Source organism: Anabrus simplex, chromosome 2, assembly GCF_040414725.1.
Source record: "Anabrus simplex isolate iqAnaSimp1 chromosome 2, ASM4041472v1, whole genome shotgun sequence".
Lineage (NCBI taxonomy): Eukaryota > Metazoa > Arthropoda > Insecta > Orthoptera > Tettigoniidae > Anabrus > Anabrus simplex.
In genome coordinates this window covers 1154681640-1155835072 of record NC_090266.1, presented here as the reverse complement: position 1 = coordinate 1155835072, position 1153433 = coordinate 1154681640, and the positions used below count along the sequence as shown (strand labels likewise).

Below are 1153433 nucleotides of genomic sequence, written 5' to 3'. Positions count from 1 at the left end.
TATGAATTGACTATTAGAAATGTGCAATCTGGAGGCACGGTTGCGGTAGACACAAATAAGCTCAGAGAGTCCCTTGATTTGCCCATTTCCATCCCCACTTTGGGAGAGAAAGAAATTGACGACTCTCTTTCCACGATCACTGACAATACTACTGAGCTAGCATCTGTAGTTAGTTTTTTTGAAGAAAATGATCCTTCTCCTAATCAAATTAAGCGTGTGCAAGCCAGGCTATTTCATTTTTCAAATAGAGTTAACGATCTGTTGTGTCTGAAGTTGAATGACGTTCAGAGGAAGGAAGCTAGTATTGTACCGGGAACACCGCTACGAGAGAAGTCCGAAGTATGTTTGTTGAACTTCGCGCGAGATGGAAGGTAGGCAGCCCGCCGAACGCAGTGACGTACCCAGCGAGTGACGTGGCCGCCGTAAGCCAGCTATCCGCTACCATATATGGTAATGATCCAGCTCGTCCTCAAAAGTACATTTTTGAGCTAATTTATCGCTATTTTGACACTGCCATCTTAAAGGCCCTTACAATGGACATCATCTGTTCAGATTTCAAGAAAATCCACCGAGTATTATAGAAGTTATGAGGGTAGATAGTACCCGAGTTCTAGACACTTCCATGCGAACGTGTATAAAAGGATGACCACCCGACCTACGAATTCAGTGTCTGCCACTCCGCCGTCTCTGTGACACGGGTGACAGGAGAAGTATTGTGTGTGTCGAACTTCTAGTCGACAGTCTGCGAAATCCAAGTTCGGTATTTTCTCTAAGTGTTGTATCAGGACTTTGCCATATTCTTGAAGTGCCTGAATGGGACTTTGTTTTCTGCGGGCATCGTATTGGAACTTTTTTTTTTTCGTGTGTCGTGATTGGACTTTGATATTTTCTTAAAAGTGCCATATAAGAACTTTGTTTTTTTCTGAAGCGTCTCATTGGAACTTAGTTATTTTCGCCAAGTGTCGCGATAAGACTTTATTATTTTCTTAAGGTGACATACTGGAACATTGTCATCGGAACTTTATTTTCTTCGAGTGTCGCGTTGGGACTTTAATATTTCGACACGTTGGAACTTCATTTTCTTCGAGTGTCGTTTTGGGACTTTAATATTTCGACACGTTGGAACTTTGTTATTTCTACACATTGGAACTTTGTTTTTTTGAAGTGCCACATAGGGACTTACTTATTCGACGACGAATGAAAGGACTTTGAATTTTCACGAGTGTTGTGTACCACATTGAACTCACGTTTCGATTTTATTCGAACTTATATTTTTGAATCAATTTCTGGAACATTGAAACTTTCCGAGCGTGTAGGTTGAACTTGTGCCCTACCAACATAAACTTTCGTGTGAATGATGTGACTTGTTTTCTCAAGTGCCTCATTGAATTTACGCCTTGTAAAGACTATGAAACTTAGGGGACATTCAACATTACGTTTAATTGTGAAATATGCAATGCTTTCCAAGTGCTGCACAGGGACTTATGTTTTGATTCTTAAAGACTGTGACAATTCAGAATACGCATATCACATTTCCAGAAAGCCTAGAACTTTCCAGTATTTTGAGTGATCCATAATTTATGAAGTCAGACTTTTTCTTTCAAATATTACTTTCGTTAATGGCTATTCACTTCGCCTATTAATGGAACAGGACAGTTTCAGAGTGCTACTTATTCAGTTCATTGCCAACATGTTTTAAATCTTCAGAACTATGCATTTATTACTGCAGTGACAGTAATCCTCTAGAACATTCTGACTTACAGTGAGCTTGCATTATGAACTTGCATTTCTACCAGTACTTGTTCTTCGAGTGATTATTCCAGAACGTTTTGATTTAATATCTGGAGTGCAGTGACCATAATTAAAAGGTCATATCTGTTCAGACAGTGCCCTGAATGTGTGGAGTGCCGTGCAGGAAATTCAAGTGTGAATTACGTCTCGAATCGAACCCAGGAACGTGCGCCAATCTTCGAGACATTCCAGAACGTCGGGACATTCCAGAACGTCGAGACTTCCAGAACGTCGAGACATTTCCAGAACCTCCAGACATTCCAGAACTCCTCATCCGAGCAGGTGTGGTCCCTGCCCAGTCAATGTCCAGCACCATCCCAGGACTTGGAGGTACCAACCAGCCACGACACTTCCACGCTGCTGTACGAAGGTGATATGAACTTGCTTTTGATGATCAATAAACTCAAGTTATCAAAATAATCTCTCACATTAATAACTATACCTCTCTCTGTACCAGCTCCAATGATAAAGCCACTCCCTAGGTTAAGAATCATGCTCGTTCATTTAATATCAAGCGCCTTAAAGATATGAACACATTTTTACGGGTACAGTATGGTTCTTGAAAATCTTTCTGAATTGTCCAGTAAGGTTACCCAGTTGTTAACTGGGCAAGTTCCTCCCAAAACTGATCAACCCGCCACGGTGAATGTAGGTAGCGAGGAAGAGCATCCTAAGGGAGAAGTCAATAGGAAAACCGTTGGAGCTCAAACAACCTCTGCCCCATTGGACAATGAATCTGAACGCCGTACCTCGTTGAATAATGTACGTGCGGAATTAACATCTTTGCCACTTAAATATTTACCTACTATGTCACCTGGGTTTAGCAGCTTGCCTCATCCATTAGCAATGTTGCTCAGAGGTATCTCTAAGTTTTCTGTTAACACTACCAGTGAAGTTATTTCATTCTTAAGGTTTTTAGTTGAATTTCAGGATCATGCCCTTGTTTTTTCTCTTTCTCCATGTCAAATTTTGCAAATCATCTATCCCTATGCAATTGGTATTCTCTCAGACAAAATAGTAAGAGCCATTGCCGAGCAATCATCTATTGAAGACTTCCACGCCCACTTGCTAGCTAACTTCATCCCGGCTAGGGCAAGGTCCTCCCTTATTCAGAAGTACTATTATCGTGTACAGCGCTTGGATGAAAACTTGGCAGATTTCATCCAAGATATTAAGTTCTATACTAGGGTGTTTGCTCTTCACTTACCTGAGGATCAGATTGTACAAGCTATTGTGGAAGGTATCTCACCATCCTATAGGTCATATTTGTGTTTCGCGGCGTGCCCGCAAACCTTCTCTGAACTTGAAGCATTGGCCTTCTCAGCGGAAGGAGTTAGATACGCCGATTCCTTGCGTGTCGCGAAAGAACCCCCTCCTTCTTTTAGTAATCCTCGGCCTCCACCTCGCCGACCAGTCACACCCCGTAAATGTTATGCTTGCGGGTCGCCTGACCATCTTCGTAATAAGTGCCCATTGATCAAATCTAGTAGGGCAAATAATGGAGCTGGTTCATCACAAGGCTGTTTTAAATGTGGGGCTTTCTCACATATCGCCAAGAATTGCCCAAATTCGAATAGCACCCCCTCCTGCTCAACTTCTGGTGCAAATTCCACCAATGCCAATAAGAATAAGTGACTAGCGGCTTCGGCTGAGTCGACTAATTCTGCTTCCCATGGCTCAGCCCCTGGTAAACAGGTCGAAAATTCAGGGAAAATTCAGTCTTCAAATTCATCTTTTGAATGCCCCAAAGAATGTCTTAGGATTGCGGCGGATGCCCCCGCACCTGTGCCTTTTCTCAAAATTGAGCTAAATAGTGAGCCTATAACAGCTCTATTAGATTCCGGCAGTGTTTGTTCTATTATTTCGGCTGAATGGTATTCAAAATTGAAATCTGTTTGTAAGCTTCCTGACTATTGTTCGTCTTCGGTCCAATATGTTTCGGCTAATTCATCTCCATTAGAAATTCTAGGTTCTTTAAATGTCAAAATTCGTATTTTTAAATTTACATGGAAAATTAAATTGTTTGTGGCCAAGCACTTGTCTTGCCCCATTATATTGGGAGCTGACTTCATTTCTCACACCGGTCTAGTGCTCGACCTTCAGAGTAAGTCGTGCACATTCAAATTTGCTTCCAATTGTAAAATCCCCTTGTTAAAGTGTAATTCTGTATCATGTTCCTCTATTTCGCCTACCCAGGATGAGATGTTGTTAGACCTTAGACATCTACCTGAGGAGCAGGCTGATAGTATTCGTAAGTTGTGTCAGTCGTTTCCAGAGGTGTTCTCTGATACTCTTGGCGTTACTGACCTTATTGAATACAAAATTGAGGTCACGGATTCGATTCCGGTCCGTTTTCCACCATATAGGCTGTCTCCACCTAAAATGAAGGCTCTGAAGGAAATCATTGATCAAATGTTGAAGGATGGTATTATTAGGCCCTCTAAGTCGGCGTATTCTTCACCTATTTTTCTAGTCCCGAAACCCCAAGGGGGCTTCAGGCCTGTCATTGATTATAGGGCTCTCAATCGGAAGGTGGTGTTACAATCTGTGCCCCTTCCCGACCTTCATTCTTGTTTTTCAAGGTTTCGTAAGGCCAAGTTCTTTACTATCTTGGACCTGAATCAGGCCTACAATCAAATTCCCCTAGCCGAAGAGTCTAAACACCTTACAGCGTTTGCCACGGACTGGAATTTGTATGAATACAACCGCGTGCCTTTCGGGCTCCCCACGGGAGCAGCTGTACTCACTAGACTGCTAGATAGGGTCTTCTCCGACATCAAATTTGAGTACTTGTATCACTATCTTGATGATGTCGTCGTATTTTCGGAGACTTTCGAAGAACATCTAGATCATCTGCGAGAAGTTCTCAATCGCCTTCGTAAGGCTGGGTTAACTGTGAAGTTGTCCAAGGTTGCCTTCGCTAAGCCCTCCATGTCATTCCTAGGGCATATTGTGTCCCCTGATGGTGTTGCAGTCGATCATTCTAGAACACAGGCCATCCGTGATTTTAAACCTTCCAAGGACATCAAAGGTATCGCCAGGTTCATTGGTATGGTGAATTTCTTCAGGAAGTTTATTCCTAACTTCGCTAATAGAGCGGCGCCATTAAACCTTCTTCGCAGGAAAGGCATCAAATTTGAGTGGGGACCTTCTCAACAAGCCGCTTTTGAAGATCTTAAATTAGCTCTCTGTAATGCCCCTGTCCTTGCGATGCCAGATTGCTCGAAGAAATTCATCGTCCAAACCGACGCGTCGTCGTCGGCGGTAGCTGCAGTCCTTCTTCAAGAGACTGAACTAGGGAGGCGACCCATCGCCTATGCATCTAGGACTCTATCGGCTCAAGAAGCCAAGTATTCCATCTATGAGCTCGAAGGTTTGGCAGTCTTATTTGCCTTAGAAAAGTTCCGTCTCTATCTGGAACTTGTCAAATTCGACTTGGAGACAGATAATCAAGCCTTAAGCTGGGTCTTAGGTAGGCCGCGTCGTACTGGTCGTATAGCCCGTTGGGCCATCCGAATTTCTGCCTTCCAATTCGATGTTAGGCATATCAGAGGCACCGAAAATGTGGTTGCTGATGGACTCAGCCGTATGTTTTCCAACGACGTTGAGACCCATGAACCGGTCGATAGTTCATCTCCTCCCGAGTCCATACTATCTGATGTTAATACCATCTTAACAGATGCTCCCATGCTCTTTAGGGATATCGAGAAATACCAACGTGAAGATCCGACGCTGGCTCCGATAATGGAAACCCTTTCTTCTGGGGAACATGTCGTCCCATATGTACTGAGGAATGGTGTTTTATGTTGCCCATCGAGGCATGATAAGATGATGAAAGTTGTCGTTCCAACTGTTCTTGTACCTATGATCTTTAAGTACTATCATGAGACCCCATTAGGGGGGCATCTAGGCATCTTTAAAACTCGTGAAAAGATTCGTGAAAGGTTCATCTGGAAGGGTATGGACGGTGAAATCCGTGAACTAGTAAAAGCTTGTAAATCCTGCTTGATTAGTAAACCAACCATGTCCACCAAGGTAGGCCTGTTGTCGTCTCACCAAGCGTCGCGCCCTATGGAACGCCTGTATATTGATTATGTAGGACCCTTCCCCCAGTCGAAGGGAAATGCCAACAAGTTCATCCTTGTATGTGTAGATGGTTTTGCAAGATTTTCCTGGTTATTTCCGACTAAGCTGGCTACCGCTCAGTCCACCATTACTTGTCTAAATTCAATCTTTGCTTCTTTTGGTCCGTGTCAATATATTGTGTCTGATAATGCTAAGGCCTTTACATCTAATCTATTCCGTAAATTCTGCTTTGACCTGTCCATCTCTCATGTGACAACTTCTGCTTATTATCCTCAACCATCTCTGGCTGAACTGGTTAATCGTAATCTCAGGTCCGCGCTTATTGCCTATCATCATGAAGATCATTCTAGGTGGGACACGTCCCTGCATTGGTTAGCCTTTGCTTTGAACTCGGCGGTTCATGAATCTCATAAATTTACTCCAGCTTCGTTGATGTTCCAGTTTGTTCCCAACACGCCGCTCTCTAACCTCTGGTCTCTGAGTGACATTCTACCTGAGACAATAGACCCAGATAACATTAAAGATATTTGGAAGAAGGCCAAAGCCAATCTTAAAGTGTCTCATGAAAAGGTTAGGGAAAGATACGATCGTGGACGGAGACCCACCAATTTGAAGGTAGGTGACCAGGTGATGGTCAAGAATTTTGTTCCCGCGGGCAAGCTTGCCCCCAGATTTCATGGGCCGTGTACTATTCTAGATTTCCTTACGCCGGTTACGTTGTTATTAAGTAATCCAGCCACCGAGAGGATATTTAGGGTTCACCTGTCACAGGTGAAACCGGTGTAATTTCTGTGTTAACTTGCTTCATCTAATTTTGAAAAGAAATATGAAGGTTATATTTTGTTTGAGGGGTTTCACTTTTAAGGCCTTCTGCCCTGGGAATCTGTTTCCTTTTGTGTGTAATTATTTTTTATAAACCTCCCCCGATCAGTTGAACTGCCCTCCTGTCCTTACCACGGCCATTACCACGCTCCCGTCTCCTGCTAACATAACACACTGTGGCTTATACATGACATGAATATCTTCACGCCGCTGGCCCCTCAACCTCTCCACAAAGCCTGTGCCCTCAAAAAAAATCATTCTGGTCAAACTAATTCTGCCGCCGAGCTTTAATGTTTCAGTGCCCCCGCTGCAGCGCGGCGCCGTACCGCTCCTGAGGCAGGGTACGGGCCCGCCCTTCTCCAGTGAGGCCAACCTGTGCACGGCGAGCCGGAGTCCTCCTGCCGGCCAAGGCTGATGTGCGGCGCACAACCTGTAACTGGCCCGCGACCTGCATGTTCGCCGCGGGCGCGGCGTGCTTTAACTCCACTACTCCTCTCATAGTGCGGGCGAGCGGTATCTCAGGGTACTTGAGGGGTCCGAGCGGCCTCCTCTGAACTCAAGCAGCGGCGGCTGGTCTGGCCGTCAAACTTATCAACGTTTAAAGTACATATCCAGCTATATGGACATTCCAGTTCAACATTACTACCTTTTTTTGGATTTTACTGCAGTATCTGGTGGACTTAGAAAAATTTTTCCTCAACTTTAAAACCTAAAAGTTTCCTTCTGAATCCAACTTCTACAAACATAAACACATTACTTCAAAAGTTACTACAAGAATTTTGAAACTGAACCCAATCATTTTAAGAAAATTTGTTGGTAAATAGTTCTGCAATTAACTTCCATATCAACATCATTGCTTGGACCTTATGTTGAAATAAAAGTTTATATTCTTCTGTGTTACCCCTTGGAGGGACTTTTGGGGGGGGGGAGGTCTGTACCGGGTGGTACACGTCCACGTCGCTAATTCAAACTTAGCGCCAGTTGAACCTCCCCTACTGGAGGAAGTCTGAACTTTATCTAATGTGTTAATTTTCAAATTTCTCAGAAGATGTCACTACTTGGAAATTTTGAAGTTTCTGAACTGGGTCGTTTTCGATGTATTTTTGTTTTACCTGTAGTAAGAAGTGTGAACATTCTCTTCTAGAGGACACTACTGAAGAACTACAATTGTGCACCCTGGTGCGAAGTGAAAGAACTGTTTTTTGGAGAAATTTTTATTTCAAAAGTTTGTTCCTTGTTAAATTTCTTTCTGTTATTGTTTAAGTTGGCTGTATAACCCTTTCTTTCCCCTTGTTTTGAATTTAGCCAATCCCGAATTTCTTTAATTAATTTATGACCAATCAGGTGTATCTTCCTCAAAGGGGATATGTTGCTTAACCCTAGCCAATAAAATTCTTGTGGGAGGGTGTTTTCATTCCTGAACCGCCTCGAACTTTCCGCGAGAGTATATAAACTGCTGATTTTCGGGTCTCCGAGCCACTTCAGTAACATCTTTCAGTGTGTAAAGTACGTAGCAGGGGGCGGGAAGCGCCTCTTTCTTCGGGCAGCAGTTCATCCACAAGGTAATGGCCGTTTAATAACTTCTTTTCTTGCTAGCTCAGCAGTTTAACTCTCGGGGCAGGTCCGATGTCTTTTACCATGTAACCTTCCCTTAAAATGTAAAGACACTCGGCATCTATTCTATCTGTTTAACTATAAATTGGGATAGAGAGTGCTTAACCCTCTCGAGTTCCCACTCATATTGCATTGAGGTGAACTTATTTTCTCAACCGTTTCGTCCTGAACGTAATGTAAATTGTCTTCTTTTATAGTCACCTCTTTAGTATGGGATTAGCCCTTGCAGTAACGGCCTAGTGCCAAGTAGGTTTTAAACAAATGTATTAGGAGTGCAGTACGCCTCCTTTCAAGTTGGTATTTTAGAGGCCATGTAATTGACCTGTTCCTTTACTTAATAGGCCTCAGTAGGTTGGGTATTCTTACCCCTGTGTTATTTGTGTTCGGAGGTCAACTCGAACGTGGAGTTTGGTGTGGCCTTTGATAGGCTCTAACTTAAGGGCAGTTAGCCCTTTCTTAAATTTTGTTTCTGCGCGCCTCGAGGAGGCTTTACAGGTGTAATTGGGAGCAAGTGCTCCTGGGCATGATTGGAATCTTCTGCCCCTTTGTCGAATCTTGTTTTTTTGGGTAAAGTTGGGCTAATTGCTCAAGAATTGTGAGTCCGGGGCTCGAAGCCCAAATCCTGTGAATACTGTAATTGTACTTTTGTTGCCTTGCTACTCTGTACCTGCCATGCTTGTTATTTCTTGATTTTGAAAAAAAAATATAACCTTGTTAAATTTTATCTTAACTTTAATTTCGTATTTTGAGGCCCGTTCACCCCCGCACCTTCTTTCACCTCTGCTGTTCCACAGACACCTCGGAATAATAATAATAATAATAATAATAATAATAATAATAATAATAATAATAATAATAATAATAATAATACCAAATGATGCAAACTGCATATCGATTAACCCAAAATATCTATAACAAAAAATTGATCTCCAAGCAAACAAAACTAAGACATTACAATACAGTCTTTAAAAAGAACTTCTTTATGGATCAGAGACGCTAATTTTGAACAGGTAAGCGGACATTGAAAACATTGAGAAAAAGGAATGCAAAATACAACCTGTGTCTGAAAAGTTCGGTGAATGGTCTCATGAAATAACGACAACGTATGTTACACACAAAACTCCTTTCCTGGCCTTCAAAGTAATCTCCGTTAGGTACAACACACTTTTGACTTCGACTGTAAAGCTGCTGGAAGCTGGCAGCAAGCGCTTCTTTTGGAATCTCCCGGAGAACCCTTGTCACGCGTTGTTGGATAGCTGGTACACTGTCGAACAGGTGGCCTTTCAGGGCTAATTTAAGACGGGGGAAAAACATCTGCCGGCGCCAAATCCGGACAATACGGAGGGTGTGGAAGAACAGTCACCTGGCGTTCAGCGAGAAACTGGGTCACGCGGATCGCGGTGTGCGGACGGGCATTGTCGTGGAGGAGCTTCCACTATCCACTCCGGTACATTTCAGGCTGAACCCGTCTGATGCGTTGCAGTAGCCGTTTCAAAACTTCCTCGTAGAATTCCGCGTTGACAGGTGTTCCCTGGGATACAAATTAATTACAAATGACACCATTGCTGTCGAAAAAGGCGATCAGAATTATCTTAATCTTGGACTTTGTACGCCGACTTCCCTTGGGAGGCGAAGAAGACGCTGAACACCACGCCATTGACTGTCTCTTGGTCTCCGGATAATACTGGTAGTACCACGACTCGTCTCCTGTAATGATGGTTTTCAACGCCTCCGCGTTTTGGTCACAAACGTCAATGAAATCTCCCGACGTTTCCATCCGAGTTTGTTTCTGCTCGTCTGTCAGGTTGTGCGGTACAAACCGGGCACAAATCTTCCGCTTTTTAAATGTTCGTGAACACTGGTCCTTACACTGTCCTTGCCTACACCCGCTTCATCTGCTATCATTCGTAAGGACAGTCGCCGATCATTTTCAAGCATCTGTCGCACTCGTCCCATGTTGTCTGGAGATGTGCTTGTGGTTGGAGGACCCGAACGCGCCTCGTCCTCAACACCTTCCTTTCCATCTCGAAAGCGTTTAAACCAGTCAAAAACGCACGTGTTACTCACTGCTTGAGCGTGGTAAACTTGCACTAACATTGCGTGTGTTCCCGTTGCCGTTTTGTCTAGATGGAAGCAAAACTTCATGTTAACGCGTTGCTCATTTTTGCACTCCGTTGTGCAATAACACGAGTCCCCACACTGACTCCGCGGGATGTGTTGCAGCGTTCATCTCCGTTTAACTGTGTTGAGTTGACCGATAAGGGGCACTTGGTGTCATGCCTCGCAATGCGTATGAGCGAGCGCATCGTCTGAACTAGCAAGGTATACAAACCAGGCGACCATTCACCGAACTTTTCAAACACAGGCTGTATAAGAAAAATTCTAGGCCCAAAATGCACCGACGGACAATACCAACTTAGAGGCAGACAAGAAATCCAACAATACATAAATATTCACATTGATATCATAAAACGCAGGCTAAGATTCTATGGACATATTAAAAGAATGCAACCGGACAGACTTACCAAACAAATAGTTGAATTCTATGAAAACAGGAGTAAAGCTAAAACAGACACAATGAAATGGGATTGGCGAAATCAAAACCTATTTGAAACAGGCAGGAATTACACCAACAGATGTCGAAAACAGGGTAATCTTCAGATCCAAAATTCGCAAGTGGCAAGTTGACCAAGAGGAAAGACCAAGGAGAAAGACTGGAACAACTTGGTCTGAAGACAGAAAAGAAGCCCACAGTAAAAGAATAAAATAAATATGGGCACAAAGGAAGGCAAATGCACTCTTCTAAGTACTTTGCGTAGTCTTAGTGGGCTTATTTGCATATATAATAATAATAATAATAATAAAGACGGAAGTAACGTCATATATCGAAGACAACTAAACATCAAATAAGGAACGATAGACCACGTGCCTACATTTAAATACCTTCGTGAGTGGATCCAAACAAATGGAGTAGATACAGAGTGCCTAGCGTCCAGAGCAAAATAATTGAATAAACAAATAAATAAATAAATGGAGGTAGCTTTCCAAAAAAACCGGAAAACTATAACAAAAGCTAGGTTTGTGTTCGGGGACTCAGTGATTGCTTGCTGATCGTGTAAGGAAGTGTAGGCCTAAAGTCTGCACTCGCACTCTTGTCGCGCACAACATCACTTGGAAGAAGGCGCAGCCTGCTGGCCATGCTTCCTGTACTTCCTCCCAGTAAGTCTCCAGAAGGAAGCAGACGAGAGTCCCACATAGCACAGATCTGACCTGACTCTTCTTGTTGTTTGGGTCATGAGTCCATAGACTGCGTATGCCTCCCTATCCTGTGCTAACCATTTCATTTCTACGTAACTGCCTCTTTTACTCTAATCTGTCTGCCATATTCATGTTTTGGTTTACACTTAGATTCTTATCATTACACTTCCCTCAGAAAGTAACTGGGTGTCTTAATATGTGCCCAATCATTGTACTTCTCTTCTTCTGGCCAAATGTCACCAAATCGTTCCCCTCTCACCAATTTGATTCAGTATCTCTCTATTCGTGAATCGATCTACCATCTCACTTTCAGCATTTTTCTGCGACACCACATTTCAAAATCCCCCTTTCCTTTCCTTTCTGAACTCGTTATTGTCCATGTTTCACTTCCATACAATGTCACGTTCCAGACGGAAGGCTTCAAAAACATCAGTATGCAGATATTTTTTTTTTCCATCATGAAAAACGTTTTATTTTTACATTTGGACATGTTCTTTGCTTCAAGACCAGCAGCCAAATGTGTAGCGTCTACGTGTTATGTTCCCTCGACTGCATTCAAATTGATTCCCTGGTTTGAAGGATGGGTATGTTCGAGCTGGTTCCACAGAGCGGATCCACCACATCTACAGTCACAGCACTGTAAGCGGGCAGGCAGGCGATGAGCGTATGCTCTTCAGCCACAGTGACGTTGTGGTTACGTCACAGGGCGTGAAGGCTCGGTGAAGTTCTCGCAGACACTCTCGATCACTGCGGCGATACCCCACCTTGAAATGGAGGCAGAAAATAATGAATGAAAGAGGGCAGAAATCCATGTCACTTTCAATTTACGTTGTAAGGAATAAGTTATTTAAGTTCATAGCTGTTTCTGTATTTTGATCGGATACAATAAAGAGTTAGACCTACAACCTCAAATAATTATGTAATGTACGTAATGAATATATTACAATTTTCACGATTATATTTTAAGATGCACTTTAGAAACGATTGTAATATACGAGTCGCAAAACTGAATTGAGGCAAAAATAATCAAAGTAACTTTCTGACATTTGTTTCACGTTTCCACATATTCACCCTGTACATTCAGGCACTCATCCCATATCTTTACAAGTCCTTGAAAGCCAGCAGCACAGAAGTCCTTTGGTTGCTGTTGCAGCCAACGTGTATGACTCCCCGCATGTCCCAAAACACGGTGAGCAAAATCTTGCGGGCCGATGGAATCGTCTTGAACTTCTTTCTTGTTGGGGAGGCGGTATGTTTCCATTCCATAGACAATCGTTTGGATTCGGGTTGAAAGTGGTGAACCCAACACTCGTTCCCCGTAACAATTCGTGCCATGAAGTCCTTCCATGGTTAAACTTCTGGATGCAATTGAACACAGCTTTCCGTGAGAAACAGTTTTCACCATAGACGGGATGCACTTCTTCTGTAGACAGTCCTTTGGCCCACAAAAAAACGCACAACTGCACACTGTTCTTCTCGTGTGCAGTCATGCAACACATGTGCCATCGTGCACTAACACCCTCTGACTGACTGAGTGCCTGCGAGATATCGTACGACAAGCATACATATGCTGCCATCTGCTGGCAAAACTTGCGCGCGTAATTTCAAATGGTATAAGGCACACACATGTTTGCGACTTATTTATTGATTCACCCTCGTAATAAGGAGTTAAGGTGAATAAGCTGTGTCTTGTGGTTGCTTGGATTTAAATTATCTGATAAACTCTCCAACAATCCAATCATGCTTACCGGGAATGAAATCAGTGAGGTTATTTATTTGAAGGAATACCGTACATCAATTTGGTAGATTCATTTACATTGATGTAAATATCTATGTCCTCACTCGTGATGAAACTCCCTCAGCATTTAGAGCATGGGTTCCGAACCTGGGGGTAAAACAGGTATTCTGCGGAGGAAATAATAATGGTAATTTTTGGTATGTAGATAATAGAAAGGTCCGCCTCTGTGGTGTAGGGGTTAGTGTGATTTGCTGCCACCCCCGGATGCCCGGGTTCGATTCCTGGCTCTGCAACGAAATTTGAAAAGTGGTACGAGGTCTGGAACGGGGTCCACTCAGCCTCGGGAGGTGAAATGAGTGGAGGTGGGTTCGATTCCCACCTCAGCCATCCTCGAAGTGGTTTTCCGTGGTTTCCCACTTCTCCTCCAGGCAAATGCCGGGATGGTACCTAAGTTAAGGCCACGGCCCCTTCCTTCCCTCTTCCTTGTCTATCCCTTCCAACCTCCCCATTCCCCCACAAGGCCCCTGTTGAGCACAGTAAGTGAGGCTGCCTGGGCGAGGTACTGGTCATTCTCCCCAGTTGTATCACCCGACCCAATATCTCACGATCCAGGACACTGCCCTTGAGGCGGTAGAGGTGGGATCACTCGCTGAGTCCGAGGGAAAAGCCAACCCTGGACGGTAAGCAGATTAAGAAGTAGAAGAAGAAGAAGAAGAAGAAGAAGAAGAAGAAATGAAATGTTAATGGAGAGGGTTGCTGGAATGAAATATGACAAGAAAAAACAGAGTACCCAGAGAAAAACCTGTCCCGGATCCGCTTTGTCCACCACAAAACTCACACGGAGTGACGGGGGTTTGAACTACGGTATCGAGCGGCGAGAGTCTGGCGGGCTGCCGCCTGAGCCACGGAGGCTACTTCGACAGAAGTATTTCTTCGTACTAATATTCTATAAAATCCCGTAATGGTATGGCTGTATAGGGTGAAAGCTCTGGTTATGTAGGGTAAAACGGTAATTGCCGCCTCTGTGGTGTAGTGGTTAGCGTGATTAGCTGCCACCCCCGGAGGTCCGGGTTCGATTCCCGGCTCTGCCACGAAATTTGAAAAGTGGTACGAGGGCTGGAACGGGGTCCACTCAGCCTCGGGAGGTCAACTGAGTAGAGGTGGGTTCGATTCCCACCTCAGCCATCCTGGAAGTGGTTTTCCGTGGTTTCCCACTTCTCCTCCAGGCGAATGCCGGAATAGTACCTAACTTAAGGCCACGGCCGCTTCCTTCCCTCTTCCTTGCCTATCCCTTCCAATCTTCCCATCCCTCCACAAGGCCCCTGTTCAGCATAGCAGGTGAGGCCGCCTGGGCGAGGTACTGGTCATACTCCCCAGTTGTATCCCCCGACCAAGAGTCTGAAGCTCCAGGACAGCTCGATTCCCGGCCGGGTCGGGGATTTTAACCTTAATTGGTTAATTCCAATGGCCCGGGGGCTGGGTGTTTGTGCTGTCCCCAACATCCCTGCAACTCACACCACACATAACACTATCCTCCACCACAATAACACGCAGTTACCTACACATGGCAGATGCCGCCCACCCTCATCGGAGGGTCTGCCTTACAAGGGCTGCACTCGGCTAGAAATAGCCACACGAAATTAATTAAAAAAACACACAAAACAAACCTATGGGATATACAAACCATTAATTTCCAAGACGATAACTGCCCAGCCAGGTGGCCTGGAGAAATTGGACTGTCGCGTGATCAACGTTACGCAAATCTAAGACATATAGGTTGATTTTCATAACTGGAATAATAATGAAAGCGTACTGGAAGAAAAGGAAAGAACAAAGAAGAAGGAATTGAAATTGGCACGTGGTCCTCTGGTGGCCCATTCGAAAGAATAATAATAATAATAATAATAATAATAATAATAATAATAATAATAATAATCATAAAGCCGGGCTGAGTGGCTCAGACTGGTAAGGCGCTGGCCTTCTAACCCCAACTTGGCAGGTTCGATCCTGGCTCAGTCCGGTGGTATTTGAAGGTGCTCAAATACGACAGCCCCGTGTTGGTAGATTTACTGGCACGTAAAAGAACTCCTGTGGGACTAAATTCCGGCACCTCGGCGTCTCCGAAGACTTAAAATAGTAGTTAGTGGGACGTAAAGCAAATAGCATTATTATTATTATTGTTATTATTATTATTATTATTATTATTATTATTAATTGCTTTTGTTACTAACTTATTTCCGCGGAGCAGAGAGGGAAAGAAGCGTGCGGGGGAAATTGCTGGACAAGGACACACCAGACTTTACAAAGGGCACTAGGAAAGTTTTACATTACGCAAAAACGGTTGGCTGGACATCCCTGTTATGGTGAGGGATGAAAAGAGGGGTGAAAACCGGTCTAGAAGACAGCAAGGCGCGACCTTAACACCAGTTGTTACCAAGCAGTGGGATTGAAAGCAAGTTAAAATGTCAGTGTGGTGTCAGTGTGTCGCGCAATTATCCGCTACAACTTTTATCGTGGATTAACTGTTGACCAGTGCCTGGAAGAAATGACTCATGTGCTGGGGAAAGACTGTCCACATCGTACAACAATTTTCCGCTGGTACAAAGAGTTCCAGAGGGGAAATTTTGGGGCTGAAGGCGATCCTCGTTCTGGGCGACCGTCTGAATCAGTGACTGAGGAAAATATTGAAGCTGTGAGGAAAATTTTGCAGCAAGAGAGGCGGTTGACATATCGGCAGGTAGAAGAGACCCTCCATATTCCTGCACAAGCTATTCATTCATATCTACATGACCATCTCCATGTTAGAAAGGTTTGTTCCCTTTGGGTGCCCCATACACTTTCAGAAGAACAAAGGGCACATCGGGTGAAATGGTGCCGAAAAATGCTAAAACGGTTTGAAAATGGGACTTCGCGTAACGCCAATAGCATCGTTACAGGTGACGAAATTTGGCTTTATTATTACGATGTCCCAACAAAATCCCAGAAAAGGGTGTGGCTGTTTGAAGATGAGGGCACACCTGTGACTGTGCGAAAGTCAAGGTCAGTAAAGAAAAGGATGATTGCAGTATTCTTCACTAAACGGGACATCCTGACTCGGGTTGTGCTAGAAACACAAAGGACAGTTACTGCGAAGTGGTACAGTGAGACTTGTCTGCCTCATGTCATCCAGGCTCTCAAGCAGCTCCGTCCAAGGTCATGGCTCAACACTTGGCTCTTGCATCACGACAATGCTCCAGCACATCGTGCCAATGTAAGAATGGATTTTCTTGCCAGATCAGGGTTGACTGTGCTGGATCACCCTCCATACAGTCCTGATCTTGCCCCTTGTGACTTCACACTCTCCCCAGAAGTGAAGATGAAGCTGAAAGGGCGGCGTGTTGCATCCGACGAGGAGCTTCTGGCAGCATGAGACTAAGAGTGTGAAATTTTAACCAAAGAAGAGTGGCAGAGTTGGTTCAGTGACTGGTTTCGACGTATGGAGAAGTGTATTGAGCGTGGTGGAAATTATTTTGAAAAAGTCTAAAGCGTTCACTCACATTGCAAAACTTTCCTAGTGGCCACAATCACATTCAAAGTTTATTATTTTATTTCATTATATAGTACCAATTGACAATAATAGCAGTTGGGAAGGTACCTTCAGTTATTCACCCCAAACTGAGACGCTCTAGAATTTACATACATTAATCCAGAAAATTTACAACATGATGAGCTCGACGACTCAAAATATTTTCGACAGTGTAATGAATTAAATAAAACTCGCTTTGAGTAGCACAGTCAAAGATCGTTGACCAGCAGGGCTTCAAAAACTAGTAAGGGGGAGGCAACCCCCTTCTGTAATTTACATAGTCAAGAAAACAGAGGCCTTAGCTTCTCTAAGATTTATAATACACAGGATTTCTAAACCCGAGAGTTCGTTTTACATCAGAGTACAGTTTGCCCTTTGTGGGCTATGAATTTTCGACCATGACAGCTTTGGTCATCTTTGCAGCAGAAAGCAGTAGTACACTGTTGTACATTTACCCCTATACAACTAATATGAATGCTGCCCTCGAAAAATAGAAAAGATTTACAGAGGCATGTGGCTCAGACTATTCGGCCGAAGAAGGTGAAAATACGGTTTAAATTTACAAGGTCGAAAGTACACAGTGAAACGGAGGCGAAGTCCAGGCACTCCAAAATAAGTTAAGAAGCAGGATGCCTAATTGGGCGTCCAGCCCTATGATACAGAGGCTAATCCCATACTACCGGGTGACTAAGTATTTGAAATTCTAAAGCCTAAAAACGAAAAGAACTTTAGTTGATGGAAAAACTTAAGTCAGCCTACATAAATTAAGAGGAAGTTTAACAAGGGTAACCTCCTCCCCTGGGAAATGAAAATACAGGAAGTTACATTTCATCTAGAAAGAGAAAACCCTACATTTAATTTGAGAAAGAAGCCGGCGACCTAGCAGTTACATATTACAGGGGACGTAGAAAGATTCCCTAGCTTCACACGCAGTTGTTCACGTAATAAGATTGACTGCAATACTTTGATTTTTACCATGATATGACATCAAAAACCCCGCCTCTTTCTCTCCTTAAGGAGATTTCCTCTCTCCTTAGTTCGCAGTACACACAATAAAGCTGTCAAAGATCAGGCGGGCTATATTCGAAGCTCACTTCTTATATAGATGTTTTGGTAGAACCATCTGGATGTTTTGTGAAAACTCTTGATTGGGTTAAATGAAATCATATCAGCTATTTGATAGGTGAATTAGCTTCACATCACGCCTCCAGAGGGCCGGATTAAATAAAATGCAGTTTACGTAACTTCAGAGAATAAAATTAAATAATGGAAGGTCGACAGTATGTATGTATTTTCAATCCTCAGCCTTAAGGCTGGTTGGATCCTCAACAGATCCGCCATCAGCTTCCATAGATGGCCTGGGCATCATTGAAGAGGCGTATTAGGGAAATGAGGAGTAAGGTAGTTTCGCGTTGTTTTCCTCACCGAGTCAGAGATTGCTATTTTATATCAGTCTGCCAAGCCCACTGAAATGCATGCACCAACCGACCCTATGAGCAACTTTTTCACACCATTCATAGCCGGGGCTGGCCGCATAAGGAATGGCATTATTAACATCGCTCATACCTCAGTCACTTTCATACTGTCATAGCCAAGGGTAAGACAGAGACAGATCAATGAAAGTAACAAAAGTGCTTTAGCCTATACCAGAAGACATAGTGCACAATAAACAATAGGTCCCGCCAGCAAAGATATCGACAGTATGTACAACACCTAAATACAAACATTCTCCCAGGGTAGTAATGTCCGACTCGTTGGCTGAATGGTCAGAGTACTGGCCTTCGGTTCAGAGGGTCCCGGCTTCGATTCCCGATTTTAACCTTCATTGGTTAATTCCAATGGCCCTGGGACTGGGTGTTTGTGCTGTCTCCAACATCCCTGCAAATCACACACCACACATAGCGCTATCCTCCACCACAATAACACACAGTTACCTACACATGGCAGATGCCGCCCACCCTCATCGGAGGGTCTGCCTTACAAGGGCTGCACTCGGATAGAAATAGCCACACGAAATTATTATTATTAGGGTAGTAATGGGATCTGAACTCTATATTGCGTTAACATTTTGATGTCAGAGACATCTGGTCCTCAAAGGAAAAAAGCTACTATAACTTCATCAAGTTCACAGATTTTTTTAGGATGGATGCACAGTCGGAGAATACACAACTTACACTTTACCGGGAGGCCTTACGCATGGCACAATAATAATCATACCGAGCGAGTTGGCCGTGCGGTTAGGGTCGCGTAACTGTGAGCTTGCATTCGGGGGATGGTGAATTCGAGTCCCCCTGTGGACAGCCCTGAAAATGGTTTTCCGTGGTTTCCCATTTTGACACCAGGCAAAAGCTAGGGATGTACCTCAATTGAGGTCACGGCCGCTCCCTTCCCAGTCCTAGCGCTTTCCTACGCTTCCATCGCCGAAAACCTTCGATGTGTTAGTGCGCCGTTAAACAAGTTGCAACAAAATCTACTTTTATTTCTATTTGCTGGCGGTTTTACCGTCGCACTAACGAACGTAGGTATTTTTAGTGACCTGTGATCGGAAACTAAGTGTTCAAAAACATTAAATGCGAAGAACATAAATACCATGAGTTCAATTTCTTTTTTTGAGCGACCACACATAACCATTTAACCTTCTGAATTATCGAATATTTAAGCGTCTGGGCTTCCATTACCCCACACTGCGGACAATTTATTTCATTTCCTAACTACCCGGAGGAAACCCGGACAAGTGGCAAACTTACCTAAAACGAGCCCTTACAATTTGACGTACACGAGGTTTTTCTCGAAGTAGTTATGGTAAAGGTACGCCTCCCTGGTGTAGTGGTTAGTGTGATTAGCTACCACCACCCCCGGAGACCCGGCTTCGATTCCCGGCTCTGCCACGAAATTTGAAAATTGGCACGAGGGCTGCAATGGGGTCCACTTAGCCTCGGGAGGTCAACTGAGTAGACGAGGTTTCGATTCCCTCCTCAGCCATCTTCGAAGTAGTTTTCCCTTCTCTTCCAGGCAAATGCCAGGATAGTACCTACAGTAACTTAAGGCCACGGCCGCTTCCTTCCCTCTTCCTTGCCCACCTCTTTCAATCTTCCCATCCCCCAACAAGCATAGCAGATGGGGCCCGCCTGGGTGAGGTACTGGTTCTCCGCACCAGTTGTATCCCCCGACCTAAAATTTCCCGTTCCAGGACACTGCCCTTGAGGCGGTAGAAGTGAGATTCCTCGCTTAGTCCGAGGGAAAAACCAACCCTGGACGGTAAACGGATTAAGAAAGAAAGAAAGAAAGAAAGAGGGAAGGAAAGGTCATGGTAAAGTAGCCAATATCTCATATTCGTAACTTTGTGTAGCTATTTTAATTCTAATACTCGTTTTTTATGCGTGGAAAAATAACGAGTAGGGCACATTCGCGTATCTACCGTAGCTATTTTACTACTTCTGATTACGATGGTCTTTCTGAAAGCAAACTAACATGCTGCATTCTAATAGTGGATCCTTAATGAAAACCAGCGAAATGTTGAATTTCTGGGAAATGATACCTTCCGATTAGTCATGTTTTCGTAATCCCTACGTTAAATGTTCCGTGGATTTTTTGTTGAAAATACTCTGAAAATATTGATAAAGAATTTATATTGAAGGTGTCAAATTCATGATTTTACTTTAAATTGGATATTTGAATGTTTGAAACCAACCGCACCAGGCAGGCTATGGTGGGGATCTATTTAAAGTGGGAAAAAAATGACTATACACTGAATGTTTCTTGAAGTATCCACTCCAGTATATTGGTCCACAGAAGAACGTAGTAGCACCATATCAGTGTCCTACAGGTTACGCTATATTACTCTATACGTTATGGTGCTGTAATTAAACAATGCAGTAACTTTTGGAGAGGTGAAAACATTCTGAAGTATTTTAATATTTTCGAAAACGCCACTAGAATATTAGTCACCGAGCTCGATAGCTGCAGTCGCTTAAGTGCGGCCAGTATCCAGTAATCGGGAGATAGTGAGTTCGAGCCCCGCTGTCGGCAGCCCTGAAGATGGTTTTCCGTGGTTTCCCATTTTCACACCAGGCAAATGCCAGGGCTGTACCTTAATTAAGGCCACGGCCGCTTCCTTCCACTTCCTAGGCCTTTCCTATCCCATCGTCGCCATAAGACCTATCTGTGTCGGTGCGACGTAAAGCAAATAGCAACAACAACAAAAAAGAATATTAGTCTCCAAAAGTAAAATTTTTGTAACTAAATCTGCAACTGTCCCACACCACCTAATAGGAAACATATTTGAAATAAAAAGGGTAGATAGACGACTGAATACAAATCAGATTATGAAATATTAGGATTTATTTTCACTTTTCCACAGAGTGATGACTGTGTTCTAAGGGGCAAAACTACAGGTTTATCAGAGATTCTAAAGAACCTCAACAAACTTATACAAACCTGTGTGAGGAAGTCATTATTTTCTGCTACCAGTTTCAGTCGCACAAACACAAAATCGTTGTCAGCAATACTAATAGGAAACATCTTTGAGGGAAAGAATACGTGAACTCACTAAATAAATAAATGAAATGAAATGGCGAATGGTTTTTAGTGCCAGGAGATCCCAGGACGGGTTCGGTTCGCCAGGTGCAGGTCTTTTGATTTGACGCCCGTAGGCGCGTCGTGATGAGGATGAAATGATGATGATGACAACACATAAACCCAGCCCCCGTGCCAGGGAAATTAACTAATGTTGGTTAAAATTTCCGACCCTGCCTAAAATCAAATCCGGGACCCCTGTGACCAAAGGCCAGCACCCTAACCATTTAACCGTGGAGCCGGAGAATAAATAAATAAAAAAATAGGATAATAAATAAATAAATAAATAAATAAATAAATAAATAAATAAAAAAATGTGTCCGTCTCTTTGGTGTAGTGGTTAGCGTGATTAGCTGCCACCCCCGGAGGCCCGGGTTCGATTCCTGGCTCTGCCATGAAATTTGAAAAAGTGGTATGAGGACTGGAACGGAGTCCACTCAGCCTCGGGAGGTCAACTGAGTAGAGGGGGTTTGATTTCCACCTCAGCCATCCTCGAAGTTGTTTTCTGTGGTTTTACACTTGTCCTCCAGGGAAATGCCGGGATGCTATTTAAATTAAGACCACAGCCGCTTCCATCCCTCTTCCTTGTCTATCTCCTTCCTACTATATTTCTCGTCTATATACGTGCGGCCACCGATAAGAGGCAGCTTACTGTCTTATATCTCTTTGATTTCTCTAAGGCATTTGACTCTTTTAATTATGAGTTGTTTCTTGCTAGTCTGAAGTCAATTGGCTTCTCGCAGAGTGCTCTGTCGTTGTTTGAATCATATCTGTCAAATTGATCACAAGAATCACGTTTTTTGACAGACAATCCTCTAGCTGGTAATCTGTAAACTGTGGCGTACTTCAAGGACCAATCCTCGGTCCATTATATTTTTCTATTTACATATATTATTGATATCTCCGAAATCTTTAAAAGTAGTACCTTTCACATGTATGCTGATGACTTAGAAGCTTACTTCTACTTTAGACCCACTAACGCACCTTCTTGTATAAAGCATTTGAACCATGACACCTCTCGATCAATCAATCAATCAATCAATCAATCAATCAATCAATCAATCACTACTGATCTGCATTTAGGGCAGTCGCCTAGGTGGCAGGTTCCCTATCTGTTGTTTTACTATCATTTTCTTAAATGATTCCAAAGAAATTGGAAATTTATTGAACATCTCCCTTGGTAAGTTATTCCTATCCCTAACTCTCCTTCCTATAAATGAATATTTGCCCCAATTTGTCCTCTTGAATTCCAACTTTATCTTCATATTGTGATCTTTCCTACTTTTAAAGACACCACTCAAACTTATTCGTCTACTGATGTCCTCCCACGCCATCTCTCCACTGACAGCTCGGAACATACCACTTAGTCGAGCAGCTCTTCTTCTTTCTCACAAGTCTTCCCAGCCCAAACTTTGCAACATTTTTGTAACGCTACTCTTTTGTCGGAAATCGCCCAGAACAAATCGAGCTGCTTTTCTTTGGATTTTTTCCAGTTCTTGAATCCAGAAATCCTGGTGAGAGTCCCATACACTGGAACCATACTCTAGTTGGGGTCTTACCAGAGACTTATATGCCCTCTCCTTTACACCCTTACTACAACCCCTAAATACCCTCATAACCATGTGCAGAGATCTGTACCCTTTATTTACAATCATATTTATGTGATCACCCGAATGAAGATATTTCCTTATATTGATTCTAGGTATTTACAATGATCCCCAAAACGAACTTTCGCCCCATCAACACAGTAATTAAAACTGAGAGGACTTTTCCTATTTGTGAAGCTCGCAACCAGACTTTTAACCCCATTTATCATCATGCCATTGCCTGCTGTCCATCTCACAACATTATCGGGGTCATTTTGCAGTTGCTCAAAATCTTGTAAGCGCAAATCATAATCTCCAATTAAATGTGGCTAAGACCCAGGTTACACAAAACTCCTGACAAATTGTATCTCAAGACCCTCCCAGCAATAAAAATTCTAGATACAGATATCAATTATAGTGACACCGTTAAAAATCTAGGACCACGTTTTGACAGAACCTTATCCTGCTCTGATCATGCGTCAAAATGCGATCCGAAAAGTTGTGTCATCAAAGTATACTTAATTTGAAATGTAACGTGTCATGTACACCACCTTTCATGCGAAATCTGTTTGTTCAAAGTCTTATATTCCCAATGACTGATTATGGTTCAGTCGTATACAACGACGTACCTGAAACTTTGAACATAAAACTACAGAGGGTATAAAACGCATGTGTTCGTTACGTGACAAATGCCAGGCGTGATGAACACATAACACCCTATTACATACAGCTGCAATGTTTGAAATTCCATGAACGTCGGGAAATCTCAGTATCTGTTGCTACGCACAAAATTCTGAAACTGAAGATCCCATTCTACCTTATAGTGCATCTAAACCTATGGAGCCGGTACTTAACCGAAATAATAGATTTACAAAAACTACCCTTCAAATTCCCCTCCATTGTACCACTAAATTTAACAAATCCTTTGTGTGCACTGCATCACATATCTTCAATGTCTTTAATCTTCACCGTTCCGCAAATAACACTAACTGTACTCAGGTAAAGCAGTCTTTAACATCAATCTTACTGGAGGAGTACGCAAGGGGCTGAGATTAGGCATTCTTGTGTCTAACAATCAGAAATACGTACGTATATTCCTTAGAAAATTGTTTCTCTGTTTGAGATTTAGATTCTTTGGATTCATGTAGTGTAAAATAATAAATAAGCTTAATGATTTACTTATTATACAGTATAATGTATGTTTCAGTTTTATCGGATTTGATATCTGTATTTTAATTTTATAAGTTTAATGTTTAATTTAATACCTTAATGTTATAATATTATAAAAATGCAGTTAGTGTTTCATAAAACTGTATTGTATTATATGAAGACGCTACATAAAGGGGCATTTCAACCTCGTTGGAACGTAAATTATCAATAAATTCAATTCAATTCAATTTCGTCCAATCTTCCCATTCCACCACAAGCACAGCAGGCGAGGTCACCTGGGCGAGGTACTGGTTCTCCTCTCCGGTTGTATCGTAGACCCAAAGTCTCACGCCCCAAGACTATGCCCTTGAGGTGGAAGAGGTGGAATCCCTCGCTGAGTCCGCGGGTAAAAACAACCCTGGACGATGGATGGACTAAGAAATAAATAAATAAATAAATAAATAAATAAATAAATAAATAAATAAATAAATAAATAAATAAATAAATCATGTCTATGGGGATAGGTGGATAATATTAGTAGATATTTTCTCATTCATTCTTTCTTCCAGGCCTCTTAAGCTTCTATTTACGCAAGACAGTGAGTGAAGATTAATGCTTGTCTACAGGTCCTGTGACTATATTCATCATATACCACTATTTACCTGCTGACTTATCCGGCTCCTTGGCTCAATGGTCAGCGTATTGCTCTTCGGTTCAGAGGGCCCCGGGTTCAATTCCCGCGCAGACATGTGACAGCAACCGATAAGTGCATCGAAATCGCTGTTTCCAGCGTTTCCTGTGATGGGCATTTCTCCTGTTCAGTCTTATAAATATTTTCCTGGCCAGTTTTACTTTACCCACCCTGTATATGCAGTGTTAAGTTACGAATGTTTCATATAAGCCTATAGTTAAACTAAAGCTACTATGGCAATTGTAATGTGGACTACTTAAAATGTAGGCCAGGCGGAGTCGAACTAAATTTGACGAAAGACACTGCTCAGAAGGACTATTTTATATCACACTGAAACTGGTTTTCTTTTATTTAACCGAGCGAGTGGCTTCGCGGTTCGAGTTGCGTAGCTGTCAGCTTGCATTCGGGAAGTAGTGGTTTCAAACCCTCACTGTCGGCTGCCCTGATAACGGTTTCCGTGGTTTCCCATTTTTATACCATGCAAATACTGGGGCTGTACCTTGATTAAGGCCATGGTTGCTTCCTTCCGTACCCAGCGAGTTGACCGTGTGGTTATGGGCGCGCAGCTGTGAGCTTGCATTCAGGAGAAAGCGGGTTCGAATCCCACTGCCGGCAGACCTGAAAATCGATTTCCGTGGTTTCCCATTTTCACACCAGGCAAATGTTAGGGGTGCACATTAATTAAGGCCACGGCCGCTTCCTTCTCACTCCTAGTCCTTTCCTGTCCCATCGTCGCCGTAGAGACCCCTCTGTGTCGGTGCGACATAAAATATTTTTAAAAGAAACCTGGTTTTCTGTTCTAAACAGTAGATATTTTACATTAACACGGTGACTACGATGTCCATACCCATAAGAATACGAGCCTGGTGATAACATGACCGCAGCTAAGACACTGATGATCCGTGCATTAGAAACTGTTTTGTGGCTATACAGACGAATCTGCAAATAAACAAATGTTTTCAAGACACGCTTACGTAACGAATCTGACCTTGTTACTTAATACGCACGTAGACTGAGACTGTCGATCCTCGTTTTCACGCCTGCCAACACCTTCGAGCATTCAGCACCGAAAATGAGGCCTGCGCATCTTTCTATTTCTCGCGTGGTTCCCTTGCATCATCCAACAAGGTTCTTAGATTAACGGGGCTGTCATATAGCATGTGCTAAGTTAACCAACTCCCCAGCTATTTTCCGCAAAAATGCAGGAATGCTGTTTTCCCCGGGACGCAGCAGTAATCCCATCTATTGGAGATGAGTGGCAGCAGACGAGACAACTTACATCACAACAATGATCAATGTCATGTTATTGTTGATCAGTTTTATGAGCTTTTGGTATTGTAGGCATTCAAATTTAGTTTTGTTCCGACTCTCTGATATTAGGGTATCTAATGTAATGACAGTTAACACGATTGAACAACATTTCCATGTTAGCAATGCTCAGCGTTGATATGGACTAAGTAACAAAGTTTAAATTCATGAATTCTGGTATCAAAATCGGTACGGTACAAGTCTGTAAGACATAAATGATCACAAATTGTATTCTCTATAACTTTTGTTATGTAATGATTTTCGATAGGACCAATAACATGTCAATAAAAAAATATTCTTAGGCGCCTTCCCCTAAACTACCATTTCATACAGCGTGGATAAAATTATTTACAGCTTAGACTGTATTGCCTTATTCCCTGAATTTATATACCGATTTTCATTAAATTCATTTCAGCCATTTTCTCGTGATGCGCGTACGTACGTACGTACGTACGTACATACAGACAGACAGACAGACAGACAGACAGACAGACAGACAGACAGACAGACAGTAGTAGCAATGAACAGACAAAACTCTTATTTATATATAAAATAAGAGTTTTGTCTGTAGGCCTACATTATTCAGAATTTGAAAAGAATGGTGTTTCTGTATCGGTCATGTCCATAGCAACAAGGAAATGCACTTTTTACTTTTCTGTGATGTCTGTCTGTCTGTCTGTCTGTCTGTCTGTCTGTCTGTCTGTCTGTCTGTCTGTCTGTCTGTCTGTCTGTCTGTCTGTCTGTCTGTCTGTCTGTCTGTCTGTCTGTCTGTACACGCACCACGAGAAAACGGATGAAGAGAATTTAATGAAAATCGGTATGTGAAGTCGGGGGATGAGCCACCACAATCTAGGTTATAAATCATTTTACTCACACTGAGTTGGTAGTTTAGAGGAAGGCCTAAAGTTTAATTCTCAAATATTTATATTATTAGTGGTCCTATCGATAAATACTACATAACTCAAGTTATACAGAATTAAATTTCCGATCATTTATGTATCGGCTTTGATAACAGAGATATTCATGAATTTGTATTTTTGTTGCCAAGTCTAGCCTATATCAACGCCGAGCCACGAGAAAATGGGTTAACAGAATTTAATGAAAGTCGGTATATAGAGTGGGGGAATAAGAAACTACAGTCTAAGTTATAAACAATTTTATTCGCCCTGTATGAAATTGCAGTTTAGAGGAAGGCGCCTAAAATATTTCTTCTTTTCTCGTTTTCATTCCCCGCCCGAAGAGCGGGGCGGGCCCCCTGGAGAGTGACGCTCTCGCTCGGGCCGGGAGAAGTGAAGAGAAATGGGAGGTGTGAGAATTGAGGAAGGCGGGTGATGCGAATTGATATTAGGTGGAGAAGTGATTAGGGCTTCTTGTTTGAGAAGATGTGGGCTAGGGAGTAGTGAAGGTTCAAACTGGAGTTCCGATGTGTGGAAGGAGGAGGTGAAGCGTGGCTGAGATGTTGCATAGGGAGGTGGTGAGAAGTCGGAGTAGGTCAGCTGTTAGAGGTGATGGGATGAAGGAGGACGTTGGAGGAAGTGGTTGATTGACTGGTGGCGGAGGTCGATATGGGGTGTCAGTTCGGGGTCGATGACGTGAGGCGTGTGAGGGTCTGGGAGCGGAGCGGGAAGGTTCCACGGTTAGTTGTCGACCATAGAGGCGTGCGCCGTTGGTGATGAGGCGTTGGACTTCCTCTTCAGTTTGCAGGTGAAGACGGACTAAGTATGTTGGTCCCGAGGTATTCCAGATATGGAAGGCTCGCCGGACAGTGATACCTTCGTGGTTGAGCTCGTGGATAACGTCTCGGTCAGTAATGAGGGGATCCACGCCGCGGGGGACACAACTATACATGATGTTGCCGGCTGGTTGTAGCTGTGGCGATGGCGATTGTTATGCGGCATCTGCTTGAGGTGGTGGCTGCGATGCTGGTGGCGTCGTGGAGCTTTCTTCGGCGTTGGTTGGCAAGTGGTTGAAGTAGCGGGGAGGGATGTAAAGAAAACTGGGTGGATCAGGGTATGTTGGCTGAGGAAGCTTCGAAGTAGCAATAGGTGAAGGGTGGGAGTACGCAACAGTTGTGATAGGAATGGGAAGAAAGGTAAAAGCGGAGATCGTGGTTGTGGTGGTGGTGGTTGTGGTGGTCATGATGGGGAGGCTAACTTCCAGTGCGGAGTCGGCCTATATGCTTTACTGGGTCGGCGGGGAGCTGACAATAGCCACCCAGCCGATCAAAAATGAAGAAGTGCTGCGTCGGAGGTCGGAGACGTCCAGTTGCAAGAGAGATCTCACTAAAATCAGAGTATGGTATTTAATTTTTAAATAGTTATGTTATTGGTCCTGTCGAAAAGTACTACAGAACAAAAGTTATAGAGAATACCATTTCCGATCATTTATGTTTTATTCAATTTTACCGTACCGACTATCATAAAAGTGTAATTTCAGAGTCGGAAGGAAACTAAATGTGAAGGCCTAAAATATTGAAAGCGCATAACATTGATCAACAATAACATTACATTGACCATTGTTTGTTGTGATGTTCTTTGTCTCCTATGCTGCCGCTCAACTCCGATAAATGGGATTACTGCTGCGTACCAAGTATAACAGCCTGACTGAATATTGGCGGGATTTAGCTGGAGAGTTAGAAAACTCTCTTCGTTAGAATGTCATTCCTCTGGTTCATACATTATCTGATACCGTACTGCTGGTACGTAACTCACTGGTTCATCATAGTATTCCAGCTATTCGATCCCTACTCTGACGCGCTGTTTTGAATGAGCAGTGTGCACTCTTAAGGCAGAGGATCACTTAGAAGTAGTAGTAGTATAACCTGGTCTAGAATTGCAATTTAGGTATATTACAAATTATAGCACCACAATTCACTAAATAACTCAAAATACAACCCTGAGAAGAGCCGTTTCTTAATCATAGCTTCTTCTTCTTCTTCACTTTTATTCAATTCTACATTCATTTTATTCTAAATTAGCAGTGAAGAGTGGGTTTCTCGTCTGACTTGGAGGAAAAAATTACCTCCAAGTCAGATAGATTTTTCCGCTGCCAGGGTAGTGAATTGAGATTTTCCCACTCTTCGGGTACTCCTAGGAAACAGAGTAGTAAAACGGCATAGTTTTTGCCCTGGGACTCTCCACTATTCGACTCCCCCCTCCGAAAAAAGACTAAGATTGTTCACGGGTCACGGCTGTCTGCGGCTTGGTCATTCCAGCTCTGGAACTTTGGAGAAAAATGTGTGGTTTTTCATTTGATCGAGTATTTCATACGAAATCATTGTTTTTACTCGCGCCAGTCCTACTGACGTCATTGTAATAACCTATGTTCATTTCAGTTGGGAAAACCACTAAGACAGTCTTTCTGAGGATGTAAAAAGGCAAGTGGAAAGTGAGTGTCTGCCATTATAATGCCATTCCCCAACCTGATTGTGACTGATGGCAGGCAAGCGGGCCTATCATTACAATGAAAATTCCCTAACGCAGTCTTATTATGAGAAGACGTTTGGTGATTTCTCCGTCTCGTTTCTAGGATAACGTTATGAGTTATGCAATTTAATACAGTCTTGCTCACAACGTGTTCTCTACCTAACCTACAATTCTGTATACAATGTAGAATTCCGTAGCGAAGCACGAATACATCAGCTAGTTTATAAATGAAGTTGTAGGCGTCAACTGTCTGTAATATCATTTATTTCGTCAAATTATGATATATCTATCCGTTTTAGGTCAACTTAAGATCGTATCAGTAGTTTTTAACTTTCGCATATGTTTGTCAGTTTGCCTGTCTGTTTGTTTGTTTGTTTGTTTGTTTGTTTGTTTGTTTGTTTGTTTGTTTGTTTGTTTGTTTGTCTGTCTGTTTGTTTGTTTGTTTGTTTGTTTGTTTGTTTGTTTGTTTGTTTGTTTGTTTGTTTGTTTGTTTGTTTGTTTGTTTGTTTGTTTGTTTGTTTGTTTGTTTGTTTGTTTGTTTGTTTGTTTGTTTGTTTGTTTGATCCACCATCATGAGTAAACGGCTGAATAGATCTCCACCAAATTCATTGTTACAGCCTACTCATCCAGGCGCAGGATTCGATATGCATATCATTATAAAATCTCTGAAGAGACTGGGGTTTTATAGGAGGAAGAGAAGAGGTTTCTTTTCAATTTTCGCTTACACCATTGACTATATCTTGCATGTTGCTTACTGTGACAATGGGACAGGAAAGGGCTAGGAGTGGGACGGAAGCGGCCGTGGCCTTAATTAATGTACAGCCCCAGCATTTGCCTGGTGTGAAAATGGGAAGCCACGGAAAACCATATTCAGGGCTGCCGACAGTGGGGTTTAAAACCACTGTCTCCCGAATACTGGATACTGGCCGCACTTAAGCGACTGCAGCTATCGAGCTCGATGACTATATCTTGACCAAACTTCATATTTAGAGCCTACTCATCCAGGAAGAGGTTTCTATATGCATATCATTTAAATGTCACTCAGTAGAATGGGGATTAACAGGAAGACCAGAAATGTTTTTCAATTTTCTCGTACACTATTGATTATACGTAAAATCTGTAGACTATATGTGAAACACCCATTCATTTTAAATAATTTTTGTCATGTGCATACTTTCGCTTACTCTTCAAATGACGGAGAAAATTACTATTTTCTACGGGCGTCATGCTCTGCAGCCAGTGACGGACACCCTCGCACACGTACAGTTGTTTGAAGAATCCATAACACAAGAAAATCAGAGGATATATAATATTTCGCTCGGCTTGAAAATTAACCCCACGTAATGTAACTGAACACCGAGGAAACATGAGGTAGAACTTTCCCCTTTGTCTGTCTGTCTGTCTGTCTGTCTATCTGTCTGTCTATTCCTAAAAGTCGAAAACTGCTGAACTTATTTCAACCAAACTACGAAATGGAAAATAATCACTCAGAATTGTGTTATCAGGTGCATATAATAATAATTTCGTATGGCTATTTCTAGCCGAGTGCAGCCCTTGTAAGGCAGACCCTCCGACGAGGGTGGGCGGCATCTGCCATGTGTAGGTAACTGCGTGTAATTGTGGTGGAGGATAGTGTTATGTGTGGTGTGTAAGTTGCAGGGATGTTGGGGACAGCACAAACACCCAGCACCCGGGCCACTGAAATTAACCAATGAAGATTAAAATCCCCGACCCGGCCGGGAATCGAACCCGGGACCCTCTGAACCGAAGGCCAGTACGCTGACCATTCAGCCAACGAGTCGGACATCAGGCGCATACGATGTCAAGGCAATCACGTAGAGTTGGTATTTATCTTTTATTTATTTTTTTTTTTTTGCTAGGGGCTTTACGTCGCACCGACACAGATAGGTCTTATGGCGACGATGGGATAGGAAAGGCCTAGGAGTTGGAAGGAAGCGGCCGTGGCCTTAATTAAGGTACAGCCCCAGCATTTGCCTGGTGTGAAAGTGGGAAACCACGGAAAACCATTTTCAGGGCTGCCGATAGTGGGATTCGAACCTACTATCTCCCGGATGCAAGCTCACAGCCGCGCGCCTCTACGCGCACGGCCAACTCACCCGGTAAGTTGGTATTTATAGGAAGATTATTCTCAAATAGTTTCGTTAACATTAGGTCTATCAAAAGACTGTATATAACAAACGTTTAAGAATACGTTATTTCCGTTCCTTTATGGCATGTACGTATTTATCGTACGACGGATAATAACGCACATGTTTTTTTCTTCATCTTTTTCCTCTTATTCTTTCCTGGTCGTATGTGTACCCACAATGGACACTCCCAAGTATCACTCAGGGTCGGCTCTTCTGATCCTTAGAGAGTACTCCCTGGCTGAAAAATAACGTAGCAGTTACTTTGTCACAGTTACATGCCTGTCACTATTACAAATGCAACTAGGACAAAAAATAACATGTTACCGAGTAGCGACACGTACTAGTGAAAACAGTAACTGGGAAGTGAGAACTGTCACTAGTAGCAGCTTACAGACACAGAATGTGACCTTCAGAGTTCAAATAGTACGCATGTCTTCCAAGTGAGAGCGCTTTCGTAGGAGATTGTTCTAAGTCAAATACACTATATTGTATAATATACTCTATAGTGTATTTGTTTAAGTTGCTGCTGTCATATGGTAACTAAAGTGTAACCTGTTATGACATATTCAACTGCACAGGGGTAGTCGTTGACTCAAACATCGAGTAGGGCTACCTACATTCTAATATTATTCTAAGTTTCATCCGTATAATTTTTCTTGTACCATAAACAAATTAGTATACTAATTTTCCATATTGATATTATAAATAGCATATTATAGATAACATAACATGAGTTCATTTTACTTAATCGATCCTCTTGTAGCGGTTTGTGTGGAGGTTTGGTAGACAGATCATCAGGTTTTCTTGTCTTCTATCCTTGATCGGGGCATTGTCAAACTCACTTCTTTAGATTTCAGAAAAAATGCTATGTTGTCTTCTTATTTCATCCTTTGTCTGCCTCTCGTTAACTTATAGCAAATAGGAATGCGTTTTGCTGCACCGACTTTCAACAATGTAGTGATGCGTGCGCGCAGTGCGAGTGAATGAATAGGACTTCTCAACACAGCTGTAAGGAGACAAGCTTGAAGAGTGACCAGGCTGTGACCAATAAAAGGTGAGTAACGCTGGACGTTACTTTTAACTGTTACTTTTCACAGTTATTATATTGTAGCAGTGACATATGTAGCAGTTACACAAAAATAACCGTTTGTCACACGTCTACTGTGGTTGAATGTCTCTGCCACTGAATGTCGTTCCTGTTCAAGGGCTTTTGGGCTGTACGCCACCATGTTGCTCTCGGACGCCCGCGTCCTCTCATTGGTTCCTCGATTTCAAGAGCTCTTCATCTTCATCTCGACGTTGTACGTGTCCGTACCAGCGCAACTGTCGTTCCTCCAATTACTCACTGATTGCGGCCATACTAAATGATCCTCGTATATGTTCTATGCGCACTCGGTCCCACTGACCATCGCAGCATCCGCATTTCCGTGACATGCATTTGCTTATCACGCTATCTTTGTCTTGTCCAACACTCATAGCCGTTAAGTGAGGGCAGGCGTAACAACAGGCTTGTATATCTTGCCTTTGAGCTTTACATGCGTCCTCCTGTCATATAAGACGCCTGCCAGCGAACGCCATTTGGTCCATCCACGTCGTCATCAATCGTCGTATCGGTGGTAATAATTGAGCCCAGGTACTTGAATTGCCAGTGGTTCACGCGCTAGGGAAATTGTATTGAGTTGACCTTGAACTTCTGGTTTGGCGAAGTTACAGAACATAGTGGTGTTTATAAAAGTAGGAAAGATCACAATATGAAGACAAAGTTGGCATTCAAGAGGACAAACTGGGGCAAATATTCATTTATAGGAAGGGGATTTAGGGATTGGAATAACTTACCAAGGGAGATGTTCAATAAATTTCCAATTTCTTTGAAATAATTTAGGAAAAGGCTAGGAAAACAACAGATAGGGAATCTGCCACCTGGGCGACTGCCCTAAATGCAGATCAGTATTGATTGATTGATTGATTGATTGATTGATTGATTGATTGATTGATTGATTGATTGATTGATTTACTGTACTATGTCTTCTTACGGTTTATTCTGAGTCCATTTGTCTCCAAAGCTTTTCTCCAAAGTACTAAGGCTGTCTCGACCTCTTTACGTGTTTCACGACCTAGGACGATGTCGTCTCCGTATAGAAGGGTTCATGGTAGTTGTGTCCTCAGTTGTTCTATGAGATAGTTAATCTTCTTCTTCTTAATTTTCTACCGGTTTCTCCTCACCTGTGTGGTCGTGGGTGCGAACTGTGTCGCACATGTGGATTTGGCCCTGTTTTACGGCCGGCTGCCCTTCTTGACGCCAACCCTATATGGAGGGATGTAATCACCATTGCGTGTTTCTCTGGTGGTTGGTAGTGTGGTGTGTTGTCCGAACGTGAAGAGGAAAATGTTGGGACAAACACAAAAACCCAGTCCCCGGGCCAGCACAATTAATCAGAAGCGATTAATCGAAGGCCTCAACGGTGACCATTCAGCGAATGAGTCGGACAAACATTCACTTTAACAGTGCACGATTTCTTCAAGGGTCTGCGAATGAAACGATGGATTTGTTACTTAACGTGTAGAAATATCACGATGCCTTTGGAAGAAATCCACTCGAAGATATAGAAGGGTATTGCTGCATAGAACCTTTGCAAGAGCAAAACGTAATCTTCTAAACCAGGGCCTCTCAAACGCCCAAAATCTCACGCGTGCAGATAGAGGCGCAAGAGCTCCGTGCACTGTGCATCGCTGCCGCTCGGCATGGCTCGGATCAACGCTTCGTCTCTGGGCTACTCGGCTAAGCTCGGCTCAACTCGCCTATGCTCGGCTCAAGTCAGCCTGGATTTGGAGCGCTACGGCGCAAGTGGGGCAGAGGGAGACAGGCGGAGCGAGCGAGACAGGCGTGAGGAAAGAGAGAGTAAGCGCTATTGCTCCAAATCGAGGAGTGGGGGTCTGCACTCTGGTCAACCAAGCCAAGTCGTCTCTTGCACCGTGCACAGTGCATGCACCACGCGCATGCACCCTGAGAGGCCCTGTTCTAAACAATCTTCGTGCGAAGCAAAATGGAGATAGAAAAATTCATTATATTTTAATAATAATGTTATTGTTTTGCGTCCTATTAACTATTATACTATTACGGTTTTCAGAGGCGTCAAGGTGCCGGTAGTTTGTCTCACAGGAGTTCTTTCACGTGTCAGCATATGTACCGACACGCGGCTGACGTACTTGAGCACCTTCAAATACCACTGGACTGAGTTAGGATCGAACCTGCCAGTTTGGGCTCAGAAAGCCAGCGCTCTACCGTCTGAGCCACTCAGCCCGGCTTAATTATACTCCTTCTTGCTTCACTACAGCCTTCCTTCTTTTGGTTTTAAAGGAAATTGGAACAACCAAGTAATTGTAAGGACATGTAAGTACAAACTCATTTTAAATTCTTTGTCGTGATTTCCCGGTAAAATGCCAGGGTTGTACTTTATTTAAGACACGTCCGCTACCTTCCCAGTCCTAGTAGTTTCCGATCACAGCGTCACTAAAAATCCATTCAGGAGTGCGACGTTAAAACCGCCAGCATATAGAAATAAAAGTAGATTTCTTACTACTTGTTTAACGGCACATTGACACGTCGAACGGTAGGAAAGGGCTAGGACTGGGAAGGTAGCGGCCGTTGCCTTGAATAAGGTACACCCCAGCATTTGCCTGGAACCACGGAAAACTATCTTCAGGGCTAACAACAGTGGGTTTTTAACCCACTATTTTCCAAATGCAAGCTCATAGCTGCGCGACCCTAACCGCACGTCCAACTCACTCGGTAAAAGTAGAAAATAAAGGAAACTCCATCTTTAACTGCAGAAACGGATGAAGATATCGATGATCCAATATTTAATTCAATTGACGAATATATTTAAATATTTCTCTTGACGCAGGGATAATTTTAAACTAATCTAGTGTTACAAGTTCTAAACCCATCAATTCATTAGAAAGGAATTTAGTTTTATATTTCCAGAAACAACGTTTATACTGGATGAAGGAACATTTGGATCTGGAGTGTGCAGTCCTTGGCCCATCCTTACTCATTAATAACTTTCATACATAATATTACTGGCGCCGATTTCCACATTCTCATCCATACTTTCAATTATTGTCTCAAGAATGGCATATTACCAACAATTTGGAAGTACTCTAACACAATTCCACTTCCTAATAACGTAGGTTCGAAACACCTATCCAATTGCCATCCCATTTCTATTCTCCCTGCTCTCTCCAAAACGCTAGAACGATTGGTACATGCTCGAATACTAGAAGAAATTCACGCTGACTATCTATGGACCCAATGCACTCTGACTTCAGGAAGAGCCATAGCACAGCAACTGCCTTACTCAAAATGACTGAGGACAACAGGCAACTAACGGACGAAACTACTTCTTCTTCTTCTTCTTCTTCTTCTTCTTCTTCTTCTTCTTAATCTCCTTACCCTCCACGGTAAGTTTTCCCCTCGGACTCAGCGAGGGATCCCACCTCTACCGCCTCAAGGGCAGTGTCCTCGAGCTTCAAACTCTGGGTCGGGGGATACAATGAGGAGGATGACCAGTACATCACCCAGGCGGCCTCATCTGCTATGCTGAACAGGTGACTTGCGGGGGGGGGATGGAAAGATTAGAATGGATAGATAAGGAAGAGGAAAGGAAGCGGCCGGGGCCTTAAGTTAGGTACCACCCCGGCATTTGCCTGGAGGAGAAGTGGAAAACCACGCAAAACCACTTCCAGGATGGCTGAGGTGGGAATCGAACCCACCTCTACTCAGTTGACCTCCCGAGGCTGAGTGTACCCCGTTCCAGCCCTCGAACCACTTTTCAACTTTCGTGGCAGAACCGGGAATCGAACCCGGGCCTCCGGAGGTGGGAGCTAACCACACTAACCGTTACACCACAGAGGTGGACCTAATGGAGGAAACAAGTGACAATAATAACACTGCTTGAATTCAGTAGTGTGTTTGAAACGATATACTCTATGTCCAAATATTGTTGAAAAATGTTGAATCATTTTTGGTATTGAAGCTTTTCAATGTTTCACCGCGTATCTTAGAGATAGGATGCAACGTGCTTCAACGCAGGCTACTCCTTCACAGTGGTGACTCAGGAAGGAAGGTGCCCCACAAGGTGCTGTTCTTGGGCCTCTTATATTTGCCCACTATATTAATTATCTCTCCACCGAGCTCGATAGCTGCAGTCGCTTAAGTGCGGCCAGTATCTAGTATTCGGGAGATAGTAGGTTCGAACCCCACTGTCGGCAGCCCTGAAAATGGTTTTCCGTGGTTTCCCATTTTCACACCAGGCAAATGCTGGGGCTGTACCTTAATTAAGGCCACGGCCGCTTCCTTCCCACTCCTAGCCCTTTCCTGTCCCATCGTCGCTGGAAGACCTATCTGTGTCGGTGCGGCGTAAAACAACTAGAAAAAAAATATCTCTCTTCAATAATAAAATGCAGTAGATATCACTTTCATGTGGATGACCTCCAAATATTCTGTCACATTAGGATCAAAGGTACAAATTCCATAAGAGACGACGATGCATCCACTCAAACATTATAAGGGCATTTTGATACAAGACGTGAAGATAAAACTTCTTCAGACTCTGATACTACCAACCAATAGCGTAGTCAGGATCGGCCGTTGGTGGCGGGGGGGGGGGAGGGATATTGTTACAAAATGATGTTAGAACACAATGAAGGTGCATGTGCGTGTGTGTTGCCGCATGCAAGACTTGTCATTTTAAGGACACTAATACAAGTGAATTATGTTGATATTCAGATCGCAGTAAACTACAAAATCTTACATTAAAATACAGACCAAGAACAATACGATCAAATTCAACACTTTTACAGCGAAGGGTATGTTCAGTTTACAATTTGAAATCCCACTTTCGACGCTTCTTAGAAAATATATTCAACAGATCTCTTGGTTCTACAAATATGTCTCTGTTTATTGTAAGTTTTTGTTTATTTTTTTGTAAAATTTCCATGAGGGGTTCTAAACTACCGGCACACCTCCTTGGCTACGCCCCTGGTACCAACATATGACCACCGTGACACGACGTAGTCTTCGACGGCGCTTCTCGTGAACAGACTGTGAAAAGGCAACGTTCATTGAACTCTGATCTTCCGTTTGCTTTTTATTTGAGTTATGGTGCTCACGCAACTCCTAACTATAAAGTTGTTTCCCGGCTGACGTCAGCATGTCGAACCCTGTATGGAAATCTACCCCTTAATTTTTTTTTAAATGTCATTACTTGGTCTCATTCCATAATGGTAACACTTCCCTTACTATTCCCACCAACCACTGTTCTTCGTTGTGACTGGGTCACACTTCCAGATGATGTTAGAAAGTGAGGGACATATACCAAATTTAAGATTACTTGCAGAGATTTACGCTGATTCGGGTAGCTCATGATGCATGGCAGGATGTGTCATTGTGCTAGTATGGTATGTAAGTTTGTAATTTTGTGATTTTACAATTAACATACGTTGTTTATTTCTGTAATTAATATTGGCACTATTATTTCCACTCGCAAAACTAGCTTTTAATTGTCTCAGCCTGTCAAAAGTGTGACTATCCATGAACCTTTCTAAAACCAAAGTAATGCTCAACAAATGGGCCCCAGCTGGAAAGCTGCATGTGGGAAACTCTACATTACAACAGGTCAATGAGTTTGTCTATCTTGGGCAGCTTGTAAATATGAAAGGGGACTTAAGACCGGAAATCTTCCGACTTATCAAACTAGGATGGCAAGCTTACGGAAGAAATTCTTCAATCTTCAAATCCAACATGCCAACCCACCTGGAGAAGATAGTCTTTGACCAGAGTGTCCTCCCTGTACTGATTTACGGTTGTGAAACCTGGACATTGAGCGAGTTTGTTAAGCAAAAACTCAGAACAACCCAAAGAGAACGGTTCATGCTAGGCTTCACCAAGAAAGACAGGAAGAGAGCAGATTACATCAGGTCAGTCACAAAGGTCAGTGACATTTTAGAAAGGGTGTTTACCCTAAAATGGCAGTGGGCAGGCCATGTTGCTCGGAGAACTGATGGTAGGTGGACAAAGCTTGTGCCTGAGTGGAGTCCGAAAGATCATCTGAGACCTAGAGGACCGAGCTCGATAGCTGCAGTCGCTTAAGTGCGGCCAGTATCCAGTATTCGGGAGATAGTGGGTTAGAACCCCACTGTCGGCAGCCCTGAAGATGGTTTTCCGCGGTTTCCCATTTTCACACCAGGCAAATGCTGGGGCTGTACCTTAATTAAGGCCACGATCGCTTCCTTCCCAGTCCTAGCCCTTTCCTGCCCCATCGTCGCCGTAAGACCTATCTGTGTCGGTGCGACGTAAAGCCAATTGCAAAAAAAAAAAATGAGACCTAGAGGAAGACCACCGGACAGATGGGATAAAGACATCCGTAAGATTACTGGGATCAATTGGCAGAACATCGCTCAAGACCGTCCCAGATGGAGAGACCTCATGAAAACCTACCTTGCTTCGGACTTAAAGAGGCCACATCGTAAAAACGATTGAATATGGCTGATAGTGATAGTGATATAAAATTTAAGGTCGCTGTTTCCTGACAGTTATTTTGTTATGTGTTATGTGTACTGTTCCATTATGCTTAAGTTTTCGTATGGTACTTATTTTCATCATGATGTACTGTTTCTTATTGTCCCTGATTGCTTTCTTTACTATGCAGTTTTCAAACCATTATACAGCGTAGCTATTTTTGTTTTGAAATTGAGTGTTAATGTTATTTTGTTTTCTTTTAATTTACGTGCTTAAGTGTAAGAAAAGGTTACGAGGACTAATTTAGCAACTGCTAAATTAATTAATTAATAGAACCTGATAGTTGAGTTGTAGCACTTATGGCTTAGGCCTAACTGTATTTAACTGTATTTGTTTGTGTCTAAGAGACTGGAATGCCAGTCAATGTCTATATGGCTTTGGTAAAAAGCCAAAGAAAATAAATAGTCAGTATTGGGATAGGGAGCTCCGATGTTGGACTAATGCATTTTCCAAACTCTGTCGAAGAGCATACAATATCTGCGTTTTGTAGCTCCAGCATAATCATATCAGTGAAAGAGCAAAGAAGTGAACAAACGTGTAGTGACACGTGACTGCTAATATCGATACCTTCAGGTTTCAATGAAATACGAAACAAAAGACGAGATTTTTTTATTTTTAAGATCCCACGTGCGTTGACGGAGATTCGAACAGAAATCATCTTGATGGGTATCAATCGATTCGACAATTACACCCTACGTATAAAGTGGAGGGGAAGGGCAAATTCTGTCTCCGCACCTAATTTCGCCCCCAAGGGATTTCCACTTTGCACGGTTGGTACCTTCTCAGCTGAGAATTGTAGTGTAGATACAGTATATCTAAATAGTACCGTATCTTGCCTGCTATGTTCTTGTGTATCTTTCGTGTGTATCTATTAGAGCATAGTACTAATAATAACCTGTCTAAGCATTTAGCTTTGTTGGCAATCTTTGATTACAGTAGTTCTTGCAAATTTCAAACTTGCAATTTTCATTTCTGTTTGTGCTTAGTAGTGACATACGGTACAGGTATTGTAATTAGGATACGTCTGAACGTAGTATAAATTATTGTAGTGTACTGTACAGTAGTATACAGTAATATCTTATTAGAATTTAGCGTGCTTATTTTACTATTGTAAAATATTTGTATAGTACCGGTATAGTAGAGGTATCCGTAGAAACTCTCTTACTAAAATTCTGTTGTTGTAATTAGGATAAGCTTAATTGCAGTTTAGAATTGTGAAATTCTTGTGTATTCCTTTCGGTATTCAGTAATTAACAGCAGTTTTTATCCTGTTAGGGTGTTGTAGGATAAAAGTAGAGTTCGACTAAGTAGTATTGTAGTGTAGTCGTATATTAATTACCATATTGTCGTGTGATATTTGAGTATTATCGCAGACAATCTATCCCTCCACTTCATTTTTCTTGCACATAAGTTATTTTCTTTTTCATTTTCCTTTCATTTTTCCGTAAAGAATGGCTAAGAAGTGCAAGTGTAGGAACTGTGGGTGTGGCGAGGCATTGAGGGGTATGAGGGAGGAGTTGGGGAGTTTGAAGGAGATAATTAGGATTCTCACAGAAGACAGGAAGTACAAGTTATAGTAGGTGTACAAGAGGGAGAGGAAGGAATGGGAGGAGTTGTAGAGGACAGGTGGTGTGATGTTCTAAGGGGAAGAAGATTGCAGGCTAAGGGCTCTATTCAGGATCAGAATTCAGGACAGGTGTCTGTGCGAAATACGTACGAATCACTCCAGGTAGATCAACAGAGGGAAGATGAGGAACAGGGAATTGTTGCTGAGATGTGTGGAAGTAGGAGGAAGGGAAAAGGTAGAAAAGGGAAATGTAGAGTAGAGGATAGGAAAATACAGGTGGAACAGGGTCATGGGAAGGAGGAAAGGGAGGAGGAAGTAGCTTCTGCAGCTTTCAGGAAAGATAGGGCTTAGCAGGAGGGGAGGGGATCAAATGAGGTGGGTAGGGTTGAGGCTCTGGTCATGGGGGATTCCATCGTTAGACATGTGGGGAAAGTGTGTGGAGGAAAGGGAATCAGGGTAGAGTGTTATCCAGGAATTAGGTTGAGGCAGATGTTGAGGAGTAGAAGAGAGGGAGGAGTGGAAGGAGAAGGTGGTAGTGTTTCACGTTGGTAACAACGACGTAAGGCATGCTGATATAAGTACCAACATAGTTGGGGATGTGTGTGATCTGGTAAATGCAGCACGGGTAAAGTTTAAGGAAGCGGAGATTGTTATCAGTGGAATACTGTGTAGGAGGGATACTTACTGGAGGGTGACTGGGGATTTAAATGAGAATATGGAGTGGGTATGTGGGAAACTGGGAGTGAAATTTCTAGATCATAATGGGTGGGTAGGAGATAGGGATCTGCGCTCAGATGGCCTTCACTTAAACCGCAGTGCTACGAATAAGTTAGGATATTTGTTTGGAAGGGTAATAGGGAGGTACATTCAGGGAAATGCGGTTGTATAGGGAGCGGTGATAAGGGTGCAGAGCTCTGGAAGTCAAGTAGGGATGACATAAAAATGTTGGTGTTGAACTGCAGAAGTATTGTAAAGAAAGGAATAGAATTACGTAATTTAATAGATATATATTTACCAGATATTGTAATAGGAGTTGAATCATGGCTGAGAAATGATATAATGGATGCAGAAATTTTCTCACGGAACTCGAGAGTGTATCGTAGAGATAGGATAGGAATGGTGGGAGGGGAAGTATTCATTCTGGTGAAAGAAGAATTTGTAAGCTACGAAAAAGTTAAAGATGAGAAACATGACATTCTAGGTGTAAGGCTCATTTCTAAAGATAATAGGCAACTTGATGTCTTTTGAGTGTACAGACCGGGAAAGGGTAGCGCTGACACGGATTCAGAATTATTTGATAAGATAATCAGCTATGTGGGAAACGACATGGAAAGAAATGTGATTGTAGCGGAAGATCTGAATTTACCAAATGTCAATTGGGAACGAAATGCGAACGACATGAAGCATGACCAACAAATGGCAAATAAGGTAATATGGGAAGGACAGCTGATTCAGAAAGCGATGGAACCAACTAGAGGGAAAAGTATCCTGGATGTGGTACTGGTAAAACCAGATGAGCTCTATAGAGAAACCGAAGTAATAGATGGCATTAGTGATCACGAAGCTGTTTTAGTCGTAATTAAAGATAAATGTGATAGAAAGGAAGGTCTTAAAAGTAGGACTATTAGGCAGTACCATATGGCTGATAAAGCAGGCATGAGGCAGTTTCTAAAAAGTAACTATGATCGATGGGAAACGGTAAATAAACAAGTAAACAGACCCTGGCCAATTGTTGAGGAATGTGAAAACAGGTTTGTACCTTTAAAGGTGGTAAGGAATGGTAAAGACCCACCTTGTTATAATAGATAAATAAAGATACTAAGAAGGAGGTGCAGATTGGAAAGAAATAGAGTTAGAAATGGCTGTGGAAGTAAGGAGAAATTGAACGAACTTACTAGGAAATTTAATCTAGCAAAGAAGGCAGCTAAGCATAACTTGATGGCAAGCACAATTGGCAGTCATACAAATATTAATGAAAAATAGAAGGGTATGTATAGGTATTTTAAGGCAGAAACAGATTCCAAGAAGGACATTCCAGGAATAATGAATGGACAAGGGGAGTGTGTATGTGAGGATTTTCAAAGGCAGAATTATCCAGTCAGCAGTATATAAAGATTGTTGGTTACAAAGATAATCTCCAGATAGAGGAGGAGACTAATGCTAAAGAAGTATTAAAATTTACATATGATAACAATGATATTTACAATAAGATACAAAATTGAAAACTCAAAAAGCGGCTGGAATTTATAAGATTTCTGGGGATATACTAAAGAAAAATGGGTTGGGATATAGTACCATATCTGAAGTACTTATTTGATTATTGTTTGGTTGAAGGAGCTATACCAAATGAATGGAGAGTTGCTATAGTAGCCCCTGTGTATAAAGGAAATAGTGATAGATATAAAGGCGAAAATTACAGGCCAGTAAGTTTGACATGCGTTGCATGTAAGCTTTGGGAAGGCATTCTTTCTGATTAGACATGTTTGCGAAATTAATAACTGGTTCGATAGAAGACAGTTCGGTTTTAGGAAAGGTTATTCCACTGAAGCTCAACTTGTAGGATTCCAGCAAGATATAGCAGATATCTTGGATTCAGGAGGTCAAATGGACTGTATCGCGATTGATCTGTCTAAAGCATTTATAGGGTGAATCATGGGAGACTACTGGCAAAAGTGAGTGCAATCGGACTAGACAAAAGAGTGACTGAGTGGGTTGCTATATTTCTAGAAAATAGATCTCAGAGAATTAGAGTAGGCGAAGCTTTATCTGACCCTGTAATAATTAAGAGAGAAATTCCTCAAGGCAGTATTATCGGACCTATATGTTTTCTTATATATGTAAATGATATGAGTAAACATGTGGAATCAGAGATAAGGCTTTTTGCGGATGATGTTATTCTGTATAGAGTAATAAATAAGTTACAAGATTGTAAGCAACAGCAACGTGACCTCGATAATGCTGTGAGATGGACAGCAGGGGATGGTATGTTGATAAACGGGGTTAAAAGTCAGCTTGTGTGATTCATTAGCAGCAAAAGTCCTCTCACTTTTAATTACTGCGTTGATGGGGTGAAAGTTCCTTTTGGGGATCATTGTACGTACTTAGGTGTTAATATAAGAAAATATCTTCTTTGGGGTAATCACATAAATGGAATTGTAAAAAAAAAAGGGTACAGATCTCTGCACATGGTTTTGAGGGTGTTTAGGGGTTGTAGTAGGGATGTAAAGGAGAGGGCATATAAGTCTCTGGCAAGACCCCAACTAGAGTATGGTTCCAGTGTATGGGACCCTCACCAGGATTATTTGATTCAAGAACTGGAAAAAATCCAAAGAAAAGCAGCTCGATTTGTTCTGGGTGATTTCCGTCAAAAGAGTAGCGTTACAAAAATGTTGCAAAGTTTGGGCTGGGAAGAACTGGGAGAAAGAAGACGAGCTGCTCGACTAAGTGGTATGTTCCGAGCTGTCAGCGGAGAGATGGCGCTGAGTGACATCAGTAGACGTATAAGTTTGAGTGGCGTCTTTAAAAGTAGGAAAAATCACAATATGAAGATAATTTTGGTATTCAAGAGGACAAATTGGGGCAAATGTTCATTTATAGGAAGGGAAGTTAGAGATTGGAATAACTTACCAAGGGAGATGTTCAATAAATTTCCAATGTCACTGAAATCATTTAGGAAAAGTCTAGGAAAACAACAGATAGGGAATCTGCCACCTGGGCGACTGCCCTAAATGCAGATCAGTATTGATTGATGATTGACGATAATGTTTAGCCGCGCGCACACATATAGCCTCATCCTGTTGTCTTGTTGAGAGCAAACCGTTTACTGTCATGGAGAAAGGTCTAGACACAAGTAGCCTAGTGGGAATGGCATAGTGCAGCATTCAAATTAAGAGCCTGTAACTACTAGGGTGAGCACTGATATGTGTATGAAATACTGGACTGCATTTCAGTCGTGTGGTGTAGTTTCTGGCGTGTAATCGCTACAGTGAGGTGGTTGGCGTGAGTTACTAAAGCGGCCATTGTAATAGTTGCTAGTTGCTTTACGTCGCACCGACACAGATAGGTCTTATGGCGACGATGGGACAGGAAAGGGCTAGGAGTGGGAAGGAAGCGGCCGTGGTCTTAATTAAGGTAAAGCCCCCAGAATTTGCCTGGTGTGAAAATGGGAAACCACGGAAAACGATATAAGAGCTGCCGACAGTGGGGTTCGAACCTACTATCTCCCGAATACTGGATACTGGCCGCACTTAAACGACTGCAGCTATCGAGCTCGGTGCCATTGTAATAAATCAGGGAATATTTGTAATTTCGTCCCCCTTCATTTATTTTATGAAGTGTATTATTATTTTCAGATGGGAAAACACAAGCAGTGGAATAAGGAGGCTATGAAAATGGCTGCTAAGGCAGTGAGGGACAAGATAATGGCCCTGGAAACCCTAGCGACGTTGCCGGGTTGAGCATCAATTGAGCGATCCCTGCTGTATTCTTTGTCAGACTCCGTCGCTGAACGGTGACCGTGTTGGTTTTCGGATACAATGGTCCCGGGTTCGATTACTGGCTAGGTGTATCCTCTCTTCAGGGTATCAACTGTAATGGTGGGATACATTCGAATGTTGTAACGTCTTGTACTTACTGTTACACCGTCAGATAGCTCCTCAATTCTAATCACGTAGGCTGAGTGGACCTCAAACCAGCCAGATTAAAATCCCCGGCCGAACCGGGAATCGAACCAGTGGCCTTGATTAAGAGGTAGGCACGCTACCCGTGACACAGAAAGAGAAGGATCTGTGAATTTAACTAGGTTCTGCATCAAAAGTTAAATTCGGTTAAATTAATCCTAACGTTGGTGACCGACAACTTCTTCACTCATCATGTGTACCTCCACCTATCGAATATGAAGTTTCGGTCTTTTAGCTGTACGTGTTCAGATTTGAAGCTTGTAATAAACAGCGGTGAACCCGCTAGCAACAATAAGTTCCGCTATTTCCCATTATTTATTGGACGTGAACAAAGCCAGGCACGGAACACTTCAAATTTGATAAGGCATGAGTCACTCCCTGCAGTAAACAACGTCACCTTGGCTCAGATATACGACAAATGACGAGGTTTGACAGAGTACCAGCTGTAGTGACCAAGATGATTATTATTATCCTTAGGTAGGTGTTTAACGTCGCACAAACACATTGAAGATTTTCGGTGACGGAAGGATGGGAAAGGGCTAGGATTGAGAAGGAAGGGGCTGTGGTCTTAATTAAGGTACAGCCCCCGCATTTCCTTGGTGTGAACAATGGGAAACCACGGAAATCCATCTTTAGGGCTGCCGACGGTGGGATTCGAACCCACTATCTTCCGAATGCGAGCTCACAGCCACGCGACCCTAATCCCATGGCCAACTCGTCGGTATTATTATTATTGTGTATGTAGAGTCTTCAGCCCTAAGGCTGGTTGGATCCTCAACAGCTCCGCCATCAGCTGTCATAGATGGCCTAGGCATCACTGAAGAGGCGTACGAGGGAAATGAGGAGTGAGGTAGTTAACCGTTGCTTTCCTCACCGAGCCAGAAGTTGCTATTACATATCAGTCTGCCAAGCCCACTGAATTGCATGCACCAAGCGACCCTATGAGCAACATTTTCACACCATTTATAGCAGGGACTGGCTGCATAAGGAATAGCATTACTAGCACCGTTCATACCTCAGTCACTTTCATATTGTCAAAGCCAAGTATAAGACAGAGACAGATCTATGAAAGTAACAAAACTGCTCTAGCCTATACCAGAAGACATAGTGCACTGTAAACACTAGGTCCTGCCAGCAAAGGCATTTTTATTTTTATTATTGTTGTTGTTGTTGTTTTTATTCCGCCGCTTTTACCACACCCCGGTAGGGTCACGCGTCCGAACCTTGTCACACTTGTGGACATGGGCCTAATTTACAGCCGAATGCCCTTCCTAACACCAGCTATATCTGTAGTAGTTGGCAGTGTGTGTGTGTGTGTGTGTGTGTGTGTGTGTTTGTTCCTTGCAGTGATTTAACGTCGCTCTAATGCATCGGAGGTTTTCAGTGACGGATTCAGTCAGTCAATCTCACTGATCTGCATTATTTAGGGCTGTCGACATCCTATCGGTTGTTTTCCTAGTCTTCTCTTACATGATTTCAAAGCATTTGTAAATTTATCGAATATCATTTCCCTTGGCAAGTTATTCTAATCCTTAAATCCTCTTCCTATAAACGAATTCACCGGGCGAGTTGACGTGTGATTGGGGGCGTCCAGCTGTGAACTTCATACGGGAAATAGTGGATTCGAATCCCACTGTCGGTAGCATTGAAGATGGATTTCCGTGATTTCCCATTTTCACCAGGCAAATGCTAGGGCTGTATCTTAATTAAGGCCACGGCCGCTCCCTTCCCACTCCTAGCCCTTTTCAATCCCATCGTCGTCATAAGACCTATCTGTGTCGGTGCGACGTAAAGCTAATTCTAATATATATAAAAGATTATTTGCCCCAGTTTGACGTATAATTTCCAATTTTATCTTCATATTATGGTTTTCCTACCTTTAAACATTCCATTCAAGCTTATAGGTGTACTGAAATGGAATGACGTATGGCTCTTATTGCTTGCCAGGTGCAGGTCTTTTGATTTCACGCCAGTAGGCGACCTGTGCGTCGTGATGAGGATGACATGATGATGAAGACGACACGTACACCCAGCCCCTGTGCCAGCGGAATTAAGCATTGATGCTTTAAATTCCCGGCCCTGCCCGGAATCGAACCCGGGACACCTGTGATCACTGGTCAGCACGCTAAGCATTTAGCCATGGACCCCGGCATTGGTGTACTAATTCACTCCACGCCATACTTCACTGACAGTAGGGGAACAGTGGGGTTCCCAAGACCATAGCGTCGGCATTTTTTTGTTGCGTCAGCACCAGAGGTCTAGTAGTTTAGCTATGCCGGTCCAGCGCAAGGTCATTGACCCCTAGTAGGTGAGCAATGTCGATTTGCTGGTTTTGCATAAAAGACCTAGGCTAACCTCACAGTCGTTATCTTGAGGGGCCTAACTACACTTTAACGGCTAGTTGCCCTTCCCGACACCTAAGAGAGATAGCCTAAAATCATGGAGGAGTCTAACCTTAGTTTTACACCCAGATGCCCTTCTCGACGTGGGCAGTCGTTATCCTGGAGGGGCTTCACCTTACAGGACGTAGTTTTACGGCGAGATGCCCTTCCCGACGATATCTTGAGTAGCAGGAGAATGATGATTCGTCCGACGTTGTTTTAAGTAGTAGGGCAATAGGGATGCACATAAGTAAGCACACATCAAGGAGTCTAACTACATAGGGCCGCAGTTTTACGGCAAGATACCCTTCCCGACGCCAATTGCACAAGATGGCGGCTATACATAGCTCCTTATGAGTCTCCATAGGGGCGCTTGCGCAAGATGACGGCTGCTCTTATGAGACGGCCTAGGGGCTTACTGCGCAAGAGGGCGGCTGTACATAGGCTCTTATGAGCCCACCAAGGGGCGATTGCGCAATATGGCGGCTATACATAGGCTCTTATGGAGAAAGATGACGGCCATGGGCGATTGCACAAGATGGGGGCTATACACGGGTTAAAATGGAGAAAGATAACGGCCATGCACGCTTGCACAAGATGGCGGCTACATATAGGCTCTTATGGAGAAAGATGACGGTTATGGGCGATTGCGCAAGATGGCGGCTATACATAGGCTCGACTATACATGGGCTCTTATCAGAACGCCTAGTGCTATAGGAAATGCATTGGTTACATTTAAGCCCCTAGCAGTCGAACAAATTATGGGATAAACATGTAACTTGAAATTTTGGTTCGGAAATATACTATTTGAATCTGATGGCATGGGTTATAAGCATGTAGCTCAAGCTGAAAGTGAAATTAAACAGTTCGCGTAGCGCTATAAGAAATACTTTGCTTACATTTAAGCCCTCTAGCAGTCGAACAAATTATCGCATAAACATGTAACATGAAATATCGGTAAGGAAATATATTATTTCAATCTGTTGGCATAGGTTATAAGCTTGTAACTTATGCAGGACAGAAATTAAACAGATCGCCTAGTGCTCTAACAACTACATTGGTTACATTTAAGCCCCTAGCAGTCGAACAAATTATCGCATAAACATATAACTTGAAATTTCAGTTCGGAAATACACTATTTGAATCTGTTGACATGGGTTATAAGCATGTAGCTCATGCGGAAATTGAAATTAAAAAGAACACCTAGTGCTATAATAAATACATTGGTTACATTTAAGCCCCTAGTAGTCGAACAAATTACCGGATAAACATGTAGCTAGAAATTTCGGTTCGGAAATATACTATTTGAATCTGTTGGCATGGGTTATAAGCATGTAGCTCATGCGGAACGTGAATAAGAAATGCATTGCTTACATTTAAGCCCCCGTGCTATTATTCTGTTTTTAACTTGCAGTGAATACGTTATAATGGTTATGCGTGTTTAGACTTGTTTGTTATCAAGGTCACTTACTCAAGCCTTTATAGATGGAATGAGTAGGTGTAACGAGGCAAAGGAATGCAATAAGTACAACATCTTGAATGCAATGAAATATTTATTGTATAATGATTTTAAATAAAAACAATGTTATACAAAAATCTCGTTTCTGCTCCCGACAAGGTTGCTATGCTCATTAACAGCTTTCTGCGAAGAGGTAGCATGCTTCTGAAATTCTAATGACTCCTGCATCATTCAAATTAAAGAAGACATTTAGTGTTTATGTTATGCTTTACAAAGAAGATAATGCAGTTCTCACCTTGTTGTTATTCATATGGTTTGTACCTTTTCTGAATTGTCTTGATCATGTACTGACATTAATGGAAACATGTTATCCATACACTGTGTACAGTGTTCAATCCTCGGTTTTGATCCGTCCCAATCATCTTCACCATGTTGTCCTCAATGGTTGTAATGACGTTGACAGGTTCTACACAAAGGTACATCGATTGACATATTACTATGGAGAGGAAGGATGTCCCGAAAATGATTTACGGAAGGAGCAGCGTAAGTAGGTAAAAATCTTGGTGGTAAACATTGAATCAGATGTTTCGGCATCTGAGATAAGGTTCTATGTTTATAGAACATCTTAATAGCCTTACTTACTTGTGTGAGATAAATAAGATGTTGCGTATTAGCATGCGAACAGCATGCACAATGACAGTTTTATTTGTTATTCAGACGATTGTCTGTAACCTTGTAGACTTTTTCTTTTTCCTGTTCCGTAGCGTATGATGTCGAAGCACACACTAATGTTGATTATAAAGGACTAATCTGCAGGAGGAGGGATTGAGCTAACCTCAGTTGCTGTGAGGAGGAGGAGGAGGAGGAGGAGGAGGAGGAGGAGGAGGAGGAGGAGGAGGAGGAGGAACGTAGCTGACCTGTCATGCGGAGGAGAAAGAACACGGCTATGTCCGGTCGGAGGATGAGGAAGCTGTTATCTTAACAGCTGTTACATTTTAAAACAAATAGTGTCGGGAAGAGATCATGTCGAGAAGTGCCGCTTGGTTAATCCTCTCTCCTAAATGACGTCGGGCAGGAACTATGTCGTTGACATTACTGTAGCTAACAGTGTGACGATACGGAAGACAGCCAAGTCTTGAAAAACTCACACTAGATAGATCACACATAAACATAATAGATGTTTCAAAGGTAGAATCTGTTTAGGGAGAAGGACCGATGTATTTTAGGATATAAAGTAAACGCGCGGGGTTGCATAAAATTAGATTGCGAGGGGCGGTTGGACCATCCGATACACAGTACCGGTATTTGTTATCTTGACAGGTGTCAAAAAAGCACATGGATTTTAAATTCCGCGCCACTACGTGCATAAGGTGACAGCCATGGGGTTTAGCGCCGTTAAGATGGTAGCAGTGAGGTTAGCGATTCTATGTTGTCCTTAAAAGTGAGGTTAGGGTCCATCAAGATGACAGCTGTCAAAGAGTGCGTGGCCAAGCACGTGGCTTTGCTCCCAAGTCTTCCCAGCCTAAAATTTACAACATTTTCGTAACGCTACTCCTTTGTCTGAAATCACCCAGAACAAATCGAGCTGCTCTTCTTTGAATTCTTCCCAGTTCTCGAATCAAGTAATCCTGGCGAGGGTCCCGTGCACTAGAACCATACTCCAGTTGAGGTCTTCCAGAGACATATATGCCCTCTTCTGTACATCATCATTACTACAACCCTAAATACCCTCATGTGCAGAGATCTGTAACCTTTATTTATAATCCCATTTATGCGATTCCCCCAATGAAGATCTTTCCTTATATTAACACCTAGGTACTTACAGTGAACCCCATAAAGAACATTCACACCAACAACGCAGTAATTAAAAATAAGAGGATTTTCCTGCTAGTGAATCTCACAAGCTGAATTTTAACCCCGAATTTTGTATCTACGTGCTTTACGTCGCACCGACACAGATAGGTCTTATAGCGACGACGGGACAGGAAAGGCCTAGGAATGGGAAGGAAGCGGCCGTGGCCTTAACTGAGGTACAGACCCAGCATTTGCTTGATGTGAAAATGGGGAAACCACGGAAAACCATCTTCAGGGCTGCTGACAGTGGGATTCGAACCCACTATCTCCCGGATGCGAGCTCAAAGCTGTGCGCCCCTAACCGCACGGCCAACTAGCCCGGTAACTCCGTTTATTATCATGCCATTGCCTATTGTCCAGCTCACAACATGGTCGAGGTCTTTTTGCAGTTGTTCACAATCTTGTAACTTATTTATTATTCTATACAGAATAGCATCATCCGCATAAGGCCTTATCCTAGATTCCACTTCTTTACGCATATCATTTATACATATGAGAAAACATAAAGGTCCAATAACACTGCCTTGAGGAATAAATAGTGGCGCTCACGATTCCTGCTGTTTTCTAGCCCGTAACTACACATCTCGTTATACTACGCCGGTTTAGGGAGAAGGACCGATGTATTTTAGGATATAAAGTAAACGCGCGGGGTTGCATAAAATTAGATTGCGAGGGGCGGTTGGACCATCCGATACACAGTACCGGTATTTGAAGTGTTATTGCTCATGTAATACCATTGAAGAGAAATGTACATATTTCTCAGGCGGGAATCACTAACAATCAGAGCGGCATATTTTCTCAGAACAGAGTTAAACATATCAGAGATCCTGTAAAGTGGAGAATGGTTGTGAAAAGTATACCTGGGGACAAAACATGACGGCCTCAGTTCCAGGAAGACCGAGCTCGATAGCTCCAGTCGCTTAAGTGCGGCCAGTATCCAGTATTCGGGAGAGAGTGGGTTCGAACCCCACTGTCGGCAGCCCTGAAGATGGTTTTCCGTGGTTTCCCATTTTCACACCACGCAAATGCTGGGGCTGTACCTTAATTAAGGCCACGATAGCTGCCTCTGTGGATCCGTGGTAGAGTGTCGGCCTCCGGATCCCAAGATAGCGGGTTCAAACCCGGCAGAGGTAGTCGGATTTTTGAAGGGCGGAAAAAAGTCCATTCGACACTCCATGTCGTACGATGTCGGCATGTAAAAGATCTCTGGTGACACATTTGGTATTTACCCGACAAAATTAATTAAATCTCAGCCATAGACGCCCAAGAGAGATCCGGTTTACTCTAGGTCCGCTAGATGGCAGACAGAGTAAACCGGAACGTCGAAATTGACGAGCAGACAGCCAGATGGCGTCAATTCGAAATGTCTGCAAACGGTAGCTGAGGCCATACGATTATTATTATTATTATTATTATTGTTACCGTGTTTTTGGTGGTAGTTATGCGTGAAAGAAGGTGCTGGGTGGTGAATAGATCTCAAGCTACTAAAGTGAAATTAATTTTAAAATTTAACAAGGTTATATTTTCTTTTCAAAATTAGGTAACAACAAATAGAACAGGTACTTAGTAGCCGAAACACAATTGAAAAATACATTTACATAGGTACCCCATTTGGGGCTTCAAAAGTCAGAAACATAATTCTTGGGCAATCAGCTCAGTTTTACCCCAAACACAATTTTAACAGAGGGGCAGAAAACCCCATTCATACCTAGGAGCCCTTGCTCCAAATTACACTGAAAAGCCTCCTCGAGGCATACAATATACCATTTTCAAAAGAGCCACTCGCTCTCAATTTTAAGCCTCTCCCAGGCCACACCAAACTCCACCTTTAAGCTGTCTTCAAAGGACATATACACAGGGGTAAAATACCCAATCTACTGAGGTCTATTAAATGACAAGAAGGTTAATTAAATGACCTCTAAAACAATTTGAGAGGAGGCGAACTTGCACTCCTAATACACTTTGTTTAAGACCTACTTGGCGCTAGGCCGTTAATACAAGGGCTAATCCCATACTAAAGAGGTGACTTAAGAAGAGAACAATTTGTTTTACGTTAACGAAGAATAGATTGAGAAAACTAAGTTCACCTCACAACAATATGAGTGGGAGCTCGAGAGGGTTAACACTCTCTATCCCAGTATGAAGCTTTAAAAGAGAATATATGAAAAGAGTAGTTACATTTTAGGAAAAGGTTACATGGTTGAACGCTTAGAACCCGCCCCGAAAGTTAAACTGCTGAGCTAGCAAAGAAAGAAGTTATTAATCGGCCATTACCTTATTGTTGACCGCTGCAGAAGAAAGAGGCGCTACCCGCCTCCTGCGATGTACTTAATACACTGAAAGATGGAACAGAAGTGGCACGGAGACCCAAAAATCAGCAGTTTATAACCTCTCGTGGAAGGTTCTAGGCGTTAGGGGAATGAAAACACCCGCCCACAATTATTTTATTGGCTAGGACCCCGCAATCGATTCAAGTTGGGGGAAGATACATCTGATTGGATAGAAATTAATTTAAGAAATTCGGGATTGGCTACATGCAAAACAAGGGGAAAGAGAGGGGTATACAGCCAACTTAAACAATAACAGAAAGAAATTTAGCAAAGAACAAACATTTGAAATAAAAATTTCTTCAACAAAATAGTTCTTTGACTCCGCACTAGGTTGCACTATTGTTGATCTTCAGTAGTGTCCTCTAGAAGAGAAAGTTCACACTTCTTACTTCAAGCTAAACAAAAACACATCAAAAGTGACACAGTTCAAAAACTCAAAATTTTCCACGTGGTGACATCTTCTGAGAAAGTAGAGAATTAATAGAGTAGATAAAGTTCAACCTTCCTCCAGAAGAGGAGTTTCAACAGGCGCAACTTTTAAATAAACGGTGTAGAGGTGTACCGCCCGGTACAGACCTCCCCCCCCCCAAAAGTTCCTCCAGGGGTGACGCATGAGATCAGTTTGAAACAAAGTCCAAGTAATGATGTTGATATGAAGATAGATAGCAGGAGCATTTACAAGATTTCTTAATTCAGTTTCAAAATGTTGTTGTTGCAGGTGAATGAAAGTCTTTATGTTTGTAGAATTTGAATTTCTGAAGATAAACTTTTACTACTTAAAAGTGAAGAAAATTTTGCAATGTCCACCAAATATTGATGTTGAATTCCCAAGTGTAATTATTGCTTATGGTGACTGTCCATGTAGTTGATGTAGATTAAGTTGGATGGCCAGACCGGCCGTTGCAGCTTGCGTCCAAAGGAGGCCGCTCGGACCCCTCAAGTACCCTGAGATACCGCTCGCCCGCACTATGAGGGGAGCAGAGGTGTTGAAATACGCCGCGCCCGCGGTGAACATATACAAGCTGCGGGCCAGTAGCAGGTCGTGCGCCGCACATCAGCCTTGGCCGGGAGGAGAGCTCCGGCTCGCCGTACACATGTCGTCCTCGCTGGAGAGGAGGGGGCCCATCCCCCTCCCCAGTTGCTGCACGGCGCTGCGCGGCTGCGGGGGCACTGAAACATAAAAGCTCGGCGGCAAAATTGTGTTGGACCATCATCTTTTTTTTTTTTGAGGGCACAGGCATGTAGATTGAGGGGCCAGCGGCGTGGCGATATCCATGGCATTTCATCTAAGCCAGCCACTGTATTTAGTGGAGCAGGAGACGGGAGCGTGGTAATGGCCGTGACAAGGACAGGATGGCAGTTTAACAATCGGGGGAGGTTTACAGAAATGCTTACATATAAAATAAAATAGAAGGAGCAGAATGCCTTAAAAGTGGAACTCAAAAAAAAAAAATATAACCATCATATTCCTATCAAATTATATGAAGCAAGTTGACACAAAATTTACACCGGTTTCACCTGGGACAGGTGAACCCTAAATATCCTCTCGGTGGCTGGATTGCTTACTAACAATGTAACCGGTGTGAGAAAATCGAGAATGATGCATGGCCCATGGAATCTGGGGGCAAGCTTGCCCGCGGGAACAAAATTTTTGACCATAACCTGGTCACCTACCTTCAAAGGGGTGGATCTCCGTCCACGATCATACCTTTCCCTAACCTTTTCATGAGACACTTTAAGATTGGCTTTAGCCTTCTTCCAAAGATCTTTAATGTTATCCGGATCTATTGTCTCGGGTAGAATGTCATTCAGAGACCAGAGGTTAGAGAGCGGCGAGTTGGGAACAAACTTGAACATCAAAGAAGCTGGAGTAAACTTGTGAGATTCATGAACCGCCGAATTCAAAGCAAAAGCTATCCAATGCAGGGACGTGTCCCACCTGGAATGATCTTCATGATGATAGGCAATAAGTGCAGACCTGAGATTACGGTTAACCCGTTCAGCCAGAGATGGTTGAGGGTAATAAGCAGAAGTAGTTACATGAGAGATGGACAAGTCAAAACAGAATTTACGAAAAAGATTTGATGTGAATGCCTTGGCATTATCAGATACAATATATTGGCACGGACCAAAAGAAGCAAAAATGGAATTTAGACAGGTAATGGTGGACTGAGCGGTAGCCAGCTTAGTCGGAAATAACCAAGAAAATCTGGTAAAACCATCTACACATACAAAGATGAACTTGTTGGCATTACCCTTTGACTGGGGGAAGGGTCCTACATAATCAATATACAGGCGTTCCATGGGGCGCGACGCTTGATGCGAAGACAAAAGGCCTACCTTGGTGGACATGGTGGGTTTACTCAGCAAACATGATTTACAAGCTTTTACAAGTTCACGGATTTCACCGTCCATACCTTTCCAGATGAACATTTCACGAATCTTTTCACGGGTTTTAAAGATACCAAGATGCCCTCCTAATGGGGTTTCATGATAATACTTGAAGATCATAGGTACCAGAACGGCTGGAACGACAACTTTCATCATCTTATCATGCCTCGATGGGCAACATAGAACACCATTCCTCAGAACATAAGGGACAACCTGTTCCCCAGAAGAAAGGGTTTCCATTATCGGAGCCAGCGTCGGATCTTCACGTTGGTATTTCTCAATATCTCTAAAAAGCATGGGAGCATCTGTTAGGATGGCATTAACACCAGATAGTATGGACTCGGAAGGTGATGAACTGTCGACCGGTTCGTGGGTCTCGACCTCGTTTGAAAACATACGGCTGAGTCCATCAGCAACAACATTTTCAGTACCTCTGATATGCCTGACATCGAATTGGAAGGCAGAAATACGAATGGCCCAACGGGCTATACGACCAGTACGACGCGGCCTACCTAAGACCCAGCTTAAGGCTTGATTATCTGTTTCCAGGTCGAATTTGACATGTTCCAGATAGAGACGGAACTTCTCTAAGGCGAATAAGACTGCCAAACCTTCGAGCTCATAGATGGAATACTTGGCTTCTTGAGCCGACAAAGTCCTAGATGCATAGGCGATGGGTCGCCTCCCTAGTTCAGTCTCTTGAAGAAGGACTGCAGCTACAGCTGACGACGACGCGTCCGTTTGGACGATGAATTTCTTTGAGAAATCAGGCATAGCAAGGACCGGGGCATTACAGAGAGCTAATTTCAGATCTTCAAAAGCGGCTTGTTGAGAAGGTCCCCACTCGAATTTGATGCCTTTCCTACGAAGAAGGTTTAAGGGCGCTGCTCTATTAGCAAAGTTAGGAATGAACTTTCTGAAGAAATTCACCATACCAATAAACCTGGCGATGCCTTTAATGTCCTTGGGAGGTTTAAAATCACGGATGGCCTGTGTTCTAGAATGATCGACTGCTACACCATCAGGTGACACAATATGCCCTAGGAAAGACATAGAGGGCTTAGCAAAGGCAACCTTGGACAACTTAACAGTTAACCCAGCCTTACGAAGGCGATCGAGAACTTCTCGCAAATGATCTAGATGTTCTTCAAAAGTCTCTGAAAATACGACGACATCATCTAAATAGTGATATAAGTACTCGAATTTGATGTCTGAGAAGACCCTATCTAGTAGCCTAGTGAGTACAGCTGCCCCCGTGGGGAGCCCGAAAGGCACGCGGTTGTATTCGTATAAATTCCAGTCCGTGGCAAACGCTGTAATGTGTTTAGACTCTTCGGCAAGGGGAATTTGATTATAGGCCTGATTCAAGTCCAAGATAGTGAAGAACGTGGCCTTACGAAACCATGAAAAACAAGAATGAAGGTCAGGAAGGGGCACAGATTGCAACACCACCTTCCGATTGAGAGCCCTGTAATCAATGACAGGCCTGAAGCCTCCTTGGGGTTTCGGGACTAGAAAAATAGGCGATGAATACGCCGACTTAAAGGGCCTAATAATACCATCCTTCAACATCTGATCGATGATTTCTTTCAGAGCCTTCATTTTAGGTGGAGATAGCCTATAAGGTGGCAAACGGACAGGAATCGAATCCGTGACCTCAATTTTGTATTCAATAAGATCAGTAACACCAAGAGTATCAGTGAATACCTCTGGAAATGACTGACATAATTTACGAATACTATTAGCCTGCTCCTCAGGTAGATGTCTAAGGTCTAACAACATCTCATCCTGGGTAGGCGAAATAGAGAAACATGACACAGAATTACACGTTAATAGTGGGATTTTACAACTAGAAGCAAATTTGAATGTGCACGACCTAGACTGGAGATCGAGCACAAGACCAGTGTGAGAAATAAAGTCCGCTCCCATTATGATGGGGCAAGACAAGTGCTTAGCCACAAACAGTTTGATTTTCCATGTAAACTTAAAAATACGAATTTTGACCAGTAAAGAACCTAGAATTTCTAATGGAGATGTATTAGCCGAAACATATTTAACAGGAGAAGAGTCATAGACAGGTAGTTTACAAACAGATTTCAATTTGGAGTACCATTCAGCCGAAATAATGGAACAAACACTGCCTGAATCTAATAGAGCTGTTATAGGTTCGTTATTTATCTCAATCTTAAGAAAAGGAACAGGTGCGGGGATATCCGCCGCAATCCTAAGACACTCTTTGGGGCATTCAAAAGATGTATTCGAAGACTTATCGTTCCCTGAATTCTCGACCTTTTTGCCAGGGGCTGAGCCTTGGGAAGATGGATTAGTTGACTCAGCCGAAGCCACTAGTCACTTTTGACTGTTGTTGGAAGTTACCCCAGAAGTTGAGCAGGAGGGGGTGCTATTCGAATTGGGACAATTCTTGGCGATATGTGAGAAAGCCCCACATTTAAAACATCCCTGTGATGAACCAGCTCCATTATTTGCCCTACTAGACTTGATCAGAGGACACTTATTGCGCAGATGGTCAGGCGACCCGCAAGCATAACATTTACGAGGGGTGACTGATCGGCGAGGTGGAGGCCGAGTGTTACTAAAGGAAGGCGGGGGTTCTTTCGCAACACGCAAGGAATCGGCGTATCTAACTCCTTCCGCTGAGACGGCCAATGCTTCAAGTTCCGAGAAAGTTTGCGGGCATGCCGCGAAACACAAATATGACCTGTAGGGTGGGGAGATCCCTTCAACAATAGCTTGCACGATCTGATCCTCAGGGAAGTGGAGAGCAAACACCCTAGTATAAAACTTAATGTCCTGTATGAAATCAGCCAAGTTTTCATCCAAGCGCTGTACCCGATAATAGTATTTCTGAATCAGAGATGACCTCGCGCGGGCAGGAATGAAATTTGCAAGCAAGTGTGCGTGAAAATCTTCAATAGATGACTGTTCAGCAATAGTTCTTACTATTTTATCTGAGAGAACACCAATAGCATAAGGATAGATAATTTGCAAAATTTGACAAGGGGAAAGAGAAAACACAAGGGCGTGATCCTGAAATTCAACTAGAAATCTTAAAAATGAAATTACATCACTGGTGGTGTTAACAGAAAACTTAGAAATACCTCTGAGCAACATTGCCAATGGATGAGGCAAGCTGCTAAACCCGGGTGACATAGTAGGTAAAGGTTTCAATGGTAAGGAAGTTAATTCAGAACGGATGTTACTCAACGATGCACGGCGTTCAGATTCGGTGTCCAATGGGGCCGGGATAGTTTGAGCAGCAACGGTTATCCTATTGACTTCTCCCTTGGGAGGCGCTTCCTCACTACCTGCATTCACTATGGTGGGCTGATCAGATTTGGGAGGAACTTCCCCAGTTAACAATTGAGTGACTTTACTAGACAATTCAGAAATAGTTTCAAGGAGCGTATTAGCTTCCTTCCTCTGAACGTCATTCACCTTTAGAGACAACAGATCATTAACTCTATTTGAAAAGTGATATAGTCTGCCTTGCACACGCTTAATTTGATTAGGAGACGGATCATTTTCATCAAAAAAACTAACTACAGATGCTAGCCCCGAAATATTCTCGACGATCGTGGAAAGAGAGTCATCAATTTCTTTCTCTCCCAAATTGGGGATGGAAATGGGCAAATCAAGGGACTCTCTAAGTTTGTTAGTGTCGATAGCAACCGTGCCTCCAGATTGCACGTTTCTAATAGTTAATTCGTAGATCAACTCCTCTTTGCGCAAATAGTTAAGGAGGAGAACATCGCGAGGGCCGGGCATGATGACGGAAAAATTTTGAACAACCTCAATAAAAAATTTCCAGCAACTGAGAAAATGGTTAGAGTTCGGATCAAAACAGTGTTTAGCCGTCAAAAGGGGCTAAATTGAGACCCATTCAACCACGCTCTGCTACCACTTGTTACCGTGTTTTTGGTGGTAGTTATGCGTGAAAGAAGGTGCTGGGTGGTGAATAGATCTCAAGCTACTAAAGTGAAATTAATTTTAAAATTTAACAAGGTTATATTTTCTTTTCAAAATTAGGTAACAACAAATAGAACAGGTACTTAGTAGCCGAAACACAATTGAAAAATACATTTACATAGGTACCCCATTTGGGGCTTCAAAAGTCAGAAACATAATTCTTGGGCAATCAGCTCAGTTTTACCCCAAACACAATTTTAACAGAGGGGCAGAAAACCCCATTCATACCTAGGAGCCCTTGCTCCAAATTACACTGAAAAGCCTCCTCGAGGCATACAATATACCATTTTCAAAAGAGCCACTCGCTCTCAATTTTAAGCCTCTCCCAGGCCACACCAAACTCCACCTTTAAGCTGTCTTCAAAGGACATATACACAGGGGTAAAATACCCAATCTACTGAGGTCTATTAAATGACAAGAAGGTTAATTAAATGACCTCTAAAACAATTTGAGAGGAGGCGAACTTGCACTCCTAATACACTTTGTTTAAGACCTACTTGGCGCTAGGCCGTTAATACAAGGGCTAATCCCATACTAAAGAGGTGACTTAAGAAGAGAACAATTTGTTTTACGTTAACGAAGAATAGATTGAGAAAACTAAGTTCACCTCACAACAATATGAGTGGGAGCTCGAGAGGGTTAACACTCTCTATCCCAGTATGAAGCTTTAAAAGAGAATATATGAAAAGAGTAGTTACATTTTAGGAAAAGGTTACATGGTTGAACGCTTAGAACCCGCCCCGAAAGTTAAACTGCTGAGCTAGCAAAGAAAGAAGTTATTAATCGGCCATTACCTTATTGTTGACCGCTGCAGAAGAAAGAGGCGCTACCCGCCTCCTGCGATGTACTTAATACACTGAAAGATGGAACAGAAGTGGCACGGAGACCCAAAAATCAGCAGTTTATAACCTCTCGTGGAAGGTTCTAGGCGTTAGGGGAATGAAAACACCCGCCCACAATTATTTTATTGGCTAGGACCCCGCAATCGATTCAAGTTGGGGGAAGATACATCTGATTGGATAGAAATTAATTTAAGAAATTCGGGATTGGCTACATGCAAAACAAGGGGAAAGAGAGGGGTATACAGCCAACTTAAACAATAACAGAAAGAAATTTAGCAAAGAACAAACATTTGAAATAAAAATTTCTTCAACAAAATAGTTCTTTGACTCCGCACTAGGTTGCACTATTGTTGATCTTCAGTAGTGTCCTCTAGAAGAGAAAGTTCACACTTCTTACTTCAAGCTAAACAAAAACACATCAAAAGTGACACAGTTCAAAAACTCAAAATTTTCCACGTGGTGACATCTTCTGAGAAAGTAGAGAATTAATAGAGTAGATAAAGTTCAACCTTCCTCCAGAAGAGGAGTTTCAACAGGCGCAACTTTTAAATAAACGGTGTAGAGGTGTACCGCCCGGTACAATTATTATTATTATTATTATTATTATTATTATTATTATTATTATTATTATTATTATTAAGGCCACGGTCGCTTCCTTCCCAGTCCAAGCCCTTTCCGGTTCCATCGTCGACATAAGACCTACTGTATCTGTGTCGGTGCGACGTAAAGCCAATAGCAATAAAAACTTACTGGAAGCGAGCTGGAAGCCTGCAGACAATCACACCCTGCACCCTGCTGAGTTTACGAGTTCTAAGTGATCCTTCTTTGGTGTGGGGAGGTTGAAACACCACTTTCTTCAGTCTTTACTCTTCTTCCTGTCGAGTGCAGTGTAGTGACCCTTTTAGCATTATTAATAGTAATATAATAATACCTTAATAAGAAGTAAATGACTCAGTTTACATCGAAGTGACAAATAATGAAGTCAAGAAACATCTTTTACTTTTGTTCTGGCTCATTTTTTCCTAATGAAGTAGACGATTTGGCAACTCCGGCTGCATTATACGTAGTAAATCCTATAAGCCGTTAACAAACACTGGATTGCCGTCGAAGAATTGTGGTGTGAGGCAAGGTCGTCATGTTTTGTCCCTAAGTATACTTGATACTGCATTTTTAAACATAACGAAATGTCGCGAGTTAAAGCGATTTTAGTTACTCTGGGATAGAGAATATGTCGTCTTTTTCCTTCTTCTTCTTCTTCTTCTTCTTCTCCTCCTCTTCCTAAACCTTTTTTTCCAATGTATTGGGGTGAGCACTTTGGCCAAGTTGTATCTTTCTTTTTATTTTCTTTACAAGTTGCTTTACGTCGTATCGACAAAGATAGTTCTTATGGCGACGATGGGATAGGAAAGGGCTAGGAGTGGAAAGGAAGCGGCCGTGGCCTTAATTAGGTACAGCTCAAGCCAGTATTTGACTGGTGTGTAAATGGGAAACATTGGGAAACCATTTTCAGGTTTGCCAACAGTGGGGTTCGAATCCACTACCACCCGAATACTGGATTCTGGCCGCACTTAACAGACTACAGCTTTAGAGCTCCGTAGCCCAAGTTTTACGGGCGGATGCTCTTCCTATGTGGAGGGATGTATTCATTATAATGTGGTGTGTTGTATGCTGATGAAGAACATAATAATAAAATGTTCACAAACACCCAGTACCCGAACCAAATGAATTAACAAGTACGTCGTTAAAATTCTATGTTCCGCCGGGAATCGAAACCGGTGTTCTCTGGACTGAAGGCCAGTAAGCTGACCATTCAGGCAAGGAGCAGGTGAATCAACTGAGTGTAGTGGTTTTATATTCCCACATCAGCCATCCTCGAAGTGGTTTTCCGCGGTTTCCCACTTCTCCTCCAGGCAAATATCGGGATGGTACCTAACTTAAGGTCACGGCCGCTTCCGTTGCTCTTCCTTGTCTAACTCTTCCAACTTTTCCCTCCCCATCAAGGCCCCTGTTCAGCATAGCCGGTGAGGCCGCCTGAGGGAGGTAATGGTCCTTCTCCCCAGTTTTATCCCTCAGACCCAAAATCTCACGCTCCAGGACACTACCCTTGAGGCGGAAGAGGTGGGACCCCTCATTGAGTCCGAGAAACCAACCCTGGAGGGTAAACGGATTAAGAAATTATTATTATTATTATTATTATTATTATTATTATTATTATTATTATTATTATTACTATTACTATTACTATTACTATTATTATTATTATTGTTACGGAGTTTTCCGTGGTAGTTAGAGGTGAAAGAAGGTGCGGGCGTGAACGGGTCTCAAACTACGAAATTAAAGTTAATGTAAAATTTAACAAGGTTATATTTTCTTTGCAAAAACACGAAATAACAAGAATGGCAGGTACAGAGTAGCAAGGCAATAAGGTGCAATTACAATATTTACAGGATTTGGGCTTCGAGCCCCAACCTCACAATTCTTGAGCAATTAGCCCAGTTTTACCCCAAACACAAGTTTCAACAGAGGGGCAGAAAACCCCATTCATACCTAGGAGCACTTGCTCCAAATTACACAGTAAGGCCTCCTTGAGGCGCGCAGAAAACAAAATTTTCAAGAAAGAGCAACTTGCTCTCAAAATTCAGGCCTGTCAAAGGCCACACCTAATTCCACCTTCAAGCTGTCCTCTAAGGACATATACACAGGGGTAAAATACCCAACCTACTGAGGTCTATTAAATGAGAAGAAGGTTAATTACATGACCTCTAAAATAACAATTGAGAGGAGGCGATCTGCACTCCTAATACACTTATTTAAAACCCTAATCTGGCACTAGGCCGCTAATGCAGGGGCTAATCCCATACTAAAGAGGTAACTTAAGGAAGAAACAATTTACATTAATGTTACGGAAGAATCGGTTGAGAAAAATAAGTTCACCTCAGAACAATATGAGTGGGAGCTCGAGAGGGTTAAGCACTCTCTATCCCAATATGTAGCCTTAAAAGAGAATAGGTGCTAAGAGTAGTTACATTTTAGGAAAAGGTTACATGATGGAAACGCTTCGGACCCGCCCCGAGAGTTAAACTGCTGAGCTAGCAAGAAAAGAAGTTATTAAAAGGCCATTACCTGGTTATTGAGCTGCTGCCCGAAGAAAGGGGCGCTTCCCGCCCCCTGCTATGTACTTTACACACTGAAAGATGGTACTGAAGTGGCGCAGAGACCCTAAAATCAGCAGTTTAAATACTCTCGCAGAAAGTTCGAGGCGTTTCAGGAAGAAAAACACCCGCCCACAATCATTTATTGGCTAGGGTACAGCAACATATCCCCTTTGGAGAAGATACACCTGATTGGTTAGAAATTAATTTTAAAAATTCGGGATTGGCTAAATACAAAACAAGGGGAAAGAAAGGGGTATACAGCCAACTTAAACAATAACAGAAAGAAATTTAACAAGAAACAAACTTTTGAAATAAAAATTTCTCCAAAAAACAGTTCTTTCACAAAAATACGTCGAAAACAACACAGTTCAGAAACTTCAAAATTTCCAAGTAGTGGCATCTTCAGGGTAACTTGAAAATTAACACATAAGACAAAGTTCAGACTTCTCCCAGTAGGGGAGTTTCAACTGGCGCAAGGTTTAAATAAGCGGCGTGGAGGTGCACCGCCCGGTACAGACCTCCCCCCCAAAAGTTCCTCCAAGGGGGTAACACGGAAGAACATACACTTTTGTTTGAAAACAAGGTCCAAGTTATGATGTTGCTATGGAGATTAATTGCAGAAGCATTTATCAAAATAGTGAAAATTTGATTTGATCTAGTTTCAAAAATTCTCGTAGTAACTGCTGAAGTAATGTCTTTATGTTTGTAGAAGTTGAATTCAGAAGAAAAACTTTTAATACTTGAAAGTGAAGAAAAATTTCCAAAGTCCACCAAATATTGCTGTTGAATTCCCAAGTGTAGTAATTGCTGATAGTAAATGTCCATGTAGTTGATTAAATAGGATGGCCAGACCAGCCGCTGCATCTTGTGTCCAGAGGAGGCCGCTCGGACCCCTCAAGTACCCTGAGATACCGCTCGCCCGCACTATGAGGGGAGCAGTGGTGTTGAAACACGCCGCGCCTGCGGTGAACATATACAGGCTGCGGGCAAGTAGCAGGTCGTGCGCCGCACATCAGCCTTGGCCGGGAGGAGGGCTCCGGCTCGCCGTGCACCTGTCGTCCTCGCTGGAGCAGAGGGGGCCCTTCCTCTAACCCAGTCGCGGCACGGCGCCGCGCGGCTGCGGGGGCACTGAAACATTAAAGGTAGGCGGCAGAATTTTGTTGGACCATCATCATCTTTTTTTTGAGGGCACAGGCTTTGTGGAGAGGTTGAGGGGCCAGCGGCGTGCAGATATCCATGGCATTTTATATAAGCAAGCCACAGTGTGTGTGGAGCAGGAGACGGGAGCGTGGTAATGGCCGTGGCAAGGACAGAATGGCAGTTTAACGGTTCGGGGAAGGTTTTACAAAATGTTTACATATAAAACAAAATATTATAGAAGGGGCAGAATGCCTTAAAAGTGAAAACTCAAAAAAAAAAAAAATATAACCTTCATATTCCTTTCAAAATAATATGAAGCAAGTTAACACAGAAATTACACCGGTTTCACCTGTGACAGGTGAACCCTAAATATCCTCTCGGTGGCTGGATTACTTAATAACAACGTAACCGGCGTAAGGAAATCGAGAATGATACACGGCCCATGAAATCTGGGGGCAAGCTTGCCCGCGGGAACAAAGTTCTTGACCATCACTTGGTCACCTACCTTCAAATTGGTGGGTCTCCGTCCACGATCATATCTTTCCCTAACCTTTTCATGAGAGACATTAAGATTGGCTTTAGCTTTCTTCCAAAGATCTTTGATATTATCCGGATCTATTGTCTCAGGTAGAATGTCGGGATGGTACCTAACTTAAGGCCACGGCCGCTTCCTTTGCTTTTCCTTGTCTAACTCTTCCAATTTTCCCATCCCCACAACAAGGCCCCTATTCAGTATAACAGGTGAGGACACCTGGGCGAGGTATTGGTTCTCCTCCCCAGTTGTATCCCCCGACCAAATGTCTCACTCTCCAAGACGTTGCCCTTGAGGCGGTAGAGGTGGGAACCCTCGCCGAGTCCGAGGGAAAAACCAACCTTGGAGGGTAAACGGATTCAGAAGAATGTTTATTATTATTATTCTTGTATGTCTCATTGGGGTCGAATTTTATTTTAGATATAGGACCATATTTTGATTGTGTTTATTTGTGCTTTGTTTAAGTATTAAATTACGTTAGTATTAATTATTACACTAATGCAGGGTTTCCCAAAGCTTCTGTCTCTGAGGTCCCCTGACCATATCGCATGCACGTTCATGGACCTCTTAGCCACAGAACATAATACTGCATTCAGTAAAAGAAATACAGTATAAATTTTTGATGATACAATGTTTGATTTTACTCGTATAATTTAGGACAAAAATTTACTTCCTTTGAAAGTTGAATCTCGTAACTTCATTAACATAAAAATACTTTATAAATGCACATAAATTATAAAACAATGTGACACTTGGCTAATAATTACAACAACATGCATCTGGAAACGTCTTCTTCTTATTCTTCTTATTCTTCTTCTTCTGTTTATCTGCTTACCCTCCAGGGTCCGTTTTTCCCTCGGACTCAGCGAGGGATTCCACCTCTACCGCCTCAAGGGCAGTGTCCTGGATCTTCAGACTCTGGGTCGGGGATACAACTGGGGAGTAGGACCAGTGCCTCGCCCAGGTGGCCTCACCTTCTATGCTGAACAGGGGCCTTGCGGGGAGATGGGAAGTTTGGAAGGGATAAACGAGGAAGAGGGAAGGAAGCGGCCGTGGCCTTAAGTTAGGCACCATTCGGGCATTTGCCTGGAGGAGAAGTGGGAAACCACGGAAAACCACTTCCAGGATGGCCGAGGTGGGAACCGAACCCACCTCTACTCAGTTGACCTCCCGAGGCTGAGTGGACCCCGTTCCAGCCCTCGTACCACTTTTCAAATGTCGTGGCAGAGCCGGGAACCGAACCCGAGTTCCGAGGGTGGCAGCTAATCACACTAACCAGTACTCCACAGAGGCGGTTTATCTGGGAACTTACTTGAAAACATCACTTGTTGCCGTTGTTGGATCAATGGAACGGATGGTCCCTTTCTCAAGGACCAAGCGTTTTACAAGCATAGTGACTCGAATCGAAGTTTAGTCCCTACATTATCTCTGTTATTGTACATCGTTTTCATTTTTGTGAGAGCAGAAACAGGTACACTCACACAGCATGTTGTAGTGATAGTTATTATACGCAGTATTTCCTTTCTAGAAATTGTAGGCTACAGGGGATGTCACGGACCCAAAGTCGATCAGAGGCATGAAGTAGTGATACATTCGCGGAATTTCCTGGAGCTGAACATGCCACTTCATCTGTTTCTGCACGCATATTTTTTTTTTCACTTTCTCTCTGTCAAGTTACTTGATGCTCAGTTTCAAAGAAGCGATTTCTGATCCACGAGATTTTCTCAACCAGAGACGGAAAATATGGTCTGAGTGTGGATACTAGTAATTCCAAGTGTCTAACAATTGCATCACTTACACTGCCTTGAGGTATTTCTTACTTCTGCTCTGCTGACTTGCACCATTCGTCAGCCAAATTAAGAATTACATATAACAACAACAACAACAACAACAAAAACCATACCCCGTGGCGCAACAACCCTGAAGGGCCTTGGCCTACTAAGCGACCGCTGCTCACCCCGAAGTCCTGAAGACTATGAGATGTCGTGTGGCCGGGACGGCGAATCCTCTCGGCCGTTATTCTTGGCTTTCTTGACCGGGCCCACCATCTCACCGTCAGATAGCTCCTCAATTGTAATAATGAAGGCTGAGTGGACCTCGAACCAGCCCTCAGATCCAGGTAAAAATCCCTGACCTTGCCGGTAATGAAACCCGGGGCCTCCGGGTAAGATCTAGGCACGCTACCCCGACACCGCGGGGCAAGAGTTACGTACACCGAGCTCGATAGCTGCAGTCGCCTAAGTGCGGCCAGTATCCAGTATTCGGGATATAGTGGGTTCGAACACCACTGTCAGCAGCCCTGAGGATGGTTTCCCGTGGTTTTCCACTTTCACACAAGGCAAAAACTGGGGCTGTACCTTAATTAAGGACATGGCCTGTTCCTTCTCACTCCTAGCCCTTTCCTGTTCCATCGAGTCCGTAAGACCTATTTGTGTCGGTGCGACCTAAGGCAACTTGTAAAAAAAAATGTTTAAAAAGGTTTACATGTATGTATAAGTTATAGAACAGTGAAGACATGCTTACTAAATTTAGTATAATGGACTATGCATTCTGTATTACAATAAAATTTCACTCTTCAAATACTTCCAGCCGCCTCTGTGGTGTAGTGGTTAGTGTGATTAGCTGCCAACCCCGGATGCCCGGGTTCGCTTCCTGGCTCTGCCACGAAATTTGAAAAGTGGTACGAGTGCTGGAATGGGGTCCACTAAGCCTGGGGAGGTCAAATGAGTAGAGGTGGGTTCGATTCCTACCTCAGCCATCCTGGAAGTGGTTTTCCGTGGTTTCGCACTTCCCTTGCAGGCAAATGCCGGGATGGTACCTAACTGAAGGCCACGGCTGCTTCCTTCCCTCTTCCTTGTCTATCCCTTCCAATCTTCCCATCCCCCGCAAGGGCCCTGTTCAGCATAGCAGGTGAGGCGGCCTGGGCGAGATATTGGCCATTCTCCCCAGTTGTATCCCCCGACCCAATGTCTCATGCTCCAGGAGACTGCCCTTCAGGCGGTAGACTGGGATCCCTCGCTGAGTCCGAGGAAAAAACCAAGCCTGAAGGGTAAGCAGATTAAGAAAGAAAAGAACTACTTACAACTTATTACTGCGGACCCTTTGGATTATCATCTCAGCCCACGTTGGACCCACGCACCACATTTTGGGAACGGCTGCTCTAATATATACTAATTGGTTTAGTGTAAGAGAAGGCCTAATGGCCTTTACTACGGCAATAAAGACATTTATCTGTCTGTCTGTCTGTCTGTCTGTCTGTCTGTCTGTCTGTCTGTCTGTCTGTCTATCTATTCTACAACTACATAGACTAAGATGGGTAAGAAAATGTCAGCAAAGACAGAAAACACACTTACATAATGAGGACATTTGAGCGGTTGAACTTGACCAACAAGGCCGTGTTACGTACAATTATGGACTGTATCTCCATGAATGCCACCTCCTGTGGAAAGACTATCATACCGACATTTTTTTTAATTGTTCATTATCTCCCGTCGTTGTCACTTTATCCTGTTGAATTTAGCCAATCAGATCGCTTCGCGGGCGAATATAAACTGGCTTTGCGAAACGGTGTTGCTGAATCTGCGCGTGACTTAAGACCGCTTGAGAGCACCAATCGAAGAACAAGCATTTCAAAGATAAAATACAGTAAGAAATATGACAGTTCATATTTGCACTTAGGATTTTGTGGTAATAATAATAATAATAATAATAATAATAATAATAATAATAATAATAATAATAATAATAATAAATTTACCGGGAGGTACACCTGCCAGTTCATTCAAAAGAAGAACCTTGGAGAATGCCATCTGATACATGAAGTTTGCAACAACTAATACAAGTAGTTTTGACTGTTCCCTGCAGATGTCTCTACTAAAAACTGATGTTATGCCCTCTGGTGTGAAGAGGAATTATTAAAATTGTTAAGTTTTTTTTAAGGTTTACTACACTGAGTTGATTATTCTTTGTTTTTGGTATGTTAAAGTTGACAACGCTTCGATCTCTTCCCGCCAACTTAAGATGTTGGCCAATGGATTTTTTAAATATTTATTTTTCAGCCAATCAAACTATGGCTAGTGTTTGTTTAATTACCCAATAAAAATTGGGGGGTTTGTCGGGCCTTAGCGCAGGGCTCTCTAGATACTTCCTCTCTGGTATAAAAGCTGGCACATTTTTGACCAGGTGGTCTTGTTCATCGCTCTAGTCTGATGTGTGTGTTTATAAAGGAGGCGGGGTGCCTCGTCCATCATCGAGCCGTCCATCAGCTCAAGGTAATGGCAGTCCGGATTTTATTAAGTAATAGACTTTGAAAGCTAGCTCGAGGGGAAGGTTTCCGATCTTCACTATGGAACTTTAATTTCCTGAAATGTAAATTCCAAGTTCAAATGTAAATTTCAAATCTTCTAAATTTCAATCTTCTAATGTAAATCTCAAACAAACCAAAAAAACTTAGCTGAAATCAGAGAATAGAGAGTGTGATACCCTCTCGCGTTCTCTATCAACTTGATTTTGAGGTGACTATGATTTTATAACCTTTTTCAGTTGAAATCTTTGTAATTTAAATATTGTATCCATCTAGTCACCTCGGTAGTATTGGATTAGCCTCTGTAACGTCGGGCTATAAGCCCAAATAGGGTTTAAAACTTTCTTTTTGATTTTCAAGGAGCCCGAGTGTCCGCCTCCTCACCATTTTTAGTTTTGGACCAGTAACTTAACCTGTTGCTTTTCACAAAGGCCTGGTAGGATGGATACTCGATACCCCTGTTAAACATTTTAATTCCCTTAAAGTTAAGAAGTTAGAGTGTTGAGCATCTAAGAGAGTAAATACTGTTTGAATTGTAAAATGTACGTTTGATAGGCCTGGATTCTTTTTTGAAAATGTAAATTTTATAGAACAAGAGGCTCTGTGTATTAATGTAAAAGTTGAATGGTGCCTTTGGAAGCCTATAAGGTTATAAGGTTTAGAGAGTTGTCTCCTAGACAAACTTGTAGAGTAAGGAGACTCTTACATTGGTGTAAAAGAAATTGGGAGATCCGTCTCCTTCACTGTTTGTTAATGGGAGCAGCTGTGCTCGTGCAACATTGGTAATTAGGCACCTGTAAGCTCAAGGTTGCTAATTTGTCAGTTGTGGATTGTTCTGATTTTCTAAACTTTGTCACCTAACTTGTAAGCAACTTTTGGTACCTGAAATTGTAAAGTCTAACTTTGAAAAGAAACAAAAAAGGGGAGAAGGAAATATAACTCTAATTTTAAAGTTTTAAATTAATCTTCTGATTGTCCTATTTTGACCCATTCATGCTCACACCTTCTTTCACCTCTGTCCACCACAGTATCCCCGTAGTAATAATAATAATAATAATAATTGTACCGGGTGGTACACCTCCACGCCGCTAATTCAAATATTGCGCCAGTTGAAACTTCTCTACAGGAGAAAGCCGGAACTTTAACAAACTGTATTAACTCAACGGTTTCTCGGAAGATGTCACTACTGTAAATTTGGTAATTTTGAAGTGTTCTGAACTGTGTGTATTTTGATTTGTGTTTGTTTGCTCCGTATCAAGAAGTTTGAACATTCTCTAACAGATGTCGCTACCCAAAACTATGGTAACACACTCTGGTGCAATGGAATGAACTTTCTTGAAGAAATATTGTATTCCTAAGTTTTATTTTTACTAAATTTTGTTCTGGGGTTTGGAATATAAATCCTTTCTTTCCGCCCGTTTTGAATGTAACCAATCATGAATTTACGTAATTAATTTTCCACCAATAAGGTGTTTCTTCCTCGTCTTGTGTATTAGTTTTTGCTGTTATCCAATAAAAACGAAAGGGTGTGTCTACTCATTCCTGAAAGGTCTCGAATGTTCCACGAGGGTATATAAACAGCTGATTTTCTTGTCTCGGTGCCACTTCAGTAACATCTCTCGTAGTGTGTGAATATGTAGCAGGGGGCGGGAAGTGCCTCTTTCTTCAAGCAGCAGTTCATCTACAAGGTAATGGCCTGTTAACATCTTCATTTCTTGCTAGCTCAGCAGTTTAACTCTCGGGGAGGGTTCGAAACCTTTAGTATGTAACCTACCTTTTTAAAATGTAAATTCTTTTCTGTCTGTCTATAAATTACAAATCTGTAAAGCGGGGATAGAGAGTGCTTCACCCTCTCGAATTCCCCTCCATTTTTGAAAAGGAGGTGACGACGTTTTCATAACCGTTCTTCTCTTCTTTATTGTAGTAAAAGTTTTCTCATACGTGTCACCTCACTAGCTTGGGATTAGCCCCTGTATGATCGGCCTAGCGCCACATAGGTTTTAGACAAAACTTGGTGTAGGAGTGCAATTTATCGCCTCCATTCAATGTTGTATTTTGGGCCATTTACTTAACCCGTTTTGTTTTCCTTCCTGCGAAGGCCCAGTAGATTGGGTACGATATACCCCTGTTTCTTTATTATGCCTTGATGGCAGGTTGTGTAAGAGTCCGTTATTGCCTTTATAGGCTTGAAAGATCGAGAGCGGGGCAGCTCTTTATAGTGTTGTGGTAAAAGTGCCTTAGAGAGGCTTGAGATGTAAAGTTGGGAGCAAATGCTCCATGTTATTAAGGGTGTTCTGCCCTTTGCTATCTTGTTGTTGTGAGCTGAGAGCTCAGAAATTATATTTGGGGCTCGAAGCCCAGATCTTGTAATAACCCCTTAAATCTTGTGATTTCTTTGTACCTGATTTTAGCTTGTTGTTGACTTGTTAAGTTTACAAATTCTATGTCATCATTGTTAAGTTTTGAAAATATAACCTTGTTAAAGTTTTAAATTAACTTTAATTTTGTAGTTGAGACCTATTCCCGCCCGCACCTTCTTTCACCTCTAACTACCACGGATATCTCCGTAACAATAATAATAATAATAATAATAATAATAATAATAATAATAATAATAATAATAATAATAATAATATAATAATAATAATTGTACCGGGAGGTACACCTCTACGCCGCACATTTAAATCTTGCGCCTACAAGAACTCCTCTACTGGAGAAATTGTGAGCTTGAAACTAGTCCTACTTCAACCTTTACTCAGAAGATGTCACTACAGTAATTGGGCGTAATTTTCTCATTGTGAAGTTTCATGTACTGTATGAAATTCTACGTGTTTTGTTTACCAGTCATCAAGAAGTTTGGACCTTTTCAACAGATGTCACTGCTAATAAACTATGATCATGCACCCTGGCGCGTGGTAGAAGAACCTTTTTTGAAGACGTTTTGTATTCATAAGTTTTTTTTTTTACTAAATTATGTTCTTTCATTTTTGGGTTGGCAATATTGATCTTTTCTTTCCGCCAGTTTTGAATTTAGCCAATCATGAATTTTTGTAATTAATTTTCAGCCTATCACAGGCTTCTTCCTCGATTATGAGTGTCACCTTTGATGTTAACCAATAAAAATTAGAGGGTGTGGCTGGTTTATTCATGAAAGGTCTCGAACTTTCCCCGAGGGTTTATGAACTGCGGATTTTCACGTCTCTTGGCCATTTGATCAACATCTAACTAAGTGTGTGTGTGTGTGTGTGTGTGTGTGTGTGTGTGTGTGTGTGTGTGTGTGTGTGTGTGTGTGTGTGTGTGTGTGTGAAGCAGGAGGCGGGAGGCGCCTCTTTCATCAGGCAGCAGTTCTTCAGCAAGGTAATGGCCTATTAACATCTTTATTTCTTGCTAGTTCTGCGGTTTAACCCGAGGGGGAGGTCCGAAACATTAACTATGTAACCTACCTTTCTGAAAATGTAATTTCTGCCGGATTATTTAAAAACTTCATAATATCTTCAACTGAAAATCGGGGATAGAGAGTGACATACCCTCTCGAGCTCCCCTTCATATTGGTTTGAGGTGACAACGTTTTGTAACTGGTTTTCTTCCTTTCCGAAAAGTTTTAAATTATTCTTATACGAGTCACCTCCATAGTTTGGGAATAGACCCTGTTTCATCGGCCCAGTGCCCCTTAGGTTTTCAGAAATCATATCTAGGAGCGCAAGTACTCGCCTCCATTCAATTTGTGTTTCGGGCTATTTACTTAACCTATTCTTTCCTACTACGGCCCAATAGGTTGGGTACTAGATACCCCTGTTTCAAATCTTGTAAGTTGTGCCTTGATGGCAAGTAATTGTAATTTGCTGGTATTGCCTTGAGTAGGTTGTGAACTGAGAGCACGGTAGCTCTTTTTGAAGTGTTGTAAAAGTGCCTCTGGGAGGCTTGATGTTGTGTGTTGGGAGCAAGCGCTCCTGGTATTTTGGGGATTTCTGCCCTTTTGTAAATTTATGCCCTTCTGTAAAGTTTGAGCTGGAAGCTCAAAAATTGTAAAACTAGGGGCTTGTAGCCCAAGTGTGTTAAAGATTTTGAAATCTTTGATTTTTCTAAGTCTTGTTTCTAAATTGCTATGTCATCGTTATCTCACTAAGTGAGAATTTGTTAACTTGTTGTTTTTTGAAAATATAATCTTCCATTTCAGTTTAAATTCTTTCTTGACATAGTAGTTAGACCCATTCACTCCGGCACCTTCTTTCACCTCTGCTGGTCCACGGGTAACCCCGTAACAATAATAATAATAATAATAATAATAATAATAATAATAATAATAATAATAATAATAATAATAATAATAATAATAATAATAATAATAATAATAATAATATCGCATGGCCTCCGGAGAGATCTGGTGCAGGTCTTTCGAGTTGACGCCTATTGGCAACCTGCGCGTCTGTGGCCCTACCTAGAATGATCTTTTAATGTTCCGGACGACACAAACAAGCAGTCCCCGAACCATCGGGCCAAACACCAGCGCGTTAATCATTTATCATGGAGCCGGACAATTGGTGCGGTAATGAAAGCGTACACAAGCTAATGAAGTGTTGTCGAACGAGTGATGAAACCATCTTCCAATATCTGCTTCACTTATATTAGCACTAGCCTTCGTTACAGGGTGAGCTATTCTTTCTGATAGGACCGGATGTCTCCGAAGGAAAGCTTTGTACCGCCCAATTCCTGGTAGGTTATCCTTGAAAGGAGTTTTCCTTGCGTTTGGTTTCAGAAATTCCTGCACACTGAGTTGAATATCTTCTCTTCGCCTAGGGAAACCTTTCTTGCTCAAGTCTATTAGCAAGTTAACCAAACTTTCTTCCTCATTGTCGGTAAGGATCGGACTGGGACCAAATGTAGACTTAGGTTGTCTCTTAAGGTACCGGTAACGCTGAAGTGTAGACCTAGGAACAGAGAACGTTCTTGCTGCAGTTTTTTATCTTTTCTCCATCGCGTACCGCAGCAACTGTAGCCATTAGACGTCCTATTGGGCTCCTTTCCTTTATTTGGTATGTTGGAGCTGGAATAAGACAAAGAAACCAATTAAACAACTACAGTATATGAAAGCTTTTATGAATAAAAATATATTGCATCTTTTGCATTCACAGCCTTATTTATGACGCTTACGCCCTTAAACTATGTCTTCAGTGGAATAATAACTGCTTAAATTATCTGTTAGGATAATTATTTTTATAAACTTTGCGAAATATAAAAATAAGGGAGAACCACAGTGATGGACACTGCCCATCAGTATGAAATACCATTTTACATGTGTTATGTTGTTAAAATGTATACACTGAGGTCATCGTGAAAACATTGATGAACTAAAATTGTATAATGCTCAAAGGTTCATAAATTACATCACTGCTTTCTCACTTGCAAACAGTCAGAGTTCTGGGCACTGCCATTTGTAGGTTATTATTACTTGGTAGATGTTCAATAAGTGTATCAACACTTAATTATAACTCAGGCTAATATATTTAAACAGCATATTTGAAATATGTTGTTTAGTCCTCCGCCCGAAGTCTGGTTGGATTCTAAACAGCTCCGCCATCAGCTGTCATAGATGGCCTAGGCATCACTGAAGAGGCGTACTAAGGAAACAAGGAGTAGTGTAGTTTCCCGTTGCTTTCCTCACCGAGCCAGAAGGTGCTAATACATGTCAGTCTGCCAAGCCCACTGAAATACATGCACCAACCGACCCTATGAACAATATTTTCACACCATTCATAGCAGGGACTGGCTGCAGAAGGAATGGCATTACTAGCATCACTCACACCTCAGTCACTTTCATTTTGTCAAAGCCAAGGATAAAGCTGAGACAGATCAATTGCTCTAGCCCACACCAGAAGACATAGTGCACTGTAAACACTAGGTCCGCCAGCAAAGGCATATTTGAAATATATAGTAGCATATTTGCTTACCCCCCTAATAAGTGGATACATTCTTCTTAACAATTTGATAAGGATTCAGTACGAAACCAACATGGATTTCACAACACTAACAAACAAATCAAATGCTTCTCAATTGGCTACAGTCTTGTGCATGATCTGAACAGCGTTGCAGCGCTAGGGTTTGCTGATGATATTGCGTTCATATCTGAAGATACAAAATCAGCAGCGCTTATGATTGATACTACCCCAAGTAGGTCTCGTACTGAATACTTCTAAATCAAAAGCTATAGTTATTAAACTTATTAAGAATGGGCTATTGATTAACGCCATTATTAGGACTGTCAGTGGAGTGCAGGTGTCATCTATATAGATCACCATCATCATCTGTTTACCCTCCAGAGTCGGGTTCTTCCCTCGGACACAGTGAGGGATCCCACCTCTACCGCCTCAAGGGCAGTGTTCTGGAGCTTCAGACTCTTGGTCGGGGATACAACTGGGGAGAATGACCAGTACCTCGCCCAGGCGGCCTCACCTGCTATGCTGAACAGGGGCCTTGTAGAGGGATGGGAAGATTGGAAGGGATAGACAAGGAAGAGGGAAGGAAGCGGCCGTGACCTTATGTTAGGTACCATCCCGGCATTCGCCTGGAGGAGAAGTGGGAAACCACGGAAAACCACTTCCAGGATGGCTGAGGTGGGAATCGAACCCACCTCTACTCAGTTGACCTCCCGAGGCTGAGTGGGCACCGTTCCAGTCCTCATACCACTTTTCAAATTTTCGTGGCAGAGCCGGGAATCGAACCCGGGTCTCCGGGGGTGGCAGCTAATCACGCTAACCACTACACCACAGAGGCGGACATCTATATTGATACGCAGGAAAATCTCAATTATTTGGGTGTTACATACAACAACGAAATAATATTAGATGAAAGGAACATCATAACTAAACTAAACAAAAATATCGAGACTAGTGAACTCAATTTTTCTTAAACCAGATCAGAAAATTAATATTACAAATCAATACATTTGACCGAGTTTAATTTATCCTTTAGAGTGTGCGCCCTTATCGAAATTCAGATGTGGATTTTTAGATGATGTCGATAAATGAATTACAAGATAAATGAATTAGAAGTACAGTAAAGGAAGGAAATAGTTGGTTTACCAACGGATTTTCCAGACTGAATGCCCTATAGTTCAAAAATTTTCGTGGATTGGGCATTATGAGAGCGTCGTGGGAAGTTTTCCTTCAACACGTTAACATCTGTAACAGGCTGGACTCTACTGTTGAGCCTTTTCTGGAAAAAACAAGAAATTTTCAGCAAGAAATAAAGGGTGGTCTGAGAAGCCTTGTCTTCGTTCCTTATAAACAACCTAAGGTACAGACTCTTCGCAAGAAAATGATAAATGAGCAGTTTGAAAATACTACCAAACCGTCCGGCTCCGTGGCTAAATGGTTAGCGTGCTGGCCTTTGGCCACTGGGGTCCCGGGTTCGATTCCCGGCGGTGTCGGGAATTTTAATCTTAATTGGTTAATTTCGCTGGCACGGGGGCTGGATGTATGTGTCGTCTTCATCATCATTTCTTCCTCATCATGACGCGCAGGTCGCCCACGGGAAGCAAATCTAAAGACCTGCATCTGGCGAGCCGAAATTGTCCTCGGACACTCCCGGCACCGAAAGCCATACGCCATTTTTTACTACCACACTGTGGAAAAGGTTACTCGAATTTTTCAGAATGGACACAATCAAACACCTGGATTACAACGAAGAAAGGACTTTCAACTTCCCAATGGACTAATGGCATTAAAATGAACTGTAATGGGATAGCAGTGCGAAGCGTTCCCGGTTGAAGCCAAGAAAATCGTTGCCGTCACTGTAACTAGATAGAAACCCTCCCTACATTTCTGGTTTCTGGCCGAAAGTGGAACTATTGAGAAATGACAGGCACCATAGTGTCAGGAGTAGTACCGCAGAACTTCTCAAAAAAATCTGGCATATTTGAGGTCTTGGAAGAAATGCACTGTATCTCTAGCGATGGCTCCAGTAAACGCGCAGACATTGACGCGATTGACAGGAAGAGAACCATCCGCGTTGTTATTGATCCAACAACAAGGTTTGAGAGTAACAGTTCACAGGCCAAGGAATTTGATTCTGAAAAGAAGAGACACTACGATCCTGTTTTAAGTACTTTGAAGAAAAGAATCGTATACCCGCCGGTTGTTGGGAAGTTACTGGGTTGCTTTTCGGTGCGCGAGGATCTGTCACAAAATTATCAGGTTTTTTAAATGCTATTTGTTCGGGGCGTCGACCCATGTGGATCTTTTGGCCCTACTGGCACCATATAGTATGAACCAGCGTGTAATTGGAATGGCGGTAATGTGGAATGTTGCGTGTGACGAAAAGAAGATTAACGGCGTCACCATACCCAGTCCCCAGGCCAGGGATATTAATCATTACAATTTTAAAACCCTGACACCCGGCCGGGAATCGAAACCGGGGCCGCCGGGTGACAGGCGAACGCGTTGCCCCCTACACCGCGGGGCCGAACAGATTTTCCATTAATTGATTCCTTCGTTTTGGTATTCCTGTTTCGTTCTTAAAATGTATTAGTAAATATGTTTTACGTAATTCATTGTCAATGGTAAATCACAATTTATTCGGTATAGTAAAATAAAGTTTCCCTGATCGGGTATAACTGTACAACAGGGGAATTACAAAATTTAAACAAATATTTAAGTCCGCCTCTGTGGTGTAGTGGTTAGTGTGATTAGCTGCCACCCCCGGAGGACCGGGTTCGATTCCCGGCTCTGCCACGAAATTTGAAAAGTGGTACGAGGGGCTGGAACGGGGTCCACTCAGCCACGGGAGGTCAACTGAGTAGAGGTGGGTTCGATTCCCACCTCAGCCATCCTAGAAGTGGTTTTCCGTGGTTTCCCACTTCTCCCCCAGGCAAATGCCAGGATGGTACCTAATTTAAGGCCACGGCCGCTTCCTTCCCTCTTCCTTGCCTGTCCCATCCAATCTTGCCATCCCTTCACAAGGCCCCTGTTCAGCATACCAGGTGAGGACCCCTGGGCGAGGTACTGGTCATTCTCCCCAGTTGTATCCCGCGACCCAAAGTCTGAAACTCCAGGACACTGCCCTTGAGGCGGTAGAGGTGGGATCCCTCGTTGAGTCCGAGGGAAAAACCGACCCTGGAGGGTAAGCAGATTAATAATAATAAAAAGAAGCAGATATTTAAGCTCATTTTAAGGTAAATATTATGAACATTACTTTTTTTGCTATTTTGTTTTCCGTCGCACCGACACAGATATGTTTTGTGGCGACGATGGGAGAGGAAAGGCCTAGGAAGTGGAAGGAAGCGGCCGTGGCCATAAGTAAAGTACAGCCCCGGCATTTGCCTGGTGTGAAAATGGGAAACCACGGAAAACCGTCTTCAGGACTGCCGACAGTGGGGCTCGAACCCACCATCTACCGATTACTGGATACTGGCCGCACTTAAGCGACTGCAGCTATCGAGCTCGGTATGAACATTACTGTCCGACTCGTTGGGTGAATGGTCAACGTACTGGCCTCCGGTTCAGAGGGTCCCGGGTTCGATTCCCGGCCGGGTCGGGGATTTCAACTTCCAATGGTTAATTCCAATGTCTCGGGGGCTGGGTGTTTGTGCTGTCCCCAACATCCCTGCAACTCACACACCACACATAACACTATCCTCCACCATAGTAACACGCAGTTGCCTACAATTGGCAGATGCCGCCCACCCTCATCGGAGGGTCTGCCTTACAAGGGCTGCACTCTGCTGGAAATAGCCACACGAAATTATTATTATTATTATTATTATTATTATTATTATTATTATTATGAACATTACTGTCAATTTGATGCTGTTACCGTACGGTACGGTATCCCTTGTGGATTTTCTCTCTCATTCTTCTATTATATTTGTTTCCTTTTTAATTATTTTCTTCTTTGCGTTAGCTGGAGGGTGCAGTATTATGTTACCGGTAAGTTTAAAATATAATTCTATTGTGTTGTAGCAGATATTACCACCGTGATATCTCCCAACTGTCTGTTGATGATGACGATGATAGTAGTAATAATAATAATAATAATAATAATAATTATTATTATTATTATTATTATTATTATTATTATGACGATGATAGTAAAAATAATGATTATTATTATTATTATAATAAGTTCAACTGCGTCCTGGAGAAAACGGTAAGAATCTGGAATGAAAAACTGAAAGAACACAAACTATCACCAATAACACTGGGAAGAAAGAACAGATGTGTTGAAATAAACTGTCTAGCATTTGCAGATGATTTCGCCATACTTTCAGAAAGCTTGACAAATGCAGCAATACAAGTCAATATCTTGGAGAAAACTCTCAACAGAACAGGTTTAATTATGTCTGCAGGAAAAAATAAATTGTGATAAATATTAAAAAACTCCAGAATTTCTAATAACAGAAATTGGTCCAGTAAGGAAGGTAAAGAAATTCACATATATGGCAGAAACAATTAAGAAAACGGTTTGGAAAAATCCGCTACAGAAGGAAGGACAGTGCAACATGGAAAGAACATACTGTATAACTCGAAATAAATAAATAAATAAATAAATAAATAAATAAATAAATAAATAAATAAATAAATAAATAAATAAATAAATAAATACTGATATGCATTTAGGGCAGTCGTCCAGGTGGCAGATTCCCTATCTGTTGTTTTCCTAGCCTTTCCTTAAATGATTTCAATGAGATTGGAAATTTATTGAACATCTCCCTTGGTAAGTTATTCCAATCCCTAACTTCCCTTCCTATAAATTAATATTTGGCCCAATTTGTCCTCTTGAATTCCAACTTTACCTTCATATTGTGATCTTTCCTACTTTTAAAGAAGCCACTCAAACAGCTCGGAACATACCACTTAGTCGAGCAGCTCGCCTTCTTTCTCCCAGTTCTTCCCAGCCCAAGCTTTTCAACACTTTTTGTAACGCTACTCTTTTGTTGGAAATCACCCAGAAAAAATCGAGTTGCTTTTCTTGGACTTTTTCCAGTTCATGAATCAAGTAATCCTGGTGCGGGTCCCATACACTGAAACCATACTCAAGATGGGGTCTTACCAGAGACTAATATGCCCTCACCTTTACATCCTTACTACAACACCTAAACACCCTCATAATCATGTGCAGAGATTTGTATCCCGGGGGGGGGGGCGGCGATGACCTTCGATGTTAGGGCCCTTAAAACAACAAGCAAGCGATTTGTATCCTTTATTTACAATCTCATTTATGTGATTACCCCAATGAAGATCTTTCCTTATATTAACACCCAGACACTTACAATGATCCCCAAAAGGAACTTTCAACCCATCAACGCAGTAATTAAAACTGAGAGGACTTTTCCTATTTGTGAAACTCACAACCTGACTTTTAACCCCGTTTATCATCATACAGTTGCCTGCTATCCATCTCACAACATTATCGAGGTCATGTTGCAGTTGCTCACAATCTTGTAACGTATTTATTACTCTATACAGAATAGCATCACCCGCAAAAAGCCTTACCTCTGATTCCACTTATTTTCTCCTATCATTTATATATGTACCGGGAGGTACACCTCAACGCCGCGCATTCAAAACTAGCGCCTAAATGAACTCCTCTATTGGTCAAACAGAGAAACTGAAACTACACCAACCTGGAACTTTAATCAGAAGATGTCACCACTAAAATATTATGTAATTTTGTTCTTGTGCAGTTTCCTAAACTGAGTGAATTTCTCCTTGTTTTGTTTGCCATTCATCAAGAAGTTTGGACATTTCTCCACTGATGACACTACCAAAAATCTATGAGCATGCACCCTGGTGCAAAGTGAAAGAACTTATAATTTAAAGAAGTTTTGTATTTCTAGGTTTTTTTAACTGATTGATGTTCATTTATTTTTGGGTTGGCAATTCTTCCTTTTCTTTCCGCCGGTTTTGAATCTAGCCAATCAATAATTTCTGTAATTAATTTTCAACCTATCACCGACTTCTTGTTCGATTCTGAGTGTAACTTTGAAATTGACCAATTAAATTGAGAGGGTGTGGCTGGTTTAGTCTTGAAAGATCTCAAACCTTCCCTGAGGTTTTATAAACTGCGGCTTTTCACGTTTCTTGGCCAATTGATCATCATCTTACTGAGTGTGTGTGTCAACAGGAGGCGGGTGGCCTCTTTCATCGGTCAACAGAATATCTACAAGGTAATGGCCACATAACTTCTTTCTTTCTTGCTACCTCCGCAGTTTAACCCGAGGGAAATGTCCGACTCTTTTGTTATGTAACAAACTTTTCTAAAATGTAACTTTCTTCCGGATAACGGAAAAACCTTCATAAAATCTTTAACTGTAAATCTGGGATAGAGAGTGAAGTACCCTCTCGAGCTCCCCTTCATTTTGTTTTGAGGTGACCACGTTTTATAACTGTTTTTCATTCTGTAATGTGGTAAAATAATTTCTATACGAGTCACCTCAGTAGTTTGGGTATAGCCCCTGTTTCACCGGCCTAGAGCCCTGTAGGTTTTAATTTTTCACTATCTTGGAGTTCTTTACTCCTCCATTCAGTTTGTGTTTCGGGCCATTTACTTAACCTGTTCTTTCCGCTAAGGCCCTATTGGTTGGGTACGAGATACCCCCGTTTCAATTTGTAAGTTGGGCCATGGAAGGCCATAGAGTGTAAGATTTTTGGTGTTGCCTTGAGTAGGCTTGAGAAACTGAGAGCCTGTTTTTCAAATTTTGTAACTGTAAGGTGTGCCTCTGGAAGGCTAGATATTTGATTTTAGGAGCAAGTGCTCCATGAATTAGGGAATTTCAGCCCTTGAATAAATTTGTGTTCTTTCGTAAATTTGAGCTGGGAGCTCAGGAAGTGTTAATCGAGGGGCTTGAAGCCCAGACTCTGTAAATATCAATAATCTTGGATTTTCCCAATCTTGTTTAACAATTGCTATTTGTACCTGTAATATTGTTATGAAAAGGATTGTTAAGTTTGTTTTCGGAAAAGAAATATAACCTTTGTTAAAGTTTTAAATTCGATTCTTGACATTGTAGTTAGACCCATTCAAGCTCGCACCTTCTTTCATCACCTCTGCGTTCCACAGATACCCCGGAACAATATATATAAGAAAAGATAAAGGTCCAATAATACTGCTTTGAGGAATTCCCCTCTTAATTATTACAGGGTCAGATAAAGCTTCGCCTACTCTAATTCTCTGAGATCTATTTTCTAGAAATATAACAACTCATTCAGTCACTCTTTTGTCTAGTCCAATTGACTCATTTTTGCCAGTAGTCTCCCATGATCCACCCTATCAAATGCTTTAGACAGGTCAGTCGCGATACAGTCCATTTGACCTCCTGAATCCAAGATATCTGTTATATCTTGCTGGAATCCAACAAATTGAGCTTGAGTGGAATAACCTTTCCTAAACTCGAACTGCCTTCTATCTAACCAGTTATTGATTTCGCAAACATGTCTAATATGATCGGTAAGAATGCCTTCCCAAATCTCACATGGAACGCATGTCAAACTTACTGGCCTGTAATTTTCAGCTTTACAGTATGTCTATCACCCCTTTCTTTATACACAGGGGCTACTATAGCAACTCTCCATTCATTTGGTATAGCTCCTTCATGCAAACAATACTCAAATAAGTATTTCATATGTGGTACTATCTACAATATATCTACTATAAAAAGTGTTTATCTAAAAACATCAAAATACAACACAGTAGTGAAACCTGAATGCCTGTACAAACAGAATATTCGTAGTGAATTTATACAGCGTAAGAAATATACCCCGGTGTAAGTCGTAACATTCCATATTTAATGCGATGTTTGAAACATACGAACGGAAGATTCCTAATGAACAGACACTACGAAAGGAATATAATGAAATTAATATTCACAGTCCGCTTCCAGCCATTTGACCGGGTCAGGAATGGAATGAATGAAGCCTCTTCTAGTGGTGAAGATAGGAACTGTGCCGACTGCCGAAGCGTGTCACACTCCTCTGAGGCAATAATTAATGACTGACAGATGAAATTATTTTGGAGAGTATTGTTGGAATGAAAGATGACATGAAAAACCGGAGTACCCGGAAAAAATGATGTCCCGCTTCCGCTTTGTCCACCATAAATCTCACACGGAGTAACCGGGATTTCAACTGCGGAACCCAGAATTGAGAGGCCGGCGCTGTACCGCCTGAGCACTACGAAAGAAATATACTCTGGCATAAACCGTAAACTCCATATGTGAAGAAATTTTGAGGACAATTTGAACAGTATGGACTTTGTGAATTGATGCCACGAAAGAAAGAAATCAGAACATTCCACGTGTGATTTCGACTATATGAGCAGAATATTCCAAGCGGATGGGCACTACGAAATGGTGTGTTCAAACCACATTGCCGCTAGCCCTGAAGACGTGTTCCATTTTCACACACCAGACAAGCGCCAGGCCTGCCCCTTAATTACGGTCAAGATCGCCAACTTCTCAGTCCTAGGCATTGTCACATACACAGTATAATTTCATGTTTAGAGGATATTTGTTGATAACTATATAACAGAAGAATCCTAGTGAATCGCCACTAACGAAAGTAAAATGCCTTGGGTAAGTTTCTGTCAGCATTATTTCTCGGTTACCATTGACTATAAACAGTATTAATTACTACCATAATACTTAGTTTTCCACATTCAGAATTAGTCTTTCTCCATGAGAATGGCAACTAATTCCTAGATCGTCGTGATCAAGGGCGGCTCCTGACTAAAATTTTAGGGTGAGCCAGATAATATTATTGTTGTTTCATATTAAACAATGTTTTATATTTTACATTTATTCTTGTCAATATTGCTACTGTCATCATTCCACACAACATAATATTTGAAACAAATTTTAATAAATAACTTAGTTGATGCATTAAAAACTATTCACATGGCTCCTTATTTGTAAATATATTCTCCTCTCCCGTGCTTGAATGAAGCAAGTTCTGATCCATCTTGGAACGCGATTATAATATACTTTGGCTGATGAGGTCCTAATATATGTATAACTTTATGTTCATACTTATGGAAGAAAATGTATTTGTTAACAAAAATTCTGCTTCATTCATTTTCCTATGTCGCACACAATCAGTATTTTAAACAACTACCACAAAAGTTAAAAACACATTAATTTATAGAAATTAACTTCATTCATACAGAACACAGTGACACACATGCACTTGGAACACCAGACAAGTGAAACTGTTTATATACGAACGCTGGTCCAGCATTAGAGTTTAAGTATTTCAAACTTAAAATACGCGCCGCGCGACAACGGCGGAACTGGCGACAACAAGCATGCAGCGAGTGACGTAGGAGCCAGCCTCGGTTCGCCAAGGCTAAGTTGCATCGTGCCTTCCAAACTTTCTATCATAAATAACTCGTATAGGAATTATAATACGAACATAATAATAACATCACCGTATACAACATTAAGATATATCCAATACCGCCAAGTTTCGTTAAAATCCATCTCGGATTAAGGAAGATATTGAAAGAAATGAAACTGCAATCTCCGCGAATTTGATATAAAAGAGGAGCGAGAATTCAACACGACACAGTCTTGTCCCACAGTCGAAACAGGACGGTTGGATGGTGGAAGTTTGTGCCGCGATGTGACAGTACGGAATCGAAGTCTACAGTCAACGAAGTTACGATGAGAAGTGATTGAAACATTTCAATACTCTTGTGAACTTAGAAGTTTGAACGAATGCATTACGGCTTGTATTTTGTCTGGTTGTAAATGCCTCACAGTGATTAAAATATTTCTGCTGATAGCGAACTTAGAATCTGGAACAGTGCATTAGGACTTCGATTTTCGCAAGTGTTAAATATCTTAAAGTGATTGACTCTTTCTGTTGATAGCGAACTTAGCATTGGGAACAGTGCATTAGGAGTTGTATATTTTCATGTGGAATTTGAATCTTCGGAAAGTATTAAAATTTCACGTGTGAATTCATTTATAATTTCACGGTATATTTAAATGAAACCAGGACCATTAGTGAACGTAACTAATTTTCACTATCAAAGTATTATAAAGCCTTACCAGTGTTATTATTCGTGTTTGAACATAAACATGACAGTGTGAGTGATCAGGAATAATTTCACTCCTTCATTAATAGTCCGTTAGTGCTACTTCTTATCATATAACAGTGCGTGTGAACGGAACTAAATTCACATGTAAAGTATTTAGTTCATTCTACGAAAGTGAAGTAATTGCCATTCATAGGGCCATCACAGTGCAAAATAAACTTTGTGAATACATGCAAAGCAATCATAAAGCAGTAGGACACTACAAATAATTGTGTTATATTCTTCGAACGTTAAAAGCTTAAGTGAACTATTTGAGGAAAATATAATTTGTGCCAAGTGTCATGTACGTTAAAAAGAATGCTGGTTCGATTCCATTGACATTCGGCCGCATGAAAGTTAATTTCTCTATTTTGTCAAGTAACTAGTTCATTTACCTTAAAACATTTGTGTCGATTTCATTGACATTCGTTACGACATCTTTGCATCTACTTTCTTATCCTTTCATGGGAATGACTAAAGCGAGTTCAGAAATTACACCTCAAACTAATACGTCCAATATGTACAAGGGCTTAATTGCGTGTGTTCACGCTATCCTTCGGAGTGAGTGATCTCGGCGAACCAAACTCCCAGACCTCCAAGATCTTCAAAATCTTCAAGAATTTCTAGAACTTCTAGAACTTCTAGAGCTTCCCTCGTTGGAGTGGACGTGGTTCCATGGTGCCGAGAGCTGATCCATGGTGAGAACGAGAGGAGTAACAGAACAACGCGAGACATCGCCAGATACAAGACGGAGAAATGTCACACACAATTAATATTCTACTGTACTGAGGTGATATGAACGTTACTTGTCACAATAAAACAGTTTTAAAAATATCTTACAACTGCATTCAAAGCAAATCCTCTCGCTCTCTGTACCACTCCATTTTAATGTGCCGTACACGCCCTGCGTACGACTGACTGACTGACTGACTGACACATTCATCATCGCCGAGCCAAAACTACTGGTTATAAAGAAATTAAATTTTGGGGATACATTCATATTACAATGTAGGTGCTCACTAAGGGAGGATTGCGACGTAAAAGCAACTAGCAAAAAAAACTGAGGGAGGATTTTTGGATATTCCGTCGCTAATGGGGTGAAAAGAGGGGTGAATTTTTAAAATGTGTGTATCTATATCTCGAAAACTGAACAGTTTAAAGACATGAAAATAAGTATTTGGTATCTCTTTCAAAAATAGAGAAACACGTATTTTTGGTTTTCGGAAAATCCTCTTAACGGGGGGGGGGGGGGAAGGTGAAAAAGGGTTGAATACCTTGTATGTGGATACTTATATCTCAAAAACTGAAGATGTTACAGTCATGAAAATTTGTATTTGGAACCTCCTTTAAAAATAAAGGAACACGTATTTTCTGTTTTTGGAAAATCTACTTAAGGGGTGGTGAACAGGTGTGACAAATGTAACAAGTTACAGACGTGAAAATTGGTATTTGGAATCTCCTGTAAAAGTAAAGGAACAGGCATAATTTGTTTTCTGAAAATCCACTTAAGGGGAAGTGTTAAAGGGGTAATTTTTTAAAATTAGCATATACCGGGTGGTACAGCTGCCACTATTTTTCCTAAACATATGCAACCAGCTAGGAATTAAATGTCTCTTAGTCTTTTCATACGCAACATCTTACAGCAATTTTACCTGCAGTTAGCCCGATATAGACTTTCCCGCACAATGCAAAAACGGAACGAGAGACAGTAAGTGAGGCCCATCTCAAAAACACTGTACCATTTTATGTAGAGCGCAGTACACTTCTGTAGTCATTTTACGAAACGTTACTGTACTGTACAAACCATAGCCACTCCTTTAGCTGTCGGTACATAATTGCACACCTGTTTGATTCAAGAGGCCATTTTCTTTCGATAGAAAAGGGCGGTTACGGTATCATAGAAACGTGATAGGTTAGGATCAATTACAAACATGTCAATTCACCGCCATTTTGTATTGTCTCATCTCATCGAAATCATTAGAATCGTGTTTTTCACAGGATTTTATAATCTATGGCACGCAAATGCTGTACAGCAGATGTGATAGCTTACGCCATGCAATTACTACCGTTAAAGTGTTCAATAAAGTCATAAAACCGGCCCATAAGGCTGTAACACATCGTTAACTTTACGAAGCGAGAAATTTCGCTCTCTTCGTGAATACAGAGTTGTAGGAGCTGGACGTTCACGCTGGGAGTAGCTGCGCGTAATTTAGGCATGTTAGATGTAACTGGACGAACTACATGGCGCAGTCAGGTTTCGAAATCTTATTGAGTCTAGCCTTCTTTAAGTTTTCATTTCTTACTCGCATAGGCATCCTTTATGAAGACTTGGCTTTTCTGAACTCCCAGAAATTCTTCGAAGGAAGTTATAATAAACAGACATAATAACAATTATCGCCACGTAAGCGCCAACTACGGACAAATTCATTGTGAAATACCACCTGAAACATTATGCTGGACTCATTTAACCAAGTATTAGGTACATACTCTACGAGTAGGGAATGGTTTCAAATATCGGGGCTTAAGAGAGGCATGATTCTTGTAACACACAAGATCGTTTTCGGAGCGATAGCGTAGATTATTCCATTAGTGTAGAGATACGAGATCTATGGTCGCCTGCTGAGGCTACATGATACTAATCGCAACCAGCATGTGAATCGTCGAGGGCTGAGAGTTCGAATCTAGTTACGAGCTTTTGAATTTTATTTGTATACTCTAAAAGGCATTCGTAATTAAGGTTTAACTTCTTTATGTCTCCAAAGTCACTTTTACCATTACAAGAAAAGCATAAATCAGAAAGGAGTAATAACATGCGACTTTCTCCTGGCAAACGGCAACAACGGATGAAGTGCACTGCACTTATTTACAGCATTATGACACACCCATTCAAAGAAGGAACTGCGCACGTTCGACTCGAAGAACGACTGGACCTCACATGTCGGACACATGAAACAGCTCACAGTAATTTTTACAGCAAAGTGCGAAATCTACTGTACGTTTAGCGCAAGAGCAAATATTATGTATTCACGGGATGATTATGTGAATATGTTATTAATTTATGGGGAAGTAAAGCAGAATTCATAAGAAGCCAGAACCTTGTATCAGGAATGATTCCCTGTACGAAGGCTGCCAAATCCAGATAGGCTACATTTCCAAGTGTTGAAAGACGGTTGTTTGAATGCAATTGCGCACAACCCACATACAAGCTCACGGGCCATTGGAAATGAACTGAACATCGGTCATGTATCTGTACTGCGCATATTGCACCACCACAAATTCAACCCCTACCATCAACGACTACACCAGGAACTTCACGGAGATGACCTTCAAAAACAGATAGAATTTTCGCAATGGATATTGTGCAGCCTTGAAACTGATGCGGATTTCTTAACGGACATTCTCTATAGTGACGAATCAAGATTTCACAATAACGGAACTGTTAATCGTCTCAACTTCGATTACTGGAACGTTAAAAACGTTAAAAATCATCATAGGATAAGGTAATCTCAATTCCAGGCACAATGGGGCGTCAACGTGCGGTGCCGGATAATAGGTGATAAGATAACTGGATCATATTTCTTCGAAGGAAAACTCACGGAACGAAGCTGTCCACATTTTCTTCGTGAATACCTCCCGCTCTTACTGGAGGATGTGCCCCTTGTGACTCGTTTGAAGATGTGGTTGCAGCAGGATGGAGTTCCTCCACACTAGTCTTAGGCAGTACAGAACCACTTGCATAGGACAAATCTTGAAAGATGGATGTGACGAGGGATACCTTTCACATGACTTTACTCCACTAGATTTTATCCTCTGAGGTTATTTAAACGGAAGAGTCTATGAACAGGAGCCACAGAGCCCGATTCATTTACGGCGGCACATCACTGAAGCCTGCAGGCAGATTCTACCACATACGTTGCAGGAAGCAAGAATGACGCAACTCCACCGTGCCCAGATTTGCATTAACGAAGAAGGTGGTCATTTTGAACATTTGCTTCATTAATCGAATGGCCATGCACAAGCACATTGCAACTCTGTCGGTAATAGCTTACTTTACTGCAAATGGCTCCTTTAAGAGCTACATAGAAACGAACATAACAAAGTACCTGCAACATGAGATCAACATCATGATTTAGATTTGTCTTCAAACAACGCAACTCACACGAACATTAACAACGAAATAAAAAAATTATAGCCCTATATCGCACTAGAACCAGCAACTAAGAAGCAACGTTTTTCTCCTCTAACTTCAAGCGCGCTCGGCTATCACGAGGTGTCATTTACCAGTGTTACGTCAACATACTTCTAGTCATTTAGCTATCATAATCTCTGTACATGAAGCTTTTGTGATACATAATTTTCACGATTCTTTACCATGATATGGTATTTTATCGTAAATGGTGATTTTGTTCACACGAATAAACAAATTGTAGAAAGCGTAGTAAGACCAGACATTGCTGTGAGTAACCAAGCTAAATGTTTTCAGATTAGGCTATAATCTGCGGGTGGCATAAAATTGAGTGAATAGGGGCAGCTGTAGCACTCGGTATACAGTACTAGTGGACCCGTGCGTTGCTCCACAGTATTCCTTATAAATAGGTCAGACAACTCATCTTGATACGCCTGTCGTAGTCATATTGTTTTTCCTGCCCATTTCAATAACTTTATGAACATTTAACACCGATAATAATATAGTTTATGAACTTTCCAAAAATAAAAAGTGTGTTTATTTTTAAAGAAAATTCCAAACACCAATTTTAACGTCTGTAACATCTTCAGTTGTACGATCCCGCCCGTTTGTGTGTCTTACCCTACAGTTTTCTTTCCCAAACAGTAAGTCATAATATGTTTACCATACCAATTGGGAACGAACTTTGACTTAAACGGCATTCAGAGAGTCACAGTTCATCTCAACCACCCCCAAAGACTATGAATTCGTCACTAATATCGTCATTTTCGGATTTTTAAATTTCACCCCCTTCCTTTAGGGGTGCTAGGGGTTTCTTACCCCTACAGTAATTTTTCCAGATAAAAGCAGAAACAAGTTTTAAGGAACACATCATTATCTTCACATACTGTTGGGTAGACAACCCGCTGATCGGACTTGTCTTGCGGTTAGCTTATCTTCCCCTATTTTATTTTTCACCCCTTAGTGCCGAACTACCATTCAGATTTCGTTCAAACCACTTCATGATCCCTCTAAGATGTAATAAGAACAAACTGTGAAAATTTCAGCGAAATCGGTCCAGTAGTTTTTGAGTCTATTAGCTACAAACATACCAACATCCAATTTTATATATATAGATATATCAAAAACTTAACGCGTTACACACGTGGAAATTAGTATTTTTAATCTCTTCTAAAAGTAAAAGTAACACGTATTTGTTTGTTCTCGGAAAAAGTACTTCTGTGGGGTAGGGAGGACTGGAAAAGGGGCTGAATTATTTTTAATGTGGATACTTATATCTCAAAAACTAAAGATGTTACAGACATGAATATTGGTATTTGGAATCTCCTGTAAAAATAAAGAAACACTTTTCTTTGTTTTCGGAAAATCCACTGAAGGGGGTGAGGTGGGTGAAGAGAGGTGAACTTAGTTGAATTACTTTTATGGAGATAATTATACATCAAATACTGAAGATGTCACAAACGTGAATATTGGTATCTGGAATCCTTTTAAAAATACGGAAACACGTGTATATTTTCGGAAAAATCCCCTAAAGAGGGTGAAAAAAGGTGAGAAAGTGGTTGAATACCTTTTTGAGGATACTTATATCTCAAAAACTGAAGATGCTATAGTCACGAAAGATTTTATTTGGAAGCTCCTTTAAATATAAAGAAACACGTATTTTCTGTTTTTGGAATACCTACTTATTGGGGGAGGGTAACAGATCTGACAAAGGGGATGACTTTTTAAAATGAATACATCTCAAAAACGGAACATGTAACAGACGTAAAAATTGGTATTTTCAATCTCTTTTGAAAATAAAGTAACACTTACTTTTTGTTTTCGGAAGAATCACTTGGGGACGGCGGTAAAAGAGACTGAAAAAGGGGTTGAATTATTTTTATTTGGATACTGGTAGTCCTCCTCTGTGGTGTAGTGGTTAGTGTGATTAGCTGTCACCGCCAGAGGCCCGCGTTTGAATCCCGGCTCTGCCACGAAAATTAGAAAAGTGGTTAGAGGTCTGGAACGGGGTCCACTCAGCCTCGGGAAGTCAACTGAGTAGAGGTGGGCTCGCTTCCCACCTCAGCCATCCTGGAAGTGGTTTTCCATGGTTTCCCACTTCCCCTCCAGGCAAATGCCGTGATGGTACCTAACTTAAGGCCCAGCAACTTCCTTCCCTCCTCCTTGTCTATCCCGTCCAATCTTCCCATACCCCGCAAGGCATCTGTTCGGCATAGCAGGTGAGGCCACCTGGGCGAGGTACTGGTCATCCTCCCCCAGTTGTATCCCCCGAGCCAGAGTCTGAAGCTCCAGGACACTGCCCTTGAGGCGGTAGAGGTGGGATCCCTCACTGAGTCCGAGGGAAAAACAAACCCTGGAGGGTAAGCAGATTAAGAAAGAAAGGATACTGGTATCTCAAAATCTGAAGGTATTACAGACGTGGGAATTGGAGTATGGAATCTCCTTTAAAAATAAAGAAACACGCATTTGTTTGTATTCGTAAAATTAACTTAAAGGGGGTGTAAAAGGACTGAAAGGAGGTTCATTCCTTTCATTGATATACTTATATCTCAAAAACTGAAGATGTTACAAACATGAAAATTTGTATTTGGAATCTTCTTTGAAAATAAAGAAACACGCATTCTTGTGCTTTCGGAAAATTCAACTAAGGGTGGATAAATGAATTGAAAAATGAGTTTAATTTTTTGTATGGTGATACTTATATGACAAAAACGAAGGATGTTACGGACATGAAAATAGGTATTTGGAATCTCCTTTAAAAATAAAGAAACACGGATTTTTGATGAGGGGGAGGGAATCAACTTAAGGGGGGTGTAAAAGGAATTGAATTATTTTTATGAGGATGCAAATAAGAAGTGGACTTTAAACAATACACCCCTAAGGGTTTTTGACTGGGGTGAGGAATTATGACAAAAATATACGTTTATATTCGAAACCGTTTGAATTTCTTTCCTTCTAATCTGTTTACCCTCCAGGGTTGGTTTTTTCCTCGGACTCAGAGAGGGATCTCACCCCTACCGCCTCAAGGACAGTGTCCTGGAGCGTGAGGCATCGGGTCGGAGGATACAACTGGGGAGAATTACCAGTACCTCGCCCAGGTGACCTCTCCTGCTATGCTGAACAGGGGCCTTGCAGGGAGATGGGAAGATTGGAAGGGATATACAAGGAAGAGGGAAGGAAGCGGCCGTGGCCTTAAGTTAGGTACCATCACGACATTTGCCTGGAGGAGAAGTGGGAAACCACGGAAAACTACTTCCAGGATGGCTGAAGTGGGAATCGAACCCACCTCTACTCAGTTGACCTGCCTAGGCTGAGTGAATCCCGTTCCAGCCCTTGCACCACTTTTCAAATTTCGTGGCAGAGCCGCGAATCGTACCCGGGCCTCCGGAGGTGGCAGATAATCACACTAACCACAACTCCACAGAGGCGGACAAAACCTGTTCCATAATTCCTCTAAAACTTAAAAGCAATACGTTTTCATAAATGAAATGTCGAGATCCCTGGTTCAGGTATTATGCCATAGTAGCCAACAGGAACAGACGAGAACTGTAAGTAGTAGATACAGCTACGAGTTGCAGGATAGCGTTAGTGACGGAAAACTGCGGTATGCATTTTCGAGAGTATTTCCGCTAATATGGTGGTGGTAAGCACCGTCGACCGTGTTCCCCAGTGGCGCAATTGGTTAGCGCACGGTACTTATAAGACAGTGGCCGAGAGATGCCGGGGTTGTGAGTTCGAGCCTCACCTGGGGAAAGTTTTTAAAAGGCAAACTTTTCCCTAGAAGTAAAGCTAATATGTCTTTCATCATTCATTCATAATCTGTTTACCCTCCAGAGTTGGCTTTTCCCTCGGACTCAGCGAGGGATCCCATTTCTACCGCCTCAAGGACAGTGTCCTGAAGCTTCAGACTCTGGGTCGGAGGATACAACTGGGGAGAATGACCAGTACCTCGCCCAGGCGGCCTCACCTGCTATACTGAACAGGGGCCTTGCAGGGGGATGGGAAGACTGGAAGGGATAACAAGGAAGAGGGAAGGAAGCGGCCGTGGCCTTAAGTTAGGTACCATCACGACATTTGCCTGGAGGAGAAGTAGGAAACCACGGAAAACCACTTTGAGGATGGCAGAGGTGGGAATCGAACCCACCTCTACTCAGTTGACCTCCCGAAGCTGAGTGGACCCCGTTTCAGCCCTCGTACCACTTTTCAAATTTCGTAGCAGAGCCAGGAATCGAACCCGGACCTCCGGGGGTGGCAGCTAATCATACTAACTAAATAAAACTCAAATATCGAACCGAACGATTTATTTGCATCATTTCATAAGAGGTTGATTTTTTTATACAAATCTTTAGCCCGTGCCCCTCTCACGGTCACTACTTTTTTTTTTTGCTAGGGGCTTTACGTCGCACCGACACAGATAGGTATTATGGCGACGATGGGATAGGAAAGGCCTAGGAGTTGGAAGGAAGCGGCCGTGGCCTTAATTAAGGTACAGCCCCAGCATTTGCCTGGTGTGAAAATGGGAAACCACGGAAAACCATCTTCAGGGCTGCCGATAGTGGGATTCGAACCTACTATCTCCAGGATGCAAGCTCACAGCCGCGCGCCTCTACGCGCACGGCCAACTCGCCCGGTACGGTCACTATTACTAAGTAAAACATTTTATTTCTTTATTTATTTATTTCATCATCATCATCATCATCATCTGTTTACCCTCCAGGTTCGGTTTTTCCCTCGGACTCAACGAGGGATACCAGCTCTACCGCCTCAAGGGCAGTGTCCTGGAGCTTCAGACTCTTGGACGGGGGATACAACTGGGGAGTATGACCAGTACCTCGCCCAGGCGGCCTCACCTGCTATGCTGAACAGGGGTCTTGTGGGGGATGGGGAAGATTGGAAGGGATAGATAAGGAAGAGGGAAGGAAGCGGCCGTGGCCTTAAGTTAGGTACCATCCCGGCATTTGCCTGGAGCAGAAGTGGGAAACCACGGAAAACCACTTCCAGGATGGCTGAGGGGGAATCGAACCCACCTCTACTCAGTTGACCTCCCGAGGCTGAGTGGACCCCGTTCCAGCCCTCGTACCACTTTTCAAATTTCGTGGCCGAGCCGGGAATCGAACCTTGACCTCCGGGGGTGGCAGCTAATCACGCTAACCACTACACCACAGAGGCGGACTAACGGAAACGTTCAGAATAATAAGATAGATACTTTACGCTGGGGCAGGAACTGCAAGCAAAGAACTGGAATTAGATATAAGGCTTTTAGCGGATGATGTTATTTTGTATGGAGTAATACATAACGACATCATTTAATATCAGAGTCAGGACCGTGGTGTACACGTAGCGTGTTTGACTCGTACCCGTAGGACCCGAGCTCGATTCTCAGCTACTCAAAATATTTTAATTCTGGACTGAGAGCTGCGTGATATGAGAGGCAGAAGACACAGTTGAAAGAATCAAGCAGTTCGGCAGATCCTGTGTCACTCCAATGTCTGGAGGCCTCTGGTCATCCAGACTTAATTCAGAAATCAATATTACAGCAAGCTATTTCGTTATTCTTAGTATTTGATTAGAAAGTAAGGATGTTCAGGTTCAAGTATAAACTTACAATAAAACACTCAGGGTTATTGATGACCACCTTCGCAGTGTTGTTGGTTGAGACGCTCACTTTCAATGCACAGGGTAGCGGCAACGAATCCCGGCGTAGTCGGTTAGTATTTAAGTGTGTTTGAATGCGACAAAACTATGTCACTAGATTTATTGGCAAGTCGAAGACTCACTCATCAGTTCAACAGCCTGGCTCTCAGGTGTCTCACTCGTAGGAACTTCAAATATGTAGCATTCTTCTTCTTCTTCTTCTTAATCTGTTTACCCTCTAGGGTCGGTTTTTCCCTCGGACTCAGCGAGGAATCCCACCTCTACAACCTCAAGGGCAGTGTCCTGGAGCTTCAGACTTTGGGTCGGGGATACAACTGGGGAGAATGACCAGTACCTCGCCCAGGCGGCCTCATCTGCTATGCTGAACAGGGGCCTTGTGGAGGGATGGGAAGATTGGATGGGACAGGCAAGGAAGAGGGAAGGAAGCGGCCGTGGCCTTAAGTTAGGTACCATCCCGGCATTTGCCGAGGGGAGAAGTGGGAAACTACGAAAAACCACTTCCAGGATGGCTGAGGTGGGAATCGAACCCACCTCTACTCAGTTGACCTCCCGAGGCTGAGTGGACCCCGTTCCAGCCCCTCGTACCACTTTTCAAATTTCGTGGCAGAGCCGGTAATCGAACCCGGGCCTCCGGGGGTGGTAGCTAATCACGATGTAGCATTATTATTTATATTTCCTCCCAGTTATTTTGCCTGAGGTTGAGTCAATGACTGAAAGCTGTGATGTTGAGACCAACTCTCACTTAAGGCTGTGAAGCTCGGTCCATCAGGAAACAAGATGAACTCAGGTTCACTACAGCTGAGAAGAAATTTCTGATGAACTTTGTAGGCTACATATCTGTAGATCACAAATTGGATGAACAGATATCTAAATAGCTGAAAATAGCTCCCATGGCAGACTAGACACACCAGCACAGTAAAAACTGGTCACAAAATGTTCACTTAATGGATAAGTTCAGAATATTAAGACAGATCCTTTACTATGGGGCAGGAACTGCTAGTGAAGAAATGGAATTAGATATAAAGCTTTTTGCGGATGATGTTATTCTGTATGGAGTAATACATAAGTAACAAAATTGTGAGAAAAAGACCTCAACAATGTTGTGAGATGGACAACAGGCAATAGAATGATGATAAAAAGGGCGAAAAGACAGGTTGTGAGTTTCACTAATAGGAAAAGTCATCTCAGTTTTAATTACTGCGTTGGTGGGGTGAATATTCCTTATGGTAATCGCTGTAAGTACTTAGGTGTTAATATAAGGAACTATCGTCATTGGGGTAATCACATATTTTTTTTTGCTAGGGGCTTTACGTCGCACCGACACAGATAGGTCTTATGGCGACGATGGTAATCACATAAATGGGATTGTAAATAACAGGTACAAATATCTGCACATGGTTATGAGGGTGCTTAGGGGTTTTAGTAAGGATGTAAAGGAGAGGGCGTGTAAGTCTCTGGTAAGACCCTAACTAGTGTACGGTTCCAGTGCGTGGCACCCACACCAGGATTACTTGATACGAGAACTGGAAAATTTCCGTGGTTTCCCATTTTCACACCAGGCAAATGCTGGGGCTGTACCTTAATTAAGGCCACGGCCGCTTCCTTCCAACTCCTAGCCCTTTCCTATCCCATCGTCGCCATAAGACCTATCTGTGTCGGTGCGACGTAAAGCCCCTAGCAAAAAAAGAACTGGAAAAGATGCAAAGAAAAGCAACTCGAATTGTTCTGGGTGATTTTCGACAAAAGAGTGGCGTCACAAATATGTTGCAAAGTTTGGGCTGGGAAGACTTGGGAGAAAGGAGACGAGCTGCTCGACTAAGCAGTATGTTCCGAGCTGTCAGTGGAGAGATGGCGTGGAATGACATTAGTAGACGAATACGTTTGAGTTGTGTTTTTAAAAGTAGGAAAGATCACAATATGAAGATAAAGTTGGAATTCAAGAGGACAAATTGGGGAAAATATTAGTTTATAGGAAGAGGATTTGGGGATTGGAGTAAATTACCAAGGGAGATGTTCAATAAATTTCCAAATTCTTTGCAATTATTTAAGAAAAGACTAGGTAAACAACAGCTAGGGAATCTGCCACCTGGACGACTGCCCTAAGTATAGATCAATGGTGACTGGTTGATTGAGACTGAAAATTTCAAAAGAATACAAGAGTACAAGAAAATTACAGCTAGAGGACTCCAGAAGAGATACCGAGAGACAAAAACAGGTCTCTAGACTTAATTCTAGATAAAATGATGATGGTGATGATAATGTCTAGGTAAAAACAGAAACAGAGTAATTTTTTTTTTTTTTGCTAGGGTCTTTACGTCGCACCGACACAGATAGGTCTTATGGCGACGATGGGATGGGAAAGGCCTAGGAGTTGGAAGGAAGCGGCCGTGGCCTTAATTAAGGTACAGCCCCAGCATTTGCCTGGTGTGAAAATGGGAAACCACGGAAAACCATCTTCAGGGCTGCCGATAGTGGGATTCGAACCTACTATCTCCCGGATGCAAGCTCACAGCCGCGCGCCTCTACGCGCACGGCCAACTCGCCCGGTTAGAGTAAATTTAGACAGATTAGTTAAACCCTGGTCTTGTAAATACAGGGTGGTAGTAAACAACATGAACAGGGTATATGAGCGTTTGAGGGTTGGTCATACTGATAAATAATTGAAAAAAATAGATATCTCGCGCCGCTGCCATTTTATCAGTTGTTGAAGTTAGCCAATCAGATCGCTTCGTGGGCGAGGCGGTGTTGCTAGACCTGCACGTAGCTTATGGCCGGCTTGAGAGCGCCAATAGAAGAAACAAACTTGTCCAGGGGAGAATTGTGGCTGGTGGGAACAGAGAGGTATTGTGTATTATGAACTCTTGAAGCCCGGCGAAACCGCTAATGCAAATTATTAATATAAATCACGCATTGATCGAAAGACGACCGGAATGGGCCAGAAGACATGGCAAAATGGTTTTGTTACACGACAATGCTCCGTCTCACACAACAAAACTAGTGAAAGCACCTTGAAATAACTTGGATGGGACATCCTTCCGCACCTGCCGTACTGCCCCGACTTGGCGCCATCTAACTATTACCTCTTCGCATCAATTGGGCACGCGCTCGCAGAGCAGCACTTCAGCAATTTCGCAATTTTAAGGAAGTTGGAAAACAGGTCGACGAATGGTTTGCCGCAGAAGACAAGCAGTTTTTCTGGCATGGTATTCATAACTTACCTGAAAGATGGGCGAAATGTGTAGAAGCAGATGACCAATGTTTTGAATAAGCAAAAAATGAATTTCGCTTGAAAATTACGTGTTTTCTTTACCACAAAAAGTGGCAAAAAACGTGAAGCAGCGATGAAGAGAGATCTTTCCAGTGACCTATGGACCCACCGAAAAAAGTGTTATTACTCACACAGAAAAATTAAAACGAAGGCTATATTACATTGCAAGTTCACACAGTAGCAAGAATAGGAATTAGTGTGTTCAAATGGTAGCCTACTCTCAGAAGGTTATTTGGTATCCATTGCAGGTACTGCCGGCATCGTCTACGAAGCCAGCCAGCATTAATTTGAAAGCACTCGAAGTTAGTTTCATCGCACTTTGATACGCAATTAATGACGTAAAACAACGCACACAAATCCACCTTGAATGTACGAATCATTCCTTAATTAGTTAACTACACAATACCGCACAATGGGCATATACGAGCCATTAATTAAAGAAATATGAAAACTTGAATTGACAGTAATGGCGCCATTATCACAGCCACGTGGTAATGGCTGCAGGTAATCGCCCCTCCATCTTCGAGCTACAAATGCGCACGAAAAGTACCAACCTAACGAACGTAACCAAATGGCGATTCCCTTCAATCCCTAACGCCAATACTTACCTGTTTATTGACGAAGAACATAGATCATATGATTACCTTTTCCCGAACAGCTTTACTTACAAATTTTACAGTGTTTATTCGCCATGGTTATGCAGTTTTTCAATAATCCATTCCGAGCCACGCATATTTGCATATACCGGGTGGTTCAGCAGCCCTTTGCGATCCAGCTTTATGCATCCCTTCACATTTACTACAACTCTGAAATACATCGGTCCCTCTTCCTAGACCGGGGTAATATAACGAGATGTGTATTTACGGGCTAGAAGACAGCAGGAATCGTGAGCGCTACTATTCATTCATTATGGGAACCTCGAATGAACCCTTAAAACGAGTACGGATACGCAGAACACGTACTTTAAATCAGGAGGTAGACGCACAGACCGGGAGCACGGTATTGTATAGACTGGGAAATGGGCGCCGCGCCGTAGGCCAAGTTTCACAGTAGGTCACATGGTAAACGGGCGGGGAGATAATATGTGATAATGGACAGTGATCGAAGTGATGTGTTTGTTTGACCCTGTAAAAGGCCGTATGCATCGTTGCATTGGGTATGGTGCTGGGTTGGACGAGGAATTTAATTGTAGTAAAATGTAGTAAAACTGGATCTCAAGGGGCTGGTGGACCACCCGGTAGAGATGAACCCACGCTCATAAGGACCGGGGGTGTTACGTCTCTTTCCGTCCGCGAGAAAGGGTTGGCGGCCCTGGCTTACATCACATTCTCGCAGGTGTACCATACATGCTGTCTGTAGAGGGACAGGGGATGGTGAGACGTCATACTTATGATGTTACGATCATTTTTCTTGTCCACGGTGAAATGTTAAATAATTAGTCGGGCATGCGCAGTAGCAAAAATTGGGAGTTTTTGTATATTAATTCCCTTTCCTCTCTAACACACTATTTCGTCCTGAATGACATCATCAGCTCTCAGTCACTAAGTAAACATGGTCGCCATGTGCACTCCTAGTCATATACTGTATAGTGTACTCTTCAGTGTCGTATATGTCAGTCAATAGCACTAAAAGCCAGTATTTTTGCACCTCTACTCCTTCCTTGTATCCTAATGACGGCGCCTACAAGTGAACTGGCGATGGTCGGCTTGTGTGCTGTAACCCACGGTCCCCGCTGGACACTGTTAGAAAGGTTGAACTTTTAACGGTAAAAAGGAAAAAAACTCTTCTGGGCTATCTTCGTTCAAACGCAGCAATAACAGACATGGTAGGTTTTGGGGATATTTGACTGGTTCTTCCCAGTATTAACATGTATATAACGAAAGATTCCGCTAGTTGCTTTACATCGCACCGACACAGATAGTCTTATGGCGACGATGGGACAGGAAAGGCCTAGGAATGGGAAAGAAGCGGCCGTGACCTTAATTAAGGTACAGCCCCAGTATTTGCCTGGTGTGAAAATGGGAAACCACGGAAAACCATCTTCAGGGCTGCCGACAGTGGGGTTCGAATCCACTATCTCCCGGATGCGAGCTCACAGCTGCGCGCTCCTAACCGCAAGGCCAACTCGCCTGGTGATATAACGAAAGAAAATCTCTTGGAATCTGCTTCTTAACTTCTGCATTATGTGACTGCTACCCTTGCAGCCTTATTGAAGTTGATTTAATGTTAATCGTTTATCTTTTTTAATTAGGTTTTGATTAGGTTTCGATAAATCGTTAGCTATGAAATGTCATTTATGGCCACCAGATATTTTCATTCCCAGCAGGATACTGCAAAGTCTAGTGCTTACACTACATATATAGTGTATCTTTTAATACCTTCTAAACAGGTCCCTCGTTTTCCAATTGAACAGCTGCTTATGGACATACCGCATTCCACATTTAAGTCGACGACGGGAATTGAAACTTTTTTTTTGCTAGTTGTTTTACGTCGCACCGACACAGATAGGTCTTACGGCGACGATGGGACAGGAAAGGGCTAGGAGTGGGAAGGAAGTGGCCGTGGCCTTAATTAAGGTACAGCCCCAGCATTTGCCTGGTGTGAAAATGGGAAACCACGGAAAACCATTTTCAGGGCTGCCGACAGTAGGGTTCGAACCTACTATCTCCCGAGTACTGGATACTGGCCGCACTTAAGTGACTGCAGCTATCGAGCTCGGTGGAATTGAAACTGTTAATTTTATTATTATTATTATTATTATTATTATTATTATTATTATTATTATTATTATTATTATTATTAAGAGGTATCTGTGGAACAGCAGAGGTGAAAGAAGGTGCGGGCTGGAATAGGTCTCAACTACCAAATTAAAGTTAATTTAAAACTTTAACAGACCGGGCGAGTTGGCCGTGCGCGTAGAGGCGCGCGGCTGTGAGCTTGCATCCGGGAGATAGTAGGTTCGAATCCCACTATCGGCAGCCCTGAAAATGGTTTTCCGTGGTTTCCCATTTTCACACCAGGCAAATGCTGGGGCTGTACCTTAATTAAGGCCACGGCCGCTTCCTTCCAACTCCTAGGCCTTTCCTATCCTATCGTCGCCATAAGACCTATCTGTGTCGGTGCGACGTAAATACCCATAGCAAAAAAAAAAAAAACTTTAACAAAGGTTATATTTTCTTTTCAAAATCAAAAAATGACAACAAATAACAAAAGTGTAACAGGTACCAAGTAGCAAATCAACAAATTAAGAAATTATAGATTACAGTCGTTACAAGTTTTGGGCTTCAAGCCCCGTTTTACATTCCTTGAGCCCTCAGCTCACAACCACCAATTACCGAAGGGCAGAAAACCCCTTCATACCAAGGAGCACTTGTCCCTACTTACAATGTTAAGCCTCCTAGAGGCACGCAGAGATAAAATTAGGAAAGAGCAGTCCCGCTCTCAATTTTACAAGCCTATCAAAGGCCACAACAAACTTCACTCCTAACTGCCCTCAAGGCACACATACAGTGAAACAGGAGTATCTTGTACCCAACCTACAGGGCCTTCACATGAAGAAAACAAAACACTGGGTTAATTAAATGGCCCAAAATACCAAATTGAAAGGAGGCGAAAACATGCACTCCTACACAAAGTTATTAGAACCTAAGAGGCACTAGGCCGATCATACAGGGGCTAATCCCAAGCTAGGGAGGTGACACGTATGAGAAAACTTTAATATTTTAAGAAAGAGAAAAAAAAAGTTATGGGAACGTAGACACCTCAATTTCCAAAGGAGAGTTCGAGAGGGTAAAGCACTCTCTATCCCCGCTTTACAGCAAAAGAAATTTATATGTTTTACATAGACAGAAGAGAATTTACATTTTAAAAGGTAGGTTACATACAAAAGGATTCGAACCTTCCCCGAGAGTTAAACTGCTGAGCTAGCAAGAACTGAAGATGTTAACAGGCCATTACCTTGTAGATGAACTGCTGCTTGAAGAAAGAGGCGCTTCCCGCCCCCTGCTACATATTCACACGCTAAGAAAGATGTTACTGAAGTGGCCCCGAGACAAGAAAATCAGCAGTTTTTATACCCTCGTGGAACATTCGAGCCCTTTCAAGAATGAGTAGACACACCCCCTCACCTTTATTGGATAGCTTAGAGCAATATATCTATGTCGGAGAAGACATACATGATTGGTTTGAAATAAATTAAAGAAATTTGGGATTGGCTAAATTCAAAACAGGCGGAAAGAAAGGATTTATATTGCCAACCCACAAACCACAGAACAAAATTTAGTAAAAATAAAATTTAGGAATACTAAATTTCTTCAAGAAAGTTCATTCCTTTACACCAGAGTGCGTTATCAAAGTTTTGGTAGAGACATCTGTTAGAGAATGTCCAAACTTCTTGATACGGAGCAAACAAACACAAATCAAAATAGACACAGTTCAGAACACTTCAAAATTACCAAATTTACAGTAGTGACATCTTCCGAGAAACCATTCAGTTAATACAGTCTGTTAAAGTTCAGGCTTTCTCCTGTAGAGAAGTTTCAACTGGCGCAATATTTGAATTAGCGGCGTGGAGGTGTACCGCCCGGTACAATTATTATTATTATTAATTCCATAATACCCCTTTAAGTGCTATAGATTTCAAGGACATCAGAGTACCAGTCTCTGATTCAGCAGATCTGTATAGGTGGCTGTGGAAGAAGAAAGTTCAATTATTATTTTCTTTCTTTCTTTCTTTCTTTCTTTCTTTCTTTCTTTCCTTCTTTCTCAATCCATTTACCGTCCAGGGTTGGTTTTTCTCTCGGACTCAGCGAGGATCTCACCTCAACCGCCTCTAGGGCAGCGCCCTGGAGCATGAGACATTGGATGGGGGTACAAGTGGGGAGGAGGACCAGTACCTCGCAAGGCGGTCTCATCTGCTATCCTGAACAGGGGTCTTGTGACGAAATCGGAAGATTTGAAGGGATAGACAAGAAAGAGGGAAGGAAGTGGCCGTGGCCTTGACTTATGTACCATTCCGACATTTATCTGGAGGACGGTTAGCACTATTAGCTGCCATCCTCGGGGGCCCGGGTTCGATTACCGATGCTTCCAGAAATTTTTTTTTGCTAGGGGCTTTACGTCGCACCGACACAGTTAGGTCTTACGGCGACGATGGGATGGGAAAGGCCTAGGAGTTGGAAGGAAGCGGCCGTGGCCTTAATTAAGGTACAGCCCCAGCATTTGCCTGGTGTGAAAATGGGAAACCACGGAAAACTATCTTCAGGGCTGCCGATAGTGGGATTCGAACCTACTATCTCCCGGATGCAAGCTCACAGCCGCGCGCCTCTACGCGCACGGCCAACTCGCCCGGTTCCAGAAATTTAAGAATGGCAGAATGGTACATACAGCTCACCTTCGACACGAGTTTACTTTACTTGGAGAGGAAGTAGGAAACCACGGAAAACCACTTAAAGGGTGGCTGAGGAGGGAATCGAACCCCCTCTACTCAGCTGACCTCCAGAGGGTGAGTGAACCCCGTTCCAGCACTCGTGCCACTTGTCAAATTAGGAGGCAGAGCCGGGAATCGAACCTGGACCTCCGGGGATGGCAGCTAATCACACTAACCACTACACCCCAGAGGTGGACTAAAATGATTTACTGGCTCATTATTTATTTATTTATTTATTTATTTATTTATTTATTTATTTATTTATTTATTTATTTATTTATTTATTTAATTTCAACCGTTTACCCTCCAAGGTTCGATTTTCCCTCCGACTCAGCGAGGGATCCAACCTCTACCGCCTCAAGGGCAGTGTCCTGGAGCGTGGAATTTTGGGTCGGGATAAAACTGGGGAGGAGGACCAGTACCTCGCCCGGTCAACCTGATCTGCTATACTTAATAAAGGCCTTGTAGTGGAATGGGAAGATTGTAAGAGATACACAAGGAAGAGGGAAGGAAGCGGCCGTGGCCTTAAGTTAAATACCATCCCGACATTTGCCTGGAGAGGAGTGTGAAACCACGTAAAACCACTTCGAAGATGGCTGAGGTGGGAATAGAGCGGCCCTCTACTCAGTTGACCTCCCAAGACTGAGCGGACCCCGTTCCAGCTCTCATACCACGTTTCAAATTTCGTGGCAGAGCCGGGAATCGAATCCAGGCCTCCAGGGGTGGCAGCTAATCGCACTTACTACTACACCACAGAGGCGGATGGTTCATTAGATACTGCTCGATATTTAACTAAAAAGCTTAAAGTGAAGTACAAATAGGAAAGTGCAAAGAAAACTCATATTATTGTAATTCGACTTATCTCTACTGAGGACGAAGACGGTTTCACTTCGATTGAGACTCCGTGGGGTAGTTCGGGAGTAGACTGAACTTAGAAGTCATAATCTCTGAAAATAGAACTCGCCAACGACGTGATAACCTTTAAGTGTTAAGATAAAGACACAAGCTACAAAAAGTAGAGATTATTGTTTATGCATTCACTTTATCTATAATCTTAACTTTAACGACGTCGTTATGTCATTACTGCGTGTATCCTTGAGGCGCGATATAACGGCTTGCAGAATCTCTACCTTCGGGGCAAGACTCCAAAGTAGAACCAGGAAGATGTTCAATTTACAATCCACATAAATTGAAGCATAAAATTAGGCAAACCAGAATTATGAAACAATACGTTACCTTACAAGAAGGTCAGTATTCCAAAAATCCAAAGTATTCAGTCTATAACAATACTCGTTAAATAAATTTCGTGGGCTGAACGAAGAGCAACCAAACCTCGTGCTTATAGTGCTGAGTGTGATTTATCCCCAGAGGTATTGCTCACATTGTAACATCTCTCATTGACATGTATCATATGTGTATTCATTCATATACCTATAGTTCACATGTAGTATTTATACATTGTAATATCGTAACTTATATCATATTAATATTCGGTGGCCTGGTATTTAGCAAAGTACTAGGATAGAAGGTAATGTGTAAGCTTGCTAATTGCCTGCTATTGTTATGAACATCGAGCGAGAGGTAATTGTAAAGTACAAATATCCTGTATTTCGAGACAATGGACTATATCAGGATTGTTTGCATGGAACGTTTGTGGCGTCTCTTTTTGTTTCGTAAATAGCTCGTCCCAATTCTATCGTGATGCCTATGTGAGGGCATACTAAAGAAGATCATCATAGTTACCTGACAGGAGTACAGTCCTGTGACTTACTTTAAATCTACATCCGAAGTAACCTAAATAAGCAGATTACGTAGATCTTCTGTATGGAGAATAGCCACTTATATGCTGATCTGAAGTACGCAGAAATATTTGACTTCGAGTTGTAGGTTACTAAAACTTTTTGTGTGCTGTGTCAGTTACCACAAGTTAGCTCACTTGCAAGTTGTCCGTATGTTGAACATGTCTTCTTCATCTTCAGAACATTGAGGTCTGCTCTTCTACTAGAACTGTTAACATCATCTGCAAGAATTCAAAAAAAGAATTTGCTGTTAGTGTGAGAACGATCAGGCTACATTAATGAAACTCATTTATTCGCCGTCAATATGTGTGTAAATGTCATTATTAAGTTACAAGTTATCTCAGTAAGCCTAACGTATAAGTTAACTTCATCGAATGAACGTCCAGCTACGCGGTGTAACGGTTAGCGCTCGGGGGACACGCGCTCGATTCTCGGTACAACCAGAAATGTAAGATTTGCTAGAGGGCTGGTAAGTGGTTGAACAGGTACATGCAGCTCACCTCCTGTTCGAGGTGTGTGTGGAATGAGCTATACCAACTTAACACGACACTTAATCCTGAGAATTGTGTATTTTTGTTTAGCATTTTTTGTACAAGCTCTAGATTTAGATATTTCCGACATTTTACTTGCCCAATAACAATTTTACCATCCTAGGAAAATCGCTTTTAGGTGTGGGAGAGGTAAGGTCTATCATCAACAAAAACACATAATGCATCTATATATATAAAATAACTTGTCCTGACTGACTGACTGACTGACTGACTGACTGACTGACTGACTGACTGACTGACTGACTGATTCTTCATCGCCGAGCAAAAACTACTGGACATAAAGGAATGAAAACTTGAGGTATACCTTTATATTACAATGTAGGTGCTCGCTAAGGGAGGATTTTTAGATATTCCGTCGCTAAGGGGGTGAAAATGGGGGTGAAATTTTAAAATGAGTGTATACATATCTCGAAACCTGTAAAGTTTACAGTGGTAAAAATTGGTATTTAGAATCTCCTTTAAAAATAAAGAAACATGTGTTTTTTGTTTTCGGAAAATCCGAATGGGAGTGGTGAAGAAGGGTGAAAAAGGGGTTGAATGCCTTTAATGAGTATATTTATATCTCAGAAACTGAAGACATTACAGACCTGAAAATTTGTGTTTGTGATCTCCTTTGAAAATAAAGAAACACGTATTTTTTTGTTTTTGGAAAATCCAATTAATGGGGGTTAAACAGGAGTGAAAAATTGGGGTGAATTTTTAGAAAGACTATATCTAGAGTATATCTCAGAAACGTAAAATGTTACACATGTAAATATTGGTATTTGGAATCTCCTGTAAATGTAAAGAAACATAGGTGATTTGTTTTTGGAAACCCCACTTAAGGGGAACTAAAAAGGGGGTGAAATTTTACAATGAGCATTTCTACAGTATATCTCAAAAACTTAACATGTTACAGAAGTGAAAAATGGTATTTTTTATCTATATTAAAAATAAAGAAACATGTATTTTTTGTTTTCGGTCAAACCACTTGGATGGGGGCGGGGTAAAAGTGACTGAAAATAGGATTGATTTCTTTTAATTAGGATACTGATATCTCAAAAACTGAAGATGTTACAGACGTGAAATTTGGTATTTGGAATCTCCTTTAAAAATAAAGAAATCCTTTTCTTTTTGGTTTCGGACATCCACTTAAAGGGGAGTAATTGAAAAATTAGTTGATTTTTTTGTATGAAGACACTATTATCTCAAAAACGAAAGATTTTGCAGGCGTGAAAATTAGTATTTGGAATCTGGTTTAAAAGTAAACAAACAGGCATTCTCGGAAAATCCAATGAAGGCGGGGGGTGGGGTAGTGTGAAAGAATTGAAAATTTAATTGAATTAATTGTATGAGGATTCTTACATCTAATAAAACTAAAGTTGTTACAGACGTGAAAATTGGTACTTGGATGTCCTTTAAAAACAAGGAAAAACGCGTTTTTGAGGGACAATCATCTTGAGGGGCGGGGATGAAAAGGAGTTGAATTCGTTTTATGAGGACACACATCTCAAAAACTGAAGATGTTAGAGTCGTGTTTCTTGGTATTTAGAAGATCCTTTACTATTAAAGAAATAAGTATTCTTTGCGAGAAAATTCACTTAAGGGGGGGGGGGTGAAAGGAAGTGAAAAAATGAATTAATTTAATGGGGAAACTTATGTCTCAAAACTGAAGGCAACAGACGTGAACGTTGGTATTTGTAATCTCCTTTAAACATAAAGAAACACGCCTTCTTTTTTTGGGGGGGGGGGGGGGGAAATCAATTTAACGGCGGTGAGGTGAAAAAGGAGTTGAGACCAATAATTTTCTGTTCATAAGGTAATTATTCTGATCATAAACCGATCCTTTTTAATCTTTCCTGGGTTCGTTTTCAAGAGCCAACTTTTCCCTTGGAGAACCTTCTTAGATTACAGTAGATTCTCCTGGCATATAAATAAAAATTTAAACACATTTGAAATAAACGATAGGAATGACATTGACCGTGCAATTGTTCACCTCTATAATGAGGTCAATAATGCACGGAAGTATATCATTCGTATCGCCAGAAATCCCGCGCACTTTCCTACGCGCGACAATGGTGCTGCTCACATTGTCAGCAATGACAATGGCACCAGATGTAATTCACCACCAAATAGCGGTCTTGCATCTTGCTGTGGGGTCCAGAACATCAATAATAATAATAATAATAATAATAATAATAATAATAATAATAATAATAATAATAATAATTGTACCGGGCGGTACACCTCTACTCTGTTTATTTAAAAGTTGCGCCAGTTGAAACTCCTCTTCTGGAGGAAGTCTGAACTTTATCTACACTATTAATCTACTAATTTCTCAGAAGATGTCACTACCTGGAAATTGTTGAGTTTGTGAACTGTGTCATTTTTGATGTGTTTTTGTTTCGCTTGAAGTAAGAAGTGTGAACTTTCTCTTCTAGAGGACACTACTGAAGATCAACAATAGTGCGACCTAGTGCGGAGTCAAAGAACTATTTTGTTGGAGAAATTTTTATTTCAAGAGTTTGTTCTTTGTTAAATTTCTTTCTGTCATTGTTTAAGTTGGCTGTATACCCCTCCTTTTCCCCTTATTTTGGATCTAGCCAATCCCGAATTTCTTTAATTAATTTTCCACCAATAATGTGTTTCTTCTTCCTCTATGTAGGGGTTTCTTTTCCCTAGCCAATAAAAATTTTGTGGGAGGGTGTTTTCTTTCCCCTAACGCCTAGAATCTTCCGCGAGAGGATATAAACTGCTGATTTTAGGGTCTCGGGGCCACTTCTGTTCCATCTTTCAGTGTATTAAGTACATAGCAGGAGGCGGGAAGCGCCTCTTTCTTCGGCGGCGTCTACAACAAGGTAATGGCCAAGTAATAACTTCTTTCTTTGCTTGCTCAGCAGTTTAACTTTCGGGGCGGGTTCTAGGCCTTCCACCATGTAACCTTCCTTTAAAATGTAAAGACTACTGGTACCTATCCTATCTTCTAAACTACATACTGGGATAGAGAGTGCTAACCCTCTCGAGTTCCCACTCATATTGTTTTGAGGTGAACTTATTTTCTCAAACCCATTCTTCTGTGATGTAATGTAAATTGTTATTTTCTTAAGTCACCTCTGTAGTATGGGATTAGCCCTTGTATTAACGGCCTAGTGCCAAGTAGGTCTTAAACAAAGTGTATCAGGAGTGCGGTTAGCCTCCTCTCAAATTGTTATTTTAGAGGTCAGGTAATCAACCTTCTTTTCATGTAATAGACCTCAGTAGGTTGGGTATTTTACCCCTGTGAATACGTCCTTAGTGGACAGCTTGAAGGTAGAGTTTGGTGTGGCCTTTGAGAGGCTTAAATTTTGAGAGCGGATCGCTCTTTGAAAATGGAGTGTCATATGCCTCATGGAGGCTTTTCTGTGTAATTCGGAGCCAGGGGCTCCTAGGGATGAATGGGGTTTTCTGCCCCTCTGTTAAAACTTGTGTTTGTGGTAAAACTGAGCTGATCGCTGAAGTCAGGGCGTGAAGCCCAAAACCTGTAAATATTGTAACTCCCCTTGTTTTGCTACATTGTACCTGCCATGTCTGTTATTGCTTTGTTTTTGAAAAGAAAATATAACTTTGTTAAATTTTAAATTAATTTTACATGCACTATAATTTCGTAGCTTGAAACCCATTCACACCCGCACCTTCTTTTACGCATAACTACCGCTAAAACACGGTAACAAGTGGTAGCAGAGCGTGGTTGAATGGGTCTCAATTTAGCCCCTTTTGACGGCTAAACATTGCTTTGATTCGAACTCTAACAATTTTCTCAGTTGCTGGAATTTTTTGAGTTTTTCAAAATTGTTCTGTCATCATGCCCGGCCCTCGCGATGTTCTCCTCCTTAACTATTTGCGCAAAGAGGAGTTGATCTACGAGTTAACTATCAGAAATGTGCAATCTGGAGGCACGGTTGCAATCGACACCAACAAGCTTAGAGAGTCCCTTGATTTGCCCATTTCCATCCCCAATTTGGGAGAGAAAGAAATTGATGATTCTCTTTCCACGATCGTCGAGAATATTACTGGGCTAGCATCTGTAGTCAGCTTTTTTGATGAAAACGATCCGTCTCCTAATCAAATTAAGCGTGTGCAAGGCAGGCTGTATCACTTTGCAAATAGAGTTAATGATCTGTTGTCTCTAAAGGTGAATGACGTTCAGAGGAAGGACGCTAATACGCTCCTTGAAACTATTTCGGAATTGTCTAATAAGGTCACTCAATTGCTAACCGGCGAAGTTCCTCCCAAAACTGATCAACCCGCCACAGTGAATGTAGGTAGTGATGAAGAGCCTCCTCAGGGAGAAGTCAATAGGATAACCGTTGCTGCTCAAACTATCTCTGCCCCATCGAACAACGAATCTGAACGCCGTGCGTCATTGGGTAACATCCGCTCTGAATTAACTTCTTTGCCATTGAAACCTTTAACGACTATGTCACCTGGGTTCAGTAGCTTGCCTCATCCATTGGCAATGTTGCTTAGAGGTATCTCTAAGTTTTCCGTCAACACCACCAGTGATGTAATTTCATTTTTAAGATTTCTAGTGGAATTTCAGGATCATGCTCTTGTTTTTTCTCTTTCGCCATGTCAAATTTTGCAAATTATCTATCCGTATGCTATTGGTATTCTTTCTGATAAAATCGTAAGAGCCATTGCCGAGCAATCATCTATTGAGGATTTCCATGCCCATTTGCTAGCTAACTTCATCCCGGCTAGGGCCAGGTCCTCCCTGATTCAGAAGTACTATTACCGTGTACAGCGCTTGGATGAAAACTTGGCTGATTTCATACAAGATATCAAATTCTACACTAGGGTGTTTGCTCTGCACTTTCCTGAAGATCAGATTGTGCAGGCTATTGTAGAAGGTATTTCGCCATCCTACAGGTCATATTTGTGTTTCGCGGCGTGTCCGCAAACCTTCTCTGAACTTGAAGCATTGGCCGTCTCAGCGGAAGGAGTTAGATACGCCGATTCTTTGCGTGTCGCGAAAGAACCCCCGCCTTCCTTTAGTAACACTCGGCCTCCACCTCGCCGACCAGTCAATCCCCGTAAATGTTATGCTTGCGGGTCGCCTGACCATCTGCGCAACAAGTGTCCACTGATCAAGCCAAGTGGGACTAGGAATGGAGCTGGTTCATCACAAGGCTGCTTTAAATGTGGGGCTTTCTCACATATCGCCAAGAATTGCCCAAACTCAAATAGCACCCCCTCCTGCTCAACTTCTGGTGCAAATTCCACATATGCCAATAATAAAAAGTGACTAGCGGCTTCGGCTGAGTCGACTAATTCTGCTTTCCAAGGCTCAGCCCCGGGCAAAAAGGTCGAGAATTCAGGGAATGAGCAATCTTCAAATTCTTTTTTTGAATGCCCCAGAGAGTGTCTTAGGATTGCGGCGGATACCCCCGCACCTGTTCCTTTTCTTAAGATTGAGTTAAATAACGAGCCTATAACGGCTCTCTTAGATTCAGGCAGTGTTTGTTCCATTATTTCGGCTGATTGGTATTCTAAATTGAAATCTGTTTGTAAACTCCCTGACTATGGCTCATCTCCTGTTAAATATGTTTCGGCTAATTCATCTCCATTAGAAATTCTAGGTTCCTTACATGTCAAAATTCGTGTTTTTAAATTTACATGGAAAATCAAATTGTTTGTGGCCAAGCATTTGTCTTGCCCCATCATACTGGGAGCGGACTTCATGTCGCACACTGGTCTTGTGCTCGATCTTCAGAGTAAGTCGTGCACATTCAAATTTGCCTCTAATTGTAAAATCCCTCTATTAAAGTGTAATTCTGCATCATGTTCATCTATTTCGCCTACCCAGGATGAGATGTTGTTAGACCTTAGACATCTACCTGAGGAGCAGGCTGATAGTATTCGCAAATTGTGTCAGTCGTTTCCCGAGGTGTTCTCTGATACTCTTGGTGTTACTGACCTTATTGAATACAAAATTGAGGTCACGGATTCGATTCCTGTTCGCTTTCCACCTTATAGGCTGTCTCCTCCTAAAATGAAAGCTCTGAAAGAAATCATCGATCAGATGTTGAAGGATGGTATTATTAGGCCCTCTAAGTCAGCGTATTCTTCGCCTATTTTTCTAGTCCCGAAACCCCAAGGAGGCTTCAGGCCTGTCATTGATTACAGGGCTCTCAATCGGAAGGTGGTGTTGCAATCTGTGCCCCTTCCCGACCTTCATTCTTGTTTTTCATGGTTTCGTAAGGCCAAGTTCTTCACCATCTTGGACTTAAATCAGGCCTATAATCAAATTCCCCTTGCCGAAGAGTCTAAACATCTTACAGCGTTTGCCACGGACTGGAATTTATATGAATACAACCGCGTGCCTTTCGGGCTCCCTACGGGAGCAGCTGTACTCACTAGGCTACTAGATAGGGTCTTCTCCGACATCAAATTCGAGTACTTATATCACTACTTAGATGATGTCGTCGTATTTTCAGAGACTTTTGAAGAACATCTAGATCATCTGCGAGAAGTTCTCGATCGCCTTCGTAAGGCTGGGTTAACTGTTAAGTTGTCCAAGGTTGCCTTTGCTAAGCCCTCTATGTCATTCCTAGGGCATATTGTGTCACCCGATGGAGTAGCAGTCGATCATTCTAGAACACAGGCCATCCGTGATTTTAAACCTCCCAAGGACATTAAAGGTATCGCCAGGTTCATCGGTATGGTGAATTTCTTCAGGAAGTTCATTCCTAATTTTGCTAATAGAGCGGCGCCCCTAAACCTTCTACGTAGGAAAGGCATCAAATTTGAGTGGGGACCTTCTCAACAAGCCGCTTTTGAAGACCTTAAATTAGCTCTCTGTAATGCCCCTGTACTTGCTATGCCTGATTTCTCGAAGAAATTCATCGTCCAAACCGACGCGTCGTCGTCGGCGGTAGCTGCAGTCCTTCTTCAAGAGACTGAACGAGGGAGGCGACCCATCGCCTATGCGTCTAGGACATTGTCAGCTCAAGAAGCAAAGTACTCCATATATGAGCTTGAAGGTTTGGCAGTCTTATTCGCCTTAGAAAAGTTCCGTCTCTATCTGGAACACGTCAAATTCGATCTGGAGACAGATAATCAAGCCTTAAGCTGGGTCTTAGGTAGGCCGCGTCGTACAGGTCGTATAGCCCGTTGGGCCATCCGTATTTCTGCCTTCCAATTCGATGTACGGCATATCAGAGGTACTGAAAATGTTGTGGCTGATGGACTCAGCCGTATGTTTTCTAACGACGTCGAGACCCAGGAACCGGCCGACAGTTCATCACCTCCCGAGTCCATACTATCTGAGGTTAATGCCATCTTAACAGATGCCCCCATGCTTTTTAGGGATATCGAGAAATACCAACGTGAAGATCCGACGCTGGCTCCGATAATGGAAACCCTTTCTTCTGGGGAACATGTTATCCCTTATGTTCTGAGGAATGGTGTTTTATGTTGCCCTTCGAGGCATGATAAGATGATGAAGGTTGTCGTTCCAGCGGTTCTTGTGCCTATGATCTTCAAATACTATCATGAGACCCCATTGGGGGGGCACCTGGGTATCTTTAAAACTCGTGAAAAGATTCGTGAAATGTTCATCTGGAAAGGTATGGACGGTGAAATCCGTGAACTTGTAAAAGCTTGTAAATCTTGTTTGCTTAGTAAACCCACCATGTCCACCAAGGTAGGCCTTTTGTCTTCGCATCAAGCGTCGCGCCCCATGGAACGCCTGTATATCGATTATGTAGGACCCTTCCCCCAGTCAAAGGGTAATGCTAATAAGTTCATCTTTGTATGTGTAGATGGTTTTACAAGATTTTCTTGGTTATTTCCGACTAAACTGGCTACCGCTCAGTCTACCATTACCTGCTTAAATTCTATTTTTGCTTCTTTTGGTCCGTGTCAATATATTGTATCTGATAATGCTAAGGCGTTCACATCAAATTTATTTCGTAAATTCTGTTTTGACTTGTCCATCTCTCATGTAACTACTTCTGCTTATTACCCTCAACCATCTCTGGCTGAACGGGTTAACCGTAATCTCAGGTCCGCACTCATTGCCTATCATCATGAAGATCCGTCCAGGTGGGACACGTCCCTGCATTGGATAGCTTTTGCTTTGAATTCGGCGGTTCATGAATCTCACAAGTTTACTCCAGCTTCTTTGATGTTTAAGTTTGTTCCCAACTCGCCGCTCTCTAACCTCTGGTCTCTGAATGACATTCTACCCGAGACAATAGATCCGGACAGCATTAAAAATCTTTGGAAGAAGGCTAAAGCCAATCTTAAAGTGTCTCATGAAAAGGTTAGGGAAAGGTATGATCGTGGACGGAGACCCACCCCTTTGAAGGTAGGCGACCAAGTAATGGTCAAGAATTTTGTTCCCGCGGGCAAGCTTGCCCCCAGATTTCATGGGCCTTGTATCATTCTCGATTTTCTTACGCCAGTTACGTTGTTAGTTAGCAATCCAGCCACCGAGAGGATATTTAGGGTTCACCTGTCACAGGTGAAACCGGTGTAATTTACGTGTTAACTTGCTTCATATTATTTTGAAAGGAATATGAAGGTTATATTTTTTTTTGAGTTTCCAAATTCTAGGCATTCTGCCCCTTCTATAGGATTTTGTTTCTTATGTAAGCATGTTTGTGAAACCTGCCCCGACCCATTAAACTGCCATCCTGTCTTTGCCACGGCCATTACCACGCTCCCGTCTCCTGCTCCACTCTACACTGTGGCTTAATGAATACCATGAATATCTGCACGCCGCTGGCCCCTCAATCTCTCTACAAGCCTGTGCCCTCAAAGAAACATGATGGTCCAACACAATTCTGCCGCCTAGCTTTAATGTTTCAGTGCCCCCGCAGCCACGCAGCGCCGTGCAGCAACTGGGGAGGGGGATGGGCCCCCTCCTCTCCAGCGAAGACGACATGTGTCCGGCGAGCCGGAGCTCTCCTCCCGGCCAAGGCTGATGTGCGGCGCACGACCTGCTACTTGCCCGCAGCCTGTATATGTTCACCGCGGGCGCGGCGTGTTTTAACTCCTCTGCTCCCCTCATAGTGCGGGCGAGCGGTATCTCAGGGTACTTGAGGGGTCCGAGCGGCCTCCTTTGGACGCAAGCTGCAACGGCCGGTCTGGCCACCTCACTGCATCAACATCAACTACATGAAAGGTTACTATAAGTAATGATTACACTTGGGAATTCAACAACAATATTTGGTGGACATTGCCAAATTTTTCATCACTTTCAAGTATTAAAAGTTTATCTTCAAAAATTCAATTTCTACAAACTGAAAGACTTTGCTTCACCTGCAACAACAAATTGTGAAACTGAATCACACAACATTCTGAAAATCTTGTAATCTATTTTCATATTCACCTTATAACTTGGAACTTGTTTCAAACTGATTTCATGTGTCACCCCTGGAGGAACTTTTGGGGGGGGAGGTCTGTACCGGGCGGTACACCTCTACTCTGTTTATTTAAAAGTTGCGCCAGTTGAAACTCCTCTTCTGGAGGAAGTCTGAACTTTATCTACACTATTAATCTACTAATTTCTCAGAAGATGTCACTACCTGGAAATTGTTGAGTTTGTGAACTGTGTCATTTTTGATGTGTTTTTGTTTCGCTTGAAGTAAGAAGTGTGAACTTTCTCTTCTAGAGGACACTACTGAAGATCAACAATAGTGCGACCTAGTGCGGAGTCAAAGAACTATTTTGTTGGAGAAATTTTTATTTCAAGAGTTTGTTCTTTGTTAAATTTCTTTCTGTCATTGTTTAAGTTGGCTGTATACCCCTCCTTTTCCCCTTATTTTGGATCTAGCCAATCCCGAATTTCTTTAATTAATTTTCCACCAATAATGTGTTTCTTCTTCCTCTATGTAGGGGTTTCTTTTCCCTAGCCAATAAAAATTTTGTGGGAGGGTGTTTTCTTTCCCCTAACGCCTAGAATCTTCCGCGAGAGGATATAAACTGCTGATTTTAGGGTCTCGGGGCCACTTCTGTTCCATCTTTCAGTGTATTAAGTACATAGCAGGAGGCGGGAAGCGCCTCTTTCTTCGGCGGCGTCTACAACAAGGTAATGGCCAAGTAATAACTTCTTTCTTTGCTTGCTCAGCAGTTTAACTTTCGGGGCGGGTTCTAGGCCTTCCACCATGTAACCTTCCTTTAAAATGTAAAGACTACTGGTACCTATCCTATTTTCTAAACTACATACTGGGATAGAGAGTGCTAACCCTCTCGAGTTCCCACTCATATTGTTTTGAGGTGAACTTATTTTCTCAAACCCATTCTTCTGTGATGTAATGTAAATTGTTATTTTCTTAAGTCACCTCTGTAGTATGGGATTAGCCCTTGTATTAACGGCCTAGTGCCAAGTAGGTCTTAAACAAAGTGTATCAGGAGTGCGGTTAGCCTCCTCTCAAATTGTTATTTTAGAGGTCAGGTAATCAACCTTCTTTTCATGTAATAGACCTCAGTAGGTTGGGTATTTTACCCCTGTGAATACGTCCTTAGTGGACAGCTTGAAGGTAGAGTTTGGTGTGGCCTTTGAGAGGCTTAAATTTTGAGAGCGGATCGCTCTTTGAAAATGGAGTGTCATATGCCTCATGGAGGCTTTTCTGTGTAATTCGGAGCCAGGGGCTCCTAGGGATGAATGGGGTTTTCTGCCCCTCTGTTAAAACTTGTGTTTGTGGTAAAACTGAGCTGATCGCTGAAGTCAGGGCGTGAAGCCCAAAACCTGTAAATATTGTAACTCCCCTTGTTTTGCTACATTGTACCTGCCATGTCTGTTATTGCTTTGTTTTTGAAAAGAAAATATAACTTTGTTAAATTTTAAATTAATTTTACATGCACTATAATTTCGTAGCTTGAAACCCATTCACACCCGCACCTTCTTTTACGCATAACTACCGCTAAAACACGGTAACAATAATAATAATAATAATAATAATAATAATAATAATAATAATAATAATAATAATAATAATAATAATAATAATAATAATAATAATAATAATAATAATAATAATTGTACCGGGCGGTACACCTCCATACCGCTCATTCAAATATTGCGCCAATTTAAACTCCTCTACAGGAGAAGTTGGGAACCTTGAAAACTGAACTAATTCTACTATTTCTTAAAAGATGTCACTACTGTAAATTTGGTAATCTTGTAGTGTTCTGAACTGTGTCTATTTTGATTTGTGTTTGTTTATTCCGTATCAAGAAGTGTGGACATTCTCTTCTAGATGTCTCTACAGAGAAAAAAAACTAGGATACGCACTCTGTTGCAAAGGAATGAACCTTCTTGAAGAAGTTTTGTGTTCATAAGTTTTTGACCTTACTAAATTTTGTTCTGTGGTTTGTGGGTTGGCAACATTAATCATTTCTACCCGCTTGTTTTGAATTTAGCCAATCCCGAATTTCTCTAATTATTTTTTGACCAATAACGTATGTCTTCTCCGATATGGAGATGTTGCTTTAAGCTATCCAATAAAGTTGAGGGGGGGTGTGTGTACTCATTCCTGAAAGGTCTCGAATGTTCCCCGAGGGTACATAAACTGCTGATTTTCTTGTCTCGGGGCCACTTCATCGACATCTTGCTTAGTGAGTGATTATGTAGCAGGGGGCGGGAAGCGCCTCTTTCTTCGGGCAGCAGTTCATCCACAAGGTAATGGCCGCTTAATAACTTTATTTCTTGCTAGCTCAGCAGTTTAACCCTCGGGGCAGGTTCGAAACTTTTCTCATGTAACCTATCTTTAAAATGTAATAGACATTTGGTAAAAATTCCGTCTCTTTAACTACGGATTGGGATAGAGAGTGCCTAACCCTCTCGAGCTCCCACTCATATTGTTTTGAGGTGACTACGTTTTCATAACCGTTTTTCTTCTCTTCGTAATGTAATAAAGTTTTCTTATCGTGTCACCTTCTTAGTATGGGATTAGCCCTTGCGTAAGCGGCCTAGTGCCAAGTAGGTTTTAAAAGTGTATTAGGAGTGCAAGCTTCGCCTCCATTCTATTTTGTATTATGGGCCAGTAACTTAACCTGATGTTTTATTTTCCTCATGTAAAGGCCCTGTAGGTTGGGTATCAAATACCCCCGTTTCTTGGTGTGCCTTAAGGGCAGATAGAAATGAAGTTTGTTGTAGCCTTTGATAGGCTTGTCAAATTGAGAGCGGGTCTGCTCTTTTTCTTAACACTGTAATTAGGAGCAAGTGCTCCTTTTACTTAGGGGTTTTATGCCCTTCAGCAATGGTAGTTGTGAGCTGAGAGCTCAGGAATTATACTTGAGGCTTGAAGCCCAGATTTTGATAATAACCCCCGAAATCTTCTAATTTCTTAGTACCTGATTTAGGATTGTTGCTGACTTGATATATATATATATATATTTTTTTTTTTTTTTTTTTTTTTGAGTCTTGAAAGCCTGTGTGAAAATTGTTAAACCTTGTTGTCTGTTGATAATATAACCTTTGTCAAAGTTTTAAATTAACTTTAATTCTGTAGTTGAGACCTATTCCAGCCAGCACCTTCTTTCATCTCTGCAAATCCACAAAAACATCGTAACAATAATAATAATAATAATAATAATAATAATAATAATAATAATAATTGTACCGGGCGGTACACCTCCACGCCGCTAATTTAAAATGTGCGCCAATTGAAACTCCTCTGCTGGAGGAAGTCTGAACCTTATTGATGGTATTAATTTTCAAGTTTCTCAGAAGATGTCACTACGTGGAAAATTTGGAGTTTTTGAACTGTGTCATTTTCGACGTATTTTTGTTTTGCTTGTAGTAAGAAGTGTGAACTTTCTCTTCTAGAGGACATTACTGAAGATCAACAATAGTGCACCCTAGTGCGGAGTGAAAGAACTGTTTTTTTGGAGAAATTTTTATTTCAAAAGTTTGTTTTTTAAGTTGGCTGTATACCCCTATCTTTCCCCTTGTTTTGTATGTATCCAATCCCGAATTTCTTCAATTTATTTCTGACCAATCCGAGGTATCTTCCCCCAACTTGAATATGTTGCTGTATCCTACCCAATAAAGTGATTGTGGGCGGGTGTTCTCATTCCCCTAACGCCTAGAACCTTCCGCGAGAGTATATAAACTGCTGATTTTTGGGTCTCTGCGCCACTTCTGTTCCATCTTTCTGTGTGTAAAGTACATAGCAGGGGGCGGGAAGCGCCTCTTTCTCCGGCAGCGGTCAACAACCAGGTAATGGCCGATTAATTACTTCTTTTATTGCTTGCTCAGCAGTTTAACTCTCGGGGCGGGTCCGAAGTTTCCATTATGTAACCTTCCTTAAAATGTAAAGAAACTTGTATCTATTCTATCTTTCAATCTACATATTGGGATAGAGAGTGCTTGCCCCTCTCGAGCTCCCACTCACATTGTTTTGAGGTGAACTTATTTTCTCAACCTATTCTTCCATAACATTATGTAAATTTGTTTCTTTTCTAAAGTCACCTCCGTAGTATGGGATTAGCCCTTGCATCAGTGGCCTAGAGCCAAATTAGGTTTTGAAACAAATACATTAGGAGTGCAGATCGCCTCCTCTCAAATTGTTATTTTAGAGGTCATGTAATTACCCCCTTTTTTTATCTAATAGACCTCAGCAGGTTGGGTAGTTTACCCCTGTGTCTATGTCCAGAGAGGACAACTTGAAGGTGGAGTTTGGTGTGGCCTTTGATAGGCTTAAAGTTGAGAGCGAGTGGTTCTTTTTCTAAAACTGAGGAGGCTTTGCTGTGTAATTTGGAGCAAGTGCTCCGGGGTTTGATTGGGGTCTTCTGCCCCGTTGTTGAAATTGGTATATCGTAAAGTTGAGCTAGTTGCTCAAGAATTGTGTTTTCAGGGCTCGAAGCCCAAATCCTGCAAATACTGTAATTGTACTTTGTTGCCTTGTTACACCATACCTGCTATTCTTGTTATTTCTTTATTTTAAAAAAGAAAATATAACCTTGTTAAATTTTACATTAACTTTGATTCCGTAGTTTGAGACCCGTTCACGCCCGCACCTTCTTTCACCTCTACCTACCACTAAAACACGGTAACAAGTGGTAGCAGAGCGTGGTTGAATGGGTCTCATTTTAGCCCCTTTTGACGGCTAAACATTGTTTTGATCCGAACTCTAACCATTTTCTCAGTTGCTGGAATTTTTTTAGTTTTTCAAAATTGTTCTGTCATCATGCCCGGCCCTCGCGATGTTCTCCATCTTAACTACTTGCGCAAAGAGGAGTTGATCTATGAGTTGACTATCAGAAATGTGCAATCTGGAGGCACGGTTGCAGTAGACACCAATAAGCTTAGAGAGTCCCTTGATTTGCCCATTTCCATCCCCACCTTGGGAGAGAAAGAAATTGACGACTCTCTTTCCACGATCGTCGAGAATATTACTGGGCTAGCCTCTGTAGTTAGTTTTTTTGATGAAAATGATCCTTCTCCTAATCAAATTAAGCGTGTGCAAGCCAGGCTGTTTCATTTTTCAAATAGAGTTAACGATCTGTTGTCTCTAAAGTTGAATGACGTTCAGAAGAAGGAAGCTAGTACGCTGCTTGAAAATATTTCTGAGTTATCTGGCAAGGTCACTCAATTGTTAACTGGCGAAATTCCTCCCAAAAGCGATCAACCCACCACAGTGAATGTAGGTAGTGAGGAAGAGCCTCCTAAGGGAGAAGTCAATAGAATAACCGTTGCTGCTCAAACTATCTCTGCCCCATTGGACAACGAGTCTGAACGCCGCACATCGTCGAATAATGTACGTGCTGAATTAACTTCTTTGCCATTGAAACCTTTACCTACTATGTCACCCGGGTTCAGCAGCTTGCCTCATCCATTGGCAATGTTGCTCAGAGGTATATCGAAGTTTTCCGTTAATACCACCAGTGACGTAATTTCATTTTTAAGATTTCTAGTTGAATTTCAGGATCATGCCCTTGTGTTTTCTCTTTCCCCATGTCAAATTTTGCAAATCATCTATCCTTATGCAATTGGTATTCTCTCCGACAAAATAGTAAGAGCCATAGCTGAACAGTCATCTATTGAAGATTTTCACGCACACTTGCTTGCAAATTTTATTCCTGCTCGCGCGAGGTCATCTCTGATTCAGAAGTACTATTATCGTGTACAGCGCTTGGATGAAAACTTGGCTGATTTCATACAGGACATTAAGTTTTATACTAGGGTGTTTGCTCTTCACTTCCCTGAGGATCAGATTGTACAAGCCATTGTAGAAGGCATTTCACCACCCTATAGGTCATATTTGTGTTTCGCGGCGTGCCCGCAAACCTTCTCCGAACTTGAAGCGTTGGCCGTTTCAGCGGAAGGAGTGAGATACGCCGATTCCTTGCGTGTCGTGAAAGAACCCCCGCCTTCTTTTAGTAATACTCGGCCTCCACCTCGCCGATCAGTCACACCCCGTAAATGTTATGCTTGCGGGTCGCCTGACCATCTTCGCAATAAGTGTCCACTGATCAAGTCGAGAGGGACAAGGAATGGGGCTGGTTCATCACAAGGCTGTTTTAAATGTGGGGCTTTCTCACATATCGCCAAAAATTGCCCAAATTCAAATAGCACCCCCTCCTGCTCAACTTCTGGTGCAACTTCCAACAAGAATCAAAAGTGACTAGTGGTTCCGGCTGAGTCGACTAATTCTGCTTCCCAAGGCTCAGCCCCTGGCACAAAGGTCGTGAATTCAGGGAACGTTCAATTTGCAAATCCTTCTTTTGAATGCCCCAAAGAATGTCTTAGGATTGCGGCGGATACCCCCGCACCTGTCCCTTTTCTTAAGATTGAGTTAAATAACGAGCCTGTAACCGCTCTATTAGATTCAGGCAGTGTTTGTTCAATTATTTCGGATCAATGGTATTCTAAATTGAAATCTGTTTGTAAACTACCGGACTATGACTCCTCTCCTGTTCAATATGTTTCGGCTAATTCATCCCCATTAGAAATTCTAGGTTCTTTGCAGGTCAAAATTCGTATTTTTAAATTTACATGGAAAACCAAACTGTTTGTGGCTAAGCACTTGTCTTGCCCCATCATACTGGGTGCGGACTTCATTTCTCACACTGGTCTTGTGCTCGATCTTCAGAGTAAGTCGTGCACATTCAAGTTTGCGTCCAATTGTAAAATTCCCTTATTGAAATGTAATTCCGTATCATGTTCATCTATTGCGCCTACCCAGGATGAGATGTTGTTAGACCTTAGACATCTACCTGAGGAGCAGGCTGATAGTATTCGGAAATTGTGTCAGTCGTTTCCCGAGGTGTTCTCTGATACTCTTGGTGTTACTGACCTTATCGAATACAAAATTGAGGTCACGGATTCGATTCCTGTTCGTTTTCCACCATATAGGCTATCTCCACCTAAAATGAAGGCTCTGAAAGAAATCATCGATCAAATGTTGAAGGATGGTATTATTAGGCCCTCTAAATCGGCGTATTCTTCGCCTATTTTTCTAGTCCCTAAACCCCAAGGAGGCTTCAGGCCTGTCATTGATTATAGGGCTCTCAATCGGAAGGTGGTGTTGCAATCTGTGCCCCTTCCCGACCTTCATTCTTGTTTTTCATGGTTCCGTAAGGCCAAGTTCTTTACTATCTTGGACTTGAATCAGGCCTATAATCAGATTCCCCTTGCCGAAGAGTCTAAACATCTTACAGCGTTTGCCACGGACTGGAACTTACGAATACAACCGCGTGCCTTTCGGGCTCCCCACGGGAGCAGCTGTACTCACTAGGCTACTAGATAGGGTCTTCTCCGACATCAAATTTGCGTACTTATATCATTACTTGGATGATGTCGTCGTATTTTCAGAGACTTTTGAAGAACATCTAGATCATCTGCGAGAAGTTCTCGATCGCCTTCGTAAGGCTGGGTTAACTGTCAAGTTGTCCAAGGTTGCCTTTGCTAAGCCCTCTATGTCGTTCCTAGGGCATATTGTGTCACCTGATGGTGTAGCTGTCGATCATTCTAGAACACAGGCCATCCGTGATTTTAAACCTCCCAAGGACATCAAAGGTATCGCCAGGTTCATTGGTATGGTGAATTTCTTCAGGAAGTTTATTCCTAACTTCGCTAATAGAGCGGCGCCCTTGAACCTTCTTCGTAGGAAAGGCAGCAAATTCGAGTGGGGACCTTCTCAACAAGCCGCTTTTGAAGATCTTAAATTAGCTCTCTGTAATGCCCCTGTACTTGCTATGCCTGATTTCTCGAAGAAATTCATTGTCCAAACCGACGCGTCGTCGTCAGCAGTAGCTGCAGTCCTTCTTCAAGAGACTGAACTAGGGAGGCGACCCATCGCCTATGCATCTAGGACCTTGTCGGCTCAAGAAGCCAAGTATTCCATCTATGAGCTCGAAGGTTTGGCAGTCTTATTCGCCTTAGAGAAGTTCCGTCTCTATTTGGAACATGTCAAATTCGACCTGGAGACAGATAATCAATCCTTAAGCTGGGTCTTAGGTAGGCCGCGTCGTACTGGTCGTATAGCCCGTTGGGCCATCCGTATTTCTGCCTTCCAATTCGATGTCAGGCATATCAGAGGTACCGAAAATGTTGTTGCTGATGGACTCAGCCGTATGTTTTCCAACGACGTCGAGACCCACGAACCGGCCAACAGTTCATCACCTCCCGAGTCCATACTATCTGGTGTTAATGCCATCTTAACAGATGCTCCCATGCTCTTTAGGGATATCGAGAAATACCAACGTGAAGATCCGACGCTGGCTCCGATAATGGAAACCCTTTCTTCTGGGGAACATGTTGTCCCTTATGTTTTGAGGAATGGCGTTCTATGTTGCCCTTCGAGGCATGATAAGATGATGAAAGTTGTCGTTCCAGCTGTTCTTGTGCCTATGATCTTCAAATACTATCATGAGACCCCATTAGGGGGGCATCTTGGAATCTTTAAAACTCGTGAGAAGATTCGTGAAATGTTCATTTGGAAAGGTATGGACGGTGAAATCCGTGAACTTGTAAAAGCTTGTAAACCTTGTTTGCTCAGTAAACCCACCATGTCCACCAAGGTAGGCCTTTTGTCTTCGCATCAAGCGTCGCGCCCCATGGAACGCCTGTATATTGATTATGTAGGACCCTTCCCCCAGTCAAAGGGAAACGCCAACAAGTTCATCTTTGTATGTGTAGATGGTTTTACAAGATTTTCCTGGTTATTACCGACTAAGCTGGCTACCGCTCAGTCCACCATTACTTGCCTAAATTCTATTTTTGCGTCTTTTGGTCCGTGCCAATATATTGTGTCTGATAATGCTAAGGCGTTTACATCAAATCTTTTTCGTAAATTCTGTTTTGACTTGTCCATCTCTCATGTAACTACTTCTGCTTATTACCCTCAACCATCTCTGGCTGAACGGGTTAACCGTAATCTCCGGTCCGCGCTTATTGCCTATCATCATGAAGATCATTCCAGGTGGGACACGTCCCTGCATTGGTTAGCTTTTGCTTTGAATTCGGCGGTTCATGAATCACATAAATTTACTCCAGCCTCTTTGATGTTCAAGTTTGTTCCCAACACGCCGCTCTCTAACCTCTGGTCTCTGAGTGACATTCTACCCGAGACAATAGGTCCGGACAACATCAAAGATCTTTGGAAGAAGGCTAAAGCCAATCTTAAAGTGTCTCATGAAAAGGTTAGGGAAAGGTATGATCGTGGACGGAGACCCACCCCTTTGAAGGTAGGTGACCAAGTTATGGTCAAGAATTTTGTTCCCGCGGGCAAGCTTGCCCCCAGATTTCATGGGCCTTGTGTCATTCTCGATTTTCTTACGCCGGTTACGTTGTTATTAAGTAATCCAGCCACCGAGAGGATATTTAGGGTTCATCTGTCACAGGTGAAACCGGTGTAATTTCTGGGTTAACTTGCTTCATATAATCGTGAAAGGAATATGAAGGTTATATATATTTTTTTGAGTTTTCAATTTGTAGGCATTCTGCCCCTTCTATAATATTTTTTTAATATGTAAGTATTTTTGTAAACCCTCCCCGCACCGTTAAGCTGCCATTCTGTCCTTACCTCGGCCATTACCACGCTCCCGTCTCCTGCTATACACACTGTGGCTTGCTTATATTAAATACCATATTAAATGCCATGGATATCTGCACGCCGCTGGCCCCTCAACCTCTCCACAAAGTCTGTGCCCTCAAAATGATGATGGTCCAACAAATTCTGCCGCCTAGTTTTAATGTTTCAGTGCCCCCGCAACCGCGCGGCGCCGTGCCGCGACTGGGTTTGAGGAAGGGCCCCCTCGGCCCCAGCGAGGACGACATGTGCACGGCGAGCCGGAGCTCTCCTCCCGGCCTAGGCTGATGTGCGGCGCACGACCTGCTACTTGCCCGCAGCCTGTATATGTTCACCGCGGGCGCGGCGTGTTTCAACACCTCTGCTCGCCTCATAGTGCGGGCGAGCGGTATCTCAGGGTACTTGAGGGGTCCGAGCGGCCTCCTCTGGACGCAAGCTGCAACGGCCGGTCTGGCCATCCAACTTAATCATCATTAACTACATGAACTATTACTATCAGCAATTACTGCACTTGGGAATTCAACAGCAATATTTGGTGGACCTTGCAAAAATTTTCTTCACTTTCAAGTATTAAAAGTTTATCTTCTGAATTCAACTTCTACAACCATAAAGACTTTACTTCACCTGCAACAACAAAATTTTGAAACTGAATCAAACCACATTAAGAAAATCTTATACATTTTTCGGCAATTAATCTCCATATCTACATCAAAACTTGGACCTGGTTTTCAAACAAATTTCATGTGTCACCCCTGGAGGAACTTTTTTGGGGGGGGGAGGTCTGTACCGGGCGGTACACCTCCACGCCGCTAATTTAAAATGTGCGCCAATTGAAACTCCTCTGCTGGAGGAAGTCTGAACCTTATTGATGGTATTAATTTTCAAGTTTCTCAGAAGATGTCACTACGTGGAAAATTTGGAGTTTTTGAACTGTGTCATTTTCGACGTATTTTTGTTTTGCTTGTAGTAAGAAGTGTGAACTTTCTCTTCTAGAGGACATTACTGAAGATCAACAATAGTGCACCCTAGTGCGGAGTGAAAGAACTGTTTTTTTGGAGAAATTTTTATTTCAAAAGTTTGTTTTTTAAGTTGGCTGTATACCCCTATCTTTCCCCTTGTTTTGTATGTATCCAATCCCGAATTTCTTCAATTTATTTCTGACCAATCCGAGGTATCTTCCCCCAACTTGAATATGTTGCTGTATTCTACCCAATAAAGTGATTGTGGGCGGGTGTTCTCATTCCCCTAACGCCTAGAACCTTCCGCGAGAGTATATAAACTGCTGATTTTTGGGTCTCTGCGCCACTTCTGTTCCATCTTTCTGTGTGTAAAGTACATAGCAGGGGGCGGGAAGCGCCTCTTTCTCCGGCAGCGGTCAACAACCAGATAATGGCCGATTAATTACTTCTTTTATTGCTTGCTCAGCAGTTTAACTCTCGGGGCGGGTCCGAAGTTTCCATTATGTAACCTTCCTTAAAATGTAAAGAAACTTGTATCTATTCTATCTTTCAATCTACATATTGGGATAGAGAGTGCTTGCCCCTCTCGAGCTCCCACTCACATTGTTTTGAGGTGAACTTATTTTCTCAACCTATTCTTCCATAACATTATGTAAATTTGTTTCTTTTCTAAAGTCACCTCCGTAGTATGGGATTAGCCCTTGCATCAGTGGCCTAGAGCCAAATTAGGTTTTGAAACAAATACATTAGGAGTGCAGATCGCCTCCTCTCAAATTGTTATTTTAGAGGTCATGTAATTACCCCCTTTTTTTATCTAATAGACCTCAGCAGGTTGGGTAGTTTACCCCTGTGTCTATGTCCAGAGAGGACAACTTGAAGGTGGAGTTTGGTGTGGCCTTTGATAGGCTTAAAGTTGAGAGCGAGTGGCTCTTTTTCTAAAACTGAGGAGGCTTTGCTGTGTAATTTGGAGCAAGTGCTCCGGGGTTTGATTGGGGTCTTCTGCCCCGTTGTTGAAATTGGTATATCGTAAAGTTGAGCTAGTTGCTCAAGAATTGTGTTTTCAGGGCTCGAAGCCCAAATCCTGCAAATACTGTAATTGTACTTTGTTGCCTTGTTACACCGTACCTGCTATTCTTGTTATTTCTTTATTTTAAAAAAGAAAATATAACCTTGTTAAATTTTACATTAACTTTGATTCCGTAGTTTGAGACCCGTTCACGCCCGCACCTTCTTTCACCTCTACCTACCACTAAAACACGGTAACAATAATAATAATAATAACCTAAATTAAATAATATCACCCACCATAATAATAATAATAATAATAATAATAACAATAACAATAATAATAATGTTCTAGACCGTCGTCAAAATGTGCGGACAGCGCTGAAAACGGGTCCTGGCCGGGTAATGACTACGAAAGCAGTCCGGCCGCGAGTTCAGTACCGCCAAGTCACCCAAGACAACACCACGCCGGATCCATATTAAAAATGCTTACAGGAAAAGATGGCAAAGATTTAGGGACCCAACTGATCGGGTGGAATACCTGGACCTAGCCCGAGAAGTACGAAATCGATTGCTGGAAAGAAAGATTGAAAAAATGTGGGGATCTTTGCCATAATCTATCAGAAAACGAGTCAGATCACGAATTTTGGCGGATTCTCTCAAAAAACGAGTCAGATTTCGAATTTCGGCGGATTATATAAAAACGTTAAGCATTCAATTATAAATTTCAGTATAATACCGTGCATAGCCTCCGTGGCTCAGACGGCAGCGCGTCGGCCTCTCACCGCTGGATACCGTGGTTCAAATCCCGGTCACTCCATGTGAAATTTGTGCTGGACAAAGCGGAGGCGGGACAGGTTTTTCCCCGGGTACTCCGGTTTTCCTTGTCATCTTTCATTCCAGCAACACTCTCCATTCTCATTTCATAGCATCTATCATTCATTAATAAATCACTTTGGGAGTGGCGACCCCATCGTACTAACAGCCTATATCTGCTTCATTCATTACATCCCTGACCCGGTCAATGACTGGAAAACAGGTTGTAGGTTTTCATTCAGTATAATACCGTAGCGAAGCACGGGTATCATACTAGTCTTCAAATAAATTAAGTGATTGGTTAATTTTAAGTTTTTTAAATGTGAAAACACTCGTTTAGAGGAAATACCAAGAAGTGGCCGCGCGATTTGGTTCACGTAGCTATCAGCTTGCATTCGGAAGATAGTGGGTTCGAACCCCACTGTGGGCACCTCTGAAGACGGTTTTCTGTGAATCCAGTGATTTGTGTACTTTTGTATAGCATTTTTTGTATGAGCTCTAGATCAGATATTTCCAATTTTTTACCTGCCAATAACCATTTTACCTACCCTCGGAAAATCCTTTTTAGGTGTGGGAGAGATAAGGTCTATCATCGGAATTACCATAGCTTCCCGAATCATCAGATACAACCTGATAAGCCTATTATTTTCATCTGTACATTAATTAAGGCCACAGTTGCTTCCTTCCCACCCCTAGACCTTCCATATCCCATCGTCGCCTAAGACCTATCTGTGTCGGTGCGACGTAAAGCATATTGTAAACAAACACATAAAATAGTGGAAGTAATCATAACAACTGTTTAGAATATTGATATGAAGCTGAAATAATAAACATAACAGAAGTAAGAAATTAAATAACTAATACACAATGATAATCACCAGGACGATAAGACCAATAATTAAATATAGTCTTACGTCATGAAGAAAAGTGGGCTTAAACCTTTCGGTTGTGAAACAATCATTTTCAGACGGAGGGGGCGGGGTTGTTGATGCGTGGAGGATGGTCTTGTGTTGGTGACAGTAAGTTTCGTTGGTAGCAGCAGTCTTATATACAGTAGAAACACGTTGCCTTCCTCTTGATAACGCAGCTGCCCAATAAACGATTTGCATTCTGCCTATAATAAGATAGTAATTATCAGTTTTTATGAAGAATGCATTAGCTCGTAAGATTAATTTTCCCAGCTTCAACACTGGCAGATTACGGCAGATGAAAGAGCTAGTAATTCTTAAGCAGGAGGGCTTCACAAATGACGCCTGGAGGTGGTGATTATGATTCAGTAGAAAGTGAAACTGTCCGCCTCTGTGGTGTAGCGGTTAGTGTGATTAACTGCCACCTCCGGAGGCCCAGGTTCGACTCCCGGCTCTGCCACGGAATTTGAAAAGTGGTACGAGTGCTGAAACGGGGTGCACTCAGATTCGGGAGGTCAAATGAGTAGAGGTGGGTTCGAACCTTCCAAGTTGGGGTCAGAAGGCCAGCGCCTCAACCGTCTGAGCCGCTCAGCCCGGCATTCACTGACACTGCGCGGTACCACTGAACTATGAGGTAGCACAGCGTATACTGTACTTTCACAGTAACATACTGCGATCCGATGTTAAAAAGATATTGACACAAATTTCTAATGCCAACACCAGCGACTGTGTTAAATGGGAGCAGATCTGGTGCAGTGCGTCAACTTTTGTAACATGAGCTGGAATAACTTGGGGTAGTCGATCGTCTTGCAATTCAAAAGTGTGTGCCTTTCGAATGTGGTGTTGTGGAAGTGGATATCAGCACAGGGTGGAACACATGATACACAGCCGACTTCTTTACGTTAATTTCCTGTCAGAAGTTAATAGAGTAGTCAAAAAATGTTTGTATATTCCGATTTAGTTCACTTTTTCTTCTGATACTAGCAAGATACCCGTGCTTCGCTACGGTGTCAAACTCAAAGTTATTATTCAAAATTTTACATTTTAGAGAGTCCACTGTCAGCTAAGCCTGTATAATATGCCCTCAATTCGTACGTCTAACAGTTTTGAGGGAATGATTATTTATTTTCTGATCTAACGCTCATTTGAACCCCATACGGAAGAATTTGAATGTTTTAAACCCTATCTTACCGAGCTCGATAGCTGCAGCCGCTTAAGGGGGGAGACCTAGCTCAACACGGGAAAAAACAGGCCAATATTCATTCGATTGTTAAATATGCTACAAACGTTGTTGAAAAATTCTGCACATATGCCAGTATTGGCATGCTTCCTAGCAATCAGAAGCAACTGCAATAACGTCAAAATTCTAATTATAACATTTTAAAATAAAATTTCCCGCCTTTTTAACAAAATATCACGGTTTCCTTCATAACGGTCTTACTGTTTCACGGTTAATAACGATTTTTTCAGGGTTTCCTCCCATAGTGTTGTACTACAATCTGTACCTCATTCAGGTCAATGGGATTTATACTAGATTTTATATAAAATATTTATTTTTAGTATTTTCAGGTGCTCGGAATAAAAACTCGACAAAAATATCTAAATCACAATCTATGTTAGTGATTGAGGTTCATTTTGTAGGTGGGGGTTTGATACACACTTTAAAAAAGGAAAAGTACGAAAATTCTTATCAACTTGGAACTTATAAGGGAAACAGTGATATTTTGTTAAAAAGGCGGGAAATTTAATTTACAATGTTATAATTAGAATTTTGACATTATTGCAGTTGCTTCTGATTGCTAGGAAGCATGCCAATACTGGGATATGTGCAGAATTTTTTAACAACGTTTGTAGCATATTTAACAATCGAATGAATATTGGCCTGTTTTTTTCCCGTGTTGAGCTAGGTCTCCCCCCTTAAGTGAGACCAGTATCCAGTATTCGGGAGATAGTAGGTTCGAACCCCACTATCGGCAGCCCTGAAGATTGTTTTCCGTGGCTTCCCATTTTCACACCAGGCAAATTCTGGGGCTGTACCTTAATTAAGGCCACGGCCACTTCCTTCCCACCCCTAGCCCTTTCCTGTCCCATCGTCGCCATAAAACCTATCTGTGTCGGTGCGACATAAAGCAACTAGCAAAAAAACCCTATCTTATTTAACATCTAGGACAGGGGCTCTCAAACACTCAAAATCTCACGCGTGCACATCGAGGCGCAGAGACTCCGTGCACTGTGCATCGTTCCGACTCTACTCAACTCGGCTTGACTCGGGTGGTGTAGTGCGCTGAGAGCGACGAAGCGTTAGGAGATAGACGGCTTGTTTATCAGTGAAATAGATAACCGCAAGACAACAACATAATAATGGAGCAACCTGGACTTCCGAAAGTCCATTTCAATCGAAATGGGAACTTTCGTATTTCTTTGTCAGTCGTAACGATAAAGCCAAATGCTTAATCTGTGGGACAATAATTATGTGATAAGTTAATCAAAAATATCTATTTTCCAATACAAAGGCTTTGCTCAAATTCTACGAGAATTTTTTGAAGGACGATTTTCCTAAGCTGCATCGAGAAGCAGCTAAGATTATTTCTATGTTTGGTTCCACATGCATATGTGAAAGGTATTTTTTCCTGCTTTGACTTGTACGAAAACTAGATTGCGTGTGAGTAGGCCTATTTCTGATTGTAATTTAAAGAAGGCTCTCAACTTGCTGTCAGCCGGTCTCTTGTTGCAGGCATAACTGGTACCATTGCAAAGATAAAGGAAGAGCTAGAGAAGATAAATTGTCTGCTCAAACCAAATTGAAAGAAGACTGTTTTAACACCGGTAACGTTGTCACATACAACAGTGTCACCGCTCACCGCACATAAACATTTCGCAGTGAGGGGAGGATCAGCGGGGAAGGTGGAGAAGGCGAAGACAGGCCGAACGGGTGAGACAGGTGTAGGGAAAGTGGAGTGGGGGTTTGCACTCTGGTCAACCTAGTGAAGTCGTCTCCTGCACCTTGCGCCCGTGCACTGCACGGCGCATGCACTCCGAGAGGCCCTGATCTAGGATGTAAAAGCGACCAACCTGTGAAATTTTGATTTTGTACATTGAACAGTAATGGAGAAATGAATACTTTTTAAGGGGTGAATATTTTTAAATATTAACATCTTGGACATTGAAGACCATCATTCATAAAGAAAATAAGTTCGTGCCTGCAACGGTATCGGAAGAATGGATATTGTAGAGGATAATCGGGTAATATGGAATAGTCGGGCAATATGGAATACCACGATATCTTGCCTGTAACGTACTCCTCTCAGGTGGAAACTCGTCGAATTACGGTAAATGTTCTCATGATGCTTTGTATTCAGTTTCGACATGCTCGTGAGTGAGGTTAGTGCGTGGAGCAAGAATATTTGTTTTTCATATTTGAAAAGCTTTTGCAGATAATTCTTTTAAAGCTTGTATTAATTACCAACACTGTGTTTAGTCCTGGGAAATCCAATATTATATATTGTACAAGAGTTTCTTATATTGCTACACCAGTGTAACTTCCTTGTTGTGCAAAGTTTATGGCATGACGAATCCTTTAATTCAAACATGGTGTGTCGGGATATATGGAATACTGTTTTAGTTTCAAAGTAAAATGACGTTTAAAATTAATGAAAATTAATCCTGGTATATTATAACATTTAATTAGCTATAGATCTCAGTTTCTGCATCTGTGACTTTTGTCAGTGAATGTACAAGTGACTGTAAAAAGAAAACTCTGAATAATTAGTGTATACAGATTATCATTTAAGTTAATTACCAATTTTATTCTTTCGATTTTTTAAAATTTCTGTACGTCCACCTGTAAGAACGTTCCTTAAATATAACTGAAAGAATTTATTGAAGCTGCATTTTAATTTACATATTATTTACCCTACTATTCCATATTAGCCGACTATTCCGTATTACCCACCAAGTGCAACTTTTTGAAAGAAATAATTTTGACGTGAGGACATTAACAATTTACAATTTAAAAATATAGAGAATCTTGGCTAATTATTTGAATTTTCAAACCATATTTATTTATATTTCATAACTGATTTCGGTAAGAGGTTATACTGTCAAAAGTAAATGGTATTCCATATTATACGACTCTCCTCTATATTTGAGAGTCAACCACCATCTAAACACCTTACGGGAGAAATATTTTGAAGTATACGATATTATACGCCTAGGACATAAAAGAAGGCCCTTCTCGTAAAATTATAACTTTGTACGTCAAACAGTTTTTGAGGGATGAATAATTTCGTTTACTGAGCTAACCTCATTTAACACTTTAGGAGTGGAACGTTTAAATTTTTTCCTATTTCACATCTAGGATTTAAAATATACGAGATACCCATATTTGGAATTTTGTCTTCGTACGTTAAACCGTTTAGGAGGAAGAAATGAATATACTTGTTTTCGGATCTTAACGCCCATTTAACATTCTGAGGGGTTAAATTAGTTTCAGACCTTCTGCTACTTAACACGTAGGATATCATTTGAAATTTTATCTTCGTAATTCAAATGGTTTTATATAAATGCATATTTCTGTCATCATCCCTCACCCCCCCCGTCAACCCCCCCCCCCCCCATTTTTTGCTACTTGCTTTACGTCGCACCGACAGACATAGGTCTTATGGCGACGATGGGGCAGGAAAGGCCTAGGAATGGGAAGGAAGCGGACGTGGCAGTAATTAAGGTACAGCCCCAGCATTTTCCTGGTGTGAAAATGGTAAACCACGGAAAACCATCTTCAGGGCTGCCGACAGTGGGGTTCGAACCCACTATCTCCCGGATGCGAGCTCACAGCTGCGCGCTCCTAACCGCACGGCCAACTCGCCCGGTCAAACCCCTCAGGGGTGTATTGTTTGAAGTCCACTTCTTATTTGTATCCTAATAAAATGAATTCAACTCCTTTTACAGGACCCCCCCACACACACACATAAAGTACGTGTTTCTTTATTATTAAAGCAGATTCCAAATACAATTTTTTTCACGTCCGTAGCATCCTTCGTTCTTGAGATAAGTATCCTCATAAAAAGAATTCAACCCCTCTCTCAGTCCATTTTACTACCCCTAAAGTGAATTTTCCAAAAACTAAAAATACGTGTTTCTTTATTTTTACAGGAGATTCCATATACCAATTTTCACGTCTGTAACATTTTCAGTTTTGGAGATACCAGTATCCTAATAAAAATAATTCATCTCTCTTTTCCACTCATTTTACCCCCTCCCTATTTTTTTCTGAAAACAAAACATATGTGTTACTTTATTTTTAAAGGAGATTAAACGTACCAATTTTCACTTCTGTAATATGTTATGTTTTTGAGATATACAGTACATTTGCTCATTTTCAAAATTCACCCACTCAACACTTCCCCTTAAGTGGATTTTCAGAAAACAATTTATTCGTGTTCCTCTGCTTGTACAGGAGATTCCAAATACAATTTTCACGTCTGTAACATTTTACACTTTTGAGATATACTGTAGATATACTCATTTTAAAAATTCACCCCATTTGTCACTCCTGTCCATGCCCCATTAAGCAGATTTTCCGAAAACAAAAAGTATGTGTTTCTTTATATTTAAAGGAGATTCCAAATACCAATTTTTATGACTCTAACATCTTCAGTTTTTGAGATATAAGTATCCTAATAAAAGGTATTCAACTCCCTATTCACCTCCCCCCAAGAGGATTTTCCGAAAACAAAAACTATGTGTTTTTTATTTTTGAAGGAGATTCCGAATACCAATTTCAATGTTTTAAGCGATTAAGTTTTGTGATATAGATACATTCATTTTAAAAATTCACGCCCCTTTTCACCCCTTTAGCGACGGATTATCCGAAAATCCTTCCTTAGTGAGCATCTATATTGTAATATAAATGTATCCCCAAAATTTAATTTATTTGTGCCCTGTGGTTTTGGCTCGGCGATGACGAATCAGTCAGTCAGTCAGTCAGTAGTCAGTCAGTCAGTCAGTCAGTCAGGGCATGTTATTTTATATAGATTTGTATATACAGCCAACACGAAAAGTATTCGTACATATGGTGTTGGTTTGTTAAATGGTCAATACTTCCATTGTTGTGCGTAGAAAATGCAAATGCAGCAGACCACATAAATTTCAAGAGAATTTACCTGAACAATCTTTGCTTTATTGGATTAAGAGTACTTTTCGTACTCATGTTATTCATTGTCATTTAGAAAATGTGACGTGAACTACGTTCAAGAAATATTCGTACACAGAACGAAGCAGGTACTGAAATGAATACGTGTCATTTCCCACACATGTCTGTGGAGACCCGAGGCTTGCGCTTGGTCGTTGAATGCGTTCGACTAACATCACCGTAACAACTAGAGAAGGCTGAAAATCGGACGGAAACACAAGGAGACCACGCCAGAGGAAATAAGGTGATTATTAGGTTACATAATCAATTAATGTCACTTTCTGAGATAGTTCACACTGTTGGTAGGTCCCGCTCAAGTATACAGTATATTAATAGATAAGTTAGACAGGGAGAAAACAGTGCGAAATAGACCCCGAAGTGGAAGGCCTCAACTGCTTACACCACGCGATAAGCCTTGTATAGTACGAGGGGCCCTAGAATCAGTGCCCCGAAGATAGCGGCTGAACTACAAAGTAAGGGTGTGCCGGTTTCAGTCAGCACTGTCCGAGGAGTGTGTAATAATGCAGGGTACCATGGTCGAGTGGGACGTAGGAAGTTCTTGGTGAATGAAAGGAATATAAAGAAACGACTTGAATTTGCCATGAAATATCAGGACAAGGGAGAGGAAGTTTGGAACAAGGTTGTGTGGACTGGCGAGAGCAAATTTAATGTGTTTGGTTCAGATGGAAGGCGAAGCGAAAGGTGTGGCGAAAAAAGAATGCTGAACTGGAACCTCAGAATCTCATTTCAACAGTTAAACCTGGGGGCGGATTCATATTATGTGTGTGGGGCTGCATGAGCCCATCAAGCGTAGGACGTCTTCATTCCATTAATGGCATAATGGACGACAAGATGTACAGTATCTGAATATTTATAAAGAAGAACTACCAGCCAGTGTGGAAAAAATGGGGTGGCAAGAAGCCTGGATGTTCATTCACGATTATGATCCCAAACATACGGCGCACTGTATCAAGATGTGGCTACTGTATAATACTATCAAACACCTTCATACTCCTCCCCAGTCCCCTGATGTCAACCCCACTGACCATCTCTGGAGCCTTCTGAAGACAATCATAAGAAAAAAGAGACATTAAAAATAAGGAAGATCTCAAACGAGCTCTTCAAGCTGAATGGGACCTAATACCTGCTTCTGTCACTCAACATTATACGAATTCTATGCAGCGCAGGCTTAAGGCAATTATTAAAGCCAGAGGACATCCAACTAAATACTAAACATGTAATGCTGATGGTTATTTTGTGTTAATAATGTGGAGGTCTACGAAGTGTACGAATACTTTTAGTTTGTGATAAAGAACCAATGATTTTGTTCGTAGTTTCTGCTAATTCAATGTCAATTGTTTGTTTTTGGACATAGTTTAATGAGGAAATAAGTTGCAAATATCATGTAAAATTAGATGTTACACAATGAGATGCATAATAGCTCCCTGGGTATACATTTCTCTAAATTATGTGACGTGTACGAATAATTTTTGTTCTAACAGTACGTAAATTATCTGTTACGAAGGGTATACAAGGAAAAGCAATATGCAGTCAGCTATGCAATGCAAGAGAAACGTATCAAAAGCACTAAGGTGGCAATGTGGGATTTTGACACAGCATTATCCTTCATCTAGTGGCAGATCAGAACCGTGTATAGCTAGAGCTAGGAATTTTAGGTGTTGCACCTTAATTGTTTTTCGCTAATAAAATGCCCAAATTAGCTTGTCTTGCAAAGAAAACATAAAATGAACACCCCTAACAGTGTTTTAGTTGCACTATTCTTGTACCTTTTCTCAATGCAAGCACCTTTTCTTAATGTCAGCAACATTTCCCACTTGTTTAATACTTTTTTGGCGCCTTTGTCGCGTTTTATTCCTAAATAAATGAAACGAAAAAAAAACTCTTCGTCTGTAAAGGTTGGGTTTATGCAGTTCCTCAATTTGCCGCTAGGGTCGTAAACCTCAGTCGGGCTGAATGGCTCAGACGGTTAAGCCGCTGGCCTTCTGACCCCAACTTGGCAGGTTCGATCCTGGCTCAGTCCGGTGGTATTTGAAGGTGCTCAAATACGTCAGCCTCGTGTGGGTAGATTTACTGGCACGTAAAAGAACTCATGCGGGACTAAATTCCGGCACCTCGGCGTCTCCAAAAACCGTAAAAGAGTAGTTAGTGGGACGTAAATAAACATTATTATTATTATTATTATTATTATTATTATTATTATTATTATTATTATTATTACGTAAAGCTCAATAGGCATGATTTTTTCGCATTAATTTATGTTCGATTTCGCGGAAAGGAAACCGTTTTTCGCGTAATTTTGCGAAATAGAGCTGACCCCATCGCCTTAATCCTTTCCTAAAGTTATTCATAAAAAGTTTAATTCGTGATATTATTTATGTGAAAGATAGATAAATAAAGAGAACAATATTGATAATCATTCATTATTTTTATGTAATCTTGATTAGAACTGTAATATAGCCCCAATCAAGATTACATAACTAATTACCCTTTCACCCTACATGGCCATACCATTAAGGGATTTTATAGAATATTAATACAAAGAGATACTCCTGTCGAAATGAGAAATCCTTATTCCACCTTCTGTTTCCCTTCACACACATGATATTGGAATACAATGTCAAGAGCATTATTTTCCATGAATTTCGCTGCATATTCGCACTTAACAAGTTAACCGCCGCAATGTTAAGAAAAATTGTGAGTTCCTGGGGCCACACACTTTTCTTGTTAATTTGGGCAAATGGTATAGTTTTTACACAAATATAGCCTAATGTTAGAAACGCGAAATTAATATTTTCTACCCCTATCTTTGGTGAGACACGACTTACGGTTCTCGCGGCCTGAGCAGAACAAACAATGGACCAGGCCCGCGCCTCAATAGCGCTAGTCGCGTTGGCGCCAGTTTTGCTGTGTTGTCGCTAACACCGACACATAGTGGTCAGTCGTATTGTTGGTGTGTAATACGAACGCTTGCGCACGTTATGGAAAATTACGAAGGTCGACAGCGGAAGCTACAGAAGCTTACTGATAATTATTTATCCAATGACAACTGCCGTGAAATATCGGTTTCCGATTTTTCAGAAGACTCAAATACACAGTTCAAAAACGTTAGGGGAACATGTTTTGTAACGTTGGCATGTGAACGTGAATGTAGTAGATGGGGTTCAAATGGTTGTACAGCATACTTTGAGACCTTAGCTACTCAGGGTACGTCAAATCGAAGTTATACTCCATCTGTAGGCGTAGCCATGCATTAAACCGTCAGGTGACCCCTCAAAACAAAGCGAATAGCGGTGCGTCCGTGTGTCGTTGTGAGGTACACAGACTACTGCGGTCATATGAGCACGTTGTACGTAAACCAGCACATCTCATGAGACACCTTAACGAGGTTCAAGTCGCAAGGGCCATCACTTTAATCCAGGAAGGGTGGAATTTTCGCCGTGTTGCTATGGATCTCAATGTCTCTCCGTCAATTATTCAACGCACGTGGAATCGCTACAGTTTTTTTTTTTGCTAGTTGTTTGACGTCGCACCGACACAGATAGGTCTTACGGCGACGATGGGACAGGAAAGGGCTAGGAGTGGGAAGGAAGCGGCCGTGGCCTTAATTAAGGTACAGCCCCAGCATTTGCCTGGTGTGAAAATGGGAAACCACGGAAAACCATTTTCAGGGCTGCCGACAGTGGGGTTCGAACCTACTATCTCCCGAATACTGGATACTGACCGCACTTAAGCGACTGCAGCTATCGAGCTCGGTAATCGCTACAGTGAGACAGCGCAGTTCACAAGGATGGTTGGACAAGGTCGTTAACGCATGACAACACCACAGAATGACCGATATCTGGCTATTTGTGCGTTGCGGTGTCGTTTAGCAACTGCCAGAGAACTGCAACAAGACCTCAGGAGGGTCACTGGAGTCACGGTGTCTGGCCAGGCAGTAAGGGACAGGTTAAGAGAAGTGCCCTTACAACCCAGACGGCCTGTTCAAGTGCCCCGTTTAACACAGCAACATCGCGCAGCTCGCCTTCTGTTTACCCGTACCCACGTCAACTGGCAACTTCGCCAATGGAGATCTGTGTCGTTCACAGACGAGTCAAGATTTCCCCTGACACAGTGTGATGGACGCCAACGTGTATGGAGACGCCGTGGTGAGCAGTACATGCCAAATGTTGTGCAGGAAAGCGACCGATTTGGACAAGCTTCTGTGATGGTGTGCGCTGGCATCAGTATTGATGGCCGTACGGATCTTGTTGTCGTCCGTGGTAATCTTACCGCTGCGGGGTACATCGAGCAGGTACTGCTACAGCATTTGTTGGTTGCTTCATACGGTGTTGGCTCTGAATTCTTATTCATGCACGACAATGCCAGGGCTCATGTAGCGCGCATCGCCAGAGCTGTCTTGCGAGAACTGGACATTCAAGAGATGGAATAGCCAGCAGTGAGTCCCGACTGTAATCCCATCAAGCATGTGTGGGATAGGCTTGATAGAAGTGTTCGTGGGTGTCATGTTCCACCATATACTCTCCAAGACCTCCAACAGACTCTCACTGGGACCGGATACCGCAACGTGAGCTGTGATAAATGCTCGTGGAGGACATGCGGCATACTGAAGCTCTCCAACTCTGATAAAAATCCACCCTGGAGGACTGTTAACACTTTGTTTTCGCTCCTATTTGGACATTTCCGTTTGTGTTCTGAAAATGAACGCGATCCATCGATGTCCTTTTGTATACTTCAACGGTAAAGAATAAAGGTTCCGTTGGTAATATACCTGCGTGTGAAATATTGTTTTTTGGAGCATCGCGTACGTTCAAAAACATATTCCCCTAATTTTTTTGAACTGTGATCGGATGAAGATGCTCCCAAAAAGAAGAAAAGAATTGAATTATCACAATAAAAGTAGGGAAATTTTTACCGGTTGCCGGACCTTGTGGTACTTGCTACAATGGAGAGGGTATCTCTGAGAGTGAGTTACAGACAGTAGCATCTGGGCCACACCTGAGACTCCCAGTGATGTCAACATGAATAAAGTGATTGATAGTGTAGTAGAAGATTCTGTGTGTCAAGGGTGATTCAAGTGATTCAAAGGATTTAGAGAGTTTGAGTACTGTGTCGTGGCATGCTGTTAGCGGTATTCACCTAAAGAACTTTGAGTTTATAGGAAAGGACTCTGGTGTGAAAGGTGCTATATATGAGGAGTACATAAATAATGAACCCTATGATTTTTCAAACTCGTCATAGATGATGAAATAATTAATTTAATCGTGGTTGAAACGAATCGGTAGGCAGCTCTGAAGTCAGATAATATTTACCACTGAATCTCTATTACAAAACTGGAGTGACATGAATGCTGAAGAAATTGAACATTTCTTGGAATTCTCATTTAGATGGGGTTATTAAAGCTTCCTAGAATTACAGACTATTGGTCAAAAAATATTATAGTCAGAAACAAATTCCTTCTGTGATGTCACGGAATTGTTTCGAACTCTTCTTACGTCTGATTCATTTCAGTAACAATGAAAGCGAAAAACGCATTTAGTTGGAACTCTCAGAAGCAACAGAAAACAAAATCCTAAAGAAGTAACATCCATATCCCTGAAGAAAGGAGAGAGTGCTGCCCTGGAAAGTAACGCGGGCGTGGTGGTCATGAGATGGAAGGACAAAAGAGATTGTTGTATACAAGAAGCACGATATACAAAACACAACTTAAAAGTTTATTGTTTGTCGAAGAAATATATACATATGTACAACATCCTACATGTACAATGAAGTCTATCTTGACGAGATAGAGTGCCACATATGAGTGAGAGTTTATGATAGCAGATGGCTATCTCTAGTTTGGGAAGTTTGAATGGAACTTGGTTCGAAGTTTTTGCTAGTGTAGGCAAGTCACTCGGGAGGTGGGTATCTTGAGGCGTAGTTGTCCTGAGGTGAAACCTCCCGATCAGAATTCAGTCCACCTGTTCAGTCCACATTTTCAAGAGGGATGCCTCCGTGTCTGACATACGGTGTAGCCTGGTCGCTGTACCCAGCCGACTGCCTAGAGCGGATTTTTGTTTTTGTTTTTTTATGTTTTTTCGGGGGGGGGGGGCGGAGCACGCTCCCCCCGCGTGACCATCGACTCAATCCACATGGTCATTATTTCTAAGAAGAAAGAGATAGCAGGGAAGAGTGAGAAGTGATACAAGGAGTATCTGCCTGTTTCCATGTTAGACACGCTACCAGGCAAGGTTTGTACTGGTTGGATAGTGTTAAAGTATGGTATTGAAGGGTCAGGGAAAAACCACATAGGCAGAAAAGAGAAATAGCCTACTTGTAAAATCTGACATCTTGTGATTGCACATGCAAGGATGTGGGCTGGAAAAGTCCAGAGGTAGTGTTAGTTAGGAACAGGTAACATGCACAAGTCTTAACCTTATTCCTCGCCATTCCGTCTGCCAGGGGATCAGTCCGTCTGGGCACTGCTGTGACTAGCGCGGGCCTTGCCGGCTGCGGAACCATGCGTCGAGTGCCACTAGGGCCCGCCGCACGGCACCACCTCCTTGGGGTCCCTCGTACCCAGTCTCCGATCCCGGAGAATGAGGCCAAGCCCGCCGAGGCGGGGGCCTCCTGGAACGGGGTGGGTCATGGCGCCGACCCTCCTTCCTCTCTGCCCGCCCCGTGGCCCGGTAGACAGGGCAACTGCGATGGGAGGCCGGGTGGCCCCCCGCGCAGTTGGCGCACACCGGCGCCTCCTTAAGCGTTGCGCAGGCCGTGTAGTGGTGATCACCACCACAGCGGTTGCACCTCACTTGGAACCCACAGCTGACCTGACGGTGGCCCCACCTCAGACAGCGGAAACACTGAAAGAGCTGCTGAGGGGGACGTTTCACTCTCACCTGACTGCCGCTACCCGCTGAGGTCCTCTCCTGATTGTCTCCTCAGTAGACTGCTGTCCTGGGAGCAGTCCTGGGTTGCGGCTGGGCGGCCCTCTCCTGATGTTCCTGGCTGCCGCCACCCGCTGATGTCCTCTCCTCATTGGCTCCTCGGTATACTGCTGTCCTGGGACCAGTCCTGGGGTGCAGCTGGGGGGCCCTCTCCTGATGGGCCGGCGTCGCCTTCTGCTTCCTGGTCTGGCGTCATCTTCTTCCCAGGGATTTCTTCTCGACAGGGGAAGAGGCCTCGTCCTGGTGGCCCTCCTCCCGGCCTGGTGACCCCGTGGTAGCTGGTGGCTCCATTGCGTCGCAGTCTTCTTCCTTCTCCTGGCTGGCGGCGGCGGCGTCGGTCGGTGCTAGCACTCGACTGCGTTCCCTGTCCTGTGGGGCGCATATCGAGGACTGTATCTCGACTGACATGCTGGCAGGCAGGGCCTGGACAGCGGCCTCAGTACGCCAGGGGGCGTCCTTCTCCACTGCCGTGCTGCCATCCACCATCGTGGGCGCTTTCCTGGTTTGCACCCGGGTTACAGACCCCTCCTGGTAAGCCTGCGTCTGCGTCCACTTGGCCCTGGCAGGTGGTCGACGATCCTGGTTGGCGGCCTTGTTGGTCTGCGTGTACTTCGTAAATTACAGCTTTCTAACTGGAGTCGCGCCGTCGCGGCACTCGGGAGCGCCGCCGTCGTCATCGGTCCCCGGCTCCGTCTGCGTGGCTGCCTCCTGGTAGCCTGAGACGTCCAGGTGCTCCCTGAGTCCTGGTAGCCGGGCAACCTGGAACTGCTGGGACGTGCGCTCCTCGTAGACCTTGAAGCTAGCTGCGTCCTTAGGGCGAATGATGATCGCCCAGCCAGGGACCATATGGCCTATGATCTGCAGGAGTGGCTCCCCGATGGACTCCGCGGTCGCATTGAGGTGGTCGTATACTTGGAGCGATCCCTGGAGGTTGTCCTCCCCCCACCGGTTGTACACCACCAGCCCCGTGCGTTCGTAGTGGGGCGCTTCCATCGTATAGAGCGCGTCTTGTAGCTTCTCGAAGGCTCCCTCGTAGTCGTGGTCGGCCAGTCTCACCGGTTGGGTCGGCTTCTCCATCCTGGTCCTCCTGAAAGAGAAAAGCGAGCACTTAGAGGTGTTCAGCTCAGACAAAAGCTCTATCGAAGTCGTACTAATAAATACAGCTGCCTGGTTAGCACTTAAGAAGTACTGAGCGCCTGGCAAGGAGAGAGAAAGCAGAGCGAGAGGCACATACATCCTTCTGCTACGCCAGTCAGCTTGTACTTCGCCTGGAGCGGAGGAAACGTCGCTCCAATATATACTCGCTGGCTGACGTCACACCACATACGTCAGCGCTCTGCTGGAGACACACTCGTAGCGTCGAGTAGGTTCTATGCGAGAGCGGACTGCGGAGCTCCCAGGCTGAGGATACTTCAACAGAGATGTCCTTCTTCTGAGGAATAGAAGGTTACGTAACAACGGAAAGTTACTGGGGTCATGTGGTTTATCTCTTAACAATCACTTGACAAGGGGAATCCTATGAGCGAAGGGGAAGTTGGAGAAAGACATTTATTTATCACGAGAGATTACACGATCGGATTTCGCACGGTTATGTCTTATTTATAAGATTACTGGCCAGCTAGTTGTCGCACTATCGTGCCTGAGATACACCGTGGACAGGTTGTGTACGAATTTTGAGACGGGGAAGTCTCTTAGTTATTATAAGGCTGTAGAAGCGTCACCCCAGGCACTTCGGTTTTTCTTTTCGCGAGGGACGGACCTATGTCCAAATCGAGCTCCGTGTTTCTTTGTCTGGTGTACTGTTAAAATAGAAAATTGGTAAAACAGCTTAATTCGAGTAGAGTGTAAAGTGAACTAATACGCGAGATACAATTAAGTGCATAATTAGCTTTGACGAGTCTTGAACATAAAATTCAACTTTTAAACCTATTATTATTATTATTATTATTATTACACTTAAAAGAATGGAAATTACAACACCACGAAGGCATTGGTCGTTTGTGTTGATTTTCAAGATATAGAACGATGCCATGTAGGTATGTAAACGATCAAAGTTTCAGACCCATTGAATTGTTGCTACAGGTCTCCCCACGTGATTGGTCGTGAAGGAATCAACTCCAGTATACGGACTCTGGTGTAGCGTAGTTGACTTGCAGTCTGTGCAGTGAAGTGTTCCCCGTCAAATATACATCGACGACAGAGAAGAGCACGCTATCAACAACTGTCGCCGTTTGAGAGGGCTCAGATAATTGGGCTGTGTGAGGCTGGATTTTCGCTAAAGACTGTCGCTGTACGTGTTGGCCGACAGGTATCTACGGTACAACGTGTATGGCAGCAGTGGTCAAATGAAGGTACCCACACTCGTAGACCTGGCACAGGCCCAGCGCGACAGACAACTGTGAGAGAGGATCGCCGCATCATTCGGATGGCCCGGATGGAACCCCATGCAACAGCAGCGCAAATTCGAGCAGCTGTGGCATCCCACGTTACACAACAAACAGTTGGTAATCGCCTGAGTGCAGCTGGCTTACGAACCCGTATCCCTGCAGAAGGTGTTCCATTGACCCCACAACAGCGAAGTGTAAGGCTGGCCTGGTGTCGAGAAAGATCGACGTGGGTCGACGAATGGCATAGGATTATCTTTAGTGATGAATCGCGCTTCTGTCTTGCCCGCGGTGATCGCCGGAATCGTGTGCGCCGACGTACCGGGGGGAGGGGCCGCCCAGATCTTATTGTCGAGAAGCACACAGGGCCAACACCAAGCATTATGGTCTGGGGAGCTATTGGCTTTGATGTGAAATCACAATTAGTTCTTGTTGAGGGCACTATGACTGCTCGATAGTACGTTGATAGGGTACTCAATCCAGTGGTTGTCCCTATGATGGCGAACATTGCTAATGGGATGTTTCAGCAGGATAATGCCCGGATTCACACTGCACGCATCCTCAGAGAAGCTCTCCACGACATCACAACCTTAGAATGGCCCGCCAGGTCCCCGGACCTCAGTCCTATTGAGCATGTGTGGGAAATGATGGGTCGACAACTGGCCAACCGTCCTCAGCCACCCACAACTCTGGAACAAATGACCCGTGCAGTGCAGCAAGCATGGGCCACATTTCCTCAGGAAGCGATCCAGGTCCTTACTGACTCCATGCCTCGACGATTTCAATGTATTGCAGCTCGTGGTGGGCACATCCTGTATTGATTGTTGTCCAAACTTGCGATCAGAGGGACCTGAAAGTGTAATAATCGAATCACAACCGAACATTCGTCCTGCATGTTCAATTGCAGCAATGTAGCACTACTCCTTCTGGGTGTTGCAATTTCCATTTTCTTCAGTGTATTATGAAGACGGTCACCCGAGATAACAAAGGGGATGTGTAATAATACAAGCACTACTAAGGGTTATGATACAGGGTTTAATTCAGAGTCGAGTAGTGAGTAATTTGTACGGAACGTATCGAAATACCCTGTATTAATTTTCTTTGATTCCGGGAATATTGAATCAGAGATCGGGTCGGTTTGTGCGCGGTGACGCAGACGAACGGAGCAAGGATTAACAGTGTGTGTATCTGTGCCTAGATAACTGAAGATGTCCAGTGCCAAGGACGATGGATGTTAACTGTCTCAGCCAGCAGATGAAATTAACGGATATCAACGTGGATAAGAACCAGCACTAAATCCACAGGATGGGCTACCCTTGCTGACCAACGTGTTATCCAGGGACAATAAGGCTGAGTAATACCATTCTTTTATACATGACGTAAATGGGGTAAGGATAATGCTTTACAAAACTGTAGCTATCAACTCACAGAGAGTTTAGTTTATTTAAATGTGAATGTGCCAAGGCATGGCACAGTGTTTTTCTTTCGTAACAAGTCTGAATGACTTAACTTGTAAATATGGGCAAATTTATTTGTGGGGAAATGTGTTCTTCTTTTCATTTATTTGGGGTTTACGTTTCTCTGTAGTTGTTTCAATGTAATGATTAGTTTTATTTAGCTGATGGGATAGACGATGTAAGAGGGTCTGGTATTTAACCGGCGGACCTATCATGCATGCTGAATAGTGTTAGTGTAGAAAAAGTAGTGTGAAAGAAGAAATGCAAGTGTGAAGAATCGCCCAAAAAGCCGAACCATGACCTCGAATGAGATATTTAGCATATGTTTGATAACTGTAGGGATCATTACGCTTTGAATCATGTGAAATTAACATTGTGTTTGTTGTTTTGATTAACGTGTGTGTTCGTTGTTACGTAAATATTAAGCGATGGATTAATGACTATGTAAGTCACGTAGGCAAATCAGGTAGAGAGTAGGCCCATTTTAAAGGATCCATGATGATAATAATAATAAATAATACAAATAAGAATTAAAGAAGAATATTTTTGCTAGTTGTCTTTACGTCGCACCGACACAGGGAGGAAAACAATCTTCAGGGCTGCCGACAGTTTGATTCGAACCCACTATATCCCGGATGCAAAAAGAATAATATTAGAAGCCGGTGTTTTGATATTCAGATTTCTATGTTTGCTTGATTACTATCGAACCAGCTGTGTGTAAGATTGTGTGCGTAGATAAGGAATATGTTTGCTGATAATTGTGTCAGACGATGAATTTAGGATAATTCGAAGTCAGGACTCACGGTGGAGGTATTGATATCAGATCGTGTTTGTGCATATGCGGATGCTTATGAACTGAGAGATGAATTAATAATCAGCTCACTGTAATGCGGAAGTTATTTTATGTTGCGATTTCATGTGATGTGTTATTTTAAAAAGAGATGATATTGTTCACGCCTGACGGCAGCAGTCTGTCCCATTTATCACGCCCCTCCAGCTGAGAGGGTGGTGGATGAGGGAGTCCTTATATTACGAGCCAGCCTCCTAGTATTTTTGTGTGTCTTTGAACACGCACCGTGAGCCTGTAAACCATTATGTGTCCTTGCGTGGATATTTTTTGACGTACCTCAGCTGATTAGATAAACATCGGAAAGACGTGACCCGATTTTCTTTTATTTATTAATTTTATTGCAGATAAAATGATTAGTAGGGCTTTCAGGGTCCCTGGAGACATCGTGGATTTCGGTTCGGTTCTGGGCTTGTGTACAGGAATCTCACAATGTTGGGACAGATTACTTGTGTTTCAGATGTATTTTGTATTTCTCATGAGTGCTTATTGTGTATTGTACTGTGATGTCATTCAGCGTTGACAATGGTGTGCCCCATTGGTGCGGCGAATTTGTGTATACGGGGGACGATTCGATCCGAACCCAAGACTTCCGAAGCTCGTATTGTTTGTAATATATTATGTAAAAAGTTATTCCATTGGGAAATCAATGTGCGTTAGGTTAGGTGTCACTCAGATTTGTTTACATTTGAGTATTATGATTTTACTTGCCCAGTAAAATTTGGGAATAGCTTCAGTGATTTATGCTAAATATTCGATTAGTTCGATAAATAACGGTAGCACTCGGTCTTATCCCTGAAATATTATATTTTTCAACAATCCACAACGATGTAAAAATCGATTTTTGTACTCACCTTGTATATGTGTATCATCATCAGGATTCAATAAACCCCTTTGATTTGTTTTAAATTTTAAAAATATTGTTCTCATTCAATTATATATATGACACCCGTCTTCTCCTATTCTTTATGTCGCTAAGTTATTTTATACTTGATGCCCACTTGATTATAACCCAGTAAGCGACCCTGGTGGTCTAACGCCGCAGACCGTATGGGTAGGGGGCGGGTGCAGTACCTCCGTACCGTTACTCTTCAAGAACATTTTCAGTTATAAAAAACCAAACCAAACCCCATGGCACTACAGCCCTTGAAGGGCCTTGGCCTACCAAGCGACCGCTGCTCAGCCCGAAGGCCTGCAGATTACGAGGTGTCATGTGGTCAGCACGACGAATCCTCTCGGCCGTTATTCTTGGCTTTCTAGACCGGGGCCGCTATCTCACCGTCAGATAGCTCCTCAATTCTAATCACGTAGGCTGAGTGGACCTCGAACCAGCCCTCAGGTCCAGGTAAAAATCCCTGACCTGGCCGGGAATCGAACCCGGGGCCTCCGGGTAAGAGGCAGGCACGCTACCCCTACACCACGGGGCCGGCTTTACAGTTATACTTTTTGTAAATAATGTTTGTTTTGTAATTAATTTTTTGTTTTCAGTAGTGTATAAAGCATCGTAAAAAAGCTTGTAATCAAAATCCATTTTCTTCTCCTTAAATAAGATACTTTGAGGGCGAAACCTGTTTTACACTTCCTAGACTACCATTTTATTATTCATAATAAACTAAGCGATATTTCAGCTTCCTGCTGCTCCTCATCAAATAAATCCGAGGTCAGTGCGAGACACGGCAGACGCGTCTTACGGCCTAAGTTACCTCGGGGACTGAGACATGCATACTGTATCACACGGCGATTAACGTGTTCAACTGGCCTCGTCGCTTTAATTCGCCGTAATTCGCGAAAACAAAATCACTCATTTCTTAACCGGAATCATATGATTCGTTAAGACATTTCAAAATCGCTTCAAAATATTTATTGTCGTATTTATCGTTAACGTGAAAAAATCATGCCTCTACTGCTATACTGCACTAATCGGGAGCTTGACCCTCTTAGAGCCAGGAGCTGATCTGATCGGCCGTTCGCAATCGGCCGGAAAAAGCCAGCGCTCCGCCTCCACTCTACTACTGTAGAGTGCCAGGCCGTTTTTAGTAGAAATACATGCACTTAAAAATACGCATGTATCTATCGTTGTATGGCAAATACCGGCAAGAAATTTTCTATATGTCGACTACATAGAATAAACAGATGAGAGTGATATAAGGAATTAAAAACGGTTTATTGTCGATATTGTTAATTTTCAGGGAAAAGAAAACATTTTCGCACTTTCTGTCTCAATATCTACTTTGAAAAAATAATTTACAATACTACAGTATAAACGTAATGGTATGTCATAGCCTATATATTTCTGAATATAATTCTATAATATAATTACCTTGGACGAGAAAAATATAAAGAATAAGAATAAAAATTCAAACATATGTCACTAGTATAAACAAGATAATTTTACTCACCGATAAAATTCGCGTATACATTTATCGTTATTTGACAAATACTGGCAATAAATTTTCTACGTGTGGACTTCATAGAATAAAAAATATTCTGATGGATTATAATACAAAAATTAATAGTTGATATTATAGATTTTGATTTTCAGAAAAGAACATTTTCTCACTTTCTTTTCCAGTATCTATTTGAAAAAGTCAATTTACAGTACAACAGAATATACTGTACGTAAATAAAAACCTATGACGCTAGAGCCTTGATGGGCCTTGGCCTACCAAATGAACGCTGTTCACTGCGAAGGTCTGAAGTACGCATGGTCAATGCGACGAATCCTCTCGGTCGTGATTTGTTGTACATTTTCAACAGCATGAATTTAACTTGTTTCCCATTTAGAGGTGCTATTAAAATGTCTACAATATATCTGTTTTGTCTGTCACTGGCTTCATCAAGTAGAAGATATTCTGGATTTTCATTTATTACTTGCCTGATTGATTGTCATGTTTCGTCATTCAGAGGCTGAAGATATGATTTTCATTAGGTGTTCTCATCTGGACATCCCGGTATATTTCTGCAAGAGGGATGTTAAACTTCGAAAGACGAATACCACAGTATTGGCGGCCGGTGGACTGTTAGGTCGGGGGGCGGCCACAGTATTTTTCCCACACCTCTTTCTTGATAACTTTGACAGAAAAGAGAAGAGCAAATTGAGATCCTAAGACTGCTCTTAACAGCTGGTTTTGCCATGTTGATATACAATGATGATTACATTTAAAGGATGCCATCACTGAGAATCTGATGTGAAAATTACATATATACGGAATTAGTCAAGCTTTGACAGGGTACCGAGGGAAAAGATGTTCGCCATACTGGGGAACTATGGAATTAAAGGTAGATTACTAAAATCAATCAAAAGCATTTATGTTGACAATTGGGCTTCAGTGAGAATTGATGGTAGAATGAATTCTTGGTTCAGAGTACTTACAGGAGTTAGACAAGGCTGTAATCTTTCACCTTTGCTGTTTGTAGTTTACATGGATCATCTGCTGAAAGGTATAAAATGGCAGGGAGGAATTCAGTTAGGTGGAAATGTAGTAAGCAGTTTGGCCTATGCTGACGACTTGTTCTTAATGGCAGACTGTGCCGAAAGCTTGCAGTCTAATATCTTGGAACTTGAAAATAGGTGCAATGAGTATGGTATGAAAATTAGCCTCTCGAAGACTAAATTGATGTCAGTAGGTAAGAAATTCAACAGAATTGAATGTCAGATTGGTGATACAAAGCTAGAACAGGACGAGAATTTCAAGTAATTAGGTTGTGTGTTCTCCCAGGATGGTAATATAGTAAGTGAGATAGAATCAAGGTGTAGTAAAGCTAATGCAGTGAGCTCGCAGTTGCGATCAGCAGTATTCTATAAGAAGGAAGTCAGCTCCCAGACGAAACTATCTTTACATCGGTCTGTTTTCAGACCAGCTTTGCTTTATGGGAGCGAAAGCTGGGTGGACTCAGGATATCTTATTCATAAGTTAGAAGTAACAGACATGAAAGTAGCGAGAATGATTGCTGGTACAAACAGGTGGGAACAATGGCAGGAGGGTACTCGGAATGAGGAGATAAAGGCTAATTTAGGAATGAACTCGATGGATGAAGCTGTACGCATAAACCGGCTTCGGTGGTGGGGTCATGTGAGGCGAATGGAAGAGGATAGGTTACCTAGGAGAATAATGGACTCTGTTATGGAGGGTAAGAGAAGTAGAGGGAGACCAAGGCGACGATGGTTAGACTCGGTTTCTAACGATTTAAAGATAAGAGGTATAGAACTAAATGAGGCCATAACACTAGTTGCAAATCGAGGATTGTGGCGACGTCTAGTAAATTCTCAGAGGCTTGCAGACTGAACGCTGAAAGGCATAACAGTCTATAATGATAATGTATGTATGTATGTAGATAAACTGGAGGTAAATAAGTTCCCTGGAAAATTAATAGCTCACCTTCACATTATCAGCGACAAGGCGAATGGTTAACTTGCCATTGTAGCAGTATCCAGCGATGATGATGAAACCCTTTGGAAAAGTTTCCTGGCGTTCTTTACACAATGTTTGATTTTTTTGTCTCTAGGGCGGTAGTAAATCAAGCTGGATTTGTGACAGTCACTAAGGTACACATATGCTTCGTCTAATGTCACTACATTTTTCTATCTGTCCCCTGCCAGATAGCCCTCATACAGCTTTCTTGCGTTAGTGCAATGTTCAGAAATGTGACGAGGCAACAGCTTGTGAACTTGGCAGGTCCTTGTTTATTATGGTGTTAACTGTTGAAACAGACATCCCCAACTTACGTGCGATAGTCCTGTGGGGAGCAGGGTTACCACCTCGGATAAGAGCCTACACTTCCCTCACCACTTCTGGTGTACGGCTGGTGGCTGGTCATGGATTTGCCCTGTTTTCCCCTCTGGAATTAAGCCCAGTCGGCCTTTGCAAATTTTATTCAATACAGCACTGATATAATTAGCATCGGAAAGTGCTGTTATGTAGCCCTCCCAGTAAGGGTCAGTCAGCATTGGCATCGTTGCAGCTAATGTCACGAAACTCTACACACACGTTCTCATCACTCCCCGTTTTTACGTGCTTAAGTTGATAACAGCACCGCTAGCGGCCTTTAAGCTCGTCACCAGAGATCCCGAACAACCTTCTGTACTCAGCGTTCAGTGACTGCCTGACGTTCGCTGGAAGTTCCAACACCGTATGATATTAGCTACACAAATCGTGCTGTAAGGTGGTATAGGGATTTGTACAGAGCACTGCTATATTTGAAATAAAACATTGGTCAGCATAGTCAGTTGAAAATGAAATGGCGTATGACTTTTAGTACCGGGAGTGTCCGAGGACAAGTTCGGCTCGCCAGATGCAGGTCTCTTGATTGGATTCCTGTGGGCGACCTGCGCGTCGTGATGAAGATGGAATGATGATGAAGACGACACCCAGCCCCCGTGCCAGCGAAATCAACCAATTAAGGTTAAAATTCCAGACCCTGCCTGGAATCGAACCCGGGACCCATGTGACTAAAGGCCAGCACGCTAACAATTTAGCCATGGAGCCGGACCATTGCCAGTTGACTAAAACAAATAGATTATAACACACAAAAGTGTCTTAATTCATTCTCTTCTTTGTAGAAAACGGTGATACATTTAAAAACAATGAATGGGGTGTATTAATTGTCACTAAAGTTGTTGCGATGTACACCTTCGAATGAAGAGAGGTTCCTTCATGTGCCGTCTTTCATTTTTCATTTGAACCTGAACGTACAGCAGTATCCAGCGATGATCATGAAACTCTTTGAAAAAGTTTCCTGGCGTTCTTTACACAATCCATAAACCCGTACCCGGCTCTAGGCGATGTTTTTGTATCTAGATTTCTTTCTCTAATAAAAGCACTAGAATCAAACTGATAAAAGTAATGCACTCTCGTGGCCGTTCCAGACGCTACAGACCATTGCAATTCTAATCATTTACAAATAGTCTATTACATTACCTCCAAATTGGACCATTCCTTCTGTGTATTAAACTTCTTTTATCAGTGAGTTTAATTCTACATGTATGGAATTGTCATAACCTACTTTTTCTTGTTTTTTGCTGAATTCACTCCTTGTCAAAGAAAATTGTGCAGCAAGGAGGAGTCGTCGGAACCACTTGAAGCTTGGCGTGGGTGATTGTAACGTTGGTGTAAGTAAGCGGTTACAATATCAGAGCAAAATAATAGTTTATTGCATAAAAGTGAACACGTGAATGGAGACTAGTGACTTGTTGGTCCGTTTCTGAATTGGACACTTGATGGACATGGAGACATACAGGTTTTGTGTGGTGCACTGCGGCATGTCTGCTCATATTCGTTGCAACTGGTCCTCTAGATCTTTTAAAATCCTCAGCTGCTGAAACTGGCGCTACATATGGTCCTAGATAGGCGATAAATCTGACGACAGGGCACGTGACGGAAGCGTGGCATTTTTGCGGAGTCGTTCCTGTGCTACTCTTGCTGTGTGTGACCGAGCAGTATCCCACTGGAAAACGCTTGTTGGAAACCTTGCTATTAAGTATAACACATAGGACGGCAGGATGTCCTGCACGTATCGCTATGTCAGCGTCTCTTGTGTCATTGCTAGCGGTGAACAACTGCCGTATGTGGTGCCCACCCCAGACCAAGACATTAGCAGCGGGGGGCGGTGTGGCGGTCCGCAACAAAGTCATGATTGAGGCGCTCACCATGACGCCTCTAGACACGAACAGAGCCGTCGTCAGTGCACAAACATAACCTGGATTCGCATCACTCACAACACCACTGTAAATAGAGAAGACGATGGGTGGGTGCCAGGACTGGACACATGATGGACACCATGAGACTAAGTTTCCCTCAGCCAAGCACCTCGCAATGGTTCGTGTAGATACAGGTGGCCAAGTCCTTGTATGACCGACATCGTAACAGTTGGATCCGTTCTTGCTTGTCGGAGGATCAGAGGATCCTCTCTGCTGATGGTCCTGAGCCCAATTGCCGTGTAAGCATGGCCTCACCCATCCACTGGTCCCAACACGCCCTCACAGTCTAGTCAGAACGGACTAGGTGACGAGCGATTCATCGACACGACCTTCCAGACTAAAGCATTCCAATTCCTCTGAAATCTGATTATGTCATAGAGGCATGTCGAGTGGTCGAAGAGCTTGTCGTAACCGAAAGGAGCGTTGTATTACGCAAGAGTGGGCTCTGTGAGCCTTTACACGGGCCACGAGTGTCAGCACGTTCACATCTTCTAGTGGTAAGATCGTTCGACTAACCACATCACTATGCTTATCGTTCGACTGCGTGCTTGAGGTGCATGACGAGTTTTGCAGCAAAATAAAAACATATTTTTTTTACAGTGAGTGTACATTGTACTCCAGATCTTCTGATAAGTACAAATTACGCGTGGGATCATAGAACCCGCTGAAAAATACAAACTCCGAGCAACAAACGTCGGACTTAAAAGCACATATGCCATCTTAGAACCACTTCACCGCCCACATTGAGAAACACTGGATTACTATTGGATACTTGTCGAAGGAAGTAAAATGGCGTATGGCTTTTTATGCCAGGATGTGTCCAAAAACTTCGGCTCACCAGGTGCAGGTCTTTTGATTTGACACCCGTAGGTGACCTGCGCGTCGTGATGAGGATAAAATGATGATGAAAACGACACATACACCCAGTCCCCGTGCCAGGAGAATTAACCAAATGTGGTTAAAACGACCCTGTCTGGAATCAAACCCGGGACCTCTGTGACCAAAGGCCAGCACGCAAACTATTTAGCCATGGAGCCGGACCTTGTCGAAGGAGAAAGGTAGAGAGATGTTAGATTAAGCTGTACTTGTAATCATTGACCGCGAATCCTTCCAGACCGGGCGATGTGCTCCATTAGTCTTTCAAAACCGTACACGACTGGTTCGTTCAGCTGGTAAATAAGTTAACACACTGTTATCGTGCACCAGTTAAATGTATTATCTTTTATTACAGCCTCAGGCAGCCAGCTATAGTTATCTGGATAGAAGGACATTGCATGAGTAACACCACAAGGTGTCGGCCTAAGCCACGCCGATTTAAAGCATTCTTTTTTTCTTTCAAATTTCTTTGGGCATTTCTAGAAGGTTGGGATCACATGGTCAACAATCCCATTCTCTTATTGTGAGCGGATGTTTTCTGTCTGGAAACATGGACAACTACTGTAAGTACAGTGTTTGTATTTTTTAGTCGACTAGGAATAAGCTTGCGAATGAAACAATCCTGCTTTTGAGAAAGGTAAATTAATCAGGGTGTTTAAATACGCCAGCTTTGTGTCGCAGATTTTTCTGTTCGTAAAACAACTCCTGCGCGACAACTTTATTATTATTATTATTATTATTATTATTATTATTATTATTATTATTATTATTATTATTATTATTATTATTATATTAGTTATTTTCTTTCTTAATCTGCTTACCCTCCAGGGTTGGCTTTTCCCTCGGACTCAGCGAGAGATCCCACCTCTACCGCCTCAAGGACAGTGTCCTGGAGTGTGAGACATTGGGTTGGGGATACAACTGGGGAGGATGACCAGTACCTCGCCCAGACGACCTCACCTGCTATGCTGAACAGGGGCCTTGGTGGGGAAAGGGATGATTGAAAGAGATAGAGAAGGAAGAGGGAAGAAAGCCGCCGTAACCTTAAGTTAGGGATCATCCCGGCATTTGCCTGGAGGAGAAGTAGGAAACAACGGAAAACCGCCTATAGGATGGCTGTGGTGGGAATCGAACCCACCTCTACTCAGTTGACCTCCGAGGCTGAGTGGACTCAGTCCCAACCCTCGTTCCACTTTTCAAATTTCGTGGCAGAGACTGGAATCGAACCCGGGCCTCCGGGAGTGGCAGATAATCACACTAACCACTACACCACAGAGGCGGACTATTATATATTAATTAATTAAATTTAAGTGTCGCTCAACATTTGTGATTGAGAATGAAAATGACTTCAGTAACAAAGAGAAGGAAAGTTGGCCAAATTGAGCAGCTACTTAAGCCACAAATTCCGAGGGGGCGAAATACGAGGGTCGAGTCATAAGTCATGGCAATTATTTTTTCTCGCGAACAGGAGACAACACGGAAAATCTAAGATATGCATTTGGAAATATGGTGCCTGGAGACAAATTCTGACTTCAGGAGATTCTCGTAGGAAAGCGACAGAACACAGGCCATTGGTAAACATTGTTTTATTATGGTATTAGCAGCAAATACACAAGACTACGTACAAAGGACAGGTCTCTACTGGTTAAAGACCTTCGAAATAATCACCCAAGATTTCCACTGTGCGTTGGCAGCGGTGGGGCAGGCGCTGAATACTATCCATTCGCTGCATGTGTATCGCTAACGTGTGACACCTCTCTCCGAAATGCTGTTACGATGTCCTCACGTCTCCACCCACCTCGCCACTGTTCTATAGGGCATGGCATGCACACCTAATGCTTCCTGCAGCTCTGTGCTGCATTGGCGTGCATTTCTGCCGCGGAGAACTGCTATTTTAATATACGATCGTTGCTCCTGCTTGTTGACTTCCATTCTGTGACGCTCTCACTCACACACTGAACTTGGGGGCATGCTTAGACCCACCAAGACCAACTTCAATACTCAGACCACAATGCAAAAGAAACATGGCTGCCGTACCAGGCCAAAGTTGACATGGCAACGAATAACCTAATAATAGTCATAAGAAATTTGTAGTACGAAAATGTTTATCCATGGTTATCAAACACACAATATTTGAAACATAAAATAACAGTGGTAATTTAAATTGCGCTTTACCTAAGAGAGTATGTCACATAGAGCGGACTTTGAAATCTTTACAACAAACAGTAGGTTATGAAGTGCGATTTCATTTAAATGTAAACACATATTCAAGAAAATTACAGACTAGGCTAAGCAACATAACACCAACAAAAACAAATCAGTTTTCCTCCTAACTTATTAACACTAACACGACATACCCATTAACTCGCTATTCACCCTTCACTAAAATATTGCAGTCGAACAAAACTAGTAGTGTACACTTCCAACAAACAATTAAGCAAATTACAGACTAAGCAACATAACACCAAACACAGAAAAAATAATCAGTTTTCCTGCTAACTTATTAACACTAACACGACATATCCATTAACTCGCTATTCACCCTTCACTAAAATATTGCAGTCGAACAAAACTAGTACTGCACACTTCCAACAAACAAATTACAGACTAAGTGACATAACACCAAGCACCAAAAAAAATACGTTTTCCTCCTAACTTATTAACACTAACACGACATACCCATTAGCTCGTTATTTATCCTTCACCAAAATATTGCAGTCGAACAAAACTAGCACTGTGCATATCCAACAAACAATTTTAAAGAAAGCTTCTACACCAAAAAATAAATATCAGTTAATGACTCAAAATTAATTAATTTAAAGTTACTTGCTGCTGAGTTTCAATTCTTTCCTAATGTGCTGTTTCGGCCTGAGAGTTGTTTCATCAGTCTTTTTCTTGGCACCCTGCTTTTCAAGTTTCTTGGCAATTTCTTGGGAGATTTTCTTTTCATTTAAGACCTTTGTGTAACTGTTAATAAGAATATTGGTCATAATTTTCACACATTTCTTCATAATTCTGGCCAAAGAAACACTACACTTGCATACATCACTCGCATTATCAACACTACTTTCAAAGGCTTCAGCTCCTAAAGAAACTATTGCATCCCTTTGGTTTTCTAAATTTGAAAATTCTGTTTCATAAGCACTAATTATGAGGAACTGAAAGAGCATGAATATTTTACAACACATAGAAACCATGATCGGTGATTCGCACTTCAAGCCACCTCTGTTTAACTGCCTAAAATATGAGAGCATTTGATCAATATCACAGCGTATCACCATTTCATCGTCCGACTCGTTGGCTGAATGGTCAGCGTACTGGCCTTCGGTTCAGAGGGTCCCGGGTTCGATTCCCGGCTGGGTCGGGGATTTTAACCTTAATTGGTTAATTCCAATGGCCCGGGGGCTGGGTGTTTGTGCTGTCCCCAACATCCCTGCAACTCACACACCACACATAACACTATCCTCCACCACAATAACACGCAGTTACCTACAAATGGCAGATGCCGCCCACCCTCATCGGAGGGTCTGCCTTACAAGGGCTGCACTCGGCTAGAAATAGCCACACGAAATTATTATTACCATTTCATCTTCGGACTGTAGCATCTCGACACAATCAGCACAGTTGTTATACCTCTTAAGCTTCTCAACAACCCATGTTAATCTAAAATATGTACATTACATTACATTCTAAAACGACACTAATAATATTAACAATAACACACGAACACAAAGATAAACAAACACATAACCTACTGTATACATGACCACGTGTCAACAGGAGATAACCTATACTTAGTATATTAAACTTCCATAAAAAGAAAGAACCGAACGACTCCTATACTTCCTTGTCACTATTGAAAGCTATTAAACGCAGCCACAAAAGCAGACCCGAAATACTTCGGTCGCAACGATTACTTTAAACTGGCATTCACGATCACACTGAATTCATTTATGGCCCGCGCTCACCGCCATCTTGTCAATAATCGACACCTGCCTTGAGGTCTGAGTATTGGATTTGGTCTTGGACCCGCACTGTTGTTTTGTTTACATACACCATGTAGTGACATCATACGCAAGTACATACCATACGTTTCCAAATGCATATCTTAGATTTTTCGTGTTGTTTCCTGTTCGCGATAAAAAAAATTGTTGCCATGACTTATGACTCGACCTACGTATCAGAGTCCTGCAGCCAGGCCCACCGCGCAGCACTTCAAACCCACGGGCTCCAGCAGCCCAGCCCGTGCAGTGCCGTTCTCTTCTGACGTGGCAGCATACTGGCCCACAGCACTGGTCTCATACAGCCCACCGCAGTCCACCGCAGTCCACCGCACTGGGCGGGCTCAGTAGAATAACCTTGAGTACTTCTCCACAATAACATGTGCGCCGTGCACAACGAAATGTTCACGTCACACTACTATTCAGATCACTCACTCTACGAATTCCCGTACGCTAATAACATATTTCAAAGTAGGTTAATCCCATTTTGAAATTAAACGGTAGAGATTTCTCCTGCACTGTAATAATAATAATAATAATAATAATAATAATAATAATAATAATAATAATAATAATAATAATAATAATAATAATAATAATAATAATAATAATAATAATTTAAAACAAACAGAAACTTTATTATAAACTAATATTCGTCTGCAATTGACATCAAGTTAACTGAAAATTAATCTAAATAACACGAAGCATATTCATAGGTCTTCATTCGCGTTTACCTCAACATAAAATACAAACAGAAATGACGTGCAATATGCCAACAACAAAAACAAACCTGAACATAGCTTTTACTTAGCGTTCGTAGTTTATTGTTCATTACTAATGTGGTGGAATGGAATTACTGTGAATGAAAAGAAGAGCATCAGCATTGTCTGGTTGTAGAAGAGACCGTCGTGCGTTGAGAATGAACCCCGCTGAACTGAAATTCCTGAACTTGATGCTTGCATACATATTACTTCATAGCGATCTGGTGAAATTGTGGATAGCTTTGTCCATTTGTTCTCCAATAGGACGCTATATCTATCCTCTTGCATTACACAATTTTGCTTTAAATATCTTTCCAGCTGACTGAAGAACGAAGAACCACGACGAGAGAAAAATTGAAAGCTGCCTGGCAAAGAAGGAAGTGCACAACTTCTAAGTGAGCTTTGCGTGATCAGTTTTCTGGTCTTTTTCGCATCTAATAATAATAATAATAATAATAATAATAATAATAATAATAATAATAATAATAATAATAATGAGAGCCTCCGTGGCTCAGACGGCAGCGTGTCGGCCTCTCACCGCTGGATACCGTGGTTCAAATCCCGGTCGCTCCATGTGAGATTTGTGCTGGACAAAGCGGAGGTGGGACAGGTTTTTCTCCGGGTACTCCGGTTTTCCCTGTCATCTTTCATTCCAGAAACACTTCATCAGTCATTCATAAATCACTTTGGGAGTGTCGACCCCAATGTACTAATAGCCTATATATTGAACCCAGGACCTTTGTGTCCCAAGAAATTTGAGTCTTAAAGTTACCACATGAGGCCCCATATTAATCAAATTGTGAAGCTCGAATATATATTTATATCGCAGAGGCGACACGAGGCAGGAATGTTGCTACTTTCTTTCTCACGCTCTGAGATGTGACGTCATCTGCACGTGTCGAGGGTGGATGGATACGGAATAAAGTGTTGGTTAAATAAATATATATAATAAAAGGAATTCGCAGTGAACGTACTATAATTATCTGTAAGACAATTGGTCTTTAGTAATACAGATTTGAGATTGCTAAGCAATTTACGAGAATATTTCGTAAATGATGTGCGTGTCTATTCGACCCACGCCAAGTCGTCAGAATATAGTGCCTATCAAATGAGGTCATTGAAACAGTTAATTTCGTACGAGATAATTTTAAATGTTCATTAACAATGTCACTAGCAATTTAGCAAGTACTTGGTTACAGTAAAAACTGTTTTAAATACATTTCCACAAAGTCAGAAAAAGTACGCAAATTTTCTTGGCGGCAAGAAAAAATGCCTAATAGAGGGGACGGAAAACTACAAATAAAGGAAGGTGCCATCTTGAAATCACCCTACATTGAACAATTGGAGCTCGCGAGAGGTTATATTGTTCAGCGCATCGATCGGCGAGTAATAGACTAAGAAGCAGAAACGTAGATTTTGGCCGATGTGGCTGGGGATTGTCTCCAAGTGGAGATAGTTGTTCATTGCAGTATTGATCAGATGTAAAGACGGTCGTCAAAATACCGAAGTAGCAGTAGTGAAATTCTAATAATATTGTGTCGTAAAAGGAAATAGTATTTCGTGTGCGGGCGACAGTCCCAAACATTCGAGTTCGGTCCGCGAAAATATCGATTGAAGGGTATTCTTTTGTGCCTTTATTTTCAGGAAAGAAATATGAATAAAGCCAAATGTGAAGCCAGAAGTGTTAAAATGGCTAACTAAGCATCGGAGGGTTACTGGTGAGCTAAAATGGAAGCTCACGTGCAATTAAGGTAGGTGGAAGTGCCACTATACCCGCCTTGTATCTCTTTTATGATGTCACACTTATATGTATTTGTAATGGGTATTTATGACGCAGTTTGGTCACCCATTTGTTTCGTGAATGTCAGCAAATATGACGAAAGGTTATTTTTTTCATGCTTGGATAAATTGTACAATGTATTACGAGTGCCGTGTAATGTGTTGTCAATAGCCAAGGTAGATCGTCATTTCCGTGAATTTATTGCCTGTATTTTGTGGTGTCAAGTTAAGATTTGTTTAATCTGACGTAAAATTTTTCTGTTTGAATTATGACGGAGATGGTGCAAAATATCCGTGGTTACGCAATTTCAATCGGGTGTAGGAATGCTGTCGTTTTGAGTAATGCAGATCGGTGAATATCTGTCACGAATACTGCTATTTCAATGTCGTTTAAGCTGTGTCTGATTGACAATAAATAACAGTAAAGTTTCTCAGTCATTTTTTGTGAAATCCAGTTCTGAAATGCGAGGTCACGTTATGTAATTATGCGTTGTGGACTCTAAGGATTATTATTCCATTATTTTGTCATTGAGATTTGTCATATGAGTTGAGGTAGGATTTGTGAATCAGGTGATTGGAAGCCCATAATGATACCGGGAGATTCTGCGTGAACCCGAGGATGATATTTGTATAATGTTTGAGATGAAAATCGTGAAAGAATCCACGGAAGTGTTAGTTTGTGACGTGTATAATTATTGAATGAATCTTAAGTAAATCTCTGTGCATATCTCCTTGGGCCAGGAATGTCGTATTTGTAATTTTATTTGCGAAATCGTAGATTTCATTGTTGTGAGACCAGTTAAGCGTGAATATATAGGACAGGTGTTTTCATTCAAAGCTATGATAGCGGAGGGTAGCTTGTTTCCGCTACACCAGCTGATCGAGGGTTCGCCGCTCGGAGATAAGGGTATCTGTGCTGTCTTTACGTGTTGGAAATTATATTGTAATCTTTAGAATGGAGATCGTAAATTTGCAAGAACTAGTTGAAATATTCATCCATGAGTAACATGTATGTTATTGGAAAGCACTGTATAATATTAATTTGTTTAACCGAGATCTGAATGTATATTTGAAACCACGAAGTTAGACTATATTGAGCGAAGTCAACCATTTCAGGGTGTCCAAAAGAGAGTATTGATAGTAGTTATTGATTTATTTTTGAGGGGTGCACAAAGCCTTATTTAAATGTCATGGTGGGATATGACACAGTATTTGGCTTACATTTTATATTATTTGACTTTGATTGATTGAACATTAAATGTGCAGGGATTAGTAAAGTGGAAACCTTGGTCATCAACCGATGTAACTTGATTGCGTTTAGCCTTCAGCTTAGAAACTTGGATGGTCATGGGGTCATCAACCTCAGTGACTTAGATTATTTTTTTTACAATTTGCTTTACGTCGCACCGACACAGATAGGTCTTACGGCGACGATGGGACAGGAAATGGCTAGGAGGTGTAAGGAAGCGGCCGTTGCCTTAATTAAGGTACAGCCCCAGCATTTGCCTGGTGTGAAAATGGGAAACCACGGAAAACCATCTTCCGGGCTGCTGACAGTGGGGTTCGAACCCACTATCTCCCGAATACTGGATACTGGCCGCACTTAAGCGACTGCAGCTATCGAGCTCGGTGACTAAGATTAAGGCCCTATGCCGTTATAACATCATTTTCCTTGCGGTCATCATCCACAATGACTTTAAAGTAAATTAGAAGGTTAGATGTCGGTCCATGACATAGTCGCAGGTCGCATCGATTCAATTAAGGGTCCATGCCGTAAAACCACTGTGTGGCACACACCGATTGAACTGCCTTAATTATACTCAGAGTCCAGAGTTCGTGTTACGAGGGCTGGACCATCATGAATCATTATGATGGTACCCGTAGTCTCACATGGAAGCCGAATTTAAGGATTTCCAGACTTTCTTTTCTTCATTCTTAAGTTGTGACAATGGTTTCTAGTAAGGATGCCCATCAGGCAGTTAAGTCAAAGGCTCAAACCAGTATACTTCTCCTCTGCGTTGTAATTATTGTTGCACTGGTTGGACAAGATGAGTTCAAATTATATGATGATTTCTAAAATTTTCTCGTTAATTCTTTAATAAAGCACAAAATGTTCTTGCGTTGATCTTTCATTCAAGTAGCTCGAGTAGATATACTGAAACCCGTCTTTACTTCAGCAAGTGACGAGGAACCCGTAACGACCCAAGAGACAGATCTCATGCTCATTGCTGATAGGTAAGGAAGATAGGTATCCAATATGGACAATCAAGGGTTCAGTATGGCTCATTCATTACATCTCTGACCCGGTAAAAGACTGGAAAACAGGTTGTATGTTTTCATTTTCATTAATAATAATAATAATAATAATAATAATAATAATAATAATAATAATAATAATAATAATGTTATTGGCTTTACGTTTCACTAATTACTTTTACGGTTTTCGGAGACGACGAGGTGCCGGAATTTAGTTCCACATGAGTTATTTTATGCGCCAGTAAATCTACCGACACCGAACTAAGCCAAGATCGAACCTGCCAAGTTGGGATCAGAAGGCCAGCGCCTCAACCATCTGCGTCACTCAGCCCGGCAGGTCATAAGAATCGAACTCGTAACCAACCACACTACGCATCCTGTCAACCACACCCAATAAATATAGGATACTAAAGACCACTTATCTGAGGATAAACAGTGGATGCGAACACACGACAGGGCAATGTACCACACATCAGGTGCTCATTTCATAATGCTAGCCGTCAAGGTTTTACGCACGCGAAATCACTAATAATGTCTTTGTAACGCATCTGCATCATTCAGCATTCCAAGTGAGTATCACGGCTTTCTCTGCTGCGTAATGCGAGAGGCCTGTTCGTAGGTTTCACGAGAGCTCAAGGAAGAGTTTGCGCATCACATTACATGGAATTATATTAAGTCCGCCTCTGTGCTGTAGAGGTTAATGTGAATAGCTGCTACCTCCGGAAGCCCGGGTTCGATTCCCGGCTCTGCCACGAAATTTGAAACGCAGTAAGAAGACTGGAACGGAGTTCAGTCAGCCTCGGGAGGTCAACCGAGTAGAGGAGATACGATTCCCACCTCAGCCATCCTCGAAGTGGTTTCCTCTGGCTTCCCACTTCTCCAGGCAAATGCCGGGATTGAACATAACTTAAGGCCACGCCCGCTTTCTTCCCTCTCCCTTGTCTACCACTTGCAATCTTCCCATCCCACCACATGGCAGAGCAGCATAGCAGGTGAGGCCGCCTGGGCGAGGGAGTGGTCCTCCTTCTCAATTGTATCCCTGACCCAGAGTCTCACACTCCAGGATACTGACCTTGAGGCATCAGAGGTGGGGTCCCTCGCTGAGTCCGGCGGAAAAACCAACAATGGAGGGTAAACGTATTAAGTAAATAAGTAAGTACGTAAGTAAGAAGGAAAGAGAGAATGAGATTTATAAGCCAGATCTTACCTATGTACAAAATTATGTTTTAGGAGGGGGGGGGGGACAAAATTAATGGTACCGAGAGTATAACAAAGTGGTACTGGTCCTGAGGCTTGCAATAGGGAGGTGGTGAGTTCGAAGGCCATTTGCGGCTAAATAATAACAGAAAACTTGTAGGCGTATGTGTCAGTGCAACGTTAAACACCTTTCTTTTTTCAATTTGCTTTACGTCGCACCAACACAGATAGGTCTTATGGCGATAATGGGATAGGAAAGGGTTAGGAGCGGGAGGGAAGTGACCGTGGCCTTAATACAGGTACAACCCCAGTATTTGCCTGGTGTGAAAATAGGAAACCATGGAAAACCATATTCAGGCTTGCTGACAGTGGGGTTCGAACCCACTACGTACAGGTATTTCCCCAATGCAAGTTGACAGCTTCGTGACCCAAACCACTCAGCCAATTGCTCACTGTTAAACAAGTAGTAAATAAGTTACACACACAAGACGTACAGAATTATTATTATTATTTTTCTTTTTTTGCAAGTTGCTTTACGTCGCACCGACACAGATGAGTCCATGGATAGGCCTAAGTCTTATGGCGACGATGGGACAGGAAAGGGCTAGGAAATGGGAAGGAAGCTGCCGTGGCCTTAATTAAGGTACAGCCCCAGCATTTGCCTGGTGTGAAAATGGGAAACCACGGAAAGCCATCTTCAGGGCTGCTGACAGTGGGGTTCGAACCTATTATCTCCCGAATACTGGATACTGGCCGCACTTAAGCGACTGCAGCTATCGAGCTCGGTTGTAATTCAAGACATAGCGATCATTGATGGTAGTGGTGGTTGACCATAACTCCGAAGATAATGGGCTTGCGACTAATGTTTATAGGACCTTTTTACCTTCGTTTGTTGCGTGTTGCGTTCTTTATCAATATTGGAACCTTTTCTCACGGATATTCTGTATATTATTATTATTATTATTATTATTATTATTATTATTATTATTATTATTATTATTATTATTATTATTATTATTATTATTATTATTATTATTATTATTTATTTCATTTATTCGTACAGACCACTAATGGACCATCTACGTGATATGAGATTTTCTAAGGCGCCACACCTCTTTCATCTTCTCACTGTGTGATTTCTTCCTTTCTTCAGACCAAGTTGTTCCAGTCTTCAATTTCTTGACCTCCCGGCCCACTTTCCACTTATGTACATTTTGTCTGAATATCCGTCTGTCGTGTGTGTCCGAGTCTGTGATGTCAGCATCCTTCAAGTCTTCTCTAACTTCGGCGATCAACTTCATGTTCTTTATGCTTTCGGTGTATTCCAAGATCTGTTTAGTCAGTCGTCTGTCCGGCATTCTCTTGATGTGGCCATAGAATTTCAGTCGACGTTTCATCATGTCGTGTACTATGTTGGATATCTGCTCAATCTACTTCGCAACCGGTATCCTTCTTGTGTCTTATTATTATTATTTAGCCTTGTAACAATAATAACCCCGGGCAGAAGAGCAACTCGATTCACAATTGGGTGAATATCAAAGAGGGTTAGGAAAAGACGATCATGTCCAGAGCAGATCATGAATTTTCTCTTCTTTCCTATCAGAATCTCAGAAATAAGAAGTTTATGGTTAACTTCGTCGACTTCAAAAAAGCCTATGATTCTACAGATCGACATACACTCCTCCAAATTCCAAAGGAGAAGGGTTTAGACAACAAAACGAGAGCAATTATCCAACTGACTCTGACCAATACAACCTCTAGAGTGAAATTCAGGGGAAATATTTCGGACATCTTCGAAATCATGACAGGTGTAAGGCAGGGAGAAGGATTATCACCTGGTACTCTTCAACTGCGTAGTGGAGAAAAATGATTCGCGAATGGCTTAAAGGGATGTGCAAGGAAGAGTTTGAGATTGAACTTCAAATATGATACAAAAGAACAGGCCTGATAATAGATTGCCTAGCTTTTGCAGATGATCTTGCGATATTCTCTGATTCGCTACAGAACGCTGCAAAACAAATCAACCAACTTAAAATCCGTGCAGCAAAGGCTGTCTTCCAGATCTCCAGATCTCTTTTAAAGAAACGGACTTTATAACCAATATCATGCCAGCTGCTACAGAGTTAATTGTAGAACGGTCGAAAATAAAATGTGCAGGAAAGTTTAAGTACTTAGGCGAGTGGATAGTGCCTAACAACTCTGAGAAAGTAGCATTCACATCTAGGATCAACTAGCGACGATGGGACAGGTAGGGGCTATGAGTGGGAAGGAAGCGGCCGTGGCCTTAATTAAGGTACAACCCCAGCATTTGCCTGGTGTGTAAATGGGAAACCACGGAAAACCATCTTCAGGGCTGCTGACAGTGGGGTTCGAACACACTATCTCCCGAATACTGGATACTGGCCGCACTTACGCGACTGCAGCTATCGAGCTCGGTAGACATTATTGTTCAGTCATTCGTCGAGAGGCTCTGTATGCAGAAGAATGCCTTGCATTGAACAGAAAGGGGCTAATTGAAAAGTTGGAAGCCAAAGAAAGAAGGAAAGAAAGAAAGAAAGAAAAAAAGAAAGAAAGAAAGATCCTACGACCAATCGGAGAAAATGGTGAGTACAGGAGACGGCATAACAATGAACTGAATCTGCATGAGGAAAGGTTAACAGACACCATTCAGAAACGGAAGATTAATTTTCGCGGCGACATAACACGTATGAGCTCGCATAGATTGACCAACCGTACCTTTTCCTACTTTGTAAACAAGAAAAGCAAGGAACCCTGGCTCACCGAAGTTGAAAAGACCCGTCAAGAAATAGGGATCACACATGAAGACATGCAGGAATGCGTTCCTCTCCAGAAGAAAGTTCGAGCATACTAGCGATTCCAACAAAACAGCCATGAAGTTGACTGATGAAATAAAGGAGGCTCACAGAAAGCGAATATCGGAATACTGGGAAGGAATGAAACCTCAAGGATGCAAATGGTTGAAATAACGTGAATAATAATAATAATAATAATAATAATAATAATAATAATAATAATAATAATAATAATAATAATAATAATAATAATAATAATAATAATAATAGAGTGTGAGAAACATCTAGGAGAGGTGGGCATTCCGGAGGATAGAGTCAATGACAGGGTTAGTTTCAGGATAGTGAAAAGCTATCAGGGTTTTATGTTGGAGACAGAACCCAGAAGACGGAGAGGCCCTACACCAGAAGAGCGGAGGAAAGCGCTGATCGATGGGCTCAAGCGATGCTGGCAGGATGTCAAAGCCAGCAAACGAACAAGACACAGACACTGAAAATGAAATTGGTTGTTGGCCCTCTGTGGAACACACAGGAAACTGTAACACCACAGGAAAAATCGAGTGTGTTTAAATCGGGAGATCTTGGTGGCCAAGGCAAGGGGCCACCTCGACCAATTCAGCGTTCAGGATATACTTGATTAAGGTGATTCCTCACAGGTCGGAAATAATGCGATGATACGCCATCCTGCATTAAACAACCAATAGTAAAGATTATACGTGTTGACTATAATTAGTACGATAATTATGGGCAAGGAGAAAAGAGCTGAACGACTTCAGTATAGGTCAAGTTGTTAAGGCCCGCTGACTTTGTTAGATTAATTCTAGTACAGTGCGGCTGTTTTCGGTCAATTCTCGTGTCCAAAATTATTTACTATTTCATACCAACGGTCTTGAATGACAGAAGTAGCAACTTTCCCGTAACATTAGTTATATGACAATGATTTAAGCATTATTAATCCAATTTCCTTTTCGTTGGCCACCAAACTCACCTGAACTCATTATGATAAAGATGTTACAGTGTATTTTGGATTAACAGGTTTTCAAGCTCAATATCGTAAGTAGAACAATATCAATAACACTACACATCGGCCCCACGGTCTAAGAGTAGTGAGCCTGCTTCTTATCCGGAGACCTAAGGTTCGATTCCTGGCCAGGGCAGGGATTTTTTCCTGAATCTTAGGGCTGGCTCGAGATTTAGTCAGCCTACGTGAGAACAACTGAGGGGCTATCTGGCGGTGATATAGAGGCCCTGGTCTAGAAAGCCAAGAATAACCGCCAGGAGGATTCGTTGCGCTGACCAGGCGTTACCTCATTAATCTGCAGGCCTTCGAGCTGAGCTGTGGTCGCTTGGTTGGGCAAGGCCTATCAGAGCTTTAGGCCGTAATAATAATAATAATAATAATAATAATAATAATAATAATAATAATAATAATAATAATAATAATAATAATAAGATCGAGTGGCTATTCCTAGCCAGGAGCAGCCCCTGTAAGACAGACACTCCAACGAGGGTGGGCGGCATCTATTGTGTACGGAAACTGCGTGTTGCTGTAGTGGAGGATAGTGTTGTGCGTGGTGTATGAGTTGCAGGAATGTTGGGGACAGTACAAACACCCAGTCCCCGAGCCAGGGGAAATAACCATTTCAGGTTAAAATTTCCGACTCGACTGGAAATCGAACATGAGGAACTCCGAACCTAAAGGGACTAGGCTGACCATTCAGCCAAAGAGCCGGACTTCAGTGTCATGAGAGTTGGGGAGGAGAATCTACACAATTGAGGACCAAAGATGGAAAAGGGTGAAAGTGCCAGAAACATGTTTTCGAGTAAACATCAATGGTAGAGTTCCCGAGCACAATGGCACTTTCAGCCTTCTCTACCACAGGAGACCAGGAATTAATGATTACCTACTGCCTTTGATGTGCACGTATACTATATCCAATACATTTTACATAATTACATAACAATATTTAGCTTCTATAAATTTCATTTCTTTAATTAAGTGTCACAAAAGTTAGAAAATACATGAGTGATAGCACACTGACAGAATGGACAGCAAAGAAGAATATTGCAGCGCGAGACACTGGCACATTCACCCTTCCCCACTAAACACAGCTGGGCACATTGGACTGTGGCTCCATCTGCTGAACTTCCTAGCAACTAAACTAATAACTTCCGGCACATGAACAAGTTACCACCATATGCGGCATGACTAATACATCCCCTTATTACAAAAAACAACACATTTTTCGTATTTCGGCACTTGCACCCTTTTCCATCCTTGATCCTCAATTATGTTTTATCTTCACCAGTGATTATTCTACAGTATTTCCATTTTCAATAATTAGTAGCTTGGGACAATGTAGTTATCAGTCTCTTGTTCTAAAGTGTATAATCTTAATAAATATGTATCCGAGATTGAAGAAGAACCACACACAACATATCTCACGAGAGATCCTCAAGCCTACTGCGGGGGACACACGCACAGGCTTTTCTTCTCCAAATTGGACTATACTTATGTCCACGCATCCCTTTGTCTTTTTTTCTTTTTTTGTGGCCGGGTGGCCATCATCTAGAGTTGCTACCCAGCCGACCCCCAAAAACATAGGTTGACGCCTCGTTGGCTGTCACCATGTACTCCTGCGCCATCCTAGACATTGCTCCAGCCATCTCCGAAGATGATATCTACACCGCTATCCGCTCCGCTGGCTTCCGCTTACATGACGCCTACCGGCTATTGGACGGCACCAGTTCATTGCCATCTCCACTGATTCTTCTCTACATACCAACGTTCGACGACCAGCAGCGCCTCATCGACGCCGGCGTATCCGTGCATAACCGCTCCTACCCCGTGGAATCTACTCCTCCATCCATACTTGCCCAACTCTTCGCCGACCCTACCACCATTCCCATCGTCCACATGCCGTCAACCTTAACCTCGCAACAACCCACATCAACTTCCTCTTCCCTTTCCCCTATAACAACTATCACCACCACGACTTCTGCCACGACGCATTTGTCCTTCTCTCACATCCCGGCTACATTTGTCACGACAAGCCACCCATCGCCCATTTTGACCTCCTGCCTACCACTTTCTACCTTTTCTACAACGGTAAACCCCCTCCCTCCTCATAACAACACCTTGGCATCCTCCGACTCAACGCCGCCATCGCCTCAATCATCGCTTCAAGACAACGTCCCAGCAGCAGCACCACCGTCATCAACGCCCACGCAGCAATCAACATCTCATCATGGTCTCCCCAGCTGTGTGACCCGTGGACTCGACCCTTCCATCTCCAGCCAGGACATCCTACAAGAACTTCACATCGCCGGAATCCCCGCCTGTCGTGCGTTTCGCATTCAAACCAGTTCAGGACCAACATATATGGTATGTCTCGTCCTCCCGACTATCGCTGACGTCCAGCGCCTCATTGCCACCGGAGCCCCCATCTATGGTCATCGATATAGGGTGGAGCCTTCTCGTTCACCACCAGCACGCTCTCAAACCTACACCATCCGTCGTCGCCCCCGGCCGACCACTCCTCCCGTTCCACCTCCTCAACCCGTTAGTCCACCCCACCCTCCAACTAAATTTTCTTTTCGCCACCACCGTCCCCCGCTGACCTTTTCCGACTCTTACTCACTTCTCTTGTAACCTTCTCATCGGTGTTTCATATCCTTGCTCTTCAACTCCCTCATCACCCTCTTGCTTAAAACTTCTCTTCCTTCAGTTCCGTCATGTCTCTCTTAAGTCCTATATTAAAACCGTCCACATGCACCTCCCTATTCCACAATTCTACTTCCCATCTATCTAACTTTTCCTCTTCGAACACATACCCTATCATTTCTCACTTCGTTTACCCACCTTCCCTTTTCCACACATCTCCTTGACCCGCCCGCATCTCTTGGCCAGAGCGAGGGCGTAATCCTCTAGGTGACCCGCCCCACCCCTTCAGGGTGGGGAATGAAAACGAGAACAGTAGTGAAGAAGAATCCTGAGAATTCGAAATAAGTTATACCTCAATATTTTCCTCCATTTCCTTCAAGTAAAACCACTGGCACGGAGGTTGTGTACTGTTAGCGATAAAATCAAATTTCAGATCTCCATAATTGAGGGGATTTTTCGTTGAAGTAAGCCCATTAGTCTGAAATTCAGTACTCTCAATGATGCGATACGAACTTGTAAATGTCATGATGGTACAGCTGTGAAGGAACACGCGCGAGACTGAGTATGACGCAAAGCCATAGCTAGGCACTGAGTAGCGTAAAGGGTTTTATTAGTTCATAATTAACAGGCGTAAAGCATTAAAAGTGGTCAATCAATCTCGTCAAGGACTATATTCAATAGTAGGCTGTACATTCGGCTCGTCTCCACCCCTTTACCCTTACCTGTTAGAATATATAGACCGAGCTCGATAGCTGCAGTCGCTAAAGTGCGGCCGGTATCCAGTATTCGGGAGATAGTAGGTTCGAACCCCACTATCGGCAGCCCTGAAGATGGTTTCCCATTTTCACACCAGGCAAATGCTGGGGCTGTACCTCAATTAAGGCCACGGCCGCTTCCTTCCCACTCCTAGCCCTTTCCTGTCCCATCGTCGCCATAAGACCTATCTGTGTCGGTGCGACGTAAAGCAACTAGCAAAAAAAAAAAAAAAAAAGAATATATAGGTTGCGTCCGGCTCCATGGCTAAATTGTTAGCGCGCTGGCATTTGGTCACAGGGGTCCCGGGTTCGATTCCCGGCAGGGTCTGGAATATCAACCATAATTGGTTAATTTCGCTGGCACGGAGGCTGGGTGTATGTGTCGTCTTCATCATCATTTCATCCTTATCACGATGCAGAGGTCGCCTACGGGAGTCAAATCAAAAGACCTGCATCTGGCGAGGCGAACTTGTCCTCGGACACTCCCGGCACTAAAAGCCATACTCCATTTCATTTCATACAGGTTGCGGAGTTGAAATTGGTTGGCATGCCCGCTGTTTTTACCTTCCACGTTCATGTGCGGTCGACGGTACTGGCCTCAATATTCGAAATATAATGTTGCAAGCCCTTCCTGCGTTCACGCGATGGTCCCACTGAAAATCTCACCCGAAGTCCCCGGGATTATTATTATTATTTTAGTTAGTATTCCTAAGTCCTTTGTTTTATACCACTGAAAGCTCTAGTAAATAAATATTTGTTACAAAATTATGTTGGGAACGCACTGAACAGATGCTCAGCAATTTGATCCCGAGGAGCAGAAGTGTTTAATAGAATAAAAATGTAAGCATACCAAGTGGATCCGAGGCCAATACTAACTGTGGAGTCGAAGAGCTAATAGAGTTAACTGCCAAAATTGAAACAGAAGTTTTTTGGTGTCTAAGGAAGCTATGTGCCAAGGCCAAAAGCCAACTATTTAATCTATGTGCTTTCTTGCTTTCTTTCTTTCTTTCTTTCTTTCTTTCTTTCTTTCTTTCTTTCTTTCTTGTCTTGTTTCTTAATCCGTTCACCGTTGAGAGTTGGTTTCCCTCGGACTCAGTGAGGGATCCCACCTCTACCGCCTCAAGGGCAGTGTCCTGGAGCATGAGACTTCGGGTTGGCGGGATACGCCCGGGGAGGAAGAACAGTACCTAGCCTATGCCGAATAAGGACCTTGTGCGGGGTTGGCAAGATTGGAAGGGATGGACAAGGGAAAGGGAAGGAACCCACCGTGGCCTTAAGTTAGGTACCATCGCGACATTTGCTTTGAGGAGAAGTGCGAAACCACGGAAAACCCCTTCGAGAATGGCTGAGGTGGGAATCGAACCCTTCTCTACTCAGTTGACCTCCCGAGGAGGAGTGGACCCCGTTCCAGAACTCGTACCACTACTCAAAATTCGCGGCAGAGCCGGGAATCGAACCCGGGTCTCCGGCGGAGGCTAGCTAATCATACTAGCCCCTACACCACAGAGGCGGACGTATGTGCCTTCGCACCAACACCTCTTCAAAACCAGTAGAGCTAAGTTCCTGCGACGTTTTCGTTGCACCATGCTGTATCTCACTGAATATGGAGGTGAATAATGGGCCCGGCTCCGGCTCGATAGTCAGCGTCGAGGCTTTTGGTTCAGAAAGTACCAGGTTCGATTCCCGTCCGGGTCAGGGTTTAAATTGCATCTCGTTAATTCCTCTGTCTTGGGGACTGGGTATTCGTGTCTGTCTCAACGCTTTCCTTTTAATAATAATGGTATTGGCATGACGTTCCTCTAACTAATTTTACGGCTTTTCGGAGACGTTGAGGTGCCGGAATTTAGCCCCGCAGGAGATATTTACGTGACGTAAATCTACCCAGACGAGGATGACGTATTTGAGCACCTTCAAATACCACCGGACTGTGGTACTGTAGCATCAAACCTGCCAAGTTGGGGTCAGAAGGCGAGCACCTCAATCGTCTGAACTACTCAGTCCGGTACTCTTCTCTTCATATAATTAAAAAAACCACCACAATACCAACCACCACAGAAACACGCAACAATCAGTACATCCCTCTGCATGGGGTTGGCGTCAGGAAGGGCATTCGGTCGTAAAACAAGCTGCAACAATATGGTATGGCCAAACTTTCAGAATATATTCCTCATTGGTAGGAGAAGAAAATATGTTATATTATGGACATGGGTCAAGAAATGCTTCATTTCCGTGTTAGAACTTATTTCGTACAACGCTGCATAGCACATTAATCATGGGAAACACATAGGAACAGAACGTACCAGGATATCACATGTAACTGTTTCCTACATGAAATGCCGGGCTGAGTGGCTCAGGCGGTTAAGGCGCTGGCCTTCTAACCCCAACTTGGCAGGTTCGATCCTGGCTCAGTCCGGTGGTATTTGAAGGTGCTCAAATACGACAGCCCCGTGTCGGTAGATTCACTGGCATGTTAAAGAACTCCTGCGGGACTAAATTCCGGCACCTCGGCGTCTACGAAGAGCTAAGAAGTAGTTAGTGGGACGTAAAGCAAATAACATTATTATTACTATTATTATTATTATTATCTTACATGAAATGTTCAAAATGGCTTCCGTTAGCATTGCAGGCATCAACCCAACATCGGCGCATCCGGTATTCAATGCGACGCATGGTGACCTCCGATTCTTAGGAGAAGAAAGAAAGAAAGAAAGAAAGAAAGAACGAAAGAAAGAAAGAAATAAAGAAAGAAAGAAAGAAAACGTAAAGCAAAGTCATCTCCGTACAGGCCATGAAGGCTCTGGGAGGGGTAGAAGGTAAAGGCTTGCACTACCCGTAACCCCGGCACCTGGTAGGACAGAGTGGTTAGCTCTACGCCCGGTCGCCTTTGCCCCCAGGATTAACCTGGTACTCATTTTTGATGTAGGCTGAGTGAACCTCAGATCCATGCACACCTCCGGAAGTGGAAATCTGGTTTCTAAAAATGTTTCGACTTCCTGACGGGGAATGGAACCCATGTCCTTCCGCTTTTACCGCCTCGGCCAGGCAGCTCCTAAAAAAGAAAGAAAGAAAGAAAGAAAGAAAGAAAGAAAGAAAAGTACGTATTGTGAATGTCCGCCTCTGTGGTGTAGTGGTTAGTGTGATTAGCTACTACCCCCAGAGGCCCGCGTTCGATTCCCGGGTCTGCTACGAAATTTCAAAAGTGGTGCGAAGGCTGGAACGGGGTCCACTCAGCCTCGGTAGGTCAACTGAGTTGAGGGGGTTTGATTCCCTCCTCAGCCATCCTCGAAGTGTTTTTCCGTGGTTTTTCACTTCTTCTCCTTCCGACAAATGCCGGGATAGTACCCAACGTAAGACCACGGCCAATTCCCTCTTCCTTGTCTATCCCTTCCGATCTCCGCATCTCTCCACACGGTCCCTGTTCAGCATAGCAGATGAGGCTGTCTGGGCGAGGTACTGGTCCTCCCTCCCAGTTTTATCCCCCGACCAAAGTCTCACGCTCCAGGACACTGCCCTTGAGGCGGTAAAGATGGGATCCCTCGCTGAGTCAGACAGAAAACCAACCCTGGAGGGTAAACTGATTAAGAAAGAAAGAAAGAAAGAAAGAAGTATTGTTTACTGAGAGAGTTTCCACGACACAATTGATGTTCTGGTTAACTATCACTGTAGAAATTGTGTCTGTAGGGCAGTGATGACATGTTCCGTCAAAATTGTCACGTTAAGTACTAGTAACATAACCTTCACTGAAGTTGTAATGCTGTCAAGGACGAAGAACAAAAGAGAGTATAGTGGTCCCACGCCTTGTGTCTTCCATGTACCATTTTGTGAGAACTGGGTCAAAATTAGAGTAAGTGACTGCAGATCTGGACGAAAATACGAAGATTACTTTCGTTTTAGAAAGAGAAAACCGAATGCCAAAGGTTATATTTCGTACTATGATGAGGTAAAGACGAAGATATTGTAATACTTACTGACATCATACTGGGAATGTTATTAAGATCGAACCTTCCGACTTCCAGTGAATACTAATGTCGTTATCTGTGAGCCAATGTTGTCTTTTTGGTGTTAAATCTAGCCTTTCTGAGTTCCTGTTTAGCCCGAGTGGAACGATGCAGTACATCTAATCTTCTTTTCTTCTGGTTCTATCGCTTTTCCCACATTTGTAAGGTCGCGGGTGCGAACTGAGTCGCACACGTGGATTTGGCCCTGTTTTACGGCCGGATGGCCTTCCCGACGCCAACCCTGTATGAAGGAATGTAATCACTGTTGCATGTCTCTCTGGTGGCTGGTAGTGCATTATGTTGTCTGATTATGAAGAGGAAAGTGTTGGGACAAACACAATCCCTAAGTCCCCGAACTAGAAGAATTAATCAGACGCGATTAAAATTCCCGACCCGACCGCGAATCGAATCCGGGACCCTCAGAACCGAAGGCCTCAACGCTGACCATTCAGCCAATGAGTCTGACGGTGGATTACATGTAATACAGAACAATAATTCATGTGTAAAGTCCTAAGTTTTAAAGATTCAACCGGATGGAGCAAACCTCTTTCAAGAGTTGGCAAGTTTTGTTTAATGCTTGCTAAAGGCTCCCCGTTCAGATGCAGGTGGACCTATTGAGCGGATATTTAGTGCAGTCAAAGTGAAAACTGAGAACAGAGCTGTTCGATTTGGATTGGAAAGATGTAGAAATAATGTTATATATGTGCGTTAGGGTAAATATAATTAATTTGTTATTATGCATAATGAACACTTTTTAGACGAATTATTCATCTTACCGGTCATTTCACATGTGTTTCATTTCAAAATGGTCTGTTGTATTGTTCATAAATGAGTTATCTTCTTTCTTTCTTTCTTTCTTTCTTTCTTTCTTTCTTTCTTTCTTTCTTTCTTTTTGTCTTTCTTTCATCTTGCTATTCTTTCTTAATCTGTTTACCATCCAGGGTTGGTTTTTCCCTCGGACTCAAGGGCAGTGTCCTGGAGCGTGAGACTTTGGGTCCGGGGATAAAACTGGGAAGGAGGACCAGTACCTCGCCCATGCTTGGAACATGAACAAGCATCTTTAAATGTTGAAAGAACTAACATTAATTTGGTGTATGCAAAAATATACTTAAGGTTAATCGTCTTAATCACTCGGCTCACAAAAATCCGCAAAGTATTTTAAAATATATAAGCCTTTGTTAAGCTTAGCTGAACAGGGGCCTTCTGAGGGGAAGGGGGAAGGAAGCGGCCGTGGCCTTAAGTTAGGTACCAGTTTTCAAACTTCGTGGCAGAGCCGGGAATCGAACCCGGGCCTCCGTGTGTGGCAGCCAATCACATTAGCCACTATACCACAGAGGCAGACAAATGAGTTATCGAAAATGAGAAATAGTAGTACAGAGTTACTGAAAGTATAGTTGCAAACTGTAATAGACATCGAAACTTTCAAATTAAATTAACATTTTAAATATGTGGAAATGTGCTTAAAATTGACAGAATTAAAATATAGTTTCTGAGAAGGTCTGCCTCTGTGGTGTGGTGGTTAGTGTGATTAGCTGCCACCCCCGGAGGTCCGAGTTCGATTCCCGGCTCTGCCACGAAATTTGAAAAGTGGTACGAGGGCTGAAACGGGGTCCACTCAGCCTCGGGAGGTCAACTGAGTAGAGGGGGGTTCTATTCCCTCCTCAGCCATCCTAGAAGTGGTTTTCCGTGGTTTCCCACTTCTCCTCCAGGCAAATACCAGGATGGTATCTAACTTAAGGCCACGGCCGCTTCCTTCCCTCTTCCTTCTATATCCCTTCCAGTCTTCCCATCCCCTCACAAGGCCCCTGTTCAGCATAGCAGGTGAGGCCGCCTGGGCGAGGCACTGGTCCACCTCCCCAGTTGTATCCCCCGACCGAAAGTCTCAAGCTCCAGGACACTGCCCTTGAGGCGGTAGAGGTGAGATCCCTCGCTGAGTCCGAGGGAAAAGCCAGCCGTGGAGGGTAAACGGTCTACGATACGGTACGTTTCTGAGAAACATAATCCTCATAAACAAATGAAATATACTTGGAACATGAACAAGCATCTTTAAACGTTGAAATAACTAACATTAATTTGGGGTATGCAAAAATATACTTAAGGTTAATCGTCATAATCTTTCGGCTCAGAAAAAATCGTAAAGCATTTACAAAACTCTAAACCTTTCTTAAACTTAGCAAGCTATCATGTAACTTTGAATTACAGTTTCTCATTCCTCTCTCTCTCTCTCTCTCTCTCTCTCTCTCTCATATATATATATAATATAAAATGCTATTTGTTCGGGGCGTCGACCTATAGAGATCTTTTGCCCCTACTTGCACCATATGATATGAACCTGCGTGTAATTGGAACTGCGGAAGTGTAGAGTGTTGAATGTGAGGAAAGGAACGTTAAGGATGGCACAAACACCTAGTCCCCAGGCCAGGGATATTAATCATTTACAATTAAAACCCCCTGATCCGGCCAGGATTCCAACAGGCGGATGCGTTGCCCCCTACACGGCAGGGCCGGACCCTCTAACTCTTACACTTGGCTGTGTTGCATTTTTCTTGGCATGTGCACCTCTGATGCCCCTGACCTGAAACTGTACATTCTGTAAGCGATACTGATTCATTCGGTAGAGCATCTAATGAACTGAAGTGTTCTTCCGACACTTTGTTGATATCAGTTTGTGTCAGTTGTAGACATCTGGGGTAATTTATTATTTTTACAATCAACATATGGATATTATTCAAAATATCCAGTAACTACTATGAAATTATTGTGCGTGGTTCACTTCAAGTGTTCGAATCCCAAAGATAAAGCTTTAGCTGTCCATTGAAGGATAATATTTCACAATTCTGGGAATGCTACAGATTGTCAAATTGTGAAGTGAAAGAGGCAGCAGAAAAGATTTACCTTTCAGCAACATGTGGGTCGCGACAAATACGAGATACCCAGAATATCGGTGGATGATGCTCAGCAGAACTGTATTTAAAAAAAGGACTGAAACAATATTATCTCAGGTGTTTCTCTATCTATTACACAGATATGCAAACAAAAAGCTGTTTTCATAATTCTATCTGATTCATATGTTTTTGGATGCGCCGAATTCGAAAATGACCACAGTTTTTTTCTAGGACGTCAGGTTCTTTTTTCACAATCGAAATGTAATTTAGTCAACCAGGTAGCTGGAAATTGCCAAATTTTACTTTAATGAATGGACTTCTTTGTTCGGGAAAGTCAGTAATTACCAGCTGTTGAGTTTTGGCAGCAACAGTGTGAATTCAATAGCATACTAGAACAGATGATTTTTTTTTTCAATTTCCCGCTCTTTCTCTCTCTCTCTCTCTCTCCCTCTCTCAAAAAAAACCATTCTTCATTGCTTGCTTCATTTCAGTCGTCATCCAGCTATTGTTTGTGTAGTTCAAATAAGTGCAATGCCTCCAAGAAAATGTGTAAATTCGCTTGATAGTTTCTGTTTCATATGTGCAGCATTCATGGTGAAAAGGCAGCAGTTGAATATTACGGATTTTGTTAAGAAAGTTTATTTCGTTTATTTTAAATTAAAACTTGGTGACCAAGATAAAGTTTGGGCTCCTCACAAAGTATGTAAGCAGTGCGTGAAGGATATTCGTAATTGGTCAAAATGCAAGCTAAAAGCTTTTCGATTTGGAATACCTATCATGTGGCGCGAACAAAAGAAACATAGTGATGATTGTTACTTTTTTTTTTGCTAGGGGCTTTACGTCGCACCGACACAGATAGGTCTTATGGCGACGATAAATTGTTACTTCTGTTTCTGTAATGTTGAGGGGCATAATTCAAATTGGCAATGCACCATCACGTATCCCAATCTTGATTCTGCTACTCGTCCCATTCCCCATGGTCCAGACGTACCTGTGCCCGGCCCACCTACAAACCTGGATTAAGCCAATTTGCCTGATGAGGTTCGGACTGCACCTCAGCCTGAAGATGAATCAAGTTGTTCAGATATGGAAGTTGATGAACCACAACTTTTTTCGCAAGAGGAACTCAATGATTTAGTGAGAGACCTAGATCTACCTAAACAATCTGCTGAATTACTAGAAACTGTTGATGAAATGTACATCTTTTGCATGGTACAGACATCGGGAAAACGACTTTCTACCTTATTTTTATCATAAGGACAATTTGGTGTTTTGATCTCGTTTAGAGGGTTTGATGGCTCAGTTCCAGATTCAGTATGATTCTTCTGAATGGAGGCTATTCATTGACTCTCTCAACATAAGCTTAAATGTAGTATTACTAAATAAAGTGGCCGTTATGAGTCCATCCCTGTTGCTCATTCGGTGTACTTGAAGGAGACTTATGAGAACCTGGAATTGGTACTCAAGAAAGTGGGTTACCAAAACCACAACTGGATGGTATGTGGGGATTTAAAAGTATTTTGAATGGTGCTGGGCACACCAAATACCCTTGTTTTCTATGTTTATGGGCCAGTAGAGACCGAGGAAATCAGTGGAAGCAAAAAAATTGGCCACGAAACGAATGTCCTCAGGTAAACAATGGTACCCCCTGAGAAGGTTTTAATACCACCTCTACATTAAAAATTAGAACTAATGAAGCGATTTAAGGCACTTACCAAAGCAAATGTTTCAAGTACGTGGGATCCAAGTTTTCAGGTTTATCGGAAGAAAACTGAAAGAGGGGTTTTTTGCTGGCCCGGATTTTAGAAAACTCTTATCCAACAAAGACTTCATCAGTTCAATGACTCCAACTCAAAAGGAAGCGTGGGTTTCCTTTACTATGGTCATAAAATACTTTTGGGGAAACCAAAAGGACCCAAATTACAAGGAAATGGTGGAAACAATGTTGAAAGCTTTCCAAAAGCTTGGTTGCTCTATGAGCTTAAAAGTCCGTTTTCTAAATTCACACCTTGACTATTTTCCTAAAAATTTGGGAACAGTGAGAGAAGAGCAGGCAGAACGTTTCCATCAAGATATAAAAGAAATGGAAAGAAGGTATCAAGGGAAATGGAGTGTTACGATTATGGCTGACTACTACTGGATGCTGTACATGGATCTTCCGGAAGCCAATTACATGAGGAAAAGGTCAAAAAGAAGTTTCGAGTTTAAAAAAAAGGCGATTTCACAAGCAACCTGATTGAGTTTGGTGTTTATTTTATCGTCACCTGTGCAAATGAGTTTTTCTTTTTTTTTTTTTGTAAATAAAATATTTGCGTTAGAGATCTTTTTGAACATTGACCACCTATTTGTTCGAAAGTCTGACGTCCCAGGACAAAACGGTTATCATTTCCGGATTCAGTACTCCATAAAACGTAAGAATCAAGCAAATAAACCAAAACAGCTCACCAAAAATTCCTTTTTGCAGACCTGTGTTGTTATTATTATAAGATGATACTAATTAATTGCATCCACTTCATTACGAGCTAAGAGTGATGTACACAATGCACATATTTAACCTTTGGGTTTAATGCATAGTTTCCTTCATATTTTTGGGTCATCTCTTGCTATTTTTAAGCCATTTTTGATAAATTTTAGGTGATATTATAGGTCATTTTTGGGCTTTTATTAAGTCATCAAAATCCGGGCCCTGGTAATAATAATAATAATACATACACTCATGTTCATAAAAACTAGAACACCTTGAAGGACTAGAGATAGGAAGTTCATATTCACAGGACATGTGCATTAGTATGTTATGAAGAAATGTTTAGCATTTGAACCATGTCGGCCCTCAGGTTCAAGGTCCACATCGATATCTCGAAGCAACACCACCAACTGGTAAATGTGCCCGCGGCTCTCGTTGTCGCTATAATCCGAAGGTAATGGATCAGTGTGACTTGAGCAGCCGTGTGCGAGAACCGTACCGTCAAATGAGTGAGTTTGAAAGAGGGCGCATTTTGGCATGAGAGAACGTGATGCATCCATCCGGAAAATTGCTCCTCGTGTGGGACGAAGTGTTTCGACAGTGCAACGGGTGTGTACATAATGGTTAAGAGAAGGCCGTAGAACACGACGAGATGGGTCTGGTCGCACCGCCCAGACCATTCCCTGATAAGATCGACACCTCATCCGAATGGCATTGCAGGACAGATCTGCGTCCTCCTCGGCTCGGGCACAACAGTGGAACACATCGTGCACTATCAGGAGTGACAGTCCATCGCCGTTTATTACGGTCTGGGTTACTGGCGCATCGCCCACTTCTCCACCTACCTTTGACTAATGTGCATAAGCATGCTAGAGTGCAATGATGTATGGAACCACGCCACTGGGCACAGGAATGGCAGCAGATAGTATTCTCGGACGATTCCAGGTTCTGTTTGCTTGAAAATGATGGCCGCATTTTGGTTGGCCGCATACAGGGGGAGAGGCATCACATTGACTGCATTCGCACGAGACATACAGCGCCAGCTCATGGTCTTATGATGTGGGGTGCTATTGGGTACAACCACAAATCACAGTTGGTGCGTGTCCAGGGCACTCTGACCAGTTTGACCTACGTGAATGACATCCTGCGACCCATAGACTTTCTGCACGATACCCCAGACGCCATATTTCAGCAGGTCAATGCGCGACATGTTGCTGCACGAACACTGCCTTCTTGTTGTCAGAGGATGTCAGACTGTTGCCCTGGCCGATCATCGGACTTGTCGCCAATCAAAAATGTGTGGGATATGGTGAAACGAGGGGTGCGGCGCTGTGACCCAGTGCCAAGCACCAAAGATGAACTGTGGAACCAGGTGAATGCAGCATGGATGGCTATACCACAGGACGCCATTCACGCCTTATACGCGTCGATGCCATCACGCATGGCTACTAGACAACAGGACACATGCTGAACCTAGGTGACTGAAATGATGAACATGTCCTGTGAATATGAACTTTTTATCTCTAGTCTTTCAAGGTGTTCTGTTTTTTATGACCATGAGTGTATAATAATAATAATAATGATAAGTAATAATCTTCTATATATATATAAATAAGAGATTTGTCTGTACAATACTCATAATTTAAAAATAATGGTATCGCTGTATCGGTCGTGTCCACATTAACAAGGAAATTAACTTATAATTTTCAGTCATCTCGGTAGGTAGGTAGGTAGGTAGTGAAACCGTACAGTGTCCTGTACAGCTCATGGGAATGATATGGGCCTTTCTATTCCATTAAAATTACTCCTGAAGGTCGCGTCATTGGTAGCAGTATGGGCGATGGGGATCGAGCGGCGTCCGGCCAGAACGGAACCCGCGAAAAGAGCGCCTGGGAAACAAAGGGAAGACAAAGCAAAAGCCAAGCCTCCGCGGAAATACGCTCTCAACTTGCAGAGAGAGATAGAAAGGGGACGCGATGCTGGAGTAGTCAGATACGCCCCGAGGTGTGGCTTAGCTTCCCAGAGTTCCAAACCAACATAAGGAACTTCCGGTTTTTTATGCACGTGTCATGGGTGCCAACGTCGGATTTGGCGCGTAAAAATGGGATGATATTTTTGATCCAGACATAGGAAAATTATGTGAGACGCACCATTGAATAGAGCGGAATTTTCTGCGTTTCCCAGACTAAAAATATGTAATAACTTATGCAGGGGAAGAAATGAGGTCACCAGCTGTCCAGATGTAATATATCGCTAACACATGTGAATACAGTGGCGTCACCCAAGCCAAGAGTCGCGCTCAAAGATGACTCCACCTCCCGAGGGACGCTAATGAATTAATCAAAGGCGGGAAGCAAATTACATAAAAACTGCTGATCGTAGGTCCAGCACGCCTGGCTCAAATGAAAGAGGAGACAGAGGGCCATAAGATGCACTATTTAAATATCTTCAATTCTTGGCATGAAAGGAGCTCTTGTTCTTAATGAACCGTGAACGTTGACGCCCCCAAGCTTCCGGCGGGCAAGATAATATAGGCCGGGCAGGCCATTGCAGAGACAGTTGTTCTTTGTGGGTCGTTGAGACGGACACTGTGTCCCGCGGTGCTCCAGTTTACAGTCAGAAACCCTTGACCGCGTACTGAAAGTGCCATTGTGTCCAGCACGCCTTTGTGAAGTGAACGGGAGGCCAAACGAGCCTAGGTGAATTGTTTCTGTGCTGCGTGTCAAACTAGTAAATCCGCGAGCATAAATTACAAACAAGTAGCAGGATACCGCTGAGACAGTGCCGACTTTAATGAGTCAGTGAAATTCATAATTTGGTATCACCCAAAGTGTTACTTTGAATCAGGGGGCTCGAGTCTCGTGAGCCACCCGATTCTTGCTGTGAACGCGCCCGCCGTGATTTGAATGACCGTCTTATTCGTGGTGTAAATTCTGGAAATAGAGGCCGTGTGACGAGTGTAAAGTGTCACCCCTTTGGATTACTGTAAGATTTCAGCTGTGAACGAGTTCCCCAGGATGTCGGACTTGTATGGACCAGGGATGAAGGACTGCACGCCCGCCACCAACCGCGTGGTCATGGAGCACTAAGAACTTCACCATGGGTCTCCCGTGGAAGGAGAAACAACGGCCACCAAACAGATGAGTGATGTCCAAATTTAATTTCTAAGCATGATATAACCGGGGGATAGGATTAGCTTTCTTTGTAAATATCAAAATGTTGTAAGATAATGCATGTCCTATATGGAAATTTTATTGATCTTTAGATAGTTGAAGTAAATTCAAGGGAGCTAAATTCCCGGACGACTCATTTTTTTTCTTAATGATTAGCTTATCGTGAGGGCTATATTTCTTATGTAGAATGTCCTAGCAAATATGGGAACAAGGTTAGGAGAATATTTGAGTTTCCCATAGGGGTGGTTGGAACAATAGTGCTGGCGAGCAGGGAAAACCATGTCAAAATGTTGGTAGTTACTGTCCCACGTGGCTGTCGTATATGCCGGGGAAACTCATGGGTCAGTCAGACAATGCATGCCTAGCTTACACATATAATCAGTGCATGTACAGCAAGAAAGAAGAAATCCCGACCGAGAGAGGTATATGTTGTGTCATTTAGGTAGGTGTGAGGAACCCTGTGCAAGTCTCCCGTGATTTTGATTAATTGGCCAGAATGGTTTGGAGTGTTTTTTCTTATGTATAGCCGGGGTGAGGCCCAGAGGCGGGAGTCCCTAATTTTTGGTCAGAAGATTTAAATATAAGTATAGTTCCTGTGGCAGGAACGAGGGGTCATGAGAGCCATATGCCCAATGGAAGAAGATACGCGATATGAGACGTAGTGAGAGGGCCGAATGCCCGAGTAATTTACGAAGAGATGAATTGGAAGTGATCATGCCCACAGCCGGCGCTATGATAATGAGAAGGGAGAGAATAAAAGAGTATTTCAGGGGAATTCCACGATAATATGAATAAACAAATGAAGTGGGCCGTGGATATGTGTCCCCGAGACGAGAGGGTGGACGTGTGTTGCAGAGAAGAATCTGGCGTGGCCGATGAATGAGAACGGCCGCGCGATGTGAATGACCCCCCTTCCTTGTTTTTTTTTGTGAATGTCTGGCTCTCGCCCTCGTGACAGAGGAATCCTTTTCCGCCATTGTGTTAAGACTTGGAGCCCTCGCTCTCTACGCGCCCCTCGGTTGGTTTAAATGGCTTAGCTAAGAACACTTGTATAATGATAATATCACGGTGATTTTTTTAAGGTATTTAATAATTGAGTAGGGATCTCCCCCAGACATCCGGTGATATGAGACTATAGCTAGCCTAGGGATCTACAGAAACCCACAGTACCTCTCGGTCGGGAGTCGGCCAGTTCGACTCCGGATTATCATGGCGCCCTTGAGCGAGCTGCTCCAGGCGCGCGCTTTGGGCCGGAGACAGTGATAACCATGCTGTTTCTTTCTAGGAAGGGCTCTCCTTTGTGCATGAAGTGTATATATCCATATATCAGTGTATGTTTCGTAATTATGTGCATATACTTTTGAGTTCAAACAGAACCTATATGCACGTTGTGTGGTCTTGGTGATAGATGAGGAGTCCGGGGTTTAGCTAAATGGTCTGTGTGTTTGTTTGTGTATCATGTAAATGTTTCTGTTAATTTGATAATGATGTAGCGTAGGCCCCGGTTATGTTCGTGCTAAGAACAACCAGTAATATGTGAATAGGGACATCAGGTCATCTCACGGTGTGATCGACAGAATAATATAAAAATTTCATGAACGGTCTGAACTAATGAGGAAAAATGAACGATAGCAAAGTCGCAAAACCTCAATCATACCGTTATGCAGACGACGCCCATGGGCGATTCATATTTTAAAGTGATTATTATTTTCTTTTCCTCCCATATGTGGAGAGTCATTGTATAGAGCTGTGTCAACTTCTTTAAATTGTCATATTTGAATAAATTTGTATTCGTAACCCCTATTTTATGATTCTTGTCATTTGTAGCAGTGCTAAGCAGTATCCAATAGGCATTTGAACCCAGAGATCCTACTTTCATATTATAGACATAAGGCTCCATCTTAAGTATTTTTTTTCTTATTTCTTTCGAATGTACCACTCCCCCAAGTGCTCAAGCTGCCGGGCCGGCACAGAAAGTAGGAAGGGGAGCGGTTCGAAGCTCGTTAAGCAATTCGACCCGCTCTTCAATCCAATCTCATCCGTGGGTGTTTACCCCGTTACGTGGAGGCATTCTTATGCGTGGGTCATCCATTCGAAGCCCGGTAGGGTGTAGTAGGTAGGTACATGTATGTATTACGCGCATCACGAGACAATGGCTGAAAAGAATTTAATGAAAATCGGTATGTAAAGTCGAGGAATGGGGCTCTACAATCTAGGCTATAAATGATTTTATTCACGCTGAGTGAAATGGTAGTTTGGGGTAAGACCTAAAATGTAATTTTCAAATATCTATGTTGTTGGTGGTCCTGTCGATAAATACTAAATAACTAAAGTTATATAGAATTAAATTTCCGGTCATTTATGTTTTATACATTTTTACCGTACCGACTATGGCAACAGAAATATTCATGAATTTTGATTTTTGTTGCTATGCTAAGTCCATATCAACGCCAAACTATGAGGAAATGGGTGAACAGTTTTTAATTAAATTCGTTCTTAAAGTCAGGGAATAAGGCACTACAGTCTAGGCTATTACTAATTTTATTAACGCTGGATAAAATGGTAGTTTAGGGGAACGCACCTACAATTTAATTTTTAAATACCTATACCGTACCAGTAATTACCGACCGTTTCGAAAAGTATTACATAAAAAGTTATAGAGAATACAGTTTCCGATTATTTATGTTTTATACAGTTTTACCGCACCGACTATGATAAATAGAATTCATACATTTTGACTTTTGTTGCTTAGTCCATAACAACGTCGTCCATTGTTAACATGGAAATATCGTTCAATCGTATTAACAGGTGATGGATTTTTGTCATGATTGCCTTAATGTGTAAAACCGCGTGGTCATCGGTCCACATCGACAAGGAAAGTTGTGATTATAAAAAATGAGAAAAAGCACAAAGGAACGATCGCTTGAAGAATAAGACAAGAGGGAGTCACGGAAGATGCCCTAATATCACAGAGTCGGAAGAAGAAAAAGTGTCCAGGCCTACAACATCCAAAGCTCATAAAAATGATCAACAATAACGTTACATTGACCACTGTTGTGATGTGATTTGTCACGTCTGCTGCCACTCATCTCCGATAGATGTGATTATTGCTGCGTCCCGAGTAAAACAGCATGCCTGAATACTGGAGGAAAGTAGATGGGGAGTTAGACAACTTTTCACATGCTATATTATTGTCCCATCAACAACGGGCACTACAGCAAGTTATTAATAATATTGATCGTCAAAGATATCTAACAAATCTTTAAGACAAACCATCAAGGCTATTCTCCACCTTACATGTGCTTCAGGAATAGTAAATCGGCATTTCCTGAATATTGCTTGGTACTCTTCTTGCTGCAATAACAATAACAATAAAGGCGGTCGTGTAAGAGATACTCTAGAAAGCACTCCAACGAATAATAAAAACTCAAATATATAGATCGGCAAATCAGAGATATTCTCTATCAATACCTTGACCAAAACCAAAAGGCAAGCCGCAGATTTAAAAAAGGTGAGCATGAAGTTTGTGGATAAAGAAAGCATAAGAATCCGATGACCTTGGTAAAAGTGCTAGAAAATGTAAAGTTGATGATGCGTAGGGCTCGGATGTTTATGCAGTAATAGGTTAGAATGCAAACTTACTGAAGCGAGTAACAAGTATAGTCTACCCGCACGAAGGTAATGCTATGAGGTTTGCATAAATATTAGGGGTTCAGCCCATTAGAACCCCAGGAATTTATGTTACTCCCACTACATTACGTTAGAGCGGGCTAGACGACATTTCCTACTAAATAATTTTGTTACTAAACAAGTTGATTGCAAAAGGTCCGGTCGTTCTGAATTTTTTTATATGTTGTTAGGACCTAAACCAATATTTTAAAAAACAGATTTTCAATTTCCGAAGTGCTGTGCGAGCGGCGGTGTACCCAAAAAACCATGAAATTTTCGGACTTTTTTAAGGTTTTGCTCAATATCTCAGTGAAGGAAGGGTTTGACCGGTATCGTCACTCTATATACTTTTAATGTAGACTAAATTTTCTACAATTTGAGACCAGGGGTAGCTCCATACAGCCACTGGTTGCCATGATACAGTTCTTCGAAAATAGGCAATTTTTTCCAAAAAGTTATTTTTTTAGGAATGGTCACATAGTTTGTAAAATATCTTCTAAAATACGCATCCCACGTCAAATATTATATAAAATGAAGTTTTAGTAAATTTAATTAGCTTTAATTTGAGACCAAATTGGTACCTATAGACCCAACGGTTCTCTCAAAAATAGCAGATACAAAAACAGTCATAAGTGGGTTTTGGGAGGAAATGCAAATAAACTTTTCTCAGGTCTTTTTATTGTTTTGTTTATCAAACAGTTACTTCTTTGTTAAAAAATTGTTTGATGAAAAAGGAAAAAGATAATATACCTATCGGGAATTACGTCATCGTCAAATATTGTTTTATATACCTACATACTAAAATGCTTGGATAAACATCATGGTACCTACTATCAGGACAAATTACATTTACACAAAAAAGAAAATTAATATAAATCATGTAGGTATTGTATTTCGGTTGCCAAATCATTCCTTTCTTTTCTCTTAGATGGGCCGGGCTTGGGCTCGCACGAAGATGGTGTCTCGATGGCTGTGATGGACGCTGGGAGAGGCGCCCAATCTGTAGTCGGGTCAACTTCATCGTCCGAGCATTTCAGCTCCACATCCAGAACGTTAATGCACAATTTGCCACTGCATGACTGGCAGAGGACTGAGCATTGTAGCCCAACCTTTCTGCTTGTTGAAGTGACAAACGTCTTATACCTCAGGAAATCCAAAGTATCCCTCGCGATGTCACCCCCATATTGAGCCAAAAAGCACTTGATACTTGCTTCTCTCATGGCTTGTGGGGTGGATTCTGGCCGAAGGAAGACTTCCATGTGCTCAGCAAGTGGTTCACTCTTGCTCAGGAGTGTTGTGATTTTGGTCTTTCCTTGGCCAAATGGTGCTGAGGGGGTATCGCACCCGGTAAACACATGGATGAATAGTACCGTCCCTGGTAATTGCTGGGAGTCCTAGTGGTTGTAGAAGGTTGTAGAGTAGTGACAGCAACCAGCTTCGCCCTTCGTGCTCTTCTGAAGGTAGACGTTTTTCTCTTCAGCGCCTAAACCGTTAAGAAGAACGAGCAGGTCGATGTCTTCTCCAACTATGACGCCCCGATCAGCTACTGCTCTTTTTGAAAGCGCCGTCATGACGATCTCTCGATCCGCATTTCCTTCGGCAACAGCCACTTCTACTCCCTCCTGAAAGGCATCACAAAGAAGAGTTATTAGGCGTCTCTTGTTGTTCTCATTACCCAATGCATGCTCTTGAGCAATTTGAATTACTGTGGATTCATCGAACGTCAGTTCGTAGCTGGAATGAACTGCGTAGGGCCGGAGTCGTTCCGCTGTTTTTTTTTTGTTTTTTTTTTTTGTTTTTTTTTTTTTTTAGCATCTCCGAGGTAGCCATCAGAAACGATGGAAACGTTCTTCCCAAAGTGGTTATGGATGTAGGTGGTATTCCGCACCAAAAGTGCTCGAACTGTGCTCTTCCACTACCGCACGACCTTGTGCAAGAGGTAGCCACCATCCAAAACTATGTGAGAGCTGGCATCTATCGGCGTGTGTCTGGAAAGAGGAGTGAAGGCATAGTACAGAGTGGATTTTGTGTCCTTGCGCATCGAACAGAGACATCGGGAACGGTCCAACTCATACTTGAAGTCATCCTTTAAATCCTCAGGACCTGTCAGAAAACCACTACTGATAGAAAGCAAACTGTCAGTTTTGGGAAATGGAGGATGGAGAGCAAACCAGTTTTTTTTTTTTTTAGTTTTTCCACATCACTGTTATCTCGGACGATTCTAGAAGGTCTCATGTCTACATGCTGGTCCCCAGTAGGATATGAGATGCTGCAAAAACTTTCAAGCTCTTCACATATGTTCACCATAAAACCATTCCTGTTGTCCACCTTGCCAGCACACTGTCTTCATGGATCGCATCAGCTTCTGTTCAATTGTTAGGTCTGACCACAACCCAGACCAAAACTTGTCAGACCGGCGAATGGTGAATGATCCTTTTGTGAACATGTCGTATTCACTGTTATCCATCCGATCTTGTAGAGCCATCATATCCTGAAGGTAGAGGTGCGCGCTCTTAGCGTACAAAATAATGTCCAGCTGCGTGGATAAAAGGGAGCGTCTTGTGGACAGTGTACAAATGAAGGTTCCAATAAAAAGTATATAAAACCATAAAACCATAAAAGGACGTGAGAACAGTTTATTTGCATTCCCCCAAGACCCACTTATGACTGTCTGAGGTTATTTGCCATTTTTGAGAGAACCGCTGGGTCCACAGATACCACTCTTGTCTAAAATAAAAGCTAATACAACTTCATTTCATATAATATTTGACGTGGGATGCGTATTTTAGAAGATATTTCACAAAATAAGTGACTATTTCGAAAAAAATTCACTTTCTGGAAAAAATGCCTATTTTTGAAGAACTGTATCTTGGAAACCAATGGCTGTATAGAGCTCGCCCTGGTCTCGAATTGTAACATATTTAGTCTACTTTAAAAGTACATAGAGTGACTATACCGATTAGACCCCTCCTTCCCTGAGACATTGAGCAAAACCCGAAAAAAGTCCGAAAATGTCATGGTTTTTTGGGTACACCGCCGCTCGCACAGCACTTTCGAAATTGCAAATCTGGTTTTTTAATATTGGTTTAGGTCCTAACATATAAAAAATTCAGAACAACCGGACCTTTTGCAAGGACGACCCCCTTTTCATGTTTAACTTGACTGGACTATATTGGATTCTTCATCACTGTCCTCACTTAATGCTAACAAAAGCTCACGTCGTAACGTGTGTATATCACTAAACAAAATTCTACGCCGAGAAACTGGTGTACATACCTGTTAATTAACAGGTGAAAAGGGAATCATCTCTTTGCAAGATTTATGAAAACTTTTCACTTCATTTCTTTGCACTTTGCATTTCTGTACCAATGGAGGAACATAACAGGCTTGAAAAGTGAAAAGATTCCTAACTTTTTACTTTGCAAGCTAAATCTGAAAAGTGATGGTGGAACAAAATGTGAACTGAAAAGTGCAATGTGCAAAGTGAAAAGTTGCGAAGTTCGTTCGTGGAACAGGCCCCAGGTTGTAGGTTTTCATTCATTTCAAACAAAATGTTTGTCCAAAATATCGGGAAGTGCCGGGAACCTCCTATGAATCACCTGATATGTCTACAGGAAATCGCATCTCTGTCTCTGCTTACGAAATTAAAAACACCGGGCGAGTTGGCCGTGCGGTTAGGGCCGCGCAGCTATGAGCTTGCATCCGGGAGATAGTGGGTTCGAACCCCACTGTCGGCAGCCCTGAAGATGGGTTTTCCGTGGTTTCCCATTTTCACACCAGCCAAATGCTGGGGCTGTGCCTTAATTAAGGCCACGGCCGCTTCCTTCCCACTCCTAGGCCTTTCCTATCCCATCGTCGCCACAATAATTACCGTGTCTGTGTCGGTGCGACGTAAAGCCAGTTGTAAAAAAAAAGACAAAGTAACAACAGAGCAGGGAGAAGCTATGTCGTTCGTGACAAGATCAAAATATGTTTGGCCCGACCCTGTGTTCTCAGAGCTTTACTCTTGTAGATTAACGCGCCAGCGCTGAGTGGGAGGAATATTTATGATTATTTGCGATAGCAGTTTGTATAGTATGTGACAGTGGTACACAAACACAGTGTAAAAGAGCCATGCTTATGTAAGCGAAAAGTTTCCACTGCATAGAAACGTTTCTCAGTCAGCAACCGGGCTGTTTTGAACTTACATCGGAGGACAGCAACGTATAATACGAAGCGATCCATCGAAGGTGTAGGAGCATCAACCTACTATTGACGCGTGGGGGCCTGCAATGCAGGCAGGCCCGGGCCTTCAAGGGGCTCCGCAGACTCCTCGCAAAAATATAAAAATAAAATATATAGACTGTCACTCTGCACAGAAATGATGAGAAGATCAGATCACGACGAATTCGGTTGCATCTAGCAGCAGTTATCGTAACTGTATTGAATGTAACACAGCACAGCCGTCTCTCGCAATACCGCGACATGCTCCTCACAAAAGTCTTGCACCAAATTATTCAAAATTAATTACAGCAATGAAAATTGATACCAAAATATCATATTTTAGTTAGAAAATTATACTTTATTGATGTGTAATGTACCCGAGATCGTATTATGTACACAATTTGCTTGTCATTTTTTCACACATTTATTTGGCAACAATAACTTGGCGTAGTAACAACCAGTCAACTCTTTGCTATTTGCTTTACGTCGCACCGACACAGATAGGTCTTGTGGCGACGATGGGATACGAAAGGCCTAGGAATTGGAAGGATGCGGCCGTGGCCTTAATTAAGGTACAGCCCCGGCATTTGCCTGGTGTGAAAATGGGAAACCATGGAAAACCATCTTCAGGGCTGCCGACAGTGGAGCTCGAACACACTATCTCCCGTTTACTGGATACTGGCCGCACTTAAGCGACTGCAGCTATCGAGTTCGGTTCAGTCAACTCCGTTTCGGAAGAGCTCTCTTTGCGCGAAAGTAATAACATCGTGTACTTACACCATGGGCATTTATAGGCTTATCAGCTGTACGGTTTGATATTTTTCAAACTTTATTTGAATAGTGTTTGATTTAATTTTGTTCGTATATTTTTCTGGGTTTTAATCGAATAAGTTATTATAAGTGACTTCAGTGTCGCTTACAGAGTATAGTTCTGTAGTTACTGAAAAATGAAGAAAATGAGAAGAAAAGAATGAAAAAATAAACAATGACTTTTTAAATTTAGACGTTATAATAGAAGTGGAAATGATACGTTCATTCGCCACCAGATGGCTCCCCGGATGTGGCACAGCGCTAGCGTGTACGGTTGCGTTGGCAGTTCAGCTACTTAGCCGTTAAACCACGGAGACAGTCAAGTAAAACCTATTAAAACGTTATTTTTTTAATCATCTTACAATAATGAATAATCCTTTGGTTCATATAATTTGACGATATACTGTGTTAGTTGTACTTTATGTAATTACATTTATATTGCCATTGATCCTTTCACGGCCCGTACTTATAGACATGATACTGTATAGGCTTTTGGGCTTATGCCGTGTCAAGGAAATAAAGTGAAATTTTTTACGTTTCGCAGAGAACTGTGCTCTGCGTTATCAGAAGAAAATCTCGACCGCCCACGAGAAAGGCTTCTTAAACAAAGGCTTTTTTAATTTAGACGTTACAATAGAAGTGGGAATGATACGTTCATTCGCCACCAGATGGTTCCCCGGACGTGGCACAGCGCTAGCGTTCGAAGCGGAAGCTGACCGAACCATCAGAACCAGTCTAAGAGGTTCACATAAGATGTGTACGTAACATATGACATTGACAGGTGTATGACACTGACAGAAGCCTGGAGTGAAACATCTGGCGATGAGGAACGTACGAATTTGGAAAACACCGAGACCAAATAACAATAGTGAAGGGACAGGGAAGGGAACTACCTACGTAAATTCTTAACGGCTGTTGAAATTGTTAGGATTTCTACGTATTTCCACAGCTTCCCGTATAATCCTGAACCTGTAGTGTCTAGTGTGGGTAACAGCTCGAGCATCTTGGAACATGACATCACGACATCATTACTTATTCACAGTCTTATTTCATTTGAGGGGGTCCGAATTTTCAGTTCGGCATTACAGTCGTTACGCCCCTGGCAAGTACACCAGGTGTCGGACGAATAATTGTTCCGAATCTCATAATTGTACTGCATCTTTCTAAAGGCACATACAGCCTATTAAGAGCTCACTCTTTTACAATTTGCTTTACGTCGCACCTACAACACAGATAGGTCTCATGGCGACGATGGGATAGCAAAGGGCTAGGACAGGGAAGGAAGCGGCCGTGGCCTTAATTAAGGTGTGAAAATGGGAAACCACAGAAAACCACCTTCAGTGCTACCGATAGTCGGGTTCGAACCCACTATCTCCCGAACGCAAGCTCACAGCTGCGCGATACAATACGCACGGCCAACTCGCTCGGTTCCTCGGCCTGGCTTTTGTGACCGGGTCCGTTGCCTTTCATATCATAAGCTCCTAAAGTAGGTCTCACGAGACTAAGTTAACAGCGATCCAGCCCACAGCCCAGAATTAAAATTCTTGGACTGGCCAGTAATCTAATTCAGGGCCTCCGAATAAGAGACAGGCACACTGCTCCTACTCTAAAGGGATGGTTATTAATAATAACAGTAACAGCATTTTCATTAAAGATGATATTTGTTGTTTAAAGGGGGCTAGCAGCTAGGTCATCGGCTCCTAATGGTACGAGGTGCAAAGAAATGAAAATTAAAACTTCAGAATATATCCACTGACTAGAATCTAAAACGAATGGTGATGAAAAAAAAATGATTGCGAAATAAAAGGGGTCCAAAATACAGGTCACCGGCCCCGCATAATGGTACTAATCACTGGTAAAGCAGAACCACGGTGTTCCTCCTAAAGTGGTACTAAGCACAGGTAATGTAGACTCATGGTGTTTCTCGCATGGTGGTACTAATCACAGGTAATGTAGACCCATGGTATGTCACACACAATGGCACCACTCACAAGCAACACAGGCCCATGGTGTTTCACACGTAAGGGCACTACTCACAAGCAATGCAGACCCACGGTGCTCCTCACATAGTGGGACTAATCACGGGCGCGGGTATTCCCGTGGTGTTCCTCACTTGGTGGAACTAATCGCAGGCCACGTCTACTCGTGGCGTCGCTCACATGTGATACTAATCATAGGCAAAGTAGACCCACGGTGTATCACACATTATGGTAACACTCACAGGCAACACTAACCTGTGGTGTTCCTCAATAATGGCACTACTCTCAGGCAACTAAGACCAATGGTTTTCCTCACATAATGGTACTAATCACGGGCACCAGCCACACCCATGGTGTTCCTCACGTTAATACTACTCTAGGTAACGCAGACCCATTCTGAACACAGTGGAACCAACACATTCGAGCGCAGCGCTCGGCACTTATTCCCACTAGATACATGTCTATTCAACCGAGTGCCACACCTCGGTGGAATACACATACAACACTTATCACACGCAGTGCTCAGACCCATGGTTTTCTTCACAAGATGGTACTAGTCGCACGTAACGTCGACCCATGGTGTTCCACATGTAATGGTGCTAATCACAAGTAATCTCATGGTTCTAGTGTACTCATCCCTTGACCACAGGCAGGAGATACCATGGGTGTATTTTTCGTCTGCGTCCCCCACCCACAGGGCGCCCTCATTAAAGACTGTTATGCCTTTCAGTATTCAGTCCGCAAGCCACTGAATTGATGATGATGATGATGATGATGATGATGATGCTTGTTTAAAGGGGCCTAACATCCAAGGTCATCAGCCCCAAATGGTACGAGATGGACAACATGATATTGAGCCGTATCCTGCCGGCCCATTCAGAGTATTATTTGACATAATATATAAATTTTATTCATATAAATTACAGTCATAAATGGTAGAGTATTGAATCCCAAGATAGTTGAGACCGGATGTCTTATGGAGACATCAAGTCGCTGGATATTGCCCAACATTTCCTCGAGATCGTGAGAATAGCTTAGCGTAATCAAGCGTTGGTAAAGATCGGCACGTGTACAAGGTGCTGACGAAGCTATATATTCCGCCAATGAGAACGTGAGGATACGGCAACCATGGAGTCTACATCGCGCCAAGTGATAATCCCAGGTTGACCAACGTGTACAGTTGCTTGAGTTTAATTCTGTCATTTGTCGGTTTCCCACAGGTCTATAAGTGAAATATGATCAGAAATACGATCTAAAAATTATAGGAAGAGATTTGCCATTGTTTGAATTGTGTTTTATAAATGTATTAAAAATTAATATTGTGACATTATACATGGCAAGCTTTCTGATTGGTGGTTTGTCTAGACAAGCGGGAACCCCATAGTTAAAACGGCGTTACCGAAGCTTCCTCAGCACCCCAAGCTCAGGAGAGCGTCATTCTGATCGGGTAGTTTGGAGAGAGTAGAAGTGTCATTGTGATCGCGGATACTGAAGTGTTATATCAGTAACAGTATATGATTTTAAACAAGTGTTTCAGTTGTGCAGTTGGATAAAATAACTGTTCGAGAGTTAATTGCAGATTATATTATTGCAAAGTTTACTATCAACATATAGAGACGGTGATAATTAGCCGCAGTGTAGCAAGTGCAGGAGAGACGTGCCATTGTCTCACATTTTCGTGTCGGTCGCGTTTCACGAAGAACTCTCGATCCGTACCGCGTGCCGCTCTCAAAAACTGTGTATATATACCCTTAAATATAAAGTTTGCATTATTAATGTGTCAGTGTGCTTGGCTGAATTTGTAACCAAGGGTCGTTCGGCACTTATAGAAGTGAGCGGTGAAGAGATATTCATCCAAAGCTTTCTGTGTTCCAATGTTAAACAACTTTTCATCAAGAAGATGGCTTCGCCTATGGAAGAAGGAAGTGCATTTCCACGTGTTGAAGCTGTGATCGACATGGAGTAAATCCCTAATATAGCAGATGTGTGAGTTGCTACCATGTATCCAGAGAGTCGCCACAAATTAAGATAAGACGCATGTGTTAATTATGGAATTTTATGTAGGTTATGTTAAAATACTAGTGCAGTTTAGAATAGATATTTTATTTAATGTAAAGTAAGCCTGACGGCATGTATTTGATTCACTTTGATATTGTTGTATATACGGATAAGAGAGTAATGCATGTTCTTTTTATTTTTATTTATGACTAGATAATTGGGATAATGAGGGATTTGTTAGGATTAGATTGTTGTTCATTTATGCATGTTTATTTAGTGTAGAATATTCCGATTTTTCCTTATAAAATAGTGCTAGGAGGATTAGATTGACAAGTTCATCCAAGTTCAAAGTTAAATACTTACTACGTCATTTCATTTTGATCATTTAGAGAGACAGTTATAGCTAATTGCATGACGCATGGTATTTCAGAAGCTGTACGTAAGGAGCTGCATAACGACGTTGAAAGAATAGGATCTTCGAATTTAAGTTGGAATCTGTTTTTGCCCAATGATTTGCACAGGAAACGAACCGGGTCTCATAATGTAGAAAGCTAATGTGATTCATAAGAGATATGAGAAATAAGATTGCATGCGGAATAATAAAGTGATTATGCAGGCCGATTGCATGCCTGATATGTAAAAGAATAATGTGCAGTGGACATGTACCTGCCAATTGTCTTTTGAGAGTATATTGTTATCAGAATTGACGGAAATGATTCCAGACCAAGGAGTCTGATATGTGCTAATTTGTAAAGCATGCTAGGAAGGAATGATTATACGTGGGTTTCCGTATAGCCGACGAAATACGTTATCTCATTGCAAGCTGATATATTGGCCATGTTTTTATTAGACGGCGCGAATAAGATGATATTTCCGTGTCACAATCTTGGGAGACAGAAACCAAGCCTTAGTACAGTGTTGAGTTCAACATTTCCTTTCAGCTCACAGCCCACCCGGAAATACACTGACTGACAGAGCAAATGCAACACCAAGAAGGAGTGGTCAGAACTTTATGCCAATTGCAGGGTAGACTGACGTCACTGAGGTATGCTCATGATGTGAAATGCGCCGCTGTGCTGCGCACGTAGCGAACGATAAATGGGACACGGCGTTGGCGAATGGCCCACTTCGTACCGTGATTTCTCAGCCGACAGTCATTGTAGAACGTGTTGTCGTGTGCCACAGGACACGTGTATAGCTAAGAATGCCAGGCCGCCGTCAACGGAGGCATTTCCAGCAGACAGACGACTTTACGAGGGGTATGGTGATCGGGCTGAGAAGGGCAGGTTGGTCGCTTCGTCAAATCGCAGCCGATACCCATAGGGATGTGTCCACGGTGCAGCGCCTGTGGCAAAGATGGTTGGCGCAGGGACATGTGGCACGTGCGAGGGGTCCAGGCGCAGCCCGAGTGACGTCAGCACGCGAGGATCGGCGCATCCGCCGCCAAGCGGTGGCAGCCCCGCACGCCACGTCAACCGCCATTCTTCAGCATGTGCAAGACACCCTGGCTGTTCCAATATCGACCAGAACAATTTCCCGTCGATTGGTTGAAGGAGGCCTGCACTCCCGGCGTCCGATCAGAAGACTACCATTGACTCCACAGCATAGACGTGCACGCCTGGCATGGTGCCGGGCTAGAGCGACTTGGATGAGGGAATGGCTGAACGTCGTGTTCTCCGATGAGTCACGCTTCTGTTCTGTCAGTGATAGTCACCGCAGACGAGTGTGGCGTCGGCGTGGAGAAAGGTCAAATCCGGCAGTAACTGTGGAGCGCCCTACCGCTAGACAACGCGGCATCATGGTTTGGGGCGCTATTGCGTGTGATTCCACGTCACCTCTAGTGCGTATTCAAGGCACGTTAAATGCCCACCGCTACGTGCAGCATGTGCTGCGGCCGGTGGCACTCCCGTACCTTCAGGGGCTGCCCAATGCTCTGGTTCAGCAGGATAATGCCCGCCCACACACTGCTCGCATCTCCCAACAGGCTCTACGAGGTGTACAGATGCTTCCGTGGCCAGCGTACTCTCCGGATCTCTCACCAATCGAACACGTGTGGGATCTCATTGGACGCCGTTTGCAAACTCTGCCCCAGCCTCGTACGGACGACCAACTGTGGCAAATGGTTGACAGAGAATGGAGAACCATCCCTCAGGACACCATCCGCACTCTTATTGACTCTGTACCTCGACGTGTTTCTGCGTGCATCGCCGCTCGCGGTGGTCCTACATCCTATTGAGTCGATGCCGTGCGCATTGTGTAACCTGCATATCGGTTTGAAATAAACATCAATTATTCGTCCGTGCCGTCTCTGTTTTTTCCCCAACTTTCATCCCTTTCGAACCACTCCTTCTTGGTGTTGCATTTGCTCTGTCAGTCAGTGTACATGACGGATGACCGCGCCGTTGAGCGCTCAAATGCAGCAGAAGGAGGCAATGTTGCCCATTGCTTTCTACATACTATTGATGGTTATTTATGTTTTTCCCTTACAGGGTGATGTTTTATATTGTTACATGTCGTTTGAATACCTTGTCTCGTTTTAATGGGGAACAGCCCGAGTGCTGAGTTTTATTGATGGTCAATCTAGTTCTCACTAGATCCTTTGTGGTGAACCGCGATTCACGTAGAATCTGTGTAGTATGCAAGACTTTTTCTCTTTATTCGATGTAAATAGATGTGTTTAGTGTTGCTTATTTGATTTGTTGTAAATATAGCGTAGGAAATGCCACTAGTATTTTACATAATTCAGATCATATCCCATTGCGTCTTAGTTTTTCTTTTTCATCGTAACTTTTCTTTATATTGTAATTTTCTTTACCGATAAAATTTTGGAGACTCGATTTAAATTAAATTCGTAACCCGTATCGTTGCTATATTTTCTAGTGTGACTCCATGCGAAATAACTACATATCAGTGTATGCGTATACTTATTACCATATCACATGAACTACATGAACTATGGACAAAAAAGATCATTTCTGAAAGTATGCAAGTATTCAATGTTGTGCTTGAAACTTTATTCACGTTGTTTCTTTAAATAATTAATGTTGTCAATGTCCAGCTATTTCTGTTATTTTGACATTTTATAATGCTATTTTAGTATTTGATTTAATTGATTTCAAGTAGAATGATTCGGGGATATTTATGAATAAATTCATCCTACCCCATATGATTGTTTCTCATTCGAGTTATACCTCCATTTTCCTGTCATTTACTTATATTTAAATGTAAAAATTCGACTTTTATCCTGACCCAATTGACGACCAACCCACTCTCTGCCCAACCCTGAGTTAGTCGGATGTTCATACAGGAATGGAGGCATCGTCCTAGAGGGTATTTACCTCTGGGTACGGTACAATATGATAATTAAAATTTTAAAATGTACCCACCGTCTAGAATTTAAAACAAATGAACATGGACAATGATTGTGAATTTAAAATAATCAGTGGATCTAATTCGCAATAGACAAATGACCACAGGAGAACAGTTTAATTTTGAATGTACTCTCCAAATTGAGTTTTCCCCTTTTTTCTCAAATCAATAACAAATAATAACAGGGATAAATATCTAAAGAAATAACAGCAGCTCACTGAGCTTTGAAGTTAACTGGGAAGGATAAGCTCCCTTCTGTACCAAGTCGTACCCATGAGTAGTGATGGGCAGTCTGAGATGAGGTCTCGAGATTTCTCGAGACTAGCGCAGGCACTATTTCTCGCGAGAAATTTCGAGAGGTCTCGAGATCGTTGTCCCCAAATTGTGCGGCGAGCAGCGTGTCATAGGCCTACAGGTAGTCGGAGCTGAATGTTGTTTGTTCCGAGTATGCGAATAGCCAACCACGGGCCTTCTCAACTTCGTAAACACGTGTCAACAAGCGACTAGGGCGTTCACTTCTACCGAAGTCTATTTTGACGCAGTATAACATAATTATAAAGGATACGCATTCTGGCATTGTATGCACTGGTAGGTACACGAATGAGTGGTTTAAGTACAGAACCTGACGGCTACTGTAGGTACACGTACCTGGATACTAGATGCGTGCATTATTCGAACTAGAGACGAGGCAAGATGCGCCTTGCTGCATCTGCAACCACCATTACGCATGAGTGAAATGTGTAATCTAAAATGCTTCAGTTTGCTCCAGTTCTTTCGACAGGTAGGTGTACATCGTTATCAGACCCCACATTCAATAACACATGACCACTGCTTGTGTTTTCCGATATTTTGGTGACGAAGGAAATAATTCCTTTCAATGTTATAGAGTATTCGCGTCATAATTAGGTACTTCGATATATGACGGTGCCATGTGAAATTGTCTATAGTTGTACGCGACAACTTGAAGACTATGTCCTACACGCAACGTAAGACGTAGATGTCTGTTATTTTAAAGAGATGTCACATAGCACAGCCCACTGTGTTGCTTATTCAAAGGAAGTAAATTACATCGGCGGATATACTTCTGGGATGATCCGTCACTTACAAACGCATATCAATGAAGAGGAATCGTCACAGAACACCTCCAACCGGATCTGAGTCACAATAAAGCAACGAAATCAAAACTTGAATCAGAAGGATCCAGAACAAGCAGGAGCATAATCTTATACTACAAGACCTATAATAAATTAAATGTTCAATGTGAAAATAGGCTAAACACAAGAACAAGCGGATGCTGAACCCACTCTGACAATCCCAGGACATGATCCCCATAAAATGTAACGGGACAGAAGGCCCGGTGACACAGCGTATAATCCATTCTACCTTGTGAATAAGCAAAGGGAAATTAACAATTAAAAAATGTTAGAAGAAAATTTAGAATGTAGAAAAAGTCACAAGAAATCAAAATGAACAAGGGAAACTAGAGTCTACACTCATGGTTTCTTATGAGATTAAACCGTTTTGGATGGTTACATCCGTGACTAGAAGATCTACTTTTTACAAAATCAAGTTAGAAAACCCTGCATTAAAATTTAGTTAGCATGGAACAATCCTCACCTTTACATGCTAGAGGAGAATGTTGGTATCGTCCTGTCACCACACACAAGTAAGGTCACATGATTAGGATCACTATTGGCTTTACGTCGCACCGACACAGATCTTATGGTGACGATGGGACAGGGAAGGGCTAGGACTTGGAAGGAAGCGGCCGTGGCCTTAATTAAGGTACAGCCCTAGCATTTGCCTATTGTGAAAATGGTAAACCACAGAAAACCATCTTCAGGGCTGCCGACAGTGGGGTTCGAATTCACTATCTCCCGAATACTGGATACTGGCCGCACTTAAGCGACTGCAGCTATCAAGCTCGGTATGATTAGTATCAAGAATGCCGCCTACCTTAGATGTCGCCCCAGCTAGCCTGCTGCCTTAATTGAGGGGGCCCTAACACTCAGATGCACCAGTCAAGATTGTTCTTGGGAGGCCCAGATCTGCCTCATTTATAATGGCGAGCTGGACTATGATGGGTTGATTTAAATTTGTAACTTCAGTAAGGGCAACTCAAGAACTGAAGAAATAAACAAGGGAGTGCCAACTCTTAACCATTACAGTTCTCCAACAAACAAAGTTCATTCCAAATCAATCAATCAATCAATCAATCAATCAATCAATCAATCCACTACTGATCTGCATTTAGGGCAGTCGCCCAGGTGGCAGATTCCTCATCTGTTTTCCTAGTCTTTTTCTTAAATTATTGCAAAGAAATTGGAAATTTATTGAACATCTCCCTTGGTAAGTTATTCCAATCGCTAACTCCCCTTCCTACAGATAAATATTTGCCCTAATTTGTCCTCTTGAATTCCAACTTTATCTTCATATTTTGATCTTCCCTACTTTTAAAGACACCCCTCAAACTTATTCGTCTACGAATGCCATTCCACACTTTATCTCTGTTGACAGTTCGGAACACACCACTTATGATATAGAGCAGCCCGTCTCCTTTCTCCCAAGTCTTCCCAGCCAAAACTTTGCAACATTTTTGTAACGCTACGCTTCTTTTGGAAGTCGCCCAGAACTAATCTAGCTGCTTTTCTTTGGGTTTTTTTCCAGTACTTGAACCAAGTAATCCTGGTTAGGGTTCCGTACACTGAAACCATACTCCATTTGCAGTCTTACCAGAGACTTGTATGACCTCTCCTTTACATCCCTACTACAACCCCTAAATACGCTCATAACCATGTGCAGAGATCTGTACCTTTATTTACAATCCCATTTATGTGATTACCCCAGTGAATATCTTTCCTCATATTAACATCTAGGTACTTACAATGATCCCCAAAAGGAACATTCGGTCAGTGCAACATAAAGAAACTTGTAAAAAAAAAAGTTTTAGCTGCTATTGTCGTATTATTGAGTTTATACATTGCCCAGTAAAGTGTCATTCATTTATAGGACAAGGAGTAAGGGATTGGAATGATTTATCAAGGAAAATGTTTGATAAATTGCCAAGTTCTTTGAAAATACTTGAACAGCTGGGTAAACAAATGATAGGTAATCTGCCACCTGGGCGACAGTCCTAAATGCAGATCATAGATTAACTGATTGACTCACCCCATCAATGCAGTAATTAAAACCAAGAGGACTTTTGTCATATTTTTGAAACTCACATCCTGACTTAACCCTGTTTATCATCATACCATTGCCTTCTGTCCATCTCAACATTATCAAGGTCATTTTGCAGTTCCTCACTATCTTGTAACTTATTTATTACTCTATACAGAATAACATCATCCGCAAAAAAGCCTTATCTCCGATTCCACTTCTTTACTCATATCATTATGTTATCAGAAGACAAAGATCCAATAATACTGCCTTGAGGAATTCACCTCTTAATTATTACAGCGTCAGATAAAGTTTCACCCCCTAATTCTCTAGGCCATCCTTAGGTGGTATCCCAAATCAAAAAGAGACATCTGTTAACAGGCTTCAGAATTATGTAGTATCCTTAAATTTCAGCTTATCTCCACAAGACTTCACCATATGGTATTTAGATGTTCATAGTGTTGTCTAACACTAGGAAGGGCCTTAATGATGTCACAAAGTGAATTGCTGTAATTTATTATAAATGGGGCTAGAACTGGATACTGGCATCTGTATGGAGTTGAAGTGGGAATCCATGGACAACCAGTTGTCCAGATGTAGGGTGGTTGACAGTGGGATTCTAAACCATCCGTGTTACCTAAGCTACATAGTACAATGTTTCAGCTCTCAAACACAAAGCAAAATAAACCCATAGTGCAACAGCCAATTAGGGGGTCTGTGTGCAAAAATTGTTGGCCTGCAGACACTGGAGTACCGTGTACTCAACTCAGCGTGACAATATCCTCAACCTATTGCTTGTCTTTATTGACTAGGTCTGCTACCTCTTGTATCAGAGAGTTGGTCTCAAGGCTAAGTGAACCACGTTCCAATCCTCAGTCCAAAATTAAAACTTCTTGGACTGGCTGAGAATGGAAACCGCAGCCATCAGGTAAGAGGTAGGCATACTACCCCTGCACCATGGGGTTAGTCCGACTCGTTGGCTGAATGGTCAGCGTACTGGCCCTCGGTTCAGAGGGTCCCGGGTTCGATTCCCGGCCGGGTCGGGGATTTTAACCTTCATTGGTTAATTCCACTGGCTCGGGGGCTGGGTGTTTGTGCTGTCCCCAACATCCCTACAACTTACACACCACACATAACACTATCCTCCACCACAATAACACGCAGTTACGTATAAATGGCAGATGCCGCCCACCCTCATCGGAGGGTCTGCCTTACAAGGGCTGCACCCGGCTAGAAATAGCCACACGAAATTATTATACCATGGGCTTGGCCACTTCAGCCCTCATACCTGTCTTAAATTTTAGCAGATACAAGAATCGGTCCAATAATCCTGGCAGGAAAAATGATTCAATGCACCTGGTCACACATGCATATCTGAAAGTTCAGGTCAAACTTCTAGAATTATGACTGTGTAATGGAGATCACAAGACTACCAAGGGTAACCACCGCACAGCAGGACCGATATCTGGCCTTAACTGCCCGACGCAATCGGAGTGCACCTGCAAGACAAATGTCGGTGGAGCTTGAAGCGGTCTCAGGGGTTACCGTTTCCCGGCAAACTGTGTACCGTAAGCTCAGAACAGCTGGGCTGTTTGCCCGACGTCTAGCAGTGTGCGTCCTGCTCACTCCAGTACAGAGATGGGCCCGTTTACTGTGGAGTCGTCAACAACGAAACTGGACCATGAATGAACGGAGGCATGTGCTATTCACAGATGTATCCCGCTTCAGTTTGCAGAGCGATTTCCATCACACATTAATCTGGAGAGAACCGGGTAGCCGATACAACCACAGGAACATCGTGGAACGGGACCAGGATGGTGGTGGTGGGGTCATGGTGTGGGGCAGCATCATGTTGAATGGCCTTACGGACCTGCACGTCTTCACGAGTGGTCTGAGGAACACTTAACACTTGAGATACAGGGCTGAGGTACTGAGACCACATGCACCTTGTTGGATACATTTTGGAAATCGTTCTTTTCCATGGCATTTCAAAGGTTTAAACTTTGAATCAAGGTTAACTGCATGCAGTACAGGTTTAAGCATATTTTTTGATGCAGCAAGGGTTGGCATTTCTGAATTAAGAGTTGGCGGTTAATTTGAAATCGCATAATTCGGAAGTCCGATTTTTGCATCCCAACGACTTTGAATTAACGAGGTTTTACTGTACGTGCTTCTTAAAGTCTCTATACCACTATTATGGTTAGCTACAGTACTACATTGTCATAGGAGTAATGGGATGTGAAGTATAGTAATGAGTTTCAGGAAGTGACTGTAGTCGCATACGTACAACTGAAGAGCAATACATTTATACAACCATGACATTAACGTAATCTTTTTAACACAAAATTAGCAATATTTATTGAAGTTTCACAATTACAAAATTAAATATCTAAGAATAAAACATCACAGATGGGTACAATCATAAGAATGGACACTAAATCACAATTTAGACCTCAAGCTTCCAACCATTTCTTTCCACCATGATGGACGTTCCATAACTCCTGGACTTTGAAAGAAGAATGCCTGAAGATTTTTATACACCTGCAATCAAAGCACAGATAATAGTATAAATGTTTACATTATTTAATAAAGATAATAAACAGAAGAATCAGAGAGGTAGAGGGAATTAAAATAATCAAAACTCACCTGCCCATTAGATTTTCCAAGAGGTGAATTCAAAATGAAGTCTGGAGGAGACAATGCATCAACAACAGCTACCGCTTCTGGCTTAAGAAGTGAACACAATTCTAAAATGCTTTTCCTAATCAATTTAGAAGCTCTAGGTCCTACAGCATATCCTCCTGCAATGAAGAACAAATGGCAATGCTAATTATTAAGCAACATGAATTTCACAATGACTAACATACAGTATTCTTTTAACACTGTATGTATGTATGTATGTATGTATGTGGTCCTATACTGTGTACTGCCTGGATTGTCCAATATAATTTTATCAACATTTGAAGAATGTAATTCAGAAAATCTGTTATACACACAGTTCTATACCACGTTCAGTACTTTTCGATATGGACACCACAAACGTTTGAACATTAGGCCCATTAAATATTCCTTCATGGAACTGTTTCTGGCCGAAGATGGTGAAGCATTGCAAGACTGCTGTTGCACCAAAATTTTAACAATGCAAACAATTTTACAAACTTTAATTTTTTTGATATTCCCTCATCCAAACTTTTGGCAATAGCACAATGTTCATCAAAGTGTGAGGTCCCTAGTCTGAATCTGTTCTGCTCTGGATTATCATTCATTTCCATTCGAAAAAAAAAATAATCTTAAATTCTCTCTCTCTCTCTCTCTCTCTAGCTTAACATTCAAGGCCATAAACAGTCACTATCATGTGATAAATTCATTCTTGAAATCTGCTTCACGTTGCACAGACACAGATAGGTCTTATGGCAATGATGGGATAGGAATGATCTAGGAATGGAATGGAAAGGAAAGGAGCAACCCTGGCCTTAAGGTACAACGCCAGCATTTGCCTGATGTGAAAACGGGAAACCACGGAAAATCATCTTCAGGGCTGCCGACAGGTTCGAACCCATTATCTCCTGAAAGCAAGCTTACAGCTGCAAGACCCTAATTGCATGGCCAACTCGCTCCATGTGAATGCATTTTGATTCACTCCTTATGATTACAAAATCTGGTAGAAAAATGCATCTCCACCTCTGAATATTGTTCAATTACACCAAACATTTTGTTCTCTTATGGGTCAGGAGAAGTGAACAGGGATTATCCCTTGTACCAAAGTGGAATGGAGAATGCCTCTAAAGTAGAAATCACTGCAGTGTCAGTGCATGAGCATGGCAATAAAGCAGAACATCAATCATGGCTTCCTCGATTAACCGTTCTGTATATTATCTATCAACACAATAAAGAGTATTTGGTCTACGGTTAGACATAGATGTGTCTTGCCTCGATGGTCCAAGTTTGAATCCTGGCTTGGCTACAAATTTATGACAGCTTTGAGAGGCATGAGCAGGGTATTCACAGCTATACAGAGTTGAGGTGATTGAAGTTTGTACAGTTGTGAAGACAAGCTGGAAAGCTCCCTCACTTTCAACCATCCTGGAAGTGCTTCTCACATAAACACCTGGTGAATGCCGGAATGATACCTAAATGCAACTGGACTGTCTCGCACAGATGGTAGAACCTGAGGTTTGATCCTGGCTCAGCCCGTGAGAGTTGTAGGTGCCCAAATATAGCCACCCACTTTTTTGTGGCCACTTACCAGCATATAAAACACTCTTCCAGGGCAATTTCTGGCACTTTAACAGTTCCAAAATGTGTAAAAGGAGTTAATAAGATGTAAAACTAATAACATTATATTACCATTTATATATAATCTCGCTCTGCGGATCAGCAGTAGAGTGTCTGCCTCTGTACACAAGAAACTCTGGTTCAAATCTGGCAGAGATAATCAGACTTATGAAAGGCGGAAAAGTCCACTCGTTAGTCACGTCTTATGATGTTGACATCTAAAGGATCTGTGTTAACATTTTGTGTCTACCCAATAAAATTAATTAAAACTCAGCTACAGATTGCTCAACATAATTCTGGTTCTCCGTACAGTGAAAAAGAAGATCAAAAGTAATAAAATAATGTTATTTGCTTTACATTCCACTCACTACTTTTACAGCTTTCAGAGACGCCAAGGTGCCGGAATTTTGTCTCACAGGAGTTCTTTTACGTGCCAGTAAATCTACCGACATGAGGCTGACGTATTTCAGCACCTTCAAATACCACCAGACTGAGCCAGGATCAAACATACCAAGTTGGTTTTCATAAGGCCAGCACCTCAACCGTCTGAGCCGTTCATTAAGACGTTCATTAAGATAAGTTCCAAATTGCAAGTATTTAAACAGAATTAAATATAAATGTTTATACATTTCTAAATACAGAGTGTGACTGGATGAAATCTCATGTTCTTTAAAGAACAAAACATGTCATTCTATTTTTTAAACCGGGTTGAGTGGCTCAAATGGTTGAGGCGCTGGCCTTCTGACCGCAACTTGACAGGTTTGATCCTGGCTCAGTCCGGTGGCATTTGTAGATGCTCAAGTAAGTCAACCTCGTGTCTGTAGATTTACTGGCACAAAAAAGAACTCCTGCAAGACAAAATTCTGGCAATTCTTTGTATTCGAAAATAGTCAAAAGTAGTTGGACGAAAGACCAATAACATTATTATTCGATTTTTTAATTTTTTCCTTTTCCAGGCATAATTCTATTTATATATTTTCTTTTCCAGTCAGTTCATAAATTTATTTATAAATTAGTTTCAGCAGACTAAAGAACCTAACAGTTATCAATTAACTGAGTCAAAACTGAAAAAAAGAAAAGAAAAAAAAACAGGTCAACTTCAGGAGAATGCTATGATTGTACCTAACATACAGCATATACCATAGCCACTTCCTTCATAATACTACCTTTCACAGACACCCACAATCAAATGGGTACTAAGGTGCATGCACTCACTTTCTCTCAGAAATGGGCTATTGACCATGATGTTCTTAGTCTGTTACATCAGCAGCAGCAACAAGTTCCATTATATATTATTAAAGAAATATTTTTATGTTCAATTGTACATCTATATACTTACAGTAAATGAATAATTTACCTTCATAAAGAGATCCTAAATGTGGTTCAAGGCACCAGAGCCCATATAAGCAGCACAATTTATGAAGAACATTTTTCATGTTCTTTTCCAATTCTGCCTCCTTGCAATGATCCCAGAAAGTCTGGATTACATAGTGCTGTATGGAAAGCAATCAATCAATCAATCAATCAATCAATCAATCAATCAATCAATCAATCAATCAATCAATCAATCAATCAATCAATCAATCAATCAATCAATGCTACAAGTATAACAATCTTAAATATATAGTCTCAAATGAAGAAAAAAAAAATATCTCACCCAAAAATTTAAAAAATATGACTTCATAAACAATGATACATTAATAACTTTATGTACAGTATGTGCAAGCTATATGGCATTATTTTCTCTCCACCATGAACTTACGTGCCCTTGCTGGTGACACCTAGTTTACAGTACACTTTGCCTTCTGATATGGTCTAGAACAAATTCATTACTTTCAGTGATCCATCTCAATGTCACCCTTGGCTTTGACGATATGGAAGTGACCGAGGTTTGAGCGATGCCAGTAATGCCATTCCTTGTACAGCCAGTCCCTGCTATGAACAGTGTGAAAATGTCACTCATAGGGTCAGCTGGTGTGTGCATTCCAGTGGTGTCGACAACTTATGAAATAACAATTTCTGACTCAGTGAGAAAAGCAACAGGAAACTGCCTCGCTCCTCATTTCTCTAGAATGCTTCTTCAGTGATGCCTAGGCCATCTATGACAGCTGATGGCAGAGCTGTTGAGGATCAAACCAGCCTTCAGGCTGAATACCCAACATACATCAAGCAATAATACTAATTTGCATACTATATGCAAGGTCTCCTACACATCGAGAGTACTCTGGCACAGTGGTATTCAAAGAATGGCACGCGGAGTCATCTCAACGTGTACGCAAATTTATCGTAGCTTCTGTTTTCGGTGAGCAATTCAGAAAAGAGTTGAACCTGCTCATTTTCAATAAAATCTTATTTTGATTTAATGTTTTTGTCTACGACTAAACTTAGTCCCCTTTCCGAACTATTCATTCTAAAATGTGCGTCAGTTTGTACCTCCCACTGACTAGGTATGTAAAAATGCTTACTGCTCTTTTTTAATTTTTTTTTGTTTGAATATCCACTCATTCACTTGATTTTTTCAGTAGGAGTGTATATATTACAACAGTAATTGTTGCATTAATAATTACACTCATCGTTGCTAGGCAATGAAAACCTCGTCGGCTTAATTCCACTCATGAGAAAACCATGTTTCTCTATCTGTCTTGTGATAGCTTACCGCGTTGCCTGAGAAGAGAACAGAAGACTCCAATGGTAGAATAAATGGGCTGTCATTAAGCACTGATAATGTCAGGAACAGTTCTCCGGCCGTTTTGGGCTTCTTCCGTAAACTTTTGTTCAAAGGAGTTAGGACAGTCCCTTTGCCCAGCAACGATATAGTACATACAATACATTGTTATTGGGGAACTGGGTAGTGTAGCAGCTTAGCTGGTTGCCTGTCATCCCGGCGACCATGGTTTGATTCCTTGTGTTGCTGGGATGGGATTTCCAGCTGAAAATCTCGTGGTGTCAGGAAGGGCAAACTATCTTCAATCCTTGGCCACAACTCTCCTGTCTCAATGTATGCAAGGACCCTGAGCAAGTGGGATAAGCTGCAGAAGATGATGATTATTATTCATTCATTCATTCATTCATTCATTCATTCATTCATTCATTCATTCAACTTTGCTAATCGGCCAACTAGGGACCACGATAAGCCTCACTTTACATTCTGGCATTTATTCATCTTTCGCTTGATCCACATCGTCTTCATTAGCTCACTGTGTTTAGCACGACGTTCTTCTGTCCATTTAGCACCAGTTGCCCGTTTTTCGTCCCAGAAAGTCCCAAAAGTCTTGATGGCTGCTCTGAAAAGATTTCGGTCTTGTGCATCGTCTGCTTGTAGGCCCAGTTCTTTAAGATCTTTCTTGACATTAACGTACCATGGCATTGCCGTTTTTGGTTTTGCGTCAAATATACTGAAGATACGTTTCATCCATCGAGAGTCAATCATCCGTCGTATATGACCATAGAAGCGAACTCTGCCTTTACGCATTGTGTCCGTGATCTTCTCTATCTTAGAGTATACTTCTTGCCTGGATTTTCTAATGTAGATGCCATTTTTGTAGTTTGGACCAAGTATGGTGTGTAGGATCTTTCTTTCCTCTCTAAATCCACAAACAAACATTTCTCAGACAGGATCAGGCATTCAGATGCATACAGTGATACTGGTTTGATGACAGTGTTGTAGTGACGAATTTTTGTGTTCAGGGAAAAGCACTTTTTGTTGTAAATGTTGCGGGTGGTTTGGAAAGCGACTTCCATTTTCTTGATTCTTGCTTCTATGGCCTCTTTGTCAAGTCCATTTTGCTGAATCCATTTCCCAAGGTATTTAAATTTACTAACATGGTTTATCGTTCCATATTTGGTGTTTAGTTGCGCCGTATCATCTTTGATATTTGACATTACTTCTGTCTTTTGAAAGGAAATTTGTAAACCTGTTTGTTCTGCTACTTCCTTCAACACATTGATCTGTTCTGTTGCACTTTTGAAATTTTCTGCCATAAGGGCTATATCATCAGCGAACGCTAAGCAATCTATTTCCACTACATTTTTCTTTGTCCCAATCCTTACGGGTTTGTAAAGGTTTCTTTCTTTTAACGTCTTTTGCCACTCCTGTATTACCTTCTCAAGTACGCAGTTGAACAAAAGAGGTGACAGCCCATCTCCCTGTCGAACGCCTGTCTTGATCTCAAAGGGTTCAGAGAGACATCCTTGGAATTTTACTTTGGATTTGGTATTAGTTAGTGTTGCCCTTATTATCGCCAGCAGTTTCTCATCGACTCCCATTTCTGCAAGGATGTTAAGTAACACATCATGGTCGATGGAGTCTTATGCTTTCCTGAAGTCTACAAATGTAGATACATAGGTTCGACCTCTCAGCATACGGTATCTTATTATGGTTTTTAGGTTAAGTATTTGTTCTCCACTTGATCGGCCTTTCCGAAAACCTGCTTGGTATTCCCTGAGTTTGTGCTCAATTTGCTGTTCTAGTCTTTCAAGGATGGATAGTGACAGGATCTTGTAGGCTACTGGCAGAAGAGAAATTCCACGGTAATTGTTCACATCTCTTATATTTCCTTTCTTGTATAAAGGATGGATCAAGGCTAGCTTCCAGTCCTCTGGTAGTTCTTTTTCCCATATATCTACAATGGTTTGGTGTAGGATGTCTATTGCTTCTTCCGAAGCATGTTTCCACAGTTCCGCAATCATGGAGTCTTCACCAGGAGCCTTGTTATTTTTCAGTCTCTTTATGTGGCGTTTGATTTCATCGCAATTTGGTGGAGAAGATGGCAGGTTTTGGCTCACTGGTTTGTTTGTTTTGATGGGGTTGGCTGGTTTTTCACAGTTTAGAAGGTCATTAAAATACTTAGCTAAGATTTTGCAGTTTTCTTCATTTGATGTTGCAAGAGTTCTATCTTTCCTTAGAAAGCAAAGGGAAGGTGCCTTGTATCCTTGTACCTTCTTTTTAAAATTTCTGAAGTATTTACGGGTCTCACCTCTATGAAAGTCTTGCTCAATCTTGTCCAGTAGTTCCTTTTCATACTTGCGTTTTCTCACTGCGTATTATTTTTGCTGTTTGTGCTTGTGTTTTGTACATCTTCCAATCTTCTTCTTTTTTCGAGGTGTAATACTTTTTTCCAGGCATTCAGACAATCCCCTAAGGTCTTCTCGCAGTTATCGTTCCACCACGTGTGCTTCTTCCTCTTCTTGATTTCTGCCACTCCTTTTGCAGCTTGTATCATCTGCTTTCTTGTACTGTTGAAGTCTTTTTCCACTGGCTGGGCAAGTTCTTTGAATACCGAGCTCGATAGCTGCAGTTGCTTAAGTGCGGCCAGTATCCAGTATTCGGGAGATAGTAGGTTCGAACCCCACTGTCGGCAGCCCTGAAGATGGTTTTCCGTGGTTTCCCATTTTCACACCAGGCAAATGCTGGGGCTGCACCTTAATTAAGGCCACGGCCGCTTCCTTCCCACTCCTAGCCCTTTCCTGTCCCATCGTCGCCGTAAGACCTATCTGTGTCGGTGCGACGTAAAACAACTAGCAAAAAAAAAAAAAAAGTTCTTTGAATTCATTCTCTCTTTCTCTGAGCTTTTTTGTGTCAAAGCGAATTATGGTAGGTTCGTTCTTATTTTTGTTGAGAGGGATTGGCCGAAACTTGATTACTGATACATAGTGATCTGAGTATGTTTATTCCCTTTTTTACGGTAACGTTCATGATTTGCGGACTGTATCTTCGAGATATAGCAACATGGTCTATTTGGAATTCTCCTATTGTTTTGTTTGGGCATCTCCATGTCATCTGTTTTCTTGGTAAGTGACAAAAGTGTGTTGACATCAGTTGGAGGTTGTGGTTATCACATAGTTCAACGAGGCATTCTCCATTCTTGTTGGTTCTTTTGTGTGCTGGGTAGAGCCCAACAACTTTCCTGTGTTTCCATTCATGTCCTACCTGTGCATTAAAATCACCCAATAGGATCTTGACGTGGTGCTTTGGGATTTTCGCTAATCTGGCATCCAGGATGTTCCAGAATCTATCTGTGCCTTCCAGGTCTTTTTTGTTTTGTTCATTAGTTGGAGCATGTGCATTGACTAGCGTATATGTTTTATTTGCACAACGCAGGGATAGTAGTCATAACCTATCATTAACAGCTTCAAAATTTGAGACTGACCTAAGAATTCTGGTGTTGACAGCAAAAGCTGTACCGAAGATCGGGGTGTTTTTCATTACTCTCTTATGGGATCTGCTCTTGAAGAACCGATACCCTTCAGACTCAAACGTATCTTCGTCAGTGAAGCGAGTTTCTTGCAGAGCCATTACTATGATTTTATTTTCGTGGAGGGCATTGGTCAGCTGTTTCATCTTACCAGTTTGTATTAAACTGTTTATGTTGAACGTTGCCAAAAAAGTCTTAGATATGGGTTTCAGCTTTCGTGACTGTTCAGGATTTCCAAGACGCTCCGACTCGTCTTTAGCATGATGTTGCATCCCCCCCCCAGAATCCGAACGGGATGCATGCGTCGCTTGTCGGCGACGGTGGATTTCTTTGAAAAGTTGCCACCTGGGGTATTAACTTCATGTCTTTGTTTTACCATCATGCTTGAGAAGCTTTAGCTTAGCTTGGAGCAAATTGCTCATTCTACATACAACCAAAGTTGTTAGCCCTGGAGAGCCTCAAGATGTTCTCCGGCTGCGGGCAGGCATTTCCTCCTTACCCGAATAGTTATGGTTTTCCCGCCAATACTCGGGTGGCTGATAGCAGTGGTTTACCACTGGGCGATGGGTTCGCCACATCCCTATGCCATTATTATTATTATTATTATTATTATTATTATTATTATTATTATTATTATTATTATTATTATTATTATTATTATTATTATTATCATCCAGCAACATTAATTTGTTATTTCTGGCATAATTGCAAGATACTCATTTTGGGGGTATGAAGGAAAAACAATACTGGGTTTTGGGGCTATGCCAACCAGGATGTTTGAATACCACTGCTCTAGGGCATGCAAGGTAGGACTGATCTTCTCAGCAGTAAAAATTGCCTTATTCGTCAGCATATGATGCTGAACCAAGTCAAGGAACAGGGCTCCTTGCTGAAGGAGTAATATTGGTCTTATTTGTGCATTTTTATTTCTTTGTTTTTCTGTAAAGCAATATGACTTAAGCAAGTTGACCAGACAAGTACAATTAACTAGTGGCCTGTTGCAGCAATGGCTGCGAACAAAGACTAAACATAAAATTAATCATAAAGGAAGCACGAGAATAGTAATGGAAAATATACTGAACTCAGCAAGACCATTTGTCATTAAACTTACACTTCCGTTGTGACTATACATTTGGAATATTTTATCCTTGTCAATTGCGCTGTCACAATCATCTTGTGCAAGCTTGTAAGAGTAGTGTTTTCATCTCTCTAATAAAGTAGGCTGCAATTCACTGTAAATTATTCCATTTGACTGTCCTATTCATTGACCAATTTCAGTATGCTATGCTTCTTGTGAAATACCCTTCAGTTTCAAGGAACTGACCCTGATATGCTTTAGTTATAATCCTAATTTCGACATCCCTTGCAGCTTTGACTCTCCTAAATGCCACATAACTGAAAATGCACCGGAATAAAGTAAATACCTATTTTGTCAAAACTTAGACCCTGTGCTTTGTTAATGGTCATTGCAAAATCAATTGCTTTCTTTTAAATTTGAAAGGCAGGTTATTGTCAGTAGACACCAAACCAATCCTAGTTAGATAAATTACCAGATTCTTGGAAGCATCTGTAATGACTTCTAATCTTATTATTTCATCATACATTTCTCTATCATACACACAATGTTTATTAAACCAAAGGAATGTGCGTATTTCTTATAAGCATTACAATTGCACAAACTTGTAATTTTAATACATTTGGGTATTCTATGGGTATGCTGCTTACAAAATTTGTGTCATCTGACTGAGTATTGGGACTGTTGAATTCCATGAAACTTCCTGAGATTAGATGAAGAACATCTTCATTTATGTTGTTACAGTCCTCATTGAAGAGACCTGTTATAGTAAGCAGGAGAATTTCAGTCTATACAATTGCCAAAAATCTGAATTACCATAAATTCGTTACTTATGAAGTCTGAGACTTTTCTTGTATCATTTCCTATTTCATTTTAAATTTCATTAGGTCCTAATTGTAGTAGTCATGCCGCAAATTCCTTTACAGAAGGCTTTGCACGATGGTTTGTATTCAAGTGCAATACTTTAATTTTTGGCCATGTATGAGCATTCTGGATACATGCCTCAATTATCCAAGCACTTCCATCTTTGGATACCACAGGAAGAAGTTGGCAAAAATCTCCCCCAAATACGACAAACTTACTACCCATTTCTTTTTCACACCTCACAATATCCTTTAGTATGCAGTCAGTCCAATTTACTGCTAATGTAAGAATCATCAAAACTTCATCAATAATGTTTTTTTTCGCAAAATGTCTGCTTCTGAGCCATTTCATTTAACGCATGGAACGGAACTTTGTTAGTGGAACATGCAAACCAAAAGTGCTATGAACCGTCTTACCATCTGGTAATAACAAAGTTGCATTTCCATGTATACTAAATATGAATGAACAGATGTTTTCCTGCATCCTCGTGGAGCTTCTAAACAAAAAGGTATTAGATTCTGTTCAGAGTTGATTTCGCAAAGCCATCTATCGAACTAACATAGAAAGATCTGCAGAGATAACTTTCATAGAGCCCTCTATCGGTCTGGCATAGAAAGATCAGCGGAGACTACTTCCATAGAGCTATCAACTGGCAAATAAACTGCAATGACCTAAGCATCGTATTATTCAAATAAATGACTATTTTACGCAAATAAAGGACTTTATAAATTAAGTAGTTTTCTAGTAATCCTGAGATGGAGACCTTTCTTTTGATGTATAACAAAGGCATTAGTATTGCGGTTTCCTCACAATATTGTGTTTAACGTTCAAATTATACATATAGACTAGCAATTACCCGCAGCTTCGCTCACGTCGATTTCGAAATTTGATCACAGTAATCGTTCCTTGGTATTGTATTAAGACATTATCTGAAAATTCCTAAAGTATAAAAACTCACCCAAAAATTGAGTTTCATTTACCCCAGAAATTCTTTGTGAACCATGTTTGTGGTATTACCTTTTGGGGCTAAGACGACCATGCAACATAGAACTGTACATGTTCTCTCAAGTCAAAAAAATTAATACGTGTTTATTTTTAAAGGAGATTCCAAATACCTATTCCCACTTCTGTTACATCTTCGATTTTTGAGATATACATAAGTATCCCCATAAAAAGAATTCAACCCCTTGATCAGTCCTTCCCCCACCCCCACCTCCATATAAGTGTATTTTCAGAAAACAAAAATACAGGTTTCTTCATTTTTAAAGGAGATTCCAAATACCAATTTTCACGTCTGTAACATCTTCAGTTTTTAAGATATAAGTACCATCATAAAAAAAAATTCAACTATTTTTCACTTCCTTTCACCCCCCCCCCCCCCCTCCGTTAAGTGCATTCTCCGAAAACAAAAGGGTGCATATTCCTGTATTTTTAAAGGACATTCCAAATACCAAGTTTATTGTGTCTAACATGTTTTGTTTTTGACATATAGTGTAGCTATTCCGGTACTCATTTTAAAAATTCAACCTCTTTTCAAATTCTTTTCAGCTCCTTAACTGGATTTTTCGAAAACAAAAACATACTTGTTTCATTATTTTTAAAGAAGACTCCAAATACCAGTTTTCATGCCTGTATGTCTGTAACCCCTTCAGTTTTTTAGATAAATGTATACTCACAAGAATAATTTAACTTCTTCTTGACTTCTTTTCCACCCCTGTCCCACCTTAAGTGGACTTCAGAAAACAAAAAATGCGTTTTTGTTTATTTTCAAAGAAAATTAAAAATACCCACTTTCATGCCTGTAACAGCTTCAGTTTTTAAGATATCAGTTTATAAGATAAAGTATCCTCATAAATATATTTCAACTCCTTATTTACTTATTTTCAACCCCACACCCCCTTACATCTATTTTCCAGAAAAAAATGCGTGTTTCTTTATTTTTAAAGGAGATTCCAAATACTAATTCTCACGTCTGTAACATCTTCAGTTTTTGAGATATATATACTCATAAGAGGAATTCATCTCCGATTTCATCACCCCCCCTTCAAATGCTATCAATTCTTCCAACCCTCCTCCTGTTAAGGGTTTTTTCCGAAAACCAAATAATACGTATTTCCTTATTTTTAAGGGAGATGCCAATACCAATTTTCACGTCTGCAACAAGTTAAGTTTTTGAAATATACTGTAGATATGCTAATTTTAAAAATTCACCCCCTTTTTCAGTTCCCCTTAAGTGGATATTCCGAAAAAAAATATTTGTGTTTCTTTACTTTTACAGGAAATTCCAAATACCAGTTTTCAAATCTGTAATATCTTACGTGTCTGAGGAAATTTGCAGGCTTCTTAAAAATTTACTCTGTTTGTCACTCTCGTTTACCCCCTACTCATCGGATTATCTAAAAACACAAAAATACGTGTTTCTTTATTTTCAAAGGAGGTTCCAAATTTCAATTTTCGTGTCTGTAACGTCTTCAGTTTTTGAGATATAAGTCTCCTCATAAAATGTGTTCAACCAATTTTCCCCCGTTTTTCACACACACACACACACACACATGCGCGCGCGCACACAATGGGATTTTCTGAAAACAAAAATAATGTGTGTATTTTTAAAGGAGATTCCAAATACCAATTTTAGCGTCTGTAAACTTTTCAGTTTTTGTGATATAGATATCCTCATTTTAAAAATTCACCCCCCTTTTCACTCCCTTAACAGCAGAATATCCAAAAATCCTCCCTTAGTGAGCACCTACATGTTAATATGAATGTATCTTCAAAATTTCATTTCTTTCTGTCCAGTAGTTATGGCTAGGCGATGATGACTCAGTCAGTCAGTCAGTACAAGTTATTTTATATATATATAGACTAGCAATTACCCGCGCCGATTTCGTAATTTGATCAAAGTGATCGTTCCTCGGCATTGTACTAAGATATTATCTGAAAATTCCTAAAGTATAAAAACTCACCCAAAAATTGAGTTTCATTTAGCGCAGAAATTCTTTGTAAACCATGTTTGTGGTATTACCTTTCGGGGCTCAGACGACCATGTGACATAGAACTGTACATGTGAGAAACAGTCTTCTCTCAAGTCGAAAAAATAAACACACGTTTCTTTATTTTTAAAGGAGATTCCAAATACTTATTCCCACATCTGTAACATCTTCAGTTTTTTTAGATATAAATAAGTATCCCCATAAAAAGAATTCAACCCCTTGATCAGTACTTCCCGCATCCCCACCCCCATCTAAGTGTATTTTCCGAAAACAAAATTACATGTTCCTTTATTTTTAAAGGAGATTCCTAATACCAGTTCTCATGTCTGTTACACATTCAACTACTTTTCACTTTTTTCGCCCCCCGTTAAGTGCCTTCTCTGAAAACAAAAAGGTACATGTTCCTGTATTTTTAAAGGACTTTCCAAGTTTCTTGTCTCCAACATAAGTTTTTGACATGTAATGTAGATAATATACCGGTACTCATTTAAAAAAAAAAAAACACTCTTCCAATTCTTTTCATTAACTGGATTTTCCGAAAACAAAAAAATATGTGTTTCATTATTTTTAAAGGACATTCCAAATACCAGTTTTCATGGCTGTACATCTGTAACACCATCAGTTTTTGAGATAAATGAATACTCACAAGAATAATTTAACTTCTTCTTGACTTCTTTCCACCCCTCTCCCGCCTTAAGTGGACTTTCCGTACACAAAAGATACGTGTTTCTTTATTTTGAAAGGAAATTCAAAATACCAACTTTTCGTCTGTAACAGCTTCAGTTTTTAAGATAAAGTATCCTCATAAACATATTTCAACTCCTTATTTACTTATTTTCAACCCCACACCCCTTAGTCAATTTTCAAAAACAAAAACAAAAATGTGTGCTGTTTTATTCTTAAAGGAGATTCCAAATACTAATTTTCACGTCCGTAACATCTTCAGTTTTTGAGATATAAGTATCCTCATAAAAGTAATTCAACTCCTTTACCACCCCCTTCCTACCCGTTAAGTTGATTCATCCCTCCCCAAAAGTGTGCGTTTCTTTATTTTTAAAGGAGATTCCAAATACCAATTTTCACGTCTTTAACATCTTCAGTTTCTGAAGATATAAGTATCCTCATAAAAAGAATTAAATACTTTTTCACCCCATTCTTCACTTCATTTCACCCTCCCCCCTGAAGTGAATTTTCCGAAAACCAAAGGAGTTGTTTATTTATATAGGAGCTTCCAGATGCCCATTATCGTGACTGAAACATCTTCAGTTTTGAGAAATAAGCATCCTCATAAAATTATTAATTAGAGCAATTAGATTAATTAGAGCAATTCATGTTAGCCTAACTATTTTAAGCATTTTATCGTAAACAAAACCTAGGATCCTAGCAAACAATTTTGATCTTAGATATTGGGAACAGCGAGTGAAGATGCCTAAAAAAATAGGTGAAGCATGTCTCATTTAAGACACAGTAATGATGTAACATTTATGTAAATTAATAAAAAACAATGTATTGTAAAGGTGGACATTCTTTCAGAAAGGTATCTCTGATATGCCGAGAAACACTACAATTATCGAAAACTGAACATCCAGCGTAGTCATGAGGACTACTGAGGCAGAGAAACTTCGCAGCACAGTTATGCTGGCTTTTACTACAGATGGACAGAAACTTCCTCCCTACGTACAGTAATTTTCAAGCGCAAAACGAGAAATTCCCTTCCAGTGTGCAAATTTATTTCCAGAAGAAAGTATGGATGGTAGCAGATCTCATGAAGGATTGGTTAAATGTTGTGTGGGGAAGACGGCCTGGCCATCTCGTAAAGCACAGGTCTCTCCTGGTTTTGGACAGTTTCCGTGGCCAGCTTGTTGCTGATGTTTACCAAGAAACGATCAGCCAGAAGACTGATGCTGCAATTATTCCTGGTAGCTTGATGTCTGCCGTGCAGCCTCTTTATGTACGCATCAAAAAGCCATTCAAAGACAACAAACAGGGGGTATATTCTGAATGGATGGCGGGAGGTTCTCATACGTTGATCCTACCACGAAGATCATGGGGCCTTCATTAGAGTTAATATTTGAGTGGATTATTCATGCATGGGGACTGATTTTACAAGAAATTGTCAAAAGTTAAGAAAACTGGGATTTCCAATGAATTAGATGGAACTCAAGATGACTGCATCTGGGAGGTGAAAGAGAATAGGAGTGATTCATTGCAGATAACTTTGGAAGAAAGCGATGATGAATGACATGGTAAGTCCATTTCTTTGAAGTGAAATACATATAGCGTAGGCAATTTTACAGATTTTACCCTAATACAGTATTCTAATTTATTTCAGGTATTTGGCTGTTATCTTCAGTGAATTCTTGTGCAACATTAGAAGAAGACTGTTTCGGTATAATTACTGCTAGGGAATACATTATTGCCTTAGATTTCTCGTTAAAATTGTGTTATACATATTTTTGATTCCTTTGTACTATTTTAGGCCTAAATAAATTTTGTAACTTAAGGTAATTATGTTTGATTTTTTATTTCCATTTTCAATTTAGATTCGCATAATTTTCCCTCCCCAATTTTGAGGTCAGAAAATAGTTTAAAAAGAGGGGAGGAAAAAATGCAAGTAAATACGGTAGTTCATAAACATCAACTGATTTTTTTTTTGTAAATGATCTAAATTCCATTTTATCAGGAAGTGCCCACTATTCCAACCACTACAGTGAATGAAGTTTGAGCAACCTGGATGATCAGAATATATCTTAAGAATTCAATGAACATCAATCACTTCTCATGTTTGAATTTCTTGACAACTGAGAAGTGATTATCTTGAGACAGTATTTTCCTCATGGAGAGTTTCAATACCCAATACATGTAAAATAAAATTCCTATGTATATAAATGTATACATTCAATTGTTACGTGATGTGGATGGTATAGTAACATTGCCACCTACGTGTGCAAGCAAAGCAGAAAGAGCTTTCATCTTTTATTCCGTGTTCTGTAGCCGATAAGATGTCTGGGTGGTTCAATCATTCACTACTGATCTGCATTTAAGGCAGTTGCCCAGGTGGCAGATTCCCTATCTGTTGTTTTCCTAGCCTTTCTTTGAATGATTTCAAAGAAACTGGAAATTTATTGATCATCTCACTTCGTAAGTTATTCCAAGCCCTAATCTCCTTCCTACAATTTGTCCTCTTGAATTCCAACTTTGTCTTCATACTGTGATCTTTCCTGCTTTTAAAAGACACCACTCAAACTTATTAGTCTAATGATGTCATTCCACGCCATCCCTCCACTGACAGCTCAGAACATACCACTTAGTAGAGCAGCTCGTCTTCTTTCTCCCAAGTCTTCCCCGCCCAAACTTGGGAACATTTTTGTAACACTACTCTTTTGTCGGAAATCACCCAGAACCAACTGAGCTGTTTTTGTTTGGATTTTTTCCAGTTCTTGAATCGAGTAATCTTGGTGAGGGTGCCATACAGTTGAACCATACTCTATTTGGGGTCTTCCCAGGGACTTGTATGCCCTCTCCTTTACATCCTTACTACAACACCTAAATACCTTCATAACCATGTGCAGAGATCTGTATCCTTTATTTACAATCATATTTATGTGATTACCCTAATTAAGATCTTTCCTTATATTAACACCTAGGTACTTACAGTGATCCCCAGTTCTCTGCCCTCTCGCTCCTTGCTACAAAGCTCAAGGGTGACCCTGGCTATTTACAGGACTGCCATGCAGTTTACACACGATGTCAACAACTCCATATACTGATTGGATCTATCCCCATAATCATCCCTTTTGGGATATAAATTAATTCTCTAAATTATGTATCTCATTGCACTTTACCTTTTCTAAACTGATCTTTCTGTTTATTTTACCATGTATGATCATTATGTAACAGCAATTTCATTTTGAAATTACTGCACGGAGCTGCGCGGTCATAACTATGAGTTTTATATTATGTGTAATTTTATGTTAAAACTATTCTAATATTTTGAACTTAAACCAGTGGCCAACATAATTAACTGTAGGGTGTAACTTTATTTATTTATTTTTATTTTTTTTTTGCTAGGGGCTTTACGTTCCACCGACACAGATAGGTCTTATGGCGACGATGGGATAGGAAAGGACTAGGACTTGGAAGGAAGCGGCCGTGGCCTTAATTAAGGTACAGCCCCAGCATTTGCCTGGTGTGAAAATGGGAAACCACGGAAAACCATTTTCAGGGCTGCCGATAGTGGGATTCGAACCTACTATCTCCCAGATGCAACCTCACAGCCGTGCGCCCCTAACCGAAATGACCAATTTACCCGGTAGTGTTAAATTGTTATCTGAGATTCAATACTGAGACTTTGTTGAGGATAGGCATGTTATTCTTGTGTTCATTGTGATGTGACTTCAAAATAATCCATTCTCATTTGCATGAAGTGTGTTAGATGAGTTATCTCTGATATTGTTCACCTCTCTGGTTTAATGTTAAACAAAAGTATGAAGATTTATTTGCTGGTTACCATGAAGTGATAACTGGGTTATGTTAACCTTCATATGAATTAATTTTCTTCTCCAAGGTTTCACCATTATTGATTACTGCATGAGCCCAACAAGTCCATATGTACTAAATATGTTTCTAAATATAATTCACTTATCTTAAATGACAATGACCAGCCAGGACAGCTACAGAAATCAGACATTGTGGTGCACGTGAATGAGTTGATTTGAGATAATCAGTGACAAGGCAATACTGGTGAATCTGTTTCATGGTATTTGCCCTCACATCTCAGTGGATTCCCCATTGTGGATTCCCCATAGTCTTGAAAACAGTCAAAGGAGTTATCACATCGCCACTGTTCTTGAATATCAGAACAACAGAGTTACCCGTTTCTGGTAATATGTGGTGGCAACCTTGCCAGCTGGAAAATAAGGCATAGCTATCAGTAGAAACGTGTAGACTTCCCATTTCCCATACAGAACAGTGTGGGCAATGTAATGATGACATGGTTTACCAATCAACATGGGCGACTTATTGGAATTTCCTGGAGAAGGGGGGCAACTGAATACTTAGCAATATAACAAAATACTCAGGAAGTTTTGGCAGATGATGAAAGGTAAAATGCCCAGGACTCTTCTGAGGTGGTTTCACTTTGCTCCACAACTGTGTCTACGACACATCGCAGTAATTCAGGAGGGAAGTACTCGTGTATCCCCTATATAATCTTGACATGCCCCAGTGTGATTTTCACATATTCAGAGAACTGAAACTTTCCCTCAACAACCAATGATTAATGTCATATGATGACATGGAGGCTGCAGTTTGATTAAGGTCGCAGCAGGATTCCCTCACCTTGTCTCATATTGACCTCAGCAGGTGTGCGTGCTCTTCCACCAGGTGCTAAAAATTTAAGTAATTGACTCGCAAATACATTATTCTCTGGTTGACAATTTTTCATTGCAAACCAAATGGAAACAGAAACAAACAAGTGTATTAATATACATTAGAAAGAAAAAGCTGGGATTAAAATGATAAATCCACAGAAAGGACAAACACAGTAAGATGGCTGTGTGGTCAGGAGGAGCCACAGAAAGAGAAACTCAAACATGAAAACACAAAGGAAAGGACAAGCTCCACACATCCATACAGTCGTCGCTATCATAAATGGGCTATTCTCCTCACTGATCCCTGATGGGATGATTCTTGATGTGGGAAGGTTAGGACAAAGAAGCGTATAAACTAAAGATATGAGAGATGTAACAAAATAAGAGGCTTATACAGATGGTTGAAGTCAAGGAATGTAGACAAAAAAGCACAAAAGAACCCAAAATGTTTGATCCCCTGATAAAAAAAAGGGGTGCAAATACTCCCCACATTTAGTTTCATAGAGAATGAGTACTGAAAGGAAGAAGTCTCTGGTTCATTATGCATTCAAGTAATGAGAGTTATCTATGATCATTCATTCAAATGGATTGCACAGAACAAACAATGATCATAATGTCTATTGCCCTCAAGATTATGCAAGAGGAATTCCTTGAAAGAGAGAAGTGAAGTAGTTTCAAGAGACTTTGCTAGAGGAGAGGCCAGTTCAGTGTAAAAACAAATGTAAATACATGATCAACAAACAATACAAGTTTATGTTTTATATTGTGCAACATCGTATGGGTTTTCTTAATCAGTAATGAAAGTATTAAAAAACCCATAAGCTTACTACAGTATGTGTGTTAATTATCAGAAGATAGGTTACTGTTTTGTTAAACATAAAACTAATTATTTACTGCTGAACACATAATATTTTAAGAAAACAGGTCTTATGACATAGAATAAATTTTAAAAGGGTTACCGGTAATATAATTATAAAATCTTTTACCTCTATAAATGCCATGGAGAGAGATCTTGCATAATATACTTGTGAATCATTTTTGGCAGTGAAAGGATCTTTTCCCTCATGTAAATTAGAGTGATACACATCTTCAGTACTTTGCAGAAGCCAGATGATCAACCATTTATAAATAGAGAGGATAACTGAAAAAAAAAAAATATATATATATATCATAGGCTCATTGCTTGTGAAATTACACATATACACATACATACATAATCCTGGCCTGAAATATTACATAGACAAAGTAATAGCAGGGTATTTTGTTACAAATACTGTGCATGCCAAACACTACCTACTACAAAACAAAAGTATCATGTTGGCACTAGCAAAACATAAGTACAATGAAACAGGAAAATCAGCGTATCTTTAGCACAAAACGTGAGTTTATGCAAACTATCACCTAAGTAGCAAAGTGTGAAAGGTTCACTTAATACAGGATATGATGACTCATAACTCTTGTACAGGTCCTACAATGGTGATCCACGCTAGGATCAAAGCAAACGTCATTTACTCCTTGCGGTAAGGAACTCAGCCTCCATGTGGAGGTTAGTGCAAGTATAGATCATGATGTTGCTCCGAACTAGCACATCAAAACCATAAGGATATCTTTCTTTGATGTTTAATTGATGGTATATTGGGTTTGGCTCTTGTCAGATGAGTATGGATTAGAAATTTATCTGTAGGCTGTGAACCATATGACCTTACCAGGGTGGGGAGGCTTGCATGTCCAAATGAAGCAGGTAGCCAAGCCGTTGATACAACAATATTGGATGGGTATCTGTCGAGAGACCAGACTAATGAATGGCTCATCAAAACTGGGAAAGCAGCTTTTCAGCTGTTGCAAGGGCAGCAGTCTGGATGATTGACTGATACGGGTTTTAAAAATATTTAACATGGCTTAGCTTTGTTGTTACTGCTACACAGATGAAAGCAATGGGAAACTACACCCATAACTAACTCCCGAGGACATGCAGCTCTCTCTCCCGGTATGAATGATCTGACAATGGCTTCCTCCCAGGTAAAATATTCCAGAGGGAAAATAGTCGCCCATGCAGATATCCGGGTGGGGAATACATGAGAGGGGGCAACCATCAGGAAGATGGACCCTGACATTCCGAGTCGGAGAGTGCAATGTTAGTCCTTTGAATCGCTGTGGTAGATTAGAGAATCTGAAAGGGAAATTGATACACTAAAATTAATGTAGTTTGTATAAGTTCACTGGCAGGAAGAGCAGGAATTTTGGTCTGGTGACTACAGAATTATCAACAAAAAATCAAACAGGGGAAATGCAGGAGTAGATTTAATAATGAATAAGAAAATAGGGCAACGGGGAAGCTACTACGACCAGCGTAGTCAAACAATTATTGTTAAGATAAACACCAAGCCAATGCCCACCACCAGATTTATATATGCCTACTAGTTAAGCAGATGATGATTATGATCAAATCAAAAGAATATTTGAAGAGCTAGAAGATTTAATACAATATGTAAAAGGTGACAAGAATCTAATTGTGATGAGAGACTGGAATGCAATGGTAGGCCAAGGAAGAGAAGGTAATGCAGAATGAGAATATGGATTGGGATAAAGGAATGAAAGAAGTCGGCTGGTTGAATTCTGCACAGATCATATTTTAACCCTTGCTAACACTTGGTTCAAACACCATGAACAACAGCTGTATACATGGACAAGAACTGGAGACCCTGGAAGGTATCAAATAGACTTCATTATGATTAGGCACAGATTCAGAAACCAGGTGTTGGATTGCAAGACATTACCATGGGCAGACATGGACTGACCTCAACTTGTTGGTCATGAAATGCCATCTGAAGCTGAAAAAATTTAAGGAAGATAATGCAAGAAAATTGGATCTATACAAGTTGAAAGAAAAGAGTGTGAGGGATTGTTTCAAGGAACATGTTGCACAAGGGCTAAATGAAATGGCTGAAGGAAACACAATAGAGGAAGAATGGACAGTCATGAAGAATATCAGTAAGACTGCTGAAGAAAGGTTAAGAAGAGAGGATTGATCAACCAGGAATCAATTGATAACTCTGTAGATACTAGACCTGAATGAACGATGAAAGTACAAGAATGCAAAAAAAAAAAAAAAAAAAATGAGAAGGGCTGAAAATAATGCAGGCAAGTAAAGAATGAAGTATATATAAAGTACAGGACAGCTAAGGAAGAATGACTGAAAGAGAAGTACAAAGATGTGGAAGGTTGTATGGACCCCGGAAAGGTAGATTCTGCATACAGGAAAATCAAGGAAACCTTTGGAGAAAGGAAAATTAGGTGTATGAATATTAAGAGCTCAGATCAAAAACCACTTCTGGGGAAAGAAGATGAGGCAGAAAGATGGCAGGAAAATATCCTACAGTTCTATCGAGGTGATGAACTAGATAACTGGGTTCTGGAACAAGAAGAGGCTGTTGATGGGAGCCCAAATTTTGAGATCAGAACTTGACAGAGCTTTGAGAGACCTAAATAGGAACAAGGCACCAGGAATTGATGATGTACACTCAGAATTAATGACTGCCATAGAAGAAACCTGCATGGCAAGGTTATTCCATTTGGTGTTTAAGATGTATGATACAGGAGAAGTGACATCCAATTTTTGGCAGAATGTTGTTACACCTACTCCCAAGAAAGCTGGTGCTGACAAGTGTGAAAACTACCACACCATTCATTTAGTATCTCATGCCTGAAAAATTTTAATAAGTATTATTTACAGAAGAATGGAAAGACAAGTTGAAACTGAGATGTGAGAAGATCAAGCTGGCTTCAGAAGAAAAGTAGGAACACTTGAAGCAATTCTGACTTTATGTCTGACCTTAGACGACCAAATTAAGGACAAGCCCACATACATGGCGTTGGTTGGTCTGGAAAAGTCATTCAATAATTTTGACTGGACCAAGCTATTCGAAATTCTGAATGGGATTGGGATCAGATTCCGAGAAAGAAGAATTATCTATAACCTGTAAAAATCAGTCTGCTGTGATAAGAATTGAGGGCACAGAAAAGCAGCAGCAATCCATAAAGGAGTGAGGCAAGGCTGCAGTTTGTCCTCCCTCCTCTTCAATGTTTATACAGAAGAGACAGTAAAGGAAATCAAAGAGGAATTTGGAAAGGGAATCATAATCCAAGGAGAGGAAATCAAAACCCTGAAATCTGCTGATGTTATTTTATCCGATTCAGCAGAAGATCTGGAGAAAATGCTGTACTTTTTTTTTTTTTCTGTGTGGCTATTTCTGGCCAGGTGCAGCCCTTGTATTGCAGACCCTCCAATGAGGGTGGGCGGCATCTGCCATGCGTAGGTAACTGCGTGGTGTTGTGATGGAGAATAGTGTTTTATGTGGTGTGCGACTTGCAGGGATGTTGTGGACAGCAAAAACACCCAGTCCCCTAGCCAAGGGAATTAACCATTTAAGTTTAAAATCTACGACCCTGTCGGGAATCAAACCCGGGATCCTCTGGACCAAAGGCCAGCACGCTAACCATATAGCCATGGAGCCAGATGCTGTATGGTATGGACAGAGTCTTGGGGAAGAAGTACAAGATGAAAATAAAGGAGTCCATAACAAAAATAATGGATCGTCGCCATAAGACCTATCTGTGTCGGCGCGACGTAAAGCCCCTAGCAAAAAAAAAAAAAAAAAAAAAAAAATTATGGAGTGCATTCAAACGTCAGGTGATGCAGAAAATATTAGATTAGGAAATGAAGTATTAGAAGGAAGTCTATGAATATTTTTACTTGGGAAGTAAAATAACTAACGATGACGGAAGTAAGGAGGACATAAAATGCAGACTAGCACAAGGAAGGAGTTTCTTTTTTTTTTTTTTTTTTAAAGAAATTTGCTTACAACAAACATTCGATATGGAAATTAGAAAGATGTTTTTGAAGACTTGTCAGGAGCGTGGCATTGTATGGAAGTGAAACATGGATGTAACTCTCTCAGAAAGAAAGAGAATGGAAGCTTTTTGAAATGTGGTGTCATAGAAGAAAAACAAAGGTGAGATGGAGAGATCGAATCACAAATGAAGAGATACTGAACTGAATTGGTGAGAGAAAGATGTGGTAAAATTTGACAAGAAGAAGAGAGAGAATGATATGACACATCTTAAGGCACCCAGGCAAATCACACTGGGGCATGTCAAGACCAGGCAAATGCTGGGGCTGTACCTTAATTAAGGCCACGGCCACTACCTTCCCAATCCTAGCCCTTTCCTATCCTGTCACCGAAAAACCTTCAATGTTAGTTTGATGTTGTAGCAAAAAAGAGAAATCACAAAAAAACATTTTCAGGGCTACCGACGGTGGAATTTGAACCCACTATCTAATTCCAACAGTAGTGACACAGATGTCTGCTGCCACTCTTCATCTAACCCTGCCTGCCCAGTGCTGTTACAAGCTGTTATGGTCTGGTTCATAACAGGATATTTACTAGTACATTACCACATTTCTTTTGTATAACCTGTTGAGGGGTGAAGAACAGTATTATCACCACAAGAGAAGATGGGAAAACTTTTTAATACTGCTGAACTCTCCATCCACGAGAAATATTACATTCAAAACCTTTCGTAATATCAAAACTTCAGATTCGACGTCTTAATAAACATTTTCCAACAAGTGTGCATAAAAGCTTTAACACATTTTGTAGGAAGGCATAAATAATATTAGGAAATTAAATTAATTATGGAATTAATTAACTAATTAATAAGAAATCAGGGAACATGTTAATTACAACATAGAGGAAATCAGGACGTCAATCGAATCACGGCGTACGCTGGACGTCAGAGCTCAGAATATAGGTGGCGAACTCGAACAAGGACTCTCGCTCACTTACTTGCTGGCTAAGCATGTTGTTCAGATGCTCACTACGCAGGGAGGTCTTTTATAGACCTGGAGGGCTGTTACTTGCCACCATGAGGAGAACAGTGTCATTTCTTGATGGTTTAACAGACCATCTACAGTCATAGCAGACGTCAATAGTGTCTATGAAGAAAGTACGTATCATTACATGTCAATTGTGAAACCACAAGTTCGGAATTTGTACTAATATTTTCGTGAAAGTTTCAGTGAACATCAAGCAGTACCAGTTCGTGACCGGCCAAGGCAATGAAGACCAACAGTAGAAAATTTGTGTGCCCCGAGGACATCGCCCAGATGAAGATGTAGCACTAAAAGGCAGGACCGATACTGACAGTGTCCTAATGCCATGAATCCAGCCTAGGAGACCAGGGTCATCAAGGCATCCAAGTTAAATCAACAATTCATTTATACTGGGTATTATCTGTTCTATGTAGCTGTAATAAGTAGTTAACTTTCTCCTTGAAGGGATTATTGATTGAACAGTAGTTTGATTGGATTTTTAGTATCTTTACCATGTCATTTTCTTGTGTTATACGACATTTAGTCTATTTTCTCCTACTATACGATTTTTAAGGTGCGTGATGACGGTATGTCAACATCATCGACTACGCGGGTTTCAATAAGTCATGTCATCGGACAAGTATCTGGTTTAAATATAAGCCATCGGCTAACCTTTAAGATATATTACTTTTCCGTTCAATTACTACAATATTGAGGATTGTGTATGTGTAATATTTTTATTTTTCGGAATTTATTTCTCCTATAGTTTTACCAGAAGTGTTTGCTACATTTTCATGAGAGAGCAGGCTCATCTGACGTACTAATGCTATGCTAACAATACAGATAGCTTTCTTTTGGATCCGATTTCATACTTATATATATATGTATATACTTATATATATGTGTGTGGTTCCAATGATGATGATGATGATGATGCTTTTAGTTTAAAGGGGCCTAACATCGAGGTCATCGTCCCCTAATGGCACGAAATCAAATGGCAACAAAAAAATCAAAATCATCCACTGACCAAAATAAGAAAATGGCATGAAGAATGAATGGATGGACATGAACCCAAAAGGAAACAAAAAAACAATAAATAAACAAAAAAACAGTGGATCCGACGCAAAAAGGATCAGAAAAAATAGTATTACTGACCAAGGGACCACATATAAAGCATAATCCTGAATCGAGGATGCTTGATGTCTAAAGGGGTCCAGAATCCATGTCTAAGGCCCCACAGGATGGTACATGTCGCGAGTAAAGTAGAACCATGGTGTTTGTCATTTTGGGGTACTAACCAAAAGTAGCGAAGACTCACAGTGTTCCACACAAGATGGTACTACTCTCAAATATTGTACTTCGTACAGGTAACGCAGACCTATGTTGTTCCTAACACAATGGCGCCACTCATAGCCAACGCAAACTGATAAGGTTCCTCACCGAGTGTACTAACCACAGGGACTTGCACTATCCCATGGTGTTCCTCAACATAGTGGGGACCAATCACAGGCAACGCTGACCCACGGTGTCGCTCATATAGTGGTACAACGCACAGGCAACGCCCAGACCCGCGACGTTGCTCACATGGGTACGACGCACGGGTACTGGAAAACCCCCGACCAGGCCATTGGTGCTACTAATCACAAACCTATTTCGTACTAACTTAGTGGTACTACTCGCAAGTATAGGCAACCCATGGTGTTCCCCGCGTGATGGTACGAATCAAAAGTAGTTACATCGTTCTAATTCAACCATCCCTTGGTCGCCCCTTTTAGTCGCCTCTCACGACAGGCAGGGGATACCGTGGGTGTATTATTTGTCTGGGTCCCCCACCCACAGGGGGTAGAGAGGGAGAAAAAAGGAGAAAAAAGAAGGGATCCGTCACTTCGAAAAATGAAGTAACGGACGAAGAAAGGCAAGGGCCACGAAGGGCGTGCAAATGAAAAACTCCCTAGGCCTCGAATGCTCTAATAACATCGGGGTCAGAAAAGAACAAGAGTTGACCAAGGGAGGTCGGACAGGATAGACGAAAGTGAGGAGCCCGGCACAAGTAAGTGGAAGCAATGCCAGGACTCAGCTAAGGGCCCCATGGTCGCCAATCCACACTCCCAAGTTGAAAGCCCCTTGGGCCCCTGTTAGTCGCCTCTTACGACAGGCAGGGGATACCACGGGTGTATTCTACATGAGTGTCCCCCACCCGCAGTGGGTATGTGTGGTTCCAGCCATTTATGAAAATTTTTCCGTGATATTTTGGACGGATGTTGCGAATTATTTTCGATATTTCACCTCTCACGTTGTGCCTTGTGGAGAGATGTTGCATTGGATTATGATGATTTTATGTGCTATTTGGGGGCGAATCTTCATGTCTCTATGATCAGAAGCACATGTAATCTATTTTCTGCGGTGTTAAGTGAAATGATGAATGGATATTTAGAGATAATTTATCATCATTTGATGCATCTGCGAGTAGTTGTTTTCGAGAGAGAGACATAGATGATACCGTCTTCACAAAATATTATTGAACCACGAGGTAAAGCACATGTCTTCCTATAAAATAAAATTGAGCGTATGAGATCAGAGCCTTTTGTCATACTGGATGAGCATCATCGCAATAATATCAAAATCGTAGCTGTATTATAATACTACCCAATTCCTCGATATTGGATATTGGTAACATCCTGAGTTTGATGTAGATATTGACGATATTATCAGTCACCATTACCCAGACTATTTCTACTGGATTGATTACTGTTGTTTCAGGCCACCATTTATGGGAGTCTTTCATCTCCATAAAATGGATAAATAACGTGTGGACACGTGTGTGTATATTTGTAAAATAGTATTCTTAGTTGTAGTTGGTTTCAATTCTTTCCTTGGTGGATGATAGTAATGGGAGATTTATTACGTGCATTTTATTTTATTATTTCCACAGGTTTAGTGATTTTTATTTTTATTGTAAATTATGATTGTGTTACCATCGTTGTTCTAAATTTTGGCATTGTGTTGGCATAGTTAAAGATTTAATTTAAAGTTTTTTTCTTGCTTACTTTTATCACGTAACGTCATGTGTATTCTGAGGTTACGCGAACAGATAATCACTGAAAGGTCGAGTTAAATTGGAGAAACCAAAACTTTAAGAAAAATTAAGTGTCTATTAAATTTTTTTTTTTTTTGACAAGTCCTGTAACTTAAGCATTTAAAATCTTGTTCCAGATTTTCCAGCATGATTTGACATGCCTACGAGCATCATTCTCTAAACAAATAAAATTTAACATTCAAAATAATATTTGATAAAGTATGATTTAATGAAAAAAATTTTGTCAGAATTAGTAGGAATTTATTAACATGTACCATCCCATTTGCTTTAATTTTTGGATGTACAACAAGATTAAACATAAAATTTAAAATTTTAGTGATCATCTCACACAATCATAATTCTCAGAATGACGGAATTATTTTTGTAATAAATCATCCACCATTAACCTTTTAAGTGCTGAGTTGACTGTTTGGTACCTCAGTGCTGAGTTTTTTCATTCGTATGTAAAAAAAATTTGTAGAAGCCTCAATTTTTAACTTACCAGTGGGGTGATTAGCTTAAAATGTTTATAAATGTTGGCTGTTTATAAATCTAAATGCAAATAGAAAATCCTACACTTATGTTCAATATTATTTTTAGAGAAAACAAAATTACACTTATGTGCCCATGCGTGCATTATCTTAACACAAAGTAAAGACCCCAAAATAATATTTACAAAAATCTATACACAACTAATACATGTAACTTCTTAGGAGATATAAGTTGATATTTTAAAATACTTTCCAAACCTGGAAGGTGGTGATAGTTAAATGTTTTCTACTGGTTGTTTGTGATGCCGATTTGTTCAACTATCTGCACCAACTCCACTGGCACAAAAGTTTCTAAAAAGTCAATGATTTTCAGGTTGTCATCAAACACTACTTGGCCCTCAGAGCCTGTCACAGTTACCTGAAATTCTGGTGAAGAAAAGTAATCCATCCGCCACAAAATTAGTGATAAAATAGCTTTTGTACTCGCCTTGTTTTTCTTCTTTCGTTTAGGAGGCTCTGTTTCTCTCTCATATACAATATTTTCGGCATTATCTCCATCACTCTCACTTTCAAAATCGCTTAAAAATTCCTTAAAATGAATATCTCCATCATCACTTTCCGCTGTGGTTAATAACTGAAAGATTCTGTGATCCGAAATAACATCGCTGAAAGAGCAACTAAATTACTGTTCCGCCATGTTTGTTTACATCACAGATGAACTCCACAGACGTCTACAAGAAGCTCTGTAAGTTACTTCCCGAAGCTATAATCTCTGATTAATTAGTTCTACATAATGCCAGTATTTACAGACGATGCTGAAAGTGACGTTCAGCTGCAATGCAAGCTTTACATCTTTTAATGAGATTTCGAAACACACTTTGTAGTTCATGGACACCGATGGAACGCACAATGTTCCTAATTTCAGTTTTTAATTCTTCTGCAGTTCGAGGATTATTCCTGTATACTTTTCCTTTAAGATTTCCCCATAGATAAAAATCACATGTGCTTAAATCAGGCGAACGAGGGGGCCTTTCACGAAGCCTTTCCTGATCTGATCATCATCGAACATTTCCCGCAACCATCGCACAGAGCTACGCGCCGTATGGGCCGTTGCACTATCCTGCTGGAAATAGCCGTACCTTTTCTCTTCTTCAGTCAGTTCAGCAAAAAATGGTTCCAGAATGTTGTGAATATAACGGTCAGAAGTAATCGTGCCCTGAAAAAATATCGGACCGATAATTCGTCGGGCACTAATAGCGCACCACACACCCACCTTCACATCGTGCAGAGGTCTCTGCTGTAAAATGTGCGGGTTGTCTTTATCCCAGATTCTATCGTTCTGTGAATTGACATATCCACTCAAATGAAACCAGCCTTCGTCGCTCATAAAAAAAAAGTTCAGATCCACAATACCGTCGTGGACACTATGTTAGCCAATTGATAAATCATATTCTTGCATTGAAATCTGTTGGCAGTATGTTATGGACTGAATGAGTCCGATAAGATCGTAAACGTAACAATTTTGTTGCATTACGTGCTGAAGAAGGTGAAATACCACTTTCTTGATCTACTCTCCGAAGCGACTTATGTGGACTGACCTGGAGTCTTGCCTGCATATCTTCTAACCTCTCCCGCGTGAGAGCTGTTCTTCGCTTCTTTTTCTTATTGCTTATGGAACCAGTACTACGCCACTTGTAAACGAGCTGATGCACGTAACGTTTTGATGGTACTGTCGCACCGGGAAATTGTCTACGGAATTTTCGAAGGCACCTTTTAACTGGTTTATTCTTGTGCATATAACACTTGAACAAAATATTTTTTGCTCGATAGTGTATTTAACCATCGTGAAAATAACCTCACAACACACTTTAAAAGTCCAATATTTTCTAACTAACTGAGGGACAGAGTGCTAAACAGATGCGCGCTGCAGTGAACACTTCTTATCTCGCCGTGTTGACAGAAGCCATATGGCGCTCGCTCGGGACTTCCCACGGCATGCGAGAAGTCTGAACACTTAAATTATTCTCCCTGTATAATTCCATTTTCATCATAAATTCACATACATGGTATTAGAATGAGGCCATTGATATGTAATTAAATAGACAATGAATTCTGAACTCTGCAGAGTATAGGAATGTCCTCATATAGTATCAAATTTAATGAAAAAATTCATAATTCTATCAAGTCAACATCATACCATGTGGAACATACCTTCTGGATCCATTAAATCATCAGTGCATTTGGCAGAGAAAGTCTGTTGCTTCACTTTTGTAGCGAAGTCATGGTTCAAAAACTCAACTGAACCGAGAGGAAAACTGAATGCTTTCTTGTTCTTACTTCGAGCCCAGAGCTGAAGTAACCAGTTGCTAGTCTGTTGACAAAGAACATTATTATCTCCTTCATATGTGCAGTTTGCATCATTGTCATTCCTGAGGTCTCCAAATCCAGCACCTGGAAATAATTTCAAAAAAATATATATATTTCTCTATTTGCTTTACGTCGCTCCGACACAGGTCTTATGGTGATGATTGGATAGGAAAGGCCTAAGAATGGGAAGGAAGCTGCCGTGGCCTTAATTAAGGTACAGCCCCAGCATTTGCCTGGTGTGAAAATGGGAAACCACGGAAAACCATCTTCAGGGCTACCGACAGTGGGGTTCGAACCCACTATCTCCCGGATGCAAGCTCACAGCTGCATGCTCCTAACCGCACAGCCAACTACCCTGGTTTTAAAAAATCTAATACATGTTGATGCTTATACTACACTGTAACTTCATAAAAAAAAAAATTTTTTTTTTAAATCAACCAGCATTATCAAAGCAGATCATTTGAAGGAAGCAGAGCAAAAGATTGTATCATTATTAGAAGCTGCAACGGCGGATGAGTGATATACAATCAACTAGTATTAATGCAATTAATTCATAAACATTGAAACTATGTAGATAATTAATCACAGAGTAAAAAATTTGGTGAATAGATTCTTATCTTCATTAAGCTTAATACACATTTTCCAGTGTCTGAAGGCCTGTTGGATCCCTGATAGTTCCACCATTAGGTGTCAGTGAACAGTGTACTAGGGAAATTAGGAGTGCTTTCCTCACTGGGCACGAAGGTGCTATTGCATATCAGTCTACCAAGCCCACTGAAATGTACACACCAATTAACCGTACAAACCACTGTTTGCACAATTTATCACATGGACTGGCCACACAAGGAATTGCATTGCTAGCATTAGTCAAACTTTCATATTATCGAAACTAAAATCAGAATGAGACAGGGAGATAAATTAGCCCATACTAGAAGATGTAACCAAACCAAATCCCACTGTGCTACAACACTGATGGACCTTGGACTATGAAGCGACTGCTGTTCACCCCAAGGAACTGCAAATTACTAGGCAACACGTGATCAGTGTGGTTAATCCTCTCGGCCGTTATTCTTCACTTTAACGAGCAAACTGGCCGATTGCATTCGGGAGATAGCGAGTTCAAACCCCACTGTCGGCAGCCCTGAAGATGGTTTTCCATAGTTTCCCTGTTTTCACACTGAGTCTACAATTGCTTCCTTCCCAGTCCTATCCCATCGTTGCCTTGAGACCTGCCTGTGCAACGTAAAACCAATGTACAGGGTTATTCAACCTAAGATTTTACTCTGAAATAACTTCTAATCAAAGATATCGATATCTTTTCATATTCTAAAAGAAAATTAACAGGCTTGTGAAATAATGCGCTAGGTTTTTCCAAGGTATTATTAATAATTGAGATATTGACAATGACTAAGTTTCTTTAACATAACTAGAGTAATTTCTGACACTAGCACGAAAGTTCATACTACTATGATTTCAAACGTAATCAATTCATACATCAGACAAATACCTTTTGATAAATCTATAATACTTCAACTAGCGATTTCAGTGGCTGAGAGTAGATGCTCATCTTGCCATATCGGACAGCATTCGCTAACGTAAGAACGTGTCTACATGCAAGCTGTTTCCTTGTAATCCCAGCCACACAACTAGTACTGTACAGTACATACAACCATGTCTTGTACATATAATCATCAAAATCATGTATGGATTCCCTTCCTCAAACTGTCGCATGAAGTTTTTTCAGAGTCAAATATTCTGCTATTCCATAAGCAAATTCTGTTTTCATCAACAGTTTTTATGTATAAGCTAGGCAAGAAATTAACCCACTCTGCTGGTACCTTCTCCCATTTTAGTGAAATTCATAGATATGAAACTAAAGTATCATTAAGGATATATCCCTCTCACTCCAATTCAGGATTGTATGGAGTGAAAGGCATAGAATCGTCAATGTTTAGGGAATATAATATATTGCATCCTATTATAAACAACTGTAAATCTGTTATTAAACATTCTAAGAAAAAACTGAAGAAACGTTACTCCTATATAGATATCTTAATATAACCTCTATATAACTTACTTTAATTAATGCATGTATATATTGTAAATATTTCCCATCTTATAGCCATGCAATATCTGAATATACTTCCAAAAAACTATGATGCTAACACGTGAAACTCTCTCTTAGTTATCCAAAAATGTACCTGTCACTCTACCGACAAAGCTATACTATCTAGTACTGTACTGTAATTCTTGTGTTGCCTTAAAAAAAGTATTTACCAGTACTGTACTGTCCCTATCATGAGCCATAGCCATCACAAACAAATGTGATGTAGCCCTTGGATTTGCAATGTTTTTATGACAGGTGAACCGAGGACAGAAAAGGGAGGTTTATATTTTTAAAGGAAATATAATACATCAATAAAATGGCCTTCAAAGTGATAGGCTCTCTCCTCACAACTCTCAGTAATTCTATATGCATTCCTTCTCAGTCCCAAATGAGCTCATTTCTGCTTCCGAGCTACATCACGAAGGTATTCTTCAACACTCTTAGAACCATCTGAAGGTCCCACTTCCTGTGTTCAACTTCCCTTTTATTCTACATTTTCCATATATTTTTTTATTTTTGCTCTACGTCATACCGTTTCCATATCAAGACTGAAGATATGTGCGAAGAAGGCCCTCCAATAAGTATTGATGCCTGCCATGCTGATTAAGATAGGAAGCTGAAACCAGCTCATTGGGGGCTGAGGAGAATTCACTCATCCTGGGGAAAAATCAGATAAGTCATTTTTTGTTTGTTTTTTCCTTTTAATGTTTGCAGTAACCTACTAAGGTCAATGCTCTCTATCCTTCGACACTAACAAAGTTAGTCATTTCATCATAATATTGAAGAAATAGCCAACTTTTACTTCCAAATTATTCAAAAATACAGAACAGTCCTCAGTAAGAACCAGATAAGTTATCTTGTTAATATTCTGAACATTGTTAATAAGAGTGGCTTCAACCAGATAAGTCAGTCTGTCTTATGTGTAATACATTATCTGTGGTTATTGTGGACATGGACATTGTCTTGTAAATTAATTATTGGCAGTGAATTTACACAGTTGCTTCTGTTAAAGAGAACTATTAAATCTTACGAGCTAACAATACACAAATGTGACTTACACACTTTGGTTTTAACTGGTCCATATAAGAAAATAATGCCTGGTCAGTATAGGAGAAGTCAGTTTCATTCACGATCCAAAGCAGATGCTTCATTTTTGTTAATTAAACAAAATCCAACCAAATCCATTATTTAAAAAGCTGTTTCATATAATGAAGAATGGTTTGACAACATTTGGTGAATCTGTGATTTCATAGTTTTTTTTTTAAATGCTTCCCTTGAGAACTAATTTTTTGACTTATCTTGTTGTTCCCTGGGATGAGTGAATTGTAAAGCATGAAGGCCCTTGGACGAGAGGAAAGTAAAGTTTTCCACTGTTCGTAACATTTGCACTAAGAGTGGGATAGAGTGGTTAGCTCTAAGCCTGGCTCCCTTTGCCTGCAAGAATTAACCTGGTACTCGTTTTTGGTGTAGGTGTAGGCTGAGAGAACCTAAGTCCTTGTGCCTTTCTGGAAGTGGAAAAATCTCATTTCCAAATTTTAGACTTTCTGACAAGGAACTGAACTCGTGTCCTTCTGGGTGAATCAAGCATTATGTCTACTCTCTCAGTTAGGCAGCACCATGAGAAGAATTTGATACAGGAGAACTGGGATATATGAAGAAAAAGTTCATCTATGTGAAGATGGCAGAGTATACCAAGATGTAGGGATTTTCTTTGTTCTTTTGTGATTTCATGTTTGCCTTTCTCTCCTCTTTCTACAGCTTCCTCTTCCCACTCTAACCTATCATTCTGTCTATCCTATAAATAAATTAAAAATTTAAAAAACCTATGACGTAACAGCCCCGAAGGGTCATGGCCTACCAAGCGACCGCTGCTCAGCCCGAAGGCCTACAGATTACGAGGAGTCGTGTGGTAAGCACGATGGATCCTCTCGGCTGTTATTCTTGGCTTTCTAGACCGGGGCCGCTATCTCACCATCAGATAACTCATTAATTGTAATCACATAGGCTGAGTGGACCTCGAACCAGCCCTCAGATGCAAGTAAAAATTTCTGACCTGGCTGGGAATTGAACCCGGGGCCTTCAGGAAAGAGGCAGGCATGCTACCCCTACACCGCGGGGACGGCTGTCTATCCTATATCTTCCTATATACTTACATTTAAGATATCCGTGTCCACCACATGCCTCACGACATTCCTGTATTCCATGTTGAGATGTCCAACTGCAAAGAGGCTTTGCTGATGACAGAATACCATGCATTTCAACACCAAAATCATCCTACAACAAAAAAAGATGAATTACATGGATGAGAATTTGTTTTTATGGAGATTAAAAAAAATATTTGACAAGGAAAAAGAGTTAATACTGGGGTAGAAGATACAGAACAAAAAAAAATTAAAAATAAAAAATAAAAGAAGGAAGGAAAGGCACCGCTCTTTACCTGTGTTTCTTAACATTTGTTATTATCCCACCTGTCTATTGCTTCCTCTGGCCACAACCACCTTGACACCCATTGTGGGTGGGGGACACAGACTAAGAATACACCCACGGTATCCCCTGCCTATCATAAGAGGTGACTAAAAGTGATAACCAAGGGATGATGACATTAAAACGACGAACCTACTTGTAATTAGTACCATTATGTGTGGAACACCATGGGTCAACGTTACTTGTGACTAGTACCACCTTGCGAGGAAAACGATTGGGCTACATGACATAGGAGCAATACCATTATGCAAGGAACACCACGGGTCTGGGCGTTGCTTGTGATAAGTGTCATTGTGTACATTCCACTGGTCAGTTCCACTGTGTTCAGAATGGGTCTGCATTACATATTAGTAATACCACTTTAAGAAACACCATGTGTCTATATTGCCTGTGTATTAGCACCACTATGTGAGAAACATCTCGGGTTTGGCTGTCGCCCATGATTAGTACCACTATGCGAGGAAAACCATGGGTCTACATTGCCTAAGAGTAGCACCATTATGTGAGGAAAACCAAGGGTTTGTGTTGCCTGTGAGTGTTACCATAATGTGTGATACACCATGAGTTTACATTACCTATGATTAGTACCACTATGTGAGCAACACCATGAGTATACGTGGCATGTGATTAGTTCCACTATGTGAAGGACATGGGAATACCGGCACCTGTGATTTGTTCCACTATGTGAGGAACACCATGGGTCTGTGTTGCTCATGAATAGTACCCCTATGTGCAGAACACCATGAGTTTGTGTTACCTTGGTGCTATTGTGTGTACAAATCATGGGTCTACATTATCTGCGATTAGTACCACCATGAGTCTACGTTACCTGTGACAAGTACCACTATAGGAGGAACATGCACAGTTCTGCTTTACCAGTAATTATACCATTATGAGGGGCCAGTGACTTGGATTTTGGACCCCTTTAGATAATAAGTATCATCCCAGTAATTAAGGCATTGTAAATTGGATCCACTGATTATTCATGTTTCAAATCATTTTTTCATCATTCGTTTTAAATTCTAGTCAGTGGATACATTTAGAAATTTTAGTTTTCATTTCATTGCAGTCCATACCATTAGGGGCTGATGCCCTAGTTGTTAACCCCCTTTAAACAACAAACATAAATAAAAACATTGACTCGTTACCTTTTTTATTCCTATCCTTGCTATCCACCTCAAGGCCTCTCAGGGTGCATGCACTGTGCACGGTGCAAAAGGCAACTTCGCTTGGTTGACCAGAGTGCAGATCCCCACTCCTCGATTTGGAGCAATAGCGCTGTCTCTCTCTTTCCCCACGCCTGTCTCGCTCGCTCCCCCTGTCTACCTCTTCCTCACTTGCTCCATAGCACTCCAAATCCGAGCTGAGTTGAGCCGAGTAGCACAGAGAAAGTATTGGTCTGCGCCGAGTGGGACCGATGCACTGTGCACAGGAACTCTGCACCGCTATTTGCGCGCGTGTGATTTTGGGCGTTTGAGAGGCCCTTATCTACCTTGTTCCTCATCCTCTATTCTTCAGTCTGGTACTTAAATGCACAGTAGTTCAGTATATATCAGATAATATTGATATTTCAAGGCAATTAAGCAAAAATAGATTGCAGCTCACATGAGAATTGGAGACCCTGTTACTGAAGAGATCATGATAAGCTGATAGGAGCACATAAACACAATGACTGTTCAATGTAGGAAGAAAAATTACAGAAGAGACTAGGACAAATAGGTAATGTAATGTCATGCTAATAATGTTATTCGCTTTACGTCACACAAACTACTTTTAGGGTTTTCGGAGACTCTGAAATGACAGAATTTAATCCCGCAGAAGTTGTTTTATGTGCCAGTAAATCTACAAACACGAGGCCGACTTAATTGAGCACCTTCAAATACCATCGGACTGAGCCAGGATCGAACCTGCCAAGTTGGGGGTCAGAAGTCCAGCGCCTCAACTGTCTGAGTCACTCAACCTGACAGGACAAATATTAACACAATAAGAACAATGGGCAATTTTCATACACTAATGTATATATACAAAATATCATGTCCTGATGAACTGACTGACTGACTGACTGACTGACTGACTGATACATCATCAGTGAGCAAGAATAGATTTATATTTCAATGTAGGTGCTCACTAAGGAAGGATTTTTGGATATTCCGTCACTAAGGGGGTGAATTTTAAAATCTATATCTTATCTACAGTATATCTCAAAGGCGTAAACAGTTTAAAGACATGAAATTTTGTATTTGGAATCTCCTTTACAAATAAAAAAACTTGTATTTTTGTTTTTGGAAAATCCACTTAAGGGGGAGAAGAAGTGAAGGAGGATACTTGTATCTCAAAAACTGAAGATGTTACAGACGTGAAAATTGGTACTTGGAATCTGCCTTGAAAATAAAGAAACACTTTTTTTTTTTTTTTTCAGAAAATTCAATTAAGGGGTTAAAAGATCTGAAAAAGCAGATGAATTTTTAAAATGAGACACACTCATTAACATGTTACAGACGTTACCATTGGTATTTGGATTCAGCTTTAAAAATAAAGGAACATTCATTTTATTTTATTTTTTTGTTTTTGGAAAAGTCACTCAATACAGGTTAAATAAAATGAAATAGAGTATGGCTTTTAGTGCCGGGAGTGTCCAAGGACAAGTTCGGCTTGCCAGATGCAGGTCCTTCGATTTGACTCCTGCAGGCGAACTGCAAGTCATGATGAAGACGACACACATACCCAGCCCCCATGCCAGCGGAATTAACCAAGTATCGTTAAAATTCTCAACCCTGCCGGGAATCAAACCCGGGACCCCTGTGACCAAAGGCCAGCACGCTGACCATTTAGCCATTGAGCTGGACACTTAATGTGGGTGAAAAGAAGTGAAAAAGGAGCTTAATTCCTTTTATGAAGATACTTATCTCATTAACTAAAGATGTTACAGACTTGAAAAATCTGCATTTGGAATCTCCTTTAAAAATAACACATTCTTTGTTTACAGAAAATTCACTTAAGTGATTTCAGATGATCTATTAATTGAACACTAGTACTGGGTCAGATAATGTAGTAGTGCAGTAATGAGGATTACTTTTATCAAATTACGAAATCCACGCGAGTGAAGGCGCAGGCACCAGCTAGTCTTCACATAGATTAACTCTCTCCTCATGAACAACAATTCTACTGCACCTAGTATTTTCTCAGCCACAATAAGGTTGTTTATGCTTCTGAGGTTCATCAGTAAGGCACACATTAACACTCACTGAAAGGCCATCTTTGCAGATCTTCAGTCTTGATGTGGAGCGTGTAGGATAAAAGAAGTTAAATAAGAAGAGGAAAAATATGAAGGTGAATACAGATGGTAAAAGACTAGAAATTCAGGGCAAACAAAAGGGAGAAAAGGGGCCCAATGAAAGGTATTTGTTCTTTTCCAGTATTTAAATTTCGGTATCTTTACGGTCATGAATGTATGAGCAAAAACAACAAGAGGATGTAACATAAGTGAATTTTCTATCATACAGTATGGAATCTTCGACAGAAGAAAGATTTACCAATGAAAACTAAAGAAGTTATTTATCATCATCATCATCATTTCCCTTTATCCAGCTGTAGCCGGGTAGGGGCAAATATGGTTCCTCTCCACTTTTTTCAGTCTTTCCACCACTCCTCCTCCACTGTGTCCCAGTCCAGGTTTCTTTCTATAATGCTGCGTTGGATGGTATCCTTCCATCTCAATCGTGGTCGTCCACGGCCTCTCCTTCCTTGGATTTGCATTTCCATCACCTTTTTTGGCATTCTTTCGTTGCTCATTCGCTTTATGTGCCCAAACCATCTTAGTCGGCTCTTCTCTATTCTATCATTCATTTTCTCTACTCCAATTTCTTCCCGGATTTTCTCATTCGTTAATTTGTCTCGTCTACTCTTCTGTATCATACTCCTCAAGAACATTTCGGCCGCCTGTATTCGACTCTCATCCTTCTTTGTCACTGTCCAAGTTTCTGCTCCGTCAGTTGTTATGGGTACGTAATATATCCTGTACATAATATCCTTTGCTTCCGTTGGCACATCTTTGTCCCTTAACATGTTTCTTACACTATGATAGAAACAACTTCCAGCTTGAATCCTTTTACTAATCTCAGCATCCAGTCTAGCATACTCCATTAATTCACTCCCCAGGTATTTAAACGTTTCCACTACTTCCAGGGGCTTGTCTGCAAGACTAATCTGACTTTAAGGATAAAAAGCAAATTCAGAAAGCAGAAATAAAATTTCTCAAAACTACGTTACAGAAAAAATGCAGTAAGAAGATAACTTTTTAACCAATTATAAATAGAGTGACAAAATTAACTTCCAAACCAGGCAGAGTGTCCGTGCGTGTTAACGCGCTACAGCTATGGAACCATGCTCTGCATTAGGCAGACGAGTTGATTCAAACCTCACCGTCTGCTATCCTGAGAAGGATTTTCTGTGGTTTCCCATTTTAATTTCCAGGCAAATACTGGGATAGTCCCTATTCATAGGCCACAACCGATTCCTTCTGCTTCCTTACCCAGTTTCATTTGCCATCTTTCATTCCATCTTAATTAGCTCCTCAACTGAGGTTGGCATCCAGCCATAAGAATATGCCATATAATTTCAACTCATCGCCAACCCTGTATCAGGAAATGGAAAAGAGATAGACCTACATAGATGCTAATGTTTGAGCTTAAGAAAGCAATTCAAGAACCTGCAGTTGATCAGCTAATCATTTTAAACAATGAGATTTATCAAATATATTTATTTATTTTATGCCTTTGTATGTGGTGAAGTTAGGGCTCACGGCCCTCTCTTACACTTAACCACAACATACAGTACATAGTCACATGAATTAGAAAAATAGCATTGTTAACAGTCTCTAGAGACTACTTAAATTAATGGAGTAATGTTAGCCTATAACTTATTATAACTTATTTTTAATGATTAATATTATATATCTACATTACCTAGCTCTAAATCATACTTGCACTTGTACACACTAACATTCATACAAGCTGATCACGTATTTAAGAGGAAATCTCTACAAGACCGTTTAAATTAGACTATTGAAGTGCTATTACGTATACTGACAGGGAGAGTGTTCCATAGCCTTGCCCCAGACACTTGGAAAGAGTGGCTGTATACAGATGAATGATTAACCGGTATCATAAGGGTAGAAGTCGATCTGGTATTACGTCCATGGATAGACGAGAGGAAGTTAAAATGTGAGGATAGGTATTCAGGTGTAGATTCATTCAGAAGTCGAAAAATTAGTGTTGCAGTATGTAGATTTCTTAATTTATTGATTTTCAGCCAGGATAGCTTCTCATAATAAGGGGAAATATGTGTCCGAAAATTCAAAGAAAATATAAATCATATGCAACAGTTCACTGCCCTTTGAAGTTTCATAGTTTCTTCTACAGTTGCATCGGTTAATACATCACAGAAATAAATGATTGGAAAAAAGAGTTTGAATAAGTTATTTTCATGCAATGTGGAAGAATGGATTGTTTCACTTTTAGGGGGTGGAGAGACGCATATACCTTTCTGCAGACACTTGTTATATGGTCATTCCAGTTTAAAGTGTCATTCATGACAACACCTAGGGGTTGTTTTTTTTTTTTTTTTTTTTTTTTTTTTTGCTAGTTGCTTTAAGTCACATGACACATAGGTCTTATGGCGACAATGGGACAGGGAAGGGCTAGGAGTGGGAAGGAAGCGGCCGTGGCCTTAAGGTACAGCCCCAGCATTCATTCATTCAGATGAGAAGAAATGTCATTAATATAGATTAAAAGAGGTCCAAGAACAGATCCTTGGGAAATGCCAGATAGCTTAGTCCTCCATTCTGTAGTCATGTTTGATACAACTCTCTGTCATCTATTTTTGAGGTATGAGCCCAAGAGCTGAATAGCAGAATGAGCCACGTGAAGTTTTTTAACTTGGCTAATAATGTCAATATTTACAGTGTCAAACGCACTGCTAAAGTCAACTAGGATTAATACAGTCCATTTTAGTTCGTCCATAGCCCATCTAATGTCACCCGTGATTTTTATTAGTGTTGTTGCAGTACCGTGTCCTTTCTTAAAACCAGACTGTAAGGGATCAAGTACAGAATGCTTTTCCAAGTATTTAACTATTTGTTTATGCATAATTTTCTCCAGAACCTTAGAAAGTGCTGTGAGAATGCAGACAGGTTAGTAGTCAGATGTATTGCTTGCAGGAGAGTTTTCTGGGACTGGCACAATGAGTATCTTTCCATTTAATTGGGACATTGCCTGAAGTAAGGCAGGTATTCATTAAATGAATAATAATGGGCAATATTATGTCGATTATGTAGGTCACGAATGAAATGGGAATTTCATCGTCTCCTGTTGCACGAGATTTAACTTACATAACATTCCTTCTTACTTCATGCTCTGTAACAGTATCAAATTCAAATACCGGATGGACTGGTGATTGTTGCCTTAATATATTGTCGGGACCGAGCTCGATAGCTGCAGTCGCTTAAGTGCGGGCAGTATCCAGTATTCGGGAGATAGTAGGTTCGAATCCCACTGTCGGCAGCCCTGAAGATGGTTTTCCGTGGTTTCCCATTTTCACACCAGGCAAATGCTGGGGCTGTACCTTAATTAAGGCCACGGCCGCTTCCTTCCCACTCCCAGCCCTTCCCTGTCCCATTGTCGCCATAAGACCTATCTGTGTCAGTGCGACGTAAAGCAACTAGCAAAAAAAAATATATATTGTCAATGGTGTTTTGTAATGTCGGCAAGTCAGGAGTAAGACGTTCCGTGCAGAAATATGTATCTAATTCATCAAGGGACACGTCAGGATCAGTATGCTTTGCAAGTAGTTTGCCAATACCCAGTGACTGAAGTTTTTGCCATGTGGAACCAGTGTTAATATTTTTGTTTAAATGCTGGAAATAATTAAATTTCTTATTGCGAATTACAAGTTTAATTTGGTTTCAAAGAACACTATACTGCTCATGTACGTCAGCTAGTTGAGTCTGCTTATAGCGTCGGTGTAGTGCGTCTCGTTCCTTCATCACAGTCTTAACATCAGAAGTCAGCCAAGGACAGGGTGGGCACGTTACTCTCATATTACGCTTTGGTGCGTGTTTGCTGTACAATTCATGTAAATAGGAACAAAATATTTCCATTTTCTCGTTAATGTCACTTGTTATTATGTCATACCAGGGGCAGAGTTGTGCATCTTGTTCAGTTGTATTAAATTCATGCTTTTAAAGTCTCTAAACATTACATATTTCAGTCGGTACTTAGGCACCCGAAGAGAATATGGTAAGTATATGAGATCATATTTAAATATGTCAGGAACAGATACTTGACCATGGTGAAGAATTTTTGGGGGGTTATTTGTTATTACTAGGTCTATGAATGTATGAACGGAATTGGTGGAAGTATGTACGTGGTGGGTGGGTTTAAGGGGCAATATAGTCATGACGCAGGATTGTAAAATATTTTGTAGTCATAAGGCGTCGTCATTCTGGGTTAATAAATTTGTGTTAAAGTCTCCAAAAAGTATCACATGCTCGTATGATGGTAGCAGTCTCAGTAAGCTGTCTTCTAAGTCACAGAAGTCTCGCACTGTTCATACAATGTACAAACATTTAGATATCATCGCTCAAACAGTTTCTCACAGATGATCATCACCGTCACTGACCTGACTAAATGGAAAGTTTTTAGAAGTCTCTTTCTCAATTATTTAGAATTTCCTAAATATCTGATCTTTTGATAATGAGAGGTGAACCTCAGATGAATCTCTTCTGGGACTTCCCTTACTGATATGTTCTTTTAGAATATATGAAAAATTTTCTTTTTCAATCATGGAGTACTATAAATTTCAAAATTTACTTGTATAGCTTCTAATCATCCCTGGTCATGAAAGCCAAACAATGTGGCTGAGGTTATGTGACCATGTGACACTCCAATATTTGCAGGCCATCTGACTGGGCAGCACCTGCCTAAGCAGACCAAGGCCCTGAATGGGCTGTATGTGCCAAAACATCTCTTAGTTTGAAATGACTGGTACAAATTCATTTCTAAAAATAGTCCATAGATGTCAGAAAATTTGTGAAGCTAACTGACATACAGGAAGCATGCAAACACTACCAAGCCCGTAGTTTTTACTGGTCACATTTTTTTGAAAATAACCAAGCCTATAATTTCTATGGGGTCACTTCATTTAAATTAATGTTATTTTCTAAGCAGAGTTTCAACATGCACACAAGAGGAAATGGAGGCCCAACAGTGTTTATCACGGCATGGGATCGAGGGTTGTAGGAAAGCTAACAAAACGGCATTTTATACAACACATACCTTCTACACCAAGGAAATACACTGCTAATTTATGCCAAGTTTGCAGCGCAAGAAGTAAAAAATTCAAATGGGAAACTTTGAGTCAGGAGACACGTTACCAGTTTGAGAAGTGCAGTGTTGTGCTCTGTAAGGAGACAATGATTCAAAAATTTATCACATGAAGAAAGTATGTGATTCTGAGTAATAAAGTACCTGAAACTAACCATAATGGTGTAAAACATGCTATAAACTCAATCCACAGTGATAACACTGTCCTGCGATAGTTTCATTGCCGCCATCCTGCATTGCTTTTTAGGATGACTTCTGCATCTTGAATCAGGATCCAATGTTAATTTTTCCCCCATCACATCACATTTTCTCAAAAATACTATACTACGTTTATTTCATCACATGCACTAACGCACTTCTTATGTTGTTAAGAAGTGTGTTGCTTTAATTTAAATTTCCATATTCTTTTATTAATTTATTTTATTAATTCGACATCCTCCAGCCATCTCGTAGTCCTGTACTATCACGCTCAGAGTGTAGAGCCGGCAACTATGTACAACATACGCGTGGTTTTGGCTGAGTGGCATCATTCTCTTGTTGTGCTTCGTCCACGACAGTCTTAGATGTGTTTTGCTTGCTAGTGAAAAGATTTTTGTCTTCATAAGTGTTCTATATGTGAGTAACGTACTGTGTTAATATTTTTATTGAACTTACATCTATCAACATGCCACAACGTGGCTGCAAGAACAATCCAGATACATTATGCTATGTATGTATTATGGAAGTTTCGCGCCGATAAGACAGCGGCGCAATATAACAGTTCGTGGGAAAGGGCTACTATGCCTACTTTGGCTTGAAACTTGGAGACCAAGACAAGCCGTGGGCACCACATAAGGCTTGTAGAACCTGTATAGAGCAGTTACGGCAATGGGTGAACGGTAAGCGAAATGCGTTGCCATTTGGTATTCCAATGGTATGGCGAGAACCAGAACCCCCAGACTACAGTACTCACTACTACTTCTGTTCAGTGAATGTCAAGGGATTTAACAGCAGCAACAAAGGTAACATTGTGTGTTCAAGCAATATTCGATCTGCAATTTTACCCGTTCCTCATGGCCCTGATATACCAGTACCACAGCGTCCAGAACATTTACAGGATTGTCTCTCTTCTGAATCTGATGCAGAAATGGCGGGCACTAACTCTGACTGATCTCTCCCCTGAATGCGTTGAAAAAGAACCAAGACTGTTCGAGCAAAGTGCATTAAATGACTGTTTGAGATCTTGGCCTTACAAAGGAATCTGCCAAGTTACTCGGGTCTAGACTTCATGAAAAGAACATGTTGGCACCAGGGACGACGTACTATTGGGACAGACACCGTGAACAAGAATTTACACCCTTCTTTACTGAAGAGGGAGCGTTGGTTTACTGCAACAACATTCCGGAGGTTATCTTAAAACTAGGAGCACCACAGTATGACCCTACTGACTGGAGACTTTTCATCGACACCTCAAAGCAAAGTTTGAAATGCATCCTCCTTCACAACGTAAACAAACTTTCATAGATTCCTGTCGCTCGTTCAGTAAGTATGTGAGAAACATATATAAATCTCGAAATGCTGTTGTGTAAACTGAAGCACCAGGAACACAAGTGGCAAGTGTGTGGTGATTTCAAAGTGATAGGTATTCTGTTAGGTGTACAAGGAGGTTACACAAAGCAACCCTGTTTTCTGTGCGAGCGGGACAGTCTAGCAAGGTTACATCACTGGACTCAAAAAGAATGGCCATGTAGACAATAGATTCTAGGGTCAAAAAACATAAAACCAGAATCTTGTTCACAAGAGCAAAATACTGTTACCTCTGCTTCATATCAAACTAGAGCTTGTGAAGCAATTCGTTAAGGTCCTAAACAATGAAGGTGTATGCTTTCAGTACCTGTGTCATTGATTCCCAGGCATCAGTAATTCCAAAATCAAGGAGGGTATTTTCACAGGTCCAGATATCAGAAAACTCCTTTCTGATGCTAATTTTGAAGACGTTATGTGCGCTGCAGAGTGATCGGCATGGACAGCATTCCAGAATGTGGTCAAAAACTTTCTTGGAAACACAAGGGATTCAGACTACAAACAAATGGTGGATAGATTGCTTGTTTTGTTCCAAGATTTAGGCTGTAAAATGAGCTTGAAAGTGCACATGTTACATTTACATCTGGAATATTTCCCTGAGAACCTAGGAATCCTGAGTGAAGAGCAAGGAGAAAGATTCCATCAGGATCTACAGCAAATGGAACGCAGATATAAATGGAAATGGAACAAAAACCTGCTGGCAGATTACTGCTGGTTATTAAAGAGAGAAGGTCCAACTACTCCTCACACACAAAAAGCAAAGCGAAGACTAATTTACACTAAGGTAGAGCATTATAAAATTGAAACCGTAGACTTAACATTCTCAGTATGTTACGAGGCTTAATGCGTGGTAAATTTTGATCCATTTGGCTGTGTTTTTCAACAGATCTCTTAACACAATAAACTACATATCTTCATATTATGTTCATAAGTATACCAGTGTAAGATAGGAGTGTTCAGATGGGTGAAAATAATAAGTGTTCTTTACATGTGATAATAGTAATCTTGCATGTGCACGTGCTGCATATTTATCAAATTTTCATTTTGAATTTGTACAAACACCTCATGTGATAAGGGAAAATTGACTTCAGTTCTGGAATCAGCATGCCCAAAATATAAAAGATCACTATGTAACCTTCATGCAATGATTGGAAAGTTTGAATACCCCGGCCAGTGTAATGAGTGAAAAGATACACCGGATCCATTGTTAGACTTTTTCTGTGCAACATGTGGATGAGAAAAAAACCATAAGATTTGAGATCTGTTGGAAATAATTGTGTTTATTCATTCATGTGTTTTTTGTTTTTTGTTTTTTTTTTTTGCTAGTGGCTTTACGTCGCACCGACACATACAGGTCTTACGGGGCAATGGGATAGGAAAGGGCTAGGCATGTGAAGGAAGTGGCCATGGCCTTAAGGTACAGCCCCAGCATTTGCCTGGTGTCAAAATGGGAAACTACGCAAAACCATCTTCAGGGCTGCTGATAGTGGGATTCAAACTCACTATCTCCCGGATGCAAGCTCACAGCTGTGCACCCCTAACCGCACGGCCAACTCGCCCGGTCATTCATGCGTTATAGCAAAAGAATACATTTTCAAGAGGAGGAAATGGTGATCAGCTTATAGTAGGTATTTCTTAGCTTGCTGGAGTAAACTTTGTTCATTCTGGTTCATTAGTGTGATAATTCCACCTTACAACCACTGGGATATACTCTATCTGATCCAAAGTACCCAGGCATCTACTCGAAACTGACCTCACAAGTGTTCCTCTGAGATACTGCCCAGTAGTGAACATTAATACAGCGTGGGCATACCCATGTTCTCTACTGCAGCTTGACTATGCACAGAGGACTGTTGGGTGTTGGAACATCCCTAAGGAGAACGGCAGACTAATCTTCCTACAGCAATGTAGCAAGCGCAGTTAGTGATGTGGGTTGTCGGGGTCCAGAGCAAAGTCACCATTCTAGTTTATCCCACAGGTGTTTGAAGGATTGAGGTCAGGGTTCTAGGCTGGGCAGGCTAACTTTCAACTCACTGGCCATGAACAGACAAAAAAAAAAACACACACTCTCTCTCTCTCTCTCTCTCTCTCTCTCTCTCGTAGGGAGCATTACAATGCTGAAAAACACAGTGATCATTCCCAAGCTGGTATTCTGCCATAGACAATATACGTGTAACTGGTCAAAATGGCCTTACATCGTTCCACATATAACATGCTCTGTAGATTTTTTTTTTTTTTTTTTTTTTTTTTTTGCTATTTGCTTTACGTCGCACCGACACAGATAGGTCTTATGGCGACGATGGGATGGGAAAGGCCTAGGAGTTGGAAGGAAGCGGCCGTGGCCTTAATTAAGGTACAGCCCCAGCATTTGCCTGGTGAGAAAATGGGAAACCACGGAAAACCATCTTCAGGGCTGCCGACAGTGGGGCTCGAACCCACGATCTCCCGGATGCAAGCTCACAGCCGCGCGCCTCTACACGCACGGCCAACTCGCCCGGTGTAGAATTATGAGAGGACCAAGTCCTATCCATGAAATGACATGTCGTATTGTGACCGTGAGGCCACAAATGAAAGAACAGGTGTTGGTGCGGCTTGTGTCTGCTTGTCGGCGAGATGGGGTGCGCGCGACCTTGGACGGGGGCGAGAACGAGTTTTTTTGTGCAGAGAGCGGCCGACTGGCTAACGGAATAAAAATAAAAAAATGAAGGTTGGTGACTGGAAGAAGGAGGCCAGCGCGTGTCACCTGTACTTGCGAGGAATGATTTGAATGAAATATTTGTAATATCTTTGGTGGCGACGTGCATAATTTACGGAAGGCTCAAGGACTAAAGTAAAATAAACTGGATAAAAGAATAGCACATTTGGAGGATATAAATTAAAAACTGAAATTATGGAATAATTTGCACGACCTTGTGGCTAAGATGGTGATGAAGTTGTAGATTCGTACAGGAGAAGAATTTAGCCCCTCAATTGACTTTACTTCCGTGCATGTGCACCAGACATGACATTTAAGTCATGTGATACGAATACTCGCTCTCACACACCCTCTGGCGTGTCTTGAACTATCACCTGCAGTTGCTCAGCGTGGAACGTCGCTTCACTCCTGTGCTCTACACGTCTGAAAGTTGGATATAATTTAGAACAGTGCTGTGATCAGACGTCGAATGTGCAGACATTAATCCCTTAAAGTACGTGTCATTTCCAGAATACTGTTACGTGTGTGCTTGGAGCCTACTCTAAAACATTTTGTGTAAGTTTCAGCTGTCTTACGAGTGGACGCGGAAGACGTGGACGTGAATAAATTCCAGAAGAGGACGGAATCTCACATCATGGATTACCAGTGCTTCACCATGAGGTTCTAAACCTTTGACCATCGTTGGCGGCGCCGGGATGCAGATTCTTCCTTCCTGGCATGGCTGATTGAGAACCCAGACTTCCAGACATGAAGATTCATCTATAAGTTAAGTCGATTACGTCTCATTTATATCTGTTCTATGTAGTTTTGTTCTATCCTTTTCTTTTTCTTCGTAAGCTATTTTGACACTTTTTATGGCAGTTTATTTGCTCGAATACGTCATACAACTGACACATGTGATTATTTAATGACCATGTGGCCATGAATTTGACAGTGAAGGTTCTGATAGAGTTATCCATGTGTTATCGACACCATCTTTGCTTATTGAGTAAATTTCGTCACGAATATGAATTAGTTTATGTTTGATGGATTTAATGGTAGGATATTTCGTCCGTATTTTCTATATTTTCCTTGTATTTTGAACTTCTACTTGTACCTCGTGTCTGAGACAACGTGTCATCGGGATATTGAGTCCGAATTCTATGTGCGAATTTAATGTGAACATGTGCATTGGACGCATGTGATAATTAATTGGATGTAATTAATCATCGAGACACTTTTAAGTGGATATTATGTATTTGTAGGACGATGGTAGGTCCTGATATTTCACGGCTATATATTTGAGATTTAGATGCGACAAGTTAAAGTCGTCATTGTGGTACATTGTACGTATAGAGTATATGGAATAAGTGGCATGAATCTTCGCGATACTGAGCTTTTCACATGTTTATGGATTATTCGCGATAAAATGTAGTGTAGCCTAATATTAGTGTCTTCGGATGAAGAAAATGAAAGTCCATGTTTATCGATGTACTTTTAATTCGTGGGAATATCCCGAATTTTCTCAAGTAATCCAGTAATTTCAATCTCAAGGTACAGATGAATGTTCGAGAAGGCCTTAGGTCTAAAGAACAAGTCTTCGGCGAAATATCTAAATAATGTCTGATTCATGATTATACCAGCTCACTCGTTGATGTAATTTTACTCTCATGTGATAACTCAATCTTGCTGTAACTCAATAAATTTGTTAATAGGAGAGTAAAACGGTTGATCGACACTCGTCGACATGTACATAGTGTAGATATTTTCTTCTTAGTACTCACAGTCTTCTTACCAATTTCCGTAGTTAGCTGTAGAAGTAGTGATTTATTAGTATTTAGAGGGTTATTTTTTTTTTATGTGTTCTATTCTGAGACATGTGACACCGATATTATCGATTGATAGTGGACAGGATCTCCACATGGATGGTATTATCTCCATTTATTTACGTTTGCAAGCCCGAGAGGCGTTTTATTTAGTTTAATCATTGGTCAAATACTTAATGTTCAATACAAATTCTCACGGAAGGAGATGTGAGATGACGTGAACAGGTATATCCGACGTCTCGGATTAACTTAGGGAAAACCAAGGCAAATTCAACTTTTCATTTTATCGTTAAGATAACGACTGTAAATTTTATTATTTTGTCATAAGTGTTAACTTTTTGAATCTTGGTTATTTCTTTACTAAATTCGTTCTTACAATTACTGCATTTTTTCCAGATTATCGATGAAGGCTTGGCCCAGACCTCATTTTTCTGAATGAAAATTTTTAATTCAACTTTAAACAAATAACTTAATAACTTTGAAGACGATAAAAAAAAAATTTTTACAATGTAAATACTCTGTTAGAATGTCAGGGAAACAACTGCCGTGTACCATCCCATTTGTGTGTGCCTAGGTTTGTTACATCAAGAGCCAGATAAAATTCCTTAACGTAACGATCATAATCATAATCATAGATTTCAGGATGGCCAATACTGCTTTAAATTGAATAAAAGTGTCATATTTGTTTTCTACTTGAACGCACTCATTTGATGAACCCTATGAAAATCCTGCCACATTCATTTATTTTATAAGCCTACAGCCACCGAACTGAGCACCCCTGGGGTGTCTCGTGTTCGATGACTGACTAGGACGGGCACATCTTAGTGGCTTTTCCCATCCGTGGGGCTCGATTTGTGGCTTAAAAATGTGGCTTAATCCATCGTGGAACTTGATTACTTGCTTCTCCACGTGGTTTAAATTGACTTGCTCAAATTATTAATTATTCACGGTTCGGCAGGTTCATTTCAGATTTAATGCCATCCCAGTTAGGTAGAATTCTAACAGAGTACGCGGAATTTTCAGAGTATTTTACTTAAGATTATGTGTTTCACATGGAAAAATGAGGGTTAGGAATTTTCTTCATGAAATTTGAATTTGCCTTATCACAATCAACATGTCTGGGGGGAAAGTTTCTGCATTTCGGCGTTTGCTGACACAGGTCACTTTCTGAATAATAGAATGGATCTCGAGGAGATTAGGAGGTTATTAGAGACTCTAACAGTAGAGAGTAGGGGAGCACAGGAAGAGAGTAGGAGAGCACAGGAGGAGAATAAAGAGGAATTCAGAAAAATACAGGAAGAGAGTAGGAGAGTACAAGACGAGAATAAAGAGGAATTTAGAAAAATACAGGGAATACAGGAAGATAGTAATGAACGATTGAGTCAAAAAATGAACATTATGGGTGCTGCGATACAGGAAGAGGCAAAAAAAGGTCGTGACGAACTATATGCAAAACTGGAGGAAACTAGTTGTCGGATTGACAATATCGTGTTAGAGTGCAGGGAAAATCAGAAAAAAACCCTGGAACAAGTTGTTACTTTGACGAGCCAGATTAAAGAGGATAATAAGGTTATCACCGGGAAGGTCACCGCTCTTCAAAGTGACGTAGTCCTAGTCAGAAACAACATTGAATCTGTGAGGAAGGAGATAGATGTTATAAAGGTAGAGATTTCTACGGCACAAGAAGAGATGTCAGAACAAGTGAAAAATCTTAGAGGAGAGGTCACCGAAGACTTGAAGAAAATAAAAGAGAAGGTCGACGATGATCTCCGTTCCGTAAAGGACAGTATCTCAGTCAACCAAATGGAGATACAAGATATTTCACTCCAGTTCGATGATATCAAGAACATGATTGACAAAGACAAGTCGGAAATACTCGAGCAAATTATTAATCTTGCCGGAGATGTCAAGTCCGGGAAACAGAAGATGGAGGAAAATATGGACGCCCTCCAAAAATTAGAAAAAGAAGTAGGATTCTTGAAGTTGCAGGATAGGAGCACTAGGGTCTTAGTGACATCATTAATGGACCGACAGAGTAATGTCGAAGAGGTCGTACAGGCTAAATCTACTGTAACAGAAGGAATATCGCCCATAGCTGAATCGTCTCAGAATACTACCCACATTGAACAACCCACAGTAAATCTCAGCACTACACCGGCACAAAGCGTACCTCAAATCATTAATTTTATCCGAATGAGCGAGGACAGGCCTAGAAAATTCAACAACTTAAACGGGGTCACGCCTAAAAATTTCATTAGGGACCTTGATGAATATATTCGTGAACAGAAGATCCCTACTGAAAAACATCTGCGAACAGCGGAGAAATTTTTAGAGGGAGACGTGCTCAACTGGTACCATGCTTTCCGTTATACGTTTGAAGACTATGAAAGTTTCAAGCGCTTATTCCTACAGAGATACTGGGGAGCGGATCTGCAACAAGCACTACGGTTGGATTTGTATTCACGAAAATATTCCACAGATGGGCAAACGCAGTACGCTAATTACTTCTGTAATCAAGTACGACGAATGAAAGACCTCGACACTCCACCATCTGAAAATGAGTTGGTCCAGGCGATAACAAAGCAGTTTCCTGTGGAAGTACAGCGCTTACTCATTGCTGCTAATGTTCAGACCGCCGTGCAGGCTGAGACTATTCTCAGACAGCTCGACCACACCATGAATGTCTCAACAGTACCGAAAACTCAAAGGAGCAATACTTATCAGGTCAACGTAATAGACATTCCGAAAAACCGGAATTCGCCTCCAATGCCTGAAAACGGAAATCAGAGTGGACCTAAAGAGTACAAAAACTATCCCAGAGCGTACGATCGTCGATGGGAAGAGAGAAGAATGAGACCCAGAGAGGACAGGATGGAAGATCCGAAGAATGTCCGAAGAAGGGGAAATTACAGGACACGGGATCGACCACAGGACTATAGACGGAATAGGCCTTATGATAGACCTAGATATTATTCAGATCGTAACTACCGGAATTTCAGAGATGAAATGGAGAACCGTCATCGAGAAAGCATGAGGTACATTGAAGAATTACGGAAGGAAACTGAAAAAGGCTCAAAATGGAAGGACGCCATTCATAATCAAGACACCGATCCAGATGTGATGGGAGCCGAGAGCCCAGAGTTCCAGCGACACCGGAATTCACCTCATGACGATAGATTAAATCCCTCAGCACCACAATATCAACCTGAAAATCAGGGCGCCAGAAGAAAGACTCAAATGTGAAGAGATCAAACCATTACTCTCCTATGAACAGTTATATTCAATGCCTCGAACCTAAGACTCTACCGTAAAGCAGAAGAGTGAGGAAAGAAAAAAAGAAAAGACCCAGGTCGGCTATCGAAGAAATACCAGTTTGTGCCGTGCAGAATGACTACCGTTCAGACAACTGACAGATGCCTGAAATTATAAATACCATGGAAAATTAAACAGTGAAGTGGACAGCATACGGACCACATTTTAAGGAATGAACACGATTGTAAAAATTTTTAACCTTGCTTAAAAATTTTTGTCCCAGTAAGAGGTGGATGTGACCGTGAGGCCACAAATGAAAGAACAGGTGTTGGTGCGGCTTGTGTCTGCTTGTCGGCGAGATGGGGTGCGCGCGACCTTGGACGGGGGCGAGAACGAGTTTTTTTGTGCAGAGAGCGGCCGACTGGCTAACGGAATAAAAATAAAAAAATGAAGGTTGGTGACTGGAAGAAGGAGGCCAGCGCGTGTCACCTGTACTTGCGAGGAATGATTTGAATGAAATATTTGTAATATCTTTGGTGGCGACGTGCATAATTTACGGAAGGCTCAAGGACTAAAGTAAAATAAACTGGATAAAAGAATAGCACATTTGGAGGATATAAATTAAAAACTGAAATTATGGAATAATTTGCACGACCTTGTGGCTAAGATGGTGATGAAGTTGTAGATTCGTACAGGAGAAGAATTTAGCCCCTCAATTGACTTTACTTCCGTGCATGTGCACCAGACATGACATTTAAGTCATGTGATACGAATACTCGCTCTCACACACCCTCTGGCGTGTCTTGAACTATCACCTGCAGTTGCTCAGCGTGGAACGTCGCTTCACTCCTGTGCTCTACACGTCTGAAAGTTGGATATAATTTAGAACAGTGCTGTGATCAGACGTCGAATGTGCAGACATTAATCCCTTAAAGTACGTGTCATTTCCAGAATACTGTTACGTGTGTGCTTGGAGCCTACTCTAAAACATTTTGTGTAAGTTTCAGCTGTCTTACGAGTGGACGCGGAAGACGTGGACGTGAATAAATTCCAGAAGAGGACGGAATCTCACATCATGGATTACCAGTGCTTCACCATGAGGTTCTAAACCTTTGACCATCGTTGGCGGCGCCGGGATGCAGATTCTTCCTTCCTGGCATGGCTGATTGAGAACCCAGACTTCCAGACATGAAGATTCATCTATAAGTTAAGTCGATTACGTCTCATTTATATCTGTTCTATGTAGTTTTGTTCTATCCTTTTCTTTTTCTTCGTAAGCTATTTTGACACTTTTTATGGCAGTTTATTTGCTCGAATACGTCATACAACTGACACATGTGATTATTTAATGACCATGTGGCCATGAATTTGACAGTGAAGGTTCTGATAGAGTTATCCATGTGTTATCGACACCATCTTTGCTTATTGAGTAAATTTCGTCACGAATATGAATTAGTTTATGTTTGATGGATTTAATGGTAGGATATTTCGTCCGTATTTTCTATATTTTCCTTGTATTTTGAACTTCTACTTGTACCTCGTGTCTGAGACAACGTGTCATCGGGATATTGAGTCCGAATTCTATGTGCGAATTTAATGTGAACATGTGCATTGGACGCATGTGATAATTAATTGGATGTAATTAATCATCGAGACACTTTTAAGTGGATATTATGTATTTGTAGGACGATGGTAGGTCCTGATATTTCACGGCTATATATTTGAGATTTAGATGCGACAAGTTAAAGTCGTCATTGTGGTACATTGTACGTATAGAGTATATGGAATAAGTGGCATGAATCTTCGCGATACTGAGCTTTTCACATGTTTATGGATTATTCGCGATAAAATGTAGTGTAGCCTAATATTAGTGTCTTCGGATGAAGAAAATGAAAGTCCATGTTTATCGATGTACTTTTAATTCGTGGGAATATCCCGAATTTTCTCAAGTAATCCAGTAATTTCAATCTCAAGGTACAGATGAATGTTCGAGAAGGCCTTAGGTCTAAAGAACAAGTCTTCGGCGAAATATCTAAATAATGTCTGATTCATGATTATACCAGCTCACTCGTTGATGTAATTTTACTCTCATGTGATAACTCAATCTTGCTGTAACTCAATAAATTTGTTAATAGGAGAGTAAAACGGTTGATCGACACTCGTCGACATGTACATAGTGTAGATATTTTCTTCTTAGTACTCACAGTCTTCTTACCAATTTCCGTAGTTAGCTGTAGAAGTAGTGATTTATTAGTATTTAGAGGGTTATTTTTTTTTTATGTGTTCTATTCTGAGACATGTGACACCGATATTATCGATTGATAGTGGACAGGATCTCCACATGGATGGTATTATCTCCATTTATTTACGTTTGCAAGCCCGAGAGGCGTTTTATTTAGTTTAATCATTGGTCAAATACTTAATGTTCAATACAAATTCTCACGGAAGGAGATGTGAGATGACGTGAACAGGTATATCCGACGTCTCGGATTAACTTAGGGAAAACCAAGGCAAATTCAACTTTTCATTTTATCGTTAAGATAACGACTGTAAATTTTATTATTTTGTCATAAGTGTTAACTTTTTGAATCTTGGTTATTTCTTTACTAAATTCGTTCTTACAATTACTGCATTTTTTCCAGATTATCGATGAAGGCTTGGCCCAGACCTCATTTTTCTGAATGAAAATTTTTAATTCAACTTTAAACAAATAACTTAATAACTTTGAAGACGATAAAAAAAAAATTTTTACAATGTAAATACTCTGTTAGAATGTCAGGGAAACAACTGCCGTGTACCATCCCATTTGTGTGTGCCTAGGTTTGTTACATCAAGAGCCAGATAAAATTCCTTAACGTAACGATCATAATCATAATCATAGATTTCAGGATGGCCAATACTGCTTTAAATTGAATAAAAGTGTCATATTTGTTTTCTACTTGAACGCACTCATTTGATGAACCCTATGAAAATCCTGCCACATTCATTTATTTTATAAGCCTACAGCCACCGAACTGAGCACCCCTGGGGTGTCTCGTGTTCGATGACTGACTAGGACGGGCACAGTATGGCTTTTAGTGCTGGGATATCCCAGGTGCAGGTCTTTCTATTTGACGCCCTTAGGCGACCTGCACGTCGTGATGAGGATGAAATGATGATGAAGACAAAACATACACCCAGCCCCCGTGCCATTGGAATTAACCAATTAAGGTTAAAATCCCCGACCCGGCCGGGAATCGAACCCGGGACCGTCTGAACCGAAGGCCAGGACGCTGACCGTTCAGCCAACGAGTCGGACAGTCCTGTCCATGAAAAACATCCACACCCAGTCAGCGCAGCTTTGCTTAATTTCACTGTAGGCGCTGCATAGGCTGGCATGTATCATTAACCTGGCATATGCCAAACTCAAACTGCCATATGGTATAAAGTGAGTCATCACTCCAAATCTCACACAATAAGTCGTCTACGGACCAGTGACAGCACGCTTTACAGCATCAAATGCAGCGATCATGGATGAATTGTGTAGTTTATGGATAGGTGCCTGAATCTTGAACCCCAATCCTCATATCCCCTGGCATACAGTTATGGTGCAAGCTACACTATTAGGGGCACTGCAGAATACACACGTGAAGGTATCACACAATGTCGTGATTTTCTCGTACAAACTCCTTTAATGCTCAATGGTCTCCTTCGCTAAAGACGCGTAGTCAACCCAGCTATGGTTGTGCCTTCCTGTTTCCATTATATAATTACATCTCCAACAGTTGACTTAGGAAACGTGAGAAAGTGTAGGAAATGGTTCCAACTAATTGCTTACCAGTGCGGCAATCAATAACCATTCCATGTCCGACTCGTTGCCTGACTGGTCAGCGTACTGGCTTTCAGTTCAGAGGGTCCTGGGTTTGATTCCCAGCCGGGTCTGGGATTTTAACCTTCATTGGTTAATTCCATTGGCCTGGGGGCTGGGTGTTTGTGCTGTCCCCAACATTCCTGCAACTCACACACCACACATAACACTATCCTCCACCACAATAACATGCAGTTACCTACACATGGCAGATGCCGCTCACCCTCATTGGAGGGTCTGCCTTACAAGGGCTGCACTCGGCTAGAAATAGCCACATGAAATTATTATTACCATTCCATGTTCAATGACACAGAGCTCACTTGCGCCACCCATTCTGCAGATATCTCATAGCACCAAACAACACTGAGCCCTCAGCAGTCTTTTATAGCAGCAACACCAGTCGTAGAGACATCTAGGCTCTAGTTAAGTGTACAGAGGATTGCCCAGATACTTTTGATGAGAGTGTATAACTTCACACACTCCAAATACTGTCAAAAAAAAATATTAAAGTAATCTGAAAAGGGAAATTACTAAAAAATAATCTACTTTTCAAATAATGTACTTCCGCTAGTAGTTTAACATAGCACTAACACATCTAAGGTTTTCGGCGATGCGAGGATGGGAAAGTGCTAGGATTGGGAAGGTAGTGGCCATGGCCTTACGGTACAGTACCAGCAGTTGCCTGGTGTGAAAATGGGAAACCATCTTCAAGGCTGCCAACATAGGGAATGGAACCCACCACCTCCCAAATGCAAGCCCACTGCTACACGACCCTGATCACACGGTCCACTTGCTCGGTGCTTTTCAATAAAATAATAGTACGGTATTTATAGAAAGAATTAATATATTTTTTCATCTATTCCAATATATTCAAATGAAAAGTACAGATAGTAGATAGGTTGCAGTATAATTGAACTGTACTTACCACTTTACTTTTGTCTTCCTTAAAAATCATCATTGCTTGGAAGTTTATTAACATCTGACAAGTAGCAATAGCAAAAATCTTCAAGGCACAAGCTGCAGCTACGTAGGGAATGAGACGCCATTGCTGGAGGAAGAAAAATACACAAGCTCAATTAGAGATACTGTAATAACAGATACCGGTATTAAAGGTGAAAGGGGACCACCTTAGTTTCATTTGCAGCAGACACAAATGATTTAGTGACAAGAATAAGTGCAGCCAAAGCACTGATGCATTTTAGCCACCTATCAGAGTTCAGTCGGGAAGTCTCAGCCTTTCCGTACTGGATTAGTTTCTGCCTGCGGAATGGACTTGTGCGTCAAAGTAATCCCGAGAGGTGTCGGTTCAGTCCGTAACAACCCGAGTTTGCTGTCTTACTCTCTCTGTCCGTACTGTAGTGTACACTCCACTCTTCCCTGCTAGCCTAGCTCCCTCCCCTTGCATTTTGGTGTCAAGACATCCTGGCTCGGCTCTACTCATACCATAATGTGCCAGTTTCTCTATGCCATGTTTACAGCATTTCATGACAAGAATACAGAAATATTACTCTTATAGCATGATACCAATGAGTTGATAATGATTAGGCTAGCCCCAGGGTGCAGCAAAAGAAAATCTGCCCCTTTCATGGAGGTCCTCGTTTCAATGTTCCACAAGGAATAATTATTGGACCTTTGTGTTTTCTTATATCATATATATATAAATAAATTATAAAGGCTAAGAACTGAAATTGCAGGCAAGGCTTCTTGCAGATGATAATGTACTGTGTAGAGTAATAAATAAGATGCAGGATTGTTAGCAAAGGCAAAAAAGACCTTGACGATGTTAAGATAGACAATGGTATGATAAACTGGATGAAAAGCAGTGGCGGTGGGCTCTCAGGAGCACACGAGCACGTGAACACCCAATTCAAATGCATGTTCACGCATTCATGGATAATTCAAAATTGTTTCCTTTGTTTCTGCCTGATTTCATCAATCGATCGAAAGTATTTGACTTTTATCAAAGCTCCGTTACACTGACAGCTGTTCATTTCGACTGACAATGCAGGAAGCACACTGGAGATTTTGCTACGAGCCTGAAGACTATACGCATGCGCATGGAGATGACGTCATGGTTTATCCACAGATATCTCCATAAGCGAGGAGCACGGTTAGCTATGTGCCTTTCAGTCTACAACTACCCTCAAACAAGTGATAGTATTCCAGTTAACCACAAGAGTCCCCCACCTCACCTGTTACTGTTGGCCACAGCTCCCGGAAGTTACTATTGCATTACATCACTGGAAGATTTCGCTAGTAGGTGATTCTGAACAGGGTTCGTAATCACCGGAAGAAGTTTGCTTTACATTTTGGGTGGAAAATAGTTTAAATTTCAATTAATTTGAGTACTGTTAAATGTGGTAATTGCATGCACTATGTTTATGCTTGTTGTCATTCTTAGGTGGACTTTGTGCTAACTTCTGTAAATCCAAGAATATTGTTCGCATCATTTAATATTCGCCACAACACAGCATTGTAGTAAAATTGCTGTGAATTTTACTTTTACCGAGCTAAGTATAGAATCTGCCAACTTTGAGACAGACATCCGTCTGAGCCACTCAGCCCGGCAGTCGTAATTTTAGTTTTGTTGTGCACTAGCTGATTAGTCTCGGAAAAATGCATCCTCGGTTATAGGGGTTCTACCAAATTATGAGTGGAGAAGGAACTTTTAGTGAAATGATTTAAGTAAGTTATTTTGTACTGATTTGCATTCTACTTTGGTTATTTAAAGAAATTTTGTTGTGAACCCCCAGAAAATTTTGTCACGAGCTGCCACTGATGAAAAGTTAGGTTGTATGTTTCACCAAGATAAAAAGTCCTCTCAATTTTAATTATTGTGTTGATAAAATGGAAGTCCCTTGTGGGGATCACTGGAAGTATGGAGGCATTAATACAGGGTGTACCACAACTCAAAGGCAAAACTTCAGGAATGGTTTTCTCATACAGATAGAAGAAAGGTGTATGACAAAAATATGGGTCTGGAAATGCATAATTACAGAATTATTTAACCTTGGTGCAGTCTGACACTTCCAACATTCTTGCATCAGCTGGAAGGCTCTGTTCACATATCTGAAAAGGCCTGGCATTGCTTCAGGTTACTTGTGGTAGTCCCCTTGCTTTCATCTTTAGTATTTGACCTCCCTTGGTCAAATCTTTTTCCCTTCTGACCCTCACAATATCCGGTTTGTGAAAATTAGAAAATCATTTCATCCGACATCCTTCAGAACCCTGCCCTTTCTTTTGTCAATATCTGGACCTTTTCCATATTGCTTCGGATTAGTGTTAATAGAGGATGGTTGCCCAGTTGTACTTCCTCTTAAAACAATCACCACCACCTTCACTTGTCTTCACAATGAGTAAATTAAGATTCCCAAAGCGTACTTGAAATATTTATCGGAATAATTCCAATATAACTGATCCATTATTGGGAACTATAAATTTTCCAGTTAACTAATTCTTGGTTGCCAGCGTTTCCTGCAGTGTGCCAATTTGGGCTCATCAGCTGGTAACTAACTGATCTACCAAGACACATTATACTGGAATTGTGAATTTACTTATTCTGGACAAGTATTTCAAGTTCCCTATGGGAATCGAAGTCTAATACATCTAATGCACTAGCAGGCATTTTTCTTTTCCCCTGTAAAGGAAACCAAGTATCTCGTAGTGCATTGGCACTGGCTGTGGCTCCAGCTAGCCTATGCAATTGCCTCCACTACATGCACTAGCCATGCATCTTGGTAGGTGTGCTGGTTACCAACTGATTAGCCCAAACTGGTACACTGTGGCGAAACGCTGGCAACCAAGAACGAGTTAGCTGGAAAATGTACAATTTCCAATAACGGACCAATTACATTGGAATTATTTCACATACAGTGTCGAACACTCGTATATGCTGTAGTAAGCTACAGATGTCCTGTCCAAAATCTTAAACATTAGGCACTCCTATCATTTTTGGACCCAAGGCCAAACAGAGTGAAACAAAAATTATTTTACTTCCTGTTTTAACATTTAATGGTCTGCATAACTCCAATTTAGCATTGAAAAGGATATTCATTTAACAGGAACTTTGTGATTCATGATGCACATACATTTACTCCAGTATTTATATTGAATCACAATATCCTGAAATGTATTAATGAAGTAATTGCACAATTAGTTCAGCCATCAAGCAGGAAGGCATAAGAAATATTTGAAGGTCATAACAGCCAAAAAATATTAAAACAAACATCTTGTATCTGTCCATTATCTCAATATCATTGAATCCTTCACTCCAGCATGGCCTTGCTCTGGTGAAAGCTGCTACGGGCATAGATTTCATGAATGTAGAAACTTGCAAATGTGTTTCTATAGTCACAATTAATGTATCACAGGCTGCTACTGACCAAACTATTAACAAGTGGAGGTGCAAGTTTGTGTACCTTGGTCTGAAGAAATGAAACCTGGAAGTACCATCGTACTGACCAGGAGGGTGATATGCATAGCACACCAAGTGGCTAGAACTGACATACACAGCATTTGAAAGGATGTTTGAATTAAATATTTTCATTAATATTTTATTATATAATATAATTATATAATATTTTATATATATTATTTTCATTAATATATTTATTAATTAATTAATTTATAGTAAATGAAACTTTGCAGTGATTTACTTGAAGTTGAAATTAAGTGTCTGAAAATGACTGCGCATCTTCATCAGGCAAAAGGAATCTTTGCAGTACTTTACCTGAAGCTGATACTCCAGGACAGGCAGTTCTTCCTCCTCTGTAGGTCCAAACTGTTGGCGAACAGCAGAATAACGGATTGCAATGCATACTGATTTTGCTAAATTTGAAGCGCAGATCACCGTAATTGCTACACGTCCACCTAGCAATGGTGCTAGTGAAGCTCCTAAAACAATTAAACAAAGAGTAGCTTCTTTTACCACTATGAGTTGAAAGCGGGTTACAATTGCAGTATAAGTTAAATGATACGATTGGTGAGAAGCTGTAGTTTTTAAATACTGACTTGTTAAGAGAGAGAATATTCCAGTCAGTCAGACATAACTTTTCATTTATATTGTCAATTAAGACATTTTTGTTTTGTACTTAACATCTCTTCAACACGTACTAATTGCACGTAACACGACCTAATAGGTTGAAAGTCTATTTTGATTACAATGCGGTCATGAAAATGGGACACAAACATCAACACATCTGAGGTCATACATAAGACTGAACGTGCATGGCCAAACATACCATACAGAATCTCACAAGGGGACTCTTGACTTTCCCAGTTCTGATTTTTATGAAAATTAGTACTAATGTATGCATTAACGTAAAAGCAACAGCTGTAAAGTAGTTTGTTTCAGAGCTCTTTCTGTCTAGTTATCGAAAAGAAAACTTAACTCCACCCTGTAGTTAGACAATGTGAAAGTACCTTTTGGTAAAATGTAAGATAGAAATTATGTTTAAAAGTTCTCAGCTCAATTCCTATTGGACTGTGTAACTTATTTGAACAAAATACTACTACATGAAGGTAAAGGCTTGTGCTATCTGTAACCTCAGCACTCGATGGGGTGGAGTGGTTGGCTCCAAACACGGCTGCCTTTGCCCCCAGGAATTAACCTGGTACTCATTTTGGATTCAGGCTGAGTGATCCTCAAGGCCTTGTGACACCCCAGAAGTGGAAATCTTGTTTCTTACATTTTTCAACTTCTTGACAGGGAACTTAACGAATGTCCTTCAGGGCGAAACACTGGGAATTTGGGGGGAATCTAATTTTAATAATCCCCCTACACTACCAGCACCGAGGGGTCTTTGGCCTACCAAGCAACCACTGCTCAGCCCGAAGGCCTGCAGATTGCCTTGAAACGTGACGTGGTCAGTGCAACAAGTCCTATCTACCGTTATTGTCGGCTTTCTAAACCAGACTCACCATCTCACTCAGACAGCTCCTCAATTGTAATCATGTAGACTTAAGAGGATCGAGCCTGCCCTCATGTCCAGGTAAAAATCGCCAAACTGGCCACTAATCGAACCCCAAGCCTCTGGGTATGAGGCAGGCAGGCTACCCTGATACTACAAAGTTGGCTTACTAATAACAATAATAGTTTGCTTTTTCAACATATAGGAACACGTTCCCCCCCCCCCCACCCTGCTCTCTCGTGGTTTGTGCATCCAGAAGTTTTATTTACTTAACATTTTCTTAAATCACTGCAATAAAGTATTTTGCCTTCAATGTAATCCAATATGTAGCCTACTCTATTATTATTATTATTATTATTATTATTATTATTATTATTATTATTATTATTATTATTATTATTATTACAACTTCCCCCATGCAGAGGCTGCCACAAGGACAAAGTATGTCAACTAGACAGTATTTGGTCTTCTAAGTTACTGTTGAAGTTTCCTTCTGAGACCCAAACCCCTTTTTGGGCCATAACGTTTATATTTTAATTTTTTTTTTTACTATTTTTTCAAGAATGAGTACATCATTGATAATCTACCACGTTTTTTTAATCACAAATTTTAAAAAAATTATGCAGTGAAGGGTTAATTGCTTGTAATAATCCAGCCTTTAATCCCATAATCCCCCAGTATGGCTAACATCTTTTCCCTCGGTACTCTGTCATATGCCTTCTCTAGATCTACAAAACAAACATAACTTTGTTCCACCCCTTGCATTTTTCAGTGACCTGCTGCATACTGAAAATCTGTACGCATCCTCCCTTCCAAAATGCCAGTGAACACCTTGCCTGGTATACAAATCAATAAATACTTCAATAGTTGTTGAAATCCATCCTGTTTCCTTCCTTTTATATATATATATATAGATGCAATTACTGTTTTCATCCAATCAGAAGGTACCTTACTAGCTTTCCATGCTTATCTTAATACTCAATGAAGCCATTTTGTCCCTGCCTTCCCAATATATTTCACCATTTCAGATCTAATTTCATCTATTCTTGCTATTTTATGACAATAGAGTTTATTTACTGTCCTTTCCACTTCCTCAAGCATAATTTCACCAACATCACTGTCCCCCTCTACATGAGCTTGGATGTACACCAGGTTACCAGACATTTTAAGTCATTGTTGTCATTATTCAGAATAGAGGGATAATATGCAACATCCAGCAAGCATTTTCCCAGCTTTAAGAAATATTTTTATTAATGACTATTCAATTGGTACAGTGACTATGTTAGAGGAGGAAGCAAGATTAAAAAATGACACTCCACACAGGACATCAGATGAACAATTAAGGCAATACCTCAAACTGTTGAGTCCAGTGTTCAATACTTAAGGTAAGAAATGAATGAAACCATCTATAAACAGTTTCAGAAAGTTCTCCGGATTGTTGAGTCCAGTTTTCAAGACTTTTGAGACAAGTGATCTGCAGGAAAGACTACTGCTCTACAACTGTTGACTGCTCTGCTTCTCATGTAAATTGCTTACTCCCTAGATAGCCTACACTAGCAAAATAATTATATATACAATAATAATCTGTGCTCGAATGGGGACAGATCTGGGGATCAAGCAGGCCAACGCAACATGTCGACATACTGTAGAGCACGTTGGGTTACAACAGCGGCATGGGGGCATGCATTATCCTGTTGGAAAACACTCCCGGGAATGCTGTTCGTGAATGGTAGCACAACAGGTCAAATCACCAGACAGACTTATACATCTGCAGTCAGAGCGCGTGGGATAACCACGAGTGTGCTCCTGCTGTCATAGGAAATTGCTCCCCAGACCAGAACTCCCGGTGTAGGTCCACTGTGTCGACACTGCAGACAGGTGGAATGCAGGTGCTCACCTGGCCTCTTCCTAACCAACACACAGCCAACACTGGCACCAAGGTAGAGCCGGCTTTCATCTGAAAACACAATGGACCTCCACTAAATCCTCCAATGAGCTCTCGCTTGATGCCACTGAAGTCTCAAGACAGCGGTGGTTTCGGGTAAGTGGAATGCACGCTGCAGAACGTCTGGCCCGGAGCTGTCCTTCAATTAACCGATTTCGAACAGTTTGTTTTGTCACTGTGGTGGCAACTGCCGCACTAATTGCTGCTTCAGACACAGTCCGCTGTGCCACAGCCATACGCCGAATACGACAGTCCTCCCTCTCTGAGGTGCCACGGGGATGTCCAAAGCCCAGTCTTCTTGCGAGCGTACCTGACCACTGCTGCCAGCACGCATGCACAGAGGAGACATTCCTGCCACGTCATTCTGCAATAGCGCGGAAGGAAAATCCACCTTCACGTAGCCCTATTATACGGCCCCGTTCAACCGCAGTGAGCTGCTGATACTGGCCTCTTCATCGTCGTAAAGGTATTCTTGACCCACTCACATTCACTCCGTCCTGTCTCACAGGTAACTAATGCTCTTGCACAGTACAGCCTGTATTTAAAGCAAACCTGATGTGCAACATCATGGGGTCGCTACTAGTAACATGCTAATGCGATTTGTGGGGAAATTGCAATCAACATCATCTTTCAGATATATAAATACACTTACCACCGTTTTGTTACCCTAACACAACCCTTCTTGGTGTTTGGATATTTCTTCTGCCAGTGTAAAAGAAAACAGTGTTTGTAGGTATAATTTATCTTATTTTGCTTAATTTTATGAGTTGGAACATTTCTCTCTTCATTTTCTTTGGTTTGTTCGTGGATTCTGTTGAGAGTTGTTTTGATAATCACCCTTTTTCTTCACAGGCTGCTCGGGAACTACAGGTTCTGGACTTCTTCAGCTGTTTTGAGGATAGTTGCCCTCTTCTTTGCAGGCTGTTCAAAAATTTTAGGTTTGAGCATGAACCTGTCCGTTTTGTCTGGTTTGGCGGATGGTGGCCTGATCTTTAAAAAAAGATCTCAAACTTTGAGCTATAAGGTCCCTTTCTTCGGGCAGTCATATCTATATATACACTGACTGACAGTGACAATGCAACACCAAGAAGGAGTGGTTCGAAAGGGATGAAAGTTGGGGAAAAAACAGAGACGGCACGGGTGAATAATTGATGTTTATTTCAAACCGATATGCAGGTTACACAATGCGCACGGCATCGACTCAGTAGGATGTAGGACCACCGCGAGCGGCGATGCACGCAGAAACACGTCGAGGTACAGAGTCAATAAGAGTGCGGATGGTGTCCTGAGGGATGGTTCTCCATTCTCTGTCAACCATTTGCCACAGTTGGTCGTCCGTACGAGGCTGGGGCAGAGTTTGCAAACGGCGTCCAATGAGATCCCACACGTGTTCGATTGGTGAGAGATCCGGAGAGTACGCTGGCCACGGAAGCATCTGTACACCTCGTAGAGCCTGTTGGGAGATGCGAGCAGTGTGTGGGCGGGCATTATCCTGCTGAAACAGAGCATTGGGCAGCCCCTGAAGGTACGGGAGTGCCACCGGCCGCAGCACATGCTGCACGTAGCGGTGGGCATTTAACGTGCCTTGAATACGCACTAGAGGTGACGTGGAATCATACGCAATAGCGCCCCAAACCATGATGCCGCGTTGTCTAGCGGTAGGGCGCTCCACAGTTACTGCCGGATTTGACCTTTCTCCACGCCGACGCCTCACTCATCTGCGGTGACTATCACTGACAGAACAGAAGCGTGACTCATCGGAGAACACGACGTTCCGCTATTCCCTCATCCAAGTCGCTCTAGCCCGGCACCATGCCAGGCGTGCACGTCTATGCTGTGGAGTCAATGGTAGTCTTCTGAGCGGACGCCGGGAGTGCAGGCCTCCTTCAACCAATCGACGGGAAATTGTTCTGGTTGATATTGGAACAGCCAGGGTGTCTTGCACATGCTGAAGAATGGCGGTTGACGTGGCGTGCGGGGCTGCCACCGCTTGGCGGCGGATGCGCCGATCCTCGCGTGCTGACGTCACTCGGGCTGCGCCTGGACCCCTCGCACGTGCCACATGTCCCTGCGCCAACCATCTTCGCCACAGGCGCTGCACCGTGGACACATCCCTATGGGTATCGGCTGCAATTTGACGAAGCGACCAACCTGCCCTTCTCAGCCCGATCACCATACCCCTCGTAAAGTCGTCTGTCTGCTGGAAATGCCTCCGTTGACGGCGGCCTGGCATTCTTAGCTATACACGTGTCCTGTGGCACACGACAACACGTTCTACAATGACTGTCGGCTGAGAAATCACGGTACGAAGTGGGCCATTCGCCAACGCCGTGTCCCATTTATCGTTCGCTACGTGCGCAGCACAGCGGCGCATTTCACATCATGAGCATACCTCAGTGACGTCAGTCTACCCTGCAACTGGCATAAAGTTCTGACCACTCCTTCTTGGTGTTGCATTTGCTCTGTCAGTCAGTGTATAAAGTAGCTTGTCCTGACTGACTGACTGACTGACTGATTCATCATCGCCGAGCCAAAACTACTGGACATAAAGAAATGAAATTTTGGGCATAGATTCATATTAAGATGTAGGTGCTCGCTAAGAGAGGATTTTTGGATATTCCGTCGCTAAGGGGGTGAAAAGGGGGGTGAAATTTTAAAATGAGTGTGTCTATATCTCAAAACTTTAAAAGTTTACAGATGTGAAAATTGGTATTTAGAATCTTCTTTAAAAATAAGGAAACACGTATTTTTTTTGTTTTCAGACAATCCCAATAGGAGGGGTGAAAAAGGGTGAAAAAGAGGTTGAATGCATTTAATCCGGATACGCTACTTATATCTCAGAAACTGAAGATATTACAGACCTCAAAATTGGTATTTTTGATCGTTGTGAAAAATAAAGAAACAAATATTTTTTTGTTTTTGGAAAATCCAATTAATGCGAGGGTAAAAGGGGGGGTGAATTTTTAAAATGAGTGCATCTATATCTCAAAAGTTTTAAAGTTTAGAGATGTAAAAATTAGTATTTAGAATCTTCATTAAAAATAAAGGAACACGTATTTTTTTTGTTTTCGGAAAATCCCAATAGGAGGGGTGAAAAGGGGTGAAAAATGTGTTGAATGCCTTTAAAGAGAATACATATATCTCAGATACTGAAGATATTACAGATCTCAAAATTGGTACTTTTGATCGCTTTCAAAAATAAAGAAACACATACTTTTTGTTTTTGGAAAATCCAATTAATGCGAGGGTGAAAAGGGGGGTGAATATTTAAAATGAGTGCATCTATATCTCAAAAGTTTTAAAGTTTAGAGATGTAAAAATTGGTATTTAGAATCTTCATTAAAAATAAAGGAACACGTATTTTTTTGTTTTCGGAAAATCCCAATAGGAGGGGTGAAAAGGGGTGAAAAATGGGTTGAATGCCTTTAAAGAGAATACTTATATCTTAGAAACTGAATATATTACAGACCTGAAAATTGGTATTTGGGATCTACTTTAAAAATAAAGAAACAGGTATTTTTTCGTTTTGGGAAAATCCAAATAATGGGGGGGGGGGGTGAAAAGGGGGTGATTTTTTAAAATGAGTGTATCTATATCTCAAAACTTTTAAAGTTTATAGATGAAAAAATTGGTATTTAGAATCTCCTTTAATAATAAAGAAACACATATTATTTTGTTTTCTGAAAATCCCAATAGGAAGGGTGGAAAAGGGTGAATAATGGGTTGAATGCCTTTATTGGGGCTACTTATATTTCAGAACCTGAAGATATTACAGACCTGAACATTTGTATTTTGGATCTACTTTAAAAGTAAAGAAACACGTATATTCCGTTTTTTGAAAATCCAAATAATGGGGGGTGAAAAGGGGGGTGAATTTTTAAAATGAGTGTGTCTACAACTTAAAACTTTAAAATTTACAGATGTAAAAATTGGTAGTTAGAATCTCCTCTGAAAATAAAGGAACACGTATTTTTTTGTTTCCTGTAAATCCTAATAGGAGGGGTGTAAAAGGGTGAAAAATGGGTTGAATGCCTTTAATGAGGATACATATATCTCAGAAACGAAGGATATTACAGAACTGAAAATTTGTATATGGGATCTCCTTTAAAAATAAAGAAACGCATATTTTAGATTTTGGAAAATTCAATTAATGGCGGTTAAACAGGAGTGACAAATTGGGGTGAATTTTTTGAAAGACTATATCTACAGATTATCTTGGAAACGTAAAATGTTACAGACGTAAAAAGTGGGTGTTTGGAGTCTCCTGTAAATGTAAAGAAACAGAGGTGATTTGTTTTTGAAAACTCCACTTAAGGGGAACTCAAAAGGGGTGAAATTTTAAAATGAGAATTTTTACAGTATATCTAAAAAAACTTAACATGTTACAGAAGTGAAAAATGGTATTTTTTATCTCTATTAAACATAAAGAAACGTGTCTTTTCAGTTTTCGGAAATACCACTTGGGAGGAGTGGGGGTTAAAGTGACTGAAAATGGTGTTGAATTCTTTTAATTAGGCTACTGATATCTCAAAAATGAAGATGTTACAGACGTGAAATTTGATATTTGCAATCTGCTTTAAAAGTAAAGAACACGTATTCTCGGAAAATCCAATGAAGGGTTGGGGGGGGGATGAAAGAATTGAAAAATTAATTGACTTAATTGTATGAGAATACATAAATCTAATAAAAACTAAAGTTGTTACAGGCGTGAAAATTCGTATTTGGATCTCCTTTAAAAACAAAGAAAAACGCGTTTTGGGGGTGAAACCATCTTGGAGGGCGGGAGTGTAAAGGAGTTGAATTCCTTTCATGAGGACACATAAATCAAAAACTGAAGAAGTTAGAGTCGTGATAATTGGTATTTAGAAGATCCTTTACTATTAAAGAAACAAGTATTTTTTGCGGGAAAATTCACTTAGGGGGCGGGGGGGAGGGGAGTAGTGTGAAATGAAGTGAAGAATGTAAATTATTTTTATGGGGATACTTATATCTCAAAACTGAAGGTAATAGACGTGAACATTGGTGTTTGGAATCTCCTTAAACATATAGAAACAAGCCTTCTTTTAATTTTTTTTTTGGGGGGGGGGGGTAAATACACTTACCGGCGGTAGGGTGTAGAAGGAGGTGAGACCAATTGATTTTACTGTTACTCCGTTGCTCAGGCAGTAGCGCGCCGGCCTCTCACAGCTGGGTTCCGTGGTTCAAATCCCGGTCACTCCATGTGATATTCGTGCTGGACAAAACGGAGGCGGGACAGGTTTTTCTCCGGATACTTCGGTTTTCCCTGTCATCAGCCATTCCAGCAACAAATAATAATAATAATAATAATAATAATAATAATAATAATAATAATAATCCGGACCGTCATCAAATATGCGGACCGCGCTGGAAACGGCTACTGGACGGGTAATGACTAAGAATGCAGTCCGGCCGCCGGTCCAGTGCCGCCAAGGCACCCAATATAACAGCACGCCGGATCTCCTGAAGGATTTTATCCATATTAAAAATGATTATAGGAAAAGATGGCAAAGATTTACGTACCCAAATGACCGGGAGGATTACCTGAGCCTAGCCCGGGAAGTACGAACTCGATTGCTGGAAAGGAAGATTGAAAAATGGGAGGAAACGTGCCGTAAAATAAGAAAAAACGAGTCAGATCGGGAATTTTGGTGGATTCTCGCAGAAAACGAGTCAGATCGCGAATTTCGGCGGATTATATATCTAAAACAATAAGCATTCAATTATAAATTTCAGTATAATACCGTAGCGAAGCACGGGTATCTTGCTAGTCTATATATATAAAAGAACTTGTCCTGACTGACTGACTGACTGACTGACTGACTGACTGACTGACTGACTGACTGACTGACTGACTGACTGACTGACTGACTGACTGACTGATTCATCATCGCCGAGCCAAAACTACTGGACATAAAGAAATGAAATTTTGGGGATAAATTCATATTAAGATGTAGGTACTCGCTAAGAGAGGATTTTTGGATATTCCGTCTCTAAGGGGGTGAAAAGGGGGGTGAAATTTTAAAAAGAGTGTATCTATATCTCAAAACTTTAAAAGTTTACAGATGTAAAAATTGGTATTTAGAATCTTCTTTTAAAATAAGATAACACGTATTTTTTTGTTTTCTGAAAACCCCAATAGGAGGGGTGAAAAAGGGTGAAGATGGGGGAAAATGGGTTGAATGCCTTAAAGCAGGATACCGGTACTTATATCTCAGAAACTGAAGATATTACAGACCTGAAAATTGGTACTTTTGATCTCATTTAAAAATAAAGAAACACGTATTTTTTTGTTTTTGGAAAATCCAATTAATGGGAGGGTGAAAAGGGGGTGAATTTTTAAAATGAGTGAATCTATATCTCCAAACTTTAAAAGTTTGCAGATGTAAAAACTGGTATTTAGAATCTTCATTAAAAATAAAGGAACACGTATTTTTTTGTTTTCGGAAAATTGCAATAGGAGGAGTGAAAAGGGGTGGAAAAAGGGTTGAATGCCTTTAATGAGGCTACTTATATCTCAGAAAATGAAGATATTACAGACCTGAAAATCGGTGTTTGGGATCTCCTTTAAAAATAAAGAAACACATATTTTTTTGTTTCTGCAAAATCCAATTAAGGGAGGGGGTGAAAAGGGGGTAATATTTTAAGATGAGTGTATCTATATCTCTAAACTCTTAAAGGTTATAGATGTGAAAATTGGTATTTAGAATCTCCTTTAAAAATAAAGAAACACGTATATTTTGTTTTCGGAAAATCCTAATAGGAAGGGTGGAAAAGGTTGAAGAAGGTGTCGAATGCCTTTCATGAGTCTACTTATATTTCAGAACCTGAAGATATTACAGACCTGAAAATAGGTGTTTGGGATCTCCTTTACAAAAGAAACACGTATTTTTTTGTTTTTGGAAAATCCAATTAATGGGGGGGGGGTGAAAATGGGTGATTTTTTAAAATTTGTGTATCTATATCTCAAAATTTTTAAAGTTTATAGATGTAAAAGTTGGTATTTAGAAGCTCCTTTAAAATAAAGAATAACGTATTTTTTCGTTTTGGGAAAATCCAAATATTGGGGGGTAAAAGGGGGGTGAATTTTTTAAAATGATTGTGTCTACATCTTAAAACTTTAAAATTTACAGATGTAAAAATTGGTAGTTAGAATCTCCTCTAAAAATAAAGGAACACGTACTTTTTGTTTCCTATAAATCCCAATAGGAGGGGTCTAAAAGGGAGAAAAATGGGTTGAATGCCTTTAATGAGGATACATATATGTCAGAAACGAATGATATTACAGAACTGAAAATTTGTATATGGGATCTCCTTTAAAAATAAAGAAACACGTATTTTTTAGTTTTTGGAAAATCCAATTAATGGCGGTTAAACAGGAGTGTCAAATTGGGGTGAATTTTTTGAAAGACTATATCTACAGTATATCTTGGAAACGTATAATGTTACAGACGTAAAACGTGGGTGTCTGGAATCTCCTGTAAATGTAAAGAAACATAGGTGATTTGTTTTTGGAAACTCCACTTAAGGGGAACTCAAAATGGGTGAAATTTTAAAATGAGAATTTTTACAGTATATCTCAAAAACTTAACATGTTACAGAAGTGAAAAATTGTATTTTTTTTATCTCTATTAAACATAAAGAAACGTGTATTTTTAGTTTTCGGAAATATCACTTGTGTGGAAGTGGGGGGGTAAAAGTGACTGAAAATTGTGTTGAATTCTTTTAATTATTCTACTGATATATCAAAAATGAAGATGTTACAGACGTGAAATTTGATATTTTCAATCTGCTTTAAAAGTAAAGAAACACGTATTCTCTTAAAATCCAATGAAGCTGGGGGGGGGGGGGGTGAAAGGATTGAAAAATTAATTGGCTTAATTGTATGAGAATACATACATCTAATAAAAACTAAAGTTGTTACAGACGTGAAAATTCGTATTTGGATCTCCTTTAAAAACAAAGAAAAACGCGTTTTGGTCGGGAAACCATCCTGGAGGGCGGGAGTGTAAAGGAGTTGAATTCCTTTCATGAGGACACATAAATCAAAAACTGAAGAAGTTAGAGTCGTGATAATGGGTATTTAGAAGATCCTTTACTATTAAAGAAACAAGTATTTTTTGCGGGGAAGTTCACTTAGGGGGGGGGGGAAGTAGTGTGAAATGAAGTGAAAAAGTAAATTACTTTTATGGGGATACTTATATCTCAAAACTGCAGGTAATAGACCTGAACATTGGTGTTTGGAATCTCCCTTAAACATAAAGAAACAAGCCTTCTTTTAATTTTTTTGGGGGGGGGGTGACGGTATATAAACTTAACGGCAGTGGGGTGTAGAAGGAGGTGAGACCAATTGATTTTACTGTTATTAATGTACTTATAGGGATCCTCCGTTGTTCAGGCGACACCGCGCCGGCCTCTCACAGCTGGGTTCCGTGGTTCAAATCCCGGTCACTCCATGTGACATTCGTGCTGGACAAAACGGAGGCGGGACAGGTTTTTCTCCGGATTCTCCGGTTTTCCCTGCCATCGGCCATACCAGCATCACATAATAGTAATAACATAAAATATTATTAATAATAATAATAATAATAATAATAATAATAATAATAATAATGGTAATAATAATAATAATAATATTCCGGACCGGTGTCAAATGTGCGGACCGCGCTGGTAACGGCTCCTGGACGGGTAATGACTAAGAATGCAGTCCAGCCGCGGGTTCAGTGCCGCCAAGGCACCCAATATGACACCACGCCGGATCTCCTGAAGGATTTTATCCATATTAAAAATGATGAAAGGAAAAGATGGCAAAGATTTACGGACCCAACTGACCGGGAGGAATACCTGAGCCTAGCCCGGGAAGTACGAAATCGAATGCTGGAAAGGAAGATTGAAAAATGGGAGGAAACGTGCTGTAAAATACTAGAAAACGAGTCAGATCGCGAATTTCGGCGGATTATATATCTAAAACAATAAACATTCAATTACAAATTTCAGTATAATACCGTAGCGAAGCACGGGTATCTTGCTAGTATATATATAAAAGAACATGTCCTGACTGACTCATCATCACCGAGCCAAAACTACTGGACATTAAATGAGATTTTCAGGATACATTTATATTACAATGTAGGTGCTCGCTTAAGGAGGATTTTTGGATATTCGATCGCTAAGGGGGTGAAAAGGGGGGTGAATTTTTAAAATGAGTATATATCTCAAAACTTGAGAAGTTTACAGAGTGTAAAAATTGGCATTTATAATCTCCTTTAAAAATAAAGAAACACATATCTTTTTGTTTTCGGAAAATCCCAATAGGAGGGGTGAAAAGGGGTGAAAAACGGGTTGAATGCCTTTAATGAGGATACTTATATCTCAGAAATTGAAGTTATTACAGACCTGAAAATTGGTATCTGATATCTCCTTTAAAAATAAACACGTATTTTTTGTTTTTGGAAAATCCAATTAATGGAGTTAAACAGGAGTGACAAATTGCGGAGAATTTTTAGAAAGACCTTATCTACAGTATATCTCAGAAACGTAAAATATTACAACGTAAAAATTTGTATTTGGAATCTCCTGTAAAGGTAAACAAACACAGGTGATCTGTTTTCAGAAAATCCACTTAAGGGTAACTAAAAAGGGAGTGAACTTTTAAAATGAGAATTTCACAGTATATCTCAAAAACTTAACATGTTACAGAAGTGAAAAATGGTATTTTTATCTCTATTAAAATAAAAAACATGTATTTTTGTTTTAGAAAAAAACACTTTGTCGGGCGGGGGGGAGGGGGAGGGGTGGTAGAAGTGACTGAAAATGGGGTTGAATTCTTTTAATTAGGATACCGATATCTCAAAAACTGAAGATGTTACAGACGTGAAAATTGGTATTTGGAATCTGCTTTCAAAGTAAAGAAACACTTATTCTCGGAAAATCCAATGAAAGGACGGGGAAGGTGAAAGAATTGAAAAATTTATTGAATTAATTGTATGCGGATACCTATATCTAATAAAAACTAAAATAGTTACAGACGTGAAAATTGGTATGTGGATCTCCTTTAAAAACAAAGAAAACGCGTTTTGGGAAAGGGGGGGGGGGCGGGGGAATCTTGGATGGGGGGAGTGAAAAGAAGTTTATTTCCTTTATGAGGACACATATTTCAAAAACTGAAGATGCTAGAGTCGTGATAATTGGTATTTAGAAGATCCTTTACTATTAAAGAAACAAGTATTTTAACCGGAAAGTTCACATAGGGAGGGGGGAGATTGTGAAAAGAAGTGAAAAAAAGTGAATTATTTTTATGGGGATACTTACATCTCAAAGCTGAAGGTAATAGACGTTAACTTTGGTATTTGGAATCTCCTTTTAAACATTAAGAAACACACCTTTTTTGGGGGGGAGGAGGAGGGGTAAATCAACTTAACGGCGGCGGGGTGAAAAAGGAGTTGAGATCAATTGATTTTACTGTTCATAATGTACTTATTAGGAAACTCCGTGGCTCAGGCGGCAGCGCGCCGGCCTCTCACCGCTGGGTTACGTGGTTCAAATCCCGCTCTCTCCATGTGAGATTTGTGCTGGACAAAGCGGAGAGAGGACAGGTTTTTTCTCCGGGTACTCCGGTTTTCCTTGTCATCATTCATTCCAGCAACACTCTCCAATATCATTTCAATTCATTTGTCATTCATTAATCATTACCCCAGAGGAGTTCAACAGGCTTCGGCAGCTGGCACAATTCCTATCCTCGCTGCTAGACCGCTGACCCAGTCGAATGACTGGAAACGGGCTGTGGATTTTCAATGTACTTATTCCGATCATAAACCGATCATTTTTAATCTTTCCTGGGTTCGTTTTCAAGAGCCATCTTTTCCTTTGGAGAACGCTCTTAGATTACAGTAGATCATAAACCGATCATTTTTGATCTTTCCTGGGTTTGTTTTCAAGGGCCATCTTTTCCTTTGGAGAACGTTCTTCGATTACAATAGATTCTCCTGGCATATAAATAAAAATTTAAACACATTTGAAATAAACGACAGGAATGCTATTGACGGTGCAATTGTTCACCTCTATAATAAGGTCAATGATGCACGGAAGTATATCATTCATATTGCCAAAAATCCCGCGCACTTGCCTACGCGCGACAATGGTGCTGGTCACATAGTCAGCAATGACAATGGCAGCAGATGTAATTTACCGCCAAGTAGCGGTCTTGCATCTTCCTGTGGGGTCCTGAACATCAATAATAATAATAATAATAATAATAATAATAATAATAATAATAATAATAATAATAATAATAATGTTCTGGACCATCGTCAAAATGTGCGGACCGCGCTGGAAACTGGTCCCAGCCAGGTAATGACTACAAATACAGTCCGGCCGCGGGTTCAGTACTGCCAAGGCACCCAAGACGACACCACGCCGGATCTCCTTAAGGATTTGATTCATATTAAAAATGCTTATAGGAAAAGATGGCAAAGATTTAGGGACCCAGCTGACCAGCTGGAATACCTGGAACTAGCCCGGGAAGTACGAAATTGATTGCCGGAAAGAAAGATTGAAAAATGTGAGGAACTTTGCCGTAATCTCTCAGAAAACGAGTCGGATAGCGAATTTGGGCGGATTCTCTCAGAAAACGAGTCAGATCGCGAATTTCGGTGGATTATATATAAAATGTTAAGCATTCCATTATAAATTTCAGTATAATACTGTAGCGAACCACGGGTATCTTGCTAGTCTATATATATAAAATAACTTTTCCTGACTGATTCATCATCGCCGAGCCAAAACTACTGGACATAAAGAAATGAAATTTTGGGGATATATTTGTATTAAGATGTAGGTGCTCGCTAAGAGAGGATTTTTGGATATTCCGTCGCTACGGGGGTGAAAAGGGGGTGAAATTTTAAAATGTGTTTATCTATATCTCAAAACTTTAAAAGTTTTCAGATGTAAAAATTGACATTTAGAATCTCCTTTAGAAATAAGGAAACGCGTATTTTTTTTTTGTTCTCTGAATATACCAATAGAAGGGGTGGAAAAGGAAGAAAAATGGATTGAATGCCTTTAATGAAGATACTTATATCTCAGAAACTGAAGATATTACAGACCTGAAAATTGGTATCTGGGATCTCCTTACAAATAAAGAAAGACTTTTTTTTGTTTTTGTTTTTGGAAAATCCAATTAATGGGGTTAAACAGGAGTGACAAATTGCGGTGAATTTTTAGAAATACATCTTCTCCATTATATCTCTGAAACGTAAAATATTAGAGACTTAAACATTAGTATTTGGAATCTCATGTAAAAGTAAAGAAACATAGGTGATTTGTTTTTGGAAAATCCACTAAAGGGGAATTAGAAAGGGGGTGAAATTTTAAAATGAGAATTTCTACAATGTATCTCAAAACCTTAACATGTACAGGAGTAAATGGTATTTTTTTATCTTTATTAAAAATAAAGAAACATCTATTTTTTGTTTGTGGTAAAACCATTTGGGCGGGCGGGGGGCAGGGAGGCGTGGGGTAAAAGGGACTGAAAACGGGGTTGAATTCTGTTAATCAGGATAGTGATATCTCAAAAACTGAAGATGTTACAGACGTGAAATCTGGTATTTGGAATCTGCTTTAAAAGTAAAGAAACATGTATTCTCGGAAAAACCAATGAATGGGGGGGTGAAAGAATTTTTAAAAAATAATTGAATTAATTGTATGAGGATACTTACATCTAATAAAAACTAAAGTTGTTACAGACGTGAAAATTGGTATTTGGATCTCCTTTAAAAACAAAGACAAACACGTTTTGGAGGGGAAATCCTCTTGGGGGGTAGGGTGATAAGGAGTTTAATTACTTTTATGAGGACACAAATCTCAAAAACTGAAGATGCTAGAGTCGCGATAATTGGTATTTAGAAGATCCTTTACTTTTAAAGAAACAAGTATTTTTTGCCAGAAAATTCACTTGGGGGTGGGGGAGATTGCGAAAAGGAGTGAAAAAGTGAATTATTTTTATGGGGACACTTACATCTCAAAACTGAAGGTAACAGACGTAAACACTGGTATTTGGAATCTCCTTTAAAAAAGAAACATGCCTTCTTTTTTGTGGAGGGGTTGGGGGGTGGAATCAGCTTTAGGGCGGCGGGGTGAAAAGGAGTTGAGACCAATTGATTTTAATGTTCATAATGTTCTTAATAGGAGCCTTCGTGGCTCAGGTGGCAGCGCACCGGCCTCTTACCGCTGGGTTCCGTGGTTTAAACCCCGGTCTCTCCATGTGAGATTTGTGCCGGACAAAGCGGAGGCGGGACATGTTTTTCTCTGGGTACTCCGGTTTTCCCCGTCATCATTCATTCCAGAAAAGCTCTCCAATATCATTTCATTTGTTATTTATTAATCATTGACCCAGAGGAGTGCGACAGGCTTCGGCAGCTGGCACGATTCCTATCCTTGCCGCTAGATGGAGCTTCATTCATTCGATTCCTGACCCGGTCGAATGACTGGAAACAGGCTGTGGATTTTCAATGTACTTATTCTGATCATAAAACTATCATATTTAATCTTTCCTGGGTTCATTTCCAAGAGCCACTTTTTCCTTTGGAGAACGTTCTTAGATTACAGTAGATTCTACTGGAATATAAATAAAAATTTAAACACATTTGAAATAAATGATAGGAATGATATTGACGGTGCAATTGTTCACCTCGATAGCAAGGTCAATAATGCATGGAAGTATATCATTCGTATTGCCAGAAATACCGCTTACTTGCCTACATGCGATGATAGTCAGCAATGACAATGGCAGCAGATGTAATTTAATGCCAAGTAGCGGTCTCTCATCTTGCTGTGGGGTCATGAACATCTATAATAATAACAATGTTCTGGACAGTCATCAAAATGTGCGGAGCACGTTAGAAACGGGTCTTGGCCGGGTAATGACTACGAATACAGTCCGCACGTGGGTTCAGTACCGCCAAGGCACCCAAGACGACACCACGCCGGATCTCCTCAAGGATTTGATCCATATTAAAAATGCTTATAGGAGAAGATGGCAAGGATTTAGGGACCCAACTGACCGGGTGGAATACCTGGACCTAGCCCGGGAAGTACGAAATAGATTGCTGGAAAGAAGGATTGAGAAACTGTAGGAACTTTGCCGTAATCTCTCAGAAAACGAGTCAAATCGTGAATTTTAGCGGATTCTCTCAGAAACGAGTCAGATCGCGAATTTTGGAGAATTATACATAAAATGTTAAGCATTCAATTATAAATTTCAGTATAATACTGTAGCAAAGCATGGGTACCTTGCTAGTACACACACACACACACACACACACACACACACACACACACACACACACACACACATACGTTTGTATTTATTTTGCTAGTGGTTTAATGCCTTAATTAGTGTACAGCCCTAGCATTTCCCTGGTGTGAAAATGGGAAACCATAGAACCTGTACTGCCAACACCGGGGTTTGAACTTGCCATCTTCCGAACGCAAGCTCACAGCTTACGGGACCCAAACTACGCAGCTAACTCTCATTATAATCTTTCTCCTGGTCTTTTCCTGGTTACCTGAGGTTGGCACTTTGTATGGATTTAACCCATTTTTACAGCCGGATGCCTTTCCTGATGCCAACCCTTTGTGGAGGAATGTATTTGCTATTGCATATTTCGGTGGTGGTTTATAATGTAACGTGTATGTATGTACGATATATATGTTGATTCCCATAGGGAACGTGAAATATTTGTTCCGAATGAGTAATTTCATAATAATATAGTTGGTCCATTATTGGACACTAAGTTTTCCACCTAACTCATTCGTAGTTGCCAATTTACCGAATGATGAGCCCAAATTAGTACACTGGAGCAAAACTCTGGCAACCAGGAATGAGTTAACTGGAAAATGTATAAGGACTAATAACGGACCAACTATATTGGTAGTATATACTTATGTTCGTCTTAACGTACATACAACAACCAGCCACCGAACTAGAGGAGTTAACCAGACACTGGGTTGGTCATGCTGCAGTAGCAACGGCAAACTACCTCCCTCCTCCTCATCCCTCATATGCTTCAATCATGGCGCCACCACTGACTTTTGTGGTTTTCCTACAATGTCATAACCTTTGGTGGTGCTATTTGAGGATTCAACCAGCATCCGGACTGAAGACTTAACAGCTAAGCACATACAGGGAGTTTCAGTGAAAGCATGCCAAAGAGAAAGTGGTAATAGGGGCTGCTACTCTAAGCATCTCAACATAGGGAACACGTGGTCTGCGAGGCCAGCCAAAGGTGATATGGACATAAACATACCATATAATCTCGAATACCACCCGCCGCCGAGTAAGACCCGCACCCTTATTTTGAAAGAACAAAATTTTATTTTTTAAAGTCAAAATTATTAACAATCTTTACTAACACACATCAAATGATTAGAAAATACAAATAAAAGTAAACAAACATTTCCAGAACGATATCCAACAAGTTCATTCATCATCATCATCATCAGTACCAACTTCGGAACTTTCATCACCATCAACTTCCCACAAAATGTCGTCATCGCTGCCATCCATAGCATTAGAAATGCTACATTTCCTGAAGCTCTTCCATATGAGGTCTCCAGGGATATGATTCCATGCCGTCAAAATCCACAAACAGAGCAGCCGAACTTCCGAGCGCTGAATGCAACCAGTTGGTGTCAGTGTGTGATTATCAGCCACCATCCATTCTGTATAGAGCTGTTTCAAGGCTGCTTTAAATGGACGGTTCACGCAGACATCCAGCGGCTGTAGCATAGACGTCATCCCGCCTGGAATAACTGCCAAGTCGATTTTCTCATTCTTGATATGTTTCTTCACAGCGTCTGTTGTGTCGCCGCGGTAACTGTCAAAAACAAGCAAGCTCTTTTGTCCCAATAATGCACCAGGGCGATGTTGCCAGACACACTTTACCCAGTCTTCCACAACTGAACTGTCCATCCAACCAGAGTTCTGAGATCTGACTATAACACAAGCGGGTACATTTTTAGGAAGCGTCTTTCGCTTGAGAACAATGTACGGCAGCAATTTGGTTCTGTCTGCGAGAATACACAACAATACCGTACACAGTTGTTTTTCATTACCACCTGTTCTAATGTTAACAATTTTCACGCCCTTAACATTCACAGTCCAGTCCACTGGCATTTCAAAGTAGACTGGCATCTGATCTGCATTGCCAATTTGGGAAAGCAAATATGCATTTTCATTCCACAACCGAATTATGTGACGCTGAAATGACAACCTCTCATCGTAGGCACCAGAAAAGGCTGTGAAACTGAGGTATGCCTTCATATGCTCAACCCTTTTCTTTTATAAAAGTTACAAACCCACCCTCGGCTTGCCTTAAACCCTTCCAATGAAAGTTCCTTTGTGATCTCTAATGCCTTTAGCTGACACACCATATCCCAATGCCTGCCTTTCTGTCGCATTTATAAAAAAAAAAAATTCAATTTCTGGAAACTGTACACTCAGTCCACGAAAAGCTCTACGATCACCACAACATGTTAATAGCACATACACGCGAATACACAACTCGTCAATAGCTATTTCCCACCGGTGGCACGATTTCCAATAATTTCGGCTTCCAGAATTACTTTCAGTTTCTCACTCGCAGTAAAAGATCGCAAACGTTTTGTGCACGAGACTGACGCAAGCGCGGAAGTAACTTATACTGAGAGCGGAGAGCACTGTTGGCAAGCTGCACCGGCGATGCCCGATTTACGCGCATTCGGAAAGATAAATTTCCCAAAATTTTAAATAAGACCTGCACCCAATTTTGGAAGCAATGTTTTTTAAAAAACAGTGCGGGTGGTATTCGAGATTATACGGTATGTAACACGAATAAGTAATGTTTGTTGACAGTAAATATGTCATTGGTGTAAACATGTGTAATATAAATGTCCTGAGTAGTTATAATTTCTTTTTATAGACAGTAAATATAACCGACACAGAATTGTGGATGGGTTTGGGACTTAGAAAATGAAAGATTTTTTTAAACAAATTATGTTGCACTGACACAAATAGGTCTTATGGCGATGCTGGGACAGGAAGGAAGTGGCCGTGGCCTTAAGGTACAGCACCAGTATTTTCCTGATGTGAAAATGGGAAACCGCGGAAAACAATTTTCAGGCTGCTAACAGTGGGGTTAGAGTCCACTATCTCCCGAATACTGGATAATTGCCGCACTTAAGCGACTGCAGCTATCAAGCTCAGTCATGACAAACATCTTCCAAAATCATGCCTTTCCATCCACAAAAAATGAGTCATTCTTCCATCCATATGATGTACACTGGTTGCCTGGTTACAGTGCCAGTTTGTCAACGCAAAACTGCTTACACTAACTGCAGACACCCCCTTCCGAAAAACACAGTATGTTAAAATATTTTAAATGTCATAAAAATCACAAGTCTCCAGCGGCATTAAGGTATTCTTAGCAAAAGCCAAGACACATTTTAGCTTACCAAATCTCTTCCTAGGATCTTTGATGACAGACACATAGGATCCTTGATCATCGATTCCACCTCTGCGATCAAGAAGATTTTCGCGAGGTATTCTGTAGTTTGTAAAAATAGCGAACCTAAAAGATAAAGAAGATCAATTATTGCATTCATATTTCATACATCAGTTAAATTGGTGACAAAGAGGTGAACAATCTCAATCAGAGGAGAATGGGGTGATATTTTGGAATAAGCTTCACTAGCATAAAGGTTATCACAATAAACCTCTCTTATCTCAGTTACAAGACATCAATACACTGATTTCAATGCAGAATAACAATTTCAGTAAAAAACAATAATGACACCAACTTCACTAGTGTTTGCGACAGCAAATAAACTTATTGCAAAAGCAAAAAATTAAAAAATAAATGTTCACAATTCGAAACAAGAATGCACATAATTATTTAATCAATTGTGAAATAAGTTCAAAATTAATTATTTGAAAGTAAGAAAAAATGCAGTTTCACATCTGGTATGTCAACCAGCAATGCAATTCAGACTTCAATGAAAAGTGCTATATACTACACAAGGAACTCCACAGGGTATTCATCGAATGGTGAAAGCCTTTGACTTATTCCTAGAGAAATCGTCTGGGCAGCATTGCAACACAAAAATGTCCCTGAGGAGCCTGAGAGACTGATTCAGGACATGCATGCTCATCCGCCTGACCCTGACCCCCCACTCCACCCTCCAAAAAAACATAAAAGTAGTTTGTGGGTTGTAAAGCAAATAACATTATTTATTAAAATTGGCTCAGGTGTGACAAAGTTTTCCTGTTGTGCACACGTGCAAGGATCAGAACAGAGTCCAAGTAAGTTCAACACTATCATTAGCAGCTGATGCAAGGGCACTGATACGCAGATAATTAGTGTTCTGGTCAGTGAAGGCAGATGGAGGGCATCAATGGAGCGGAACAGACAAAAGATCAGCCTGTACAGAGTACATGTTCTAGAACTTCTCAGAGCCAGAGCTGTTTGGTCCACACAACACTGTGTGCCGAGCTGGCAAACCACTGATAACAACCGACGCCACAATCGATGGCAATATCAAGTACTACATCGATGTTCATCATCATCATCATCATCACTGGCACAACAGCCCTTTGTGGGCCTTGGCCTTCTGAAGACGTTTTCCCCATTCTTTCCTGTTAAGTGCAGAGCTCCTCCAATTCTTGATTTCAATTATCTTTACATACTCTCTCTCCCCTTCTTCCCACCTTAACTACGGTCTGCCAACTTGCCTGATTCCTTCTGGCACTGCTTTAAATATCTTCTTTATCATTCTGTCATTAGCACGCAGCACATGTCCTGCCCACTACAACTTTCTGACCTTCATACAGTTAAACAATGTTTGGTTCGTTATATAAATTATACAATTCATGATTATATCTTCTCCAGACACCATTTTCTTCCACTGGCCCAAAAATTTGCCTCAAAATCCTTCTTTCAAATATACCGAGCACTCCATCGATGTTGGCTGGATGAAATGGCAATCGCTGACAGATGTCCTGAACAACAGGCAGATGTCCATTAAACCTGAAAGGAAAGTTTAAAAAATAGTTGTCAGAGCTGCCTTCATGTAAAGCTCTGAATACTGTACAAGCAGAAGAAGCACACCAGAGATGTAAATACTATGGCAGTCTGGAGGCATTACTTGAGTGTGGTAATCAGCCCATGCAAGGACCCTGTGGTATCGTTATAATCGGGGAGAAACTAGATGAAATAAAACTCTGCTGGTACAGGCACGTCAAACAGCATGATGAACATCCTGTATAGCAAGCTATTACCATCAGAGAACCAAGATGGAGCCAAGGACATCCAGTAGTAACATGGCAGCAAACTGCTGAAACCACCTTGAGGAAGGACGACATCCCAGTGGACCTGATAGAGAAGCAGAAGGAATATTCTCAATGGAGCAGAAGAGCAGACCCTGTGCAATACTTGGGAGTGCCCACACCGCAGGCTCATACATGGCCAGTGTAAGGAACATTAGGAAGAATCAAAAACAGAAGAGAAATCAAATTTAGTTAATTTTTTCATCACTACATAACGAGTATCAGCTTAAAGAATTCTGAAAAAGAAAGAATTCACTAAACTCAGTGCTAAACAACACTTTTGCTGAAGATCTCGTTCACTGAAATCAGAGCAAAAGAGTGCTCTATGAAAATGTTTGATGGATTGGATTATTTGAATATGGTACCGTACACTTATCTACCGTGCCTACCTGGCGGCCATGACCGTTTAACTCTTTTCCGCGGGTTGCACAGTAAAGCGTACTGGAGTCGCACATTGTCTCCCGCGGGTTGCGTAGCAAAGCGTACTCTACTTTCAAACCGACTTCCTCTGCCATCTGTCTGCTAAACATATATAACTTCTTGGAACCAGCGAATTCCCTACGCTTCCTAGATACAACTGGCATGCACAGAATCCTAAAATAAAGTGTTTTTTATACGTTTTCTTAGATAGAACAGACAGCTGACTGAATATAAATACATTGCAGCAACACGGCTGCTCATAACCAGTTGAGTGCGGAAGATATTTCTTACAAATTAGATCAATATGTTGACAAATGCAATGGTAGTGAGTTTAAAGTTGTAGGTATGATAATAAAAATGGTATGGGAAGCAGCTGGGACAGGATATGAATGTAAGGGAAATCAAAATATGGCACAGGGCAGGAAATGTTCATTCAGGTACCATCTCCTTTTAAAATATTAGGCCTACCTGTAAAAAACAATTATCAGTTTTAAGTCTCCAGTTAATTCCGTTTCGGACTATGAGCCTCTACTTAACTACATAATATTCCAACTAATGTCAATTTATCTTTCATTTTCATTCATTGAAAAAAAAGTTATAATTTGTATGTCCAAGAGGAAGTATGATTTGCTATCTAAATATCTTCATCCGACGGATCCCGAAAATGAAATAAATTGAGAGATTCGGGGCAAATTCCTGCATTCTCTGCATTACCAAAATAAGAGCCCCATCAGGTCCAGCAATTCAGACTGACTTCAAGAACAAGCAATTTAACATTATGCACCATACTGGATGCTTCTTGATGTATCATTGTGAACAGTGGGGGGGGGGGAGTGTTCTTGCGAGTAATTAGGTGATCTCATTATATCATTTCAGAATAACTATAGTGTATTTTCCATTGTTACAAAATTTGAAAGCGATATCTTAAGTGGTTCTTACAGAATAAATTATTTATTGAAGGTACCTCACAACTATACCTGTCAAGCAAATTATTACTCTAGGTTTCGCCCGACTGAGTCAAAGATAGTCCGTGGGAAAGGGTTAAGAGTCAAGATTGTGGTCCGACACCGAGGTTAGTAGGTTCAAATCCCTTTGATGGAAAAAATCTTCACCATCCGAATGTAGGCCAGCAGGATAAGGGAGGTGGTGGCATACAATTTCTAATCACTAGATTGCATGCCATAATCCTGGATTCAGTTCCAAACCTCTCTGCAGTGGTCACGTGGAGGGAGAGTACAAGACAATGCTGATTGTGATGATTATGCTAGCTGTTTAAATGGGTCTAACATCTACGTCATCTTCCCTAATGGTACGAGGTGAACATTATATGATAATTAAAACTTTAAAATGAATCCAATGACTAGAATTTAAAACAAATGATGATGAAAAATGATGAGTTTAAAATAATCAGTGGATCTAATTCGCAATGACTTATTTCCTGATAAAATTATATAGATTATGGTAGAATAAGACTTTGCCTTAAAATGCATGAAATAGATCATGGAAATTAATATTAAAAAACGCATTAAAATATACAAACACAAAGTAAAACAGAGTCAACAGAATAAAATGCAGTAAACAATAATATAAAGACTACTAGGAATACTATGTTTGCTATCCCTCATCAAATGGATGACGAGGTCTGCTGACTGCTCGCCATCTCATGCCGATTGTGAGTAATTAAGCTTTGAGCAGACCCCTTTGTGTTATTCAACAGGAGTAGGCTATGTGTCGACGGCAGATTCCACCCTCTTCGTTCCTCATTATCGTGATCATAATCATCCCACACTCAGATGCGCAGGTCACCTGTAGGCGCCAAAAAGTCTTGGACCAGGCTAGCCAACATGTCCTCACACTCCCCAGCATTAAACAAAACAAACAAACCCCCTCAATATATCTCCTTTACTGGAATTCTGTTGTATTAGGAATAGTAGATTTCTGATTTTTAGGCAAGATAAATAGTTTACTTACACTGCAAGAGAATCTCTCAATTGGCTCCTAACACTTGCATGCACTCATTGAACCCTGATATATATAGCAAGGTCATTTGGCTCCGAGAGTCAACCAAAATAATCTGAAGTAGTTATTTTTCTGGTCTTGTTTGCAATTCGGTATCAAGTATTCCTCAAGGAATATTCATATGGGCAGTTACCTTACCTGAGTAATCCACTCGCCACCATTGTTTGGTATGCAGTCCTGGTTTTTTGTTTTGTTTTTTTCTAGTGGTAACATCGCATTAACACAACAAAGGTTTTCGGTGACGGAAGGATTTGCTGGGTGTGAAAATTGGAAACCAAGGAAAACCATCTCCAGGGCTGCCGAGTGTAGGATTGAAACCCAACATCTCCCAAATGTAAGCTCCTTTTTCCTTACCCTACACCGTCCACATCCAGAGGGATAAACTCCCCCTCTCAGAATGCAGACGCCCAACCTGCCTGATGAAGCTACAAAGCGGGAATTAGTCCATGGGGGAGAGGGGTTAAGAAGTAGATCTGGACGAACTGGGAGAGACCATCTACGAAGATAGTAGTGTGTAAAGCTGTAGAATTTGTCCTTTTCTCTATATGTTTCACGTTATTTTAGACTACAGCACAGATCGGCCAGGTATGCACAATCCGTAAGGATGTGTACTGCGGTCAGATGACCACCACAAGTACACAGTGGGGGTCTTATCTCTTCAGTAAATAAGAGTGCGTTGCTATACTATGGCTGATCCGAATATGACCTAATAGTACTGCTTTTCTAAGAGACCTGAAGGAAGTTTTCCTTACCTTCGTAGTTATTATTCACAGCTTATTTGAAAGGGGAGGGGTGCCCTACCACTCCAGCTCCCAATGAGACATTACCAAATGTACCACATGAAGCATTATTTGTGCTACTAATTTTAGCTCAAATGAAGAAAATGTATGGAAAAAAAAAAAAAAAAAATTAAAGAGTATAAATTACTCTTAATGAGTCTGTTAAGGGGCTTCAGGCTTTGGAAAAACATCGTACTGCACCACACATCATAGTTAAGGTTCTATTCCTTGCTATATAAATTAAAATTTGATTACCCATTATCCATTCCATTGAGTCCAACCTTCTCACCCATATCTCCAACGATAACTCCAGGGTATAACAACATTGTTTTAGGATCTCGTAGGGGTACGAAGAAGCCATGTAGTCCTTCATTCACTCCATCAGATGTTATCAATTGGGCAAACACAACCGCATGGGTGGCAGATTTTCCTGTAACAAAGCAGTAGAGCAGAGATTCATTCATTCATTCATTCATTCATTCATTCATTCATTCATTCATTCATTCATTCATTTTTTCTGATGGAATAACCTGATGATATATACCACAAAAGTGAAAAAAATCATCATTCAGAAGAATGTTACACTTAACATACACCTAGTAGATACTTATAAAAAAGAATGAAACCCACAGAGGTCTCTTGTGAAAGATTTCACTCACAACAACCCAGATAATCAGGATATAGATATTGAGGTAGAGGGGAAGCTATGTACAGTTTGCTATCCTGTCTTTCCCAGGAAATTCCACAATTCAATCTTATTTTGATCCAAATTCCAGGTCCTGTATTTTATAGCATTCATCCCATTTTTCTCTTCTGAATTATTTGTTCCATTTTCTTCTCAGTATTAGCTTCATTTTAAACAACTTTAAAACCCTATTCAGATAGATTTAAATAAAGTTAGATTGTATGAGAAATTTTAAAGCTCCAAAGATGTATTGACAGATCTCAGGAATGGGATGAATCTAAAAAAAATAGGTCAAGGTTTCCAGTGCTTTGAAAAAAGAAATTTGTTTAAATAATCTATTTACAGTAGTCTGATTTGTACTTACTGTGCCAGGATCAAACACAGAAACAGAAAGTTCTCTCTCTAATGAACAATAAATGGACAGACATGTAACAGAAGCAATGTATATTTTTTTAAACCAGAGCTTCAGCTTATTGCAAGAAGCATTTAATCAAGTAAAGAGTTCTTTACTGTTGTATAAACAAATTAAGCCATACAAAATAGGCTCATTCTGTTTGTAAACACAAATAGTAATGTTAAAAAGAACAGAATGTAATTCAACTTATTTACAGTAGAACATTTGTGGTGTAAAACATGTTAAATTCTTGGTATAAAACGTAGATTCTGTGGACCATTAGGATACGTACCTTATTTTCATTTCTGGATGTTGGCAACACTACAGCAATGTGAGTTTGATAGAATGATCATTTTTTTATGCCCCAAAAAACAACTCTTAAGCTTCCAGAGACATCAACATGTTGGAATTTTATTCAACAGGAGTTTATTTTACTTATCTGTAAATCTACTTACACAAAGCACCTTCAAATACTACTGGTCTGAGACAGCATCAAACTTGCCGATTTGGGCTCAGAAGGCCAGCACTCTGCTGTATGAGCCACCGAGCCTGGTGGGTAGAGGTTTTTCCAAGCATGTGTCACTAACAGTTCCACAAGGAGCCACCCCTGTACTTAATCTCATAATATACATCAAATGCATCACGGGGATCACTGCAAGATACTTTTTACAACTGGCTTGACGTCGCACCGACACAGATAGATCTTACGGCGATGACGGGACAGGAAATAGTTAGGAGTGGGAAGATACAGCCCCAGCATTTGCCTGATGTGAATATGGGAAACCATGGAAAATCATCCTCAGGAACAGTGAGGTTTGAACCCACTATCTCCCAAAGCACAGCCAACCTACTTGTGTTTTTTTTTTTTTTTTTTTTTTTTTTTTTACTGGGTCACCCTAGATTATTTCATATCAGAAAAACAGGTAATTTATTGTTTGTAACAATAACATCTGTCCATTTGGTCCTTGGAAGGCCATAAGGTTTTGTTAGCCACTTATTATTGTACATGACAACTCCCTTTCCATTCTGAGGTAAAGAATCCATGAACTTAACTATCTTCCAAAGCTGCTTCCAGAAAGAAGGTACATTTACACAATCAGGAAGGTTAACAATGACTCATTCAAATTTTTCCATGCCTTTCTGTACATTACTGATCAAGTCATACGTGTTACATGTATGTATGTGATAAGCTTTACTAAATGACTTGCAAGCATTAATAAATTGTACAAGCACTTCCCAATGTGCTATATGAAGTCCAAGATTTTTAGAATTTTTTAAAAGATACTGTAACTTATAGCATTTTATCACAAGTGTCAGAGGGAATATGTGATATTTCACTGTTTGTGATCTTGTTTAATATGTCACCATCCAAGATAAATTTAGAAACTGTTAATTTGAGAACCATAAATAAGTGGTTGGTTACCAGAGCCATCACTTCGGCAGAAAATATCCAGGGCGGGCTTGATAAAGATGCCCCTTTTGTTAACTTTCATATGAAGTGATATTACTGTTCTGAGACCATTGATAATAACTTTTTGAACTAATTTCTTGCACAATATCTGTAAAATATTTTCAGCATAAAACAAACAGTTGTTTTATGCAGGGCCAGTTGTTCCTATCTTTGATTCACACATTTGTTCTGCTGGCATCCCCTATGCAAAAACTGGTTGCCACACTAGTACTATGTTATTGATTCGTAATGAGCAATGAAACTCGGCAAGACTATCGAACAGTCCGCTGCATGCGAGATATGATCAGTTGTCCAGTTATTAACAACAAGGTACGTGCCACTTGTACAGATTAATCGCCAGGTTGTTGAAGTGTATGGCCCCACCACTGAGGTATTGGAAAGTCCGTAAGTAGATAGAGTTATTCAACGAAGACCAAGAGAATGTCCAGGACAACCCACGCTCTGGTCAGCCATCTCTGATCAGCAGCGATATGGTGCATGACGTTGACACTATCCTTCGTGCTGACAGACTGTTCACAATATCCTCTTGGTCATTTCACCTTTCAGATGTTTCAAGGTTAGTTCTCAAAAACGAAAAAATTGTGTTCAGAAAAATTAGAAAGTTATGCAGTCACTGGGTTTAAAGGTGCTGATGGAGGAACACAAAATGAAGAGAAATGCCTGTTACTTTGACGTTTTTGACTCTGTACCATGAGGAAGGACATGTGTTATTGGACCACATCACCATGGAAGACAAAACACTGGTGTCCCACGTGACCACGGAACCAAGCAACAATCAATGCAGTGGAAACATGTCTGACAAAAGTGAAATTCTAGCAGACTTGCTCAACTCGCAAGATTACGGCAACAACGTTTTAGACAGACAGTATTCTGCTAGTGACCTTCATGCTGCCAGAAGCAGCAATCTATGCAGCTGCATGTTGTGAGACAGTGACTACAGTATATAGCATAGGTGGGCAATGAGAGTGCCCACTCCTTGAGCCAAATGCAGGAGCGTGGTCAGAGCCGAGGAGCCAGAAGCAGCCGACTTCTACCTAATATTTTGTGCCGTAAAGTCTAGATGGTGATATGCGAAGTCAACGCACAAGCATTGTACCAGGCTGAGTATATTATGTTTATGCAATAAAATAGCATTATGTGCATTATGTAGTTAAAATACTTATAACTCATTTTTTAGACAGTATTACTGCTTTCAAGCAAATGTTGGAGGTTTGACAGCATAAGATGTTAAAAGGCGAGTTAGCCCATTTTCTAAAAATGTCAATGTGGAAATCTAGTTTAACTCAAGATCAATTGCAGGCATTTTTAAGTACTCGAGAGCCTTGTGAAAAAATTTCCCATCCGATTTAGAGATCTGGACGATTTATCAATTGACCTGAAAGTATTTGTTGTGTCATTTTCAACTGCTATAGTAATTGATGTTCCGTCTGATCTACAGTGAGAGTTGCTCACAATTCGATGCGATAGCGAACTGAAGGTTCACATGAATCACGAACAAGCCTATCACATTTCTAGAAACATTTTTCACAGTGAGATTTCCCAAATATGCACATAATTGTTGCGAAACTTCTATTAATGTTTGGCTCAACATATCTGTGTGAGAAACTTGTTCTCTCTAATGAGGAGAGCCATTATGGCTCGCATCTCACTGCCTTCTTCGAATTGCAAATACAAGATGGATCATACCAAATATAACTAGTCTTCTTCAGTGAAAAGATATGCACTGTACTAATCATCTGCTGAATTAAATTTCAGATATATAAGAACACATATGCCTATGTTTTGTTTATGGTAAATGATACTTATTCACGTAGCTTATTTATTTCTGTACTTAAAACAGAGCTAGTTTTTCATTCATTGTTTATGCTGTATTCTAAACAAGATTTTATGTTGGCTTATTGTATTTTCAGGACTTTAGATAGTAGTCAAAGGAGTATTTAGTCATCAGATGTCAAAGTAATTAATTTTGTTTCCTACACATAACCTATTGAAAGAAATATAATTAAATATATTTACTTAGCCCCATAATCTAATGCACAGAATAGAACGAGACATTAGACAACAAAAATGTCAAAAGTTTAAATCTCTTGGTACGTGGCTTTCCCCCCAGTTGTAACGGCAAGCTGTGCAAGCAGTTACAATGTTAACTTCTGTCAAAGCGCATACTCTGCTCTTTTCCTGCCTGAGCTGGAGCGCTGCTCACCGAGCCAAATTGTGCCCACCTCTGGTATTTTTTTTTTTTAATTAATTATATTTGTTCATGGCGTCGACCCCTGTGGATCTTCTGCCACTACTTGCACCATATGATATGAACCTGCGTGTAATTGGAATTGTGGAAGTGTAGAGTGTTGAATGTGAAGAAAGGAACATTAAGGAGGACATGAACACCCAGTCCCCAGGCCAGGGATATTAATCATTTACAATTTAAAACCCCTGACCCAGCCAGGAATTTAACCCGGGGCAGCCAGGAACAGGCGCGGGGCCGGACACCTCTGGTATACAGGAACCCAAAGGTTTTTATTGCCTTGCTCTTGGCCCCTTCACACTGTATATTCCATTCTAAATTATCACATGAAGTTATTCCAAGTAGTTCAAAACTAGTGCACTGTGGAATGACACTTTTCATTAGTTTGTAACTGTTCATGAAGAAATTTTTGGACCTACTCATTCTCACATATTTACATTCATATTCAGGCTATTTGCGCAGCACCACATCAATAGATTTCCCAAATACTCTAGTAGAGCAAGGGCATCCTTTTGGATACACATATACAGCACAGTGTCATTGATGAGACACAGTCTGGGAGATTGAATAGAGATGGTGAAGTGGAGAGGTCCAAACACAGAACTTTGTATTACTCCAGAAGTTATTGGAACCTCTGTACACTGTACAATGCACACTGTATCTGATCCATGAAGGATCTGACCTATGCCAGGAAATTGTTTCCTATACTGGTCATGAGCCATTTTATTTCTTATGAGTGATGGAAAGGGTTCCATCATCACTTCCAAGTTTCAATACTGGATGCACTTCAGTTCACTGCAAAGTCTTGGAAGGCTGTGAAGCAAACTGACCTCTCAAATTGTTTCTTGAAAGTAGGATTCTTCAAGAACCATCTCTACACTCAGATGCCAACAAAGGAAGGAGGACAAACTGCACTACTGAAGACTTTCTTTAGGTGGATAGTGATGTAATAACTGCAGAGGAAAGAAGTGTGGAGGAGTTGGTTGCAGAACAAACAGCAGCAGAGGATCCCACCAAGAAGATTAGCATAGTGAAGTGATCCTACCAGTGCTGAGGCAAGTGAAGCAGTGGACATTTTACATACTGTAGATACCTGTTATCTGTAGAGGGGAATGAAATTGAAATGGCGTATGGCTTTTAGTGCCAGAATATCCCAGGACGGGTTCGGCTTGCCAGGTGCAGGTCTTTTGATTTGACACCTGTAGGCAACCTGCGCGTCGTGGTGAGGAATTGATGAAGACAACACATACAACCAGCCCCCGTGTCAGGGAAATTAACCAATAATGGTTAAAATTCCCGACCCTGCCGGGAATTGAACCCGGGACCCCTGTGATCAAAGGCCAGCACGCTAACCATTTAGCCATGGAGCCGGACTAGAGGGGGACGAAAATAATTTTCATAACCTATATGACCTTGAAAAACAGAGGACATTAGAAATACGAAGTGTAAACAGAGATAGATTCTGAACTATTTCGGTAGGAAACTGGTTGTGTAGTTTTCCATTTCGAAAAATTATGTTGTTAATGTTGTAAATAGGTACAATAGCAATAATTAAAGTGTTTCAGTCAGAGAAAAAAAATTACTGCATCTTAGATAATTCTATAGTTATTCTAAGAAAAAAATAAACCAGATTAAAATAATATATTACACAATATTTTAACTGCCTACCGGTACCCTTAGTGGATGAGCAGAATTATAAAGGCAATGTAGTCTCAACATTAGATTTGCATTGGTCCTTTGAAGTAAGTAATAGGATTAAGTTTGAAATACTCTATAATTAATAATATGCATTTGCATAATATTTACTGGTACCCTCTTTTCCAAAGCATTTTTATATATACAAGTTGTTTCCCATGATTTACAACATCCTTCTGTTTAAGCCAATATTCCTTAGGTCCCTTGAAGAGTGTAAAGGAGGGGTAATACTGTATTATTAATCTTTGGCCTCTCAAACAGTTATCAGTAAAGAAATTCACGAAAGACAATCATAAAAGTAAGAGGGTTTTGCTGCAGTGTGCTGGCGTAGGAGGGCATATATACAGAGTAGAGACATGTTATCTCCCCTAGTACATCAGCACTGCATTGTGCTGATCACAGGACAGCTTTCAGTGGGATAACTATGGTGTGCTAGCCGCCAGTATCTTGAAAAGCTGCGGTTTCCAACTGATGAACCCAAGCCACACTTTACTATTGAATTTCGTGAATTTATTCAATAACCTCTATGTATGTCTCCCTCTTACTCCTGTTTTTAATAATAATAATAATAATAATAATAATAATAATAATAATAATAATAATAATAATAATAATAATAATAATAATAATAATAATGTTATTTGCTTTACATACCACTAACTACTTTTACGGTCTTCGGAGATGCCGAGGTGCCGGAATTTAGTCCCGCAGGAGTTCTTTTACGTGCCGGTAAATCTACCAACATGAGGCTGTCGTATTTGAGCACCTTCAAATACCACCGGACTGAGCCAGGATCGAACCTGCCAAGCTGGGGTTAAAAGGCCAGCGCCTTAACCGTCTGAGCCACTCAGCCCGGCCTATCTCACTCCTGTTTTTTGGTAAGGGGTCGGGTTGAGGCAAAATGAATTTATATGGCACGTATTGTTATGGCCAGATGCCCAACCTGGTGCTAACCTCTGTTGATGAGCTAATGAAGTTGAAATGAATGATTGTGAATGACATTGGGCAAGGAAGTGAAAGGAATCAGCTGTGCCTTATGAACAGGAACTGTCCCAGCATTTTCCTGGAAGGGAAAATGAGAAAACATAGAAAACAATTTTCAGGACAGCCGACAGTGGGGTTTGAACACTCCTGCATCTCCGAGTGCAGAGCTTGGATCCATAGCCATAGCATATTAATGTGTGGCCACTCCACTTCATTTTTAATTACCTTGATCAAGAGACAGTTTTTAGTAATCATTAAAAGTACTCTCAATTCTAAAAATAAAGGATTAGGATGTTATTTTAAGATCCACTCACATACCTAGAGCACCAATCCAACATTTAGCAGCCTCAAAATCTGGAGTATTCAAAACAAACTCCTGTGTATTCTTGTCATATGTTGCAGTTGTTCTCATTTGTTTTGCATTGGTTCCATGAGCCACTTCTGTAAGGGCAAAGCATCCTGAAATCTAACCAAACAAACAAAGGGATTTTGATTTAAAATAATAGTACTGAGAAGAACAGTACCAGTCATGCAAATATGACATCAATGAAAAACAAAGCATACCTCTTCAGTAGCAGCTGATTGCAAGATTTTTGAATGTCTTTTGCTTCCCAGTCCCCGAATGCCACTGGTGAAAAAAACAAAGGGAATAGTATATTTTAACAGCACGCTAGCATCATACTGATGAAGAGCATCTATAAGAGCAAATCCCTGTAAAAAAATAAAAAGATCACTATCACTGTAGTGTCCTTATCTGACAAGGAAAATGATCCAACAAGGCAAGAGTGACATTTATGAAAACACTTAAAAGGAGCAGTGAGGTTCTGTTGGCCTTCCATTGTGTGTTAATACTTTCTTTGAGATTCCTAACAATGTTAGTGGCTTTACATCCCACTAACTACTTTTTATGGTCTTCAGAGAATCTGAGGTGCCAAAATTTAGTCCCGAAGGAGTTCTTTTACATGCCAGTAAATATACAGACACGAGGCTGATGTGTTTGAGCACCTCCAAATACCACCGGATTGAGTTGGGGTCAAAAGGCCAGCGCCACAACCGTCTGAGCCACTCGGCCTGACACTTCGAGATTCCCTAACTCAGCTGAGTAACTGGCAGAGTACAATATACTGATCCAACTTGTGCACTAAAATGTTTAAATAATTTGTACCTCTTAGTCTCAAACATAATCAGTGATCTGCATTTACAGCTGTCACCCAGGTGACAGTCCCAGACAAGGCATAAAAAAGTGAAAAAAAATGGTTATGTTTAAGATTACCTCTCGATATATTCTTCCAATTGTCCCTAAAATTCACAACTGCCAATTAAGTTTGAAATCATATTCCCCTTACCGGAAATTTTTGCCAAATTCAATTTTAAGCAAGTTCCTTCAATCTCTCCTTAAAAATAAAGAAATACATATTTCTTTTTCTCGGAAAATCCACTTAAAGGGTGCGAAGGAATTTAAAAATGATTTGAATTCTTGTTTGAGGATGCTTATATCTCAAACTAACGATGTCACAGACGTGAAAAATGGTATTTGGAATCTCATTTAAAAATAAAGGAACACTTATTTTTTTTGCTTTTGGAAAATCCATTTAAGGGGCTGAAATGAAATGAAAAAGCAGGTGAATTCTTAAAATTTGTACCGGTATTTCTACAGTATATGTCAAGAACTTAACATGTGGAAGACAAGAAACTTGGCATTTGGAAAGTTCTTTAAAAATACAGGAACAGGTACGTTTCTCTTTTCGGAAAAGGCACTTAACGGGGGCTGAAAGGAAGTTGAAAAGAGAGTTGATTTTTTTTTTTTATGAGGATGCTTATATCTCAAAAAATGAAAGTGTTACAGACATGGAAATCGGCATTTGGAATCTCCTTTAAAAATAAAGGAACGTGTATTTTTGAGACTTGAGGCAAGACTGTTTCTCACATGTACAGTTCTGTGTCACATGGTCGTCCTGGCCCCAAAAGGCAATACCTCAAATGTGATTTACAAAGAGTTTCTGGGGTAAATTAAACTATTTTTCGGTGAATTTTTACACTTTATGGATTTTCAGATAATGTCTTAGTGCAGTGCCGAGGAAAGATTACTTTTATCAAATTACATAATAGATGCGAGCGAAGCCGCGGGTAACTGCTAGTATTATTTATAAGACTTTCCACTGATGATAATTGCGTTTTTAAAACTCCTCATTTCTCTCTTATCAACGATACAGTATGGCCTTTCTTTTACAATCTTAGGTTCTATTGCAATTTTTAACTATGCCAAAAACTGCTTCATGATCACTCATACCATCTGTCACTTCAATTACTCTACAGAGCTCATCTGGTTTTATCACTACAACATCTAGGATATTTTACTCTGTAGTTGGTTCAACCACTTTCTGATTCAGTTGTCCTGTGCTGTCAGGCGGATGCTACTGCCAAGTACACGGCGCACCCACGCGACGGGCTGGGGATACAGTCTGGACTTGTAAGCATAGTCGCGCACATAAGATGTCCTCCCCAAGAAACACGCACATCAAATTTTGATTCAGTCTACAACCAACCCTTGATACGAAAAAAGAAAAAAAGGGGCTGATGGCCAGATGACCCTTTTAGCCACCTACTTGGGGTTGCATTCAAACCCTCCCAACCACAGAGTGTACAATTCATGGTCCCATAACCACAATCCATTTCCGTGCCACGATCGCTCCTTTCAGTCTCCTCTTACGACAGACAGAGAATGCCGTGAGTGTATTCTTCGTCCACATACTCCACCCACAGGGAGTCTTCCTCGTTATATCCCCTTACTCAAATATCGTCAACTCCTAACACATCCAGATGAATAGTCCTTGCAGACTCGGTTCTACTTTCTTCCATAAGCCCCATTAATACTGATGGCTCCCAACTGAATTCCATTTCATTTGCCTAATTATTTCCACGGAGTCCCTCTTCTGGCAAACTGAAGTGGTACTCCATTATCCCATACTTCTGAGGCTTGCTTAAAATATTCTGAGCTCTTAATTCTGTGAAGGGTGCTACCCTAATTACCCATAGTCCCAGTGAAAATCTCTCCTTTAATGGGTTAGAGACCACAGGTGGATTGCACAGTCCTAGCCACCCGAGCACAAGGAGTGCCACGTCTCAGAATATAGAATATAGCAGCTGGTTATCCCATATCTTAGGACCACATCCTAGGCCACTCGGCCATTGGCCATGGTGCCCACTCCATGACCCATTAACAACAACAACAACAACAACAACAACAACAACAACTTAATGGCCTCAGCTACAGTGTGCAGACTGTCATTTGACACCATTCTAACTAGCCAATTTCAACTTACCATTTAACTCGACCAGACGGGAAAGGAACTGGAACTGCAGTGGTTGATCTGGCGATTCTGTTAATTTTATCAGGAATACGCTTTTGTGTAACCAGGGATCTTTTTCATGCAGACAATATGCAACAAAGAGTGACAAATGGACTTTATTCCACCCCTCAGAAATCAGACTTATGTCTGCTGAGTTTGAACCCACAATTTTGGCATCTAGAGATAAGTCATTATCACTTATTCACACTGGGAGCTCAGCAAGAAGAAACTGTTTGCAATGGATCTCAATATTGATAAATAAGAACTACCAAGAGCACATGATAAACAACCAGTAGCTTCATACAGATGGAACAGGAGGCCTACATAATTCATCACAAGCCTTTGCTAAACAGAAGTCTTACCAAGTTTCCTATTGACCTACAATTAGTCTTACACGATTTCATACAAAGATTTGACCCACTGGTGTCCGTTCTTTGGCAAGCAAAGAGAAACTACTCGTCATTTAGGCATTATATCCACTGGCAAAGAATGCTTCCTTATCCATTAACATACAGGGCTTTCATTGAACAAGTCTTTCCATTTTCAAGGATTATTACCACACTCTTCAATCTGTTCAACAGGCTGAGTATCTACTATAAAGCAGTAGAACAGATATGCTGAAGAGGCAGTATTTTGCATTTTGTTAGAACAAAATGCAAAATATTCACAGTTACACGTGTCTGATCTCTTCTGGAAGACTTATTTTAATCCCCTTCCAAAGGCTGTGTTTAAGTCCTATTGAGATGGGGTTTGATCTGTGAACTTCAACTTTTTATTTGCCCCACAAGTGAGCAGAATATGTTTTGCCCATTTGTGCGGAGAGAATAGTCCAGCTGCGCTGTCCGACAAGGCACCATTATCAGTGAACTAAACAGCTACTAAAACTACATGTGTACAGTAGTATGCTATGAAAGCTATGGCTAATAACGGACCTAAGTATTTTGTTCCATAATGAGTATTTATTTACGGTTCATACATGCGTACAGAATCAGCTCGTAGTTTTTGAAGATTATTTCAAGAAATATTCCCTGATGATGAGCTCAAGTCTTATTGCAATTCACAAATTAAAAACCAAACGAACCCCATGGCACTAGACACCTACCAAGAGATCACTGGTCAGCCCGAACGCATACAAATTACACTGTGATGTGTGGTGAGCGCAACAAATCCTCTCTGCCATTATTCTTGGCTTTGTAGACTGGGCCCACTGTCAGATAACTCCTGAAATTGTAATCAAACAGGCCAAGTGGATCTCTGTATGCCTCTTGTTATTTCACTCATCCCAGGGAATAACAAGGTAAGTTAAAATTTGAAGTTCTCAGGGGAAGCATCTTTTTGATTTTAAACAATACTAAATCACTGGTGCACCAAATGTTGTCAAACCATTCTGTGTTATATAAAACAGCTTCTTAAATTGTTTTTTGTTGCATTTTGTTTCATTAAAAGAAATTAATGAAGTATCTGCTTCGGATCGTGAATGAAACTGGCCTGTTCTATATTGACCAGGCATTATTGTGTTAAGTATACCAGTAAAAACCAAAGCATGTACATTATGTTTGTGTATTGATGCTGGTTGCTTCACGTCGCACCGACACAGACAGGTCTTATGGCAACGATGGGACAGGGAAGGAAGCGGCCATGGCCTTAATTAAGGTACAGCCCCAGCATTTGCCTGGTGTGAAAATGGGAAACCACGGGAAAACCATTTTCAGGGCTGCCGACAGTGGGGTTCGAACCCACTATCTCCCGAATACTGGAAACTGGCCGCACTTGAGCGACTGCAGCTATCGAGCTCGGTCGTTTGTGTATTGTTAGCTAGTAAGATTTAATGTTTCTCTTTAATGGAGGCAGTTGGGTAAATACACTGCCAATAATTCTTTTACAAGATAAGTGTTCACATCCACAACAACAGAAAATGTATTACACACAAGACAAACTGACTTATCTGGATGAAGCCACTTTTATTAACAATATTCAGAATATTAACAAAATAACTCAACTTATCTGGTTCTTACCGAGGACTCTCTCGTATTCTTGAATAATCTGGAAGTAAAATTTGGCTATTTCTTCAATATTATGACAAAATGATTATCTTGTTAGTGTCAAAGGACAGAGAACATTGACCTTAGTAGGTTACTCCAAAAATTTAAATAAACTAAAAAATTCACTTATCTGGTTTTTCCCTGTGTTGAGTGATTTTGTAAAGGGGTCTGAGGTGATGCAAGACTGTTTGATATGTGTATTTTCCCATTACAGGGAATATATCCCAAGATTTATCACCGATACATACCTTCATGGGGTTTGTCATTGCTTCATCCTTGGGCAAAAAATCGTAATCATGAATTCTGTGATAGCGAACAGTTGAAAGGTACCGACATTCATCCAAGCTGTGTGTCTCTGCTGAATGGTGAAACAGTGGATCCGATTCCAATGTCTTCCATATATGTACCTGCAAAAGTACATTTTATTCTAATAGCCCAAAAATCAAGGTGCAGTAAAACTAATGCAGTGAACTGACAATTGTGATCAACGATATTCTGTAAAAAAATAATCAGTTCCCAGATGAAACTATATTTACATTGGTCAGTTTTCAGACAAACTTTAATGTAAGGGAGTGAAAGCTGGGTAGACTGAGGATATCATATAAGTCAGGAGAAACAGACATGAAAGTAGCAAGAATGATTGCTGGTTAAATCAGGTGGGAACAAGGACAGAATTAGGATATAAAGATGTTAAGTATATAGTGGCTTTGGTGGTGGGGTTGTGTGAGGTGAATGGATGAAGATAAGTTACCTAGCAGAATAATGAACTCTGCCATAAAGGGTAAGAGAAGTGGAGGGACACCAAGGCGACAAAAGTTCAACCTGGTTTTGACAGATTTAATATTCAAGAGATGTGGAACTAAATGAAGTCACAGTCTGTTGCAAATGGAGGATCGTGGAGATGCTCAGTTTATTAACAGAGACTTGCAAACTGAATGCTGAAAAGCATACAATTTATAATGAATATAATTTTAAACATTCCGTGTATATCAGCACACAATATTTAGCCTACAACTAGTTTTTAGAAATTACATTCTAACATCAGTGGATATGAGCCTCCATGGCTCAGGCGGCAGCACGCCGGCCTCTCACCGCTGGGTTCCTTGGTTGAAATCCTGGTCACTCCATGCGAGATTTGTGCTGGACAAAGTGGAGGCAGGACAGGTTTTTCTCTAGGTACTCCAGTTTTCCGTCATAATTCATTCCAGCAACACTCCCCAATATAATTTCATTTCATCTGTCATTCATTAATCATTGTGCCACGAGTGCGACAGACTTTGGCAGCCGGCACAATTCCTATCCTTGCCGCTAGATGGGGCTTCATTCATTCCATTCCTGATTCGGTCGAATGACTGGAAACAGGTTGTGTATTTTCATTTTCATCGGTGGATATAACAAACTATTTAAAACATGTTAAGCTCCACATAAGGGAGTCATCAATATATTTAAAGAACTGGCAAAGTTGAATTGCACCGCAAACAAAACAAATAAACCAAATGAAGGAGACTGAAAGAACAAAACGTTTACATTGAAAAACTATTGCTATTGCTATATACCTATTTAGATATAACCGTCAGCACCATTTTAGAAAAAACAGTAGTATTTTATGATGATTATGGCTCAATTTATGAAGATTCATCTATATAAAATATCTTGTCCTGACTGACCGACCGACCGACCGACCGACCGACAGATTCATCATCGCCGAGCCAAAACTACTGGACATAAAGAAATGAAATTTTGGGGATACATTCATATTAACATGTAGGTGCTCGCTGAGAGGGGATTTTTGGATATTCCGTCGCTAAGGGGGTGAAAAGGGGAGTGAAATTTTAAAATGAGCGTTTCTATATTTAAAAACTTTAAAAGTTTACAAATGTAAAAATTGGTATTTAGAATCCTCTTTAAAAATAAGGAAATACGTATTTTTTTGTTTTCAGAAAATCCCAATAGGAGGGGTGAAAAGGGGTGAGAAAAGGGTTGAATGCCTTTAATCAGGATACCGGTACTTATATCTCAGAAACTGAACATATTACAGACCTGAAAATTTGTGCATTTGATCTCTTTTAAAAATAAAGAAACACGTATTTTTTTGTTTTTGGAAAATCCAAATAATGGGAGGGTGAAAATGGGGGTGAATTCTTAAAACGAGTGTATGTATAATTCAAAACTTTGAAAGTTTATGGATGTAAAAATAGGTAAGTTTATTTAGAATCTCCTTTAAAAAAAAAATAAAGCAACATTTTTTGTTTTCCAAAAATCCCAATAGGAGGGGTGAAAAAGGGGTTGAACGCCTTTAATGAGGATACTTATATCTCAGAAACTGAAGATATTACAGAACTGAAAATTTGTATATGGGATCTCATTTAAAAATAAAGAAACACGTATTTTTATTTGTTTTTGGAAAATCCAATTAATGGCAGTTAAACAGGAGTGACAAATTGGGGTTAATTTTTTGAAAGACTATATCTACAGAATATCTGAGAAACGTAAAATGTTACAGACGTAAAAAGTGCTATTTGGAATCTCCTGTAAATGTAAAGAAACATAGGTGATTTTTTTGGAAACTCCACTTAAGGGGAACTAAAAAGGGGGTGAAATTTTAAAATGAGAATTTCTACAGTATATCTCAAAAAATTAACATGTTACAGAAGTGAAAAATGGTATTTTTTAACTCTATTAAAATCAAAAAACGTGTATTTTTAGTTTTCCGAAATACCACTTGGGTGGAGGAGGGGGGGGGAAAAGTGACAAAATGTTGTTGAATTCTTTTAATTAGGCTACTGATATCTCAAAAATGAAGACTTTACAGATGTGAAATTTGATATTTGGAATCTGCTTTAAAAGTAAAGAAACACGTATTCTCGGAAAATCCAGTGAAGTGCGGGGGACGTGAAAGAATTGAAAAATTAATTGACTTAATTGTATGAGAATACTTACATCTAATAAAAACTAAAGTTGTTACAGACGTGAAAATTTGTATTTGGATCTCCTTTAAAAAAACAAAGAAAAACGCGTTTTGGGGGGGGGGAAATCATCTTGGGGGGGCGGGAGTGAAAAGGAGTTGAATTCCTTTCATGAGGACATATAAATCAAAAACTGAAGAAGTCAGAGTTGTGATAATTGGTATTTAGAAGGTCCTTTACTATTAAAGAAACAAGTTTTTTTGCCGGAAAATTCACTTCGGGGGGGGGGGGAGTGTGAAAGGAAGTGAAAAAAAAGTGAATTATTTATATGGGGATACTTATATCTCAAAACTGAAGGTAATAGACGCGAACATTGGTGTTTGGAATCTCCTTTATACATAAAGAAACATGCCTTCTTTTAATTTTTTTGTGGGGGCGGGGGGGTAAATAAACTTAACGGCGGTGGGGTGTAAAAGGAAGTGAAACCAATTGATTTTACTGTTCATAATGTACTTATAAGGAGCCTCCGTTGCTCAGGCGGCAGTGCGCCGGCCTCTCACAGCTGGGTTCTGTGGTTCAAATCCCGGTCACTCCATGTGACATTCGTGCTGGACAAAACAGAGGCGGGACAGGTTTTTCTCCGGATACTCCGGTTTTCCCTGTCATCATTCATTCCAGCAACGCTGTTCAATATTTCATTTCATTTGTCATTAATCGATCATTGCCCCAGAGCTGTGCTTCTGCAGCCGGCACAATTCCTATTGTTGCCAGGAGATGGGGCTTAATTCATTCCATTTCTGACCCTGTCGAATGACTGGAAACAGGCTCTAGATTTTCGATGTACTTATTCTGTTCATAAACCGATCATTTTTTATCTTTCCTGGGTTCGTTTTCAAGAGCCATCTTTTTCTTCGGAGAACGTTCTTAGATTACAATAGATTCTCCTGGCATATAAATAAAAATTTAAACACCTTTGAAATAAACGATAGGAATGAGATTGACCGCCCAATTTTTCACCTCTAAATTAAGGTCAATAATGCATGGAAGTACGTCATTCGTATCGCCAGAAATCCCGCACACTTGCCTACGCGCGAGAATGGTGCTGGTCACATTGCCAACACGGACAATGGCAGCAGATGTAATTTACCGTCTTACCCACTAAAAACCACACTCCCTTTTCCCACGACGTTTATCTCCGCCCCGGAAACCGCTCTCGCATTACTTCAGGGCGGATGTCGTGCTTAATGCATCTTGTGCTTCATCTTCCTTCTTCTGCTTTACTATCTGTCGTAATCGTCCAGGTCCTTCTTCTTCTGACGCAGAATATTTTCTACGTAGACTGCCACCTGGTCCCAAGATTCTCGACTTCGTAGCATTACTGACACGATCCTTTCTGGCGTCAATTCTCCGTGCATAACTTCTAAGCATCTTCTTTGTGGCAGCCAATGAACACACACAAAGAAAGTATGTGATACGTCATCGATATCACCGCAGTATATGCATACCGGACTAGTTGCTAGCCCTAGCCTATGAAGAAATTTTCGGAAGTATCCATGACCTGTCAAGAACTGTGTGAGATAGTAGTTCACTTCACCATGATTTCGGGCAACCCATACGCCCAGAGAAGGTATCAGTCTTTTCGTCCATGTCCCTCTAGAATCATCTTCCCATCTTGTTTGCCATCGTTGCATTCTGCGACTATGAGCCAAAGCCTTTGCCCTTTTCCTTCCTAGCTCTTCTTGTGTGAGCCAAATTTCTTGTCTTTCGAAGGCCAACAAGTCAATGGGAGCTACTGCTGCTACTACTAGAATCGCGGGTTCTGATACTGTGCGATATGCGCAAGCAATTCGTAAAGCTGCTCTCCGTTGTACAGCCGCAATTCTTCTCCGATATTTCACAATTTTTAACGATTCAGCCCAAATTTCCGAACCGTATAGCAGTATCGATTGAACAATCGACATGAGAAGCCGCCTTTTACTAGATATCGGTCCCTTGATATTTCCCATGAGTCTGCTCAGTGCAGTCATGGTTTTCGCTGCCTTATCTGTTACCCGTTGGATGTGGTCCCAATATGTAAGCTTAGTATCAAGCGTTACACCAAGATATTTTGTGCTCCTAGTTGTTTCGATGGCTATCTGTCCGATCTGCATCGGTACAACAGTATTAATCCTTTTCCTCGTCAGGAGGACAATTTCCGTTTTGTGATCTGCGAGTTCTAACTTGTGATTTATCATCCATTCTTTGACACGTCGCATCACCTGATTCAATTTAAATTGAGCCAGCTCTAGGTTACGGGTTACTATCACAGCAGCCACATCATCAGCATAACCCACAAGTTTTACATCTTCTGGCATCTCCAGCCGTAACAAATCATCATACATGATGTTCCAAAGGTGTGGTCCGAGAATTGAGCCTTGCGCTGCACCAGCTGTGAGCCGTTTTCTTCTCTGACCGTCTTCCGTGTCGTATAACAATGTACGGTCTTTCAAATAGTCTCGCAGTATATACATGAGATATTCTGGTAGCTTGAAAGTGTCTTCTAGAGCTTCCAAAATATCACTCCATCTTGCCGAGTTGAAGGCATTTTTAACATCTAGAGCCACAAGAAGCGTCAGTTTCCTAGAATAATGATTTCCCGTTTGAGCTCGTTCTGCTGTCTTCACCACTTCCTTCACAGCATCTAGCGTTGAGTGACCTCTGTGAAATCCATGTTGTTGGTCGGATAGGTCGCCAGCTAATCGGACTGCTGCTAGTATTCTCGGTTGTAGGAGCTTCTCTAAACCTTTCCCGGCAGTGTCCAGCATACATAGAGGTCTGTAACCCCCAGTTTTCCCTTTACTGATCAGAACCAATCTAGCTATCTTCCAACGAAAGCTAAAATTCCCGCTTTCAAACAATGATTATACATTCTCAACAGCAGTTGAGGACATAATTCGACTGCCACCTTTAGTACTTCTGCTGGAATACCATCTGGACCAGGGGCTTTCTTATTTCTAAGGGAATTAATTGCTGTTATCAATTCTTCAATTGTAAAAGGTGGTACATTGTCTAGTTCTTTCTCGGCCTCATCATCAATCCTCTCTGTATGATCAGGGAATAGTATGTGTACTATTTCTTCCATGGTGCGTGGATCCATGATATTGCTTGGTAGCATCCCAAATTTCTTCATGACAATTTTATACCCTAATCCCCATGGATTTTCATCCACTTCATTAGACATTTCCCACCACTTGTCGGCTTTACTCTTTTTAATTGTATTTCGCAGTCTTTTCTTCATAGTCTTATACTCTACTGAGAGAGCTGCGTCGTTATGTCGTGCTCTTTGTGTCCTTCGTCTGAGTCGCAGGCATTGTTTCCTCAACTCAGCAATTTCTTCATTCCACCAATATGCTGGACGCTTGCCTCTCCGTTGTTTGATTCTGGTCATTGATGCGTCGCATGCTTGCTGAAGGAGTCTCATGGCGTGTTCCACGCATTTATTAGCAATAATGCTTCTTTTGCCTCCGTGACATGTATCCGTCATACAATTCATTCCATTCTGTTTTACTTCATGAAATTTTTCTCTATCCATAGTGGCTATGTTCCATCTTTCTGACTTGGGCGTGGTAATCCTTAGATTCGGAGTCTCTTGAAGTACACGAAAAGTGATATACTGATGATCGCTTCCAGTATATTCTTCAATTACTCGCCATTCAGTTATCCTAGACGCAATGTCTTCAGAAGCAAAGGTTACATCTGGTATGGTTCCCTGACACCCTGGTCGCCGAAAGGTTGTCACATTACCAACGTTTATAACCATTAATCCCAATCTCGCGACCATCTCCATTGTACGCCGCCCTCTAGAATCTGTTTGAGGCATGTTCCATTCAACTGCTTGAGCATTAAAATCACCAGCAACAACTAGGTTAGTGTTCATCCCTTGCAGAGTAACTTCAAGCCCATCTAGTTTTGTCTGGAAGTCAGAAATAGCCTCGTTCGGGGTAAAATAACAGCTGACAAAAATTACCTTCTCAACTTGGACCCAGACGAACCCATCTCCGCATCCTTGATTTGTAACTGAGTATTTTCCAAGGTCTGGTACCCATATCGCAGCTGTCCCTAGATTGTCTGAAAACCAGCCTGGTTGTTCTCTGTCTTGATATTGTTCGCTGAGAATCAAGATGTCTGCTCCTATCTCATAGATCATCTGCGTCAATAGATCATTGGCAGTTAGACTCCTGTGTATATTGGCTTGAAGGATCTGTACCATTCACCACTGCTTTTTGGCCTTTTCTAGTGCTTCACGAAACACAATATACTTGCCTGAGCCAAGAGCATGATGTCGTTTTGACTCTTCAACGCCCATATCTGTGCAAATTATGCATCGTGGATTCGTTTTGCATCCTACTGCCTTATGACCAGCTTCTCCGCACTTAAAGCAGAGTTTACTTCTGTCCAATCCTTGACAGTTTCGTGCTTGATGCCCATATGGCAGACATCTAAAGCACCGAGGAACTACGGCCCACCGTCTTACTCTGCAGTATATAGCCTAGTTTAATTTTGCGTATGTCTAACAGCTTTCGTGCCTCACTATCTTCTATCTCCACGATGGCGAGTTTTTGTCCCCTGCTGTTCGGATTTGTGATTGAGACCTTCAATTCTTGATTAAGATTTTCTAATTCTCGTCTTACAGCCTCCTCTACGTCGGAAATAGTGGTGGCACTGTCCATATCCCGAATTTCCAATGTAGTTCTAGGCGTCAAAACCTTTACTTCGCCATCATGTCCAAGAGCGCCTTTAAGTGATTTATTAAAATTGTCTCTATTCTCCTTTTCCGTGGCCTTATTAAATTCAAGAAGAACTGCTCCAGACATAGTTTTCCTGATCGATCTAACACTGGCGCCACTGTCTTCTGGGTTCACCTTGCTGCGGATATCCTTCACAACATCTGCAAAAGTCTTGCCATTCATCGGTTTAATAAGTACGGCTTCTGGGCGGCTTCTTATAGTTGAACGTTTCCGTTGCTCGTTCTTTTTAACAGTTTCAGATACCGGTACTGGTTCAGGTTGAGTACCTTCATCTTCATCTGCCTTCTTCTGCCTCTGTTCCCTCTTCTTCTTCTTCTTCTTCTTCTTCTTCTTCTTCTTCTTGGATAACGCTATTTCCCAGTTATCCTGTTCTACGTTTCTGTTTGCGGTGCTCTGTTCTACTTTCTCTTGATCGGGCAAATCCGTTTGCATTAATGCTCTAGTTGCTTTCCAGGCTTTTCTGTGCGTAGATCCCGCATCTAGGGCTTCCTCCAATTTCCTTAAACCTTGCTGAATTTCAATCTTCATATTTTTCTGCTGAATTGCAAGAATACTTTTCAACAGGCCCCTGGCGATTTCCAGTTGTTCTTCCTCTTTTAGCATATCCTCCATAATTTGTTGAGTGATATCAAGCCTCAGATTCGTTTTCGCATTATGCTCAATACTTCTATTGCATGTATCATGCGTGCGCTCCACGTCCATGATATTGTGGCCATGTTCCATAGATGCTGGATTCAAATCCACAGAGTCGCACTGGATTCCAGCTCCCGACATCGTGCCGTGAGTAGGGAGTCCAGCTGGCCGTGACTCAGGTCGCAGAGATATATCTATTCTCTGTTATTTTCTATGACGAAGCTAGGTAACCTTTAAACGCATTTTCACTAACACACAATGTCAATGTCTTGAACTTTTCACCCACTACCGTAGTTTATACTATTAAATATTGAAAGCACGGATATTAAATAATAATAATAATAATAATAATAATAATAATAATAATAATAATAATAATAATAATAATAATAATAATAATAATAATAATAATATTCTGGACCGTCGTCAAATGTGCGGACCGTGCTGGAAACGGGTCCTGGACGGGTAATGACTAAGAATGCAGTCCGGCCTCGGGTTCAGTACCACCAAGGCACCCAAGACGACACCATGCCGGATCTCCTGAAGGATTTGATCCATATTTAAAATGCTTATAGGAAAAGATGGCAAAGATTTAGGGACCCAACTGACCGCGTGGAATACCTGGACCTAGCCCAGGAAGTACGAAATCGATTGCTGGAAAGAAAGATTGAAAAATGGGAGGAAACTAGCCGTAATCTATTAGAAAGCGAGTCAGATCGCGAATTTTGGTGGATTCTCTCAGAAAACCAGTCAGATCGCGAATTTCGGCGGATTATATATAAAACGTTAAGCATTCAATTATAAATTTCAGTATAATACCGTAGCGAAGCACGGGTATCTTGCTAGTTTATTATAAAGAGAACAAAAATCATCTCTTTTTACAATTTGCTTTACGTTGCACCGACACAGATAGGTCTTATGACTAGTACGGGATAGAAATAGATAGACAGATAAAAATCCATCATCAACAGGTTATTTGTGCAATTACAAATAAATAAATAAATAAATAAATAAATAAATAAATAAAGAATCTCCTTAAATAATTGTCATGATTAAACTACATCTAGACACATTTACATACACATATTTACATATTTTACAGAGAGGACCTTACATTCGTAAGGTCATTAGGGCACGTCTGATTTTAGACGGGGGGGGGGGGGGAGTGAAAAAATGTCCACAGATTCATCCAGCTCATTCAGTGATGTTGGTGCAGTCAGCAGCCATGAATGTGCCCGAGCCACGGTTCTCACTTTAAGTAGATGAAAAATATACCTTTGCCTAGTAGTGCAACAAGGAACATGTAATGGAATCAATTCCAACAATGTTGAGCAATCCACTCTATTTGTCAGAATAGGAATGGAAAGGAAGCGGCTGTGGCCTTAAGGTACAGCCCCACCATTTGCCTGCTGTGAAAATGGGAAACCATCTGCAGGGCTGCCAAGAGTGGGGTTCAAACCCACTATCTCCAGAATGCAAGCTCGCAGCTGTGCACCCCTAACCGCACGGCCAACTCGCTCAGTAAAATAAACTCTTTAAAAGTCATCACAAAAACTTTGACAAATTACTTGTAAGAAAATCAAAAGAACTAGTTTACTAATACCATAAATAATGCAATTATTCAGTATATAATCACTGTGACTGACCAAGTAGTGCAGTTGATTCAGTGTATGCCTCTTGTGCTCAAGGCTGAGAGATCGAAACCCAGTTCAGTCGGTTGGAACTTAAAAGTGCTTACATGCGAGAGACCACTGGTACACTTTATGATCTGTGGTATTGCCTGGTCACTTGAAGCAGTAACCACAGGCTACGAGGCTATGGGACGACTATGAGACACACAAACAACCTGTTCATACCAAGCTGCTGCTCCACAATACTGTCACATTGTTTGTTTGAATCTTATTTTTATAGCTCTATAAATGAAAAATTGTAAACGTGTGGGAAAACAAAACTTAATAATGTAGAGCAACAATTCCCAACCAGTAAGCCAGGGAGCCCTGGTTGAACTTAAAATATTCCCCATTTCTCAAAAATGTTCAAGAATTTTATATCTTACTGTACCAGGATTATGCAAGTGCCATTGGTGGCCATGGCTATAGAGCAGTAGTGCTCTGAACCCCCTGCCTTCTCTTTGAGCAATCAAAGGAGAATTTGGGATGCCAGTTTTCATGTTCCCTGTGTTACAATAAGTTGTTCTGCCATGTCCTGTGGTTAAATTCATGTGCCTTTTGCTTCCAAGTTAGTATAAATATGGACTGAAGGTTATAATTGGATTCACTAAAAAGAAAGAATAGTGAAGAGCTTACAACTTCAAGATGCAGTGGATAAAAACCCACAATAGTTTAAAAATACCATGAATGTTATTTAGATTTTGGATTCACAGAGTTTGAAAAACACCGCAAATAAAAACTACCGTAGCAGAGTAAGATTTATGGCTTAAGAGCAGGGCCTCTCAGGGCCCATGCACTGGTGCATTGAGCGGCGCAAGGTGCAAAAGAAGACTGCTAGGTTGATCGGAGTGCAGACCCCCCCTCCTCGATTTTAAGCAATACCTCAGTCTCTTTTTCCCCTGAGCCTGTCTCGCTCTTTCCGCCTATCTCCCCCTTCCTCACTTGCTATGTAGTGGTCCGCGTGCATCCCTAACCTCAGCAATTGCTGCCACTCCACGAGGCGAACGGGGCGCCACGCAAATGCTGGGGCTGTACCTTAATTAAGGCCAGGACCGCTTCCTTCACAAATCGGACACTTTCCTATCCTTACATCCCAGAAAACCCTTGATATGTTAATGCAACGTTAATCCACCATCAAAATCGAAAAAAGTTTTCTACGGCAATAATTGTTGTTTTCTTTACACGGTAGTGTGTGTGTATTTACATATTATGTATATATGTATGCAGGACCACGCAGTCCCATTCACCGCATACTGCCAGTGATTGCCGAGGCTAAGGAAGTAATGTGTGTGTGTGTGTGTGTGTGTGTGTGCGCGCGCGCGCGCGCGCGCGACCGACCAAGAGAGAGAACTTAATACATGAACCGGCCAGCCGCCCCACCGCTACTTATTCGAAACCAAGCTAGTTAACTACGCCGTGCAAGTCACGTAACTGTGAGCTCTAATTCAGTAGACAGCAGGTTCGAACCCCACTGTCAGCAACCCTGAAGATTTTTTCTATGGACTCCCATTATCACACCAGGCAAATGCTGAGGCTGATCTTCAATTAAGGCCATGGCCACTTACTTCCTGGTCCTAGTGTTGTCCTATCTCACCATCCACAAAAGACCCAACTGAGTTTATGCAACATGAAGCCACTTACAAAGAAAAATACTGGTGAAAACAAATCCTTCCAACTGAAGGATGTTCAAACATTTGACTTCCGGTCTTATTCATATTCCATGGTCCATTGTACCATGGTCAAGGGACAAGATAAATTACAAATCACTTTCTACCTGGTTAGTTCTGGTTCTTCGGACTGATTTAAGATTTGGAAAATCTAATCCTTGCCCCAAATAATTACAAATACATACATATACAGACACCACATCAAGCACTAAACTTCATGATCCTGTTGCACAGAGCAACAACAATAGTAGTATTCTGTAGGATTACCTTCCCTACTTGTGAAATAATTTTACTAATAGAGATGTAACATGTATTTCCATTGAAAGAAAGAACTCACTCTGGAGTTCATATGTGCAGGCTGCCACTGAATATAAATAGATCACTTTCTCCACTTTAATAGATTATCCATATTATTAACCAGTCATGTGATTATTTGCACAAAAATCATTATTTGTATTTGACTCACCTTAAATCTGATCAAGTCTTCCCCTTCTAAAAATACTTTCAGCTTTCTCCAGTCAAATGAAGCTTGTTTTCTGTACTTGTCAAGTGGACCCCTGGGAAAGTCTGGAAGAAGTTCCTCCAACGTTTCTTGACCCATTTTGTACAACTGCAAAACACATTATGTTGCTCAAATATCTGAAGTGATTTACTACAATTTTGACAAAAACAATATGCAATCATCAATTCACACAGATTTTTAAACGCCATTCAGTGGCGTAGCAGCAATCCCTGCAACCCCTGCAGTGTGACGGAGAGCTATAAGGAGCCTCCAGCTACCAGGTCCCTGCTTGATTTGGAGTGTTAACGAAAATGGATTCGTAGGCTTCAGATAACTGCGTATGAATTAATTTGAAATAACTATACTTTTAAATTAATTGTTTAATAATGAGGTGGATTTGAAGTCTCACGTCCGATAGTAAAGGCTGATGTACGACTAACTCGTGCTCCGCTCTTTTCCACTAATTAGCAACACCCTCGGTAGGCTTTGTTCAGACACGTGAAATTGGGGTTATTTCAGACTTCTACTCCTTAGAAGGAGCTCTAGTACAGTGGACACAATATGACTGATCTGCCGCTCAGTAGCTGCGGTCTAAGAATTTAAATGGTCGAGAGACTCATCGCTGTTATTCCAATTTGCATTAAATTTCCTGCGCAGCAGGGGCTCGGGAAGTATGGTATCACACTTCCGTTCCTCATTTAACTAAGCCTCTGATCTTTGGAATCTCCATGGGCCTGTACAGTTTCTAATAAGTAACTGTGTGTTCAGTCTTCAGTACCAGTTCTTCAGATGAAGTTTTCTTGTATTTCTAAGTCGTGTCTAAATTAAGTAAGTAATTTAATGTTTTTTCTGAGTGTAAATAGTATAGATTCATTAACAAATTATGGAGAGAAATAAATGAAATAAATGATGTCCAGCATACAGGTCTATAGATTTTCAAAGGCTACCATTGTGTGAGCAGGCTTATGTCCAATGTGACAGAGTAACATCATAAATAGCAGTGTATGGGATTATGAAAAGGGATTATACTAGTAGTGCATTAAAGAGAAAGAATCTAAAGGAAAAAAAGGATTTTATGAAGAAATTGCAAAAGATAGATTCACATTCTTCATTAAAAGCAGTGGCGTATATTGAGGGCTACCAAGGCTATCAGTGAAGCCCAACCCCAAACCTCAAATGAGAATGATGGAAGTCAAACACTTTATAATGTTAACATCTGACAGATGGTTCCATTTATAACACTTGAAAGCAGTAAGAAAACACGTCGCACGTATTTCTTGGAGCAAGGCATCGGAGACTGATATTGCAGCCCAGACTCTCGTCCCTCTACCATCGACTCTCCCCGCGTGGCTTGATGCTGTATATTGGATTGGAGCGGGAACCGGACGGATAGGTGTGCCAGGCTTCGGTCTGTCAGATCGCCACTGCTAACTATCAACCATGTGTTACTCATCGTATATACTTCCTCACCTCATAATCATAGATAACAGAGTGCTGGTATGTCACTCTCGTTTACTTCTCCATCCTTGTAGGAAAACACTGCAGGGCTGTTATAGGATCAATATAGTTTTCCTTTTATTGGTAGATCTGCTGAAATGAAATTAAATTTTTCAGGTATAGTGATCTCTTTTGTTGGTTGAAATCGAACCCTTGATCATGGTTCCGACATCACCACTGATCTCCCGAGGAAGCTAATTAACCAGTGAACAATCTGTACGACCGCTGTAAAATTCAATATTTTAATTTAATAATAATAATGTCCGCCTCTGTGGTGTAGTGGTTAGTGTGATTAGCTGCCACCCCACAGAGCGGTGACATGGCGCATTGTCCTGTTAAAACATGGCATCTCCATCAGGGTACTCTACAGCCAGAAAGGGATGCAGATGGTCTGAAATAACATCCACATAACGTGCACCTCTCAGCGCTCCCTGCAGCCGGACAATGGGGCCTAATTGCAACCATGAGAACTCCGCCCAGACCAGAACTGAGCCACCTCCCGCATGGACACAACCTTGTTGACACGCAGGATTCATAGCTGCATGGGGCAAACGCCACACTCGCACACGCCCATTAGCTTGATACAACTGGAACCAGGTCTCATCGAACCATACCACACGCTGCCACTGTTCCAGGGTCCACTGCCGATGTTCGCAGGCCCACGCACGTCGTTGAGCTCTGTGTCGACGTGTCAGCAAAGGGACAAGAGTTGGTCATCGGCTGGTGAAGTCTATGCAGTGCAGTAGCCTCCTTACAATCCTGGTAGAAATGGGTTCCTGACTCCTAACATTCAACTGGGTGGTGATCTGACTCACAATAGCCTAGAAAAGAAGTAAGTATAAATAACCACCTAATCGACACTTTATTAATGCCTCAGTTATGGTTCTGCGTAGGCAACGTGATGTCCATTCGTTTAACATCTGTGGTCTTCCCGTGCGGAAATTTATGCAGGTGGTAACCTCCTCTCTGCGATATTGAAAACCCACGTTCTCGCTGTTAGGTACATGCCACACCCTCAGATTACATTCGCCGGGCTGATCCGATCCAAACTTTTTGCGACTCCCTGCGTGACCTTAGGCATGCGGTAATGCTGTTGAGGCATACAGTGTTTCTAGGTTCGGATGGGTCTTGGATTTTAGTGAAACTTGAGTTAATTTGTGCTTGTTAGAAGAGAGAGGAGACATTTTAGAAGCTCCGTCGTGAGAGGTTGCGGGTGTGTTGACTGGTTATTATTTTAGTTGAGGTTTAGTTTTAATAAAAACTAAATTTTTTGATTTGATGTTTGAGGATGGAGATGCTTGTTACCAATATAGTGAGCTCTGACTGCTTTTTTGAAGAATGGGCACAGCGTGTTTGCTTTAGCAGTTGGCACATTTGGGTTGGTCTCTTGGGACTGGGCAGACTGTGTTATGATCCCCACATCTATTACAGCGGGTCTCATTAGGGCAATTAGCAGTTGAGTGATTTAGCTGTAGGCAGGTAGAGCACACGAAAATTAAGGAAGATTGCGGACGCGGTTTGCTTGAGTTGGCGTGAGTTTGATTCTCAGTGGGTGTGATTTTAGTGCTAGGAGAGGGAGAAATTTGTGATTTGGTTGTAGATAACTGTTGTTGAGGAGTTTCTGGTGACCGTATCAGTTTGGGTGGTTTGAGAGGTTGTAGGATGGTTAATGTTGATGTTTGTTTGAACTTCCTTTTGTTTGATTTTGATACGTTTTTCTTTTATTTCTCTGTTTTATGTGAAGGCTGGGCAAGGTAGTAGGGGTGAGGTTTGAGTGCTCGTGTCCACTAGAGAGGGCGGTGATATAGTTTGAGTGGCACAGTGCATAGTTCCGGAATAAACTGCAATGATTCTTCTTCTGCTACTTCAGAATTTCCATCTTTTTCCTCTTCTTCTGGTTTATGATCGGGGTGAAATTCTAGTGGGTGATCCGGCTCCACGGCTAAATGGTTAGCGTGCTGGCCTTTGGCCACAGAGCTCCCGGGTTCGATTCCCGGCAGGGTCGGGAATTTTAACCTTAATTGGTTAATTTCAATGGCACGGGGGCTGGGTGTACGAGTCGTCTTCATCATCATTTCATTCTCATCACGACGCGCAGGTAGCTTACGGGCGTCAAATCAAAAGACCTGCATCTGGCGAGCCGAACTTCTCCTCGGATTCTCCCGGCACTAAAAGCCATACGCCATTTCATTTCGTTTCTAGTGGGTGAAAAACCAGGGGTTTAGGGACATCTTTAAATGCAAGCAGTCTTTCTAGGATATCTGAAAAGTGATATTCTCGGATAGGAATGGTCATCAGCATGTTAAGCGTTTCCTCTATTAAGAATGAGATCCCTGATGGCGCCGAGTATTGTGAACCGATTCAGGGTCTCAGGTCCTGCAACGACAAGAGGAATTGCAGCTATTTTGCATTTCGGTGAGATTGGAAAAATTGAATTATTGCGGACATATTCGAATGAATATTCAAAGTTGTGGTAATCTAATGGCGAGAGATATTGAGTTGGGTTTATGAGAAAATGCTGGCGACGGGGATCGACTGGAGTATTGTGAAGAGGGACTTAGGGGACGGGTGGGATTTTTGGTGGTAGCTGTACACTGTAGCTTCTGGTTGGGTAGTTTCTAGTTGGGACTTGAACAGGGGCCTCATCTACTCGATCCACAGGGCTTCTTCCTGAATAATTGCTTTTTAGGCATTATGGGATTTTCTTGGCAGGAATTTGTTAGGGAGAGGTTGGAAGAAGTAAGAATGAAATACTGGAAGCTCCAACGCTTTTGCGGACCGGGCTATAAGTGCCCAAGTTGTTGCCGGAGTCGTGTCAGGCTAGTTTTGCGAGTGGATTATGCCACGGGCAAGGCACGAACTCTCAGAACATCGAGTTGACGTGACAAATGCTCAGGTCCCACCAGGGTGGCTCCTAGGTGTAGTGGTCTCCATTGACTACGTAAGCTAGCGGCTACTTGGCGGGCGGTGGGCTGGAAGTCTGGGTTTCCAGCATCAAGCTTCGGGGACAGGTATCTCCGATGTGCTCTTTGGCGTGGCTGCACGGCGAACGATGCCGGGCCGATGTGCTCTTTGGCGTGGCTGCACGGCGAACGATGCCGGGCCGATGTGCTCTTTGGCGTGGCTGCACGGCGAACGATGCCGGGCCGAGCCGTTGGCCTCGGCCGAGCACAGCGCTAGCTAATAGGTTCGTTCCAACACGAGTCCCTGACCGTCCGACGCATGCGCAGTTGAGAGAAAGCGTTCCAACACACAACAAACCAATCCCCGACTCGTGCACGTACTGGAATTCGGCGTTCCAACACACCTCAAAGAGCAGTTACTGATCGCCAGAACTCGTCCGCGGCCTGTGGCATGTACCGGCCGTACGGACATGCGCAATGGAATACATGCGCGAGAGAGGAAACTCACTGGACAGACCACGTGCTCTTCTACTCCTGTTCTGTTCCTTGTTCTGTCACGTCTGCACGTCTGCCATAACCTCTAGTGAAATGAGTGACGAGGATTATCTTGAACCTTTGTCCAGTGACGATGAATTGGATATGCTGTTAATAGCACCAAGAAAGAGAAATGAAAATTATTTAGGTGAGTTTCATTGTTGCCAGTTACATTTCCGTGGTTTCAATGTCTTATTTTACTGCCCAAACTGAGTAGTAATTTTTTTTTTTTCTCGTGGTAGAAATGACACAGGGTCACGACCACATAAAATATAATTAAGACTTGAGAACTTGTAAGCCTGGCAGATTAAAACAGAAACCTACTAACTGAAACTTACCTTTCAGAAGAAACAGTGCCCCAGTACGACGACGAAGAATTTTTTGATCACTTCCGAATCAGTCGCCGGGTAGTCGAAGGAATTTCCGAGCAGTTCGAAAGGAGTGATCAACATAAAAGACACCATGGACAGCTCGGAAAAATTTCAGCACTTCATCAGGTTAGCTCATTATAATAAAATGTACTCACCGGGAACAAAATGTGCAGGTGATTTAAGGGGAGGGTGTAATTTATTGTAATGCAGTCCTGTAAGAGTACTTTAGTGAAGTTAAACTGATAATTTATTCCACTTAGTTATTAAAAATGAGAACGATTTGGTATATTCTTATGTTTTGAATTTCAGATTCTGATCTTTCTGTGGTATATCGGGCATCAAACCTCCAGTTTCCGTGATGTTGCGGACAGGTTTGATGTAACGATAAGCTCACTGCACAGAATAATTAAAAGAGTGGTACTCTTTTTGAGTAATTTGTCTCCTCAGATAATTACCTGGCCCACAGAAGAGGAAAAATCATTTATTGAGGAGCACTTTCGACACAATGGCTTTCCCAATGTCATAGGTGCCATTGATGGATGCCACATTAAAATAGACAGACCTGAAAATGACCCAGATTCCTACATAAATAGGAAAGGATTCTTCTCGATACAGGTATTTCCTTGGATTTCTTGGACATTTAAAACTATTTAGCAGGCTGAATGATGGGAATTTATAAACACTCAAATTGTTGGTTATAAATACATTTATTTTCTCACTGAATTCAGTAAATTATTTTGTATTTACAAACCTGCCTCCCAATGGAGATAGCCCTGAAGAATTCAGTATACCCATACATGACAGTATAAATACATTACATTAAAATTACAATATTAAAAATATATTATTATAAGTTATACACCTACAGGTGTATTTGGTATTATGGTACCAAATCAGTTCTTTTTTTAATAAACTAAACAGGGCAGTCAGAAGTATGTTTAATCGCCCTTACTGTATATACCAGTGAAAGGCTAACACAGAATTTTTAGGTGGGTTTTTACAAATGTATCTGTCATTCAGCAGGTACTGAACAGCTGGATGAAATTTAAATACAATGTTGAATTCACAAATACGTTAGTGTGGAGTAAGCATGTCTACAAAAGTAATACCGCATAAACATTAGTAATACAAAACAATTGCCAGAAAATTGGGGTAATTTACTTACTTAGTATGGTGTATGATAGAAAATATCCTACTTAATGATGTACATAGACAGGTACACAATAAACCGATGTAAGAAAGGAAAAACAATAATGTTAACATAGCCTCATTAGGGAAGGAGATAGATAACAGATGTAAACTTAGTGGATAAGCCAGGGAGATATTTATTTACAAATACAGTACACTGTACACAGGCATGCTAAGAAACATGAATTTAACAACAGGGTTACATTCTCTTACAGCTGGAATGTATTGCATTGTCAAGTTCCCACAACTTGTGTTGTTTCTTGTTTACATAATAGCAAAATTAATGCAGATTGTATGTCTACAGGAAGTCTATTGAAAGCCTGTATTCCAGAGAATTTAATTTTTTTGCTATATTGCCATATTAAAAAAAAGCCATGTCACCAGCATGTCTTGTCATGTGGATGGTTATCAGAATTGACTGAAGAAAATAGGTACCTGTAGTATTATTTAGTACTGTATTATGTTTTCCATTCACACAGGAGGATAACGGCTCCAATTTCTGCAATCATACTATGGTGAAAGACTGTTCGCATTATACACAACTTCATTGACTTCTTTTATTTCAATATAATTTACACTTGGGAGTCTAAACTTACCTAACACTTATAATAAAGCCTGGAAGTTCAAGCATTTAATTCAATTTTCTTATGAAAACCTGAAAGTAACAAACACTTAAAATTTAGGAAATATGCAGTAAACTAAAAAAAAAATAGGCACTTAAAATGACAGAAAATTTCCAGGTTTAATGTTCACTACTTAACACACATCTGCATCAGTTTTGTAGTTAATCTTACATACCAGGTACAGGACACTGCAATCTTCTTGACCAGCTGACTTGTGGAGTGAGGTTTGTGTTTTCGAAAATATTGTTTGTGCAAATGGAACTTCTCTTTTTCTAATAATGTTAAATGGTTCTCCTTACTAGTACTTCAGGACACTGAAATTATGTTTTATTTTATTTCCACTGATTAAATGGTTTGTGGTGAGGGTTACTTTAGTCACGTCCTAATTGATGAACCGTGGCCAATGGCTTAGTGGTCTAGCAAGTGCTCCTGAGAGTCGGGATGCAACTTCCTATGAGTGGGTATCTCGGTCAGTTTGAGAGACATGACCCTCCTTTGCTCAGACAGCCAGGACTGGTGATCCCTATCCCGTTGGAGGAGAGATCCTCACTGAAAGTATGCTTAAGTAGAGAGGAATTTGAAGGTGCTCAAATACGTCAGCCTCGTGTTGGTAGATTTACTGGCACGTAAAAGAACTCCTGCAGTACAAAATTCCGGCACCTCGGCGTCTCCGAAAATCGTAAAAGAGTAGTTAGTGAGATGTAAAACAAATAACATTATTATTATTATTATTATTATTATTATTATTAAAATAAGTTAATTTTATCCTCCGAAAAGTAGTTTTTTCAATCGGTGAGGAACTTCCTCCAGTTTCGGAAAATTATGGCTAGCCTGATTTAGCTTGCATCCATCCGAAAAGTAGTTTTTTCAATCAGTGAGGAACTTCCTCCAATTTCGGAAAATTATGGCTAGCCTGATTTAGCATGCATCCGTTCAATTATGCTAGAAGAAGTGGAGAGAATGGTAAATTGTCATAAATCAGCAAGAATAAATGAAATTAGACCTGAAATAGTGAAATGTAGTAGGGAAGGCAGGGATGAAATGGCTTCACAGAATGTTAAGATTAGCATGCAATGCTAGTAAGGTACTTTCAGATTGGACGAAAGCAGTAACTGCACTTATCTGTAAGCAATGGAACAACTATCGAAGGATTTCGTTCATCAGTATACCATGCAAGGTAGTTCCAAGGGAAAAGGTGCTGGCTGTACTGCAGGTTTTTGGGATTAAGGGTAGATTATTAAAATCAATCAAAGGCATTTATGTTGATAATTGGGCTTAACCGTAATCCACACACCTAGGTGTTGTTTGAAATTTATATCATGTTATATTTTAATATTGTAATTATAATTTCAATGTTAATTATTATTGTCATACGGGTATACCGAGTCCTTTGAGGCTACCTCCATTGGGAGGCAGTTTTGTAAATAAAAAATGGTAGAATGAATTCGTGGTTCATGGTCGTTATAGAAGTTAGACAAGACTGTAATATTTTACGTTCGTTCTTACCTTGCATGGAACATGTACCATTGGATACAAAGTGTCAGGAGGGATTGGGTTTGGTGGAAATGAAGCAAGCAGTTTGGCCTACGCCAACGACTTGGTTCTAATGACAGACTGTGCTGAAAGCCTGCAATGTAATATCTTAGGACTTGAAGATAGATGCAGTAACTATGATCTGAAAATTACCTTTTCTGAGACTGAAGTGATGTCAGTTGAGAAGAAACCTAAGAGAATTAAATACCAGATCTGGAGTACACAGCTGGATCAGGTAGATCAGGTACATGTGTTTTCCTCCAGGATGGTAGTATATTCCGATTGAAAGAAGGTGCAGCAAAGCTGATGCAGTGAGCTTGCAGTTGCGACCAACAACATTCTCGGAGAGGTCAGCTTCGGGATGAAAGTATATTTACCATGTATTCATACTGGTCTATCTTCACATCATCTTTGCTGTATGGAAGTGAAAGCTGGTTGGACTCAGGATATCTTATTCATAAGTTAGAGTAATGGGCATGAAAGTAGCAACAATGATCACTGGTACAAAGAGGAGGGAACAATGGCAGGAGGGTACTCTGTATGCGGAGGTGAAGGATTAAACTCAGTTGATGAAGCTGTATATATAAACCATCCTCGGTGGTGGGTTTGTGGGGGTGAATGGAGGAGGTTAGAGAAGAGGGAGGCCTAGATGGAAATGGTTAGAGTCTGTTTCTACTGAAAGATGACAGGAACGGAACTAAGCGAGGCCACATAACTAGTTACAAATAGAAGGTTGTGGAGGCATTCATTAATTTCATTGAGGCTTGCATACTGAAGGGCATAACAGTATATATATTGTGTGTGTGTGTGTCATTTGTTTCCATTCAATTAGGTGAAATTTCATTTCATTCAAACAGTAGGCCTAAGTTTACAAACAACCTGCTCCTACCAGAAAAATAATTGTTTATAGAAATTAGTGAAATATACAGTAAAATATGAAATTAATTTGTACAGGGACTTAACATTCTCATGACTAGAGGAGGTAGCCGTGATTATGAAATAGCCTAATACCGAATGCTTTATTTTTATTTTTCAGATGCAAGCTGTAGTTGATCACAACAGGAAAATCAGGGATATTTTTGTAGGATATCCAGGTTCTGTCCATGACAGTAGAGTTTTTAGGAATTCTCCAATAGGGAAAAACTTGCCTGAAAAATGTGGACAATATTATTTACTAGGAGATAGCGGATATCCGCTCCGACAAAATTTATTGACCCCTTTCAAGGACCGAGGCAACCTCACCCCTCAGCAACAAAATTATAATGTCAAACTTTCAAAAAATCGGTATGTCGTAGAACACTTTTTTGGCATATTAAAACAGAAATTTCGACAAATGTATCATGTGAAACTAAGAGATATGTTTTACATTGTTAATTTGATACGAGCAGCCTGTGTTTTGCACAATATAGCCATTAACGATGAGGTTCTCTTAAATGACAACGTCCCTGAAAATGTCTTACCTCTACAAGAAGGATTAGATATTGAAGATGATGAACCTGAAGATGACAGAGACGCTAGAGAGATAAGAGACCATGTAGCTAATTCATTAAGAATGTAGTTTTGCTGTTGGAAAAAGTTCAGGACTTTATAATAATTTCTGCTTATTTACTGGTTTAAGTTTTATGATTTAACACTGATGGTTCATAACTGTTAGGTTTTTCAGTCTGCCAAAACGAACTTTGATTAAATTAATTTATAACCTAGGAAAGAAAACATATGCTAACAGAATTATACCTGAGAAAGGAATAACTTAATTGCAGAGGAATTGTCCATCTTAACGAACAGGAAAATCACAGAACACAACTGTGAAAATAGGTGGAGGGTTTTAGACCGGAATTACAAGAAATACATGGACAATAAGAATGCAACAGGGAGTGGAAGAAAAGTATTTGAGTATTCTGAAGAGATGGATGAACTTCTTGGCAGCAAAAAGAATGTCCATCCTGAACTGATCCACAGCTCAGACACTACGGTACAAGACAAGCCATTGGGGAAAATGACATGGAAAAGTGGACACCAAATAACAACTTAATTAAATTAAATTTTCAGGGATAAATCTCTTACCATAAGTTTCCTTTTTGAAGTAGTTTATAAATTTATGTACTGAAAATTAGTTTTGGCAGACTTAAGAACCTAGCAGTTAGAAATTGAGTCGAAACTAAAAAGAGATTGGTTCAGATATCGAAAATTAATACTAATTAGTACTATACCTTTCAGTTCCCTTTATCTGGGAATGCCTGTGTCTCCAACAGCAAAACCTTTCTTTCCTTGAGTAGTATTCCCTTATCTTCTTGCTCCACCCTTCTTTGTTCTTGCTCCACCCTTGTTTGTAGCAGTGCCAATTTTCTCTCTTCCTGCTCTAATCTCTTCTTCTGGAAGTCCAGCCTGTCTTGCCGCATCTGCTGCCAAATACTTGCCCTTTTGACCCCAGTCTTCCGAACGATCTTCTGTCCACTAGGCGGAGTTACTCCACTGCTTCCCATCGCAGTATTCTCTGTAGAGGGCACTTTGACTATGGTATCTGAACTGAGGACCAGTTCAGGATAGACGTTCTTTTTGCTGCCAAAAAGTTCATCCATCTCTTCAGCGTACTCAAACACTTTTCTTCCACTCCCTGTTGCATTTTTGTTGTCCACGTATTTCTTATAGTTCCGGTCTAAAACCCTCCACCTGTTTTCACAGTTGTGTTCTGTGATCTTCCTGTTTGTAATGATGGACAATTCCTCTGCAATTGTCTTCCACATTGCCCTCATGGTTCTAATTTTCAAAGAACCCACCTCTTTCCGGTGCTTTCTGAACAAGTCTATCAGTAACTGTTCCGTCCTCTTAGAAAATTTATACAGAGCGCGCTCTTGTCCGCGTCTCTATTGAGTGTCCAGAATGCATCTGGTTTCCGGCAAGAAAAAGATACAGGCTGGAACTAGACAACATGTCGGCGAGACATGCATTCACGGCCACATGGCCTCCAACTTAATCAATAGCCATCCAGGCATTTCAGTTTATTGTTTAACGTGTAAATAGTTTCTATGTATTTTGTTAATCATGTACAATTGTAATAAAAGTTTCATTACGTGTAATATTGGTGAATGACTTGGCCCTATGGTCTTATCACGTGCTTAACCAAACTACAGTCCACTACCAGAATAATCATCGCTGTTTAGTAATACAACATGTGTGCTACAGCATTCAATTCGTCACCAAACATTTTGGTCCATTTCCGGGCCCGATATTACACGGCAAAAGTGAAACGCGTGTGAAATATCCGCAGGATTGGAAACATACAATGCAACGTGGGACTCTTCAGTTTACAAGGTCAGATTCCCTTTAATTACCTTTTCCTTGCATTATTTACATTTGTGTGAGCCAGTGCTTTACGATGGACGAGAACGAAATCGCAAAGCTGATCAAGCAACGGGGTTATCTGAAAGGTAGAATCACAAAAATCAAAACTTTCGTCGAAAAGTACGACACTACTCAAAACCTAGCAGACATTAGGGTTAGATATGATGCACTTATTGATTTAGAAAGCAAATACGATTTAGTTCAATCGCAGCTTGAGGTGGAGGATAGTAAACGAGATCATGGGGTAGATAGAGATGAAGTAGATGACATTGTGTACAGTTTGAAGGCAAAAATGCAGGTATTATTGTCGCCAGACCAACACGAAAATGCCGGTAGTATCAGAAGTAACACTTCCAATTCGTCGCATGAAAATATCAACATCAAATTACCCGCGATTAAACTACCCATGTTTAGTGGTAACTATGAAGATTGGATGTCGTTTGAAGATAATTTCAAACTATTGGTGCATGAAAATTCCAGTCTAGCAACCATTCAGAAATTTCACTATTTACTAGGAGCAGTTCAAGGTTCAGCTAAAGCATTAATTCAGAACCTTCCAACTACTGAAACAAACTATACGGTAGCTTGGAACCTATTATGTGATCGGTTTCAAAACAAGAGACTGATAGCAGCAAAGCATGTTAGAGAAATCTTAAACATTGCAACAGTGGAGAATGAAACCGCTGAAGACCTCAGGCAGTTCATCGGCACATTCTCAAGCAACTTACAAGCACTTAAAGCATTGAAATTAGATACTCCTCTCGAAGAAGTAATATTATCACAACATATTGTTGATCATCTTGATTATGAAACCAGGAGAGGCTGGGAACTAGAAGCAAACGCCAACAAAAATTCCTCCCTCAAACAATTAACATCTTACATTGAACATCGCTGCCAAGTCCTTGAAAGCATGCAAACATCTGTCAGTCAAGGCAAGGTGCGCGGTAGTAAAGAAAGCTCACACAAGAAAAAACCGTCGTCCTATACACATGTTGCATGCATTAACAATCAGTGCTCTTATTGTAAACAAGGTCATACACCAGGACTTTTTGCATGTGAAGCATTTCTCAAGTTAACAGTGTCAAATCGCATTCAATATGCTCGTGACAACAAACTCTGTTTAAATTGTCTTAGAGCATCACATAAAACGTCAGAGTGTACATCCAGTCACTGTCGCAAATGCAACAAGGCCCACAACACATTACTCCATCTTGAAAATCCCAAGTCTAGTACAACTAACGAAACTACTTCGAACAACAAGGTGGTATTTGCCAGCGTTCACACAACCACCAAGAATGAACATCCATGTACTCGAAACAAACCATATGTGTTGTTATCCACAGTTATTGTCAAAATCAAGGATCACAGTGGTAAATTTCGCAAGGTTCGAGGACTCTTGGACAGCGGCAGTCAGACTCATCTCATTACTACAGACACTGTCAGCAGACTAAATTTAAAATGTAAAGAAGACACCACTTCTATTGTAGGCATTAACAATTCTTCATCAACTCTGAAACACAGTGTGGATATTCACCTCCAGTCCACAACATCAGATTTTAACACTAACATAAATTGTTTAGTGGTTCCTGCTATCACAGGAGAAATGCCTTCCATGGAGTTAGACTACAAATCGTGGAACCTACCTAATGACATCACACTAGCAGATCCTAAATTCTACAGTCCAGGCAAGGTAGATTTAATCATTGGTGCAGAGATGTTCTTTAACATTTTAAAGACAGATGGGAAAAAACGTGCAGGTGATTACCCGGTATTGCAGGACACTCATCTGGGTTGGATAATTTCTGGTAAATGCCCTCAGTCAAACAGCCATCCTGCATGCAACACAGTCACTTCTCTCTTTGTCAAAAAGGAAGATCAACTCGACACGCAACTTCGTAAATTTTGGGAAATAGAAGAATTGCACACTAAACCCAAAACTCAGGATGAACAACAGTGTTTACAGCACTTCAAGGAAAACACCACACGCACTCCTGAAGGAAGATTCGTTGTCAGGTTACCTCGTAAGGAAACTCGATCACCCTTGGGCAATTCTCGTGATATGGCAACACAGCGATTTCAACAACTGGAAGCAAAATTCAAGAAAAATCCAGTATTGCATGAACAGTATGCAAACTTCATGTCCGAGTATGAACAGTTATCTCACATGAGGGAGGTAGGCCTACATGCAACAAATGATTCTGAACATTATTACTTGCCACACCACGCAGTATTTAAACAAAGCACAACTACATCAGTCAGAGTAGTTTTTGACGCATCAGCCAAAACTACTACTGGAGTGTCGCTTAATGATACATTGTTAGTAGGGCCTACTATACAACAAGACCTTTATTCCATTGTGTTGAGATTCAGGACACACAACATTGCATTTACGGGAGACATCACGAAAATGTACAGACAAGTTCGGGTTCATGAAAATGACACGCAGTTGCAAAGAATTATTTGGAGGGAATCGCCACAAACAGCTATCAAGACTTACGAACTATTGACTGTCACGTATGGTACAGCTTCAGCTCCATATTTGGCAACACAGTGCCTCAAACAATTGGCAGAAGATGAAGCAACTTCATTTCCACTGGCATCAACGGTTTTACAAAGGGATTTTTATGTTGACGATGCCCTGTGTGGTGCGTCCAACATCGCTGAAGCATTAAAATTGCAAAGTGAACTCATAGCCTTACTCAATAAAGGTGGTTTTCCCATCAGGAAATGGTGCTCAAATCATCAAGCTATACTTGCCGCTGTTCCACCTGAAGACAGAGAAATTAATTTACCTTTCCAGTTTGATAATGATGACACCATACAAGCTTTAGGATTATCATGGCATCCTACGTCAGACAAATTCTTAGTGGCAAACAGAATCAAACACATTCCAGGGAACAGTAACATTACTAAACGCACCACTACGTCAGTTGTAGCATCTATATTTGACCCATTAGGATTGATCAGTCCATTAGTGATACTATACAAGATATTTTTGCAGGACTTATGGTTACATCAACTTCACTGGGACGACCCACTGCCAGATCCATTAGCATCAGACTGGGCAAAATTACAAATGCAGCTAGCACACATTGACAATATACAAGTAGAACGCCACGTATTAATTGAGGGTGACTTGGCAAATATTCAAGTTCATGGATTTTCAGACGCTTCCGAGCGAGCTTATGGCGCATGCATCTACCTTCGGTCAGTGAATCAGGAGGGTGAAGTATCAGTCAAACTGCTATGCTCTAAATCGCGCGTAGCTCCGGTTAAACGAGTCACTCTTCCTCGTCTAGAACTTCTCGGTGCAGCATTATTAGCTCAGTTGGTACACAAAACCATGCCAGTCTTAAACTTGGCCATTAATGAAACACATTTATGGACAGACTCAACTATCGTACTGTCATGGTTAGCATCACCAGCATCACGTTGGAAGACCTTTGTAGCAAATAGGGTAGCTCACATTCAACAGTCAACGAACACTAGTGAGTGGCATCATGTACCATCACAAGATAATCCAGCGGACTTGATTTCTCGAGGCGTCAGACCAGCAGATCTGCAAAACTCAACCATTTGGTGGTCAGGACCCGCCTGGTTGTCCACTTCTGAGTTAAATTGGCCGCAGAACAACAATGTTGAGGATTCGCTCGCCATAGCAGAGCAGCGACAATCATCCACACTATTAGTAGTGACACAAGCTGAAACTATTATTGAGAAATTCTCATCATTAATAAGACTGCAACGAGTAATAGCTTATTGTTACAGATTTTTGCATAACACTAAGCATGCCAGGGACAAGAAAATTGGGCCTTTAAATGTTGAAGAATTGGAACATTCATTAGAAGTCTGCATTCGTATTGCACAAAATGCAGCCTTCTCAGAAGAGATTGGAGACCTGAAAAACGGAGGCGTAGTCTCTAAGAAGAGCCAGATAAGGAACCTATGTCCCTTCTTACACAACAATATTCTAAGGGTCGGAGGCAGGTTGAAGAATGCATCGATTCCGTTTTCATCCAAACATCCAATACTGTTACCATCAAAACATCACCTGACGACTCTAATTGTCAAACATGAACACTTACAACAAGCTCATGCAGGACCAGAATTGTTGTTAGCAACCCTTCGTCAAAGTTATTGGATTCTGAATGGCAGAAATGTAGCCAGACAGCAAGTGCACAAATGCGTAACATGTTACAAATTGAAAGGCGTAACTAGTCATCAACTCATGGCTGACTATCCTGAGCATAGAGTTCAACCAGCACGTCCATTCAGTGTTTGTGGCATTGATTATGGAGGTCCTATTCTACTTCGCCCAATTAACAAGAGGAGCAATGTCCGTATCAAGGCATACATCGCACTATTTGTTTGCTTCACGACAAAGGCTGTACATTTGGAAGTAGTCAGCAGTCTTACTACAGATGCCTTCTTAGCCGCACTTCACCGTTTCATAGCCAGAAGAGGAAAGCCCGCAGATATCTACAGTGACAATGCTACTACGTTTATTGGAGCCGATAGAGAATTAAAAGATCTTCACCAATTCATAGCATCACCGCAGCATCAAGAGGAAGTTGTAAGCAATCTGGCAAACAAGGGTATCAACTGGCATTACATTCCACCTCGTTCACCCCATTTTGGAGGATTATGGGAAGCTGGCATCAAGTCAGTTAAATATCATTTGCATCGAGTTGTTGGAAACTCATCATTAACATTTGAAGAGCTTAGTACTGTGCTCACACAAATTGAAGCCTGTTTAAATTCACGTCCACTTACAGTCCTATCCTCAGATCCGACTGACCCTCAACCCTTGACTCCAGGTCATTTTCTTACTGGAAGCAGTTTGAATTCCATTCCTGAATCCAATCTGACACTTGTACCCAGCAATAAACTTTCAGCATGGAAACGGTTGCAGCAAATGGTGCAACACTTTTGGACCAGATGGCATAAGGAATACTTAACCCAACTACAAAACAGGCCAAAGTGGGCCTCCCAGCAACCTTGTATACAACTTGGAGCAGTGGTGGTTATCAAGGAGGACAATTTACCCCCGCTTCAGTGGAGACTAGGTGTGGTTGAGGAACTTCACCCAGGTCTCGATGGACTTGTGCGAGCAGTCACCATAAAAACTGCTCATGGAATTTTCAAGAGACCAATAGTGAAGTTGTGTCCCCTTCCCATCGAGTAGTGTTTTCTTTTAAATGACAATATGATTCCTTACAGTGTCAGTTAGTTGATTGGTGTATAAAGTTGTATTTGTAGTTATATTGTACAGTCATTTAACAAAATGAACAATTCAAAAACTCTCATTGTGCAGCTGTGAACAAAACAAACAATGCATCAGCCTGCACACCAGTGTACAGTTCTGTTTCATTTTATCTATGTTAATTAGTGATTGACATTCATTTAAGTGCAACATTTATTATTATGTATTTGTATTCTGATGACATTTTGTTTTATGTTAGTGTTATTTTCATTGAAACTGTATTTTGTCTTGATTGAATGCAATCAACAGAGGGGAGAATGTTCCGTCCTCTTAGAAAATTTATACAGAGCGCGCTCTTGTCCGCGTCTCTATTGAGTGTCCAGAATGCATCTGGTTTCCGGCAAGAAAAAGATACAGGCTGGAACTAGACAACATGTCGGCGAGACATGCATTCACGGCCACATGGCCTCCAACTTAATCAATAGCCATCCAGGCATTTCAGTTTATTGTTTAACGTGTAAATAGTTTCTATGTATTTTGTTAATCATGTACAATTGTAATAAAAGTTTCATTACGTGTAATATTGGTGAATGACTTGGCCCTATGGTCTTATCACGTGCTTAACCAAACTACAGTCCACTACCAGAATAATCATCGCTGTTTAGTAATACAACATGTGTGCTACAGCATTCAATTCGTCACCAAACAGTAACTTGGTGGTGTTGACGTCCCAGGACATCACAACTTCCCCTCCATAAAAGTCTCGGGAACCTTCACCCGATGTCCCCGGTGTTCCGTCATGGATGATAAGGAATTCACTTAGGCCTGAAAGTGGATTGAATAGTAAGTTAACATTCTCTTAATTTTGTAATTCTAGTAAATATTTGTATATTTTAAAAGTGATTTACTGGTAGGCTTAAGGAAATGTACTTAGTTTTAATAAATCATACAATTGTGTTGTTCATTTCTGTATTGATCTTTCAATCTACTGGTAAGGTCGGTATTACACTGTGAAAGAACTTTCTTACTAATTTGATCACATAATTTCACCAATGTTTAATGTCATGTTGTAATCAAAGATAATACCGTACACTGCGTCAAATACTGTATCTTGGAAATATCCACATTCTACAGTTTCCTTTCTCTTATTTAAATGTGGATTATTTGCTGTTGCAGAATCCAAAATAAGTAGAGGGTCAGTTCACGCTTCATCTTCATCTTTCAGCCACCTCACTTCTTGCTCTTAATGAAGATAATAATAATAATAATACAGTTTTTATTTCTGTTGTTCAGTATATTAGTTTTACTTGATGCATTCAATAACAATTTTAATACAATGTACATTCCCATTTGAATATTCAGCTGTATATTCTGGTTGAATTATGTGTAGTTTGTTTGTTATCAAACCCCTTTCTAGTTCCACTGCTTTCCCCACACCCTAGTTGGGTCATGCGAGCAAACTGTGTTGCATATGTTGTGGAGGGATGTATTTAATATTACATGTTTCTTGGTTGGTTGGCAGTGATTTCTGTCAATGAAGCACAGTGTGTAGAGACAAACACAAACACCCAGTTTCCGTGTCCGTGGAATGAGTCAGACCTGGCCAAGAATTGTACCCGGAACTCTATGAATCGAAGGTTGTGACTGACTTATGAGAGTAGTGTCTTATGTTGCTACAATGATCAACTTTCATAATGGAAATGTAACAGTATGAGTAGTTCTCTTACACAGTATTTTCTGCCAAGTGTTGGGAGCTGAAAACATTTTTCTCCTTACATCCTCACATGGGCGCCCATGCCCGGGGGCAAGGTGGGGACGCCCCCCCGCCCTTAGCTCTAAGGGAAAGGAAAGGAAAATAATCTAATATAAGGTGTTTTTCTTTTAAGAAAATTACTTAAAAATCGGTTTTACTTAGAAGTGGTAGGGATACTGTGTGTGGTATTCTACCGTGGAGTAAAAGTCGCCATTCATCTTCCAAAATATTAAAAATACTACATACCCCAGTCTAGCCACCCCTGCTACAAACTATCCTATGGGCGCCCATGCATCCTCAACCGTAATCTTGTTGCATATTTAAGTGCAGATTATCTGCTGTCGTTGCAGAATCCAAAATGCCACTTCTCTTCCAACTCTTACAGATGTGAATAATACCATTTGCTCAATCACTGTATTTCCTTCATCGCAAATATTATAAACATACGGTATTTATGTTTCTTTCATCAGTCGCTACTGATCTACATTTAGTGCAGTCGCCCAGGTGGCAGATTCCCTATCTGATGTTTTCCCAGCCTGTTCTTAAATGATGGAAAAGACTTTGGAAATTTATTGAACATCTCTTTTGGTAAGTTATTCCAATCCCTAACTCCCCTTCCTATAATCGAAACAAGCAGAAATCAGCATGGACTTTTACTCAACTGATGCTATGACTGACCGCAGCTGGACCGGTCCGAATAATGACATGAGAAGTGCTTTGAATAGGCTGGCGGTACATGGGTTACACCATCGTCTATGCCGGCGATCAGGCTTTCATGAACCGTCCCTACATTGTGTGTGTATGTTGTGTGCTAAACATTGCGATCTCTACCATTTCAGCAAGTGCAACAAGAGAACAAAATCTTTAGGCCTACTAGAATATGCGAAAGATTAATGTATTTTTAATGCACATTTGTGCGCTAATAAATAAATAAATAATCGAATATTTGCCCTCTTGAATTCCAACTTTATCTTCATATTGTGATCTTTCCTAATTTTAAAGACACCACTCATCCTACTTATCAAATTTATTTGACCCAAGTTATTTAAACCATAGTTCTTTAACAGCGTAATACAGGCCTAAGGCTTGGAGCAATCTCGTGTGTTTCGTATTTTATTAATGTATTAACTTTTAAAATACGTGATGTGATGTGCCATGTAGGCCTATACATAATTATATTGAATTTCATCAGTACTTTATGACTAAAATAAAGCACTTACCTTCCATCTTCTCTTATTTATTTATTTATCCTTTCTTTCCACGAACAAACAGGACAGGACAGCGCAAGGAAACGTACGGTTATGGTAAGACAAGACAAAAAGGTTATGGTAAGACAAGACAAAATGCGCGCCAAACTCTTTTGTTTACTAGTCAGAATGCTGTCCAGGAAGTGTTCCAACACGATCAAGTTCGGGACCAGCCGTTGGCCAGTCCCAAACCGGCGCATGCGCACAGGGCGGTGCATGCATCCGCCGGTGACCGCCGGAAACTCGTGTGTTGGAACGAACCTAATGAGAATGAGCATAGTTTCGGGCGCAAATAACCTCGTGTTTTAGAGATATTCGCAGTTACTAAAAATGGTATGCAAGTAGCCGGTACGAAACGCAACGCTTGAGTCTTACGGTAGCTCAGTGTTAAGAAGCGACAATAACATTTTACGGACCCGAGTTCGAAACCCGTAGCGTACGAACGTTTTTGTCCTTAATTATGTTTTTATTAGGCTTATTGTTGTTTCACAATTATTAAGCTCGTTAGTTTTCTCATTTATAGAACGTTTCAAATTTAAGACTTATTTTTACCAATAAAGATAGCCTACGGTGCAAAGTACTATAAAAAATTCGATAGTAATAAACCAGGACTTAACTTCGAGCTGCCGTAAGACACGTATCGTTTTGTAGTAGCTACGTAACACGACTCCATTTTCAGTAACCGTGAGCATCTCTGAAATGGGGTGTTATCGGTGCGCTAAACTCTCTAAACTCACTTTAACCAAGAGAAGTGGCCGTTCATCTCTCCAAAGCGCAAATCAGATTTTCTTCTATTTCTAGTGCTCCCCCCCGCCTCCAACGCCTGTGCGGTCGGAGTTGCGAACTGTGCCGGACATGTGGATTAGGTCCAATTTTACGGCCGGATGCCCTTCCTGACGCCAAGCCTATTTGGAGTGATGTCATCTCTATTGCGTATTACTGTGGTGGATGGTAGTGTGTGGTGGTGTCTGAATATGAAGAGGAGTGTGTTGGGACTAACAAGAACACCCAGTCCCCAAGCTAGAAGAATTAAGCATACGAGATTAAAATCCCCATCCCGGCCGGGAATCCCAGAAACATCTCAACGGAAAGCCGAAACGCTGAACATTCAGCCAGTGAGTTGGGCTCTCCAAAGCGCAAATAAAACTGATATACAGAGCGTGGTACCACCTTGTTAGTGACCGAAAATTCTCATGAGGGTCTCAAAAAGGAGATAATTTCCTGAAGAAATTGAAACTCGAAGGAGTTCTTGCCATGTCCCAGAGAATTCACACTATGTATTCAATGACTTGGTTTATAAAACACGACTGGGAATATTTTTTTTTTGCTAGGGGCTTTACGTCGCACCGACACAGATAGGTCTTATGGCGACGATGGGATAGGAAAGGCCTAGGAGTTGGAAGGAAGCGGCCGTGGCCTTAAGGTACAGCCCCAGCATTTGCCTGGTGTGAAAATGGGAAACCACGGAAAACCATCTTCAGGGCTGCCGATAGTGGGATTCGAACCTACTATCTCCCGGATGCAAGCTCACAGCCACGCGCCTCTACACGCACGGCCAACTCGCCCGGTGACTGGGAATATTGGAATCAAAAAATTAACCAGGAAAGATTGGGAGGGGGACGGAACGAAGGGTGTACAAAATTAGGCGACCAGAAATTCCAAGAGGGATCCCGACTATGAGGCTTTTATTATTATTATTATTATTATTATTATTATTATTATTATTAACTGATACATTCCAAGAACGGCATATCCCCATCTTCCCGGCTTTCGTTAATTCCATCAGTAAGCAAAAGGGCAATCCTTCCTAAAAAATGACGGGGCTGTGCTCACAGAGCTGGCGGTATTTTCCCATGGAATGATGTATTTTGCATTCGCCACAAACGAAGTTCAAATAAAATTTTCTTTCAATATCGTGAGGTTTAAAGTCATATGCTAGAGAATGAAACTGTGCACAAAATAATAGTCTGTACGGAAATATTTAACTGAAGTGCAGTTTGCTCCGGTAAATATTTCCTGTAGAGATTCTTGAAATAAAAATGACCTTTTTGACATCAAGAGCCACAATACTGATACACATTTTTATATAACCATTCAATAAATGCCAAATGGAACACATTACAAGGTCATAGGGTCGAAACAAAGTCGTTGGTTTTCCAAGTCGTAGTAAATAATAATAATAATAATAATAATAATAATAATAATAATAATAATAATAATAATAATAATAATAATAATAATAATAATAATAGTAATTGTTACGGACTTTTCCGTGGTAGGTAGAGGTGAAAGAAGGTGCGGGTGTGAATGGGTTTCAAGCTACGAAATTATAGTGCAATGTAAAATTAATTTAAAAGTTAACAAGGTTATATTTTCTTTTCGAAAACAAAGAAATAACAAGCATGGCAGGTACAAAGTAGCAATTCAAAAGGGGTTAGTTACAATATTTACAGAATTTGGGCTTCGCGCCCTGACTTCACAATGCTTGGGCAATCAGCTCAGTTTTACCTCAAACACAAGTTTTTTTTTTTTTTTTTTTTTTTTTTTTTGCTAGGGGCTTTACGTCGCACCGACACAGATAGGTCTTATGGCGACGATGGGATAGGAAAGGCCTAGGAGTTGGAAGGAAGCGGCCGTGGCCTTAATTAAGGTACAGCCCCAGCATTTGCCTGGTGTGAAAATGGGAAACCACGGAAAACCATCTTCAGGGCTGCCGATAGTGGGATTCGAACCTACTATCTCCCGGATGCAAGCTCACAGCCGCGCGCCTCTACACGCACGGCCAACTCGCCCGGTAACAACACAAGTTTTAACAGAGGGGGAGAAAACCCCATTCATACCTAGGAGCCCTTGCTCCAAATTACACTGAAAAAACCTCCATGAGGCATACAACCCAGAATTTTCAAAAGAGCCACTCGCTCTCAAAATTTAAGCCTCTCCCAGGCCACACCAAACTCCACCTTCAAGTTGTCCTCAACGGACATAAACACAGGGGTAAAATACCCAATCTACTGAGGTCTATTAAAAGAAAAGCAGGTTAATTAAATGACCTCTAAAATAACAATTTGAGAGGAGGCGAACTTGCACTCCTAATACACTTTGATTAAGACCTACTTGGCACTAGGCCGTTAATACAAGGGCTAATCCCATGCTAAAGAGGTGACTTAAGAAAAGAACAATTTGTTTTACATTAACGAAAAATAGGTTGAGAAAATAAGTTCACCTCAAGACAATGTGAGTGGGAGCTCGAGAGGGTTAGCACTCTCTATCCCAATATGTCGTTTTAAAAGAGAATATATGAAAGGAGTAGTTACATTTTAGGAAAAGGTCACATGGCTGAACGCTTAGAACCCGCCCCGAAAGTTAAACTGCTGAGCTAGCAAAGAAAGAAGTTATTAATCGGCCATTACCTTGTGTTGAACGGCTGGAGAAGAAAGAGGCGCTTCCCGCCCCCTGCTATGTACTTAACACACTGAAAGATGGAACAGAAGTGGCCTAGAGACCCAAAAATCAGCAGTTTAAATACTCTCGCGGAAGTTTCTAGGCGTTAGGGGAAAGAAAACACCCTCCCACAAACTCTTTATTGGATAGGACCCCGCAACAGATTAAAGTTGGGGGAAGATACATCTGATTGGATAGAAATTAATTTAAGAAATTCGGGATGGGTTAGGTTCAACACAAGGGGAAGAAAGGGGTAAATATTGCCAACTTAAACAATGATAGAAAGAAATTTAACAAAGAACAAACTCTTGAAATTAAATTTTCTCCAAAAAAAATAGTTCTTTGACTCCGCACTAGGTTGCACTATTGTAGATCTTCAGTAGTGTCCTCTAGAAGAGAAAGTTCACACTTCTTACTTCAAGCGAAACAAAAACACATCAAAAATGACAGTTCAAAAACTCAAAATTTTCCACGTGGTGACATCTTCTGAGACGGTAGAAAATTAATACTGTCAATAAAGTTCAGACTTCCTCCAGCAGAGGAGTTTCACCAGGCGCACATTTTAAATTAGCGGAGTGGAGGTGTACCGCCCGGTACAATAATAATAATAATAATAATAATAATAATAATAATAATAATAATAATAATAATAATAATAATAATAATAATAATAATTCCCTGGTACATTAAAGTCAAGAACGACCTCTAAAAAAATGGGCCTATGACCAGATGACGCGCATAAACGAGATCTTTTCAAAACAAGCATCGTGACTTTTGGGACTTTGCGGGAAGAGAAATGGACCAGTGGTCCAAAGTGATCCAATGATCGCCGTGCTTGATACAGCGATCTAATGAAAACCTACTGGATCAAACAAAAATTGTACAAACTCCAGAATGTATAATGAAACGTATCGTGGTTCCTAGTTAGCCGATTAGCGAATAATTAAAAAATATTAAATATAAATAAAAACAATGATAAATCGGCATACAAGAGAACAAACAAGAACGGCGAGATGCTAGTGGACTTTAGCAGAAGGCACAAGACGAGAATCATGAGCACGCAATAAAAATCGAATGCGAGTAAGGAGAGATGGGCAAGTCCAAGCAACAGAATCGGATAAAGACAATTAGTCAATGCGATCAAAGACGGGAACCAGGGCGTGATAATGAATACCAGAGTCGAAGAACGTCAGAATGCAATCTGACCACCACCTCACCAATTTTATTTATTTTTTTTTTTTTTTGCTAGGGGCTTTACGTCGCACCGACACAGATAGGTATTATGGCGACGATATGCTAGGAAAGGCCTATGAGTTGGAAGGAATCGGACGTGGCCTTAAGTAAGGTACAGCCCCAGCATTTGCCTGGTGTGAAAATGGGAAACCACGGAAAACCATCTTCAGGGCTGCCGATAGTGGGATTCGAACCTACTATCTCCCGGATGCAAGCTCACAGCCGCACGCCAAAATCAATTGCAAATGTATATCTAACAGAACTGGGAAAAACAAGACCACGAACACACAAGATCGATCGACCGAACTGCTGAACAAGTGCAGAACCTGACGGAGGAAAATAAATGGGAAAGCGTGAGAGAAGAGATCAAAGATTTATTTGAAGGACTGGTTCCTAATAAAAAAGAGAAGGAAGCACGAGTGACAGACATGAGTGCGAAGGCGCAGTCTAGTTCAGAAGGAAGGCGTAGATGAAGTGGCAGGCCAGCAAGAAGGAAGCGTTCGAGATATCTAGAACGGCTGCCAAGGTCAGGAATGCCAGCAGAAATAAGGGGAACGAGAGGCTAGAAGAAACGACGAGGCCTTTAAAGATAAACAAGTAGCGAGCTTTCTTCAGTGAGATTCATTATTATTCATCGTATAGCTTTTAGTGCCGGGAGTGTCCGTGGACATGTTACAACTCACCTGGTGCAGGGATGACCTGCGCGTCTGAATGTGGGATGATGGGAGATGGTGAAACCCAGTGTCTGCACGTAGCCTACTCCTGTAGAATAACAAAGGGGTCTGATCAGTGCGGCGGACTAATCTCCATCGAAAGTCCACATGAACACCGCGAAGAGGTCTGGAACTGAATCCAGGCATTTGCTACGCCACCAACTCTCCTACCCTGCTGGCCAACTTCTGATGGTGAAAATGTCTTCCACCAACGGGACTAGAACCGGCCAGCCACAGTGTTAGATCATATAGATATGACGCGTTAATGATTATGGCCAAAAGGCGAGATTTCATGCAGATGAAGGGCTACGAAGCAAGTGAACCTTTCGTGAAAGGACGAAACGGCGGCCTAGAAATAGGCGAGAAAGACATTTGGGGGGGGGGGGGGGGGGATGGAGAATTACCTCGAAGACTTACTGAATACAGGAACGCCTACAAGAAGGACGACACTAAAATACACCTACGTCACCAACCGAGGGCGAGCATCCACCAGAGCAGAAGTAGTAAAGGTAGATAAAGATCTTAAGAATAAGGAGGCAAGTACTGAATGTATCCGAGCCAAGTTGGTCAAGTGGCGTGGCCGACGACAGGAAGACTGCACACGTACCGCAAAATACCGGACTACTGGAGGAATGTGCCTACTGAAGATTATCAGGAAACTATTGCTGAACAGGGTAGAAGATAAGTTCGAACCGTTCACAGGAGAAGACTAGGGTGGTTTCAGAAAAGGGAGCACATTTTCTGGCTCAAGAGGATGACAGAACACAGATTCAGGAAAGGAAAAATCAACTGCGCTAGTGACCTTCGTTGATGCCAAGGCCATGGCACCAAAAAATATGTATGGCATACCAGACTAACTGCTTTGACAGTGCGAGTGAGAGGCTAGAAGGGCAAAAATAATTTATTTTGGAACAGTTCTTAAGATGAACAGTACGCCGCAACTTATTTTCCTACCGCTCCCCCCCCCCCCCCCCACCTGTGGGGTCACGGGTGCGAACTGCGTCACATGTTGATTTGATCTTATTTTACGGACGGATGCCCTTCCTGATGGCACTATTGCGTATTTCTGTGGTGGTTGGTATTGTGGTATGTTGTCTGAATATGAAAATGTTGGGACGGACACAAACACCCATTCCCCGAGCCAGAAGAATTAATCAGAAGCGATTAAATTCCCCGACCCGGCCGGGAATCGAACCCGGGACCATCTGAACCGAAGGCCAGTAGGCTGACCATTCAGCCAACGAGAGCTGGGGATGCGAGGTCTCTTGTCCTAAAGGGAATAAAATAGCTAAAATAGCTGCATTATGTAATTTACGCATCCGCAACATCCTGTTCCAAATCATCCAAAGGGATTGGTCTAGTAATGCCACGGTATCATACATGTCAAGGTCATGAGCTGACCGACAATACCGAATGCATAAGAAACAGCTGTTACAAGCGCTAGCCCAGGACGTTATCAGATAGCGCGAAAAAACTGAAGGGGTGTACATTACACTTTAACTACGTTACTCCGTGCAATACATGCATATGTTCTTTCATACAAGGACCTACATAATCAAATCTGTTCAACACGGAGTTTGCATAAAATACGCGAAACAATAGTTTTTGTAATCGCCGCGTACCAGGAAAATAAATAATTACGTAAAAGGTTGCCGCAAAGTACTGTACCGTATAAAGTGCAAAATAAGAGGCATTTGCTTTTGGGGGGCATAACATAACTCTCCTATGAACAATTACGAAGCAGAACAATACAATACTCAAATTGCAGACGACTAGAAGAAAGCAACTGTAGTCCCGATTTTTAGTGGCAACAGGCTGCTAAAGGACAACTATAGACCCATTAACTTTACGACCACTGGGATACACATGATTGTACCAACCATAGGCAACGCCCAGTCCCGTGGTTTTCCTCACATAAGGGTACTACTCCCAGGTAACGGATATCCATGGTGTGCCTCACGTGGTGGTACTAATCTAAGTAACGTCGACCCATGGTGTTCCTCACTTAATGACACTAATCACAAGTAGTCCCATGGTTCTAATTTTATCATCCCTTGGTCACACCGTTCATTCGCCTCTTACGACAGGCAGGGTATACCGTGGGTGTATTCTTCGTCTGCGTCCCCCACCCACGAAGGGTGAGTACGAGTAAGAGCTCAAATGGAAAACCACTTCTAGGGAAAGAAGATCCGGCAGAAAGATGGAAGGAACATATCAGACAGTTGTATCAAGGTAAGGAAGTAGAATACAGGGTTCCGAAACAAGAGGCTGTTCATGCTTATTAAAGGAGAGGCCCAGTGTTTGAGGTTGCAATTAGATTCTTTACCTTCCAGTCACGAGCGAGACATCGGGAAGTGCAGACGTGTGAGTAAGACGAGGTGCGCAATATGGGAATAACGCTACAGCAATACAGGATGAGAATTGGAAGATGGCATGGTGCAAGAGGGAGTTGGAAGGAAGGTGGACCTGAGAGAGGGAGAGAAATTAGTGGTTATAAAGGACGGTTGGAGATGATGTTGTGTGCGGCGGTGATTGCGACAATGCTGGTGGTAGGAGGTATAGAAATGAACCCGGGGCCAAACCAGGGACCGTTCGGATGGGAGGAACTTGAAGAGATCAAGAGAGTGGTGAAGGAAGCGAGTAAAGGAGATGAAATAAAGGAAATGATGCAGGAACACCAGGCAAACCAAAAGCAGGAGATGAAGGACTTAAAAAATTTTATAAAAGAAGAAATTGGTGGGCTAAATGGTAAGGTAGTGGAGATAGAAGATGAGTTGGGAAGCTTGAAAAAGAAGGTGGTGGTACTGGAAGAGGAATTGACAGCAATGAAGAGAGAAGTGAGGTTAGCGAGGAGCGAATCAGCAAGAAAAAATGTGTTTGTGTATGGTGTACCTGAGGAAGGAACAGAATCAAAAGTGGAATTAGTATTGAAAGTGGTGGACATAGTTTCGAACAAAATGAAGATAAACTTTTCTGAAGTTGATATAGATGATATATATAGAGTAGGAAGAAACAAGGGTCATAGGCCGGTGAAGTTAAGGCTAATTTCAACCCTGATGGCAGATATACTTCTTAGGAATGCTGGAAATCTAAAAGGATCGAACATTTATTTGAAAGCTGAGACAGAGAAAGAAGACAGGTTGCGGTTGGATGTCTATAAGCGGCATATTTGGCGGGCTAGAGCTCAGGGATTGCGAACCAAGATTGTGGGGAGGTGTCTGGTAACTTCAGGCAGAAATTGGTCGCGATCGTGGACTCAGGAGGAACTGCTGAGGATGGAGAAATGTGAGGAGGAAATGAGTTGCAGAAATCGAGAGCAGGGCGACATCAGTATGGAGAAGGAAGAGAGAAGACGGGACTGCGGTGTCAGCGGTCAGGTGGCGGAGACAGCAGAGTCCTTGGTGAGTCAGAACAACCCAGGAAGGAGTGAATCAACAAGTAGGACACTAGTCCGAAGTGAAGTGGATACAGGTGGTGAAGAGGTGACGGGAAGGGAAAGCAGTCAGGGTAGGGACTCAACCTCCCCGAATAAGAGAAATGCAGAAAGAAACCTGGAGAGAAAACAGGCGTTGAATAAGGCGAGATCGTTAAGTTTAAAAGATCTATGGGGTGGGAAAAAAGGCTCTGGCACGGAAAAGGGGAGGATTGGGGGGGAGAAGAAAGGGAAGGAAGGGGAGAGTGACGTGGTGGAGCCAAAAGGAAGAATTACGAGAAGTAAGGGGGGAAGTGGTGAAACGCAGGATAGAGAGGGAGGGGGAGGAAATAAATAACTAGAGATGGCGATAGGGGTGTTGAATATTGAGGGATTGATGGGGAAGTTAGGAAATAGGGAAATTGTGGATCTAGTGAAAGATTTTGAGATAATTGCGCTAGTAGAGACGTGGTTAGGGAAAGGGGTTGAAATTACATGGGACGGTTATAGAGTAGTTAACGTGTTAAGAAAAAAAATAGGGAAGAGAGGCCGAAATCCAGGGGGCATAGTAGTTTTAATAAGAAATGAGGTAGCGGAATGGGTGGAGACGTTACAGACTGGGGTAGAAGGGGTAGTGTGGCTGAGAGTAAAAATGGGGAAGGGGGCAACGGAAGCAATTTGTCTGGCACTGTTGTATAACCATCCGAGCGATTCAGTTTATGCTAATAAATATTTTTTTGACGAATTGATTGAAGAAATAAATACAATTAAAGGGATATATGTAGAAGATGGGATGATCTTATTGGGGGATTGGAATGCGAGAGTGAGCAATAGGGTACCGGTGTACGGGAAAGAAGTAAAAGTAGAAGGGGAACTGCAAAGGAAGAGTAAGGATAATGTTGTAAATAGTTATGGAGAAAGGTTATTACAGCTGTGTGCTATAGAACATTTATTTATTTTAAATGGATGGATGAAGGGGGATAGTGTGGGAGAGTTGACGTATATTACAACAAATGGAGGAAGTGCAGTGGATATAGGAATAAGCTCAGAGATAGCGTTAAGGAGAATAATAAGTTTTGAGGTGTTAGAATGTGGGTTAACGGAACATATGCCCATCAAAATAAAATTGAGAACTTTGGTTGCGGATGAGAAGGGAAAGATGGAGGAAAGTAGGGAGAGATATAGGAATGGTGGATGGAAGTATCTATGGGATGACAATACTAAAGAGAAATTGGGACGACATTTGAAAGAGGAGGGAGATATATTAAGGGTAGGAATTGAAAGGGCGGTAGAAGAGAACGACATGGATAGCGTGGTAAAATTAATAGAACTCCCTGTATGGAGGGTAGGAAAGAAAGTAAGGAGGAGGGTAGAGAAAAAAAAGAATAAAATGAATGGATGGTTTGATGAAGAATGCAGGAGGAAACGTGAGGTTGTAATGAGAGCCCTAGCGGAGTTTAGGAAGGAAGGTGAGCAAGAAAAGAGGAAGGAATATTGTAAATTGAGAAGGGAATATAAGGAGATATTGAATGAGAAGAAAAGAGGATGGAAGGAGGCAGAAGCTAATAAAATAAATAGATATTGTAGAGAGAAGAAATTTGAGAGGATATGGGAGGTAATAAACAAGATCAGAAGAACGAAACCGGTGGGGAAGGGGGATAAAATAGGAGAAAACGAATGGCTTAGGCATTTTAAAAGGCTTTTAGAAGGGGAGGGGAAATTGGGTAGAGAATTAGACAAGTCATATATAGGAAGTGAATTGGAGGTAGGCATTACAATTTTGGATGGGGAGATAACAAGTCAGGAGGTAATTAGAGTATTAAAAAATGCTAGACCCAAGGCTGCAGGAGGTGTGAACGATATTCCCAATAGTGTATGGAAGGAGGTTGGGGCAAATGAATCGATGTTGAGGGGGATCGTGAAGTTCTTTAATAGGTTGCTGGAAAAGGGGAAATTTCCTAGAGAATGGAGGAAGGGGGTATTATGCCCTATTTATAAAAATAAAGGAGCTAGGAGCGATCCTAACAACTATAGAGGAATTACACTCCTAGACTCGTTGTCGAAGGTGTACACAGGGGTTTTGGCGAATAGGATAACAAGATGGGCGGAACAGTACGGTAGGATATCTGAGTTCCAAAATGGATTTAGGAAAGGAAGGTACACAGTCGATAATGTTTGGATTCTGGACACTTTGATTACAAAGTATGTGAGGATTGCAGGGCGTAAATTATATGTAGCAGCGATTGATTTAGAAAAAGCCTTCGATACGGTCAGTAGGGAGGCGCTATTTTTGAGACTAAGAGAGGTTGGAATGTCAAAAAAAATGAGGGTGGCAATACAGACAATTTATGAGGAAGTGTTTGTGATGATTAAATTGCAGGATGGAAGGTTGAGTAAGTGTTTTGAATCTAAGAGTGGGGTGAGACAGGGGTGTAAACTATCCCCGATATTATTTATATTATTTATAAATAATATTTTAGAGGGTCATGGTGGAGAGGCTTGGCAGTGCCCTTGGATAGGAAAAATGGAGGTTCCGGGGTTGTTATTTGCGGATGACCTATTGATTTTGGCTTTGACGGAAAGGGGATTGCAAAAAGGGTTGGACAAGGTAGTTGAGTATACTAGGAAGTGGTCTCTCAAAGTAAATGCAAGGAAGACTCAGATAATGGTATGTAGGAAAAGGGGTGGAAGAAAGAATAAGGAAGTTTGGAGGCTAGACCAGGAAAATATTAGACCAGGAGTAAAAATGGAATATCTAGGTGTAATAATTAGTAAGAATGGTTCTTGGAAAAATCAGTGTAGGAACGCAAAATTCAAAGGTAGAGGAGCTCTTGCGGTAGTGGGGGTTTTAGAGAAGAAATTCCCAAATGTTAAATACAAAATTCAGAAAACGGTGTTCAAATCACTGGTAATGGGCAAAATGCTATTTGGGGTCGAAGTATGGGGAATGGAGGAGGGCAGGGGTGAACTAAACCAGGTGGTGGCGAAATTTAGCAAGATTATGATGGACCTACCGAACTGTACAGCCAATGCCGGTGCCAGATTAGTCTGTAAAGAATCGATAGAGGTTGAAATAGCTAAGAGGGTGTTTAAGTATTGGATTAGATTGGAGGAAGGGAAGGGCGGGGCATTAGTACAAGAAACGTTTAAGTTTCAGAAAGGTATGACGAATGAAGGTTACTGGGTGAATAAGTGCAAAAAATGGTTACAACAGGTTGGTTTGGGGGAATATGGAGAGGCCTGGGGGGGTGGTAGGAATAAATGGGTATGGGAAAGGATAAAGGGAAGACTACTAGATATTGAAAGACAGAGCTTAATAGGGGAATGTAGAGAGAGAGTCTCTTTATCAGTATTAAATAAATTGGTGGAAGTAATAAACCCGAAAACGGAGTTTGAGGGTAGAAGGGATAAGAGAGGTCTGTATTGGTGGGTTTTGGGGGTGCCGAGGAACAGGGGATGGGTAGGCAGTGAGAATAGTGATAGATGTGTGTTATGTGGAGGGATGTGGGAGGATCTGCATATTTTTAATCAATGCCGAGCTTTGGAGGAGATAAAGATTAAACTACTGAGTAAGAAGGAGCTGGATTTGATAGGGGAAAGTTATAAGATGACATCTTGGTTATGTAGAGAGTGGGAGAAAGGAACGAATATAGCGAAATTCTTAAATGTGGCCAGAGCTATATTTATAAAGAAATTGAGGGAGTAACAGGGGATGTGCAGATAATGTGGTTCTTGCCGAGGGAGGAAGGGGGAGGGCATTCTGCTCAGAGGAATGGATATCCGCCCTGAGCAGATGCGGGAAGGGGATGATATCAGAAAAGGGGGCTGTAGTGTTAGGGGAAAGGGGGTGAGCACCTTGCCCTGTGGAAAAGGTGATCCGCCTGGGGCAGGGTGTTGGGAAGTAGATAGGGAAGTAGTAGGAGGGGAGGAGGTGATAGATTAATGACTTCTGGAATATGAGAGCAGAGGTGTATAAGAGAAGAGTTGGTAACAAGGGAAAGACTGAGAAAATTAGGTAAGAGTTGAGAATAGGGGAGGTTGAGTTGGCTTGAGGGTAGTGTAAATTTAAGAAGCTGTTCTATAGTTTAAGTTTACCGTGGATGGTAGTAATGAAGCTTAGGTAAAAAAAAAAATGAAAAAAAAAGTAGTGAGATGGCTGAGCGAACTAATGAACTTGGAATGGAGTACTATTTGCTTGTGTGTATATGAGGTGTAAAAAAAAGTATTTGTGTGAGGAGGGAGGATAAAGATGGTGTGTGTAATAGTAATTTAGATAGATTAAGGGGGACTGTAGTTAAGGAGAAAATGTTGGAAGTATAAAAATTAAGTTTAACAGTTTGAGGCAAGTGTGGTGTTGTAGATTGTGAAGACTGAGTGAACTGATGGACTTGGAATGGAAACTGTCTGTTTGTGTGTAAGTGAAAAAAAAATTGTTGATGTTTAAGTCTTAAGTGCAAGAAGGTGAGATGTAGTGGGCAGGAATAGTGCGAGAGAGGAGAAGGTGGCGTATCAAGGGAAGAGGGAGGGGTTGGGGGCTTGACCCAACCCAAAGAAGCTAGGCTTAGCATGTCTGCACGGCAAGAAAAGAAAAAGAAGAGGGAAGGTAGTGAGCTGACAATGAATAGAGAAGGTGTGACGTATATAGCGGAAGTGTGTGACAAGCCATGTGATGGGTCGGGTTTCCGCCAAGCTGGCTTGGCACACATGGTAGGTAAGGAATACATTGTCAGCAGGTGTAGGTGAGAAATAAGATCAGTTCTCACGTGGCGAGGCTGGTCCCTGCGATCAACGGGTTGGTGGGCATGTATTCCATACCAGGGCTGACGCAGAGACCGGTCTACTATATATATTTTTTTCTAGGTGGTTGGTAGGAATAGGGGAATAGGGAAATAGGGTAATTTGTAGTGCGGTGCTTTCTGCACGTTTGCCGGCTATCCGCGTGCGTGTGGGAGGACACTGAGTAGATTTAGAGGTAAATAATTTAGCTAAGTAGTTTTAGGAGAGATGTAGTGCCTAGTGTTTGTTTGTTTGTTATTTTGTTTTTGGGTTTCGCTCTGTCTGTCTTTATTACCTGTAAAGCCGATGGTGTATTCTAGGGTGGGTAATAAAGATATGTATGTATGTATGTAAAAAAATTAGATTCTTTAGAGCCCTAAATAGGAACTAGCCACCGGGAATTGCTGACATACCCTCAGAATTGCTCACTGCCTTAGCAGAAACCAGCATTGCGAGGTTATTTCTTTCAGTGCGTAAGTTGTATGATACAGGAGAAGTGCCATGCGATTTTCGGCAGAATGCTGGTACACCTGTTCCAAGAAAGCCGGTGCTGAAAAGTGCGAAAACGTATTTTTTTGCTAGTTGCTTTACGTCGCACGTCTTATGGCTTATGGCGACGATGGGACAGGAAAAGGCTAGGAGTGGGAAGGAAGCGGCCGTGGCCTTAAGGTACAGCTCCAGCATTTGCCTGGTGTGAAAATGGGAAACCACGGAAAACCCATTTTCAGAGCTGCCGACAGTGGGGTTCGAACCTACTATCTTCCGAATACTGGATACTGGCCGCACTTAAGCAACTGCAGCTATCAAGCTCGGTAAACTAGCAGTTCAAAACAAAAGGAAATATGACAGTGATGTGTTAAGCAAATGTTTAGAAATAAAACAGTGAAAAGAAAAAAAAAATATTTTAGAGTCTTCATGAAGACATTGAAAGACTGAGTGAACTTAGGCCGAAGGGTTTTCAGAGTTCAAGTTCAGGAACTGTTGTATATAATGTTAGATCAAGAAAGAATCAAAATGTATGTCCCTGAGTAAAGTTCTACTTTTTAAATTAAATCTATTTTCCTTCTACTTATCAACATTTACTGGAATCCTCAGCGAGTTATATATATTAGCCCCTGATGGGAAGGTAACCTTACCTCCAACTGTTATTAATTTAGGGTAATAACATCTTAATGTGTATATTTGATGTGGTAAAACAGTTACGGTTAAATAAAAAGAGTATTTTAAAATACTCTGCACAAGAGCTGACTTCCTTCTTACAGAATACTGTTGATCGCATATGCAGGCTCATTGCACTAGGTTTGCTGCACCTCAGTGGCGGCGCGTGGATGAAACATCTGGGGGTTCACTGCTATGGAAAGTAACATGTTCAGATTTATTGTTACTTGATAGTTACACAGATGTAAAATTGCTGATTGGCAACGCGAGTTTCCTTTGAAGGCACACAGCTTCGGCTCGAAGAAGTTGCCAAACAATGAAGAATGAAAGATAGAGAATATGAGGTGCAATTACTTTAAGCTGATCCAAATTCCTCTGATTTTGAAGAATTGCTTGCGTAGGAGTAACTGCTTCAAGAGTGTTAGGCAGACTACTGTTATTTGTGTGCTGACATACTTTGCTGTTTACCTTTCAAGAAATGCGTATTACTAATTAAAAGTTTAATTAATTATACAAACTTAGGCTATCTACGCACGCCTGTTGATGCTATGCAAACCGTGATTAACCAAAATATTCTGGCTCATTGTGGTTAATTACCTCAGAATCATAAAATTATTAAATTAAAATCCATTCAAAACCTACCACTTGCTGCAAATTTTAACCGCGCGCTATGACAGTGCTTCGGCTAATTTCGGAGCTGCTCGTATTCATCGCTGGTCCACTCGCCAGCGATTCCTGGGCTGTTTCCCCTCGCTCCACACAGCCCCTCGCCGTGCGCACCCTCCTTACGTCCCACAGCCCCCCGCCGGCAGTCCTGAAATTGAACCTCTTCGCTGGTTCCGGAGAGCAACCAGTGTTGGTGTCAAAATCAGTGCTACATGCGCGAATATAATGAGCTAATTAAAGGAACAGGCTCTTGATTAACCATTTTACTATAAGTTATCTACCGTATTTCTAGGGGGTCCACTGAACCACTGAACATATAGAATGCGCCGCCACTGCGTGCACCTATATTCAATGTTGCTTACTATAATGCCGTCCTGGGAGAATACACACCCTAAATACCTACCTGAAATTATCTACTTGTTCCAATTTTGTATTCCCAACCTGACAATCAGTTCTCTTAGGTGTCTTCACTACTGCCATCACTTTAGTCTTGGAAAGACTAATTTCCATGCCATACTCGTAGCATCTTTTTTCAAGTTGCAAGATATTAGATTGCACTGTTTCAGTAGACCAGGTCGTCCACATAGCACAAACTGCTTACTACAGATCTACCTAACTGAATCCCTCCCTGCCACTTTATACCTTTGTAATTTAGCCTTCATCTCCTCATTCCAAGTTCTCTCCTGCCATTGATCACATCTGTTTGTACCAGCAATCATTTTCACTACTTTCATGTCTGTTACTTATAAATAACTTATTAACATATAGGCCTACTGAGGGCATTAAGGTAGACCAATGTTTATTTCCTGTGCTGTAAATCCATGTAAAGAATGAAAAACAAAGGTGAAAAATTCATTTGCAGCCTTTTGACAGTTGTTTCTACCAAAGTTTTGTAGATTTTAACGTACAAAATAAAAAACTGCATTTGTGTGATGTGATATTAAGGGGATATGATGGCAGAAAATGTATTTATTAAAAATATATTTATATGACAGTTACATGTTTGTAATAAAAGGTTGAATAGCGTATTTAGCCAAAGTTAATCCGAGGAGATCTTACAAGAGTCATGCACTCTACTCTCTCAAATATTTTATATAATCAGTATTTACAACTATTAGTACTAAAAATGTTTTCATTCCTCCCCCAAAGGGGGCCTCTTAGACGATGACGCCGTCTCTCAGGACGAGACATTTGTTACGGTGAAGGAGATGCTCCGAGAAGGTGGTTGGCGGCCGTGGCCTATACTAGGAACAATCCCGGCATTCGCCTTAGTGCAGGAGAATGGAAAACCACGGAAAACCATTCTCAGGACAGCCGACGGTTGGAGTCAGCCATGAGGTCCAGCCCTGTCCCGTCTCCCGAATGCAGAGGCGTAGAACCGTGGCCACCCTCCTCTGCTCAGTTGGCCTGTCCGAGTGCAGAGCTGTTGGACCACGCACCAGCCGTGGCTACTTGAGGGCCGAGACCCCACTCTGCATCTACCGACAAATAGTATTTACAAACAATTTTGAGAGGCAATGCATGATATAGTAAAATGAAATCTTACCACTTGAGCAACATATAGGCATACTGCATTCTACTGTAAATGGCCATATTATTTAGTTGTAGGAAAGGCATACTCTTTACTTCTGAAATAGAAGGCAAAGTGTTTGTTATTAGCACCTATTATTGTTTTGCAGTGTTTGGTACTCATGTTTTGTGAAATTGAAGGCAAAGTTTTCATTTTCCTTCAACTGATTCATATAAGTATTTCAGAATGGATAGGCTTTGTAATGTTCACATCAGTAAAGATACATATGAACAATATATAGAAAGGCAAAATCAACATTGAGGTAAGAAAGAGTCCTACCAGTGCTTTGTGGAAAAATTTATCACTCTGTACCAAGAAGTTTTCTTTTTTGCTAGTGGCTTTACGTTGCACCGATACAGGTCTTATGGCAATGATGGGATAGAAAAAAAGTTAGGAGTGGGAAGGAAGCGGCCGTGCCCTTAAGGTACAGCCCCAGCATTTGCCTGGTATGAAAATGGGAAACCACAGAAAACCATCTTCAGGGCTGCCGACAGTGGGGTTCGAACCCAGTATCTCCCGGATGCAAGCTCACAGCTGCGCAACCCTAACCGCACGGCCAACTTGCCCGATACCAAGGAGTTTACCAGTAACTTGGATGGAAGTGCAGGATTTAGATTAGTAGGTTTATTAATGCCAAGTGAGCAATGAGATCAACTTGTCAGTGCAAAGTTCGGGGAGACAGTAGTTTACGCATAATGAGGGTAATAAACAAGACCTTGTGTGTAATTTATATGTAGTTGTGACAAGTATCAGTCTATTACACAGCCATTTTACTCCTAAGAAAAATGTTCCAGAAGATTTTTCCTTTAGTTATTAAGCCAGTGTACAGGGCACTAGCCTCACCTGAACTCCTCAAGAAATGTACACGTATGTGAATATGAGAACTTAAATTTTCTGCTTTGGAAGAGATGGCTATAGACAACCTTTCTTCACAGCCATTTGGTCAAATTAGCTGCTTTTAAAGCTGCTGTAGCCTTCAATGGTGTAAATAAAGACAGGATTGTCATTCTTGCAAAGTTTGGATTTGGACCTGGGTTTTTTGCACAGAAGACAGTAACAGAAATTCAGCAACATGCTTGTCATGAAAGTGATATGCTACTATTCTGAACATGCCACATTAACAAAGAGGAGAAGCAACAAGAGATTTGCAGAGGATCATGAGGGAGAGAAAGAATACCGTTATGGGGGATATAAAACAATGAAAGGAACTCCATTGCTTTTCCCCGTTTTCCTCAGTTTCACAACATTCAGAACATATGTGCATTTTTCTTCCTTTCAAAATTATTTACAGGATTGTATGAAACTTTACAACCTATTTCTACATTAGGTAATGTAAATTTTGACTGGAAGCATTTTTTGATATGACATTTTGATAGGTGGGGCCTCACCAAGTGGTATGAAAAAACAATTTAAGGGGACACTATAGTGAATTTAATGAATTGAGGTAAATATCAAAATTGGGTTTAGAACTGTAGAAAATACCCTGATGTGTGTTCTTTCGAAAAATGCTTTTATTTTTTAAATGCTGCCATTTTAAAACCCACAGCACCTCATTTAAATGGCACTGCACTAGCATTTAACTGTCCTATGCTCTACTGGACATGCCCCTCCAGTTGCTGCTTTCCCTTTCTTACATCTCTCTCATTTGGATTTCAAATGTAATCTAAGCATTGAGTAGCAGATGTGGTATTCTGTATGATGTAGTTTTAAAAATAATGACAACATATCAGAGACTTGCATCAGATGCACTGCTACAAAGGTGCACAAAAGGGAAAAGAAAATCCAAATGAGAGCCTTCACAGTATTCTTTGGAATAAATGTCCAAATGTCCAGAAGTAGTATTTGTTACTAGGAATAAACATCAGATTGGTACTGCGAGTGCTGCGAGTTCAATATGGGGTGTGTTCGAACGCGAAGTCCTTCAGTCCATCAGAGGGAAGCCAGTACCAACTTCTGCTGTGGACATCAGTCACCAGCGAGAGCAAAGGCGCTTACAGCAAAGCAGGAAAAGGAGCTCAGGTGAAAGCAAAGAGCTAAGCAGAAAGAATAAGGTGATGAAAATATCACTGAAGGAGAGAAGAAAGTCTGAAGGGCATACTTATTGTGCTGGACATTTCTAAAGTGAGTGAAGTTTCTGATTTTTATTCTGCATTTTATGGCTCAGCAAAATCTTCATGATTTCTTTCACATAAATAATCCCTTATCATGCAATTTTTGTCTGATGTAGATGAAATTTTACACAGTAGTAGCTAGATAGCTCGTGCATAAATGTCAGTGTGCATTTTGCTGTTTAAGGCGATTAAATTTTTTTTTTGTGACCTACCAAATTTTGTGTGTAGGCCCTACTCATTCTTTTTTTTTTTAAAGAAAAATTAAACATTACATTTTCAAAACTTCTACAGGCCAATATATTTCTCAAACAACAAACTGTGATACTGATGTTTGTTGGCATAACTATACAGCATATCTGTGCAAAATTTGGTGCCAAATGGAAAAATATTCTGATGCAAGGGACTTTTTTTAATGATGCTGGTAAAAGGAAAGTAAAAAAATTCCTACTCAAAAGGTTGTGTAGGTACAATATTGAAAGTTGGTTGCATTACTATATCTGAAGAGTTACACCTCAAAAACATATGGAAAAAATTCATAGAAAAATAAAGAAGTTAGAAATTTCACTATAGTGTCCCCTTAAGAAAATTAAAAGCTGTTAACACCACCTAATAAACACCTCAAAATATCATTTGAAAAGGCAGTAATTATGTCCCAAGAACCAGCACCATTAACACAATAAGCATAAATGGTAAAGTCTTATAATTGAAGTAAAATGAGCCACTGTTTTGAGGCTTTTGTTGCAATTTTCACCCAATCAAGAATTCTGGCTGTAATGTTCTATGAATGGCATCACATTTGATAGGAACAAATCCACTGATTGCATTGTGAGCAATCCTAAATCTGTAAGATGCAGACACGTACGCGTCACCGGTGGCCAGAAACCTGTAGGCGTAAATATATTTCCACTGTTCAAATTGATGTACATAAATGTATCTGTTGTTTTCAGTCTTTTTTATCAATACTTTATTAGCAACCTGTAGAATGCAACGAAATGTACCTGCCACTAATCTTTTATTTTGCATCCGGGAGATAGTGGGTTCGAACCCCAGTATCGGTAGCCCTGAAGATGGTTTCCATGGTTTCCCATTTTCGCAACAGGCAAATGCTTATAATATCACGTGCAAAAAGCCCGTTCTTTCTACATCGTAGAACATGGCCTAAATAAGCCGTTTTCCTGGCTTTGATGATGTTTGCCAGCTCACGTCCGTGCGATGTAAAGCAAATTTAAAATCTCACGTTCTCGCTGAGACATACCACACCCTCAGATTACATTCGTCGGGCGAGTACAGCGCTATTTCCCCATAGCTAATGAGCATAGTTTTGGGCGCAAATAACCTCGTGTTTTAGAGATATTCGCAATTACTAAAAATGGTATGCAATTAGCAGTTACGAAACTCAACGCCTGGATCTTACGGCAGCTCAGTGCGAAGACGCGAGAATCACATTTTACGGACCCGTGTTCGAAACCTGTTGGCCAAGAACGATTTGTTTTTAAACATGTTTGTCATTATTAGGCTTATTTTTGTATCAATTATTATTCTAACGTTCGTTGTCTTATGTATAGAACGTTTCAACTTTTAAGACTGGTTTATTATTTTTACCAATAAACATAGCCTACCGTACGTTGATCGCTACGGGAACCAGGGGGTGATAATGAATACCAGAGTCAGGAAGAACGTCAGAATGCAATGTGACCACCACTTCACCGAAAATAAATGCAGATGGAAAAACAAGACCACGAACACACAAGATCGATCGACCGAACTGCTGAACAAGTGCAGAGATGAATGCACGTGTTTATTGACGAAGAATTCGTTGTTTATATAAAATGTTGATCTGAATAAACAAAATGAAAAAAAACTGGAATAGAGGAAGGAATATTAAAGCAATGAAGATCATGCGTATGCAAACAATTACATTGGAATATTCGGCTCGACGATAAGAAGTCAGGACATGATATTTTTTATATCTTTGAATAACTTATTTTCTCGAGAATTGTACAGTAAAACACCTAGTGGATCTACAGTCCTTCGGGTTTTATTACCAAGTTATAATGTCGAATGTTGGCCTTGGAAGAAATGGTACCGGTAGTGATTAACTGAAAATATTTGCCATCGTTATGACCATTTAGCCATAGTAGCCATGTTTATGGCTTCATAGTTCACAATCAGTACAGCCATGATGAAATGATGTCACGAGCCAACATCTGACATTTAAATTTGCCTAAAACAAAAACTAAGACTACGATAGAGTAGGCCTATATTACATGACGTTACGCAGTGCGGAACGGCGGTCGGATTCAAGAGCATGAAAACAATTCATCATACAATATCTATTCCACGTACTGTCAAAGTTGTTTAAGTCTAAGAAGCCGTCATACTTTAATGTTAAATCATTCGAGGTGTTTTTCACTCCCACTTTCATACACAATTAAACACCACTTTAAAAAAATGCGCATGCATAAACTTTGCATATGCACGAATAACCTAGATGATATGAAAAGAGGGGACTGCTTATGACCTGAAAATCCACTAATGTCAGTCAAACTCTATACAATGCCAAAAGGAAGGATCCAAGTATCATTACATGACTTGTTGAAGGTCAGCCATGCTGAAACTATAATGTAACGAGCCAACATCTGGCATTTAAAATAGGATAAAAACAAACTTAAGCATATTACAGCAGAAAATGATCGGCCACGGAAATCAACGAACCTTTAAAATACTGGTAATTAAAAACAAAGCAACTTAACACGAGAAATCGCTTAGGTACCGCTTGAGCGTCCGATCATAAGGAAGCAGTTTAGGATCGCCCCCCCCCCCCCTCTCTCTCTCTCTCTCTCTCACACACACACACACACACACACACACCTCTCTTTACGCCGCACAGACACAGATAGGTGTTAATGCGACGATGGGGCAGGAAAGGCTAGGAGCAGGAAGGAAGCGGCCATGGCCTTAAGTACAGCCCCAGCATTTGTCTGGTGTGAAAATGGGAAACAACGGAAAACCATCTTCAGGGTTGCCGACAGTGAGATTCGAGCCCATTATCTCCCGAATACTGGCCGCACTTTAAGCGACTGCAGCTATAGAGCTCAGCCAGCAGCTTACTAACGGGGGGGCATGTTTTAAGAATGAGAAAAGCGGAAAAGTATGAACGAGCGACGTGAAACGATGCCTGAAGTAACTGTGAGAAGAGGTTCTTCGTTTATACTTGCCAGGGACCCACCGACGCGCCCCAAGGAGTGTTATTACCAGGCCCCAATTTACAAATGAGCGGACTGGGCATTTGCCCAGGGCGCCAGTTTTTGAGGGGCGGCGGCCGGCGGATCGAGTAATTATGACCTGCGTGAATTACGTCTTAAATTCATTGCACTCCAATTAATTTTACTTTCCAAAAATTATTCCAATTATTTTATTAGCCTGTATAAAACACTTTAAACTATTCTAATTTTAAAACCTGAATTTGATCTATATATTTACATTTTATGAAAAAATTAAATAACTGCCAACGATAAGAAGGCATTATTTAACTCGTGCGGGTGCTGGGTGGGCAATTATTGTAGTTGGTAGCTAGGCAACCCTGTTAGTCTAGACAGTGACTTCCCTGTCTGTCATTGGCTCGTGACAGTTCGTGTGAGTATTGTTTACATTCGCTCACCATCAACCTGATAATCTCACCTAGCCAACTCATTGTCTCGTGTAATTATTACATGTTTTTCAGTATTTAACCACGAGTAAAGAGTTAAGTGGTGCTGAACACAAAGAACGCGCTGCTAAAAAGCAGAGTGATGAACTTTAACTACTTAAGAAAGGGCCTAAAATGGGAAAGTTCTTTTCCTTTGACTCGTTCAACTCCAACCTCGGAATCGGAATGCCAAGTTGACTTACAAAACCTTCGACTTCGTCATCGGTCCCATTTGATTTAACTTTACACAAGAAGACTTACAAGGCCTAGATATACAGACTGATCAGCCCTGTGAGCCTGAAGTTGTCCAGCAGCCGTTTGTAACTATTTCACAATCACAATCTGAGGTAACCTTACCTAATTCATTTTCTATAGATGATCCTGCTACTTGGAATGTCAAGTTAAATTCAGTAGTTGAGAATGTTATTAAACATTGCCCAAAACAGGACGTAACCGGGCGAGTTGGCCGTGCGGTTAGAGGCGCACGCCTGTGAGCTTGCATTCGGGAGATAGTGGGTTCGAATCCCAGAAGATGGTTTTCCGTGGTTTCCCATTTTCACGCCGAGCAAATGCTGGGGCTGTACCTTAATTTAGGCCACGGCCGCTTTCAACTCCTAGGCCTTTCCTGTCCCATCGTCACCGTAAGACCTATCTGTGTCTGTGCGACGTAAACCACTAGCAAAAAAACAAGACGTAATGGTAGATTTTTGAAATCTCTGCGAACTTACAATGATGTTAAAAGAACATTGTCTCAAAATATGTTTAAGAGTAGGCCTACTCTTCCTAATGGAGACGTTTTTAAGAGATTGGTTGTTGTATTCACAGTCAACTGGGAAAGTATTCTCTATTCAATGCTGTTTATTTCAACCAGACAATGAAAAAATACATTTTTCTACCTGTTTTAATGACTGGAAGCACAGCTACGAACTACTGAAACATCATGAACATTCTCATTATCACAGGAGTAATGTTCTTACGTACATCACCACACAAAAGCAGTCAATGCAGGTTGTTAAAATTCTGTTTACACTGTATGAAGATGTAAATTACTGGCGAAGTGTATCTCAAGAATAGTTTCTGTTGTACGATTTTTGGCAGTTAGGTGTTTACCTTTCCAAGGAGACAATGAGGATTTAGGATCAACTTCAAATGGTTTGTATCTTGGATGCCTCGAGTTGATCAGTGAATATGACCCTTTCCTTGCCCAGCACTACGGAAAATCCGGTAACAAAGGTCAAGGGCACATCTCGTACCTGTCTTCTCAAATATGTAATGTATTTAAGTTATGGGGTATTATGTGCTTAAAACTGTAGTTGATGAAGTAAAGAAGCTAAGTACTACTCTCCCATCGTAGATTCGACGCTTAATTGCTCTCACGCTGACCAGTTGGCTATTGTTTTACGATTTGTACCTCAGAGCCAAAGCCTGTAGAACGACTCATTGAACTTCTGCCTGAAATATCACATACATCTGCTGGACTAGACAAAGCTGCAGTTGACTGTTCTGAGAGCTTCGAAATCAACCTCAAGAATTGTAGGGGCCAATGTTATGATATGCTTCCAATATGTCAGGAGCTTACTCAGGTCTGCAGGACCAAATAAAGCAGCAAAGTCCCCTTGCTGAATACATACCGCGTGCAGCACATTCATTAAATCTTGTTGGTTCGGCTGCTGCAGAATGCTGCACTGCCACAGTGGTTTTCTTTGTCTCCGTCCAGGAGTTGTACAATTACTTTTCTGTGTCAACGTACAGGTGGAATATTTTGAAGCAATTCTTGGCAAAACACGGTACACCATTGGTAAAATCTTTATCAGAAACAAGATGGTCTGCAAGAGCAGACGCTGTCAGAGCTTTGGTAAAAGGTTATGAAGAAATACGACAATCGGTGAGGCAGCTATCTGAAGACTCGCAGTGTAAAACCTGCTTGTAGACTTGACGCACAAAACATTGAAACAAAATTTCAGATTTTATTGACCACTTTTCTGTTAGTAGTGTGGAATGACATTTTGGAATGTGTTGACAAGTGTTCTAAATACTTGCAGTATGAAAATCTTACTCTTGAGGGAGGAGTAAAAGAATGAAAACCCGGGAAGGATTCATCAACCCGAAAAGGGACGAGTTTGACATATATTTGCAATCTGCTTTGAAAATAGGTGGATGTGATGATCCAAGCTACTCAAGAGTAAGAAAACGGAACTTTCGTATTTGCAGATGAAACACGTGGGATTGAAGGAGACCTAGATGCAAGAACAAAGTTCAAAAATAATGTGTCAAAATAATGGACACACTTATAGGAAACTTAGCAAGAAGGAAAGAAGTATATGAAATCATAGCTTCCAGATTTCAGGTGTTACCTCTACTGCTGACTTGCTCATCCGAATAATCTGCTGCTTTGAAACTTAGTTCGCTGTGTCCTGAAGACATCAGTCAAGATTTTGTAAATGAGTGTGTACACTTTCAAATGTATCGTGAACTCGAGGGATTCCAAAACTTGCCTAAAGCGTATTCTTACATTAAGCAAAACATATCAAGTACGTTTCCCAACCTTGAAATTGCAGTTAGGATATTTTTGACCTTACCAACCGTACTGCATAAAAAGATTCTTCAGTTTTAAGCAGAGTAAAAAATGCCAAGAGGGCAACTCTTTTTAATGAAAAGTTAAGCTCATTAGTCTTTATGTGCATTGAAAAAAGGTATATTTGAAAACCAACTTTGATGAAATTGTTCAAGAGTTTTGCCAGGAAAAAATCAAGTAAAAAATATTTTATGTAAAGTAGTATTATATACAAGGGGCTGCCTGGCTGAGGCGGTAAAGGCGTGCTCGGTTCGTCCTGAAGGGAGTGGGTTCGATTCCCCGTCAGGAAATCGTAAAATTTAAGAAACGAGATTTCCACTTCTGGAGGTGTACATGGCCCTGAGGTCCACTCAGCCTACGCAAAAAATGCGTACCAGGTTAATTCCTGGGGGCAAAGGCGGCCGCACGTAGAGCTAACCACTCTACCCCCTCAAGTGCCGAGGTTACGGATAGTTGAAGCCTTTACCTTCCACCCTTCCAAGGGCCTTCATGGCCTGTACGGAGATAAATTTTCTTTGCTTTCTTTGCCAGTATTATATACAAGTAGCCTATAAACAAAACTTGTATTTTTAAATGTGATAGAAATAAATTACAATAAATGAATTATAATTTATGTGTGTTACTTCTAAAGTTATTTACTTCCACACAAACTATCAAACTGAACCAACGGCTTCTTAAATAAAAATAAAAACAGCCTGATTCATATTTGGCTGCTGACTTTATTTGGCTTGATAATTTTAATTATGAGAATTAACTTCATTTGCATAATGTGGTGTTTAATTCATAATCTTGAAAACTGTAATATTTAATTTGTAAATAATTATTTTTAGAGGAACAGAAAAACGCGCGGCGGGGAAGGGGGGGGGGGCGGCGGCTAAATATTGTTTGCCCAGGGCGCTAACTACTTGAAACCGGGGCCTGGTTATTACTTATTACTTATACAGAAAAATTAAAACAAGACTGCATTACATTGTAAGTTCACCACATAGTACCATGAGTAGGAAGTGGGTTCAAACGGTACTCTCAGATTACTATAGAGGGTTATATCTATTCCACGTACTGACTAAGTCGTCAACGAAGCCAGCATACTTTAATTTTAAATCACACACGAGGTTCCTTTCACCCACACTTTGATGCGCAATTAAACACCACTTAAAAGAACGCACATAAATCCACTTTGAATATGTACGAGTCATGCGTTAGCTAACTATACACGAGCCATTAATTAAATATCAAATCTTGAATTAACGGTAATCGTACCATGATCACGACCACGTGGTAATGGTGATCTCTCGACTTGCAGCTGATTACCACCCCTCCTCCTTCGACCAACACATGCACACGAAACCTTTCATTACATGAACCAGCCCAAACAAAACTTAGCCCTAGGGTATAGGAGACATGAAGTCACGGCGTGTGGAACGGCGGTCTGGTTCAATAGCATGGAAGCAGAATACAACAGAATAATTCAATGAAATAAGAAGCTTACTCACCTTATTGAGGGTACCGCTCAGCTATGTGGCGCAGAATTGTAGGGAAAGCTGTTACCGGATCCCTACAGTATGTTTCGCGCCACATAAATTCATCTATGTGATGGGAAAGGAGGGGACTGCCCATGACCTAGAAAATGCACTATGGGTCAGTCAAACTCCACACATCGCCAAACAAAAGGATCCAAGTATTGTTATACAATATTGCTACTTACACCTCTTAGCCGGCAGAACCGCTTAAATCGCCTCCAATACCCTTCAGCTGCCTTAGTGCAAGTCCCATCGTCGCGATTACGGTATCCATCCTTATGACAAACGGTCCTGTGGTCGTATCCCATAGAACCCAGAACACGATAAGTTGCCCGCTTATCGGTAAAAATTGTTGAGCCGGGAAGTACGTAATGCCTTATTAACGGAATCAGGGTACTTCGGTTCCTAGCGGCAACGTAGAGAATTACGCCTCGCTTCAATACGGTGTCATAGATGCCGAGTACCCATTTTAGCGGTACAATAAGACATCTTCCATACTTCCTACGTGTAACCACCGACTCATCAACCTTCACGACGACACCGGGCCCACCAAAACGGTACCCATCGACGTTCTGGATTATCTTCCATGAGGCGATATCTCGGAAGAGGGTGAAATACCGAACCATAGTCACCTTTGAAATACCGGACTGAACCGTAGCCACGCCGACAGTAGAGCCAGTAGCCCACAAGTACATTACAAGCAGAATATCGCGCACCGCAAGGTGCGTTTTCTGGAAGAATGTGCCTTCGGCTACAGACTTCGTCTTCTTACACTTCGGGCAGCGAAGGATATATCCGAGATGAGCAGTGATATTGCTCTTCTTACCCATTACACGCGGTACCCTACAGCGAGGACATTTCCCAGCTTTCTTTAGAAGACCTTGCTTCTACAAGTCTCCAATTATTTCTTTATCGCCTTGCTGTTCAAGGAAAATAAATATCGTGTAATTAATGATCTTTTACACAAATCTCCATAATAAGTTTATAATCTCATTCAGTAACTTACCGCAAGGTATGCGAAGAGCTGGAACATCGTCCTACACTCGTTGATTTCCATTTTGGACTGACTATCAGAACTCTGGCGCATTAACAGAGTGACTGCCATCCCCTCCCCTACCCTTCCCTTCCCTTACCCAGACCTTGCCGTCCAAGGACCAAGGGGGATGTTTTCATTCCCCTTCCCGAAGGGAAGGGGCGGGCCACCTAGAAGGTTACGCCTTCTCTCTGGCCAGGAGATTTGGCGGGGTTCGGGGATTTGTAGAGGTTTGATGATAAAGGAAGGAGCTTTGGATTTGTTGAAGTGAGGGATTGGCCTCTTGGCTAAGGTGCAGTATCCGATCTTTTGCTTTTTATTGATTTCTTTGAGGTTACATTAATTGGAATTATTTTACGCTTTACATACATTGGCTGGTTACAAAGATAGACTTAAATTCTAATGAGGTTGCGATTGTTTGGGATGAATAGTGGTATGATTTGGTGGTAGAAGGAGGTGATGTTTGCTAGGGAGGTTAGGAGTAGTAGAAGGAGCTGGGAGTTGTTGTGTGAGTTGGTAGGGGGAGCTAGACGGGTATGGTTCTGGGAAGGGTTGCGATTGGGGTGGGTGGGTTTTTGCGGAGGGGAGCGTGATGCTTCCACCCGATGGTGCTTCCCGAAGAGCTGGATTCCGTTTTCGGTCAGGCGGTGGGTTTCTTCGGGGAGCTGGAGTTGAACTCTTATCATGTAGGTGGGTCCTGTTGCGTTGTAGATTCTGCTTACTTTCTTCGGTTGTAGTCCTGCGCGTTGAAGTTCTTGGTTTATTAGTTCCGGTGGGATGGCTGGATTCACTCCTCTGATGACACAGCTGGTGTGAAGTTCTGGAGCTGGTGGATGCTGGGTTGTTCTATTGGGCTCGGACTCGGACTCGGGAGCTGGTGGCGGTGACGGTGGCCTTTCTGTGTCCATGGTGGTGTTGTGGGCTGCTTCTTCTGTCGCCGGTTGGGTTGGGTTGGATAGGGAAACGGGGGACATCATGATAGGGGAGGAGTGGGTCATGGTGGTAGTGGTTGTAGGGGTGTAGGGAGAGCTGCGGGCAGGAGTAGTAGCCATGGTGGTGGTAATAGTGGTGACTAGGGTAGTGAGGGGATGGGTTGTTGGCTGGGGTGGTGGGATGTAAGGGGGTGTCCTTATTGGAGGTGGCCGGCAGGGTGGCTTGGTTCCCGGGTCCGGTCCGAACTCGTTTTCCAGTTGGGGTGGGCAGGGCTCGGCGTAGTGTGGCTTGGCGTTGATGAAAATTCCGTATCTTATTGCAGTCTGGACCGCTCGTTCTGAAGAGAGTTGGAGGAGTACCCGGTCAGTTGGCATGAAGTTCTGATGTATTCTCCGGAGGTTAATAATCGGGATTCCTTCATTTTTCAGGTATCTGAAAAGAACATCGTCTGTGTAGGCAAGATCTACGCCAGGTAGGATGCAGTTGGGCATGGTGGTGGGAGGCCGACTTCCAGTTTGGTGTCTAGGCCTTGATTATGCTTTGTTGTCACGGCTAGGGTTCGAAGTGGAGACTGGAGTGTACCCTAGCCGTAGTAAAAACTGGCATAGATCGTATTCCGAGTTTGGAAGAGCGATGCCTTGCCGTCCCGTCCCTTCTTTCCCCTACCCAACCCACCCTCCTTTCAGCCTCTAACGAAACGACACTACTTACCTGTTCCGTGGATCATTTATAATTTATTTTCTCCGAATATTTTAACTCAAAGATTTTTATGCGGTATGGTATGCATTTTTTAAACAATCCATTACGTGCCGCGGATATGTGCATATTTAGATGAACCCAAGCTCATAAGAACCCTTTCTTCCGCGAGGAAGGGTTGGCTGCCCTGGTTTAGGCTCCGTCACATTCACGCAGGTGTAACACACGTGCTGTTCATAGAAGAAAAAGGGGTGGTGTGACATCATGAAAATTCCGACTTAGTATTTGAATATGAATTCCCTGTCTCTCTCTAACACTCTATGGCGTCATCACCACTCAGTCACCCAGCAAAACATGGTCTCCATGTGTTCTCCACAGTCAGTTATAGTGTACAGTGTACAGTTCAATGTTGTACCGGCATGTCTATTATGCCAGGTAATTGTACAAAAACAGTATTTTCGCACCTCTACTCGTTCCTTGTACAGTACCTTAGTGAATATATGAATATATGTAATAGCATTTAAAAGCACTTACAACCAATTTGGCGATGGTCCGCTTCTTTACCGTACCTATAATAATAATAATAATAATAATAATCTGAGTACACATTGGCCTATTTTCATAATACTTCACCTTTGGAATTTACTTTTTATTTATTTATACAAGTTGTTTTACGTCGCACCGACACAGATGGGAGAGGAAAGGGCTAGGAGTGGGAAGGAAGTGGCCGTGGCCTTAATTAAGGTACACACCGAGAGAGTTGGCCGTGCGGTTAGGAGCGCGCAGCTGTGAACTTTCATTCAGGTTATAGTGGTTTCGAACCTCACTGTCGGCAACCCTGAAGATGGTTTTCCGTGGTTTCCAATTTTCGCAACAGACAAATGCTGGGGCTGTACCTATTTTAAGGCCACGGCCGCTTTCTTCCCGCGCCTAGCCCTTTCCTATCCTATCGTCGTCGTCGTAAGACCTATCTGTCAGTGCGAGGTAAAGCAAATCGTAAAAAAAAAAAAAAAAAAAAAAAAATGTACAGCCCCAACATTTGCCTGGTATAAATAATAATTCCGTGTGGCTATTTCTAGCCGAGTGCAGCCCTTGTAAGGCAGATCCTCCGATGAGGGTGGGCGGCATCTGCCGTGTGTAGGTAACTGCTTGTTATTGTATTGGAGAATAATGTTAGGTGTGGTGTGTGAGTTGCAGGGGATGTTGGGATGTTGGGATGTTGGGGACAGCACAAACACCCAGCCCCCGGGCCACTGGATTTAACCAATGAAGGTTAAAAATCCCCGACCCGGTCGGAAATCGAATCCGGGACCCTCTGAACCGAAAGCCAGTACGCTGACCATTCAGCCAACGAGTCGGACATTTGCCTGGTGTGAAAATAGGAAAAAACACGGAAAACCATCTTTAGTGCTGCTGACAGTGGGGTTCGAACCCACTATCTCCCGAATACTGGATACTGGCCGCACTTAAGCGACTGCAGGTATCGAGCTCGATTGGAATTTACTAATTAACTAAATAACTACAAAAGTTTTCATTCCGTACCCTCAAAGGGACTCTTAGAGAGTAACGCCCTCTCCCAGGCCAGGATGATTCGGAGCGCTGAAGCTGATGAGTGCAGAAGGTGAGAGTGCTGGCGGCCGTGGCCTATACTAAGAACTGTCCAGCATTCGCCTTAGTTCAGGAGAATGGAAAACCACGGAAAAACCATTCTCAGGACCACCGACGGTAGGGACCAGCCCCTCTCCGTCTCCCGAATACAGAGGCGTAGAGCCATGGTAGAGCCGAGGCCATCACTCCCCTTCTCGGTTGGTCGGTTGGAATGCAGAGCTGTCGGACCACGGACCAGCCGTGCCACTTGTATCCCTGTTTCATCGGCCTAGAGCCCTTTAGGTTTTTAAGTGTTCATTATATTGGAACGCCGTGTGCTACCATTCACCATTATGTTTGGGCCAGTTTTTTAACCTGTTCTTTTCCATGAAGGCCCGGTAGGTTGGGTATTAAATACCCCTGTAAGTTGTAAATTTGTAAATGGTGGTTTGAGAGACCAGAGATTGAGGTAATGTTGCCTTGAGTAGGCAGTAAGAAACTGAGGGCCTATTAGCTCTTTTTCAAATTTTGTAATTGTAACGAGTGCCTCTGGAAGGCTAGTTATTGTATTTTGGAGAGCAAATGCTCTTGAATTAGGGGATTTCTGCCCTTGAATAATTTGTGCTCTTTTGTAAATTTGAGCTGGGGGCTCAAAAATTGTAAAGCGAGGGGCTTGAAGTCCAGGATCTGTTGAATTCACTAATATTTTATGTTCCTTGACTTGTTTCAAAATCGCTAATTGTACCTGCTATGTTGTTATTTGTTGATTTTTGAAATTCCAAAAAAATATAACCTTTGTTAAAGTTTTAATTAAATTCTTGACATTGTAGTTAGACCGATTCGCCCCGGGACCTTCATTCACCTCTGCGTTCCACGGAAACCCCGGAACAAGAATAATAATAATAATAATAATAATAATAATAATAATAATAATATGATAATTTCGTATTGCTATTGCGAGCCCGGTGCAGCCCTTGCAAGGCAGACCATGCGACGAGGGTGGACTGCATCTGCTCTGTACTACAGTACTACTAAATGTTTTCATTCCTCCCCTGAACGGGAAGGCGGGCCTCCTAGACGGTGATGCCGTCTCTCAGGCCAGGAGATTTGTATCGGAGAAGGAGATGTGGGGAAAAGGTGAGTGGGCTGGCGACCGTGACCTATACTAGGAGCTAATAATAATAATAATAATAATAATAATAATAATAATAATAATAATAATAATAATAATAATAATATAATAACGACCAGCCGTGGCCACTTGTGGGCCGAGACCCACTCTGCATTCTCCGACCCCTGCCCTGTGTATTATTATTATTGTTACCGTGTTTTTGTGGTAGTTATATGCATGAAAGAAGGTGCTGGGTGGTGAATAGGTCTCAAGCTACTAAAGTGAAATTAATTTTAAAATTTAACAAGGTTATATTTTCTTTTCAAAATTAGGTAACATCAAATAGAACAGGTACTTAGTAGCCGAAACACGATTGAAAAATACATTTACATAGGTACCCCATTTGGGGCTTCAAAAGTCAGAAACATAATTCTTGAGCAATGAGCCCAACCTTACAATGAACACCATACAACAAAGGGGCCGAAAACCCCCAAACATGCCAGAAATATTTGCTTCCACTTACACCCAAAAGCCTCCTTGAGGCAGAAACACAATTTTCAAGAAAGGGTAACTTCCCCCTAAAATACAAGCCTATCATAGGCCACTCCGAACTCCACCTTTAAGCTGTCCTCAAAGGACATATACACAGGGGTAAAATACCCAACCTACTGAGGTCTGTTAAATGACAAGAAGGTTAATGCATGACCTCTAAAATACAATTTGAGAGGAGGCGAATACGCTCCCGAATACAGAAGCGTAGAGCCACGGTAGAGCTGTGGCCACCCCTCCTCTGCTCGGTTGGTCGGTCGGAGTGGAGAGCTGTCGGACCACGGCCAGCCGTGGCCACTTCTGGGCCGAGACCCACTCTGCATTCTCCGACCCCTGCCCTGTGTACTGTAGGAATCTGTAATATAGTGTTGCGTGTGGTACACGAGTTGCAGAATTATTTTATTTTATTTATTTATTTATTTTTTTTTTGCTAGGGGCTTTACGTCGCACCGACACAGATAGGTCTTATGGCGACGATGGGATAGGAAAGGCCTGGGAGTTGGAAGGAAGCGGCCGTGGCCTTAATTAAGGTACAGCCCCAGCATTTGCCTGGTGTGAAAATGGGAAACCACGGAAAACCATCTTCAGGGCTGCCGATAGTGGGATTCGAACCTACTATCTCCCGGATGCAAGCTCACAGCCGCGCGCCTCTATGCGCACGGCCAACTCGCCCGGTAGTTGCAGAAATGTTGAGGACATTACACACACGCAGACCACGTGCCACGGGAATCAAATATTTATGATTAAAATCACCAGCTCAGCCGAGAATCAGTGCCCTCGGAACCGAAGGCCACGACGCAAAATGAGTCGGGCAAAGTAAATTCTTGTCCTTGTCCCGAAATGGTACAGCTCTTTTCAGGCACACCGTTAATAGGTGAGGTGTATGTACCTATTTAACAGCGTGCCAGACCTCCTGCCAATCTTAAATTTCTGGCAGTACCAGGAACCGAACCCGGGCCTTCGAGAGTGGCAGCTAATAGTGCTAACCGCTACACCAAGGAGGCAGACTCCTTCAAAATGATGCTGCATCAGTTCATGACGTCAAAGAACTGTTGAACCGTGTGTGTCAAGAACGGTCTAACTTTCATAATAATAATAATGCTATTTGCTTTACGTCCCACTAACTACTTTAACGGTCTTCGGAGACGCCACGGTGCCGCAATTTAGTCCTGCAGGAGTTCTTTTATGTGCCAGTAAATCTACTGACACGAGGCTGTCGTATTTCAGCACCTTCAAATACCACCGGACTGAGCCAGGATCGAACCTGCCAAGTTGGGGTTAGAAGGCCAACGCCTTAACCGTCTGAGCCACTCAGCCCGGCGGTCTTACTTTCATAGCAACCCATTATCGGTTATGCATAAGTGCATAAATTGGTAACAAAATATGAAGAGAAAAAAAAAGAGGAAGGACTCGTGTCTCTTCAGTGAGTATTGTTGAAGAAACGGTGAGTTTAATTAAATATGTCCCAGGTGAAATGGGAAGTGCTGTACGCGAAAAAAAAAAAAGCAAACGTGTTATATCTAGAAATCTAAGATTCCAGAAAATAGGACACATTTTCCAAATTTTGAATGGTGATCTCTCAGTAACGCCCCCATTACATCAGATGATGAGGAACGGCCTTTTTCAGCAAGGAAATTGTCAGGTCTGGAAGTAGGCAGTTTGAACACGGAGAGAAGTATTTTTTTTTTTAACCACCGCCGTCTCAATCTCTATATACTGCCTGCTCTGTGCAGCAAGAATTGCGTTTACAGCGACATCGCAGATGGCAGCACTTACCGCACCCAGAGCACATGTTGGAAATGAGAGTTGGCCCGTAACACCAATATAAAATGAAAAATAATCCTTTAAATGTTACTAATTGCGAAGATAATACACATACAGATTCTAACAGTTCACATTTGAGCTTGGCTTAAGATATAGAAACGTAAAATATAAAAATCTTACCAGTTACAGTAGATGTATTAGGATCATCCCATGCTGCATGGTACATACCAATTTCAGAATTTTCTCGACAGGAGTAATGGAGCACATTTTCAGTCCTTTTCTTACTGTTATTTACCAGCAGTGGGAGCAAAAAAAAAAAAAATTCTATCACTATTTCGGTGACCCTTTGTTCATGACCAGTTTTCAGGATACGTTTTACAGCACATAATGCAGTGCGTGCGTTTGTCATGTCATTAAATCCACCACCCTAATCTCACTGCACTAAATTGAGCTTCTATTACGTCTCCAGAAAATCATCTTGTGAGAACATAAAATAACCAATTTTTTAACAGATAAGACTACACATTCCACTATAGATTTCACAGTTAGCGAGACAGCATCTGCCGTTTCATTAGTCAGACACTTTAGTTCTTCACGTTTTGATTCCAACCGAATTATTTTAACGTACTCGATGAAATCATCATTCAACCATTGTAAGTATTTTATCTGCTAGTGAACAGAAACGCACACGATCTGGATTGTTTTGCCGAAAGGCATTACAGTAATAATTTCTGAACTAAAAGGGATAGATCGGAGACTTCCAAGCCTTTAACGAGGAAGTAGGCAGCAGCACTAGAGAACTTATTTGAAAGTCGGATTACAAGAAAACACAACAGTTTATTCGCGAGAGCAGGAGATTTTACAATATCTATACCGCAAACACCTTCAACATTGAACACGCAAACGAACTTACCACTGGTTCGGTCGTAGAGAAGCCGTACCTAATTAGCCATTTAATCGGCAATCACTGTTACACTCCTCTCTGTTGGTCTGAGAGTTTTACATTCAGTCTTTCCTTCACTAATTGGAAAATCCCGACAAACACTATAAACATTTTCCATATAGGCTGCCTGTCCAGAGTACTTTGTGACGGAGCTGACACTAGACCAGGAGTCCTGCCATATTCGTAACCGTTTTGGGATACTATTCCCCACGCCACATAGTACCGCCTGATTTGTTCTGACTGTCCAGAATTTGTCTAGCGAAAATTATGGATTTTATTTTTTTAAACGGTCGTTTTTCCTTTATGTTTGGCTGCTTCCTTTACTTTATTCAGACGATCAGTTTCTGGGTTGTCTTCGAATTGTCTCTGTAGTCTTTTAACTTCATTATGGTTAGCCATCCACTGTTATCGCAGTATCAGAATTCTTGATCGGAGCCTCTAACGTCTGATTTTCTGATGACTGCTGTCATTCTTACTCGTTGGAATATTGATTTGGATTGATACATCGTTGCTCAAATAAATTTCGTACTCGTCATCCAATGTATTTCATGCGGTTGAAGAGCTTGTTTCATCATAGATGTCTTCGGAAGAAATATCTTGTCGCTGTCTGGTCTTTCGTGGAGCTATTTTTCTGGTTTGAAGGTAATGGGGATAATTCGAAGACCGACTAGGCACGCTCTGTGGCTTCAAAAGATTTTTCTTTTAGTTTTATCATTTATCTCCATCTCTAAAATTCAGGCTTCAAACACGAGAATAATCGGGTGGAATCCTTTGATTACCCTTGGTTGATCCTTGCCTTGATATAGCGTTAAGCCAATTTTCCCAAAGTTCTTTACTTAGGGGGATAACAGGAATCCTCACACCTGAAGAATTTGGATTTCCTGCTTTGATATGCAGAAAGGAACACAACAATTAATCATTTTACAACCAGAGACACACACATAAATGCTCGATGCAAACGCACTGGAACACAACGATGTGGGTACGGAGATAAGTTGGGTGCGTTAGCTGGCGCTCCTAGCGGAGGTTCGTGGCACTAGGAGCTCACGCTGTGAAGCATGTAACTGCATAGCATAGAGCAGGCAGTATATAGGATTGAGACGGCGGTGTTTAAAACACCATGTGATAATGTCCAATAATGTAAATTATTGAAGTCTGATAGGAGTGTGAGTTGGAACGTTGAGATTTTTGAAGAAATGGGTTATTGTAGTGTGTAATTCATGAAAGTGTACATAGTTACGTTTGTATATAAGTATACCGTATATCAAGCAATTCCAACTGAGGTGCTCCCACGGCCCCGGCCGGCCCCAGCAGCAGCCCCGGTGCTGTGTTATAGCCGTTGCCTACGTTATAATACAAGGCCTGGAAATAGAGCCCGTAAAACGCTATGGAAGTGGTTACACTGAAGTTCAATGCCGGGCCGCTAGGATCGCTATCTTGCCCCCTGTGTACCAGGCTCGCGCCTTTAAACGTGTTCATTAACTGAGTTGGTTGTGAATGTATTATGTATTTATCTGATGTTAAGCATTCGCAGTTCCAGTCATGGTTTATTCACGAAAAATTAAAGGTAGTGGAATTTCGTTTCACAAGTTTCCAGTGAATGATCAATGTTCGAAACATTATACAGAGGAAGTATTACGCATGCGATACTACTTCAAGCTCATTAAAGTAGGCCTCTGTTCCTAAGTTTTGATCCGAGTTACGTCATAAGAACCGAGCGATCCCGAAATTTGTCACTGGACTTCTTTAAAACTATGCTACCGTGACCGGCAATCATTTGAGAGGTATCTTCAAACTCGAAAATCTTAAATTAGGAAACCAACGAGCAAAATAATTTGCCCAACAAATTTCACGAAAATGAATGTAGCAAGAGCTAAAAATATTGTATTTTCCCCTGAAACAATCTCTGGTTTGAAAAGTATGAAGGTGGTTTTGTCCCGAGAGCATAAAATACAGTTTAAAATAAGCCATTTGTTTTATGGAGCATTTTATTAAATTGTTCAATGCGCATAACGTCTGCAACACCTCACATGGGACATATTCAGGAACGAGAACAAACGAGCATCCTTTAACCGGGCGAGTTGGTCGTACGGTTAGGGGCGCGCGGCTGTGAGCTTGCATCGGGGAGATAGTGGGTTCGAATCCCACTGTCGGCAGCCCTGAAGATGGTTTTCCGTGGTTTCCCATTTTGACACCAGGCAAATGCTGGGGCTGTACCTTAATTAAGGCCATGGCTGCTTCCTTCCAACTCCTAGGCCTTTCCTATCCCATCGTCGCCATATTACCTATCTGTGTCGGTGCGATGTAAAGTCACTAGCAAAAAAAAAAAAAAGCATCTTTTAGTACTGAAGATGAACTCCTCAGTTGGTTAATTAATGATTTCCTGTCATATATTAAAAAACTTAAAATGCATTCAGAGAAAGTAAAAAAAGAATCTTGAGAGAAATGTATCAGGCATAGATCTTGACTACCCAGTCCACTGTGGCCTGCGTAAAGTACCTCATAAGTATACATTTGCATTATGCATTGACGAGGAACCTAACGAGCTATGACATCGAGCTCTTCTTCGCTACCTAAGATGCCAAGCGGAATACAATGACATGGTTCGTGTGGCAAAAGAAAAAGCAGACTGTAAAGGCTGTTTAGAACATATCTGTTCTCCAGCTACTCAAAGTCCAACATTGTGTTTTATTCTTTTTCAAGATCGAGGAGCCCTCAGATACCGAAAATCATCGTCTGTGGCACTTCTGCAGTGAACGACGGAATTTGTCACTTCCGCTACGCAGTACTTGTCCCGAAGAGAGTTACTAAAAGGTGTACGTTTATTTTTTTCGAAAGACATGTTCAACAGTGAAATTTGTGGAAAGTGTAAAGGCGACAAACCACCTCTTTTTCTACTATGAACATTTCTGAGACCTCTGTTAGACAACATCGCTTTGAGCCACACAAGTAGAAGAGAGAAAGTTTTGAAACTTGTTAAGAAGCCCCTCAGAAGGAAAGTTTTGAAACTTCAGTGACATATCCAAGCCAACGCAGCACTGCTCTTTAAATAAAGTACTGTCAATACTCGCAAAAACATTCAGTTCATTTTATTTAGGATATACTTTACTTATTGACTTATACGGCCATGCGAATACAAGGGGGGCTAGACCGCGATCCTAGCGGCTGAATGGTGGACTGGGAAGCAACCCGTTTCCACGAGTGCATTTCAAGGCCTTGTATTATAGCGTAGGCAACGGTTATAGCACTGTTGTGGTGGTGGAGGAAGCAGGGGAAGTGACAGAGGCAGAGCCACAAGTCGTCAAGTCAGCGCGCAGCTTATGAAAACAATATTATTTATGACAGTTCCGTGAACACATAAACACACAATTTATTCTGTACATATTTTGCGTTTGCCTTAATGTACATTTAGCGTTTAAGTCGATTGCTGACATCGTTTTGCGGCAACTAATTTACCAATAATGGGTACAATCGATTTGGCAGTAGAAATTCTAAGTACAGCCTCTAAAGTCCGCATCAGACAGAGAAGTCCTAGTTCTCAATTTATTTAAATTCAGAATTGAAAACATCTGTTCTTTTTTTTTTTTTGCAATTTTCAGAGCAACAATAGCCCATAACGTGCTCGAACTGCGCCTTCTAAAGTATTGGCTTCAAGTATCTGTGGGACAGGGAGATAAAATAATTAAAATAGTTATCTTTGTGGGGTCTTTTTTGCAATAGGTCTTATGGCGATGATGGGATAGGAAAAGGCTATGAATGGGAAGGAAGCGGCCGTAGCCTTAATTAAGGAACAGCCCCAGCATTTTCTTGGTTTGAAAATGGGAAACCACGGAAAACCATCTTCAGTGCTGCCGACAGTGGGGTTCGAACTCACTATCTTTCGGATGCAAGTTCACAGCTGAGCGCCCCTGACCGCGCCGCCAACTCGCCCGGGTGTTTTTTCTCAGCAGCACATCTAAGTCTAATTCTAAACAGTTCTTAATAATACAAAACCAAAAACGAAAACAAATCTCCTAAATTGCAAGTAAAACAATTCCTAATGAGTAAGTTATTACGTATCTCTGAAGAACTTAGCAATTCCAATTTTAACTTAGCAATTTGTTCGGTTCTTGCTGCGCCAACAATGTCATCATAGGTGGAAACACGTTTATTGTGGTAGTGTCGCCGAACGGTTGAAGACTGTACGCTTAAAATGACATGACAAATTAAACAGTGAGCTTTCCTTTCGGTATTGAGAACAAAATATGAATCCACCCATGAAGGATTAAACGACATTTTTAACGAAGGTGAAACCAACTGCTCCACTGTCTGTTCTATCGAATATATTCCATTGAGAATGACACACACACACACACACAGAGAGAGAGAATGAGAATGAATGTACTGTCTCTTACGCACACATGCACCGACCACTGCGCGGGGAAGGTGGGGAAGGAGGGGAACGGTGCTGCTGAGTGCAGCGCTGGTGCGCCTCAGCACTAAGTGCTCGAGTTGGAAAGGCCTCATTTGATACATCACTACAACCTCTACAAAGACGTCTAGATGCGAGTCCATAAAACGTACTTTCAAGGACATATTGCATCCTAAATCTTCATAAGCTTTGATAATTTATTTCACAATATATATATATTTAGGGTTTCTTCTACTTCCAAGGAAGTTTTGTGTTACTTTCTTGAAACATACCCAGCTCGCTTTTCTTTGTCAGACATAGAGACATATCGAACAGAAATACGAAAGAAGAGCATATTCACAAAGTGTTCACTTGGTATATCTGGCGTAGCCAGGGGGGGGGGCCAGGGGGGCCGGGCCCCCCCCAAAATATTTCCTGAAACTAGAGCGAGGATTAGCCGTTGTTTTACGTACGGTACGAACAACTTAAAAACGTACGCCGAAATGTTAAATTAACGTAGCGACAAGAATCTATTAGTAGGGCTCAATAGGGACATACACAATTCTCCATATTTGTACTGCTTGAATGAAAGGAAGACACTTAGGATTGTGATGCGCGAGGACATTTTCCTGTAGAGGCCTCAGTATTGGGAATGAAACCGTGTATTGACAAATGTCAAGACATGAAGAAAGGGCCAATTAGCAAGGGATTACTCAGTAGGGGGCCGGAACGTAACCACCGAGATAACGGGGGCCACGTCCAGAAACAGCTGCAAGCTTACAACATCGTGTCAGCTTTTGCAGATCGGTTCCAGGAAACAACAATGTCCTAGGGATCCTCGGGTTGCACCGTGGTTGAGAGATGTGCTGTGTTTGAGTTGCAGCGTTGGGAAGACTGTGACAGGATTGTGATCTGCACGTTAGTTCCTCATTTTGTGCCATATAAGTAACATTTTTTGAAGAGGGACCGTTTTGTCACTGAAAAGCCAACACTATGTGCATCCTCGGTAAGTTATGAAAAAGTTTTTTTTTTTAAATTCTTACAGTGCCAAGACAATCGCGGATGCGTGCCTAAGTTCGATAGGTAGGCCTATATATTTTGTCAAATGCCCGGGGACTGATTGGAACCTCAAATGGCTCCATCAAAAGTGCGGGTAAATACTTTATAATTGGCCGGCATGATAACTCCGTACCAATGCTTCTATCTTCTCATCAGGACGGCCCAGGCTTGAATCGCAGTCGATACATGAAACATTTTTAAAATGGGTAGTCACGTTCTACTGATACGGATTCTACTTAAAACACTAGATCCCGTCCCTTACCTTTCTTTATACTTTTGAGTCAGAACCGCATCATTTATGGTGGTGTATTTTGAGTATCCAACCATTCTTCGGACTTACCTTGTACCTTAAATGGTGAGTGGATGCAGTGGCGTACCCACAAAATAATTTCAGTGGGTGGGGTGTAAGTCCAGGCCAGTAGTGTGGATACAACTTTCCCTAGAAAGGGGTTGTGAAAAGATATTTTATTTTTTATTTAGAATTTGCTTTACGTCGCACCGTAGGTCTTCTATGGCGACGATGGGAAAGGAAAGGGCTGAGAGTGGGAAGAAGCGGCCGTGGCCTTAATTAAGGCACAGCCACAGCATTTGCCTGGTGTGAAAATTGGAAACCACAGAAAACCATATTTAGGGCTGCCGACAGAGGTGTTTGAACCCACTATCTCCCGGATGCAAGCACACAGCTGTGCGCCCCTAACTGCACGGCCAACTCGCCCGGTGAATATGAAAAGAAAGCCGTCCTACCGAGTGCGGTGACGGATCTTCAGTAGATATTGTTGGTTTTGATTGTTACCATGTACAATCATAGCTTTTGTACTTTTAACATAAACCGGCTGCATTATTGAAACTGTTCGTAAAATTGATAATATCGTTCTTCGTTTGTGAGGAAGTAGAATCTTCATTTAATTTGTCTTCTTAAAAAAAAAAGGAACCACTTTGGTACTACACCCCGTGAAGGTGACTACCTTCCAGGCCGTATATATTTCGATTACGAGAGACTCAAGGAAAACTCTACTGCACCCAAAAACAAGGCTGTATCCTCCTCATCCCATGCCTTTCTTAACTCTGTCAGTGCCGGGAATCGAATGCAGGATGTCTTAAGTCAAATTCGAAAATAAGGAGACCTAAAAGTACCAGCCAGCCCCACAGTGTACGGAGGCCCCGGGTTCTATTCCTAGCCAGGTCAGGGACTTTTACCTGGATCTGAGGGCTGGTTCGAGGTACACTCAGCCCACGTATTTATAATTGAGGAGCTATCTAACGGTGAGATGGCGGCCCCGGTCTAGAAAGCCAGGAATAACAGCGGAGAGGATTCGTCGTGCTGACCACACAACACCTCGTAATCTGCAGGCCTCCGGGCTGAACAGCCGTCGCTTGGTAGGCGATGGCGCTTCGGGGCTGTTACGTCATGGAGTTTAATTTGGAAAAGTGAACAGAGAAGGAAGCGACACCCCTGCAAGGTTCCTTAGCTTCCAGCTAGTACTTCTGTCCGGCCTCGTGCGTTTAGGACAGTAAGAAAACGTACGCCTTAATAAATGCTCCTCATAAAACCTTTGTAATGAAACGGGAACGCCCTACGAGCATTCACGTTTCATTCTTTTATTAAGAGGAGCTCGCTAACACCCGGCCGTAAGCATTTAAAACTTGCGCCGAGCGCACAGGCATAGTGGGAACTGCAAGCAAGCTCGCGATGTTCTAGAACACCGGCCAAGGACAAGCGACGTCACGCAGAAGGTTCCTTCGTGTTCAATAGCATTGCTGCATGAACGAAATATAATCTCAATATTTCAATAACGTCACCTTGCAGGCAGGAATAATGAACGCTGCTAGCCGAAATTTCGTGTCAATCGGTGTGAAGATGGCCAAGATATAAAATTTTCTTGGGGCCCACATGTGTAGCCACGCCCACCGGCCTTCGGCAATATAAGCGAGTCGCCAGCCTGGGGTAAGGCAGAATGTGTGCAGTGTGCAGTAGGCAGAGAGTGAGGGAAGTCGGCAGTAAGCCGTGAGTTCAGTGAGTGTGTGCAAGTAAGCACGTCGCGACATAATTCGTCACTCGGTCCGGCTGTATACTTGAGTTCAGAACGTTCGTGTTAAAAGCTTTCTCCGTGGGCTTGATTTCATTTAAAGACTGTGTTCTCGCATAAACTGTGCCAACCCCAATTTCATTTAAAGACTGTGTGAAAACAGCGATAGTGTTTCTAGCCAGCCTTGATTTCATTTAAAGACTGTGTTTCTAGCATAAACTGTGCCAACCTTAATTTCATTTAAAGACTGTGTGAGAACAGCGACAGTGTTTCTAGCATAGACTGTGCCGATCTTCATTTCATTTAAAGACTGTGTCTATCCGTTGAACTGTGTTCATAATAAACTGTGCCAACATTCCCTCTTAAAGACAGTGGAATGCAGTATCGTGATTTCTTTCCGAGGAACCATGCCAATTCCCATCATAACCTGTTCAGAATCACGTATGATCTTAAGTGCCAGTGATAATCTTCTAAAAATTACGACGTAATAGAACTTGGACTGTCATTTATTTCAACAAGTGTATTGTGCTGATGGAGTACAGTGCAGAGACTGTACCCGGTAAATTTAATTTTCTTTATGAAGTGCTTAATCACTGCACCTCGGAAGGTCCTAGATTGTTTTCGTTTGTTTATTATTCCAAATACGATAATTCCTTCCATCTTATCCTCGTGGAACTGTGACTCTAACTTTATCCTTGCTGCTAAAGTGCGTTCAACATCATTGACTGTGGGAACTATTTCGGCGTGCTTCGCCTTAGAGAAGTGTCACACCAGTGTCCCATGACGTCCAATGTGGAAGCTCCACATTTCCCCGTTCCTGCCTCAGGTTCGAGTCATCAACACTAATACAGAGAAAACACCAACGACGGGAGACAACGCCGACGCCGACCGCAAGACGACGCAGCCGCCGCAGGACGACGTCCTCTCCACGCCTTCAGGGACAACTCCACGATTCAGCTGTAAAAGGTGACATAATTCTTTGCATATCTATTGAATAAACTGAAGGATCCACTTAATCATGAAATTTTTTTTCACTACCCTTCTCTCTCACTCTCTTAGCATGGGCCGTACACGCCTTGTCGTTCCTCATGCTCTCCGATAAACTGAAGTACGGGCGTTCCTGTTACAGAGAGAAGGTAGTGAATAGTGGCACCCATGACGTTGGGGCTCGATTAAAGAGAGTGAATAGTGGCACCCATGACGTTGGGGCCCGATTAAAGAGAGTGAATAGTGGCACCCGTGACGTTGGGGCCAGATTAAAGAGAGTAAAGTGATAAAAATTAACTTTGAAATCAGTGATATCTTAACTTACCAATTCAAATAAAAGTGCATAGTACATACGTTAATTCCAGTTCAGTGAATGCGTTAAAATTTTACGAAGATCAATTCAATGACTTTGACGAAATTTTAAACTTTTGGCACAGAACTCTGATTAAGTTTATGGCACAAGTGATTATTTTTTTTCTTTCTCTTTCTCTTGCTATGTAAAACATTTCAGGCATAATATTTATGCACAGTCTCATATAAATTTTTTATATTTATGTCAGTGAAACATTGAACTTTACCATTGGACAATAATGGTGATATTTAATTTTATGCACAAGTGTTTGATATTTTGTGTTGGTGAAACTTTGAACTTTACCATTGGACCATAATGGTGATTTTACGTACGAGGTGAATGATTGTATTTTCTGCATTTTGTGAAAATAACGACATTAATATGGAAAATATACTAGCTGCCATTGAGGCTTTAAAAATCAGTCTAAATGACAGGATTACGGAAAGTAACACTAATCTCGGGCGTAGGATTGCTGAATCTAATAACACTTTAGGAGCTCAACTTAAAGAATCTAACGCGGCCCTGGAAGCCACTAATCGTAGTATCACTCAACTAAGGGAGGCTAATGATGCCAACATTGTAAAATTGACAGAATCTGTTGATCAAAAGTTTGCAGAAGTTAATAATAATTTGGAACGTAGGCTCAATAGTGCAGGTGCCGAAATGAAAAACGATTTAAAGAATCTAACAAAAGAATGGATTCTAAGTTTACGGAAATAAATGAAAGATTAACACGTGACTTAGAAACCATTAAGCAAGATATAAAATCACAAGTGGCGGAGGACTTAAAACTTGCTTTCCCGTCTTCTTCTCAGGAAGTCCTTAAAGAAGTAGAAAGCTTAAAGGAAGAATTTCAAGAGTCCCATGCTCAATTATCTCTTGCGCAAACTAAAATCGCTTCTATTCAAGACAAACTTCATGAATCTGTTAAAAATAATTTCATGAAGTTGGGAAACGAAATTACTCTTCTGAAAAGTCAGCAAGAGGAGGCCGATAAACGTGTCAAGACTCAGTTAGATAATGCTCACACGCAGATTACTCGTATCTGTCGCGATGTAGCAGAAGTTAAGACCGACATAGAAAAGGAGGTCAAGGAAATTGAGAATTCCGTACAGGGGAAAATTAAAACACTAAAACTTCAACTCCAAGGAGGTATAGAAGCTCTCAACAGCAAAGTATCGCAAATCGAACAGGATGTTTCATCATCTAGCCTTCACAACACTAGTGGAGAATCCATGAATGTTTCCACAGTTTTTAAAATAACTGAGGAAAAACCAGCCAAATTTTCGGGGAAGGAGGAGTATACTGCTAAGGTGTTTCTCCTCAACCTCGAAGAGTTCTTTCAAGAAAATCACGTTAAGACCGACCGTCGTTTACGAATAGCGTCTCGATTGTTAGAAGGCAAGGCGTTAATGTGGTTTACCGCTTTTAAATTCAGTATTAACACTTACGAAGAGTTTAAGGAAGCCTTACTTAGACGATTTTGGAGTGCTGAGGCTCAGCACCTGATAAAACTTCAATTATACTCCAGAAAGTATAACACTTCCGTTAATTCCTCGCGATATTCAGATTATCTTATATCTCAGCTTAAAAAGATGCAGTTTTTCGACCCTCCTTTACCGGAGCAAGAACTTATTCAGGTCATAACGCTGCAATTTCCACCAAATGTTCAGGAAATATTGGTGGCAGCAAACGTCCAGGACTTGGAGCAGCTCGATGATGTCCTGAGGAGACTCGATACTGCGCACACCCAGAGCGCAGCAAAAGCAGGTCGAACCAAAGAAACTACAACCAACTTTACGGAAATGAAGACTCCGGTTCAAGTAAATCCAGAACCGCGAGAAGAAAAAGAAACTCGCCGAGATATTCCGTTTCGGTACAGAAGATCTAGGAATCGTCCCTACGAAGGGAGGGCTAAGTTTCAACCTGGACCTTCATGGAGACAGGCAGCTAACCAACCCAATGATAATAGGAACTCCCAGCGGGAAGAATTAGAGAAACGTTGGAGAGAGACTACGGACTATGTAAGGAATAAGAACAGGGAAGAGGGCTTACCTGGAGCAGCTTCTTTGGAATACCAGGCAGAGATGCAGAGAAGAAATGAGAGAGCGGAAATGGATCCAAGAGCTTTTCAAGAAGTTTCCAGATGTATTTTCCGAGAAACCTGGAGTCATTAAGGGTTTCAAGCACCACTTAGATGTTACTGACACTTCACCTTATAAGAAACGGCCTTATCCGATACCCATGAAGTACTTGGAAGAAGCACGGGTCATCATTAAACAGATGGAGAATGATGGAATCATATCAAAATGCGTCACACCTTACATTAATCCTCTGGCGATAGTGAGAAGACTGTTCAAGTTTTTGAAATACTTTACTAGGAGAGTAGTGGGAGAATGCCGATTCTAGACCAAATTCAAGGTCATCGAGTCTCCCAGCGCGGGACGGCTGAGGACGGGGGCCGCCATCTTGGGCGTTGGCCGCGGTTTCCCGCGCCGGCGCTATCTTGGGTGTTAGCTGTCGTTTCCCGCGCAGATGTTAGTGCGTTGACGGGGGGCCTACACGGCAGGCGTTGGTTGACGAGTACGAGTTTTACGCCCGGATGACCTTCCTACGTCGGGTCCGCTATGACGGTGTGCTTTGGCGGTGGCTGACCCGGTAAGCTTTGGTAAGACAAGTACTAGTTTTACGCCCGGATGCCCTTCTCGACGTGTTAGACGGGTACTAGTTTTACGCCCGGATGCTCTTCCTACGTCGTGTCCGCTATGGCGGTGTGCGTTGGCGGTGGCTGACCCGGTAAGCTTTGGTAAGACAAGTACTAGTTTTACGCCCGGATGCCCTTCTCGACGTGTTAGACGGGTACTAGTTTTACGCCCGGATGCTCTTCCTACGTCGTGTCCGCTATGGCGGTGTGCGTTGGCGGTGGCTGACCCGGTAAGCTTTGGTAAGACAAGTACTAGTTTTACGCCAGGATGCCCTTCTCGACGTGTTAGACGGGTACTAGTTTTACGCCCGGATGCTCTTCCTACGTCGTGTCCGCTATGGCGGTGTGCGTTGGCGGTGGCTGACCCGGTAAGCTTTGGTAAGACAAGTACTAGTTTTACGCCCGGATGCTCTTCCTACGTCGTGTCCGCTATGGCGGTGTGCGTTGGCGGTGGCTGACCCGGTAAGCTTTGGTAAGACAAGTACTAGTTTTACGCCCGGATGCCCTTCTCGACGTGTTAGACGGGTACTAGTTTTACGCCCGGATGCTCTTCCTACGTCGTGTCCGCTATGGCGGTGTGCTTTGGCGGTGGCTGACCCGGTAAGCTTTGGTAAGACAAGTACTAGTTTTACGCCCGGATGCCCTTCTCGACGTGTTAGACGGGTACTAGTTTTACGCCCGGATGCTCTTCCTACGTCGTGTCCGCTATGGCGGTGTGCGTTGGCGGTGGCTGACCCGGTAAGCTTTGGTAAGACAAGCACTAGTTTTACGCCCGGATGCCCTTCTCGACGTGTTAGACGGGTACTAGTTTTACGCCCGGATGCTCTTCCTACGTCGTGTCCGCTATGGCGGTGTGCTTTGGCGGTGGCTGACCCGGTAAGCTTTGGTAAGACAAGTACTAGTTTTACGCCCGGATGCCCTTCTCGACGTGTTAGACGGGTACTAGTTTTACGCCCGGATGCTCTTCCTACGTCGTGTCCGCTATGGCGGTGTGCGTTGGCGGTGGCTGACCCGGTAAGCTTTGGTAAGACAAGTACTAATTTTACGCCCGGATGCCCTTCTCGACGTGTTAGACGGGTACTAGTTTTACGCCCGGATGCTCTTCCTACGTCGTGTCCGCTATGGCGGTGTGCGTTGGCGGTGGCTGACTCGGTAAGCTTTGGCAAGACGAGTACTAGTTTTACGCCTGGATGCCCTTCCTTACGTGTTAGACCAGTACTAGTTTTACGTTCGAATGCCCTTCCCACGTCAAGTCCGCTAGCAAATATGATGTTTAATGCAAAAACAATGTATGTTTTGCACAAAAAGACAAACCAACACAAGTCTAAGTGCCTACAGAGCAACTTCAACTAACACAAAAATATATGCTGAACAAGGTTTATAAATACAAATAAAATATTGTTAATAACAATCGTAAATTAGTAAGATGTTAGGAGCAAACATGATGCTTAATGTAACAACAATATATGTTTTGCATAAACACAAGACTAAGTGTCTATACATCAAATTTAGCTAATAGCTCCTTCCGTAAATCTCACAAGGTATGCACCGTTCCGAATACCTAAATATTCAAGAAACAGACTTCGACTGTTCAAGGATTCTATAACACCTTCAGACAGTGTATTGAAGCGCACAGGTAGAAACACAATAAATTCGTCACAGGTGCAGAGAATTCTCTTGCCATAACGTGTTGTTATCTTCTGCAAATGTGTGATAGGGAAGGGCTGATGGAGTGGTAAGTCACGAAGCCGCTTGGTTTCAAGACCAGCTGCTTGCCCTAGAGCATTAATTTCATCTAAAGGATCCATACTATACTATAAAACAAATAAAAAAGAAGTCAATAACTCATGCTTATAAGAAGCATAATTTCCTTAAATTTAAAAGTAAACTATAATCGTACCTGTTAAGGCACACTCGTGGAGATGTTGCTTTGTAGAGTGCAGTAGACACACTGTGAGTGAACACGAAGGCTACTCTGCTTTTATAGTGCTGGTCAAGGATTCCGGTCTATTTTTCATAACACCATTACCGATAATATGCAAAAACACATTATTGTAGTAACTAGGATAGATATGTCACAGCATGTAACTAGAAAATTGTCCCCGCTGTGCATACGTGTAGCGTAGCTGTTGCAACCTGTCAGAACTTACAGGTAACGATGATGACGCCGGGCTGAAAGAATAAAACATGATTTTTAAAATGTTCGAAGATCTAGAGCTGTTAGTCTGTAGTATATTATTTAGAAAGAGATAAAGTATTACCTTGAATGATGTTTTGTACAGGTTGAATAAAGGGACTGCACTCTACACTTGCTCTGTTGTGAAGAAAATAATCTTTGTCAGGAATAAGTGTTACAGACGGATTCTCAAATAATGATATTGTAAATGCAGGACACTGACAAAGTGAACACCAGAAATATGTAGGATGTTCGTAGATGTTGAATAGTGCAACATCGATGTTTGGAAATTTATAGTATTTAATTTGTACTCTGTCAGCATACACTAAATCATCCCATTCGGTGGAAGGTAAGTTTCTGCTAGGATCTGTAGAAGCAAATATTGTGAAATAGCATTTTCTGCATGTATTTTTGACAATGTATAATTGTGACCATTCATATTCTTCTGAAATTCTTTCGACTTTAAATACTTCTGATTTTACTGATAGAGGTATTGCTTTTAATGTACTTGGGAAGTAAATTTCACTATTTTGCATTTCGTAATGGAATTTGAATAGCCTGTAACTAGTACTTGGAGTTACAATTAAATATTGTGGTTTGTGCCTCCCTTGTTCATATAATTCGTGATATTTTCTGTTAACTTGAATTGCTGCTTTTATTGTCTTTAAATCTGAAGTAACTTCGTAACTTGCTAAGTACGTATGAGGTACTAATGATATCCTCCAAGAAGGTTGCGACCTTTCAACAGTTCCTGAATCAATATTTTGTGCAGACATACCTCTTTCTTATTTGTGCTAGTTGAAGTTGCTCTCTAGGCACTTAGTCTTCTTCACTGTTAGAACAGCTAGTTGTCTATTATAGAACGATGCTTATATATGCTTACTTATGTAACATGAAAAACAGGGTTTTAAAGATAGCATTGTCTAACCAGGACATAATAAACACAAAAGGTATTAAAATATATATTTTTATGCAGGACAGTGCAATAAAGATAACGTTAAAAATAACTTGAACAGCGAGAGGTTATAGTTATTAGACATTTGCATGACGAACAGAAAAGCAGTTAATTTTTTATGTATGTTATAGTTTGAAAAACATCATCATAAGACAAAGATATAACAAACACAAAGGCTAAAAAGAAGATAAAGATAAAGAGAAAACAACGTTAAAAATTGGATATAAAGGGTCTACCCTCAGGAAGTAAATTTTATACGCGTGTATGTTTTGCTTGGGGCTTTACACAAAGAAACTGATCGACATGAACTCGACACCTTCAAGTTCTTCAGTATTAAGGTACAGTAACAGTAATAGAGTTACTTTAAATGACATTACTAATGTTGAACCGCTGTGGTGTTTGTCTATGTCGATTTATACTGAAATCCGGAAGCCTGATCGTACAAGTACTGCTTGTACTAATAATGAAAATGTTTCTCCATGTGATCCGATCCTACGACATAGGCGTAGAGACAGTTACATTACTGTACAGGAACATTATTGTGTTGACTGTGCGTTAGAAAACCGCTATTCATGGATCGAATTAAAGAAAGTAAGGTCTTTGAAACATTTATATTGTAAGCAGTGCTCTTCACCTATGTTTGTTCCAGATAGATATATTGCTAAATGTAATAAACGTATGAAATATCGTAAAGCTTTTCAATACCTTAATAAAATAGGAGCTTTACGTATAACTTATGACGAAGTTGTTTTATTACATCGGGCTACTCTGCAATAGACAGTTCACAGAGAGTAAGAAAACGTCTGTTGCAAAGTTCTAGCTATTTGTTTATGCATCTTTTTAATACTCGTACCGATGCAAAACCGGTGCTAGTCAATTAAGTTTCAAGCAAAGCATACAAGCAGATTAGCACTTATATCTTTTTAAAAAGTTTCTTCTTACAGTATATTAGTGAAGTATTTGTGTTATAACAGATGATGATTGTATATAGTTATGGTTTAAACTGTAATTGTTTTATTATGTTAATACTTGTTGCGCATTGTATATCTTTGCCACTTCTCAGTCATTACCTCTCTTGCATAATATATATATAGTTTAATTACTAGCAGAAATCTTTAGTCAGTATGAAGATTATTAAGCAGAAACACTCACTGCCAGTCACTAACCTTGTTTCCTGTCTGCTCTCTAAATCGAATACTAAACGTCGTCACGGTCCGCTCTTTCCATCTACTATTCGTTGCATCATTGCAGGCTGCTCAGGATGTGGAAAAACGAATCTTTTATTAACGCTAATTACCTCTCTAAATGGAGTGCGGTTTCAAAACATTTACATTTTTGCCAAGTCGCTGTATCAACCTTTGTATATATTTCTCCAGAGGGTAATGGAGGGCCTTTCTCATTTTAACATTAGTTATTTTCCATTTCACACTCATGAAGAGGTATTTGCTCCAGACTCTGTTCGCCCCAATTCTCTTATGATTTTTGACGATGTTGCTACCGAACAGCAAGCGATCATTCAAGCCTACTTTAGCATGGGACGACATAAGTACGTCGATTGTTTTTATTTATGTCAAACGTATTCCCGCATACCTAAGCAGTTAATTCGTGACAATGCTAACTTGATCGTTCTCTTCCGACAAGACGAACTCAACCTGCGTCACGTGTATGAGGATCATGTAAACACCGATATGACTTTTAATGATTTTAAACGCCTGTGTGCCACGTGTTGGTCATCACAGCGACATGGCTTTTTAGTTATCGATAAAGAGAGCGATATTAACCATGGACGCTACCGCACAGGTTTTGATCACTTTATACGTATTTAAGGCTTATTTTTAGGTTTATAGAACTCACTTACTCGGTAACCATGGAAAGAGCTAGCAAGCAGGTGACACAACAAATTATACGTGCACAAAACAACATCCGGCGTAAATTTAAAGAGTTGAAACGTATCCAAGCAGACACAGATTTCTTTTTAAAAACACAACTTGGTGCACCACTGCAAGAGCTTCTTCAATCTACATCATCGTCTAAGCCCACTACAAGTTCAGTTACTACACAAACATCCTACGTTAAAACGATGCAGGATGAAGAAGACGAAGACGGGGAGGATGATGTCTTTACACCACCAAAACAAGTAAAGCGGGTTCAGTTTTCGCCTACAGATGCTATTACAGAAACACCTACTACGTCAAAACAACAACAAGATACACGACTAAAACAGGTGGAGTTTTTGCCAACAGATGTTGTTGCAGAAACACCTACACAACAACAACAGCCCTCTTTGTCCGAGGTCTTGTCTACACCAGAGTATCATGCACAGTTAAAGCAATTTCTTAAAAGCACCTACGGTCCACTTACCGCTCCCTACTTGGAGAAGCTCTTTACAAGAAAAACTGATACTACCTATGGCATTCGTTACGAAGAAGATCGTTTTCGCATGGGCAATGCAGACATTAAAATTGACGATCACAGTCTAGTCGTAAAAAATGTTACTTACAAACCCACTAAGGGTCTCCTCGACCTCCTGTTTTCACGAATACCTGACTTAGAGAACATATCTAATGCAGATCTTCAGAAATATAAATCTATTCTTATTGCTACAGAAGCCTTCCGGCGTAATTACGAGCCTTCAGAAGCTGTAAATGCTAATAAGAGCTTCAAGTATCGTGAAATTATTTCCAAGCTGTTTCCTACACGTCACATGTCAGCACGTGGTTACGATGTTACTTACAAGCCTCTGTTACCCTATGTAGATGTAACGTATTGGAATGATCCTAACGAACTTGTAAGCCGTCTGCAATTGTTAAAAGCCTCACAACACGCTGGTCATACAGGACATGAAGCAGAGATTCTAGAAATAGAAGAAGAATTGCGTCATGCAGGTATTATCGTGTAATGGCTCCTCAAAGCAAGACCCCTTCACGCGTAAAAATAGCAATTGCCCACGAATTGCATAAACCTGCTCGGCGCACTTACCTTCGTAGACGAGTCATTACACGTGGGAAAGATGAACTCTGGCAAGCGGATCTTGTTGAAATGATTCCTTACGCTGGCAGTAACCATGGCTACAAGTATTTGCTTACCGTTATTGATGTATATTCTAAGTATGCCTTTGCTGAACCAGTTCGTGCAAAGACCGCTTCTCTAGTAACAGAAGCATTTAAACGTATTATTCAGCTAGCAAAGCGTCGTCCCCGTCTTCTTCAAACCGATCGGGGTAAGGAGTTTTACAACCAGGTGTTTTCTTCCTATCTCAAGACGCTTGGCATTCATCATTATTCTACGTACAGTAATCTTAAAGCAAGTGTTGTAGAACGCTTTAATCGCACACTCAAAACACTCATGTGGCGAGAATTTACAGCTCGAGGCTCTTATCGGTGGATTGAACTTTTACCTCAACTTGTGTCTTCGTACAACGATACATTTCATCGCACGATCGGCACAAAGCCTCGTCTTATTACCAAGAATACACCACGCTTAGATGCTATACATCACGTTATTAAAACAGCCGATCCACAACGTCATCGCTTTCGAAAAGGTGATTTTGTTCGTATCAGCAAACACAAGTCTGTTTTCGCTAAAGGATACACGCCGAACTGGAGTACCGAAATTTTTCAGATCGACAAGGTTAAGCTTACCTACCCAGTGACTTCTTTACTTCATGATCTTTCAGGACAGCCTATCGAGGGAGGATTCTACGCCGAAGAGCTGCAAAAAACTAGGTATCCTAACTATTATTTAGTGGAGCGTGTTCTTCGCCGCCGTGGTAATAAACTTTATGTGAAATGGCTTGGTTTCAATAATACCTTCAATTCTTGGATCAATGCAAACGATGTTGTGTAGCTTAAACTTTTTAACAGATAAATAGTCTAACTATATAGCATGTTATCTCTATACGTTTCACATCAGTCGAACCATGGACTCATTCGGCCGAACACAACGCTCTAGAAAAAGAGTAATACCATCTCAGCATGTAGATGATCCACGTCAAGATACCGACCCAGTCAATAAACGCTATGTTGATACGTGGGCTATACAGCGCACAACAGACGGACATTATGACTTCGTTTTCTTCTTTACAACGTCAGGATAACGTTTCTTCACCATCCTGCACACAACTTCTCTCGTCAGCACCTACTAACCAACTGATAGTTACTTCTTACTTCTTACAAGTTGCTGATCCTGTTAATGAACAAGACGTCTGTACAAAACGGTACCTAGCTTTAGAATTGAGTAAACTCGGAACCATTCAATATGGGATGGTTTACATGAAGAAGCTGAGACTGACAGAAACGATTAACGAACATACAGGACCCAGCAAACCCTTCTGATGCTACTTCTAAAAAATATGTAGATTATTATCGTTTAAGACGAATAAAAGGAGAGTATGAGGCACAAAATAAACGAATCACGAACGTAGCTGATCCTATAAATCCTCAAGACGTATGTACGAAAGCATATCTAGTAGCACATGCTGTAGTAACAACAAAAGACAATAACTATGATGTGCAGGAACGTCGAGTAATACGATTAGCTTCCCCGACAAACGACACAGACGCAGCTAGAAAAGAATATGTGGATAATAGAGTAAACGGTTTACAGCGAATAGTGCCAACCCTAACTGAGAATGGTTATTCAGCAAACAATAAACGGTTGATACAAGTTGCTGATCCTGTTAATGAACAAGACGTCTGTACAAAACGGTACCTAGCTTTAGAATTGAGTAAACTCGGAACCATTCAATATGGGATGGTTTACATGAAGAAGCTGAGACTGACAGATGCAGCTGATGCAAAAAATCCTTTCGATGTTGTTACCAAACAATACTTAGACAACAGGCTTGCTTTATACAAGGAAAAAAGAGATGTTGACGATTCTGACCGCATTGAATTCAAACCTAAAAAGCCGTAGAGTAATAGGATAGATAAACGAATAAAATCAAGAAGTAACTATCAGTTGGTTAGTAGGTGCTGACGAGAGAAGTTGTGTGCAGGATGGTGAAGAAACGTTATCCTGACGTTGTAAAGAAGAAAACGAAGGCAGTAGGATGGCAAGCAGCTGTAAAAGCAGCACGACAGGCTTTTCGAGGAGAAAAAGATCATCGGATAGCCATTACTAAGGCACTGCGAGCAGCAAAAGCACGAGTTAGTCCTAGAAGTAAAGTGTTGTTTCGCAAGCGTGCGCGGATTATTCCCGTACCAAAACGTGGAGGATTTTTACCGGCATTATTTGCCGGGCTAGCTGCCCTTGGCTCCCTCCTTGGTGGAGCTAGTGCTGTAGCAAGAACGGTTAAAGCCGTAGAAGAGGCGAAGCAACAGTTGAAAGAGAGTGAACGCCATAATAAAACTATGGAGGCGATTGCATTGCGTGGTAAAGGAGTACACATGAAGCTGGCGCCATACAAAAAAGGACTGGGCATATACATGTCGCCAAAAAACGCCTACTGAATGCACTGCCACGACGAGCCCTGACCCATGAAGAAGTAACTACGTACGCCAAACAACTCGGAATTCGTGACTTCCGCGGTGTGTTTATGCGAAATCTGCTACCAGCACATCCACGTTACAACGAGAGTGCCGTCATCAACTTAGATGACAGTCACGGTCCAGGAACGCATTACGTTGCTTACGTTAAACGTGGTCAACATGTATGGTATTTTGACAGTTACGGAAACTTAGCTCCTCCAGCAGAGCTCGTACGCTATTTCGGAAGCAGTGCAGTTATTCTTTACAATAAAAACCGTGTACAAAAATTTCACACACACACACGTGTGGTCGATTATGTTTAAAGTTCCTATATGAAACTCAAACATCGGACCGAGTACATCAGTGTTCACGTGATGTTCGGCAATGCAAGAACGTTTACTATACACGGACAAGGACCTGAAACCACCATCTACTTCAACCCACCGATTGAACTTGGACATCGACCTTACAGTCTTGGACTAGTATCGTTTGAAGGTTATAATAAAATCTATAACGTGCGAGAAGGATCAAACAAATTCTATTATGATGAATACGTGCTAACCTTACCGCAGGGTACGTATTCAGTAGATGATATTTATGAATACATTGAAAACAAATTAATTCAACAGTTTAGTCTCGAGAGCTTTATTACTAAAAAGCATCGGTTCTCTCTCACAGCAAGCAACGTGACTCATAAGTGTATTATCGAATCATCATTTAAAATCGACTTTAAAACACAACCTGACTCGATTGGACCGTTGCTCGGATTTTCTCCAAGAGAACTAGCACCGAACGTACGTCACGAGTCTGACCGCCCTACAACACTCTTAGACGATCATCACGTGACTATCACCTGTAATATTATTACAGACGTGTACAGCAATCAACAACCTTCGCACGCCCTGCACGACTTTATTATTGAGAAAGAAGGTGGCTATAGCGTACGTGAGAAACCATCAGCAGTGCTCTATCACCCTGTAACTGTGACGCGCATCAGTGACATTACCCTTCGGCTTGTCAATAAAAACAATCAGCTTGTTCATTTAGACCCTCACACGCACGTCACGTACAAACTTCATCTCAAGCCAACATGAAACGTATTTACACGTCTCGATACAAAACAAAGCGTGCTCCGAAGAAACGTCTCACTTGTTCGCAACGACTCATAAGGCTAACACGTGCTCATCAACAAGTGTTAAAAGATTTAGGTTATACCTTACAGCCCCATGGAAAACATTCTAGACGTCGTAAGCTCCGTGGAAACGCAAGAGGGCGTAGTAAGAAGTGAGCTTCATTCCTATCAACCCTTTACGTTTGGATTAAACAACAACGATGAAATTCGCACGGTCATTCATCAACAAGATGTGTACACCCTACCCCATGAAAGTTACATTTACATTGAAGGACAGATAGTAAAGAGTGATGGGACTAGTGGAAGCACCTCAACTCTAAACAATAATGCACTCGCTTTCCTCTTTTCGGAGGCCCGCCTGGAAATTAACGGAGTACAGGTAGACAGTACAAGAAATGTAGGCATTTCAAGTGCTATGAAACAGTATCCATCGTACGGAAGTGAAGAAAGTAAACCCTTACGTACGGCAGGATGGTGTCCGGGAGCTACAAATGAGTGGATGGTTAATACAGACGGAACCTTTACCGGAATGTTACCATTAAAACACATTCTTGGATTTGCTGAAGATCATAAGCGTATTATACTCAATGCAAAGCAAGAGCTCATTCTTGTTCGCGATCGCAGTGATTACAATGTGTTCAAAGCAGCATCAAAACCTATCGATTCAAAAATTATCCTACAACGTATTCTATGGCGAGTGCCCCATGTTACCTTATCCGATAGAGCAAAACTACGTATTCTGAAAATAGTAGAGACTGACATGGCAATACCGATTCGCTTACGAAGCTGGGAACTGCACGAGTATCCGGTACTACCAACTACAGATAAACACAGTTGGTCTGTAAAAACATCCCGCTTCACAGAAAGACCTCTTTACGTCCTGTTCGGTTTTCAGACTAATCGTAAATTTGTACACAGTGCTGATGCTTCACAATTTGATCATTGTCAATTAAGAAACTTTCGGCTCTATCTGAATGGAATGCTCTATCCTTACGAAAACATGGAACTAAATTTTGAAAAAAACAAATTTGGACCACTATACACCATGTTCTGCAGTTTTCAGTTTTCGTATTATCAGAAAGAAAATCGTCCCCTGTTTCCTCCAGAGGAGTTTAAAAACAAAGCGCCTTTAGTTGTCATAGACTGTTCCTACTTAGAAGAAGCCATGAAAGAGTCACCAGTCGACATTCGTCTTGAATTTGAAACGGCTGAAAACATTCCTGAAAATACAACCGCCTACTGTCTTATTATTCACGAAACGGCTATCACCTACTATCCTCTATCTAATATTGTAACACGGCTGTAAATACATACGTATACACCATGCAGATATCAGTCCTTAAAAAGACACGAACTGCACCGATTGTACGGCCATGGAAGAAGACAGTCAAAGTTTTAGTAATTTTTTTTTTGCTAGGGGCTTTACGTCGCACCGACACAGATAGGTCTTATGGCGACGATGGGATAGGAAAGGCCTAGGAGTTGGAAGGAAGCGGCCGTGGCCTTAATTAAGGTACAGCCCCAGCATTTGCCTGGTGTGAAAATGGGAAACCACGGAAAACCATCTTCAGGGCTGCCGATAGTGGGATTCGAACCTACTATCTCCCGGATGCAAGCTCACAGCCGCGCGCCTCTACGCGCACGGCCAACTCGCCCGGTAAGTTTTAGTAACACCGCAAGTCTACCTTCCGACCCGTCTTCTACATGTCAGTGTGAGGCCTGCGTCTTTCAACAAGCAAACAACACATTAGTAAGTGAGGCTATAGATGCCTATAATAAACATAAGTTTTTGTGGTATATGCCAAAGCATTTAATACCCTATCTACCATCTAGTTTTGTAGCAACGTATGCCTCTAAGGATGTAGAATATTCATGGAACCTGCTACCACTTCACCTGAAAATGGTACCAGAAGTTGCTGCTTGCCGGTACTGTAATCAACACTACAATTGGAGAGGTAAAGACAACTCTGATGACTGGGATAGTTCAAACCCTATGATTAAAGACTGTTCAGAATGTACTTTACGATAATGTCATCCGTTCATGTTATGTATATCTATTGTTATGTTTCAATAAACCACTGCATTCAATGATCTACCAGGCTTAATGTTTTGTTATACTCCTTCTACTATAAGCAGTTACATCCCAAGCTGCTTAGCATTTAAAACGTCTCACATCCTTTATTTTATGTTAAATTTAAGACTTACCTTATTTTAGCAACCATGTCTCTTCCACTCTCTCTGCCCACTCAGTACTATTTCATATTCAGCATGTTAACTTGCGTCAAGGACACAAACAAAGTACTGTTTCTTATCTTAGCATTACTATTCCGAACAATGTAGAAACGTGAACACAGCAAGTAGTAATCTAAGTATTGTTTGGCATTAGTCATTTTCTTTTCCTGTAGGTGACAGCAGGTGATAAGAAAATTGAGCTTTTATCTGTTAATGCTTCTCTAACATTAGCGTAACAGCCGAGGAGTTATCAGACATTTGCATAATTTACGCTACTCGTTGCATTCTGCACTAACTCAGTAATAATAGGTACTCAAGAATACACTTCCAATGTTCTTCCACGACAACAGAATATAAAATAAAATGAAATATAATACAATATACCTTTACCATAATTTCGAACACAATAACAGAGAAAAAATACCTATCCATGTATAAAACAGGTAGGTCACTGCCAACACACCACCATCATAGCGGACTTGACGTGGGAAGGGCATTCGAACGTAAAACTAGTACTGGTCTAACACGTAAGGAAGGGCATCCAGGCGTAAAACTAGTACTCGTCTTGCCAAAGCTTACCGAGTCAGCCACCGCCAACGCACACCGCCATAGCGGACACGACGTAGGAAGAGCATCCGGGCGTAAAACTAGTACCCGTCTAACACGTCGAGAAGGGCATCCGGGCGTAAAACTAGTACTTGTCTTACCAAAGCTTACCGGGTCAGCCACCGCCAACGCACACCGCCATAGCGGACACGACGTAGGAAGAGCATCCGGGCGTAAAACTAGTACCCGTCTAACACGTCGAGAAGGGCATCCGGGCGTAAAACTAGTACTTGTCTTACCAAAGCTTACTGGGTCAGCCACCGCCAACACACACCGCCATAGCGGACACGACGTAGGAAGAGCATCCGGGCGTAAAACTAGTACCCGTCTAACACGTCGAGAAGGGCATCCGGGCGTAAAACTAGTACTTGTCTTACCAAAGCTTACCGGGTCAGCCACCGCCAAAGCACACCGCCATAGCGGACACGACGTAGGAAGAGCATCCGGGCGTAAAACTAGTACCCGTCTAACACGTCGAGAAGGGCATCCGGGCGTAAAACTAGTACTTGTCTTACCAAAGCTTACCGGGTCAGCCACCGCCAACGCACACCGCCATAGCGGACACGACGTAGGAAGAGCATCCGGGCGTAAAACTAGTACTTGTCTTACCAAAGCTTACCGGGTCAGCCACCGCCAACGCACACCGCCATAGCGGACACGACGTAGGAAGAGCATCCGGGCGTAAAACTAGTACCCGTCTAACACGTCGAGAAGGGCATCCGGGCGTAAAACTAGTACTTGTCTTACCAAAGCTTACCGGGTCAGCCACCGCCAAAGCACACCGTCATAGCGGACCCGACGTAGGAAGGTCATCCGGGCGTAAAACTCGTACTCGTCAACCAACGCCTGCCGTGTAGGCCCCCCGTCAACGCACTAACATCTGCGCGGGAAACGACAGCCAACACCCAAGATAGCGCCGGCGCGGGAAACCGCGGCCAACGCCCAAGATGGCGGCCCCCGTCCTCAGCCGTCCCGCGCTGGGAGACTCGATGACCTTGAATTTGGTCTAGAATCGGCATTCTCCCACTACTTAGGAGATGAGCAAAAAGAAAATCGCCCAGCAATTTTCTTTTTCCCGAGCAGGGGGGGAGATGAAACGGGAACGCCCTACGAGCATTCACGTTTCATTCTTTTATTAAGAGGAGCTCGCTAACACCCGGCCGTAAGCATTTAAAACTTGCGCCGAGCGCACAGGCATAGTGGGAACTGCAAGCAAGCTCGCGATGTTCTAGAACACCGGCCAAGGACAAGCGACGTCACGCAGAAGGTTCCTTCGTGTTCCATAGCATTGCTGCATGAACGAAATATAATCTCAATATTTCAATAACGTCACCTTGCAGGCAGGAATAATGAACGCTGCTAGCCGAAATTTCGTGTCAATCGGTGTGAAGATGGCCAAGATATAAAATTTTCTTGGGGCCCACATGTGTAGCCACGCCAACCGCCTTCGGCAATATAAGCGAGTCGCCAGCCTGGGGTAAGGCAGAATGTGTGCAGTGTGCAGTAGGCAGAGAGTGAGGGAAGTCGGCAGTAAGCCGTGAGTTCAGTGAGTGTGTGCAAGTAAGCACGTCGCGACATAATTCGTCACTCGGTCCGGCTGTATACTTGAGTTCAGAACGTTCGTGTTAAAAGCTTTCTCCGTGGGCTTGATTTCATTTAAAGACTGTGTTCTCGCATAAACTGTGCCAACCCCAATTTCATTTAAAGACTGTGTGAAAACAGCGATAGTGTTTCTAGCCAGCCTTGATTTCATTTAAAGACTGTGTTTCTAGCATAAACTGTGCCAACCTTAATTTCATTTAAAGACTGTGTGAGAACAGCGACAGTGTTTCTAGCATAGACTGTGCCGACCTTCATTTCATTTAAAGACTGTGTCTATCCGTTGAACTGTGTTCATAATAAACTGTGCCAACATTCCCTCTTAAAGACAGTGGAATGCAGTATCGTGATTTCTTTCCGAGGAACCATGCCAATTCCCATCATAACCTGTTCAGAATCACGTATGATCTTAAGTGCCAGTGATAATCTTCTAAAAATTACGACGTAATAGAACTTGGACTGTCATTTATTTCAACAAGTGTATTGTGCTGATGGAGTACAGTGCAGAGACTGTACCCGGTAAATTTAATTTTCTTTATGAAGTGCTTAATCACTGCACCTCGGAAGGTCCTAGATAGTTTTCGTTTGTTTATTATTCCAAATACGATAATTCCTTTCATCTTATCCTCGTGGAACTGTGACTCTAACTTTATCCTTGCTGCTAAAGTGCGTTCAACATCATTGACTGTGGGAACTATTTCGGCGTGCTTCGCCTTAGAGAAGTGTCACACCAGTGTCCCATGACGTCCAATGTGGAAGCTCCACATTTCCCCGTTCCTGCCTCAGGTTCGAGTCATCAACACTAATACAGAGAAAACACCAACGACGGGAGACAACGCCGACGCCGACCGCAAGACGACGCAGCCGCCGCAGGACGACGTCCTCTCCACGCCTTCAGGGACAACTCCACGATTCAGCTGTAAAAGGTGACATAATTCTTTGCATATCTATTGAATAAACTGAAGGATCCACTTAATCATGAAATTTTTTTTCACTACCCTTCTCTCTCACTCTCTTAGCATGGGCCGTACACGCCTTGTCGTTCCTCATGCTCTCCGATAAACTGAAGTACGGGCGTTCCTGTTACAGAGAGAAGGTAGTGAATAGTGGCACCCATGACGTTGGGGCTCGATTAAAGAGAGTGAATAGTGGCACCCATGACGCTGGGGCCCGATTAAAGAGAGTGAATAGTGGCACCCGTGACGTTGGGGCCAGATTAAAGAGAGTAAAGTGATAAAAATTAACTTTGAAATCAGTGATATCTTAACTTACCAATTCAAATAAAAGTGCATAGTACATACGTTAATTCCAGTTCAGTGAATGCGTTAAAATTTTACGAAGATCAATTCAATGACTTTGACGAAATTTTAAACTTTTGGCACAGAACTCTGATTAAGTTTATGGCACAAGTGAATATTTTTTTTCTTTCTCTTTCTCTTGCTATGTAAAACATTTCAGGCATAATATTTATGCACAGTCTCATATAAATTTTTTATATTTATGTCAGTGAAACATTGAACTTTACCATTGGACAATAATGGTGATATTTAATTTTATGCACAAGTGTTCGATATTTTGTGTTGGTGAAATTTTGAACTTTACCATTGGACCATAATGGTGATTTTACGTACGAGGTGAATGATTGTACGTCACAATAATCAAGAATAGGGAGAATGAGTGTCTGTATTAGTTTGGCCTGTAGCTCAAATGGAAATACATTCCTCTGTCGTTTAAGAGGGTGAAGTACTCCAAAAATCTTTTTACGTATTTCTTTCGTTTGATCAGACCAATCAACTGTTACATTCATCATTAGGCCGGGATTTTAAACCGTTTTACTGTAGGTAATAATGTTACCATTCAGTAGGATAGGCGGGATTGCGACATTGTTTGAGAAGCTCAGTAATTTTCGTGATCCAATTATAATTGTCTGAGTTTTTTTTTTGCAGTTTCGTTGTGCATATACACTGAGTCGTCGGAGTTCCCTGTTAATATCTTGTCTTGCAGTGTCGATATAGCCTATTTAAAGATCGTCAGCACAGAGGTCATGTGTGTTATTTCCTGTCACAGATGGTATGTCATTGATATAAATACAGAAACTTAGGGGCCGTAGAATACTGCCCTGTGGGGCAACACTAAGTTTCATTTTCCATTTAGAGGCCTTGTCGTTTACTGTTACACGCTGCTGACGGTTACTCATAATGTTATGTATAAAAGTAATAGGAATATCATATACACCTGTAGTCTTTGATTTTATCGAGTACAAAGCCTTTTAACCTGATTTTCTGTGACACTGTGAAATGTGAATGGCAGATTGGCTGGAGGGGAGGGCGGTGAGTCGGTGCAGTTAATTTGGGTAGGTTGAATATTTATTCTACTAAAGTAATCGTTCAGTTCTTCAAGTGGAATGTCAGGAGTTGTCTGTCTCTGTTGATGTTTTCCTATTCCCAGAGCTCTAAGTTGGTTCCATGCGCGATTAGAATTTAAGTTGTTAGCTGAAATCCGAAAATATATGCATTTTTTAAATTTCTGATTAACTGCTTTGTGCGATTTCTTAAGATGCGGTTAGATTCGAAGTCTGTGTCATCTAGGGTTTGTTTATAATGTCGAAATAACGAGTCACGGTGGGCCATCATTCTCTTGCCTTCATCATCTAGCCATGGACAAGAAGGACGAGAAACCTGTATTCGACGCGCGCGCAAGCGCGCGCGTGTGTGTTTGTGTGTGTATCTTCGCCGCATTATTTGTATAAAATGTCACTTCTTTATTGCTTATCACATGACCATTATTATTATAACATTACCGTATTTGTTCTAAACCAGAATATTGCATCCTTACTCAAAGTGTTTATTCTTGCATTCATTTCACTTCTACGCGGAATATATGAAATGCTGCAGTTATGTTGGGATGGGAGTAACAGAGGTAGCCGAGGGACCGGGGCTTGTCGTCCAAGGAGTCCAGACACCCCAGGAGTTTTAACGAAAGTTCTTTTATTGAGCATTTTATATATAATGTGCATTAATATTAGCTTCCGGAGTCCGACTCATTGGCTGAATGATCAGTGTGGAGGCCTTCGGTTCAGACGGTTCCGGGTTCGATTCCCGGTTGGGTCGGGGATTTTAATCGCGTCTGAATAATTCTTCTGGCTTGGGACTGGGTGTTTGTCCCAACATATTCATATTCATATTCAGACAACATACTACCTTACCAACCACCAAATAAACACACAACACTGATCACATCCCTCTATATAGGGTTGGCGTCGGGAAGGACATCCGGCAGTAAAACAGGGCCAAATCCACATGTGCGACACATTTCGCACCCGCGACCCCACAGATGTGGGAAAAGTGGGGAAGAAGAAGAAGGAAATTACTATTACCTTCCGGAATCCGCACGAATCCACCACTCTTACTTGGATCCAAGGACACTCATTTCCTTTTTCGGTATTCTACACCACCTAAACTATGGAAGTTTGGACACCTATCAAAATAAAATTCTGGATGAATGCCCCCCCCCCCAAACTGAAATCCTGGCTACGCTACTGTTTGAGAGGTATCTTCAAACTCGAAAATCTTAAATTAGGAAACCAACGAGCAAAATAATTTGCCCAACAAATTTCACGAAAACGAATGTAGCAAGAGCTAAAAATATTGTATTTTCCCCTGAAACATTCTCTGGTTTGAAAAGTATGAAGGTGGTTTTGTCCCGAGAGCATAAAATACAGTTTAAAATAAGCCATTTGTTTTATGGAGCATTTTATTAAATTGTTCAATGCGCATAACGTCTGCAACACCTCACATGGGACATATTCAGGAACGAGAACAAACGAGCATCTTTTAACCGGGCGAGTTGGTCGTACGGTTAGGAGCGCGCGGCTGTGAGCTTGCATCGGGGAGATAGTGGGTTCGAATCCCACTGTCGGCAGCCCTGAAGATGGTTTTCCGTGGTTTCCCATTTTGACACCAGGCAAATGCTGGGGCTGTACCTTAATTAAGGCCATGGCTGCTTCCTTCCAACTCCTAGGCCTTTCCTATCCCATCGTCGCCATATTACCTATCTGTGTCGGTGCGATGTAAAGTCACTAGAAAAAAAAAAAAAGCATCTTTTAGTACTGAAGATGAACTCCTCAGTTGGTTAATTAATGATTTCCTGTCATATATTAAAAAACTTAAAATGCATTCAGAGAAAGTAAAAAAAGAATCTTGAGAGAAATGTATCAGGCATAGATCTTGACTACCCAGTCCACTGTGGCCTGCGTAAAGTACCTCATAAGTATACATTTGCATTATGCAGTGACGAGGAACCTAACGAGCTATGACATCGAGCTCTTCTTCAGCTACCTAAGATGCCAAGCGGAATACAATGACATGGTTCGTGTGGCAAAAGAAAAAGCAGACTGTAAAGGCTGTTTAGAACATATCTGTTCTCCAGCTACTCAAAGTCCAACATTGTGTTTTATTCTTTTTCAAGATCGAGGAGCCCTCAGATACCGAAAATCATCGTCTGTGGCACTTCTGCAGTGAACGACGGAATTTGTCACTTCCGCTACGCAGTACTTGTCCCGAAGAGAGTTACTAAAAGGTGTACGTTTATTTTTTTCGAAAGACATGTTCAACAGTGAAATTTGTGGAAAGTGTAAAGGCGACAAACCACCTCTTTTTCTACTATGAACATTTCTGAGACCTCTGTTAGACAACATTGCTTTGAGCCACACAAGTAGAAGAGAAGAGAGAAAGTTTTGAAACTTGTTAAGAAGCCCCTCAGAAGGAAAGTTTTGAAACTTCAGTGACATATCCAAGCCAACGCAGCACTGCTCTTTAAATAAAGTACTGTCAATACTCGCAAAAACATTCAGTTCTTTTTATTTAGGATATACTTTACTTATTGACTTATACGGCCATGCGAATACAAGGGGGGCTAGACCGCGATCCTAGCGGCTGAATGGTGGACTAGGAAGCAACCCGTTTCTACGAGTGCATTTCAAGGCCTTGTATTATAGCGTAGGCAACGGTTATAGCACTGTTGAGGTGGTGGAGGAAGCAGGGGAAGTGACAGAGGCAGAGCCACAAGTCGTCAAGTCAGCGCGCAGCTTATGAAAACAATATTATTTATGACAGTTCCGTGAACACATAAACACACAATTTATTCTGTACATATTTTGCGTTTGCCTTAATGTACATTTAGCGTTTAAGTCGATTGCTGACATCGTTTTGCGGCAACTAATTTACCAATAATGGGTACAATCGATTTGGCAGTAGAAATTCTAAGTACAGCCTCTAAAGTCCGCATCAGACAGAGAAGTCCTAGTTCTCAATTTATTTAAATTCAGAATTGAAAACATCTGTTCTTTTTTTTTGCAATTTTCAGAGCAACAATAGCCCATAACGTGCTCGAACTGCGCCTTCTAAAGTATTGGCTTCAAGTATCTGTGGGACAGGGAGATAAAATAATTAAAATAGTTATCTTTGTGGGGTCTTTTTTGCAATAGATCTTATGGCGATGATGGGATAGGAAAAGGCTATGAATGGGAAGGAAGCGGCCGTAGCCTTAATTAAGGAACAGCCCCAGCATTTTCTTGGTTTGAAAATGGGAAACTACGGAAAACCATCTTCAGCGCTGCCGACAGTGGGGTTCGAACTCACTATCTTTCGGATGCAAGTTCACAGCTGAGCGCCCCTGACCGCGCCGCCAACTCGCCCGGGTGTTTTTTCTCAGCAGCACATCTAAGTCTAATTCTAAACAGTTCTTAATAATACAAAACCAAAAACGAAAACAAATCTCCTAAATTGCAAGTAAAACAATTCCTAATGAGTAAGTTATTACGTATCTCTGAAGAACTTAGCAATTCCAATTTTAACTTAGCAATTTGTTCGGTTCTTGCTGCGCCAACAATGTCATCATAGGTGGAAACACGTTTATTGTGGTAGTGTCGCCGAACGGTTGAAGACTGTACGCTTAAAATGACATGACAAATTAAACAGTGAGCTTTCCTTTCGGTATTGAGAACAAAATATGAATCCACCCATGAAGGATTAAACGACATTTTTAACGAAGGTGAAACCAACTGCTCCACTGTCTGTTCTATCGAATATATTCCATTGAGAATGACACACACACACACACACACACACACACAGAGAGAGAATGAGGATGAATGTACTGTCTCTTACGCACACATGCACCGACCACTGCGCGGGGAAGGTGGGGAAGGAGGGGAACGGTGCTGCTGAGTGCAGCGCTGGTGCGCCCCAGCACTAAGTGCTCGAGTTGGAAAGGCCTCATTTGATACATCACTACAACCTCTACAAAGACGTCTAGATGCGAGTCCATAAAACGTACTTTCAAGGACATATTGCATCCTAAATCTTCATAAGCTTTGATAATTTATTTCACAATATATATATATTTAGGGTTTCTTCTACTTCCAAGGAAGTTTTGTGTTACTTTCTTGAAACATACCCAGCTCGCTTTTCTTTGTCAGACATAGAGACATATCGAACAGAAATACGAAAGAAGAGCATATTCACAGAAGTGTTCACTTGGTATATCTGAAGAAGCCAAATAAATACATTTTAAATAGGCAGAAATCGTTATATTCTCACTGTGATTTTGAGGTTAGCATGACCGGGCGAGTTGGCCGTGCGGTCAAAGGCACGCGGCTGTGAGCTTGCATCCTGGAGATAGTGGCTTCGAATCCCACTGTCGGCAGTCCTTAAGATGGTTTTCCGTGGTTTCCCATTTTCACACCAGGCAAATGCTGGGACTGTACCTTAATTAAGACCACGTCCGCTTCCTTCCAACTCCTAGGCCTATCCCATCGTCGCCATGAGACCTATCTGTGTCGGACCGACGTAAAGCAACTAGCTAGAAGTTGTTAGCATGTCACACTATCTGAACAATAGGTCTAACATCAATGCCTGAAAGAGAATCAGAAATAGTAAAGTTAATGTTGCCAACTATTTAATTTTCTTTTTGTAAAATTATCATATTTGGCGCAAACAATGACACCACATATGATATATATGTTCAGATTAATGGAAAACTATCCCTGATAGCGCAATTCTGATTTCAGATTTGAATTTAGCAGTGTAAATTCCTTTAGAATTACATGTTTTCATCACAGAAAAAGAGCCTTTGTAGAACAGTGTTATCAGTGGAAGAAATTTGATGAAAGAAAACCCTATTCGACATGCGGCAATAAGACATCCGTTCACAGATATTTTTTTGGTGCTATTCTTCGGCTGGCACAGGCTGTTGTTAGGGAGGCAAGTAAAAATTATATGGCGTATGGCTTTTAGTGCCGGGAGTGTCCGAGGACATGTTCGGCTCGCCAGGTACAGGTATTTCGATTTTACTCACGTAGGCGACCTGGACGTCATTATGAGGATGAAATGATGATGAAGACGACACATACACCCAGCCCCCGTGCCAGAGAAAAAACCAATGATGGTTAAAATTCCGACCCTGCCGGGAATCGAACCCGGGACCCCTGTGACCAAAGGCCAGCACGCTAAACATTTAGGCATGGAGCCGGACAGGGAGGCAAGTGAGACCATCCAATGGGCATTCTACCCACGCAGAGCAGTGTATCATTGACAAGATGAGTAGTTCAGACAGTAGAGTGCTATCAACTTGGCAGGTGTTCAAATTCGTCAGCCTCGTGTCGTTAGATTTACTGAAACGTAAAAGAACTTCCGTGGAACCAAATTCCGGCACCTCAGCGTCTCCAAAATTATTATTATTATTACCGTATTATTCTTAGCAATTCATGAAATATGTAGTAATTGCCAGTAAATTTTATTTTCTTAGTTTTTTACAAGTTGCTTTACGTCGCACCTACACAGATAGGTCTTATGGCGACGATGGGAGAGGAAAGGGCTAGGAGTCGGAAAAAGCAGCCGTGGCCTGAATTTGCCTGGTGAGAAAATGGGAAACCACGGAATACCATCTTCAGGGCTGCTGACAATGAGGTTCGAACCCACTATCTCCTGAATGCAAGGTCACAGCTGCGCGCCACTAACCGCACGGCTAATCGTCAGCTGATGGCAGATAGTTGTGGCAGGTCCCACAGTAAATAGCGGTAAACAGCTTCAGAGAACGAAAGCACAAATTCTTTCTTTCTTTACAGCACCCCTCACTGGTTTATTTTACTGTTAAGGGCTGAATGCATGTAATGTGTTCTTTAGCTGGCAGTGAATTGTTACTGAACAGTGTTAGTGGTTTATCAAGTAAACTTTTTTTCACTGCTGTTTTATGAAGAAAGTATTGGTAGGCGTAGTTTTTTGTTTGATATTCAGAGAGGCTAGTATCAAAATCAGCCAAATATTTTGTGTGTTAGGTAGCATAATGTTGTTCTTTCTTCTTTATCTGTTTATCCTCCAGGGTCGGTTTTTTCCTCGGACTCAGCAAGGGATCCCATCTCTACCGCCTCAAGGGCAGTGTCCTGGAGCTTCAGACTCTGGGTCAGGGATACAACTGGGGAGGATGGCCAGTACCTCGCCCAGGCGGCCTCACCTGCTATGCTGAACAGGGGCCTTGCCGTGCTTTAGATATCCACCGGTCTCATTTGAGATTTGGGCTTCACCGACAGCCTTGGATAGCCTTCAGTATACGCCACTGGGTAATCTGTTTTACTACTTCGTTTTTACAAGTATTCCTTATTACGCGACGGCATCATCGATATCGTATCGATATACAGAAATTGATGTCTATTCTGTGCATGACTTGTACTGTGATAACAGACGCTATTTATCATTCTGTATATTGCATGCTTCTCTCTTAGCAATACCCCGCCAGAACACCGCTATGTTAATGTGAGACAGCTGACGTGACAAGCAACAGGAGATAACCGGGATTCGAAGGAAGCCTGTTTTAAATTGATGGCGCTGAAAAGTGATATTGATTATTGTGATGTTGAAAAAATGTATTCTGTATTTGCAAGCCAAGTCTAAATCTTTTCAAATTGATGATGTGAAATCTTTTGACCAGTTCTGCAATTTCAAGCAATTCCTGAATGAGAGCAGTAACGACCCTGAAGTTACCTTGTAGTCAGAAATGGGCAAAGTATTTCAATTCACGCAAGTTAGTTGATTGTAGTTTAGAGTATGCTTTTTTCTACACCAGGCCACAATGCAAATGTAGAAGACTCTTCATTGCTTTCAGCACAATGGACTGATAATAGGAACCGTGAAAATCCGCTTAATGGTTTAATATAATCTAAGGGAATTCATATGTGTATCTTTTCATACGTTAGACACATCAAAACTCCTGAAGGCAACTGAATCTTCAGAAAAGTACCAGCAAGGCGTGCAAATTAGTTTCACTGTTTAAATTTTGTAAGAACGTACCGTATGATATGGAAACGGATACATTTTGTTTATGTATGTCAAAATTCGAAGACATAAGTCTAAATTCAGACTCTCAGTGGAGGAAATTTGTGTCCTCTTTTTTTCCCGGCACTGTCCTCCCTCTTGAATAGTTTTGTCCTATTGGTTATCTATTTGCATCTGGTCACCCTATTTATGATGGCCATGTCTTCATTTTTATCGTCTTGGCCCTACCCTCCAAAATAGCTAATACCTCAGTATGTGAGAATATTACTTACCAGTTAAGTTCTCAGTAACACGGTGAACACAAGAACAATATCCAACAGTAAATGATAAAAAGCTGATTAGAACACTAGGCGTAATGTTAAGATAACATCAAGGTCACGCTCACACTCAAAATAAGTTCAGCACTAAGAAGCAGTGATCAGTGAAAAGGAAACAAGATAACACTTCAAGATCGGACCAGTAAATGTGAATGACTTGTACTAGCGAAAAAAGCAAAACCCGCTTGCTTCGTAGCGATCATTCATTCAAACCGAATTACCAGTCCCATTTCATCCACCCAACGGTCGGCATTTGGCGACGTAGTGTTTGACAGTGAAATGTAATTAGGAATTCCCAGTTAATTTAAATTTCATTGTGCGCCTTGACCTTCAACTTTAACGCAGCCTGCCAACAAAGGAAATGGAAAACATTGGAAGGATGGAAGGAAGAGCGAGGGGGAGGGTTAAAATTCTACTTTCGCCTTGGCCTTTGGCTTATTTATTTATTTATTTTATTGACTTTAGCAGTGGCGAAGTTAGGGCTCGTGGCCCTCTCTTACACTTAACCACATAATTAATCTACAGATAATACATATATAAAAGAAATGTACTATTCTATCATAAAATCAAAGATAAGCTAAAAATTATTTTTTTTTGCTAGGGGCTTTACGTCGCACCGACACAGATAGGTCTTATGGCGACCAAATTACAGATTTGGACAACATATAACGAAGAAAGAAAGCAGAGTTCAACAAATAAAATAGAATAAAATTCGGAGCGTAAAGATAATGAGAAAGAGACAAAGTCATAATGAAAAAGTAAGATACAAACTGGAAAAATAAGCAATGCATAAAGAAAAAACACAATAAGTAATAACGTAAATGGAAATATAAGTATGGCCATAAAAGTGATCTATGTACATGAGTAAGAAGCTAAATATTATAATATTATGTACCTACATTACACTATAATAATAATAATAATAATAATAATAATAATAATAATAATAATAATAATAATAATAATAATAACAATTTTAATCACAATCACACAACCTATCATACGTCATCATACACACGAAACAATCAGCGGTAGTCAACAGGTAATCTCTACATGCAATCTTAAATTTCGATATTGAGTTTGAGTTCCTGGCAGCAGCTGGGAGTGAATTCCAAAGTCGTGACCCAGCCACAACGAAGGATCTGTTATATGTTGAAGAGTGGTTGACGGGAATAGCGAGGGAAGTGCCAGATCTAGTGTTACAATTATGGAATGAGGATAATAAATGGAATTTTGAAGAGATGTATTTGGGCACATTTTCCTTCTGAGTTCGATATATCAACGTAAGTACGTGGAATTTCCGTCGCCTCTCGGGTTTCAGCCAGGAAAGAAATGTGTAGCTAGGGGTTATGTGAGCACCGTAACTCAAGTTAAAAACAAATCGAAGACCAGAGTTCAATGCTCGTTGAAGTTTCATAGTTTGTTCACGAGTTGCATCAATGAGGACAATGTCGCAGTAGTCAAGTATTGGTAGTATCAAAGTTTGGAGTAGTTTTATCTTTACGTCTTGTGGCAAAATGTCCTTATGTCGTTTCAAAGGGTGTAGCGTCGCGTACATCTTTCTACATGTATTTCTTACGTGTGCAGACCAGTCAAGAATTTCAGTCAGTGTCATACCTAGGTTCTTCACTTCCTTACTGAACGGGATTATGGTGGCATTTAATGTCACCGGAGGAATAGCATATTTTTATTTTATTTTTTTGCTTTACGTCGCACCGACACAGATAGGTCTTTTAGCGACGATGGGATAGGAAAAGCCTAGGAAGTGGAAGGAAGCGGCCGTGGCCTCAATTAAGGTACAGCCCCAGCATTTGCCTGGTGTGAAAATGGGAAACCACGGAAAACCATCTTCAGGGCTGCCGACAGTGGGGCTCGAACCCTCTATCTCCCGATTACTGGATACTGGCCGCACTTAAGCGACTGCAGCTATCGAGCTCGATGCATAATTTTTATACATGATGTTTAATAATTTCTGAGAACCGATAATAATTGTTTGAGTTTTTTGGGGGGTTAAGGAGGAGAGAGTTTTCACTGGCGTACACACTGAGTTGTTGAAGGTCGGAGTTTATATCTCTTATTGCATTCGATATATCATTTATATTAACGTGGCAGTAAATTTGGAGGTCGTCGGCAAAGAGGTGATATCTGTTATACTTTATTTTAGAGGAGATGTCCTTTATATAGAGGACAAACAAAAGGGGACCAAGAACAGAACTTTGGGGGGTTCCTGCCTTCCGGAGTCGCCACTGAGAAGCAGTATTTTGTACTGTAACACATTGCATATGATCTGTAAGATATGCGGTGAAAAATTTTAAAGCAACATTACCGAAAAACTATTTGAGCTTCATCAGCAATGTCTGGATGTTTATCGTGTCAAAAGCACTGCTGAAGTCAAGGAGTGTGTATAGTCACTTGTCTTTCGTCCATTGCTTGTCTGATGTCCTCAGTCACTTTGAGTAAGGCAGCGGCTGTGCTATGACCCTTCTTGCAGGGGGTCATGAAGAGAGTGAGCCTGAAGGTATTCCAATATTTGCGCATGTACCAACCGTTCTAACGCTTTGGAGAGAGCAGGGAGAATCGAAATGGGACGGTAATCGGATAGGAGTTTTGAACCTGGGATTTTAGGAAGTGGAATTACATTGGCGTACTTCCAAATTGTCGGCAATGTGCCGTTTTTGAGACAGTAATTAAAAATATGGGTGAGAATGGGTAGAATAGCGCCAATAATATTATGTATGAAAGTAATAGGAATTTCATCGACACCGCTTGCTTTGGATTTAATAGAATACAAGACTTTCTTAACTTCATTAGTGTTGACGATACGAAAGGCAAAGCAGGGGCGATTTTGTGGAACAGGTGCTGGGACGTTATTTACGTGTGGTCTGTTAAGCGGATTAGACTGAGCTCTCTCTTCCGTGAAATACTCATTTAAATGGTCGAGTAGAATGTCAGGTACCTGAAGTTGTTCATGTGTTTTTCCTATGCCCATGGCTTGGAGATGCCTCCAGGCACTAGCCGTATTTAAGTTACTTACTGATTCGCGAATATATTTGAATTTAAGATTACGGATGATTTATTTAGTTTTATTCCTGATTAGTCTATACTGTTCATAGTCATTTGGGTCCTAAGAGCCTTGAGATCATAAAGCCGTAAATCTGACCGTAAAATAACTGGCTCTTGCCCGCAATTAATGGAAGGAAGGAAAGGTCAATACGTCATTAGTTGTCGCAAGAGGAAATCCCTCATATATCTGTGATTGTGGAGGGGTCTGGTGCAAGGTATCAGGTCAGGCCTATTGTATTATGTTAACAGTTCTATCCGTTTCAATACCTTGGGTATAATATATAGTTAAAATATACAATATTCGCGGATGCGGGTGCGGATGAAGGAAGTGCGCATGCGGAGTGGATGCGGATAATATTTTGTATATCCGAGGGAGATTAGATTTCATCATTTGAAATGGACTGTAGTATGTGTGTCTACAACTCAGTCCCGTTTCCTGATACGCGGTCGGGGTTGAAATCAGATTAAACGATATGGCATGTTTTTACATCCGGATCATCTTCCTGATGCCACCCTCAGCCGAGGAGCTAATGAACCATGTACTATAATATTTTTAACGTATGTATGTATGTATGTATGTATGTATGTATGTATGAATGAAGTGAGTTGACTGTGAACTTGCATTTGGGAGATGGTGTGTTCGAACCCCACTGTCGGCAGACCTGAAGATGGTTTTGTAAGGATTCCCATTTTCACACCAGGCAAATGCTGGGGCTATACCTTCGTTAGAACCACGCTCGCTTCCTTCCCACTCCTAGCCCTGTCCTATCGCATTGGCACCATAACATCTATTTGTGTATCAATCAATCAATCAATCAATCAATCAATCAATCAATCAATCAATCAATCAATGATCTGTATTTGGACTGTCGCCCAGGTGGCAGATTCCCTATCAATTGTTTAGCCAGCCGTTTCTTAAGTGTTTTCGAAGAACTTTGAAAATTTATCAAACATTTTCCTTGATAACTCATCCCAATCCCTTACTCCTCGTCCTATAAATGAATGGCACTTTACTGGCCGACGTATAAACACGATAACACAACAGCAGCAAAAACTTTTTTTTAGAAGTTTCTTTATATCGCATCGACCGAATTAAGGTACACCCCCAACATTTTCGTGGTGTGAACATGGGAAACCACGGGAAACCATCTACTGGGCTGCCGACAGTGGGGTTCGAACCCCCAGCCCCCCAAAAATATTTCTGAAGACAGAAAAGAAAAAGGGATAAAATTAAGAAAGATTCCAGACAATATTGGGATCAATGGATGGGGGAGAGGAAAATAATAACGTTATTGGCTTTACGTCCCGCTAACTACTTTTTCGGTTTTCGGGGGCGCCGAGGTGCCGGAATTTAGTCCCGCAGGAGTTCTTTCACGTACCAGTAAATCTACCGACACGAGGCCGACGTATCTGAGCACCTTCAAATAGTCCGGCTCCATTGCTAAATGGTTAACGTGCTGACCTTTGGTCACAGGGGCCCCGGGTTCGATTCCCGGAAGGGTCGGGAATTTTAACCATCATTGGTTAAATTTGCTGGCAAGGAGGCTGGGTGTATGTGTCGTCTTCCTCATCATTTCATCCTCATCATGACGCGCAGGTTGCCTACGGGAGTCAAATCAAAAAGATCCGCACCTGGTGAGCCGAACATGTCCTCGGATACTCCCGTCACTAAAAGCCATACGCCATTTCACCTTCAAATACCACCGGACTGAGCCAGGATCGAACCTGCCAAGTTTGGGCCATAAGGCCAGCAGCTCTACCGTCTGAGCCACTCAGCCCGGCAAAGGAAAATATATGATAATGATGTTTGTTGTTTAAAGGGGCCTAACAGCTAGGTCATCGGCCCCTAATGGTACGAGGTGTATATAACGAAATGCAAATTAAAATTTCGAAATGTATCCACTGACTAGAATCTGAAACGAATGGTGATGAGAAAGTGATCGTGAACAAAAACAGTCAGTGGATCCAATTCACAATGTCTTCATTACTGGGATGATGCATTATTATCTAAAGGGATCCAAAATCCCGATCACCGGCCCCTCATAATGGTACTAATCACTAGTAAAACAGAACCGTGGTGTTCCTCCTACAGTGGTACTAATCACAAGTAACGTAGAATCATGGTGTTTCTTGCATGGTGGTACTAATCACAGGTAATGGAAACCTATGGTATATCACACACAATGGTACCAGTCGCAGGTAGCACAAACCCATGGTGTTTCGCACATAAGGGCACCACTCACAAGCAACGCAGACCCATGATGCTCCTCACCCAGGTGTACTAATCAGAGGCGCCGGTATTCCCGTGGTGTTCCTCACTTGGTGGAAGTAATCGCAGGCCACGTATACTCATGGGGTCGCTATCATCGCGGTACTAATCATAGGCAATGCAGACCCACGGTGCATCACACATTATGGTAACGCCCACAGGTAGCACAATCCCATGGTGTTCCGCACATAATAATACTACTCTCTGGCAACGCAGACCAATGCCTTTTCTCAAATAGTGGTACTGATCACGGGCGTCAGCTAAACCCATGGTGTTTCTCATATAGTAGTACTAACCGCAGGCAACATACACCCATGGTGTTGCACAGAATGTGGTACTACTCATAGGTAACGCAGACCATATTGAACACAGTGGAACGGACCAGTGGAATACGCATGACGACCTCTTTCATAAGCAACACTCACACCCATAATGTTCCGTACATAATGGTACTGCTCCCAGATAACGACTACACGCTTTGTTCACAACTGTAGCCAACAATGCCAATATTTGAATAAGAAGAGCGACAATAGCCTAATCAATAACAAATACGACTGTTAACTATTTCGCCAGTGAAATACTGTCTATTTTGTTGAAATCCTTTCTTTAAAACAAAATTTACAACAGTATCGCGTTATTAAAAGAAGTTATTACCTTCGTTTTGGGTGGGACCGTTGAACTGCTATTTGAAATACGGTACCCTGTCAAATGCCTGCACTAATAGATATAACCGCTGCCGAAGTTACGACTCTTTTTAATATCCCGTCTTTGTAAGTATTTTATCAACAAACCTATTAATATTTTAATAATACTATTAAAAAGAAAGATATATTTCTTCCATCACGCAGACCTAAATTACAGGTTGCAATCTAGCGAACGCCTACGAAACTACTCAGTGTGAAAACTGTAAATAAATACCACTAACCGCAGATTTACTACAACAAACACTAAACACAATTATTTGTGGAGCTAAATATATCACACACACACACAAAATTTAGTAAATTTCTACAATTATTAACTACTTTATCACTGAGATAACACAGAGCTCTTGGAACAGTCAACCACTCGCTAGCGCGTCATGGACCTGGGCAGGCACACTACAGTCTTTCAAGCTGAAATGATATACCGGGTGGTACAGCTGCCCCTATTCACGCAGTTTTATGCAACCCGCAGATTAAAGCCGAACCTAAAAATATTGACCTTGACTACTCACTACAATGTCTGCTCTTACAACGCTTTCCATTAATTCGTTTATTCGTGTCAAGCAAATCAGCATTAATGATAAAATACCGATTGATGCTAAAGAATCGTGAAAATTATGTGTCGCAGAAACGTCCTGTACAGAGAATATTATTGGTGAATGACTAGAAGTAGCAGCAACACAACAGCGCCAAGCAGCAACCCGTGATAGCCGAGCTTGCTAAAAGTTAGAGGAGAGTACCGGTGTTCGTTAGTAGGCGGTTCGAGTCCTGTGTACGACGAATATTTTTATTGCGTTGTTGATGTTCGTGAGAGTCGTGTTCTTGACGACAAATCTAAATCATGATCAGTTCTCATATTGCAGGTACTCAGCTATGTTTGTTTTTTAAGGAGCTCTTAAAAGAGCTATTTGCAATAAAGTGAGATTGTACCGACAGCGGTGCGATGGGCTTATGCATGGTCATTCGATTAATGAAGCAAATGTTCAAAATGACCACCTGCTTCGTTAATGCACATCTGAGCACGGTGGAGGAGAGACATTCTTGCTTGCTGCAACATATGTGGTGGAATCTGCCTGCAGGCTTCCGTGATGAGCCGCCGTAAATGATTCGGGCTCTCAGGCTCCTGCTCATAGACTCTTTCCTTTAAATAACCCCAGAGGAAAAAGTCGAGTGGAGTAAGGTCAGGTGATCTAGCCGGCCATGTGACCGGACCCCCTCGTCCAATCCATCGTCCATGATATGTCCTATGCAAGTGGTTCCGTACTGCCAACGACCAGTGTGGGGGAGCTCCATCCTGCTGGAACCACATCCGTAACCGTGTCATAAGGGGCACATCCTCCAATAAGAGTGGGAGGTACTCACGAAGATACTCTAGATAGCGTCGTCCCGTGAGGTTTCCTTCGAAGAAATATGGTCCAATTATCTTGTCACCTAGTATCCCGCACCACACGTTGACGCCTCATTGTACCTGAAATCGAGCTCCCCTGATCCAGTGAGGATTTTCAACGCTCCAGTAATGGAAGTTGTGACGATTAACAGTTCCGTTGTTGTGAAATCTGGATTCATCACTAAAGAGAATGTCCATTAAGAAATTCGCATCAGCTTCAACTCTTTGTAATATCCATTGCGAAAATTCTATCAGTTTTGGAAAGTCATCTCCGTGAAGTTCATGGTGCAGCTGTTGATGGAAAGGGTGGAATTTATGGCGGTGCAATATTCGCAGTACAGATACATGACTGATGTTCAGTTCATTTCCTATGGCCCGTGAGCTTGTGTGCGGGTTGTATGCATTTGCATTTTGAACAGCTTCGTCGTTATTTCCAGACGTCACTGGAGCATCCCGAACGGGGGGTAATGTATGAAATGACCCCGTTGCACGCAACCGCCTTTCAACACGTCGAAATGTATCTGCAGTTGGCAGCCTTCGTCCAGGAAATCGTTCTTGATACAAGCGTCTGGCTTCCCGTGCATTTTGCCTTGCTTCTCCATAAAGTAGTACCATATTCACATAATCATCCCGTGAATACATAATGTTTGCTTTCGTGCTAACCGTACAGTACGTGCTCACACGTTGCTGCTAGGATTACGATATGCTGTTTCATGTGCCCTACGTATGAAGTGTAAACCGCTGTTAGTTGGTCTTCGAGTCGAACGTGCGCAGTTGCTTGGTTGAATGGGTGGGTCAGAATGTTGACAACACGTGCACTGCGCTTCATTCCCTGTAGTCGTTTGCCATATGGAAGTCGCATGTTATTATTCCTTTCTTATGTATGCTTTCTTTGTAAAGGTGGCAAATTACTTTTGAGACTTAAGAACGTTAAATATTTATTACGAATGGCCTTACAAGTATAATATAAAAATAAAATTGAAAAACTCGTAACTAGATTCGAACTCTAAATGCCTGCTAACATATCGTATGCTCGCTGCGATTGGTGCCATGTAGCCACTGCAGGCGACAAAGAATTGGTCTCGTAGCTCTGTACTAATGGAATTACCTAGGCTATCGCTTCGATACTGATCGTTGATGTTAAAAGTTCTGAACTCGAATGTGCAAACACCACAGTGAACTAAAGAATCGCGTCTCCCTTACGCCCAGATAGTTGCAACCATTTCCTACGCGTTACTTGGTTGAATGAGTCCAGCGTTATGTTTCAGGTGGTATTCACAATCGGTGCGTATGTGGCGATATTTATGATACCTGTTTATTATAACTTCCGTAGAAGAATATCGGAGACTTCAGAAAGGTCTTCGTAAACGATGCCCAGGCGAATACGAAATGGCATTAAAAAATGCATGACTCAAGAATGGTTGGAACCCTTCCTGCTTCAAGTAACCTATCGAGGTACGGCTTCCATACGTAATTCCGCGCAGCTATTTGCAACGTACAAGCGCCATCCTTGTAACTCTGTATTCACGAGGAGAGCGGAAGTTCCCGCTTCGACAAGTTACTGATGAGTTACAGCCTTATGGTCCCATTTTATGCCTTTTTTGATCGCTCTAACGGTAGTAATTACATGGCGTAAGCTATCACATCTGCTGTACAGCATTTGCGTGCCACAGATTATAAACTACAGTGCAAAACACGTTTCTATCAATTTCGATGTGATGAGACTGTACAAAATGGTGGTGCATTGACATGTCTGTAATTGGTCTTACCCTATCACGTTTTCTATGATACCACGACCGCCCTTTCTATCAAAAGAAAATGGCCTCTTTGACCAATCAGGTGCGCAATTCTCTACCGACAGCTATAGGCGTGTTTATGGTTTGTACAGTATAGTAACATTTCGTAAAAATTAGTAGAGTATTGGACACCGCTCTACATAAAATGGTACAGTGTTTTTGAGATGGACCTCACTTACTGCCTCTTGTACCATTTTTCCATTGTGCGGAGAAGTCTCCATCGGGTTAACTGCACATAACATTGCTGTAAGGTGTTGCGCAAGATGGGACTAAGAGGCATTTACGTCGTAGCTGGTTGCATATATTCGGGAAAAAATAGGGGCAGCTGTACCACCCGGTATATCACAACATGTCTTGAAGAAAATCTGAAAATGAACTATAGGAATAAGAACATTTTCAATTTTACGGACAGCCAAGCGGCCATTAAGGCACTAGAAGCAGTTCGGATAACATCCAGAATTGTCTGGTATTGCCATTCACTTCTCCTGGAGCTCTCAAGGTACAATATTGTCAAAATAATATGGGTACCACGGCATGCAGGTATAGAAGGAAATGAAAAGGCAGATAAACTGGCCAGGAAAGGGGCAGAAACACATTTTGTAGGCCCAGAACCAGTATGCGGGATTTCCTATGGACAAACAAAGCAAAGCAAAGTCACCTCCGTACAGGCCATGAAGGCCCTTGGAGGAGTGAAAGGTAAAGGCTTCCACCATTGTTAACCTCGGCACGTGATGGGGTAGAGTGGTTGGTGTAGGCTGAGTGAACCTCAGGGCCATATGCACCTCCGGAAGTGGAAATCTCGTTTCTTAAATTTTACGACTTCCTGACGGGGATTCGAACTCACGTCCTTCCGGGCGAACCGAGCACGCCTTTATCGCCTCGGCCAGGCAGCCCCTTTTCCCTATGGACAAGCCCGAGACTAACATAGGAAAATGGGTACAAAAGAAAAAAATGGAAAACTGGAAAAATACTCCAGGATGCAGGCTTGCAAAGGAACTGATAAAAGGACCAAACAAGAAGCATTCTAAAGAACTGTTGAAACTCAGCAGAGAAAATATAAGGTGGGTAGTAGGACTGTTGACAGGACACTGCCATGTGAAAAAACACTTACATAGAATTAGAGTAATAAGAGACAACATATGTAGGAAATGGAATGAAGCAGAGGAATCAGCTGAACACATACTTTTCGAATGTGAGGCGCTGGGTAAAATCAGACTCTCCACTCTAGGACTACCAGGTGAAGAGAGAAAAAATCCAAGAAGACCCAATAAGAAGAACCTGCAGCTTTGTGAAGGCAGCAGGTATATCTAGGCAGGATTGAAGGAAAAACATGGTGGCAAATGATCTTAAAGGTCGACGCTAATTAGGAACTAATATTCAGAGGCCCTATGAAGAAAAGAAGAAGAATGGTTCGAACCCCACTGTCGGCAGCCCTGAAGATGGTTTTCCGTGGTTTCCCATTTTCACTCCAGGCAAATGCCGGGGCTGTACCTTAATTAAGGACACGGCCGCTTCCTTCCCACTCCTAGCCCTTTCCTGTCCCATTGTCGCCATAAGACCTATCTTTGTCGGTGCGACGTAAAACAGCTTGTAAAAAACAAAAAACATTATTATTACACAATACTGTTTACTAATGATATATTGCTTTAAGGAAAGGACGAGGAAGGGGTCCAAGAACAGCCAGATGCAGTAAATGAGAAGTCAGAAGAATGGAGAATGAAAGTCGAGATGGAGAAAAGCACAATAAATGTGATGGTAAGAGAGAGAGAGAGAGAGAGAGAGAGAGAGATGAACAATAGAATCTGGAGGTACAGATACTAAAGTTGGGGAGAGTTTTAATTACATACAAATTGAATTAAAGGATAATTCAAGATCTTATATGGGAATCAATTGGAGAATAGAACGGGCGTTATTTAATCACGGAGATCGCAACAACTATGGTACAAAGAAATACTGCATAAGAGAGAGGTAAGGTAAGGGTTATTCTACCCGAAGGCAGGTCCGAACCTCCACGGAGGTGTTCCTGAGCTGGAGTTTACGTGCGGAAGGGTGGCCAGTTCCTTTCCGCTCCTCCATTCCCTTACCCCCCACCAACAGCGCGTGGCAACCCATCTAACTCCTGACCACGCCCAATGTTGCTTAACTTCGGAGATCTCACGGGATCCGGTGTTTCAACACGGCTACTGCTGTTTGGCGAACAAGAGAGAGCTCCTAGGTAAATAAAGAGAGAGACAGTTTCGTACAGCTCCTCAAGGGGCCACAAGGTGCTATTAATAATGAGTCTGCCAAGCCCACTGACACGTATTGTACGCGCACTTTTTACTGATAGATGGACACCCTAGTGCTGAATCGGTCAACCTCGGTTATCTTCGAGATTCGTATTGGCAACCTTTGAAACACAAACTAGGAATAGCTTATGATCGCCGTGCGACATCTGGCGTACACTTTACGTACTCGTACTGATGTTGTTTACACAGCAAAGCCAAACTATAGAATTAAAGCTAGGAACAAGTTTCGTATCGAGAAATGTTATATAATGTTATATATTGTGTGTGTGACACAGTTGTTGGCGTAAGATAATAAAGGTTTAGAAAATTCATATTCATCGATCATATTATCGATTCAATTCAGATTTCATTTCCATTCAGTTGGCAGTATTACCGGAACCGGCAGTGCTCCCTCCTTACTCCTCAACCCAGTGCAAAAATCTATCACTAAAAAGTGCGCGTACAATACATACCCTGTTTACTACGGGGACTGATTGCCTGTGGCGTATAATGAGGGCTACCAAGGCAATCGGTGAAGCCCAAACCTCAAATGAGAAAGATGGAAATGCAAAGGGCATTATAATGTAAGCATCTGACACCAGTAGCGTAGCCAGGATTTCAGTTTGGGGGTAGGGGGAGGGGGGCATTCATCCAGAATTTTATTTTGATAGGTGTCCAAACTTCCAGAGTTTAGGTGGTGTCGAATACCTAAAAAGAAAATGAGTGTCCTTGGATCCAAGTACTGTAAGAGTGGTGGATTCGTGCGGATTCCGGAAGCTAAGAGTAATCTTATAATAATAATAATAATAATAATAATAATAATAATAATAATAATAATAATAATAATATTAATATTATAATATATATTATATTATAATTATATTATTATTATTCTTTTCTCGCTTTTCCCACACCTGTGGGGTCGCGGGTGGGAACTGTGTTGCACATGTGGATTTGGCCCTGTTTTATGGCCGGATGTCCTTCCCGACGCCTACCCTCTGTGGAGGGATGTAATCACTGTTGTGTGTTTCTTTGGTGGTTGGTAGTGTAGCATGTTGTCTGAATATGAAGAGGAAAGTGTTGGGACAAACACCCAGTCCCCGAGCAAGAAGAATTATTCAGACGCGATTAAAATCCCCGACCCGGCCGGGAATCGAACCCGGGACACTCTGAACCGTAGGCCTCAACACTGATCATTCAGCCAGTGAGTCTGACTCCGGAAACTAATATTAATATACATTATACCGGTATATAAACTGATTAATAAAAGCACATTCGTTAAAACTCCTGGGATGTCTGGACTCCTTGGACGACATTTCCCCCCCCCCCTACCGCTACCTCTGTTACTCCCATCCCAACATAACTGTAGCATTTCATATAGGCCTACTCCGAGTACAAGTGAAATTAATGCAAGAATAAACAGCTTGAGTAAAGATGCACTATTCTGGTTTAGAATAAATAGGTCATGTTATTATAATAATGGTCATGTGATAAGCAATAAAGAAGTGACATTTTATACAAATAATGCGGCAAAGAAATACACATAGACACACGTCGAATACAGGTTTCTCGCCCTTCTTGACCATGGCTAGATGATGAAGCCAAGAGAATGATGGCCCACCGTGACTCGTTATTTCGACATTATAAACAAACTCTAGATGACACAGACTTCGAATCTTACCGCATCTTAAGAAATCGCACAAAGCAGTTAATCAGAAATTTAAAAAAATGTATATATTTCCGGAATTGAGCTAACAACTTAAATTCTAATCGCGCATGGGACCAACTTAGAGCTCTGGGAATAGGAAAACATCAACAGAGACAGACAACTCCTGACATTCCACTTGAAGAACTGAACGATTACTTTAGTAGAATAAATATTCAACCTACCCCAATTAACTGCACAGACTCACCACCCTCCCCTCCAGCCAATCCACCATTCCATTTCACAGTGTCACTAAAAATCAGGTTAAAAAGGCTTTGTATTCCATTAACCCTCAAGCACACGCGCCAGATCTTAGGACGCAGACACACGCGTGGGGGTGCTTTCCACCCCACATATCATTGTATTGTAAAATATGAATTACTGTATTAATTGGAGATTTTAAGATAGATTATGTACGAATGACTCTTACTGCAGGGATCCACCCAGAAAGGTAGAAGAGCGGGGAGAGCACAGAAAATTTATTTGTACATTTCACTAGGAAATAAAATGACCTGGGGTGGATTCCACCCCGTACGCGTGTGTTTGAGGGTTAAATCAAAGGCTACAGGTGTAGATGATATTCCTATTACTTGTATACATAACATCATGGGTGCTGTCCTGCCTATACTACTGACGCACATACTGATTATTGGGCGCGAATTTCAGTGTTCCGACTGTTCGTTCACGTTCCGTGCAGCTTTATGCCGGACATGGCCATAACTACACACAGGCACACACCACACAGGACGTTCCGCACAGGCACATTCCCGCTGGCGCGGAGCATGTAATGAACGTCGCACAGCGATGCATAATCGATTCATAGTTTGTGTTTCAAAGATTGCCAGTACGAATCTCCAAGATTGCTGAGGTCGACCGCTGCAGCACTAGGGTGTAAATCTATCGCTAAAAAGTGCGCAGATAGTACTGTGCATGCTCCGCCTCAAGCTCCTAATGTTGCGGAACAACTGAATGTTCCGGTCTGCCCAACCCTAGTAGCGTGTGCCTTGACAACACAGCAGGCTACTCCGGTGGCTCAAAAGGAAAACACTGAAGGTTTGACGTTCACTAAACCAACTATCGAAAAGGGGTAAAGTGGTAGCTCACACCTCGATCGCAGCATACGCCACTGCTGATTTCATTAGGGGCAGCGTCACCGGCATCAGTAAGATCATCAAATATGGTTCGATCGAAAATGGTATACTGAGGTCATAAAACGCCTCAGATTTAATGAAATAACTATCATTGTTATTAATACGTACGTACGTTAACATTCCCAGTCCGGTTCCTTTGATGAATGGTCACCGCTGTTGTCATCAGTTCAGGGGACGCCGCTTTCGATTCTCGGTCGAACCGGGGATTTTAGTCGCGTGTGGTGAATTTCTCTGGTACAAGGGGTTGATGTTTGTGTTCGTCGTAAGACACATACATCTTCATTTACATTCAATGCAACACACTACCAACCTCACACAGAAACACTCAACAGAATATGCAAAGCACGATTCGTGGAAAACCTATGAGGAACTATTTGCGCAAGAGTGTATTGGCAAACACCAGAAAGCATTAATCGAGTGAAGGAAAGTGTGGAACGAAGTCCGACGAAATCTCAACGCCTTTTATATCTGCAAGCGGAAATTAGGTTATAGTCGTGTCGGAACATTATCAAAAAGGACCAGCATCCTTACAAATATACTGTTATTCATGCGTTAAAGCGTCCAACCGAACCTTCGGCTGTTGAATTCTTCCGGTGGTTTCTGAGTGAAGTGGAGTCAGTACCGTACTTTTGGATCTTCAATATTCCAGTTTTTCAGATAAGGTAATTTCCAGCATCTGCTGTATGAAATGAAATGGCGTATGGCTTTTAGTGCCGGGAGTGTCCGAGGACAAGTTCGACTCGCCAGATGCAGGTCTTTTGATTTGACTTCCGTAGGCGACCTGCGCGTCGTGATGAGGATGAAATGATGATGAAGACGGCACATACACCCAGTCTCTGTGACAGCGAACTTACCAATTATGGTTAAAATTCCCGACCCTGCCGGGAATCGAACCATAGACCCCGGTGACCAAAGGCCAGCATGCTAATGGAGCCGGACAGCATCTGCTGTGATGTTCATTAACAAGGGCCAATCCCGCGTGAGTCCTATTGTAAACATTTTCGGGGCCAGTTTTATTTTGCCCACCCTGTACACAAACTACACTTATGATAATAAAATAAAATGTTCATTCATGTTGGTTAAAATTTCAACAAGTTGTCCAAGTGACAACCAACATGAATGAACATTTTATTTTATCATCATAACTATCATATGTGTTTTAATTTTCGTGCCATTTTGTCAACATCTTTTAGCTATTGTATCATCATAACTATCACATGTGTTTTAATTGTCTTGCCATTTTGTCAAATCCTTTAGCTGAAGATGTTCCATAATCGGAACGAAACATGTCCTAGAGATTAAGCTGGTTTATATCATGTAATTAATAAAACTATTATATAGAAATTGATAAGTATTGGTCCGCCTCTGTGGTGTAGTGGTTAGCGTGATTAGCTGCCACCCCCGGAGGCCCGGGTTCGATTCCCGGCTCTGCCACGAAATTTGAAAAGTGGTACGAGGGCTGGAACGGGGTCCACTCAGCCTCGGGAGATCAACTGAGTAGAGGTGGGTTCGATTCCCACCTCAGCCATCCTGGAAGTGGTTTTCCGTGGTTTCCCACTTCTTCTCCAGGCGAATGCCGGGATGGTACCTAACTTAAGGCCACGGCCGCTCTCTTCCCTCTTCCTTGCCTATCCCTTCCAATCTTCCCATCCCTCCACAAGGCCCCTGTTCAGCATAGCAGGTGAGGCCGCCTGGGCGAGGTACTGGTCATTCTCCCCAGCTGTATCCCCGACCAAGAGTCTGAAGCTCTAGGACACTGCCCTTGAGGCGGTAGAGGTGGGATCCCTCGCTGAGTCCGAGGGAAAAGCCGAACCTAGAGGGTAAACAGATGATGATGATGATGATGATGATGGTAAGTATTGGAAGGTGGGAACCTACTTATAACTTAACCTTAGTTAGGTAAGTTCTGCCACACATCTTGATTCTTAAACATGAATGATAGTATTTACAATCGTGAAACTTTAGGTCATATTTGTATTTCATTCTTAATCTCATTTTAGATCACGTTTCACTTAATTTTGGGTCGTAAGTGTAGTTTATAGTCCGCCTGTGTGGTGTAGTGGTTAGTGTTAGCTGCCACCCCCGGAGGGCCGGGTTCGATTCCTGGATTTGCCACGAAATTTGAAAAGTGGTACGAGGGCTGGAACGGGGTCCACTTAGCCTCGGGAGGTCAAGTGAGTAGAGTGGTTTCGATTCCCACCTCAGCCATCCTGGAAGTGGTTTTCCGTGGTTTGCCACATCTCCTCCAGGCAAATGCCGGGATGGTACCTAATTTAAGGCCACGGCCGCTTCCTTCCCTCTTACTTGTCTATCGCTTCCAATCTTCCCATCCCCCGCAAAGCCCGTGTTCAGCATAGCTGGCGAGGCCGCCTCGGCGAGGTACTGGTCATCCTCACAGTTGTATCCCCCGACCCAATGTCTCACGCTCCAGGACACTGCCGTTGATGCGGTAGAGGTGGGATCCCTCGCTGAGTCCGAGGGAAAAATCAACCCTGGAGGGTAAACAGATGAAGAAAGAAAGAAAGAAAGAAAGAAAGAAAGAAAGAAAGAAAGAAAGACTCTTGGTCGGGGATACAGCTGGGGAGAATGACCAGTACCTAGCCCAGGCGGCCTCACCTGCTATGCTGAACAGGGGCCTTGTGGAGGGATGGGAAGATTGGAAGGGATAGGCAAGGAAGAGGGAAGGAAGCGGCCGTGGCCTTAAGTTAGGTACCATCCCGGCATTCGCCTGGAGGAGAAGTGGGAAACCACGGAAAACCACTTCCAGGATGGCTGAAGTGGGAATCGAACCCACCTCTACTCAGTTGACCTCCCGAGGCTGAGTGGACCCCGTTCCAGCCCTCGTACCACTTTTCAAATTTCGTGGCAGAGCCGGGAATCGAACCCGGGCCTCCGGGGGTGGCAGCTAATCACGCTAACCACTACACCACAGAGGCGGACCAATACTTATCAATTTCTATATAATAGTTTTATTAATTACATGATATAAACCAGCTTAATCTCTAGGACATGTTTCGTTCCGATTATGGAACATCTTCAGCTAAAGGATTTGACAAAATGGCAAGACAATTAAAACACATGTGATAGTTATGATGATACAATAGCTAAAAGATGTTGACAAAATGGCACGAAAATTAAAACACATATGATAGTTATGATGATAAAATAAAATATTCATTCATGTTGGTTGTCACTTGGACAACTTGTTGAAATTTTAACCAACATGAATGAACATTTTATTTTATTATCATAACTATCACAAGTGTTTTAATTGTCTTGCCATTTTGTCAAATCTTTTAGCTGAAGGTGTACCATAATCGGAACGAAACATGTCCTAGAGATTAAGTTGATTTATATCATGTAATTAATAAAACTATTATATAGAAATTGATAAGTATTGGAAGGTGGGAACCTACTTATAACTTAACCTTAGTTGCGTTGAGCCAATAAGGGATAAATATGAGATTTATAAGCCAGAACTTACCTATGTACATAATTATGTTGGTTTTGTTTTGAGGGGGGAAGGGACAAAATTAATGGTACCGAGAGTATAACAAAGTGGTACTGGCCTTGAGGCTTGCAATAGGGAGGTGGTATAATTGGTTAATTCCCCTGGCACTGGGGCTGGGTGTATATGTCGTCTTCATCATAATTTCATCCTCATCACGACGCGCGGGTCGCCTACGGGCGTCAAATAAAAAACCTGCATCTGGCGAGCCGAACTTGTCCTTGGGCACTCCCGGTACTAAATGCCATACGCCATTTCATTTCATAGGGAGGTGGTGAGTTCGAAGGCCATTTCCAGCTAAATAATAACAGAAAACTTGTAGGGCTATGTGTTAGTGCAACGTTAAACACCTTTTTTTTTCAATCTGCTTTACGTCGCACCGACACAGATAGGTCTTATGGCGATAATGGGATAGGAAAGGGCTAGGAGCAGGAGGGAAGTGACCGTGGCCTTAATACAGGTACAACCCCAGTATTTGCCTGGTGTGAAAATAGGAAACCATGGAAAACCATATTCAGGCCTGCCGAAAGTGGGGTTCGCACCCACTACGTACAGGTATTTCCCCAATGCAAGTTGACAGCTTCGTGACCCAAACCACTCAGGCAATTGCTCACTGTTAAACAAGTAGTAAATAAGTTACACACACAAGACGTACATAATTATTATTATTTTTCTTTTTTTGCAAGTTGCTTTACGTCTCACTGACACAGATGAGTCCATGGATAGGCCTAAGTCTTATGGCGATGATGGGACAGGAAAGGGCTAGGAAATGGGAAGGAAGCGGCCGTGGCCTTAATAAGGTACAGCCCCAGCATTTGCCTGGTGTGAAAATGGGAAACCACGGAAAACCATCTTCAGGGCTGCCGATAATGGGGTTCGAACCCACTATCTCCCGAATACTGGATACTGGCCACACTTAGGCGACAGCAGCTATCGAGCTCGGTCGTACAGAATGAGTCAGCTAAAATGTTCACCTCACATAACTCGTAAACCGTTGGTTTTGCTTTCAGTAATTCTACGAAGGTGCCAATGAACGAACTTGCAGTACTTTTCCAGGGTGTCAATATCTGCTGGAAGGCCCGATATGGGTTGCTTAATTTAGATTTGTATGTAGTAAATTTGGTATGGGAAGACAATGACTACCCTAATATCACAAAATGCTTAGGTGCTATGGACCATAATAACCGGAGATACAGAAATATAGGCCTTCGAAATTAGAATGAAGATGTAATCAGTACGAAAATAACAAGGATTTTTAAGAAACCAACGGATTATTTTGGGAAGGATAGCCCCATAATGATTATGTAAGTCAGACAACTGTAAAAGTTCGCTTATCTGACTTGAGAGGATTACTGGCAGAAAACATGCAAGTCAAATATCAAAGTGTGGTCCGCACATACAGTATACAATTCTAGCAGTGAGCGCATTTGTTAAAAGCAGATTGGCTCCACCTTTCGATAATTTCACCTCCGAAACAGTACTCCAACAATCTTTGAAATGAGCCGCGATAGTGGAACCAGGTCCGCCTCTGTGGTGTAGCGGTTAGTGTGATTAGCTGCCACCCCCGGAGGCCCGGGTTCGATTCCCGACTCTGCCACGAAATCTGAAAAGTGGTACGAGGGCTGGAACGGGGTCCACTCAGCCTCAGGAGGTCAAATGAGTAGAGGGGGTTTCGATTTCCAACCCTGTAATCCTCGAAGTAGTTTTCCGTAGTTTCTCAATTCTCCACCAGACAACTGCCTGGATGGTACCTAACTTAAGGACACAGTCGCTTCCTTCTCTCTTCCTTGTCTATGCCTTCCAATCTTCCCATCCGCTCCACAAGGTCCCTGATCAGCATAGCAGGTGAGGCCGCCTGTGCGGGGGTTCTGGTCCTCCTTCCCAGTCTTATCCCCCGACCCAAACCTCTACTGCCCTCGAGTCCGAGAGAAAAACCAACTCTGGTGGGTAAAAAGATTAAGAAAGATAGTGTAACCAGATTGAAAAAGAACTATACAATCAGACCAAGCCTGCAAATCTTGCTGCGGACAACTGAAAAATGATTGAACACTATGACAATGATTCCTATGCCAAATGTTGATATCAGAAGATACCTTCAGTTTGGCTGCGATACATTTAACATTTTTGAACCGCCGAAAGAGGAACACATCAGCTGATTTTGCTATGACTGTAGAGATAGATGAACTCTACGCCACCACGAACTGTAGCGCTGTAAAGTTCCATTTGCTTGCAAATGCCTTGATGTTCGGTAAATGGATATTGATACTTGAGGGAAACTGGCCCGAAACCGTTGGATGCAACGGTGTTCAAATAGAGCAGCAGTGTACCATCCGTTACCAACATTGGCATAACCTTCGAGCATACAAACAGATAAGAGAGGGCGCTCCCTATGTTTCTACCGGACAAGCGTAGTACCAACATCAAGCTCTGACCGATTAGCTGATGTAGGTATACTGCTGAAAAAAAATTTTTAAAGTCGTAATTTGAATTTTTTCCATACTATTTATCTATAATAGTTCTTTTACAAATATTTTTACAGTTCTCGAAATAATAAACTCGACAAAACATACCAATAACCTGCATTTCTAATAATGACGATATTTTGCTGGTTAAGTCTTATAAGTCGAGAAACATGGACGATAATTACGCAATCGCACCCATTACCCTACACCTAGAATAATTATCGTCAAAGAAACTTTGAAGATACTAATACCAAATACAGTAGAGGCAAAACGCGACACTCCGCGAGATATCGAGGGACAGCGATTAGAGCTCTGTCTAGCGGAGTGACCTGAGAGTTACTGATTCTGTCATAAGAGCACGTGTATTTGTTTGTGAAGTTTTGGGGGTTATTTATGCGTTTGCATTACGTTGACATAAGTAAATAGTAGCGTGTGTCATTCCTTTATATCTCCTGTCAATATGAGTGGAAAGATATGTGCTGCGTTTGGCTGCAATAACTATGAAGTGCAGAAGGATTCGTGGTCTTTCTTCCGTTTCCCTCGTAATAAGAAAACGTAAGTAAATACTGTGTTTGCATATATATTCTTCCAGTTACAAAGACATTTTTATAGAAGGCCTATTTCCTAAACTTCTGACCTGCGCGACCCATATTTTAACTGGCTTAAAATATAATAAACTTATTTTATTGTATTAGTGCAGCAGTGAACCTTCAATACCGATGTGTTGTTGTAGGTGTGATCTGTGGGTGTTGATTTAATTCAATGCATATGTGTGTGGCTGCTTGTGTTCCAAGTTACCCCATTTGGAATGCCGTAATGCGTTGTCAAGCATTGAAGAAAATGTGGGTGATTTAAGAAATGTGATGATGATGATGATGCAAATTTGCTTTACCCTAATGTAATGGCAAGTATTGCTTATAGGGAAATTTTGACGTTTTTCCGGCTAAATTTGTAGATTTTCTTTCTGTTAGTAGGCTTCAAGTTAAAAGAAAAATTGTCCAGCCCTTAAATGTAAATTCATTGAATCATGTGTGTAAGGAATGTGCCAATATTTTTATTGACAAGTGTCCTAATGTGATGTACAATGCTTTTACATGAGAAAAAGAAGACAAATCTAGCCGTGAAAGTTCAGGCAGGTATGCTAAAGCTAAAAAAGTAATGCATAAATGAAAGATCGGGCCCTTTCACAGCAGTCCATTTCACATCTTGATTGTATGTCTAATTTCAGTCCTTAAATAATAACCTGTTAAATAATTCTTCATTCATGTATTCAGAATTGCTTTAGCAACTTTAAAGTTAATACTTTAGCAACACTTTCTTTCTAGACGTAATTTATTTATCCATTTCCGTATATATATTTCCACTATTTGAATTTAGCGCGAATTTTCAGGTCATGCCACTAGAAGCGCCACTTGCGAATTGTCTCCCATTTTAACAAGGCTAAATCCGGAAGTGTCGCGTATTGTCTACTGTATTTGCTAATACCTAATGTAGCTGATAAACCTCAAGGTTTTGACCCTGAGGACAGCTATCACCACAACCATCACACTTATTCACATACTTGCACATTTATAACATCTGTTTTTTTTTTTTTTTTTGCTAGTTGTTTTACGTCGCACCGACACGGATAGGTCTTACGGCGACGATGGGACAGGAAAGGACTAGGAGTGGGAAGGAAGCGGCCATCGCCTTAATTAAGGTACAGCCCCGGCATTTGCCTGGTGTGAAAATGGGAAACCATGGAAAACCATTTTCAGGGCTGCCGACAGTGGGGTTCGAACCTACTATCTCTCGAATACTGGATACTGGCCGCACTTAAGCGACTGCAGCTATCGAGCTCGGTGTTCAACATCTGGGTTATCAGCCACTATCATGCGTAAACGCAGACAGAACAACCTAATTTCTAGGTTATCAGCCACTATCATATACGGTATGAATAAGCACACACACCACAAGTTGTTCAACACTTCTAAATGCTCAGGCTATATAAAACTATAATTGAGTTAATGAAGTCTAATGCGATGTACCATTTACAAATCTATCCTTAAAAATGTAACATAATTTACAATATGATGAAAAACAGGAAGCCACGTAGGCTATGACTCACCAAAGCAGCCAGTCATTAAATATACGATACGGTACAATGCAGGAAACAAATATTTACATGTAAGTCATACACCATTCTTCTCCAGAAATGTTGTGAAAACGTGAGAACTGCATGTCTTAAAAATATTGTTCCACAGGAGTTCTTTAACGTGCCAGTAAATCTACCGACACAAGGCTGACGTATTCGAGCACCTTCAAATAACACCGGACTGAGCCAGGATCGAACCTGCCAAGTTGGGTTCGAAAAGCCAGCGCCACTCAGTCCTGTCATCCTACATTAAATAAATGATGTTTTTAATTTTTTGAGGGGCTTGGGACATATAGGTCATCATCCAGGTATACTTACAGAGTAAGGTTTTTTTTTTTTCCTATTTGCTTTACGTCGCACCGACACGGATTCTTATGGCGAGGATGGGACAGGAAAGACCTAGGAATGGGAAGGAAGCGGCCGTGGCCTTAATTAAGGTACAGCCCCAGCATTTGCCTGGTGTGCAAATGGAAAACCATCTTCAGGGCAGCTCACAGCTGCGCACTCCTAACCGCACGGCCAACTCGCCCGGTACTTACAGTAGGTGTTTGTTGAATTTGTCTGGTAACCTCATCGTGTGTATAACAAGATTTTAGGGTCTAGGACTTCAAACAAGGTACCATTCCGGAATTTTCCTGGAAAGAGTGTGGGAAAACCCGGGGAAACCACTCTCAGGATGTCCACTGTCTGGACTGGGATTCGAACCTTCTATCTCCGGACATCCGGCTCAGCCGCACAGTCATGGTGCGCGACTTACGGATATACTGTGCGGTCCAGAAATATATTTAGAAAACGTTCAAAGTAAGATAAGTCCACGATGTGAATCCTGGAAGGGATTTCGGTCTTTGGTCTAAGACTAACAGTAGTATAAGTCAGATCAGAATTAAACTATATGCACAATATTTCATCCCGTTCTAATGGTACACGTAAACATGTTAATAACCATCTAAGGGAGAAGAGTACAGGTCACGTGACTTATACTCTCTTTCCCTGGCAGTCTAAATACGGTATGTAATCATGTCAGAGTCTACGGTTACAGATTTTAATCCTTACCTGTGAAAAGATATCTTAACTCCCTTTTCAAATCTCTGAAAAAAACCTACAACCTGTTTTCCAGTCATTGACCGGGTCAGGGATGTAATGAATGAAGCATATATAGGCTGTTATTACAATGGTGTCGCCACTCCCAAGGTGATTTATTAATGAGTTATAAGTGCTATGAAATGATAATGGAGAGTGTCGCTGGAATGAAAGATGACAGGGAAAACCGGAGTACCCAGAGAAAAACCTATCCCGCCTTCGCTTTGTCCAGCACAAATCTCACTTGGAGTGACCAGGATTTGAACCACGGTATCCAGCGGTGAGAGGCCGACGCGCCGCCGTCTGAGCCACGGAGGCTTTTCTCAAATCTCTGACTACAATTGTAAGCAACGCAAGATATGATCATTTTTTCCCATATTCCTTCAAATTGGCGAACTTCACTGATCCCATTCACGAAGATATGTGCTTTTATATATTTGTAATACATTACAGTAATATAGAAAAAGCCTCGTATGACGATAATGATTACTTGAAATTTCCTGACGCCGACAGCCCGTGCATATTCATCATGGGTGCCCAACATCAGCTGATTTTTCCTATCGCCGTGTTATGCCGGCAGCACCCTCTCCGTCTATTTGTATGCTCGAAGGGCATAATCATGTGTGTGGTTGCCACTATGGACCCAACAGCGCGAGAGACCTACTGACTTCTCTTCATCGCGAGAGTTCTTCCAGATAATAATAATAAAAATAAGAAGAAGAAGAAGAAGAAGAAGAATAGGGTGTTCAGAACTGAGGAACGTAAATACGAAAAATCTCTCATTGAAAATATAGAACAAAACTTTAGGAAGAATGAAAGCAGAGAGTACTACAGAGCCTTCAAACGCAAACTCACTGGCTATAAACCACCATCTCTATGCTTTGAGCGAAATGACGGCACACTGGCGACGTCAAATGAAGAAAATTGCAGCATTCTGGCAGATTACTTCAAGAATTTACTTAATTGCTCTAAACCGCAAAGCGCCATTGAGACCAAGGAACCCTTACTCAGGTACCCAGATTCCAGACCACCCGACAGAGATGAAATCAAGCGCCACATTGCCCGTCTCAAAAATAACAAAGCGCCGGGGGAAGACTCAGTAGTAGCAGAACTATGGAAATATGCCCCAGAGGAATCACTTGATATCTTGCAAAAGCAAATAGAAGAAATTTGGAAGAAGGAGACCCTACCCGAAGATTGGAAAATAGCTTTGATCCATCCATTACACAAAAAAGGCAGCATGAAGAACATCAACAACTACAGAGGAATATCTTTGCTACCCGTGACTTACAAAATTCCATCACTTGCCATCCTGGAGCGTTTGGAAGCACAAGTCGAACATCAAATAGGTGAATACCAAGGAGGGTTCAGAAAAGGTCGCTCAACAGCTGAACAGATCCAAAATCTCAAAACGATCATCATATATTGTACACTACGGCCCAAGCAGTATGTGTCTGTCTTTGTAGACTTTAAGAAAGCGTACGACTCCATTGACCGGGAAGTCCTGCTAAACATCTTAAATTAATTTGGAGTTGATTTGAAACTGCTGGCATTAATTAGAGCCACCCTGACCGATACAAAATCCAAGGTGAAGTTCCAGGGATGTCTCTCGCATTCCTTTGACATCAAAACAGGAGTCCGACAAAGTGATGGGCTATCCCCGATACTCTTCAACTGTGTTCTTGAAAAGATCATCAGAACCTGGCGGGTGAGATTACAGGAAACCAACTACAGTCCATTGAGAATAGGAACCAAATCCAAGGGGATCGCAACAGACTGCTTAGCATTTGCCGATGATATTGCTGTTCTCTCAAACGACATAGACACCGCTAGAGCTCAAGTTGAAATTTTAAAGGAAATTGCCGAACAAACTGGTATGCAGATATCGTTTGAGAAAACAGAAGTAATGACTAACATCAAAGAGACTCTACCAAAACTCCATACAAAATACGGGGACATCACCCGAGTAGACAAATTCAAATACCTGGGTGAGATCATCATGAAAAATGGACTGGACAAAGAAGCACTTCAGGAGCGAGTACGCAAACTGGAAATAGCCTACCAAACATCCCGCACAATCTACAACAAAAAAAATGCCTTTCCCAAAACACCAAGATACGTCACTATGAAACAGTTCTGAAGCCAGTAGTTCTATATGCAGCCGAAACCCTGTCTCTAAATGCCAACAAAGGACTCCTTCAAGAAGTGGAGAAAAGAGAACGCAAAATTGTGGGAGGAATCTTGGGATCAAAGTACAGAAATGGAATCCATCAAAAGAGATCCAACAAGGAAGTCTACAGTAAAATAGAGAAAATTACCGACACAATCAGAAAAAGACGGGCACGATTTTACGGTCATCTGAAAAGAATGGACGGAAGAAAGTTAACTAAAGAAATCTTTCACTTTTTGGATTCAAACCCCAAAACCACAATTCCCTGGTTTAGAAATACCAAAGAAGACCTGCAAATGCTACATTTCTCAGCTGAAGACGCCCTTAACAGAGATCTCACCGAGCTAGATAGCTGCAGTCGCTTAAGTGTGGCCAGTATCCAGTATTCTGGAGATAGTACGTTCGAACCCCACTGTCGGCAGCCCTGAAGATGGTTTTCCGTGGTTTCCCATTTTCACACCAGGCAAATGCGGGGCTGTACCTTAATTAAGGCCACGGCCGGTTCCTTCCTACTCCTAGGCCTTTCCTATCCCATCGTCGCCGTAAGACCTATCTGTGTCGGCGCGACGTAAAACAAATAGCAAAAAAAAAAAAAAAACAAAAAAAAACAAACAGAGATCTCTTCCGCAAGAAAATATTGACGAACGGGCTAAACCGAGACGAGCAACCGAAGAGAAGACACGGTGCCCCTTGGACAGAGGAGCGTAAGCAGGCCCACTCACAAAGAATGAGGGAAATTTGGGCTCTAAAGAAGGCCAAGTTCAGTGTCAAATGCAACAAGACTTAACGTGGTCCTTGATGGCCCCAGCGAATTATATAATAATAATAATAATAATAATAATAATAATAATAATAATAATAATAATAATAATAATAATAATAATAATAATAATAATAATAATTTACGAGACTGCTAAATTTTGTCGGACCAATTTCATTGCCACACCTGCATCATGCAAGCCTACGTGGCTCAGGCGGCAGCGCGTCGGCCTCTCACCGCTGAGTTCCGTGGTTCAAATCCCGGTCACTCCTAAGCGGAGACGGGACAGGTTTTTCTCCGGGTATTCCGGTTTTCCCTGTCATCTTTCATTCCAGCAACACTCTCATTAATCATTGCCCCAGAGGAGTGCACAATATTCCTATCCTCGCCGCAAGATTCTTTCCGTCCCTGACCCGGTCAATGACTGGAAAACAGGTTGTAGGGTTTCATTCAACCTGCATCATGCGTCCAGACGGACCAACATTATTTTGCTTACTGTTCACTATGAAATCCATTACAATAAATAATACGAAGCGAATTGGAACCTATCAATCGAATCTCATGGACCGAATGATAAGCCATAGTCGAATGTATAGAGAGTATACTCCTCAACATCATCCATCATTACGAATGTTCGGACACTTCGCGCGAGATTGAGTGAGTGGTTCTGAAAACTCCGCGGTCTCTCCTCGACAGCCTATCGCTATCCCATCCTACGCGCAGCTTGACGTAGCCAAAGGTCATAAGGTACCGTAACAAAAACTATACGAGAAAAAGATGAGGAAAAAAAAAACCTATAATATAATAACAATTCACATGCATCTCTCATGTGAATTACACACACATGGAACTTCACTAAGAGAGTTTCGAATTAAATAAAATGTACGGTGATTGCGCTTATGAGACATTAACACCGTCGTGTTAAATAAAGAAGAAAAAAAGAGAAAAAAAGAAAGGAAAACCCTACAGCCAGTCACGAACATACCTACTGACTTAATGACGATAGGAGATTTATAAATCCTAATAAGCGATAATATTGAAACGAATGTAAGAATTGTATTTACCGGTTGTAGAAGTAGGGAATTTCTGAACCCCACGAAGTATTTCAGCTCCTTTGAAACATGCTCACTCTGTCACTTGTTATGTTACGGTATTTCTCCACAGTGTTGGAGTAGTGGAGATACGACTTATAGCCAACCTTGTAACGAGATAGTTTTGATTCTTGTCCAGATTAATACTTAAACTGTTGTACAATCGCAGTCTCACATTAAGTTAAATGTCATCTCCTGAAATTTCGACTAACTTCGACCGAATTCCTCAGCCAAGAAGTTCTATAAACAATTTACTGAGATCGAGCCAAATATTTCATTAATTTGTTATTAGCCGTCCTGTTGGAGTAACTGCAAAATGATAAATGACAAGCGGTAAACATTGTGAGGTTATTAAGTGTATGTCGAACATGTTCCGCGTTATAACCTTTTAATTAAAACATAGGATGCTGATTTCTTGCATACAACGTTTGCAGCATGCAAAATCTAGGTAATGTAAAGAGAAAGGATCTATTTTCATTCTATGCCATATTCATCTTATTTTATATTTGAATCTTGAAATATACCATTAGAATATAGGTTAGATTGGGTCATGCTTGATTCAGAAGAACCCAGAACAAGTGAAAATATGACATTTTAAAATTCTTTATTTTGTGTATACTGTTATTCCTTTCAGTAATAATAAATACACACTTCCTTTATTTGTTATTACTTACAGCTATAACGTAATTTCGACCCAGGCTGATGGTACTTATATTTACAGTCCTAGAAATAAATGTACATTAAGACTTGGCGAAAGTTTAAGAGAATCACTTTTTCTATTCAGCGTTCTGTCAGCATGTCATGGCATGAAAAGCAGGCTAAATGCTTGGTTCCTAACATTGTCATTGGCCTGAAGGTGGTTTTCCGTGGTTTCCCATAATTAAGGCCGCGGTTGCTTGCTTCCCATTCCTAGGCCTTTCCTGTCCCATTGTCGCCATAAGACCTATCTCTGTCGGTGCGACGTAAAGCAAGTAGCAAAAAAGAATTACTTAAGGTTTGATCCTTCTTCTGGAGTATCACTGGAGTGCATTGAGTAAAACCAACAATATAGTCTACATTTGTGAATATTCTACTAATTCTAATTAGGTTTATACTGTCTTTTTCGTGTGGGAATTCTTAGGCGGAGCATTGTCTCTCTTTCTAGATAAGGTACTATACAAATTTTGACAAAATGGGGTTGGTTTGAATTTTAGTGAGAAGGGTCAGAGGTAAAGATTCATGGGTAGGAGAAGATCTCTTTGTAAAATTGGCATGTTATCATTGTTGCTCATCTAAGGGTCAAGCTGTGATCAAGGACACTTTGAGGTCATGTCAGTTTACACTGTGTTTATACAGTCAGTCTTAGTCCACATACTTCCTGATCCGAATTGTTGATGCTTTCATCATCTTGTTTGGTAATTAATATGCAGAGCACACAGCTGTAGTTTAGTAGTTTACATTTCCTCATTTCCTGCTATCAATTATAAGGATATTATTATAAATTTATTTCACATGACCATTTGGTGCAGGTATTTAGATAACACTATATGTATTAAGCATTTTAATTATATTTATCTTGTATTAACAGTGTTGTGTATCTGTCCCTAGTATTTAGTTTTTGTTGAATTACTATGTCGTACTTTTATTTTTAAATTAACGAGCTAGTGGCTGTGCGGTTTAAGTCACATAGCTTTCAACTTGCATTCGGGAGACACTGGGTTCAAATCCTATTGTCAGCAGCCCTGAAGATGGTTTTCCGTGGTTTCCCATTTTCACACCAGGCAAATGCTGGGGCTGTACCTTAATTAAGGCTACGACCGCTTTTGTTACCAATCCTAGATCTTTCCTATTCCCTCATCACTATAAGTCCTATCTGTGTCAATGTGGCGTGAAGCAGATAGTGTATTTTAACATTTTTCTACAATCCAGCATTATTATTGAAAGTGGTTAAGTGTAAGAGAGGGCTGTGAGCCCTGATTTTGCCACAAATGTAAGTCAAGAATAAATAAATAATTAAATAAATAAATAAATAAATAAATAAATAAATAAATAAATAAATACTTCTAGTAGGCGTATTGTTTGGTTTCAGGGTCCTAGGTTTGATTCTCTGCTGTGCCACGGAATTTTTAATGCTAAACGGTTAATTCCGTTGGCGCATAGACTGGCTTTTTTTGTTGTCCCCAACTTTCCTGCAACTTGCAGACCACACACAACACTACCGCCCACCACACGAACACACAATTTCCAATACACGACAGATGCTGCCCACCTTCATTGGAGGGTCTGGCTTACAAGGGCTCCACCAGGCTAGCGGTAATCATACAGAATAGTAGTAGTAGTTATTGTTGTTCAGATCCTTTATTGTAAAGACACAAAGTGGGATCAGTCAATACTGATATGCATGTAGGGCAGTCACCCAGGTGGCAGATTCCCTATCTGTTGTTTTCCTAGCCTTTTTTTTTTTTTTTTCATCATTTCAATAATGTTCAATAAATTTCCAACTGGTTGTAGGATTACTTGGCTCTTTAATTGTTTTTGTATTATGTACAAAATTAATATTATGTTTCACTGGTAGTTAATGCTAGCTAATTTTATCCACTTCTGAGGACTCAAAAAAGTCCATTTGGTTTCCTGAGCTATCTTGAGTTTCCTACATTGTTTACATTCCAACTCTTCATTACCTTGATTTTAATTAATTTTTTTTTTCAATCATTACGAGTAGAAATAATCTCAGAATCATAACCATATCCAGACTAACAGTAACCATTTAGGTAAAAATATTTTTGTCCCCTATCATCATGGTAAACAACTCCCCATACATTTTCCAATGTCTCCAATGTCTCCTCCTTTTCTATTAACCAATCATCTTTATAAGGTTAGGGTTGCTTAGCTGTGAGTTTGCATTTGGGAGATGGTGGGTTCAAATCGATGCGTTAGTGCAACATTAAACGACTAGTAAAAAAAAAAAAAAAAAAAAAAAGGAAAATATAATCTTTAATTTTGTCCAGCTACTTCCTTCTAGGATGTACAAATGGTCTTTTTCCAGGCACCCTATTCTCTAAGTACTTCTTGGGAATCCACGTCCTCTGCATTTGCTTACATGGTCAAACTATTTCAGCCATGCAGCTCTCAGTCTTTCCTCCATTGTTGAGTTCACCTTCATATCCCTTACGATGTAATCATTCCTGACTCAGTCTCTTCTAATCTTCTGTCCCATTTGTAATGGAGTATTACAGTATCTAATAATAATAATAATAATAATAATAATAATAATAATAATAATAATAATAATAATAGCTGGGGTTGTATCTTGATTAAGGCCATGGCCATTTCTTTCCCACTTCAACCCCTTTCCTATCCCATTGTCGCCATAGGACCTGTCTGTGTCGGTGCAACGTAAAGTAAAATTTTAAATAATAACTACTACATTTTTACCATTTTCTTAAAACGCCAGAGTGCCGGAATTTTGTCCTGCAGGAGTTTTCTTACGTGCCACTAAATCTACCAATATGAGGCCGACATATTTGAGCACCTTCAAATACCACCAGACTGAGCCGGGATCGAGCCCGCCAAATTGAGCTCAGAAGCCTAGCGCTCTGTTGCCTAAGCTACTTAGCCCGGTGATATTACAGTATCATCTGGGTATTTTGTATTCTTGAGATTACTTCACGCTGATTGTGGAATTGTTGAGGAGAGTATGAATTGTGCTGGGAAGCCAGAATTGTTGTCAAATGAGTTGTTTGAGTGATGGCAATTCTAATTACTTATATTGTGGAGAGTTTTTCTAGGCTACCTGATAGGTAACTTACTTGGTTTTCTACCTTGTGTGAAGTTCTGAGACACACTTATGATTCCAGTCTCTTACAAAATGTATAAATGCAAATCCAAGTGCTGTACAATCAATAACCATCCAATACTAAAAGCTTTACCTTGTTGTTGGAGCCACTTTCTTCTATTTCTTGCTACTCTTTTTAATTTCATATTTGTGAATCCCATAATGTTCTTCACCTCATCCGTAATCCATATATTTCCCTTTTGATCATCGTCGTCCTCTCTTCCTAGCAATCCCGCCCCCTCCCCCATGAAGTTCAGAAGAAAATTGCTTCACAACATTTGTGGCCATTTATATTTTTCTTCTGTTCATTATTCTTCATTATTCTTCCTTGTCTTTGATGCTTCCATTTGCGTTTCATCCTCCTTCCCCGACGTCCAAGTTAGAATAGGTTAGGTTACAAGTGGTAGGTTTCTTCATGACCTTGCACTGTAACAAATTAGATGTGTTGTGCTTCCCCCACTTAAGTCTCTCTTTATAATTCCACATTTTAACCGAGCAAGTGTCTGTGCGGTTACGGGGGCGCAGCTGTGAGCTTGCATTCGGGAGATAGTGGATTCGATCCTCACTGTTGGCAGCCCAGAAGGTGGTTTTCCGTGGTTTCCCATTTTTACACCAGGCAAATGCTGAGGCTGTACCTTAATTGAGGTCACAGTCACTTCCTTCTCACTCCTATTCCTTTCCTATCCCAGTGTTGCCATAAGACCCATCTGTGTCTGTGCGACGTAAAGCATGTTGACATTTTTTAAAAAATAACTCCACATTTAATGATAAATGTTGAGAGTCTGCCGAGGACAGATTTGCCAAGTACTACAGATTTTCTGTTGTTTCTACTGTTTTCTCACACCTACGGCAATACGGAAGTGGTACTGATTATTATGGATTTCACAAAATAAAATGCTCTTTGTAAATTCTACATTTCTCCCACAAATATGAAAAAAATATTTCATACGTTGGACACTCGGTGTTAGAAATCAGTACATGAGAAAATGATGATGAAATAGCGACATTTGCACCTTTAACAGCTGCTTCAACTTCTTGTAAATTCCCAACATATGTGCTCAGTTTCTGTTTATCTGTGATTTAGTAATGAGTTGTCTGTGCTGATTATTATGTCCGTTGCATGCTTCTGCTGCAAATTTATGTCATGTAGTACAGGCATTTATTTCAGTAAGGTTAAGAACAAAACCACAAAAGTGACAGTAATAATGTTATACGGAGTGAATGTTTTTTCACACCTTTTTTTGTTGAACACAGCCTTCTCTTATTTGCTGAAGACCATGCCACTACGAACAACCACCTTTGAAGGTTGGCGTTTCTGTGAGTGGGATGTTAGAGTGTTTATTTAAATCAGTGATGTGACTTACAAGTGTGTTAGCTCTTAATGTAGCTACGAATTTGTTTTCACAGAGTATATGTTTTAAAAAAAAACCTGTTTATTCAGGGCGTCGACCTAGGAAGTTCTTTTGCCCCTACTTGCACCATATGTGAGAACCCTGCGTGTATTATGTAAATGGCGGATGTGTAATGTCTTGAATGTGAGGAAAGGAACATTAAGAACGACACAAACACCCAGTCCCCAGGCCAGGGATATTAATCATATAAAAACCCCTGACCTGGCCGGGAATCGAACCTGGGGCCGCGGGTGACAGGCGGACGGGTTGCCCCCTGCACCGTGGGGCCAGACCAGAGTATATGTTAATAATGTTATTAATTTTTACGTCCCACTATCTACTTTTACAGTTTTCAGAGACACCCAGAGTATACATTTAACAGTTTTGTCTGCCTTATGACGTCTAGCACAGGAGGGATTATTCCACTCTAATACAGATGCCCTCTTAGTCTGTACCATTGAGCAAATCAGTTGTTCGTTTCAGATTTTTCTGCTCATATTGGCAAGACCCAGTGTTTCCAGTGCACTATGTCTTCTGCTATGGGCTAGAACAATTGTGTTACTTTCATTGATCTATCACAGTTTATACTTGGCTTTGACAATAGTGAAAGTATGAGTGATGCTAGTAATGCCATTTCTTATGCAGCCAGTCCCTGCTATGAATGGTGTGAATATGTTGCTCATAGTCTCAGTTGGTGCACGCATTTCAGTTGGCTTGGCAGACTGATATGTAATAACTTCTGGTGCGGCGAACAAAGCACCGGGAAACTACCTCACTCATTTCCCTAGTACGCCTCTTTAATGATGCCTAGGCCATCTATGACAGCTAATAGTGGAGCTGTTGAGGATCCAACTAGCCTTTGGGCTGGAGACTGAAAAAAAAACACACACACGCAGAGGATTTTATAAGCTCTTCTTTCATTTGGGTTTTCTGCATAGTTGCATCATTCAGTTGATCTCCTGTACGGTACTTTATATAACTGTTCATCATCCATTCTTTGGCCTTTAGCCCCTCTTAAACACCCATAATTCCTCGTGATTAGGATATATTATAATGTACGTACTTTATAGAGTATTATGAAAGAGAGAAAATGGATAAGGCATATTTTTTGCCCATTAGTTATTAAAATAACTAAACATACTCTATTTCATAAATACATTCACAAGGAGGAAGCACAGTGGTAGGAACAGCCATCGTTTTGTTGCCTTCCTTCATCTTCCATCTGAGTTGCTCTTGCACATGTAACACATAATCCGTTATGCTGTGAATCGCTGCCAGCTTATCACTGTTGAAGAGAACTTAACACACACACACATTTTCTCTCTCTCTCTCTCTCTCTCTCTCTCTCTCTCTCTCTCTCAGTTGTTACTGAAGATTTTGATGCTATGGTGTGCAGTGAATACATCATGACATGGCGTGTACTGACACAGAAATTGGCTATGATTATTATCTATGCATGGTTTTATTATTTAGCAGTTGTTTTTTAAAGCACATTTTACTTTTGCCACTTTTTTCATAAGCATATTTCATTTTTACTTTTCTTGGTTCATGTTTGTGGGTTACTGTAGTCACGTCCTAGTTCGTGAACCATGGGCAACGGCTGAGTGGCCTAGTAAGTGGTCCTGAGAGTTGGGATACCAGTTTGCTATGGAATGGGAGTAGGCATCTCGGACATATTCTGAGTCATGGCCCTCCTTGTGCTCAGGCGGCTAGGACTATACAATTCACCGGTGGTCCATAATACGTTAAAGGAGAGATCCTCACTTGGACTATGTGCAAGTAGGGTAGCATCCTGCTTCATGAATTTACCGAGCTCAGAACATTTTAAGCAAGCCTCGGACCTATGGGAGTAATGGAGTCCCACTCCCATTTGACAGGCGAAGGACTCCTTGGAAACAACTTGGCGAATGAAATGGAATTCGATGGGGAGCTATCAATATTAATGGGGCTTATGGAAGAAAGAAGGTAGAACTGGCTGAGTCAGCAAAGAGGATGCATCTGGATGTGCTAGGAGTAAGTGATATTTGGGTAAGGGGAGATAACGAGGAAAAGATAGGAGATTATAAAGTGTACTTGACAGGTGTTAGAAAGGGAAGGGCAGAGTCTGGGGTAGGGCTCTTTATCAGGAATACCATTGCACGAGAACATAGTTTCTGTGAGGCACGTAAATGAGCGAATGATGTGGGTAGATTTGTCAGTTGGAGGAATTAGGACAAGAATTGTGTCCGTGTATTCACCATGTGAGGGTGCAGATGAGGATGAAGTTGACAAGTTTTATGAAGCATTGAGTGACATCGTAGTCAGGGTCAACAGCAAGGATAGAATAGTGCTAATGGGCGATTTCAAAGCGAGAGTTGGGAATAGAACTGAAGGATACGAAAGGGTGATTGGTAAATGTGGGGAAAATATGGAAGCTAATGGGAATGGGAAGCGTTTGCTGGACTTCTGTGCTAGTATGGGATTAGCTGTTACAAATACATTCTTCAAGCATAAGGCTATTCACCGCTACACATGGGAGGCTAGGGGTACCAGATCCATAATAGACTATATCTTAACAGACTTTGAATTCAGGAAATCTGTTAGGAATGTACAAGTTTTTCGCGGATTTTTCGATGATACAGACCACTATCTGATCTGTAGTGAACTAAGTATCTCTAGGCCTAGGGTAGAGAAAGTGAAATCTGTCTGCAAACGAATAAGGGTAGAAAATATCCAGGATGAGGAAATTGGACAGAAGTACATGGATATGATTAGTGAGAAGTTTCGAACAGTAGACAGTAAGCAGGTTTCAGGATATAGAAAGTTAATGCGTGGCATACAGGGATGCTGTAGCAGAAATAGCAAGGGAATGCCTAGGAACAACTGTGTGTAAAGATGGGAAAAGGCGAACATCTTGGTGGAATGATGAAGTGATAGCAGCCTGTAAACATAAAAAGAAGGTTTATCAGAAATGGCTCCAAACAAGGGCCGAGGCAGACAGGGATTTGTACGTATATGAAAGAAATAGAGCGAAACAAATAGTTGTTGAATCCAAAAAGAAGTCGTGGGAAGATTTTGGTAATAACCTGGAAAGGCTAGGTCAAGTAGCAGGGAAACCTTTCTGGACAGCAATAAAGAATCTTAGGAAGGGAGGGAAAAAGGAAATGAACAGTGTTTTGAGTAATTCAGGTGAACTCATAATAGATCCCAGGGAATCACTGGAGAGGTGGAGGGAATATTTTGAACATCTTCTCAATGTAAAAGGAAATCATCCTGGTGGTGTTGCAAATAGCCAAGTTCATGGGGAGGAGGAAAATGATGTTGGTGAAATTATGCTTGAGGAAGTGGAAAGGATGGTAAATAAACTCCATTGTCATAAGGCAGCAGGAATAAATAAAATTAGACCTGAAATGGTGAAGTATAGTGGGAAGGCAGGGATGAAATGGCTTCATAGAGTAGTAAAATTAGCGTGGAGTGTTGGTAAGGTACCTTCAGATTGAACAAAAGCAGTAATTGCACCTATCTATAAGCAAGGGAACAGGAAGGAGTGCAACAACTATCAAGGTATCTGAATTTATTAGTATACCAGGCAAAGTATTCACTGGCATCTTGGAAGGGAGGGTGCGATCAGTCGTTGAGAGGAAGTTGGATGAAAACCAGTGTGGTTTCAGACCACAGAGAGGCTGTCAGGATCAGATTTTCAGTATGCGCCAGGTAATTGAAAAATGCTACGAGAGGAATAGGCAGTTGTGTTTATGTTTCGTAGATCTAGAGAAAGCATATGACAGGGTACCGAGGGAAAAGATGTTCGCCATACTGGGGGACTATGGAATTAAAGGTAGATTATTAAAATCAATCAAAGGCATTTATGTTGACAATTGGGCTTCAGTGAGAATTGATGGTAGAATGAGTTCTTGGTTCAGGGTACTTACAGGGGTTAGACAAGGCGGTAATCTTTCACCTTTGCTGTTCGTTGTTTACATGGATCATCTGCTGAAAGGTATAAAATGGCAGGGAGGGATTCAGTTAGGTGGAAATGTAGTAAGCAGTTTGGCCTATGCTGACGACTTGGTCTTAATGGCAGACTGTGCCGAAAGCCTGCAGTCTAATATCTTGGAACTTGAAAATAGGTGCAATGAGTGTGGTATGAAAATTAGCCTCTCGAAGACTAAATTGATGTCAGTAGGTAAGAAATTCAACAGAATTGAATGTCAAATTGGTGATACAAAGCTAGAACAGGTCGATAATTTCAAGTAATTAGGTTGTGTGTTCTCCCAGGATGGTAATATAGTAAGTGAGATTGAATCAAGGTGTAGTAAAGCTAATGCAGTGAGCTCGCAGTTGCGATCAGTAGTATTCTGTAGGAAGGAAGTCAGCTCCCAGACGAAACTGTCTTGACATCGGTCTGTTTTCATACCAACTTTGCTTTACGGGAGCGAAAGCTGGGTGGACTCAGGATATCTTATGAATAAGTTAGAAGTAACAGACATGATAATAGCAAGAATGATTGCTGGTACAAACAGGTGGGAACAATGGCGGGAGGGTACTCAGAATTAATGATGGGACATTCGATTCATTTTACTGAATCGATTCATTTGATTCCGTTCACGTTACTGAATCGATACAGTGATCCGATTCACGGCTCACTGGTCACCGCTCCTACTGCATCTGTGTAGTATGTGCTGGTAAGACAGCAGCAACAGCATTCAGTGCTCGCAGCTGCCATCTGGTCTTCGTACTATGAACTACTTTCTTAGAAAAAAAATGCTAGTCACTCTAATACATCGAAGGTTTCCGGCGACGCAGGGTGGGGAAAGGTTAGGATTAGGAAGGTATCAGCCATGACCTGAATTAAGGTACAGTCCCAGCATTTCCTGGTGTGAAAATGGGGAAACTACGGAAAAACCATCTTAACGGCTGCCGACGGTGGGTTTCGAACCCACCATCCCCCGAATGCAAGCGCATAGCCACGCGATATTAACCGCACGACAACTCGCTCAGTCATTTTTAAAAAAAAAAGTATTTTTCTATCAGCTGAGGATTTTTTTTAATAGTCATATTTTATATAGGCTACCTGAGATGTACAGTAACCCGCTGGTTTTCTGATTCAACATACTGTTATTGCGTCTGTCCACATATGATTGAAGTCTTGTGCAACGATGTGACATATGAACTGAGAGAATACTGAGCCGTTCTTCCCAATATAAAACAGGTACTTTTGAGTGGTCATGAGCATGACTCATAGTCATAGGGCAGGCTAGAGTCGAGTTTAATTGTCAAATGTCAACTAAGTTATAATACTAAGATTCATTAAACTAATAAATAGTATAACCTAATAGCATACCTACTTACTAGCTACTTCAGAATTATGTTGTGACTACCTTTTTAACACTGCAAATAAATCCATCTATTATTTAAACCTCCCTGTAAGAAGAGGACAGTGAATGCAAATGGGTATTATTTTCAAATGAGCTGAGCTCGAGAGTCCATTATAGCATACGATTCTTTCAGTGTAGCATGGCTCACTGTATGTCTCGCTGCAGTGAGCCGATAAGGAGCCGTGTGTATCTTGTGTCTCACTGAGCCGTGCTCGTTCACGATTCTTTCCATGTGCCATGGCTCACTGTATGTCTCGCTGCAGCGGAAGCTCGGCTCTCCGCGTGTCCAGTGAGCCGATAAGGAGCCGTGTGTATCATGTGTCTCACTGAGCCGCGCTCGTTCGCGATTCTTTCGATGTGCCATGATTCACTGATTCACTGTCTCGCTGCAGCGGAAGCTCGGCTCCCCGGCAATGTCCAGTGAGTGCGCCACTCAGCACTGTCCGCTGGGAGTAAGCTGAATCATGTGCCGTGAGCTCGCCGTTCCTGTGAATCGATTCACTCGGACACTTGAATGAATCGATACACTGCTTCGAATCATACATTCAGTAGCCAACACTACTCGGAATGAGGAGATAAAGGGTAATTTAGGAATGAACTCGATGGATGAAGCTGTACACATAAACCGGCTTCGGTGGTGGGGTGATGTGAGGCGAATGGAGGAGGATAGGTTACCTAGGAGAATAATGGACTCTGTTATGGAGGGTAAGAGAAGTAGACGACGATGGTTAGACTCGGTTTCTAACGATTTAAAGATAAGAGGTGTAGATCTAAATGAGGCCACAACACTAGTTGCAAATCGAGGATTGTGGCGACGTATAGTAAATTCACAGAGGCTTGCAGACTGAACGCAGAAAGGTATAATAGTCTATAATGATAATATATGTATGTATGTTTTTTTTCTTGGGGTGGTATGACAGCACAGAAGTACCCGGCGCTGTCTAGGCAAATTTATTAAATGCAATTAACTGCATTCCCCCCTCCCAACCCTGTAAAAATTACCTGTTTATTTTCTCACCCAATTTGCCTTGAATTTCAATACTGAGGTTTTGTATGTTCAGTAGTTTTTGCTGTAAGTACCTAATTAAGCCCCCTCCAAAACCCCTGTATCCTTGATTTCATAAAATTAATTTTTAGCTTAGTTTCTTCCCCCTTTTATCTTGAAATGCCGAGTTTCACCAATATACTTGCCGCCGTCTTCCTGTGATGCTGTTGAGCAAAGCTGTTCGATATGGCAACCTTGTTGTCATAATAGCATACTGATTTCTTAATGTGGACTGACCTATTAGAACCCTTTTTGGCCAATCTGTTGGCCCTTTCCTTGCCCTGAAATCCCTCATGTCCTCGCCCCCATGTCATCTTTGCTGAGTTGTGTTATGCGAGTTTCGTGAGTGTGTCTAGGTATTCAAGTATCAGTTTAGATCAGGCCATCTAGGACTCCAGAGCCTTAAGAGCCACTTGACTGTTGTAGTATGAAAATGTTCTTATAAGATGTTCCTTCTTGACATTCTCACATACTTGCACCAGTATGACAAGAATCTCAGTGTGAAATACTGTGGCATACTGACCAAGACTAAAAGATATTTTTATTCCACATCCCACATACACCAGTGCTTACCCCAGTACTGGTTTTTGATCCATCAGTATACTGGACTGGTTCTCTATATTTAATTTCAAAAAATCCTTTTTCAAGCCATTACAATCTGGACAGTAGTATCATTTTGTCAATTCTCATGTTGTCCGCCTCCTTGGCTGAATGGTCAGCATAGTGCTTTTAGTTCAGAGGCCTCGGGTTCGATTCCCGGCTGGGCCAGAGATTTTAGCCTTAAAATGATTAATTTCAGTGGCCCAGGGACTAGGTGTTTGTACTGTCCCCAACATCTCTGCAACTCACACACCATATACAACACTATCCTCCACTACAATGCCACACAAATTTAAAAAAAAAAAAAAAAGTTCTCCTGTTGAGCATGATAACTCTTTGTCCCGAGTATATTTAAGATGTTTAGTATTCCCCAAAATTGGATCATCAACCTGAACAATGGATTCTAAAATGGGGCCAATTTAGCTTCTGCCTCTAGCCAGATGTTAAGAGATGGAAGGCCCAACAATGGCGCTGTAGGAGTCGGGACAATATTTGTAGCTTGTTCAGATTCATCCTGTATGTTTTTACTTTCACTCATGGCTACCAAACCAAGACAGAAGGAGAGATTGTGAGAGCTTGTGATGTAAATCCTATACATCACAATAGGTTTTAGTTGCCATATCTTTCCAAGCCTAATGCAACAGGTCTGTTGGCCCATGTATGCTTTATATGCCATATTCTACATTATTTTTTCAAGTACAACCCCTGTCTAAAGTTAGAAAATGCTACCCCTTCAGCATACAACAGTGGTTCCTTAAGAGTGCATAATTTGCATTGTCTGGTGAAGGTTACTAAGGTAGTTTTACTGGGGTTAACAGAAAGTTCATTTGTGTTACACCAGCTTTCCATCCTTTCAGTGGTTATTACACTGATGAGCAATTCAATTAGAGGTAGCTGCCATCGAATCTAATAGTTCAGCATGGTATGTGACTGTGATGTCATCAGACATCGTACTGGCTGTGTGAGTAATAGGTTCAGCATAGGATGGGTAAGGCACAACAGCATAGGATGGGTAAGGCACAACATCTCTGCGTTTCATCACGGCCTGATTGTCAGTACCATATGAATGTGCTATTCCATCTCAGAAATCATGCAGCCAATGGGACTTCCATGTGCTACCATGTTCAGAGTGTATCATAAGTGTGTAGATTCAGGCAAAATCACCATATCAGGATCATTTGCTGTGGAATACAACATGTTGTTGGCAGTGGTCACCGTTGGTTCACGTGAATGATAATTGTGGATAGATGGGTCACGTGCAACAGATTACTCACAAATTCATTGCTGGATAACAACAAAGTGTGAGTAGCCATACCATGCAGAACCACCTCCTCGCAATGAGTTACAGAAGCCACCGTACCATTTGGTACCATTGCTCACTGCATGTCACAAGGTGCAGAGAATGACATTGGCGCAGGAACATTACCATTGAACTCTCAAAGCATAGAGAAAGATTGCGTGGATAAATGAGTTTGGTACCAGATTGTTCACGCTGATGGGAGGCTATGAGTGCATCACTAAGCAGGGTACAGTTCAGGCTGGAGATGGTTGTATCATCGTAGGGGGACTGTTCACGGGGGATGGAATAGGACCCGTGGTACATCTGACAATGTCCCTTACCAAGGAACAATATAGGAACCTGCTGTCAGATCCTGTTCACCCATTTGTTCACCTCCAGCACACTGCAGGAGACCTGAACGTACAGTAAGGCAGTGCACCGTCCAGTTGCTCCCAAATTGTGGTTGATTGGTTCAGTGAACATTCCATGGACATGAGGTCACTTTCAACCCCAATGCTATTGAGCATATCTAGGATGCCGATGACCCTGCTCCGAACACTGTCTGTGCATTACGGGATGTGCAGTGGTCGTGGAACAGTATGACTTCCCATGCTTCCAGTTTCTTGGAGAGCCCCTGTATAACAGTCACTCTGTAATATTTAACCATGCGCACTCTTGCTGATGCCATTGTCAACAGCATTATACAATACATTATTTGTCTAGCTGTACTCTTTCTTCATTTGAATTGTAATTATCTTCAATATGGACCACTGTGAAAATGATAACTTATGACCCCACATCAGCTGTCATAGACAGCCTAGGTATCACTGAGGAGTGTGGTAGTTTCCCGTTGATTTCCTCATGGAACCAGAAAGTGCTGTTACATATCATTCTGCCAAGCCCACTGAAATGTACACACCAGCCGACCCTAGGAGCGACACTGTCACACCATTCATAACAGGAACTGGCTGCATAAGGGAAGACAGACATGACTGACATTGTTCATATCTCAGTCACTTTCATATTGTCAAAGTCAAGGATGTGAATGAAGACAGATGAATGAAAGAAACTAAGAACAGATCTGGGCTCATTTTACATTTATTATACAAGGGCTGGTGTATAAGCATGGCAACTGTTTTTTTTTTTTTTTTTTTCCTGCTTAAATGCAGAATCTAGCAGGCACATCGAAATATACAGATGGGAGTGGGTGGTGCTGTGGAATGTATGATTGTAGGGTATAAAGCGAGGTTGTCAGCCATGAAATCCTTGTGCTGCATAATGTTTATTCTCAGAGAGTACAGCAATCCCCTAGATTGTGCACAACATGTTGCCAATGATGTGGACGATACCAGTCACCTCACCGTGCGTGAATTTTGCAATCTCATGTTTCACAGCATTGTCAGGGACCTCTTGTGTCCCAAACATCTCCCACGTAGGGATTTTTTCACTTTCAGGTCGAGGTCAAAATTGCAAGGTGGTAGATGCACATGGCACCCACCATGATGCAATTTTATGCAGATTAAGATCTTCGCATAAAATTATGTGGAGGGTTCATTTCTCAATGCCCATTTTCACTGTAACTCAAGTAGTGTCCATCTTCTATCCACGTCCATGCACTGGGTAATTACTCCACATGGCACATCAGTCCGAACAGGTCTTCCGGACTGTTGCACTCGCTGCTTGTTTCACGTCCATGCTGAATTGCTGCTGCTCATCTCGCGATGGTTTGGTATAGAAGGGCATTATTCTCCATAGCTTCCACAAGCTTTCTATGACGTTCTTTGGAATTATAACACCGGTGAACAGCCAGTTTGATGTACACGCTGTTCTTGCCTCGTCATACGAGTCTAATCAAGTAGCGAATATTTAATATTAGTACAAGTATCTTCGTCTTGAAGGAAGTGTTCTGATGACTGTTGCAGAATTGACTAAAACTATTTTAAGAATGCAAACATTCAGGCAGCTGTAGGCCTGTCTTCAATCAAATTAAATCAGTCATTTGATAGTAGATTTTAAATTTGAATGATTTATTTTATTACATGGCTGTAGCATTTTAAATTGCTACATAACCACATGCATACTTTTCTGCTTTCTCTTTCTGCTATCATCTCTTTCTTTATTATTTTATGTAATAGTAGGTACTTAGACTGCATGCTTTTGCTAACATTCTTAGATATTTGTTGATTTGTAATATTACCAGCTATGTAAGTATATAGGATGGTTTCTTGTTGGTAATCAAGGCATCTCCATGACTTAAAAATGGTTAGATGCTGGTATTTCACTGCAGCATATTGAAGACTGTATTCTCACTTAGATATTGTTACTGCTAGTACTGGGTAAAAGTTGACACTGTGCTACCCAAAGTTTGTAACATTGTAAGTAAGTGAAAATTATGCAAATCATACCTGGAAATCCTTTTAGAGGAGAGATGTGTTCATTGCGATGTCTAAGAACCCACCATTCTGCCCCCCAGAAGTACATTTCATTTTATAACATAATAAAGGGCAGCACCCACCATCGTCCATTGCTGAAGTAGCTACTTGCATTCCTATTGGTCAGCGTGAACAGAATGTGATGTCATTGCCATCATTGCTGATAATTAGTGTGTGGCACCAACCCCGGCTGAATAAAAGAACAAACAAAAACACCATGCAAAGGAAACAATGTGAAATACACAATAGGAATAATTAATATGAAAACTTAATGCAATGGTGGTCACAGGGCTGCAGCTGCCCTGAGGAATTCATGCACCCTCATGTCTAGGGGGAAGGAGCTTTTGAATAGGGATTCGGCAAGATATCTGAGGAAATGCTATTTCCTCCTCTGCCGAACCCTGGAATGGAATAGCTGACCTGCTTAAAATGCCACTACCGATTTGCCGATTTGTAATATTTTGCGTCTCTCCGACCCAGAATGTAAACTAATTCAGCTTTTCTACACTGTCCAACATAAAATGGGCCACTATCGCCCTACAGAGTGGTAGAGACCTGAAAGCTGCTTCGCGGCCCTAACCTGGGAGCTTACGCCCCCAGACCTCCTTTGCTTGGTTATAGACCAATGGTTTTGTCACTAGCTGGACCTAACCAATCCAGACCAATCACTTTCTCACTGACACGAAATATAAATTACTTCAGCTTTTCCACACTGTCCAACACAGAATGCACTGCTATCACTCTACAGAATGCTACCTATCATCCTACAGAGTGCTAGAGACCTAAAAGCCGCTTCAGGGCCCTAACCTGGTGGCGTACGTCCCCAGACCCCCTTTGCTTAGTCACAGTCCAATGGTTTTGTCACTAGTCTTAGTTCCCAACTAAACAGGTGGACAGCATTGTTAGATCGCCTGAGCACATACTCACGTCCTCAGCGAGAAGACCGCGAGAAATAAACAAAAACGACAGTCATTCCATGCGCAGCTGAATGTAGTGAGTATTGGGTAGCATGGCGTCAACTATTGATCAGTACAGTACTGTGTATGTGTTGCTCTTTGCCTTGAGGTATTCTGCCTATGAAGCGAATGGTGTCGGTGTGATATCATCAAAGCCCAAACAAGCATAACTGCAATACGCCAGTTTTGTCTCAGTAAATGTACTCCGGTACCGCTACCAGTGATGCGCTCGCTGTGGTGACAACTAAGGTCACATGTACAGTCATTTTCACTGCCAGTTTCAGAAGTTTCATAACACTTTTACAACTTCAAAATGAAGTGCTTCCCAGACATGCCGCTTGCACAGTCTTTCTTCTATTCCTTCTAAGATGACTCTCCTGATATTCATTAAAAGTATTTCAGATATTCTGTGCATATTTAATTGATAGATTTTTTCTGAATGAACATATATAGGTATATACATTAACTCAATTTTTTACTGTCAATTTTGGACACACATCTTTCTAAGTTACTCTTGTACTAGTATGTATAGTTGCTCTTAAAAATTAATGAGGGCATGATATTGTATGCTCCTCACATTTAATATATAAGACTTAATTTTTATTCTCCTTCCTAGTGTTATCCCAATTACTTTGGGTTGGCATTTTGTGTGTGGATTAAGCCCAGTTTTATAACGGAATGCCTTTCCTGAGGTCAAACCTATGAACAGGGATGTGTTCACTATTGACGTGGGTTTTGTGATGGGTTGAGTGTAGATGAGATTTGTATTAAGATGAACACGAACACCCAATGCCTGAACCAGGGGAATTAACCATACATGGCTAAATCGAACCCGGAGTCCACTGAACCGAAAGTCACTATGCCGATCATTCAGCCAAAGAGTAGGACTTTTCATTTTAATTATTATTAAAATTGAATTATCCTCCCATACAGATACAAACCCTGTGGAACCAAGCTCGATAGCTGCAGTCGCTTAAGTGCGGCCAGTATCCAGTAATCGGGAGATAGTGGGTATGAGCCCCACTGTCGGCAGCCCTGAAGATGGTTTTCCATGGTTTCCCATTTTCACACCAGGCAAATGCAGGGGCTGTACCTTAATTAAGGCCACGGCCGCTTCCTTCCCATTCCTAGGCCTTTCCTATCCCATCATCGCCGTAAGACATATCTGTGTCGGTGTGACGTAAACAAACAAACAAACAAACCTGTGGATACCCACAACAAACATTATATGTACATGTTCAGTTGTTCCTGAACAAAGTGTACCTGCTAGGAATTTATACAATACCATGCACTCATTCTTATTTTGAGCGACTGATCTTCATCATTTGAGTGCCCTATCATCAAACTTATCCATGAAAATTAAAATGTGCTTTCATTTCTCAAAATAAGTAAATTTGGCATGAAATAAATTTCATTTTGGATCCGTACTGACAATTATGTAATATAAGTTGAAAAACTAACATATTGGTTTCCCCTAGTCAATATCTATAAGTTTATTTAAAATTCAAAATTGAAAAAGTTTCATATTGAAAGAACAGGACATGTATCGGCCACATTAGGCCATCTTCAGCTGTCTAAAATTAACTTGAAATTAATATATTAAAAGTTACAAACCATGAATAAAATTTACACTCATGTGGTATATTTATAAATTAAAATAAGTGCATGGTGAATCATCATCAGATGAAGAAGTCGCTTTATGTAAAATGTGATGAAGTCAGAACAGTTCTGCGTAATAAATGACGATGATGTAATTAAAAGTTTCTTCTGTCCTTAAAATTTGTTTCATGTAAAAATGGTCTGACTGGTATTAAATCAATTTAATCTACATTTGTAAATTTATAACATTTTAGAAGTTTTTATATGAAGTGGAACAACAATTTTAATAAATCAACTGTCATTATTTTTATGTGTAACTAATGTTAAGGACAGAAGAAACTTTTAATTACATCATTGTCATTTATTTCGTAGAACTGTTCTGATTTCATCACATTACATCAAGGGACTTGTTCATCTGATGATGATTCAACATGCACTTTTTTTAATTTGTAAGTATATCACATGAGTGTAAATTTTATTCATGTTTTGTAACTTTTAATATTTAATATTAAGTTAATTCTAGACAGCTGAAGATGGCCTAATGCGGCCAAAACATGTGCTGTTATTTTAATGTGATTTTTTTACAACCTTGAATTGTAAATAAACTTATAGCTATTGACTAGTTGGAACCAACATACTAGTTTTTCAACTTATATAAGTAAGTTTGGGGTAAACGCAAAATAAGAGCTCTGTATTCATTGATCTGTACTGAGCAAGTTGGCTACATGGTACAGGTAGTGCTCCTGTAAGTTTGCATTAGGGAGCTAGTGTGTTAGAACCCCACTGGTGGTATCCCTGAAAATGGTTTCCTGTACCCGTCAAATTTCTGGCTGTACGTTAATTAAGGCTATGACCTCTACCATTCCTATCCCAATATCACGGAAGACCTATTGGTGTAATATGATGTGAAAGAGCTAAAACTGAAATTGTGTTTATTAAATAAAAAGTTATTCCCATTAAAGACACTAAAAATTATGTTCATTAATCAAAGTAGAAATCATTGTTCACCAACAAAAGATTGAAATTATCTTAAGTACATAAAAGTTACCAAGGAGCCTCCGTGGCTCAGGCGGCAGTGCGCCGGCCTATCACCACTGGGTTCCATGGTTAAAATCCTGGTCACTCCATGTGAGATGGGTACTCTGGTTTTTCCTGTCATCTTTCATTCCAGCAACACACTCCAATATCATTTCATTTCATCTGTCATTCATTAATCACTGCCCCAGAGGAGTATGACAGGCTTCGGCACCCGGCACAATTCCTATCCTTGCCGCTAGATGGAAGCATCATTCATTCCATTCCTGACCCTGTCAAATGACTGGAAATAGCCTGTGGATTTGCATTTTTCACATAAAAGTTACCCAATTAATCAAAGTAAAATATTTATGTTCAGTAATCAAAATATACATCATTGTTCACTAATCAGAACAAAGAATGTGCTTGTTAATCAGAATGTCCGTGCTAATTAATATAATTAATTCTGTGTTCATCATTGAAAGAATATACAGTTATGTGTTTATCCCTGAATCTGGAGCCAACAATCGTACCATTTTGAATACATTGGTTATCGCCCGATCACTGCAAAGCGACATTGAGTATTCTTAGTGCTTGTATAGGTGACCGCTTGGAAACACTCCATTCTGTTGGCTCATGGCTCTTTGAGGGGGGGGGAGGGCGTGATCAGTGCAGTGGCTTAGCTGCTGGCCTTCCACCTGCATGGCTAATGTTTATCAAACCCCAGTTGACCCCGGGTTGGAATATTTACACTAGTATCCAAAGTTAAGTATAATCACTAAAAGAGGCCATACTGCCTGATAGGAATGTCAGATGGATTGCTGAACAAACAGAAGCTGACTCACACATCATGTTACATAACTTGTCCAAAAAAAAAAAAAAAAAAAAAAAAAAACGGTGTCAGAAAGGATCTGATAGCTGGGGTACACCTTTGACAACAACTAACAAAACTTGGCAATGTCTTCCACAACAAAATATGCTGTTAATAGGGTGTATGGTTACCCCTAACAGCCACACATGCTTTGCAGCGATGTGGCATGCTCTCTATCAGATGGTCCAAGAGCTCTTGTGGCAGTCAGAACTATTCCTCCCAAAGGGCAATGCAAAGCTCTTGGAGGGTCCTTGGTGGAGGCTGACGGGATGCGATTCGCCTCCCCAATGCATCCCAGGCATGTTCTATAGGATTCAGATCCGCAGACCTCGCTGGCCAGGCCATGCGATGAATGTCTTCCCCACCCAGATATTCATCCACCAGAGCAGCGCGGTGCGGTCGGGCATTATTGTCCATTAGGAGGAAGTCTGGACCAACCGCAGCTCTGTAGAGTTGAATATGTGGTCTCAGTACCTCATCCCTGTATCTCCAAGCATTAACTGTGTTCTTTGGACCACCCATGAAGATGCGCAGGTCCGTATGACCATTCAACATGATGCCGCCCCACACCATGATGCCACCACCACCATACTGGTCCTGTACCATGATGTCCCTGTGGTTGTATCGGCTACCCGGTTCTCTCCAGATTAATGTGCGACGGGAATTGTTCTGCAAACTGAAGCGGGATTCATCTGTGAAGAGCACATGCCTCCATTCATTCATGGTCCACTTTCGATGTTGATGGCTCCACAGTAAACAGGCCCGTCTCTGTGCTGTAGTGAGCAGGATGCACACCGCTGGATGTCGGGCAAACAGCCCTGCTGTTCTGAGCCTCTGGTACACAGTTTGCCGGGAAACGGCAACCCCTGAGATGGCTGCAAGCTCCGCTGACAATTGTCTTGCAGGTGCACTCCGATTTCGTCGGGCGGTTAAGGCTAGATATATCGGTCCTGCTGTGGGGTGGTTACCCTTGGTCGACCTGGTACTGGCCTACAACTAACATCTCCTGTGTCTCAAAATCGTCTCCAAAGCCTGGAAATGACGCTTTTTGGCACATTCAAGGATACGGTGACTTTGGTCTGTTTCTGGCCTGCTTCCAGGCAGCCGAGTATTCTACCCTGTAAAACGGGGCCTAAATAGCGTCATTGTGCCATTATGTTGTCACGTTCACCACGAGGCTACACTCCGCACACTATAACAGGGCAAACATGACGGAGGGAATATGGGGCGCAGGCGCTGGCTACGCCGCTAGTCAATGCAGGGAACACTCCTTTTCTATACAGAGCGAACATGTATGGTTGGTAAATGCATATGTCGTGCAATTTGCGGTCTATTTCCTGTTGCCCTGCTTATTCGTAACTTATGCTTAACTTTTGGACACTATTGTATATGAAATATCATGTGGAGTCAATAAGGGCATCCGGCCTTACACCCATGGCCAAAACCAAGATGTGCGTTCTAGCCACCCCAGAAATGCCTGGAATAAGCTGAAGAAAGTTATTTTTGAATTTGGAGTTCATATAAAATAAAATTTGTTCTTGCAAATCAAAATGAAGGCCTGTGTTCACTAAATCAGTATAAAATCTGAGGTCACTAAATCAGTATAAATTCTGAGTTCATTGAATAAAAGTAAATCCTGGCATTACGCATCAAATAAATATCTGAGTCACCCAATTACTTGGAAGACTTATCAGTGTAATTCGAGAGAGGCGAGAGACTAGAATTCATTCAGGTGTATTTTCCTACTTCACAGTTAGATCCAACAAAAATAAAAATATGTAATCTTATAAAGAATGCCCTTCTCTATCTATCCAACAATAAAAGTGCGTGCTCGAGATGTCAAATCTTACTGCTTTTACTATGAAATTTACTGAAAGGAAAAGAGAAGAAACAACATAATCATACTATTGCTGGAGTTTATGTTTGCCAATTTAAATTGATATGTCTGAAGTGTCTACCCAAACAGATGAGTGCTGGATAATGTGTTTTATTCTATCAGTTCGCGTTGAGCTTTTGTTATTCGTTTTGTAAGGAAAGGTAAGTTGTGTGCCATACATGTGTTTTTAGCTAGATGTTTATTCAATTTAAAAGAAAATGTTTAAGAATGAATATTGTATAGTTTCAGGTTGTAATATATGGTGGCCCTTATGCTGTTCAGGATTACTGGGGGACGAGCAAAAATTTGTAAGTTTTTTTTTTTAAACCGAAGTATTACATAGCTAATTTATTGTGGAGGAATGCCTTTCCTCGTAACCTCCAAATGCATTATTTACAAGAATTTGTAAGTTCTTTGATAATATGTAAATAAATAATTTTTTTTTGCTATTTGTTTTACATCGCACCGACACAGATAGGTCTTTGGCGACGATGGGATAGGAAAGGCCTAGGAAGTGAAAGGAAGCAGCCGTGGCCTTAATTAAGGTACAGCCCCGGCATTTGCCTGGTGTGAAAACGGGAAACCACGGAAAACCATCTTCAGGGCTGCCGACAGTGGGGCTCGAACCCACTATCTCCCGATTACTGGATACTGCCTGCACTTAAGCAACTGCAGCTATCGAGCTTGGTATAAATAAATTAGACAGGGTGGTGTGTCTTCACTTCCTCATTATTTCCATAATAGTTTTGGTCCCAAAACCCAGGAAAATTGGAAGCAGGGAAACAGTGAGTCAAATGCATTGTGTTTTGAAAGAGATAAAAGAGGAATACTACTTCTTTCTACACTTAGGGAGGAAGACAGGAAGAGTAGAAAGGCATTTTTTCACATTTATTTTGAAAGAGATAAAAGGAGGATTACTACTTCTTTCTACACTCGGGGAGGAAGACAGGAAGAGTAGAAAGGCATTTCTTCACATTTATTTTCAAATGATCAAATATGAAGAGAGAAACAGTAAGACGTTAAAGTTTGGAGAATTTTAAAACACAAGTCATCAGATTAAAATACATTATAAAATTAATGTTTCATTTTATTAGTATTATGGGGATCCTCTATTATTTACTGTATCATCACATATTTCATAATGGTTGAAATTTCAAAGTTTAAAAACTTTAACACTAAACAGCAGAAGGGGTTAAAATGACACAAACCTTCAATTTTCCTTTAATAATGTGCACACTCTTCTATCGTTTCTCTTAAAATATCTTGCCTTTTCATAGTTTATTGTCCTGTTTTCGGTGAGCACCCATTTTCATAGATTTTTGCTATGACATACCCTGGACAGCGGAAGGGGTCATTTTGACTCCTGAACAATTCCTTATTACAGATCGGCAGTGTGTAGCTGGCCTGGATTATTAGTATTGTTGAGCTCTTACTGTCAGATGAATGTTCCAGTTAGCGGAATTATTGTATTCGTCTCATCATTTAGAAAGTGTTCTTCTTACATGTAAGTCACGTTATGATTGTCTTTCTACTGATGGGATGTGTCATATGCTAGAAAATTCATATGTTGAATTTGAAATTGAACTTTTCGATTCAGATGATTTTTTTCGTGAGACAAGCAGGACTTAGTCAGGACGAAGATCATAATGAGACAGAGGATGAATTATCAGCAGGAGAAGTCAAAAGTGCCATCTGCCTTCAAATTCATCTCAAATGTATCAATCTCAGCTAGGTGATTCATCAGTGAAGATGGTCACTCGAGACAGAAGCGAGTGTGTGATCTTGGATTCAAACTCTTGATCTGGAAGGCGGGCTGCAGTGAACGTCCTGAAAGAGTAGGGAGGTGGTCCCACAGCATATGCTTATCACCGAGTTGACAACTCTGTCATTAGTCTTTGATGAATTAATGCTTCGTCGAATGAAATGACACACAGAATCAAATTCTCAGAAAGAACTCAAGAACACGGATTGGACCGTGTTGCTCGAGGATTTGGAGGCTATGATTGCCATCCTGTATATCTGGATGTTCTGTGTTCGAAAGGTGTGTGTATGGATGATCTATAGTCATGTTTCTATGGACAGCAATTCATGAAGATTAAAATATCAAGAGATAGATTTTGTGAGCTTCTCAGATTCCTCCATTTCGATGAGAAATCAATCCGAGCCGAGTGCCTGCTATCTAACTGCTAACAAATTTGTGGAAAATTGCCTTCACTGTTACCGCCCAAGTGAAGATATAACTGTCGATGAACAGTTACTTCCCAGCAAAACTAAGTGCAGATTTTCCCAATTTATGACAAACAAGCCTGACAAGTAGGGACTCAAATTCTGGACTGCTGTAGATGAGGCCGCAAAATACATCTGCAATGCTTTCCATACCTCGGTAAGTCAATAAATCAAGCAGAAAAATCGTTCCACCTAATCAATACTTTTTGTTTTGCCTCTGGCAAGTTTAATTTACAAATTAATGCTCAACTGTAGTGTAAAGAAAGTAATAGAATTAAGTAATTTAGTAGATATATATACTTACCAGATATTGTAATAAGAGTTGAATCATGGCTGAGAAATGATATACTGGATGCGGAAATATTCTTACGGAACTGGAGTGTGTAAAAGTTTCAGATAGATCGTAGTGTAATACCAATATAAATGGTCCGTTATTGGACATTATAAATTTTCCAGCTAGCTCATTCTTGGTTGCCAGCGTTTCGCCCTCATGTGCTAGGGTGGGCTCATCAGTTGGTACCTAGCACACTTACCAATACGCTGGCTAGTGCATACCGTGGAGGCCACTGCGTAGGCTAATTGGAGCCACCGGCAGTGCCAATGCACTAAGAGACTTTGTCTCATCACTAAAAATTGATGCCTGCTTGGCCATCAGATGATATAGATGTTGATTCCCATAGGGAATCTGAAATATTTGTCCTGAATGAGCAAATTTATAATACCAATATAAATGGTCCGTTATTGGACATTATAAATTTTCCAGCTAGCTCATTCTTGGTTGCCAGCGTTTCGCGAAATGCGAACGACAGGAAGCATGACCAACAAATGGCAAATAAATTAATACGGGAAGGGCAGCATTTTTGGGTCAGTATTGAAAATATTTGTATTAAATAATACTTGAATGTTTTATTATTCATCCACCTATTCAATACAATACAATTTTAAAGGTTAGGACATTGTCCTTGCAATGTTGTTAGCGTTTCGCGAAACGCTGGCAACCAAGAATGAGCTAGCTGGAAAATTTATAATGTCCAATAACGGACCATTTATATTGGTATTATAAATTTGCTCATTCAGGACAAATATTTCAGATTCCCTATGGGAATCAACATCTATATCATCAGATCGTAGTGTATCGTAGAGATAGGATAGGAATGGTAGGAGGGGGAGTATTCATTCTGGTGAAAGAATAAATTGTAAGCTACAAAGAAGTTAAAGACAACAAAAGTGAAATTCTAGGTGTAAGGCTCATCTCTAAAGATAATAGGCAACTTGATGTCTTTGGAGTGTACAGACCGGGGAAGGGTAGGGCTGACGCTGATTCAGAATTATTTGATAAGATAAACAGCTATGTGGAAACGATATAACGTGATAGTAGCGGGGGATCTCAATTTTACAGAGACTTATAACAAGCAGGGGATAACAATTTACCAAATGTCAATTGGGAAGGAAATGCGAACGACAGGAAGCATGACCAACAAATGGCAAATAAATTAATACGGGAAGGGCAGCATTTTTGGGTCAGTATTGAAAATATTTGTATTAAATAATACTTGAATGTTTTATTATTCATCCACCTATTCAATACAATACAATTTTAAAGGTTAGGACATTGTCCTTGCAATGTTGTTAACGTGAAATTAATATATTATATGGTTACATGTTTCGCCTGTCAATAGTAGGCATCATCAGCCACATTTTTCACCTTAGGATAGATCAGGTACCTGATTGGAAATAATTTATGAATGCTGTTAAAAACTATGTCGTTTAAAATGTATTGGAGATTGTTAACCACTATTACCATATAAAATGTAGTATGCTGTTATTTAACAATATTTGTGATAATATTGGCATCTAAAAACATGATAATTATTTGACGATTACGACATATTAAAAGATGTTACAATGGAGATAAAAATCAGAAAACACATTCCATTTAGTTGTCAGATGGTGTATTGTTAAAAACTTATGGAAAGTTGAGCAATGGTATTGGTCATTGGTTCTTGAAGTTATAAAATATTGATTTTCATTTATTTGCTTATAAATATTGGAGAATTTTCATATGGTCTGGTTCCTTTTGAGATAATAGTAGTTGGAAATGTTGGTGCCGTAGGCTATATTGAAGTCTTTGTAGGCATCATTAGACCATCTTCTTTGATGTGGTAAGAGTTTGTAATGGGCTGTTGGGCGTGTTGTGGTGAGCGTATTAGTTGGAAGGGAACGTTGTTGTCATTCGGTGGTTAGCCAAAGATATGATGAGTTCTGTAATTAAAGAGTTAAATTTGCAATTTAATGAAGAACTATAATTGGAATTAAGGAGCTGAATAGTGGAATTTAAATGAAGAGTGTTGACACTTACCCCTTCGACCTCTGAGATGTTAGCTTACGTTGAGAGTTTTAGAGCAACTGGCAGTCGCCGAGCTCTTACTACTTTACCATTGCTCAACTTTCCATAAGTTTTTAACAATACGCCATCTGACAACTAAATGGAATGTGTTTTCTGATTTTTATCTCTATTGTAACATCTTTTAATATGTCATAATCGTCAAATAATCATCATGTTTTTAGACTCCAATATTATCACAAATATTGTTAAATAACAGCATACTACATTTTATATTGTAATAGTGGTTAACAATCTCCAATACATTTTAAACGACATAGTTTTTAACAGCATTCATAAATTATTTCCAATCAGGTACCTGATCTATCCTAAGGAGAAAAATGTGGCTGATGATGCCTACTATTGATAGGCGAAACATGTACCATATAATGTATTAATTTCACGTTAACAACTTTGATAAGGACAATATCCTAATTTTTAAAATTGTATTGTATTGAATAGGTGGATGAATAATAAAACATTCAAGTGTTATTTAATACAAAGGGCAGCTGATTCAGAAAGTGATGGAACCAACTAGAGGGAAGTATATTCTGGATGTGGTGCTGGTAAAACCAGATGAGCTCTATAGAGAAGCCAAAGTAATAGATGGTATTATTGATCACGAAGCTGTTTTCGTCGTAGTTAAAAATAAATGCAAGAAAAAGGAAGGTATTAATATTAGGACTATTAGGCTGGTACAGTATGGCTGATAAAAAAGGCATGAGGGAGTTTTTAAAAAGTAACAAAACAGTAAATGTAAGATGAATGTTGACTTGTATTCTGTGGTAGAATAACACCCATGTTATCCCCTGCTTGTTGGTGAGGGGGTAGGGGGTACTACCACTTCTACGTAATACCGACTTTTAAATCATTTTCTTGAAAGAAAAACACCTGACTACATAAGATGGGATGGGATGGGATTAAACCAATTGTTGAGGAATGTGAAAATAGGTATGTACCTTTAAAGGTGGTAAGGAATGGTAAAGACCCACTATATTATAACAGAGAAGTAAAGAGATTGAGAAGATGGTGCAGGTTGGAAATAAATAGAGTTAGAGTTAGAAATGGCTGTGGAAGTAAGGAGAAATCAAAGGAACTTACTAGGAAATAGAATCTAGCAAAGAAGTCAGCTAAGGATAACATGAAGGCAAGCATAATTGGTTGTCATACAAATTTTAGTGAAAAATGGAAGAGTATGTATAGGTACATTAAGGCAGAAACAGGTTCCAAGAAAGACATTCCAGGAATCATTAATGAACAAGGGGAGTGTGTATGCGATGATCTTCAAAAGGCAGAAGTATTCAGTCAGCAGTATGTAAAGATTGTTGGTTACAAGGATAGTGTCCAGATAGAGGGGGGCGACTAATACTAAAGAAGTAGGATTCCAGCAAGATATAGTAGATAGCCTGGATTCACGGGGTCAGATGGACTATATCACGATTGACGTATCTAAGGCGTTTGATAGGGTAGGTCATGGGAGACTACTGGCAAAAATGAGTGCAATTGGACTAGAAAAAAGAGTGACTGAATGGGTGGCTATATTTCTAAAAAATAGAACTCAGAGAATTAGAGTAGGTGAAGCTTTATCTGTCCCTGTAATAATTAGGAGGGGGAATTCCTCAAGGCAATACAGTATTATTGGAGCTTTATGTTTTCTTATATATATCAATGATATGTGTAAAGAAGTGGAATCAGAGATAAGGCTTTTCGTAGATGTTGTTATTCTGTGTAGATTAATAAATAATTCACAAGATTGTGAGCAGCTGCAAAATGACGTCGATAATGTTGTGAGATGGACAGTATGCAATGGTATATTGATAAACAGGGTTAAATGTCAGGTTGTGAGTTTCACAAATAGACCTATCTTTGGCGGTGCGACGTAAAGCCACTAGCAAGTCAAAATCCAGAGAATATCAGCTCGATTTGTTTTGGGTGATTTCTGACAAAGGAGTAGCATTAAATTTTTTTTGCAAAGTGTGGGCTGGGTAGACTTGGGAGAAAGGAGACGAGCTACTCGACTAAGCGGTATGTAATACCAATATAAATGGTCCGTTATTGATCATTATAAATTTTCCAGCTAATTCATTCCTGGTTGCCAGCATTTTGCCCCAGTTGCTTAGTTGGGTTCATCAGTTGGTAAATAGCACACCCACCAAGACACATGGCTAGTACATACGGTGGAGGCCACTGCATAGGCTACCTGGAGCCACCGGCAGTGCCAATGCACTGTGAGAGACTTTGTCTCATTACCAAAAATTGATGCCTGCCTGGCCATCAGATTCCCTATGGGAATCAATATCTTTATCATAAGCAGTATGTTCCGAGCTGTAAGTGGAAAGATGCGTGGATTGACATCAGTTCACGAATAAGTTTGAGTGGTGTCTTTAAAAGTAGGAAAGATCACAATATGAAGATAAAGCTGGATTTCAAGAGGACAAATTGGGGCAAATATTTGTTTATAGGAAAGGGGGTTAGGGATTGGAATAACATACCAAGGGAGATGTTCAATAAATTTCCAATTTCTTTGCAATCATTTAAGAAAAGGCTAGGAAAACAACAGATAGGGAATGTGCCACCTGGGCGACTGCCCTAAATGCAGATCAGTAGTGATTGTATTGTATATTAATTTACTAATAGTACATGTTTCGTTTAGATTGACTAAATATGATCAGCTACACTTTTCATTTAGGTAGAAATTCATAAAAGTACAGATACATATTATTCCATATAGATCTTAAAACAGTCTCTAACACATTAAAAACTTTTTTTAGGTTAAATCTTTAAAAACATGGGAAGGGGTGAGGGGTTGGTGGGGAAGGGAGCTTAAGAACTTAGATATGTATATTTTGGTTAAAACTTATGGCTAGTAAATATTTCTAAAAACATGATAATTGACAACTAGAAAATATCTTTGTTCTTTTGTGTGTTCCCATAACTTGGAACGTACAGTAGAATGTGAACTGTCATCCTATAGCACCATGTTTGAACTGGAGATTCCTAGTTGTGTCTTGTATGTTGAGGCTAATGATATTTGTGATGGAATTTAATGTTACTCTGAGAATTCAAAAGCTTGTGCAACACCTGTTCGTGCTTCAAGTGGTTAGTTGGTTTGCGATATGACCTGCAACCAAGAGAGGAAAAATAGGAGTGTTGGTGTTATGTTTAACCTTCTTCCATAGTTAACTTGTTTTTTTTTTTTTTTTTTTACAATCTGCTTTACGTCTCACCTTCTTATGGCAACGATGGGGGTAGGAAAGGACTAAGATTGGAAAGGAAGCGGCCATGGTCTTGATTAAGGTACAGACCCAGCATTTGCCTTGTGTGAAAATAGGAAACCACAGAATACCATCTTCAGGGCTGCCGACAGTGGAATTCGAACCCACCATCTCCCGAATACTGGATACTGACCGCACTTAAGCGACCGCAGCTATCAAGCTCGGTAATTTGTGTTAGAATTTGTCAAACTTATCCCGAATATAGGAGCGTTGCCCCACGTTCTTACTCCTTTGGGAGTGGCCCTGCACCCGTTGCCTCAGCTTTTAATCTGGTGTAATACTGGTGTGTGTTCGTCGGGGCCTGCTTGCTAGTGCAGCAAGGTGAGGAGAGAGGAGGAGGAGGCGGCGTGTCCACCTCGTCGTTATTTGCTGTCGTTTTTTGAGTGGAGGGGAAGTGTGTGTTCATTGGGGCTTGCCTACTAGTACGGCAAGGTGAGGAGAGGGGAAGAAGAGGCGTGTCTACTTCGTCATTACTTGCTGTCGTCTTGTGAGTGGAGGGGAAGTTTAGTTGAAAAGTCAAGGGTTCTACTGCTGTTTGTACTGTTCATGGATTTATCGTAATATTTTTCTACTAGTCAATAAATATCGTCTGATATGCTCATATATAGGATTGTTTGCTCGATCATTTCGTTTAGGTTTCTATAATTAAATTTCACCACAGATATCATTAGCCTCAACATACTAGACACAACTAGGAATCTCCAGTTCAAACATGGTACTATAAGAGGACAGTTCACATTCTATGTTCCCAGTTATGGGAACACAAAAAGGAACAAAGATATTTTCTAGTTATCAATTATAACATATTTTTAGAAATATTTACTAGCCATAAGTTGTAATAAAAATAGACATAGCTAAGTTGTTAACCTCATTCCCCCACCACACCCTCACCCTGTCCCACGTTTTTAAAGATTTAACCTTAAAATATTTTTAATATGTTAGAGATTGTTTTAAGATTCATGTGGAAAAATATGTCTCTGTACTTTTATGAATTTCTACCTAAACGAAAAAGTGTAGCTGATGATGTTTAGTCAATCTAAATGAAACATGTACTACTTGTAAATTAAAATCGCCAAAGGCAAAATAAAAGGTATCGCTTACGTGGAACAATTTCTCTGCTTGAGTTATTGATTGATTTATCGATGCGGCCCATGAAGTGGATGGTTTGTAATACCTCGGTAAGTTCGATGCACGTCCGGAGTAGCAGCCACTGGGAGAGTTCGTCATACTTCGCCTCATGGAGCTGTTTCTAAACCAGGAGAGAAACTTGATGACAGGCAGATTCTTCACATCTCTCCAATTTGCTAAGAAGTTCATCATGAAATTCCTACTGTGGTTTAGAAGTCCAGGTCTGATTTATACTGTACAACCAACTTGCGACAGACTGGGAAAACACAGTGCACCTTGACAATGTACCAAGGGAAGAAGAACAAGAACGTCCTTCTTAGGATATGGCACGCCCAATTAACAATGAGCACAGAATGAGAGAAGAAGCCAGAAATTGTAACTTGCTACATTGCCACTAAACACGGGGTAGATGTGGTCGATCAAATGTCTCGTAAATATACTACCAAGGCCATATGCATGAGGTGGCCAGTGCATGTCTAACAACTGTCAATGCTTGGGTTATTTACAAGCAAGTAACAGGTAGGAAGTTCATTCTCCTGCTGGCAAGTGAACTAACAAGATGGAATGAGCAAGGCCAACAACCAATAAGAGGAGGCTGTAGTATCATGTCCATCTAAAAAGCAGAGGAAGTGCCAAATTGTTCTGTGTAAAGGTAACAAGTATAGTGATGCCTGCAGCAAGTACCTGAAAGCAGTGTGTGCATGTTGTGCCTGAAGAGTAGAAGTTGTGTGTGCAAAATGTGTTTAGGATGGGTTTTTTTCTTAAAGTATTTCTGAAAATGTGTAATTGTTGCAATGTGGACGACTGCCTAATAGAAGGTGTTCAGTGGTTAATCTTGTAAAAATTACTTAGAGAAACAGAAACAAGACGCAGTTGTTTTTATTTATTCATGTGTCCATCAGTAATATAAAAGGTTCATACACTAATGTCAGGTCTTTTTGTGTAAAATAAATTTGTAGAAACACAGTAAAAGAAAATGCATCTCTTATTGAGATCTAATGTGAACGTTTCCAAGTGTTTGTTATGATGGGTCAAAATGACCCCTTACTGCTGTTCTAGGAAGGTAAAGATTCTTAGCTGTTCTATTGTTAAAAGTTAAGCGTACAAATAATACCTTTTTCACTTCGTGAAGAAAATCAGTTACAATCCTTAAGCTTTTTAGAACTGATCAAAGAACTCCACAAGTCTTTTAATGCCTCATATAAACATAATTAAGATGAAATAGACTAATCCAACCTTAGATGACAAACCAGATATATGTTAATAGATTTGTGTATATGAAAAATATTTCTAGGATTTTATATTGACAATGGAAGGAAGCAAATGTGACACGCCAGCCTGAGTGGCTCAAACGATTGAGGCGCTGGCCTTCTGACCCCAGCTTGGCAGGTTTGACCTGACTCAGCTCGGTGGTATTTGAAGGTGCTCAGATACGTCAGCCTCGTGTCGGTATATTTAGTGGCACGTAAAAGAACTCCTGCAGGACAAAATCCCGGCACCTCAGCATCTCAAAAAACCATCAAAATTAGTTAGCAGGACATAAAAATGTAATAATAATAATGTTGTTGGCTTTCTGTCAAAACTGAAAAGAAACTATAGTACACTATACTATAAAAAATTGGTGAGAAGTTTCTTCACGTAATGAAATGATGCATCATTTTCTAGGAATGCGGCAATAATTTAAGGTATTTAGTCAGAGTTGTCTTGAGTAGTAAAAGGCAGCAGAGATCCATGTCCCCCATCTTATTAACATGGGCTGTGGAGGAAAGCGCAAGTTCGGGGGCAAACTCCTTGGAGATCTGTATTTGAGATAGAACTTTGACAGATATATCTTTGCACATTTGTCTACATTGGGGAAAAATACTGTACACCTTATCTGCAATTCCATGAAACCCCTGTGCTAAGCATGTCACATGGACAATATCTGGAAAGAGAAATTTTTAAAGTCTTCATACTTTTCTCCATATGTGGTGCTGCATCCATTATAAAAAGGAAGATATCACACTAAAAAATACCTTTGAGCCAAAGATAGTTTAGAGAGCTGGTGAATAACTCTGCAATAGTTGTCCTGTTAATTTTTTCTAACTACTCAGATGTTAGCAGAAATATTTTGGGCATTCCATCTTCAAGTTTCATTGTTCCCATGATAATGTTGACAATGTGCCTTTCCAATATGTCCATTGTTTCACCAACTGGAATCCATATTTTCTTTTCACAAATCTCACTACAAATATTTTGGATTACATTCTTATAGCATACAAGCAAAAAAAAAAAAGGGTTTCACAGCATTTTCTCACTTGGTACAATTTTCACCAAGCGAGTTGGCCCTGTAGTTGGGAGCATGCAGCTGTGAGCTTGCATTTGGGAGATAGTGGGTTCAAACTCCATTGTCACAGCCCTGAAGATGTTTTTCTGTGGTTTCCCATTTTCACACCATGTAAATGCTGAGGCTGTACATTCATTAAAGGCCAGGCCGCTTTCCTCACACTCCTAGCCCTTTCCCATCCCATCGTCCGTTTTCCGTGGTTTCCCATTTTCACACCAGGCAAATGCTGTGTCAGTGCGACGTAAAGCAATGTGTGTAAAAAGAAAAGGTACAATTTTCCCAATATATTTTTTAAAATTGCGTTCTCCCATTTGGTTTTCGATATTCCAGAAAGGAATTCCGGAATCTACAAACATTTTACTTAAATCTAATGAGAACTGAGATTGTCTACTAGATGCTGCAACAGCTGTTGATAGTAGTACTATATTCTTTTGACCACTCCTCATGGCAAGTGCCAATTTATGCTTAGTAGCATAAATGTGTTGATTTAAAAAGTATTTTTTTCCCTTGATTAAGTGGGTTTTTTTTTCACAATAAAACTGTTGTGTCAGTTGAAGATACGTCAACACTGAACTCGCGAACATAACCATGGAGTTTGCTGTTCAATGGTGTACTTAACTTGGTCATGTTAGTTACATGTAATAACAGCAGTAAGTCTTCATCTACTCGACAGTTACTGGTGGGTCGTATATTTCTCATAAAAACAAACCTTTAACTTAGGTAGACAAGTTATTTAAGTAAAAGTTTAATAATAATGTTATTGGCTTTACGTCCCAGTAACTACTATTACGGTTTTTGGAGACGCCAAGGTGCTGGAATTTAGTCCCGCAGGAGTTCTTTTACGTGCCAGCAAATCTACCAAGACGAGGCTGACGTATTTGAGTACCTTCAAATACCACCGAACTGAGCCAGGATTGAACCTACCAAGTTGGGGTCAGAAGGCCAGTGCTTCACCGTCTGAGCCACTCAGCCTGGCTGAGTAAAAGTTTGGTAGACAAGTTACTTAAGTGTAGGATTACTTAGCAGTGGGATGGGAATTGACAAACAGTTACTACCCAGAAGTATTTGCCATTACGAGGATGAAACCAGTTAGCGATTTGTTTTCATATGCTTGTCTTTTCAGTGATGTTTATGAGGAATTCCACTCATCAGCATTGCCTTTGTGGGGTGCTGTTTTGAGATGAAAGAGGACGGCAAGGCATACAGGGGATTTCATGACAACCAAACAACACAGTATTTCCTCTTGTTAAATTTGCTAGAGACTGGGCGAGTTGGCCATGCGGTTAGGGGCGCGCAGCTGTGGGCTTCCATCTGGGAGATAGTGGGTTTGAACCCCACTGTCGGCGGCCCTGAAGATGGTTTTCTGTGGTTTCCCATTTTCACAACAGGTAAATGCTGGGGCTGTACCATAATGAAGGCCATGGTTGCTTCCTTCCCATTCCTAAGCCTTTCCTATCCCATTGTCGTCATAAGACCTATACGTGTCGGTGAGATGCAAAAGAAAAAAGAAAAAAAGCTAGAACTGAGGAAATGGCTGAGTTGTGAACTGTAGGCAAAATTACAGTATTTTGGAAAATGAAGATTAAAACAAAATATTCCGTATAACATTGAACGTATAAGAGTGTAGGTTTATGATGTTAAAGGGGGGGGGGGGGGCACCAAGTCTTAAGGCAGCAATGGCTTAAATAGACTACATAGCCAAATAAAACAATTGTCCTTTTTTCTCAAATATGCTGAAACTTGCTTATCTCTGTGTAACGTTTTCATATGGCAACCCGGTAAAGAAAGGCATTTTACTAAACATCCAGTCTCTACTTATAACTGGACATCATATTTATATACTGTATAAATCATCAATATAAGCATGCAAACTATGCTGCAAAAGGTGGTGAAATATGCTTTTAAGTATGCACTTATTTTCACGCTATTAAAAATTTGTATGAAATGCATCCCTAACATTCCTTTACTAGACACGCACAATTCACCCACACCAATACATAAAATCATACTCATGAATAAACAACTGGATGAAAATTAAAAAAAAAATCACATTACTTACAGCAACAGCTGTTCCACTAGTATAAACAATCCGTGCATAGTTTGTGAGACGTATCAATCTATCAGTGTTCACTGTTTAAACAACATGCACACTTCTCCTAGATAAGATGCAGTGTGTTAATTAATTAATCTGATTAATCTCCATGGTATGGGTTACTGTAGTCACGCCCTAGTTTGTGAACCATGGGCAATGGCTGAGTGGCTTAGTAAGTGGTCCTGAGAGTCAGGATACCTGTTGCTACGGGATGGGAGTGGGCATCTCAGACATATTCTGAGTCATGGCCTTCCTTGTGCTCAGGCGGCTAGGGCTATACAATCCACCGGTGGTCCCTGACCCATTAGAGGATAGATCCTCACCTGGACTATATTTAAGTAGGGTAGCATCCTGCTTCATGTATTTACCGAGCTCAGAACATTTTAAGCGAGCCTTGGACCTATGGGAGTAACGGAGTCCCACTCCCATTTGACAGGCGAGGAACTCCGTAAAATCAACTTGGCGAACGAAATGGAATTCGATGGCAGCTATCAATATTAATGGGGTTTATGGAAGAGAGTTAGTAGAACTGGCCGAGTCAGCAAAGAGCATGCATCTGGATGTGCTAGGAGTAAGTGATATTCGGGTAAGGGGGGATAACGAGGAAGAGATAGGAGATTACAAAGTGTACTTGATGGGTGTTAAAAAGGGAAGGCAGAGTGTGGGGTAGGGTTGTTCATCAGGAATACTATTGCAGGCAACATAGTTTCTGTTAGGCACGTAAATGAGTGAATGATGTGGGTAGATTTGGCAGTTGGAGGAATTACAACGAGAATTGTCTCGGTGTGTTCACCATGTGAGGGTGTAGATGAGAATGAAATTGACAAGTTTTATGAAGGATTGAGTGACATCGTAGTCAGGGTGAACAGCAAAGATAGGATAGTGCTAATGCGCGATTTGAATGCGAGAGTTAGAAATAAAACTGAAGGATACGAAAGGGTGATTGGTAAATGTGGGGAAGATATGGAAGCTAATGGGAATGGGAAGCGTTTGCTGGACTTTTGTGCTAGTATGAGTTTAAACAGTTATGAATACATTCTTCAAGCATAAGGCTATTCACCGCTACACATGGGAGGCTAGGGGTACCAGATCCAACAATAGACTATATATTAACCGACTTCAAATTCAGGAAATCTGTTAGGGATGTACGGGTTTTTCGATGAAACAGACCCCTATCTGATCTGTAGTGAACTAAGGATAGAGATAGTGAAATCTGTCTGTAAATGAATACGGATAGATAATCTCCAGGACGAGGAAATTAGGCAGAAGTACATGGATATAATTAGTAGGAAGTTCCGAACAGTGGACAGTAAGCAGGTTCAGGATATAAAAAGAGAATGGGTAGCATACACTAATGCTGTAGTAGCAACAGCAAGGGAATGCCTAGGAACAACTATGTGTAAAGATGGGAAAAAGCGAACATCTTGGTGGAATGTTGAAGTGAGAACAGCTTGTAAATGTAAAAAAAAAGAGCTTATCAGAAATGGCTCCAAACAAGGGCTGATGCAGACAGGGAATTGTACATAGATGAAAGAAACAGAGCAAAAAAAATAGTTGCTGAATCCAAAAAGAAGTCATGGGGAGATTTTGGTAATAACCTGGAAAGGCTAGGTCAAGCAGCAGGGAAACCTTTCTGGAAAGTAATAAAGAATCTTAGGAAGGGAGGGAAAAAGGAAATGAACAGTGTTTTGGGTTATTCAGGTGAACTCATAATAGATCCCAAGGAATCACTGGATAGGTGGAGGGAATATTTTGAAAATCTTCTCACTGTAATAGGAAATTTTCATGATGGTGTCGTGAACAACGGAGCTCATGGGGAGGAGGAAAATGATGTTGGTGAAATTACGCTTGAGGAAGTGGAAAGGGTGGTAAATAACTCCATTGTCATTAAGCAGCAGGAATAGATTAAATTAGACCTGAAATGGTGAAGTATTGTGGGAAGGTAGGGATGAAATGGCTTCATAGAGTAGTAAAATTAGCATGGAGTGTTGGTAAGGAACCTCTAGATTGGTCAAAAGCAGTAATTGCACCTATCTATAAGCAAGGGAACAGGAAGGATTGCAACAACTATCGAGGTATCTCATTGATTAGTGTACTAGGCGATGTATTCACTGGCATCTTGGAAGGGAGGGTGCGATCAGTGGTTGAGAGGAAGTTGGATGAAAACCGGTGTGGTTTCAGACTGCAGGGGGGCTGTCAGGATCAGATTTTCAGTATGTGCCAGGTAACTGAAAAATGCTACGAGAGGAATAGACAGTTGTGTTTATGTTTCATAGTTCTAGAGATAGCATATGACAGGGTACCGAGGGAAAAGTTGTTCACTATACTGGGGGACTATGGGATTGAGGGTAGATTATTAAAATCAATCAAAGGCATTTATGTTGACTGTGAGAATTGATGGTAGAATGAGTTCTTGGTTCAGGGTACTTACAGGGGTTAGACAGGGCTGTAATCTTTCACCATTGTTGTTCGTAGTTTGCACGGAGCATCTGCTGAAAGGTATAAAGTGGCAGGGAGGGATTCAGTTTGGTGGAAACGTAGTAAGCAGTCTTGCCTATGCTGACAACTTGATCTTTTTTTTTTTCCATTCATTATTTGCTTTACGTAACACCGACACAGATAGGTCTTATTGTGACGATGGGATAGTGGAGGTCTAGGAGTGGGAAGGGAGCGGCTGTGGCCTTAATGAAGGTACAACCCCAGCATTTGTCTGGTGTGAAAATGGGAAACCATGGAAAACCATCTTCAGGGCTGCCAACAGTGGGGTTCGAATCCACTATCTCCCGTATGCAAGCTCACAGCCGCGCGCCCCTAACCGCACGGCCAGCTGGCCAGGTGAACGACTTGGTCTTAATGGCAGATTGTGCCGAAAGCCTGCAGTCTAATATCTTGCAACTTGAAAATAGGTGCAAGGAGTATGGTATGAACATTAGCCTTTCGAAGACTAAATTGATGTCAGTAGGTAAGAAATCTGAGAGAACTGAATCTCAGATTGGTGATACAAAGCTGGAACAGGTAGATAATTTTAAGTATTTAGGTTGTGTGTTCCCCAGGTTGGTAATATAGTGAGTGAGATTGAATCAGTGTGCAGTAAAGCTAATGCAGTGAGTTCGCAGTTGCGATCAACGGTATACTGTAAGAAGGAAGTCAGCTCCCGGACCAAATTATCTTTACATTGGTCTGTTTTCAGACCAACTTTGCTTTATGGAAGCGAAAGCTGGGTGGACTCGGGATAGCTTATTCATAAGTTAGAAGTGACAGACATGAAAGTAGCGAGAATGTTTGCTGGTACAAACAGGTGGGAACAATGGCAGGAGGGTACTTGGAATGAGGAGATAAAGGCTAAGGTAGGAATGAACTCAATGGATGAAGCTGTACGCATAAACCGGCTTCGGTGGTGGGGTCATGTGAGGTGAATAGAGGAGGATAGGTTACCTAGGAGAATCATGGACTCTGTTATGGAGGGTAAGAGAAGTAGAGGGAGATCAAGACGAGGATGGTTAGACTCAGTTTCTAACGATTTAATGATAAGAGGTGTAAAACTATGAGGCCACAGCACTAGTTGCAAAAGAGGATTGTGGCAACATTTAGTAAATTTACAGAGGCTTGCAGGCTGAACACTGAAAGTCATAACGGTCTATAATGATGATGTATGTATTATGTATGATAAAAAGTAAATTAGTAAGATTACAAGAAAACTGTGTAAAAAAACAATTAATGTGAGAAACACACTTAAATACACATTTCTCTTTCATTTTACACTACACATCCTACTTTCCCTGTCCATAATTTGCTTTGCAGTACACTACAACAGTCTTCTCCAAGTTTTCTGGTGTAAACTTGTGGCATTTTTCTGTTAAAACTAGTTTCAATGTGGAGAATGATCTCTCTGCGTCTGCGGATATAACAGGAGGACAATACTTGAATTCGGGTGCAAGTGTAGATGTTAAAACTCTCTGGTAGATCCTCATTATCAGTACCAGCCAAGTATTTTTTTGTAGCTATCATGATGTCGTAGCCCGGATTTAGTTGAATGACATAACGATATTTTGCTTGCAGACGGAGTCCGAGTTATCCTGGGATACCTTCCATTTCGTGCTTCACATTTTCTATAATGTACAGCGAATCACCTAGATGCAATCTATGTTTTTCTAGCCTCTTGATTGATTCTGGTATGATTTGGAAGTGTGTCTTGACAAGTGTCAGTTCCCTTTGAACTGTTTCATTGCCAAAGAGTTCACGGCATTAATTACTTTTCATTTTGTTGAAGTCTGGCTGTAAAACACATTAAAATGTGCATAATAAAAGTAAAAAACATGCACAATAAATCCAAAATTTGAAATGTATGCTGTAATCTCAAATATATGCGCTATTAAACTGAATAATTTTTCAAATTTCACCTTCAAAAGCACTTCCATGTCAGTTTTGGAGGTTTACATATCGGTAAACAAATCTAATATATACTTATCAACTGAAACTACAAATGCTCTTTAATTATCCAGTATTTGGGGCAATATAGTGTAGTTCTCATTTAGGCGATCATTATTTATTCAGCTGCCTAGATCTTTGGTTGCCAATACAAATTATTCTTCCTTATGTGAACTATGTCTCTTAGTGCAACATATATAAAGAATTTATAAAGTATGTCTTGGTGACCAGGCTCTATCATATTTTCAGTTAATTTAAAATATTTGGTGCCAGAATTATGATTTTGCATTCATATTACTTGGTACATGTAGGCATACAGAAAATTTTGTCAATTCTGATTAGGTTCAGTTGGAAATTAAAGTAACCTACATGCTGTGAATAATGGACTTTGTTTCTGTAAATTTGATAAAGCCATCTTACTTTGTCATTCATGAAATGAGAACTGATCTTTTTGTAATGGGCACTGTTTTAATAATGTAAATCTATCTCTCTTTCCGTAGAATGTGTCTTTATTTAATTTTGTAATATTTATCATGTAATGTGTTCTTTATTCTTGTAGATGTTGAGTCAACTGCCCATGAAGCTGATGTAATCAGAAAAATGACTAGTGCTGGAGAATAATCTGCAGATCATAGCAATTTTAAAATAGTCTTAAATTCTCAACCTGAACAACCTAAACAATATCAATGAACAGCAAATAAAATGGAAGGTTTGTATACAGATTATAAATACATACATTTATTAATTAATGACTAATATGTTCCTCTGTTGAAATAACCACTTCAATTGTTATGTTATAAAATACCTATGCTTAAATTGGGATTCTAATCACTTGAGAAATTAAAGATACAGTAAAATCTCGTTTATCCGGACTAACTGGGATCAAAGGCAATCCGAACAATAAAAAATCTGGATAATCTGGGTTATATGAGTAATAAGCAAAACAAAACCCTTAAATAAGCAGACTTACTGTTTGTGACTATAAAAAAACTGTGTTTCGTAACAAAATTATGTACATATAGTATTGTTGGCAAAACATTAAAAAATATATAAATCTTAATCACGTAAAATCACATCATTTCTTAATAAAGGATTGATCCACTGTCTTCTGTTTCAAGCACGTGTGGCGTTTGAATGAAGCCCGGTCATGTAAACACTTTATTATTAATAGTTCAGCTGGAGTGGTGTCGGACTGATGCTCCAAGTATGCCATGGTGTTTGTCAGCTGGTTCACAGCATCTGCATGTGCCATCCACTGTTGCGGTGTGATCGCTCCCTCCTCGTCCACATCGTGTTTCTAACTCTCTGCTCTAGATGTGCATGCCGTTACAATTTCTTCTTCCGTCATAGTACCATAGCCACTGTCATACCATGTCAGCACCCTGTAACACTCTCTTAAACTCAACAAAAAGCATTTTACCATAATTTATTGTACAATCTATGCAGGAATTGTACATTGAATCAAACTAAAAAGCAAATATTTGGTGTGCTTATAGTTACGTTCTTGCTATCATAGAACGTTAAATTTAGAAAATGTTTACAGATCTGATCTGGATTATCTGGAGGACTGGATAAACAGGGATTTAACTGTATTAGGCAGAAATATATATTCCAGTGAATTTCACTACAATGATGAATATTAGTGGTTTATCTTTTCCTTGTAGTAAATGTTGGATGGTGGAAACTGTGTTGTATAAGTCAAATCGTGAGTAATTATTAAGGAATTTTTTTGTTTGCAGGCATCAGTGTCAAGGCAGATTACATTTCTAAAATACCCGACATACATGATATTAGATGTTCATCGCCATTTGTGGAGAAATTACGTCTTGTGAAAGCCCTGTTTGACACTCCCTAAAAGCACAAAAATGAAACTGGTAACCACTCTATTATCCTTTGGAAGATATACAGTTCGGACATGATTAATTGCTTGATAGAGATCCAGGATTATGGTATTCAGTTATCATTTAAGCATGGCAAGAAGAACGTCCAATAACACATTTGGAATATTGTCTAATCGTTTCAGAATTGTAATGAAGAAAATAGAACTTCCAGTTGAAACTGTAGAATTAATAACCTTGTCTGCATGTGCACTGCATAATATTTTATTGGAAACATGTGGTAGCAAGTATATGGGACAGTTGGAAAAGGAAGATCTATATATATGTGTCATTACTCCAGGAGAATGGAACAATGGTGGTCGTATGAGGGTTGATAGATGTAAACTAGGTGTACACAGATCAGGAGGTGAAGCTTGTGAAATAAGGGATACACTCCAAAGATATTTCATTACTGCTGGATTTGTCCCATGGCAATGGGAATCTATTAAAAGATGTAAATACTGATAGGCCTACTGTACATAGTGTAAAAATATAAACCTTTTTGATCACAAAACCAAGAAAATGTTGGTTGGATGTGTGATTTTAACAAAGTTTGGTCTAAATTATAAAAGTGATATGCTATAAAATGAAAATATTACTTGTAAAAATGTGTTATTTATAGAAATCAGTTATTTTTGACAGCCTTCTCAACACATTACCTCTCTGCTGTATGTCCTCTTTCTGTATGGAGAGTCATACATCTGAAATCTGCCTTTTTGCTTTCAAAACCAATTTCCTGTTTTTTATACTTTTCAATATTACAGAGACTAGTTCCCTTTTAGTTTTTCTTACATTCTCAAGAATGCTTTGCTAAGAAGCTCCGTTTCTTATGCGGTTGTCTCTGTGTCCTCCTTTTTTTTTTTTTTAGCGGTTGCTCCACTGGTAGATGGAGGGCTGCTAGTTGATTGAGAAATACTGACAGTGGTTTCAGGCTGCAGATGTTCATTTGCATCTTCAGGAACCAGCTTTTTTTTAATCACAGAGGAGTCATCAAAATCAGTGGAAACTGTCTGAGACTGAGACTCATCCTAAAATGAAAAAAAAGAAATGTGGAACATGCTTTTTATGCTTTCTTCTGTATTATGATTATAATGTAGATATCATGTTTTTTTAAAATATCTGTAAGTAAGGTTGATATTTCTGACACGAATAAAGAAAGAAAGATTATTATTATTATTATTATTATATACAGCATGTATTTTGATTTGAAACAATAACGAGGCTAGATCTAAGGCTGCATGTGATCATTGTAGCCTATACGCACTAGTGCGTATATGGTCACAGCTTCAGCAGCTGTGGGACCAACAAAATTTTCATAACGAAATCTGTCTCCCAATTTGAACAAGTGCATCTTTTAACTTCATAAAATAATAAACTATTTAACAATATTGAACAGTTTTGACAGTTGTATGTTGGGGATATACGATCATGTTATAATTATATATTTAAGCAGACTCCTTATCCCCAACATACAGTTACACAATTTATTAGTCGTGAAAGTCTACGTTTTGAGATGGAACAATTTCCTTACTGTCACTATGTCATCAGAATCTGGTACCAAACTCACGTCTGCATTACAAGTTTACCGGGCGAGTTTGCCGTGCGGTTAGGAGCGCGCAGCTGTGAGCTTGCATCCAGGAGATTGTGGGTCCAAATCCCACTGTCGGCAGCCCTGAAAATGGTTTTCCGTGGTTTCCCATTTTCACACCAGGCAAATGCTGGGGCTGTACCTTAATTAAGGCCTCGGCCGCTTCCTTTCAACTCCTAGCCCTTTCCTATCCCATCGTCGCCATAAGACCTATCTGTGTTGGTGCGACGTAAAGCCACTAGCAAAAAGCATTACAAGTTCCTCGGCTTGGGAGAACATATTTCATTAGAAAATGAAGCTTTTCAAAAACCAGATTGTGGGTTTATATATTTGCCCTGAATCTGCTCCACTTTTCTTCGACTGTTTGATCTTAATTAGCTCAGCCACAAACGAGGTACGTGAATTTTTCGTCATTATGTCGCTAGCAGTTGAAGGTCTAACCTCACTCAGTGCACATGCAGTTCTTTTCAGAGCTTCTTTTCTGGTATGCTTATTATGGTAATGTGGTGACTTGGTGTTATATAAACAAGTCTCTTCTTTGTAGGCATCAATTAAACATTTTATTGCCAGCCTGCTCCACTCCATTTTATCACACACAAACACTGATAGCACTATTTCAATAACCTGTACCAAACTGCAATGGCTAGGAAGTTGGCACAATATCTGGCATCATTTGTTGGCATGCAATCTACAAGCAAGTTCATTGCTTGCCACCAGATGGTAAGCAATGTCAATGTTCACACAAGAACACTGTGTTATTGCACCAGTTCTTGCACAAGAAATGTCTCCATCTATACAGGGCTTAAAGACTGGTCAATGCTCCCAGCCACATATTGATATGCAATCCATCAGAACAATTTTCATTGAGTTCATTTTCCTATGCACTTCTGTGAAAGAAAATGAACTTTAATATACCGTACTGTAGGATTGTATGTTTCATGACATATTCAGCCAGTCCTAGAGTATAATGTATTTAAGGTTCATTTTACATTACACACACGTGCATAGGAAAATGAACTCAACGAAAATTGTTCTGATGGACTGCATATCGATATATGGGTGGGAGGGGTGACCAGTCTTACGGGAAGTAATTGATAGGAAGAGCATTGTCACATTCGCGGTTTTGGCACAGCAGTGACTATATGTAGTCTATTACTTATTTTTTTAAAAATGATTAACTTTATTTTACAGCTGAAAGTTTAATCCTTGCAACTACCTATGCTAGATTTATTGCGTACATTCTCTACGTTTGTGATTTTTCTGTTTTCACATGTAAGTAACTATGTAAAAATGATATGCTGTCAACATTTTCTGGAGAAATATTTGGACGTCTTGCTGAAATGACACGTCCTGCTGTGCTGAATACTCTCTCACTTAGAGTACTTGTTGTGCGAGAATACCCAAAATTATTTGGGCTACACGATCTAGTTTAGGAAATCATCATTCCTGCTGACACCACATAAATCAGAGCGGTTCTTACTTTGTCAAGCAGCTAATGGAGAAACAACAACAGTGAGTCATAATAAATAATAACAAAAATGATAGATATCACCTAATTAAACACTAGATAAAATAACAGACCTCTTCCTTTTCATCAGCAGACAGCATCTTCAGATTCCTGAACTGTGACCAGAGGAACGTTGCAATCTTGTGCATTTTATCGGGTACAGTTTTTTGCTCCAACAAGTTATATGCACGCTGTTGCAGATTACACATTTCATCATCATCAAGGCGATCGACTCGGCTGAATGGTCAGCGTACTGGCCTTCGGTTCAGAGGGTCCCGGGTTCGATTCCCGGCCGGATCGGGGATTTTAACCTTCATTGGTTTATTCTAATGGCCCGGGGGCTGGGTGTTTGTGCTGTCCCCAACATCCCTGCAACTCACAAACCACACATAACACTATCCTCTACCACAATAACACGCAGTTACCTACACATGGCAGATGCCCCTCATCGGAGGGTCTGCCTTTCAAGGGCTACACTCGGCTAGAAATAGTCACACGAAAGTATTATTATATCATCAAGGCCATTTGCAACACAGTGGTTTCTTAGCTTGCAGTAACTGAGAAGGTAGTTTTGCAAAGTGGGACACTTTTCACCATATATTTTCTCTGTTTTCTCTTTGAAAACTGACAGGATATCAATCAGTAATTCAGTTTGACTTCGCTCAATACTTGACAGTGTAAGATCTTCTCTGTTGTGCTACTTCAAAATGTAATTCACCTGTAAATAGATAACCAACAATGATACAATGATAATAATAATAATGTTTTGACATTCTCCTACCTCTTTCTTAACCTTTTCAAAATTTTGTAAAAATGATTGTAGCATGATGAGTTATGGATTCCAATGGATTTCAGTGACCTTTTCCAGAAATGTGTCCAGTTTCCATTACACCATAGCGTTTAAACAAGGTAACATATTCTTTGCATTTAAGAATCAGCTTCAAAGATGCCATTGCTGCCACCTCTCTTTGTGCCTGTGTTTTAAGCAACATGACCATTTGTGAATCCCTTCACTGTAATTAATGTGATTGTGAAGCCAAGGTAACCAAAAGGTTTTACTGCTACCTCTATTGGTTTTTTAAAAGCCACCGCTTCTCTTAGCTTTTCAAGGCCAAGGCTTTCTTTTAGAGCCTGGTAACCTTGTGCACCTAATACTTCACAAATCTGATACAAAAATTAAATGAGAATGTTCAAATATGCACACAGGTTTTTACTACTAAAATATATATTTTAAAATTCATATACATTCTTCTCTCAATTTACTTACATGATCGAAATTTACGTCCACTGCTTCCAGCATGTGAACTGCTGAAAGAAATCTTCCTCGTGTAATAGACAGAATGGTTCCTTGAGATTCTTTCCAAGTGTTTTGTCCAAAATCTTGACAGATGTCACCACTAAGGAAACTGTATCAAGAACGCCGTTTCCTTCTTCGCTAGGAATGAGCTTTATGCTTCAAGATTATGTTGAGGCAATGTGCAGCACAGTAGTCTTCAAATGGAACGATTTCAAGAGCTTGTTTAATTTTTGCTCCATTGTTTGTTACATACACTATGTTTTTGGTAACCGGAGAACAAATTCCTAGCTCTTGGAGCTCATTATGAGGACTGTGTTAATCTTCTGTGCTGTTTCAGGTTTTTCGTAAAATTTTATTGTACATAGTATCTCTGCTAACGAGCTCCTTGTCCTTATTTATACAATCAACTGTTGGAGTCAAAAAATGTTAATGATAATTTTCGGTTCGCCACAACTCCTTTTTCTGCAATTTCTAATATTTCAGGCATGATTTTCTCCCTAATCATGAGAGCTCGGTTTTTAGACGTGCGTGATATTGTTGTAGGGCCATTTAAAAGGTCAGCGGGATTAACTTTACCATATTTTGCTCCAAAATTAATAATAGCTTTCTGAATTAAATTTGTGAGCTGTGGTCCATTTAACATATTAAATGGTCTTGCATCTGTAGCAGTTACTTCAATGGAAGCATCTTGAAAATTTTCTTTCATCACAGGCAATATATGAATTTTATTCGCACTAGAACATGATTGAACATGTGTCTCTTGCAGGAACCGAAGGTACAAATTTCTTGTTAAAAATGTTCATTGTTGTACATGAGAATAACTGGAAAAATACTGTGTATTTTAAAGTATTTTTACCACTTACCTCTCTGAATTTAGTCCAAGCAGAGCTTGAAACTGATTTCTCTTTTGTTTCTACTACTACATCCTCTCCTGATTTAATTTTATTTTCAGCACATAGTTTTGGCATTGTGTCTTGCATCAGCAGAAACAGTGTCTGAGCTTGTACTTGATGTCGACAGTGTTGTACCTTCATCAACATTCATCTTGATGCTTAGTTATTACAGGCTTACTGGTTGGAGCCACACTGATCGCTCTCCTATGACACGAGCGCTCTGTTATATGCCGAGTGCTCATTTGTAACTTTACTTTGCGATTCGTCAGAAACATTCAGTAACTCTTGCGATAATCACGATCTGCCTTGTCAGCGCATTCACGGAGGGAGTACAATGTGTTGCGCTCGCTCTGTTGCAGCTCACTAGGGTCTACCACTCTTTCCATATACTAGTGGACAGTCATTGTTTCCTGAACAGCAACAAAATCAGTCCTAGTGTAATGCAGTAGCTCCCCACACCATAATTTCACGGGGTGGAAAATATACTTCTGAAGAACCGTAGATGGATTTGGCCTGGACATGCTGTCATTGATCTGACAACCCAATATAGAAGTGAGACTCATCACAAAACCCCACAGAATGCCACTCTATCAGCCCAGTCTTCTATGGCTCTATACCATGGAAGTCTCTGCTTTTGTGGTTTGGCATGAAAGGTGCACACCGAATGGGAAGTCATGATCTCAGCCCATCTTCAAGCAGCCTATTTCTTATGGTTCTTAGGGATACTCTTCCTGTAACTGCTGCTCGTATTTCAACTGTCATGTGCCAGAGCCATTCACACAATCCAACAATCTTCTTTTGCTGTGGTCTGTCTGGAGGGACCTCTGCCTGGTCTTCTTGCTACAGAATTCTCCTGAGTCCATTTTCTCACCACTCTCCTGCAGTCATTGCATTATAGCCAACTGTCTGGTCTATCAGTCTGTATGTTGATCCCGTATCCTTCATGCCAGTTATGCATCCCTTCTCAAAATTAGAGAGGTGGCTATAATTTGGCTGTGCACATCGTCCGGGCAAGCTGTAATCTTCAGTCTACCTGAAAAATGACAGTAATCTTATTACAGTCATCAGCAGTAGCAGCATCACTTATTCTTATCATCTTTAGCTTGTATGAATGGCTTTATTATTACTGCGAATATGCTTGCATAACAGTGAAATTGTAATCAGATCTCCTACTTGGCATCGGAATCACAATCGGTAAGTTTTGTTATATTATGATAAGGTATTCATGGTGTAAAACTTTCCATTTCTGGTGGTGTATTTCAACCTGTTTTGAAAAAGATCTATGTATTAAAAAAGAAATTTGTATCAATATTGGAGTAACAGTCTTTGTTTTAGATAATTAATGGCCCTTTCATTGTACGAGCATGTACCATGTTCTGTACTTTCAATAAAAACTTGATTGCTGATGAAAAATAAAAATCTACCTTGTTTACATTAACCCTGTTGATAAAGTTAAAAGTAATTGGTGAATATGGAGTTAAGATAAAGACTTGGTGCACCAAGTGGAGTGACCGTGCGTGTTAACACACTATGGATATAGAGCCAAGCTCTGAGCTCAGGAGATGAGTGAGTTCGAACCCCATCATTGGTTGACTTGAGAATGGTTTTCTGTAGTTTTCACTTCCAGGTAAATATTAGTACAATTCCTATTCATTGGTCACAGCTGGATCCTTTCCACCTTCTTACCCAAGTTTCATTCACCAATATTAATTTCATCTTCATTAGCTCCTCAACTGAGGTGAGTGTCAGGAATAGAGATGGGGAGATTCTAAACGAGTGATTCATAATGAACGAATCATTGCACTGAACGACTGAATCATGATTCAGTGAACGAAATGAATCTACTCGTTTGTGAATTGAAAGCTGAATCGAGAGATGGCAGCCGCAACTCGTTCCTTGGTTCCTCGTTCGTTCTGATTCGTATCGCCAAGTCGGGTATCAATCATTTTTGAATCAATGACAACTTGTGAAGAACGACTCTGTTATTTTTAATTTAACCTGAACTAAAAGTCTGGTTCACAAGTCAAATACCCCTAACGTAACCGTACGGGGGGGGGAATGTTAATAAGAAATTATCACGTTGTTTCAAGTCGCACACTTCCCGGAACTGTAATATACACTCAACTTCCAGCTCGTTGCGAAATGTTAGGTTAAGTTTACTTCAAGGTTCCCATTCCCATTCTTGTTCCCGTGAACTAATGTGTGAAACATGGAAGCCTCCTCGTTCTCGATCTCAGCCCTTAGTATGAATCGATATAAGGGATTTTTTAAAAATCTTGTCATGTCATGAAGTGTATATGCAAGTGGAAGTGAAATAGCTAATCATGATTTCTTTGTAGTATGTAGGCAATACAAGACTATGTACATTATGTTGTATACAAGGAACTTGGTATACAAGGCACAACATAAAAGTTTATTGCTTCAACTTTTTATACAATATGTACATGAAATAGAACAAAACTTTTCTTGAAGCTTGTTGAGTTACACATGTTTAATGTTAATATAAGGTAGTAGGCAGAGGGCCTGAATAATATTTACCTATGTAAGAATTGAGATTCCTATATACATTCAATCTTGTCTTGATGAGACAGTCTGTTCAAATGAGAGAATGTTCTTGATCTTGATAGTCGAAAACTATCGGTCATGTATAATAACAAGTGGAACTTGTAGAGAGAGTTTGTATTAGAAGCTGCATGCTGAGAACAGCACACATTGTACATGAGGGAGGCCATAACTGGACGATCTTGATGATGATGATGATGCTTGTTGTTTTAAGGGGCCTAACATCGAAGGTCATCGGCCCAGAAGGACGATCTTCACCTAGTCACATTTCTAATGTGAGATTATGTTTTACAAAATGTCAAACGTTGTGCTAGTTTTTTCTTCCCGAAATATAGGAGGCCTAGGTTATGTGGTTATAGAGAAGGTGCAAAAATGGATGGTGGCCGCAGTGTAGATTCTTGCTGATCTGTGTTTGGTTTTAACTGTCAAGTGCCTTTCTAACCTCTGAGGATGGAGGTAAAAAGCCTCAGCTTCCATCATCTCGTCACCTTACGATGTTTCAGGTGAGTAGAGGGCCTCGGAAGCCTCCAGCAGGACACTTTTCGGTGGCGGGAAATGGGGGATCTCATACGACGAGGGTGCGCTGGCTTTGGAATGGATGCTCAAGTTGGTGCTGACATATACCCCGGCTTCTCCTCGATTGGAGGGATGAGGGACCGCTTAGGAAGGGCTCCATTCTTCCCCGCCATCTATTCTGGTCTAGACGGGCTGGAAAATTTATTCCCTGCCCTGGTCGACGATGCCGTCTTCGATGCAGCTTTCGCCGACTAGTTAGTGGGAGGGAGAAATGGCCTTCCTCCCCTGCCGTGCCGGTTTAGTTGCATTCGCCGGCAGATGCGTCTTTGTTATCGAAGGTGGGATGGACCAGTGGATGGACCCAGTGGCGGCAATTAAGGACCTCGCTGACCCCGCGGGGTGGGGGTAGGGCATGGCTTGTGAGGGGCCCATGACTGTTTCGTAATTCATTAGCTGAAGAGTTATTTTACATATTGATAAAGCTACAGCACACAACACAGTATTATTTGCATTACAGAGGGTTATTCCAAACTTAGCCCGTCGTAGTAGAGAGCTTCTTTCATCAATAGGAGTACGGTAATTATTGCTGAAAGAATGTGGGTTTCCCAACCTGTTCTAACAAAAACCATCACTTGCTGCTACTCACAACAATCAACAAAGCTTTTGAAGTAATTAGCCGGTTCTGAGAACCCAGTGGTCAGCGAAGATGCGATAACAAAGAAATTATCCTTATCTAAAGTCTAAATACTGAAGTTTCGAGCCTGTTTTCAACTCTCGGCAGTCAGTGTAGCTAAGTAGGCTTACGATGGACGGTGGAGTTGTAAATTATTTGGTCCTTGGAACGAGATTATTTCTTAATATTATGACGGTCAGCGTATTTTGGTTACTAAAATTGGAATATGCATTTCTCTCTCTCTCTCTCTCTCTCTCTCTCTCTCTCTGTGTGTGTGTGTGTGTGTGTGTGTGTGTGTGTGTGTGTGTCATATAAGTGTATTATTTTACTTCCTTCGGATTTGAAAACTAAATTATGTAATTATTATGATTATTATTATCATCGTTGCGTCGTTGTTCATTGTAATAATATACAACCGCGTACTACGAAGTAAACTTGTAACTTTCCTTATCAGTAAACGAGGGGCCCATTTCAATTATTGCGAGGTGCCCCGAGCTTCTTAGCGCCGCTACTGGATGGACCTCACCTTCGGGCTTACTCTTCGCGGCGTTGCTCGCTAGAGCAAATTGTTTCGGGCGCAGCGATTTTCATAGCTGTAGCTGGAAGAAACGACGGAACTTAACAGTTTCTGTGCTATAACGCTGTAGTTTAGTGGCTTTGTAGCTGCATTCAAGGAATGAAACCAAAGGCGGGCACAGTTCGGCTCAATGAGCAGTGCGCCAGTTCAGGCAGGAAAAGGAGCAGGGTATGCTCTCTGACGGAAGGTACAGCTTAGAAGCTCCTCGCACGGCTCTCGGTTACAACTAGTGAAGAAGCGCGTATCGAAACAGATTTAAACTGTAACAATGTTATTGTGTCTAATGTCTCGTTCTAGAAGCTTCCGTGGCTCAGGCGGCAGCGCGCCGGCCTCTCACCGCTTGGTTCCGTGGTTCAAATTCCGGTCACTCCATGTGAGATTTGTGCTGGACAAAGCGGAGGCGGAACAGGTTTTTCTCAGGGTACTCCGATTTTCCCTGTCATCTTTCATTCCAGCAGCACTCTCCAGTATCATTTCAGTTCATCTGTCAGTCATTAATCATTGCCCCAGAGGAGCGCGACAGGCTTCGGCAGCCGGAACAATTCTTATCCTCGCCGCTAGATGGGGGCTTCATTCATTCCATTCCTGACCCGGTAAAATGACTGGAAACAGGCTGTGGATTTTCATTGTCTCGTTCTCTTCAGTGCATTAGATTATGGTGAGGAAACGAAATAAATTATTTTGTGTACAAACGCCATGTCCTAAGTAAATACGCTGGATTGTATTCATTTATTTGGTTCTGCGTAGAAAACAAAATTAGCCTAATTATCTTGGCATGTGATAGTCCGACTCGTTGGCTGAATGGTCAGCGTACTGGCCTTCGGTTCAGAGGGTCCCGGGTTCGATTCCCGGCCGGTTCGGGGATTTTAATAGCTTCTGATTAATTCTTCTGGCTCGGGGAATGGGTGTATTTGTCTGTCCCAACACTCTCCTCTTCATATTCAGACAACATACCACACTACCAACCACTAGAGAAACACCCAGTAGTGGTTACATCCCTCCGTATAGGGTTGGAAAGGCATCCGGCCGTAAAACAGGGCCAAATCCACATGTGCGACGCAGTTCGCACCCGCGACCCCACAGGTGTGGGAAAAAGCAGTAGCAAAAGAAGAAGAAGAAGAGGATATTGACATGTGATACCTAAATACTCCTTAGACTACTACCTGCCCTCATAGAAATACTGTACGCCAACATAAAAGCTTGTTTAGGAATACAGCATAAACAGTGACCGACAAACGAACTGTACGATTGCATTGCGTAAAAATATATACCGGATACATTCCTTTGGCTTTGTTTACTCCTTGACTCCGTATATCGCCATCTAATCTTTACAGCACAACCTATTAGAAGTCAGCTGCTCTCGGCTCCTCCGACGCTCATGCCGTTAGCTCAAGGAGTGGGCTCTCTCATTGCTCACCTATGAATTAAAGTAACGGCGTAGGCCTACTTCCTGGTATTAAATAGGTACCATTTATGGTCTTAATCTCCTGGATCTTTTTCTCACTGAACTAGACAGGACAATTTCTGTCTCGATTGTAATGAAGATCAACGCAGTTAATGCTCTTGTTTGGAGGTGTATACTGCTCCGCGTCTTAAGCTGCTTTCCCACATGTATCACAAATAGACTGGTTCGAACAACGAGATACCATGTGTCCAAACCTTTGGCAGTTACAGCACCGCATCGGAGGCGAATTGTATGGTTTCACATGGCAGCGATAGGTTATTACTTTGACTTTCTCTGGTAACACTGACTCCTTTAAAGTGACTGTGATGGTAGCGGTTGCAACATCTTCGCCGTTGACTTTGTGCATAATGCGCCTGACGTCTTCACGTTTTCCATTAGCTCTTCCTTAGTGTTAAAGATTAGGTTGCGGTGGAAGATCACTCTGCGAATCTGATTCAGAGATTTGTGCTACACCGCTTTGACGGGAAGTTCATCTAAGGCCGCTATTAGCCGTGGGAGACTAGTGGCGCAACTAGTTGCTCTGGCGAGTCACGGACCATTGGATCAAATGGAGCCTATTAGCCGCGGGCGACTAGTGGCGCAACTGAGCAACTAGTTGCCGGCCGTCATCTGAGCCGCATACGGAAACGTCGCTCAAGTTCGTGTTCTCACACCAGCTTGACGTAATGCGAACGATGGAACGCAATTGAGTCAGCGATCCACCTAACCATTATCTTTCTTCATTACCTTGTTTGGTCTCGCGCTGTGGTAGAGTGAATATTTTACTTATTGTGACAGTTTATTATTATTATTGAACATGGAGACATCAAATAAACTACAACAGCAAATGAAGGAGATGGCAAAATTATTTGAAAGTCAAATGAATATTGAAGACCATTTTTGAGGTAGAATGAAAACCGGTCACTTGGGATCCCAGAACTGAAGCTTACACTGACAAAATAGAAACACTGAATTCTTGGAACAGCATTTTAAAGAACTTTATTCCAGAATTCGAAGCAAACCCCGTAAGCGAGTTTTTTTGCTAGTGGCTTTACGTCGCACCGACACGGAGAAGTTTTATGGCGACGACGGGATGGGAAAGAGACAGGAGTTGGAAGGAAGCGGCCGTGGCCTTAATTAAGGTATAGCCCCAGAATTTTTCTGGTGTGAAAATGGGAAACCACGGAAAACCATCTTCAAGGCTGCCGACAGTGGAATTCGAACCCACTATCTCCCGGATGCAAGCTCACAGCTGCACGCTCCTATCCGCACGGCCAACTCACCCGGTATGTATTATAAAACGTTTACTACTCTTATATGGAAATATGTAATACCTATAAAAATTCTATAATCGTTTACATTTACAAGTACCATTGATCCATTATATGGCTATATTAGTGAATTACAGCTCAACTGGGAAACACTTGTTTAGTCCTGTGTCGTTTCCCGTTATTTCTTCTTTTATGTGGCCAAGCAATTCGTAAAATGACGACTTTGACATGCGCAGGTAATTGCAAAATTTACTGTCATCCTCATTTGGATCGTCAAACAATGTATAATATAATCCTCTAGTCAGCCGAGAAACAAAATAATATAGGATGTTTCCGCATTTTCGTAACCCTTCGGTTTTTCCTTTTTAATAGAAGAGCAAGAAGAAGGAAGTTCTTCGTAGGACGCCATTCTCTCAACTCACTATTCCCGGCATGAACCGAGCAATTATTCACAAGTTGCGCCACTAGTCGCCCACTGCTAATAGCGGCCTAAGTGGTCACACTTGAGCAACCGATCAGTGTGAGCTGCGAGGCGCGTCTTCAATTGCAAACTACCATTGCACATCTCTTCCAGGTCTTCAAGTTTGCTGTAGACACCTTCAGTGCGTTTACTGAATTGAATAGACTTCACCAACTTGAAGTCATTCCCATCGGTTCTGGTAGCAACCTGGAACTTAGGGAAGGGAAGTTGATCCCATTATTTCATACTGCGCATGTTCCGACGGGATAGTACCCCGTAGCGAATCAAATGTTAAAGACTAGGGTGGCGAACCACCCTGGGCGGCCCTTGTTCGTTTGGAGCTGTGCCCGAACATATCCTTCCCGCATACTACCGACTTCGAACACGGGCTCTCTCTACGTATAACAGCCACGCAGCCAGGGCAAGACCCACCTGGCGTGGGAGGTATTGCTGGGGGCCCGATGCAAAACGATGCCGTATAGGCATGTGCCCCATAACCAGGGTGGCCAGATGGTATTTGCAGAAAAGAGGGCAGGAGGCTTCAAAATGTAGGACATTCAAGAAAAATGTAAGACACTAAAATAAGATGAAAGAACACTATTTATATACTGACTTCATGCGTTTCATTTAAAACTACGGCGTACAATATTGCATGATGCACTCAAGAAATTGGATTTTACTAGGAAACTATTCAACGTTAAAGTAGTACGGCTTACCCATTGACTGATTGGGGTGACGTGTTCACAAAAATAATTCGTTTTTCAGTAACTTTCCTTTATTGGCTATGTATGTCTTTTTGCCGGTGGAAAAATGAATCAATAAACTTATTTCGCACCTTTTTCCACATATGAATGATTTCTTTTTTTAACTTACCGGTACCAAACTTTCACCAAATTGCCAACTACGTTTCGGTATTCTTTAAAATTTCCAGAGTCGCGGGCCCCCAATGAATATATATATATATATATATCTCACACACACACACACACACATACACAAAACATAAAATGAATAAACATTCAGTTCGTGCGAATTTATCACGTGATATCGATACGAACTGTTTTCCAAAATCTTGCGAATATCTCCGAGTATTTCGACAAAATTAGCCTATGAATGCTATTTCATCTTACGACAGAAGATGTCCGGCTCCATGGCTAAATGGTTAGCGTGCTGGCTTTTGGTCACAGGGGTCCCGGGTTCGATTCCCGGCAGGGTCGGGAATTTTAACTTTAATTGGTTAATTTCGCTGGCACGGGGGCTGGGTGTATGTCTCGTCTTCATCATCATTTCATCCTCATCACGACGCGCAGGTCGCCTACGGGAGTCAAATCAAAAGACCTGCATTTGGCGAGCCGAACTTGTCCTCGGACACTCCCGGCACTAAAAGCCATACGCCATTTCATTTTTTTTTTTTAAACTTTAAGATGACTTGAAGCATATACGACGTAATTTGGATCTAATATTTTAAGGTAGGGCATTTTCGAATCATTGAGAATTCCTCCCATACCCCGGAGAGACGGTTAAAATGTAGGTCCGGGAGATAATGGGTTCGAATCCCACTGTCGGCAGCCTTGAAGATGTTTTTCCGCGGTTTCCCATTTTCACACCAGGCAAATGCTGGGTATGTACCTTAATTAAGGCCACGGGCGCTTCCTTCCAACTCCTAGGCCTTTCCTATCTCATCGTCGCCATAAGACCTATCCGTGTTGGTGCGACGTAAAGCAACTAGCAAAAAAATGTAGGTCATGTTCGTGAAAAAGGACGTCATCTGGTCACCTGGCCATAGCGTAACAGAGGGGTTCCAGCTCAGGCATTCGGCTATCCGCGGACTTGTGTTTTCAGGCGGTAACACGGCGTTTCTACCCGACGGGTTGAGGTTACTGTCCGAGATTTCGAGCGTAGTCTTTCACGTAAGAAAATTTTCCCCCAAGCAGAACGCGCACTAAATTTTGATTCAGTCGAACTCTCAAGGGGGAATCGAAGGCTACGTAACCATTTAACCCTCTACTGCCCAAATTATTTTGTTGTGTTTTAAAAAATTTTCTCTGCCATATACTAAGTAAATATGTTGTACACTACACATAAATGCAGTTTTTATTGAATTTTCATTTTTGATTTTCAAAAATTAGGTTTGTGACTTCCAGGTCACACTGGGCAGTAATGTTCTGATATGTGAAAATTTATAAATAATTATTATTTATAAAATAACAGTGTCATAAAATATTCAAGATGCTTACCTTTGGTTTCTATATTTTTTATGCATATAATTTGTTAGTAATAACACAAAACATAATTGTAAAACTAGCTATCCGCCATGTGCCTGGGAAATGCTCCCAACCATACATTTGGCGCTTCCTGGTGGCTTATGCATATAACTATTAAACTATAAACAGTTGAAAATCACACAGCCATACTGTAACTTGAAAGTTACACTGGGAAGTAGTGGCTCAATTGCATTCTAACAGTAGAAAATGTGTACAGAATGATGTGTGACTTCAAAGTCACATTGGGCAGTAGAGGGTTAACTCTTTCGCTCACTATGTACATTATACTGGACATCGATATTACAATACCGGGCGTGTTAGCCGTGTGGTTAGGGGTGCGCAGCTGTAAGCTTGCTTCCGGGAGATAGTGGGTTCGAACCGCACTATCGGCAGCCCTGAAGATGGTTTTCCCTGGTTTCCCATTTTCACACCAGGCAAATGCTGGGGCTGTACCTTAATTAAGCCCACGGTCACTTCCTTCCTGCTTTTAGCCCTTTCCTATCCCATCGTCGCCATAAGACCTACCTGTGTCGGTGCGACGTAAAGCAACTAGCAGTAGTAGCAGCAGCAGCAGCAGTAAGAATGTTGATTGATTGATTGATTGATTGATTGATTGATTGATTTCTGTTAGATCCTTTCCGAATTCCTGCAATAATATTCTTGTCTGTTCCTGCGTGTTCGTTCTGAACCTCGATGTAGGAACCCGGAATATTAAGAGATTGTGACCCTTCTTCGTTATCCTCTCGAGTGAAGATTCAGTTTTGAGGTCCTGTTGTTCCGTAATGCCCTTCTTAGTCGCCATTTGTCTTCAGCTCTCCTGAAGCATTTAGGGGCACGCAGCTTGCATCCGGGTTCGAACCACACTGTTGGCAGCCCTCAAGATGATTTTTCATGGTTTCCCATTTCACGCTAGGCAAATGCTGGGGCTTTACCTTAATTAAGGCCACGACCGCTTCCTTCCCACTCCTAGCTCTTTCCTATCCCATCGTCGCCATAAGACCTAACTGTGTCAATCAATCAATCAATCAATACTGATCTGCATTTAGGGCAGTCGCCCAGGTGGCAGATTCCCTATCTGTTGCTTTCCTAGCCTTATCCGAAATGATTTCAAAGAAATTGGAAATTTATTGAACATCTCCCTTGGTAAGTTATTCCAATCCCTAACTCCCCTTCCTATAAATGAATATTTGCCCCAATTTGTCCTCTTGAATTCCAACTTTATCTTCATATTGTGATCTTTCCTACTTTTATAGACGCCATTCAAACCTATTCGTCTACTAATGTCATTCCACGCCATCTCTCCGCTGACAGCTCGGAACATACCACTTAGTCGAGCAGCTCTTCTTCTTTCTCTCAATTCTTCCCAACCCAAACATTGCAACATTTTTGTAACGCTACTCTTTTGTCGGAAATCACCCAGAACAAATCGAGCTGCTTTTCTTTGGATTTTTTCCAGTTCTTGAATCAGGTAATCCTGGTGAGGGTCCCATACACTGGAACCATACTCTAGTTGGGGTCTTACCAGAGACTTATATGCACTCTCCTTTACATCCTTACTACAACCCCTAAACACCCTCATAACCATGTGCAGAGATCTGTACCCTTTATTTACAATCCCATTTATGTGATTACCCCAGTGAAGATCTTTCCTTATATTAACACCTAGATACTTACAATGATCCCCAAAAGGAACTTTCACCCCATCAACGCAGTAATTAAAACTGAGAGGACTTTTCCTATTTGTGAAACTCACAACCTGACTTTTAGCCCCGTTTATCAACATACCATTGCCAACTGTCCATCTCACAATATTTTCGAGGTCACGTTGCAGTTGCTCACAATCTTGAAACTTATTTATCACTCTATAGAGAATAACATCATCCGCAAAAAGCCTTACCTCCGATTCCACTCCTTTACTCATATCATTTATATATATAAGAAAACATAAAGGTCCGATAACACTGCCCTGAGGAACTCCCCTCTCAACTATTACAGGGTCAGACAAAGCTTCACCCACTCTAACTCTCTGAGATCTATTTTCTAGAAATATAGCAACCCATTCAGTCACTCTTTTGTCTAGTCCAATTGCACTCATTTTTGCCAGTAGTCTCCCATGATCCACCCTATCAAATGCTTTAGACATGTCAATCGCGATACAGTCCATTTGACCTCCAGAATCCAAGATATCTGCTATATCTTGCTGGAATCCTACAAGTTGAGCTTCAGTGGAATAACCTTTCCTAAAAACGAATTGCCTTCTATCGAACCAGTTATTAATTTCACAAACATGTCTAATATAATCAGAAAGAATGCCTTCCCAAAGCTTACATACAATGCATGTCAAACTTACTGGCCTGTAATTTTCAGCTTTATGTCTATCACCCTTTCCTTTATACACAGGAGCTACTATAGCAACTCTCCATTCATCTGGTATAGCTCCTTCGGTCAAACAATAATCAAATAAGTACTTCAGATATGGTACTATATCCCAACCCATTGTCTTTAGTATATCCCCAGAAATCCGATCAATTCCGGCCGCTTTTCTAGTTTTCAACTTTTGTATCTTATTGTAAATGTCATTGTTATCATATGTAAATTTTATTACTTCTTTGGCCTTAGTCTCTTCCTCTATCTCGACATTATCCTTGTAACCAACAATCTTTACATACTGCTGACTGAATACTTCTGCCTTTTGAAGATCCTCACATACACACTCCCCTTGTTCATTAATTATTCCTGGAATGTCCTTCTTGGAACCTGTTTCTGCCTTAAAATACCTATACATACCCTTCCATTTTTCACTAAAATTTGTATGACTGCCAATTATGCTTGCCATCATGTTATCCTTAGCTGCCTTCTTTGCTAGATTCAATTTTCTAGTAAGTTCCTTCAATTTCTCCTTACTTCCACAGCCATTTCTAACTCTATTTCTTTCCAGTCTGCACCTCCTTCTTAGTCTCTTTATTTCTCTATTATAATAAGGTGGGTCTTTACCATTCCTTACCACCCTTAAAGGTACAAACCTGTTTCCGCATTCCTCAACAATTTCTTTAAACCCATCCCAGAGTCTGTTTACATTCTTATTTACCGTTTTCCACCGATCATAGTTACTTTTTAGAAACTGCCTCATACCTGCTTTATCAGCCATATGGTACTGCCTAACAGTCCTACTTTTAAGACCTTCTTTTCTATCACATTTATTTTTAACTACCACAAAAACAGCTTCATGATCACTAATACCATCTATTACTTCAGTTTCCCTATAGAGCTCATCTGGTTTTATCAGCACCACATCCAAAATATTTTTCCCTCTGGTTGGTTCCATCACTTTCTGAATCAGCTGTCCTTCCCATATTAACTTATTTGCCATTTGTTGGTCATGCTTCCTGTCGTTCGCATTTCCTTCCCAATTGACATCTGGCAAATTCAGATCTCCCGCTACAATCACATTTCTTTCCATGTCATTTCCCACATAGCTTACGACGTTAAGCCAGTTGTAAACAAATTTCAAAAAACGTCAGCGACAGTATTGGCGAACTGAACTTACTTTCTGGATCTTATTCCTTCCTGGCCCTTTTCCCCAGTTGTCTGTGGTCGGCGTTTTATGTAAATCTGGCGTAGTTTACCGCCGAATGCCCTTCCTGGCTCCTGCCCAATATAGAGGTGTGTACTAACTATTGCCGGGGTGAGTGGCTCAGACGGTTGAGACGCTGGTCTTCTGACCCCAACTCAGTCCGGTTGTATTTGAAGGTGCTCAAATACATCAGCCTCGTGTCGGTAGATTTACTGGCACGTAAAAGAACTCTTGCGGGATTAAACTCCGGCACGTGGGCGTCTCCGAAAACCGTAAAAGTAGTTAGTGGGACTTAAAGCCAATAACATTATTATTGTACTAACTATCAATCAATCAATCAATCAATACTGATCTGCATTTAGGGCAGCCGCCCAGGTGGCAGATTCCCTATCTGTTGCTTTCCAGGTGAAGATGTGTATTAAGATTGTACCGGTTGGTACACCTCTACGCTGCAAATTTGAATTTTCCGCCTTAAAGTACCTCTCTACAGGAGAAACCCTGAACTGTAACAACTGAATCAACTCTACTGTTTATCAGAAGATGTCACTGGGTGTTTTTGATTTGCTTTTGTTGATCAAGAAGTGTGGACATTCTCTAACAGATGTCTGTACTTAAAAAACTATGATAATGCACTCTGGTGCGAAGGAATGAACTTTCTTGGAGAAATTTTGTATTCTTAAGTTTTGTCTGTAGCCTACTAAATTTTGTTCTTTCATTTGTGGGTTGGCAATATCAAGTTTTCTTTCCGCCTGTTTTGAATTTAACCAATTCTAAATTTCTGTAATTAATTTTCCACCAATAAAGTGTTTCTTCATCGATTTGTGTGTAACTTTTGCTGTTAGCCAATAAACGTTTGTGGGCGGGTCTTAATCATTCATGAAAGGCCTCGAATTTTCCGTGAGGGTATAAACACTGCTGATTTTCTTGTCTCCGGGGCCACTTCAACAACATCTAGCGTAGTGTATGGACGTATAGCAGGGGGCGGGAAGCGCCTCTTTCTTCGGGCAACAGATCTTCAACAAGGTAATGGCCGTTTAACATCTTTTCTTGCTAGCTCAGCAGTTTAACTCGCGGGGAAGGTTCGAAACCTTTAATATGTAACCCATCTCTTTAAAATGTAAATCCCTCTTCAGTCTATGTAAAAAACTACACATTTCTTCAACTGTAAATTGGGGATAGAGAGTGCTTTACCCTCTCGAGCTCCCCTTCATTTTTTAATTTGAGGTGACTATTTTCTCGTAACCGTTTTTCTCTTCCTTCTTAATGTGTTAAATTTATTTTGTATACTAGTCACCTCCATAGATTGGGATTAGCCCCTGTGGAATCGGACTAGTGCCTCTTAGGTTTTAAAATGTGTATTTAGGAGTGCTAACTCACGCCTCCATTCCTTTTGCATTTAGGGCCATTTAAATTAACCTATTATTCGTCGTTTTAGGCCCAGTAGAGTGGGTACAAGTTACCCCTGTTTATTTATAAGTGTGCCTTGAGGGCAGTTTGTAGTAAGGTCCGTTTATGGCCTCTTATAGGCTTGAAAGATTGAGAGCGGGTCAGCTCTTTCCGGTATTTTGAAAGGTGCCTCGGGGAGGCGTGACATTTTGATTGCTGGGAGCTAGTGCTCCATGTAATTAGGAGCGTTCTGCCCTTTGGTATTTTGTGGTTGTGAACTGAGAGCTCAAGGATTGACGAATTTGGGCTCGTAGCCCAGAATTTGTAAAGACCCCTTGTGCTTTCTTTTGTAAAGTTGCATTGTACCCGATTTTCTTTGTTATTTCACCTAGTGAAAATTGTTAAATGTTGTTATCTGTTGAAAATATAACCTTTATTTAAATGTTAAATTCATCTTTAAGACTTGTAGTTAGACCCATTCCAGCCCGCACCTTCTTTCACCTCTGCTGGTCCACGGGTAACCCCGTAACAAAGATGATCACAAACACCCTTCCCCCGAGCTAGAGAAATTAACCGAACGTTGTTAAAATTTCCAGCCCGGCCTGGAATCGAACCCCTGATCCTACGAACCGAATGTCACTGCGCTGATTACTCGACTTACTTTCCGTATACTCTGCGTAACTGTACTTCCATACATTGTGCGAGAATGAATATTAAACGCACAAATCTAGATGTGTATTACTTCTTTTAACCCCATGTCACCAACAAATTTAGAAAGAAAATCATAACCGAAATATGACCGCTAGCTTCTTAATTATTAAACACTGATGTGAGCTTGCATTCGACCCCCACTGTTGGCAGCTCTGAAGATGGTTTTCCGTGGTTTCCCATTTTCACACCAACTAAATGCTGAGGCTATACCTTAATTAAGGCCACAGCCGCTTCCTTCCCACTCCTAGCCCTTTTCTATCCCATCGTCGCGATAAGACGTATTTGTGTCGGTGCGAACTAAAGCAAACTGTAATATTTATATACAGTATAAACCACTGATTATCAGCTCTTCTAGGTCTGATGATCATATTTTCCTTCTTAGAACAACAATTACCACCAGTAATTTCTCCAGTTTGGCTGAATGGTCAACGTAGCGCCCTTCGTTTCAGATGATTGCTGTTTTCTGTGGCACGGGAATGGAGTGTTGTGCTTGAATTAATGCATACAGTACTTCTTCATTTAAACACAACAGCCCAACACACTACCAACCATCACAGAAGCATACAGGTTGAATACATAGTGGGCATCCGGTCGTAAAACTAGACGTAATCAATGTTAATGCCGACCCCAGGTTATTCGGTAAAGTCCAGAATAGACGGAATAAGACTGTGTTTTCTTCTCGAAAACTTGATAGTCAAGTATTTGCTACTCTAATTTTTAAAAAGCCTGCAATTAAAAGGTGACAATATCGTTGTTCTACTTCACTGAATAACAATTGCCACCGCTAGGTGTCTTTGTTCTCTCTTTCCTGTTCAGTGTAATACGTTATTTCAGGACTACTAACTTCCTCAGTGATTGTTTGAAGGGCAGAAAAATCCATTCATCACTATTTCAGTCTTCCGCAAACATGTTCTGGCGCCTCCCTCCCGTACCTGGAGCATAACATTTCTTGTGTCCACCTTTACTCTTCCTTCCTTCCTTCCTTCCTTCCTTCCTTCCTTCCTTCCAGTGCTCATTACATTGCACAAAATCCCGTTCCATAATAACTTCTGTTTTTAATAATAATAATAATAATAATAATAATAATAAGAAGAAGAAGAAGAAGAAGAAGAAGAAGAAGAAGAAGCTGAAACCCGCCAAGACATGACGTTCAATGGGATAACTATTTATTGAAGGATTTCCTGATATACGACATTTCTTTTACTTTATTATTTTTCAATTTTCTCTTCGTCGCACTGATGCAGATAGGTCTTACGGCGACGATGGGATACGAAATGGCTAGAAGTGGGAAGGAAGCGACCATTGCGATAATTAAGGTACAGCCCCAGCATTAGCCTGGTGTCAAAATGGGGAACCACGGAAAACAATTTTCAAAGCTGCCGATAGTGGGGTTCGAACCCACTATCTCCCGAATGTAAGCTGATAGCTACGCGACTCAAACCACGTAGCCACTTGTTCGGTGCATTCCTTGTACAATTGTCTTTTGGCACTATTGCAACTTTAAAAGTATCGCTCGCTTGACTTTGCAACATTTAATTGGCCATGGCTGAAATCTGGCTTTGGTAAATAGAGACCTACACGTCCCTTGAGGTTTATTTATCGTGATAAAAAATGCCAAGCGAATTGGAAATAGATGGCTCTTGAAAGAAAATGGAAGTGTTTTATCGAATGTTGTTAATCATTTCGAGGGATTAGAGCTCTCTGTCCAGCTTTATCACCACGTATTATTTCCAAATCTAAACAATTCTCGTACATACTTCTTAGAATTAGGCCTTGATCTGGTTCCGTTTAGAAGCCGTTGGGAAACGTTTCGATATCTAAAGAGCATAACTATTGCTCCAATGTTTGGAATAGGAAGGTGTGGAAGCAAGTCATTAACTCGAAATAATTCAAGAATTATGCAGGAAAATGAAGTAGCTAGCTTTTATCTTCAGTACTGATCTGTTGACGCTAGTGTATGGTTTTGAATTATCGGGTATAAGCCCATTGACTTTCGTAATTAATTAAGAATGGCAACTTTTGAGAAAATGATGTCATCTCTCGCAGAAGTGAACGTTTTGCTGTAAATTTCAATGATGATATCATTCTGGCTTGTAGTTCAGTAACATTTGATCCGTCACCATCTACAGAGAGGCAGTCGCCGTTACCGATTTCTTGCAAAAAATCAGCAAATTACATTTTTATGTGGTTTTGCGCGTCTATTTTTACGTAAGCGGCGTGTTTTGACGAATGGTCAAAGAGGAGACTGTTTAATACAATTATAACTAAATAATTGTTTGGCGATAAGCATGTAGCAAAACAACAAAACCTTTATGAAATCTCCCCCAGGAACTATAATTTTCCCACTAGAAGGACTGGAATGGCATTAGAAGACGATTCACATACTTTAATGTAACAGGTGAGTGAAATGCAAAAGTCCTAAACTATCACAGCTATATTTTTCAAATTTATACCAAAGATGTAATATATCAGAAGACTGTAAGTTTTCAATTCAGTAGCTTTAATGGTTCAGAAGATATGGTCAAATTACTTTATTTTTATGGGACGCCATAGGAAAGTCCCTCGTATTGTAAATTTGATTTTCTCAACTGCATATTTTGTCAACGTGTTCACCATACATGCACTTTTTTAAATTGCCCTGGGTTTTAATGTGCGAATGATAGCTAATCCTCTAGATTTTTTAAAAAATTTATGAACTCATGATTTTTTCCTTAAATATCAGCAAAAAAATAATTTCAAAAAGTTACCGTATAGTAATTTTTTACCAGAAGAAAATCCAGCGTAATTTCAATTCACTATACATCTGTGAACTAATGTAGCAAGTTTGAACTGTCTATCTCAAAAACTGTAACGCAAGGGATATTTTATATACAGGAAGGTATTGAAAATTTGAAGTATGAGAAAAAAGCAATTAAAGATCTGTACGCACTACTCACACTAAAATCCTCCCGGTACATATGTGGGGGCCCCTCAGTTTTCTTTTTCTCCTGCTCTCCTGATGCTTTAGCGATCTTCTTCTTTTTCTGGTCCTGTCTACTAGTAGAACCTCGCTTCTTGCTATAGTATATCCGACACTTGTCGCGTTGCACAGACATTTTTAACACACACTACCACTCTTTCATCCTTGATTTCTTGCTGAAACTCCAGTGATTTAACACTCCCCATGTTGAATTCACTGACAGCTCTGGTTACACATAAATCTAGTTTCTTTTTTGAAACAAACACTTCTTATGTGCAACTAAAAGATAAGTGAAACCTAAGTGATGCATGGAGTGAACAAGTGGGCGTAGCAGAGATTAAAGCTCCGCGGCACATTTAAGTCGTTGCAGGGACTTTAAAAATGGCGGTTGCGGTTCGGCGATGCAATATTTCGATAGATGAAGGCCTGAGGTATTTTATGACGTCAAAATCAAAATTTCAAGTTTTAATTGATTTTCACGAAAATTCACTCATGGGTTACCTTAATGAATTACTACTTGAATCGATTATTTTAAAAGCCCGCAAGTTAAGAATTGCACATTTCTGGGAAACATGTAAAACTGTATAATTAATTACGTAGAGAACTTTTATATGAATTGTTTGCTTCGGAAACTTAAAGCTTGACTGAGCATGCCATAGAGACATGAAATTTACTTATTTAAATATTGCAACTGTTACTAGATTCGTTTAAACGTTCGTGACTTACGGGATTTCAAGAAGTAATGGAGATGTTTTTATCATAACATGTAAATAAATACAAAATTTAGGTTCACTTTATTAGTTTGCACATATTCCTTTTAATATGTTAAATTAAAATATTCATCTACGCAGAAAATGACTCGCAGGTCAGTTAGTAAAAAATTTGCTAAGAAACTTACGAAAAATAGGTTTTTATGAAAGTATATACCGTAAAAGGGATTCTGAAATGAACATCCTTTTTAACCAATCTCTCCGTCAGTGACTTCCCAGTCAGACATAGCTTTCGAGAATCTTTGGATTTCCTCTTCATTCGGTATGTGTCCTTCCATTTTTTTCAAATCCTCCATTTTCTTTACATTAATTGGAAGATTCTGTATGTATGTTCATTCTTCTGGGCTGCACAATGGCACTGGGAGTACTGTTAAGAAGACCGAGCTCGATAGCTGCAGTCGCTTAAGTGCGGCCAGTATCCAGTATTCGGGAGATAGTAGGTTCGAACCCCACTATCTGTAGCCCTGAAGATGGTTTTCCGTAGTTTCCCATTTTCACACCAGGCAAATGCTGGGGCTGTACCTTAATTAAGGCCACGGCCACTTCCTTCCCACTCCTAGCCCTTTCCTGCCCCATCGTCGCCATAAGTCCTATCTGTGTCGGTGCGACGTAAAGCAACTAGCAACAAAAAACTGTTAAGAAGCCTGAAGTTATAGATTACAAGACCAACAATATACTGGCTAGCTTTAACTATACCAAATCGGTCCCTAGAATACATAAAATCGTTATGCTGTGTCATCTGGAGTGTAATTTTCTTATCACGAGCCACTCCCTACCTATGGGATCCAATTACAGGACAGGACAGACTTTTCGAACAGTGGAGGTCACCGGGATTTGTAGTCAATGATGTCATTATTTCCTACAACAGTGACTGTACATTTATTTTTGCTAAAAGCAGTGGTGATAGGTGAGACACACTACATCGATGTGTAAATCCTGTCACTTTTCCTTTTCTTCCTCTTGACAACAGAACTATGTCACAGGGAAGATAGGAGTGACCGCGTAGTGGTACTTGTTTATGGAGTGAAATCTATGCTCCACCAGTGCAATAAACTTTCTCAGAGTATTGTTTTTGTTTCTGGCACAGTATAAACATCCAACACACATACTAAAACAATGACAAATTAGTCGTAACTTCTAATGCAGAGCCAAACAAACAAGCCCCTTGTATTAAAAAGCTGACCAGAGGTACAGAGAACGTACTCAAGCGGTGAATCATAGTTACGTTGAGAATCCCCACAAGTCAATGACTTACAGAGTTTCAAAACCAGTCCGAAAGTTTGCATTGTCCTCACATCCATTCTGTTCATCAGACTTGCGGAATGTCTACATAGAATGATGCATTTATATTGCAGGTTTCATTTTCTCACATAACATGAAAATGACAAAATGAGTGAGAAGTGGTTTTAAAAATAATCGATTCATTTTTCATTGGGCTTTTATTCCATATTGAGCCGTGCCTGTCGAATATCGTCAGCTACTTTGAAATTTAATTTTAATCCAGACACTGAACTCTCATTTAAATTTAGAGGAAATTTGAATGTAATGTACACTGTCCTCTACTGCTGGGAAGCAACCCAGCGATTGTCCCTGTCCACGAAGTTCAGCTGACCAATACCTATCCCCTTTCACTTCTCCTATCGTGCCATTCGTTCAGCGCTCTCACGGTTCAGGCGGTCTTGAAGTATTGGTATTGACCAATGAGAATCCCACATTTTTCTTTAATAATTTAAAAAGGCAAGAAAATAAATGATTCTGTTTTTAAAGACAAGGCCAAGAGCTTTCGTCAGAATGCTTTACGATGTCAGTCGTTTCAGCCGTTCTCTCAAAATCGATGTTACGAAAATCAGCCTAGTGTTTTAAATATATAGATAATAATAATTAGTGGCGTATGGTAGCAAATGATGTTAGTTGTTAAAAAAAATGGTAACAATGAACTGATAACCAGTATTTGTAATGTAACTTAAAAAGTGTACATTTATGTGTAATTATTAAATTATCTTTGAAGATAAGAACAAATTCAGGAACTTCACTTACACTATTTAATAGAACAAGATAGTATCCTTAAAGCTCGTGAAATTTCAATAACTTTGTGGAAAGTTACCCTGTATTATTATTACTCGAAAATGGCACTGAAGATTTAATATTACAACTATTATAACTCGGAAATACAGTATCACTGGTTGCCAGGGGCGTAACATTAATGCCTGCAATGCAGGCGGGGCCGGGCCTGTAAGAAGCCCCGCAGACTCATTGAAAATCTAATGTAAATATATAACTTCTATAAAATAATATATAATTCTGGTGGATTTTAATTTACGACTTGATAAATTAGGCGAGTCAACTAAACACTAGCATTGCGCTTGAGCGCGTGATGCTATTTAATTAATCTATGCATTTCCTAAGTAATAGCATTTGTGTGCATGACTCATTCACACATGTGGAGCATGAGTTTATATTATTTTTGGAAGGTTTATCACAGACCGATCGTCGCACGCACACACGTCATATAAGTCTGTCAGGGAATGCAGGTTGGTAATTTTAATTTAATTTCCTTGTGATGTTATTGATGAGTTGATGACAACATTTGGATGTTCCTACTAGGACGGTATCAATCCTAAGCTCGAATGCAATTATAAGACCCCTTATATATTTTTCTTTGAAATCTTACAATAATGAATAATCCCTTTATTTACATAAATTGACAATATATTGCATTAATTCTTCCTGCTGTGATTGAATTTCTATACGTTATTCATAGGTTTGCGGTCGCTTAGAAGGCCATGGCCCTTGGGGGTTGTTGCGCCATGGAGTTTGGTTTTCTTCATAGCTTTACATTTTATTTGAAGGGCCCGAATTTTAATTTTGCAGGCGGGTACAGCCCTGAAAGGGGCCCCCAGAGTCCTCGCAAATAAATATATATCTAGCCTAATGTCACTCTGCACAGAAATGATTAGGCCGCACTTGTAGAATCAGTCGAATTTTTTAAAATTTGCACATTGATAAATTGCCACTTGGTTTCACCTAGCAGCAGTTTATTGTGCCGAGTGTAACACAGCACAGCCGTCTCTCGCAACACCGCGACATGCTCCTCACAAAAGACCTGCACCAAATTATTGAAACATAATAACAGCAATGAAAATTTGTTGAAGTGTAGTGCAGTTGAGATCGTATTATGCACAAATTTTGCTGAACATTTTGTCACACATTTATTGGACAACAATGTTTAATGCCAATAATAATTTGATGTAGTAGCAATTAGTCAACTCAGTTTCGAACGAGCTCTTTTTGCGCGAAGTTAATAATACATTAGACTTATCAGTTGTGCAGTTTGATATTTTTTAAACTTTAGTTGAACAGTTTATGATTTAATGTTGTTCTTTATTGTTTTGTTTTTTGGTAATCTAATAAATTATTATAACCGAGACTTCGGTATCAGTTACAGAGTACAGTTCTGTAGTCACTGAAAAATGAAATCAATTAAAGTTAAGTTCGAACAGCTAAGTGTTCCATGGTTGGCAGTTCAGCAACTGAGCCAGTCAAATGAAACCTATTAAATATTATTTTTTTATAATCTTGTGATAACGAATAATCCCTTTGTTTGTATAACTTAACAATATATTGCATTACTTGTAAAAAAAAAAACCCATGGCACTAGAGCCCTTGAAGGGTCTTGGCCTACCAAGCGACCGCTGCTCAGCCTGAAGGCCTTCAGATTACGAAGTGTCGTGTGGTCAGCACGACAAATCCTCTCGGCCGTTATTCTTGGCTTTCTAGACCGGGGCCGGTATCTCACCGTCAGATAGCTCCTCAGTTCTAATCACGTAGGCCGAGTGGACCTCGAACCAGCCCTCAGGTCCAGGTAAAAATCTCGGGGCCTCCGGGTAAGAGGCAGGCACGCTACATCTACACCACGGGACCGGCTATTGCATTACTTCTACCTGCTGTAGGTTTTTACATTTTATTTGAGGGGGCCTATTTTTGTTTTGGTTTATGTTGATGATGATGTTTGTTGTTTAAAGGAGCCTAACATCTAAGGTCATCGGCCCCTCTTTTTTTTTTGTTTTGGCAGGCGGGCCCGTATCGCATTCGTTACGACCCTGGTGCTGGGGTAATTGCTGTAGTCAAAAGTGTGTGACAGAACGTAATACCCGAACTCTTGCAGCCGGGTCTATTTGCCAGCCTTTCTGCCCAGCACTTCTGAAATTCTGTGTAATGCAATGTGTTTCCGTGAAATTATATGTTTTGAATAGGAATGGCGTACTGTACTGAGAATCTGAGGATTGTTCGTCACCGAGCGAAGTGTCCATATGGTTAGGGTCGCGCAGCTGTTATCTTGCATTCGGGAGATCTTCTTCTTCTTCTTCTTCTCATTTTCTTCATGGGGCATCTAAATATTTGTTCCTAATTAGCGTCGACCTCTAAGATCTTTTGCTACCATATTTTTCCTTCATTCCCACCTAGATATACCTGCTCCCGTCAGAAAGCTGCAGGTTGTTCTTTTTGGGTCTTCTTGGATTTTCTCTCTCTCTTCATCTGGTAGTCCTAGAGAGTCTGATTCTACCCAGCGGCTCACATTCGAAAAGTATGTGTTCAGCTGTTTCCTCTGCTTCATTGCATTTCCTACATATATTGTCTCTTATTACTCCATTCGGGAGACAGTGGGTTCGAATCCCACCGTCGTCTGCCCTGAAGATGGTTTTCCGTGGTTTCTCATGTTCACACCAGGCAAATGCTGGGACTGTGCCTTAATTAAGGCCACGGCCGCTTCCTTCCCAACCCTTGCCCTTTCTCCTCGCTCCGTCGCTGAATACCTTCAGTGTGTTAGTGCGACGTTAAACACGTAGTAAATAATAATAATAATAATAATAATAATAATAATAATAATAATAATAATAATAATAATAATAGTTCAAAAATGAGATGAAGTTTGTATATTCATATGAACTTCCGATCTTAGAGGCGCACTCCACTGTGCGGACCACTGCTCTATGTCGTAAACATCTCTGTTGCCATTTGGTGTTTGCCCGACAAAATTAATTAAAACTCAGTCTTAGATCGCCCAACATAGATCTGTTTCTCTGCCATCTGCTAGAGTAAAACGGAATGTCGAAATTGACTAGCAGGCAGCCTAAATGTCATGAATGGAAAATGCCCGCACATGGTAGCTGAGGCCATGCCCACACCTGTGGGGTCGCGGGTAGGAACTGTGTAGCACATGTTGATTTGGCAATGGTTTACGGCCGGATGCACTTCCTGATGCCAACCCTATATGGAGGGATATAATCACTATTGCGTGTTTCTGTGGTGGTTGGTAGTGTGGTGTATTGTCCGAAGAGGAAATTGTTGAGATAAAGACAAAAACCCATTCCACGAGCCAAAAGAATTAATCAGACACGATTAAAATCTCCGACTCGGCCGGGAATCAAAACCGGGACCCGCTGAACCGAAGGCCTCAACGCTGACCATTCAGCCAAGGAGTCGGAATAATAATAATAATAATAATAATAATAATAATAATAATAATAATAATAATAATAATATCGGATTAACGGAACCTACTGATCTACGATGATCAACATCAAGGAAGATATAGTCTAAAATGTATTTGAAAACTGATAGAGTGCAGTGAGAGTAAGGATTTCTAGAGATCATAAGCATATCGTCGAGGGTCGCGAGTGTAATTATAAATAATGACTTTTGAACGGCTGCACACCACCTAATCAGTATTAATTAATGTAAGAACCACCCATTAATCTCCTCCGGAGCCTCCTTGTCTCCTTAACTAAGGCAGCATTATGAATTATAGGTTTCCTATGTCACTTCTCGGCTTTGGGCTTTAATGAAGTCGCCGCATTTTGTGCTGGATTATTAAGTCTTTCCTGACAAGCATTCACACTTGTGTGTAAATATATAGGTTTTCTCTCATCTCTCCCGATTTTCTTGTGTAATTTTCGTAAGTTTTCACTCGATGATGCAGTAAGGTACCTGAAAATTTATTTCAGTATCCTCCTCAGTCCGTATGTAGCATATGCTCTACATGTGGTTTTCTTTACATATAATAATACAAAACTATTTAAAGCAAAAATAATAATGGTAGGGAAGTCAACTCCGAGTCCTGATGTAGCATACATGCTACACGTCATAAAAACAACTTAGTGAAACATACTGCATTCTTTGGTGAATTTTTAAAATATATTTGAGAAAGATATAATCCATCGAATGCAAAAACAAGCTCGGGACTGAAGAGGGTATGTGGAACATCGTTTCTAGTTTCTGCCGTTTACCGGGCGAGTTGGCCGTGCGGTTAGAGGCGCGCGGTTGTGAGCTTGCATCCGGGAGAGAGTGGGTTCGAATCCCACTGTCGGCAGCCCTGAAGATGGTTTTCCGTGGTTTCCTATTTTCGCACCAGGCAAATGCTGGGGCTGTACTTTAATTAAGGCCACGGTCGCTTCCTCCCAACTCCTAGGCCTTTCCTATCCCATCCTCGCCATAAGACCTATCTGTGTCGGTGCGACGTAAAGCCACTAGCAAAAAAAAAAAAAAAAGTTTCTGCCGTTTGAATCCTGGGTGATGTATATCACATCTGTGTGGTGGTGGCCGGGCTGAGTGGCTCAGACGATTGAGGCGCTGGCCTTCTGAACCCAACTTGGCAGGTTCAATCCTGGCTCAGTCCGGTGGTGTTTGAAAGTGCTCAAATACGTCAGCCTCGTGTCGGTAGATTTACTAGCACGTAAAAGAACTCCGGTGGGACTAAATTTCGGCACATCGGCATCTCCGAAAACCGTAAATGTGTTTAGTGAGTCGTAAAGCAAATAACATTGGAACATCTGTGTGGTTTTGGTTCCACGTACAGCGAATTACAAAATACATATTATCTTAGTACGTACGCTACAATCACAGGCTTCACTCATGCTGAGTACGAGGAATTCTATTTGCGTGAATAGCATAATAGCATACATAGCATAATAATAATAATAATAATAATAATAATAATAATAATAATAATAATAATAATAATTTCGTGTGGCTATTTCTAGCCTCGTGCAGTCCTTGTAAGGCAGACCCTCCGATGAGGGCGGGCGGCATCTGCCATGTTTAGGTAGCTGCGTGTTATTGTGGTGGAGGATAGTGTTATGTGTGGTGTGTGAGTTGCAGGGATGTTGGGGACGGCACAAGCACCCAACCCCCGGGCCATTGGAATTAACCAATGAAGATTAAAATCCCCGACCCGGCCGGGAATCGAACCCGGGACCCTCTGAACCGAAGGCCAGTACGCTGACCATTCAGCCAGCGAGTCGGACACATGTTATTTTCTCCACATTGTCCTCGTACATTTGTGCTTCCTTTGGCTTAAACTTAATCGAGGTCAAGCACCTAACATTAAGGCATGCTAGCTTGGTTAACTTCACTGTTGGCCCAGTTAATTTTTATATGTATTTATTAATTTTTTTGCTAGTAGATTGAAACTTTTATAGACCAGTGGTCGAATAATTTCCCACCCTTGTGAGTTATTATCTTCATTGCTGATTCGAAATCAGTCTAAACGAAGGCGATTTTCGGTAAGCCGTAAGGATCACTGATCAACTTGAGGTACGATTATTTGTTTATGAATGACGAATGATGTACAGCATGGGAGATATGATTTTTTTAACCTCTCCAACGGCAGCTGAAGGTTTTCTATCATTTCCTATTTTCACACCGGGCCACTGTCGCGGCTGTGCCTTAATTAACGCCATGGCCACGACCTTCCTAGTCTTAGACTTTACCTATCCTATCGTCCCCCAATATCTAACCATGGTAGTCCAACGTTAAACATCTAGCATTATTATTAATAATAATAATAATAATAATAATAATAATAATAATGACCTGAATGTTTGTACGTAGCTGAGACAATAGCCACGAATAGACTCTCAGATTTGGAAATGAAAGAAAGGAGGTTCCTTAGAAAGATTCTTGGACCCAGAAAATCATCAGACAAGTTTACGTTTCGCATGAGACCAAACCAAGAACTATACCAACAATTTGAAAACACCACCACCACAATGAAAAAGAGGAGATTGACGTTCTACGGACATATTAAAAGGATGGGATCAGAGAGACTCGCCAACAGGATCCTCACCTTCCAGGAGAGCAGGAAGACACAAGTCGCATGGGTTTTAGAAGTCCACCGATATTTAGAAATATGTGGGATCACGGCAGAAGATATAACAAACAGAAAAATCTTCAGGCAGAGAGTTGCGGAGGTGAAGGACCTAGCTGATGAGAAAACGAGGAAGAATAGAGTATTCTCGGCAGAAGGACGAGCACGAGCAAACCAACGGATGAAGGAATACTGGTGAAAGAGGAAGGAGAAAGAACTTTAGAAAGCAACGGAAGTTGCGTAATCGCAGCCCATAGATGGCTGAAACGAAAAGAATAATAATGACTAATATCAAAACAGCCCCTCATCGCCTGAGGACAGCATGGTAAGATAGAAAGAGTTGACAGCTGCAAGTACCTCGGAAAAATCGTATAACTGAAAACTAGTGAGAGAGAAGCTGGCCGCTGCTTTTCGTTGAACATATACTCTGTAGAGGACGAAAGCCATCTCAAGGCGAGCTAAAGTAAGACATTGCAATACAGTAATCAAAACAGAGTGTCTGTATGCTAGTAAATACCTCCGAATGACAGGAATGTCGGGACTAAGGGAAGCCGAGAAATTTGAGTGGAAGATCCTCCGCACGGTAATGGGTCCAAAAATCGTGGATGACCAGTATAGGTTACGAGGAAGGGGAGAATTATACCAAGAAAATGAAAGATTGATTGAATCAATGAAGAAAAGAAGATTCAAATTTTATGGACATCTGTTTAGAATGGACGAGAAGGGGCTGACAAGACAGATTTTTAAAACACTGAACAGTAGACCTAAAGTTTCCGACGAATGGTTCAGGGAGATAAGGAAGGATTTTGAGCAGTCTGGATTCAATCGGGAAGACATCCTAAACCGAACAAAGTATAGATCAGTGATCGACAGCTTCAGAGGCTCCCATGACGAGCAGAAAATGAATAGGAGATGGACAGAGGAAAGAAGACATGCTGCCAGAGGAAGAATGCAAAGATTTTGGGCTGCAAAGAAGGCTTCCAGTAATTGATGCTTAACGTGGTCCCAAGTGGCCGTAAACGAATATAATAACAATAATTGGATGTCCGGCCGGCTTACCTCGCTACGGTAATAGAGTCATCGCCGAGTGTCGGGAACGGATGTAAATAACTCGACTCCCTAAAGGGACCAACGGCTTTGGATGCTTGAGACATTTTAGATGGGGTGATAGTTCCTTGGGTGGAGGAAATGCCACTCGAATCCATAAAGCAGCGTCTGTGACGATGTTAGGGGCGGCTGCGGCTCCTATGCAGGGCAGCAACAGTGTAGGAGAATATCTGAGGCGGGTGATCACTTGGGTGGCCAGTATGTAGGAGACGGTAATGATAAACTACTTCTATATCAGCGGCCCGAGGGCGGTAGAGGAGTATCCAAACGGCGTAAAGGACTGAAAACCTAGTGAATCAACCTGAAGGAAATTTATGGCAGGCAAAGCCGTGCAAGTTGTAAGGAAAGCAGTTTGCCTAGGGAAAGAACTTCAAAATTAAACCTCAGCTCCATGACTACCCACCATGGTTCTAAATCTTTAGTACCGGGCGAGTTGGCCGTGCAGTTAGGGGTGCGCAGCTGTGAGCTTGCATCCGGGAGATAGTGGGTTCGAATCCCACTGTTGGGAGCCCTGAAGATGGTTTTCCGTGGTTTCTCATTTTCACACCAAGGCCACGGCCGCTTTCTTTCCACTCCTAGGCCTCACCTATCCGATCGTCGCCATAAGACCTATCTGTTTCGGTGCGACGTAAAGCATATTGTAAAAAGAAATCGTTAGGAGCCTAGCTCCTTCCATTACCTCAGTACTTGATTCAGTACTATGGAAAAAGAACAAACTGAAAATGATACCCGAGCCGATAACCTCTATGAGAAAATCCAGGGCCGCAGAGTGAGCGACAAAAATTAGCGCATCGGATTCTGGGATCTGTACACTTATAAGGGAAGGTCGTGTACAGGAGAATCTCCAATTTTACGTAACCGTTGCACGTGCGTTAAATGAACCAAGAATAACAAAGCGTCCAAAATGCTTTTTCGGAAATTAACTCGAGCGACCTACAGAAAGCGATCAAGTTCGAATGTTTGAATTAGTTCGCTGGCCTGCGCACGACTGCTCCGCGTGTGGATTCACTCGTCCAGAGGCCGCTATTCCATACTAAGGGCCAGTTTTTTGGTGTTAATTTTTCAGAAATTTCATGAAAAATAAATAAAATATCGTGTTCATAGTTGAAAATATGGAAATAATTATGTGAAAATGTCGTGATAGTGTTTAATACCATACATTTACACACAGTGTTATTAAATCGATGAATAATTTTTACAAGACAATAACTGACATTTGCAACACGATAAAGTAAGCGTTAAAAATAGTAAATAATAAATTTTACCTTCTTAGAAACAATCCTACTCGGTTACATTTGTATATGTCCAGCTCCATGGCTAAATGGTTAGCGTGCTGGCCTTTGGTCACAGGAGTCCCGGGTTCGATTCCCGATGGAGTCGGAAATTTTAACCTTAATTGGTAAATTTCGCTGACACGGGGGTTGGGTGTATGTGTCTTCATCATCATTTCATCCACATTACGACGCGCAGGTCGCCTACGGGAATCAAATCAAAAGACCTGCATCTGACGAGCCGAACTTGTCGTCGGACACTCCCGCCACTAAAAGCCATACGCCATTTCCATTTTTTTTTTCCATATTTGTATATTCAAATATATGTAGCATACAACGAATTCGTACAAAAAACGAAAGGTTTCTGATTAATGTTCATTCATCAGACATCAGCATACAACATGCGACAACATTTTGCTCCTTCATACTCAGTGGCGGCTCGTGACACAATTTTTAGGGGGTTCACAACAACATTTTTGTTCATGTCTCAAATCAGCAATAAAGTAACAAAGGTACATAAATCACTTCACTAAAAGTTCCTTGTACGGTTCCTTTATCATAAATTATATGGCAGAACCCCCGTAACCGAGGATGCATTTTATACTAGACTAATCTGTTAGTGTAGAACAAAAGTAAAATTCATAATAACTTTACTACACTGCGAATACTGAAGGATGCGAGCACTATTCTTGGCTTTTAAATAGCACGAAGTTCACCTAGGTGTTAATGTAGAACAATAGCAAACCCCATGGCCTACGAAGCGACCGCTGGTCAGCCCGGTGGCCTGCAGATTATGAGGTGTCGTGTGGTCAGCACGACGAATCCTCTCGGCCGTTATTCTTGGCTTTCTAGACCGGGGCCGCCATCTCACCTTCATATAGCTCCTCAATTGTAATCACGTACGCTGAGTGGACCTCGAATCAGCCCTCAGATCCAGGTAAATATCCCTGTCCTGGCCGGAAATCGAACCCGGGGGATCCGGGTAAGAGGCAGGCGCGTTACTCCCACGCCACGGGGCCGGCTGTGTTAGTGTAGAACAAAAGTAAAATTCATAATTACTGCACTGCGAACATTGAAGGATGCGAGCACTATTCTTGGTTTTTAAATAGCACGAAGTTCACCTGGGTATGACGGGAAGCATAGAAATAATGTGTACCGCATTTACCGGTCGATTTTTTAAAATAATTGTTTCCGAAATGACCCCAATAGTCTCCACATTATCTCGGTTAATCAGGGTTCTACTGTATCACATGTTAATTATTCTCGTCTTGGAAACTATAGACAACACTAGCACAGGGAATTCAATACTCGCGTTTGTTTTTTTTTTTTGCATGAGAATTTTCATGTTAATTTATTTTTGCACTCAAATGAGCAAGGTCTGTGCACCCAGCTGAATTCCATACACTTCTTTCTTTGTAGAACAATAAAGAGGGCAAACAAGAAAGCGCAAAAAAAAAAAAAAAATGAAGTATGGCTTTTAGTGCCGGGAGTGTCCGAGGACATGTTCGGCTCGCCAGGTGCAGGTCTTTCGATTTGACACCCGTAGGTGACCTGCGCGTCGTGATGAAGATGAAATGATGATGAAGACGACACATACACCCAGCCCTCGTGCCAGCGAAATTAACCAATGATGGTTAAAATTCCCGACCCTACCGGGAATCGAACCCGGGACCCCTGTGGCCAAAGGCCAGCACGCTAACCATTTAGCCATGGAGCAGGACAAGAAAGCGCATTCCTAGATCTACATCCACAGAGCCACTTGCGTGTTTCGTACACTTCTCTCTTAAACTTACGCCTACTCGCGTTTGTCAGTTTTTGTAACTTTTTCGATAATCAAATCTGGTCTGTCCGGTCCAAGCCTTTTAATTTCTAACTTATCCTGATAGGTTAATATTTCGCCGGTTAAAATTACCTGAACTGAATTCATTTCCTCTTACACAAAGAATACCATGGTTACAAACCATACAGACAGAGAAGCAAATCACAACACTCAAATACATTTCACTTGAAAAGATTTTCCAATCACAAGGTAAAGCAAACTTCTTCCCGCGATTACGAACACCCGTCCACAACGAGCTAGAAAATGCCTATTCAGAATTACTAGCGAAATCTGCCGGTAATGTGATGCAATAGTAGCTCCTGCCTGGATGGCTGTGGCTAACCGTAATAGGGGAGGTGGTGGACCCTTGTGGTCAACTGTAATACTGCCACTGGGTTGAGGGTGCAGACGGCAAGGCACGTACCTTACCGTGCTCCTCGCTAATGGGAATATCAGTGTATAACGAACTCGACGTTAGCCCCTGACGGGACGTACTACGGCTCCACTCTGAAGCCTTACCGAAGCCTTACGGAGAAAGCCGAAGCTTTCCGAATGGCGTACTCCGCCATCATGCATTGAGTAGTTCAGATAACGAACTGATCTGAACTGAACTATTCTGAAGAACATTGCTGTATGTTTATTTTAACCTACGTCACCTACTGCAGCTTCACATCACTATATCTATTACTTTATGCTCAGAGTATTAGCATATGTGTATATAAATGTGACTCGTGCGTTGAGAATGTCTTGTGAGAAGATATTTGATTGTGCTTTCGGTCTCTGGAGCTCAATGATAGTTACTGTTGTTATATCTCCGAGTGGTACATGTGATCTAGGCTACTGCCCGTTTAAAGCAAGCCAAGTCTTTGAAAATGTACAGGCTTTATATAAATAAATATGTAAATAATTTTTTTTTGTATTTTTTAATATTATATTTGACGTTTATATTGTAAATTTCAGTTCAATATTGCATCGAGTATTATAACCTCAAATTATATATTGGAATGAATGCCCTATTTTACCTAAGATACCGATATACAGTTTGATTAATCAATAAGAATTGCACTAATAATCAGTGATCTGCATTAGGTGCTGTTGTCCAGGTGGCGGATTATACTTTCACTATAAGTCTCAACTAATACAGTATAGACCTATGGGATTGATAAAATTAGCCAAAAGATAATTAATTATAGTACAAGGTAGAGAAACTAAGGCTGATCTTGAAGGATATATCCATTAGTAGTTGGCAAATTTGCTTGAATCTATATCAGAAAGCCAGAAGAAAGTGACAATGAGAAGCTTGAATATAATCTCATCAAACTCAGTACCTCTAGGTTATCATAGAAGAGGTTATGTAATTCCATAGACAGAACTGACAGTGAGCTGATATTGAAGGGTATTCTTTTTATTCTGCCAAGCATGAGATAATGAGATTCAAGGAAATTCGCCAACCACTAATGGATATAGGCTATCCTTCCAGATCAACAATAAACAAGTACAGCCTCAGTTCCACAATCTTGTATTATAATTAATTAATCTTTTGGCTAATGTTATCAATACCATATACTGTATTAATTGAGACTTATAACAGTTTTGTAGTGAAAGTATAATCTGCCACCTGGGCTACACCACTAAAGATAATCTGTCATCCTAAAGGGTCAGTGGTACACTCCTGTTTCTATTGTAAAAAAGGTAAAATCACATGAAATTTTCGAGCATGATGTACTATGGTATGATTTTTTTATCACACTCCATGAACTGTGTGACTGATATATGATAATTACCTTCCTGAAAGCTGTAGGTAACAGCAAAATCTGTTCTCAAGATTGTTGGTTTGCAGCTTCCCTGTTGTTACATGGTAGTACTGCTGAAAGTGTCGGTCATTAGAATGCCATGGCTCAGATGAAGAGTTTTTAATATTATATTTGACGTTTATATTGTATATTTCAGTTCAATATTGCATCGAGTATTATAACCTCAAATTATATATTGGAATGACTGCCCTATTTTACCTTAGATACCGATATACAGTTTGATTAATCAATAAGAATTGCACTAATAATCAGTGATCTGCATTAGGTGCTGTTGTCCAGGTGGCAGATTATACTTTCACTATAAGTCTCAACTAATACAGTATAGACCTATGGGATTAATAAAATTAGCCTAGATAATTAATTATAGTACAAGGTAGTGAAACTAAGGCTGTACTTGTATTCCAGTATTGCTGATCTTGAAGGATATATCCATTAGTGATTGGTGAATTTGCTTGAATCTATATCAGGAAGTCAGAAGAAAGTGACAATGAGAAGGCTGAATATAATCCCATCAAACTCAGTACCTCTAGGTTATCATAGAAGAGGTTATGTAATTCCATAGACAGAACTGACAGTGAGCTGATATGGAAGGGTATTTTTTTCTGCCAAGCATGAGATAATGAGATTCAAGCAAATTCGCCAACCACTACCGTAATGGATATAGGGTATCCTTCAAGATCAGCAATACCAAAATACAAGTACAGCCTCAGTTCCACTACCTTGTATTACACATACATACATTATCATTATAGACTGTTATGCCTTTCAGCATTCAGTCTGCAAGCCTCTGTGAATTTACTAAATGTTGCCACAACCCTCTATTTGCAACTAGTGCTGTGGCCTCATTTAGTTCTATACCTCTTATCTTTAAATCATTAGAAACTGAGTCTAACCATCGTCATCTTCGTCTCCCTCTACTTCTCTTACCGTCCATAACAGAGTCCATTATTCTCCTAAGTAACCTATCCTCCTCCATTCGCCTCACATGACCCGACCACCGAAACTGGTTTATGCGTACAGCTTCATCGAGTTCATTCGTAAATTAGCCTTTATCTCCTCATTCTGGCTACCCTCCTGCCATTGTTCCCACCTGTTTGTACCAGCAATCATTCTCGCTACTTTCATGTCTGTTACTTCTAACTTATGAATAAGATATCCTGAGTCCACCCAGCTTTTGCTCTCATAAAGCAAAGTTGGTCTGAAAACAGACCAATGTGAAGATAGTTTCGTCTGGGAGCTGACTTCCTTTTTACAGAATACTGTTGATCGCAACTGCGAGCTCACTGCATTAGCTTTACTACACCTTCATTCAATCTCACTTACCATCCTGCGAGAACACACACCCTAACCTGTTCTGGCCTTGTATCACCAATCTGACATTCAGTTCTGTTGAATTTCTTACCTACTGACCGAGCTCGATAGCTGCAGTCGCTTAAGTGCGGCCAGTGTCCAGTATTCGGGAGATAGTAGGTTCGAACCCCACTGTCGGCAGCCCTGAAAATGGTTTTCCGTGGTTTCCCATTTTCACACCAGGCAAATGCTGGGGCTGTACCTTAATTAAGGCCACGGTCACTTCCGTCCCACTCCTAGCCCTTCCCTGTTCCATCATCGCCATAAGACCTATCTGTGTCGGTGCGACGTAAAACAACTAGCCTACCTACTGATATCAATTTAGTCTTCGAAAGGCTAATTTCCATACCATACCCATTGCACCTATTTTCAAGTTGCAAGATATTACACTGCAGGCTTTTGGCACAATCTGCCATTAAGACCACGTCGTCAGCATAGGCCAGACTGCTTACTAAATTTCCACCTAACTGAATCCTTCCCTGCCATTTTATACTTTTGAGCAGATGATCCATGTAAACGATGAACAGCAAAGGTGAAATATTACAGTCTTGTCTAATCCCTGTAAGTACCCTGAAACAAGAACTCATTCTACCATCAATCCTCACTGAAGCCCAATTGTCAACATACATGCCTTTTCCTCGGTACCCTGTCATATGCTTTCTCTAGATCTACGAAACATAAACACAACTGTCTATTCCTCTCGTAGCATTTTTCAATTACCTGGTGTATACTGAAAATCTGATCCTAACAGCCTCTCTGTGGTCTGAAACCACACTGGTTTTCATTAAACTTCCTCTCAACGACTGATCGCACCCTCCCTTCCAAGATGCCTGTGAATACTTTGCCTGGTATACTAATCAATGAGATACCTCTATAGTTGTTGCAATCCTTCCTGTTCCCTTGCTTATAGATAGGTGCAATTACTGCTTTTGTCCAATCTGAAGGTACCTTACCAACACTCCACACTAATTTTACTACTCTATGAAGCCATTTCATCCCTGCCTTCCCATTATACTTCACCATTTCAGGTCTAATTTCATCTATTCCTGCTGCTTTATGATAATGGAGTTTATTTACCATCCTTTCCACTTCCTCAAGCGTAATTTCACCAACATAATTTTCCTCCTCCCCATGAGCTTCGCTGTTCGCAACACCACCAGGAAGATTTCCTTTTACGTTGAGAAGATAATGCTGTCAATACCATATACTGAATTAATTGAGACTTATAACAGTATTGCTAGTGAAAGTATAATCTGCCAACTGGGTGACAGCACTAAAGATAATCTCTCATCTTAAAGGGTCAGTGGTACACTCCTGTTTCTATTGTAAAAAAGGTAAAATCACATGAAATTTTCGAGCATGATGTACCATGGTATGATTTTTTTTATCACACTCCATGAACTGTGTGACTGATATATGATAATTACCTTCCTGAAAGCTGCAGGTAACAGCAAAATCTGTTCTCAAGATTGTTGGTTTGCAGCTTCCCTGTTGGTACATGGTAGTACTGCTGAAAGTGTCAGTCATTAGTGTGCCATAGCTCAAATTGAGTGTTCTGCAACTGTTAAGCCATGATCAGAAATTTGAAAGAATAGTGAGGTGTCATTTGCATAACTGAAATTTGTTTCCAGAGGATTCCTGTGCAAAGTAAATTTTACAAATTTCTTACATCCATACATCATCATCTTCAAGCTCCAGTTTCCCGGGTGTGGAGTGCAAGCGCTTGCTACTTCATCCTGTTAACGTTTCGTTTCTGTTCCTCTATATCTTCCCACTTGGCATTCCTCTTGCTGACCTCCGATTTCACTGTCTGTCCATCAATTCCTTGACCTCCCCCTTTCACTTCTCTGTCAAAATAATTCCTTGCTGTTCTCGTTCTGTCCATCTGCATAACATGTCCAAACCATTGTAGCCTGCCTCTTCCTAAAAGCTCGGTCGATAGCTGCAGTCGCTTAAGTGCAGCCAGTATCCAGTATTTGGGAGATAGTAGGTTCGAACCCCACTGTCGGCAGCCCTAAAAATGGTTTTCCGTGGTTTCCCATTTTCACACCAGGCAAATGCTGGGGCTGTACCTTAATTAAGGCCACGGCTGCTTCCTTCCCACTCCTAACCCTTTCCTGTCCCATCGTCGCCAGAAGATGTATCTATGTCGGTGCGACGTAAAGCAACTAGCAAAAAAAAAAAGCTCGTAGCAGGCATTTTGATGCCAGCCTCCTTTCTATTTGCTTCATTTCTAATCTTGTCCTTCCTGGTCTTTTGGTTCATTGTTCTGATGAATTTCATTTCTGTTGACTGGATTTTACTATTTGCCTTGTTATGCAGGGTACATTTTTTAAGTCCATATGTGAGAAATGGAATGAAGTAGGTATGAAACATGGTCAGTTTTGCTTTCTGGGGTATTTTATCATCCCAGAGTAGGTTTCTCACTTGAAAATAAAATTGAGAAGATTTCCGAGCCCTAGTAAGTATTTCTTAATTTAATGTGTTATCTTTTGAAGTGATTCTTCCAAGGTAGCCTATTTGAAGTTAGAACCAGACTGCAATAGAGTTCCCTCCAGGAAATTGTTTGAATCTGTGCCATTACTGTTGATAGTCATTTAAAGACCTTTTGTTTTATTGATTTTTAGTCCATATTCTTTAAATTGCCATTCCAGGGATTTAGGTTCTCCTGTACGTCTACTTCATTTTCTCCCCAGATCAGAACATCATCTGCAAATATTAGAGTGTTAGGCTCTTTGCAATGTTCTTTGTTGGATTTTATGATCCAATCCATGTCAATGATGAACGGGAGTGGTGACAAGGTACTTCCCTGCTGGACTTCTCGTTTGGTTTCAAACCAATCTGATCTTCCATCCAATATTTGGACACAGGTTAAGCACTTTTGATAGAGCATCTTTACTTAATCAGTCAGGATGTCTGGCAGACCTATACCTTCTAGGTATTCCCAGATTTTCTCTCTAGGCACACTCGTAGGCCTTCTCGATGTCCATAAAAACCATCACTAAGTTCTTAACATAGCCTATTCCCAGTGCTTCTCCGTTATCATTCTGATGTCAAATATCAGGATCGCAGTGCTTCAGTTGTTCCTAAACCCGCGTTGCTCCTCCTCCAATAACGGTTCAACTATATTCCTAATTCATTTTTTAATTATCTTCTCCAAAAGTTTGAGTGAGAAAGTTGAGTGATGCCCCTATAAATTCTGCATTTCTTCCCGTCTTCCTTTTTATACAGGGCAGTAGCGGCGATTGTGGGGGGGGGGGGGGATGGGGCAGTTGCCCCCTCACTTTGTGGATAAAAGATGACATTTTTATTCCATTTTAGCCAGCTGAAACTAGGAATTATAGAAATTATTTTTAAACAAAGCAATTTGTACAAGCCCTGTTGTCTTATTGGCTAATTTTTCCCTCATCTTATTTAATTATAAACAAAATTATTAGAGGAAATACGCACAGAATGTCGTTCGTCCCGGATAACTGATTTGTATACCGCCACAGCAAGTAGTGGACACTGCATGTGCTATGAGGAAGGGTAGCAAGGGTATATTTTTTGCCAAGGTCATGAACACTGAGGTATGGTTCACCTGCTTGCCACGTGCATTCTTCAGTCTGGCAGTCTCTTTAGTGTCTGTTAGTTTCTTAGTGTGTAGTCAAATAGTAAATGATTTTAATTGTATAATCACACCGAACTTTATTTAATTGTAGTAAATGCGTAATATTGTTCCTTTGGTGAAAGTTTTATTGTATGGAATAGTATTGAATCGACCACCTCTGTGGTGTAGTGGTTAGTGTGATTAGCTGCCACGGTTCATGCAGACAGTTCTCATCCTAATTCCTCCAACGGCTAAATCTACCCAAGTCATCTTGTCATTTACGAGCCTAACTAAAATTATGTTGTGTGCAATAGAACTCCTGATTAACAGTCCCTCCCATTTTAACACCTGTTAAGAACACTTTCTAATCTCTCTCTTCCTCATTATCTCCACTTACCTGAATATCCTTAACTCCTAGCACATCCGGATGCACACTCTTTACTGATTCTGCCAGTTCTACTTTCTTTCTTGCATAAGCCTCATTGATATTGATGGATCCGCATTGAATTCCATTTTATTTGCCAAGTAGATTCCAAGGTAAATGCCCAGAAAACAAAAGCAATGAATATCAATGTGAAGAGCAAACAGAAATTCATTGTCAGTGATGAAGACATTCAAGAAGTCGAAAGAGTTTACATATCTTGGCAGTGTGGTTACACAGGATGGAGGAGCAGCTGCTGATGTCAAAATGAGAATCCACAAAGCAAATGCGGCATTCATACAACTCTATCCGATATGGAGGGCCAGAGAAATCTCAATAAAAACCAAACTTTGCATTTTTTGAACAAATGTAAAAACAGTAGTGTTTATGGTTGTGAAACCGGGAAAGTTACCTCAGAGATCACTCATTAACTACAGGTATTTATAAATAGATGCTAAAGGAGAATTAAATGCATTTTTGGCCAAAAGTAATTTCAAAGGAAGATGTCTGGAAACAAACAGAAGAAGAGCTCATTGGCACACAAATAAAGCGGAGGAAATTGAAATGGATCGGCCACACACTGCAGAAGCAGCAGGATGCAGTGGAGAGAAAGGCTCTGTTTTGGAACCCCCAAGGATAACGGAAGAGAGGTAGACCCAGGAAGTCGTGGAGACACAGTGTGATGGAGGAGGCAAAACAAGAAGGGAAGACCTTTGGAGAACTGAAGACCCTAGCTCAAAATTGGATACTTTGGCGCTCCTTTGTCAAAGCCCTATGATCTGCAAAAGAGTAAAAGGACATAACTAAGTACGTAAGTTTAAAAGGAATCCCTCGCCTGTCAAATAGAAGGGGGACTGAGTTACTCCCATAGGTTCAAAGCTTGTTTAAAATATTCTGAGCTTGGTATATTCTGTGAAGCAGGATGCTGCCTTACTTACACATAGTCACAGTGAGAATCTCTCCTATAGGAGGTAGGGACCACCGGTTGATTGTATAGTTCTAGCTGCCAGAACAACAGGAGGGTCCTGGCTCAGAACATGTCAAAGATGTCCACCCCAATTCCATAGCAATGGGTATCCCAACTCTGAGGACCATTAACTTTGCCACTCAGCCATTGTCCATGGTTCACACACTAGGATATGTCTACAGTAACGCTCACCATAAACCACACATTTGGACTTAACAGTTGAGGGTTATTCAAACATTTGTGTAATGTAATACTGTTATGTAACAAAATGTGTGACATTAAGTTAGCTGGCGACATTACCTTGAGAGCTGCACAAACTATGGATCTTAATGTCATGGTCCATTCTCCATCAATACTTCAGATCACAGCCTGCATGGTTGCTAGGCAACATAGCATCACACATTTTATTGAAAGACATTTATGTCCATTTGATTTTCCCAGAGGGAAACGCAATAACTTTTTTAAATATTCATTATTTTCCATTACCGAGACACAGTTTGCAGAAAATCTGCAGTTCTTTACTCTGTTCTACACTCTTGTTTGATCATAGGAAATGTAGTTTATCAAAGAAGTTATTAATTGCACAAGAATTGTTGTTCAAGAGTACCTATGTGGAAAAACTATTCTGAAGTTTAGTTTGGGAGCCATTCTCAGCTAACAACCACTTTCTTTGGGTACACGCTTCTGATATCTGAGAACTTGGCAGCTGTTAATTTGTCATAGTAATAAAATGATGGAAACATTAAAGCTTTTTGCAGAGCCTGTTTGGTTAAGCTCAGCTGATTATGATAATTTTTAAAATAAACACACTGTCAAAAATGAAAGTTTTGAAATTGTTTGAGAGATGACACTCATAACTTGCAGATATTGACAAGTCCTTAAACATTACATGGTTCACTCTGTTATTGTCTGCTATTATCACACAAATTTCAGCCCTCATGTTACAACAGGCTTCACTTGCGTAGGATGTTAGGTCCTTACCTGTGATATTTACAGGAGTAAGGGATACAGTTTGCTTAAGTGAAATAAATAAAGAGGCACTAAAGATGCCCCAACAGTTTTTGCTGCTGCTGATAATTTAAGCAAACCCATTTAGCACACCTCCAGTGTAGACTGTACTCTCCTGTACATACAGAAACTTCCCATTAATTAAGCCACATATTTTTCACTTGAATGTGGTACCATTAATGGTGGACTTTAAATAAGGTAAGTTTTCGCTGGGATTGTCAACAGCCACATTCAATGGGAAGTATAAGTGCTGTAATTTTCTGAAAATTATTTTGCTTTTGAACTTTGATAACTACTGACTGAAAAATTATTTTTTAAAAATGCATACAGCATCATGAGAACTGAATAATTTCTACCACATTCTAACAGACAGAACTGAGTCTCGCTCTTCAGAAATATTTTGTGAGTTTTACGACAAACATACCTGTACAATTTGTAGATCCTTAACATCAACTGGAAAACTACAAATTGATAGGTATTTTCTTTTTTAAAAATGTAACATACAAGGGTGAATTGAGTTTTATGCTTAGTGCAGCTTTGTTTAGTTAAAAAAAAAAGGTTTTTTTTTTAAGTTGCTTTATGCTGCACCGACACAGAGAGGTCTTACAGCGATGATGGGACGGGAAAGGATTAGGAATGGGAAGGAAGCGGCTGTATTAAGGTACAGCCCCAGTATTTGCCTGTTATGAAAATGGGAAACCATGGAAAACTTATCTTCAGGGCTGCCGACAGTGGGGTTCGAACCCAATATCTCCTGAATACTGGCCACACGTAAGTGACTGCAGGTATCAAGCTTGGTGTTCAGATTACTCTCTGAGACTTTCCAAAATAGAGAGAATGTTTATTCAAGTTTCTGTATGATGAGCTGAAGAATCTTGGCTACTATACCATTTGTAGGTTTGCAAGACTGATGTATTATGGAGGCCGAATACAGCATGGAGTAAGGAGGAGATATTTCAGTTATGCAACCTTCTTTAATGCTAAGTAGTAGTTGTTACTACTTTGTGAAAGACTTGCCAAAAAATGAAGCCCTTTTTTCTTCTGAAAAGTGTACAGGAACACTATATCACCAGTTGCAAACATCTTGTGGGAGAGGGGGGGGGGGAAGAATCTATTTCTGCATATTTTCTAATACATACCTGTTTTTTACAACCTAAGGAGAAAAATTCACATCACTGCTGTGTAGATATGGTGAAGGTTGCAAAGTTCTTTCCATTGATATTTCGACTTATATTCTTCACGATAATAATATTTCCATTTAATTAGGAACAACGTCCTGTATTTACAGGCTGCCACTAAGGACAAGGTAAAACATATCAAATTTCTGTACAGATCTATTAATTGAAGAAAACTCTAAATTATAAAGGAACAGTATAATTAATGTGGCATTCCAGAGCTGTAGCTGTAGAGGTGGTGTCTCAGGATTTTGATGGAGCCTCGGAGGACAAGGGTCGCAATTTCGGGGATGAGCTTCACTGGAAGTTGGAAGCGCTTCCATGTGGCGACAAAATGACAAAGTATGGTACCGCGAACTCCAACCATTATCCCTATTATTTCTATTTCCTGAAGGTGGTATTTAGATTTGTAGTAAGGGATAGTGGGTTTGTATTTGTTAATCTTTTGAAGATTAACCTCCTCTGGCTGACTGCTATGGTGCTCGAATCTGACAGTCGGATCTAATATGAATCCTTGAGAGCTGCTGTCTTTAAAGGCTATGATGTCAATTCTCCGCGAACTACCGTTTATGGCCAGTCAGTGTATCTCCTCATGTACATTGAATCCCTTCTTTCTTAGTTCTTCGGCAATGAGGGATCTGATCTGGTGGTGCTGCGTGTGCAGAATCCCAGGACATGACCAAGAGTTTCTTTCTCTCCGTGGCAATGCCGACAGAGGTTGTTGTCCAGGGATCTGCCTGGCACCGAGCGCACCACAGAAACATTAGCAGTCATCTTTATAGCCTCTCTCCACTCGTTACAAGACAGTCCGGTATGATCTTGCACCCAAGAGTTTGCTGGTGTGTACATTTTGTACAGTTGTACTCAGAGTCCTTTTTGCGGCAGTGAACACCAGGAGGTGAATTCACGTTCTCGTAGCTCTTGCCGGATCTTCTTAGTATCGTACAAGCCGTTCTTGGCGTTTATTTTATGGACATCAGCGTTTGTTAGTTTTAGGCGTTCTATGCATTCCCGACTCTCCACGTGAGAATCCCTTGAAGCGATGCCGAGTGGGTGTTTAGTCTTAAGCAAGATGTTACAGGCATTAATGCATTAAAGGTAAACTTCCCATGAGGTTTTAAAAAGAGTGAGTCCTTTGTATTTCTTTTCGGTGTACAGAATGCCATCTGGAGTATCCGTTGGCAACTGCAATATCTCCTTTGTTGCACTTTTAATCATTTTATCGCTATCGGATAAGAATTTCTGTGCGATTTTCTTGAAACTGCATGTTTGTGAGTTACTGTACTCACGTCCTAGTTCGTGAACCATGCGCAACGGCTGAGTGGCCTAGTAAGTGGTCCTGAGAGTCGGGATACCAGTTGCTATGGAATGGGAGTGGGCATCTCGGACATATTCTGAGTCCTGGCCCTCCTTGTGCTCAGGCGGCTAGGACTATACAATTCACCGGTGGTCCATAACCCGTTAGAAGAGAGATCCTCACTTGGACTATGTGCAAGTAGGGCAGCATCCTGCTTCATGAATTAACCGAGCTCAGAACACTTTAAGCAAGCCTCGGACCTATGGAAGTAATGGAGTCCCACTCCCATTTGACAGGCGAGGGACTCCTTGGAAACAACTTGGCGAACGAAATGGAATTCGATGGGGAGCTATCAATATTAATGGGGCTTATGGAAGAAAGAAGATAGAACTGGCTGAGTCAGCAAAGAGGATGCATCTGGATGTGCTAGGTGTAAGTGATATTCGGGTAAGGGGAGATAATGAGGAAGAGATAGGAGATTATAAAGTGTACTTGACGGCTGTTAGAAAGGCAAAGGCAGAGTCTGGGGTAGGGCTCTTTATCAGGAATACCATTGCACGCAACATAGCTTCTGTTAGGCACGTAAATGAGCGAATGATGTGGGTAGATTTGTCAGTGGGAGGAATTAGGACAAGAATTGTGTCTGTGTATTCACCATGTGAGGGTGCAGATGAGGATGAAGTTGACAAGTTTTATGAAGCATTGAGTGACGTCGTGGTCAGGGTCAACAGCAAGGATAGAATAGTGCTAATGGGTGATTTCAATGCGAGAGTTGGGAATAGAACTGAAGGATACGAAAGGGTGATTGGTAAATGTGGGGAAGATATGGAAGCTAATGTGAATGGGAAGTGTTTGCTGGACTTCTGTGCTGGTATGGGTTTAGCTGTTACGAATACATTCTTCAAGCATAAGGCTATTCACCGCTACACATGGGAGGCTAGGGGCACCAGATCCATAATAGACTATATCTTAACAGACTTTGAATTCAGGAAATCTGTTAGGAATGTACGAGTTTTTCGCGGATTTTTCGATGATACAGACCACTATCTGATCTGTAGTGAACTAAGTATCTCTAGGCCTAGGGTAGAGAAAGTGAAATCTGTCTGCAAACGAATAAGGGTAGAAAATCTCCAGGACGAGAAAATTAGACAGAAGTACATGGATATGATTAGTGAGAAGTTTCGAACAGTAGACAGTAAGCAGGTTCAGGATATAGAAAGTGAATGGGTGGCATACAGGGATGCTGTAGTAGAAACAGCAAGGGAATGCCTAGGAACAACTGTGTGTAAAGATGGGAAAAGGCGAACATCTTGGTGGAATGATGAAGTGAGAGCAGCCTGTAAACGTAAAAAGAAGGCTTATCAGAAATGGCTCCAAACAAGGGCCGAGGCAGACAGGGATTTGTACGTAGATGAAAGAAACAGAGCAAAACAAATAGTTGTTGAATCCAAAAAGAAGTCATGGGAAGATTTTGGTAATAATCTGGAAAGGCTAGGTCAAGCAGCAGGGAAACCTTTCTGGACAGTAATCAAGAATCTTACGAAGGGAGGGAAAAAGGAAATGAATAGTGTTTTGAGTAATTCAGGTGAACTCATAATAGATCCCACGGATCACTGGAGAGGTGGAGGGAATATTTTGAACATCTTCTCAATGTAAAAGGAAATCATCATGGTGGTGTTGCAAACGGCAAAGCTCATGGGGAGGAGGAAAATGATGTTGGTGAAATTATGCTTGAGGAAGTGGAAAGGATAGTAAATAAACTCCATTGTCATAAGGCAGCAGGAATAGATGAAATTAGACCTGAAATGGTGAAGTATAGTGGGAAGGCAGGTATGAAATGGCTTCATAGAGTAGTAAAATTAGCATGGAGTGTTGGTAAGGTACCTTCAGATTGGACAAAAGCAGTAATTGCACCTATCTATAAGCAAGGGAACAGGAAGGATTGCAACAACTATCGAGGTATCTCATTGATTAGTATACCAGGCAAAGTATTCACTGGCATCTTGGAAGGGAGGGTGCGATCAGTGGTTGAGAGGAAGTTGGATGAAAACCAGTGTGGTTTCGGACCACAGAGAGGCTGTCAGGAACAGATTTTCAGTATGCGCCAGGTAATTGAAAAATGCTACGAGAGGAATAGGCAGTTGTGTTTATGTTTCGTAGATCTAGAGAAAGCATATGACAGGGTACCGAGGGAAAAGATGTTCGCCATACTGGGGGACTATGGAATTAAAGGTAGATTATTAAAATCAATCAAAGGCATTTATGTTGACAATTGGGCTTCAGTGAGAATTGATGGTAGAATGAGTTCTTGGTTCAGGGTACTTACAGGAGTTAGACAAGGCTGTAATCTTTCACCTTTGCTGTTCGTAGTTTATATGGATCATCTGCTGAAAGGTATAAAATGGCAGGGAGGGATTCAGTTAGGTGGAAATGTAGTAAGCAGTTTGGCCTATGCTGATGACTTGGTCTTAATGGCAGACTGTGCTGAAAGCCTGCAGTCTAATATCTTGGAACTTGAAAATAGGTGCAATGAGTATGGTATGAAAATTAGCCTCTCGAAGACTAAATTGATGTCAGTAGGTAAGAAATTCAACAGAATTGAATGTCAGATTGGTGATACAAAGCTAGAACAGGTCGATAATTTCAAGTATTTAGGTTGTGTGTTCTCCCAGGATGGTAATATAGTAAGTGAGATTGAATCAAGGTGTAGTAAAGCTAATGCAGTGAGCTCGCAGTTGCGATCAGCAGTATTCTGTAAGAAGGAAGTCAGCTCCCAGACGAAACTATCTTTACATCGGTCTGTTTTCAGACCAACTTTGCTTTACGGGAGCGAAAGCTGGGTGGACTCAGGATATCTTATTCATAAGTTAGAAGTAACAGACATGAAAGTAGCAAGAATGATTGTTGGTACAAACAGGTGGGAACAATGGCAGGAGGGTATTCAGAATGAGGAGATAAAGGCTAATTTAGGAATGAACTCGATGGATGAAGCTGTACGCATAAACCGGCTTCGGTGGTGGGGTCATGTGAGGCGAATGGAGGAGGATAGGTTACCTAGGAGAATAATGGACTCTGTTATGGAGGGTAAGAGAAGTAGAGGGAGACCAAGACGACGATGGTTAAGACTCGGTTCTAACGATTTAAAGATAAGAGGTATAGAACTAAATGAGGCCACAACACTAGTTGCAAATCGAGGATTGTGGCGACGTTTAGTAATTCTCAGAGGCTTGCAGACTGAACGCTGAAAGGCATAACAGTCTATAATGATAATGTATGTATGTATGCATGTCAGGAAAGGGTATATCAGGGTGGGACAGATTGAGGAATTCAGTACTATGAGTTTTTGGTCTTCCTTAAGCAGTGGCGACGATGTTAGAAGTTGGAGCTTATTGTGAAGGTCTTTCATTACAGCAGTCGTCGAACACTAGAGTATCTCTGAAGGTAGTTCCAAGATAACGAATTTGTTCGCCGTCTCTAATTAAGTCACTTTTACAGTTTCCTCCACGGATAGTATCCTTCAAGATGAATGGAAGATATTTAAGTTCGAGAAAGCTAAGGCAAATTAATAATCTGTAAGTTAAAAGAACCAGAAACCTCATATCAATGCAAAACTTGCATGTGGGAAAAGGAAATATCCTGAAGTAGCAGATACAATTAAGATATGATTCACTCTATCCTGTGGGAGTGCAGATGTAGAGAGTTTTCTTTCAGATGAGCCAAGATTTGACCAATGATAAAGCATCACCCATGTCACCAGGAATATTAAATACAAGAATAAATATTCAGGATGTTTTTAAAAATTACTGCAGTAAAACCACAATTGATCTGGTCACAACCAAGCAACTGACAATGACAAGATCTACTCACTCTTGCTACACTGCTCATCCAGAAAGGAAAAAATGAGCATCAAATGAACTTGATGGAGAGGAAGAAAAGTGAATCAAAATTTAAAAAGTAAATAAGAAATGCAACTTAAATACTGAAGAACTTTTAATATTTCAAGAAACTTAAAAGATAAAAGTGAAGAAATGACAACTAGTGACAAGGTTTTTGAAGAAGTAAAATTGAAGTTAAAGAAAGCTGTGTAATAAAGGGTCTTGTCAATATAAAGGTTGCTCATGGAATGAATTTCATGGAATGATAACTTTAAAACAAGAGAAAGCTAGTATATAAAGAAGTAGAATGTATGCAGAAGAACTTAGATGGATGTCTTGTCTTATAAGAAACATTTTCCAGAAAAGATAGCAATTTAATGGTTCATAGTAAACCTTTTCAGTTATTTATCTATTATTCATATTATTGTGCTTCTTTGTTATTGTATTATGGCAGTATTCTGATAGAAATTAAGGACAAATGACAGATTGCCATAAGAGGTGCTGTAAAGATTGTTTTGTGAAGAAGATAAGCAATGTGTTTCTTTTTGTTTTATTTTAGAAAAAAATTAGTATATCAATACTGAGTGGCAGCCTTGAGTTTTGTACAAATTATTCACCCACTTCCAGAGACAGGGCCAACAGTGAGTTGCTGATAAGTTTTTCCTTCCTCTGCCAAGTATGAGACTGCTGTTGTTTATTAAGTGACTTACAGCGTTCTGTCTCCTGAATTTCCTACATCATGACTTTGATACTGTTTCTTGTATGATTCTTTCAACAAATGTAAACATCACTTATATTTTTCTTAACTAGCAGTACCTATTCTAAAATACTTAGGTATTCATAATAGGATATATTGCAGTTGATTTTGATGAGAAAGACTTTGGTAGAGGAAGGTGGTACAGTACTGTACTACTGCACCCTGAAGATAATCTCTTGCTCTAAACAGACAGTGGTACAGCCCACGAGTCTACTGTAAAAGGTCCAAGCACATTAAATTTTCAAATGTAATATTTTATGTATGCCCTCTCTTAAATAGATCTCACAAAAAAGCTTTACCTCTTTTTCAACTCGCAACCTTCTGCCCTATGAAAGGTCAACTATAAAGCAAGTAAGTTAAAAATAATTATACCCACCAAGTCATGCACCACCTCCACCATAATGTCTAGTGATCCTTCAGAATAGTACTTCTGAGGATTTCAATTCAGGAAGAAATAAATAGTAGTTTGTATATGCCTAAATGTGTTTATTCATGATTAAATAAAGGACCTCAAATCTGTATCACATGTTCCTTTTTTTTCTTTGTTTGTGTGTGTGTGTGTGTGTGGTCCATATAGGATTAATTATCAATGTTACAAACAAGAGTTTTACAGTGATGCTCATAACTTCCTACTTTTTGCATTAAAATCCTGAAAACAGTGATTGCTTAATTCTGTGTAGTTACTTACATATTGACTATATATTTCAAAACATTCTAAACCCTTTTCTTTACAACACGCCAAAAACACATATCTCATCTAACACTGATATCACAACATTTGGGGCTGATGACCTAGATGTTAGGGCCCTTTAAACAAGCATGATCATCATATCACAACATTCCAAACTACTCATTACTAACTGAAATAACAACTGCTTTTCATCTGAAACACTCAAAGCACAATGTTCATAGTCACTTTAAATCAAATGTTGCATGAAACTATACACTTACTGACCTAGCTACTAGGTGCACAAGACCACCCCTATTTAATTCACAAATATCTACATATTCTAAGTTCTTAATCTTTGTGAATGAACTCCAGAATATTGCTGACTAAAATTTTGAAATACATTGCAAAGAACATTATCACCAACATCAAATTCTATAGCTTTTATGTGCAGCATAAAGCATCAACAAACTTTTGCCGCCAGATTCTGTTCTGTGTCGTGGCTTTGATCCATAACCAAGTTTTCTGTGCCTCCTTAGTCACTTTTTTCATACAGCTTTTCACCCATATCATCTTCGGTCTGCCTCTGCATCTGGTGCCCTGGAGATTCAATTCTAGCCCTTGTTTGTCAAAGAGATTTGTGTTGCTCCTTAGTGTGTGCCTAATCCACTTTCATTTTCTGCATCGGACTTCAGCGTTGATATCAATTTCCTTTGTCCTTCTCCACAGATCTGCATTTGAAATAACATGCAGCCACCATATCGTCAGGATGTTAAAAAGACATCTGTTTACAAAAGTCGTGAGGTTGCCCCTGATTAGTCTCCATGTTTCACAACCATACAGTTGGACAGACTTGAGTTCGAATGTTCACAACTCTGTAATAAAAAGGAGATTCCTTGATTTCCATACAGGTTGCATTATTGCAAAGTGCCTTTTGCCTTACTGATTTATTAGCATTATCTGTAGTCCAAATCTTCTAACTGATCTGTTGGTCCTCACTGTGTAACTCTGTTTTCCTTCAGTGTCATTTCATTACAAGATCAAGCTCCATTAGGTGCAGAATGTGCAACAACAAACGTACTTATTTTACACCAGGTGACCGAGATGGGTTCAGACAGCAATCCTTGATTCTGGACCTAACAAGTGCAGTTTCTTAAAATGTTGCTAATTTCCTGCAGAATTCGGAACATTTCCTGCAGGATTCTGAACGTTTCCACACTTTTCCAAATCTTTGTGTTCACAGTGCTGTCAAAGCCCTTCTTAAAGTCAATGAATACTATGTGATGAGTGGAGTTCTGTGGATTGTTCCATGAGGATTTGCAAGGGTATTTATCTGGTCCATACATTGAGTGGCCTTCTCTGAAATCTCCTTGATCCTTTGTCAGCTTTTGGAACACATGCTGCCTGATGTGTTTTTGGACCACTCGTGAAGGACCTTAATTGGGATGGGAAAGCAACTGTTATCTTGCCACTTGTTTCAGTCGGTGGGATTTCCTTTCTTTGGCAGCTTGATCAGCAGAACTTTCTTCCAGTCCATACGTAGCCTTTTGTGGTTCCAATGAATATTGGAAGTAGGATATCTGCAGAAGTTCCACATTTGTCTTCACTGGACCAGTAGTAATGTTAACTAACCGTAGAGCTTTACCATTTTAAATTTGTTCCATGTATCAATATAGATCTATACGATGAAATTCGTAAATTGTACTGGCCTTGCTAATGTCGAGAAATCCTGCTGGACCACCTCATTATTGAGTTGGGCGAGTTGTAGTTTGTCCTTCCTTGCTGGCGCCAGGTTCCACCATTCTTTGGTTGGATAGTAGCTGTCACCAGGTGATGGTCGCTCCCCACATCTGCTCCTCTCTTGTTTCTTCCATCTAATATAGTGTGACGATTTATAGCAACAACGTATTGGTTGATTAAGATTTTTTGACAAGACGTTCAAGGAGAAAAGAGCTGGGACCAATGGGAGGTTAGTGGATGTAATAATAAGAAGAAAAAAGGTTAATCAAAATAGTATATTGTTTCTACAAAGGGAATTAATTTTAAATTTTACAACTCAAAATTTTGTAACCTGACACACAAAAGAAAACACTCATCGTGAATGACGTACATTAGAATAGAATCCCTAGACCATTTACAAGTTATAATATGTGACTAATCAAATGAACATGGTAACCTATAAGCCTCGGAGAATATGGACACAGATTTCCAAAAAAGTAAACAAAGGTAGAAGAAAGGCACGGGAAGGACCAAGGACGGGGATCACAATAATGGGAGTCGCCTGAGTATAAACATTGCCAAATGCAGGAACAGTTTTATGTGATAAGTTGTACCGTCCAGGCCACAAGTTCAATCACTCACCAACTCTTGAAATTGCATATTACTCGATGTTCATTTGTTAAGGAACAATATCACTCATATCAGGCTTAAAAGAAAATTGGCCACAGAAATGAAGATAACTCCAAAATCCAAAGGAGAAGAATAATAGTGGTAATTATAAAATAAATACTCTGTTGCTCACCCAATACAGCAAATAAAAGAAGTGGAGCTTCCCAGCAAATACTGGGAAGTCCTCAGATGACCCTCCAACCACACTCGGAATCAGTGCTGGACTGAAGACCGAGTATGTGGGGGAAGCCTTTATACCGCTGCAGAAAGTTCCGGAAAAAAGTACACAAAACGTCGAGAAATATAGGACACTGACGTAGTGGATGACGTAACCCAGAGGAGACTCGGTGTGTAGTCAGCAGTTCACCAGGACGGATGCATGGCGAGGCAGCAGAGAAAGTCCAAGTCCGGTTAGATGAATGAAGTATCGGCGAGTATATGAACATAGATGGAGTTCCAGATGACGGTAGCCGAAAATAGGTGAGTGATCGTTACAATAGGTACTTGTGGTTTTACTGACAGTGGCATGATTTGATTCCCCATATTGTGATCTGGGGAACCCACGTCACCTGGTAATTCCTGTGAGGAGAAATGGTGCTACAGTCTGTTGCTGTATAATTTGACGGGTCGTTCAGCACTGTTGTTTCTTCTACAGATGTCATGCCTTTCCAGCATTCGGATCTCCCTTCATGACAAAGATGTCCCTTTTCTTCTTTTTGCACAGGGTTCAGTGCAGCTTGCTGTACAACTGATGTTTTCCTCTCTTCTCTTCTTTTTGTCAGTGCGTAGCACTTCACCATGATGACCGGTCTTATTCTGGATGAAAAACAAGCCACTATGGCTTTTGCTGAGACTGGATAAAACTCTAGCAGGCTCTTCCTTGTTTGATTGTAACCCAAAATCCAACTCCCTTGCTGCGCTGCTCTCTCCCTGAGATAGCAGCGTTTCCCTATCCTCAGTCCTCACTTCACCGAATCCATTGTATATGTTACCTCCGTAAGTCTTCTTACATGCCACACTGTCCGCACATTCCAACTTGAGGAGTTTCCGTTTTCATGTTGAAAGTTATCTCCTTATTATCCAACTGGTTTCTGTTTGTTCATGTTTTAGTAATAATGTTCTTTCTACTTGTGCAGGTTATTAAGCCATAGCACCCAAAGCCATATGGAGGGGTTGCTTCCTGTAGCATCAAAACCTCCTTATTTTCTTTTATGTCCCTTCCCAAAGTCTGTGGAAACCCCTCTTCTACTCCACCTTCAATGCAGTTGAGGTCTTTTCTCGTAACCCTGGGTTGGAATGCATACTACACTCATAAACAGCGTACTCTGGGACTTGTGGGAAGCATTGTTGCCCCCTCGACATGGAGTTGCATCTAAGGACGGTTCCTACTATCAATCACCTCAAGAGTCCATCAGTTATATTGTACTAGTAAATAATGAACAGTAACCCATCACCTCAACAGTTCATCATAATCTACAATCACCTCAACATGATCATGCTAAGGAAAAAGGCAGGAACTACCTGATTTTGAAAATGGAGAATATTAAGATCAAAATGTAATCACTTTTGCATCCCTTTCTACTTAAGGATGATGTTGAAATTAACACATTTACTACAAAAAAAAAAGCAGGAAGATTTAGTTTTTGACACAGCTGTAGGCCTATACTAGAATGATTACCAACAGTAAAATGAACAAAGTAGCAATGTGCAGACACTGCTTTTTTACATTGGAACCAGTACCGTACTTACTGCTTTCTACGAATGTTCAGCACATAATTAAAATACAACCTTTAAATGCAGTAGCCCTACTTCTACAGGTACTGCTTTCTTACAGTGCAGTCTCTACTAACTACTGTACATTCTGTCATTGTAGATGTCAAAAAAAATGCAAAAGCAAAAACTGATTTTTCCTTATATTTTGAATGAAAAAATCATATCACTGCTTTTTAAGGTGGTATTATGATGCAGAACATTGACACAATTGCAACATTACCAAAAACTCAATGTTTTTATCTACAAATACTGCCTTTTTCCTTCGCACAGCAGAACAGTCCATCACTTTTAACACTTTTGAATGAAAGCAATAACCAAGTATGAAAACAACAGCCCATCAGCTATGTTGTACTGGTAAATAATAGACAATAACCTCCCATCACAACTTCCATCAGTCATAGCACTTTCAGGTAACGAATAATAGCCTACTATCACAAAAAGTCCATCAGATAGCCTACATTATACTAGAAAGTAATAAACATTAACCTACTATCACCTCAACAGTCCATCAATTACAATGTACCATTAAATAATGAACCATAACCTAATATCACAATAATACTCAATCAGTTACAGCACTTTCAAATACCTAAGGAACAATAACCTACTATGACAACATACATCAGTTAAAGCACTTTCAAGTAATGAACAGTGACCTACTATTACAAAAGTCCATATGTTACAGCACTTTCAAATAATCTACCATCACAACATCCATCAGCTAAAGCACTTCCAAGGAATGAACAGTAACCTACTATTACAAAAGCCCATAAGTTACAGCACTTTCAAATAACCTACCATCACAACATCCATCAGTTAAAGCACTTCTAAGGAATGAACAGTAACGTACTATTACAAAAGTCCATAACTTACAGTACTTTCAAATAAGGAACAATAACCTACGACCACAACATCCATCAGTTAAAGCACTTTAAAATAATGAACAGTAACTTATTATCACAAAAGTTCATGAGTTACAGCACTTTCAAATAAGGAACAATAACCTACCATCACAACATACATCAGCTAAAGCACTTTCAAGTAATGAACAATAACGTACTATAACCTCAAAAGTCCATCAGATAGCCTACATTGTAGTAGAAAGTAATGAACATTAACCTTCTATCACCTCAACAGTCCATCAATTGCATTGTACCATTAAATAATGAACCATAACCTAATATCACAATAATACCGTACTCAATCATTTACAACACTTTCAAATAAGGAATAATAACCTGCTATCATGACATCCATCAGTTAAAGCACTTTCAAATAATGAACAGTAACCTACTATCACAAAAGTCCACCAGTTATAGGGCATTCAAATAAGGAACAATAACCTTCTATCACAACAGTATCAATTACAGCACATAAAAATAAGAAACATTAACTTACTATCACAACAGTATCAATTACAGCATATAAAAATAAGAAACAATAACCTACTATCACAGCAGTATCAGTTAGAGCACATCCAAATAAGAACCTACTATAACAACAGTCCATAAAATAAGAAACAATGAACTACTATTGCAAACAGTCCACAATTTCAAATGTTTGGGTCATCAGTCCATAACTGGTTTGATGCAGCTCTATATGACACCCTATCTTCTGCTAACTTTTTCATTTCTACATAATTACTATTACTCGCGAAACTTTTACTGATACTTCTTTGTACGGGGGTGAAGAGTAAGGAGGGTGCTAGCCCGGTTCTGGTAATACTGCCAACTGAAAGGAAATAAAATCTGAATTGAATCGATACTGGTAGTATGATCAATTGATAGCAATTTTTCTAAACCTTTATTATCGCAAGCCAACAACTGTGTCACACACATGAATTCTATATTTTAGCTTTGCTGAGTAAACAACAACAGTAGGCCTACTAGTACGTAAAGTGTATGTCAGATGTCTCACGGCGATTCATAGTTTGTGTTGAAAGGTTCCCGATACGAATCTCGAAGCTTGCTGAGGTCTACCGATTCAGCACCAGGGAGTCCAGGTATCACTAAAAGTTTTGCGAGTAATACATCTACCCTAATCTACTTGTCATATTCTTCTGTAACACCACATTACAAAAACTTGCATTTTCTCTCTTTTGGAGCTAGTTATGGACTATGTTTCACTTGTGTATGATGCCAACCTTCAGAAGAAAGTTTTCAAAAACATCCTTGTAATTCTGATCTAAATGTGCAAAGAAAGAAAATTATTTTATTGAAAGAGGGCTTTCTTGCTTGTGCTAGTCTGCATTTTATGTCCTCCTTACTTCTGCCATCATTAGTCATTCTACCATCCAAATAACAATAATCATCTACCTCTAAGACTTCGGTGCCTAATGTAATATTTCCTACATCAGTCAACTTTTGTTTCACTGCACTCCATTAATTTTGGTTTGGTTTTATTTAATTTCATCTTGTATCGCTTCTCCAAGATTATGTCCATAGCATTTAGCGATTTCTCCACATCTGCTGCAGACTTCACAAACGACAATATCATTGACAAATATCAGACTTTTGATTTCCTCTCCTTGGAATACGATTCCCATTCCAAATTCCTCTTTGATTTTCTTCACTGCCTGTTCTACATAAACATTAAAAAGAAGAGGGGACAAAATGCAGCCTAGCCTCACTCCTATATGAACTACTGCTTCTTTTCATAGCCCTCAGTTCTTATCACCAATTTCAGAGAAGGGTAGATGCACCTATGCCTCACCCTGTACCTATAGCTGACAGCCTAACTTAATTAAGATATTAAAAAATAACAATATCTCCACTCATTCTTTCTTTTTGCATCAGTTTGTAGTTGAAATGTTTCTCTTTAGAAGAAAACATGAGTTGTAGTAATTAAAGTTATGATCTAGATCCGCAAGTTTGGAGGGACCTTAGCATTTTTCATAATGAGGTTAGCACCACAAGTAAGTAACGTATTATATGGGTTCTGAAAGTTAAATCAATGTTTGATAGTACATATGTTCAGTGAATGAATTCCATATGGTGGCTAAAGTGAAAGTTACAAATTGTCACGGGTCAGACATTGATACACCATACTGGGGCCTAATACCTATACCTGACACTGGTGTCAGCTTAGGGTCAAATCATTACTTTGGTCTGTTTCCAATTAGAAACAATCATTGTGTAATAGCTAGATATAGATACGATGGCCATTATCGTTAAGGCATGAAGTCTATATGGTCTGACACCATGGTTGGCCGGTTCGAGTCCCGTTGGTTGAAAAAAATGTCACCATCAGAATGTTGACAGCAGGGTAGGAGAGGTGGTGGTATACAATTTCTAATCACCAGATTGAATGCCAAACGCCTGGATTAAATGCCAAAAGTCTCCACAGTGCTCATATGGAGTGAGGGCACATGACGCTGTTGAATGGAGATTCATTCGGCGGATGGCAACATGACACCCTGAGCAGAACCCTTGGTGCTATTCCACAGGAGTAGGGTATGTGCCGACACCAGGTTTCACCTTCTCCCTTCTTACTACCATATATCACGTCATTAATTTCATCCCAATAACTCCTCCAATGAGGTTGACATCAGGAAGGGCATCCAATCGTAAAAACTCGCTACAAAGATTCATCTATTTTCATACCGCCCCTGCAGAGAAACAGGACTAAAGGTTGGACATACATTCATACTAACTAGATATATTTCTTTTTATGCGATTCTCCAATAAGGGAATCTGAAGCTGGACCCATGTGTCAGATGTAAGCAGCTGATATAAACCATAACCCAAAGCTGTTTATATCTCAAAAATGTTGTCACACCTATCTCTCAGGTAGTGATATAAAATGCACCCTCAACAAAGTAAATTTTTAAAGTACCCACAGTCATCTATGGCTGCTGCATTGTATGAGGTGAAATGAGGAATGCCAGTAAATATGGCAGCTTCAAAATAGAGGGTACCAAAAACTGTTGTTCTGTATAAGGCTAGGGAGAAATATCCTGCTTACAACGTACAGGCTATGTGTAATGTTATTAGTTGATAAAAGGGTCATTTATTTTGCTATATCATACAATATGCCGGCCCCGTGGTGTAGGGGTAGCGTGCCTGTCTCTTACCCGGAGGCCGTGGATTCAGTTTTCGGCCACGTCAGGGATTTTTACCTGGATCTTAGGGCTGGTTTGAAGTCTACTCAGCCTACGTGATTAGAATGGAGGAGCTATCTGACGGTGAGATAGCGGCCCCTGTCTAGAAAGCCAAGAATAACGGCCAGGAGGATTCGTCATGCTGACCACATGACACCTAGTAATCTGCAGGCCTTCCGGCTGAGCAGCGGTTGATTGGTAGGCCAAGGCCCTTCAGGGCTGTAGTGCCATGGGGTTAGTTTTATATCATACAATATATGCTGTGTCAGCAATAGATGCAAAAAAGTATCAGCCTTAGGAGATGATGAAAAATGAAGTTTCAGCCATAGGTACGAAAACACACATTTTAAAAATTAATTTTAAGGAATAATTATTGATAACAAGAATATTTTCTTTTTATGCATCGAGTTGGGCACAAAGAGATCTATCTGATGGTACATAAAAATAATGTGTGACTTGCTTAGAAAAATCTTCTCCCTGGATTATTGAAAAAAAAATATATATTGAAGTGTCAATTACTGGTGCATCTACCAAGGAACAATAACTTAGTATCACAACAGCTAAGCATTTTCAAGTAATGAACAATAACTAACTATCACAACAGTCCTTCTGTTAAAGCACTTTCAAATAATGAACTGCTGGTATAACCTAGTATCACCTCAATGGACAATAATCTCATCAGTTACATTGTACTACAGGGTCTTACACTCAAAGTGGGGCCGGTCGGCGCAGTGCAGTGGGTGGATGGGCGAGCTGAAGTTCAGACGAGCACATGGCAACTCGCTAAGCTTGGGGATGGAAGAGCGCCTGATGAATCGCATGTAAATAACAGCACACATTATAATGCAGAATCAAAGTAAAATCATTTTTCACCTTATCACAGAAGATGTTAAAAATGCCCTCCACCTGCATCTACACATTTCTGGCTTCAGCTCGCCCATCTACCCAGTGTGCTGCGCCGACCAACTGGCCGGCCCTACTTTGAGTGAAAGAACCCGTACTAAATAATGGACAATAACCTCAAAAGTACTATTGTATATTTTTTCTAGTAAGTAATAAACAATAACATACTATTACCTCAACAGTCCATGAATTACATTACACCAGTAAATAAACCTACTATCGCAACAGCTTATCAGTTACAGCAATTACAAGTACTGGTAATGCAAAATAACATAATATGACAGCAGTTCTTCAGTTACACCACTTTCAAATAATGAATTACCAGTTCAACCTAGTTACCACCTCACAGTCCTCAACTTACATTGCACTAGTAAATAATGAACTGGCTACTATCACAACACACATTATTTCTGTCCCCAATTTTGACAGCTCCTTTTCCTTCTTTACTTCCACTACTCAAAACTATTGTCTTGCTAATCTCTACATTGATATGTACTTCTTAAAACAAAAAACACCATCACTGTGTACGTTGATCCTCAAATCTGACTTGTTCAATTTTTCTATTTAGTACATTAAGCTGTTTCTGTACCTCCTCCTCACCTTCTCCTCAGTCCGACTCCATGGCTAAATGGTTAGCGTGCTGGCCTTTGGTCACAGGGGTCCCGGGTTCGATTCCCGGCAGGGTCGGTAATTTTAACCTTGATTGGTTAATTTCTCTGCCACGGGGGCTGGGTGTGTGTGTAGTCTTCATCATCATTTCATCCTCATCACGACGCGCAGGTCGCCTACGGGAGTCAAATCAAAAGACCTGCACTAGGCGAGCCGAACATGTCCTCGGACACTCCCGGCACTAAAAGCCATACGCCATTTCATTTCACCTTCTCCTCAGATCACAACTTCATCCGCAAACATTATTTCCCTTCCATAATCTTCACTTGCTGCCTTTATGATGTCATCTCTCACCATAATTAATGGGAAATGTGACAACACAGTCTCTTCTTTTCGTCCATTGTCAATTCCAAGCCATTCTGTTCTACCCACTGCTGTCTATCATATATTGCTTTTATCATTGTTTCCTGCCAAAACCACAGCACTTATGCTTCTTATCAGCAAATATATAGTTTCTTCATGTGGTTGGTATTTATATTTAGTTAATCTGAATTTGTGGACAGTGGTTATTTTCTCTCATTTCATGCCTACTGTACTAGTGAATTTTGGGCTGTGCCGTAGCTGTTAGGGCCCTTTAAACAACAAACATCATCATCATCAAACTAATGAATTTTGTGTATTTCATTTCGTGAGCCCAGCTATAGTGTGTATTTAGTTACGTGCCGCATGTTTATTTAGTTTTTCTTCACTGTAAGTAGGCCTACTTACATAGCGTTATAATGAGCAACGTTAAGCAATACTCGTGTTCTGAATGTGGTAAAAGCGATGAGTATAATAAAAATCTTAGGAAACATGTTTCTAAAGCCCATCCAGAGAAACTAGATGAAATTGCACCTTGTTTAAAGGACAAGACATCTCTTCCGCACCAGTGTAAATTTTGTGATAAACAATTCACACACAGTTATAATTTAAAACGCCACGAGCGTCAGTGCCACACAAACTCAAATGGAGGACCTGAGACAGAGGATAAACAATTTCCTTCTTTCTCAAGCTTCCTAGATTGGAAACAGCACATTGAAAGACAAACATGTTCACAGTATGTAAAGAAAAGGGGTTCTTACACTGCAACAGATAACACAAAGAGACATTACTATGTGTGTCATCGATCAGGCTTTTTTGTGTCTGAAAGTAAAGGCATCAGGCACCTGAAGCTTCAGGGAAGCAACAAAGTTGATGAGATCTGTCCAGCAAGTATTCGACTAATTGAACATGAAAATGGAATGTGTGAAGTAAAATATGTTCCCACTCACAGAGGTCATCAAAATGATCTAAGCCATCTTGCCCTCAAAGATGTAGAGAGGAAAACATTAGCAACAGATATTGCCAACCAGATTCCCTTTCAAGCTATTCTGGACAAAATTCGTGAATCTGTAACAGACTCAAAGCTTGAAAGAATTCATTTAATCACAAAACAGTATTTGTATAATATTGAGGGTAGTTTTAACTTGAGTTCTAAATATGTCAGACATCAGGAGGATGGTACAAGTGTTGAGGCCTGGGTCAATGAAGTAAATTCAGGTGACAGTCCCTGTGTATTATTCTATAAACCTCAGGGGACCACCAGTGAAAAGCATCCAAACCTCAGAAGTGATGACTTTGTTTTAATTATTATGAACAGTGCTCAGAGTGAAATATTAAAGAAATATGGTAGTGACTGTATATGCACTGATGGAACACATGGGCTTAATAGCTACGGGTTTGAGTTAATAACGCTTTTAGTTCTGGATGACTTGAGACAGGGCTTTCCTTGTGCATTTCTGATTTCCAATAGAAGTGACCAGGAAATATTGTCTCTATTTTTCACCTACATTAAGAATGAGGTTGGTTGTGTATCCCCAAAGGTCTTCATGTCCGATTTGGCAGAAGCCTTCTACAATGCTTGGAATGCAGTCATGGGACCTGCAACCATGAGATTATTCTGCTCATGGCATGTTGACAGAGCATGGAGGAAGAATATTCAGACCAAAGTAAATGGGAGGGAAAAACAAGGAAATGTTTATAAAATTCTGCGAACAATAATGCAAGAGACAGATTCAGTTGCTTTTGAAAGAATGCTTCCTGCCGTAATGAGTAATTTAACAGATGATCCTGACACCCACGAGTTTGCTGTATACTTCCAAAATAACTACACAAGAAATGTAAGATCCTGGGCGTATTGTTACCGCCTTAATAGTGGACTTAATACAAATATGCACATTGAGAGGATGCATGGTGCAATTATTATTATTATTCTCGTATCAGAAACATACATGTTGTACACAGTTATAATTACTATATTACATTTGCCCAAAACTTGGCCACTTCCAAAGCATTTTTTGATGCTTGATATAGTTCATCTTCTGTGCAGGAGGCTGGACATAGACGACACTGGAGCATATGTTGGACTGTCTGGTCTTCTCCGCAGTCACATTGGATTTTTTCTTGATCTATATAGCCCCATCTTGCCAAATTAACTTTGGATCTGCCAACTCCAGATCTCAGTCTATTCAGGGACTTCCAGGTCATCCATTCTTCATTGTAACCAGGAGGTAGAGTTTCAGAAAATCTTATCCAGCCAGGAGGAAGGTAGGATGTAGCCCTCCATAATTGCAACCTGGCTTTTTCAGTAGTGGTTCTAAGTTCCTTTGAAGTTCTGAGAAAACTCTTCCTTGACTTTAAACGTTGCAGATGCGGTGCATGCCCATATAGAGGGTGGGTCCTTTCCTGTTCCACTGTCTTTCTTTCCTTGTTCGCAGCTATTTCTCTTCGAACAGAAGGAGGTGCTATTCCTGCAAGGTGGTAGAGCCATTCAACTGGAGTGGATTTCAAACAACCTGTTATAATTCTGCAAGTTTCATTGAGAGCTATATCCACCTGTTTGGCATATGTTGAATTATACCAGACAGGACACGCATACTCTGCTGCAGAATAGCATAGTGCCATTGCAGAAGTTCGGATGGTTTCAGGTTGGCTACCCCACTGTGATCCGGCCAGTTTCCGTAAAAGATTGTTCCTGGTGGAGACTTTTGATTTGCAGTTCATGCAGTGCTTCTTGAAAGTAAGAGATCTATCAAGTGTCACTCCTAGATATTTTGGAGACTCGCAGTGTTCCAGTTCGACTCCTGACCATACTATCTTTAACTTGCGAGTGGCTTCCCTGTTTCTCAGATGAAAAGCACACACTTGTGTCTTTGAGGGGTTCGGTTTAAGCTGGTTTGTGCTGTAATATCTAGAAAGATCATTAAGGGCATCCGTGAGGGTGATCTCCACTGTTTCAAAATATACTTGCATGGGAAAAGCGTGAAGAGATTAGATAAGGCGATATATGCATTAATGTGCTTTGTGAGAGACAAGCTCTTTGATAGGTTAATTGTGCTGAATAAGGGAAAACTGACAAGTAAGATGAAGGACATAAGACGGAGACAAATGTAGCCTTGAGGTCAACAAAGACTTGATAATGAAAGAAGATATTCATTGGACAGTACCATCATCTTCAGATATTATGCAGGTGTATGTTGTTCAAGAAAATGATATTTCCTGCAACTGCAGTTTAGTATGCGATGACTGCAACACATGCATTCACCAGTATGCATGTACGTGTATAGACTCCAGTGTGAAATGGAATATGTGTAAACACATTCATTCCATCTGCCAACTGAAACAGACCCAGGCAAATCAACAAGCAAGAGAAGATGACAGCACTGAACACCCAGTTGTAAATGTTGAAAAAGAACTTGGTGATGAAAAAGCAGAAAAACTGGCCCAAGTAAGGAAGAAAAGACCACCTGAGGAATATCTGCAAAAAAAAAAAAAATATATATATATATATATATATATTAGTGGATGGAATTTAAACACCACAAAAAATGGAGGTCTTGGAACTGCAAATAGCATCTTTGGAAACAATACAACCCAAAGAGAATGCTTCTAAGAAGAGGAATATTGTACCACAGAAGACATTGTTTTCAACAAAAAAAGAACAATCACCCCCCACAACAAACACTGACTAAGCCCATTTAGCCATTACAATTTTATTCCTTCAGCAACATTAGTGTTGGGAATAAATAGCCTGTATACTATGCATCACAGCTGCAATGTGAGAATGAGTGTGTTTATTTGTGACAAGAGAAGCCACATGTTTTCCACTTGTATTTAGTTTAGTAATGGCAGACTTTAGCAAACCGAAGTTTTGATTGGGATTCTAAACAAATAACATTCAAGAAAATCATTGCTCACATGTTCTGGGGTGTGGTAGTGTCAGAAATGAATTTGCTCTTAATGTACGATAGTAACAAGCTGACTGCATAAATTAAAAAAATGTACACATCATTATGTGAACTGAATACTCTTATCATTTTCTGACAGAAGCAAACGATGAAATTTGTCAATGACGACATCACATTTTCTGATCATAGCCCCTTGGTCATGTATATCTTCCATTATATATCACTATTGTTAATGAAATCCTTGAATATTTGCAAGGGGCCTGACATTGCCTGTTTTCATATTTCAATACCAGATTTTCAAATTGTGACCACTTGCCTTATCCAATGCTACCCATAATATCAGAGAGATCTTCAACAAGCATAATACAGCCATCACTGTACAATTCCACAGTTAAATCGATATTCACAGTAATACATACTTCAACAGTAGGAAACTTACCACTGTCCAACTGATAACACACAACCACATTTGCCAAAGTACCATATTTCTGGCTCACTAAATAGTCTCAATTCAAACTTTAGTGAAAGCAATTCAAAGTTCCCAATTATGTCTTCTTGCTGTCAGTGGCGTTCTTCCATTTCTTATTCCAGAAATAAATTTTCTCAATGAGCTCAGAATCTTGGCTGGTAAGCAGAATAGATATTTACAAATACTGCAAACTGTTTGGAAACAAAGTTGGGACTGCACCAGGAAGCAATACAGCTCCATTTTGAGGATAAGTCTACTGCAAGCCATCACTGTCTTTATAAGTTCCACATTCAACACAAGTGAGGATTCAAAATTCCTTCCACAAACTCCAGCTCTTTTCCCTTGGGATACATTCTTAGCCATACAAATTTTGAACTGATGCCACTGCTAGGAAACTTGAAAATTGACCATCGGGTTCATAATTACCTTTCCAGTGTGGGACACATTTGCCAAACATTTTTGGTGGGATTACTAATAATTGAAATGTTCAAAATTGGGTTATTTCACCTTTCTTCAAAACCAGAAGAGTTTGACTTTCTGTACTCAACAGCAGAATGGAATGGTAACTTTTCTGAAGCATTACATCTCCTGCAGGATGCCTAAGACCTCTAAAATCTTAGGGAAAGTTTCAACCTAAAATGAAAAAAAATTATGCATTGGTACAAAATTAGAGTTTTTGTAACAGTAACAGGTATTCGGGATTCATACTTCCATTTACACAAATACAGTACAAATATACCTTACCTAATAGATCTGAACAGCTATGGCAACAGGACAACACATAATTTTATTTGTCTTTCTCTCAAATTTTTAAAAGTATCCGCCAGTACAACATCTTCCAAACACTTTACTGCCTTGACCTGTAAATTAAGAAAGCCGTGTTATTAGTTATACTATTCACATTTCATTTCATATCATAATTACTCAGTTGCAAACTGGGTAAACAAGCATATAACTACTCGCCTTACCAATATAATAAAAACTGATGTTCATTAAAATAACATACATTACACCATCATAGACAGTTATGCCTTTCAGCATTCAGTCTGTTAGCCTCTCTGAATTAAGTACACCCCCTTATATTATACACAAATATAGGTCTATAGCATACAATTAACACAGCCTTCCACCTCCTATTATTATTTTAGATTTCTGAAAAAAAAATTGTATTCGATGCTTACCTTTTTTTACAGCAGGATAGTCCTATGAGATATAATCCTGATAGCTTGCTTCACTTTACTTTATTGTTAACATGTAAATCAAACAAAGGAAATACACATAAAAGTGAAAGCACCAAATAAGAGTATATGTAAAAATTATTATGAAACTCTATTTAGAAGCTTCTCTTGTCACAAAATAAACACACTCTTTATCACTATTAATGGTTGTATGTACATGACCAGCCCATTCACTCCCAAACCTAATTTTGTTGAAGGAGTGAAATGGTAATGCTTTCAACTTCTGTATCTTCGGGTTTAGTCAGCGTTTGTTGTGGTGGTGATCTCTTCTTTTTTGTTGAAAACAATCTCCTCTGTGGCACAATATTTCTCTTCTGAGAATCAGTCTCTTGGGGGAAGGGTGCATGCCTCTCCTGAGTGCGTACTGCATTAATTGTTGCTTCCAAAGATACTGTGTGCCGTTTCAAGACCTCCATTTCATGAGGGGTTGAAATTCCATCCACTACAGCCATGAGCCTCTGCTTTGATTTATCTTTCTCATTTTGCAGATATTCTTCAGGTGGTCTTTTCCTGCTTACTTGAGCCAGTATTTCTGCTTCCTCGTCAACAACAATTTCTCTTTCAACATTCAGAACTGGATGTTCAGTGCTGTCATCTTCTCTTGCTTGTTGATTTGCCTGGGTCTTTTTCAGTTGGCAAATGGAATGAATGTGTTTACACATATTCCATTTCACACTGGAGTCTATACACGTACATGCATACTGGTGAATGCATGTGTTGCAGTCATCGCATACTAAACTGCAGTTGCAGGAAATATCATTTTCTTGAACAACATACACCTGCATAATATCTGAAGATGATGGTACTGTCCAATGAGTATCTTCTTTCATTATCAAGTCTTTGTTGACCTCAAGGCTACATTTATGTCTCCGTCTTATGTCCTTCATCTTACTTGTCAGTTTTCCCTTATTCAGCACAATTAACCTATCAAAGAGCTTGTCTCTCACAAAGCACATTAATGCATATATCGCCTTATCTAATCTCTTCACGCTTTTCCCATGCAAGTATATGTACTTAATTGCACCATGCATCCTCTCAATGTGCATATTTGTATTAAGTCCACTATTAAGGCGGTAACAATACGCCCAGGATCTTACATTTCTTGTGTAGTTATTTTGGAAGTATACAGCAAACTCGTGGGTGTCAGGATCATCTGTTAAATTACTCATTACGGCAGGAAGCATTCTTTCAAAAGCAACTGAATCTGTCTCTTGCATTATTGTTCGCAGAATTTTATAAACATTTCCTTGTTTTTCCCTCCCATTTACTTTGGTCTGAATATTCTTCCTCCATGCTCTGTCAACATGCCATGAGCAGAATAATCTCATGGTTGCAGGTCCCATGACTGCATTCCAAGCATTGTAGAAGGCTTCTGCCAAATCGGACATGAAGACCTTTGGGGATACACAACCAACCTCATTCTTAATGTAGGTGAAAAATAGAGACAATATTTCCTGGTCACTTCTATTGGAAATCAGAAATGCACAAGGAAAGCCCTGTCTCAAGTCATCCAGAACTAAAAGCGTTATTAACTCAAACCCGTAGCTATTAAGCCCATGTGTTCCATCAGTGCATATACAGTCACTACCATATTTCTTTAATATTTCACTCTGAGCACTGTTCATAATAATTAAAACAAAGTCATCACTTCTGAGGTTTGGATGCTTTTCACTGGTGGTCCCCTGAGGTTTATAGAATAATACACAGGGACTGTCACCTGAATTTACTTCATTGACCCAGGCCTCAACACTTGTACCATCCTCCTGATGTCTGACAGATTTAGAGCTCAAGTTAAAACTACGCTCAATATTATACAAATCCTGTTTTGTGATTAAATGAATTCTTTCAAGCTTTGGGTCTGTTACAGATTCACGAATTTTGTCCAGAATAGCTTGAAAGGGAATCTGGTTGGCAATATCTGTTGCTAATGTTTTCCTCTCTACATCTGTGAGGGCAAGATGGCTTAGATCATTTTGATGACCTCTGTGAGTGGGAACATATTTTACTTCACACATTCCATTTTCATGTTCAATTAGTCGAATACTTGCTGGACAGATCTCATCAACTTTGTTGCTTCCCTGAAGCTTCAGGTGCCTGATGCCTTTACTTTCAGACACAAAAAAGCCTGATCGATGACACACATAGTAATGTCTCTTTGTGTTATCTGTTGCAGTGTAAGAACCCCTTTTCTTTACATACTGTGAACATGTTTGGCTTTCAATGTGCTGTTTCCAATCTAGGAAGCTTGAGAAAGAAGGAAATTGTTTATCCTCTGTCTCAGGTCCTCCAATTAAGTTTGTGTGGCACTGACGCTCGTGGCGTTTTAAATTATAACTGTGTGTGAATTGTTTATCACAAAATTTACACTGGTGCGGAAGAGATGTCTCGCCCTTTAAACAAGGCGCAATTTCATCTAGTTTCTCTGGATGGACTTTAGAAACATGTTTCCTAAGATTTTTATTATACTCATAGCTTTTACCACATTCAGAACACGAGTATTGCTTAACGTTGCTCATTATAACGCTATGTAAGTAGGCCTACCTAACTGAATAAAAACTACACACGCGGCACGTAACTAAATACACACTATAGCTGGGCACACCAAACGAAATACACTAATCACACAGGTACAGTAGCGAACACTATGCACAAGTAGATATTCGAAAATATACACTCAAACCACTCGTACAAAAAACACACTTTCCCGCTGTCAACAAACACACTTTCCCGCTGTCAACACGAAATCGTCACTGCCCGGTTCTCTTCGTATGAATTCGTAGTGTACCTAATAAACACTACACTACTATAGTTCAGTTCAGTTCAGTTCGTTCGTTCGTTCGTTCTGCAGATCTCCTACAGTTCGTTCTTTTGCATTGTCAATTCAAAGCCTGTGCGCTGTTCGGAAATCTTCGGCCTGCTCCGTAAGGGTTCGGCCGTGGTATTCAGGTGGAGCCCGAGTACGTCCCGTCAGGGGCTAACGTCGAGTGTATAACGAGGCCAACGAGAGAGACTTCTCTTTCTTTCTCGTCGGCCTCGGTGTATAAACCATGACGTCATCGACTTTGCGCATGCGTCTAGTCTTCAGCACAATAGCGCATTATCCAGTGTGCTCGCTGCACTGTCAGTCAAAACGAACAACTGTCGGTATAACGGAGCTTCGATATAAGTCGAATGCTTTCGATCGATTGTCGAAATCAGGTCGAAACAAAGGAAAGTTTTAAATTATCCATGAATGCGTAAAGTTGTATCAAAACTGGGTGTTCACGTGCTCATGTGCTCCTAAGAGCCGACCGCCACTGTTCATACTTTTTCTCAGATCTGACACTACAAGATTGTACTCTGAAAAGAAACGTTCCCTATCTGCGTTTGAAAGTAGTGATGGGCGATATTTCACGAACTGTGATTTTTTCACTGATATCAATAAATCACGAGTAACGACTGTTACTTTCTACGCTATCACTGTGATCAGCCGTGATTTCAAGATTTCACTTCAAGTGATCACCGTACGCCCTCTTAACTCCATATACCGAACTAGAATGTTGCTACCTAAACTGTGACTGTGATCGATGTTGTGATCAGTCGTGATATACGACATGTGCTGCCGCAACGGTATCCACGCGAAGCGATGCGTTCAAGGAAGCAGCATCGCCATGATAACCAACAGTATGGACATTTGTTGATTTCATTTTTTAAGGACGTCAACATATTGTCCAGTATATAATGTATTTGTAGAAATTGAGCACATTCCTCCCGAATATATTAACAACTGAAACACTTATAATCCTCGGCATCGCTTGCAATATCAGTTTTAGGAAATTGCCAGTTGACTCGCAGTGTGGTATTATTTTTAAGCGCGCGTTCAAAAAAATCGTGGTACACGGTACTCTCCTAGAATAGTAACAAACATGTATTTCTCCTGTATTTTAGAATGCCCGGGGGCATATTGTTACTGGAGCTCAATATTAGGAGGCAAGTTGACTGAAATGGCGTTTTCTAGAAAAAGGAGGAACAGTGACCTGTAGCAGTCCTTTAAAGAAGTGGATGAAAACTTCACATTATGTAATATGTGCAAACAGAAATTGTCTTAAAAATAAGTACTTCAAATCTGAATAAACATTTGGAATGCAAGCACCTCTCACTTGCTTTGCCAGAAAGCAGTAGTCAACAATCGGCATGTATCTGATGATACAGACCTGGGATTTTAGACTGAAAAAATGTTTTAGGCACCTAAAATGGCCTTTTATAGGTTTTTAAAAGAGAATATAGGCACTTCAAATATGCTTTAAAAATAGGCAGAAAATAGACTTTATAATATGACAATATAGACCTACACTGTAATGTGATATACTTTTTTTTACGTTAAGTACAGTAATATGGTATAGGCTACCCTTTCTAAATAGGAATAGTTGCAAAATGAAGGCATAATTAAACAGGTGTTTATTACAAACAGCTATGGATTAGGAAACAAAAAATTGTCATCAGTGCTGTACTAAAATTAAATTAAATGCGGAGTACTGGTATGCGTATTTATTTGTGAGGAACATACCTACTGCACTTTTCAGTCGTAGTTTGCTTTACAGTACATAACAATAATCTTCTCCAAATTTTCCACAGTCAGGCTGCGTCTTTTGTCTGTTAAAACAATTTTAAAAGCAGAAAAAATGTGCTCTACACCTACAGATGTTGGAGGGGCATAGAAAAATTTACCTACATTTTTCAGTTCAATTTCACTAGGTAGCAGGGGCGTATTCTCCTTGAATGCAAGGCATTCATTGCATGCGTTATGATAACACAAAGAACTGTCTGATGTACGATTTTAGATTGTTTCAAGTCGAATATTAACGATTTCATCTCTCAGAAGTTCAAAAGGTCCGCGCAACTGTACTGGTTCCGTTGCTTGAGTACGTGTGGTGCTGGTGTAGTCTCGCCGTCTACACCACTCTAGGAAGAAAGAGACAGCGAATGGACGAGTTCAGGAAGAAAGGCATTCAATCTTAAAATTGCATTCGGTGGCAGACGTAGTTCTGAAACCCTCCGAACGATGTCGCTGCAATTGAAACTTGGTCAGAATTTGTCACCCTATAACCGTGCTACCCTCTGCCATCTGTTAGCAACTTGGAGAAAGTCGGCATCTTTACAGCGAACGGGACCCACAGATTACCCCCCAGCGAGAACCCAACGTGGCGAAACTGACCAATGCCACTGGGGTGACTTACCTCCAGTGAGTTAATTCATTGTATTTTCGGTGTTTTATTATATCTTGCGCAGATGTGGTATTAACGATGGATGAGTCTAAAACGGATATAATTGTAAATCAGTTTGAAAAGCCATTTACTGGCCGTTCGTTTGATGAAAAGATTCAAATAGTTAAAGCCGGGAGACCTCAACCTTCCCTCGTAAATTTCTTCCTCTTCTCCTTCTTAATCTGCTTACCCTCCAGGGTTGGCTTTTCCCTCGGACTCAGTGAGGGCAGTGTACTGGAGCTTCAGACTCTGGGTCGGGGGATACAACTGGGGAGGAAGACCTGTACCTCGCCTCACCTGCTATACTGAACAGGGGCCTTGCGGGGGATGGGAAGATTGGAAGGGATAGACAAGGAAGAGGGAAGGAAGCGGCCGTGGCCTGAAGTTAGGTACCATCCCGGCATTTGCCTGGAGGAGAAGTGGGAAACGGAAAACCACTTCGAGGATGGCTGAGGTGGGAATCGAACCCACCTCTACTCAGTTGACCTCCCGAGGCTGAGTGGTCTCCGTTCCAGCCCTCGTACCACTTTTCAAATTTCGTGGCAGAGCCGGGAATCGAACCCGGGCCTCCGGGGGTGGCAGCTAATTACACTAACCACTACACCACAGAGGCGGACCCTCGTAAATTTAAAAAACAGAACACAAGAATTGTGTACGCACGTTCAATCCAGAAACTTACAGTAAAACTGTTTGGCTCGAGTTCACCTACATGTAATTAGGGTGAGTAGAATTGAAATTTACTTAATACGTTGTGTTAACTGCATGGTTACTAGTTGCATGCCTCAGTGGAGATTCCAGGATACGCCACTGCTAGGTAGGTCTACTTTTCCCCATCCATTACCTAATGTACCCTTTCCTGCACTGAATTACCTAGATTCTACTGCAGTACACTAGCCCACCTGTCTTTTATTTTATCCCTTACTTTACCCCTAGTACTTTGTATAATATTCTCAGCTTCCTCAATTACAAAATATATCTGTTTGAGACTCTACTTTTTTTATTTTTGTAATGATTGACTGGAAGAAATGAAAAATTTGCCTGAATATATGCAATGTCTCTCTGAACACTGGAATAATCCTTTAGCAGATCTTTGCCCATACGACACACATGCAGAGTTGTCTGTTAAAGGCATATTGTCTATAACAGATGTTCCATATAATACTGGGCAGCTTCCAGTGAGGAACCCCAACGGCTGATGATTGGCTGTGGTGGAAAAGAATAGAGGGGAATTTCTCTCAGAAGATGGCTATTCTTGATGGAAGCTTACAGAACACTCTCTTCGTTGTTGAAATCAGATTATTTACTGCAGGCAACTTGGCCCTAACTATTTCTGTGAGTCTGTGCAAGGCATGGGCCATGCAAGTAACATGAACATTAAAGAAGGGTAGAAAGTTTTAACGAGAGGTAGAGTAGCAATCATGTAAGAAGCAGCATTGGAGACAAGGAGAAGGTCTTTATAATCATCAACACTCCCAGGATACAACAACTGGAACCCCTTGTTGATGATGTACACAATGCTTTGCTCTATTTTCTGAAGCTGCTTAGAACAAAGGAGAGCAGTAAATGCCAATTGGGTTCCAGTTTTCCTACTATAAGATTAGCAATGTACCTGCCCACAGAGTTGCTGGTTTTGTCCACATACAACCCTATGTAAGGACTCCCAAATATCGTCTGTGACTGGCAAAATTACCTCCTATATCTAAGTAGTTTTTCTTTAATGTAGAGGTTGAAAGTATGTGTTGTTGGTGTATTTCTGTAAACAAATCTCTGAAAACATGACTATGCACAGAATTCCAGGGGATATTTTCAGCAACTAGGGCTCTAAACATATGAGCATAGAAACTACTGTGGATTGTGGGAGGTATACTTTGTGTGAGCAGAGTCTGTCCAATGTTACTTTTCATGGTTGATTTTGCTTTGTGACTCGCACTATCAGCATGCTCTTGTGAAATCTAAAACACAATAATGTGATGAAAATTACAGACTAAGATAAGGAATAGCTAATGAATAAATTTTGTAATTTTGAATTATTTCATTTAAACCACTATTACTCTAAAGTTAATTAAGAACAAGAACACTCCAGGCCTCGAAAGGTCTTGGCTTTCATTTACAGCTGCTGCGCAGCTCTAGGCTTGCAGATATTAGATAGCCGTGTGGTCAGCACGTCACATCCCTCAAGTGTATTGCCGTGCCTCTGAGACCGCTGCTCATTGTAGCTTCCCAATTGCCCTCACGCAGCTGGGTCAACGCCTTTCCATACCTTACATTTTTCTAAATTACTGTCGGTACTATTATCTAGGGAAAGGTGCACTGGTATCGTTAACCTTACATTAGGTGGCTGAGAATAGTCATTCATCATTATATTTTTCACTTGTGCCAGATAAATGCGTAGAATTTCATTTCCTAGCACATACCAAATAATCGGTTACAGTATAAAACACGACTGTTGCCAATATTGATCCTATTTTTTCCTTGACATATTGGTTGAACTTCGGCATGTCTACAAAAAAAGAATGTAAATAATAAAATGGTTATGTTTGTACGCCTAGAAGTAAATTGGCAACGACCGTGTCTGTAATGCAACCAAAATGTAGACTGTTTATTAAATGCAAAACCTTAGGTGGCTGATTTTCTTATAAATGTTTACACAGAGATAGCCTAGTCACAATAACAAGGCACTCTCTTGATCACAAGCTACAAATAACAAGCAGCACGGACGATGCGGTGATTGTGATCACGTCACGACTAAAAATCACTGATATCAGAAAATCACGATATCAAATCACGCTGTGACTCACAAATCACGGTATCGCTCATCACTATTTGAAAGAGATAACCACGATGACACTTTTCAACAAATTCTTTAAACTCACCTCTCGGTTTCAGTGCTTTCAGTATGTCAATTATATTGAGCGAAGATTTACGAATATCATCATAAGTGTCAACGAATACATCCTTAGCTAATCTGCATAACTGAACATAACCTAGAAGGAAATCACATTTTTCACCATCACCAGCATTTGCAAACTCCAGTAATTTTCTGAACATTGCTTTAAGCCTATAAAAATTATTCATCGCGATCTTAGAAAGCAATTTTGTTGGGTCAAAAATATAATCTAGTACTTGAAATATCTCAATATTACGTTCAACATTCAGTAGCATGGCTCGCACCGTCCAGCAGCTGATTTGAGACAACGCTGACCACGCTTGTAGTTGTTGTATGGGACAAGTAATTGTTTGTATAATGGCTATCAACATGGCAAAGTTATTTTTGTATTGAAAGAAAAATATGAAACATGTTATATTAAGCCTCTCAATATTCAAGAACATGATTTGCTGGACGCTATTGACGGTAAATTGAGGGGTCTGGTTATTTGTTGGTTTGCATCTGGTTCACAGCTTGTGTTTAGCTCTTTGCGTACTGATATTTGTAGGTGTCAGGGGCGCCGACTCCGGGGGTGTTACGTTGCTCGTGCACGCCCCAAAATTTTTGTGGGAGTCTCAGCACCCCCTTACCCCCACAAACAGGGAGGAGAAAGATAGAAAAGATATAATAACGGGAGAAAGAAGGAAAGAAGGAAAGGGGGAATATTAATTTTTCGTCGTAGTTCTTAGCCCTAGCAATACCAAGGTATTTTTGTCCCGTGCATCACCAGCGACGAGGCTGAGGAGCTCACTCAAGTGAGGTATATATATTTTTAAAATTTGCTTTACGTCGCACCGACACAGATAGGTCTTATGACAACGATAGGATAAGAAAGGGCTAGGAGTGGGAAGGAAGTGGCCAAGGCCTTATTTAAGGTACACCCCAGCATTTGCCTAGTGTGAAAATGGGAAACCACGGAAAACCATCTTCAGGGCTGCCGACAGCGGGGTTCGAACCAACTATCTCCCTGATGCAAGCTCACAGCAAGTGAGGTCTATAGATATTTTCAAGTGAGGTATATGGATATTTTCTTTTATTACTTTGGTGTGATTCATCCAAATCTTCGTCAGGGTTGAGTCCAGTGGTAGTTCAGTTGCTAAAGATCGCTTTAACTATCGCTGTTTTACATGCACATTAGAACGTTCTTTTTCTGCCCTGAGAAGATTAAAAAGATATGTGCGTAGTACAATGACGTAAAATAATTGAATGACAACGCAATCATTCATGTCCATAATCAAGAAACAAAATTGAACCTCGAAACTGTGCCGAACACTTTCAGCAAACGATCGACTCTTCGTCGGAACATCTTCTTTCTGAGTGGGAATTACGAATTCCACAATGATTTTACATTTTGTACTGAAGGCTTAAGATTTTCAGTTTCTCTTTTTATTATTATGCTAACAATAAGCAGCAAATTTGAGTTATTTTTTTAAAACTCTGCTGGGTATCATTCTGAGAGAAAACTAGACTATTATGTTTTATCTTAAGATTTTTGGAGACACAATTTGTATTTATTTAGCTTCCATTATTTTAATTCACTGTAAAATCTCTTACTTTTTCATGATTAAAACACATCTTTACCTTTTATGTCGATTTTATGTGGATTTTTATATGTACTCACTCATTACAAGTTGAAAAAGCGCCTAAGAAAACAATAGTTAATGTTTTCCAAGAAGTATTGCTCATTCAGAAACACCTAAAACTGCCTTTTGGTGAGGGTGAGTTAGAGCACCCCCACTAATTTTCAAAACCTGGCGCCCTGACAGGTGTCATGAGAAGCTGACATCAATAGCGTTTTCGCGGACTGCATGTCTTGTCTCACTTTTGCCTCAAATGACTTGCAACGTGATGCTGAAGCTAACGATTCTGATAACGAATATTTGGTTAAAGGTAATAACTGATACGGTGATAACCACCCAGGGAACGCTAAACACCAATTTATAGGTATTGGCTATAAAAGGAAGGCTGTTCGGTGTTGGAGAAGTGGTAAGCATTTTCGTCGGTGAAACATAAGTTACAGGAATAGTAAGAAAGATGTATATTTGTGGGAAAAGCAAGTAAAAACCAGTGGGACGCACCGCGACAAATTGAAACTGTCTTGCCCATCAAAACAATGAAATAATTCACGATGTGGCCATCCTGCAGTTGGCCTATGCATGTTGCTCATGAAGAACAATCCGGTAAAGTTGCGCTCCTTCTGGATTCCTTACCCGGACATCAATCTCCGGGCCGATGACCTAGCTGTTAGGCCCCTTTAAACAACAAAGATCATCATAATCGGACATCAATCTATACAAAATGAAGATAACGTACATTTGATGATGATCCTTCCTGTTGCCACAGCATGCCGTCAACCACTAGATATATACGGGTTTAGAGTATGGAAAGGCTTTGTACAAAGATTATTTAACACTGTTTGATTATTACATTTGGATATAGTTTTGGCGTAGAGAAACACCATCTTGCAAATTCAGTCTCTTACATACCTCCAACTGTCGTCTCCTCGTTTTCATCCCATGTGACAATACGCCTGGTGGCGAAGCCAGTACTTGTCCAAAATTCCGGGAGCCTATGAGCATACTATGCAATATTTTTTTGACAGTGGTGACTTAACATGTTTCACTTGCCCTTATCCTCGCTTCGTTAGGTGTGGTTGGTGTAGAAACGCTTTGTGCTTTCAACATTTCTATCATGAGCATTATTGTTGCAGAAACTGTAAGGAGTAACTTGCTTTCGTGTGTGTTACGTTCCTTGTTGTACTGATGAACCTTTATTTTCCCCACAACAATCTTATTCTTTTGGCGTTATTGAGCCACAATCAGTGCAGTAATTATTTCTCTCAATGCCGGAACATCATTTTCGTGACGTGCTACACAATTATTAACGGAATAAAGAGAAAGTATTGGCGCGGTCCCTTGACGAGTGAAGGATTTTATTCCTGAACTGAGGGCTGGACCCTTGATGGGCTGAATGTGTCACGGGTTTGTTCGAGAGGAAGGTGACGTCACCTCATTTGTTGTGGTGGTATTGTTTATATAAATCCACTGCTACCGACTCCCACCCATTCGTTCAGAAAGAATGGATGACACCCCCTGAAGATGCCAGCTTCGCTTGCAGGGGAAAGGTCAGGGAACATTCACGAAAACCTGCTTCAGAGTTGACTTTGACAGACTGGAACATACATATTACGTCATCAATCTGTGACCATATTGAAAATCACGGTCACTGAAATTGCAGTACCGAACATGTTTGAGAGAGATCCAAAACAGCTACAACAACAACAACAACAACCCATGGTACAGCAGTCCTGCTGGGCCTTGGTCTACCAAGCGGCCACTGCTCAGACCGAAGGCCTGCAGATTCCGAGGTTACGCATGGTCAGCGCGACGAATCCTCTCGGGCGTTATTCTTGGCTTTTTAGACCGGGGCCGGTATCTCACCGTCAGATAGCTCCTCTATTGTAATTAAGTAGGCTGAGTGGACCTCGAACCACCTCTCAGATCCAGGTAAAAATCCCTGACCTGTCCCGAAATCGAGGTAAGAGGTAAAAGGCAGACAGGGTCACTGCCCGTAGATTGCGGGCCGATTGAGACAGATCGGCAAATGACAGCATCAGATTGTGATTTATCGCTATTTTTTATGTGGATTAGTCGGTATTTCATGTTTAGTCCAGTAAAAACTGAACTTTCTCTGAGGCAAGGAACACTGTCAGCTCGGAAATAAGAGCACAGCTGTCGTAATCTCTCCTCTTCACTCATCCACGAACTCTGCTGTAAATTTACTTACGTTTGGTTTCTGTTGTTAAGGTATTATGTAGTTGCCCGGGATGTTATGGTTTTACGGTCTATTTAATGGCCAGTCTTACGACTTCACCACGAGATTTTGTCTAATATCACTAGATTATTGCATGTTATGAAAAAGTTAATTTGTTTTCGCAATAAGTGCTCGTAAAGTTCTCGGGAAAAACAGAATTGTCTTCCCTTTAAATCTGACTATAAATGAAATAGTACCGTGGAGTGATGGTGTTGCTTTACGAGGGCGGTGGTTTCATGTACAACATACGTAGAGGTGTTATTTTCTTTTCCTAGCGTATTAGCATTTTAAGCTTTCCTAGCTTTTATAGAGTTTAGCATTTAGAAATAAGATCGAAATACAGTGTAAAATTAAAATCATCATGTAGGCTGCAAGCTGAGGAACAAGGCTCGTGACTTTCCCCTTGGTTTAGGGGCCAGCGCTGTAGATTCCCGCCCATGACCCGGGGTCGACTTTAGGCTCTTCCATGATTTTGACATTTTCAGCATGCGAATTGAAATGTGTGTGTAGAACAGAAGACATCTCAGAAGGAACCATAAATGACATAAGGACATGCTGAATTAATTGAAAATGATAATTTCTTTTCTTTTTCTACTTTATTTTTTGTGATATCGGAAGCCAACTCTGTTTTTGTTTCGACTCAGTTAATTTATAAGTGTTAGCTTCTTAAGTCTGCTGAAACTAATTTTGAATAACTACATTTATGAACTACCTGGAAAAGAAAACATATGGTGACAGTATTACACCTGAAAAAAGGAACAACTAATTATAATACAATGAAATGTTTCATCCTTGAAAGAGCATCATCAGATTCTATCAAATCACATTCAAAAATATTTAGAAATTTATAAACATTAATGTTGACTTCTGTTTAAATCCTTAAAATCTTGAAATTTGGAACTTATCTCAATGAAGTTCTCACTTCTCTCCTCTCTAGCAAAGAATGACATTCTGGCAATACTTTGCTTGGACTAAACATAAAGTACTGACTACTTCACATAGAAATGGCATAAAAATCGCAACATGATATAATGTTACAAAGCAACTTAGAATGCATTCTGTGCTGCAGAATTCTAAATATTTTTGATTGCGATTTGATAGAATCTGATGATGTTCTTTCAAGAACGAAACATGACATTCTATTTTAATTGCATTGTTTCTTTTACAGGTATAAGTAATTCTGTTACCATATGTTTTCCACGGCTGAAAGCAGCGGGAAACTACAGCCGTAACTAACCCCCGAGGACATGCTGTTCTCTCTGTATGAATGATGTAGGGTACTGATGATGGTTTCCTCCCGGGTAAAATATTCCGGAGGTGAACTAGTCCCCCATTCGGATCTCCGGGTGGGGACTACACAAGAGGGGGCGATCATCAGGAAGATGGATACTGACATTCTGCGAGTTGGAGCGTGGAATGTTAAAAGTTTGAACGTTGTGGTAGGTTTGAGAATCTGAAAAGGGAGATGGATAGACTAAAGTTAGATGTAGTTGGTATAAGTGAAGTACATGGCAGGAAGAACAGAATTTTTGGTCAGGCGACTACCGAATTATCAATACAAAATCAAACAGGGGAAATGCGGGAGTTGGTTTAATAATGAATAAGAAAATAGGGCAGCGGGTAAGCTACTATGACCAGCATAGTGAAAGAATTATTGTCGTCAAGGTAGACACCAAACCAATGCCCACCACAATAGTGCAGGTCTATATGCCTACTAGTTCAGCGGATGATGAGGAAATCGTAAGAATATATGAAGAGATAAAAGATTTAATACAATATGTAAAAGGTGACGAGAATCTAATTGTGATGGGAGACTGGAATGCAGTGGTAGGCCAAGGAAGAGAAGGTAATACAGTAGGAGAATTCGGATTGGGACAAAGGACCGAAAGAGGAAGTCGGCTGGTTGAATTCTGCACTGATCATAATTTAGTCCTTGCCAATACTTGGTTCAAACACCACAAACGACGGATGTATACGTGGACGAGACCTGGAGACACTGAAAGGTATCAAATAGACTTCATTATGATTAGGCAGAGATTCAGAAACCAGGAGCAGACGTGGACTCTTACCACAGCTTGTTTGTCATGAAATGCAATCTGAAGTTGAAGAAATTGAAGAAAGGAAAGCATGCAAAAAGATGGGATCTAGACAGGTTGAAAGAAAAGAGTGTGAGGGATTGTTTCAAGGAACATGTTGCATGAGGACTAAATGAAAAGGCTGAAGGAAACACAACAGAGGAAGAGTGGATAGTCATGAAAAATGAAGTCAGTAGGGCTGCTGAAGAAATGTTAGGAAGGAAGAAAAGATCAACTAAGAATCAGTGGATAACTCAGGAGATACTAGACCTGATTGATGAACGACAAAAATACAAGAATGCTAGAAATGAAGAGGGCAGAAAATAATACAGGTAATTAAAGAATGAAGTGGATAGAAAGTGCAAGGTAGCTAAGGAAGACTGGCTGAAGGAGAAGTGCAAGGATGTCGAAGGTTGTATGGTCCTAGGAAAGGTACATGCTGCATACAGGAAAATGAAGGAAACCTTTGGAGAAAGGAAATCTAGCTATATGAATATTAAGAGCTCAGTTGGAAAGCCACTTCTAGGGTAAGAAGATAAAGCAGAAAGATGGCAGGAACATATCCAACAGTTGTATCAAGGTAGAGATGTAGATAATTTGGTTCTGGAACAAGAAAAGGCTGTTGATGCTGATGAAATGGGAGACCCAGTTTTGAGGTTAGAGTTTGACAGAGCTGTGAGAGACCTAAATAGGAACAAGGCACCTGGAATTGATGACATTCCCTCTGAATTACTGACTGCCTTAGGAAAAACCAGCATGGCAAGGTTATTCCATTTAGTGTGCAAGATGTATGAGACAGGCGAAGTCCCATCCGATTTTCGGCAGAATGTTGTTATACCTGTTCCCAAGAAAGCCGGTGCTGACGTATGAAAACTACCGCACCATTAGTTTAGTATCTCATGCCTGCAAAATGTTAACACGTATTGTTTACAGAAGAATGGAAAAACAAGTTTAAGCTGAGTTGGGAGAAAATCAATTTAGCTTCAGAAGAAATGTAGGAACACGTGAAGCAATCAAGAAGGACAAGCTCACGTACATGGCAATCGTAGATCTAGAAAAGGCATTCGATAATGTTGATTGGACCCTATTTAAGATTCTCAAGGTGACTGGGATCAGATACCAAGAACGAAGAATTATCTACAATCTGTATGAAAATCAGTCTGCAGTTATAAGAATCGAGGGCTTTGAAAAAGAAGCAGCAATCCAGAAAGGAGTGAGGTAAGGCTGCAGTTTGTTCCCCCTCCTTTTCAATGTTTACATAGAACAGGCAGTAAAGGAAATCAAAGAGGAATTTGGAAAGGGAATCGAATCCAAGAAGAGGAAATCAAAACCTTGAGATTTGCCGATGATATTGTTATTTTATCTGAGACTGCAGAAGATTTCGAGAAGCTGCTGAGTGGCATGGACGAAGTTTTGGGTAAGGAGTACAAGATAAAAATAAATAAGTCCAAAAAAGTAATGGAGTGCAGTCGAACGAAGGCAGGTGATGCAGGAAATATTAGATTAGGAAATGAAATCTTAAAGGAAGTAGATGAATATTGTTACTTGGGTAGTAAAATAACTAACGATGGCAGATGTAAGGAGGACATAAAATGCAGACTAGCACAAGCAAGGAAGAGCTTTCTTAAGAAAAGAAATTTGCTCACTTCAAACATTGATATAGGAATTAGAAATATATTTTTGAAGACTTTCGTGTGGAGCGTGGCATTGTATGGAAATGAAACATGGATGATAACTAGCTTAGAAAGAAAGAGAATAGAAGCTTTTGAAATGTGGTGTTACAGAAGAATGCTGAAGGTGAGATGGATAGATCGAATCACGAATGAAGAGATACTGAATCGAATTGGTGAAAGGAGATCGATTTGGCTAAATTTGACAAGAAGAAGAGATAGAATGATAGGACACATCTTAAGACACCCAGGACTTGTTCAGTTGGTTTTTGAAGGTAGTGTAGGCGGTATGAACGATAGGGGTAGACCAAGGTATGAATATGACAAGCAGATTAGAGCAGATGTAGGATGCAATAGTTACGTAGAAATGAAAAGGTTAGCACAGGTAGGGTGGCATGGAGAGCTGCATCAAACCAGTCTATGGACTGATGACTCCAAACACATGTTTTCTGTTTCAGGTAGTTTATAAATGAATATATTCAAAGATAGTTTTGGCAGACTGAGGAAACTAACAGTTATTAAAAAAAGAAAATGTGGTAATTTCCCTCAGATTTAGGAGCAGGGGAGCCGGAAATACTATATTCTAAGGTTGGAAACTGGAACAACATCAAAGAAAATTCTTCGTTACCAACTCAGACGCCTGATGATGTAATGGAGAGAGCATACTTTTTTTTTTTTTTTGCTAGGGGCTTTACGTCGCACCGACACAGATAGGTCTTATGGCGACGATGGGATAGGAAAGGCCTAGGAGTTGGAAGGAAGCGGCCGTGGCCTTAATTAAGGTACAGCCCCAGCATTTGCCTGGTGTGAAAATGGGAAACCACGGAAAACCATTTTCAGGGCTGCCGATAGTGGGATTCGAACCTACTATCTCCCGGATGCAAGCTCACAGCCGCGCGCCTCTACGCGCACGGCCAAGAGAGAGCATACTAGGCCACAAGAGGTCACCTGGCTCAATTCAGAACACACCACCACCAGTACAACACTATAAAGGTAACGATCGTCCGGCTCCATGGCTAAATTATTAGCGTGCTGGCCTTTGGTCACAGGGGTCCTGGGTTCGATTCCCAGCAGGGTCGGGAATTTTAACCATATGTGGTTAATTTCGCTGGCACGGGGACTGGGTGTATGTGTCGTCTTCATCATCACTTCATCCTCATTACGACGCGCAGGTCGCCTACGGGAGTCAAATCAAAAGCCGTGAATTTGGCGAGCCGAACTTGTCCTCGGACACTCCCGGCAATAAAAGCCATACGCCATTTTATTTTTTTCAAGTTTACGATCCAGAATCGCTCTTCTGATTCTAAATTCATGCATAAGGACCGAGCATTCCAAGAGAAATATATATAAATCTCGTACCTGTAAGAGTTAACCACAGTTTCCATAGTCACCACGCAACCGGACAATGTTTGTAGGCCAGATCATTTCGCTATAAACATGGACGCCCGATGATATAATGAAATGAGCATACAAGACAATAAGTCGTCACCTGTCTCAATATAAAATAGACCAACACCACAACACTAAAAATATCCAGATTGAAAGTGTCGGGAACGTAGTCGACCGGCAACGGTTTACCAGCAATTGTCGGTGAATTTGTGACACGGGCGGATACCGCGTAAATGGTTCCTACTCCAGTCATTGAAACGTTATTTGATTCAATGTCCAGATGAGTTCAACCAGTTGGTATTATACAAGCCAGGGTGGAAAACCTTATTACTTTATTCTGAACAACTTGTACATTTGACAGTGAAATACTGTGGCGGAAAATGAAATCCCAACTCCAGGAATGAGTTGTGTTAGATAAACGACATTCGGGAGGCGTGTTTGCACATCTGAAGGATGACACCAATTCATGTTTGCGCTCTAAGAGTGGTGCTACAACTTGTTGTACATCCTTCTTGATCTTTGTGGAATATTTCATTTTCCCCACAAGACCTGTTTGGTTTTTGTACGAATTGTTCTGTATATAATCCTTCAGTGTCTACAATCTTCTGTCACATTTTTCTGAGCTTAAGGAACATGATTTCACAGTTCACGGTATCGAAGGCATTTTCAAAATCTGTGTATACAATCATTACTGTTTTGTTCACTCTAAGGTACTTTTCAGTTATCAGATGTAAACTTCATGTGGGTTCTCTTGCTTCTTTATCTTTTTTTTTTTTGAAACCAAACTGCTGATCATCATGTAAGAATTATTCTACACTTCTTTCTATTGTGTGGTAGGTATAATTACTCTTGCATCCTTGGTACGTGTGATATACGCAGAGTCTCAGTATCTTCACATTTCTATGCATCTGCTTTAAAAAAATGAAATTGCTATTAGGATAATCTATCCAAAGTTTTTCGGGATTTTTCCAGTTTCACATTTAAGCACTCTTAAAAGACAACCGATCATGCTATGATTTGAAAGTGCAACCTTGAGCTTGGCTTGTTGCTTGTTGTTTAAAGTGGCGTAACATCTAGGTCATCGGCCCCCTTGAGCTTGGACAAGGGGTGCTACGAAACCAGCCAGTGTGTGCAGGTATGTATGTGTAAGCATAGTAAAGCCATCCCCTTGTAGGTAATGAAGGTCCCTGGATGATTGGAAATGGTTCTACGATCCGTAACCTCGCGAGGAAGTGGTTACCTCTACGACTGGCCTCCTCCTCCCCTCCCAGGAATCATCATGGTACTCATTTCTGGTGTAGGCTCAGTGAACCCCTTGGTGGATGATATAGCCAAGTGGCATCGTCACTGGCTTCTCGTATGAAATATCACGTCCATGTTTTTCGGATTCTACGTAAAAACTGGAGTACTCATCGCTATGATCGCTCTATCGTCACTTACGTAAATCCACAAGCCTGCTTGCTGTTGAACCTCAGTGGCACATAGCTCTCCATAGTGGAAGTCTGGTTTCTCAAATTCCGTAAAGGGAATCGGACACACGTCCTTCTGAGTGAAGCGAGCACGCCTCAGCTGAGCAGTCCCCAGACATATTTACATAATATCAGATTACAGCTATCTTTTATAAGGTTGCTATGAATCGTTTTGTAAAACACGAATACATTAATGTGGATCTGATGATGCCCCATCATTTTAAATTGATATTGTTAAGTTAGCGAATTGTGGTGGAATGTTTTTAGCGAAACTGTAGTCAGTCGTACGGCTCTACAACGAGGGCTGTGTTCATGTAGATTGACCAATTCCACCTATCTATTTGACTGATTCCACCTATCTCCCTTACTCTCTCAAACATTAGCCCTACATTTTATTCGTTTGAACAACGAACAAATGTGCAATGCAGACAGATGTAGGTATAATAAAGGTCTGTTCATCTGTTCATGGAGAGTACATTAGAGATTAAAGCTGTATCTGAAATAACCGGTCGAGTGCAGACGAAAGGGCTAATAACACATTCATACATTGTAATACCAGTGATATCTAGTATCATAGGAGAAAATTTACAAAGAAATTATATGTGATTCCCCACGGAGACCAATGGTATATGAAATAATGCTGTGAAAAATATGTTCAAAGCCAAAAAATGTAATTATTAAATGGAATTTATTCGAGTAACGATACAAAACACATTTGCTTAATTTGAAAACAGGTTTTTACCAGAGTAGTACAAGATATAATACCGAGCTCGATAGCTGCAGTCGCTTAAATGCGGCCAGTATCCAGTATTTGGTAGATAGTTTGTTTGAACCCCACTGTAGGCAGCCCTGAAGATGATTTTCTGTGATTTCCCATTTTCACACCAGGCAAATGCTGGGGCTGTACCTTAATTAAGGCCACGGCCGCTTCCTTCCCACTCCTAGCCCTTTCCTGTCCCATCGTCGCCGTAAGACCTATCTGTGTCGGTGCGACGTAAAACAACTAGCAAAAAAATTTGTAAAAAAGTAAGTCCTCAGCCCCTTCGCTAACAGTTCCACCGCCAGCCGCCATAGAACAGACGGGTGTCACTGGAGAAGCGTATGAGAAAGTGGAATGATTTACTTTCCCCGTTGCTTTCCTTACCGAGTCTGAAGATGCTATTGCATAACCGTCTGTCAATTCCGCACCACTCATTGGGGGAACTGGCTACATAAAGAGTGGTGTTTGCTAGCATTGCTCGTACTTTAGTCACTTTTATATCGTTCAAGCCTGAAGATTGAGACTGACAGATGAACATAAACTTCTCCCAGACATAGCGCACTGTAAACGCTATCTCTCACCAAAGTCAGATCTGGGTTTCCTATTTCTGGCGTGTTTGGGTATCTTCAAATGCCACTGGTCTGAGCCAGGATCGAACCCACTAACTTGAGCTCGGGAGACCAACGCTCTACCGTTTGAGCTACTCAGCCTGTCATTAGAGGAAGCACGTTTCATTATCACAATAATAATAATAATAATAATAATAATAATAATAATAATAATAATAATAATAATAATAATGGACCGTGCGATCTGACTATGCAGTATGAGTCGTGTAGCTCTAAACTTGCAATCGAGAGAGAGAGAGTGCATTCAAACCCCACTGTCTGCAACCCCAATATGATTTACCGTGGTTTCCCACTTCCTCAGCAGGCAAATAGCGAGGCTATACCTTAACTAAGGCCTTGCCCACTTCCTTCCCATACCTAGTCATTTCTGACCACTGCCGCAGACAATTTCCGTGTGGTAGTGCTACGCAAAGCCACTACCAAGAATGAAATAATCATATTGCCATTTAATATTCCACGTGTTTTGTACGATGCATCATTGCGCGTCGCTGGCAGTAATTCTCGAGTTTGCATTAAGCTAGGTTTTTATTTAGTATACTCATGTTCATCTGTACCTTTGCATAAAATGATAATGCACATCAAACATTAGGCCAAAGGCGGGCACAATTCGACTCAGACAGATAAAGGAACAGAGTATGAGCTCTGACGGAAGGTACAGCGTAGCAGCTGCTTGCACGTCTAGCAGTTACAAGTAGTAAAAGGGCGCATATCTAAAGAGATTTCAACTTTTATCAGTTTTATTGTGCCTATGTCTCGTTCCATTCAGTGCATTCGATTATCGTGAAGAAATAAAATAACTTATTTTGTATACAAACGCCTTGTGCTATGTAAATACGTTTAATTATATTCATTTCATTAGGTTATGCGTAGGAAACGTAATTGTTTTGACATCCGATAACTAATTACTCTTTTGCCTACTACCTGTACTCATTTTTAATATTTATTATTATAAGTTGTTCCTCCATCTAGGCGTTGCCGGGATACAAAGAATACACAATACAGTGAATATCGATTTAAAAATTAATATTTTGTAAAGAACTCAAAAAATTAAGAACTATTTTGAAGTTAGATCTAGAAATTAAAACAATTATAAAAAAACAATTAGCGAAGTTAAAAGCTACAAAAATATTTCAAAAATGAACACCTACAACCTGTTTTCCAGTCAATGACCGGGTCAGGGATGGGATGAATGAAGCCCCCAACTTGCAGTGAGGATAGGAATTGTGCCAGCTGCCGAGGCCTGTCGCACTCCTCTGGGGCAATGATTAATGACTGACATATTAAATGAAATGATAGTGGAGTGTGTTGCTGGAATGAAAGATGACAGGGAAAACCGGAGTACCCGGAGTAAAACCTGTCTCGCCTCCGATTTGTCCAGCACAAATCTCACATGGAGTGACCGGGATTTGAACCACGGTTTCCAGCGGTGAGAGGCCGGCTCCCTGCCGCCTGAGCCACGGAGGCTTTACAAAAAAATTAAAATGTTTAAAAAGTTATAAGAACAAATTGAGAAGTAATTCATACAAAACTTAAAATATAAGTATAATTCGAACTAGAGGCCAGTTGACTTTATTCCGATGAATAGCCTATAGGTATCTCAAAATGAGTAATAGACCCCCTGAGAGCGTTTAGAAATACCGTAGGCCAACATTACCGGCCCCGCGGTATAGAGGTAGCGTGCCTGCCTCTTACCCGGAGGCCCCGGGTTCTATTCCCGGCCAGGTCACGGATTTTTACCGAGGTCCACTCAGCCTACATGGTTACAATTGAGGAGATATCTGGCGGCGAGATTGTGGCCCCGCACTAGAAAGCCAAGTATAACGACCAATAACGAATAATGTGTTCTGACCTCACATCGCCTCGTAATCTGCAGACCTTCGGGCTGAGCAGCAGTCGCTTGGTAGTCCACGGCCCTTCAGGGCTGTTGCGCCATGGGGTTTGGTTGGTTTGGTACGCCAACATTAAGATTGTTTAGGAATGCAGCATTAACAATGAACAAGAAACGAACTGTACGATTGTATTGCCTAAATATAATGTACTCAGCCAGGTACGTTGCTGTGGCTTTGCTTGGTCCTTGACTGCGCATATCGCCATCTAGTTTTTACAGCATAAACTATTAGAGAAGTCAGCTGCTCTCGGCTCCTCCTGTGCTCATTCCGTTATAGCTCATTCCATGTTAAGAATACACAGAATAAGACGTATAAGGAGTGAACACACCTCCACTTAGACACTCATATCATAATTCCTCGTGATTAAGGAATATTATCATGTACTTTTTATTGTATTATAAAAGAAAGAAAATGGATGGGGTGTTGTAAACAGGATAAGGTTTACAAGAACACAACTTATTTATTTGCTTCACATAGAAATTTACAGGAATAAACATAAAATTGTCTTGAAGCAAAGTAGATAATTAACCTTGAGAGAGTTTCTGTTTCTATACACTATGTACACTTTGAATGTATTTACACTAGCTTCTATCTTGAAAAGATAGTTCGTAGTAATGCTCAGTTCGTGATAGTTGAAAACTATCAGTTTCACCAGCATTGATTAGCTAATAGAGTTCCTTCTAACTTGAAGTGTTTGAGTTCATGAACTTGCACAGAATGACAGCTAAGTTCACAATTAGAGAATCTAATTAATATGTGTGTCGGAGCCTGAGTGAGATTGGGGATGTGTAGAGTACAGCATAGGGGCTCGACATGGATGAAGGAACGGGAAATTGGAGCAGTGACCTGAGGTGAAACCTCATACTACCAGAATTCCGTCCACCTGGTCGAGACACATTTTTAAGAGGAGTAGCCTCCGTATTCGACGTACAGTGTATTCTGGAACAGGACACTGGGGAGAATCCTGGAGAGTGACAAGGACCAAGGGGGATGTTTTCATTCCCCTCCCCGAAGGGGAGGGGCGGGCCACCTAGAAGGTTACGCCTTCTCTCTGGCCAGGAGATTTGGCGGGGTTTGGGGATTTGATGGGGGTTTGAAGTTAAGAGGGAAGTAGCTTTGGGATTTGGAGATGTGAAGGGGTTTGGCCTCTTGGCTAAGTGTGCAGTGTCTGCCCTTGTGCTTTTTATTAGGTTAGATACAATGGTGTTACATAGATACAATGGTGTTTCATATTTACATTTGGAGATACAATGGTGTTACATAGATACAATGGTGTTTCATATTTACATTTGGTTTACAATTTTTGGTGTTATGCTAGGGGTTACAATTTTAGTATATGTGATTTGGGATTAGGTTTGACTGTGGGTATGGAGGGATGACCATGGTTGGGAGTAGGTGTGCGGTTAGGAGATGAAGAGTGGTGGTACAGTTGTGAAGAGACAGGATGAGGAAGTGGAGGAGATCCAGTGAGGGTGTGGGCGGCTGGTAGGGGCTGGAGTGAGGGAGAGGTGGGAGAGCTTGGTGATATGGCGGGATTTGTGTGGGGGGTGGCTGGGGGCGGGGATGCATAGTGGCTGATGGTTGGCGGGTGGATGGGGGTGGTGAAAAGGAGGGTTCCACTCGATGATGTTCGCCGTAAATTTGTGCTCCTGTGCTGATAAGTCGTTGTACGTCTCGATCAGATGGTAGTTGCAGGCGGACCATATAGGTAGGGCCATGGTTGTTTCGGATCCTTATGGCCTTCTTCACTGGGATGCCTGCAGTGCGGAGTTCCTGTATGATGTCTCTTGTAGGAATGTCTGGGTTGATGCCACGCAGTACACAGCTGTGGATGGACATGGGAGATGGTGGCTGCTCGGTCGGCGTTGCTCGGTCGGCGGAGTACTCTTGTTCGGATGGTGTTACGTGGTCAGCGGTATAGTCCTGCAGAGTTATTTCGGACGTTGTTTGCTGTGGACTGGGGGGTTGGCAGATGGGAGGGGGGGGGGAGGGTTGATGTCATGACCGGGAAGGAATGGCAGGGTGTGCTGGTGGTGGTTATAGTTGTGGCATGGGTGCTGGTAGTGGTTATGATGGTTGTGGTAGTGGTTGTGGTAGGGAGGGAGAGTGGCAATGGTTTTGTCTTTATTGGAGGCTCATGGAGGATGGGAATGAATTCAGGTTTGGCTTGAAGTTGGTCGAGGATGTTCTGTGGCGGTGTTATTACCACGTAGTTGTAGTTCCTTAGGTTGACTCCCTCCAGTATTAGGCGGTGCACTTCTTGGTCGGTCATGACTTGTAGTATGATGTGCTCTGAAGGTCTCTTCGTTCGGCCATCTATTACACGAAAGGATTTTACAACTTGGGCATATTGTGTTTTAAGTGCTTGCTGTATTTCTGTCTCTGGGATAGAGAGATCTACCCAGGGGAGGAGTACATAGGGCATGGTATTGGGGAGGCGACTGCCAACTAGGCGTCTGCCTATTTGTGCTTTTTTGAGCTCGGCTGGGCTGCGATTAGAGATGTGGGCCACCCGGCCGAGAAAAAAAGTTTGAGATGAGTGATTTGTGCACTACGGAGATCGGAGAGGCGATGGAGAGTGACAGCCAGGGAGCTCCTTTTATACTGCACTCGACGATACGGACACGCGCACTGAAGACTGCGCGTCGAGTCTTGAATTATCCACGCTTGCGTGCGTGCGGCTGGCTGGCGCTGAGCGGAGAGAGCGGAGGACATACAACATGGGGCATGTTTTTTTCCCCTTGAGTTATTAAAATAACTACTGGATATTTTCTATTTCATAAATGCATTCGCAGGGAGGAAGCACAATGGCGGCAACAGCCACCGCTTTGTTGCCTTCCTTCTGAGTTGCTCCGGTACGTGCAACGCATAATGCGTTACGCTGTGAATCGCCGGCAGCTCATCACTGTTGTAGAGAAGACATCTATTTATTTGCGTGTGTATTCTTGTATTGTGCAGCAGTTGTTACTGAAGATTTTGATGCCGTGGTGCGCAGTGGTACATCACGGCATGACTTGTACTGATACAGAAATTCGCTATCATTTTTACCTCTGCTTGGTTTTGTTACCTAGTTTTTGTTTCTTGCCACATTTTTACCACTTTTTCACAAGCGCATTTAATTTTTACCGTTCTTTTCGTGGGGCGATATGACGGCACAGTAGTACCTTGTGTTGCCTGGGCAAATTTATTAAATTCAGTTAACTGCATCCACCACCCCGAGCCTATACAAATTTTCTGTTGTCTATTTTCTCCCAGTTTGCCTTGAACTTCAATGCTGAGGTTTTGTATGTGCAGTAGTTTACCCGTGTTGCTGTAAATATATTAATAAGCCCCCCCCCCCCCATTACAACCACAGTATCATAGATTTAAAAAATGTAGCTTACTTTTTTCCTTCTTTTATTTTGAACTTAAGTACTGAGTTTCAGCAATATATATGCCACGGTTTTCCCGTGATGGTGTTGAGCAGAGCCATTCGATAAGGCAACGTTGTTGTCATAAGAACAGTACTGTTTTCTTAACATGGAATGACCTATAACTTAGGGGGCGGTGCTCATTGCCCACCTATGCTTCACGTCCTTTTAATTTTCTCAGTGTGTTTAAAACCATCGTTATAAACTCTTAACCTACTCTTATTTAGATAGGTCTATTACAGATTGCTTACATATAAAGGTTACATTTAAAGCCATAGAGGCGTGTTTTTTTTTTGTTTCTTTTTTTTTTTGCTAAGGGCTTTACGTCGCACCGACACAGAAAGGTCTTATGGCGACGATGGGATAGGAAAGGCCTAGGAGCTGGAAGGAAGCGGCCGTGGCCTTAATTAAGGTACAGCCCCAGCATTTGCCTGGTGTGAAAATGGGAAACCACGGAAAACCATCTTCAGGGCTGCCGATAGTGGGATTCGAACCTACTATCTCCCGGATGCAAGCTCACAGCCGCGCGCCTCTACGCGCAAGGCCAACTCGCCCGGTGAGGCGTGTTTTAAAGTAAGAACTTCCTTCTCTTTTCTTTTCTGGATATTCCTTTCATTCAGTCCTTTTGAATAAACATACTATTTGATTTCGTTCTAAAATAACATTGCACCGAGCTCGATAATGCAGTCGCTTATGTGCGGCCAGTATCCAGTATTCCGGAGATAGTGGGTTCTAACCCCATTGTCGGCAGCCTGAAGATGGTTTTCCGTGGTTTCCCATTTTCACACTAGGCAAATCCTGGGGCTGTACCTTAATTAAGGCCGCTTCCTTCCCAGTCCTAACCCTTTCCTGTCCCATCGTCTCCATGTGTCGGTGCAACGTAAAACAACTTGTAAAAAATATAACATTGCAATCATCTTCATCACGATGATCCTAAGTAACATTAAGTAATAAGTAAATTCATGCCAGGTTATACAAGTTTGTCATTCGAACTGCACCTACAGACCACGGTTGTTGACTACGATGCCCCAAGTCCCTTCATTGTTGAAGTAATAACAACAATAAAATCGTGTCACCAGATGTTGCAGACGTGGCCTTAATTAAGGTACAGCCGTGGCATTTGATTGGTGTTGGATGAATCCTTTGGGGAAACCATGGGATGCCATTTCAGAACTGCCAATTATTGTATGGTTTGAATTCAACATATGTCGAGTGCAAGCCTACAGATTACTCTTGCTGCGTAGCCAATTCGCTCACATTTTCCCCTCAGACAATGGCATTCAGACACTGCAGGGTCTCCTTTCCTTCCTGACCTGTTTCCTATTATATTGGGGTCGGCACTTGACAGGGATTTGGCCGAGTCTTTCGGCTGCATGCCCTTCCTGATGCCAACCCTAACAATAAGTGGAGGGATGTATTCACTGATGTCTGTATATGAAGAGAAGTGTATTAAGATGAACACAAACACCCAATCCTCGAAACTGGGAAACGCAGTTAAAATCCTCGACCCAGCCAGGAATCGAACCCAGGGCTCGCTTATCCGAAGTTCAGTACGGTGACCACTCAGCCAAGCAGCTGGACAATGAGTTACTACCCAGTCGAGTCACGCTATCGTAACCACCTCGTATGTTTGACATCGGCGGTGCGTAGCACATGTGAGCTGGCGTAGTGTCTATGAGGTGTGCGATTGGCATCTGCACACACATCACTCGGTGATATCATTTATATGAACTGCAAGAAGGGATGATTATCGGCTTTCAAGGCAAGAATGGCAATATTTCTGTAACAGTGCTGTTTGTGAACTGTTCATGTGCTGCTGTGAAGAAAGTGTATCGTGAATGAATGAATGAATGAATGAATGAATGGCACTACAGTTAATAACCATTGTTAAGATGTACAGCGAGTCTCTCTCATCGGTTGGCCGGCAGGCGCGCCCAGCTTATCTGCCTCCTGTTGACTCATCTCATCACTCCGCGCTCCGTAGCATAGCAACAAGCACAGCACTTCGCTCACTTTATCCGTGCATGGCATGGCGTAAGTGAAAAAGGGGTTGAATGCTTTTTATGAGGATACTTATATCTCAAAAACTGAAGACGTTACAAACGTGAAAATTGGTACATGGAATCTCCATTACAAATAAAGAAACACGTAGACTTTGTTTTCTGGAAATGCACATAAGGGGATGAAAATAAGTGAAAAAGGGGGCGAATTTTTAAAATGAGTATATCTCAAAAACTTATCATGTTACAGACGTAAAATTAGTATTTGGAATCTCCTTTAAAAATAAAGAAACATACTTTTTCTACGAGAAATCCACTTGTGGGGATGGGCTGAAAAGAAATTAAAAATGGGTTGAATCCTGTAATGGAGATACTTATATCTCAAAAGCTGAATATGTTACAAATGTGAATCTCTTTTAAAAATAAAGAAACCCTTTTTTTGTTTTCGGAAAAGTCATTTAAGGGGTTTGGATAGGACCGAAAAAAAGGTTGAATTCCTTTAATTAGGATACTTATATCTCAAAAACAGAAAATGTTACAGACGTGAAAATTGGTATTTGACATCTCCTTTAAAAATAAACACGTATTGTTTTGTTTTCCGAAAATCCACTTTAGGGGTTGGAAAAAAATTAAAAATTGGGTATACTTTTTAAATGAGTATATCTACAGTATATCTCAAAAATATGTACCAGACATGAAAATTGGTATTTAGAATCTCCTTCAAAAGTAAAGAAACATGTGGGCCTATTTTTGTTTTCGGAATATCCACTTAAGGAGGGGGGAGGGGGTGAAAAGGAGTGAAGAAGGTGTTCAATTATTTTTATGAGGATACTTACATCTCGGCAACTGAAGATTTTACAGACGTGAAATTGTATATCTGAAATCTCCTTTAAAATAAAGAAACACGTATTTTTTATTTCGGAAAGTCCACTTAATGGGGGAGGAGCATGGAAGGAAGTGAAGGAGTTTAATTCTTTTTATGAAGATGCATGTGTGTCGGGTATTTATCCCGAAGGCTGGTTTGATCCTCCACAGCTCCATCAACAGCTGTCATAGATAGCCTAGGCACCACTGAAGAGGGATAGCCTCCTAGGGAAATGAGGAGTAAGGTAGTTTCCCGTTGCCTTTCTCACCGAACCAGAAGTTGTTATTACATATCAGTCTGACAAGCCCACTTAAATGCATACTCCAACCGACCCTAAGAGCGATATATTCATACCATTCATAATACGGACTGGCTGCATAAGGAATGGTATTACTAGCACCGCTCATACCTCGGTCACTTTCATATTGTCGAAGCCAAGGATGAGATTGAGACAGGTCATTGAAAGTAGCAAATTTATTCTGGCCCATACCAGAAGAATAGTGCACTGTAAACGCTACATCTCGCCAGCGAAGGCTTGATATATCTCAAAAAATGAAAATTTTACAGACGTGAAAATTGTACTTGGAATCTCCTTTGAAAATAAAGAAACAGCTATGTATTTTTTCGGAAAATCCGCTTAAGGGTGTGAAAAGAATTGAAAACCAGCGGGTGAATTTTAAAAATGAGTATATCTACAGTATATCTCAAATCTTAAAATATTATAGACGTGAAAATTGGTATTTGGAATATCCTTTAACAAAACAGGAACATGCAATTTTTTGTTATCGGAAAATCCATTTAACAGGGGTGAAAAAGAAGTGAAAAAGGAGTTGAATTCTTTTTATGAGGATACTTATATCTCATAAAATGAAACTGTTACGGATATGAAAATTGGTATTCCGAATCTCCTTTAAAAACGAACACGTGTATTTTTTTGTTTCCGGAATATCCTCTTTGGGGTTGGGGTTGGGGGGAAGGTCCGATAAAGTGGCTGAATTATTTTTATGGGGATATATCTCAAAAACTGAAGATATTACAGACGTGGATATAGGTATTTTGAATCTCCTTTAAAAATAAAGGAACACGTATATTTTTTTGTTTTCGACTTGAGAGAGGACTGTTCTCACATGTACATTATGTCGCATGTTAGCTCTGCCAGTAGCCTGATCGTGTTATCTCCAAAAGGCAATACCACAGACGTGGGTTACGAAAATGTTTCGGGGCTAAATGAAACTCAGTTTTTTGTCTATGATAACAGTAACATTTACAATAAGATAGAAAATTCGAAAACTAGAAAAGCAGCTTGAATTGATAATATTTTCTGGGATGTATTAAAGACAATTGGTTGGGATATAATACCATATCTGAAGTATTACTTGATTATTGTTTGCATGAAGGAGCTATACCAAATGATCATGTTAAGCAAATATTTTAGTGCAATACCGAGGAACGATTACTTTTATCAGATTACGAAATCCGCGCTAGCGAAGCCGCGGGTAAAGTACACTGACTGACAGAGCAAATGCAACACCAAGAAGGAGTGGTCAGAACTTTATGCCAATTGCAGGGTAGACTGACGTCACTGAGGTATGCTCATGATGTGAAATGCGCCGCTGTGCTGCGCACGTAGCGAACGATAAATGGGACACGGCGTTGGCGAATGGCCCACTTCGTACCGTGATTTCTCAGCCGACAGTCATTGTAGAACGTGTTGCCGTGTGCCACAGGACACGTGTATAGCTAAGAATGCCAGGCCGCCGTCAACGGAGGCATTTCCAGCAGACAGACGACTTTACGAGGGGTATGGTGATCGGGCTGAGAAGGGCAGGTTGGTCGCTTCGTCAAATCGCAGCCGATACCCATAGGGATGTGTCCACGGTGCAGCGCCTGTGGCGAAGATGGTTGGCGCAGGGACATGTGTCACGTGCGAGGGGTCCAGGCGCAGCCCGAGTGACGTCAGCACGCGAGGATCGGCGCATCCGCCGCCAAGCGGTGGCAGCCCCGCACGCCACGTCAACCGCCATTCTTCAGCATGTGCAAGACACGCTGGCTGTTCCAATATCGACCAGAACAATTTCCCGTCGATTGGTTGAAGGAGGCCAGCACTCCCGGCGTCCGCTCAGAAGACTACCATTGACTCCACAGCATAAACGTGCACGCCTGGCATGGTGCCGGGCTAGAGCGACTTGGATGAGGGAATGGCGGAACGTCGTGTTCTCCGATGAGCACGCTTCTGTTCTGTCAGTGATAGTCACCGCAGACGAGTGTGGCGTCGGCGTGGAGAAAGGTCAAATCCGGCAGTAACTGTGGAGCGCCCTACCGCTAGACAACGCGGCATCATGGTTTTGGGCGCTATTGCGTATGATTCCACGTCACCTCTAGTGCGTATTCAAGGCACGTTAAATGCCCACCGCTACGTGCAGCATGTGCTGCGGCCGGTGGCACTCCCGTACCTTCAGGGGCTGCCCAATGCTCTGTTTCAGCAGGATAATGCCCGCCCACACACTGCTCGCATCTCCCAACAGGCTCTACGAGGTGTACAGATGCTTCCGTGGCCAGCGTACTCTCCGGATCTCTCACCAATCGAACACGTGTGGGATCTCATTGGACGCCGTTTGCAAACTCTGCCCCAGCCTCGTACGGACGACCAACTGTGGCAAATGGTTGACAGAGAATGGAGAACCATCCCTCAGGACACCATCCGCACTCTTATTGACTCTGTACCTCGACGTGTTTCTGCGTGCATCGCCGCTCGCGGTGGTCCTACATCCTACTGAGTCGATGCCGTGCGCATTGTGTAACCTGCATATCGGTTTGAAATAAACATCAATTATTCGTCCGTGCCGTCTCTGTTTTTTCCCCAACTTTCATCCCTTTCGAACCGCTCCTTCTTGGTGTTGCATTTGCTCCGTCAGTCAGTGTATATGCATATGGCCTACAGAATATTCTAACATGGAGTAAAATGTTGACTGAATGTTTGTAAAACTCGTGTAAAATAATTTAAGGAATACTTACTGAACCTTTTGATCCACTCTGAAGGATACCTACCTTCCTTACCTATCAGCAAAATTTCATGAGATCTGTCTCTTGGGTCGTTTCGGGTTCTTCGTCACTTGCTGAGGTAAATGTAGGGTTCAGTAATTCTAATATATCTACTCAAATGAAAGGTCTGTTCATAAAATATTTGTATTTTATTTTGGAAAACTTTACTGAAGAAACTAATAATTTGAAATTCATGTATAATTCGGACTCTATCTTGTCCACTTAACACCACAATCATTTTTACACAAAGGGGCCGAACGCTGGTTTGAGCCTTTGACTTAACTGCCTAATGGGCATCCTTACTAGAAACCATTGTTTCAATTATTAAATAAAGAAAGGAAAGTCTGGAAATCCTTAAATTCGGCTTCCATGTGAAACTACATGTACCATCATAATGATTCTTGATAGTCCAGCCCTCGTAACATGAACTCTGGACTCAGGGTATAATTAAGGCAGTCCAATCGGTGTGTGCCACACAGGGGTTATACGGCATGGACCCTTAATTGAATCGATGTGACCTGCGACTATGCCATGGACCGACCTCTAAACTTCTAAGTTACTTTAAAGTCATTGTGGATGATGACCGCAAGGAAAATGATGCTACAGTGGCATATGGCCCTAATCTAAGTCACTGAGGTTGATGACCCCATGACCATCCAAGTTTCTAAGCTGAAGGCTAAACACAATTAAGTTACATCAGTTGATGACCATAGTTTTCACTTTACTAACCCCAGCACATTTACTGCTCAATCAATTAAAGTCAAATAATGCAACAACAACAACACTCACAATACTTTGTGGCAGTAAAATTCATTACCTTCGGATATGTCCCCTGAATCGTTACGTTAACATTTAAATATCCCCCCCCCCAAAATAAACTATGATTTCCAGAATGCATCTCCAAGTTATTCGCTTGCTTTAAAGTTATTCACAAATACGGTTCCACTGAATTTAATAATTGAATAAATTAAAATGATTTAATGAAATCTCACTGAGCAACAAATTCTATCTCCACGGACGAATGGTTTCTTTCACAAGTCCCTACTCAACGTTTGACGCAGTTATATTCAGTTCATGTTTAATGTTTATCATCTATCGTTATTGTGCAGCTGGAAAAAGATTTACATAATTTATTTCCAGTATTATATCTTGTTTCATGATATCACACTTTAAATCTAATCTAACCCTAGCCATTATTAATACTTGGATAACCCTAATAATTACGTACAAAACAAAAGTAACTCGCCGTATAATGTAAGCCGATTACGATGTCATATCTTGTCGTAACATTTCATAAAGTTTGCGCACCCTCACAAACAAAACAAGCATCACTACCACCACTCTATATTTTGGACAACCCTGAAATTGGCTAACCTCGCTCATTATACTTTAACTTTATGGTTTCAGATAAACATTACGATCTGAATTAAACAAATTCACAGTATCTAATAACCTACACGTTATTCCCGGATGAAATTTTCAACTAGTTACCGCAATTAATGATCTCCGCTGCCAAGAATGCAGTCTCGTTTCAATACGTAACACTCTACACAACTTTCGTTATACTAAACTGTCCCCTATCGATCAGCTGGCGGCATTGAGACACACACGACTCTCCCTCTGTCAGTTTCGACATGAAACACATGTCTATCGTCATAGATGACTGCCTCTAAGAATGAACCCCTTTGACTTCGCAAAATAGAACAAAATACGATATTCTGACCAAACAAATATGCACATAGATTTACTTTTAAATGTCCGACAATAATTGTACACGTCGCAAATTAATACCGGCGTGGATTCTCGCACTCGACTTTCCATCCCAAACATATAAAATCTTCCTCGGGCTCACACCAAAGTCCCTGGTTCACTACAGTCTTCCAATCACCTAATTCACAAATCCTATCTCAACTCATACGGCAAATCTAACTCTTGCCTCAACTCGACGACTCTCACTGACAGAAAAACTGGAATAGAAATCCTTACTAGAATCCACGTCGCCTAATAACGCACAATACTTTAATAATGAACAACTTCGCATAAAATGATCTCGTATCTTAAAACTGGATTTTCACAAAAATGACTGACAAACTTCACTGTTATTATTGTCACTCAGACACGGTTTAAACGGACATAAAATACGTTACACATCGTGACGAAATTCACCGATCTGCATTACTGAACACTACATACAGCAATTCCATCCGATTGAAAATGGGTAACCACGGATCCCTTTTGCACCAATTCCAACAAAATTCCATCTGAAAAGTTTACGTCGAATAAACATCTTAATTTGACATCACAAAATATAGGCAATAAATACACGGAAATGACGATCTACTTTGGCCGTGATATCACTTCGAAACCCTCATTAATAACTTTTTACAGCATTACACGGCGCTCGCAATACTTTAAAAATTTATCCAAGCAGAAATTATACAAATGACCTTTCGTCATCTTTCTGACATTCGCCAAATTATATGGGTGACCAAATGCGTCAGAAATACCCATTTCAAATACATATAAGTTTGACATCATAAAACAAGGTATAGTAGGTGGTAAGACGGCATGTCACCTACCTTATTTTACGTCAGCGTTCATCTTTGGGCTCACCTGCGACCCTCTGTCATTTATTTAGCCGTTTTTACATTTCTGGCTGTACATATAATGTTTCTTCCTGTTTCCTGGAAATAAAGCATTAAAAAAGAAATGCCCTTCACTTGTCGTTTTTATTGATCGCACTCGACTGTTAGTTGGTTGGTTGGCTGGTTGGCTGGTTGGTTGGTTGGTTGGTTGGTTGGTTGGTTGGTTGGTTGGTTGGTTGGTTGGCTGGTTGGCTGGTTGGTTGGTTGGTTGGTTGGTTGGTTGGTTGGTTTTACCTGGCAAGATTTAGGCCTTCAGGCCTTCTCTTCCATCTAACCAGACACTGAAATATACATATATTACATTGTATCACTTTACAATAATAGATTTAATACTAATTAAATTAATAGTAATATGAGAATGATAAGTGATAAGGTTAAATGAAGATGAAATAAATTAGGTATAATAAAAGGATAAATTCTTAAAACTAATATCCTCCGTGATAAAATTTAATAAAATTTGAAATACAGATCGGGTAAGAATTTTAGACTAATCTTCTACCAGAACATCCATGACAATAGAATAGTTGTAAGTAGCAGCATCAAGTTTAAAGATGAACCTTAGCGATGCATAAAATGTCTCCACAGAGCTTCCTTGGAAGTGCGAATAGCGCTTAACCCTCTGATACTTTCGGGAAGGTTCCACTCCCGGCAGGCAATTGCCGTGAATGATTTATCGTAGATGGCAGATCTATGGGTAGGTAAAGCAAGGATGGAATTATTAGTAGATCTGGTGTTAAGACTGTGGTAAGAAGATAGGTATTTGAAATATGAAGTATGGTAAAATGGCTGTGAAGAATGAAGGATTTTATGAAGAAGGCATAGGGTATGAACAGTGCGACGGATTTCTAGTCGGGCCCAAGACAGGTGGTTGTATGAAGGAGTTACATGGTCGTAGTACCGTAGGTTACAGACGTATCTCACACATGCATTTTGACCACGTTGTAATCTGCTCAATAACTTGCACCCAGCATCTCTATAAATCACGTCACAATAGTCGAAATGAGGGAAAACCAGAGCTTCTACCAACATTTTTTTAGTTTTTCTGGAAATAAGTGTTTGTATCTGCGCAGCATGTGCAATGCAGAGAATGTTTTCTGAGTGATGTTCGTAATATGAGTTTTTCATGACATGTCATCATCGAAAGTAACGCGTAGGACTTTTACCGGTGACATGAATGGTATGTTAGTATTACATAACCTTATAGATGGAATCTCTGGTCGATTAACCTTCGCGAGTAGTTTCGGGTATCCAAGCATGATGGCTTGCGTTTTTGCTGGGTTTAACGTAAGACCACATCTCAAAGACCAAGAAGAAAACGATGTCAGATCCTGATTGATTTTGTCTATGACCGAATATATTCGATCTGGAGATGTATGGAGGTACATTTGTACATCATCAGCGTAAATATGGTATTTGCAGTACGTTAGAGTTTGGGAGACATCATTAATGTAAATAGAAAAACGAAGGGGCCCTAACACCTACCCTTGGGGCACACCACACTGCACGGACCCCCAAGTTGATTTGTTTAACCTATCTGTAACACACTGCCGACGGCCATGCAGGTAGGAATGCACCCAAAGCGGGGCACTGTCCGAGAAATGGAGGGAATACAATTTCGAGAGTAAAATGTCAATGTCAACAGAGTCAAAAGCTTTGCTCAAGTCTAGTTGTATTAAAACTGTCACTTCTTTGCTGTCCATTGCTTCTCGAATGTCTTCTGTGACTTTCAGTAGTGCCGTTGTAGTACTGTGTGCTTGACGAAAACCAGATTGTAGTGGGTCGAGTAAGTTGTAAGTCGTCATGTAGTCTGTTATTTGCCTATAAGCAATGAACTCTAGCCCTTTGGATAAAGCAGAAAGTATGCAGACGGCTATATAGTCAGATGGTTCAGAAGGGGAAGCTACTTTCTTTAGAGGACGCATAATGCCCGCTTTCCATGCTTCGGGAAATGTGCTGTCTACAAGGGAAGAGTTAATTATGTTAACTAGTGCAGGTAATATCACGTCCAGAATAATTTTTATCATCTCTATTCCTATTTGTCATTTCCTTTCGCCGTTGATGTTATCCGATTTATAGCAAACCTGACTTGTGAGTGGGTTGCTGGACAGAAGTAGAAATTTTCTCTATCTGTTCGCGACTTTGCATAATTCCCGTCAAGAGCTTGTTTCAGGGCTACATTTTATGTGCAGCTGGATGAAAAATGATCGTTCAGTTTTCCAAGGGTATGTTTATTTCGTCATCGTCTAGTCCTTTTGTAATCCCAAAGCTCTTTATGGATTTCCACAACACAGCTGTTGAAACATTTGGTTGAATTAAGCTATGAGCTTGTCATAATTTCGCGTTTCTAATCTGTTGGGTCGTCGCGTTTCTCAGTCTCTTATAGTTAAGTAGATTGTCAGGAGTGCAATATTTTCTGACTCGTATGTAAGCAGCATCGCGGTCAGCCATTAGTGCTCTAATCTCATCTGAGAGCCAGAGAGCTGGCTTCCGCGAAACTCGAGCCGCCTTTTCAGGGGCATGTCTATCGTACAGCTCAGTCATATGTTGATTGAAACATGCCACTTTGTCATTTATGTTTTTAAGTTTAAATATGTCATGCCATGGCACTGCAACTGCGTCTTGTAAAAAAAATTTTCTTATCATTTCGTCGTAGATCTCGATATGAAATTATTTTCGGTTTGAACTTGGGACTTTTAATAGAATAGGCCATAAATATAGCATCATGTCGCGATATACCTGGGGCACTAATTTGAGCGTGGTGAAGAACTAATTCAGGTTGGTTTGTGGCAATGAGATCAATTAAGGTGTGTGATGTGTGGCACTGAGAGGGAGAAACGTTAAGTTGCAAGCTTTAAAAGAATTTAAAAGTTGGGTAGTCTGAGGAGAGTTAGGTTCAAGAAGGTTTATGTTGAAATCGCCCATAATAATTATATTTGAATAATCAGTGACTAAATCTTGTATTTGAGTTTCTAGATCGCATCTGGTGGCTTATATACTACACCCAGAAGACATTTTACTTCACTCACAGTTATTTCCAGGAACATGAACTCAGGTTTTCGCTCGTATGGACCTGGTGACCTACAGATTATTTTAGGACGTAGACTGGTCATAACATATGCAGCGGTACCCCCGGAGGGCTTATTTAATCTATCGGATCTAAGCAATGTATAACCCGCCAGCTGCAGTCTTTCTATTGCGTGGTGTGGTTTTAACCAAGATTCGGAAATTAATATTGCGTGGAAACTGGGAGGCAAAAATGGAGCTTTAATTTCGTCCATTCGCGTCTCAGCAAGGAGGGTTTGAGCGTTTAAATGGCATACCTTTAAAGCATTTCTGTAAGGAGAAAGCTTGTGGTTAATAATGTCCCTTGTCGACTGGGAATGGCAAGAGAGCTCAGACGACAATAGGTGTGTGTTGCCTGCACAGCTGTTTCTCGGGATATTGAGGGAGGATGGTGTAAGTGAAAGTTTGCGAGGAATGTTTGTAAGGAAGAGGGGAGCCTGATCGTTTGTCTCAAGGTCGTTATCAGAGGGGCTAAGCGCAGTTGACTCCAGTTTTTCCACTTTCAATTTATATTTTATGTAACCGACGATGTTCTCAGTGATCGTATATTGGAGATGATTATGACAATAATGGGAATGTAACTAACAATTTACAGCGATCAGTACGATAATGGCAAAATAGCAATAATGTACGTGGAAATAAATACGATAAAAGTAAGGCACTGTACCCAGTCTACTGCTACTAACACCAATCTATTACTACGGCAAGCAGAAGTAAACTATATTAATAATTACGTTCTAATAGAGAGTTAACGTAAAATTATTATATACTACAAGTATAACTCTAAACTTAAACTAGAATAGAAAGTTACAAAAATGTTGTGACCCTTTCTCCCGCATATCACTTTAGGTCATTTAACTGTTCCATAGTGCACACTTTATACTTATTTGATCCAATTTTTATGTTAATTACTCCATCAATGCTCCATACCTGGCGTCAGGGGCGAATATAGAATATATTTTTGGGGGGCCAAGATTAATGTAAGGTTAGGTTAAGTAAATTTAAGAGATCAGACGATTTCACACTTTAGAAAGGTAAAAGGAAACATTGATTTGGGCTGATACATACATACATACATACATACATACATACATACATACATACATACATACATACATACATACATGCATGCATGCATGCATGCATGCATACATACATACATACATACATACATACATACATACATACATACATACATACATGCATGCATGCATACATACATACATACATACATACGTACATACGTACATACGTACATACATACATACATACATACATACATACAGTACACCAATGGTTACAAAACGAAGTCCAAGTTTCTTGGTACACTTGCAAACTTATCAAGAATTTCTTCGTCACTAACTATAATGTCTCTGTGGATAGAGAGTAAAGCAAGCCCGTTAAGCCTACTTTCAGATGTGCTGTTCCTTAAGTAAGTCTTCAGTCTCCTTAGGCTAGAGAAAGTCCTTTCTACGGTTGCGACAGAAACAGGAAGAACTGCGAGTAATTTGAGAAGGGTATAAATGTTGGGAAAGAAAGTCTTGTCACATTTTTCTAGAGAAGTTACAGCCGTTTTTGGAAGATTTGAAGGATTTTCCTGACTCCACTTTTCTTTCCACAACATAAACTCACTTTGCACAATCTCTTTATGTGATAGATCTTCTTCGTAGAAACTAAAAGCAGCCTCCAGCGAACCGAAATCTGTTATGATGCACAATTGTGGAAGGATGTTTTGTAAGGATGCAACTGTTTCCTTGTGAGATTCAAAGCGTTCTTTTAGTGAGTTACAAAAATCGTCCAGGTATGGCACATAAACAGCTACTCGATAGTATTCTTCTTCTGTGGTGCAAGGGACGTTTCTACGTGCTGTTTGAAGGCGGCAAATTCTTGGAATCTCTTCTTTAATGTCAAGTTTGGCCGCGAATGACTTTACTTGATTATACAAGGCTTTAAATGAATCATCAGCATTTGCCCTCTCCTTCGATAGAAGGTGTAAGACATTCGTGACGTTAGTCAAGGCCTGTGGAAGATCTATATTTTTGTTTTGAAACTGCTCAGATAAGTTATGCGTGCTTGATAGCATCCGGCTCAAAACAAAAAGATTAACAAGAAATGCAAATTGACTAATGGCACTCTTTAGAGTGTGAGCCTTAGATGCTGAATCACTTAATTCCTCTTCTATTTCTCAAAGGAAGAGAAAGATAGGCTCCAAAATGTCTTTAAATAAAATTACTGAGTCGTGCCTTTCTACCCATCGGGTTTCACAGAGTGAAATAAGTTTCTTTTTCTTTTGTTCTGGACAACATTCAGAAATCATTGATTTCAATATTTCGGTTCTTTTGGCTGACATATGAAAGAGTCCACAGACTTCTTTTATGACACCCATACAGTTTATGATAGAAGGTATTTTGCTCGCATCTGACAAACATAAATTTAGAGTGTGTGAAGAACAATGTGTATACAGGGCCAACGGTAGCTTTTCTCTGATGGAAGCTTGAACTCCTCTGAACTGCCCGCTCATCGTGGCAGCACCATCGTACCCTTGTCCTCTCATTTTGTTTAGGTCAAGCCCTAATGTTGACAAGGTCTCCAATATTGTGTTGGCCAAACCTGCTCCAGTGACGTCATAAACGGGGACGAATGTCAGAAAATCTTCTCTGATTTTGAAAGTTTGGTCCTCTACGTAACGTACACAGAGAGAAAACTGTTCGATTTGGCTGATGTCAGTAGTTTCATCTGCTAAAATGGAATAAAAAACAGACTTTCTGACATTTTCTACAATTTTTGATTGGATTAAGTGACCGAATGTGTTAATAAGTTCGTTTTGAATGAAAGAACTTGTGTACATCGTCTTCCCACCACTGGTCGTTAACTGGTCTTTAAGAATATTATCTCCACTGTTGGCTCGGTATCTCAACAAAGATCGAAAATTTCCATCATTTTGGTCCGGTTCTTCAAGGCTTATTCGTCCAGAGTCACGATGACCCCTTAGAGCTATTTGCTGCCTCCCGCAAAGTCGTATTGTTTGTATTATAGGGATTAGCCGTTTTCTATTATTCTCAATATCCTGTCTTCTTTGGGCATTTACTTGATTGATAACACTTTCAGACTTCTTCTTAACTAGGCCCCTATATCTTTTGTATTTTCAGCGATCAAAACATATTTCTTGTGATAGGATAAGTTTTCATGTTTGCTAAACATTTCCCTGGCTTTTTTAAGATTGGTAAAAGCCTGAGTGACCAACGCCCCTGCTACTTGGTGATTTCCTTTCCCTACATTTTCGGTATGGGAAAATAACATGCAGTACTTACAAAAACATCCAGATTTTTCCTCTGAATAAGCTAACCACGTAAATTCTTCTAGCCACTTCATTTGAAAAGATCTAGTATGATTTGAACTAGTAATGGAGGGAAATTTGTATCCAGGCTGAGGTTTCCAAACATTTTCTAACATAAAAATTCTTTTTTCGTTTGTGAAAGACTGAACGGAATTGTTTTGACAATAGTTTCCAATATCATAGATATTTCTCCTTACTTGGTTAGGCCTACTATCCTCCATAACCGGAACCACATTAATTGAGCTCGAAGTAGCGACATCACAAGAAGCAGTTCTACCAACGCAGCCAACTTCAGCATTGTCACCGTCGCGCCCATTTGCACTTAGTCCATTCGTAACACTACCGACTTCAGCACTATCGCCAACAGGCTTATTGACACTTGTTTTTTTTGGCGAAAAAGTTTTGAATGGAAGCTTGCCTCTTCATTACGATTGCGGTTCACTTACGGCCAACTTCAGTATACTGATAAAGTACGTAAACATTAACACTTAAAACAGCACCACACTTCAGTACAACAGATGTCGAACAAACGTAAACAACTAGAGTTGGGTCGTTCATGAACTAACTAGTTCATTTGAACGACTCGTTTATTTGAACTAGTACGAGTTCGTTCATATATTTTGAACGAGTCGTTCATGAGAGCATACAGCATATTAAGGAGGACGAAGACGTAAGCAAGCACCATCTATTTTAAAACTTACGTACTAGCTCACGTCCGGCACGGAATACTATCTCCCTTGCGCCGCTGGTGCTATTGCTAAGATAGCTTTACCTAGTTCATTTGAACGAAATGCCGCGAGGGCTGCTTCCATGAAGACAGCACAAATGAACTACCTCGTTCATTTGAACGAAATGCCGCGAGAGCACAAATGAACTACCTCGTTGACAACAACCAATGATTGCCACTCAACTGTTCATCACACCTCTGGCGCCCGGTTGTTGTGCTGGCCTCTGGCGGCGACTGGTGTAGTTCAGTTATCCGCGCACGCGCAGAGAGCCGGGCGGGAGCGGGAGCTTCCGGTGTTCAGTGATCACTGCCACGAACTTCACACCACTTCCAACGCACTTCCCTCACCTACACGAAAAAGTAGGCGATGCCTTCGCGCATGATTAATTAAAATACTTCAGATTACAGTACTTATTTTTTCTTTATATTCATTATTTCGGGGGGGGGGGGGGCCAAGGCCCCCTGGGCCCTCCCCCTTATATACGCCCCTGCCTGGCGTACTCCAAACCTCGAAATTGCCTCCTTAAGGACTGCGAGCCTTGTTGCAGTCAGATCTCTTATTGTGACCGCCGTTCCCTTGAGTTCTCTTTTCTTGTGGATGTATTCACTCCGCTTCCGGTAGGAAACGAATTTCACTATTAGAGGTCGTGACTTCGCGCCCAGTCGTCTTCCAATGCGATGGCTCCTGTCAATGTCCCGAAGGTCAAAGTCGACACCAAGATCTCTTGCGATGCTAATTGCTATGACATGAGAATCTTCCTTTTCCGGAATGCCATAAATACGGATACATTGCCGCCGTTGATATTGCTCCAGTTCATCTTGCTTGTTTTTAAATTCACTTTTGATTTTCACAAGTTCCCTGTCCTTTGCCTGAAGCTGGTCTTGTAATAGTTTGACAGTTTCATTGTACTCCGTTCTTAGTTCCTCGAGCTGTGACATTAGGGGCTGTAACTGTTCGGCTACGGCCTGCCTGACGAGCTCTTGTATGCTGGCGCCATGAGGCGGGCTGGCTTGGGGAAGCTTCTTGGGAGCCATTATGAAAACTTACTAGAAGAACACTGACTGTTTACTTTAGTTAACTGCACACGCTTAACTTCAGCACGAATCTAATAACGTATTCCTTACTTCCAGCACTATATCACCTGCGATTTACAATTTTTGCGAGAGAAAGTCTGCGTGCGACTAGCAGCTAGCGGTCATGTTATGATGGTCAATACACGAATTACTTTCTTTACCACACAACAATTTATAAATACTTCTTCGTTATCTTGACCGTCCTTTTTATACAATTACTTCTGCTCAAAAACTATCTCCACATGGAGTCAAGACCCCATCCACATCGGCTAAAATCTGTTGGTTGGACTTAGTCTACTTCTTGTCGATCGATTTACAGAAAAGTTCAACCCTCTGTCTTCAGCCTCAACGATACAAATGCAGGGGTTTCAACATTTCTTTTTTTACGGGGGGCCCCCGTAGCCCGCTCCCCCGCCGTGACCATCGACTCAATCTACATGGCCTCCGACATGCTATTAATTTCTAAGAAGAAAAGAGATAGCTGGGTAGAGTGGGAAGTGATACAAGGAGTGTCTGCCTGTTTCCATGTCAGACACGCTACCAAGCGAGATTGTGTTAGGTATATGGTGTTGAAGTATGGTATTGAAGGGTCAGGGAAAAACCACATAGGCAGAAAGAAGAAAGAGCCTACATGTAAAACCTGACATATTTTGATAGCACATGCAAGGATGTGGGCTTGAAAAAGACCAGAGGTTGTGTTAGTTAGGAACAGGTAACATGCACAAAACATAAACCCATTCCTTGCCGTTCCATCGTCTGGGGATCAAGGGGGTTTCAACATGGCGTCCCTTCTTATTTATAGACAGTACCCCCTCTCTCCAGGCATTTTCCCTTTGCCGCCAAGAAAATTTGTGTAACTTTTTCGAATTAAATGAACTGTATTTGAAAGAGTTTTTGATGTAACCACATACGTACTACGTTGCTAGTGGTATTGTTCCTGAACCTTCAAAATTTATTCTTATTAAATTAACTGGTTAAATAACCTCATTTGATAGGCACTAATTTTTTTGTCAACTTAGCGTGGGTAAACTAGACACGCGCGTCCTTCTGAAATAATCCACAAAGATGGCTTAGCAGTCTCAAATCCGTCTTACTAAAGACCAAGTGTCTTATAGATAAATACAGGACCCTCATTATACTGCGTTCACCACTAATTCTTTTATTTACATATATTTATTCAGCATAAACTTTCTTCTGTATCCTTCCACTGTCGACACGTGCGGATGACGTCATATCTCATCGCGTGGGAATGAAGGTAGCCACCTCCTTGCCACGTGTCACTTCCGTGATATCAAGAAATGTTCAAGCTCCTCATCACAATTGACATGGGGCCTCATTTAGTAACTTTCATACTTAAAATTCTTAGGGCACAAAGGTAATGGGTTCACTATAGTACCGTTAAAGACTTATTGCTTAAGCATGACAGCCACAGAACAAGAGTCTAACCTTTTAATGTGGGTAGCAGAGAGTTGAGTGACAAGGTGTAAGCCAGCAAGAATGTGTATAGTGCCAGGCGTGCTTTCCACATTTCATAGAAATGCAGTAGAATCCCGATATAATGCCGCTGCTGGGGACGTGCAGTACTTCGTTCCCCCGTTATAGCTTAACCGCGGTATGTCGGAGGGTGGGCTGTTCAATGGCAGATGACAAAATATTACTACAACAAAATACGTGTAAATTACGCCATCATCAATCACCAGCAATCCGCATTTAGGACTGTCGCTCAGGTGGCAGATTCCCTATTAGTTGTTTACCTAGTCGTTTCTTGAATGAGTTCCAAAAAGTTGTATATTTATCGAACATCTCTCTTGGTGAATTTTCCCAATTCCTATGTCCTAAACTATTTCCCGTTGAGTTCCAACTTTATCTTCATATTATGATCTTTCCTACTGTTTAAAAAGTCCGTTGAAGCTTATTTTTCTACTAATGTCATTCCACGCCATCTCTCCACTGACAGGTCGAAACATACCGTTCAGTTGACCAGATCGTCTCCTTACCCCAACTTTTCCCGGGCCAACGTTTGCAACATTTTTGTAACCGTACTCTTTCGTCGGAAATTACCCAAAACAAACCGTGCTTTTTTCCTTTGGATTTTTCCCGTTTTTGAAAGACGTAATCCTGGTGAGGGTGACGTACACTGGAACCATACTTTAACTGAGCTCTTTTTTCTTGCCTTGCTTGCTTGCGGTGCTTGCTTGCAATATAATATAAAATACTCGCTTCACGCTTGAGCGTCAATTGAAATCTTAATATAATCAAACATAATAAATAAATAAATAAATAAATAAATAAATAAATAAATACAAATATTAACTGAAATGTCCGTAATATCATTGTTTTTTTGTAGTACGTTCAGAACTAACACCATGTAATAACTTAGATTACAATAAACGAATACGCTCTTTCCAATTGGTGGTCATCGGTGACTGGGAGAGAAGTGTATTCATTCATTCATTCAACTTGTTCTGTGGCCTCGTTTAATTCTATACCTCGTATCTTTAAATCGTCACCTTGGTCTTCCTCTACTTCTCTTACCCTCCATAACATAGTCCATTATTCTCCTAGGTGACCTATCTTCCTCCATTCGCCTCACATTAATGAAAATGAAAATCCACAGCCTGTTTGCAGTCATTTGACCGGGTCAGGAATTGAATGATTGAAGCCCCCCCCCCCATTTAGCGGCGAGGATAGGAATTGTGCCGGCTGCCGAAGTTTGTCGCACTCCTCTGGGGCAATGATTAATGACTGACAGACGGAATTACATGATAGTGGAGAGTGTTGCTGGAATGAAAGATGACAGGGAAAACCGGAGTACCCGGAGAAAAACCTGTCCCGCTTCCGCTTTTTCCAGTACAAATCTCACATGAAGTGACCGGGATTTGAACCAGAGAACCGAGCGGTGAGAGGTCGGCGCGCTGCCGCCTGAGCCACGAAGGCCTTCTGTCTCACATTGATAATAATTAACGTTAATTCTGAAAAAAATACTAAATGCCAGGAACGAACAATATCGTGCGCCCATTCTTTTTTGAGCGATTGTGTATCTGCCTGTATAGGAAAAGCTAGAGTTCCAGAGTGTGCTTTAGAGGAACAGCAAAGCGTAGTTTGAGACGGAGAGAGGACGACGGTCCATATTTCCTCAGGGCACCGTGAACAGCTCTGCTTTGGTGTATTACGGACACGATAATACAGATTTCACTCATAGCGAGATACCAGGCTAATGACCTCGACTTCGTTGGCCCCTAAATGGAACAGTAATGAGAATGACTAATTATTTCTAAAGACGTATCCTATCTCTCTTGCGACTGGTGTCCTGGATCATAATTATGTATCTTGTCAGACAGAACTTCTCATCTGACAGCGTGTGTCAGAAGAAAGAGAAAAATTATTTTATCTGTAACAACATTTTTTGTTGTTGTTCACCCCCGTTAACTAAGGGACTGGCATCGTACTACATTCACTCCTTGCCTAGTACGCTTCTTTAGATTTGGATTTGTTTTAGGTAGTTTTTCTGCTACACATAACGCAGGGATATGTTTCTAGGTTTCCCATTTCCACACCATTCAAATGCTGGGGCTGTACCTTAATTAAGTCCACAGCCACCGCATTTCCAATCCTGTCCGGCTCCATGGCTAAATGGTTAGCGTGCTGGCCTTTGGTCCATGGAGTCCCGGGTTCAATTCCCGCCGGGTCGGGATTTTAACCTACGTTGGTTAATTCCGATGACTCGGAGGCTGGTTGTATATGACGTCTTCAGCATTAGAATTCATCACACGTAGGACCCCATTCTCATAGACGCGCAGGTCCCCTTTACGACGTCAACTCAAAAGACCTGCACCAGGCCTCTTAGGAGGCCACACGTCATTATTATTTCCATTCCTAGCCCTCTCCCATCCTTTCGTTGCCGAAGACGTTGGAGGTGTTATTGCGACATTAAGCCACTAGGAAAAAATAAAATTATAATGTATATATTCAGGGTGGTCGGAAACAACGAGCGTTAGGGCGTTGGTCCTGCTGATAAATATTGAAAAAAAATCCATATCTCGTGCCTATAAAATCCTCTCAAAACTGCTTCTTAATAGAATAGAAGCGAATCTTTAGAATGTTGAGTGGTAAGAAAATTGTGGTGTCGTTTATGGACTTCAAAAACGCATTCGATTTGGTGGACAGAGAGACCTGGGATAAGATCATAAGAGAATTTGGAGTCAAAACCAAACTGGCAAATATAATCAAAGAGACCCTAACAGGCACAACCACCAAGGTAAAATTCTTCAGGCATCTCTCGCAATCATTTGAAATCAAGACAGGCGTGAGGCAAGGCGATGGACTATCCCCACTCCTATTCAACCGTGTCCTAGAAAAGATAGTGACAATATGGAACTCAGAACTCGAACATCAAGGGATAATCCCGATCTGTCTAGGAAGAAAATCAGGAGGGATTAAAGTCAACTGCTTGGCTTTCGCTGACGACTTTGCTATACTATCAGAAAATCCAGAACTCGCAACCATCCACATTAACCTCTTGGAAAGAATCGCCAGCCAAACTGTACTGAGGATCTCAGCAGAAAATACCCAATTCTTGACGAACATCAAAGATGGACCAAAATTTCTGGAAACAGAGATAGGACGGGTAGAAAGGGTCCAGAATTTCAAGTACCTTTGTTGAGAACATACAGGAGAATGGACTAGAAAATCTGCAGTGGAAGATCGTATCTCAGAAATGGAGAGAGCATTCAGCTTGACAAAAAGCATCTACGATAAGAAGTGCTGTAACTATTTGATGATAATAATAAATAAAATCATGAATAAAGTATGTAAATAAAAAATATTGCTCAAAAACTTTATAAAATAATTGAAATAGATTAAATTGATAAAAATAATTATAAAACTTAATACACATAAATAAACGAAATGTCCGTAGTATGGGCGCCAGAGTTCACCAGAATGGATCCCTCGAATTTAGATAAGAGCATGATAAACTGTATATCCCAGGGCGTGTACATAATGCTGCGTACTGGTACATCTGCTGCAGGCCTTACCTAACCTCCTGAAAACGACTAATTAGGTAGGAACTGCACCTAGGTTCATCAATAACACTGATTCTAAAATAGCTAACTATGTTCTTAACAAATTCCGTGCATGAGCACCTCATCAACATACAACATTATACATATAATACACACATAAAATATTGCTGGAAGACTCCATATTTACAACAACAACAACAATAATAATGAAAATCGTGGGAAAACGAAAGCGAGAACTAAGCTACCATTTGTAGATAGTCCGATGAACAATGTACATGTATGAAGATAAATACCCTTCACTGTCTCTATATCAGTTCGACTTACCGATTCTCATAATCGGCAGTTATCACATCACACAGATACTGTACCTTGTACTACTGTGTTCACATATTTTAACACTTGTTGTAAAGATATATACACACGTCTGTCGATCCTCATTATAAATTATGGAAAGTCTGAGATAGCTTTCACCAACATATAATGCTAGGCCGCCACAAGTGCTACAATACTTAATGCGCAAGCACTCTCCACAATCATCCACTTTCCACGAATATAACAAGACTACGCTCCACGAACGTTTGAAGTCCAGTCCATTGCAGCCGTGTCACTCCAGTACCGTGTATCAGCACTACTTCCTTCTCGTACAGTGCGTCAGTTGTAGTTCTCTTATACAGTGTCACTAGTTGTAGTTATCTTCCTTCTTGTTCCTTTACAATCACCCCGGTTGCCGTCGTATGATCAACCTTTATAGACATCAACATCCCCCTCCTCTCAGATGATACGTCTGGATTGGTGCTTGCCCGCCAATCATGAGTGATCTCTAGTCAAGACCAAGCCCTGAACTACTACTTCCTCCCAAGACAATAACAAACTCTGGGGTTTATTACATGAGTCAACGAACTTCCCTAATACAACAACAAGCTCATCTCATCAGGCTGGGATATATACATTACTCATGGAATATCCCGACACAAGTACATCACAACAAACACTGGGGTAGCCACATGACTCATCCAAATTACCAGAGTTATTAAAGCAATGTTTTCCCACTCATGCAAAACAAATTACTCATACCTACATATGTGGATATCTCCCAGCTTACAAATATAAATGGCAAAATATACAAATGAAATACTGATAATAATAATAATGATAATAATAATAATAAAAATAATAATAAATCGAATACTGACAATAATATCTATAACTTCTACATATAATTCGAGGGTGTGATATATGTACTATCACAGTGCTTATCCTGGAATTCCAAATTAAAACATTACAACACCGTGGTCAAAACAGAATGCCTGTATTCCAGTGAATGCCTATCCATGAACTACAAGATGGAGAAGCTAGAGGTCCTGGAAAGAAGAATCCTCAACAAAATTATGGAGCTGTCCAAACTGAAAGCAGATGGAAACTTCGGAGCAACGAGGAAGTTTATCAGAAGGTGGAAAGAATCTCAGAGACCATGAAGAAATGGAGACTGGCGTTTCTCGGACATCTGCACAGAATGGACGCAAACAGACTTACCAAACAGATATTTGATTACTTCTAGAGAAAAAATACCACTAAAGCATGGATTAAGGAAACGAAGAAGGATATGGAAATGTTAAGCATCTCGGAAGACCAGCTGTTAGAAAGGAATACGTTTAGGAATATAGTGAAGAATTTGGTAGGGGTTCAAGCCGCAGGAAGAACTAAGAAGACCGGAAGAGCCTGGACAGATGAACAAGGGAAGCAGGCCAACGAACGCATGAAGGAGTATTGGACACAGAGAAAACTCCGCACGAAGAGAAAGAAATGAAGTTGTAACGTGATCCTTAGCGGTCCATTCGCTTGAAAAAAAATGGTTGATGGTTTACAAACACGCCGAGGTGCCAGAATCTTGTCCTTCCAATAAGTCTACTGATACGAGACTGATGTATTTCAGCAACCTTTAAATAACACCGGACTGAGCCGAAATCGAACCCGTCGACTTAGGGTGAGAAAGTTAGCTTTCTTCTGTCTGAGCCACTCAGTCCATATCTTCGTCTTCGTATACATGTATGGACATGTGATAAAGATAAGGACAGAGTATTCGTTATGTCTGCCTATTGTTGAAGTTAAGGCCAGATCTATATCTGGTCGTAGTGATAAGTAAAGGCCTTGACACTCTGCGAATCAGGAAGGGAACATTGTAATTCACCTACTGCCCGCAAGGATCGCAGTCATGTTCTACTCTCTTCGAATTTTCCATATCATAGGCATTATAATGCCGGGCCCGTGGTGTAGGGGTAGCCTGCCTGCCTCTTACCCGGACGCCTCGGGTTCGATTCCCTGCCAGGTCAGGGATTTTTACCTGGATCTGAGCGCTGGTTTGAGGTCCACTCAGCCTACATGATTACAATATTTGCAGAGTTGTCCGACGGTGAGATGGCGGTCCCGGTCAAGAAAGCCACACGACTGACAACACGACACCTCATAATCTGCAGGCCTCCGGGCTGAGCAGCGGTCGCTTAGTAGGCCAATGCCCTTCGGGGCTGTTGCGCCATGGGGTTTCGTTTGTATAGGCTTATAATGGCGTGTTGCATCCGGAGAGGCCTGTTCCAGGTCTTTCGTTGTGACGCCGTGTGGGTAACCTGCGCGTCTGTGAGAATGGGGTTCTGCCTAAGATGAAATCCAATGCCGAAAACGTCACAAACACCCAGCCCTCGAGCCATAGGAGTTAACTAATGAAAGCTAAAATCCCTGATCCGACCGAGAATCGAACCCGGGACCCCGTGAACCAAAGGCCAGCACGCTAACCATTTATCCATGGAGCCGGACATAGGCTTATGGAGAAATAGTAGTAAGTCCAAAAATTAGAAAAATAAGATACAAATGGTGCCAAGTTCAATAAATTATTCTCTACGTACGGGAAAAATGGTCTAAGTCCTGTCTCTTCCAGGCCCTTCGCTATTACACCTTCAGAGACCGAGCAAGTGGCTGTGTGGTTTGAGTCATCTAGCTATCAGTTTGCATTCGGGAGATAGTGGGTTGAAACCCCGCTGTCGGCAGCCCTGAAGATGATTTTCCGTGGTTTCCCATATTTCACACCAGGCAGATTCTGGGGCTGTACCTTAATTAAGGCTACGGTCGCTTCCTTCTCACTCCTAGCCATTTTCTATCCCATCGTGGCCTTAAGATCAATTCGTGTCGGTGTGACGTAAAGTAGATTGCAAAAGAAAAAAACCCTTCAGAAATATGTAAGTCCATTATGCACGAAATTCTGTCTGCAGAAAGGCATTAAATTGATTTAAATTTGTTTGCCTGTTCACTTCAATATTGATTTTAAGTATAATCTGTACAGGCAGAATGAATTAAGTTCGTAACTAATGATGTAGTATCAAGTATGCGTTACCGATATGGCAGTGATTTGCGCTCTTGGTTAACATTGTGAATGTATGTCATGGTTTTCTCATAAATAGACCCTGGCTTTATTTCGGCAACATCTGATTTACAGTCTGTCTTGCAGATACTTTCTTCTGATGTGAGCTATCTGTAATACAGCAGGAAAATATGTGCGTACAGTTTGTCTGTGTACGAGTCTGCTGCACCGAATTCCGCGTATTGCTTTGCGTGGAACGAAATTAATGGCAAACGTGTGTGTTCAGAAATTGGAACTTGTTTGTTCTATCATATGTCTTCTATCCCAGATCATGTTACTAAGGTTTCCTTGTTTTCAAATACCTGGGAGCGGGGGGTTTCAAAATAGGAACTAAAACATTGCAGCTCTTCATTTGGAGATAGTACAAAGAACACACCTAGAAGTGGTGGAACACAAGTCCTTGGAAAGTGGTCACTCCGCCATGGAGGTAGACTCAGTGCACAATGCCATAGAAAATGCTAAGAATTTTGTGCCTGTGTACAATATGCAGGGCTGGCTGGCAATATTTACTTTTGCTCCATCAAAGAGGTTTCGAAATAAGTTTTCTTTTATAATTGGCTATACGTCGCACCGACACAGATAGGTCTGTCGGCGATGGGTCAGGAAAGGGCTAGGAGTGGGAAGGAATCGACCGTGGCCTTAATTAAGGTACAGCCCCAGAATTTGCCTGGTGTGAAATATGGGAAACCACGGAAAATCATCTTCAGGGCTGCCGACAGCGGGGTTTCAACCCACTATCTCCCGAATGCAAACTGATAGCTACATGTGAAAAAGGGAAATCACGGTAAACCCTCTTCTGGAATGGGGTCCTAACCCACTATCTCCCGGATGCAAGCTCACAGCTGCGCGCCCCTAACCGCACGGCCAACTCGCCCGGTCGAAATAAGAAAAGCGATCCCTACAAAGTAAAAGAATTGAATTATTCTAATTTCTGTGACTTCGCCAAATGACAAAACTGCTAATGAAGAATAGGTCCAAAGATGACAACGGCTGAAAATTTTCAAAGGAGAATCCATGCGTTCTGCAGTACAAGTACGGGTACTCAGTTCAGTATCGCTCAGTGAGGGTTCTTGGAAAAGGGAGACCACCCGCTTGCCCAAAAGAATTGCCAAAGCATATAGACTCCCAAGTCCGCCTCTGTGGTATAGTGGTTAGAATGATTAGCTGCCAGTCCCGGAGGCCCGGGTTCGATTCCCGGCTCTGCCACGAAATTTGAAAAGTGGTACGAGGGCTGGAACGGGATCGACTCAGCCTCGTGAGGTCAACTGAGTAGAGGGGGTTCGATTCCCTCCTCAGCCATCCTCGAAGTGGTTTTCCGTGGTTTCCCACTTCTCCTCCAGGCAAATGCCGGAATGGTACCCAGCTTAAGGCCACGAACGCTTCCTTCCCTCTTCCTTATCTATCCTTTCTAATTTTCCCATCCCCCGCAAGGCCTCTGTTCAGCATAGCAGGTGAGGCGGCCTGGGCGAGGTACTGGTCCTCCTCCCCAGTTGTATCCCCGATCCCATGTCTCACGCTCCAGGACATTGGCCTTGAAGCGGTAGAGGTGGGATCCCTCGCTGAGTCCGAGGGAAAAACCAACCCTGCAGGGTAAACAGATAAAGAAAGAAAGAATATAGGCTCCCAGTGTCCATTATCACAGCAAAGAAAAATGATCTTAAATGTTGTGCTGAAGAGCTACATGCCTGGACAATAGTCTGCCAGCACCCGGTTCTACAGCTGACAAAGTGCCAGAGCAAGACATCCGTTTTCAAATAGTACAAAAAAAATGTTAACTGCAACAAAAAATTTAAAGTGGTCATTTTGTTCAGTTAGGCCCTACTGCAAGGCCTCTCAGGGTGCACGCACCGATGCGTCGCGGCGCAAGGTGCAAAAGACGATTTTGCTATGTTGTTCAGAGTGCAGACCTCCACTCCTCGATTTTGAGCAATAGCGCTGTCTCTCTCTTTTCTTACATCTGTTTCGTCCGCTCCACCTGTCTCCCCCTTACTCCCTTGCTCTGCAACGTTCCTTCATCCGAGCAGAGTTCAGCTGAGCTTAGCAGAATCACCCCGAGACAAAACACTGGCCCGAACCGAGCCGAGTCGAACCGATGCACGGTTCTCTGCGCCTCGGTTTACACGCGTGAGATTTTGGGCGTTTGAGAGGCCCTGCTGTACTGAATTAAAAGGCGTGATAAAACTTGTAATTGTATTAAGATATAGCCTAATATTTGTATAATGAACAAAAATAAGGGGAAGTGTTCCAGTGAAAACCTTATTTTTTCACAATCATTCAAATTTTAAATTTATTTTATCTCTTTTCCATGATTTTGGACCTTCACGTGTTAAGCACACAATACTTATCCAAGAATGAATGAAAAGCTTAATTTCAACACATTTTATAAATCATGTATTTCATAAGATAGAAATTTATGGTACTGTACTTTCCTTCCAGCAATGAAGTTTTCATAATTTTGGTATGTTACTGGCGAGGGTTTTTTTTCCTTAGTTCCTTCACAGCATCACAGCCTTTCGATATTTTCCGAGTGTAATCGTTGAGAATATGTCGGGTGTGACTTGAAAAGTTTCAGATTAGTTAACTGAGCGTGATCACAGGCCGGTGCTGTAAATGAGAAGATTGTGTCCACGAGATTCTTTTTTCCTACATAGTTTATTGCGTGCTCATAAATGTAAGGAGTTTCATCGAGAAAAAGACAAATTATCTTGAGGGATACCGCAAAGCTCCCCATCTCGATGCTTAATTAAACACATTAAAAGGCTGTTAATAGCACAAGAAGATGTACACGTGGTCTGGATTTCAATTGTTTTGCTGGTGAAATTGTTCTTGGAGCTGAAATCATTCTGCGGTTTTTTTCTGCTTGTGTTCTGCGAAAGTGGGAAAACGGATTGAAATGTATTGGGAAGGAGTATCTTTATTAAATACTGTATAAATTAAAAGCTTTTCCGTCTGTCGAACACACAAGTTAAATATAAACATTACACTATAACATACCTGTAAAACACATTATTAAACAAGTAAAAAATTACACACTATTAAACAAAGAATGACATGATCGCTCTTAAATCAGAATCTATCGAGTCACACAGAATATTCGGAAATAATTATGTTTATTTCTATCCAGTAGTGTGGCCCATTTTCAACAGATGGGAGGCTGAGGACTGGCATAGTTATTATTATTATTATTATTATTATTATTATTATTATTATTATTATTATTATTATTATTGTGGTGCTGGTGGAGGGGGTTGTTTGCCTTATGGTTTATTTGTCGGTCTCTTCGCTAATTGGTGTCGCGCGCCCGTCATATTTATGACTTCTTGTCAGCAGGATTCTAATGCTGTGAAACGAAGAATACCTGGTACTAGACTAGGAAACCGTAGAAAAACACTTTTGGAACCCACTTCTCTACTTCTCGTTTTCATTTACCTTCACGAGACCGATTGTAGCACGCTAGACATTATTTTAAAGCTGAGGTGAATCAATCAAATGAGAGGGAAGGTACGTAATGTGGTGAAGCGTAGCCCAGTACGTCTTCCTCAACTTTGCTGGCCGTTTTGAGGACTTGTTCAGATAAGGTAGTATAATAAACCATATATTTCTCTACCTGGACTCCTGTATCGTAAAATCCTAACGCCTAGATTCTTAATGTCATAGTGAAAGCTTGTTTATGTTCTCTAACTCCAGATTCATAGCCACCGCGGTTGTGTTCATGTAGACTTTTATCGCCTCTAAGTTGGTAGCTTAATGAGTACAGCCTTTACCTTTACGTGGTGTGTGATGAGGTCTGGGATATTGTACTCTAACGAAGTTAAACTGTCTAAAGGCTGCCAGTTTAGAGTAAAAATTCAGTGTTACGGTACTTGGATGCTTAGATTTAAACGTTTTGAATTAAATCACATTTTTTCTCTCAGTAGAATTTTTACATAACTTACCATTCTGATCGATGTAGATGATGATGATAGTGATTATTATTATTATTGTTATTATTATTATTATTATTATTATTATTATTATTATTATTATTATTACAGCTATTTCCGTGGAACAGTGAGAGGAAGAAATGTGAGGGGTGAATGGGTGGACAAAGCAAAATTTCAAGTTCAAGAAAATATATTAAAATCTGAGAAAAATTTTAATTTTTTTCTTTTCACACTAAGAGAAGAATTTAACAAACAATCAAAAAAGAGCAAAAGCTCAGGCAATAACAAGTAGATCCGTAGGCTCAGAAATATTACAATATTGGGAACTTACACCCCAAAGGAGAGTTGGTCAGCTCTTTATCAAGGAGAGCTCTAAAACTCTGAGATCACTTACAAAAAATATCTCAACAGCTCAGAGAAATGTACTTTCATGAGCACAGAAGCTAACGCACCTTACAGATTTACACACCAAGAGTTTGACTTTGCATGTCGTAACACAAGGGAGGTAGATTAACTTGTACAGTTTGGGTAAGATATGTTAAATACCATTCGATAAAGAAGCCGTAGCTTCTGACACAATTTACAGTTTAAAATTTACAAAGGTGGGGCACGAACCCAGTTTTAACATTTAAAAAATATTACAAGGGTCTTAAATCCAGGAGTCCATTTAAAAAAGTTTACAATAATGCCCACAAATGGGCTAGAAGTTTACATTATAACTTGAAAGATAATAACCCGTAGCTTGAAGAATATAAGTACACTCGTTATTTACAGGACAGGGAAATACACTAGAAATAGGATCTAACGATCCATAGTTAACAGCAGCAGAAGGCCCACGCTACACGGCTGGAAAAATGGATAAGAAGGAACTAGAAAGTTTCACAATTACAAAAGGGCCGAAAACCAACATGAATGGAGGCAAAAACAAAACACTCTCCAGAAAATTCACATATTACCTAATTGGGCATAAGGCCCGACGAAGCAGAGCCTAATTCATACAACTCGGTGACTAAGATACGGAAAAATGTTAAAAGCCGAAAGGGAGAATTTGAATTTAACGGTTGGAGACAACTTAGTCACCAATATTAAATTGAGTCTCTCTCTCTCTAATCGAGTCATACTAGTTATTCACTTTATCGTTTATAAATTAACGCACTACACAGTTCACATTCACTGTACACTATCGCGGCTGCACAGTTTGTTTGTGTGCAACACAGTCTGACAATTCTGCACGTGGTACTCTGTACGTTCACTGTCCCGCACTCGTCAGAACACACACAGCACTAACAGCACTCACTAACACTGTCCACCGACTAATCCCTTGCTCACAGCTGCTCAGAACTGAACCGTCTCGAGCACTGGCAGAACTGAGCACAAACTGAACCGTCTCTAGCACTGGCAGAACTGAGCACAAACTGAAACGTATCGATCGCTGGCGGAATTGACCACAAACTGAACCTTCTCGAGCGCTGGTGGAACTGAGCACAAACTGAAACTTCTCGATTGCTGGTAGAACTGCGCACAAACTGAACCTTCTCGAGCGCTGGTGGAACTGAGCACAAACTGAAACTTCTCGATTGCTGGTAGAACTGCGCACAAACTGAACCGTCTCGATCGCTGGTAGAACTGAACACAAACTGAACCGTCTCGATTGCTTTTAGATGTAGAACTGAGCACAAACTGTACCGTCTCGATCGCTGGCAGAACTGAGCATAAACTGAACCTTCTCGATCGCTGGTAGAACTGAGTACAAACTGAACCGTCTCGATCGCTGGTAGAACTGAACACAAACTGAACCGTCTCGATCGCTGGCAGAACTGAGCACAAACAACCTTCTCGATCGCTGGTAGAACTGAACACAAACTGAACCGTCTCGTTCGTTGGTAGAACGGAGCACAAGCTGAACCTTCTCAATCGCTGGCGGAACTGAACACAAACTTAACCGTCTCGAGCGCTGGCGGAACTGAGCACAAACTGAACCTTCTCGAGCGCTGGCGGAACTGCAGCACTGAAGCTCGTCTGGCCTCGTTAAATAAGGCGGCCAGCCTTTCCAGATACTTCGCGAGAGTAGAAGACCCTGTAGTCATCTGAAATCAGAGAGCTCTGGGTTCCGCTTCTAGTCCTTTTCAGTGCCGCCAGGGAGGCCTGAAATGAGATCACACAGTGGTGGCCGAGGGGGCTGGCCTTGCATGCTGGGATCGATCCTGACTGGTATTTGTAGTGACGAGTGGCGAGGGCCCTCGGTGACGTCGCTCGTGGCTGGAGCCAGACTAACTTGCACTTGCCACAGCCTTACATTAAAATGGAAGACACCGTCATTATTATTATTATTATTATTATTATTATTATTATTATTATTATTATTATTATTATTATTATTATTATTATTATTATTATTTTCCGGCTGTTTGGTTGACTGATCGGCGTCATGGCTTTCGATTCAGAGAGTCCCGGGCACTATTCCCGGCCTTGTCGGGGATATTAGCCGCGTAAGCCCTGAAGATGGTTTTCTGCAGGGGCGTAGCCAGGGGTGGGTTACTAGGGTTAGAACCCCGCCCATGGAATTTTTGAAAGAGGAAAATAAACGAAAACTGACAATAAACTAAATAAACATTCAGAGACATATATAATTGTAGAACCAACAGATCTGTAATTCACTTATATCAATGCCCTCGCAATGACAAGTCATGCATGCACCTTCATTGTGTACTACCATCATTTTATGTATATATATATAACCCCCCATAGGCCGATCCTGGCTACGGTACTGGTTTTCTGTGATTTCCCATTTTCACATCAGGCAATGCCACCACCGCGTCCTTCCCAGACATATCCCTTTCTTGTCTAGTCCTCTCCAATCGTCATCGAAAACCTATCTGAGACAGTGCGATTATAAATTACATAAAGAAAATGCTAGAGTTGGATTCTGGAATAGCATCCGGCAATAAAAGAGGCTAAGTTCACATGTGTGACAGAGTTCGACCCAACAATGTATGGGAAAGAAAACGGCTAAGAGGCTTAGATGAATAATAATAATAATAATAATAATAATAATAATAATAATAATAATAATAATAATAATAATAATAATTGTGACATGAGTTAGGCGTCCCCGTCAGTTTTAACTGCCGTCGTATTGCTGACTGTGCTGTTATCTAATCTAAGATGACTGAACTGTCATATATGGCAGAAGTTTTATCTTTTGGGACTAGATGCCCCTAGCATCCAATTTCTAGTGCTACCTGGTGTTCAGAAACTGTAACTACCATCGAGAATGTTTGTAGTTTGAAGTGGGGTAAGTCGTTCAACATTCAATTGTTTATTTATCATTTTGCAGTTGTCATCATTGTGATTAAATTGATCCGCTAATGTAATGGCTTGATATCAAAATCTTATCAGCCTAGCAAAATTGATTTTACTTAATTTATTCTGGAACTCTCCGCCAGCCCCCCATAAAAGGTGTGAGTTTTGTGAAACAAGTGTCTTGCAGCAGTGTGCTATTGAGTGTTCTACTTGAGCGAGGAGATCACCTTCGGGAGATTGATGGAGCGGGGGCTGGCATGGATAGGTGGCAATAAACAAAGGTATAGCAGAACTTTAACTATGTGAACCTTGTTGCATGTGAAGATAGAGAAGATTCCAACGTTCCCCTTTAGCATGTATTTGTTAGGTGGCCCGGCTTTTCTTTAATTTTAATGTGGTGTTTTCGCTTTCAAGAATTAAATGTAGGATTCTCTAGGCAGTCTTCGGTAAAATATAAGCACGCACGAGTGTTTACCCTCGTTTCCCTTCTAATTTAATTTTCGGTGATTAAGTTTTCCAGTCGTTCTAAATTTATCATCCTCCTTTCGGCCTTTAAATTGTTCTTCCCTTAGACACCTTCCCTTCGCCTCTGCGTCATCGGGCCTTATGCCCAGTTAGGTGTTTACTGTTTAGTGGTTAAGTGTTTCAGCCTCCATTCCCATTTTGTTCTCGGCCTTCCTAGTTAACCCTTAATTTAAAAAATGTGTCTCTGTTCTATTCGTGTAGTATAAGCTTGGGCCTCTGTTTAGTTATGGATTTTTCGATCCTTTTTCGTGTTAGATAAGGATAGCGAAGGTATTGGCCGATTACCTAATGAAAGCAGCGGGTATTTTCTGCTTCAAGTGTCTGTGGTGTTAGTCAACTGCTATTAATGTGTACTACTGGCCCGATAAAGGGCATTTGTAAAATTCATTGTAAACTGGACTCCAGGGTTCGAGACCCGTCTGATGTAAAGTTGTAATAGCTACGGCTTCTTTCTCAGTTCTGTATTGACTCTACCTGGTCAAATCCTTTACAGTCTGGCCCTTTGTTTCTACAAGTGTAAATTTATGAGACATAAGGGTCGGAATGTATTATTACTATTACGAAAAGGGAGTACTTCACCCCCAAATTGTGAACATACTGAGCTTACGAACTCCTCTATTGTAAAGTTTTCTGAGCTTACGAGCTCCCTGGTTGTATATTTATAACCTTCTCAACTCTTTTGGTCTAGCGTTCCTTGTTAATATGTTGGTGCTGTTGTTGAAAATCTAAACTCAAGAAAAAACAACGAAATTTCATGGATTTTGTTAGCAATAATTAAACTTTCCTTTATGTTTTGCCCAACCATTCACACCTCACGCTTCCTTCCCTCTCTGGACTACGAAAATACCCGGAATAATAATAATAATAATAATAATAATAATAATAATAATAATAATAATAATAATAATAATAATAATAATAATAACCAAACTATATCTGTCTAGGCATTTCCTTATCTGCGGTGCCATATTATCTCTTTGTTTGTTTGTTTGTTTGTTTGTTTGTTTGTTTGTTTCTTTGTTTGTTTGTTTGTTTGTTTGCTTCTTTCTTTCTTTCTTTCTTTCTTTCTTTCTTTCTTTTTTCTTTCTTTCTTAAAAGGGTTGGTCATAATGTATTAATTAATTAATTAATTCGGCGCTGGACAACCTTTTGCCTTTATTACATCTTGCATAACTCTCGAAATCCGCCGCAGCTGGTTCCAAACTTGGTTCGGAAAAGAAGGGGAATCTGACTGTTGCCCGACTGAGGCCTAAATTTATCCAAGTATATCTCAGTCGTTAGTGATTTATTTATTTATTTATTTATTTATTTATTTATTTATTTATTTATTTATTTATTTATTTATTTATTTATTTATCTTGGTGTCAACATTCTATGCGTATTTTGGCCCTATTTTATGGCTGGATGCTCTTTTAGGAATTTGTGGTTGTGAACTGCTAAATAGGGAGGCAGCCACAGGCCGGGTACAGACGCCCCAACGGGTTAGGCCTTGCACCGGACTGTGGAGATTGTAGGCCAATTGTCCACATTCCTGGGCTGTAATTATTACGGAATATCGACTGTTTATTGGATGAAGACGTTTGGTTTGATAATATAATGCTGGATCGCTAGAGTTCTGAAATAAAAATCATAATTCTTGTTTTGTATTTACGTCCCACTGACTACCTCTGAAGGTTTTCGGAGACGCCGAGGTGCCGAAATTATGTTCCGCAGGAATACTTTTACGTGTCAGTAAATCTACCTACACGAGGCTGGCGTATTTGAGCACCTTCAAATACCAGCGGACTGAGCCAGGATCGAACCTGCCATGTTGGGGTCAGAAGGCCAGCTTCTCAACCGTCTGAGCCACTCAGCACGGCAGATCTCAAACAAACTGGATAGTTGGAGCACATCAACTGAGAGAGTGTGAAATACAAACTTGATGTACTGGGACTGAGCGAAGTACGCTGGATAGAAGTAGTTTGACAACGAAGACGAGGAGTGGAAGATGCTGGTTAGACCTTTAGACTGGACGCTGACAGAGAATAGGATCTAAGGGCGAAATTTTGCTGTAGAACTTTCTCCAGTGGGAGATAGAGGACATATATAAGTCTAGTCTTGAAATTGATTTGTGCAAACTCTGAACAGTTTTAAGTGGAATTGTGGATCATTCTTCATGAAGTGCATCACCCAGAAGAGTTTTCAAAGATGATGAGGAGACAATCTGATCCACATTGTAGCCTCTAAAACCGACCACTGCGATTCAATAATATTCAGTTTGGGTGATTGGTATGACCAGCGTAGGTGTTGGAATTCATTTCATGTTCCTCACACCAACTGAACGGCCCTGGCTGTATACATGTTTTAATGTTATTTGCATAACGTCCCACGAACTATTTTTACGGTTTCCGGAGACGCAGTGCTGCCGGAACTTAGTCCCGCAGGAGTTCTTTTATGTTCCAGTAAAAGTACCGACACGAGGCTGACGTATTTGAGCACCTTCAAATACCACCGGACTGCGCCAGGATCGAACCTGCCAAGTTGGGGTCAGATGGCCAGGGCCTCAACCGTCTGAGCTACATAGTCCGGCTGTATCCATGTTAGATAACAACGTATGCACCTGGTCAGCAGAAACAACCACGTTGTGTCCGGCTCCATTACGAAATGGTTAGCGTGCTGGCCTTTCGTCACAGGGGTCCTGCGTTCGATTCCCAGCAGGGCCGTAAATTTTAACCATCATTGGTTAATTTCATTGGCACGGGTGAGGGGTGTATGCGTTGTCTTTATCATCATTTCATCTTCATCACGACGCGCAGGTCGCCTACTGGTGTCAAAGCAAAAGACGTGCATCTGGCGAGCCGATCATGTCCTCGGACACTCCCGGCACTGAAAGCCATACGCCATTTCATTTCACCACGCTGTCACGGACAATGATTCGTTCAGTGTTTCGCAGCAGGAATCAGGCAGTCGGGGTTGTAAGTCTCTTCGCATGTCTTCAGCCCTATAATCGTAAATAATGAGCACGACGATCTTCAGATCGTATTACCATTTTTCCATTTATCAGAGATCCACGCTACAGTATATGGTCATTGTATTATATTTTATTTTCTATACAGAGAGTAACTATATGGCACGGCCAAAATTGCGGAACCCATTCCTCACGTGTAGAAGAAGAAAATATGTTACATGGACAAGGGTCTGAAAACGCTCTAGTTAAATGTTAGAGCTCGTTTTCTACAACTCTATATTGTACATTAATAACGGCGAACGCACAGGAATACGACGTACCAGGATATCACATGAAACTATTTGTTATATAACCCCACGGCACTTATCGCCCTTGAAATGGTCTTGGCGTGCCTAGCGACCGCTGCTCAGCCCGAAGGCCTGTAGATTACGAGGTGTCGTGTGGTCAGCACGACGAATCCTCTCGGCCGTTATTCTGGGCTTTCGAGACCGGGGCCTCCATCTCACCGTCACCGTCAGATAGCTCCTCAATTCTAATCACGTAGGCTCAGTGGACCTCGAACCAGCCTTCAGGTCGAGAGAAAAATCCCTGGCCTGGCCGGGAATCGAACCCGGGGCCTTTGGGCGAGAGGCAAGCACGCTACCCCTACACCACGGGGCCGCCTATTTGTTATATGGAATGTTCAGAATGCATCAACCAGGTCGGTACGTTCTGTGTTGCCCGTTATTTATGTACTATGTAGAGTCAACTAAGGTTAGGTTGAAGGAAGAATCCCACCTTCCAATACTTATTTTTTTTTTTTTTTGCTAGGGGCTTTACGTCGCACCGACACAGATAGGTCTTATGGCGACGATGGGATAGGAAAGGCCTAGGAGTTGGAAGGAAGCGGCCGTGGCCTTAATTAAGGTACAGCCCCAGCATTTGCCTGGTGTGAAAATGGGAAACCACGGAAAACCATTTTCAGGGCTGCCGATAGTGGGATTCGAACCTACTATCTCCCGGATGCAAGCTCACAGCCGCGCGCCTCTACGCGCACGGCCAACTCGCCCGGTCTTATTTGTTTTTACTGCTAGTCTATGTGATTATAAAATATATTCCAGCTTAAAATCTTGTTTCATTATTTCTAAAAAAAAATCATTTTGCGTTCCTAATGCGAAACATCTTTAGCTAAAGAAGGATACAAAAATCGGCACAAACGAAATACAATCATTTATGATGATGGCGATGATATATGGAAATGGCGTATGGCTTTTAGTGTCGGGAGGGCATGTTTGGCTCGCCAGGTGCAGGTCTTTCGATTTGACGCGTCGTGATGAGGATGAAATGATGATGAAGACGACACTTACACCCAGCCCCCGTGCCAGAAAAATTAACCAATGATGGTTAAAATTCCCAACCTTGCCGGATATCGAACCCGGGACCCCTGTGTCCAAAGGCCAGCACGCTAAACATTTAGCCATGGAGCCGGACTATGATGATGATAATAATGATGAGATAAAATGTTCCTTCATGTTGAGCCAAAACACTCAACAAGTCAATGTTCAAGCTTGAGATAAAATCCGTATATAAGGGATCTTCTTTCTGGAGAAATACGTATTTAAACATCTTGAGGATATGTAGACTTGTAGAAAATGAGTTCTAACATGAAAATAAAGCGTTTTCGGACCCATGTCCACAAAACATATTATTTTCTTCTACGTGTGATGAATGGGTCCTGAAAGTTTTATTGTTACACTCTGCACAGTTGAATTCAGTAATAATCAAAGGCTGAGAATCTGCAGCTCTGCCATTGATGTTAGTATTTGTGATGTTCTCTTTGGACAATTTTAGTGAAAATTGAATCATCTTGATGGTCATTGCGTTTTGCTATCACTTTAACTGCGATGAGTTTACTTTTTTGATACAATCCCCCTCGAAAATTCAGCGATCTCTCTCATTTTGGTTTGGCTTTCATTCGCTATCCGTTATAAGCAAGCAAAGCTAAGCTAAGCATTAATTCTCCGTACAGACCATGAAAGGCTATGGAAGATATCCTATAGTAATTCATATCCTGTGCCCTAAGTGGGATGGAGTGATTTACCCTATGCCCATTACCTTTGTTCCAGTAATTAATGTGATACCCCTTTCTGGTGTAGGCTGAGGGACCCGAAGACTATCTTCCTGTCAAGACGTAGAGGTTTCGTTCTAAATTTCTCTACTTCCTGACTGGGTACCGAGCCCACGTCCTCCAGGGTGAACTGAGCTCACCTTTACCATCTCTTTGCTGATTCTATATGATATTTGCTGTCATAAATTTGCAAGGAAATATTACCGTCGATCCACCGTAAGAAATGGCCGTCTTTGTTACAGATACTCCAGTGAAATACGTAGTAACAATCTGCCTTCGAAGTTCCGTACCACTTACGGGTTGGTAATTACGTAGACAGACAAACTCATCCACCAAGAATACTGTCACAGTTTAGTACACCAACTCTCAAACAAAGTATGCACTATTAAAATAGTGTACCGGGCGAGTTGGCCGTGCGCGTAGAGGCGCGCGGCTGTGAGCTTGCATCCGGGAGATAGAAGTTCGAATCCTACTATCGGCAGCCCTGAAGATGGTTTTCCGTGGTTTCTCATTTTCACACCAGGCAAATGCTGGGGCTGTACCTTAATTAAGGCCACGGCCGCTTCCTTCCAACTCCTAGGCCTTTCCTATCCGATCGTCGCCATAAGACCTATTTGTGTCGGTGCGACGTAAAGCCCCTAGCAAAAAAAAGTTAAAATAGTGTTTCCATTATTGTATAACTCCGTTATCTTCAAATTGTTAATCGTATTATAATAGTTCGGCATAATTTAGGAGATCTAATATGCCAATTGATTAACGTCGCTTTGATACAACTAGCGTTTCGACGAGACGGGGCGTAATTATTTAAAGACATTGTCATTGGCTTCTCTCTAGAGTGGTCGCGGTTCGAATTCCCGCCAAAGCGTGTGGGATTTTTGAAATGAAAAAGGTCATTTCCCTGTAGTTCGGATTCAACAACAAATGGAGGTCCCGTGGCTATGATCACGATATAGTCTTCCTCTTATTCTTATCCTTCTACCGCGGGGGTCGCGGGTGTAAACTGTGTAGGACATGTATATTTGACTTTGTTTTATGGCCGGAGGTCCTTCCTGATGCCAACACTATATGGAGGGATGTAATCACGATTACGCGTTTCTCTGGTGGTTGGTAGTGTGATGTGTTGTCTGAATATGAAGAGGAGAGTATTGGGACAAAAACTAACACCCAGTCCCCAAACCAGAAGAATTTCTCAGGCGCAGTTAAAACCCCGTCCTGGCAGGGAATCGAGCCTAGAACCCTCTGAACCGAAGGCCTCAACGCTGACCATTCATCCAAGGAGTCATGTTAAATTACAAGCTTGTTTTGGTTTTGTTTGTTTGTTTAATTGATTTTGTTTCCGACGATGCTGAGGAATTATGTAATGCTTTGGAGATATCCATTTCCCTTTAAATGTCATTAAACATATTGAATTCTTATTTGCCTTATCTAAAAAGAAGCCGAAGCCTAAAAAATATACATTAGTGGGAAACGAATGTCTGAGAGATAATACGGTGAAATAAAAAAGCAAACAGGAAGAGCGCGATGTAATTTAGTTCTTATAAAGCGAGGCACGAACTCAAGACAATATTTTGAAGAGAAGGGAACACACGTTGCGCGCGCTGTCTCTTGCCTACACATGCGCGTCGAGCATTGCTCACGTGTTAGTCGGGCGATCTACACGCCAGGGGCAAACGGCGGCATTGTGTGGCGTGCCAGCAACTTGAGCCAATCAGCCATGCCACGTCTCCCGCATCCAACAGGTACGTGAGAGAGCACGTGCTCTTACGCTCCACTAATATCACTAACCTTAAATTAATTAGCTCACGGTAGTGATTTAACATTTGAATTCCACTTCAAGGTTTGTTTGATACTGAGTTTCTAATTATGTAATGCCTTGGAGATATTAATTCCCATTTAAACCAAGTGATTGGCGTATTCGGGCGTCTAGACATTGAAGGAAATATTTAGGCAGGGCCACAAGAATGCTGGGATGACCTCCCTCCAAAGATTACCGGTCCAAAATTTAAAAGTTGTCGATTAACATAGACTTGGAGAAGAGTGTATCTGTTTTCTGACGTGATGCTATGACATGCGGGTATTTTATAAATAAGTTATATAATAATTGTTATAAAGTTATTGTATTTTGAATTGGCAGCGAAGAGTAGTTTGTTAATTGTTCATTTCTCTACTCAAGGTTGAGAGATCGGATACCAACGCAGTCGGTTGACGTTTAAGAGTACTCAAATCTGGGAGACTCCTGTCAGTACATTTATACGCACGTTAAGGAACCCACTTTCAGAGGGTAAATTCGGCACTCTGGTGCCTTTTAAAATATATAACAATTCAAGGGATATTAAGGATATGATGTTGCTTATATGTTCGTATTACAACACTTAGCCTTCATTCCTTGAAACGGTGGCAAACTTTTGTGACATTTGACATGAGTGAATAATAATAATAATAATAATAATAATAATAATAATAATAATAATAATAATAACTCTTTAACATGTCAAGTAAATCTACTGACTACTGTACTACTCAGCACATCAAAAAAATGCGATTTTTCACACAATCGCTAATGGACTGCAATAGTGACACAACTCAAAATGTTAAGTTCTGGGATAAATGGGTTCAAAGTTTCCTTTCGTACTGAAATGTAGCAATTATACGATTTATTTATGGAATAAAGGTAAGCGGTACTAAACAGCCCCGTAGGAATTCAGTTAATAATCATATTATTAAACAAGTGGCCCCTCACAGCCCTTGCCGTAGCCATGACCTAGATACTTTGAGATGTGCCACAATTTTTGCAATGTTTTTACACGTTATATTGGACTATCTTGGAAGTTTGTGGCTTGTAATATTGAAGGAAATTTTCAGACAATGTTGAAGTCTGCAATAACTCCAAATTCGTATTTTTTTAGTTGTGCCACTATTGCAATACATGAACTATATTCGAGTTGTTCTTCGCTTTAATAAATATTACTTAAGAACTCAGGCCTATAACGCCATCACGTCATGTAATAATGCTTTATAGTGTTGTATTATGTACTTTTGATTTATACATTCGTAGAATCTATTTACACCACTTGGCACAAAAAGTGATCGCTTCAAAATATAGAAGTCCCTAGGAAAGGACACCACCCAAAGTGTATACTTTGATTTTGATGAAGTTATTGTCACTGAAAACACATTCAAAATTATGAACAGCGATAACCATTTTGTCAGCAGTGATCATTGTTGAATATCGCACCGAGCAGGTGGCTGCGCAGTATGCGTCACGTAGCTGTCAGCTTGCATTCAGTAGATAGTGGGTTCGAACCCCACTTTTTCCAGCCCTGAAGATTGTTTCCCATTTTCACACCAGCCAAATGCTGGGCTATACCTTAAATAAGATTACGGCCGCTTCCTTCCTACTCCTAACCCTCTCCTATCCCATCGTCGCCATAAGACCTATCTGTGTCGGTGCGACGTAAAGAAAATGGTAAAAAGTAATACTAATGATAATAATAATAATAATAATAATAATAATAATAATAATAATAATAATAATAAAAAATAGCGATATTGTAGAATTTTCTTGCAAACTAGGAACTACATGCGAACATGAGAAAGTGATTTAATTAGCTGATGAAGCAACATAATGTTGGCAGTAATGATATTAAATATAAAAGTGAGAGAAACACAAAGATTTTAGGCACCAATCGCAGATTAAAAAGTGAAAATCTTTACACTCATAACATTTGGTTTAATTTGATTTATTTTATCCATTCTCACAATTACAATCTTCGCCTCTTAGAGGATGGACACGTTATTAATCTTCAGATGTCTTTTATATTTGTAAATAATCAGAAATTAGGAACAGTAAGCTTTCTTGTTTTTGAGAATATTAGTGTTTACTCTATGATGATAATTAATTTATGTTCAGCAATGAAGAACATTAGGAAACGAAGTATTTCTTTTCCCATCTAGACGTTGATGATTACGAGACAGTATAGACATCATTGTTCACCTGTGCTTTGATGATTGCTGACCATACAGGTGTCATTGTTCACCGCTTTGAAAGTATTTTCAATGACACTAGTTTCATCGAAATCAGAGTATACACTTTGTGTTGTGTCCCTGGTAAGTACTAGCACGTCTGGAAGGAAGGATCGCGTTATCACAGAGATTCCCTGGGTTCTTAATATACGTAGGTTTATCTTCACTTTATCAATAAGAAGCTGCACGTGTATGCTCGCAGAACGAGTTTAAATGATGACAGCCCGGGTGAGTGGCTCAGACAGTAATCCCTGCTCAGATCGATGGTATCAAGTCAGTCTCATGTCGGTAGATTTATGGACTCGTAAGTGAAATCATTCGGGAAAAATTCTGGCACTTCGGCTTATCTGAAAACCATGAATGTACTTAGTGGGACTCAAAAACGTTATTATTATTACTATTATTATTATTATTATTATTATTATTATTATTATTATTATTATTATTATTATTATTATTATTATTATAACAACATTACTTCAAATTGTCTTAAACGCTGATTTTCACTTTTCGAACATAATTAAACTGCGCAAGTATATTGATAGAATGTGTATTCGACAATAATGTGTATTAAAAAGTAAGACAAATATTTGATTACGAAGGATCATAGATCGGGACGAGCTGTACAATGTTTGACGCTGAATCTTCCGTATAAGATTCAGCTTAGTTTTTGTGTCAGGACGTTCTGAGTTCTGTCACACTCTACGAAAGGAAGGCGTTTTCGATCATCGTTCGTCGAGGACTTATAAACAATCCTCTCTTCCAATTGGTGTAAGCTTGCTCGAGATATAATCTAACCGTCGGCGTCGGCAGGTCTGGAGATGTTTTATTTTTCATGGTATGAAATGTGTACACCAATCATATACCAGGGGTACCAGGGCTGTAACTTAATGAAGGTCACAGCCACTTTTTTCCCAGTCCTAGCACTTTTCACGTGACCACTCATGTATGTGTTAGCACACCGTTTAACAAATGACAAAGATGTCTCTTCACATTTGCGTAGTGGGCACTCCCGTTTAGTGTGATTAGCTGCCACCCTCAGAGGCCCGGGATCGATTCGCGGCTCTGCCATGAAATTTGAAAAGTGGTTCGAGGACTGGAACGGGGTACACACAGCCTCGGGATGTCAACTAAGTAGAGGGGCGTTCAATTCCCACCTCACCGGGCGAGTTGGCCGTGCGCGTAGAGGCGCGCGGCTGTGAGCTTGCATCCGGGAGATAGTAGGTTCGAATCCACTATCGGCAGCCCTGAGGATGGTTTTCCGTGATTTCCCATTTTCACACCAGGCAAATGCTGGGGCTGTACCTTAATTAAAGCCACGGCCGCTTCCTTCCAACTCCTAGGCCTTTCCTATCCGATCGTCGCCATAAGACCTATCTGTGTCGGTGCGACGTAAAGCCCCTAGCAAAAAAAAATTCCCACCTCAGCCATCCTCCAAGTGGTTTTCCGTGGGATGGTACCTAACTTAAGGCCATGGCCGCATCCTACTATCCCTTCCGATCTTCCCATTCCCTCACAAGGCCACTGTTCGGCATATCAGGTGAGGCAGCCTGGGCGATGTACTGGTCCTCCTCCCCAGTTGTATCCCCAACCTAATGTCTCACTCTCCAGCAAAACTGTCCTTGAGGCGGTAGAGGTGGGATCCCTCGCTCAATGCGAGGGAACCACTACTTGCATTTTACGATACTAAATTTATAACAGAAAGCAATTGACATGTTTGTGCTCTTTACTGATTATTTGTTGACAGAACTTCATTTGTTCTTAGCTTCCTTTGTATATGTCGCCCAGTTGGGTCAACATATTGTTGATATATTGTACATTTGTCCCTCAACCGGAGTGTGATAGCCGATTGGCATCTCACCAAGATGGCTGTGATTCGAATCCCGGCCACTGCTGATTCCTCGTCTTCCGCCGTTTTTCTCACACTCTATGAGGTTTCAGATGCGATTTGTGTAGCATTGGTTGACGCGGCCAAGTTTTACGGTCGGATGCCCTTCCTGACGCCAGTCGTACGTAGAAAGCTGTATTGAAGTCCCCGAGTCAGAGGAATTAACCAGGCACGTCTAGGAATAGATTCCTGGGCACTTTGAATTGAAGGCCACACCGCTGAGGGTTCAGCCAAGGAGCGAATGCTGGTCAATGTTCTTTGGATTGAAAAAATTAAAACATCACATTCCTGTGGTTCGGATTTACGTAAATGAAAAAAACACTACTTTCAGCTGCGGCTGGTCCACTAGTACAGACGTGCACATTAATGGTGTCCCGACATAAACAATCAACACTGCCCCACTCCAGTACTGAAAAGAAGGGGAGAGAGTGAAGGGGTAGTGTTGAAGGCCAATCCAGTACAAAACATGGGGGAAGGGAGTGAAGGGGTAGTGTCGAAGGCACAATGATTCACCTTCTCGCTTAACGGCGTTAAGTTAACGCATTGCTGCATGAACTGCATGCAGACAGCTCGCTACAAAACTTCGTTGTGATCGAAGTGGGCACAGTGGCGGATTTGTAAATGATTATATCCCTGGCCTGGGGACTGCGTGTTTGTGTCGTCCTTAACGTTTCTCACATTCAACACTCAACACTTCCGCAATTCCAATTACATGCAGGTTCATATATTGTGCAAGAAGGGGAAAAGGAACTCTATAGTTTCGAACAAATAGCATTTTAACATAAAAAAATTAAAAAAGTAACCTACTCTGATAATTACAGTATTAAGAGGTAAAGGAGATTTTTAACCGAAAAGTATTTTATACTAGTTAGGAATATTTTGTAGCTGCGTTATATCGGGTCTACCAATCCTTCTTCACCTCGTTCTTGCTATATTTCTATCCATCTCCAAACTGTCTTAAGACTGCATGGTATTGCTTGTGCTATTGCTTGGGGGACCATGTGAGCCTCCCACATGCCAATAATACGGCCTCGATTCACCTGTGATAGGATAGGAGCCATCTTATTACAATGTTACAGTATAATGCCGGAATACACACACTGTGTATTCACCACTACCTGTTCACTCCCTTCCCCTCCTTTTCAGTACTGGAGTGGCCTTCAACACTATCCCTTTACTCTCTCCCCTCCTTTTCAGTACTGGAGTGGGGCAGTGTTGATTGTTTATGTCGGGACACCATTAATGTGCGTGCGTGTACAAACAACCCGTGCATATTTTGTGAGACGTATCAATCTATCAGTGTTCACTGTTAAAACAATATTCACACGTCTCCTAGAAAAGACACGGTGTGTTAATTAATGCACACGTTGCATTCATTATTACTAAGGTTTTAAGTAAACCGGCCGGGCTGAGTGGCTCAGACGGTTGAGGCGCTGGCCTTCTGACCCCAACTTGGCAGGTTCGGTAGATTTACTGGCCCGTAATACAATTATTATTATTGTTACCGAGTTTTTGCGGTAGTTAGAGGTGAAAGAAGGTGCGGGTGTGAACGGGTCTCAAGCTACGAAATTAGAGTTCATGTAAAATTAACAAGGTTATATTTTCTTTTCAAAATAAGGAAATAACAAGCATGGCAGGTACAGAGTAGCAAGTCAACAAAATGTAGTTACACAATTTACTGGATTTGGGCTTCGCGCCCCGACTTCACAATGCTTGGGCAATCAGTCCAACCTTACTTCAAAATAAGTTTTAACAGAGGGGCAGAAAACCCCATTCATGCTCAGGAGCACTTGCTCCAAATTACACAGAAAAGCCTCCTCGAGGCATACAACACTCAATTTTCAAGAAAGAGCTACTCGCTCTCAAACTTTAAGCCTATCACAAGGCCACACCTAACTCTACTTTCAAGCTGTCCTCTAAGGACGTAAGCACAGGGGTAAAATACCCAACCTACTGAGGTCTATTAAGCGATAAAAGGATAATTACATGACCTCTAAAATACCAAGTTGAGATGAGGCGAACTGCACTCCTAATACATTTGCTTTTAAAACCGAATCTGGCTCTAGGCCACAAATGCAAGGGCTAATCCCATACTAAAGAGGTGACTTTAGAAAGAAACAAATTTACATAATGTTAAGGAAGAATAGGTTGAGAAAATAAGTTCACCTCAAAACAATATGAGTGGGAGCTCGAGAGGGTTAAGCACTCTCTATCCCAATATGTAGTTTAAAAGATAGAATAGATACAAGTTTCTTTACATTTTAAGGAAGGTTACATAATGGAAAAACTTCGGACCCGCCCCGAGAGTTAAACTGCTGAGCAAGCAAGAAAAGAAGTAATTAATCGGCCATTACCTGGTTGTTGACTGCCGCCGAAGAAAGAGGCGCTTCCCGCCCCCTGCTATGTACTTTACACACGAAAAGATGGAACAGAAGTAGCGCAGAAACCCTAAAATCAGCAGTTTATATACTCTCGCGGAAAGTTCGAGGCGTTTTAGGAAGGAAAACACCCGCCCACAATCTTTTATTGGTGGTTAAAGAAAACCCCTACACAAGATGAAGAAGAAACACATCATTGGTGGAAAATTAATTTAAGAAATTCGGGATTGGCTAAATTCAAAACAAGGGGAAAGAAAGGGTTAATATTGCCAACTTAAACAATGACTGAAAGAAATTTAGCAAAGAACAAACTTTTGAAATTAAATTTTCTCCAAAGAAAACAGTTCTTTCACTCCGCACTAGGGTGCACTATTGTTGATCTTCAGTAGTGTCCTCTAGAAGAGAAAGTTCACACTTCTTACTACAAGCAAAACAAAAATACGTCGAAAATGACACAGTTCAAAAACTCCAAAATTTCCAGGTAGTGACATCTTCTGAGAAAGTAGAAAATTAATACCGTAGATAAAGTTCAGACTTCCTCCAGCAGAGGAGTTTCAACTGGCGAAAATTTTAAATAAGCGGCGTGGAGGTGTACCGCCCGGTACAATTATTATTATTATTATTATTATTATTATTAGTATTATTATTATTATTATTATTATTATTATTATTATTATTATTATTATTATTATTATTATTATTATTATTATTATGTCCGACTCGTTTACTGAACGGTCAGCGTACTGGCCTTTGGTTCAGTGGGTCCCGGGTTCGATTTCCGGCCAGGTCGGGGATTTTAACCTTAATTGGTTAATTCCAATGGCACGGGGGCTGGGTGTATGTATTGTCTTCATCATCATTTCATCCTCATCACGACGCGCAGGTCGCCTACGGGAGTCAAATAGAAAGACCTGCACCTGGCGAGCCGAACCCGTCCTGGGATATCCCGGCACTAAAAGCCATACATTTCATTTCATTATTATTATTATTATTATTATTATTATTATTATTATTATTATTATTATTATTATTATTATTATTATTATTAAGAAAACCGAGTTAAAACACAAACATGAAGAAACATACTTAAATACGCATTCCGCTTTCATTTTACGCCTCATATCCTACTTTCCCTGTCCATAATTTCCTTTGCAGTACTCTACATTTTTTTCCGAGCTTTGTGGTTTAAATCTGTGGCGTTTGTGTGTTAAAACAGACTTCAGTGCGGAGAATGATCTCTCTACAGCTACGGATGTGACAGGATAATACTTGAGTTCGGGAGCGAGTGTAGGTGTTAAACATTCTAATAGATCAACATAAACAATACCAGCAAAATATTTGTTTAAAGCTACTGTCATGATGTCGTAACCCGGGTTTCGTTAGAGGACATCACATTTTGTTTGAAGACAGAGTCCGAAATTTCCTGGGATACTTCCACTGATCTCTATACATGGATCGCTGATGGCAGGTCTCCGCTGCAGGAGAAAGTACGCCAAGTTGAGTGCGCGGTTCGCCATGTTGGCGTACCCAACCTAGAGCTCTCCTTATGGGGAAGCAATGATAATATAGTCAATTTCAAGTCGCAATTAATGGCGCATTGGAATAATTAAAAATATAGAGACATGTTCACTCAGAGCATAAGGACATTGGGATCACTGACACGTCATTCCGAGGTCACTAAATCTCCGGGATAGCAATAAACATGAGTGTATAATAACGGCCGACAAATATTAACTTAGGTGCTGAATACATGCAATTAGCGATCGGTAACACAATACGAGTGAAAACCAGTTTCTGGAAACATTGCTGTAAATTGTATACATGTATGCCACGAAATTATGGATTCTTAAAATGATATACCTATAAACGTAGCTCACTATACAGGCCTAGATTCGACATATCGTAATCGGTGCTTGATAATGAATTTCTGTTTCCTGTTTCCATGAAATAATGCGCATATTATCAAATTAAAATATCAGTGAAGCAAATGTACACATTTATAAAACCAGCAAATATTCAAAACGTGTCAATATATCACATTACCTGCAGCTTAATTTACTATTACAGACCTCCTTAATTAAATTCAGCTAGCAAAGCGATATTGATAGTCATCATCAGATATATGTAACACCAGTTAAAAGAGTCTCAAATACCACGAATTGTTAATGGGATAGCCCCAAACACCCACCACACTTTCCCTTCTCCCACCCATAATTATTACTGATGTAAATAAGGTCTAGAATTCACCCAGACTTCATTTTCTAAGATTGTTATAAGGTCACGTCAATTATTTCATCGAAACCGTCAGTTTAATTACGAGAAATAAAACAAATATTAGTAAATTTTTACTTGCAGTTAATGTTCAATAAAATTGAAAACAGTTGGCTGTACATCACTTCTAAGGTGTACAGTTTGTTCATTTCTATCAAAACAGTCTTCCTCTAAGTGATCCGAGCAGAGAACAGCTGTTTTAGAAGGCTCCCATTTCTCCCGCCTGATATTCCTAATCGATGATCTTAGATGTTCGGGTCTCGAGAAAGGAAACCTACAAAAATTAATTGCCATTTTGCTCCCGGAATATGCGAAATAAGATACAATAAACCTAAAACTCAAAACACTATCCTAGGAAGATTCTTATATACAGTATAAAACTCCCCGATGAAATGATTTCTCCTTCTACTGATCGGTTCTGTTTGTACATCCATAAGCTGAACACTGCGGTATGTTAATACCCCGTAGAATGTTTCTTCATTCATATTTCAGATAAACACATCATCATCATCTGTCGGCTTTTTCCCTCGGACACAGCGAGGGTCCCACCTCTACCGCCTCAAGGGCAGTGTCCTGGAGCTTCAGACTCTTGATCGGGGATACAACTGGGGAGAATGGCCAGTACCTCGCCCAGGCGGCCTCACCTGCTATGCTGAACAGGGGCCTTGTGAAGGGATGGGAAGATTGGAAGGGATAGGCAAGGAAGAGGGAAGGAAGCGGCCGTGGCCTTATGTTAGGTACCATCCCGGCATTCGCCTGGAGGAGAAGTGGGAAACCACGGAAAACCACTTCCAGGATGGCTGAGGTGGGAATCGAACCCACCTCTACTCAGTTGACCTCCCGAGGCTGAGTGGACCCCGTTCCAGCCCTCATACCACTTTTCAAATTTTGTGGCAGAGCCGGGAATCGAACCCGAGCCTCCGGGGGTGGCAGCTAATCACGCTAACCACTACACCACAGAGGCGGACTCAGATAAACACATACATATTTAAATTGAATCTTGTAATCCACAAGTATACTACAAGGCAACGAACCTAAATTCGTAAAATACACTACTATTTACTTTGTAATAACAAAGCACAGAACACTCGTGGAACTACAATCAAGAGCCCTGGCGTAACTGAAGTAAGCATAAACAAAGCAAGCGCGCTCCTCGTGGTCTACTGCACCGTGCGCTCACTGCCATCTTACTGCGCCAGTCATCTTCTATTCGGCTTACTGCTACCCAAGCTACCAGCCATCCAGGTATAGAGATCAGTGGATACTTCCCATTTCACGCTTCACTTTCTCCAAAATGTCCAGTGAATCAGTAAGGCGCAATTCACATGTGTCTACCTTCTTGATTGATTCTGGTATGTACCGGGCGAGTTGGCCGTGCGGTTAGGGGCGCGCAGCTGTGAGCTTGCATCCGAGAGATAGTGGGTTCGAGCCCATTGTCGGCAGCCCTAAAGATGGTTTTCCGTGGTTTCTTGTTTTCACAGCAGGCAAATGCTGAGGCTGTACGTTAAGGAAGACCACGGCCGCTTCCTTCCCACTCCTAGTCCTTTCCTATCCCATCGTCGCCATAAGACCTACCTGTGTCGGTGCGACGTAAAGCAAAAAAAAAAAAAAAAAAAAAAAAAAAAAAAAAAACGTCGTCAACATGCACAATAAATCCGAAATATGAAATGTATGCACTAATCTCAAATATATGGAAATATGCATATATATATATATACACTATTCAACTTAATAATTCGCCCAATTTTACCTTTAAAAGCATTCCTTGTCGGTTTTGGAGGTCTACATAACGGCAAACAAAACATGCATTTGTATACAAGTCCGATGTCTAGCCATCACCCTCAGATATGTTGTCCATCAAAGGAATATTCTACGGATTCTACTTCATTGTTGTCACGTTTGGTTTGACGACCATTACGTCTTGGTTTCTTGAGATCCACATTAAGTTTCAGGGCCATATCTTCAATCTTGGCGTAAAGATCGTGTAAGTAGTGCGGACTGTCTGATATTTGTTTATCCAGCCTTCCTAGAATATTCGTGACCAACTGAGTTGCCCTAGCCAAATCAGTAATGAAGGAGAAAAGTTATTATAAGGGTTCCGTATCTTACATGTAAGCGGTAATGAAATCCCTGGGTTTCAAATACAAGCCAACCATTGAACTAATTTATCTATTAATTTTACCTTACAAAGACGCTATTGGAAACGGCACTCAGAGTGCCATAGTTCACAGATTACATCGTATCAAATAATACCATAGCCTCGCATGTGTTGAGTACTGCGTTCACGAAAAACTTTTGTGACATTTTGCTGGAGTTATTACTCTATACCTGCATGTCGTAATTGTAAGCATGGGTAAACTTCGTTGTAAGCATGGAAAATCATAGGATTAGAGCTTTTGTAACATACACGGTTTAAGGTAGCATACCGGTCTCTTACCCGGAGACCCCGGATTCGATTCCCGGGCAGGTCGAGGATTTTTACCTGGATCTGAGTGTTGCTCAGCCTACTTAATTACAATTGAGGAGCCATCTGACGTTGAGATAGCGGCCGCGGTCTAGAGAGCCCAGAATAAAAATGATTTTTAAACATATTAGCAAAAGGTCTCACTATAGTGGATTTCAAAGTATATCTGCAATATTTACGAAAGCACACAAACAAAATAATAAAAATAATAGTTCTATGCAATATCTTAGTGGTTTTCATGTGAATTTTTATTACAACATAAACGTAATTGTGATAAGGAACATAAGCGGGGTGCTCGGCACGCTGATTTGCAGTAAGTTACAGCGCCTGGCAGACGTCCACGGTCCACTGACGTCACACGCTCCTGGCCGGCTGCGCGTGACACCTACCGTCTCTTTTTAGCTACTGTGGTGTTTACCAGAGTTTTCGGCACATTATGTCAAACACATATTCTTCCATGTTCCCATTTTTCTTCTGAATGTGTAGTTCAGCAACCTGTGTAGGAACTGCAACACATTGTTGGAATGGTACAGCGTAGTCCTACTACGAGCACACGGCGACTTTCTGCACATATCTGTGTCCCACGAACACGTGTATGGCGAACATTGCATGCAGAACATTTGTACCCATTTCGAAACGTCAAAGAGGTTGGGTCGGTAATACACATACGTGCCTGCCACGAGCACAAACAAATGTGTCCTATCTCGGAAACTATTCTGAATAGGACATATATCCATATGAAGTTTTTTGCGACAAATGATTGCTCCTGTCATTTTCCTGAATATTGACCATTCCTCCCGGGACATTCTGTGTAAGTTATATAAAACTCAACCCGTCGGCGCCCCACGCTTACTCCACTCACCCGACACACTCAACAGGGCACGTCTGAGCCCGGCGCTTGCTTAGGCTAGACTGTCCGTTAATAATTTAATTCCTGTAAATGTAAAGTTTTTCGTTTCTTCACCTGACCATTTCGGGGAGGGGAATCCCACCCCCGTCCATGGATCCGCCCCTGATCCGTGGTTTACAGAGGTGTAAAAAAGGTGCTCTTGTAAATGGATGAACAGAGAAAAGATGAGAGCATAATTTGAAACACTAAATTTTGAAATTTTATTTCTTTCCTTTCTTTTTCCTGACTTTAAACTTTGATAGATGATCTGAATCAGCAACAACAAATAACAGTAAAGAGCTCGTCAGCTCGATTACAAGAGTGGACTATGAGTCCAAAAAATCAGGTATAATAGAGAAAACTGTCGACACAATAATTTACAAGAAATGGGCTTTGTAGCTCTAAGGTTACACTATTTCAAAGATCACATTTGCTCCACTCACTTACATTCCAACATTTTACTACAGTCCGGCCTCTCAGAGGCACAAGTTTTCTGTCAAATTTTACACTAGACAACCTTTAAAACAGTGTTTACTGTCATTTCACCTCAACAGTCTATTGCACACTCGTCAATAACTAATGACACTTTAAACAGGGGCAATAAGTATCTTATAGATTACTTAATTAACATATTTTATATACGTATTTTTAAATGTAGGCTACATGTTTCGGCTCTTTGAGCCATCGTCAGCAATGGAATATTTAATAATGTACACGTATGTTTTTTAAATATAGTATTTAATCGCTCAGCATAGCATACATGCTATGTCAGATTACTGTTGACAAGAGAGGAAAGCAAACAAACAAACAAACAAACAAACAAACAAACAAACAAACAAACAAACAAACAAACAAACAAACAAACATCTTGTTACATAATAATACAAAGCAAAAGTAATCGCTGAGTAATGACGTGATTCGAAGTCGATCTCTTATAGGTCCTTCTTTAACTATACAAGTGATATACAGCTGTACAAGCTATACGCTTTTGTAATTAAAAAGAGCTGAGAAGGAGAGACACACACATTTAAAAAATCCAATAGTTCACAAAACAAAGTGATTTTCCAATTTTCAGTTTCTGATTAATTTTTTCCTATAATACTTGTTATGCTGAATACTTGGTTAATAATTCATTTTCAGTTGATTAAGGGAAGCACTGAGAAATAGCACACGAGTTTAAATTAATAAAGTTATTTACACGAACTCTCACTGATCTTCTTCAGATTCTTCTCTTGGCGAAAGTAAAATACCTTGAGGAAATCGACTTTTAATCCGGCGTTTAAGTGTTGACCGTTTGCCAAGGGCGAAGATCACAGCACAAGGCACTATTTGTAGCTTATTGAAGATTTTTTTTACAAGTTGCTTTACGTCGCACCGACACAGATAGGTCTTATGACGACGATGAGGCAGGAAAGTGCTAGGAGTGGGGAGGAAGCGGCCGTGGCCTTAATTAAGGTAAAATGTAGAGAGTTAACAGGGAGAAATAACCTATGGAAATTCGTATATAAATTTGCCTCGTGTGAAAGTGGGAAACTACGGAAAACTATCTTCAGTGATGCCGACAGTGGGGTTCGAATACACTATCTCCCGAATACTGGATGCTGGTCGCACTTAAGGGACTGCTGCTATCGAGCTCGGTCTTGAAGAACTTCTTGGCTTATGTTGATAACACGGTACACTTATGCATGTCCTTTCCAATGCATACGATGGCTTAAAAGCCGAAACGTGTACGGTATATTTAAAAAAAAGTTAATTAAGTAATCTATAAGATAACATTACATGGTATTGAATATGTTGACATTTTATACTTTTTTATTTTGCTAGGGGCTTTACGTCGCACCGACACAGATAGGTCTTATGACGACGCTGGGACAGGAAAGGCCTAGGAGTTGGAAGGAAGTGGCCGTGGTCTCAGTTAAGGTACAGCCCCAGCATTTGCCTGGTGTGAAAATAGGAAACCACGGAAAACCATATTCAGGGCTGCCGACAGTGGGATTCGAACCCACTATCTCCCGGATGCAAGCTCACAGCCGCGCGCCTCTAACCGCACGGCCAACTCGCCCGGTATTTGATACTTTAATTTAGACATTACAGTCAATACGGACCTTGAAATATGAATACAATTTCTTGTAAAGCAAACGTTAGTTTTCTCTTTCACTTTAACCTGTTGCAGTTAAGTAATCTTCCAGACAGACACCCCTTCTTTCATGGCCGGCCGCAACTTATTCGTTTTTTTCCTACGGGTCACAACTTGTTCGTTTTTTGTACGGGTTACAACTTACTGTCGTCTCTGACTACACATAGGTTTTGTATCAGGAGGGGCACCTGTCCGTAAAACTTAGGCTAGCGTACAAGTGCGACGATGATGCCACTCGCTGCCCCACCAGGGTGAGGGAAAAAGCAGCAGAAGATGTACCGTGCTTCTAGACAGTATCCATCTTCTTTATGACATCTCCAGATCAGTTTAACCCAGTTATTGTGCTGTATCACTCTAGTACATTTATTCTTATACAATACGTAGGTATTATTGGACTCTTATAAAGGCAATGAAAGGTACTGGCTTATGTAGAAACGTTCCAATTTGCTGATTTGAAAGCAACTTTCCCGCAAATAGTGCTAATTAGTGACGAGTTTCCGTAGGCTATTCCTCCCTATTAACTTTCTACATTTTATTTTTTCCTGTTGTTAGATATGAATATTTCATATTGTATAGACGTGGCCTGCGTGTATATGATTTCAAATTGTCTCGTTTATCGCCACTATTTGTTCTTTCCACGAATCTGTATTTAATTTTTGCTACGTCGACCGTCTAATTTGTGCTCGTTTGATTCTGAATTCTGCTATGGATGATGGCTCAGTGCGTGGAACGCTTGATCAAACAGAGATGGAAATACTCCTCGCAACAGTTCTGTTTGTGGTCGTGGTTGTTTTATTTTGGAGCTAAGTGCTTGCCTCGTTTTGGTAACTCGCTGATGACTTGTATTGCTATCGACTAGTGTACATACACACATAAAAAAATATGCATCACCTGTGTATGCCATAAACATATTCGTCCTCGACCTACGTTGACACGACGCGAAACATCTCGACCTTTAAACTGTCTAAACATGTAAACAATCTTGCATATAACCCCATCTATCGCAAGCATATCCGTTTCGTTGAATGTCGTGTACTTTCGTTCAGACAATAGTATAGAGCAGGCCCTCTCGGGGTGCATGCGCCGTGCAGTGCACTGGCGCAAGGTACAGGAGACGACTTCACTAGGTTGACCAGAGTGCAAACTCCCACTCCACTTCCCCTACACTTGTCTCACCCGTTCGGCCTGTCTTCGCCTTCACCTTCCTCGCTGATCCTCCCCTCACTGCGAAATGTTTATGTGCGGTGAGCGGTGACACTGTTGTATGTGACAACGTTACCGGTGTTAAAACAGTCTTCTTTCAATTTGGTTTGTGCAGACAATTTATCTTCTCTAGCACTTATTTTCCTTTATCTTTGCAATGATACCAGTTATGCCTGGAACAAGGGACTGGCTGACAGCAATTTGAGAGCCTTCTTTAAATTATAATCAGAAATAGGCCTACTCGCACGCAATCTAGTTTTCGTACAAGTCAAAGCAGGAAAAAATATACCTTTCACATATGCATGTGGAACCAAATATAGAAATAATCTTAACTGCTTCTCGATGCAGCTTAGAAAAATCTTCCTTCGACAAATTCTCGTAGAATTTGAGCTAAACCTTTGTATTGGAAAATCTTTTTGATTAACTTATCACGGATTAAGCATTTGGCTTTATCGTCACGACTGACAAAGAAATACGAAAGTTCCCAGTTCGATTGAAAGTCTTTGGTCTTTGCTTTCTTTGAAACAGGTTGCTCCATTATTATTATTATGTTGTTGTCTTGCGCTTATCTATTTCACTGATAAGAAGCCGTCTATCACCGAACGCTTCGTCGCTCTCAGCTCACTACACCATCCGAGTCAAGCCGAGTTCAGCCGAATTCGGAACGATGCACAGTGCACGGAGTCTCTGCGCCTCGATATGCACGCGTGAGATTTTGAGCGTTTGAGAGGCCCTGGTATAGAGCTTTTGTAATCAGTGTATGGACGGTCTGCGATGGCAAGACGACGGATATCAACGTTTGATCGCATACGGATCGTTGCTTTATGTCAACAAGAGACGTTGCGATGCGAATAGCAGTGAGCAACGAGTGATGTGGTATGGACCTGGGGTCGTTTTCAAAATACAGATAGTGTTCATGACCTGTCCCATACAGATAGCCCTAGGGCAACAACTGCGGTAGTGACCGGTATCTGCTACGTTTAGTCCTCAGGAGCTCCGACCACACTGCGAGCATGATTAACAATGACTTTATGGGGGCCACCGGGAGTCAAGGGTCCAATCAAACAGTACCAAACAGACTCCACAACTTCTCTCTCTATTTTAGATGGTCATGGAGAGGCCCGGGCCTTAAACCCAGACACCATGCTGAATTGTACAGATGAGCACAGAATCACCAACAATGGACTACGGAAATTTGACGCTAAGTTCTTTTCACATATTAATGCCGCATATAAGTGATACCCGATGGCCGTCGACAACGTGTGTGGAGGACACCTAGTAATGCTGCACGTCAGAGATATCCCGTCCATCGAGTACATCAAGGTGGTGGATCAGTGATGTTCTGGGATGGCATCATGCGAGGGTATCGGACGCCATTGTTGTCCATCCAGGGCAAACTCAAGGCTCCCCAATACAGGGTAACAATCTCCAACGCATCGTTGAACGGTTTCATCAGCCTTTCGGGGTAGAATATAAGTTTATGGATGACAACTCCCGCGTTCTTTGTGCAGGCATCGTCAATTATTTCATGAGTCGTACCGATATTGCTCGACTGGGCTGGCTTTCATATTCATGGAAAAAATGAAATGGCGTATGGCTTTTAGTGCCGGGATGTGTCCGAGGACTTTTGAATTGACTCCCGTAGGCGACCTGCGCGTCGTGATGAGGATGAAATGATGATGAAGACGACACATACACCCAGCCACCATGCCAGCGGAATTCACCAATGATGGTTAAAATTTCCGACCCTGCCGGGAATCGAACCCGGGACCCCTGTGACCAAAGGCCAGCACGCTAACCAATTAGCCATGGAGCCGGACATATTCTTGGAACATGCTTGGAATCGATTGAAAAGAGCTGTGCGAACACGCCCTGCCCCATCACGAAATCTACGGGAGTTACGCTGGGTTGCCACTGAAGAATGGGATACATTAGACCAGCATTACTAGGCAGCATGCCACGTAGGGTGCATGCTTGCATTCATACAAGGGGACATGCTACAGTACTCTGTATTGAATGAGGTTAATACACAACGTGATCACATCAAGAAAATTATGTTGTGTTTCTGTTAGCTTACAGTCGAAGTGATTTGTTTGGTTTTAGTTGTCAATAAACTGGAAGATTCATTACTTTTGAAGTACTGTGACCGTTCACCATCATGCCATGGATATGTTAGGAGGTCTGGCTAATTATATATGCCGTTTTCCGCAACATCCTATGACACATAACGCAGTAGTTAGCATTCTGTATATCAAACCGGGGTATGATCCGCGACGCGCCAGTCCGGAAGGAGCATTTTTCCTACGCTGTAATGAGAAGAGGGCAACGCAGTATTGCTAACCTTGAAACCGCGCTCTCTTTCCGAGCGAGCGAGAAGAGAAGATAACGCTACGCACGGAGATGGAGGTTTTTGGAGACCGGGCCGAATTAAGGTGTGTTAACTTTTGAAAAATAAATGCCCACTATAAATTCAACACCGCATTCATTAGTACCACCTCACCATAATTTACGAAAAAGAGGAAGAAGAAGAATACTTCTATATGAAATATTTTTTCTAAATTTATAAAACGGGTCCCATTCGAACCAATGTATTTTATGCTGACTGTCAATGCATATAAATACAATACTTTATTAATGGATCAATAATGACGCCTATCATACAGTAGTACGCAGATCAAAGGCGACTACTGAAATCTGACAACATGTGGAAAAAAGTGGGAGATATTGCATGATGAAACATGACGCGTAATCTTCCAAAAAGGACGCTTTTAAGATTATGAATGACCTACTGATCGCTTTGGTTTCATATATGTTCAGTAGAAAGTGGGGGTCATAAGCTTTAATTCGACTGTTATCACGTCGTTCAAAGACTCCGATTACCGGACTGTCATTTCCAACAGGGACATAATTCATCTCCTCCCTGACCATTTTGTCCCTAGGCTATAAATATATCCAAGACCCAGACACTGTATCTCATTCTCATCCGTGTACCGGCAGTGGTAACACGTTACCTCATTATCGTCTGTGTAGTGGCAACCCAACATATTAGAAGTGGAACTTGGATATCAGTGATTTGGATATCAGTGTACAAAGTGTTGTGCCATTGAAGAAACACATCAATGTGATGTAAATATATTTACGGAATAAGTCGTGTGGTACGAGTTAATGTACATAATTGCCGAATAGAAACCTTAATTTGGCATTTTAACATCACAATCGTCGAGGATAGTTAATTATGACTTATGGTGCAATCACCAACGGAGGGTAAACGCTTCAGGTTATTTAGCGTGGTGAGACAGTTAATTAATATATGCAGGGGCTAATTATCACCGCTCCTGAGCATTTAAGAACGAGTGACATTTAGCAAAAATTAAATAACTATTATTGACAAATTTAATATTCGCATCCTTCAGGGACATCCGTTGTGGTAGTCTGTGTGACGGTCAGGGAATGAACAGTGATTTTTACAAACTTATCACTACTTGCGTTAATCTGTTTGAACTTAAGAGTGGATCTTGTTACAAGTAGGCCCCCTTTGAAAGTGCATGAAACAGTATTTAATAACTCATTCTCCATTTTTCTGTATGTTCGTGAGTGGTCGTCGAACCCAAGACTCGGAGCCTACAAGAGTCGAGCCTGAGTGCCTGCGATCAGCTTTACAAGGATCGTCCCGAAATTAAACTGAGAAAACAGCAGTTCGAGTCATGGATCGTCGTATGAAGAAGAACCAAGGACTACTAGGAACAAGAATATTCATCATGTTCGTGTAAAGATCTAAGATGTACCCTAGATGACAGCAAGCCTTACTCACCAAGTGTTAAGTACATACTTTATATACCCTAAACACGAGATATGCATGCCAGTAATAATAATATTTGTAAATATTATAATGTCATAATTAAATATTAAATATGTAGGGAACATTATGCGCGTTTGACTGGGAAAGATTTATTATTATTAGTTAGGATCATCAAGTGATTTTTAAGATAATCATTGATATTTAACAAAAATTCATTTGCATGAATTATTATATAGACTTCAAAGTTCTTAGCTTATATGAGCTATCTTTGGGAAGAACGGCAAGTTAACTAGATTTATATTTCTTCGTCTGGTAAAGATCTTCAGAGTAGTTTGGATATAAATGATACGTTTGAGATTCGGGTATTTGTAATCCCGGATAATATTAGATAATCATTGGAGTTGATCCAAACCGAGGTGTAATTAATTTATAATTATATATGAAATTGTGAGAATAAAATAACCTGAAATAATGGGGTTTTCTCTGTGAATTAAATGAACGGATTGAGATACGATGCCAAAACATGAGAGGGCGAAGCTGTAACATGTTTTGTTGTTGGAGTGATAAGGAAGAATAAATAATCATAGCTGTTGTGAGATATTAAATTGGGCTGAATATATAGCCAGATAACGAGTAATAAGAAATAATGGCTTTCAAGTGAGTGCATACTTGACAATAAGCCGAGATGATATGTAAGAAAAATGAAAGGAAGGGGTGACGGACGATTTATGGTATCCACAACCCAGGACTAGTCACAGCTGTTATTGTGATTGACAGGTATATGCTGTGTTGTATGTCCGTCGCTCCCTTCTCGATCCGCCAGCCAGCTACACGCGTGCCAGGTGTTATTCTTCGAGCCTCGACGTGCAGCTCTCGGTGCGCGTGCCTGGAACGTCGTGTGTGCTATAAAAAGGAGCTCCTAGTCTGTCCAGACGCCCACTGACCCCGGTGTCCAACTCCAGAATACACCCTACGTCGAGCACGGAGGCTACTCCTCTTGAAAATGTGCTTCGGCCAGGTGGACTGAATTTCTGGCAGTAAGAAGTCTCACCTCGGGTCACCGCTCCTCTTGTCTATTCCGCTGTCCATGCCCAGTCTTACCATTATATGCCACTATCATTCCCTAGCTAATGCGAGCTCCCATTATCAACTTAGTTTTGCTAAGTAGGAACTCTTCAGTCATTGAACTTACGTTAATGAACTCAGACACTTCAACAAGGAAGGACTCTCTGAGATATTTACGTCAGTGCTTCTGATAGTTTTCGACTATCAAGAACTTTTCATGTCACAAGGACTATCTTTCCGAAATAGTAGTGAACGTGAATACTCCAACATGTATATAGTGTACAAAGACAGACTCTTTCTCCAAATTCATAGTTCATTTTGCTTCGAGATAACTTTCAGTTTTGTTAGTGTATATATTGTAATTTTACATGTGAAGTAAATAAAGAAGTTGTGTTTTTGTAAACCCAACCTTGTTTACAACATGCTGGTCGACCGTAGGCCGAGCAAACTTTGCAGTCTCCAGCAAAACAATGTTAGTGGGCCAAGCTCTTTTCATTCACCAAAGTAGTCTCAATCCTATTCTAATTATACGTTGCGAGTAACACGGATAATTTCCGGATTTTGTGAAGGATAGATCCCTTCTCATGCTTAAGGTTTAATTTAGCCTCTGATTGGAGTCCAAAAATTTTTACCTTGGAAGCCGAAGCCTGTTGGTTCGAATGATGCTGGAGCGAAGATTTAACCAGATATTATGGCTTGGTTAAGCCATATCTTCAAGATGTGTTGTGTATATATATTTGATATTTTTTATATGTATGTTTCTGTGTGTTTTATTATTTCCCAAAGTATACTATGGTGATGGGTTTGATTCCAGCTTTGACTGATTTTCTTTAAATATATAATTTGTTAGGTAAACCCAGGATACGCACATATATGTTCAGCGTGTATGTTCATCGTAAGTGTTCAATGTAAATATACATTTGTCGTGGTCAAATGGATCACATGTTCGATACTCGGCAATGCAATCTCGTGTGTGTAACAGATGTGCTTATATTGTGTTATAATTTTTTCTCTCTATCCAAATCATGACTAACAAATAGAGGATACCTGGTTCTTAGCCAGGAGGCTCGAGTTCGATCTCCGGTACCGGAACCATATGTAATATCCATTTGTTTTTTTTTGTTTTTGTTTTTTTGCTAGGGGCTTTACGTCGCACCGACACAGATAGGTCTTATGGCGACGATGGGATACGAAAGGCCTAGGAGTTGGAAGGAAGCGGCCGTGGCCTTAATTAAGGTACAGCCCCAGCATTTGCCTGGTGTGAAAATGGGAAACCACGGAAAACCATCTTCAGGGCTGCCGATAGTGGGATTCGAACCTACTATCTCCCGGATGCAAGCTCACAGCCGCGCGCCTCTACGCGCACGGCCAACTCGCCCGGTAATATCCATTTGTGACGAGAGTTTAATAAATAAAGGATACCATTCAATATCCATTTTTATAAAAATAAATAAACTCATTTATCAGTGTATGTTGATCGAGTTAATTGATGTACGCCAAGAATTAATATGCCAAGACAATTTCAAGAAAAGAAGGCATATAATGTATATAATTGTATCAGTTAATTGTTTCTTTTGCTCACATTTTGAAATAGAACATTATTTGTGTGGTTCACATCAGTATAAATAAAATGTTTAGAATGTATACTTGAACGGAGATTCTTCTCATTTAACAAATATTAGCATATTTCTCTCATATTATAGAATCCTACTTTCATTATTTTAGATAGTGCCTATTTTATTTCTTTATCGAACATTCCATTACCCATATTGCTCTACGAATTCAGCCGGTGATCTTATGAAAGTAGGCAGGATGAGACTTCAAGCCTGGTAAGTGACTTCTGGCGGTTCTCATACAAATGTTCCATCTGTACATCTGTTTGTGAAACCAAGTTAAATATAATTGCCCTAATTATACCCAGAGTAAGCCTCATTTGTTGCCCAACTAACGGGGCCAGTTTCATTTTGTCGCCTGTTGTGTTCAGAGCTGGTTCATACTTAATTTGGTGCGACGATTAAAGCCCGAACGGTTGCAGTACCACTTCAAAATTGTACAGAATACCTTAGAACTTTTGTTTGGTGGGTGATGCATAACTTTTTTATATGTGTACATAGACTAGAAACTGGTTAGGAAGTGATTGTGGTTCATGGGAGAAACACTATCCCAGCAAATCTACGAAGTTGAAAGAAGAAAGGCGGGCTTCTTACCGTCGAGATTCTCATACTCTTTGCTCAAGATTGCAGGATTGAGTCCCGATTTTTTCATTGGTACTTGAAAATGTTGTAATGCGACATATATCAGCAGATTGAGTGGCACATTGAAGAATCCCTTGCAAGAGCAAAATTCTGGCAGGCCGGCGTCTCTGATAATAATACTAATATTCCGAGCGAATTCGCCTTACGGTTAGGGGCGCGCGGCTATGAGCTTGCATTCCGAGACAGTGGGTTCGGACCCCACTGTCATAAGCCCTGAAGATGGTTTTCTGTGGTTTCCCATTTCACACCATGCAGATGCTTGGGCTGTACATTGATTACTTTAATTACTTGAACTGAGGGCACGGCTGCTGTCTTCCAAACCGAGTGAGTTGGCCGTACGGTTAGGGGGCGCGCAGTTGTGAGCTTGAATTCCGGAGATATTGGGTTCGAACCCCACTGGCGGCAGCAGCAGCCCTGAAGATGGTTTTCCCTGGTTTCCCATTTTCACACCAGGCAGAAATTATTGGAGTACCAGATTCTTTTTTTTTTTTTTTACACTTATACAAAGTTGATCCTGTGGCTTGTAATGCTGTTACTGGTACCTTTCTTTGCCCATTGTCATCCATCCGAAATCTGCATTGGTCTTAATCTAGTTACTGTATGTCTCCAGACGATAACCTTGTTTCAAGTCTGTAACATGTATGATGTTTGTTTCAGGAAATGGTTCCCTTCTTCCAGCCCTAGTGCTGTTCACCATCCTCATCGCTCCTGTTTACGGACTAGGTGAGTAAGCGTTCTTCGTTACGGTTCCAAACCTAGTCATATTTTCTGTATCACGCTTCTATCTGAACGATCTCGCGTGATGCCATTTTCTGTCTATTGCCGTACACTTTATTTGTACAAATCTTTGTTATGTGTTCACTACACATATATTTGAAATGTTTTAATAAAGAAAACTTGTAGATTTGCAATTATATTTCCATTTTTTATGATTTCTTTCGGAAGAGGGCGTAGCCATGGTGAAAAACAGGAACGCATGAGATCTCTAAAGTTGAATCTGGTGAATCTGCTGTTGATTGAAGGAGGAGCAGAAAGGAACTGTCAGCTTAGCTGGGGCGAGCATGATTTAGGCGCCAATGTGCAGGCTAGGTCAGGCAATAGGTTTGTATTTAGTAATTATTTATATAATTTTACTTCATTTTATTTTATTTTATTTTATTTCGGGGCGTAGTAGCTGAGGGGCATCGTCACTGTTTTCTCACCTGGGCGGCCATAGTTTCAGTCCCGGACAATGCATGCAAGAATTTTGAGATGAAAAGGCGAATCTCTTTAGTTCGGATTCCATCTGAAACTGGAGATTCTGTGACTGTAATCATATCGACTTTCACTTAAAACCACAAGCTTGCATCCTTTTTTGGCTTTTTATTTCGTGACACGGGGCACATACGTCCAAATCGGGACGGTCCTGGACACTTAGGGAAGAATGGTAGGCTTACAGATGACAGTAAATTTCGTAAAAGTAAAACTTCCTTTGTGAAATGTTCCAAATCAGATTTCATAACTATAAAAATATACTGCTCGAAAAGGATATATGGTCTCGTCATTAGATGTTCCTAACTGCATTTTGTATGAATGCATAATAGGATGTGGATTTACGGAGTTATGTCCTGTTTACATAACGGTGAACTTCATTGGCATCCGGATGTTTAGGAGGCGTCAGTGTCAGTTGAAAGGTAGAGTGCCTGAGTTCAAAGTGTGTGAAGGTTGGTCTGTGTGGAGTGGAGTGTTTACACGTTGGCTGATCGTGCGAACTAGCCTAGACAACGAGCGAATCAGTTGTCGTCGAATAAAGCAATTCGTGCACTGCTTCAAGAAGGCAACTCGCAGAGGTACGTGGCCATAATGCTAGGGGAAAAAATGAAATGGCGTATGGCTTTTAGTGCCGGGAGTGTCCGAGGACATGTTCGGCTCACCAGGTGCAGGTCTTTTGATTTGACTCCCGTAGGCGACCTGCGCGTCGTGATGAGGATGAAATGATGATGAAGACAACACATACACCCAGCCCCCGTGCCAGCGAAATTAACCAATGAAAGTTAAAATTCCCGACCCTGCCGGGAATCGAACCCGGGACCCCTGTAACCAAAGGCCAGCACGCTAACCATTTAGCCATGGAGCCGAACAGTGCTAGGGGTTCCTCAGTAAACGAGAACTGTTGCCAGGTTCCCTAGCACGGGCTTCCAAAGGTAAACAACTCCAGGTCAAGATAGTTTCGTGGGTCTGCGAGCTTTCCGAAACCACACAATTAGCTTTACGTCGCACCGACACAGGTAGGTCTTACGGCGACGATGGGATAGGAAAGGGCTAGGAGTGGGAAGGAAGCGACCGTGGCTTTAATTAAAGTACAGCCCCTGCATTTGCCTGTTGTCAAAATGGAAAACCGCGGAGAACCACATTCAAAGCTGCCTACAGTGGTGTTCGAACCCACTATCTCCCGAATACAAGCTGATAGCTACGTGACCCAGATAGCGCAACCACTTGCTCGGTTCTCTGAAACCGCCAAGTTACAGCATGAGTTCTACATGCGGACCTACAGCAGGCTTTTAGAGTACGAGCTAGTGACTAAACAGTCAGAAACAGGCTTCAAGAGGCCAGTTTAAGATTCCGACGATCCGCTCAACTACCTGCATTGGACAGACGACATCTCGGGAGGAGATTGCAGTTTGCTAGAAATCATCTGCACTGACAGCTAAGACTTCGGCGTCCTCTGCTGTTCTCGGATGATTCCCATTTCGCATTAAAACGTTCAGATGGTCGTCTGGGAATCTGGAGAAAACGTACAAACTACCGTTGCTTTTGGATGTGGATCTGTTATGGTGTGGACAAGCGTAAGTCTCGTCACGAAAACCGATCTCTTGATCATCCGCAGATGATCCTTAACGGCTCGATGGTACGTTGACGAGATCATAGTGCCACATGCGATTCCTCTCGTGAAGCAATTGGGAGAATACGCTGTATTCATGCATGATAATGCTAGAGCCACAGATTTCTGCTAGAGCATCATGTGCAACAAATAGAGTAACCGACTTGAATCCGATCGAACAAGTCTTGGACCAATTGGAGCATTGCATCCGAACGAGAAATCCACCACCCCAAACGCTGCAAAAGCCCTTGAAGAGGCCCTCTTGGAAGAAGGAGAACGTCTGCCTGAGCTGAACGTACGATGCCTTGTCACAAGCATGAGAAGGCGTTGTGAAGCTGTTATATTCTTGCTAGGGATGGCAATACTCCTTATTAAGACGCTTAATTACAACGTAGCCATTTTGGTGTATGACCAGACACCCATTTGTTTATGGCACGTGGTGCGATGACGTCGTGTATTGAGTGTCCAAAGAACGCTTTTCATTTCAATTGTTGTTGCAAAGAAGAACGTATGTTTTGTGTATCTTTTGTCATTTCAGTATGTGTGCATATAATGGTTGTATGAACGTATAAAGCAGTGACCAAATTTAAAGCGTAAACTGTGTTTTACTTGACGATCTTTGTTTTGGAGATGGTTTTTTGCAGGAGTTGCCAGTGGAATTTTTTCAGAGATAGTTTTAATTATCACGGATTTATGCTAGGGTCAGTCAGTGCGTATAGGGTAAGGTTGCCTAATTCCGTGACAATTTTTTTCAAATGTAATTTTTGACGATTATTTTTCTGCTTTCATACAAGTGGACTACATTTGTCGAAGTTCGCATCATAGTTCACCTGTCTGAAATGTATGAAGGTTACAGGATGAGTTACTTTTATGTTACTCAATTTAATTCATAAACATGTCACTGTTCCGTAATACCGTGATATGTGCCCTAATTCCGTGGTAGTGGCATCCTAATTCCGTGAGGTGTTTCCTTATTCCGTGATACTTACATAAATAACTAAATGTTATATATCAATTGTACTAATAATAATTAAAAGGCGACTCTATAACTGAATTGCAGTTTTATGTTACAAAATACATTCAATTACACACACACACATATATATAAGCATCATACAAGGAATAAAATGGATGGTCAACTATGTTCCAAGTAATGGTAATTCACACGCCTGAAAGATTTTTTTCTCACAAACAACTAATCTTCGCATTGAGAACACATGTAAATGTCTTCGTCAAAATCGTCAGGAATATCTTCACATTTATTATGGTACCACCTCAAACAGAAACAACACTGAATCCATTTTGCACCGGTGCCATTTTTTAAGTCATGAGCATAATCTCTTTCACAAATGGAGCAAGTGGAGTTGTCATCACTGGTATGTTTCTCCGCACTACTCATTTCCGAAGTGTCAGGACTGTGAGAGGGACCAGGTTTAGAGTTCTTCGTAGAAGGTAGGCCTACGCCTTTAGTATGGATTTTAGCCGATTGTGCTTTCCTACGAGTGGTGGGAACATTGGATGGGTCACAGGATGGAATTTGTAGGCATGATTCACCTCCACTGTTTCCCTTTGAATTTCTATCAGAAACCGTAGACGGGACCGTAACCTCAGGAGAAATAGCATTCCTATTAAACGGGCAAATGCCAGTTTTTCGGAAACCAGCTCTGATTATCTGGGGCGTGAAGCTCTTTTCGTAGCTAGGGTTGAACAGAGAATGGAAGTCGTATCGACTTGGATTTTTCCCAGGGTTGCTTCTCATGTGTCCATCTATTTCATTATTCCAAGCAGATTTCAATGAGCGATAGACACTAACATCAAGAGGCTGTAGAAGATGGGTCGTGTGTGATGGAAAAGTGATGATGATAATCTGGTTTTCATCCGCCAATTGTAAAGCCTCTGGTGATAGGTGAGTAGCATGTGAGTCCATAGTGAGGATTACTGGTCGAGCTTGAGGAAGATTATTAATGAACATTTCCAACCATTTTACAAAAAGCTCGCTTGTAATCCAACCTTTCTTGCTTACTGCGACCATTGCATCAAGGTGAGCACCTTCACTTAAGGCTGGAATGTTCTGCACTCCTTTGAATATAACCAGAATTGGACCAGATTTTCCTGCTGCATTTGCACAGCACAGCACTGTAGTTGTTGTTCCTTTTTCCGCATAAACACGCCTATAGATATATTTCTTACCTACGCTAGTGACAACTTTAGATCCTGCAGTTACAAACATTAGACCGGTCTCATCACAGTTCCAGATCTGGTGAGGTTTGTCCATGAGGCCATGTTCTTTAAGAACCTTCTCCAAACAGTCATAATACTCATTAATTAAAACAGGATTTGCACACGAAGCACGATATCTTGATAAATTTTCTGGTCGCCTGAGAGTTAGATTGAAGCGTTCTCGAAATCCTCGATACCACTTTTTGCCAGCAATCTCCTTCTCAACATTGAACCTATCTGCTGACCCATGTTGTTTAGCAAAACAATACGCCAGTTTTCTCACTTGCAATACTGTCAATCCAAACCCGATCTCCTGCATTCGTATTATGTATTTCGCCAATCTAATTTCTAATTCTGACGACAGAGCAAAGGGTCTGCCAACTTTTCCAACTTCGAATTTCATTAAACTGTTGTTCCTCACATCAACATGTTCACTACCTTTCATTACATTGTCTTTGAGAGTAGACCAAGACACTTTGAAATATTTCGAAGCCCTATATATAGTCCAGTGTTCGTGTAGAACTTTCTTGACAGGTAGTTCCACAGCCTGCTTTTCATACTTTTTTTCAGAAGTCTTCGTATCTCCTGCTTTAGTGATGTGCGATTTCTTGGTTTTACCCATAACGCCTCCCTTGTTAGTTGTAACTGAAAATAAAATAAATGTAATATAGACGTGTGTAGGCTTGCATGTAGGAGTTCATCACGTACTTAATGTTACAATTTTAATTTTAGGTTATAAAATTTTCACACACCCTGTAGTGGAGTAAATTCGCCTTGAAATTCATATTGACGCTCGGTGAAATTATATGTTTACGAAATAACAGATTCTATTCCAATAGACAGCATTAAAAGGGAATTATGTGTAGGGAGCTATACTCTGATGATAACATGAATGAGAACAAGGCAGATAAAACGAAAATAAATCACGAAACTCGAAAGAGTTTACTGTTCTATAGAGAAATCTGCGAGTGAAAATAATAACAGATCTGGAAAGCCTACATCTTCATCTACCGCACAGACATAATATCAAAGCATATATTGTAATATTTACCTAATAATCTTGATGATTTCCCAACTTACAGGCACACAGGACAGAAACACAGCTATTTTCTCACACCTGTTCAGAAATGACGCAGTAGGCCATACACCACACCCTCGACCCAAGCGCTGGTGTTCACGTTTGAAAAGGCTAACTTCACGCCATCTCTTGAGAGTTCAGACAACGTGCTCGAGGGATGCCTATTGCCGCGATATTCAATCGCAGAAAGTATCACGGAATTAAGGCTACCACGGAGATAGGCAACCGCTTAATTACAACGTAGCCATTTTGGTGTATGACCAGACACCCATTTGTTTATGGCACGTGGTGCGATGACGTCGTGTATTGAGTGTCCAAAGAACGCTTTTCATTTCAATTGTTGTTGCAAAGAAGAACGTATGTTTTGTGTATCTTTTGTCATTTCAGTATGTGTGCATATAATGGTTGTATGAACGTATAAAGCAGTGACCAAATTTAAAGCGTAAACTGTGTTTTACTTGACGATCTTTGTTTTGGAGATGGTTTCTTGCAGGAGTTGCCAGTGGAATTTTTTCAGAGATAGTTTTAACTATCACGGATTTATGCTAGGGTCAGTCAGTGCGTATACCTCGTAGCTCTTATTCGATTTTCCGTCCAGCTCCGTGACTAACCGGTTAGCATACTGCCGTGTGACTTTATGGCCCCGGGTCAATTCCCGGTCTGATCGAGGATTTTAAACTTCATTTGTTATTTCGTCTAGCTCGGGGGCTGGGCGTTTGTGTCGTCTTCCACATTAGATTTCATGCTAGGATGGCCTCATCCTAACAAACTTGCAGGTCGCCCATGGGCATCAACTTGAAAGACTTGCAACAGGGCCTCTTTGGTAGCCACAGAAGCCATTATTATTATTATTATTATTATTATTATTATTATTATTATTATTATTATTATTATTATTATTATTATTGTTGTTGTTGTTGTACCAGGAGGTACACCCGCCCCGTTCATTTAAATCAAGCGCCTGGAAGAACGCTATCTGCAATGCTTAAGTTGCATCAACTAATACAAGATGTTTGGACTTTTCTCTACAGATGTCTCTACCAAGAAACTTACGTTATGCCCTCTGGTGTGAAGAGGGACTATTAAGATTGCAAAGTAATTTGTTATTTTAAGGTTTACTAAACTGAATTGTTTATTCTTTGCTTTTGGTTTGTTAAAGTTTGCAACACTTCTATCTTTTCCCGCCAACTTTGGATGTTAGCCGATAGAAAATGTTGCATATGTATTTTTCCACCAATCACCTACGTCTTGTATTTATTTAATTACCCAATCAAAATTGGGGGTGTGTTGGGCCTTTGCCCAGAGTTTTTCTGGATCTTTCCTCTCGGGTATATTTTTCGGGCACATTTTTCGACCAGGTTGTCTTATTCATCGCTCCAGTCTAGTGTGTTTGTTTATAAAGGAGGCGGGGTGCCTCGTCCATCATCGAGTAGTTCATCAGCTCAAGGTCATGGCAGTCCGAATTTTATTAAGTAATAGTCTTTGAAAGCTAGCTCGAGGGGAAGATTTACGATCTTTAACTATGTAACCTTAATTTTCTGAAGTGTCAATTCCAAGTTCAAATGTAAATTCCAAACAAATCAATGGAACTTAAACGTAATCAGGGAATAGAGAGTGACCTACCCTCTCGTGTTCCCTATCAAATTGATTTGGAGGTGACTATGATTTTGTAAACTTTTCCAGTTTGTAATCTTTGTAACTTAAATATATTCTCCATCTAGTTACCCCGGTAGTATAGGCTTAGCCTCTGTAACTTCGGGCCATACGCCCAAATAGGGGTTTAAACTTTCATTTCGATTTTCAAGGAGCGCAAGTGCCCGTCTCCACGCATCATTGATTTTGGGGCCAGTACCTTTAATCTATTGTTTTTCACAAAGGCCCGGTAGAATGGGTATTCAATACCCCCGTGAAATTTTATTTCATTACTTTTGGTGTAAAGATGTTAGACTATTGTAAGATGTAGATTGAGGATTTGATAGGTCTGGAAATTTCTGGAGATAGATCTCGAAGTGTAAATTTTATAGAGCATTGATGCTCTTTCTATGAATGTAGAGATGTTAATGCAAATGTTGAAAGGTGTCTTTGGAAGGCGGTAATGTTGTAATGTTCGGAGAATAGTTTCCTAGACTCCTAGATAATTTTATGGAGCAAAGGTGCTCTTGGAATAGGGTATACTTTGGACACCTTGTATCCTAGTGGTATAAGGGACTCGGGAGATCCGTCTCCTTGAACTGTGTTTTGAAAGGAGCCGCAGCGCTCATGGATAATGTATAATGAGGGAGCACAAAGCTCAAAGTTGTTAATTAATTGTTATTCGATTTTCTAAAATTGTTACCAAATCTTATGAACTTCTGTACCAGAACTGTAAACTTTATTTTTGAAAAGAAACCAAAGGATAGCTGATAAAAGAAAATATAGCTACAATTTTAAAGTTTTACATTAATCTTCTGATTGTCTTCTATCGACCTGTTCATGCCCACATCTGTCCACCACGGTATTTATTATTATTATTATTATTATTATTATTATTATTATTATTATTATTATTATTATTATTATTATTATTATTATTGTCCGCCTCTGTGGTGTAGTGGTTAGCATGATTAGCTGCCACCACCGAAGACCTGGGTTCGATTCCCGGCACTGCCACGAAATTTGAAAAGTGCTACGAGGGCTGGAACGTGGTCCACTCAGCCTCTGGAGGTCAACTGAGTAGAGGAGGTTCGATTCCCACCTCAGCCATCCTGGAAGTGGTTTTCCGTGGTTTTCCACTTCTCCAGGCAAATGACGGGATGGTACCTTACTTAAAGCCACGGCCGTTTCATTCCATCTTCCTTGCCTTCCCATCCCCCCACAAGCCCCCTGTGCAACATAGTAGGTGAGGCCGCCTGGGCGACGTACTGGTCCTCCCCCAGTTGTATCCCCCGACCCAAAGTCTCACGCTCCATGACACTGCCCTTGAGGTGGGATCCCTCTCTGAGTCCGAGGGAAAAATCAACCCTGGAGGGTAAGCAGATTAAGAAAGAAAGAAAGAAAGAAAGAAAGAAAGAAAGAAGATCATTGTTATTATTGATGTTTTTAGTTTTACGTCCACCTATCTACTTTTATGGTTTTCGGAAACAATATGGTGCCAGAATTTTTCCCCGCAAGACTTCTTTTACTTGCCGGTCAGTCTACCAACTTGAATCTGACGTTTATGAGTATCTTCAAATAGCCTACTCCCGGACTGAACCGGGATCGAACCTGCCACCAACTTGACTCAGAATGTCATTGCTTCTACCGTCTGAGCCACTTTAAGCCCGTCGCACTATTTTATTGATGTTTAACTTGGTTTTTTTTTCGAATATTGTGCGTACAAATATCGTATAGTTCAGAAATAATTTTGGCTTCTCTAACGATCAACATAGCTCCGAACAGAAGAAAGTAGTCCAACCAGGATCATTAATGCGAACACTAACGACTCTGACCTTTATCGAGGACGAAATGTCAGGGGACTTGCTACACTTCTTACACGGCTGTAGCTTTATTCATGTAACAGACACTCCACTTGGTATAATCAGACATTCACCTAGCTCGATAGCCGAAGTCGCTTACGTGCGGCCAGTATCCAGTATTTGGGAGATAGTGGTTCGAACTCCACTGTCGGCAGCCCTGAAGATAGTTTTCTGTGGCTTTCCATTTTCATACCAGGTAAATGCTGGGGCTCTACCTTAATTAAGACCACGGCCGCTTCCCTCCCTCTCCTAGCTCTTCCCTCTCCCATCTTCGCCGTAAGACCTATCTGTGTCGTTGCGACGTAAACCAAATTGTAAAAAATATATATATATATGGAGCATGTCCATTCTGATGTATGGAAGAAAGCATACTCCGAAAGGATGAAAACCTAGTGGGCCGCAAGAAGAGAAGCAGTTGAGATCTCGCTGTCTTTCGTGGCCCTAACGATGAATGATAAATAATAATAATAATAATAATAATAATAATAATAATAATAATAATAATAATAGTTGCGAGTTGAGATGTAACCTTGCATTCTGGAGATGATGGATTCGAACCCAGCCCTGAAGGTAGTTTTCCATGGTTTCCCAATTTCACACCAGCAAATGCCGGGACCTGTACTTGTCCTTGCTCTTGTTACCAAAAAAAAAAAAAATGAGGTGGCGTTTGTCCGCTTGTTTGTTTGATTGTTCCCGATAGGTTGAAAAATTTGCCTGCTGCCATTTCATGATGGATACAGTACGTTTGTATCCATCTCTTGGCACAGGCCAGAGTAAAGTGTAGCTTCCACCGAAGTCCCAGTCTCATCCATGGCTGTGACAGTATGGAAGCTGCTGGGGTATGGGTGGTGCTGAGTAATGACATTCAGAGCACGACTAGTGCATCTGTGTGTTATGAAAGGTGTTGCTCATAGGGTCAGTCGTGCTGCAATAGCACTTTCTGACCCAGTGAGGAAAGCAATGGCAAACTACCTCACTCCTCGTCTTGCCTAGTACGCCTCATTTTGGTGCTGCCATTGGTTTTTGCGGTTTCCTTATAACCGCATAACCTTTGGTGGTGCTATTTGAGGATCCAACCAGCCTCTGGGCTGATGACCTAACAGACAGACAGGTTGGAAAACTTCTGGAGCGTTTGAGCTGACATTTGATAATGATATAACTTTAAATCCAAATTCACGCAGGGGTACTTTTGATTTTGATATATTACACTGTTTTGAACTAGTGTTTTTTTTTTTTTTTTCAGAGATATGGCCCATGTTTTGCCCTACATCGACTGAAATAACGGATAAACGGTTGGCCGTATCGAAAAGTAAAGTGCACCGTGCAGTCATGAAATTAACTTTTTTTTTCTTTTTACAAAAAGCGTCGCGTGTAAATTTTCGTAACTATAACGGTTCTTTCTTTCTTTCTTGATCTGTTTACTCTCCAGAGTCAGATTTTCCTTCGGACTTAGTAAGGGATCCCGTCTCTTCCGCCTCAAGGGCAGTGTCCTGGAGCACGAGACTTAGGCCCCTTTTACACGATCCATTGCTTTCCACGCCACTCCTCCAGAGGTAAGCATTCACACGAGACACTTCGTGTGGCGCCACCTCCCTCGACTCTCGTCAACAGCAGGCTGCTGCCAACCGGCCTCAGGAGTGTTCCACTCTTGGCGACCGGAAGCTCACTAAATCAGATTACTTCGTTCAGACGGTCAACATCGTGTGCGCCACAAGTTGGAAGACTTTGTTTCAAAGTGTTGCTTGCATTCATAGATGCTGAAAAGTTAGTCATATACATACAAAATCGTCCTTGTCTGCGGGATTTACGAACGACAGACTATTCAAATACAATTTTTAAAACTTCAATTGTGGACTGAAGTTTCCCGATAAGTGTTTCCTAACGAACCCTAGTACTCTTCTCTCTCCTCAAACTTCTTTTCATAAGAATATAACTACCAAAGATGGTCCATGGTCCAAATTCAAACTGAGATTCAAAAGATGTGGTGGGGACTACAAGTTGCCGGCAAGTTGCCGGTAGTAGACAGCAAAGAAAAACAGAGTGTCTGAGAAGTAGAGTGGATTGGCGTGGATAGCAGTGGATTGTGTGAAAGGGGCCTTAGGGTCAGGGATACAACTGGGGAGGAGAACTAGTAACTGGCCCAGGTGGCCTCACCTGCTATGCTAAACAGGGGCCTTTTGGAGGGACGGGAAGATTGGAAGGGACAGGGAAGGAAGAGGGAAAGGAAGCGGCCGTAGCCTTAAGTTAGGTACCATCCCGGCATTTGCCTAGGGGAGAAGTGGGAAACCACGGAAAACCACTTCCAGGATGGCTGAGGTGGGAATCGGACCCACCTCTACTCAGTTGACCTCCCGAGGCTGAGTGGACCCCGTTCCAGCCCTCGTACCACTTTTCGAATTTCGTGGCAGAGCCGGGAATCGAACCCGGCCCTCCGGGGGTGGCAGCTAATCACGCTAACCACTATGCCACATAGGCGGACGGAAGATCAAATTACACAATATTATTATGAATTAATTGCTTGATTAATTAATTAATTAATGAATTTATTTATTTATTATTCGCTAATCGGCCAACTACGACACGTTCCATAATACATTCTGGCCAAGGCAATACCCAGAAGTGTGTGTGTGGGGGGGGGGGGAATATGAAAGTGAACTTGATCGATTTAAACAGCATATACGGGTTTTGAAATAGCCTACAGTACATCAGAAATATTATCAAAACAAGCATTTTAAAAATATACAATTGAATTTAACCTATAAAGTATGTGTCATCTGTAAATGTTTCTCTATGAATATAGTTATCAAATTTGTTGAACACATAAATGGATTTAGTGGCACGTAAAAAAACTCCTCCGGGACTAAATTCCGACACCTCGGCGTCTACGAAAACCGTAAAAGTAGTTAGTGGGACGTAAAACAAATAACATTATTATTATTATTATTATTATTATTATTATTATTATCATCATTTAAAACATTATTATTATTATTATTATTATTATTATTATTATCATCATCATTTACTTCCAACTGCTCTTTTTGCTAATGGCTTTACGTCGCACCGACACAGATAAGTCTTACGGCGACGATGGGATAGGAAAGGCCTAGGAGTTGGAAGGAATCGGCCGTGGCCTTAATTAAGGTACAGCCCCAGCATTTGCCTGGTGTGAAAATGGGAAACCACGGAAAACCATATTCAGGGCTGCCGATAGTGGGATTCGAACCCACCAACTGCTCTTGAAATGGGCTCTGTCTTACCCAGCGGGGATTCTCCGCGCTCCTGTAGTGCATATTGCATATTCCGACGCCATTTTTGTGAAATCGTGGTTCGTGTGAAAACAGGACTCTTGACAAAAAAAGGCTGATTTATTGGTCACGCTGCGTAATGCCCATTGACAATATGTTACTCCAGGATCGAAATCACGTCCGTGAAGTTGTTGGTGTATGGGTGACGTCTGTTGTTATGCAGTATACGCATAAATGATGACCGGCTGATGTTTGTCTGTTGCGCAAGTGTCCGTGTACTAATATGAGGGTTGTTCTGGGCAGCATACAAAACAGCCCCTTCACTTGGACCAGACGTTGTAGGAGCATCTCTAACGGGAGGTACCTTCCAAGTGTCCCAGTTAACAGCAGTCTTCGTTCAAGCTGTCGGAACGTATTGGAAGTCGGTAGTCTTCTGTCAGTAAAACGCGCGTGATAGGGACGTTGCGATTGGACTGCGTTCTGCATTGTTTCCCCATAAATGAGCAACGTATCAACGTACTCATCACTAGAATACATCGGAGTGAATGAATACGTGCTGTGATGTGACCGTGCAAGTGTGCATAAACACTGTGTATCCGTTAAAATGGGTAAGATCTGTCGGTCAGAAATAAAAATTTTAAAAACATGCAGAAGGTTGGAATAGAACCACTACATTACAGGTATTCAGACACCTTCCGTTAACCGACTTAGCTACAAAGACTATGAAGGACCATAAGGATGCTAAAGGATTACTTCTTAGGTATGGCCGTTCCGCATCGAAAGTTAATATCTGTGTCAAATTCTTCAATAATGCTTTACAGTGTTCATCTAAGTTTTTACCATTACGGAGTAGGCTACGTGGCATACATCTAATTCGACCGTATTTTCTCCATAAATTAGCAACAATTCAATGTACCCTTCATAGAAATACATCGTTAGGAATTAAATGAGTGGTATAATGTAACATGATCATTGTGGATTATTATTTATGTGCGTTGGACTCGGGAGGTTGTGGATTCGAATCCCATGCTGACCGTCCTGAAAATGGTTTTCCTTTGTTTCCCACTTTCTCCACCAGCCAAATATCGGTATATTACCTAACTTAAGGCCACGGCCGTTTCCTTCTCTCTTCCTTGTCTATCCCTTCCAAACTTCCCATCTCCCCTCAAGGCTCCTGTACAGCATAGCCGGTGAGGCCGCCTGGGCGAGGGACTGGTCATCCTCCCCGGTTGTATCCCCCGACTCAGAGTCTGAAGCTCCAGCACACTGCCCTTGAGGCTGTAGAGGTGGGATCCATCGCTGAGTCCAAGGGAAAAACCGACCCTGGAGGGTAAACAGATTAAGAAGAAGAAGAAGAAGCAAATGACAGAAATCTTTGCGTCGCACTGCACGTACCTGTTAAAGAGTGTTCTGCTCACCAGAAGGCTATGAATATACTTTTTACTCCACCCGTTATGTTGTAAAAGGTACTGCTCTAAAACTAGTTCACCGAGCGAGTTGGCCGTGCGATTAAGGGCGCGCAGCTGTGAGCTTGCATCCGGGCGATAGAGCGTTCGAACCCCTACTGTCGGCAGCCATGAATATGGTTTTCCGTGGTTGCCCATTTTAACACCAGACAAATGCTGGGGCTGTACCTTAATTAAGGCCACAGCCGCTTACTTCCTATTCCATAAGAACTATCTGTGCCGGTGCGACGTAGCAAATTGTAAAAAAATCAAACTTTCCTTTCTGTAAAATCTATTTGAAAGTAAATACTGTAATTGCTATTACTATAGTTTCTGTTTTCGGAAGAAATCCCTCCCCCACCCTCCAAATCCTAACCCCCACCGAAAAATATTCGTGGGTACGGCCTTGATTCTGGCGTTCATTCAATTTTCGCTTGATCCAGTAGGTTTTCATTAGATCACTGTTTGGAGCACGGCGGTCGTCCGACCATATTGCATCCCGGAATGTCCCAAAAGTCGCGGTGCATGTTCTGAATAGGTCTCATTTGTGTGCGTCAACTGCTCGTAGGCCAGGGAATTATTGTTTTTTATTTGAGTCAAAATTGCCTTCTTTTTTTTTTGTTCTTTGTCATGGTAGATTTCCGTGTGTTGGTGAATGTAGGCGAGGAGAACTAGTGGCCTGTCGCAGCAATAGTGTGAAAAAGGACTGAAAATGAAACAGATGATAAAGGAAACGTGAGAAAAAAGTAACGGAATATATACTGAAATTCGGAACACCATTTATTTGTCTTTAAACTTGCACATCCGGGCTTCTCGGCGTGACAGCTAATCACGCTAACCACTACACCACAGAGGTGGATGGCAATTGCCCTATCATAATCTTCTTTTGCATGCTTGTAACGGTCATGAATCACTTTAATAAAGTAGGCTACAGTTCAGTGTAAATGCTTGGATTTGACTGTCCTATTCATGGACTGATTTTAGTATTTTCATTGTAAACTGTTTTTTTAATATCCTTAAATTTTGGGGAACTGGCCCTGATATGGTCTAGTTATAACTTCAATGTTGAAATCCCTCGCAGCTTTAACTGTACTAAATGCCGCATATAAATGATCATGGTCCGCCTCTGTGGATTAGTGGTTAGTGTGATTAGGTGTCACCCCCGGAGGTCCGCGTTCGATTCCCGGCTCTGCCACGAAATTTAAGAAGTGGTACGAGGGCTGGAACGGAGCCTCGGGAGGTCAGCTGAGTAGAGGGGGGTTCGATTCCCACCTCAGCCATCCTGGAAGTGGTTTTCCGTGGTTTCCCCACTTCTCCTCCAGGCAAATGCTGGGATGGTACCTAACTTAAGGACACGGCCGCTTCCTTCCCTCTTCCTAGTCTATCCTTTCCAAACTTCCCATCCCCCACCAAGGCCCCTGTTCAGCATAGCAGGTGAGGCCTCCCGGGCGAGGTACTGGTCATTCTCCCCAGTTGTATCCCCCGACCCAATGTCTCACGCTCCAGGACACTGTCCTTGAGGCGGTAGAGGTGGGATCCCTCGCTGAGTCCGAGGGAAAAACCGACCCTGGAGGGTAAACATAAGAAGAAGAAGAAGAAGAAGAAGAAGAAGAAGAAGAAGAAGAAGACGTGCCACATATAAATGACCAAGGCGAAAAAAGGCACCGAGATAAGTAAATACCTGTGCTTTGTTAATGGTCATTGCGGAGTCCGCCTCCGTTGCGTAAATTTTAATGTTATTAGCTGCCGTCCTCGGGGGCCCGTGTTCGATTCACGATAGGCTACTGTCAGAAATTTAAGAACGGCAGGAGGGCTGGTATGTGCTTGAAATGGTACATGCAGCTCACCTCCATTGGGGGTGTGCCTGAAAAGAGCTGCACCACCTCGAGATGAGGACACGAGTTTGTCATTGGGAAAGTAAGATGTAGTGGAACTGCCTCCCTTTGGATCTGAAAGGCAGGTTACTGTCAGCAGACACCAAACCAATCCTAAGTAGAAAAGTGACCTGATTCTTGGAAGCACGTGTAATCTAAAATGGGTCATCGTGTTAAAGTAATGCTAGTACACCAGATACCGCCGGGCGAGTTGGCCGCGGGGTTACGAGCGCGCAGCTGTGAGCTTGCATGCGGGATGTAGTGGGTTCGCACCACACTGTCGGCAGCTCTGGAGATGGTTTTCCGTGGTTTCTCATTTTCACGCCAGCCAAATGTAGGGGCTGTACCTTCATTACGGCCACGGTCTTTTCCATCCCACTCCTAACTCTTTCCTATCCCATCGTCGCCATAAGACCTATTTGTGTTGGTGCGATGTAAGGCAAATTGAAAACGAAAGACAAAGTGTATTATTACCAGTTAAATGTGTGAATTGGAAAAAATGAATAAAACAATCTGTTGAATTTTAAAGAAAATCACGGAAGATGGTTTCTTAATATACTTCCTTGCAGTTTCAAGGCAGAAAATGGAATGCCACTAATCAAAGTTCGTTGCAGAACTCAACGATATTTCGAGGTATTGTGTCCCTACTCCCGATTAGCAAGCTTCTGACTTCGATCCTTTTTGGCTGTATGGTTCCTTGTAGAATGAAATAGTTCTCTTTTTATTCCTTTTCTCTCTTCCGAGCTGATAATGCCGATTTCTAGGCCCCTTCTGAAAACAATCATATTCACTGTCATAATCTCTTCCTTCACGTTCGTCGTCGTCGTCCTCCTCCTTCTTCTTCTTCTTCTTATTTTTCTTGCCGGGATGAGTGGCTCAGACGGTTGAAGTGCTGGCCTTCTAACTCCAACTTGGCAGGTTCGGTCCTGGCTCAGTCCGATGGCATTTATTCGTGCTAAGATACGTCAGCCTCGTGTCGGTAGATTTACTGGCACGTAAAAGAACTCCCACGGGACTAAATTCCGGCACTTCGGCGTCTCTGGAAACCGTGAAATTAGTTAGTGGGACGTAAAACCAATCATCATTATTATTTTTCCTTTGCTGGTTGCTTTACGTCGCACCGACAGAGATACGTCTTATGGCGACGATCGGACAGGAAAGGGCTAGGAGTGGGTAGGAAGCGGCCATGGGCTTAATTAAGGTACAGCCCCAGCATTTGTCTGGTGTGAAAATGGGAAACCACGGAAAACCACTTTAAGGGCTGCCGACAGTAGGGTTCGAACCTACTATCTCCCGAATAATGGATACTGGCCGCACTTAAGCAACTGCAGCTATCGAGCTCGGTCATTATTATTATTATTATTATTATTATTATTATTATTATTATTATTATTATTATTATTATTATCTTTTTCTTCTTCGTCCATTTCCAATTCTCGGCCTTTTCTTTTCTCCCTTTCAACCACCTTCTTATTGTTTTACTGGTCCTTTCACTTATTTTTGTTTTCTTACTTCTGATTATCCATGTCTTTTCCTTTCTCCTCTTTCCGCATATCTATATTCTCCTCGCCCCGTTTCCTTGTTAGTTTCCTTTTCTTTCAACACGAATTTACCCTCGTCTATCATGTCTTTCAAATCTCCCAACCGTCCTCCTCGTCATCCACCGTCTCTTGACCATATTTCCTCTCTTCAATTTGGTCTTCTCTCCACTAACTCCGCCTCTTCCTTATCATTTTTGCCACTTTACTCTCCTCGTTGTTATCGCTGTCCTCCTCTCCTCATTTCTTCTCTTTGTCGTTTCCGTCCTTGTTTGTTCTCTTGCCTTTTTCGACTTCTTCTGGTCTCCTTCCTCCTTTTCCTTCTCTTTTATTCCTTTCATCTCTCTCTTCCGGGCTGATAACTCCGACATCTAGGCCCCTTCAGATAATAGTCATTGTCAACGTCATCATATTTTCTTTCACTTTCGTCGTCCTTGTCCTCTTACCAACCACACGCTGTGCCTAAACTAGAGGAAATATTTCGCCAGAAGATGAATGTCATTTTCAACGGATTGTTAAGAACAGGAATAGATTGCCAGTGCTTATATCTTCAGATGGACTGGAATCACTAGCTAGCATCGCAGTATTTTGCTCTTTTGTAGTGATGAATACACAAATAACCTGCCAGTCATGTATTTTGTCCCTGAACGGTGGTTCCATTAATATTCAGAATTTGGCCTGCAGTGGTTGTTAATAATGCAATAAAAAGCGACAATAATTACATGTTTTGAACCGTGTGTGACCTGGATTGCTTTCGATAAATTCCCTTGTGACATGACTATAATGAAGTTACATAAAATATGAATAAATTAATATATATATATGTGCAACTAGAAAGAAAGGGTGGGTTACAGTGACTGTATTATCACTTGAGGGAGTGTACTAGTAGGCGAGGACAATAGCCAGAGAAGCTGGTGGAATGGTAAACACATGAGGACCCTCCTCTCTGGGGACTACGACGTTGTGTTGGGGCTTTCATAGCCCAGAGACAATTCAGACAAGAACGTGGCAGTAATGTAATGTGGCCTTATTTAGTGTATAGTCTGTTCTATGTAAAAAAAAGTAATCCACGCTTCACGTTCAATTCCAAATTATTTTTCTCCAACTTGTGGTCACGTAGTCATCGTAACAACTCCTCACCCGTACTGCTTGTTGTCCTAAGGGGGCATATATCGTTTCATATCTATCTATATATAAAATAACATGTACTGACTGACTGACTGATTCATGATCGCCGAACCAAAACTACTGGACATAAAGAAATGCAATTTGGGGGATACATTTATATGATAGAGTTGGTGCTCACTAAGGAAGGATGTTTGGATATTCCGTCGCTAAGGGGGTGAATCGAGGGGCTCACTAAGGAAGGATGTTTGGATATTCCGTCGCTAAGGGGGTGAATCGAGGGGTGAATTTTTAAAATGAGTAGGCCTATATCTATATATTGCGCCGTTCCCGCGTCCAGGCAAGGACACAAGAGATCCAGACTAGCTCTAACTTCGATAAATCGGGTGACTGAGTTTTACGGGTGTGAATTCCGCAACGGAAAAACGACCAGGTCAAACAACGGTATTCCCTAACTCACGCAGAAAGACGTCTCTTACTCGTATTTAGCTAGGTACCATTCTCATTAATTCTTAAGAAAATCGTCGTCGATCGTTACTACTACAATCTTACAACTAAACCTTATGCTAAGAACACAGAGAAAGAGTTTTTAGGTTTCACAATTCAAAATTTATTTAAATATTAAATCAGATATTCAAGCAATTAGTTCAAAATTTTACTAATGAAGTAGCCTTAGTATTGACTGACTCATCGTCGACCTAGTAATCCATATCCGTCGATAACGTTGGAAAAATCACGTCTTTTCACTTCACCCTAAGTGATTGAATGTCTTCTCGGCTTAAATAGCTTCCTTTCTTAATACTCATTCATCTCCGAAATCATCAATTAATGTTGTAAATGGCATGACACATGTGGGAAGATTCTTAAAAATAAACTGCCCTATCCTTCTCTTTCAATTCACCTAGCGAGTTGGGTGATGATTAAATAAATTAAATTGGATACAGCTACTAGTATTTACAAGTGCCTTCTTGGCAAGAAAATAAAACATGAAAATTATTTACATTAAAAATATAGGATGCATCCACAGAAAAGAAAAGACAACTCCTATCAACTATTATTTATAGTCCTTCTAGTTGTATTATTTTGAGAAATAAAGAAACACATGTGGACTTCTGAGCCATTATTCAGTCAAGAAATGGAGTTCTATTTGTTTAAGTTAACCATCCTTGGAAATCGCATTAGATTATGTTAACTAACACTTGATATTTATTCTAAAAACTATCACAGTACTTAAAATTCAACTGACTGATTGACTGTCCGTAGTTTTAAGACTATCAATGAGGGTATTCTAAACTCTTCTTGCGTTGTTCTGACAAGTACACACATATACGTTTTACGTCTTAAATATTGCTCTATGCCTATTTAGTTGCTTTTTTAGACACTCATATTTCCTTATGTTACACATCATGAGCTAAGCTACGTCCATTGTAAGTCGTAATCATCCAATAAGTAACATCTTCGCAAGATTTAATTCATGAATTTAAGGTAATATGACCTTATCTTCTTGACATAGACTACGTGCGTACAAAATAGTAAGAAACGTCATCACACTGGTCATACAGGGTTATAATAACACATGCTACCAATGGAAAATCTACTTAATCGGATGACAATATCTCCAGCTAAAAGAAAATGATTCTCCTTCGAAACCCTAGGTCACCAGTGATCGGCCTATAGATTGAAATTCATACAGAAATGTAATCATTCAGTGAGTTCTCGAGACCTTCCTAATCGAATCAGTGAAGGCTCCAAACTATCCAGAGTAAACATTTGCTTCTCCAAGTAACTTAATATGGATAAAGAAACATTGTACTCGACGTCCTGAGATCATGTCCTGAGCTAGATAAATGCGTAGGCTTAAAATCATTGCGTGGAATTGGCGAGAAATCAGTGATCTTCTCCATTATAACATTTGAAATCACGAGACCTTATTTCATGCAACTATGACTCTCTCTCGAAGAAACAATAACTACAACCATTATACATCATCAACAACTCTATATCATATTCATGACGCGATAATTATTACTCTTATTTCATATGACCACACTATCACTTCATCACGTAACTCATTACCTTGGCTTGCACATGAACGTGCCGCGACATTACAAAAATGCCTACTTTATTTGCTACAGTCATAGTGCCAAATTTAACGTAACTTGGAATAGTCTACTGCCATTCCTTCATAACACAAATCCTATGCATGATCTCGTACAATTTGACGTTGCTTAAGTTTATGACACGCAGATATAAATGCCTACTTCATTCTTACACATCACTGATAATAATAATAATAATAATAATTTTAGCGATCTCTTCACGCATGTCTCTGGAAAACATTACGAACGAACATCACTTGGTGACCACGCCTACAAATGGAATTGACGTTTCGTACCGATGAGTACCTACTTCCAATCAATTTAGCTAGATGTATATTTACGCACTGTGATCGCACCAATAAATATTACTAAGCAAAATAAAGAAAACAATATCTTCTTACTTACGAAAACGACTTGGATATTGGACTTAACTTTGCTCAAGATGGTCTAGGCGTTTCCTCCTCTCCGGTCATCTGAGACTATGAACTGGTCATCTGGTTCCTCCACAAGTGGTTGGGTACATCGTGGCTTCTCATCATCGCTCACTGGTCATCCGGGATAGCCAACATCGTCTCGCCTCGTCAGGATCCAAGCAGCATCGCCTTGCTTCCTTACAGACCCATGATGAAGACTCGTGCGTATGGAACAGAACAATGATAGAATGTTTGACTCATTGCTGACATTTTTCAAGTACTATAGCTCTTGCGTTGCTCAGATTGTACAGGTTTTTACTGGAAAACAGTTAGATCAATAAATAGTCCAGAATTGTCTAAGACTTATATTCAGTATATTCTGATTCGAAAAATAAATTTCTTTCCGCCGTCTTTTATCAGCCTAAATGCATTTAATTTACTGGTCCGTAAGTGTCTTTCAATGTTAACCGGTGTCGGGCAAATTTCATCAAGGGCTTGCGTCACTGCGTGACGTAGTTCCACAGTAGTATATCTTATCTCTTATTGTTTCTTGTATTAAATCTCTCGCGCGGCGTTTAAATCTTGATCTCTGCCAAATAGAGTGTAGTCGGGAACTAATCTTTGTTTCCAAATCTCCAATATATCGCTCCGCTGAATAATTCCTTTAAAATGAGTTTTTCGTCCTGTTAATACACCGAAGTCAGAATAGATAGACAAAGATGAGCATCTTTTTTCTTGAATAATGGTTTCAAATAATGTCCATCTGTCATTTTTTTCTGCGCCTTCTAAACGCGGCTATTACTGTAACCGACTGACGAAAAGACTTATAATTTGGCCCGTACTGACGTTAAATGTATTTTATTCGAGATTTTGACCGCAGAGACTCCATCTTTGTTGCTCTAGCTCTTATAAAGAATTGTGAAACGGCACAATATCAAAAACTTAACCGTTTAAAGACATGAAAATTGGTATTTGGAATCCCCTTTAAAGTAAAGGAACATGCATTTTTCTACGGAAAATCAACTTAAAGGGAGAAAAATAAGTGAAAAGGGGGTTGAGACCTTTTTATGAGAATACTGAAGATGTTACAGACGTAAAAAATTGTATTTGTAATCTTCTTTAAAAATAAAGAAACGCTTTTTTGTTTTCAGAAAATCCACTTAAGGGGTAAAGAACTGAAAAAGCCGTTGAATTTTTAAAATAAGTACATCTACAGTATATCTCTAAAATTTGACATATCACAGACCTGAACATTGGTATTTGGAATCTCCTTTAAAAATAAAGCAACACGACCGTATTTTTTTGCTTTTTGTAAAGGCCACTTAACGGGAGTGAGAAGGGAGTTGAATTCTTTTTATGAAGATAGTTATAGGCCTATCCCAAAACCTGAAGATGTTACACACGTGACATTAAATCTCGAAAACTGAAGATGTTGCAGACGTGCAAATAGGTATTTGCAATCTCCTTTAAAAATCAATACTCATTTTTATTTATTTTTTCGACTTGACTGTTTCTCACATGTAGAGTTCTATGTTGGATGTTCCAGACTTAGCTCTGCCAGTAGCCTGGTCACCTTACCCCCAAAAGGCAATGCCACAAACGTGGTTTACAAAGAGGTTCTCACCGGGCGAGTTGGCCGTGCGGTTAGGAGCACGCGGCTGTGAGCTTGCATCCGGGAGATAGTGGGTTCGAGTCCCACTGTCGGCAGCCTTGAAGATGGTTTTCCGTGGTTTCCCATTTTCACACCGACACAGGTAAGTCTTATGGCGACGATGGGACAGGAAAGGCCTAGGAATAGGAAGGAAGCGGCCGTGGCCTTAATTAAGGTACAGCCCCAGCATTTGCCTGGTGTGAAAATGGGGAAACCACGGAAAACCATCTTCAGGGCTGCCGACAGTGGGATTCGAACCCACTATCTCCCGGATGCGAGCAAAAGTTCCTTATGGGGCTCACTGTAAGTACCTAGGTGTTAATATGAGGAAAGATCTTCATTGGGGTAACCACATAAATGGGATTGTAAATAAAGGGTACAGATCTCTGCACATGGTTATGAGGGTGTTTAGGGGTTGTAGTAAGGATGTAAAGGAGAGGGCATATAAATCTCTGGTAAGACTACATCTAGAGTATGGTTCCAGCGTATGGGACCCTTACCAGGATTACTTGATTCAAAAACTGGAAAAAATAAAAGAAAAGCAGCACGATTTGTGATTTCTGACAAAAATGTAGCGTTACAAAAATGTTGCGAAGTTTGGGTTGGAAAGACTTTTGAGAAAGAAGACGAGCTGCTCGAGTAGGTGGTATGTTCCGAGCTATCGGTGGAGAGATGGCGTGGAATGACATTAGTAGACGAATAATTTTGGGTGGTGTCTTTAAATGCAGGAAACATCACAATATAAAGATAAAGTTGGAATTCAAGAGGACAAATTGGGGCAAATATTCGTTTATAGGAAGGAGAGTTAGGGTTTGGAATAACTTACCAAGAGAGATGTTCAATAAATTTCCAATTTCTTTGAAATCATTTAATAATAAGAATTTATTGCAGCCAGGTGGCCATATAATGGGATACAACAATAGGTTTCAAGGTTACAAAGTAAGCATGCAATATTGTCACACGACGTACTGCGATTCACAGATGCTCGAGGCGGTTTAGTCTTTGCTATAGTCAACTATGCTCTTTTCCCTTTTACTACACAGTGTTATGTGGTATTTGTCGCATGGATTCTCACACAGAGAACATATACATTCTTTGTTCGGTTCATGATATTTTATGTTTTTGCAAATTTTGTGATGGATGCCGTGTACGGCGAGTCTAGTGATTACGTTTCTTAGTTCCTGAGTTTCCTATGTCCATCGTCTATCGGTCATTGCTTCCGTTGCGTAAAAATCCAGTGGTATGTCCTGTTGTTTCAGTTGCTTCTGCTCAAGTACCTTCTCTATTTGCAGGGTAGATGGCATGTGTAGTTTGAATCGGAGGTCTTCTATTTAGAAAGGTTCCCTTGCTAATTCATAGATTAGTCTGGGCGGTGACGATCTTGCCACGCCCAGTCGCCCAGTGCTCTCTTAAGGAGTCGTGCTTTCACTTTTTCTATCGTGGTGAGGTATGTTGTGGTTAGCCTTTCCCATATAATCTCTAGGCCGTATGAGATAGTGGGAGTTATTTTGGCGTGTAAGAGTGTCATTGTTGTTCGTAGTGAGAGTTTGGTTATGTTCTTCAGATCGTATATTCCTCTGATGGCAGCCGTTGCTCGTTCCTTTATGTGGTGTCTGAAAGAGTGGCACGTTGTTTGCAGGGTGACGCCGAAGTATTTGTAGCTATTGACCGACGTGAGTTCTTCTTCGCCGAGAGTCATTTTGTTTTCCGCTGCTAGTTTTCCCCCTTTTCGGAAAGCCATGTACATTGTCTTTCTCTGGTTTATGTTGAGATCATTATCAACTGCCCAATTGTGAAGGTTATTTAGGACTTTCTGTAGCTCTTGCCGGTTTGTGGAACCCAGGACCATGTCGTCTGCGTAAACATAGAGAGAAACTGAAGTTGTTTCCTCTAGAATCATTGTGATGTCTGCTGTCGTGACATTAAGCAGGATGGGACTCAGTAGGTCCCCTTGCAGAACTCCATTTGTCTGGATTATTTCTTTTGAGATCGATATTCCGTCATATACTTCCACTTTATTGTGGCCAAAATGTTCCTTATTACCCGTGTGAATCCGTGGTCCTCCGTTAGCATATGTTCTAGTTTCTGAACAAGCTTTGATCTGGTCAATAAGTCGAAAGCTTTTGTGAAGTCTACGAATACTGTGTGAATTATTCCTCTGGGATGTCTAAGAGCTTCCTCTATGTCGTTTAATAAATTCCTTACGGCATGCAAGATGGACCTTCCTTTCCTGAACCCGAATTGCTGTTCAGGGATCATTGGATCTAGTGCCGGAGTGATTCTCTTGAGGATTAGGCTTGTAAAGACTTTGAAAATGGTATTCTCCAGGGCAATACCACGGTATGAGTGTGGGTCGTTGCTTTCGCCTTTACCTTTGTAGATGACTTCTATCGTGGATTTCCTCCATTCGTCTGGTATTTCCCCTGGTGATAGGCATCTATTGAACAGGTCTGTCCATAGTTCACTTAGTGTTACTGCTGAGTCTTTTAGCATCTCGTTGTAGATCCCATATGGGCCGGTCGCCTTCCTGTCTTTTGTCTCCTTTATTGCTGCTCTCACTTCCTCTGTTGTGAATTGTGAGATTAGGCTAGTTCCTGTGTGGTGGGTAGTGTTGTATGCAGTTTGCGATTGTGCTAGGTTCAGAATCTGTGAGAAGTGCTTTTCTCATACTTCCATTTGGATTTCCGCTTGTTTTCTATTGGACGTTCTCCTGGTGGCTACAAAAGGGTCTTTAAGTGCTTCTTCTGCCTCCCTAAGGGCTTGATTTTCTACATATAGAGCTTTTTTTCGCTTTCAGCATGGCTTTGTACTCTTTACGTTTGACTGCGTGTGTTTCCATAACGGTCCTTTCTTTATGTAGTTTGGCCTCATGTAAGGCTTGCAAAACTTCGTTTCGCAGCAGATAGCATTCTGTATCGAACCATGGTTTGGCTTTCCTTTGTATGACCGGGATGGTTGCAGCTTTTAGGGCTTCTTGTATCGTTACCAACGCACGGTTTATGTTGTTGGCTTTTAGGTGCTGATTAGCTTCATATATTGCTCTAGTGTTGTTTTTTAACGAATTGACGTCTATCTGTCTGGAAGTTATTTTGGTTATTTTATTCGGCGCATTTTATTTGGGTGGTTTGAGTGTGATGGTCGTCCTGATGGGTATATGTTTGTTAAGTGGTGTAGAGGATGTCGTCCAAAGACCACTGTGATTCCTTATGGAGGTGTTCCCTCTGTAAACAACTAGATCGATCACACTTGTGCCGTTATGAGCGACGTAGGTTATTTCGTCTGTTTGTTGATCAGGGTGTATCCTTCTTCGTATGGCATATTCAGTATGGCCCTCGTTTTATTGCTGGGCTTGTCGATTCTACAATTGAAATCTCCCGCCAGGATGATCTTCTTGTCTGACTTTGTTCAGGCAATGGACTCAGCTATTATTTCTATTGTGTCTTCTAAAGAGGAGCCGTACGTTATATATAATCCTATTGTTGTTAATTTTGAAGTTTTCATTATTACCAAGTTGTCTTTCTTAAATATTTTATTGATTGATCCAACTGAAGGCTTGTAGAATAGGGAAACCCCTCCCTCTGGTCTGCCTCTTAGCTTTGGTTTTGCAAGTGAGTGGATTGAGTAGTGGTTCGCAAGACTGAGTGGTTCTGTCAAGAAAGTTTCAGTGGTTACTATGATGTCACTCTCTGAACAGATGTCTTCAGGTGCTTTGTTGAAAGTGCTTTTTAGGCCTTCTACGTTCCACAGTAGGATGTTTAGAGTTGTTTCAGACTTACGCTCTTGGGTAGATTTCTCTATGTGGTTATTGCCTTCGAAATCGAAAGGTATGTTAGATTACCCTGTCTGGCCAGAGATCAGCATGCAGAATTAAATGTCTTTCTTCCACGGGTATACCAGTTTTGAAGGCCTTGCTTGTGCGCGTGAGGGTAATTGTTCACAGCCGATAATCTTGGTGATTCCGTTTGATGTTAAGTGTTCTTTTATGTCTTCTTCCGTTGTGTCAGAGTCTAGTCTCCCTACAAATATCCAAGCGGTCTGCGGTGCTGCTCTCAGCTTTCCTATCTCGGGGTCTCCGGTGCCATGCTGCAGGGGTCTCTTCTGCACTTCGTCATATTTACTCGATTCTGCACGTGTTGGGATATCATGCTTGATCGTCTTTACGGGTAGGCTGGTCCAGCCTTTGTTTGATTGTGTCCATGTTGCATCCTTTAGTTGGTCGCCACTGTGTCCTGTTATTGTTTCAGTGGAGTTGATTGGTGGACTGGTCAGTTTTGCTGCTTCTGACGTTCCTATATTGCCTTGCGGTTTGGTGTTTTTCTGAGTTTGCCTTTCTGCTATTAGGTCTGCCTGGTGTAGTTGTATCTCCAGAATAAGAGTCATTTTCTTCATTAGGGTATTGGAAACTTCTTCGAGTTCCTTTTTTTTATATCTTCGCAGGATTGTTTGTTTTCCATGGCTAGATCTTTGACTTGTTGGTCTGTCTCTTGGTTTGTTGTCGCCGTAGAGGTAAGACCATTCGTTCGCAGATGTATTTTGCAGGTATCACATATCCACAGGAGCGTTCTCTTTTTTGAATGCAGAGCGTTAAACTCCGTTGTTGTCATTGTGGTACACTCTTTGTGAAACCATCTATTACATCTTCCGTCGCAGCTAACTACGATTTCTTCTTTTGGGATGTCCTTGGCACATTTTGTGCACGTGATGATTTTGTTCTTCTTATGCTCCATTATGGGTTTCTTAATGTGATCCGAGTGTATCGTCTGCTGTATGACGTTCTGTAGGAGAACCTTCGTGCCAGATTTTCCCCCACTGGTGTATTTCGTATCGCAAGACGTTTGATGGTTGAAGAAAGATCTCTCGCGGTTGTAGCATATGGCGGTTACTTTCCTATATGAACCCTATCTCTCAAGAATTTGTACCCAAAATGGCGCTCACTACCCGAATAAAAGCTCGTTGACTAATATTCCTTGGTGCCAACTGATCGATTTACTCTTGGAAAGTGAATTAATAACAAATATGGCTGACCTCGCCGAATCGGTTCAAGCAGTAGATTTAACCCAGTATTTACTTATAGTTATACTTACAGCCTGTATTGGATAACACTTCCACTGACGAGATTTGTTGCACCAATCAACGTAAGTAGTGTCTTTATGCTCACTTTACTTTTAAACTGTCGTTACTAACTTTTCGCTTTACTCGCTATATTCACGCTTCTAACTATGTGAGGAATGTAATTATTGAAATCATTTAAGAAAAGGCTAGGAAAACAACAGATAAGAAATCTGTCACCTGGGCGACTGTCCTAAATGCAGACATTTTACCCGGGAAGAAGCCATCATCAGTATATCATTCATACAGAGAGAGCTGCATGTCCTCGGGAGTTAGTTAAGGCTATTATTATTATCATCGCGACTCATCACTACAAAATTTTCATTTGCAACAAAACGTATTACTATTATTTTACTTATTATTATTTTCATATGACTTAGAAATTGGGGACACGGTAGGTATAATTTTAGATTATTAAGCGACAGAATAGGCCTATATATCCGAAAACCTGAATATAATGGTATCATACACGTTAAGCAGACAATGACTTAATGCCGGGCCCTCAACATTAATTCACGACATGCCCGGAATTTTTTGGTACGTGACATAACATTACATCTAAAACGACTTTAACTGTTCTTAAAATATAAGATGAAAAAATTGTCATATTTTTATCTATCGGATGACAGCGTGGTTACGGACATATTTATATCAAGATTAATTAAAACAACATTTCAATGGTCTGGTACTCACATCATCCAAGCTGCGTCATCGAGCTATCCCATGCTGTCTCGTGGGCACCTTCCTTGGGATTTAAGCCAAATTATATATTAGCGTTGTCATGGTGAAAATTGGTCTATATCCAATTTGGCACATTATTTATACTCTGATGACACACGCCTTATTTTTGCACACAAGTAACACTCTTCTTCAAATTAATTCTGTGCTCTAATACTAATTGTTATCCTAAGACACTCCCGGTGATAATCTCACTCTGTATTCGTGGTGTGACGCCCTGCAGTTATATAATTTCCTATCAGCTGGTCAACTCTGCGGGAAAAGGAGTGAATGGCCCTTTAAAATCTCGGTCATCGGAAATACCTGTCCTACCAGGCTGGCTAGCAATTGTTTATATAGTATCCTCTCGTACATTGTCCTCTGCTTGTCGGGTTAAAGGAATGATCCTAATGAGCTCAAGGACAGGTTAGCGAACTTGGAGACTGGTGAATACATAAGAGGTTGACATTTACCAACATGTTCCCTCTAATACCTTCTAAGAACGTTCCTTTTGTTTCTGCTAAATTTAGCCTGTCCAACTCCACTGTTTTAAAGCAAACTGGCTACTTTTATCTCGGCTATGTATTTGCACCTTGTCGTATGAAATCGTACTTTGTCCTAGGCAATGGCGCATTATTAAGCTAAGAAAGTCATCTGCTTAGACTGAGGTAGACTGACTGACTGTCTGCTCACTGACCGAGGGTACGGTTCACCTCTCCGTCATAAACCTTCGATCCGACTACGTGATTCTAATTCAACTTCCGATGTATTATGGAACGTCGCAAATTAATAATAATTTCGTGTGGCTATTTCTAGCCGAGGGCAGCCCTTGTAAGGCAGACCCTCCGATGAGGGTGGGCGGCATCTGCCATGTGTAGGTAACTGCGTGTTATTGTGGTGGAGGGTAGTGTGATGTGTGGTGTGTGAGTTGCAGGAATGTTGGGGACAGCACAAACACCCAGTCCCCGGGCCATTGGAATTAACCAATGAAGGTTAAAATCCCCGACCCGGCCGGGAATCGAACCCAGGACCCTCTGAACCGAAGGCCAGTACGCTGACCATTCAGCCAACGAGTCGGACGTCGCAAATTAATTCAGGGGTTTCGACGAGTCATTAGCAGGTGTCCGTTATTCCTGATTTTGCTGGTATCCCGATACGGAGCTAAATGTATGTATACGATCGTATCGTTTTGTGTAATCCACTTGGCGTGGTTCTATGAAACTAAACATCAGCCATTTGTTTGATGACGGCACTTTCTCACGCCCACTTCTACTCACGCCATCAAGACGTGATCAGTCGCACACGATGACTGTATTTCAGTTAGGTTGTAATTAATGTAAATGAATCCACCAAAAATGGTATACACTCTAATACAATCATTAGAAGCCCAGTTGACGTGCAGCCTTTTACAAACTCCCGAGATAGACTGGATATTCTCAGCGGGAAACTTCAGCGCTTAACAATGAGGCAATTTGATTGGCTGAGCCGTTTTTCTTCGAGGTCTATGTTGTGTGCGTTCTCCGCGCCTACAATCTCCGCAGCCCGACCGACACATGGACGTTTCCGGAGACCACGAGACAGACTGCAGTGCGCTGACGTGATCGTCGGTGACGTCAGCCAGCGCTATAAAAGGGGCAACGTTTCTCGCATCTCCAGGACTCCTACAGTGTCCAACGACCAGACTACACCGCAAGTCAGACACGGAGGTACCCTCTTAAAAATGTGTTCTGAATAGGTGGACTGATTCCTGGCCGTGAGGTTTCACCTCTGGACATTGCCTCACTCATCCTGCATTCCGTAAAACGTCGAGCACCCATCCAAGCATTCTGCTACTCACTCAAGTCCCCTACAGTGCTCCGACTCCAATAATAGCATTCTGCTATATATGAACACTAGACGCAAGTTCCTTGCAAGTTATACGCCTCCTTTTAGCATTCTGCTAATACGAACTCTCTCTACAAGTTCCAGTTGTTATTATACATGACCGATAGTTTTCGACTATCAAGAACATTGTCTCATTTGAACAGACTGTCTCATCAAGACAAGATTGCATGTATATAGGAATCTCAATTTGTAAATATTGTTCAGGCCCTCAGCCTACTACCTTATATTAACATTAAACGTGTGCAACTCAACGAGCTTCAAGAAAAGTTTCGTTCTATTTCATGTACATATTGTATAAATGTGTTGAAGCAATAAACTTTTATGTTGTGCCTTGTATACCAAGTTCCTTGTACACAACAGTCTACCCATCTAATTCAAAGGATTTCGGCTACCCTCTATCCTTGTCGCACATCTCAGGCTTCTCTGTCAAACAAAGATGCGTGGAAAATTTAGAAAGTTTCGGTTCCCAGGGTGTAGCGGCGAGTACTCATAGGTAATAGCACTTGGATGTAGCTCCTTGCTAAGTGACTTTATGACATAATTGCTTAACAACCCCCAACAGTGCGTGCTCTACTTCTGCTAAGGTGGATTAAATTTTCTACGCCGGTGGGCTGTGACGAGTTCTGCAGTCCTTGCCAGAGTTATCGAATGCTGCTTCGTTTTTATCCAAAACTTAATGAATTAAATATTCCACCATATCGCCTAAGGCAATTTGGGTGCAATATCACTTTGATACTGTACTTCTTTTGTCACCAACACTTGGTTTTAGAGACACTTTTGTTTGCACAAACGCATGCTGTTAATCTATGCCTTGAAACCGGGCCATAGCTTACTGAAGTTGCCATGAGATACGGAAGACCAAGTACATGTATTAGATCAGTACCTTAACACAGGGGGTGTGCAAGTATTAACAAGCAAACGACTACACTGCCCCAATCGTCCATAATATAATCAAACGTACACTCGTTATTGTCCATATTAAAAGACATAGTAGATACTATTCACAGTAAACTCCTCCACAGATTGTTCCCGAGTGATAGTAAAGTTCACTGGATCCAGTTCTACCAAATTATATGTAGAATTTCTCCTTCCCACTCCTCGAAATCCCCAAGCTCGTACATGCTTTTCTGTCCAATCATGAGCGAGATATATCCCGTGCCGTGGTAACGCGTGGCTATATATTATCGGCACACTTTATCTTGGTGCGTTTGTGTACGGGGGTGAGGAGTAAGGAGGGAGCTGTCCCGGTTCCAGTAGTGCCGCCAACTGAATGAAAATCAAATCTGAATTGAATCGAGAATATGATCGATCGATCTGAAGTTTCTAAACCGTTATTATCTTGAGCCAATAACTGTGTCACATACACATTATATAACATTTCCCGATGCGAATCTTGTTCCTAGCATGAATTCTACAGTTTGGCTTCGCTGTGTAAGCAACCACAGTACTAGTACGTAAAGTGTACGCCAGATGTCGCACAACGACGCCTAAGCGATTCATAGTTTGTGTTTCAACGGTTGCCAGTACGAATCTCGAAGATTGCCGAGGTCGACCGATTCAGCACTAGGGTTTAAATGCACCAAGATAAAGTGTGCCGATAATACCTACCACGCCGGAAGTTTGATTTGAGGATGTCCACGCCTCAGCCTTGGACTCTCCGTATAACTCGCTGAAGTTTCCCTGGATGTTTTTCTAAACATGGAAGTAGCTGCGTGTTTCCCAATTATCTGTACAAACCAAATTACTAATACCTAACATAGACCTTCCACCTTCAAATTGTCTTACCTTAATACACCAAGAAAATAATAATAATAATAATAATAATAATAATAATAATAATAATAATAATAATAATAATAATAATAATAATAATAATAATAATAATAATGTGTTGCAATGAACTCAGTGTGGGGATGTAATATATACCATCACAAATGTAAAGACAAAATATATAAACATTTATTTATTTACCTTGATTTCAATCCCTACAAAATATTTAACTTCCAGTATTTACGTTATTTGGTTTTACGTAGCACCGACACAGTTAGGTCCTATGGCGAAGATGGGATAGGAAAGGGTACAGCCCCAGCATTTGGCTGGTGTGAAAATGGGAAACCACGGAGACCACCTTCAGGGCTGCCGACAGTGGGGTTCGAATCCACTATCTCCCGAATGCAAGTTCATAGCTGCGCGCCCCTAACCTCGCGGCCAACTCGATCGGTACTTTCAAAATAAAATATATTAATAAATTGATCGTTGTAATAGTAAATCCTTTGTATACATTAAATCGATATAGACTGGAATAAAGTATCAGCTGTAGTGTTAGTGATGGGATTTATACAATTTCTTTGAAACAGGCGGGAATCGACTACGCTATGTGGTGGACTACAAAACAAAACACTAAGCACACTCTAGCGCCTAGATGTACATCTGCATAGTAAGGCCCGATTTACCAACAGTGGTGGCTGGTGGTTTCTGAAGCTGGGTGTTGTACCAACATTTTCAGTGCCACATTTTTATAGCTTACAGAAATAACAAGAAACGCTGTTAAGTAATGAACTACATTCCTACTAAAACTGTAATATATCTGGCAGTTACAAACCAGGACGTACACTGTAACTACAGTTACTCTTAATAATAATGTTGTTAGCTTTACGTTCCACTAACAACTTTTTAGGGTTCCTGGAGACGCCGACGTGCCTTGAGTTCTTTTACATCTACTGACACGAGGCTGACGTATTTGAGCACCTTCAAATACCACCGGACTGAGACAGAATCGAATCTGCCACGTTGGGGTCAGAAGGCCAGCGCCTCAACCGTCTGTCCCACTCAGCCTGGCACAGTTACGTTTGCCTCACTTGAACTGAAAATTTATCGTCTTGTTTTTCATTGAAGCAAGATGTTGGTGATATTGTGGGTGGTCTGGTATGGCGTGGAAAAGAAATTACCCAGCAAGTTGGCTGTGCGGTTAGGGTCGCGTAGCTGTGAGCATGCGTTCGGGTTATAGAGGGTTCGAACATCACTGTCGGAAGCCCTGAAGATGGTTTTCCGCAGTTTCCCATTTTCACACCAGGAAAATTCTGAGGCGGTGCCTTAATTAAAGCCACGGTCGCTTCTTTCGTACTCCTAGCCCTTTCCTATCCCGTCGTCGCCGTAAGACTATCTGCGTCAGTGCAACGTAAATTAAATTTGTAGATTTAAAAAATGGAAATGAATTACCTTTGCGAGATGAGAGAAAGTAGGAATGAAGTAATCTCCGCAGACTGGCGCAATCTAACGGGGACATTTGGAACTGTTTCTCGATAGGGGACTTGCTAGTCTCGTACAACTCCCTGAGACCGATAGTGGCGAGCATGCTACATGATGCTATCCCTACTGAGGTATATTGCGCCGCGCTGTCCGCTAGGGCGTTGCCGTAGGAAAGCAAACCCCCTGAGTTCTTTTCGAAGCTAGCGGCGTTTGTTGGTCCGTTATGAAGCATTAGTACAGCAAACGACCGAAGATGATTGATTTTAACATGTTTTCGAGCACATGCTAGGTTTATTAAACTAAAACATTAGAAGAAAATACGACAAATGAAGTGCAAAATTATTGGGAGTTGTGGAACCCTGCAACAATAGCACGCACCGCCCCTGTTCACCAACGCTAGTAAAAGCTTTTATCTTGGTTTAAAGCTAAGGAAACCGATATAAAAGTTACATTTGTATTCACCAACAAGATCATGTCGGATAATGCGTATTATCTCGGTTTAAAATTTTACCGGACAAAGGTTGGCCAGTAAAGCAGGAAATGTAAGATAATAGCCTTTCAATATGGCAGCTCGTAGACGGCTGGAGCATTTAACTGAAAGAGAAAATCACAGCGACGAGGAAGATAACCAAGATTATGCAATGAAACGTCCTAGGTGGATAAAAACAACGCGCTACATACTTTGAAGACTACGATGATACTGATTTTGAAACACATTTTAGGTTATCTAAAGCTTCGACACTCTCAGTATTCTCCACGATCGAACATAACCTGGAATTCCCAACACATAGGCAGGCCTAGGATGAATTTTTGATCATGTCTTGTACGGTACACGACTGGATGACTTTTTAATGAAGAATCAAGGTAAGGGTGTATTCTGCCCGAAGGCAGGTCCGAAACTCAGCAGAGGTGTGCATGAGCCGGAGTTTACGTACATTAGGGTGGCCAGTTCCTTTCCGCTCCTCCATCCCTTACCCCCACCAACAGCGCGTGGAAATCCATGTAAATCTTGACCACGCCCAATGTTGCTTAACTTCGGAGATCTCACGGGATCCGGTGTTTCAACACGGCTGCGGCCGTTGGCAAAGAATTAAGGAATATTGTCTTATTCTTTGAGTGAAATATACAACGTGAAAGCTATAATTAGTTATCTTTCTCTCTTCTTAATCTGCTTACCCTCCAGGTTTGGTTTTTCCCTCGGATTCAGCGAGGGATCCCACCTCTACCGCCTCAAGGGCACTGTCCTGAAGCGTGAGACATTGGGTTGGGGATACAACTGGGGAGGATGATCAGTACCCCGCCCAGGTGGCCTCACCTTCTATACTGAACAGGGCCTTGCGGGGGATGGGAAGATTGGAAGGGATAGACAAAGAAGAGGGAAGGAAACGGCCGTGGCCTTAAGTTAGGTACCATCGCGGCATTTGCCTGGAGGAGAAGTGGGAAACAACGGAAAAGCACTTCCAGGATGGCTGAGGTGGAAATCGAACCCACCTCTACTCATTTGACCTCCCGAGCTGAGTGGACCCCGTTCCAGCCCTCGTACCGCTTTTCAAATTTCGTGGCAGAGCCGGGAATCGAACCCGGGCCTCCGAGGATGGCAACTAATCACACTAACCACTACACCACAGAGGCGGAATTTGTTTTCTTAATCTGTAATATGTTAATTCTTTCTGCGACCAATTTCACTAACAGTTCACTCTTTTGGAAAATCATATTAGGCTTCTTTCTTCGTTTCTGCTCAATAGCGGACATAATTTATGACAAATTATTTGCAAACCCCTAAAGGAATCAGTAGTGGCGGCAGCACGTAATCATTTGTTTTCCGTGCGTCAATATGGAAAATTTAAGGTTCAAGTTCATATTCAAACGATAACTTAGTTTCGGTAAACCGAGATAATAAATTCTGTGGTGAATACAGAAGTGAAGGTTATCCGAGATAATGATATTATCCGAGTTTTGGAAATCTAAGATAACAACACAAGTAACTGATATTGATGAATACGGACCTAAGAGTCCCTAATCTCCCCCATTACAGTACCACAAATACGACCTGTCATCAGGCATTTACATTCACGCAATGTTGAAGGGGCTCCTCCTCCGCTAGTAACAACAGTGGCAGCAATTTTGTGTGCTGGTCATATATGCCATTGCACGTTGCTGTGGGAAATAGGAATGAACACGTGTTACACTTCCGCATGTATTGGAATTGTAGCGGTCTACTCTGAAATACATGTGCTCTGGGTCAAGCTCACTGTTGGACGTGTGGTTGACTCGTTGACCCTCTCTTTGATGTCATCGATAAATTTCGTTTCACCAAAGTGATGCCCGCCTTGTTATTCCTGTCAAAATATGACGTCGATATCTTTTAGCAACGTGTCCTGAGGGAAGTTTAGTTCAATAATTTTACAAATTACCATAGATGTACTCACCGTCGTAGCCTAGCGGGATGGATCCCACTCTATGCAATAGGTGGGAGGTGCACCGTTCGGAAATACATCATTACATGATGCTGTTGATGGAAGACGTTCCAAGATTCTAAAATTAACCATGAACTGCGTTCTTCTCGGCAGTTAATTTGATGCTAACATTTTGTTCTCTAGGGTGCAGGTTAGCGCACGCCATGAGCCACTCGGCGCCTCTGCTTCAGATAGCTTCTGTGGCGGAATAGGTAAAGAGCACCTTTTCAGGACAAAACTCCTGCTCTTCAGTGAATATTAGGAACTATTAGCAATTGAAAGCTAACCGTATATTATTATTATTATTATTATTATTATTATTATTATTATTATTATTATTATTATTATTATTATTATTATTATTATTATTATTGTTCCGGGGTTTTGTGTGGAGCGCAGAGGTGGAAGATTGTGCGGGTTGGAATGAGTCTACGACAGTCAAAGATTAATTTAAAACTTTAAAAAAGATTATATTTCTTTTCAGATATTAAATTCTAACAAAACTATTCACTTGGTGAAAGAACAAAATTTCAGGTACAGAGCTAATTTGGTACAAAATCCACAAACAGGAAAACTAAGAATTGGCAAGTTACAATTTTGAGCTTCAAGCTCATAATTTACGAAGGTCCCAACATCACTAATGTTGCGTTTAGTTAGATAGACAAGGAGAGAAATCTCCCAAAACACAATTTTCAAGACCACTTTGCTCCAACGGTTACAAGTTACGGCCTTCCAAAGGCACCACTCAATATTACACAAATATATTTGACATTTGAAGAAAAGAGCATCAATGCTTTATAATTCTACCCAGGAGACTACGCTCCCAAACCCTTACAGCCTACTCAAGGCAACCTTTAAGTTTTACATTGGTGATTAGAGCGTCTTTTCTCACTAAAATTCACACTTTCAGGCTTCTCTAGGCACAACCTACAATTTGAAGACCATATCAATAGCTTTTTAACTTTACACAGGGGTATCTAGTACCCATTCTACTGGGCCTTTATGGAAATTAACAGGTTCAATTACTGGCACCAAAAACAAAATGTATGGAGGCGGAGACTTGCGCTCCTTGCAATCAAGAGGTTAAAACCCTACTTAGGCTTGTGGCCTGACGATGCAGAGGCTAATCCTAAACTATTGAGGTGACTAGATGGACAAGTTAAGTTACAATTTACAAGCGAAAACGGTTGCAAAATCATAGTCACCTCAAGATTAATTGAAGGGGAATTCGAGAGGGTCACGCACTCTCTATCCCCGGTTTTCAGTTAAATACTTTTGACTAACTTGAACTATTACATGAGCAAAAAGAAAGGTTTACATTTTAGAGAATTTACGGTTACATTAGCGTACTAAAGATAGGGAACCTTCCCCTCGGGTCGGCTTGAGGAGATAAATACTGAGTTAGAAAGATGGTGGCCATTACCTTGCTGGTGTTCTGCCTGCCGATGAATGAGGCCCCCGCCTTAATAACGCGACGATCAGAAAGACAGGTTAGCTCGAAAAGGCGTCAGCTTTTATATCCGAGAGGAAGTTTCGAGAAGGCTCTGGACTAAATCCGGACACACCCTCTCATTTTTATTGGACAGTCGAAAAGTTACAAGAAGCCTATGATTGGCAGAAAAATAAATACATGAATTTTCCTATTGTTTGTGATCCCAACTTGGCGGGATAAGTAAGAAGTGTTGCAAACCTTGAAGTATCAAAAATAAGGAAAGTCAATTCAGTTCAGAAAACCTATGAACACAAAATTTCATTAAATTTCTAGTTATTCCACCTTGCACCAGAGTGCATGGGATCAGTTTTTAAGTAGAGACATCTATGGAGAAGAGTCCACACTTCTTGAAATATTTCTTGCAACCAGTGGTATACCAAAAAGAAAAAAGAAAAGAAATCCAGTCAGTTTATGAAACCTTAAAATAACACATTACTCTATCACTTTAGTAGTGACATCTGTTGATCAACGTCCCAACTTCTTGCACTAGGTCTTTCAAGTTTTGCATGGTAGATAGCGTTCTTCAAAGCGCTTCCTTTAAATGCACGGGGATGAGATGTACCTCCCGGTACAATTATTATTATTATTATTATTATTATTATTATTATTATTATTATTATTATTATTATTATTATTATTATTATTATTATTATTATTATTTCACCCTGTATGAGTTTAATATTGTGTGTTAATGAAAAAATGAAAATCCACAGCCTGTTTGCAGTCATTCGACTGGGTCAGGGATGGAATGAATTAAGCCCCCATCTAGCGGCGAGGATAGGAATTGTGCCGGCTGCCGAAGCCTGTCGCATTCTTCTGGGGCAATGATTAATGAATGACAGATGAAATGAAATTATATTGAAGAGTGTTACTGGAATGAAAGATGACAGACCGGGCGAGTTGGCCATGCGGTTAGGGCCGCTCAGCTGTGAGCTTGCATTCGGGAGATAGTGGATTCGAGCTCCATTGTCGGCAGCCCTGAAATGGTTTTCCGTGGTTTCCCATTTTCACACCAGGCGAATGCTGGGGCTGTACCTTAATTAAGGCCACGGCCGCCTCCTTCCCACTCCTAGACCTTTCCTCTGCCATCGTCGCCATAAAACCTATCCGTGTCGGTGCGGCTTAAAGCCAATTGTAAAGAAAAAGAAAAGAAAGATGACTGGGAAAACCGGAGTACCCGGAGAAAAACCTGTCCCGCCTCCGCCTTGTCCAGCACAAATCTCATATGGAGTGCTCGGGATTTGAACCACGGAACCCAGCGGTGAGTGGCCGTTGCGCTGCCACCTGAGCCACGGAGGCTCTGTTCTGTGTTAATGAAAATGAAAACCTACAACCTGTTTTCCAGTCATTGACCGGGTCAGCGATGTAATGAATGAATCATATATAGGCTGTTAGTACGATGGGGTCGCCACTTCCAAAGGGATTTATTAATGAATGGTAGATGCTATGAAATGAGAATGGAGAGTGTTGCTGGAATGAAAGATGAGAGGGAAAACCGGAGTACCCGGAGAAAAATCTGTCCCGCCTCCGCTTTGTCCAGCACAAATATCACATGGGATGACCGGGATTTGAACCACGGTATCCAGCGGTGGGAGGCCGACGCGCTGCCGTCTGAGCCACGGAGGCTCCCTCTGTGTTAATGTGGGTGTTAATTAAATGCCTCATATTAATGACTTCGTTTAATTAATTATATGATTAGCTTCAATAATATAGTGCACAGTGACTATTAAGCAATGTTTGTAATACGGCACTGCGTAGAAAGGAGAGGGTTTTGCGGTAGTTAGCCGTCTGGTCCCGGCTCTTACAAATACGGTCACATTACATGATGTGCTTTACGCGTTTGTATATCCGGTGCCTTCAACCTATTTAGTACCAAGTAACCGAAGCACACCTTGCATCTTCAGATGTCCGTTGATGTGATCTTAGTCTTATGTAGATTCCGAGATTTTCCATTTAAAAAGCCCTCCATTCATTGGTCGGGGAATCAAACCCGCGTCCTTCAATGAACCAAGCAACCTTTTACCGTCTCAAGTAGATACCCCTCGCTACTATTTATATAGAAGCAATGTTAGAAATGGCATTCTCTATCTAATTGAGTAAAATTACACTGATGAGCAGTTGAATTTGTGATACCTTGCTAGTACCGTGTCGCCTGATGGCGGGGTTGATGCAGTGAGACAGCTCCACAATACACTAGAAGCATTAAGGAACCATACTGATTTACTGCACAGCCCCCCTCCCCATAGTGAGCGGAGATTGTACGGAGCAAGGCCCAGGGCGCGCACTTCCCTCTCGACAGTATCAAAGATGAGCTCTATACGATTGAGGTCGGGTGACCTTGAGGGCCAGGCAAGAATCCTCATGCCTGTTCATCGAACCAGTTGGCCGCATTTCGGGAGCTATACGTCGGCGCATTGTCTTGCTGTAGGAACAGGTCTCTCGCAGTGTGCTACAGGATAAGAATTGAGTGGACATCGTTCGACGGAAAGTTCCAGTATCGTTCGCCGATGAAGGACGTCGGCGGATTAACTGGGATTGCATTTCATCCCATGTGAACGGTCCCCGTACTATTAAATTTGCTTAGCTTGCCGAAGAGACATTTCGCTAAAACGCGGCTCTCTCTAATTCAAATGCTCGTCACCATCAGCGTATATCAACATGGCGTCGAAATAATATTGACTTTAAAATTATAAAACTGCCTTGATTTAATGAATAATTGAGGCGTTGACATGGGAAAGGTAGTAACTAAAAAAATAAATTTTGTTTTTTCATGGAGAAAGAAGTAAACGCTCATGCTAATGACAAATTAACTGGTAGCATAGATTTGCTTCTACGATTGACTCAAGGTGGAACCTATGTTAAGTCCACGAGGTTTGGCATGGAGAATGTAGTAAGTCAGCCCGTGCCTCTGGTGGAATAAGGTGTAACCTTTGCCATTTGTTGGCAGTCAACCTTGTTTATAGCTATTGTAGTATTGTATTGTATTGTAGTTATATTTCAGTTGCCAGAATGCCTCTCAAACCTATTCAATTCAAAATGGTAAGTCGTTATTGCCAGCATCTTGATATTACGTTTATACTAGTTCATTGTTTTTATAATTTTTTTGCTAGTGGCTGTACGTCGCACCGGCACAGATATGTCTTGTGGCGACGATGGGATAGGAAAGGGCTAGGAGTGGAAAGGAAGCGGGCGTGGCCTTAATTAAGGCACAGTCCCAGCATTTGCCTGGTGTGAAAATGGGGAAACCACGGAAAACCATCCTCAGGACTGCCGACAGTGGGGATCGAACCCACTATCTTCCGAATACTGGATACTGGCTGCACTTAAGCGACTGCAGCTATCGAACCAGTTGGCCGCATTTCGGGAGCTATACGTCGGCGCATTGTCTTGCTGTAGGAACAGGTCTCTCGCAGTGTGCTACAGGATAAGAATTGAGTGGACATCGTTCGACGGAAAGTTCCAGTATCGTTCGCCGATGAAGGACGTCGGCGGATTAACTGGGATTGCATTTCATCCCATGTGAACGGTCCCCGTACTATTAAATTTGCTTAGCTTGCCGAAGAGACATTTTTGTTTTTATAAAGAGGTATTACTTGTGTCCAACAACGGTTCCAGAAGAAGTTGCGGAATTGATCAGAGAGACTAAACATTTTCAACCATTTCATGTAGTCAGGTGTTTTGTGATTTCGCCATGGAAAGCAAGAGATATTTAAATACTCAACACCTTAAGATTAACATTGTGAGCTTGATAAGGATTTTAAGAGCTGAACTTCCATGAGTCAAGACAAGGCAGTCATTCAAAGAGAACCGAGGAAGGAGCACAACATCCTGAAAAGAGGACGGTTCCATCACGCTATAAGCAACATACAGTCCTTACAACCACTTGGAAGGAGACGAACCATCAGCGAACCGACTTATTGGCCATGCTGGGTTTCTTCGATGAGAAATATCTTGCGTATTACCGTGAAATTTGTGCTTGAATCACAGCAGTCAACTGATACACTGATTAGACAGTGACTTTCCACAAAGTGTTTTATCGCATAATTTGTGCCTGAAACATAATAACTTTGTTAAAATGATAAATTGGTAACTCCTTGATTTTACGTGATATTTGTTCAATATCATCTGCTTCACAATGCTGGCAAGTCTATTTTCTTCTTCTCCTGTAAAATTCACTTTTTATGACTACCTACCTTTCCCTTTGAGAGCTCTGAAAAGATATGTAGCCTAAGGGTCTATATTTTTTAGTATTAAAATAATTCTGTGTTTGAATTCTTGTTGGAAGCTGTCACTGAGATGATAGCTGTACTCACGTAATTAACTACGATTTTATTAGTCGTAAGTTGAGCGAATATGTGCCGATTAAGAAGCTAATCTCGAGAAGTCTTAATTAACTTGCGTGAAATACTTCCATGTACGACAGATAAGACAAAACTAGACTTTATCTCACCACATAGGTTACGGACTCTGTTCGTGAGGGCTTTCCACTTTTGGAAATACATTTATGCAGTGAGTGAACGTGTTACGTGTTTTAAATCTACTGTCAGTCACGCTGGGACATTGCACGGTAAAGAGGCCCTTTGACGTAGTAGTAAATTTTCCAAATTCCTCTAAATGTCAATTGGCTGTGCCTAGATACATGTAGAAGACGAGACCCTAACCAACTGTCTACTTACTACTTTAGAAACACTCACATAAAGCGCTTAAAATGACGATACACGCTTTGTGTCTTCCAAACTGATACTCGTTCACCAATAGCCATAGGTCAAATATTAATAAATAGTAATTGTATTGTTCTTCAGTCATGGCAAAATAGTATTTCCACTTTATTATTGTCTTTGTTTCTCGATCACCTATTGTATACAGAGCCCTTACGAAGAAGTGGACGTAATTTGAGCATTTAGATTGGGGTGTAGGGATTACCAGGGGATCCATGGGTCCTCCCTTTTGAGAGCAATTTGCGACCACAAAATTATTACTAATGTTCTATGTTAATCACTTAATTTAATAACCAAACCTGCGTAAAGTAAAGAACATTCGCACAGAATTGAAAAGGACACCTGATTCAAATGTATTTATTACTTGGCCTGTTTTAATCCGTAAAAGTAAAAATTAAGTAGACTTCATGGACAAAAACCAAAACTTTACTTTACTTTACATAATGTGAAGGTATAATTGAACAGTAATATAAATTATTTCTATCTATATTATGTTCGTAGGTAGCCTGTACAATTTTGCAGCGAACATTTTGTTTCTTTGAGCTAAATTCAACTGAGTAACGGAAAACATACTTCTAAATATGTATTTCTGTGATATTATGAACATTTGCTTTCCGTCAAAATATTGGGGAGCGGGGGGGGGGGGGGGGCAACTGCCACCCCTTGCCAACACCGAATTACGCCTATGAGAAGAAGTGTAGTGCTTTATCCGAAACTTATGCATTGGTGACCTGACCTCGAGTTTTCTTTCGGTAGTCTAGCCAGTTTCTTCCTGTTATTCCTCTAGCCAACAGTATTTAAGCTAACCATCCACATGCTGACCTCGTCCAGTACTGCTTAACTTCGAACATGTCACAGCACCCAGTGTTTCAACATGGCCATGCCGTTAGCTTAGGTAGCAATTAGTACTTCGAAAGTTCAGTGAGGTCGCGCTTAGTTAATCTGTTTTAAGTATGTAAAAGCGTACATTTTGTCCGCCTGTGTGGTGTAGTGGTTAGCGTGATTAGCTGCCACCACCGGAGGCCCGGGTTCGATTCCCGGCTCGGCCACGAAATTTGAAAAGTGGTACGAGGGCTGGAACGGAGTTCACTCTGCCTCGGGAGGTCAAATGAGTAGAGATGGGTTCGATTCACACCTCAGCCATCCTGGAAGTGGTTTTCCGTGGTTTCCCACTTCTCTTCCAGGCAAATGCCGGGATGGTACCTAACTTAAGGCCACGGGCGCTTCTTTCCCTCTTCCTTGTCTATCCCTTCCAATCTACCTCTACCGCCTCAAGGGCATTGTCCTGGAGCGTGAGACATTGGGTTGGGGATACAACTGGGGAGGATGAACAGTACCTCGCCCAGACAGCCTCACCTGCTATACTGAACAGGGGCCTTGCGGGGGATGGGATACCTCGCTGAGTCAGAGGGAAAAACCAACCCTGGAGGGTAAACAGATTAAGAAGAAGAAAAGTGTACATTTTACGGACAGGTTTGATCTTAGTTCAAGCTAACCAGAAAGGAATAATTATGCAATTTTATTTCATTTCTAGAAATTATTTAAGAAATTACTGTACTGAGTGGAGTGGCCATGTGTTACCACGCTACGGCTATGGAGCGAAGCTCTGCATTCGGGAGACTCGTGGGTTCGTTAAGAAACAAACAGACAAGCATGTTAAGTGAGATAGAAGGTAGAGATATGAAAGTTGAGGAGAGAGTCAATAATGTAGAAACGAAGCTGAGACGGGAGATACGAGAGAAACAAGGTAGCTATGATGGGGTGAAACACGGAGGAAATTACGTAAGAGAAGAGGAATTACCGAAGTTTAACGGGAAACAAACCAACCCACTGGACTTCCTTAACCTTATTCAAAATCAAAAATCAAATCAAAATCTCTTTATTTGCAAATGAGATGTCTACCTCGGTGGCAAATGGTACACTAAAATACATTATTGTCAAGCACTAAATTTTAAATTAACAAGAGACAAAGAAAATTTTCCTAGAATACAATATTATGCAATTTACGCTAATAATTTGTTCTATTAAACACATACATCATCCTTAATAAATTTATATTGTTTACAAAATTCTACTTATAATATCTGACAAACATAGTCAACTCATATACAGTATGTGAAATTACTTCTAATAATAATATACAACTGGTATAAGATTAAAATTAACATTGAATTTATTTACATATTTATATTTTACCCATTTTGGAACATAAGTAGCATAACGACCTGCTGCGTCTTAACCAGAGCGGTTTGAGCGAAACATAAATGAGGGGTATATTGAATTAAAAAAACTCGTTTTTACGTCATTTCATATTTTTTTAGAATAAAACTTTTTGCTTTTTACATCGTTAGATAATTTGACTTGTTAGTAGGTTCCCTTTGTTTTTCCATATGGTATTTAATGGTCAGTATCCTCATACCTCACGACCGGGACAGTCTCATTAAATTATGTTTATTACTTTTTATATCTAAATTCGGTTTCAAATTCAATTTAATTTCGAAGCTTAGCGCCCAGCTTGCAATTCTCACTGAAGCCCAATTGTCAACATAAATGCCTTTGATTGATTTTAATAATCTACCTTTAATTCCATAGTCCCCCAGTATAGCGAACATCTTTTCCCTCGGTACCCTGTCATATGCTTTCTCTAGATCTACGAAACATGAACACAACTGCCTATCCCTCTCGTAGCATTTTTCAATTACCTGGCGCATACTGAAAATCTGATCCTGACAGCCCCTCTGTAGTCTCAAACCACACTGGTTTTCATCCAACTTCCTCTCAACGACTGATCGCACCCTCCGTTCCAAGATGCTAGTGAATACTTTGCCCCACTGTCGGCTATCCTGAGTATGGTTTCCGGAATAGTTCATTTTCATAGGCCAGAGCCGATTCCGTCCGCCTCCTAATCCAGTTTCATTCACCACCATTCAATTCATCTTCATCAGGTCCTCGTCAGCCCCCGTAGCGCTATTAGCTCCCGTCCTCGGAGGCCCGGGTTCGATTCCCGGTACTGCCATAAATTTAAGAGTGGCAGGAGGGTTGGTATGTGGTTGAAATGGTGCATGCAGCTCACCTCCAACGGGGCTGCACCTCCTCGCGATGAGGATACGAGTTTTGTCCGCTTCCTTGGCCCCCTCGGTTCAGTGGTCACCGGGTTCGATTCCTGCCGAGTCGGAGATTTTAATCTTAAACGTTAATTTCCCCTGGCTTGGGGACTGAGTGTTTGCACTATCCCCAACATTCCTGCAACTCACACACCCACCGGGCGAGTTGGCCGTACGCGAAGAGGCGCGTGGCTGTGAGCTTGCATCCGGGAGATAGTGGGTTCGAATACCACTGTCGGCAGCCCTGAAGATGGTTTTCTGTGGTTTCCCATTTTCACACCAGGCAAATGCTGGGTCTGTACCTTAATTAAGGCCACGGCCGCTTCCTTCCAACTCCTAAGCCTTTCCTATTCCATCGTCGCCATAAGACCTATCTGTGTCGGTGCGACGTAAAGCCCCTAGCAAAAAAACCTCACACACCACACACAACGCTATCCTCCACTACAATACTAGTGTATGTGGCACAGGGCCTGCCTTAAAAGGAATACGCACACGAACTGAGGTTGGCGTCAGGAAGGGCATCCAGGCGTAAAAATGCCATATCAATTTATCTCATCTCATCCCCGGGCCCGTATCAAGAAACAGGACTAAGGGATAGACATCTTGGAGAAATTACTCTAATTTTACTGGAATTAGACGCAGCAAACAAAAAGTCGTCGCGTTTTCTCTCCTTTCAGTTCTCGCTGGGCTTTCTCACCAAGATTCAAACTCCGTTTCGTATTGCGAAATTTCGCCACTGTGATAGAGCCCAGTACCAAACAATGATAAATCTTAAATTTCCTTCCACCTAGTCTTAAAGGAACGAGGCAGCTCAGCACATGGTTAATTTGATTGAGAAAGCGCGCTCTCACAGCCGCTTCCTGTTCAGTGCGAGTAAATCGGGGCGCTCTCCATTCGGCCTGGAACTAACCAATGCCAGATCTTTCAAAAGTCTTAAGTGAGCCTACAACAGTAACTCCAAATATATACGGGAGGAATTTGAAATATGTTCGGACCTCTTTGAGGGTGATTGTAAATACCTCCTTCTGAAAAATATAGTGACGTTTTTCGACTAGAACAATAGTTTTCGACAGAAAAACATATTCACACGTGCTAACGTTCACGTTATGAAAACGTTGGAGTCAGTCTTAATTTTACTAAATGTGGTAAAACTAACCGCTTTTAAGAAATGAAGCGAGAAACTTTGACAGTCTACTTACAAGTATTTCCCAATGTTATACAGGGTAAAGTGACTCAGATGGTAAATCGCAGGCTTCCTGAGACAAAGGTGACGGGTTCGATCCCAGCTCAGTCAAGTGGTATTTAAAGGTCCTTAAACACACCAGCATCGTGAAAGAACTCTTGCGTTCCCCGGCCTTCCTCCTACACGTCGATACATTAATATTAGCACTGTACTCAACTGTTTATGACCGAGTAAATTGGCTGTGCGGTTGGGGTCGCGTAGCTGTGAGCTTGCGTTTGGGAGATAGTGGGTTCGAACCCCATTGTCGGCAGTCCTGAAGATGGTTTCCCGTGGTTTCCCATTTTCACACATGACAAGAAAATCTAAGTATGTAATTATAAAAACCTTAAACAAATTATAAAATATAACAATAAGTACGACACCTTAATTAAGGCCACGGCCGCTTCCCTCCCACTAATAGCCCTTCCCTGTCCCATCGTCGCCATAAGACCTATCTGTGTCGGTGCGACGTAAAGCAAATTGTAAAAAAAATGTTAATGTGGCAACGTCCTAATCACCGGCTGTTTATATCGGACTAGCATGGCTGCCGTGACGTCAGCTTCACTTTACTTCTATAATAATAATAATAATAATAATAATAATAATAATAATAATAATAATAATAATAATAATAATAATAATAATAATAATAATAATAATCCCACGACGTATGACAATTATCTGCTTTTTATTAGGAAATTAACAACGGTGTGTAAAGATGCAACATGAAAACGTACACATGACAAGATTATTCTATGTATGTAATTATAAAAACCTTAAACAAATTATAAAATAATAACAATATGTAATATTTATTATTATTGTTGTAACATTTCTTGTTTTATAAATCATTGTCTGAAGTCCACAACTGTAGTCTGTCTACTTCGTAAGCTGTCATATTTATTTTTTTTTTTTTTTTTTTTGCGAGTTGCTTTACGTCGCACCGACACAGATGGGTCTTATGGCGACGATGGGACAGGGAAGGGCTATTAGTGGGAGGGAAGCGGCCGTAGCCTTAATTAAGGTACAGCCCCAGCATTTGCCTGGTGTGAAAATGGGAAACCACGGAAAACCATCTTCAGGGCTGCCGACAGTGGGGTTCGAACCTACTATTTCCCGAATACTGGATACTGGCCGCAATTAAGCGACTGTAGCTATCGACTGTCATAATTTAGGCACTTGAATGATAGTTGCAATAGCTTGTATCGTTTGACTCTTGAACGTTAAGCATCATGCTTGAAGTCTCCTGTTGGGTTCAGAACGGCATAATGCTTGTGAGAATGGCTTTTGTCAGATGAATCACGTTCTGCTTGAGTACGGATGTTGTCCACAGCCGTTAACGTCAACTCCCTTTACATGTTTTTTATCGCTATAAGTCTTCATATATTTTGAACTATGCTATAGGTGATGTGAGTGACATTAGTTATCTCCTCGCAACATACGCTTGCGTTCAAAATCTGGCCCATATAGAAACCGCGAATTAGTTTAGTTATAAAATGTCTAGCAGTCCCGCCTTCAGCCAAGACCAACTCCAATACTCAGACCTCAAGGCAAGTTTCGGTTATTGGCAAGATGGCGGTGAGCGCGGGCCATAAGTGAATTCAGTGTGACCGTGAATGCCAGTTTAAAGGAATCGTTGCGACTGAAGTATTTCGGGTTTGCTTTTGTGGCTGCGTTTTAATAGCTTTCAGTAGTGACAAGGAAGTATATGAGTCGTCGGATTCTTTTTTTTCTAGAAGTTTAATATACTAAGTATAGGTTATCTCCTGTTTACACGTGGTCACGTGTAGGTTATGTGTTTGTTTATCTTTGTGTTCGTGTGTAATTGTTAATATTATTAGTGTCGTTTTAGAATGTAATGTAATGTACATATTTTAGATTAACATGAGTCGATCGTGTTGTGTACCTCTATGTAAGTCTTATTATGGCAATTCTTCGGGAATTTCTGGATTCGTTGTACTCATCGTGAAATTGCCACTGTAAATAATAAAACTGTTGTCTGCATCAAACATTTTGACCCTAAGTTTATTGTGCGTAAAGATGTTTTCCCGTTGAGAATGGTGAACCGATTCGCATCCCTAGGAAGAATTCTACATTAGCACCTGATACCTATCCAACCATATTTGACAATCAGCCTTCGTATAATACCATAAGTTTGCCTCGAGAAAGAAAGGACCCTGAAGTGCGTAAACAGCAATTGCTACAGAGAGACGAAGAAGCGTTTAAACGTTGGTGTGAAGAGAACAAGATAGATAATTTTCAGGTTTACACGACAGAAGTGAAGAAGAGAAATGTGAGCCTATTCAGTGTGATTGTAAAAGATGATAGTGTTCTATTCTTAAAACTTCAAGACCAAGATATTCCATCAATAGTGGTGAGTTTTAAAGTGATGGGTGACCTAGACGTGAAAGCGCATTTAAAAAAATTCCTTTACCTGCAGAAAAATTAAGGTTTATATTAGGATGTGAAGGACAGGATGGCCTGAAGTGTGACAGATGGAGCAAATTCGAAACTCTGGTAAGTCATCTTGGTAATTATGAAGAAAGTAGTATTGAACTGAGTGATAGAGTACTTATCTTGGTGAACTTCCTGAAAAAAGCCCTTGTTTTAGATTGTGAAAAAGAAATACTGAAACACAATAAAATTAAGTTTGCAGTAGAACAGTTCGAACTTAGTTTACTGAAGCAAGTGAGATATACTTCTGAATTGCTAATATGGGCAGCAACTTTTTTCTATTCTTTTCCTGGGGCTTATCGCATGTTGAGGAATACACATGTGATGACTTTACCACATCCTGTCTATATAGGATACTTTTTGACAAAAATAGGTCCAAATAGCACTGGTATTGGGCCTTCTCAAAAAGCATTTTTGAAGGAGAAGGCTAAACTTCTCCAACACAATGATAAAGTTGTGACATTGATGTTGGATGAAGTCTTTGTCAGTTCTAAACTGACATATAAAGTTGGAAAGATTTTGGGAGTGGCAGAAAATAGTTCTGAGCTGGATCCAGCTACCACCATTCAGGTTTTTATGTCGTCTTCAATACTTTCTGACCACAAAGATGTTATTGGTCTCTTCCCGGTAACAAAACTAAATGCAGAAACACTTTGTAAACTCACAACGGAGGTTCTAAAACTTATGAATGAATTGGAGTTTGAAGTTGTGTGCATGATTTCTGACAATCATAGTACAAACAGAAAAATGTTTGAATTGTTGTGTGGTGGTTCTCTAAAACCTTGTATTCCAAACCCATTTAATTCATTGAATTTCATTTATCTTCTTTTTGATAGTGTTCACATACTCAAGTGTATCAGAAATAACTGGCTCAATAGGTCTAATCAAACGTTCACTATTCCAAATGTTGAAGAGACTTTTCCAGTAATTAGTAACATGCTCACTATTCCTGATGGTACTGCTACCTGTCAGTATTCTACAGTTGAAGCTAGGTTTTCAGACTTGAAAGATGTATTCCACACAGAAAGAAACATGCTTTAGAAACTGACTCCAAATTTATCAAGAAAAGCGCTTTTTCCTACTTCATTGGAACGACAGAATGTTTCCATGGCAGTAAATATTTTTGATGTAAAGAATATTGCAGCTCTAGAAGTGTTGAAGAGTGAAGGTGTTGATATTTCCATTGGCACAATTCAGTTCTTGAAGTTGATTGGTAGGTGGTGGGCAATATCCAATGTTCAGCATCCAATGAAGGGAAAATATACCAAAAATGATGACTCCAATCCCATTACTGGTCCTGATGATCCTAAACTTACTTTCCTAGAAAGTTTACATTGATGTTTGGCACATGTCGCATGCTGCAGGGAAACTGAGTAATGAAACTTATCTTGCTTTGACCCATACTTTGACAGCAATAGTTCAGTTGTGTAGGTACATTTTTAGTAATTTTAACTGGTCATATGTACTTACAGCGAAGTTACAGACTGATACTTTGGAAGGAAGGTTTGGAGCCTGTAGAAGGTTAAGTGGGCGTGCTTATAATGTTTCAGTTGAACAGATTCTTGAGTCGGAGAGAAAATTGAAAGTGCTGAGCGTACTAAAAATGCTGTCTTGTAAACTTGGTGAATTCACACTCGATGATTTTTCAACTGAACTACACAATGTCCAGAAGAAACAAGTTCAGAATTTAGACAAGATAGAGCTAGCATTAGGTGACATCGTGTGTAACAATCCCACCTCACTCACAGAGGATTCTCATTTGTATTGCCAGCTATACTAGTATGAAGGTTATTGAGAAGCTTAAGAGGTATAACAACTGTGCTGATTGTGTTGAGATGCTACAGTCCGAAGAAGAAATGGTGATACGCTGTGATGTTGACCAAATGCTCTCATATTTTAGGCAGTTAAACAGAGGTGGCTTGAAGTGCCCATCGCCGATCATGGTTTCTATGTGTTGTAAAATATTCATGCTCTTTCAGTTCCTCATAATTAGTGCTTATGAAACAGAATTTTCAAAATTAGAAAACCAAAGGGATGCAATAATTGCTTTAGGAGTTGAAGCCTTTGAAAGTAGTGTTGATAATGCGAGTGATGTGTGCAAGTGTGGTGTTTCTTTGACCAGAATTATGAAGAAGTGTGTGAAAATTCTGGCCAATATTTTTGTTAAAAATTACACAAAGGTCTTAAATGCAAAGAAAATCTCCCAAGAAATTGCCAAGAAACTTGAAAAGAAGGGTGCCAAGAGAAAGACTGATGAAACAAATCTCAGGCAGAAACAGCATATTAGGAAAGAATTGAAACTCAGTAATAAATTAATTAATTTTGAGTCATTAAATAATGTTTATTTTTTGATGTAGAAACTTTCTTTAAAATTGTTTGTTGGATATGCACAGTGATAGTTTTGTTCGACTGCAAAATTTTGGTGAAAGGTGAATAACGAGCTAATGGGTATGTTGTGTTAGTGTTATTAAGTTAGGAGGAAAACTTATTTTTTCTGTGCTTGGTGTTATGTTGCTTAGTCTGTAATTCGTTTTTTGGAAGTGTGCACTACTAGTTTTGTTCGACTGCAATATTTTGGTGAAGGATGAATAATTACCTAATACGTATGTTGTGCTAGTGTTAAGAGAAGGAAAACTGATTTTTTTTTGTTGGTGTTATGTTACTTAACCTAGTCTGTAATTTTCTTGAATATGTGTTTACATTGAAATGAAGTTGTACTTATAACTTACTTTTTGTTGTAAAGCTTTCAAAGTCCGCTCTGTGTGACATACTCTTATAGATAAAGCGCAATTTAAATTACCACTGTTATTCTATGTTTCAAATATTGCGTGTTTGATAACCATGGATAAACATTTTCGTACTGCAAATTTCTTACGACTATTATTAGATTATTCGTCGCCATGTCAACTTTGGCCTGGTACGGCAGCCATGCTTTTTTTTTTTTTTTTTTTTTTTATGGCATTGTGGTCTGAGTATTGAAGTTTGTCTTGCTTCAGCATGACTGACAAGTTACTTATTCCCCCACCCCTCCACCTCTTCACACCCCTCACTCTCTGCGAGGTCGAGTTTCTAATCATCGGGGCCCGGAAACTGATGACCTAATAAATGCCGAATTTCCTGCAATTCCTTAAAAATTACGAAACTGTGCGAGAAAATGACCCGAAAAATATTTACCAAAAATAGTAAATATGTGGGACATACAGTATCCGACTCCTTCGCCTAATGGTCAGCGTTGAGGCCTTCGGTTCATAGGGTTCAAGGTTCGACTCCCGGCCGGGTCGAGGATTTTAATCGCGTGTGATTAATTCTTCTACTGGGTGTTTGTGTTTGCCCCAATAATCTCCTCTTCATATTCAGCCAACATACCTCACCATCAACCAGCACAGAAACACCCAATAGTGATTGCATCCCTCCATATATATATATATATATATATGGTTGGTGTCAGGAAGGGCATCCGACCGTAAAACATGGCCAAATCCCCGTGTGCGACATAGTTCGCACTCTCGACCCCACAAGTGTGGGGAAAAGCGGTAGAAGAAGAAGAAGAAGAAGAAGTGGGAACTACAGGGTGGTCGGAAACAATGTTCACCGGGTATATGAGCGTTAGAGATTGGACATGCTTATAAATAATTTGAAAGAAATAACTCGATATGTCGCGCCGTTGTCATTTTATTAGCTGCTGAAATTAGCCAATCAGATCGTTTCGCGGGCGATTTCAAATGGGCTTTGCGCGGCACTGTTGCTAAATCTGCACATGACCGGGCGAGTTGGCCGTGTGGTTAGGAGTGAGCAGCTGTGAGCTCGCATCCGGGAGGTAGTGGATTCGAACCCCACTGTCGGCATCCCTGAAGATGGTTTTCCTTGATTTCCCAATTTCACACCAGGCAAATGCTGGGGCTGTACCTTAATCAAGGCCACGGCCGCTTCCTTCCAATTCCTAGGCCTTTCCTGTCCCATCGTCGCCTATCTGTGTCGGTGCGACGTAAAGCAAATAGCAAAAAATTTGCACATGAGTGAAGAACGGCATAGTAAATAATAAAGCAGAACAAAGAAAAACGACTTGAAAACAAGAAATACATAGGCTATATCGAATTGCTGAAAATGACAAAATAAAGAGGTAAAGTGAAAAAAAACTAAAAGTTTTAAAACATGACAAAAAGTGACGAAAATATATGAAATGTATTCAGGAGGCCATGGTCAGGATTTTTGTATAAATAAGTTAGCAATCTGTATGATGCATGAGTTAAAATATGATACGTCATCAAAATCCATGTCCTGTTAATCATATTACATTATTGGCTAGTCCACCTCCCTCTATCTACTCAGTTCTTAGTAAATTTAATTAAGGGAGGCTATTATTACCGCCTCTGAATTTCACATCAGGGCATAACATCGTTCATTGGCTCATATTTTGCTTCTCTTGATTTATTTGAAGCCAGCCACAGTGGGAATCAGCAAGTGCTGATCGGAGCGAGTTGGCCGTGAGGTTAGGGGCGCGCAGCTTTGTGCATTCGGGAGACAGTGGGTTCGAACCCGACTGTCGGCGGCCCTGAAGATGGTTTTCTGTGGTTTCCAATTTTCACACCAAGCAGATGCTAGGGCTGTACCTTAATTAAGGCCACGGCCGCTTCCTTCCCACTCCTAGGCCTTCCCTACCCATCGTCACCATAAGACTTGTCTTTGTCGGTGCGACACAAAGCCAATCGGAAAAATAAAAAATAAATAAAAAGAGGTGTGTGCTGGGTGGAGTCAATTGTTAGTTAGGTAAAAGTGGAAACCATACGGAAGGAAAAGCACTATTGCGATCTACGAGAATAGGCCATATATTTTGCACGCACGTGTACCTTGCATTTGTGCAAGGACCAATGATGAAATGTGTCTTCTGTCCCAAGGAGGCATGGAGCCGATGACCTAGATGTTAGGCCCCTTTAAACAACAAGCATCATCTTCATCATTATCATCCCAAGGAGGTTCTATGGGCTGCCCCCTCTCCCACCGTTTCTTACCATTTCTCCGGCATCCTGTTGTACGATAATTCAGCTCTATATATAGTAGCCTTTGTGCGATATTTCTGAGCGAGGATTTGAATATAACTTGGCTTCCAAAGTAGCTGGATCTGTTACCAGTAGCGCACTTACGAGACTTATTGAGGATCTGTACCTATTTGTCCGAATTCTTGCATTAACTCCATGGGTACTTATATAAGGAATGCTTCAGGGCACTGTTTTCACCATCGTCTCTGAGGATATACAGGCTGTAAAAGTAAGGTACGGACAAACTTTCAGGACACCTTCCTCACACATAGTGAGTGGCCGTGCGGTTAGGGTCACGCAGCTGTAAGCTTGCATTCAGGAGATATTGGATTTGAATCCGCCGTCGTAAGCCCTTAAGATTTTTCCGTCGTTTCCAATTTTCTCACCAGGCAAATGCTGGGGCTGTACGTCAGTTAAGGCCACAGACCCTACCTTCACAGCCCTAGCCCCTTTCCATCCTTGCGTCGCCGAAAATCCTCGATGTGCTGGTGGCGTCAAGTGTTAGTTTAAGTAAAAGTGGAAACCTTACAAAAATAAAATTACAAGTTAATCATTCCGAACAATTGTCAAAGAAAAAATAAAACAATTTTCCCTTTTTATATTCTACTAGAACACGCCTTCAGGTTTTGACAGTAATTTGGATGTTACAGTACTGGAAAAAAGTATAAAAGTGTATGTGTTAGTGCGACGTTAAACCAGTAGAAAAAAAGGAGAAGAAAATATGTAACATGGACATGGGTCCTGAAGCGCTTCATTTCCATGTTAGAACTCGTTTTCTTTAAATCTACATACTGCAGTACATTAATCACGGGAAACACACAGGAACAAAACATTCCAGGATACCACATGGTACTGTTTCGTAGATGAAATGTTGAAAATGCCCTCCGTTTGCATTGATACATACGTCAACTCGCTTTAAATCCCGAATGCACTGATTATGGACGAGAATTGTGTGGGCATTTTAGATGACCAAATGCGTCTTATGGTGCAGATGCTATTTTCTAACGATAGTGACTTTCGAGGTGACTGCTAGCCCTCTTCAGGCGTGGTTTGACGAACATGCGGGTGAACTTCAACACCTGCCCTGGCCCGCAAAGTCACCCGACTTGAACATTATCTATGTGCCGTTTTAGAGCAGAGAGTCCGCTGCAGATTTCCGTCCTCGTCATCGCTGATGGAACTGCGTGCTGCACTGTATGGCGAATGGTAAAAGATTCCCCTGGAAACAATTCACGAGCTGTACGCATGCATTCTGCGATACATCGCTTCTGGACGGCAGCTGAATGTGGCCGTACGTCGTTGTAATCATGTTCGTTCAAGTGTTTCCATTATTTTGATAACGATCTGTATATTGAAACTTGTCTTGGATGTTGCTCGCTTGTCCTCGCCTTTGCAGTTTGTAGTCCTCATTACGGACACCTTCAGTTACTTATTCTGTGTTTGGTCTTCTGCCTTGTATTTAATATAATTTCACAGTCTCCTTCGCTATGTTTTCCTCTGCCATCCATAGAAAATTTGCTGACAAGATAATATAGGAATAAATAATGATTTCAGATGTGGGCGAAAATGTCTTCTGACGTGAAGTCAGTTGTCATGTTTATGTTGTTATGTTGTTTAGGTTACTATCTAGCGCTCGGTATCCATTCCTAAGCACACAAAAAATTACAAGTTAATCTTTCCGAACAGTCATAAAAAGTAAAACAATTTTTCCTCTTTATATTATACTAGAATGCGCCTCCAGTTTTTTACGGTGATTTGCATGTTACAGAACAAAAAGTATAAACATGTATGTTAACGATTCATTACTTTCCTATAACTCGTCTTCTTAAATAATAAGCACTTTTCGTGGTGTAGTTATTTCAACGTTTGCTGTTCTTCCATTTGCACAATTTAAGGAAGGTGCTGGATATATGGATGCTTAAATCCATTAGTAGTGCGTTGAAGTATTTCTCGATAACACAATTTTACTTTTTCATACGACAACCTCTCGTCCTGTAGATGTACTTTAGCTACTGTTGCAGTCTTATATGGCTGTTCTCATAGGTTTAGCGTAGCTTATGCTTATCGTATCCTCTCAAAGGGTATTGGCAATAGAACGGTAGCTGTGTTTGCGATCGACGGACCGTGAATCCTCAATAGGGCTATGCTGTGATCCATCTTCCGGTGGATGTAGAAGAGAGAAGCGACTGGTTCATCGCATAATGGCGTTTATTAGCATGCACTATGCTTGGAATATACTGAACGTGTCTGAAATGTCAGGAGGAACTGGAATATACGGTCCACTCCCAGTTCTGAGGTTCGTTTGAATCCAGGTCGATAAAATTTCATGTTCGGAGCTTGAAATCAAGTTCAGAGAAAATCTAAAGCAAAATGTAGCCGTTATATTTCCTTGGGAACAGTTTCGTTTTCCGTTGTAATGCGGTGGAGAAATCACAAGCGTGCCATTTCCTGTTAATAGATTTTCCCTACAATGACAAAGAAATTAGTTAGTATAGTATACAACTTCTTATAACTAAGTGAACACGCAGGGGATTAGAGCAATCTGTTGTATCTTTGTGAACGACACATCGTATAAAATAGTCATTGACGAACGCTGCATTCCGGGACTGACGGATCGAACCTGCTTGATATTTTGGAATGAATCGCGCCAGGCCCTATGGAAAACTGACGCAGTGACTTAATAAACATTTAAGAAAACATGTTTCATAGCATAATCGAGCATTTTCTTATTTTCATGTGCTTATTCTGCATCGTCTCAAAGATGGCTTCACAAGTTTCCGCGACGTTCCCCAAGGACTTACCGAAATAGCAGTTGTAGATTGAGGTGGGAAAATTCGAATAGGGTGGTCCTGTGCAAAATAAGTTTACATCCGTAAATCGCTGATCAGAATTAGGGCACTGAGACAGATACGTTTGTTTATGACTTTTGTGGATTTCAAGAAAGCGTATGATTCAGTGAATCACGAGACACTGATAAACATTCTCAGGGAATTTGGAGTTGACGATAAGTCGCTAGCACTAATACACCAGACTCTCACCGATGCACACTCCCAAGTAAAGTTCCTTAGCGAGCTGTCGGAACCGTGTGAGGTAAGAACAGGCCTGAGGTATGGGGATGGTCTTTCCCCACTCCTGTTCAATTGTGTTTTGGGGAAGGTAATCAGAGAGTGGAGGAAATAGTTGACGGAAAGTGATCTTCAAAATGGAGTAAGTGTGGGATGCAAAAACACACGCATCACTTTTGACTGTTTGGCTTTCGCTAATGATGTTGTGCTCCTAGCAGAAAATCTTCAGGCAGCAGTAAAACAGGTGGAAATTTTCAAGGAATAGCTGCTAAAACAGGCTTACGGATCTCCTCCTTTGAAAAGACCGATTATATGGATTCGGAAAAGACAGACTCCACTCACAGCATTGAGACGGCTTATGGGATTGTTCGGAGCACCATTAAATTTAAGTGCTTTGGCGAGATTATTACCTCGAATGGCAGTGAAAACAAGCACTGGGGGAGAAAGCAAGAAATATGGAATTGACATTTAAAATGAGCCATGATACTTACAGAACCAAATCCATCTCCTACTGGGCTAAATGGAGACACTACTGCGTACTAGTCAGACCGACATGTCTTTACGCTGCAGAAACACTAGGAAAATGCAAGATTCGTCGATTGAGAAAAAGGATAGGAAGTTCCTCAGAAAGATTTGGGTCCTAAGAAAGCGTCCGAGGATTTTGTCGTCCACCTGTGGTCAAACAAGGAACTCTATGGGGAAGTCGAAAAGATCGCCATCGTTATGAAGAAATGAAGTTTCATCTGAAGAGAATTAACCCAGTGAGTTTGGCGCACAAATTGCTCACTTTACAGCAAAAATGGAAGGAGGTGCACAAAGACGTGCGGGTAAATGATATAAGACTAGAGGACATAATGGAGAGGATCGTTTTGAGGAATATACTCTCCGGTGTTGAGGGATGATCCAGAGAAAGAACTGCTAAACCGCGGAACATCTCGGCGAAAGAACGGCTGAAAAGGAGCGTGAGGTTGAGAAACCTTTGATTACTATGTAAAAAGGTGTAAATTTAAGGAAAAGAGGCAGGTAGTTTTTTTAAGCGTAGTACATTGCAACTGGGAAATATCCTAGTAGCATTATCTTCCTTATATTGTATAACAGTGAAATTACACGAAATCATAAATTAAATAGCAACAAACCCTTATGAAAACAAGATATTACAACAAATTACATGAAAACCAGAAATGCCACGTTAACGAAGGAAGAATAAGGAAATAAACAGTCGGACTGAGTGGATCAGACGATTGAGGCTCTGGCCTTTTGACCCCAACTTGGAAGGTACGAACCGTGCTCAGTCCGGTGAAGGTGCTCAGATACGTTATCCTCGTGTCGGTAGATTTACTGGCACGTAAAAAGAACTCATGCGGGACTAAATTCCTGCACCTCGGCGTCTCCGAAAACCGTAAAAGTGCTGTAGTTAGTGGAACATAAAAACAAAATAACATTATTATCTCTTCTACATGTACTGTATGCGACCTAATACGTTGAAAGCTTATTTCGAGAATAATAATAATGATAATAATAATAATAATAATAATAATAATAATAATAATAATAATAATAATAATAATAATGTAGTTTCAGCTACCGTGTTGCAGATATTTAATTTTACAACATTTGAACTGCTTACTTGTCAATTTCGACGTTCCGTTTTTCTCCACCAGATGGCAGAGTAACAGGAACTGTGTTGGATGATATATGGCTTAGTTTTAATGAACTTTACTGGCTGGTTGGCTCAAACGGTTGAGCACTTTCTTCTTCACATGCATGTGGGTTCGTTCCCAGTTCAGTCGATGGTATTTGAAGGTGCTCTAAAACGCTGGCATCGTGTCGATAGATTTGCTGGCACGTAAAAGAAATTTTGCATGGCAAAATTCCGACACCTCGGCGTCTCCAAAAACCGTAAAAGTATCCAATGGGACGTGAAATCAATTATCTATATATTTAAAACACTAGGCTGATTTTTGTGACCGCGAGTTTGAAAGAACGGCTGAATCGATTGACATCGTAAAGCTTTCTGACGAAAGCTTTGGCCTGCAGATTTGCCGAGTGTCTTTAACAGCATAAGAGTTTCTTGCCGTATATTTTTAAATGATTAAAGAAGAATTTAGCATTCTGATTGGCTAAAGCGCTCGCCAGTACTTCAGAGCCGCATGGACCGTGAGAGCGCTGAGCAAGTAGCACGGAAGGCGAGAGGTGGAAAGGGGTAGGCATGCATGCTAAGTCAGACATCATCGTGGTCAGCTGTACTTCGTGGACAGAAATAGCCGCTCATTTGCTGCCCTATGGTTGAACAGTGCATTCCTCTAAATTTAAATGGAAGTTCGGTATCTGGATTAAAATTAAATTCCAAAGCAGTTGACGATATCCGATTGGCACGGATCAGTATGAGATACATTTCCAATGGCAAATAATCATTCATTGTTATCTGTGATTCGTCTTCTAAAATATATTGATTAATTTTGTCTGGTAAATGATAAATATGTCACCAGAGTTCTATTAACACGCCGACATCGTACAGCACGGGGTGTCCAGTGGCCTTTTTCCTTCTACCTATGTTGGTTTGAACCCACGATGTTGGGTTTCGGAGGTCGACTTGTCCACAGAGGAACTTTAGTGTGGTAATGCTCATGATCTTGAGGGATTAATAAGCGAAGACAAGCCCGCGTTCAAAGGAACAAATACATGCTATTGAAGTCGTTCAAAATAAGTGTTTATGGTATCTGTACTTTAAAACAGATAAGATATTTTGCCGATTCGATACATCAGTACGGTATTTAAGTTATTTTAATCTCACATCACTGCATAACAGAAAAATTTTTATTTAGTTAAATACGTTAAACAAAATTATAAACAATAACATTGATTCCATAGGACTGTGGAATTTTACGTCCTTTCATGTTCAACAAGTTAGAGCTCGCAAGAACAGAGTTCAAAGATTCAGAACATCTCATCACTTAAATTCATAATTTGTTAAAATGCTACGGTTTTACAACATATTTGCTGCAGGATTAGATTTATTTTCAGAATCGCACACTTCTTTTTCCTATTATTATTCTACCGATTTTTCCACACCTTGTGGGATCGCGGGTGCGAGCTGTCTTGCACGTGTGGATTTGGGCCTGTTTGACGGCCGAATGCCCTTCCTGACGCCAACCCTATGTGGAGGTATGTAATCCCTATTGCGTGTTTCTGTTGTGGTTGGTAGTGTGGTGTGTTGTGTTGTCTGAATATGAAGAGGAGAGTGTAGGAACAAACATAAACAACCAGTCCCCGAGCCGGATGAATTAACCACACCCGATTAAAATTCCCCGGGAATCGAACCCGGAACCCTCTGAACCGAAGGCCTCAACGCTGATCATTCAATTAAGGAGTCGGACTTCAGAATCACACACTGTCATTAATAAATAGTTGACCGGGCGAGTTGGCCGTGCGCGTAGAGGCGCGCGGCTGTGAGCTTGCATCCGGGAGATAGTAGGTTCGAATCCCACTATCGGCAGCCCTGAAAATGGTTTTCCGTGGTTTCCCATTTTCACACCAGGCAAATGCTGGGGCTGTACCTTAATTAAGGCCACGGCCGCTTAAAAGCCCCTAGCAAAAAAAAAATAAAAAATAAATAGTTGAAGGCCTTTGTTTCTAATTTATAAACTCAGACGTTATACTCTTTTGTTTATAATCGGTGCTCCTTTATTGTAGTCACTTATTACGTTAGTTATATCTTTGTTTTAATTGTGTATTTTTATAGTATGAAAAGATCCTTGATGTGTTTTAGGTCGTTATTTTCTTTGTTTGTCGATTTTCTTCTTTTATTCTTCTTCTTCGGTCTAGAAAGCCAAGAATAACGGCTGAGAGGATTCGTCGTGCTGACCACACGACCCCTCGTAATCTTCAGGCCATCTGGATGAGCAGCGGTCGCTTGATAGGCCAAGGCCCTTCTAGGGCTGTAGTGCCATGGGGTTTGGTTTGGTTTGGTTTTATTCCTCTTTGTTGTATATATTTTCATTGTTTTTATTTTGTAGGGTCTATTTATTTTTACTCACATATATAAGTATTGGTGCATTAGGAAGGTACTGTATTGGGCCTACTGCCTGTTTACTTTCAAATAAATAAATAAATAAATAAATAAATAAATAAATAAATAAATAAATAAATAAATAAATAAATAAATAAATAAATAAATATCATCATCTGTAGTAGTTGTCTTTCACCAGCAGAATCTCAACAGAGGAGAGATGGAGGTGGGAGAGAATTCTTTATATCCATTCAGTTTTAATACATTCTCCCACATTTCGCGGTTGATGCACTCTGAAGAACACACACCTTCATCTGATCGTGATATTTTACTCCTCAGGTAGGATGATGGTGCCATGACTACTCCATACCACAATCTGTTGGCCTTGCCGTCTCATTACTATTTCACGATGCAAGCCGAGAATGGGGTGGTAAAAGCCTGTCCGCGTGGACAGGAGATATAGTTGACAGTAGCCTCAGATAGCTTGGAGTTCTAGTTAGGAGTACTTGCTCGAAGTTGCTTTTAACACGCATGGAATGCGAATGGTAATGTCTTCGTAGGCCTTTGCTGGCAAGATGTAGTGTTTACAGTGCACTATGTCTTCTGGTATGGGCTAGAATAAAATTGTTACTTTCATTGACCTGTCTCAGTCTTATATTTGGCTTTGACAATACGAAAGTGGCTGAGGTATGAGTGACGCTAGTAATGCCATTCCTTATGCAGCCAGGTGTGAAGATATCGCTCATAGGGTCGGGTGGTGCACGCATTTCAGTGGGCTTGGCAGACTGATGTGCAATAGCTTCTGGCTCAGTGAGGAAAGCAACGGGAAACTACCTCACTCATTTCCCTAGTACGCCTCTTCAGTGACACGTAGGCCATCTATGACAGCTAATGATGAACCTGTTGAGGATCCAACCAGCCTTCGGGCTGAATACCCAGCATATATACAATGTCTTCGTAAGCATGATAAAATCACTTAGCTGCTGATATTCGCTATTTTAATGGACAGTTATATTAAATGTGGCTGTTTATAGCGTACTGCTCAGGATCCCTATGATAATAATAATAATAATAATAATAATAATAATAATAATAATAATAGCGCGGTTTGGAGCGCGCAGCTGTGAGCTCGCATCCGGGAGATAGTGGGTTCGAATCCCACTGTCGGCAGCCCTGAAGATGGTTTTCCGTGGTTTCCCATTTTCACACCAGGCAAATGCTGGGGCTGTACCTTAATTAAGGCCACGGCCGCTTCCTTCCCACCCCTAGCCCTTCCTTGTCCCATCGTCGCCATAAGACCTATCTGTGTCGGTGCGACGTAAAGCAACTAGCAAAATAATAATAATAATAATAATAATAATAATAATAATAATAATAATAATAATAATAATAATAGCCGAATGACATTGTCATTGACTTCCCACCGAGATGGCAACGATTCATATTCCGAGAAGTTCATGTTGGATTTTTGACATTTTAAAGTCACCTTCAGCTGTGGTTCAGTCTCTATGTAAGACTGCAAGTCCCTTGGCCATGATCATGATATCAACAGTCACGTTTTTGTTTTGTAAGAACTGCATATATATTCAGGAAACTATTATGAGATTTGTCATACAGAAACAGGGAAGACTGACACTGATTCTGAACATTGAATGCGATACGTATGGGGCGCGAACCGTGCAACCAACTCGCTCGATACCTTGTGTATGGATCTTCTTTTCTCCAATAAAATTAGTAATCCCCTCAATTCTCAAAGAAAAATTAGGCCTACCAGTTTTTCCTGACTTATAAAACGAATACGTATATTAATTCTAAGCATCTCTTTACTAATCTTACTATATATTTTACGGTAGTAAGACAATTCTAAACATACGTTAAAAAATTATCATACATTCGGGAAGAACCAGAGTCCGGTTTACCAATGAGGATACATTGGAATGAAGAAAGGCTTCATAACAAGGGCCAGAATAATGCTATAGTGGTACTGACGAGGCAATAAACTAGTGGCAACGTAGTCCCGACATTCTCAGGAGATCGGGCGTGAGCAAATACGATATGGGAGCGGTCACGTGGCGTTGTTGTCGACGTGTAGTACGAGGGCTATTTTTTTTTTCAAGGTCCGATTGGTCACGAAATGAAACAGCAGTACAAATTTGACACTTTTCTATTAGTAACACTTACTGATACATCACAGCTATTTTTCTACATAGTCGCCTCGCAGATTGAGACATTTGTCGTAGCGTGGTACCAACTTGTCAATGCCCTATTGATAGAACGTCGCCGCCTGCGGCTGTAACCATCTTTGTACGCCAGTCTGCAGCGCCTCGTCGGTGTCAAAACGCTGTCCTCCTAGCCAGCGTTCGCTTGAATTTCTTTGGCTTACTCGGGGAGTGCGATGCATCCACTGTTTGGATTGCTCTTTTGTTTCTTCCGTTTCAAAATGAACCCATGTCTCGTCCCCTGTGACAATTTTGTTCCAAAAATCCGGTCCTTCATCATGGTAGCGCTGGAGAAACGCTAAAGCGGCGCCCATTCGCTGTGTTTTGTGACGGTCAGACAGCATCTTCGGAACCCATCTCGCACAAAGTTTGCGGTACTGAAGTGTCTCACTCACAATTGTGTAGAGAGCTGACCTGGAAATTTCAGGAAACGAAGCACTCAACACAGAAATTGTGAACCGACGATTTTCTCGAATTGCCTGATCCACACGCTGAACAAGATCATCGGTTGACACACGCTTCCTTCCCTGGCCGCCTGCATCATGGACGTCTGTACGCCCTGCTGTAAAGTTCCTGCACCATTGTCGCACTTTGCTGTCGCTCATGCACGTTTCACCATACACATGACTTATTCGGCGATGAATTTCGGCTGCATTGCACCCCTCAGCCTGAAGAAATCGAATTACACCGCGCACTTCACACTTGGCGGGCGAAGCGATCGTTGTAGCCATGTTTACGAGCGCGCTGCACGTTCACTACTGACGGGACTGAGGTGAGGCGCATAACGGTCAATTCAGAGACGTTGCGCAACACATCTGTGCAGCGGTTCATCATATATTCGCGGGCGTTTGACTGTCGCGACCGATCGGACCTTGAAAAAAAAATAGCCCTCGTATATAGTGTATTTGACGGACATCCAGTTGGGAGAGTTGTTGCTGTGTGGCGTTGAAGTGAAGAGTGTCGATTTCACCGCTCTAAAGCATGTTTTCAAAAGGTGATCAGCGTTCGTGGATTAAAATCCAGGTTGCCCGTGGTAAAAATGCATCAGAATGTTATCGAGGATTACGTGAAGCTTGTGGCGAGAATGCATTACCGTATAGGACGGATGAACGATGGGTCTAGGCGTTTCGTGCGGGTTGGAGTGAGAATGCGGATTTGCACTGCACAGGTCGGCCGTCCATTCCTCAAGATCAGATTGACACCGTGAGTGGTCTCGTTTCCGTAGACCAGCTCGATAGCTGCAGTCGCTTAAGTGCGGCCAGTATCCAGTACTCGGGAGATAGTGGGTTCGAGCCCCACTGTCGGCAGCCCTGAAGATGGTATTCCGTGGTTTCCCATTTTCACACCAGGGAAATGCTGGGGCTACACCTTAATCAAGGCCACGGCCGCTTCCTTCCCACTCCTAGGCCCTTCCTGTCCCATCGTCGCCATAAGACCTATCTGTGTCGAAGCGACGTAAAGTAAATAGCAATAGTTTCCGTAGACCAGGGCCTCTCAGGGTGCATGCGCCCGTGCACTGCACGGCGCAAGCTGCAGGAGACGACTTCACTAGGTTGACCAGAGTGCAAACCCCCACTCCACTTCCCCTACACTTGTCTCACCCGTTCGATCTGTCTTCGCCTTCTCCACCTTCCCCGCTGATACTCCCCTCACTGCGAAATGTTTATGTGCGGTGAGCGGTGACACTGTTGTATGGGACAACGTTACCGGTGTTAAAACAGTCTTCTTTCAATTTGGTTTGAGCAGACAATTTATCTTCTCTGGCTCTTCTTTTCCTTTATCTTTGCAATGATACCAATTATGCCTGGAACAAGGGACCGGCTGACAGCAATTCTGAGAGCCTTCTTTAAATTACAATCAGAAATAGGCCTACTCGCACGCAATCTAGTTTTCGTACAAGTCAAAATAGGAAAAAAATACCTTTCACATATGCATGTGGAACCAAACATAGCAATAATCTTAGCTGCTTCTCGATGCAGCTTAGGAAAAACTTCCTTCGACAAATTCTTGTAGAATTTGAGCAAAGCCTTTGTACTGGAAAGTAGATCTTTTTGATTAACGTATCACATAATTATTGACCCACGGATTAAGCATTTGGCTTTATCGCCACGACTGACAAAAAATACGAAAGTTCCCAGTTCGATTGAAATGGACTTTTGGAAGTCTTTGCTTTCTTCGAAACAGGTTGCTCGATTATTATGTTGTTGTCGTGCGCTTATCTATTTCACTGATAAACAAGCCGTCTGTCACCGAACGCTCCGTCACCCTCAGCACACTACACCATCCGAGCCGAGTTGAGCCGAGTCGGACCGATGCACTGTGCACGGAGTCACTGCGCCTCGATTTGCACGCTTGAGATTTTGGGCGTTTGAGAGGCCCTGCCGTAGACCATCGATGGATTGTCCAGGAATTGTCCGTAGAGGTTGGTCTCAGTCATCAAACGGTATAGGCTATATACTTGCTCGGTATATATATATGCCTTGATTAAGTCCGGCTCCATGGCTAAATGGTTAGCGTGCTGGCCTTTGGCCAGAGGGGTCCTGGGTTCGATTCCCGGTGGGGTCGGAAATTTTAACCAAAGCAAAATGAAGTCACCTCCGTACAGGCTATGAAGGCCCTTGGAGGAGTGGAAAGTAAAGGCTTCCACCATTGTTAACCGCGGCACGTGATGGGGTAGAGTGGTTAGTTCTACGCCCAGCCACCTTTGCCCCCCGGGAATTAACCTGGTACTCATTTTTGGTGTAGGCTGAGTGAACCTCAGGGCCATATGCGCCTCCGAAATTGGAAATCTTGTTTCTTAAATCTTACGACTTCCTGACGGGGATTCGAACCCACGTCCTTCCGGGCGAACCGAGCACGCCTTTACCGCCTCGGCCAGGTAGCCCCTGGGAATTTTAACCACCATTGGTTTATATCGCTGGCACGTGGGCTGGGTGTATGTGTTGTCTTCATCATCATTTCATCCTCATCACGACGCGTAGGTGGCCTACGGGCATCAAATCAAAAGACCTGCACCAGGCGAGCCGAACATGTCCTCGGACACTCCCGGCACTAAAAGCCATACGCCATTTCATTATTTACCTCGACACGGCTCGTTTCCTCCCTGTCCTACCCATCGTAGCTATAAGATCTGTCTCAGTCGGTGCGACGTAAAGCTTGTAGCCAGAGAACGCATTTGGTCCCCGAAGTGAAAACAGTTGGACCACACTGTATGGGAGTGAGATAGCGTAACGTGGAGGGAAAGAAATGAAGAACAACTTGTTAGCTTTGAAAGTGTTGAATGTTGAGTGATATATTTGTTCTGACTTTTACCTTCGTAACTAAAGCCATGAAGTTGATCCAAAGAGACGAAAACTGTCTTCACATTTAAGGCAAACAAGCCGCTAACTGGAGACAGGTAGGCGAGCTCTGCCTTTAACGACACGTCAAGTTTGCCACTCCCCAGGTTCACGTCTCGCTGGAGAGAGAGAGCCTCCAAATCTCATTCCAGTCCCGCTAAAACTTTTCCCTACTCTTCCGGACAACTTTTCTTCATATTATTTCTGACTGGAAGCCTGCACTTCAACAATCGGAGCAGCACTCGTCAATTTATCATCACTTAACATTACTGAAAGCTAAATGTTCACCCGCAAACTTCTAACTTATTTTTAATATGTGTTAAACTTTTGTTCAAATACTTCACTTTCCATCATTCTACATAGGTATGGCGAAGCTATGTTCAAATTAGTTTCGATAGAAAACGTTCGGTCCTTATTACAAGAATTGAATGTCGACGCGAATTGTAATAACACAATTGTAGTACATGTCAATTTCTCTGAAATGAGATCTTTCTTTCTTTCTTTCTTTCTTTCTTAATCCGTTTACCCTCCAGGGTTGTTTTTCCCTCGGACTCAGTGAGGGATCCCACCTCTACCGCCTCAAGGGGAGTGCCCTGGAGCGTGAGACTTCGGGTCGTCTGATACAACCGGGAAGGAAGACCAGTACCTCGCCTAGGCGGCCTCACCTGCTGTGCTGAACAGGGGCCTTGCAGGGGACTGGGGAGATTGGAAGGGATAGACAAGGAAGAGGGAAGGAAGCGGCCGTGGCCTTAAGTTAGGTACCATCCAGGCATTTGCCTGGAGGAGAAGTGGGAAACCACGGAAAACCACTTCGAGGATGGCTGAGGAGGGAATCGAACCCCCTTCTACTCAGTTGACCTCTCGATCCTGAGTGACCCCGTTCCAGCCCTCTTACCACTTTTCAAATTTCATGGCAGAACCGGGATCGAACCCGGTCCTTCAGGGATGGCAGTTAATCACACTAACCACTACACCACGGATGCGGACAGGATCACATATGCAGTTCATTATTTACCAGTTCTTGAGGCTATAAATATCATGAAAGGTTATACTATTAGTGTCAGGAAGCAAGTGACTGGAATAATTTAATTTTTAACTACAAATGAAGTAAAATTTATTTTCTCCTTTTGTAATGTGTAGCTTATAAAATGATGAGGCCTAATGTGTGTAGTGTTGCTGGCCCTACCCCTGAACTCCTAAATAAGACTTTGCTCAAGGCAAACAGGCTACCAGACATTAAAATTCTGTTCCATGGAGTACAAAATTATGACAATAAACTAAAATTAGGTACAGTATCGTAGACAGTATTATCGCATATGGATCAGAAGTATGGGAAACAACGGCATCCCTATGGAGACGGCTAACTGCGATGGAAAGGGGATATTGAAGTCGTCGCTGTCGACTTTTGCCGCGGGACAGAGTAAGAAATGAAAATCTCCGTAACAGGATGAGTATTGCAACCAATATACCTGACACCATAGAAACAAGGAGGTAAAGGTGGCATGGTAAAATGTGCGGTGAATGAAGATTGTTAGCCTAAGAAAATGATCGATTGGATACAACCGGAAAGGCGGAGAAGATGAAAACCGAGAAGCACTTGGAAAGAAGATGTTAGAGAAGAGATTGTTACGAATCAAACAGCGCCTGTTGTATTACTCTAATTTGTTTCAGGATGGCCCAATAAATGTACACAAACACACGATTCAGTTTAACAATGAATGGCCACACTAATTGTTGTCTATGTACAAGTCTCTGCTCTTCTCACACACCGGGCGAGTTGGCCGTGCGGTCAGGGGCTCGCGGCTGTGAGCTTGCATCCGGGAGATAGTGGGTTCGAATCCCACTGTCGGCAGCCCTGAAGATGGTTTTCCGTGTTTTCCCACTTTCACACCAGGCAAATGCTAAGGCTGTACCTTAATTAAGGCCACGGCCTCTTCCTTCCAACTCCTAGACCTTTCCTATCCCGTCGTGGCCATAAGACCTATCTGTGTCGGTGCGACGTAAAGCAACTGGCAAAAAAATCCTATTCACAAGCTCGCCTTGCTCTCACTGCTCCAAGTCCAGTCACCCTGCACAGCAACTGCGTGCAGACAGACTGGCTACACAACTCACGATAACTGTGCCTTGGTTCGACTCCAGAGACAGTCCAGTAATTTTTTAAACATTTTTACTGATATATTTTTTTCTTATTTTTCTAATTCTCTATTTGTTTTTCTTGTATTATCTGTTTAAGGACGGCACACACGCCCCGTCCCCGGGCCAGTGGAAATGACAAATTAAGGTTAAAATCCCCGACCCGGCCGGGAATCGAACCCGTGGCCCCATGAACCAAAGGCCAGCACGCTAACCATTTAGCCACGGAGCCGGACATAATTCACACAATCATGTGCAGTGATCAACTAAACAGCAAGAGCTCAACAGTATTCAACATTTTCGTCCAAATCACTCCAACAGCTGATTGTATCACGGCAAGGTTAGGGGCAAAGAAAGCGAAGAAAATATGAATTAATTAAAATGAAACATACTCAGTCACATAATAATAATAATTTTTATTTATTACTTGACAAAAAGAGCCTCCCTGGCTCAGACGGCAGCGCGTCGGCCTCTCACAGCTGGATACCGTGGTTCAAATCCCGGTCACTCCGTGTGAGATTTGTTCTGGACAAAGCGGAGGTGGGACAGGTTTTTCTCCGGGTACTCGGGTTTTCCCTGTCATATTTCATTCCAGAAACACTCTCCATTCTCATTTCATAGCATCTATCAGTCATTAATAAATCATTTTTGGAGTGGCGACCCCATCGTACTAATAGCCTATATCTGCTTCATTCATTCCATCCCTGACCCGGTCAATGACTGGAAAACAGGTTGTAGGTTTTCATTTTTCACTTGACAAAACAGGAATGTAATGACACTGGCAGACACATGCAATAACATCCACGTTCTCTATTATGTTGACAACATGCTGTTTGCACAGATTGCATGTGCTTATAACCGATTCTACTGCAGGCTAGATACTCCATGCACATACGTTATATGGTAAAATGTTTTATTTAGAATAGACTAGCTGTAGTACCCGGCGTTGCCCGGATAGTTCTGGAATGTTTACCTTTAAGATTTGTATTACCTGTTAATTATGTGTGAAGTGAATATTTATAGAATTCCTTATTGAGATGTTGATTGATATTTTACGATCCATTATTTAGATTTAAAACTATTTAGATGTGTTTGATTTCACCTTTTAGATTATTTAATTTTTGAGTAAAGATTTGTCCTTGTGGAAGCTCGAATTGACTGAGAAATATCTGATCCTGAAAATGCGATAACTGTATGTATTTCCCCGTAGCGCTATGGATATGATGTACACGATTTCAACTGTCATTGAGACTGTCACCAATCAGCCTTGCAACCCCAGAAACTGTGGATTCAATACAAACCTTGGCTAGTTTGGACATTTTCTTCTATACCACTTCTCACCCCCACCCCCTGGTGTTTGGGGATGAACGTTGACTTAAACGGCATCCGCATTGTCAGTATTCATCTGAGCGTAAATTATGAATTCGACACTAATATTGGTCGTTTCCGATTATTTTCACATGTCATCCCCTCCCTTACGGGCGATAGGGGTTTCTTACCGCATAGTATATTTTTCCCGATAGTAAGTCGACTGTGTACCAAGCTGGAGTGGGAGCTGTTCTGCAAATTGCACACATACATCCATAATATCGGTCTCTTTGACATTTCTTTCACCCCTTCTCACCCTTATGTTGTAGGGGTGCACTTAAAAGTCATACGGAGTGTCACCGTTTATCTCAGCAACCCCAAAAACTATGAATTCTACATTAATATCGGTTGTTTTCGGTTATTTGTATGTCACTTCCACGCCTAGGACAGCTAAGGGGTATCTTACCCCCAGAGTATATTTTTCTAAATAGTAAGTCTTACAGGCATCATGTTTGGTTGAGAATTATACTGGAAAATACAAACATAAATCCATAATCTCGGTAGTTTTTGGGATCTTTTTTTCAACCTTTCTCAACCCCCATTCCAATTGGGGCTGAACCAGGACTTAAACGGCACCCAGAGAGTCACAGTTCATTTCAGCAATCCCGAAAACTATCGATTCGACACGAATTTAGGTCGCTGTCGTATATTTTACATATCACCCCCTCCCTTAGTGGTACTAAGGGTGTCTTACCCCCATAGAATTCTTTCCTATCATAAGACATATGTGTAACAACTTTGGAACGTACACACGTACATCCATAATCTCGATCATTTTGGACATTTTCTTGTCCACCCCTTCTCAACCCCCGTACCGATTGCCCCTCAACTTGCACTTTAACGAATCCGGAGTGTCACTATTCATTTCAGCGACCCCGAAAACTACGAATTTGACACTAATGTCGATTATTTTTACATCTCACCACCTCCAACCCTTACCCCTAGGGGTGCAAAGGTTGTCATACCCTCACGCGATTTATCTCCTGATAGTAAGTCATAAGTGTACCAAGTCTAGTTGAAATTGCTCCAGTAGTCCTGAAAGCTATTGATTCGACATTGTTATTGGTCGTTTCTAAGTATATGTTATACATATTTCATCCTCTCCCCTAGTGGTTCTAGGGGTGTCCTACCCCCCCCCCCCCCCAACAGTAGTTTCTCCAAATATTAAATCATGCTTGTATCAGTTTTGGTCGATAGCTACGCTGGAACATACGTCCATTATCTCGGCCATTTTGGACAATTTATTTTTTACCCTTTCTCAACTCCTATCCCAGAGGGGCCTGTATTTTGACTTTAAAAAGTCTGGAGTGCCACTATTTATCTCAGGGACTCCGAAAACTATGGAATGGACACTGTTTTCGATAATTTTTGTATTCTGGCGCCACCCCCCCCCCTCACTCCCGCCCCTACGGGTGATAAGGGCATCTAAACCCCATGTGGTTAGTCTCCTGATAGCAAGTCATTAGTGTACCACGTTTGGTTCAGATCGCTCCAGTAGCCCTGAAAAATATGGGTTCACACTGTTATTGGTCGTTTTTTATTTATATTTGTATTTCACCAACTTTCCTAGGTTTCCGTGGTTTCCCATTTTCACACCAGGCAAATTCTGGGGCTGTACCTTAATTAAGGCCACGGCCGCTTCCTTCCAACTCCTAGGCCTTTCATATCCCATCATCGCCATAAGACCTATCTGTGTCGGTGCGACGTAAAGCCCCTAGCAAAAAAAAAAATAAACTTTCATAGGGTTTCTAGGGGTGTCTGGCTCGAACAGCATTTTTCATAGACAGTAAGTCGATACTAATATCTGTCGTTTTAAGTTATATTTCACCCCCACTGCTGGGGTTCTAGGGGTGTCTTACCCCCAACAGTACTTTTTCCAGATAGTAAGTCATACTTGTACCAATTTTAGTTGGTAGCTACGCTGGTACATGCATACGTCCATTTTCTCGGTCATTTTGGACAATTTATTTTTTACCCTTTCTCAACTCCTATGCCAAAGGGCGCTGAACTTGGACGTTAAAAAATCCGGAGTGTCACTATTCATCTCAGTGACCCAGAAAACTATGGATTAGACACTATTTTTGATTATATTTATATCTCACACCTCTTCGCCCCCCATCACAAATGGGTTTGAATTTGGACTTAAAAAAATGTCTGGAGTGTCACTATTCATTTCAGTGTCCCGAAAACTATGGATTCGATACTATTTTCGATTATTTTTATATCTCACCCCTCTTGCCCCCACTCCAAAGGAGGCTGAACTTGGACCTTTTTTAACTCCGGAGTGTCACCATTTTCGATTATTTTTATACCTTACCCCCATCGCCCTCCACCCCTTACCCCCACGCGGTTTGTCTCCGGATACTAAGTCATAAGTGTACCAAGTTTGTTTGAAATCATTCCAGTGGTTTAGGAGGAGATGTGAAACACACACACAAACATACATACAATGACATACATCTATATAATATAGACTCGCCTTTGCTGGTTGGGAATCCCCAGTTGCTCTTCGTTAGGTGTGGGTGATAACTCGTGTCATTCCACTGTTGATATTCTAGAGTTTTCAGAGTGTCTAAAGTATTTTTTCACATCTTTTCTAATCCTAAGATAGGAGTGCGAGGTGCTTGGAATCCTCTACAAACTGGAATTATTCTCAGCACAAAATCCCTACTGGAAATGCAGGCTGTGTTACTGAATGAGTACCAGAGTCATTTTATTCTAACTTCCAGCTTCACATAAGATTCCTTAGAGAATATTTTCACATATAATACACAGCTACATTCTTCAAACTGGGCAGACCTATCAGAGTTCGTCATATGACATGAAAGTACATCTCGATCATGGCATGTTGGATTGCTATTTCCAAATATCAGGCACGGTTATGAACCTCCTAACACGAGAGATACTTTATAAAACATGGCGGCGTGTTCCCATCCTCCTATATACATCATTTCTCACCGGGATATAGCGTAAGATGCTGTCTTGGAGCGGCTCAGTAGTAAAATTAATGACTTAAAAATACTCATCATAAAATAACTTACCCATTGGATTTCCTTCAAACCACTTCCTAAAAGATGTCCACAAAACTGTTGGAGAAGGAAATATTTTCTTATATGCATCAGAATGGTTGTGCTATTAGAAGCGATAAGTGCAAACCATTTTTCAACCAAGTCTACGAACCAAGCAATAGTGTAAAATTATGGACGATCTAATTCTTCAGCCAGGAACTTCAGAGCATTACTGACAGAATGGCTTATCACCCTGGTTGAAGTTGACACCCGCATCTTATTGAAGTGAGATGGGTATACATCTTCTTCAGTAACTTTCGGCTCTAACTTGAAACTGATTTTATTTTGGTATGCAATTAGTTCCTCTACATGGGATACTTTGACTTGAACAGAGGGTAGGCCAAATTCTTCAGCAATTGATTGTGGGATAGTGCTTTTAACATCCTTGGAAAGGTGAACTGGATCTGGAATAACATAGATTTTCCTATTTTCGTCACAAGGATGCAAGAAATAATTACGGTAACGACCTTCCTGTGACGTCCTGCAGTTACACTGACACACTTCCGAAATCCTTGATTTGGTGTACTCATATGTAACACAAATGCCAAAATATTAAGACCTATTTCCTGGGTTTTCATTATAATGTCTGAAATAATATTTCCATACGCAGCGCCGTCTGTACTGTCTCCAGTGAAAAAGTATGCAATTGTCTGTTTCATCTACTTGATAATCCATCCAACATATACACTAAAGCATGTGTAGCTTGCCCGTTGTGACCAGGTAAGGTGACTTTCCCGGTGAATTGTCACATTCATTCCCTCGTGTAATGGACGTTTCATCTATTAATAGATCACATTGTATTTCTTTGTTGCTTATTTTGAGGAACTTAATAACACCCTCTACAATGCCAGGGCTGAAAAGGAATACAGTGGCTCAAAAAGTACTGGTCTGTCGAGATGTGCTACATGTGAGGACGAGGAACCGAAGGGAATGATGATTAAAATTTGTCATATACTAGAATCCTTGATTGTTTATCATCTTGTGTAACATGTACATTGTAAGAAAAACGTACAGCCGCTCGCATAAGTATTCATCCGTCTGTCTTTTTCATATAGAACACCAAAAGTACGTTCATGGAAGAATGGAATAGTCCCGGAAGTGACAGAAAAAGTGGTGACATCCATGCCGAAACGCCTTCAAGTCGTGATTGCTTCCAAAGGACGTCCGACGCTCTGCCGATACTTAGGAAATGACTGTACATTCCTCAAGTTCTTATTGTGGACGAATACTCTTGCAATGTGACTTTTCTGCAAGCAGTGCGTTTGTTTTCTATTTTTTTTTCCAAATGCCAGTGCTTAGAGTGCTATACATTAGGTTTTTAGACGTCCACATGGCAAATAAAACATACTGGTATTTGTTTATAATTAACTTCTTTAGGATATTAGTGCTAATTACTATTGTCCTCACATGACGTATGTGGACGAATACTTATGCGAGCAGCTGTATTACAGGTGAATGAGACCTGTCTTATGCATAGCCTGTTATAGAATGAAACCAGCTATGATAGCTAAGCATTTCGAAGGAAAAGCCAAGTAGGGCAGGTCGCATAGTTTTCGAACGGATTAGAAAACAGCTACTAGATGAAGACGTTCTTTTTGAAAAGTACAGAACTCTTATGGTAGATGAAGAAGTCACCGATGAGGATGATATTGAAAGTGACTTCTGGGGGCGATTCAGTGATACAATGTATCAGTTGCTTGCATCAGGTCTTTGTGGCGGGTGAACCAATATTTAGAACAGTGAAATTCGTGAAAGATATGAGCGATCTGTGGTAAACATTTTCCTACGTCGCGTAGAGGCAACGTACGAAAACGAAACAAACATACAGTCGAAACCGGTTACAACGGCTCCGAAGGGACCGTTAATTGACGGACGTTATAGGCGATAGTCGCACAAACCGTTTTTTTTGGTTGCAAAATATTTGCAAAAAAGTTTCTTTTTTTTTTACAATTTGATTTACGCCACACTGACACAGATAGGTTTTATGGCGACGATGGGAGGCTAAGAGTGGGAACGAAGCGGCCGTGCCTATAATTATGTGAAAATGGGAGACCACGGAGAACCACCGTCAGGGCTGCCGACAGTGGGGTTCGAACCCGCTATCTTCCGAATGCAAGCTGATAGCTACGTGACTCAAACCGCACAGCCACTTGCTCGGTATATCTATACGTTTTAGGCTGCACACTTACGTGGTTAATTAATAAAAGAAAATTACAGCTTCAGAAGCATAAATGAAATCAGCACTGTATTTGCAATACAGGATTTGTGGAAGTGGACTGAGAAGAATTTTTCTTCCAATGTTTTCACATCGGAGAACTGTAAACGGCTTATCCGGTCAAGTATACCCACGTATACCCATCAAAATATAAAATAACCAATAATATTTATTTATTTATTTATTTATTTATTTATTTATTTATTTATTTATTTATTTATTTATTTATTTATTTATTTATTTATTTATGTATTAGATACAGCCTATGGAGGGCCATTTTACAACAACAACAACAATAAGAAGAAGAAGAAGAAGAAGAAGAAGAAGAAGAAGAAGAAGCAGAAGAAGAAGAAGAAGTGGTAAAGATAACAAAGGTATAAACAACAATATTAAGTAACAACAATAAATTAACCATAATTAACAATAACAATGTAACAACAATGACAACGTTAACTGGCAAGTGTCGGTTACATAAATTAGGAAGAAGAAGAAAGGTCGAGGGTTGGAGGGACGGAAGAAAATGGAAACCTGGAAAGGACTTCAAAGGAATCTTTTAATTTTCTGTTTGAAGGATGCGAAAGGTGTGAATACGTTACCAAGAGTAGGGAGACGGTGGAAGATAGAGCGTTGTAGTTAGGTTAGGCGCGGACGGGACACATGATTGCGCCGGTTGCATATAGGGCGGGGAGGAACGTGTATAGGGAAGTACGCCGGAAGAGTATTACATTTGGTTTAGCCATTAATTATTTTGTGACGGTAACATAGAACGGAGAACTGTAAACGGCCTTTCAGGTCATATACCCAGGTATACCCAGCAAAATATAAAATAATACGTGCGAAAAAAGTAGTAACAATGTAAAATTGATCAATAATGTCGCGCACGGTCTTGGCTAATAAATATGATGTTCTCTCTGTCTCTCTCTCTCTCTCTCTCTCCTTCCATATTGTAGAAATCAATGAGTGTGATACATCTAATTCCTTCGCGACGCTGACGTTTGATAACCCATTTTCTAATCGCCACCTTATTTACGACTTTTCTACTTGCCCGCTCTGTTACGACATCTTCACAATGGTGCGATGCTTGCGTTCTTGATTATGTAACAGACAGACTGATTTGAAATTTAGACTATAATCCAAAGAAGAGTTTGAAAATAAGCTTTACATTGTTGTCAACAATCCCCAAACGCGTAACAGACACCGACATTGGACGTTATAGTCGATACATTTATTCGAAAATGTGATAAAAATACGCTGTTTTACGCGATAAGTCGTACTAAGCGATTTTTTTTTAAATACATTGCTTATATAGGATTTAGACGGGACTGTTTAGATTCGCCGCTATATCCAATACGTCATTAAAAGCGATGTCGCAATAAACGGTTTCGACTCTATTTACGTTTCGAATGTAGTTAAAAATGGCTTAACGCAGATCATTATTTAACATACAGTACCAGCAGAGCTTCGGCGCACATAAAGCAAATCTTCGATGCCGGGACAAAACCTCCTATATGATATTTATTTATTTATTTATTCATTTATTCATTTATTGATTGATTGATTGATTGATTGATTGATTGATTGATCGATTTATTTATTTATTTATTTATTTATTTATTTATTTATTTATTTATTTATTTATTTATTTATTTATTTATTTATTAGATACAGCCTATGGAGGGCCATATGTACTGACCCGCAGCACATACATTATGAAGAGCGAGACTGCCTTGACAATATTCACACAATATTGCACCTGAGATGACAGGACCTTACCGGCCAAAGTTCTAAGCTAAAATATTTCACACAGGAGGTTTTGTCCCGGCGGCGACGAAATATTCAAAATGATCTCCTACCTGTACATATGCTTCACTTAGTTCTTTCTTCGAGTCCTTGGTTCAAAAAGCGAACTAAAATCTCGGTTCGCACGGGAGAGAATATTCTCAATAATACTGTAAATGCTGGCCGTTTGTACTCTTCTAAACGAACCGTACTCTATTACAGTGTTAAATAAGTTAGTGGATTTTCCTCTCCTTTACTTACGTTGTTACTTTCCCACGACTTACTCTTGCTCCTAAATTCATCCTTGTTTACACTTCTCGACGTTTATTTCTTCCGCTTTCTGAGAAAATATTTATAGTATTTTACAGCTTACAGGACATGATGTTCTTTGTTTGACACTTCATCTAAAACGGGATACATTTTATATTTGATAATTAAAAACTTGAACCATATTTTATCAAACCTGAAAGGCCTTCATGCATATTATATCCCTATGATTCATGCTCTTCTACGGTACGGTGGATTCGAAGGGATTCATAGGTAGGTTACTTGTGATAAATGCACATGCACGGGTAGGCTACAATGTTCAGGATTCCCGAAATTGTCCTACTTTTCATCTGTGAATTTTATCAGATGCGGATGATATAAGTTATCTGTTTCCATCTCTGCTATCGTTGTTAGTATCCCATGTTATGATTATATTTAATAACCGTATGTAGATCATCATAATTTGGAAATATTCCGGCCCCATGGCTTAGTGTTTAGCGTGCTGGCCTATGTTCACATGGGCCCCGGCTTCGATTCCCGGCAGGGTCGGGAATTTGAACCATAATCGGTTAATTCCCCTGGCGCGGGGACTGGGTGTATGTGCCGTCTTCATCATTTCATCCTCATGATAATGTGAAGGTCGCCTACGGGAGTCAAATCAAGAGACCTGCACCAGGCCTCTCCGGAGGCCACATGGCATTTCATTTAATTTAATTTCATCTGGAAATAAAACTATGTCACTTAATTATATTGTACATTTGACATAATCTCGTAATTCCCATTCTGCAGTCATACTTCGTCCTGACAGATTCAATACAGTATGATCTTTATTAAAATGTACATTTACCGATCATCTTGGCTACGTGGTACGTATAACATAACAGAAATCTTTTATTCGGGAGACAATAGGTCGACAGCTCTTAGGATGGTTTTTCCGCGGCTTGCCGTTTTCAATAAGTGAAATGATGAGGCTGTATGTAATAAGGCTACGACCACTACCATCCCACTACCTCTCCTGTCATAGTATCGCCTAAAACTTACTGATATTAATCCAGCAGAAAAAAAATTAAAGAACATGTTTTAATACAACATCGTTTGTGGGGATATAGACGAAGTTTAGAGTGTATTTCCCCAGTGAGCTCCAGAAATGAATATTCACGTCCCGAAGAAGTCACTTGCCATACTCCGACGGTTTCTAATTTTTAATTTTAATTTTGTAATTGACTTTACGTCGCATTGACACAGATGTGTCTTATGGTGACGATGGCATAGGAAAGGTCTAAGATTGGGAAGGAAGCGGCCGTAGCCTTAAGCCTCAGCATTTGCCTGGTGTGAAAATGGGAAACCACGGAAAACCATCTTCAAGGCTGCCGACAGTGGGGTTCGAACCCATTATCTCCCGAATGCAGTTTCTGATTAGACTACTGTATTTGTTAAAGATATTTCTGTTTTAATCATACATTATTTTGGTGAATTATTTTTAATAACAATCCATAACTGGGGAGAGCGCATTCGTACTTACTGTAGCGCACATGCTATCTACATCGTTTCACACTGGCTTAACTATACATCTGAAAATTACCGTTATCTACTTAGGTTTAAGTAGCATGCTCAGAGCAGTGTGGCTTAGGTGGTAGAGCGCTGGTTTTCCTAGCTCATGATGGTAGGTTCGATCCTTGTTCAGTCCTGTGATATTTCCAGGGGCTCTAATACGCCATTCTCGTGGGTCAATATTTCGGCCCCTAGATATGTCCGAAAACCGTAAAAGAAAAATCAGTAGGGTGTAAAAGTAACACCATTATTGACATTTTCAGCATCCCGTTATTCCAAAGATATTTCTGAAAAAAATTGGTTTCACAGCTTGATGGAGTACATTGAAGGCAATTTGTAGACTACGAACTGTGTACTTTTAATGTGATATTAAGAAAAACATTATTTTTATATTATACGGTTTTATTCTGCGATTTTATGACTATGATCTCTCTCACGTTTGCATAGGATTGAAACTCATGCAAAACAGAATTCAAGTATTATTTCTACTGTTGACTACTAATATTGGAGCTATGCGAATTTGCCACTCGAGATCTGACCACGCTCTGCGCCCTGTCGTGTCGTGAACTGTATTTAACAATTGATCGCTGTACTACATTCCTGGCCATTTACATTGATAATAGATGATATGGATTTAGCATGAAGCAGCGGCGAGGCAACAATTGGGGAAATCCCGAGAGGACTTGTCGGTGGTAATTACTAATTCTCCTTCTGTAAAATTGATGAATTCTGGTCTCCATTGTGGGGAGTTTGTAGTATGGCAGCACGCTCTGAAGTGTGACTTTGATATCGAGACAAGACATCGTATAGGGAAGTACTGTTTGAAGATTCCTCTCATAACACTCATTACGTGCTGTAATACCTTTGGTACATACAGTATCACATTGTAACCGTCCAGGCTTCTCCAGCCAGACTAATTTAATATAGTATCATTTTACGCGATATCATTTGAAATCAAGTTCATCCGCCATCGGCAATTATTCGTAATATCATATTTATTCAACGTCAAGCATTTGTAAATAAGGCTCTTGCAATCATATTATATAATTATAACATCATTTATTATTTAAATTATTATATTAGGTAGGATAGGAATTCATTATGTACTGTAAATATGGTCAATATGTTGAGACATTGTTGTTGTCATTTCATCTCATACTTGTGTATACGGAAAAGGTTATTCTTATAGTGGGGGAAAATTACATGAGTCATTGGGTTAAACTCATGAGCAAGGGACTATACAGCGACCTGCGTGCAAGGCTAGGCTTGCAGACTACATCATCGCCACGCCTTCTGGTCTTGTCAAGAAGAAATTGCTTTTTTTTTTTTTTTGCTAGGGGCTTTACGTCGCGCCGACACAGATAGGTCTTATGGCGACGATGGGATAGGAAAGGCCTAGGAGTTGGAAGGAAGCGGCCGTGGCCTTAATTAAGGTACAGCCTCAGCATTTGCCTGGTGTGAAAATGGGAAACCACGGAAAACCATTTTCAGGGCTGCCGATAGTGGGATTCGAACCTACTATCTCCCGGATGCAAGCTCACAGCCGCGCGCCTCTACGCGCACGGCCAACTCGCCCGGTGTCAAGAAGAAAGAAGAGAGGGAGATGATAATGCGATCTACGAATTAGAGAATTGATATTTAGCTATTTTCAAGAGTGGGGAGGGACCGGTGATATATTGTGTAGCGCGGAGCATTCCTCGATTCACGGAGTCACGGATACTCATTCACATCGCTACTTCTACTGTGAACATCTACTTTGAACGACGTTATTGGTTTTGAGACAGTGTGTGGTCTCTCCGAGACATAGTTATTTTTGTACAGTGTGTTGTCGCTTCAACACTTTACTCAGCTGCGGTAATGTTATCGGATCTACGTGAGACGAAACAAGCTTACGGCTTGTGTTATATTCAGTAAATCTTCTGGACGAAGAACTATGTTTAGTTCAAGTCCATGGAATTTGGTACAAGTCTGTACCGTATAAACAGTATTGCTCAGTTGGATTGAGATTTCTACTAACATGGAAAAATTCATATCTCTGAATTTTCTCCTCATACGATCAACGCTGATCAGTTTTTACAAGTATAGGGCCAATGTCTAATTTAAAGACTAGGCAATTAGGGAGTGCTAGTCCAGATAGCCCGTACCACATCAGAGAAGGAAGGATGTCCATGGAGCCAATTCTACATCGAGAAGAAGAGAACGAGTAACCACGGAAACCAGATGACTTCAACGGAAACTGCAATTGGTGAGCTTCAATTAGATAAAGCAAGCAATAGTAATTTGCGTAACGGAAATTCTAAATCCCTCCACGCTTTAAGGAACTTTTCCCATTCATCTCATTATTTTTGTATAATAAATTTATTTGTATTTTATATTACGTTAATTTTCTTTCTTAAGCGATACTTAATGGTTAATTATTTAAAATCCTACCCCTGTGATTTAAGTTTAAGTCTCTATGCTAGTAAATATAAATTTTGGTTTACAGTTTTGTTTAAAACTGTAACCCTGGCGCCCAAACATCACATAGAGAAATGGGAAACCATGGAATGTTAATTGTTTCTATTTGCGTGGCAATTTTCGGGAAGCCACATATAGTTTATTTGATATTCATGTGTCCCAAGGTATTAACTTTCGTCTCCTCTAGTGAGAAGCTTAGGGTCGAACAGTTACAACATTAAGACTACAAGACATCAAAGTACGCTGGGCGCCTACAAGTAACAGACTTTTAAATACATAAAATGAAAATTAAAACATTTTGCTTGAGCAATCAGTTTAGATGTCACATTTGAAGTCGTAAAATTCAGAATATGTTTATTAATTGAAAAATTATATTCCGATGGTGTTCCTCTCTCTCTCTCTCTCTCTCTCTCTCTCTTACCGTTCACTCAGTTCTGAGGATCGTGATCTCCGAGGAGTCTATTGGTCAGTTGCCTCCATCTCTTGTGGTCCTCGGTCAGTCGTGCTGCACCAAAGATGTTCAATCCAGTTATACTCTTGTTAATGTTGGACTATCGAGTGGGAACGCGTCCACGACCTCTGTTGCCGGGAACACTTCAAAAAATGATAAGTTTTCTATGCAGTCATTCCCACGTCGCGTAGGGTGTCCAAAGAATTGCAGAACTCTTTGTTTATATATTGATGATAATCCGATTCTGAGGTTGAGCTGGTTTATAATGGAATCATTGGTGCGAAATGCTATCCAAAGTATGCTCACAAAATTCTATTTTCTTCAGGTCTGTAGCACGAAGAGTCCACGTCTCGGCTCCACTCTCATTTTCAGTGGTAACGAGATAGAGCGATCCTAACATAAATGGGACAAATTCGTCATTACATTATTGGCCATAGCTGTTCTTCTCTTAATCTCAAGAGCACATAACTCATACAGTAGAGAGAGACAATCCTGCCCTAATATTGGGGAAACCACAAAGGTTCAACCTACTGATTAATCCTTGAGGACACCGAGCTCGATAGCTGCAGTCGCTTAAGTGCGGCCAGTATCCAGTATTCGGTAGATAGTAGGTTCGAACCCCACTGTCGGCAGCCCTGAAAATGGTTTTCCGTGGTTTCCCATTTTCACACCAGGCAAATGCTGGGGCTGTACCTTAATTAAGGCCACGGCCGCTTCCTTCCCACTCCTAGCTCTTTCCTGTCCCATCGTCGCCGTAAGACCTGTCTGTGTCGGTGCGACGTAAAGCAACTAGCAAAAAAAAAAAAAAAAAATCCTTGAGGACAATAAGAAATTAAAACACATTTAATTGATTTTCATTGGAATTTTTAAAATGTTGCAATAACTTACTCGTTATTTTCGGGCAGCTACCGTATGGATTCCATTTATTGAAATTAATTTAAGTTATGCAGATGATTTTGTACCGTAAATATCCTTCAGTGTTATATGAAATATATATTAAGCATAATATACTATATCTAATATGATAAACTAATTTCAATGCACATCAAAATATTACCATGCATTGATAAGAAAATGAACTGATCTTTACATGAATTTACTGGTCCTAGCGTATGCCAATCGTAAGAAATTTTTCTTGGAGTTCCCGTTGGAAAGTGTCATGATGGAGTTCCGCTAATCATACTACTGTAGCCTACTCACATTGAACTGGTCGTCTTGAAGATGACGATAATACGCAGTCACTAATTATTTTATTCTTCATAAAGTAAACGATCTTGTGCCCTTTAAGGTTGTCCATGATTTACATTTGAATGTCGGACACTATTCACAATATCACTACGAAGTTTTGACCTCTAATAGCTATCAGTTCAATCGCTGTCAGTTTTAAAAGCGTACTCTTAAAATTTCACGTAAATTTTTCTTGTATTTTCTCACTTATTGAATGTTTTATGAAATTAATTTTTGCGTTGCTAAAAGTGTTCCTTGTACAATAGTTTTTATTAATTATCATGATCTTTTTCACTTTATAATTTGTACTTGGCTTGTAGGTGAACTGATTACATTATTGTCATCGTGTCTTTAAAATATTCATTGTATTTTTTCCCTTTCACTCAAGATGGCAAATTTTTATGCAAATCAGAATATACCCTGATATGCTACTCACACCTAGATCCATAGCAACTTCTGCTCTCATTGTACTGATTAACGTCTTTAGAAATTTTCATCGTCATAACACTAAAACTGAGACTCAAAGTACAGTAATTTTTTGGAGGAAGGGGTGCATAAATAAATTTGGTTTTGAGAAGGATAAAAATTTTCATGGAGTTCGCTACATTTGAAAGTACGCAGACCGATATGTGGCCCCTTTTGTTGCTTTTTTCACTCTTTTAGTTTCGACAGTCATCCATACTGACCTAACGTTGCATAGACTTGCAAAAGACTGAAATAAATACCTTTAAAAATCAACAAATTCACCACACATAGCTGTTAGTCATCCACGTGCGGCCGTTCAAAAAATATACGTCTAGCCATCTGGAATTGGCGCAGAGTATCAAAATTAACATGTTTTTGTAGGAAATCTTTGAGGACAGAAAAGTAAAATGAAAAATGAATTTTCGGTCGTCCTGTCTACCCTTAGGAAACACAATCCCAGAAACTGCAATTGAATACCTGCCGGCAAAAACGTTGTAACCCTCAAAATGCAACTTTGTCCATTGATACAACGTTTGTGCACCCGCACGACCCGTGGCGAAATTTAAACAAAAGAAAAAAGGCTCTTAACGTTCAAGTTTGCCAACATAACTTCCCCCATGCCTCACTCTGACCACATAAATCGTTTATGCACGGAAACCCAGCATTCTAGAAAAGTGAGGTTTACAACGCTTTTGCCGGCAGGTATTCAAGTTAACAACAAAACACTGGCACTGAATTGGGAAACCCGCTTACCCAGTTAATGAGAGATTTTCCCCCCTCTTAAATTATGCAGCGAGTTCTGAGAACAAGTTACGGGACTATATCCTCAGTAATATATAGCGATGCGTAAGCAGTACTTAATATTTTTTTTTCCATACGGAGGAATCATAGCAAGATAAGCTCCACATATTAGTTGCAGCATGTCATGAGAAACGTACTTAGATCATTAGTGATCGAGCCCCTGTGCTGGACTCCAAATGACAAAGTAAAATTGAATAATGTTCTCTAATAGTGGAGATTGGGAGTAAGAAGTGGGCGGGGGGGTACAAAATGTATCGAAAGCCAAAAGTACCCGGGTCTGGGGGGATATAGCGGGGCTGTGTGGGGAGGTGTAGACATCAAAATTTAAAAAAAATTGTCATAAAATGGTAAGTTTGCTCTCTGAGCGAATTTCGATAGAGACATAAAGGTTGACAGTCTATCAACTTATATGCGGTAATAATAGTACTATACAATAAAACTTTCACGAAAGCAACAATAATTACGCATGTTACAATTAAGTAGAAGTACGGCGTGATTATATAATTAAGAAGTAATTTAGTGTTTGACTACGCAGTAATAAAGTAACAGGTAACTGAACAGACAGACTGACTGAGTGACAGTGCCGTACTGACGAATGCGCGCAACAAGCGAGTGACGTTGGCAAAAATATACCCCTGGTACCCTTCGTCGCAGAACATCCTGCACATTGCTCCACTACTTGCTGTGGCGCTGTACAGTTCGGTTTGCTGCGACGAACGACATTTTGTGCCTATTTCCGCCAAGTATTTGTCTTAATAATTTAAAGAAAAGAATTAGCTGAAAAGATAGCAAGGTTTGCAAATTTGTTTATAATTCCTAGTTTCAGGCGGCTAAAATAGAATAAAAATGTAATTTTTTTTCACAAAGTGGTTGGGTGGGGGGGGGGCGGGCAACTGCACCCCTCGTCCCCCCCATCCCTAATCACCGTTACTGATCTCTTACTAAATGAGTAACTTATCAGCACATTCATACAACCATGGCAATGAACTGATATCAAGTGTAGAGTTATTACAAAACTTAGTGATGCTTGAATGGAGCGCAGTCTGGAGAAATACGATAAAACACGCATGCAGGACCAGATCATCTGTACTATGCTGTTTTTAAGACATGTTTGCTTCAACATATGGATAATTTGAAGGCGCTTAGTGTCAACCCTGACGCCAAAAGGACGTTTTCACGATTTATACTGAATGATTTCATCTCAAGCGTGTGAAGTTTATTGTTGCTATAATACTTCTTAGATATTGAGTCTTTGATCAAAATTTTGACCGGCCACTGTCACTCCAGAATACTAACGTCATTCAGGTGCTACGAAAGTCTGTAGAAAGTGATACGAAAAGTAGAACATGCCAAAACCAACATATTTTGGATGGGAAAGTATGTTCGCTGAAGTAATCTGTTGGCGCTAAGAGAGACCTTTACAAAGTTGTTGGTGGAACTAGTGCAGAAAGCTAGCAACAGCTGTTTATTCACATAGGGTGCTCGAATATGGACGACGAGCAGATGAACTTACCTGTACTCCTTTTCTGCTTCACCACTCAAGCCAGTACCGTATACATACTGTATATTCGCGTAATGGACGCACGTTTTCCCCCAATTCCTCCAACAGAAATGTAGGGTGCGCCTTCTAGTTTTTTTTTTTTTTTTTTTGCGAGGAAAAATCTGTTACGAAGAAATTACAGTATTAGAACACCCACCACCTCGAGTGTGAAATAATCGATAGCTTTCTAGCAAACTAGTTGCGACTACAAACGATGTATTAATGGTCTCAATACAAAAGAGTCAACAATCGATTACTGATCGATCACTAGCTACTACTACTACTACTACTACTACTACTACTACTACTCCTAAATAATAATGTTATATGCTTTACGTCCCACTAACTACTATTACGGTCTTCGGAGACGCCGAGGTGCCGGAATTTAGTCCCGCAGAAGTTCTTTTACGTGCCAGTAAATCTACTGACACGAGGTTGTCGTATTTGAGCACCTTCAAATACCACCGGACTGTGCCAGGATCGAACCTGCCAAGTTGGGGTTAGAAGGCCAGCGCCTTAACCGTCTGAGCCACTCAGCCCGGCACTACTTCTACTACTAAACATTTTCATTCCTCCCCTGAAGGGGGAGGCGGGCCCCTTAGACGGTTACGCCGTCTCTCAGGCCTTGAGATTTGTTGCGGTGAAGATGTGCGGAGAAGGTGAGGGGGTGGGCGGCCGTGGCCTATACTACGAACTGTCCCGGCATTCGCCTTAGAGCAGGAGAATGGAAAACCAAGGAAAACCATTCTCAGGACAGCCGACGGTTGGGGCCAGCCGTAAGGTCCAGCCCTGCACCGTCTCCCGAATGCAGAGGCGTAGAGCCACGGTAGAGCCGTGGCCACCTCTCCTCTGCGCGCTTGGCCTGTCAGTGTGCAGAGCTGGTGGACCACGGACCAGCCGCGGCCACTTAAGGGACGGAACCCAAAGGGCCGAAACCCACTCTGCGTCTGCCGACGAGCGCTAAATAACATCAGCTGTTTAACGTATGTAACGAAACGTAGATACCATACAGATTATCACAACTTAAACATTGGGAATTAAGTCCAGCAGTAGTAATATTGGCAAAAGAAAACTTTGCCAAGATTTTATTGCTACTGTTACGGTAAAACTTGCTGTGTAACTTTAATATTTCAACTTATTTATATCAACTGTAAAAACGCTTTTCATCAACACAACCGACTACTCCAGGAGTTCCAACAACACTGGGATATTAGCCACAGAGTGTATTTTGTGCGCACCTAGCGAGTTGGCCGTGCGGTTTGGGTCGCTGAGCTGTGATTTTACATTTGGGATATGGTGAGTTCGAATCCCACAGTCGGTTTTCCGTGGTTTCCAATTTTCACACCAGGCAAATGATGGAGCTCTACCTCAATTAAGGCCACGGCCGCTACCATCCCAGTCCTATTTCGTTTCCATCCTTTCACCGAAAACCTTTGATGTGTTACTGCAACGTTAAACCACTAGAAATAAATTGTGCACGTTAAAAAAGGACCAATCGTGATTAGAGTTTTCATGGATTGTTGTACCTGAACTTGGATATGATTACTCCTCCCTTCACTTCACCTCTCTTCTCATCATCGCTAATAATTACTACACACTCTCATACGCTTTTCACGCATGCTATGGAAATAATAACTTCGCGGAAGATGTAGGCTACCGTGCGGTCAGGACAAGTGAGTCTGCTTTAGTTGTTCTCCGTTTGCTAGTTTTATTGCATATTGCAGTCCAGCACATTTGAATTATTTTCTTTTCTTTCTTAATCTGTTTACCCTCCAGGGTTGGTTTTTCCCTCGGACTAAGCGAAGGATCCCACTTCTACCGCCTCAAGGGCAGTGTCCTGGATCGTGAGACATTGGGTCGGGGAATACAACTGGGGAGAATGACCAGTACCTCGCCCAGGTGGCCTCACCTGCTATGCTGAACAGGAGCCTTGGTGAGGGATGGGAAGATTGGAAAGGATAGGCAAGGAAGAGGGAAGGAAGCGGCCGTGGCCTTAAGTTAGGTACCATCCCGGCATTTGCCTGGAGGAGAAGTGGGAAACCACGGAAAACCACTTCCAGGATGGCTGAGGTGGGAATCGAACCCACCTCTACTCAGTTGACCTCCCGAGGCCGAGTGGACCCCGTTCCAGCCCTCGTACCATTTTTCAAATTTCGTGGCAGAGCCGGGAATCGAACCTGGGCCTCCGGGGGTGGCAGCCTATCACACTAACCACTACACCACAAAGGCGGACATTCTTTTCTTTTTCTACCGCTTTTTTCCACATCCGTGAAGTCGCGGGTGCGAACTGTGTCGCACATGTGGATTTGGCCCTGTTTTACGTCCGGATGCCTTTCCTGACGCCAACCCTATATGGAGGGATGTAATCACTACTGCGTGTTTCTGTGGTGGTTGGTAGCGTAATATGTTGTCTGAATATGAGGAGGAAAGGGTTGGAACAAACAAAAACACCCAGTCCCCAAGTCAGAAGAATTAATCAGACGTGATTAAAATCCCCGACCCGGCCGGGAATCGAACTCGGGACCCTCTGAACCGAAGGCCTCAACACTGACCATTCAGCCAATGAGTCGGACAGTCCATCATATTTTAATATTTTGGATATTACTGGGACCATTTTTCTTGAAAATTAAATGCATCCATTAAGCGGGTATTTTTCTTTCAAAAATTTTAAGACAAAAACCTGAGGGCGTCCGTACGCGATTGAATACGGTAATAACTGTCTTAGGCTGATAATGAAATGAAATGTCGTATGGCTTTTAGTGCCGGGATATCCCAGGACGGGTTCGGCTCGCCAGGTGCAGGTCTTTCTAATTGACACCTGTAGGCGACCTGCGCGTCGTGATGAGGATGAAATGATGATGAAGACAACACATCAACCCAGCCCCCGTGCCATTGGAATTAACCAATTAAGGTTAAAATCCCCAACCCGGCCGAGAATCGAACCCGGGACCCTCTGAACCGAAGGCCAGTACGCTGACCGTTCAGCCAACGAGTCGGACCTTAGGCTGGTATTTCACTATCAAAGAAATTTGTCAAAGATCTTTTGTAAAATATTTTGTGAAAATTAGCTTTTATAAAAGACTGGCTGTAGTTCTCGTCGTTGACGCCACCCTCATGGGGCATGTGCAAAGTTGTCTAATTCCCCAGCTACTTTCCGCCAATATGCAGGCATGCTCTTTTACTCGAGACACAAGAAATCACATGACAAAAATGCTCAATGTAATGTCATTGCTGATCAATTTTGTGAGCTTTCGACAATGTAGACCTTCACATTTAGTTTTCTTCAGACTGTGAATATTTTTGCTAGTGTTTTTACGTCGCACTGACACAGCTAGGTCTTATGGCGACGATGGGGTAGGAAAGGCGTAGGAGTTGAAAGAAAGTGGCTGTGGCCTTAATTAAGGTACAGCCCCAGCATTTACCTGGTGTAAAAGAATGGCAAACCACGACTGTGATGTCAGAGTTTCTAATGCAAAGGGAGTCCTTCCTTCTTTCGTGTCTACCTCTTGTCTTATTATTCTTCAAGCGATCGTTCCTTTGCAAGTTTTTCTCATGTTATATAATGAGTTTCACAATTTTCCTTGTGATATGGACAGATGAACACGCGATTTTACACCTTAAGACAGTCATGACAAAACCATGGTCAGTTAACACGATTGAATAGTACTTTGATGTTAGCAATACCCGGCGCTGATATGGACAAAGCAACAAAGTCTAAATTCATGAATTCTTTTATCATAGTCGGTACAGTAAAACTGTAGAGAACACATAAATGATGGGAAATTGTACTCTCTGTAACTTTTATTATGTAGTATTTTTTTTTCAATACCACCAATTATATCTTTAAAAATTAAATTTTATGCGCCTTCCCCTAAACTACCATTATATTCATCGTGAATAAAATTATTTATAGCCTATACTGTAGTACCTTATTCCCTGAATTTATATACCGATTTTCATTAAATGCTGTTCACCAGTTTTCTAGTGGTTTGGCGTTGATATGTACTTAGCAACGAAAATCCAAATTCATGAATAACGCTGTGATAGCCGGTACGGTAAAGTGTATAAGACATAAATGATCGAAGATTTAATTTCATATAACATTAATTTAGTATTTCTGATAGGACCATTTATTACATAGATATTTGAGAATTACATTTTATGTCTTCCCCTAAACTAACATTTCACTGAACGTGAGTTAAAAATCTTATAGCGTAGATTGCATTTCCTTATCTTCCGACTTAACATACCGATATTTATTAAATTCCCTTCAGACACTTTCTCGTGATGTACATACATACATACATACATACATACATACATACATACATACATATATACATACTGCACCGCTCCCGCGTCCAGGTGGGGATACACGAGTTCCAGACTAGCTCTTATCAACGATTCCATCTACCAAATATTGCTGGGTTGTGAGTTCCGCGTGGGAAAGTATACCGATGGCCTACGGTAAATCCCAACCTACGTAGAAGGACGTCTCCAACACGCTATCAGTCGGATACCATACTTGCATGTTGCCGAAATTTATCGTAAAATTCAGGTTATTATGGCTTTTCAAGAAATTCGTGCATGTCATCATCACAATCGCGATCAGAAATAGACATTATAGGCTTATATCTAGCACTTATTCTAAGTAGGCATTAAAAGAATTTTAATATTTTCACTACTCAGCTTTTATTACCAAATCAGTCTAAGTATGATTTGAAAATCACGTAGAGTATCTTGAGAAAATATTTTATACAATGTGGCTGGTTTCCTACGCAATCAGCATCTCTAAGTGCCGTAGTTATGTTGCATTGAAAAGAAACAGGTTTGGAAAACCTTTAACAAATAAATGGAAATCAGGCCTCATTCATCTATACGCTAATCCTGGCCTGTCAAAAAATTATGTCGTAATTAAGTATTATCCTTGAAAATTAAATGAAAAGAAAAAAAATTAAATTATATATAATTAAGTGAAAAATTATTCAATATAATTGTAATAATCAGATGCATCCAATTGGTTTAAGTAAAACAAACTATACTCCCTACTATATACAATATTTCAAATTGGGGTTTCAATTGAAAATGTGAAAACGCAAAGAAGGTAGCCAATAATTAATCAATTAATTAATTAATTAAGATCTGGAATCTTTCCTTATTGTTCTGGATTACTCCTCACAATTACCAAAATTCAATCATTTGAGCCTAAATTCACATGTGACTAAAGAAATGCATATCACTTGGCTGAAAACTTCACATCAATATCCATGCACAGTAGGAAAATCGTGTGAGAAAATAATGTCTGTTCATAAGGATTTTCACTAGTTGAGGTTTCAAGTTTTCATAATGTTTCATATTTCATATTAACTGACCTGCATATAAGCAAATCTAAGTCCACTTTAAGTCGTAAGTAATCTCAAATTAATTCTATCATAAGGCTCCAGTGGGTAAAATCATTCAATTATTATTTTATTCCATGGTTGAAATTCAGTTAAAGTGCGTATATGGCTTAATATAGCATTACCAAGTGTATTTAACTAACCTTCCAACTAATAATACCATAGGTGGAAAAATTGACACATTAGAAGACTCTATCTTCTCTAACATCCACATATGAAAGACTAAGTTACCAGTGATGTGTCAAACTGCTCCCATAAAACCATAAGTTAATTTGCCGCATGTGAGAATACATGAAAACGATCGTAGATATGTCATTGAAGGCCTAAATATTGACGTAATTGGCCTCTCGGCTCTTCTGATGATCCTACATACTCAATTAATTCTATACTGATGGCATTGAGATCGTATCCTAATCTATATTATATATTAGGGAATAAAAATAGCAATTGAAAACAGTACGTTTCAACATATATCTTAGCATGTGCAATTTACACATACTACCATCTCTCGAAGAATACTATGACCAACTTCCTAAATAACAATAACTATCACCATCATAATCTACTATCAACTCATAACATTATTTCATTCACCATTTATCACTTCAATTATCGCGTAGCATTCATATTAGTGCGTCTCAAGGCACTCGTTTCATCAAATACGCAGCATATAAACTACACATATAAAACCATTATCATTACTGTCATAGTATCAAAGAACAGCACATCATAACATTAAACTGTGCTACTATATTTTGTCGTAAACATTCCCTAAATACGATCTCTACTCTTGTTATTTTATTAAAGCCATCACGCATGTATATTAACCTCCGCTTAATACTCTAACACTTCACTGACAACGATTTAAAAAAAATATCAATCACTTCTTTAACACCATATTGACAAACTTACGAACGGCATTCACTGGTATTTTACACCTATGTATGGGATTTACGGTAACTTCAGATGAATACCTATTTCCTTGTAACTATACTTGTATATTAACTACGCACACACAATGTCATAATGCACATCATATATTAACCAAAAGAATAAAGGTTTCTACTTACGACACGACTCATAGAGGACTTAACTTTGCGTATTGGGTAGTGACTTCCATCTCGCTGTTGTTCGTCAGGAATGGTAGGCCTCGCTCCATGGTTCGGCTTAGGTAATCGGGTCCATCTCGTCCTCTCAGCTGATTACCGCCCTCCTGGGTCATCAATCTCGTGAAGCGCCACCATAGCCGGAGTAGTCTCTGCCTCAGCTTCTTAGAACATCATAGTGGTCTTCATTACGTCAGGGACAGAATAACACAAGGCATTAGTTGATTTATACATGCTGTAACATGTTTCGTAGTGCTAATGAGAAAAGAATATATGTATTCTGGTCCGTCTAATTTGCTTATAACAGCTCTAAATATCCTCTTATTATCAACAGCCTTGCTCGCCGAACAGATGTATATTTTATGTGCTTTTAGAAGTGCACTTTATATCCCGTTGAATTCTGCTCTCTTCACGTTGTGCATTATCGGGCAAATATAATGTTTCCGAGCCCAACCGTGACGTAGTATAGAACCAACTTGACGTTTTCTTACAGCTGGTCTATAATCTCACGTATATATGTCAACCTACAGCTGACGTTAAGCGGGCTATCGCGGATTTAATCTCTTCTTCAATAATTGATTAAAGAATCCGATAAGTAACTGGTTTCTTTACTCGACTCCGTCCTTTCTTCGATGCAGTGCTGGATTGATATTTTGTTCTAATGGAAGTCTTTTTTCAATAATCGATTTAAATAATCCGCTCTCGTCATTCTTTCGCACCGCCTTCTAAGAGTGGTTCTTTCCGTGATTGCCGGTTGAAATTATTATCTTTTCGGCTCGTACCGCTGTTAATTGCTTTTATATTGATACATTAATAGCTGGAGTGCCATTTTTGTTCCTAATACTGCAACTATAGAACGGTGAAATGGCACATTTACTCCTCCCACGTTGATTTAAATATATGGCATGCTATATATTTATCTCATTTATTTCTAATATCATAATGGGACTTTTCACTGTTCTTAGTCAGAATTTTGAGCGCGTTATAGTAAATTCTTACAGATCAATTGGTTCGTTCTTGTCGTAGTCCATTTCAGTTTTCATTCCTTGTTTAACTGCGATGTTGGATAGACTCTAATCCCTTTGTTCCTTGAAGTATAACTTAATATTTGCGGCGTTGTGTATTCCTTTACTTTTACCGTTCAAGTCGTGAACTTCGTATGCGTTGTTCCCAAATGATCGATGTATAACAAATGGTCCATCGAATAAATGTACGAACTTTGCAAATACTTTAGTGGATACATTCGAGATTGCTGGTTCCTTTATTAGTATTAGGTCGCCTTTCTTCAATTCGGGATGGAATTTCTTGTGTTGTATCCTCCTCAGTCTCCTCTGGGATTGTTTATACATCCTCTCTCGAACTTGTTGGTTCAGCTTATCTTGGTCTAAGCTTGGTTCGGTAGGTAGCTGAATTATTTTGTCCCATGGTCTCTCAGGTCTAATATTGTAGTGAATGACTTTTGGAATTTGGCCGCTGGATTCGTGTATAGTGTTATTGATGCTTTCTTCAATTTTCTCAAGTACATCTATCCACTTCCAGTGTTGCTTGGAACAGTATATCCGGCAAAATTTAGCTATTTCTTTCATATATCTTTCGACTGGGTTGGATGCTGGATGTCTTATTGAACATAGAACGTGTTTAATTCCCATCTCTTCCATAGCCTCTTTAAATTGAAGTGATGTAAACTTAGTTCCTCTGTCGGACAACAATCTTTCGGGTTTTCCCATGCTAGGCAATATGTGTTTAACTAGACGTCGTATTACTTGCTTTGAATTAGCACGCTGTATTGGTTGAAGTGATACGTACTTCGAGAAAACGTCCATAACTACCACGATGAATTTATTTCCTTTTTTAGCCGTCGGAAGCTTACCAAATATATCAATAGCATATAGTTCTCTGGCTTTGTGTGGTAATATGGCCCTTGGTTCATGCCTTATTAGACAATTACCTTGTTTAACCTTCTGGCAAATATCACAAGTCCTTATTATACTCCTTATAGTCCTTCTAATTCCTTTCCAAGTGAACTTCTCTAGGATGACTTGAGTCACTTTCTCCATACCGCCATGTCCTGTGATTCTATGTACGTGCCAGATTACTTCTCTATACAATACTGAAGGTAATACGATGCGTACTTTCTCTTGATCTTTGCCTGTCTTAGCCATGAGCATACCCCGTTCGCTGCTGTATACCCTTGTTATTTTCGACCTTGCTTCCGAACCACAATCTCTATTTTCTAGCTTGTCTATAATATTCTTTAACTTCTCATCCTGACGTTGCAACTGTACAATATTCCGTAGTTTTTCTAGAACATCCTCATCTTCTGGAACTAGCTCTACTTTATGGACTTCCTCCGTGTTGTCCACGGGGTTTCGACTTAGAGCATCGGCTAGGATATTTTCCTTTCCACTACAGTATTCGATCTTTATCTGGAATTGTTGGGTGAACAACATCCATCTTGTTATCCTTTCGTTAGTCATCGCAGCTTTAAGTCCGAAAGTCAATGCTTTGTGGTCTGATCTGACCGTTATCGGATATCCATAGATGGTCTTTTTCCACTGCTGTAAAGCATAGACTATCGCTAGTAGCTCTTGTTCTGTAGTAGTGTAATGAATTTCATGACTCCTCAACTTTCGACTGGTGAAGGCTAAATATATTCTTTTAGGAGGTGTCCCCTCTTCCTCTTGATACAAACACGCGCCTATACAGACATTCGAGGCATCTGACTGGATAATAAATTCCTTTTCGTAATTAGGATAGCCTAACTTCATACTTCTGGTCAGCAAAGTTTTCAATTCTTGGAATGCCCTTTCTGCTTTTTCATCCTACTTCCATCTGTTATTTGTCTTCAACAGATCCTGTAGAGGTGCTGCAGTTTGAGTGTAGCCTTTACAGTGGTTAGAAAAGAATTATGCCATTCCGAGGAATTGTCGTACATGTTTAATGCGTTTTGGTCGAGGAAAGTCGCATATCGCCTGGATTTTTACTGGGTTTGGTCGTACCCCTGTGCCATCTATCATGTGACCGACGAATAATACTTCTTCCTGACAAAACTTGGACTTGGCTATGTTGATCTTGAATCCAGCTGTCCTTAGATTCTGAAATAACTTCTCCAGCTTATCACAATGATCATCGAATGTCTTGGTTGCCAAAATGAGGTCGTCTACATAACAAGTTAGAAATTCCTTCACTTCTGGTGTTAAATTCCTATCCAGGGCTCTCACCAAAACGGCACAACTGTTCTTCAAACCGAAAGGCAGTCGACAGTAGACATAAGTCTGACTGTCAAACATGAATCCCGTTAGCAGTCGAGATTTTTTTTCAAGGACAATATGATGATAGGAAGACGTGAAGTCCATCGTCGAAAAATACCTCATGTCTCGGAATTTTTGTACAATATCCTTAATCTTCGGTACAGTATTGTATTCAGGAATTAGGCGGGTATTTAAGCATCGCGCATCTAGGCAAATTCTCAGTTTCCCGTTGCTTTTCACTACTATTACTAACGGGTTCAGATATGGACTGGATGTTTTCATGATGATTCCATCATCCTCCATGCCTTTTATAATTTCTTTGACTTCTGAGAAATATTTCTCCGGTACCCCATATAATTTCCCTTTAAAAGGTGTCCAATCATTTACCAACAACTTGTACCTGAAATTGGGAATTTGTCCTGGCTTGTTCCTGAATAGATCTGAATATTCCTGCAAGACTCCGTGAAGTTTGGATTTTTCAACAGGTGAAATCTTGGCATTTGCAACTGCCTCTGAGATGTTTGGTATATTTTCTTCCTCCACTGTAATCATGACCTTCTCAATACTTTCTAGTATACTCTCACATGACATTGACATCTCATTCCCTTCTGTCTGCAATTTCGGATTCCTTTCTGACTGTGAGTCCTCTCCTTCTTCCTCGACTTTCACACTATTAACTACACCAACGTCCTCATTGATCTTAATTCTTTCCTGTTTTTCTTCAGTATTCTCATCGCAAATAGGAAATCTTATCTCTTGTTTCTCCATGTCAATGGTCATTCCTGTGACTGTCATAAAATCTATTCCTAGTATGATGTTATATTTGATTCGGTTCATGACTACGAATGGGTGTTCAAAATTTCTGTTTCCTATATTGATCTCCAGATATGTTTGTACGTTACACTCCACTGTCTTGTCAGGTACTATACCCCGTATCTTAATTTTTGACACTGGTATTGTTAGTAGTTTCATTCTTTTATTCATGTCTTGGAAAAGCTCTTTGGATAGCACACTAATACTGGCTCCAGAATCCACGAGGCAATGTACTTTAAGTTCTCCTACCCTTGCTACAATAATAGGTAAATTATATCTTTTCTTCATATGATGCTGTGTCAGGTCCTTTACCAATTCTTCAGAATCAATCTCCCACGAATCTACTTGCGTTATAAAATAACTGTTAATTTTGAAATTTCCTGCGTTTTCAACATTCTCAATTTCGCCCTCTAATCTGAAATCGGCGTTTTTTGTTTTTGCTTGTTGGCCTTTCGCTCTCTCTCCTACACTCGAATTCCTTTGTGTTGGGATTGAGCGTCTGTTCTTCCTGTCTCCTTTTCTTAAATCTTTGTAGTTCAAGACTTTCGGCTCCTTCCACATCAGTATTTACGTCTTGATCTCTTATAGCCTTTTCCCATTTAATTTTATCATTTCGAGCCTCATTCAGTTCCTGAATGTACCTCCTGTTGTAACTTTCCTTTTCTTGGTTATCCCTAACATTCCTTCTTTCGTATCGGGGTCTCTCTCTGAAGTTGTTTCTTCCTCTACCTTCTTGATACTGGTTTCTAAGTCGAAAATTTGGCCTGTATCTACTGTTTCCCATATATGTTCTTTGACCATAGGATCCCTTTCTGCAATGGCATTTTTCTTCCTCCTTTCTTCCATTTTCTGGGTTACCCCATTGTCTTTTTCTGTTTGAGTTCCTACGCTCTTCCAGGGTATTTCTGCTTGTGTCATCTTGCGTAAGTATGTTAACAGTTTCTTCAGCGTAACTGTTCCTAACTATCCTGTGGGGATGTGGTACAGTAGTCATGTCAATCTGCCTTAGCGTTGTCTCCATTTGTACTGCGGTTAACGGGTTAGCAGTAGCTAATAATAGTTGAACGTCTAGTGGAAATTGACGTTGTATGGTCTTAATTGCTTCAAGTTCGCTGGGTGGTGAGTCTAGGTCCTGAAAACGGTGAAATTGGTACGCGAAATAGTCACTGTACCCTGTTTGACCATTTGAAGCATATTTACGGGAATAGAGTTCTAACCGTAGGTTCTGCTGAACATCTGGATTCTAAAAGCGCTGCAAGAATGCTGTTTTAAAGTCGTTGTACTCATGAAAGGTGTACTTGAATGCTTGGAACCACAAACCAGGATTTGCGTCCAAGTGTTTTTCTACTACTTTCAGTCTTTTCTCCTCGGGGATACCATGCTCTTTAAAATAGTCATCCATTTCTCGAAGGAAACGTTTTGGTGAAATACTTGTGGTGTTATTAAAATGTTTAGGCCTATCGTCGAATGTCTTTATTACATTTATTATAGTGGGACTTCCACTGCTTCCATTCTCTGTATTCATTTCCACAATACTGTGATTCGAACGCGTAACCGGTATAGATGTAGCTTCTATCTCATTCATCTGGAATTCCACGTTCTTACGACGCTCGTCGTTGGATATCGTAACGGTTCTTCCCTGTTCTTCATCTCGGATCTCACGTATTTGAGCTTGTATCTGCCGAAGTCCTTCCTCAGATTTACTCATCCTCTGATTTAGTTCTTCTTTGTTGTGCTCAATCTCGTCTCTTATTTCCGTTATTTTATTCCCGATCTGATCTGCAGCTTGTTCATATTTCTTTTCCAAATCAGCATTCGTTGTCTGTATTTCGCCGCTTAACTTCCCAATCTTCTCCTCGCATTGTTTCCATTTCTCTTGGGAATCTATATGCAATCTCTCCATATTGTCTGTCAGGTTCTTTATCTCATTCTCCTTTAAAGATTGGAGATAGTTATTGTTCCCTATCATCTCTTTCTTGACATCATTTATTTCTTCTTGTATTTTCTGGTTCTTCTCCATTTTTCCGCTAATTTCTGCTTTCCATTTATCCATGTGGTTCTTGATCTTGTCCATATCTGATCCTATTTTCAAGATCTCTTCCTTCATTTCCTTCATCATTATTTCGTGTATTTCTTCTTGTTCCCTAGTTACCTCTTCCATCTTTTCCTGATATTTGCTCAATTCTTCCTTCTGCTCCTGATAACCTTTCTTCATCTCCTCCTTCATCTCCTGCTTCATCTCCTCCATCATTCGCTTCTGTTTCTCTTCCTGTTTACTAGTGATTTCATCCATCATTTGCTTCTGTTTCTCTTCTTGCCTCTTCTCCTTTTCTTCCTGTTCTTCCTTCTGTTTCCTCTCTTTCTCTTCCTGTTCTTCCTTCTGTTTCCTCTCTCTCTCTTCCTGTCGTTTTTGGTTTTCTACCATTAATTCCTGCTGCTTATCTATTTTTTCCATCATTTCCTTTAGTCTTTCCTCTTGCTTCCTCATTTCTTCTTGTCTTTCTCTCTTAGTTTCTTGGTCGCGTCTTCTAGTCTCTTCATCACGCTGTTCATCACGTTTTCTAGCTTCTTCATCGCGCTTTCGGTTTTCTTCCATCATTTGCTTTATGGCTTGCAACATTCCCTGTTGTTCTTCTTTCTGTCTCCTCTCCTTCTCTTCTTGTCTTTTCTCCTTCTCTTCTTGCTTCTCCTCCTGTACCTTCTGGTACTCTTCAAATTGTGCTTTTAATTGGCTTAACGTCGACATCCTTACTTTCACGTACTATTTCCGAATTCTCTATTATTTCTGATAATACTCTAATTCTGCCCTAGCTTCTCTATAATTCAATATTCTCCAATATTCTTATCCTTAACTCACTCAACTGTACTTGTACTACGCTTGAATATAGGCTTAACTACTCTGACTAGGCTTTGCTTACGAGGTTGACCCAATTACACCATGAAATATGAAACATTTACCCTAATGACTAAGATTCCAAACCTTAATTCTGGCATGAATAATTAAAAAGGTTCAAATAACTTAATTTCTTACCATCTACTTCCTATATCTAAGTTATTTCATAATAAATTGTGACTAACATATCAACAACATTCCTTAAATTCACTTCCAACTATTTATATTTACAATTATAAAGCCTTCATATTCTACCTCAGCTTCCTCTAGACAGAAATTCGATTATTTCCCGTCGTTCTCGGATATTTTCTTCATCTCATCCATCCGTTTCTCCTCTCTCTTACTCCTGATTATTATTGTTATTATTATTATTATTATTATTATTATTATTATTATTATTGGGCATCTACTCGACTTCACAGTCCATTGTCCCCCTGTGTTCTCTTCAATCCCAATATAAAACTTTATCTGGTCAAACGACAACTTCTTTTCCCAGATACAACTAAGTTTTGCACGATACTCCCATTTTCATTCAATCATCTCATCCGTACGTTCAAAATCCTCTGTCAATCAACTCCTAAAATACCTTTCCTTCTTATCAAGGTTCTCTCAGTAAGTTTTTCTCTCAGACTGCCACATGTTTGCGTAATTCTTCAAGACTCGACAACTCTATTTCCTGACCTTAATGCCTTTCTCTTCATTATGAATATGACGTAGCATCAAATGTACATGGTCTGATGACCAACGTCTCTCTCCCACGGTGTTTTTCTCTCAAATTTCCACGGGTATGAGCGACAAAATTACATGCCTTTGGAAACCATTCCAGTATCTTTCTCAAAATTGCCACACAATTGGGCACAAAAAATTACATGTTTTTAGCAACTCTACTCCCACGGTGTTTTTCTCTATTCGCCACACAGTTGGGCACGAGACCAACGGTTCTTGACCTCGGTGTCTTTCTCCTAAATTGCCACGCGTATGGGCGACAAAAACTACATGCACCGCTCCCGCGTCCAGGTGGGGATACACGAGTTCCAGACTAGCTCTTATCAACGATTCCATCTACCAAATATTGCTGGGTTGTGAGTTCCGCGTGAGAAAGTACACCGATGGCCTACGGTAAATCCCAACCTACGTAGAAGGACGTCTCCAACACGCTATCAGTCGGATACCATACTTGCATGTTGCCGAAATTTATCGTAAAATTCAGGTTATTATGGCTTTTCAAGAAATTCGTGCATGTCATCATCACAATCGCGATCAGAAATAGACATTATAGGCTTATATCTAGCACTTATTCTAAGTAGGCATTAAAAGAATTTTAATATTTTCACTACTCAGCTTTTATTACCAAATCAGTCTAAGTATGATTTGAAAATCACGTAGAGTATCTTGAGAAAATATTTTATACAATGTGGCTGGTTTCCTACGCAATCAGCATCTCTAAGTGCCGTAGTTATGTTGCATTGAAAAGAAACAGGTTTGGAAAACCTTTAACAAATAAATGGAAATCAGGCCTCATTCATCTATACGCTAATCCTGGCCTGTCAAAAAATTATGTCGTAATTAAGTATTATCCTTGAAAATTAAATGAAAAGAAAAAAATTAAATTATATATAATTAAGTGAAAAATTATTCAATATAATTGTAATAATCAGATGCATCCAATTGGTTTAAGTAAAACAAACTATACTCCCTACTATATACAATATTTCAAATTGGGGTTTCAATTGAAAATGTGAAAACGCAAAGAAGGTAGCCAATAATTAATCAATTAATTAATTAATTAAGATCTGGAATCTTTCCTTATTGTTCTGGATTACTCCTCACAATTACCAAAATTCAATCATTTGAGCCTAAATTCACATGTGACTAAAGAAATGCATATCACTTGGCTGAAAACTTCACATCAATATCCATGCACAGTAGGAAAATCGTGTGAGAAAATAATGTCTGTTCATAAGGATTTTCACTAGTTGAGGTTTCAAGTTTTCATAATGTTTCATATTTCATATTAACTGACCTGCATATAAGCAAATCTAAGTCCACTTTAAGTCGTAAGTAATCTCAAATTAATTCTATCATAAGGCTCCAGTGGGTAAAATCATTCAATTATTATTTTATTCCATGGTTGAAATTCAGTTAAAGTGCGTATATGGCTTAATATAGCATTACCAAGTGTATTTTACTAACCTTCCAACGAATAATACCATAGGCGGAAAAATTGACACATTAGAAGACTCTATCTTCTCTAACATCCACATATGAAAGACTAAGTTACCAGTGATGTGTCAAACTGCTCCCATAAAACCATAAGTTAATTTGCCGCATGTGAGAATACATGAAAACGATCGTAGATATGTCATTGAAGGCCTAAATATTGACGTAATTGGCCTCTCGGCTCTTCTGATGATCCTACATACTCAATTAATTCTATACTGATGGCATTGAGATCGTATCCTAATCTATATTATATATTAGGGAATAAAAATAGCAATTGAAAACAGTACGTTTCAACATATATCTTAGCATGTGCAATTTACACATACTACCATCTCTCGAAGAATACTATGACCAACTTCCTAAATAACAATAACTATCACCATCATAATCTACTATCAACTCATAACATTATTTCATTCACCATTTATCACTTCAATTATCGCGTAGCATTCATATTAGTGCGTCTCAAGGCACTCGTTTCATCAAATACGCAGCATATAAACTACACATATAAAACCATTATCATTACTGTCATAGTATCAAAGAACAGCACATCATAACATTAAACTGTGCTACTATATTTTGTCGTAAACATTCCCTAAATACGATCTCTACTCTTGTTATTTTATTAAAGCCATCACGCATGTATATTAACCTCCGCTTAATACTCTAACACTTCACTGACAACGATTTAAAAAAAATATCAATCACTTCTTTAACACCATATTGACAAACTTACGAACGGCATTCACTGGTATTTTACACCTATGTATGGGATTTACGGTAACTTCAGATGAATACCTATTTCCTTGTAACTACACTTGTATATTAACTACGCACACACAATGTCATAATGCACATCATATATTAACCAAAAGAATAAAGGTTTCTACTTACGACACGACTCATAGAGGACTTAACTTTGCTTATTGGGTAGTGACTTCCATCTCGCTGTTGTTCGTCAGGAATGGTAGGCCTCGCTCCATGGTTCGGCTTAGGTAATCGGGTCCATCTCGTCCTCTCAGCTGATTACCGCCCTCCTGGGTCATCAATCTCGTGAAGCGCCACCATAGCCGGAGTAGTCTCTGCCTCAGCTTCTTAGAACATCATAGTGGTCTTCATTACGTCAGGGACAGAATAACACAAGGCATTAGTTGATTTATACATGCTGTAACATGTTTCGTAGTGCTAATGAGAAAAGAATATATGTATTCTGGTCCGTCTAATTTGCTTATAACAGCTCTAAATATCCTCTTATTATCAACAGCCTTGCTCGCCGAACAGATGTATATTTTATGTGCTTTTAGAAGTGCACTTTATATCCCGTTGAATTCTGCTCTCTTCACGTTGTGCAGTATCGGGCAAATATAATGTTTCCGAGCCCAACCGTGACGTAGTACAGAACCAACTTGACGTTTTCTTACAGCTGGTCTATAATCTCACGTATATATGTCAACCTACAGCTGACGTTAAGCGGGCTATCGCGGATTTAATCTCTTCTTCAATAATTGATTAAAGAATCCGATAAGTAACTGGTTTCTTTACTCGACTCCGTCCTTTCTTCGATGCAGTGCTGGATTGATATTTTGTTCTAATGGAAGTCTTTTTTCAATAATCGATTTAAATAATCCGCTCTCGTCATTCTTTCGCACCGCCTTCTAAGAGTGGTTCTTTCCGTGATTGCCGGTTGAAATTATTATCTTTTCGGCTCGTACCGCTGTTAATTGCTTTTATATTGATACATTAATAGCTGGAGTGCCATTTTTGTTCCTAATACTGCAACTATAGAACGGTGAAATGGCACAATACATACATACATACATACATACATACATACATACATACATACATACATACATACATAGAAGATGGAAAATTTAAAAGTGCATTTCCTTGTTACTGTGGACATGGCCGATACAGAAATACTATTCTTTTTACATTTTGAGCAATGTACAGACAAAACTCTTATTTTATATATATGGGCTATGGATTATAACATACTGCCATTGCATCATTACACTACATAAATATTTTATGATAGTTTAGCAAAAATAGATGGACAGTTGTGCGCATGTTTGGCTACTGTTAGTTTTACTTGTACTGTTGATGACAACAATTATCATAAAATGTACTGGTATGTTTTAATTAAACCATAACAGGAGAGTACATCACAAGTTCTACATCTACCTCCTTGTTCATGCTACATGGTATTAGGTTATCTCACGCAGTGGCGTCTCGTGTTACGGATCGCACGAGCACGTGAACTCCTTGGTATCCCAAACAGTTGCAATTTACACGATCTTATATGATGAGAAAAAGATTTTTGTACGTTGAACACGTATTTACGAACTTGTAAGTGCCGTTTCATTTTCCGTTTCCATTTAAATCTCGGGCCACACCAGCTGATCACAACACCGTTTTGAACTACAAAGTTGAGCATATTGCATAGCTAGAGCTGGAAGGGGCAGTGCTGTGGGTATGGCGAATATGAACGCAATTTCCTTTGTGATCACGGGCCGCTGGTCCGCTGCCAATGCCTCCTCTTAAAGTTTCCTTACCGGGCGAGTTGGCCGTGCGCATAGAGGCGCGCGGCTGTGAGCTTGCATCCGGGAGATAGTGGGTTCGAATCCCACTGTCGGCAGCCCTGAAGATGGTTTTCCGTGGTTTCCCATTTTCACACCAGGCTGTACCTTAATTAAGGCCACGGCCGCTTCCTTCCAACTCCTAGGCCTTTCCTGTCCCATCGTCGCCATAAGACCTATATGTGTCGGTGCGACGTAAAGGCCCTAGCAAAAAAAAGTTTTTCTTCTCAATTGCCAAAGATGGCGACATGAATCACATAACCCGTTGCATTGGTAAGGCACAGGGAGAGGGTTGCTACCACGGAGTGGTTAACTGTCAGTCGCAGATGTAGCATAATAATTGCTTAATGAACCAAAGAGACTTTCAGCTAACTGCTTGATAACAAAATAGCTTTGTACTTTCAGCTTGTGTAGTTGAAAATATTAGTTAATTAAGTACAATTCCTACAACTATGCTAGCAACAGTACAGTAGGAAAGAAAAGCAAAGTCTTTTGCGTACAGGCCATGAAGGCCCTTGGAGGGGTGGAAGGTAAAGGCTTCCACTGTCCGTAACCTCGGCACTTGATGGGGTAGAGTGGTTAGCTCTACTCCCGTTCGCCTTTGCCCCCAGGAATTAACCTGGTATTCATTTTTGGTGTAGGCAGAGTGAACCTCAGGACCATTATGCACCTCCTGAAGTGGAAATCTCGTTTCTTAATTTTTTCAACTTCCTGGCAGGGAATCGAACCCACGTCTTTCTGGGTGAACCGAGCACGCCATTACCCCCTCGGTCAGGCAGCCCCTCCTACAGTAGGATAGGAGTATATATTCCTGGAAGCGGAGAGGAGTGCTTATTTTACAGCAATATTACCGGCATGTAAGTCATTTTTAAATTTCGGGTACTAACTTCATGTTTGTAATTATGTCGCCGGGCTGAGTGGCTCAGACGGTTGAGGCGCTGACCTTCTGACCCCAACTTGGCAGGTTCGGTCCTGGTTCAGTCCGGTGGTATTTGAAGGTGCTCAGATATGTCCGCCTCGTGTCGGTAGATTTACTGGCACGTAAAAGAACTCCTGTGGGACAAAATTCCGGCACGTAGGCGTCTCCGAAAACCGTAAAAGTAGTTAGTGGGACGTAAAGCAAGTAGCATTATTATTTATTGTATTTATGTCCGTGTATTCTACAATATTCTTGTCTACACAATATAGACTAACTGGGCTGCCGTTAACGTATGAACCGACGGAGGTGTAATTTATACATAGTTTTTTTAATCTACTGTCTTCTCTGTGTGCACTACCAAAGATTTTAAGCACGCGACTCCACAGATCTCACGTGAATTATCAGAAGAAGAAAAACAAAGTTTCTTACAATAGTCAAAATGTAATGAATGCAAGAAATATCATTTATAATGTAAACATCATATTCAATTTAAGTTTTTCAAGCCAAATAATGGCTACGTAATCCATTCAATTTCTTTTTCATGTCCAAATTTGCGCATCTTTCCCGGATAGTATTTATCGCCTCCGCTATGTTTAAATACACATGCTATCTTAAATGTCTATTTTTATATTCATGGTGCCTTGTGTTGTACAACATTTCATACTCGGATATGAGCATTTTTTTTTTGTAGTAACATTCCAACTGACCTTACGATCCGCAGTTTTGGATGTAACAAGTCAAATCTTTTACAGAAGATACCTTTTATCAACGAAATTTTATAAAAGGTCATTTTATAAAATATTCCTCCATTACACTGCCATATATTTTATGAAATATAGCTCTTTGATAAATTTCTTTTATTTATTTATTTATTTATTTATTTATTTATTTATTTATTTATTTATTTATTTATTTATTTATTTATTTATTTATTTATTTATTTGAAGGTACACAGGTTTTACACCCAATTAAGAACCTTCTTAACATTCATTATCAATATATATCTATGAAGTTTAACTTTAACAAAAACGAAGTTAAAAATCAACAAAAACCATACAAAAACAAATAAACTTAAAACACAATATGGTAAATATGATGAATACCAGAAAGAAAGAATTAACAAAAGATTGCAAATTGTAAAGGCAGACTTTTAGTTTCTTATTGAATTTATTAGCCGATTCGGTGAATATATCGACTTCTTTTGTTACAGTGTTATAAAACGTTGTCATTTTTATGAAAGGTGAATTGATAGTACAATACCAGATTTAAACAGACCCGAACCGAGCTCGATAGCTACAGCCGCTTAAGTGCGGCCAGTATCCAGTAATCGGAAGATAGTGGGTTCGAACCCCACTGTCGGCAGCTCTGAAGATGGTTTTCCGTGGTTTCTCATGTTCACACCAGGCAAATGCTGGGGCTGTATCTTAATTAAGACCATGGCCGCTTCCTTCCTATTCGTAGGCTTTTCCTATCCCATCGTCGCCATAAGACGTATCAGTGTTGGTGCGACGTAAAGCAAATAGAAAAAAAAAATACCCGATGGAATAACTTTGTACAAATCACACCACGAACTGATAACGTCAGTGGACTCCTAGAGAAAATATGTGCCGCGTGGTGTTCTCTGTCTGATTTATTAACTTGTACAGATAATTTTACAGCATCCTACAGAGTATTAGTTATGGATGTTTCAGGGAAGTCCTTCTATCATACCAACTGAAATTGGGCTCGTTGTTGAAAAAGTAGTTGTTGGGAAAAGGAAAGGAAAAACGCCCACGAACTAGTCTGATAAAACTTTTATCATTCTCTCGAACTGATGATAGCAGGTTAAACATGTCCTTCAGGCAAGCAACTCAATGATAAAAACATGCTAATGATATGAGCTACAAATTTTAGGTTAATAGAATATAATAAGGGAGCCTCCGTGGCTCAGACGGCAGCGCGTCGGCCTCTCACCGCTGGATACCGTGGTTCAAATCCCGGTCACTCCATGTGAGATTTGTGCTGGACAAAGCGGAGGCGGGACAGGTTTTTCTCCGGGTACTCCGGTTTTCCCTGTCATCTTTCATTCCAGCAACACTCTCAATTATCATTTCATAGCATTTATCACACATTAATAAATCACGTTGGGAGTGCCGACCCCATTGTAACAACAGCCTATATATATGTTTCATTCATTACATCCCTGACCCGGTCGATGACTGGAAAACACGTTGTAGATTTTCATTCATTTCAGAATATAATAAAGTGACAATATATTCTTTGTTTATTCCTAAAAATTACAATCCTTTTCTTAACCATCGTTATCCGGTCGATGAGATTAGCAGTTTCCCTTCTACTACCACTACCAATGCTAATGTGAGTCAGTGCGGAGTTACACCTAAGCCCTTATACATTCGGTATAGACATTTTTCAAAAAAATAAAAAAGAATCCTGTGGGTACAGAACCAAGTAACATATTACATAAATAATTATGTAAATAATTTAATTTGCTAGGATTTGAATAAAAAATGGAAACGAGTGAAGAAACAAGTGATTCCGGAACTGTATTTAAGCCGGGAGTGATTTTCGAAATTTGAAACCTTTCAGGGTCCTTTAGCCCTTCAACTTTCTACATAATTCAAATTTTGCGTTATTGGTAGTATGGGGACCCCCTTCTTTGTCTGCTAATAAATGTTTTCAAAAGTCTTATTCATCGCAGAATGTTACCTTTGAGTTACTCTTACGATCAGACATCGAGTTGCAGGTCAGCGTAGATCTACAGTACTGGTGAGGTGTGCAGTCGCAGGACTATGTTAATCCGCTCCGTTCGAGAATGCAAGACGCTGGCTGGCTCTCAAAGGAATGAAGTGCGCAGCGAGAGGTCAGTCTGAAAAGAACGAGATCATTGTGACATGTTTTTGGTACCTTTCGGAATCCTGTGAACGTTCCACTGTTTATTAAAACTTATGTGAATGGAAATACTATTCGAAATCTGAAGAGTAGCGGACGGATGTTTTAGGAGAGTAATAGGTAAAATATTGGACCTAAATCAGGCACTACCAAGCTCGATAGTAATAATAATTTCGTGTGGCTATTTCTAGCCGAATGCAGCCCTTGTAAGGCAGACCCTCTGATGAGGGTGGGCGGCATCTGCCATGTGTACATAACTGCGTACCGAGCTCGATAGCTGCAGTCGCTTAAGTGCGGCCAGTATCCAGTATTCGGGAGATAGTAGGTTCGAACCCCACTGTCGGCAGCCCTGAAAATGGTTTTCCGTGGTTTCCCATTTTCACACCAGGCAAATGCTGGGGCTGTACCTTAATTAAGGCCACGGCCGCTTCCTTCCCACTCCCAGCCCTTTCCTGTCCCATCGTCGCCGTAAGACGTATCTCTGTCAGTGCGACGTAAAACAACTAGCAAAAACAAAACAAAAAACATAACTGCGTGTTATTGTGGTGGAGGATAGTGTTATGTGTGGTGTGTGAGTTGCAGGGATGTTGGGGACAGCACAAACACCCAGCCCCCGGGTCATTGGAATTAACCAATGAAGGTTAAAATCTCCGATCCGGGCGGGAATCGAACCCGGGACCCTCTGAACCGAAGGAGAGTACGCTGACCATTCAGCCAACGAGTCGGACAAGCTCTATAGTTGCAGTCGCTTAAGTGCGGCCAGTATCCAGCATTCGGGAGATAGCGGGTTCGAACCCCACTGTCGGCAGCCCTGAAAATGGTTTTCCGTGGTTTCCCGTTTTCACATCAGGCAAATGCTGGGGCTGTACCTTTATTAAGGCCACGGTCGCTTCATTCCCATTCCTAGCCCTTTCCTATCCCATCGTCGGCATAAGACCTATCTGTGTCGGTGAGACGTAAAGCAACTTGTAAAAAAATCAGGCACTATCTAATTGAATAAGCGCACTTGACAGTCCGATCTAGAAGAAAAAGTAGCAGCAGAAAACTGCAGTTGCTATCGAGGTATAAACTGCGATATTTGGTAAAGAATAAGAACAAGACCTCACAGGGTTTTTTGAGGACTCAGTTGTATGTACGATTAGTGATAGTTATGGTTAAGTTAATGGTGTGCAGGCGTAGAGAAGGAATATGTCACAATTCGAAGGGTAAAGCTCTGTTTTATTTTTCCAGAGCATTCTCAGATACGTGCATTTCCTTTCATTGGCCAATTTTAGCCTTAATGACTGTCTCTTTTTGCTTTTCCACTGTCACCTTGTGAAAGAGGTAATAATAATAATAATAATAATAATAATAATAATAATAATAATAATAATAATAATAATAATAATAATAATAATAATAATAATAATAATAATAATAATGGTTCGCCTCTGTGGTGTAGTGGTTAGTGTGATTAGCTGCCACCCGCGGAGGCCCGGGTTCGATTCCCGGCTCTGACATGAAATTTGAAACGTGGTAGGAGGACTGGAACGGGGTCCACTCAGCCTCGGGTGGTCAACTGAATGGAAGGGGTTCGATTCCCACCTCAGCCATCCTAGAAGTGGTTTTCCGTGGTTTTCCACTTCTCCTCCAGGCAAATACCGGGATGGTACCTAACGTAAGGCCACGGCCGCTTCCTTCCCTCTTTCTTGTATGTCCCTTCCCACCTTTCCATACCCCCATAAGGCCCCTGTTGAGCATAGCAGGTGAGGTCGCCTGGGCGAGGTACTGGTCCTCCTTCCCAGTTGTATTCCACGACCCAAAGTCACACGCTCCAGGACACTGCCCTTGAGGCGGTGTAGGTGGGAACCCTCGCTGAGTCTGAGGGAAGAAACCCTGGAGGGTAAACAGATTAAGAAATAATAATAATAATAATAATAATAATAATAATAATAATAATAATAATAATAATAATAATAATAATAATAATAAAAATAATAATAATAATATCGGTCTACCAAGCGGAGCAGCCACGCGTGTTAACGCGCTGCAGTCATCGAGCCAAGCTGTGCATTCTGGAGGCGAGTGGGTTCGAACCCCACCGTCAGCTGTCCTGATAATGGTTTTCTCTTGTCAACTCTTCTCACTTCCAAGCAATGCCTGGGCAGTATCTATTCATAGTCCGCAACCTATTCCTTCCACCTTCTTATCCAGTTTCATTCACCATCATTCACTTCAGTTCCATTACCTCCTCAGGTCATCCGGCCGTAAAAATAAATCCTGTATAATTTCATCTTACCTCCCCGCCCCCGTATCACCGAACGGGACTAAAGTGTTGACATAAAATGCCGATCTGAATAGCTCAGGCGGTAGAGTGCTGGCCTCCTTAGCTCAAGTTGGCGGGTTCGATTCCGGCACAGTCCGGTGGTATCTGAAGGTGCTGGAATACGCCAGCCTCGTGTCGGCACGTAAAAGAACTCTTGCGGGAGAACATTCCCGCGCTTTCTCGTATCTAACAACCGTAAATGTTGTTAATGAGGAGCTAATAATAATAATAATAATAATAATAATAATAATAATAATAATAATAATTATTATTATTATTATTATTATTATTATTATTATTATTATATTATTATTATTATTAACTCCTCATTAACAACATTAACAACATAATAATAATTATTATTATTATATTATTATTATTATTACGTATGTATGTTGGGTATTCAGCCTGAAGGCTGGTTTGATCCTCCACAGTTCTGCCAACAGCTGTCATAAACAGCCTAAGCGTCAGTGAAGAGGCATACTAAGGAAATGAGGAGTGAGGTAGTTTCCCGTTGCTTTCCTGACCGAACCAGAAGTTGCTATCGCATATCAGTCTGCCAAGCCCACTGAAATGCATGCACCAACCGACCCTATGAGTGATATTTTCACACCATTCATAACAGGGACTGGCTGCATAAGGGATGGTATTACTAGCATCGCTCATACCTCAGTCACTTTCATATTGTTAAAGCCATGAATGAGACTGAGACAGGACAATGAAAGTAACAAATTTATTCTAGCCCATACCAGAAGACATGGTGCACTGTTAACACTGCATCTTGCCAGCAAAGGCATATTATAATAATAATAATAATAATAATAATAATAATAATAATAATAATAATAATAATAATAATAATAATAATAATAATAATAATAATAATAATAATAATTGTACCGGGGGTTCACCTTCTCCGTCTGGTTGAAATACGCGCCTCCTTCTAGAAGGCCATCTCATCTGTGCTGTGAATCCTAAACTATGTGTCTGAAGATATTTGGATCTTTAATACTTTGATGTCTCTACCATCGCCTCTGGCGGGAGTACGGACTATTAATTTTTAAGGGAATTTTCTATTGTCAGTGGTGGTAAACCTGATGTGTTTGTAAATTGTTTTTTTATGCGCTGAGGTTGTCACCCCATTCACGACTTTCTTCTTCCTTAAGTTATTAACCAATCAGGAATTTCTGTGTATTTTTCTCTAACCAATAAAAATTGGGAGGTGTACAGGCTTTCTGCCTAGCTCGAGAGAGTTCTGAGTTGCTATAAAAGCTGGGCGCTTTAGGGCCGTATTATCATCTTGTGCGTGTGCGGCGTAGTAGGAGGCAGGGGCAGCCTTGCCGTTGTAGGAAGGCCCAACAACTCAAGTTCATGGCAGACATCTTTTAACATATGATAGCTCCACGCAGATAACTCGAGGTGAAGATTTCAAACGTCTTTTCTAATGTAAAATTCTAAAGTTGAATATCACATTTTAAATGTAAATTTTCAGGCAAGTCTGGAGACTTTGTTCACATCCCCGCTGGGAAATATGTAACTTAGGGAATAAAGAGTGTTTACCCTCTATTAATTCCCATTCAACTTGCTATGGGGGTGACTATGACTTTCTAAAACTCTAAATTCTTAACACTATTTTGGAACGTAATATTTCGCATCTAGTCGCCCCTCTGTAGCATAGGCTTAGCCTCTGTTACTTCGGGCCGGAGGATTTTATATTTGTTTTACGTCGCACCAACACAGGACACAGACATGTCTTAGGATGACGATGGGATAGGACTAGGAAGGAAGCGACCGTGGTCTTAACTAGGGTTTTAGGATTTTATCAAAAGGAGTGCAAGTGTTTCGCCTCCTAGCCTTTTGTTCATGGCTGGTCGCCTTAAACATTTTCTTTTGTGCATTAATGCCATTTAGAATGGGCACTCACTGCCCCCGTTCAAAGTGTCAATATTTATAGACGACTGTGCAACTGACTCTCGAGCAGGAATGACAGTAAACTCAGTTTTTGAAGTTTAATAATAATAATGCTATTTGCTTTACGTCCCACTAACTACTTTTACGGTCTTCGGAGACGCCGAGGTGCCGGAATTTAGTCCCGCAGGAGTTCTTTTACGTGCCAGTAAATCTACTGACACGGGGCTGTCGTATTTGAGCACCTTGAAATACCACCGGATTGAGCCAGGATCGAACCTGCCAAGTTGGGGTTAGAAGGCCAGCGCCTTAACCGTCTGAGCCACTCAGCCCGGCCTTTTTTTTAAGTTTATCTAGTGTAAATTTGTGTAAGAAATTGGTGCCTCTAAGAGGCTGGGTTGTATTAACGTTTGAAGCTCAAACTACTATACAGTGTAAATGAGTGGAGCAAATATGCTCTTTGAAATAGTGTACACCGGGCGAGTTGGCCGTGCGGTTTAGGGCCGCGCAGCTGTGAGCTCGCATCCGCGAGATAATGGGTTCGAACCCCACTGTTGGCAGCCCTAAATACGGTTGTCCGTGGTTTTCCTATTTTCATACCAAGCAAATGCTGGGGCTGTACCCTAGTTAAGACCACGGTCGCTTCCTTCCTAGTCCTATCCCATCGTCATCCTAAGACATGTCTGTGTCCTGTGTCGGTGCGACGTGAAACAAATATTTTTTTAAAAAAGTTACTGAAGTGGGTTTGCAGAAAGTATGTCCGCTCTTTTTTCAAAGGCAGTTGCAGATTGTGTTCCAAATTGTTAGTGTAAAAGTGTAATACACAACGCTCGCGCACATGTTACATAGTCTGTGCCTGAGGTTTTCAGCCTGTGCGTCTAGTTGGACTTTACCACGCATCTTATAATTTACACAATCTGTATTATGTACAGTTTTTCGATATAGCTAACTTTAACGAAGACATTTGACATTTCCTGACCTGGCCTCCTTAGTATTGCTACGCACAAATTAAACACTCTTTCGAGTAATTCTGTTCAGCCGTTTTCTCGTGATGTCTTGACAAACATTCAAACAGATGGGAAAAAATTGAACTGTACTTACTTTTGAAATGTGGGGCAAAAGCTTAAAAGTGTATAGATAAAAACGATAACTTCTTTTATATAGATGGCACTTTCAGAAGTCCGGCTCCTTGTCTGAATGGTCAGCATAGTGTCCTTCGGTTCATGGGGTCCCGAGTTATATTCTCGGCTGGTCCGGTGATTTTAGCCATAGGCCCTATCCTGTTAATTTCTCTAGCTGTGGGTGGTTTATCTTTTCGTTTTAGCTGTTGGTTTTACGTCACGCCGGCACAGATTGGTCTTAAGTGTAGGGCGACGATGGCCTTAATTACTATAGAGCCCCAGCATTTGCCTGCTTTGGAAATCAGAAACCTTGGAAAACCATCCTCAGGACTGGCGACAGTGGGATTCGAACCCACTACTGTCCGCATACATGCTCAAAGGTACGTGACTCAAACGGCGCAGCAAACTTGCTCGGTAACTGGTTGTTTATTACCACTTTAATACACAACAATAGCACTCTACTCCAGACCATTGATCCCAGCAGTCTTTTGAAACAAGAACTTGCATTGTATTCTCACATCCTACGGTGTTGTCATTTGAACAGCTTAAGGCCGGTCTCCACTGATTAACATTTAACAACAACATGTTAAATGTTAAAAGTGTCAAATGTTACTGCTGACACCAGCAAAATGTTAAATGTTGAATATTGTTTCATTTAACATTGTGTCCACACTTAATAAGCATGTTAAACTTGACTTTCTTTGTTTATATATAGGTAGTTCATCATATCAGTTTGTGGTAATACATTTAGGTGGTGTCTGGTATTTTCAAACAAGGACAATGGACTCAGATGAAGAGGATTTGGCCTTTCCTATTGCCATAGTTGCTTCTTGTTATGATTTAGAAATGCAGTTCTATTCGACACATTTCCTCCCATGATCCTGCTCATTGCTTCAAAAGCAATCCACTTTGAAGTATAAATTTTGTCAGCTCCCGCCCCCGACTTTTCTGACTTTTTTGCAACACTCGACTGTACTGGGAGCCTAGGGACGCTAGGTTTTTCCTTCGATGCACTCGCGGGAACAATTATAGATAATTTAGAGTTCCTGGAAAATGTCGGCTTTCTTCGCTTTATCCCTACATTCCTTTGATGAGACATCCCACAAACAAGGCCTTTCTATTATATCATTAATTAAGTCCAAAGTAATCTTGCTCCACTCCATTTCTGACTATAAATGTTATTGTAGTGCAGAGAGAACGACACATGTGCACGTATCGGTACCAGTACTATATTTGTAGCTTGTGTTGCGGAGTGTTGTAACTATAATCCTACTTCACGAGAAGCACGTCGTTTGCATCGTTTGGCTATCTGTTGACATGGAAACGGAAAGGAAGTTGCGGAAGCTGTGCCAGCATCTCACGAACAACGAATTGACTTGACATGTTTTCCACTTGGAGCGGAAAACACGCCAACATGTTAAAAGTGTTAACCTCAACATTCTGAGTTAACATGCAAAGTCAGTTGGAAGACACAATCACAACATACATGTAAATTGTAACATGTTCAATTTAACATGTTGGTGTTAAATGTTAATCAGTGGAGACCGGCCTTTAAGCTTACTCGCACACGTGGATGAAATTAAGGGTATATTTAACGAAAATTGCGTCCACGTGATAGGTATCAATGAAAGATGGTTGTCTCTCTCAATTCCAAATAGCATGATTCACCTTGATGGCTATAATCTCCATCGTTATGACCGCACTAATAAGAGGGGTGGAGGTATCGTTCTTTATTGCAGAGACGACCTCAAGTGCGGTGTCATTTGCACCTCATTGACCTGTGTCCAGCTCCATGGTTAAATGGTTAGCGTGCTGGCCTTTGGTCCAGAGGGTCCCGGGTTTTATTCCCGGCTGGTTCGGGGATTTTACCCTTCATTGGTTAATTCCAATGGCTCGGGGGCTGGGTGTGTGTGCCGTATTCAGCATTAGAAATCATCCTAGGTAGGGCCCTAATTTTCACAGACATGCAGGTCGCCTAATAGGCCGTCTACGAGAAAAAGACCCGCACCAGGGACGCCATTATATATTATTGACCGGTGAGTTACAGAGGATGGAGTTCATGTTCGTTGAAGTAATTCCGAGTGGGCAGAAAATACTTATTGGAGTAGTTTAGCGACCAGCTGTCCGGCTCGTTGGCTGAACGGTCAGCATACTGGCCTTCGGTTTAGAGGGTCGCGGGTTCGATTCCCGGCCGGGTCAGGGATTTTAACCTTCATTGGTTAATTCCAGTGGCTCGAGGGCTGGGTGTTTGTGTTGTGCCCAACATCCTTGCAACTCACACACCACACATAACACACCACAATAACACGCAGCTACCTACACATGGCAGATGCCGCCCACCCTGCACCCGGCTAGTCATAGCCACACGAAATTCAAACCGCCCGCCTAAAATATTGCAACGCCGACGGCCTCCACGTCCGCCCCTCCAAGCCGCACCAATCATGGTCGAGCCTAGGTGCAAGGCCGGCCCCCTCTCTGTTCGCGCGTAACGGCGCAAGGCCCAAATGGAAAATGCGAGAACGATTAACCTGGAGTCTTCCATCTCGTGAGGTTTCTGGATGTGTCCAGTCTCTGGACTGTTCTGGAACGTCTGGCCCAGGTATATACACTGACTGACAGAGCAAATGCAACACCAAGAAGGAGTGGTCAGAACTTTATGCCAATTGCAGGGTAGACTGACGTCACTGAGGTATGCTCATGATGTGAAATGCGCCGCTGTGCTGCGCACGTAGCGAACGATAAATGGGACACGGCGTTGGCGAATGGCCCACTTCGTACTGTGATTTCTCAGCCGACAGTCATTGTAGAACGTGTTGTCGTGTGCCACAGGACACGTGTATAGCTAAGAATGCCAGGCCGCCGTCAACGGAGGCATTTCCAGGAGACAGACGACTTTACGAGGGGTATGGTGATCGGGCTGAGAAGGGCAGGTTGGTCGCTTCGTCAAATCGCAGCCGATACCCATAGGGATGTGTCCACGGTGCAGCGCCTGTGGCGAAGATGGTTGGCGCAGGGACATGTGGCACGTGCGAGGGGTCCAGGTGCAGCCCGAGTGACGTCAGCACGCGAGGATCGGCGCATCCGCCGCCAAGCGGTGGCAGCCCCGCACGCCACGTCAACCGCCATTCTTCAGCATGTGCAACACACCCTGGCTGTTCCAGTATCGACCAGAACAATTTCCCGTCGATTGGTTGAAGGAGGCCTGCACTCCCGGCGTCCGCTCAGAAGACTACCATTGACTCCACAGCATAGACGTGCACGCCTGGCATGGTGCCGGGCTAGAGCGACTTGGATGAGGGAATGGCGGAACGTCGTGTTCTCCGATGAGTCACGCTTCGGTTCTGTCAGTGATAGTCACCGCAGACGAGTGTGGCGTCGGCGTGGAGAAAGGTCAAATCCGGCAGTAACTGTGGAGCGCCCTACCGCTAGACAACGCGGCATCATGGTTTGGGGCGCTATTGCGTATGATTCCACGTCACCTCTAGTGCGTATTCAAGGCACGTTAAATGCCCACCGCTACGTGCAGCATGTGCTGCGGCCGGTGGCACTCCCGTACCTTCAGGGGCTGCCCAATGCTCTGTTTCAGCAGGATAATGCCCGCCCACACACTGCTCGCATCTCCCAACAGGCTCTACGAGGTGTACAGATGCTTCCGTGGCCAGCGTACTCTCCGGATCTCTCACCAATCGAACACGTGTGGGATCTCATTGGACGCCGTTTGCAAACTCTGCCCCAGCCTCGTACGGACGACCAACTGTGGCAAATGGTTGACAGAGAATGGAGAACCATCCCTCAGGACACCATCCGCACTCTTATTGACTCTGTACCTCGACGTGTTTCTGCGTGCATCGCCGCTCGCGGTGGTCCTACATCCTACTGAGTCGATGCCGTGCGCATTGTGTAACCTGCATATCGGTTTGAAATAAACATCAATTATTCATCCGCGCCGTCTCTGTTTTTCCCCAACTTTCATCCCTTTCGAACCACTCCTCCTTGGTGTTGCATTGTCACTGTCAGTCAGTGTAAGTCAGACCTGCGAGTTCGGTCGTGACCACCGATGACCGATCGGGCACGGTTCGGTTCAGTGTGAGTTAATTGAGCTTCGTCAGTAAGATGAGTGCCAACAGTCTGAGAGTGAGTTGACAGCATGTAGAGCATTCGTCTGCTTGTTTGTCGCCGTGTGGGGACTCTTGGAGCAGCCGCTGTGTAGTGCTGAGGCGGCGTGGAGGAGAACACTGGATGTCGGCAGGGGCAGGGAACGGAGGTTCTACTGGAGTGAACAGGCAACGAGAGCAACTCTGTGACTGATGCAGACTCTCAGTGCTAGTGGACGAAAAGCAAGTGTGCATTAGTGCCAATGATCAGAGAGAATTGAAGGAGAGAGCGCGAACTGTGTAATTGTATGATCTGTACTGTGACGTGTAAGTAGTGGTCCTGGTATGCCTATGTGTTAATCTGTAAATTAAGTAAGACATTTTAAGCTCACCGGACAAAATATTAATCACTCTAGTGCGCATGCACAGATGGCGCAGCGAACGAATCCCGTGCTCAACCGCATGCACACTGCCTCTTCGTGAGCATAAGGCAGTATTAATCAGTGAGACACAAAAGTGTCATGAATTAATTGTATTCGTGCATAAATAAATGAATAAACACTCTTCTCACCCTGTAAATGAAATGACGTATAGCCTTTAGTGCCGGGAGTGTCCGAGGACATGTTCGGCTCGCCAGGTGCAGGTCTTTTGATTTGACACCCGTAGGCGACCTGCGCGTCGTGGTGGTGGTGGTGGTGATGATGATGATGATGATGATGGTGGTGGTGGTGGTGGTGGTGGTGGTGGTGATGATGATGAAATTATAATGAAGACGACACATACACCCAGTCACCGTGCCAGCGAAATGAACCAATGATGAGTAAAATTCCCGACCCTGCCGGGAATCGAACCCGGGACCCATCTGACCAAAGGATAGCACGGTAACCATTTAGCCATGGAGTCGGGTCCTCACCCTGTCACGGATAACCACCAACTTTGGAGAGAGATTCATGAATGAATGAATGAATATTCTCATTCAGTTCACATATCCATATATGTTACTAGCAAGATACCCGTGCTTCGCTACGGTATTATACTGAAATTTATAATTGAATGCTTATTGTTTTAGATATATAATCCGCTGAAATTCGCGATCTAACTCGTTTTCTGCGAGAATCCACCAAAATTCCCGATCTGACTCGTTTTCTATTAGATTACGGCATGTTTCATCTCAGATTTCATCACCCCCCCCCCCCTACCATGCTATGAATTCTTCCAACCCACCTCCTGTTAAGGGTTTTTTCCGAAAACCAAAGAATACGTATTTCCTTATTTTTAAGGGAGATGCCAATACCAATTTTAACATCTGCAACAAGTTAAGTTTTTTAAATATACTGTAGATATGCTAATTTTAAAAATTCACCCCCTTTTTCAGTTCACCTTAAGTGGATATTCCGAAAAAAATATTTGTGTTTCTTTACTTTTACAGGAAATTCCAAACACCAGTTTTCAAATCTGTAATATCTTACGTGTCTGAGGTAATTTGCAGACATAAGTCTTCTTAAAAATGTACTCCGTTTGTCACTCCCGTTTACCCCCTACTCATCGGATTATCCAAAAACACAAAAATATGTGTTTCTTTATTTTCAAAAGAGGTTCCAAATTTCAATTTTCGTGTCTGTAACGTCTTCAGTTTTTGAGATATAAGTCTCCTCATAAAATGCGTTCAACCAATTTTCCCCCGTTTTTCACACACACACACACGCGCGCGGGATTTTCTGAAAACAAAAAAATGTGTGTATTTTTAAAGGAGATTCCAAATACCAATTTTAGCGTCTGTAAACTTTTCAATTTTTGAGATATAGATATCCTCATTTTAAAAATTAACCCCCCTTTTCACCCCCTTAACAGCAGAATATCCAAAAATCCTCCCTTAGTGAGCACCTACATGTTAATATGAATGTATCCCTAAAATTTCATTTCTTTGTGTCCAGTAGTTATGGCTCGGCGATGATGAATCAGTCAGTCAGTCAGTCCAAGTTATTTTATATATATATACTAGCAAGATACCCGTGCTTCGCTACGGTATTATACTGAAATTTATAATTGAATGCTTATTGTTTTAGATATATAATCCGCCGAAATTCGCGATCTGACTCGTTTTCTGCGAGAATCCACCAAAATTCCCGATCTGACTCGTTTTCTATTAGATTCCGGCACGTTTCCTCCCATTTTTCAATCTTCCTTTCCAGCAATCGATTTCGTACTTCCCGGGCTAGGCTCAGGTATTCCTCCCGGTCAGTTGGGTCCGTAAATCTTTGCCATCTTTTCCTATAATCATTTTTAATATGGATAAAATCCTTCAGGAGATCCGGCGTGGTGTCATATTGGGTGCTTTGGCGGCACTGAACCCGCGGCCGGACTGCATTCTTAGTCATTACCCGTCCAGGAGCAGTTTCCAGCGCGGTCCGCACATTTGACGACGGTCCGCACATTTGACGACGGTCCGGAACATTATTATTATTATTATTATTACTATTATGTGTTGCTGGAATGGCTGATGACAGGGAAAACCGGAGTATCCGGAGAAAAACCTGTCCCGCCTCCGTTTTTTCCAGCACGAATGTCACATGGAGTGACCGGGATTTGAACCACGGAACCCAGCTGTGAGAGGCCGGCGCGCTGCCGCCTGAGCAACGGAGGATACTTATAAGTACATTAAGAACAGTAAAATCAATTGGTCTCACCTCCTTCTACACCCCACCGCCGTTAAGTTTATTTACCGCCACCCCCGCCCCCCCCAAAAAAAATTAAAAGAAGGCTTGTTTCTTTATGTTTAAAGGAGATTCCAAACACCAATGTTCACGTCTATTGCCTTCAGTTTTGAGATATAAGTATCCCCATAAAAATAATTTACTTTTTTCACTTCATTTCACACTATTCTTCCCCCCCGCCCCCTAAGTGAATTTTCCCGCAAAAAATACTTGTTTCTTTAATAGTAAAAGATCTTCTAAATACCAATTATCACGACTCTAACTTCTTCAGTTTTTGATTTATGTGTCCCCATGAAAGGAATTCAACTCCTTTACACTCCCACCCTCCAAGATGGTTTCCCCACCAAAACGCGTTTTTCTTTGTTTTTAAAGGAGATCTAAATACGAATTTTCACGTCTGTAACAACTTTAGTTTTTATTAGATGTATGCATTCTCATACAATTAAGTCAATTACATTTTTAATTCTTTCACCCCCCCCCCCTCATTGGATTTTCCGAGAATACGTGTTTCTTTATTTTTAAAGCAGATTGCAAATATCAAATTTCACGTCTGTAACATCTTCATTTTTGAGATATCAGTAGCCTAATTAAAATAATTCAACACCATTTTCAGTCACTTTTACCCACCCCCCACCACCCAAGTGGTATTTCCGAAAACTAAAAATACACGATTCGTTATGTTTAATAGAGATTAAAAAAATACCACTTTTCACTTCTGTAACATGTTAAGTTTTTTTAGATATACTGTAAAAATTCTCATTTTAAAATTTCACCCCTTTTGAGTTCCCCTTAAGTGGAGTTTCAAAAAACAAATCACCTATGTTTCTTTACATTTACAGGAGATTCCAAACACCCAATTTTTACGTCTGTAACATTTTACGTTTCCAAGATATTCTGTAGATATAGCCTTTCAAAAAATTCACCCCAATTTGTCACTCCTGTTTAAACGCCATTAATTGGATTTTCCAAAAACTAAAAAATACGTGTTTCTTTATTTTTAAAGGAGATCCCATATACAAATTTTCAGTTCTGTAATATCTTCAGGTTCTGAAATATAAGTATCCTCATTAAAGGCATTCAATCCATTTTTCACCCGTTTACACCCCTCCTATTGGGATTTACAGGAAACAAAAAAATACGTGTTCCTTTATTTTTAGAGGAGATTCTAACTACCAATTTTTACATCTCTAAATTTTAAAGTTTTAAGATGTAGACACACTCATTTTAAAAAATTCACACCCCCCTTATCACCCCCCAATATTTGAATTTTCCAAAAACGAAAAAATACGTGTGTTTCTTTAATTTTAAAGTAGATCCCAAATACCAATTTTCAGGTCTGTAATATCTTCAGGTTCTAAAAAAAAAGTAGCCTCATTAAAGGCATTCAACCCATTATTCACCCTTTTACACCCTTCCTATTGGGATTTTCCGAAAACAAAAGAATACGTGTTTCTTTATTTTTAAAGGAGATTCTAAATACCAATTTTTATATCCATACACTTTAAAAGTTTTGAGATATAGATACACTCATTTTTAAAAATCACCCCCATTTCACCCCCCCCCCCCATTAATTGGATTTTCCACAAACAAAAAATACGTGTTTCTTTATTTTTAAAAGAGATCCCAAACACCAATTTTCAGGTCTGTAATATCTTCAGGTTCTGAGATATAAGTAGCCTCATTAAAGGCATTCAACCCCTTTTTCACCCCTTTTCACGATTCTTACTGCGATTTTCCGAAAACAAAAAAAATTCGTGTTTCTTTATTTTTAATGAAGATTCTAAATACCAATTTTTACATCTGCAAACTTTAAAAGTTTGGAGATATAGATTCACTCATTTTTAAAATTCACCCCCTTTTCACCCTCCCATTAATTGGATTTTCCAAAAACAAAAAAATACGTGTTTCTTTATTTTTAAAAGAGATCAAAAGTACCAATTTTCAGGTCTGTAATATCTTCAGTTTCTGAGATATAAGCACCGGTATCCTGATTAGGCATTCAACCCCTTTTTCACCCTTTTTCACCCCTCCTATTGGGATTGTCTGAAAACAAAATAATACGTGTTTCCTTATTTTTAAAGAAGATTCTACATACCAATTCTCACATCTCTAAACTTTTAAAGTTTTGAGATATAAACACACTCATTTTAAAATTTCACCCCCCTTTTCACCCCCTTAGCGACGGAATATCCAAAAATCCTCTCTTAGCGAGCACCTACATCTTAATATGAATATATCCCCAAAATTTCATGTTTGTATGTCCAGTAGTTTTGGCTCGGCGATGATGAATCAGTCAGTCAGTCAGTCAGTCAGTCAGTCAGGACAAGCTACTTTATATATATAGATTTAGCTTCGTTATCTTTGATTTCATAATAGAATACTATATTTAATGTATTATCCTGTAATTTACGTGGTTAAGTGTAGGAGAGTGCCAGGAGCCCTAACTTCGCCACTGCTAAAGTCAAAATAAAATATTCATTTACATACACACTTCACACTTCCAACCACCATAGAGACAGGAAGTAGTAAATACATCCCTTGATGTCGGGTTGGTGTCAGGAAGGGCATCCGGCTGTAAACTGGGCTTAACCCACATTAGTGCTGACCCGAAAGAATTGGGGAAAGGGCCAGAAAAGATGACATGGGGAAGATGTAACTGTTACCATCCTATTCGTAGGACGCTAGGATCACTCTGGTTAATAACTGTTGAGCCTGTGCGAACATGATACGGCTGTTTTACTGCGATGTTGGTCTTCCTGGCACGAAGTTAAGCAGACTGCCATAAAATATATTGGTTACAAAAATGACGGTAACACGAATAACTAATCTAAAAGCAGGCCGAAGAGTTTTGTGGTGACCTATGGTACACTACCCATGAGGCCGAAATATGTCATCTAATGTTACTTGTCGCCAATTAATGCCCTTTACAATTGAATACATCTCTTCATTCCTTATTTGACTCTTTTGTCCATATAATCCTGTTTGCTTGCATAGCGAGACTTACTTTATATAGACCATCTGGATATATATTATGCGTATTTAATTCACACGTCACTTTCTTTGTTCCTGGAACTTCGAGTTTGTTAAAATGGAAATTAATGTTACTTGAGTTAAACTTGCGAACAAGGAAATGGGGCTAAAGAAACGTACAAATGAACTCGAGCACTTTCATTCTTCACCTCGGGAACTTTTCAAGAGACTCCTACAACTGTAATGGTTTTCTCACTCTTAATCTCCTGTAATATGTGAAGCGTTGTGGGGTGCTTGAAGAGGCTCACTCGGGGTGAGTGGCTTAAAGGGTACGGCAGTGGTGTTCGATCCCGGCTTAGCCTGGGAATATTATCGGAGGGGCTCAAATATATCATCCTCGTAATAGCTTTATCGGCATTTAAGAGAACACTTGCGGGACAAAGTTTAGGCACCTCGGCTTCTCCGAAATCTGAAAACCGGTTACTGGGACGTAAACAAATAATAACAGATGATGATGATAATAATAATAATAATAATAATAATAATAATAATAATAAATTATATAATATATATTATTATATAATTATATATTATTATTATTATTATTATTATTATTATTATTATTATTATTATTATTATTATTATTATTATTATTATTATTATTATCAGCTTCGGCCTATGAATAGGAACTATCCAGGCATTTGCCTGGAAGTCAGAATGGGAAAAGTAAAGAAAACCATTCTCAGGACAGCCGGCATGAGGTTCGAACCCACGCATCTCCCGAATGCAGAGTTTGGCGCGTTAACACGCGCGACCACCCCACTCGGTTCTTCTTTTCTTCTTTCTTCGTTTCGGCCTGCTGTGGACCACGTTATTTCAACCGTTTGCATCCTTGAGCTTTAATTCTTCCCCAGTACTCACGCATTCTCGTTCTGTGAGCCTCCTTTCTTTCATCAGTCCATTTCTTGCCTGTTTTCAACTTTGGCCTTTCTTGGAACCTCTTGTATTCCTGGAGCTTTTTGTGGAGAGGAGCACGTTTCTGGATGTCTTCGAGTGTGATTCCTATTTGTTGAAGGTCTTTTTCAACTTCAATAAACCAGGGTCCCTTGGTTTTCTTGTTAAGAAAGTAGGAAAAAATCCTATTGGTCTGTCTCTGTGTGCTCATGCGTGCTATATGGCCATAGAAATGAATCCTTTTCCGAATCGTGTCCGTTATCCTCTCCATATGCTGGTACAGATCGCTGTTGTGTCGTCTCCTGTACTCACCATTTTCTTTGATTGGTCCAAGAATCTTTCTCAGGATTTTTCTTTCTTTAGCTTCTAGCTTCTCCATCAGACCTTTTCTGTTCATTGCAGGCATTCTGCTGCGTACAGTGCTTCCGGGCGTACAACCAAACAATAATGCCTAAGCTTGGCGTTGATGGACACTGATCTTTTGTTGTAGACATTCCTAGTCAGCTGATATGCCACCTCCATCTTGTTGATTCTGCACATGATTGCTTCTTTCTCAGAGTTGTTAGGCACTATCCACTCGCTTAAGTACTTAAACTTTTCCACCTACTTGATTTTTCACTCGGATATTATTATTATTATTATTATTATTATTATTATTATTATTATTATTATTATTATTATTATTATTATTATTATTATTATTATTCAAGGCAGTTTCGGCACTTTGTATGGATTTAACCCAGTTTTACGATCTGTGCTCTTCCTGACTCTAACGCGATGTTTAGGGATGTGTTCACTATTGGGTGTTTCTGCGGTGGTTCTTAGCGTGATGTGTTGTTTGTAAATGAAGCTGTGTCCTGCGCAAGAGAAATTAACCAGACAAAATTAAATTCCCCGACTCGGCTTGAATTCCAGTCCTCTGAACCGAAAGCCAGTACGCTGACCATTCACCCACAAGAAGGTAGACTATTAATATTTATTTTGGCTGCATTATTATTATTATTATTATTATTATTATTATTATTATTATTATTATTATTATTATTATTATTATTATTATTATTATTATTGCTATTTGCTTTACGTCGCACCGACACAGATAGGTCTTATGGCGACGATGGGACAGGAAAGGCCTAGGAATGGGAAGGAAGCGTCCGTGGCCTTAATTAAGGTACAGCCCCAGCATTTGCTTGGTGTGAAAATGGGAAACCATGGAAAACCATCTTCAGGGCTGCTGACAGTGGGGTTCGGACCTACTATCTCCCGGATGCGAGCTCACAGCTGTGCGCCCCTAACCGCACGGACAACACGCCCGGTCATTAATTTATTTAGATTGCTTTTGGAATTTCATACAATTTCTTCCTCGTCTTCTGAAGAAGGTTTGTTTTAATTTGCATTACATCGCACCGATACCGATAGGTCTTATGGAGACGATGGATTAGGAGAAGGTTAGGAGTGGGAAGGAAGCGACCGTGGCATTAATTAAGGTGCAGCCTGGTGTGAAGATGGGAAATAAAAAAATCTTCATGGCTTCCATCATTGCGGCTCGAACCCATATCTCCCGAATGCAAGCTGATAGGTACGTGACCTGAACCCCGCAGCCACTTGCTTGGTGAGAATTTTTCTTTTTCTTTTTTTTTTTTTTTTTTTTTTTTTTTTTGCAACAGTCTGATTTTCTATTTCTTCCTTTATCTTTCGTCCCACAGTCTTGTGGGGTTGCGGGTGCAATCCGTTATTATACGTGTAAACCTGGCCTACTTTTACGGCACATCAGGATGTATTTTACTCTTGCATTTTTTTCTGTGGTGGTGGGCAGTGTAGTGCGTTGTCTGCAAATGAAGAGGTGTGCATTAAGACAATCACAATCACCGAGTCCTCCAACTAGAGGAAGTAACCAGACATAGCTAAAATGCCCGACCCGGCCGGAATTCGAAGCTAGGCCCCTCTGAACCAAATGCCACTCAGCCACGGAGGCGAATTAATACCAGATAAATTATAAGCAAAGTAATTGGTTGCACGGTCCCTGTCATACGATCAACTCCACATGCTCGATGGAACTTCCAGAAATCTGACTGGGCAAAGTTTTCGAGGGAACTGGATAAGTGCATTCGCTGGATCCCTCCATCTCATAAGAACTACCATCGGTTCATCGGTGCAGTAACAACAACAGCTAAAAAGTGTATGCCGAGAGGATATCGAAAAGAATATATCCCAGGATGGAGTGATGAAAGTGAAACACTGTACCAACAATTCCAGCAAAGTAGTGACCAAGAGATAGCTACAGAACTTTTGACCAGCTTAGACTTATCTCGTAGGCAGAAATGGACAGACACAATTGAAAGTATGGACTTTACCCACTCAAGCAGGGAAGCATGGAGTCTTCTGAGGAGATTGGGAGGAAGTGGATCAGTATGCAGGAAACCTTCAGGAGTAACACCTGACCAAATTGCTTCCCACATCATTACCACATCAAGAGTGCCTCCCGACAAGAAACATACCAAACATATCAGACGGCAGCTTCGTGACTTGAAAAAGACAACATCTCCCTCATCTGAATATGCACGCCCCTTCACAGTTTTAGACATTGACATGGGACTGAAGGACCTCAAACCTTTTAAGTCACCTGGTTTCGATGGCATCCATCCAGAATTTCTTATTCATTTGGGAGGATATGCTAAGAAATGGTTGGCAGAGTTCTTTACTGACATCCTACTGACTGGTCAACTTCCATTGGAGTTCAAGAAGGCAAAGATAATTTCTATTCTGAAACCTGGCAAACCCAGCAACAAGGTAGAAAGCTATCGACCCATTGCCCTTCTTAGCTGCTGCTACAAACTTTTTGAAAAGTTGATATATAAGTTAACAGAATAAGTAGCGCAATCCTAGAGCATATTCCAGTTGAACAGGCAGGCTTCAGACCAGGACGTAGCTGCTGTGACCAAGTATTGTCTCTTACATCCTTCATTGAGGCAGGATATCAAATGAAGCTGAAAACATCTGTAGCATTTGTTGATCTTACTGCTGCCTTTGACACTGTATGGAGGGAAGGCCTTATCTACAAATTTCTTCGTATCATACCATGCAGAAAGATGGCTCAACTGATTAACAACATGTTAAGTGATCGGAAGTTCCAAGTAATCACTGGATGCAAGATAAGCAAGGAGAGGAAGCTGAACAACGGATTGCCCCAAGGATCAGTTCTCTCACCATTATTGTTCAACTTATATCTCTCTGACCTTCCTGACACTTCATCCAGAAAATTCTGCTATGCCGACGACTTGGCTCTAGCTGTACAAGATCAGGTAATGGAGACGACTGAAGAGATTCTGACCAAAGACCTGTCTTTACTGGATGACTACTTCAAAATCTGGAGACTCCAACCCAGTGCGAGCAAAACAGAAGTGTCCTGCTTTCATTTAAATAATCGTTTGGCGAACGTGAAACTGAATGTTAGTTTCAGAGGGAGAATTCTTCATCATAACTGGAACCCAAAATACCTTGGTGTCATCTTGGACCGTACACTATCCTTCAAACAACACCTCCTGAACTTAGCACAAAAGTTGAAGTCTCGAAATAACATCCTTCATAAACTGTGTGGAACTACTTGGGGATCTTCAGCAACCACTTTGCGATCTTCAGCCCTGGGTTTGGTGTATTCAAGTGCCGAGTATTGTGCACCTGTTTGGATGAACAGTCATCATACAAGGCTTGTTGACACCCAGCTTAATACCACAATGCGCATCATATCTGGCGCAATCACATCTACTCCAGTTCATTGGCTTCCACTGCTAACTGGTATAATGCCACCTGATCTACGCCGATCTAATGCCCTTATGAAGGAATTTCACAAGATCTCAAGAAATCCTAGTCTACCCGTGAATAGTGACCTGCCACTTCTGAATCTTAACAGACTAAAATCACGCCATCCAACTCTGCGTGATGCCTCTAACATGGATGCTAAAGATTTTAAATCTCTTGATGAGTGGAAAAGTAGATGGGAAGCAGCAACGGATGTGCGCCTTCATACCTTCTTCTCAGGTCCCAGACTTCCAAGTGGATCCCACCTACCACGCAAGACCTGGACTGCCCTGAATAGAATCAGAACAGGACATGGTCGGTGCAGAGCCGCTCTCCATAAGTGGAAAAAGCTACCTAACCCAGACTGTGACTGCGGAGCTCCACACCAGACTGTTCGTCATATCGTCAGGGAATGTAGGATTCGAGCCTATCACGGTGATGAGGATGACTTCCTGCTGCTAACTCCGGATGCTGCACGCTGGATCGAAGAATTAGACATTCAATTGTGAAGCACAAGTTGCTTTGTTTCTCAGCTGTAAATATGTATATATGTATATTACTGATTATGTCTGTATAAGCCATACGCTAAATAATAATATAAGCAAAGTTTTATTTCAGCGCCATCTATCCATGTTTTTGTTTGGTCGATACATTTATGGCCAGATGAACTTCTTTTTGTCACTCTCTTGTCCTATTGATAGACCCACACGAAGTCGCAGGTTTTCGAACCCGAGTTACTCGGGTTGAGAGCTGAGTAGCTAGACTACTGTGCTAGCGTGTCCTCCAAGAGACGCAAGCGTGCCGGAATTTCGTCTCGGAGGAACTATTGAACTTGCTGCTAGCCAACAACATGGAATTGTCGCATTTAAGCACCCTTAATTACCACCGACCTCTGCTAGAATCGAACCCGCTATCTTGCGAATGGAAGTATAACGACTAACCTACTGCACTGATGTTGGCTCTGACAATCTAATTTACAACTTTTCTACTTGTGGTGTTTTTAAGTAAAGTATCCAGAAGTTCTGTTCTTAGAAAGGCCTGTTCTTACCAAACTGCTGCGATCACAATTTTCATTGCGCGTTGTGGGTTTCTTTATCGACTGGCTCGCCAAGGAGCCGTTTTGAAGACAGACATATCTTATAAATACGTCGTTCTTTGTGTGAAATGTGTTCAGAACTCCTAACCGGTCCAGCTCCTGTGAAATGTAATCTGTTTTCCGATTCCTGACTGCACAGAATGTGAATATATTAGGTTTCCATCATCAATTTTTCGGGGCGTATGGCGAAAATGCCAAGAATGATCGAAGATTGACGCCTTAACTTGAGACGTCGTTAGGTCGTTTGGATGGAAACAAAATCACAATTTCTTGTAGACCTTTGATCTAGTCCCACGTGATTTTCGTGGGATTCTGCATCAGGAAACATTCCATGATCGGCGTATTCGTGAAAGGATCTTCCATGACTTCAGCCATCGTTCAGGCATTTAGAAATTTCTTTCACAGGGAACTAATTGGCTAGGGGGTGAAGAAATCATTTATATCCTTTATAGCAACTTTGAAATCACCAGGATATTTTTCGTGGAAATTATTAGGTCATCTGAAAAGATCTGAGCGTTTAATATGTGGAAATGAAGCAAATTTTGCGTCAAGGAAAATGTTTGTTCATAAAAGAATCCTCCATGATTTAAGCTCACCATCGCGACATTCTAAAGTACCTTTCGCGTAGAACTGGTGTTGGTTGGAGGTGAAGAAGTCATTTAAGTTGCTTTAGGTGGTATTGAAGTCAGTAACAAAGATTTCATTCGAAGAACACATTTGGAAACAACTGGAAATCGGATGATGAAATTTACAACAAAAAATCTACAAAAGTAAGTTTCTTGTTTCCCGTGATATTTCGCGAGCATAGTCACAGGACCTCCAGTTGTACGTGGTATTTGAACTACAGGGAAGGGAACTTTCATTTCAAAAATCCATTTGCACTAGCTTGGATTCGAGACTACGACCGCCTTGGTAAGAAGCCAGCGACAATGCCACTTGGCTTTCACGCCCTTTGAAATACTTACAATCAACCTGATGGGTGTGGTAATATATGCAAGCCAATCTCGTGCACCTTTCTACGGGTGACTAAAGACACGTGGGGTGTCATGTTGTCCTTGCAGAACAAAACACACTTGCTACTTGCTTGTTGTACCTTTTCGATTGAATTTTTGTGTATGTTCTCTAACTACTGTAGCTGTAGTAACCGCCAGAATTGATTGTTTGGTACCGAGGGAGTTGGCCGTGCGGTTTGGATTGCGTAGATGTGAGCTTGAGTTCGGGAGATGACGGGTTCGATGTTTTTCCATTGTTTCCCATTTTCACACCAAGCAAATGCTGAGGCTATACTTTAATTAAGGCCACGGCCCCTACCACCCAAATCCTATTACTTTCCCATCCTTGCGTTGCCCAGAACCTTCGATGGATTGGTGCAACGTTGACCTTCTAGCAAAAATAAATAAGTAAATGATCGATTGTGTGAGAGTAACTCATAGAAAAATATCCTTTAAATACCACCAGACACACAGCAGTATCAAAATTAACTGGATATTCTGCTTCGCTGTTTATTTTGTCTTAGACAAGAGTTGACCAAGAGTGCTGCTCACAGAGAGCGGTTGTCCGTTCCTGGCGCTTGCCTGCTTCCAGATGTTGCCGTGTGTATGTTGGGTAGTCAGCCCGAAGGCTGGTTTGATCCTCTGCAGTTCTACCAACAGCTGTCATAAATAGCCTAGGTGTCACTGAAGAGGCGTACTAGGGAAACGAGGAGTGAGGTAGTTTCCCGTTGCTTTCCTCACCCAGCCAGCTGTTGCTATTACATATCAGTCTGCCAAGCCCACTGAAATGCATGCACCAACTGACCCTATGAGCGATATTTTCACACCATTCATAACAGAGACTGGCTGCATAAGAAGTGGTATTACTAGCATCACTCATACCTCAGTCACTTTCATATTGTCAAAGCCAAGGATGAGACTGAGACAGGTCAATGAAAGTAACAAATTTGATATAGCCCATACCAGAAGACATAGTGCACTGTAAACACTACATCTCGTCAGCAAAGGCATGATGTTGCCGTAGTAGTGTATATTTGTGTCTAGACCTGTGCTTCTCAAACTGTGGTACCGGTACGCGTACCGAATGACATTGGAGGACAGATCTACGTCCTCCTCGGCTTTGGCGCAACAGTGGAACAGTGTAACACATCGCACACTATCAGGAGTGACAGTCCGTCGCCGTTTATTACGGTCTGGGTTACCGGCGCGTCGTCCACTTATCCGCCTAACATAAACGTGCTAGACTGCAGTGGTGTATGGAACGACGTCACTGGGGACAGGAATGGCAGCAGATAGTATTTTCCGACGAATCCAGGTTCTGTTTGTTTGAAAATGATGGCCGCATTTTGGTTCGCCGCAGACAGGGGGAGAAGCCTCACATTGACTGCATTCGCACAAGACATACAGCGCCACCTCAAGTCTTTATTGTGTGGTGTGCTATTGGGTACAACCACAAATCACAGTTGGTGCATGTCCAGGGCACTGTGACCAGTTTGACCTACGTGAATGACACCCTGCGACCCGTAGCCATACCCTTTCTGCACGACACCCCAGACGCCATATTTCAGCAGGACAATGCGCGACCATATGTTGCTGCACGAACACGTGCCTTCTTGTTGTCACAGGATGTCAGACTGTTGCCCTGGCCCGCTCGATCACCAGACTTGTTGCCAATCGAAAATGTGTGGGATATGGTGAAATGACGGGTGTGGCGCTGTGACCCAGTGCCAATCACCAAAGATGAACTATGGAACCAAGTGAATGCAGCATGGATGACTATACACCAGGACGCTATTTGCGCCTTATACGCGTCGATGCCATCACGCATGGAAAGAGTTATCAGTGCCCATGGAGGACCCAGTTCTTACCAGGCAACAGGTCACATGCTGAACCTAGATGACTGAAATGCTAATCGTTTCTGCGGAACATACTAATTAACATGTCCTGTGAATGTGAACTTCCTATCTCTAGTCCTTCAAGGTGTTGTGTTTTTTATGAACATGAGTGTACATGTGGAGCTACTCTTCGCTTGAAAGTTTCACCTGGACTACGACACAGAAAACTGTCACGTCATGCAGGCACCCCCATCCCATGGAAATTTTGATGGTTCGCAATGTCTGAATTCCAGAATTAAGATCGAAAATTCGTCATCCTTATTTATTACTTGGATATTGAAGCTATTCGAGGATTTTGTGAAACTTCCATACACACGTGGTATCCTGTGTTAATTTATCATTGTACAATGAGTTTCTCTCATCGGTTGGCCGGCAGGCGCGCCCAGCTTATCTGCCTCCTGTTGACTCATCACTTCCCGTTACACAGTGCAGCGACAGCACGGGAATGCCCGCACTTCGCACTTCAGGTCCGTGCTTAGAACGTGTATTAAGTGTTGATCTGTCGGTCCAACTGTTCTCGAGTTTGATGTGTTTCTTCGGGGTATAATTCTCATAATGCCTCCACATGTGTACGCGGTAGAGGAAAGGGTATTTATGTACGATAATTATGTGAAAAAAGAGTCTTGTAGGGAATTTGTTAGGCGATGTGTAACATAGTTTCTAGGTGTACGCCCTCCACATAGACAGACCGTGCTGTAACTCGTACACAAATTGAGAGGTACTGTTTCTTGACTCGACAAGAAGTGAAGTGTTAAAAAACATGTACTTAACGACGAAATAGTAAATGAAATCGCAGAATGATTAGAACATACGCCTATAAAATCCCTAAGACGACTTTGACAAGAAGCAGGGTTTTCGACAGCTCAGTATGGCGGCTACGAAAATGTTGAAATTGAAACTATACAAGGTAACTGTAGTAAACGAACTGCATCCATGTGATCATGATAAGCGGGTACGTTTTTGTAATTTGATGTTGCGAAACGTTCATGATGAAGTAAGTTTTCTCTGACAAAGCATGGTTCCATTTACACGGGTATGTTTTGACGCAGAATAACAGATATTGGAGTACAGAAAAATCCCATCGCATATACGAAATTCCTCTGCTTGACGAACGGATCGGAGTATGGTGTGCAGTGAATGGATATAGAATTATAGGACGTATTTTTAGAGCACAATTAATTCACAAAGATACAGGGAAAATATACTCAAATCTTTTTTGACGAACTGACTGACACTGACAGTTGAAATTGATATTTTCAGCAACACTCTGCCACCGCGCATACAGCTGATGACACATTAAACTTAATTGAGAACATGTTTGAAGACCGTGTTATTAGTACTGACTTATGGCCGCCACTGTCCCCAGATTTGACTGTTTATGACTTTTATTTATGGGTGAGCTTAAAAAATAATGTGTATGCAAGAAACCCTCACACGTTGAACGAACTGAAAGAACATATCCGGAGATAAATAGCTTCAATTACGGAAGACGAACTCATGCAAGTGAATCGGAGTTTCCTAAGACGATGCCAGAAATGTGTTTATGCAGGAGGAGAATATTTCCAACTTCTCCTGTCATAAGGCACGAGCTTATTTTCTTAATTCTTAATTTTAATTGTACCGAGCTCGATAGCTGCAGTCGCTTAAGTGCGGCCAGTATCCAGTAATCGGGAGATCGTGGGTTCGAGTCCCACTGTCGGCAGCACTGAAGATGGTTTCCCGTGGTTTCCCATTTTTACACCAGGCAAATGTCGGGGCTGTACCTTAATTAAGGCCACGGCCGCTTCCTTCCACTTCCTAGGCCTTTCCTATCCCATCGTCGCCGTAAGACATATCTGTGTCGGTGCGACGTAAAGTAAATAGCAAAAAAAAAAATATTTAATTTTTATATCATGTCATGCGCGGATAAAGTGAGCGAAGTGCTGTCCTTGTTGCTAAGCCGCGGAGCGGGGAGTGATGAGTCAACGGGCAGCAGTTACGCTGGGCTCGCCTGCCAGCCAACCGATGAGAGAAACTCACTCCATTGTGCCTGATACAGATACAAACTCCTAAATTTCTAGTGATGTGTTTAAAAAATATATTTAATTTCACAATCTCGTCCTATTTACGATGTGTATTTGAAACGATGGTGTATAATCAATTAAAAATGCCTTAATAATTAGACAGGTTGTAACGTTCCAGACGTTACAGTGTAATTATGTTAATTTTATTATGTGTAATTAATTCAGGAATTTAACGTCATGATATTTATCTTGGTATGTAATTGTATTATTATTCATGTTTAATCATTTGCTCACTATCATTTCATTACTTTGTAACTACGACTTGTAAACGAGGGCTGAATATCCTAATATTCACTTAGATTCTTGCGACATTAGTTTAAAATTAACTTGCAGTAGATTTCCTCTATCTTGCCACATCACCGAGGAAGAAGGAAGGACAAATTTAGACACCAAGTTCTGGGAAAAGCGAGCACGTGTTCACGCGTCCTAACGTAAGCTACCGTATTTCGACCAGAATTATTCAAACTGATCACCGCCTATATTTTCAAAGGAGCGTCATGTTGCCATGGATACTGAGTGAAAGGACTAATAGAAGAACAGTTAATATCATGGTTAAGACCCGTCAACTCTAATATCTAGAGTGGGGAGAGACGTGTCATCTGATTGGACCACGTGTAGCGACCTGTAATTAGCGCGAGAGAAGGTTATAAAAGGGCGTGTTGGAGCTCTTGGCTTCATCTTCTACGTGATTCTGATCGATATTCTTCTACGGATCTTCTACGAGTCTTCTACGTGATTCTGATCGATATTCTTCTACGGATCTTCTACGAGACTTCTACGTGATTCTGATCGATATTATTCTACATTATTCTACTTGATTCTCTACTTGATTCTTCGTCTTGATACTTAGAAATTCTGAATGAGGGGTGTATAGCCACTCTCATCAGGAAGTACGTACAGCTCGGCTACAAGACCGGTTTGAACCAGTCTAAGTCAATAGGTAGTATTAATCTAGATAGAAATGAAACTTCAGAGAACATTTTCAGTAAAGTTGGAAGGATTCTTAATTGAGTATCCTCTCCATATAACCCAAGGTGGTTCTTCTAACTATGACTTAGGGCTTATCTCCAATATATGGGATAAAGCATAATAGGGAGTGTTAGTTTTGAAGTCATCTTCCAATTAGTGGTGGGTGCAATTTGCAAGGTAGGAATGGTACTTAGCTGCAGATGAAGAGATCTCAAAGACGACCGGTGATGTTCCAGCTACAAGGATGGAAGCTTTCCAAGGACCAGCAGAACAAGACTACATGGTGAGCAAGCGAGTTAAAGATATTGCAAGTTTTCGCGAAGTAGTCATTCAATTTTTTGTTAAATTCATTTTCTATTTTAAATTCAGTTCTCGTTAAACCGTCGTCATTTATATTCAATATAATAAATAGTATTTTTCTAGTTCACTTTAATCAATCTGCCTTAATTAGTCTTTTGATTTCTAATTCTCCTGCTTAATGATTGGTGCACTATCACCCCACCCCTGTGATAAGAGTCCGTCCAAGCTTGATTATAAATTTTTATCTTTAAGTCCTCAACTTAAAGATTGGCGCCCTTAGCTTGAATGGTCGCATTTCTCGTTCGATGATTGTTCTCCGAGAGGGGAAGTCACAGAAATGCCGCTCCAACGTGTGGCGAGAAAATCATTAAGTACGGAGCAGTTAATGACAGTAACGATATCAGAATTCGTATTATGGGCAAAATTTGGATATCCACGTTGCATTAGGAGTGTTTGATTGTGGGAAGGGTCATGGCTGATCAGACGAAAGAGGAGAGGATGTTGCGCAGTGGACGGGCGATAAAAGGCAATAATGTATTGAGTTCAGAGGAAGAGTTGTGTAGTCTAGTAGAGGAAATTGAAGATAGAAGTGTAAGTAGTATGGAGAGTGAAGGCAAGCAGAAAGAAGTCAGTATGGAGTCAGATGATAGTAGGATGGGGGGCGAAGCGGAAGTAAACACTAACAATAAAAGTAATAATAATGATCAGTTAATGGGAATGATGCAGTTAATGTTAAGTAAGATAGAGGACAGTAAAACTGAAATAAAAAATGAATTGAAACAAACTAAATCTGAGCTTAAAGGTGAATTAGAACAAACTAAATCTGAACTGAAAGAACAGTTAGAACAAACTAAAGCTGAATTAAGCAGGGAGATGAGGGAAAATAAGGAGGAAGCGAATCGGAGAATGGACGAACACAGTAGGCAGTTACGCGATCTGGTGGTAAAAAATGAACATTTTAATAAGCGATTAGAGGACCAGAAAAATGAATATGTACGGCAAGGGAAAGAGGTAGAAGAAAAGTTTGCGGAGCAGAGAAGTGAATTCCTGGAATTAATGGGGAAGGAAAACAACTCTACTAGGGAGGAAGTAATGAGGCAGGTCACTAGTATTGATAAGAGAGTTGAGACTCAAAGAGGGGAAATACGGATATTCAAAGACCACGTCCAACAAGAGATTGACACGGTAAAGCTTAGAATAGAAGATGAGACCCGGGCAAGTGAAGAAAGGTTTGCGATAGCTGAAGAGAATAAGATTGAAATTAGGACATTGAAAGAGAAGCAGGTTAATTTGGAGAGAGAAATTGATAGGAGAGACAAAGAGGTAGAATGCCGGATGGAGAAAGCAGAAAATCAGTTAAAACAGGTGGTAAAGGATAAACAGGTTTTCACGGGAAGGCAATGTCTAGGAAATAGCTACATTAGGGAAATTGAACTACCTAAATTTAATGGGAAACAAACGAACCCGCTAGATTTCCTTAAGATGATAGAAAAACGATTTGAAAAGCGTCTAGAGGAAGGGTCTATGGACTGGGAAGACGTTATGGAAAATATTGACCATGCTTTTGTAGGAGAAACTCGGTCTTGGTTCATGGTATATAGGCAGACGATGACGAACCTGAAAGAATTCAGAAATAAGTTTAGAGAGAAATTCTGGAATGAAGCGATACAAGCTCGGGAGAGAGAAAGGGTGGTATTTGGGAGGTACAAACAGCATGAAGGAGTTACTATGACCGAGTACTTCCTGGCACATGTCATGATTTGTCAGAACTTAGATGGTATAACCGAGGGGTCTGATGTAGTAAGACTACTTTTGAGACATTTTCCGGACAGGGTGAGAGAAGCGGCCTGCATGCAAAAAGTTGGAACTATTCAGGAGATGGAGAACCTACTAGGCAGTTTTGATGCGTTAGGTAACCTTAGGAGTAGAACGGAGAATATTCAGAACTTTAGTCATCACAACGGAATGAGACATAACGGTAGAATACAGAATCACGAAGCTCGCAATCAGTTCAGACCTCAGCAGAACAGCAGGAGCGGAGCACCTGAATATAGGACAGGAAATTCCCAACGGAGGCCAGAGCAAGGTACTAATGAGTCCAACGTCAATACACAAAGGGAACCTTTAAACTAACTAGAGGCTGTAATGTTAGGTCAGAATTCCAGCCTAGTACGAAGGTAGAGAAGTGTCTTGCCATGAAAGTGTTACCATATGACCTAGATGTTAGAGACGATTTGTTGTATGAACCCGAGCAGAATAATGGAGATTCAAGTAATAAAGTAGTCAATCCCGTTGTTAAATTGAAAGTTTGGGGGGCGTGGGTTAAAGTTTTGATTGATTCTGGTAGCCAAATATCATGTATTAGTTCTCAGCGGTATGAGTCATTAGTGAAACAGGGTATTCAGTTGGAGGAAATGCCTGTTAAGTCTACTTTCATCATTACGGCTGTTGGAAAGAGGTCTAAGCAAATTTGTAAACAAGTAGCTGTCCCGATCTGCATTAATAATTCTATTAGCGTTCAGATATGTTTGGTAATTCCGCATTTAATATTTGATCTTATCTTGGGATCTGACTGGTTAACGTTAAAATTGGCTCAGTTAAATTACAATGATCTAGTGCTAAATTTGAGGTGGAATAATGAGGATATCAATGTCAAGTTTGAGGAGGAAATTCAGAGGAAAACGGAAGTTAGTACAGTGTGGAGAATGAGAGAGGTTTCTAAAGTTAATGAAGAGGCTAGTGAGGGCCTGAAGTTGTGTCAGTTGTGGATTAATGAGGATAAAATATGTGGCTTGAAAGAAGCCGTAAGTAGAAATGAGTTAAATGAAATCCAGAAGGACAAGTTATTTGAAGTGTTATGTGAACACGTGGAGATTTTCTCCGAGAAACCTGGTGTTACCCATCTGTATGAACATTCTTTTTCTGTGCTGGATAAGACTCCATTCAGCGGACCGCGGTATCCGATACCACACAAATATGCCAAAGCCGTAGAGGATCAAATTCAAGCTATGTTAGCAGACGATGTGATTGAATTATCAAACAGTCAATATGTTAATCCCTTAATTGTCGTGCCTAAGTCTGATGGATCAATACATCTGTGTATTGAATGCGAGAGCGTAGTGAGAGTGTTAGGTTTGCCTGAGGAACCACCTCGTAATGCTGAATTTTACGTCCGACTGGCACGGGAGAACCTGATTAAATCTGGAGATAAACGTAAAAGGCAGCAGAAACGTAAGGTACTTGATAACTTTGAGGTAGGTGATATGGTTTTGGTGAGAGTTCCAATGTTGTCAAATAGTGAGGATAAGGTAACAAAGAAATTTTTTTCTTTTATATCAAGGCCCTTATAAAGTACATAGAAAACTAGGACCCTGTGCTTACAAGTTAGCGGATGGCGAGAGCGTAATGAATGGTTCATATAACATTAGTAGTTTACGGAGATACCTGTCGTGTGAGGTGGCTGAACCGGATTGTGAGATATAGGTCAGTAACTCGGGGAAGTTGCTACTTGTTATGTCAGACTACGAGCGGAATAAGTTTACGTCTCAGTTGTGGTGGTATTTCCTAGTTGTGTTTGTAAACAAGGGAGGTGTTTGTGTGGCGGTAGATTTACGCTCGTTCATTGACGATAGATCATCTGTTTTCCGTATGTGAGGCCATGAAATTTTATATATTTGTTTTCTGAGATGTTACAGAAGGCTAATTAAAGCTGACGACGGCAAATAATTAATTTTCCCGTATGTGCATTTCTAACTTGCAATAATTTTACCGTGAGCTTAAATCACGTGGGTATTCGTGTGGAGTGTATTGCATCCTGCTTCAAGATAAGGTTGAAACATTCGAAAGAGTGATAAAAGTGTAAATTGTTTGTATCATTTGTTTTCCATGGTTCTAATGTAAAAGATTGGAAGAGAACGTGTTACTGCTATCTAGCAAAGAATGTCGGAAAGATGGGGAGTAAAAGGACAAAAAGACACTCGGCAGAGTTTGTAATCTGAATTATATATATTATGTTATATTCTCTAGGATAATCTTGTTTTTTACAAAAATGGAAAGTTGCTTGTGTTGGGCATAATTTAGCATCTAAACCTCAAGATGAACTGAAATAACAGACATTCGCAATGGTAAGCAGTCTAAGAGAGATATGGAAAGAGTGAGATATAATTAATTGTATGAAAATACTGTCGCTCGTAATGGGCAGGTAATAGAGGTATTTCAAGTCAATGTGGGAGTAAGTGTGTGAGTTCTCAACTCATGTGATATTTGTTAAGAACTCATGGGGGCGTATGTAACGTTCCAGACGTTACAGTGTAATTATGTTAATTTTATTATGTGTAATTAATTCAGGAATTTAACGTCATGATATTTATCTTGGTATGTAATTGTATTATAATTCATGTTTAATCATTTGCTCACTATCATTTCATTACTTTGTAACTACGACTTGTAAACGAGGGCTGAATATCCTAATATTCACTTAGATTCTTGCGACATTAGTTTAAAATTAACTTGCAGTAGATTTCCTCTATCTTGCCACATCACCGAGGAAGGAGGAAGGACAAATTTAGACACCAAGTTCTGGGAAAAGCGAGCACGTGTTCACGCGTCCTAACGTAAGCTACCGTATTTCGACCAGAATTATTCAAACTGATCACCGCCTATATTTTCAAAGGAGCGTCATGTTGCCATGGATACTGAGTGAAAGGACTAATAGAAGAACAGTTAATATCATGGTTAAGACCCGTCAACTCTAATATCTAGAGTGGGGAGAGACGTGTCATCTGATTGGACCACGTGTAGCGACCTGTAATTAGCGCGAGAGAAGGTTATAAAAGGGCGTGTTGGAGCTCTTGGCTTCATCTTCTACGTGATTCTGATCGATATTCTTCTACGGATCTTCTACGAGTCTTCTACGTGATTCTGATCGATATTCTTCTACGGATCTTCTACGAGACTTCTACGTGATTCTGATCGATATTATTCTACATTATTCTACTTGATTCTCTACTTGATTCTTCGTCTCGATACTTAGAAATTCTGAATGAGGGGTGTATAGCCACTCTCATCAGGAAGTACGTACAGCTCGGCTACAAGACCGGTTTGAACCAGTCTGAGTCAATAGGTAGTGTTACCGAGTTTTGGTGGTAGGTAGAGGTGAAAGAAGGTGCGGGCGTGAATGAGTCTCAAACTACGGAATCAAAGTTAATGTAAAATTTAACAAGGTTATATTTTCTTTTCAAAATTAGGTAACAACAAATTGAACAGGTACTTAGTAGCCGAAACACGATTGACAATTACATTTACATAGGTACCCCATTTGGGGCTTCAAAAAGTCAGAAACATAATTCTTGAGCCATGAGCCCAACCTTACAATGAACACCATACAACAAAGGGGCCGAAAACCCCCAAACATGCCAGAAACACCGGCTTCCAATTACATCCAAAAGCCTCCTTGAGGCAGAAACACAATTTTCAAAAAGGGCAACTTCCCCTTAAAATACAAGCCTATCATAGGCCACTCCGAACTCCACCTTTAAGCCGTCCTCAAAGGACATATACACAGGAGCAAAATACCCAATCTACTGAGGTCTGTTAAATGACAAGAAAGTTAATACATGACCTCTAAAATCACAATTTGAGAGGAGGCGAACTTGCACTCCTAATACACTTTGTCTTTAAGACCTATTTTGGCTCTAAGGCCACTGATGCAAGGGCTAATCCCATACTACAGAGGTGACTTAAGAAACTACTAACTTACATTACTGAAGAATAGGTTGCGAAAAATAAGTTCACCTCAAACAATGTGAGTGGGAGCTCGAGAGGGTTAACACTCTCTACCCCAGTATGTCGCTTTACAAGAGAATAGAAGAAAAGAGAAGTTACATTTTAGGAAAAGGTTACATAGGGGAACGCTTAGAACCTGCCCCGAAAGTTAAACTGCTGAGCTGGCAAAGAAAAAATTTATTAATCGGCCATTACCTTATTGTTGACCGCTGCCGAGGAAAGAGGCGCTTCCCGCCTCCTGCTATGTACTTAATACACTGAAAGATGGAACAGAAGTGGCCCGGAGACCCTAAAATCAGCAGTTTAAATACTCTCGCAGAAAGTTCTAGGCGTTAGGGGAAAGAAAACACCCTCCCACAAAGATTTTATTGGGTAGGACCCCGCAACAGATTCAAGTTGGGGAAAGATACACCAGATTGGTCAGAAATTAATTGAAAAAATTCGTGATTGGATACATTCAAAACAAGGGGAAGAAAGGGGTAAATATTGCCAACTTAAACAATGACAGAAAGAAATTTAACAAAGAACAAACTCCTGAAATTAAATTTTCTCCAACAAAATAGTTCTTTGACTCCGCACTAGGGTGCACTATTGTTGATCTTCAGTAGTGTCCTCTAGAAGAGAAAGTTCACACTTCTTAATACAAGCAAGACAAAAGTACGTCGAAAATGACACAGTTCACAAACTCAAAAATTTCCAGGTAGTGACATCTTCTGAGAAATTTGGAAATTAAGACCGTAGATAAAGTTCAGACTTCCTCCAGAAGAGGAGTTTCAACTGGCGCAACTTTTAAATAAACGGTGTGGAGGTGTACCGCCCGGTACAGACCTCCCCCCCCAAAAGTTCCTCCACGGGGTAACACAGAAGAACATAAACTTTTGTTTGAAAATAAGTTCCAAGTTTTGATGTTGATATTAAGATAACTTGCAGCAGTATTTGAGAAATTTCTTAATTCGGTTCCAAAATTTTGTTGTCGGAGGTGAAGTGAAGTCTTTAGGTTTATAGAAGTTGAATATCTGAAGATAAGCTTTTACTACTTAAAAGTGAAGGAAAAATTTGCAATGTCCATCAGATATTGCTGTTGAATTCCCAAATGTAGTTATCTCTTATAGTAACTGTCCATGTAGTTGATGTTGATGAAGTTGGATGGCCGGACCGGCCGTTGCAGCTTGCGTCCAAAAGGAGGCCGCTCGGACCCCTTAAGTACCCTGAGATACCGCTCGCCCGCACTATGAGGGGAGCAGAGTGTTGAAACACGCCGCGCCCGCGGTGAACATATACAGGCTGCGGGCCAGTAGCAGGTCGTGCGCCGCACATCAGCCTTGGCCGGGAGGAGAGCTCCGACTCGCCGTGCACATGTCGTCCTCGCTGGAGAGGAGGGGGCCCATCCCCCTCCCCAGTTGCTGCACGGCGCTGCGCGGCTGCGGGGGCACTGAAACATTAAAGCTAGGCGGCAGAATTGTGTTGGACTATCGTCTTTTTGAAGGCACAGGCATTATGGAGAGGTTGAGGGGCCAGCGGCGTGTAGATATCCATGGCATTTAATCTTATGAAGCCACAGTGTAAGGTGGAGCAGGAGACGGGAGCGTGGTAATGGCCGTGGCAAGAACAGGATGGCAGTTTAACGGATCGGGGGAGGTTTACAAGAAATTCTTACATATAAAACAAAATATTATAGAAGGAGCAGAATGCCTTAAGCGTGGAACTCAAAAAAAAAAATATAACCATCATATTCCTATCAATTATATGAAGCAAGTTGACAGAAAATTTACACCGGTTTCACCTGTGACAGGTGAACCCTAAATATCCTCTCGGTGGCTGGATTGCTTACTAACAATGTAACCGGTGTGAGAAAATCGAGAATGATGCATGGCCCATGAAATCTGGGGGCAAGCTTGCCCGCGGGAACAAAATTTTTGACCATAACCTGGTCACCTACCTCCAAAGGGGTGGGTCTCCGTCCACGATCATACCTTTCCCTAACCTTTTCATGAGACACTTTAAGATTGGCTTTAGCCTTCTTCCAAAGATCTTTAATGTTATCCGGATCTATTGTCTCGGGTAGAATGTCATTCAGAGACCAGAGGTTAGAGAGCGGCGAGTTGGGAACAAACTTGAACATCAAAGAAGCTGGAGTAAACTTGTGAGATTCATGAACCGCCGAATTCAAAGCAAAAGCTATCCAATGCAGGGACGTGTCCCACCTGGAATGATCTTCATGATGATAGGCAATAAGTGCTGACCTGAGATTACGGTTAACCCTTTCAGGCAGAGATGGTTGAGGGTAATAAGCAGAAGTAGTTACATGAGAGATTGATAAGTCAAAACAGAATTTACGAAATAAATTAGATGTAAAAGCCTTAGCATTATCAGATACAATATATTGAGACGGACCAAAAGAAGCAAAAATAGAATTTAAGCAGGTAATGGTAGACTGAGCGGTAGCCAGCTTAGTCGGAAATAACCAAGAAAATCTGGTAAAACCATCTACGCACACAAAGATGAACTTGTTAGCATTACCCTTTGACTGGGGGAAGGGTCCTACATAATCGATATACAGACGTTCCATGGGGCGCGACGCTTGATGCGAAGACAAAAGGCCTACCTTGGTGGACATGGTGGGTTTACTGAGCAAACAAGATTTACAAGCTTTTACAAGTTCCCGGATTTCACCGTCCATACCTTTCCAGATGAACATTTCACGAATCTTCTCACGAGTTTTAAAGATACCCAGATGCCCTCCTAGTGGGGTCTCATGATAATACTTGAAGATCATAGGTACCAGAACAGCTGGAACGACAACTTTCATCATCATGTCATGCCTCGAAGGGCAACATAAAACACCATTCCTCAGAACATAAGGGACAACATGTTCCCCAGAAGAAAGGGTTTCCATTATCGGAGCCAGCGTCGGATCTTCACGTTGGTATTTCTCGATATCCCTAAAAAGCATGGGAGCATCTGTTAGGATGGCATTAACCTCAGATAGCATGGACTCGGGAGGTAATGAACTGTCGACCGGTTCGTGGGTCTCGACGTCGTTATGAAACATACGGCTGAGTCCATCAGCAACAACATTTTCGGTGCCTCTGATATGTCTAACATCAAACTGGAAGGCGGAAATACGAATAGCCCAGCGGGCTATACGTCCAGTACGACGCGGCCTACCTAAGACCCAGCTTAATGCTTGATTATCTGTCTCCAGGTCGAATTTGACGTGTTCCAGATAGAGACGGAACTTTTCTAAGGCGAATAAGACTGCCAAACCTTCGAGCTCATAGATGGAATACTTGGCTTCTTGAGCCGACAAGGTCCTAGAGGCATAGGCGATAGGTCGCCTCCCTAGTTCAGTCTCTTGAAGAAGGACTGCCGCTACCGCCGACGACGACGCGTCCGTTTGGACGATGAATTTCTTCGAGAAATCAGGCATAGCAAGGACAGGGGCATTACAAAGCGCTAATTTAAGATCTTCAAAAGCGGCTTGTTGAGAAGGTCCCCACTCGAATTTGATGCCTTTCCTACGAAGAAGGTTTAAGGGCGCCGCTCTATTAGCAAAGTTAGGAATGAACTTTCTGAAGAAATTCACCATACCAATGAACCTGGCGATACCTTTAATGTCCTTGGGAGGTTTAAAATCACGGATGGCCTGTGTTCTAGAATGATCGACTGCTACACCATCAGGTGACACAATATGCCCTAGGAATGACATAGAGGGCTTAGCAAAAGCGACCTTGGACAACTTGACAGTTAACCCAGCCTTACGAAGGCGATTCAGAACTTCTCGCAGATGATCTAGATGTTCTTCGAAGGTCTCCGAAAACACGACGACATCATCCAAGTAGTGATATAAGTACTCGAATTTGATGTCGGAGAAGACCCTATCTAGTAGCCTAGTGAGCACAGCTGCCCCCGTGGGGAGCCCGAAAGGCACGCGGTTGTATTCGTATAAATTCCAGTCCGTGGCAAACGCTGTAAGGTGTTTAGACTCTTCAGCAAGGGGAATTTGATTATAGGCCTGATTCAAGTCCAAGATAGTAAAGAACTTGGCCTTACGAAACCATGAAAAGCAAGAATGAAGGTCGGGAAGGGGCACAGATTGTAACACCACCTTCCGATTGAGAGCCCTGTAGTCAATTACAGGCCTGAAGCCCCCTTGGGGTTTCGGGACTAGAAAAATAGGCGAAGAATACGCTGACTTAGAGGGCCTAATAATACCATCCTTCAACATCTGATCGATGATTTCTTTCAGAGCCTTCATTTTAGGTGGAGATAGCCTATAAGGTGGAAAACGGACAGGAATCGAATCCGTGACCTCAATTTTGTATTCAATAAGGTCAGTAACACCAAGAGTATCAGAGAACACCTCTGGAAATGACTGACATAATTTACGAATACTATCAGCCTGCTCCTCAGGTAGATGTCTAAGGTCTAACAACATCTCATCCTGGGTAGGCGAAATAGATGAACATGACACAGAATTACACTTTAACAAGGGGATTTTACAATTGGACGCAAATTTGAATGTGCACGACTTACTCTGAAGATCGAGCACAAGACCAGTGTGAGAAATAAAGTCCGCTCCCAATATAATGGGGCACGACAATTGCTTGGCCACAAACAATTTAATTTTCCATGTAAATTTAAAAATACGAATTTTGACCAGTAAGGAACCTAGAATTTCTAATGGAGATGTATTAGCAGAAACACATTTCACAGGAGAAGAGTCATAGACAGGTAGGTTACAAACAGACTTCAATTTCGAGTACCATTCAGCCGAAATAATGGAACAAACACTGCCTGAATCTAATAGAGCTGTTATAGGTTCGTTATTTACCTCAATCTTAAGGAAAGGAACAGGTGCGGGGGTATCCGCCGCAATCTTAAGACACTCTTTGGGGCATTCAAAGGACAGATTAGCAGATTGAACGTTCCCAGAATTTTCGACCTGCTTACCAGGGGCTGAGCCTCGGGAAGATGAATTAGTTGACTCAGCCGAAGCCACTAGTCACTTTTGATTGTTGTTGGAAGTTACCCCAGAAGTTGAGCAGGAGGGGGTGCTATTCGAATTGGGACAATTCTTGGCGATATGTGAGAAAGCCCCACATTTAAAACAGCCTTGTGATGAACCAGCTTCATTATTTGCCCTACTAGACTTGATCAGAGGACACTAATTGCGCAGATGGTCAGGCGCCCCGCACGCATAACATTTACGGGGATTGACTGGTCGGCGAGGTGGAGGCCGAGTGTTACTAAAGGAAGGCGGGGGTTCTTTCGCGACACGCAAAGAATCGGCGTATCTAACTCCTTCCGCCGAGACGGCCAACGCTTCAAGTTCCGAGAAGGTTTGCGGGCACGCCGCGAAACACAAATATGACCTATAGGGAGGTGAAATTCCCTCTACAATAGCCTGCACAATCTGATCTTCAGGAAAATGAAGGGCAAACACCCTAGTATAAAACTTAATGTCCTGTATGAAATCAGCCAAGTTTTCATCCAAGCGCTGTACCCGATAATAGTATTTCTGAATCAGAGATGACCTCGCGCGGGCAGGAATGAAATTTGCAAGCAAGTGTGCGTGAAAATCTTCAATAGATGACTGTTCAGCAATAGCTCTTACTATTTTATCTGAGAGAACACCAATAGCATAAGGATAGATTATTTGTAAAATTTGACAAGGGGAAAGAGAAAACACAAGGGCGTGATCCTGAAATTCAACTAAAAATCTTAAAAATGAAATAACTTCACTGGTGGTGTTGACAGAAAACTTAGAGATACCTCTTAGCAACATTGCCAATGGATGAGGCAAGCTGCTAAACCCGGGTGACATAGTAGGTAGAGGTTTCAGGGGCAAAGAATTTAATTCAGAACGGATGTTACTCAACGATGCACGGCGTTCAGACTCGTTGTCCAATGGGGCAGAGATAGTTTGAGCAGTGGGGGTTTTCCTATTTACTTCTCCCTTAGGAGACTCTTCCTCGCTACCTACATTCACTATGGTGGGTTGATCAGATTTGGGAGGAATTTCCCCAGTTAACAATTGAGTGACTTTACTAGACAATTCAGAAATAGTTTCAAGGAGCGTATTAGCTTCCTTCCTCTGAACGTCATTCACCTTTAGAGACAACAGATCATTAACTCTATTTGAAAAATGATATAGCCTGCCTTGCACACGTTTAATTTGATTAGGAGACGGATCATTTTCATCAAAAAAACTAACGACCGATGCTAGCCCAGTAATGTTCTCGACGATCGTGGAAAGAGAGTCATCAATTTCTTTCTCTCCCAAATTGGGGATGGAAATGGGCAAATCAAGGGAGTCTCTAAGCTTGTCAGTATCGATAGCAACCGTGCCTCCAGATTGCACGTTTCTAATAGTTAATTCGTAGATCAACTCCTCTTTGCGCAAGTAGTTAAGGAGGAGAACATCGCGAGGGCCGGGCATGATAACAGAAAAATTTTGAAAAACCTCAATAAAAAATTTCCAGCAACTGAGAAAATGGTTAGAGTTCGGATCAAAACAGAGCTTAGCCGTCAAAAGGGGCTAAATTGAGACCCATTCAACCACGCTCTGCTACCACTTGTTACCGAGTTTTGGTGGTAGGTAGAGGTGAAAGAAGGTGCGGGCGTGAATGAGTCTCAAACTACGGAATCAAAGTTAAAGTAAAATTTAACAAGGTTATATTTTCTTTTCAAAATTAGGTAACAACAAATTGAACAGGTACTTAGTAGCCGAAACACGATTGACAATTACATTTACATAGGTACCCCATTTGGGGCTTCAAAAAGTCAGAAACATAATTCTTGAGCCATGAGCCCAACCTTACAATGAACACCATACAACAAAGGGGCCGAAAACCCCCAAACATGCCAGAAACACCGGCTTCCAATTACATCCAAAAGCCTCCTTGAGGCAGAAACACAATTTTCAAAAAGGGCAACTTCCCCTTAAAATACAAGCCTATCATAGGCCACTCCGAACTCCACCTTTAAGCCGTCCTCAAAGGACATATACACAGGAGCAAAATACCCAATCTACTGAGGTCTGTTAAATGACAAGAAAGTTAATACATGACCTCTAAAATCACAATTTGAGAGGAGGCGAACTTGCACTCCTAATACACTTTGTCTTTAAGACCTATTTTGGCTCTAAGGCCACTGATGCAAGGGCTAATCCCATACTACAGAGGTGACTTAAGAAACTACTAACTTACATTACTGAAGAATAGGTTGCGAAAAATAAGTTCACCTCAAACAATGTGAGTGGGAGCTCGAGAGGGTTAACACTCTCTACCCCAGTATGTCGCTTTACAAGAGAATAGAAGAAAAGAGAAGTTACATTTTAGGAAAAGGTTACATAGGGGAACGCTTAGAACCTGCCCCGAAAGTTAAACTGCTGAGCTGGCAAAGAAAAAATTTATTAATCGGCCATTACCTTATTGTTGACCGCTGCCGAGGAAAGAGGCGCTTCCCGCCTCCTGCTATGTACTTAATACACTGAAAGATGGAACAGAAGTGGCCCGGAGACCCTAAAATCAGCAGTTTAAATACTCTCGCAGAAAGTTCTAGGCGTTAGGGGAAAGAAAACACCCTCCCACAAAGATTTTATTGGGTAGGACCCCGCAACAGATTCAAGTTGGGGAAAGATACACCAGATTGGTCAGAAATTAATTGAAAAAATTCGTGATTGGATACATTCAAAACAAGGGGAAGAAAGGGGTAAATATTGCCAACTTAAACAATGACAGAAAGAAATTTAACAAAGAACAAACTCCTGAAATTAAATTTTCTCCAACAAAATAGTTCTTTGACTCCGCACTAGGGTGCACTATTGTTGATCTTCAGTAGTGTCCTCTAGAAGAGAAAGTTCACACTTCTTAATACAAGCAAGACAAAAGTACGTCGAAAATGACACAGTTCACAAACTCAAAAATTTCCAGGTAGTGACATCTTCTGAGAAATTTGGAAATTAAGACCGTAGATAAAGTTCAGACTTCCTCCAGAAGAGGAGTTTCAACTGGCGCAACTTTTAAATAAACGGTGTGGAGGTGTACCGCCCGGTACAGGTAGTATTAATCTAGATAGAAATGAAACTTCAGAGAACATTTTCAGTAAAGTTGGAAGGATTCTTAATTGAGTATCCTCTCCATATAACCCAAGGTGGTTCTTCTAACTATGACTTAGGGCTTATCTCCAATATATGGGATAAAGCATAATAGGGAGTGTTAGTTTTGAAGTCATCTTCCAATTAGTGGTGGGTGCAATTTGCAAGGTAGGAATGGTACTTAGCTGCAGATGAAGAGATCTCAAAGACGACCGGTGATGTTCCAGCTACAAGGATGGAAGCTTTCCAAGGACCAGCAGAACAAGACTACATGGTGAGCAAGCGAGTTAAAGATATTGCAAGTTTTCGCGAAGTAGAGTCATTCAATTTTTTGTTAAATTCATTTTCTATTTTAAATTCAGTTCTCGTTAAACCGTCGTCATTTATATTCAATATAATAAATAGTATTTTTCTAGTTCACTTTAATCAATCTGCCTTAATTAGCCTTTTGATTTCTAATTCTCCTGCTTAATGATTAGTGCACTATCACCCCACCCCTGTGATAAGAGTCCGTCCAAGCTTGATTATAAATTTTTATCTTTAAGTCCTCAACTTAAAGATTGGCGCCCTTAGCTTGAATGGTCGCATTTCTCGTTCGATGATTGTTCTCCGAGAGGGGAAGTCACAAGGTACTCATATCTTTTAAACCTACCATTTACCGAGCTCGATAGCTGCAGTCGCTTAAGTGCGGCCAGTATCCAGTATTCGGGAGATAGTAGGTTCGAACCCCACTGTCGGCAGCCCTGAAAATGGTTTTCCGTGGTTTCCCATTTTCACACCAGGCAAATGCTGGGGCTGTACCTTAATTAAGGCCACGGCCGCTTCCTTCCCACTCCTAGGCTTTTCCTGTCCCATCGTCGCCATAAGACCTATCTGTGTCGGTGCGACGTAAAAAACAACTAGCAAAAAAATAAACCTACCATTTAGGTCAGAGATATAATCTCATAATAGTTTTTGAACCTCTGGTCTAGACCAATGAGCACAGGATATACTGAAAATGGTAATTGAGTCATACAAGATCCTAGGATTCATTATCAGGAATATAAAACCCTTCAAAAACACACAAACTTGCATTCGTTTGTTCAATACCATAGTAAGACCAAAAATAAAATATGCCAGCATCGTTTGGAGCCCTAGGTGTCAATCATATGTCTATCAAATTGAAAAATTACAAAAGAGATTTTTAAAATAATTACAATATAAAACTGGCTACTATCCACGTATGGAACCCTTTTAAATTTCGGAGTGTTGCATTTAGAAATTCGCAGGCGGAAGGATGCAGTAACATTTCTTTTTAAAACTGTAAACTATGCTATTGCTAATCTTGAATTACTGTTTCTCTTAAATTTCCATGCACCGCGTTTCAGTTCCGGAAATATGATAACATTTTTAAATGTAAAAACTAGGACGTGTGCGCATGATAACTGGCCGGTGAATATATTCTGTAGTGTCTTCAACAGTGCCATTCAGAAAAATAATGGCCTTGACTTCAGTCTGCCAATGCGCGAGTTTCATCGCGTAATTGTAAAGTCATAAAAATAGGGGAAATCTAAGATCTACAATATGTATTGTAAGGTGAAGTTCTTTAATATTATGCTTGTACGTGAATTGCTTCATTTATTTCGTCATTTCATTTTGTCATGTCTTTTTTCACCATATTAATATAAGGCTCTTAATTTTTAGAAAAAATACCTTGATATTTTATATTAATATTATAGGAGATTTGGTTAGATAAAATTGTAGAATATAGTTTAAATATAAGTACATCTATGTTAATTGTAGTTTATTTAACGTAGTTGCCAATGTAATTGGGGCACTAAGTCCTGTAATTTGCAATAAATAAATACATAAATAATATGGAGATGACGATGCATACTGCAGTGCGCTCGCTGAAGCCGAGTTTTGCACGCGTCGCCTACTGTGTCTGTATAAACAACAGCAATTTAAGGCTTCGGGTAACAAACTGTAAATGCTGTATGAAAGCAAGTTAAAATCATTTGCCATTGTTAATGTTGAGAAATGTATGCAAGTGCATAATTGAAACCCAGACGCATATTTTAATGAATCTTTGTAATTACATTAAGCATGTTTGTTTTTGCATATATGTGCATATTTTGTACGTTTGTACATATTTCGATGTTGAGAGCATATTTAGTGCTTATTTCTGGACGTCCGTAAAGCACAACACGCAGCAGAACAGTCGCGTGGGTTGTTGGTGTCACCACACTGACTGTTGGCAATTTTGTGCAATGGAAACAGATTTTGTACTGTCCACTACTGATAAAGAGAGGTATTTCGCAGGTATGAGTGGGAAAATCGAATGTGAATTCTGTATGGGTCTTAGAAGCAGTCTAGTCTTTCACTACTATGTTTTTTGGCCAAAAATATAGTAATCGGCAACTTCAATTCTTGAGATTCTCAGTGTTTGTGGAAGTGACAAGCTAAATCAGGGCCTCTCAAACGCCCAAAATCGCACGCGTGCAAACAGCGGAGCAGAGTTCCTGTGCACAGTGCATCGGTCCCGCTCGGCTCGGCTCGAAACAACGCTTCGTCTCTGGGCTACTCGGCTAAGCTCGGCTCAACTCAGCTCAACTCAGCTCGGATTTGGAGCGCTACGAAGTAAGTGAGGAAGAGGGAGACAGGGGGAACGAGCGAGACAGGCGTGGGGAAAGAGAGAGACAGCGCTATTGCTCCAAATCGGGGAGTGGGGGTCTACATTCTGGTCAACCAAGCGAAATCGTCTTTTGCACCGTGCACAGTGCATGCACCAGGCGCATGCACCCTGAGAGGCCCTAAGCTAAATGAATGACCGCTCACATGATAACAAAATTCAATTTACGTTAGTGGGAGGAAACTGTTTTCCGCATAGTCCAGTGCAATATATCGTTGCCATCTTCGTGTGACGACAAACAGTGATATAAAGAGCATTTCGAATTAATGTTTAATGTTCAAGTTTTGAAAAATCGTTAGTGTAATTACTTAGAGAAATTAATTCACTTCGGTTGCTTAGACAAAATAATTAAAATAGACAGGAAAAAACAGCAAACAAGGAAAAACAAGTTTGAGTTCATCAGTTTGTACAGGTAATGATCGTGAGACGTATGAAGCCTATTGTCAGTCTGTCTGAGCCTGCAAACGAAGCAGACATATGTGCGGGAGTGCTGAGTGCGGGAGTGTGAGATTTGAAAGTAATTTGCACTGGAAGGGTCATGTTGATGACATTGTTGGGAAAGCATACAGATCGTTACATGTCATAATGAGGCTACTTAAAGGATGCAACAAAGAATTAAAAGAGAAAAGTTACTTAGGCTAAGTACGGTTCGTCCATTATTGGAATATGCAAACACTGTTTGGGATCCTCACCAAGAATACCTAATAAAAGAAATACATAGTGTGCAGAGGAAAGCAGCAAGATTTGTAACAGGGGATTTCCGGAGAAAGAGTAGTGTATCAGAAATGTTAAAGGAACTTGGTTGGGAACCTTTAAGTAAGAGAAGGGAGAAAACTAGACTTATAGGATTATATAGAGCCTATACAGGAGAAGAAGCATGGAGAGATATCCGTGAGAGGCTTCAGTTGGAAAATAATTATATTGGTAGAACTGACCACAAGTACAAAATTAGAAGGAATTTTAGCAGAAGCGATTGGGGTAAATTTTCATTCATTGGGAAGGGCGTGAAGGATGGAACAGTTTACCAGGGGTAGTGTTTGATCCTTTTCCAAAATCTGTACAGATATTCAAGAAGAGAATAAACAACAGAGAAAATAAATGAAATGTTAGAGGGCATTCGACCAGTGCAGGATATTGTAAATAAAAAATGTGTGTGATTAAATTAATTCCATCCCCTGGTCTATGGAGTTTGGACAGCCCAAGTAGGGGACTGCCTGTAGGGGTGAAGTACAGTGGGGACTTCGAGGGCCCTGGGACCGCTACGGTAGCTGTGAAGGCCCTTCAGGAACTCGGAAAAGTGGTGGCAAAAGGGGCTCTGGTTAAGACGCTGCAGGTCGTTATGCTACTTAGGTTCCAAAATGGGTAAAATATAAATATGTAAATAAATTCAATGTTAATTTTAATCTTATACCAGTTGTATATTATTATTAGAAGTAATTTCACATACTGTATATGAGTTGACTATGTTTGTAAGATATTATAAGTAGAATTTTGTAAACAATATAAATTTATTAAGGATTATGTATGTGTTTAATAGAACAAATTATTAGCGTAAATTGTATAATATTGTATTCTAGGAAAATTTTCTTCGTCTCTTGTTAATTTAAAATTTAGTGCTTGACAATAATGTATTTTAGTGTACCATTTGCCACCGAGGTAGACACCTCATTTGCAAATAAAGAGATTTTGATTTGATTTTGATTTTGAAGTTGTGTAGGCGAAATGGGGATAGGCATAGAACTCTACCGAACGGTCATCAGCCGATGGAATAACCGCGCAACGTACCAGGTATGTGAACTAAAACGTGGTATTAATTACTTTGAAATGGCGTAAGCAGCGATAGTGATCGCGGTGCTTTTGGTAATTGGAGGACAGGGAAGCAATCCTGGGTCGTTGAGTTGGGAAGATACCGAAAATATTAAGGGGGTGGTGAAGGAGGTCAGCCAAGCAAGCACGACGAGGGAGCTGATCATGGAGCAGAACAAGGACATTCAGGGCTTGAATGATAGTCTGAGATGAGATATGGCAAGTATAAGAGAATGCCTAGATAAATACCACGCGAAAATGGAATATTCTAAGGAACGCCGTATGGTGTTGGAGCAGTGCACACGAGAGCTGGAAATGCAGGTCCGGAGAGCATTCTTGCTCAACGTAGCTAATGCCTGATTATTAATAGAATTTAAGAGAATAGGGGCGAGAGTAAATTGGCATTATTATCTTTGGTGTTAGAAGTAATTACGGCAGGAGTGAAAGTGGATGCGGATGACGTGCAGAGATAGGAAGGACTCAAGAAAATAGGCCGATCAAATTGCAAAAGGTATCCGAGACGAAAGACTAGTATGCAGCTTTCCAAGGGAATGCATTGCGAGGGACATTATATTCGAGATTTACTCTGGAAGGTAGGCTCTACGAGACTCTCTGAACGGTATGGGTAAAAAAAAGACAGAAATGGTAGGTGTCGGTAAGCAAGGAACGCAGGTCTTCCAAAGAACCACAGGCTACGCGCTCCACCAGCACAACGTAATTCACACCAGATCGATAAAAAATAAGACCGAACGAAAATATGAAATAACCTTCTCGAATCCAACTCAATCGTGTCACAGACGAACGCGTTCTTTGAAGTATAACCGCAGGGCCACGCGGGGAGAGTCTGTCTGTCTGGTAGTTCGAACTCTGTATTTTCATAGGACGTGGTGCGACACCAGATCCAAATATTTATCATTCATGATAGAATATGACGTGCAGTATTGGCTGATTTCCCATTCCTAATTGATGGGGAATGGTATTCATTTCCTCCATGGGCATGCCGAAAGCGTCAGGAATGATATTTGATCCCTTTTATTCGACCATATGGAATCGTTTGCTGTTTCGTCTTTGTAGCAGATGGTGGAATATACTTTATAGGCTATTCTTATCAAAGAAAATAATCAACACAGTTCAGGAAAACCGAGTGAGTTGGCCATGCGGTTTGGGTCGCATAGTTGTGAGCTTGCATCCGGGAGATAGTAGGTTCGAATCACACCGTCGGCAGCCCTGAAGGTGGGTTCCGTGGTTTCCCATTTTCAACCTGGTAAATGCCGGGGCTGTACCTTCAATTAGGCCACGACCGCTTCCTTCCCACTGCAAGCCCCATTCCATTCTTGCGTCGCCTCCGAAAACCTTCAGTGTGTTAATACGACGTTAAACCACTGGCAAAAAGTAAAATAGCTGTTCAGGGAAGAAAAGGAGACAGAACGAACCTTGTCCGTACTTTCACTTTGATATTGATGTTGATGATCACACGTTCAATTATTTGATCATGTTTACAAGAACCCATCATTTCTGTTTGTCTTCCAATGCATCGACTAATAGTAGCAGTCAATCTGTTTGTTTTCTCTGCACCAACACATAATTCCACATTCTGTAGATAGGTGCCATGGATAATTGTTATTATTATTAGGGAAAGCACAAAATCCATGTTCCCGAGCCGAGGGGATTAACTATTTAAGATTAAAACTCCAGAATCTGTCGGGAATGGAACCGGGGCCTTCTGAAACGAAGGTCACTACCCTGACCATTCAGCTAAAGTGCCTCATAATTCAGTAATTAAAAATCTGCACCGAGTGAGTGGTTGAGCGGTTTGGGTCACGTACCTGCCAGCTTGTATTCGGGAGATAATGGGTTTAAACCCATCTGTCGGCAGCTCTGTCGATGGCTTTCCGTGGTTTCCCATTTTCACACCAGGCAAATTCTGGGGCTGTACCTTAATTAAGGCCACGGCCGCTTCCTTCCCACTCATAGCACTTTCCTATCCCATCGTCGCTATAAAACCTATCTGTGTCCGTGCGACGTAAAGCAAATTGTAACAATAAAATAAAAATCTGTGTTAATACCAGGCTGTCTGTACCGCCATAATACTCTCAGTATTCTTGTACATAGAATACGACAGGGTCATATATTTATTTTTTATTAATGATAAACTGAGGAATAACGCTGAGTAATAATGAGTACAATGCATTCATATTACATCAGGTCACGGAAGCCAAGAACCTTCATCATAATGAAGTGTACATAGCAAGCAAGACGAAACAAAGAAATCCAGGCGACAAAGAACTCCATCCTTTTTACTTTAATAACCCTACCACTGTGAAATATCGCCAGATATACTGCTGATCTTGTTACGAAATCCCTCGCCGCCTTTGCCAATCAGGGAACATTTATACTGAGCGGCAGCTCATTAATTAAGGATATCATCTCTAATATAAAATTAGGTGCCTCGGAGAATATACAGTGGGATCAGTTTCACCATCAAGCTGAATATTGTAAGATATGCTACATGTTTTGAGGGCTCCCTAACGGAGGTGGTAAAGATGTGTAAGATTCACAGCAAGGACGAGATTTCGAAGACCAGAAATTTTAAAAGCAAGACTTCCACTTCTGGAGAGGTAAATGGCAAGCAAACTTGCAGTTTTAGTGACTTGATGTCGTGATCGCAGCCACACACACGTAACTTTCATTACAAAAGTATCACAAACACTGACCATGGCACATGGTCCTAAGGTTCACTCATCCTGCACTAAAAATTAACACTAGATTAATTCCTGGGGCAGAAGAACTAGGCATAGACAGCTAACTACTCTATCCCACTGAGGCTGCGAATACTTCCACTTCTCGAAAGAACGTCACGGCTAGTATAGAGATGGCTAAAAGTAAGCACTCATTCGTTTTGAATAAAGCTGCTGACCGTATAGTTAAATGCAGTTCTGTGAAGTACTAAGGACTGACTAAGATAAAAAGTATTCAGTATACACTGACATGCCAAAAGTCATGGGATAGGGGTCTAATATTGTGTAGGATCTCCTCTAGGTCTGCCAAGTGGAGCAACTCGTTGTGGCATCGATTCCACAAGTGGAAGAAGCACATGTGGAGAGATTCTGACTCATGCCATTTGGAGAGCTACCGAAGGCTTCTGCTATTTGTAGTTGCAGGGTCATGGGTGTAAATGGACCTCACCACACAACACCCCATAAATGCTAGACAGTGCTCATATCAGGTGAACGAGCTGGCTACAGAAGGTGTTGAAACACTCCAGAACGCTCCACGAAGCAGTTCTGGACATCTTGGGCCAGAAGACACGGTACATTATCCTGCAGGAATATATCATTGTTGTAGTGGTACTTAAAGTCAATGAAGGGCTGCAAGTGGTCACCAAGCAGTTCAACGTAGCAGTCAGTGGTTAACGACATGCTCAGGCGGATCGGCGGATCCAGCCCATGCCACATGAGCACACCCCACAGCATTATGGAGCTACCATCAACTTGTATGGTGCCTCGTTGATAACTGCGGTCCATGGCTTCATGGGGACTGCATCATATCCGAACCTTACTGTACCGCGAGGGTACACCCGCCCCGTTCATTCAAATGAAGCGCCTTGAAGAACGCCATCTTCAGTACAAACTTGCAACAACTTGTGCAAGAAGTTTGGACTTTTCTTCACAGATGTCTCTACCAAGGAAACGTATGTTATGCCCTCTAGTGTGAAGAGCAACTATAAGCCTACAAAGTAATTTGTTATTTTAAGGTTTCCTGAACTGAGTTAATTTGTCATTGTTTTTTGTGTATCACAGTTGTCAACACTTCGATCTCCTTCCGCCAACTTCAAAATTGGCCAATAGAAAATTTTGTGTATTTAATTTTCATCCAATTAGCGTTTTTTCTATATATTTAATTATCCAATAAAAATTGGGGGTGTGTCGGGCCTTAGCCCAGATCTCTCTAGAACCTTCCTCTCGGTTATAAAAGCTGGTACCTTTTCGAGCCACCTTGTCTTCTTGATCGTCCAGTTTACTGTATGTGTGTTAATAGTGGAGGCGGGGGCGTCTCGCCCTTCATGGAGCAGTTCAGCGCAGTAAGGTAATGGCAGCTATTTAATAACTAGGTGATAGCTTCTGAAAGCTAGCTTGAGGGGAAGGTTTCCTGTCTTTAATTATGCAACTTTTAATTTTCAATCTTCAATAATCTAAACTCTATCTTCTACTGTAAATCTCAAAACTAGCCTAGAAACTTAGCCGAAATTCGGGAATAGAGAGTGTATTTGAGGTGACTATGTTTTGTAACCGTTTTCTATCCGTAGCTTTGTAACTTAAATTTCCTCCATCTAGTCACCTCAGTAGAATAGGATTAGCCTCTGTAACTTCGGGCCAGGAGCCCAGCTAGGGTTTTAAACTTGTAAGTGTCAGTTTCAAGGAGTGCAAGTGTCTGCCTCCGTATCATTTTGATTTTTGGGCCAGTAACTTTAACCTGTGATTTTTTCTCTCTCCAAAGGCCCGGCAGAATGAGTATTCGATACTCCTGTGAAATTCGTTATGTTAAGTGGTTAGACTGTTGAGAGTTTAAGACAGTGAATTCTGTTTGAATTATTAAATGTAGGTTGTGCCTCGGGAGGCCTGGGAATTGTAAATTTCATTGAGCAAAGATGCTCTTTCTTGTAGATATACTCTGTAAATGACATGGGGAGACCTGTCTCTTTGGCTTTTGAGTGTATGGAGCAATATTGCTCAAGTAACCTTTGTAAAATTGGGAGCTTCAAGCTCAGGTGATTAATTGACAAATTGTGTTGATTTTCTGATTTCTCCGACTTTGTATTTAAACTACTGTACCTGAAATCTTGTTGTGTCACTGAGCGACGTGTTTTGTTAATATTTTGAATTTAAGAAAAGAGGAGGAAAGAAATATAACTTTAATTTTAAAGCTTTTAATTAATCTTTTCCCGTAAGTTCCTGTTGCAGTACTTACCCGCATCCAAGACAATACGAGAGCTGTTGACGTCTTACTACAGCTGTTGCAGTCATGTTATATATTCAGAGATTGGTTACGTTGTAATCTGTCGGAAATACATTTGTCAGATTTACCACCCGCTTCCTGAAAGCAGATGTGTTTCTTTGCGAGGCGTGCTGACATAGAAATAAGCACGTGGATGGTGTAGGAGTGGTTAGTAGATGCAACACTCTGAACAGCAGCTTCAGTCCATTGATAGTGCCCTATTTGACGTGAATTCGTACTCGAATCAACATTGGTCCGTATTGAGCACCATGTTGGCATCGATTGCATGAATAGAAATGAAGGCCGTAACTTCGCGTATTGGTACGTGATGTTACTGTATTTTATCGCAACGTTTGAATTGGATTGGGATATATTTGCTGGTTTTAAAATCGGGAAATTTGAACGAGACAGCTGCTTCTTTTGCCCACTTCTTTAAATATCAATGCTGAATAGCTTGTCCTATATCACGCTCGTTCTGGAATTTGATGTGCATATGCTCGCGAATTTGAGCATGTCTGTGGTCTAGCGTCCCGCCTCTCTCAAAAGCCTTTACTATTTCCCTCACCGTTTCCGGTGATGTTCAGGAAGTTGCAGCAACTTCATAACCTTGGCATTATAATAAATACTTTGCGCTGTTTCTTCAGAAAACAATTCGTGGATACTTTTTCTTTTCACTCTGGAGGCTGATGGTTTATAGGAATTGGAACTGGTTGCCACGTAGTGTGCTTGAGTTCACAGCGTATCAATATCTTCAGATAAAGTATCCGACGTTGTATCACTATCACATCACAATATTGTCTTCGGGATGTTCGAAAACATCCCGTGTGTGACATTTGGAATTTGAACACTCACTTGTGATAAATTGGTGGATCTACCATATTTTGTGTCCCGAAACACTATTTCCAAACCTGGTCCCAAATTAGCCCCCATGATATACTGATACAAACACAGAAAACAAGAGGCATCTTAACTACTTAGTTGGGGTGATGATCGGTATAATCATAGCACTTAAATGACGCAGCTGACACGAATATCCCTACTTTGATAATACCTTGAATGCAAACTTCAGATCTCTCTAGCTCACCCGCCTAATACCACTGTATGATTCTAGCAGGACGGTTTGATAGGAAAACCGTGAGACGAAGAAGCATGTCGACTTTTCCCATTTCTAGCCTGCCTCGCCTTGGGGAGAGAGCACGGGCCATATTTCATATCCCGTATTCCAGCAGTGACAGGCGATTCTCGTAAAGAGATCAATTTACTAGGTTCCCGCTGAATGCAACACCGTCAACACCGATTACAGCGACAGCATTTGCCAGCTTTGAAAAATGACAGAAAATAGCTCCATTAGCTGACGTTCTTCTCATATTTCTTGACGGTGAAGCAGAAAGTGAGGCAACAAGTCCACCAATCAAAGGCAAGTCCATAGTATTAGACAGCAAATTCCATCATGATCTTGCAACTGTTCTTGATTATCACTTAGGGGAAATGAACAACGTTTCCTTTCTTAAAAGGCAAGTAAAACGCTAGTGAAGAGTCAGCTGTGTTCGCTTCTCTGTGTTTGTTCATTAGGATTTTTTTTTTTTTTGCTAGGGGCTTTACGTCGCACCGACACAGATAGGTCTTATGGCGACGATGGGATAAGAAAGGCCTAGGAGTTGGAAGGAAACGGCCGTGGCCTTAATTAAGGTACAGCCCCAGCATTTGCCTGGTGTGAAAATGGGAAACCACGGAAAACCATTTTCAGGGCTGCCGATAGTGGGATTCGAACCTACTATCTCCCGGATGCAAGCTCACAGCCGCGCGCCTCTATACGTACGGCCAACTCGCCCGGTTTATTAGGAAATGATAAATGATATATTACAATCATATGAGCAGTGATTTTGGTTACTGGATATGGATCTCTTCGAAGTAAACTTCCGTAATACACAAACTATGCAGAGAATGATACGAAAGCTGGCCTACAAAATGGAAAAAACTTTCCGGATGACGTATAGTGACAACGCAACAAGAAGTGATGTTTTTTTACTGCCTGTTTATTTCAATATTAACAATATCGTAGTGAAGCATTGGCAGACTGTTTCTCGTTGTCCAATACCGGTCATAATACGCCATAGTGTCACCGTTTGGCCTGTATCAACACTTTGTCGATCTCATTTCGACTGTTCGCACATATAATACGGGAACTGCAAACTCGTTACTTTATAGGCCAGCGCCATAAAGCTTCTTCTGATCATAATATTATACTGCTACTGGGCGAGTTGGCCATGCGGTTAGGGGCGCGCAACTGTGAGCTTGCATCCTGGAGATAGTGGGTTCGAACCCCACTGTCGGCAGGCGTGAAGATGGTTTTTCGTGGTTTCCCATTTTTACACCAGGCAAATGCCTTAATTAAGGCCACGGCCCCTTCCTTCCCATTCCTAGGCCTTTCCTATCTCATCGTCGCCATTAAACCTATCTGTGTCGGTACGACGTAAAGCCAGTTCTAAAAAACTAAAAAAAGTCAGCTGTCTAAAATGGAATAAAATTTGTTTTTCCTCCAAAAAGTGGGTTGTTCCCCCCCCCCCCAATCGCCGCTACTGATATCGAGTAAGATTTTTCCGTTCTCTGTTCTGCCTTCTTTTGTTTGCCTTGTTTTAATTGAAACGTGTAAAACAGAAAGAAACGTACCGGTACACTAGGTTTTATAGATGTTCGCAGACCCTTCAGGAAGTTGTACAGTATCTTAATTAATTCATGGGTGTAAACCGCGTCTCGCTTGGAGAACGGTTAATTAAAAAGATCAATGATGTGCATGCACTGGCGGTGAATTATGTGGACTCCCTGGGTTCTTCATACCCTCCGCCTTGCTCGTGTTCACGCTAGGGTGGCAGGCTTGTCTACGAGTTAGGGATGTACTCGCTGCTCCTCGGGGAACTCCCTCATGGCTAATGAACCGCAACTTGTTCGTCTTTCGTCTTCCAGATAAACGACTCAGTGGCTTGCCTTATCTTTCCCGTGTTCCTATTAATAGTCAAATTGAGCAGGGTATAAAGGGTGGCCGGAATCGACTGAACGAATACACCATGATCTTAAAATTGCCCATCAAAATGAGCATAGCCGGGCTGATTGGCTCAGACGGTTGAGGCGCGGGCCTTCTGACCCCAGCTTGGCAGTTTCGAACCTGGCTCAGTCCGGTGGCATTTGAAGGTGCTCAAATACGTCAGCCTCGTGTCGGTAGATTTACTGGCACGTAAAAGAACTCCTGTGGGAGTAAATTCCGGCACCTCGGCGCCTTTGAAAACCGTAAAAGTAATTAGTGGAACGTAAAGCAAATGCCATTATTATTAAAATGAGCATAGTTCAGCGACATTCAGGTAAATGTAAATAAGTCAAGTTCTACTTAATTTGAGATGAATGTGCCAAGTAAAAACATTCCTTTTGCTCCACCACTGAGTAAAACTTCCTACCTAGCACAGTATTTTTCAATGATATATCCAGATCAAATGTGCACAAGTAATAGAAGTGCAATATTTTGAATGAGTAAAAATTTGTTACTCCCTTGTCACGGTCAGCATTCATAATCATTTGTTTGTTTATTACTAAATTGGTCTACTCGTGTGTTTTTATCCAGTACCCAGAACTTTATATTTAGAAGATTTTGCTATGATGAAATATCGAGTTTATTTGTGTATGTAGGCCTACTCTCAAACAAAATAATGTATTCCTACATCATCTTCACTCTTCATTGGGGAAATCTACACAAGTGTACAAATTTTGTTGTTCTTGCTTTAATAAGAACAGCAATGAAGTAAAGTGAAACTACTTCAAGTTTCCCGTAGAATACCGTTCGATTCTGTTCCGGTAGCTGTGCGCTGAATATCTTACCTTTTAAAATCTTAATTTTTAAAATGCGTAAGTGCGCTATCTCACAGGCGATAATAATGTCGTTGTTGTACCGTATATCAATTTCTATAGCAACATCAGATGTGACTGTGGCGAAGAACAAGCTATGCAGCATATGCTCCAGTGTTCATTGTGTCCGTCTTCCTGCACTGAAGATGATCTTTTTCACGCAACACGGAATGTTGCTAGGTTCTGGTCGAGATTGGTGTGAATTGCTTTGATTTTTATCTGTGTTATAGTTTGTTATGTAGTTCATTGCGCATAATTGAACTGTGTAAATGATATTTCTGAAACGATAATAATAATCCCTTTCTATATTTGCATCAAGTTTCTTCACATTGCAAATCCCTGATTCATTGGAATGTGTTCTGAGACTTACGCATTTTTACCCTACGTCCATAGAGTAATGTTATCCCAGTCGTGTTTCGCTTCGAACAAACGAGAGATTAGCCAGCTGCCTTTTCGAAATGTACTGGGAGTACACCATAACCACGCTCATTTAAATGAAGCGCCTTGAAGATCGCTATCTATCACACAAAAATTGAACCAACTAGTGTAGGAATTTGGGATGTTAATCAACAGATGTCATTACTAAAGTGATAGAGTAATATGTTATTTTAAGGTTTCATGAACTGACTGAATTTCTTTTTTTTTTTTGTTTGCAACAAGTATTTCAAGAAGTTTGGACTTTTCTTCATAGATGTCTCGATTCAAAAACTGAGGTCATGCGCTCTGGTGCAAAGTGGAATAACTAGAAATTTGAAGAAATTTTGTGTTTATAGGTTTTCTGAACTGAATGGACTTTCTTTGTGTTTGATACTTCAATGTTTGCAACACTTCTTACTCATCCCGCCAGCTCTGAATTCTGGCCAATCATAATTTTTATGTATTTAATTTTCAGCCAATCACGGGCTTCTTGTAACTTTTGTCTATCCAATAAAATGAGAGGGTGTGTCCGGATTTAGTTCAGAGCCTTCTAGAATCTTCCTCTCGGGTATAAAAGCTTATGCCTTTTCGAGCTATCTTGTCTTATTGATCGTCGTATTACTGAGTGTGTGTGTTAAGAGAGGAGGCGGGGGTCCTCATTCTCCGGCAGGCAGAACACTAACCCAGGTAATGGCCACCAGTTTTCTATCTCTGTAGTTATCTCCGCAAGCTGAACTCGAGGGGAAGGTTCCAATCTTTAACTATGTAACAGTAGATTTCCTAAATTGTAAACTTCCTTTCTTCTCATGTAAAATTTCATGTAAGTCCTAAGGACTTAAACTGTAAATCGGGGAGAGAGAGTGCGTTACCCTCTCGAATTCCCCTTCAGTTAATCTTGGGGGGACTATGATTTTCTAACCGCTTTTCTCTTGTAAATTGTAAATTAACTTGCCCATCTAATCTCCTCAGTAGTTTGGGGTTAGCCTCTGCATCATCGGGCCACAAGCTCAAGGAGGGTTTTAATTTCTGATTTCTAGGAGCGCAAGTGTTCGCCTCCATACATTTTGATTTTTGGGCCAGTAATTGAACCTGTTATTATCCACGAAGGCCCGGTAGTACGGGTACTCGATACACCTGTATTGTTTCTTAAATCCAACTGCTACAGTCTTGTCAAATGTAGGTTGTGCCTAGAGAGGCCAGAAATTGTAAAGTATTATGCAGAGGTAGTAGTTAAAAGTTGCCTTAAGTAGGCTGTAAGTGTTTGGGAGCGCAGCCTCCTTGGTAGAATTTGCAGAGCATGTAAGCTCTTTTGTGGTAATGTAATAGATATTTGTGTAATATTGAGTGGTGCCTGTGGAAGGCCGTAACTAGTAACCGCTGGAGCAAAGTGCTCTTGAAAATTGTGTTTTGGGAGATTTATCTCCTTGTCTACCTAACTACATGAAATATTAGGTGATGTTGGGACATTTGTAAATTATGAGCTTGAAGCTCAAAATTGTAACTTACCAATTCTTGGTTTTCCTGTTTGTCCAGTTTGTACCACAATTGCTCTGTACCTGAAATCTTGTTCTTTCACCAAGTGAAGTGTTTTGTTAAAATTTAAGATCTGAAAAGAAATATAACCTTTATTTTAAAGTTTTAAATTTGACTATCGTAGATAGACCCATTTCCAGTCCACACCTTCTTTCACCTCTGCGTTCCACGAAAACTCGGTAACACGAAATTGCCTCAGTTGCAAATAAAGACGATATGACGGATAGGAGATTCAAAGAATGAAGAAATGCTGGACGTGATTTAAGCAATGAAATCTTCTGTTGTCTCATTACATTAAGTGAAAACATTTGAGATAGCGTATAACTTCATCTGTTATGCTTTTTTCTTCTTTTTTGCGAGTTTACATCCTGTTGACTTTTCTCAATTGATTCCAACCAAATTATGTCCCTGTTTCGCACCGTCCTGTAATACATTATTTGTAGGAATTTATCTCTTCAGTGGAATGATGGCCTCCTCAATTATCAAGCAACTATCAAGTTATATAATGCTAAATTTTATTGTCATAAAAATCACAAATGTGTCTTCGACTTACTACGTGGCCGTTGACAAAAAATGTAGTACTTAAAGGCACGATAATCTTATGGGTTTTGCCGTGTCGAGAGAAATAAACTGTGGGAATTCTTTACGTTTCACGGAGACATCACTTCGCGTCCTCAGAACTCAGAAGAGAAACTGGTCCGAACAAACTACGACTATTCTAACAATGACGGTGAAATGAAATGGCGTATGGCTTTTAGTGCTGGGAGATTCCAGGACGGGTTCGGCTCGCCAGGTGCAGGTCATTTTTGATTTGATTTGACTCCCGTAGGCGACTTGTGCGTCGTGATGAGGATGAAATGAGAATGAAGACAAAACATACACCCAGCCCCCGTGCCAGGGAAATTAACCAATGATGGTTAAAATTCCCGACCCTGCCGGGAATCGAACCCGGGACCCATGTGACCAAAGGCCAGAACGCTAACCATTTAGCCATGGAGCCGGACGTAATGACGGTTGAAACTTGTAAATCACTTGATCGTTGTTGTATTGATTAAATGATACTCTCGTTCATCACCACTAACTACAATAGTATTTCGATTAGGACTGATGTCGCCGTCTTAGCTCTAAGTGAGATGCGTCATGTTCACACGTCTGTGAGTTGCGGAATAAACAATTAGGTCATCAAACTAATAAATGACGATGAAAGGGGGAGAAATATACTGTAATAGAAAAATAAAATCAAGTGTAGTAGAAGAAATATAAAGACACGTGCGTAGAACAGAGATGAAGAGACAAAATAAAAAAGCAACAAAGCGTGTAGGGGACGGGGAGGGGCAAGATGGAAATAATACAAAGGAGGTTAAAGAGACAAGGGTAAAATTAAGAAAGGAGTAGGTAAGTAACAGGTGCACATACATTATGAATATATGGCACATTGAAGTGAAATATCTAGTAATACGGAGAGTACGAATTTGGATTAAAGGAAAAAACCCAAACCAAACCCCATGGCGCAACAACGCCGAAGTGCCTTGGCCTACCAAGCGACCGCTGCTCAGCCCGTAGGCCTGCATATTAGGAGGAGTCGTGTGGTCAGCACGATGAATCCTCTCGGCCGTTATTCTTGGCTTTCTAAACCGGGGCCGCTATCTCACCGTCAGATAGCTTATCAGTTGTAATCACGTAGGCTGAGTGGACCTCGAACCAGCCCTCAGGACCAGGTAAAGAATCCCTGACCTGGCCGGGAATCGAGCCCGGGGCCTCCGGGTAAGAGTTAGACACGCTATCCCTACACCAAGGGGCCGGCAATAAAATAATCGCAGCAAAACAACATTTGAGAAATAATGTTCTATGCGCTGAAATGGCCATTCATCGCAAAATAGGCGCTAAAGGTCGATATAGGCACTTATAAGCGCTAATAAATGCCTTTTATTCATCATTTGTCTCAGAATTGATTCTTAATTTCTTAATACAGGGACGAAAAAGGCATCTTAGAAAACACCGTCAGCTTAGTTTTTGCTCCGCACAATCCATACCTTGGTATCTTCTGTACCGCTACAGCGATAAGTGAGACTGAGACTTCGGTGGAAGCTACAACTTTCTCAGACAGATGTAAACATATTGCATCCATCAGAATATATTAAGGGGCATATTCATCCAGAAAAGTTATCTCTGAACTCTCAGGGTGTATCATGTCCTAATTAGGTTGCCTCTCCACGACTTCGCAAAATTCTTACATCCATCATATTCAATTACCGTAAAATGGTACAGGCAAAAAAAAAAAAAATCTTCCATTCTTTTGTCTTAATTACCAGGCAAAATACGGTAAGTCTCTACGAAGTGACCAGTATGATCACTGATTTCTGGTACGTCTACGTTAATAATGTACAGTTCCTGTAGTAAGCGAGGGTGTAGGCCTTGTAAACGAGTCTCTAAAATCCATACGAGAATAATTGTATGCACAGCAATTATTGGCGTGCCTTGTGGGTAGAGACTTAGAATTTTTTCGTATGTCTTCAGCGTCGGTTTCACGCGACACTGAGATAAGAAAAAACTAGGACTGGCGAAGTATCGGCCGTAACCTTAGTTAAGATCGACTTGAATTTAAATTTCTACCGTAGCTGTGAGCTTGCACTCGGGAGTTAGTGGGTTCGAACCTCACTGTCGGTAGCCATGAAGTTGGTTTTCCGTGGTTTCCCGTTTTCACACCAGGCAAATGCTGGGGCTGTACGTCAGTTAAGGCCACGGCCGCTCTTAGCCCTTTCCTGTCCCATCGTCGCCATAAGACCTATCTGTGTCGGTGTTACGTAAAGCAAATTGCAACGAATAAAAAGTATTTCCACCGAAGATTGCCAGCTATGGCTTTCTGCTAGAACTAATACTATTACTGTATTTTACGAAATGATCATCGTGAGATTTCACAAAATGATCGAGCATGACTTAATTTGCGCAGTGAGCAGCGATTAAGAATGAGTCATAGCAGTGATCTCAAAAGCGAACTCCTTCGGTGTGATAAATCATTCAGGACGATCGAATAACGTGGCGGTACAATATGTGTTCTTCAACAGTGGTTTATAAATGCAATATAATGAATGTAGCATGACGTCAAGATGAGAAAGACCGGGCGAGTTGGCCGTGCGCGTAGAGGCGCGCGGCTGTGAGCTTGCATCCGGGAGATAGTAGGTTAGAATCCCACTATCGGCAGCCCTGAAAATGGTTTTCCGTGGTTTCCCATTTTCACACCAGGCAAATGCTGGGGCTGTACCTTAATTAAGGCCACGGCCGCTTCCTTCCAACTCCTTGTCCTTTCCTATCACATCGTCGCCATAAGACCTATCTGTGTCGGTGCGACGTAAAGCCCCTAGCAAAAAAAAAAAGAAAAGATGAGAAAGGGGTAGTTTTACAGTTTAGGCCAGACATTTCCTGTATTTATGATGCATATTATTATTATTATTATTATTATTATTATTATTATTATTATTATTATTATTATTATTATTATTATTATTATTACAGTATAACTTGGTTAATTGGAGCCTCCGTGGCTCAGATGGCAGCGCGTCGGCCTCTCACCGCTGGATACCGTGGTTCAAATCCCGGTCACTCCATGTGAGATTTGTGCTGGACAAAGCGAGGCGGTACTGGTTTTTCTCCGGGTACTCCGGTTTTCCCTGTCATGACTGTTGTTAGATGCCAAGTGTTTTTTTTTGTTATTTGCTTTACGTCGCACCGGTACGGATAGGTCTTATGGCGACGATGAGGGAGGAAGGGGCTAGGAGTGGGAAGGAAGCGGCCGTGGCCTTAATTAAGGTACAGCCCATTTGCCTGGTGTGAAAATGGGAAACCACGGAAAACTATCTTCAGGGCTGCCGATGGTGGGTTCCAAAACCCACGATCTCCCGAATGCTGGATACTGGCCGCACTTAAGCGACTGCAGCTATCGGGCTCGGTAGATGCCAAGTAGTATTAACTATAATCATCATTATCAACTTCATAATTATCATCATCCACAGCTTATCCCGCTTGCTAAGGTTTCCTGCACCCACCAAGGTATGGAACAGTTGTGGCCGGGGATTTACCGTCGCATGCCTTTCCTGACACCACGGGATTTTCAACTGATTATCACATCCCAGCAATACCAGGAATCAAACCACTGTCGCAGGATGACAGGCGAGCAGCTAAGCCGCTACACCACCCTGTTCCCCAATTATAATATATTGTATATACAGTGTTGGCGATAATAATAATAATAATAATAATAATAATAATAATAATAATAATAATAGTAGTAATAATAATTTATTATTACCCATATTGACTATCGAAAATAGTGAACCTAAGTGAAGCAAGCTCCGAATTACAACTATGGTTTTTTAACCACAGAGGTTGTTGTGTGTTTCGTCCGCGAGAGCTATTTTGTTTCGCTCAAGTGTACCGGCAAGCCGGTGAGGACCCCCCTATCCGCCACCTATGACGCGTGACGTCGGAGTATCACCTCTCCCCCTGCGGTTACGTCTCAAAACTCACGAGTCTCAAAACTCACGGGCTATAATTAGTAACAAATAGTATCAAAACTCACGACTACAAACTGGTAGCTAAAGTAAACATTCAAATGAGTCTCAAAATTCACGAATCCGGACAGCAGGTGCTTGCGATGACTGTAGGAGGGATGAGGTGCGTGGGACTCAACCCATGCTTTTCCACCGACTTACGGCAGTCACCCAGGTAGAAGAAGTTGTTTATCTAGTATCTTCTTAAATCATTTAAGTAGAGGATGGTTGCCTAGTTGTACTTCCTCTCAAAACAATAATCACCACCAAATCATTTAAGAGCCCCTGGGGGCACTTTTTAGTCGCTTCTTGCGACAGGCAGGGGATACTGTGAATGTTATTCTGCCACCCCAACCCACAGGGGAAAAATAATGGTTAGAGAATGAAAGAGGCCGAGGTGTATTATTATAATTCTTTTAAAAATATTTTGCTGTTGTCATAAAGTTAATATAATGCATTTTTTCCTTTCACATATATTTATAATAATGGCGTGTGGCCTCCGGAGAAGTCTGATGTAGGTCTTTAGAGTTAGTGCCGTATAGGCGACATGCACGTCTGTGAGGATGAGGCCCTTCCTAAGATGAAGTCTAATGCTTAAGACGACACGAACACCCAGAGTCCGAGCCATAGGTATTAACTAATTAAAGTTAAAATCTCCCACCCGACCGGAAACCGAACCCGGGACCCCCTGGACCCCTTGGACCAAAGGCCAGCATGCTAACCATATTAAAGTAGATATATTGCCCGTTGCTAGTTATAGGAAACTGTCAGTTGGTAGTACTGGGGCTTAGTTACATATGGCCAGAAGGTGACATTTACTTGAATAAGGAATTTTATTTAGAGTTATTAGAGATCAAAACGGTTAATTCACTCATTTAGTTTCAACATTTGGAGATTCATTTGGAAAAATGCGTATTTCTATCCATCATAAGCGTTCATCTATTCGCTTACTTCAATCGGTTATCTACCAGATACATTTAAAGCAAAAAAAAAAAAAATCATGGCGCATCCCATTATTCTGTGCGATATAACTGAATGATATTTGAAACTCATTCGATTATTTGATTATTCATTCAATTATTTAAATAATCGGATGGAAGTTATTTGATTATTAAAAGTATTCGATTATACCATCACTAATAGGGTGGACATTTTTCAATTCAAAGAAGAACTGGCCCTCCTCGTGATTTTTGAGACTGGCCCAGGTAGAGAAACTTGCTCTTTCTAATCCTCTTCCAGTAATTCGTGAGTTTTGAGACCGGCCCAGGTAGAGAAACTTGTTCTTACTAATCCTCTTCCTGGAATTCGTGAGTTTTGAGACTCGTGAGTTTTGAAACTCGTGAGTTTTGAGACGACACGTCCCCCTGCTACGACACCGTAGTAGGTGAAGAAATAATTGAGAAATTATGCAATAGAAAGACCAAAATTAAATGTATCACGAAAATTAAGGAGGATATTAAAGAACTACAGACAACAATAGACGATCTCAAAAACACAACATAAAAAATTAAGATACTTCAAGACACATACACCAGGCTACAGACCAAGGTCAATAAAAGGACTAATGGGAGGGTATTTTTAACAGAACAAAGGAAGGTAGCATCTCTCAGAATGAAAAAGTATTGGGCTGATAGGAAAACAAGAAATCCTTTGTATAATGACTAGAGTGGTCCAATGCAGGCTATAAAATGTAAAATAATAATAATAATATTAATAATAATAATAAATTATGATTATTATCGTCGTCAGGCTCCATGGCTAAATGGTTAGCGTGCCGACCTTTTGTCACAGGGGTCCCGGGTTCGATTCTCGGCAGGGTTGGGAATTTTAACCATCATTGGTTAATTCCCCCGGCACGTGGACTGGATGTATGTGTCGTCTTCATCATCATTTCATCCGCATCACGACGCGCAGGTCGCCTACGGAAGTCAAATCAATATTATTATTATTATTATTATTATTATTATTATTATTATTATTATTATTATTCATTCTTGATCCGTTGCCCTCCAGAGTTGGTTTCTCCCTCGGACTCAGCGAGGGATCCCACCTCTACCGGCTCAAGGGCAGTGTCCTGGAGCGTAAGACTTTAGGTCGGGGGATAAAACTGCGGAGGAGGACCAGTACCTCTCCCAGGCGGCTCCGCCTGCTATGCTGAACAGGTCCCTTATGGGGGGATGGGAAGATTGGAAGGGATAGACAAGGAAGAGGGAAGGAAGCGGCCGTGGCCTTAAGTTAGGTACCATTCCGGCATTTGCCTGGAGAAGTGGGAAACCACTTCGAGGATGGCTGAGGAGGGAATCGAAACCCCTATACTCAGTTGACCTCCCGAGGCTGAGAGGACCCCGTTACAACCCTCGTACCACTTTTCAAATTTCATGGCAGAGCCGAAAATCGAACCCGGACCTCCGGGGTGGCAGCGACATTGGCTCGGAAGATTAAACTGGGGAGAGGACCAGTGCCTCGTCCAGGCGGCCTCACCTGCTATGCTGAACAGGGGCCTTGTGGTGGATGGGAAGATTGGAAGGGATAGACAAGGAAGAGGGAAGGAAGCAGCCGTGGCCTTAAGTTAGGTACCATTCCGGCATTTGCCTGGAGAAGTGGGAAACCACTTCGAGGATGGCTGAGGAGGGAATCGAAACCCATATACTCAGTTGACCTCCCGAGGCTGAGTGGACCCCGTTACAACCCTCGTACCACTTTTCAAATTTCATGGCAGAGCCGAAAATCGAACCCGGACCTCCGGGGTGGCAGCTAATCACACTAACCACTAAACCACAGAGGCGAACATAATTAATAAGTTAAATTCGAAAATCTTTGTTTGCAACACAGCACAATTACTGTAAAAATATTTTTAAATTAAAAACTACGTATAGCACAGTTATTGTAAAATTCGTTAAAATAAAGCAACAATATATTATTTGTGTTCCTTCTCTTTTTTTTTTTTGCTAGTTGTTTTACGTCGCACCGACACAGATAGGTCTTATGGCGACGATGGGACAGGAAAGGGCTAGGAGTGGGAAGGAAGCGGCCGTGGCCTTAATTAAGGTACAGCCCCAGCATTTGCCTGGTGTAAAAATGGGAAACAACGGAAAACTATCTTCAGGGCTGCCGACAGTGGGGTTCGAACCCACTATCTCCCGAATACTGGATACTGGCCACACTTAAGCGACTGCAGCTATCGAGCTCGGTATTCCTACTCTATTATTATTATTATTATTATTATTATTATTATTATTATTATTATTATTATTATTATTGTTGTTGTTGTTACTGTTATTATTATTAGGCACTGAATCGGAACTGCTTTTTGAAAAATGTAGGAAAGCAGTAAGATAGCTTCTCGGCAAAGGAGTATTGTGCCCCGAGTATACTGCCCCACTTTTCTTTCGACATTCAGTAATCACGAAGTTCCTATCAATACTTTTCCATTTCGGTATGAAAAGTTGTTGGTCTTGAGTCATATTGATTTCACGTTCCAGGAGTTTCAAGGAGAGACATATTGCAAACTTCTCATTTCTCAGATGTACTTCTACTTCACTGAGTCGATACCGACTCCGTGTTTCCTTTCAATATAAATGTTATAGTCTACAATATAAATGACCTATTATTTTCAAGCAAGAGACGTCGTTCCTTTGATGTTCCATATTATCATAATACAGTACTCGTAGTTCACCGCCTCTTTTTCTGTAGACATTCCAGCGCATATGCCAATAAGATGCTGAGATCATTCCTTATTGCAAACCCTGCTAAAATAATATTTTGTTGTGCACTTTCTATTAGGGAGTTTGTGGGATCGATCGAATCCCGACATAGTTGTTCGGCACTTTAAGAGTGCTTAAATACGGGATACCCGTGTCTGATTTACTGGCACGTTCAAGAACCGTCTTCATAGCGCAACTCTGAGGTCGCGTAAAACCGTAGATAGATGAACAGCCGTTAAAAGCATTATTATTATTATTATTATTATTATTATTATTATTATTATTATTATTATTATTATTATTATTATTATTATTATTATTATTATTATTATTATTATTACGGGGATACTTGTGGAGCAGAAAGAGGTTAAAGGAGGTGCCGGGTAGAACGGGTCTATCTACAATATCAAAATTAATTTAAAACTAAACAAAGGTTATATTTCTTTAGAATTTCAAAAATCAACAAATAACAATATAACAGGTGCAATTAGCAATCTTGAAACAAGACTAACAAAATCCAAGATTAGTGATTTTTACAGATTCTGGGCTTCAAGCCCCTAGTGTTACAATTCCAGAGATAACGGATCCAGTTTGTAACTTTAATTCAAACAAGGAATCATTTACTCAAGGGCAGAAATCCCCTCATTCAAGAGCCCTTCTACCAAAATACAATATCTAGCCTTCCAGAGGCACTCGTTAGTCTTACAAAATTTTGGAAAAAGGGCTAACAGGCTCTCAGTTTCTTACGGCCCACTCAAGGCACCATTACATCAACATTTGCAATCTCTGGTCTCTCAAGCCACAATGTACAAATTGAAAATAATTTTATACAGGGGTATCTAGTAACCAACCTACAGGGCCTTTGCGAAAAAGAACAGATTAAGTAAACAGCCCGAACACAAACTGAATGGAGGCGTACACTGCGCTCCGAATAATGAAAAAAAAATCCTACAAGGCTCTCGGCCGATGAAACAGGGGCTATTCCCAAACTACTGAGGTGGCTCGCATGGAAATTACTTTAACACATTACGGGAGAACACAGTTACGAAAACGTAGTCACCTCAAACCAAGATGAAGGGGAACTGGAGATGGTAACTCACTCTCTATCCCCAATTTACAATTAAAGATTTCATGAAGTTTTTACATTAGCCGAAAGAAAAGTTACATTTTAGAAAAGTAATGTTGCATAATTAAAGACTCGGGCATTCCCCTCGAATAAAGCTGCGGAGGTAGCAAGAAAGGTAGAATTTACGTGGCCATTACCTAATAGATGTTCTGCAGACCGAAGAAAGAGGGGACCCCCCTCCTGCCTTAACACACACACACAGAAAGACGATGATCAATAGACAAGGAAACATTTGGGGGGGGGGCGAAGCCCGCTCCCCCCGCGTGAACATCGACTCAATCTACATGGTCTCCGACATGCTATTAGTTCTAAGAAGATAGCAGGGAGGAGTGGAAGTGTAATACTACAGGAGTATCTGCCTGTCCCCATACTCAGCATGCTACTAGGCCAGATATTGTGGTGGGTATCAATAGTGGTGTAATCGGGTAATAAGAGTCAGGACAAAACCACATAGGTAGAAATAGAAAGATGCCTACATGTGAAACCTGACGTTTTGTAGATAGCACATGCAAGGATGTGGTTCTGGAGAGGTCCAGGTAATTGTGTTAGTTGGTAATACGTATCATGCACAAGTCATAAGCCTATTCCTCGCCAGTCCATTTTTTCAGGGGATCAGTCCTTCTGGGCACTGCTGTGGCTACGCGGGCCTTGCCGGTTGCCGAGCCATGCGGCAATAGCCACTAGGGCCTGTCGCACCGCCCGACTCCCTTGGGGTCCCTCGTACCCAGTTTCCAATCCCGGAGAATGAGGCCAAGCCCGCCTGGGCGGGGGCCTCCTGGATTGGGGTGGGTCATGACGCCGGGCCTCCTTCCTCTCTGCCCGCGCCATGGCCCGATATACAGGGCAACTGCGATGGGAGGCTGGGTGGCCCCCGCGCAGTTGGTGCACACCGGCGCCTCCATAAGTGTAGCGCAGGCCGTGTAATGATGATCACTACCACAGCGGTTGCACCTCACTTGGAGCCCACAGCTAACCTGACGGTGGCCCCACCTCAGACAGCGGAAACACTGCAAGAGCTGTTGAGGGGGACGTTTCAATCTCACCTGATTGCCGCTACCCGCTGAGGTCCTCTCCTGCTTGGCTCCTTGGTTGGCTGCTGTCCTGTGAGCAGCCCTGGGTTGCAGTTGGGTGGCCCTCTCCTGGTGGGTCGTCGTCGTTGTCTTCTTCTTCTTCCTGGTCCTGGGCGTCGTCTCCTTCCCGTGGGTCTCTTCTCGACAGGGGAAGAGGCCTCGTCCTGGTGGCCCTCCTCCTGGCCTGGTGACCCCGGGGTAGGTGGTAGCTCCGCTGCGTCGCCTTCTTCTTCCTCCTCCTGGCTGGCGGCGGTGGCGTCGGTCTGTGCTGACTTCCGACTGCTTTCCCGGTCCTGTGGGGCGCACGTCGACGTTTGCAGCTCGACAGACACTTTGGCGGGCTGGGCCTGGACAGCAGCCTCTGAACGCCATGGGGCGTCCTCCTCCACTGCTGTGCAGCCGGCCGCCGTTCCGGGCGCTTTCCTGAATTGGGCCCGGGTAACAGGCCCTTCATGGTAAGCCTGCGTCTGCGTCCACTTCGCCCTGGCAGGTGGTCGACGATCCTGGTTTGTGGCCTTGTTGGTCTGCGTGTACTTCGTAAAGTACAGCGGTCCAACTGGGGGTGCGCCGTCGCGGCGCTAGGGAGCGCCGCCGTCGTCGTCCTCAGTCCTTGGCTTCGTCTGGGTGGTTGCCTCCTGGTAGGCTGAGACGTCCAGGTGCTCCCTGAGTCCTGGTATTCGGATCACTTGGTGCTGCTGGGACGCCAGCTCCTCGTAGCTCCTGAGGCTGGTTGCGTCCCTAGGGCGGTTGATGACCGGGCAGCCAGGGTTCACCTCCCCGATGATCTCGAAGAGCGACTCTCCGATGAAATCCGCGATCGCTCCAAGGAGATTGATTACTGTGTGTAAATCGTCTCCTCGTAGGTGTGCTTCCCCCACCGGTTGTACACCAAAAGCGCCGGGCGTCGAAGATCGGGGACTTCCGCAGCGATGAGCGCCGCCGCTAAGGCCCCCCTGTAGTCGTAGTTCGCCGGTCTCGCTGAAACTGATAGCTTCTCCATCCTGGTCCTCCTGAAAAGAAAAATTCTGAAAGAGAGAAAGCGAGCACTGGAAAGTGCTCAGCTCTGAGAAAAGCTCCTTCGGAAAAGTACTAATAAGAGCAGTTGCCTGGCTTGCACTTAGGAAGTACAGTTCGCCTGGCGAGGAGAGGTACAGCAGAGCGAGAGACACGTACGGGTTCTCGCTAGCACAGTCAAGCTCGTCCTCGGTGACAAGGAACATGAAAAGCCGCAGTTTATGTACCCTCAGGGAAGGTTTGAGAGAATGAAAGACTAATCAGGACACACCCTCTTAATTTGTATTCGAGATTCAAAATGAACAAGAAATGCGGGATTGGTTGAAAATTAATTACCAAAATTTATGATTGGTCCGATTCAAAACTGGCGGAAAGAAAAGGAAGTGTTGTCAATCCAAAAATAAATCAACATAGATTCAGTTATAAAAACCTAGATATACGAAACTTCTTTAAGTTGTAAGTTCTTTCACCTTGCACCAGAGTGCATGACCATAGTTTGGGTAGTGTCATCTGTGGAAAAATGTCCACACTTCTTGATGAATGGCAAACAAAACAAGGAGAAATTCAGTCACTTTAGGCAACTTCACAATAACAAAATTACTTAATATTTCAGTGGTGACATCTTCTGATTAAAGTTCCAAGTTCGTGTAGTATCAGTTTCATCTTTTGATCACTAGAGGAGTTCATTAGGGTGGTTATTTTAAATGAACGGTGTTGAGGTGTACCTCCCGGTACAATTATTATTATTATTATTATTATTATTATTATTATTATTATTATTAGTAGTAGTAGTAGTAGTAGTAGTAGTAGTAGTAGTAGTAGTAGTAGTAGTATCGGTGCATTTGTCTAAAATATTAAAGGATTGTGATTACTCCTTGATTTAAAATATATAAAACTGAGTTAAAATGAAACAATATTAAAATATTCATTAAATAAAATACTCAATCGTCGGACTATGTACTCACACTTAGTACTTGCCTAATTACTCACACATACAACAGTTGATGGACGCCAGCTACAAATCAATGTAACGATAATAGAATGAGAGTGAGGTAATAAACTTACTTTGACAGCATAACATATAGGTTCTGAGAAAAGGGGATTGGCGTTCGGTTTCCCCATTAAGGTGTGAGGTTATTTGATCTACTATTGAAACGAAACAACGAATTTATTTGATACTAAGCAAAATACATTCTTTAAATTCTGATGTTAACGAGTGAGATTTATTGCGATAATTCAGAAGATAATATAAAACTCTGACATTGAAACTGAAGGAAACTCTAGGCATAAAATTCGAAATCCTCTTGACCGGACATTTAAAAGTTGTACAAGAAATGTATCCCTCACTGGTTCACGTAATTGTACCTTCAACACTTTGAGTGTTATTACGAAGTATTCCTTTGAGTTGGTGTCAGCTGTAGGTATCTCAAGCCTAATTTGGTGTTGTATCCTTTTAGTTTCACAAACGAGATATAGGATGGCTTGAAATTAAATTCACACTTCACTATCAACTTTACAAGTAATTCACTGATAACTGTTAGTCTGCATTACGATGACTCAATAATCGGCTGTCACCGAACTGACACAAGAACTCGACCGAACAGGTACGCGAAACACACTTCGAACATATAATCCATTTGGTCACTGACGATTACGTATCCATGCGACTGCTTCTTCTTCATCTCCCTGACTCACTAACCAACTGTGGCCTAACTCTCCTTCCAACTGAACTGCCGCTATAGGATACACCTCTATATATCTACATGAGTTGTCACACCCACGTCAGAGTTAAAAACAGATATGATGTCACTCCCACCCAGCTACAAATGTTATACATTGTTTTGAAGTAGCCCCTGGCAACCTAGGAGTTCCCTCAATATGATCTCATCGTTAAGTGCATACAATGACAGAGCGATGTCTCGACCGTTACTGAAACGGGATTACACCACATGTTGCAATATCAAATGGTTTCACCAAACATATCCATATGTGATATTAGGCCGTTAGTCTCACTCTACATGATTTTAATGCTAACACCCCCACAAACATACAGTATATATACACAATAAAGTAAATACATTAAGCAAGCTATAATGAATTAATACGTAGCGAAATCAGATTATAGAATTGAATCAAACAATAATAATAGTTACAATAATAGTATTAACAATAATACAGATATAATAATAATAATAATAATAATAATAATAATAATAATAATAATAATAATAATAATAATAATAATAATAATAATAATAATACAGATGAATACTTGTAATGGGATTTGAACCGTTACAGGATACTCTAAATTTGTAGTCGACAAGACATCACAACGTTACAATTTACATTTCAAAATTCAATGGACAGATAAATACACTATAAACATGTATAGTGATGTCTCTGACTTTCTTACAATACATTCCACACTGGCTGTAGAAGATTATCACTTCGTTCTTCTCTCCCTTTCTCCTTGTTTTTGTGTCAGTCACCAGATGTCGTCCTTTCCCGGAAACCATAAATTTACATAGCCCGTAGATTTAAGCTGTGCTCAAATGGAATGATGTTATGATCAAATTCATTTGTGAGAAGCCTCGTTCACATTCGTTTGTTGAAATGGGGTGCTCTCCATAGTGTTAAATCGGGGAGGTAGAGACAATGGGCATTTCTTCTCCGTAATATGCTTTCGGAAACCTCTTAATACTTGTCTGTCATGTCATGAAGCGTAAAACGTTTACACGAGTTTCTTATTTCTGTTTTCCCGTAAGTTAGATCAGGTTATTCTGGCCAAGTCGTAGCATCCAAAACTCTAGCCCATTCGGGTGTTTCACTGTCTTGTCATGTTAAAGGCATTTCTCCATACGCTTCATAGAACTTCACAGCATCAACATGAGTCTCTCTATTTCTTGCTCCTTTCTCGAGAGTCACGCCTTTAAACATTAACTGTGCTTCCGCTTCCAAAGGTTCGGTGTAGTATGGTTCAAGCCCAATTAACGGCGTCGGCATGACGTCCGAAAACAGCCAGCGATCGTAATTATATTGACTGTACAGCCAACATCTTTCTTCTTTCTTTCTTTCTTTCCTTGTTTGGTTTTTTTTCTCGGATTTGTTTTTTTCTCGGACTCAGCGAGAGATCCCACCTCTACCGCCTAGAGGGCAGTGTCCTGCAGCCTGAGACATTTGGTCGGCGGATACAACTGAGGAGAATGACCAGTACCTCGCCCAGGCGGCCTCACCTGCTATGCTGAACAGAGGCCTTGTGGGGGGATGGGTAGGTTGGATGAGATAGACAAGGAAGTGGGAAGGAAGCGGCCGTGGTGTTAAGTTAGCTACCATTCCGGCATTCGCCTGGAGAAGTGGAAAACCACTTCCAGGATGGCTGAGTTGGGAATCGAACCCACCTCTACTCATTTGACCTCCCGAGGCTGAGTGGACCCCGTTCCAGCCCTCGTGCCACTTTTCAAATTTCATGGCAGAGCCGGGAATCGAATCAGGGCCTCCGGGGGTGGCAGCTAATCACGCTAACCACTACATCATAGAGGCGGACTTTGAAAAACTCAACTAAGCATTTTGATATGGCTCCTCTTGCTCCGATTAAAAGCCCTACAACCCTTATACAGGAGGTGTATGACTCTGAAGTAGCTGGTGTTTGGTTCATAGATGGCTCGTTTCTCCGCGTCTAACTCTGCTGGCTGACTTGAGTCGACCTCACATCTAATGGTGGCGTCCAAAATATATACAAAGTCAATTGCGATTATATCTATTCTCCGGTTGCTTCCACTGTCAGCAACACATGCCACCTTCTCATGTACTTTGTAACCTTTCTGGGAGAATGCTGCTGCATTTCTAGATCTTATTCTGTTGTGCCTAACATTCCTAAGCAAGTCCCCCCGTGGATGTGAACCAAGAACATGAGCTGGGCTTTCAGGCTCACTGCAGTGTCTGTAGTGGACTCCATCCCGGCTACGTCCAGGGAGGGCCCGTACAGGAACCACGTTTTATTGCAATTTCACCGGCTCCATCGCTAAATGGTTCGCGTGATGGCGTTTTGTCACAGGGGTCCCGGGTTCGATTCCCGGCAGGGTCGGGAATTTTAACCATCATTGGTTACTTTTGCTGGCACGGGGGCTGAGTGTATGTGTCTTCATCATAATTTCATCCTCATCACGACGCGCAGGTCACCTACGGGAGTCAAATCAAAAGACCTGCATCTGGCGAGCCGAACTTGTCCTCGGACACTTCCGGCACTAAATGTCATACGCCATTTATTATTATTGTTTCAGTGCGTCTTTCCACTCTGATCCGGAGAGTCCATTTAGGGTGTCGATCCATCGGTTAGCCGGTGGCTCCCTTAGCGTGAGTTCTTAATGCACACCATTTGCTGTAACTTATTCTTTTTGCCTTAGCATTTCTCTTAACTTCGTTGCGCTAAGTTCTTCGAGTTGGATGTCACCTGGATTTCTTAGGTCAAGTATCTGAACGCACAGTTCCCTCTCTTCTACCAGATTGCGCAATAATGTTACGTACTCATTTACGACCATGCTCTAGTAAGTAACACATGTTGAAGTGGTGTGAAGTTTCACTGCTAGGGGCTTTACGTCGCACCGACACAGATAGGTCTTATGGCGACGATGGGACAGGAAAGGCCTAGGAGTTGGAAGGAAGCGGCCGTGGCCTTAATTAAGGTACAGCCCCAGCATTTGCTTGGTGTGAAAATGGGAAACCACGGAAAACCATCTTCAGGGCTGCCGATAGTGGGATTCGAACCTACTATCTCTCGGATGCAAGCTCACAGCCCCGCGCCTCTACGCGCACGGCCAACTCGCCCGGTGGTGTGAAGTTTTACATAACCTAAAATGTGTTTCAATATCAGTGTTATCATAGTCTTCTAAGTATGGAGCGCATTCTTCTTATCCACCTAGGACGTTTGGTTATATTCTTCCTCGCTGTGGTTTTCTCTTTCAGTTAAATATTCCGGCCATCTACGGGCTGTCATCTTGTCATCATGTTAAACCGAGATAATGTTGTTGGCGAATACAATTGTAACTGTTATCTCGGTTTTCTTAGCTTGAAACCAAGAAAAGCTTTTACTCGCGTTGGTGAATACGGGCCTTAGTCCGAATATTCTTCTTCTTATTTTTAAAAACATTTTTATTATTATTTCACATGTCGCCGCTATCACCTGGAGATAATGGCTCCCCACCTTCTTTAATGAGTTCAATTCTCGGCTGAACCGTGGTTTCTGTCCTGGAATTGGAACGAGATGTACTCATCCTCATGAATACAAATGAGAAAGAACTGAAAGGTTCAAAATCCCGCTCCCGACCATCTCAGAAGTGGTTTTATAATTCTCCAATTCAAATACAGGTGAATGCCGGGATGGTATCTAACTTACAGACCTATACCGACACTTCATGCACCGAGTATACCGGGAATATCCTAAGCCGTTGAAATAAAGCAACAAGAAAATGGTCAATTAAATTACTGAATGATTGCTTGAAAATTCAAATGAAGCCGATGTAAATTGCATCAACCCTTTAAGCTGACTTTGATCTTTTAATATGGGGAAAGGGCGTGATGGCCGATTGGCATCGTCACTGACTTCTCGCCAAAGACTCCGCGGTTCGAATCCCTGCCAATAGATACGGGAACTTTGAATTGAAATGTCATGTTCAAATGGTTGGATGTCATATTGCTGTGATCACGATGTCAGCAGTCACGTAAAACTCCAAGATTGTTTGCTTGCTTGTTTACTTTAATTAGAATGGATTTAATATTTGGAAGCTCGTGTCTTATAAATGACAATATTGTATTCTAAATTCCAGAGCCTTTCTTTATATGGCTCTCTGACTTGAAAAAAATCTGTACAACCCATCGAATATTGAACACTATGAAAGTTTCCGACTCCGTGGCTAAATGGTTAGCGTGCTGGCCTTTGGTCCAGAGGGTTCCGGGTTCGATTCCCAGCCGGGTCGGGGATTTTAACCTTCATTGGTTAATTCCGATGGCTCGGGGGCTGGGTGTCTGTGCCGTCTTCATCATTAGAATTAATCCAAGGAGGTGAAAAGAGTAATGGAGTGGCCCTTCCCCATAGCTAGCCTGTGGAGAAAGTGGGCCCACATCGCGGGGTGGGGAAGCCTTTAAGGCCATGCCCTATCGGCACAACCATGCGCTAACGAATGGGGGAGAATGCAGTTAAAACTAACTGTTTTTTATTCCTATTCCTAATGATAATATACTGCACTCTACACAAAATTGTAACATATAAAGCTGTACTTTTGATCAAACTAAAGCCGCTCTTCTTCTTCTTCTTCTTCTTCTTCTTCTTCTTCTTTATCTGTTTAGCCTCCAGGGTCGGTTTCTCCCTCGGACTCAGCGACGGATCCCACCTCTACCGCCTCAAGAGCAGTGTCCTGGAGCTTCAGACTCTGGGTCGGGGGATACAACTAGGGAGGATGACCAGTACCTCGCCCAGGTGGCCTCACCTGCTATGCTGAACAGGGGCGTTGCGGGGGGATGGGAAGATTGGAATGGATAGACAAGGAAGAGGGAAGGAAACAGCCATGACCTGAAGTTAGGTACCATCCCGGCATTTGCCTGGAGGAGAAGTGAGAAACCACGGAAAACCACTTTCAGGATGGCTGAGGTGGGAATCGAACCAACCTCTACTCAGTTGACCTCCCGAGGCTGAGTGGACCCCGTTCCAGCCCTCGTACCACTTTTCAAATTTCGTGACAGAGCTGGGAATCGAACCCGGGACTCCTGGAGTGGCAGCTAATCACACTAACCACTACACCACAGACTCGGACAACGGGAATATTATTAGTTAAAATGGGGACGACCGGACTATAATAGCAGTATACTGTGTTCAAAGCTCTTCCTGTAATAAAATAGAAAATGTTTACACCTTTTGCACCTGAGCAGTATTAATGGCACTGGTAGCCCACTATTTGGCTTGAGCGTGTCAACATCGCTGGATTGTGGTAACTTCCTTTTCTGCAAACTATTATTATTTAGAATGTCATCCAAACGGAACAATAAAGCATATCAGTCACCATTTTAAGTCCTGTCGGGCTGAGTGGCTCAGACGGTTGAGGCGCTGGCCTTCTGAAACCAACTTGGCAGGTTCGATCCTGGCTCAGTACGTTAGTTTTTGAAGGTGCTCGAATACGTCAGCCTCGTGTCGGTTGATTTACTGACACGTAAAAGAACTTCTGCGGGACTAAATTCCGACAGCTTGCCGTCTCCGAAAACCGTAATAGTATTTAGCGGGGCGTAAAGCAAATGACATTATTATTATTATTATTATTATTATTATTATTATTATTATTATTATTATTATTATTATTATTATTATTATTATTATTATTATTATTGTTGTTGTACCGGGAAGTACACCTCAGCCCCGTGCTTTTAAATGAAGCACCTTGAAGAACGCTATCTAACACTTAAAGTTTGCAACAGCTATTTCAAGAAGTTGAGACTTTTCTCTATAGATGTCTCTATTTAAAAAAAAAAAAACTGATATCAGGCACGCTGGTGCATAGTGGAACAACTAGGAATTTAAAGAAATTATGTGTTTATAGGTTTTCTGAACTGAATTGACTTTCTTTGTTTTTGTTGCTTCTAGGTTTTCAACACTTCTTACTCATCCCGCCAGCTTTGAAGTCTGACCAATCAAATATTTTGTGTATTTATTTTTCTATCAACCAAGGCTTCTTGTACATTTTCGACTGTCCAATAAAAATAAGAGGGTGTGTCCGGTTTTAGTCCAAAGTCTTCTCGAACCTTCCTCTCGGGTATAAAAGCTGACGCCTTTTTTAGTTATCTTGTCTTACTGATCGTCGTGTTATTGAGTGTGTTTGCTAAGAGAGGAGGCGGAGGCCTCATCCATCGGCAGGCAGAACATCAGCTAAGGTAATGGCCACCATCTTTCTAACTTCGTAGTTATCTTCGCAAGCCGACTCGAGCGGAAGGTTCCTTATCTTTAATAATGTAACCGTAAATTTTCTAAAATGTAAACTTTTCTTTCTTCTCGTGTAAAAGTTCGAGTAAATCAAGCGTACTTACCTGAAATTCGGGAATGGAGAGTGCGACACCCTCTCGAATTCCCTATCAACTTGTATTTGAGGTGACTATGGCTTTGTGACCGTTTTCTATCTGTAGCCTTGTAACATAAATTCCCTCCATCTAGTCACCTCAGTAGTTTAGGATTAGCCTCTGTATTGTCGGGCCACCAGTCCAAGTAGGGTTTTAATCTTGGATATCAAGGAGCGCATGTTTCCGCCTCCATACTTTTTGATTTTTGGGCCAGTAATTGAACCTGTTATTTTCCACGAAGGCCTGGTAGAATGGGTAATCGATACCCCTGTGTGAACTTAGAAAGCAATTGATATGGTCTTGTAAATTGTGGGTTGTACCTAGAGAGGCCTGAAAGTGTAATTTTATTGAGCAAAAACGCTCTGATCCCAATTGTAAAAGTTAAAGGTTGCGATGAATAGGCTATGAGGGTTCGGGAGCGAAGTCTCCTGGGTAGAGCATTGAGGCTCTTTCCTTCAAATGTAAAATATATTTGTGTGAATATTGAATGGTGCCTTTGGACGGCCCTAACTTGAAACATTTGGAGCAAAGTGCTCTTGAATATTGTGATTTAAATTTCCTGTAAAACAAGTTGGGAGATTCGTCTCCTTGACTATACAACATTAGTGATGTAGGGACTTCTGTAAATAGGGAGCTCAAATTGTAACTAACCTTTTCTAGGTTTTTCTGTTTTCCTATTTTGTACAAAACTACCTCTGTACCTGAAATCTTGTTGTTTGTTAAAATGTAATATCTGAAAAGAAATATAACCTTTATTTTAAAGTTTTAAAATTTAGGATTTCTTGGAAACAAGTTGTTATATACCAATATAGAAATCATGGACAAGCAAGTGAGAGAAGGAACTTTTTCATTACATCTCTTACAGGATTATCTGGACAGTTCCAATGAACCCGCTTTCAGTAAATGGCCCGTGTTAACTACCTGTGTATATAACAGCTCCCTCCGTGGATCAGTGGTAGTATGTCAGACTTTGAATCCCAGGATCATGGGTTCAATCCCGACAGACGTAGTCGGATTTTTGAAGGGTGTAAAAACATTAATTCGACAGAGCAAAAGGGAACGTCGAAATTGACACTCAGGCAGCGTAGATGGCATCAAATAAAATGCCTGCAAACGGTATCTGAGTTATTATTATTATTATTATTATTATTATTATTATTATTATTATTTAAAAATTCAAATCCTGTTTCCAGTTTCAACCGGGTCAGGAGTGGAATGAATGAAGCCTCCATCTGACGGTGAGGGTAGAAACTGTTCTGTCTGCCGAAGCCTATCGCACTCCTCTGGGCAATTACTAATGCCTGACTGGTGAAATGAAATGATATTGGAAAGTGTTGCTGGAATGAAAGATGGCAGGGAAAACCGGAGTACCCGGAGAAAAATCCTGCCCCGCCACCGCTTTGTCCAATACAAATCTCACATGGAGTGACCGGGATTTGAACCACGGAACCGAGAGGTGAGAGGCCGGCGTGCTGCCACCTGAGCCATGAAGGCATTATTATTATTATTATTATTTTCTTGCTATTTGCTTTACGTCGCACCGACACAGATACGTCTTATGGTGACCATGGGATAGGAAAGGCCTAGGAAGTGGATTGAAGCGGCCGTGGCCTTAATTACTGTAAGGTACAGCCCCAGCATTTGCCTGGCGTGAAAATGGGGAAACTACGGAAGAAAGGCATTATTATTATTATTATTATTATTATTATTATTATTATTATTATTATTATTATTATTATTATTATTACTTTCTCCTTGTCCGTACTTATTAAATATTAACCTGACACTTGGTTTTAGTGGTGAAAACAGGCGAACTATAGGTCCCCATGCTACGAAAAATATAAAATTAAGCGATTTCTTCAGTTGTGCCGAAGGTTGAAGGTGTAAAGGGCTCGGAAAGGTTTCAAATTCAGAGTCTTGGGTAGCTCTTTCAAACTAAAAGAACACATTTCAAAAATCTCTTCCGGTCTAAATGCAGTTCCAGAAAAACTGCATAAAGCGCTTGTTTCTTTACTCGTTCTCTTTTTTATTGAAATCCTAGCCAAAGTAACTTATTTATATAATTCTCTATGTAATGTGGTACTTGGTTCAATACCGTCAGGTGTTTTTGATTTTTTGAAAATTTCCACACCGAATGTAGTTATAAGGGCTTAAGTGAAACAATGCATTGGCTCACATTAGCGCTCTTACTGATAGATAAAGGCAAATTGCTAATCTAATCGACCGGATAACAATGATTAGGAAAGGGATTATAATTTTTAGGAATAAATAAAGAATATATTCTCATACTTTATTGTCCGACTCATTGGCTGAATGGTCTGCGTTGAGGCCTTCGGTTCAGAGGGTCCCGGGTTCGTTTCCCGGCCGGGTCGGGGATTTTAATCGCGTCTGATTAATTCTTCTGTCCCGGGGACTGGGTATTTGTGTTGTTCGAACATTTTCCTCTCCATATTCAGACAACACACTGTTTTACCAACCACCACAGAAACACGCAATAAAGTTTACATCCCTCCTTATAGGGTTGGCGTCAGAAAGAGCATCCGGCAGTAAAACTGGGCCAAATCCATATGTGTGACACAGTTCGCACCCGCGACCCCACAGATGTGGAAAAAGTGGTAGAAGAAAAAGTCTCATAATTTATTATATTTTATTTACTTAAAATTCATAGCTCATATCCCTAGGATGTTTTCAACAGTGAGTTGCTTGCCTGAAACTTTGGATTTTTGTAACGAACTGGGCAAAAAATGGCCAGTTTATGTTTCAGTTTAATTTGTTTCTGTTACAGCATCTCGGGAAGAGAGCTGTGTGGAACTTCATGTTAACTGGTATTTAATTTAGTGGTTAGGGCAATTAAGAACTTAGTACGCTTTCAGCGATTCATGTTAAAGAGAAGAGGGTTGAGACGCAGGGCAGTGATAATGGTAGCTTCCAGCTTTTAAACAGTTTAAAACAAACCTGTTACTTATTCACTCGAACCATCTCTAGAAGGGCTGTGAGTTGCAAATTTCACGAGAATCACTCGCATTCACTCTTGTATTCCAGTTCTCGGCTCTACAGCTATAAGTTTCTTCTAATGCACATGTGACTCTACGGAGCGTGATTGCCGTCTCATGTATTGGCTGATATTCATCTCGTGTCCCTGTTTCCTGCAGATTGAGTAATTTGGCAGCAGCCGCTGAGCTGCGCCACGCTGAAAGTGTAGCCGCACGAAAGAGCTTGTCAGCGCTGGTGTAGCCCTATCTGATGGATCGAACCAATTTATCAATGCACTCGGAGTCAAGGCGTCCTGAAATGCTCTCGAGTGAACCACAAATCAAGAAAGACAAATACTCATCGAACAGAGTAAGTAGAATAGACTCGTGATGTTTCAGTCATTGAGAAATTCACTCCCTCATTGCTCCTACATCCTGCTTTCTAGACTTCTTTGATGGTAAATGGGCAGAAACGCAATACTGGAGGGATCTGCATTAGCTTGATTGCTCACCAGCGGCTAGATTACCAACTGCGCACCATTTGGCAAGCGTGAGTTAGTCCTGCAAGCGTGTATTATTATTGTTATTATTATTATTATTATTATTATTATTATTATTATTATTATTATTATTATTATTATTATTTTTACAAGTAAACACAGACGTAGTAAAGAGACTGGTAATGGGCAGCTATAGAGCAGGGGCGGTGCGTGCTATTGATGCAGTGTTGCACAATTCGCAATAATTTTACACTTCATTTGTCGTCTTTCCTTCTAATTTTCTACTTTAATAAACCTAGCATATATTCTAAAATATGTTAAAATCAACCATCTTTGGTCGTTCGATGTACTAATGCTTCGTAATGGACCAATAAATGCTGCCGGCTTCGGTTCAAACTCAGGGGATTGCTTTCCTACGGCAATTCCCAAGCAGCGCGGGGCAATGTAGTTTCAGCACTGACGAGCCTGACGTAGCATCGGGTAGCACGCTCGCCGGTATCGGTCCCTGGGTGTTGCACGAGACCAGCAAACCCCCTCTGCGGAGATGGCTCATTCCTGCTTTCTCCCGTCTCGTCTCGCAACGGTAATAATGTTATTGGTTTTACGGCCCACTAACTACGTATTTGAGCAGCTTCACCACCGGACTGAGACAGGGTCGAACCTGCCAAGTTGGGCTAAGAAGGCCAGCGCTCTACCATCTGAGTTGCTACTCAGCCCGGCTATTACCACATAATAATAATTATAGAAAATATAATTTTCATTCAGTCATTTATATCTGACACCTTTTTACCGTACGAGCTGTAGTAATGGAGATATTCAAGAGTTTATTACAAAGTGTATCAACAGCCAAGCTTTGCTGACGAGGAAGTACAGTATTATTATGCCATCACAGTAGCAAACTAACTGGCTATGGTTGTTGTTGTCGTGATTGTCTTTATAATATGCAAAATAATAATAATGTTCCTATTTGTGTTACGTCTCACTAACAATATTTACGGTGCCGTAATTTTTCCCCACGGGAGTTGTTTTACGCGCCGACAATGTTTTAGGCCCATAAAACATACCAACGGTGACATTTACTTTTCTGAATCCTTAGGAAAACTTACACTGACTGTTGTGTGCCATGTCTCTGCTGCTACCACTCATGCCCACTAAATGACATAACTGCTGGAATTGTAAAAGACTGGCCCATCAGCGACGGGTTCACGAGCTTGTAAGCTAAATTTTGTTCTGTTTGTTTTGAAGGTGACCAATTTTTGAACTCTGAGAAGAACTGCTTTGAAACAGATAGGCGTACTCATAACCTCATAAAGTCATATATATGGCAGGAGTGAAAACATGTTGCTAGTTTCAAAATCAATAGTTTTATTTATCTAGAACAATATCAGACCATTTGAAATACACTTATTGCGCATTAATTTTATTTAAGTAAACATAATCCAGATGATGTGTAGGCCTAGGCTACCATCAAAAACCAATTTCATACTTTCCTCTAAATGTTTTATTAACATCCTAAATGACTGAAGACCTTAGAATTTCTACCCTTTGTCTGCATCATTTCTTCATTGTTAAATTTAAGTATATAATACAACCTTTTACTGTTAGAAATATCTTCAAAACAATTAACTTAGTCCCTTCACAACATTCACCTGGTAATTCTGTTACTTTCATCAGTAAATCTACCAATGACTCTCCACACTTCACTCTGTAAGCATACTCTTGAAAATAAGTTCCTAATTTATTTTCACATTTTCTCACCACCTTCCTTCTCTCCATAAACAGGAATACAACTAGGTAGATCTAAAGAGTCCTTTAATCTAGACGCATCTGTCGCAACCGTGCCACCAGACTGAACCTTCCTAATTGCTAATTCATAAATAAGCCCCTCCTTGAGTAAATACCAAGGAGCAAGGACTTCTCTGGTGCCAGACGTGATGAATTAAATTTTGACAACATTTAGAAAAATAAGAAAACCGAAAAATTCTAGCGTTCAAATACACAATTTAGATAAAACAGTCAACAGGGGCTTTGACCAGGTCCATTCAGCCACGCTCTGCAACCAATTGTTACAGAGTTTCCGTGGCTCACAGAGGATTTGGAAGCGCCTGGGTTGCATGGCTGGACAAGGAATTACTTAGAGCAACTTTGAATATGACAAATTTGGAAATTTTACTTCTTTCCTTTTTTTCTTTGATGGATAGAACATCTGAATGAATAACAAACAATATCAATGAGCTCGTCAGCTCTAACAATATATGGGATTTAGAAGTCCGAACATCAGGTGAAAAAACTTGAGAGAATTATAAATTTGTTGATTTACATAGAAAAGAGCATTATTGCTCTTGACAGGTACACTATTTACAAGAGCAAGATTTGCTCCAAGAAGGTACACTACTCAGGTGTCGGAGCTCCAAAAATGCCATAGTCTAGCGTCGCAGAGGCAATCAGTTTCTTTTGACGGAATAAAATTTCCACCTCAAATTAAAATGTTCATGCACAGTTGCCCCGATGTGGGCTTATCTTTTGCTCAACAGTTATATTATTCACTGTTCCCAAAGGGAACTGACACAAGGAAATATTTACACTCCGAAATTAATAAACAGGGGTATAATTGCCCATACTACGTGGCCTTAATGGTAAAAAAGGAAAGGTTGGACATAACCGGTCACAAACAAAAGGCAAGGAGGCGAAACACTAGCACTCCTTATATAAATTTCTAAAATCCGAATTGGGCTTAATGCCCGAAGATACAGAGGCTAATCCTAAACTATACGGGGGTGACTAAAGGAGAAACAGAAATATTTACAGAATTTTGAGATTGAAGGCTTTAGTCACCCAATGCAAGATTGAATGGGAAACGACAGAGGGTCAGCACTCTTCATTACCTTACATTACTTATTTACCATTAGGGAAGTGAAAAGGAGTTCTCAGACTTCGCCGTAAAACTTATATTTAAACCACCTGTTTACAAAGTTGTATTAAAAGACAAACGGCGGAAACCTTCCCCTCAAACTATTCGCATGCGCTATCACATGTCTACGTAAATTCTGCCATTATCTTCTTTCGCTGGATCTTCCTCAAGCAGACCTCGCCCCTGCCTTCTAGGCTTCCGTCAAGTCGCACTTCCAAGCACTGGAGCAATTCCGGCAAGACGTGCCCTGCTTTTAATGTTCCGTAAGGGCAAGCTTCAGAACCCTTAACTGATAGGCTGGATTCCAGTACACACCGCCGGTTTTAATTGGCTAGAGAACATATTTACAAGCTTCTGACAGGTAGATTACAGTCGAGGAGGAACCAGCTGAAGTGTTGACAACTTCGGTTCATTAAAAATTTCTTAGAAGGTTTACCAACTCCTAAAATAAACACTACCCTATCAAGTTGTTAGTTTTTAGTCCAATAGAGGGAGCAAACAAATAGATGCTAGAGCCATCTAACGGTAGAAGGCGAAATTCTTTTGTAGTTTACCAGTTCAAGTCCGTTGGCATAGATGGCCGTCAAGAAGGCGCGCAGTTTGAATAGCCGGTGTACCTGTACCCCTGGTACAATAATAATAGCAATAATAATAATAATAATAATAATAATAATAATAATAATAATAATAATAATAATAATAATAATCTTCCCATCCCCTACAAGGCACCCGCTCAGCATAGCATTTGAAGCCACCTGAGCTAGGTACTTGTATCCCCGACCAAAAGTCTCACGTTCCAGGACACTGCCCTTGTGGCGGTAGAGGTGGAAACCCCCTCTGAGTCCGAGAGAAAAACCAGTCCTGGAGAGTAAACGGATTAAACAAATAATATCTCCGAAAAAGTCATCAGTAAATTTCTTACTTTTGATGTATTAACGAACTTCGTAGAGGTATTCTCCATTACAATCTGTATCTGTTACCGACTGCGCGTTAAATAGAAATTCAAGGAGTGACTGGATGAGGTTTTAGAAACTGCGTGCCTGTCTATTCACATAAATAACGGGACGTGAACAGTTGTGTACACAGGGAAATTTAAGATGACCCCCCAAACCCCCTCAACAACCTAGACTTGTTTGCCTGCACCCGCGCTTACTAAACAACTGACCGTGGTAGTTTTTAGCTTTTGTCAGACGGTCTCCTAGTGAAGTCTTGAGCTCGGTGCAGGTGCTGTGATGACACACACAAAAATGTTTGTTTATTAAAGGGACCTAACATCTGTGTCATCGGCCCGAGATAAAAGCCTACTCTGTGGGTGATAAATTGAACATAATCGATCGTGTGAAGAAAGAAATGTCAAGTGTGAATCTTTTAGATGTAGTGTCCTCTATAAAATAGTGTCTCTTATAGGCTACTATTTTTCCCCAATGTCCATGTCGCCCTGTAAGTCATTTTCTATTTACCGCTGCTAAGCTATAACGTGGGGTAAAGCATGTCCCACAGCCAACTCTATTAACACATTGCTGACCGGATGCTTGAGCTTGTCACATACCCTGTGGACCGGACATTTTTCTACTAACCATGCTAGGGTGCACTTGATTAAAAAGACGTTAATACATATTAAACCAGTCAATATTTTATCTTTAAAGTTGGTATGGGTACTCTCCAATGCCCCTAGTAATTGCGGATCTGCCTTTACAAAACCATATTCAGTGTCAATTCCTAAAACATCATTAATGTTTACATCGTTGTCGTCGTCAGAATCACTTGAATAAATAAGTACACTAGGTAAATTACGGCCTGTAGAGGCTTGAATATCACTTCCGCTATCACTCTCACATTCAGTTTCCACTAATTCATTAGACTATTTCCATTTGAACGATCATCGGCATATAATTCTTCTAAAATATCGTCGTCAGCTAACACCGTATTCCGCGGGCGCTCCATCTTGTCATTGACTGAACCGGCAGGAAGAAAGTCGACGTTTCGAAACTAAATCAAAGAATAAAAGAGGCCTTGAATAAAAGAAAAGTGGCAGATATACATCTACGATTTATTCTACTCAATGTGCACGTCCGAAATAGTTCAAGATATGGTCAAGAGATGTCACGGGAAGACCGAAAACAATGTCGTGAATAAAACCGAGATTTCTCGGGGCCCGTCACCTACCGCTGGCGAGCGTACTACGAGATTTCTCGGGGCCCGTCACCTACCGCTGGCGAGCGTACTACGAGATTTCTCGGGGCCCGTCACCTACCGCTGGCGAGCGTACTACGAGATTTCTCGGGGCCCGTCACCCATGTGTTAAATCGAGCTTCTAGTATACTTTACAAATCTGTCAGTCTATATTAATATCATAACGTATGTCTGCATTACTTATTATTATTATTATTATTATTATTATTATTATTATTATTATTATTATTATTATTATTATTATTATTATTATTATTATTATTATTGGATGATTAGCCTGTTGGTGAAATAATAGCGAAGTCCTCCAATGGATTACCTAATTGTGGACAGTATGATAAAGAGAATCTAGTCTTCCTTAATCAAACAGCGCATGGATTGGAGAGTGTTAGGCCGTTTTCTGCAGGATGTAGATGTAAGAGCTCAGTCCATTCATCTCCTCAGCGCTCGGCGCTATTGTGCTGTAAGTGCCAAAAACCCTCCGAGCCGTGTTTGTCTGATAATTAATGCTCCTCACTTAAGAAAGTGTACAATGGGCTATTCATCGCTTGATCGTATAGGCTGCACTTAACATGGTAGAGAGATCTCCGTTGGCTTCCTCTTGCTACCATTCTATTATCCGAATCATGAGTGTTCCTTTATGCAGATGATTAAGTAAATTAGTAGTTGTGGTCAATTCTCTAACTGGTTTTGATTACCATTTGTTTCCGGCAACAAGTCTTTAAGTTACCACCTTGCTCATTTCTGGAGAAAAACTTACCTTGGCTGCCCCAATCGCTCTACTCGTTCGTATAATAATAATAATAATAATAATAATAATAATAATAATAATAATAATAATAATAATAATAATAATAATACCATCTTCGTACAGGCCCTTGGAGAATGGGAGATGATAGCTTCCACTATTCGTATCCTCGACACTAAGCGGGTAGTGTGGTTAGCTCTACACCCGGCCACCTTTAGTCCCAGGAATTAGCCTGGTGTAGCTTGAATGGACCACACATACATCTCCAGAAATAGAAATCTCGTTTTAACATTTTTCGACTTCCTGGCGGGGAACCGAACCCAGGTGAATCGAGCACGTATTTACAGCCTCGGTTAGGTAAACCTTAATAATAATAATAATAATAATAATAATAATAATAATAATAATAATAATAATAATAATAATAATAATAATAATAATAATTTATTATTATTATTATTATTATTATTATTATTATTATTATTATTATTATTATTATTACAGAGCGAGTTGGCCTTGCGCTTAGTGTCGCCAGTTGTGACCTTGCATTCGGGATATAGTGGGTCCGAACTTCACTGTCGGTAGATGGTTTATCGTGGGTTTACAAATTATTACCTTTACCTTTAATAAGGCCACGGCCGCTTTCTTCCCCCTCCTAGTTCATTCCTATACCTTCGTCGCCATAAGACCTAATGTGTCACTGTGACGTAAAGCAAATTTCAAAAATAATTATAATAATAAAATTATCATTGTTTTACGTCCCTTCAGTTACTCTGGATTTTAAAGGACGCCAGGACGTCTGAATTTTGTCCCACAGAAGTGTTTTTTTTTTTTTTTTTTTTACGAAACGGAAAGTAATTTAAGACTCTTCTGCCGGAATCGAACTTGGTATTTTGGAAACAGAAAGACGAATACCTTGCCGTGACACTATGATTAAGAATTCATTGGTAATCTTCTAATTGCTTTCCTTAGGGAATCTGTTCATACTTTAAAATTTTAAACAGTGCCATTTCAGTTCTGTATGTCACACTGTCTTAGTAAGCTTTCCTCCTTTCATTCTTGCTTTCTTTTTTAGTATGAACGTTACCTGTCGGAAGTTTGAGACCACCATATTAAACGACAGAATTTTATTTACCTCACACTCAATACCATCATTAACCAACAACTTATGTCTATAAATAAATAAATAAATAAATAAAAAATAAATAAATCATTAAGGAATTACGACAATGGTTCAACCTGGGCGTGGAGATGTAGCTCTCAGGAGGTCGGTAGATACAGAGTGGGTCTCTGCCCTTAAGTGGCCACGGCTGGTCCGTGGTCCAACAGCTCTGCACTCTGGCCGACCAATCGAGCACAGGAGGGGTGGCCACGGCTCTACCGTGGCTCTACGCCTGTGCATTCGGGAGACGGGACAGGGCTGGACCTCACGGCTAGCCCCAACCGTCGTCTGTTCTGAGAATGGTTTTCCGTGGATTTCCATTCTCCTGCACTAAGGCAAATGCCGGGACAGTTCCTAGTATAGGCCACGGCCGCCAATCCCCTCACCTTCTCCGAGCATCTGCTTCACCGTAACAAATCTCCCGGCCTAAGAGATGGCGTCACCGTCTGAGTGGCCCTCCTCCCCCTTCAGGGGAGAAATGAAAACATTTTAGTAGTAGTTGTAGCTTTCGGCAGACGTGTCCGGGCCTTGTTACGAACAGCGCTTTACTCTTGTTTAATGTGTTCCTAACACATGAAATATTTTATGAGACTTAGTCCCGGCAGTGATTTGACTGTTGACGCCGACACACTTTTGGAAATATTGCTCAGTCGTGTTAACCTGGCGATGGTTTTTGTCGTGATTATCTTGAGGTGTGATGATGATTATAAAAAAAATACAAAAAATCGTAAAGGAAAGATCGCTTGAACATTAAGAGCAGAGGGAGTCGTGAAAGAAGGAAGGACTCCCTTTACATTAGATCCCCTATTATCAAAGAGTCGGAAGAAAACAAAATGTCAAGGCCTACAATATCGAAAGGTCATAAAACTGATCAACAATAACATTGCATTGCACCATTGATGTGATGTGTTTTGTCTCTTCTGCTGCCACTCATCTCCGATGGATGGGATTACTGCTGCGCCCCGAGTAAAACAGCATGGCTGAATATTGGCGGGAAGTAACTGGGGAGTTAGACAACTTCGCACATGCTATGTTATTGTTCCGTCAACGACGGGTCCTACAGCTAGCTACAGCAAGGGAAATTGTTAAGATGACTATCGAAGTGAGAAAAAGTTGTGAAGGAACGTTATGAAAGAAGGAATAAGGGCCTCCCTTTGCGTTGGATGCCATAATACAGTATCAAAGTAAAAAGAAAACTAGATGTGAAGGCCCAAAATATTGGAAGCCGATACTTGGCTTTCCTTTATACCGGAAGGAAGAGATCACATCAAGATCAGCAATAACACAAAACAATATAAGACTGCAAAGGGCCACACAGGGTAAGGAAGCGAGTAGGTCACGACAACCCGCTGACAGGGAGAAGCATCAGAGTCCTGCAGAGAGGCCCACCGCGCAGCACTTAAACCCACGGAATCTTGTCAGGCGAAAAGTTACTTGGTCTTGATAAGTGTTCTCCCGTCTGTTTGGCATTTAGGCATTTAATATTGCTAAGTAAATAAGGAAATACAAAATTCTTATGCCACCACTTTATTGATCGCCTACCAATCGCGTACCTCTCTAAGTGATCGAAGTGGTCAACCCCACTTTTTATTTAATTGTAAATTGCTACTGCAGCTGGGTAACTTACTTTTTCTTTCTCGAAGCATTTGTAATCTCTCTTGGATTGTGTGCCGTTGATAACATAGTCCCTGGTGTATTGTCCATCCATCTGATGGATGCCCGAAATTCCTCCCTTACTTTGAAACTGGAATTCTCCTCTCTTCAATGTTGTTTTATCCTCCATTATGGAAGGCAATCCTGTACGGTTGGCTTTACCACGATAAGATTCTTTTGGTTACACCTGTAAGCCTTTATTGTAGGTACTAGTGTCACTAACATACTCTGAGCAACTATGGCTCGTAAAATAATACCATCGCCTCCCTCTGTGATGTAGTGGTTAGCGTGATTAGCTGCAACCATCGGAGGCCCGGGTTCGATTCCCGGCTCTGCCACTAAATTCGACAACGGGGCCCACTCAGCCTGGGGAGGTCAGCTGAGTAGAGGTGTGTTCAATTTCCACCTCAGCCATCCTCGAAATGGTTTTCCGTGGTTTCCCACCTCTTCTCCAGGCAAATGCCGGGATGGTACCTAACTTAAGGACACGGCCGCTTCCTTCCCTCTTCCTTGCCTGTCCCTTCCCATCTTCCCATCCCTCCACAAGGCCCCTGTTCAGTATAGCAGGGCAGCCCCGCCTGGACGAGGTACTGGTCCTTCTCCCCAGTTGTATCCCCCGACCCAAAGTCTGGCGCTCTAGGACACTGCCCTTGAGGTGATAGAGGATGGATCCCTCGCTGAGCCCAAGGAAAAACCGAACCTGGAGGGTAAACAGATTAAGAAGAAGAAGAAATAATATCATCCCTGAAAATTGTACCTAATGTTTTGGAAAGTTCGAATGTTTAAATTTAATTTGTTGTTATCTGCATCCTTGTAGATGAAATAAGTGAAATAGTTGATACTATGTATATATTTTGCCCTTGTTGATATTAAAAGACATTTATATTTCTGTTTCGTAGAAAGCATCCGACAGAGTATCAAGAGAAAAGGTATTAGCTGTTCCAAGCGGTTATAGGACTAGGGGTATGTTATTACAGCCAATCAAAGGCTTTCATGTTCACAATAGGGTCGCAGTGAGCATTTATGATGGAATGAGTTCTTGTTTTATGGTAGTTGCAGGATGTAGATACATGCTTCATCTACTAAAAAAATAAATATTTGCAAGGAGGGCTTCAGTTGGGCGGAAATTTAGTAAGCATTTTAGCCTATACTGATGACTTATTCTAAGTGACACACCTACAGTATAATATCTAGGAGTTTGAAAAAATGGTGTAACGAGTATGATATGGGGATAATCATTTGCAAGACTAAAGTGATGAGGTAAGAAACCTAAGAGAATTGAATGTCAGGTTGGGAATACGAAACTGGAACATGTGAATCATTTGAAGTAAGCTCACCGGACAAAAAAATAGTCACCCAGTGCGCACGCACATATGGATCGTTAGGCCTGAACAGCTGACGCAGCGAAAGAGTCCCGTGCTCAACAGCCCGCGCACTGCCTCTACATGAGCATAAGGCAGTAGCGATCAGTGAGACATTGATGTTTCAGGCGGAGAGTGTACGTGTAAGGATGTGATAGAGTGGCAAAAATCGGCAATCGTGTTTGACCGTGCCCATAGCCATACGGTGCGTGAAGTTGCTGGATTTGTTGGTGTTGCGCAGCGGACTTTTCAACGTGTCTACAAGCAGTAGTGTACCACACGTGGTCACAAGACACGACATCAGAATTGTGCTCGGGATAAGATCCTGAACTGAGAGGGACCGGGGACGCGTTTCACGGCTTGCGAATCAAAATCGCTTCCAAACACGACAGGAATTACTGCAGCCGACCTGCTAGCGAGCGAACATTGCGACGGGAACTGCATGCAATGAACATTTGGAGTCCGTCACCTCGTAAGAGGCCAATGCTCACACAGGCACATAAAGGTGCGTGTTTTCAATGGGCTATAAAATCATCGAACGTGGACAGTAGCTGACTGGCGGAACGTAATGTGGTCTGACGAATCACGTTTTTGCCTGTATTCCAATGACGCACGTCGTCGAGTGCACCAAAGGCCAAATGAAGCATTTCATCCTGAATGTGTGCAAGGTCAGGTTCAAGCCGGAGGTTGGTCTGTGATGTTTTGGGGGTGTTTCTCGCATCACGGATTGGCCTGCTCACTGAGGCGACCACTAACATGAACCAGCATGTTTATTTAAATATTCTGGATGTTCAGGTGTTGCCTTTCAGTCAACATCTGCATGATGAGTATGCTATTGATAACCCGACTTTTCAAGACGGCAACAGCAAAGTTCATCGGGCTGAACGCATATGTGAGTGGTTTTATGAACAACCCCCCACCCTATTACATTTCAATTGGCCTGCAAAGTCACCTGACTTCAACTCCATTGAACATCTGTGGGGCATATTGGAACAGCGGCTGAAACGCCGAGATCAGCATCTTCGCAATTTGGTGGAACTGAGCGAGCAAATCCTCAGAGAATGGCTTAACCTGGATGCGACGTACTGTACCTGCACAACCTTGTGGACTCACTTCCTAACCGAATCCAGGTGGTTATCAAGTCCAGAGACGGAGTTATACGGTAGGCCTGTTAAATGGTGCTTGTAATGATTTCTCCAGGGGTGACTCATTTTTTGTTCGATGAGCTCATGTAGAATGTGTATCCTCCCAGGATGGTAGGACACTAAAAAAGCGAAATGTTTGGGTTGGGTTCTGAGCCCAACTTGGCAGGTTCGAACGTGGCTCAAACTGGTGGTATTTGAGGGTGCTGAAGTACGTCAGCCTCGTATCGGTCGGTAGATTTACTGACACGTTAAAGAACTCCCGCGGGACAAAATTCCAGCACCTCGGTGTCTCCGAATAACCGCAAAAGTTGCCAATAACATTATTTGTGTTTGACCAGATTTATTGAATTATCATCGGTTAAGACATCATAAACTTGGTGATAATGGTCATTCTGCCGTAAAATAATATTTTACGTAGTAATTCTTTGCCTCTGTTTTAAGAGGAATGTGGTTTATCTAAGGCATTGATTGCAAAGAAACTTGGTAGGATGATCAATTAAGACACCAGAACATCGATGCACGCCAGCCATTGTTACATTTTTTTTTTTTGCTAGGGGCTTTACGTCGCACCGACACAGATAGGTCTTATGGCGACGATGGGATAGGAAAGGCCTAGGAGTTGGAAGGAAGCGGCCGTGGCCTTAATTAAGGTACAGCCCCAGCATTTGCCTGGTGTGAAAATGGGAAACCACGGAAAACCATCTTCAGGGCTGCCGATAGTGGGATTCGAACCTACTATCTCCCGGATGCAAGCTCACAGCCGCGCGCCTCTACGCGCACGGCCAACTCGCCCGGTCCATTGTTACATAAGGCTGTTCACAACATGAGAGAATTAATGATTCTGAACAGGAATAGCCTAATTCTTTTTTGCTATTTGCTTTACGTCGCACCGACACAGGTAGGTCTTATGGCGACGATGGGATAGAAAAGGCCTAGGAATGGGAAGGAAGCGACCGTGGCCTTAATTAAGGTACAGCCTGGTGTGAAGTGGGAAACCACGGAAAACCATCTTCAGGGATGCCGACAGTGAGGTTCGAACCCACTATCTCCCGAATGCAAGCTCACAGCTGTGCGCCCCTAACCGCACGGCCAACTCGTCCGGTTAGCCTAATTCTAATGTTATGTTAGTAGCATGCACGTTTATGTATAGATGTCTGAGATTCCATACTGTATAATATTTTAGTCTCCATTATAAACGATACATTGGTAATAAAACCCCAATTACAAGATAATTCATTCACTGTACATGTTAGTGAAACGGGATGAAATTGTGTTCCTTGTTGTTAAAATATCATTTTCGATATAAATTGTTGTATGGAACTTTAAAATAGAACTCCAGTGCTTATTTCATTTACTTCATATCATCAACAGAGAGATATTACAGGTGGCTTAGTCCCCCCATGGCACTACAGCCCTCGAAGGGCCTTGGCCTACAAAGCGACCGCTGCTCAGTCCGAAGGCCTGCAGATTACGAGGTGTCGTGTGGTCAGCACGACGAATCCTAGACCGTGGCCGCCATCTCACCGTCAGATAGCTCCTCATTTCCAATCACTTAGGCTGAGTGGACCTCGAACCAGCCCTCAGGTCCGGGTAAAAATCCCTGACCTGGCCGGGAATCGAACCCGGGGTCTCCGGGTAAGAGGCGGGCACGCTACCCCTACACCACGGGGCCGGTGGTGGCTTAGTCAATATACGTTAATTATGAAAAGAAACATAATCTATGTTAGCAAGAACCGAGTATCTGAAAATGAACATTACACAAAATAAATACGAAGAAAAGCAGCAATCGGAATTTACAGCACATTCATTATTTTTAAAATTGGAAATAGACATATCACCTAAAATACCTAATTTAAAAAAGAAATAAAGATAAAAATGGAAGACATGCATGAACTTCAAAGAAATTAAGAATTAATATCTACAGCACAAAAGAAGTAACTGAATTCTTAAATTGACACCAGACAAAAGCAGTTGAGATCTAATGATGAAAAAAAATAAACAGGGAAAGTGAAGCAGGAAATACGTATATTTAATAAGTACGGTTATCAGTATCAACAGCGCATTAAATATTACATACGTACAAATAGATTCTAGTAATGGAACATTTTGCAAATTTCGTTACGTTACGTTTATCCATATGCAAATAAAATTTCTGGTTTTAGTGACAACGTTCATACAATAATTCCTTTAGTAATTCAATATAAACATTATAATTAGCAGAAAAATACAGATCAGTATGGTTGGGGTTATTTACAAGTAAACTAATCGTTGAGCATATCTTAAACAGTGGAGAATTCTCAGAAAACGGTACGTAATTTATCAGCTGACTATTCCAACACGCCAGTTATATTTCAGCTATTAGTTATAATACTATGCCGCCTCTGTGGTGTAGTGGTTAGTGTGATTCGATTCCCGGCTCTGCCACGAAATTTGAAAAGTGGTACGAGGGCTGGAACGGGGTCCACTCAGCCTCGGGAGGTCAACTGAGTAGAGGTGGGTTCGATTCCCACCTCAGCCATCCTGGAAGTGATTTTCCGTGGTTTCCCACTTCTCCTCCAGGAAAATGCCGGGATGGTACCTAACTTAAAGCCACGGCCGCATCCTTCCCTCTTCCTTGTCTATCCCTTCCAGGCTCCCCATCCCCCCGCGAGGCCCCTGTTCAGCATAGCAGGTGAGGCCGCCTGGGCGTGGCACTGGTCATCCTCCCCAGTTGTATCCCCCGACCCAGAGTCTGAAGCTCCAGGACACTGCCCTTGAGGTGGTAGAGGTGGGATCCCTCGCTGAGTCCGAGGGAAAAGCCAACCCTGGAAGGTAAACAGAAAGAAAGAAAGTTATAATACTACCGTTCATATTAAGTTGGTTGTTACCATTAAATTGATCTGTATGGTCCAACCCAAACGGTGAAGTGAAACTGAACCATGATACAGTGAGTTTGCAGTTACAATCAACGGTATTCTGTACGAAAGAAGTCAGCTCCTGAACGTAAATATATTTACAACGGTCTGTTTTCAGACTTCCTTTACTGTTCGGGAGCGAAAGCAAGGCGGACTCAGAATATCTTATTCATAATTTAGAGGTAACAGTCATGAAAGTGCCGAGAATGATTTTTGGTACAAAACAGGAAACAATGGCAGGAGGGAACCGTACTCGGAATGAAGAGATAAAGGTTAAGTTAGGGATAAACTCGATTGATGAAGCTGTAGGCCTACATTGTAAACCGGCTTCGATAGTGAGGTCATGTGAAGCGATTGGAGGAGGATAGGTTACCTAGTAGAATAGTGTACTCGACCATGGAGGGTAAGAGAAGTAGAGACTAAGGCAACGATGGTTAGACTCAGTTTTTAATGATTTACTGGTAAAAGATGCGAATCTAAACGAGGCCACACAGCTAGTTACAAATAGAGGATTCTTTTTGTTTTGCTATTTGCTTTACGTCGCACCGACACAGATAGGAATTATGGCGGCGTGGCATAGGAAAGGCCTAGGAGTGTTAAGGAAACGGCCATGGCCTTCATTAAGGTACAGCCCCGGCATTTGCCTGGTGTGAAAATAGGAAACCACGGAAAACAATCTTCAGGGATGCCGACAGTTGGGTTCGAACCCACTATCTCCCGGATGCAAGCTCACAGCCGCGCGCCCCTAACCGCACGGTCAACTCGCCCGGTAATAGAGGATTATGAAGACGCTTCGTTAGCTCACAGAGACTTGCAGACTGAACGCTGAAAGGCATAATGGTCGATAATGAAGATGTATGTATGTATGTATGTATGATAAGGTGAGCGATGTTTGACAGATTTTGTACAAATAGTTCCTTAAATAAGAACCTGCAAAATGGGCCTTAAAACATGCAACTTTCTTGTTCAGATTCCCTTAAGGGAAACCTCTCAACAACCATACGAATCCGTTATGGACTTATTTCACTACATTTTGTTTTTCAGTCACCATGGAGTGGATATTAAATATCGCTGTTGGCAAGAGAATACGAAAAGCAAATATTTGAATTTGTACAACTTTATACTGGCCGAATGTTAAGATATCTCCTGTGGAAATGTGGTCTCTTCTTCCTACGAACTCCTTGGCATAGAATATTTGAGTTGGGCTCGCGTTGAAAGGCTCTTTTCTCAATGACGATGCTATATAAACTCCTTCTCAGCCACTCGTCTTTCCAATTTAAACTTAATGGATGTGCTGGCCTGCGACAGGAGAAATACCTGAATACAGAAAGGAGTTCGCCTAGTTGGAATAAATAGAAGTTCGTCTCGTGACCTGAGAGTTTACTCTGTCTACGAGTGAACATGTGAACAAAACGCATTCAGTTCGAAACTGTCTCAACATCCCGTCTCAAATTACCTCAGTAAAGCATGTTGTATTCATTGCACTTGTCTGTGAAATTAAAGTTATCGCAAGCTACTAATTAATCTGGGCTTAACGTCGTAACATGATTGCAACATCATCACCTGTTGTGTAGCGCAGTAGGCGTGCGATCGAATCGTGGCACAGTTAGTTGGAATTTAAAAAGCTCAGCTGTGTGAACAGAGGATGTTCTGGCATGTTAAAATATGCCTTTTCACGGTAATATTTATATATTCTATACTTTCTTTCTTTCTTTCTTTCTTTCTTTCTTTCTTTCTTTCTTTCTTTCTTTCTTTTTTTCTTTATTTCATTCATTCTTTCTTTATTTTTCTTTTATTTTACAATTTGCTTTATGTCGCACCGACACAGTTATCAATCAATCAATACTGATCTGCATTTAGGGCAGTCGCCCAGGTGGCAGATTCCCTATCTGTTGCTTTCCTAGCCTTTTCCTAAATGATTTCAAAGAAAGTGGAAATTTATTGAACGTCTCCCTTGGTAAGTTATTCCAATCCGTAACTCCCCTTCCTATAAATGAATATTTGCCCCAGTTTGTCCTCTTGAATTCAAACTTTATCTTCATATTGTGATCTTTCCTACTTTTATAAACGCCATTTAAACTTATTCGTCTACTAATGTCATTCCACGCCAACTCTCCGCTGACAGCTCGGAACATACCACTTAGTCGAGCAGCTCTTCTTCTTTCTCTCAATTCTTCCCAACCCAAACATTGCAACATTTTTGTAACGCTACTCTTTTGTCGGAAATCACCCAGAACAAATCGAGCTGCTGGATTTTTTCCAGTTCTTGAATCAGGTAATCCTGGTGAGGGTCCCATACTCTAGTTGGGGTCTTACCAGAGACTTATATGCCCTCTCCTTTACATCCTTACTACAACCCCTAAACACCCTCATAACCATGTGCAGAGATCTGTACCCTTTATTTACAATCCCATTTATGTGATTACCCCAATGAAGATCTTTCCTTATAATAACACCTAGATATTTACAATGATCCCCAAAAGGAACTTTCACCCCATCAACGCAGTAATTAAAACTGAGAGGTCTTTTCCTATTTGTGAAACTCACAACCTGACTTTTAACCCCGTTTATCATCATACCATTGCCTGCTGTCCATCTCACAACATTTTCGAGGTCACGCTGCAGTTGTTCACAATCTTGTAACTTATTTATCACTCTATAGAGAATAACATCATCCGCAAAAAGCCTTACCTCCGATTCCACTCCTTTACTCATATCATTTATATATATAAGAAAACATAAAGGTCCGATAATACTGCCTTGAGGAATTCCCCTCTTAATTATTACAGGGTCAGATAAAGCTTCACCTACCCTAATTCTCTGAGATCTATTTTCTAGAAATATAGCAACCCATTCAGTCACTCTTTTGTCTAGTCCAATTGCACTCATTTTTGCCAGTAGTCTCCCATGATCCACCCTATCAAATGCTTTAGACAGGTCAATCGCGATACAGTCCATTTGACCTCCAGAATGCAAGATATCTCCTATTCCTTGCTGGAATCCTGCAAGTTGAGCTTCAGTGGAATAACCTTTCCTAAAACCGAATTGCCTTCTATCGAACCAGTTATTAATTTCGCAAACATGTCTAATATAATCAGAAAGAATGCCTTCCCAAAGCTTACATACAATGCATGTCAAACTTACTGACCTGTAATTTTCAGCTCTATGTCTATCACCCTTTCCTTTATACACAGGGGCTACTATAGCAACTCTCCATTCATCTGGTATAGCTCCTCCGACCAAACAATAATCAAATAAGTACTTCAGATATGGTACTATATCCCAACCCATTGTCTTTAGTATATCCCCAGAAATCTGATCAATTCCAGCCGCTTTTCTAGTTTTCAACTTTTGTATCTTATTGTAAATGTCATTGTTATCATATGTAAATTTTATTACTTCTTTGGCCTTAGTCTCCTCCTCTATCTCGACATTTTCCTTGTAACCAACAATCTTTACATACTGCTGACTGAATACTTCTGCCTTTTGAAGATCCTCACATACACACTCCACTTGTTCATTAATTATTCCTGGAATGTCCTTCTTGGAACCTGTTTCTGCCTTAAAATACCTATACGTACCCTTCCATTTTTCACTAAAATTCGTATGACTGCCAATTATGCTTGCCATCATGTTATCCTTAGCTGCCTTCTTTGCTAGATTCAATTTTCTAGTAAGTTCCTTCAATTTCTCCTTACTTCCACAGCCATTTCTAACTCTATTTCTTTCCAGTCTGCACCTCCTTCTTAGTCTCTTTATTTCTCTATTATAATAAGGTGGGTCTTTACCATTCCTTACCACCCTTAATGGTACAAGCCTGTTTTCGCATTCCTCAACAATTTCTTTAAACCCATCCCAGAGTCTGTTTACATTTTTATTTACCGTTTTCCACCGATCATAATTACTTTTTAGAAACTGCCTCATGCCTGCTTTATCAGCCATATGGTACTGCCTAACAGTCCTACTTTTAAGACCTTCCTTTCTATCACATTTATTTTTAACTACCACAAAAACAGCTTCATGATCACTAATACCATCTATTACTTCAGTTTCCCTATAGAGCTCATCTATTTTTATCAGCACGACATCCAGGATATTTTTCCCTCTGGTTGGTTCCATCACTTTCTGAATCAGCTGTCCTTCCCATATTAACTTATTTGCCATTTGTTGGTCATGCTTCCTGTCGTTAGGTCTTATGGTGACGATGGGACAGAGAGGAGCTAGGAGTGGGAAAGAAGCGGCCGTGGCCTTAATTAAGATACAGCCCCAGCATTTGCCTGGTGTGATAATGGGAACCCACAGAAAACTATCGTCAGGACTGCCGACAGTGGGTTACGAACACACTATCTCCTGAATACCGGATACTGACCGAAATTAAGCGACTGCAGCTATCGAGCTCGGTTGTCATTCTTTCTTTATTAATCAGTTTACCCTCCAGGGTCGGCTTTTCCCTCGAACTCGGCGAGGGATCCCACCTCTACCGCCTCAAGGACAGTGTCCTGGAGCGTGAGATTTCGGGTTGGGGTATACAAGTAGGGAGGAGGACCAGTACCTCTCCTAGGCGGCCTCACCTGCTCTGCTGAACAGGGACCTTGTGGGGGGGGGGGGGATTGGAAGGTATAGACAAGGAAGTGACAGAGGTTTCACGTGGCTTTAATTTAGGTACCATCACGGCATTTGCCTGGAAGGTAATTGGGAAACCACAGAAAACCACTTCGAGGATGGCTGAGCATATCGAACACCTCTCTACTCATTTGACCTCACGAGGCTGAGTGGATCCCGTTCCAACCCTCGCACAATTTTTCAAATTTGGTGGCAGAGCCGGGAATCGAACCCGGGCCTCCGGGGGTGGCAGCTAATCACACTAACTACTACACCACAGAGGCGGACGTATTCTATCCTCTGGATGAGAATTGCAAGTTAGAGGGTTTATCTTAGTTTCTTTCTTTCTTTCTTAATCAGTTTGACTTCCAGGATTGGTTTTTCCTTCGGTCTCAGCAAGGGATCCTACCTCTACAGCCTCAAGGGCAGTATCATGGAGCGTGAGACTTCGGGTCGGGGATACAACTGGGGAGAAGGTCCAGCACCTCGCCCACGCGGCTTCACCTGCTATCCTAACATGGGCCTTGTGGCGGGGATGGGAAGATCGGAAGGGATAGATAAGGAAGAGGGGAGGAAGCGGCCGTTGCTTTAAGTTAGGTACCATCCCGGCATTTGCCTGAAGGAGAAGTGGGAAACCACGGAATACCACTTCGAAGTTGGCTGAGGTAGAAACCGAAACCCCCTCTACTCAGTTGATCTTACGAGGCTGTGTGGACCCGCTTTCCAGGCCTCGTACCACATTTCAAATTTCGTGACAGAGCCGGGAATAAAACCCGGTCCTCCGGGGGTGGCAGCTAATCACACTGACCACTATACCGCAGAAGCGATAGAGGGTTTATCACGGTCTATAATTATTGGGCGGCCTTTTTCGTACTACCTGTAGATAGAATTTTTGTGTTTCTAAATATAAACAAATGTTTTAATTTTTATTTCCATGTTGTAATATTCTGTAGTAATGTGTGGCTTTTGTATTATTTAATTTCTCTTTTTTTCTATTTCGTCGCAAAACTTGTATTCATAGAGGAAAGGCAACCCCGTTCACCTTAAGTCAAGGTTTGAAGACCGGGCGAGTTGGCCGTGCGGTTAGGAGCGCACGGCTGTGAGCTCGCATCCGGGAGATAGTGGGTTAGAACCCCACTGTCGGCAGCCCTGAAGATGGTTTTCCGTGGTTTCCCATTTTCACACCAGGCCAATGCTGGGGATGAACCTTAATTAAGGCCGCGGCCGCTTCCTTCCCATTCCTAGGCCTTTCCTGTCCCATCGTCGCCATAAGACCTATCTGTGTCGGTGCGACGTAAAGCAACTAGAAAAAAAGATTTGAAGACCGATTCACACATCTCCTGGACGTATTGGTATTTTTCTTTTCCCCACCCGTCCTTTTGCTTTCACAATTCAGTTTCGTACAGTTAACTTGGTAGTCAAGCATTCCATGATGAACTGCCAATGATAGCAACACCTTGGATGTACATGTGGAAGAAAACAAGAAACAATGGGTTCTAATTACACAGGGTGCCTCAAACCTTTTGTGTCACATTGAAACAGGTGATAGTGGGTCCACAGCCGGTTATACTGAGATACGGAACCAGTGGTCGGAAATGCGTGTCTACTCTGTTATGCACATACACAACGTACACCGCATAACATCAACGTAGCTCATAGTATTATCCGCGCACTTTTTAGTGATAGATTTTTGTACTCGTTGGAGAAGTAAGAAGGGTTCCGTTAATACTGCCAACTGAATGGAAATGAAATCTGAATTGAATCGATAATATGATCGATCGATATGAATTTTATAAACCTTTATTATTTTAAGCAAACAACTGTGTCACACACACACACAATATTTAATACTATATAACATTTCCCGTTGCGAAACGTGTTCCTAGCATGAATTCTATAGTTTGGCTTTGCTGTGTAAACAACAACAGTACGAGTACTTAAAGTGTACGCCAGATGGCGCACAGCGATGATAAGCGATTCTTAGTTTGTGTTTCAAAGGTTACCAATACGAATCTCGAAGATAACCAAAGTCGACCGCTTCAGCACTAGGGTGTAAATCTATCACTAAAAAGTGTGCAGATAATAATTGTTCCGACCGCGCAGTCTCAGTGCATGCATGGCAACGGCGCGTGAAGTTCTGCCGCACTCTCTCAAAGATCCCTGGTGTATGTTGAACCAGGTGACAGGCATCTTGGACCCTAGCAAGCAGGTCTTCATCCGTTCCTACGGGAGTTTTATACACCAACGACTTGACGTAATCCCAGAGGAAAAATTCCAAAGGTGTGAGATCAGGCGATCTCGCTGGCCATGGGACATGACATCCGCTTCCAGTCGAACGATGAGGGTACGTGCTGTTAAGGTGCTCGCAGACATTAACACTGAAGTGGGCTGGTGCACCGTCGTGTTGAAACCACATTCTTTTGCAGATAACACGGGTTACATTCTCCAGGAACTGTGGCAGCACATCTCGCAGAAATGCCAGATAACGTGGACCAGTCGAACGGGGATGCATCAGATAAGGTTCTATTGGGTTATTATAGACAATGCCCACCCTTACGTTGACAGAGAATCGTTGCTGATGGCCACCGATGTGGATGGGGTGGGGATTACCCTCACTCCAGACATGGCTGTTGCGGCTGTTGAAAACACCGTCACGGGTGAATGAGGCCTCATCCGTCAACAATACAAACTGTACAAAGTTCGGCAGTGCAGCATTGCCGTGGATAATCCATTGACAAAAGTGAACGCGGGGCTCAAAATCCATTGGTCGCAGTGTTTGCACACGTTCTTTATGATAGAGGTGTAATACCTGTTCCGCCAATACTCTGCACACTGTATCCTTCGAAGTGTGCGTTTCACGGGCAAATTGACGGGTGCTTATTGTTGGGTGGTCGGCCACGCGACCCAACATCATCTTTTTAAAGCCTGGAGTTCGGGCATGTCTTTGACGGGAACCGCGGCTGTGTATGGCGTGGACGACTCCTAAGTTGGTATCCACGGAGATAAACTTCTTCCAAATAGGATGACGCCTGTTCTGTACGTTCGTGCTGCTCTACGAGCACTACATCCTGCCGCACCGTACATTAAATACCTGTCTGCCAACTCTCGTGACTACGTGTCATGCACTGTACACAGTAACACACCTCATAATGGACACATCACGAGATCTCTGATGCAATGGACAACTGACACCAGGGATAGTGGTGTGCGTGCGGCACAGGTAAATGCGCCGGTCGTCACATGACACACGTGCCATGAGCTAAGTTGTGTATAGTACGACTGTTTGATTGTCAGGGGTGTACGCTGTTTATCACCCGCTGCCTGTTCCACTGTACTGTAGACATCCTGGATCTGTGCGAGAGTGCGGCAGAACTGCTTGCGCCACTGCAATACATGCATTGAGAGTGCGCGGTCGTCACTTTGAACAATTAGGGATGATTCACACGATGGGTACGATCACGGTCTGCTCACGCCACGGTCACAGTCCGATCACAAACAATAGGTATTCACATTAGGACGAGCAGCCTAAGGGTAAGCTCCGGTCTTGACCACTCAGTTGAGATCAGGCTGTTGTTGCAGTACAATGTCAGGCGAGTTCTCTACGAGACAGTAGGCAATTATTGCGATTGCGCAGGATGATGATGAAGAAGAAAGAAGAAATGTGAACAAAAATGTAAAAGGAGAACATGTTGGATACATCCAAGTTTAATTAATAGGAAAAATGAAGGGAAATATTATACTCTCTTTCCTCATTTGATGGACGATGAAAGTACATTTTTACAGTACTTTAGAATGAACAATGGTACCTTCGAAATGATCCTGTCAAAAATTGCTCCCGAACTTCAGAAAACAAACTCAGCATTTAGAAAAGCCATAACTCCAAGGCAGAAACTCTGGGGTGGGGACTGAAAAGCGTAGGCACTACTGTACGCTCGCATGTGCGTTGCTTGCACGTGGTGTATTCACACTGCCGGAACGGTACGATCACGCTCCGGTCAAATATTCTTTGGGAAGATCGTTGCTTGCTCGTGCTCGTACCGTGACCGTACTGAGATCGCTAGTGTGTACAGTTACCATCAAATCAGTTCAATATCTGACTGGACCGCGACCGTGGCGTGAGCATACCGTGATCGTACCCATAGTGTGAATCATCCCTTACCATGAGCTACGCTTTTGTTATGTGGTGTGCGCTGTGTATTTCCATAACACAATAAATATGCATTTCCGATCATTGGCTCCCTATCTCAATATAGTCGGTTGTGGACCCCCTATCACCTGTTTCAGTTTGACCCAAAAGGTTTGAGACACCCGGTATATGGAAACGCAGGGTATTAGGAAAAGAGTTTTCTACTCAATATAAGGACTTGGTGAACGACAAAGCAAAATGTGCAAAAATATATTCAGTGAGCTGTTGAAGAAGTTGGAACGTTTGGTTAAAAAAAAAAGAAAAAACGCAATTTTCAGAAGACCTGCAATACGGAAGGGAAGAAAGGAAGTACGGTATGCCTAGGGTAGGCAGATATCAATTATATTGAATTAAAACTGGTACTTCACTGAAATGAGTAACATCTATGATCATGACTAGTTTGCATTGTTAATTAGATGTCCAATATTGAAATGACAGGCGATATTCTCTGTATTCGTAATAATCCATTCGTTTTGACTTTGGAATGCTGTTGAAGAAACGGTTCATTACAATCAAGACACCTGTTTGACAATTGCGTTGATTTAACCAGGCGCCTCGTGACATTCTTTAGAAATATTCTCGTAGTGTGTTAAATAACTGAGAGCTAAGCACGCATTTGTTCCCCCTTCCTCCCCCGGCGCAACAGCTCGGTATGCCCAGAGCCTCCCAAGCGACCACTGCTCAGCCCGAAGGCCTGCAGATTACCGAAGCTGCTGTCTCACAGTCAAATTGCTTCTCAATTGTAATCATTAGTGAAAGGATTTTAAGATGGAGCACCTTTCCAAATATATAACTATTTTCATACAAATCGGTCAGTAGGCCCTGCAAGTATTTGGGGACATGAAATGATGCGAAATAAACACAATTCATTGCACCATTTGCACCTTTTCTTGGTGATATTACTGCATGTTACCACCTTTTCCCTTCTGTTTCATGCTTCAGCACTTTTACCTGCGTTTTTTGAAAGATTAGACAGAATCGTTTTTTCTCTGTTTAAGCAGATTTTCTTGGCCGAAAATTTTGATAGAATCAAATGCTTCATATGTGACGTAGAAGCCATCAAGCATGTCCAACATTTACTCAACAGCAAATACCTACAGTTGAAATTTTTGCAGTGCATGGCTACAAATGTTTGCCTGATGTGATTCAGAGTTTGGAAGAAGTTGATGACTGCTAGGGAGAACGTTGACGGATTAACTTACGACGAATTCGAATTAAATTTGAAGAACAATCCAGATGTGGAAACATTTGCAACTTTGACTGAACTCCCTTTACGAGTGCTGGCAAGATATGCTTCATTGGTTTCTATCAGTGCTAACAATTTTAAAGTAGCCGGTAAACAAATTATAGAGGGTGATGGAAACATAACTCAACTTAATATACACCCCCTAAAATTGCTATCATAACCAACACTAGTATTCTCTTTAATATAATTCACCCTTCATCATTTAATGGGTGAAATGATGTAGAATTAAATTCTACTGAGTTCAAAGCAACAGCGACTTAGAGTCAAGAACTTTGAAATGTTGTGTGCAATCCAATATAACAAGCTCATTAATTATTAGAATCCAGTAAATGGGATAAGAGAACTTCCTGCAACTGTTTTAAGCTTTAATATCGTTATTTCATCAACACCTTTTTGCACCTCTTTGTAATGTATTTTCAGAACCTATTTTTCCCTTTTTCTGACCATACGTTCCACCTCAAAATCCTTTCCCTAGCAATCACGTAGGCTGAGTCGACCTCGAATCAGTCCTGAGATCCAGGTAAAAATACCTGACCTGGCCGTGAATCGAACCCGGGGCCTCCGGGTAAGATTCAAGCACGCTACCCCAACACCACGGGGCTGGCGCGCTTTTGTCCAAGAAACGTAATATTTCAATAATTTGCTTTCTGGCAGACTGCATTTACTGCTCTGCAAGTCAGACGCAGAAGATGACTTTAAAGACATTACCAGCACAAACAGATGGGAACAATGGCATGAGGGTCCTCAGAATGAGGGTCCTCAGGTCTAAGTTGGTAACATACTCGATTGATCGATATGTTCCAACCTCAGATTGATCATTTGGAGCCCTTGAATACTGTCTTGAGCTATGAAGAACATTTTGGCTCATTATATTAATTATTTAGTTTCTGCTTGTTAAGTCTGATGTTAGTTTTGTGATTGCACTGTAGTGTTATCATGTGCCGAGTCACGCTTCAATTTACAAAGTGTAAAGTGCCGTAGAAGCTGGAGAAAAGTAAAATGCGTCCCTCCCTCTCCTTTGTAATTATGATGAGCTGTATTATCTCGTGTTATCTCGCTCTCTGGGATCCTCGCCGGTTTCTCACAAAACAGCGCGGCCCACTTACAAGGCAGAGTAACGGGGTCGCGCCATTGTAATTACTAACGCAGATAGCAGTTGTGGTATTGGAAAGAGAGACAAGAAACACCTTCTTTCTCTTTTTCTGACTTCTTGAGAGATAGGATGCTCATATATAACACTAAAGTTGTCATAACGTTTGATAGACTGCTTCCTTGTTTTACTATATAAAAGCAAAGTCGCCTCCATACATTCCATGAAACTCCCTGGAGGAGAGGAAGGTAAGGGCTTCCATTGTCCGTAATCGTATGGAGTGGTTAGCTCTATGCCCGCCCCCCCCCCCCCCACTACGCCCCTTGCTACTCATTTTTTGTGTAGGCTGCGTGAATCTCAGGGCCATCTGCCTCTCCGAAGTAGATGTTTTTATTTTAAGTTTCCTGTTACATGACGAGGAATTGAACCAACGTCCTCCCGGTGATTTAGCACTTACGTGGCACAATGGGCGAGAACTAGGCTGAGTGACATAGAATCTAGAGCACCAGCTTTCGGAACCAGGGGCTCGATCTCGGGTCAGTTTGGTTGTATTTTAAGTTGCTCAAATACACTAGTCCCTTGCTAGTATTTTAACAGACAGGTGAAACAACGCCTCCAGGTCAAAGTTACCGGCATCTCGGAGGAAATCGTAAAGGTGTAATGAGAAGTTGAACCATTATTATTATTATTATTATTATTATTATTATTATTATTATTATTATTATTATTATTATTATTGTACCGGGCGGTACACCTCTACACCGTTTATTTAAAAGTTGCGCCAGTTGAAACTCCTCTTCTGGAGGAAGGTTGAACTTTATCTATTCTATTAATTCTCTACTTTCTCAGAAGATGTCACCACGTGGAAAATTTTGAGTTTTTGAACTGTGTCACTTTTGATGTGTTTTTGTTTCGCTTGAAGTAAGAAGTGTGAACTTTCTCTTCTAGAGGACACTACTGAAGAATTACAATAGTGCAACCTAGTGCGAAATCAAAGAACTATTTTGTTGGAGAAATTTTTATTTCAAGAGTTTGTTCTTTGTTAAATTTTTTTCTGTCATGGTTTAAGTTGGCTGTATACCCCTCTTTCTCCCCTTATTTTGGATCTAGCCAATCCCGAATTTCTTTAATTAATTTTCCACCAATAATGTGTTTCTTCTTCCTCTATGTAGGGGTTTCTTTTCCCTAGCCAATAAAAACTTTGAGGGAGGGTGTTTTATTTCCCCTAACGCCTAGAATCTTCCGCGAGAGGATATAAACTGCTGATTTTGGGGTCTCCGGGCCACTTCTGTTCCATCTTTCAGTGTATTAAGTACATAGCAGGAGGCGGGAAGCGCCTCTTTCTTCTTCAGCCGTTCAACACCAGGTAATGGCCTATTAATAACTTCTTTTCTTGCTAGGTCGGCAGTTTAACACTCGCGGCGGGTTCGAAGCATTTCCATCATGTAACCTTTTCCTAAAATGTAATTACTCTTTTCATCTTTTTCTTGTAAAGCTACATATTGGGATAGAGAGTGCTAACCCTCTCGAGCTCCCACTCACATTTGTTTTGAGGTGAACTTATTTTCTCAAACTATTCTTCGTTTATGTAATGTAAAGTGTTCTTCTCTAAGTCACCTCTGTAGTATGGGATTAGCCCTTGCGTTAGCGGCCCAGAGCCAGATTAGGTTTTAAAAACAAAGTGTATTAGGAGTGCAAGATCGCCTCCTCTCAAATTGTTATTTTAGAGGTCATGTAATCAACCTTCTTTTCATGTAATAGACCTCTGTAGGTTGGGTATTTTACCCCTGTGAATACGTCCTTAGAGGACAGCTTGAAGGTAGAGTTTGGTGTGGCCTTTGAGAGGCTTAAATTTTAAGAGCGGATCGCTCTTTTGATAATGGAGGGTCATATGCCTCGTGGAGGCTTTTCTGTGTAATTCGGAGCCAGGGGCTCCTAGGGATGAATGGGGTTTTCTGCCCCTCTGTTAAAACTTGTGTTTGTGGTAAAACTGAGCTGATCGCAGAAGTCAGGGCGTGAAGCCCAAAACCTGTAAATATTGTATCTCCCCTTGTTTTGCTACATTGTACCTGCCATGTCTGTTATTGCTTTGTTTTTGAAAAGAAAATATAACCTAGTTAAATTTTAAATTAATTTTACAGTAACTTTGATTCCGTAGTTTGAAACCCATTCACGCCCGCACCTTCTTACGCCTCTACCTACCGCTAAAACACGGTAACAAGTGGTAGCAGAGCGTGGTTGAATGGGTCTCAATTTAGCCCCTTTTGACGGCTAAACATTGCTTTGATTCGAACTCTAACAATTGTCCCAGTTGCTGGAATTTTTTGAGTTTTTCAAAATTGTTCTGTCATCATGCCCGGCCCTCGCGATGTTCTCCTCCTTAACTACTTGCGCAAAGACGAGTTGATATACGAGTTAACTATCAGAAATGTGCAATCTGGAGGCACGGTTGCAATTGACACCAACAAGCTTAGAGAGTCCCTTGATTTGCCCATTTCCATCCCCAATTTGGGAGAGAAAGAAATTGATGACTCTCTTTCCACGATCGTCGAGAATATTACTGGGCCAGCATCTGTAGTCAGCTTTTTTGATGAAAACGATCCGTCTCCTAATCAAATTAAGCGTGTGCAAGGCAGGCTGTATCACTTTGCAAATAGAGTTAATGATCTGTTGTCTCTAAAGGTGAATGACGTTCAGAGGAAGGACGCTAATACGCTCCTTGAAACTATTTCTGAATTGTCTAATAAGGTCACTCAATTGCTAACCGGCGAAGTTCCTCCCAAAACCGATCAACCCGCCACAGTGAACGTAGGTAGTGATGAAGAGCCTCCTCAGGGAGAAGTCAATAGGATAACCGTTGCTGCTCAAACTATCTCTGCCCCATCGAACAACGAATCTGAACGCCGTGCGTCATTGGGTAACATCCGCTCGGAATTAACTTCTTTGCCATTGAAACCTTTAACGACTATGTCACCTGGGTTCAGTAGCTTGCCTCATCCATTGGCAATGTTGCTTAGAGGTATCTCTAAGTTTTCCGTCAACACCACCAGTGATGTAATTTCATTTTTAAGATTTCTAGTGGAATTTCAGGATCATGCTCTTGTTTTTTCTCTTTCGCCATGTCAAATTTTGCAAATTATCTATCCGTATGCTATTGGTATTCTCTCTGATAAAATCGTAAGAGCCATTGCCGAGCAATCATCTATTGAGGATTTCCATGCCCATTTGCTAGCTAACTTCATCCCGGCTAGGGCCAGGTCCTCCCTGATTCAGAAGTACTATTACCGTGTACAGCGCTTGGATGAAAACTTGGCTGATTTCATACAAGATATCAAATTCTACACTAGGGTGTTTGCTCTGCACTTTCCTGAAGATCAGATTGTGCAGGCTATTGTAGAAGGTATTTCGCCATCCTACAGGTCATATTTGTGTTTCGCGGCGTGTCCGCAAACCTTCTCTGAACTTGAAGCATTGGCCGTCTCAGCGGAAGGAGTTAGATACGCCGATTCCTTGCGTGTCGCGAAAGAACCCCCGCCTTCCTTTAGTAACACTCGGCCTCCACCTCGCCGACCAGTCAATCCCCGTAAATGTTATGCTTGCGGGTCGCCTGAACATCTGCGGAATAAGTGTCCTCTGATCAAGTCAAGTGGGACAAGGAATGGAGCAGGGTCATCACAAGGCTGTTTTAAGTGTGGGGCCTTCTCACATATCGCCAAGAATTGCCCAAACTCAAATAGCACCCCCTCCTGCTCAACTTCTGGTGCAAATTCCAGCTATTCCAATAATAAAAAGTGACTAGTGGCGTCGGCTGAGCCGACTAATCCATCTTCCCGAGACTTAGCCCCTAGTAAACAGGTTGTAAATGCAGAGAACGACCAGCCTTCAAATTCATCTTTTGAATGCCCTAAAGAGTGTCTTAGGATTGCGGCGGATACCCCCGCACCTGTTCCTTTTCTTAAGATTGAGTTAAATAACGAGCCTATAACAGCTCTCTTAGATTCAGGCAGTGTTTGTTCCATTATTTCGGCTGATTGGTATTCTAAATTGAAATCTGTTTGTAAACTCCCTGACTATGACTCATCTCCTGTTAAATATGTTTCGGCTAATTCATCTCCATTAGAAATTCTAGGTTCCTTACATGTCAAAATTCGGGTTTTTAAATTTACATGGAAGATCAAATTGTTTGTGGCCAAGCGTTTGTCTTGCCCCATCATATTGGGAGCGGACTTCATTTCTCACACTGGTCTTGTGCTCGATCTCCAGAGTAGGTCGTGCACATTCAAATTTGCGTCCAATTGTAGAATTCCCTTGTTAAAGTGTAATTCTGTATCATGTTCATCTATTTCGCCTACCCAGGATGAGATGTTGTTAGACCTTAGACATCTACCTGAGGAGCAGGCTGATAGTATTCGGAAACTGTGTCAGTCGTTTCCCGAGGTGTTCTCTGATACTCTTGGTGTTACTGACCGTATTGAATACAAAATTGAGGTCACGGATTCAATTCCTGTCCGTTTTCCACCGTATAGGCTATCTCCACCTAAAATGAAGGCTCTGAAAGAAATCATCGATCAGATGTTGAAGGATGGTATTATTAGGCCCTCTAAGTCAGCGTATTCTTCGCCTATTTTTCTAGTCCCGAAACCCCAAGGAGGCTTCAGGCCTGTCATTGATTACAGGGCTCTCAATCGGAAGGTGGTGTTGCAATCTGTGCCCCTTCCCGACCTTCATTCTTGCTTTTCATGGTTTCGTAAGGCCAAGTTCTTCACCATCTTGGACTTGAATCAGGCCTATAATCAAATTCCCCTTGCCGAAGAGTCTAAACATCTTACAGCGTTTGCCACGGACTGGAATTTATATGAATACAACCGCGTGCCTTTCGGGCTCCCCACGGGGGCAGCTGTGCTCACTAGGCTACTAGATAGGGTCTTTTCCGACATCAAATTTGAGTACTTATATCACTACTTGGATGATGTCGTCGTATTTTCCGAAACCTTTGAAGAACATCTAGATCATTTGCGAGAAGTTCTCAATCGCCTTCGTAAGGCTGGGTTAACTGTTAAGTTGTCCAAGGTTGCCTTTGCTAAGCCCTCTATGTCATTCCTAGGGCATATTGTGTCACCTGATGGTGTAGCAGTCGATCATTCTAGAACACAGGCCATCCGTGATTTTAAACCTCCCAAGGACATTAAAGGTATCGCCAGGTTCATTGGCATGGTGAATTTCTTCAGGAAGTTCATTCCTAATTTTGCTAATAGAGCGGCGCCCTTAAACCTTCTTCGTAGGAAAGGCATCAAATTCGAGTGGGGACCTTCTCAACAAGCCGCTTTTGAAGATCTGAAATTAGCTCTCTGTAATGCCCCTGTACTTGCTATGCCTGATTTCTCGAAGAAATTCATCGTCCAAACCGACGCATCGTCGTCAGCAGTAGCTGCAGTTCTTCTTCAAGAGACTGAACTAGGGAGGCGACCCATCGCCTATGCGTCTAGGACATTGTCAGCTCAAGAAGCAAAGTACTCCATATATGAGCTTGAAGGTTTGGCAGTCTTATTCGCCTTAGAAAAGTTCCGTCTCTATCTGGAACACGTCAAATTCGATCTGGAGACAGATAATCAAGCCTTAAGCTGGGTCTTAGGTAGGCCGCGTCGTACAGGTCGTATAGCCCGTTGGGCCATCCGTATTTCTGCCTTCCAATTCGATGTACGGCATATCAGAGGTACTGAAAATGTTGTTGCCGATGGACTCAGCCGTATGTTTCATAACGACGTAGAGACCCACGAACCGGTCGACAGTTCATCACCTTCCGAGTCAATACTATCTGGTGTTAATGCCATCTTAACAGATGCTCCCATGCTTTTTAGGGATATTGAGAAATACCAACGTGAAGATCCGACGCTGGCTCCGATAATGGAAACCCTTTCTTCTGGGGAACATGCTGTCCCTTATGTTCTGAGGAATGGTGTTCTATGTTGCCCTTCGAGGCATGATAAGTTGATGAAAGTTGTTGTTCCAGCGGTTCTTGTACCTATGATCTTCAAATACTATCATGAGACCCCATTGGGGGGGCATCTTGGAATCTTTAAAACTCGTGAAAAGATTCGTGAAATGTTCATATGGAAAGGTATGGACGGTGAAATTCGGGAACTTGTAAAAGCTTGTAAATCTTGTTTGATCAGTAAACCCACCATGTCCACTAAAGTAGGCCTTTTGTCTTCTCATCAAGCGTCGCGCCCCATGGAACGCCTGTATATCGATTATGTGGGACCCTTCCCCCAGTCAAAGGGTAATGCCAACAAGTTCATCTTTGTGTGTGTAGATGGTTTTACAAGATTTTCCTGGTTATTTCCGACTAAGCTGGCTACCGCTCAGTCCACCATTACTTGCCTAAATTCTATTTTTGCTTCTTTTGGTCCGTGCCAATACATTGTATCTGATAATGCTAAAGCTTTTACATCAAATCTGTTTCGTAAATTCTGTTTTGACTTGTCCATCTCTCATGTAACTACATCTGCTTATTACCCTCAACCATCTCTGGCTGAACGGGTTAACCGTAATCTCAGGTCCGCACTTATTGCCTATCATCATGAAGATCATTCTAGGTGGGACACGTCCCTGCATTGGTTAGCTTTTGCTTTGAATTCGGCGGTTCATGAATCTCACAAATTTACTCCAGCTTCTTTGATGTTTAAGTTCGTTCCCAACACGCCGCTCTCTAACCTCTGGTCTCTGAATGACATTCTGCCCGAGACAATAGATCCGGACAACATTAAAGATCTTTGGAAGAAGGCTAAAGCTAATCTTAAAGTATCTCATGAAAAGGTTAGGGAAAGGTATGATCGTGGACGGAGACCCACCACCTTGAAGGTAGGTGTCCAGGTTATGGTCAAAAATTTTGTTCCCGCGGGCAAGCTTGCCCCCAGATTTCATGGGCCTTGTATCATTCTCGATTTTCTTACGCCGGTTACCTTATTGCTAAGTAATCCAGCCACCGAGAGGATATTTAGAGTTCACCTGTCCCAGGTGAAACCGGTGTAATTTCTGTGTTAACTTGCTTCATATTATTTTGAAAGGATATGAAGGTTATATTTTTTTTTTGAGTTTCACTTTAAGGCATTCTGCCCCTTCTGTAATATTTTGGTTTTAGATGTAAGCCTTGTGTAAAACCTGCCCCGACCCGTTAAACTGCCATCCTGTTCTTGCCACGGCCATTACCACGCTCCCGTCTCCTGCTCCACCTTACACTGTGGCTTCATAATAGTAAATGCCATGGATATCTACACGCCGCTGGCCCCTCAACCTCTCCACAAGCCTGTACCCTCAAAGAAGATGATTGTCCAACACAATTCTGCCGCCTAGCTTTAATGTTTCAGCGCCCCCGCAGCCGCGCAGCGCCGTGCAGCGACTGGGGAGGGGGATGGGCCCCCTCCTCTCCAGCGAGGACGACATGTGCACGGCGAGCCGGAGCTCTCCTCCCGGCCAAGGCTGATGTGCGGCGCACGACCTGCTACATGCCCGCAGCCTGTATCTGTTCACCGCGGGCGCGGCGTACTTCAACACCTCTGCTCCCCTCATAGTGCGGGCGAGCGGTATCTCAGGGTACTTGAGGGGTCCGAGCGGCCTCCGTTGGACGCAAGCTGCAACGGCCGGTCCGGCCATTCGACTCAATCTACATCAACTACATGGACAGTCACCATAAACAATAACTACACTTGGGAATTCAACTACAATATTTGGTGGACATTGCAAAATTTTTCTTCACCTTTAAGTATTAAAAGTTTATCTTCAGAAATTCAAATTCTACAAACATAAAGACTTTCATTCACCTGCAACAACAACATTTTGAAACTGAATTAAGAAATCTTGTAAATGCTTCTGCTATCTATCTTCGTATCAACATCATTACTTGGACTTTGTTTCAAACTGATTTCATGTGTCACCCCTGGAGGAACTTTTGGGGGGGGAGGTCTGTACCGGGCGGTACACCTCTACACCGTTTATTTAAAAGTTGCGCCAGTTGAAACTCCTCTTCTGGAGGAAGGTTGAACTTTATCTATTCTATTAATTCTCTACTTTCTCAGAAGATGTCACCACGTGGAAAATTTTGAGTTTTTGAACTGTGTCACTTTTGATGTGTTTTTGTTTCGCTTGAAGTAAGAAGTGTGAACTTTCTCTTCTAGAGGACACTACTGAAGAATTACAATAGTGCAACCTAGTGCGAAATCAAAGAACTATTTTGTTGGAGAAATTTTTATTTCAAGAGTTTGTTCTTTGTTAAATTTTTTTCTGTCATGGTTTAAGTTGGCTGTATACCCCTCTTTCTCCCCTTATTTTGGATCTAGCCAATCCCGAATTTCTTTAATTAATTTTCCACCAATAATGTGTTTCTTCTTCCTCTATGTAGGGGTTTCTTTTCCCTAGCCAATAAAAACTTTGAGGGAGGGTGTTTTATTTCCCCTAACGCCTAGAATCTTCCGCGAGAGGATATAAACTGCTGATTTTGGGGTCTCCGGGCCACTTCTGTTCCATCTTTCAGTGTATTAAGTACATAGCAGGAGGCGGGAAGCGCCTCTTTCTTCTTCAGCCGTTCAACACCAGGTAATGGCCTATTAATAACTTCTTTTCTTGCTAGGTCGGCAGTTTAACACTCGCGGCGGGTTCGAAGCATTTCCATCATGTAACCTTTTCCTAAAATGTAATTACTCTTTTCATCTTTTTCTTGTAAAGCTACATATTGGGATAGAGAGTGCTAACCCTCTCGAGCTCCCACTCACATTTGTTTTGAGGTGAACTTATTTTCTCAAACTATTCTTCGTTTATGTAATGTAAAGTGTTCTTCTCTAAGTCACCTCTGTAGTATGGGATTAGCCCTTGCGTTAGCGGCCCAGAGCCAGATTAGGTTTTAAAAACAAAGTGTATTAGGAGTGCAAGATCGCCTCCTCTCAAATTGTTATTTTAGAGGTCATGTAATCAACCTTCTTTTCATGTAATAGACCTCTGTAGGTTGGGTATTTTACCCCTGTGAATACGTCCTTAGAGGACAGCTTGAAGGTAGAGTTTGGTGTGGCCTTTGAGAGGCTTAAATTTTAAGAGCGGATCGCTCTTTTGATAATGGAGGGTCATATGCCTCGTGGAGGCTTTTCTGTGTAATTCGGAGCCAGGGGCTCCTAGGGATGAATGGGGTTTTCTGCCCCTCTGTTAAAACTTGTGTTTGTGGTAAAACTGAGCTGATCGCAGAAGTCAGGGCGTGAAGCCCAAAACCTGTAAATATTGTATCTCCCCTTGTTTTGCTACATTGTACCTGCCATGTCTGTTATTGCTTTGTTTTTGAAAAGAAAATATAACCTAGTTAAATTTTAAATTAATTTTACAGTAACTTTGATTCCGTAGTTTGAAACCCATTCACGCCCGCACCTTCTTACGCCTCTACCTACCGCTAAAACACGGTAACAATTATTATTATTATTTGCTAGTGGCTTTACGTCGCACCGACGCAGACAGGTCTTATGGCGACGATGGGATAGGAAAGGGCTAGGAGTGGGAAGGAAGCGGCCATGACTTTAATTAAGGTACAGCCCCAGCGATTGCCTGGTGTGAAAATGGGATTTGAACCCACTATCTACCGGATGCAAGCTCACAACTGCGCGCCCCTAACCGCAAGGCCAACTCGCCCGGTGATAGGAAAGGCCTAGGAGTTGAAAGGAAGAGGCCGTGGTCTTAATTAAGGTATAGCCCCAGCACTTACCTGGTGTGGAAAATGGGAAACCATGGAAAACCATATTCAGGGCTGCCGACAGTGGGATTCGAACACACTATCTCCCGGATTCAAGCTCACATCCGCGCGCCCCTAACCGCACTGCCAACTAGCCCGGTATTTTTATTATTATTATTGTTATTATTCACTGTTTGGGTCGCGCAGCTGTCAACTTCCATTCGGGAGATAGTGGGTTCGAATCCCATTGTCGGCAGCCCTGAAGATGGTTTTCCATGGTTTTCTATTTTCACACCTGGCAAATTCTGGTGCTGTACTTTATTGGTGCTGTACTTTATTAAGGTGAGGCCGCTTTCTTCCCACTCCTTGCCATTTCCTGACCCATTGTCGCCATAAGACCTATTTTTGTCGGTGTGACGTACAGCAAATTGTAAAAAAAAAAAAAAAAAAAAAAAAAAAAAAAGAGTTCGTCAACGACGTTCTTCTTCTTGCTTCACTTTACCAACACCATGGTGGGATAGCGGGTGCGATCTGTGTCGCACATGTGGACTTGGCCCTGTTTTACGGCCGGATGTCCTTCCTGGAGTCAATCCTAAGTGGAGGGATGTATTCACTATTGCGTGTCGCTGCGGTAGTTGTGTCCATACGAAGAAGGCCGGGAATCGAACCCGGAACCATCTGAGCCGAAGGCCTTATTGCTGTCTATTCAGCGAAGAAAGAGGACTAAACTTTCCTCAGCTTATCCCAGTTACGGCTATTTTTTGGATCGCTGGAGACACCCAGGCTCGTTTTGGCTTTGAGATAAAAATCTCAACCCAGGATTTGAAGCAGCCTTCTGTGTGGAAACCGAGCAGCTAAGTTAAACACGCCCTCATCGCCCCCCCCCCTCCTTCGACAACAACATTCTGTGTGAGAACACTGTAGAAGATTTTTAGGCATTAATTGGATGATCACATTCTTCCTTAGTTTCGTATAATATTAATTTCGTGTGGCTATTTCTAGCAGAGTGCAGCTCTTGGAAGGCAGACCCTCCGATGAGGGTGGGTGGCATCTGCCATGTGTAGGTAACTGCGTGTTATTGTGGTGGAGGATAGGGTTATGTGTGGTGTGTGAGTTGCAGGGATGTTGGGGACAGCACAAACACCCAGCCTCCGGGCCTTTGGAATTAACCAATGAAGGTTAAAATCCCTGACCCGGCCAGGAATCGAACCCAGGACCTTCTGAACTGATGGCCAGTACACTGACCATTCAGCCAACGAGTCGGACTTTCGTATAATAATAAATGTCGTGTGGCCTCTGGAGAGGCCTGTTGCATGTCTTTCAAGTTGACCCTTATAGGTGACCTGTGCGTCTGTGAGGATGCATTCTAATACTGAAGACGGCACACACACCCAGCCCCTGAGCCATCGCAATTAACCACTGAAGGTTAAAATCCCCGACCCGGCCGTGAATTGAACCCAGGACCCTTTGGACCAAAAGCCGGCACGCTATTTAGCCGTGGAGCTGGACAAGGTTCTCTGAGTACACAGCAAGATATATTTCGCAATGATTTAACTTATTTTCTTGTCTTCCTCACAATTTAAAGCCGTGGTGTAATTTAATCTGTTGATGGCACCCCAGGGAAGTTGCCAAGGATTTACTCTGAGCGCTATCTCGGTATTTAGAGCGTCCATAACAGTACTTTACGTGCTGATATCCCACAGGAAGAAAGTGGTCGACCCGCGATGCATTCTTTGCTTATAAAGAAAATGATTAATAATGAAATGTGCTGCTGAGACTCGCTCTTGATACAGGCAAAATGGGATGCAAAAAAGCCTGTGGCACAACAGCACATTAAGGGCCTACCTATACGGCTGTTGTTTAGTCAGATTGGAGTACCACGAGGTCAGAACGATGGCATCTTCAGCAACGTCGCTTGAATTTCTCGACCGAATCCTCTGTCTCTAGTACAGTTCCCTCAATTTTCTCGTGACTCAAACGTTAAACAGTACCACCACCGACAGTAACCAGATTTATGTCTGTCTACACTCACCTCTGTTGTGACCAATAGCAGATGGTTCTTGACTAATAGAATACTTGCTTTATCAGTGACAGTCCACGTGGAGTACTTCAAAATTGTGCCGGTCCTGGAACCGGCTCACTTGTCAGGTCTCCAGTGTTACACAGCTGCACGCAGTTCCGTCCAGTCTCGCTGCTCACTCTCAGTGACTACATAGTTAAAAGCTGAGATTTCACTACGCTGTATCTCGAGTTGGGGAAATCCTGGCAGTCTGCAGACAAGGTATGTAAACACAGCCGGCCAGCTAGGCTTCAAAAGCGTGCCGTTCGTTAACGAGGAAATTGCAAGAACTATGTCTAATAGATCGTCAGTTGATTTTGCGAATCCTCGGTCGAGAATTGAAGTCCTTGTACTGCCCGGTAATCGAAATTGAATCGCATCATTGGAAGCAAGGTTGCATACACCAAAACTATGCAGCCATAGTTATCTTTTGTAATATTATTTTCCAATAATTTACCGGAAGATGTAAATATTGTTTTGGTAATCAGAACAACCTCCCTGTATTGAGGGATATTTATGAGATGCTTCCTTAACTTCTTGCAGAAACGGGGGAAAAATACATTTTCAGTTCTACCACAGCAGAACCAGTAACTTCACCAGCTCTGGATGAGCTACTTTCTTACCACTCCAGTAATTCCAAACACATCATACTTATATACCAACGATGTTCTTAAAATTAAACCCAAGTATTCCTTCAAGTGCCCCTGTAGGGAGTCTTTCCAGTAAATCCAAAGGTGAACTTTCCCCGACAGACGTCGAGGCTTAGCGATGATAATCTTAAGAACCAATTAATTTATTTGCAAGGTACATGGCAAATTATCTGAAACGCTAAAAGTCATTAGCTAAAATAAAAATGATGGGAAAAGATAATTTCGAAAGTTCCAAGGTACCTAGTGATGATAGGCACTTAATGTCTCTATGCTAAAAAAAAGTATACAAAATGAATTACTGTAATATCTTTTCCTTGCAAACTTTGTATTATTCCAGCCCCATGCGAAAAAAAGTCAGTGATTTTCTTAAGACTAGTGTTCTGTAAAGTAATTGTAATTTTACTTATTGCTTGTTGAAGGACACATCATAAGTCACCCAGGACTTGATCAGCTGGTTTTTGAGGGAGTTGTGTAATTTATGTCGTACAGTGCACGGAAATTTAGTACACATTGAATGTTTTCACACAAATCAGTATCACTGTACGCACGTGGTTAGGCTCTCTGATACAGAGAACAGTATCTGTCATCACCTGTCTTCCCACAATACCGTAGTCCCTTTGGCGCCTCGGCAATTTCTGTGCTATGAAGTTCTCCACCATCTCCTTCTGCGCAAAGAAGGGTTCACCTCTAATTGCATGGACTATGGACACATCCAATTTGCGGCGATCCTATGACAAAAGCAAACTTTCTTTCACAAACTTCAATGAGGACATGGCTCTTTCGCTTTATGTTGTGTAAGCCATTGTGTTGGAGGAAGTTCGGACTTCTCTATGGTTTGTATGGAGCGTCAAGTTTGGAGCCTCCTCCTTTTAGAGAGCTTTGTAATAGCTCTCACTGTCATGTGAATATGCCAATGTTACTAGAGCAACTATAAGAACAGTACTTGTAGTTTCTAAGCTGGAGAGCTATGTATAGCAGTGATTCTCAAACTACGTGGTAGGTTGCTTAGGCACACGCATTCACTACTCTCTGTAGAACCTGACATTGCGCCAATAGTGCAAGTATGGGTGTACAGGAATGTACACTGGCCGGCAAAAAAAGTGGATCACTTTGAAAAAAATTGTTTCAATGGATATAGTGTTAGTCCAGTGTCCTAAATGAATAATAATACTGATAATACTAATCAAACATTATGGTACCTTCACGTTTAACACTAAATTCACTTTCAAAATTTATCTGACATTCACTTTATTATGACATTTTATCGTTTCTGTAATTCCTGTAATTTTTACTCATTTGCATGTCTTTCGCTGTATTTAAGTTAACTCCAATTTTAACACTTTCACTGATTTACACTGTCAGAAAATGTTTTAGCAAACCACTAGAGACATTAAAATCTGGTGTTTCCGCCTCTGGCAGTGATGACCTCCTGGAGGCGTTGTGGTACACTGCGCACTAGATTCCTAATTGTTTCCTGAGGAATACTGTTCCATTCTGTCACCAATCGTGCCCTCAGTTCAGCCAGAGTCTCGATATTCTGAGACCGAAGTCTTCTCCCAATGATATCCCATACGTGCTCTATGGGATTTAGGTCAGGATTCCTTGCTGGCCAGTCTAGAGTTTGAATTCCAACTTCTTCTAGGTAACGGGTGACGATACGGGCGACGTGCGGGCGAGCATTGTCGTGCATTAAAATGAAATTGTCGCCCGTAAATTGAGCAAATGGGACAACATGATCCTGCATAACTTCTTCCACATAGCGGTGAGCAGTGAGAGAACCGCCATCAAGAATCACAAGCTCGGTACGGGATTCAAAGTTTATGCCACCCCACACCATCACAGAGCCTCCCCCAAATGGTGTCCTTTGGGAGAGAGTTACGGGTGAGAATCGCTCTCCAGGCCTCCTCCACACTCTTTCTCGCCCATCTGGAGATCTCAGACAGAAGCGGCTCTCATCTGTAAAAAGCACCATGCTCCAGTCCTGAATGGTCCAGTTTCGATGCTGCATCGCGAACTCGAGTCGTCTTCTCCGATGCTGCTCCGTTAATAGTGGCCCTGTAGCGGGCCTTCTTGAAGTAAGGTTAGCCTCCTGGAGCCTTCGTCTTACGGTTCTCTCACTCACACGGACACATCTTGTAGCCTCTAGACGATTTCTCGCCTGAACCGCTGTTGTTCTTCGGTCTCTCAAGACTTGGAGGACAAGAAATCGTTCATCCCTGGCGTTCGTAATTCGTCGACGTCCAGATCCCGGTCTCCTTTCGCATGTTCCACGTTCACGATAACGTTGCACGGCCCGTTGTACACTTCCATAAGATGCTCCTACAGCATGGGCCGCATACCGAAGGCTGCGACCGTCTTCAACCAAGGCGATTACGCGTGCAACATTTTCGCTACTTAGAGGCATCTTGACTCATCAAGGATCGAACAAAAACTGATTTGGAACTCCCCAGAGTTTTTACAAAGAACATCTTATCACTGCAAATGTTTACAGTAACTTTAACGCTTGATCAGGGGGCGAGGAACCACGTTAAAAGGGACCGTCATAAAACCATAAAAGTTAAAAGGGATCGCCATAAAAGCTAATGGCATGGAAAATTATCTCTAATAGTCGATCAATTCGGACCATATGCACCACACACTTACCAGAGAGTGCTGAAAACATTTATTTATAAAGAGGAACATCACAAAATGAAATATGTCCTTAAAAATTTGTTTTAGCGAACAGAAAATTAACATTTTCAAAGTGATCCTCTTTTTTTGCCGGCCAGTGTACAATACTGTAACATGCAAATACTTTTTTCTGTTATCTGGTCGTCTGAATATTGTTGATTTATGACCGAAATCCATGGTCGTTGGTCGGGGAAACGGGTGGCCATCTTAAGACGGGTGAAAATACATTGGTTTTATGAGAATAACATTCCGTACTGGATAAAAGTGGTCGAGAGTATGGACAGTTAGCTTAAAGGGGTGGTCAAGTCGAGAAATTTCACAATGTGTATTTTTCTTTCGAACAAGTCTGTTCTTATTATTTACCGATTCACAGGATGTAGACGGCTTACTTCTTTTGCCACAAATTTGTCTATTTTGCAGCAGCAACTGAAGAAAAATACATATTTCACGAACTATCTTTACAAAGCACACACTAAAAGCTCAAATCTCAACGATTCTCTGTCTCCCGTTTCGCTCCCCTTATAACAGGCCGAGTTGAACCACATTAATATCAGCCGGGCTTGGCAGGTTCGATCCTGGGTCAGTCCGCTGGTATTTGAAAGTATTCAAATACGTCAGCCTTGTGTCGATAGATTTACTGACACGTAAAAGAACTCCTGCGGGACAAATTCCGGCACCTCGGCGTCTCCAAAAACCGTAAAAGAGTTAGTGGGAAGTAAATTAAATAACATTATTAGCATTGCTATCAAGACATGAACGGTTCGAACTAGTTGTTTACATTACTGTTTGAATAATAATAATAATAATAATAATAATAATAATAATAATAATAATAATAATAATAATAATAATAATATATAATACTAATACATATAATATATTATATTATTATTATTTATTATTTATTATTTATTATTTATTATTTATTTATTTATTTATTTATTTAATTATTTAATCCGTTTACCCTCCAGGGTTGGTTTTCCCCGGACTCAGCCACCTCTACCGCCTCAGCGTCAGTATTATGGACCGTGAGACGTTTGTTCAGAGGATATAACTGAGGAAGAGGACCAGTACCTCGCCCAGGCAGCCTCACATGCTATACTGAACAGGGACATTGTGGGGATGGGGAGGGAACGGGGAAGGAAGCGGCCCTGGCCTTATATTAGGTACCATCCCGGCATTTGCCTTGAGGAGGAATGGGAAACCACGGTAAATCACTTCGAGGATACCTGAGGTGGGTATCGAACCCCTCTCTACTCAGTTGACCTCACGAGAGTGAGTGGACCACTTCTATTCCTCGTACTCCTTTTCAAATTTCGTGGCAGAGCTGAGAATCGAACCTAGGTCTGCGGGTGTGGCAGCTCTAATCACACTAGCCACTACACCACAGAGGTAGACAATAATAATAATAATAATAATAATAATAATAATAATAATAATAATAATAATAATAATAGCCTCCGTGGCTCAGACGGCAGCACGCCGGCCTCTCACCGCTGGATACCGTAGTTCAAATCCCGGTCACTCCATGTGAGATTTGTGCTGGACAAAGCGGAGGCGGGACAGCTTTTTCCCCGGGTACTCCGGTTTTCCCTGTCATCTTTCATTCCAGCAACACTCTCCATTCTCATTTCATAGCATTTATCAGTCATTAATAAATCACTTTGGGAGTGGCGACCCCATCGTACTAATAGCCTATTATATATGATTCATGCATTCATTCCCAGACCCGGGCAATGACTGGAACACAGGTTGTAGGTTTTCATTTTCAATAATAATAATAATAATAATAATAATAATAATAATAATAATAATAATAATAATAATAATAATAATAATAATAATAATAATAATAATAATAATAAATTTTGAATTCTTCTTGTTCTTTTCCTTTTACTGCTTTTCATCGTCATCATCATCATATTATTATTATTATTATTATTATTATTATTATTATTATTATTATTATATTATTGTTACATTTTTGGATCGCAGGGCTAAACAGTTTTATGGTTGCTGATGTATAGAATTAAATCGCCTACTAGACTTGCTATTTGATACTGTTTGCATAGAGAAAGCATAAAGTAGCTAATAACAAATAAAACATGGATTACCTTCTCACTGACAAGGGATGATGTATGGAGAGAGAAGTCTTTGCCTCCTTGTAGAATCTAAACTTCGTGTTCTACTGCTGGGTTTGTGAACGTGACTTCTCACCCTTTTGAAGACATATTTACACTTACCGCTTTTACCGAACAAGTGGCTGTGCGCTTTGGATCACGCAGCTCTCAACTTGCATTCGGGAGATAGTGGGTTCGAACCCCACTGTCGGCAGCCCTGATGGTTTTCTATGGTTTCTCATTTTCACACCAGGAAAATGCTGAGGCTGTACCTTAATTACGGCCACGGTTACTTCCTTACCACTCCTAGCACATTCCTGTCCCATCTTCGCCCTAAGACCTGCCTGTGTCGGTGCGACGTGAAGCAAATTGTAAAAAAAGGAAGACTTACGGTTTTACGCTTAACCAAGTTATCCTCATCCCGCGAGAAGAGAAGATATCCAGCCAGAGCGATGCATTCATCGCAGCATGCCATCACTTCAAATGAGGTACTACTTTTTCCGCCACTTTTTCCCACAACTTGGTAGGATTGCTAGTGTGAACTGTGCCCCTAATGTGGGGGCAACTCTATGTGAATGGATGTATTCACTATTGTATATGTAGTGTGGTGTGTATATGAAGAGAGGAGTACTGAGACACACACTCACTCTTCGAGCCAGAGGAGGTAACCAAACGCGGCTAAAATCCTCGACCCGGCTGGGAATTGAACCCGCGGGCCTCTGAACCGTAGGTCATGACGCTGTCCGTACAGCCATGGATAAGAAGCCTGACTATTAGCCGATGTATTATTACTTTGTTTATTACTATTATTATCATCATCATCACTACAATAAACCGTGGCTAAGCTGGAATTCCTGTATAATGGAAATCTGTAAACACGGAAAATAAATTTCGGAACGGAGGAATTTCCTATGTTAAATAATACTTTAATACAGAACCATTTAAGCGTAACTGCTACTAAACTTTATGGAATCTTTTTATTTTATTATGTAAAGAAGATAGCAAGCAAGGCATTATTTTTGTGACTGGGTGCACTTGGACCTCTAGGAACTGGCTCTTTCAGGACCCAGGGAAATTCCATAGAACCGAGCAAATGGCAGCACGGTTTGGGTCACGTAGCTGTCAAGGTGCATTCCGGAGATAGTGGGTTCGAACCCCACTGTCGGCAGCCCTGAAGACGGTTTTCCGTGATTTCCCACTTTCACACCTTTATTATGGCCGTGGTCGCTTCCCTCCTACTCCTAGACCTTTCTCATTCCATCGTCGTCATAAGACCTGTCTGTGTCGGTGTGACGTGAAGCAATGTTGGGGTGGTGGTGGGGAGAAAGAAAATATTCCATAGTATTCTTGCCAGAGTTGTCCTGCGGAAGATTACAAGAAGTTCATGACCCTTCTGTAGGGTAGTTACGGTTCATTCACACAGTCTTTTGTTGGCAGCAATTACTGGAGAATGAGTAGAATAAAACTGTGAACCGTAGTGATTTCTTAATTCTGTTTTGTACTGTATTTTTTGCGATACAGTAAACCTGTATTCTAAACGTAAGATGCTAGAAACCAGGAGAGATTGCAACCATGTAAGTTGATTCAGAGAATAAAACTAACGTTTTTGTTTACAGTCATACAGTGCCGCTTGTTAACCGGGAGCCTCCGATAAACGGATTAATTTACCGGAATAGTGACGTTCAGGTTTAGGCAGGTTTTCTTCTTCTTAATCTGTTTTACCTCCAGGGTCGGTTTTTCCCTCGGACTCAGCGAGGGATCCCACCTCTACCGCCTCAAGGGCAGTGTCCTGGAGCTTCAGACTCTGGGTCGGGGAATACAACTGGGGAGGATGACCAGTACCTCGCCCAGGCGGCCTCACCTGCTATGATGAACAGGGGCCTTGTGGGGGGATGGGAAGATTGGATGGAACAGGCAAGGAGGAGGGAAGGAAGCGGCCGTGGCCTTAAGTTAGGTACCATCCTGGCATTTGCCTGGAGGAGATGTGGGAAACCATGGAAAACCACTTCCAGGATGTCTGAGGTGAGAATCGAACCCACCTCTACTCAGTTGACCTCCCGAGGCTGAGTGGATCCCGTTCCAGCCCTCGTACCACTTTTCAAATTTAGTGGCAGAGCCGGGAATCGAACCCGGACCTCCGGGGGTGGCAGCCAATCACGCTAACCACTACACCACAGAGGCGGACTAGGCAGGTTTTACTATTTTATTTTTTTTTCACGAAAGGTCCCAACGAGCAAAGTTCACTTTAAGGTGCTCTATACATTGGACATATGCATTACATTCAAAATGTAAAAATCCGAACATATTCAGTTCATTCATATTCATATTAGTTACAATGGAATTTAAAATTGAAACTATTACAATAATATAAAGAAAAACTGTAGTAAAATTGAAATACGCTAAATTGTAGCCCAACTAACAACAAGAACAACGTTTACACGTTTCAATTTAGTAATTTACAGATCTATATATTTACATGATTTTCTAGACCAGGTAGGACTGAAACAATAATTTCCTTAAATTAAGTTTAAATTTATTAATTGTTGAAATATATTTTATTTCACGAGGTAGTTCGTTGTATATTTTAATCAAATAATTATTCAGACTTTTTGTTCCGTAAGTTATTGTGCCTGATTGGCAGGTATAAATATTCTGATATTTTCGTGTCATACTGATGTATATCTCTATTACATTATATGATAAGATTGTTATGAATTTTATTGTTAACATTTTTTAACTTTGTCCTGCGGGAAGCGGTATTGTCACACGTAAATGGTCTCAAATGTCACCGACCTCAGTCGAGATCGAATCCCCTACCTTATGAGCTGAAGGACAAGAAATTATCGACTATGCCCTGTGGTCGCAATATTATTGTAAGGGACATACTATACAAAGAGCTTGCAATACGGCCAAAATTAATTCTACATTTTAGAAATAATGTCACAATAAATCGTGCGTAGATTATGACAGTTGAACATAATCCGTCTTTTCTTTTCGCAGCACGCCATAAGTGTCATGACTCAATACGGCACACGAAAATGTTAGCCCTTTCCCATCAGAAATATGTTATGACTTATGACACTATTAATGTAATTGACCTCCTATTACTACTATGATAGCTGGTCACACTACTATCGTTAGCATAATTTTGACTGCTGTTCAGGTGGCCCCGGGTTTGATTCTTGGTTCTGGCCGAGGACTTGTATTTTGTAATAAGGACCAGGAATCTAATGGCTAATTTTACTGACTGTGAGATTCGCCACGACGCTGTACTGACGATAATTAATGTTAGCAGTGCCGGCCCGTTGCGTTTGTGAAATAGTAAATGTTGTTCATACTTGAAAAAATTAACCTTACGCTAATGTTAACATTTAATATACCGTGCGTTCATTTCAAAACGTCCAATTGTGAATAAATTTAATGGTTCTTATTTAGAAAAAACATGTCACGCAACATTCAATCAGCTGCTGTTTTGAACTTCCCTCTCGAAAACTAAATTAACGTTTTTTTCCTTAATAAGAACCAAAGAAAACAAAATAAGAACAACTAAGTGTATTTATTTATTTATTTATTTATTTATTTATTTATTTATTTATTTATTTATTTATCACAGGCAGGAGTTCAGTGTTCGTTGAAGTTGAAGTGTTTGTTCTCTTGTCATGTCGACTAAAGTAACGTCACTACAATCAAGAACAAGGAGAACAAGTGTCTGTATTAATTTTGCCTTTAGCTCACATGGAAACACATTTCTGTGCTGTTGAAGCGCTCCAAAAATATTTTTACCGGTTTCTTTTAAGTGATCAGAACAATCAAGACGTGTTTCATTCATATTTATGCCGGTGTTTCTAACCGTTCTACTGTAAAGGAATAATGCTACCGTTCGGTAGATTTGCTGTATTGAGTAAGAGGCTCAGTAATTTTCGTGATCCTATTATGATTGCCTGAGTCTTCGTGGCGTTTAGTATAAGATAATTTCGTTGTGCGTATACACTGAATCGTCGGAGGTAATTGTTAGTATCTCCTATTGTTTCTATTGTCTGAAGTCTTGCATTGGTGTTTGTTGTTTCCTATCACAAATAGTAAGTCGTTGATACAAATGCAGAAAAGCAAATGTCCAAAAATACTGCCCTGTGGGGCCCCGCTAAGTTTCATTTTCCATTCAGAGGCCTTGTTGTTGACTATTATCCGCTGTTGACGTTCACTCAAATAAGAACTAAAAATCGTTAGCTCAGATGGGTCAGAATTGAGCAATTCCATCTTCTTTATCATAGTCTAAATTTCTATAGAGTCAAAAGCGCTACGGAAGTCAAGAATTATAAGTATAATGAGCAGTCGTTTGTCCACATAGCATTTCTGATATCTTCAGTAACCTTCAATAGTGCAGTCGCGGTACTGTGACCCTTCTTAAATCCGAATTGCACACGGTCCGGAAAGAGCATTATTGGTTAGGTATTCCAGAACTTGCTCATATACCAAATGTTCAAAAGCTTTAGAAAGCGCAGGCAGTATCGCACGGGACGGTAGTCAGAGGGTGACTGTGAGTCTGAAAGATGCCAGTATTACAGTATACTGGCTGTCATCCAGACAGTAGGTAACGTGTGTGCAATTTTTTAAAAGAATGCACTGTAAAATGAAGGCATGCAGTGTAAGTTGATTGCCAATGAAGTACTTTCAATAACACCAAATTAATAATTTTATAACAGCTATTATATTTAAAACATATTCAGCAATGTTTTAGAAGTTTAAAGATAGTTTTCATAATTAACTAGCCGAAACCCTTCAAAATATGACGGTCAATGGGGATAAATGTTTCGTGAGCTTGCATTCGGGATATAGTGGGTTCGAACCCCACTGTCGGCAGCCCTGAAGAGGGTTTTCCGTGGTTTCCCATTTTCACACCAGGCTGTACCTTAATTAAGGCCACGGCCGTTTCCTTCCCATTCCTAAGCCATTCCTATCCCATCGTCGCCATAAGACTTACCTGTGTCGGTGCGACGTAAAGCAAATAGCGAAACAAAAGTTTGGTGAAGGATTTTTATGTATGAGACATTCTTTGTACAATTACTTTTGGGCAGTACTGCAACTTGAAGGACGTCAAAAGTTCGCACTCTTGACATTGCAACATATGCCATAGCTGAAAACTGGCTGATGTAAGTTGAACCTGCACGTTTCAGTGTTCGCTGTTGATTTTATTGATGTCAAGCGAATTGGAAATTCATGCCACTTAAAAGAAAATGGAAGTGTTTTATCTCATGGAATTTAATCATCTCGAGGGATTACAACTCTCTACCTATTTTGAATGTGCTTTGCACTGGGCTCCTGGTTTGTTATGAACACAATGTCGCCCGAATCAGAATTGAAAATTGGCACATTAGCTGTTTGCTCGTAGTAAAGGTAAAATCCTTCGGGTTTCCAGGACAGTAAATTATGACAGGGAGGATCGATTCACTTTCCTAACTACCAGAATGGAAGGAGTTCACAGCCTTAGTGTTCAAGCTAGCAATTATACAAAAGAGCTACAAAAGGGACAGTAGCATTGCGCTGAATAGCTTCGTCTCGACTAAGTGGCTCTCTGCAACACAATACAGACTGGAAGAGCTGACCAGGAAGACGTCCGACTGCGCATGCCTGCTTTCACGCTTCCACCTCCCGTTTCGTATGTCTCAGCACTCAACGCTCCCAAAGACCAGGTGGCCTTGAAGTACTGGCGAGCGATTTGGCCAATCAGAATGCTACATTTTTGTTTGATAATTTAAAATATGTGGCAAGAATTTTTTATGCATTTAAAGACACACTGCAAATCTGCAGACTAAGAGCTTTCGTCAAAATGCTTTACGATGTCAGTCGGTTCAGCAGTTTTCTCTAAATAACGGTAACAAAAATCAGCCTAATCTTTTAAATATATAGACAATTCAACATCCTTATCTCTTATTAAAATAAAAATCACCCTACTCTTAATCTTACAATTATACTAGCTACTTATCATTTGTTCTTAACATTAAAGGGAAAAGAAAACAGAATATAGTGTGATATATATTTTAAAATTCCGCCGCGTTCTTTCAAATTATAATAAACAAACCGGTACCGCACTTTAAGTATACGTGTCCACTGCTATTGCGCCCCAATAAACAACTGTATCTCGATGCCCGCTCGCTAGAACAGAATGTGCTGACCTCACCCTCTATCCGCTTTTCCTTGAGTTGAGGCTGCATGCAGTAAAAGAAGCAAGTGTTAAATGTCCGTGGTCAGACTGATTTGTCAGACACGAGCAGTGTTCTTTCAAATAGAAATGCACGCGGTACCAAAATACTGAAGACTACGATTGAAGCAGATAGAAGAGGGAAGTGGAAGGGGTTGGTGGAAAAATGACTGCGACTCATAATAGGCGCTTTATAATAATTTTGTACAAAGCTTCAGTATGAATGCATACAAGCTCACCACATATTCTCATATCCACATATTCTAATATCTAACTACTGTAATTGCATTTGTGCTAGGTAGGACGACAACGACGTCATTACTGACAGTGCCCGTCCTTGCACCCCTCCGAGTATGGGTCTTTGACAAGTCAGGACCTCCCCGGACTTTCCCGCAAATGTACACAAATAAATAAATAAATAAATAAATAAATAAATAAATAAATAAATAAATAAATAAATAAATAAATAAATAAATAGTCCGCCTCTGTGGTGTAGTGGTTAGTGTGATTAGCTGCCACCCCCGGAGGCCCGGGTTCGATTCCCCGCTCTGCCACGAAATTTGAAAAGTGGTACGAGGGCTGGAACGGGGTCCACTCAGCCTCGGGAGGTCAGCTGAGTAGAGATGGGTTCGATTCCCACCTTAGCCATCCTGGAAATGGTTTTCCGTGGTTTCCCACTTCTCCCCCAGGCAGATGCTGGGATGGTACCTAACTTAAAGCCACGGCCTCTTCCTTCCCTCCTCCTTGTCTATCCCTGCCAATCTTCCCATCCCCTACCAAGGCCTCTGTTCAGCATAGCAGGTGAGGCCGCCTGGGCGAGGTACTGGTCATTCTCCCCAGTTGTATCCGCCGACCCAAAGTCTCACGCTCCAGGACACTGCCCCTTGAGGCGGCAGAGGTGGGATCCCTCGCTGAGTCGAAGGGAAAAGCCAATCCTGGAGGGTAAACAGATTAAGTAGAAGACGAAGAAATAAATAGATAAATAAATAAATAAATAAATAAATAAATATCATCCGAATGCCATTCTGCATGGGAAAGGTTACGTATCGATGCTTTTGTAGAATGGGTTCGATTTTTTTTTCACTTCGTAAGTACTGTAGATATCGGGTGAATGCACATTTAGCTGCAATTAGTATTGTTGTTATTGTGTTGAACCTAGCACAGCCGTCTCTCGTAACACGAACGTCACTCTCCCTCACACAAAACGCTCAAAAAATGCACCATGTTAACCTCTGTAACTAAATTTTAAAAGTTATTAGCTGTAGATAACTCAGTCATAGCTGCAAGTGTCTCAGAGTTATAGGCGTTTTACCTGTTTCTAACTCTTTCTGTTACTGTTTCTTCCACCGAACGATCATTTTCAAAACTAGAAATTAACAAAGAAATGTCTCAGGGTTATATACGGCGTTTTACCAGTTTCTAACTCTTCCTGTTACTGTTTCTTCCGCCGAACGATCATTTTCAAAACTAGAAATTAACAAAGAAATAACTGTGAAATTATATGACCTAAAACACTTACTCAAGTCAGCCTTCTCAGCATCGAATGTGAAAGGGTAAGATCTACTGATGTTAGTGTAATCATGAATACCTTTGCATCCCAGGAAGAACTTCACATGGCCCAGTTTCATGTGAGTAAATTTATGTTTTAAAAGCAAACGATAGAAGTAGATGTTGTATTTCAATATTCTTCTTCTTCTACTACTACCGCTTTTCCCACATCTGTGGGATTACAAGTGCGAACTGTTTCTCACATACGGACTTGGCCGTGTTTTATAGCCGGATGCCCTTGCTGACGCCAACCCTATATGCAGGGATGTAATCACTATTGCGTGTTACTGTGGTGGTGATTAGTGTAGTGTGTTGATTGAATATGAAGAAGAAAGTGTTGAGACAAACAAAACTACCCAGTCCTCGAGCCAGAAGAATTCATCAGACGAGATTAAAATCACCGACCCGGCCGGGAATCGATTCCAGGACCCTGTGAACGGAAGGCCTCAACGCTGACCATTCAGCCAAGAAGTCGGACAGATGTTATAGCTGTCCCTACAAAATTCCTACTAAATATTTTCTTCCTTTCTTTACCCGTTTACCATCCAGAGTTGGTTTTCCCTCGAACTCAGCGAGGGATCCCACCTCTACCGCCTCAAGGGCAGTGTCCTGGAACGTGAGAATTTGGGTCGGGAGGATACAACTGGGGAGGAGTACCAGTACCTCGCCCAGGCTACCTCACCTCCTATGCTGAATAGGGGCCTTGTGGAGGGCTGGGAAGATTGGAAGGGGCAGGGAAGGAAGCGACCGTGGCCTTAAGTTAAGAAGCATCCCGGCATTTGCCTGGAGGAGAAGTGGGAAACCACGTAAAGCAACTTCGAGGATGGCTGAGGTGGGAATCGAACTCCTCTCTACTCAGTTGGCATCCCGAGGCTGAGTGGACCCCGTTCCAGCCCTCGTACCACTTTTCATATGTCGTGGCAGAGCCGGAAATTGAACCGTGCCTCCGGGGTTGGCAGCTAATCACTCCAACCACTTTACCACAGAGGCGACTCACAAAATATGTAATTTTTAAAATAAAATCTATGAATTAGTTTTGTAATCTTTTGAAAATGTTTTGACACACAAAATTCAAACAAAATTAAACAATCCTCCGGCGCTACCGGCCCCGAGGGTCTTTGGCCTACCAAGTGATTCCTGCTCAGCCCGAAGGCCTGTAGATTATGAGGTGATGTGTGGTTAGCACGACGAATGCTCTTGGCTTTCTAGACCGAGGCCGCCATTTCATCGTCAGATAGCTCCTCAGTTGTAATCACGTAGACTAAGATGACCTCGAAATAGTCCTCAGGTACACGTAAAAATATCCGGGTAAAAGTATCTGACACATACTGTGTTAAATGGATATATTTTGCATTAAAGTTTTTCTTGTATTTGCTGCAATTAAATGTATATGTGTTATTGATAGGGTTTATACAATGTCTTTGAGAGGACCCAATTTTAATACCTGCAAGCATGCCCGCGTTATATTCGTTATGCCTCTGAGGTAGCCGCTGGTCAGTTGACCTTTGCCTTCGTTGAGATGCATTTATTTTTGTGTCGGATTTAATGTATACTCCTAATTGTTCGTCTCGATTACCAGCTAAAATCCTGCTTAGTCATAGCTCATTCATCTAATTTAATCTCAATGTTAATTTACTCTTTTTTCTAAACTATTATAGATACCTTCGCATAGAGCATACAGACCCTTAAATGGGGTTGAAATGAGGACTTCAACACTATCCGAGGGGCAGGGTTTGAAAATTAGACTAGCATTTGCGCCAGTGTATTTCGCGTGTTCTAATAATGTCAGTACGCCTCGATTTATGACATAACAAATCTGGTATCTCTCTCGGAACAGTTAATTTCGCTGTTATAAATTATAAAGCAATTCCCTAAATAGCTGTTCGTTACCGGCTGGCGGAGTCTATGTTCTGCAGGAATTTCCAGATGACAAAACTGAGTGAGCCACCTGTGTCGCCATGGGATGTATTTGTGTGCCGCTCACAATCTTATCATGGCGGTAACGAACCAGCAATAGGTCGAACCTCCGTGGCACATCAAGTAGCACGTTCCTTCCAGTACATTAGCAGAGCCAACGAAGATGGAATATTAAGATGGCAGATGATACATTGCCCATATTACATGCACCAGGCGTGCGATGAACGTTGCCAGGTTCCACTTCATAGCTTCGTTCATTTGTCACACAGTAGGGAAATCTTCAATCCTCAGCTCTCATTTTTGATACATCAGGTGAAAATAGTTTATTTGGCCATGGTTCACGGCAAGTTATCGTATGACGGCTGAGTTTGCCATTTTAATGTTGAAAACATTTCTTAGCAGACAAACTGTCCGGCTCCATGGCTAAATGGTTAGCGTGCTGGCCTTTGGTCACAGGGGTTCCGGCTTCGATTTCCGGCAGGGTCGGGAATTTTAACCATAATTGGTTAATTTCGCTGGTACAGGGGCTGGGTGTATATGTCGTCCTTATCATCATTTCGTCCTCATCACGACGCGCAGGTCGCCTACGGGAGTCAAATCAAAAGACCTGCACCTGGCGAGCCGAACTTGTCCTCGGACACTCCCGGCACTAAAAGCCATACGCCATTTCATTTCAGCAGACAAAGTAGAGGTCCCCATACTACGAAAAATCAAGCAATTTCCTCATTTGTGCCTAAAGTTGAAGGACTAAAGGGCCGGAAAGGTTTTCAGATTGTGAGTCATTAGATAGCTCTATCAATCTAAAAAAAAAATATGTCGAAAATCACTTCCGGCCTAAATGCATTTCCGCAAAAACAGCTTAAAATCGCTTGTTTCTCTACTCGTTTTCTTTTTCATTCAAATCCTAGCCAAATTAACTTATTTACGTAATTCTTTCTGTAATGTGTTCCTTGGTTCAATACCCTCAAGCACTTTTTTATATTTTGAAAAATGTCCGCACCGAATGTAGTTATAAGGGCTTAAGTGAAACCCTGCATTGACTCACATTAGCGCTCGTAGTCGTGCTTAAGTGGAACAATGCATTGACTCACATTAGCGCTCGTAGTGGTGCTTAAGTGAAACAATGCATTGATTCACATTAGCGCTCGTAGTGGTACTTAAGTGAAACAATGCATTGATTCACATTAGCGCTCGTAGTGGTACTTAAGTGAAACAATGCATTGATTCACATTAGCGCTCGTAGTGGTGCTTAAGTGAAACCCTGCATTGACTCACATTAGCGCTCGTAGTCGTGCTTAAGTGGAACAATGCATTGACTCACATTAGCGCTCGTAGTGGTGCTTAAGTGAAACAATGCATTGATTCACATTAGCGCTCGTAGTGGTACTTAAGTGAAACAATGCATTCATTCGCATTAGCGCTCGTAGTGTTGCTTAAGTGGAACAATGCATTGACTCACATTAGCGCTCGTAGTGGTACTTAAGTGAAACAGTGCATTGATTCCCTGTAGCGCTCGTAGTGGTGCTTACGTGAAACAATGCATTGACTCACATTAGCGCTCGTAGTGGTAGAAAAAGGCAACCTGCTATTCTAATCGACCGGATAACGGTGATTAAGGAAAGGATTGTAATTTCAGGAATGAATAAAGAATATATTCTCATACATTGTTATATTTTATTTACCTAAAATTCGTAGCTCATATCCCTAGGATGTTTTCAACATTGAGTTGCCTGCCTGAGGGGCTACATTTGTGATTTTTTTTTTTTTTTTGCTACTTGTTTAATGTCACGCTAACACATCGAATGTTTTCGGTGCGGAAGGATGGGAAAGGGCAAGAATTGGGCAGGTAGCGGTCGTGGCCTTAATGAAGGTATACACCGCGCGAGGTGGCTGTGCGGTTAGGGGCGCGCAGCTGTGAGCTTTTATCCGGGAGATAGTGGGCTCGAGCCCCACTGTCGGCAGCTCTGAAGACGGTTTTCCGTGGTTTCCTATTTTCACACCAGGCAAATGCTGCGGCTGTACCTTAATTAAAGCCACGGCCGCTTCCTTCCTACTCCTAGGCTTTTCCTATCCTACGTCGCCTTAAGACCTATTTGTATCGGTGCGACGTAAAACAAATTGTAAAAAGAAATAAGGTACAGCCCCATCATTTGCCTGGCGTGAAAATGGGAAACCACGCAAAACCATCTTTAGGACTACCGACGCTGGGATTCGACCCACCATCTCCCGAATGCGAGCTCACAGCTGCGCGACTCGCTCAACATTTGCCGAAAATGATCAATCAAATAAAAATCTAAATAAAGTGTTATGGATCCTGCAGACCCCTTATCATTCATATTTTAGGAGAAATGACACAGGTCTCTCCCCCGGACTGATAGGCGAAGGTGACTGCCGTGTATCATAAGCAAGTCGTTCAAATTTTCCATCTCTCCTGGACTTTAACCTTCCTTTTCCTTCGCTGAACCCATTCATATTCAAAGAAACAGCCAATGTTTTCTTTATGTTAATGAATTTAACCTCAAATACTATTCTTCGGTGGCCACTTAGTTGTACAAGAAGTTTTTTTTTTTTTTTTTTTTTTTGCTAGTTGCTTTACGTCGCACCGACTCAGATAGGTCTTATGGCGACGATGGGACAGGATAGGGCTAGGAGTGGGAAGGAATCGGCCGTGGCCTTAATGAAGGTACAGCCCCAGCATTTGCCTGGTGTGAAAATGGGAAACCACGGAAAACCATTTTCAGGGCTGCCGATAGTGGGGTTCGAACCTACTATCTCCCGAATACTGGATACTGGCCGTAATTAAGCGACTGTAGCTATCGAGCCCGGTTGTACAAGAAGTTAGGTTAGGTTTCTGTGCTAAAGGTTATAGGATCGAATCCGTACGTTGACGTTTGTTTATTAATTATTAATTCGAATATTTATTTATTTATTTATTTATTTATTTATTTATTTATTTATTTATTTATTTATTTATTTATTTATTTATTTATTTATTTATTTATTTATTTATTCATTCATTTATTCCATCACAGGAATGCCTCCGCAATTACAACAGATTGTTACAGAATAATGTCAACTACATTTTAATAACGGAAATAATAATAATAATAATAATAATAATAATAATAATAATAATAATAATAATAATAATAATAATAATAATAATAATAATAATAATACCATAATAATAACAGAGGTGTTGAAATAAACGGTCTAGCATTTGCAGATGATTTTTTCATACTTTCAGAAAACCTGAAAAATGCAGCAATAAAAGTCAATGTATTGGAAGGAATAGCCAACAGAACAGGTTTAAGAATTTCTGTAGAAAAAAAAAAGCATTATGACAAATATAAAAAATGCTCCAGAATGTCTAATAAAAGAACTCGGTCGAATAATGAAGATAAAGAAATTCAATTATTTGGGAGAAACATTTCATGAAAATAGTTTAGAAAAATACGCTGTAGAAGATAGGAAACACAAGATGGAAAGAGCGTACGGTATAACTAGGAAAAACTACAACAAAAGTGTTTATCTAAAAACCTCATAACACAACACTACTACACAGCAGTCAAACCGGAATGCCTCTACGCGAGTGAATGTCTAGTTCTGAATTACAAGCTGAATAAATTAGAAGTACTGAAAAGAAAAATTATACGGAAAATACTCGGCCCGCTAAGAACTACAGAACTCTGTAAATCAAGAAATAATGATGAAATATACCGGAACATAGAAAACATATCAGATACAATGCAGAAGAGGCGATTGCTATCTTTTTGGACATGTATACAGAATGGATGACAACAGATTCCGGTCTAGAAAGCCAAGAATAACGGTCGAGAGGATTCGTCGTGCTGACCACACGACACATCGTAATCTGCAGGTCTTTGGGCTGAGCAGCGGTCGCTTGGTAGGCCAAGGCTCTTCAAGGGCTGTAGTGCCATGGGGTTTGGTTTGGTTTGGTGAAATGGAAATGGCTTTTAGTGCCGAGAGTGTCCGAGGACAAGTTCGGCTCGCCAGGTGCAGGTCTTTTGATTTAACTCCCGTAGGCGACCTGCGCGTCGTGATGAGGATGAAATGTTGATGAAGAAGACACATACACCCAGCCCCCGTGCCAGCGAAATTCACCAATTCAGGTTAAAATTCCCGACCCTGCCGGGAATTGAACCCGGGACCCCTGCGACCAAAGGCACGCACGCTAACCATTTAGCCATGGAGCCGGACATTGGTTTGGTATGACAACAGATTACACAAGCAGATCTTTGGAACAAGAAGTCAACAACAACCTGGATTCATGAAGTCAAGAAAGATTTGGAAAAAGCAACATAAGGGAAGACGTAGCAAGAGAGAGCGCGATTTTTAGGAAAGTGTTAAAAATGGAAGGATACCATGGTCGTGAGGGAAAGAAAACAGGCTCAAAATGATCTGAGGAGAGGAAAGGGAGACATGGTGAGCAGGAGTATTGAAGGAGGAAGAAGGAACAACAAACGATGAAGCATTGAAATTGTCTCGTGGTCCCTAGAAGACCCTAACGGACAAAGAAATAATAATAATAATAATAATAATAATAATAATAATAATAATAATAATAATAATAATAATAATAATAATAATAATAGTCCGCCTCTGTGGTGTAGTACTTAGTGTGATTGGCTGCCACCCCCGAGGTCCGTGTTCGATTCCCGGCTCTGCCACGAAATTTGAAAAGTGGTACGAGGGCTGGAACGGGGTCAGTCAGCTTCGGGAGGTCAATTGAGTAGAGGTGGGTTCGATTCCCACCTCAGCCATCCTAGAAGTGGTTTTCCGTGGTTTCCCACTTCTACTCCAGGCAAAGGCCACGGCCGCTTCCTTCCCTCTTCCTTGTCTATCCCTTCCGATCTTCCCATCCCTCTACAATGCCCCTGTTCAGCACAGCAGGTGAGGCCGCCTGTGCGAGGTACAGGTCCTCTTCGCCAGTTGTATCCCCGACCTAAAGTCTCACGCTCCAGCCCTTGAGGTGGTAGAGTTGGGATCCTTCGCTAAGTCCAAGGGAAAATCCAACCCTGGAGGGTAAACGTATTAAGAAAGAAAGAAGAAACTTTGTTTACAAGTAGACTACCCGTTTAATCTTAAGTTGGTAATTCCGTTAGCTCAAGGACAGGTTCTTTTTGCTGTCCGTAATATCCTTGCAACTTACACACCGCACATAACACGCAGTTTCCCATACACGGCAGACGTCGCCCACCGTCGTCGGAAGGCTAGCAAGTAGCCACACGAAATGATTATTGTGAAACAGAATACAGTATATAAATTAAGTACAAATATACAAGATAAGTTTTATAGAGTGTTTTAATGTGAAAAATCCGTTAATATAATAACGTGAGCCTTTCGGTCGCTCAGCGCGTGCTCAGTGTTCACACAAATTGGATGGGTGGTCATTTTTTCTTAATGTAAAAGTTAATCTCAGGTAGAAGTAAAACGTAAAATGAGTCACATTGGATGTTTAGAGTACTGCTATGGAACTGCAGTGAAAATCTACAGCCTCTTTCCAGTCATTCGACCGGGTCAGGAATGTAATGAATGAAGCCCCTTCTAGCGGCAAGGATGGGAATTGTGCCGGCTGCCGAAGCCTGTCGCACTTCTCTGGGGCAATGATTACTGACTAACAGATGAAATGAAATGATATTGGAGAGTGTTGCTGGAACGAAAGATGACAGGTAAAAGCGAAATTTCCAGAGAAAACCTGTCCGGCCTCCGCTTTGTCGAACACTCATCTCTCTTGGAGTGACCGGGATTTGAACCACGGAACACAGCGGTGAGAGACCGGCGTGCTGCTGCCTGAGTCACGGAGGCTCTATGGAACTGAAATGAAATGCATAAAAGAAATAATTATATTAAATGAATAACATAAAACAGTACGCACCTTGAAGAGGAAGACTTATATAGATGATTTACTCTGAATCATTTTACATTTGGGGGAGAAAAAAGGGTGGCTTTCATGTTTCGATTGATAAACATCTTCGGACCCAGGGAAAACCTTTCCCTCGTATTAATTTTGAAGTAACTACCTTTTATGTGGTTTAAATAAAATGTAAATATGATGCTGCCTCGTGGTCAGCTCTAGCTAGAAGCTATCAGCTAATTAATTAAATCACAAAGAACCTCCTCGCTTGTTTTGGCTTGCCGTGGAAATGTATTTCTGGTTGCTAGGCAACTTTCTCTACTAATTCTCAGCTGGACTCCGCAGCCAGAGTTCTTGGACATTCCTCCACTGCAAGGTGTATAAAATCTTACGAAAGGGACTCGGAAACGATTCATGGATACGCAGCGTGATCCTGAAGAGATCTAACCGAAAGCGTATTACATTTCATAATAATAATAATAATAATAATAATAATAATAATAATAATAATAATAATAATAATAATAATAATAATAATAATAATAATTCCACCGCTTTTCTCATACCTGTGGGGTCACGGGTGCGAACTGTGTCGCACATTTGTATTTGGCTCTGTTTTATGGCCGGATACCCTTCCTGACGCCAACCCTATATTGAGGGGAGTAATTATTATTGCGTATTTATGTGGTGGTTGTTAGTGTGGTGTGTTGTCTGAATTTGAAGAGGAGGGTGTTGGGGCAAACACATATACCCAGTCCCCGAGCCAAAAAGCAGACATGATTAAAATCCCCGACTCGGCCGGGAATCGAACCCGGGACCCCTCTGAACCGAATGCCTCAACGCTGACCATTTAGCTAAAGAGTCGAATAATAATAATAATAATAATAATAATAATAATAATAATAATAATAATAATAATAATAATAATAATAATAATAATAATAATAATAATAATAATTGTACCAGGGGCACATCTTCCCCGGCTATTTAAACTGCGCGCCTTCTCTAAAGGCGGGTACTCACTAGGAGGCTGCAACATGCAACGCAACGGTTGCTGCAACCTTGTATAGTGTGTACGTTCGTCAAACCTCAACTTGAACAGCAGTAGTTCCGCAACAATGTCATCCAGTATACTCGTCATAAGTGCTGTGTATATTCTGCTGCATTACCTAATCGAGGACTACAAACATCCCCGTCGTTGGTGGCAAGGTGACTTTTACAATGGTAAAGCTAATTCCAGTTTGCTTCTGGATTTGAAATCGCAAGAAATAAGTGGATATTTTAAGAATTTCACTCGTATATCACTGACCGATTTCGAGTATTTATTAAATTTGGTTGAACCGAAGATAAACAAGGGACACGAAATTTAGAAAAGCTATATCTCTTCAAGATAAATTGGCACTTTGAGATTTTTAGCCACCGGTGACAGCTTCACCAGCTTGCGGTATCTCTTCAGAATATCCAAGCAAGTCATATATATATATATATTGCTATTTGCTTTACGTCGCACCGACACAGATAGGTCTTATGGCGACCATAGGATAGAAAAGGGCTAGGACTGGGAAGGAAGCGGCCGTGGCCTTAATTGAGGTACAGCCCCAGCATGTGCCTGGTGTGAAAATGGGAAACCACGAAAAAACATTCAGGGCTGTCGACAGTGGGGTTCAAACCCACTATTTCCCGGATGCAAGTACACAGCTGCGCGCCCCTAACCGCACGGCCAACTCGCCCGGTAGCCATAAGTAAATTTGTACTACAAGTGTGTCAAGCAATCATTAGCGAATTAAAAGATCACATAGAGGTAAGGTTCATTTAATTTTATTTCATTTCATTAAACATATTTTTATGAGACGTCATTGATATTGAAATCATTTGGCACTTCACTGAAGGGTCCCATAATAATATAGAACTGTGATATAATTCTATTAAATTTAGACAGGATTCCTCAGAACACTCCATGACCTCTGCGCGTCCTGACTACGAAATGTGCCTGGAACACGTCAACGAACACACTGCGCGCCGCTTTGTGTTCGCCGGAATACCGACAACCAGATGGATCACAGCGCGCTTCACTGCGAACGGTTGCAGCAACGAAGCTCAAGGCGTACTCATTAGAAAAATATGGTTGCAGCAACCGTTGCGTTGCATGTTGCAGCCTCCTAGTGAGTACCCGCCTTAAGGCCATCTGTGCCAACGAATTTGAACTTGTAAACTTCCAGAGATTTTGTTGGCTACCGTTAGATTGCTAGACCATCAATTTATAATTAATTCATAGAGTAATGTTTATTTTGAAGTTTTTAAATCTGGTTCCGAGGATTTTTTTTTAATGTACCGAAGTTGTCAACACTTCAGCTGGTTCCTCCTAGATCGTAATCAACCTAACAGATACTTGGAAATATGTTATCTAGTCAATTAAAACCGGGGGTGTGTACATGAATCTAGTCTATCAGTAAAGAGTTCTCGAAGCTTACCCTTTATGGTACTGTAAAAGCAGGGCACTTTAGGGCCGTTTCGTCTGAGTTGCTCCAGCGCTTGGGAGTGCGACTTGAACTAAAGGAGGCAAGGGCGAGGCCTGCGTGAGGAAGATCCAGCGGCACAAGGTAATTGCAGAATTTACCTAGACATCTGATAGCTCCTGCGGATAGTTTGAGGGGAAGGTTTCAACCTCTTTTCTTTTAATATAATTTTGTAAACTGGTGGTTTCAATGTAGAATTTTCGGCAAGTCTGAGGACTCTGGTTTCAAGTCTGAGGACTCTGGTTTCATTCCCCACTGGGAAATACGTAACGTAAGGGAACAAAGAGTGATGACCCTCTGTCGTTTGCCATTCAACCTTGCACGGGGTGACTAAAGCTTTCAACCTCTAAATTTATGAAATCTTGTCTTGGCATTAACGTTTCTCCTTTTGTCACCCCCGTGTAGTATAGGATTAGCCTCTGTATCTTTGGGCCGTAATCCAACTTAAGTTTTAATATTTTCTAGAAGGAGTGTAGGTGTTTCGCCTCCTTGTACTTTGTTTATGGTCGGTTATGTGCAACCACTTTCTTTTGCCATTAAAGCCATGTAGTATAGTAGTCTCCTGTAATATTCTTGAGGTAACTGTTTCTTCGATTTTGGTTCCCTTCTGGAACAGTGATCAATGCTATTATGGATCAATGGATGGAAACTTTAAAGTGATGTCACCCCGATGTGGCCTAGTGTACTTTCAGTGTATCAAAGGAAACTGGCTGTCTCTGCGAGGCTAGACTAGGGTATTTAGGGGCTCAGACTCCTGAGTAGTGTAGCTTCTGTCATTTAGGCTGCCTACATGTAAATTTTTTATGCTCCATTTTACTCCACTTGATCGCAAAAGAGAGGTAATTCTGCTGGGTGACTTTGGCTGAGTTAATAATTAATTTTGGTAGGTAAACACCAGATGTGTAATTAGTAAACCTGGGATTTTAGGCTCTAAAAAAATTCGTTTTAGTCGCCTAAAATATGCTTTCAAAAGAGAAAATAGACACTTAAAATATGTTTTAAAAATGTGTGGAGAGGCAGGAAATAGACTTTAAGATATTACAATATACACTTAAACTGTAAAGTGATACTTTTTAACTTTAACAAACATCGTATCCCTATTCTTAACCGAAATAACTGCAAAATTAAGACAGAATAAAAAAGACATTTATCAAAAACAATATAAAAGTGATGTGTCAAAAAAAGTTATGTATTATATGATATACCATTATCAGTACTGATCTAAAACCTTAATACTAAAATCACTGTACACAATTACAGCACTGTAGGCATCCAATAACGGTGTAAACGCGAATGGAATATGTGTTTATTATTTGTGAGGAACATTTCTACAGTACTTTCATTCGTAGTTGCTTTACAGTACATAACAATAATCTTCTCCAAATTTTCCTCAGTCAGGCTGTGTCTTTTGTCTGTTAAAATCATTTTGAAAGCAGAAAAAGAGCGCTCCACACTCACAGATGTTAGAGGGGCATAGGAAAATTTACCTACATTTTTCAATTCATACCTTTTCCCCATCCATTCATTACCTGATATACCCTTTTCAGCACTGAATAACCTGGGTTCTTCTGCAGTACACTAGACCACTTGTCTCTTATTTTATCCCCTACTTTGCCCCTAGCACTTTGTATGTTATTCTCAGCTTCCTCAATTACAGAAAATTGCTGTTTGAGACTGTTTCCTTTTTCCTCCATTTTTGTAATGGTGACTGGAAGAAATGAAAAATTTGCCTGAATATACGCAATGTCTCTCTGAACACTGGAACAATCATTAAACAGCTCTTTGACAGACGACACACATGCAGAGTTGTCCGTTAAAGGCAAATTGTCTATCACATTCATGATTTCCTCAAGATGTTCTGCATAATACAGGGCAGCTTCCATCCAGGAACCCCAACAGGTGATGATTGGCTGTGGTGGAAAGGGAATAGAGGGGAGTTTCTCTCGAAAGATGGCTATTCTTGATGGAGCCTTACAGAACACTTTCTTCGTTGTTGAAATGAGAGTATTTACTGCAGGAAACTCGGCCCTAACTGTTTCTGCGAGTCTATGCAAGGCATGGGCCATGCAAGTAACATGAATTAAAGAAGGATAGAAAGTTTTGAGAAGAGGTGCAGTGGCAGTCATGTAGGAAGCAGCATCGGAGACAAGGAGGACTTTAGAATCATCAATACTCCCAGGATACAACAATTGCAACCCCTTGTTGATGAAGTATGCAATGATGACTATTGACTTTCTCAAGCTGTTTAGAGCAAAGAAGGTGAGCGGTAGATGCCTGATTGGGTTCCAGTTTTCCTACTATAAGGTTAGCAATGTACCTGCCCACAGAGTCGGTGTTTTCGTCCACACACAACTATATGCAAGACTCCCCAATATCCTCCCTGACTGACAAAATGACCTCGTTGTAACAAATATCTAAGTAGTTTTTCTTTAATGTAGATGCTGATGGCATGTGCTGCTTGGTGTAGCCTATTTCTTAAAAAAAAATCTGAAAACCGTATTATGCGCAGCATTCCAGGGGATATTTGCTGCAACTAGGGCTCTACACATATCAGTATAGAAACCATTATGGGTTGTAGGAGATATAGTTTGTGTGAGCAGAGTCTGTCTAATGTTACTTTTCATGGCTGCTTTCGCTTTGTGACTGGCAGTATCTGCATGCTGCTGAAGGTGGCATTTTTTCTCATGTGAGATCTAAAACACAATAAAGTGATGTCAATTAGAGACTAAGATGAGGAATAGAAAAACGCGAGCTATTGAATAAAATTTGTAATTTTGAACTATTTAAATTAAGTCATTTCGCTTTTGTGAGTGGCAGTATCTGCATGCTGCTGAAGGTGGCATTTTTCTCATGTGAGATCCAAAACACAATAAAGTGATGTCAATTAGAGACTAAGATGAGGAATAGAAAAACGCGAGCTATTGAATAAAATTTGTAATTTTGAATTATTTAAATTAAGCCATTTCGCTTTGTGACTGGCAGTATCTGCATGCTGCTGAAGGTGGCATTTTTTCTCATGTGAGATCTAAAACACAATAAAGTGATGTCAATTATAGACTAAGATGAGGAATAGAAAAAGGCGAGCTATTGAATAAAATTTGTAATTTTGAACTATTTAAATTAAGCCATTATTACTCTAAAGTTAATTAAAAACAAGAACACTACAGTCCCCGAAGGGCCTTGGCTTTCAATAACGGTTGCTGCCCAGCTCATGGCCTGTAGATATTGGGTGGCGTGTGGTCAGAACGATACATCCCTCAGCCGTATTGCCTTGCCTCCGTGACCCCTACCCACTGTAGCTTCTCAATTGTCCTCACGATGCTGGGTCAACACCGTTTCAGATCTCATAGATTTCTAAATTACTGCCGGTACTGGAAATCGAACCCAGGTCGCCTGGGCTAGGTCTCTACAATTAATTAGAGGAGCCAATATCAAAACCTTAGTTTTAGAATGAAATTTAAGATATTTGCACATACCTGTTTATTGCAGTACTGGTAGAAAATAATCTTGCCGTCAAAAGTCATTCCTGGAAATTGTACAAACCATTGTTGTATAAGCGCACTCTTAAATGATTTCGTTGTCCGGCTCCATGGCTAAACGGTTAGCGTGCTGGCCTTTGACCACAGGGGTCCCGGGTTCGATTCCCGGTAGGGTCGGGAATTTCAACCATCAGTGGTTAATTTCGCTGGCACGAGGGCTGGGTGTTTGTGTCGTCTTCATCATCATTTCATCTTCATCACGACGCGCAGGTCGCCTACGGGAGTCAAATCAAAAGACCTGCACCTGGCGAGCCGAACATGTCCTCGGACACTCCCGGCACTAAAAGCCATACGCCATTTCATTTCAATGATTTCGTTTTAGGCATGATGAACTATATTCACTTAAACAGATGTTCTTTCACTGGCGACTTGACACAGTATGTCCCTTCTTACTATCTCCTCCTTGTTCTTCCTAGATAATCCTCCCCCTCATCCCGTCACTCGACACAGCACGTCCTTTACTACCTGCTCGTTGTTCTTCTGAGCTAATCCTCCATCTCCACCCTTCACTCAGCATTCCTTTGGTGACAGTTGTCTGGGAAGAACACATTTCTGTGAAAAACCCACCCTTTGCTGTTCTGCTCGTTCCAGGGATGTCCATTGTGTGATTGTAAAAATTACAGAAGTTGAATTTTATTTTAAATGTAGAAAATAGGCATTTTAGGCACTAAAGTAGTAAAATAGGCTCTAAAGGTCCAAATAGGCATTTTAGGGCACTATAAAACTCTATTAATATAAGGGATTTATCATGAAACGTCAACATATTGTTAAAAAATCATAGGCATTTGCCTTAAAATCCCAGGTCCAGTAATTAGATATCATTTACGTACCGACATCGTACGATATGAAGTGTGCGATGGACTTTTTTATTTTCACCCTTCAAAAGTGCTACTAGTTCTGCGGGATTTGCACCCACGATTTTGGGTGCTAGAGGCCAGCACTGCACCACTGATCCACAGAGAGAGCCTATCATACTGACGATAATTGAAAGGTTTCAGGAAAAGACAACAATGTCAAATGTGGTTCTGTGTTATAATGAAACCAGACAAAATTTTCATGTATCTGTTCATAGAAAAGAAAAAATTTGTTGAAGATTTTGATGTTGAAAGTTTTAAATTGTCCTCTTAAAAATAAAAATAATAATAAAAATAAAAATTCTGACATTGTTCTTTTTCTTTTTTGCCCGTAATTTTGTCACTAAAACCACATAATGTTCCTTGCTATCATTTTTAGTGCAACAGAATTTGTCCTTACACATGTACAGTATGTGCAAGTCAGTGGCAATACTATCGCAGTTTACTCAACAAAACTTGATGATAGCCTATGATTGTGTTATAGATTTTTGGTAGTTTTTATTACTTTTTTACATCACTTGGTATTGAAATATTCAGGAGAAACAATAAACTATATAAATGTGGTTCTGTGTTACAGTGAAACCAGGCGAAATTTTCATGCATCTATTCATAAAAAAAGAAACAATTTGTTGAAGATTTTGATGTTGAAAGTTTAAAATTGTGAGTGCCTCAGAAGTTGAGGAAAAATACTTTTTCTTCTCGGGTGTTCGAAGACGAGGCCCAATATAATATATGTTCATTCTGGGTCATTGTAAGACAAAAGATGGAGGGTTTATTTGTCCTTTTTTTTTTTGGCCTTTTTCGGTGTTTTTGTCTTATTGGTCCTTTTTAGCCCTCAATGGCTTTTTTTTACAACTTCATCTTATTTCGACTACATTTTTACTGCCCATTCTCAATTCGAATCATCGTTAGTTCACTCATCACCTCTTAAACATCTTTTCTCTAGTAAGGTAAGGTAAGGGTGTATTCTGCCCGAAGGCAGGTCCGAACCTCCGCAGAGGTGTGCCTGAGCCGGAGTTTACGTACGGTAGGGTGGCCATTTCCTTTCCGCTCCTCAATTCCCTTACCCCCACCAACAGCGCGTGGCAACCCATCCAAATCTTGACCACGCCCAGTGTTGCGTAACTTCGGAGATCTCACGGCATCCGGTGTTTTAACACGTCTACGGCCGTTAATGAAAAGAGAGGAAATGAAGTAAAAATGAAGTAATGATTAAACCAGGGTATCAAATTATGTGCACGATAAGTGAAATATTTAGAGGAGAACATTTTGATGTGAGTGTTTTTGATGAGGAAGATCTCACTTACTTCAAGTATGAAGCCTTAACATTCGTTGAAAAGTGTTGTCTGAAATCCGACGATCCTTTACACCTAAGAACCTGGAGATGATGTTTGTTAACTAAGGTAAGGTTTCCGAATTCCAATTTCTGTAAACCTAGTGTGTTTAAGCCACATATGATTCCAGTTAAATTTCAATTTCTTTCCCCCAGGATGTCCACTGATGCGAGTTCGCTGAATTCACTCTAGGTGGGAAAAAAAACACGTTTCATTCTAAATTCTGCAAGTACATTTTTTAACGAACACGGAATTCCTTTTTTGAATGATCTAAAATATATATACTGTCTGAAGGAAGTATTTCATTCATATATAGCCTATATATCTATTTGGATCGCATTTTTATATTTTTTGCTAATTTTAGGTCCTTTTTGTATATTTTTAGGTCTTTTTCAGGGCAATTTATAGGTTTTCAACTTCCGAGCCCTATTTAATAACACTGTACTGCCATAGTTCACTAAGAACGTCTTCACTCGGTGCTTCCATCACTGTAATCATTATCATCTATATCAATATTACCATTAGCAATATATTCTGCGGTTCGGTTCATGTAGCTGTGAGTTTTGTTCGGGCGATGGTGGGTTCGAACCGCACTGTTGGCAGCCCTGAAGGTGGTATTTCGTGGTTTCCCATTTTCACACCATGGGGCCAGTGCCCTGTCCTATCCCACCGCCGTCATAAGATGCATAGTCGGTGCGACGCAAAACCAGTAACAAAAGAAGAAAGAAACAGTGTACGTGGGGTTTTTGGAGAGAAATCACGTCCCTGGCGTTCGGATTTGTCAAACAGCAGGTCCCGTAACTGTCGTCACGATATCACCAGTCGTGTAAATCTACAACTCTTGAGGACATCAGTCCTACAATGTTTGGATCAGCATTATCGGACCAATGACCCTGTAAATTTTGGAGGTTGGCTTGAACACATGTAGAATGGCACTAGCCTTAATATCTTGTTCTATATATTCAAGGAGCTGTTAAATTCAATATGAATTACTTTCGTCCACCATTGTGGTGTAGTGTGATTGACTGCCATCCCCAAAGGTACGGGTTTGATTCCAGGCTCTGCCACGAAATTTGAAAAGTGGTACGAGGGATGAAACGGGGTCCACTCGGCCTCGGAAGGTCAAATGAGTAGAGGGGGGTTCGATTCCCACCTCAGCCATCCTCGTAGTGGTTTTCTGTAGTTTCCCACTTTTCCTCGAAAGAATGTTCTACTAATTAAGTATTCCTATATCCTATAGTAAATCACGTGTTACTGATGAAGTGTTCCCTCTCCTGTGGATGAGAAAATAATGCCTTACTGACTGAGTGCCTCCCTCTCCCATAGACTAGTAAATAAAGCCCTTTTGATTATCTCTCCGACGGATGCGTTTAATAATATTTTTTTTTAATTTCGTGTGGCTATTTCTAGCCGGGTGCAGCCCTTGTAAGGCAGACCCTCCGATGAGGGTGGGCGGCATCTGCCATGTGTAGGTAACTGCGTGTTATTGTGGTGGAGGATAGTGTTATGTGTGGTGTGTGGGTTGCAGGGATGTTGGGGACAGCACAAACACCCAGCCCCCGGGCCATTGGAATTAACCAATTAAGGTTAAAATCCCCGACCCGGACGGGAATCGAACCCGGGACCCTCTGAACCGAAGGCCAGTACGCTGACCATTCAGCCAACGAGTCGGATGACGGATGCGTTAATAATGTATTATTTGTTAAGTGTCTCTCTCTCTCTCATTTAAATGAGTATATAACGCGTTATTGATTAAGTATTTCTTCTCCTATAGATGAGTAAATAATGCCCTCTCTTCTACAGATGAGTAAATAATGTTCCATTGGTTATCTTCTCTCTCCCGAGTAAATAATGCTTCCGTACAGACTACAAGGGCCTCTGGAGGAGGGGAAGTTAAAGGCTTTCATTTTCCACAACCTCGGAACTAAGTGGGATAGAATGATTAAGCTCTATGCCCGTTTACCTTTGCTCATAGGAATTAAACAGTTACTCATTTCTGGAGTAGTGGGAGTGAGCCCCAGGGCCATACGCCTCACAAGAAGTAGATGCCTCATGTCTAAATTTTTCAACTTCGTTACGGGGCGCTAATCTCATGAAAATGAAAGTGAAAATCCACGTCCTGTTTCCAGTCATTCGACCGGGTCAGGAATGGAATGAACGAAGCCCTATCTAGCGGCGAGGATAGGAATTGTGCCGGCTGCCGAAGCCTGTCGCACTCCTCTGGGGCGATAATTAATGCATGACAGACGAAATGAAATGATATTGGAAAGTGTTGCTGGAATGAAATATGACAGGGAAAACCGGAGTACCCGGAGGAAAACCTGTCCCACCTCCGCTTTGTCCAGCACAAATCTCACATGGAGTGACCGGGATTTGAACCACGGAACCCCGCGGTGAGAGACCGGCGCCGTGCCGCCTGAGCCACGGAGGCTCCGCTATTCTCTTCTTGAACAAAAAATCCCTTTTCTAATAAGTGAATAAATAAAACTTAACGTAATAGCAGAGTGCAACTGGACTTCAGTACATAATAATTTACAGGTATGGTGCTGGAAGGAGATACGCACCATCACTTCAACTTACCATGGTTGATTTTGAAGAGAGAAAATTTCCACCGCTATCTAAGGACGGAATTCTGCACTATGTGGTAATGTTTAAGTCCACCTCTGTGGTGTAGGGGTTAGTGATAAGCTGCCACCCCCCGGAGGCCCGGGTTCGATTCCCGGCTCTGCCACGAAATTTGAAAAGTGGTACGAGGGCTGGAACTGCGCGCACTCAGCCTCGGGAGGTCAACTGAGTAGAGGTGGGTTCGATTCCCACCTCAGCCATTCTAGAAGTGGTTTTCCGTGGTTTCCCACTTCTCCTCCAGAAAAATGACGGGATGGTACCTAACTTAAGGCCACGGCCACTTCCTTGCCTCTTCCTTGTTTACCCCTTCCAATCTTCTTGTCCCCCCACAAGACCGCTGATCACCATAGCAAGTGAGCCCTCCTGGGCGAGGTAGTGGTCATCCTCCCCAGCTGTATCCCCCGACCCAAAGTCTCACGCTCCAGGACACTGCCCTTGAGGTGGTAGAGGTGGGATTCCTCGCTGAGTCCGAGGGAACGCCAACCCTAGAGGGTAAACAGATTAATAAAGAAGGAAAGAAAGAAAGAAAGAAAGAAAGAAAGAAAGAAAGAAAGAAAGAAGACTGATTGTGTCATTTTCCCCTTTTTCAGCCACTTCCTTCGCACAGGGAAATGTACAGTCGCTCAAAAAGTGGTTGAGGTATGTGTGTTTATCAACAAGGCTCTATGTATCAGAGCATGTGGCGCATCGCCTTACCCATACCCATATGAAATCCATTAATATCTCCAAAAATACTCATCGGATTTGCAAAATAAGCACATCACTGAACTTGTCGCTCGATTCTTAGTCGTTCCATTGGGTAAAATCCGTGTAGTTCCATGTATAAAAACAAAATTGTAACATGTTTCTCGGTGATGAAATTTGATAGTGTTTTATGAGCCTCTTAGTGCAATTTAAGAATGTGAAAACAGAATGTATAATTATATTCTTAGCGGATCAGCAGATGTTTGAGGTGGATAACTTAGCTGAATAACGCTGTAGAGATTTTTAAATCCTATACAATGATGACCGTCATATCTGAACAGTTCACAGAAAGTACTTTCTATCAGTGAAATAAATGAATCTTCAGCATTCTATCGTACGCAGTGACATTACCTTACCTCCGTCTGTAACCATGAGATAGAACCTTTGTCAAAGAGTTTGTGGGGTGACATCGCGGATGTTTCCTTGTATATATGTCCTATATATAAATATGATTCGTGCAAGGTGGATTTCCGACTGCTTTCTCAATTGAATCTCTCTCATTCAGTGAGGTGATACTGACACTTTGGTACATTTGCTGTATTAATTATGACTGTCGACCCTGTGTAAGATTTATTCATAATGTACCGGGCGGTACACCCCCGCGCCGTTAATTCAAACTTTGCGCCAGTTGGAACTCCTCTACTGGAGGAAACCTGAACTTTAACTACTGTGTTAATTCCAAGTTTCTCAGAAGATGTCCCTACTTGTAAATTTTGAAGTTTCTGAACTGTGTCGTTTGCGATGTATTTTTGTTTTGCCTGTAGTAAGAAGTGTGAACATTCTCTTCTAGAGGACACTACTGAAGAACTACAATGGTGCACCCTAGTGCGAAGTGAAATAACTGTGTTTTTGGAGAAATTTTGAATTCATAAGTTTGTTCTTTGTTAAATTTCTTTCAGTCATTGTTTAAGTTGGCAATATTAACCCTTTCTTTCCCCTTGTTTTGAATTTACCAGTCCCGAATTTCTCGAATTAATTTTCCACCAATAATGTGTTTCTTCTTCATCTTGTGTAGGGGTTCTCTTGGTTAGCCAATAAAATTCTTGTGGGAGGGTGTTCTCATTCTTGAAACGCCTCGAACTTTCGGCGAGAGTATATAAACTGCTGATTTTCGGGTCTCCGCGCCACTTCAGTAACAGCTATCAGTGTGTAAAGTACGTAGCAGGGGGCGGGAAGCGCCTCTTTCTTCGGGCAGCAGTTCAACCACAAGGTAATGGCCTTTTAATAACTTCTTTTCTTGCTAGCTCAGCAGTTTAACTCTCGGGGCAGGTCCGAAGCCTTTTCCATGTAACTTTCCTTTAAAATGTAAAGACACTCGGTATCAATTCTTTCTGTTTTAACTACAAATTGGGATAGAGAGTGCTTAACCCTCTCGAGCTCCCACTCATATTGCTTCGAGGTGAACTTATTTTCTCAACCGTTTCTTCTAGCGTAATGTAAATTGTCTTCTCATATAAGTCACCTCTTAAGTATGGGATTAGCCCTTGCATTAACGGCCTAGTGCCAAGTAGGTTTTAAACAAAATGTATTAGGAGTGCAGCTTCGCCTCCTCTCAAATTGGTATTGTCGAGGCCATGTAATATTTCTGTTTCTTCACTTAATAGGCCTCAGGAGGTTGGGTATCTTTTTACCCCTGTGGAAAGTCGAGTTTGGTGTGGCCTTTGATAGGCTTAAACTTTGAGAGCGGATTGCTCTTTTGAAATTGATTTTGGGTGCCTCGAGGAGGCTTTATTTTGTAATTGGGAGCAAGTGCTCCTGAACATGATTGGGGTCTTCTGTTCCTTTGTCGAATCTTGTTTTTGGGTAAAGTTGGGCTAATTGCTCAAGAATTGTGAGTCCGGGGCTCGAAGCCCAAATCCTGTGAATACTGTAATTGTACATTTGTTGCCTTGCTACTCTGTACCTGCCATTCTTGTTATTTCTTGATTTTGCTAAGAAAATATAACCTTGTTAAATTTTATCTTAACTTTAATTTCGTATTTTGAGACCAGTTCACCCCCGCACCTTCTTTCACCTCTGCACATCCACGAAAACTCGGTAACACATAATATGATAATTTCAAATTACTTTTCACGTAGTATTTTTACTGTAGAAGACAGGCTTACACACTAGTACCTTGTAATTGACAAGCACCCTGAAAATATATAGCTTCATATATCACCACCCGGTAGCCGTTTGCCTTGACAGTGTAGTCGACTTAAAGACTGGAAAATTTTCTTGCCGTAGCTGCAAACCACAGCGTTCTAAGCCCAATCATTAAAAAAGAAAGTTTTGTACCATGGCATGTCAGATTTAAACAAACTTGAATGCATATATAAATGTAAAGAACGAAATCGTTCTAAAGCCATACCCATAATACATTATGGACTATACATTTATAATCAGAAAATTCCAAATAACTTAATAAGCATCCAGTAATCGGGAGATAGTGAGTTCGAATCACACTGTCGGCAGCCCTGAAGATGGTTTTCCGTAGTTTCCCATTTTCACACCAGGCAAATGCTGGGGATGTACCTTAAATAAGACCACGGTCGCTTCCTTCCAACTCCTAGGCCTTTCCTATCCCATTGTCGCCATAAGACCTATCTTTGTCGGTGCGACGTAAAGCAAATAGCAATCTTAATAAGCTACATTTAAGAAAAGGTTATTTCTCACATTTTTGCCTGGGATGGTTTCCGTAACTTTCAGGTTATGAAATAAGCAATATATTTTTCTAGTTAACGTCGCACTAACACATCAAAGTTTTTCAGCCACGTAAGCATGGTACAGGACTAGGATTCGTTAGGAAGGGGTCGTGGCTTTAATGAAGGTGTGAGAATTGGAAACCACGGAAAACGATATTCAGAGCTGTCGACGGTGCGTCTCTAACCCACCATTTCCGGAATTCGAGCTCACAGCTATGTGACCAGCACCGCACAGCCAGCTCACTAGGTAAGCAGGATATATTTTGGTTAGATTGCCTCCACGGCAGAAAAATATTACCCATTAGTTCTCCTGTCATTGAGTCTTGGACGGATGTCGCAGAGGCTCACTCTGTCGGAATTTCATCCCCGTCGCAATTATTTTTAATTAGAATGGATATGATACTGAGAGACAAGTGAAACTGTGGAACGTGATTTTTCTCTCTTATGTAGCTGTGCATTTGATGAGATAAGTGCTCAGTTAATAAATGATAATACGTCCAGTAGCCGGATAGCGCATGAGATTGTACGCAGTGCGTCTCAGTGCTTGTCACTGAAGGAATCGCATGAATATTTGAGCGGCCTGCGGTAGCCTCTGAAAGGCGGCACCCGTTGCCACAGCAACCATTGTGGCAAGATCTCGCGAACGAAGACAATTGTAATCTCGTTAGTACTTGGCTATTAGTTCTGCCTTTATTGAAAAAGCGGCACTGGAGAAGTGTGGAGCATACCTTACATTGCTTCTCCCGCCACGACGGATGATTATTTTATTTCCTTCCTTACAGAAAACGGACCGAACAATTCGATTGAAGTGTTCTTGGCCAATGACAATATTTAGTCTAAGAGGAAGTTTGATAGAACGATCGTTAAATAAGTATTAAATTATGACATTTTGATGTTATAATCTATGTCATAATCTACTATTATTGGCTAAATTTCTCTTTATTGGCTGTATTATTATTATTATTATTATTATTATTATTATTATTATTATTATTATTATTATTATTATTAAGTAATCCATTGCAATTACGAGGTATCCCGATGATAATCCATGTTTCAGTAGTAAAATTAAAATATAAATTACATCTTTCTTTCTTTCTTTCTTTCTTTCTTTCTTTCTTTCTATCTTTCTTTCTATCTTAATCCGTTTACCCTCCAGGGTTGGTTTTTCCCTCGAACTCAGCGAAGGACCCCACCTCTACCGCCTCAAGGGCATTGTTCTGGAGCATGAGACATTGGGTCGGGGTATACAACTGGGAAGGAGGACCAGTATCTCACACAGGTGGCCTCACCTGCTGTGCTGAGCAGGTGCCTTGTGGGGTATGGGGAGATTAGAAGGGATACGGAAGGAAGCGGCCGTGGCCTTAAGTTAGGTACCATCCCGGCATTTGCTTAAAGAAGAAATAGGAAACCACGGAAAACCACTTCGAGGATTGCTGAGGTGGGAATCGACCCCCCCCCCCTTTACTCAGTTAACCTCCCGAGACTTGATTGGACCCCTTCCAGTCCTCGTACCACTTTTCAAATTTCTAGGCAGAGCCGGGAATCGAACCCTGGCCTCTGGAGATGGCAGCCAATCACGCTAACCACTACACTACAGAGGCGGACATATAAATTACATAAGAGCAAAAAACAATTACATGAAAACAGATTTAAAAATATCAATACAAGAAACGTTTTGATAAGGAAATAAGGAGAAGAAATTCGTTAAAACAAGAAATAAATAATGTGTGACAATTCAGAATTACTCACGAATAGTGTAACATAATAATTACAAGCAGTCGTGAAGAAATTCATACGCAATTTACAGAAAAAGAGAATTTTCAAAACACTCTCTTATTTGTAGCCCAACATAATTATTACGCATTCTCTCATAAATTACCTTTAAAGTTTACAATGAATAGCTTAAAATATTCCATTCCGTTAAAATCACATAGAAATTCACAGATTACTTTAAATATTTCCTATAAATAAAAAATAAATGGCGTAGGCCTATGGCTTTTAGTGCCCGGAGTGCCCGAGGACAAGTTCGGCTAGCCAGATGCAGGTCATTCGATTTGACACCCGTAGGCGACCTGCGCGTCGTGATGAAGATGAAATGATGATGAAGACGGCACATACACCCAGCCCCCGTGTCAACGAAATTAACCAGTTATGGTTAAAATTCCCTACCCCGCCGGAATCGAACCCGGGACTCCTGTGAACAAAGGCCAGCACGTTAACCATTTAGCCTTGGAGACGGACAATATTTCCGATGACTTAACACTATGGTTTACAGTAGATTAATCGGTAGGGACCTTCTACTAGCCTAACATTTTAAATACAGTACCATGACGTAGAATGTATTATTATTATTATTATTATTATTATTATTATTATTATTATTATTATTATTATTATTATTATTATTATTATAGTTATTTACGATTTGCTGTACGTCGAACCGACACATATATGTCTTATGGCGACGATAGGATAGGAAAGAGCTAGGAGTAGGAGGGAAGCAACCAAGTCCTTAATTAAAGTATGGTCTCGGCATTTGCCTGGTGTGAAAATGGAAAACCACGGAAGGCCATCTTCAGGGCTGCCGACGGTGGGTTTCGAACCCACTATCTCCCGAATGCAAGCTAACAGCTACGTGACCCAGACCGCTCAGCCACTCGCTCGGTCCTAAGAAGAAATAGTTATTTAAGGAAAACACTCTTCTTCTTCTTCTTCTTCCATGGTCTTTTTCCCAATTATCTCTGTTCGACACGTATGTTTATTAAACAGAAGTTTACGGCCGGATGCCCTTCCTGGCGCCAATGCTATGTGTGTAAATGAAGATGTGTATTGGTACGATTCCAATCCTGACTTTACGTCTCATCTTAGTGGACCGAATTAAGGAAAACAAGCCTACGTACATGGCATTCGTAGATCTAGAAAAGGCAGTAGCTTGTGTTGATTGGACCAAGCTATTTGAGATTCTGAAGAAGATCCGGGTCAGATACCGAGAAAGAGGAATTATCTACAATCTGTACAAAAATCAGTCTGCAGTTTTTTATTCGAGTCAGAAACAAACAAAATATGTAGATATACAAATGACAATCTTAAATTAATTCACACCACGGTAGGGCAGTAGCGTGCAACATCAACGGCGTTTGGTGTTGGAAGGAGAATATGATCTACTCTACAAGATGCAGGGCACAGCATGCAGTCCAATCCATGGTCTGGGGTTCTCCGCAGTTGCAGCTAATGTTGTCGACTGGGAAGTGCCATTTCTGGAGATTGCTTTTGGATCTTCCAACAACAGAACGAAGACGATCGAGTGACCTCCACGCAATCTTAGTTTGTTCTGATGGGCGAGGCCAGGTAGAGTTATCCTCAAGTCAAGAAAACCACATTTGTTTTCTTGCCGTAACCGATGTAGTTTGCGAGACTGCAGAGGTTTTCAGGAAGCTTCTCGTGGATCTCAGTCTAGGGGTAGCTGGTACATAACCATACAGCGGGTGGGATTCTTGATGGACCTCCATTGGCAGCTACTTCACGACGAATATCTAATGGCGCTATCCCTGCAAGCTGGTAGAGTTTTACAAGAGGTGTAGTCCTCAGAAGAGCTGTAAAAAGCCTAGATGTTTCATTGAGTCCTTTGTCAACTTTGTTTGTTTGGGTAGATTCATACTAAAGTGGGCAGGCATATTCTGCAATACCACAACATAATGCAGGAGGTCTCGTTCTTAGGGTTATTTGGTTGAGAGCCCCACGTGCTACCAGTGGTTTTATAAAGGATGTTATTCCTAGCGTCTACCTTCAGCCTCGTATTCTGGCAATGCTGCTTGTAAGTCAGAGTACGATCGAGAATGACTCCCAGATATTTTAGATGAGGCATGTTTTATGTCTCATATATTAGAGACGAAACATGTCCCTTTTTAAATAGAAAAAAGGAATAAAAATGGTACAGTATTGTAAAGGGTGAATTACCCAACCATTAAGAACACCTAACTTGCTGCTAATGCCAGATCGTCGGCATATAGGAAACTTCTTGTGTTCACTGGATTTGTTGGCCATTGGTGTAGATATTAATAACATTGGAGACAGAACATTGTTTGTGGTAGGCCATTTCATTGACATCTCCATCCCTGGAAATCCACATAAAATCTCCTGTTTTAAATAAACTTTGAATAAGTTTGATGAAACCATAATCCTTCGTGATCCCATAGATCTTCTGTGACAATGCACGATGGTTGACAGTTTTTATAATAGGTATGACCCGTGATTTCCTCCAGATATTTGGAAAATTACAAGATTTTACAGAGTTGCAAGAACCACTCCCTTGCTTGAATACCGAAGTGTTTAATCTGCTCCAATATGATATCAGCTACCCCTGCTTTCTTATCGCTCTTACAACTGCCTTCTTTCCCGCCATGCAGAAAGGCCACATAAGTTGACTAGACTCTAACTCTTCTGACCGTACAATTTTGAAGTCTGACCTACGTATGTGGTGGCCAGGTGTACCATTTTTCACGAGCTGGCGGGCAATCTGGTTAGTTACTACATTTGCATGTCCCTCTCTAGCTGTTGGATCACAACTCAGACGCTTAAGAAGTATCCAGGCTTTCTGGCTACACTGCTTAGATCATTCTCCTCCATCAATTGGCATCATGCATCGCTCTTGTTTTTAGATATTCCTGTTAAGGGATCTTCCCCAGCTTGGACGGCGTCGGAGCTGAAAGGATCGTTGTCAACGATATCAAGATAGTTTCTCAATATTCCCTTAGTTTATGAAGTCAAACCTTTCATATGGTGTGATCTGCAGTCTCAGGGAATTGTGGTCTGTGAACAATTCTTCACGATATTTACAAATCATCATATGATTCAGAAATACTCTCTATACTAAGGATGTTCTCGTCAATCAGCCTTCTTAAAATTACGAGTATATCTTCTTTGAAAAGGAACTGTCTACGGTCAGATTGCAGCATATATCTGGCATGCAACGGGACGATGTTGAGTTATGAGGCGTTGCTTGTCCCACTGATTTTACTGATAGTGAGATACGTGTTTGCTCACGAAGATAATATCTGGATTATATCCATGTTTCATTTTGCGCTGTTGAATGATGCTGGAAGTTTTGTTTTCAGGCAGTAGAATTAGTTCACACGAATCTGCCCATTTTGCTACGGCCTCTCCGCTTTTATCGGTATCTGGGTAGCCCCATATTGCATCATGGCCGTTGAAATCACCAACCACAAACTTGACATATTGATGCCAGAAGTCATTGCGCCCCACAAATCTAAATACAGTACCTGGTGGCCTATAAACTGATGTTACTGAGCTCTACTGTGAGTTTCAATGTCATACATACATACATACATACATACATACATACATACATACATACATACATACATACATACATACATTATCATTAAAGACTGGTATGCCTTTCAGCGTTCAGTCTGCAAGCCTCTGTGAATTCACTAAACGTCGCCACAATCCTCTATTTGCAACTAATGCTTTGGCCTCATTTAGTTCTATACCTCTTATCTTTAAATCGTTAGAAACTGAGTCTAACCATCGTCCTCTTTGTCTCCCTCTACTTCTCTTACCCTCTATAACAGAGTCCATTATTCTTCTAGGTAACCTATCTTCCTCCATTCGCCTCACGTGACCCCACAACCTAAGTCGGTTTATGGGTACAGCTTCATCCATCGAGTTCATTCCTAACTTAGCCTTTATCTCCTCATTCCGAGTACCCTCCTGCTATTGTTCCCACCTGTTTGTACCAGCAATCATTCTCGCTACTTTCATGTCTGTTACTTCTAACTTATGAATAAGATATCCTGAGTCCACCCAGCTTTCGCTCCCGCAAAGCATGTAAAGATAGTTTTGTCTAGGAGCTGACGTCCTTCTTACAGAATACTGTTGATCGCAACTGCGAGCTCACTGCATTAGCTTTACTACACCTTGATTCAATCTCGCTTACTATATTACCATCCTGGGAGAACACACAACCTAAATACTTGGAATTATCGACTTGATCTAGCTTCGTATTACCAATCTGACATTCAATTCTGTTGGATTTCTTACCTACTGACAGCAATTTAATCTTCGAAAGGCTAATTTTCATACCATACTCATTGCACCTATTTTCAAGTTGCAAGATATTACACTGCAGGCTTTCAGCACAATCTGTCATTAAGACCAAGTCGTCAGCATAGGCTAGACTGCTTACTACATTTCCACCTAACTGAATCCCTTCCTGCCATTTTATACCTTTCAGCAGATGATCCATGTAAACTACGAGCAGCAGAGGTGAAAGATTACAGCCTTATCTAACTCCTGTAAGTACCCTGAACCAAGAACTCACTCTGCCATCAATTCTCACTGAAGCCCAATTGTCAACATAAATGCCTTTGATTTTAATAATCTACCTTTAATTCCATAGTCCCCCAGTAAAGCGAACATCTTTTCCCTCGGTACTCTGCCATATGCTTTCTCTAGATCTATGAAACATAAACACAACTGCCTATTCCTCTCGTAGCATTTTTCAATTACCTGGCGCATACTGAAAATCTGATCCTGACAGCCCCTCTGTGGTCTGAAACCACACTGGTTTTCATCCAACGTCCTCTCAACGACTGATCCCACCCTCCGTTCCAAGATGCTAGTGAATACTTTGCCTGGTATACTAATCAATGAGATACCTCGATAGTTGTTGCAATCCTTCCTGTTCCCTTGCCTATAGATAGGTGCAATTACTGCTTTTGTCCAATCTGAAGGTACTTTACCAACACTCCATGCTAATTTTACTACTCTATGAATCCATTTCATCCCTGCCTTCCCACTATACTTCACCACCTCAGGTCTAATTTCATCTATTCCTGCTGCTTTATGACAATGGAGTTTCTTTACCATCCTTTCCACTTCTTCAAGTGTAATTTCACCATCACCATTTTCCTCCTCCCCATGAGCTTGGCTGTTCGCAACACCAACAGGAAGATCTCCTTTTACGTTGAGAAGGTTCAAAATATTCCCTCCACCTCTCCAGAGATTACCTGGGATCTATTATGAGTTCACCTGAATTACTCAAAACACTGTTCATGTCCTTTTTCCCTCCGTTCCTAAGATTCTTTATTACTGTCCAGAAAGGTTTCCCTGCTGCTTGACCTAGTCTTTCCAGGTTATTACTAAAATCTTCCCACGATTTCTTTTTGGATTCAACAACTATTTGTTTCGATCTGTTTCGTTCATCTACGTACAAATCGCTATCTGCCTCGGCCCTTGTTTGGAGCGATTTCTGATAAGCCTTCTTTTTACGTTTACAAGCTGCTCTTACTTCATAATTCCACCATGATGTTCGCCTTTTCCCATCTTTACACACAGTTGTTCCTAGGCATTCCCTTGCTGTTTCTACTACAGCATCCCTGTATGCCACCCATTCTCTTTCTATATCCTGAACCTGCTTACTGTCCACTGCGCGAAACTTCTCACTGATCATATCCATGTACTTCTGTCTAATGTCCTTGTCCTGGAGATTTTCTACCCTTATTCATTTGCAGACAGATTTCACTTTCTCTACCCTAGGCCTAGAGATACTTAGTTCACTACAGATCATATAGTGGTCTGTATCATCTAAAAATCCCCGGAAAATTCGTACATTCCTAACAGATTTCCTGAATTCAAAGACGATGTTCTGTTATGGATCTGGTACCCCTAGCTTCCCATGTGTAGCGGTGAATAGCCTTATGCTTGAAGAATGTATTCGTAACTGCTAAGCCCATACTGGCACAGAAATCCAGCAAACGCTTCCCATTCCCATTAGCTTTCATATCTTCCCCACATTTACCAATCACCCTTTCGTATCCTTCAGTTCTATTCCCAACTCTCGCATTGAAATCGCCCATAAGCACTATTCTATCCTTGCTGTTGACCCTGACCACGATGTCACTCAATGCCTCGTAAAACTTGTCAACTTCGTCCTCATCTGCACTCTTACATGGTGAATACACTGAGACAATTCTCGTCCTAATTCCTCCAACTGCCAAATCAACCCACATCATTCGGTCATTTACGTGCCTAACAGAAACTATGTTGCGTGCAATGGTATTCCTTATAAACAGCCCTACCCCTGACTCTTCCCTTCCCTTTCTAACACCCGTCAAGTACACTTTATAATCTCCTATCTCTTCCTCGTTATCTCCCCTTACCCGAATATCACTTACTCCTAGTACATCCGGATGCATCCTCTTTGCTGACTCAGCCAGTTCTACTTTCTTTCTTCCATATGCCCCATTAACATTGATAGCTCCCCATCGAATTCCATTTCGTTCGCCAAGTTGTTTCCAAGGAGTCCCTCGCCTGTCAAATGGGAGTGGGACTCCGTTACTCCCATAGGTCCGAGGCTTCCTTAAAATGTTCTGAGCTCGGTAAATTCATGAAGTAGGATGCTACCCTACTTACACGTAGTCCAAGTGAGGATCTCTGCTCTAACGGGTTATGGACCACCGGTGGATTGTATAGTCCTAGCCGCCTGAGCACAAGTAGGACCATGACTCAGAATATGTCCGAGATGCCCACTCCAATTCCATAGCAACTGGTATCCTGACTCTGAGGACCACTTACTAGGCCACGCAGCCGTTGCCCGTGGTTCACGAACTAGGACGTGACTACAGTAACCCACACCATGAACCAGTGTCATATGCTACTGAAATTCCTGTGGAGAGGACGTTGATGTTGGATAGGCAAAAATAGCACTGCCATATTGTCGATGAGGATGTTCAACCACTAAACTCATGCCCTTGATTTTTGGACGGCGAAGATTCAATTCTCTGTGGGTTTCCTGAATGCATATTAGGTCACATTCCTGGTCATGGCACATCTGACGTAATAACGCTTCCTTGTTAGGTGAAAGACATTCAATACCGGCAATGATCGAAATGATTGTCAACTTTTGCGCTTAAAAGGGCCGTTTTTATCATCCATATTTCTCATTGATTTGCTTCTGGATTGCTGATGGTCAGTTCAGTACAGGAAATTCTAATCCATGTACTTATGCAGGGGCACCACGTGCAGGAATGAGCTTCACCCCCAGTCTGCAGTGATAAGAATCGAAGGCTATGAAAAAGTAGCAGCAATCTAGAAAGGAGTGAGGCAAGGCTGCAGTTTGTCCCCTCTCCTTTTCATAATTTACACAGAATAGGCAATAGAGGAAATCAAAGAGGAATTTGGAAAAGGAATCACAATTCAAAGAGAGGAAACCAGTACTCTGAGATTTGCCTATGATATTATTATTTTATCTGAGTCCGCAGAAGATCTGGAGAAATTGTTAAATGGTATGGACACAGTCTTGGAGAAGGAGTACAAGATGAAAGGAAATAAATCCAAAGCAAAAGTAATGAAGTACAGTCGGATGAAGTCAGGTGATGCAGGAAATATTACCGTAGATTAGGACATGAAGTCTTAAAGAAAGGAGATGAATATTGTCACTTTGATAGTAAAATATCTAATGATGGCAGAAGTCGGGAGGGCATAAAGTGCGTACTAGCACAAGCAAGGGAGTTTGTTATCATGCAGTAGAATTAGTTCTCACGAATCTGCCCATTTCTCCACGGCCTCTCTGCTTTTGTCGGTATCTGGGTAGCCCCATATTGCATTATGGCCGTTGAAATTACCAACCACAAACCACAAAGTCAGGTGTTGCAGGAAATATTAGATTGGGACATGAAGGCTTAAAGAAAGGAGATGAATATTGTTACTTAGATAGTAAAATATCTAATGGTGGCAGAAGTAAGGAGGACATAAAGGGCATAAAGCAATAGTCAAACAAAAGTCAATTGTTATTAGCTATGGCTTAACCAAAAAACAGGGTGTAATAGTGTCCTGTACGCGTCACATACAGTGAAAGTCCGTTGCCATGATCTAGAGATTACCAAAGTGCACTTCGAACATTGATATAGGAATTATACAGACGTATTTGAAGCCTTTCGTCTGGAGCGTGGAATTGTATGGAAGTTAAACATGGAACATGGACGAAAACTAGCTCAGAAAGAAAGCGAATATAAGCTTTTGAAATGTGGTGTTACAGAAGAATGCTGAAGGTGAGATGGGTAGATCGAATCACAAATGAAGAGATACCGAATCGAATTGTTGAGAGGAGAACGATCTGGTGACATTTGACCAGAAGAAGAGATGGAATAATAGGACACATCTTAAGACACCCAGAACTTGTCCAGTTAGCCTTTGAGGGAAATGTAGGCGGCAAAGATGGTAGTAGTAGACTAAGGTGCGAATGTGAAAAGCAGATTAGAGTAGACGTAGCATGTAGTAGCTACTGTACGTAGAAATGAAAACTTAGTCCAGGATAGGGTGTCATGGAGACCTGCATCAACCAGTTATGGACTGATGACCTAAACAGCAACAACATTAAGACGATTGCAAACTTCCAGCCCTTGAGCTAGAGGAACTAAGCAAACATGGTTAAAAATCCCCGACCGGCCGGGATCCGAGCCAACGGCCCTAGGCTTAACACTTAGCTAAGGAGCCGGGCAGTTATTTCTAAGAAAAGAATTAAATTACATTTTAAACCCGATATGACAAACTAAATGTAACTTTTGTTGTGACGTAATTTTCGTCCGGACAGACGTGTTGGAGTTTGCTAGTTAACTGTCCGGTTCCTTGGCTGAATGATCAACATTGTGGCCTTCGGTTCGGAGGACCCCGTGCTCGATTCCTGGCCGAGTCAAGGAACTTAAATTTGAATGGTAATTCTCTTTAACCGGGCGAGTTTGCCGTGTGGTTAGGCTCGCAAAGCTGTGAGATTGCATTAGGGAGATAGTGGGTTTGAATCCCACTGTCGGCAGCCCTGAAGCTATTTTCTTGTGGTTTTCCATTTTCACACCAGGCAAATGCTGGGAATGTATCTTAATTTATGCCACGGTCGCTTCCTTCCCACGCCTAGCCTTCTTCTATACCATCTTCGCCATAAGGATCTGTGTCGGCGCGACGTAAAGCCAATATTGTAATTCCCTTGTTTAGGGGACTGTGAGTGACCTTGCTGTCCCCAGCGTCTCAGCAACTCATACGCCACACACAACACTATCTTGCACCATAATAATACGCAGTTTCCTTATACATGGCAGATGCCCACCACCTTCGTCGGAGGGTCTGCCTTTCAAGGGCTGCACCCGGCTAGCAATAGTCACACAAAAATGAATTGTTATTAACTATGCCTTAACTAAAAAACAACCGAGCTCGATAGCCGCAGTCGCTTAAGTGCGGCCAGTATCCAGTATTCGGGAGATAGTAGGTTCGAACCCCACTGTCGGCAGCCCTGAAAATGGTTTTCCGTGGTTTCCCATTTTTTTTGCTAGGGGCTTTACGTCGCACCGACACAGATAGGTCTTATGGCGACGATGGGATGGGAAAGGCCTAGGAGTTGGAAGGAAGCGGCCGTGGCCTTAATTAAGGTACAGCCCCAGCATTTGCCTGGTGTGAAAATGGGAAACCACGGAAAACCATCTTCAGGGCTGCCGATAGTGGGATTCGAACCTACTATCTCCCGGACGCAAGCTCACAGCCGCGCGCCTCTACACGCACGGCCAACTCGCCCGGTGTTTCCCATTTTCACACCAGGCAAATGCTGGGACTGTACCTTAATTAAGGCCACGGCCGCCTCCTTCCCACACCTAGCCCTTTCCTGTCCCATCGTCGCCATAAGACCTATCTGTGTCGGTGCGACGTAAAGCAACTAGCAAAAAAAAAAAACTAAAAAACAGGGCGTAATGGTCTTCTGTATGCGTCACTCATAGTGAAAGTCCACTGCCATGGTCTAGAGATTACCAAAGTGGCTTCCAACTTTGTTGGTCCAGATTTGATTTCCGTCTGCGCCATGAATGTGAGACTCGTTTGAGGCAGGGGAAGGGGGGGGGGATGGAATGGAATGAACTCAGACTCAGTTAACTCTACTTAAGTGATGAGTGGTTTAAATTCCTACTTCGCCCATCCGCAAATACGGTTTTCCGTGGCTCCCCCCCCCCCCCCCGCCCCCCACTGTAACCCCGTTTGATTACCAGGATGGTACAACGGACGCTTCCTTTCCAATCCTAGCCCAAGTTAATTATACGTAAACACTCCAGTACAGACATTCCATCGAGACAGGTTATCAGACGAATCTTCAGACACTAAGTACACGTGGATGATGATCATAAAGCCCCTAGTCGCTTGCATGAAGCAGCAGCAACAATATGAAGCAAAAAGTCTCAGTTAATGCAATTTGATCATTTATTTGATAGAGGTCATCTAATGGTTATAAAATAATGTTTCGATTTCTAAATGATCATTTTAAATGCAAACGACCCATTGATAACATATTCAAATAATAACTCCATAATGCGCTCAGATTGAACTATGAAATGTAATCAAAGCACGAGTACAGCATAACCCGTTTAAATGTTATCTACCGCCACTAAAATCAGTTAGCAATAATGGCAATATTGTTTTCATTCTAATGATGAAGGCTTAAGTAGTAGAGAAGAAGCGCATGGTATTGTGTAAGTTTCTCTCAGGTACACATTCCTGAGGCGCTGTCTACATGACCTTCCTTCTGTCTGTCCGTCACCACTCCTGCATATCTTGTCCGAGAAGCGCCGGGGAATTTTCCAAACTATACGCGAATCATTGTTGCGTCGTTGTGAATTGTGCCGCCAAATTGGAACATCTGCTCTGAGGTATTGTACGTTTGTCCATTTCTTCGTGTGCAGCTAAAATGTAAACCAAAACATAGCCGACTACAGTTACAAGCCGGAGTCATATAAGTTTGACAACGTCCAGTGGAGGCCAAGGTGAAAGCGCGGGATCTATCCGTGTATGTTGATGTCTAGTGAACTTCGTCTCGTGTTTCGTTTAATGTTTAGCGAATATGTTCGAGTACCTATATATAACAAGATAAGTGATAGAATAAGCATACGTAGAGCCTATTATGGAAATAATGTGAAGGCTAACCAGGGCTGAATAGCTTGTATTGTATGGCTGGATGATATGCCAAATGTAACCCATTCACTGAAAATTCACCAAGATATGAATGTCACTGTATATGCTATCAGGTGTTGGTAGAAGAAGTGATATGTTTAGCAAATGGTAAGATATCAAAGTGGTCTCAACTAAATCCATATTTATTAAATTATATAGGAACCACTTCTTGAAGTGTTAGTGTTAAATGTGTACAAATAAATCTTTTTTTTTTTTTTTTTGCTAGGGGCTTTACGTCGCACCGACACAGATAGGTCTTATGGCGACGATGGGATGGGAAAGGCCTAGGAGTTGGAAGGAAGCGGCCGTGGCCTTAATTAAGGTACAACCCCAGCATTTGCCTGGTGTGAAAATGGGAAACCACGGAAAACCATCTTCAGGGCTGCCGATAGTGGGATTCGAGCCTACTATCTCCCGGATGCAAGCTCACAGCCGCGCGCCTCAACGCGCACGGCCAACTCGCCCGGTAATAAATCTATTAAAATGCTTCACAGTCTCATAGAGTATCGTGAGGTAAACAGTGAAAGTACACTCTTTCTCTTGCCTCATATGTTTAAGGGAACAATTCGAACTTTGCATTGAAAGGGCCGGGCTGAGTGACTCAGAATTGAGGCCCTGGGCTTCTGACCCCAACGTGGCAGGTTCGATCCTAGCTCAGTGCGGTAGTATTTGAAGGTGCTCAAGTACATCAGCCAACGGCCGTAGCCGTGTTGAAACACCGGATCTCGTGAGATCTCCGAAGTTAAGCAACATTGGGCGTGGTCAGAAGTTGGATGGGTTGCCACGCGCTGTTGGTTAGGGGTAAGGGAATGGAGGAGCGGAAAGGAACTGGCCACCCTACTGAACGTAAACTCCGGCTCAGGAACACCTCTGCGGAGGTTCGGACCTGCCTTCGGGCAGAATAACCCTTACCTAAATACATCAGCCTCGTGTCGGCAGATAGACTGGAACGTAAAAGAACTCCTGAGGGGCTAAATGACGGCACCTTGGCGTCTCCAAAAAACCGTAAAAGTAGTTAGTGGGACGTAAAGCAATTATTATTATTATTATTATTATTATTATTATTATTATTATTATTATTATTATTTGCACTAAAAGGAAAAAAGGGTTAGGCCCTACTCAAAAAGTTTCGTTTGGAACTGTGAAAGCAAATTATTTACTCTCAAGAAACTTTCAAAGTGATAACTTAGAAGAAGGTTTAGTATAGCTTATTGGTTGTAACTACACTGTTACTGCACCTCAAGTCCTAGAAAGTGAAATGAAAATTAGGATTAAGGGTATTCTAGGGTTGCGGTGGTGGCCATGGGCGCCCATAGGATAGTTTGTAGGGGAGAGGGGGGGGGGCGCTAGACCTGGGGGTATGTAGTATTTTTAATATTTTGGAAGATGAATGTCGACCTGTATTCAACGGTAGAATACCACACACGGTACCCCCTATCACTTCTACGTAATACCGATTTTTAAACCGTTTTATTGAAAGAAAAACAGCTGACTATAGTAGATTTTTTCCTTTCCCTGAGAGCTAGCGGGGGGGGGGGGGCGCGTCCCCACCTTGCCCCCGGGTATGGGCGCCCATGGTGGTGGCGATGGTATGCAAAAGTGAGGTTTGGCTGTAGCCAATTAGAAATGTCTTGATTTCATCAAGACAGATGCTATTGCGCTCAATATGGAAATAACAAACAAGTTAGACTCACATTTATCATGTGAATTTTTTGGTGGGCATTTTGAGATGTCAGGGGTAATATGCGGTACATTTCTGGGTATACAATAAGGACAATATCAAGGATAAGCTGTGACACTAGTTTATGTCTCCTGCAGACTAATGAAACAGGTGATCCCTATTGTGAAGAACTTCAGAGAGGTGCCATCACATTGTATTGCGCGTGTGTCTGCAGAACAGTGGTATACGAAGACCATCTGGATTGTGAAAATTATAAAGAATTTCTCTTTTCTCTATCCTGAGCTGCTTTAGCAAGAAATGACAATCAACAGTTCTGGTTTGAACGCCGTCATTGTGGGCGTGACAATAATGGTGCGATAGATTGTTTATTGTCTTCATTTTGCAATGTCGTATTAAATAAGTGCTAAAAGCAGATGAAGAACACGAGTTATGTCAGCAGTGAGGATAAAAACACTAAGCGGAGAGAGCTGTCAACACTCCACAATAATCGACCTTGTGAGTACTGTTCCTAGAGTGTTTTGTTTTTATTCGTGTAAAATGTGTATTTCTAACTTCAGTGAATGCACCGGCCTCCGCTTGAGAGATAGATACAGCATTGCCAAGCGTACCTTCCGGCTTTAACTGTAGATGGCTCTGACCAAAAGCAAACGATGTGTCATGTTTATGCTCGAACACCTGGGAGGTAGGCAGCGCTGGTAGCACCGAATCTAATCACAGCAGTCTGATCCTACCCCTCATTAATTTCAATACACCATTACTGTTATCTGGTGCTCCAGATATGAACACAAAATGTATTTCTCCAAAAATATTACTATATAAACTTAAAGAGGCATAACAAAAACCGAATAATTATACTTTACTTTCATCAAAGTATCATCCTTTGGATTTAATGACTGCCTCACAAACTCGAGGCATGCGGTCAATCAGTTTGTGTGTGTATTTTGAGTCTGAATGATTCCACACATCATTAACAACGTTCTGGAGATGTTCCTTGCTGGATATATGAACTTCCCTGATACGTCTGTCCACTCCATCCCAGACCATTTCAATGGGATCACAATCCAAGCTTTCTAACGGCGAGACCACATCCTTCAGTACTTTCTGTTTTTTCTTTGATGCAATGTACTTCTTACAGAACGCTGACCGATGATTTGGGTCATTATCAGGTTGTAAGGTCCACAAGACATTGTATGACAATGAAGTATGCGATGGCAGTGCTTCTTATCCATACATCCTTCTGTTTTCACGGTGTTTTCAACTCTGTCTCCTGAAAGAACTCCCAAACCAAAATAAAAACCCCCACCGCGTTTAACTGTAGGTAGAACGCACTGCTCGGCCACCTTTTATCCTTCACATCGGCAAACAAATATCCTCCTTCTGGTTCCAAAAATTTCGAGCTTCGGTTCATCTGTGAATACAATTTTTTTTCCACTATGATGTTTTCTAGACCATTCGAGTCTTTTCTTTTTATTTATGGCCTTCAGAAGGTGTTTTCCTGCTACCACACATTCTTTCAAGCCGGTTTTAATCAGTCTCCTTTTTACTGCTGCAACAGATATTTGTTTCTTGTTCATTTCTACCAATTCTGCCCGAATTTGAGGCACTGTTTTGAAAAAACAGTCATTCGACCGGGTCAGGAATGGAATGAATGAAGCCCCGTCTAACGGCGAAAATAGGGATTGTGCCGGCTGCCGAAGCCTGTCGCACTCCTCTGGGGCGATGATTAATGACTGACAGATAAAATGAAATGATATTGCAAGTGTTGCTGGAATGAAATATGACAGGGAAAACCGGAGTACCCGGAGAAAAACCTGTCCCGCCTCCGCTTTGTCCAGCACAAATCTCACATGGAGTGACCTGGATTTGAACCACGGAACCCAGCGGTGAGAGACCCGCGCGCTGCCGCCTGAGCCACGGAGGTTCCGCTATTTCGAACCTATTTCGTTTATTAGTAATTCTGATGAATTTATCATCACCTTCAGTTATTTTACGAGGTTGTCCTGGTCGTGGCTTGTCCTTATTGCCATCAGTTGTCGTCTGGCGGTGAAAGGTGTATTGCACTTCCTCTATAGACGCGCTGCAATTTAGCGAGTTGATAAACCTGCTCCTCTGAATGCTAAAATTGCAACACGTTTTTCAATGGATGTCTCCACTCTTGGAGCCATAATAATGATGTGTACACTGTCACTAAGGAACTGAAATGCAGGAACTAGATAGTATGTACCTTAGCAATGCTTGAAGTACACTGAGAACATCACAACAGTAAAAAAAGGAAATGGCGTATGGCTTTTAATGCCAGGAGTGTCCGAGGACATTTTTGGCTCGCTAGGTGCAGGTCTTTTGATTTGACTCCCGTAGGCGACCTGCGCATCGTGATGAGGATGACGTGATGTTGATGAAGACGACACATTCACCCAGCGAAATTAACCAGCAATGATTAAAATTCCCGACCCTGCCGGGAATCGAACCCGGGACCGCTGTGACCAAAGGCCAGCACGCTAACCATCTAGCCATGGAGCCGGACATCACAATGCTAACAGGGAACAACAGAGGTGCATCGAATGGGCCTTCAGTCGTCAACTAGGTAAACAAAAATACTAGTTCAGGTATATAACTTACTGTTTATGTACACAACATTCTTTTGGAGTAATCTTGCATTTAGATGAAAATAAACACGTAAACCTGACATGTTTACAAGTATTGTACTATTCCTTTGCTTACTCAAGCGTAACCTTGGTATTATACCGCATCTGCAGGGAAATGAAATTGCGTATGGCTTTTAGTGCCGGGAGTGTCCGAGGACATGTTTGGCTCCCCAGATGCAGGTCTTTAGATTTGACTCCTGTAGGTGACCTGCGCCTCGTGATGAGGATGGCATGATGATGAAGAAGAAGACACATACACCCAGTCCCCGTGCCAGAGAAATTAACCAATGAAGGTTAAAATTTCCGATCCTGCCGGTAATCGAACCCGGGACTCCTGTGACCAAAGGCCAGCACGCTAACTACTTAGCCATGGAGCCGGACATCTGCAGTGAATTAGGTGCACATTATTAGATATATTGAAATTAATGAGCGGTCGGGAATGGGGTCTATGTTCACAATACTTATATTTGTACAATGTAACAATCCTTTAATTTACGAAGCAAATTCTTCTGCACCCTGTAGTATAATTTGTGACAAATGGGAAGCTCTTTCCGTCAGGTCGTTTTTATGAAGTGATATTGGCGCAGGTGATATGTAAATAAAGGCTTTGAGTAGCCCACTTCCGTTTTGAACATTTCTTAGGATCGATCTTCCGAAGGTAGTATTCAGGTCTAATTTATTTTCGTTACAAACATTCAGCAGCCGCCTCTGTGGTCTAGTGGTTAGCATGATTAGTTGCCACCCCCGGAGGTCCGGGTTCGATTCCCGGCTCTGCCACGAAATTTGAAAAGTGGTACGAGGGGTGGAACGGGGTCCACTCAGCCTCGGGAGGTCAACTGAGTGGAGGTGGGTTCGATTCCCACCTCAGCTATCCTCGAAGTGGTTTTCCGTGGTTTCCCACTTCTCCTCCAGGCAAATGCCGGGATGGTACCTAACTTAAGGCCACGGCCGCTTCCTTCCCTCTTCCTTGCCTGTCCCATCCAATCTTCCCATCCCTCCACAAGGCCCCTGTTCAGCATAGCAGGTGAGACCGCCTGGGCGAGGTACTGGTCATTCTCCCCAGTTGTATCCCCGACCCAAAGTCTGAATCTCCAGGACACTGCCCTTGAGGCGGTAGAAGTGGGATCCCTCGCTGAGTCCGAGGGGAAAACCGACTCTAAACCGATTACGAACGAACGAACATTCAGCAGCAACACGATTAACTTCCACGTCTTTTGGCTTAGGTGGATGTGTATTTTCCGGTCTAGAAAACCAAGAATAACGGCCGAGAAGATTCGTCGTGCTGACCACACGACACCTCATAATCTGCGGGCCTTCGGGCTGAACAGAGATCGCTTGGTAGGCCAAAGTCCTTTGGGGCTGTTGTGCCATGTGGTTTGGTTTGGTTTGGATGTTTATTTTATCCTAATTTTAAGCCTATTTTATCTTAGAACCAGTTAATATCCATGGAAAAGATGCTGTATTAATTTTATATAATTACTAGCACGTGCCCGCGGCTTTGCCCGCGTTTAGTAATTCAACCGTTAGATGTTTCTAAACTCTTTATTTAAAAGCAAATTAAAGTATTATATTTATTAACTCACATCTTTTTGACGTAAATTGCATGAAATACGATATTTTATTTTTATTATATTGTTAATTTCAGTGCTTATTAAGTTACCGGATTGATGGATGGTACAGATAATATTAAAATCATGTAAAAGACCATGTTATATAATACAAAATATATTGTTTCCTTAGAGCTTCGGAATAAAATATAATAATGTCCTTCCATTTTGAGGTAAGATGTATACTGCATTGTGTTTGCCTTTCGAACTCTTGAACAATCCATGTACAGCTGACAGTGGCAAAAGCATCGTTTTCGAAGATGGAGTCCTACAACTTTAAGCGATTGTCCTATGTCAAAATTTCAGATCTCTGTGTGTCGTAGATTTGACTGGGCTTCGCATACATACACACGAACACTTCCGAATATTATGGGCAGATGGCTCCTCGTGTCGCGGGCCGAAAATGGCTTCCTACTCAATGGACTTACAGTCCGAGGAATACTACTTCGGCCGCGGCATGCTCAGTCATAATGGTGGCTTCAATACTATTCGTCATCAGTTTCAGAGCCGCGTTCATTGCAGAGGGAAGGATTCATATTCCTGAGAAGGATAATCGGTGCCACAATCGTCCACCTCAAGATGTTTGAGCGTACTCCAGGTGACTCCAAATTGTTCAAACTCTCTGTCGTGTAGTTGACAGCCTCATCTGGATGACATGTCGTGTCGATAGACTTTTCAATTGATAGAAAACCGGATAATTCTTGAGCTTCATGTTTTGGAGCAAGAATTGCTTTCAGACACAGCCATGCGTCTTAGGTGAAAACCTGTGCTCACCTATGACAAACATTTTAGATCTTTGTTTGCCGTGGATTTGGCTGGGCATCGCACACATGAACACAGACAGACAGACAGACAGACAGACAGACAGACAGACAGACAGACAGACAGACAGACAGACAGACAGACAGACAGACAGACAGACAGACAGACAGACAGACAGACAGACAGACATTATGGATTGAAGGAAAATGGCTTCCTATTCCACGGACTTACAATGGCATCCTGACTGATTTATGTATTATTCCTTGTTTATTATTATCGTCTATCTTGTGTCATACATGTTTCCTCTAAATGTATAAGTGTCCAACACTTTTTCCCTTTCTCTGCGGGGTTTGGGTATGAAGTGAAATGAATCCTCGTAGGAAATTTTTACGACCGGATGACTTTCATGACGTCAACCTAATCAGATGAATTAATGAGATGAAATGAATGCCATTATATATGATAGTAAGAATGAAGAGGATGAAACCCGGCGCCGGCACATAGCCCACTCCTCTCGAATAGCTCAAGACATTACGCCCCGATCCGACGGACGAATCACCATCAACTGCGTCATATGCCTTCACACCATATAAAACCAAAACTGGTTTCCTACGCCCTGGACTTAAAATGGCTCCTTGAATATTGTGTTCTCTACCTGTCTTATGTATGTTGCCTAGCAACAGCGACTCTATGCATTTAATCTCGGTGACAGCACGTTGGATTGTCATATCCCAATGCACATTTCCCGATGGTTTTTCGTTCATAACTCACCAACGAAAGCGAAAATGAAAATTCCGGCTTCGAGGTGCATTCGGACCCCTTTCCATCTACCTATGTTCAAAATTTCAGATCTCTGCGTGCTGTAGATTTTGCTGGCCATCGCGCACAGACACACAGACACACAGACAAACACTTCCTTTTATAATTATAGATTTTAAAATTTAAATGTGTGAATACCAAACTTAGCGCCACTGCACCCTGTATCACGCCTCCGAACACTATCAGATTTGGGTGACGTTTGTTGGACTCTATTTTAACAGCTCTGTCATGCTTCTAGACCGCCATTCTTTAACAATTCTAGCTTCATACTGTTTACGGGATGATTTCAACCAGTTTTGTGACAAAAGCGCGTGCTCTTTGAACTTCTTTACTGTGGCCACAACAAGGAATTCTAATTCTTAAATAATCTCTCCATGTCCTTTATATTGCGTTATATCCTGTCTGTAGACAGGACGTTCTGCGAACGGAGACGTGGAGTACAAGAGGCTGCCATGTCTCGGGGGATTCTTAGTGTTCTTGTTTGTAGTTCACTTCAACTTAGCACGAGAAACTGTTGTAAAGGGAGCTTCAACTTGGCCTGCATAGTCTAATAGCATGTAGGGCATCGTCGAGCAGTTTCCTCCGTAAATATCGTTCTAATACGTCAGGACAGTATTTTCGTCTGTTATGTATTGTCAGAGTATATGTTTAATGCTCAGTTCCTTCCCAGTCCAAGTTACTCTAGTTAGCTGTACTTCATTAAGGGTTAGAGATGTTACGTCATCGTTTCATTGTACTTAGTATGTGTGGATTCTATCCAGTGACGCCGATTGATTTTTTTTTCAAGTTGCTTTACGTCGCACCGACACAGATAGGTCTTATGGCGACGATGGGATAGGAAAGGGCTAGAAATGGGAATGAAGTGGCCGTGGCCTTAATTAAGGCACAGCTCCAGCATTTGCCTTTTTTGAAAATGGGAAACCACGAAAAACCATTTTCAGGGCTGCCGTCAGTGGGGTTCGAACATACTATCTCCCGATTACTGGATACTGGCTGCACTTAAGCGACTGGCAGCTATCGAGCTCGGTCGATCGACTTCTGGGACGACTGCTCACATTATTCTTAACCCTAGAACCGGAGATGTGTCTTTACCGGCAGTCATGTACTGAGTTATCTCAATAGCTAGGGAATTATTCTTTTCATTATTTAATGAATAGCAATATGTCATTTTAAAGCTATCACATTACATATTTTAATAGTGTCCGGTTCCTTGGCTGCATGGTCAGCGTTGCCCTCGGTTCAGACGGTCTCGGATTCAGTCCACGGCTGGGTCGGGGATTTTAATCGCGTCTGATTATTTCTTCTGGCTAGGGATGGCTAGGGGGCTGGATATTTGTGTTTGTCCACCCTGACACCCTGAATCAGTGCCACAATTCTGGCTCGATCAAACTGAGGAATACGCATTGCACATGAAATGTATGTATTAGTTCAGGGTCTCTCAGGGTGCATGCACCGGTGCATTTCGCGGCGCAGGGTGCAAAGGACGACTTCGCTAGGTCGACCAGAGTGCAGACCCCCCACCCCTCGATTTTGAGCAATAGCGCTGTCTCGCTCTCTTTCCCCACGCCTGTCTCGCTCGCTCCGCCTGTCTCCCCCTTCCTCACTTGCTCTGCAGCGCTCAGCAATCCGAGAAGAGTTGAGCCGATCTTAGCCGAGTTGCCCCCGATACAGAACGCTGGTCCGAACTGAGCCGAGTCGGACCGATGCACGGTGCACAGAACCTCTGCGCCTCGGTTTGCATGCGTGAGATTTTGGAACTTTGAGAGGTCCTGAATTAGTTGAAGATCGTACTGCACTGTATACGCTAATACTAGCCTTCACTTGAAATGAGATAGTTCAACCCAGATTCAACACAGACCGTACGCAGCGACATCTACTGAATTGTAAACAAGCAGTTGAATTACTTGTGTGTATACAGTGCACTCTACCACTTACACGCACTACCACATACTGTGCCTAGCCCAGAATATTCCGAACTGTTTTTGAGGTGAATACATTCGGATCGGCGGTTTTAGTTAAAGTACGTTTTGTAAAACTGTTATGCCTGGAAAGATCTCGAATCAAAAATCTCTCTTTGAATATTGATAATTTGTGTTTAAGAGAAGGAATTTGTGTGACTATATAAATTGCTAAAGGGGGGAAACACCTATGTTTTCATTCTGCTGGGTCCGACTCGTTGGCTGAACGGTCAGCGTACTGGCCTTCGGTTCAGAGGGTCCCGGGTTCGATTCCCGACCGGGTCGGGGATTTTAACCTTAATTGGCTGATTCCAATGGCCCGGGGGCTGGGTGTATGTGTTGTCTTCATCATCATTTCATCCTCATCGCGACGCGCAGGTCGCCTACAGGTGTCAAATAGAAAGACCTGCACTTGGCGAGCCGAACCCGTCCTGGGATATCCCGGCAATAAAATCCATACGACATTTCATTTTTTTCATTCTACTGGGACTACTGCTACTAAATATGTAGACAGTGACGCCGTCTTTCAGGCCGGGAGATTTGCTATAGTGAAGGAGATGTGCGGCCGTGGCCTATACCAAGAACTATCCCGGCATTCGCCCTAGTGCAGGAGAATAGAAAACAATTTCTAGGACTGCCGATGGTGGGGACCAACCGTGAGGTCCACTCCCACCTCGTCTCCCGAATACAAAGGCGTAGAGCCACGGCACCCCTCATCTGCTCGCTTGGCCGGTCGGAGTGCAGAGCTGTCGGACCACGGACCAGCCCCGTGGTCACTTGTGGGCCGAGATCCACTCTGCATCCACCGACGTCTACTGGGAAACCGCACAGACGAAGTGTCTACCTACGATGCCAGCTAGCAGTTTAGGATGTAACTTTATGTTCCGCTTGATTCACGGGCAAACTTGCCCAGAAAAGTAAACACATAGAAACCAAGAATGATGATGCGGACTAATTAAATTGTATTTCGTAGATTATCATTTCTGTTACCTATATGTACTTACTTTAAGTTGCCATGTAAGTGAGAGAATTCATCCAAGTTTCGATGTATACCCGCCATCTTCTTACTAATTCAAAATGTTACGTTTCTGAATGCAGCAACGGTAATACTGTAAAATATTTGTCTATTCGCATTGATCATATCGAGCTACATTTCAGCAAAATATATGCTTTCTAAAGCTGGTGTTCTTTACTGCAAGCTACGCGCCATCTGTAGAGCTTTCGTTACACTCACATAATTGCTAGGTACCGCCATATTCAATCGTGAATTTTATTGTGAACATGTTCATTGTTCCTTCCGTGTGAGTCATACTGTACTTCTAAAAATGTATTTTCATCTGTGTCTTTTTTTTTTTTTTTTTTTGCTAGTGGCGTTACGTCGCACCGACACAGATAGGTTTTATGGCGACTATGGGATAGGAAAAGCCTAGGATTTGGAAGGAAGCGTCCGTGGCCTTAATTAAGGTACAGCCCCAGCATTTGTCTGGTGTGAAAATGGGGAAACCACGGAAAGCCATCTTCAGGGCTGCCGACAGTGGGATTCGAACCCACTATCTCCCGGATGCAAGCTCACAGCCGCGCGCCCCTAACCACACGGCCAACTCGCCCGGTGAATCTGTGTTCTATAGCAATTCAATCTTACCCTTGATTAGTGCAAATTGTGTAGGATGTATGAACACATAATTGTTATTCTTGGAGCCTGTAACGAGTTATTTGCATCGGAGAGTGAGTTAATTATTATTATTATTATTATTATTATTATTATTATTATTATTATTATTATTATTATTATTTTTAAATCTGTTTACCCTCCAGGGTTGGCTTTTCCCTCGGACTCAGCGAGAGATCCAACCTCTACCGCCTCAAGGGCAGTGTCCTGGAGCTTCAGTATCTGGGTCGGGGTATACAACTGGGTAGGATGACCAGTGCCTCGCCCAGGCGGCCTCACCTGCTATGCTGAACAGGGGCCTTGCGGGGGGATATGAAGACTGGAAGGGATAGACAAGGAAGAGGGAAGGAAGCGGCCGTGGCCTTATGTTAGGTACCATCCCGGCATTTGCTTGGAGGAGAAGTGGGAAACCACGGAAAACCACTTCCAGGATGGCTGAGGTGGGAATCGAACCCTCCTCTACTCAGTTGACCTCCCGAGGCTGAGTGGACCCCGTTCCAGCCCTCGTACCACTTTTCAAATTTCGTGGCAGAGCCGGGAATCGAACCCGGGCCTCCGGGGGTGGCGGCTAATCACACTAACCGCTACACCACAGAGGCGGGCATTATTATTATTATTATTATTATTATTATTATTATTATTATTATTATTATTATTATTATTATTATCTTCCTAATGGTGGCCTAACTAATATTTTTTGGTGACAAGGGATCAGGACACGTTTACGGGGGTGTGAATTTTCCTTTTATTTCCAAAAATCCCACTACCCACTAGCACTAACTGGAATTCGAAATGCGTACCCTTGGTAAGAAGCCAGCGATGACATCACTCATCTATCATGCCCTCAGCTGGTGCACTGTCATGAGGTTAAATCATGTAGTTGGAGAGAAATGTATCATTATAATCGATATGAGCGTATTACTGAATGTTTTGGCTACTTTATGCATTGGGTCCTAAACAACATCAATATGCTTTACATGTGAAATATTTGACAATACTTGTTTTAACCACTGAATATACTGTAAATTATTTTAGCTTAAACTTTCGTGATTACATTTGGAAGGAGGCTGATGTTGATGCTACCATTTCCTTGAAATTAGTGATTGGTTCCCCACTCAGTCCTTGCAATAGAATGTCTACATATTTTACTTTATAAGCTTTCTAGAAATTATTCCCGACTTTCCTCTTAAGTGCCATAGTCAGAATTTGCTCACAGTGTAATTCTGCTTTCTTACAAAAAGATTGTGTTGTTGGTATTTCTACATTGTTTCTTGTTACTTTGAAAAGATAAGAGAATGGCTGAGGGAGGTGTGTGTAAAAACTGTGGGAGTGAGTGGAAATTATCAAATTAAAGAAGACGAGGGAAGAGATAGCGAGTTTGTGGGAGATAATCATTGTACAGGCTGCGGTAGTTAGGCAGGAGGGAGGGGAAGGAAGGAGAGATGTTGTGGAAAACAGGTGGAGTAATGTTTTAAGGGGAAGGAAGATGAGGGTTAAGGGTTTTCCTCAGCAAGTGGGCCCAGGAGAGGTATCGGTGAGGAATCGGAGTGAATCGTTGCAGGTAGATCAGCAGAGGGAAGGTGGACAACAGGGAAGTGTTACAGAGGAGGTCCGAGGAACGATGGGAAAGGTAAACATAGAGAGAGTGGAACAGGGTAGTAACACTATTCATAAACACATAATATAAACACCAGAAGAATTAAGGCTCTAAAAGGGTTAGTAGCAGTAAAATGGCTACTATGATAATGAAACCAAAGATGTCCTTAGTTAGCAATTATTTGGATATTTTGTGCTTGCATTCTGGTAGGTAAAGGTAGAGGCGGGATACCTCGCTGAGTCCGAGGGAAAAAGCCAACCCTGGAGAGTGAACGGATTAAGAAAGAATGAATGAATGAAAGAAAGAAAGAAAGAAAGAAAGAAAGAAAGAAAGAAAGAAAGAAAGAAAGAAAGAAAGAAAGTAATCTTCTTCTGCCGCTTTTCCCCACACACTGTTGAGGTCGTGGATGCGAATGGTGTCGCGCATGTAGAAAATCTCTTCTTTTTTGCTATCTGTTTTACGTCGCACCGGGGCGAGTAAATTATCAGGTGTCGGAACTGCCATAAAGGCTCCGTTGCCCAGGGAATGTGGTTCAATTTTTTAACACCACGCGCCGCACGCATCGTTTGGCCTGTACGAGTAGCTTTTGAGCGCACTGTTCTGTAGGAGCGACACTCTGTATTAGGGGGTGAAATAGTGTTTACGTGTGAGATGATTAGTGTTAGTAAGTGTAATCATCATCGCGAACATGACAGGCTGTTTTTCCCACGTTGTAAGTCTGGGCATAGTGAAGGGGATGGCAGGCACTGGTTTAGTCCTAGGCAAAATTGTTTGAATGAATGGTACAGAAAAAATCCAAGGAGTGATAAGACTGTTAACTTTGAGCGATCGTGTGTGACGTACATTTTACTGAGACATCCTGATCAAAGTGGATACGTTCAATATAGATTTAAAAACAATGGGATTGGTTCGTGACAGGTGGAAGTTAACAGAGAACGCTGTGCTCCATGATTTTCCGGGAGTACCAAGCTGCTTCAGTCTATATACGTTCCATTGAAAGGAATTCTTTCCTCTACAGTGAACCGTGAGGATTTTGTTGACCACAAGCTGTCATCATTTGCGCAAAGAGATGAAAGACGTAGGGAGTAAAAGGAAAATATTCATGAACGGATAAGGGACACTATTACACTAACAGATATTGAACCAAGCCTAGTCCCATAGATCTGCAAGTTAATAATAGCAGTTCAACTAGAGCAGGCGATAATCTATATATATAAAATAACTTGTCCTGACTGACTGACTGACTGACTGACTGACTGATTCATCATCGCCGAGCCAAAACTACTGGACATAAAGAAATGAAATTTTGGGGATATATTCATATTAAAATGTAGGTGCTCGCTAAGAGAGGATTTTTGGATATTCCGTCGCTAAGGGGGTGAAAAGGGGGGTGAAATTTTAAAATGAGTGTATCTATATCTCAAAACTTTAAAAGTTTACAGGTGTAAAAATTGGTATTTAGAATCTTCTTTAAAAATAAGGAAACACGTATTTTTTTGTTTTCAGAAAATCCCAATAGCAGGGATGAAAAAGGGTGAAAAAAGGGGAAAATGGGTTGAATGCCTTTAATCAGGATACCGGTACTTATATCTCAGAAACTGAAGATATTACAGACCTGAAAATTGGTACTTTGGATCTCTTTTAAAAATAAAGAAGCACGTATTTTTTTGTTTTTGTAAAATCCAATTAATGGGAGGGTGAAAATGGGGTGAATTTTTAAAATGAGTGAATCTATATCTCCAAACTTTTAAAGTTTGCAGATGTAAAAATTGGTATTTAGAATCTTCATTAAAAATAAAGAAACACGTATTTTTTTGTTTTCGGAAAATCGCAATAGGAGGAGTGAAAAGGGGTGAAAAAGTGGTTGAATGCCTTTAAAGAGGCTACTTATATCTCAGAAACTGAAGATATTATAGACCTGAAAATTGGTGTTTGGGATCTCCTTTAAAAATAAAGAAACACGTATTTTTTTGTTTCTGGAAAACCCAATTAAGGGGGGTGAAAAGGGGGTAATATTTTAAAATGAGTGTATCTATATCTCAAAATTTTTGAAAGTTATAGATGTAAAAATTGGTATTTAGAATCTCCATTTGAAATAAAGAAACACGTATATTTCGCTTTCGGAAAATCGTAATAGGAAGGGTGGTAAAGGTTGAAAAAGGGGTCGAATGCATTTCATGAGTCTACTTATATTTCACAACCTGAAGATATTACAGACCTGAAAATTGGTGTTTGGGATCTCCTTTTAAAATAAAGAAACACGTATTTTTGTCTGTGGAAAATATAATTAATTGGGGGGGGGGGGTTGAAAAGGGAGTGATTTTTTAAAATGAGTGTATCTATATCTCAAAACTTTTTAAGTTTATACATGTAAAAATTGGTGTTTAGAATCTCCTTTAAAAAAAAAAAATCACGTATTCTTTTGTTTTCGGAAAATCCCAATAGGAAGGGTTTAAAAGGGTGAATAATGGGTTGAATGCCTTTCATGAGGCTACTTATATTTCAGAACCTGAAGATATTACAGACCTGACAATTGGTATTTTGGATCTACTTTAAAAGTAAAGAAACACGCATTTTTTCGTTTTTGGAAAATCCAAATATTGGGGGTGAAAAGAGGGGGTGAATTTTTTAAAATGAGTGTGTCTACATCTTAAAACTTTAAAATTTACAGATGTAAAAATTGGTAGTTAGAATCTCCTCTAAAAATAAAGGAACACGTATTTTTTTTGTTTCCCGTAAATCCTAATAGGAGGGGTGTAAAAGGGTGAAAAATGGGTTGAATGGCTTTAATGAGGATACACATAATTCATAAACGAAAGATATTACAGAACTGATAATTTGCATATGGGATCTCCTTTAAAAATAAAGAAACAAGCATTCTCTAAATTTGTTGGTGGGGGGGGGGGGTTGGCGGTAATTAAACTTAACGGCGGTGGGAGGTGGGGTGTAGAAGGAGGTGAGACCAATTGATTTTACTGTTATTAATGTACTTATCAGGATCCTCCGTTTCTCAGGCGGCAGCGCGCCGGCCTCTCACAGCTGGGTTCCGTGGTTCAAATCCCGGTCACTCCATGTGGCATTCGTGCTGGACAAAACGGAGGCGGGACAGGTTTTTCTCCGGATACTCCGGTTTTCCCTGCCATCGGCCATTCCAGCAACACATAATAATAATAATAATAATAATAATAATAATAATAATAATAATAATAATAATAATAATAATAATAATAATCCGGACCGTCGTCAAATGCGCGGACCGCGCTGGAAACGGCTCCTGGACGGGTAATGACTAAGAATGCAGTCCGGCCGCGGGTTCAGTGCCACCAAGGCACCCAATATGACACCACGCCGGATCTCCTGAAGGATTTTATCCATATTAAAAATATTATAGGAAAAGATGGCAAAGATTTACGAACCCAACTGACCGGGAGGAATACCTGAGCCTAGCCCGGGAAGTACGAAATCGATTGCTGGAAAGGAAGATTTAAAAATGGGAGGAAACGTGCCGTAAAATCATAGAAAACCAGTCAGATCGGGAATTTTGGTGGATTCTCGCAGAAAACGAGTCAGATCGCGAATTTCGGCGGATTATGTATCTAAAACAATAAGCATTCAATTATAAATTTCAGTATAATACCGTAGCGAAGCACGGGTATCTTGCTAGTCTCGTATATAATTTACGGTGTGTGGCTACTTAATTCATGCAGCGGCAAAGAAATTTGTACCTTGCAGTGAGCGTGTAAAATCATTAGAATGTGATTCTGAAACTCAGTGTCCTTAGTGATGTGAGCGTTCTTTCCAAATTACGGGACTTGGGCGGCAGTGACTCTAAATGCCTCAAATGTCCTTCGTTAGCCTTCTATTACGTGATGAAGTGTGTAGACGCTACAATGGAAGAAACGTTGAAAGGAGAAGATGCGTTGTGGAGTGATGGATGGAGATGATATACGAACTTCCAGTGTTTCTAAATTTGTGCTGCTCAGAGGATCATCTACTATTATATTTGCCCAAAATTATATTCCATTTCATTAAGTGCAGATTTATTTTTCGGGCGAAGGAAATATCAAGCTAGGTCATCTTCTAAAGCAGCAAGAAAAGTATTGAAAGTTTCTTCCAGTTAGAGGTAAGCATTTTTAATTTTTGTGCCCTGAATTACATGTTTTACCATTTATTTCTGTATTTTTTTTTTTTTTGCTATTTGCTTTACGTCGCACCGACACAGATAGGTCTTATGGCGACGATGGAAAAGGAAAGGCCTAGGAATGGGAAGGAAGCGGCCGTGACCTTAATTAAGGTACAGCCCCAGCATTTTCCTGGTGTGAAAATGGGAAACCACGGAAAACCATCTTCAGGGGTGCCGACAGTGGGGTTCGAACCCACTATCTCCCGGATGCACCGTACGGCCAACTCGCCCGGTATTTATTTCTGTAAACAGTACTTAGTGCGTTATATAGCACTCCTAATAATATTTGCATTAATGTGTATTTAAATTATGTACAGAAGCTCCAGCTGTTTAATATTACGGTATGCAATAATACATGCGCGTTCAAGGCCAAGTAACACTAGCTCCACCTTGCGGCGGGAACGTTGAACTACATGAGTTCCACCACTTAATACATCATTCGTCCTGGTCGCACTAACGCGCTGAAGGTTTTTGGCGACGGAATGATGGGAAGTGGCTAGGATTGGGCAGGTAGCGGCCGTGGCCTTAATTAAGGTACAGCCCCCAACATTTGTCGGGCGTAAAAATGGGGAAACCATGGAAAAACATTTTCAGGGCTGCCGACGGTGGGATTCGAACCCACTACCTCACGAATGCAAGCTGACACTTATGTGACCCAAACTACATAGTCACTTGCTCCATGGCTCATTTTGTGTTTAGGCCGGGGTTTTAATGGCATGTGCCCTTCCTGACACAACGTTATTTCTTTCAGGTCGAATTCCATTAGGTTTACGGGGGTTCGAAGCTCAGCCGCCTGGTTGGAAGACTGCGCTGTTCACGCTCCCCAGTCTAATTTTTAGTGTTTTTCATCATTCCAGATTTGAAATAATTCAGCGTTGCTTAGAAATGAGAAATACCGAACGGAGAGGCCTACGCTACGGCTGTGCGTTCGAGTCCCACCGTCGGCTGTCCTGAGAATGGTTTTCTGTAGTTTCCCGCTTTCACTTCCAGGCAAATACCGGTACAGTTCCTATTCATAGGCCACAGCCGATTCCTCCTATCTTCTTACCCAATGTAATTCATCGTCATTCATTTCATTTTCATTAGCACCTCAATTGAGGTTGGTGACAGGTGGGGCATCCGGCCGCAAAACATGCTATATACATTATTTTCACCTCATCCCCGATGCCGTATCAAGAAACGGGACTAGGGTGTAGACATCCAGCTTAGAATTGAAATCTGCCCCAAAGTGTTGTGGTATGCTCTTCTTCTTCTTCTTCATCTGTTTACCCTCCAGGGTTGGTTTTTCTCTCGGACTCAGCGAGGGATCCCACCCCTACCGCCTCAAGGGCAGTGTCCTGGAGCATGAGACATTGGGTCGGGGTATACAACAGGGGAGGAGGACCAGTACCCCGCCCAGGCGGCCTCACCTGCTGTGCTGAACAGGGGATGGGAAGATTGGAAGGGATAGACAAGGAAGAGGGAAGGAAGCGGCCGTGGCCATAAGTTAGGTACCATCCCGGCATTTGCCTGGAGGAGAAGTGGGAAACCACGGAAAACTATATCCAGGATGGCTAAGGTGGGAATCGAATCCACCTCTACTCAGTTGACCTCCCGAGGCTGAGTGGACCCCGTTCCAGCCCTCGTACCACTTATTCAAATTTCGTGGCAGAGTCGGGAATCGAAACCCGGCCTCCGGGGTGGCAGCTAATCATGCTAACCACTACTCCACAGAGGCGGACGTTGTAGTATGTAACGATAATTATTTAAGCTTGAGGGATCCTTGAAGTATTGTATTAAAGTTTCAAATATTAATACTAAGACATACCAGTGAAGTATTTATACTGTATTTGGGTTAAAACGTACGGTATGAATATTTCAGACCTATCGACCCTATCCTGGTCAGAAGTGGATTTAATTTTCATCCAGGACGTATCTATACGAGGCTAGAATCTGTTATCCCTTTATTGAGGATTGGTTAGGACTGATTGTCATTTTTATAATTTGTTTTATTCCTGCGCCGTACCGACACAGATAGGTCTTAAGGCGACGATAGAGATTTTTTTTTATTTTTTATTTTTTTGCTATTTGCTTTACGTCGCACCGACACAGATAGGTCTTATGGCGACGATGGGATGGGAAAGGCCTAGAAATGGAAAGGAAGCGGCCGTGGCCTTAATTAAGGTACAGCCCCAGCATTTGCCTGGTGTGAAAATGGGAAACCACGGAAAACCATCTTCAGGGCTGCCGACAGTGGGGTTCGAACCCACTATCTCCCGATTACTGAATACTGGCCGCACTTAAGCGACTGCAGCTATAGAGCTCGCTCGGTGCGGTAGAGTAGGAAAGGGCTAGGAGTGGGAAGCGACCGCGGACTTAATTAAATACAGCCCCAGCATTTACCTGTCGTAAAAGTGGGAAACCACGGAGAACCATCTCTAGGGCTGCCGACAGTGGTGAATCTGCTCTCTCGCGAATGCAAGGTTAGGACTCTATTGTTTGTGGAATATCGTTGCTGTTGTATTGTCCGACTTCATGGCTAAATCGTTCGCGTGCTGGCCTCTCGCCCAAGAAGTCCCGGGTTCGATTCCTTGACGGGTCGCGTATTTTAACCTTCATTGGTTAATTCCGATGGCTCGGGGGCTGGGTATGTGTGCCGTCTTCACCATTAGAATTCATCATAGGTAGCTCCCCATTCTCGTAGACTCGCAGGTTGCCTATACGGCGTCAACTGGAAAGACCTGAACCAGGCCTCACGCCATTATTATTATTATTATTATTATTATTATTATTATTATTATTATTATTATTATTATTATTATTATTATTATATTGCAACGAACTGTCATCGGATGTCTGTTTCCATGGTTTAATGTTTAGCATCCTGCCCGTTGGTCCAAAGGGTCCCGGGTTCGATTCTCGGCCGGGTCTGGGATTCTAACTTTCATTGGTTAACTCGTATAGCTCGAGGCTGGGTCTGTGTGCTGTCTTCATCATTAGATGGCTTCCTAGGTAGGGTCCCATCATCACAAATATGCAGTTTCCTATGGGCGTCAGTTCGAAAGACTTCGCCAGGCCTATTATTATTATTATTATCGGATAATATGACGTGCGTCGTACTAAGACTGGCTTTCTTTGGATTAAATTGGGTTAAACAAATGCACATATGGTGAATAATAACCAAGTGTCTTATCAATTATTGGAGTTAGGTTCTCCGCATTTGGAAGTGGACGTCTGACATGGAGGAACGGATCTGGCTTTTACATAATTTCTTTCTAGGAAACAGCTGTTCACAGAGTTACTTAGTATCAAACGCAATGAAGATTTTGACAGCTAATCTGTTTAAGCGCGGAAACCGTTTTCTAGAAAAGTTTTGGTGGAAATTGGGAAGGTTTTACATTCGGTCAGCTGAGAGGGACTGCTATGAGGAAGGCAATGACGTAGCCGCAGAGGCAGAGGGCCACGTTGCCCAATATCAGCCAGTTGTGCAGGTTTCATTCGGATGGTTGAGAAACGTGTAAGAGGATCCGAAACAGTTAAAAGTGAAGGGATGGTAAAGGGTAACAAGAGAACCGAGATGAGTGGGTTACTGTCATACAAGTGACTGAGGAAGATTGTATTGTTCCTATTCCGATCTGCTTTTGTGCCGTTATGCGTCGGTTTCTTTCAGCCAGGCCTTAAAATTCCCTCTTGTTCTCTGCCATCCTCTCCACTTCGCTTAAGGTCTTCCTTCTTTCACCCGCCACTCCAGTGACGTAGTCCTCCCATTATCCTTGGCCACCCTCTTGTCCTCGTCCTTTTGGCTCTGGCTCTCCAGACTTGCCTCACCTTCCTATCGTTATTCATTCTTGCCAAGTGTCCTACCCAAGTGAGTCATCTTGTTTCTATAACGTCAGTAACGGATGTCCGTTCTCTAGCCGGGCTCAGAAGCTCGGCCTTCTGAGCCCAACTTGGCAGGTTTGATCCTGGCTCAGTCCGGTGGAATTTGAAGGTGCTCAAATACGTCAGTCTCGTGTCGGTAGATTTACTGGCACGTAAAAGAACTTCTGCGGGAAAAATTTCCGGCATCTCGGCATCTCCCAAAACCATCAAAAATGTAGTTAGTGAAAGGTAAAACCAATAACATTATTATTAACTTGTCTCTAATAGTTACGTTGCGAACGAAGTCACTTACACTGCTTTTCATCTGCATTGTCCAGCTCTCTGCTCCATAACACTCCACAACATACCCACGCATTAAGAGTTTCCACAACGTCACAATAATGCAAGTACAGCGTCGAACGCCTCATTTCCCCTCTAGGTCTCGCCCCTTGACTGGTTTTAAAACACTCAGAATACCGAACTCGATAGCTGCAGTCGCTTAAGTGCGGCCCGTATCCAGTAATCGGGAGATAGTGGGTTTGAACCCCACTGTCGGCAGCCCTGAAGATGGTTTTCCGTGGTACCTTAATTAAGGCCACGGCCGCTTCCTTCCCATTCCCAGGCCCTTCCTATCCCATCGTCGCCATAAGACATATCTGTGTCGGTGCGATGTAAAGCAAAAAAAAAAAACAACACCTCAGAATTGTTTTCGTGCTGTGGAAAGCCTACTACGTCCGTACATACGAGGAAACCGCAGCAAGACAGAAAACACTTCGGCCGGGCGCATTTTGAGAAGCAGTTGGCCGCAGAGCAGAGGAGAGCAGAGCAGGAAGGTACTGGGCTTACGAAATTGCGAAGTGCATCTGTGCGCACATTGCCACGCAGTGGCTCGTCGGTTTTCAGAAAGAAAGAGCATGTTTTCTCCAGACTCTGCGATGCTGGGGCATCCAGTGTATAGGTGCTCCTTTTCTTATTTTTCAAGCATTCGTGATTTTTTCTCATTTTGATAGTCATCTCCACAATTTTCCTTGTGCTGATGCCGACGCGGTTGTTCACCTTAAGACAATCCCGATAAACATCGCCAGTTCACAAGACTGAACAATATTTTCATGTTAGCGATGTTCGGCGTTCACATGAACTAAGCAAGAAAAGTCTAAATTCATTATTATTTTTTAAATTTGTTTTACGTTGCACCGACACAGATAGGTCTTAGGGCTACGACGGCATAGGAAAGGGCTAGGAGTGGAAAGGAAGCGACCGTGGCCTTAATTAAGGTACAGCCACAGCATTTGGCTGGTGTGAAAGTGCGAAACCACGGAAAACCATCTTCAGGATTGCCGAAAGTGGGGTTCGAACCCACTATCTCCCGAATGCAAACTCATAGCAAGACGATCCTGACCGCATGGCCAACTTGCTCGGTAAATTCATTAATACCTATCTGTGTTATCATAGCCGGTGCGATAAAACGGTAGAAGACATAAATAATAGGAAATTGTATTCTGTTAAACTTTTGTTACGTAGTATTCATTAATAGAATCAGAGAGAGGGACAAGGAGAAAACATTTATTTACAAATGTACTGCTAGAATTTTATCTAGTCGCCACAAGACACTGTATATTAAAATCAGTTAACATTGACAATCTGTTTTGAATGCTTTTTCGTTTATATTTGACAAGACATGATAAATTATTTTCCGTTCTTATTTCTTCACATAAATGTGATGGTGGATGACGGCCACGGAGTCGGTGATGATGCTCTCCATAATCAACATTAGATCTTGACGTGAAATACCCAATGTTGCGAGAACTTGGACCAAGCATTGTTACATAGATATTTGCGAATTAAATGTTAGGCCTTCCCCTGAATGAAATGGGGTGTGACTTTTAGTGCCGGGAGTGTCCGAGGACAAGTTCGCAGGTCTAAGGCTAAGCCTATACTACAGAGGGGTGACTAGATGCGAAATATTAAGTACCAAGGTAGTGTGAAGAATTTCGAGGTTTAGAAAATCTTAGTCACCCCATACCAAGTTGAATGGGAATTAACAGAGGGCGAACACTCTTTATGCCCTAAATTACATGTTTTCCAGTAGGGATTTAAAGAAAGTCTTTAGACTTTCCTAAAATTTACATTTAAACAGGGACTTTAGGACTTTACATTAATAAAAGAAGTTTGAAACCTTCCTCTCAAGTTATCCGCCTGGAGCTATCACATGTTAAGAGATGTCTGCCATTACCTTGAGTTGTTGGGCCTTCCTACAACGGCAGGGCTGACCCTGCCTCCTAAATACGCCGTACACACAGAGCGATGAAGATGAAAATACGGCCCTAAAGCGCCCAGCTTTTATAGCAACTCAAACGGGAAAGTTCCAGAACTCTTTTGAGCTAGGCAGAAAGCCTGTACACCTCCCAATTTAAATTGGCTAGCGAAATATACACAACCATTCCTGATTGGTTAATAACTTAAGGAAGACGGAAGCCATAGGGGTGCTGACAACTATAATATATGAAAAAACAATCTACAAAACAAGGCTTACAAACATAGAAAATTCCCTTAGAAGGTAATTGTCCGTAATCCCTCCACAGGGGCACATAGGCCGATAGTAGAGACATGTAGAGGTTAAAGGTCCAAGTATCTTGTGATACATAGTTTAGGATTCACAGCACAGATGACCTTCTAGAAGGCGCGCAGGTCAACGGGGCGGAGAAGGTGTATCTCCGGTATAATAATAATAATAATAATAATAATAATAATAATAATAATAATAATAATAATAATAATAATAATTTTACGGGGATACCCGTGGAGCAGAAAGAGATTAAAGAAGGTGTCGGGGTGAATATGTCTATCTACAATATCAAAATTAATTTAAAACTTGAACTGAAGGTTATATTTTTTCAGAAAACGACAACTTAACAATTTTCACTTGGTGAACATAAAAACATATCAGGTACAATGCCAATCTTGAAACCAGATTAGGAAAAATCCAAGAATCAGAACCTCAACAATTTTGGGGTTCAAGCCCCTAGTTTTACAATTTTTAAAATAGAAGAGGTATTACTTAGTTAAGGGCAGAAATCCCCTAATTCAAGAGCACTTGCTCCATAAATCACAATCTCAAGCCTCCCAGAGGCATTCATTAATCTTACAAAATTTTTGAAAAAGAGTATCTTATAGCCTCTTCAAGGCAATATCGGATAATTACAATCACTGGCCCCTCAAGGCACAACTTACAAATTGAAAGATAATGTAATACAGGGGTATGTAGTACCCAACCTACAGGGCCTTTGTGAAAGGAACAGGTTAAGAAAACGGCCCGAAACACAAACTGAATGGAGGCGAACACTGCGCTCCAAATAATGAAACCTGAAAAAAACTAAGGGGCTCTAGGCCGATGAAACAGGGGCTATTCCCAAACTACTGAGGTGACTCGTATAGAAATTACTTCAACACATTACAGAAGGAGAAACTGTTACAAAACGTTGCCATCTCAAACCAAGATGAAGGGGAGCTCGAGAGGGTACATCACTCTCTATCCCCGATTTACAGTTAAAGATTTTATGAAATTTTTACATTAGCCGGAAGAAGATTTACCTTTTAGAAAGTTTGTTACATAACTAAAGATTCGGACCTTTCCCTCGGATTAAACTGCGGAGGTAGCAAGAAAGAATGAAGTCATGTGGCCATTACCTTATAGATGTTCTGCTGCCGACGAAAGAGGCCGCCCGCCTCCTCCTTAACACACACACTCAGATAGACGACGATCAGTTGGCCAAGAAACGTGAAAAGCCGCAGTTTATAAACCCTCAGGGAAGGTTCGAGATCATTCAAGACTAAACTAGCCACACTCTCTCAATTTTATTGGTTGCGTTCAAAAGTAACACTCAAAATCGAACAAGAATCCTGTGATAGGTTGAAAATTAATTACAGAAATTTTTCATTGGCCAGACTCAAAACTGGCGGATAGGAAAAGGAAATATTGCCAACCCAAAAATAAATGAACATCAATCAGTTACAAAAACCTAGAAATACAAAACTTATTTAAATTATAAGTTCTTTCACTTTGCACCAGGGTGCTTGATCATAGTTTTTTGATAGTGTCATCTGTAGAACAATGTCCAAACTTCTTGATGAATGGCAAACAAAACAAGGAGAAATTCACTCAGTTTAGGAAACTGCACAATAACAACATTACTCAATATTTTAGTGGTGACATCTTCTGATTAAAGTTCCAAGTTGGTGTAGTTTCAGTTTCACTGTTTGACCAATAGAGGAATTCATTTATACGCTGATTTTGAATGCGCGGCGTTGAGGTGTACCTCCCGGTACAATAATAATAATAATAATGATAATAATAATAATAATAATAATAATAATAATAATAATAATAATAATAATTTCTCTTAATCCGTTTAACCTCAAGGGTTGGTTTTCCCTCAGACTCAGCGAGGGATCCCACCTCTGCCGCCTCAAGGGCAGTGTCCTGAAGCGCGAGACTTTGGGTCTGGGGATATAACTGGGGATGAGGACCAGTGCCTCGCCCAAGCGGCCACACCTGCTATGCTGGACAGGGGCTTGTGGGGAATGGGAAGATGGGAAGGAAGCGGCCGTGGCCTTAAGTTAGGTACCATCACTGCATTTGCCTGGAGGAGAAGTGGGAAACCACGAAAAACCACTTCGAGGACGGTTGAGGTGGGAATCGAACCCTTCTCTACTCAGTTGACCTCCCGAGGCTGAGTGGATCCAGTTCCAGCCCTCGTACCACTTTTCAAATTTCGTGGCAGAGCCGGGAATTGAACCCGCACCTCCAGGGGTGGCAGCTAATCGCAGCTATCTACACAGAGCCCACTTTTACGGTCAGATGACCTTCCCGTCGCCATTTTGATCCTCCCACCAGAGGAGGCACATATGGCCTAACCTAGTTTTATTGCCAGGTGCCCTTCCCGACGTTATCTCGGAGGGGCCTAACTACACAGGGCCCAGTTTTACGGTCAGATGCCCCTCCCGTTGCCATTTTGGAGGGGTCTAACTACACGGTCGCTATCTGTGATTTTAAAAGTGGTCAGCTCAAGGCTTTGCATTTCCATCCGACAGACTAGTTAGTTGTGCACCTGTGTCATCGAGTGGACTGCTAGTTGTTTTACGTCGCACCGACACAGATAGGTCTTATGGCAACTATGGGACAGGGAAGGGCTAGGAGTGGGAAGGAAGCGGCCGTGGCCTTAATTAAGGTACAGCCCCAGCATTTGCCTGGTGTGAAAATGGGAAACCACGGAAAACCATTTTCAGGGCTGCCGACAGTGGGGTTCGAACCTACTATCTCCCGAATACTGGATACTGGCCGCACTTAAGCGACTGCAGCTATCGAGCTCGGTTCGAGTGGACTGTTCATGGCTGTACGTCTCCATCTGACGGACAAATAACGTGACGTCATAGTCATATCCTTGCGTAAGAGAGCAAGCCTAACCACACAGACGTCATTTTGAAGAGGCCTATCCTCACAGACACTATTTTGGTGGGGTCTTGCCCAGTTTTACTCTTCTCAAGGCTTTACGTTTCCATCCGACAGGGTCTTTTAGCAAATTATAACAAACGAGGTTACAACTCTCAATCGTGTAACAACACGTATTTGATGTTCGGAGTACTGACTTTGAGAAGGAACTATTTTCTTCATAAATATCCGGCTCCATGGCTAAATGGTTAGCGTGCTGGCCTTTGGTCACAGGGGTCCCGGGGTTGATTCCCGGCAGGGTCGGGAATTTTAACCATCATTGGTTAATTTCGTTGGCACGTGGGCTGGGTGTATGGGTCGTCTTCATAACCATTTCATCCTCATCACGACGCACAGCTCACCTACAGGCGTCAAATCAAAGGACTTGCATCTGGCAAGCCGAACATGTCCTCTGACACTCCCGGCTCTAAAAGACATACGCCATTTCTTTCTTTTATTTTCATGAAGAAAGTTTCGGAAGTAATTTTTGGTTTCATTATAATTTTTTCTTAACTGATAATTACAGCATATTATAATGGCATAAAACAGGCGTCCCAGCGAACAAAATGTGAAGTGGACAGCAATGATGGCGCGTATATTCCTACAGCAACAGTATTTGCAAATCGCACACTTCGTACAATTTTTTAACTCATTTTTTTAAAAACATTATCGATATTTATGGAATGGAAATGCAATTCGTCACTGCTAATGTCTATTCGCTTTCTTTTGAATGCTCATTTGTCTTGATCGGTTACTTGTGAGCGCCGCAAAAGGGATCTATACTACTGAAATCCCTATATATAAAATAACTTGTCCTGACTGACTGACTGACTGACTGACTGACTGACTGACTGACTGACTGACTGACTGACTGACTGACTGACTGACTGACTGACTGACTCATCATCGCCGAGCCAAAACTACTGGACGTAAAGAAATGAAATTTTGGAGATATATTCATATTAAAATGTAGGTGCCCGCTAAGAGAGGATTTTTGGATATTCCTTCGCTAAGGGGGGTGAAAGGGGGGTGAAATTTTAAAATGAGTGTTTCTATATCTCAAAACTTTAAAAGTTTACAGATGTAAAAATTGGTATTTAGAATCTTCTCTAAAAATAAGGAAACCTGTATTTTTTTGTTTTCAGAAAATCCCAATAGGAGGGGTAAAAAAGGGTGAAAAAAGGGTTGAATGCCTTTAATCAGGATACCGATACTTATATTTCAGAAAATGAAGATATTGCAGACCTGAAAATTGGTACTTTTGATCTCTTTCAAAAATAAAGAAACACGTATTTTGTTTTGTTTTTTGGAAAATCGAATTCATGGGAGGGTGAAAAGGGAGGTGAATTTTTAAAATGAGTGCCTCTATATCTCAAAACTTTTAAAGTTTACAGATATAAAAATTGGTATTTAGAATCTTCATTAAAAATAAAGATATACGTATTTTTTGTTTTCGGAAAATCCCAATAGGAGGGGTGAAAAGGGGTGAAAAAGGGGTTGAATGCCTTTAATGAGGATACTTATATCTCAGAAACTGAAGACATTACAGACCTGAAAATTAGTGTTTGGGATCCCTTTTAAAAATAAAGAAACACGTACTTCTATTTTTGGAAAATCCAATTAATGGGGGGGTGACAAGGGGGTGAATTTATTAAATGAGTGTATCTATATCTCAAAACTTTTAAAGTTTGTAGATGTAAAAATTGGTATTTAAAATCTCCTTTAAAAATAAAGAAACACGTATTTTTTTGTTTTCGGAAAATCCCAATAGGAAGGGTAGAAAAGGGTGAAAATGGGTTAAATGCCTTTAATGAGGCTACTTATATTTCAGAACCTGAAGATATTACAGACCTGAAAATTGGTATTTGGGATCTACTTTAAAAATAAAGAAACAGGTATTTTTCGTTTTTGGAAAATCCAAATAATGGGGGGTGAAAAGAGGGGTGAACTTTTAAAATGAGTGTGTCTACATCTTAAAACTTTAAAAGTTTACAGATGTAATCATTGGTATTTAGAATCTCCTTTAAAAATAAAGGAACACGTATTCTTTTGTTTTCTGTAAATCCCAATAGGAGGGGTGTAAGGATGAATAATGGGTTGAATGCCTTTAATGAGGATACATATATCTCAGAAACTGAAGGTATTACAGAACTGAAAATTTGTATATGGGATCTCCTTTAAAAATATAGAAACACGTATATTTTTGTTTTTGGAAAATCCAATTAAGGGCGGTTAAACAGGAGTGACAAATTGGGGTGAATTTTTTAAAATACTGTATCTACAGAATATCTGAGAAACGTAAAATGTTAGAGACGTAAAAAGTGGGTATTTGGGATCTCCTGTAAATGTAAAGAAACATGGGTGATTCGTTTTTGGAAACTCCACTTAAGGGGAACTAAAAAGGGGTGAAATTTTAAAATCAGAATTTCTACAGTATATCTCAAAAAAACTTATGTTACAGAAGTGAAAAATGATATTTTTTATCTCAATTAAAAATAAATTAACGTGTAGTTTTCGGAAATACCACTTCCGCGGAGTGGGGGGTAAAAGTGTGACTGGAAATGGTGTTGAATTCTTTTAATTAGGCTACTGATATCTCAAAAATGAAGATGTTACAGACGTGAAATTTGATATTTGGAATCTGCTTTAAAACTAAAGAAACACATATTCTCGGAAAATCCAAGAACGGAGGGGGGGGGGGGGGGTGGTGGTGAAAGAATTGAAAAATTAATTGACTTAATTGTATGAGAATACATCTAATAAAAACTAAAGTTGTTACAGACGTGAAAATTGGTATTTGGATCTCCTTTAAAACAAAGAAAAACGCGGTTTGGGGGGAGAAAGAATCTTGGGGGGTGGGAGTGAAAAGGAGTTGAATTCCGTTCATGGGGACACATAAATCATAAACTGAAGAAGTTACAGTCGTGATAATTAATATTTAGAAGATCCTTTACTATTAAAGAAACAGGTATTTTTTTGCCGGAAAATTCACTTGGGGGGGGGGGAGTGTGAAAGGAAGTGAAAAATAGTGAATTATTTTTATGGGGATATTTATATCTCAAAACTGAAGGTAATTGACGTGAACATTGGTGTTTGGAATCTCCTTTAAACATAAAGAAACACGCCTTCTTTTATTTTATTTTTTTTTGGGGGGGGGGATAAACTTAACGGCGGTGGGGGTGTAAATGGAGGTGAGACCAATTGATTTTACTGTACATAATGTACTTATAAGGAGTCTCCATTGCTCAGGCGGCAGCGCGCCGGCCTCTCACAACTGGGTTCCATGGTTCAAATCCCGGTCGCCGCTATATGGGGGCTTTATTCATTCCATTCCTAACCCTGTCGAATGACTGGAAACAGGCTGTAGACTTTCGATGTACTTATTCTGATCATAAACCGATCATTTTTAATCTTTCCTGGGTTCATTTTCAACTGCCATCTTTTCCTTCGGAGGACGTTCTTAGATTACAGTATTCTCCTGGCATATACATAAAAATTTAAACACATTTAAATAAACGATAGGAATGAGATTGACCGTCAAAGTGTTCACCTCTATAATATGGTCAATAATGCACGGAAGTATGTCATTCGTATCGCCAGAAATCCCGCACACTTGCCTACGCGCGACAATGGTGCTGGTCACATTGTTAATAATGACAATGGCAACAGATGTAATTTACCGCCTAGTAGCGGTCTTGCATCTTGCTGTGCGGTCCAGAACATCTATAATAATAATAATAATAATAATAATAATAATAATAATAATAATAATAATAATAATAATAATAATAATAATAATAATAATTTTGGACCGACGTCAAATGTGCGGACCGCGCTGGAAACGGGTCCTGGAAGGGTAATGACTAAGAATGCAGTCCGACCGCGGGTTCAATACCGCCAAGGCACCCAAGACGACACCACGCCGGATCTCCTGAAGGATTTGATCCATATTAAAAATGCTTATTAGGAAAAGATGGCAAAGATTTATGGACCCAACTGACCGGGTGGAATACCTGGACCTAGCCCGGGAAGTGCGAAATCGATTGCTGGAAAGAAAGCTTGAAAAATGGGAGGAAACTTGCCGTAATCTATTATAATACGAGTCAGATCGCGAATTTCGGTGGATTATATATTTAAAACAATAAGCATTTAATTATAATTGTCAGTACCGGTATAATACCGAAGCGAAGCACGGGTATCTTGCTAGTAATATATATGATTCATATTGCAGTACCGTACCGATACACTACAAAATCTTAAGCATACATTAAAATACAGAACAAAAACAGTGTGACCATGGTGAATAGTTTTATGGCGAGTGGTATGTTCAGATTACAATCTAAAATCCAACTTCCGAGGTTTCTAAGAAGATAGGTTCAAGAGATCTGTTGGTTTTACAATTATGACTCTGTGAATGTTCAAAAGAGCCAACACAATGAGTCGATTATCACTTGTTTATTGTCAGCTTCTGTTAATTTCCATTTGTAAAATTTCCATTGGGGCCCCCATTCTAATCCCCAGTAACCCCGCTTGGCTACGCCCCTGTAGCGAAAAAAATACTAACCAATACCGGCACGTGTACTTCCAGCGCAAGAGTCTCCAAATACTTGGAAAATGTAATCATTGAAAAACGTTCACGTCTTAGTGCGCAAAGACTTGATGATCTCTTTTAATACACACAAACGGTAATTTGTCCATGCATTAAATATTCGGATTGAATGGATATCAGGAGATCACAAACTAATGGAGCAAGTGGCAAAATTACACGTCTAAAATATGTGCTTAGGTTTACAATTATTTGTCTTTGGTCTTGTGGGGAGGCGTTCTCAAATCATTGAATCTTTGGACAGGAGTGCAGGAGCTTGTCTGTCCTATTGTTTTCGTACGACTAGTTTGCCTGCTCTCCAGGAAAGCATGGGGAAGTCAAAAGTGAAATGTGCTCATTTCCGGTTGCTTTAACACTTCAGGAGGTCCTCAGTTACAATTGCAAATTACTTTTTCAATAAAGAATCAGCAAAATTACAATTACTTTACAGAAATCTAGTGTACAGAATATCACTTGAGTGTGCATAATACAAAGTTTTCAAGGAAAATGTATTACTTCATTTTGTGTGTGTGTTGTTTGGCATGAAGTCATTAAGTGGCTATCATCACTAGATGAGACCAAACATGATAACTTGGGACTTTCAAAATGATCGTTTTCCATCATATTTTATTTTTAGTTAGTAACTTTTAGTGTTTCAAATCGTTTGCCACGGGGATCACGGGTGCAAACTGTGTACACATGTGGATTTGGCCCTGTTTTACGGCCGGATGCCTTCCTGAAGCCAACCCTATATGTAGGGATGTAATCACTATTGCGTGTTTCTGTGGTGGTTGGTAGTGTAGCGTGTTGTCTGAATATGAAGAGGAAAGTGTTGGAACAAACACAAACATCCAGTCCCCGAGCCAGAAGAATTAATCAGAGGCGATTAAAATTCCCGACCCGGCCGGGAATCGAGCCCGGGACCCTCTGAACCGATGGACCCAATGCTGACCATTCAGCCAATGAGTAGGACGAACGAGCGTACACCTTTGCATTTACTGAAAAGACACCCTAGAGGGTATGTAATTTAAATTTTAAGAACATCGTTGGAATATCTTGGAAAGTACTGGAGACGTAAGAAAGTACCTCATCGTGAACTCGTGAAGTTACTGTTCTACTGTTGTAGAACTGAAAACTATCTTCATCACTTGTTTCCCTTTACCCTTCCGTGCGATGTATAGGTCTAATATCAATTACTAGAAGGTAACGATTACAATTTTATTTCAACAAGTAAATTAAAAGTAAAATTTACATTTTGTAAAATGTAACGTCCGGGCGAGTTGGCCCTGCGGTTAGGGGCGCGCAGCTGTGAGCTTGCATCGGGGAGATAGTGAGTTTGAACCTAACGATCGGCAGTCCTAAAAGTGGTTTTCCGTGGTTTTCCATTTTTCACGTCAGGAAAATGCTGCGGCTGTACTTCACTTAAAGCCACGGTCGCCTCCTTTCCGTTCCTAGGCATTTCCTATCCCATCGTCACCGTAAGACCTATCTGTGTAAAAAAAAATGTAACGATTACGTTTAAAAATGACTAAGAATGTAACCGTTACAAGTAAAAATTACTAAGAATGTAATCGTTACAAGTTAAAATTACTAAGAATGTAATCGTACAAGTAAAAATCACTAAGAATGTAATCGTTACAAGTTAAAATTACTAAGAATGTAATCGTACAAGTAAAGATCACTAAGAATGTAATCGTACAAGTAAAAATCACTAAGAATGTAATCGTTACAAGTTAAAATTACTAAGAATGTAATCGTTACAAGTAATTCGATTAATTTTACTCAGTTTCTACCTAACTCTGTGCTGCACCCACCATTGTTGATTCGGCCTAAAATTGTCTGTCTGTCCAGCGAGTTACCCTAGGATTTCTTACTACTTCTTCTTCCACATTACAATTTGTTTTTAAGGCACTTTAACACTTCATTTCCTAGAGAATGTCTGGATGATACGAAGGTATTTGAAACCACAGCCCTTTTCTTCCCGCTCCTAACCCCCATCACTACAAGTTCACACACATTACTTGAATTTTGTTCGGAATAATAATTTCCGGACACAATGCTTATGGTAAAGTTTTCTTCTATAAAGAGAATATTGTGCTTTGTGTTCCAGTTGCTCGTGACATGGTGTTCGTGGTGCTGAGTCATGGCAAGCACCAGACTATTCAAGCTCAGCAGCTGAGAGATGATCTTCAGAACCAGGCTCGGGAAATGAATGAGGTTGGTATTATAATGGCTATGATCTTCAGAACCAGGCTCAGGAAATGAATGAGGTTGGTATTATAATGGCTATATCGTAAAATCTGCCCTATACAGTATGTGTCAAAACAAAGAGTACTGACATTACAAACTCTATAGGACCGTTGTAAGACGTCAGGTTGCACATGCTGCACCTACGCAGTTAGATACATGTAGCCGTCGTCATCCTACGTATTATAATGATGTGCCTTGATGTTCAGACGCAAAAATTATTTATTCTCTCTCGAAATTTCGTAACCGAGAGAGAATAAATAATTTCAGCACGCAGTGGTGGGAAGTAAAGCAAAGTCATCTCCGTACAGACCATGAAGGCCCTTGGAGTGGTGGAGGGTAAAGGCTTCCACTATCCGTAACCTCGGCACTTGATGGGGTAGAGCGGTTAGCTCTACGCCCGGCCGCCTTTGCCCCCAGGAATCAACCTTGTACTCATTTTTGCTGTAGGCTGAGTGAACCTCAGGGCCATATGCACCTCCGAAAGTGGAAATCTCGTTTCTTAAATTTTACGACTTCCTGACGGGGATTCGAACCCACTATCTTCCGGGCGAACCGAGCACGCCTTTACGGCCTCGGCCAGGCAGCCCCCGCAGTGGTTGGAAGAGTAGAAGGAAAAAGTACTTGGTTTGAATTACAGTTACCGGTACCTGAGAAATATTTTACTCAATTCTTCTACTTCTTAATCTGCTTACCCTCCAGGGTTGGCTTTTCCATCGGACTCAGCGAGGGATTCCACCTCTACCGCCTCAAGGGCAGTGTCCTGGAGCTTCAGACTCTAGGTCGGGGATACAACTGGGGAGGATAACCAGTACCTCGCCCAGGCGGCCTCATCTGCTATACTGAACAGGGGCCTTGGTGGGGGATGGGAAGATTGGAAGGGATAGACAAGGAAGGGGGAAGGAAGCGGCTGTGGCCTTAAGTTAGGTACCATCCCGGCATTTGCCTGGAGGAGAAGTGGGAAACCACGGAAAACCACTTCCAGGATGGCTGAGGTGGGAATCGAACCCACCTCTACTCAGTTGACCTCCCGAGGCTGAGTGGACCCGGTTCCAGCCCTCGTACCACTTTTCAAATTTCGTGGCAGAGCTGGGAATCGAACCCGGGCTTCCGGGGGTGGCAGCTAATTACACTAACGTCTACATCACAGAGGCGGACATTTTACTCAGTTACCATTCATTACAAATTACTTTTCCAACAAGTAAACACCTTTTTCTTTATTGCTAGTGGTTTAACGCCGCACTAACACATTGAAGTTTTCGGCAACGCAAGGATGGGGAAGGGTTATGACTGAGGAGGTAGCGGCCATGGCATTAATTAAGGTACAGCCCCTGAGTTTGCCTGATATGAAAATGGGAAAGGACGGAAAATCATCTTCAGGGCTGCCGACGGTGAGATTCGAACCCAGTCTCCCGAATACCATGAGACATGTCTATGTCGGTGCGACGTACAACGAAAAGAAAAAAAAAAGAAATCTTGTGAGCGTCTTTTCGAGCTTGGATCTTTCAAACACTCATTGACCAGAGTCTTCGGACAAGAAGCTATGAACGAGTCTAGTCTGAGCGAGAGTTTGAACGCATCTACACGTCGTTTTGGACAGTTCTAGAATTCATGTTTTCTTTTCCAAACCGTGGATGAAAATGAAAATCCACAGCCTGTGTCCAGTAATTTGACCGGGTCAGGAATGGAATGAATGAAGCCCCCATCTAGTGACGAGGATAGGAAATGTGCCGGCTGCCGAAGCCTTCGCACTCCTCTGGGATAATGATTAATGACTGACAGACGAAATGAAATTATATTGGAGAGTGTTGCTGGAATGAAAGATGACAGAGAAAACCGGAGTACCCGGAGAAAAATCTGTCCCGCCTCCGCTTTGTCCAGCACAAATCTCCCCTGGGGTCACCGGGATTTGAATCACAAATCCCAGCGGTGAGAAGCCGGTGCGCTGCCGCCTGAGCGACGGAGGCTCCTAAACCGTGGACACAAGTGTAAAATTTACTATGAAACCGTTTACATCCGCTTATCCAGAGTCAAGCGGATACATGCAGTTGAAAAACGGATAGCTATATTACTCGTATACGCGTATATTCGTGTACACGCGAACACAGAAATGGTGTCCCGAAATAATCAAAGCATAGTATACCCCCACCTCCACGCTTAACGCATTGCTGCAGGTAGACAGCCCTCTACAAGACTGTTGTGATTGAAATATGCACAGTGGCGGATGTATAGCAATACACACACTGTGCCTTCAGCACTACCCGTTCACTCTCTTCCCCTACTTTTCGGTACTAGAGTGGCCTTCAACACTACTCCTTCACACGCTCTCCTTTTTTTTTCAGACCATCATCTCCTCATCCTGTCCGACTCGTTGGCTGAATGTTCAGCGTACTGGCCTTCGGTTCAGAGGGTCCCGGGTTCGATTCCCGGCAGGGTCCGGAATTTTCACCATCATTGTTTTAATTTCCCTGGCACGGGGGCTGGGTGTATATGTTGTCTTCATCGTCATTTCATCCTCATCACAACGCGCAGGTCACCTACGGAGGTCAAATAAAAAGACCTGCACTTGGCGAGCCGAACCCGTCCTGGGATATCCCGGCACTAAAAGCCATACGCTATTTCATTTCATTTATCTCCTCATCCTCGCCCAACCCAGCACCATACCAGATGCAACGATACATACGGTCTTTCGCAGGGCCAAATAAACAAATCATTCCTTGGAAGCTATCAAAAATGCAACCTTACCACATCCCAGGCATCTGGCTGTTAAAAAATTCTTATGTGGGATTCGAACCTCCTACCTCGAGCACGGTCCACTATTACTTATATCCCCGTCATGTGAGCTACTGCGACACTTGACCTCCGGCGCCCACTTCCCCGCCTATACATTATCGTGTTCCCGGTCTGTGCGATCAGTTCCTGTTTTTAAGTACGTGTTCTGCGTATCTGTACTCGTTTTATGGGTTCGTTCGAGGTACCCATAATGAATTAATAGTGGCGCTCACAATTCCTGCTGTCTTCGAGCTCGTAAACACTTTCTTTCTTTCTTTCTTTCTTTCTTTCTTTCTTTCTTTCTTTCTTTCATTCTTTCTTTCTTAATCTGTTTACCCTCCAGGGTTGTTTTTTCCCTCGGACTCAGCGAGGGATCCCACCTCTACAGCCTCAGAGGCAGTGTCCTGGAGCTTCAGACTTTGGGTCGGGGATACGACTGGGGAGGAGGACTAGTACCTCGCCCAGGCTGCCTCACCTGCTATGCTGAACAGGGACCCTGTGGGGGGATGGGAAGATTGGAAGGGATAGACAAGGAAGAGAGAAGGAAGCGGCCGTGGACTTAAGTTAGGTACCATCCCGGCATTTGCCTGGAGGAGAAGTGGAAACCACGGAAAACCACTTCCAGGATGGCTGAGGTGGGAATCGAACCCACCTCTACTCAGTTGACCTCCCGAGGCTGAGTGGACCCCGTTCCAGCCGTCGTACCACTTCTCAAATTTCGTTGCAGAACCTGGAATCGAACCCGGGCTTCCAGGGATGCCAGCTAATCGTCATTTTACATTACTTGATAATTACTGAAGTTATTTTAGTTAATTACGAGTTAGCATGGTTCTTGATTGAGAGGTGGACCCGCAAACACACATCTCGTTATACTACCCCGGTTTAGGGAGAGGGACCGATGTCTTTCAGAATTGTAGTAAATGTGAAGGGATGCATAAAACTGGATCGCAAGGGGCTGGTATATTTCTTTTGTTAGTGGCTTTACGTCGCACCGGCACAGATAGGTCTTATAGCGACAACGGGATAGGAAAGGGCTAGGAGTTGGAAGGAAGCGGCCGTGACCTTGATTAAGTTACAGCCCCAGCATTTGCCTGGTGTGAAAATGGGAAACCACGGAAACCATCTTCAGGGCTGCCGACAGTGGGATTCGAACCCACTATCTCCCGGTTGCAAGCTCAAAGCTGCACGCCCCTAACCGCACGGCTAACTCGCCCGGTGGTATTTTTTTCCCCCTGACTTCTTGCACAATATCATTACTATCGTTTGTGCTCACCAAGTAATCTCGGTTCCTCCGTTTCTCGCGGAGTGACTGTTTTTTGTGATGAGAGTTGGGCGGTATTTAACATAACAGTTAAGATAACAGTGTTCCAGCCTGGTAACATGTTATCAGTATAACATATTTTCAACCAAACCTGTTATATTTGCAACAGGTAGCAGTTCTTCCCCAACCCTTTATTTTTTCATTAGCCATTTCGTCATTCTACATTACTTGATAATTCATCATCATCATCTGTTTACCCTCCAGGTTCGGTTTTTCCCCCGGACTTAGCGAGTTATCCCACCTCTACCACCTCAAGGGCAGTGTCCTGGAGCTTCAGACTCTTGGTCGGGGGATACAACTGGGGAGTATGACCAGTACCTCGCCCAGGCGGCCTCACCTGCTATGCTGAACAGGGGCCTTGTGGAGGGATGGGAAGAATGGAAGGGATAGGCAAGGAGGAGGGAAGGAAGCGGCCGTGGCCTTAAGTGAGGTACCATCCCGGCATTCGCCTGGAGGAGAAGTGGGAAACCACGGAAAACCACTTCCAGGATGGCTGAGGTGGGAATCGAACCCACCTCTACTCAGTTGACCTCCCGAGGCTGAGTGGACCCCGTTCCAGCCCTCGTACCACTTTTCAAATTTCGTGGCAGAGCCGGGAATCGAACCCGGACCTCCGGGGGTGGCAGCTAATCACGCTAACCACTACACCACAGAGGCGGACATTACTTGATAATTACTGAAGTTATTTTAGTTCATTACGACTTAGCATGGTTCTTGATTGAATCTATTTTTATCCATGTTGTAATATGGTTTCACGCTGGAGAAAGCAAGGGACTTTCCATAGGTCTTATCACTAGTTGCATGATTCATTCTCCTTTCTCCTATTCGATCAGCCTATGTGTTACGCATAGCATTCGGTATTTTGAGTTATGCCAGTTTCCCGTGACTTTAAAACACTGTTCCATCACAACGAGTGTTCTGTCGAGCTAACAGCCCCAGCTCTGTGGAACACTGTTCCATCGCAACCGGTGTTCTGTCGGGGTAACAGCCTCGGCTTTGTGGAACACTGTTCCATCGCAAGTACAGTAACTGCCACAATATTTTAATTTCTGAAGGGTATCGTTATTCTATAAAGTCTTAACGTTTTGAAAGATCTCCGCTTAGATTTTTAATGAATAAATGTAACTGTTCTACCCCTCATCATGACACTTGGGGAGATGAAAGTTATTACCTTGGGACACATGAATATCAAATAAACTATTTGTGGCTTGCCCGCAAATTGCCACGCAAATAGCAACAATTAACATTCAATGGTTTCCCATTTCTCCATGTGATGTTTGGGCGCCAGGGTTACATTTTTAAACAAAACTGTAAACCAAAATTTATATTTACTAGCATAGAGACTTACACTTAAATCACAGGGGTAGGATTTTAAATAATTAACCATTAAGTATCGCTTAAGAAAGAAAATTAACGCAATATAAAATACAAATGAATTTATTATACAGAAAAAATGAGATGAATCGGAAAAGTTCCTTAAAGCGTGGAGGAATTTATAATTTACTTTACTGAATTTATTATTGCTTGCTTGATCTAATTGAAGCTCACCATTTGCAGCTTCCGTTGAAGTCATCTGGTTTCCGTGGTTACTCGTTCTCTTCTTCTCGATGTAGAATTTGCTGCATGGGCATCCTTCCTTCCTTCTTTGATGTAGTATGGGCTATCTGGACTAGTACTCACTACTTGCCTAGTCTTTAAATTAGACATTGGCCCTTGAACTAAACATAGTTCTTCGTCCAGAATATTTACTGAAAATAACACAAGCCGTAAGCTTGTTTCGTCTCACGCAGATCCGATAACATTACCGCACCTAAGTACTGTATCGAATCGACAACACATTGTACAAAAATAACTATGTCGCGGAGCGACCACACACTGTTTCAAAAATCAAATCACGTCGTTCAAAGTAGATGTTCACAGTAGAAGTAGTAGTGATGGAGTATCTGTAAGTATCTCGCTTCGCACTTGATAATATCACCGGGCTCCCCCACTCTTGGTAACAGCTTCATCTCAGATCTCTATATAACGAAACATCTGATTCGTAGATCGCATTATCAACTCCCCTTCTCTTCTTTCTTGTCGAGCCCAGTAGGCGTGGTGATGATGTACTCTGCTGGTATGCAAGCCTCGCGCGCAGGTCGCTGTTTGCTGCCTTCGCCAAACCCATGAGTCGCAAAATCCCAACTTTAAGAATAACTTTCCGTATACACAAATATGAGATGAAATGAAAACAACTATGTCTCAACATATTGACCGTATTTACAACATAATGAATTCCTATCCTACATAATATTATAATTTAAATAATAAAACGATGTTATCATATATACAATATGATTCCAAAAGGCCTTGATTACAAATGATTGACGTTGAATAAATATGTTATTACGAATAATTGCCGATGGCGGATAAACTTGATATCAAATGATATCGCGTGAAATGATATTATATTAAATTAGTAGGGCTGGAGAAGCCTGGATGGTTACATACGCCCTCCTGTTATTTACAGATATAACATATATGAAAATAACACACTACAACAAAACGGCTGATATATACATCATTACATCTGACAAACACTTAACAAAAGACATACATAATCAAATCATGTATCTCACTGTAGAGTGTCTGTTTCAATGATACCAGATAACATTAGTAATAATTCCTGCCGATTTTCTTGCGAAAGTTTGTCAGCAACACTCATAATATTTACAATAACAGGTAAATAACACTAGCTTTGCACTTCACCATCAAAGTGTTCGGCAATTCCAGGTTATCATAATATATACACCACACACACACACGTAATCACACGTGGCTTACCTCTCTTAGATGGCCGCAAGCAATTTCTTGTTTTCATTGCAAAAAATATATATATACTTAGAAAATTATTGCATTAGTTTCCTTCTGCAGTTTCAAAAAAATCCCAAGTTACTCATGGCTTCTACAATAGTGTCAGGTCTAGGTTCACAACCTATACATGAATTCAAGTTTTCTAACTCAAGTACATTTAATGTTGTCAAAACAACATCGGGGAGACACTACACTTAATTCGAAGAAATATATCGTCTCAGAGAGCGAATATTATAAGTTCCCAACATGACACGATTACCATCTTTCAATCTGTATGCACAAGGACCAACCCGACAATGAATCTGGAATGGACCCTGATACAACAAAAAGAATTTCTTCGTCACCTTCTCTTCACTGGACGAGAGCATGGGAACACGTAACAGAACAGAATCTCCTACCTGAAATTCGTCTAACACCTGACGTTTCTGCTGTTTGCTACGCTTCTCAGCCGCTTTAATCAAATTCTCTCTCGCTAATCTGTCATATATCTGAGAGTCCCGCTGAGGTTCCTGTGTAATACCTAGTACTTTTGTCAGCTCATTCCTTGGATTGCTGCCAAAATGAACCTCTAATGGGGTGAATTTCGTACTATCATGCTGAACCATGTTAATCCATTTCTCAATCAACGCTAAAGAACCAACCCACGCAGTGTGCTTTTCATGAACTAAAGATCGAAACATCCTACCTAATTCCTTCATCGTGCGTTCACACATATTCCCTTGCGGATTCCTAATTGAGGAAAAAACATGTGTGATACCTAACTCTGTCATCACAGCCTTACACTTCTTCGATGTAAATTGAGATCCGCTATCAGATAATAACCTACTAGGCGTACCTAATTCCTGAACATACTTGTCACTAATAATCATACTGCAACTAAGACCTGTCGCTTTACTCAAAGAAAGATTGACACCTTCACTACTCGAAACTTCAATAATACCATCCTCTAACATAACTTCAATTTGATTGTTTACTGCTTTAGCATACTTATGTGGTACCGGATATCTCGGTCCAGCGAATATACTTTTATCCAGCACTGAAAATGAGTGTTCACACACATGTGTTTTGCCAGGTTTCGATGAAAATACTTCCTTGTGTTCTCTCAACACATACAACAATCGGTCCCTCTGACCTTCTTCCAAATTGCTACTATCTACCGCTTCTCTCAAAGCATCATCGTGGTTCTCCTCTAACCACACTTCACACAACTTAAAATCCGCTCTCTCTTCTTCATCTTTTGAAACCTCATTAACACACCACATGTTACAAACCTCCACTTTCGTCTGAACTTCGGCATCCCACGTGACTTTAACATCCTCATTATCCCACCTTAAATATACTATCGCCTCATTGTAATTTAACCGAGCTGAGTACAAACTTAGCCAGTCAGATCCCAAGATAACATCAAATATAAGATTCGGAATAACAAGACAGATCTGAATTTTCGACTTCTCGTTAATACAAATATGTATGGCAACTTGTTTACATATTTGCTTGGATCGTTTACCTACAGCAGTGACGATATATGTGGATTTCACAGGCATTTCTTCAATCTCAATATTCGCCTTTTTTATGTCCTCATACCACTTCGAACTTACACATGATCTTTGACTGCCTGAATCCAATAAAGCCTGATACTGCACCCTCCATACAACGATCGTAACAACGGGGTTCTCACTTTTACTACCAACTTCGACTTGATTCACTTCCACCTCCCGTAATAACTCATCTCTAACATCGAGATCATAATTCATGTGCGTCATTACACGATTTCTCGCAACATGTACTGAAGACTGATAATCTGATCTCTCATTACCGTCTACTATCAGTTTAAATTACTTTGTCTCCTTGTATCCTGATTTCGGCTTGTACCTTCCTCTACATTGCGTTCCCTCTGAACATTCCTATTTTGCTGGTGTGACTGATTACCTACAGGTTGTTGTCTCGGTTGAAACTGACCACGGTGATTGTGTTCTTGTCTTCTGGGTGGTGGTTGATAGTTTGTGTGCTCTCGTGTACTACTACTATTTCCTAACGCATCGAAACTTGCTAGCAATCTTTCCATTCCCTGAATAGACTCTATCTGTTGCATACAGCTAGCTTCGCGGATTTTGTTGGGAAAATGTCTGAGTAATAATTTCACAATATCTCTCTTCGCTGACATCCCATCTACGTTTTTACAAATCATAACGTGGGCCAAAAAATATTCGGTCATAGAAACTCCTTCGTGTGGCCTAAATTTCCCAAAGACAATGCGTTCTTTTTTCCCTGCTTTGTATAGCTTCACTCCAAAAATTTTCCGTGAAATATTTCTGGAATTCCACCATACTGGTCATGCTGCTCTTATACACCGCAAACCATGATTTCGTTTCCCCAATAAAAGCTTTACCAATTATTTCTAATTCTTCTTCCCATTCAATGATTCCTTCTTCGATTCGCTTTTCAAACCGTTTCTTAACAGTGTTTAAAAAATCTAAAGGGTTTGTCTGCCTCCCATTGAATTTAGGTAGTTCAGTTTCATATATGAAATTTGTACCATGGCACTGACTTCCTATATTACCTTGCTTTTCTCTGATTTCTTTACGTATTTGTGCCTCCGATCTATCAATACGTTCATTAATTCTTTTCACTTTAGTTTCTACGTCACTCACCAACATTTCATTACATATTTTAGCATTAGTCTCTACCTTACCACACAGATCATCGAATTGTTGTTGTACTTGTTCTCTAACCTTAGTAACTTCTCCTACTTGTTCCTGAATTTTACGGTTAATTCCTGTGATCTGCTGGTCTACTTCGCTCCTAACTTTACAATTTTCTTTCTCTACTAACTCCATGACTTCGATTCTATGTTCAGTTAACTTTCTTTCTACCACCTTCTCATGTTGGCTACGTCTCATCTCCTGTTCCGCTAACTGATTCTCAAAAAGTTTCTGCTGCTCTAGTGCTTCATCTAATCTATGATCTAAAGCATCCATCCTAACATTAACTTCTCTGCTAATTTCGGTTTTAGTCTGTTCTATTTCTCTGCTAATTTCTGTTTTAGTCTGTTCTATTTCTCTGCTAATTTCGGTTTTCGTTCTCTCTACTTCCTTCTTAATTTCATCTATCCCTTTCGTTTGCTCTAATATCCCTTGCATCATCACAAACAGTTGTTGAATATTCTTATCACTATTCGTATTACCTTCTTTCTCGCCCTCCATCCTAGCTACATCAGATTCTGTGCTATTTTCCATGTTCCCACCACTCTCTACCGTTTTATCTACTTCAATGCTTTAATCAACAACACTCCTAGAATTCAGCGTCTCGCCTCCCTTTACTAAGTTTCCGCTACGTAATTTCATGTCCTTTTCACCTTGTGCAGCCATGATTCCCCCAAAATCACACATAAAAATTATATGGACACTCACTTAACCCCCACAAACACAGACTCTACTTTACTGCTTTTCTTCCGCGAATACTTAATGGTTTTCGAGCTCCACGTTGGTGCGACAAATGTAACTGTTCTACCCCTCATCATGACACTTGGGGAGATGAAAGTTATTACCTTGGGACACATGAATATCAAATAAACTATTTGTGGCTTGCCCGCAAATTGCCATGCAAATGGCAACAATTAACATTCAATGGTTTCCCATTTCTCTATGTGATGTTTGGGCGCCAGGGTTACAGTTTTAAACAAAACTGTAAACCAAAATTTATATTTACTAGCATAGAGACTTACACTTAAATCACAGGGGTAGGATTTTAAATAATTAACCATTAATTGTCGCTTAAGAAAGAAAATTAACGCAATATAAAATACAAATGAATTTATTATACAAAAAAATGAGATGAATCGGAAAAGTTCCTTAAAGCGTGGAGGAATTTATAATTTACTTTACTGAATTTATTATTGCTTGCTTTATCTAATTGAAGCTCACCAATTGCAGCTTCCGTTGAAGTCATCTGGTTTCCGTGGTTACTCGTTCTCTTCTTCTCGATGTAGAATTTGCTGCATGGGCATCCTTCCTTCCTTCTCTGATGTAGTATGGGCTATCTGGACTAGTACTCACTACTTGCCTAGTCTTTAAATTAGACATTGGCCCTTGAACTAAACATAGTTCTTCGTCCAGAATATTTACTGAAAATAACACAAGCCGTAAGCTTGTTTCGTCTCACGCAGATCCGATAACATTACCGCACCTAAGTACTGTATCGAATCGACAACACATTGTACAAAAATAACTATGTCGCGGAGCGACCACACACTGTTTCAAAAATCAAATCACGTCGTTCAAAGTAGATGTTCACAGTAGAAGTAGTAGTGATGGAGTATCTGTAAGTATCTCGCTCCGCACTTGATAATATCACCGGGCTCCCCCACTTTGGTAATAGCTTCATCTCAGATCTCTATATAACGAAACATCTGATTCGTAGATCGCATTATCATCTCCCCTTCTCTTCTTTCTTGTCGAGCCCAGTAGGCGTGGTGATGATGTACTCTGCTGGTATGCAAGCCTCGCGCGCAGGTCGCTGTTTGCTGCCTTCGCCAAACCCATGAGTCACGCAGAATCCCAACTTTAAGAATAACTTTCCGTATACACAAATATGAGATGAAATGAAAACAACTATGTCTCAACATATTGACCGTATTTACAACATAATGAATTCCTATCCTACATAATATTATAATTTAAATAATAAAACGATGTTATCATATATACAATATGATTCCAAAAGGCCTTGATTACAAATGATTGACGTTGAATAAATATGTTATTACGAATAATTGCCGATGGCGGATAAACTTGATATCAAATGATATCGCGTAAAATGATATATTAAATTAGTAGGGCTGGAGAAGCCTGGACGGTTACATATAAGATCGAACACAATTTAGTCTATGCAAATAAATATTTCTTAATGAACGACACTGAAAATAAATTCAGTTCGTATGATATTTGTGATCAAAGGCTGTTTACGTCAACAGTCACTAATTTCAAAAATCCCATTCTAAATCTGGCAGCCCGTTCAAACACAGCCTCTTCAATTTCTACCGATACTCACAATATAACGAAGATGACTCTGCATCAATTATTAGGGCCTATTATGCCGTAAGTTTTAAATGAAAATGTGACCGAGCTCGATAGCTGCAGTCGCTTAAGTGCGGCCAGTATCCCGCATTCGGGAGATAGTGGGTTCGAACCCCACTGTCGGCAGCCCTGAAGATTGTTTTCCGAGGTTTCCCCATTTTCACACCAGGCAAATGCTGGGGCTGTACCTTAATTAAGGCCACGGACGCTTCCTTCCCTCTCCTAGACCATTCCTATCCCATCGTCGCCATAAGACCTATCTGTGTCGATGCGACGTAAAACCGCTTGCAAAAAAATGTTGGAGCAGGCATTGGCATTATACCAAATACAGTAGAGACTGTATTTGATTATACCCATCGCATAAGGTCTGTGAGGACAATAGCCAATAGCACCAATACAATAAAGACGTTAATTGTAAACAGTTAATAGTATGTTTTATTTGACATCTGTACATCTGAGGACATAATTTATAGCAGACTAAGCACTGGCATTTGGAACAAATAAAAAACAATCCCACTGCTTGCAGCAAAGTCACTTTGCAAAAGTATTCATCCTCAATAAGACCTCATGGAATGTTCAGTCATTTCCTAAGTATCAGTTGCGTGTCGAACGTCCTTTGAAATCAATCACGGCTTGAAGGCGTTTCGGCATAGATGTCATCAGTTTTTCTTTCACTTCCGGGCCTATTTTTTGCCATTCTTCCATGAAGTATTGGTTCAGAGTTTCTTTGTTTGGAATACGCTGCTTGCTCAGTTTACATTTTAATTCCGCCCATAAGTGCTCTAGGGGTTTAAGTCTGGTGACTGGAGTGGTGTCTGCAGCACATGAGGTGTATTGTAGAGTATTCATTTCCTAACAACCCGAGCAGTGTGCTTAGGGTCATTATCTTGCTGGCAGAAGTACTCACTATCAAGACCTAATTTTGCTACGCTGTGTGTTAAGTGTTGCTTTAATATATTCAAATGCACCATATTATCCGTCCGTTCAGGTATTATATGGCAGTTGCCTACCCCAGCCGCCGACATACACCCCCATACCATTATGGAACCTCCTTCATATTTTATGATTGGTTGCAGATTTTACTTCGGAACTCGGCGTTCTTCTTTCTCCATACACGTCGCTTTCCAGAACAATTAAATAAACAGAATTCTCGTCCGTAAGCAACACGCGTTTCCAAAACGCTGATGGCTTCATAACGTACCGTTTGGCGAACGCCAGCCTCTTCTTACGGTTCATTTCACTTATCCAGCGCTTCTTCCGGCTTGTACGCCCCTGAAAACCAGCTCTGTGTAACCGTTGCCTACGAGATATACAAGGCCGGGACATAGCTACTAATTTGCTGCTGAAAAGACGACCCGACCGTGTTCACGGTTTGGCCGCTAGATGTCAGTTTTCTGTTCTGCTCTTGGCGGACTTTAACATTGTGATGTACGGAGTAATTGTGATTATTGTGTTGATTTTATGCAATTTATTGTGCGTATTGTTTCTGTCGGTGAGTGTCCGTGAGGTTGAAAAGCATGGTGCACTGTTGTGTACCTCTACGTACTTCGGATACCGCTAAAAAGCAAGAAAATGTGACGTTCCGTAATTTTCATTTGGAGTACGGTTTAAGAGAGAAATGCAGGCAAGCTGTAGTACCTTATGTAGCTTGCATTTTAATACCGTACATCAGATTTCAGTGTAAGCATATCAGTCAAGCGAATTCTCCCCAACGAATTTCCTTCTGTTTTTAGTGTATATCCTGTTCACAGCAGAAAAGTGTCAAACGCAGGAAGGCTCCAGCTCCAAGAAATGACGTATTGTCATCAACATTTAGTAAAATTTCTGATTCAAATAACGATGAACATACCATATCTTCAACATATAACTGATCTACGTCAGACACAAACAAAAGAGAAGTAGCTACAAGTCTCTTTTCTATGTCAAGGAAAGGCTACGAGGATCTATGTTAAATCTAAATGGTATTGATGAGCTTTCAAATGCCAGATTACGGAAAACAGTCTTTATATTGAGAAGGAAGATACGGTAATGAAACCATTAAAAATGATTTGAGGTGTCTGAACTTGACCAAAATGTAAACCAAATTCAAAATAATGGTACAAATGATCATTTAGGAGCTTTATTTATTCCTGATAGATCGAACTGAATCTTACGGGAAGAAAAAGTGAAATACGGAGAAATGACGCTAAAAATTTGCGTCCTCTGGCATAGGAAAGCACCTGCAGGCTACAGATTTCAGATCCTTGCACTGCCTAACTGTCCACATCAGAAGATGCTAAAAATTATATCGGATTTTCTAATGGCGAAATGGGCATAATATCGCTCTCCAAACAGCGGCTTCAATACGAATGTCGCAACATCAGATGTGTGGAGGAAAAGGTAGGATACCTGATCATTTATAACATGGCGATTAAACCCAAAGTTATTTATGTCCGCAATCTCGATCACTTTATCGGATACACTAAGGCAGAATTAGAGAAAACGGGAAGAAGTGACAAACTCGCTAATAGACTTCTCTGCTTCTTTCATGAATTACTTATTTCCTTTAAGCAAAGTGTAAGAAATACGTTATAGAAAGTAAGTCATACCACTGCTCTTGGTCTATTGTTTTTTTCCCACATCTGTTTGGTGTCTTCTGAAATTGCTAGTTTTAATGAATTTTTATAGGTTTTCGTACTGGAACGTGTTGTAATGAGCGGGCGGGACAGCTCAGTAAAGAGAACTCTAGCGGCGCTTGTCGGAAGTATCTCGAGGCCGAGTCTAGTGTGCTGTATTTCCCGGCCTTATTATTACATCTCGTAGGCAACGGTGTAACACACGTCGTACGGTGTCTGTGTTGATGTTCTTCCCAGTGGAGGTTTATGCTTCTGTTCGAAGCACAGGTCCAGGCACATGGGGATTTTTCTGGACCGTGCGTACAATGCTTCGTTCTTCGCGTGTTGTCAGCTTCCTTGGCCGCCCAGTTCTTGCTCTGTTGTGTACAGTTGCACTGGTCTTGTATCGCTGAATGATACTTTTGAGTGTAGTTCGCGGTATTCCTGTTTTCTCAGTAATTACTCTTTGCGAATTACCAAGGTGGCGGAGTTGGATAATTCGTTGGCGTTCAACAACAGTTCGTTCCCTTATTTTACCCATTGTACTCGGGGCATGCGCTAGATGTTGGCTCACCGACACTGTTCGTATCACTGATAGACTGAGCTTGGTGATGCTTCTCACTTCTTCAATGCTCTGTTCAATACACAAGCCAGTGCACAAGCCTGGTCCTCCTTCCCTGTTGTATCCCCCGACCCAAAGTCTCACGCTCCGGGACACTGCCCTTGAGGTGGTAGAGGTGGGATCGCTCGCTGAGTCTGATGGAAAACTAACCCAGGAGTGTAAACAGATTAAGATAGAAATAATAATAATAATAATAATAATAATAATAATAATAATAATAATAATAATAATAATAATAATAATAATAATAATAATGGTGCATGGCATCTGTATAGGCTTGGTGGTGACCTAATGAGGATAAAGTGAATGGCGAAGACGTCATATGCGCCCAACCCTCAAGCCAGGGGAATTAACAGTACGAGGGTTTGATTCTGAGAATAAAACCGCGGGACCAAAAGTAAGCACTCTCAATTTAGCCACAAAACCGGACTTTAATTTGCTAAACCTTAGGCTCCACTGATTAGATGTTGAGTATTGACAGTAGCAGAGGCCAGGACAGTAGCATGCGAAGCACCTTTAATATCACAGCAGGCTTCTCCGTTGGTTATTGGCTGAACCTCAAAACGCTTAAGGTTTGATTTTCACTAAACCAACCATCGCAAAGGGATCTCCTAATTCTAGTGGTAGCCTACGTCTTGATCCCAGCATACGCCACTGCGACTGAATGTTCGAGGGCGATAACTGCGTATTCAAGAACTGCGTGAGATACCGGTATCTTGCCGAATCCCTGTTCAAAAGCTCCTTCACCCTAGAACAGAGAGTGCACGAATTCTTTATCGCCGCTGCAGCACTGTGCCCTCCTCTGCAGTAAGGTAAGTTTGATATAAAATAATTCCTATTCTCTATTCAGCTTTGTTTCCTTTCTATGTCCTGTTTCTTTGTGTCTTTTATTCTGCCGGGATTTTTTTTTTTTTTTTGTTGATTGCACATACACGAGAGTCCCGTGGCGAACACTAGGCCACTCTACTCGTCGGTTTCAGAGGCATGTGAAAACTCACATCAGCACCAGCACGATACACTAGCGGGGAAAAATCGGCTCTGTCGAGGTGAAAACAAGTTCACCTGTCAGAAAAGAAAACCCCTCTTCGCTGCACTGTTAGTTCTCAAATTAGATTTAGCTAGTGCTATTTGGCAAGGTAGGGGATGGTTGATGTTGATGTATTATAAATTACAAGAAGAAGGAGGCAAGTAGTGAGGGCAAGGCGATTTTGCTTGATGGGGGTGATTAGGGGACGATGAGTTGTCGGGGAGGTATGGCTGGGAGATGAGTAAGGTGAGAAGAAAGAAGATTGAGAAGAAGATAGAGTAGTGCAGGGTTGTTATTACTGGGAGAGAGATGAGGAGTAGTGCTGTTGAAATGTGGTGGTGGAGAGCTTGGATTGCGAAGATGCCTGGCATTCTTGTAATGAGACCGTATGGCCTTCTTGATGAAAGGGCACCCTGGGAAAGAGGCCGCATGTTTCCCCTCACAGTTCACACACCTCGCCTGGTCACGAGGCACCTTGCAGTCAGTGTGGCGATGGGTGCCACCACACCTATTGCACCTGGTGGAGTTGGTGCACCTCGCAGCTGTGTGGTGTAACTGGAGGCAATTGTAACATTGGATGACCAGGGAGGGGTGGGGGGTGGGGGAGGGTTGAGGCGGGGGTAGCAGGTTGACAGGTGTTACTGACTGGATTGATGAGCATGGGGGTGGGGATGTCTGCAAACTGGAGTTTACGGAGAATGATGGGAATAGACTTATTGTGAAGAGGGGTGAGAATAAGGTGGTTGTTATGTGTTTCTTCTATGGTGGCTATGTGCTTGCTGAGGACTGGCTCTATTGCTTCAATTACGGATTTGCGAGTGAGGGGGATGGGGCCGGGGTTGGTGAGAGGAATGATGAGGAAATTATTCTTCGGTGCTACTGGAAATGGTGAGTTTTTGTGGATATAGTGGAAGGGATGCTCGAAGGGGGCTTCTTCGGACTCGACGAAGATTTCAAGATCTTCTTCTTCTTCATCCTCTGGTAACACAATCTAGTTATTATGATTGATGTGAGTGACGTCACATGCGATTACGTTGGCCAATAGGTGTGTAGGTTCGTAGTTTAGCAATGGACAATGGCCAGTGCTCCTCTTCCTTAGGTTATGAAAGTAAATGTAGGTAACTGGACGTAGGGTTTAGCTTCGATGGCCAAAAAATAAACAAGAAGAAGAAGAAGAAGAAGAAGAAGAAGTAAATGTAGTGTTTAGGGCGAGATGGTACGTTCCAGGACATCGCATTGAAGTTCGGCTCCGTGGCTAAATGGTTAGCGTGCTGGCCTTTGGTCACAGGGGTCCCGAGTTCGATTCCCGACAGGGTCGGGAGTTTTAACCATCATTGGTTAATTTCGCTGGCACGGGGGCTGGATGTATGTGTCGTCTTATCATCATTTCATCCTCATTACGACGGGCAGGACGCCTACGGGCGTCAAATCAGAAGAACTGCATCTGGCGAGCCGTACTTGTCCTCGGACACTCCCGCCACTAAAAGCCGTACGCCATTTCATTTCATCACAATGAACATATATCTCCTCTGGAAGGAATTCGAAGTAAGATTTGCTTAAATTCTATTTCCTAATAATACTACTAAAACTATACACGGCATTCCAAGTTTTATATATATATATATATTTCTTGGCTTCTTGCACAAATGCACATATTTTATATATATATATATATATATATATATATATATTTGTCTGCTAGGTGAAGCCTCCGTGGGAGTCTCACCGCAGGGTTCCGTGGTTCAAATCCGGGTCACTCAGTATGCGATTTTTGCTGGACAAAGCAGAGGCAGGACAGGTTTTTCTCCCAGTATTCCAGTTTTCCTTTTCATTTTTCATTTCAGCAACTCTCTCCAATATCATTTCATTTCACCTGTCAGTCATTAATAGAGATGAGAATTATAGGCACTAAAAACAGTTAAAATAGGAAGGCATATAGGCTCTTAAATGAGCCAAAATAGGCATGTAAATAGGCACTAACGTGTAAAATAGGCAACAAAATAGGCATGAAAAAATAGGTACTTATTATTTAATAACACACTCAATTACTACACTGACTGACAGTGACAATGCAACACCAAGGAGGAGTGGTTCGAAAGGGACGAAAGTTGGGGAAAAAACAGAGACGGCACGGATGAATAATTGATGTTTATTTCAAACCGATATGCAGGTTACACAATGCGCACGGCATCGACTCAGTAGGATGTAGGACCACCGCGAGCGGCGATGCACGCAGAAACACGTCGAGGTACAGAGTCAATAAGAGTGCGGATGGTGTCCTGAGGGATGGTTCTCCATTCTCTGTCAACCATTTGCCACAGTTGGTCGTCCGTACGAGGCTGGGGCAGAGTTTGCAAACGGCGTCCAATGAGATCCCACACGTGTTCGATTGGTGAGAGATCCGGAGAGTACGCTGGCCACGGAAGCATCTGTACACCTCGTAGAGCCTGTTGGGAGATGCAAGCAGTGTGTGGGCGGGCATTATCCTGCTGAAACAGAGCATTGGGCAGCCCCTGAAGGTACGGGAGTGCCACCGGCCGCAGCACATGCTGCACGTAGCGGTGGGCATTTAACGTGCCTTGAATACGCACTAGAGGTGACGTGGAATCATACGCAATAGCGCCCCAAACCATGATGCCGCCTTGTCTAGCGGTAGGGCGCTCCACAGTTACTGCCGGATTTGACCTTTCTCCACGCCGACGCCACACTCGTCTGCGGTGACTATCACTGACAGAACAGAAGCGTGACTCATCGGAGAACACGACGTTCCGCCATTCCCTCATCCAAGTCGCTCTAGCCCGGCACCATGCCAGGCGTGCACGTCTATGCTGTGGAGTCAATGGTAGTCTTCTGAGCGGACGCCGGGAGTGCAGGCCTCCTTCAACCAATCGACGGGAAATTGTTCTGGTCGATATTGGAACAGCCAGGGTGTCTTGCACATGCTGAAGAATGGCGGTTGACGTGGCGTGCGGGGCTGCCACCGCTTGGCGGCGGATGCGCCGATCCTCGCTTGCTGACGTCACTCGGGCTGCGCCTGGACCCCTCGCACGTGCCACATGTCCCTGCGCCAACCATCTTCGCCACAGGCGCTGCACCGTGGACACATCCCTATGGGTATCGGCTGCGATTTGACGAAGCGACCAACCTGCCCTTCTCAGCCCGATCACCATACCCCTCGTAAAGTCGTCTGTCTGCTGGAAATGCCTCCGTTGACGGCGGCCTGGCATTCTTAGCTATACACGTGTCCTGTGGCACACGACAACACGTTCTACAATGACTGTCGGCTGAGAAATCACGGTACGAAGTGGGCCATTCGCCAACGCCGTGTCCCATTTATCGTTCGCTACGTGCGCAGCACAGCGGCGCATTTCACATCATGAGCATACCTCAGTGACGTCAGTCTACCCTGCAATTGGCATAAAGTTCTGACCACTCCTTCTTGGTGTTGCATTTGCTCTGTCAGTCAGTGTATAAAAGGAATTTATAACAAGCAATATTTCAATGTTTTCCGGTAACAGTCTTGTTCTCCTGTCGGGCAGAATGTTTTGTACTGAGAGAAAGATCTCTCAACATCACAGGAAGTTATGGGACAAAATTTCAATGAAGCCACTTCATCTGATTTTAGTTCGACTGCTTCGTCTACCTCACCACGTAGCACCCTGGCTACTTTTACCTTCGCTTTCCATCATAGTTTCTGCTGCAGGACTTTTATGGAACTTTTTGCTGACAGCGGTTACCTTCCCATAGGTTCGTTCAAAACTTCTCCTGACTCCATAACCCTAAACGACTCCACCAGGGGAAAGCCACTCACCTCCAACTCGGTGATTGCTCCCGGCAGCTTGTTGAAGTTTGAAGATGCTCCAGTTTATGCAGTGAGGAATTAGCTCCCACCATTGCAATGCACAGGTCTATAGAAAATTGTTTTTGGTCGCTGTTCACAGTGGACTGGTAGAAAAGCTGCGATGACAACGCTTTCTTTACTCGTGTCAAATGCACCGCAGTATTTCTATGTTGATTTATATGGTATCTTTTCGCATTTGATCTGAAAATAAAAAAAATGACTTAAATTACAATGCTCCTATACCGTATCTTAAATTTCTACAGCTGGGTTAATTGGCAATATAATGCTTAGTATAAACATGCATTTGTTTCATAAAAAAAAGAGAAATACTATTAGAGGTGATGTTTCTAGAAGTACAAAACTTTAAAGTAGGAACAAGAGTATTCGTAATTTACATGTAAATATGTCCTCAAAAATGTTCCGTTATTATCTGGCAGTTTCCTGTTGAGTTCACCGGGTGAAAAAATAATAAAAATGACGTGAAACGTACCTGAGTAGCGTAGAGGAGAGATCCTTTCTATAGGCTTGCCAGGGACTCACCAAGCTGCCCCTAGCAGTATTCTTACATATATAGAAGAATTAAAACGGAGGCACTATAAATCTCCCAAATTTTTGAACATTTTATATGTTGCTGTTCGCCGGCTTTGGTCAGTCGGGTCAGCTATCATGAAAACTATGTTACCTGCAATAGATCCTGCATCGTGTGTGCTCGCAAACTACCACTCTCGTTGAAAATGATAAAACCGCGTGATTTGAAACTGTCCTGGCATGCGTCCATAACCTTACTTTTTGTCACAGTTTAGCAAGACTCTAGATGAGATGCTAGAGTTTACGCACCTCAGACTCTCATTGCTTGCCCCCTCCTCCCTCCAGCACAACAGTTACCGGTACTAACCGGACCTCACCAATCCAGACGAACTGGCCTGGTCTTGTAAAGATAGTCATTGCAGCCTTGTAAAACACGCTGTAACATCGTCCAAGCAGTGCCATCTTGTATGTCTAGCTCTGTGACATCGTCCTAGTTGCACCACATTCTATCTTCAACCTATGTTTCGCGAAGGCCTAGCGGAAGCGTAATAGAGTTCACTAGAGCCTACACATAGCGCTGGTGAAAGTTACTCACAATTTTTTAAAAAATTACATTTCAGTTGTAGTCCGCTTCTGTGGTGTAGTAGTTAGCGTGATTAGCCGCCACCCACGGAGGCCGGGGTTCGATTCCCGGCTCTGCCACGAAATTTGAAAAGTGGCACGAGGGCTGGAACGGGGTCCACTCAGCTTCGGGAGGTCAACTGAGTAGAGATGGGTTCGATTCCCACCTCAGCCATCCTCGACGTGGTTTTCTGTGGTTTCCTACTTCTCTTCCAGGAAAATGACGGGATGGTACCTGACTTAAGGACGCGGCCACTTCCTTCCCTCTTCTTTGTCTGTCCCTTCCAATATTCCCATGCCTTCACAAGGCCGTTGTTCAGCATAGAAGGCGAGGCCGTCTGGGCGAGGTATTAGTCCTCCTCCCCAGTTGTATCCCCAACCCAAAGTCTCACGCTCCAGGACACTGCCCTTGAGACGGTAGGGCTGGGATCCTTCGCTGAGTCCGAGGGAAAACCCTACCCTGGAGGCTAAACAGATTAACAAAGAAAGAAAATATTTCAGTTGTAAATCTGTGTTTTTGCAGGGCATGAATCAGAGTTCAAAATACAGATTTTTAATTTTCATCCACTCTGTGACAAGAGACCACCGGCGTTCTAACTCCTCGTTCAGTAATTAAATGATTATTTTCATTTTAGTAACATAAATTATTGAAAGTTCACGACTAACACAGCATTGCAACAAAATAGTTCAGTCACAAAAAAGATAAAAGGAACAAACGAGCTTACCTCCTTACAGCAAGCTTGGCAGAAGACAACCCTTCTATCCGTAGTGAAATTTGGATCCCCTGTGATCCACCACTTCAGCCAGTAGGACGGCGATTTTCCTTTGCAATTACAATTTTTTTAAATGTCACGCCGACACAGATAGTTCTTGTGGTGATGATGGGATGGGAAAGGCCTAGGAGTGAGAAGGAAGCGACCGTGGCCTTAATTAAGGTACATGCCCAGCATTTGTCTGGTTTGAAAGTGGGAAACCACAGTAAACCATCTACAAGGCTGCCAACAGCTGGGCTCGAACCCACTATCTCCCGGATGCAAGCTCACAGCTGCACACCCCTAAGTGCACAGCCAACTCGCTCGTTGATTTTTCTTTGGGCATTGCCACAGACACACTTCTTCACAATAAATCACGACACGTTCTGAAGATAAAGCGTACGCGTACAACATTTCACATCGAGAAGGAGGTATAAGGGATATGGGTTGTGCAACATAGTTCGACGTTGATTGGTTCTTGCATATATCTTAGAAGATTGGAGGGGTTGAAGGCTTTGAGGTCAAATTGTTCCTTGTTTCTCCTGACGGAAATTTCCCACGAACTATTTCTGGTGACTTCCGGGAATTTACAGTTTTGTTTGTGGAATAAACAGCTCTTAAGAAATGAGAAGATAATACTGTCAAGCACATCATTTACAATATAATGCACTGGAAGAAAATTGGCTTCTTTGAAATACATAAAAAGGCATTAGATATGCAATTATACTCCAAATAGGCACAAACCCCTGAAATAGGCATTTATAGACACAATAAAACCAGCGAAATCTAGCTTAAAGGACCCTAAAACGGATTTATATTGCAAAAGCCTACATTTCTGAACACAGGAATAAAATAGGCAAATAGGCAAATTCCCATCTCTAGAATCACAGCCCCAGAGGAGTGCGACAAGCTTCGGCAGCTGGCACAATTCCTATCGTCGCTCTAAGATGGGGGCTTCATACATTCCATTCCTGACCCTGATGTAAGAGAGAAGGCTAAAAATCAATGGCCAAGATCTCTTGTCCATAACATGAATGATGATCTGTTCTTCCACGCAAGATTTTTGGAAGAAGGTGTATCTAATAGGAAAGTAAGTACACACGAGGAAAAAGCACAATGGTTGAAGATACGGTGGTTTAATATCCAGAGGGAGTAGCCAGAGTTTCTGCTTTATAGGTACAACAGACATGAAGGTGGGATATTCAATACAGTTTTTTAGAAAGATTATATTTTTTCGTGGCGTCGACCCCTACTTGCACCATATGATGTGAACCTGCGTAAAGTGTTGAATGTGAAGAAAGGAACGTTAAGGATGATACAAACACCCAGTCGCCAGAATAGGGATATTAATCATTTACAATTAAAAACCCCTGACCCGACCGGGAATCGAACCCAGGGCCGCCGGCTGACAGGTGGACGCTTTGCCCCCTACACCACGGGGCCGAACTTCAATACGGTTGATCTCTTGAATAAAAGAATTTGAGGTCGGCCTATCCGCCAGTTCCGAAGTTCCCTAGAGCTTCTCTATCCCGCAGCAGGAAAATGTCAAAAGAGAAATTAAATGATTTATTAGATCTTTTGAAATATATTCCACCACACCACCACCAGTTCTGCAGATCACTCCAAGAACAAGAAGAATATGAACTAGATGAAGACCGAAACTAATAAGGAGTTATCTAGCTTATCTAGTATGTATTGCCAAGAGTAGCTCCAAAATGTATTAAATTTTCATTTACATTCCTTTAGAGGTAAAGGCTGAACTTATTACAATAGTTCCTGTTCAGTACGCACTAGAAATGTTCCTTACACATAAGTCCATAATTGCCAAACCAACAATTTTGTTTGTGAGGCCAGTTCTAGTTCAACGCCAAAATTGCTCATAAGTTTGTGATTTAATTTGGCTGTGAATAATTAGTGCCAAATTTTTTATTGTTATGTGTGTGATAAAACTATATTTGTACTGAGTGATGCAACAATAAAGTAATATTTCAGATGCACTCGCTATTTTTCAATCGTAGTTTAGCTTTAGATATCTCAAAATGAAGTATATGAGGGTTAAACACCAATGACATTGGCCACTCTTCTTCTTCTTCTTCATGTGTCGTGTCCTCGCAGAACGTTGGCGATCAGTAGCACGATCTGTTGTTTGTTCATAGTTGTTCAGAACAGGGTGAGCCACTGGCTCAGGTTGCCAAGCCACGATGTCCTACTTCTCCCTGGAACACGTTTTCCATTAATTTTCTCTTGGAGTATTACTTGTAGAAGGTGGTATTTACAGTTCCACACCATATGACCAAAGTATTTCAGGTTCCTTGTCTTGAAGGTAGTGAGAATTTCTTGTTCCTTGTTCGTACAGTGCAAAACTTCTATATTGGTCGTTTTAGCTGTGCAAGGTATCTTCAGCATCCTTCGATACGTCCACATTTCAAATGCTTGCAACTTCTTGCATATGGTCTCGGTTAGTGTCCATGCCTCAACGCCATATAATAGAATGCTGAAAACGTAGCACCGGAGTAGCCATGTCCATAGTGTAATGAAAAGTTCACGGCTTGTCAAAAGTTTTCCAAGTCTCTGAAAAGACCACTCAGTTGTGTGAAATTCAACAAATAGTAATCTCATTACAATTTCTATTTTACATACCAGTACCGGTACTAGGAAATATTCCAAATAGTAACAAAATGATGAATCAGTAAACCAGGAACTAGCAAATAATAATGGAAAATTAACATTTAAGAAAATAAATATTAGGTTTAGTGAAGGTAGTGAGAATTTCTGGTTACTTGTTCATACAGTGCAAAACTTCTATGTTGGTCATTTTAGCTGTGCAAGGTATCTTCAACAAACAACAGATCATGCTACTGATCACCAACGTTCTGCGAGGGCATGGCACATGAAAAAGAACTTCAACCTCTTTAATGAAAAAATTGTTTCAAATTGGAGTATTTATTTTCTATTTTTTTCTGTCTTACAGGAAGCACCCACTGTCCATCTTGCTCATGAAGAATTTCCTCATCCGGGAGCCTGGACTGTTTTTCCCATTCTCAGCAGGTATAGTAATATTAACCTCAGAATTTTGTAAGTGCAGGGTTTCTTTTATTTTCTAAAAACTGTTGTATTTTAGAATTATCAGGAAAATATTTGTGATATTCTGTCTGTCTGATATCAGTAAAGCAGTGATGTCATATAGAGCTGTTTGCTTCACTGGCCATAAGTGATCTTTAAAGTTAATTTTAAATACAGAAGGCCCTATATAGAAACATATTCTCACATCATTTACTTACACAACTGCAATCATACTTTCAGATTTATATAAAGTTCAGTTTCTTTACCACTGCTGCTAAAGTAGCACTTAATTTATGATGTTATAAGGACATCACAGTGTGTTTTCATGATGATCAACACTTTGCTTACAGCTATGTAATCATGGTAGGAATTTGCAATGAATAACATCTTCACTACAGACTGTAATGTAAAAGCCTTTAGTGAAGTCGTTATTAATCATTATTATCATCATTGTTGTCTCTTCTAACAGGAATATCAGGAATATATTCATCAAACAGTTCTGTTGTTTAACAGTTCAGGGTTTCACAGTTGGCATCTTGATGAATGTACAGTAGAAGAAATAGGTTGTGGTTGAATTGGGTTAGAAACGTCCAACATTTCAATGGAAACATCCTGGCATTTTTAAGGGGTGTGCTCTCCGCAAATGTCAACAGTGGACTGAAGCAACATCGCCAATCTCGGAACTAACTACCTTCTGACCACATTTGTATCAAAATCCAGCTAAATTTAATGCACTCTAAAACCAGTTATGTATGAAATTAGATGTACCATCAATTATTTTACATATTATAACTTATAAAAAATATAACATTATTTATTTATTTATTTATTTATTCAACACATTGTATTTTAATTATCAGAACAGCTACACAGAACAACGAACGAACATTGAAAGTGAAGTTTCCTTTATAAATGACCTACTAGATTTTCTGAAGTGCACAGCTCCCTTTATTTACAGCATTCAAAGATCCCAAACATAAATGTATTACTGAATGGCAACTGTTGTAGTAACCTACTACTATAAAAACATCTGGTAGTGTCAAAGTCCTTGACCATAACACAGTGCTGTGAGGTGAACACATTCGTTACCTCAGCTGAAAAAATAAAAATGTTTAAAAAAAAGCAATCTCTGTTCCACCACTCTCTGTAAAGCCAACATTACTTTATAAACTCACTAGATGACTAAGTAGAAATATAACAAGCAATCTATCAGGCCCTCCTCTGCGAACCATGTGACCTTGCCGCGGTGGGGAGGCTTGCGTGTCCCAATGATGTAGATAGCCGAGCCGCAGGTGCAACCATATCGGATGGGTATCTGTTGAGAGACCAGACTAACGAATGGTTCATCGAAAGGGGGGTAGCAGCCTTTCGGTAGTTGTAAGGGCGGCAGTCTAGAGGATTGACTGATACGGCCTTGTAATAATACTCAACATGGCTTAGCTGTGTTGATACTGCTACACGGCTGAAAGCAACGGGAAACTACAGCCGTAACTACCTCCCGAGGACATGCAACTCTCTCTGTATGAATGATGTACTGATGATGGCTTCCTCCCGGGTAAAATATTCCGGAGGTAAACTAGTCCCCCATTCGGATCTCCGGGTGGGGACTACATGAGAGGGGGCGATCATCAGGAAGATGGATACTGACATTCTGCGAGTCGGAGCGTGGAATGTTAGAAGTTTGAATCGTTGTGGTAGGTTAGAGGATCTGAAAAGGGAGATGGATAGGCTAAAGTTAGATGTAGTTGGTATAAGTGAAGTACGTTGGCAGGAAGAACAGGATTTTTGGTTAGGCGACTACCGAATTATCAACACAAAATCAAACAGGGGAAATGCAGTAGTTGGTTTTATAATGAATAAGAAAATAGGGCAGCGGATAAGCTACTACGACCAGCATAATGAAAGAATTATTGTCGTCAAGATAGACACCAAACCAATGCCCACCACAATAGTGCAGGTCTATATGCCTACTAGTTCAGCGGATGAGGAAGAAATTGAAAGAATATATGAGGAGATAGAAGATTTAATACAATATGTAAAAGGTGACGAGAATCTAATTGTGATGGGAGACTGGAATGCAGTAGTAGGCCAAGGAAGAGAAGGTAGTACAGTAGGAGAATTTGGATTGGGACAAAGGAACGAAAGAGGAAGTCGGCTGGTTGAATTCTGCGCTGATCATAATTTAGTCCTTGCCAATACTTGGTTCAAACACCACAAACAATGGCTGTATACGTGGACGAGACCTGGAGACACTGGAAGGTATCAAATAGACTTCATTATGATTAGGCAGAGATTCAGAAACCAGGTGTTGGATTGCAAAACTTTCCCAGGAGCAGACGTGGACTCTGACCACAACTTGGTGGTCATGAAATGCCATCTGAAGTTGAAGAAATTGAAGAAAGGAAAGAGTGCAAAAAGATGGGATCTAGACAAGTTGAAAGAAAAGAGTGTGAGGGATTGTTTCAAGGAACATGTTGCACAAGGACTAAATGAAAAGGCCGAAGGAACCACAATAGAGGAAGAGTGGAGAAGTCATGAAAAATGAAGTCAGTAGGGCTGCTGAAGAAATGTTAGGAAGGAAGAAAAGATCAACTAAGAATAAGTGGATAACTCAGGAGATACTAGACCTGATTGATGAACGACGAAAATACAAGAATGCTAGAAATGAAGAGGGCAGAAAAGAATACAGGCGATCAAAGAATCAAGTGGATAGAAAGTGCAAGGTAGCTAAGGAAGAATGGCTGAAGGAGAAGTGCAAGGATAATACCAATATAAATGGTCCGTTATTGGACATTATAAATTTTCCAGCTAGCTCATTCTTGGTTGCCAGCGTTTCGCCCTCATGTGCTAGGGTGGGCTCATCAGTTGGTACCTAGCACACCTACCAATACGCTGGCTAGTGCATACCGTGGAGGCCACTGCGTAGGCTAACTGGAGCCACTGGCAGTGCCAATGCACTAAGAGACTTTGTCTCATCACTAAAAATTGATGCCTGCTTGGCCATCAGATGATATAGATGTTGATTCCCATAGGGAATCTGAAATATTTGTCCTGAATGAGCAAATTTATAATACCAATATAAATGGTCCGTTATTGGACATTATAAATTTTCCAGCTAGCTCATTCTTGGTTGCCAGCGTTTCGCCCTCATGTGCTAGGGTGGGCTCATCAGTTGGTACCTAGCACACCTACCAATACGCTGGCTAGTGCATACCGTGGAGGCCACTGCGTAGGCTAACTGGAGCCACCGGCAGTGCCAATGCACTAAGAGACTTTGTCTCATCACTAAAAATTGATGCCTGCTTGGCCATCAGATGATATAGATGTTGATTCCCATAGGGAATCTGAAATATTTGTCCTGAATGAGCAAATTTATAATACCAATATAAATGGTCCGTTATTGGACATTATAAATTTTCCAGCTAGCTCATTCTTGGTTGCCAGCGTTTCGCCCTCATGTGCTAGGGTGGGCTCATCAGTTGGTACCTAGCACACCTACCAATACGCTGGCTAGTGCATACCGTGGAGGCCACTGCGTAGGCTAACTGGAGCCACCGGCAGTGCCAATGCACTAAGAGACTTTGTCTCATCACTAAAAATTGATGCCTGCTTGGCCATCAGATGATATAGATGTTGATTCCCATAGGGAATCTGAAATATTTGTCCTGAATGAGCAAATTTATAATACCAATATAAATGGTCCGTTATTGGACATTATAAATTTTCCAGCTAGCTCATTCTTGGTTGCCAGCGTTTCGCCCTCATGTGCTAGGGTGGGCTCATCAGTTGGTACCTAGCACACCTACCAATACGCTGGCTAGTGCATACCGTGGAGGCCACTGCGTAGGCTAACTGGAGCCACCGGCAGTGCCAATGCACTAAGAGACTTTGTCTCATCACTAAAAATTGATGCCTGCTTGGCCATCAGATGATATAGATGTTGATTCCCATAGGGAATCTGAAATATTTGTCCTGAATGAGCAAATTTATAATACCAATATAAATGGTCCGTTATTGGACATTATAAATTTTCCAGCTAGCTCATTCTTGGTTGCCAGCGTTTTGCCCTCATGTGCTAGGGTGGGCTCATCAGTTGGTACCTAGCACACCTACCAATACGCTGGCTAGTGCATACCGTGGAGGCCACTGCGTAGGCTAACTGGAGCCACCGGCAGTGCCAATGCACTAAGAGACTTTGTCTCATCACTAAAAATTGATGCCTGCTTGGCCATCAGATGATATAGATGTTGATTCCCATAGGGAATCTGAAATATTTGTCCTGAATGAGCAAATTTATAATACCAATATAAATGGTCCGTTATTGGACATTATAAATTTTCCAGCTAGCTCATTCTTGGTTGCCAGCGTTTCGCCCTCATGTGCTAGGGTGGGCTCATCAGTTGGTACCTAGCACACCTACCAATACGCTGGCTAGTGCATACCGTGGAGGCCACTGCGTAGGCTAACTGGAGCCACCGGCAGTGCCAATGCACTAAGAGACTTTGTCTCATCACTAAAAATTGATGCCTGCTTGGCCATCAGATGATATAGATGTTGATTCCCATAGGGAATCTGAAATATTTGTCCTGAATGAGCAAATTTATAATACCAATATAAATGGTCCGTTATTGGACATTATAAATTTTCCAGCTAGCTCATTCTTGGTTGCCAGCGTTTCGCCCTCATGTGCTAGGGTGGGCTCATCAGTTGGTACCTAGCACACCTACCAATACGCTGGCTAGTGCATACCGTGGAGGCCACTGCGTAGGCTAACTGGAGCCACCGGCAGTGCCAATGCACTAAGAGACTTTGTCTCATCACTAAAAATTGATGCCTGCTTGGCCATCAGATGATATAGATGTTGATTCCCATAGGGAATCTGAAATATTTGTCCTGAATGAGCAAATTTATAATACCAATATAAATGGTCCGTTATTGGACATTATAAATTTTCCAGCTAGCTCATTCTTGGTTGCCAGCGTTTCGCCCTCATGTGCTAGGGTGGGCTCATCAGTTGGTACCTAGCACACCTACCAATACGCTGGCTAGTGCATACCGTGGAGGCCACTGCGTAGGCTAACTGGAGCCACCGGCAGTGCCAATGCACTAAGAGACTTTGTCTCATCACTAAAAATTGATGCCTGCTTGGCCATCAGATGATATAGATGTTGATTCCCATAGGGAATCTGAAATATTTGTCCTGAATGAGCAAATTTATAATACCAATATAAATGGTCCGTTATTGGACATTATAAATTTTCCAGCTAGCTCATTCTTGGTTGCCAGCGTTTCGCCCTCATGTGCTAGGGTGGGCTCATCAGTTGGTACCTAGCACACCTACCAATACGCTGGCTAGTGCATACCGTGGAGGCCACTGCGTAGGCTAACTGGAGCCACCGGCAGTGCCAATGCACTAAGAGACTTTGTCTCATCACTAAAAATTGATGCCTGCTTGGCCATCAGATGATATAGATGTTGATTCCCATAGGGAATCTGAAATATTTGTCCTGAATGAGCAAATTTATAATACCAATATAAATGGTCCGTTATTGGACATTATAAATTTTCCAGCTAGCTCATTCTTGGTTGCCAGCGTTTTGCCCTCATGTGCTAGGGTGGGCTCATCAGTTGGTACCTAGCACACCTACCAATACGCAATGCACTAGCCAGCGTATTGGTAGGTGTGCTAGGTACCAACTGATGAGCCCACCCTAGCACATGAGGGCGAAACGCTGGCAACCAAGAATGAGCTAGCTGGAAAATTTATAATGTCCAATAACGGACCATTTATATTGGTATTATAAATTTGCTCATTCAGGACAAATATTTCAGATTCCCTATGGGAATCAACATCTATATCATCTGATGGCCAAGCAGGCATCAATTTTTAGTGATGAGACAAAGTCTCTTAGTGCATTGGCACTGCCGGTGGCTCCAGTTAGCCTACGCAGTGGCCTCCACGGTATGCACTAGCCAGCGTATTGGTAGGTGTGCTAGGTACCAACTGATGAGCCCACCCTAGCACATGAGGGCGAAACGCTGGCAACCAAGAATGAGCTAGCTGGAAAATTTATAATGTCCAATAACGGACCATTTATATTGGTATTATAAATTTGCTCATTCAGGACAAATATTTCAGATTCCCTATGGGAATCAACATCTATATCATCTGATGGCCAAGCAGGCATCAATTTTTAGTGATGAGACAAAGTCTCTTAGTGCATTGGCACTGCCGGTGGCTCCAGTTAGCCTACGCAGTGGCCTCCACGGTATGCACTAGCCAGCGTATTGGTAGGTGTGCTAGGTACCAACTGATGAGCCCACCCTAGCACATGAGGGCGAAACGCTGGCAACCAAGAATGAGCTAGCTGGAAAATTTATAATGTCCAATAACGGACCATTTATATTGGTATTATAAATTTGCTCATTCAGGACAAATATTTCAGATTCCCTATGGGAATCAACATCTATATCATCTGATGGCCAAGCAGGCATCAATTTTTAGTGATGAGACAAAGTCTCTTAGTGCATTGGCACTGCCGGTGGCTCCAGTTAGCCTACGCAGTGGCCTCCACGGTATGCACTAGCCAGCGTATTGGTAGGTGTGCTAGGTACCAACTGATGAGCCCACCCTAGCACATGAGGGCGAAACGCTGGCAACCAAGAATGAGCTAGCTGGAAAATTTATAATGTCCAATAACGGACCATTTATATTGGTATTATAAATTTGCTCATTCAGGACAAATATTTCAGATTCCCTATGGGAATCAACATCTATATCAAGTGCAAGGATGTCGAAGGCTGTATCGTCCTGGGAAAGGTAGATGCTGCATACAGGAAAATCAAGGAAACCTTTGGAGAAAGGAAATCTAGGTGCATGAATATTAAGAGCTCAGATGGAAAGCCACTTCTAGGGAAAGAAGACAAAGCAGAAAGATGGCAGGAGCATATCCAACAGTTGTATCAAGGTAACAATGTAGATAATTTGGTTCTGCAACATGAAGAGGCTGTTGATGCTGATGAAATGGGAGACCCAATTTTGAGGTCAGAGTTTGACAGAGCTGTGAGTGACCTAAATAGGAACAAGGCACCTGGAATTGATGATATTCCCTCTGAATTACTGACTGCCCTAGAAGAAACCAGCATGGTAAGGTTATTTCATTTAGTGTGCAGGATGTATGAGACAGGAGAAGTCCCATCCGATTTTCGGCAGAATGTTGTTATACCTATTCCCAAGAAAGCCGGTGCTGACAGGTGTGAAAACTACTGCACCATTAGTTTAGTATCACATGCCTGCAAAATTTTAACACGTATTATTTACAGAAGAATGGAAAAACAAGTTGAAGCTGAGTTGGGAGAAGATCAATTTGGCATCAGAAGAAATGTAGGAACACGTGAAGCAATCCTGACTTTACGTCTGATCTTAGAGGATCGAATCAAGAAGGACAAGCCCACATACATGGCATTCGTAGATCTAGAAAAGGCATTCGATAATGTTGATTGGAACAAGCTATTTATGATTCTGAAGATGATAGGGATCAGATACCGAGAGCGAAGAATTACCTACAACCTGTATAAAAATCAGTCTGCAGTGATAAGAATCGAGGGCTTTGAAAAAGAAGCAGCAATCCAGAAAGGAGTGAGGCAAGGCTGCAGTTTGTCCCCTCTCCTTTTCAATGTTTACATAGAACAGCCAGTAAAGGAAATCAAAGAGAAATTTGGAAAGGGAATCACAGTCCAAGGAGAGGAAATCAAAACCTTGAAATTTGCCGATGATATTGTTATTCTATCTGAGACTGCAGAAGATCTCGAGAAGTTGCTGAATGGTATGGATGAAGTCTTGGGTAAGGAGTACAAGATGAAAATAAATAAGTCCAAAACAAAAGTAATGGAGTGCAGTCGAACGAAGGCAGGTGATGTAGGAAATATTAGATTAGGAAATGAAGTCTTAAAGGAAGTAGATGAATATTGTTACTTGGGTAGTAAAATAACTAATGATGGCAGAAGTAGGGAGGACATAAAATGCAGACTAGCACAAGCAAGGAAGGGCTTTCTTAAGAAAAGAAATTTGCTCACTTCAGACATTGATATTGGAATTAGAAAGATGTTTTTGAAGACTTTCGTGTGGAGCGTGGCATTGTATGGAAGTGAAACATGGACAATAACTAGCTCAGAAAGAAAGAGAATAGAAGCTTTTGAAATGTGGTGTTACAGAAGAATGCTGAAGGTGAGATGGATAGATCGAATCACGAATGAAGAGATACTGAATCAAATTGGTGAGGGGAGATCGATTTGGCTAAATTTGACGAGAAGAAGAGATAGAATGATAGGACACATCTTAAGACATCCAGGACTTGTTCAGTTGGTTTTTGAAGGAAGTGTAGGTGGTAAGAACGATAGGGGTAGACCAAGGTATGAATATGACAAACAGATTAGAGCAGATGTAGGATGCAATAGTTACGTAGAAATGAAAAGGTTAGAACAGGATAGGGTGGCATGGAGAGCTGCATCAAACCAGTCTATGGACTGATGACTCAACACACACACATCTATCAGGCAATAAATAAATAAATAAATAAATAAATAAATAAATAAATAAATAAATAAATAAATAAATAAATAAATAAATAAATAAATAAATGACAGTTTAGGTATTAAAGAACTTACGACTCACTTGAATACCACATACTCGCACATATTTCCAAATTGGTATTCATGGCACCATTATAACTTAAGCAGATTTGAAACAGTGTACTTAGAGTTTTACCCGCTGTCACTTTGTAATACTAGAGTCATGGTTTCAACAGAAATACACTGGAACTAACAATTTGTTTTTAACTTAAAAAGCCTAACCTAAACTGAACGAGCAAAAGTTTACAGGTATTTTAACGTCACGAATGTTTTACAGTTTCACTCTCTTACTGAGCATAGGTACAGCTAGGACAAATGAGGGAAAATATTCCTCATCACATATACCTCTGTTATATTCGCAAAGAATGCCTCAAAACTCGCGAAAACTTCACCTATAATTGAAGAGAACACTACAGAAATTCACAATATACCACCAGTACAGGCAAACCACTCATACAGAGCAACTGAAGTACAAAGATTTTGTACTTCGCGCTTGGCACTGTCTTCATGCTGGGCAACCTAAGTATTTTTCCGCGTACATCAAAATATATATACTCTTCACGTGCCATCAATGAATCGCTCCCAAAATCTTCATACATGCCAAAATCCAAAAATAATAATAAATACTTTTATTTATTTAATAAACTGGCTATTTTTATCAGCAAGACTACGTGCAAGTGGCTATACTGCTTTTTCTTGTAGCAGTGCTATTATAACTAACATGTACCCAAGCTAGCTGCTCTGCCGCCGTTAGGACACGGTGAATCTCGAGCGAGGCCTTTAGCTATCACCCGCCTCCTCAAGAGAAGGAGGCTTAAAGGGCATGCGTCAACCATGCGAATTGAATTTTGCTGGGGTAGCTCACTTTCTTGCCGGCAAAGAAGCCCAGCTCGCTGGAGACACCTGGACTGCAGTAGAGCGAGTGGGTTATTGAGACAACTGTACTTGCCTTGACTTAGCTGTTTCCAGGTTGTTGATTTTTAACATGATAGGGAAACGTTCTAAGGGATAATAAGAAAATGTAAATACAAAATTATTTTTCCCAGCAGCACTAGGGTAGCTGGGGTTCAGTGCACTCCACTGCCATAACGTATGGTTGCATTTATAATTGGAAGAGTTTCTATATTTCTTTATAATTAAAATTTGAAATAATTTGTAAATTATTGCACATGTACTTAAAATGTAATATTCAACATGTAATAAGCAGAGGAGAAAAAGCAACTCATAAACTGACCAATGCAATTTCTGATGCACCATTGTTGTTCTCCTCCAGATTACGTCTTGGAATTAAATCATCATTATTTACATGTAAGTCTTAAATTTCATTCAAGTCTGTACTACATATATAGATACAATATTGCAAATTGAAGATTATGCATATCCAGTTCAACACATTTCGAAAAATACATAATCTACAGTTTCTTTGTCTTCGACAGCACTTGAACAATGCTTTGATTTTGTGTACGTACAGAGAATCTTTTGTCATAGATCTTAATATACAATCCATAGTCTATATATTGAGATGACAGTAGCAAGCCATTTAGAGTCCTTATGATAAGCTTCTTATGAGTTTTTTATTTATCAAATATACTTGAAAAAAAAACTCGTTCACATGCAGCACTAGAATGAGAAACCACAAGAGTGTCTAGAATGATATCTGCTAGAGCAGTAAACTTACATTCTCCCAATTCATCAGTGAAGTTGTGAACATGCACCCAAAACTTGTCTGTATCCATTGTGATCCAGTCTTTTGGGAGATAGGAAAAATAGAAATTCCTCCATCATTCATCTGTGACCTGCATGTTGTTCATATAACAAGGTTCTATCTTGTGGTAATTCAGAAATAAGGGGGCTTAATGACTGTGGTCTAGAACAGTGTGATCCATTTATAACTTATGCAGTGAACCAGGTAAAGATGTGGGTTTTTATACCCACCAGTTCAGAATTTTATGCTCTATCGATTAATTCCAATATCACTTATTTCTCCCCCCATGGCACCACAGTCCTGAAGGGCCATAGCCTACCAAGCGACCGCTGCTCATCGTAAAGGCCTGCAGATTACGAGGTGTCATGTGGTGAGGATGACGGATCCTCTCGGGCGTTATTCTTGGCTTTCTAGACCGGAGCCACCATCTCACCGTCAGATAGCTCCTCAATATTGTAATCACGTAGGTTGAGTAGACCTCAAATCAGCCCTTAGGTGCAGGTAAAAATCCCTGACCACCGGGCGAGTTGGCCGTGCGCGTAGAGGCGCGCGGCAGTGAGCTTGCATCCGGGAGATAGTAGGTTCGAATCCCACTATCGGCAGCCCTGAAGATGGTTTTCCGTGGTTTCCCATTTTCACACCAGGCAAATGCTGGGGCTGTACCTTAATTAAGGCCACGGTCGCTTCCTTCCAACTCCTAGGCCTTTCCTATCCCATCGTCGCCATAAGACCTATCTGTGTCGGTGCGACGTAAAGCCCCTAGCAAAAAAAAAAAAAAAAAAAAAAAAAAAAAAAAAAAAAAAAATCCCTGACCTGGCCGCGAATCGAACCCGGGGTCTCCGGGTAAGAGACCACTTATTTCAGATTATAACTAATAGCTCAAATGCACTTGCATAAAAAACCAAAGAAATATTTCTGCTAATACATATGTTGGTTCATTTTAATACCTCGCATCAGATTTCTCAGATCAAGTAATAGTTGGATATTACTTACACAGATCACATTTTATCTATTGCAAATTTTTTTAGGGGTAGATAGACAAGTTGCTTTATGTCATCCCGAAACAGATAGGTTTTATGTTGATGATGGGATAGGAAAGACCTAGGAATGGGAAGGAAGAGGCCGTGGCCTTAATTAAGGCACAGTCCCAGCATTTGCCTGGTATGAAAATGGGAAACCACGGAAAACCATCTTCAGGGCTACCGACAGTGGGGTTCGAACCTACTATCTCTCGAATACTGGATACTGGCTGCACTTGAAGCGACTGCAGCTATCAAGCTCGGTAGGAGAGTTTTCATGAAAGTGGTGTGTTCGTATGATGTGCAAATTAAATATGTTATCACGCGGCAGTGGTTGAGATGCCAGTGAAATGTGTTACAGAAAAACCGGTGAGTTATATTCTTAAATGATACTAAAATCAATTTAAATATAAAAGTAATCACAATCTTAATACGTTCTTTAAACATATATTCTTAGATCACGGCTGTGAGCTTGCATCCGGAGAATAGTGGGTTTGAATCCCACTGTCGGCAGCCCTGAAGATGGTTTTCCATGGTTTCCTTCGCCATAAGACCTATCTGTGTCGGTAAAGCCGTTAGCAAAAAAAAGTGACAGAAATGTGATTGGCAGAGGTATTAAATTATGAAAACAAACTGTGATGTTGGTTAGGAATATTAAACATTTCTTACGAGGTGTTTTATTTAATGGCGGTGTTATATCTGGTAAAAATTTAAATAATTTATTATTGGAAGAGACAGAGATGTGTATTACTACAGTGAATAAAATAGTTAAAATCAGTTATGTCAATACCTATGAAACCCCCACTAAAAAGAAAGTTCAGAAGCAGAAATTTAAATTTGATAAAATAAGACGATTTTACTCAGGACTTGCTTCATGGAATAATTTTGGAGTATTATAGGGGTGGTAAATCTCCAACAATAAGTGACCTAACAGAATCAGCAAAACAGAAGTCAGCTGGGACAGAATATCAGTTTCCCTATGGAGCAAAGACACGTTGACACTTTGTCATCTTCTGAAAAGTACATGTCTGTACCTAAAAAATGTTTAAAAGCTGAAACATCTGAAATAATTACTTGGCAGTGCAGATATCTTAAAGATATTCAAGATCTTCGGGCCCAAGGTTTTGCTGACCTGTACCTTGATGAAATGTGGTTTGACAGTAACTGTTGCAAAATGATGAACTGGACATATCTGACAATTGTGCTGTAACAACCCCATTCAACAAAGGCAATAGAATCGTTATTGTTCATTGCGGTGGATGGTTTGGTTTTATTAGTTAATGCTCTTCTATTCACAAATACTAAAATGGCGGATGCTCCCGTGGATTACCATGGCAGCATGAAATCAGAAATCTTTGGAAACTGATTTGAAGGAGAGAGGATACTACAAAGTTTAGAAGGACCATCTGTGACAATTATGGACAATTTCTCCTACCACAGCTGTGTATTTAACCTTAAACCCTATCAATACTGGAAGAACGATTGAATCCTCAATATATGATCGATAAAAATATTCTTGTCCCTCATCCTATTCCTGTAATTCAAGTATTTCTTGAAATTATTGCTGATGACATGCCTATTGGAGAAAGAAAAAAAAGTGGAGGTAAACGTCCAAAAGTGAAGCTCTACCTCTGAGACTATGTGGCTTACCCAAGATACACTAGGACAACGTACCTCTACGGCCCCATCGTGAGTGCCGTTGGATCACCGAGCTACAATATTGCTAAACATCTGGCCACCTTACTACAACCTTACATCGGTGGCAGAGATTCAGGCCACTTCACACAGCTGTTTCCTATGGAACGACAATTTCTACGAACAAATTGACGGTATGGCCATGCGCAGTCCTCTGAGACAAGTGATCGCAAATTTATTTATAGAAAAGTTCGAACAAACAGCACTCGAGACCGCAACACTGAAACCTAAGGTTTGACTGTGCTTCGTAGATGACACCTTTGTGATCTGGAGCAATGGACAGGAACAACTACAGCTGTTTCTACAGCATCTCAATAGTATTAACACCAATATTTGGTTCACTGTGGAGACAGAAAATGAGGGAAAACTCCCTTTATCCGATGTTCTTGTAATGAAGACGGCCGATTTAAACTTGGGATGCGCAGTGTACCACAAGCCGACCCACACAGGCGTCCAACCTCCACCCACGACAAAAATATGGAGTGATTATGACGCTACCTGCCTGTGCTAGGAGAATTTGTCAACCTCAGCAATTAAACGAGAAGCTCAGCCAACTCAGTATGGCCCTACTCGCTGAATGGTACAGCCATAAAGATATCCAGTGAGCACTCTATCCCGGACGTCTAAAAACCAGGGAGAAAGGAGAGGAGCGGCCAGCAGCTAAAGCCTTTCTGCCGTATATTGGGAAAACAGCTGACAGAATAGGGAGGTTATTGGAGTCCCATGGGGTAAAAACCATATATAGGCCGATGAAGAAAATTCAGGAACTACTAAGATCTGCCAAAGACAAGCATCATCTTCTTTCCACAGCAGGTGCGTACAAGATCCTGCGCAGCTGCGGCCAGGTGTACGTAGGCACTACAAAACACAGCATTGCCACGCGATTGAAGGAGCGTAACAGACATAGCCAGCTGGGACAAGCAGATAGATCATCAGTCGCTAAACACTCGCTGCTAGCAGGCCATGACATACAGTACAGTGACGGCCTTCAAGCCCGGAAAACACTGACGATTTATAACGCCAAGTGGAAGAATTTACACATAACATGTTTCCCCATAAGTTAGTTATGAATTGCACTGTATCACTCTTGATCTAGTACTTTGACAATTTTTTCTCATTTCACCATTTTGACATCTCTGTTGTTAGCTTGGATCTCCCAACAATTTTACTTTGAAAAATATATATATTTAAGATTCTAGTGGTATACAAATGGACACATGAACTGTGTTGTTGATATGTCAAATTATTGTCATCAGTCATATTTGAAACTCATGAAAATATTTATTTTGTTCAGATGAATCAAAATATGCACATCCAGGCTTTACCTGTAATGTTTTAGAAGGATTATGGAGAAATTAAACTGACTTTCCATTTTGAACAGCTAATAACACTGCTGTTTCAAGAGTCAGTTTCTGAGGATAACAGTAACCACAGAATAGAAAGCAATCCAACAGAATAATGTATTTACCATGTACATTTTTTATAGTGAAGTCATTTTATTCTTTAGTAGCCTGTATGCAGGCTTTTATGATAAGGTATGGCCAGACTTTCAGGACATATTCCTCGCACATAAAAGAAGAAAATATGTTATATGGACATGGGTCTGGAACTGGTAGAACTCATTTTCTACAACTCTAGATCGTTCATTATATGTCTCATTGAATCTCAAATGCGCTGATGTATCCCTTGATGCATGTGTCAGTGCTAACGGAGGACATTTTGACCATTTCATACAAGAAAAAGTTTCATGTGGTATCCTGGTACGTTATGTTCCTGTGTATTTCCTGTGGTTAATGTTCTGTGTAGAGTAGTAGAAAGTGAGTCCTAACATGGAAATAAAACATTTCTGGACCCGGTCTAGAATCAGTCTAGAATAACGGCCAAGATGATTCATCGTGTTGACCTCATGACACTTCATAATCTCCAGGGTTCAGGCTGAGCAGCAGTCACTTGGTAGCCCATGGCCCTTCAGGGCTGTCATGCCGTGGGCAAAAAAAAATGTGTGAGGACATGTCCTGAAAGTTTGGCCCTACTTATATTCTCATGCTGGTTTTACAAGGAATAGTGGCCTGCACATCTTTCTAAGAAGGGAGATGTTTTATCTCTTGATAAAGTAGAATAACCTCTGTCAAATGTCAATGTAGATTATGTTATAACTTAACTAATAAAATGCACTTCTACAAAAGTCTTCAGGTATAACCAATTCTAGAATTACATCTTCTGTATTGTAGTAAATGTTATCTTCTCTTCTTTCCAGACTCAGCGCCCTCCATGGCACAAACAGCTCATGGGTGTTCTTTTGTGAAAGCTACACCAAGATCATTCTGAAGAAAGTCATTAAATATTTTGGCAAATACAACCCATCTGAGGTACAGTAACTATCCTTTCTGAATCCTTTGTAAATTTAATTATGAACAGGGGATGTCTATCATCACCAAACTTCGTGGGTAGAGACCAAAGTGACTGGTGTGAAGTGTGGCATTCTTTTTTTTGTTTTTTTTTGTTTTGGTAGTGGTTTATCGTCACACTAAAGACATTGAAGGTTTTCAGCGATGCAAGGGTGGGATAGGGCTAGGATAGGGAAGGAAGCAGCCATGGCTTTAATTAAGGTACAGCCCCAACATTTGATTGGTGTGAAAATGGGAAACCTTGGAAAACTATCTTCAGGGCTGACGGTGGTGGGATTCGAACATGCTATCTCCCAAATATAAGCTCACAGTTATGAAACCCTGAACACACAGCCAACTAGCTCGATGTGTTTTGCAATCACCCCGCAATCCCTAAAACAAAGTCTATGAATGTGGGGCACATGACTGTAAATGTTTGCTCTACAATTTATGAATCTCTTGCTTTGTTCTCTATTGATTTTATGTGTCGCACAAATATTCTTGGGAAGGAAACAATTGAGGTTCAACCTTATTCAATACATGAATATCATTAAATATTTTGGGAAATAAATCCCAACTGAGGTACAGTATCAATCATTTCTTGATCCTTTGTATGAATTTATATGAATTGAATAAGGTGGAAACCCAATTGTTTTCTTTCAAGGAATATTTATATGACATGTAATACAGTATTTGCAGTCATACCATGTAAAACATGCCACATCCCAGGCCCATTATGTAATTTTGTGATACTGTGCATGTGTAGCATGTATCCTGCATTGTGTACATCAATGTCTATGGAAAGGCCCCATGCATGAGACTTGTATAACCTACTGGAGCAACATGTCCATGGTGGTGCTGTCATGTGGGAAGGACAGACATTGTGGTGTGAAAGTGATGGAATACCAGATACTTTATCTGAAATTAGTGATACGCCAAGGACTCCAGCACACAACATAGCAGCCGTTTTCAGTTCCTATGACTCATCCCCACTCTCCATAGTGAAACAGAAAAGTATCCATGAACAGCTTTCTGAAAAATAAATGCAAAGTATTTATGACAGTGTCAAGATTGCTAAGAAGTGGGCAAGGAAAAAAAAAAAAAAGCTGCTGTCTTTCTGGACATTCCCAATTTTAAAGCTGGCAAGTATTCCTTGCACTAATTCAAATGCCACTCTAAAATAACATCACGCGAGATCACAAGGTTTGTTACTAGGCAGGATGATACTCTTGACACCATCGAGAGCATTGGAGGTTTTACTCAAAGTTTAGGCCTCTATTTCTGCTAATGCATTTGACACCGACATGGTGTTCAATATGGACCAAAGCCGATTTGAGTATGAATTCACATCAAATAGGGCACTATCAGTCACTTGGGAAAAGATGACTGAAGCTCCTTTTTAGAGCGTTGCATCTACTACCCATTTCAGCTGATTTGTTCAATGTCAGGTCACCTTACAAATAAACTGTACATTTGCTTTCAGGAAGCAGGTGGTAAGTTTGGCAAACATGTTTCCAACACATTACATCATAACCAACCTCCAAATATAGAATACGACTACAGCACCAGTGATAATATGTCAACAGCACTCGTACTGTCCTGGATGCATAAATTACGGGAACTGGAACTAAATTAAAGGGAGCATTGCTTCTATTGCTGGATTTATGGTCTGGTCAAACCGACACATATTTATTGTTACAAACCATTATTCTCGTCATTATTCCGTATTGAAAATAGCTATATCACTAAGTTTACACAAGGAGTAATTTAAATACCACCTATTCAATACAATTTATTCCACTACTGTGTGATCAAATGCACATAGAAATTACCAGAATTTTAAAGGTACATGTTTTGCCCACTTTTTATTGGGCATAATCAACCTCGTTCAATCTTAAAACACATATTGGTCTGAGGAATCTTATCAAATTACATAAATTGTATTGATGAACTCTTAATGGTATTGATACTGTGGTTATGTAATAATTACAGCACAAAAATATTGAATAAAATATGTACACATACTAAAATCACTTTGAAAAATTAAAACGTTCATCTAAAAGTAATTGTGTCACATTGTATTTTAAAAATAATCCATGTATGACATTGAAATGGATCTTGTAGATAAAAAGCTTGAACAATATATGTCACACCTGGGGAACAGATTATCAAACCCAAGGCTTCACTGGATGGAATAATACGAATAAAGGATATGGTATATGATGAGGTTGAAGTCTATTATTTAAAACTAGGATCATAGGATATAAACTTCATGGTTCTGATCCGTATTGAATTGTAATTACAATGTAATTGTTAAATTAATGTCGTAATGGTCCACCTTTCAATACTATAATATATAATATTCTAAATTACTTTAATTAGGGACTAGTTTTGGCCAGGGCTGGCCATCTTCAGCCTTAATGTAAAACATCTAATAACTAAACAAATGTACATGCACACAATTGACATAAAACAAACGAAACAAATATATACAAATTGACATTAAAAACGTCGATGAAATTATGAGTAAATTTGAAAATAACTAGGTTCTAAATTCTTGCATCTTGAGTATGCTCATCATCGAGACTCTTTCATGTATTAATATTCACAGAACTGTTAGTTCTAACACTGCTAATCATTCCTAATTCAATCGTAAACGGGAACTGGTAAATGTTGATCCCGTAGGTCATCACCAAATCTGTTTGAGTGGTGTTAGCCGTATGCAAGTCATTGGATGCCGCTGTAAATAAATATGTCAATGATTTTTATCCAACATTCCAAGATGTCTTGATCCATATCACCTCCAATTTGACTATGTATTTTCATCCCAGTTGTAAATAATATACTTCAACCTCATCATATACCGTATCTTTTATTCGTATTATCCCTATCCAATAAAGCCTTGGGTTTGATAATCTGTTCCCCAGGCGTGATATATATATTGTTCAAGCTTTTTGTCAAGAAGATCCATTTCAGTGTCAGACATGGTTATTTTTAAAATACAATGTGACACAATTACTTTTAGACGAACGTTTTAATTTTTCAAAGTGATTTTAGTATGTGTATATATTTTATTCAATATTTTTGTGCTGTAATTATTATGTAACCACAGTATCAATACCATTAAGAGTTCATCAATACAATTTATGTAATTTGATAAGATTCCTCAGACCAATATGTGTTTTAAGATTGAACGAGGCTGATGATGCCCAATAAAAAGTGGGCAGAACATGTACCTTTAAAATTCTGGTAATTTCTATGTGCATTTGATCACACAGTAGTGGAATAAATTGTATTGAATAGGTGGTATTTAAATTACTCCTTGTGTAAACTTAGTGATATACATATTTGTTGACTGAAGCCTTCGGACATTGGGATGTAAATTTGTATTGCAAAAATCACGCCGCTTACAACCACAAGCTACTGTCAGCCTCTTGATGTCTATTGCTTTCACCAGTACAAACTATTTGCATGTCCCATGCAAGAGAACAACGTCATGATAAGGAGAATGCCGTCAACTTGCATGGCATGATCTTTATTTCCAAGTGGCATTCTTTTATATACAATCAATTTAATTGCATCTTAGTAGCAGCATATGCTTCAAAATGCATGGAAGGCACTTTTCACACTCTTCTGTTCCCTAATGTGTTGGACATCAGTTTCGCTGTTCTTGGCACCTGCAGCACTCCTGACTGTAATTTCAGTGCCATCATTATTTGCTCATGGTACAAGATACACTTTGTTTGCAACGCTGCCTTCTCAAACCACATTACTGCAATGTCGAATGAGGTGTGTATATGATATTTGAAAATTCAAAATGATGTATGTAATCTCAGCATTTACAGGTAAATTGTATTTGACACGTTATGACTGCAGACTTTACAGTTGTACATCCTACTTTTATAATCCTTGTTCTAGGGGTTGCACATGATTGGAAAATGCCACACTTCATACCAGTTACTTAGGTCTCTTGCTTATATTTCCCAGAAAGTTTTGTGATGATTGTTGTCAGGAGGTCCTAAGGCTTCCCTTGTAAGACAAATACGTAAAAGGATTTCTGACCTGTGTGTGAAAACCTTTTATGTACCAGAACTACAGCTTCGAACTGAGGTCAGAGTAATACATTTCTCTGTGATATTGCAATCAAGTCCCTGTTACAAGTTCTTGGGGGTAGTGAGCCTGCTTCTTACCAGGAGGCCTAGAGTTCAATTCCCAGCCAGGTCAAGGATTTTTATCTGGATATGAGGCTAGTACGATATCCACTCATCTTACTTGGGAACAATTGTGAGGAGCTGTCTGGTCTAGAAGGCCAAGAATAACACTGACTACACATCACCTCATAATCTGCAGTCTTTTGGGCTGAGTAGCAGTTGTGTGGTGGGCCAAGGCCCATTATGGTTGTAGCACCATGGGGTTTGTTGGTTTCTTTGTATCGGAATTAAATAATAAATGGAGAGATAGTTCTTCTCCCTCTTCTGGCGTGAAAATAGGAAAAAACGTAAAATCATCTTCAGGGCTGCTGACTGTGCGGTTTGAACCTACTATGTCCTCAATACAAGCTCTTAGCTGCGCAACCCTAACCGCACAGCCAACTCGCTCGGTAGTCTCCTTCATTGTTTCTGTTTCTTTTTTGGTCTTGCAAGTTTTGTTGTCGGTTGAATAGCTTTGTCATAGCAACTGGAAAAGACTTGTGGATCTGACCTCCGTTGCTCCTTACTATCCCTCTGAGAGATTACAGCACTATTTGTAGCCAAGTGATAACAGTCAGTTACCATATATAGATGTTGTTATCTAAATGAACTACTTCTAAATAATTACAGTCAACTATGGATGTACTGAATTCTAATAAAATATTGTAAGATTCCAGGAAGCATTTGCCTCCTCCTAGAATTTATTACTGCTGTACATTCACTGTTCAAATCGTATCTTCTTTTCTTACAGGAACTGTGGATTGGACATGCACTTTACGACAGAGAACCAACTATCATTCATCATTTTGCCTTTATTGAAAACACTCAACAGTTCAAATACCCCTATTTTGGATCAGGATTTGCAATGAGTAATACTTTATTAAGAAGGTGAGAGAGCATTTAATTTACTTGAAGGTTGAAATCCATTAGTTACTGTATATTATATTTACAAATGACAGTTTGTGGTCTTCATCCTGGTCTATAAGTTTAAGGTGACTTACAACTATGTAGCTGGTCCTGGGTTTTATTCCTAGTCCTACTTAATATTTTCCTTTTCATAGGTCTTTGGATCAGAGTTTATTTAAACTTGTGGGGACAAGTTGATGGACTTTTATGGCTCATATATTGTTTCTTTGCCTTATTTCATGCTTTCAAATTTGTATATGGTAACTGCCATGCCAAGATAATCCTTTAAAGAATGAAACAATCCCCCCCCCCATGGCACTACAGCCCTTGAAGGGCCTTGGCCTACCAAGCGACCGCTGCTCAGCCCGAAGGCCTGCAGATTACCAGGTGTCGTGTGGTTAGCACGACGGATCCCCTTGGCCATTATTCTTGGTTTTCTAGACCGGGGCGTCTATCTCACTGTCAGATAGCTCCTCAATTCTAATCATGTAGGCTGAGTGGACCTCGAACCAGCCCTCAGGTGCAGGTAAAAATCCCTGGCCTGGCCGGGAATCGAACCCGGGGCCTGCGGGTAAGAGGCAGGCATGCTACTCCTACACCACGGGGCCGGCAAAGAATGAAACAATCAGTTAAAGCAAAATGTTTCATTCACTCTGAGATCCCTCACCAGTGAAAAGCTCCTTTGATTACTACCAGGAAGTTACTTTGGTATTCTGCAGGGCAATCCTGAGTTTAAATTACTGCATTGATATTCAATGGTGGTGGTGGTGTAAATAATTTTTAGAGAAGCAGGATTAACCCATTCCAGTCTGGGCCTTAATATCCCTAACAAACGTTCTGGACTGGGCATTTTAAAGGATTTTTAAAACATTATATCTCTGTACCTGTAGGAGATATTTGCACGATTCTTTTTTCTTTGTGCTTGTTTGAGCATCTCATTTTGAGAAATGCTCTTTGTATCATGTCAACTATCACCTGAGATTCTAAAATTGTTTATATATTATACCATGTTTTGCGAATGGAGGAAAGGTCTGACGGATAACTAAGCAAGTACAGTTTTCTGAAATACTGTTATATTTACCCTATTTTGCTAATATCAAATGCGCATTGCAATTACAAAACAACAATAATGAGTATGATATAAAATAATAATTTTTCAAAAATAATAGTAATAATTACTATAATGATAATGGCAGCTCTTATGAAATTTTATTTTAATTGATAAATTTTGTCAAAAGTTACTCAAATGTAAAATTATTGTTTCATTTACCACAAAAGACTTCTGAGAAAGTGAAAATACAGTCTTCTAAACAGACAACTTTACTAATATGTAGACAATCTGACGTATTCACGCAAATATGAAATACGCGGGAACATGCGCTAGGCCGTGAAACGAACTCCAATCATAATGAAGTTGTTTCAAATTCATATGTCAATAATATGTTCATTTGCGCATAAACTTATATCATAAAATATCGAAAATCTCACTTTCGTCAAGCACATGTTTGCCGCGAGAATCCATGTCTTAGAGCTCACTGAGTGACTACATCTACTGATGCATGCTGATCGAAATTATCATAAATTCTCTGACTTAGGCATATAATACTGCCATCTGTTTAAATACTCTCATAACTAATACATGAAGAAACATGATGTAACCACCATAATGCGTGCATAGCTCGTTCTCGATTTTTAGTGAATTGTCAAACCTTACTATGGGCTATGCCCGCAGCGCGGCCTGAACGTAATTTTGGAAAGAGTTAAGAGAAGGGAAATGCCCTTTATGAATGAAAAATCATGGTCTCAAGACTTACGAATACAAAGAGCCATAAGAAATGGATTAAAGGGTCTCTCCAAAGTCATAAGAAAGAGAGGAAGCCCAGGCAGGGGATTATGGTGTTGATTATCAGCCTATAAATTTCCTTAAGATCATTCTTGTATATTTTCACCAACCTTGAGCCCATGAGGGGAGGTTAACAGATTGAAGGAGCAGATAGGAAGCAACAAATTACTAGGTTGGAACATGACCTTTATCAGTCCAAGGTAGAAGGGGATTACTCTCCTGATGCCAAACACCTCAGTGTTCTGGGAGTAGAGAACGGAAGGGTGAAGAACACAGGAGACGAGAGAAAGAAGCGTCTTTTGACGAAGAGGCCTGGTACTTCCTAGACATCAGCCCTCAGGATGGGAGTAGATTGAGGATTTATATTGTGGAAGACTCCTCAAGCATGGTTTACTGGGTCGGGGTATAGAGGAGGTTTGAGAGTTTGGTAGTGAGAGATTTTCAGGGGAGGAATGGAGTACATACATCAGCATAAGTGCTAGAATGTAATCTTTAAAGAACTTCATAAATATTATATTGTAATCTTGACCACTCCCTACTGAGCATCCAAACATCTAAACATCCAATTTGTAAATGCCCGAAAGTAGTGTCATCCTGTTGTCAACACCCCCCCCCCCCCAAGAGATATTCACAGATAATTCAAAGCATTGCGCACACAGCAGCCTACATTTGGTCGAGAACAAGGCGTAGTAGATGGATGGCACTACATGTCACTCATTACCTGCAACATTAAAGCTTTTCAAACCATTGAAGAGAGTCGTTATTTGTTAATGCATGTTTATAATATCGCCAAGTCTCAATCGCTGCCAATTTTATGCAACGTAACCAATACTGTACATATATATCCATGATTTAAAGTGATTTGATAGAATTTGAGGAGGTTCTTATAGAACCAAACATGTCGTTTCTGTTTAATAGTGTGTACTTTTTTAGAGGTATGTTACAGTGTAATGTGTGTGTTATAGTGTTTTCGACAGACTGAAAAGTTTTAAAATTACATTAATTAAGTCGACACTGGGAAATATGGCTTGCTTCTTAACAAATCATTTAGTACCAATAGAATATTTTACTTGTAATATTGGCCAGTATAAAATCAGACAGAAAATGAAAAATTTCACAGTATTTGAGACACTTTAAATTATGTACAATATCCCTTTCAGACCGAGTACGCACAATTGTGCGGGTTCGTATTTTAGTTATCCCTGACCGTATTTGATGTTTTTTCGGCGCTACACCGGACTGCAGTGATTGTGCAGGACACGTGGCGTGTATTTCAATTGATTTTAGTATGCGCTTGACCGCCAGGGCGAAGGAAGAAGAGTTTAAAAAGCACAGTTGATCGGCGAGATGGCAGGAAGCAGTAGTGCCGAAAGTAAGTATTTATTTACTGCGTTTATATTAATCTAGAAGCTTTACTGAATACCGGAATATATTCAATGAAGTGTGTACATTGGTTAGTGAACGTAAATTTTGAAGCTACACCATCGTACATGATACAACGAGGTTTTGAATTTTGATACGCACAATTGTGTGGGTCCTGTTTTTCGGATGTTAGTTTTTATTTTGTAAAATAAACTATTAATATGTGTATTGAGGAGCATTTTAGTCAGTTCTTGACGTACAAACAAAAATTCACATCTCCAGTTTTCTTTCAGGTCTGAAAGGGTTATACATGGTGTCAATAGTTAGTGTTGATAAATTATTTGAATAGTTTTCTAGGGATCTGTTTTAATTTTCTTAAATATTTTAACTCTAAAGTGTTTTGAAGAAGCTTAGTTGAAATTACCATATGCCTAAAAAATTAGTTCTCAAATTTTTGATTAGCTGAGCTTCATTTATATCAGCTTCTGGTTTTTTGAGTTTAAGTTTCCATGCTCTGTTAAACTACTCTCCCATTCTTCGTCCAGGTTGGACTGTGGCATTGTTTTATGTGATTCATGTTTAGGTTGCCTACGTTCGAACACATTTCAGTTTTCTCTGTTTAGGTGACTGAAGTATCCCTACTCCTTCGGAGGAAATCAGTCTCCCAGTCGAATTTAGTTGTCTGACGAGACTGATTACTTCGGATTGAGTAGGAGTACATTAGTCACCTTGATAAAGAAAAGTGAAATGTTTTCAAAATATTCGGCAACCTGTACATAGGGCACATAAAGCAACATAGTCCAACACGGTCCAACCCGGATGAAGAACATAATAGTAGCTTCTATTTTTAACTTCTTTCATGGTCTTCCATGTATTTTATATGGAAAAGTTACACATTTTATTGTAATTTGTAATTACTATAATTGGATAGTACTGTCTGTGTTATCTCTGTATGTCTGATCATTTTATTTCCCTATCTAGACTATCTTCTCGGCTGGCTCATGAGGATTTTACAAACCGTGAATTTTCTATTGATCCGTCCCATGAATTAGCTCTGTTTGTGTGGGATAATGGCCGAGGTCCCGCCCTGAAACACATGCGTCACTTGTGCCTTACTCAACAGTCACATTGTGCCTCCTTTCCTCAGGCATTCCAGCCATGTGTAAGTATTTACTAGAATTCATGCAAGTTTCAATAATTAGGGAGGAAACAAGGAACTGTTTCCTCAGTACAAGGCCATTGAGAAAGAATACCCATATTTTAAAAATTTGTTGTTTCAAGTAGTATAAACATGCTGAGGTGCTTATGGTCCTGACTGATGAGTAAGGATGGAAGCATTTTGTTTATATAAACCTTAATTCATTTCTATATGTGCCCCATGTGTGGCATGGCAGACATCAAATCAATAATCAGTTTCTTGCCTCGTACACTGGAGCGCATCTGGAGTGACAGTTGCGATGGCAGGAGTGAACTTTTCTCTGACATGCACTAAGCCACATAAATTCTCACCATAAATTTTAATATATCCCTAGAAGAAGATGTCCATTGGAATGAGATTAGGGCTTGTAGGCAGTCAGGGAATACAGCCACCTCTACCAGCCCAACTATTTGGAAACTGAGTATTCGGTTCATTGCGTGCATTGTCCAATGCATTGCAATGTTAATAAGTTGTTCTAAATTTACGTAGAAAAAGCACATTCAATTTGAATTCCACAAACCAAAGCATGCACTGAACTTTCTGCTGGGTGGTCCACATTGTGCTGGCCTGGCCTAGCTACGCAGCACACAGGCAGACGTGCTATTTGCCAAGGTCAAGCAACTAGTAGCAGTGGTTTCAAAAAACTCTCATCTTTCCTCTTCATTTTAAGACCATAATCACCTCAATATGTTTATACTACTTGAAACAGCAATTTTTTAAAATATGGGTATTCTTTTAGGATGACCTTGCATTATATGGTAGTGTGTAGCATAAGCCAACATTCTTTTGAACCTAAGGATAGAAAACTGGTTCAATATCAGATGTAGTCAAACACTACCCATGTCTTCATTAATGTAAATTTCAGAGCTATGCATAGAACTATTACCAGAATAATGAAAATTGTACACGGAGGTAGAAGGATAAGTTTTTATAAAATTAGAGCTTTTTCAACTTTTGCTATATGGATCTGAATCCTGGGTAACAAAGTAAAAGGATGTTAGCCACTAGTGGCAGCCAAGTGACTTGCCATTTTGGAGGTTCCATATTTTCTGTTACAATAATTAGACTACGCATTTCTAGCTTTAGCAACAATGCACAGAAATTACTACTATTCAGAGTGGTAGTTGAGCTAAGAGGACTTCTGAGTTGACAAATATTTACAAATATTTTACAGTTCAAAACTGAATATGCGAGTCACATAACTGAAAAAGAAAAGAAAAATCTCTTCTCCTATTGTTGCTAGCAGCAAATTGATCAAAAGCACTCGGAAAACAAAATGGAGTGTTTTTGATATTACAACTGCACAACCAGTCATGGTTTTAAAACATACTAACATAAAAATTCTATTAAAATTACAATTGTTACAGAAGTTAAGTACCGCATCTTCTTGCATAATTAATGCCTTTGCATAATTTATGCATCCCAATATTTTTGGGTCCAAAGTGGAGAAAAAGAAATATTCCTGTATTTGATGCACCCACTCCTTCACACATCCATCACACAGCTCTGGATGCATTTTGAAATAAAGATGTCAACTACTGGAGTAGCAGCCTTCCCATTGTGAAACCAGGCATTCCAAATACTGGGCAGCGTGTTATCAGCCGGTAGGAAATACCACTGCACTAGTTCAGTGGGAAAATCAGTGCAGAATTGACTAGTGACCCTCTGTTGCAGTCTGGTACAAACTTATTTTATGAGTGTTTTGGATGCAGTACATGTGTTTTCTGTGATCTCAAAAGTGTTTGTTAATCCACAATGAGCAAGTATTTGATTAATACTGCATCGTATAAACATGCATTGATCAGTTACGCCAAAGCATATGGAAATAGGGCAGCGGGCCGCTCAGTGTCTGAATGCAATGTGCGCTACTGGCAGAAACAGAAAAGTGCACTTCAAGTGTCCAACAAGTCTCGCAAAGCACTTCGCAGACCAAAAAGTGGCAAATTTCTGCAGGTAGAAGAGGATCTATTTAAATATGTGATTTTGTTACGCAACGATGGATATGCCATTTCTCATGAAATGCTGTATTTCAAAGGACAAGAAATAGCTGCTGCACATGGAATCAGTGTCTTGGATATTGAGGTTAGCCATGGATGGATGATTACTTTTATGAAGAGAAATGGACTCTCTCTTCTACGAAGAACGACATTGTGCCAAACAATGCCGAATGACTTCGACCAAAAAGTAATTGATTTTCACTGCTTTGTGATTTAGAAGTGTAAAGTGAAGGAATATTTGCTCTCCCAAATAGGAAATGCAGATCAGACGCCAATAAGTTTTGATATGCCACAAAGTCGAACAATCAATCAGAAAGGGACATTGTGTGTTATCGTACGCACTACGGGAAGTGAAAAACAACAATGCACTCTAATGCTTGCTGTAACAGCTGATGGCACAAAGCTTGCACCTTACGTTGTTCTAAAATAAAAAATAATGCCGAAAGTAAAATTTCCATGAAGGGTCCATGTTTGTATCCAGAAAAAAAAAAAAAAAAAAGGTGGATGTACACGTCACTCGTACAAGATTGGATATGAACGGTATGGGAAAATCTCCTTCAATGCCCAGCCCTTCTCGTGTTGGATAGTTTTTGTGGTCACCTGACAGAAGACACTAAGAAGTTATTGGAAACAATGAAAACCAATTTGGCAGTGATTCCTGATATGTCGGTACTTCAACCCTTGGACATTTCGTAAATGAACCGTTCAAGGACAATGTGTGAAAACTCTATCAGTGCTGGATGGTGGAAAATGTGCACGAACTTACTCCAACAGGCAAGATTCGGAAATCTCCTTGGAACTCCTTTATGAGTGCATATTGTGTGCTTGGGACATGATTTTTTTGAAGGTGAGTGAAAAGCGCATAAAGAAAACAGGAATCTCAAATTCGTTAGATGGGAGTGAAGATGACTTATGGAGAGATGTGAGCAGTGATAGCAGTAGCAGCAATTATTCCTCCAGTGCTGGTAGTGAACACGAAGACGGTAGCCTGTAAAAGGTAAGATTTTTCTTTCTTGTCAGTATGTCTTTGTTATGTACTTACATGAATTGTGCTTTTCTTAGTTCGTATTTATTTCACTTAAGGTCATATTGTCAGCTCGTAACGGGAAGAGAATTTTCCATTGTCGGTACTTCAAACCTGTGTGTCCAACTTAGCTGATGTACCCTATTTGATTTTCAGAAAGAAACGCATGCCGTAATTTTACACCAAATGATGATAACTGCAAATGAGTTGAATCTATTGTGTGTATATTATATTTGATGTATCTTTTAAATGTAAATAAATTGTAAATAATTTTTAAATATCTGAATTCCTTGAATAATTTACACATCCAAAGTTTTCGCCTGTATTTTTCGTCAAAAGAGTGCGTTAATTATGCAAGAAAATACGGTAGCTAGTGTTGATCTTCCAAGCCTTTTAATCTCTATTTTCTCCTGTAACAGCCTTGGTAAAATGTTTGTAATTGCAAACTAACTATCAAATTGAGCTCAGTTGACTTGAAGTAACTTTTTCTGTTATAATAAGCACTTTACAACAATGCAAGACAAGAGGGACAGCAGCAAACAGTATTATAATGTAAAAATATGGTACTACAGAGCCATATTATTGGCATACCAGTTGAAGTTTACAGAATGCAATGCTGAAGACGGTGCGGTAGTGAAAGGAGAGCATCAAGATTTATGAGCACAGCTGTGGGCGAAGTCATGGTATATACACACCAGAGTACTAAGTGCAAGCAAAGCTACACCTCCAAAATTTCCCCTTGCACCTATTTCTCAGCATTCCATTCATCCGTAGCAAAGGCGATTTCGCGAATGATTTCCCAGTTTGGCTCTACCGTATCATGACACTGTGCGAGATTTAATAGGTAAAGTTCATAGCTGTGCTATGTATTCAGTGCTCTGAGGAGCAGTAGACCACCATATTTTATGCAAGAGAAACTTTTGGATATTTCCGAGAGGCTCCTTAAAAGTCCTTCTAAATCCATATGGAAATTGGTACAGCAGACCAGTATGTCTATCTTTACAGTATACAGAGCAGGAAGCAACAAGCTAAATCTTTATCCATATAAATCTGCTGCGAACCTGGTAAATGTACAACAGTCATTAGGATAAAAATTCCCTCCTTTTCAAGTTGCTTTCATATGATATTAGTTTCATTTTCCTGTATTGATAACTCTACAGTTCTCAATTATAAAGGGTGGATGTTTCCACTTAATCAATACTATATATAATGATAAATATAGTGTACGTATTTATGTTATTATGTTTTTAAAATTCATTAGCTTGTTATTGACATTGTAAATCTCTGTGCACAATCTGTCCACTCTCATCTGACACTGAGCGGACATTGCTGCCACCTGAATTGTGCACCTGCAATGTTTGTTATGGAGACTCATTTCTAATACACTGTAGTTTATCTCATCTTTGTCAATAAAAGGTTGCACTTCTATGCTTTTAGAATGAGTTCAAATAATAACATTCACTACAAATTGCCCTAAATGCTACTTGTCACTTCCTAACATAATAGAACTGTATACATTTATTGGAAAAAGTGTGTATTGGGCAAAGGTTTATTAAAGTGTAATATATGTAATATTTTCTTACACTCACTGAGAGAGTCATCTTGGTAGATCTTCAGTCTTGATGTGGGAAGTGTAGAATAAGAAAAAACAAGTTGGATAAACACAGGAAAATGGAAGAGACAAAGGAACACAGAACAAACACAAAAGGAGTAAAGGAATGAACCCAACAAATCTATATAAGGAATGGAAAGGAGCAAACAAGTCAGGGTGTACAAAGTTTGACACTACTTCTTCCATACAAAAGTCTGCTCAATTTCTGTGGCAGGAAGTGTAAAAATTAAAAAAAGAAAGAAAACCCTCAGAAATAATTTGTTGAAGAGAATTGGAAACTTGAGTTAGAACATTTGCAATTTGCTAAAACCATGCAGAATTTGCTTTTTTTTTTTTGCTTTACGTCGCACCGACACAGATATGTCTTATGGCGACGATGGGATAGGAAAGTACTAGGAAGTGGAAGGAAGCGGCCGTGGCCTTATTTAAGGTACAGCCCCGGCATTTGCCTGGTGTGAAAATGGGAAACCATGGAAAACCATCTTCAGGGCTGCCTACAGTGGGGCTCGAACCCACTAACTCCCGATTACTGGATACTGGCTGCATTTAAGCGACTGCAGCTATCGAGCTCAGTATGCAAAATTTGGTCATTAGCCACTTTCAGTTTGTGAAATAATACTGTTGTTCTTGTATTAATTTTCTCTGAATAAATGTTATAAATACAGCAAAATCTCCATATAATGATTGCCTATACAGAGATACTCCCCATTGTAATGATGAAATATTGCGGTCCTGATAATAATTCCAGTAACTCAATGTAAAATTCCTCTTGATTTAATGACACTCTCATTAACGTTAAGTACAGTTGCCTTTTCAGACCCCAGTGATGTGCTTTCCTCCCAGTACTATGATAATCCAAGTAGAAAAGTAATTGGGAACATCTGTCACTGCCATATGGAGATTGTACTTTCCTATTGTGCAACATAGCAATTAAGAGTGTTTATAGATGTGTACTTACCTCAGGGGTGTCTGCCTGGTGGCCATTGTGGCAGCAAGAGAAATCGTGGTTCATAAAATAATGAGAATGAGACGGTCGACTTATAAATATATGAAATTCACACCATACACGAGGTAAGCCTAACTTACAGGTAGTTCAACGACAACTACGGAAAGGATGTGGAAGTGGCGTGGAAACCCTATTGAGGTCCGTGGGAAAGTATGACGTTATGGGGAAGAAAAGGTTCTCGATAATTACCCTCGACTAATTATTTTACTGATTAACAAGATGGAATACGATACAAAATCAAATTAAACAAAAACAAACAAATAGCATAATAGCTGACAATTAAGAAATACTGATGTCACAAGGTTTTTAAAAGTTTAAAAGAAAACAGAACAATGGAATTATCCACCTCCCCGAATAGTAGGAGATTAAAACTTTAACATAGAATTGACACAGAATGACTGGAGGCAACCTCAAAAGAAATCAAAATTTTCATGTGACGTACAATATCGCTATTCAAGAAAGAAAGTTACATTTACATTTAATTACAAAATTCTGAGCCTGAAAAGAGAATTGCCTCTGAAAACAATATGTTGTGGACTAGCTGAACAGCTAAATCATACTGATGGTCAAATTTGGTGAATGCAGGTGTCTAGAGTAAACTCCCACATGCAAAACAAAATTTTACAATACCACGGAAAGTTGCATGAATTTAAATTAAATCAAATACAAGAATATAGTGCTTACCGTGAGGGGCCGGCAACCCCAGACGGGGCAGACCCCGAACGCGTCCGCTTGCTAGGTCGATCAGATGTTAAAGACGCAGGAACCAAACTTGGCTCTGGCCAAGTCACCAGAAGCCGGAAATGGGTCAATCAGGAGATGACCAATTAGGGCACGGGAATGCACTCGCGGCTCTCACATTCACCAATAGAAAAGTTCGTTATTCCGACCAATAAAAATACACTTCGATTTTAATCCTGTAAGTTCTGGAATGTTGCTGATGCGATTCAAATTGCATCAGTCAAAATCAAATTTCACATTCTTCATAGACCGAAACTTCTTCATAATTAATAGTTCATAATGTCTCCTTATTTGTTTTCAACAATAAATCCAAAATAATATTTTAAACAGCATAGTAAACTTTAAGTCCGATGTCCATCTTATACGCATAATTTCTTGAAGTTACATAAATAATTTTCTTCTTCACTACTGATACTCCAAATAATACAACAAGAAAAACAATGTATGTAACTTTATATAATGCAAAACATAGTTCTGAAATCATGATTCTTCTTTTAGTCCTCATCAAATACCACAAACACAGGTCATTAAGGCATCAGGGCAGGGTAAGAGAGGTGGTGGTATACAATTTCTAATCACTAGATTCCATGTCAGAAGCCTGGATTACTCTGTGTCGGTGCGACGTAAACCAACTAGCAAAAAAAAAAAAAAAAAGCCTGGATTTAGTTCTCCAGACCTTCCCACAGTTTTCACATGGAGTGAGGGCACATTCAGCTGTTGATGGTGAGTCACCCATCGGATGGCGACGTAAAGCCTTCCGCAGACCCTTTGGTTTTATTCAGCAGGAATAGGCTATGTGCCAGCACTAGGTTTCTCCCTCTCCCCATCTCATTGTCAAAATAATCCCACAATCCTATGCGTAGGTTGCTCTTGGGCTTTCAAATAGGAAGACCTGCGCCAATTGAGCCAAACATGTCCTCGGACACTCCTAGGAATAAAAGCTATATGATAAATAGTGCTTGGTGGGTGGATTTGTTGAGCAACTCTGGGAGCTCAAGAGTTATGGAATTTTTGGAAGATATAGGTAATGTGCATAACAGAATTATTTAAATGGCAGTACTGCTGCTATCGGGCAGCTGCTTAAAACTAAAGTAGCTTATCGGTATCTTGTTTTGAAACATTGTCGTACATTACAAGGACTCAAGTAGGTGTTCATGTGTCTCTATGTCTGTAAAGAAGTATGTGAAACAGAGTGTCATTTCAGATTTTTGTAACTACAATAGTTTACAGTGGTGGAGTGCAGCATAGTGTGAGAAATTAAAATGATACTGTCAGTATGAATGTACTCTGCTAGGCATAAGAATGGTACTGACATTTTGTATTTCTTGTGTGTGTGCGTGTGCGTGCGTGTGCGTGCGTGTGCGTGGGTTTTTTTTTTTTTTTTTTTTTTTTTTTGCTGACACAAACCTAATATTAGTGTAAATTAAATGATAAGATGTGGTAGGCAGTTGTAGTAATTCAATTTTCAGATGTTACTGAATTCACCAATTGACATGAGAACTCATTATTCTAAATCCCCCTTCATATTGGTAACTCCCCCTATACAGCAGTTGTCCATGCTGTATCATTGTGTTGAGATTTCACTGTATTTTTAAAATGCTTGTCATTTAGTGGAAGCTGCATCTGTTGCAGCTAAATTTTGTGCTGATTATTTATATGAATATAATTCTTCTTTCCAAAACTTGATTTTTTCCTTGCATCAAACAAGTGCTTGTAAAATTATCAAATCTGTAGACTTCAGGATATATGGTGTGTGTTTTCTCTAGGGAGAACCAGTGGAAAGGGAATCCATATACTTTGGTGTAAAGACTTGTGGAAAATTTCATAAGGACAGGATACCAGTTGTAAAGAAGACTTGGGCAAAATATGCCACAAACATTGGATTCTACAGTGATATAAAAGGTACGTATTGCATTATTTCATACAACAGAGATGTTTTAATATGCTGTTGTTATCTATATAAATTGTTTAATCTAGGTTGGTAGGTCAGTTTCTCAGGATATAACAAGAGTCATGGTACATTTTTAGCAAGTTGAGTGCCAGTCTAAAATTCCTGGGATTGCTGTCTAGTGGCATGAGCTAACAGCACTGGGTTACTCCCTGGTTCACAGGTTTAACCAAGCAAGTGATCACTGAAACGAGGATATATTTATGATATATTAGGTTAACTTCTTCTCTATGTTTGTTCAAATAGTGCGAATCCAAATGGAGTCGTGTTGGTCATTACAAATTGTACATGTATACGCGCCCCAGTATGGGGTTGTACTTATGCAGTAGTTAATGTCGTGATGCTCGATGATACTTACCTTTTCCTTTGAAGAGACGTTTTATATGTTGATTATATGAGAGACATGTTAGCATGTTCATACTATGAGCTTGCTACACCCAAAGTGTATTCAGATTTGAAGGATGGATGAGATAGTAAATTTCAATTAAATGACAAACAAGATCTCAAATTTTATTAATTTAACACAAGATTTTACATAAATGGAAATTAAATCATTCAATATATATATAATATATGTATGAACATAACATAAACAATGAATTGTTCGGTATTTGGGACAATAACTGCAGATAATTGTGTAACTTCTTCGTCATCCACATCAGAAGTTATCTAAGGAAAAAAAGTCAAATATAGTCGAGAAAACGGTATAATATGTGTATGTAATTGTTGCGTCATTCCAGACTGGGAACATCATGGTCATCATCCCCATGTGCGTGTTTATGAACCTGTGTAATTGTAATGTCTGTAGTATTGGGAATGTAAACATGTATTGAAACTACTTACCAGTTTGTCCTGTGATACAGTTCAAATTAGTTGATACACAAGTAGAACTTATCAGGACATGACCTGCAGATGGTGGATACTTTTGTTGCTTTCTGTACTGCTCATAGTACGTTTGCACTTTTTGTAGCATCGCTTACAGCATCTAAGAACTACTCTGGAAGAGAATTTCTGGTCAAATAAAAAAATCTATTATATAACAGTAATAAATTTATTATGTTTAGAGTTACTTGGGTGAAATATAATTTACCTGTGACATTTCTGTCAGTAAGTTGATCTCGCTGTTCGAGGTAATTATTATCCCTTTTAGGTGTCCTATTGATTCCTCATCATTACTTGCTGGCAAAAGTCACAAAGCTGGATCTTCTTTGTGTACAGTACGTGTATTGTATATTAAGCCGGATGCACACAAATTTATGCCACCCTTCATACAATTATAATCTATGGTTATAGTAGGCTTCATTATATCTTCCCCACTTCTACTTGTTCTTCCTATGGGCCGTTGGCCTAGGTGTTAGGCCCCTTTAAAGAACAAATATGATGTTCTTCCTGTAGCTTCCATGTAGTTGCTGTGTTTAGTTAAGATCATCAACACATCTCTTTCAGTGTTCTCCCCAGAAATTTTCATCAGCCGGGTGGCAGGAATGAGTAGCCCGACAGGGAATACTACCTAAAAAAAGAATGTGATAAAATTTAAATTTATTCCCCTCAGAGCATTAACAATAATATCAGACAGGCAAATATGAACTGGAAAATTGAACAATTTTAGTGATATCATGAACAAGACATAACAGAGTATTTTGAACTTCTAGTGTTCTACAGCTCGTTCATAATCATGTAACACTGGGGCTTACCACTCGGTTGCTGTGGAGTGTCATACTGGTTTGTGCCGTCATGAGGAATTGAGTGCTTGCATGTTAATCCGCGCTAATTCAGACACTGCTCTCTTATATGATCCTTGGCCCGTGCACAACACTACGTGATAGTCAAGCTAAAGATTTAAACTCCGATGTAATTGAAGTAGTTATGCTGATAATAATGAAGATTTATTATTTAAATAAACACTTTTACAGTATTTACATTTTAATTTGGAGCACCCACTGACTTAAATATGTATTAACATTATGTAACTAAAACATGTCTACTGTAGATTATGTTAGCCGAGCGGTCTGTAAAAACGGCGGGGTGGTGCGCCCATTAAAAAGGTTCTAGGGAGAACACTATTGTGCATCCACTTCATTACTGTGTCACTTTATCATTTTCCATGGCCTTAGATTAATTTTTCTTTATTTTTGCTGCAGTCACTTCTTTCCACAAGACCTTTCTGTTCCGACAGGGTGGGTGTTTTTTGCTCAAGAAGTTAATTTGCTAGCTGTAGTGAAGTGTAGTAGTTGTCCGTGCATAAAAGTTACCCCTGGTCCAAGTACGGTTCAATTAGTTGGAGTAAACTTTTGACGCCATCTACAGATTTTCATCAGTAGGGACTGTTCCTTTTCCTGTATAAATAATAATTTTATACGTGTAGTTATTCACCTAGCTTGAAAAACTGATTGCCATATTTGTGGGCTTTTCCTGAGAGATACTGCTTGAACTATACTCTCCCTTGCCAGGGAACCATTGATTCATATATGACCAAATTACAGCCTGGAGTCTTAACTTTGTGATATCAGTTTTTTGTTATTTCTTACAAGGGGCTGTATTTTTGCAATCTGCCTACCTGTTGCTCATTGTTGTCAAAATACCACAATCTCAGGAGTAACTGACACCTGTTTCTGCTCATAACACTGTGAACAACTTATGCATGGAAAACAGTTTATCACTCAAGTAACATGCAAAGGATGGCAGTTGGACAAGACCCATCCACAAGCATAAACCAAGGATTTTTCTCATTTCGTCTGATGTGTTCACCTGTTCATTAAGCCAGCTTGATATATTTAAATGCTTAGTTGTTAAAACTTGCTCAGCGTTACATTTCATTTCCTCTGCCATTAAATTTAGTACTTCATCCATAACAAATTGCTGTCATAAGGTGAGGGTTCGGAATCTTTAAAAATCCCTGTGTTAAGTGCCTCATCCCCTTGAAATTGAATGTAATTCTTAGTGTCATCCGAAGTCCTCAATATCAAAATCACATCACGTTTTCACTTTAATACTCACTTTCAGCACTTTCTGAATTGTCACTACTTTCTACAGTCTCATCATCTGTGTGTCATTCAATATAGTTCCACGAAAGCAGTTCACGTAAACGTAAATTACACAACAAAAATTAAAGGAAAACTAAACAATCCATTAAAATGTTCATTAGAATATTCCTTAATAATAATAAAAACCATTAATATAGTTCTGCGAAAGCCGTTCATGTAAACATAGCCTAAATTACAAAACAAAAATTAAAGAAAAACTAACAAACCAGTTAAGAAAGCTCATTAGACTATCCCAAAATAAATCAATAAAATAACTAATTTAATGGTAATAAATAAATAAATAAATAAATACAAAATCCATTCACATAAACATTAATTACATGATCATTAAGACGCTCATTAAGAAACCTTTGCATAGTTTACATAAGTAATTGAAATAGAGAAAAAAAAATCATCATCATCTTCCACCGCTTTTCCCACACCTTGTGGGGTCGCAGGTGCGAACTGTGTCGCACGTGTGGATTTGGCCCTGTTTTACGGCCGAATGCACTTTCTGACGCCAACCGTATGTTGACTGATGTAATCACTATTGCGTATTTCCGTGATAGATGGTAGTTTGAAGTGTTGTGTGACTATGAAGAAGATAGTGTTGGGACAGACACAAACAACCAGTCCCCGAGTCAGAAGAATGAATCACACGCGATTAAAATCCCCAACCCGACCGACAATCGAAACTAGGACCCTCTGAACTGAAGGCCTCAACTCTGACCATTCAGCCAAGGTGTCAGACAACAATAATAATAGTAATAACAACAACAGGAATAGAAATAATAAATAACATGGCAATGATGTGTCAAGGAGAGGGGCATGATGTGGCAGGGGAAAGGACACGACGCGGTGAAAGTAGGTCGGATGACTACAGCTTGGATCCACGCCAATGGTTGAGCAACGGTTGTCCAAACACCTGCTGGAATGGAGACAAGGCAGGACATTATTAAGATAAGTTCTAGAATTTAAGTTCCTAGATACTGTGTTAAACAGAGATAAACATAATTTCTAAATATTTGAGTGTGACTTGGTACAACCTGATGATGTTATTTTAAGAATGAAACATGTCATTCTTTGTTTAATACTGTGTGTTTTAATCCCTTGTTTAATCATTTTTTTACAGGTATGTTGTAGTATAATATTTATATTTAACCTGTATGTTCAACAGACTGAAGAGCAGCTTTTCATCATCATCATCATCATCTGCATTCTCATCATCATCTGCACCATCATCATCATCATCATCATCATCATCATCATCATCATCTGCATCACCACCATCATCTGCATCATCATCATCATCTGCATCATCATCATCATCATCATCTGCATCATCGGCAGTTTCCAGCTGTTGGCCGGGTCTGCTTTGAAGAGCTTTTAAGTTACATAAATATGACCATTCTTTCTTGTCTCTACCTAACTGAATTTTAAAGTTATAAGCATAAATAATGAGCCAAATTATAATGTTCTGAGGCTGAGAACAAGACCAAGTTCCCTTTTCTGTGCACTGAAATGTAAACCTAAGACCTGTAACTCCTTCTGCTCATTGTTGACTTTGTGTACTCAGAATCATATTGACAGATCTAAGGATTCTATATGTTTTTTCTTTTATGGAAGTTTGGAAAGCAATATTCATTGAAACAGATAACATGTTGTCAGAATGATGCACATGACATGTTGAATTTTAGGTTGAAATGATTTTCATAGGTATTAAACAACACCTTCAAATTAAGCCAGTGTACTACGTTGTACAGTTTAAATATCCCTGCATTTATATGTAGGCGTGAAATAATTTGATTTCAACTTCGCACCTCCATGCTCTCCCAGAAGAGAAACATACATTTTTTAATAAAATAGTGGTTTGTGACAAAATATAGATAGATATTATCAATAATTGTTGCCTCTCTGCACAATGAGTAGATGCTGATGAGGACTCAAAACCCATGCCAAAACCGAACCTTCATTCAAGGAATCAACATCTATATCAAATGTTGTGAACCCATCTACTGCACCCAGCTGGATAAAATGATTAGTAATTACACATTAAGCATAAAAGAGATGAATTAACAGTATACTACTACATGACGTGTGACCATGTGAGTGTCAACAACCACAAGACTTCCTCATACACTATACTTACCAGACCTCTCATCATTAACTACTGCTTTTTTTAAACATTTGGTTAATTTTTTGGTGGGGAAACATTTCAACTATGAAGCAGCTGTCAATAACGGCTCTAACATCCAAACAGTCAGACTTCTGTGAAACTGGCATGAATGCTTTTGTTATCTCATTGGGAGAAGTCTTATTATATCTACACTCATGTTCATAAAAACCAGAACACCTTGAATGACTAGAGATAGGAAGTTCATATTCACAGGACATATGCTTTAGTATGTTCTGAAGAGATAATTAGCATTTGAACCATGTCGGCCTTCAGGTTCAAAGTCCACATCCTATCTCAACGCACCATCACCAACAGGTAAAATGTGCCTGCGGCTCTCGTTGTCACTATAAACTGAAGGTAATGGATCAGTGTGACTTGAGCTGATGTACAGGATGCCTCGCAGACATATGCGAGAACCGTACCGTCAAATGAGTGCGTTTGAAAGAGGGCGCATTATTGGCATGAGAGAACGTGATGCTTCCATCTGGGAAATTGCTGCTCGTGTGGGACGAAGTGTGTCGGCAGCGCAACAGGTGTGTACAGAATGGTTAACAAAGGCAGTAGAACATGATGAGATGGGTCTTTTAGCACCATCCAGACCACTACCCCCCCCCCCCCGCCCCCCTGAAGATTGACACCTCATCAGAATGGCATTGTGTCCTCCTCGGCTCTGGCGCAACAGTGGAACAGAAGAACAGTGTAAGGCCCCATTCACAATGCAAACGTAACCGTGAACTTAATGACGTAACGTAACCGTAAAATTAATGTAAAATTTGAGGTGTTCACAATGGAGGAACGTAAAGAGTACACAGCAGCCAATCAAAACACTGCCATGTTATTTAGCACGGAAGTTTTGGGCTATCTTGCAGTTTTATATTTTAATACCTCGATGGAATCAAACAACATGGTAGTGGAATTCATATTACTTCAAGCACCTCTTGATTTGCTTCTGGGAGCTGTATACCTGAAAATGCGAACTAAGCAACGGTGTACAAAATGGGTTCATCCCTTGAATCAAAGAAGGTTATCTCGGGACGATTTTGCTGTAAGAAATGACCCTCATCAGTTCGTTTTGTACATGTGGATGAAACCTGAACTGTTTGACACTATCTTACAATTTAATTCCCCTTTTCTAATAAAAAGAAGTGTAAGGTCTCCTGTGCCCCTAGCTATCACACCCCGATGAGACATTTGTATGTATCGTTTTCGTAAACTAGTAGTCCGCCATAATGTTAAGAAATATACAGGGACACTGTTTTATCTATGCCAGGGATTGTTTCTCATCCATTCGCCAGCTCTGCAAGCATATTTCCCGCCATTTACCGTCAGATTTCATTGCTACAGGATATTTATTTCCATGCATTACTTTTTGGTACAGCGTCTTTGTAATTCTTTTTCCTTTTATCACACATACACACCAAGATTATTTTGAAAGATAATTACAAGTGTTTCGTTGAAATAACTCATTATATTGTGCACAAAATGCAATGTTTACATCTGCTCTGATTGGCTGGTTCTTAAAGCTAACGTAAAATTAACCGCAAGAGCTTGGAGTTTGCAATCCTTTAATTTTACAGACTTGCAGTTAAGTTTACGGCAGCGCATTGTGAATGGTTCCATTAGATAACATGGCCGCTAACTTCTAAGTTAACGTTAATTTTAAGTTTACGTTACGTTCCGTTTGTATTGTGAATGAGGCTTAACACATCATACACTATCAAGAGTGACAGTCCGTCGCCGTTTATTACTGTCTGGGTTACTGGCATGCCTTCCACTTCTACGTCTACATTTGACTAATGTGCATAAACATGCTAGACTGCAATGGTGCATGGAACAACATCACTGGGCACAGGAGTGGCAGCAGATAGTGTTTTCAGACGAATCCAGGTTCTGTTTGTTTGAAAATGATGGCCGCCTTTTGTTTTGCCGCAGACTGGGGGAGAGGCATCACACTGATTGCATTTGCACAAGACATACAGAGCCATATCAAGGCCTTATGCTGTGGGGTGCTATTGGGTACAACCACAAATCATAGTTGGCGCGTGTCCGGGGCACTGTGACCAGTTTGACCTACATGAATGACATCCTGTGACCCGTAGCTATACCCTTTCTGCTTGACACCCCAGATGCCCTAATTCAGCAGGACAATGCACGATCACATGTTGCTGCATGAACACGTGCCTTCTTGTCATAGGATGTCAGACTGTTGTCCTGGCCTGCCGGATCACCAGACTTGTCGCCAATCTAAAATGTGTGGGATATGGTGAAACAACGTGTGCGGCGCTGTGGCCCAGTGCCAACCACCAAAGATGAACTGTGTAACCAGGTGAACAACGTCCTATCTCTAGTCTTTCACGAGTGTATTTGGTGTCTATTCTGGGGAGAGATGTAACAGCCAAGTGCCATCAACAATGGATTCTCACCGAGGCAATTGCTGTTTGAATCCTTTAGAGTGTATGTGAGATTTTTGAACTGAAAACGTTACTTCTCTGGGGTTTGGATTCCACTTACCAGGTGCATCAAAAAAGTTTCGTGAATGATACCATAACACAAAGAAAACAGATATTGGAAACAAAATACCTTTAGTTACTTTCAAAGTACTCTCCATTTTAGCAAAGTGTATACAGTTGCTAGAGACTGGCAGCGAAGGCGTCTTTTGGAATTGATCGAAGCATGGATGCCACACGTCTTTATATCTCCAGTAGATCAGCACAGTAGCTTTCAGGATTGCCTTGAGTCGTTGAAACATAAAGAAGTCTGCGGGTGCCAGGTCTGGGAAGTACGGTAAACGCTCATGTTTCATGTACATACCAAAAGCGTTTGAACTAATCGCAAACACATTTTCTGCTTATGGCTTCTGTTCCATACACAACATCTCCATTGCCAATTTCTCAGTTTGTAACAAAACTTGATGTTTATGTGTTGCCCCGTTGTGCTACAACACAAGTCATCAAATGCACTATGTTCGGCTGGCCACAGCAGAATAACCTGCTTCAGTTCCATGTGTTCAACGCTGCATGGCACGTTTTGAGGTGTCTCTCTATTCATGTGCATGTGCACGTAATGTTACTACACGTTGACATTGCGATATCAGTCCATTCACCGTACATTTTAGACATACATTTTAAAACCAGAGGTCCTGTGGTTATGATCAAAATATCAACAGTTGCATAAGACTACAAGGTTGTTTTTTTCTATTTTCATTAATGAGAGTTTCTTGTCACAAAGTTTCTGTTGATTGAAGTTTCATTGAATCTGCCATTCTGTGTACAACAACCTGACACATGTTGTAATGTCACGTCTGTTGTGTGCTTAAGGTAAAAGTAGTATTTTATTTAAGTCAAAGTTTTTGGATGTTTATTATTGAATAATCTGTCTCTCTATCTAAATGTGAAACTGTGATTCATGTACCTGTCCAAGGCTGTCCATTCTCATCAAACACATATCAAGGTATGAAGCCCCTGGTCCATATAAGAAGCTATTATGCACTTTGTTTAACCTGTAACTGTAACAGTTCAGTGATGTAGCAATATTTTAGTTTGGAACCCACTTAAATTACTCCAGCGGTCAATAAACTAGCCTTGTAAAGGGGCTGCCATGTACAGCCCATAAAGGCATGCTTGATTCACTCAGAAGAACATCAAAATTTTACAGGCAAGATTTCCACTGCTGGAGGGGATGACTCTAATGTTCACTTAGCCTACTTCAAAAACGAGTACCAGGTTAATTCCTGGTGACAAGGACAGCCGGGTATAGAGCTAACCACTCTTTTCCAGTTAGTGCTGAGATTACAGTTTGTGCACTTATCTTCCACTGCTTCAAAACTTTTAAAATGCACTAAAAATTGTGGAATCACTTTCTGCCTGCAGTTCCATCTGATGATGGGGTATGCACTGGCCTAGGTTTCAAATTCTAATGTGTAACTGGCAATTGGAAAGTTATACTCAGAGACCTGAATATTTTAAATTTCCCTTTCATACTTGTAACAACTGTGAGCTTACAAAGAATGTTCTCAGAACTGGCAGTTAATTCACAACTCTGCAACACAGCAGTGCTCCTCCATGTACTTGCCTACCTTGAGCATTTTGATGATGATGCTTGTTGTTTTAAGGGGCCTAACATCGAAGGTCATCAGCCCCATTTTAATGGCTGTAACGATCATCTGAAGACTGCCTGGTCGAGATGGTAAAGGTGTGCTCGGTTCACGTGGAAGGCTGTATGTTTCCTTCCCCCCTCAGAAAGTCAAAAAATTCAGAAGCAAGATTACCACTTCTCGAGTGGCCCTTGGCCCTGAGGTTCACTCATCCTACTCTAGAAATGAGCAACAGGTTAATTTCTGGTGGCTGGGTATAGAGCTAACCATTCCATCCCACAAAGCCAAGGTTACGGATAGTGGAAATCTGTGCATTCCCCTCTTGCACAGACCTTCATGGCATGTACAGTGATGGCTTTGCGTGGCTTCCTGTAGTGATTGTGTAAAGGCATTAGCGACTCTCAATATCTGTTTGGCTCATATTATGGTACCGTATTTCTTTTTACAACAAAATTTAGTAATCATTAAAACGTTTAGTTTGACAACTACAAATTCAAGCATATTTGCTTTAAAAGTGGAGTCAAGGAAATCTTCAAAAATATAAAGGCCCTGTAAGGGCCTTCGTGAGAGATTCCGTGAGACTCTGTCATCATGCAGGTAACTAGAATATTAATTTTCTCTCATTGTACAATTATGTTTTGTGTATAAATTATGCATTTCCCCACTGATCAGTTGCATAGAACTAACGTCACCATCCTGATCATACCATATGGAACCCAGTCCATCTTTCAGGTCAGACGGAGTAATATTTTTGTATTTATTCATGAAAGAAAGGTTGAATACAAACTGTGAATGAAGCTAGATAAGGGAAATCTAGAGAGGAAGAACAGCTTACGTAGAAAAGGTTGTGAAAGATGCACACAAAAATGAAATTTTAAAAATTGAGGATACCTCACTATCATTCAAAGAATAAGGGGAGTTTAGTGCAGAGTGTCTGTTCTCTAGTGGTAAGTGATCTGGAGGGGGGAGGTAGAACATTGAAGGTGATGGAAGGAAAAGTGTGACCAAGATGTCTTGTAAAGCAAATGCTTGCTCAACAGACCAAACATTCCCATTCTACTAAACAACTGAAGATTTCAGTGGGGAAGAAACAACAACTTAAGACAGTTTTCTATAATGGTAACCAGTTTCTGATATCTTATGCTATTTGCAAAAATTGGATTTAACAGATATGTATTTACTATGATACCAAAGGGCATGTGACGTATGTCTGACCATACTGTATGGAACACAATCTATCTGCTAGGTCAGACACAGTAATATCCTTTTTATTGAGAAATAAAGGTGAAGCAAAGGTACCTCAGTACGTGCAAAACACCCAACACAGATCTTCCTGTCTCCATTTACACCACGTACCATCAGACCACATTTGTTGAATGCTTCGCAGTTAAAGTCTTCAAACATTTACCCTCAATTTGCCACCCTCTCGCTCTTAGAGATTCTGAACGTGAACATCAACTGGTGCTCAGGTTCAAGAAAGGCCTTAATATTAGATAATTGCTCCTTTTTTTCCATTCGCTTTTCTGTCTTCCCCCCACCCGCACCCTACCTGCACCTCTCACAGTGTCTGCTTGCCAACAATGACCATTATTATTCTATCCTCCACTGATGAAGGCTGCAGCCAAAATTTTGGACTCATGTTTTTCTTTTATGTGTACTCTATCCACACAGTCTTACATGATAATTTGCTGCTCTCTGTCTGTTTCATAGACTTATCTACCTCGTCATGAGGAAAAGACAGCTGACTTTCTCCTCCTCACTTCGTCATTGATGAAGTTTTCACCGGAGGCATTCTGGTTGAGGAGCCATTGCTGCGGAACTGTTGTTGGCAACTTCTAGCCTTTCAACATTAGAAGGGCTTAAAAGTTGTCGATGTTTCATCCATTCGGCCCATCTGTTTTAAGGTCTTCCTCTTCTTCATGTTTTGGGTAGTTGAAGGTCAAGTACTGTTTAGGCTACATGGCTTCAGTGAACCATTCATAGGACCATGGACACATTCCAACCTGCACTTAAACGCACTCCCTCTTGCAACTTTCCATTATGGTAACACTTCATTGACACAGGCATCATTGAGTCTTGATGATGTTCATGCACGTTTTTGCTACCGATCACCTGTATTTTAGTATACCTTTGTAACCGGGTTTTAGGTCTGTTCAATTCAACACATTGTCCCTCATTGCCTGATAGATAGAGTATGAACAGTTCTTTAAATTCTTCCTCACAGTGTTGCAACAGTTTAATTTACAACCCTTAACTACATGAGAACACAGAAGTATCAAAGATAAGCAGGAGGATAAGACAAAAGATAAATGCATTGACAGGACAATATAAGGTAGAGGGAGAAACAGGGCAAGCTCCACATCTTCACACATTACAACCTTCTTAGATAGACTCTCTTATATTCATCTGTTTAGACATTTCTTCATTTTGCTTAACTAGCTATCTTCTTGTATTACTCTTCTCATGTCAAGACTGAAGATCTCTCAAGAAGGTCCACATGATGAGTACATGAAGCTGGGGAGCAGAAGTGAACACACTGGGACCTGGAAAAGGATTTCTAAAAACTGGATCCCATGTTTTCTGTTGCTTCTTATATCCATACTGACCTGTAATTCGTTTATCCTTTGTTGGCCTAGGCATGTGGGTTTTCTGAAGTGAAAAGTTACATCCTTGTAGTTTGGATTCCATGTAAAACAAGACGTTCCATGGCTATGATTGTAACATTAACATTTGATAAAACTACAAGTCTACTTTGTTTATTCTTCATCTGTGCTCATATCTTTCCTACATTTTATTTTTTGTGTACCATATATTCTTTCTTTTGGTCACTGTGTATTGTAAAATTTGTAATGCCACTTATTCTTCTCATTTTTTGTGTGTAACCTGAACTGTGGTATTTTTTTAGATCCAGCAATACCAACCATCAATCTTGGGGTACCAAATACTGAGAATGGTCACTGTGGGAAAACCTTTGCCATTTTAAATGATGTTGCTCTGAAGGCCAAAACCACACCTGCCATCAAGTGGGTTGTTATAGCCGATGATGATACAATTATGAGGTATGTTTCGTTAAGGATTTGCTATTCATAATCTGGCAGAAGAAGTTGCACTAGGGCCCCATCTCCTCCTTCCACTACAGCTCTTACCTTCCAAATTGTTAAACACTTGTTCTAATTATGGTCTTCTAGGCTCCTGCTGCTTCTGTTACCTCTACGACTAAGGTAATCTCCCCTCTTCCATTCACCTCACATGACCCTTCCACCAAACGTAGTTCATAAGCACAGGCGCATACTACATGTTCATTCCTAACTCATCCCCTCTACCTACCTTCCTCCTTGTTCAAGCTATCATTCACTCCATTTCCATTTCCAGCTTATGAATAAGGAACCCTAAGACTATCCAACTTGCACACTTCTAACAGCAAAATATGCCTTTAAATGGAGCAATGTAAGGATAAACTGTCCAGTAGTTTAAATTCAATTTAATGGAATTTGCATTAGGGCAAAACCCGCATTTAGCGTAAGAAATGTTAACTTTCTAAAGTATTTATTTCTATTTGTTATGGTTATGGGAAATTAAGAATCTAAGAAGAAGATGTCATAAGCTTGTAAGGATGATTCAAGGAGCAGGAGGAACTTAGAGCACGGGTGCTTAGTGCTAAAGTGAGATGTCAGGCTCACATACACATCTGACCACAGCCGTTTTAGTACAGTATGATGAGAACCTCTTTGTAACAACATCCTTATGCCCACTGGAAATTCCTATACTAGTCTGTGCGATATTCTTCGGTTGCAACGAGAAGCCTTTCACTGATTCATCCGTTATTACAAGCAAATTTGGGTGCATTAGTTTTTCCATTATCGATACTTACATATTTGACTACAGCATTTATATTGAATATGCTCAACCATTTTCCGTATTGATTCTTCGCTACTTGCACAATTGAGCTCTCCCCGACATTCAAAGGTGCTGTCGATGATGATTAATAGTATCCCAACCCCCACGACTCCAACTGGTGTAAACAAACCTTGGGAGTACATGTTTTTGCAATAAGTGTGTAAGTAAATTGGCCAAAAGCTGTTAACTCCTTAGATATAAAGGCTGAAGTAAATGATTGCCTAATGTTTATACTAGGTACTGAAATAAAATAAGAATGTGCTGCTTTTCCTTCTCAAGATGCTTGTTGTTTTAAGGGGCCTAACATCGAAGGTCATTGGCCCTTTCTCAAGATACAGTGGTGTGCATCACAGAGGTTAGGTTATATACTCTCCCATCTGGTTAAATTTCGAAAGGCTGTTCCCATGTAAATTTATAGGGAAAAGGTTAAAATTAGTCTACAGGGGGCTTGAAATATGTTTTTTAATTGCTTTATATCGTAGCAGTGGGATAGGAAAGGGCTAGGGGCAGGAAGGAAGCATCTGTGGCCTTAATTAAGGTACAGCCCCAATATTTGCCCACTGTGAAAATGGAAAACCACAGAGAACAATATTCAGGGCTGCTGACAATGGGGTTCGAACCAAATAATTTCTTAACCAACCAAGAGATGTAGAGGGAGACCAATATTAATGCACTTAACCATATTTGGTTCCTATCAGATCTGTATTGATTAGTAACAGTCATCAAACCTGTGAAACAATGTTCTGCCTGTCAATACAATTAATATACAATAGTATGTTTAATTATTTGGATATCAAGGCGATCGGTCTTAAGAGGTGTGGAACTAAAAGAGGCCACAGAGCTGGTTACACATAGGGGATTATGGAAGCACGTCGTTAATTCACAGAGACTTACAGACTTAATGCTTAAATGTGTAAGAGTGTGTAATGAAAATGTGTGTGTGATAATAATCCATCATCTAGGAACAAGAATTCCCTGTGTATGTGCTGAGGATCATCATCCCATAGCCTTCAGCAGTTATTTAGTTGGGATCTCCAAACAGCATAAGTCTGTTAAACTGATGATAGTGCAAAGGTAAAGAATGATTTATTTTCAGTGAACAACCTGAGCCAAAGCTAGTAATGGTGCAGTACAGGGCTCTTGCATAGATAGCCAGGGCAGTTTAACACAAAAGTAATCTTCACCATAAATGGTATTAAGTTGTAACTACAGTATAGTGTGTAAGTTAGGTATCTCCTTGTTTTATTGCTCTCATTGTGTAAATGAAATATGAAATGCCATGTGGCTTTTAGTGCCGGGAGTGTCCGAGGACATCTTTGGCTCGCCAAGGTGCAGGTCTTTTGACTTGACACGTGTAGATGACTTGCGCGGTGTGATGAGGATGAAATGATGATGAAGATGACACATACACCCATATACATACGCTGTATGTTCTTGTAGAAAATGAATAAATTTTATGAGGATTTCAGAGATTTTTAATTTAATTCATAGGGGAACTGACCTTTTTTAAAAAATTGTGTATCATATCTAATCTACAGTAAAGCTAGAATTTTTCTTAGACACTATTTTAATTTTTTCTTAATTATGTTTCCAGTGTTGCTCGATTACAACAGCTTCTAAGTTGTTTTGATCCATCTGAGGCTGTTGCTCTAGGAGAGCGGTATGGCTACAATGTTCATCATCAACATCTTGGCTACAATTACATCACTGGTGGTGGTGGTATGGTATTTAGCATCGAGCTGGTATTTAAAATAGTACGTTCCAAGGAATGCAGATGTCCTTCAATTTCAACCCCTGATGACATGTTCCTCGGGATCTGTTTAGCCCGGCTGGGAGTGCCCATAATTCACTCCCCATCCTTCCATCAGGTATGAAACTTCTGTTTTAGCTGATCTTTAAAGTTCAGTTCCGTGTGATGATTTCAGAATACTTGTAAAATGAAAGTGAATACAGTGGAACCTTGATTATCTGTTCCCAGAAACTATGTTTTCCCAGATTATTCGTTAAAATTATATGGTCCCGCGAACATCCTAATTAAATCCTGTTGTAAAATTTCTGCGTTATCCATTCCTCGAAGAAACAATTTCCCGGATCAACCGTCCATAAATTTCAGTCCCATGAATGCTAAATCCTCAATCAAGTGTTTTTCAGGAAAAAGTATCTCATGTAAGGACGGCTACAACATACCTATAAATCTTGATGTTAAAGTCCCTTCATTGCAATAATTAACCCTTAACTATGAATGTTAAAATTTTGTGCGTAGTTGCTGACGTGAGGTCCCACGGACCACTATTGGAAATATGTGCTAGAAAATGCCAAAGTATTCATTTTGATGCTTTAACTATGTATTCTAATAAATCACACATTGCTGAATTAAAATATATTAAACATAAGCAGTTAATAGCAATATTAAAGCACCAAATATAATATTACTTGCAAGGTTGCAGTTTCTATGGTACAAAAGAAGGGGCTTCGGAAATGTCTGAGTATCCGCAGTCTGTAACACACATTTACATAACTGCATCCTAAATATAGTGTTCATACAATGAAGTATATTAATAGGTCCTTAGAATAACTTATCACATGCAACAGAAAATATTGTGCAACACTTCCTTTCACCTTATAAATCAAATTCCTCTCAGGAGATTTTTTGTAAAATAAAAGTCTCTTTGTTTAGGAAACAATGGTCCTTCAGTCTCATTTTTGACGGTGGAGAAAACAAGGAATAGCCAGAGAGGGTTTCCAAGTTTTTTCGGGAAATGAAAAATTGAGGGATCAGCAGTCACAACATTTATTAGAATTTCGAGAAATAACAATAAATAATTTGAATGATTTTGAACATTTTCAATAACTAAGCTTTAAGATCAAACAGTGCCACATATCCATGAGCCGAAAACGGCCACAGGCTGTGCACAAGATAATAAATATGAATAAGACTGTCGTCTTATGAAAGCGGACAAAAATTCAGAATATCTGAAATAGTTATGTATATTAAGTTTGAAGGCTAGTCCAAGCTAGTCCGATATTAAATTAAATAGTCATGACTAGATATTAAAACTATCAAAAATTGTGGAAAAGTGGTCTCCAAGACCAATAAATTAACAAGGATTCTAAATTTAAACAAGACTTCACAGCACCAAATTATCCACCAGGAAATAATAATGAAAATAAATGGTTTCCAAATATGAGAGCAGCAATTAAAGAGTCCTGCACTGCAGTGCTATTGGAAATCTTGAAAGGCAAGCCAGCTGCATAAAATAGTCGTCTTCGAGAATTAGACATGGCTGGCCAAAACGTAGTATAAAATTCATGAGTTTGGATCACAGCTTTGTGCAAAATACAAAGTCCAGGCTATGATAAATATAATTCCATAGAAAACTAAAAACGCCGGCCAGGAGTGCAGAAATAGCGCTCGTCTTGACATGCCGCAGATCGAATAAGCAAGCAAGGCCCGGGGTCAAAGGCCTGTAGCAAGGTGAAGCGAGACACATGTCAACAAGCTGCCAGCTTCAATGCGTGCGGCAAAGTTCAGCCTGGAAGAAAAGAGAACATTCAAACTGCCGCGGAGCAGCGATTACTGTGAAATCTTGTTGAGAGTGAGAGCTGCATCCCTGTAGAACTGGATTGAGGTAGCCCTTAAATAGCGCTGTAGAAGGTTCCAGATAGGACACAATATAGTGCTGTAAGACTAACAGAAATAATTACACAACAGTACATGAAAATCTTAACGAAAAAATACAAAATAGTGAGGGAAAGGGAGTCCAAAAAGAATATTAAAAATTCCCAGTTAATTAATTAATTAATATAACAAAGGCTAAAGACAAATAACAGAAATGACCAATGAAAAAATAGAAAAGCGCGGAAGAATACATTCTCGGTACAAATCAGAAATGAAGTAGCCGGTGACGCAAACAGTCATGTCAAGGTTATGCAACCAATCAACAGGCAAGAGAAAATGACATAAGGCAGCAAAGAAGAGAAGGAAAATGGGCAAGCAGTGTTCGTATGACCTGTGACATGATTGCACGTCGAAGGGAACTCACAATAAATCAACAAAAAGTAACCAAACCAAAACAGTTATGATAAGAACAACATATAACATAAATTCAGACAAATAGGAGAGGTACCGAAAATAGTGAAAATTACTAACAAATTGTATGTTCATGGACGCATGAACCAGACGGTACAGGATTATCATGCGTATGTCAATTCAATGCAAATGTCTGTACTTTACAAATAAAAGTAAATTCATGTCCTCGTCCCAGGGTGGTGCGGCTCATTTCTGGCATACTCAGGTGAGCTGGATGTACAGTTTTGACCATATGCCAGCACTTCTGCCATTTTAAAATCTTTGGCAGTACTGGATATTGAACCGAGGCCTCTAAGGATGGCAGGTAATAGTGAAAACCGATTACACGACGGAAGTGAACATTTCACAAATGAGGAATATAAAGTGTCGCTCTTGGTTCCATAACGACGGATGTGAGCTGTTACAAGAGTCACTTCCAGAAAACACTGGCAGCGTTGAAACACAGAGAAGACTGGAAATTAGGAAGCTAGACGAGGAAGGAAATTTTTAAGACCATCGATGCAAGTGAAGGGCTGAAAATTAGAGGCTGAACGGTCCCAGGGACCTCATGTCAGTAGTTAAAGGGTTAAAGCAAGTACTGTACTGGCAAAGCGATTGGCAGGGAACTTTCACAAGGGACCATCTTAGTATCACATTCAGCTGGTACTATTTAGTGAATCCTCAGAAATCATAAAGCAGAGAGTGGCCACAACAACTGGAAGGAAACAGTGCATTTCAACAGCTCTTCTTGAAGATGGAACGAGTTTCGGCAAATGATCGTATTTGTAAAACATCTACATTATATCCAGGGTTAGATTTTAATTTTTTACCTTTTTTGATTGTATTGCCGAACAGATGTTTGGCCCTTCTGGGATTTCAGACAGGAACTGAAATGGCTCCTTCCTAACACGAATCTAGTGTTTTAATATGATCGGATACGGTTATTATCTCGAGACCAGAAGAGATGTTGCACCTTACGTATATAAAGCCCTGTTTTGGTCCTAATATAAGACGGGGATATTTACATTTATGTTTATATATTCAAACGTCCTTATAAAAACAGCCGTCGTTTTATTTGTGCAGCATACCATTTTGAAAGTTTGTATCATTTTCCACTCGCATTGGTTTGTGCAGCGAGTGCACTTTCCAGCTGAGCTCTAGGTCATGAATAAACCAAAATTTCTGGAGTTTTGATGTGTTTTTTTTTCCTCTTTCCAATCTCTTTGTTATTAATGACAGGCAGAACTGAATATTTAATGCATTGGAGAAATTTTGAGAATCAGTACATTCGAAACCATAATCTCGAGTTCATCATATCCTTTTAAAAGCCAATGTACGATAGAAAAAGAAGGGATTTTGCCATCATGTTGGGCGCCTTTGTATCTGATATACTTTATTTGATTTGATTAGAGAATTAAAAACTACTTTCGATCGATTGCTGGTTGGCTTTGCATTATATTAGATTTTTTTTATGAGCTTGGCTTATTAAAATTGCTGACATGAAAGAAGTTTTCACGGGAAACTGGCAAAATTTTCCCCGCTAATACTGGATGTAAAGTATCAAGATTTTTAACTTATGTAATTAATATTTGAAGCATGTCGCGCGGTTCAGCTTGCCTGCCTCTCGCCCATAGGCCCCAGGTTTGGTTCCTGGTCACGTCAGGCATTTTTACCAGGATATGAGAGCTGGTTCGAGGTACGCTCAGCCTACGTGATTACTATTAATTGAGAAGCTATCTAATGGTGAGATGGCAACCCCGGTCTAGACAGTCAAGAATAACGGCTGAGAGGATTCGTCACTCTGACCATTCTTTGAAACTACTATACTCAGCAAGGGACCGAAACACAACTGGAAAAATAACTCAATTTTTGAAAAAATCACCATGCAGAAATCTATTGTTAAATGTGTTCTAATCTTCCAAAAATTTTGGTGCTGAACTATTTCTAACTTGTTGTGTCTTGCATTTGAATACATCTGTTTTGTTCATCCGAAGTTGCCAATTCTTGTTCATCCCCTAGTGTCCTTCTATTTTCCTGACTGCTTGTACATTGTCTTTTATATCTTCCACTTTTGCACCATCCACGGTATACTTCCTGTTGCCCAACATTTGAATATATCTCTTCCACGATCACCTTTTATCTTTCATAATAAATAATAACCTACCTGCCACACAGTCCAAGACAGAACTCAAGCTAACCAAGTCTGCCAAAACTTTTCTTGGCTCCATGTTAACTGGAACAGATGGATCCCTGTCAATAGTGGTCCATATATTTGTCTTTCTGTGTGCGTGCGCGCGCGTGTGTCGGGGGGGGGGTATCATTTTCTTCATTATCTGAAGAGCTGTCTATGTTTGAAATAGCTTCTTCCTCTAAAAATACAGCAAAGAAATAAAATCATTATTTTTTTTTGAGCTGTCAAAATCTTACAGGAAAATGGAACATTTATGAAGGTAATCCCAAAAATTAGGTCTCCTTTTTTAAAAATAAATACATGGAGCTGTGTATTTCTACAATGGTTTACATCATTTTACAGCTTGAACATTGAGCTATTTTTCTACATAATCACCATTTTGGTCGATGCATTTTTGTAGACGCTATGAGAGTTTTTGTATGCCCATGTCATACCAGCTTGCCACCATGCTGTTCAGGAAGTTGTGAACGGCGCTTCGGGAAACCTCAGGAACCAAAGTGCGAGATTATCCAGGGTGATCCACCGATCTTCACGCATGATTTGCTCAACTTTCATGACTGTCTCGACGGAAATTGACGATCTCCCGCTCCTTTATTCGTTCGTTGTGAATTTCAGTCCAACCGGCCGCAAACTCTCTACAGCACTTACAAACTTTTTTGACACCCAGGCACAACTCACCATACACTTACGTCAATTGGCGATGGATTTCAATCGGTTCAGTATCTTTTGCGTTCAAAAAACGAATAACTGCGCGCACTTCGCATTTGGCGGTAACATCCAATGGGAGCTCCATTCTCAACGGCTGCCAAGACAAGACTGAGTGCCTCAGCACGGCGTGCGCATGTTTATATGCGAGCGCGGGAAACACTCTCCACAATATTGTGACCAAGAGCCACAAGAACCTAGTTCTGTATTTATGAAAAATTAGGAGACCTTATTTTTGGGATTACCCTCGTATTATTGTATAATTTATTAATTGTAGACTACAATAATTTTAGAACTGACTCCATATTCTTTTAATCAACAACAAAAACTTATTTTTCTGACATCTCCACAGCAACAGAGCAAATACAATCCCATCTAATCTCTTTTCCCTTGCTTTTTTTTTTTTTTTTTTTTTTTTTTAATCTCTATGTCACCATTGAGCTGCTACATCACTACCCTTCCAGTGACAAGGTCGCAAACAAAATTTAAAATTAATTGAGAACTAAGGTAATAATAAAAAATAAAGCAATATTTACAAATTACACAAGAAAAACATGCTCTAAAAAGCATTTTGGAAAATGGACTGTTCTACCAACTCGTGTTGTTACTGCACTTTTTGGTACTACTGTTTTATCGAGAAGTGGTGTCCTGGTTGTCAATATTGGTGTTGATAATGAGTGGTTTCCTTGTTGAGATGGAGTATTTTCAAGGTGATCTGGGTTAACCTAGTCCTTGTCCACTAACAAATATGCTGGCTTTAATCTGTCCACTAAAATGTTACAGTTCCTTGACTTGATGAACACAGTGAAAAATTTATCATTTCGATCAACCACAGGGAATGGACCTTCATAAGCAAGTTCTAGGGGCTTCTTCACTCTATCCACATGTACAAACACACGTGAACAAGAGTTTAAGTATTTATGCACAAATACATTTTTCTTGGTTTTCACTTGCATAGGAACACGTTTTAGTTTTCTCATAGCGTCTTGGAGTTGGGTCACAATAGTTTCTGAGCAATCATTCTTCGAAGCTGGCACACCTAATAATTCACCTGGCAGCTTGATGGCTTTACCATACACTATTTGAGAGATGGATGCTCTAGTTTCTGGGTTGTTTGCTGCACGCAGTCCAAGCAGGATCGTTGGTAGGGTTTCTGACCATTTTAATGAATTATATGCCTTCAAAGCTGTTTTGAGTGCATGGTGCAGTCTTTCAACTTTACCATTACTCTGAGGGTGATAGGGTGTTGTTTTTTGGAGCTTTATGCCATGCATGTAAAGAGAGATACTTCAAATTGTCCTCCTTGGTCATTAGTAATAAAAGACAGAACTCTGAAGTGAGATACCCTGTTTCATAAAAAGCTTTGGCTACTGATTCTGCAGTAATGTTAGTTAATGGAACTGCTTCCATGCAGTTTGTGAATCTATTCCATTTAAAAGATATGTATATCTGTCTGAAGGAGCCAATGGGCCAACCAAATCAATATGGACAGCAGAAAAGCGATCATGAAGTTGTTGGAAATTTCCTATAGGTGAAGATGTATGTTTTGAGACCTTGCTCTTTTGACAAGCCAAACAAGCTCTAACTCATTCACGAACATTTCGATTAAGATATGGCCAAATGAAACGAGATGACATTTGCTTCACAGAAGATTTGACTCCTGGATGTTGTAAGTTGTGGATCTGAGTGAAGAACTGTTTTTGAAATTGTTGAGGAATGAAAGGCCTGATGGAGTTTGTCAAGACATCACAACACAGGCTTTTTCCACTTGAATGTTCATAGGGCATGAATTTCAGAGATATAGTGCCATTCTTTAATGTTAGAAATCCAGCATCCTTGACTTGGGCATCAGCTACTTGATCTAGGTCGAAAGTGCTAATTGAATCAATCAGCCACCGTATTTATTTTCTCAATAAGGTGATGGACATCTGTTAAAAACTCTAATATATATTGCAGCTGTCGTTGCTGTAGAGGTTATGCCTTTTCATTATTTTGCTGAAAGAATACAACAATGGTTGTTGGTCAGTATAAATCACAAAATGATGACCTTGTGGACAGGTAGATGCTTAGAAGTCTCCGATCATAACTGCTGTATGACTGTTGTGCGTCATTCATTGTTTTTGAATAAAAGGCTAGGGGCTTCCATCTGTGTTCTTCAACTGCTGTACAACGCTTCTAATAACGTAGTTACTAGCATCAGTCACAAAAGCTAGTGTGTAGTTTGGATTGGGGTAAGTAAGCATTGTTGCTTCAGCTAGGCCCTGCTTCCATTTCTCAAATTGTTTTACTGCTTCAGGTGTCCATTGAATTATTCACTTGTCATGTTTTCTTGCTCCTTTTAGATACTCGTATAGAACAGCTTGGGTCTCAGCAGCATTCGGGAGGTATATCCTGCAGAAGTTTATCATTCCCCAAAATGAGCCGAGTCCTTGAATAGTTTCTGGTAGTTTGAAGTTCACAATGATGTCAACTTTGTCTGGTAGTGACTGGGTCTGCTATGATGTTATAAGTTAACTCTTTCTGCTCGCATGTTGACAACAGATTACACTTAATTGTGAATCTGTTGACAACAGGTCGACAGCCGCCGTTCAGCACTAACACTCGTGTGTCGAGCTCTGGTCAACACACAGTTTTGCATCGCATATCTGCTCTGTGGAGTACGTTACGACTTCTATTTATTATGATATAGATGTTAATTCCCATAGGGAACCTGAAATATTTGTCCAGAATGAGTAAATTTATAATACCAATATAAATGGTCCGTTATTGGACATTATAAATTTTCCAGCTAACTCATTCCTGGCTGCCAGTGTTTTGCCCTAGTGTGCTACGCTGGGCTCATCAGTTGGTAAATAGCACACCCACAAAGACACATGGCTAGTCCTGGAAAATTTATAATGTCCAATAATGGACCATTTATATTGGTATTCTATTTATTATTCAATGAGTGCTGCTATCTTCTGAGTACTGTGACAATGAATTTCAGACAACTTCTTTTAGAATGTGAAGGCATATTACTCTGTTTCCTCAGTTATGTATATGCTCAATGGAAAGCGATCGCAGGAAAATGGTGGCGCCCGGCTTGACGGAGGATGAAATATTGGTGACAATTTCAACCGAATTTACGGATAATGACCATGAAAGTGATGAACTTTCCAAGGCAAGAGATGGAAGTGATGTTTCAGAAAGTGATCTGAGTGATAATAATAATGAGAGCGATGCATTTAATGTTGGGGAAGGTGATAATATTTTGCAGCGACCCAGGCCTCATTGGCATGTACAAAATTCTAATACTGCTTGGAGATCGTGAACTACAGGTGATGTAGGCCTGCCTAAATTCCTTTTTAGGTCAGTAAGTGGATTTGTAAGCCATGGCAATAGACCTGTTACAGAATTACAATACTGGCAGTTTTTTTTTTACGGACCAGCTACTAACCTCCATTACAAATGAGACTAACGAATACGCGAAACTAAACATTCAGAGTAACACTCCACTTCAGAAGCGATATATATGGTGTTCATGGAAGAAATTCAGAATAGAAGGATTCCAAGGTTTGCAGAAATAGGAAAGTTGACTTGGGGAGGCGAGAAACGTTCACTTCTGCAAAAACCTGTGAGAAGCAACCAGGAATCATCCAGGACTGTGCTTCGAAAAGTATCACACCCTCCAGAAATTCTGATGAAAATGTGGGGAAAGACCTATCTTTGTCTTTCTTGTGTCTTTGTGTTCAATATTTTTGCATTTTGAACCTGTACAAATTTGTTATGGCTAGGACGATATTCGAGGGCATTCTAGTTGTTCTACTCTGATAACAGACTTTTACACATTAATAGGTACATAGACCATCCTTATTAAATTGTTCAAACACTATTCTGAGATGTTGTCTATGCTCTTCCTCAGAACGTGAAGCGATTAGACAATCATCTATCTATGCATTGATAAAACGTTGGAATATACTTGGTGAGTTTCTAAGTTCAAATGGCATTACGTTGAACTCATAAAGGCTGAATGGTGTTGTCACCACAGTTTTGGGTTTGTCCTCTGGATTTTTAAATTGGGCTTTAAAGAGGTCGATCTTCAAAAAATTATGCTGAATGTCCTCAATCCTCGGAATGGGGGTATCGATCAGGTACCTTTTGATCACTGAGTCTGCGAAATTCACCGCAAGGGTGCAGCGTGCCATCCCTCTTCGGTGCTAAGAGTAAGAGACTAGGCCACTGAGAATTTGACAGTCGAATTATACCATGGTTGAGCATGAATTTAAATTCTTCTTTGACAATGCAGTACTCTGTGCTTGTACATAGAGAACAAACAAGATCCATCCATATACCGTTTTGTAAATGCTCAGTATTTTCTTATACCGTGCTTACTTTAGAGACATTTTTCAAATACATACATTCAAATATACCAGCATATCTCTATTTGTGATGCAAGTGGAGATTGCTTGGTATGAAACCAATCCCCATCAAACATGCTAAAACTCTTGAAACTTTCTTAGAAGATTCCCTTTCAGTTACTCTCCTGAATTTCCTTGCTGGCTTTTGAATATCTTTTCTGATACAATAAAATCTGTTGAAAAGCAAGATATTGCAATAACTGACGTGGAGGATAAAGTAAACAAATTGATAAAAAATTTAAATTGCAGGAAGTTTGAAAAGCTTCTTACAGTTGCTGTGAAAAATGTTACAAGAACTGAAAAATGAAGTACACATAACAGTTTAAAAGTTTTAAATTCAGTAGATTTCTCTGACACCTGCATTGAATATATTCGGGAGTAGTGTACACCATTTCTCACACTTCTTCAGACTACATATTGGATGAGTTTGAAGGGAATGGAGTTTGTGACATGGAAAATTCATACAAGAAGGCGAAGATAGAATTGCCAAATTTTACTGTGAATGATGAGGACATCTTTGATGAGTGTGCATGTGTGAAAAAATTGTGAAGATAAATTTGAAGTTTGTAGTGAACTGAACAATCAAAGTATCAGTGACAAATGGTATGAAATGTTTGCTCATTTAACAAAACAGAATATAAATACTATGAATCTGACATGCTTCAAAAGTTTTTGTTTGGTTCTGCCAAGATGCAATGTAGCTGTCAAAATGCTACATAAATTTCTTGTTTGATTCTTCCTGGAACCTATGCAGCTGTTGACCATGTTTTTCATTAATAAATGCAATGTAGATTGTTGAGAAAAATGGAATTAACATAGAGACAGTGAATGCTCTAATCATTTTAAGTGAGCTCGCATCCCCGAGATAGTGGGTTCGAACCCCACTGTCGGCAGCCCTGAAGGTGGTTTGCCGTGTTTTCCCATTTTCACAGCTGCTTCCTTCCCACTTCTAGGCCTTTCCCGTCCCATTGTCGCCATAAGACCTATCTGTGTCAGTGCGACATAAAGCAAGTAGCAAAAAAAAAAGGAATCATTGTAGGCCCTAAGTATTTTCCTTGAGTTGAGTTCCATGCCCAAATATCATAAGAAAGAACTTCTCGTGATGATTCTGAAAACATCATTGCAGCTATGATTTATGGTAATATTGTTATTTATAAAAACATGGCTATTCAGTTCTGATTTTCATATTTTTTAACCTGTACTGAATTTTTTTACAAAATGTCCCATGTTTTAAATGTGAAAAGCACAAATGTTCTGTTTTCTAAAAAAATTAATAGGAACCCTAATGTGGGAAGATATAGGCTATTGTGTAGATGTCTACAAAGTGACCAGGGATGCGTACATTGAGCATTTGCATATGCTAAAAAAAGAAAACTTCTGAATTTTTCTATTCCGTAAAACAAGATTTGTTTTCCTATCTCAGTTATACTATGTGCAGTGATATTTTGAAGCCCCATCAATTTTTTTTGAATGGACTTGTATATATAGTGTACTATATTCTGGGTCTATTACTTGTAACCTTATTTTTAATTAATTTATATTTATGAAACATTCTGATATACATTGTTTCTTTCCTGTTGACAGGCTCGTCCCTCTGACTATGCTCCAGAATATTTGATTAATCAAAAGCCTGTTTCATTTCACAAGCACTGGATGGTTAACCCAGTTGAAGTATACAATAAGTGGTTTGCGGCAGTCGACCAACAGTTGGATATTTTTCAGCCAACACATAGGCATGCTGAACTCTAACTGGAGAATTATGTGCATAATGTCTAAAAATACTTATATAAGTATTATTTAATAAAGAATTTAAAAATGTCTGAGAATATTTTTTACTCTGCCCCTTATTTTTAAAATTATTTGTATCCAAGTTCCAATATATAACAGCAACCAGCTTTTTTACACATTAGTATAATTTAGATTTAAATAGAATACACAGAACAAAAACAAACTTATGACATTATAGACCATTAAGGGCCTTCGCCTGTCCAGTCAGTTAGCCTGAAGATTTTGGAGTGCCCCGTGGTCACAATGGTGACATCCTGAACCATACTGCTTGGCTTGGTATTGTTTCGATGTACTTCAATGCTTTAGGACTTGAACTAACAATCTACCACACTGATTGCAATAGGCAATATGGAGTCTTAAGAACCTCTAATTTTGAGATGTTATAGTGCCATTACAGTCTCTGTCAAGCCACCAATAGTTATGGACTAGAGCAACGATGTGGTCCACAAATCCCAAAGAAACATTCAATTCTGTTGTATTTATACTCTCTCATTAGTCCTGTTTTGTCATACAGGTTCGGGGATGAGGTGGGATGAATAAATCTTTTACAGCCGGATGCCCCTCCTGATGCCAAACTATTTGAGGAGGTAATGAAGATGAAATGATTGATGGTAAATGAAATAGGGTAAGGAGATGGAAGGAATCGGCTGTGACCTCCGAACAGGAACTATCCTGGCATTTGTCTGCAAGTGAAAATGGGAAACTACAGAAAACCATTCTCAGCGCAGCTGATGTGGGGTTTGAACCGACATGTCTTCCAAACGTAGAGTTCAGCTCCACAGACATAGCGTGTTAACATGGATGGCCGCTCTGCTCGAAAGAAACATTCATTTCCATTATATAAACATTCTAATTTGACTTAATTAGTTTATTCATTGTCATAAAAGGGTTTCAGATAAGGAAGCTTCACATTTAGTAGATCCCAGGGTTAAATCTTGGTCATTCTGAGTATTTTTCCCACACTCTGGGAAACTGTACATATTGTGTCACAAGCCACCATTTTTAATTCAAGTCTAAACATAATTTCACTTAATTGTTATCAGGCATTGTCACACATTCTACACATGAATGGCAATGGCCATGCAACATAAATCCAAATGGTAATCAGCTGAAAACCAGAGGCCAACAGCCATTTAAGTTTTTATGGATGAGCTTAAAAACATATAGAGTAACATTCATAAGTAGTGGACTGTTTACTGCCATAGAAACCAGCTACCAAATACGAAGTGGACTAAAAGTAACAGTGTTGGTACTGTACGATGGCTTTGTCTTGCTTTGGTATTTCTTCAGTCTTCATCTTGGTACTGCTGTCAAAGGTCACAAAATCTGGAAAAGTGAGATATAAATGTGTACAACTTACTACCATGTACAATCAGAAACAATTTTCCAATACCTTGAACTGTGCAGGGATGTTCTCGCTGTGGACAGGTCATCGAACATTCCAGATCTTGCACAGCACCACATTTGTGCTGAACATCCACATTGCTGTTAGGATGCCCCATCTGCGTGTTGGTGTTGCATTGTGGTACTCCCTCTCTTATGCTGTTCGAAGTACTCCACACCGTGTAGGGTTGATTCCTTCTGGGACCTACAGTGCGTTTCTACCTTAGATTGCAGACCAGAGTAACATTGACGCTCTTGCCAGGTTTCTACTACTGCAATGCAAGACTGAGTGTTCAGAAACTGAATTGAACTTTCTTGAATTACTGCATTAATGTCGAGCACTTCTCTTGATTGTGTCATTCCATTATTTACTGACACAGAGTCCAAAATTTACTCGTGAATTAACTGTATAGATAAATTGGCTTTCCTAATTCACATTTGTTAACCAAATATGGTGCCAACAAATTTGGGAAGTAATTGAGTAAAAGGTATCAAATTACTTGTATGATTACAATTTTAGTTATTTTTACTTGTAATCGATACTTTTTAGAAACTGTAATTTTTACTTGTATTTAAATTTTAATCATTACTTTCTAGAAATTATTACATTCTATTAATTGGTATACATTTCATGGAAGCAGCAATGGGAAAGACAGTAACCAGTGATGTAGATAACTTTTTTAAATCTATTACAGCAGAACCAGTAGCTTCACCAGTGCTGGATGAGGTACTTTCTTAACTCTCCAGTACTTTCAAAGAAATACCCACAATTTTCTTAAAATTAAACAAACGTAATCCTTCACATCCCCACATAGGGCGTATTTTCAGCAAATGCAAAGAAGTACTGGCCCCCAAAGACGTCAAAGCTTAGCGTTGATAATCATAAGAACAAATGAATTTTCTTGTAGGGTAAATGGCAAATTATCTCAAATGCTTAAGTCATTAACTGTAATAAAAAGATGAAAAATGATCATTTTGAAAGTTCCAAGGTATCATTAGTCTCACCTGGGGATGACAGCCAGTTAACGTACCTACGCTAAAAAACATACATAATGAAGTAATATATTTTCCTTATGAACACTGTATTACAGTTGAAGTAAAAAAGGATGGTCCACCTTTCAATACACTTTTAGTGATGTAATTAGATGAATATCACATTCTTGTGGGACTATTTTTGACCTAACAAAAAGGTCATCTTGAGCCACTTAACCTTAAAATTGATGAACACACTGACAAATGATGTACAATGAAATAAGTATGAAACCTAATCTTAAAATGTTATGAATCATGCTGTGTTAAATCATAGTGGTCTCTTCTTATGAAGGACAGCAGTTAAAATTACATCCAGATGACATGTCTTCAAGTGCTTAATTGTAGTTTAAATATTGTGATTTATCTCATCCAGAGGACATCTTAATGTTTGGATAATAAGAAATATAGTCTATTAAATGTGTTTGTGTTTACAATATGGATCTTTTTAGAAGCTGTCCCCTTGAAGTACATTCTAATAATTTCCGTTTCAACACCAATAACATCTATTAGAGTGGGATCCATTTAGGGATGCCATAATATCGTGGCTCAGGAGATGATCCTCTATAGACCTAAGGAAAATACGCACCTGTGGTGGTCCAGCGAATGTGATGAGGCTCTAGAAGCCAGGCTGGCATCAGTCAAATGGAACCAACATAAAAACAAAGCCAACATACGAGCCATTGTTACACAAAGGAAGACCATGTCCAGTATCATAATAGGGGCAAAGAGGAGACTCAGCAATGAACTGAACAAGCAAGCTGAGGAGGACTGTGGAAGGAACAATCATAGAGACCTATACAAGAGCCACTTCAAACAACAGACGGCCTAGTTTGTTCCTCGCCTACCGCACATCTCCATAGAACAGACGGATCACTGTGCCTCAACAACTGGAATGCACTAAGACCCTCGGTGACTACTTCCAAGAACTCCTACTCTTCCTACTCCTGTCTAATGGCTTCCAGTTGGAAAACCCACTAATATTAACACCGATCACATCCCTCTTCCCACATACAAAGAAGTCAAAGAGATCATAAATCTTCTCAAAAACAAAGCCTCTGGGGAAGGCGGAATAGTAGCAGAAATGTTGGAACAAACTGGAGAACACACTTCCAGGCACACATGCAGTGATCCTGGACATATGGCCTAATGAGAGGCTCCCAGATGACTGGACCTAAGCTGTTATCCACCCGATCCACAAGAATAGAAACAAACCCCGGTAACTACAAAGGAATGTCACTCCTTGTGGTCACTATAAATTCTTTTTCATGATGCTACAATGACATGTAACATAGCAGCTGGACGAGTTAGGCGAATGCTAAGCAGGGTTCAGAGCATCAAGATCCTGTGCTGAACAGATACAAAACCTCAATACCATCCTCCACTATAGCAAAAAATGAGCCAGACAGTGGTAGTTACTTTCTTTGACTTCCAGAAGGCACAATAATAACATTAATTATGTCAGAAATGGTCCACTTTTCAATACTATATTATGTAATATTTTACATTCCATTTTTTAGTCAAGGAACTAATTTCGGTCTTGGCTGGCCATCATCAGCCATAATACAAATCTGTACAAACACATCTAATAACTAACAAAAATATACAAACATACACAAAAGATGCTAAAAAGTATTAAATGCATCTAGAGATCCTGAACTTTTGACTATCATTTATTTAGGTTATCTTCATGGACACCGTGTTGAATTGCAAATATTACTCCTCTACCAGCTGTAACCTAAGAATGTGCCAGCTGTTTAAACATATTTTCTATTTTCATGTGCTGTCTTTGACTCAATCATTTGACAACTCCCAACAGAGGAACCTTTCAGCATTTTCAAGACAATTACTCAAGAAAATTTTAACGGGAAGCATTAATGGAACATGTTTTTAACACGATGCATTGCATCCAAGGATTTTAGATATCACTAAGAGCCCTATTTTAATTCCATTTTTTATTTACGTGTTGTGCACATTGCTTATTTCAGCTTTTGTCGAGAGTAATCAAGGTTCTTTGGTACAAAATCCAAACCAAGCAAATACTGATTATGTAGGGGACCATGTCACAACTATACTATGAAATATCTAAACATGTACTTGAAATAAAATAAAAAACTATCAAAAATTAAAGTCGAGATATAAAAGTATTTGTTAAATAAGGAGTTAAGTTATATTAAAACATTAACACAGATCTATATCTTAATATTTTTAAATTGTATTTTCACCATTGATAACTTTATTTATATTGTAATTATATAAAGAGATGTTGCAAATGTATCTCAAGCATTCAATGAGCACTTGTTCATGAGAGTCAAACATTCAAAAGAATAACATTTTTAAAAAGTGGAAAGAATTTGTAATTTGACATATGTTCCACAATAAATGCCAGTAGTGCTGGTTATAACTGCAGATCATTGCACTTTCCCCAGTGCTGTGAAGCACTGCCCCAAATGTAGGGAAAGAGTAACTGTCTCACAAACTGTACAAACTTGTTTTAAGAACATTCAGAAAATTATTTCCACCAATAAACAATCATTTACTAAACTGGAAATCATGTATTGCAATGAAATCATAATTCCTAAATTGAGATCCACATCACTCATAAAACAAGAGATTCTTCTATTTTCAAACAGGGTTTTATTTATTTTCAAAGAAATTCAATATTAATAATAATGTCGCACTAACTACTTTCATGGTTTTTAGAGATACCAAGGTGCCAGGATATCATCCCGCAGGAGTTTTTTCAAAGGCTGGTAAATCTAGTATCATGAGGCTGGTGTATTTGAATACCTTCAAATACCACCAGACTGAGCCAATATTGAACCCGCAAACCTGAGCTAAGAAGGCCAACACTCTTATACATTACTCAGCCTGGCATTCAATTACTAAGCTAGAAATCAAATTTTGCAACAAAATCACACTTCTACTCAAGATCCACATCTCTCCTAAAATAAGAGCTGCTTTCATTTCCAAATAAATCTATTTTTAAAGAAATTTCAATGGAACTTCTTACATTAAAAAAGTAAGAACATGACACAGAACCTTTTATGAGGATTTCTAACAGTTATTGATGAGGTTGGCAAAACGCTTAGGTTCCAACTTCAAAAAACTCACACACCCAGTAAATGAAGATGGTACAGCCACAATGGACTTGGCTCTAAGGCTGTAGAGTCTTTTCCTGGTTGTCTAAACTGTCTTGCTGATTGTTTGCAGCTGCAATGAGCTGACGAGTAGAACTGCTGGAATTGGAATTATTGCCACTTGCAATGATTGCTGATATGCTTTGTAGTACTGAGTTGTGTGCCAGGCATAGAAACCATCAGACCTTCACGCATACCTGTCCAACATCCTAAGAGTGCTCTCCACTGAAGAAGTAGGATTGGATGTGGGTTCACTTGATGAAATAGTTATTCCTGTGAAAGATAAATATTTAAAAGTCATAATCATATATGCAAAATATTTTATAAATGAAAACAGGAAGCAAAATATCAGTTCTGACAAATATAAAATAATTTATAAAAACATGCACATTCATGCATATTCGGTTCTGTTGGCTAACATCACTCAGTACCTTTTATGACCCTGGTTTATGATGCAATGGAGGTGAAATTGTGAATTGATGAGTAAAGCAGTGAGTGATCTGTGATAAAAGAGACTGGAATTGACATGTTACAGAACTTGGCTGAGTGTATGCTGCTGTTCACTGTCAATGTGACCGCTTCTTCACCAGTGAAGGCAAGCGGTAGAATCTACCAATGGACAAGCAGCTTACCATTCCATGGAAGATGTCTGGTAATACAACATGAATGTGTCTTTAGCACAGTGAGATAGTGTTATATGAATAACACTTCTGTTTATGTATTACAATCCTTAAAAGATGAAGACAAGCCAGGGGAAGGAAAACTGAAGAAATTAAAAAAAATACTTCAGAAACTTCATGGATTGTGAGAGCTCCAAAAGACAACTGTAAGGCAAGTAGAATAGTAGAATGAAGTTGTGCACATACTGAGGTCATCAACCATTCATACCAGTATCAGAGGCTTAATATTAAATCCTTTATCTTGGTGGGCAATAAAACCTGGTACTACTTCTACATCGAATGAGAGTAAAAATAGCAAATGTCTTTAGTTGGCAAGGTAGAAATTAACTGGTATGTTCCTCCATGGTGTTGGGTATGAAACAAGATTAATCTTCGTAGCAAGTTTTTATGAATGGATGCCCTTCCTGACGCCAACCCCATCAGAGGAGTTCATGAAATGAAATGAGTGGTTTAACATCTCACTAATACATGGAAGTTTTCCAGCGGTGCATGGATAGGAAAGGGCTAGGACTAAGAAGGTAGTGGCCATTTCCATCCCCCAGCAATTACAAAGTGTTAAAATGGCAAGCAACGGGAAACCATCTTCAGAGCTGCCGCCTATGGGATTCGAACCCACCATCTTCCAAAATCAAGCTCAGAGCTATGAGAGTTGAACCACAAGACCAATTTGCTCGGTTAGTAACCAGAAATGACTGCAATACCACAGGACATTTCTTTGATTATTATAGCAGTCAAAATGTTCCATGGTAATAGTGACATGGGACAAGATTATTTGGACAAAATGATTTGCAGTACAGCATCAGACCTTCCAAATAATATCAAGACTACTGTTTCCAACATAAAAATGATATCAAGAACTGGGAAATATTAGTCTTTCCTGTCTCTTATTACTATTTTGAACTAAGTCTGATGATAAACACTCAAGACACTTTTATTGACAATCACACTATGGTTAGTGTTGATGGTGGAATAAGTACACAGTTCAAAGTAGTTACAATGGTCAGACAAGGCATTATTTTTCATAGTCTATATGGATCATTTACTGAAAGGCATATTGTTGGTGGGGTTGGATTCAGTTAGGTGAGGCAGTTCAGTTTATACCAATGACGTGGTTATAAGGGTAAAAATTTGCAATGCAATAACTTGGAACTTGAAGTGAAATGCAAGAAGTGGAATATGAAAATCAGCATTTCCAAACTTAAAGTGGTGTTTGCTGTGAGGGGACTCAGTAACATTCAGTGCCACTAAAGAATATGAAATTGGATCAAATGGGAAGTGTATTCTCCCAGGATGGCAACTTTGCAAGGGAAATCAAGTCAGTGTAGCAAAGCTAATGCAGTGAGTGTCAACCTCTGTAGTGTAAAGTTTATCACTATAAGCTGCATCCTCTGTGACCCAGATTCTATTCCTGGTACTGCCAAATTAAGACTGGCATGAGGGCTGGTTTCTAGTTCGATAGGTCGCCATCATCATTGTACAGTTCCAGTTTCCCGGGTACTGTTAATAAGCCTCTTCCACGTCTTCCTGTCCATATACAACTTGTCATGGAGAACACCATCCACTGTCCATCCTCTGGTAACTAGATCAAACTTGATCATGTCCATCCATCGGATTTCAGGACTTGCTGCTGGTCTTTTCCTCTCCACCTATCTTTCTTAACTTATTCTGGCTGTTCATGTATGCTCCATCCTCATCACATGCCCATACCACCGTAGTCTGGATATGCCGATTCAGTCTAATAGGGACGTCTTTATTCCGGCTTCTTTCCTCACCTCCTCATTTCTTAACTTGTCCATCTTGGTCTTCTGGATGGTGAATCTAAGAAATTTCATCTCTGATGCTTGCAGTCTTGATGAATCTCTTTTTGTGAGGATGCACGCTTCAATACCATAGAACAATATTGGTATGAAATAGCTGTTAAACATCATCAGTTTGGCTAGATTTGGAATCATGTCATCCCTAAAAGTGTTCTTACTTGTTGGTAGAATTCTGATCCTTTTTGCACTGTTTGTAATTTCCTTTCTGAACAAATTATCACCAGAGATTACACTTCCAAGGTAAGGAAAACTCTGTTGGCTGATTCACCACTGTCTTGGTCTTGCTGAGGTTGAGGTTATATTCCTGGAACTGGGATTTCTATAAGTTGAATCTGGTCTGTAACTCCCTCTTCTGTTTCACCCCAAATCATGATATCATCAGCAAAGGCCACTGCATTCAGTTCACCTAACATTTCCTTGACATTCATTATATTGTCCATAACAGTGATGAACAGTAGTGGAGACAGTGCACTTCCTTGTTGAACTCCACTCTTGGTCTCAAACCATGATGATCGACCTTCCCCAATTTGTACACAGCTAGTACAGTCTTTGTACAACATCAGAATTTTCTTTACCAGTCCTTCAAGCACATTTCTTTCCCTCAGGCACTCACAGATCTTATCTCTTATAACACTATCATAGGCCTTTTCTATATCCAGGAATACAATGACCAGGTTCTTGCCCTTCTCCCAGTACTTTTCCATCAGCATGCGGGTGCTAAAAATTAGATCCATTGTTGATGCGTTATTTCTGAATCCATATTGCTCCTTCTCAAACTGTGGTTCAATGATGGTTCTCAATCTCCTTTCTATGATCTTCTCTAGAATTTTTAGCCCATGAGACAGCAGTGTTATTCCTCTATAGTTGGTGGGTTTCTGCCTGCTGCCTTTCTTAAACAGGGGAATTATAACACCCTTGCTCCAATCTGCAGGTATGTTGTCTGTCCATATGGCATTTATTACTCTGTGCAGCCATTGTATATCCTGGATGCCTGCTGCCTTTATCATGTCCACATTCACCTCACCTGCACCTGAAGATTTTCCTTTAGGCATAGATTTTAAGGCTGTCTCAATTTCTGCCCAGGTGCTTGGAGATTCCTCATTGTAGGCTTGGATTTCCAGTTCTGTATTTTGGTCTTGAACTGGTCTGTTGAGTAGGTGGTAGAAGGTACATGTAGTTAACCTCCATTGGGGGGTTTGCTAAAGGGACTGCACCACCTTGGGATGAGAAAACAAATTTTGACACTTACAAGTAACAGTATTTCATGAGAAAGTTTTGTCTGCACAAGGTTAAGGATATCTATTTCCCAGAAAACTGATGGAATCTGTCCAAGAAAGGCATGTTTTTGTATGATGGGATTCAGTTGTGTGAAGCCATATGTAAAGAAGCAAGAACTTTAATCCTCAATCATGAATATTGTGACCATAATTCCGCACTGAAGTAATGGGACACGGGTTCAGCCTGATGAAGTGCAGCAACTCCTCGTGGCATCGATTCCACAACTGGACAGAACACATGTGGAGAGTGTTGAATCATACCGTCTGCATAGCTACCTACAGCTCCATGCTATTTGCGAACACATGATCTTGGGAGCAAATGGACCTTTCCACCATATCCAATAAAAGGTCAATAGGCCAAACAAAGTGCCCATAGCAGATGTTAAAATTCTCTGTAATGTTCCTCGAATGAATTATGGACAACTTGAGCCCGATGACAAGGTGCATTATGCTGCTGGAATATCTCATCGTTCTGAGGGTTCGTGAAGTCCATGAAGGGCTCAAGTGGTCAGCATACATTTAACTTAGCAATTACTGCTCAGCAACCTGTTCCTGAGGGCCCAGCTCTTGGCACTTGAATACACCCCACACCATCACAGACCCACTACCAGTTTGTATGGTGCCTTGATGAGAACCGGGGTCCACAGCTTTATGGGACCTGTGCTACACCTGTACCCTACCATCAGCCCTAAACCACTAGGACCATGACTTACTAGATCACACCACGTATCACCAGTCTGCTAGGGTCCAATTAGCATTGTCACACACCCAGGTGTGTCCAGTGTGAGTCATCTTCTCCCATATCCCATAGACCTAAAGAATGCTGCACAGACCTGCTGTATATGCATCTGGTACCTCCTGCCTTGAATGTTAATGATTTGAACCTGTGTGGCTTGTCTGTTACCATGTACAACTTTGGCCAGATGCTGGGGGGAAAAAGCTTCTGTGAGGTGTTCCCAATATCCACATAACACCGTCAATTGAAGATTGTTACATGTACTCACAGCTTCGGCAATGGAATGTCCCATCCATCTGTCAATCAGTATCATGTCCCATTTGAAAGCCGATAATTTGCGCCGCCTCACCATGACCAGTACAGACAGTGTTCACACTCCACTGATACTGGTCTGGGCAATTCCAAGATGTGGTATTGGTTATGAAATGAAATTAAACTTTGTAGTGAGTTTTTATGAATGGATGCCCTTCCTGATGTCAACCTCATCAGAGAAGTTCATGAAATGAAATGAATGACATGATTTATGATGGTAGGAAGGGAGATGGTGAAACTTGGTGCTGGCACATAGCCTACTCATGTCGAATACCTCCAAGAGGTCTGCTCAAGACTTAACGACCCAATCTGATGGAAGAATAACCATCAATAACTTCATATGCCCTCACTCCATGCGAACACTGCAGAGGGGTTTAGAACAGAACTCACGCAACTAGTGAGTAGAAACTGTACCCCATGACCTCTCCTGACCAACATTCCGATGGTGAAATTATTTCCACCCACAGGAATCAAACCGGCTAACCACCGTGTTGGACCATATAGACCCTGCCGCATTAGATATCATTGGCCACCACGCAGAAATGGCAATATAGAATGTGTGACCAACAGCAGTTTGAATAAATGAACCCAGTTCATTCAGTAAACAGAATTTTTTTATGAATTGTTTCACATCTCACTAACACATTGAAGGTTTCCAGTGGTGCATGGATAGGAAAGGGCTAGGACTAAGAAGGTAGTGGCCATGTACATCCCGAACAATTGAATAATGTGAAAATGGGAAACCACGGAAAACTATTTTTCAAGGCTGTCGACTGTGAGATTCAAACCCACTATCTCCAGAATGCAAGCTAAAAGCTGTACATCTCAAACCGTGCAGACAACTCACTCAGTGGTAGAGATGATGTAGGCCTGAGAGGCCTCAAATGACTCGGTACCACTGGCAGTGGTGATGAGGATACAACAAAATTCAAAGTACTGTAGGTATAGCACCGAACAGTAGGCGTATTCTATCATCGTTGTTCACACTATATACGAGATCCTCAAAAGCTGTCAAACCAAGGAGCTGTGCTCTGTAGGGTACCACTTAATAGTAAATAATGTTACTGGCTTTTCGTTCTATCGACTACTTTTACACATTTCGGATAGCCCAAGGTGCCAGAAATCTTTCTCGCAGGAGTTATTTTATGTGACGGTAAATTTACCGACACACGGCTTACGTATTTTAGCACATTCAAATACCTATGGATTGAATGAGGCTAAATCCTACCAACTGGGATTCATTGTCTGAGACACTCAGCCAGACCATTTATCACGTTTCACTCTTACATCAGTTTGTTATTTTTCAAAGGGATCCTATAAATAATTCCGTATGGCTATTTCTAGCCGAGTGCAGCCCTTGTAAGGCAGACCCTACGATGAGGGTGGGCGGCATCTGCCATGTGTAGGTAACCGCGTGTTATTGTGGTGGAGGATAGTGTTGTGTGTGGTGTATGAGTTGCAGGGCTGTTGGGGACAGCAAAATCACCCAGCCCCCAAGCCATTGGAATTAACCAATGAAGGTCAAATTCTCCTACCCGGCCAGGAATCGAACCCGGGACTCTCCGAACTGAAGGCCAGTACGCTGACCATTCAGCGAATAAGTCGGACAGTGATCCTATAAAAAAAGGAATGATTCTGGATTCTGTTGAAAACACAGCTAACGTAACTCTGCTAATCACCAAAAACTGTGTACTTTACTAAAACTTTGAAATATAAAATGTATTTACGGTTTGTGCAGTTGTATCTCATACACACATACTGCATAATTTCTTTCTTCCTTTCTTAATCGCTTTACACTCCGGGATCGGTTTTTCCCTAGGACTCAGTGAGGGATCCCACCTCTACTGAATCAAGAGCAGTGTCCTGGAACACGAGACATTGGGTCGGGGGTATGTAGCTGGGGAGGAGGACCAGTACCTCACCCAGGCGGCCTCACCCGCTATGCTATGCCTTGTAGAGGGATGGGAAGATTGGAAGGGACAGGCAAGGATGAGGGAAGGAAGCGGCTGTGGCCTTAAGTTAGATACCATCCCGGCATTTGCCTGAAGGAGAAGTGGGAAACCAGACAAAATCACTTCGAGGATGACTCAGTTGAACTCCGGTTCCAGCCCTGGTACCACTTCTGAAATTTCTTGGCAGAGCCGGAAATCAAACCCGGGCCTCTGGGGGTGGCAGCTAATCACGCTAACCACTACACCACAGAGGCGGACACGGCGTAATTTTTCTTCTTCTTTTTCTTCTTCTTCTTTATCGGTTTACCCTCCAGGGTTGTTTTTCCCTCGGACTTCGCGAGGGATCCCACCTCCACCGCCTCTTGGTCGGTGGATACAACTGGGGAGGATGACCAGTACCTCGCCCAGGCGGCCTCACCTGCTATGCTGAACAGGGGCCTTGCGGGGGGATGGGAAGATTGGAAGGGATAAACAAGGAAGCGGCCGTGGCCTTAAATTAGGTACCATCCCGGCATTTGCCTGGAGGAGAAGTGGGAAACCACGGAAAACCACTTCCAGGATGGCTGAGGTGGGAATCGAACCCACTTCTACTCGGTTGACCTCCCGAGACTGAGTGGACCCCGTTACAGACCTCGTACCACTGTTCAAATTTCGTGGAAGAGCCGAGAATCGAACCCGGGCCTTCGGAGATGGCAGCTAATCACACTAACCACTACACCACAGAGGCGGACTACGGCGTAATTTATGTAGTTAAATTATTCGTTCTAATCTTTTTTTTCTAGTTGCTTTACGTCGCACCGACATAGACAGGTCTTGTGGCGACGGTGGGGTAGGAAAGGCATAGGAGTTGGAAGGAAGCGGCCGTGGCCTTAAAATAATGTACATCCCCAGCATTTGCCTGGTGTGAAAATGGGAAACCACAGAAAACCATCTTCAGTGCTGCCGACAGTGGGGTTCGAACCCACTATCTCCCGGATGCAAGCTCACAGCTGCTCGCCCGTAACAGCACGACGAACTCGCCCGGTATCTAATCTATTAAAAGTACCGGTAGCACTAAAGCTGAAACTGAAACGTAAGAGCCCGGCAAATGTAAAATGAGGCAGATTAAAATTCTAATTAATTAGCTGGACACCGAGTAATTAACGGGTAAGCATTTAGGAATAACTTATCCCAGCTACACCTCATGAGAAAGCGAAAAAGAGGAGTCGAAGTCGCCTTAAGTGTCAGTTCACTCATTCTCTTGGTATCTTTCTTGTCAACACCCCCCACCCCCCAATGCGCCGGTGCGGCGCGGCAATTTTGAGAGCTAAGCTCTCGGAAAGACACTAAGGCATCGGACTCCCCTGAAATCTCAATCACATTTCAATTTGTATATATACTCAGATGAATGGATTTCGCCACCTACGTATTACGCCCTAAATCAATGGGTAATATTTAGTTAATTTGACACCGTATGCCAAAAAATGGGATTGGCGTTTGGTGTAGATTAATTTTTGCTACTGAAATTCCAACACTATCTCGTAATAATTTGTAGAAAATATATTATAAATTATAATTAAAATGTGCTCTCTCCCTCGTTTTGATATAAAATTTAATAGGGAAGTACTGAAACACTACCAATAGATGTCTCACGAGTGGTACCGGGTACGCGCTTCTCGATCTTCATTTGTTCCTCTAAGTGGTGTAGGGGTAGCGTGCCTGCCTCTTATCCGGAGGTCCCGGTTTCAAATCAATCAATCAATCAATCAATCAATCAATCAATCAATCAATACTGATCTGCATTTAGGGCAGTCGCCCAGGTGGCAGATCGGGGATTTTTACCTGGACCTGAGGGCTGGTTTGAGGTCCACTCTGACTACGTGATTACAATTGAGGAGCTATTGACGGTGAGATAGCGGCGCCGGTCTAGAAAGTCAAGAATAACGGCCGAGAGGATTCGTCGTGCTGACCACACGACACCTCGTAATCTGCTGGCCTTCGGGCTGAGCAGCGGTCGCTTGGTAGGCTAAGACCCTTCAAGGGCTGTAGTGCCATGGTGAGGTGGGTTGTTGCCTAGTTAATTGAGGATAATGTGTAAATATATCGCAATGGGAGAAAAGAAATTAAAAAAACTATTTTGCCTGACAATTGCACTATTCCAATGTTCCAAAGTCAAGGTCAAACGTATTCATACCATCAATTTCCTAAGGAGGAGCCCTTCCGTAAAAAGTGGTTGCAGGACCTAAGAAATAAAACACAACATAAATGTCTGCTCGAAGTAGTACCGTATTCAGTTGAAGATTTTGTCGTTACTGAAACGAGTGAATGAGAAAATTAATCCTAAGAAATTATTTTATAATAAGTAAGTGAGTGACGTTCCGACCAGTTGATATGACCTATTTCAACCTTTTAGCCGGGCTGCGTACCTAGATTGCTGGCCTTCTAAGACCAACTTGCCAAGTTCGATCCTGGGTCAGTCCGGTGGTACTTGAAGGTGCTCATATAAGTCACCCTTGTGTCGGCAGATTTACCGGCACGTACAAGAACTCTTGCAGGACAAAATTCCGGAACCTCGGCGCCTCCAAAAACCGTAAAAGTTGTAGGTGGGACTGAAAACAATAACGTTCTTTATTATTATTATTATTATTATTATTATTATTATTATTATTATTATTATTATTATTATTATTATTATTATTATTATTATTATTATTATTATTATTATTATTATTTTACCTCCGTGGCTTACGCGGCAGCGTCCGGCTTCTCACTACTGGGTTCCGTGGCGCAAATCTTGATCACTCCATGTGAGATTTGTGTTCGACAAAGCGGAGGCGGGACAGATTTTCTCCGGGTATCCGGTTTTCCCTGTCATCGTTCATTCCAGCAACACACTTCAATTTAATTGAATTTAATTTCATTTCATCTGTCACCCATTAGTCATTGTCCCAGAGGAGTGTGCCAGACTTCGGCAGCCGGCACAATGCCTATCCTCACCGCTAGATGGGGACTTCATTCATTTCATTCCTGACCCGGTCGAATGACTGGAAACAGGTGAGGATTTTCATTTTCAGTATTATTCAATACTTTTAGGTGAAAGACGAAGACTTGAGGAGAACGCTGTACCTTCGATATTTACATGGAGTTGTACCGGCACCTTGGAAATAATCCAGAGAGCAAGAAGATTTAGAAGTAGGGAAACATCCATAACACCGTGTGCGGTGGTGTACCCTGAATCTCAGAGTGACCTATAATTTTGACACTGAAGCACCACCAATTTCAGACTTCCTGAACACGAATATAATTAATCAATTCCATTTTTTTAATGCTATTTGTTCGGGGCGTCGACCCATGTGGATCTTTTGCCCTACTGGCACCGTATTGTATGAACCTGCGTGTAATTGGAATGGCGGTAGTGTGGAATGTTGTGTGTGAGGAAAGGAAGATTAAGGACATCACAAACACCCAGTCCCCAGGCCAGAGATATTAATCATTACAATCGAACCCGGGGCCGCCGGTGACAGGCGGATGCATTGCCCCCTACACCGCGGGGCTGGACAATTTAAAATGTTAATATCTGTCTTATGACCTGAAATAAGGTCTTGAACCTCGTGCGCTGTAGGAGATTCATACCAATATCGTGATTTATGTACACCTCTAACCTAAAGTATAGCCTATATATTATGCATATTTTCAAGAGACTATTTGCTCTTAAAGAATTCAGTCTTAACCAAAAACTAAACGAAAAGGTTGCTACTTTTAGTCCTTCCCTTTCAGTCAACTCGCTTCCTTCAGGATAATTGTCCGCCCTTTTCCTTCAATTCCTCTTTCATAACCGCAATCGCCATTGCACTTATATTATTTCCCGTCTCTTTCAAAACATCAGCAGAATACGGTAAGTTCATTTTCGTGCGTTAACAGTGACAGTTTCGTTTCGATTATCATAAATTTAGAAATACTGCATATAAGACTCATCTTCGAGCAAATAGAGAGGGCGCTCCCTATGTTCCTACCGGCCAAGCGTGGCACCAACATTTAGCTTTGAGCGATCAGCTGATGTATGGCAAAACAAGGCCGTCTTCCGTAAGAAGGGCATTACGGAGTGTTTCTAAATCCCGATTTAAGCTTGCTCCTAATGATTAATTGATTTAAACTATTGAAGATGGTGATAAATGCAATTTCCTTGGAATATTCCCTTTCCTTTCTGTATGAAAATTGCGAAGTACCTATCATTATATATGTGTAATATTTGGATGTGTTTACATATCCGTTAAGCGGTACGGTGGTGTGATTAGGCCCTACGCGGTTAAACTATTTTTTTTTTCATCCTTCGTCGACTGCAGTGACTCTAAAGACATTTTATACCAGTGCATAAGTCTTCACGTCCGTCGACATCCGTACACCAAACTCTAACACGGCGATTTATATTCGCTTAAAAAGTGTATAGACAGGTGGTCTGAGTGGTGCTCGAATTGAGGTTTCACCTCAGGACTGGTGTTACTACTTCAGGGAGCCCTATTTCCTGCTGCAAGCTCGCCGAGAGGTCAGTCTACGTTTCTGCCTTCTCCACCGAATATTACAGAGCAGCGAAGTAGATGTATCATTACGTCGTCACCACCACCAGCGAGTCCTGTACCATCACTACATCGAAGACTTCTGCTGCGTCAGCCTTGCCCTCTCCTTCGCTGATCTCAACTACCAGGCGAAATTTCTACCATAAGTTCCATCTCCAACGTGGGACACCAACAGCCCTCAGAATAAAAGGTCCGCCCGAACCACCCCTCCAGAAGCTGCCCAACCAACCCGACGCTTGGCGCTCAGACAGACAGATACTCGTCAGGTCATTCTGGATCAATCTCCAAGTATCTCTACGGAAACTGCATCTGAACCTCCTCTTCCTCCCACCAGCGACTCACTTCCAGTCTCAGGAGCTCGCCGTATTGTCAACAATTCACGCTCTCTTCAGACCCCAGCTACAGGTACCCACGTCTATTTTCTTGAAAATCCAACTCAGCTATTCCGCTCCCCACGCAACATCCTTTTCAACAATAATGTTACAAATTCCAAGATTTGTAAACACAATTTAAAAAATACCATCACCACACTTCACAATTAAAAAAATATAGTCACCGGCGCATAACTATCAGCTGTCAATATCAAGATCAAGCCAACAAGCACCTCATTGCGAACACATTGCCAACATTTACGACAGCAAAACAATATAAATAAAACTGGAAATGCGGCAATTTGCTGTATACAGATTCCTGTCAGTGACTAGGAGGCCAGCGCTCCAGCGGCATTATGGGAGGCTGGGCTTCACAAGCGGTTGTCAAGGCCGGTATGAGGAGCGCAGCGAGGGATCCAGTCGGCCGTGGTCTAACATACGTTATTATAGCGGGGTACAGCTGCCTGCTCGCCCGCAGAGCCGAGACTACTTGCAGCTTAGAAAGTAGTTTTTGCTTTGTTTTATTCATGGGCGTACTTGCCCAAACTTGCCCAAAAGACTGATAATATTATTCAGAAACATTATGACATACTAAATTTCATTTCATAGGTGACGACGACGACGACGAACCCGTCTTTCGTCGGTTCTGGGGCGGAGCCCCAGGAACCGCGAAGTTTATGGCTTGTCGACCTCTAAAAGGTCTTGAATGCCCTGTCGTAATGATGGTTCTCTGCAGTTAATGGTGTTGTTGCTCGGGTTGTTCTAGTATTCCTCAGTCTTAATTGGCCAGTGTGTGGCCTGGCGCGTGAGCGCCGGATGTGGTGCTGTGTCCGTAGCCGTGGTCGCCATAAGTGCCTCGGAGTTAGGCAGCAGGGTAGGTGGTGGTCATCCGACCAGTGGGTGACCACTCCCGATGTTGCTTAACTGTCGGTGGTTGCTTACGCTGTTGTTCCAGTGCTTTAATACTCGGTTTGTACGAGGTTGATTGGGCTGGCCAGTTCTGGGTAGTGAGGAGAAGTACCCAAAGCTGGAGTAAGTTGCTGGGGTTTTGGTTTAGGTTAGGTGGGGGTGGAATTCGGGGTACTGGGTTCACTGGGGGCGGGACTTTAGCTTGTGTGTGGGACGGAGGATGTTTGTTGAGGTGGCTGAGATGGCGCTGTTTCCGATAGTGCTTCTTGATGGCCTCCTTTATGTAGGGACAGCCGGGAAACGAGGCCGCATGGTTACCTTGGCAGTTTGCGCACTTTGGTTGTTCTCTTGGCACCGTGCAAACAGAGTGGTGATGAGGGCCACCACATCTATTGCAGCGAGTAGGTCCTGCACAGCTAGCTGCTGAGTGGTATAGGTGAAGGCACCTGTAGCATTGGGTGACCAGGGCGGGACGGCGGGATTTCTGGGTATGTGTTTCTGAGCTGGGTCTGCTGGCAGGTTGGAACCGTGGCTCTGATTTCGGAGGTTGGTTTTTCCGCCTCTTCTTGGTCTGAATGGATGTGACTAGTTTTTCAGATGCTTGGGTCGGTGACGGAGGTCGTTCAGCGTTATTCCTTTCTTCATTTTCTGTGGACTGCTAGATGTTGTAAGGGGGGTGGGAGGTGGGGTAGGAGTGTCAGATGGAGGCGACAGTGGGCTGGTTTGTACTGCAGCAGTTGAGATGTTAGGGGTGGTTTGAACATACTTGTAGCGGGTGTTTGGTTTAGGCATATGTTTAGTTTGGGAGAATTTAGTTGTGTGTGGGTCGGTGGTTTGGGAGCCGGTTTCTGTGGTGGGGATGGTTGAGGGTGATTGTTCACGTTGATTGGATGTATTTGTAACAGGGTTAATTTTGATTGGGGAAGGGATACCGGTGTGCAGGAGTGAATTAAGGATGGTGGGAATGGATTTGTTTCCTGTAGGGGTGATAATTAGGTGGTTATTGTGGGTTTCTTCTATAACAGCTATGTGTCGGCTGATTATTGGCTGGATAGCTTCGATGACTGCTTTACGGGTGAGCGGTACAGGTCCTGGGTTCGAGAGCGGTATGATGAGGAAGGTGCATTTCTGGGCTATATGAAATTGGGTGTTCTTCCTGGTGTAGCGGAAGGGCTGTTCGAACGTGTAGTCCTCTTCCACGTGTTGCGTTTCTTCCACTTCCTTGGCGGTAGCTGGTGTTTCTTCCAATTCCTTTGAGGTAGTTGGCGAGTGGGTTTCTTCTTCTTCTTCTTCTTCTTCTTCGTCAGCTTCTGCCTCATCCCTGATGTATTTGTACATAATTTAAGTTACCTTGTAAATGAGAGACATCTAAGTTTCGATTTTTCGCGCCACTTCCTTAGTAATAAAGAATGTTGCTTTTCTGAATTCAACAACAGTAATATTGTAATATATTTATCCATTCGAATCGGTCATATCGAGCCACTTTTCAGGAAATAATGTGCTTTTTAATGCTGGTGTTTTACACTATAACCTTCCCGCCATCTCCAGGAATTTCGTTACACTAACAGATCTACTACCGGCCTTCTCAACGTGGTTCGAAAATCAACCAACAGAGTCACCAAAGTTACCACGATAAGGTTCGATCCTGCTACTGTAGGCGTCGTCACCTGTACCACGACCACGACGAGGTTCCGTCCTTCCACGGTAGAGCGCTGGCCATCATCTGCGTCGCCTGCATCCTTAATGGCAGATTAAATTATTCTACATCCTCGGAAATTCGCCCAGCCCAGAAGGAAGAAAACGCAGTCGAGTCCATCTATGGCGAGAACTTACACCCCGCTATCCAGTAACGAGTTATCGTCTGCCAGTGGCCTATCACCACTGAAATAGTGGCAGCGTTCCATCATTCTTTCTTAATCCGTTTACCCTCCAGGGTTGGTTTTCCGTCGGACTCAGCGAGGGATCCCACCTCTACCGCCTCAAATGCAGCGTCCTGAAGCATGAGACTTTGGGTTGGGGGATACAACTGGGAAGGAGGAGCAGTACATCGCCCAGGCGGTCTCACCTGCTATGATGAAAAGGGGCCTTGTGGGAGGATGGGAAGATTGGAAGGTATTGACGAGGAAGAGGGAAGGAAGCGGCCGTGGCCTTAAGTTAGGTACTATCCCGGCATTTGCCTGGTGGAGAAGTGAGGAAACCACGGAAAACCACGTCGAGGATGGCTGAGGTCGGAATCGAACCCCGTTCTTCTGAGATGACCTCCCGAGGCAGAGTGGACCCCGTTCCAGCCCTCGTACCACTTTTCAAATTTCGTGGCAGAGCTGGGAGTCGAACCCGAGCCTCCGAGGGTGGCGGCTAATCACACTAACCGCTACACCCTACAGGTGGACAGCATTCCATCTGCTTACTGGAAATCGTTCGCCAGGTTGCATGTCACTGTCAACTCTCTGTCAATCCAGCGCAGTGTTCGGCTGTTGTTTTGGGACGGAGGGGGTGTTGACGTTGGAGGAGGGACTGGGTATAGTAGCCATTACTAGAGAAGGGCAGTGGACGGAGTCGCGAAGAGTCGACAAGCAGAGACTTCGCGCGAGTAGGCGGTTGAACCTGGTCAAAATAGTAAGTGTTGGGAGGTATAGGCCTACGCCAATGACTCTTATTCAACAAGAAGGCACTTTAATATAACAGTCTTTCTGTGTGTTGGCAGTTGCTGCTGAAAGTACGTTTCTCCGGTTAACGTTTCTGACTGTCACGCCAGCGCCGCAGTTTTTTCCTACTTCTCCTCTTTTTCTTTCGCTTCTATTTCTTTCACTGCCCATGTAGACTGTGATATGTGTCGAGAAGCTGTGGTTTATCAAATCTTCGCCTTTCTGTTACTTTCATAGCCATTGATGTAATTATAATAAGAGATGGATTTTCAACAAAAATCACTAAAAGTAAAAATAAAAGTAAAGAGAGAACTAAACAAAAATTAGGCCCGGGTGAACTTCAGATACGAGATGCTTGCATGGAATTCTGGAATGCTAACCGGTACAAGTGCACGCTGCTATATTTAAGGCGCTGTTTTCTCGTTAAATAAGGGCCAATCGCAGAAACTCTCTGACACCTATCTCGTTATTTGTGGCACTGCTGTGTTTGTTCAAGGTACACCTCCTTCCGTCCTGTGCAAAGGAAGACGGAAATTCCCGATGTGTTCCGCTACGCCTCGAATAATATCTGATATTATTTTCTTTCTTTTTTCTGTTATAGAGATACGTTTTTTGTTTGTTTTTTCAACTTTCTTTAGCGCCCCCTAGTCGCACGGCTAACTCGCTCGTTATGGCAATTCCACATTCCCTTCCTAGGACTGGGAAGGAAACGACTGTGGCCGTACAGCCCCAGCGAATGTCTGGCATGAAAATGGAAAACTACGGAAAACCGTCTTCAACGCAACCGACAGTGGGGCTTGTCCTACTACGTCCCGCGGTTTACTCACATTCAAATGACGCCGTCTTTCGCGACTCGGGTGTTCATTCGCGCACATCTCAAGCCATTACTGACTCAAAATGTAGCTGGTTGCAAGCTTTTGCCAATATCGTTTCCCTTCTGTTCCTAAAATACGATGTCCGACTCTATGGCTAAACGGTTAGCATGCTGGCCTTTGGTCACAGAGGTCCCAGGTTCGATTCCCGGTCGGATCGGGGATTTCAACTTTCATTAGTCGATTCCTATGCCTCGGGGGCTGGGTGTTTGTGTCGTATTCATCATTAGAAATCTCCTTAAGTAGGCGTTATCCTAACAGATGTGCAGGTCGCCAATACGGCGTCAACTCTGCGGAGGCCACACGCCATTATTATTATTATTATTATTATTATTATTATTATTATTATTATTATTATAAAAGATGATGATCGTAATAGCCTCCGTGGCTCAGACTGCAGCGCGTCGGCCTCTCACCGCTGGATACCGTGGCTCAAATCCCGGTCACTCCATGTGAGATATGTGCTGGACAAAGCGGAGGCTGGACAGGTTTTTATCCGGGTACTCCGGGTACTCATTATCATTTCATAGCATCTATCAGTTATTAATAAATCACTTTGGGAGTGGCGACCCCATCGTACTAATAGCCTATATATGGTTCATTCATTAAATCCCTCCAAAGACTGGAAAACAGGTTGTACACTTTCATTTTTATGATGTTCGTAATGTTGTACCAAGACCTTGTAAACTGTTCTGAAAATGCAACAGCCCGGTCTAAAATGAAGGTCTATGGATGCGTCGGAGGTGTTAATTCCGCAAAATTGCACCGTACACAACATAACAATTTTCGTGCATGAATATGTCAGCGTGAAAATATGCAATATGAAAAATGTCACGAATGGGCAAAGTCTGTCTTTTACTCAGAACAGTGAACAAACACCTTACTTAGTATAATTTAGGTTAATTCTTAATCATAATATTTTTAGGATGGATTTGTATACAGGTAATGTGCTATGCATTCAATCAAATGGACCCAAGTATAATTATTATGGAATCAATCACTACTAATCTGCATTTAGGGCAGTCGCCCAGGTGGCAGATTCCCTATCTGCTGTTTTCCTAGCCTTTTCTTAAATGATTGCAAAGAAATTGGAAATTTATTGAACATCTCCCTTGGTAAGTTATTCCAATCCCTAACTCCCCTCCCTATAAACGAATATTTGCCCCAATTTGTCCTCTTGAATTCCAACTTTAGCTTCATATTGTGATCTTTCCTACTTTTAAAGACACCATCCAAATTTATTCGTCTACTGATGCCCTACCACGCTATCTCTCCACTGACAGCTCGGAACATACCACTTAGTCGAGCAGCTCGTCTCCTTACTCCCAAGTCTTCCCAGCCCAAACTTTGCAACATTTTTGTAACGCTGCTCTTTTGTCGGAAATCGCGCAGAGCAAATCGAGCTGCTTTTCTTCGGATTTTTTCCAGTTCCTGAATCAAGTAATCCTGGTAAGGGTCCCATACACTGGAACCATACTCTAGTTGGGGTCTCACCAGAGAAAAATAAGCTCTCTCCTTTACATCCTTACTACAACCCCTAAATACTCTCATAACCATGTGCAGAGATCTGTACCCTTTATTTACAATCATATTTATGTGATTACCCCAATGAAGATGCAATTTTGAGGAATTAACACCTCCGACGCATCCATAAACCTTCATTTTAGACCGGGCTGTTGCATTTTCAGAACAATTTACAAGGTCTTGGTACAACACTTGGGGTGGTCTGTATGATCTTTTTAAAATGCAAGGATATGATCACAGTTTCTTTTTATAATTTTATGATAGGTCTACATAGACTTACTACAATAAATTGCCCTTAATTAATTACAAGTGTGTGACACTACTTGTGGACCACGCCGTACCTAATACGGCAACATGGATGGAGATTCCTTTTTGTACGTTGATGTTTCATTAAACTGTGATTTAAGGTAAAGAGTCTGTGGCTTATACATCCTTTTATGATCTTTGGTCAGCCAAGCCAGATGGCCTGACGCTGGAGTGAGTACCTCAGTGCTCTAACACGTCAGCTTTCTATTTTATTGTCACGTAAAATGACTTCTGCGGGCAAAATTCCGGCACCTCGCCATCTCCAAAACCATGAAAGTACTTAGTACTAGGTAAAACCAATAGCATCCTTATTATAACTAGCATGTACGCGTGGTTTCATCCGCATTTGGGAGATAGTGGGTTCGAACCCCACTGTCGTCAGACCTATTGATGACTATCCATGGTTACCCATTTTCACATCAGGAAAACTGGGGCTGTATCTTAATTAAGGCCATGGTCGCTTCCTTCCCAAGCCTAGCACTTTCCTATCCCTTCGTTGCCATAAGACCCATCTCACACTCTCAGACCTTGAATCTGAGGTGTGCCGATGGCGAGTCTTATTGCTTGTTGTTTAATATAATTTGTTGTCTATAGTCCTTGAGAACCGACCCCGCGGTGTGGGGGTAGCGTACCTGCCTCTTATCCGGAGGCCCCGGGTTCAATTCCCGTCCAGGTTCAGGGATTTTTACCTGGATCTGAGGGCTGGTTCGAGGTCAAATATACCTATGTGATTACAATTGAGGAGCTATCTGACAGTGAGATGGCGGCCCCGGTCTAGAGAGCTAAGAATAACGGCCGTGAGGATTCGTCGTGCCTTCGGGCTGAGCAGCGGTTGCTGGGTAGGCCAAGGCCCTTCGGGGCAGGTGTGCCATGGGGTTTGGTTTGGTTTATAGTCCTTGAGAGTTCTTGGGGCTACCACAGCACAGTGGGGCCCCTCTTACTTCTGTACTCGAAAATAGGCCGCCTTTAACCTAGAGAACAGCCGCTCCTAGCCTGGAGAACAGAGGAAGTAACGAGGATGTGAGGAACAATCATGTTTGTGAACTATGGAACTCTTTTAATATCGATATCTATTAACCTTGAATACGTGTTCTTCAGCCCGAAGGCTAGTCTGACCCCTAACAGCTCCTCCGTCACCCATCACAGACGGCCTAGGCATCACTGTAGAGGTGTACCAGGGAAGTGTGGAGTGAGGTAGTTTCCCGTTGCTTTCCTCCCTGAGCCAGAAGTGGCAGTCTGCCAAACCTACTGAAATAGATACACCAATTGACCCTTTGAGCAACGTTTTCACACCATTCATAACAGGGACTGGCTGCATAAGGAATAGCATTAGCATTGCTCATACCTCCAGCCACTTTCATATCATCAAACCAAAGGATGAGACTGAGACAAATCAATGAAAGTAACAAATTTGATCTAGACCTTACAAGAAGACATAGTGTGCTGTAAACAGAAGGTCTCACCAGCAAAGGCATAATCTGGAACATGGAGGCACTAAAAAAGATACTGTATTTAAATTTCCTCTTCGTTCTGAATCTTAGCACTGGTGTGCTGTTGAAATTGCATTGTCAATTGGGTGAACTGAAATAGTCAGGTTACATCTTCAGCTCTGAATTGTTTGCAATGTTAAATTTTCTGAAACATTCCAGCATTTATCGGGGCAAGGCAATTTGTTTATTTATTTTTAATGATTTTATGTTTTCTTTTGTACTTTCTTCCAACATTAATTTTCTGGTAAGTTCTCAATGTCATAAGTGTACCAAAAGTTATGATAATTTCAAAAATAATCTTTATTTGCAAAATTTTGCTCACACTTCTCTTTAAGATACTATTCTTTTATTGTATGCACACCTCACTCATGACCTGAATGACTTCTTTGAAGTAATATATCACATATGAGGAATAAGTAAAAATGTAAAATGATTGCGCTATTCCAGACCACATTCCGGCCACAGAACACTATGTCACACCATGATTATAGGATAACAAGCCTGCCAAGCTGTGCATGTGTATGACCAAATAAGGCTACTTCTTTCCATAAGCAAGTATTAAAATAAATTGCTCAGTTTTATTAGTCCTGCTCTGCCTGTATTTTCCAATGAAAGTACATAGTTAATTCAGTTTAAAAGTGTAAACTGCACCAGATAAAAATTGCCAATATGTTTACTGATAAAAATATTGGGTGATCTACTTAACAAATAAGGACAAAATGAACTGGTTATCTTCAAAGTTGATTAGATATATTATGACAACCATCAATGTAATATGTATTAGACACTTGGAATATTTTGAGAATCATTATTTGAATCATCAGTCGAAGGCTGGTTTGATTCAGCTCTAAGTTCATCACTGAGGTGGAAATATGGTATGGCATATGGTGATGACTTGTTCTTAATGGCAGAATGTGCTGAAAGCCTGCAGTCGAATATCTTGGAATTTGAAAATAGGTGCAGTGAGTATGATACAAAAATTAGAATTTCCAAGACTAAAGTGATGTCAGTAGTGAAGAAACCTAAGAGAATTGAATGTCAGGTCGGGAATACAAAACTGGAACAGGTAAATCATTTCAGGTATTTAGGATGTATATTCTCCAGGATGGTAGTATAGTACGATAAGTGAGATTGAATCAATGGACAACAAAGCTAATGCAGTGAGCTCACAGTTGCAATGAATAATAATCTGTAAGAAAGAAGACACTATCTTTACATTGTTCTGTTTTTAGACCAACTTAGCTGTATGGGAGTGAAAACTGGGTGGACTCAGGATATCTTATTCATAAGTAACAGGCATGACACAAGTGAGAATGATCGCTGGTACAAACAGGTGGGAGCAATGAAGTGAGGAGATTAAGTTAGGAACAAATTTGAACCAGCTCCGGTGGTGGGGTCATGTGAGACAAATGGACGAGGATAGGTTAACTAGGGGACTAATGGACTTGATCATGGAGGGTAAGAGAGGTAGAGGGAGACCAGTATGATGATGGTTAGACTAATTTTCCAATGATTTAAATATATGTGGTATGGGACTAAAAGAGGACGCAGAACTCATTGCAAATAGAGGATTGTGGAGGCATTTAGTAAATTCACAGAGGCTTGTAGATCAAACACTGAATGGCATAACAGTCTATAATGGCGATGGAATTATGTATGTATGTATGTATGTATGTATGTATGTATGTATGTATGTATGTATGTATGTATGTATGTATGTATGTATGTATGTATGTATGTATGTATGTTGATGAAGGTACTGTATGTATATTCATCAGATAACTACCATAAATGCTTCAGATCAGTATGGTTATCTGTGATCCAAGTCTTTCCTGAAACTGACTGAATATCAGTCATATTAACAAGATTATGCCTTTCTTTTTTTGTAGAAGAGATATGGCCCTTTAATTCATGCCAAATAGAATATAGTTTTTTTTTTTTTTTTTTTTAAGTCTGGTCCTGTACACATGTATGGGACTGTTATACCTTTCATTTGGAGAGTGTATTTTATTAATTCAAAAGGGGAATAATACTTCAATGTAACCAGCCACCCTGTCCAGCCCCACGATGTAGGGGGCAACGCGTTAGTCTGTCACCCAGTGGCCCCGGGTTCGATTCCCAGCTGCGTCACGGGTTTTTTATTGTAAATGATTAATATCACTGGCCTGGGGACTGAGTGTTTCCTCACATTCAACACTACACTTCCTCCATTTCAATTACATGCAGGTAGGGCAGAAGATCTCCATAGGTCAACGCCCCGAACAAATAGCATTAAAAAGAAGACAACCTAGCCACCCTGCTTGATTGTATTCATTTCCCATTTTATCCTGAAAGAATTTTAATCATGGTAAGAGGTTTGAAATAAGATGTACTTAGTCCTATAACAACAAAGGAAAATGTGTTTGAATACTGAACAGTTTCCTATACCATACATATACCAAGACTGCTTCCTTTCCAAACTTAACTCTGGGTAATTACAAATAATTAAACAGTTCATGCATCATATTGTCTGATTTTAATTCACAGATACCGAGGATAATTTTAACCCTTTCAGACCTGAAAGAAAACTGGCGGTGTGAATTTTTTTTGTACGTCAAAAACTGACTAAAATTCTCTTAAATACATATATTTTTAGTTTATTCTACAAAATAAAAATTAACATCTGAAAAAAAGCACCCACACAATTGTGCGTGTCAGGACTTACTTCACTACTTACAAAAAAGAAAAAAATTACCTCAATGCATTACAATATACATATGTACTTGATCAAATGTTCTATTTTACAGTGGGGAATAATTTAAAACAATTAAATCTTCGTTCAAACACAAGTAAACATTACATTTTCTACATTGAGGAGGAGTTTTGCTATTACTGCCCTTTTGGCAGCAGCAGCTTGTCGTCAGACCTGAAAGAAATCTGGAGGTGTCAAAACGTCAAAAACTTACTAAAATGCTCTCAAATACATGTTTTTACAGTTTGTTTTACAAATTAAGAACTATCGGCTGAATAACAGAACCCACACAACTGTGCGTGTCAAGACTTCATTCACTACTTGCAAAAAATAAAAATTAAAAAATTCAACTCTGTACATGTGAATATGCACATGTACATGATCAAATGTTCTATTTTACAGTGCAGAATGATTTTAAACAATTAAAATCTTATACATTACATTTCTCATGTAGAGTACGAGTTTTTCTTTCACAGTCCTTTTTGTAACAGCACCCAGCACTCCTGCATGCATTGCCTGTAAGGAAACCTAGCCCGCACATAATGCGTATCAACATTCAAAACCTCATGGTTATACGTACAATGTTGTAAGTTCACAATTTACGTTTGCTACACAATCTACACACTTCATTGATTATATTCTGATATTCGGTAAAGCTTCTAGATTAATATGAATGCAATAAATAAATACTTACTTTAGGCATTACTGCTTCCCACCATATTGCTAATGAACTGTATTTTTAAACTCTTCTTCCTGCCCCCTGGTGGTCAAGTACTAAATAAAATCAGCTGAAGTACATGCTACATGTCCCGCACAATTGTGCGTAGACGGTCTGAAAGGGTTAAATAAGCAGATAGTGACGATGTTGAATGTTAAGAATTGCTGCCACAGGGATTCAAAGAAAACTACTGTTTTTGTACTTTGAGGATTAAAAACAAAACTGAGTGTTGCCAGTAATTTTCTACTGATATATGGAATTGTTTTAAAGCTAGATCTGATGCAACTTAGCCTACTTCATGCATCACTTGTTTATTCTTCAAATTACAGTTGTTATGTTGGGTTAAACACTTGTACCTGTAAATCCTGGCAAAAGGTGTCTTGTGTAGTCTTCAGTGGTGCTGACATTGGGGGGGAAGGCATTTTCTGCCTCCTCCCCCTCAAAAATGATCTTAGGGGGCACAGTGTCATTTTCCACCCCAAAAGAATTATCCTTCTAGATTGTAAGTCCCCTTACACAACCTCCCTTCAAACGTTGGTTGAGTGATGATTGACGGGTGACCCCAGTGGACTGACAGCTACATATACTGCTCCAGGACTCCCTGAGTTTCTGTAGAAGTAATCAGTCCAATTAACATGTTACCCATGTACAATGAAAACAGGTGAAGAATTGCGATTTATGGGAAAATATAAATTTCGTAAGTGTGAGTTAACGCAATGCGGACAGAAATGGAGGTATTCGAGCAAGGCAAGTTTCACCACACTGTAAGATCAATCAAGAATTTATTTTGAACAGTGTAAAAAGAAAGGTGCCTGATATGATCTGTGAACAGTCATCGAAGTTGGTGAGGGAGGACATACCGGTACTTGCTGACACTAAGCACTAGTTCAATAGTTTATTGTCAAAATATATTGGAGGAATAAACAGAAAACACTGCAGCTGAGTGGAGAAACTTACCATCTCTGCCTTAAAATATACAAAAAGTTCATGGTGCTCTAGCCATTATGGACATACGATCCAGTTTTGAGGAAACTATCTTTCTTGCAATAACAGAGAGAATAACATTATTATGTTTTCTACTACGTGAAATTTGAAGTACCTGTGTAAAAGATAAAGGATTCATGTTCAAACACTCACAAAAAACTTAACGTTATTTTCCCTTGGCTCAACGGCAGTATGAAATTGAATTCCATCAACATACCGAGGATTGATAATGCTTGTAAAAAATAAACGAGCTGGCAAATACAGTACATCCATTAGGTTTTGCCCACAGTTGAGCATCGAGTCCTGGCATAGTTCTTGGCATCTAATGGTGTATAAATATCAGACACCCATACATGGGGTGGGTAGATTCTCTGGCACATTATGGTAGGCAAGATTTACGCGTCCAGCATCTCTACAAGTACAGCTGATGAAAGGGACATTAAAACAGGGTTGCCAGACGTCGCGGATTTTACGGGACAGTACAGTGTTCGTGTTAAATGTCCCGCGTCCCAGAGAGTTCCTATCTGGGATGACAATTTTCCTGGATTTTGAACCTCGAGAGAATATGTCAGTGTTTCAACCTCTGATAAGTACAAACAGCTTTTCTTCTTTCTTTTGAAGGGGATAGATTTCTTCACTCCTTGGTTTCTTTACCTGGTCTGAGTTCATAGATATTTAAAATTGTTACTTATTTTATGGTTTGCAGTTCTCGAGTTGTCCATCCTGGTGAATAAGACGCGTAAGAGCGGACAGCTACCTGAGGCAGTGCGAGTCCACCGTATGTTCATGTGAAAATGTCAGCTGTGAGAAATATGTTCTGTTGACTTGAATAGGTCTGAGCTGTTCAATTCTGTACAATTTTTTCAATGTCATGCAGAGCGTTTTATGAAATTGCCAAGAATGATAAAAAAACTGTTTATACTTGACGATGCCAAAATATAAATATTATATGCCAGAAAACTGAATCTTTATGAGGTTCAATATAATTGAAGTTTCATTATGATATAGGTTCTCCACCAATCAGAGTTCATATTTTCATTAAGATACAGGTTCTCCACCAATCAGAGTACAGATTTTCATTATGATACAACTGTTTGACCAATCATGCAAGTATAGCATCGCACATGCGCTCAACGCACTAGCTTCGCACTTGTTTCCAAAATCAAACATGTCGGACACACATATTAATATCAATGCACCTTCTACTCCCAATACTCCACAGCCACACGGCACATTTCTGCAAATTCACTTCACCAACTGTACAATAAACAATTTGTATTTGAAATAAAGCTAGGTTATGATAACCTTCTATCAAAGCTTTGAAAACATATGACATTGTCAAGGTCTCTGATCCACTCACGGAAAATCAACAACCCAGTGCATGCGCTCTGTTCAGTAAACTCAACTGTCAAGCGACATCTCAACAGAAATGTATGAATATTTAAAAAATAGAGTTATAATTTTCGTCTGGTATAAACAGTCATATGCAACTCGCCTATAATGGTAATTATGACACTCGTATGGAAATTATAAGACTCGCTTTGCTCATTTTATAAACACACTCGTGTCTTAATTATTGTCATTATAGGCTTGTTGCATAATGTACTACACCAACACTTCAGAGAATTGAAAATGTATTGAAAGTGAAAGAATAATAAGCGTAATAATGAAGCTTAAAACGAGCCCCTTGATTTCTTCGATCGCACATCTGTCCCGTATTTTGATTTCAGGTATCTGACAATCCTGCATTAAAACCATAAATTATTATTATGTAAGCCTCATGGTGTAATGGTTAAGATTGTTGGCTACCACCCCGGTGGCCTGAGTTTGATTCCCGGCTCTGCCAAGATATTTAATTCTGGTTAAAGTTACTGGAACTGTACCGTTGATATGCAAGTCACCCAAGGGATGTAAATTTAGAGGACTTGCACTAGACCAGTGGCCACATGAGGTTATTATATAACCAATTTGTTCATGAAATGTAAGAGAATGACAATGTACATGCTGTGATGAATAAATTATTATTGCATTCATCTTCGAGGCAATGATTAGGTCTATATATTTGAAGTTGACCAATGATTTACCATGTCTTGATTCCTTTTTACATGTCTAGTGTCACTGAGGTGACTTGATGCCACATGCCCAAATATAAATGCATCGAATATTTCCATTCAAAGTTTGGGAGAGATCTGAAAAGTTCTCATTCCAGTACCTTTGTTTTTATGTTCGCTATCAAAATGACAGAAATAGATGTATATATACTGTAGGTCTGAAAAATTACTGAAAAAACACACACACAAAAAGATTGAACTTGAGGTTCCTTTAAGTGCAAAGCTAAGGAATTCTGGGAAACTGGGAAAATGGCAAAATTTGCTCATGAGTAGGATTGAGTATATCTCTGAGATAATGACAGTAGATAGTGAAGAAGAACTTTCATTTTTCATTAACCATCAACACTATTTACCTTTATGGCCAGGATAGAGTGCAGGGTAGTGAAATATGCCTTTGGCGATTTTCCCTGTTTGATTTTCCTTAGTCGACCCTCATGGAGGGCGCTTCCAGGCCGAGGCGGTAAAGGCGTGCTTGGTTCACCCAGAAGGACATGGAGGTGCACATGGCCCTGAGGTTCACTCGGCCTACACCAAAAATTAGTACCAGGTTAATTCCTGGGGGCAAAGGCGGCCGGGCGTAGAGATAACCACTCTACCCCATCAAGTGCCGAGGTTACAGATAGTGGAAGTCTTTACCTTCCACCCTTCCAAGGGCCTTCATGGCCAGTATGGAGATGACTTTGCTTTGCTTTTGACCCTCATGGAGAGACCTCATTAAGCGCGGCTCTGTATCACCATCTGCTGCGGCTTACCTGGGATTCCTGGAAAGATGGGAAACTATGTTTGCGCTTCAGTAGGCGCTGGGCTGTCATCAACTGTCCAGTAATCTACTGAGTACATTTCCTCTTTTCCTCATTGTGTTCAACGTCGAGTACTAGTTAACACATGATAATGTGTAGAACAGTTCAGTGTCCAAATCAGTAAGTATACCCGCCTGTCAAAGTGTCGGGTGACTGAGCTAAAGCCCCTTGTAAGGCTCTAGACTGAGCAAGGTAGGCCAACAAATAATTCACAATATAATTTCGTGTTATGTCAGTTAGGGAATTATATAAGTAGACTGTGTATTAGCTGTGATACAGTATTGGTACGTTTATTTATGTAATGGTTGTTGAAATAAGAAAAATTCAGGAACAATGGACAGATTTATGATTAGAAGCAAGTCAAAGGGTGAAAGTCCACATTCCAAAAGCTACATCCGTTACGGAACTTTTCCAGCTGCGGATCCTCATTCTCGTTCTGTGTTGGAAGAGAAATCAGAAACCAGCAAGAAACCAAAGATGCATTTTAATCCAGACTGGAGTAAATTCTTTCCATGGATTCTTGATGATCAGGTCCAAAGTCAGAAAACCTTCTGCTGAATCGTCCTCCCAAAACTTCTTTGCTGTAGGGGAGACTGTTGTACCAATGAAACAATGTACCTTTGAACATATGCTTTGTGAGAATTACAGAGACATCTAGTGGCTGCCAGTTGCATTAGTTCATTAAGCTGATAACAGATAGAGCATCTATGCTTGTTAAGTGTGTTTCCATGATATGTTTTCTTTGTAATCAAGCTTGTGAGTTTTTGGTCTTGTGAACATACATTTAGTCAGCAAAGTTTTCATTTTATAAGTGTAAATGTATGTGAGATACTCAAATTATACAAACACAGTGTGATTATCTATCAATTGGTGAGTATGCTGCAGCAACATTTTACAGTATTAACTTAACCTAAAAGTCAGTAGCATGGCTTTTATTCACTAACACCACATTTTATACCACCTATATATAGTGTCGGTGCATATTGGATGGATCAACTTTCTACGGGCTACCCTTCTATAATATTCGAGAACTTTCCGAAGGAAGCTAGACTACAAGTTCATCTGACATCATGGGTCTTCCACCATCACCTCGGTCACGTTCACCACTCTCGTCGAAATGTATGGACGACAAAATGGCTAAGCAGGCAAGGAAACTTACACCGGAGTCTGAACGGGATAGAAAGAAGAGGTGTGCTGCCGAAGCCGGCTCTCCGGGTTTGGTTCTTACATCCCCTGGTTCGATCCTTCATCAGCAGGCTGGAGGTACATCTGCCCAGAATGTTCTAGGCATTTCTAACCTCTATAATCTGGACAAGGCCAACATTGTGGCCCCTTTCCACATGCCTCCTCATTCACCTTCTTCTGCCGTGCCTTATATGCCAGCTAATGTCCGCAGCTATGCAGCCGCTGCTCAAAATCCAGCTTTAACCACCTTCCATCCACCAGAGCAGTGTCGTGCGTCCTACCTCACTTCCCCCTGCACCGTTCTATGTGACTAAATTTCTTCACATTGACCAGGACAAGGTTAATTGGATGGTGTTATGCATCAACTGACCAAGCGCCAAAATGGATTTTTTTAGATTATTGCACCATCAGGTAGCTAAAGGTGTAAACTTTACATAGGTTATGGTTCGGACTTTTATTCTTAATATGATTTCGCAGGAAATGCATTTTGACCAAACGCCAACCTCACAATCATTACATTGAAGTTTTGCATCAAGTGACCAACCACCATTTCCGAGTCTGAATTACGCATCAAATGACCACACGACACGCGTGCAGTCACTTGGTCGTATGATGCTAAATGTGGATTCCCGTGTCGCAGATTCATGCGCAGGTTTTCTTCCTTGTTACACAGCTTTCGAATTTGCATTGTTTCTCTGCAATGTGTCATCATTGTAGTTAACCTACTCTTTCTTTATTCACTAAAATCCCTCATTGTGGTAATAAGTACTTAAGTCTAAGAACATAGCAATGGATCGTTATCCTCATATATCACGGTCTGAGCAAATTCTCTTGTTAGGATCAGATGCTTCAATAATCTTCTGTTAATTCACAAATCAGAGCTTATCTGTATTGTTTTATGTATTTAAAATACGTTCCTATCTTAGGAATCCAAAGATATTTTAGAGGGTTCCATCACACCTGCAAATGCTACGCCCATTTCAATAAACACAGATCACTGGTAGTCGACGAACAGCTTCATAACGCTGAGTTCATTGACAGATGACCGAAATTCTTTGGTTACATTATGCGAATTTGTGGTAAGTTGATGCGGCCCGTTACCGTTACACCTATTAGATATCATATGTCATGATACAATATCCTGTTAAACACACTTGTAAATAAGGAATTCAAAATGTGTATGTACGTTTGCTAGCTTTCCCTAAAATATGTTTTTTTGTAATCGATGAACCACTATTCAAGGAAAATAATACAACAGAGGAAGCTGTTCCAAATGGTTTGGAAGAATCTGATAAGAAACATGCAACTGAAGGTGTAGATCCCACAACATTCTCTCCAGCAAAAGTTAACCAACAACACTTGACTGCAGTAAACGAATTTCAGGTGTATTAAATGCGTTACTAAACGTACTTACATTTTCATTGATCTATTTAAGTTCGTCGCCGGCTTCAGAATGAAAATGGATCAGTGCTACATGGTCTGCTCTCTCCGTTATGGCCCAATGGAAAACCAGTTTCAGAAGCGAAGCTGAACGACCTGCGCTCCCTCATGAAGCGAATTCCCAACGATGCTAAGCCTTTCTATAAGGACCTGCTTAGTGATGCTGGAATAGACGATGATATAGATGGGTCTGATTGTGGAAATATGGATTTTGAACGCGAAAATTCTTAAAATCCTGCGTTATGTTACACCAGTGTAATTTCTATACTATATTCTAAAATTCATGTTTTTCTATATCATGTTGTATTCTGTTATGTATAACTTAATCCTGAACTTAAATAAGCAATAACATTAGTTAACAAGTATCATATTTTACACTGCACTGAATTTTTGAAAGTCCATTCGATCACTAAATGACAATTTTATTTGTTGGTCAAGTGATGCAAAACAAAAAAACTAAGGTAACCGCAATAAAGCATCAAGTGACCAAGCGCCATTATTTCAGATTACGACAATATACTTTAAATATCCCTAAATTTTATACATTAAGAAGAAAATTGATGTTTCTGTCTTCATTTTGGTATAGAATACCTCACATTTAACAGGAAATGTGAATTAATACAAAGGATTTTGCGTTTGTGTCAATATCTCAAAATCTACTCTTGGCGCTTGGTCAAGTGATGCATAACACCATCCAATTCCAGATCTCTATATCAGATTATCACTCGCTTTTCCCCCAACTATTCTGATTTCAACGTTGAAATTCAACGCACGATAGATGGCTACTTCAACATTAAAACCAGCCAACCATTTTATACCATCCTCACTACCAACATCGGCCTGGCTCATTTTGGTTCCAAAGCCCAAGCTGTGAATATCACTCAACAGGCCCCAGTTCGACGCCCGGCTCCCCAGTCCTGCCCAGCACCGATACTTTCTGTGGTGGCCTACGGCCAACGCTATTGAGTGGAAGCTTCATGCTCGGTGCCACCCCAGAAGACCATGTGTGAGTGGTGCCAGCATTTTGATCATACTCCCGGAGCCACGTGTGTTCACCCTCAGGTACGTGGCATCTGTAGCCAAGAGCATCTAACTTCTACTTGTCCTAACAAGTCTCAGCCTAAATATGTTAATTGTGACCAGCCCCATCCTTCTTTTTCTTTTAAGTGTCATGCCCGTCCTGTTCCAGAACCTTCCAAACCTGAGCTCAAGGTCCCTGTTATCTCCCAAGACCTTGCCACCCCTGCCCCTTCCTCCTGTCTCCCCGCCCCATGTTCTGAGAACATCATACGTTTTCTGACCATGGTGCTCCCGAAAGTACTCCCCTTCCACTGCCCCCACATCCTCTCCCAAGTCCGGCTGGCGCGCGACTGGTGTTCAACACGCTAATGGACGTGGCCTATTCGGGGAATCAAATGCATTTTGCGCTCTTTCCCCTGAATGCAGTCCCGATTTATAGTTAATTTTACAAGTGTATTATGTTAATATTCAATCTCTGAATACCGGTCGTGTGCTCCTGGAATTTTCCCTTAACCTGTATGCCCCGGACATTTTTACCTTGAACGAAATGTTCCTCACTGCTACTCAACAGCCTTCTTTTCCTTCCTATACCCTCTATCGAGCTGATCGTCTTGATGAGGCTTGTGGGGGCGTAGCTATAGGTATTTAAAAAAATCTATTCCCACTCGACAGCACTTCTATACTTTTCCTAATAATTTCTCTGAATATTTAATTCTTGAAACTTTCTTTCCAGATCACTCCTCTCTTACATTTGTTACTCTCTATTTGCCTCCTCACACTCCTCCCTCTACTGACTTTCTTCACTATTTAGATGCCACCTTTACAAACTATATTTTTGTCGCCGACAATAATATTCATTCTTATAATGTTTCCACTTCTAATACTTTTACCACCTTACTTTCACTTATCGGGGGCATACAAAATCCCTTCCCTTTCCCCACCCGTCCTATTTCCAATACCACCCCTGATGCCCTCATTGTTTCCCCTTCTTTCTCCAACCTTAAAATTGATCCCCTCCTTCCTATTGATTCTGACCATGCTCCAGCTCTCCTTACTATACATCATCCATCTTATTTTTCCTGTATTTCCACACCTTTTCCCCCTCCTACACGCCATTTCTCTCAAATTAAATGGTCTAATTACCGTGCTACCATTACTAATATTTTGCGTGACTCCCCTCCTATCTCCCTCCCCAACCTTACCTCACTCATATCTCTCGTAGAACTCGCTATTATAACAGCTGATCGCCTTCACATCCCCGTCATTCTTATCACCCCTCCAAGCCACCTAACCCCCCTAAAGCCTTATCTCTCCTTCAGCTGGCCCACGATTACTTCAAAGCCTATAATCGAACCCGTGACCCTGCCACACTTCGTGAACACCGGCGACTTATGAGACATGCTCGTTCTTATATTAAAGCAATGAAAAAACATCACTGGACAACAGCTTGCTCTGATCTTAATGACATGCACGAACCCCGTAAATTCTGGACCACTTTTCGACGACTCATTAAAACTCACAAATCCCTCTCCACTTACCCTCTCAATACTGGCTCTACCCCTCCTCTTATGGACTAAGACAAAGCTGACGTTTTCGCCGACTACTACTCCAAACTTTTTTCTTCCTCTCTCCTCTCTCGTTATTCTCATCCTGATGAACCTCTTATTTTACACCGTAGTAATCCTACTCAATCTCACTTACAACCTTCTTTCCTTCATTTTCGTGATGTCAATTTCATTCACCCTCTTAACACCCCTATCACTCCTTCCAAAATTCTTTCTTTTCTACGTCACAAACACAATACCGCTCCTGGCCATGACCGCATTACCTACCGTCATATCCATGAAGCCCCCTTGACCTTGGTTCATATCCTCCGTACTATCTATAATACTATGTTGTACACTGGCATGTACCCTGACCACTGGGGTCATGCCATTATTCTCCTATTTTTAAAGCCCAACAAGCTCCTTTCGGATATTCACTCTTACAGGCCCATATCTCTTTTATCTGTTCTTTCCAAGATCTTTGAAGGAATACTTTGTAAACGACTCTCCCATTATTTACAGTCCTTGAACCGGCTGCCCTCTTCCCAAGGTGGTTTTCGACCCCACTTTTCTACTCAAGATCATCTTTTCCATATCACTGCCTTTCTCACTGCCTATCTCAAATCCCACCGTCCTGCTGCTTTAATATGCTTAGATGTAGATAAAGCGTTTGATTCGGTTTGGCATCCTAGTCGTTTTAATAAATTAAGTCACTTACCTCTCCCCACCACCATTCTTCGCCTCCTGTTTAACTACCTCAAAACTCTGAAAGCCACGATCACCATCTACGGTACCCCCTCCCTCACTTTTCCCATTACTTCCGGTTTAGCTCAAGGCTCCCCCCTTCTGTATATTTTGTACACCTATGATATCCCCCACCTGGATCCTCCTCTTCACCTGTATCAATACGCCGATAACCTTGCCCTCCTCGCCCTTAGTCGTTCCCACACCTCAAATCAAAAAAAAAAAAAAAAAAAGGCCAACGTTATCTCACCTCTCTTGAACCACGGATCAATTCCTGGCATATTTCCGTTAACCCCTCCAAAACTCAATTCATCATCTTCCGAAAAAATCCCGTATTTGCCCCCACGTAACAAAATCTGCTTAACTATGTATAACATACCCTTCGTTGAAACTAATCTACTAACCTACCTCGGGATTCAATTTCAGAATAACTTACGTTGGAACCATCACCTAACAGCCTTTCATAAGAAAACTTATCGTCGTTTCTGCATCCTCTGCTCCTTAACCAGTTCCATGTGGGGTTTATCCCCTTCTCAAATCCTGAACATCTATAAATCCTTTATTTGTCCCCTTGCCACATATGCTTCTTTAACATGGAATTCCACTGAATATGCAAAATTGACTAGACTTGGTCGACAAGCCGTCCGTATTGCCTGCCATCTCCCCTACGATACCCCTTCACTCCATTTCCAACCGTATTATTCTTTGCCCATGATTCTGACCCACCTTCATTTTCTCCATCTTACCTCCCTCACTCGAGCTACTTCCAATCATAATGGGATAGTTCAAGAAGCCCTCACCTTATCTCCTCTAGCTACTGCTCTACTCAATAATTCTCGTACCCCTGTCCTCGCCCACCTCTTTCCTCCTGCTATTACCTAGCTTCCATCCGTATATATTCTACCGCACCCCTTTACATCATAGTAATCATGATCTCGGCTGTTTGACAAGTACTTAGCGAGGTTCTTGGCTACGGTAGTCCCCTTCCCCTCCACTCACGTGACATGGTGGACCAGATGAAAACACGGATTGCGAATGCTCTCAAAACGATAGTTAATATTACAGAAACAGGTGGTTACCTTAAGAAAGAGAACAAAGAAGACATACTAAAAGCAGTAAATGATCTAAGAAACTGCTTTGATATATTAACTAATGTAGTGAAGGACAAGAACAACGAAATGATTGATTCTGAAAGCGAGGTTATGGAATATCAAAGAGAAGACATATCAGAGGGAGGAGACAGTTTGATTCCGAGACAACTAGCGCCATCTGATGGCCACAACCAAGAACCTGCAAGTAACTCCAACTGGCAGCTACTCCCATCTAGCGGCCACACCCAAGCAAGAGAAGGCAGCTCGACCTCGGAACAAATAGCTTCATCTCCTGGCCACAACCAAGAACCTACAAACAGCAACAACAACAAAATTCACCCATCTGACGGCGCAATGCAAAGCTCGCATGTATTTGAACGGACAACCCTGCTCATTCAGCAAAACAAAGCCATGAGCAATGAAACTAAGGATCTAGCAGATTTAAAAGAAACCGTAAGATATATGATGGACTTCATAACGAATAAAATAAATAAAATTATTGAAGAAAAAATTATGCAGACCCTGAATAGGAATGCAATGCTTACTCATAAGGATAATGAAGAACTCCATAACAAAACAGATGAAAGGGATAACGATCATAACTATGGAGGAGAAACAGAATGGACAACTGTAATAAATAAAAGAAACACCCAAACCATCAGAGGGACAAGGGTTCAAGAAGATGATATACAAGCTGCTGACAAAATGGCATGGCTTTACCTAGGCAATCTGAAAGGAAACGCAACAGAAGAGAAGCTTAAGAAGTACCTAGAGAAAAATGGAATTAAAGATAATATCCATTGCAAAGAACTTCACACATGAAGTGAAAATAAGGCCTTCAAAATAGGTTTCCCTTCCAAATTCCTTGAAGGTGCTGTACGACCAGAATTCTGGCCAAATAGAACAATCGTAAGAAGATTTCGTTTTCGGAGAGCAAACCGTGCTGAAGGAGGAGAACTACTATAAATATACACATATGCTCCTATGGAACATTGAAGGCATAAAAAACGCTCTGCCTCTCTTTCCAATAGAGACATTAAGCAACTACAACGCCATTATACTGACAGAAACGTTCGTAACACAGGATTTCAACATTCAAGGATATTATGGAATTCATTCATTTGCCCGTCAGACCACAGGAAGATCAGCAGGAGGGGTCTCCATCTTTCTCAAACCGAACCTAGGGAAAAATAAAACAAATAATAAAAGAAGAAAACACAATTATCGTAAAGACCAACCTACTATCAATCATTGGCATATATGTTCAACCACATATGTCAACAGAGGACACAATCGAAAGAATAGCAGGGGCCTTGTCACAAATGCAAACAGATGATAGAGTAATCTTCGCAGGTGACCTAAATGCAAGAATAGACAAACCATCAGAACAGAATTGATCAAAGAGGCACTGGAGGAAGCCGGCTATGTCCTTGTTAATAGTCCCTACATGAAAACGTACATAGCCTCGAATGGAACCAGCGCCATAGATTTAGTCTTTTACAGAGGTACAGACATTAAAAAATTCAGTCAAAAAGCATTATGGACTTCAGCCATAGCCCCGATTAGGAAACATTTACCAATCTTGACAGTCTTTGCAATCACTCATAAAGATCAATTGCCAATACAACCAAGGAAGAAAATATCCAGGAAATTAGATCCAGAGAAATAGCAAGGCTATTAGTTCAACAACATGAACTAACTGAAGCAGTAGAAATGTGTACAAGAACCCTTCAATTATGCCAAACTTACATGAAAGTAAGGAGATCACAACCATGGTTCAATAAAGACTGTTACAATGAACGGAAAAAGACCCTGCTGGCACTACATCGAGCGAAGAACACATCGAACCCGAGTCACCTGGCCCAATACGCCAAACAAAGAAGGAAATATAAATTACTAATCAAGAAAACAAGAATGGAGTACATTGAGGAAGACGCCAGGAAACGTGCTGCAAAAGCCCAAAATGACTCATTCCTAGTGCTTAGGAAACCAAAAACTTCAGCAACAAATAATATCTCAACGGAGTCATGGAAAAACCATTTCAAAAGCATTCTCAACCTCCAACGCTGATCAACAGCTCTTGAATTAACTCCAGTAACAATGATGGGAAATCACATCCCCATAACGAGGCAGGAAATATAAAATACAATAACAGCAGAAAAAAATGGAAAGGCCCCCAACCCAGACAGCATCTGCACAGAACACCTGAAAGACTCTCTACCTGTCATGCTAGACTACTGGGTAGAAGTATTCAACACATGCATGAACACTGGGAAAATTCCAGACCAATGGAGATTGTCAACAATCAAAATGATGTTTAAGAAAGGGGAAACTGACAATCCTGATTCATATCGAGTTATAGCCCTCGAAAATACATCATTCAAAATCTTCATGAAAATCTTAACAATCAGGCTTGCAGAAGAAATAGACTCCCAGATACCAGAAAATCAATTGGTTCCGAAAGGGAAGAAGCACACTACATGCCATAAAATACCTAATAGAACAAGTCCAAGATACATTGAGGCATCCAGGAAAGAAATATTTTGTAGTCTTCGTAGACTATCGTAAGGCTTTTGACCTTGTTGATAGAGCAACACTCGTCCGGAAACTCAATTACCTAATAGGGGCTACACATCCGATAGCTATCATAATCTCGAATATCCTCAAATATAACTATGTCCAAATATCAGACAACATAGCCCTATCCAAAAACATAACCCAAACAAACGGAGTCCTACAAGATGATCCAATCAGCCCAATTTTATTCAACATCATGACAGCAGACATCACAGAAATAATCGTAGATACCTCAACATTGCTTATACTTTACGCAGATAATATGGCAATAGGCTTAGAAAACATAGAAGAGCTCCAAGAGGCCCTCACATCATGGGCAGAAACAAATGGTTTGCAAATATACCACAACAAAACTAAACAAATGACCTTTAGGAAAGGAGGAAAACATGCACCTAAAAATACAATAACCATGCACAACAAACCTCTAGAAATAGTGCCGAAATTCAAGTACCTTAGAGTCACCCTCCAAACTACTCTAACATCCTACAATATCCATGTCAAACAAAGAGCAGCCACAGCAATAAAAGCCATCTACAACATTCAACAACCTCAACAAATATCATTGGGTACAGCATTGTTACTGTTCAGGACAGCCATATCACCAATAGCAACCTATGGGATTAGCATCACCTAGGAAAAACTCACACTCAGTGACCTGATGACAATAGGAAGTCAAGGCCCGTTATCTCAAGAGAATTCTAGGCATTGGGAAATCAGCCCCGTCAAGGTTAACATACACTTAAGAAAATGGAAATTGCAACACCATGAAGGCATTCGTCGTTTGTGTTGATTTTCAAGATGTGGAACGATGCCATGTAGGTATGTAAACGATCAAAGTTTCAGACCCATCGGATTGTTGCTACAGGTCTCCCCACGTGATTGGTCACGGAGGAATCAACTCCAGTATATGGACTCTGGTGTAGCATAGTTGACTTGCAGTCTATGCAGTGAAATGTTCCCCGTCAAACATGCCTCGGCGACAGAGAAGGGCATGCTATCAACAACTGTCGCCGTTTGAGAGGGCTCGGATAATTGGGCTGTGTGAGGCTGGATTATCGCTAAGGACTGTCGTAGCACGTGTTGGCCGACAGGCATCTACAGTACAACGTGTATGGCAGCATTAGTCAAATGAAGGTACCCACACTCGTAGACCTGGCACAGGCCCAGCGCGAAAGACAACTGTGAGAGAGGATCGCCGCATCATTCGGATGGCCCGGATGGAACACCATGCAACAGCAGCGCAAATTTTAGCACCTGTGGAACCCTCGTTACACAACAAACAGTTGGTATTCGCCTGCGTGCAGCTGGCTTACGAGCCCGTGTCCCTGCAGAGGTGTTCCATTGACCCAACAACAGCGATGTGTAAGGCTGGCCTGGTGTCGAGAAAGATCAACGTGGGTCGACGAATGACATAGGGTCGTCTTTAGTGATGAATCGCGCTTCTGTCTTGCCCACAGTGATCGCCGAAATCGTTGCGCCGACGTACCGGGGAAGGGGGCCACCCAGATCTTATTTTCGAGAGGCACACAGGGCCAACACCAAGCATTATTATGGTCTGGGGAGCTATTGGCTTTAATGTGAAATCACAATTAGTGCTTATTGAGGGCACTATGACTGCTCGACAGTACGTTGATAGGGTACTCAATCCAGTGGTTGTCCCTATGATGGCGAACATTGCTAATGGGATGTTTCAGCAGGATAATGCCCGGGTTCACAATGCACGCATCTCCAGAGAAGCTCTTCACGACATCACAACCTTGGAATGGCCCGCCAGATCCCCGGACCTCAGTCCTATTGAGCATGTGTGGGACATGATGGGTCGGCAACTGGCCAACCCTCCTCAGCCACCCACAACTCTGGAACAACTGACCCATGCAGTGCAGCAAGCATGGGCCACAATACCTCAGGAAGCGATCCAGGGCCTTACTGACTCCATGCCTCAATGAATTCATCAATGTATTGCAGCTCGTGGTGGGCACATCCTGTATTGATTGTTGTCCAAACTTGCGGTCAAAGGAATCTGAAAGTGTAATCATCGAATCACAACCAAACACTCGTCCTGCATGTTCAATTGCAGCAATGTAGCACCACTCCTTCTGGGTGTTGCAATTTCCATTTTCTTCAGTGTATGTTCTAACCAAAGAGGACTACTTCATTGATGATATCAAAACACAGTTTTGTCTACCAAACACCAAGACCTATGAGAATGCATGCCAAACTTTAAACGAGAAACGAAATGCCATTTGATCCGACTTCTACTCCACGGACGCCATAATGACAGAAGAATGGAAGCAAGCAAATTACGAACTACGGCACGTAATCATACGTTACGCCACTCATGGACTTCACCACAGATTCTGCCAAACAAAAAACTTCCGCCAGCCGAACGAAGACTGTATATGTAACCTGTGCAATGATCATTGTGAAAGATCCCATGCACAGAACTGCAAAATGAGGACAACCTCAGTAATAAGAATGGCATTAGCATAATTGACCATCTGTACAAAAATTGTTTTTGCACATTGTGCGCTTTTCACTTAATAATAACAAGCGCTCTCTTGGTGTAAGTGAACATCAAGCCTGTGCAGTGTTTACGTAAATGTTTTATTCATTTCCATGCATGTATGTGTTTCTTTCTTATGTTTTTCGGTGCAATATTTCCCCATTCAAGTTATGTGCAACACACCCTGTGTTTTACTTTCTTACTACAGTTGACTTCTGATGTCACAAGTTAATCGTGTGTGGTTCTATTCTCACAACCTTCGCCTTCTGGCTCTTAAACACTGCATTAGTGTCACCTTTCTATTTTTCTCACTTATTTTTTTCCCTCTGTATTAGTCTTCACTTACTTGTTCTAATGTTATTATTCTTATTATCATTACTTTTCTTCGTATTATTCCTCTTAATGATTCTTGTTACTTAAATTTATGTGAAAATTCTACGGAACTAGTATTCTTTCACCACTCTTGGTGCTTTCAGTTATCTACTCGTGCTGCCATATTTGGAGCACTTTGTTGTACTATGTAATTTTACTTTCTGTGGCCTTGATTGGTGCCAAGGCGGCACAAAGACATTCATTTTGTGTCTTTTTCTTATAAGTGCTCACCTCAGCATGAGAAGAGTTCTGTTCTTTGTGTATTTTACAGTTACCAACGCAAGATGAACTTTACATACGCTCATGAATTGCCTATATATTGAGTTTCTGTGATGATTATTTTCTATTGTATGTTCTTGTGATTGTGATTGTTCATATTTTTACCCACCATGTTGCTGTACATTTTAAGTATACTATTTTTCTGCCAATAAACAGGGGTTTGTGGGGGGTGGGGGAGTATGGCGGGTTGCGGTGCGGGCTTTCCTTGGGGGCCACTTGTGTTTGTGGTTTCTCCCTGCACCAGGCTCATCTCTTCTCCCCTTCCTTTCACGTATGTGCGACACTTACATTCACTCATTCATTTCAATTCGCGAATGTTTTCTGTTTCACTAGGTCAAAGAGCCTTGTAGTAGGAATGAAATAACTTTTTGGTTTGATTTTTCATCTTATCCTGTGAACACAAGTGCATATTGTACCTTTGAACACAAACACTGTTCAAAGGTACACGAGATTATGAATACGATTGTGCTTTATCTAGATATAACAGATTGAGTTATTGTAGTCTACGTATAATAATGGTTAATTATTGTTACGGATTCTTTCTATTCCAGTAATAATGCCGAGGAGTAAAACGGGCAAGAAGAGAGATCCCATAGATGCAGATTCAATGAATGCAGCAGTGGCTGCTGTTACGGCATCACCAAGCAAATGTATTTCCTTGCGTGAAGCATGGTGTGAAATTGGGTGCTCTACACAAGCATTTAAAGCTGTACAGGAACTTGTGATCGACCGAGCCATTTTCATATAATGTTCGCTATGATACCGAGAAAGTTTTTTCTGAAGAGGAGGAGAAAGCTTCAGATGACTATTTGCAGACATCTGCCAAAATGAATTATGGTTTAAGTAAAAAAGCCGCTCAAGAATTAGCATACAAGTATGCTGTCGCTAATAAAAAATGAATTACACGTCAGTGGAAAACTAATGAAATAGCAGAAGAGTGGATGTGTCTTTTTATGAAGCGTCACTGTGACACTCTTTCTCTAAGGAAACCTGAGGCAAAAAGTCTCTCACGAGCTACCAGCTTCAACCGAACAAATGTTGACCTCTTTTATAATAATGTAGTAGATGTACATGCTGTGTTTGGGCCAATACCTCCAGAAAGAATCTACAATATAGATGAGACAGGTTTATCAACTGTGCAAGAGCCATCAAGTGTTCTAGCTCCAAAGGGCATGAAGCAAGCGGGTGCTATCACTTCTGCTGAATGTGGAATCACCGTGACTGTGATAACTGCAATAAATGCCATCGGGAACCACATTCCTCCTATGTTGATTTTCCCCAGTCAACTTTAAGCATTTCATGCTGCAAGGTTCCCCTAGTGGAACTATTGGAGTAGCGAATCCCTCAGGATAGACTAATGAGGAGTGCTTCTTACAGTTCTTGGAGCATTTAATTAAACACACAAATCCCTGCAAGGAGAAGCCTGTTCTCATGATTTTTGATAATCACAGGTTTAGTTTACCTGCCATTGAACTTGCCAGAGAAGTTGGAATAGTTATGCTGACTCTCCCTCCACATACTTCCAATAAAATGCAGCCCCTTGATCGCACAGTTTTCGGATCCTTTATGACTTTCTCTTATCAGGCTCTTGATTCATGGCATACAAATGACCCTGGGAAGACTTGCCATTTATGGATTGCTGAGCTTGTTGGTAAAATGTATTACCATGCTTTTAGCACAAGCAATATAATCAGTGGTTTCAAAACTACTGGTAACTTCCCATTAGATCCGGGTGTTTTCGTAGAAGATGACTTCCTGGGATCATACGTAACCGAACGTCCATTAACACAAAGCTCTATGCCAGACACAACTATGCAGAATTCTCTCCCTGGCACCTCACAAACAACCGCAAATCAGACACCTGTAGGATCACAATTAGATTCTTTAAATTCACAATCGCTTGGTAATTTTCCACATGAATCATCAGAAGGTTCTACACGTCCATCAAGTCCTGCGGGTCAGGCGTCACATGAAAAACCAATCCCAGTTTCTCCAGTGGAAATTCAACCGTAACCTAAAGCTGCTCCAGGAAAGTCTAGCAAACGAGGAAGAAAACAGGCAAGAACACAGATAATCACAAACACACCAGAAAAGGGGGAGATTGGAATGAGAAAAGACAAACAAATTAATGCAAGAAAAGCAAAATCAGTGAGGTCAAGAAAAAGTTGCAAGAAAGTTTTACAGAGTGATTCAGAGGATGAAGATTTAGGGCCTGAGAATTTTAAAGACAGCAGTGATGAGTGTGATGATATAGTAGCTAATATTTTGAGAGATTTAGATAATTTGAAGGAACAGGAGATATTTGAAATGAATAACTGCATTTTTGGTGAATTCGTGTTAGTTCACTTTTTGAAAAAGAAAGGTAATCCTGATTATTTTGTTGCAGAAATAGTTGGCTGTGATTGAAATTTCTGAATATCAAGTGAAATATTTGAAACGTATCAGGGAAACTAATAAATTCATTAACGAGGGGAAGGGAATTTTTGATGTTAGTGAATCTGATTCAGTAATGAAACTACCAAATCCAATGCAATTTGGCTCATCATGAAGACAGAATGAACAGCTTGTTTTTGAGGTTAATTTTTGTAGCAGTAAATATAATGTCAAGTGCAGATACATGACTTAAATTGTGAATTTATTGTTTTATGCTTAATGTTTCAGAGCTACTTGGTACTTAATTTTTTAAGCAATGTATATCCTTGTGAACAAGTATTACATTTTCACTCTAATCCTTTCAATATCTGACTGATGACCAATGTTCAAAGGTACATGAGGGTGTGTTCAAAGGCATACGACCATCCTGTACGTTTGAACAATATTGTTCTCAATAATTCCTTTGTTTAATTAATAGAAAATGTGTGGTCCAATATAATGACTGACGTACGATTTAATTAAATAACATGTTAATCTTACATAGTGAGTAATAAAATATGAAAAAATTAATAAATATGTAATTTATTAAAAAAATTACAAAAGTGTTCAAAGGTACAACAGTCTCCCCTATATGATGGATGGTTATATGTTTCGTCCAAAAATATGACAGATCTCTTGTCATTCTCTGCTCAGTTCTCAGGTACACCAATCTTTTAAACACAATATAGTTCTTACCTCCAGAAAGAATCTACAACATAGATGAGACAGGTTTATCAACTGTGCAAGAGCCATCAAGTGTTCTAGCTTCAAAGGGCATGAAGCAAGTGGGTGCTACCACTTCTGTTGAACGTGGAACCACCCTGCTTATTGAATGCAATACTTACCTCAGATGTTTGCAAGTCACCTTGTAATACAGCAACCTCAAAAGGAAATGATTCTGGTTCCACTTTATTCAATCAATACCAATAGGTTTTGGTGTCAGTACGGAATAGCAAATATATTTATAAACTGCAGATTGCCTTGTTCCTTCTGTTGATGCACTTACCTGTATCATCCAGTATGATTTTCTTATTCACTATTCCATTTTTACCCAGAGTGAATTACTTTGTCCCATTGTCCTCCGCCATTATCACTTCCCTTCTGATTTTCCTGTTGCCACTGAAGCTTGGTTACTTGTTTGAAAGAAAGGCAAGCTAAGGGAAATTGTACCCTTTTCAAAATCATTAAAACAAGTACATTGCATACTATCTCTCCCACTTCCCTATGAACAACTTTGTTTTTAGCACTTGCCATTACCTAACATATGGAGGTAATACACTTCCAACAGAGTAAAATACAATATATTCAAAAACAGCATCAGCAAAAATCTTGCACGCAAGACAGTGCAACACTCAGTGTACAAAAACTGAGAGCATTGTTAATTAGGCATCATTCCTGGCAGCACACACCTTGGTATTATCAAGCTGTGTGCAGTAGGGATGGGAATTTCTCTCGAGAGAGAGAGTCTCCGAGACAAATATCCAAAATCTCAAGAATCTCATAAAGCATAAGGATATCTTATTCATAAGTTAGAAGTAAGAAACATGAAAGCAGCAAGAATGATTGCTGGTACAAACAGGCGGGAACAAGGGCATGAGGGTACTCGGAATGAGGAGATAAAGAATAAGTTAAGAATGAACTCGATGGATGAAGCTGTACGCATAAACTGTCTTTGGTGGTGGGTTGATGTGAGCCAAATAGAGGAGGATAGGTTACCTAGGAGAATATTGGACTCTGTTATGGAGGGTAAGAGAAATAGAGGGAGACCAAGATGACTCAGTTTCTAGCTATTTAAAGATAAGATACACAGAACTAAAAGAGTTCACAGAACTAGTTACAAATAGAGAATTGTGGTGGCTATTATGAAATTCTCAGTGACTTGCAGACTGGATGCTGTAAAACATAATATTTTATAGTGAAGTATGTATGTATGTATTGCACCCAATTAATTGAGCCTAATTACATCATATCAACATATTGCTACTGATATTGATAATGTAATTTTTCCACACAGTTGAGAATATGTTCTCACACTCTGGCAGGAAGCAGAAAAATCACAATAGATGTTTAAGCCGGCCAGAGCACTTCGGAGCACGGTTTGTTTTGGTGCAATAAAGCAATTATCTTCACACAAAGAGGGAGAGGACGCGTTGGTACTTTGAAATTGAGGTCAAGGAGTGGTAGTTTTCCATCTGTAGACAAGAAAGAGCTTCCAACCACCCCCACGAAAGTGAACTAGGAACAGTCCAATGTTACCCGCTTGAAACCGGTCAACCAATCAGGGAGCTGAATTTGTATTATTCAAATGTAGCGCTTCCTCATATTTATTTTCGTCATAGAATCGGACAGTAATTGTATACTTGTTTATCAGAGTGACACTTTAGGTTGGGGATCATAGTGAGTGTGTATACTAAATCCTGTTAATATGCAGTAAATATTAAGTTAGCAGAAGTTATGTCTGGGAACGAGAGTACCTGAAGTTCGCGCCGGAACCGTACGACAGCCGGCGGTGCGACAAAAGAAATATTCCCACCCACGCCACCTATACTGTGCATAATTGTATGATTAATTCGGTGATCACAGTGTAGTGATGGAACCACCAGCAGTTTAAGTATAAATTTAGACGATAAGGACAGTCCGCATCGAGCTGCGTGTATTAAAGGACGCTCTTGAAATTCTGAAAATATCAGTCCGCCAGAAATCGAAGCAGGTCTCTGCCGCCAAGAGGAAGGGACACTTGTTCACCAAGGATCGTACAGACCAGACGTGTCAGCGAATTTCTCTCTTTTGAACATTGGGCGACATTTGTGGAATGTAAACTTTAAGGCAACTTAGCCGAGCATTCAAAGATACCGTCTTGTATTAGAACGAGTAATTGCGGTCAGAGTTATAGAGATATTCTATTTGAGTGATAAGCCAATTAGTCACTAATTTTATTTGCCATATATTACTTTGTAACATTTTGAGAGTAATGGGTAAACAAAGGAACTTCTTTCGTACAAGAATAGGCTGTACGGGAAATGTTACTAGCAGGAGCCATTAAGAAATAACAGTAGTGGTAGAGTCAATGGATGGATTATTCCACAGGTCATTGACAACTAGTAGGACAACAAACTTGCTGCAGAGGGATTATCGCCGGCCGCAGTCCAGTGTGTAAATAACTTTCACTGAGGGAGCGAGGGCCACACTCACATAATCGTCTCGCAGGAATGTCCAGAGAAGCGGGCGTGGTGTTAAAAAAAAAATAAAAGTGAATCTTTTATATGTGTTTTCAGTCAGTGTATATAATTATTAGTATTTAAGCCGCCGAAGTTGCAAGAAAAGTGTCGTGTGCCCAAGGAAATTGATACCATGGAGGTATACATCAATTTTGTGAAGATGTGCCTTATGTATTGCAACATGTTCTAACTTCAACCAGATGGATGCCCCTGTGGGGTGAAGCTTAATGGCAGAATGTGAGTAACAAAAATCTCATGTAATCTTTCACTGATTGTACTATTTCCTTAGGCGTTACGCGAGCTGCTAAGTAGATGTTTAGGTATTGTAATTTCATATTTTTGGTGTAGCACAGAGGAGAGGTAAAAATGCTGATTTATGCACGTAGTTTGTGTTTAATTTCAATTATCTTTTTCTTATTACTATTATTAATTTTTTTGTCGATGTTATTGTCGGATTGGACCGAATTAGTTTAAATGCTTAGGCCTACATTTGAACTAGATTTGAGGTCAATATTATGCTTATTGGCAGTGGCAGAGTATGATATTTGATTCGCTAGTCACCAGACGGAAGTTTTCTTTGACATTAAAGTAGACTCATTTTTTTTTGTTATGGTTATTTTGCAACCATCTTAATTAGTTGATTCTAAATTTCTCCTGAATGCTGATTACATGGACAGGAGGAATATGATTTGCTTAGTTAACTGTTCAGATTTGATTTTGAGAATGTAATTGAATTTTATTGTAGTCTGATAGAGGCATTAATTTGGGAAGTGATCATTGGAAGATTAATCGTGGTGAATCTAGGCCCGCGCGTCAAAATATGCTATGTCATTAGGCCCAGACGACAGTATATGTGTGTTAAGATAATTATGTGATGATGGATAAGCCACTACGGGCAATTATCTCAGTATGTGAGAAATGAGGGAATGATAATGAGGCGATGAGCCGGATAAATATAATGGTCAGCCGAGGAGCTGAGAGTTAGTAGTCAAGCCATTGAGCTTAATACACGGAGCGATATGCAAGCTCTGACAGCTTGATATCACAATGTGCATATATGTGCCGGCAATGTGAAGCCGAGGTATGAAGATGAGCGGGAGGACCAGATGCCCCGTGAAGTGAAAATGCATTTGTAATATCTATTATCACGACGAATTAATAAATGTGGCGACATGGCATAGCATATTGTACTAGATAAGTATAGGTAAAGATAGCAGGTTAAGTCTGCAATAGTACTCATGAGGATAGTTAAATCCCATTTTATATGCCAACATCGCATTATAATAAGTGTTTTGAACTTTGGTTTTAAATAGGAGTTTGTGAACCTCATTTTTCGTAATGTTGTTGTGAGTTGGAAGTGGACGAAGGAGACAGAAATGGCATTTCAGCGGACGAAAGAATTGTTAGCACGGAGTATTAAATTGTCATACCCGGATTTCGAACAACCGTTTGTGCTACAAACTGACGCATCCAACGTTGGAATTGGAGCAATTTTATACCAAGAGGATGATAAACCGCCTCACTTAAAGAAATTCATATCATTTTATAGCCGCAAGCTGAGGAAGCATGAAGTTAACTACAGTACTACCGAACTGGAAATGCTAGCGATAGTACAGGCCTTACAACACTGGCACAAGGTCATTTATGGTTTTCCAGTAAAGATTCGGACCGACCATAAAGCCTTGACATTTATGCTAAAAACAGCTATTTCTAGTCCACGAGTGTCACGCTGGTCGCTGTATGTACAGCAATTTAATTTTACAATTGAACATTGCCCTGGCAAGGATAACATTGTAGCTGACATTTTAAGTAGGAACCCCAGCGAGCCACTTGAACATGTAAATTATGTCGATTTAGTACCGGATGATCATGAAGTCTTACGACACCTAAGTCAATTACATCAATTTCAACAGGCAGAAAACTCTTTGAGCAAGCTGATCGACTTTTTCCAGAACAGAATTCAGCAGGGAGATCCAAACTACCGGGACATCCAGAAGCAAGCTGAGGAATATTTATTCATTAATAATTTGCTCGTTAAATATGTTGATAGAGATCACACAAAATTGAGAGTGGTAATACCATCTCAACTTCAAAACGAAATTATCTGGCATGTACACCGAATTACCGGACATGGCGGTATCGACAAAGTAGTTGCCACTATTCAAGAAAGTTTTACTTGGAGAAATTTAAGAGAGTCAGTGAGGGACACTGTTGTGACTTGTGACACATGCCAGCGAGTAAAAGCGAACCCTTATCTCATTAAACAAGAACCTATCCCTATATTGCCTACAGAACCTAAAAAGCTGTTCTCAATGGATATTTTCGGCCCTATTCCGAAGTCAACCCGTGGGAACCGTTTTGTTTTAGTGACCATGGATGTATTTTCGAAATACACGACTCTATATCCGATCCAAAAGGCTAACACTAAGCTTGTACTAAGATGTCTTACCAGAAACATTATACCGAACATGGGTAAGCCACAAAGTTTGCTAACTGATCATGGAACTCAGTTCACATCAGCTCAATTCAGAAATGCTTTACAGGAGCTCGAAATTAAGCATGTCATGAGCTCAATTCGTAATCCTCAAAGTAATCCTTCGGAAAGAATAATGAAGGTCATCTCTAAATTTTGTAGAATTTACATACCGAATCAACACAGTAAATGGGTTCAATTGCTACCAGTCATCATGGACTGTATAAACCATACTATCCACGAAGCTACGGGATTTATACCCTCAGTCACCCATTTAAATGAATACCCTATTCGACCGTGGACAGCAATTATTAATTGCCCAGCGGATCCTAGGCCAGCTCCTGACGTATGTGTAAGGAGGGTTGCCGAACACTTGCAGCAACAGGCGCAACGTCGACAGAGAAGATTAAGAGGGAAGAGATTCCATCGCCCACTTAGAGTAGGTGAATACGTTCTTTTACGTCGTCCAGTCTCATCTGCACCGGAGGCGAAATTTTATGCTAAATTCGCACCATTATATGTGGGACCGTATAGAATAACCGAATCACTTCACAATAACGCATACAGGATAGTCAGCCTAGATGGTCAAGAGGAGATGACTTTTAATGCCCGAAGCTTGAAGTTGTATCGACCACCACCCGGAGGAATTCCACAAGTGAACCTGGTAGAATATTCACAGAGTGAAGAAGAGGAGGACTCATCTACGGAAGAGGAGATGACGGCTGACGAAGATTGGTCCATGGCAGAGGATGATGACGAAATTTCTGCAGTGGAGGAAGAATAAGAAGAAGATGAAGATGATGACCAATTCAACCTGAGCTGTGATGAGGAAGAAATATCACCGAATGACGGAGACCTACCAATCACGAAATCCGTAGAGAAGCGAGAAGAAGATGGACGTGATGATTGCCCAGAATGTCTGCAAGAGGCCACGGAGCTGAGAGAAATCATGGAGACAATTATCGCCGAGTTACAGGAGGAACGTAGACAACTAGAAGAAGAAAATTTGCAACTACGAAGAGAATTCACTAACTAAGCGAGGTACAGAGTTGAGGCTCAATTATGGTTGCAGTTTTGTAACCAAGTTGAGATTGAATGACATAAGATCTAGAAATCTTCCTCATATTCTTTCGGAACATTTCTATTTTTAGTAAGGGAGGAGTTGCACCCAATTAATTGAGCCTAATTACATCATATCAACATATTGCTACTGATATTGATAATGTAATTTTTCCACACAGTTGAGAATATGTTCTCACACTCTGGCAGGAAGCAGAAAAATCACAATAGATGTTTAAGCCGGCCAGAGCACTTCGGAGCACGGTTTGTTTTGGTGCAATAAAGCAATTATCTTCACACAAAGAGGGAGAGGACGCGTTGGTACTTTGAAATTGAGGTCAAGGAGTGGTAGTTTTCCATCTGTAGACAAGAAAGAGCTTCCAACCACCCCCACGAAAGTGAACTAGGAACAGTCCAATGTTACCCGCTTGAAACCGGTCAACCAATCAGGGAGCTGAATTTGTATTATTCAAATGTAGCGCTTCCTCATATTTATTTTCGTCATAGAATCGGACAGTAATTGTATACTTGTTTATCAGAGTGACACTTTAGGTTGGGGATCATAGTGAGTGTGTATACTAAATCCTGTTAATATGCAGTAAATATTAAGTTAGCAGAAGTTATGTCTGGGAACGAGAGTACCTGAAGTTCGCGCCGGAACCGTACGACAGCCGGCGGTGCGACAAAAGAAATGTTCCCACCCACGCCACCTATACTGTGCATAATTGTATGATTAATTCGGTGATCACAGTGTAGTGATGGAACCACCAGCAGTTTAAGTATAAATTTAGACGATAAGGACAGTCCGCATCGAGCTGCGTGTATTAAAGGACGCTCTTGAAATTCTGAAAATATCAGTCCGCCAGAAATCGAAGCAGGTCTCTGCCGCCAAGAGGAAGGGACACTTGTTCACCAAGGATCGTACAGACCAGACGTGTCAGCGAATTTCTCTCTTTTGAACATTGGGCGACATTTGTGGAATGTAAACTTTAAGGCAACTTAGCCGAGCATTCAAAGATACCGTCTTGTATTAGAACGAGTAATTGCGGTCAGAGTTATAGAGATATTCTATTTGAGTGATAAGCCAATTAGTCACTAATTTTATTTGCCATATATTACTTTGTAACATTTTGAGAGTAATGGGTAAACAAAGGAACTTCTTTCGTACAAGAATAGGCTGTACGGGAAATGTTACTAGCAGGAGCCATTAAGAAATAACAGTAGTGGTAGAGTCAATGGATGGATTATTCCACAGGTCATTGACAACTAGTAGGACAACAAACTTGCTGCAGAGGGATTATCGCCGGCCGCAGTCCAGTGTGTAAATAACTTTCACTGAGGGAGCGAGGGCCACACTCACATAATCGTCTCGCAGGAATGTCCAGAGAAGCGGGCGTGGTGTTAAAAAAAAAATAAAAGTGAATCTTTTATATGTGTTTTCAGTCAGTGTATATAATTATTAGTATTTAAGCCGCCGAAGTTGCAAGAAAAGTGTCGTGTGCCCAAGGAAATTGATACCATGGAGGTATACATCAATTTTGTGAAGATGTGCCTTATGTATTGCAACATGTTCTAACTTCAACCAGATGGATGCCCCTGTGGGGTGAAGCTTAATGGCAGAATGTGAGTAACAAAAATCTCATGTAATCTTTCACTGATTGTACTATTTCCTTAGGCGTTACGCGAGCTGCTAAGTAGATATTTAGGTATTGTAATTTCATATTTTTGGTGTAGCACAGAGGAGAGGTAAAAATGCTGATTTATGCACGTAGTTTGTGTTTAATTTCAATTATCTTTTTCTTATTACTATTATTAATTTTTTTGTCGATGTTATTGTCGGATTGGACCGAATTAGTTTAAATGCTTAGGCCTACATTTGAACTAGATTTGAGGTCAATATTATGCTTATTGGCAGTGGCAGAGTATGATATTTGATTCGCTAGTCACCAGACGGAAGTTTTCTTTGACATTAAAGTAGACTCATTTTTTTTGTTATGGTTATTTTGCAACCATCTTAATTAGTTGATTCTAAATTTCTCCTGAATGCTGATTACATGGACAGGAGGAATATGATTTGCTTAGTTAACTGTTCAGATTTGATTTTGAGAATGTAATTGAATTTTATTGTAGTCTGATAGAGGCATTAATTTGGGAAGTGATCATTGGAAGATTAATCGTGGTGAATCTAGGCCCGCGCGTCAAAATATGCTATGTCATTAGGCCCAGACGACAGTATATGTGTGTTAAGATAATTATGTGATGATGGATAAGCCACTACGGGCAATTATCTCAGTATGTGAGAAATGAGGGAATGATAATGAGGCGATGAGCCGGATAAATATAATGGTCAGCCGAGGAGCTGAGAGTTAGTAGTCAAGCCATTGAGCTTAATACACGGAGCGATATGCAAGCTCTGACAGCTTGATATCACAATGTGCATATATGTGCCGGCAATGTGAAGCCGAGGTATGAAGATGAGCGGGAGGACCAGATGCCCCGTGAAGTGAAAATGCATTTGTAATATCTATTATCACGACGAATTAATAAATGTGGCGACATGGCATAGCATATTGTACTAGATAAGTATAGGTAAAGATAGCAGGTTAAGTCTGCAATAGTACTCATGAGGATAGTTAAATCCCATTTTATATGCCAACATCGCATTATAATAAGTGTTTTGAACTTTGGTTTTAAATAGGAGTTTGTGAACCTCATTTTTCGTAATGTTGTTGTGAGTTGATTTTGGAGTTGATTTAATTTTAATTACTCCTTGTTTTTTTTTTTGTAATGAATAGGGTAGGGGAGCCATGAAACTGATAATTGGACATGGTGAATCAATATTCTTAACCAGAGAGTTGAAATTGCAGGACTCTGGGCAAGATAACATGTTTGTCGGTGACGATGCAATCTACATCATATTATGTTAAATTCATTTACGATTATGAGTGCGTGCATGAATAAGCAGCGGTATAGGAAATGTAAATATCACGTGGACTCGTACGTTGATCATCTCTCAACCCTGACGAGTATATTTTATTGATGTGTAAGTTAGATTATTCTCTGTGACTACAAGGTAATATTATTAGTTTACGTAATTTTAAGTCCATTAGTGTGATAGGTGATTTGTTCACTCATTTGTAAATAGTACGGCAGTTCGTGTAACGTAAGTACAGGATGTGTTAGGTTCGTGTTATTACGTCACGGAACACGACACAACAGATTTGTAGGACTTACTGAACGAATGTTTGTCGTAAATTAAATTGTATTTTATTAGGAAGCGATGTAATTGATTTTGATGATTAATTGCCATAAGTTGGTTCTGACAGTAATACTGGCCTTGATGCATAAATTTGCATATTTTTGAATGTGTTAAAAGATGAGGTTTTATCTTTTTAAAGTTCAGTAAGATCCAGGGTTCAGAAATTAAATTTGCAGAGTTCATAAGTATGATTACGTCACGCTGCACAGCGGTTTATTTGTGTTACATCTATCCTCAGGTTTTCAATGAGTGTATTTAATGTTAAATAATTGACATAGAGTTTGGAGATTGTACTCCTAGGAATGTTGGAATGTTCTAGATTACATGCAAGCTTAACTATAATGCATTACACGTTAGTAAAGTTCTTGTTTATGACACTATGATATCTATCGTAAACACACCATATTATATCGATCTAGTTGAATCAGTAAATGACATTTTATTGGGATATTATTGTTAAACGCACTATTTTGGTGTACTTGAGGTTGCATTTTGGTCAACGACTCACTTCACTTATATTTGTTGACAATTTTATTTGGATCATTTTTAATTAATTATTCTATTAATCAATTAATTTATTGATCACATTCAGATTAGTCATGATTAATTGCAGGTATTCTTATATTGCATCTTCAACGGTGACACTAAACTTGATTGAGCTTTGGTTCAAGCCTTGTGCATACTTACTTAATTCTTGCTTTGTCAATAAAGTTTATTTATTACATATCAGTCCGTGTCATGGTGGTTATTTTAGACTATTTACTGGTAATCCTTAGTTAGGCAACCCCTATGCACCAAACCCACAGGCGACCAGGAACTGAGCACACCCGAGAAAGAATCTCTACGATGCGGTAAGTATATTTTTTCTAGCAGCCGGAGACAGCATATATCAAGAGGAACCGCAGCTCTACCGACAAAAGGGTGCAGTATGTATGTATGTATGTATGTATGTATGTATGTATGTATGTATGTATGTATGTATGTATGAATGTATGTATGTATGTATGTATGTATGTATTGTCCCCTTCAAAAGTGGTAAAAATCATTTACTGGAGAATATTTTATTTCTACTGTAAATTGGAACATTATTTTGTGAACCAGGAAGGGAGTTTTAGCACTTCGAGTCGGCTAGAACCAGACACCAGGTGTACGGAAATCCCAGCCAAGGGCGAGCAAGGGGAGAGAGCAGATACAGCTAGCCAAGTAACCTTCAAATCAGCCGTGAATGCCACGTGACCAGGCGAAATGTGTGTCAATTGCTCGATCGATATTAGTGAAGGTATATGACGTCTGACTATGGCAGCCAATCAAGTGATTAATTTGGTGTGAAGTTAATGAATTAACCAATCGTGTATAATGAAAAGACGCACCCCTGTCTTAAGACGGTGAATTATGGATTTTCCTAAGGAAACTTTACTCTGAAATATCCACCTCTGAACGCGATGTGTGGAGAATTACTCTGACTTCAACTACGGACGTGAGAAGACGCATTTTGCTTATTGGGGGAACTTCGTCTTATTTAGAGCCTACAACTTGTTGCAACAGCAGTTCAGACGTTCACGGATTCTACCTACAATTCACCAGATACTAAAAGATAAGTTACTTTTCCATCTCATCAAACAGCGGTGTGTGTTTTGGACTTGTCTCAGACTTAATTTTCAGTTTCAGCTTTCACAAGAACTTCCACAGAAGAGATCATTGGTTCGATTGCAAGTCAGGATGCCGGTCTTCTTACGAGATGAATGGTGTGATTTCCAGCGCGCCAGCATGTCCTCAATGTACGAGTAAAATGTAAAGCGGTTCAGACGGGCGAGACCAGGATCGATGGTGCGTAACGTGGTAATGCACTAGGTCATCAGCCCGAGTCCTACGATCAACAGTCACCACCAAGTAATATTTAAACATTGTTATTCTTTCTTCCTATCTGTAAATGTAAATGTAATGATATAGCCTCTACTTATTTGCTTAGAAGAATTTCTATTAGTTAGAATTTTTCCACCTCTTCTTTCTTGGTGAAGGTAGTTTGGGAATGTGTGAGTATTTTGAACCTATTAGCTTGTTTGTGTGAATGTCATCGAGAAGTGTTTCAACTGTCCCGAGTTAATTGTGGCAGGAGAAATAAAAGTAATACGACCTCAACGTTAAACTAGGACTATTTGAATGATTTTTTACTTGAATTGAGATCAAATGGGACAGTAATTTCGTGGATTCCATTATATTAGATTTCATTCCTTGATTATACGACGTATGGTTGGATTTCGAGTGCGATAGAGTCATCTGAGATATTGTTGTGCAGTAGCTTCCGCATGTATGATCTTGCGCGGCCAGGGATGATAATAATAATAATGATAAAAATAAATTAACCTAATTATCGCGTAAAAGAACACCTAAGGTCATGAGCACAATATTAATTATTATTGAATAAGGTTGATGTGCGCTCATTTATAGTAATTTAGGCCTGGAAAATGGCAATATCTGACCGATACATTTTTATATATTTGCGCTGTGCTATTATAATTAGTTGACTGGTAGATGGATGTTATTGAATTTAGCAGATAAGTTGTGTATCCATTATTGAGTCAATTTAAGAAGAAAATACGTTACTTGACGTAATTTCTTCGTTGTGAGCGCAGATGAATTGAGAGCCACAATTATGGTGGAGAGGTAAAAATAAATATCGCAGCTCATGAACCGCGTGCGCGGAATGTTAATTCTGACCTGTGTTTAGGCAATTTTGTCGATGATTTTCGGATGATTTTTGTTCGTAAATTTTCCCTGAACATCGTCGTATGGCTGAGTTCTTTAATAAAGTGATAATCATTGCTCTATCACATCTCAACTTGATGAGAGGAAGTCCCCACGATAGTGTCATCATGAGAATATTTTCCCTGACTTTGACTAAACATGAAAATAATAATCAAGGGCTAGCATTCGTGTAAATATGTATATAATATTTCCGTGTACCTTTGTGTGAGTGTAGTGTGTGTGATTTGTCTGTATTTTGCTTATTGTAATTTTTCAGTCCATATTTATGATGATGCTCTTCGTTGTTTCGTGGATTTTTTGCCCTATTTTACGCCAACTTTAGTGGTTCACCATTTGACAGAATTTAAACCTTTAGTGAATTTTATTCGTATTTAAGGCAGAATAGGGTCTTAACTAACGGATACACATAAATAAGTATAGGCCATGTCAGTGGATTGAACTCACAAAATCGAAATTGTAAGAGTAATATAACTAATTATTTCAATCAATGGATAAATGTGGGTTGACATGATGTCAAGTTCCAAGTTATTATGTGAAAATCAACTACTGAATAATTATAAAAGAGAATTTATTAACTAATTTAAAGGTCAAGGAAGACGATTTAACCATAATTTCTTGGGAGAAAATTTTTTATTTAATTTTCAGAGAGGAGTGAAAATGATCATTTTCAAACTTGATTTAAGTTAAGTCCATGGAGGAAGGAAGTTTATTTTCAGATTATCTAATTATTACTGGGAGAGATCATCTCAAATTAATTATTATTAATCACTTAATTAATTTTCAACTAAAATATATAAATATTATATTTACAGATTCAGGCATTTGCTGTTTCGTTTATCGATGGAGTGTCCATGTTGATAACGGCATAAAAGAAGACAAGTCATATAAAAATTCCTAGATTTTGTAAATTATTGTAGAGTTTGAGAAGAGCAGTAGTTGTAATAAATGTGTAAAACCTATTTAGCCTTCTCTCATTTGCCACTAGTTCATTATCTATCCCTGCACTTTAAAATTTTCGCACAGCCGATAAGCGAACGATCTACCCCCTGGAGATCCTCGCTCACCGGCCGAGCTGAGCCCGGCATGACGGGTGCAGTATGTATGTATGCATGTATGTATGTATGTATGCTTAACAACTGCCGGACTGAGACCTGTACTGCTAGTGCTATTGTTTATTTGAAATATGTGGATTACCAGATGGACTGTGCTAACAGTGTTCTTAATTTAAATATGTGGAGTTGCTGATAGACTGTGCTGCCCATACTATCGTTCCTTTTTATATGTGAAGTAACTGGTGGAGTGTGCTCTTAATGCTACCATTACCACAATATATTAATAGAATCAACCAAGAAACCTACAAACAGGACATCACAGACCAAATACAAATTAAGGAACTCAAAAACAAAATCCAGCAAAACAACTTACTAGTAACAAAAGCAGATAAAGGAAACACTACAGTTATTATGGATAAAGAGGTATATATAACAAAAACAAAAACTTGTTTCCAAGATGAATCCTTTCAAATTAAGAGTAAAGATCCAACCAACAGTATCCAAATGAACTTAAAAACTCTGTTAAAAAACACCAACTTCCTTTTAAATGAACAGGAAACTACAAAACTGATTACAATGAATCCAGGAATACCTACAGCTAAAGCTTATCCTAAAATCCATAAAGATAATATTCCCATGAGACCTATAATTAACTACAGATCAAGTCCTACCTATAAACTGTCAAAATTCATACACAAATTCCTCAAAAGACATTATGTTTTTCAGGCAAATAAAACCATAAAAAACTCAATAGAATTTTGCAACATTACTACAAATATAAGAATAGAACACTACTACAAACTAGCAACATATGACATAACAAACATGTATCCTAACATACCCATACAAAAAACCATAACTCTCATAGAATCTAATCTCTACAACTATAGCAAGCTAAGCAAATTAGAAATAGATGAATTTATAAAACTATTACATTTTGCTATCAATAAAAATTACTTTAAATTCCATGATACCATCTATCAACAGAAAGGATTACCCATGGGATCACCAATATCAGGTATAATAGCTGATATATATATGGACTACCTAGAACACCAAGAAATCCAAAAAATAGAAAATATCATCCTTTGTTGCAGGTTTGTCGACGATGTATTTATAATCATGGACAATAGGCATATTAATGAAAATACAATCTTAGAACAACTGAATAAAATAGATCCCCACATAAAATTTACCATTGAAACCGAAAACAACAACACTATAAACTACTTGGATATATCTATAACCAGACATAACAACCATCTAACATACAACATATACAGAAAGCCTACCCATACATCGAATACAATAAAAACAGATTCCACCCACCCACCCACACACTCACAAGAAAGCCACATACTATAGTATGATACACAGAGCATATAACATTCCACTTTCGAAGAAAGACTTAAACAAAGAATTTAACATAATTCACAAAATAGCCAAACAAAATGGACATAAAAGAGAAATGATAAACCGAATCACCAACAAAGTAAAAAACCAACCGAAAACCAAGCTAACAAGAATCACCAAAGATAAAAAAGAATACGCACTATTTACTTACAATAATAACCATATACACTCCATAACCAACATTTTTAAAAAACAAGGCCTAAAATTAGCATACAAAACAACACGCAACAACACCAACATACTATACAATTCCAAATCAGTCAGTAACATAAACAAATACAACCACTCAGGAGTCTACCGCCTAAAATGCAATAACTGCCAAGCCAGCTATGTAGGGCTTACTGGTAGAAGTTTTTTGATACGATACAACTAACACGTAAATGCCATTAAACATAGACACTTCTCAGCCATGGGACAGCACATTAACGATCAGAAACACAAATTTACAGACATCAGTAATGATATGCAAATCCTCAATATAAATCCAAAAAGCCCCTTGCTCAGTATACTAGAAGAATTCTATATAAACTTAGATAAATACGTTAACCCAAACTCCAACTTGAACGAAAACACAGACAGAAACAGTATTCTTTTTCACGCAGTTATTCCCCTCCTAAAAGATTATTACTTAAAAAGAATTAATAAACAAAAATCCATACATACAAATCAACCGCTCCAAGACCTCCCCTCCTCTAACCCCACTCCCGTCACAAGCGCTCCACCCATCCCTTCAAACCTCCCCTCTACCGCCGCAAACTATAACCTCAGAACAACACGCAATAGATCTCAACAGGCAGCCACACAGAGTGCACGGTCTCAACATCTAACGTAAGTGATACGACATATAACTTACTACCACATTTCTATATCACATCATCTTATATACTTCTTATTTCTACTTACAGATACATTATTTTACAACACGAATGCCTCCACGGTACAACTAACGTGCAACTCAATCAGGACACATGACATTTAAAACGCACTTCATCTTATAATAGTCACCTACCTAACCTGAAACGACACGTGACAAGAAGAGAATGCTTTCTTAATAATATTCAGGATTTCAAGACAGCTCTAACAACAGCAGCAGCCTAAAAAATTGCCAGATATTACTATCAAAACATCACGCAATTCACTCGTAATGCACACAGTACAAATATGTATTCGGTCCTATTTATGTAAACATTCATATATTTCTAATGGACCAATTATATTGAACTATAACAACTAATCATAACAACCCATAGTACTGTTGTCAAACTATGTTAACCCCATTTTACGTCCATATATCAGTACTTTTAATGTAAAGTATTTTAACAGGTATCTCATACCAGTATTTTAGTTATAAGGGTTCATTTTAACAAGATTTTTACATGCCTGCACCTAACAAAACAAACAGTGTCAAGGTACAACTCTATTTTAAGACATAAAACAAGAATAGAAGGTGCTACAAACTTGTATTTTAGTATTAAGGATCCATGTCAACAAGGTACTATATACCAATGTTTTAGTCATAAGAATCCAAATCAACAAGGTCCTTTTATATTTTTCATTTGACTGAACTATAAAAGTGAACAGGAAAACCTTATAAACCACTACATAAAATGTAATCAGGATGAAGACCCTACATTGGACTCAATATTATCAATGTGTACAAATGCAAAAATAATTTTACTTCATATTATGTAATATAAATTGTAAAGTGATAATATGTAGAACAGCATGTACCTCCCAGAAAATGTACATACTTTACTATCTTAGTAATCAATTCACTAGCATTTTGTCAAATAGATGAATTATATTCAGTGCAATACTTTTGACACTGTATGCAGGGGAACATAGGACCTATATACATAATAGCTCAAATAGAATAGGCCTATAAATCTCATATAACACATATTTCCAAACTAAGATGTACCTATCAACATTCTAATGACAATTGAATTTAACTTAAACATTAATCATTACATGTGATGTTTCTGTAGATATTTTTGTGTATGTCAACTGAAGATGATCCCTTAGGGGTCGAAACCGGTCTGGACCTTATTTACTAGTTTGGAAGTAAATAAATTAGTGTATTGATAAGGTGGTGACTATTATTATTTTTGTACAGTGATACCAATCAATACAGAAATGAAGCTTATAAATAATAGGTTATTAGGGTGTCGCACCCCCTGCCCCGGCCGCAATGCATGCCCTTATGCAGTTCGGAATGGTGTCATACAGTCTTTGGATCCTCCTGTGAGGCAGTTTTATCCGCAGTTGTTGCATCTCTCGCAGGTTAGTAGTGTTATGGAGTCCCCTTCCCATGTCATCCTGCACATGTTCAATGATAGAGAGGTCCGGGGATCTTGCTGTTCATCCCGGGAGGACCTCAACATGCTCTAGGCAGTCCATAGAGATATGTGCTGTATGTGGACATGCATTATCTTGTTGGAACACTGTCCCAGTGTGCTGTGCGGACGCAGAATGTCTGTGACTTATCGCTATGCCATCAAAGTCTGCTGAAGCACTATTAGAGGTGACCTGAACGCATATCATATGGCTCCCCACACCACGATGCCATGGATTACACCTGTGTGTCTTTCCACAGTATAGGCAGGATCTGCCCTCTGCCCTCGAAGCCGCCAAACCCGCCCATGTTGGTCATCGGAGTTATGGAGAATCGGGGCTCATCACTGAACATGATGCTACACCAGTCATCCTCTGTCCATGCCTCCCGGGCAAGGCACTACTCCAAACACAAAAGTTGGTGGCAACCGATGTATGGGGTGTATGGGATGGTTATGAGATCCTGCAATGCTTGGCTCACTATACGACGGTCCTCCCTCAGGGTGGTGTTTCTTGGTCGACCCAAACCTGCATGACGTGATTAGGTCCCTCATGTACCCATTGAGTCCAACATCGGGCCACTGTGACATCTGAATGGACCACATACCTTGCAATTGCATGATATGATCAACCAGCCTCATGCAGTCCCACAATGCGGCCTCTGTCAAATAGTGTCAGTTGGTGGATAGGCTGTCTAACGCATCTTCGAGGCATCGCGGGTGCTTCGTACTGTACGTGGGCCTCTCTGCACATCTTGTTTAACTGTCTGACGCACAGCAGTTGACTGGTAACAACTATAAACAGGACGGTGCCATCATTAATGCACTCCGGTGGGTGTTCTACTCACACATCAATGGTATGCATTTATACCAAAATGGGATAATATTGGACCACACTTTCTGGGTGCTTAACTTTTTTTTGTTAGGCAGTGTATATAGGTTTATTAACTCTGTCACTACCAGTCTATATTTATGTACATGTTCCTGAAAACCAGGCATTTTCTGCAATATTTAAATTTATTTTTGGTTGTAATGATGCTATAAACTTCAATTAAATTTGTACCATTTTGATGGTCTATTCTTCTGCAATAACACATAAATAGAAAACACAATTATTTCCACTAAATCTCAAGTCTTAATATATTTTTTCAACCATGTAACTGTCACATGAAAAAAAGTCAAACATAGGATGACTGTTTATAAATTTGTATCATTTCACTTATCACTATGGATTGAATTTATTGCATATTTTACACCATTATTATTAGTTCTAGGTATATAATTACGCGAAATCATATGGTTTCGTGTGATGAATTTTGAAGAGTGGCTCCATACACATGTTCACAGCACACTGCTGGGAGCGTGTCTCCCTGTGAGGAGCTTTCCCGCTTGATTTCTTACATCTCATGCTGCAAACGTGGCATATCCTATCAGCATACTTCTCAGTTGTAGAAGGAATGTGTTGAAAAGGAATATTCTCTTAGCCTTCCTACAGTTCCAGTTGATGTGATTGTGTTTGGATCAGAATCTTCAACAAGTTGTGCTGCAAACCAGGTGATGAAATCAGTGATAGTTATCATCTTCCTGTGCACTGAATTGTCCTGCCAAACTGCACTGGACATAGCGAGTAGCAATAAATAGAAGTACAATTTCCTCCACCATTTCACAGTTCTGTGTTCAAACAGGTTATACTGAATGTACTGATCACTCAAATCAACTCCATACTTATGTATATACTAGTCCAAAATAGTAGTCAGAGTACTTCCTTGCTGGTCCTTGTTACATGTCCCCCAAAATATGCTCGATGTCTTGTGGATAATACATAAACATTCCTTTTACGTTTCCATTTTACTGCTAGCACATCATTATTATCTCTGAAGGTCATCTCTCCCCATTTGAACTTTGTGGTTACCATATCACTTAGTACAGATTTCCTTATCTTTTGGACAGATCCAACAGCACCGGTGCCTTTTTGACCCAGCTATGCAAATTGGGGCTTGAATAAAATCTGTCAAAATATGCAGTGTGTCCTTTGTTTAGCAATCCAATTTTTTCCAACAATCTCAGCACGACTGCAGATAATGAATTCTTTCTTTATTCATGTCAGAAGTATCAACTTTACTTATAGATATTTAACAAAAAGCAACAAGATATCTACATTCCTACTATACAAATATACAAGTCTATTATACAATCACAGATAGAGCAACAATATTCAAGAGCTAGATGATGCTTGCCCAGTATTGGGCGACGTCAATAGCTTTGGGGGAGGCTGCAATCAAGTCTTTCATAGTGCACATTGAAGGACATAAAACACACTGACATAGATGTTGGATCGTCTGCTGCTCTCCGCAATCACAAAGTGATGAATCACTTGAGAAGCCCCACTTCCGCAAGTTTACTTTGGTTCTGCCGACTTCTGTACGGAGTCTGTTAAGGGCTTTCCATACTGTCCACTTCTCCTGGTGTCCACATGGAAGACTTTCCTTTGGCTCTATCCAGTTGGAAAGGTGGTGGATTCTTTCTTTCCACATTGTGACTCTAGCATTCTCTGCTTTCCCCTCAAGGTTAACTGATGTGCGGAGAAAACTTTTCCTAGATTGTAGCCTCTGTGTGGCTGGTTGGTATCCATAGAGAGGATGTGCTTCTGAAGAAGATGCCTGGAGCCTTTCTTTGTTAGCTGCTACCTCCCTACGAATCTCACCGGGAGCAATACCAGCTAAAAGTTGGACCTTCTCAATGGGTGTAGGTTTCAAACATCCAGTGATGATCCTGCAGCTTTCGTTTAAAGCGATGTCGACCTGCTTCGTATGAGCTGACCTGTACCAAACCGGGGAGGCATATTCTCCTTCAGAATAGCATAGAGCTAGAGCTGATGTTCTAATTGTTTGTGGTTGTGTTCCCCAACTTGTTCCTGATAACTTTCGTAGAATGTTGTTTCTGGCAGCTATCTTTTGTTTCAGGTTTTGGCAATGTTTCTTATATGTTAATGTGCGATCCAGCATAACTCCCAGGTACTTTGGTGTAAAGCAGTGTTCCAGTAAGTTCCCCTTCCATAGTATTTTGAGTTTCTGAGAGGCCTGCGCATGCCGCAGATGGAACGCACAGATTTGAGTCTTAGCTGGATTTGGTTTGAGTTGGTTTTTCTCATAATAGGTACCTAGCTCTTCTAATGCAGCAGTTAAAGAGATCTCTGCTTCATCAAAAGTATCAGTTTGAGTAGTAAGTGCAAGGTCATCAGCATATATAAAGCTTTTAGTATTTTCTGGTAATGGCTGGTCATTAGTGTAGATGTTGAAAAGAATAGGAGCCAGTACACTGCCTTGAGGTAGTCCATTCCTTTGATTCCTCCATCTGCTTCGGCGTCCTTGGAATTCGACAAAAAAGCGACGATTTTCCAGGAGAGTAGCTATTATCTTGGTTACCTTGATGTCTGTAATCATTCTATAAAGTTTGTGTAATAATATCCTGTGATTTACTGTATCGTAGGCGGCTGAGAGGTCCACAAAAGCCACACCAGTAATCTTCTTCATTTCAAACCCGTCCTCGATATGCTGGGTTAGATGTAAAACCTGTGCTGTGCAACTCTTTCCTGAGCGGAAGCCACATTGCTGAGGGATTAGGACTTGGTCTACTACTCCCATTAAGCGATTGAGCAACATTCTTTCCATTATTTTGTATAGGTGGCAGAGTAAGGAGATTGGTCTGAAATTTTTAGGGTTCGAAGGTTCCTTTAAAGGTTTCAGAAATGCGATCACCTTGGATTTTCTCCATATTTTTGGAATTTTTAGGGAAGTAAAGCAGTTGTTGAAGAATTTTAAAAGCCATGCCTGTGTGGTTGAACTGAAGTGTTTTATTTGTTCTATTGTGATATCATCTAATCCTGCCGCTTTTCCATTTTTGGCGCATTGAATCGCTTTCTGTAATTCCGTTATTTCAAATGGCCGGGATAGGTTACTGGACTTCATTACCTCGCTTTTTAGGATATTATGTTCCATCATCCTTATTGGGTGATTTGTTTTCCCATTGATGGCAAGCTGATTTGCGATTTGGTTTGCCGTAATATTTGCATGGACTGGTCCCTTGGTTGGATCGTTGCTAAGTCGTTTGAGAAGCTTCCAAGCCTTTCGGCTATCCCTTGACATGTCAGTTTCCTCCATAAGTTTGATCCAAGCATCTTTCTTTGCCTCTGCAATTGAGGAAAGCAGTTTCCTTCCAGCTGAGATAGTGTCTTCACTTAGTGGATCTTCCTGAAACAGTGAAATATATGTGTTCATTTGGGCAGCTGTGTCTGAAGTTAGACCTTGTATATAGTTAACTCTGCATCCTCGTGGTATGGAAGCGCGGGAAGCTTTCTGAAGCTGATTCCTGCTCGTGGTGCCCCTGCATAGGTACCTGGATTAAAATTCCAGTACTGAACTGAACGTCAGCATTCCAGAAGTATCTACCAGAAGATAATGAATTATCACTTGCAAGTATGCCATCGTGAACTTCATCATTCAAAACATAACTACTGGCACCTTCGGCAGCTACGTATAGCTTCAAGCCATATTTGTGGAGCATGTTTTGCATGTAGACTTGGAAACTCACATGGCCATGAAATGGACAGATTCTGTTATCTACAGTGACCTTCTTTGATGGACAGTAAGCCTGGATGCACCTTTCCTTGTGACTGTTGTAGTATGGCAGTATCTCAAATAAAGGATTAAATCCATCTTCCCCCAGCTGTTTCTTGTTTGAATTGTCAATGAGATGCAAACAGGACAATATCTGAGAAAAACACAAGTGATCATGCCTTGACAATTGTTTCAGCTCAGCACTGGATTTGTACTCCTAGGATTAGCTATTTTCGGCTTTGGAGATATTCGACCATGAGGTATTGTAATCTTGTACTCAATTACGTATCGATAAGGGAGAAGGTGGATCTCTAATTCCTTTATTTGGAACCCTGTTGTAACCTGCGTGAAAATGAACGTTCTACTTGTCAGTACTCTCAAAAAAACTTCTGGTACTTCAAAATGAGTTTACATTTTTCTACTGTTTAAAAGTTGTATCTTGAACTTGTTTACATTTATCCCTTCGGGCTAAATGCATCTGTGTTACATCCAGTGTTTCCTAGAACTCGTTATTTGAAATAGCACACTATTTTCTAGTCAGGTTAATTCTTACGGTATGCCCGGACTTTGTAAATTAAAATGCTGATCTTTAACCCGCGAGTGGTCACTAGCCGAAATGTAATGTGAGTGGTCGCAGGTGACACTTTCTCTCACATTAAAATAAATATGAAATTTTTCACAGTTTTGTGGGACGTAAGGCTGAAATTTACTACTGAAATGTAACGCAAGTTCTACCTTACATATTTTAGATAAATGAAACGAAATGGCATATGGCTTTTAGTGCCAGGAGTGTCCGAGGACATGTTCGGCTCGCCAGATGCAGGTCTTTCGATTTGACACCCGTAGGCGACCTGCGCGACGTGATGAGGATGAAATAATGAAACGATGGTGAAGACGACACATACACCCAGCCCCATGCCAGCGAAATTAACCAATTAAGGTTAAAATTCCCGACCCGGCTGGGAATCGAACCTGGCCTGTGGACAAAGGCCAGCTTGCTAACCATTTAGCCAAGGAGCTGGACATGTTTTAGATAAAAATGAAATGATTAGCTGTTTATTAAAGACACGAATTACTACTTAAAACAACTTATGCAATGTACATAAAAATAACTTCCATCCTGAAATTGTGAAAGTAAAATCTCACACATGCATTATATCTAGTAATATTTACATACAAAACAAGGTTTCTGAACACAATAACAGTTTCAAAAACAAGAAGTGCTCATAATACAAATACTAACACGTACAACAGGAATAAGTTTCCCGCTCTACTTCAACATAACACCAACGTCATTGGTCGCGCGATGAGAGAAACTCACGCAGCGTGCACAGACACATAGGAACCTTTGTTCTGCAAATGTGAATCGCTCTACTCACGACAGTTATAAACTCAGCTAGAAGAGCGAACAGTTACCTCCCTTTCATCACTGTGAAGTAATATCACAATAAAAAATAACGTGGGAGAAAATCTCATATAGCGACCACTCGCGGGTTAATTCACTCTCCTATTCAGTTGTTTTTCCTTGTTTTCCTAATGATACTTATTACTCATTGTACAGTTGGTTGGGAAAATATCTGTCCTATCTCATGTACGTGTTTGTTTATTCTATTTGGATATAATCCAAGTCATATTTATGTAACTGATCTCTGCAGAAATCTATTGTTAAATGTGTTCTAATCTTCCAAAGATTTTGGTGCTGAACTATTTCTAACTTGTTGTGTCTTGCATTTGAATACATCTGTTTTGTTCATCCGAAGTTACCAATTCTTGTTCATCCCCTAGTGTCCTTCTATTTTCCTGACTGCTTGTACATTGTCTTTTATATCTTTCACTTTTGCACCATCCATGGTATACTTCTTGTTGCCCAACATTTGAATATGTCTCTTCCACGATCACCATTTATCTTTCATAATAAATAATAACTTACCTGCCACACAGTCCAAGACAGAACTCAAGCTAACCGAGTCTGCCAAAACTTTTCTTGGCTCCATGTTAACCGGAACAGATGGATCCCTGTCAATAGTGGTCCATATATTTGTCTCTCTGTGTGCATGCGCGCGTGTGTGTCGGAGGGGGGTATCATTTTCTTCAGTATCTGAAGAGCTGCCTATGTTTGAAATAGCTTCTTCCTCTAAACATACAGCAAAGAAATAAAATCATTATTTTTTTTTAGCTCTCAAAATCTTACAGGAAAATGGAACATTTATGAAGGTAATCCCAAAAATTAGGCCTCCTTTTTTTAAAATAAATACATGGAGCTGTGTATTTCTACAATGGTTTACATCATTTTACAGCTTGAACATTGAGCTATTTTTCTACATAATCACCATTTTGGTCGATGCATTTTTGTAGACGCTATGACAGTTTTTGTATGTCCATGTCATACCAGCTTGCCACCATGCTGTTCAGGAAGTTGTGAGCGGCACTTCGGGAAACCTCAGGAACCAAAGTGCGAGATCATCCAGGGTGATCCACCGATCTTCACGCATGACTGTCTCGACGGAAATTGACGCTCTCCCGCTCCTTTGTTCGTTCGTTGTGAATTTCAGTCCGACCGGCCGCAAACTCTCTACAGCACTTACGAACTTTTTTGACACCCAGGCACAACTCACCATACACTTACATCAATTGGCGATGGATTTCAATCGGTTCAGTATCTTTTGCGTTCAAAAACCGAATAACAGCTCGCACTTCGCATTTGGCGGTAACATCCAATGGGAGCTCCATTCTCAATGGTTGCCAAGCCAAGACTGAGTGCCTCAGCACGGCGTGCGCATGTTTATATGTGAGCGTGGGAAACACTCTCCACAATATTGTGACCAAGAGTCACAAGAACCTAGTTCTGTACTTATGAAAAATTAGGAGACCTTATTTTTGGGATTACCCCCGTATTACTGTATCATTTATTAATTAATTTATTAATTTTAGAACTGACTCCATATTCTGTTAATCAGCAACAACAACTTATTTTTCTGACATCTCCACAGCAACAGAGCAAATACAATCCCATCTAATCTCTTTTCCCTTGCTTTTTTTTTTGTTTTTTTTGTTTAATCTCCATGTCACCATTGAGCTGCTACATCACTACCCTTCCAGTGACAAGGTCGTAAACAAAATTTAAAATTAATTGAGAACTAAGTTAATAATAAAAAATAAAGCAATATTTACAAATTACACAAGAAAAACATGCTCTAAAAAGCATTTTGGAAAATGGACTGTTCTACCAACTCGTGTTGTAACTGCACTTTTTGGTACTACTGTTTTATCGAGAAGTGGTGTCCTGGTTGTCAATATTGGTGTTGATAATGAGTGGTTTCCTTGTTGAGATGGAGTATTTTCAAGGTGATCTGGGTTAACCTAGTCCTTGTCCACTAACAAATATGCTCTGCTTTAATCTGTCCACTAAAATGTTACAGTTACTTGACTTGATGAACACAGTGAAAAATTTATCATTTCGATCAACCACAGGGAATGGACCTTCATAAGCAAGTTCTAGGGGCTTCTTCACTCTATCCACATGTACAAACACACGCGAACAAGAGTTTAAGTATTTATGCACAAATACATTTTTCTTGGTTTTCACTTGCACAGGAACACGTTTTAGTTTTCTCATAGCGTCTTGGAGTTGGGTCACAGTAGTTTCTGAGCAATCATTCTTCGAAGCTGGCACACCTAAGAATTCACCTGGCAGCTTGATGGCTTTACCATACACTATTTGAGAGATGGATGTTCCAGTTTCTGGGTTGTTTGCTGCACGCAGTCCAAGCAGGATCGTTGGTAGGGTTTCTGACCATTTTAATGAATTATATGCCTTCAAAGCTGTTTTAAGTGCATGGTGCAGTCTTTCAACTTTACCATTACTCTGAGGGTGATAGGGTGTTGTTTTTTGGAGCTTTATGCCATGCATTTAAAGAGAGATACTTCAAATTGTCCTCCTTGGTCATTAGTAATAAAAGACAGAACTGTGAAGTGAGATACCCAGTTTCATAAAAAGCTTTGGCTACTGATTCTGCAGTAATGTTAGTTAATGGAACTGCTTCCATGCAGTTTATGAATCTGTTCCATTTAAAAGATATGTGTATCTGTCTGAAGGAGCCAATGGGCCAACCAAATCAATATGGACAGCAGAAAAGCGATCATGAAGTTGTTGGAAATTTCCTATAGGTGAAGATGTATGTTTTGAGACCTTGCTCTTTTGACAAGCCAAACAAGCTCTAACCCATTCACGAACATTTCGATTAAGATATGGCCAAATGAAACGAGATGACATTTGCTTCACAGAAGATTTGACTCCTGGATGTTGTAAGTTGTGGATCTGAGTGAAGAACTGTTTTTGAAATTGTTGAGGAATGAAAGGTCTGATGGAGTTTGTCAAGACATCACACCACAGGCTTTTTCCACTTGAAATTTCATAGGGCATGAATTTCAGAGATATAGTGCCATTCTTTAATGTTAGAAATTCAGCATCCTTGACTTGGGCATCAGCTACTTGATCTAGTTCGAAAGTGCTAATTGAATCAATCAGCCACCGTATTTATTTTCTCAATAAGGTGATGGACATCTGTTAAAAACTCTAATATATATTTCAGCTGTCGTTGCTGTAGAGGTTATGCCTTTTCATTATTTTGCTGAAAGAATACAACAATGGTTGTTGGTCAGTATAAATCACAAAATGATGACCTTGTGGACAGGTAGATGCTTAGAAGTCTCCGATCATAACTGCTGTATGACTGTTGTGTGTCATTCATTGTTTTTGAATAAAAGGCTAGGGGCTTCTATCTGTGTTCTTCAACTACTGTACAATGCTTCTAATAACGTAGTTACTAGCATTAGTCACAAAAGCTAGTGTGTAGTTTGGATTGGGGTAAGTGAGCATTGTTGCTTCAGCTAGGCCCTGCTTCCATTTCTCAAATTGTTTTACTGCTTCAGGTGTCCATTGAATTATTCGCTTGTCATGTTTTCTTGCTCCTTTTAGATACTCGTATAGAACAGCTTGGGTCTCAGCAGCATTTGGGAGGTATATCCCGCAGAAGTTTATCATTCCCCAAAATGAGCCGAGTCCTTGAATAGTTTCTGGTAGTTTGAAGTTCACAATGATGTCAACTTTGTCTGGTAGTGACTGGGTCTGCTATGATGTTATAAGTTAACTCTTTCCGTTCGCGTGTTGACAACAGGTCGACAGCCGCCGTTCAGCACTAAACACACAGTTTTGCATCGCATATCTACTCTGTGGAGTACGTTACGACTTCTATTTATTATGATATAGATGTTGATTCCCATAGGGAACCTGAAATATTTGTCCAGAATGAGTAAATTTATAATACCAATATAAATGGTCCGTTATTGGACATTATAAATTTTCCAGCTAACTCATTCCTGGCTGCCAGCATTTCGCCCTAGTGTGCTAAGCTGGGCTCATCAGTTGGTAAATAGCACACCCACCAAGACACATGGCTAGTCCTGGAAAATTTATAATGTCCAATAATGGACCATTTATATTGGTATTCTATTTATTATTCAATGAGTGCTGCTATCTTCTGAGTACTGTGACAATGAATTTCAGACAACTTCTTTTAGAATGTGAAGGCATATTACTCTGTTTCCTCAGTTATGTATATGCTCAATGGAAAGCGATCGCAGGAAAATGGTGGCACCCGGCTTGACTGAGGATGAAATATTGGTGACATTTTCAACCGAATTTATGGATAATGACCATGAAAGTGATGAACTTTCCAAGGCAAGAGATGGAAGTGATGTTTCAGAAAGTGATCTGAGTGATAATAATAATGAGAGCGATGCATTTAATGTTGGGGAAGGTGATAATATTTTGCAGCGACCCAGGCCTCATCGGCATGTACAAAATTCTAATTTTGCTTGGAGATCATGAACTACAGGTGATGTAGGCCTGCCTAAATTCCTTTTTAGGTCAGTAAATGGATTTAAGCCATGGCAATAGACCTGTTACAGAATTACAATACTGGCAGTTATTTTTTACGGACCAGCTACTAACCTCCATTACGAATGAGACTTAAAGAATACGCAAAACTAAACATTCAGAGTAACACTCCACTTCAGAAGCGGTGTATATGGTGTTCATGGAAGAAATTCAGAATAGAAGGATTGCAAGGTTTGCAGAAATATGAAAGTTGACTTGGGGAGGCGAGAAACGTTCACTTCTGAAAAAACCTGTGAGAAGCAACCAGGAATCATCCAGGACTGTGCTTCGAAAAGTATCACAACCTCCAGAAATTCTGATGAAAATGTGGGGAAAGACCTATCTGTGTCTTTCTTGTGTCTTTGTGTTCAATATTTTTGTATTTTGAAACTGTACAAATTTGTTGTAAATATGTAAATAAGTGTTTCTTAATACATCTCCCAGTATGGCAAAAACTGCCGCAAATATTTACAAGCTGGGGGACATTATGGCTAAGACGATATTCAAGGGCATTCTAGTTGTTCTACTCTGATAACAGACTTTTACACGTTAATAGGTACATAGACCATCCTTATTAAATTGTTCAAACACTATTCTGAGATGTTGTCTATGCTCTTCCTCAGAATGTGAAGCGATTAGACAATCATCTATCTATGCATTGATATAACGTTGGAATATACTTGGTGAGTTTCTAAGTTCAAATGGCATTACGTTGAACTCGTAAAGGCTGAATGGTGTTGTCACCACAGTTTTGGGTTTGTCCTCTGGATTTTTAAATTGGGCTTTAAAAAGGTTGATCTTCAAAAAATGATGCTGAATGTCCTCAATCCTCAGAATGGGGATATCGATCAGGTACCTTTTGATTATTGAGTCTGCGAAATTCACTGCAAGGGTGCAGCGTGCCATCCCTCTTCCGTGCTAAGAGTAAGAGACTAGCCCACTGAGAATTTGACAGTCGAATTATACCATGGTTGAGCATGAAATTAAATTCTTCTTTGACAGTGCAGTACTCTGTGCTTGTACATAGAGAACAAACAAGATCCATCCATATACCGTTTTGTAAATGCTCAGTATTTTCTTATACCATGCTTACTTTAGAGACATTTTTCAAATACATACATTCAAATATACCAGCATATCTCAATTTGTGATGAAAGTGGAGATTGGTTGGTATGAAACCAATCCCCATCAAACATGCTAAAACTCTTGAAACTTTCTTAGAAAATTCCCTTTCAGTTACTCTCCTGAATTTCCTTGCTGGCTGTTGAAAATCTTTTCTGATACAATGAAATCTGTTGAAAAGCAAGATATTGCAATAACTGAAGTGGAGGATAAAGTAAACAAATTGATAAAAAATTTAAATTGCAGGAAGTTTGAAAAGCTTCTTACAGTTGCTGTGAAAAATGTTACAAGAACTGAAAAATGAAGTACCCATAACAGTTTAAAAGTTTTAAATTCAGTAGATTTCTTTGACACCTGCATTGAATATATTCGGGAGTGGTGTACACAATTTCTCACACTTCTTCAGACTACATATTGGATGAGTTTGAAGGGAATGGAGTTTGTGACATGGAAAATTCATACAAGAAGGCGAAGATGGAATTGCCAAATTTTACTGTGAATGATGAGGACATCTTTGATGAGTGTGCATGTGTGAAAAAATTGTGAAGATAAATTTGAAGTTTGTAGTGAACTGAGCAATCAAAGTATCAGTGACAAATGGTATGAAATGTTTGCTCATTTAACAAAACAGAATATAAATACTATGAATCTGACATGCTTCATAATTTTTTGTTTGGTTCTGCCAGGATGCAATGTAGCTGTCAAAATGCTACATAAATTTCTTGTTTGATTCTGCCTGGAACCTATGCAGCTGTTGACCATGTTTTTCATTAATAAATGCAATGTAGATTGTTGAGAAAAATGGAATTAACATAGAGACAGTGAATGCTCTAATCATTTTAAGTGAGCTCGCATCCGGGAGATAGTGGGTTCGAACCCCACTGTCGGCAGCCCTGAAGGTGGTTTGGCGTGTTTTCCCATTTTCACAGCTGCTTCCTTGCCACTTCTAGGCCTTTCCTGTCCCATTGTTGCCATAAGACCTATCTGTGTCAGTGCGACATAAAGCAAGTAGCAAAAAAAAAAAAGGAATCATTGTAGGCCCTAAGTATTTTCCTTGAGTTGAGTTCCATGCCCAAATATCATAAGAAAGAACTTCTCATGATGATTCTGAAAACATCATTGCAGCTATGATTTATGGTAATATTGTCATTTATAAAAACTTGGCTATTCAGTTCTGATTTTCATATTTTTTAACATGTACTGAATTTTTTTACAAAATGTCCCATGTTTTAAATGTGAAAAGCACAAATGTTCTGTTTTCTAAAAAAATTAATAGGAACCCTAATGTGGGAAGAAATAGGCTTTTGTGTAGATGTCTACAAAGTGACCAGGGATGCGTACATTGAGCATTTACATATGCTAAAAAAGAAAACTTTTGAATTTTTCTATTCCGTAAAACAAGATTTGTTTTCCTATCTCAGTTGTACTATGTGCAGTGATATTTTGAAGCCCCATCAATCTTTTTTGAATGGACTTGTATATATAGTGTACTATATTCTGGGTCTATTACTTGTAACCTTATTTTTAATTTATTTATATTTATAAAACATTCTGATATACATTGTTTCTTTCCTGTTGACAGGCTCGTCCCTCTGACTATGCTCCAGAATATTTGATTAATCAAAAGCCTGTTTCATTTCACAAGCACTGGATGGTTAACCCAGTTGAAGTATACAATAAGTGGTTTGCGGCAGTCGACCAACAGTTGGATATTTTTCAGCCAACACATAGGCATGCTGAACTCTAACTGGAGAATTATGTGCATAATGTCTAAAAATACTTATATAAGTATTATTTAATAAAGAATTTAAAAATGTCTGAGAATATTTTTTACTCTGCCCCTTATTTTTAAAATTATTTGTATCCAAGTTCCAATATATAACAGCAACCAGCTTTTTTACACATTAGTATAATTTAGATTTAAATAGAATACACAGAACAAAAACAAACTTATGACATTATAGACCACTAAGGGCCTTCGCCTGTCCAGTCAGTTAGCCTGAAGATTTTTGAGTGCCCCGTGGTCACCATGGTGACATCCTGAACCATACTGCTTGGCTTGGTATTGTTTCAATGTACTTCAATGCTTTAGGACTTGAACTAACAATCTACCACACTGATTGCAATAGGCAATATGGAGTCTTAAGAACCTCTAATTATGAGATGTTATGGTGCCATTACAGCCTCTGTCAAGCCACCAATAGTTATGGACTAGAGCAACGATGTGGTCCACAAATCCCAAAGAAACATTCAATTCTGTTGTATTTATACTCTCTCATTAGTCCTGTTTTGTCATACAGGTTTGGGGACAAGGTGGGATGAATAAATCTTTTACATCCGGATGCCCCTCCTGATGCCAAACTATTTGAGGAGGTAATGAAGATGAAATGATTGATGGTAAATGAAATATGGTAAGGAGATGGAAGGAATCGGCTGTGACCTCCGAACAGGTACTATCCTGGCATTTGTCTGCAAGTGAAAATGGGAAACTACAGAAAACCATTCTCAGGGCAGCTGATGTGGGGTTTGAACCGACATGTCTTCCAAACGTAGAGTTCGGCTCCACAGACTTAGCGTGTTAACATGGATGGCCGCTCTGCTCGGAAGAAACATTCATTTCTGTTATATAAACATTCTAATTTGACTTAATTAGTTTATTCATTGTCATAAAAGGGTTTCAGATAAGGAAGCTTCACATTTAGAAGATCCTAGGGTTAAATCTTGGTCATTCTGAGTGTTTTTCCCACACTCTGGGAAACTGTACATATTGTGTCACAAGCCACCATTTTTAATTCAAGTCTAAAAATAATTTCACTTAATTGTTATCAGGCATTGTCACACATTCTACACAATGTGTAGGGCAATGGCCATGCAACATAAATCCAAATGGTAATCAGCTGAAAACCAGAGGCCAGCAGCCATTTAAGTTTTTATGGATGAGCTTAAAAACATATAGAGTAACATTCATAAGTTGTGGACTGTTTACTGCCATAGAAACCAGCTACCAAATACGAAGTGGACTAAAAGTAACAGTGTTGGTACTGTACGATGGCTTTGTCTTGCTTTGGTATTTCTTCAGTCTTCATCTTGGTACTGCTGTCAAAGGTCACAAAATCTGGAAAAGTGAGATATAAATCTGTACAACTTACTACCATGTGCAATCAGAAACAATTTTCCAATACCTTGAACTGTGCAGGGATGTTCTCGCTGTGGACAGGTCATCGAACATTCCAGATCTTGCACAGCACCACATTTGTGCTGAACATCCACATTGCTGTTAGGTTGCCCCATCTGTTTGTTGGTGTTGCATTGTGGTACTCCCTCTCTTATGCTGTTCGAAGTACTCCACACCGTGTAGGGTTGATTCCTTCTGGGACCTACAGTGCGTTTCTACGTTAGATTGCAGACCAGAGTAACATTGACGCTCTTGCCAGGTTTCTACTACCGCAATGCAAGACTGAGTGTTCAGAAACTGAATTGAACTTTCTTGAATTACTGCATTAATGTCGAGCACTTCTATTGATTGTGTCATTCCATTATTTACTGACACAGAGTCCAAAATTTACCCGTGAATTAACTGGATAAATTAGCTTTCCTAATTCACATTTGTTAACCAAATATGGTGCCAACAAATTGCATCATCAGATTTGGGAAGTAATTCAGTAAAAGTTATCAAATTACTTGTATGATTACAGTTTTAGTTATTTTTACTTGTAATCGATACTTTTTAGAAACTGTAATTTTTACTTGTATTTAAATTTTAATCATTACTTTCTAGAAATTATTACATTCTATTAATTGGTATACATTTCATGGAAGCAGCAATGGGAAAGACAGTAACCAGTGATGTAGAAAACTTTTTCAGATCTGTTACAGCAGAACCAGTAGCTTCACCAGTGCTGGATGAGGTACTTTCTTACCTCTCCAGTACTTTCAAAGAAATACCCACAATTTTCTTAAAATTAAACGAACGTAATCCTTCACATCCCCACATAGGGCGTATTTTCAGCAAATGCAAAGAAGTACTGGCCCCCAAAGACGTCAAAGCTTAGCGATGATAATCATAAGAACAAATGAATTTTCTTGTAGGGTAAATGGCAAATTATCTCAAATGCTTAAGTCATTAACTGTAATAAAAAGATGAAAAATGATCATTTTGAAAGTTCCAAGGTATCATTAGTCTCACCTGGGGATGACAGCCACTTAACGTACCTACGCTAAAAAACATACAAAATGAAGTAATATATTTTCCTTACGAACACTGTATTACAGTTGAAGTAAAAAAGGATGGTCTACCTCTTCAATACACTTTTAGTGATGTAATTAGATGAATATCACATTCTTGTGGGACTATTTTCGACCTAACAAAAAGGTCATCTTGAGCCACTTAACCTTAAAATTGATGAACACACTGACAAATGATGTACAATGAAATAAGTATGAAACCTAATCTTAAAATGTTATGAATCATGCTGTGTTAAATCATAGTGGTCTCTTCTTATGAAGGACAGCAGTTAAAATTACATCCAGATGACATGTCTTCAAGAGCTTAATTGTAGTTTAAATATTGTGATTTATCTCATCCAGGGGACATCTTAATGTTTGGACAATAAGAAATATAGTCTATTAAATGTGTTTGTGTTTACAACATGGATCTTTTTAGAAGCTGTCCCCTTGAAGTACATTCTAATAATTTCCGTTTCAACACCGATAACATCTATTAGAGTGGGATCCATTTAGGGATGCCATAATATCGTGGCTCAGGAGATGATCCTCTATAGACCTAAGGAAACTACGCACCTGTGGTGGTCCAGCGAATGTGATGAGGATATAGAAGCCAGGCTGGCATCAGTCAAATGGAACCAACATAAAAACAAAGCCAACATTGTTACACAAAGGAAGACCACGTCCGGTATCATAAGAGGGGCAAAGAGAAGACTCGGCAAAGAACTGAACAAGCAAGCTGAGGAGGACTGTGGAAGGAACAATTATAGAGACCTATACAAGAGCCACTTCAAACAACAGACGGCCTAGTTTGTTCCTCGCCTACTGCACATCTCCATAGAACAGACGGATCACTGTGCCTCAACAACAGGAATGCACTAAGACCCTCGGTGGCTACTTCCAAGAACTCCTACTCTTCCTACTCCTGTGTAATGACTTCCAGTTGGAAAACCCACTAATATTAAGACCGATCACATCCTTCTTCCCACATACAAGGAAGTAAAAGAGATCATAATACTTCTCAAAAACAAAGCCTCTGGGGAAGGCGGAATAGTAGCAGAAATGTTGGAACAAACTGGAGAACACACTTTCGGGCACACATGCAGTGATCCTGGACGTATGGCCTAATGAGAGGCTCCCAGATGACTGGACCTAAGCTGTTATCCACCCGATCCACAAGAATAGAAACAAACCCCGGTAACTACAAAGGAATGTCACTCCTTGTGGTCACTATAAATTCTTTTTCATGATGCTACAATGACATGTAACATAGCAGCTGGACGAGTTAGGCAAATGCTAAGCAGGGTTCAGACATTAAGATCCTGTACTGAACAGATACAAAACCTCAATACCATACTCCACTATAGCGAAAAAGGAGCCAGACAGTGGTAGTTACTTTCTTTGACTTCCAGAAGGCACAATAATAACATTAATTACCGGTATGTCAGAAATGGTCCACTTTTCAATACTATATTATGTAATATGTTACATTCCATTTTTAGTCAAGGAACTAGTTTCGGTCTTGGCTGGCCATCATCAGCCATAATACAAATCTGTACAAACACATCTAATAACTAACAAAAATGTACAAACATACACAAAGGATGCTAAAAAGTACTAAATACATCTAGAGATCCTGAACGTTTGACTATCATTTATTTAGGTTAACTTCATGGACACTGTGTTGAATTACAAATATTACTCCTCTACCAGCTGTAACCTAAGAATGTGCCAGCTGTTTAAACATATTTTCTATTTTCATGTGCTGTCTTTGACTCAATCATTTGACAACTCCCAACAGAGGAACCTTTCAGCGTTTTCAAGACAATTACTCAAGAAAATTTTAACGGGAAGCAATAATGGAACATGTTTTTAACACGATGCATTGCATCCAAGGATTTTAGATATCACTAAGAGCCCTATTTTAATTCCATTTTATATTTACGGGTTGTGCACATTGCTTATTTCAGCTTTCGACGAGAGTAATCAAGGTTCTTTGGTACAAAATCCAAACCAAGCAAATACTGATTATGTAGGGGACCATGTCACAACTATACTATGAAATATCTAAACATGTACTTGAAATAAAATAAAAAACTATCAAAAATTAAAGTCGAGTTATAAAAGTATTTGTTAAATAAGGAGTTAAGTTATATTAAAACATTAACACAGATCTATATCTTAATATTTTTTTATTGTATTTTCACCATTGATAACTTTATTTATATTGTAATTATATAAAGAGATGTTGCAAATGTATCTCAAGCATTCAATGAGCACTTGTTCATGAGAGTCAAACATTCAAAAGAATAACATTTTTAAAAAGTGGAAAGAATTTGTAAATTGACATATGTTCCACAATAAATGCCAGTAGGGCTGGTTATAACTGCAGATCATTGCACTTTCCCCAGTGCTGTGAAGCACTGCCCCAAATGTAGGGAAAGAGTAACTGTCTCACAAACTGTACAAACTTGTTTTAAGAACATTCAGAAAATTATTTCCACCAATAAACAATCATTTACTAAACTGGAAATCGTGTATTGCAATGAAATCCCAATTCCTAAATTGAGATCCACATCACTCATAAAACAAGAGATTCTTCTATTTTCAAACAGGGTTTTATTTATTTTCAAAGAAATTCAATATTAATAATAATGTCGCACTAACTACTTTCATGGTTTTTAGAGATGCCAAGGTGCCAGGATATCATCCCGCAGGAGTTTTTTCAAAGGCTGGTAAATCTAGTATCATGAGGCTGGTGTATTTGAATACCTTCAAATACCACCAGACTGAGCCAATATTGAACCCGCAAACCTGAGCTAAGAAGGCCAACTCTCTTATACATTACTCAGCCTGGCAATCAATTACTAAGCTAGAAATCAAATTTTGCAACAAAATCACACTTCTACTCAAGATCCACATCTCTCCTAAAATAAGAGCTGCTTTCATTTCCAAATAAATCTATTTTTAAAGAAATTTCAATGGAACTTCTTACATTAAAAAAGTAAGAACATGACACAGAACCTTTTATGAGGATTTCTAACAGTTATTGATGAGGTTGGCAAAACGCTTAGGTTCCAACTTCAAAAAACTCACACACCCAGTAAATGAAGATGGTACAGCCACAATGGACTTGGCTCTAAGGCTGTAGAGTCTTTTCCTGGTTGTCTAAACTGTCTTGCTGATTGTTTGCAGCTGCAATGAGCTGACGAGTAGAACTGCTGGAATTGGAATTATTGCCACTTGCAATGATTGCTGATATGCTTTGTAGTACTGAGTTGTGTGCCAGGCATAGAAACCATCAGACCTTCACGCATACCTGTCCAACATCCTAAGAGTGCTCTCCACTGAAGAAGTAGGATTGGATGTGGGTTCACTTGATGAAATAGTTATTCCTGTGAAAGATAAATATTTAAAAGTCATAATCATATATGCAAAATATTTTATAAATGAAAACAGGAAGCAAAATATCAGTTCTGAAAAATATAAAATAATTTATAAAAACACGCACATTCATGCATATTCAGTTTTGTTGGCTAACATCACTCAGTACCTTTTATGACCCTGGTTTATGATGCAATGGAGGTAAAATTGTGAATTGATGAGTAAAGCAGTGAGTGATCTGTGATAAAAGAGACTGAAATTGACATGTTACAGAACCACTAAAGGAGTGCAACAAGGCAGTACCCTTTCACCATTACTTTTTATCACTGTCATGGATGAAGTCATGAAAGAAATTAAGCAGAAGAACAATATGGACATCAATGCATTTGCATTTACAGATGATGTAGTAATTTGGGGAAATACAGAGAAGGAAGTCCAAGAGAGTCTGAACACCTGGAATGAACATTTGAAAGCACACAGATTAACAATAAATAAATCGAAAACTGTTACTATGTCTGTCAACAGGCAGAAGAAGAAAGGAAAAATAATGCTGGAAGGTACATAACTGGAAACAGTAGACCAATATAAATATCTTGGGTGCATCATTTCAAGTGATAACAGAATACAACATGAGATTAACAACCGCATTCAAAAATCAGCTCAGTTTTACCATCAAGTTCGGAACCTCCTCTGGAACTAACAAGTTCCCTTAAGATCAAAGCAGATTCTATTCCAATCATACTTCACCCCCATAATAACATATGGCCTAGAAACCTGCACAACAACCCAACAAGTGGACAGCAAACTACAAGCCGCAGAAATGAAGTTCCTACGAACTATGGTACAGAAGACAAAAAGGGACAGGGTAAGGAATGAAAGAATAAGGGAGCAAGCTGGTGTGTACCCATCCCTGAATGAAAAAGTGACAAGGGCCCGTTTGAATTGGTTTGACCATGTCAAACGAATGGACGATGGAAGGACAGCAAAACAATGGCTACACACAGTCGTGGCCGGAAAACGACCGGTAGGAAGACCTAGGAACAGGTGGCTGGACCAAGTGAAAGAGGACATAGGAACAAGAGGAATCAGCTGGAATGTCGTCTTGAGAGAAGAGTGGTACATGGACAGACAGAAGTGGAGAGTGCTCGTAAACCACACCCGGGTAACTGGAGTGGAAAACTGATGATGATGACAGAACTTGGCTGAGTGTATGCTGCTGTTCACAGTCAATGTGACCGCTTCTTCACCAGTGAAGGCAAGCGGTAGAATCTACCAATGGACAAGCAGCTTACCATTCCATGGAAGATGTCTGGTAATAAAACATGAATGTGTCTTTAGCACAGTGAGATAGTGTTATATGAATAACACTTCTGTTTATGTATTACAATCCTTAAAAGATGAAGACAAGCCAGGGGAAGGAAAACTGAAGAAATTTAAAAAATACTTCGGAAACTTCATGGATTGTGAGAGCTCCAAAAGACAACTGTAAGGCAAGTAGAATAGTAGAATGAAGTTGTACACATACTGAGGTCATCAACCATTCATACCAGTATCAGAGGCTTAATATTAAATCCTTTATCTTGGGCAATAAAACCTGGTACTACTTCTACATCGAATGAGAGTAAAAATAGCAAAGGTCTTTAGTTGGCAAGGTAGAAATTAACTGGTATGTTCCTCCATGGTGTTGGGTATGAAACAAGATTAATCTTCGTAGCAAGTTTTTATGAATGGATGCCCTTCCTGACGCCAACCCCATCAGAGGAGTTCATGAAATGAAATGAGTGGTTTAACATCTCAGTAATACATGGAAGTTTTCCAGCGGTGCATGGATAGGAAAGGGCTAGGACTAAGAAGGTAGTGGCCATGTCCATCCCCCAGCAATTACAAAATGTTAAAATGGCAAGCAACGGGAAACCATCTTCAGAGCTGCCGCCTATGGGATTCCAACCCACCATCTTCCAAAATCAAGCTCAGAGCTATGAGAGTTGAACCACAAGACCAATTTGCTCGGTTAGTAACCAGAAATGACTGCAATACCACAGGACATTTCTTTGATTATTATAGCAGTCAAAATGTTCCATGGTAATAGTGACATGGGACAAGATTATTTGGACAAAATGATTTGCAGTACAGCATCAGACCTTCCAAATAATATCAAGACTACTGTTTCCAACATAAAAATGATATCAAGAACTGGGAAATATTAGTCTTTCCTGTCTCTTATTACTATTTTGAACTAAGTCTGATGATATAACTTTATTGCAGGCTATAAACACTCAAGACACTTTTATTGACAATCACACTATGGTTAGTGTTGATGGTGGAATAAGTACACAGATCAAAGTAGTTACAATGGTCAGGCAAGGCATTATTTTTCATAGTCTATATGGATCATTTACTGAAAGACATATTGTTGGTGGGGTTGGATTCAGTTAGGTGAGACAGTTCAGTTTATACCAATGACGTGGTTATAAGGGTAAAAATTTGCAATGTAATAACTTGGAACTTGAAGTGAAATGCAAGAAGTAGAATATGAAAATCAGCATTTCCAAACTTAAAGTGGTGTTTGCTGTGAGGGGACCCAGTAACATTCAGTGCCACTAAAGAATATGAAATTGGATCAAATGGGAAGTGTATTCTCCCAGGATGGCAACTTTGCAAGGGAAATCAAGTCAGTGTAGCAATGCTAGTGCAGTGAGTGTCAACCTCTGTAGTGTAAAGTTTATCACTATAAGCTGCATCCTCTGTGACCCAGATTCTATTCCTGGTACTGCCAAATTAAGACTGGCATGAGGGCTGGTTTCTAGTTAGATAGGTCGCCATCATCATTGTACAGTTCCAGTTTCCTGGGTACTGTTAATAAGCCTCTTCCACGTCTTCCTGTCCATATACAACTTGTCATGGAGAACACCATCCACTGTTCATCCTCTGGTAACTAGATCAACCTTGATCATGTCCATCCATCGGGTTTCAGGACTTGCTGCTGGTCTTTTCCTCTCCACCTATCTTCCTTAACTTATTCTGGCTGTTCATGTATGCTCCATCCTCATCACATGCCCGTACCACCGTAGTCTGGATATGCCGATTCAGTCTAATAGGGATGTCTTTATTCCGGCTTCTTTCCTCACCTCCTCATTTCTTAACTTGTCCATCTTGGTCTTCTGGATGGTGAATCTAAGAAATTTCATCTCTGATGCTTGCAGTCTTGATGAATCTCCTTTTGTGAGGATGCACGCTTCAATACCATAGAACAATATTGGTATGAAATAGCTGTTAAACATCATCAGTTTGGCTAGATTTGGAATCATGTCATCCCTAAAAGTGTTCTTACTTGTTGGTAGAATTCTGATCCTTTTTGCACTCTGTTTGTAATTTCCTTTCTGAACAAATTATCACCAGAGATTACACTTCCAAGGTAAGGAAGACTCTGTTGGCTGACTCACCACTGTCTTGGTCTTGCTGAGGTTGAGTTTATATTCCTGGAACTGGGATTTCCATAAGTTGAGTCTGATCTGTAACTTCCTCTTCTGTTTCACCCCAAATCATGATATCATCAGCAAAGACCACTGCATTCAGTTCACCTAACATTTCCTTGACATTCATTATATTGTCCATAACAGTGATGAACAGTAGTGGAGACAGTGCACTTCCTTGTTGAACTCCACTCTTGGTCTCAAACCATGATGATCGACCTTCCCCAATTTGTACACAGCTAGTACAGTCTTTGTACAACATCAGAATTTCCTTTACCAGTCCTTCAGGCACTCACAGATCTTATCTCTTATAACACTATGATAGGCCTTTTCTATATCCAGGAATACAATGACCAGGTTCTTGCCCTTCTCCCAGTACTTTTCCATCAGCATGCGGGTGCTAAAAATTAGATCCATTGTTGATCCGTTATTTCTGAATCCATATTGCTCCTTCTCAAACTGTGGTTCAATGATGGTTCTCAATCTCCTTTCTATGATCTTCTCTAGAATTTTTAGCCCATGAGACAGCAGTGTTATTCCTCTCTAGTTGGTGGGTTTCTGCCTGCTGCCTTTCTTAAACAGGGGAATTAAAACACCCTTGCTCCAATCTGCAGGTATGTTGTCTGTCCATATGGCATTTATTACTCTGTGCAGCCATTGTATATCCTAAATGCCTGCTGCCTTTATCATGTCCACATTCACTTCACCTGCACCTGAAGATTTTCCTTTAGGCATAGATTTTAAGGCTGTCTCAGTTTCTGTCCAGGTGCTTGGAGATTCCTCATTGTAGGCTTGGATTTCCAGTTCTGTATTTTGGTCTTGAACTGGTCTGTTGAGTAGGTGGTAGAAGGGACATGTAGTTAACCTCCATTGGGGGGTTTGCTAAAAGGACTGCACCACCTTGGGATGAGAAAACAAATTTTGACACTTACAAGTAACAGTATTTCATGAGAAAGTTTTGTCTGCACAAGGTTAAGGATATCTATTTCCCAGAAAACTGATGGAATCTGTCCAAGAAAGGCATGTTTTTGTATGATGGGATTCAGTTGTGTGAAGCCGTATGTAAAGAAGCAAGAACTTTAATCTTCAATCATGAATATTGTGACCATAATTCCGCACTGAAGTAATGGGACACGGGTTCAGCCTAATGAAGTGCAGCAACTCCTCGTGGCATCGATTCCACAACTGGACAGAACACATGTGGAGAGTGTTGAATCATACCGTCTGCATAGCTACCTACAGCTCCATGCTATTTGCGAAAACATGATCTTGGGAGCAAATGGACCTTTCCACCATATCCAATAAAAGGTCAATAGGCCAAACGAAGTGCCCATAGCAGATGTTAAAATTCTCTGTAATGTTCCTCGAATGAATTATGGACAACTTGAGCCCGATGACGCGGTGCATTATGCTGCTGGAATATCTCATCGTTCTGAGGGTACGTGAAGTCCATGAAGGGCTGCAAGTGGTCACCATACATTTAACTTAGCAATTACTGCTCAGCAACCTGTTCCTGAGGGCCCAGCTCTTGGCACTTGAATACACCCCACACCATCACAGACCCACTACCAGCTTGTATGGTGCCTTGATGAGAACCGGGGTCCACAGCTTTATGGGACCTGTGCTACACCTGTACCCTACCATCAGCCCTAAACCACTAGGACCATGACTTACTATATCACACCGCGTATCACCAGTCTGCTAGGGTCCAATTAGCATTGTCACACACCCAGGTGTGTCCAGTGTGAGTCATCTTCTCCCATATCCCATAGACCTAAAGAATGCTGCACAGACCTGCTGTATATGCATCTGGTACCTCCTGCCTTGAATGTTAATGATTTGAACCTGTGTGGCTTGTCTGTTACCATGTACAACTTTGGCCAGATGCTGGGGGGAAAAAGCTTCCGTGAGGTGTTCCCAATATCCACATAACACCGTCAATCAAAGATTGTTACATGTACTCACAGCTTCGGCAATGGAATGTCCCATCCATCTGCCAATCAGTATCATGTCCCATTTGAAAGCCGATAATTTGCGCCGCCTCACCATGACCAGTACAGACAGTGTTCACACTCCACTGATACTGGTCTGGGCAGTTCCAAGATGTGGTATTGGGTATGAAATGAAATTAAACTTTGTAGTGAGTTTTTATGAATGGATGCCCTTCCTGATGTCAACCTCATCAGAGAAGTTCATGAAATGAAATGAATGACATGATTTATGATGGTAGGAAGGGAGATGGTGAAACTTGGTGCTGGCACATAGCCTACTCATGTCGAATACCTCCAAGAGGTCTGCTCAAGACTTAACGACCCCATCTGATGGAAGAATAACCATCAATAACTTCATATGCCCTCACTCCATGCGAACACTGCAGAGAGGTTTAGAACAGAACTCACGCAACTAGTGAGTAGAAACTGTACCCCATGACCTCTCCTGACCAACATTCCGATGGTGAAATTATTTCCACCCACAGGAATCAAACCGGCTAACCACCGTGTTGGACCATATAGACCCTGCCGCATTAGATATCATGGAAACCACGCAGAAATGGCAATATAGAATGTGTGACCTACAGCAGTTTGAAAAAATGAACCCAGTTCATTCAGTAAACAGAATTTTTTATGAATTGTTTCACATCTCACTAACACATCGAATGTTTCCAGTGGTGCATGGATAGGAAAGGGCTGGGACTAAGAAGGTAGTGGCCATGTACATCCCGAACAATTGAATAATGTGAAAATGGGAAACCACGGAAAACTATTTTTCAAGTCTGTAGACTGTGAGATTCAAACCCATTATCCCCAGAATGCAAGCTAAAAGCTGTACATCTCAAACCGTGCAGACAACTCACTCAGTGGTAGAGATGATGTAGGTCTGAGAGGCCTCAAATTACTCGGTAGCACTGGCATTGGTGATGAGGATACAACAAAATTCAAAGTACTGTAGGTATAGCACCGAACAGTAGGCGTAATCTATCATCGTTGTTCACACTATATACGAGATCCTCAAACGCTGTCAAACCAAGGAGCTGTGCTCTGTAGGGTACCACTTAATAGTAAATAATGTTACTGGCTTTTCGTTCTATCGACTACTTTTACACATTTCGGATAGCCCAAGGTGCCAGAAATCTTTCTCGCAGGAGTTATTTTATGTGACGGTAAATTTACCGACACACGGCTTATGTATTTTAGCACATTCAAATACCTATGGATTGAATGAGGCTAAATCCTACCAACTGGGATTCATTGTCTGAGACACTCAGCCAGACCATTTATCATGTTTCACTCTTACAGCAGTTTGTTATTTTTCAAAGGGATCCTATAAATAATTCCGTATGGCTATTTCTAGCCGAGTGCAGCCCTTGTAAGGCAGACCCTATGATGAGGGGCGGCATCTGCCATGTGTAGGTAACCGCGTGTTATTGTGGTGGAGGATAGTGTTATGTGTGGTGTATGAGTTGCAGGGCTGTTGGGGTCAGCAAAATCACCCAGCCCCCAAGCCATTGGAATTAACCAATGAAGGTCAAATTCTCCTACCCGGCCAGGAATCGAACCCGGGACTCTCTGAACTGAAGGCCAGTACGCTGACCATTCAGCGAATGAGTCGGACAGGGATCCTATAAAAAAAAGGAATGATTCTGGATTCTGTTGAAAACACAGCTAACATAACTCTGCTAATCACCAAAAACTGTGTACTTTACTAAAACTTTGAAATATAAAATGTATTTACGGTTTGTGCAGTTGTATCTCGCACACACATACTGCATAATTTCTTTCTTCCTTTCTTAATCGCTTTACACTCCGGGATCGGTTTTTCCCTCGGACTCAGTGAGGGATCCCACCTCTACTGAATCAAGAGCAGTGTCCTGGAGCACCAGACATTGGGTCGGGGGTATGTAGCTGGGGAGGAGGACCAGTACCTCACCCAGGCGGCCTCACCCGCTATGCTATGCCTTGTAGAGGGATGGGAAGATTGGAAGGGACAGGCAAGGATGAGGGAAGGAAGCGGCTGTGGCCTTAAGTTAGATACCATCCCGGCATTTGCCTGAAGGAGAAGTGGGAAATCAGACAAAATCACTTCGAGGATGACTCAGTTGAACTCCGGTTCCAGCCCTGGTACCACTTCTGAAATTTCTTGGCAGAGCCGGAAATCAAACCCGGGCCTCTGGGGGTGGCAGCTAATCACGCTAACCACTGCACCACAGAGGCGGACACGGCGTAATTTTTCTTCTCCTTTTTTCTTCTTCTTCTCCTTCTTTATCGGTTTACCCTCCAGGGTTGTTTTTCCCTCGGACTTCGCGAGGGATCCCACCTCCACCGCCTCTTGGTCGGTGGATACAACTGGGGAGGATGACCAGTACCTCGCCCAGGCGGCCTCACCTGATATGCTGAACAGGGGCCTTGCGGGGGGATGGGAAGATTGGAAGGGATAAACAAGGAAGCGGCCGTGGCCTTAAATTAGGTACCATCCCGGCATTTGCCTGGAGGAGAAGTGGGAAACCACGGAAAACCACTTCCAGGATGGGTGAGGTGGGAATCGAACCCACTTCTACTCGGTTGACCTCCCGAGACTGAGTGGACCCCGTTACAGGCCTCGTACCACTGTTCAAATTTCGTGGAAGAGCCGAGAATCGAACCCGGGCCTCCGGAGATGGCAGCTAATCACACTAACCACTACACCACAGAGGCGAACTACGGCGTAATTTATGTAGTTAAATTATCCGTTCTAATCCTTTTTTTTTCTAGTTGCTTTACGTCGCACCGACATAGACAGGTCTTGTGGCGACGGTGGGGTAGGAAAGGCATAGGAGTTGGAAGGAAGCGGCCGTGGCCTTAAAATAAGGTACATCCCCAGCATTTGCCTGGTGTGAAAATGGGAAACCACAGAAAACCATCTTCAGTGCTGCCGACAGTGGGGTTCGAACCCACTATCTCCCGGATGCAAGCTCACAGCTGCTCGCCCGTAACAGCACGACCAACTCGCCCGGTATCTAATCTATTAAAAGTACCGGTAGCACTAAAGCTGAAACTGAAACGTAAGAGCCCGGCAAATGTAAAATGAGGCAGATTAAAATTCTAATTAATTAGCTGGACACCGAGTAATTAACGGGTAAGCATTTAGGAATAACTTATCCCAGCTACACCTCATGAGAAAGCGAAAAAGAGGAGTCGAAGTCGCCTTAAGTGTCAGTTCACTCATTCTCTTGGTATCTTTCTTGTCAACACCCCCCACCCCCCAATGCGCCGGTGCGGCGCGGCATTGCTGAGAGCTAAGCTCTCGGAAAGACACTAAGGCATCGGACTCCCCTGAAATCTCACTTACATTTCAATTTGTATATATACTCAGATGAATGGATTTCACCACCTACGTATTACGCCCTAAATCAATGGGGAATATTTAGTTAATTTGACACCGTATGCCAAAAAATGGGACTGGCGTTTGGTGTAGATTAATTTTTGCTACTGAAATTCCAACACTATCTCGTAATAATTTGTAGAAAATATATTATAAATTATAATTAAAATGTGCTCTCTCCCTCGTTTTGATATAAAATTTAATAGGGAAGTACTGAAACACTACCAATAGATGTCTCACGAGTGGTACCGGGTACGCGCTTCTCGATCTTCAGTTGTTCCTCTAAAAGTGGTGTAGGGGTAGCGTGCCTGCCTCTTATCCGGAGGTCCCGGTTTCAAATCAATCAATCAATCAATCAATACTGATCTGCATTTAGGGCAGTCGCCCAGGTGGCAGATCGGGGATTTTTACCTGGACCTGAGGGCTGGTTTGAGGTCCACTCTGACTACGTGATTACAATTGAGGAGCTATTGACGGTGAGATAGCGGCGCCGGTCTAGAAAGTCAAGAATAACGGCCGAGAGGATTCGTCGTGCTGACCATACGACACCTCGTAATCTGCTGGCCTTCGGGCTGAGCAGCGGTCGCTTGGTAGGCTAAGACCCTTCAAGGGCTGTAGTGCCATGGTGAGGTGGGTTGTTGCCTAGTTAATTGAGGATAATGTGTAAATATATCGCAATGGGAGAAAAGAAATTAAAAAAAACTATTTTGCCTGACAATTGCACTATTCCAATGTTCCAAAGTCAAGGTCAAACGTATTCATACCATCAATTTCCTAAGGAGGAGCCCTTCCGTAAAAAGTGGTTGCAGGACCTAAGAAATAAAACACAACATAAATGTCTGCTCGAAGTAGTACCGTATTCAGTTGAAGATTTTGTCGTTACTGAAACGAGTGAATGAGAAAATTAATCCTAAGAAATTATTTTATAATAAGTTAGTGAGTGACGTTCCGACCAGTTGATATGACCTATTTCAACCTTTTAGCCGGGCTGCGTACCTAGATTGCTGGCCTTCTAAGACCAACTTGCCAAGTTCGATCCTGGGTCAGTCCGGTGGTACTTGAAGGTGCTCATATAAGTCACCCTTGTGTCGGCAGATTTACCGGCACGTACAAGAACTCTTGCAGGACAAAATTCCGGAACCTCGGCGCCTCCAAAAACCGTAAAAGTTGTAGGTGGGACTGAAAACACTAACGTTCTTTATTATTATTATTATTATTATTATTATTATTATTATTATTATTATTATTATTATTATTATTATTATTATTTTACCTCCGTGGCTTACGCGGCAGCGTCCGGCTTCTCACTACTGGGTTCCGTGGCGCAAATCTTGATCACTCCATGTGAGATTTGTGTTGGACAAAGCGGAGGCGGGACAGATTTTCTCCGGGTATCCGATTTTCCCTGTCATCGTTCATTCCAGCAACACACTTCAATTTAATTTAATTTAATTTAATTTCATCTGTCACCCATTAGTCATTGTCCCAGAGGAGTGTGCCAGACTTCGGCAGCCGGCACAATGCCTATCCTCACCGCTAGATGGGGACTACATTCATTCCATTCCTGACCCGGTCGAATGACTGGAAACAGGTGAGGATTTTCATTTTCAGTATTATTCAATACTTTTAGGTGAAAGACGAAGACTTGAGGAGAACGCTGTACCTTCGATATTTACATGGAGTTGTACCGGCACCTTGGAAATAATCCAGAGAGCAAGAAGATTTAGAAGTAGGGAAGCATCCATAACACCGTGTGCGGTGGTGTAACCTGAATCACAGAGTGACCTATAATTTTGACACTGGAACACCACCAGTTTCAGACTTCCTGAACACGAATATAATTAATCAATTCCATTTTTTTAATGCTATTTGTTTGGGGCGTCGACCCATGTGGATCTTTTGCCCTACTGGCACCGTATTGTATGAACCTGCGTGTAATTGGAATGGCGGTAGTGTGGAATGTTGTGTGTGAGGAAAGGAAGATTAAGGACATCACAAACACCCAGTCCCCAGGCCAGAGATATTAATCATTACAATCGAACCCGGGGCCGCCGGTGACAGGCGGATGCCTTGCCCCCTACACCGCGGGGCTGGACAATTTAAAATATTAATATCTGTCTTATGACCTGAAATAAGGTCTTGAACCTCGTGCGCTGTAGGAGATTCATACCAATATCGTGATTTATGTACACCTCTAACCTAAAGTATAGCCTATATATTATGCATATTTTCAAGAGACTATTTGCTCTTAAAGAATTCAGTCTTAACCAAAAACTAAACGACAAGGTTGCTACTTTTAGTCCTTCCCTTTCAGTCAACTCGCTTCCTTCAGGATAATTTTCCGCCCTTTTCCTTCAATTCCTCTTTCATAACCGCAATCGCCATTACACTTATATTATTTCCCGTCTCTTTCAAAACATCAGCAGAATACGGTAAGTTCATTTTCGTGCGTTAACAGTGACAGTTTCGTTTCGATTATCATAAATTTAGAAATACTGCATATAAGACTCATCTTCGAGCAAATCGAGAGGGCGCTCCCTATGTTCCTACCGGCCAAGCGTGGCACCAACATTTAGCTCTGAGCGATCAGCTGATGTATGGCAAAACAAGGCCGTCTTCCGTAAGAAGGGCATTACGGAGTGTTTCTAAATCCCGATTTAAGCTTGCTCCTAATGATTAATTGATTTAAACTATTGAAGATGGTGATAAATGCAATTTCCTTGGAATATTTCCTTTCCTTTCTGTATGAAAATTGCGAAGTACCTATCATTATATATGTGTAATATTTGGATGTGTTTACATATCCGTTAAGCGATACGGTGGTATGATTAGGCCCTACGCGGTTAAACTATTTTTTTTTTCATCCTTCGTCGACTGCAGTGACTCTAAAGACATTTTATACCAGTGCATAAGTCTTCACGTCCGTCGACATCCGTACACCAAACTCTAACACGGCGATTTATATTCGCTTAAAAAGTGTATAGACAGGTGATCTGAGTGGTGCTCGAATTGAGGTTTCACCTCAGGACTGGTGTTACTACTTCAGGGAGCCCTATTTCCTGCTGCAAGCTCGCCGAGAGGTCAGTCTACGTTTCTGCCCTCTCCACCGAATATTACAGAGCAGCGAAGTACATGTATCATTACGTCGTCACCACCACCAGCGAGTCCTGTACCATCACTACATCGAAGACTTCTGCTGCGTCAGCCTCGCCCTCTCCTTCGCTGATCTCAACTACCAGGCGAAATTTCTACCATAAGTTCCATCTCCAACGTGGGACACCAACAGCCCTCAGAATAAAAGGTCCGCCCGAACCACCCCTCCAGAAGCTGCCCAACCAACCCGACGCTTGGCGCTCAGACAGACAGATACTCGTCAGGTCATTCTGGATCAATCTCCAAGTATCCCTACGGAAACTGCATCTGAACCTCCTCTTCCTCCCACCAGCGACTCGCTTCCAGTCTCAGGAGCTCGCCGTATTGTCAACAATTCACGCTCTCTTCAGACCCCAGCTACAAGTACCCACGTCTATTTTCTTGAAAATCCAACTCGGCTATTCCGCTCCTCACGCAACATCCTTTTCAACAATAATGTTACAAATTCCAAGATTTGTAAACACAATTTAAAAAATACCATCACCACACTTCACAATTAAAAAAATATAGTCACCGGCGCATAACTATCAGCTGTCAATATCAAGATCAAGCCAACAAGCACCTCATTGCGAACACATTGCCAACATTTACGACAGCAAAACAATATAAATAAAACTGGAAATGCGGCAATTTGCTGTATACAGATTCCTGTCAGTGACTAGGAGGCCAGCGTTCCAGCGGCATTATGGGAGGCTGGGCTTCACAAGCGGTTGTCAAGGCCGGTATGAGGAGCGCAGCGAGGGATCCAGTCGGCCGTGGTCTAACATACGTTATTATAGCGGGGTACAGCTGCCTGCTCGCCCGCAGAGCCGAGACTACTTGCAGCTTAGAAAGTAGTTTTTGCTTTGTTTTATTCATGGGCGTACTTGCCCAAACTTGCCCAAAAGACTGATAATATTATTCAGAAACATTATGACATACTAAATTTCATTTCATAGGTGACGACGACGACGACGAACCCGTCTTTCGTCGGTTCTGGGGCGGAGCCCCAGGAACCGCGAAGTTTATGGCTTGTCGACCTCTAAAAGGTCTTGAATGCCCTGTCGTAATGATGGTTCTCTGCAGTTAATGGTGTTGTTGCTCGGGTTGTTCTAGTATTCCTCAGTCTTAATTGGCCAGTGTGTGGCCTGGCGCGTGAGCGCCGGATGTGGTGCTGTGTCCGTAGCCGTGGTCGCCATAAGTGCCTCGGAGTTAGGCAGCAGGGTAGGTGGTGGTCATCCAACCAGTGGGTGACCACTCCCGATGTTGCTTAAGTGTCGGTGGTTGCTTACGCTGTTGTTCCAGTGCTTTAATACTCGGTTTGATACGAGGTTGATTGGGCTGGCTAGTTCTGGGTAGTGAGGAGAAGTACCAAAAGCTGGAGTAAGTTGCTGGGGTTTTGGTTTAGGTTAGGTGGGGGTGGAATTCGTGGTACTGGGTTCACTGGGGGCGGGACTTTAGCTTGTGTGTGGGACGGAGGATGTTTGTTGAGGTGGCTGAGATGGCGCTGTTTCCGATAGTGCTTCTTGATGGCCTCCTTTATGTAGGGACAGCCGGGAAACGAGGCCGCATGGTTACCTTGGCAGTTTGCGCACTAGGGTTGTTCTCTTGGCACCGTGCAAACAGAGTGGTGATGAGGGCCACCACATCTATTGCAGCGAGTAGGTCCTGCACAGCTAGCTGCTGAGTGGTATAGGTGAAGGCACCTGTAGCGGGACGGCGGGATTTCTGGGTATGTGTTTCTGAGCTGGGTCTGCTGGCAGGTTGGAACCGTGGCTCTGATTTCGGAGGTTGGTTTTTCCGCCTCTTCTTGGTCTGAATGGATGTGACCAGTTTTTCAGATGCTTGGGTCGGTGACGGAGGTCGTTCAGCGTTATTCCTGTCTTCATTTTCTGTGGACTGCTAGATGTTGTAAGGGGGGTGGGAGGGGGGGGTAGGAGTGTCAGATGGAGGCGACAGTGGGCTGGTTTGTACTGCAGCAGTTGAGATGTTAGGGGTGGTTTGAACATACTTGTAGCGGGTGTTTGGTTTAGGCATATGTTTAGTTTGGGAGAATTTAGTTGTGTGTGGGTCGGTGGTTTGGGAGCCGGTTTCTGTGGTGGGGATGGTTGAGGGTGATTGTTCACGTTGATTGGATGTATTTGTAACAGGGTTAATTTTGATTGGGGAAGGGATACCGGTGTGCAGGAGTGAATTAAGGATGGTGGGAATGGATTTGTTTCCTGTAGGGGTGATAATTAGGTGGTTATTGTGGGTTTCTTCTATAACAGCTATGTGTCGGCTGATTATTGGCTGGATAGCTTCGATGACTGCTTTACGGGTGAGCGGTACAGGTCCTGGGTTCGAGAGCGGTATGATGAGGAAGGTGCATTTCTGGGCTATATGAAATTGGGTGTTCTTCCTGGTGTAGCCGAAGGGCTGTTCGAACGTGTAGTCCTCTTCCACGTGTTGCGTTTCTTCCACTTCCTTGGCGGTAGCTGGTGTTTCTTCCAATTCCTTTGAGGTAGTTGGCGAGTGGATTTCTTCTTCTTCTTCTTCTTCTTCTTCTTTGTCAGCTTCTGCCTCATCCCTGATGTATTTGTATATAATTTAAGTTACCTTGTAAATGAGAGACATCTAAGTTTCGATTTTTCGCGCCACTTCCTTAGTAATAAAGAATGTTGCTTTTCTGAATTCAACAACAGTAATATTGTAATATACTTATCTATTCGTATTGGTCATATCGAGCCACTTTTCAGGAAATAATGTGCTTTTTAATGCTGGTGTTTTACACTATAACCTTCCCTCCATCTCTAGGAATTTCGTTACACTAACAGATCTACTACCGGCCTTCTCAACGTGGTTCGAAAATCAACCAACAGAGTCACCAAAGTTACCACGATAAGGTTCGATCCTGCTACTGTAGGCGTCGTCACCTGTACCACGACCACGACGAGGTTCCGTCCTTCCACGGTAGAGCGCTGGCCATCATCTGCGTCGCCTGCATCCTTAATGGCAGATGAAATTATTCTACATCCTCGGAAATTCGCCCAGCCCAGAAGGAAGAAAACGCAGTCGAGTCCATCTATGGCGAGAACTTACACCCCGCTATCCAGTAACGAGTTATCGTCTGCCAATGGCCTATCACCACTGAAATAGTGGCAGCGTTCCATCATACTTTCTTAATCCGTTTACCCTCCAGGGTTGGTTTTCCGTCGGACTCAGCGAGGGATCCCACCTCTACCGCCTCAAATGCAGCGTCCTGAAGCATGAGACTTTGGGTTGGGGGATACAACTGGGAAGGAGGAGCAGTACATCGCCCAGGCGGTCTCACCTGCTATGATGAAAAGGGGCCTTGTGGGAGGATGGGAAGATTGGAAGGTATTGACGAGGAAGAGGGAAGGAAGCGGCCGTGGCCTTAAGTTAGCTACTATCCCGGCATTTGCCTGGTGGAGAAGTGAGGAAACCACGGAAAACCACGTCGAGGATGGCTGAGGTCGGAATCGAACCCCGTTCTTCTGAGATGACCTCCCGAGGCAGAGTGGACCCCGTTCCAGCCCTCGTACCACTTTTCAAATTTCGTTGCAGAGCTGGGAGTCGAACCCGAGCCTCCGAGGGTAGCGGCTAATCACACTAAACGCTACACCCTACAGGTGGACAGCATTCCATCTGCTTACTGGAAATCGTTCGCCAGGTTGCATGTCACTGTCAACTCTCTGTCAATCCAGCGCAGTGTTCGGCTGTTGTTTTGGGACGGAGGGGGTGTTGACGTTGGAGGAGGGACTGGGTATAGTAGCCATTACTAGAGAAGGGCAGTGGACGGAGTCGCGAAGAGTCGACAAGCAGAGACTTCGCGCGAGTAGGCGGTTGAACCTGGTCAAAATAGTAAGTGTTGGGAGGTATAGGCCTACGCCAATGACTCTTATTCAACAAGAAGGCACTTTAATATAACAGTCTTTCTGTGTGTTGGCAGTTGCTGCTGAAAGTACGTTTCTCCGGTTAACGTTTCTGACTGTCACGCCAGCGCCGCAGTTTTTTCCTACTTCTCCTCTTTTTCTTTTGCTTCTATTTCTTTCACTGCCCATGTAGACTGTGAAATGTGTCGAGAAGCTGAGGTTTAGCAAATCTTCGCCTTTCTGTTACTTTCATAGCCATTGATGTAATTATAATAAGAGATGGATTTTCAACAAAAATCGCTAAAAGTAAAAATAAAAGTAAAGAGAGAACTAAACAAAAATTAGGCCCTGGTGAACTTCAGATACGAGATGCTTGCATGGAATTCTGGAATGCTAACCGGTACACCTGCACGCTGCTATATTTAAGGCGCTGTTTTCTCGTTAAATAAGGGCCAATCGCAGAAACTCTCTGACACCTATCTCGTTATTTGTGGCACTGCTGTGTTTGTTCAAGGTACACCTCCTTCTGTCCTGTGCAAAGGAAGACGGAAATTCCCGATGTGTTCCGCTACGCCTCGAATAATATCTGATATTATTTTCTTTCTTTTTTCTGTTATAGAGATACGTTTTTTGTTTGTTTTTTCAACTTTCTTTAGCGCTCCCTAGTCGCACGGCTAACTCGCTCGTTATGGCAATTCCACATTCCCTTCCTAGGACTGGGAAGGAAACGACTGTGGCCGTACAGCCCCAGCGAATGTCTGGCATGAAAATGGAAAACTACGGAAAACCGTCTTCAACGCAACCGACAGTGGGGCTTGTCCTACTACGTCCCGCGGTTTACTCACATTCAAATGACGCCGTCTTTCGCGACTCGGGTGTTCATTCGCGCACATCTCAAGCCATTACTGACTCAAAATGTAGCTGGTTGCAAGCTTTTGCCAATATCGTTTCCCTTCTGTTCCTAAAATACGATGTCCGACTCTATGGCTAAACGGTTAGCATGCTGGCCTTTGGTCACAGCGGTCCCAGGTTCGATTCCCGGTCGGATCGGGGATTTCAACTTTCATTAGTCGATTCCTATGCCTCGGGGGCTGGGTGTTTGTGTCGTATTCATCATTAGAAATCTCCTTAAGTAGGCGTCATCCTAACAGATGTGCAGGTCGCCAATACGGCGTCAACTCTGCGGAGGCCACACGCCATTATTATTATTATTATTATTATTATTATTATTATTATTATTATTATTATTATTATTATTATTATTATTATAAAAGATGATGATCGTAATAGCCTCCGTGGCTCAGACTGCAGCGCGTCGGCCTCTCACCGCTGGATACCGTGGCTCAAATCCCGGTCACTCCATGTGAGATATGTGCTGGACAAAGCGGAGGCTGGACAGGTTTTTATCCGGGTACTCCGGGTACTCATTATCATTTCATAGCATCTATCAATTATTAATAAATCACTTTGGGAGTGGCGACCCCATCGTACTAATAGCCTATATATGGTTCATTCATTAAATCCCTCCAAAGACTGGAAAACAGGCTGTACACTTTCATTTTTATGATGTTCGTAATGTTGTACCAAGACCTTGTAAACTGTTCTGAAAATGCAACAGCCCGGTCTAAAATGAAGGTCTATGGATGCGTCGGAGGTGTTAATTCCGCAAAATTGCACCGTACACAGCATAACAATTTTCGTGCATGAATATGTCAGCGTGAAAATATGCAATATGAAAAATGTCACGAATGGGCAAAGTCTGTCTTTTACTCAGAACAGTGAACAAACACCTTACTTAGTATAATTTAGGTTAATTCTTAATCATAATATTTTTTAGGATGGATTTGTATACAGGTAATGTGCTATGCATTCAATCAAATGGACCCAAGTATAATTATTATGGAATCAATCACTACTAATCTGCATTTAGGGCAGTCGCCCAGGTGGCAGATTCCCTATCTGCTGTTTTCCTAGCCTTTTCTTAAATGATTGCAAAGAAATTGGAAATTTATTGAACATCTCCCTTGGTAAGTTATTCCAATCCTTAACTCCCCTCCCTATAAACGAATATTTGCCCCAATTTGTCCTCTTGAATTCCAACTTTAGCTTCATATTGTGATCTTTCCTACTTTTAAAGACACCATCCAAATTTATTCGTCTACTGATGTCCTACCACGCCATCTCTCCACTGACAGCTCGGAACATACCACTTAGTCGAGCAGCTCGTCTCCTTACTGCCAAGTCTTCCCAGCCCAAACTTTGCAACATTTTTGTAACGCTACTCTTTTGTCGGAAATCGCGCAGAGCAAATCGAGCTGCTTTTCTTCGGATTTTTTCCAGTTCCTGAATCAAGTAATCCTGGTAAGGGTCCCATACACTGGAACCATACTCTAGTTGGGGTCTCACCAGAGAAAAATAAGCTCTCTCCTTTACATCCTTACTACAACCCCTAAATACTCTCATAACCATGCGCAGAGATCTGTACCCTTTATTTACAATCATATTTATGTGATTACCCCAATGAAGATGCAATTTTGAGGAATTAACACCTCCGACGCATCCATAAACCTTCATTTTAGACCGGGCTGTTGCATTTTCAGAACAATTTACAAGGTCTTGGTACAACACTTGGGGTAGTCTGTATGATCTTTTTAAAATGCAAGGATACGATCACAGTTTCTTTTTATAATTTTATGATAGGTCTACATAGACTTACTACAATAAATTGCCCTTAATTAATTACAAGTGTGTGACACTAATTGTGGACCACGCCGTACCTAATACGGCAACATGGATGGAGATTCCTTTTTGTACGTTGATGTTTCATTAAACTGTGATTTAAGGTAAAGAGCCTGTGGCTTATACATCCTTTTATGATCTTTGGTCAGCCAAGCCAGATGGCCTGACGCTGGAGTGAGTACCTCAGTGCTCAAGTACGTCAGCTTTCTATTTTATTGTCACGTAAAATGACTTCTGCGGGCAAAATTCCGGCACCTCGCCATCTCCAAAACCATGAAAGTACTTAGTACTAGGTAAAACCAATAGCATCCTTATTATAACTAGCATGTACGCGTGGTTTCATCCGCATTTGGGAGATAGTGGGTTCGAACCCCACTGTCGTCAGCCCTATTGATGACTATCCATGGTTTCCCATTTTCACATCAGGAAAAACTGGGGCTGTATCTTAATTAAGGCCATGGTCGCTTCCTTCCCAAGCCTAGCACTTTCCTATCCCTTCGTTGCCATAAGACCCATCTCACACCCTCAGACCTTGAATCTGAGGTGTGCCGATGGCGAGTCTTATTGCTTGTTGTTTAATATAATTTGTTGTCTATAGTCCTTGAGAGCCGACCCCGCGGTGTGGGGGTAGCGTATCTGCCTCTTATCCGGAGGCCCCGGGTTCGATTCCCGTCCAGGTTCAGGGATTTTTACCTGGATCTGAGGGCTGATTCGAGGTCAAATATACCTATGTGATTACAATTGAGGTGCTATCTGACAGTGAGATGGCGGCCCCGGTCTAGAGAGCTAAGAATAACGGCCGTGAGGATTCGTCGTGCTGACCACATGGCACCTCATAATATGCAGGCCTTCGGGCTGAGCAGCGGTTGCTGGGTAGGCCAAGGCCCTTCGGGGCAGGTGTGCCATGGGGTTTGGTTTGGTTTATAGTCCTTGAGAGTTCTTGGGGCTACCACAGCACAGTGGGGCCCCTCTTACTTCTGTACTTGAAAATAGGCCGCCTTTAACCTAGAGAACAGCTGCTCCTAGCCTGGAGAACAGAGGAAGTAACGAGGATGTGAGGAACAATCATGTTTGTGAACTATGGAACTCTTTTAATATCGATATCTATTAACCTTGAATACGTGTTCTTCAGCCCGAAGGCTAGTCCGACCCCTAACAGCTCCTCCGTCACCCATCACAGACGGCCTAGGCATCACTGTAGAGGTGTACCAGGGAAGTGTGGAGTGAGGTAGTTTCCCGTTGCTTTCCTCCCTGAGCCAGAAGTGGCAGTCTGCCAAACCTACTGAAATAGATACACCAATTGACCCTTTGAGCAACGTTTTCACACCATTCATAACAGGGACTGGCTGCATAAGGAATAGCATTAGCATTGCTCATACCTCCAGCCACTTTCATATCGTCAAACCAAAGGATGAGACCGAGACAAATCAATGAAAGTAACAAATTTGATCTAGACCTTACAAGAAGACATAGTGTGCTGTAAACAGAAGGTCTCACCAGCAAAGGCATAATCTGGAACATGGAGGCACTAAAAAAGATACTGTATTTAAATTTCCTCTTCGTTCTGAATCTTAGCACTGGTGTGCTGTTGAATTGGGTGAACTGAAATAGTCAGGTTACATCTTCAGCTCTGAATTGTTTGCAATGTTAAATTTTCTGAAACATTCCCAGCATTTATCGGGGCAAGGAAATTTGTTTATTTATTTTTAATGATTTTATGTTTTCTTTTGTACTTTCTTCCAACATTAATTTTCTGGTAAGTTCTCAATGTCATAAGTGTACCAAAAGTTATGATAATTTCAAAAATAATCTTTATTTGCAAAATTTTGCTCACACTTCTCTTTAAGATACTATTCTTTTATTGTATGCACACCTCACTCATGACCTGAATGACTTCTTTTAAGTAATATATCACATATGAGGAATAAGTAAAAATGTAAAATGATTGCGCTATTCCAGACCACATTCCGGCCACAGAACACTATGTCACACCATGATTATAGGGTAACAAGCCTGCCAAGCTGTGCATGTGTATGCCCAAATAAGGCTACTTCATTCCATAAGCAAGTATTAAAATAAATTGCTCAGTTTTATTAGTCCTGCTCTGCCTGTATTTTCCAATGAAAGTACATAGTTACTTCAGTTTAAAAGTGTAAACTGCACCAGATAAAAATTGCCAATATGTTTACTGATAAAAATATTGGGTGATCTACTTAACAAATAAGGACAAAATGAACTGGTTATCTTCAAAGTTGAATAGATATATTATGACAACCATCAATGTAATATGTATTAGACACTTGGAATATTTTGAGAATCATTATTTGAATCATCAGTCGAAGGCTGGTTTGATTCAGCTCTAAGTTCATCACTGAGGTGGAAATATGGTATGGCATATGGTGATGACTTGTTCTTAATGGCAGAATGTGCTGAAAGCCTGCAGTCTAATATCTTGGAATTTGAAAATAGGTGCAGTGAGTATGATACAAAAATTAGAATTTCCAAGACTAAAGTGATGTCAGTAGTGAAGAAACCTAAGAGAATTGAATGTCAGGTCGGGAATACAAAACTGGAACAGGTAAATCATTTCAGGTATTTAGGATGTATATTCTCCAGGATGGTAGTATAGTACGATAAGTGAGATTGAATCAATGGACAACAAAGCTAATGCAGTGAGCTCACAGTTGCAATGAATAATAATCTGTAAGAAAGAAGACACTATCTTTACATTGTTCTGTTTTTAGACCAACTTAGCTGTATGGGAGTGAAAACTGGGTGGACTCAGGATATCTTATTCATAAGTAACAGGCATGACACAAGTGAGAATGATCGCTGGTACAAACAGGTGGGAACAATGAAGTGAGGAGATTAAGTTAGGAACAAATTTGAACCAGCTCCGGTGGTGGGGTCATGTGAGACAAATGGATGAGGATAGGTTAACTAGGGGACTAATGGACTTGATCATGGAGGGTAAGAGAGGTAGAGGGAGACCAGTATGATGATGGTTAGACTAATTTTCCAATGATTTAAATATATGTGGTATGGGACTAAAAAAGGCCGCAGAACTCATTGCAAATAGAGGACTGTGGAGGCATTTAGTAAATTCACAGAGGCTTGTAGATCAAACACTGAATGGCATAACAGTCTATAATGGCAATGGAATTATGTATGTATGTATGTATGTATGTATGTATGTATGTATGTATGTATGTATGTATGTATGTATGTATGTATGTATGTTGATGAAGGTACTGTATGTATATTCATCAGATAACTACCATAAATGCTTCAGATCAGTATGGTTATCTGTGATCCAAGTCTTTCCTGAAACTGACTGAATATCAGTCATATTAACAAGATTATGCCTTTCTTGTTTTGTAGAAGAGATATGGCCCTTTAGTCATGCCAAATAGAATATAGTTTTTGTTTTTTTTAAGTCTGGTCCTGTACACATGTATGGGACTGTTATACCTTTCATTTGGATAGTGTATTTTATTAATTCAAAAGGGGAATAATACTTCAATGTAACCAGCCACCCTGTCCAGCCCCACGATGTAGGAGGCAACGCGTTAGTCTGTCACCCGGTGGCCCCGGGTTCGATTCCCAGCTGGGTCACGGGTTTTTTATTGTAAATGATTAATATCACTGGCCTGGGGACTGAGTGTTTCCTCACATTCAACACTACACTTCCTCCATTTCAATTACATGCAGGTAGGGCAGAAGATCTCCATAGGTCAACGCCCCAAACAAATAGCATTAAAAAGAAGACAACCTAGCCACCCTGCTTGATTGTATTCATTTCCCATTTTATCCTGAAAGAATTTTAATCATGGTAAGAGGTTTGAAATAAGATGTACTTAGTCCTATAACAACAAAGGAAAATGTGTTTGAATACTGAACAGTTTCCTGTACCATACATATACCAAGACTGCTTCCTTTCCAAACCTAACTCTGGGTAATTACAAATAATTAAACAGTTCATGCATCATATTGTCTGATTTTAATTCACAGATACCGAGGATAATTTTAATCCTTTCAGACCTGAAAGAAAACTGGCGGTGTGAATTTTTGTTTGTACGTCAAAAACTGACTAAAATTCTCTTAAATACATATATTTTTAGTTTATTCTACAAAATAAAAATTAACATCTGAAAAAAAGCACCGACACAATTGTGCGTGTCAGGACTTACTTCACTACTTACAAAAAAGAAAAAATTACCTCAATGCATTACAATATACATATGTACTTGATCAAATGTTCTATTTTACAGTGGGGAATAATTTAAAACAATTAAATCTTCGTTCAAACACAAGTAAACATTACATTTTCTACATTGAGGAGGAGTTTTGCTATTACTGCCCTTTTGGCAGCAGCAGCTTGTCGTCAGACCTGAAAGAAATCTGGAGGTGTCAAAACGTCAAAAACTTACTAAAATGCTCTCAAATACATGTTTTTACAGTTTGTTTTACAAATTAAGAACTATCGGCTGAATAACAGAACCCACACAACTGTGCGTGTCAAGACTTCATTCACTACTTGCAAAAAATAAAACTTAAAAAATTCAACTCTGTACATGTGAATATGCACATGTACATGATCAAATGTTCTATTTTACAGTGCGGAATGATTTTAAACAATTAAAATCTTATACATTACATTTCTTATGTAGAGTACGAGTTTTTCTTTCACAGTCCTTTTTGTAACAGCACCCAGCACTCCTGCATGCATTGCCTGTAAGGAAACCTAGCCCGCACATAATGCGTATCAACATTCAAAACCTCATGGTTATACGTACAATGTTGTAAGTTCACAATTTACGTTTGCTACACAATCTACACACTTCATTGATTATATTCTGATATTCGGTAAAGCTTCTAGATTAATATGAATGCAATAAATAAATACTTACTTTAGGCATTACTGCTTCCCGCCATATTGCTAATGAACTGTATTTTTAAACTCTTCTTCCTGCCCCCTGGTGGTCAAGTACTAAATAAAATCAGCTGAAGTACATGCTACATGTCCCGCACAATTGTGCGTACATGGTCTGAAAGGGTTAAATAAGCAGATAGTGACGATGTTGAATGTTAAGAATTGCTGCCACAGGGATTCAAAGAAAACTACTGTTTTTGTACTTTGAGGATTAAAAACAAAACTGAGTGTTGCCAGTAATTTTCTACTGATATATGGAATTGTTTTAAAGCTAGATCTGATGCAACTTAGCCTACTTCATGCATCACTTGTTTATTCTTCAAATTACAGTTGCTATGTTGGGTTAAACACTTGTAGCTGTAAATCCTGGCAAAAGGTGTCTTGTGTAGTCTTCAGTGGTGCTGACATTGGGGGGGAAGGCATTTTCTGCCTCCTCCCCCTCAAAAATGATCTTAGGGGGCACAGTGTCATTTTCCACCCCAAAAGAATTATCCTTCTAGATTGTAAGTCCCCTTACACAACCTCCCTTCAAACGTTGGTTGAGTGATGATTGACGGGTGACCCCAGTGGACTGACAGCTACATATACTGCTCCAGGACTCCCTGAGTTTCTGTAGAAGTAATCAGTCCAATTAACATGTTACCCATGTACAATGAAAACAGGTGAAGAATTGCGATTTATGGGAAAATATAAATTTCGTAAGTGTGAGTTAACGCAATGCGGACAGAAATGGAGGTATTCGAGCAAGGCAAGTTTCACCACACTGTAAGATCAATCAAGAATTTATTTTGAACAGTGTAAAAAGAAAGGTGCCTGATATGATCTGTGAACAGTCATCGAAGTTGGTGAGGGAGGACATACCGGTACTTGCTGACACTAAGCACTAGTTCAATAGTTTATTGTCAAAATATATTGGAGGAATAAACAGAAAACACTGCAGCTGAGTGGAGAAACTTACCATCTCTGCCTTAAAATATACAAAAAGTTCATGGTGTTCTAGCCATTATGGACATACGATCCAGCTTTGAGGAAACTATCTTTCTTGCAGTAACAGAGAGAATAACATTATTATGTTTTCTACTACGTGAAATTTGAAGTACCTGTGTAAAAGATAAAGGATTCATGTCCAAACACTCGCAAAAAACTTAACGTTATTTTCCCTTGGCTCAACGGCAGTATGAAATTGAATTCCATCAACATACCGAGGATTGATAATGCTTGTAAAAAATAAACGAGCTGGCAAATACAGTACATCCATTAGGTTTTGCCCACAGTTGAGCATCGAGTCCTGGCATAGTTCTTGGCATCTAATGGTGTATAAATATCAGACACCCATACATGGGGTGGGTAGATTCTCTGGCACATTATGGTAGGCAAGATTTACGCGTCCAGCATCTCTACAAGTACAGCTGATGAAAGGGACATTAAAACAGGGTTGCCAGACGTCGCGGATTTTACGGGACAGTACAGTGTTCGTGTTAAATGTCCCGCGTCCCAGAGAGTTCCTATCTGGGATGACAATTTTCCTGGATTTTGAACCTCGAGAGAATATGTCAGTGTTTCAACCTCTGATAAGTACAAACAGCTTTCCTTCTTTCTTTTGAAGGGGATAGATTTCTTCACACCTTGGTTTCTTTACCTGGTCTGAGTTCATAGATTTTTAAAATTGTTACTTATTTTATGGTTTGCAGTTCTCGAGTTGTCCATCCTGGTGAATAAGACGCGTAAGAGCGGACAGCTACCTGAGGCAGTGCGAGTCCACCGTATGTTCATGTGAAATTGTCAGCTGTGAGAAATATGTTCTGTTGACTTGAATAGGTCTGAGCTGTTCAATTCTGTACAATTTTTTCAATGTCATGCAGAGCGTTTTATGAAATTGCCAAGAATGATAAAAAAAAACTGTTTATACTTGACGATGCCAAAATATAAATATTATATGCCAGAAAACTGAATCTTTATGAGGTTCAATATAATTGAAGTTTCATTATGATATAGGTTCTCCACCAATCAGAGTTCATATTTTCATTAAGATACAGGTTCTCCACCAATCAGAGTACAGATTTTCATTATGATACAACTGTTTGACCAATCATGCAAGTATAGCATCGCACATGCGCTCAACGCACTAGCTTCGCACTTGTTTCCAAAATCAAACATGTCGGACACAAATATTAATATCAATGCACCTTCTACTCCCAATACTCCACAGCCACACGGCACATTTCTGCAAATTCACTTCACCAACTGTACAATAAACAATTTGTATTTGAAATAAAGCTAGGTCATGATAACCTTCTATCAAAGCTTTGAAAACATATGACATTGTCAAGGTCTCTGATCCACTCACGGAAAATCAACAACCCAGTGCATGCGCTCTGTTCAGTAAACTCAACTGTCAAGCGACATCTCAACAGAAATGTATGAATATTTAAAAAATAGAGTTATAATTTTCGTCTGGTATAAACAGTCGTATGCAACTCGCCTATAATGGTAATTAAGACACTCGTATGGAAATTATAAGACTCGCTTTGCTCATTTTATAAACACACTCGTGTCTTAATTATTGTCATTATAGGCTTGTTGCATAATGTACTACACCAACACTTCAGAGAATTGAAAATGTATTGAAACTGAAAGAATAATAAGCGGAAAAATGAAGCTTAAAACTAGTAGAACACGAGCCCCTTGATTTCTTCGATCGCACATCTGTCCCGTATTTTGATTTCAGGTATCTGACAATCCTGCATTAAAACCATAAATTATTATTATGTAAGCCTCATGGTGTAATGGTTAAGATTGTTGGCTACCACCCCGGTGGCCTGAGTTTGATTCCCGGCTCTGCCAAGATATTTAATTCTGGTTAAAGTTACTGGAACGGTACCGTTGATATGCAAGTCACCCAAGAGATGTAAATTTAGAGGACTTGAACCAGACCAGTGGCCACATGAGGTTATTATATAACCAATTTCATGGGCGCCCGCAAGGGGGGGCACTTGCCCCCCCCCCTGGATTTCTAAAGATGTTGATGTTCAATTGTTTAATATCATACCAGATTATTTCATAAACTGAAATTACTGACAGTCATCTAGCATATGTTGTAACTGGAAGTTTCTGTAAACAATTTAATGTTGCTGACGTTATATTGGTTTTTATATTCAAGAAAATTGTTAATGGCCCCCCCCCCCCTGGAAAAGATCCTGCGGGTGCCCATGACCAATTTGTTCATGAAATGTAAGAGAATGACAATGTACATGCTGTGATGAATAATTTATTATTGCATTCATTTGCGAGGCAATGATTAGGTCTATATACGTATTTGAAGTTGACCAATGATTTACCATGTCTTGATTCCTTTTTACATGTCTAGTGTCACTGAGGTGACTTGATGCCACATGCCCAAATATAAATGCATCGAATATTTCCATTCAAAGTTTGGGAAAGATCTGAAAAGTTCTCATTCCAGTACCTTTGGTTTTATGTTCGCTATCAAAATGACAGAAATAGATGTATATATACTGTAGGTCTGAAAAATTACTGAAAAAACACACACACAAAAAGATTGAACTTGAGGTTCCTTTAAGTGCAAAGCTAAGGAATTCTGGGAAACTGGGAAAATGGCAAAATTTGCTCATGAGTAGGATTGAGTATGTCTCTGAGATAATGACAGTAGATAGTGAAGAAGAACTTTCATTTTTCATTAACCATCAACACTATTTACCTTTATGGCCAGGATAGAGTGCAGGGTAGTGAAATATGCCTTTGGCGATTTTCCCTGTTTGATTTTCCTTAGTCGACCCTCATGGAGGGCGCTTCCAGGCCGAGGCGGTAAAGGTGTGCTCGGTTCACCCAGAAGGACATGGAGGTGCACATGGCCCTGAGGTTCACTCGGCCTACACCAAAAATTAGTACCAGGTTAATTCCAGGGGGCAAAGGCGGCCGGGCGTAGAGCTAACCACTCTACCCCATCAGGTGCCGAGGTTACGGATAGTGGAAGTCTTTACCTTCCACCCTTCCAAGGGCCTTCATGGCCAGTATGGAGATGACTTTGCTTTGCTTTTGACCCTCATGGAGAGACCTCATTAAGCACGGCTCTGTATCACCATCTGCTGCGGCTTACCTGGGATTCCTGGAAAGATGGGAAACTATGTTTGCGCTTCAGTAGGCGCTGGGCTGTCATCAACTGTCCAGTAATCTGCTGAGTACATTTCCTCTTTTCCTCATTGTGTTCAACGTCGAGTACTAGTTAACACATGATAATGTGTAGAACAGTTCAGTGTCCAAATCAGTAAGTTTACCCGCCTGTCAAAGTGTCGGGTGACTGAGCTAAAGCCCCTTGTAAGGCTCTAGACTGAGCAAGGTAGGCCAACAAATAATTCACAATATAATTTCGTGTTATGTCAGTTAGGGAATTATATAAGTAGACTGTGTATTAGCTGTGATACAGTATTGGTACGTTTATTTATGTAATGGTTGTTGAAATAAGAAAAATTCAGAAACAATGGACAGATTTATGATTAGAAGCAAGTCAAAGGGTGAAAGTCCACATTCCAAAAGCTACATCCGTTACGGAACTTTTCCAGCTGCGGATCCTCATTCTCGTTCTGTGTTGGAAGAGAAATCAGAAACCAGCAAGAAACCAAAGATGCATTTTAATCCAGACTGGAGTAAATTCTTTCCATGGATTCTTGATGATCAGGTCCAAAGTCAGAAAACCTTCTGCTGAATCGTCCTCCCAAAACTTCTTTGCAGTAGGGGAGACTGTTGTACCAATGAAACAATGTACCTTTGAACATAATTATATGCTTTGTGAGAATTACAGAGACATCTAGTGGCTGCCAGTTGCATTAGTTCATTAAGCTGATAACAGATAGAGCATCTATGCTTGTTAAGTGTGTTTCCATGACATGTTTTCTTTGTAATCAAGCTTGTGAGTTTTTGGTCTTGTGAACATACATTTAGTCAGCAAAGTTTTCATTTTATAAGTGTAAATGTATGTGAGATACTCAAATTATACAAACACAGTGTGATTATCTATCAATTGGTGAGTATGCTGCAGCAACATTTTACAGGATTAACTTAACCTAAAAGTCAGTAGCTTGGCTTTTATTCACTAACACCACATTTTATACCACCTATATATAGTGTCGGTGCATATTGGATGGATCAACTTTCTACGGGCTACCCTTCTACAATATTCGAGAACTTTCCGAAGGAAGCTAGACTACAAGTTCATCTGACGTCATGGGTCTTCCACCATCACCTCGGTCACGTTCACCACTCTCGCCGAAATGTATGGACGACAAAATGGCTAAGCAGGCAAGGAAACTTACACCGGAGTCTGAACGGGATAGAAAGAAGAGGTGTGCTGCCAAAGCCGGCTCTCTGGGTTTGGTTCTTACATCCCCTGGTTCGATCCTTCATCAGCAGGCTGGAGGTACCTCTGCCCAGAATGTTCTAGGCATTTCTAACCTCTATAATCTGGACAAGGCCAACATTGTGGCCCCTTTCCACATGCCTCCTCATTCACCTTCTTCTGCCGTGCCTTATATGCCAGCTAATGTCCGCAGCTATGCAGCCGCTGCTCAAAATCCAGCTTCCATCCACCAGAGCAGTGTCGTGCGTCCTACCTCACTTCCCCCTGCACCGTTCTATTTCATTAAATTTCTTCACATTGACCAGGACAAGGTTAATTGGATGGTGTTATGCATCAACTGACCAAGCGCCAAAATGGATTTTTTTAGATTATTGCACCATCTGGTAGCTAAAGGTGTAAACTTTACATAGGTTATGGTTCGGACTTTTATTCTTAATATGATTTCGCAGGAAATGCATTTTGACCAAACGTCAACCTCACAATCATTACATTGAAGTTTTGCATCAAGTGACCAACCACCATTTCCGAGTCTGAATTACGCATCAAATGACCACACGACACGCGTGCAGTCACTTGGTCGTATGATGCTAAATGTGGATTCCCGTGTCGCAGATTCATGCGCAGGTTTTCTTCCTTGTTACACAGCTTTCGAATTTGCATTGTTTCTCTGCAATGTGTCATCATTGTAGTTAACCTACTCTTTCTTTATTCACTAAAATCCCTCATTGTGGTAATAAGTACTTAAGTCTAAGAACATAGCAATGGATCGTTATCCTCATATATCACGGTCTGAGCAAATTCTCTTGTTAGGATCAGATGCTTCAATAATCTTCTGTTAATTCACAAATCAGAGCTTATCTGTATTGTTTTATGTATTTAAAATACGTTCCTATCTTAGGAATCCAAAGATATTTTAGAGGGTTCCATCACACCTGCAAATGCTACGCCCATTTCAATAAACACAGATCACTGGTAGTCGACGAACAGCTTCATAACGCTGAGTTCATTGACAGATGACCGAAATTCTTTGGTTACATTATGCGAATTTGTGGTAAGTTGATGCGGCCCGTTACCGTTACACCTATTAGATATCATATGTCATGATACAATATCCTGTTAAACACACTTGTAAATAAGGAATTCAAAATGTGTATGTACGTTTGCTAGCTTTCCCTAAAATATGTTTTTTTGTAATCGATGAACCACTATTCAAGGAAAATAATACAACAGAGGAAGCTGTTCCAATTGGTTTGGAAGAATCTGATAAGAAACATGCAACTGAAGGTGTAGATCCCACAACATTCTCTCCAGCAAAAGTTAACCAACAACACTTGACTGCAGTAAACGAATTTCAGGTGTATTAAATGCGTTACTAAACGTACTTACATTTTCATTGATCTATTTAAGTTCGTCGCCGGCTTCAGAATGAAAATGGATCAGTTCTACATGGTCTGCTCTCTCCGTTATGGCCCAATGGAAAACCAGTTTCAGAAGCGAAGCTGAACGACCTGCGCTCCCTCATGAAGCGAATTCCCAACGATGCTAAGCCTTTCTATAAGGACCTGCTTAGTGATGCTGGAATAGACGATGATATAGATGGGTCTGATTGTGGAAATATGGATTTTGAACGCGAAAATTCTTAAAATCCTGCGTTATGTTACACCAGTGTAATTTCTATACTATATTCTAAAATTCATGTTTTTCTATATCATGTTGTATTCTGTTATGTATAACTTAATCCTGAACTTAAATAAGCAATAACATTAGTTAACAAGTATCATATTTTACACTGCACTGAATTTTTGAAAGTCCATTCGATCACTAAATGACAATTTTATATGTTGGTCAAGTGATGCAAAACAAAAAAACTAAGGTAACCGCAATAAAGCATCAAGTGACCAAGCGCCATTATTTCAGATTACGACAATATACTTTAAATATCCCTAAATTTTATACATTAAGAAGAAAATTGATGTTTCTGTCTTCATTTTGGTATAGAATACCTCACATTTAACAGGAAATGTGAATTAATACAAAGGATTTTGCGTTTGTGTCAATATCTCAAAATCTACTCTTGGCGCTTGGTCAAGTGATGCATAACACCATCCAATTCCAGATCTCTATATCAGATTATCACTCGCTTTTCCCCCAACTATTCTGATTTCAACGTTGAAATTCAACGCACGATAGATGGCTACTTCAACATTAAAACCAGCCAACCATTTTATACCATCCTCACTACCAACATCGGCCTGGCTCATTTTGGTTCCAAAGCCCAAGCTGTGAATATCACTCAACAGGCCCCAAATCGACGCCCGGCTCCCCAGTCCTGCCCAGCACCGATACTTTCTGTGGTGGCCTACGGCCAACGCTATTGAGTGGAAGCTTCATGCTCGGTGCCAACCCAGAAGACCATGTGTGAGTGGTGCCAGCATTTCGATCATACTCCCGGAGCCACGTGTGTTCACCCTCAGGTACGTGGCATCTGTAGCCAAGAGCATCTAACTTCTACTTGTCCTAACAAGTCTCAGCCTAAATATGTTAATTGTGACCAGCCCCATCCTTCTTTTTCTTTTAAGTGTCATGCCCGTCCTGTTCCAGAACCTTCCAAACCTGAGCTCATGGTCCCTGTTATCTCCCAAGACCTTGCCACCCCTGCCCCTTCCTCCTGTCTCCCCGCCCCATGTTCTGAGAACATCATACGTTTTCTGACCATGGTGCTCCCGAAAGTACTCCCCTTTCACTGCCCCCACATCCTCTCCCAAGTCCGGCTGGCGCGCGACTGGTGTTCAACACGCTAATGGACGTGGCCTATTCGGGGAATCGAATGCATTTTGCGCTCTTTCCCCTGAATGCAGTCCCGATTTATAGTTAATTTTACAAGTGAATTATGTTAATATTCAATCTCTGAATACCGGTCGTGTGCTCCTGGAATTTTCCCTTAACCTGTATGCCCCGGACATTTTTACCTTGAACGAAATGTTCCTCACTGCTACTCAACAGCCTTCTTTTCCTTCCTATACCCTCTATCGAGCTGATCATCTTGATGAGGCTTGTGGGGGCGTAGCTATAGGTATTTAAAAAAATCTATTCCCACTCGACAGCACTTCTATACTTTTCCTAATAATTTCTCTGAATATTTAATTCTTGAAACTTTCTTTCCAGATCACTCCTCTCTTACATTTGTTACTCTCTATTTGCCTCCTCACACTCCTCCCTCTACTGACTTTCTTCACTATTTAGATGCCACCTTTACAAACTATATTTTTGTCGCCGACAATAATATTCATTCTTATAATGTTTCCACTTCTAATACTTTTACCACCTTACTTTCACTTATCGGGGGCATACAAAATCCCTTCCCTTTCCCCACCCGTCCTATTTCCAATACCATCCCTGATGCCCTCATTGTTTCCCCTTCTTTCTCCAACCTTAAAATTGATCCCCTCCTTCCTATTGATTCTGACCATGCTCCAGCTCTCCTTACTATACATCATCCATCTTATTTTTCCTGTATTTCCACACCTTGTCCCCCTCCTACACGCCATTTCTCTCAAATTAAATGGTCTAATTACCGTGCTACCATTACTAATATTTTGCGTGACTCCCCTCCTACCTCCCTCCCCAACCTTACCTCACTCATATCTCTCGTAGAACTCGCTATTACAACAGCTGATCGCCTTCACATCCCCGTCATTCTTATCACCCCTCCAAGCCACCTAACCCCCCTAAAGCCTTATCTCTCCTTCAGCTGGCCCACGATTACTTCAAAGCCTATAATCGAACCCGTGACCCTGCCACACTTCGTGAACACCGGCGACTTATGAGACATGCTCGTTCTTATATTAAAGCAATGAAAAAACATCACTGGACAACAGCTTGCTCTGATCTTAATGACATGCACGAACCCCGTAAATTCTGGACCACTTTTCGACGACTCATTAAAACTCACAAATCCCTCTCCACTTACCCTCTCAATACTGGCTCTACCCCTCCTCTTATGGACTAAGACAAAGCTGACGTTTTCGCCGACTACTACTCCAAACTTTTTTCTTCCTCTCTCCTCTCTCGTTATTCTCATCCTGATGAACCTCTTATTTTACACCGTAGTAATCCTACTCAATCTCACTTACAACCTTCTTTCCTTCATTTTCGTGATGTCAATTTCATTCACCCTCTTAACACCCCTATCACTCCTTCCAAAATTCTTTCTTTTCTACGTCACAAACACAATACCGCTCCTGGCCATGACCGCATTACCTACCGTCATATCCATGAAGCCCCCTTGACCTTGGTTCATATCCTCCGTACTATCTATAATACTATGTTGTACACTGGCATGTACCCTGACCACTGGGGTCATGCCATTATTCTCCTATTTTTAAAGCCCAACAAGCTCCTTTCGGATATTCACTCTTACAGGCCCATATCTCTTTTATCTGTTCTTTCCAAGATCTTTGAAGGAATACTTTGTAAACGACTCTCCCATTATTTACAGTCCTTGAACCGGCTGCCCTCTTCCCAAGCTGGTTTTCGACCCCACTTTTCTACTCAAGATCATCTTTTCCATATCACTGCCTTTCTCACTGCCTATCTCAAATCCCACCGTCCTGCTGCTTTAATATGCTTAGATGTAGATAAAGCGTTTGATTCGGTTTGGCATCCTAGTCGTTTTAATAAATTAAGTCACTTACCTCTCCCCACCACCATTCTTCGCCTCCTGTTTAACTACCTCAAAACTCTGAAAGCCACGATCACCATCTACGGTACCCCCTCCCTCACTTTTCCCATTACTTCCGGTTTAGCTCAAGGCTCCCCCCTTCTGTATATTTTGTACACCTATGATATCCCCCACCTGGATCCTCCTCTTCACCTGTATCAATACGCCGATAACCTTGCCCTCCTCGCCCTTAGTCGTTCCCACACCTCAAATCAAAAAAAAAAAAAAAAAAAAAAGGCCAACGTTATCTCACCTCTCTTGAACCACGGATCAATTCCTGGCATATTTCCGTTAACCCCTCCAAAACTCAATTCATCATCTTCCGAAAAAATCCCGTATTTGCCCCCACGTAACAAAATCTGCTTAACTATGTATAACATACCCTTCGTTGAAACTAATCTACTAACCTACCTCGGGATTCAATTTCAGAATAACTTACGTTGGAACCATCACCTAACAGCCTTTCATAAGAAAACTTATCGTCGTTTCTGCATCCTCTGCTCCTTAACCAGTTCCATGTGGGGTTTATCCCCTTCTCAAATCCTGAACATCTATAAATCCTTTATTTGTCCCCTTGCCACATATGCTTCTTTAACATGGAATTCCACTGAATATGCAAAATTGACTAGACTTGGTCGACAAGCCGTCCGTATTGCCTGCCATCTCCCCTACGATACCCCTTCACTCCATTTCCAACCATATTATTCTTTGCCCATGATTCTGACCCACCTTCATTTTCTCCATCTTACCTCCCTCACTCGAGCTACTTCCAATCATAATGGGATAGTTCAAGAAGCCCTCACCTTATCTCCTCTAGCTACTGCTCTACTCAATAATTCTCGTACCCCTGTCCTCGCCCACCTCTTTCCTCCTGCTATTACCTAGCTTCCATCCGTATATATTCTACCGCACCCCTTTACATCATAGTAATCATGATCTCGGCTGTTTGACAAGTACTTAGCGAGGTTCTTGGCTACGGTAGTCCCCTTCCCCTCCACTCACGTGACATGGTGGACCAGATGAAAACACGGATTGCGAATGCTCTCAAAACGATAGTTAATATTACAGAAACAGGTGGTTACCTTAAGAAAGAGAAGAAAGAAGACATACTAAAAGCAGTAAATGATCTAAGAAACTGCTTTGATATATTAACTAATGTAGTGAAGGACAAGAACAACGAAATGATTGATTCTGAAAGCGAGGTTATGGAATATCAAAGAGAAGACATATCAGAGGGAGGAGACAGTTTGATTCCGAGACAACTAGCGCCATCTGATGGCCACAACCAAGAACCTGCAAGTAACTCCAACTGGCAGCTACTCCCATCTAGCGGCCACACCCAAGCAAGAGAAGGCAGCTCGACCTCGGAACAAATAGCTTCATCTCCTGGCCACAACCAAGAACCTACAAACAGCAACAACAACCAAATTCACCCATCTGACGGCGCAATGCAAAGCTCGCATGTATTTGAACGGACAACCCTGCTCATTCAGCAAAACAAAGCCATGAGCAATGAAACTAAGGATCTAGCAGATTTAAAAGAAACCGTAAGATATATGATGGACTTCATAACGAATAAAATAAATAAAATTATTGAAGAAAAAATTATGCAGACCCTGAATAGGAATGCAATGCTTACTCATAAGGATAATGAAGAACTCCATAACAAAACAGATGAAAGGGATAACGATCATAACTATGGAGGAGAAACAGAATGGACAACTGTAATAAATAAAAGAAACACCCAAACCATCAGAGGGACAAGGGTTCAAGAAGATGATATACAAGCTGCTGACAAAATGGCATGGCTTTACCTAGGCAATCTGAAAGGAAACGCAACAGAAGAGAAGCTTAAGAAGTACCTAGAGAAAAATGGAATTAAAGATAATATCCATTGCAAAGAACTTCACACATGAAGTGAAAATAAGGCCTTCAAAATAGGTTTCCCTTCCAAATTCCTTGAAGGTGCTGTACGACCAGAATTCTGGCCAAATAGAACAATCGTAAGAAGATTTCATTTTCGGAGAGCAAACCGTGCTGAAGGAGGAGAACTACTATAAATATACACATATGCTCCTATGGAACATTGAAGGCATAAAAAACGCTCTGCCTCTCTTTCCAATAGAGACATTAAGCAACTACAACGCCATTATACTGACAGAAATGTTTGTAACACAGGATTTCAACATTCAAGGATATTATGGAATTCATTCATTTGCCCGTCAGACCACAGGAAGATCAGCAGGAGGGGTCTCCATCTTTCTCAAACCGAACCTAGGGAAAAATAAAACAAATAATAAAAGAAGAAAACACAATTATCGTAAAGACCAACCTACTATCAATCATTGGCATATATGTTCAACCACATATGTCAACAGAGGACACAATCGAAAGAATAGCAGGGGCCTTGTCACAAACGCAAACAGATGATAGAGTAATCTTCGCAGGTGACCTAAATGCAAGAATAGACAAACCATCAGAACAGAATTGATCAAAGAGGCACTGGAGGAAGCCGGCTATGTCCTTGTTAATAGTCCCTACATGAAAACGTACATAGCCTCGAATGGAACCAGCGCCATAGATTTAGTCTTTTACAGAGGTACAGACATTAAAAAATTCAGTCAAAAAGCATTATGGACTTCAGCCATAGCCCCGATTAGGAAACATTTACCAATCTTGACAGTCTTTGCAATCACTCATAAAGATCAATTGCCAATACAACCAAGGAAGAAAATATCCAGGAAATTAGATCCAGAGAAATAGCAAGGCTATTAGTTCAACAACATGAACTAACTGAAGCAGTAGAAATGTGTACAAGAACCCTTCAATTATGCCAAACTTACATGAAAGTAAGGAGATCACAACCATGGTTCAATAAAGACTGTTACAATGAAAGGAAAAAGACCCTGCTGGCACTACATCGAGCGAAGAACACATCGAACCCGAGTCACCTGGCCCAATACGCCAAACAAAGAAGGAAATATAAATTACTAATCAAGAAAACAAGAATGGAGTACATTGAGGAAGACGCCAGGAAACGTGCTGCAAAAGCCCAAAATGACTCATTCCTAGTGCTTAGGAAACCAAAAACTTCAGCAACAAATAATATCTCAACGGAGTCATGGAAAAACCATTTCAAAAGCATTCTCAACCTCCAACGCCGATCAACAGCTCTTGAATTAACTCCAGTAACAATGATGGGAAATCACATCCCCATAACGAGTCAGGAAATATATAATACAATAACAGCAGAAAAAACTGGAAAGGCCCCCAACCCAGACAGCATCTGCACAGAACACCTGAAAGACTCTCTACCTGTCATGCTAGACTACTGGGTAGAAGTATTCAACACATGCATGAACACTGGGAAAATTCCAGACCAATGGAGATTGTCAACAATCAAAATGATGTTTAAGAAAGGGGAAACTGACAATCCTGATTCATATCGAGGTATAGCCCTCGAAAATACATCATTCAAAATCTTCATGAAAATCTTAACAATCAGGCTTGCAGAAGAAATAGACTCCCAGATACCAGAAAATCAATTGGTTCCGAAAGGGAAGAAGCACACTACATGCCATAAAATACCTAATAGAACAAGTCCAAGATACATTGAGGCATCCAGGAAAGAAATATTTTGTAGTCTTCGTAGACTATCGTAAGGCTTTTGACCTTGTTGATAGAGCAACACTCGTCCGGAAACTCAATTACCTAATAGGGGCTACACATCCGATAGCAATCATAATCTCGAATATCCTCAAATATAACTATGTCCAAATATCAGACAACATAGCCCTATCCAAAAACATAACCCAAACAAACGGAGTCCTACAAGATGATCCAATCAGCCCAATTTTATTCAACATCATGACAGCAGACATCACAGAAATAATCGTAGATACCTCAACATTGCTTATACTTTACGCAGATAATATGGCAATAGGCTTAGAAAACATAGAAGAGCTCCAAGAGGCCCTCACATCATGGGCAGAAACAAATGGTTTGCAAATATACCACAACAAAACTAAACAAATGACCTTTAGGAAAGGAGGAAAACATGCACCTAAAAATACAATAACCATGCACAACAAACCTCTAGAAGTAGTGCCGAAATTCAAGTACCTTAGAGTCACCCTCCAAACTACTCTAACATCCTACAATATCCATGTCAAACAAAGAGCAGCCACAGCAATAAAAGCCATCTACAACATTCAACAACCTCAACAAATATCATTGGGTACAGCATTGTTACTGTTCAGGACAGCCATATCACCAATAGCAACCTATGGGATTAGCATCACCTAGGAAAAACTCACACTCAGTGACCTGATGACAATAGGAAGTCAAGGCCCGTTATCTCAAGAGAATTCTAGGCATTGGGAAGTCAGCCCCGTCAAGGTTAACATACACTTAAGAAAATGGAAATTGCAACACCATGAAGGCATTCGTCGTTTGTGTTGATTTTCAAGATGTGGAACGATGCCATGTAGGTATGTAAACGATCAAAGTTTCAGACCCATCGGATTGTTGCTACAGGTCTCCCCACGTGATTGGTCACGGAGGAATCAACTCCAGTATATGGACTCTGGTGTAGCATAGTTGACTTGCAGTCTATGCAGTGAAATGTTCCCCGTCAAACATGCCTCGGCGACAGAGAAGGGCATGATATCAACAACTGTCGCCGTTTGAGAGGGCTCGGATAATTGGGCTGTGTGAGGCTGGATTATCGCTAAGGACTGTCGTTGCACGTGTTGGCCGACAGGCATCTACAGTACAACGTGTATGGCAGCATTAGTCAAATGAAGGTACCCACACTCGTAGACCTGGCACAGGCCCAGCGCGAAAGACAACTGTGAGAGAGGATCGCCGCATCATTCGGATGGCCCGGATGGAACACCATGCAACAGCAGCGCAAATTTTAGCACCTGTGGAACCCTCGTTACACAACAAACAGTTGGTATTCGCCTGCGTGCAGCTGGCTTACGAGCCCGTGTCCCTGCAGAGGTGTTCCATTGACCCAACAACAGCGATGTGTAAGGCTGGCCTGGTGTCGAGAAAGATCAACGTGGGTTGACGAATGACATAGGGTCGTCTTTAGTGATGAATCGCGCTTCTGTCTTGCCCACAGTGATCGCCGAAATCGTTGCGCCGACGTACCGGGGAAGGGGGCCACCCAGATCTTATTTTCGAGAGGCACACAGGGACAACACCAAGCATTATTATGGTCTGGGGAGCTATTGGCTTTAACGTGAAATCACAATTAGTGCTTATTGAGGGCACTATGACTGCTCGACAGTACGTTGATAGGGTACTCAATCCAGTGGTTGTCCCTATGATAGCGAACATTGCTAATGGGATGTTTCAGCAGGATAATGCCCGGGTTCACAATGCACGCATCTCCAGAGAAGCTCTTCACGACATCACAACCCTGGAATGGCCCGCCAGATCCCCGGACCTCAGTCCTATTGAGCATGTGTGGGACATGATGGGTCGGCAACTGGCCAACCCTCCTCAGCCACCCACAACTCTGGAACAACTGACCCATGCAGTGCAGCAAGCATGGGCCACAATACCTCAGGAAGCGATCCAGGGCCTTACTGACTCCATGCCTCAATGAATTCATCAATGTATTGCAGCTCGTGGTGGGCACATCCTGTATTGATTGTTGTCCAAACTTGCGGTCAAAGGAATCTGAAAGTGTAATCATCGAATCACAACCAAACACTCGTCCTGCATGTTCAATTGCAGCAATGTAGCACCACTCCTTCTGGGTGTTGCAATTTCCATTTTCTTCAGTGTATGTTCTAACCAAAGAGGACTACTTCATTGATGATATCAAAACACAGTTTTGTCTACCAAACACCAAGACCTATGAGAATGCATGCCAAACTTTAAACGAGAAACGAAATGCCATTTGATCCGACTTCTACTCCACGGACGCCATAATGACAGAAGAATGGAAGCAAGCAAATTACGAACTACGGCACGTAATCATACGTTACGCCACTCATGGACTTCACCACAGATTCTGCCAAACAAAAAACTTCCGCCAGCCGAACGAAGACTGTATATGTAACCTGTGCAATGATCATTGTGAAAGATCCCATGCACAGAACTGCAAAATGAGGACAACCTCAGTAATAAGAATGGCATTAGCATAATTGACCATCTGTACAAAAATTGTTTTTGCACATTGTGCGCTTTTCACTTAATAATAACAAGCGCTCTCTTGGTGTAAGTGAACATCAAGCCTGTGCAGTGTTTACGTAAATGTTTTATTCATTTCCATGCATGTATGTGTTTCTTTCTTATGTTTTTCGGTGCAATATTTCCCCATTCAACTTATGTGCAACACACCCTGTGTTTTACTTTCTTACTACAGTTGACTTCTGATGTCACAAGTTAATCGTGTGTGGTTCTATTCTCACAACCTTCGCCTTCTGGCTCTTAAACACTGCATTAGTGTCACCTTTCTATTTTTCTCACTTATTTTTTTTCCTCTGTATTAGTCTTCACTTACTTGTTCTAATGTTATTATTCTTATTATCATTACTTTTCTTCGTATTATTCCTCTTAATGATTCTTGTTACTTAAATTTATGTGAAAATTCTACGGAACTAGTATTCTTTCACCACTCTTGGTACTTTCAGTTATCTACTCGTGCTGCCATATTTGGAGCACTTTGTTGTACTATGTAATTTTACTTTCTGTGGCCTTGATTGGTGCCAAGGCGGCACAAAGACATTCATTTTGTGTCTTTTTCTTATAAGTGCTCACCTCAGCATGAGAAGAGTTCTGTTCTTTGTGTATTTTACAGTTACCAACGCAAGATGAACTTTACATACGCTCATGAATTGCCTATATATTGAGTTTCTGTGATGATTATTTTCTATTGTATGTTCTTGTGATTGTGATTGTTCATATTTTTACCCACCATGTTGCTGTACATTTTAAGTATACTATTTTTCTGCCAATAAACAGGGGTTTGTGGGGGGTGGGGGAGTATGGCGGGTTGCGGTGCGGGCTTTCCTTGGGGGCCACTTGTGTTTGTGGTTTCTCCCTGCACCAGGCTCATCTCTTCTCCCCTTCCTTTCACGTATGTGCGACACTTACATTCACTCATTCATTTCAATTCGCGAATGTTTTCTGTTTCACTAGGTCAAAGAGCCTTGTAGTAGGAATGAAATAACTTTTTGGTTTGATTTTTCATCTTATCCTGTGAACACAAGTGCATATTGTACCTTTGAACACAAACACTGTTCAAAGGTACACGAGATTATGAATACGATTGTGCTTTATCTAGATATAACAGATTGAGTTATTGTAGTCTACGTATAATAATGGTTAATTATTGTTACGGATTCTTTCTATTCAAGTAATAATGCCGAGGAGTAAAACGGGCAAGAAGAGAGATCCCATAGATGCAGATTCAATGAATGCAGCAGTGGCTGCTGTTACGGCATCACCAAGCAAATATATTTCCTTGCGTGAAGCATGGTGTGAAATTGGGTGCTCTACACAAGCATTTAAAGCTGTACAGGAACTTGGGATCGACCGAGCCATTTTCATATAATGTTCGCTATGATACCGAGAAAGTTTTTTCTGAAGAGGAGGAGAAAGCTTCAGATGACTATTTGCAGACATCTGCCAAAATGAATTATGGTTTAAGTAAAAAAGCCGCTCAAGAATTAGCATACAAGTATGCTGTCGCTAATAAAAAATGAATTACACGTCAGTGGAAAACTAATGAAATAGCAGAAGAGTGGATGTGTCTTTTTATGAAGCGTCACTGTGACACTCTTTCTCTAAGGAAACCTGAGGCAAAAAGTCTCTCACGAGCTACCAGCTTCAACCGAACAAATGTTGACCTCTTTTATAATAATGTAGTAGATGTACATGCTGTGTTTGGGCCAATACCTCCAGAAAGAATCTACAATATAGATGAGACAGGTTTATCAACTGTGCAAGAGCCATCAAGTGTTCTAGCTCCAAAGGGCATGAAGCAAGCGGGTGCTATCACTTCTGCTGAATGTGGAATCACCGTGACTGTGATAACTGCAATAAATGCCATCGGGAACCACATTCCTCCTATGTTGATTTTCCCCAGTCAACTTTAAGCATTTCATGCTGCAAGGTTCCCCTAGTGGGACTATTGGAGTAGCGAATCCCTCAGGATAGACTAATGAGGAGTGCTTCTTACAGTTCTTGGAGCATTTAATTAAACACACAAATCCCTGCAAGGAGAAGCCTGTTCTCATGATTTTTGATAATCACAGGTTTAGTTTACCTGCCATTGAACTTGCCAGAGAAGTTGGAATAGTTATGCTGACTCTCCCTCCACATACTTCCAATAAAATGCAGCCCCTTGATCGCACAGTTTTCGGATCCTTTATGACTTTCTCTTATCAGGCTCTTGATTCATGGCATCCAAATTACCCTGGGAAGACTTGCCATTTATGGATTGCTGAGCTTGTTGGTAAAATGTATTACCATGCTTTTAGCACAAGCAATATAATCAGTGGTTTCAAAACTACTGGTAACTTCCCATTAGATCCGGGTGTTTTCGTAGAAGATGACTTCCTGGGATCATACGTAACCGAACGTCCATTAACACAAAGCTCTATGCCAGACACAACTATGCAGAATTCTCTCCCTGGCACCTCACAAACAACCGCAAATCAGACACCTGTAGGATCACAATTAGATTCTTTAAATTCACAATCGCTTGGTAATTTTCCACATGAATCATCAGAAGGTTCTACACGTCCATCAAGTCCTGCGGGTCAGGCGTCACATGAAAAACCAATCCCAGTTT

General features: G+C 41.1%; 3 protein-coding genes and 1 non-coding gene across 12 annotated transcripts; 2 read left to right on the top strand and 2 right to left on the bottom strand.

Moving 5' to 3' along the window:
• Nucleotides 1–93874: 93874 nt before the first annotated feature.
• On the top strand, nucleotides 93875–93964 carry TRNAI-UAU (transfer RNA isoleucine (anticodon UAU)). Its single transcript is given in 2 exon segments — nucleotides 93875–93912; nucleotides 93929–93964. It is a non-coding gene; the product is annotated as a tRNA-Ile (tRNA).
• A 112286-nt stretch (nucleotides 93965–206250) lies between these two features.
• Nucleotides 206251–436760, bottom strand: LOC136864756 (peroxisomal acyl-coenzyme A oxidase 3). Of its 7 annotated transcripts, none has more exons than XM_067142117.2 (16): nucleotides 436647–436731; nucleotides 365151–365277; nucleotides 318085–318228; nucleotides 306204–306362; nucleotides 301128–301274; nucleotides 300882–301029; nucleotides 293345–293519; nucleotides 288002–288117; nucleotides 267369–267532; nucleotides 263565–263687; nucleotides 240766–240886; nucleotides 236350–236589; nucleotides 225686–225840; nucleotides 209562–209697; nucleotides 206576–206730; nucleotides 206251–206470 (listed from the first exon to the last, which is right to left on the bottom strand). In XM_067142117.2, exons 3-16 carry the CDS (start codon nucleotides 318217–318219, stop codon nucleotides 206369–206371), a joined length of 2076 nt encoding a protein of 691 aa, XP_066998218.2. In that variant the 5' UTR covers nucleotides 318220–318228; nucleotides 365151–365277; nucleotides 436647–436731; the 3' UTR covers nucleotides 206251–206368. The 7 variants fall into 7 exon arrangements, with proteins under 7 accessions (XP_066998218.2, XP_068082508.1, XP_068082507.1 ...); XM_068226407.1 differs by lacking the exon at nucleotides 436647–436731 and adding an exon at nucleotides 397249–397276; XM_068226406.1 differs by lacking the exons at nucleotides 365151–365277; nucleotides 436647–436731 and adding exons at nucleotides 329547–329572; nucleotides 336017–336068.
• Nucleotides 436761–436971: 211 nt separating this feature from the next.
• On the top strand, nucleotides 436972–1026682 carry LOC136863367 (beta-1,3-glucosyltransferase). 3 transcript variants are annotated; one of them, XM_067139767.2, is made up of 11 exons: nucleotides 436972–437121; nucleotides 636395–636460; nucleotides 941842–941948; nucleotides 966956–967032; nucleotides 982355–982466; nucleotides 987426–987562; nucleotides 991767–991947; nucleotides 1000130–1000265; nucleotides 1012509–1012662; nucleotides 1015095–1015368; nucleotides 1026447–1026682. In XM_067139767.2, the coding sequence occupies exons 1-11, from the start codon at nucleotides 437109–437111 to the stop codon at nucleotides 1026609–1026611; spliced, it is 1422 nt and encodes a 473-aa protein (XP_066995868.1). In that variant the 5' UTR covers nucleotides 436972–437108; the 3' UTR covers nucleotides 1026612–1026682. The 3 variants fall into 3 exon arrangements, with proteins under 3 accessions (XP_066995868.1, XP_066995869.1, XP_066995867.1); XM_067139768.2 differs by lacking the exons at nucleotides 436972–437121; nucleotides 636395–636460 and adding an exon at nucleotides 908480–908596; XM_067139766.2 differs by lacking the exons at nucleotides 436972–437121; nucleotides 636395–636460 and adding an exon at nucleotides 910668–911073.
• LOC137498632 (uncharacterized) lies at nucleotides 548284–590088 on the bottom strand. Its single transcript, XM_068226505.1, has 3 exons — nucleotides 589573–590088; nucleotides 548994–550233; nucleotides 548284–548891 (listed from the first exon to the last, which is right to left on the bottom strand). Exons 1-3 carry the CDS (start codon nucleotides 590086–590088, stop codon nucleotides 548284–548286), a joined length of 2364 nt encoding a protein of 787 aa, XP_068082606.1.
• Nucleotides 1026683–1153433: the final 126751 nt, after the last annotated feature.

Coding starts and splice junctions, on each gene's coding strand:
- LOC136864756 (XM_068226406.1), bottom strand. CDS start 336,053: ATGTCCTGGGACGTCAACACCACCAAGTTACTGTTTG. Junction 301,275..306,203: donor CAATGACAAACCCCATGAAG/GTATGTATCGGT, acceptor ATTTTTTTACAG/GGATTTGCTCTTATAGATGC. Junction 206,471..206,575: donor TTGGAAAATCTAATGGGCAG/GTGAGTTTTGAT, acceptor CTTTGATTGCAG/GTGTATAAAAATCTTCAGGC.
- LOC137498632 (XM_068226505.1), bottom strand. CDS start 590,088: ATGGCTCCCAAGAAGCTTCCCCAAGCCAGCCCGCCTCATGGCGCCAGC. Junction 550,234..589,572: donor GGCTCGCAGTCCTTAAGGAG/GCAATTTCGAGG, acceptor TATGTGTGTCAT/CGATCAGGCTTTTTTGTGTC. Junction 548,892..548,993: donor GAATAAGGGAAAACTGACAA/GTAAGATGAAGG, acceptor CATCATCTTCAG/ATATTATGCAGGTGTATGTT.
- LOC136863367 (XM_067139766.2), top strand. CDS start 910,992: ATGAAGAACACGAGTTATGTCAGCAGTGAGGATAAAAACACTAAGCGG. Junction 911,074..941,841: donor ACTCCACAATAATCGACCTT/GTGAGTACTGTT, acceptor TTTGTGTTCCAG/TTGCTCGTGACATGGTGTTC. Junction 982,467..987,425: donor GCAAATACAACCCATCTGAG/GTACAGTAACTA, acceptor CTTTTCTTACAG/GAACTGTGGATTGGACATGC.